Below are 1,153,433 nucleotides of genomic sequence, written 5' to 3'. Positions count from 1 at the left end.
GCACCCTTGAAATACCATCACACCAAACAAGACAACAAAAAGGCCCCCTGGTTCAACGACGACCTTAAGAAATCCAAAAAGTTATGCCACACTCTCGAGAAAACATGGAGAAAAAACCCTACCACCGACAACATGACCACCTTCAAGGCAGCCACCCGCAAACACCACCAGATGATCCGAGCCACCAAGAAATCAGCACTCAAGAATCGACTCAACAACAACGCCCATAACAGCAAGAAACTATTCAACATCGTCAAAGAATTCACCAACCCCACCGCTGCCTCAAACGACATCACTCCCTCCCAAAACCACTGCGATTCGTTATCCTCCTTCTTCTACAACAAAATTGCCGACATACATAACAGCTTCGAAAACAACTCCAACAAACAATCCTCTCCACCCCCCTCAGAACCTAAACCGCCCTCTAACAACCTCAGCGCATGGAACACAGTCACCACTGAAGACACCATCCGCCTCATGAATTCCATCCACTCTGGCTCGCCAACCGACCCATGTCTCCACCACATCTTCAACAAAGCAGACTCCATCATCGCACCCCATCTCCATGATGTCATCAATTGCTCCCTCAGCTCGGCTACCTTCCCAGAAAGCTGGAAACATGCCGAAGTCAGCGCCCTCCTGAAGAAACCCACAGCAGACCCTTCCGAACTTAAAAACTACCGCCCCATATCCCTCCTCCCATTCCCGGCCAAAGTCATTGAGAAAGCCGTCAATAGCCAACTCTTCGCCTTCCTCGAATCCAACAACTCCCTCGATCCCTCACAGTCTGGCTTTCGAGCCAAACACAGCACTGAAACCGCCCTCATCGCAGCAACAGACGACATCCGAACACTACTGGACAACGGAGAAACAGTGGCCCTCATTCTACTTGACCTCTCCGCCGCCTTCGACACTGTTTGTCACAGCACACTCATACAACGCCTCAGCAACGTCGGCATAAAAGGAAAAGCCTTGGACTGGATCATCTCGTTCCTAGCCGGGAGAACTCAGAGAGTCCGACTTCCCCCTTCAAATCAGAAGACACCGAAGTCATCTGCGGTGTACCACAAGGATCATCACTCAGTCCCACCCTCTTCAACGTTTACATGAGCCCACTCGCCTCCATCGCACGTCAACACAACCTAAACATCATCTCCTACACTGACGACACCCAACTGATCCTTTCCCTCACCAAAGACCCCAACACCGCCAAAACCAATCTTCACGAAGGCAGGAAAGAAGTAGCTGTATGGATGAAAGGCAGCCGCCTCAAACTTAACTCAGACAAAATGGAAGTGCTCATCCTAGGATCATCCCCCTCTGCCTGGGACGACTCTTGGTGGCCGTCGGATTTGGGGCAAGCACCCATACCCACAGACCATGCAAGTAACCTCGGCTTCATCCTAGACTCTTCACTCTCAATGACCAATCAAGTCAACGCCGTCTCGTCCTCCTGCTTCAACGTACTTCGTATGCTCAAAAAAATCTTCCGCTGGATCCCCGCCGAGACAAGAAAGACTGTCACCCACGCACTGGTTACGAGTCGACTAGACTACGGAAACACCCTCTACGCCGGAATTACAGCCAAATTACAGAAAAAACTCCAATGCATCCAAAACGCATCAGCAAGACTCATTTTGGACATCCCTCGCCAAGATCACATCACCGGACACCTGAGAGACCTCCACTGGCTTCCCGTCAACAAGAGAATAACGTTCCGTCTTCTCATCCACACACATAAGGCCCTCTACAAACTAGGGCCCGAATGCCTCAACACTCGACTATCCTTCTACACACCCACTCGCCAACTAAGATCATCCAATCAAGGCCTCGCCGCAGTTCCACGTATCCAAAGATCCACCATGGGAGGTAGATCCTTCTCCTACTTGGCGGCCAAGACCTGGAACTCACTCCCCACTCACCTCCGCCTTACACAGAACCACATCTCCTTCAGAAAAGAACTTAAAACCTGGCTATTCTATAAATAATGAACCCCCTCCCCAAGCACCTTGAGACCCTCTGGGTGAGTAGTGCGCTATATAAATTCTCGAACTTGAACTTGAACTTAAATATCTGGGAGCCGACAGACCTTAACCAAATAGCCCAAGGCTGGGCGACGTTAGGTATGATGATAACAAAATGGAACATAGCTCAACACTTGGGAGCGAGATTAATTCCCTCCTACCATCAGTGGTGCTGTGACTTGGAAGGCGCAATGGTAGCAGAGAAAGTGGTACATGTACATAGAGGATGCCCTCAGAAATGGACACAGATGTTGGGGAAATGGAATGCTTTCAGGGGAAACATTTGCGATCTGCTCCTTGTTGAGTCGGCATCAAATGTCAGTGACTAGCTGTGAAGGCCGGGGACACTGCGACACTCTCAATACTTTACATAAATACATCGGAATGATTGTGAGGGGAGATTTTGGAGAAGAGCATATAAATGTAATCAATCAGTCTATGACTAATCAATGTACCATGCTGTATCTATATCTGCGAGTATATAGTAATACGTACCAATTAATGAAAAATGCTAATACAAATGTTTTTAAACAAAGAAAAGGCTTAATATATTTTACAAACGTTTTAACGTGCATTTGCTTAATCTGGTTTCAGGCACCACGGAAACATCCAGAAATTCCAACAGAATAAGCATCAAGCAAATGGCATAGATGGCCTCCGCAAGTACCTTCCAGAAGGCAACCCTCATCAAAATAATCCGCTGCACCTGTTCCTTGCTATAAGCAATTAGAACGAGACATTTGTGAACATTCTAAAACACCTTCTAGAAGACAGCTTCTTCAAATCAATCATCTGCACCTGTTCCTTGCTATAAGCAATTAGAAAGCGCCCTTCTTAAACAATCTAAAACACCTTCTAGAAGGCAGCTTCATCAAGTTAGTTATCTGTACCTGCTCCTTGTTACAAACAATTAGAATGTTGTTTTTATGAACGTTCTAAAGCAGTCTTGTTTAAAGACTGTCCACACTTCTCCCCTTCGCTTAGCCTCTTCGTCTGCCACATAATTACCTTCGACCTCACTGCAAGGAACGTCCTACATTAGTCTCACACCTGGATGTAAAAAGAACCAAAAAAATAGGAGAGATGCATTAACAGACTTTATTTTACTATGTGCTGAGCTCAGTCACAACATAGCGCTGCAAACAAAGGTAACCAGTGTTTCTGTGCAACTTGTAAATGCTGTTGGCAGGGCTCTGCCGGAGAGGACTTGGGTGAAGCTAACCCCATCCAATTTTGCTTGTGGGTTTGATGCTGAAATCATAGTCACCGAAATCAAATATTCCCTTGGCAAGATTACTAAGAAATAAAGCCCAAATGTTAGTATTGGACACTACTATTGTGCAATCATGACAAATCATATATATATATATATACATATATATATATATATATATATATATATATATATATATCTATATATATATATATAGATATATATATATATATATATATATATATATATATATATATATATAGATATATATATATATATATATATATATATATATATAGATATATATATGATATATATATATATATATATATATATATATATATATATATATATATATATATATATATATATATATATATATATATATATATATATATATATATATATATATATATATATATATATATATATATATATATATTACCTACTGGCGATAGCCAGTAGGTATATATAGTTAGGATTATTTCTCTATGGAACTTTTGAAAATTCTATGTCTAATAACTTTGGCGTTTGTGGACGGAATCGGCTGAAATTTTCAGGAAAATGGCACATTTTGTTTCTGAGCAGCCCTTGAAAATTTGGGGGGGTTTCGTCCAGGGGGGCCGAGAAAAAAGGGGGGTCCCAAAACGCGTTTTTCCCATGTTAATTTCCATAGGGCGTTTGGCCTCACTTTTAGCTCGAACGGCTGAATGGATTTGCACGAAACTTGGCAGAATTGTAGGGACTGGTAGCCCGATGTGCCTTTGCTGGGTCTCAATATATGTGCTCCAGTGGATTTTGAGAAATTAATGTTTTAAAAAATGTATATATCTGTGACAGCGTCCTAGATAGCACTCCAGATCGCGTACTTTTCGCGTCACGGAGCTTTGCGAAGCGAAGCTGATTGGCTCTCCGGTGTCTGTCAACATTCTAAACAGTCCGGAGCGGCCGCCATCTTGTCTCTCGGTAGGATTGAGAGACAAGAGGAGGAGAAAAACGAAGGGGGAATTTAATGAAAGGAGGCAAGGAAGACCCCTCTTGACCCCCTAGGAATGATGTTGGCGTTATTAAAGGGTCCCGTGGGGAAAATAAAAAAAAAATTGATTTTTCACGGTAGAAGCGCTTCCCGGGCCGCGAACTGGGCCGCAAACTGGTAGCGAAACGGGAATTCACCATTTTGTGTTTCGGTTTAATTAAATTACAGGGTATAAGGGTGTACGGGAGTTGATCCTGATCCCTTATGTTTTCTGAGGGTGGCTGAGGAGGCTCATATATGTTGATACATGTCTTCCAGCGGCTGTGCGTGAGCGTTTTTTTTTTTTGCTGCGTGACGTCTGTTAACGTTCGATTCGATGGAAATCAGGAAGTGTTGACCGCCATTTTGTCACTGCGATTAAATATTTTGTTATAAATTAATCCTTATTGTTAAACATTGTCTGCGCCATCTTGCCTTTTTTCCAATGCCACAATTTTGTCGTGCACGGCAGCCATTTCAGATGCCTTGACCAGACCCACTCTCTGCACGCCGTCGATCCTCAGCACGGCTCCCCACCCTCGCAAGCATCTCCCCCACGCACTGGTCACCCCCGCTCTCTCTCTCATGCATGGGCCATAAACCTCCCCCCATCTGCGCTGCTCTTCCCTGAGAATCACACCCCGTGCCCGCCCGACACCTCCCTTTCACCCTATTCACTACCGCACCCTCTGACACTCCTCTTCCTCTGTGTCCGATTGTCCAGGCCGGTCCCAGGCTATCACCTAGCCCTGCAGATGTAGTTTATGGCCCCAGCTGTAGAGAATCACCCCTCTTCAAAGGAGTTACAGTAGATCAAGGCCCCCACCCCATGAGATCCGTCACACCATACGCGTTCCTACTATCTGATAACCATCCTGTATTGAGCTTGGGGAGGGGATTCTCACTGTGAGGGTGTGTGGGTCCGAGCCTGAAGCGGAAGATTCCAGGGATGCCTTTTTGTACATCAAAGTTTTTACAATTATGTGTCACATTAAAAATATATAGCACTCCAACAAAGTAGTAGGATTATAAAACTTTAATAACTTATAAATATATACAACGCAACAAAAACAGTAAACACATTTAAACATTTTTTTGAAAAAAGAAGCAACAATGGTCAGTAGCTGTGTTTTGTGCGAATAGTCCCAAGGCAGCACAACGAGCTGAGTTCTGGACGGCACCCAGGTGATGTCACCTGGGTGCCGCACTGGTTTTTGGTATCCTACAATGCAGCTCCGAAAAATGGTGTGGGGCGTCCCGGGGGAGGCCTTGTCAGTAGCAGTCTGTTGTGCGAATAGTTCCAAGGCAGCAGAACGCGCTGAGATGTGGATGGCACCCAGGTGATGTCCAGTAAACTGCCGCACTGGTTTTGGTATCCTATAATGCTGCTCCGAAAAACGGCGTGGGGCGCCCCCGGGGGGGGGAGGCGGCGTGAACGGGCCTCCCCAGGTGGCGGCTCGTGTGCTGTAGTGGGGCACCCCTTTACCGTTTCAGTTGCCATTCCGCCCGCTTTTGGTACACTGTGCCAAAATCCGCCATTCAGCTGAGTTGCGCCCACTCTTGCGGTTCAGCGATAGGCGGCTGCCACAGAACTCTCAAAATGGCGGCAGGCTCTTTCCTTTTTGGGCCTGGTCCACTAAAATGGCCCTGGGACACCTTGGAACTCGGACGCTTGTCTGCTAGGTCTTGGACTCCATTCTCGAAAGCGTCCCCTCAGCCTTGAAGATTCTACAAAAGTCTTGGGGGCCCCCGACTCCTGCAGGCTTTCGGTGGGGAGCGGCTGCCATGATTGCTCGCAGAATGACCACGACGGAGCCACGAGATGGTGGTGCTCTCATGCTGACGCCAGCTTCAGTCTGAAACATCCAGAAAGAAGGTGGGGCTTTCATCGTTTGGGAAAAAAAAATGTTTTAATCCAATGAAAAGTATTATTTTTAGGTCATATGATCAAGCCTTCCATCATTAGGAAACCAAAAGTAAAATGAACCAATGAAAAGTTTTATAATCAAGTCACATGACCTGTTATGCGGCATAGGGCTATAAAAAGCGTAGAAAATCCGTTGGCACGTGAGGCGGTGTCAGTAGCGGACCGATGTGCGAATAGGCCGAAGGCAGCACAATGCGCCGAGATCCGGATGCCACCGAGGTGGTGTCCAGCAAGTTGCCGCACTGGTATGGCCATCCTACAATGCTGCGCCGAAAGTCGGCGTGGGGCGCCCCGTTGGCCTGTGAGGTCGCGTCAGTCAGTGGGGGCTGTGCGTCTCCCCCAAGATGGAGGCTCGTCGGCTGCAGTGGGGCGCCCCTTAGCGTTTCACTCGCCGTCCAACTGAGTTGCGTCCGCACTTGCGGCTACAGTAGGCCGAAGGCAGCACAGCGCGCCGAGATCTGGATGGCACCGAGGTGGTGTCCAGCAAGTTGCCGCACTGGTGTGGCCATCCTACAATGCTGCGCCGAAAGTCGGCGTGGGGCGCCCCGTTGGCCTGTGAGGTCACGTTAGTCAGTGGGGGCTGTTTGAGGATCTGACTGCATTGGTGATGCTGTGCGTCGCCCCCAAGATGGAGGCTCCTCAGCTGCAGTGGGGCGCCCCTTGGTGTTTCACTCGCAATCCAGTTGAGTTGCGTCCGCACTTGCGGCTACAGTAGGCCGAAGGCAGCACAACGCGCCGAGATCTGGATGGCACCGAGGTGGTGTTTAGCAAGTTGCTGCTCTGGTGTGGCCATCCTACAATGCTGCGCCAAAAGTCGGCGTGGGGTGCCCCGTTGGCCTGTGAGGTGGTGTCAGTAGCGGACCGATGTGTGAATAGGCCGGAACCAGCACAAGGCGCCAAGATCCGGATGGCACCGAGGTGGTGTCATAGTTGAGAGTTCTGAGCAGTGCTTGTAACACTGTCTGAAGCTTATTTGCACCTGCTGCAGCTTCACTATCGCCCTGGTGTGGCCAAAGATCGCCCATGACATAGGCGGCCGGCTCCCGGGGTCTGGCGGAACTTTTTTCCTTTTCCTTTTTGCATCTTGTCCCACAATCCGTTTGACCTGAAGACACAACCAGGTCCCTGAATGTGTGCAGGGGGACGCTATTGATTGAATCAAAATGGCGGCTTCACACAAAGGTGACTCAAGCGTTGCTGCTGATGCTATACAGACAAAAATTGGTTTTCAGTTTGTACATTCTTCAGGATTTTTCCATCCAAGGCTGGTTGAGAGTTTGTAGAACAATGGCTTTAGATTTTCAACATACTACTCTTCAACATTCTTCCTAAATGTAACAATGTGAGACTCACTAGGAGAACGGCTGTTTATCTTTCCTTTCAAAATGCTGCCAACAATATTTTCTGAATGGAAGACACCATCTTGTAGCATAAAGGGCTGCGTCAATGGTGGTATTGCCCAAAATGGCGCCGGTATAAATGGGATTCGTAACTTCTTGTTGTGTACTGGTTGCACAACCTTGATATCACGAGATACGTATGCAGTTTTGAAGCACATGGCGGGCGGGGACGAGAATTAATTGAATATTTCGACATCCCTATTGATATTAAGTTCTGATGTGTTATTGATTACTGTACAATTGAAAGTTCGAATTAACGTCACCCATGGTACTTGCCCGCAAATGTATATCTAGATAATTTTATTGAAAGTGGCCCTGTCGTATTTTAATTACAAAATGTACGTCCACCGATTCTGCAACTGTTAGACACCTTAGTTCTTGCAACCTAATGGCCCGCTCGTTACGTTCCTCTACAATGTAAATGTCTCCTCATCATTTACGATTCCAGTTTGCTCCGTGGCCGGCCCACGTGGTTATAGGCCCGTATTTGTATACTGATATTTTCACAATAAAGGTTTTTAAAACAAAACATGGTAGTAGTATTTACATTGGTAAAGTTTTTAATTTTAGTCACTGTTTTCGAATCAGTAAAAGGCAAGTGAAATAAAGCAGTCCAATTACATGACGGATAAAAGGTATAATACGCAGGAACGCAGTAAAGATAAATGGTCAAGGGCAGTTGTGTTTTCCACTCCTGCAACATAAAGTGATCGATAAGAATCTGATATTCAGGCGTATCGGCGACTAAGACAGCAGGCCGAGCCTCTTTTACTCAACGGCTCCATCATGGGACGAAGAAACGCCCTTTTTCTCGAAAGGAATATATTTTACTTGCAGGACAGTTGTAAATTCTCCGGGAAAGTGCATTATCTTGAAACATTATAACATATATGTTTAAGAAAAAATAATGTTCGAAACCAATAAAAAGCGTAATTTTTAGGTCATATGACCAAGCCTTTCATCATTAAAATAACAAAAGTAAAATGAACCAATGAAAAGTTTTATTAACAAGTCACATGACCTGTTATGCTTACGTTACGTGCTGCGCGCCGCGCCCCGGATCGCTTCCGGGAAGCTGTGCTTCGCGCACCGGAGCACTTCCGGGTGCGCTAACGCGGCGTGTCATATAACGCATTACGCGACAACGTAGGTCCAGAATATAGTCAAAATGTCTCCACCAACCAGCGTTCGGAACACAACCCCTTTCAGCAGTCTAAAAAGTTCTGTTAAATGACAACAGAAGGGACAGGCAACAAGAACCATCAGTCAAAGAGGGGAGGGCAAGTTCTTCTCTACCGGGTCACGTTGGGGCGCTACCGGAACTGATCGAATTGGTAGTCTACAGTGTTTCTGGATGTTTCAGACTGAAGCTGGCGTCAGCATGAGAGCACCACCATCTCGCAGCTTAGTCGTGGCCATTCCACGAGCAATCATGGCAGCCGCTCCCCACCAGAAGCCTGCGGGAGTCGGGGGCCCCCAAGACTTTTGTAGAATCTTCAAGGCTGAGGGGACGCTTTCGAGAATGGGACCCAAGCCCTAGCAGACAAGCGTCCGAGTTCCAAGGTGTCCCAGGGCCATTTTAGTGGACCACGCCCAAATCTGAAGAGCCGGCCGCCATTTTGAGAGTCCTGTGGCAGCCGCCTATCGCTGCATCGCAAGAGCGGGAGCAACTCAACTACATGGTGAGCGAGACGCTGTAGTCGCAAGAGCGGGCGGTAAACAGCTGAATGGCGGAAGAGGCACAGTGTAGCAAAAGCGGGCGGAATGGCAACTGAAACGGTAAAGGGGCGCCCCACTACAGCGTGTCTTCAGGTCAAACGGATTGTGGGACAAGGTCCACAATGGAAGAGTCATCAAAAGGCAAAAAGTTCCGCCGGACCCCGGGAGCCGGCCGCCTATGTCGGGGGCGATCTCAGGCCACACCAGGGCAACACGACTTGGGGAGGGGGCAGGAGCCAAGCGCCCCCTCCCAGTCCGCGCCATCTCACCGCCCCTCGGGGGCCTCCGTCAAGCGGTTCAGGGAGGCACTGCATCACATTGTTTTCCAATGCAGTCAGGTCCACAAACGGCCCTCACTTACTTTGAGAATAGTGAAGCTGCAGCAGGTGCAAATAAGCTTCAGACAGTGTTACAAGCGCTGCTCAGAACTCTGAACTATGGCACCCAACATCCAGGACTTATGCCATTTGAGCATGGCAGTGGCATCGAAGCAACTCAGGGACCAAAACCATGAACGTACACTCACGTATGAAAATCTTACTTGGGGAGGGGGCAGGAGCCAAGCGCCCCCTCCCAGTCCGCGCCACCACACCATATGTTGAAAATATGTTTGTTGAAATATGTTGAAAATCTGAAGCCATCGTTCTACAAACTCTCAACCAGCCTTGGATGGAAAAATCTTGAAGAATGTACAAACTGAAAACCAGTTTTTGTCTGCATAGCATCAGCAGCAACGCTTGCTATCAGAGTGCATGAGTTTCATGCTCGATCGATTGAGCTAGCCGGATCGGGCAACAAAAAGTATAAAATAGTTATGTAAATAGTTATTTAATAAAATGTTTTACCCTGTTACTTTGCTGGTGTGTTGTATATATTTATATTTATAATATTTGCATAGGGTTTGTCGTTATTTTGGGTGGGGTGGGGTAGGCGGCAGAGTCGAGCTGTCTTGCAGCCATCATGGTGTGGAGCTAAGTTCATCTCACTAGTTTCGTATTTCTCATGAGGGGTTGTTCTTAATGTTTCTATTTTAGCGAGGTCAAAAACAGATCCCATTAGTGGCCTACTGATTTTGCTCGATTCCTTTTGTTTTTTTAAACGATTTTTCACTATCTGCAAAGACTAAACAGAGTATTGCGACTCTGTGCTTGTTTGTAAATACAGAATGAACCAAAGAGAACCAATTCAAAAATATTAAATGCTTGGATAACAATAAATCAAATGGAGAGAGAAGCAGGCACGACGGATTACAACGGGGGCAAAGGCCTGCGTTAACTACCCTTCACTATCTGCAAAGAGAGAGTACTCCTAAGAGAAAAGAGGGGGTAGGGGGGCAGCGTTCAAAGCACATCAGCGTGCATAAACACGAAAATGTTTTTACCTATCATGTACTTGACATTTGACAGCATTTGATATTTGCTATTAAAAAACCATTGAAATTCACTGAAAAAACCATAGGTTATAGACCATATATAGTTAGGAATTAGCATTTACAAAACCTTGAAAATTCACTGAAAAAACCATAGGTTATAGACCATATATAGTTAGGGATTAGCATTTACAAAACCTTATTTTACTCGCATAAAACCATTGAAATTCGCATATATAGTTAGTTGCGCTAACTATATATTGCGCACCCGCAATCCACTGCTGATGATGTCACATATTACATAATTCATGACATGGTCAGTGACATCACTGATGACATCACTGATGACATCTCAAATGACATCACTGATGACATCACTGATGACATCTCAAATGACATCACTGATGACATCACTGATGACATCTCAAATGATATCACTGATAACATCACTGATGACATCTCATTTGACATTACTGATCATATCAATGATGACATCATTCATGTGATAATACGATGAACCTCTTCAGACTCTAATATAACCTTAGATACACTCAGTGTAAACAGACACTCACAGACTGTCACTCCACCATGGAGTTACTCACACACCTAGTCAGTCATGCAAAGAATCAATCACATCTCCATTTCCTCAACTATACAGTTATACACACCTTACTTATTCAAACATATACTAACACATATGTACTCTCTTATCCAATCCCTGATACAAGTTCACAATGATCCATACAGCCACTCACATATTCACTGGCTCTTATGCCCAGTTATTTATATATGTCCACTCTCACATGTACTGTGTTTTACATATGTACTTACTTTGACATGTAGCACTGAGATATCCATTCACTCACCAATACACTCATGCACACAGTCAACCGCTCATACAGCTGTTTCCACATGCACTTTTGAACCCATAGATCTAGTGAATCAACTGCTCACACATCTATGCACAGAGTCATACACCTCCCAGCCACCCACACACACACTCAGTCTCCCATACAAATACTTGGGCAACCAACCAATAACCCATATAGTTACTCATACAGCTCCTGATCAACACATGCAGCAGTTTACAGAACAAGAGACATAATGATGCACATATAAGACAGTTTAGTCACTAACCCATGCACTCAGTGAGACACATTTAATCACTCACTCATACAGTCAGTCATGCACCTACTAAATCCTTCATCCAGACACTTATACATCCACTCATTCTTCAATATGTAAGACAAATTTTAACTTTACAGAAACAGACAGCCACTGGATGATGTCATCAGTGATGTCATCAGTGATGTTATTTGAGATGTCATCAGTGATGTCATCGGTGATGTCATTTGAGATGTCATCAGTGATGTCATCAGTGATGTCACTGACCATGTCATGAATGATGTAATATGTGACATCATCAGCAGTGGATTGCGGGTGCGCGATATATAGTTAGCGCAACTAACTATATATGCGAATTTCAATGGTTTTATGCGAGTAAAATAAGGTTTTGTAAATGCTAATCCCTAACTATATATGGTCTATAACCTATGGTTTTTTCAGTGAATTTTCAAGGTTTTGTAAATGCTAATTCCTAACTATATATGGTCTATAACCTATGTTTTTTTCAGTGAATATATTATATATATATATAAAAATTATACCAAATGTATTTGTATATTGAAAACATAAGCAATACACATTAAAAACAAATTAACATTCCACAGACATATTCTGCAAAATTGTCACAATCATAATTCATCTAAAATTGTTATACACTGCACAAATTCTCATGCTTCACCTGTTGTTGTGAGCATAAGATAACAACCTGAATAAAAACAGTACCATACAAATTATCATTTATAAAAACACAAAGGGGAGAGACGAACAAAGACAGTGCAATTTGTCATAATGATTTGCACATCAAATGTCTACATTCAGAAACTCGATCCTAGACACACTTAATTCTTGTAACACACAGGATGAGCTTGATTACTCGATTGTGCAATTTGTTGGGTGTTGACGCGTTTCGATGGCTTATCTTTCAATAATATGCCGTCTTTGTCAAGACTGAGAATTAGGTCTCTCCTATTTTGCGGCACTGGGTGGTTGCCTTGTAGTAAAAAGTCCTGTTGGTAAACATACTACAATCAGTATTATTCACGGGATTCGCAGGATTGCATTTATCAAATTCACAACTTTTTAAAAAAAACACTTTATGAACTCTCACTTATTATCTTGTTGAGTATATAAAATCCATGGTTCTTACACTAACACCAATTGTGCTGCTTTCACATCTCTATACTTTTCAACATATGCTAAGCATGGCGTTTAAATCGTATTCCTTTGCCTACTGCATTTCATCATATGTTGAGTCACATAACATGCAAAATATTGATCTCATCTCATATTCATAGTACTTTGGCGAATATATATGTCCCATACTACCATGTGCGCTTCAAAAATCACATTTGGAGATCACAATTAAACGGATCCTCTCTTCCTAAAGAATGTTTAAGAAATGTGCACTTTTCTTATTCTATATATTGTCCCTTCATCTTGGCTAGTCGCCATCTTACGACAAATAAATCATAATTTTAACGTAGCTTCCAATTCATTACCTTATTTCATATTGCTTCCGAAATTCTTATGATTTTTCGATATCTGGGTCATAATTTTTGAAGGATCTGCAAATTAAGTTTTTTTTTTTTTAAAAAGGGATGATTCTTTTTGAATAAGGTTTAATCTCTCTATCTAGATATAATTTTTCTATTCAAGTTCTTTCATTACCTGAGTGTCTTTTTTTAAAACGTGGACTCTCCCAACTGTTACCGGGTTGCGCACGCTAAAATATCTGTGGAGAAATTTTTTTTGTAATTGACTATTTTATTCTCTTTATGAGAGTATCATGCTCGCAACCTATTAACATCTAGTGATTTTGCTCTTCACTTTTTTGCAATTTACCTACTTTGAATAATACTTCTTTCGTTTTCTTAATTCTTTATCCTCGCAATCTTGTGCAGCACCAACTTCACGGAAAACGTAACTCCCTGTGCTTAGATTTCAATCTTTTCCTAGGTATGGAGATAAACATTCAGTAAACGCATTGCGTGAAACTATTAAACATCTCTATGGGTGGCGCTTATTTTTGTATAAAACCCACCTATTATCGGCCTGCAGTATAAATAAAATGGGAAGGCTAGGTTAACTCAATGTACTGCCACCCACAGTTCTATCTATCATCCAGTAACCCAAGGAACGGCGGTTCAATATCCTTACCGATCAAAGTTAAGGCCTCCGTGTCTCCACACCCGTCATACGCCTGACTGCCAGGACTCTTCTCTTCCGAAAATACTGCTGCCTAAACCTATTTCCTAAGGCATTTTTAAACAATTTTTGTGCTTGCTGTTTATTGGCCGTCTTCTATGGGTTCAGCTGATAGTCATTATCATGGTCCAGGGTTAATGAAGCTGAAACGCTGTGCCCAACGTAACTTCGCGTTCCACGCCTCGATTTCACTTTCCATCTTATGCCGGACCCAAGCCTCTTTATCAGTTTTAATACACGCCTCGTTTTCACTTTTCTTTTGTTGTTGCCCGTAGTTATAGTAACCACTCTACATCCTTCGGCGCTCTAAATTCCTTTTTATAGGGATTATTTGAGATAGGGTTATGCAGAGTTTATAAAGAACACCCGAGCACAAACAAAACCGTTTGTACTCCCCCAACTCGTCCCGCCTCACCCTTTCTATTTGGGGACTTGTTACGTACTCCCCGTACTCACAGCAGCCGCACTACATCATGAAGGATAAAGCTCTAGAGTTTACACAACAGTGAATAAAGGATGTATCCAGGAGATGATCTGCCTCTTTTAAAAGAATCGCAGCAGGAAAGAACTTCATAAACGGAGAAATACAAGTAGAGCTTGAAAATATCTTGGAATAAACTTCAGTATCTCAAATGGAGAGGATCAGACGGTTAAACGGAATTACCTGAAAGGAGACAGAAATGATTAAGAACCGAATCCATAGTGAAGAGCCTAGAGAGCCAAAGACTTCATTACATTCAATAAAGACAACAGAAGCATAGGCATAATAATAGAGTAACAACAATTGAAGTAATTAAAAAGTTCATGAAAGACATATCAAAAGATGTAAAAGGGAGGAGGGAGGGATAATGTCAGTCTCCATGTCTTTAATGAAATCCAGATTCTCTGGTCATGTTAATAGGAGAATCGCAATTTCATTACAAGACTGGAGGCTACAATATGCATGTTCGCAGCCCCGAAGGACAACATCAGACATATGCTCGATAGGCTTACAATATTGATGAACAAAGGTGTTAGCATTTGACCAGTCAGCAGCTTTCAGGATATCATCCAGCTTACCATCTGACCAGAAGGATTTACTGGCCATAGCTCCTCTGATAGAATGTGCTTGAAACTTAGACAGGTCAATTTCCAGCAAGGCTCATGGTAGACTTAACCCATCTAGCTATGGAGGTGGATGAAACAGGTTTAAAAGGTTTAACAAAAGAAACTAAAAGTTGATTTGCATCGTTAGGGCGTAGGAGTGACATCCTTGCGTTATACTCTTTCATACAAGCAACCACACAAAGTTTAGGGAAACTGTCAAAACGAGGATAAAAGATAAAATCTGACATGGTTTTAGTTCTTCTTGGTAATTCAAACATGACACCAAAAATATCGTAACATCTATTTGAAATATCTAAGCTTCTGATGTTAGATACTCTCCTACAGGAGATTAAACACAAGAGAGTGGCGAGTTTGAAGGAGAGACATTTTCTATTAAGGGAAGAGTTATCTGGCCAGGAACAAAAAAGGCCTAGAATACACTTGACATCCCAAAGGGTCTGATTCTTAGGTCTAGGGGGTCTCCTTAGTCTTATACTCTTGAGGACTCTACAAATGATAGCATTTTTACCTACCGATTTACCGTTGATAGGGGAATGGCCCGTGGAGATTGCGGATCTAAAGCAATTAATAGTACGATAGGATAGGCCTCTGTCAAATTGTTTGACCAAAAAAATTACGATATTGACGATAGGAGCCTCCACAGGAACCAGACTCCTTTCCAGGCACCAATTAAACCATTTTTACCAAATGTTGTTATACCTAAGGTGTGTTCCGGGTGCCCAAGATTCCCTGAGAAGAGAGAGAGCTGTCGACGAAAGTCCAGACAACTCGTTAGATTGCCTGACACTTTCCAGGCAAGAAGGTTCAAATTCCCCTCGAGAATAAGATGATGATCTACCCCGTCTGCATTTGAGACTAGGCCTGGAGACGATGGGATTAGAAAGGGAATGTCGCATGCTAGTTCCAGGGCTGTCGGGAACCAAGCTTGGGACGGCCAAAAAGGAGTTATTAGGATCAGAAGGCATTCTTCCCTCCTGACTTTCTGAAGGACCCTCTGAATCATGGCAAAAGGAGGGAAGTCATAACCCAGGAAGTGAAACCATGGGTGGAGAAAGGCATTCACAGCAAGTGCGCCTGGGTCTGGCATCCAACTGAAGTAGTTGGGTAACTGGAAGGTTAGCCTGCTGGCAAATAAGTCCACGACTATGGGACCCCAAAAATGGAAGAGGGCATTGAAGACGTTCACATTGAGCTTCCAGTCTGAGAAGTCTAGAAGGAATCTCGAATTACAATCTGCAGAAATGTTCAATTTCCCGGGAAGATATTCCGCCCTGAGGGAAATTTTGTGTTCCAGACAGAACAACCAAAGTTTCCTGGCAAGATTGGAGAGATCTGCAGATCTCATTCCCCCAAAACGATTGATATGGCCAGAGCAGAAATGTTGTCCATTTTCAGAACAGCAGACCTCACTTGAATGGAGTGTTTGAAGCTCATAAGAGCATATAAACCAGCTGTCAATTCCAGAAAACGTATGTGATGAGAAGATTCCGTCAGTGTCCAAACCCCTCCGGTGTTCTGGTCTTCCAAACGTGCACTCCAGCCATGAAGACTGGCATCTGATTCTAGGACAAAATCCGGGAATGAACCGAAGATAGCTTTGCCGTTCCAGGCGTCGAAGTTCTCCAGCCACTAAAAGAGCTCTGCTCTGGCATCTGGGTCCAGAGAGACAAGATCCCCATACCAGAGACCTGAATTGAGCGCTTTTCTCTTTATTCTCTGAAGCGGGCGGTAATTCAGAGGACCGGGGAAAATGGCCTGGATAGAAGAAGAAAGAAGCCCAAGAAGTCTGGCTAGTTTGCGGAGTGTTAAAGATTCTTGATTCAAGACGTGTTAAAATCTAGTTTGCGACATCAACATTATCGGCGCCATCTTGTCCTATTCTAGGCTCATCCATGCGCGTAAGCGCAGCCATTTTGAATGCCATGGCCTCTCTGCCCACTGCCGATAGCCAGCGCGTCTCTCTCTCTCTCTCTCCTAACCTCGCAGGCATCCCCCGCGCGCTGACAACCCCCGCTCTCACATGCTTGGGCCATAAAACCCTCTTCACCGCAGCCCTGCCTCGGAACCCCATCCTGTTCCCAGCTCAACACCTCCCTGCATTCCTTTCATGATCCTGTATCCTTTGATAAACCCCCTTTCCTCTGTGCCCAATTGTCCTGCTCGTTCCCAGGAGGCCACCTGGCCCTGCGGATGCTGTTTATTGCCCCCATACAGTAGGAAGCTTCCCCCATCAAAGGATCCACAATTGATCAAAGCCCCCAGCCCATGAGATCTGATTATCCCCATGCATTCCGGGAATCGGCGGAATGCCCAGCTGTGCGACAATCATCACCTGTTGTGACCGGGGTGGGGACTTCTACTGTGAATGTGTGTGGGAACGGGCTTGAAGCGGGGATTCCGAGGATGTCTTTTCGTACATCAAAGTATTGACAAAGATGTGTTTTATGCAATAAAGCAATAAACTTGTGTATAAGAGGCCAGGCCTCAGAGATGCAGTTAGAGCACCACGAGAAGATACCCGGTTGTCTGAGTTGACGTGTTCTGTTCCGTCGGAATAAACTTCTGTTTCCTGCCTTCCAGTCTCCAGCGCCTGCCTCTTTGTTTGAAAGATTCGAGTGGTATGAGAGGCGGTTAGCGCCGGGCAATACTTACAAGGGTTCTCGATCAACATCGGCCCTACCCTTTTTTTTCTAGAGACGGACCTGATCTCTTTCCGGATCTTGGCAATCTTCTTGGCAGGAAGAAGGAGAAGACATTTCACGGTGTCTAGAGTGAAACCAAGGAATTCTATGGTCTTGCAGGGAGAGAGAATGGACTTCTCTCTGTTGATGACGAATCCTAGACTCTCTATTAAATTCATGGAAGTTTTCAGATCTCTTAGGAGGTCTGAATGGGATTGGGACATGATAAGAATATCGTCCAGGTAGAGGATGAGACGGATACCCCTTTCTCTTAGAATTGTAACAATAGACTTCATGATCTTGGTAAAACACCAAGGGGCAGAAGAGAGGCCGAAGGGTAGAGCTTGAAACTGGAATAGATGTTCCTTCCAAGCAAATTGAAGGAAAGCTTGGTGTTCTTTGTACATAGGGATGGTGAAGTAGGCATCCTTTAAATCCAACTTGACTAACCAATCTCCTTCGAGAAGGAGATCCCTTAGAAGGTGGATACCCTCCATTTTGAAATGACGATAAACCAGAAATGTGTTGAATTCACGAAGGTTTATTACGGGTCTCCACCCTTTGTCCTTTTTCTGAACAAGAAAAAGTGTGCTTATGAATCTTGCATCAAACCAGGGAACCTCCACTATTGCGCCCTTTTTGAGCATAGAAATAATTTCTTCCTCCACGATCTTTTCTTGATCCTCTGAAAGGACAAAGGGTTGGGGTAAACGCGTTTGGAAGGGGACCTGTAAAAAGTCTATCTTGAAGCCCATAACGGTTTCTAGATTCCATGGATCTTGGGTGATTGAATCCCAAACATGATAACACTGTTTTAGTCTGCCCCCTACTATGGGAGGGAAAGAAGAACAAGGAGTAGTACTTACTTGTAGAATTGGAGGTGTTGGGAGTACCACGACCTCTTGAACCTCGGTTTCTTGGACCTCTTCCTCTTCGGGGAAGAAGGGTTGTCTAGGGGGGTAGAAGCCCCTTCCAGTTCCTCTGAATGACGAGTAGGGTCGTTGGTTGCCCCGGCCGGAAGAGCGACCCCTTCTCCCGGCCTGATGAAAAAGGTTGGTGTTAAACACCCGTCTTAGGTTGTTTTGTGCCCTGTCAAGAGCAGTGAAGGTAGACAGATATTTACCAATCACCTTGATTATATCCTCCCCGAAAAGAAGGCCTTTAGGGTTTTGGGAGGGTTCCCTCTCTGCTATGTCTCCTAATTTTGGGTTAATTTTGTTTAAAATGGATCTTCTCCTTTCAACGTTTAAACTGGAATTAGCGTTGCCAAGGAGAACAACGGCTCTTTGGCTCCACCCTCGAATGAGATCAACATTTAAAGGTGTAGAGGAGAGGTGGGACTGTTCAGCCATGTCCAAGATTCTAACAAGTGGTCCTAAGACATCTAAAAGGCGGTCGTGACAGCCTTTAAGAGCTCTCTCCAGGCCTTTTCTAGGGCTCGCCCTAACTTAAATAGGAATTTGATAAGGTCTGGATCTAGGTTTTGAGTCTGACAGACCTTCTCCTCAATAGTAGGTCTGGGAGATTCAGATCTCATGGTGTTTCTAGTATCTCTACCTAGAAGGTTCCTTAACCAACGTGTTACGAACTGGGAAACATGTTCCTGCGGGAACCACTTCGAACTATTAGGGCGTGAGATATTTAGGGGAGAGAACATCTCTTCTCCGATAGGGTTAAGAATAGTATTTTTAGAGTCCGGCGCCGGATCAGGTTGAGAATTAAAGTCATGTTGGACCTCATCTAGGTCAAAGACGAATTCGTCGGAGGAATCTCTGGAGGAGTCGCCATCATAAGAGGAGAAAGAGGAGTCAAAACCAATATTCTTTTTTTGGTTAGCACTACTGCAAAGCGTGCCGCGAGGGACACCGTTTATATTTGTGCCACCATGGGCACCGATCAAGGGAGTGTCCCGAGGGACATCATGTTCAAGTGAGGCGCAGTGGCCTCCCATCCAAACTGAGGTGCTAGGACCTTCCGTACTGTGAGAGGCGCTAGGGCCTGTAGTGCTTTCACAATGTTTCATCTTTTTGGACCTCTTACTGTGTATAGAGGGGAGATCTAGGAAATCACACGGTCTCTTAGAGGACATGACTTCCTTCAGGGATGACATCATACAGGATTTAATCTCCTGTTGAAGGAATCTCTTAAGTGAATGGTCAATAGGCGCAGGTGAGCTTGCAGTAGCATCATCTGAATCAATGTCGGACATGGTGTATTAAAGACCCCAGAGGGTATTATGTGATTTAAATCAAGGAAAATGAAACAATGTTATTAATAAAGTTTAAATATTATAAACTCCTCCTCTCTCTCTTTTTAAAAGAAATTTATTTTACATTTAAACTTAGAGTCTAAAAACTTGTTTTTCTTTTATATATTACATATGTAAGGGGGGGAGGTAAGGTAAGTTCAGTAAGAAGGTAAGAAGTCAAGGACTGTGAATAGGGAATTAATATTCCTGTTATTGTTATTAATAAATTGGGATTTGTGGGAAAAAACAAGGCTAGAATTGTGGAAAATGGTAAATGCGCGACCACGAAGAAGGCAGACAGAGTATCTCCGGCGGCTGAAGCAGAGCAACTGACAAGTTTTGAAGGATCGCTCGAGCTCAGCCGTCGGAGAAAGAGGAAAGACACTTGGGAAACGAGGCACGCAACGCAGGTGTTGCTAATGTCCGTTCCTTTCATTTGAAGCCTACTAAGACCCAAGGAAACGCGAGGCAGACGAAATGGGAGCGGAGATAAGGCAAAAACGCCGAGAATGTCGGTAAAATAACTGCGCAATCACGCGCTAGAGGGGGATAACGAAGAGGTCATGCTCAGGGTGGGGGGGGACAACCATAAATTGGAAGTCCATAGGGAGGTGGGGGGGGTGGGATGGGGAAGCCAGCGCCACCCACGGGCAGAGGGTAAGGGTTTAAACCATGGCGAGAAACACAAGGCAATAATGTTAGATAAAAGAGCTATGAATAGCGTTAAAGGACGAAAAGAAAACGCTATAGAACCAAGAAAATAATTTAAATTGGCATGAAAAAGATTTAAATTAGCATAATACACAAAATATAAGCCTTAAGCCTAAAATAAAGGAGAAGTAAGTAGTAGTGACTTATCTGCTGGTGAGCCGCTTTTAAAAGAGGCAGATCATCCCCTGGATACATCCTTTGTTCACTGTTGTGTAAACTCTAGAACTTTATCCTTTATGATGTAGTGCGGCTGCTGTGAGTTGCTATTAAAGGATAATGATAATGTAGCTCCGGTCTTGTAATGAAATACATCTGCATTGCGCCTTGGTCCAAGGATCAGGGGGATTCTGGGAAGAAAAACGTTGGGGGTCGACACATGCCATACCTAGCTGGACTCCCCTGGGTGTCTCTTTTTCAGAAATGTGTGGGTTTGGTAGGTTTCCCAGGATGGCCGCCGTGCCCGGGGCCAAAAATCCCAGGTGCCCCCCATTGCAAAACCAGATTGTTTTGTGATAGGTAATTTAGATGCCTTCTCAATACGTTTTAGGTCCTTGCCTGCCATTGACACTTAACCCACCCACGCAAGTGAGGTACCATTTTTTTGGAAGACCTGGAGGAACTATGGGTCGCAGGAAATATATGGATCCATGCAGATTCCTGAACTTTCCCTCGAAGAAGTTAGAGAAAAATTTGATTTTTCAGCTAAATTTGACCTTTGCAGGGGGTTCTGGGTAGCAAAACATTAGTTGGCCCACACAAGTCAACCTCGCTGGACTCCCCGGGTGTCTAGTTTACAGAAATGTGTGGGTTCTGTAGGTTTTCAAAGATGGCTGCCAAGCCCTGGGCAAAAAAGCCTGGTGACCCCCCTTGCAAAACCAGGTTGTTTTGTGCCAGGTAATTTTGATGTCTCCTCAATACGTTTTGGGCCCTTGCCTATCGAGGGTACTTGAACCACGCGAGTGAGGTATAATTTTTATCAGGAGACCTGGGGGAATGCTTGGTTGTAGGAAATTTGCGGATCCAAGCAGATTCCAGAACTTTCTATCACAGAAATATGAGGAAAATATGGTTGTTTTTTTTACAATTTTGAGGTTTGCGAGGGATTCTGGTTAAAAGAACCGGGTGACAGCCAGACAAGTAACCCCATCCTGGATTTCCCTGGGTGTCTAGTTTAAAAAAATTTATAGGTTTGCTATGTTTTCCTAGGTGCTGACAAAGCTAGCGTTCAAAATCTACAGCTAGGCACTTTTAAAAAAAAAGGGTCCGTTTTCACTGTAAAGATGTAGTGTGTCTACGTTGCGTTTTGGTCTGTTTCCTGTCACAGGCACTAGGCCTACCCACACAAGTGAGGTACCATTTTTATCGGAAGACTTTGGGAAATGAGCAGTGGGTGGAATTTTGTGATTCCAGGCAGATCCCAGAATTTACCATCACAGAAATGTGAGGAAAAAATGTTTTTTAAAACTAAGTTTGAGGTTTGCAAGGGATTCTGGGTAACAGAACCTGGCTTGCTAGGTTTCCCTATGTGGTGGCTGAGCTAGGGCCCAAAATCCACAGGTAGGCACATTGTTAAAAGCAAGGCTGTGCCTAGTGGGCTTTCTGCCGCTCTAGGGGAGGTTATCGGGGGTAGGTTGCCCAGATATGCCCCCAAGGGGGCAGAAAGACTGTGGAAATTAGTTAGGAGGGTGGGGGCATTGGTATTCCCTTTCTGGGCAGCCCCCTTGAGTAAAAAAGGCAGCGTAATTGCTGGCGACTAGTGTGCTCTCTGACGCCCCCTGGGGGGCAGATCAAGGTCTACTGACCCAATCCGTCTCCTGGGGGCAGAAAGACTGTGGAATTTTTGGGGGCATTGGCATGCCCATTCTGGGCAGGCCCACCCTTACGAATATTAAAAATTAAAATCCCTGGTGCCTTGTTGACTTTCTGCAGATCAGGGGTTACTGCTGCCATCTGCCTCCAGGGGGGTGGGGGAGGGGAGGGCAGAAAGACTGTGGAATTTTGGGGGATCAGTGGGGGCATTGGCATGCCCATTCTGGGCAGGCCCTACCCCTACGTATATTAAAAATAAAAATCCCTGGTGCCTAGTGGGCTTTCTGCCCCCCTGGGGGGCAGATAAGGGGCTATTGCCCCATTTGCCTCCGGGGGGGCGGAAAGACTGTACCATTTTTTGGAGGGTTGGGGCATTGGCATGCCCATTCTGGGCAGCTCCCACCCCAACGTATAAAAAAAACTCTTGTGCCTAGTGGGCTTTCTGCCCCCTGGGGTGGCAGATCAGGGGCTATTGCCCCCATCTGCCTCCTGGGAGGTGCAGACAATCTTTTGCATTCCTTGGGGGGTAGGGTGGGGGCATTGGTTTGCCCATTCTGGGCAGCCCCCAAACCTGGCCTGTAGAAAAACAATCCATGGTCTAGGGTGATTCCTGCCCCCCTCCCCCAGGTGGCAGATTGGGGGCTACTGCCCCAATCAGCTCCCCGGGGGGGCAGAAAGACTGTTTGAGCCCAAAATGCATGGGGGAGCAAAGGCCCTCATCCAAGGGGGCGCTTCCCCCTCCCTGGTGCTAGTGGGTGGATCCCTGCTTGTGGATTGCCCTCCTGGGGTGATCCCCAAGCAGGCATCGACTAGGAAAGGGTACCAATGGAAAGGAGAGATTCTCCCCTTTCCAACAATACCTCTCTCATCTGTTTCGGTGCTCGGGGGCTGAGATATCCTCACAAGCATGGAAACTGTGAAACTGAAACTAAGTTTCAGTTTTGTTTTCGTTCAATGACCATAGCCCGCCATGTGCGCGATCATCATTGCAAGGAAATCCAAGAATAGACCTGGGGAGGCTGTGGAAGCTCTTCCCCAACTCCCCTGGCAAAAAAAACAGGAAATCCCACAGCTGTCTGAAACAGAGGGATTTTCTGACCATGTGCTCATGACAGAATAGTTCTGTCATGAGAACAGGAGCATGAACACCCAAAGGGTTACCATACTTCACTTGGAGAATTTGTGTATAGACCGTGATTAATAAAGGTCTATGCAACATTTATAAATTAATATGACAAGAGAATTGTGTCCCATTGTGAGATTAAATAAATTGGAAAGTGTGTGTATATTGTAGTGATGATTCTGGAGCCGGGTTGAGTAGATCAAGTTTATTGGTAGGCTACACAGTTGTGGAGTCAGGAGCATAGACTCTACTGAAGCCACCACCCATTTAACTGCACTTGACTTAAATACCAACATTTTCAGAACTCTCTAATGCTGACCCAAGCAACCTTAGAACATGAACAGAGAATGGTTCTTCATGACACATACCTTAACAAAGGGCCACATGAAACAGCAGCATACTTTGTTAGTGCCAAATTAAAAGGGAGAGGCCCAAACCAATGGACCAGGTGCCAACACAAACGTGTGAAATAAATTTGTCCCTTAAACTAGTTTCAACAACCACTCAAACTTCCTTACTCTCTGCTTTCAATACCCTCAACCTTTGAGAAATATCTCCCTCTATTATACATGAAAGCCCATTGCAAATGTGACTCCAAGCATATATTGTAAAATTATCAAAAATGTAATACTTCATTAATGAAGATTATATAAAAGTGTCATAAAAAACAATGTGTTACACCGGAAATGATAAAAACAATTATATTAAAAACAAATTACACAAAAATAGACAAATTTCAGTGAATCAATGCGAAATCATCAGGCTACATTAATCCTTTAGCATCTTGAGCACCACGCCAAGCCACTGTTAGCAAATGACTGTTCATAAGTTCATCGGGTTTAATACAAAAAACAATTGTGTCTACGCGTTTCGGTGTGTTTGCTTGATTTTTTCACTACCTTTCTCAAGACAAAACACTTTCTCTTTTCTTGTCCCGTGTATAAAAAATTATTATTGTTGAAAACAATCTAAAAAACATAAAAAGTTCAGATCACTATCTTGTCCCCACAGTTCTTCATTGCTACTTTTTGTAGATAACCATTGGAAAACATTATTTTAAACCATTAACACAACCTGATTGGCAAAATCTGTACATACCCCTCCATTATCACTTTTTCTAAGGAGAAAGCACCTTAATTAATGCCAAACCAAACACCCCTGGATCCCACATTTATAATGTCCTCCTGTAGTTAAAGTCTAGTGAAAGCAGAAGTCAGTATTCCACTTCTCAATTTAACTCCTTGTACATCTTATTTTTCACTGTTATTCCACATTTAATCCTGTATTCATTCTTACATCATTCTTCATCCACTTGCAAGGAAAAGCCAATTTCCTGTGCTTCTCATACTCCCGATGGGTAACTGGAAAGATCAATTAAATAAAATTAATTTAAATTAATATACTGTGCATCATATTATATTAACATAAATAAATCATGTGCTTTTACATCTTTTCTCTTGTTAAGCCAGTAGTACTGTCCTACTAACTTTGAGAGGGCGTAGGAACATGGCCACAAGGTGTATTTAACATGGAGCATCGTCTTAGTAAACCTTGAAAATAATAGTATAAATTCGGCGCATTATTGGGTAATCTGCTTTTAGAAATCTGTCTCTTTAAAAGAGCACTGCAGCTGGGTATTATGAAGGAGTGTTTAACTGAAGGGAGGCAGTGAAAATCGAACGGGACAGGATGGGTGAGGATATGTGAAGGGTTCACTGATGAAATTAAAGGGTAATGTTGTTTGCGCTTAGGCGTATTCATGAAACCTGAATGTTTTATATCACCACAGTATATGAGATGATGATTATGGGGCCCTTTGAGAATAGTTAGTAGGACAGTACTACTGGCTTAACAAGAGAAAAGATGTAAAAGCACATGATTTATTTATGTTAATATAATATGATGCACAGTATATTAATTTAAATTAATTTTATTTAATTGATCTTTCCAGTTACGCCTGACGAAGGGCCCACAGAGGCCCGAAATGCATTGGGTTTTTAAATAAACTGCTTCAGATGAAATTGGCGTTTTTAAGAATTCTTGAATGAAGAGGCACGGATGGCCCATCAGGAGTATGAGAAGCACAGGAAATTGGCTTTTCCTTGCAAGTGGATGAAGAATGATGTAAGAATGAATACAGGATTAAATGTGGAATAACAGTGAAAAATAAGATGTACAAGGAGTTAAATTGAGAAGTGGAATACTGACTTCTGCTTTCACTATAGCTACAGTGCCGAGGCTAGGGGTACTACTCAGTACCCCTTTGTTACCATGTTTTATCCTTGCGTGTCTTCAGGGCTGGGCACGTCGCCATCGAGCACGCTTGGATGAGTTAAGGAACATGACAATTTGAGCATAAAATAGGTGTGCAACCAACTCCTTTATGAACAAACATTTTAATGCCAAAGTGCATTTTGTTCTGGGTCCACCCACCCGGAGATCTTCTAGGGAGATTATTTAGTGTACATTGAACCCCATAGAGATGAGTCAACCAGCCCCGGCCCTTGCTCTTAAAAATTGCTCTAAGTCACAGTTTATCAGCTCCACAACAGAGTTAACCTCAGGCCGATAAGGAGGCGAGAAATGCACCCCCATCAAATTCATCGAATCTCAATAAGCCTTAGAGGCATAAGCCAGACTTTGGTCAAGAGGAAAGTGCCACAGGCATAAGTCCTGACAAAGACATGCAAATCTTTTGTAACAGCATGCGCGTCAGAACAGCCCTGCAGTAAAACCCAGAGGAACCTCGTGCACGAATCCACTGCAACCCAAATTAATTTGAAAGCATTATCTGATGTTAAAGGACCGCAGTGATCAAGATAAATACAACCAAACGGTTGATTGAAAAGGAAAAGTGGAGTATGTGCGGGCGTGAAAAGTAGAAGGTTTAATCTGTTGACAAATGTAAAAGGATAGAACATAGTTCCGGTTTTGTTGGTATAAACCGCACCACCAATAACGTTGCTGTAAAAGAGAACTTGTGGCCGTCGAGGGGAATTGCAGGACCCTTAGGTATCAACCGAAGGTGAGCTCAATGAACTCAGAGGATGAATATGCCACTGTGAATCCCCATGTCTTGTCAAATTTAGGCAATGTGCGATTTGTCCCCTCAGTGATCCTTTCCATCCACACCACCTCCCACATTCTGTGCAGCCAATCCAATTTAGTCGGGATGTCATCCGTGCCCCTTTTTTGCAGGGAGAACCTGCTTGGCTGCCCCAGTGCTAGAGTGATCGCCCTACCCCTACAGGACCGGCGGGATTAAGTGAGAGGATTGGGTAGCTCCAGCAGAATGTAAATAGGGAATCTAGAGAGTTCTGTCTGATATATGTGATCCACTAAGGGCAAAATAGTTTTCCAGAATGCTTGTATCTTAGGGCAATACCATAGGATATGGGACAGTGTACCCTCTTGCCCGCATTCGCTCCAACAGAGATCACTGCTGCAAGGCTTCCACTTGGCGACCCGCGCCGGGTTCTAATACCAATAGTGCACAATTGTTTAGAGCATTTCCTTCCCTGATGTACTACACAATGATGCCCCGGCCCTGTGAATAATGTCCGCCCACTCTGTGAGTGAGAACTTCTGACGCAGCTCCGATTCCCACCAGCGCTGCACTGGGGATTTAGCCTGAATCTTTGACTTGTTGAGAAAACCATAGATATCGGACAGGAGGCATTTGTTTGAGATGCGGGTAATGTACCAAAGCTCAAATTTTGTGAGGAGCCGACCTGCATGTAGACGGACCCTGGGCTGTGTGACCCAGTGGTGCAACGCTAAATACTGCCGATATGCTTCCTTTGGGATCCCATAGTGAGTTACCACCTGGGGAAACTCCAGGATACCCCGCTAGTCAAAGAGGTTGCCTATACGTTTACAGTTTGTTTCTTGCCACTCCATGTAGGCGTTCCCTACGAGAGCCGGGGGGAAATCCGGGTTTCCAATGATAGGGGTCAAGGGTGACAGAGCCGAGGACAACTGACTTCTACTGGACCCTGTCCCAGACATTCATAGTAGCACGCAGGACCGGGGAGATGTACATGCCCTGCAGGCGGTGACGCAGAGTGAGCCAGAGGACCTTCCAAATGTGGATCCCTGCCACACTCCTATCCTTGAAGCCCAAATGTTTTTCTGACTCTAGTTGGTAACATTCAATTATCATCCAGCACAATTCCGACGCATCATAGTAGCGACCGAGATGTGGGACTCCGAGACCCCCTTCGTCCTGCCTCAAGTACGTGAGGTGACGAGCATTGCTAGATTTCTTTCCTTCCCAAATGAAGCTGTTGATGAGTTGCTGCATGTGAGCCACCGTCGTAGATGGTGGACATAAGGGGAGCGTCTGCATAATGTAGAGCAGAAAGGGTAGGATCATCATTTTGACAGCGGCTATCTAGCCCAGCCATGAGAGGGCATGTTTCTTCCAATTGTTCAGTTCATGGCAAACATAGGCAAGTGCCTCCGAATAGTTCACCTGGGCAGTCTTCACAGTGGTTGGCAAAACCCAGAGCCCCAAGTAGGTGATATCGCTAGTGTAGGAGACTAGGATCAGCTTCTTATAGTTATCCCCACTTTTAGCTGATGTTTAACCGTTTTCGACTTAGTCTGGCTAGTATTCAGCTATTCAGGACCCCAGCCTAGCTGTTTTCTCTTATAAACTGATTGCATGCACTTTAGGTACACTCCAGATTGGATTCTGGGGTACCCTTATAAGTCCCCAGTATATGGTATACTATATAGCCAGGGCATAGGTACCCCAGAGGCCTCCCAGGGGCTGCTGCATGTATTATGCCACCCCTGAGAGGCCACTCGAATTGACACCACAGGTCTGCTACTGCAACTTGTGTAAGGTGGTGCATGAACCCCTTCTTTAAGTATAGATTCACTAAATCTACCTTATCACTGCACATATATACCTATCAGTCACCCCATGGCAGGCCTCATAAATCCTGAAGGCAGGGTGCTGGGTTTTATGTGGGAGGGGGCCCATGCATGAGCAGGGCCCCTCTGCAACCTTCGGAATCTATTCTCCAGGGTTGTTCTGTGATGCAGCCATAACATATACTCTTAAGTGCATTATAACCTTGAGGTAAATGCTAACTTTAAAATGGCTGCACAGAAAACTGTTGTGTTTGGTGTCAAACACCTTGTAATCATACCTCCACACCAGTAACTGGTGTGGGAGGTATGATTTCACCCTCCTAGAGGGAGAAACGTGACAGCACTGGTATACCCGGTACCAGCTTTCTCGACCCTGGCATCACAAGATGGATGCTGCCAGTCACAGACACGAGTCTGCCCTCCTGCTGCTGGACGAAACTCTGGCAGGGGAATCTGAACAATAGGATTCCTGTCACAGGGAGTTGTAACTTCATGCCAGACAGGCTTTAGTGTATTGGGGCTGGGTGGGTACACTCTGAGAGTGCCTTGATGTCTGCACCGGGGGCACATTTGGTGTCCCTGTGCATAGTCCAGCTCAAACCGGTTTCAGGGGCTCTCAGCCCCTGCTCTGGTGTGAAACTAGACAAAGGACATGGGTGTAGCCACCCCTCTGTCCTGACCCTCCCATAGGTGGGTCCCCAGAGTTTGTCCCACCCCTTCCTTGAGGAAGGCGCGGGGTACCGACGGACAGAGCGGTGCTCCATTTCTGTACCTGAGCTGTTGCCGGGTGAGGTGGAGAGTCCATTCCCCAGAACTTGGGTGATATGATTTTATACACAACATTCACTTCAAGATGAGCAGTAGCACTTCCTTTACAACTAGGTCCTGATGAAGCAAACTGGTATCCTTTGAACCTAATACTGCAGAAGCATGTCGACCAATTAAAATTTCAGTAGTTATTTGTTACCACTACTTGCACTGTCTTTTAACCTTGGGTGAGGGTAGGAACATAATAAACTCTTTTTTCCACTCCCTCAACCCAATATTAACTTCCTCACTTTCACACGCCACAGCGAGCACTTAATGCACTGCGTTTTGTTCTGTTTATGCCCCCTGATACCATCACAATAGTCTATCTACACACCCTACATTCCTTCACACTCGATTAGGTCACAATCCACCTAATCCTAAGTGGTTCGCTCCACTTCCTTCTGGTGAAGGATCCCAAGTGATGTAGGGCGGTACAGGACGGGTATCTGATGGGAACAATTTTTCACTAAGAATACTTTGGATTCTGGGATTGTGTTCTCTAAAAAACACACTTACAGTTGTCTAGATAGCTGCTTTACTTTTCTGTTGACCCATTGTTACACGTTGTTTTTTTCAGTAGTTGTAGGGACTGTAACAATGTTAGGTCAGTAAATATGTCCCACCCATGCCCCCCTCGTGTTTTATTATAAAGTAGGAACCCATGACTACAGGACATTAGATTAACCTGAATGAAACTCTGCTATAGAAACCAAATACTTCAATGATCTACACGGCGCTAGATGACTGAAGAATCTCCCTTGGAGTAAAGGAGTTACTCCCCTGTTTAGCAGGCACCAAAGACGTATCTGACCAGTTTGCAACTCTGAAGCTCCTGAGGACTCTGAAGACTTTTGCAATACAGGAGGTGGGTTTCCAAGCCTCCCTGAAGTCGACTAGTGTGCTCAGCAAACCTGAGCCCCATATTCCACATGGGGACCATGCAACCCAAACCCCTGGGCACCGTGTCCATTTGCAGAAGCACTGGAAGAGTGAACACGGTGGTGAGCAGTGACCATCTTCCCTCTGGGCCGGTCACCCCACACACCGTGCGCACTCCCCGTAAGTGAGCCTGTTCCCGCCTAGTGCCGCCACTGCTCGCAGCTGTACTCGGCCCTCAACCGCCGGAGCTACTTCCGCCGCATTTGCATTTTGTACTCCTGCTAACCTCGCATTTTGCCTCCGTGTATCTCTGCTTTGCTCTCCCCTCTTGTTGTGCTGCACTTTGCCCCCATGTAACCTTTGCTTTGCTCTGTGACTCTCCTCCTGCTCTCCCCTTTTGTTGTGCTGAATTTCACCTCTGTGTTTGCGCCGCCTTGCTCTCTGTGACTCTCCCCCTCCTCCTCCCTTGTTGTTGTGCCCGGCCCCTGCCGCGTCATCCCATACGTATTTTTACTTCTGCATACTTGCTTTCTTTGCCGTGTGTGTAAAGTTTTCCGCTGTGTTACCCTTCGTCCGCTGTTTACCCCTTGTTTGCTGTGCCCAGTCCCTGCCGCGTTTCCCGCCACCTCCCCGCCGCTGCCCCCCCTGCGGCCCGCCCCATTCCCTAGCTCGTCCTTCCCATTCGCCACCTTGCTCCCGGCTACAAGATCATCCGAAGGGACCGCATCAACCACACCGGAGGAGGCATCGCCATCGTCCACAGGAACACCATTCGCATCACGACCAACACCGACGACACCCTCGCAACCGCCGAGCACCTGCACTTTCAGGTCCACATCAACCCCAAGACCACCCTCAGAGGCACCCTCATCTACAGACCCCCGGGACAACGCACACAATTCAGTGAAGACATCGCCGACTTTATCAGCCCGCACGCCCTCTGCTCCGCTGACTACATCCTCCTCTGGGACCTCAACTTCCACCTGGAGAACAACAACGACCGCAACACCACCACCCTGCTGGACAACCTCGCCAACCTGGGACTCAAGCAGCTGGTGACCACCCCCACCCACTACGCCGGACACACACTCGACCCCGTCTTCTCATCCAGCAAGGACATCGCCTTCAGCCACGCCACCGGACTCCACTGGACGGACCACAGCTGCGTCCACTTCAGCTTCGGAAGGACCACGATCCACCACCACCAGCAACAGGTTGCACGCAGGAGCTGGAACAAGATCACAGCCGACCAGCTTGCGACCTCCCTGAGCATGAACCCTCCCACCAGCACAACGAACCCCAGCCAGGCGGCCACCAACCTCACGAAGTGGATCAGCGACTGCGCAGATGAGTTCGCCCCCCTGAGGACCCCGCCTAGCAGACCCGGTAGCAAGAAAGCCCCATGGTTCACCGACGAACTCAAGAGCTCCAAGAAGAACTGCCGAGCCCTCGAGAGAACCTGCGCAGAGACCCAACACCGGACAACATGACTGCCCTCAAGCTCGCCACCCGAAAACACCACCAACTGATCCACGCCACCAAGAAAACTGCATTCAAGGAACGACTGGACAACAACGCACACACCACAGCAAGGAACTCTTCAACATCGTCAAAGAGCTCTCCAACCCCAAAGCCGGAAACAACGACATCACCCCTTCGCAAGACCTCTGCAACTCCCTTGCCTCCTACTTCCACAACAAGATCGCGGACATACACAATAGCTTCAGCACTCAACCGACGAACGCCACGACCGAACCACCGCCCCCCACCACCACCCTCCACGCCTGGACTCCGATCAGCACCGAAGACACCGTCCGCACGATGAACTCCATCCACTCCGGATCTCCGACCAATCCCTGCCCTCACCACGTCTTCAACAAGGCCGACGCTGTCATCGCACCCCACCTGCGGGACATCATCAACACCTCCTTCGACACCGCTACCTTCCCGGAGAGCTGGAAGCACGCCGAACTCAGCGCCCTACTCAAGAAGCCATCGGCCGACCCCACCGACCTCAAGAACTACCGCCCCATCTCGCTGCTCCCGTTTCCTGCAAAAGTCATCGAGAAGAACGTCAACAAGCAGCTGGCCGCCTTCCTCGAGACGAACAGATCCCTCGACCCCTCGCAGTCTGGCTTCCGGGCCAACCACAGCACCAAGACCGCCCTGATCGCAGCCACCGATGACATCCGAGCGCTGATCGACAACAGAGAAACAGCGGCCCTCATCCTCCTTGACCTCTCCGCAGCCTTCGACACTGTCTGCCACCGTACCCCAGTACAACGCCTCAGCAACGTCGGAGTCCAGGAGAAGGCACTGGAGTGGATCATCTCCTTCCTCGCCGGAAGGACACAGAGAGTCCGCCTCCCTCCGTTCAGATCTGAAGCCACCGAAGTCATCTGCGGCGTTCCTCAAGGCTCCTCGCTCAGTCCAATCCTCTTCAACGTCTACATGAGCCCCCTCGCAGACATCGCACGCCAGCACAACCTCAACATCATCTCCTACGCCGACGACACCCAGCTGATCCTCTCCCTCACCAACGACCCCGCCACCGCCAGAGCCAACCTTCATGAAGGGATAAAAGAAGTAGCCGAATGGATGAAGAACAGCCGCCTGAAACTGAACTCGGACAAGACGGAAGACCTCATCCTGGGATCCTCACCCGCCGCTTGGGACGACTCCTGGTGGCCCCCCGCCCTAGGCAGCGCACCCAAACCAACAGACCACGCATGCAAACTTGGCTTCATCCTGGACTCCTCCCTCTCCATGTCCAGACAAGTCAACGCCGTCTCCTCGTCGTGCTTCAACATCCTGCGCATGCTACGTAAGATCTTCCGGTGGATCCCCACCGAGACCAGGAAGACGGTCACCCAGGCCCTCGTCACCAGCCGTCTGGACTACGGCAACTCCCTCTATGCCGGAACCACCGCCAAACTCCAGAAGAGACTCCAGCGGATCCAGAACGCCTCAGCACGACTCATCCTGGACATCCCCCGTCGCAGCCACATCTCCGGACACCTGAGAGACCTGCACTGGCTCCCGGTCAACAAGAGAATCACCTTCCGTCTCCTCACCCACGCACACAAAGCCCTACACAACCAAGGCCCAGGATACCTCAACAGCCGCCTCAACTTCTACGCTCCCAAACGCCAGCTTTGATAGACCAGCCACGCCCTCGCCGCCGTCCCCCGCATCCGAAGAGCCACCACAGAGGGACGGTCCTTCTCCTACCTCGCCGCCAAGACATGGAACTCCCTCCCCACCCACCTCCGCCTGACCCAGGACCACTTCACCTTCAGGAAGCAACTCAAGACCTGGCTGTTCGAGCAGTAGCGGACCCCCCCCCCCAGCGCCTTGAGACCCTCTGGGTGAGTAGTGCGCTATTTAAATGCGATGATTAATTGATTACGGCAACCCCTGAAGCTGTACTTTAGGCTACTCATAGTCCAGACCCTGAGCAGTGGTCCCACCAAAGATTACCAACCTACACTCCACGAGTGTTCCATGGGCTGGTATTTTGTGATTACTCTCGAGGTCCCTTCGCGATCCCTGGGTCCCTGTGAAGGCAACTTTAACTTTGATGGGCATACCTGATTGTCCCAGACGAGCCCTGACTCTCCATCGCTTGGGGAGTCCCCAGGACCTTGCTGGTCCACACCGAAGCATCTTTTCTCTGACCGCATGGGTTGCAGTTGCCAAGGTTTGTTGGTTTTAATCCAGACACTGACCCTTCAGCACTCAACATCCTTTGTCGGACACCTCACCTGCGGACTTTGGTCATCATCAACGTCTCATGGTCCCCGTGGCTGCAGAGTCAAGCTTTACCTGTTCTCACCTGAAACACCAGACATCGTGGGCATTCGTCAACGGAGCCCCTGGTCACAGGCAAGTGACCCAGACTCTGTCCACTCTGCTCAGGGTTCTTATCAGCTTCGATCTAGGCTTTGATCACACCGGGCACTTTTCCTCTTCATGGCAGCAGCCCTTTGCAGCATCTTGCCATTGAAAACTACAAAGTTCCTGACACCATTTGACACCTATGCACCCGGCTTCCCTGGGTTAGGTAACACAAGTACTCCGGTGCTCACATGGGTACTGGCCTTAGAACCTTCTAAGTCTGAAAGGGTTTGCTCAAAGTCCTCTCCTAAGTGTCCTCAATCTTTAAAATTGCAACCACGACTTTCCCATAGGATTGTACGGAGCTCGTGGCTGTGTTCTCACACTGTACATGTTCCCGTGGGTACCCTGTGTCACTACCCTTGGTGGTTCCTTAGGGTCCCAGCGATTTTAAGTGCTCTAGGCACTGTCTAGTCAAGTCATGGTTGTTATACCACTTTCTTAGTATATGGTTCGGTGTCCCCTTGGAGCCCGCTGTGTTATTTACAGTTGTTCTAGTATTGTAATATTGTGTGCCTTGTTCTCTAATCTCATAAAGAGGTTAGTAGAGAGTGTTTAGAAATAAATACATATAGTTTATATATCTATATATATACCTTGTGTGGTTCTCCTTTAATTTGGTCATTCAGGACTTATAGACTGGTAAAACAAGCTACTTTACATTCCTTCGAGACTTAGCCTGAAGGCTGCTCTCTATAGCTACCACTAGGATAGCTTTAAATAAAGGTTGTCTTTAACCTAATCATCAATACCGGTTGTTTGGACTGGTACAGGGTGCCCACTATAACTAGTGGACAGCATATACCAGGCCAACCTCTCACATTGGTGTGCAGTGGTTGGGTTTCAAGCTTGCTATTGTTTTACTTGTTAATCTCATTGAGTGACTGCTTGAAAACCACTAAAGGTACTTAGGTACATATAAATCATGTCTAGAATAAAGTAAGTTCTACTGGAGGAGTTGGGCAAGTCAAGGATCTAGCACACCCTTTCTCCAACTCAAGAGAGTTTAGTAGTTCCCATTAAGTTAGGTAGGTGTCTACACCACACAGCAGTAGTATGTCTTTTAGTGCACAAGCCAGTGGCTCCTTGCTTGCTAGGTATGGCCATCTCTCATTTCAAGAATTGAGAAATATGTGTGCATCCAGAAGGGTGAAGACAGGGAAAAACCCAAATACTCAACGCCTCATAGAGGTTTTGCATTTAGATGACCTCAGAAAGACCCAGGGTCTGATGAGGCAAGCAGGTTGTGTGGGCCAGTGGAGGAGGAAAGGCCAGGAAGTAAAAACATCAAGGACCTAGACTCTGAAGCTGAAAGGAGGATCATGATGAATCTAACTGGGATAATCCAATTCTTCCTAGGGATGGAGGAAAAGGCACAAGGGGTCCTCTCTTCACTCCACTAGGTAGAGATAGCAGTGTTCCAATAAGATCTGCATCTCCTTCTCAGGAGTCTAATCATTTTGGTGTATCTGTAGGGACCTCCGTTTCTCATTGGGCCTCTCAGAGAAGAGAGTCCTCTTATGATAGAAAGTGCCAACTGCTTGACTTTGAGAGAGCTAAGCTCAGAATCAAAGAGAGCAATTGGCCTTAGACAGGGAATCCCTGGAGCTTCAGAAAGCTTCTAAGAAGTTGGGGCTAGAGCCCTATGGTGGCAGCAACAGTGGAGAACATACTCATGACCATAGGAGCCTGAACAAGATTGTCCGTCCCTATCAGAGTGGGGATGACATCCACAAATGGATAATGGTACTTGAGAGGGCCTGTAAAGTACAGAGGGTCCCTCAGGAGCAGTGGGCAGCAATCATGTGGCTCTCCTTTGCAGACAAAGGTATAGACAAGCTCCTCACTGTTAAAGAAGAGGTGGCTGATAATTACAAAGTCTTGAAGAGTGGTCTGATTCATGAGTTTGGATTAACCACTGAGCAATACAGAATTAAATTCAGAGATACCCACAAGGCACAGACTCAAGACTGGGTTAACTTTGTGGATTGTGCTACTAAGGATCTGGAAGGCTGGTTACTTGGCAGTAAAATGTGTGATTTATAAAGGATTGTACAATTTAATTATGAGGGAGCAGATCCTTAATAATTGTCAAAATCAGTTGTTCCATCAGTACCTGGTGGATTCTGATCTGACCTCTCCCCAACAATTGGGTCAGAAGACATACAAATGGGTCAGAACTAGGGTGAGGCAAAAGGTTCAGAACCAAGGTGGTGACTCCAAGAAGCAAGATTCAAAGCCCTCAAACAAGGGTGGGGAAAAGAGAAAGACCAGATGTCTTCTCAAGGGCCCCAAAAATCTTCTACTGGTGGGGAGTCACAATTTAACAAGGGAAAATACAAGCAGAAACTATGGTGCCAAATCTGTAAACAGAAGACCCATTGGACAAGTGACTGCAACAAGTCCAAGGACTCAACGTCCACCATCACTGCCCCAAGGCAACTGTTCCCCCTAGTTCAGCTCCAAGTGGTGGTACTCAGAATAAGAGTGTAGTAGAGTTAACCCTGGGATCTGAGGTGGACTCTGGCCTAGTCCGAGTTCCAACTCAGGCTGCACTGATCTGCGATGGAGGCATGGATATGGGCTCCTTATTTGTTAGCCCCAGTAATCTGGGCAAATACAGACAGCAGCCTTTGATAAATGGAAAAGAGGCATTGGCATTCAGGGACACAGGAGCAAGTGTCACAATGGTGACAAAAGATCTTGTGGCTTCAGAGCAAATCATACTTGGTGAGATGTACCAAGTGACCAATGCTGGCAATGTCAGGACAGACCATTCCTTGGCAGTTGTTAATTTCACCTGAGGAGGGGTAACTGGCCCTAAGAAGGTTGTGGTAAGTGTAGGCCTCCCAGTTGAATGCTTATTGGGCAATGATTTAGACAGCTCCGGCTGAAGTAGAGCTCAAGACTCATGCAGAAATGTTGGGCATCCCTGGAGACGTGTTTGCTATGACCAGGCCACAGGCAAAAATGTCTTCCACTGAAAAGGCCCTGGTTCCTGGAGAAATGGACCAGGCCCCTTCCAAGAAAAGGAGGAGTAGGGGTAGGGCAGTGTCTTCCCCCGACTCAGAGTCCAGTCTCTTGAGGGAGATGATCTTAGTCCTGAAGAAGGAACTATACCAGAGGAGCTTAAGCCTGATCAGGTTGAGTTCTTGGGGACAGGGGGCCCTTCCAGGCCCGATCTGAGCCAGGAGCAATTGAGCTGCTCTTCCTTTGAACCCCTCAGACAACAAGCTGTTGCTGAGGCTGCTGAGGGTGCTAGTGGGTCCATAGGATCTACTGGGATGATGGACTCCTTTACTCAGAGAGTTGAGACCCCAAGCCTTGTGCAGCCAGGAGGTTGGTTATACCTCTGACGGTTACCTCTGACGGTTAGGGGCTTCCTATTGACACTAACACATGACATCCCATTAGCAGGGCACCTAGGCCAAAACAAGACTTGAGACAGAAAGGTCCCTCACTTTTATTGGCCTCACATGTCTGAAAACACCAAGGAGTTTTGTCGCTCCTGTGTCACTTGTCAATCCAGTGGTAAGGCAGGTGGTACCACAAAGGCCCCCCTAATACCACTACCTGTGGTGGGGGTTCCCTTTGAGAGGGTTGGGATTGATATAGTTGGTCCCATGGATCCTCAGATTGCATATGGGCACAGATTTATACTGGTGGTGGTGGACCATACCACTTGGGGGCATAGTTAAGAAACAACCAAAATGTTGTAGTAGTATAAGTATCTTTATTCCTGAAGAGCATAGGTGGATGCAACCAGCTTCTCATTTACCTTGTAACTGATCTCTCTAGCGGCACACATCGAACCAGAATCACTCATTGATAATAAACATTCTGTCAACTAGGTTGCAACCAGATTGACGTGCAACCTAGTTGCCAAGCAACAACACAACACTTCCCACTCTGTGCAATAACAAAAATAAATAAGTAGTACAATCATCAAAAGGAAACTTACAAAAGAGAGGGAAAAATTAAAAGAAGAAAATAAAATAAAACAACTATCTGTTATTCAATACATAATCTTTAAGCTTCAGGCGTATCTGATGTTCAAAGCCTCGCAATTTGCCTAGACTATAACTAAAAACTGAGGGAAACCTTTTCCTCATGTCTTCCCCCAAAGAAGACCCTTTGTCAATAATCAAAACCTGCTCCTTACTGTCGGGATTCAGGATAATATGTAGTAATTTCCGGTCTAGCCAACCTAAAACAGGTGGACCATTCTTTGCAACATATAGTTTCCCACGACTGTGTCTACCTTTGAACTAAAAAATGAACCACCTGTAACCATTGAGATCCATTTTATCACCCCCTTACCTTCAAGGTGAACGTCTGGTTCCAACAGATGTTCACCCACCCTATCAACAAATTTACTTTTCCAAAGTTTCTCCTCAATGATAGTGTAAGGAGAGACAGAATCGGCAATGTTATCGACATTCACGCCCCAAATAATCATATTACAAACTGGCTTGTTGGTGCAGGCTACACAATCAATATTCAACATCATGTTGCTTCTGAAATCAGTAGCTAAGTCCTCGTTTAAAAGCATATCATTGACCTCAGGAGTAGAGTTATCTACAATATCCGTGTGGTCAATCATATCAATAACACATTTGACTTTCAGATTTCTCCTTTTACATACTTTATGAAAATGACCCACTAAACTACAATTGAAACATTTCTGCTTAATAGCAGGACAACTCTTACTATGGGCCAGATGATTCAAACTGCCACATCTGTAGCACCTGGCATGTTCCTTAGTAACAGAAGCTTCATCTTTGAATCTGAAGGAACCTTTACCATGGTCATTAGATGCATTAATTTTACCAACTAATGCTGTTTCATGGTTATCTTTCTGTAAGGTTGTGGCGCAGCAACTTGAAATTTCCGCTTTCCTCACAATGGCAAGTATATCATTCAATGGAGCATTACCATTGATGCATAACCTATCTTGAATTATAGGATTTGAAGTGTGTCTAACGACTTGATCCCTGATCAGATCATCATGCAAGACTCCAAAGTTACAATCAAGGGCTAATCTTTTCAATTCAGAAACATAGTTGTCAATGGTTTCAGATTTAGCTTGTTTCCTTTGAAAAAATTGAAACCTGGTGACTCCAATACATACTTTTGGTTTAAAATAGTTGTTGAACCATGTTAATGCAATATCAAAAACGTTAAAATCTTCAGAAATTATAATTTTAGTCACTTGGGGCCAGATGTAGGTATCCAAATACCGGTCGGAAACGGCCGAAAATACCGAATTTCGGCCGTTTCCGACCGGTATTTGGATATTGAGATGTAGGGGCATGTTAAATTACAGAATCGGTAATTTTACCGAATTTGTAATTTTTCCGATTCTTTAAAATACTGATTTGGTAAAATTACTGATTCTGTAATTCAACATGTAGGTAGCACTGTAATCAGTGCTACAAGGGTTTAAGAATTCGTTATTTACCACCAACTATAAGATGGTGGTAAATAATGAAAACCCTTCAAAAAGCATTTTTTTTGCTTTAAAAAACGTGCCATGTTGCACCCATGCATAACTGAGGGGGGCAACAGGGTGTCAAAGTGACACCCTGTCCCCCTAGCAAATTTGGTAATTTTACCGAATCGGTATTCAATGGCAATTACAGAATCGGTAAATACCGATTCGGTAATTACCGAATCATTCCGATTCGGTAATTTCAAAAGTGAAATTACCTACATCCCATTTACCTATTTTTAAATACCGAATCGGTATGATTCGGTATTTAAGAGTAGCTAAATCGAGATTACCCACATCTTGCCCTAAATGAAATGCCTTAAGACCCATAGGACCAAGAGCATGTAAAGGCAATCTTTTTTATTTTGATCAGGAGCCATTTTTTTTCAGTTCACAAAGTAGGCTTTCCTTTCGGACCGCTTGAGGGGAGGTTCCACACCAGAACACCAAAAAAGGCAGAGGAGCCGAAATACAGAAATTCGTAGTGTTGATTGAAACAGCATTTGAACCCTCAGAAGTCATCTTAATGGTACAAGGTAAAAATATAAAAATGACAGAGGTATGGTTGAAAATTGTGCAGTTCCAAAAATAATATAGATAACAAAAGTATAGTTAAAATCCAAGGTTAGACTTGAATTCAGTTGCAGTTCAATACATTTTTGATGACATATTGCGCAGATCGTTAATGGTGCATAATGTGTGCATAAATGTTACAAATTAAATTCCCAATTGCCAATGAATAGAGTACCTAGCTTGTCCAGTGAAGCGGTGATGAAAATTTCTTACAAAACCAACTTCAGACTGAGTCAACCAGGTAAAATTGCTCCGTACTACGTTGCTAGGCAACGATAACAAACTTCTGTGAAATCCAATATGGCTGACTCATGTTTGCATGTAGAGTGGTCTGCGTGATGACGTTACTTCGTTGATGATGATGAATGCTCATGCGGAAGACGTCATAATCACTACAGGCTGCGCTGCGATGAAGTCAGGTAAGCGGTGCGGGTAGAATCTTCCGTTGCTTTTGAAAGATGCAGCCGAAAGCGTAGTATCTTATTAGCTTCAAAAATTACCAGACACCACTAACCTTGATAACATAAGCAGGGACTTGCCAAAACAGGAATCCTCTCTTCTAACGTCCGGTAGAATCAATCCCACGTAGAAAATCAGCAACACTGCTCTGGATGCCAAAAATCAGATTTATACAAAAATGTATAAAATGTCGCTTGCACGTGTAGGTTCATCACTCTTCAGGAAGAATCCTCGTCGCCAGTGAAGAAACTACCAAAATGTTGTAGTAGTTTAAGTATCTTTATTCCTGAAGAGCATAGGTGGATGCAACCAGCTACTCCTCCACATCGTAACCGATCTCTCTAGCGGCACACATCGAACCAGAATCACTCATTGATAATAAACATTCTGTCAACTAGGTTGCCACCAGATTCACGTGCAACCAAGCAACAACACAACACATATGTATCAAAAACCGTTATTGCAAGTTTCAAATAGCGATTTTTAGAGAATCGCTATTTGAGAATCGCAAAACGGGATGTAATAGAAAATTCACAAATATTTTGCGATTCCTTGGCATTCCTTAATTGCGATTAGCAAACTGCGAATCACAATTAAGGAATACCTTCCTTTTAATTCCAATTGGCTCGAAGGCCCATAGGAATGAATGGGAAGACATTCTCAATTTGCGATTCGCAATTAGAGAATCGCAAATTGAGAATGCAATTTCAAGGGTGCCAGGGTGTCAAAAGGACACCCTGTTTCACCCTTGAACTATGTCTGTGTGCACATGTGGGGCACATATATGCCCTAAGGGCATGTATGTGTGGCACATGGCACTTTGAAAAAAGCAAAAAAGTGCTTTTTTCAAAGAATTAGCAAATTACCGCCAACTGTCAGTTCGTTGTAATTTGTGATTTCTTATGCCAAATTCGCAAAACTTAGGCGCTTTCTACATTGCATTTAAGGAATCATAATTTGCGATTGCATGGGCATTAGGGACAGGGGGAAGAGAGAGATCCACTCCATGGCCTGGTCTCACAGAATCCTGATGGTGGTACAGAAGATGGTGTAGCCTTGGCAGGCAGCCTCACTGACCAGCAACAAACTGGTTGCAGAAAAGTTCTACAACCATTTAGACATATGTTCTCACTGACTCCAAGTCAGACTACCTGGGGCACTCATGAAGTGGACACTGGGGACATTCTGCCTGTTAATAATAAGATTTATAGGCAACCTGACCATGTCAGGGACTGCATCAGAACTGAAGTTCTCACACCCAGAATGGTAAGAGAGAGGTGAGGTTTTGTGTTCACTACAGGGGTCTCAATGCAGTCACTAGGACTGATGCTCATCCAATTCCTAGGGCAGATGAGCTACTTTGGCCTCAGCCAGGTTTCTGAGCACATTTGACCTGACAGCGGGCTACTGGCAGATTAGATTAGCTGAAGATGCAAAACTCAAAACAGCATTTTCAACTCCTAGTGGGCACTACCAATTGTGGTGATGCCCTTTGGTCTGAAGAATGCACCTGCCACTTTTCAAAGGTTGGTGAACAAAGTCCTTACTGGCCTGAAAGCCTATAGTGCATCATATCTAGATGATATTGCTGTCTTTAGCACCACCTGGGAGGATCACCTGGTCCACCTGAGAAATGTTTTGGAGGCCCTGCAGAAAGCAGACCTCACTAGCAAGTCCACCAGGTAGGGCTGAGTCAAGTTGTATACTTGGGCCACCTGGTAGGTGGAGGTCAGGTTCAACGATTACGGAGCAAAATCCAGACCATCATGGACTGGGTTGCTCCGACCACCCAGACTCAGGTCAGAGCTTCCGTGGGCCTGACTGGGTACTATAGGTGGTTTGTCAAATGATATGGATCCATAGTGACCCTTTTGAATGACTTAACTTCCAAGAAAATGCCATAGAAAGTTGAGTGGACAGTTAGCTGTCAAAGGGCATTTGATGACCTGAAGCAGGCTATGTGCACTGCTCCCGTTCTGCAAAGTCCTAACTACTCCAAAGAATTCATTGTCCAAATAGATGGGGGTAGGGGCTGTGTTATCACAATTTAATGATGAAGGTCAGGATCAGCCAGTAGCTTTTATTAGCAGAAGGCTGACCCCCAGAGAGAAAAGTTGGTCAGCCATTGAAAGGGAGGCCTTTGCTGTGGTTTGGGCTCTGAAGAAGCTGAGGCCATACTTGTTTGGAACTCACTTCATTGTTTAGACAGACCATAAGCCCCTCTTATGGCTAAAACAGATGAAGGGTTAAAACCCCAAACTTTTGAGGTGGTCCATTTCCCTACAGGGGATGGACGATACAGTGGAACATAGACCTGGGAGTAACCATGCCAATGCAGATTGACTCTCCAAATATTTCCACTTAGAACATGAAGACTCAACTGGTCAAGGTGAGTTTAATGTGGCAAATCAAGGGGGGCGTGGCCAACAGAATGGCCGGATAGGACGTGCCTCTGTGTAGCTCCCGGTGACCTGCTCTAAATCCGACGTATAACGCAACTAAAACTTCCAAAAAAACGGAAATCAACGACTGGACCAGTTGCTGCATCTGTGGAGCTGAGGGTTTCAAGGAATCCTGTCGACTACGGGCTGAAATCGGCCACAGAAAGTTCGCTGGCGCGAAGCCCCTTCACTAAGATGGCAGTCGGATACGTTCCATCGGCCCGAATATAACTCCACCCCCGCCTCGGAGCCTGCCGCCTTTGTTGTCTCCACTCATACGGGGCCCGAGGGAGGGCCCTGCTGGCAGCGGAGTGACCCTCGCCCCTGTGAATTGGTGTCGAGGGCACCGGGGCTGCTGGTGACTGCGGAAACCGGGAGAGGATCCGGCGGTGACCTGACACCTGGCCGGAGCCCGGCTGCGGGCTGTGCGGAGACTACGGGGGAGCTGCCGCCGAGGAACCAGGACCTGCGGTCCGGGAGAGGCCGAGACGCCTAGAGGATCTGTTGGTGGGCCTCTCTGAACTAGAGACCTGACACCGCCTGCGATGCTGAGACCAGCTCCGGCGAGACGTAACGCAGATCGGAAGGGGCACCGCCTGAGGCAGGGACCCCCCTCGCAGGGGATTACGACTTCGGGAGTCCGTTGGACTGAGAGACGCCTGCAGCGGCCGGTGAGTGAACGGCGGCCCTCCCCCACCTCCACTGACTAGGAACTGGTTCTGACCCCTGTGTGCGGCAGCTGGGACGCCGGTCCTGGGGCAATATTGACTGAGTACGATTGCCGGGGGGGGGGGACACGATGAAGGGGAGGTCCCCTCAGCGCAAAGACCCTGGCCTTCACCATCTCGAGGTCTAGCCTACGGCGGTGCTTGCGGCCCCGGTGTCCTGACCCCGGCTGCCCTGCGCCCCTCCTGGAGAGGCCTGCTGTATGGGACACACCTGAGAGTGCCTGAGAGCCCCCGCTGGGCCTGTGAGCTGCCACTGCTGACAAGGGGTCTACCCCATTGGACTCATAAGGACTGGACTTTCTGAAGGCCTTCCATCGCCACTGACAGCTGGGGCGGGAGCTCTCTAATGGCTGTGGGAACTGGCTAGTGGTGCGACCTCTCCGTCTATGCACAAGAGATACACGAGTACCGACTCGGTACCTCATCCTCTCCGCCCACTCTGCTTCTCCGCCCGAGGCGGCCTGCCGGCCTAGACGTGAATCGGGCGAGCCTCCCTCCCCCCTCCACCCAAAGGAACTCTTGACCAGGATAGAGAGGCAAGATGGGGAAGAGAGATCCGGTGGCGAGACCGACGAGGCAGGAAACCATCGATAACTATGCCACGACCCGGGCACAGAAGGAGACGATCCCGGCGGCGCCTGGCACAGGCACTGACACAGCCATGCTTCTGGAGGCGATCCAAGCCTCTAGGACGGATATACAGGACTCTAGAGCGGCGTTGGAGACAGAAATAGGTGAGGTGGGCTCTGAAGTCCTATTGCTGCGCCAAGACTTCCGGAATCTGAATGAGAGGGTGACTACAGCAGAGACCAGAATCGGCGAAGGGGAGGATTCCCTCACCACCCTCCGAAAAGATATGGCAGAACTACAAGCATCACACAGACAGCTGCTGTGGAGGGTGGATGATGCCGAAAATAGGGCGAGACGCAACAACTTACGCTTTGTGGGCTTTAGAAAGGGCATCGAGAAGACTGATGTTGCAGCCTTCTTACATTCCTGGCTAATGTCAACGTTTCCACAGGCCCAATTTTCAAACTGTTTTGTCATCGAAAGGGCGCACAGGGCCCTGCTGGTGAAACCGCCGAAGGGAGCGCGACCGCGACCGATCATTGCACGCTTTCTCAATTTTGCGGACAGGGACCTCATCCTGAGAGAAGCCAGAAAAAAGGGTGAACTTCGATTGGAAAGCACGAATATCATGATCTTCCCGGATTACAGCCAGGATGTACAGAAACAGCGACGCTCCTATGACTAGGTAAAAGCAAAGCTGCGAGATCTGCACATATCGTACATGCTGCTCTTCCCTGCGAAATGAAAAGTACTTTTCAAAGGCAAGTCCCACTTTTTCAATCGACCGGAGGAGGCCTGGCAATGGTTGGAGGAGCGCCCCCTGCTACAAGAAGCCGAGGAGGAAGGTCACAGAATACGATCCGAAATGGCGGCCGCCAATTTCCGGAGGAGCCTGCCCAAGGCTCAAAGGTCCCAGAATCCGCGGACAAGAAGACATTCGCAATTTACTCCATATCCGGATCACCCCGCAACGGGCCGAGGGGGACGGAATCAGGCCAAGCCTGCAGAGGAAGATCTGGTGCCGGGATCCAGGTTCAGCTGTCTGGCACATCACACCGGTGCAGAGGAGGAAGACGAGGGAAGTGGTCGTATGTCAGACGTGGAAGAACCGACGGAACAATCTCTGCATCCTCTAGTCACAGCAATCCGAGAGCTGGAACAAGGAGCGACTGGCACGTCGGACGATCAAGACATTGAAACGCAAGATTCCCACACCGGAGGAAGAATAGAACTGATATCCGAAACAGCAGTTCATCGTTCTGGGGGCACGCAAGTTTCAAACACTTTTCTTCCAGTATTGACACATACCACTGTTTGTTGGTTTATTGGCGCTTCTATCGCTCCACACGGCACATGGAGACCAGTCCTACTGTTAGTTTGGCAGTCGAGACACGCAGGGCCCTGTGAGAGCTCCAGATAGAGCCTTAGAGATAGCTTAGTTGGGGTTGCTATTGGGAGGGCGATAGACCTTTACCACCTGAGAGTCCTGTAAGTCAATTGTTGTATGGATGGGATGGACGGGAGGAAAAGGTGGGGAGGGGGAGAGTGGGTATGGGGGTTTTCGAAAAGTTTGTTGGGGGGAAATTTGTTGGGGTGAGGGGGAAACAATTGGTTGAATACAGTCATGTGCCTTGGCACTCCACGCTACACTCCTACTCCAGAGACCGTCCACACTGTTCTAGTTATACCTTAGAATGGCGAGTGCAGTAACAGCACAACCTACAGAACACAGGAAAGTTAGTGTCCTAACCTGGAATGCGAACGGGGTTGGTAATAAGATTAAAAGAGGATTGGTGAACTCTTACCTTAAAAGACGAGACCCAGATATAACTTTCCTACAGGAAACTCATCTCAAGGAAAATATCTGTCCCTTCATAGCCAGGGGGCGCCATAAAGTTCTGGCACACGCGGGCTACACAACTGATTCGAGAGGGGTAGCAGTCATTATAAAGAACACCACCCCGTTCTGTACTAGGCGCACCTGGGTGGACCCACTGGGGACCCGTGTGGGGGTACAAGGGACATGGCGCAGATGCACATACACGCTTATATCGGTATACGCACCGCCCAAACTGCAGGCGAACATGCTTAAGACACTGGCCAACATACTCCTCGACACGGCTGACACCATTCAAATAGTGGGTGGCGACTTTAACGATGTAATGGAAATAGGGATGGACCGGTCAGGGACGCCGGCTAAGGGGGGGAACCGGAGCCCCCTAGCCCAGCTGATTGCTACTATAGGCCTCACGGATGTCTGGAGATGGTTGCACCCGGGCCAAACTGTCTATTCATTTTATACGGCCGCGCATAAGGTATTCTCGAGACTGGATTGCATATTCATGTCTAGACAGCACTTGACTGTGGACGCCACTGCGGAATATAAGGCTAGGGGAATCTGCGACCACTCACCACTGTTAGTGAGAATGGGACAGAATCAGGGTACTGGGGGGACCTCCTGGCGCCTTGCTGCCTGGGATCTCCAAAATGCAAATGTACTGAGAGGTGTGAGAACGGATGTGCAGGTCTACATCACCGAAAATGAAGGGTAAGTTGATTCAGGGGTGACCCTTTGGGAAGCCTTGAAGCCCGTGATGCGGGACAGGATACAAAATAGACTGGGGGAGGAAAGGAGAAAACTCCAGGGTGAAGTATCTGCAGTGGAGCAGGCTATCTTGGACCTAGAGAGAGAATACCTGAGTTCGAGAATTTGTTAGGACTCTTCGGAGACTGGTTGATACACAGAAACAATATAGAGAACTAGTGACGGATGAGGCTAAGACTCAAAACCTGGCCACCCTCCACCGCTTCTATGACGTGGGGGATAAATAAGGCAAACTTCTGGCGTGGCTTAGTAAAAAGGAACGGGCAGCTAGATGGTTGGACCACATTAGAGATCCAGGAGGGATTCTTGTTAGTATTGATGCACATATTGCTGAGACTTTTCCTACGCACTATGAACACTTCTACACCACCAAAGACTTAGGGACCTGCGAGGAGGCTTTACAATATATGGAGCAGACTGACCTTCCCTCGTTGGATCCTGAGGCCCTTAAGGCACTAGAGGCTGACATCACAGTGGAAGACATCTCTGTGGCCATTGCTCGACTAAGACCTGGTAAAACACCGGGACCAAATGGGTTCCCGGTGGAATTTTTCAAGTGTACGGCGGACCTTTTGGCTCCCCACTTGAGGAGCCTTTTCATGGGGGCCTATCAGGAGGGGAGGCTCCCTCCAGACCTCTCCATGGTGACAATCATTCCGATACATAAGGAGGGCAAACCACGAGAGGACTGTGCGTCCTACCGCCCCATTTCCCTCCTGAACACAGAGGTGAAACTCCTGGCGACTATCTTGGCGCTACGATTGAGGTCGGTGATCCCGGACCTCATACACTTAGATCAGACCGGTTTTCTACCAGACAGGGCCACCAAGCTGAACCTTAGACGTACCCACAATTGGTTACAGGAAGTGAGGGACAGAGAGCTACCGCACTGGTTTCTCTCCCGTGATGCTGAGAAAGCCTTTGAAGCGGTCCACTGGCCGTTCCTGGAGGGTGTCTTGCATAAATTTGGCTTCGGCCTTAGGTTTCAGACTTGGGTCCGGCTCCTCTATACCACGCCGCGAGCAAGGGTGAGGGTGAATGGGAGACTGTCACGTGAATTCCAGATTCAGAGGGGGACCAGACAAGGATGCCTTCTGTCCCCCCTCCTCTTCATACTTCCCATCGAGATACTAGCTGCTAGGGTCCGACAAAATCCAGGAATCACTGGCTTCAGAAGAGCTGATACAGACCCCCACAAGAGAAACTATCCCTCTACGCCAATGATGTACTCTTATACATTACCAACCCGGAAACCACTGTCCCGGAGCTATTCCTGGAGCTGGAATGCTATGGTAGACACTCCGGTTACAAAATAAACTGGCATAAATCGACCCTGTACGACCCAAGGGGCAGTGAACGCTGGACGACATTGCCAGGGCAACTAATTACAACGACGGAGGGCTTTCAATATCTCGGGATTTACATCACTCTTGACAGGAAACTATCGCTTCAGAAAAACTTGGAGAGAATTATGCTGAACTCCACAGCAGATATGGACCGCTGGAGACAGCTGCCACTTACACTCTTAGGCCGAGCGGCTATGTATAAGATGATTATTCTCCCCAAATATTTGTACGCCCTACAGAATGAATACTATCCGCTCCCGGCAACGATATTGCCTAGAATCCATTCAGATCTTAGGGCTTTTCTCTGGTTAGGTAAGCAACCTAGAATAGCATTGACTACTCTCCAGAGACACCAATAAAGCGGAGGAATCTCGCTGTCTAATTTGGAAGCCTACAACTGGGCGGAACACATGACCCCGATTAATGAGTGGCTACAAACTCAGGCAGACCACCCCACATATGCCCTAGAATGGCACAAACTGTCCCATCATAATTTACTGTACTATCTGTATGGGGGTTCTGGACGGGAGCCGCTCCTCCCAGCGACTGTTATTACATTACTTGGATGGAACAAGGCCACAAAACGCACGGGCTGGGAGAAGAAACCCCCCCGGCAGACACCACTATGGCACTGCAAGTGGCTAACTGAACTTCATAAACTTAGGGGATTTAAACGATGGGATGACATTGGAATCTCCGCCATAGGAGATGTGATCGCCAAGGGGGAATTGAAATCCTTTCTGGCCCTAAAGTCGGAGTTTGGGCTTCAACACTCATAGCTCTTCAAATACATGCAGCTGCGCCATGCTTGCAGGCACAAAACATACACTTACCTGGGCTCCCAGAATATGCACCGCTGGAGGGTCGGCTCCTGCAGGAGCGGATTCAGGGGAAGGCGGTCTCACTCACCTATAAACCCTTAACCAACAATATGCGAGGAGACCTGGCGAAACTTAGAAAGACATGGAAAGAGGAGGTGGGAGAACTAGATTATTTAGATTGGGACATAGTGTTGATGCATCCCCGGGAGGTGGCGATTAAGTCTAGGCTGCGCCTCATCCAATACAATGTACTCCACAGAACTTATTATGATAGGGTGAGACTCTATAGAATGGGGAAAATAGATGACACTAAATGCCTCCGATGTGCGGATACGACGGAGATATTTATCATATACTGTGGACATGCGACTTGATTCAAAACTATTGGAACCACATCTTTATGGAACTGAGAGAGGTATTGAAGGTCCCACTTATCCAAGAGCCCAAGCTGGCTCTCTTGGGAATGACTAACGACGTGGACCTACCGCGCCCTCTCCTAACCTTGCTGGTACTGGCCTTGGTGCTAGCCAAAAGAGACATAGCGAAACACTGGGGGTCACCGGCACATCCGGAATTAGAGGAATGGAGAAGAGGGTTGGATCTCTACATGGCTGCAGAGAGAGTGACCTATAAAGCTAGGAGGTGTCCAAGGAAGGTCCGTAAGGTTTGGACCAGGTGACGCCACTATCATGGTTTGGATCGGGGCTGGGAGGGAGGTGAGCGAAGTATTAGGTTACAAGTCTACATGGGCACCTCCAGGAAGGTCTTAGAGGGGACACTGAGAGATTCCTGCATATCAAATTTACGGACATTAAACAAGTATGATATGAAAAGTAACAGCAAAGTAAGATTGTGGAAGGGTGGGCGAGGGAGTAGGGGGTTGAGTACTGCTAATCACATGACTGTACTGTTGAGTTATAAACAAAATGCAAATAAAAATAATTTTTTAAAAAAGGTTAGTTTAATGTCCTGATGTTTGGGGGGGTGTAGGATCTGCTTCTTACAGTTACCCCAATTTTTTGCTGATGTTTCACTGTTTTTGACTTAGTCTGGCTGGGATCCTGCTATTCAGGGCCCTGGCCTAGCTGTTTTCTCTTATAAACTGATTGCATGTGCTTTAGGTATACTCCAGATTAGATTCTGGGGTACTCATATAATTCCCTAGTAGATGATATACTATATACCCAGGGCATAGGTATCCCAGAAGCCTCCCAGGGATTGTAGCATGTATTATGCCACCCCTGAGAGGCCACTCAAATTGACACCACAGGTCTGCTACTGCAACCTGTGTAAGGTGGTGCATGCATCCCTTACTCAGATATAGGTTCACTGTATCTACCTTATCACTGCATATAAATACCTATCAGTCACCCTATGGCAGGCCTCATTAATCTTGAAGGCAGGGTGCTGAGTTTTATGTGAGAGGTTGCCCATGTGTGAGTAGGGCCCCTCTTCAGCCTTCGGAATCTATTCCCTGGGGTTGTTCTGTGATGCAGCCATACCATATACTCTTAAGCGCATTATATCCTCCCGGTAAATGCTAACTTAAAACAGCTGCACAGGGGTCCCGTGAATAAGTACCAGACCAAACGTTGGCATCGCCATGTTGCAGGGATTCTGCGCAAACACAGAAATATGCGTAAGATTATTGGACCATAGTATATAGGGACTGAGTCATCCTACCACCTTAGTACCCATTAGCTCAGGACTAGCTATAGTGTCTCACTTGCCCTCTTAGTCACATACAGAGGGACAAGTGAATAGACACCCCAGAACACAACACTAACAACTCTCTCAGGAATCGCGGTTGCAAGACACATCTTTTTGGTCACACTCTTGTACTTGCCACAACAAGATCTGACAGAGACACAAACAAGTTTAAAATATTTATTTTAACTAACGTGCTCTAATATGCAGTAGGCGTGCCACAATAAGCAGAAAACTGCATGACACAAATACAGTCATCATAGCAAGTAGTCTGTAAATCATAAATGGAACTGTCATGATTCATGTAGAAGCAGGATGATTATATTTCAGAAGATCTCTGGGCGTTATCTGCAGACCCCGTACCTCAGTCTGTAGATGGGAGATCTACATCATAGGTGCGGTCATGCTCTTCTTCCTGGAAAGGTCCCTCTCCAAGTGTGGGCTTCCTATCTGTGTGTTCCAATGTGACCAACAAACGTATTCACAAACACAAGCTGCAGTGGCGTAGCTAGTGGGGAGCGGTGGGGCGGTCCGCCCCAGGCGGCACAAGCTTGTGAGCGGCGGCCGCGTGTCACTTGTGGCCCATGGCGGCGGTCTTTATAATTTATTTGGGGACACTGACTCACCGACACTACTGCCAGTCATAACAGTAGTGCCAGTGTCCCCATATAAATGATATAGGCCTTCGGAATGGGACGACAGTCCCGTGCGGCCCCCGTGTGAAGTGGGATCACTGACAGAATTTCGACATCAAAAATATCGACCTACAAGAATATCGAGTCAAGAATATCGAGGGCAAAAATATCGACATCCTATCTACAACATGGTAAGTACAAAAATATCGAGAAAAAAAATATCGATGTAAAAAATATCGATGTTAAAAATATCGCTTTTTTTTATATATATATATAAATGTAAAAGTAAGTATATAACACTAATAAATAAAATATACATATTTAAAAGTATCTAATAATGTTTAAAAGTAATAAATAATACATATATATTAATAATACATTAATTAAATATATACAATAAATATAATATATATATATGTACTGAACATAAGTATTAATAATTAATTTACTAATTTATAAATTAATGAAATATATTCTAATTTATTAATAGATTTACAAACATAAAACAATAACATAAATAAAATGTAAGTAAAATAAAAATTAAAATAAACATTTGATATTTTAACAATTAATTATATAAAACGTTGGATAGCGTAAGGGTGAAAATTACTATTCCTACTCCAGAGAGTGGAACAGTAGGGAAAGCGTTTGATAGCGTAGGAATAAAATTACTATTCCCACTCCAGAGAGTGCAATAGTCGGGAAAACTGGCCCTGAACCCAAAAAACACCCCTTTACCCAAGAACTTAAAACTGACCCTGAACCCTAAAAATACCCCTTTACCCAAAAACTGAAAACTGACCCTAAACCCTAAAAATACCCCTTTACCCAAGAACTAAAAACTGACCCTGAACCCTAAAAATACCCCTTTACGCAAAAACTGAAAACTGACCCTGAACCCTAAAAATACCCCTTTACCCAAAAACTGAAAACTGACCCTGAACCCTAAAAATATCCCTTTACCCAAGAACTGAAAACTGACCCTGAACCCTAAAAAAACCCTTTACCCAAAAACTGAAAACTGACCCTGAACCCTTAAAATACCCCTTTACCCAAGAACTGAAAACTGACCCAGAACCCTAAAAATACCCCTTTACCCAAAAACTGAAAACTGACCCTGAACCCTAAAAATACCCCTTTACCCAAAAACTGAAAACTGACCCTGAACACTAAAAATACCCCTTTACCCAAGAACTGAAAACTGACCCTGAACCCTAAAAATACCCCTTTACCCAAGAAGTGAAAACTGACCCAGAACCCTAAAAATACCCCTTTAGCCAAAAACTGAAAACTGACCCTGAACCCTAAAAATACCCCTTTACCCAAAAACTGAAAACTGACCCTGAACACTAAAAATACCCCTTTACCCAAGAACTGAAAACTGACCCTGAACCCTAAAAATACCCCTTTACCCAAAAACTGAAAACTGACCCTGAACCCTAAAAATACCCCTTTACCCAAAAACTGAAAACTGACCCTGAACCCTAAAAATACCCCTTTACCCAAGAACTGAAAACTGACCCTGAACACTCAAAAAAACCCTTTACCCAAAAACCCAAAACTGACCCTGAACACTAAAAATACCCCTTTACCCAAAAACCCAAAACTGACCCTGAACCCTAAAAATACTCCTTAACCCAAAGTTAATTTATATTATTTAATTAGCAATTAATAATTAATTAACAATAACAATAAATTCAAATATTAGCACATTAGCTGTAATTATTATAATTTAATAATTAATATTATTCTTCCCCAATTAATTAATTAACAGTAACTAAACATTATATATATAAATGAATTACTCTAATTAATGTAATTAACTAATTAATATTATTTAATTACCAATGAATGACTAATTTTAAATATCTACAAAATTATATCAATTAATTAACGAATTAATATTAATTATTTGCCAATTAATTAGTTATAAATATTTTAAAAAATATATTAATTAATTAATTATTATTAAATTACTCCCCACCCTATTCCCCTATAAACCCACATCCCGCTACAGAAAATATATATCAATTAATCAATTAATTATTTCCCAATTAATCAATATTAATTAGCAAATAATTATAATTAATTAATCAATCCGAATAATTATTAATCAACTTACCATAATAAAATTACTTCCCACCCTATTCCCCTATAAACCCACAACCCGCTCCGGTACTAAAACATCAAATTTCCTTATAAATTTATATATTATTATAGAAAATGTATACACATATAATAGTAATTATTTTAAATACTTACATTAAACATATAACACATACATAATAAAAAACTATAAAATAATACAAATATCGATATTAGTGTCATCGAAATTATTAACATCGATATATATGCTATTGATATTACTAACTTCGATATTACTTACATCGATATTGAGTATTTCGATATTACTTACCTTGGGTCGATATTCTGTCCAACGATATTCTTGCCTTCGATATTATGCTCCTTCGATATTTCAGACTCGATATTATGGTAGGTCGAAATTTCCAACTCGATATTTTGACTGTGTACCTGTGAAGTGCAAGGCAAGCGCCCTGCTTCAGTTTGTAAAGCCTGCCTGCGTTGCGCGACGTACCGCGTTAGTGGTTGTGGGTTCCGTGACGTCCCAGGCCATCAATATTGTAGCGCGCGAAAGCGCTACCAATGACGGCCCTGGGTACAATGTTTGGCCCTCCCTGCCCAGCCGCGAGGCTTTCATCTTTCCAGAAAGACTGCAGTACAAAGGAATATAGAGAAATGCTGGGAGGTAGGAGTCCTGGGAATGGGATAAAAAGAGCCATTTGTGGAAGCATTTGTTGCTGGAAGAACTCTCATTTTTAGATGTAAGTATTGCAGTGAAGGCGCGTTATATTATACAGTGGCTGGATCAGGGCTTTAAACCGAAACTTGACATTCCCTGTGCATCACTGGAGGTGCATACACTATGATGTATTTTTACTCAAGTCACATTTTACAGCACGCCAGTGTACATAGGTTTTTGTATAAATATTATATACCGTAGCCCGGCCGGGCTCATCCACTGTGCGTACAGTAGGGTAACAGATGAACACTGAGGCGTCTACACTCTGCGCCATCACATTTCACTGCAGCTGCAGCCAGGGCCATTATTATTAGGGCTAAAATTGTAAAGAGATGCAGCGGGAGGCAACTAAGAAAGCTTTTCTCTTGGCCCAGCAACAGAGGCCACCATGCATTCCAGAGAAAGCACCACGCTCGCCCACACCTGGGCCTAATCAATAACTGCATTAACCTGCTGGGAGACTGCTGTGATAGGGACACTGCCTTCCAAGGCCTCTTGCCACATTCCATATATGTGCATCTGACCATATACGCCAGCCTCACTGGCAGAATGGGCCCCTAGAAAGAAGTTTTTTTTTATGTTGCTCAAACACATTTTATCAAATACGAAATGATGAAAGTTGGAGTCAGCCCTGCTAGGATCCAAGCTGTATCTCCATGTTTGATTGCTTTAATGTGTACATTTAGTTCTTTTAATGTTGAGCTGTGGATCGAACTCAGCCATACATTTGATCAATTGAATATATATGTTTCAAAGTTAAAACCAATACTGTTTTTCTTAAATGGTTAGTTGATCGTGTTTTTCTGTATTACTGTTCCAGCAATATTTTTGACATATACCTATCGACCAAAAAAACTTCTGCTTTTGAAGAACAACACTGCTGTCTGCAGTCAGCTTATCCAGGCCAATATTCTGTTTAATTTCACCTAAACACAGGTGTGGCCTTGTCAATTTACAGGAAACACTAGAGAACAGAGTACTGTGTGTCAGTGCAAAGGACATTTTTCTGTCACAAAATGTTCAACAAAATAATGGCAGAAAATATATACAGTCTTTTTTATTGTTTTTGCTGCATTGTATACAAAACAAGTCAGCAAATTCTCAAAACACCCCCGACTCCCGCATAGCCCACTTCCCCATCCCACGTATGGCAAAACCGTTTCTGGGGCATTTGATGTGTCCATGAGAGTGGGCTGGGCACGGTGCCGTCTTACAATGCATTCAACAACCCCAAACATCAACATTTCCCTCCCCCCTCCCCCACCCTGCCCCAAAACCTTCCTGAGTCCTCCCCCTGCGGTGTGGCCAATGTAGCTGCTAGCTGTTGTCGTGTGTGTGCATTACTGTGAGTTCTTATTTGGGGAGTCGGCTTTCCCGTTGAATTCGTCTGCCAGGTGCAATACCCTGAGGTATTTCAGGCATGTGAGCTCATTAAATTCTTCGGCCAAAAGATAGACCAAGGGCTGCCATGTGTCTAGGAAATAGTCTACTTTCTGAGTAAGGGAAGCTGTATCCTTTCCATGCCCATTGTATACCAAAGCCTGTGGAGCCACCCTGTGAGTGTGGGTTTTCTCGTGGTGCCTCATAATGATAAGATATGATGTGTCGCCGCTCCCATTGCTAACCCCATCTGTCTCCCCCTGAGCGATTTTAGTGGGAACGTGAGTTTGTTGGAGAGGTCTAGTATTGCGTAGGCTGGGAATCGGGAATCTCTGTTTCAAAGTGTTTGTCTATGTCTCGGAGCACGCCTTACCAGTACTCTTGTACCTCGTCACATTCCCACAACAGATGTGTCAGGGTCCCTATCTGTCCGCAACCCCTCCACCATGCAGGATCGCTGCATGGGTTACTTTGGTGAAGCCTTGCTGGGGTTAGGTGCCAGTAGTATGCCAACTTAACGGCCGATTCTCTACTCGCCACATTTCTAGCAGTGTGGTGGGCTCTGTAGTAGATGTCTTGCCATTCCCTTTCCGTAAATTAGGGTCCTATTTCCCGCTCCCAGCGCTTCTGACCCACAGAGCGCGGGGTAGGGGGGGGAGGACTCAGCATTTTGTAGAGGTCCATGATCAGCTGTTCGTCTGTCTGTTTTGTATGGAGCCATCTCTCATACGTCGTTAGGTGCCGGCTCGCCTGTGGCTATTACAAAGAACAATGGTTCCTGTGGTATAGTAAAACATAATATGAATTAAATATGTAGCTTAATAGCGATAGATATCAGCACTGAGGGTTGACAAGAATGGCGGAAAGGAATGCACAACCAATTATATAACTTACTCTCATGTTTTTACTTCATCATGTAAACTTTGTTTAAATTTATCATACAGTACAGTGCATACAATTACATAAACTATACATAAACAAGTGCACACACAGTGTCCCAAGTGTATCAGTGAAACCAAAATAACAATACATATAACATAGGCTACATAGGGGCGTAGTGGTTTCTTATTGGATACAAAAAAAGGAAAAGGACCAGGGAAAGAATAATTGATTACTAAAGTGTTTCTACACAATCGTAGACACTATATTAAAGGTTCAATTCCTTGTTGCGTCGACGGCGTTTCGACCCTTTGGAATATGGGTCTCGTCAGGACAGGACAGTGAGGGACATCTACAAACAGGACGAAGTGGAAATTAATATACTGTATGACGGCTTTATATTAAAAAAACAATTTATATTTATTTAGACAAGGGACCCATAATACCTGAATATTATCTCATGTTCACCCATGCATGGTGAGGATGAAAAAGCTCTCTTACAGGTAACCCAGCCGGGTACTGTTGTCGAAGTAGATAAAGGGAAAAGACAAAATAAGGGGCCGGATAAGAATTAATAAGGGAGACCGAGAGTTATACAATATTGTCCACATGTGTGACTTGGACCATGTTTTAGCCAAGTACTTACCACATGTAGTGGTCAATGAATTGCGATGAATTATGTGCGCACAATGGCACTTTTACAGTTGTCTCCGGTTAATGCCTATTAAAATAATAAGGTTCCCGGATACACGTTGTTAGAGACTGCCTCCACACATGTTTCTTAAACCCACATTTTACAACAATATTTAAAGTTGTAATACCTCTCCTACCTCGTTGGAAGCGGCCGCTCCCCGTGCATCCTGCCTGACTGCCACAGCGCTTCACAGAGACTGGTATTGTAGCGCTATACGCCTGCCTGCCATAGTTTTGCCTGCCACTGCTGCCGCCTTGTATGCCTGCACTTTAGGTTTAAAAATAGCATTGTGCGCTCCATTCCGATTTTGATAACGTGCACCTCTGCTTTTTGACTTCGATTGTCAGCCAGCGCTCAGACTCACTTTTGTAACTCTACGTAGCGCCGGTGCCACTGCCCTAAGCGTCTCTCCTCTCATCCACCCCAACCTCGCCCAGGCTGTATTTAGTTCCTCCCACCATTTTGATTGTTGTGCCTGACCAGCATCTAGAGCCCACCTCCCGCCTCCCAGCTGCCTCTCCCCCGCACGGACTCCGAAGGCTTGCCCTGCCTGCTGGTCCTCTGTGACCTCTCCTACCTCGTAGGAAGCGGCCGCTCCCCGTGCATCCTGCCTGACTGCCACAGCGCTTCACAGAGACTGGTATTGTAGCGCTATACGCCTGCCTGCCATAGTTTTGCCTGCCACTGCTGCCGCTTGTATGCCTGCACTTTAGGTTTAAAAATAGCATTGTGCGCTCCATTCCGATTTTGATAACGTGCACCTCGGCATTTTGACTTCGATTGTCAGCCAGCGCTCAGACTCACTTTTGTAACTCTACGTAGCGCCGGTGCCACTGCCCTAAGCGTCTCTCCTCTCATCCACCCCAACCTCGCCCAGGCTGTATTTCGTTCCCCCCACCATTTTGATTGTTGTGCCTGACCAGCACCTAGAGCCCACCTCCCGCCTCCCAGCTGCCCCTCCCCCGCTCCGCCCCCTCCACTATCCATTAATATCAGATGTCCCAACGCGCAGCGTCCACGCGCTACGGCCACGCCGAAGGTGCGCCAAAGGTAAGCCCGTCTACGCCCGTCCGCGCCTGGACCGCGCCCAGCGCCAGACCCCCTGCCCCTCGCGATGCCCAGCCCTCCCGCATTACCTACGATGCCGCCACCCTCCTAGCCCTTAACCCCGGTCGCGCCCCCAACTGCGTCCATGCCGCTCCTGGACACACCCACGGACCTTTCTCCTGCTACTCCTGCAAATTCATCGGCACCGACAACATCTCCGCTACGACCACACCACAGATTCCCGACCCCAACCACCTACAATGCATCCTTCTCAACACCCGATCGGTCCACAGACACGCCATCGACCTATGGAATCTACTAGACACCATCTCTCCAGACGTCGCCTTCCTAACAGAAACATGGATGAACGCTTCCTCCGCCCCAGACATCACCATTGCCATCCCTGAAGACTATAAGATCACACGCAAGGACCGTACCGGCCACACAGGAGGAGGAATCGCTATCGTCCATAAAAAATCAATCCACATCTCAACCAGCTCTGACGTCAACCTCGCCAACTCTGAACACCTTCACTTCCAGATCCACATCGACCCCAAGACCACACTCAGAGGCACCCTCCTCTACAGACCACCAGGACCCCGCGCAAAATTCAGTGAAGACATCACGGACTTCATCACTCCACACGCGCTCCCCTCCAAAGATTACATCCTTCTGGGAGACCTCAACTTTCACCTTGAAAAGAACAACGACCGCAACACCACCACCCTCTTGGACAACCTCGCCAACCTCGGACTTAAACAACTGGTCACTTCCCCCACCCACATCGCAGGTCACACACTCGACCCTATCTTCACCTCCAGCAATCATGTCTCCTTCAGCCACACTACGGATCTCCTCTGGACTGACCACAGTTGCGTTCACTTCACCTACAACAAGCCGAAACCCATCAACCACCCCCAACCAACTCTGCAAAGAAACTGGAACAAAATCACCATCGACCAGATCTCCTCATCGCTCCTTCTAAACACCCCAGCCCACTCTTCTAACCCAGACCAAGCCGCCACCAACTTCACCCTACGGTTATCCAACACCGCCGACATCCTAGCACCACTGAAAAAACGTCAACGCAAACCTGGCAGCAAGAAGGCCTCATGGTTCAACGATGATCTTAAGAAGTCTAAGAAACTCTGCCGCTCCCTTGAAAAGGCCTGGAAAAAAGACCCAACCACTAGCACCAAGGACGCCTTCAAAAACGCCACCCGCACACACCACCAACTAATCCGAAAGGCCAAGAAAACAGCATTCAAGGATCGACTAGACAACAACGCCCACAACAGCAAGGAACTTTTCAACATCATCAAGGAATTTACCAATCCCTCGGCCAACTCCAATGACATCACCCCCTCTCAAGCCCTCTGCGACTCCCTGGCTTTATTCTTCCACAACAAAATTGCAGACATCCACAACAGCTTCGACAACCAACCCGGAGACAAACCCACCCAACCATATGCTGAACATTCTCCCCCCTTGAACACCCTTAACGACTGGAACCCAATCTCCACTGAGGACACCACCCGCCTGATGAACTCCATCCACTCAGGATCCCCCACAGACCCATGTCCTCACCACATCTTCAACAAAGCAGACTCCGTCATAGCCCCGCACCTCCGAGACGTCATCAACTGCTCCCTCAACTCCGCCACCTTCCCGGAAAGCTGGAAACACGCTGAACTCACCGCCCTTCTGAAAAAACCCACAGCGGACCCCACCGAACTCAAAAATTACCGCCCCATCTCGCTCCTTCCTTTCCCGGCCAAAGTCATCGAGAAAGCTGTCAACAACCAGCTCGCCGCCTTCCTCGAAGCCAACAAATCCCTCGACTCCTCACAGTCTGGCTTCCGAGCAAAACACAGCACTGAGACCGCCCTCATCGCAGCAACAGACGACATTCGAACTCTACTGGACAATGGAGACACAGTCGCCCTCATCCTCCTCGACCTCTCTGCAGCCTTCGACACAGTCTGCCACAGCACCCTTTTACAATGCCTCAGAAACATCGGAATACAAGGAAAAGCACTTGAATGGATCACCTCGTTCCTCACCGGAAGAACCCAGAGAGTCCGCCTTCCACCATTCAAGTCCGAGGCCACTGAAGTCATCTGTGGCGTTCCACAAGGATCCTCACTCAGTCCCACCCTCTTCAACGTATACATGAGCCCCCTCGCGGCCATCGCCCGCCAACACAACCTCAACATCATCTCCTACGCGGATGACACTCAACTGATCCTTTCTCTCACCAACGACCCCAGCACCGCCAAAACTAACCTACACGAAGGAATGAAAGAAGTTGCCGAATGGATGAAACACAGCCGTCTGAAACTGAACTCAGATAAAACAGAAGTCCTCATCTTAGGTACATCCCCCTCTGCATGGGACGACTCTTGGTGGCCGGAAGCCCTTGGAAAAGCACCCATCCCGACAGACCACGCACGGAACCTGGGCATTATCCTGGACTCCTCACTCTCGATGACCAGACAAGTCAACGCCGTTTCATCATCCTGCTTCAACATTCTTCGCATGCTCAAAAAAACATTTCGCTGGATCCCCACCGAAACCAGAAAAACAGTCACCCATGCTCTGATCACGAGCCGACTGGACTACGGAAACACCCTCTACGCAGGTACTACCGCTAAACTCCAGAAGAAACTCCAACGAATCCAAAACGCCTCAGCCAGGATCATATTAGACATCCCGCGTAACGAACACATCTCTGGTCAACTGAAAGACCTCCACTGGCTACCCGTCAATAAGAGGATCACTTTCCGACTGCTAACCCACGCACACAAATCACTCTACGACATCGGACCAGAATGCCTCAACTCACGACTGTCCTTCTACACCCCCTCCCGCCAACTACGTTCTTCCAGCCAAGCCCTCGCCACTGTACCCCGCATCAACAAGACCACCATGGGAGGCAGATCCTTCTCATACCTGGCAGCTAAAACATGGAACTCACTCCCCACTTACCTTCGCCTTACCCAGAACCACCTAGCATTCAGAAAGCAACTTAAAACGTGGATATTTGACAAGTAATCCTCCTCCCCTCCCTAAGCGCCTTGAGACCCTCTGGGTATGTAGTGCGCTACATAAATTCTTTGACTTGACTTGACTAATAAACTTTGTTACCTGAGGCCATACGAATTAATCACGGATAACCTAGATAGCTTCCGGATCGAGGGTCCGGTCTGTAACGGTATATTTTAGAAAGGACGATGCCTATTTAAAGAAAGAAAGAAAGGGAACGCGTCACTAATAATGGAAATCGCGTTGTCCCACCTATTCGATAGTCAACAGACCATTTCATTATTTTTATATTAAAAGGTTACCTCTGATTTGCGGAGCCCGATCGCGTCTCACAATCCTCTCAATCTGTGTACGGAAACCCTTTCCCACCCTTCCGGTATATCGAGTCGTTCCAGACCTGACAGTGAGAGTCAAGAAAACTCGATCACTGTCAGGTTCCACAGGCAAATCCCTAGATCGGTATTCGAACCAGACCACTTGGGCCCGTGATTTCAAAACTATCCCTGAATTAGTCATTTCTTAAGCATATATGGGCGGGCAAACAGTCAATCATGTATATGCAACCACATTTCAAATAATTCATTCAATTTACAATTGCTATATTGACGATCATAATGCAGCCTGCAAGGTCGTAATTTTCAATGCCAATCATGTCTCCAATGTAATTATACATCTCACTACTTTATCTTTACAAAAATACATATTTAAAAATAATGTAATTGGAAAATAATGTAGAGTCCAATTTGACAATTATAATATACATTATAAGGGTTAATTAGTTAGTGTCATACAGCACTATTTACAAGCAATGTTTAAATGTATGTATATGATGTAGATTCTATGGGAATAAATTAATTATTCATATTTGACACACACCTGGATCACGATTAATAAAGTCAAATAATTTCATTGAAATTACAATTGTTATAATGATGATCATAAAAAACCTACACAATCGTAATTTCAAAACTATTCATATCTACAGTGCAACTATACATCTCGCTGCTTTATCATTACATGAAAAAATAGTTGGAAATTAATATACTATAGTATTTCATACATGTAATATACAGTATAAGCTTCGGTTGTTGGAAGTAATACATCGCTATTACAGGCAATGTTTAAACGCATGTCTATATGATATTGATTTTGTTTAGGCACGGTTGTTAATTGAGAACCATCACTGTTTGCAGGCAATGTTTAGGTGCATGTAAACCATCACTGTTTGCAGGCAATGTTTAGGTACATGTATAAGTAATATAAATTTGGTTGGAACAAGTTAGTCATTCATATTTGGCACATACCCTCTCCATTCATCAGCAGAGTTTAGACCATGGTTGATAGAGTCAATTCTGTCTATCCAGTGACATTCTCTTCGTTGTAAAATCTGTGAAATGTCGCCTGTGGCAGCATATCCCTGCTGGTAAGCCAGTGCCGAATCTGGAAGTATTGTAAACGCTGTATCTGTGGGAGTGTGTATGTCTACTGCAGGTTGTTCATTTGCAGAAAGCCTTCCAGGTCAAAGAAGTGGCCAGCCGACCTGCATTCTGACAATAATGTCTGACTTTAGTTTGTCCTGGGGGATAGAGCCCAGTCCTTGGAAGGAATTGAACAGTCTGGCCAGTATCGGTGCGAGCAGAGGGCAGAATGCCTTATAAAAGCCAGCTGAGAAGCCCTCGGGCCTTGGTGCTTTAAGAGGTTTAAGGCGCGCTATCGCCGAGACCACCACTTCTTTCCTTATAAGGGCTTCTAGTGAGCGTGCATTGGCCTCATTAAGGGCCGTGATCGCCGCCATCTCGAGGTATGCTTCTTTGGCCCCTGGGTCGGGGGCGGGATCCGCCGCATATAGTGAGGCGTAAAACGCCCGGAACGCCTCCACAATCTGCTCGTCCCCCTGGAACGTCTGCCCCCTTGGCCTTGAATAGAAGAGATTTTGGAGCGAAGGACCTTGGCTTTAAGTCTGCTTGCCAGCAACCCCGCTCTGTCACCGCCCACGTAGTAAGTGTGGCGGAGGCGTAATGCCGCATATTCCGCGCGATCCAAGTCTAGGCTCGCCAATTGGGCCCCAGCCGCCTTGAGCTTGCGCCTGATTCTGGGGGCCCAGTTCTGCTATGGACACGTTCTACTTCAAGCACCTGATCTGAGAGCGTTTGTCGCCTATCCCTCTGTTCTCATGCTTCCGCAGCGGCCACCGCGATTAATTCCCTGCGCACTACCACTTTAAGCGCTCCCAAACCGCCGTCATTGGAACGCCTGTCGTATCATTCGTGCTCAGGTATTCTGTGATGCGCGTGATGAGCTGTTGTGTGACCCCTTTACGCTGTAAGAGGGTTTCTCGTAGTCGCCACCTGCCCTTATGTGTTGTTGTGCGTGGGACCTGTAGGTGGATCTTAAGTGCATCGTGGTCTTAGAGTGCTGCAGGGACAACTTCAATGTCTGTGACCAAGGGGGCCAGCTCAATAGACCCAAAGAAATTATCTATCCGGGCATATGTGCGATGCACGTGGGAGTAGAAGGTATACCCCTGGGTGTTGGGATAAGTCCCTCTCCATAGATCTAAAAACCCTCTGCTGGCCAGCCACTAACCCCCTTCCTTGGAAATCATCCCTGTGAAGCCAAACCATTGGCCTCACCTGTCACTGTCGGGGTCCATCACCAAGTCAAAGTCGCCTCCCACCAGTGTGTACTTCGTGCGGGACGCTAGAACATCTGCCAGAGCTCCTGTGAGAAAGGGTTACTGTTTAGAGTTGGGAGCATAGATCGACCCTATAACTAAGTATGGGCAAAATGCGCACATTTTTTTTTGCGTGTTCGCGGGGTTTGTTGCGTATTCGCGCGCCGCTTGCAGCGCACCGACCGTGAAGTTACCCATCTAATTGTACATAGGCGCGGCCATCTTGTACGCGTTGCGTATTTCTGTTTCCGAGCGCTATTTGCAAGCTCGCGATGTGTGCGGGCTGCGATTACATGTTCGCGTGCATTTTTGCGTACTCGCGGGGGAAATATCGCGCAAACTTACCCACGCGGTCCTCCATGGGCGCGGCCATCTTGTTTTTCATTCATTGCTATAGTCCTGGGCTTGCTTTTTGTATCCAGCTTGAATCTTTGCCATCCTTTATTTGTTAGAAGTTTTTTTTTATCTTTTTTACTCATTTTCTAACCTTCTCTTTTTCTACATCTATATTTTGTGTTTTTTTTCTACTTTTGGTTACTTTAAAACTACTTTTTTTAACTCTTTTTTCTTTTCTTTACTTTTTCCCTATTCTTTCCTTTTTTTTATTTTACTTTACTGTCCAGGACCATGGCAAAGGGAGCCGGCAAAGATCTGAAGGTGAAGGGTCCTGCACCCCGTAGCCGGCTCCCTTGCGGGTGCTTAAGAGGGAAGGGTGTGACGGCCAGTGAGATTTTCAGCCCGGGGGAGGTGGCTGCACTGATCGTGCAGCAGGGGGCAGGCTCGCGTCAGGGTATGGCCTCCGGGAGCGTCGCCAGCTGTGGGCTAAGGTGTGCCGGGCCATGCGGAGGGAGTCTAGGGTCCGGCGCACCTACCATCAAGCGAGGCACCGGTGGTCGGACCTCCTTGACTGCGAGCAGGACTTGCTGCACCTGCTAGGTGTGGAGATCCCTGGCTTGGTGAGTAGCTATTTAATAACTACTTTGTTTTCTTCTGCTCTCTGTGATATTGCTAATATATGTTTTTCCCGAAGAGCAAGAATGCTGCCAATTCAATTGCATTGCAGGTAAATTAACGTTTAAATAGCTTCTGTGATTTCAGGTGCTTGCTTGCTCAGTCTCGTTGCTTTTATGCTTACTTGTTTGCAACTTTGTGCTTATTTGAGAGCAGAACTGCGTAATGCTAGAGAGACTAGAGACTCAAGTCTAGTCCTTCCTTTGTACTCCTGATGCCTTTAAGAAGAGATAGTGGTGGATTGATAGGTTGAGTATATTATGACTTGTTATTTAGTAGTTGGACTTTTTTTAGTGGTCTGCAATCATGATGACGGACTGTGTCTATCACGTTGCGTGCTGTTGATCGCTGGCAGTCGTAGAAGAACCTTTTTGTTGTTGGTTTAGTTAGTGATTTACATAACTTTCCAAGTAGACGGTCTGCGAATCCAGCAATACTGTACTATCTATCCTAGTTGACCAGATCTGATAGGTCAATAAATGCATGTAGTGCAATTGTTGGTAATTTGTTTTCCTGAGATAATTTTAGATTGTGGTCAAAGAAATCAAATATTAAAAAAAAACAATCATCCATGTTTGTGTTTATTTCATGATCATCAGCACCTCCCAGGGGCAAGAAGACTGAAACTCCGGCGGAACAAGGTGGGCAGGAAAGGTCCTCTGCAGGCTCTTTTGCAGGCCCCAGTAAGTTTGTCTGTTGTTAATATTAATAATTATACTTCCCTAACTTTTACAGGTCCTATTCATTCAAAATTGTTTCCTAATTCTATTTTTTATAAAATAGTCTTTGATCTTCTTGTAGACTTTTTCTACATTCTTATCCTGCCTCTACCATCACTCTCTGTGCTACTACTAATATTTACTATTATTATGAGTCGGTCTGTGTAGGTAGCTAAGCTTGCCCAGTCTGCAAACGGTGTTAAACAAAACTCTGATCCAGGCACTGAGTGTAGTCCTCTGGGTTGCCCTTGCTGTCTGTTCCAGTCTTCTTAATTTAAGTGCTTTGACAATTTCCAACAACAAAATGTCAATGTGTCCAACAAGAATAAGCTAGTAGTTGGCTTTTTTGATTTGATAGGAGCACATACCAAACTGCTAGTGTTTCAGGGACTATTCTGCACATACAGAAGTATGGACAAGAGAAATAGGACATTGTTGATGATAGGTGCAGTTCGACTTTCCACATACCTCCGTCCGAACAGAAGTTGAACCCCCAATCCCCTGACCGACTATCTAGTGTGTCTGACCAATGACTACGTTACGACCCAGAAGAACAGAAGAAGACTACCACCGAGTCCCGACCTATCAGAGTCACGGAAACATGCCTACATGGTGCATTAGTTCAAAGTTCAAACCCTTCCGCTCACTCACTCATGAACAAAAACCACACAGTGTTTGTTAGTTCTAAAGTTTTATTCTCAAATAAGAAATTAAAAAACGATTTCTTCATTTTTAATAGCGCAGTATTGCAAGGGAGCGCTGGTGATGAGATAGATGACGTTAAAGTTTAAACAACATTCCCTTGAATCAATATAACTTAACACATCAAATTATTAGAATAACTGTGCGGGAGCCCCCACCTTCTAAAGTACTTAAAGTACTGCTGGTGATGAGGAGTAGGTGGTGAATTGTCCTGTTGGCAGAAGGGCAATGGAATCTTCTGTCTGTAACTATAAAAAGGGTGCATGTTAAAAAGCAATCATTCATCAGTTGTGCCAAAAAGTGTAGCATTTAATGGCTAACCATATAAAAGGTTATCACCCTCCCCAAAACCGTCACTTTTTTTCATTCCCAATAATTAAAAATTGGTTATGTATTAACATTTTCTTTCATTACGAGACGACATAGGGGGTGGTGTATGGCATCTGAAAATATGACATGTTATTTCTAGACGTCACAACATCGGATGCGGCACCAAACACCAGTGCCGGGGCCAGCAGTGCAGAGGGGACCACTCCAGGTGATGCGGCAGCGCCACAACAAGTGCCACCAGGAAGAGTTGAAGGGGAAGGCTCAGCGGCGGCGGACGGTGGTAAGTTATTATACTCCTTACTTATTGACATTTTTGAGTAGGCTCGCAAAGGAGTGTATGATGTACTGTACAGTAGACAGTACACTAGTACAAGTACACTGTACTGTTAAGAACAGTTACTAATTTAGAACTACATTTTTTGCCAATCACGGAGAACACAGTCAACCTTGACTTAGCCATAGCATTAGCGGCGGTAGTTCTCGGGTAAGCAATGGCCCCCTCTATGACTTCAACTCAGCTGGGAAACTTTTATCATGAAGACAAGTCATATCAGATGAACTTGAGGGATGTGAAGAACGAAAAGGGAAAGAAGGGCGAAAGGAAGGACGAGTGAGTCGTAACATTTATGACTGTAAAGAAAGATATGTGTTTTTGAATGCAGGCAGAGGTGGCTGATAGGAAGGAATCACATGCATGGCTGCTTGAAACAAGGATGGTCAGAGGAGAAAGAAAAGATGACTGCATGTGTGGGTGAATCAGAGAAAATGCATTTGTGGTGTGCATTGCAATATATCATTTAGGTCAAACTCAAATGCAAGTAAACTTGGTACAGTTGAGACATTAGGAATAATGATAGACGTTTACTTTGGGAGCCTGGATGGTATCTTCTTCTTCCTCATAGATAGCAGAGGTGTATGTAGTAGAGCAGACGCTCAGTGGATGAAGAGTGTTACTTTGAACAGCATGTCTGTGCCAGAGAAGCATAGCTGAGGAAATCCAAATACTAGAAGTTGTGATTGTTCAGAAATATTCCCTTGACTAACAGTACAGTAGTTTACTTTGCAAGCACAGCATATATTGTCAATGTATTGTATAGTTGACATTATATCAAGTAAAGTCCCTTCCTCCGGCAATTATGGATACCACCCTCACTCCCTATGTTAATAATTTTCTTTCAGCTGTGTCATGGGTGGATTATTGCTGTTGTTCACTCAATCTATCAAAACAAAGCACCTAAAGCCATCCATCATATAAGCAAAGATCATGTGATCGACAGGATATAGCATCAGAAATGAATAATCTTCATTTTCCTTTTGTAGTAGTCAAGGCCCTGGGGGGCAGTGCAAAATATAAATTACATTGAGCAGTAGCCCTTGATGTAACCGAGTATGGCCAGTGCCACCCATATAGAAAAGTAAGAGCTTCCCTATCACCACCTGCATATCCTGCTTAAAGTAATGCGAGTCTGCGTCATCATGGCTTGTGTCTGTTTTTCTTGGGTGCAAGCTGAGTGAGCTGGATTTATGCTGCCGGCTAGGCTACCACAAGTTCACGTACAAGTAATTTCTTTTGCAGAACAAGAGAAAAAAAGAAGACTGGTGTAGTCTCTGACTCTCTGACTATGTAGTAGTGAGTCCATAGTGCTGCTAGTAGAATTCCTGAAACTCCCACTAATGTCACAGGCCTACAAAGACGGCGGAAAGATACATGCCAAAATGCTATACTGTGCTTGCAAGTTGCTAGTGTTACTGACTGTGAGACAACTTCCTGATGAATTATTTTTAGTTAATGTTAACGACTATTCGCTACAGTATTTTTCTATCTTTCTTCATATAGATGCTCCGCAACAAAAGCTCCCACGGAAGGAGATGGCTGTCCGGGCAAGGGCCCGTAAGCTGGAGTCCATTTGCCCTGAATATCGGCGGCTGTGGGCTCAGGAGCAGGACGAGGAGGAGGCAACTACTGCATCCTCCTACAGTGCCTCCGGGTCCACCAGCCAGCAGCCTCCAGCTAAAAGGTGCTGTGGCCCGACAGCCTCCCACCGCTGCCGAACAGCAGCAAAAACAACTGCTGCCCCCCCAGAGCCTGGATGACACGTGTGCGCACCCTCAGAAAAAGAGTGGACTTCCTAGAGCGCTTGGCTGAGAAACAACAACGCCAGATGCGAGACCTCTGCAAAGAGCTGCGGGACCTCCACAAAGAGCTGCGGGACCACCTGTCTACAGGACACCGCCGGAGGAAGTGACTGTCCCTTGCCCCTTTTTTAAAGACTATTGGGGGGGGAATCGGGAGTTATTTGGGACTTTTCAGAGGACTATTTGAAATGGACAATTGTTTGGGTTAGGGAGGGGTGGGACTAGTTTATTTTTGTTAGGGTTAATACAATTATTTACTTTACATACTTTAGCATAGTGTACGCGTTGATGTTATTTTGTGGGGTGGTGGGCGGGGGTTACGGCACGTTTGGTTTCCTCAAACTTACCAGCATGAATTATCTAAAACGTCCAAAAATGTTCAAAAGTGCCACTAACAGAGTTAGTGAATTCAATTGGACTACTAGTACTTTACTAGTACTACTGTCAGTTTCTCCTCCGATTCTTAGCCCTTTATTCTACCTCCCCAAAATGCTTATCTTACCTGTGATTCGTGTTTGAGAATAGAGCTAGGCACAGCGCTGGCTGCATGGCAAATGGCGATTACGCCACGCCGGACCGAAATTCCTTTGTTGTGGTGTTAGTAGGAGTGGTACCACACTAGCAGTAGCAGCATATGAAAAACAAAGTAAAACAATTAGACATTGAGTGGCCTGAGAGGAGTATTAGAAGGAACAGTAGCCTTAGCAAAGCTGAAGATAAGTCTGGGGAAAAAAGAATTGCATGGATGATTATGGCTACAACAAGAACAGTGACACAGCAGCGTAGCAATTCTTCTTGACATGTAGGAGTATGATGTTGATGATGGATCCAATCGATGGTGGGCATGAAATTCAGAATTTATTTTAAAATACTTTTTTTTAACCAGAATTACAATATCCGAGGATTCATCGAGCTGCCTTGAATTGATTTGAGGAGGTTGCTTGCACCTCATCCTCCCCAGCAAGTGTGTGGAATTATTGTTTTAATTTACTCACACCTCAATGAAAACCACACAGCCCGGGGGAAGAGGGTTAGGGTTTGAAACTTGGATGGGAACGGGGTTTGTGGGGAAAGTTTTGTGGAGAGAGGGGAAAAAAGCACAGCATGGACAAACAACAAATGAAGATATACAAATCTTTGGATACGAAACTATCCATAAATCTTTTGAGGGACATAAAGAAGAAACAATGTGACAGTACAGGGCTGCGGTAATTACGCAATTTCACTTGCCTATCTGCCCTCAGAGAGAAAAACCACTTAGTACATTAAATTAGTTTAAAAAATACCAAAGAAAAAAGTATACAATGGCTGGAGGGATGAATTGAAGCAGAGAGGAAACAAATGCACAGAGTCACACTCATAGAAGTTCACAGCAATAACATTAATTAAAAGATAAGTAGAAATGAAGATGGATACTGTAACTGTATGTTGTTGTAGTTGTCCTGTTAAATTTGGGAAGTTGCATGCATCCAGACATTCATCTTTTTTGCGGTACTCCTCCATTCCATCTGACGATCCGTTGACCAATGTTGGGGACCAGAAGACACCTTGTCCACTGCCTGACTGGCGGATGCTGAATTAGGGCTCGCATTGCACAGGGTAAAAGCCGGCCTGTAATTGTTGATGGAAAAACAGGAAGTGATATTAAAACACCACGGAGGAAAAATAATAAGGTACGCTGTGTAGTGCAAAATAACACTTTCAGTTTCAGAGCCGACAGTATTACAAATTTCAGAACGAAATTAGACCTTCCCAGCAGTGCCCCCAGGCCCCTCAACCCACCCCCAAAAAATTAGAACACCCCCAAACAGGCCAAAAGCAAAAATGTAAAAAGCCACACTACAGAGGCCTACCTTTAAATCGCTCAAAACACGCTCTGCAGCTAGGCCCTAACTCCCCTTTTCCACCATGGACTTTCTCCAAACCACTTGCAATCAAAAATAGACCTTCCCAGCAGTGCCCCCAGACCCCTCAACCCACTCCAGAAATGGAGATCAACTCAAAACAGCCCCCAAAAAACCCAAAGGAATGCTATCCTCAGCGAGGCCTAACTTTAAATCGCTCCAAACGCGCTCTGCAGCTCGGCCCTAACCCCCCCTTTTCCACCATGGATTTTTTTCAAACCACTTCCAATCAAAATGAGACCTTCCCAGCAGAGCCCCCAGACTCCCCAACCCACCCCAAAAACCTAGAACCCCCCCAAACAGCCCCCCAAAAACACGCAAGTGAGCTAAAAAATAAAAACTTTTTCACCATGGATTTTCTCAAAACCACTTGCATCCAATATTAGACCTTCCCAGCAGTGCCCCCAGATCCCTCAACCCATCCCCCAAAAAGTAGAACACCCCCAAACAGGCCTAAAGCAAAAATGGAAAAAGCCACATTTAGAAAATCTAGAGGCCTACCTGAAAATCGCTCCAAATGACCTCTGCAGCTAGGCCCTAACCCCCCTTTTTCACCATGGATTTTCTCCAAACCACTTGCAATCAAAATTAGACCTTCCCAGCAGTGCCCCCAGACCCCTCAACCCACCCCCAAAAATGTAGAACAGCCCCAAACAGCCCCCCAAAAACACGCAGGAGTGCTATCCTCAGCGAGGCCTACCTTTAAATCGTTCAAAACGCACTCTGCAGCTAGGCCCTAATCCCCCTTTTTCACCATGGATTTTCTTCAAACTACTTCAAATTAAAATTAGACCTTCCCAGCAGTGCCCCCAGACCCCTCAATCCACTCCCAAAACAGTAGAACACCCCCAAACAGGCCAAAAGCAAACATGGAAAATGCCACACAGTAAATTTAAGGGCTTCCTCAAAATCACTCCAATCGCGCTCTCCAGCTAGGCCCTAACTCCCCTTTTCCACCATGGATTTTCTCCAAACCACTTGCAATCAAAATTAGACTTTCCCAGCAGTGCTCCCAGACCCCCAACCCACTCCCAAAAACCTAGAACCCACCCAAACGGCCCCCCAAAAACTCACAAGTGAGCTAAAAAGGAAAAACTTTTTCACCATGGATTTTCTCCAAACCACTTGCATCCGATATTAGACCTTCCCCGCATTGCCCCAAACCCCTCAACCAAACCACAAAAAAGTAGGACACCCCCCCAAAAAAATGGAAAATGCCACACAGAGAAAATTTGAGGCCTACCACAAAATAACTCCAAAATGCACTCTGCATTGAGGCCCTAACTCCCGTTTTCCACCATGGATTTTCACCAAACCTCTTGCAATCAGAATTAGACTTTTCCAGCAGTGCTCCCAGACCCCCCAACCCACCCCCAAAAACCTAGAACCCTCCAAACAGCCCCCCAAAAAACTCACAAGTGAGCTAAAAAGGAAAAACGTTTTCACCATGGATTTTCTCCAAACCACTTGCATCCGATATTAGACCTTCCCAGCATTGCCTCTAAACCCCTCAACCAACCTGCAAAAAAGTAGAACACCCCCAAACAGGCCAAAAGCAAAAATGAAAAATGCCACAATAGAAAATCTAGAGGCCTACTGTTGGGGTTCAGGGGGGGCAGGTGCCTTCTGTCTAGTTCCCCGGTCACTGGTTTTAGCGTGTAGTGCCAAGTGCATATGCAAATTTATGGATGCTCCCTCAGGCTTGCCTTAAAAGGGCTTGCCCGCAGGAAACCGGTGCTTGGTTTCTTTGATGGTCCCTCGCCGTGTGTTTCAAGTTCCTGTTTTTCTACCTTGTTCCCTCTCCATTGTGCTCTATTTCAGCGGACCTTTGGAGGGCTGGTTTTTTTTTTCACAACAATTTTATTGATAAAGATGAGCATATGAAATAGAGTGGCACCCCACATTCAGGATGATACCACCAGACATTTTGGTACAACCGTAACATAGGACTGAGTGTCCAAGCAAGGAACCAATGTAATCAAGGATACACGGAAACATTTACCCCACCTTCATCTTTTCAGTTAACCACCCACCCAACTCCCGGGACCCTCCCTGGATCCCGCCCTAACCCCATGCATGTGTGTACGAACTGCGCTGATGTAAGCTCTTGACGTGGCTATCGTGTGCGTGGGAATGGGTTTCGCCGGACCATGTGGGGCTAAAGGTCTTCATCTTGTTCCATTGGGGGGTCTAGCGTCAAGCCCCTGTAGTCCGCCCACCTCTTCCATACTTTAAAATGTTTGCGGGGGCATCCCCGCGCTTCAAATATTGGTCTCTCCAGACCCATACAGAAGTCCATACCAGCCTTCCATGCACTCAGGGGGGGGGGGCTCACGTCCTTCCATGCTCGGGCCAGGTCTCTTTTGGCTACCACTAGCCCCAGGAGGAGCAGGTGTCGCTTATAGATATTACCACCAACCCCTTCCAAAATGTGCAACAGACCCAGACGGTGAGTACGGGGGAGGGTCCAGCCCAGCACCTCCGACAGGCAGCCCATACAACCCTCCAGAAGCCAACCAGTTTGGAGCACGACCATACTGTGTGGAGCAACGTACCCACCTCCGCCCCACATTGCAGACACTCTGGGGACCCAATCAGGCCCGCCTTCCACAGACGCTCACGGGTATAGTAGGCTCTATGAAGAATCTTGAATTGTATGAGTCGAAACCGTATTGCGATAGCCGCTCCCCTCTGGGATTCTAAGGCTTCCCGCCAATCATCCTCATCTAATGGACCGATGTCCGTCTCCCAGGTCGTCTTTAGTGGAAGAAGGGTGGAGGAGCAGTGGGTGACCATCGTCTGGTAAATGCTTGATTCTTTTTTATCCCCAAGATCCCCCATGAAGACCTTCGCCTCAATCGGGCTAAATTCAGGGAGTGAGTCAAGGTTGGTAATACTGGGCGTCAATGCATGCCGGAATTGTAGGTATCGAAAGAATTGAGATTGGGGCATATCGAATTCGGTACTGAGGGCCTGAAAGGACTTGAGCGTCGTCCCGGACATCACATGACCCAGCTGTGAGATGCCTATTGCGTCCCAGCCATCGAAGCCTGATAATTTAGACAGTTCGGGTAGGATACCGTTACGCCACAGTGGCATTTCCGCGGTCAGTCTGCCCCACCAGCCCATGCGACGCAAGGCCTGTCGCCATACAGCAAAGACAAGTTTAGTAACCCTCGGCAACGAACGACGCAGTCGGGGTGAGTATAAGATGGTGTGGAGCGAGTTATCGCCCATCAAAGTACGTTCTAGGGCATAGGCTGGATCCTCACCGTCACCATACCACCATTCGTTTAGAATGAGAAGATGAGCGGCTTGGTAATACGACTGCAGGTCCGAGGTGGCCAAGCCCCCACAGTAGGTGGACAAAAAGCACGTGCGCAGTGCCACCCTGGCGGCACCTCCAACCCAAAGAAAGCGGCCCAGCACTGAATTAACCTGTCTAAACCACTGGGGTGGGATAGGATACGGATGGTTCTGTAGCTGGTAGAGTAAGCGCGGGAGCGCAACCATCTTGAAAATAGCAGATCGGCCAAAGATTGACAGGGGCATACGAGACCAAGTTTTAACATCCGTCTGGACCCGCTCCCAGACGGGCAGCAGGTTACGCTCCCAGGCAGTGTCCGCCGAGTCTGAGAGAAATACCCCAAGATATTTCAGGCCAGCTGTGGCCACTCGCAGTCCCGAAGCCCAGGGATCTGTCACTGTACCTCCGGTTAGTACCCATAGGGTGGATTTATGCAGGTTCAGATATAAGCCTGAAGCCTCCCCAAATAGTTGCATGACTTCTAGGACACGTGGGCCTGAGCGCTGCAAATCAGTAAGGAAAAAGAGGACATCGTCTGCATATAACGCAATCTTATCCGACAGGGTGGCATTCCACACAAAGCCCCGTATCAGCGCGTCACTGCGCACTCTGGCATCCAGGGGCTCCATGGCCAGTGCAAATAGATAGGGGGAAAGAGGGCATCCCTGTCTGGTCCCTCGGCCAATGCGGAATGTCTCCGACACCGCCCCGGCGACCCGCACCGAGGCTGTGATGTCCGTATAGAGGAGCTTGACATATGACAGGAAGACAGGGCCCAGATTGAGCCGAGACAGTAATGTAAATAGGTATGACCAGCTAAACGAGTCGAAGGCCCTGTTGATATCGGCCAGCAACAACGCCGCTTGGTCCCCCAAGGCCCCAACAGCGTCGATCGCCGCCTGTGCGCGTCGGATATTATGTCGCGTTGCCCTGTGGGGCATAAAACCTGCTTGGTCCGAATGGACCAAGTCCGTGATATGTGGAGCCAGGCGGTTCGCCAGGGCCTTGGCCAATATCTTAGCCTCGATATTAATTAAGGAGATGGGTCTATACGAGTCATGGCTATCTGGGGGTCTACCAGGCTTCTGAAAAACCACTATTTCAGCATGGCGCCAGTCTGGGGGCAGTATACCCCATGCACGTGCCACCTCAATCACTCGGCGATAGTGTGGCCCCAGCTGTACATGAATTTTTTTTAAAAATTCACACGGGTAGCCATTCGGCCAGGGGCCTTAGCAGCATTGAGTTGCCCCAACGCGTCTCCTAGTTCCTCCGCCGTGAGGGGTGCATCTAGGGCCTTCTTGGTCTCATCCGACACCGGTACGGGCGGCAACTCTGCGAGATATCGGGCTAGATCGCCCTCAAGCAATTGGTCACATGGGGCGTACTGGGCTGTAAAGTACGTGGCGAAGCTCGCTGCCAATTCGTTTGGGTCGGTCAGGACCTCCCCATCGCCGTTCGTGAGACCCGGTAGCATGAGAGGTTGGAAGTTGTGTTGGCATAATCTATGGAGCATTGAGCACGACTTGTCTCCCCATTGGTACACCCTACTTCTTGTGGCCAGCCACGCCTGTTTGGCTTCATCCATCAATAGGGACGCGTACGATTGCTGTGCCTGCAGCAGCAGCCGTAGCCCGACCTCATCGCCTCCCTCGCGGTGGTCCCGTTCCAGGGTCGCCACTCACGCAGCCGCCTCCGTAGTCTGTTCTCGACGCTGCCGACGGGCCGCCGAGCACCATGCGATGTCTATTCCCCGTAAGGTAGGCTTCATAGCCTCCCACACCACTCCTTCATCAACACCTCTACCAGGTTTTCCCACCAATAGTGGTCAATGGATTCTCGCAAGTGTTTAGTATATGCCTGTTGCAGGAGATGCCACGAGGACATTCTCCATCTGAACGGCTGCCGTTTCCGAAGGAGGTCCATTCTAACTGAAACTGGGGAGTGGTCGGATAGGCCTCTCGGCAATATGTCAGCGCCCTTCACCCTAGACAAGCATTCTCTAGGTACAAACACACAATCTAGCCGCGAGAATGAGCCATGCACAGCTGATACATAGGTATACTCACGGGTTGCAGGGTGCATATGTCGCCAAGCATCCACCCAGCCCAGCCCCTCACTCATTGCATGTAATCTGGTGGGTGGAAGGGAAGGGGGGGGAGTCTCGGTCACCTCCTGACGCCTCCGGCGATCCACACATACATCCATCACGTCATTCCAATCTCCCCCAATCACTGCCAGTGATCCGGAGATGTCTTCCCACACTGCGAACAGCCTCTCGGCCAGGGCCCACTGCAGGGGGGGGGGGGGGCGTATACACTCCCAAACACCACCGGTTCTGTGCCCACCATGCCCTTAACGAACAGGAAGCGACCCTGAGGATCCACCCATTGCTTCTCATGGATGTATGCCACCCTGCGGTGTATCAATATGGCCACTCCCCTGGATCCCCTGGAGAACCCCGCATGATAAACTTGCTGATAACCAAACCTCTGTAGGCCCAGTGCCTTTGTGCCCATCATGTGAGTTTCTTGAAGCAATAATACATCCGCAGCTTCTTTTTTACCCCAGCGTAACACTGCCCCACGTTTAATCTTGTCTAGTAAACCCCTGACATTCCACGTAATCACCCGCATAGATTCTTCGGGGAGTCTATGAGTCGATTCAGCCATTGTCCATTGGAATCCACCATGCGAGCCCCTTATTCCAGCGCCACCCACCGCACATCACATGGAACATTATTGCGACACACACATGCATTTTACTATCTACCCCAAGAAAAACCACCAACCCCTCAGTCTCACAATCCCCAACAGTTCCCATCCCCAACTCAGCAGCCACATCCCCGGCCGCCCATCCCCTACCTCCCCCCACCCTATACCTCAATGAACTATGAAGTACCTGTCGCGGCATGGGTAGTCTCGAGACCAAAACAGAGGGCCCGGGCCCACCCATACCAATGGATCCCAACATCCCAACAAAAGAACAGTGAGCTCACTCCCCCTCCCTCAGTGTCTCTCTCACGAATGGGAGAGTGGTAGCCCCTGTCATGTAGTCCCCGAACCCCCCACCCCACAACTCTATCTACGATCAGGAGACAGAAGCAGTATTGTCTCAAGGCTGCAATACAGCTAGTGATTCAATGGGTCCCAGGCGACCAGGCGTGTTCAGCCAGGATTCACAGCATTAACAGCAGAAGAGGGGGCCTAGGCCCCGGAGTCTTCAGTGATCCATTCCAAACTGATCTGAATCCTCGGTTCTACCAGTGTCCTGCGTGCCATCGACCGAGGCCGCGCGCTTGCGTGACCTGGAGCGTTTGTTTAGTCTGTTCTTTGTCGTCCGGTCTCTCTGTGCCTGTGGTGAACCCTCGGGAGTGCCCGGGTTAAGCCCTGGTTAAGAATTCGGTCTGACCTGTACCGTTTCATCCATCCACCTGAAAAGGTCCTCCGGCGTATCAAAGAACAGTGTCCGTGATTGGAAGATCACCCTCAGGCGCGCCGGGTACAACAGGGAATATTGTAGCTTGAGGCCTCTCAACTTTGCCTTGGCGGCCAAGAAAGAATGGCGCTGCTGCTGTACGAGTTTGGTATAGTCAGGGAAGATCATGATCTTTTGGTTTTCATAGAGGAGGGTTTCCTTAGTTCTAGCTTCCCTCAGTATGGCGTCCCTGTCGTGATAATTTAACAGCCTAGCGATTACCGCCCTTTCAATAATAAAGCAGGCAGATAGCGACCCTGGGGGCATCCATGACTCCAGCCACTGTGTGAGGAATTGTTCCATGCTGCCCTTGTCACAGCGCTCCGGAAATCCAAGGAGGCGAAGGTTATTGCGGCGTGCCCGCCCTTCTGCATCTTCCACACGGAGCGCTGTGGTCCGCTGCGCAGTTTCCATCGCCGCCATTTTCTTTTTAAGGGTATTTACGTCCTCTTCCACCACCGACACCCTGGACTCGGCTTCCGTGATTCGCGCCACGGCATTTCTTAGGTCCTGGCGCAACAGGGTCACATCTGCGCCAACTGCCCCTATTTTGGCATCCAGCACGTCTCTTGACTGGGTTATGGCCGCCATAAGGGCTGCATTGTCCGGCCCCCCTCCAGATGGACCACCCCCGATGGTCCAGGGCCCCCACCGGGTCCCGTAAATTTGTCGATCGTTACTTGCTTAGTGGAACCGCTACCTCCTCTGGTCATGACTGTCAAGGGTATTAGGGCCACCAGACAGTCGCTGGCCCCCGGGAGGGGAGTCTCGGAAAAGTCACTCCGGGATGGCCCAGTGCCGGATACAGAGCAGGGCGGACTTCAGCCACTGCCCCCAAAAGCTGCCCCCCCAGCCGCCGATGGACAGGGCCCTCTGTGACCAGTGTTGCTCTCCCAGAAGGTGTGTGGACCCACTGCGACCCGCGCCACCGCGCCGGTGTCTCCTCTGGTCTGTGGGCCTGGGGGGGGGGGGCAGGGGGAGGGCCACTACTCACAGTTGCTGCCAGTCGGTCCACAGAGCAGCCTCGGTCCGTCCACCGCTGGCCAGGATCGCCAGGACGTCCGTCTCCCTCCGAGGCCGCCGGCCCCCGGTAGACACGGGGCCGTGAAAATCGAGGTCCCGGCTGCGCCTGGGCCACCAGGCCGCCTCTGCTACTCCGGGCCATTTGTTGCGCCCGCACCTCTTCCCAGCCCAGCCGGACCCCGGGAGAAGAATCGCCAGCAGTCTCTCGGCCTCAGGACAAGCGGGCGCCGCGGCCGTCACCGGGCCAAACAACGCACTCCACAGCTCCGCCAAAATCGAGGCCCCGGCTGCTCCGCAGTCCACCAGGCCGCACCTCGCACTTCGCCGCCCAGCTCCGTTCAGGAGTGCGGGATCACCACCGAGCACACCGGATGGTCCCTGGCGCCTCCGGTAACATTTGCCGCGTTCTGGTTGCGGGTTCGTGGGCTCAGGGACCAGGATAAATCGCCGGATTAATGGCGGGCCGGCGGGAGCTCTATCAAGCTGCGACCGCCATCTCCGCTCGCGTAGCCACGCCCCGGAGGGCTGGTTTTTGGCTTCCCTTTTCCCATTTACCCTGTTTCTAATAACCTTTGGGCAATGCTGAACCCTTATTGGGGCCCTGTTTTGGTACTCGGTGACGCTTCGAGATTCGCGGCTGCGTTTCCTTTGAGTTCTGGCGTCCCGTTTATTTTCTCTTTTTTGTATGCAAACCATCTCGTTGTGTATCTTTTGGGTGGTTTCATGAAGGAGCTGAATAACGGCCGTTTTTTGTGCTACCTTCGTGTTCTTTTAAAGACAGTGGTTTTTTGGGTGTCTTTTATATCCTTAGACGCCTTTTTTCCCCTATCCCTTCTTTGTCCTTTCTTTTGTTATTTTTTGCTAATTCCACCCCCTGTGACATTCTCGGTGTTTCCCGAGGGGGCGTGGTTGGTCTGGGGTTACACCAGAAAGAACCAATACAAAAGCAGTGGATTATTTCCTGTCTCGTATCAAGCTACTCCCGTGTTTTTACTGGGGTAAGCAGGGAGGTCGGTGGTTCATGTGTGTACTTGGCACTGGTTTTGTTAATGGGGTGTGTCTAATCTTGTCCCCCTTTTCTTGTTTAGCGGTCTCGACTGGGTTAAGCAGTCAACTACCATGAAAACTAGGGGAGACGAGCTGTGTTCCCCAAGACCTTGGGTTCCCTTGTTTTGTCTACCCACCTTCTCCCGGTGTTGTGTTCTCCACCACCCGGATTTTATCTGTGGGTGCTGGGGGTCACGGCGAGGGTAGGGGATTGGGACGTTCTTCACTCCTGCGGTGTTTGGCTGGTTGGCAACGGAACAGAAAACCAAGCCCACAAATTGATACACCGCCCGAGAGAAGAATGGTTGAGGAGGCAATGGGAGGGCCGTCTTCGATCTAGGAACTCATGCAGGCCTTAGCACTTATGCAGGGTGAAGTCCAATCCCTTAGACAGGAGAATCATGAGTTACGGGTGACACTGAGAGAGGTCAAGGAAAACACCACGAGGTGAGGGAGGGATCCCTCAGTGAAGGCTAAGACGCCAGTGATTCAGCCAGCCACATTTAAGTATGAGAGGAGTGGGTCTCCTTTGTCTGTTACTGTTAACACTCCTGTGCCGGTGCCTCTGGCTGCTCCTGAGAGGTTTTCCGGGGACAGCAGTAGATATGCTATCTTTATGAATCAGTGTCATTTGCACTTTATGTGTCGACCAACTGCTTTTCCCGATGACACTACTAAGGCAGCGTGTGTAATATCATAACTTTCGGGTACTGCTGCTGGTTGGGCGGTCCCCTTAGTCGAAAACAACGACGCTGTGTTAAGTAGTTTTCCGGCATTGAAGCTCCAAATGCATAGTCTGTTTGCTAAGCATGCGTTTATGCAAGCAATTATTATTATTATCATTATTATTAGGGAAATTTGTAGAGCGCCTGGTTACGCGCACCGGCGTGTCCCCGCACTATGGTAAGTGGGGTAAACAGTCCAAGCAGCCCTCACAGCCGCCTACCTTCCAAATAGGTGAGTCTTATGTTTCCTTCTGAAAGTGGATTCTGAAAGCTCCAGACATAGCTCCAGAGGCAGGTCATTCCACTGCTTAGCAGCCAAATATCTAAAAGACCTGCCCCCCATTTGAGCTTTCTTTATTTTTGGAATTTTCAGTAGCCCTGTGCAGGAGGAACGCAGGTTCCTTGTCGGCTCTTAATGGGTAACCAGACTCTGTAACGGGACTGGGGCCTTGCCGCCCAGAATGCGGTGACACATAGAGAGAAATTAATGTATACGGGTGCAGCACCCGTATACATTCATTTCTCACCCCTACTGCAAACGACGGACACTAGCACCATAGTAAAAATGTCTTTTGATTCGATTGCTGCAATCACGGATAATAGAGCGAATACCAAAGTGTATACAACAGATGAAGCAACCCAAATTTACAAACTTATCAAGGAAACAAAGACTTTTGATGCCCAAGGAGATTCTGTTGCGCAACAGCTAAAGCAACTAGAACTAAATCAGCGCTTACATGCGTCAACATTGATACAATATCACAGTGTGAAACGAATCCCAAGAGGCCTCAGACTGGCCATTCGTCGAATGCTCTACAGATTAAACAATAACCCTCAATTCATGGAAAAGTGGTTTGAGATACTGAACAAATGTTCACTAGATTTGATATTACTGCTGATTGAAGAGCTCGCAAAGACAATAAGAGATCTAGAAGAAGAACTATTTAACGTAAAGAAAGAATTGTCCACCAAAATGGAAGAAGAACCATGGAATTAATTTTTTGAAGAAATAGAAACAAAAGTAGACAAATATGGAAAGTAGCTCCAGGAAACAAAATTGTGCAAGTTCAAGCACGATACTATTGATTACAAGCTGAATGAAGCCTACACCTGGGCCGAAATCTACGCGACAAGAAGATACACGGGCAAAAAACAGCAAGCAGCCTCATCCGAAGAAAGTGTGGTGTCAGATAGTGACGCAAGTACCTCTAGGCAACCTATCGCTCAGCAACAACGTCGCAAACCGGGTCCGCAAGCACCCACCATAATTGATACAGCATCCGCATCATCATCCAATGCTTTTTTTAGGGAAGGGCCAAGCCCAAAGCAAACCACCGGATCAATTACCCATCCAACCGAGCGACAAAAAACATGAGGAGGAAAAGGAAAAGGAAAAGGAACAAGCCAAGAAAACGGGCTTACGGAGCCAAACCAAAACCTAGTGATTAACATCTCAAAATAGCCTCTGTCTAAATTTGAAGAGAGACTGCTAAATAAAGGGACAACTTTCGTGAGCACTTATCACACGAATGAGCTGGAGACAGAAGTAGCATTCTTTAAATTCATGAGGATCCTACGATTAAAGCATTTCTTCACAATACTAAACCCTGTCGAAACAATGGACAACACTGCGGAGAAATTCAAACCTAAAAGCAATTTCCTAGCTCCAGTCTCCCACAAAAGCCTTGATACATTCGAGACTTTAGTCAAAGCTGATATGAGCCAAATCCAATATAGGAGGAAGTTGAATAATCTGACAAGAGCAGGACACAGTGCCATACAATCTTTGGCAAAAAATAAAACAATTGGGATCCAAAAGGCGGACAAAGGTGGAGGATTAGTCATTATGGATTCAGATTTTTACATACAAAAGGGCAATGAACACGTTCAAGATATGAATACTTACGCCAGAGTGGAAAAAGATCCAACGGTGGAAATTTCTCAAACTTTGGACAAAATTTTAGAAAAAGCAGAAGAATTGGGCTGGATCAACAATACTACTAGACGTTACATTAGACAAATTTATCCTAGAAGACCAAGGATATATTTTTTACCAAAAATACATAAAAATCTAAAGAATCCCCCAATCAGACCCATAGTGTTTGGATGCTCATCAATCTTCGAAAATCTAGGAATTTACATTGATGCTCACATGCAATCATTCATCCATGAGTGGCCAACATATCTGGAAGACACATCGGATTTCCTAAGAAGCCTCTCAACTATCAAAACCGAAGGGTGCATGGATTGGACGCTTTGCACCATAGACGTGACATCTTTGTACACGTCAATCCCTCACAAACAAGGATTGGAAGCCATGGAATGGGCTCTATTGAGAACCGACAAACCAGAAGAACTAAAATATCTAATTATGCAGCTTTTGGAATTCTGCTTGGAAAATAGCTATTTTTTGTGGCTAGATGAATATTACACCCAACTCAGTGGAACAGCTATGGGTTTTCCTGGAGCATGCATATATGCCAATATTTTTATGGCAAGGTTTGAATTGGACTATATCTTAGAGGATTGTACTTGGCAAGAAGGTATTGTGTACTCTATACGGTACATAGATGATATCTTCATAATTTGGAAACGGTCTGCCTCAGAACTTATGCAAAACATCAAAAGTTTGAATTTAGCAAACCCAGGAATTCAGTTCACATGCAATACTAGTACAACATCTCTACCATTTTTGGATGTCATGGTAGAAATAGTGGAGGACTCAATTCAAACAAGATTATACAAAAAGACAACTGATAAAAATACAGCATTGTTTTATGGAAGTTTCCATCCGGCTAACCTAATCAATAATCTTCCTATATCACAATTTATGAGGATAGAGAGGATATCATCTGACAGTGAAAAATGTGAGAAAAGTTTGGAAGAGTAGAAACAAAGATATCTAGACAGGGGATACCCCAAAAAACTGCTAGAAGCACAAATTGAGAAAATCAAGACAATACCAAGAACAGAACTATTGCAGAAAAAATCGAAAACTGTTAATAAAAGGATGATTTTCGTATCAAAATACTCGACAGCATTGAGGGACATAAAAAGAATAATTCAGAGAAGATGGGAGATTTTGCAAGTCGAGAAAGATTTTGGGTCATTATCTATTGACAAACCTCTATTCGCCTACAAAAGAGCGCAGAATCTCAAGGAACTACTTAATAAGCCAGTAAGACACGTGGGGATTACTCAACAGCAAGAAATCTACAAAGGTACAACACAATGCTATAATTGCAAGAATTGCAATAATGTTATACCAGGCAATACTCTACTACATCCTCACACGGGAGAAAAAATCCAACTTAGACACACCACCAACTGTAATTCAGAACATGTAGTTTACTCAATTAAGTGTCCCTGTGGACTATTGTACATTGGAAGACTGACAGAAAACTGAAACTGCGGCTTTCGGAACATAAAAGTCGGATCCGTAATAAGAATTATACTTCTCCATTAGCTAAACATTGGATGGAAACGGGTCACACAATAGCCCAACTGAGATTTCAAATCATTGAACTTATCCCGCAGCGACTAGGACTGGATAATGCTAAGATCCTACTCCAGGGAGAAGCCTTTTGGATACGCAAGCTACAGACACTGACCCCAAATTGGTTAAATGACAAAATGGAAATGATTTGCTTTTTGTAAAGCTCTAAATCATCCTAAAAAACTAAAAAAAATTGCTTAACTAGATCCTTGAGGGCCTCGAATCCACAGTGATATGTATATATACACGACATGATACATTGACATTGACATAGACATGCACCTTTTAAGCACACGAAAGCACATTAGTAACATAAGAGTCTAAAATGGATATGATTCATTTGAATGAGATTGTAAATACGTAGGAATTTGTATATGCAAAGCAATGTTTTCTCTTGTTTCAACTTGATTATTTGAGTCTCATCGACTATTCCCATTATTTTCTATTTTTTTGTTATGTTCCTTATACGTAAGGGTATACAAATATTTAGATACTGTTTGAGCGGCAATATATTATAAAATACTGTACACAGCGTAATAAGTCTAAACAACTAGTAAGTATTGCCAAAAGTTCAAACCAGCATTAAATATTCAATCTCTGACAACAGCAATCTTTCCCCTCCTGAGAAGGAAGCCGGGAGGTCTCCTACCTTTCCTTAAATTTTAGCTGCTTTTAACTTGACGAAAATGTAACTTATACAGTTTATGGTATCTGTGCACACCTGATCTCAAGAGGTGTGTAGAGACTCCCTTGCGCTTCGTGGTTCTTTAGGCTCATTCTCCCCCCTCCCTTCAGCTCCAGACCTGCTCTCGGCTGAGTGGTAACGCCGAGGGCAGGGCTCCGGTTTCGGCGGCCATCTTGGGTCGGGTTGGGCTGGTGACGCGCTCTAGCAGCGCTACAAAAGGGGCTCGTGTCAGGTGAGCGGGTGATACAGACAACAGCAATCTTTCCCCTCCTGAGGCGGAAGCCGGGAGGTCTCCTACCTTTCCTTAAATTTTAGCTGCTTTTAACTTGACGAAAATTGTAACTTGTACAGTTTATGGTATCTGTGCACACCTGATCTCAAGAGGTGTGTAGAGACTCCCTTGCGCTTCGTGGCGCTTTAGGCTCATTCTCCCCCCTCCCTTCAGCTCCGGACCTGCTCTCGGCTGAGTGTTGACGCCGAGGGCAGGGCTCCGGTTTCGGCGGCCATCTTGGGTCGGGTTGGGCTGGTGACGCGCTCTGGCAGCGCTACAAAAGGGGCTCGTGTCAGTTGAGCAGGTGATACTGACAACAGTAATCTTTCCCCTCCTGAGGCGGAAGCCGGGAGGTCTCCTACCTTTCCTTAAATTTTAGCTGCTTTTAACTTGACAAAAATTGTAACTTGTACAGTTTATGGTATCTGTGCACACCTGGTCTCAAGAGGTGTGTAGAGACTCCCTTGCGCTTCGTGGCGCTTAAGGCTCATTCTCCCTCCTCCCTTCAGCTCCGGACCTGCTCTCGGCTGAGTGTTGACGCCGAGGGCAGGGCTCCAGTTTCGGCGGCCATCTTGGGTCGTGTTGGACTGGTGACGCGCTCTGGCAGCGCTACAAAAACAGACAGTAATGACTCCGCGCAGCGGACGCGTACAGCGGACGCGCCGGACCTGCGCCGGAGTCGTGCCAGAGTCCTGCCCGTCTGCGCTCGTCCGCGCTCGATCGGGCTCAGGGACCAGGCACTCTGGTAGATGTATTTCCTACTATGTTAATGACCTCCTAGCACTGGACTCAGGCAGGCACTTCATAAACTCCATCACGTGTTCCATCCTTAAGGAATGTAACATCCTTCGATCTCCTAGCCATAGAGACACTTGCCTACCACTCCCACTGAAGCTAGCTACTCTAAACACTAGGTCACTACAGAAACATCACCTGGAAATTTTTACCCTTTTACAGGATGAGAACATCGATATATTGACCCTTACCGAAACATGGCTGAGTGATAACTCCTCCCCCGACATCATAGCCGCCCTTCCAAGTGGATATGATATGATTTGGCATAATTGCCCGGACGGTGTCCGGGGTAGGGGCGTAGCAACTATTTTTAAAAAGCAGCTCACAGTTACGAACATTTTAACTGAGACAATAAATTCTGTAGATCTACTTGGGATAAAAATTACTATGAACAATTCCTGCCTTATCATCCTAACAGTCTATTGTCCACCACAATGTACATCAACATTTAATGACCTCTTCTTCCCCATAATATCGGATTTATGCACACGATATAAAAAAATCTTGGTAACTGGTGACTTCAATGTTCATTGGGATAAGACAGATAAAGACCTGCCAACACGTCAGTTACAGACTTCCATGACCGCGTTAGGCCTGGAACAATTAGTGGAAGCTCGAACTCACATAAAGGGCCACACTCTCGATCTAATCTGGACTTCTATGCCAGATGTGGCCCTTACGAGTATTACACCTTGTATTTGGTCTGACCACCATCTACTCTTGTGCGATGTACCACAAGATAGCCCTCAGGTCAAACTCCCGCTAAAAACTAAAAAAGTGCGCCAATGGAAAAAAGTTGATTCAGTAACTCTAACAGATGCCCTCTCCAAACATGTACATAAATCAATAATTTCATTTGATAACGTAGATCTAGATCTAAACTATGACACTATAGTAGCTAGTCTCAGACAATCGATTGACCAGATAGCCCCGGAAAAGAGACAGAAAATAAAGGGTGTGGAAAAAGGGGCCCCTTGGTTTACCCAAAGCTTGAGGGATCATAAAAGAAAGCTCTGTTATCTTGAGAGATGCTGGAGGAAATCTAAAAACGATACAGATCGCGAACTGTATAGAACATCTTTTCAGTTGTATAAAAAGCTTATCGTATCAACCAAAAAGGACTACTATGAAATCTGCATAAAAAATGCAGTAAATGTCCAGAAAGAAACCTTCCAAATCTTAAAAGAATTAAGTAACAAGGAAGATAAGGTAGATACAGTGATAGACTGCAACATCTTCCAAGGCTACTTTCTTGAAAAAGTAGCAACCATCCTGTCAGACATCAAGAAAGAAATCCCAAACATGTCTACCACTCCACTGCTCCCTCAAATTCCTTCGACCCCTATTATCTCTAGATTCCCTAACATCGACTCTACTAACCTCAGACAGCTTGCTATCTTAACCAAGTAAGGCTGCCCTGCAGATCCCTGCCCCCCTGAAATATTTCGGCTGGCAATTCCTATCTTGGAGGACCAGATCCTAGACCTCCTAAATAACTCACTAGCAACAGGATCATTGCCAGCTAGCTTTAAAGAGGCACGTGGTAAACCCCTGATAAAAATACCAGGGGCTGATCCAACCAGTCTGAAGAACTAAAGGCCAATTTCCCAGCTGCCTTTCATGTCTACAATTTTAGAACAGCATGTATTAAAATCACTGTCACCTCTCCTGGAATCACACCATCTACTCCAGGAGCGGCAAGCTGGGTTTCGTACCCACCATAGCACCGAACTAGTAATGCTGTCGGTGCTGGACGAGCTTAGATGCATGGCTGACAGTAAAAAACCAAGATCCCTGATACTTTTAGACCTTTCAGCGGCGTTTGATACTGTCAGCCATGCACTGCTCCTGGACAGATTAGCCATGTCTGGGATAAAAGAACAAGCTCTCCAATGGTTAACGTCTTTTCTGTTAGGGAGGACGCAGAGGATCCAATTAGCAGATCGTATATCTGATGTAGGCGTCCTGGAATGTGGTGTCCCGCAAGGGTCCGCACTCTTGCCACTCCTATTCAACTTATACCTGCAGCCACTGATAGACTCTTTGGTAAACATGGGCTGTAAAGTTTTCAACTATGCCGATGGTACTCAGCTGTTGCTGAGTATCGATAATACAACATCGGCTCAGTCCATGGCCCAAAAGATATTACGGTTTATAGTGAACTGGATGACGTCTAACGTATTAAAAATCAATCCAGATAAAACGGAGGACCTAGTAGTCTCAACTATCGCCTCTCCCTGGAATGATCTGTTCTGGCCCCAAGAACTCGGACCCAACCCAAAGCCATGTCCCAGCGTAAAGAGCCTTGGTATTAAAATCAACCAGGAGCTCTCGATGACCAGCCAAGTATCCGCTGTGGTTGGATCATGCACCAACCTGATTAGGCAGTTGCGAAAGCTAGCCCCTTTGCTTTCTACGAACATGCTTCGAACCATTGTTTCAGCTACAATAGTCTCCAGAATCGACTATGGGAATGCACTATATCTAGGCCTTCCAAAAAATTTAATCAACTGTCTACAAGTCATCCTGAATGACGCAGCACGGTTAATCTTTGGATCACCTAGACAAACCCATGCTTCCCCTCTACTTTATAGGTTACACTGGCTCCCTATAAAGCAGAGGGTTGAATTTAAAAGCCTGTGCATCGCCCATAAAGCAATTTATGGGCAAGCGCCTGCCTATATAAAAGAGAGGCTTGAAGTGTATAATCCCAAGCGAGCTCTACGATCCTCCAATTCCCTACTGCTATTATGCCCGCGCTTTAAAATGGCGACTAAAGGTGGCAGATCCTTTTCAGTCCAAGCCCCCACCATTTGGAATAAGCTACCGGAGGTTCTTCGTAGAGAATCTAATCTTCTCCGTTTTAGGAAATCTCTGAAGACACTGCTTTTCAGGGACGCTTTTACATCCCTGTAAGATAGGCCGACAATCTGTACTTTTATTCAACCTTCTCCTTTTTGCTGTACTCGGTCAGAAGCGCCTTGAGACCTGTCGGTGATTTGGCGCGATATAAAACCCAGATACAAATACAAATACAAATACAAATCTCCACCACTTACTAATGGCGGCTATACAACATATAAGGAATAAGTCCTTTGTTTATCGCTACGCGTCATGCAGCAGTGGGTAAACAAAGAAAAAAGGACTAATAGCACATAGGGTTAGTTCCGGTCGACACACCCGACTGGAGACGCAAGATGGTTTGCATAACCGGTAAGCTTGAAATACTTTAAGCAGGCACCAACGTGCATTCTACCGTTTTAAAATTACGAGCAGGCTACTGAATGCGTCTACTTTTCATACACAGCCAAACTGGTATAACGAGTTAGCGAGACCAATAAACCACCCTGGAGGCTCGCAGGTAAAAATCTTATTTACAACTCTATAGACTTCGAAATGTAGATTCCTTAATAGACGCAACAATGTTCATTGGAACTTATTTTTTTTACTCTCGCAGAATATATTTTTTTACGCGCCCACAGAAGACTCACAGCTGAGCAAATAAATACGTTATTTTAAAACAACGCCCCGCGTTGTAGCTAGGAACTAGTTTTGACATTCCCCGTAAGTGATTACAAAGATAATATTTCTTTTGCAGATATGTAATATGCAAGCAAGGCTCAGGTAAACCAACTCAAACAATCAAATAAACACTAAGAATTTTTCTTATACATAGTTCCACAAAATAATAACATCTTTTCCTTCTAGATTTACCGCTGCCACGAAATAAACTACTTAATATAAGATTTGTCGAGTTACCCTACACTCGCGGTAAGAATCGTTTAGACTACAAGCTACAAAAACTTTATAAGCCTCAAAGGCACCATTAGTTACTGAGTTTCCTTCTTCTTTCTTTTAAACAGACCCCCGAAGAAGGGGCCTCAGCCCCAAAATGCATTGGGTTTTTTAGCGTATTTACTTGAATTATGATTTGAATATGCAATGATACAATGGAAATACAACTGTTTACTTTGTGAATAACTTTCAATGTATGTGCCAATAATGGGAAATTATGAAGGTTTATTCTTTGATGTTATGATAAAACTGTATTTGAACGTACAATTGGAGAATTTGAATTTATTGTAGTGCGCCTTAGAGTCCTGGTGACCTTTCGGGACCAGGCCACACATTTTGACACATAGAGAGAGCCTTGAACTCCACTCTGCGCCTGACAGGAAGCCAGTGCAGGGCCTGGAGCGCTGCCTGTGAGGATGATCTCCTGGGGAGCCTCAGGATTAGGTGAGAAGCTGCATTTTGCAGCACTTTTAGACGGTTAAAAACCCTTCCTGTAGCCCCCAGGTACAACAAATTGCCGTAGTCTAGGCGCAAGGTGACAAGGGCATGCACCAGCGTCCGGCAAACTGTAATAGGCAGAAGATCCAGGACCTTCCTCAGAGTTTTTAAAACTCCAAAGCATGCCCCCACCACCCGGCCAATCTGGGGGCCAAAGGCAAGGTCAGCGTCAAACCATACCCCAAGATTCTTTACTTCCTGGCAAGGAACAGGTGTTTCTCCTAGACAGGGTGGCCACCACGCCGACGACCAAACCGATGGTCCTCCCCCCACCACGAGCACTTCAGTCTTTCTGCCATTGAGTTTCAGGCAATTGGCGGACATCCAGGTTGCCAGTTCTCGCATGCAAACACTGAAACTGTCCGCCGCAAGACTTGGTGCACGTGAGAGGGTTATGACCAGCTGCGTGTCATCTGCATAGGTCACAAGGCGCAAGCCATGTCTTTCAACTATAGCCGCCAGTGGGGAGATGTACAGATTAAACAAAGTTGGGCTCAGGGACGAGCCCTGCGGCACACCCTGGCCCAAACTGATCTCCCTAGAATAACATTCTCCCTGACGGACTTGGAAACATCTGCCTGTCAGGAAAGACCTGATCCATCTAAGCGCAGCTCCTGATACCCCTCCATCATTCAGACACTGTAGCAAGATAGAATGAACTACAGTGTCAAATGCTGCACTTAGGTCCAGGAGGTTCAGGGCCATGGTCTGGCCCTCATCCACTCCCTGCCGTATGGACTCTACTGCCATAAGTAATGCTCACTCCGTCGAATGCCGTGGACGGAAGCCAAACTGAGAGTCGTGAAGTAGGGAAGCCTCTTCCACAAAGTCCATCAGCTGGAGGTTCACCGTTTTCTCAGCAATCTTCGCCATATATGGTAGGAGAGAAATGGGTCGAAGATTGTCTAACCTGTCATAGCTGATATTGGGCTTCTTTTGGAGTGGGAGGACCACCGCCCGTTTCCAGGCATCTGGAACAGTGTGGGTCCCAAAAGAGATGTCCAGGAGATGACGGATGTACGGCTCTAATACGTGCAAACTGCCCAGCAGGCGTCTGGGCGTAGTAGAGTCCCTGGGAGAGCCTGACTTTATTGATCCACAGATCTGGATAAGTTTCTCAGTGGGCGGGGTGACGAATGTAGTTAGCACCCGTTGTTCTCCCCTCACACTAGGCACCTCTTCAAACTTGGGACCTATGATAGCTCGGCTTGGAAAGGCCGAATAGATAGTTGCTACCTTGTTGGCAAAAAACTCCGCTATACAGTTACAACTGTCCACCGTGCAGAATTCTTCTAGGACCGCCACAGGCTTCCCAACCGAGAGTGATTTGTATGTAAGAAACAGTGCCTTCATGGAGCAAGCGATGCAGAATTGCTAAAGCTACGGCAGGGTAAGCAGGACCTTCTGGCTTATGTGGCTACCTTTAACCGTTTAGTAGCAGAAACTCAATGGCCCATAGCAAAAAGAACATCTTTGTTTTATCAGGGCTTGTGCGAAGACTTAAAGGATATAGTCTCACAGGTAGTAGATCCCCCCGAGGATTGTGTTGAATTCATCGATCTGGTGGTAAAACTCAATCACAGATTGTGTGAGAGGAAGGGGGAGAAGACCAGGTTTCAACCCTCGAGGACAACTGTAACCAAGAGAGAGACACCGGGAAGTGGGGATGTAAAGATAGACCCCGAACCAATGCGTTAGGTGGGGTGCGGGGTCCCTTAACCAAGGAGGAAAAGGAGCGGAGGCGATTATTGCAGTTGTGTTTGTATTGTGGGAGGGGTGGGCACTTCGCTCGAGAGTGTCCAGTGAAACCGTCCCGGTTAACAGTGAATAAGGCTGTGGCTTTCATGGGAGGTGGGTGTGAGAGGCCTTCTGTCCTTGAGAGCAGCAGTTACAATCCTTATGATGTAGAAGGGGCAGTTCAAAGAGTCCCGCACCATTTCACGGTGTCAGCTTGCTCTGCATATTCATCTAGTGGTAGAGCATCCCTGTCGGTGTTATTGGATTGTGGGGCCACAGGGAACTTTATGGACATCGGTTTGGCCGAGAAGTTTATGATTCCGTGTGTGCTGAAGAGACAACCTGAACCCGTGAGGGCCATTGACGGCACGGAACTGTCCTCTGGGTCAATCGTCCGGCAGACCGAACCTCTGCTGATGGCATTCGATAATGGGCATTCTGAGACTGTTTGTTTCAATATGATAGCCGCTCCAGCATTTGGGGTCGTACTCGGGGTGCCCTGGTTACAGGCCCATAATCCTAGGATTGATTGGGCGCCGATGTTGGTCACCCTCGATTCGGAGTATTGCCTTCTGCACTGTTATTGTGAGGCGACTGATTGGGTGTCTCCGTTGTCTTGTGCAGCGAGTGGCTGTGTTCAGAACAGTTTGCCTTCTTCGTTTGTGGCATACAAGGAAGTATTTGATAAGGATTAGGCGTGTGTTTTGCCTCCATACAGGGCTTTTGATTGCGGTATCGATTTGGTTCCGGGGGCCATTTTGCCCTGTAGTAGGGTTTATGCGTTGTCGGAGCCGGAGGAGAAACATCTACGGCAGTACTTGGCCGAAATGTTCATTCGACCATCTTCTTCGCCTGTATCATCCTCCATCTTTTTCATACCTAAGAAGGAGGGTGATCTCCGCGCTTGCGTGGACTACAGAGCGTTGAATAAAGTTACAATAAAGAACAAGTACCCATTACCACTGTTTCCGGTGTTGTCAGATCAGCTGCGACATGCCAAGGTGTTTACAAAACTTGATTTAAGAGGTGCTTACCATCTCGTTCGCGTCCGAGAGGGCGACGAATGGAAAACGGCATTCCATACTAAGTTTGGTTTATTTGAGTATTGTGTTATGCCTTTTGGTTTGTGTAACGCCCCTGCTGCTTTTCAGTTTTTTATTAATGAGGTTTTGTGTGAGTTTTTGGATATCAGTGTGATTGTTTACATTGATGACATTTTGTTTTTTTCCCAGTCCTTTGAGGATCATGATGCTCATGTTTCGCAGGTTGTTGGAACACCGTTTATTTGTCAAGCTGGATAAGTGCACGTTTGGTGCGACACATGTTGAGTTCTTGGGTTTCTTGATATCGGCGGATGGTATTAAGATGGATCCCCGGAAAATTGAAGCCATTATCAACTGGCCCATACCCACATGTGTCAAGGATATGCAGGTACTACTCGGTTTCGCCAACTTCTATAGGCGTTTTATTAGCCATTTCTTAGAAATTGTTTCGCCTATGACTTCTTTGTTGAAGAAGGGAGTGGTTTTTGATTGGACGCCTGCAGCACATTTGGCTTTGGAATGTTTGATTGGGCAATTTACATCTGCTCCTGTGTTAATGCATCCTGACCCTGCCCTTCCGTTTTATGTAGAGGCGGATGCGTCCCAGCTGGCAGTTGGGGGTGTGTTGTCTCAGCGTGACAGTGAGGCTGGGTTGATGCATCCAATTGCATTTTTCTCAAAAAAACTACTACCTGCTGAGCAGAATTACACCGTGGCCGAGAGGGAGCTATTGGCCATAAAGCTGTCTTTTGAGGAATGGCGACACTATCTTTGGGAGGCTCGTCACCCCATCACGATCTATACGGATCATAAGAACTTGGAGTTCTTCCGTTCTGCCAGGGCTTTGACTCCCCGGCAGATGAGATGGGTGCTGTTTTTCAATGAATACGATTTTACCATCACGTATAGGCCAGCAGCTCAACAGGGGAAGTTTGATGCGTTATCTCGGATTTATGCGGATCCATCACAAGGAGGACGGGTAGAGGAGACCCGATTTATGATCCCAAGTGAAAAGATCGTTGGTTGTGCCTCCATGGATGACTTTTTGGTTAAAGTGCAAGAAGAAATGAAACAGTTGGACCTGGCTCCGTGGCTGTCGGAACCTGGGTTTACGTTAAGGGATGGGTTGTTGTATCAGGCTAATAAGCTATTTGTGCCCCCTGAGTTGCGTACATTGGTTCTTACTTATTGTCATTCATCGTCTTTGGTTGGGCATCCCGGGGTCAATAAGACCAAAGAGTTGTGTATGCGTTGGTTGTGGTGGAAGTCTTAGGCCCACGATGTGCAGGTATTTGTGGCCTCATGTCCGGTGTGTGCTGTTAGTAAGTCCTCGCACATGTCACCATCTGGGTTGTTGCACCCTTTGCCAGTGCCTCCCTCCCCCTGGCATACGATCAATATGGATTTTGTGACCAATTTGCCGCCTGATTCAGGGTTTACGACCATTTTGCTCGTAGTGGATTTATTCACTAAAACGGCACACTTCGTTCCCTTGCTAGGGTTACCTACGTCTAGGGAATTGGCTGATGTATTAATGACACAAGTGATCCGATTGGATGGGGTGCCTACTGCCATCATTTCAGATAGAGGGGCACAGTTTGTATCACACTTTTGGACTGCCCTATGCCGGTCTCTAAAAATGGACGTACGGTTGTCATCAGCTTACCGTCCACAAAGCGACGGGCAAACGGAACGCACCAACCAAACCATGGAGCAGTATTTGCGATGTTTGCTAACCTCGCTGATGGGCAGTTGGGTACAAGCCCTACCTGTGGCTGAGTTTGCCTATAATAACAGTATGCACTCAGCATTAGGTATGTCTCTGTTTTACTGTTCGATGGGGTTCCATCCCAAGACTATTCCCATTCAACCATCTGAGAGGGTGCCTGCAGTGGACTCCCTTAGTAGGGATAGATTGATATCTGGAAGAAAGCCCAACAGCAGCTGTTTGAGTCTAAGAGGGTCATGAAGGCACAGGCAGATAAGCACAGACGGCCAGCTCCCCTGTATGCAGTTGGGGATAGGGTTTGGCTTGCAACGAAAAACCTGAGGTTGCCGGGACCGAGGAAATTACAGCCTTGGTTTGTGGGTCCCTTTCCTGTCCAGAAGGTGGTGAATCCGGTAGCGATTAGGTTGACCTTACCGGTTGAGTATAGTATTCATCCTGTGTTTCATACCTCTTTGTTGAAGACTTATGTCACCACCACTCAAGAGTTGCCACCTCCTCCTCTTGTTTTGATTGATGATAATGTGGAGTATGAGGTTAATGCTGTATTGGAATCCAAGCGGAAGAGGGGACGGTTGTACTACCTTATAGACGGGAAGGGGTATGCCCCAGAGGATCGTTCTTGAGTTCCAGTGAGTCGGGTGCATGCTGCCCGGTTGGTACGTCTGTTTCATCGCCTACAACCTGGGAAGCCTAGGCCGGGAGGAAGGCTTTTGGGGGGGTTCTGTTGGGGTTCAGGGGGGGCAGGTGCCTTCTGTCTAGTACCCCGGTCACTGGTTTTATCGTGTAGTGCCAAGAGCATATGCGAATTTATGGACACTCCCTCAGGCTCGCTTTAAAAGGGCTTGCCCACAGGAAACCGGTGCTTGGTTTCTTTGATGGTTCCTTGCCGTGTGTTTCGAGTTTCTGTTTTTCTACCTTGTTCCCTCTCCATTGTGCTCTATTTCAGCGGACCTTTGGAGGGCTGGTTTTTGGCTTCCCTTTTCCCATTTACCCTGTTTCTAATACCATTTGGGAAATTCTGAACCCTTATTGGGGACCTGTTTTGGTATTCGGTGACGCTCCGGGATTCGCGGCTGCATTTCCTTTGAGTTCTGGCGTACCGTTTATTTTCTCTTTTTTGTACGCAAACCATCTTGTTATGTATCTTTTGGGTGGTTTCACGAAGAAGCTGAATAACGGCTGTTTTTTGTGCTACCTTCGTGTTCTTTTAAAGACAGGGGTTTTTTGGGTGTCTTTTATATCCTTAGACGCCTTTTTTCCCCTATCCCTGCTTTGTCTTTTCTTTTGTTATTTTTTGCTAATTCCACCCCCTTTGACATTCTCGGTGTTTCCCTAGGGGGCGTGGTTGGTCTGGGGTTACACCAGAAAGAACCAATACGAAAGCAGTGGATTATTTCCTGTCACGTATCAAGCTACTCCCATGTGTTTACTAGGGTAAGCAGGGAGGTAGGTGGTTCGTGCGTGTACTTGGCACTGCTTTTGTTAATGGGGTGTGTCTAATCTTGTCCCCCCTTTCTTTTTTTGTTAGCGGTCTCCACTGGGTTAAGCAGTTAGCTACCAGGAAACCAGAGGAGACGAGCTGTGTTCCCCAAGACCATGGGTTCCCTTGCTTTGTTTACCCACCTTCTCCTGATGTCGTGTTCTCCACCACCCGGATTTTATCTGTGGGTGCTGGGGGTCACGGCGAGGGTAGGGGATTAGGACGTTCTTCACTCCAGCGGTGTTTGGCTGGTTGGCAACGGAACACCTACCTCAAAATCACTCCAAACGCACTCTGCAGCTAGGCCCTAACTCCCCTTTTCCACCATGGATTTTCTCCAAACCTCTAGCAATCAAAATTAGACTTTCCCGGCAGTGCTCCCAGACCCCCCAGCCCACCCCCAAAAACCTAGAACCCCCCAAACAGCCCCCCAAAAACACGCAAGTGAGCTGAAAAGGAAAAACCTTTTCACCATGGATTTTCTCCAAACCACTTGCATCCGATATTAGACCTTCCCAGCATTGCCCCCAGATCCCTCAACCCATCCGCATAAAAGTAGAACACCCCCAAACAGGCCAAAAGCAAAAATTGAAAATGCCACACTTAGAAAATTTGAGGCCTACCTCAAAATCACTCCAAACGCACTCTGCAGCTAGGCCCTAACTCCCCTTTTCCAACAAGGAGTTTCTTCAAACCACTTGCAATCAGAATTAGACTGTAACAGCAGTGCTCCCAGACACCCCAACCCACCCCCAAAAACCTAGAACCCCCCAAACAGCCCCCCCAAAAATCACAAGTGAGCTAAAAAGGAAACACTTTTTCACCATGGATTTTCTCCAAACCACTTGCATCCGATATTAGACCTTCCCAGAATAGCCCCCAAACCCCTCAACCAACCCTCAAAAACGTAGAACACCCCCAAACAGCCCAAAAGCAAAAATGGAAAATGCCCCACTTTGAAAATTTGAGGCCTACCTCAAAATCACTCCAAATGCACTCTGCAGCTAGGCCCTTACTCCCCTTTTCCACCATGGATTTTCTCCAAACATCTAGCAATCAAAATTATATTTTCCCAGCAATGCTCCCAGACCCCCCAGCCCACCCCCAAAAACCTAGAACCCCTCAAACAGCCCCCAAAAACACGCAAGTGAGCTGAAAAGGAAATACTTTTTGACCATGGATTTTCTCCAAACCACTTGCATCCGATATTAGACCTTCCCAGCATTGCCCCCAGATCCCTCAACCCACCCGCAGAAAAGTAGAACACTCCCGAACAGGCCAAAAGCAAAAGTTGAAAATGCCACACATTAAATTTGAGGGCTACCTCAAAATCACTCCAATCGCGCTCTGCAGCTAGGCCCTAACTCCCCTTTTCCACCATGGATTTTCTCCAAACCACTTGCAATCAAAATGAGACTTTCCCAGCAGTGCTCCCAGACCCCCCAGCCCACCCCCAAAAACCTAGAACCCCCCCCCCAACAGCCCCCCAAGAACACGCAAGTGAGCTAAAAAGGAAAAACTTTTTCACCATGGATTTTCTCCAAACCACTTCCATCCGATATTAGATCTTCCCAGCATTGCCCCCAGATCCCTCAACCCACCCGCAAAAAAGTAGAACACCCCCAAACAGGCCAAACGCAAAAATGGAAAATGCCACACTTAGAAAATTTGAGGCCTACCTCAAAATCACTCCAAACGCACTCTGCAGCTAGGCCCTAACTCCCCATTTCCACCATGGATTTTCTCCAAACCACTTGCAATCAAAATTAGACTTTCCCAGCAGTGCTCCCAGACCCCCCAACCCACCCCCAAAAACCTAGAACCCCCCAAACAGCCCCCCAAAACACGCAAGTGAGCTAAAAAGGAAAACCTTTTTCACCATGGAATTTCTCCAAACCACTTGCATCCGATATTAGACCTTCCCAGCATTGCCCCCAGATCCCTCAACCCACCCGCAGAAAAGTAGAACACCCCCAAACAGGCCAAAAGCAAAAATGGAAAATGCCACACTTAGAAAATGTGAGGCCTACCTCAAAATCACTCCAAACGCACTCTGCAGCTAGGTCCTAACTTCCCTTTTCCACCATGGATTTTCTCCAAACCACTTGCAATCAAAATTAGACTTTCCCAGCAGTGCTCCCAGACCTCCAACCCACCCCCAAAAACCTAGAACCCCCCAAAACACGCAAGTGAGCTAAAAAGGAAAATCTTTTTCACCATTAATTTTCTCCAAACCACTTGCATCCGATATTAGACCTTCCCAGCATTGCCCCCAGATCCCTCAACCCACCCGCAGAAAAGTAGAACACCCCCAAACAGGCCAAAAGCAAAAATGGAAAATGCCACACACAGAAAATTTGAGGCCTACCTCAAAATAACTCCAAACGCACTCTGCAGCTAGGCCCTAACTCCCCTTTTCCATCATGGATTTTCTCCAAACCACTTGCAATCAGAATTAGACTTTCCCTGCAGTGCTCCCAGACCCCCCAACCCACCCCCAAAATTCTAGAACCCCCCAAACAGCCACCCAAAAACTCACAAGTGAGCTGAAAAGGAAAAACTTTTTCACCATGGATTTTCTCCAAACCACTTGCATCCAATATTAGTCCTTCCCAACATTGCTCCCAGATCCCTCAACCCACCCGCAGAAAAGTAGAACACCCCCAAACAGGTCAAAAGCAAAAATGGAAAATGCCACACATGGCAAATTGCGCCGTTCACAAAAAAATTGCTGTTTTTAGCACTTCCACTACTTCGATCCTCTTGAAACTTACCTGGACACTTGTTCCAGCGATTCCCAATAATCTCAGCAAGGCAGAACAAAATCGAACCACTGCGCTCTTTGAATAAGAAAAAGGTCTACGACTAGTTTTCTCTTTTCACCCAAACACACACGCCCGCAAAAAAACAAAAAAGACCAAAATTCTGCCAATTCTGGACCAAAGACCGCCAAACCCCCCCTAAAACCTTGCCAACATCATTATGAACGAGCCTGCATCGGGCCCTGAGCCCTAGACTCAGCGGGAACCCTACCAACTTAAACCCAAAATCCCTAGTAAATCGCACTGAACCCTAAACCCCAGATATGCTTTGTATGCCTGTGTCAAAGAGCCTAGGTATGCTACATCAGGATGCTTCACTCTTTTTCAGACAGACAAGGCATATATAATTGTATGCAGCAAGCCACATAGCCCCAATTTTACATGCTGTCTGGAGTGGAGTGGACCCTGCCTGGCATAACAACAACAGTACACTGCCTCGCCCTCGACCACTACATACCACGAATAGACAGACATGTAGTTCTGCTGTAGTAGTTGTTGTAGACTGGTTTACCTGTTTGCCACTCACGAATTGACCATAGTTCTCCCGTAAACCGACGCTGATGATCCATCCATCCCAGTGAGTGACTGTAAAGAAAAACGATATATAATTTAATCAATCATCTATTGGCAAGTGAGTCCACTCCAAGGACATTTTGCATGTTGGAAAATGCAACATAGTGGCCCCTGAAGTTGAAGTACAATTTGAATTAAACAAGGTAAAAAAAAAACAGAGTAGTAGACATGAGCTACAGTTACTGTGTAAAAGATTAAATAATAACTAAGACAAGGTATATGATTCATTTCATGCACAAAAAACAAACAGCAATTGGTTTCATCAGAGCCAGACAGCCATTGCTGTCCACTGCATGCCATCTTCTCAAAATTCATTACCTGTTCTAGTTTTGTCCGCATGTTCTTGGAAAAGTGAGGGCCCATAGGGCAGCCTCTCCTGTCAATTTCAGAAGTAACTCTGTCTGCAATCAGCAAGCATGTAGTCAGTCAGTAATTTCAGTCCCACTTGAGGGGACTCGTCTACAAAGGCAAAGTTTCTTTTTTCTTCGTAATCCATCCATCTGCCTTGAGGGAAATGGATAGGGGGAGTCTGGAGGAGGAGGATAGACGAGCATGATTGAGTTGTGAACTTGTGAACTTCAGGAATGCAGACTGCGGCACCTTCCAATCAATAAGGAAAATAAGATGAAGACAGTGCTGCTGATGCTGTGCACGCTCCGCTATCTGCAGCGCCTCTTTACAGACTTGGTTTCACTGTTTAATTAATTATTTATTGTAGCGCCGTGCCCCAGCTTGCCACAGACTTGGTTTCACTGTTTAATTAATTATTTATTGTAGCGCCGTGCCCCAGCTTGCCACAGACTTGGTTTCACTGTTTAATTAATTATTTATTGTAGCGCCGTGCCCCAGCTTGCCACAGACTTGGTTTCACTGTTTAATTAATTATTCATTATAGCGCCGTGCCCCAGCTTGCCACAGACTTGGTTTCACTGTTTAATTAATTATTTATTGTAGCGCCGTGCCCCAGCTCGTCCTGCGCTGTTTGTATCACTGCCATTTTGTGCTTTTGCTGTTGTTGTTGTTTTGCCTCGCCTACCAGCCCAGCACCCGCCTCCCGGCTGCTCCTCCCTCGCCCCTCCCCCCACTATCCATATATGACAGATGCTTTTACGCGCAGCGTTCGCGCCCCATGCGCGCCAAAGGTGCGCCAAAGGTAAACCCGTCTACGCCCGTCCGCGCCAAGCCCGCGCCCAGCGCCTGACCCCCTGTCCCCCGCACCACCCACCCCACCCGCATTACATATGACGCCTCCACCCTCTTAGCCCTTAATCCCGGCCGTCTCCCCACCTGAGTCCAAGCCGCCCCTGGACATACCCATGGACCCTTCACATGTAACTCCTGCAAATTTGACGGCACCAAGACCAACTCCACATCCACGAACACCAAACAGGGATCTGACACCAACCACCTAAAATGCATCCTGCTCAACACCCGCTCGGTCCACAGACACGCCATCGACCTTTGGAATTTACTAGACACCATCTCTCCGGACGTCGCCTTCCTAACAGAAACATGGATGAACGCCTCCTCAGACCCAGACATCACCATTGCCATCCCGGAAGGATACAAGATTATTCGTAAAGACCGCACCAAGCAAACAGGAGGAGGCATCGCCATCGTCCATAAGAATTCCATCCGCATCTCAACCAGCTCAGACGTCAACCTCACTAGCGCCGAACACCTTCACTTCCAGATCCACACTGACCCAAAGACCACTCTCAGAGGTACCCTCCTCTACAGGCCACCAGGACCCCGTGCTCAATTCAGTGAAGACATCTCTGACTTTATCACTCCTCACGCCCTCCCCTCCGAGGACTACATTCTACTGGGAGACCTCAATTTTCATCTGGAAAAGAGCAACGACAGCAACGCCACCACCTTACTGGACAACCTCGCCAACCTTGGACTCAAACAACTTGTTAACACCCCCACTCATCACGCAGGCCACACACTCGACCCCATCTTCACCTCCAGCAAACATATCTCCTTCAGTCACACCACAGTTCTCCAATGGACGGACCACAGCTGCGTTCACTTTGTCTACAAAAAGACCACAACCCACAACCATCCTCAACCCACTCTACGAAGAAACTGAAACAAAATCATCATCAACCAGATCTCCTCCTCGCTTCTTCAAAACCCCCCTGCCCACTCTTCGAACCCCAACCAAGCAGCCATTAACTTCACTGAATGGCTAACCAACAGCGCCGACAACTTAGCACCTCTGAAAAAACGTCAAAACAAACTAGACCGCAAAAACGCTCCCTGGTTCAACGATGATCTTAAGAAATCCAAGAAACTCTGTCGCTCTCTCGAGAAGGCCTGGAAAAAAGACCCGAACACCAGCACCAGAGACGACTTCAAAAACGCCACCCGCATACACCACCAACTGATCCGGACTGCCAAGAAAGCTGCACTTAAAGACCGACTAGACAACAACGCCCACAACAGCAAGGAATTATTCAACATCATCAAAGAATTTACCAACCCCTCTGCCAACTCCAACGAAATCACTCCCTCTCAAACCCTTTGCGACTCCCTAGCCTCGTTCTTCCACGACAAAATCGCAGACATCCACAACAGCTTCGACAACCAACCCAGAGACCAACCCTCACAACCTTCTGCCGTACCCTCACCCCCCTCGAACATCCTCAACGACTGGAACCCTATCTCCACCGAGGACACCATCCGCCTGATGAACACCATTCACTCTGGCTCCCCTACAGACCCATGCCCTCACCACATCTTCAACAAAGCAGACTCCATCATAGGACCTCACCTCCGGGACGTCATCAACTGCTCCTTCAACTCCGCCACCTTCCCGGAAAGCTGGAAACACGCCAAACTCAGCGCCCTCCTGAAAAAACCCACAGCCGACCCCACCGAACTCAAAAACTACCGCCCCATCTCGCTCCTACCTTTCCCGGCCAAAGTCATCGAGAAAGCTGTCAACAACCAGCTCGCCGCCTTCCTCGAAACCAACAAATCCCTCGACTCCTCACAGTCCGGCTTCCGAGCCAAACACAGCACTGAGACCGCCCTCATAGCAGCAACAGACGACTTTCGTACTCTACTGGACAATGGAGACACAGTCGCCCTCATCCTCCTTGACCTCTCTGCAGCCTTCGACACAGTCTGTCATAGCACCCTCCTACAACGCCTCAGAAACATCGGAATCCAAGGAAAAGCACTGGAATGGATCTCCTCGTTCCTTGCCGGAAGAACTCAAAGAGTCCGCCTCCCACCATTCAAGTCAGAGGCCACTGAAGTCACTTGCGGAGTTCCACAAGGATCCTCACTCAACCCCACCCTCTTCAACGTATACATGAGCCCCCTCGCGACCATCGCACGCCAACACAACCTCAACATCATCTCCTACGCTGATGACACTCAACTGATCCTCTCACTCACCAAAGACCCGACCACCGCCAAAACCAACCTACATGAAGGAATGAAAGAAGTTGCCGAGTGGATGAAGCACAGCCGTCTGAAACTGAACTCAGACAAAACAGAAGTCCTTATCCTAGGTACCTCTCCCTCCGCCTGGGATGACTCTTGGTGGCCAGAGGCCCTTGGAAAAGCACCCATCCCGACGGACCACGCACGGAACCTAGGCGTCATCCTGGACTCCTCTCTCTCGATGAACAGACAAGTCAACGCCGTTTCATCATCTTGCTTCAACATTCTTCGCATGCTCAAAAAAACATTTCGCTGGATCCCCACCGAAACCAGAAAACCGGTCACCCACGCACTGGTCACGAGTCGCCTAGACTACGGGAACACCCTGTACGCCGGCACCACCGCAAAACTTCAGAAAAAACTCCAACGCATCCAGAACGCATCAGCCAGACTCATACTAGACATCCCACGTAACGACCACATTTCTGGTCACCTGAAAGACCTCCACTGGCTCCCCGTCAATAAGAGGATAACATTCCGCCTCCTAACCCACGCACACAAAGCACTTTACGAACTTGGACCCGAATGCCTCAACACTCGACTTTCCTTCTACACCCCCCCCCCGCCAGCTACGCTCCTCCAACCAAGCCCTTGCCACTGTACCTCGCATCAACAAGACTAATATGGGAGGAAGATCCTTCTTCTACCTGGCAGCTAAAACCTGGAACTCACTTCCCACTCACCTTCGCCTCACTCAGAACCATCTAGCATTCAGAAAGCAACTGAAAACTTGGATATTCGACAAGTAATTCCCCACCCCATCAAGCGCCTTGAGACCCTCTGGGTATGTAGTTCGCTATATAAATTATTTGACTTGACTTGACTTGACTTGACACAGGAATAGAAGTGAATAAGGACGAAAAAAAGGAAGTCATTTTCAGGCCTCGGTGTCCGGGAAGTAGAGCTCGTCCTCAAACTCTATGAATTGAGACGGGAGTAGGTCAGCTAACAGAACTTCTGTCACCTAAGTCGTTGTCCTCTTCTTTCTGCATGCATTCACGTATTTTGTAATCTGGTGGTATGAAGTGCTGATTCATCTTGATCAGTGTTAACCTCTCCACATTTTTTGGCGAAAGGGGGGTCCTTTTTGAAGTTACAATGGCACCAGCAGCACTTAAAACACGTTCAGAAGACAAATAATTTAGAGCCAGGTTGGTGATCAGTGGCCATAGAGGCCTTTTCGTATACCAATACAGCAATGGGTTCTGATTAACAAAGACCTCTGATGGGTCATTCAGATAGGCTTGCACCATCGACTCAAGGTTCTCCACGGTTGCTCCACTTTGCATACCATCTGTGGCCTTTGCAGCACTGGAACGAGCAAACCCTTGATGAGTTAGCCAATCCGCTTCCGACAATATTATGGCTGGGCCTGGTGCAGTTGAGGATGATGATACGGTTGCTGGTGTTGTTAACGGCTGTAAGGGAAAGTGACTCCCTTCGGCCACAGATTCAGAAGTGGAACTTGACGCTGGATGGCCTGCTGATTCAGTTGTACTTCTGCCAGCTCCTTGAATTTTCTGCCGCTCTTTTTCAAACCGAGTGGCTAACACAGCTAGCCAATGTTTGTACTTTAAAACATCTGCTTCATCAAAAGGAATGAATGCTTTGCTGGCCACTGCCTTTTTGTACCGTGGATCCAGAATAGTGGCACAAATGTAATGTTGTTCTGTATGTATGTTTTTAAGCCTTTCATTGGCAACTAGGTGGCTTAATAACCTCTCCGCCAACTAATATGTGTCTTGCTTTTCAGCATCATCTCGGAACGTTGAAGACACCGCCTTCAGTTGGTGCTCTAGCATGACCAGCAATGGGATAGCTTTTTACCAAAGAACAGTCCTCCTTGCTGACTTCACGCGTGAAGACCTCAAAAGGACAAAGCATGTCTGTCAGGCTGGCAACTAGCTTCTATTCCTCCAACTCTAGCCTCATGTCTTTACTAGTAGAACCCAGTTTATAGACATAATCATTTATTACCCCCTACTGCTCAGACAGACGCTCAAGCATGTAAAAGGTTGGGTTCCAACGTGTTGCCACCGCCTGGATGAGTCCTTTAACTGGCAGTTTACGTTCATGTTGAATGCTCCTCAGCTCCCTCCGGGCCTTAAAAGAATGGCTGCCATGTGTGCAGATTCTTCAACAGGTGGTCAGTAACTTGCTGACTGTGTTTTCTTTTTTCAAGAAATCTTGCACCACAATGTTAATACTGTACGCCAAACACGGTACTCTGAAATAGTCACCTTGCTGCATGGCCTTAACTATATTACTGCCATTATCCGTGGAAACATAACCAACTATGTGATTTCTTGGATGCAGCCATTCACAGACCTTCCTATTGAACTCCTCCAAAAGGTTAGGTGCAGTATGAGTTTTCTCCATGGCAAACATGGCTACTGTTGCATGTTTCCGACTAGCTTGAAAAATTGTGGCACTGTCAACACCTGCAGATAACTTGCCTCTAACCCCTGCAAAAGAGACCCAGTGTGCAGTGATGCACATGCAATCAAGGGCTTGGCAACTGGTCCACATGTCTGTTGTCAAGTGGATAGTGTGCACAGTACTCTTCTGCAAAGCTGCCCCAATCACCTCCAGCACATCTTGATGTAGTGCTGGAACCGCAACTCTGGCAAAATAAGACCGGCTAGGAACCTTCCATTTAGGGCAGACTGTTGCCACAAATTTTAGAAAACCCACCCCTTCCACGAAAGAAAAAAGGAGAAGGTCCAGCGCTAACATTTTAGCCAGCTTTGCGTTATACAGACGTGCCATTGGGTGGTTGCGTTCAAATGGCGCCTCCGACCAAAACATTCTGCTAATGGTGGGCTGGACCGATTTACGTGATGATGATGATGACTTCTTCAAACCAGTTAGGCTCAGTGATGTACTTTTTCGCATTGGTGTCACTCAGTGACTCTTAGCGTGCCTCATACATGTTGCAGGGGTAGAGGGTGTGGGCGCTACCACTGCAGTGCTACTTCCAGGGGTACTGGGTGTACCAGAAAAAATGTCTGTTGCTTCTTCACTTCCCCCATGCACGATCAGCCCCTCGTCATCATCAGGTGCAATATCAATGGATACATTTGGATTTGTTTTTCTTTTGGCTTCCTGGATCTTACTTAGGTGCGCCTCCCACTGGATAGTGTGGAGTTTTTTTAGATGATCTCTCTGGCCTCCGGTACCATAGTTGGTACCAAGCTTACCCCGACTAACTAATGTTTTTCAAATCGAACAAACGACCATGTTTTCCGCCTTTTGGCTAACAGTAAAGAAGTCCCAAACTGGGGACTGGAGATGTCTGCTGGTGGTGGAGGTGCTACTTTGAGTTTGAATGCCAGATGAAGTGGAGCATGGGTGTGGCTGAATTAGTTTCTGTTGTTCACTTACAGCACCACTACTTGAGGTAATGGAGGTCGAGCTGGATAGAGGTCTCTGCCGGCCTTTCTGCCTAAAAAATATGGAAGCTGTAGGTCGTGTTGGTGTTGTAGTTAACTACGTTGGTTGTGGTACCAGTGTCACGCCGCCCACATCCCGCTCAGCAGCCATTCGTGATAGGGTGAAAATGTCTGTCTGCCGCATGCCCGCTGGGGCTGGAGTGACGACTGTGATAACTGGGTCGTCATCAGACTGTTTATCAGCAGCAGAAGACACCACTTGTTGTTCGTCGTCATCACCCATAAGTGGAAGCCTTGCAGGAACCTTCCTTTTAGGCTTAGCTACCTTTGTTGGCTCCTGGCGTGCCTCACTCTCAGAGTGCATTGGTGGGTTCAGGGTCATCAGAATGAAGGGGGCTTGAAGAAGAACTTGTAGTAGTAGTAGTAGCCCTCCTTGACCTTTTTCTTGCTGGGGATCTGGGAGACAATGGATCATCATCAGGGGAAGTGGCTTCCCCTGATGATACCTTCGCTTGAATATCAATTTCCTGATGTGCCCCTACTTCTGGAGGAACAAGCGTTGTAGGCAGTTGTGCCGCTCCATGAACCTCTAGTTGCACATCTCCATGCACCTCTCCATGCGCCTCTACTTGCGCCTCTACTTGCGCCTCTCCTTGCGCCTCTCCTTGCCCATGTACTTGCGCTTGTACTAGTTGCACCTGTGGTTGTCGTTGCGGCTGTGGTTGTTGAACATTTGTCAGCTGAGTTACACCCGGCGTTGATTGGATTGTACTTTCTTGTGATGAGCCAACATCACTGGTCGATGGTGATTGAGAAACTAGAGTGGCTGCCTCAGCAGGACTCATGGTCTTGGACCTAACTTGGCGTGGTGGCACTGAGCCCAATAAAGCGGAGGTGCTGCTTCCAGCTTGGTCCCCAGCGGACACCGCTGCTGCTGCAGGCGGTTTCTTTTTACCAAAAAAGGTGTCGGTGGGCCCACCAGTCTCCTTGGTAGGTGGTGCCACTTGCTTATTCTGCTCCTTCTTACTGGCAGTGGCACTGGCAACTTTTTTCGCTGAAGCGCTACGGCCACCTTTCTTTGGGCCCATCTGCTTCACATGCAGAACAGCAGGCCGCAGTTGCATGAGTTGCAGAGTTGTCTTGTCTGTGGCTACACATGACGTCACGTGACGTTGTGCTGCACTCACCGCTGCAGAACTTTTTCCTGGCACTGGTGGTTCTCTTGTGTACCTAAAAGCAATGGAAGCCAGAGGAACATCAGGTAAACACCCCAAAAAGTAGAAAAACACACACAAATCACCACAATCCAATGCCATCCATGCCCTCAATGATGTTTAAATTCAAGACACCCCACAGAAAGACTAGGTCCGTGCACCACTCACTACTCCTGGGCCTAATGGAAGAAAGCTAGGCAATATGGGTGCAGGCCTAAGAACACTGCCTGGCTTCAAAATGTGCCCTTGACCCCCAGCCACATGGCCAGGCCCTGCCTGGACCAGGCCTCAAAATGGCCGCCACCCACATGGCCAGGCCCCAACAACACCCCAAAAAGTCGAAAAACACACAAAAATCACCACAATCCAATGCCATCCATGCCCTCAATGAGGTTTAAATTCAAGACACCCCACAGAAAGACTTGGTCCATGCACCACTCACTACCCCTGGGCCTAATGGAAGAAAGCAAGGCAAACTGGGTGCAGGCCTGAGCACACTGCCTGGCTTCAAAATGGGTCCTTGACCCCCAGCCACATGGCCAGGCCCTGCCTGGACCAGGCCTCAAAATGGCCCCCACCCACATGGCCAGGCCCCGACACCACCCCAAAAAGTCGAAAAACACACAAAAATCACCACAATACAATGCCATCCATGCCCCCAATGATCTTTAAATTCAAGATACCCCACAGAAAGACTTGGTCCATGCACCACTCACTACCCCGGGCCTACTGGCTAGTATGGCTTTTCACGCACCCCAAAATAAAATAAAAAATTCCACATATAACAGTGAGCTATTCAATTCCATGACATAAATGATATTTAAGATCAACAAAACTCACAGAAACAGTTGTATCATGCACACATGACTTAACCCTGGGCCTACTGCATACTGTGGCTACCCACAATATATATTTTTTAAAGTTGTGAAAAAGTTTAACAAATGTAGTTGCAGCAACCGCAATGCCTCAAGCAAACAACACCAACTTACTTGTAAAATCTCAAATCCAAAAGTAATCCAAGAGTGATCCAAACAAAAAGTCCTCAAATACAAATATCCAGCAGCAGCCACTAAAAGTAATCCTTCCAGCTCCAGATCCAAATGAAAAGTGACCAGGACATGGACAAAGCACTGGGAGGAGCCTGCTGGACAGGAACAGGAAGTTGGAGACTCTGGGGCACTTTCTTCCTCCCACCCTGCCCCAAAAATAACCTCCTTGCACCAAAAAGTGCAGCCAAATGTCAATCTGAGGAGTTATTCTGATCAAAATCATCATTTCCAGAAGGTTTATGCTGCCTTTTTGCAATTTGGGAAAGCGAACTGTGCAAATCTCCCGCCGGAGGTCAGCTGCGCACCGCATCTACGTGTTCGGCATTGTTTATTCCCGCGATGCGTGATCGCGTGCCCTTATGACGTACTCGGGTTGTCAAACTTTCGCTGTGCAAGATGGCGGGCCGCGATGACGTAATCCCGGTAGGAAAACTCTTGCGCGATCACACAGCAAGATCCAAATTGGCGCAGCACACGCATACCGGGAGGAAAAACAACTTGGCGAACTCAGAATCACGGGAAGTCAACGCAGCGCATGCGATATTGTACTTTTCAAGCGCGGCCAAGCAAAAAAATCCGCAGCTTGCGAATTTGCTGACTTTAGGGCACATTCATGCGATTCGCGGACTGCGTATTTGCCAAAAATCCACAAATTCCGCAAATGAAACTAATTTTGCGCCCACGCTTACCTATAACCAGCGTCATCCCTCCTATCTGTACATTGAACGCTAGAATCCTCCCCCTAGTTTCTGCTATCTTGTCCCCCACCTGGCCCTTGAAGGGCTATGCAAAGAGAATAGCGACTACGGCTTTTTCTCTACTGTGGAAGAGAAGTATTGTAGCAGGAAAGCCTTGGAGCGCTTGCTGTGCCTATCCTTGGAGAGTAAGTGTGTTTCCTGTTGCAGGCATACCGCAGCCCCGGACTTCTCCAGGTAGGACAGACGGCCCTGCGTTTGATGGGGTTATTAAGCCCCTTTACGTTTAGTGTAAGGACCTGTAACGTGGATTCCGCCATAAGTGGTGCTAGTGTGAGCTGCACCTTGCCTTGAGCGGCCACCGAATGTCAGAGTCTTGTTCATGTCGCCTTTGTTGCACCACACCGGAGCTCCCCCTGACCACTGAACCCTGCCCCACGGGACCCCCTTCCCCCCCAACACCCCCACGGAACCCCAACAACAACCACTCCCCCACCCCCTTCCCCGACCCCAACTCCCCAATTCCGACAACCAAGCATTGTCCCAGTCCGGCCAATCATGCGCAGGCCTGTGGTAGTGGTATACATTGGAGCAATCTTCTATGGCGACCTCCGTGGCCCCCCGCCTGCACTCCCGGGCCTAGGATGTATCGTACTAAGATGTCCCCCCGCATTAAAAACTAATTTGGATGATGACATTTCTCTGGCCACCTCCCGGGTGGCGATGGTCCTTTCCTGAGTGATGATGTGGGCCTCAGGCTTCGCGTGCACCATGGGTGAGTGTCGTCGGCTGAGCCTCTGCCAGCCTCCACGGGGCGGGCCCTGGGACAGCTTCGTTGATGTCGACTCCTCTGTCAGTTATATGTCAAATAGTGCACAAGTGTCCTGGAGCGACCTCAGCGGCTGTAGGGCTCCGTTCCATTTAAATATCAGGCGGAATGGGTGGACCCAGGAGTAAGGGATCTCTTTATTGCACAGGAAGTCCGTGGCCCCCTTAAATGCTTTTGGTTTCTGTAATGTAGCAGCTGAGAGGTCTTGGTATAGGGCTACGGGATGGCTTCGGAATTGAAGGGGCTGCTTCCGCCGAGCTACTCTGAGGATCCGTTCTTTCAGCGGAAAATCGGGCAGAAAGGCCAGAATGTCTGGGGAGGGGGAAAGGTGAGCGTCTCGGGAGCCCCACTCTGTGAGCCCTGTCGATTCTGATCTCAAAGTCCGCTGTTTCCCCTAGGACTTCCCGAAACAGGGCCTGTAGGTAGCCTTTGATGTCCGCCCCTCCTCCTTGAGAGGGACCCCTCGGACCGGGACATTGTTCCGTCGGGACCGGTTTTCCAAGTCCTCTGCATGTGCTTGCAGTTCCAGTTGCTGATCCTTCAGACGAATGACCTCTTGCTGTAGCTGTTCGATCTCGTCGCTCCTGACCTGATCTGCTTCCTCGATAGCAACCACAGCTCTTCTAGGCCGTCCACCTCCCGCCTGATCTCCTTGACCTCCCCGGCCACTTCTTGTTTCAAAGTCTGGAAATCTTCTTGGAGGGAGTTAAACAGGGACTCCAGGAAGGATTTGGTGATGGGCACTTGGTCTCCTGCGGATTCAGTGTGTGATTTCAAGACCCCGGGGGAAGTCCGCCCTTTGTTGTTTTTTGGCGGGTCTTTGATGAGCATCTCGGGGAGGGTGCGATCCCCCTTCTTCCTTAATCCGGCCATTTTCGTCCTTCAACATCGTGGGTGCAACCCGTGTTACAGTCCCACTGTGTCAGGGTCGCCCTTGTTATCAATCGTTGTCTGCGATCGCGGTCCCTTTTCGTAATCCGTGGAGGCTGCGTCACTATTCTGGCCCGGGGACCCCCGCAGCAGCATGCACCTGACTGCCTCCCCAGTCTGGGACCCTGTTGCTCTGCAGTCGACTGCCGCATGTTGAGGTATGTGGGCGCGGCAGATAGCTCGGCCCGAACCCCCTATCCAGGCCCCATCCGGGGGGTTACAAATGGTGGGCCTCTTTGATTCCTGTTGTCCACCTGTCCCTGCTGTGCATTCGTGCCACAGCTACTGCTACTCCTGTCATCTCTGCGGTGGTGTGTCTGTGGCCCTTTAGGTCCTTGCGCTGCCTGGGCCTGGTGGAAGCCAGTCAAATTATCGCCCGACTGCTAGAGACTGTCTTGGGCTCAGGGCCCTCCAGAACTCTCCCCGGGGCCTGCTCCACACCTTCTGTGCAAAATAGCGCCTCTCGCTGTAGGAGAGTGGGGTCTGCAATCCTATGGTCACCCCCGATTTTTGCTTTTTGCTTTACTGGTTTACAACTTTCCCTGGCTGTGGACCTGCTAATCAGACCCACAGCCTTGCTGTCTCTCTCTAAATTGACAACCATGTACCTTAGGTGCATATCTAATTGGATACTGAGTCACCTTATCAGTCCTATTCTCAAGAGTCCAGACTACTCCAAACCTTTCATTATCCATACAGATGCTTCTGAGTTGGGAGTGGGAGCTGTTCTATCTCAACTGAATATTGATGATCATGACCAGCCCATTGCTTTTATAAGTAGAAGGCTGACCCCTAGAGAGAAACGTTGGTCAGCTATTGAGAGGGAGGCCTTTGCTGTGGTTTGGGCCCTGAAGAAGTTGAGGCCATACTTGTTTGGAACTCACTTCAAGATTCAGACCGACCATAAGCCCCTCTTATGGCTAAATCAAATGAAGGGTGAAAACCCCAAGCTTCTTAGGTGGTCCATTTCCCTACAGGGGATGGACTTTACAGTGGAGCACAGACCAGGGACTGACCATGGCAATGCAGATGGCCTCTCCAGGTACTTCCACTTAGAACAAGAAGACTCACCTGGTCAAGGTTAGTTTAATGTCCCTAAGTTTGGGGGGGGGGTTATGTAGGAGAGTGGGGTCTGCAATCCTATGGTCACCCCCGATTTTTGCTTTTTGCTTCACTGGTTTACGACTTTCACTGGCTGTGGGCCTGCTAATCAGACCCACAGCCTTGCTGTCTCGCTCTAAATTGACAACCATGTACCTTAGGTGCATACCTAATTGGATACTGAGTCACCTTATCAGTCCCTGTACAGTGTACCCTAGGTACCCAGGGCATAGGTGCTCTCAGGGCCTACCAGGGGCTGCAGCATGTATTATGCCACCCCTGGCTGACCATCCAAATCTGACACAACTGGCTGATCAATCAGCTAGGGCAAGGTGGTGTAATCACCCTTTGCTTCAGATATAGTATCCCTATATCTAACCCTAAAATGGACACATACCCTCCTATCAGTCACTCCTATGGCAGGCCTTATCAATCCTGAAGGCAGAGTGCTTGGAATTATGTGAGATGGTGCTCTAGCATGAGCTGAGCCTGTCTGCAGCTTTCGGAACCAAGTCCCTTAGCTGTTTCCATGATAACGCTATACCATATACTCTTAAGTGCATTATAATCCTCGAGGTTATTGCCAACTTTGGTATAACATTATCAAAACATGTTGAGTAAGGTGTCATACGAATTGGAATACTACCCCCCTGCCAATTCTGGCAACGGAGGTAGCATTCCACCCTTCTAGAGGGACAAGACATGTATGTAACTGTGATACCCAGTTAAAGTTAACTCGAGCCTCAGCATCACAAAATGGATGCTGCCACCACAGACACAAGTCTGACCTCCTGCTGCTGGCAGTCCTTCCAGCGAGGGAGGCTTGGACAAAGGGTTTCCTGCCTTGGGAGGCTCTAGCACCACCCCAGACAGGATTTTGTGTATTAGGTAGGAAAGGGCTTGAAGGAATGAGACATGCCTGGGGCACACAAGGTGTCCCTGTGCATACACCGGTCTAAACCAGTTCCTGGGGCACTCCAGCCCCAGCTCTGGCGCAAGACCGGACAAAGGATAGGGGGTGTAACCACCCCCCTTCCTGGTCCCACCCAGAGGAGGGACCTAGTCATAGTACAGCCCCCTTTAGTCGGATAAAGGTAAGAGCTGGTCCCATTCCATATTAGATTATCCTGAACAACTTTACAAGAAGAAACTCTGGACTTCAACGTTCTGCTCCACAGAAGACTGAAGAAATCTCCTTTGTGTGCAAGGAGTGTCCACCCTGCACAAGCAGGCACCATCAGCGTCCAGCGGCTTACCTTTGTCGTATTCCTTCAAGGATCCAGACTTCAGAGCCCGACGAGACCCGGATTCCCAGACCTCTCCGACCTCTACCTACAAATGCAGCACAGCTGAGATCCGTGCGTGCGACGAGATACGTCAGACCAGCCATCTTGAAAGAAGCAGCACTTCGCTCCAGCACGACTTCTGAGGTAACCTCGTCCAAGTGCTTTGGGAACTGAGAAGCCCCGACCCCGAGCAGCTCCTGCACCGAAGACCAGCCCTCCAGCATCCACGAGATCTGAGTGGGGCCCTCCTGCCTGTTTGCTGCTCGACGCGTTGTCTGGTCATTTACCGGCTGGCTAGTGACCTCCTAGACGACGAACCTTGAAATCTTCACTGCTGGTCTGGTTGCTCCAGACTGGCCCTTGCTCCCTTCCAAAAGAGGAGCACCCCGGACCCTCCTGGTCACTCCAGACGCCGTTTCCACTCACCGCATGGGTTGCCTTTGCCAAGGCCTGTTGACTCTGAATCCAAAGCCGACACCGCCGACAGCGAAGCCTGTGTGGGACAGCTCGTGCCTCCATCCTGGTCGTTGAAGACACCACCTGGTCCACGTGGCTGCAGAGACAAGCGTCCACCCTCACCTGATCGCGACAACGACATCTGGTTCCACTCCTGGTTCCACTCCAGTCACTGGCTAGTGACTTTGAACATTGTCCCCGCTGCTTTCAGGTTCATCTCTTCACTGATCCACCCTTGGATCACACTGGACATCTTCCTCCTGACCGCCTGCAGCATCTTTTCTTCCAGGCTCCATAGACTTCAAGGCCGGAACCCGACACGACTTGGCACCTATGCACCCGCAGCCTGTGGGTGAGGTAACACGAGCATTTTGGTGCTCAAGGGTAGCTTGACTCTCCTAGTGTCCAGTTACACAGTCGTTTTAGTTCTACCTAGTCAGGATTGTCCGTACTCACCTTTTTCTTGAACTGTACTGTCCATAGACACTGTTACGCATCTCGCGTGTGAGTTCCGTGGGCCTCCTATTACCTACCTAGAGTTAGTATAGCATGGTCCCAGCGATCCTACAGCCTCTGGACAGCTCCATTCCTTTTACCGACTTTCACATTCCACTTACTTAGTATATGGTTTGTCATGCCCTTAGGGCACCATTGTAATTTGTGAAACTTAAACGTATTTTTCCTAAGAGATTGTCATGTGCTTAGCCCTCTGATCTCATAAAGAGTTCAGAGGTGTATGTTAGTTAATAAATATCTTGTTTATTTTCATAACAACCTGTGGTGTGTCCTTTCACTTGGTATTCAAGGGGTTATATGTGGTAAAACAGCTTGCTTCACATGCCAAAAGAGTTTAGCCTAAGACTGCTTTGTCCATGCTACCATTAGGAGAGCTGGTCTATAGGTTGACTTACAACCAATCACCATAAGGGTTGTTTGGACTGATACAAGGGGATCACTAGAACTAGTGAGCATCATATATCAGACCAACTTCTCACATTGGTGTGCAGCGGTTGGGATTTGAGCTTGCTGTTGTTTTTACCAAATATAATCTTGAGATATCATTTGAAAGATCACATAAGGTACCATAGGTACATATAACAAGCTTAGAAATACTCTGAGTTCTACTGAACCAGCTGTTGTAGTAGAAAGGGAGTAGCACACCCTGACTACAACTCTTAGCAAGGGATCAGTAGGTAAACCCATAGTGTAGGTAAGTGCACCACTTATACCTCACTAGAAAAGCATGTCTATCACAGGAGAGAACACAGTGGCTCCCCTTGGTGATATTGACCCTCCACAGGTCATGTCAAGATATGCAGCCCTTAGCTTCCAGGAGATGAGACAATTGTGTACCTCCAGGAAACTGAAACAGGGTTCTAACCCTCCAATTCCTTTTCTGATAGGTCTCTTAGAGACATTTCATGCCAGAAGGGCTTCTAATCCAGGCCCATCTGACCCTACAGAGGGAAACATACCCCCAGTAGAGGAGGACTCTAATCTCTCTGAAACAGAAGAAGTGGAGGAAGATGGAGACTCATCTGTTGGAGAGGTAAACCATGGTCAGGGAGGAGTCAGCAGACTTACCATGGCCAACTTAAGCATACATGAGAATGGAACTGGGGGAGCTCCAGGCCCATCCTCAGGCAGGCTTAACCTTGGGAATAGACGAGTTAGGTCTCACTCCAGAGGCTCTAACAGATCTATTCACACCCATGTCTCTCAGGCATCTTCTCAGAGAGGGATGACATCCCCTCAGAGAAGAGAGCATGAAGCTAAGATGAGGGAAGTCAATCTGAGGATAGAGAGGGAAAAACATGCCCTTGCCAAAGAAAGACTTGCCTTTGCCAGAGAGCAGAAATTGAGTGGGGCAGACCCCACTGGTGGCAGCATTATCCCTAGAGATAAAGACAGGAGTTTTGATACTAGACACCTGAGTAAAATAGTGCCCCCCTTGAAGCAAGGGGATGACATCCACAAATGGATGACTGCTCTGGAGAGGGCCTGCACTGTCCAGTGCATCCCCCAGAGTCAGTGGGCAGCTATATTGTGGCTCTCCTTTGAAGGTAAAGGTAGAGATAAGCTCCTCACTACTAGAGCTGAGGATGCTAACAATTACCAAGTCCTGAAGAATACACTGATTGATGGGTTTGGATTAACAACTGAGCAGTACAGGTTGCTGTTCAGAAGCACCCAGAAAATTCAGTCTCAGGATTGGGCTGACTTTGTTGATTGTGCCACTAAGGCTTTTGAAGGCTGGTTACTGGGAAGTAAAGTTACTGATTACACAGGATTGTATAATCTAATTATGAGAGAGTAAATCTTAAGTAATTGTCAGAATCAGTTGTTGCATCAGCACCTTATTGACTCAGATCTGACCTCTCCCCAAGAATTGGGAAAGAAGGCAGACAGATGGGTCAGGACAAGGGTCAAGCAGCAGAACCAGAACCAGGGTGGTGGCCAGAAGAAAGCAGACCAGAAGGGTAATGATAATAAGCAAAATGACCAGAAGTCTTCAACAGGGCCCCAACAATCTAAGGAGGGTGGGTCCCAGAATTCCCAAAAGAAGAATGATGGTCAGAGGAAACTATGGTGCCAATACTGTAAAAGTAAAACTCACTGGTTTAGTGAGTGCACCAAGAAAGGCCCAGCTCCTACCATACTGCCCCTAAGGCACCTGCACCCCCTAGTACAGTTAGTAGTGGTAGTGCTCCTCCCAAGGCTATAGTGGGGTTAACCCTGGGAACTGAGGCGGGCTCTGACTTAGTCAGGGTACCTACTCTGTTCTTGTCTGTACTGGGGACATGGATATGACCCCTACAATAAGTCCCTGTACTCTGGGCAAGTACAGGCAAACGCCTTTAATCAATGGAAAAATATCTCAGGCCTACAGGGACACCTGTGCCAGTGTCACTATGGTGACACCAGCATTTGTGTACCCTGGACAGGTAATACTAGGTTCAGACTACCTAGTGACCAATGCTAGCAATGTCACTACAAACCATAGTATGGCAGTTGTTAATTTCTCCTGGGGAGGGGAAACTGGCCTCAAAAGGGTTGTAGTTAGTTCAGACCTCCCAGTGGACTGTCTTTTGGGCAATGATTTGGAATCCTCCTTATGGTCAGATGTGGAGTATAGGACTCATGTGGAAATGTTAGGTTTGTCAGCACATGTCCTTGCTGTGACTAGGTCACAGGCCAAAAAATGCCCAGCTGAACAAGTGCTGGATCCTGGAACAATGGACCAGCCACTTCCCAAGAGCAAGAGCAGTAGGGTTAAGGCAGTGCCTTCCCCCCTGCCTCAAGGTGAGGATCAGCCCTCTCAGGAGGTTGACCCAAAGACCCCAGAAGGAACTTTTCCTAGAAGAACTTGAACCTGAACAGGTTGAGTTTCTTGGGTCAGGGGGACATTCCAAGGCAGACTTGAGGCAGGCACAGTTAGACTGTTCCTCTCTTGAACCCCTCAGACAGCAGGCTGCTGTGCTGAGGCTGCAGTGAATGCCACAGGTACCCACAAGGTGTACTGGGATGATGGACTCCTTTACTCTGAGGCAAGAGACCCCAAGCCTGGTGCTACCAGGAGGCTGGTCATCCCCTTGTCTCTGAGAGGTTTCCTTCTTACCTTGGCCCATGAGATTCCCCTTGCAGGTCACTTAGGCCAGAACAAGACTTGGGGCAGGCTTGTCCCTCCCTTTCACTGGCCTCATGTGTCTGAAGACACAAAAGAGTTTTGTCGCTCATGTGTCACCTGCCAAGCCAGTGGGAAATCAGGTGGCACCACAAAGGCCCCCCTTATACCACTACCTGTGGTGGGGGTACCCTTTGAAAGAGTGGGGATTGACATTGTTGGACCAATGGACCCCCAACAGCATCTGGGCACGGATTTATACTGGTGGTAGTGGATCATGCCACCAGGTATCCAGAAGCTATTCCCCTTAGGACCACTACAGCTCCTGTTGTGGCCAGGGCCCTACTTGGAGTTTTCTCCAGAGTGGGGTTTCCTAAGGACGTTATCTCTGACAGAGGTGCAAACTTTATGTCAAGATACTTGACTGCAATGTGGAAGGAGTGTGGTGTCAATTACAAATTCACCACCCCCTATCACCCACAGTGCAATGGGCTTGTGGAGAGATTCAACAAGACCCTAAAAGGGATGATAAAAGGGTTACCAGAAAAGCTTAGGCGAAGATGGGACATCCTTTTACCCTGCCTTCTGTTTGCTTACAGAGAGGTCCCACAGAAGGGGGTTGGCTACAGCCCTTTTGAGCTTCTATTTGGGCATCCTGTAAGAGGACCCCTGTGTCTTGCGAAGGAAGGATGGGAGTTACCTCTCAAAAAGCCTAATCAAGACATAGAAGACATAGTGGACTATGTACTTGGTCTCCGCTCCAGGATGGCAGAGTACATGGAGAAGGCATCTAAAAACCTTGAGGCCAGCCAAGAACTGCAAAAAGCTTGGCATGACCAAAAGGCTGTCCTTACTGTTTACCAGCCTGGACAGAAGGTGTGGGTGCTGGTGGCCCCAGCAGCTCTCCAAGACAAATGGTCTGGACCCCATACTATCATTGAACAGAAGGGAGAGGTCACCTACCTGGTAGACCTTGGAACTCCCAGGAGCCCTCACAGAGTACTTCATGTGAACAGGCTCAAGGCATTTGTCAACAGGGAAGACATGGGCTTGCTCATGGCCACAGATGAGGGACAGGAGGAAGAGAGTGACCCTCTCCCAGACCTGCTCACTCAAAACCCTGATGATGGGTCAGTAGATGGTGTAGTCTTTTCTGACAGCCTCTCTGAACATCAGCAAAAGGATTGCAAACAAGTTCTTCAGTTCTTTAGACAAATGTTCTCTCTGACACCCAGTCAGACAAACTGGTGCACCCATGAGGTGGACACTGGTGACAGTCTGCCTATAAAGAGTAAAATCTACAGGCAACCTGACCACGTCAGGGACTGCATAAAACAAGAAGTACAAAAGATGTTGGAATTGGGAGTCATTGAACTCTTGGGCTAGTCCTGTAGTTCTAGTGCCTAAACCTCACACCCAGGATGGTAAGAGAGAGATGAGGTTTTGTGTAGACTACAGGGGTCTCAATGCTGTCACTAAGACAGATGCCCATCCAATACCTAGAGCGGATGAACTCCTAGATAAATTGGCTTCTGCCAAATTCTTGAGTACATTTGACCTGACAGCTGGTTATTGGCAAATCAGGTTAGCTGAGGATGCCAAGGCCAAAACAGCATTTTCTACCCCAGGAGGTCATTACCAATTTGTGGTGATGCACTTTGGTTTGAAAAATGCACCTGCCACTTTTCAAAGGTTGGTGAACCAAGTTCTCACTGGGCTGGATGACTTCTGTGCAGCATATCTAGATGATATTGCTGTCTTTAGCTCCACCTGGGAGGATCACCTGATCCACCTGAGGAAAGTTTTGGAGGCCCTGCAAAAGGCAGGCCTCACTATCAAGGCTACTAAGTGCCAGATAGGGCAGAGTCAAGTTGTATACCTGGACCACCTTGTAGGTGGAGGCCAGGTTCAACCTTTGGAGAGCAAGATACAGGCCATAAAGGACTGGGCTCCTCTACCCACCCAGCCACAGGTCAGAGCTTTCTTGGGCCTGTCTGGTTACTATAGAAAATTTGTCAGAAATTATGGAACCATTGTGACGCCACTTAATGACCTGACAAGTAAGAAAATGCCAAAGAAAGTTCAGTGGACAGTTAGCTGTCAAAAGGCATTTGATGACCTAAAGCAGGCCATGTGTACTGCACCTATTCTCAAGAGTCCAGACTACTCCAAACCTTTCATTATCCAAACAGATGCTTCTGAGTTGGGAGTGGGAGCTGTTCTATCTCAACTGAATATTGATGATCATGACCAGCCCATTGCTTTTATAAGTAGAAGGCTGACCCCTAGAGAGAAACGTTGGTCAGCTATTGAGAGGGAGGCCTTTGCTGTGGGTTGGGCCCTGAAGAAGTTGAGGCCATACTTGTTTGGAACTCACTTCAAGATTCAGACCGACCATAAGCCCCTCTTATGGCTAAATCAAATGAAGGGTGAAAACCCCAAGCTTCTTAGGTGGTCCATTTCCCTACAGGGGATGGACTTTACAGTGGAGCACAGACCAGGGACTGACCATGGCAATGCAGATGGTCTCTCCAGGTACTTCCACTTAGAACAAGAAGACTCACCTGGTCAAGGTTAGTTTAAGTCCCTAAGTTTGGGGGGGGGGGGTTATGTAGGAGAGTGGGGTCTGCAATCCTATGGTCACCCCCGATTTTTGCTTTTTGCTTCACTGGTTTACGACTTTCACTGGCTGTGGGCCTGCTAATCAGACCCACAGCCTTGCTGTCTCGCTCTAAATTGACAACCATGTACCTTAGGTGCATACCTAATTGGATACTGAGTCACCTTATCAGTCCCTGTACAGTGTACCCTAGGTACCCAGGGCATAGGTGCACTCAGGGCCTACCAGGGGCTGCAGCATGTATTATGCCACCCCTGGCTGACCATCCAAATCTGACACAACTGGCTGATCAATCAGCTGGGGCAAGGTGGTGTAATCACCCTTTGCTTCAGATATAGTATCCCTATATCTAACCCTAAAATGGACACATATCCTTCTATCAGTCACTCCTATGGCAGGCCTTATCAATCCTGAAGGCAGAGTGCTTGGAATTATGTGAGATGGTGCTCTAGCATGAGCTGAGCCTGTCTGCAGCTTTCGGAACCAAGTCCCTTAGCTGTTTCCATGATAACACTATACCATATACTCTTAAGTGCATTATAATCCTCGCGGTTATTGCCAACTTTGGTATAACATTATCAAAACATGTCGAGTAAGGTGTCATACGAATTGGAATACTACCCCCTCGCCAATTCTGGCGACGGGGTAGCATTCCACCCTTCTAGAGGGACACAACATGTATGTAACTGTGAACCCCAGTTAAAGTTAACTCGAGCTTCAGCATCACAAAATGGATGCTGCCACCACAGACACAAGTCTGACCTCCTGCTGCTGGAAGTCCTTCCAGCGAGGGAGGCTTGGACAAAGGGTTTCCTGCCTTGGGAGGTGCTAGCACCACCCCAGACAGGATTTTGTGTATTAGGTAGGACAGGGCTGAAAGGAATGAGACATGCCTGGGGCACACAAGGTGTCCCTGTGCATACACCGGTCTAAACCAGTTCCTGGGGCACTCCAGCCCCAGCTCTGGCGCAAGACCGGACAAAGGATAGGGGGTGTAACCACCCCCCTTCCTGGTCCCACCCAGAAGAGGGACCTAGGCGTAGTACAGCCCCCTTTAGCCGGATAAAGGTAGTTCTGCTTCGACTTCGACTTCGACGTTCTGCTCCACAGAAGACTGAAGAAATCTCCCTTGTGGGCAAGGAGTGTCCACCCTGCACAAGCAGGCACCATCAGCGTCCAGCGGCTTCCCTTTGTCGTCTTCCTTCAAGGATCCAGACTTCAGAGCCCGACGAGACCCGGACTCCCAGACCTCTCCGACCTCTACCTACATCTGCAGCACAGCTGAGATCCGTGGGTGCGACGAGACACGTGGGACCGGCCATCTTGAAAGAAGCAGCATTTAGCTCCAGCACGATGTCTGAGGTAACCTCGTCCAAGTGCTTTGGGGACTGAGAAGCCCCGACCCCGAGCAGCTCCTGCACCGAAGACCAGCCCTCCAGTATCCACAAGATCTGCGTGGGGCCCTTCTGCCTGTTTGCTGCTCGACGCGTTGTCTGGTCACTTGCCGGCTGGCTAGTGACCTCCTAGACGACGAACCTTGAAATCTTCACTGCTGGTCTGGTTGCTCCAGACTGGCCCTTGCTCCCTTCCAAAAGAGGAGCACCCCGGACCCTCCTGGTCCACTCCAGACGCCGTTTCCACTCACCGCGTGGGTTGCCTTTGCCAAGGCCTGTTGACTCTGACCACCCTGACTCCGGCAGGAACGGTCGCTCCCTCAGCTGGTATCGTAGCGCCTGCCTTACTTGCATACCTGCTGCTTTGTTCACTGCTGGAATCGTAGCGCCTGGCTAATTAGCATACCTGCTGCTTTGTTTAGTGCTGGAGTCGTAGCGCCTGGCTAATTAGCATACCTGCTGCCTTGTTTAGTGCTGGAGTCGTAGCGCCTGGCTAATTAGCATACCTGCTGCCTTGTTTAGTGCTGGAATCGTAGCGCCTGGCTAATTAACATACCTGCTGCCTTGTTTAGTGCTGGAATCGTAGCGCCTGGCTTATTTGCATACCTGCTGCTTTGTGATATCAGCGTAGCGCTTTACTTGCCTGCAGTGTAGTTTGGTGCCTGATTGGAACTTGCTGCTTGCTCCTGCACATGTGCTTCTGTAGCGCTTATCTGCTGGTGCGCTGTGAGTGGTGTGAGGAGCTTTTGCCCCATTGTGACGGTGCTTCTGTCCACGTTTAGCCTGTTTACTCAGAAACTCACCCTGGTTTCACTTTAGCCTTGCTGCCGCCATTTGCTGATTGTGCCTCGTCCCAGCCCGTAGCTCCACCCCGCTCCCGCCTCCCAGCTGACCCGCCCTCACACGGACACAACAGGAAGGAGCCGGCTGCCCCAGCGCTGTGACCACCCTGACTCCGGCAGGAACGGTCGCTCCCTCAGCTGGTATCGTAGCGCCTGCCTTACTTGCATACCTGCTGCTTTGTTCACTGCTGGAATCGTAGCGCCTGGCTAATTAGCATACCTGCTGCTTTGTTTAGTGCTGGAGTCGTAGCGCCTGGCTAATTAGCATACCAGCTGCCTTGTTTAGTGCTGGAGTCGTAGCGCCTGGCTAATTAGCATACCTGCTGCCTTGTTTAGTGCTGGAATCGTAGCGCCTGGCTAATTAACATACCTGCTGCCTTGTTTAGTGCTGGAATCGTAGCGCCTGGCTTATTTGCATACCTGCTGCTTTGTGATATCAGCGTAGCGCTTTACTTGCCTGCAGGGTAGTTTGGTGCCTGATTGGAACTTGCTGCTTGCTCCTGCACATGTGCTTCTGTAGCGCTTATCTGCTGGTGCGCTGTGAGTGGTGTGAGGAGCTTTTGCCCCATTGTGATGGTGCTTCTGTCCACGTTTAGCCTGTTTACTCAGAAACTCACCCTGGTTTCACTTTAGCCTTGCTGCCGCCATTTGCTGATTGTGCCTCGTCCCAGCCCGTAGCTCCACCCCGCTCCCGCCTCCCAGCTGACCCGCCCTCGCTCCGCCCCCCCACTTTCCATTTATGTTAGTAGGACCTACGCGCAGCGTGCACGTGCAGCGATCGCGCCCAATCCGCGCCGAAGGTGCGCCAAAGGTAAGCCCGTGTACGCCCGTCCGCGCCTGGACCGCGCCCAGTGCCAGGACCCCTGGCCCTCGCATTGCCCAGCCCTCCCGCATTACCTACGATGCCACCACCCTCCTAGCCCTTAACCCCGGCCGCTACCCCAACTGCGTCCAAGCCGCTCCTGGACACACCCATGGACCTTTCTCATGCTACTCCTGCAAATTCACCGGCACCGTCAACAACTCCGCTACGATCACACCACAGATCCCCGACCCCAACCACCTACAATGCATCTTGCTCAACACCCGATCGGTCCACAGGCACGCCATTGACCTATGGAATCTACTAGACACCATCTCACCGGACGTCGCCTTCCTCACAGAAACATGGATGAACGCCTCCTCCGCCCCAGACATCACCATTGCCATCCCAGAAAATTATAAGATCATACGCAAGGACCGTACCGGCCACACAGGAGGAGGAATCGCTATCGTCCATAAGAAATCCATCCACATCTCAACCAGCTCTGACGTCAATCTCGCCAACTCTGAACACCTTCACTTCCAGATCCACATCGACCCCAAGACCACACTCAGAGGCACCCTCCTTTACAGGCCACCAGGACCCCGCGCACAATTTAGTGAGGACATCACAGACTTCATCACTCCACACGCGCTCCCCTCCAAAGATTACATCCTTCTGGGAGACCTCAATTTTCACATTGAAAAGAACAACGACCGCAACTCCACCACCCTTTTGGACAACCTCGCCAACCTCGGACTTAAACAACTGGTCACTTCCCCCACCCACATCGCAGGTCACACTCTCGACCCTATCTTCACCTCCAGCAACCATGTCTCCTTCAGCCACACTACGGCTCTCCTCTGGACTGACCACAGCTGCGTTCACTTTACCTACAACAAGCCCAAACCCAACAACCACCCCCAACCAACTCTGCAAAGAAACTGGAACAAAATCACCATCGACCAGATCTTCTCATCGCTTCTTCTAAACCCCCCAGCCCACTCCTCAAACCCCGACCAAGCCGCCACCAACCTCACCCTATGGTTATCCAACAGCGCCGACATCCTAGCACCACTGAAAAAACGACATAGCAAACTTGGCAGCAAGAAGGCCTCATGGTTCAACGATGATCTTAAGAAATCCAAGAAACTCTGCCGCTCCCTTGAGAAGGCCTGGAAAAAAGACCCAACCACCGGCACCAAGGACGCCTTCAAAAACGCCACCCGCATACACCACCAACTGATCCGAAAGGCCAAGAAAACCGCCTTCAAGGACCGACTAGATAACAACGCCCACAACAGCAAGGAACTTTTCAACATCGTCAAGGAATTTACCAATCCATCGGCCAACTCTAACGACATCACCCCCTCTCAAGCCCTCTGCGACTCCATAGCTTCATTCTTCCACAACAAAATTGCAGACATCCACAACAGCTTCGACGACCAACCCGGAGACCAACCCACCCAACCATCTGCTGGACCTTCACCCCCCTCGAACATCCTTAATGACTGGAACCCAATCTCCACTGAGGACACCATCCGCCTGATGAACTCCATCCACTCAGGATCCCCCACAGACCCATGCCCTCACCACATCTTCAACAAAGCAGACTCCATCATAGCACCGCACCTCCGAGACGTCATCAACTGCTCCTTCAACTCCGCCACCTTCCCGGAAAGCTGGAAACACACTGAACTCAGCGCCCTTCTGAAAAAACCCACAGCGGACCCCACCGAACTCAAAAATTACCGCCCCATCTCGCTCCTTCCATTCCCGGCCAAAGTCATCGAGAAAGCTGTCAACAACCAGCTCGCCGCCTTCCTCGAAGCCAACAAATCCCTCGACTCCTCACAGTCCGGCTTCCGAGCAAAACACAGCACTGAGACCGCCCTAATCGCAGCAACAGACGACATTCGAACTCTATTGGACAATGGAGACACAGTCGCCCTCATCCTCCTCGACCTCTCCGCAGCCTTTGACACAGTCTGTCATAGCACCCTTCTTCAGCGCCTCAGAAACATCGGAATCCAAGGAAAAGCACTAGAATGGATCACCTCGTTCCTCACCGGAAGAACCCAGAGAGTCCGCCTTCCACCATTCAAGTCAGAGGCCACTGAAGTCATCTGCGGCGTACCACAAGGATCCTCACTCAGCCCCACCCTTTTCAACGTATACATGAGCCCCCTCGCGGCCATCGCCCGCCAACACAACCTCAACATCATCTCCTACGCAGATGACACTCAACTGATCCTATAACTCACCAATGACCCTAGCACCGCCAAAACTAACCTACACGAAGGAATGAAAGAAGTAGCCGAATGGATGAAACACAGCCGTCTGAAACTGAACTCGGATAAAACAGAAGTCCTCATCTTAGGTACCTCCCCCTCCGCATGGGACGACTCTTGGTGGCCAGAAGCCCTTGGAAAAGCACCCATCCCGACAGACCATGCTCGTAACCTGGGCGTCATCCTGGATTCCTCACTTTCAATGAACAGACAAGTCAACGCAGTCTCCTCATCCTGCTTCAACATTCTTCGCATGCTCAAAAAAACATTTTGTTGGATCCCCACCGAAACTAGGAAAACGGTCACCCACGCTCTGGTCACGAGCCGACTGGACTATGGAAATACCCTCTACGCCGGTACTACCGCTAAACTCCAGAAAAAACTCCAACGGATCCAAAACGCCTCAGCCAGGCTCATATTAGACATTCCGCGTAAAGAACATATCTCTGGTCACCTGAAAAACCTCCACTGGCTTCCCGTCAATAAGAGGATCACTTTCCGGCTCCTAACCCACGCACACAAAGCACTCTACGAAATCGGACCAGAATGCCTCAACACACGACTGTCCTTCTACACCCCCTCCCGCCAGCTACGATCATCCAACCAAGCCCTTGCCACTGTACCTCGCATCAACAAAACCACCATGGGAGGTAGATCCTTCTCCTACCTGGCAGCTAAAACCTGGAACTCACTTCCCACTTACCTTCGACTTACCCAGAACCACCTAGCATTCAGAAAGCAACTTAAAACGTGGATATTTGACAAGTAATTCCCCACCCCTCCTCAAGCGCCTTGAGACCCTATGGGTATGTAGTGTGCTATATAAATTCTCTGACTTGACTTGACTTGACTTGAAGCCGACACGGCTGACAGTGAGAGCCTGCGTGGGACAGCTCGTGCCTCCATCCTGGTCGTCGAAGACGCCACCTGGTGGTCAAAGTGGCTGCAGAGACAAGCGTCCACCCTCACCTGATCGCGACGACGACATCTGGTTCCACTCGTGGTTCCACTCCAGTCACTGGCTAGTGGCTTTGAACATTGTCCCCTCTGCTTTCAGGTTCATCTCTTCACTGATCCACCCTTGGATCACACCGGACATCTTCCTCCTGATCGCCTGCAGCATCTTTTCTTCCAGGCTCCATAGACTTCAACACCGGAACCCGACACGACTTGGCACCTGTGCACCCGCAGCCTGTGGGTGAGGCAACACGAGCATTTTGGTGCTCAAGGGTAGCTTGACTCTCCTAGTGTCCAGTTCCACAGTCGTTTTAGTTCTACCTAGTCAGGATTGTCCGTACTCACCTTTTTCTTGAACTGTACTGTCCATAGACACTGTTACGCATCTCGCGTGTGAGTTCACACTCTGCACACGCGTTCCGTGGGCCTCCTATTACCTACCTAGAGTTAGTATAGCGTGGTCCCAGCGATCCTACAGCCTCTGGACAGCTCCATTCCTTTTATCGACTTTCACATTCCACTTACTTAGTATATGGTTTGTCGTGCCCCTAGGGCACCATTGTAATTTGTGCAACTTAAACGTATTTTTCCTAAGAGATTGTCATGTGCTTAGCCCTCTGATCTCATAAAGAGTTCAGAGGTGTATGTTAGTTAATAAATATCTTGTTTATTTTCATAACAACCTGTGGTGTGTCCTTTCACTTGGTATTCAAGGGGTTGTATGTGGTAAAACAGCTTGCTTCACATGCCAAAAGAGTTTAGCCTAAGACTGCTTTGTCCATGCTACCATTAGGATAGCTGGTCTATAAGGTTGACTTACAACCAATCACCATAAGGGTTGTTTGGACTGATACAAGGTGATCACTAGAACAAGTGAGCATCATATATCAGACTAACTTCTCACACTCGCCATATCTGGGCCCTCCTCCCCTTCACTGACACCCCTGCAGCTCCTCAATTCTTCTTTAGTGGCCTCTTGACTGCCTCGCTGGGGTGCTGTGCTTTGTAGTCGTGTCGGCGGGGGAGGATGCCTTTGGTTTAGGCCTCTCGACCCCGAGCTAAATTGGCGGCTCGGCCCGCTCACTGCCTCGGGGTTGGGGAGAGGATGTGCATCCCCCGGCGTGTGGCACGGAGCCCTCCCGCTCTCATCCTGTGGGACACAAGAGTCAGTCTCTGCCCTCCGTACGCGGCTGTGTGCTCATCCAGCCCTCAGGTACTCACGATGGGTCGTCTCCTCCACCTCCGGGGGTGCGCGCCTCTGGTGTACGTGGCGCGTTTCAGAATGGCGGGTTGCTCTGCTCTCTAGAGGCACTGGACACCCCTCACCCGGACACCGCCGCGTCTCTGCCTTCTCGCTGTTTTCCCGGTACCGGAGAAGTCCCTTGGGGTGGGGGACACTGCGCCTGAAACCGGCCACGGAAGATGTCGGTTCGGGAAACTCACGGGACTTGCGACCGTCTAAGCTGCAATCTTAGCCACGCCCCTACAGTCTTTTTTTATGTTATCGACTTGCTATTGTTAAACCCGATGTTTTGAGGAATGAGCCTTTCCAGCTTTGTAAAAACATTTTCTTCAAAAATATACGAAAGAGCGATTAAATGTTCTTCACAATAATTCCATGATATACATATACATATTTGGATTTGTGTGACTGGGTGAATTGGAGCCAATAAACAGACATGACTGCAACGCAATGACAAACTTACTGAAATAAAGGAGCAGTTAAATCTCAGACCGATATGTAATAAGTGGACACATTACATTAAGTGCGTTGAATACTGTAATGAGCAGAATTTTAAAATGGCTGCGCCTACCTGTGGAATTGTTCTGTCTCTGCACAAGTGGTGGGGTGGGACATAGGCTGTTCGGCACATAGGTCAAAACAATGAGAGATGGACCCAGACTTTAACAGGGTGTGAGAGGCCCTGCCCCCAACCCAAATCTCAATTGCCTCAAACCTATAACATAAATTCATTAGTCAGCTGACTCACGGACTCCGGCCACCACAGTGAGCATGTGCGTGATAGCATGATTGCTGGGCAAGCCTCAGGAGAGCCTGTGAGACACACATATCGGTCACAGTCAGGCAAACTGACAAATATGCTTTAAAGTATTTTAAAAAATCACCCAATATAATTAAGCGAGTGACCCGGGGCGCTGAGTGCCGCCCTCTACAACTGCGAGTTGAGATAGTTAACACTTACTTGCCCTAGTTATTAGACCAATGTAAAACTAGAATTCCAATGATGCATGTGAGAAATATCTGTGCCTGAAATTTGACAATGAGGTGAGATTCAAAATTTGAGTCGAGACTTAACCTCACACAATCACAGGACTGCGATGCAAGGGGTTAAAACTCAGACCGATATGTAAGAAGGGGACACATTACATTAAGTGTGTTGAATACTGTAATGAGCAGAATTTTAAAATGGCTGCGCCCACCTCTGGAATTGTTCTGTCTCTACGCAAGTTGTGGGGTGGGACATAGGCTGTTCGGTACATAGGTCAAAACAATGAGAGATGGGCCCAGACTTTAACAGGGTTTGAGAGGCAGTGACCCAACACAAATCTCAATTGCCTCAGGCCTATAACATAAATTCATTAGTCAGCTGACTCACGGACTCCGGCCACCGCAGTGAGCATGTGCGTGATAGCATGATTGCTGGGCAAGCCTCGGGAGACAATAAGAAGTCAAAGGACTATCCCTGGAAAAGGTAGTTTACGGGAAGCTATCTCACTCACTCACACTATATACTACAGATGTTATTCAAGTCACTGGTCACAAACTAGTTTATACCATTCACAGTCTTTTTATTAAAAAACGTATAGATTAAAAATTCAGTGTGAAATCAATTCGATAATACTGAAAACATGTAAAGTAAAAACATTTCATATTGTACAATAAATTAAAAAGAAAGTTAAAACATAATCATTTTTATACAGTGTATAAAGCAATAAAAGAGAATACAGTTTCTAAATTATCAACATAATCCTATCATTGTTCACAGAAAAAATTATAAAGGACGACAAAAAAGACAGATTCTTTCTAAAATGAAATGAAACCCCCTACTCTAAAACAATAACCTCTTGTTGCTACGGATTGTATGATTCATCAGCCTATACATTAATTCATACAGGTTTCCCGTATTGCAATGTGCAAAATATCGAGAATCTCCTAGGCTTGAATTCTACGGGAAAAAGCGTTGACGCGTTTCGGTGTATCTGCCCCTGGATATGGTCACACCTTCATCAGGACAGTTCAAAATCGTTCGGGGTTATGCCAGGTATCCTTCCTGTGTATTAGAAAAGGATCAATCAATATTTGATAACTTTTGTGGTTCAATATTGTTTTCTTACTTGAGCTAATGTCATTGCAAACACAGATTTATAGCCATTCGTTGAGGGCATATCAGCATTCAAATAAACATTTTACTTATGTTACTTAAGTATTTTAAAAAATCCCCCAGTATAATTAAGCGAGTGGCCCGGGGTGCTGTGCGCAGCCCTCTACAACTGCGAGTTCAGATAGTTAACGCTTACTTGCACTAGTTAATAGACCAATTTAAAACTAGCATTCCATTGATACATGTGAGAAATATCTGTGCCTGAAATTTGACAATGAGGTGAAATTAAAAATTTGAGTCGAGACTTAACCTCACACAATCACAGGACTGCGATGCAAGGGGCGGCAATCTGAAGGATAGCACCGGGCGCCACAAGCTCTAGCTACGCCTCTGAACAGCTGATCTGTATGTTTTGTCTAGGTCCTAGGGCCTGACCAGAACAGAATAAGAAGGGGCATTGTTGTTTGACCTTGCTCACAATGTTCAGACTAAATCCCAAAGGCCTGCAAAGCGTGAACACAGTGGTAGGTTTTCATTTTCAAAGGAGGCATTTGCAAAATATACTCGTGTAGTAACGTCCACACTTAGGGAAGACGACAATGTTCCCATGGGCCACGTGACAATGTGGGGGATTCATCCTCCCCCAAATGGCCGACACGTTATACATGCATATGCTTCCACAGGTGATTCTGCTTGTTTTGGGAACTTTCCAAATCGTGCAAAATGGCTACTGGACATGCGCAGTGATGTCAGATAACATGCTGAAAAGGCTGTTCTCTAACTGCTTATCCAGACTTAACAGCCCCGTAATTTGTTCCAAAAACGCTCCGGTTGTGTTGTGCGGCCAAGCAAGTCTCCAATGACTTCCATCAACACAGGTATATCAGACCCACCTGATAGTGCGGCGGTTCCAATTTTGGCAGGTGCACCAACAACCAGGTAGTTCACCCGATGCTCGAAGGCAGCAGAAGCAATGCTAGACAAGGTCATTGCCATTGAAAGAAGGCAGTGGAGAAGTGTGGCTCAATGTTTAGAGCGGCATAACCTGATGCAGAGGTCTGGCCCGGGACCAGGGTTCAATTCCCGCCTCGGCAGGTCTTGGGCTCAATTTCCTCGGACCTGATAATTCTTACCTTGGTGCCTATTCTAATCATGGGTCCCACTCTGCAACTCTGGGCAATAGCTTGCTTAATCTCCACAACAGCGCTGGGATGCCTGGCTTCACCTTGGGGGTGCCCAGGAGTGGACATTTCACAGGGAAAAGCCAGGAAGGGTTCCACAGTGGTATGCGTTACAGCGCCAGGACACCCCAGTTGGGGTATTAGTGCGCTTTACAAGTACAAATTACATTACAAAGGATGTCCTGACCCGTGGTGAGCCGATAACTACATTATTCCACTCTGTCCTCCACCCAACTGCCAATACCCCCAAACGTTCCTCCCACCACCGTTCCACCGTTCCAGGTTCTACGCAGGAAACCTACAACCCCAACATTACAACCCTACAGAAAGCCCTCTTTACCCTCCTGAGGGGAAACAGTGGGGCAAACGAACAAAGAAGTAAGAGCATGCAAATAGAACCAAGAATTTTAGGGTATATCCCAGGGCTGTGCTAAGAGAGACGGTAAGCCATCCTCTGCCAGGGGGGTGGGGTGTCAGGGACATCAGCAGACCATGCTTGCACATCTATGAATACTACTCATATCCCGAGGGGAAATGCACCTAAAGTTAATGGTTTTTAGGTCTCGCCTACGCAACGCGCATGCGCTGCTTAGGAGGAGACCTTTAGCCATCGGTCCCCTTTTTCCCCCACAACCGTGCATGTGTTCCATTGCCTTCAATGGCAACGCGTGCACGTGTGGAGATTCACTTGTGGGAGCGAGTGCCACCATGTGGCAGCAATTATCGCTCCCGCAAGTGAATTGAACAGGTCCCCCTCCTCCCCCCTGCTGCCGACCGAGGCGCCTATCCCTGCTGGGGTCAGCGTCTCACGCTAAGTTGTACTGCTTTCACTTCTGCCGCACACCAACTTTTCCCTCCCGCACCCACCCCCTCCTCCCTCCTGCGACAACCGGATTCAACTTTTCAGGTACTTTCTTTCTTTCTTTTTGTTTGTTGTATGTTTATATCGCTCAACCTCGGACCCCTCCGGCCGAAGGCACTGCAGGCTTTACATGAGCACCAGTTCAATTACACAAGAATAGATTCATATTTTTGCTGTTGTTTTTTAATCTAGTGATTTGCCCAGAATCACAAGGTGTTTGAGTTCGACGACGTCGGGACTTGAACTTGGTCCCAAATCAGCAGCGCTGGCTGTAAAGCCACATCCTTTCCCTGCTTTACAATCAATAGGAAATAGTGTAGCTTTGGTGGAGAATTTGGGGTAATAACGGGATCAGACATTAAGAAAAGTTTCCGTCATGCACGTTTGGAGTCTCTTGGCTCTGTGTGTACCGTGGCCATCATTCATAGAACGTCCTTCGTATTTATTTACCCCCCACCCCACAGCTTGGAGTATGTTGACGAGAACGTGAGCAGAACCTACTCTTCGAGGCAGAAAGGGCTATCTGCGGCCCATCCTCGTCTCTTCCCTTAGCACCGTATCCCCATGCCTGTCTGGCTGCTCTTCAAAGCCGTGGGCCAGCTTTGAATATCCGCGTGGGGTTTTAGCCTTCAAGCCTCTTCATAAAGCCCTACGTTGTTTCCTCAAAGGATAACTGCACTTCAGTCAGGTGGCCATCGCTGCGACGGTGACCACAGTGGGGGTAACCAAACCCACCCGCCAAACGATCGCAGCCTGCCCGCTCCTTTCATGGCTGGGAACAAAACAGACACATGATATTTCCTCTCACAAAGGCCACTGTGATATCGGACACCTTGAACAAGCTCGTGAAAGCTTATCATCCTGCTCCCAAATACATCTCTGCCAGTCACAGGTGCCTCGCAACATCCATCTAGGTGATAACAAGGAGAACTTCAAAGAAGGGCAGCCTTCTTTGTTTGGGAAAGGAGAACGTTATTCTAAGACAGACCAATGGCAGTGAGTGGGTGCATCTGGTGAGTGACATGGGGAAATTATGGGATTACCTTAAAGTGAGAGCTTTATCCCCCTGGATGTGGGGTGTCCGGTTAACTGTTGATCTCTGACAGTGTCGCATAATTAGTGTCTGTCTGGGATTGTAGGGTCGGGTTACCTACTTGGAGAAAAGAGGAAGTGAACTAGCAGAATAAAGGATTCTTCTGTACAGGCGCTGACAGGCCTGCAGAGAAAACGCGAGGTTTTCCTACAGAAAGGAACATCTCCAAAAAGTTGGGAGGGCTGGGCAGAGTTAGTCATGTCCGTCTTGCCTGATATTTGACTGCCTTTGCACCCAGGAGACCCAATGCTTTATCAGAGGCATGTTCTACAATCTACGAAATTCACAATTGGTCATCTTCTCCCTACCCACTACAGGAAATTGCACATTTGTCACGACTAGTGCAGAGCACAGTTTCCAATATGAAACCAGTGCCTGCTCACTATTCTGCGGTCGTGCTAGACAATATCAAATTCAAATTTCAAAGCTTTATTCGACATCAGTCATAAAAGCGTTTGCACCCTATCACTATACAATAAATACTAATCTACATACAAAAGAATTAAAACAAGAATTTAACATTTATAAGTCGAATACAATATGCTTTTGAACATTATTAAGATCAACATTGATCTTTACTCACAAATAAAAACTCTATTAAAAATAGTCATCAATACAATAGTATTGATGACTATTGTAGTAAAGTAAAGTGCGTGTTCGGATCACCCAAGCCCAGGACAAGAACTTTGCAACAGCAATTACGAACAATGGAGAACAATCAGTCTCCAGAATTCTAAGTGCCGTCGCTTGGTTACGTGTCCCCATATTGAGGCAGACAGGTCTTATCCATTTATGCCGTGGGTTTGCATATAAAGGACAACAAAACAATACATGGGAGACATGCTCAACTTTATCTTTGCAGTGGTAACAGTGCTCATCCCAGGATGTAGACCATTTCTTTTTAAACATGTTAACTGGGAGAGATCCAACTCTAAACTGAAAGTACAGTTTTCTGTCATGGGGCTTCTCAATCAAGTCCCAATATGCTTCACACAGAGGAGCCATTTTTAAGTCCAAAAAACGTCTCGACATCGAACAGCTAGTACCTTTGGCAAAAGTTCTAAAATTCACCATCTCCCAATACATCTGTTTTAGCTCGGTCTTTGAGGGAAAACAAGACACATCTTGGTTACCCCACAGGTGGTCTAGTTTTAGCTCTGTCAATAACCCTCGTAGTTTTTTCAACCAGGCTATTTTATGAAACTGGTCAAATGAATCCACATCTGTCAATGCTGTGGCATAGTGGGCTAGCTCCGGGGTCACCATTAACCGCCTCCAATATAACAGTGGACGCAACCTTGCTAGGTCCGCAATATTTTTCCTACCAAGATCCAGTTTTAAGGGAATAGTAGGCGTACTTTGCGGCACCCCTACCAAACCCCTAAGAAACTTATTTTCTGCTGTAGTCAGGTTTACTAGGTTACTAAATCCCCATAACTCTGAACCGTATAAACTGGCACTTATTGCTTTCATTTGATAGATCTCAAGCACACAATTTACCGGTTTAGTTAGAGAAGCTCTGTGTTTTAATAGTAATGCTCCTACTATTTGACTAAACTTTAGTACTGCAGTATCAGTGTGAGTCTTCCATTTCATGTTCCCCTGAATAGTTATTCCAAGGTAGGTAAAAGCATCTACATGCTCAAGGGGTGTGCCTTTATAGGTAATTGTACCCTTAAATAGTGTCAGGCAGTTCATGCACATAAACTTTGTCTTGCTAGTGTTTAATTCTAAACCTCGCAAGTCACAGAACTCCCCAAATGCATTTACCGCCTTTTGGAGGACGCTTGGTGTGCGTGATAAAATAAGCTTGTCGTCCGCAAACATAAGGACAGGAACACGCGAGCCAGCTATTGTTGGGGCATCAGAGGGGGACATTCTCAGAAAGTCTACTATGCCATTTATGTATATCGAGAACAGTGTGGGCGCTAGTACGCAACCTTGCCTCACCCCGCGCTCTACCGGGAAGGGCTCAGTTACTTCTCCCTGCGACCCCCATCTAATTTTGGCATAGTTGTTTTCATGCAATCGAATAATGAGTGTGAGGAGTTCCTGGCTAATCCCTTCGTCGGCTAAGACTTTCCAAAGCTTGTCCCTAGGGACCAAGTCAAAAGCTGACTTTAGGTCCACAAAGACAGCATACAAAGGACCATTTTTTAGGGTGACATTCCTCCAATACAAAGCAATAAAGTAAAAAACCTGGTCTATAGAGCTTGTCAAAGGACGGAACCCTGCTTGGTATGGAGACAGAATATTATTTTCATCAATCCATACTTGAAGCTTGTTCTGAACCATACGACCCATCAGTTTCTGGGCAGAATCTATAAGACTGATAGGTCTATAGTTACAGGGAAGGGATTTATCCCCTTTTTTAAAAACAGGTATAATTTCCGCTCCTTTCCGGGACAGGGGAACTTCACCACCCATTGCCAAAGCATTGGCAAGCCAAGAAAAGTATTTACACCATGCATTTCTATCATTTAAGTAAACATCTGCGGGTATACCATCCATGCCAGGTGCTCCTCCCCCCGTTACACAGTCAAGGGCAAGACTTACATCCTCTTCATTAAATACATTGTACTTGAAATAAACAGTTGGTGGCAGAGCTTCACAAGCTAGCGATTGATTACGAGCATATTGTGGTTTAAAAAATTCTAACCAATCATCGACGGCAACATGGTTTTGGGGAGAGGCAGCCGACCCTCCCCTACCCTACTTTACCTTAGACCAAAATACCTTTGAGTCTTTGGCCGCACATGCAAGTTTAAGCTCGCACCATAATTCCTCGTCCCACCGCTTCTTTGCTTGCTTTTGTGTACATCTGTAGACGTCCCTAGCTTCTCTTACAGCAGCAGCATTCCCCAATTTGAGTGCTCTACTAAGTTTGTGCCGTGCCTGTCTACAGCTTTTGTCATACCACCCCTGACAACTTTGGTGTTTTTTACCCTTGTTACTACTTGCTGGTTTTAAAAAGAATGTTTGAAGTGTAAGAAAAAGTTTGTTGTGGGCCTCCATCACAATGTCTCGGAAGTTGGTGTTACGTGAGAGTGAGTTTAGGCGGTTTACTTCCTCTCCTACTACTTTCTTAAGTTTGTCTAGCTTCCCCTCATCCTCTACTAGCTTTCCCCATTTTAGATGGCGCTGATTATTTGAACTTACTAGATCCAGGGTCACCCTTTCATCTTCTGGACTTCCCCCCCTTTCCTCTATGTAGGGCTTGAAGACCATGCACAGCGGATTATGATCGCTTTCCATTCTTTTCACTACGGACATGTCTATCGGTTTATTCCAAGCCCTGATATCTATCAGGAAATAATCAATTCTACTGCATGCCCGCCCATTATCAAACGTGTTGATTCAAGCACGATCAGAGAGTGTGCGACCATTTGCGGCTCTGAGCCCTCTGGCTAGACAGAGGCTCTTCACTTGAATAGCCACCGTACTCCATCTTTTGACTGCAGCAATCTCAAGCTGGGGGATGCCCCATTTACTGTCCTCTTCCTCAGCGAGAAATGTATCCTCCTGTCCCAGGGGTTCGAAAGTAGTGTTTAGATCCCCCCCAATGATAATAAACTGTTCTATGGGCAGGGATTCCAGCTCCTGTTCAAGGACCTTTATTACTTCTGAGGTCTTTCCCCCTTTAACCCCCCTAGCGTATATATTGAAAAGGGCTAGGCCTTCACCATTGTTCCATCTAATGATGACTGACAGAATATCCCCAGTAGGAAGCGTTTTTTGTTTAATCGTACAATTCAATGATTGACGAATCCAGATCAGCATACCACCTGAAGGTCTACTTTTACCATTTGCCACTGCAGGGATGAAAAAATTGAGGTACCCCACTCGGTGCACAGGACTTAGTGACCATGTTTCTTGGAGTAATATAATATCATACAGGTCAGTGAAGGCACACCAATCAGGTGATGTGACTTTGCTCGCTATCCCTGCAATATTCCAGGAAATGAAGGACAGTGATTGATTATCTCCTGAGGGCCCTGTTTGGACAGATCTTGGGAGATCGCTTACAGTTGGATTCTGTGATGAGATATTTGTGGCTGGCGATTTTAAGGGGCCAACCCGTGCTTCATCCAGGTGCGATACAATTGTTGGATCACTGTCGTTACCCCGGGCTGATTTACTATGCCCTTCCAGATTTAATAATCTCCCCACACTTTTCCTACTATCAGATGTTAGCTTACTATTGTCTAACTGTATCAGAGCTAAAGGACCCTCCTTACTAATGTTACCATTATCTGTTTTCACAGGGTTGGGGTGTCCTAACATATTGTGTTGGTGAGTGAGTCAATCGCACTTGTTTAAGTTTGATAGGGCGGTGAATCTGTTTGAGGTTTATACCCCAGTCACATCTTCGGGCACCTCCAACCCCGCCCCCGCTCCCACCCCCACCCCTTCTATGTGACACTGTGGTCCATTTGGTCCTCAGGACACTGGGTCTAGCAATAAAACCTCTCCTACTATAGAAGAAGTCAAGAGTAAGAGGGATAATTTCCGCTGTTCTACGTTGTGGGGGCAGAAGATTGGGTAGGATTTCAGGCAACACTTCCGGTCCTCTAAAATTAAGTACAACACAGTCGCCTGCAAATCTTTTTGGGCTATTACCTATCCATTTTACCCTTCTGGCAGTTAGTAGTTCCTCTGATAGTTTTTGTTTGCCCCAGTTGGAGATATGCATATTGTTAGTTAGCCAGTATAGGGCTTTACTTAAGAGTGATTGGGGAGACTCTATCTGTCCGTACTTCAAAGTTGGTACATTAGCTAGGACAAGGGTCAATGGGGAAGCTTCAACAACTAGTTCCATTGGTCCAGATTCCGCAAGAGGATCTTCGTTAGTCTCGGTACTAATTAATGGGTCTGTAGAGAGGTTACTGTTCGTTGCCAAGCAAGGGGTAGGGATGAGTGGTTGAGTCAGGACCAGAGTATCCCCATTTCCTCTAGTTCCATCTTCCCTATGATTTGTTTGCTCTATTTTATCTATTACCTTGTTTGGCAGTTCCCCCAAGCATTCATTAGTATTCAACAAGAGGCCCTCAAGCTTATTAACCTTATCTGTAAGATGGTCAATCTTAGATAAGAGTGGCTTTATTATGCCCCTCATTTTTTGATCAAACATTCCCAATAGTTTCTTAATATTGGCTTCATCCCATAGCATAGTGCCTTCGTCCTCACCCCCTGTGTCCTCTGCACTATTTTTCCGAGGTGGAGTTGTGGGTCTATTCTTACTAGAACGAAGTCCACCGTGCCTGGGTTGGCCCTTAGTGGGCCCTTTGGTCACCCTGGGCGCAGGGAAAGGTACCGGAGTTAAGGTGTTATCCTCCACAATTTGTAGGTCCGGGTCAACACCAGCTTGAACAACCTCATCAGTATTACTAGAAGTGGTAGGTGGAGTCACATTATCAGCGGGGCTCTCAGTCATGTTTTGGGAGAGCACCAATGTTTCACTAATATTTTCTGAATCAATGAGGTTAGTTCGAGATAGTTCGATTGGATTGGTGCTAGAGGTTGGGCTCAGTCCCAGAGAGGACCTTCTATCGTTATTAATCTTGGTGACCACTTGAAATAAGTAATTATCTATTGTGTTTGCAGGTAGTGTACCTTGTTTTTGTTTAGACATACTGGTAACAACTATGGATACACACAATGACCCAAGATGTACAACAAGCCTATGTTCCAGGAGCTGCTACTATCAAAAGTGTATGAAACCTCCCCTTATATCCTTCAGTAATTACTGAGCTGTCATGAACTACCGTTAATAACGGATTAACTCACAAGTATTTTTGACAGCGTTCTTGGCCCAGTCCAGTCTCTGCCAGTCGCGGACTGTTGCAGACTGTCCCGCCCTTGTCCCGGGCTTCTCCTGGTCGCTCCCGGGGAGGGGCAGGCGGGGAGAGCAGCCCAGGTGCAGTTGACCCGGCCGCCGGTGCTTCTGGGACAGGTAGTCCCTAGCCGGCCTAGCACTCTGCTCGCAGCCCTGCCTTACCCTCGGCAAACCCCAGGAGCAATCACACAGGAGTCCAGGTAGTTGAGCTGGCAATCCAGCGAAGCGGGACCCGCGCAGCAGGTTCCGCGAGAAGTGGCGGATTAAAACACAAGCCTCGCAGCCCAGCGTCCTCTCAGAGCAGTCTCAGCAAAGCGTCCCAACGAAGCATGAACTGCACAGGTTTTAAACCAGATGGGGAGGGGCAGGCGGGGAGAGCAGCCCAGGTGCAGTTGATCCGGCCGCCGGTGCTTTTGGGACAGGTAGTCCCTGGCCGGCGCTAGCACTCTGCTCGCAGCCCTGCCTTACCCTCGGCACACCCCAGGAGCAATCACACAGGAGTCCAGGTAGTTGAGCTGGCAATCCAGCGAAGCGGGACCCGCGCAGCGGGTTCTGCGAGAAGTGGCGGATTAAAACACAAGCCTCGCAGCCCAGCGTCCTCTCAGAGCAGTCTCAGCAAAGCGTCCCAACGAAGCATGAACTGCACAGGTTTTAAACCAGATGGGGAGGGGCAGGCGGGGAGAGCAGCCCAGGTGCAGTTGATCCGGCCGCCGGTGCTTCTGGGACAGGTAGTCCCTGGCCGGCGCTAGCACTCTGCTCGCAGCCCTGCCTTACCCTCGGCAAACCCCAGGAGCAATCACACAGGAGTCCAGGTAGTTGAGCTGGCAATCCAGCGAAGCGGGACCCGCGCAGCGGGTTCCGCGAGAAGTGGCGGATTAAAACACAAGCCTCGCAGCCCAGCGTCCTCTCAGAGCAGTCTCAGCAAAGCGTCCCAACGAAGCATGAACTGCACAGGTTTTGAACCAGATGGGGAGGGGCAGGCAGGGAGAGCAGCCCAGGTGCAGTTGATCCGGCCGCCGGTGCTTCTGGGACAGGTAGTCCCTGGCCGGCGCTAGCACTCTGCTCGCAGCCCTGCCTTACCCTCAGCAAACCCCAGGAGCAATCACACAGAAGTCCAGGTAGTTGAGCTGGCAATCCAGCGAAGCGGGACCCACGCAGCGGGTTCCGCAAGAAGTGGCGGATTAAAACACAAGCCTCGCAGCCCAGCGTCCTCACAGAGCAGTCTCAGCAAAGCGTCCCCAGACAATATCCAAACTAGGTGTTCACTGCTGTGGAAGCAGATTTTTGAAATTGCAATATGTTGGGCATGAAAAGCTTGTTTGACTGTCACTTTGTCTTTTTGGTACCCTGAATTATTTTCCACCTTGCCGGTCTTCACTGACCCGATCCTCATTCCAACCCCATTTTACTCTTCATGCAATACCCCATAGGTTGTGTGTATATGTTTAAGCTATGCTCTAGTAACTCCTGTTACTGTATAACACAGTTTTTTCCCCTATGTTATACTAGGCTCTTGTAACTGATCGCTAATCCTCAAATAAAGTGCTCCGATACCTCCGAGTCTAGCTAGCGCTATATAAAACTCTGCAAGTAAATAAATAAATAAATAAATACTTTAGCTAATCTAGGTCAATTTAGCTTTTGTTGTCTATCATCGATGCAACATTACTGTTCACCAAGTGACCTTTTTCACTTTTCATTCTCTGCTATGATAAACAACTTTACCTTTCCAAGAACAAGTTAAGTGACCCAGACTGAATAATATACTCTGAAACATGGTCGAAGTGGGCGGGATCGGAAGGGCACGGAGTGCCCCTACTTTTAAAATGTATTACAGTCTGTTCCCCTAATTCTTTTTATTAAAAAAGCGCCCCAGGACTGCAGGAATGGTCCATGTTAAAATGATAGCTTATTCATTTAGCTGTGTCCCCTGTGTGGTGCACATTGAGGAAGGCCTATGCAGTGCCCTCGACCTCCTCCCCCTTCCCAATTATATCTGAACAAATCAGAAGAAATGAATACAGTATATTTCAAAAAAACTTCTTCTTTATTTTCTTCTTTCCAGTCACTCAGTACTTTTCCTTCTTTTTTGCTTTGCCAACACGTGTTTCTTCCTAACTTTATAGAGTTTATGGACTTCGTCAGGGCTAAAGACAAATTAAACAATTATAAAATTACTAAAATTCATAAAAGTTTACATAATACAGTATCATAAATACAATACTATAACAAAAAATCTAAAAGATAATCATTTTTGCGTTGTGATTAGAAGTCTTTCATGATGGAACGTGCTCCTATCAACCGCAACAAAGACAATTAACAGTTCATACATATGTAATGCTCACATTTGGAGCCATTACTATTGAAGCAAATATCTATATAAAAGATTTATTTACAAAAGGACCTTATTTACAATTTCTATCGTCATAAATCCTTTTCTCATATTTACAAACTAAAAGGTCATGGTTTCATGATTTCATAGGAAGATCATTGAAAAAGTTCTCAAAAGAGAGGAAATGATGTCAACATATGTGTAACATTCTGTATTTCTCTTACGATACATGGCCAAGAATTAGGCAATCTCAAATTCTACTCTCTATAAACATATATTTGATGCTAGACTCACCGAATAAATATCTTTTATCTATGATATTGGCGAAACCTCGGGTGATCAAACCTTGAATTTTCCTAAGGAATATATATAATATTTTCAGTATCAAGCATATACATCCATTAATCATTATTTCAATAACCCAGACTTACTTCACCTATTGGTTTATAACTATCTCTTTTCCCAGGGTATATTGAGAATAACTCAATACTACCCTTATTATAACTTACACATAGTAGTGCAAAATATTTTATGTTGGATATTAGAAAACAGGAGGTGCAAAATTTCTTACTGATACCCGTTGTGAACTTAAGTTTCCTTATACCTCATTTTATTTCTTAGGTATCCTGTAGTCAAAGTTATATATATAAACCAGGATTTCACTGTATTAGCTTGTAATCACACCTTTTAATAAAGGGCTACTATAAGTTACTTCAGCTAACACACCCGTATTAGACGGGTTTCAACACTGAGAAATCAGGTGTCCTGAGATCAAAATACCGTTCAGGTGGTTATCTAGGGTTGTATTTATAAACCGGGATATCTCAGTATTAACATTGGACCACACTTATTAATAAAGGACCCCTCTAAGTTAGTTCAGCTGACATGCTCGTATTAAGCGGATTTCAGCACAAATAGACGAACATTAGCATTGAATCACACCTATCAATAAAGGGCCCCTCTAAGTTACTTCAGCTGAATGCCCTTATTAAGCGGATTTCAGCACAAATAAACGAACAACTAACTCCCCGTTGTAAACAGGTTTCAAAAGTATTACAAAATTCAAAGTTAACATTTTATATCTCCTGCCCCTCGCACAATAACAGTAAAATTGTAACTACAGAGAGCAAGTTTAAAACAGGTAATACCTCCGTTATTTATGAAATCCACAAAGTTCCACATTCTCTCATGTTTCAGAATCTCAAAGTCGAATTGTCACCTTTCCTTATATTTTCTACAAAGAAGAGTTCATATTAGAACTAAAGCAATATTAACTGCCTAATGACAAAGATATTATATTCTCCTTCTAAATCTTACCAGATAAATTGTGAGAAACCTCGGTATATGGGAATCTTGGCGTACTCGGCGTCTAGCGTCGTCGCCATCTTTGTTAGGGTTATTTATACTATGGAACTATTACGAAAGGGAGAAGGGGGCTAACTATTTTCAAAAATCAAATTATTAAACGATATAACACAATCGAGCTATTTTACCACTGAGTTTTAAGCTTTATTTAAAATATCGCCCGTCATTGTCATATATTTAATTTATATATTATATATTGTATCGAATATGTAATTTCGATTATTGGTATTCCCATTCCATATATGTATTATTTTAATACATAAAATAAAAGAATAGCGTTTAGTTAAGGTGTAATATTCACCTCAGTCGATATCAACATATATTCAGATCTGTGTAATCTGTTTAGAGCTACAGTCATATCGTATCTTTTGGGGCGCCATTTAAAGCTTCGGTCATATCGTATCTATTGAGGGCGCCATCTTAACGTGGCTATGGATCTCAAGGAAATACATTTTATGTCATATGAAATTATCTAAATATCTGTATCCTCTAATCTGGACTTCCTATTTAATGTATTTTCGAAAGGTAACTAATATTAGTAGTCAATTATATTTACTCCACATACAGTTGTATACATCTTATATTTTATATATTATCAATCTATTCCCTATTAAAACTCTTTTATTTTATAAATAATCGATCTATTCCCTATTACTAACTACTATCTTGTTAACTATTTAAAAAGCACTATTAATTATATCATTCCGTCGCTCTGTGGAGTTATGAGACTAAGTAATCTAGTGCGTTTCATGGGTGACATACCTCAATATTCAGTAACAATAAATTGACAATTACCATTTTCAATTTCATTGCTCTTTGTGCCATACTCTATATAAATGTTCCCACTCTTTAAAAGGAATTTTTTTTACTTTCTCTCCCCACTCGATATTCCGAAAGTCATATATATATTTATTCCCTCTAGTCAAGCTAGTTACAGTCTAATATCAATATTGTTTTGAGATTGCGAAAATATGTACCCAGGAGGAATTACTTTTATAATAATTCTCAGTAAAGAAGTTGAGGTGAGGGCATGTTATCTCTGTATCCTGTTAACTCCTCATTAGTGCATCTATTATTAACCCATTCATTCCACATTGGGGTAGCTCATCACCCCAAGAAATATTGCATTTCATCATCAATGTTAATCCCGTGTGTAACTGCCCGCAATCTAATGATCCAACGTACTTCAGCCTGTCTCACTTCAAGCTCTCTATTCTCTCCTTTTATGTTGGATGGGATAATCTCCAATCCATGAAATGAGAAGCTTTTATTGGGACAATTTAATGCATGCAGTCCTATGGGGTATTTCTGGTCCATATTTTTAAAAGCTCTATAATGTTCCGCTATACGTTCTTTCATACTTCTTATAGTGCTCCCTATCACAATGCATAAGGTATTGCAAGATTTGGAATATAATACTAATGAAACAATAGATAGTGGTCTAAGATCAAAATCCAAATGGACACCACAATTGAGTAATGGGAATAGCATTGATGCATTTTACAGAGTGGTCCTTAATGATCTGGATAAAGTGGAAGGCAAAGTTAATGATGTAAGAACTATGAGACACATGGATAATTTAACCATTGGTGAACACAAAGCGTTGAAATTACTAACATCTAATGAAGAAATAGTAATAAAGAGAGCTGATAAAGGGGGAAACATAATAATTCTGGATAGAAAATATTATGAGGAAGAAATACTAGGGCAATTAGGTATGGTAGAGTTTTATAGAAAACTCCCTAACAACCCCATTTTTAAGATAACTAAACTTATCAATGACAATTGGAAATTCTGGTATTCGGCTGGATTACTTAATGAGGATAAATTTAAATACTTGACAGTGGATAAACCTAATTTTCCCTGTCTATATTGTCTGCCTAAAATCCACAAAAACGCCACTAGACCACCGGGGAGACCTATAGTATCTGGGGTGGGAGGACCAACAGAAAAAATATCAGAATTTGTGGACACTTATCTTCAACCTTATGTAGCCAACCTGCCATCTACAATACTAGACACCAAACATATACTAAATATTATTGAGGATATATCCTGGGAGGACACCATGTTATTGAGAACAATAGATGTGGTTGCTTTATATACAAATATACCACATGAATTAGGATTAGAAGCCCTAAGATATTACCTCTATAAAAGACCAGTGGAATTGCTAGATCACTCCAATATGTTGGTGGATTTGGCGAGGATTATTCTGGAACAAAATGTGTTCATGTTTAAAAAAGATTGGTCTCAACAAATATGTGGCTCGGCAATGGGCTCCAGGTTTGCGCCGTCCTTGGCCTGTCTCTTTATGGGACGTTTTGAGGCGGTGCATATCTGGGGCCATCCAGGAGTGATTTGGCAAGAATACATTATGTATTATGGTAGATATATAGACGATTGTCTTTTGATATGGACAGGAGGAGTGGATAAACTAAAAGAGTATTTTGACTTCCTCAATAATAATACCTTTAATATCAAATTCACCATGGATTATAATGCAAAAACTTTGGTTTTCTTGGACGTGGAATTATTTGTAGAGGGTGATAAGTTATTAAGTAAAATGCATAGAAAGGAAACCTCATGTAACTCTTTGTTACATGCGGAAAGTGCTCACCCTAGAACACAAATAAATGCAATTCCCTACGGTGAATTCTATAGAGCAAGGAGGAATTGTGCTAAAGATTCTGACTTTATGGATACATTGAACGATATGGAAAAGAGATTTCTATTTAGGGGTTATGATTCACAAGTACTTGGGAAAGCTAAAAATCGAGTAAAACAGTTAAGGAGGTTAGATACTTTACAAACTAGGATTAAGGATCCGAATAAAATAATCCCTGTTAAACACATTACGGCGTATCACCCATGGTCCAATAAAATATATGGTATCCTAAAACGTCACTGGCATCTCTTAACTTCTAATACATTATTACAGAAGTATATATCTAAAAATCCTGGTATAACATATAGAAAAGGTAGAACTTTGGGTAACATTACTAGCCCTAGTTACCTAAGAGATAAGATATCAAAACCAACCTGGCTACACAAACATAACATTGGCTCATTTAATTGCAATAATTGCAGCCTGTGCAGAATGGCATTTACAGATAAAAAGGAATTTGCATATAATGGATACAAAAAATATTATATAAGACAACATATAGACTGTACAACAAAATATGTAGTATATATAATAATATGCAAATGCCAGCAGATCTATATAGGGAGCACTACAAGAAGTATGAAAGAACGTATAGCGGAACATTATAGAGCTTTTAAAAATATGGACCAGAAATACCCCATAGGACTGCATGCATTAAATTGTCCCAATAAAAGCTTCTCATTTCATGGATTGGAGAGTATCCCATCCAACATAAGAGGAGGGAATAGAGAGCTTAAAGTGAGACAGGCTGAAGTACGTTGGATCATTAGATTGCGGGCAGTTACACACGGGATTAACATTGATGATGAAATGCAATATTTCTTGGGGTGATGAGATACCCCAATGTGGAATGAATGGGTTAATAAGAGATGCACCAATGAGGAGTTAACAGGATACAGAGATAACATGCCCTCACCTCAACTTCTTTACTGAGAATTATTATAAAAGTAATTCCTCCTGGGTACATATTTTCGCAATCTCAAAACAATATTGATATTAGACTGTAACTAGCTTGACTAGAGGGAATAAATATATATATGACCTTCGGAATATCGAGTGGGGAGAGAAAGTAAAAAAAAATCCTTTTAAAGAGTGGGAACATTTATATAGAGTATAGCACAAAGAGCAATGAAATTGAAAATGGTAATTGTCAATTTATTGTTACTGAATATTGAGGTATGTCACCCATGAAACGCACTAGATTACTTAGTCTCATAACTCCACAGAGCGACGGAATGATATAATTAATAGTGCTTTTTAAATAGTTAACAAGATAGTAGTTAGTAATAGGGAATAGATCGATTATTTATAAAATAAAAGAGTTTTAATAGGGAATAGATTGATAATATATAAAATATAAGATGTATACAACTGTATGTGGAGTAAATATAATTGACTACTAATATTAGTTACCTTTCGGAAATACATTAAATAGGAAGTCCAGATTAGAGGATACAGATATTTAGATAATTTCATATGACATAAAATGTATTTCCTTGAGATCCATAGCCACGTTAAGATGGCGCCCTCAATAGATACGATATGACCGAAGCTTTAAATGGCGCCCCAATAGATACGATATGACTGTAGCTTTAAACAGATTACACAGATCTGAATATATGTTGATATCGACTGAGGTGAATATTACACCTTAACTAAACGCTATTCTTTTATTTTATGTATTAAAATAATACATATATGGAATGGGAATACCAATAATCGAAATTACATATTCGATACAATATATACTATATAAATTAAATATATGACAATGACGGGCGATATTTTAAATAAAGCTTAAAACTCAGTGGTAAAATAGCTCGATTGTGTTATATCGTTTAATACTTTGATTTTTGAAAATAGTTAGTCCCCTTCTCCCTTTCGTAATAGTGCCATAGTATAAATAACCCTAACAAAGATGGCGACGACGCTAGACGCCGAGTACGCCAAGATTCCCATATACCGAGGTTTCTCACGATTTATCTGGTAAGATTTAGAAGGAGAATATAATTACTTTGTCATTAGGCAGTTAATATTACTTTAGTTCTAATATGAACTCTTCTTTGTAGAAAATATAAGGAAAGGTGACAATTCGACTTTGAAATTCTGAAACATGAGAGAATGTGGAACTTTGTGGATTTCATAAATAACGGAGGCATTACCTGTTTTAAACTTGCTCTCTGTAGTTACAATTTTAATGTTATTGTGCGAGGGGCAGGAGATATAAAATGTTAACTTTGAATTTTGTAATACTTTTGAAACCTGTTTACAACGGGGAGTTAGTTGTTCGTTTATTTGTGCTGAAATCCGCTTAATAAGGGCATTCAGCTGAAGTAACTTAGAGGGGCCCTTTATTGATAGGTGTGATTCAATGCTAATGTTCGTCTATTTGTGCTGAAATCCGCTTAATACGGGCATGTCAGCTGAAGTAACTTAGAGGGGTCCTTTATTAATAAGTGTGGTCCAATGTTAATACTGAGATATCCCAGTTTATAAATACAACCCTAGATAACCACCTGAACGGTATTTTGATCTCAGGACACCTGATTTCTCAGTGTTGAAACCCGTCTAATACGGGTGTGTAAGCTGAAGTAACTTATAGTAGCCCTTTATTAAAAGGTGTGATTCCAAGCTAATACAGTGAAATCCTGGTTTATATATATAACTTTGACTACAGGATACCTAAGAAATAAAATGAGGTATAAGGAAACTTAAGTTCACAACGGGTATCACTAAGAAATTTTGCACCTCCTGTTTTCTAATATCTAACATAAAATATTTTGCACTACTATGTGTAAGTTATAATAAGGGTAGTATTGAGTTATTCTCAATATACCCTGGGAAAAGAGATAGTTATAAACCAATAGGTGAAGTAAGTCTGGGTTATTGAAATAATGATTAATGGATGTATATGCTTGATACTGAAAATATTATATATATTCCTTAGGAAAATTCAAGGTTTGATCACCAGAAGTTTCGCCAATATCAGAGATAAAAGATATTTATTCGGTGAGTCTAGCATCAAATATATGTTTATAGAGAGTGAATTTGAGATTGCCTAATTTTTAGCCATGTATAGTAAGAGAAATACAGAATGTTACACATATGTTGACATCATTTCCTCTCTTTTGAGAACTTTTTCAATGATCTTCCTATGAAATCATGAAACCATGACCTTTTAGTTTGTAAATATGAGAAAAGGATTTATGACGATAGAAATTGTAAATAAGGTCCTTTTGTAAATAAATCTTTTATATAGATATTTGCTTCAATAGTAATGGCTCCAAATGTGAGCATTACATATGTATGAACTATTAATTGTCTTTGTTGCGGTTGATAGGAGCACGTTCCATCATGAAAGACTTCTAATCACAACGCAAAAATGATTATCTTTTAGATTTTTTGTTATAGTATTGTATTTATGATACTGTATTATGTAAACTTTTATGAATTTTAGTAATTTTATAATTGTTTAATTTGTCTTTAGCCCTGACGAAGTCCATAAACTGTATAAAGTTAGGACGAAACACGTGTTGGCAAAGCAAAAAAGAAGGAAAAGTACTGAGTGACTGGAAAGAAGAAAATAAAGAAGTTTTTTTGAAATATACTGGATTCATTTCTTCTGATTTGTTCAGATATTATTTGGATGCTTTTTTTGTGTGGATTAATTCTAAGATAATGCTTTAGTAACTGCTCAGGAAGAGAATTGTGTTATGTTCATTATATAGATAGATTTATTTGTCTATTTTTACAGTTGTGGCAGGGACTGTATCTCAGCCTTTGAGCAATACTAAGCCTGATTAAATATCCATTGAATAATAACACTATAAGCGCAAAGAACCCCTCTTGCCGTTCGATAAAATAATGTCCTCCCCCTTCCCCTCTGTATCTGGGGACAGGAGCCTGAAAAACAACACTGAAAGAGCCGTCAGTGGGAAAACTGCTACCTCTGATGGCTCTGGTGCTGCAGTGATTTACAGATCATTTACTGCTGACACTACCTGGATGCCCCTACTGTGACCAATACAATGGTCACATCAGGAAGCTTTGGTGTCCCCACCCTTGACCTCATGTGCCCTTTATTTTCGGGCTCACCAAGACTGACGGACACCACCTCCTGAAAAAGAAGAAACAGGTTCAGTGAGAAATCCCTGGCTGGCTGCAAATCTGTTCTCCAATCAGCCAGAACTGGAAAATGGGAGGAAGGTGGCTGCTGTAGAAGAGGCCCTCAGCAGACCCAGCCCCACCAGCCTCTCCTGGAAATTGTTCTGCATGCCTACCCAGAGGTACCCAGGCCCTTCTTTACAGAGCTGCTTTTTTCTCTGCACTGGGGCTTGCAACAGGAGCCTGGACTGCCTCTGAACTACACGCTCGCTCGTAAATAAACATCAATTAAGTTGGAAAAATGAAAAAATACAGTGGTACATTTTTTTTAACAAATGTTAAATGTCTTAATCAGCTGTTTTTTCTTATGTTATTTTATTTAATGTGTCTTATGTTATTTTATTTAATATGTAAGGCTGCTCTGTCTGTGTTCCTGGATGTGGTATTTTATAAACATACTGTTGAATTTAAAAAAAAAATAATATTGCATATTAGCAGCACAAGTTATGTGACCCCCCAGCACTAGAGCTCCTTTCGGACCCCATCCAGGGTCAGGCTGTGAAAACAAATAGGCCCTGGCACCAAGGTCAGACTGTCCATACCAGACATGGGACGAGAGGCTGGAGGGGTGGGAGGCTGGTTTTGGTAACTGGGGACCGATTTTGCTGCAGTGCTGCAAAATTGTCCCCCAGTAACAAAACAAGTGAATGACAGTTGCACAGGAGAAGAGGATAATACAACAGCTCTTTGCTTGTGTACCTGGCAAGGCCGGTCCAGGCTCTTGATGTGAAGGACACAGTCTCCATTTTTAGTTAGTAGCGAGGAATCAGAGCATGAAGCATCGATGTCAGTGGTTGAATGGAGGCTTTAGGAAAGACGGTAAGTAGTACAACTAGCTCATAAACTAAAATCTTTATACTATACATTACCAACATAACAAAATGATGATTTGATGATAAGAACATACTTCGGTTCCTACTGCTTTAGAATGGGCAGGTTGGAAATATGGGCCAGATGTATGTCGGATTTTTGCAAGCGCAAATGGGTTTTAGACCTGTTTGTGCAAGCAAAAAACCTATGGCCTGTGTATTAACCCTATTTTGCGAGTCGCTAATTAAATGGCAACTCACAAAATAGGGTTAGCGACTCGCTATTAGGAAGGGGCATTCAAAGGTCGTCCCTTCCTAATAGCGAGTCTGAACCCTATGTAAGAATGGTTTGCAACGGCAATTGGTGTTGCAAAACACTTGCAGTCTACCACCCTCTTCAAGAGGGTGGTAAACTATTTGCGCACCCAGGGACTGGGTGCGCAAACTTTTTTCAGAGCAGGCAGTGGTCACAGGGACACACAACAGACAAAAGGGTATTAAGTATACGGGAAGTATTGGCGCTCAGACAGTATTAGCATGCATGTAAAATGAATATTACAACAGTCACTGGTGCTGGCAGGGAGGGGAGACCCCAAGAACCCCTCAATTTAAATGTGAGAATTCACATCTAAGAATTAAGAAACAAAATCCCGCGCACACAGATTAAGTACAAACAGCAACAAATGTCCAACGTAGGTTCTTTGATGTATATCTCCTTTTATTAGATCGTCACACCAATGGAAATTCACAGCCAGCCGACACGTGTTTCGTTATAGGTCTATACAATTGCAGACACTATAACTCTTCAGGGCTCAATGGCTGGATCTTTATCTGTAAGGGCCCTAGTCCAGTGATAATTCCAACCCGGCAGGGTAACCTATTAGTAGGAGTATGACGATGTAGTGGTTCCGTAGAATTTTCAAATCACAATGTAAAGGGGAGACGCCATAATTCAGCACATCTGTGCCATCAAAAAATCCATGATCCAAATCGTAGAGTAAAAGAAATTCTTCAAGGTACACCACATGGGTACGTGTGGTGTCCAAGTTCTGGGTAGAATCACCCTCGATGTAACTCGCGTCCCCGACCCGGAAGTGGAACCACTACATGCCCTTAAAAATGGGGGGAAAAAAGTTTCATTTTTTTATTTTAAATGCATCCTGTTTTCCTTTAAGGAAAACGGGCTGCATTTGAATAAAAAACTGTTTTATTTAAAAGCAGTCCCAGACATGGAGGTCTGCTGACCCAGCAGGCCAATGAGGGTGCAAATTGAAACAATCTCATTATTATGCATGAGGCATGCAATTTGCGACCCCATTGGGAATCTCAAACAGTGTCTCAGACACTGTTATACATTGGCAATAGCGACTCTGCAATAGTGAATCACAATTTAGCACAATTTGTGAGTCACATTTGAACAATGGTCGTACATCCGGTCCTTAGTGTCCAACAGGTCTAAAGAGGCTGGCAGACGTCTTGGAGAAACTATAGGAAAAATGATTTTCAGAATGAACATCTTGACTGACTGTTATGGAAGGATGATGTTTACTCCTGTCAAGTCCAAATTTAGATGAATGTCCCATTAGGGTTTCTGAACCAGAAACATTTTGAGTAACAGCAACGGCAGGCGTGTAACACAGGCCCCAGCAGCCCGTGCTGTGCAAGGGCCCCCAAGCTCCAGGGGGCCCCCTCAGCTAAATCTTTTCTCCTAGTACTCACACAAAAGAACCTTTGAGAAACAAATACTGAATGCTTGCAATCAGACACTGCCAATGCAGGGGACAATAAGAGAGAGTAGCAGGAATAAAAAAATCCTTTGGAGTCTTCAAAAATTAAATGTGGTAATTATGCCTCATTATCTGCAGTACCAAAGAGCTTGCTATTGTAGTTTGCCAGATTGTAAAGAAATCTAGGAGCCTGCCTTCCACTTTCACAGTGTAGTCATAATCTGTAGGAGCAGCGGTAGAGATGATGGGCTAGGGATAGGATATGTCAGAAGAGGGACCTCCACAGCCACGGCCCCCGCCTCAAAAGACCTGGCCAGTTTAAAGGCACTTTCTATATAGCAATTTCTGGCCTCACCAACTGTGTATCAGAAATGCCTAACAAGGACAGAGGAACTTCAACTTAAGTGTTTAAGATGGATACCACTATTTGCAAGTCATGTGCGAAATCCTGTGGCACCATACAACATCTAGTCTTTTCTCAGCTTTACTCTGATGTTTAGTGTAGTATGTCCTTCTGAAATGCAAAACAGCAACCCAGACTCCATGGGCCTCTCAGTCCTATTCTGCTTCTGAAGATGTACATGTTTATAGGATTCAGAGTAAAATACCCAGCACATCCTGCCCTCAATCCTGCCAAGAAGGTCAGATACTTGCCAAAACAAAAGCTATCAGAAAGCTGACTTGTCTTTTGACACTTGTGGAGCTGTGTTCACTGTATGGGGACATGAGCACACCCTGAACTCAACACTATTGATTAGTATCAGCTGCCTTGAAAGGGTAAGGACTCGGGACTGAAGGACTTCTGTAAGATTCCTCATCTCTTGATTCCTCTAACCCTGGCCTCTGCCATTCCCATGCTTCCCATCTAAGTTGTCATAATATCACTTTTCCTGAATGAGTCATTGATTCTATGGACTGAGTGAGCCCTTCCCATGTTGGTTCTAATTTTTGGGTATGTAGAGTTGTCCTTCCCACATTGTGATTTATGCTGCAGAAATCCAATTGCGAGAAGAAGTCAATGTGCCCACTTCTACAACTGCCACCAAAACTATACAGCATTGATGCATTGAATGACCTGTATAAATAACATTTTGCTCAATAAAGCATATTACTGATACAATGAGCTTGTGTCACGATTTGCTGTATTTTGTTATGTTATTTGTATTTGTAAAGTGCACTATCACTGCAGGGGTATCTTGGTGCTGAGCAGATATGTGTGCCTAGCCTTACATATGGTAGGTTGGTTAATTGAAATGCAATGTCTTCAGCTTCTTGCAGAATTCAAAGAAGAGAGGAGAAGGCTGTGATGTGGTGAGGAAGATCATTCCATGCCTTTGGAGCAATGTAAGAGAATGCTTGTCCTCCTGATCTGGTTCTGTGTAGTCATGGGATATTGGCAAGTAGGAGTCCTGCTGTGCGGAGGTGTTGGATGACTGGTGAAAGGAGATGTGACTATTTAGGTAGGTGGTGCCTGAGTTGTGGAGCTCCTTGAATGTAAGTATTAAGAGTTAACATTGAGCTCGTTTGTGTATTGGAAGCCAGTATAGTTCCCTGAGGTGTGGTGTATTATGAGTTCTGTGTGGGAGGTTAAGGACCGCTCTGGCTGCCGAGTTCTTGATAGACTGTAGTCTTCTAGTGGGTTGCTTGGTGAGCCCGGTGTAGAGGGTGTACCTATGGTTCAACTTGCTAGTGACTGGGGCAAGTGATAGTTTTTCTTGTGTTGTTTGGGGGCCATTTGAAGAGCTTCCGCCGCATCTTGAGGGTGTGGAAGCAAGAAGCAGTGATGGAGTTGACTTATGCAGTCATGGCCAGTTTGCTGTTTATGCTTATTCTGAGGTTCCTGGTGTGGGTTCTGGGTGTCGGTGTGGGTCCGAGTTCAGCCGGCCACAAGTTGGAGTCCCATAGTGAGGGGTTCTTACTGATGATCACTGCTTCTATCTTGTCCATATTGAGCTTGAGACAGTTGGCTTTCATCAAGTTAGCGACTTTATTTATGCTGGTGATAAACTTGGAGGGAGATGGGTCTGGAGTTAGAGAGTGCGGCTGGGTCACCAATTGTTTTCTTTAGCAGGGGCATGACAATGGCATGTTCCCAGGTGTCTGAAAATGTAGCTGAGTCGGTTAGGAAATTTAGGATGGATGTTAGTGCTTCATTGATTGATAGAAGTCCGTTGGTGAAGGTGTGGTAGGGGCAAGGATCAGATGGTGTCGTGAGTGGATGTCCTTATGCTAGCAACGATTTCGACAATGGTGAACGCAGGCCACAAAGTCTGGATCCATTACTCGGCTGTGATGGAAAGTTGAGTTGCTGCGGTAATGGGATCCAGTTAAATTTTGAAGTTGTTGTACATGGAGGTGATTTTGTTACAGAAGAATTCTGAGAGCTTGTTGCAAAGAGTTTGTTGGGGGTGAGTTGCTGGGGACGGAAGGAGGCACAGTCACATTTTTGATGATGGCACATATTTCCTTGCTGCTGTTAGCACTGCTGTCAAAGTGATCTGCAAGAGCTGTGAGCTTGGTGTTCCTTATCTCCTAGTAATAGTGTCTCAGGGCTGGTCTGCAGATGTTTTATCTGTGGTGTCTTGACTTGTTCTCTATTTGTGCTCCAGTTGCCTGCAGTGGCATTTCATTTAACCTGAGTCCCTCTGTGTACCAGCTGGTTTGTGGTCAGGGTTTTGCAATTGGGCTGAACTGGAGGGGAGCCAAGTTGTTGGTGCATACTGTGATCCAGATGTTGGGCTTTTTGATGGCGTTCAGCAAGTTACTGGTGTTCTTGGGCCAATATGTGGATAGTGCAGAGGCCCCCTCTTCTTCTGAGATGTGTTTCCAGCTCCAGTGAATGGTTCCTGTGGAGGTAGGTCTGTGATGGTGTGCGATTGGTATAGTGAATCTGACGAGGGTGTAATCTGTTCAGGTCATAGTTGCTGCCTAGTTGACTGTAATGTTGCTGATTGAGTAGAAATTTGGGTCCAGTAGGTGTCCGACGGTGTGGGTGGATTCAGTAACGTACTGGGTGAGGCCAAGGTTTGCGAGGTTTCCTAGAAGGGTCATAGAGTTTGGGTCAGTATTGTCTTCTTGGAGAAAGTAAAGGTATCCCAGGAGGATGATGGTGCTGGTTTTGATGATGAGGTCTGTGATTAAGTCTGTGATGTCACAGGCGAAGTTGGTCCTGGTTCCAGGAGGTCTGTATACAAAGGTTTCACCCAGGGAGGAATTGGCTGTGATATGAATATTGAATATGAGATGTTCCATGTACATTACAATCATGCAGCCCCAGGTCCTTTACGCAGCTCATATGCTTTGGCTTCAACTCTTGTGCAAAGTCCATTTGCTACTGACCCAAACATAACATTTAATCTCTTGCACATAGTTTTTTGTTACAACATTCCGATCCTTAATCTCCAGCTCCTGTGCATAGCCCCCGACCTGAGACTCTAGCTCATGCACACTGATCAGTTACAAAACTTTAACAGCACACTGATCAGTTACAAAACTTTGACAGACGCAGACATCTCGCTTTCCGTTGCACCTACACACTTCTCCCATCCTTCCACCCTTGCTCCTTCAGGAAACTGCCATGCTGAGACTCTGCCTTCTTCAAACAGCTTTCATCCTGAGACTCAAGTTCCTGCACACAGCTCAGTCACAAGGCTGCACTTGAAGCAAACATGTCATAGTGACCTGTTTATAGACAGAGCTCTACTATAATTCTTGCATACAGATCTCATCCTGAGACTTCAGCTCAGGTAAAGAAGTCCAACACTGAGGCTCCAGGCCCTAAACATAGTTATCTTGCTAGGAGCCCTGCTTTTGCATACAGCTCTAAAACCCTACAACTGCAGTGCCTTTTTCACACAAATATCTTTCTCAGACTGCAACTCCTGAACACAGCTCTCTATCTCAATGCTACAGCTGTGACACAGTTAATGCACAGAGCTCTGTCATAAGGCTTCAACAACTACAAACATCTGGCCTGTGTCTACATTAAGCTACAATCCTGAGACTCCACCTCCTTAACACATATATCATGCCACCTAATGAATACTGCTCTCACTTTGCACCCTGAGACCACAGCTCCTACACACAGCTTACATCCTGAAGAATCTAGCTCCTTCTAGCACCTACCCAAAGCTCCCATGCTGCGGCTTGAGTTTCTGCACACATCTCCTATCAGCTTCTGCACAAACCAACCATCCTGAGACTCTGATTCCTGTACACAGCTCAGTTACAAGACTCCCACTGCTGTACTGCTGCAAATACCTCCCACTGACCGGCTCACTTACACAGCTCCAATTCTGTGACTCAAGGTCAAACACACATCCAATTCCGAGTCTCCTGCTCATGTAGACAGGGCGTAGCCATCAACAGTGCGAGGTCTGACATGTTGGATGGTCACTGAAGGCAAATGTGAATGGCACCATTACTTCGTTATTGCCTCTCTGACACACCACATTACTTTTGAGGCTCCAGCTTTTGTACACACTAAAGCATCCACTCCCAAGATCTGTGTTTGACCTCATGTCCATAGGTTTAAATCCCTGTATGTTTATTCCACCTTTCATCTTTTTTTTAGATCAATAAAAAGTAAACATCAGTTATTTAGCCCCCCTCACCCGCCAAGTGCTGAATGTGCCCTTTATGAATACATGACTCCCATTCTCCGACTCCAGTTCCAGCTGCTTTATGGCAGTCTCTATTAAACACACCTCTTCCTGAGACTGCAGCACCTGTGCACAGTTGTCATTTTGAGACTCCAGCTCCACACACTACTTGGTTACAAGGCTCCAGTTGTTGTAAATAATTCCTATTGATTTGGAGTTACAAATAGCTCCCATCGTGAGATCCTGGCTGCTGCATATTGCTTCCATGGTAAGACTTCAGCTTATGCACATAGCTTGAATCCTAAGATTCCAACTCCTACACCCGAGGGCCCTTAGAAAGTCCAGCTCTTACTACACAGAACTGCCATGGTGCATTCCCTGCTACTGCACATAACTGCCTCTTTCTGAATAGAGGTGGGCGAGCCACAGAAAGCTTGATGCAGTCTCTAGCCAGATGCCCTACTTTGGTTCAGCTCGAGGTCTCTTGGACCCATTAACGCAAAATAAGCCAAACTTTAATGTGCCTACCACCTGTCACTCATACTCTGACCTCTTGCACCAAGATTTTAAGCCAAAGGATTACATTTATATAAATAGGATGAGAAAACCATTCCCATCAAAGGTGTTGAATTGCACAGTGTGTAACCAGAAAAACTTGGATACATTTCAGCTTTCCCACTTGACCGAACTGGGGGATCCTATCAATCAATCAATCAGTGACACTTATATAGCGCGCTAACTACCCGTAGGGTCTCAAGGCGCTGGGGGGGGGGGGGGGGGGCACTACTGCTCGAACAGCCAGGTCTTCAGCTTCTTCCTGAAGGAGAGGTGGTCTTGGGTCAGGCGCAGGTCGGGAGGGAGGGAGTTCCAGGTCTTGGCGGCCAGGTAGGAGAAGGACCTTCCTCCCGTAGTCGCTCTTCGGATGCGGGGGACGGCGGCGAGGGCGTGGTTGGCTGATCGGAGGTGGCGATTGGGAGCGTAGAAGTTGATTCGGCTGTTGAGGTAGCTCGGGCCCTGGTCGTGTAGGGCTTTGTGTGCGTGGGTGAGGAGGCGGAAGGTGATTCTTTTGTTGACGGGGAGCCAGTGGAGGTCTCTCAGATGTCCGGTGATGTGGCTGGTTCGTGGGATGTCGAGGATGAGTCTGGCTGAGGCGTTCTGGATCCGCTGGAGTCTCTTCTGGAGCTTGGCGGTGGTACCGGCGTAGAGGGCGTTGCCGTAGTCCAGTCGGCTGGTGACGAGGGCCTGGGTGACGGTCTTCCTGGTCTCGGAGGGGATCCACCAGAAGATCTTTCGTAGCATGCGTAGGATGTTGAAGCACGCCGAGGAGACGTTGTTGACTTGCCTGGTCATGGAGAGGGAGGAGTCCAGGATGAAGCCCAGGTTGCGTGCATGGTCTGTCGGTTTGGGTGCGGTGCCCAGGGCGGGAGGCCACCAGGAGTCGTTCCAGGCGGAGGGTGAAGAGCCCAGGATGAGGACCTCCGTCTTGTCAGAGTTCAGTTTCAGGCGGCTGGTCGTCATCCACTCAGCTACCTCTTTCATCCCTTCGTGCAGGTTGGCTCTGGCGGAGGCGGGTCGTTGGTCAGGGAGAGGATCAGCTGGGTGTCGTCGGCGTAGGAGATTATGCTGAGGTTGTGTTTGCGTACGATGGCCGCGAGGGGGCTCATGTAGACGTTGAAGAGGGTGGGGCTCAGAGATGACCCTTGAGGGACGCCGCAGATGACTTCGGAGGCCTCTGACTTGTACGGTGGTAGGCGGACTCTCTGTGTTCTTCCGTCGAGGAAGGAGATGATCCATTCCAGCGCCTTGTCCTGGATTCCGACGTTGCTGAGGCGCTGTACTAGGGTGCGGTGGCAGACAGTGTCGAATGCCGCGGAGAGGTCTAGGAGGATGAGGGCCGCTGTTTCTCCATTGTCCATCAGGGCTCGGATGTCATCGGTGGCGGCGATGAGGGCGGTCTCGGTGCTGTGATTGGCTCGGAAGCCTGACTGTGAGGGGTCGAGGGATCCGTTCGTCTCGAGGAAGGCGGCCATCTGCTTGTTGACGGTCTTCTCGATGACTTTGGCTGGAAACGGGAGGAGCGAGATGGGGCGGTAGTTCTTGAGTTCGGTGGGGTCCGCTGTTGGTTTCTTGAGGAGAGCGCTGAGTTCGGCGTGTTTCCAGCTCTCAGGGAAGGTGGCGGTGTCGAAGGAGGTGTTGATGATGTCCCGCAGGTGGGGTGCGATGACAGCGTCGGCCTTGTTGAAGATGTGGTGAGGGCAGGGGTCGGTCGGTGATCCGGAGTATTTTATTTCTCTTTGTCTCCTTTTTCTTTAATGGGTCGTGCTTTCTAGACCTGTTTTAATGTCTCTTGTGCACTTAAAACCAACCCCTGCCTTTGATTTGTTTTTTTTCAGTGTCCTTTAAAAAATCCTTGCTTGTAAGTGGCCAGTCCTGCCTCTTTGTCCCTCTTTTTTCTCTTCTGATCCTCCCAGGCAGCAGGACCTAAGTACTGTCTCATTACTCTATGGTTCCTTATCAGTTCTTGAGGGACTATTTTTTCTTGGTTTCTGTGCTGTTGTGTTTGACAACTATGGGCCTAACCTTGGGACACGTAATGATAGGCCGGACACAGTACTTTAGGTGGTGGTCAGATAACTGAGCCACGCCCGGAGCCAATGGCTTTTTATGACTTCTCGTACTCTGGACTGGTGTATGCCAGTCCAGCTCAATATGGTTACGTGCGGGGGGCCCAACTAAACTGGCCCCTATGTAACTGGGAGAGGTGGGCTTGCCCTCAATTCAACAACACTACATTCCTCCTTTACAAGGAAATTGCAATAACCAAAACAAACTTCAGCAAACCAAACTAGACATTTGACAAACTTAGAGTTCACAGGCTAACGCCCATTACAACATATTGTTCATGGAACGTTCTTACTTAGTTGCAGGACACCACCACTCGCCTACAGCAATTGGTTTGGCTGTTGTCTCTGGTAGGCAGGACACAAAGTCTTTGTACCTCTGGAAAGGCTTTGGTTGTGACTGCAACTCATACTGACCTTGGCTGCTACCCATTGAGGGTGTCGGCGAGGACACTGATGGATCATTGCTCCTTCTGGTTCCAGCACTTTCACCTCAGATAGCGGGGAGCTCTGGCTCTGAGCTTTGGGATGTACCGAGGGAGGGCGCTGCACATAAGTCTCTGCTGTTGCATTTGGGTTTTTGTCGCATTCTCCACTAGTACATGGAGGGTTTGTTGTGATGGCTTCTCTTGGTGAACCAGCCGCTGGTAACTCCTCAGTGTTGTCCTCCAAGACTTTCTTGAACTGAGAGATGTTGCGGTTTACACTCTTTTGGCCTCTTCGAGAGGTACTTTGGTGCCTTTGACTTCCACTACTATTTACGGGTCTAGTTCAAATGGTAACTGAAACTTCCCTCCGGGGTGGCGGTCTTGCACCAACACACAGTCCCCCACTAGGACTGAGCATTCTCGAGCATGTCTTTTCTGGGAGACCTACTCGTTGTTATGGGTCCTTCTGGAGTCCGATTGATTAGGGGGGTTGGGTGTCTACTCCCACACAAGGTGATGTGGGATGGCGTCCATCACAGTTCGACTAAAGCTCAGCTTGTTCGGAGATATGCCAGTGGTGCAGTGCAGGGTGAGACGGTATTCTCGTAGGAATTGGTATAATGCTTGCTCCAGGATGCCGTTTTCTGCTAGGGTGATTTGGATAATTTTGTTGAGTGTTCTCATCAGGTGCTTGTGAGGATCGCGAGGAATACAATATGGTGGCGGTCATTAGACAACCCGGAAGAGAGTGACACGGGCTTGTCATTGACATGCGTGAGGAGAACGTCGCGGAGGAAGAAGAAAACGGACAAAGACGTGTGTTTGGGGGCAGGTAAATAGAGGCGTGGAGGAAAACAGTGAGAGGACGAGTTGAGAGGAGAAACAAGGAGTCAGAGATGTGGGAGAAAGTGGAGAAGAACACACAAAGGTCATTAACAGCCAGAGAAAGGAGGAAGAGGTCGGGACTGATGAGAAACGCTCTGAGAGCACAGCTGACAAGACCAGTACTCCTAGGAGGGATAAGGAGGCTGGATCTGGATTCAAGCAAGTGCCGTCTGCACATTCTTTTTCTTTGAAGGGGTGGTCGGCAGGTCTGAGGGCCACACCGCCTTCTTCACAGTTACCCCCTCACCTAGACACTGCAAGGAGATAGTATTGTAAAGAAGCACTAACCCTAACCCTCTTGTTTTCCTGAGAAGCAACCAACTGAGTAGTTTGGTTTGTTTGTTTTCTTTTGGGTTTCTGCATCCCTCCTGAGGAACCCTCCCAGATGAGGACAAGGATCAAGGAGCAAGAGACATCAAAAACGAGGACGTTTGACTTAGTAGAAATACTGGAACTAGAGATACACCCTCAGAAAGGAAAAGAGATGACAAGAGTAAGGACAATACCTGTAATGAGTGTTTGAAATAAAGAGAAATACACGTAAAGGAAACCGAGTAGTAGTATCATATTTGTGCATTAATCTGGGTACAAATGGCCCACGCCATCACAGCGCACCACTTCACAATTGGCCTGGGGCCATTGGGGTTATCTGGCAGTGTTTGACATTGCAGGACACTAGTCCATTAGCTCAGTGCTAGTGAATGGCAGGCCATTGCCGGTACAAATTTCCCTGAAGGGTCTGTGTGTTGCCATCAGCTTTTCAATCTTTGGGATTACCTTTGCTGCAGATGTTGTTGATATAATTTCTACCTCAATAATAATAATCCACATTTGTAAAGCGCACAATCACCCGCAAGGGTCTCTAGGCGCTGGGGGCCGTCGGGAAGATTAAGCAAGCTATTGCCCAGAGTCACATGGTGCTGGGCTAATCTGCCGCCGGCCCTGGGGATCGAACCCTGATCCCCAGATTCCGGAGTCAGTCCCCCTGGCCGCGGCGCCACACACACAAGGTACCGTGAAAAGTCATCCACTACGACTAGCATGTGTTTCCCTCCAGGAAGACTGTCGAAATCTGCGCTCACCCTCTACCACAGGACACCAGGAGCTGCTTCAGCAATGATTAGCGAGGGTCGATCTGGTGGACTAGTCACTAGGCAGACAGGACAGTGCCTCACAACTGCTGATATCTTTTAATCTAGGCCGGCAAACCAAACCTTACTTCGGAGTCGGTTTTTGGATTTGAAAATCCTTTGGTGGACTCCATATGCTAGTAGAGCAGCATTTTAGGCTAGGCCTTTGGGTAGCTCGAGGCGCGGGCCCCTAAGGAGGCAGCCATCAGTGGTTACAGATAGCTCCTGGTGAACCTGATACAGGGCTTTCAGAATTGACTGAGCTGTCTCAAAACGGAATGGCGTTAGATTCTGCAATGTCTTCCAATCACCCGAGGCGACTGCTTGGATGGTGATCTAAAGGTAGTCGTCTTTCTTCGTGGCCTCAGTGACATCTTCCAGGGAGATCGGAAGGGGCCTGGATCTTTCTACGATCATCCTCACATACTCTTCTGTGACTGCAGCCTCTGTGGCCTCAGGGAGTGTGATAAGTCGGGCATGCCTTGATAGGAAGTCTGCAGGGTTTCAGGTGCCAGGCCAGTACTCAAAGGTGAATTGAAATTCTTGCAGTTGCAAAATCCATTTCTCAATCATCGGGGAAGGACGTGACATAGAGCCATGAAATTGCAGGATCAAAGGCTTGTGTTCGGTGATGACAGAAAATGGGTGACAATGCAGGTATATGTAGAAATGTTGATAACCTCACAGGATTGCGATTGCTTCCCTCTCGATTTGTGAGTACCGCTGCTCTGTTGGTGTGAGTGTTCGGCTGGCGTAGGCCACTGGAGCCCATTCTCCGCACTCTTGTTGCTGAGCTAAGACTGATCCTAGGCCGGTGGTGCTGGCATCCACTACGAGCTGTGACTCTCTTTTGGGGTCGCCATTTCCATGAGCTGGTGGCTGTGATCAAATCTCTGAGTCGGCCAGTTAGATCAGATAGATTCTGCCCAAGAAACTGCAAACTCCGGACACGTCGGTTGGGGCTGGCACTTCTTGGATGTCTTTCACCTTTTCGGGGTCAGGGCTGATGCCCTTATCGAAGACTCGATAGCCAAAAAAGCAGATATCTTTCCGCAGGAAATCGCACTTCTCTCGGTGTAGTGTGAGCTCATTTTCTCTGAGGTAGGAAAAGACAGCTTCGACTGAAGAGAGTTTATTATCTCCCCAGCGCCTTGAGACCCTCACGGGTGAGCTGTGTGCTTAAAATTCCCCTGATTGATTGATCGATTGATGCCTGCTCTCTCCAGGAGTCGGAGCTCAACCTCCACCTTAGGCCAAAGATAGAAAGCGATCCTTCGGTGTCTGAGGGCTATCGAAGCCACCTATTTGTCAATGTGGATGGCTGGTCCTTTCAGACACCCAATACCTTCAAACAATGGTGCAAAATCCTGCAGTAGGCAGACCAGGTCTTGTGCACGTCGAATGTGAACAGGATCTTGAGCGGTAAGGCAGCTAAGTAGGAACACCGATCCTTCAAACGACACATAGACCTTTGCGCATTGGTGGGTAGCGTGATGAGAGAGATCCGCTCTGAAGATGCCACACAACTTCAATGGTGAACGGTTGCCGAATGCGTATACTTGTACGTTGTTGCTGTGGAGTGCTGGTGGATTGGGTAGGCTGCGGTAGATGGTTGCGGCCATGTGGCTGAAGGTGGCTCCAGGGTCAATGAGAGCGGCGAAGGAGTGGTCTTGAACATCGATCTTAAAAATGTGCGCAGTCTGCTGGGTAGCAGTGATCGTATCCAACGTCCTCACCACGAGGACAGTGGCTAAATCATCTTTATCAATGTCACTGCTGGAGGAGTCATCTGGGTGCAGTTTGACTGTGCGCACTTACTTCTGTGGGCCCTTGTGCCATTTTCTTTGTGAGGAGCGGCAGATTTTGGTACTGCTTACCACACGCACTGCAGGTTTTGACACTTGCAGGGCAGGTTCAGTTGTGGGGGCATGGGCCTCCACATCACCCACACATGCAACTCTGCAGGCTTTGCTTGGCTGAGTGTGGAGCTGGTTTGGTGAGCTTCTGTCGGTTCCTGTGTGTCTCCGAATATTTGGTGCAAAATCCTGCAGTAGGCAGTCTAGGTCTTGTGCACGTCGTATGCGAACAGGATCAGGTTAAGGTTTTAACCGGTGCGGCAGCTAAGTAGGAACCCCGATCCTTCCTACGACATATAGACCTTTGCGCATTGGTCGGTAGCGTGATGAGAGAGATCCGCTCGGAAGATGCCACACAACTTCAATGGTAAACGGTTGCCGAATGCGTATACTTGCATGTTGTTGTTGTGGAGTGCTGGTGGATTGAGTAGGCTGCGGTAGATGGTTGCGGCCATGTGGCTGAAGGTGGCTCTAGCTTGTCATCAGTTTGGCCCCCCTCTGATATGAGTCTGCCAGCGCCAGGATGGTGCTTTAGGTGATAGCGCAATTTTGAACTGAAATAAATAAAATGGCGTTGATGGGTTCTTCCTTGATAGGTGTCATGGAGCTGGGGTCCATGTGGGCCGTTCTGGCATTAGATAGTTCTTTGAAGCACCCAGCATCAGGGTTTCTCTCACGGTCATGTTATGCTCCTGCAGGATGTGTTTGCACAGTTTGGATGAGGCGCACTCTTGAATGAACAGTGCTTGGACCTTGTCATCTTCGTTCGGGAGGGTGCATGTGCTTGCTAGTTCTCTCAGTTGCCCGTAGAAGACTAGTCCGGTAGCTGTCGTGCCTGGCAGAGGAGAAACTGCTCATAGTTAGGGTTGGCGTAGGGTTCAAAGTGTGCTCTGATAGCATCACACATGGTGGCGTAGTTTCTCGGAGGTCCGGCCTCTAGTACTGTCTTGGAGATCTTGTGGGTGTCAGCTCCACCCAGATGGAGGAGCATGGGCAGTCTACGTGGTACCGGAAAATCTGCTGCCTCGAAGTAAGTCTCTAGGTGTTCAACCCACGCCTTGCAGTGCGCCGCTTCGGATGGTGGGTCCGAGATGGTGAACGGCTCCAGCGGCGGGACTGACATCATGATGGTGCCTGGAGGGCCGCAGTGGTGGGTTAGAACGCTGTGCTGCTGCAATGCTGGATGCACTTATAGCTGGTGGGGCTGTGGTACAGGCCTGGACATGCAGCGAAAATGGCCGTGACCCTGCAGGATCTTGCAGGGTGCTCAGGGTGCTCTGGACAGAGCAGATTGTGTCTTTTTGGGCTTCGTGGGCCAGACAACTGCCTGTGCTGTGGGGTGGTGTTGCAGGGCTGAGTGATGGCCCTTCCTTGCAGCAGTGTGTTACAGCGCTGGCTTGTTTAGGGCTTGTATAGAATAGGCATGTCCAGGGAAGCTGCTGGCTGGGGTGTTGCAATGAAACAGGCACACCACGTGGAGGCTGCTACGGGGGCCTCGCGCTCTTCACTCTGTTGCAACCATGGCTCTAGCAGGGGGCACTGCAGTAATTTTCTTTGGCGACGCCGCACAAGGCCGGAGGATGGAGCAAGCACTGCTTAAAAATGGCGTAGGGATAGGGACGCTCACCTCCAGTGATTTGTCGCTGCTTCGTGTGGTTGTCCGCGCAGAAGCTGAAGGTTGAGGTACTGCAGTGACACAGCAGGACGAAGGTTTCTCGCAGTGATGGCAGCTGCGATCAGCTGCAGTTCCGGTGTTGCCAGGGAATGGCGGCGTACACTGTGGGGACGTAGCCACCTCGTCGCCAGTGTGGTGTTAAGCAGGGCAACTAAGGGCCTAACTTCAGGGGCGTAATGATAGGCCGGACACGGTACTTGAGGTGGTTGCCAGATAATTGAGCCACGCCCGGAGCCCTCGGTTTTTTATTACTTCCCTTATGCTGGACTGGCGTACACCAGTCCAGTCTATTATGGTCACGTCCAGGGGGTCCCAAATAAACTCTCCCCTTTGTAACTGGAAGAAGTGGGCTCACCCTCAATTCAACAAAACCACAGTTTCCTGCTCCGTTACTGTCTGCCTGGGTTCAGCTTTGGTGCATTAGCTGTTTGAATTTAACAATAGAATTTCTCCTTCCCTCCTCCTCTTAACGCAACAGTTGGGTCAATGCTCCCTCCCACTCAGTGAATCCTGCATCATTAGTTGTATTTTTTTAACTTTCTGCAATTTGTCACGTCGACCGGCAGGTGGGCTTTTTTCCGGTAGGACATTACTTTGTTTCGGCTTCTTTTTAAGGGGGATTCGATTTGCTTTGTTTCCCTTAACTCAATTAAGTAGTACGCGAAACACTAGTTATATGTTTAACCCCTTTGCTGCGGTGGCTATTCCGCAGCAGCGCTAATGGGGAGGTGGGGCCGCGCGGCGCTCCCGTATCCGTCACGAGCCTCGGGCGCGCTGTGCTTGTGACGGAGCGGTTCCGTCACGGCCACGCACTCTCAATGGAATGGGCCGCGCAGGCTCGCCGAGCGGGACGTGACGGAACCGTTCTGTCACCAGCACAGCACGACCAAGGCTGGTGATGGAGCACTGAAGGGGTTAAACAAAAACACGAATGTTTGGCTATTGTTTGTCCACTTTTAAAACGGTGTAGAAGCCTTAGCACTCGGTATGAAGATGGTGCAGTCCTGCTTTACTTTCAGTTACGGGAACTAGAACAACAAGGAGAAGGCTCATCTTTTCCCACAAGAAAATATTCTTGCTCGTGTGCTTTGATCGCAGCACTGTTTACTTTCTAGTTACGGTTAATATTTATAGGATGTGTCTGCAATGTTACTTCTTAATTGATGATTTCAGCCTATTTTTCTGCCTTATTCAGGCCTAATCCAACTTGGCCACCCGTTTCAATGTTCCTTCAATTTCATCCATGCGCTGTAATTTCACTAAGAGACACCTTTGTCTCTTTTACTTTACCGGATTCTGGCGTTCACAGTCCTGACGCCACCTCGCCCTACATTGATAGTCTCCATGAAGGTTCCTTTTTAGGACTTGCCTGCGTTGCAGCGCATGCGCTGCTTCGCCTTGGCGAGATCTAGTGTTGTTGGTTTTGTGTCTGTTTGCCTTGGATGGTGGGTCCGTGATGGTGAAGTGAAGTTTGCCTTGGAAGTGGGGTTGGTGTCCGCCCTGTCTTCTCTAGGCCCCAAACTCGACTAGTGTTGCAGTGCATGTTGCCTGTGTCTTTTCACGTTCACGCTCATGCCCCCCTTCTCTGGGAGGCTTGTTTTGTGTCCCTTCGGCCGCATGCTCTCTTTTAAGGCGCTTGTTTGCGCTCAGACTGTTTAGTTAAACAATAGTGTTGCTAACGCTGCAGCCCACTCGCCTGAGGCAGAGAGAGGAGCATCCAGACACTGTGTTTGTCCAGAGGAGGCGGGCCCTGCTAGCCTCTGCCTGCGACTCGCAACGAGTCCGACTGCCTCCAGGCGCTATCCGTGAAACGTGGGCTTTGGTTGCGACTTCCCCGCTTCAACAAATCACGTGATTCTACGCAAATAAGTTCCAATGTTGCACTAATATGGTAGAGTTTAGCCGCAGGTGGTATTTCGGGTCATTGCAGGGTAAGGTGGTGGTCACATTTGAGATACAAGAGTGAGTGCGGCAAATCAGGTGTAGAGCGTAGTATACAGCACAAGACGCCAGTAGCGTCATAGTCATCATCCAGATAAATATATGCAACAATGTAGAGTTTAGCCGCAGGTGGTATTGGGGGTCATTGCAGGGTAAGGTGGTGGTCACATTTGAGATACAAGAGTGAGTGCGGCAAATCAGGTGTAGAGCGTAGTATACAGCACAAGACGCCAGTAGCATCATAGTCATCATCCAGATAAATATATGCAACAACGTACACCAAGGCAGCAAGGCGTTATCAAGAAGAAAATGGACGATATTTCGAACATGTTAAGAGTAAATATTGTATAGAATTTCGATCATGAATGGGGCTATTTTTTTTTGTAGTTGAACTGAGTCTGTGTGGTTGTTGGTAGTTACATAACTTATCCTTTGCCCCTTGATAAGAGTGCCTTCCCAGAGAATCGACCAAAAGTAAGCTTTTTTCCCTGTGTTCCAATGGTGCCTACAAATAAGGTCAACATTCTAAAGCCGGCACCTATGAAACGTGATTGAGTGGACTAAAGAACAAGCACTCTCAAAAGCGTTAAACAAACACGGTTGCATGTTGTTGATTCGCTCTGGCCTCTTATGTTTTTTAGGTCGAGTAGGGCAGCAATCCACGGACCACCGATTCCCCTCCCCCCTCCCGCCCAATTCCGTCCCATGACTGCAGTTCTGAGAGACTATGCCAGGAAGCGACAACATTTCCACAAAATGTTTTTCTTCTTTCAATCCATTTCACAGGGGAATAAATGAAGGGGAGGAAAGAGAAGGTAAGAACAGTCACGGTTTTCCTTCAGCAAGTTTGAACGAGGGAGGACATGGTGCTCCAAGGAGGACCACCTCACCCCTCCCATCCCCTTTCACCTGAGCTGGCAGGACAGGACGCGGTTACAAGTGCCGTGCGGACTCAACTACCCCAACCCCAGCTCTCCGCCCACCTGCCAACAAGCATTTACAATTTAAGCTTATATCAACATTAAATGGGTTTGCTTAGATTGAGCCGCACATCCTAAAGTGTTACGCCAATTGTAGTAAGGACATCGAATCGTTACGCAATTGCAACTACGGCTTGGGTGCTTGTAAGGTATATGACACCTACCCACCAAAGTGTCGTTCCGTTCTAGGATCAATCAGAACCTGGGTCACACATATATGAATAGAATACCTCAGCACACCATTATCATTATTTCCAATACTAGTAATACAAATATTGCTTCACACAGTCTGTAAGATCTCAGTGCCCTATGTAGTTCAGTCCAAGAAAAAAAGGGTCTCAAGAGGAAATGATAGAGTAATCCAAACAAGTCTTCATGAGTCGAAGTCTGTTTAATTTCACAAATCACAAGACGAAAGCAGCCGACGCGCGTTTCGCCCACAGGGCTTTTTCAAGGCTGCAAATAAGATATTGATATATGTCCATCAGGAGAGCGCTCATTTCAATTAGATTATAGTAGTAGTGTACTTCTAATAATCATGCAGCATTTCTAATGATTCATGTTAATTAACCTGACAATCACGTGATGTGTACAGTGATACACAGCGTTATAGATATGAAAAGCACCCTTGTGAACCAGAATTCCCAGATCTTATATCTATCTATATTGGTGGAAAGGCAAATCATTCAAAAAGGTGATATGGAAAAAAAGGGTATATTCTAAGTAAAACGGAATAAATAGATTAAGATAGTGTGCTCAAAAGGTGGGAGCACATTAGATAGTAGTTTGTGCAGTTTTTAGTTGATGTATGAGCAAGTTGGAAGCATAGTTGAAATTGCCCATCACCTGGTGCAAGGATATGCAACCGTGATGTTTCTCACCTTGTTGTTATAAATCTTCTAATGCCTATAATCCACAAAATTCCTTGCTGTAATCGGCTTATATGAGAGTAGAAGATATTCCAAATGTTTGTATTATGGATTCCTGTCAGTCATGTAATATGTATTACATAGGCTCTTATCGTTCACTCTGAAAATATAACAATATCACCGATTATTGTATATATTTTTCTATATGGATGAAGTCAAATCAACCTCAAACTGTTGTGTCACCACCAAAACATTTGTGATTTTAGAGAATGAATACATTATCCGGCCATTTGTGCTGGATCAGATTAAGATAATTATCACATAGTGACAGTTCTTTAAACGTTAAAGATAAAATTGTTGCTAAAATTTAGCAAGAATACACCTTTCCTAAGTTTGGTTGAATATGTATCCAATAAAGGGGATGTATTCGTTTCCTTTCAGATTTTATTATCGAAATCCCGATTACATTCCATTCAAAACCGTGGTATTAATTATATCCATGAATCATGATAAATCCAATGGTGTATCTATATCCATAGGTAATAATTGTAAGTTAAAGGAACCAAGGGAAAAAGAAATAAACGAGTAGTGAGCAAAACAGGATAGGGCACCACAATAAAACATGTTGTGGATTTCAACACGAAATAGAGCTCCACATGTTTTTATACTATGTTGTAAGGCCAACCATATATTGCTAATTTTATTCGTGACCCACATAAGAAGTTTTCATAAAACATTTTTTATATAAAGTAAGTTAACTTAGTCCTAAAAATCGGATGGGGTTAGAGAAAAGATCGGTATCCATACCGCTTGAAAATGCAGTTCATGGGTCTATGGGGCATGGTAATTGATACAGTTACGAGAGTTAACTTAAAAAGTCGGAAAGGTAGGATTTGTGTTTTGAAAACTGAAGCGCCTGTCCAGACATTAAGAGTAATTACATGGGTACTGCTGGCGGTTTAAGCCTCTCCCATAGCACAAATATGTGCATAATATTTGCCACCCGTCTCTTCTTACCTGTTCGATGTACCGGAGGGCAGCGTATCGCGCCCACACGTATCCGATGCGCACAAGCAATGCCGGCTCCTTGTCCCAGTATTAATACCTCATGTTCGTCCGCCGTACATATCACAAACATGAAAGAAGGACTAACTCGCGCAAAGTGTATGAGTGGTCCTTCGAAAACGGACGCCATTATTGCCCGTATGCGTTCTGCCGTACAAGTTTGTACAAACCTCATTTTTTTGTTATTCACCGGAAAAACGTTTGTGGAGAATATTAATTAGTGACAGTTAAATGTAAACTCACTAAAGTCTATTCTGAAAAGGAAACATGAAAACCTATATCACAACACGAGAACTTAGGACAATTATTTTCTGATGAGGTGTCCTATTACAATGTAAGATCTTGAGAAAATTTAGTGTTTGTATATAGACTTAACAATTGTGTTATTGCCATAAAAAATTCCACCAACATAGAAGATGAACAACCAGGATTCCGTGTTCACCATTACAGTCTATGTATAGAGAACAAGCAATCATTTTTGTCAAAACAAGACATAGAGAAGGAAAAACAAATACACATACATGTTATATTCAGAGATCCTCCTATTACTGTCATCATTAACCCAATTAAAAAACGAAGTATAAAAATTATATGATTATTTTCCTTTTATATACATGAATACGGAACATCCTCACATGTATCGTATAGTTGTTATTGTGCATCCAGAATGTCTATAAAACATGCCTAATGCACTGTGTCACGTATCTGCCTTAATCAAGTTTCCTTTGGTACCTGAAAATATTTGGCCATGGATTCAGATCTATAGAAAGCCTATAGATGTTTATCATTTATAAGAATTCATGAAGATCCTTGACAATATTTATCCCACATTCCACTGCTCGTAGCTTAATGATCCATAGGCTCTCTTTCTTTCGTAGGCATGACAATTTGTCACCGCCTCTCGGACCCAAGTTAACACTCTCAATGCCATGGAAAGCCACCTTGTGTAAATCATTTATACCATGTGTTTTGTTAAAGTGTACTGCCAAAGGATATAGAGTATTATTCTTTCTAATTGCAAGTATGTATTCCTGAATTCTCTCCTTGAGGGGTCTGATGGTGCTCCCTATGTATATTTTGCCACATACACATATACAGTACACCACGAACTTTGTATTACAGTTTATAAAGCTGTTGATGATATATGTTCTGGCTGTGTTATATTTGAATTTGGTCTTCTTGTGTAATCCAAAGCAGCAGATGTTACATTTTCCACAGCAGTAGAAACCTTTCTGTACACAACGTGGCCAATTCTCATTGCCAATATGGGGGTATGTAACTGGGGCATAAGTATTGCCTTAATGTTCTACCTCTTGCATGTGTAATGACAGGATTGTTTCCTATCAATGACTTGATATCCATGTCATGTGTGAGGAGATGCCAGTGTTTCTTTAGAATTTTATATACATTAGTACTGGCACTTGAAAATGGTGCCACAAAATTTAAGTTTTTGAAGGTCTTTTTTTCTTTTTTGCCTTTCTTATTAATAGGAAGGGAAGATCTCTTAATTTGATTGACTTTATTTCTGGCCTGTTTTATGATGGCATGTGGATAGCCTCTTTGTGTGAATCTGTGTTCCACATTGTGAGGTAATTTGAATTTTATGGTCAATTGTGTCCCCTAACGTAGACCCCAACGGCTCCATGTACGTGCTTCAAGTACATGTAATTTCCCTCCATGACCAGCTATGAAGACGCAAATACATTTGCGTCCAACGTTAACATGTCCTCTTTCAGATGCACCATGAATGGATCGATAATTCAGTTCCTAAGTATGCCTTGCCACCGTCTTTACATGGTGCACTTTCACGTTTTCCTGGCTCTGTTGAGTTAGGCCCTGATTTCTGCCATCGAGCCCTTTCTGCCTTCTGCCTCCTGTGAGCTGCAGCCTGGATCCGCATCCCTGACCTTTACCTTACTCCCTGCGCGGTGAGCGGTGCCCGGCTCGGCCTGCTTGCCTGCCAAGACTGTATTCAGCCTTCAAGTTATCTGCTCCGCTCCTCGAAAATACATTCCTGTCTAGTGATTTAGGTAAACATCCCCCCAGCTGCAGAGCAAAGGGCCCGGCCTTTCTGTCTCCGTGCAAGTAATATACTGCTCCTGTTACCATGATAGGCCCATGGCCCCTCGCATTACATGCAGACACGTAGATGCATATGCACGCACTAGCAGTCAGTATAGAATAGCCTTTACCCGAGAGACCTTTCCTTCTAGATAATACAGTTCCTCAAACACAAGATATCAGATATGATTGGGTTTAGATTGTCCTGACACGCCAGACTTCTGTCTCCTCTTTCGGAGCTAAATGTCAAGTCCCCTTCACCCTCCAGTTCCACGTCAATCACACGTCATGTTGCCTGCGCGCGCATCCAGCCATATATTTCTGCTGACACTGCAGGATTCCTCTATGAATCCACCCACTTGTGACACTTTCATGTGATGTCTCTAGCACACACCTCCGTGTACGCCCTCGTGCACGCCTTCTGTTACGCCTTCTGTTACGTACATGTGTTCTTATCTCGTTTCTTTCAGCTGTTACGCCTTTTGTATCCATCACCATTGTATGCATTGACTATATATATTGTACACTGTCAATAAAGCATTGTCTATCCCTTCCTGAACCTTTGTGGTGATGGAACATGATACCATGGTTCGAACCATTCCATTACATGGAATAAAACCCTTATAAACTCAGATTCCACGGACTCTGCCTCTCATTTTTGATTGAGCTATTTTTTGAACTTTACCGCATAGAAATTCCGCATAGGTAAATCTTTATTTACCACATAATTTGGTGCCCGAACAGGGACCCCTCCCCCACCTTACACGCCGGCGGTGCGTTGCAGGCCTAGCCCCCTGCCACAGCCATGACGGACAACTACGCGTACCCGCAGGATTTCCTGTATCTCCTTCAGGCCAACGGAGGTGACTGAGACTGCGATCGACACCCAGACGAGGCGGTGAGGAGTGCGGAGGATCCCGACCAGAGCCCAGCCGAGAGAGCAAGGTCCGAGGCGTCTAGAGGCCCACCAGTTCCGAAGTACCTACGTCACGAGTCTAGTCAAGTCCAGTCCGGTCCAGTCCAGTGTCGAGTTTCCGAGGCCTTCCGTTCCGTGCTTCCCGGTGAGTACCGTTGCTGGGGATGCATCAAGACGGGTGCATTCATTTGTGTCCGGTCAAGACGGGTTTGGGTACACAGACCCGGTCTGCACTGTTTTAGCAGTGTATCTGTACTGTTTAGCAGTATATCCAGTATCCAGTTATCTAGTTATTCTAGTTATTGTTGTTTGTTTTCGAAATGTTTAAATGTGTTTTAATGTCGTGGTATGAGTGATTGTCTGAACTTCATTACTGTGTTCATTGTATTAGTTGTGTTCAAGTCCGAGTAAGTATCAAGTATCAAGGTTCAGAATGCCTCTATTCTCTAAACTGAGACAGATAGGAACTAGAAAAGGGATACTCGAGGAAGCTGTTCCCATCCCACCCAGGGACACTCCCGGATATTTTATGTACCACAAGCACGGCTTAGATGCCGTATTATATCTCGACTTGTGGGTGGATTACACTAAGGACTTAGCAGAGAATCAGAGATGGCCCGCTACAGGGACATGGGATGCCGAGTGCATCATGAGAGTAGAGGAAGCATTATGGAAAAAGAAAGCCAGACAGTCACAGAAAGATGCCATTGAATTATGGCGTAAAGAATCACATAGACGAACAGAGAAAGCACTCAGAAAAGCAGAGAAAAGTAGAGAGGATTCTGAAAAAGCTAAAGAAAAAGAACTACTAGAAGAAGGAGAACGAGTTAGAATGGAGCAACACGACAGAAAGAGTAATGCCATTATGACAGGACTGTATCCAGTCCTGGCCGAGGGCCTGCCCAAGGCGACCCCGGAAACACCGAAAAATCTGCCCCCTCCATTGGTTCCGACTAAATTACGTCACAAGACCGCAGCAGATATTTTCCTTTCTTCCTATTTAGACGACGTAGCTCCCGAATATACCAATGTTCCACCTGTACCTGTACCACCCGCTGATCGTCAGAGACAGCTAACACCTGACCGTATCCAGTTAATTGTAAACATGTCACAACCCAAGACACAAAAGGAGGTACGGGCCTTTATAGGCCTCACTTCTTACTGTAGACAATGGATCCCTCAGTACGCATTTCTAGCCAAGCCACTCATACAGCTGACAACCCAGGAGGCAGCGACATCGACTGTCCTCCCTTGGACTCAGGAACATACACAAGCTTTTGACGACTTAAAGAAAGCCTTATGTCAAGCACCTGTTTTAGCGACACCATGTCACAGCAAGCCTTTTACACTTTTTGTCACAGAACGCGAAGGTACTGCATTGTCAGTACTCACCCAGGATCAAGCAGGTTCACACAAACCGTGTGCTTATTTTTCTAGTACATTAGATCCAGTAGCCCAGGCTCTGCCTGCGTGCTTGAAATCTGTAGCAGCAACAGCTCTAGCAATCAGACAAAGTGATTCCATAGTATTAGGACACCAATTGACAGTACAAGTTCCACATTCCGTGGAAGTTCTTTTAAACAGAACACAGACTCAGCATTTGACTATAGCACGACTGACAGGTTATGAATTGACATTTTTTCAGCCACACATAGAAATCAGACACTGCAATACACTGAATCCTGCTACACTTTTGCCATTAAGTGAGACAGACCCTTTGGCACATGATTGTGTTGAAGTCATTACCATTACGACGAAACCCAGACAAGACTTGACAGATATCGCATTACCAGATCCAGACCTGACACTTTATGTGGATGGTTCATGTATGAGAACAAGTACAGGAGAGTTAGTGGCCGCATATGCAGTCACGAGAGAAACTGAAGTCATAGAAACGCACCGCATTGACACCCTGTCAGCTCAAGCAGCAGAGCTCATCGCTCTGACCCAAGCCTGCATTCGAGCCAAGAATAAGAAAGTAAACATATACACAGATTCCTGTTATGCCTTCGGAGTTGTACACGACTTCGGAGTTCTCTGGCAAGAGAGAGGTTTCTTAACTTCTCACGGTGCCAAAATCCAGCACGGACCCCTCATTCAAGCTCTGTTAGAAGCAATACATCTGCCTACAGCCATAGCCATCATGAAGTGTAAAGCACATACGAAAGTCACAGATACCATTTCCCAGGGTAATGACCTGGCAGATCGAACAGCCAAGCATACAGCTCAGACTCATACTCACACAACCGACATGACAAAGACAATAGTCCCGACACCGACACATTGCATGACAGTTAGGGATCCCGCCCTAGATGTAATTGACATACAGACACATGCTACACCAGACGAAATCAAGAAATGGACTGAACTAGGAGGGATACAGACAGAACAAGGATGGATGACGAAGGGAAAAGCCACATGGTTTCTCCCCGACTCTATGGTTCAAGTTATCATTAATACAGCACATAGTCCTGCACATTTAGGAGAAAAAGCCATGCTAGACAGTATTCAAAACCTCTGGTTCAATAAGCATTTACGAGCAGCAGCAAAACAGAAAGTGCGTACTTGCATGATCTGTTGTCAGTTCAACCCAGGTAAAGGCATTCCCGTAGAGCAAGGTGGATTTTATCCTCCCGATTACCCTTTTGAAGTCCTCCAGATGGATTATATCCAGATGGAACGTTGTCGAGGATTCAAGTATGTCCTCGTAGTTGTATGTGCACTTTCCCGATGGACAGAAGCATATCCAGTCCCAGATTACACTGCTCCGACCACTGCCAAGCAGCTGGTACGTGAATTCTTCCCACGGTATGGTTTGCCCCGAGTCGTGTACTCAGATAATGGTCAGCCATTCTCGTCCGAGCTTATGAAGCAGGTATCACTCCTGCTAGGATACCAGTGGAAGTTCCATTGTGTCCGACATCCCCAAGCAGCAGGTCTCGTAGAGAGACATAACCAGACCCTGAAAACACGCCTTGCTAAGATTTGTGCCGAGAGAGGTGTGGACTGGATAGTTGCATTGCCAGTTGCACTCTTTTACATGAGAATGGTAGCTCATTCAAGAACAGGGCTATCCCCGTACGAGGTGGTCTTTGGCAGGCCACCGAATATGTGGGGGACGCCTCTGCCTCGTAAGATCACAGATGTTGACTGTAATATGCTGACAGATTACCTTGCCTCCTTGATGTCTGCACTACAATCTTGTCGTTCACAGGTAGCTGCCGCCTTTCCCGACAACACCGAGGTGAAGCCACACAAGATCACTCCTGGGGATCTCGTCTTTATCAGGAATTTCGACCGGAGGAGTCTGCTGGAGCCCCGCTGGCAGGAGCCGAAGCTTGTTCTGTTGACCACGAGGACGGCAGTGAAGGTGGAGGGCCGCAAAGGTTGGCTCCACTCCAGCCACATAAAGAAATTCCATGGACTGCCGCCAAATATAGACTCCCAGCCCTGCCCCATTCCAGTGACTGATACTAAACTCCCCCTGGCAGAGAAAACTCCTCAGGAGGAGTACAGATTAAAATTGAGATCTAGCAAGTCAGACAGTTTAATTGTTTAAGTCCTCCCCTAGGTGAAGCGGTTAGACAGGTTCCTGACATGTATAAGTTAGATCCCAATAGAGAGAGAGATAGACAAAAACAGATCAAGAAAAAGAAATATTGTAAATCTCTCCGCAGCTATTGCATTGTTGCATTATTGATTATGTCTTTTCTGAGTCTTATGATTATTGCTGCAGGTTTATTGTTACACATGTACTTTCCTATTTTCACACGTGCACATTCTTCCTCAAATGACACTGTCGAGCATACTTTCAGTGAATTGCCCCCTCACGAGTTATCATACCGACTTGCGCTGCGCAACAATACCTTCATTAGTATGTTACATCACTCTCATCAGACCAGCAACGCTACAAATTGTTGGATATGTGGCCGACTCCCCCCCTATCAGAAATACAAGGGAGTTCTGCCCCTCTTTCCGTACCCGTTTACACACAATGGTTCCTGTGGTGCATGGTTTAGTTTAATAAATTCTTTAGATTCTGATTCCATAATTTATCAGGGAGATTGGGTCTGGGGAAATCTGAACATAGTTATGCATAAAGCATGTTACCCTAACAAGGAGGGTCTTCCACAAAGGACAGGGACCGATCTAGAAAATGAAGTGTATGGATTAGGTAATTATACACTTAACCTCATGATTCTGAATGTCCAAGCCGATACCAGACCAGACTTACCCTATATGTCAGTGTTACCAGTTAAAGGTGAATTATGTGTCAGAAAAAATGGTTCAGTACACCTAGGTCATAGTGAATGTACTACTGTGATCGAATTCAGTGATAAAGGCAAGTCTACATTCAAAGCTACCCGCCATTCCTATTTCATTTGTGGTCTGACAGCCTATATACGTTTGCCACTAGATTGGGATGGGACATGTTACATTGCATTCCTTCTGCCACCTGTGTTTCTCGCTCCACCTGATTAACATAAGAACTCCCGTCTAGTACCTAATAGACCCAAGAGAGAACTCCCGATTGTCGACTATACTGAAACGGCATGGGAACGATACACAGATTTCAATAAAGGTTTCTTTCCCTATTTAGGAGCTGTCTTCAATAGCAAATAAATACGTCACTTAACCAGAACCCTTGAAGCAGTAGTGAATGAAACTACTTCCGCCCTAGGCAACTTAACAGAGGAACAGTCTGCTATGAGACTTGTTGTCCTTCAAAATCGTCTTGTTCTTGACGTCATCCTGGCCGATAGGGGCGGAGCTTGTAGAGTCATCGGATCGAGTTGCTGTGTTTTCATTCCAGAAAATGCACCGTCAGTATATAGAGCCATAACCCGTCTCCATAAGATTGCAAGTCAGATACACCAGAATCCAGGCACCTGGACATGGTCTGGTTGGTTCTGGAGCGTGTTATCAGCCTGGGGATGGAAAGTCCTATCCTTCCTCGGAATAGCCCTTCTCATAGTATTCAGTTGTTGCCTATGTTTACAGTGTGGACCAGCGATTTGCGGCTTGTGCGCCACATCATGTATTCCTCATCCAAGTCCACGTTCTAAATCCCGCCTGAAAAAGGAAGAGCAAATGGTGTTACATGAACAAATAGATAGACTAATGAAGATCGATATATCATGAAGGGTCCGTAGGGGACAAGGAGGGAATGAGGTAATTTGAATTTTATGGTCAATTGTGTCCCCTAACGTAGACCCCAACAGCTCCATGTACGTGCTTCAAGTACATGTAATTTCCCTCCATGACCAGCTATGAAGACGCAAATACATTTGCGTCCAACGTTAACATGTCCTCTTTCAGATGCACCATGAATGGATCGATAATTCAGTTCCTAAGTATGCCTTGCCACCGTCTTTACATGGTGCACATTCACGTTTTCCTGGCTCTGTTGAGTTAGGCCCTGATTTCTGCCATCGAGCCCTTTCTGCCTTCTGCCTCCTGTGAGCTGCAGCCTGGATCCGCATCCCTGACCTTTACCTTACTCCCTGCGCGGTGAGTGGTGCCCGGCTCGGCCTGCTTGCCTGCCAAGACTGTATTCAGCCTTCAAGTTATCTGCTCCGCTCCTCGAAAATACATTCCTGTCTAGTGATTTAGGTAAACATCCCCCCAGCTGCAGAGCAAAGGGCCCGGCCTTTCTGTCTCCGTGCAAGTAATTCACTGCTCCTGTTACCATGATAGGCCCATGGCCCCTCGCATTACACGCAGACACGTAGACGCATATGCACGCACTAGCAGTCAGTATAGAATAGCCTTTACCCGAGAGACCTTTCCTTCTAGATAATACAGTTCCTCAAACACAAGATATCAGATATGATTGGGTTTAGATTGTCCTGACACGCCAGACTTCTGTCTCCTCTTTCGGAGCTAAATGTCAAGTCCCCTTCACCCTCCAGTTCCACGTCAATCACACGTCATGTTGCCTGCGCGCGCATCCAGCCATATATTTCTGCTGACACTGCAGGATTCCTCTATGAATCCACCCACTTGTGACACTTTCATGTGACGTCTCTAGCACACACCTCCGTGTACGCCCTCGTGCACGCCTTCTGTTACGCCTTCTGTTACGTACATGTGTTCTTATCTCGTTTCTTTCAGCTGTTACGCCTTTTGTATCCATCACCATTGTATGCATTGACTATATATATTGTACACTGTCAATAAAGCATTGTCTATCCCTTCCTGAACCTTCGTGGTGATGGAACATGATACCATGGTTCGAACCATTCCATTACATGGAATAAAACCCTTATAAACTCAGATTCCACGGACTCTGCCTCTCATTTTTGATTGAGCTATTTTTTTAACTTTACCGCATAGAAATTCCGCATAGGTAAATCTTTATTTACCACAATTGTCTAATTCCTCATTCAAAGCAGATTCCACACTACAATTCCGCTTGATTCGAAGCATCTCACCAAACGGAATTGCATTAATCTGAGATTTGGGGTGTGCACTACTCCCATGCAGTGTGGCATTGCACGCAGTTTCCTTTCTATATGGTGTGGTAACCAGTTTATCTTTATCCACACCAATTGTAATGTCAAGAAAGTTGATTTGTTCCGTACTGGACTCTATTGTGAATGATAGATTAAACTCATTATCATTAAGAAATTTGTGAAATGTGTCCAGATCATGTTTTGGTCCTGCTCAGAACAGAAGAACATCATCAATGTAACGTCCAAAGTATAGGATGTGTTGTAAAAGATAGCCCGGGCAGTTACGCCAGATATGTATTAATTCAAACAATCCCATATACAAATTTGCATATGATGGAGAAAATTTTGCCCCCTTCGCCACACCTCTTTTTTGGCGATACCATTGGCCATTATGCAAGAAAAGATTATTGTTAAGGACCAGATCAATGAGGTCCAATATCATTTGCGTATGTTCATAACACTCAATCGGACGACAGTCTATGAAGTGTTCTATTGCTTTGAGACCCATCCTTCCCGGTATGCATGTGTATAACGAACACACGTCCATTGTAACTAGGAGATGGCCTTCAATCCATTCTACATCAGAAACCTTGCTAAGCACATCTCGAGTGTCCATGATGTAGGACGGTAGATTTATCACGTGTGGTTGTAAATACATATCAATGTATTGAGATATTCTTTCTGTTGGAGAATTGATGCCGGAAATGATAGGTCTCCCTGGCGGGAATCTGCTTTGCTTGTGTACCTTTGGGAGCATGTAAATGCAAGGATTGGTTGGCGTGTCATTAAAGAGAAATCTAAATTCTGTATCTGAGATTAAACCTTTGCCTCTCCAATGTTTAAGATGTGTCTCAATTAGAGTCACCGTCGACCTGATTGGATTACTCGGTAATAATGTGTAAGAAGTTTCATCTGTTAATTGTCTGTCTATCTCGTTGATATAGTCAGATTTGTTCATTATTATAATATTTCCTCCCTTGTCAGCCTCACGTATGACAAGGGAGGTATTGTCAGCAAGGTTTCTCAAGGCAACATGTTCTTCACAAGAGAGATTGTATTTCTCTTTGTGATGTGAGAGTTTGAATTTGTCTTCTAATTTATATAAATCCTCGTAGACCAATTCCTGAAAGATATCTATACAGTTGTTACTCGGTAGGTGAGGTGTAAATCTGGATCTGGGTCTAAGTCCACTGTCTGAACCATCATAGGTGTCCAGATTGAGATCCGCTGCCAGACTCTCTAGTGACATGGAAGTCTCTTCATCGCCCATAGTCATTAGTAAGTGTGTTGCTTTGATATCTTTGATGGTCTGGGTTTGTCCTAGTGAGTCAGTTTTAGATGTATGAGGTACAGATTGTTTTTGATTTTTAAAACATTTCTGTAACTTTAGTTTCCTGGTGAATTTAAAACAACTTACATGAAAAGAGGTAAAATTAGGATACACATATGGACAGAACCCCAGACCTCTGCTCAAAAGGTTTATTTCATTTTCAGACAATTCAACGTCAGATACATTTATCACATTCACACTGTCTTTCTTCTTTTCAACAGAAATACAATTCATTGTTGTTGATTGCGTGCTGCTGATCTGGTTGTCATCCCCACCCTTGTGTTTGCATTTTTTTCTACATTTCCCCGTCCTTGTTTTCTTGTTAATCGCTCTTGTTGTAGAGCTTGTTTGTTCCCTTTGCGGAATCTTTGAAGCTCTAAAAAAAATGGGTCAGTACTGGTACTAGGTACTGGTTCAGACATACTTGAGGATTCTACACTTGTGAAACTGCTAACACTTGAGGCTGCTGATAGGCTTGGAGTTTCAGTAGTGACTGACCTGGCATCATTGTTCACATGTCCTGATGTTTTAATATTATCAAACTTTTTCGCAAAGGTATAAACTCTTCCGTTTTGATAATCCCTCTCATCCCGTCTTATTTTCTGCAATTCTTTCTCTTTCAAATATAATTGATGTTTGTGTATCTCCTCTTTGAGTATAACCAAATTCTTTTGTACTACCTCTGGAAGATTCATGTTATCAATTTCCTTTTCTAACGCACAAGTTACTACTTGTGTAACGATATATCTGTAAGAGACATTAGTTAGTGATAGATTCCTTACCTTAGAATATCCCCAGGCGTCAGACTGGATCCGGAAACCTTTGCGTAGCAATACCCCTGCGCGCTGGTAGGCGTCGTCTGCGGATCCGCGTCCGTCGTCGGCGTCGTGAGCGCCGGGATGACGTCGTCGGAGTACTTAGACGGCGCCCATGCGCGCTGACGTCAGTTCTGATACACTGCTTTTCCGCGCCAGATACGCAGAGCCATGATAGAACTAACACTGGTGCCATGAAACTAGGGCCCTGAAAGGGGATGACCTTAACCCTAGATATCGGTTCGCAGAACGGGGAGGATGGGTGGGTCGGTAAGGAATCTATCACTAACTAATGTCTCTTACAGATATATCGTTACACAAGTAGTAACTTGTGCATCTGAAAGAGACACGTTAGTGATAGATTCCTTACCTTAGAATAGATACCCCAGCAATACCAACCCGGGTGGTGGGTCTGCGAACCAATATCACACCAGAAAGTCCTGGAGGACGGAACGGCCAAAGAAGCCATCCCTCCGGACTTGACTGTCCAGGCAGTAGTGTCTTGCGAACGTGTGCAGCGAGGCCCACGTAGCTGCCTGGCAAATGTCCTGCAGGGGGACACCGCGGCCCAGGGCGGTTGTCGTTGCCGTGGCCCGAGTGGAGTGAGCCCGCAATCCAGCTGGGGGCTCCTTCCTCGCCATGGAGTAACATGCTTGGATACACAGGATGATCCACCTAGAGATGGTCCTCTTGTGCACAGCCTTTCCCTTCTTCGCGCCCACGTAACCAACGAAGAGTTGGTCATCCACCCGGAATTGGCGTGTGCGATCTAGGTAGTAGGAGAGCGCACGTTTTGGATCCAGACGGTGGAGCCTCTCTTCCTCTTTCGAGGGATGCGGAGGCGGAAAGAAGGTGGGCAAAGTGATGGACTGCCCGATGTGGAAGGCTGTGACAACCTTGGGCAGAAAGGAAGGTCGTGTACGTAACACCACCTTATCAGGATGAACAGACAGGAAAGGTGGAGAAGAAGAAAGAGCCTGGAGCTCACTCACCCTCCTGGCAGAGGTGATGGCAACCAGGAATGCCGTCTTTAGAGTAAGGAGACGAAGAGGGCAGTTATGAAGTGGCTCAAAGGGAGCACACATCAGATAGGTGAGAACCAGATTCAAGTCCCACTGGGGCATCACGAAGGGAACATGTGCTTGATGCCCTTCAGAAATCTACTCACAATAGGGGACTTGAATAAAGAAGGCTGATCTGGTAGCCTCAAGAAGGCTGATAGAGCAGAAAGGTACCCTTTAAGAGTGCCCAGAGCAGAGCCCTGCTGGGCAAGGGAAAGAAGAAAGAGCAGGACTTCCGAAAGGGGTGCAGAGAGAGGATCCACAGCCTTTGCTGTGCACCATGCCACAAATCTGTTCCACCGGCAGGCGTATACCGACTTTGTGGAGGGACGCCTGGCTGCCAGAATGATATCACAGACTTCAGGAGGCAAGTCAAATGGCCTCAACTGCCGCCGCTCAATCTCCAAGCTTGTAGGTGGAGACTGGACAGGTTCGGGTGCAGGACCGTCCCCTGCTGCTGCGACAGAAGGTCCTCCCAAAGAGGCAGACGAATCGGGGGATTGACTGACATGCTGAGTAGCTCGGGATACCAGTATCTTCGTGCCCAGTCCGGAGCCACAAGGATAACCTGGGCCCGGTCGCGCCTGATCTTCTTCAGCACTCTGGGCAGAAGTGGTATAGGCGGAAAGGCGTACAACAGACCGCAGCTCCACTCGCGACGAAAAGCGTCTCCGAGCGAGTGCCGCCTTGGAAATTCCAACGCGCAGAACTGATGACATTGCGCGTTCTCTTCTGTGGCGAATAGATCTAACCAAGGCTCTCCCCACTGCTGAAAGAGACCTTGCGCCACGTCCGAGTTCAGACGCCATTCGTGATCCATCATGCACCGACGGCTGAGTTCGTCCACCCTGGCATTCAGAGAGCCTGCCAGGTGTTGAACCACCAGGGTCACGCCCTGATGTTCCAGCCATTGCCATAGGCGCAGAGCCTCCTGGCAAAGGGTCCACGACCCCACTCCGCCCTGTTTGTTGCAGTACCACATGGCGGTGGTGTTGTCGGTGAACACTTGCACTATGCTCCCCCTGACAGAGGGGAGGAATGCCTTCAGTGCAAGACGAATCGCCCTCAGCTCCAGAAGGTTGATATGGAGCCGGGACTCCGCCGGAGACCAGAGGCCTCTGATCTCCGCCTCTCCCATGTGGCCTCCCCAGCCCTGGAGGGACGCGTCCGTCACAACTACGTGCTCCGGCTGGGGTAGGGAGAGGGGTCTGCCACTGACCCAGTCGCGGTCCGTGAGCCACCACTGCAGTTGCCTCGCAGTGCCCTCTGAGATCAGGACATGATCGGATAGGTTGCCCTGATGCTGGGCCCACTGAAACTTCAGGTCCCACTGCAGAGCCCGCATCCGCCACCTGGCGTGACGCACCAGAAGGATGCAGGAAGCCATCAGTCCCAGAAGCCGCAGCGTCAACCTGACCGAGACCCGGGATAACGGCTGGAAGATTGGAATCAGAGCCTGAATATCCCGAACCCGCTGTTCGGGTGGGTAAACCCGAAACTGCGCCGAGTCGAGAACCGCTCCGATGAAGAGGAGCTTTTGAGAGGGACACAGGTGTGACTTCGGCACATTGATGGAGAACCCCAGCAAGTGCAGGAGGTCGGCCGTAGTCTGGAGGTGGCTGACGACTGTCTGGGGCGAGCCCGCCTTCAACAACCAGTCGTCGAGGTAGGGGAAGACTGATACCCCCTGCCTGCGCAGATGGGCTGCGACCACCGCCATCACCTTCGTGAACACCCGTGGGGCGCTGGTAAGGCCAAAGGGGAGCACGGTAAACTGAAAGTGCTCTTGGCCTACCGTGAACCGCAGGTAACGCCGGTGGGCCGGCAGGACGGGGATGTGGAAATAGGCGTCCTGCAAGTCCAACGCTACCATCCAGTCTCCTGGGTCCGGGGCAGCCAGGACCTGAGCCAAAGTGAGCATCTTGAACTTCTCCGTCCGGAGGAAGCCGTTGACGTTCCGCAGATCCAAGATAGGGCGCAGGCCCCCTTTGCCCTTCTTGGGTACCAGGAAGTAGTGGGAGTAGCAACCACGTCCTACTTCTGGCCCAGGAACGCGCTTGATGGCCCTCTTGGCCAAGAGGGCCGAAACCTCCTCTTGCAGAAGTTGCAAGTGATCCCCCGACACACGGTGGTATTGTGGTGGCATGGATGGAGGGGATGACTCGAAGGGGAGGGAGAAGCCCCTTCGGACAATTTGCAGCACCCACCTGTCCGAAGTGACTGAATGCCAGTGGGAGAGGTGATGGCGAACCCTGCCTCCCACAGGCGTCACATGGGCCTGGAAACTCGGACTAGGAAGGTTTTGAGGCGGGGGCTGCTGAGGGAGGTGTGGACTGGCCTCGCCGTTGGCCCCGACCACCGCCACGGCGGTTCCCACGTCCGCCACCGCGTTGTTGTACATTCTGCAGCGCGTGGCTGACGGTATGCGGTGGGGCGCCCCTTCCGTGGCCACGAAAGGAGCGAAAGGCACCCGATTGCTGGCGTGGGGCCGTAAGGCCCAAGGACTTGGCCGTGGCCCTGGAGTCCTTGAAACGTTCCAGCGCATGGTCTGCCTTGTCGCCGAAGAGGCGACGGCCATCAAACGGCATGTCCAGGAGGGTGGCCTGGACATCGGCCGAGAAGTTGGCGGACCTCAACCAGGCGTGGCGTCGAACCGCCACCGTCGTTGCCATCGCCCTGCCCAGTGAGTCCGTAGTATCCAGCCCACACTGGATAGAAAAGCGTGCTGCATCTCGGCCGTCCGCAAGGGCTTGGCTGAGTTTAGCCTGGACCTCCTCCGGGCATCTAGGCAGCACCTCCGCAACCGTGTCCCACAGAGTGTGGGTGTAGCGGCCCAAGAGACAGGCGGTGTTCACAGACCGCAGCCCTAGGCTTACAGACGAGAAAACCTTCTTCCCGAACTGTTCATATCTCTTGGATTCCCTGTCGGGCGGGGCCGACGGGAATGCGGTTTGGGAGTTTGAGGCCTGGATGACCAGACTCTCGGGGGTGGGATGGGTGGACAAAAAGCATGGGTCGCCCGGTGCCGGGCGGTAGCGTCTGGCCACGTTCCTGTCCACAGGGGGGCCTGTGGCGGGCTTGGACCAAGTGCCCTGAAGAACGTCACACAAGGCCTCATTGAACGGCAGGAGGGGCTCCGCGGAGCCGGACTGCGGTTTGAGGACCTCGGTGAGGAGATTAGTCCTCACGGCCGCGACGGGGAGCTGAAGGTTTAGGGCCTTAGCTGCCTTCGTCAACACTACGCTGTAAGCTGACCCCGCCTCCGAAGCCACAGTCGGGGGCGACGTAAATCCAGTGTCTGGCGAGGTGTCAATACCACTGGCCTCCCCAAGCTCATATGTCCAGTCCTGGTGTGACAGGCAATCACGTGCCAGAGGGTCCTCGGACCCCTCCCACTGCTCCTCGTCACCTGGCTCCTGGAGACCAGGATCAACAGCCAGGGCCTCCTCGTGGAGATAGAATTCTCCAAAGGCCGTCGGAATCGGAGCCCAGCAGCGCCCTTCCGACTCCTGAGTAGGACCGTAGGAAACATTGGGGGCGGCAACCACATCGGCTGCCGGGGACGACACCTGAAGGGACGGCGCCGGTGAGGTCGTAAGGTCGACTGGCGAGGTCCCGGATCCGGAGCCGGATCCAGCGAGGTCGCGCAGCGCCGGGACCGAAGTCGCCAGCGGCGCCGGGGCCGAAGCACCCGACGTCGTCGGAGCCGAAGCGCCCGACCCGGAAGGACCTCCAGACGGAGCCGATCGGCCCGAAGGCGCCATGGGAACCGACTGAGGAGGGAGGGCCCTCATGGCCATGAGGTACCTCTCGACCTCCTCCTGCGACGCGCCGTGCCCAGGGACCCGAAGGTGTGGGGCAGGCGGCGACGCTTGCGACTCCCGCGGAGCCGCGTGGGCGGTGTCGCCCGAGTCCCCGGCCGCATCGTGCGAGGGGCGGGTCGGAGGACCGATGGTGTCGCTCCGACCTCTCATGCCTCTTACCTGAGGACTTGGAACCAGACGATCGGTGTCCACTCCCGGAACGTCGATGACTCCGACCTCGCGACCTGTCCCTCGACCTCCCGTGGGACCCGGACTGGGACCTGGAGCGGCGCGGGGCCGAGTGCCTCAGCTCGAGACGCTTGCGGGACCGCTCCCGCCTAGCCTTCGACGTCAGGGCCCGGCAGTCGGCACAGGTTCGATCGTCGTGATCGAGGCCTAAGCACTTCAGGCACCGGCGATGGGGGTCCGTGACCGACATGAGTCGGCCGCACTTCGTACAAGGCTTGAACCCGGGCATCCCTGGCACCGATAGTCGAGACAGTCGACTAAAGAGAAGATCAAAAAGGATCAAAATTTTCAGTCAAAAAGTGACTGGGGGTAGAGCTTCTTCCGGATCTGCGCTAGCTGGCGCGGAAAAAAGAAGAACTGACGTCAGCGCGCATGGGCGCCGTCTAAGTACTCCGACGACGTCATCCCGGCGCTCACGACGCCGACGACGGACGCGGAGCCGCAGACGACGCCTACCAGCGCGCAGGGGTATTGCTACGCAAAAGTTTCCGGATCCAGTCTGACGCCTGGGGATATTCTAAGGTAAGGAATCTATCACTAACGTGTCTCTTTCAGATACTGCAATTTCCACTAACAGTTTCTCTCTTTTAAGTTCTGCATCCCTAATTAGGATGTCTATCATACCCGCAGAGGAATTAGAAAGTAACTTCTCCCATTCTTTGAGATGGCCCCTATCCAGATCCTCAAATGATGGGAAAATTAGAATCCGTAATCCTCTCGGCACCTGCTCTTTAGCTATGTATCAGCTATGTATTTGCGAAGTACACTTGCATCCCACCATCTGGAGAGCTCTTGCTTTTTGAGCCTCTCCAGACGTAGGAATTTTTGCTTCATTCCCTCATTGCAATTTAAGCTATTGGCATTATGAATGACAATGTCTTTTATTTATGTTTTTAAAACCAACACGTAAATAAAAGGAATTGTCATTTACAATGCCAATAGCTCAAACTCTTGAAAATGCGAGACCTATTGCATTGCAAATGCTTGTTTTTGTAGCATGCACTTACTGCGCATGGTCGCAGCTTGAATGTCTGCGTGCAGTGGCAGTGCTGGTGTCAGAACTCGAACATAGCTGTGTCTGCTGTGTCTGTGTTCAACCCCTCCTCAAAAGAAATTTCCCTGCAGTTAATGGGTCGGGCCCGTGTGTCTCTCCTCTTCGTTCTCACATCTCGAAATTCTCTGCGGATTCCTTTGTGTGCATAGTAAAGTGCTCAACATTTTATGGGTCGAGACTTCGTTACATGGATCCTCACCGCCCTTATACATGCCCCTCGTCACCCTTCATGGCCCAGATTCTCAGAAGATGGTAGTGACTGCACTCGTAGGAACAACGGTTGAATTGTGTGCTTGTAAATGTTTGAAATCTTTTCTGTAGGGTTTTGTTTTTTGATTCAGGTTCAATGCAGAAGTTGAGCCAGCCCCATTCCTGCCCACTATCACGAATGCCGTGCCATATAAGCATGGGCGGAAAATCCGTTCCGCTCGCGGATTTTGCGGATTTTCGGTAAATTCGCAATCCGCGAACTCTCGCGAATTTACTGAAAATCCGCAAATTCGCACGCAGCTGATTTTTTTTCTTGGTTATACAATATTGCGGCGTTCACTTACCGTCATTCAGCGTTTGCCGAGTTGTTTTTCTCGATATTTTGCGAGTGCTGCGCCATTTTGGATCTTGCTGCGGGATTCCGCTGGAGTTTGGCGACCGCGATTACGTAATCCCGGCTTGCCATCTTGCACAGCACGCATCGCGAGAGTTCGCAATTGCGAACACGTAGATGCGGCGGGCAGCAACAATCTCGTGAAATGCAGAATTTGAACTTCTGCACAAGAAATCCACCAGCAAGCAGCATAAACCTTCTGAAAATGATGATTTTTATCAGAATAACTCCTCAGGTTGACATTTGCCTGCACTTTTTTTTGCAAGGAGTCCATTTTGGGGGGGGGGGGGGAGGAAGGAAGTGCCCCACAGTCTCCAACTTCCTTTTCCTGTCCAGCAGGCTCCTCCCAGTGCTTTCTTCATGTGCTGGTCACTTTCATTCGGATTCTTGACCTGAAAGGATTACTTTTTGTGGATGCTGCTGGGTATTTGGATTTGAGGCCTTTTTTGACTTTCTTTGGATCACTTTTGGATTAGAAATTTCACAAGTAAGTTTGTTTGTGGCATTACAGTTGCTGCAACTAAAATTTTGGAATTTTTGATTTTTGGGCTGTTGTTGGGGCCTTTTGACCAGGGGTAGTGAGTGGTGCATGGGCCTAGTCTTTCTGTGGGGTGTCTCGAATTTAAACATCATGGAGGGCATGGATGGCATGGGATTGTGCTGGTTTTTCTGTGTTTTTCGATTTTTGGGCTGTTGTTGTGGCCTTTTGACCAGGGGTACTGAGTGGTGCATGGGCCTAGTCTTTCTGTGGGGTGTCTTGAATTTAAACATCATGGAGGGCATGGATGGCATGGGATTGTGCTGATTTTTCTGTGTTTTTAGATTTTTTGGGGTGTTCATGGGGACAGGCCATGTGGGTGGGGGCCATTTTGAGTGCTGGTACAGGCAGGCCCTTGCCATGTGCTGGGAGGCAAGGGGCCATTTGGAATGCAGGCAGTGTTCTTAGGCCTGCAACCATTTTGCCTAGCTTTCAACCATTATGCCCAGGGGTAGTGAGTGGTGAATGGGCCTAGTCTTTCTTTGGGGTGTCTTGAATTTGAACATCATTGAGGGCATGGATGGCATGGGATTGTGCTGATTTTTCTGTGTTTTTCGATTTTTGGGCTGTTGTTGTGGCCTTTTGACCAGGGGTACTGAGTGGTGCATGGGCCTAGTCTTTCTGTGGGGTGTCTTGAATTTAAACATCATGGAGGGCATGGATGGCATGGGATTGTGCTGATTCTTCTGTGTTTTTCGATTTTTGGCATGTTGTTGGGGCCTTTTGACCAGGGGTAGTGAGTGGTGCATGGGCCTAGTCTTTCTGTGGGGTGTCTTGAATTTAAACATCATGGAGGGCATGGATGGCATGGGATTGTGCTGATTTTTCTGTGTTTTTCGATTTTTGGGCTGTTGTTGGGGCCTTTTGACCAGGGGTAGTGAGTGGTGCATGGGCCTAGTCTTTCTGTGGGGTGTCTTGAATTTAAACATCATGGAGGGCATGGATGGCATGGGATTGTGCTGATTTTTCTGTGTTTTTCGATTTTTGGGCTGTTGTTGGGGCCTTTTGACCAGGGGTAGTGAGTGGTGCATGGGCCTAGTCTTTCTGTGGGGTGTCTTGAATTTAAACATCATGGAGGGCATGGATGGCATGGGATTGTGCTGATTTTTCTGTGTTTTTCGATTTTTTGGGGTGTTCATGGGGACAGGCCATGTGGGTGGGGGCCATTTTGAGTGCTGGCACAGGCAGGCCCTGGCCATGTGCTGGGAGGCAAGGGGCCATTTTGAATGCAGGCAGTGTTCTTAGGCCTGCAACCATTTTGCCTAGCTTTCAACCATTATGCCCAGGGGTAGTGAGTGGTGCATGGGCCTAGTCTTTCTGTGGGGTGTCTTGAATTTAAACACCATGGAGGGCATGTATGGCATGGGATTGTGCTGATTTTTCTGTGTTTTTCGATTTTTGGGCTGTTGTTGGGGCCTTTTGACCAGGGGTACTGAGTGGTGCATGGGCCTAGTCTTTCTGTGGGGTGTCCTGAATGTAAACATCATGGAGGGCTTGGATGGCATGGGATTGTGCTGATTTTTATGTGGTTTTCGAGTTTTTGGGGTGTATAACTGAACTGATGTTCCTCTGTCTTCCATTGCTTTTAGGTGCACAAGACTCAAGAGAACCACCAGTGCCAGGAAGAAGTCCTGCAGCGGTGTGTGTGTGCAGCATAACGTCACACAACGTCACGTCTGGCCACAGACAACTCTGCAACTCGTGCAACTGCGGCCTGCTGTTCTGACCTATGAAGAAGATGGCCACATTTTTTGAGAGTAGAAAAAAAGAACGCCTGCAGCAGCAGCGGGATCTGCTGGGGATCAAGCTGGGAGCAGCACCCCCGCTCCATTGGGCTCAGTGCCACCACCACCACGCCAACTTAAGTCCAAGCCCTTGAGTGCTTTAGAGGCCACCAGTCTACTTGTTCAATCACCTTCGACCAGTGATGTTAGCTCATCGCAAGAAAGTAGCAGCAATGTCCCTCAATCAACACAGTTTGTTGTAACTCATCTGACAAGTGTTGAACAACCACAAGCAACCACAAGCCCAAGTACATGTGGAAGGAGAGGCAGCGCAAGGAGATGCACAAGCAGAGGTGCATGGAGGGTCGCAAGTGCCCACAATAGTTGTTCCTCCCGAAGTAGGGGCACATCAGGAAATCGACAATCAAGCCGAGGTATCATTTGAGGAAGCCACTCCTCCTGATGATCATTCATTGTCTTCCACATCCCTAGCAAGGAAAAGATCAAGGGTGGTGTCTACATCTTCTTCAAGCCCACCTCCTTCTGATGATACGGATCTAAATTGGGAACCATCACTGCCGTCTGAGAGTGAGGCACACCACGATCTGACAAAGATAGTTAAGCGTAAAAGGAAGGTCCTCTAAAGTCTCATAGTTATGGAGTGTGATGAGGCTCAACAAGAAGTGGGGGATACTCATGCTGATGAAGACTCTCACGACGCAGTCATCATAGGCTTCACTTCAGCCTCAGCGGGCATGCAGCAAACAGACATTTAGACCCTAGCCCGAGAAGCTGCTGAGCGTGATGATGATGTTGTCGATGAGGAGGCAATGGAAACACCACAATCAGTGGAGTTAACTAGTACACCAACACCTACCGCTTCCATATTTCTTCTTCGCCAGAAGGGACCTCCATCCACCTTGACCTCAATTAGTAGTGGTGAAAGTGCACAACGTAGTAAAGTTCGGCAATCCACATCCTCCACTTCATCTGGCATTAGCAGCATGACCACCACCAGTATCGCCGCCTCCTCCGGCCCCCACAGACATTTCAAGTCCGCAGCTTGGGGCTTCTTTAGTGTTTGCCCAAAAAAGGAAAACTTTGGAATTTGTAGCATTTGTAAGCATGCAGTTAGTCGTGGTAAGTATGGTACCAACTATGGTACCGGAGGCCAGAGAGGTCATCTTAAGAGACAGCACGCTGTCCAATGGTTTGCGCACCTAAAGGAGATCAAGGAAGCCCGAATTGCTAGTCAAGAAAACGTTGATGTTTCATCTGATGATGACGAGGAGGAAGAAGTGTCAGACACTTCACTTACACCCAGTACCCCTGTCAGCAGCACACCCCCTGTGAGCCACACTAAGAGGTTGGGAGAGAGTGAGACACCAATGCGAAAAAGTTCATCAGTGAGCGTAACTGGGTAGAAGAAGTCATCATCATCATCCCGTAAAAGCATGGTCCAGGCCAACATTAGAACCATGCTGTTTTCAGCAGCGCCATATGATCGCAACCACCCACTGACACGTCTATATAACACTAAGCTGGCTGAGATGCTAGCTCTGGACTTTCTCCCTTTTTCTTTTGTAGAAGGGGTTGGTTTTCTAGAATTAGTGGCAGCGCTCTGCCCTAAATGGAAGGTTCCTATCCGGTTCTATTTTGCCAGAGTTGCGGTTCCAGCACTACATGAAGAGGTGCTGGAGGTGATTGGGGCAGCTTTGCAGAAGAGTGGAATGGAATGGAATGAAATGGAAATAGATTTATTGAGCGCGATTGCTGCCCAGGGGCGTCCAAGCGCTAGGGTAAGAATCGGAGGGACAAGCGACGTGACACATTAGAGCTCGGAGGCTTGGGTGAATAGTAAGGTCTTCAGCTTTTTACGGAATGACAGCAGGTCCGGGTTGGAATGGAGTGAGAGGGGGAGGGTGTTCCAAAGTTTAGAGGTATTCAATGAGAACAGCCTACCCCCGGATCTGGCTCTCTTCACTCTCGGAACCACTGCCAGGAAGGCCTCAGAGGAGCGGAGATTCCTATTTGGGTAGTAGGGAGTGACAAGCTTGCTGTTAATAGCGGGTCCTGTTTTCCAAAATGCCCGGTGTGCGATGCACAACGCCTTGAATGACACTCTGTGTTTTACTGGCAGCCAGTAAAGAATTTTCAGTGCAGGTCTGGCTGACTGGGCTCGTGGAATCTGTAACAGGGTGCGTGCTGCGGAGTTTTGCACTACCTGGAGTTTCCGGAGAGTCATCTCGGGAGCCCCCACATATAGAGCATTGTTTGAGTCAAGGCGGGACTGGATGAGGCCTTGGACTGCCACTTTCTTGGCCTCTAGAGGCAGAAGTGGAAGGACCTTCCTTAAAGTTTTGAGAATACCAAAGCAGGTGGCGGACAGCTTGGTGGCCTGGGTGGAAAAGGACAGCTTACTGTCCAGCCACACTCCTAGGCTTTTGACACTTTCCTTGGGGGTGGGAGGAGTGCCCAGAGCTTGGGGCCACAAGGAGATAAAAGGTGTTGGCGAGGCTGGGCCTAGAAGCATGAGCTCTGTTTTATCTCCATTTAATTTGAGGGAGGAGCTGGTCATCCACTCCTTGATGTCCTCTAGGCAGCTCAGCAGGCCTCCTTGGGGGTGACTGATGTTCTCTTGAGCCAATAATACCACTAACTGAGTGTCGTCGGCGTACGACACAATTTTGATGCCGTACGGTTCGACGATTCCAGCCAGTGGTTTCATGTAGACATTGAATAACACAGGGCTCAAAGAGGAGCCCAGTGGTACTCCACAGCTGAGAGGCTTGCTGGTTGATATTGTATCGCCATCGAAGATCTGAAAAGATCTGTCGGACAGGAAGGAGCCGAACCACCTTAGAGCGTCGCCAGAGACTCCGATGTCCCGGAGACGGTTCAGCAGGGTGGCATAGCTGACCGTATCGAAGGCGGCGCTTAGATCAAGGAGGATCACTGCCACTGATCCTCCCTGATCCAGAACCCTTCGAGATTCCTCGGCGACCGCTAATAAGGCAGTTTCGGTGCCATGTTTCGGCCTGAAACCTGTCTGGGATGTATCCAGTAAGGAGTGATTTTCAATAAACTGGACCAGTTGGACGTTTATATATTTTTCCAACACCTTGCCAGCCCAAGGGAGAAGAGAGATGGGACGATAGTTGGAATAATCGTCAGGGTTCAAGTTCGTTTTTTTTAGCAGCGCCCGCACCATGGCTTGTTTCCATGCTGTAGGAACAACACATGAGGCTATAGATGTGTTAAGGAGTTCCAAGATAACAGGCAGGGTGGCTTCGTGTGCTTGCATCAAAACTTCTGGTGGGGCTGGGTCGCGTGGGGAACCCGATTTGACTTGCCGTGCCATTTTACCGAGGGTGTCGAGGTCCAAGGGAGGGAAGTGCTCGAGGGTTGACTGGACAAGGGGAGGGAGTATTCTAGGAGAGGGTGGGTCAGCTATCTCTGGAACTTTGGCTCCTGTTTGAAAGGTGGAGTATATTTTCAGGACTTTATTGTCAAAAGAGTCCGCAAGCTCGTTGCATTGATCTTGGGTTTTATTCGGAGGGGGGGCCGAGGTGACATTTGAGCAGTGTTTTATTATCTGGAAAATTTCCCTGGGCTTTGATTTGGCCTCTAGGATTTTATCAGAGTAGAATGTTGCTTTCGCCGTCCTGATCCCATCTCTGTAAGTTTTTATCGCCTCTTTATAGGCGACCTTTTTTTCCGGGAGAAAATCCATACGCCAGGCTCTCTCTCGTTGCCTGCAACGACGTTTTAGTTCTCTTAAAAGGTCAGAAAACCAGGGCGCTGATCTCTGCATTCTTTTAGATGAGGATCTCTGGAGAGGGAGGATCGTGTCTAGTGAGTTAGTGATCCAGCTAACATAATTTTCGTTTGCTGCACTAGGGTCTGAGCAGGGAGGCGGATGGGTAGCGTCCAGGCTATACAGCCAGGATTCCAACTGGAGTTTTGGCCAGTTTCTCCTGAGTGTTGTCTGGGGGGGTAACTGAGGGACCTTGTGGGTTGCCCAGGAAAACGGTATCAGAAAATGATCCGACCATGGGAGGGGGATAGGAAGGTCGACAGTCAGCTCGCTGCAGCTGCTGAAAATTGGATCAAGCAGATTGCCCTTCTCATGAGTTGGAGCTGTGACCAGCTGGGACAGCTGCAGAGCTCCGAGGTCATCTATTAGCTCTTTGGCAATATTATCTGAGGGGGAGTTGAAATGGAGATTCAAATCTCCTAAGACTGTGTAGTTAGCCACGGATAGAGTTCTTTTAGCAATGATCTCCGGGAGCGACCTATGAAACAGTTTTGTTGGGTCAGGAGGACGGTAGATCAAGGTGCCCGAGAAGGAAGTGTTGGCGTTGAACTCTATGCAGAATTCTATGCTTTCGCATTCGGGAATACTTTCTGTTGTGGTGCGGCAACGGTACTGGTTTTTGAGAATAATAGCCAGACCGCCGCCTCTCCCTACTGGTCTGTCCGATCTAACGATGTGGTATCCACTTGGTAGAGCTGCGACTATGTCTGGGTCAGATTGGGTGGAGAGCCAGGTCTCTGTTAAAAAGATAACATCTGGCTTGCGCTCCTCTAGCAGTATGGACATTTGGGTGCTATGCTTAGGTAATGATCGACAGTTTAATGCCAGCATGCAATATTTCAGTGTCGAGGGGCCTGCTAAGGCATTTCGGAAGGAGTGTTTGCATTCAGGGCAGCAGGGAGGAAGGGATATGGCTGCGAAAGTACGGGTACATGAGGCAGTAGCTCTGCTTCCTATGGACCGTAGGGCAGTGGGGCTGTAGGTCCTGACCGGAGGAGCGGGAGAGGCAGGGGGGTGGCCCCTGGTCCTGTCTGGTCGCGGACGGGCGCAGACGGGCTTGCCTTAGGCACGCCTTCGGCGCGCAAACGGCACTCCCGCTGCGCTTGTCCGCTGCGCTTCCGGTGGCAACACATAATGTAGCTGAAGAAGGGGGTGTGGCCTGCAGTGTGGGCATGGCCCAAGGTCTCGCCTGAATGGCGTCTGTGTGGTCGTTGCAGCCGGAGCTAAGAAGCGTTTCTCGACTGTTTTAAGGTGGGCTTAGGTAGGCTTTTGTTAGCAGAGGAGTACACAGAAAATCAACAAATTTTAAAAAATCGGCTCTAAAAGCTCCCGGCGTGTGCCTGCGGAGTCCGTTCAATTCTGTGGTGGCGCTCTGTTTGGCGCTTTTTATCTGTTTCCTAGGCAAGGGGGCGTGGCCTGCAGTGTGGGCGTGGCCCAAGGTCTCGCCTGAATGGCGTCTGTGTGGTCGTTGCAGCCGGCGCTAAGAAGCGTTTCTCGACTGTTTTAAGGTGGGCTTAGGTAGGCTTTTGTTAGCAGAGGAGTACACAGAAAATCAACAAATTTAAAAAAATCGGCTCTAAAAGCTCCCGGCGTGTGCCTGCGGAGTCCGTTCAATTCTGTGGTGGCGCTCTGTTTGGCACTTTTTATCTGTTTCCTAGGCAAGGGGGCATGGCCTGCAGTGTGGGCGTGGCCCAAGGTCTCGCCTGAATGGCGTCTGTGTGGTCGTTGCAGCCGGCGCTAAGAAGCGTTACTCGACTGTTTTAAGGTGGGCTTAGGTAGGCTTTTGTTAGCAGAGGAGTACACAGAAAATCAACAAATTTAAAAAAATCGGCTCTAAAAGCTCCCGGCGTGTGCCTGCAGAGTCAGTTCAATTCTGTGGTGGCGCGCTGTTTGGCGCTTTTTATCTGTTTCCTAGGCAAGGGGGCGTGGCCTGCAGTGTGGGCGTGGCCCAAGGTCTCGCCTGAATGGCGTCTGTGTGGTCGTTGCAGCCGGCGCTAAGAAGCGTTTCTCGACTGTTTTAAGGTGGGCTTAGGTAGGCTTTTGTTAGCAGAGGAGTACACAGAAAATCAACAAATTTTAAAAAATCGGCTCTAAAAGCTCCCGGCGTGTGCCTGCGGAGTCCGTTCAATTCTGTGGTGGCGCTCTGTTTGGCGCTTTTTATCTGTTTCCTAGGCAAGGGGGCGTGGCCTGCAGTGTGGGCGTGGCCCAAGGTCTCGCCTGAATGGCGTCTGTGTGGTCGTTGCAGCCGGCGCTAAGAAGCGTTTCTCGACTGTTTTAAGGTGGGCTTAGGTAGGCTTTTGTTAGCAGAGGAGTACACAGAAAATCAACAAATTTTAAAAAATCGGCTCTAAAAGCTCCCGGCGTGTGTCTGCGGAGTGCATCTGACAACATACATGTGGACCAGTGGCGCAGGCGCTGATTACATGTGCATCACTGCACACTGGGTCTCTTTTTCAGGGGTTAAAGCAAAGCTAGACGCAGGTGTTGACCCGGACCAAGTTTTGAAAGCTGCTCGGAAACATGCAACACTAGCCATGTTTGGCTTGGAGAAACGTCATACAGCAGAAAACATTTTGAATGAGTTTAACACAAATGTCTTTCACTGGCTGTCCCCAAAAAGACACCAGATTGGTTATGTTTCCATGGATATTGGCGCCAATGTAGTTAAGGCCATGGATCTGGGTCACTATTTCAGAGTGCCGTGTATGGCGCACTGTATAAACCTCGTTGTTAAAAAATTCTTGAGTGATGAAGACAGTCCAGCGTGCGAGTTAGTGGCCACCTGCCGAAGAATGTGCAACCATTTCAGCCATTCTTTTAAGGCCCGGAAGCATCTGAGGAGCCTGCTACATGAACGTCGAATGCCAGTGAAAGCACTCATCTACGAGGTGCCAACACATTGGAACTCAACCTTCTACATGCTTGAGCATCTGTATGAGCAGTATACGGTACTCGATCACTATTTCTTAACACTGGGTACAGCTCAGAAGGACCTGAGGCTAGATGCGGCGCAATGGAACCTAGTTAAAAGCCTGACAGACATGCTTCGTCCTTTTGAGGTCTTCACGCGTGCAGTCAGCATGGAGGACTGTAATTTGGGAAAAGCTATCCAATTGTGACGCATGCTGGAGCACCAACTGAAGGCGGTGTCTTCTATGTTTCAAAAAGATAAAAAAAAGCAAGACGCTTTTGTTTTGGCTGAGAAATTGTTAAAGCGCCTACTTGGCGATGAACGTCTTAAAATGAGCCACTCAGAACAGCATTATATTTGTGCTACTATTCTGGATCCACACTACAAAAAGGCGCTGGCAGGCCGAGCATTCTTTCCTTTTGATGATGAAGATGTTACAAAGTACAAACGTTGGCTAGCCTTGTCAGCCATGAGGTTTGAAAGAGAACGGCAGCAAATTGAAGGAAAAGGCAGTACATCAGCATCAGTAAGCCATCCCCTGTCAAAAGAATCAACTTCTGCACCTGTGGCTGTGGCACAAGTGACCTCTCAGCCGTTAAAGACACCGGCAACCGGATCATCTGCACCAGACACAACAGTAACATTGGGTGAAGAAGAGGATTGGCTAACTCGGCTTGGGTTTGGTTCTCAAAAGGTCCCAGAAAAAAGTAAGCAAAGTGGAGGAACCTTGGAGGACCTTGAGTCGATGGTGCAGGACTATCTGAATGACTCAACAGAGGTCTATGTTATTGCTGACCCATTGGCGTATTGGCATGGGAAAAAAGAATTGTGGGCACAGATCTCCAACCTGGCTATAAACTACTTGTCTTGCCCACTCGCAAGCTTGTCTTCTGAATGTGTTTTCAGTGCTGCTGGTAGCATTGTAACTTCCAAACGGACCCGCCTCTCGCCCAAAAATGTGGAGAGGTTAACAATGATCAAGATGAATCAGCACCTCATACCACCAGATTACAAAGCACGTGAACACACGCCGGATGAAGACGAGGAGGACAGCAACTTAGATGAGGGAATTTCTTCTCTGTTAGGTGACACTGACCTACTCCTGCCTGAATTCGCAGAGTATGAGGACGAACTCTTATTCTTATTCCCTGACACCGAGCCCTGAAAATGAGCCAATGAATCAATAACTTTCTTTTTCGTCCTTTTTCACTTTTAATCCTGTGTGTCTGTCTTTCTTTGTTTTGCACAGTTAATATAATTAAAACTTTAATCACCTAATCACAAAAACAAGCCCATCAGCAGAACTGCCTTCACTTGTTTGCTTATTGATTTGAATGTGCCGCAGTCTGCATTCCTCAGGTTCACAAGTTCACAAGAACATGCTCCTCTATCCTCCTCCACCAGACTCCTATTTCCATCAAAGCAGAGGGCTGGATTACACCCAATGAAGAAAGACTCGGCACTTGTGGGGGTGTTCTACTTCTTTGCGGGTGAATTGGCGGGTCTTGGGGCATTGCTGGGAAGCTCTAATACCGGATAAAAGTGGTTTGGACCAAATCGGAGGTGAATTTTTTTTTGCGTTTTTGCTGACTTGCTTGCCTTTGAGATGCTCTTTGGGGGGGTTCCGGGTGTTTGTGGGTGGGTTTTGGGGTCTGGGAGAACTGCTGGGACAGTCTAATTTTGATTGCATTTGCTTCTCAGGAAATCCGTGGTGGAAAACGGGAGTTATGACCTAGCTGCACAGCGCGTTTGAACCGAAGGCCGATAAATATTGTAAGTATGAGATTTTCCTTTTTGGCTGTTTGGGTGTGGTGCTTTTTTGCGGGTGGGTTGGCGGGTCTTGGGGCATTGCTGGGAAGGTCTAATACCGGATAGAAGTGGTTTGGACAAAATCCATGAGGAAAATGTTTTTGCTATATCTGACATTTCGCTCAGAGTAGCATTTTCGGGGGCCTGTTTGGGGGGCTTCCTGGTGTTTGTGGGTGGGTTTCGGGGTCTGGGAGCACTGCTGGCTATTGATACTTTTTATTGCAAGAGGTTTGAAGCAAATCCATGGTGGCAGAGGGGAGTTAGGGCCTAGCGCGCGGAGTGATTTTGGAAATTGCCATGAAAATGACTAACTCCCCATTTTTGTACTTTTGCTTTTTGGCTGTTTGGGGGTCTTCTACTAGTTTTCGCCTGGGTTGACGGCTCTGGGGCCATTGCTGGGAAGCTGTAATACCGGATGAAAGTGGTTTGTCCACCATAAGCGTGGAAGGGTATACTCAGATGTGAGTCCCTAGCTCATTGCACCATCAGGATTCAAGCAAGCCGGGCCGAAGACGGCTGAAATGCCAGAAACCGGTCCCCGGTAGCTTGTTTCCTTCCCAGTATAAGAATTGGCTTGGTAGTTTGGTCTGCTGGGTATGTATACTTTTGCTTGCTTGCAAGTTGTTTGAATACAATCCACAGTGGATAAGGGGGTATTTGGGGCTACTTTTACTTTCAAAGTACGTTTTGTCACCAGTTTTCTACTAGGCCTCGTTTTTTGAGACCTGATTGGGGGTCTTCTACATTTTCGCAACTGGCTTTAGTAAGGGTCTGGGTGGGAGCACTGCTGGGAAGGTCTAATTTTGTTCTATAACACAGTTTACAGTACACCTAGCTTGAGGGGAAAGATCCGCTAAATTAATTTGCCCATACATATTTATCCTTCAAAAGGAGACTCAGACAGAGTACGCACTTTCAAAAATATTGTACTGTCTATTAAGAAACTCTAAGTGTGACTTTTTGCACTACACAGCGTATATACCTTATATTTATTTATTAGTGGTATTCTAATATCACTTCCTGTTTTTCCATCAAGAATTACAGGCCGGGTTTCAGTCTGTGCAATGGGAAAAAAAGGATGAAGTCAGGCTTCACATTAGCGAGCCGCAATTCAGCATCCGCCAGGCAGGCAGTGGACAGGGTGTCTTCTGGTCCCTAACATTGATGGACGAAGCGTCAGCTGGAATGGAGGAGTGCCGCTAATAAGAGGAATGGTTTGATGCGTGCAACTTACTTACCAAATTCAACAGGACAACTACAATAACATACAGATAAAGTATCCATTTTTTTCAAATTATTTTTTAAGTAATGTTATTGCTGTGAACTTCTGTGAGTGTGACTCTGCATTTCTTGGATCTCTCTCTGCTTCTAAATTGATCCGTACAGCCATTCTATAGGTTTTACTTCAGCTATTTTTTAAACCTAATTTAATGTAAGAAGTGTTTCTCTGAGTGCAGAGATAGGCAAGTGAAAACGCTGCAGCCCTGTACTGTCGCATTCTGTCATTCACGGTTGTCGAAAGTAGTACTACTTACTTTTCAGTAACAATGCATGCAGTAGTGCATGCACTTCCTTTATGTCACTTAAAAGATTTATGGTTAGCTTTGTACCCAAAGATTTCTTTATCTTCAATTATTGTTTGTCCATGCTGTGCTTTTTTTTTCTTCTCTCAACAAAACTTACCCAAAAAGAAACCCCCATTCCCATCCATTTTCCAAACCCTAACCCACTTCCCCCGGGCTGTGTCGTTTTGATTGATGTGTGACTAAATGACAGCAATAATTCCACACACTTGCTGGGGAGGATAAGGTCATAGCAACAGGCTGGTGAAGGAATCCAAAGATATATTCTAGACTTTCTCAGCTTCAGTAATATTTCTTGTAGTAGTAGCCAATGTCAAAGAAATTCAACGCAAGTACTAGTTATACTTTCAATACTTTACCATTTGTAAGGCTACATAGTGGCACTGTTCTAGTGTACTGTCACCTGCTATATTCTCTATCGTACCGTTCTAATGCTACGGTAAGGACAAACAAGGTTTAATTTTCTTTTTTTTCAGATGCTGCAACTGCCACTGTGTAACACCACTAGTACCAACGCAATGATGAAATTTCATCCGCCCAGGATTGCCATATCGCCATTTGACGTGCAGCCAGCCCTGTGCCTAGCCCTATTTCCAAACACAAATTACAGGTAAGATAAGTGTTTGGGGGGGAGGAAGTATAATGGAGTATTAGGAGAGACGAGAGACTGACACTAGTACTTGTAAAGTCCTAGGACTATTGAATTCACTTACTCTGTGAGAGGCACTTAGTTTTGAAAACATTTGGGCAATTAATTACACAAATTGAATCAAGATGCCGCTTAAGTGTCACCAAATTAAAGTTACTGTTAAACCCCCACCCACCAGCCTCAAAAGCAGTAAAAAAATAACACGTATGCTAAGATAGAGTTTAAAGTATATTTATATCCCTGACAAAAATAATCTCCCACAAGACCCAACCCACCCCCACTCCCCAACCCCAAGTGAAAAAACCCAACTCCCAATTCCCACCCCCCAGAAGTCTTTAAAAAAGGGGCAAGGGACAGTCTCCTCCAACTGCTGGCTGCTGCTGTTGAATTTCCGGGCCAGGTCGGAATGTTCCTTGCGGAGGGTCTCGAGCAGGGTTTTGGTGTTGAGCAGCTCCTGCTCGAGGTAGGAAACCCTCAGGGAAAGGCGGTGTATACGTTTCTTCCAACTGCTGTGGGGGGCAGCTGATTTCTTCGCTCAGCGGTGGCGGGTGGCTGCGGTACCCCGGCTCCGTACAGCTGGAGACCTGCGCCGTCTGGGTGACCCAGGAAGCGCAGAGGAGGATGCACCTGCAGGCGGTCGCTCCTACTCTATGGTGGCGGACGGACTCAGGTCCGTCCGCCAACATATTAGGCCCCTAAATGTCAAACATTCTTCTTCATGTCTCTCATCTGGACAAACCTTACGTTTTCTCAAGAGGAGCAGCACACTATGCAGTCTGCAATCTCAATAAGTAAGGAATATAAGAGCTTACCACTGCCCGCCACTACCGTGGCAACCCGCACAGCAGTTTGGTCCTGCTCCGGCACTTGCACCGCCTCCTCCCCAGAGCTTTCCTCCTCCACCTCCACGCTGGGCCCAGCACCAGATGTTCCACCTACAAAGTATATTTAAGAATGTTAGATGTCATAGACATACACCACTCACTAGAATTTTGTCTAGGAAGGAAGAAATGTGAATACAGAAACCAATCTAATAATTTGTGACTGTCTACTCTAAAGTAAAATTTTCCAGTGAAGGGTCTTGTCGTGCTGCACTTTTTGGCACAACTGATGAATGCTTGCTTTTTAACACGCCCCATTTTTCTCATAACAGACAGGAGCTTCACTTCTACGAAAAAATCATCATCATTACTACTAGGACAGAGGGACCAACGATTCATCACCAAAAAGAAAAATTAAAGTTCAAACCAGGTGAGGGCTCGGCTCGCCCACAATAAATGTGTGAAATAAATCACAATTAGCACTTTTTCATTTTTAATCAACCGTTTCTGTTTTATGACAAGCTTGATTTTAATAAATATTTTTACTTTTAATAAAGCTTTAAAACTTAAAGAGACTCTGTGGTTTTTGGTCATGAGTGAATGAGCAAAAGGTTTTGCAATTTGAAAGCATGAGCCCGTGCCTCTGACATTTCTGCACTCTGACTCCGTACTCTTGTCATGCGTTGGATAATCATCATCGGGGATCAATCATCGATGAATTCGGGAGCTAAATGACTCTGCCACACTATCTAGTCAGTAAGGAGATTGGGGGTTCTTCAAAGTCTGATATCACTGAGGTATGTGGAAAGTCTTCCTGCGCCTATTATAATTAATAAACCACGCACTATTTATTGTCCATAGTTCTGTTTGTGCAGATTTGTCCCTGCAACAGTAGTAGAATGGATTGTCCTCCTATCCAAACCAAAAGTAAAGTAGTATCTTATTCTTTCTTGGTGGTCATTCACCTTTTTATTGTTGGCAATTTTCAAAGCATAAACATTTAGAAGACTTGAAAAGACATTATGGACAATCCCAGAGGACTGCACTCAGTGCATAGAGCTATTGCTGACTAGAATGGGAGTCCAATGGAATTGCCAAATGTGCAATCTTACCTAGCTACACAGACAGACTAATAAGAATAATCTAGTAATACCACAGGGAGTCATAGTCGAGGCAGGATAAGAATTTAGATACAGTCTACAAGAAGATCAAAGACGATTTAGAAAAAATCGAATGAGGAACGCTAGGAGAAAATAGGTACTCTATATTAAAATTAAAACTTACCGGGGCCAGCAAAGGAGCCCTCGCCTGACCGATCCTGTTCAGCAGCAGCAGCAGCCTCCTCCAATGCCCTCTTGCCCCTGGGGGGAGCTGATGTACAACATGATAGAAAGAAAGACCAGAAAACATGGATGATATTTGTCAACCAAATCAAACATTTCAAAAGAACAATAACAAAATATTTTGGCGAAATAGCAAAATAGCAAATAGACAACTATTCCACGTGATATAGTGACCGATCTCATGTGGTCTACTACGTTATTAATATTGCTTGATTTGCGGACCGTCGACTTGGAAAGTTCTTATGTAACTCACTAAACAAAATACTAAAAAGGTTCGCCTAGGACTGGCAGGCAGCAGTCCGCAGCACGCGAAGTGACAGACAAAGTCCATCGTTATTGCAGATCAGCGACAACACTAAAAAGTTTCCTACTACATTAACCAGTCATTAAAATACTCAAACTATCAATCCACCACCACTATTTCTTCTTATCGCCATGTGTACAAAGGAAGGACTGGACTTGAGTCTTTAGGGGCTGATTTAGAAGCCCCTCGCGGCTCTTTTGCTCCATTGTTGCGTGACTTTTGTGACGCAGCAGAAGAACAAAAGAGGCGCCATGGTGCGGCGTATATTAACAACGTGACGCATATGGGAGATGCATCACGTTGTAAAACCCTGCGCCATCAGGGGGCGTTCCGGCGCAAGGGAGGGCGTTCCTGCGCAGGAACGCATCCTAAAAGTGGCTGAGGGAAATCTACAAGATTTCAATCAGTCACTTTGAGGACAATGATGCGTGACTCAAACCCTTCGCCTGCTTGAAGCAGACGTACGGCTTAACGCAGCATTGGGGAGATAGGGCACCCCAGAGCATTGCTGGAGCCGCGCCATAGTTGCGACGCAACTCCAGCAATGCGCCGCCTTTACGGCACAGATGCGTAACACTTTGGTGACGTTTTGGGCTCATGGTGCGCCGCATTGTAAATACGGCGCACCATGGGTGGTGGTGGCATGGCGCACAATTACTGGTGCATCCCCTGCTACTTTGCAGGGATGCGCCGGTAATTAAAAATCTGACCCTTAGTATCTAGCATTACGCAGTTCTTTAAACTGCACTCATACATAATTTCACAGGCCAATGAAATGAACACAAAATCGAAAACAAATAAGCATAGTAGCAACGCTACTGAGAAAGAGAGCAGTGCACCTGAAATGCACAGAAGATTTTGAAATATAATTTACCTACAATGTAATCAGCAGCATTAATGCTCTTGGTAAAAAACAAAAATTTGCAATATAATAACACACAGAGCAGGAGACAACAGAGTAGTAAAGAAATAGCTACTACTACTCACCAAGCCCTGGGATCTCAAGGCTGAGCAGGTAGAGCAGATCGCGTTCCCGGTCCAGGAGATCCGTCCAATAGTGGGTGGCCTGGTTGTAGGTGCGCCGGACCCGAGAGTGTTGGTACATGGCCCGGCACACCTTCTCCCACTGCTTCCGGCGCTCCTGGATCCCGTACCCGCTAGCGATCTTGCCGCCTGCCATGATGGTCCTGGGGTGGCAGCGCTGAACATAAAACATTAGTGCAGCCACCTCCTCCGCGCTGAAGATCTCTCGGGATGCTTTCCGGCTCCCTTTACCATGGTCTGGGCAGAAAGGAAGCTAAATAATAAAGAAGAAATAGAATAGGGAAGAAGAAAAGAAAAGAGTTTAAAAAAGTAGTTTAAAATTAACCAAAAGTAGCAGAAAACACAAAAATATAGAGCTAGAAAAATAGAGGGATAGATAATAAGTAAAATAGATAAAAAAAACTTCAAACAAGCAAAGGGTGGCAGAGATTCAGAGAGGATACAAAAAGCATGCCCAGAACCATAGCAATGAATGAGAAACAAGATGGCTGCGCCCGTTCAGGACCGCGTGGGTAAGTTCGCACGAGATTTTCCTCGCAATCACACGCGAAATTGTACTAGCGAGCCGCACACTTTGCAAGATTACACATCGCGCCCGGAAACGGAAATACGTCATGCAAACAAGATGGCCCCGCCCGTGAACGACCGTGAGGGTAACTTCGCGCCGTTGCGCTACAAGCTGCTCGCTAAAACGCACAAAACCTTGCGAACTAACATGCCGCAAAAAAACAAATCGCATATTCGCACGAATTCGCGGCTTCCGAATTAGATCTCGCGCAAGTTCGCGCCACGCGAATCCCGCGAAATTGCAGAAAAACGAGTTTTGCAAAACTGAAAGCACTCAGCAGGTGCAAAAGTTCAAACTCATCATTAGTAACCATTCCCTGTAGTGCTTCCTGACTGTCACCTCCAGAGTTCAGTTGCTAGTTGCAACTATTCTATGACCCTGCTCTGACCCTCACAGCAGGCTCATAGAATAGCTACAAGCAGAATACCTAAAATGCCTCGAGGGGATGTGGCGTTTAAGACTGAGGGAGGTGAAGGCAGGGGCGAGAGCAAAAAGAGACTTAAAAACAGTACAGCCCATTTAAAAAATACATCGGGAAGCGACCGGAAGCCAATGCAATCTCTTCAACAGGGGCATGACATGTTGGTGCTTTGGCTGTTGGAAAACCAATCTGGCCGCCTGGTTTTGTACCAGCTGGAGCCGATGGAGATGGTAAGCAGGAATCCCCCACATACAAGCAGTTGGCATAGTCAATGCGAGAGGTGACAAGGGTCATAATGACCAGTATGAGAGCCTCTGTAGATAAGAACCTTCGGATTTTACATATTCTGCGTAGGTGGTAAAAGCAGGCCGAGGTTAAGGTGTTGATTTGAGGTCTCATCGAAAGGTCGCTGGAAATGATGACACCAAGGCTCCTCACGGACTTAACCGGGCAAGGTGGAGGGCCAAGAGCTTGGGGCCAAAAGCTGGAGCTCCAAGGATTCGAGGACCCTCCTGTCAAGACCAACTCTGTCTTGCTGGGGTTAAGCTTCAGCTGATTGAAATTCATCCACTCAGAGATGGTGAGCATGGTGGATTGAAAGTTGGAGCGAGAAGAAGAAGAGGAATCAATAGGAAAGATTAGCTGTAGGTCGTCCGCGTAGTTAAAAATGGTAACAGGAGTGTGACAGAAAGAAGCTAAAAGGGGTTGCATATAAAGATTAAACAGAAGGGGCGATAAAGCAGACCCCTGGGGGACACCACAGGAAAGTAAAGATTGGGGGGCAGAAAAGGTAGAAAGCTGAACCGATTGGGAACGCTGATGGAGGAAGGAATCAATCCAAATTAAGGCCAGACCCTGGATACCCGCATTTCCGACACGGTCGATCAAAATAGCATGATCGACCGTGTTGAAAGCGGCTGACAGATCTAATGGCACCAAGGCCTGGGCCAGGTTCCTATCAGCCCCCTGTCTCAGTGCGTCCATCACAGCCACAATGACCGCTTCCGTTGAGTGGGCCGGTCTAAAACCGGCCTGCTGTTCATCCAGGAAGTGAGATTTTTCAATGAAGGCGCTCAGGCAGCGGGTAACATAGGTCTCCAACACCTTCCCCAGGTAGGGGAGGAGGGAGTTCGGTCGATAGTTGCCTAGAACTGTTGGGTCCGAGCCCGGTTTTTTAAGAATGGGTACTACACAGCTTTTTTGAAAGCATGGGAGACAGAGCCTGTAGCAAGAGAGTAGCACCCAGAGGGTGGCATTGATGTACCAGAGGGTGGCATGGGTGAAACAGAGGGTGGCAGTGGTGAAACAGAGGGTGCTGTGAACCTGTGATGAATGAACCAGACGTAGAAACAACATAGACGCAACCGTTGCGAGCCGACAAGTAAGTTCGCAATTGCGAACTGGTACAAAACCTTCGCGAACTGGCAGAAACCCTTGCGAACGCAAAAAAAAAATCCGCAAATTTGCGAGCATTCGCGGATTTTGCAGATTGCGAGTTAAATACGCAAATACGCAAACGCCAGATTTGCAAAATTCGCCCATGCTTAGTGCCATACACACACAGTGTCACACACCCTTTTATTTTTGCAAGCCATTGATTATTGTGGAGTTTTAGGGAAACTGAAGGCCTGAATAAGAGTTAGTGAAATGTCACACAATAGAGCAGAGGTCTTCAAACTTTTGTAGGTTGAGCCCCCCAGCTGAATTTATTTAAATGTTGCCCCCCTACACCCCCACCACCTGACAGAAATTTCTGGACTCGACCGCCACGCGCACATTCCGGGCATATTCAGCAAATAACATTCAATACAATAAGAATGTTTAGTAAACTGTAGGTTTGTGATTGGGTGGGTGTGGTGAAATGACAGAGGCTGATTACACAGCTCAAAACACCACTTTCCAAGATAAAATGTGTGCAAATTGTTTTTACTAGGATGCTTTATTTTACACATGACATGGATTGATAATAACACCACCAACATGAATGTGACAGGTGTGCCTGTTTTTCAGAGACGGTCAATCTGTGGATGGATTTTTGCTACTGCCATCCTCAGGTTGTGCTCCACATCCAGTCTTGAACGGTACTTTGTCTTTAATACTGCATGTGCTGAGAACCCAATAGTGGTGGGCTTATTGGAGTAAGATTGCAGATTGAACAGTGAGGGGGACAGGTCAGTGAAGAGTCAACAGTGCAGGTGGAGTAGTGTGCTCGTGTGACTGCAGGGTGAGGTACAGGGTGAAAAGCGCAAATTCATTGTGAGTGCAGAGTGATCACTGTCAGTGGAGGGTAAGTGGGTGAATGGTGTGAGAACATGGTGATCAGTGTGAGTGGAGGGTGAGTGGGTGACTGGTGTGAATGTATGGTGATCAGTGTGAGCACATTGTGATCGCTGTGAGTGCAGAGTGATCACTGTGAGTGGAGGGTAAGTGGGTGAATGGTGTGAGTGCATTGGGGTGAGTATAAGTGCAGGGTGAGTGTGAAAGTGAAGGGCGAGAATGCGGAGTGAGTGGTCTGAATGCAGGGTGCATTCCCAGACACTTGAAGCAACTCAGCATGTTATTGATGGCAGCGTAGGGTTTCAAATGGGTTAAACTATTGATATTATGGCCGTAACCAGGGATGAGGGTGGAGGAAATAAATAATGTGCTGATTGATCCCTCAACAAACTTCCAGTCTTATGATTACAGTTGCCAGCTAATTATTTTGATGTCACAGATGGTATAAAAATAAGCAGTCACCTGAAGCTGTATTTTCAGCACTTGTCTGTGCATACTTTGAACAGCAAATATAAATAGAAAGAACTTTTAATTGTTTTCTAGAGCTGCATGAATGATCCATGACTGATAATAAAAGGGAACAAAGATAGAAAAGTCACATTACAAATGAATCAGCAAAAAGAAGGGGGGACTGAGAGCTCATTAACATTACAAATGAATACATACTTCATATTTATAACCATATTTAGCAATTTGCAAGCTGTTTAAACAACACATGGCTGGCTGGCATTTTGCGTGCCTGCCTGTGATTTTTAAAAGAAACTTTCAGGGACGTTTTAAGGATTTTGGGTCCTGTGGGCCAAATGTATTTTTGGGGCCCCTGTTCGGACCAGCTTTGATTTTATGATCAAGTCTCTGCTCTTTCATGCCTTCTTTGGTCAAATACTAAATGTGTGTACATCGGATATTCAGGGATAGCGATGTGTGCTTTCAGTATGTAATAGAACAGCAGTTCACTAATATTACTGTAAATAATCTGTCACACCCTTCTATTTCTCATATGTGAGGTCATGTATTGATCTAAAATAAACTTTTTATATGGATGTCACATGACGTATAAACACATTTTGTCTGCAAAATGTCTGCAATAGACTTTTACACATTAAAAATGAATGATTGAAAAACACTATTTACCTCATTGTGTTTTAAAATCATTCAAGGTCATGAGGGCAAGACTTCCCCCACCCCCAACTCCCACCCCCTTTCAAAGGCTGGGTCCCTGCACCAGAGCCCACTTTGCCCGTGCCTTAAACTTCCCTGGAAACTTTGTCTCCGTTCTGGGAAGAGCCATAGCTGCCAAGGTTTTAGATTGCTATGTGTGACATTTCCATAATTTCAGTGTAATTATGAGTGACATTCAACAACTATGAGTGACTCTTACTTGTGAGCAAAATAAAAGCACTAAAACATCTTGGAACTGTTCTAGATCACTGAAATGGAAACTTAAGATACAGATACCAATGAGACATCCGTTCAGGGCACCAACATCACATGGCAGCAGTCAGAAACGTAATATTAATAGTGCTGAATGTTTGCATAGGGCTGCAGAGTGTGCATGGGGATGCTTGTCTATAGGATTAGGGCTGCAGAGTGTGCATGGGGATGCTTGTCTATAGGAATAGGGCTGCAGAGTGTGCATGGGGATGCTTGTCTATTGGATTAGTGCTGCAGAGTGTGCATGGGGATGCTTGTCTATAGGATCAAACTGTGTAGACAGCTGTCGGTTACCGCGTCTACCCTTGACTCGAGGCCTGGGGCCTAATACCTAACTCTCAGCTTCGATTCCCCTCCTGCTTATGACACTCAATACCCACCAGTTAAAAGAGCAGTGTTAACAGCAGACCTACCCTGTGCTTCAGGCGAGTTCTACCTTTGCGGGTCTCAGTATGTATCAACACAGCCAGTAGGGCTGGATCGGGGCCCGTACCTGACCTGGCTGTATTTTCGGTTACCTGCTCTTATTGTTCTGTAAAATGAAAGGAGGCCAAACAAAACCGTGTCTTCCCTCTTCTTCCTCTGGATACACGGATTGGCCTCTTTTCATTTTACAGAAACAATCAGAGGAGGAAACCGAAAATACGGCCAGGTCAGTTTCATTACATTGCTTCGTCTTCAGTCTCTGTGGTCCTGGGATAATTAATGATGAAACTCGAGATGATCGGGAGCTAACTCTCCCAGGAGGGGGTTAATTCACAGAGCTAACAGCTTCGGGTGCAGTCGGAGGCCAGGGGTCTCCTCTGCTAAAACCGAAAGAGTGTCTGTTTGTTTGCTTTTGGTTTTAGCAGAGGAGACTCCTTGCCTCCCAATGCAGCTGAAGCTGTCAGCTCTGCGAATTAACCCACTCCTGGGAGCGTTAACAGGAAAAAAGAACAGCACCTTATGCCCCATCGATCTCCCCTCCCTCCCCCTTCCACATACAAGAAGACTTGCACGGAGGGCACAGGGAACAGGGAACAAAGGTCGGATTGAGTGGAGTGCGGGCCCCGCCTGGGAAGGTGTTGCGCCCCCCAGGGGGGCGCGCCCCACAAATTGAAGAACACTGCGTTAGAGGCTTAGGAACTGGACGGCCTGCAATGTCTGATTTTGCGTATTTCATTTTGGGCACTGCTTGTAATTAACTAATGCGCTGCAACTAAATTGCCCAGAGTTATGGCAAATGTGCAGTCAGTTTGCTGAAGCACCTGGATAATACCTAGAGATTATCTAATACCCCTGAAAGGCCAGTTGGCCTTTCAGGTGTAATAGAGTGTCGATAATCCCCCCCATGGTGACCCTTGACCCTGATCTCAGGTCAGGTCGCTCCCCACGCCGCACGGCTCCTCCTGTGCGCCCGTGACTCTGCCCCACTGCTGCCGCTGCCGGGAGTTTGCCGCTGGTGTGCTTCTGCGGTCTGGTGACTGTTTATTTCTTTTACCTGTACTGTACTACTTCGATTCTGTATTGGCATTTGTATTCTGTATTTTTCTTTTTTAGTCGGTCCCATTAGCGCCTCTTGTCCTCTGTGCCCCCCCGCTCCCCGCTTCCCGCCGCTGCTCCCCTGCGGCCCGCCCCTTTGCCTTCTGTGTCCCATCCCATCCCCATCGCCCATTGGCCGCCCTGCTCCCGCCTCCCAGCTGCTCCTCCCTCCCACTTGGCCTCTTATGGAGGACGCAGCGCGGCAGTGAGTGTGACCCTTGACCATGATCTCAGGTCAGGTCGCTCCCCACGCCACACTGCTCCTCCTGTGCGCCCGTGACTCTGCCCCACTGCTGCCGCTGCCGGGAGTTTGCCGCTGGTGTGCTCCTGAGGTCTGGTGACTGTTTATTTCTTTTTCCTGTACTGTACTGCTCTGATTCTGTATTGGCATTTGTATTCTGTATTTTTCTTTTTTAGTCGGTCCCTTTAGTGCCCCTTGCCCTCTGTAACCCCCCCACTCCCCGCTTCCCGCCACTGCTCCCCTGAGGCCCCGACCCTTTGCCTTCTGTGTCCCGTCCGGTCCCCATCGCCCATTGGCCGCCCCGTTCCCGCCTCCCAGCTGCTCCTAACTCCCACTTGGCCTCTTATGGAGGACGCCTCGCGGCAGTGAGTGTGACCCTTGACCCTGATCTCAGGTCAGGTCGCTCCCCATGCCGCACGGCTCCTCCTGTGCGTCCATGACTCTGCCCCACTGCTGCCGCTGCCGGCAGTTTGCCGCTGGTGTACTTCTGCGGTCTGGTCACTGATTATTTCTTTTTCCTGTACTGTACTGATCTGATTCTGTATTGGCATTTGTATTCTGTATTTTTCTTTTTTAGTCAGTCCCTTTAGCGCCCCTTGCCCTCTGTGCCCCCAGCTCCCCGCTTCCCGCCGCTGATCCCCTGCGGCCCCGCCCCTTTGCCTTCTGTGTCCCGTCCCCATCGCCCATTGGCCGACCCCGCTCCCGACTCCCAGCAGCTCCTCCCTCCCACTTGGCCTCATATGGGGGACGCTGCGCGGCAGTGAGTGTGACCCTTGAACCAGATCTCAGATCAGGTTGCTCCCCACACCGCACGGCTCCTTCTGTGCGCCCGTGACTCTGCCCCACTGCTGCCGCTGCCGGGAGTTTGCCGCTGGTGTGCTCCTGTGGTCTGGTGACTGTTTATTTCTTTTTCCTGTACTGTACTGCTCTGATTCTGTATTGGCATTTGTATTCTGTATTTTTCTTTTTTAGTCGGTGTAGGAGAGTAGGGTCTGCAATCCTATGATCACCCAGATTTTTTGCTTTTGTTTCACTGGTTTACGACTTTCCCTGGCTGTGGGCCTGCCAATCAGACCCACAGCCTAGCTGTTCTCTCACTAAATTGACATGTGTACCTTAGGTGCATTATCCAATTGGAACTGGGCCACCTTATCAGACCCTGTAACTCAGGGCATAGGTGTACCCAGGGCCTACCAGGGGCTGAAGCATGTATTATACCACCCCTGGATGGCCATCTAAATCTGACACAACTGGCTGCACGACAGCTGGGGCAAGGTGGTGTAATCATCCTTTGCTTTAGATATAGTATACCTATATCTAACCCTAAAAATTGGACACACAGATTCCTATCAGTCACTCCTATGGCAGGCCTTGACAATCCTGAAGGCAGAGTGCTTGGAATCGTGTGAAATGGTGCTCTGGCATGAGCTGAGCCCGTTTGCAGCTTGCGGAGCCAAGTCCTAATAGCTGTTCTATGATAACGCACACCATATACTCTTAAGTGCATTATAATCCTCGCGGTTAAATGCTATCTTTGGTATTGCTTTATCAAAACATGTCGAGTAAGGTGTCATACGAATTGGAATACTAACCCCTCGCCAATTCTGGCAACGGGGTTAGCATTCCACCCTTCTAGAGGGACACGACATGTATGTAACTGTGAACCCCGGTTAAAGTTAAACGAAGCCTCAGCTCCACAAAATGGATGCTGCCACCACAGACACGAGTCTGACCACCTGCTGCTGGGAGTCCTTCCAGCGAGGAGAGCTTTGACAAAGGGTTTCCTGTCAGGGGCGGTGCTAGCACCATCCCAGACAGGGTTTTGTGTATCCTGGGTAGGCAGGGCTTTACAGGAAGGTGACTGCAAGTGGCACCCCGGTGCTCACTATGCATCTGCCGGATAGAACCAGTTCCAGGGGCACACCAGCCCCTGGCCTGGGGAAAGTCCGGCGTGGGAGAGGGGTGTAATCACCCCCCTTCCTGGTCCCACCCCTAGGGCAGGACCTAGTCGCGTACCCACCCCTTTCTTTAGGATAAAGGCAGGAGCGGGACCCTTCCAAATTAGATCATCTTTGAATCAAGAAACTACTTTCTACGAAAGAAACTCTCGACTTCTTCTCAAGATTTCTCCCTTGTGGCTAAGGAGTAGTCACCCTGCATCCGCAGGCACCATCTAAGAACTCTGCGGTTTGCTGCACGTCCTTCCTCAGGAATCCGACCGACCAGCACGACGAGACCCGGCTTCCCTGGCACCTCTGACCTCTACCTACCTCTACAGCTAAGCTGAGAACCGTAGGTGCGACGAGACCTCGAGGGACCGGCCATCATCAGAACTGCACAACTTCTATCCAGCACGACCGCCAAGGGATCCTCTGGTGAGTGCGTTGGGGTCCGAGAAGCCTCAACCCTGAGCAGCTCCAGCACCGAAGTCCAGCCTCCCAGCATCTCCACGATCTGCGTGGGGCCCTTCTGCTTTTTGCTGCTCCCCGCGTTGTTTGACTACTAGCCCGCTGGCTTGTGGCCTTCTTAACGACGCCCGACGACATCACTGCTGCTGGTCTGGTTGCTCCAGACTGGCCCTTGCTTCCTTCCAAAAGAGGAGCACCCCAGACCCTCCTGGTCCACTCCAGATGCCATTTTGAGTCTATCGCGTGGGCTTGAATTTGCCAAGACTTGTTGCCCCAATCCTGGGTCCAGCGACGTCGACAGCATCATCCATCGTGGGACAGCTCGCACCTCCATCCTGGTCGCCGACAACGCCTCCTGGTCCGTGAGACTGCAGAGCCCAGTGTCGCCCACTCACCTAGCGAGGTGACTACCATCCGGTGCCCTCCTGGTGCCACCTGACTACTGGCTAGTTGTCACAAACTTGGTCCCCTCTGCTTTCAGGTGTCATCCATCTTCGATCCAGGCTTGGATCACTCGAACTATCTTCACTGGCCGCCTGCCAGAAACTCCTTTCTTCAGGCTCCTGGTTCATCTACGAGGATTCCCGACGTCTTTCGAGACATATGCAGCTACAGCCCCTGGGCTAGATAAACTCGGCATTTCGGTGCCCCAGCATAGCCTCACTATCCAAGGGTCAGGATCCACTGTCGTTTTCGATCTACCTAGTCGGGTTCGCCCGAGAACACTAACTTTGTGAAATCTAGCTACCATAGACTTTATCCCGCATCCCGCGTGAGAGTGCACACTCTGCACCCGAGTCCCCTAGGCCTCCTACTAATAATCTGAAGGTTCAGTAACGTAGTCCTAGCGATTCCAAAGCCTATTAGTACAGTACTTACCTGCTAGTAATTTCGCATTCCACTTCCATAGTATATGGTTTTCCGTGCCCCTCGGGCATTTGTGTAAATTGTGCCACTTGAAGTATTTTTATAAGAGTTTTGTTGTGTGCTCTGTACCCTGTCCTCATAAAGAGTACAGGGCTGTTGTGATTCTAATAAATACACTGTTTATTTTCATAACACTTGTGTGGTGTCCTTTCACTTGGTGTTCAAGGGGTATATGTGATGGTATAACAGCTGGCTTAACACGCCTTCTAGAGTTTAGCCCGAAGACTGCTCGTATCCACGCTACTAGGATAGCTGGTCTAAGGTTGACTTACAACCAATCACCATAAGGGTTGTTTGGGCTGATACATAGTGATCACATAAATTAGGAGCACTGCATATCAGGCCAACTTCTCACAGTCGGTCCCTTTAGCGCCCCTTGCTCTCTATGCCCCCCCCCCAGCTCCCCACTTCCTGCCGCTGCTCCCCTGCAGCCCCGCCCCTTTGCCTTCTGTGTCCCGTCCCGTCCCCATCGCCCATTGGCCGCCCCGCTCCCGCCTCCCAGCTGCTCAGCTGCTCCTCTCTCCCACTTTGCCTCTTATGGAGGACGCCGCGCGGCAGTGAATGTGACCCTTGACCCTTATGTCAGGTCAGGTCGATCCCACGCTGCACGGCTCCTCCTGTGCGCCCGTGACTCTGCCCCACTGCTGCCGCTGCCGGGAGTTCGCCGCTGGGGGGCTCCTACAGTCTGGTGACTGTTTATTTCTTTTTCCTGTACTGTACTGCTCTCATTCTGTATTGGCATGTGTATTCTGTATTTTTCTTTTTTAGTCGGTCCCTTTAGCGCCCCCTGCCCTCTGTGTCCCCTCTCCCCGTTTCCCGCCGCTGCTCCCCTTCAGCCCCGCTCCTTTGCCTTCTGTGTCCTGTCCCCATCGCCCATTGGCCGCCCTGCTCCCGGCACCCAGCTGCTCCTCCCTCCCACTTGGCCTCTTATGGAGGACGCCACGCGGCAGTGAGTGTGACCTTCACCCTGATCTCAGGTCAGGTCGCTCCCCACGCCGCACGGCTCCTCCTGTTCGCCCGTGACTCTGCCCCACTGCTGCCGCTGCCGGGAGTACGCCGCTAGTGTGCTCCTGCTGTCTGGTGACTATTTTATTCTTTTTCCTGTATTGTACTGCTCTGATTCTAAATTGAATGTAGCAAAATATGTTCAATTTAAAGAAACAATTAAAGAAACAATGAATGTGTCCACACTGTTTTATTCACAATGGGACTTGGTATATTAAATATACGGGACATCGCTAGCGCACACCGGCTCCAGGAGGGGTCATAGCGCTACACCGCATGCTGCACGCTGCACTAACCTGACAGGCTCAACCACGCAGCGCCGCTGGGTTCCTGACGCTGTGACTGAACTACAGCTCCCAGCTTGCTCTGCATCCACACCGCTTCCTCTTCCTGTGGAAAGCGCCAGGAGGCGCACAAAAGGGAACAGCTTCCTCCGCGTCGCGGACGCGCGCGGACGGCGCCGGGCGGAGCCCGGGCAGAGGACGGGCCGTCTGTGGCCGTCAAGGGACGACGAGGGGCGGGACGGGCCACCCCCCTTACGCCCAGGACTCAAGCTCAAAATGGGTAAGAGAAAGCTACCCTCCCCTACTGCTGGTGGTACACCCAAGGATAAGGCCCCCAGAAAATCTAATAGCATTCTCTCCTTTTTGACCTCGGAGGTGGGGAAGTTGACCACTGAAATTGCAAGAACTGAACGCAAACTGGGGCAAGAACCATCGCTGAATAGTAAGGAGAGTACAAGCCATCCACAATCTGGTATTACATCTGTTCCCCTTGAACCAAAAATCGTTATTGCCCCGCCTAAGGAGTCTGCGTTACCTCCCCATCCTACTACTGCTGACTCTAATGGGGCTACTCCCAAACTCTCTAGTTCAGCCCGAGTATTCAGAACTTCAAGCACAAAGCAAACAAAAAGGCAGTACAAAAAAAGGAATACTCAGAATCTCAAGGGAGGAAAGGGCACAGTGGGCTCACTTGAAAAGGCTATCAGAGACATGGTGGAAAGAGTAATCACTGACAAGATAGAGCCCACACTCACAAAAATAGCCTCAGATATCATAGACGTCTTACATCAGTGCGTCGATGGCATCTTAAGGAAATGTGAACGCCTGAATGTATGCCATAAAACTGCCGAACCAGCTACTTTTGTTTTTAAAGGAAATACATCGGCGGATTTAGGCACTAAATGTACTCAACCAAATATTGGCAGTAAAAGATCAAGGGAAGAATCCCCAGTTGCCAGGAGTGCTGCATCCAACTCGCCCTCTGGACCAGCAACTACCCCGATAGTCGTCCCCAGATTAACAGGAGATACAAATAGGTCTGCTGCCCCTGTTACTATAGGTCAACAGAATTTACCTATCTTACCTAAACCTGTTCGTCAACCTTTCATTAACTTACCCCCCGAGGCTGCTCCTTTTGTAGCTATTTTGGTAAATGTTCCCCCACTTAAGTCAGGTGAACACGAACAACCGCCCCAATTGTTAGCCAGGTCTAAGTCTTGGGCAAATTCGACCTGCTCAGGAGACAATGTTGTTATGTTATGTTATGTTATGTTATACCGGGGTTTTATATAGCGTACGGCTACTCGGAAGAGTGTCCCGACGCTTTGCATTGCGCACCAAACTCATAACATAACAGGAAAAAACAGATAAAAGGCAGAGAAAAAGGGAACCAGACAGGCCAGAGAACTAAGAGGTAAAAAGCCAGGTTTTGAGCCCCTTCCTAAAGGCCAGCAGGTTTGGAGTGCTGCGCAGGGACACAGGCAGCTTATTCCACAACTGGGGCGCCAATAATTTAAAAGAGCGGCCTCCAATACGTGCTCTCTTCACACGAGGCACCGCCGCAAGAGAAAGGGATTCCGATCTCAGCGACCTGGCTGGATGGTAGAAGGTCAGCCTTTTTTGGAGGTATTTCGCTCCAGAGGCGTGCAAGGCTTTGTGTGCCAGAGTAAGGGTCTTAAAAATGATCTGCTTCCGGACAGGAAGCCAGTGCAGTGCTTCCAGGAGGCCCGAGGCTCTGGCACGGCGAGATAACCCAAAGATGGCCCGTGCTGCCGAATTTTGGACCACCTGTAACCGTTGAAGCAGGTATTCTGGCAGGCCGAGATATAGAATGTTAGAGTAGTCAATCCTCGAGCCTATGATCGCCTGCACCGTGATCTTCCTGTGTTCCTCTGATAACAGAGGAAGAAACTTACGCAGCATCCGGAGCAGGCCGAAGCAGGTACCAGTGAGACCAATTACCTGTGAGCGCAGAGTGAGGCCATTGTCGATCTTAATCCCAAGGTTTTTTGCCACCTGGGACAAACTTGCTGGTGGAAACATGTTCTCAGGCCACAATGAAGTTTCTAATGCCATCATCTCAAAACAACAGAGGGAGATTGCTTGATAATTAACTTCAATAATCCGGAAGAGGCCCGCAGATTACTCTGGGATGCTTCACCCCTAGAGGGTTTAGACGCTGGGCCCCGCGCCGTACCTTTGGGCTTTTTCTATCCTAAACCTAAATCTCACCCTTTCCCGAACCTGGGTTACGACCAAGGCAGGGGATTCGACAGGACACCCAGCTTGCCCTCTCATCCCGTTAACACTCGTCTAGAACCAGACTATAGCTGGTCCACGATTAATAGGTTGAGTAACCATAAGGCGGGCACATATACTCCAATGCCCCTTAATAGCCCTATAACCTTGCACAATAGATTCACGCCCTTGGCTCCGGCGGTTGAACAAAAGTGACGCCCAGTTATCAATAACCCCATGCTTAGACAATCCACAGGGAACAGTCCCCCTTTAGGAATACCCAGTAGAAGGCCTAAAATCATAAGCTGGAATATAGCCGGCCTTCGATCAAAAAGAGAGGACAGTGTATGGCTGAACCTCCTGAACCAACATGACATCATAGCCCTGCAAGAAACCTGGGACTGTAACAGCAATTTCTGGGTTCCTGGGTTCACATCTTATTTTGTCCCAGCTACCAGATCTTCTTGTGGAAGAGACAAAGGGGGCCTTATGATCCTGATTACTGTCCAACTGGCGGGAACCGTTAAACAAATAACCACAAGCTCCCCCAATTTCCTGTGTCTAGAGATCAGCTTAGCCAATGGTCACAAATACATCCTCATTAATTTTTATAACTTTGTAGCAGACGGACACTCCACTGAGCATCTCTGTTCTCTACAGTCTTTTTTGATTAATTATAAAGAACGCCAAACCACTTTTTTGCACATTATAATTATGGGGGATTTTAACATTCATCTTTGTAGGCTTTCCTGCCACATTGAAGACACTGATTGCCCCACCTCAGCCGACTACCAACATTTTGAACACAACCCTAAAGGTCTGGCACTAGAAAACCTCTTAGCAAACGTGGACCTTTACGAACCGGGGTTCAATGACTACAGTGAAAGGGTCATGACTTACAGCGCTAGAAACTCCGTATCCATTATTGACTATATTTTTGTTTCTCCTGGTTTATTAAGTTGGGTCTTCTTTTACAACGCAGTTGTGGCTGCGTTTAGTGACCATAACCCAGTCATCCTTGAGCTTGCTAGCTCTGCGGGCCTACTCAAGGAGGGAACAATCAAAATGCCCGAGCTGGCTGTGCGGCCCACGGACCAAGGAAGAAGGCTGAAGTGGTCCAAAGTAGTTCCAACTGAGTTCTTCAACACTTTAAGCAGCAAAGCCCGCAATGAATTAGATATCTGCCAAGACAATTCTAAACAGGGGGAGGATGTAATCACCGCCTTTGACACCTTGTGTGCTTTAATCTCTGATGAACTTACAGCTAAATCCAGAAAGAAGACTCGACCGACCAAGGGCTGGTTTGACAAAGCCTGCTCAAAAGCACACACTTGCCTCCTGAAAGAATTAAAAAAAACACCTAGGGACAGAGGGGAAGTTGCCAGACTAAGAAAAGAATACTATAATATCATTCATGAACGCAAAGACGCTCTCAAAAAGGATGCCTGGGCCTCACTAATGGAAAAGGCCACTTTAAGAGACAGTAGCAGCTTCTGGGCCATTATAAACAATCCTCTCTTTTCTGGAGAAGCCAATGATAACTTGGAGGCTAACATCAGTGAGGAGGACTGGTTAGCTCATTTTAAAATCATCTATGGGAGTGACCAATCATGCGAAACACCTACTCTCCTCAAAACTAACTCCCCCAAGCCAGCACTCTCCTTTAATATTGAAGAAGTAGAAAAGGCCATAACCAACACAGTAGGGAAGAAAGCGCCAGGCCCAGATGGCGTCCCAGCCGACATGTTCAAGGCCAATGTCCCCTTCTGGGCTAACATCTTGACCAACGTCTTCAATGCCGCCACGAAACATAGCTTGCCTGTCTCCTGGTCACATGCCACCATCATACCAATCTTTAAGAAAGGCCAGAGGGGAGACCCGAGGTGTTACCGCCCCATTTCACTTATCGACTCGTCGTTCAAAATCCTGGGGAAAGTGATACTGGCAAGGATTGATGAGTGGGCTGCCAGTAATAACATCTTATCAAACGCCCAATACGGGTTTCGAAGGAGAAGAGGGACGGAGGACCAGCGCCTCAACTTACATCTGATCCTAGGCAAATACACAGTGGCATCCAGTGGATCAATCTACCTAGGGTTCATGGATCTGTCCACAGCCTTTGACCTAGTGAATAGGTCTAGGCTGTGGGACATCCTTTTGGACCTGGGGATGGACCCTATCTTGGTTCACTTTCTGGCTGAGGCACATCGGGACCTAGAAGCCTCCATCAGGATGACGCAGGAAGGAGCCTTTACAGCTGGATTCAAGTCCACCAGAGGGGTGCGACAGGGGTGTATCCTCGCCCCAATGTTATTTACACTCTATATTAACCACCTTGAATCCACACTGGAGCTGGCAACACTTGACGTCCCGCATTTTGGCGGACTGTCCACCCCGGTCCTCCTTTACGCGGACGACGCGGTGCTCGTGGCACGTACTCCTCTTGGGCTACAAAGACTATTGACATCCTTCGATGCCTTTATGTCCTCCCTTGATTTAAAAATCAATACAGACAAGTCCCATGTTATGGCTGTAGGCGGCAGAAAAAATAAGGATTTGAAGACCTTCTTCTGTGCTAATACACCATTTTCCAGTGTGAGAACTTTTACCTACCTGGGGGTAGTATACGACGATAAGGGCATGTGGGCACCCCAAATATCCGTCAAAATCAACGCCATGAAAAGATCAGCAGCTGCCATTGTCGGCTTTTCAAAACGTCTGGGTGGTAAGCCCACGGAAGCAATGCTGGCACTCTACAGAGCGAAATCAATCTCAGTAGTAAGGTACGGGGCTTCCATCTGGGGTTATTCCAACAATATAGAAGCAATACAGGTGGAAGAAAACAGATTTTTACGTATGCCTCAATCTACAGCCACTTTCTCCGTCCATATGGAATTAGGCCAGGGGTACATCAGTGACATCATCAAACAGTCCCCAATCCTGATGTGGTTAAAAACATGGCTGAACTCCAACTTAACTTTGAACCACACAGTTATGAGAGACTGCCTACTTCTGGACAATATGAAAAACATCCCGTGGCTAGCATACATTAAAAAAACACTAACTTCCCTGGGCCGCCCAGATCTTTTCTATAAACCAGACTGCATCGTTAAGAATGACCTGGAATGGTTCAAAGCGACTTTTATTAAAGTGAGAGAAATAGAGCGGGAGAGCTGTGAGCTTGTGAAACCCACTGTGAGGGAGCACTATATTTCTAAAACAACACCGGCCATTGAACCTTATCTAACAGTAGTGTCTATTCCATTACATCGCTGGTTATTAACCAAACTAAGACTTAACCAGATTCACTTCCTGTTAAATGACTCGAAGGTATGGGCCAAGCCAGAGGACTTAGCGGCCTGCAAATGTGACGGTTTTTCTCTGCAGGACACTGCTCACTTTATGTTCTTCTGTGGTATATATGCCCTGCCTCGGAAAAAGTATATTGTTCCGTTGCTTAAAAACAAGGGGTTCGTCCAAATCAAGCCTGCTCTATTTTATTTAAAAATGTTAGACTCACCACTAACTATGTTTAGTGTTGCCAACTTCTTGGTAGCTGCTTTTCGCCTTAAAAAACGTTCTGGAAATAGATAATTTAACAGTCTTGACAACACCCTATGGAACTATTGAAAAATTGCTGCTTTTTTTAAAATTTGTAAATATTTTAATTGCTCTATTTTAACAGTGACTGCAATCTTATGTAACCGTACCCCTTAATTATGTATTTTGTGTCTATGTGCTTTTTATGATTCGTTATGAATCGAAATAAAGTTGTTTTTGAACTTGAACTACTGTACATTGATTGCATATCACAAATGGTTGTATAGTGCCCCAGGAGGAGAGGGAGGTGATTAAGTGAGGATGATGGAAGGGAAAATAAGTGACAGTAAAATCAACCAATTTTCAAAAATGCATTGGTAGGTTACGAGCAGTAACCAGTACTGTATGGTCCTTGTCAATTTTTCAGTGTGCTCCATGTGCTCGCAATTAATATTGTGATTCATCTTCACGATCAATTAATAGTAATTTGCTTTATTTTATATACATTAATTAGGTTGCCTGCCCCGTACCCCGTCCTGATGAAGACCCCATAGCAAGGTCATCACTAATTCCTGCGAATGTTCGAGGGTCGAAACGTCGACAATAGTTCTTTCTGGCTGTCAACTTCACGCCAACATTTTGACATTTAATGTATTCAGTGGAGTATGACATTTGTGTATTCGTGCATTGAACCAATGGTCTTATGTTTGTGTATAATAATTAACCTACCAATGCATTTTTGAAAATTGGTTGATTTAACTGTCACTTAATTTCCCTTCCATCACATCATCCTCACTTAATCACCTCCCTCTCCACCTGGGGCACTATACAACCATTTGTGATATGCAATCAATGTACAGTATATTTAATATACCAAGTCCCATTGTGAATAAAACAGTGTGGACACATTCATTGTTTCTTTAATTGTTTCTTTAAATTGAACATATTTTGCTACATTCACGCTGGGACCCCTCCCTCTCAGTACTTAATTGACCCAGGTCCCAGTGACTATGTTTGGGTAAACCCCCCTATACATACACCTGATTCTAAATTGGCATTTGAATTCTGTATTTTTCTTTTTCAGATGGTCCCTTTAGCGCCCCTAGCCCTCTGTGCCCCCGCTCCTCGCTTCCTGCCGCTGCTCCCCTCTGCCCCGCCTCTTTGCCTTCTGTGTCCCGTCCCGTCCCCATCACCCATTGGCCGCCCCACTCCCGCCTCCCTGCTGCTCCTCCCTCCCACTTCGCCTCTTATGTAGGACGCCGCATGGAAAGCGCAGTGGACTCGCAGAGCGGGCGTGCCGATGGCACGCCGAAAGCACGTCAAAGGTAAGCCCGACTTTGGCCGTCCACGCCTGGACCACACCCAGCGCCAGAACCCCTGGACCCCGAGGCCGCCACAACCCCAGACTGCACTAAGACCCCAGCACCCTCCACGCACTCATCACCGGACAAGACCACCCCTGCTACCAGGCCATCCCGAAGCACACCCAAGGGCCCTTCACCTGCCGGAACTGCAGCTTCACCAGCATCCAGCCCGCCAAACCATCAACCATAGAACCCAACCACCTCCGCTGCATCCTCCTCAACAACCGCTGCGCTCGCAAGCACTCCATGGAACTCTGGGACCTCCTCGACTCTACCGCCCCGGACATTCCTGACGGAGACCTGGCAGAACGCCACCTCAGCACCAGACATCGCCATAGCCATCGCACAGGTCTAAAAGATCTCCCGCAGAGACCGCACCAACGGAGTTGGAGGGGGAATCACCATCATCCACAAGGACACCCTCTGAGTCTCGGCCAACACCGACAACACCCTCACAACCGCCGAGCACATGCACTTCCAGATCCACACTGACCCCAACTACATGGCACCCCTCGCCCACGTCACATGACAACATAACCTCAACATCATCTCCTACGCCGACGACACCCAGCTGATCATATCCCTCACCGAAGACCCCCACACCGCCACAGCCAACCTCCACAGAGGAATGAAGGCCGTCACCGACTGGATGAAGGACAACAGGCTGAAGCTAAACTCAGATAAGACGGAGGTCCTCATCTTTTGACCCACCCCATCAGCCTGGGATGACTCCTGGTGGCCCACATCGCTAGGCACACCCCCGGAACCCACCGACCACGCATGCAACCTGGGGGTCATCCTCGACTCCGCCCTCTCCATGACAAAGCAAGTCAACGCCGACTTCGCATCCTGCTTCAACACCTTCTGAATGCTCCGCAGGATCTACAAATGGATCCCCTCTGACACTAGAAAAACCGTCACCCAGGCACTCATCACCAGCAGACTCGACTACGGGAACGCCCTCTACTCAGGAACAACAACCAAGCTCCTGAGACGACTACAGCGAATCCAAAACGCCCCAGCAAGACTGATCCTCGAAAGCCACATCACAACCCATCTGAGAGGCCTGCACTGGCTCCCAATCAACAAGAGGATCACCTTCAAACTCCTCATCCACACACACAAAGCCCTTCACAACGCCGGAACAGCATACCTCAACGACCGACTCAGCTTCTACACCCCCACCCGCAGCCTCCGCTCTACCAACCTCACCCTCGCCACAGTTCCTCATATCCGGAAAACCCCTGCCGGCAGCAGATCCTTCTCCTACCTCACCGCCAGAGGAACACTCGTCTACAGAGCACCCAGACCCCGACCACAGTTCAGCGACACCATTGCCGACCTAGTCAGCACCCACGCCCTCGCCTCCACGGATGACCTCCTCCTCGGGACCTGAACTTCCACCTCGAGAACAACAACAACAACAACTCCACTGCCCTGATCGCCAACCTCGCCAACCTAGGACTCAAACAGCTCGTGACGACACCCACCCACGCCACTGGACACATGCTGGACCCCATCTTCTCCGCAAGCCCCCACGTCTCCTTCAACCACACCACCGAACCATACTGGACCGACCACAGATGCATCCACTTCACCTTCTGGAAACCCACCACACACCACTGCACCCAACAGTTGCCACGCCGCTGCTGGGGCAAGATCACCAAGGACCAACTGACCACCGCCCTCACCCTGAGACCACCCATCGACCCCATCGACCTCAACACCACCGCTACCAACCTCAAACAGTGGATTAACGACTGCGCCAACACCCTTGCCCCTCTCAAGACCTCCACTACCAACCACACCAACAAGAAAGCCGCCGCCTGGTTCACTTAAGACCTCGGGACCTTCAAGCACACCTGTCGGAAGCTGGAGAAGAAATGGCTCCGCGACCGAACACCAGAAAGCCACACAGCCCACAAGAATGCCACCCGCAGGCACCCACAACTCAACAGGTCTGCCAAGAAGACCGACTTCAAGGACCGCCTAGACAACAACACCCACAACACCAATGAGCTCTTCAGCATCGTGAAAGCACTCTCCAACCCCAACTCCAACACCAACGACATTCCACCATCACAAGACCCGTGCGACTCACTGGCCACCTTCTTTCACCGCAAGATCACCGACATCCACGACATCTTCAACTCAGACACCCCCGCACCCACTTCCGAGACCACCCCACCTGTGACCTCCACCCGCACCAGTCACCTGACCACCTGGTCCAACGTCAGCGACGAAGACACCATCAAAACCATGAACTCCATCCACTCCGGATCCCCATCCGACCCTTGCCCTCACCACGTTTTCAACAAAGCCAGCACAGCCATGACGTCCCACCTCCGGAAAACAATCAACATCTCCTTTGAGACAGCAACCTACCCGGAAATCTGGAAGCACGCCGAGATCAACGCCCTACTGAAGAAACTCAAGGCGGGCCCCAAGGACCTCAAGAACTTCCGGCCCATCTCTCTGCTTCTGTTCCCAGCGAAAGTCACGGAGAAGATTGTCAACAAACAGCTAACCCGCTACCTCGAAGACAACAACATCCTGGACCCTTCCCAATCCGGCTTCAGCAGCAACCACAGCACCGAGACAGCCCTCATCGCTGCCACCGATGACGCCAGGATCCTGTTGGACAAAGGAGAAACAGCCGCCCTCCTCCTCCAGGACCTATCAGCAGCCTTTGACACTGTCTGCCACCGCATCTTCTCAGCACGCCTCCATGATGCCGGAGTCCAAGAGAAGGCCCTGGCCTGGACCACATCCTTCCTCTCCGGCAGAACCCAGAGTGTCCGCCTCCCACCCTTCCGCTCTAAGACCACCAAGACCATCTGTGGCGTCCCACAGGGATCCTCCCTCAGCCCGACACTGTTCAATAACTACATGGCACCCCTCGCCCACGTCGCATGACAACATAACCTCAACATCATCTCCTATGCCGACGACACCCAGCTGATCATATCCCTCACCGAAGACCCCCACACCGCCACAGCCAACCTCCACAGAGGAATGAAGGCCGTCACCGACTGGATGAAGGACAACAGGCTGAAGCTAAACTCAGATAAGACGGAGGTCCTCATCCTTTGACCCACCCCATCAGCCTGGGATGACTCCTGGTGGCCCACATCGCTAGGCACACCCCCGGAACCCACCGACCACGCATGCAACCTGGGGGTCATCCTCGACTCCGCCCTCTCCATGACAAAGCAAGTCAACGCCGACTTCGCATCCTGCTTCAACACCTTCTGAATGCTCCGCAGGATCTACAAATGGATCCCCTCTGACACTAGAAAAACCGTCACCCAGGCACTCATCACCAGCAGACTCGACTACAGGAACGCCCTCTACTCAGGAACAACAACCAAGCTCCTGAGACGACTACAGCGAATCCAAAACGCCTCAGCAAGACTGATCCTCGAAAGCCACATCACAACCCATCTGAGAGGCCTGCACTGGCTCCCAGTCAACAAGAGGATTACCTTCAAACTCCTCATCCACACACACAAAGCCCTTCACAACGCCGGAACAGCATACCTCAACGACCGACTCAGCTTCTACACCCCCACCCGCAGCCTCCGCTCTACCAACCTCACCCTCGCCACAGTTCCTCATATCCGGAAAACCCCTGCCGGCAGCAGATCCTTCTCCTACCTCACCGCCAAGACATGGAACACTCTCCCTATCAACCTACGACAGACCCAGGACCTGCTGGCCTTCAGAAGACTTCTCAAGACCTGGCTCTTCGATCAGTAGCAGCCCCCTCCCCCAGCGCCTTGAGACTCTCACGGGTATGTAGTGCACTTTAGAAATGCATTGATTGATTGATTGATGGCCCGGGTGCAATGTAAGAAGGTCTGTGACTGGAGGCTGACACTGCATCTCCTAAGGAGCGTGTGTCCCATGCTCTACACACCACTGGATTCAAGCAAGCCGGGCTGAAGACGGCTGGAATGCCAGAAACCGGTCCTCGGAAGCTTGTTTCCGGTCCAGGGAAGACATGGCTTGGCAGTTCGGGCTGGACTGTTCCCATGAGGCACAGGGTCAGACTGATTTGCATATGGCCATGTCTGAACTGGGGTGGCATAGTGGGCTAAAGTACGGTGATGGATTAAACCCAGATCTTTTGACTGGGTGTGAGTGTTTGATTGATTCAGATGCTCCGTCCATCACCACCCCCTTTTGTACCGCTTTTGGCCACCATAAGTGTGGCAGGGTATGCTCAGACATGAGTCCCTTGCTCACTTTGCCACTGGATTCAAGCAAGCCGGGCTGAAGACGGCTGGAATGCCAGAAACCGGTCCTCGGAAGCTTGTTTCCGGTCGAGGGAAGACATGGCTTGGCAGTTCAGGCTGGACTGTTCCCATGAGGCACATGGTCAGACTGATTTGCATATGGCCATGTCTGAACTGGGGTGGCAGAGTGGGCTAAAGAACGGTGATGGATTAAATCCAGATCTTTTGACTGGGTGTGAGTGTTTGATTGATTCAGATGCTCCGTCCATCACCACCCCCTTTTGTACCGCTTTTGGCCACCATAAGTGTGGCAGGGTATGCTCAGACGTGAGTCCCTTGCTCACTTTGCCACTGGATTCAAGCAAGCCGGGCTGAAGACGGCTGGAATGCCAGAAACTGGTCCTCGGAAGCTTGTTTCCGGTCGAGGGAAGACATGGCTTGGCAGTTCAGGCTAGACTGTTCCCATGAGGCACAGGGTCAGACTGATTTGCATATGGCCATGTCTGAACTGGGGTGGCAGAGTGGGCTAAAGAACGGTGATGGATTAAATCCAGATCTTTTGACTGGGTGTGAGTGTTTGATTGATTCAGATGCTCCGTCCATCACCACCCCCTTTTGTACCGCTTTTGGCCACCATAAGTGTGGCAGGGTATGCTCAGACGTGAGTCCCTTGCTCACTTTGCCACTGGATTCAAGCAAGCCGGGCTGAAGACGGCTGGAACGCCAGAAACTGGTCCTCGGAAGCTTGTTTCCGGTCGAGGGAAGACATGGCTTGGCAGTTCGGGCTGGACTGTTCCCATGAGGCACAGGGTCAGACTGATTTGCATATGGCCATATCTGAACTGGGGTGGCAGAGTGGGCTAAAGAACGGTGATGGATTAAATCCAGATCTTTTGACTGGGTGTGAGTGTTTGATTGATTCAGATGCTCCGTCCATCACCACCCCCTTTTGTACCGCTTTTGGCCACCATAAGTGTGGCAGGGTATGCTCAGACGTGAGTCCCTTGCTCACTTTGCCACTGGATTCAAGCAAGCCGGGCTGAAGACGGCTGGAATGCCAGAAACTGGTCCTCGGAAGCTTGTTTCCGGTCGAGGGAAGACATGGCTTGGCAGTTCGAGCTGGACTGTTCCCATGAGGCACAGGGTCAGACTGATTTGCATATGGCCATGTCTGAACTGGGGTGGCAGAGTGGGCTAAAGAACGGTGATGGATTAAATCCAGATCTTTTGACTGGGTGTGAGTGTTTGATTGATTCAGATGCTCCGTCCATCACCACCCCCTTTTGTACCGCTTTTGGCCACCATAAGTGTGGCAGGGTATGCTCAGACGTGAGTCCCTTGCTCACTTTGCCACTGGATTCAAGCAAGCCGGGCTGAAGACGGCTGGAATGCCAGAAACTGGTCCTCGGAAGCTTGTTTCCGGTCGAGGGAAGACATGGCTTGGCAGTTCAGGCTGGACTGTTCCCATGAGGCACAGGGTCAGACTGATTTGCATATGGCCATGTCTGAACTGGGGTGGCAGAGTGGGCTAAAGAACGGTGATGGATTAAATCCAGATCTTTTGACTGGGTGTGAGTGTTTGATTGATTCAGATGCTCCGTCCATCACCACCCCCTTTTGTACCGCTTTTGGCCACCATAAGTGTGGCAGGGTATGCTCAGACGTGAGTCCCTTGCTCACTTTGCCACTGGATTCAAGCAAGCCAGGCTGAAGACGGCTGGAACGCCAGAAACTGGTCCTCGGAAGCTTGTTTCCGGTCGAGGGAAGACATGGCTTGGCAGTTCGGGCTGGACTGTTCCCATGAGGCACAGGGTCAGACTGATTTGCATATGGCCATATCTGAACTGGGTGGCAGAGTGGGCTAAAGAACGGTGATGGATTAAACCCAGATCTTTTGACTGGGTGTGAGTGTTTGATTGATTCAGATGCTCCGTCCCTCACCACCCCCTTTTGTACAACTATTCTTTCAGCAGCCCTTCTGTAAACAGTTGGTTCTGAGATTGAAGCAGGATTTGTGAACAAAGACTGTGGTTACAGGTCAGTTGTTATCGGAGCTGATAAAGAAGACGCTTATGTGAGATGCAGCATTAGAGCCTGTGCGTAAAAAGTACAAAGTTCAGCCCTGTGTAAGAGGCAATCAGTTATTCAGCCAAACGAATGTTTTAAGCTTAATTAAAACATGTAACCACCAGTCAATCAAGTGGCACATATGTCAATTGTAGCTGTCAATGCTGGAGTTATTTCGTTTTCAAGCACCTTCAGTTTTTAGCAGGTCTATTTATTTCATTTCTTTAGGAGGCCAAAACACTTGAAGGTCTACCACCACAACTCTGGCCTTGCTACATAGTCTGGTGAATGACACACATCGGCATACTGTATTAACAGGGCCACTCGAGTTATGCGGCACGAGAGGGTCAAATTATGCAGGAGTGTTGAGTAAATAATGTGGCAAGACAAAAGCAAATTATGTGGCACATTTTCTGTTAGTATTTTAAAGTGGAAGTGCTGCTGTGAGAAGTTGGCCTGGTATATGATGCTCACTAGTTCTAGTAATCCCCTTGTACCATGCCAAGCAACCCTTATGATGATTGGTTGTAGGTCAACCTTATAGACCAGCTATCCTTGTAGCGTGGACAAAGCAGTCTTAGGCTAAACTCTGTAAAGGCATGTGAAGTAAGCTGTTTTACCATACACAATCCCCTTGAAAACCAAATGAAAGGACACCACACAGATATATATTGAAAATATATATATATTTATTTACTACAAATATCCCCTATACTCTTTATGAGCACAGAAGCAAATGCGTTAAAACAAAACACAGTTTAAATATACAAAAGTTGCACAATATGGATGAGCCCTAGGGGCCACCTAAACCATATACTAAAATAGTGGTATAAGAACCACTTAGCTGAAAGGAAGTAGGCCTAGGGCCTTGGGAATCGCTGGAGCTGATCGGGACTAGCAGTGAAGAAGTCGGGAAAGGCCCGCGGGACTCAGGTGCAGTGCTGAAAGTGCCGCACACACCAATGCAATGTCAATGGTGCGTAAAAGTTACAAAGTTAGTGTTTAAGGAACCTTCTGGCTGACCTAGAAGGACAAAACTTTAGACCTAGGTACTAGAGGTGTGTACCAGTGTAAGAACACCGGCGTTGCTGAGTTACCTCACCCACAGGAAGCGGGTGCACAGGTGCGAAGTAGTGTCGGGTTTCGTCACGCAGGTCGATGGTGCTTGGGGCTGAAGATGCGGCAGGCGTCGAGACGAGAAGAGTTCCGGTGGATCCAAGGGTGGATCGGAAGTGGTGAAGACCTGAAAGCAAAGGGGACAATGTTCAAAGTCACTAGCCAGTGACTACCGTGGAACCAGGATGGAACCAGGCGATGTCGGGTGAAAACAGGCGATGAGGTGCAGCTTGTCTCCTCAGCCACGTAGACACGAAGAGGTGGAGGACGTCCAGGAGTCGATCATGAGCTGTCCCACAAAGGCTCTAGATGATGGCGGTGTCGGCAACTTGATTGGAGCAAACAGGCCTTGGCTAATACAAGCCACGCAGGAAGTGGAAAAAGCTTATCACTCGGACCAGCAAGGTCAGAGCGGGTGCTCCTTTTTACAGGAGCGAGGGCAAGTCTGGAGTAACCAGACCCGCAGTGTAAATTGTAGGTTTAGTTGCCAAGATGGCCGCTGACCACGTGGCAAGTGGCCAGGATGGCGCATCGAGTGGCACAATGCAAAAGGGCACCACGCAGATCGTGGAAATGCTGGGGGGCTGATCTTCGGTGCAAGGGCTGCTCGGTTGGGGGCTTCTCAAGCTCCAAAGCACAGCGTCGAGGGTGCCTCGGGTGCTGCGCAGTCAGCTTCTCAGGGGTCTTTCGAGATGTCCGGTCCCACGTCTCTCGGTGCCTCCACGGGTCCCTTCTTTGCAGGGACTGTGGATCGGCTGTGAGAAGTCTGGGAGTCTGGGTCTCGTCGGGCTCTGGGCTCGGGCTCCGTCAGGAGGTGGCAGCAAAGCAGACGTCGAGTTGCTGGATGGTGCCTGTGTTCACAGGGTGGCCACTCCTAGGCCACAAGGGAGATGCTCTTCAGTCTTCTGTGCAGCAAATGTCGATGTCCAGTTGTCTTCTTAGTTTCAAGTTGATTCAGGATGATCTGAGGTGCTATGGCACTGCTCCCACTCTTATTCCCAATCTGAGGGGTGGATCACTTGCTAGGTCCCTCCTCTGGGTGGAACCAGGAAGGGGGGAGGTTACACCCCCTTTCCTTTGTCCTGCTCCGCGCCAGGACTGGGGCTGGAAAGCCCCAGCACCGGTTTGGACTGGCTAATGCACGAGGACTAAAAAACAAAACATGTATTGGAGGGTCCAGGGGAATATTTACTGACCTCTCTGCTCGCTCCCCTACTCTAGAATACAAAACACACAAAAGAGCAGACAAGGTCTGGAGAAAGTGTGTAGCTGTAATGGCGACTATGCACCTGTGGATGCGTGTGCGAACAAGTGTCGTTGAAACCATTGGCTAGAAATAATCCCATCAGACCACCCTTATGGTGGAATTTGCGTCATGTGGGATGTTCACTGATCATTCCATGTCACAACCGACCATATAGTGCCGATGTAAAACTGGATGTCAGAAGTCTAGCCATGATATCCATCATGAAGTGATATTTGCTAAAGTGCAGTGCTCAAGTGACAGTGAAAAAAATATAAAATTAAAATTGACTACGCAGGCGCTGTATGACATTCAAAGCGCAGTCTGTGTGTCAAAGGATAAAACCACGCCCAGTAGTAAGACTACCTCTATGCGCTGTGCAGGTCGGTCGACATGTTTCAGCCTATGGGGCATTGCCCAAGCTTTCTTCAAGGCCAAGAATAGAAAAGCTACTGCAACTGTAAGTGATGTGTGAAGTGAAAACACAACAAAGGATATACTTAAAAAAGGTTACATATCTACCAGGAAACATCACATTTGTATGCCCACTGGAAGGAGAGAAGGAAATCTTCTTCCCAGCTTTGTGTGGGTGAAGACCTCACCTCACCCGGCGACCGCTCGGGAGTATGAGGCCCCGCTCTGTCCGTCGGTGCCTCACAGGATTGTAGCGAGCAAAAATCCTTGGAGGCACCGACGGACAGAGCGGGGCCTCATACTCCCGAGCGGTCGCCGGGTGAGGTGAGGTCTTCACCCACACAAAGCTGGGAAGAAGATTTCCTTCTCTCCTTCCAGTGGGCATACAAATGTGATGTTTCCTGGTAGATAACTAACCTTTTTTAAGTATATCCTTTGTTGTGTTTTCACTTCACACATCACTTACAGTTGCAGTAGCTTTTCTATTCGTGGTCCTGAAGAAAGCCCGGGCAATGCCCCATAGGCTGAAACATGTCGACCGACCTGCACAGCGCATAGAGGTAGTCTTACTACTGGGCGTGGTTTTATCCTTTAACACACAGACTGCGCTTTGAATGTCATACAGCGCCTGCGTAGTCAATTTTAATTTTATATTTTTTTCACTGTCACTTGAGCACTGCACTTTAGCAAATATCACTTCATGATGGATATCATGGCTAGACTTCTGACATCCAGTTTTACATCGGCACTATATGGTCGGTTGTGACATGGAATGATCAGTGAACATCCCACATGACGCAAATTCCACCATAAGGGTGGTCTGATGGGATTATTTCTAGCCAATGGTTTCAACGACACTTGTTCGCACACGCATCCACAGGTGCATAGTCGCCATTACAGCTACACACTTTCTCCAGACCTTGTCTGCTCTTTTGTGTGTTTTGTAATGCACGAGGACACCTTGTGTGCCCCGGGCATGTCTGATTCTATTCAGCCCTGTCCTACTCAATACACAAAATCCTGTCTGGGGTGGTGCTCGCACCTCCCAAGGCAGGAAACCCTTTGTCCAAGCCTCCCTCGCTGGAAGGACTCCCAGCAGCAGGAGGTCAGACTTGTGTCTGTGGTGGCAGCATCCATTTTGTGATGCTGGGGCTCGAGTTTAACTTTAACCGGGGTTCAGGTTATGTACATGTCGTGTCCCTCTAGAAGGGTGGAATGCTATCACTCACAGCTGAATTTAAAGTATTGCAATGAACAAATTCGAAATCAGCAAACTTAAATCACATTAATCAATGAAATAATCATTCTCAAAACCAAAATGTTAGACAAATTTATTCATTGTCAATTTCATGAATTACATGTAAAATTCAAATTGTTTTCGAAAGATCCTGACACAGTTTTTGTCAAATACACATTGATAATACTGTTATCTCAATGCTGCACTAAAGATTGTAATAATGCAATATATGTACCACACAAACATAAATAAATTAAGTCCAATGCATTTCGGGAAGATTCCCTTCTTCAGGGGCACTGTAAGTAAAAAGTAAATAAAAACAGTAAACATTTCATGAATTTCTTTTGATCCTTCCAGTCCTAATATCACATAGCTCCATTTTATAGAAGATGCTAAAATCAACAATGGCCAAAGATTCCTGTAAGTACACTTAGATAAGAATACCTCAAGCATCTACTCAAGGTCAAAAAGAAATGGATAGTATACCAAAGGAAAGCTGCCACCAAGTGCGTATGAGTAGTATAAAGTTCCATGAAAGAAAACGATCATATTATTGATCCGAACAAGTGTATGCCCACTACTATGCTAGTGGCAATATGTTCATTCTTAACTGCCATGTCTCAAGCATCAACAAAGAGAAGAGAAGGACCCACTCACTGTATTTAAGATGTGTGGAAAGTATCCAAATGGGACAGTTGAAGTAGTTGCCATGACATCCCTATATGAAAAATGCAGGGAATTGCCCATGGATAGTCTGATATACAGGTTTAGTTAAATGCTCAGGCTACCGCCATCTTACACTTGTGAAACCCAATGAGAATCTACTCACTGTGGTGAAATAACGTTCTCCGCCTCAAGGACGGTGTGGACAAAAATTTTTCTCTGTGAACAATAAGCATATAAGTGAGGGAACTGCACGTGTGTGCTTGCTTGTACAATGTAATAAATAGAATTAGCCGAGCAGTACCTGTGTCTGTTAATGGCACAGACTTGTATGCATAAATGATGAGAAAATGTCACACGATCTACAACAAGAAGTTAATGGCCACATGTATCAAAGTCCGTTTTTGCGATTCCTTATTTGCGATTTTTAGGGAATCGCAAATAAGGAATCGCAAAACGGAATGCATGCTTGAAATTGCATAAAATTTGCGATTCAGTAAAAATCGCAATTTTTACCGAATCGCAAATATTATGCGAATTCCAATTTGCGATTTCGCAATTCCCATTGATTCCTATGGGCCAAAAGGCCCATAGGAATCAATGGGAATTGCGAATTCGCAAATTGGAATTCGTAAAATGTTAATGCATTCCATGGGTGCAGGGGGGGTTCCAAAGGACCCCCCCCCCTGCACCCCTGAAATGTATTTTAAAATGGATGTTTCACACACACGTCCTGAGGACATGTGTGTCTGTAACATGACAGTGTTTCAAATGCTAATTTGAACATTTTAAACCTTTTTCGCAAATTACCACAAGGTTCACCCTCGTGGTAATTTGCCCCCCCTAATTGCAAATTCGCTATTTTAAAAACAATCATGCATTGCTTTTAAGGAATCGCAAATTTGCGATTCCTTAGAAGCAATCGCATTTTTGGAAATCGCTAAAAATAGCGATTTTTCCAAAAATGATTGATGCATACTAAAAAGGTATTTAGGAATCGCAAACGGCCAATTTTACCGAATCGCACCGTTTGCGATTCCTAAATACCTTGATGCATGTGGCCGTTTGACCCTTAGCCTTATGCCAAACTTCTTGCTCTGGTCATCTTAGTACAACATGTGTTTAAACTAAAGTCTTGCATCATGACACTCACCTAAAATGTATCCACCCAGCGTTAACCTATCTCTACGTGTGGCGCCAACAAGGTCAGTGGTGATGTAATGTATTACCGTATTATCTGAAACACAATGAGAGACTCGTTAGACAGATTCCTCACTACTCACGCTTACGTGTGTCTTTAGCTACCAATTCGTCTCTCTAAAGTCATTAATCACTCACCATAAATAAATTTGCCGATAGAATCCCTATACCACAATTTACTAGTCACTTGCTGCAAACCACCAATAACCTCGGTTGGTGCTCGAACGCCCACTAATCAACATAAAAAACGGCCCGAACAAGTTCAGCCATCTTATAGTGGTGAATCACACGTTTCAAACCACCAACAGCCACCGGAGCTTTAGGTATTATGGACACCAGTTTTTATTCAAGAAAGTGACTGAACATCTAGCAGATACGACCACATACATCAAATTGGATGAGGACCCAACCATGAGATTGAAGGATACTCTCAATCAGATATTGGACAAAGCAGAACAAATGTCTTGGATCACAACACCATTATGCAATTTTATCACAGTGCAGTATCCAAGAAGGCCCAAATTGTATATGCTCCCAAAGGTATCACAGATCCACCGTTCCGGCCGATAGTTTCTGGTTGTGAGTCAATTTTTGCACCAGCAGGACAGCTCATTGATTTTTTTTTACAAAAATGTATACAATCATGGCGGAGCTATGTAAAGGACACCACGCACTTCTTGAATTTATTACAACCCATACAAGAAGATTGTCACACATCTTGGCTTCTGTGCACTGTCGACGTAACATCATTATACACGTCTATTCCATTAAAAGAGGGAGTTGAAGCCTGCGAATGGGCCTTATTACAATTGCCAGAACTTGCAGTCAACTAAGTGCCCTTATTAGAGTTACTGATTTTTTGCCTCCAACATAGTTATCTGAAATGGCAAGAGGACTTCTATCTACAAGTAAGCAGGACCTCCATGGGTTTTCCGGGGGGTCCAGCTTTTGCTAATACGTTAATGGCACAGTTTGAAAATGACTACATTTACAATAAAGGCACATGGAAGAAGAATTTGATATTTTATGTAAGATTTATAGACAACATTTTCCTCATTTGGAAAAAACACCAGGTCTCTCTTGGAACAAGCTATTCAGGAACTGAACACCAAGCACAAGAGAATCAAATTCACCCATGTTATTAGCCAAGCAAGTATAAACTACTTAGATGTCCTGATAAACAAACAAAACAACACTCAAACGTCTGTTTTCACGAAGCCTACAGATAGAAAAAATCTGTTGCTGCACTCCAGTTTTCATCCACCGTCATTGAAAAGAAATCTTCCATATTCCCAGATGCTGAGAATCAAACGCATAACATCCAACGACAACACTTTACAAGAGACATTACTAAAACAACAAGCCAAATTCCGTGAACGAGGTTACCCTTCTGATACTTTAACTGAAGCATTGAATAAAACAAATTTGAAAGAACGAGTGCTTTTGCTCACTTCTAAGACCAAGACTGAATCCAAACGTCATGTTTTCATATCTAAGTATTCCACTAGATTCCATGTTATCAAAAGAATTATCAAATCAAGGTGGGAACTACTGAGACAAGAACCAGATTTCACTGGTTTATTTGATGAAGAACCACTGTTCGCGTAAACTCACAGCAGAAATATCAAGGAGATCCTCTCCACAAAGATGATGACTGAACATCTATTCCAAGGAATATGGAAGTGCTCCAATTGTGTGCATTGCAACAATGCTATAACTGGCAATGTGATACATCATCCACATTCCGGCAAAGCTATTACATTGAAATACAACGGGGATTGCAACTCCTCCAATGTGATCTACACGATCAAATGCCCGTGTAGATTACTAAATGTAGGTAAAACCTCAAGAAAAATTAAAATACGAATTACAGAACACAAAAGCTCGTTTCGTACCAAGTCCACAAAATTATATTTTACTTCCCACTGGCTAGAACATCAACACACTAACGCACAAATGAAATTCACCATCTTGGAATTAGTAATTCCACGAGCAGACCGTAAAAAAAAAAAAATACATGTAATCACACTGCAGTGTTAGCTCAAAGGGAAGCTCGGTGGATCAAATATTTACAGACCTTAGTACCAGGAGAGCTCAATGACAGAATCGAACTTCAATGCTTTCTGTGATATTTCCACTGTCCTATATGTATTACTTGTGAATACTCAGTTTTGTAAATGTATCCCTTTTGGTCAAAATATCTCTTAAATTTCTGACTTTGCTTCCATGTTCTCATGTATACATTAGCAGGGGGTGGAGTTTGTACTTCCGTTTTGTTGTAAATATGATGGTGATAGATGACAGGATACTTAAAAATTTGCAAACATTCGTGACAAGAATTTTCAATTCTATTAAGGACACGGAGGTGAGGATTATGCTTTCTCGATTTCTTTACTACCAACAGCAGCCAATAGGAACATAGTAAAGAAAACAGTAAACTACAACTTCCATGAGCCCTTAGGCAACTATAGAGACTACATGCTATATAAGTCACCATAGAGGACAGCACTTCCTCTTTCTTTGTACAGGAACTATAAACAGTCAAAAGTCATTGAAGAAAGTACCGCCGACCATCCTGAAGGAAAGTCGGAAGGCAAAACCGCAAAGAAGTCCAACAGGAAAACAGGCAACCATCCAAAAGCGCAGAAGGTGCATCAGGAAACACAGCAGATCCAGGCTCCAAGGCGCGGAAAACAGTGCAGGAGAGACCAAGATGAAGGATCACTTCTGGTCCGAACCTGAAAGAAAAACAGAGCCGTAACACATATCCCCAAAACCTTGGAAGGTAGCATCACATAGGGTGGGGAAAAAAATCAATGCAAGTAACAATGCAGATCATAGTAAAGCAAAGATGCAACATAAACAATGCAGTAGAATACAAATGGGTGGGATAATCCTCGCCTCCGTGTCCTTAATAGAATTGAAAATTCTTGTCACGAATGTTTGCAAATTTTTAATTCTATGGCAGGACAGGAGGCTCAGATTATGCTTGTTTAAAGCTTGTCCACCACAACAGAGGCAATATCCACAATGGGTTTGAAATAAAATGTCTTAAACACAGTATCAGAAGACCAATCAGCTGTCTTCACAATGTCTTGCAAACTTACACCAACATGAAAAGCCTTAGAGGCCATGGCACCCCTCGCGGAATGAGCTCCAAAAATGGAGACATCAATTCCTGCCTCAGACATAAGCCAGCGCACCCAACGAGCCAGAGTAGCTGGCGCAACAGGCTTAAAAGGCTTTTGCAAAGCAATCAATAACTGTCCAGCCATATCCTGACGAAAAGGAGCAGTACTCACCTCATAATCCTTTATGCAGCGAACCACACACAATTGCGGATTGTGAGGAAACGCTGGGTAAGTGACAGTAGACAGAATAGTCTTGGTACGCCTGGAAACCGTAAAAGTAACGCCTTCTGGGGAAAAAGAACGACCCGCGAGATCCAACGCGCGGACATCCAAAACACGCTTACAAGATACTAAGCATAAAAGCATTGTCAATTTTGCAGACAACTGCTTACGAGACAGAGAAGCGTTGGGAGGCCAAGATTCCAGAAAACGTAACACAACGGAGACATCCCATAGAGCGACATATTTCGGACATGGCGGTTTAGCCATCCGAACACCACGCAGCAATGTAGAGATGAGATGATGCTCCCCAATAGGCTTCCCGTCGACCAAATCATGGCCCGCAGAGAGAGCGGAGCGAAAAGAATTGACAGTCCTGTAAGCAGAACCAGCAGAAGCGATGGAAGCAAGAAAATTAACCACTAGAGAGACATCTGCTGAAGCGGGATCCAGATTCCGTTCAGAACACCAATCACACCACCGACGCCAAGCTGACGGATAACGCTTGCGCGTGTTGGGGGCCCAAGCTTCATTGATAAATCTCTCAGCGTCTCCAGATAAGCCAGGGACTTTCCAGCGTTCCCCGAAAGACGCCACGCCACCAGACTGAGCTGGCCCGACAGAATTAGAGGATGTGGATGGAGCAGAGGATCCAACAGCAAGTTCCACTTCGTTGGAAGCAGGAATGGAGTCGAGCAACTCATTTCCAGAAGGTCCGGAAACCACGCTTGAGCTCTCCAAAGAGGAGTGATCAGAATGATCTCCGACAGAAACTGCCTCGTTCTGGCCAAGACTCGCGGAATCATCGCGAATGGGGGAAAAGCATAGCAAAGCTGTGGAGGCCACGTCTGGAGAAAGGCATCCGTTGCCAGAGCCTTAGGATCCGGACGCCAGCTGTAAAACCTGGGCAGTTGAGCATTGAGGCGAGAGGCAAAGAGATCGATCCAAGGGCGACCCCAAAGGCGAGACAGGGATCAAAAGACCCGAGGGTGAAGGCGCCAGTCGCTGAAGTCCAGCAGATGGCGAGAATTCCAGTCGGCCACTTGATTCTGGCGACCTGGGAGATACTCTGCAATAAGAGTGATCTTCCTCTGAAGGCAGAAATGCCAGAAATTCTTCGCAATCTCCGCTAACAATTTCGACCGAGTCCCCCCCAGTTTGTTCACATATCGCACCGCTGAGATGTTGTCCATGCGGAGCAAAATGCAACAGCTGGTGGCCTGTGGAGCAAGGCTGCAGATCGCAAATGATCCCGCCAGAAGTTCCAGGCAGTTGATGTGAAGGGCTAATTCGTCTTGAGACCAACGGCCGCCCGTCGTCAAGTCCCCGCAACGGGCTCCCCAGCCCCACAGACTTGCATCCGATTCCAAAACCAAGTCCGGAGTTGAGCCGAACAGGGCTTTCCCGTTCCAGGCTTCCATGTGATGGAGCCACCACATCATTTCCGATTTCGCATCCTGGGACAGAGGAACAAGGTCGGAATAGCGAAGACCCTTCTGCAAGTGTCGGATTTTGAGACGTTGCAGGGCCCGATAATGCAGGGGACCCGGAAAGATCGCCTGAATGGAAGAGGCCAATAGCCCGACAACCCGAGCGATCGACCGCAACGATACGTTCGGTGCAGACAACAGTGACTTCAACTCCCTCTTGATAGACCTGACTTTCTGGGCAGGTAAAAGAAGTTGGCAAGAGACTGAGTCCACAAGGAAACCCAGAAACTCTATCGATTGAGTGGGTTGTAAATGAGATTTCTGCGGATTCACTAGAAATCCGAGAGACTGAAGTAGATCGATTGTCCAAGATAAATGGGAACGTAGTTGCAGCGGGCACTGAGCCATCAAAAGAATGTCGTCCAGATACACTATCAGTCGCACCCCCCGTGCACGCAGCAATTCCATGACTGGTCGCAGGAGCTTCGTGAAGCACCATGGGGCGGACGAGAGACCGAACGGGAGAACCGTGTCCTCGAACCATTCCCCCGACCATTGGAACTGCAGAAAACGGCGATGAGGTGGAAAGATGGGAACGGACAAGTAAGCGTCCTTCAAATCCAGGCGAACCATCCAGTCACCCTTGCGAAGAAGATCCCTGAGAAGATGGATGCCCTCCATCTTGAAGTGGCGATAGACCACCCCGTTGTTGAACTCCTTGAGGTTGAGTACAAGGCGAGACCCTCCCCCTTTCTTCTCCACCAGAAACACATTGCTGACGAACCCCTGTGGATGTAGGGTCGTTCGCACAATGGCCCCCTTGAGAAGAAGAGAATCGATTTCCTTGGATATCACCTCTCGATCTCGTTGGGAAAAAACAAGGGGAGAAGGGACGGGACCCTGAAGGGGTGGGTGATAGAACTCGATGTGGTACCCCTGAACTGTTTGTAATATCCAAGCATCGTTGGAGATCGAGCACCAATTCTTTAGAAAACATTGAACCCTGCATCCAAAACAACACTGTCGTAAGGAATCAAGCTCACCTGTAGCGGAGTAATCTTGTCGTCCTCCTTGGCTTCCACCGTAGCCTCCCTTGTTGCCTTGACCTCGACCTTTACGGGAGGGGTAGAAGGTCGTCTTAGACCCGGAATAGGACTGTTGTTGTTGCTGACGCTGTCCGCCTCCACCCTGGTGGGACTGTTGGCCACGTTGTTGACCAGAACCTCGGCCGAACGAACGTCCCCCAGATCGTCCGGCCTTGGCAAAAACCGGGCGGAACGCCCTGCGCAAGGAAGATTGCGCCTTGTCGAGGCCACTAAAGGTCGCCACAAATTTAGTCAGCTCCTTCAAAAATGGCTGACCAAATAGTAGACCTTGAGCCAGAGCACCGGACTCGGACGTAGCAAGCTCAGACAAGCGTGGATCCATTTTCAGCAATATGGAACGCCTACGTTCCGTTGAAAGGGCACAGTTTGCGTTCCCCAGAAGACAGATAGCCCGTTGGGCCCAACCAATAAGTACATCGGGGTCAATGCCAGACGCCTCCCCTTGGGCTTGATACCCCAGATCCAGGATTTTCGCCAGGGGACCAAGAAGATTCAGCAACTTGTCCTGGCACAGGCGCCAAGAACAGTCAATCCCCTTTTTTGGATCTTTATTAAATTTTTTAAGGTAGGTCAAAATCGTGGGGTCGACCTCCGGGGAGTCAGCCAATTTATCCACCAACTCCGGACGAGGGCACTCGGAGCGTAACCGAGAACGCACCTCTTGATCGAAAGAATCACGGATATGGGCTTGGATATAATCCGCGACCTCTGGAGCAGGGCACCAAACTTTGGAATTAGGGTGTATAATATCAGAAGGCTCAAAGGTCAAGACCGGTGGATGGGAAGAGGCGTCAACAAAATGTTCTTTTCGGGATTTCTTAGCAGGAGGGGGACCAGAGGCACCTGAAGATGACGAAGAAGAGGTATCCTCCGTGTCAGGAGGCGGAAGATGAGAGTGACAAACCTTAGCAGGGGCAGACAAAGACTTGGCCAATCGCACAAAGTCTGACCTGTGAGGATTACTGGGCGACTTAGAGGAATGTTTGGAAGCAGAGGATGGAATCCAGCCCTGCTGTTGGGCATAGTCAGTCAAATGACGCTTCAGCGGCCCAATTGTTCGGACCAGGGCAGTATTGACAGAATGTTGAACGCCCTGGTCAAGGGCATCGACCAAATCGTACTGAAACGATTCCTCTGGCTCCTCCTCATAATAATACTCCTCAGCGTCGACATATTCTGCCATGGTTTTGAAAAAACAATGCACACCACTGAGGAAAAACAGGTAAAAATATATAAATATATAGATATATATCTATATGCCCACAGAAGACCAAAAGGCAAAGGTCAGGTTACAACCAAGCGCCCTGTCAGGGGGGGTGACAGCCCCACGCAAGCTAGAGAGGTAGAGCAAGAACTCGACCAAAACAACTAGAATAGAATGTGGAGGGACCAGCTTGCGTATGAAAGACACCCTAGGCACCGCCTCTATAGATTATACAGCCAAAATCTTCTGTGAGGTAGAGGGCGTCAGAAGGAGCTCTCCGGCAGACAAGTGGGCAGAGGCAAGAAGAAAACGCTGCCTCGTAGCGTGTCCGGGCTCCTGTCACACGGAGCGTCAATCGTCGCCAGCGCGCATGCGCGGTGGCGTGTCTGCAACCCGGAAGAGGAGCGACGCACGACACGCGCGCGCGAGTCCCCGAGCCCCGGTCCTACTCCACAAAACACAGACACGGGCACAAGGCGCCCGAAAGTCCAGAGAGGCGAACACGCGCTCTCGAAGAAGAACAATACAATGTCCTGAAACCAGAGAAAAACGCCAGCGGCAGCACTGCACGCACACGCAAAGCGGCTGCAATGAAGGCATAAAGCGAAAAGCGGCGTACAGCAACTGTAACAGGACAGCAAGGTAACAGGCAATTTACATGCAAGTAATACAATAAACGTAGAAAAGCACTTAACTGGCTGCGAAGCAGCAAAGAAAGAGGAAGTGTTGTCCTCTATGGTGACTTATATAGCATGTAGTCTCCATGGTTGCCTAAGGGCTCATGGAAGTTGTAGTTTACTGTTTTCTTTACTATGTTCCTATTGGCTGCTGTTGGTAGTAAAGAAATCGAGAAAGCATAATCTGAGCCTCCTGTCCTGCCATAGAATTCTTGTTGATTACAGGTAGATTTATTATAAGACACAGCTGAGCACACAAACCTCGCCAGCTGGCCAGACCACCAACTGACACTAGTGGAATTCTCCAGGTAGAAGTCAGAACATACATTGGCCTTGTGGTAGACAGAGAACAAGAAAACACAAAGAAAGGACTAAGACAAAAGACAACCATATTACATGAAGAATCAATGTACAACACATCTCCCTCCTTTATAGAAAATAAAAGAAATAAAGGAAAACAAAGATTACAATACAAGAGACTGCAACGACAACCACAAAGACAAAAGAGTATCCAGAGACACAGGATGAAGAGTGAAGAGTGAGGTGAAACAAAACACTCAAACAACCAAACAACACATACCCCATGTTGTACAATAACAAGATACACAACACCAATTAAGAACCATACAAGGTATCCGAAATATCATTACACTCCATCCCCCTCCCTCAGAGAAACCGGGTAGAAACCCTATTAACAAAGGTAGGTATAAACATAGACCCTTGGGAGAAACACAACATACCCCAAGAAAGTGATAACACAACTTTCCTTAAACAGGGTACACCTCAGGATAGACAACCTGGGAACTGACATGGGCAATGACTAATAAGAGCAGCACTAACACTACTACCCATTTCAGAAAAACTAAACCAGTCAACCTGAGAACTAATATAGGTATTGATTGCTCACCAACTCCACACCCTCTAAAGTAGGCTACACCACAAGACAGCACAGGATGGTTAACTTGGAGTTTGACTAACTTCCAACACTATTTCTCCAAAGAAGGGTACAACACAGAGTTCAAACCCTGAAACCAAACCTACAACATGCCCTACAAAGGGTATACCATGGGTACCAACAGGCCCCACCCCCTCCCCAAAGAAGGGTACACCAATGGGTAAAAACAGCGTCATAGGAAAGTACAACAACAACTCTCAATACACTTTCCTCACTAACGCCAATAACACACAACAGGTTGCACAGGGTTCACACCCTGGAACTTATACACCAACATGCCCTACATAGGGTATACCATGGGTACCAACTGGCCCCACACCCTCCCCAAAGAAGGGTACACCATTGGGTCAAAGACACCGCCATAGGAAAGTAGAGCCACAACAGCTCTCAAAACACTTTCCACACTGACCCCCAAAACGCTCAAAAGGCTGAAAACACCACGCTCCTCCACTGAGTCACACGGAGATTCTATCACGTCATCAAAACTGAAATGGCATGGTGAAGAGCGGATCAGCTCGAGACAGTAAGCATCCAAGTGGTGGCAACAGTCAAACTAATTTTTTTTTTTTTAACTACGTAGCAGACTCCCTGTGGGACAACATGAATCTTGTTTTTCCCTTTCTTCTTATATGTCAGTGGATATCTCATTTTCTGGAAGCATGGGTGTCCAACATGCAAATGAATTCTCCGTTTAGGCAACAGCTTTAGACATTGAAGTAACAGGCTCTAATTAATCACATCACTCATGTTCAACAGTCTCTCTTAAATCATCAATAGCAGAAGAGAAATTCCTTGAACAAATGCCTGCAAATTACCAATTTCTTTCTTTTAAAAAGGCTTTCACAACGTTGGCAATTTGTTTTGTTCTTAAAAGGCTGCAGATGGTTGAGATGTAATTTTAAATAGCATTAGCTGTTGCATGAGACTGGATTCATAAGTCTTTAAAGCTCACAAAGCTAGTTTCTTCAGTTTTCCTAGAGCGGGTTACTTAATGGCTTTATTTCTCTACACCTTACTTTTAACTGCGGTTGGGTGGTAAGAAGTCTTTGTTTCTTATTGCGCAGTGCTGCCAGGGATAAATGATGGACTCACGGTTCTTTAGTTGCTTTAGTTTCCTTTAACTCTCCCTCATTCATGTAGTTTCATGCTTCTTTTGATAATGTTACTGGCAGCAGATAGGTGGACCGCAGTGGGTTCTTTTCGCGAGGTGTAGCTCAGGCTGTGTTAGATGGTTTCTTCTCTGGTGTGGTCAGCAGAAAACGTCGCCAAAATGTTGTAAATATGATGGTGATAGATGACAGGATACTTCTTGTTGATTACAGGTAGATTTATTATAAGACACAGCTGAGCACACAAACCTCGCCAGCTGACCAGACCACCAACTGACACTAGTGGAATTCTCCAGGTAGAAGTCAGAACATACATTGGCATTGTGGTAGACAGAGAACAAGAAAACACAAAGAAAGGACTAAGACAAAACACAACCATTTTACATGAAGAATCAATGTACAACACGTTTCCACTTTTGTTATTAGTCCGGGTTGATTTGTGTAAAGTTACTAATAATCACTCGAGGCAGGTTGTGGGTTTACCGCTATTATTTATTTAGCTGTATGGTAATTAGTCCGAGGAGCGCCGGCCGGCGCTCTGCTCTCTAGGTTGCTCGGCGCGCTAATGCCTGCGCGCGCACCCCGGCGCCAACATGGCCGCCTGCGTCACGTCAACGTGACGTGACAACAACTAGACCGCTACATATCTCCCCCTTTTACCAAACCAAAGTTCAGTCACTTACAGTTCGCAGTTTAGTTCAAAGTCTCGGAATCTAGCAGGCCTTACCACTTGTCTTCCGCTCCTGGTCACCTTACCAATGTCCTCTCGAGCCCCTTGGCTCTGCGTTTCCTCTATTTCTGTTCCTCCGCTCATCGCTCCTTCGCTGTTCACATTACCTCTCGGCCTGTCCATCTCTGCCGCTGGAGTCTCACCTCCTACTTCGCCTTCTTGCTCCTTTCCTGCACCTGCTTCGTCCCTTTTCTCACTTCCGCCAATCCTATTCTCTTCATTCATGTCTTCCATGTCTTCACCTTCCGAACACCACTGTTCCCATCTCAATATCTTGTTGCACCGGGCCATGCGGTCCTGCGACCACACGTTTCCATCACTGAGCAGAGCCGCTCGATCGTAAACTTCCTTAACCTGCATCGGCTTGCTGTACTTGCTGTCTCCCTTTCTTTGTAGAGTGGCCAGCTTTACTCTCACCCATTCTCCTCTCTCTAAGTGAGTGTCCTTCACATTCCTCCTCTTATTGTAGTTGTTGGTGTAGATGGCTTGTGCTCTTTCCAGATTGGCTCTTACTACAGCCGGAGACCATTCGCTGGTTACCACCTTCTCCTTCCAGATCCTGTTGTCATGCGTGAAGGGTTCACGTCCTCTCAATATTTGAAACGGGCTGTACCCCGTGCTTGTTGGCGTTATTCTGTAGGCCCATACCATGTTCTCCAACGCTTTCTTCCAGTCTTTATTGCAGGTGATGGCCGCTTGTATGGCCCCCATCACCACTCTGTTAAATCGCTCGACCAGACCGTTGCCCGCTGGATGGTATATGGCCGTGTGCTTTATGGAGATGCCATTTCTCCCCATGAATTGTTTCCATTTTTCCGACGTGAACTGTGGTCCGTTGTCACTTAAGATGGACTTTGGGAATTCCTTCTCGGGTGAATGTTTCAGATAGAAACTCCAGGATGTTCTCCGTGTCCATGGACTCGCTCACTTTTATCTCTGGCCATTTGGAGTAACGGTCTATGAGGACACACACATATTTCTGTATGCTCTGGTCATCCAGCACCGGTCCTAGAATGTCTATTGACAACTCTTCCCACGGGTTTGAGGGATTGTCGAACTTTCCAAGGGCTGGGCGTAGTGGCCTCAATGTTTTGTCAGCCCCTTGACATTGGGGACACTCTCTGACATGCCTCTCTGCTCTTACGTCCATACCTGGCCACCAGTAATTCTGTTTCGATCTGGCCTTGAGCTTCCCTATGCCGAGATGGCCCTCATGTAATAAGTCCAGCAGCTTGTTGATGAGATTCCTGGGGGGAATTACCTTGTCTCCCCGGTAGATGAATATGCCCTTGTCTCCTACTGACAGTTCCTCTTTCACTTCATAAAATGGTTTGAGGTTAGTTCTCACCTTTTTCTTATCGGGCCACCCTTGTGTGATGTGCGCTCTTACTTCCTTGAGGTCGGTATCTTCTTCATAGGCTTCAGTCCAATCTCGTATGCTAATTATCTTCTCTTGGTCCTCTATGAGAGCTACCATCTCTCCTATGTCAGCTGGGTCTTCTTCTCCCGGCTCCATGGCCGCTGCTCGACTCAAGTAGTCCGCCACTCGATTCTTGTTTCCAGGGATGTACTCTACATCATATCTGAATTCCAACAATTTTAAGGACATCTTCGATATCCTGGGTGTGGCGCTGGCGTGTCCGCACGATGTTAGTACCTTCACTAACGGTTTGTGGTCCGTCTTGAGCAGGAATCGGGTACCCCATAAGAACTGCCGGAACCTCGTCATGGCCCACACTACCGCTAGCATCTCCTTTTCGATGACGCTGTACTTGCCTTCTGTCTCCGTCAATGCTCTGGAGGCGAAGCTGATTGTCTCCATGTCCCCTCTTCCTCGGTCTTGCATTAGTACAGCACCTAACCCTTTGTCGCTGGCGTCGGTGATGAGCACGGTGGTGCCTTGTGGGTCGTACCCCTTGAGTGGTATGGCTTCCGAGATTTCCTTTTTGATGACTTCAAATTCTGCTTGGGCTTCCGGTGTCCACTGAAATGCCGTGCTCTCTCTGGTCAGCATCCTCATGTTGTAGGTCTTGGAGGCGAAATGTACCACGAACTTGCTATAGTACTCCGCCATTCCCAGGAACGACCTGACTTCTTCCTTGTTCTTGGGGGGCGGTGCTTCAGCGATGGCTTTCACGTTCTCCGTCTTGGGTGTGATCCCCTGTTGTCCAATTTCATGGCCTAAGTATGTTACCGATTGCAGTCCCAACCGACATTTCGACCATTCTGCCGTGAGACCTTTGGCTTCCAGCGTTTGTAGTACTTTCTCTAGTTTCCGGTCATGATCTCTCCTATCTCTCCCCATCACTAGAATATCGTCCTGGAAGTACTGTACGTCTTTGCAGTCTCTGAACAATTGGTGCATCATCTTCTGAAAGACTGCTGCCGCCGAGGCTAGTCCGAACGGCATGCGACAAAATCTGTAGCACCCAAACGGGGTAATGAACGACGTCAGGCTTTTGCTGTCTGGGTGTAGAGCTATCTGGTGGTAAGCTGAGGTAAGGTCAATGGTGGAGTACCACTGAACCCCTCTGGTTTTGGCCAACATCTCCTCTATCTTGGGAAGGGGAAATTTCTCCACCACTATGTTTTTATTTAGTTCTCTCAGGTCCACACAGAGCCTGACCTTCCCGTTGGGTTTCATTACGACCACCAAGGGCGCCAGCCATTCGGCGCAGGTAATGGGTTCTATGATGCCCTTCTTCTCCAGATCTTGGAGTTCTGTCTGGACGGCATCCCTCACTGCAATGGGCACATTTCTCACTTTATGTGCTACTGGAGTGGCTCCTTCCTTAAGCACTATTTTATGTTGAAATTTCTCCATTTTTCCTACTGTGCCCCCAAACACCTTCGGGTAGTTCTTCTTCCATCTGTTCATGTCCGGCCATTCCTCCTGTTCTGTGAGCAGAATTTGTTCCTTCCCTCCTGGGTCGAGTTTTATGCCTAGATCGCCCTGGTCTAGCCATCCTAGGACGGAGGGTCCTTTCTCGGCAACATATAGTTTGCCCCACGCTGATCGGCCTCTGAACTCAAACAGTAGGTGTCGGAAGCCTAACATGGGAATGCGATCCCCATTATAGGTGACTGGCCGTATGTCTAGTTTCTCCAGATCTGGGCCCAACTTGGTTTGGAACTTTTCTTCCCACACTGCTCTCTGTACGATGGTAAATGGGGATCCGGTGTCTGCCACTACCGAAATGGTGATGCCGCCCATAGACATCTCTAGGACTGGTTTGGTTGATCTCTTGCCGTCTACGCTCAACACCTGATCGTATATGCATAAGACGGTGACCACTTCTTCCTCTGTGGCTTCCTCCAGGTCTTCTTCGCTTTGGTCAACATATTTCACCGTTCCCTTCTGTTGTTTCTTCCGACATACCTTCTCGTAGTGACCTACGATTCCGCAGTGCAGGCATTTGGCTCGGAATGCCGGACAACGTCTGTCGTGGGCTTCATGGGACCAACTTCCACACCTGTAGCACGTTTTCTTGTTCTCGCTGTTCGCTTGTTTCCCTTGCCATCTGCTGGTCCCTTTGGCTATAGGTTGTTTGTTTCTTTGGTCCTTGCGGTGATCTTCTTCCTGTATCCTGTTCACCATGGTTGGGGTGACCGCCTCTTTCTTGGTTGCATTAGCGCACCTCTTTGCAAGTTCTGCCCTCTTCACTATGACCAGTACTTCTTTGAGTGTGGTGTCCCCACTCGCCCACAGCTTGTCTTGTACGTTTGCACTCGTGGTGTGCATGACCACCTGGTCTTTTATGAATTCGTCTTCCCACAGTGCGTACTTACACGGGGCTGCCAGCTTTCTCAATGCTGCTACATACTCTTCGATGGTTTCTCCCACCTTTTGTTTCCTTTGCTGGAAGTTATATCTATCCACTGAAACACAGATGGTGGGGCGGTATCGTTCGTCTAGGTCCTCCACTGCATGCGCATACACATCGTCATCTGTGTCTTCTCTCTTCTTCGGTACAAGACTCTTGTATATCCTCAGTCCTTCTGGGCCTAGATTTAGTAGCAGGATGCGTTTTTTTCTCTGAGGAGTAAATTTTTCTTCATTTTCGTCCTCCAGGACCCCTATGAAATTGTCTATATATTCCTTCCAGTCCTCCCATTTCATCAGTGGGTCTCCGGGTTTCGGTAGGAATTGCACAGGTGCAATCGCATACCCCGCCGGGGTACTCATCTTCACTTCCTTGGCGTTTGTACCGTCGGTGGCTTTACTCGGGGGGCTGCCTGGAGTGTTGTTGTTGTTTCCTGTGTGCTTGATTCTCTGGGGGCTCTTGTTACTAGACCCCACTTCCTCCTCCTTGGTAGCCAGCGCAGCGCTCCCTGTACGTGGTTATGTATGAAGGTGGCACGTGTGCTCTTGGCTGTTTGTGAATAGCGCTGTCTCTGTGGCCTATTTACAGCTCATGTGCTGTGCTGTGGCACTGCCACGCTCCTCGGGTTGCTCCGTACCTCGGATCGTCCAATGTGGTTGGCTAGGACGTTTCCACGACCCCTCCGCTCCAGGCAGGCCTATCTGGTGTTCAGTTTGGGCCAGGTGACCTGCGTGCGTGTCTTCCTTCGCCTCGTGGGGGCCACGTGGAGTGTTGCTCTCTCCTGTGCTCCCGCGTCGGTCTGGTCTCTGTCCCGACCTCGTCGCCACTGTAAAGTTACTAATAATCACTCGAGGCAGGTTGTGGGTTTACCGCTATTATTTATTTAGCTGTATGGTAATTAGTCCGAGGAGCGCCGGCCGGCGCTCTGCTCTCTAGGTTGCTCGGCGCGCTAATGCCTGCGCGCGCACCCCGGCGCCAACATGGCCGCCTGCGTCACGTCAACGTGACAACAACTAGACCGCTACAATTTGATGCAACTCTCTTTGCATTAACATTAATTTTTGTTTCCGATACACTGCTCGCGGTGATGTTTCATTTTGGGTTGTTATCACACTTGACTATAACTAAGTCCTTCACTTATCTTGAAATATCATATTTTTGTCAGTCGCACGTGGTTTCTTTACAATTTTCACACGAGTAAGTAGATATCTCGTCTTTTTTTAAGTTTTAACCTCTTTTTGAAGACCTTTTCTACGCTTTAGATGACAGTTTCGCCTGGCATCTGTGTTTAGACTACATCGTTTTTTTCTATACCTTCTTTCACCACCACAAGATGGCTGAACATGTTTAGTCCTTTTTCAATTGTGAGTAATAGGCATTCGAACGTTTTCGGTGGCTGTTGGTGGTTTGAAACGTGGGATTCACCACTATAAGATGGCTGAACTTGTTCGGAACGTTTTTTATGTTGATTAGTGGGCGTTCGAGCTTCAACTGAGGTTACTGGTAGTTTGCAGCAAGTGACTCGTAAATTGTGGCATAGCGATTCTATCGGCAAATTTATTTATGGTGAGTGATTAATGACATCAGAGAGACGAATTGGTAGCTAAAGACACACGTAAGCGTGAGTAGTGAGGAATCTGTCTAAGGAGTCTCTCATTGGGTTTAGATCGTACGGTAATACATTACATCACCACTGAGTTTGTTGGCGCCACACGTAGTGATGGGTTAACGCTGTGTGGATACATTTTAGGTGAGTGTCATGATGCAAGATTTTAGTTTAAATACATGTTGTACTAAGATGACCAGAGCGAGAAGTTTGGCATAAGGCTAAGAGTCTTAACTTCTTGTTGTAGATCGTGCAGCATTTTCTCATCATTTATGCATCCAAGTCGGCGCCTTTAACAGACACAGGTACTGCTCGGCTAATTCTATTTTTTACATCGTACAAGCAAGCACGCACGTGCAGTTCTCTCACTTATATGCTTATTGTTCACAGAGAACCTTTTTTGCCCACACCGTCCTTGAGGCGGAGAACGTGATTTCACCACAGTGAGTAGATTCTCGTTGGGTTTCACAAGTGTAAGGTGGCAGTAGCCTGAGCATTTCACTAAACCTGTATATCAGACTATCCATGGGTAAATCCCTGCATTTTTCATATGGGGATGTCATGACAACTGCTTCAACGTTCCCATTTGGATACTTTCCACACATCTTAAATACAGTGAGTGGGTCCTTCTATTCTCTTTTATTGATGCTTGGAAACATGGCAGTTAAGAATGAACACATTGCCACTAGCATAGTAGTGGGCATACACTTGTTCGGATCAATAATATGATCGTTTTCTTTCATGGAACTTTATACTACTCATATGCACTTGGTGGCAGCTTTCCTTTGGTGTACTATCCATTTCTTTTTGACCTTGAGTAGATGCATGAGGTATTCTTATCTGAGTGTACTTACAGGAATCTTTGGCCATTGTTGATTTTAGCATCTTCTATAAAATGAAGCTATGTGATATTAGGACTGGAATGATCAAAAGAAATTTATGAAATGTTTACTGTTTTCATTCACTTTTTTCTTACAGCGCCCCTGAAGAAGGGAATCTTCCCGAAATGATTTAAGTTTGCTGATTTAAAATTTGTTAATTGCAATATTTTAAATTCAGCTGTGCGGTTGACATACCAGTGGTTTTCCACTAGCTGTTGATTTACATAGTTGGGCTGGCTGCCCTATCCCCAAACAGCATGCATCTTTAGCAAAATAGATTTAAGTACTTTGTAATAAGCAAGAAATAGGGTGTGCACAGGTAAACAATCAGTTTTGTTTTTATAATAGTATGGTAACCATAAAGGCCATTATACCACAAAGGAAAGCAATAGCCATCCAAAAAGTCAGAGTAATGCAAATTGCCTGAGACAACCTCAGCAAGCAAAAGAGTATAAAGTTGACTCAGATATAAAATATGAAAAACAAACCTTGAAGCTTAACGAAACACAATGTTAGTACATAATCTTACAATATGAATAGAGACCCATCTACAGCTGATGTAGAAAAAATCCCCCATACTGAAACTGGGGAATTTGAAAGGAGAAACTAAGCGATCCGAAATGAACATCAATAGCTGTGTGCCATTGAGGGACCACAGTTCGCAAGTGCGAATCTAACTACAACAACTAGAGTTAGATAAATGATGAAAAGAGTTGTCCTTTTGAAGAGCAATGATCCAGTAAGAAAAAAATAAAAGCCATTGACTAAAAGTAGAGCTTGCAATAGACAGGACGTATGTCGGTTCCCCGTCGCTCCAGGCTTATCCGGGCTTGGTGATAAGTCGGTCTCTGTGGTATTCCACGACTTTAACCAACAGTACTTGTTTAGTTTACCAGATAGCATTCAGCGTTGTCTAAACGTTGTGTACAGCAGGTCGGAGATATTTATTACCAACAGTTGGTTACAAGTGCTCGTTAATATTGGACCCTGTTATAGAATTCAACATTACTTTGTGTATTCCTGGAGGTACAGGCATTTTTTATGAAACCACAATACACAAAATATCTGGACGTGCACCTTCCACATGGATTACTTTTGCCTGCAGGTACAGATACTCGTTGTAACAACTGTGGACCACAGGCCTATCCTTTACCATTGGAGACTTTAATCCATTTCTATTTTCAGGATCCCGCAAACAATGTGAATGGTTGTATGACTGATGTTTGTAATTTGACGCCTGCTTACAGACACTGAGGTCTCTTCTGCATATAAAATCTTCCCATTGACACTTTTACCTCCAGTACGGTGCTCCTTGAGGTGCCGGGTGTCATTGCCTATATCATCTAGCCTTGAAAAAGTCGGTGTGTTTTGTGTTTGGATTTTGAGAAGAAAAGAAGATATAGAGAAAAAAATATCTTATGGACTCCTTTTGATTACTACATTGGTTACTACCTATATTAAAATATGGACTGATTTTTGTGTGCCTCTGCATATGTGCATGACATTTGTCAACTCGACGTGTAGTGTAGTTCCTATTTTCCCTATAGGCGCTGCACATTGGAATAACATAAACAGCAGTGTAGACGTAGGACTGAGGTCTTCTAGGTCTCTACTGACTATGTTAGACTTAATTTAGGTTTGCGCCAGCTAGCTCAGAGGTCACTGGAAACTTTCTTGACTGAATAGGAAGTGATCAGCTTCCCTGGCTCAGACAAGAAGGGAATGAGCTTCCGACAACCGCATAAACATGACAACTTTGCTCCTCAGAATAAGAGTCAATCTCTAGAGTCGTGTGAAACAATAGACCGCTATTTCACTCAGTCAGTTGTGCATATTTAATTTTACCAGGGTGCAGAGAAATAGAGAGACGGGCGTTTTCAATAAAAGGTATTATTTATTGAGCAGTCTTCTTTCTCATGCAAGAGAAATGAATTGCCACAATTGCAAGACTTGTTATTATGAACAGTGCGTACAGTAAAAGGAGTATTACGAAATAATACTGTGAAAGCATTGATATGGTTTCTTAGCCATAAGATAGTTAAAATGAATAAAATATGTACATTCATATATACATTGGCTAACGACCTCAACTGGTGCTTCTAACTACGCCTACCCCGGTGTACCTGAACTAAGCCTAATACGTGGAGGGGAGTAAGTAAGTAGCAGTTTAAGTTAAGTTGGTTTTGCCAAGAGTTTGATGCAAGAATTCTCTCAAAGGGTTTAGTCAGCACCGTACCTCTGGAATAGAATGTAGGAGGTCTGGTATCTCCTTCCTAGGACCTGATATCCCAGTCACCCGCAAGGGTAGGCTGGAAACGCCCGAGCTGGATTTTCTTGGCAGGAGAAAAGACAGCGTCTTTCTCAGCGCGTCAAGGAGGGGCAGCGTCCGTGGGCTTCTCGCATCTGCTGGGCTCTCTGCAAGGGGACAGCTGTTCTGCTCCAGTATTCACCACCGTGTGTTTGCTTAAGGCAACGTTGGTATATTTCTACCTGAAAGGTGCCGAGTTTGACGTAAGTTTTTGGACATAAGACGTCAATAAAGATGTCTCTAAGAACTGGTCGTTCTTACAGTGCTCGCAGGAGTTCTATTACTAATCAAAACAAAACAAGCGGGCTTTCCCAGGTTGCTGGGGGTTTGGTATGTCGAAAGAACTCTGTGTGCTATCTAGGAATCTAAGGAAGTGGCTTCTGCTGTGTCATGGACTGCAGAGGCGAGTTACTGAAATATGGCTCTGATTATTATGCCAATATAGGGATATGTATTTATTATAGCCGTATAGGGGCATGAGGTCACAATATTTATCCGGGTCCTAGATAAAACACATCACCCACTCCACAAATTTATATCCATCAAATTACTAAAAACGTAAGCAATAAATTGCATGTGTATTCCTACCCACCCCAAAATACATTTTGCATTTGAAATGGTGTACATGAAAAACATGAAAATGATAATAGGTACTGTACATTATCAAGCAGAGTAATCATTCATATTTTTTTTTGCATATATATTCAGTTGAACGATTTTGCGAAAAATTACACATGAAATGTCTCTAAATACAGAAAAGAAGGGCAAGATTATTTCATCACATATAACTACAATTGCTGTAAAATGTGCTAGAGGCTGAGGTAATATTTTGTCTCTAGATCTATTAAAAATAGAAGTTCTGGAAGGGCGTGGCCAAGATGGCGAGGTGAGCGGATGCACTCTCTGTGAGCTCCGACTGCGGATCCCAAGACAGTGAAAAAGCTGCCGATCTCCCCCCGTTTCGCGCTGGGGTGACGGCGGATGCAGAGACACCAGAGTCCGCACTTCTGCTGACCCCCGGAGCTGCGTTTGAACTGCCTTTTGGAGTTTTTGAGATTAGTGACGCCGAGGGTCTGCCATCTTAGCGGCCTACTTGGCGGCTGTCCGGAGCACCGCAGCGCTCTCTCCCTGGTGGGGCAGCGGTGGAACTCCTCTTTGGCCCAGAAGTGGTGAGTGGCGGCTGTTGGTGTGGCCTCGAGTGGAACACAGGAGTGTGCTGGCGCCCTGAGCGGAGCGGGGATCGACTGTAAGAGAGGACAGAGGCGGAGTCCCGGCAAGCTGATTTAACTAAGAGAGACCGGGGACGCGGCCTAGTCCAAGAATTCCTCCGGCCGTTTCTGAAGCCTGGACCTCGGGGCGGCGACGGTGGCCGATGTTGGATGGTAGCCGAGCCCCACTGAGCATCGGGACTCAAGTTTGGACTGCACGCTGAAGAAGGCTGGGAGGTGGCAGACAGAGCTCACGCTAGGCAGGCAGCGGAGAAGCAAAAGCGCAAGCCTGGGACCGCGGCCTGAGCGCCGAACACACGCAGCCCCATAAAGTCTGAACTGTCACGGAGGGCCGAGCAAGGGAGAGGCCCAGGTGTTCGGGGGTCGTAGGAGGGGGCTGGAGACCGTCGTGGCTGCCTGAATCATACCGATGGCCCGCCATATTTGGCCGGGGGGCAGAGCTGATGGTGTGCAGTCGTGAGGAGAAGACGCCCGAGCGAACCCGGGAGTAACATCAGGACTCTGGTCTGGCGACAGGACACTCGCGGCAAAAGGCCAACGAGCGGGAGCCCGAAAGAGCGCGCCGGTCTCTGTGAAAGATCGGAAATCACCGATTTGTGAACCCCGAATCAACGGAGTAGCGGTGGAGAAGCACAGCGGGGGTGCCGGAGCCCGGTGAGTGGATAGGACACTATTACACTATTACACTCTCCTTCGAGTCTCAGCGCTCCCGCTAGGCCGGTGCCTCACAGGGAGTGGCCGGTGTGGTTTGCCTGATCCTGGCGCCCTACAGCCACACCACTGGGACACGCTCCCGACTCCCGGGGAGAGGGGCTTGGTGAGACGAGGAGAGACACCGCAGTTCTAACCCCCTACGGGACTGGGCCGGATTAGCTTTTCCTGGGGCTGCCCCAAGTGTGCACTTGTGGAGGTGTCATGGCTGGCAACAGAGGAAACAAGAAGGGAGATCGAACTCTGCAGGATATGCTAACGAGGGGCCCGGCGAGGCAAGATAGGTGGCAGCAATCATCGAGCCCCGCGAGCAGCTCCCAGGGGGCAGTGGGTGGTGAGCCCCCAGTGACCAGGTCTTTCCTGGAATCTCTCTTTAGCTCGTTCAGGAACGATTTCCAAGCACTGAAACAGGAGGTGGCCGGAAAAGTGCGGGAGGTGCGCAGAAAGGTCGATGGATTGGGCGAGAGAGTGGCCACGGTAGAGGCGGCGGGACATACCAGGGACGAGGAGATAATGCAACTACAGCAGGAGGTCCTGCGCCTGCAAGACCAGCAGCTTGACCTCCAAGCACACAATGAGGATCTTGAAAACCGTTCTCGCCGGAACAATATTAGGGTCCGTGGCGTCCCATCCGGAGAAGAGGGTGAGGACGCGACAGGTTACCTGCAGGACCTCTTCAGAGGGATTTTGGGTGAGCAGACAGACTTTGTCATTAGGATAGACAGAGCACACAGGGTGGGACCGCCGCGCCGGGCCTCGGCGCACCCGCCGGATGTCTTGGCCTTCCTGCCGGACTATCCTTTGAAGGAGCGGATTCTCCGTGAGGCTCGACGGCAGCAGTCCCTAAGCTTCAGGGGACACCGGATCGCCCTTTTTCAAGATCTCTCGGTGATCACGCTTCAGAAGCGCAAAGCTTTCAAAATCGCCACAGACTTCCTGAGGGACCACGACACGCAATATTCCTGGGGCCACCCTTTCCGGCTCATCTTCAGGTGGAATGGAACACTCCACCAGCTTCGCTCTTTGCAGGATGTTTGTAGCGTCTTGGGGATCACCGCGACAGACTATGCAGTGCCTACTCCCCGTAGACGTCGCACTACCAGGGATGGTTGGCAGTCGGTGACCCGGAGACGCCCATCTGCGTCCTCAGCACGACCGACTCGCCCACTTCAGAGCGGACATGGCAGAGGCGAACCAGGAGGTGGACAGGTCCACTGCGACCGGCGAAGTCGCTTTGACAGCTTGAGTGAACTCCGGGGGGAGATCAATGAAGCACCACTGACATAGCAGGTTTGGGGATCCGGGGGAGAGGGGGTGGAGGGTGAGTGGGTTGTGGCCGGACATCCACTTGAATACTTTTCCACAGACTTGTCCATCCGGGACTGGACTGGGACAATGGGTCTTTGGGCCCGACTGGAGGAAGGGGGGGGACAGAGGGGAACAGTTGGGGTGGGGTTGGTTGTGGTTTGCAAGGGGGGGACGGTGTGAGGCGGTTGGGGAGTTTTTGGCGGGGTGTGGGGTTCGGGGTCGGGGAGTTGGGAGAAGGTTGAGGGTAGGGGTGGGGGGCTCCATCCAGTGTTCTTGGTGTGTACATGCTGCCCCGAAGGGGGCTCCCGGATTCATCTGGCCACGGCTATACCATCTACAGCTGTTGCTCATTTGCTCTTGCCACTTTGGTTTGATTAATTATGGTGACCCTTAAAGTGGTGACCCTGAACGTTAAGGGGCTCAACAATCCGGTTAAAAGAAAAGCTATCTTGTCTCTACTAGAGAGTTCGCAGGCGGACATCTGCCTTCTGCAGGAGACTCATTTGCTGACGCGGGACTGCCATAGGATGCGCTCACGCAAGTTCCCCACACAGTTTTTCTTATCGAACAACTCTAAAACAGCGGGGGTGGCAATCTTGGTGTCTGGGTCCTTCAGAGAGGAGGTTCTCCACAGACTCTCAGAACAGAAAGGGAGGCTGTTGGCGTACAGGTTCAAACTGGGGTCACTGACGCGCACTATAGGGACAGTATATAGCCCGAATGACCATCAGGAGCGCTTCCTTCACTCTGCACTTGTGGACATAACAGCTTCCCCAGACAGGCTTATCATCATAGGGGGGGACCTGAACATGGTGCTCGATTCCTCTATGGACAGATCAACACAACGATACCCGCAGACAGGGGAACTGCCGCATAATGGAAAGGGTCAATTAGCGGATCTTGATCTCCATGATCTATGGCGCCACCTCCACCCCCAGGTAGGGACTATTCCTACTATTCTCATATCTTTGTCACTGGGCCAGTCCGGGACTTTGCCACAGCATCTGAAATTGGGGTCCTCTCTCTGTCGGATCACGCACCAGTTTCGGGCGTCTTCACGCTGCCGTCGACACAGGCTCCCCGTGAGGTGTGGCCACTCAGAGATACACTCTTGCATAAGAAAACGGTGGTGACACGCATAACAGTCGATCAAAGACTACCAGGCTTATAATGACAACGGAGAGACCTCGCTGGCTACTCAATGGGCAGCGCTCAAAGCGGTCCTGAGGGGTGAATTCTTTGCTGTCTCCTCAGCAGAGAATAGGGAACGCCGTCAGAAACGTGATGAACTGACGCAAAAGGTCCGGGAACTTGCCTAACGAACTTCCCTAAGACCCAATAAACCACAATATTTCCGTCAATAACCACCAGTTACACGTACACTGTCAATTTTAGCGCCATGATATCCTTCCAGGATGAATGTTAGCGCTCTATAAGCACTTTTACCATTACCACTTGAGCAGGTGCACCGCCGTACGGGGGCCCCTAGAATTTGGAAGCAGTTGAAGGCGGCGAGGAAAGTCCTGTCAGCGTTGGACATGGATAGGGCCGAATATGCGGCACTGAGGTTGCGGCATGCGTATTACACTTGAGGGGACAGGTGTGGTCGACTTCTAGCGCATTAATTGAGAGAGTCTCACCAGTGTCGTCGGGTGAAAGAGATTGAGGCTGGAGACGGAGTGGTGGTTTCTGACGACGCTCAGATAGTCAAGTCAAGTCAAGTCAAAAAGATTTATATAGCGCGCTACATACCCGGAGGGTCTCAAGGCGCTTGAAGAAGGGTGGGGAATTACTTGTCGAATATCCAAGTTTTAAGTTGCTTTCTGAATGCTAGGTGGTTCTGAGTGAGACGAAGGTGAGTGGGGAGTGAGTTCCAGGTTTTAGCTGCGAGGTAGGAGAAGGATCTACCTCCCATGGTGGTTTTATTGATTCGAGGTATGGTAGCAAGCGCTTGGTTGGTGGAACGTAGTTGGCGGGAGGGGGTGTAGAAGGAAAGTCGTGTGTTGAGGCATTCGGGTCCAAGTTCGTAAAGTGCTTTGTGTGCGTGGGTTAGGAGGCGGAAAGTAATCCTCTTATTGACGGGGAGCCAGTGGAGGTTTTTCAGGTGACTGGAGATGTGGTCTTTACGCGGGATGTCTAGTATGAGTCTAGCTGATGCGTTCTGGATTCGTTGGAGTTTTTTCTGGAGTTTTGCGGTGATACCGGCGTATAGGGTGTTTCCGTAGTCCAGGCGGCTTGTAACCAGTGCATGGGTGACCGTTTTTCTGGTTTCGGTGGGGATCCAGCGAAATGTTTTTTTGAGCATGCGAAGAATGTTGAAGCAAGATGATGAAACGGCGTTGACTTGTCTGTTCATAGAGAGTGAGGAGTCCAGGATGACGCCCAGGTTCCGTGCGTGGTCTGTCGGGATGGGTGCTTTTCCAAGGGCCTCTGGCCACCAGGAGTCATCCCAGGCGGAGGGAGAGGTACCTAAGATAAGGACTTCTGTTTTGTCTGAGTTCAGTTTCAGACGGCTGTGCTTCATCCACTCGGCTACTTCTTTCATCCCTTCATGTAGGTTGGTTTTGGCGGTGTTAGGGTCTTTGGTGAGTGATAGGATCAGTTGAGTGTCATCCGCGTAGGAGATGATGTTGAGGTTGTGTTGGCGTGCGATGGCCACGAGGGGGCTCATGTATACGTTGAAGAGGGTGGGACTGAGGGAGGACCCTTGTGGCACGCCGCAGATGACTTCAGTAGCTTCTGATTTGAATGGTGGGAGGCGGACTCTCTGGGTTCTTCCGGTGAGGAACGAGGTGATCCATTCCAGTGCTTTTCCTTGGATTCCGATGTTTCTGAGGCGCTGTAGAAGGGTGCTATGGCAGACTGTGTCGAAGGCTGCGGAGAGGTCTAGGAGGATGAGGGCGACTGTGTCTCCATTGTCCAGTAGAGTTCGAATGGCTTCTGTTGCTGCGATAAGGGCGGTATCCGTGCTGTGTTTGGCTCGGAAGCCTGACTGTGAGGAGTCGAGGGATTTGTTGGTTTCGAGGAAGGCGGCGAGCTGGTTGTTGACGGCTTTCTCGATGACTTTGGCCGGGAATGGAAGGAGCGAGATGGGGCGGTAGTTTTTGAGTTCGGTGGGGTCCGCTGTGGGTTTTTTCAGAAGGGCGCTAAGTTCTGCGTGTTTCCAGCTTTCCGGGAAGGTGGCGGAGTTGAAGGAGCAGTTGATGACGTCTCGGAGATGTGGTGCTATGATGGAATCTGCTTTGTTGAAGATGTGGTGAGGGCAGGGGTCTGTGGGGGATCCTGAGTGGATGGAGTTCATCAAGTGGATGGTGTCCTCAGTGGAGATAAGGTTCCAGTCATTAAGGATGTTCAAGGGGGGTGAAGGTTCTGCAGATGGTTGGGTGGGTTGGTCTCCGGGTTGGTTGTCGAAGCTGTTGTGGATGTCTGCGATTTTGTTGTGGAAGAACGAAGCTAGGGAGTCGCAGAGGGTTTGAGATGGGGTGATGTCGTTGGAGTTGGCTGAGGGGTTGGTAAATTCTTTGACGATGTTGAATAATTCCTTACTGTTGTGGGCGTTGTTGTCTAGTCGGTCTTTGAATGCGGCTTTCTTGGCAGATCGGATAAGTTGGTGAGGTGATTACAGCCATCTCCAGACTTAAGCATGGCAAGGCCCTGGGCCCTGACTGGTACTCCGCTCTCTTTTATAAGACGTTCAGTGACGTACTGGCGCCCATTCTAACCAGACTCTTTAATTCCTTTTCCATCTCAGGAGCCATTCCATCCGATCTCCTACAGGCGACAGTGTCAGTTATCACCAAACCTGGAAAGGACAGGACCAAATGCAGTTCATATCGGCCGATCTCTCTCCTCAATGTTGACCTAAAATTATATACAGGGATCCTGGCGGCAAGGTTGGCACTCCACCTGCCGGGAATGGTAGAATTGGACCAAGCGGGCTTCATACCGGGGAGGCAAACGGTGGATAACACCAAGCGGTTAGTCCACATTTTGGAGAAAGCCTCCAGAATCCCGGGGGAATGAATGCTGCTATCTGTCGACACGGAGAAAGCGTTTGACCGGGTGCACTGGCCCTATTTGGAGAGAGTGTTGGAGAGAATGGGGATTGGAGAAAAGTTCAGCACTATGGTATTTAACTACTATAGGTTTCCAACTCTGGTGGTGCGGGTGAACGGTTGTAACTCCCAGGGATTTGACATCGAGAGAGGAACCAGACAGGGTTGCCCGCTGTCGCCACTTCTCTTTGCCTTATACATGGAACCATTCGCCCAGCGGATACGCCAAAACCCGGACGCGACAGGTGTGAAAATGGGTGGATATGTCCATACAGTCAGCCTTTATGCGGATGACGTGATTTTCTCCCTGGACCATCCGAGGAGAGCTCTCCCAGCGTGTATTAGCGAACTGGAGGCATTTTCGTCAGTGGCTGGCTTCCGCATGAACATGGGGAAGTCGGTGGCCTTGGATCTTTCTCTAACGGCTGCCACTCGTTCCGAGCTGCAGGGGCTCTTCCCTATGCACTGGTCGTCGCACCAAGTACAATACCTAGGTATACTGTTAGCCCCCACGTTACCAGCAACAGAGAAAGCTAATTATGAGGCTCTAAGTAAAAAGATCATGGAGGAGCTGGGTACATGGGGCAAGGGCATAATATCATGGCTTGGCAGAGTGGCGGCGGTTAAGATGACAATCCTCCCCCAGGTTTTGTATCTGTTTCGGGCACTGCCACTACAGCCGCCTAAGGGATGGATCCAGCAGACTCAAGCAGACCTGGCCCGTTTCATCTGGCAGGGTCGCAAACCTCGAATTAGAGTTCTCACGATGTTGGCTCCGGAGTCGGGGGGACTGGGCGTCCTGGATCTGCGCAAGTACTTTCAAGCGGCGCAATTGCGGTATCTGGTGGAGTGGAGTAGGTGGGAGTCAGACAAGCCCTGGCTCTTCCAGGACCAGGCAGTTGCAGGTCGCCCACTACAGAAGGTACCCTTTCTGCGTAGGGCTCACCGCCCTCCTAATCTTTATGCATCCTTTGTCACGCGGGTCCCTCTAAAAGTGTGGGACGCCACTTGCAGGGTCCACGAACTCACTACGTTCCCTTCCCCATTTACGCCAATAGTGGACAACCCGGACTTTACACCAGGGATAGAACCAGGGGCCTTCACGCACTGGCGCACAGCCGGTTGCAGGGCGCGCTCACAACTGTATGACCCGACTGGGGTTCTACCTTTTCGGAGCCTAGAAGAGGAATTCCGGTTGTCTGAATTGGACGAGATGCGTTACTGACAGGTGAGGCATTGGGCGTTACAACCACAGGTGCGGGAGTTGGCGGACAGAAGGTTGTCACCGTACGAGAAGTAGCTGATCACACGCACGTCCGACACTAAGCACATCTCTGATCTTTACAAACTGTTGCAGCCGCCACCCTTCCACTTTCACAACCCAGGCAGGGAGCGGTGGAATCGAGAACTAGGCAGGACGCTGAGCCATAAAGAATGGGACCAGATCTCGTATCGGGCTAGGCATTCTGCATACCATATAGGGCTCACTGAAACGTTCACCAAAGTATCAACTTATTGGTACTATACTCCAGAAAGATTACACGAGATGAATCATAATGTTGAAAACACCTGTTGGCGAGAGTGTGGACAGATAGGCACCTTGACACATGTACTATGGGACTGTCCCCTGCTAGAGTCCTACTGAAAAGAGGTGCTTGATGAGATTGACACACACTTTGGTATAGAGCTCCCCCGCCTCCCAGCTTACACACTGTTAGGCCTCCCAAATGGGCTGATGTACCCCTTGAAGTCGCGTAGGGGAAGACAGATAGCAATAGCATTGGGCACAGCGGTGCAAAACATTTTAATACACTGGCGCTCGACTGTCATCCCCTCTACCGTGGGTTGGCTTCAAAGATTGTGGCATGTCCTGGGTATGGAAAAACTATCACTTATGGTGGCGGGGGAAGTGGAACAATTTGAGGAACTGTGGCAACCATTCCATGCTCTACTAACCACAGAATTCAGGGAGCTCACATGTCCAAGGTATCTCAGACTGCTGAGGCTCACTCTGCCTATGGCACACACGGCCTGAGAACTCACTATCTGTGTATGGGTAGACCGATGGGCAGCGTTGTGGGCATGATGTACAAGGAAGGACAGACTCAGGATGGGGAGGGTAGGGACTTGGGGCCTAGGGGGGGCGTGGGCATTGGGGGGGGGGTAGTTTTGCAAAATGTGAAAGTGTATAGAGAGACTGCACCATCTTTGTTTTGTATTATAATAGTATTTGCTGAATCTTCGCTGAAGGAGGCTACGCTGCATGGATCTAATGCACGGCGTACTCATCTGGATAACCTCCTGGGGTACTGCGCAATCATTTTTGCCTGTATGTTTAATTTTCTTTCTCTGTACTCATTCAATAAAATACTTTAAACATAAAAAATAGAAGTTCTGTTCTTTATGAATAGTTCTACTTTAAGCAAAGAACGTGTGCCAGAAAAAAGGTAAATATTTTGGAAAAAATAATTTCATGGTGAGCAGTGCAAAAAATAGTTCCAAACCCTTTTCAGTAGCTTTTGTTTATCAAAGCTGAAGGCCGAATTCAGAGTTCATGGGAACGCTGTGTGCCGGATTGTTTTCCAAAAAGTTATTGTTTCTGTTCAGGGGAGAACATCATTTCAGACAGGCTTGCAAAGAATTGGTCTACATATTCAGGTGACAGTTCGACCAAGTTTGATAATGCTGTAACTTGGCAGTTGTGAGAATGATTGCTATCATCGATTTCAGGATCAGCAATGCTCACAGAAGGTCGTACCTGGGTGATGTTGCTTTCATTTCTTGCTTCACTGCCACCACCTAATCGTAGCGCAGGAGTCTCAACGAATGCCGTCATCAGGATTGGTAACCACTGGGGACAACACGATGCGTGAGCCGTTACTGGACTTAGCAAAGTATCGACATCCATTGGTACTGCTGATTGTAGTGCAAGACAGGTGTCTAACATGCATTCCTCTCCGCATAGCATACATCGAAGCACAGGTAAGATGCAGGTCTGCCATATAGGTCTAAATGAAAGAAACCAGGTCATATTCAGATCGCGTAGCGGGGCTAGACCAAGGACTTCAGTTATGCGGTCCCGGTAGCGTATTGCTAGGATTGTTTCTTCCATCCTTGCCGGAGTCATGTCTGCGTTTTGGTTTGCCATATCGGAGCAGGAGGTTCAAAAATAAAATACCTTCTACGAGTCCCAAAAGTAGTGGTAGGCCCCCAAAGACCGAATGGACAAAATTGGGAAAGATGCCCAGGACTGCTTCGAAGGGTGTTAACAGTCCCGAAAAAATTGTCTTAAATACATTCGAGATACCACTGGCATTCGACATATTTAGGATTTGGGTGAGCATTTCTGTGAAATGCACCGGGCAATTTGTTGATAAAAGTGTATGTATCCCTGCAGTTGTCCTTGCAACTTGGAGATCATACGTCTCTTTTGATGACCTGATGGGCACTATTGTCTGCAAAAGCACAGACTTCATTCTGCTTAAAGTATCAATTCCTATAGAAGAGATATTCAAAGGAGGCCAAATCGTAGCCACTGAGTCTCCAGGGCCGTTTGGATACAATGCTTGCATACAGCAAGTGTCCATGGAGCTGACGCTGAAGAGATATGCTTTCCCTGGCACCAAGCCACAACAGCTGTGATCCGTTATTAGAACGTAACTCCCGTTAGAAAGTTGCCTAAAGAATGGCTCTATCTGTGTTGCAGGTGTGCCGTGCTGGTGGCATGAAAAGTTATTCGAAGTACCCTCACGGGCCCCAAGCAAGTTAATACCTTCGCACAAAAGTATACAGCTTAGTGATTGTTTACACTTATTACCACTAAGAAATACATTTTTGTTGTTGTCACTGTAACATGTATGTGTATAAGGTAATTTCCATGATGAATTAATGTATCCTTTACCCAACCTTTCATACTGGCCTGCTGGTATATACTCAAGGCAATTTTTAAACTGGAAAGTTGTTATCGGAATTGTGATAATCCTGTGTATTATCCATTCAATGACAGGTCTTTCTGACATTGTCAATGGTAATCTCTCAAGTTTTTCGATGCTCAGGATTGTATAGTCTGCTCCTTTTTGTGCCAAACTGATTTGTTTATCAGTAAGGTTAAAGATGGAAAACAATGACGTTGTGTTGATTAAAAAGATAGAACGTAATTGGGACTGGCCATGTTGTAACATTAGCAAGTCCTGGTCTATTATATCAATAGCAGATGATGCAATACTATCCAGTGAATATATTCTGGAGGACAGAGTCATTAACGCATTGTCCACAACAGAAAGTGATCTTTCCAAATGAATACGATCAATTTCTCGTATTTTCTTTGCTGTTTCAATTTGAGGCTCTTTCCATGCCTCGTTGTATGCAGCATATATACTGGCTGCTATGAAACGTTTTTGACGCTGTTTGCGTGGTCCCATTATGAAATCTCGCAAGTCAGCACCATCTTTAAGTAAAGACAAGTGTTGCTTAATTTGTGCCAGTGTGGATGTTTGTAGCCATTCAAGGCAAAGTTTCCCTACACTGTATGTTGTTACTATCCCTGGATGTTGTCTCTGGGAGTATCTAGGGTCTGGTCTGGTCATTTTTTTTCACAACTGCGTTTATTAAATGTTTAGGCATAGCATATGTACAGTTCTCCACAATCAGGAGGACACTGTCAATGGCAAACATGTAGCAGGATATATACATAGCCTAAACGCTTAAATTGTCCCCCTCCCACACCCCATTACCCCGCCAACTACCCCAAAACCCCCCTGCTGCCCACCCCTTATCCCACCCTAACCCAGCGCACGTGTTCACTTTCAGCTGCAGTATACAGTTAGAGCACAGTAGGCATCAAATACCCTCCTAGGCCCCGAGGTCACCATCGGCAGGCAGTCCATCATCTAAGTCAATTGGGGGCTCCAAGGTCAACCCCCTGTAATCCGCCCACCGCTTCCAGATCTTGTAGTGTTTCCGGGGGCATCCCCTGGCCTCAATCACAGGCAATTCTAACCCCATGAGAAAGTCCAAGCCTGCTTTCCAGGCGCTAAGTGGGGGAGCACGGTCGCTCTTCCATGCCCTCGCCAGATCCTGCTTGGCCACGACTAGGCCCAGCAACAGGAGGTGACGCTTGTAAATGTTTCCACCTACATTCTCCAGGACATGCAGAAGACCCAACCTGGGCGTACGAGGAAGGGCGTACGAGGAAGGTCCCACCCCAGTACCTCTGACAAACAATTCCACACCCCATTCCAGAATCGGGTCAGACCCACACAGGACCACACGGTATGTAGCAGCGTGCCTCTCTGTCCCACAGCGCAGGCATTCCGGGGTAGCAATGAGGACAGCCTTCCACAGTCTCTCTCTGGTCTAATAGGCCCTATGTAGGTATTTGAACTGTATGAACCGGAGTTGCACAGCTATGGCAGCCCCACGGGGGAGGGGGGACTCCAGGGCCTCCCTCCAGTCATCCTCATCCAAAGGGCCAATACCCGTCTCCCAGGAGGCCTTCAACGACAGGAGAGAAGAGGAGCAATGAGTGGCAAGCGTTTGGTATATTTTGGAGTCTTTCATACCCAGATCTCCATGAAGAGCTTAGCTTCCACAGGGCTAAATTCAGGAAGCTGGTCCAGCCCCACCAGACTCGGTGCAAGTGCATGGCGGAATTGTAGATATTTAAAGAATTGGGTCTTGGGCATGTTGAATTCGGAGCTGAGGTCTTGAAAGGATTTGAGGGTAGTCCCCGCAAGAACATGACCAAGTGACGAAATCCCAATGGAGTCCCAGCCACCAAACCCCGACAGCGAGGCCAGTGCGGGGAGCAGTCCGTTGTTTCATAATGGGGTTTCCGCTGTCAGCCTACCACACCAGCCCATGCGGTGCAGCGCCTGTCTCCAGATCATGAAGACCACCTGAGTGACCTGCGGCAATTTCTTCCGCCGCCCGGCCGAGTACAACAGCGTATGTAACGTGGCTTCACCCATCAAGAAGTGTTCCAGTGCGTACACCGGATCGTTGTGATTGTCGTACCACCACTTGTTCAGAACCAACAAGTGGGAGGCCTGATAGTAGGACAGAAGGTCCGAAGTATCCAGACCTCCACAGTCTGGTCATTTCTAACCCCTGTAATTTGTTCAGGAATCTGTCTTGACAGTTATTCATGTCTGTAGGCCAGATTAACCACTTTTTCCAATCAGGATGTGTTCTGTTTTCATTTAAAATTTGGGATACGTCTATTTCAATATCTGTGGTTGCATTATCAGGTATTGGCTTTGGAATAGACGGTTTGTTAAGGTCTTTAATCTTGGCTAGGCCAAGACAGGTCGTTGTTTGAATTGTCATTCAAGAACATTATTTGTTCTGGGATCATGCAGGCTCGAAATAATGCTTCTAGGCCTTGTACCTGCCAATCTTTTGTACCCCAGATGGTTTTTGTTTCAATGTTATTCTTCCAGAAATCAAAACCAAATGTAATCATTTTTTCATAAAATGCTTCTGAATATATCAATTCAGTATTTGTCAGCATGGTTTTTGTCCCTGTTTTATCCAACAGTTTATAATAAAATGTTTCTGTATTACTTGTGTTAAACCCTGAGAAGTATTGGAATTTCTCATAGAATGTTTTTGAACTGCTTTTAGGTGGAGTAGCACAATGTTCCCATTGGTTACATTTAAAAACATTTCTAGGTTGAGAAGATTTATGTAAATAGTGGTCTGCATAATGAGTAAAACAGTACATCTGTTCATAATTAGATGAACCTTGCAAATAATCATGTTCTGTAAATTTTGCCGATAAAACTAAATCCGACATCATATCATTTATACTTTTAAAGTCCCAATCATCAGAGAATGTACTTGGTTTTACAAAGTCACTTAACGAAACCTTAAACTGATGAGGATATTTCAAGAGCTCGACCGGGCCATATATTTCGTAGTCTGTCTTGTCCCAAACTACCCCTCCGGGTATTGGAATGGCTGTGACATTTACTGATGATAGTTATCTTTTCTCGATGTGAGATGATTTGTGAGGCTTCAGAACTAAGTTGATGTTCTGACTTGCTGTGTCCATTGTACTGTATTTTCCCTCAATGAATTTTCCCAAAGTACCATGATGAGCCAAAGCAGGAGGAAAAAAACACCTAGCCCAATCCAAAATTCTAGCCATGGAGAAATAATATAGGTTTCTTTGAGTTGATGAAAGAGTTCTGTTGCTTTTTCTTTCAAAGTCTTTGTTTCTGGCGTCACTTCAGGGTCGCTTTAATCTTCAGAAAAGCTATCGAAATTGATTTAGTAGCCAGATGCAGTTCTGTCGATTTTGTTGGAATTGTTTTCTCAATTTCCCTTTCATTAGCACATTCTGATGCTACATCATTGTAGACTGATGTTTCATGACTAACTGTTTCAATTTGGGTTTCAAGAGGCACAAGTTCCATGTCATTTCTGAATAGTTCTTTTTTTATTCACTGCAGGTTTATCAAAGGTGATTAATCTTTCAGTTTGAACCTCTTGGATACTAGCAAATTTGGGTATTCTGTTACTTCATGGGAGTCCACTGGGCCTACTATTTATTATAGGCCACATGATTGTGGTTTTACCAGGTCGATGGATACAACTCTGTTATCCTTTTTTTTGTTCAAATCTGTTTTTATTGTGAACACAGCGATAAGCCTACAACCCCGTGTTGAGGCCGGCCGCGCATAAACGAACTTGTAGGTGTATACCACCCAGGGGGGGATGGAGCATTAACACAGCGCCCTGCCTACAACCCCGCTGAGGGGGCCGGCTGCGTGGCTTAGGGGTAACGATTGTAAGGGTTGGCCACATGCGGTTGCAGTATTGCTGTGCGGGGGAGGCGCACGTGGAGTTGACGACTGCAGTGTCACAGTTTCTAAAGGCCCAACGGGGCTCAAACTGCCCCATAAGGGGGCGAAGGCCAGGGTGGCAAGTAGGAAGGAAGAAGTCGGAGGAGAGCTAAGCAGAGGAGAGAGGGAGGGGGGCCAGGGAGAGATAGCAGTAGCATCGCAGTTGCGGGTAGGAGGGCAAAATGCAAGCGGGCTTGCGGGGCGTAACAGTGCCTGCACTGGGGAGAGCAGTTAAGGGCATAGTCTGCTCGGGTCGGCAGGGATAAGGGCATCCTCAAATAGGTGTAGTGCACGAAGCCTAGGGGGCATGTGGCGCGCATAGCTGATAGAGCACAGGTGGCGCACAAGGGGTTCCCACACTGCTTTGAAACGCGCGCCCCTCATTTGTATCCGCTCCATAAGCATTTCCATAGCCAGGACCTGCCAAAGGCGCACAAACCAGGAGGCTATCGGCGGCGCTTCAGCCCGTTTCCAGTATAGAGCGATGAGCTGCTTGGCAGCGCCTAGCATTTGGAGCGTAAGGATCCAGTCGCTGCGCGTGAGGGCCCTAAGCGCAGGGGGTCGAATGCCCAGCAAAAGCGTGCAGACCTCTTCAGGCAGGGGAAAGCCCAACACCCTCTTGATGTGACTGAGTACCTCCTTCCAGAAGACAGCTAGAGTAGGGCACGTCCACCAGATGTGCACGAAGTCTCCAGTCGCAGTTCCACACCTCCAGCACAGCGGGGAGGCGGTTGGGAACATTTTGTTAAGTCTCAAGGGAGTATAGTACCATTGCGTGAGCATCTTGTAGGCATTCTCCCTCTGGGGGATGCTGCGAAAGATTTTGGGGATATCGTTCCACAGCCTGACCCACTGGGAAGGCTCTATGTCGGTACCCGCCGCCGACTGCCATTGCCTCTGGTAGGGGTGAGCAGGTGGTGAGGTGGGATGCTGCAGTATGTTATATCTGGGAAATAAGCCTCTTCAGCCCCCCTAGGGAGCGTGCCAGTTTCTCGAAGGGCGTGTAAGCCCTGGTGGCCGCCCGGTACATGTCATCTCCCATAGTCCAATGGCGCAGCTGGGCGTACTGCAGGCCGGCAGTCGAGGGCAGACTGAATTCCTCCTTGCAGTCAGTCCACGATTTGAGCGATCCTCCAAGAAAGAGGTCCCCTATGACCCTGCAGTCTCCTTGCGTCCAGTGCTCGAATGCGCGGGTCCGGGCTGCGGGAGGAAAGTGCGGGTTATCAGCGATGGGGGTGTGCGGAGAAGGGAACGTGGTAAGGCCTTTGGGCACCGCTATCCTGTCCCAGATATCCAGCACCGTTTTCGTCGGGACCGCCATGTACGCACTCCTGGAACGCGCCACTCGCGGCAGCCAAGGTAGATCCCAGATAGTGCGCCCCGTGACCACCGGGTCCATGTGGAACCAGTGCTTATCGCTTTCACGCACACCCCATTCTATGACAAACCGGAGATGTGCCGCCCAGTAGTAGTGTAGAAGGTTCGGGCAGGCAAGGCCGCCCCTATCCCTCGGTTCCAAAAGGACCTTCTGTGAGAACCGGGGGCGTTTACCACCCCAAATGAATGACGTGAGGTCACGTTGGAGACTCTTAATGCAGTGGAGCGGGATTGGGGTGGGCAGACATTGAAAGACATAAAGAATGCGGGGGAGAATCGACATCTTGACCGCGTTGAGCCGCCCTAGCCATGAAACCATCAAGGGTTTCCTTTTTCGCAGGTCCGCCAGGACTTCTTTGCGGCAAGCCGTCCAGTTCCGCGTGGATCAGGAGTCCAGGTGGGGCGTCAGGTCGAGACCCAAGTACTTGATGTGGCTCTCCGCCCAACGGTAGGGCGCTGCCCCTTTCAGGAAGTGGACCTCCTCCTCAGGGATGGTGAGGTTGAGCGCCCAGGATTTGGTGTGGTTAATTTTAAGGCCGGACGCTCGTTCATATAGGCAGAGCACATCGTGCACCGCTGGGAGGGAGTCGCGAGGGCGCGTAAGAGTAAGGATCAGGTCGTCTGCGAATAACGCCATCTTGTTGTCACGTCCCCCGTGGGGTATTCCGTGGATGTCAGGAGTGCGCCTTATTAGCGCCGCTAGCGGCTCCACCGCGAGGGCAAACAAGAGCGGCGAGAGCGGGCACCCCTGCCTCGTGCCCCTGTGAATCGAGAGCGGCGGTGTCAGCTGCCCGTTGACCCTGATTCTGGCCTGCGGTCCAAGATAGGGGGCCATGAACCTGGCGATCATTTTGGGACCAAAACCAAGTTTCTGGAGGACCGCTCTCAAGAAGGCCCAGTCGACCCGGTCGAAGGCCTTCTCCGCATCAAGCGAGAGAAGGCAAGCTGGGATGTCCCAGTGTCGCACCTTCCCCACCAGATGTGCCAACCGGCGCACGTTATCAGCCCCCTGTCGATCCCGAATGAACCCCACCTGGTCCGGGTTTATCAACCCCGGCATATACGGGTCCAATCGTTTGGCCAGGATTTTGGTGTAGATCTTCAGATCGGTATTCAGGAGGGCGATTGGGCGATAGGAAGCGCACAGGTCGGAGTCCTTCCCAGGCTTAGGGATCAAGGCGATCTCCGCCAGGCCCATATCAGGGGACAGGCCGGTGGTGTCAGAGAAAGAACTGTACAGCCGCAGCAGGTGCGGGCGGAGTTGGGTCAGGAATACGCGGTAGAAGGTCAGCGGCAGACCGTCCGGCCCCGGGGTTTTCCCAGGGGGGAGGTCCTTGACGGCCGCTGAGATTTCCTCCTCCTGCAGGGGTTCTTTCAGTGCAGCCGCACATGCCGGTGACAGTGGAGACCCCTCGTAGTCTGCAAGAACGGCCTCCCGCGCCTCCGCCGAGGTAGGTTCCTCTGCATACAGGGAGGAATATTAGGCAACGAAGGCCTCCTGCTTGGCTTTTTCAGTGGTGGCGCAGGTGCCATCCTGTCGTCTGATATTGGCAATGTGAGCCCTGGCTGCACATGCCCGCAGTCTGCCTGCTAGAAGGCGTCCTATCTTGTCCCCACCCTCGTAATAGCGTTGTTTGAGCGCCAGCAGGGAGCGCTCTGCCTTGTTAGTGCGCAGCGTGCGGAGTTGCCCCCTGAGGTTGGCGAGCGTTCTCTTAGACGCCTGTGAGGGACAGTCCCTGTCCCGAGTTTCCGCTAGTTTGATCTCGCCGGCCAGGTCGGTTTCTAGTTTAGACGCCTCCCGTCTCCGTGCCACCGCCAGGGAGGTAATGTGGCCTCTAATGGTGGCCTTAACCTCATAGATGCTATTAAACATTCCTCCCCAGTGCTGCGCTGTCCATTGGAACTAGTGCTGAATGGACGTCCAATGGTCGTGCGCAGCACTGGGGAGGTAGTGCTGCCGTCGGCCAATGCACCGAGGCAGCACTTAAGGGGTTAAAGGCATCCCAGACCGTCTGGAAGGGCAAGTCTGGGGTATCGTTAATGGCGAAATACGAGTCTATGGCGTCACGGATGCTGGCAACATCCTCCGGGTCCCGAAGGATGCTCGGCGGAAGGACCCATCTCCGCTCCCGAGTAACACGAGCCAGCGGATCCTGTAACAGAAGTTCCACATGCGCATGGTCCGACAGTGAAATGTCGGAGATAGTGGCCGTCAGAGAATCTCGGGTCAATTCAAGGGAAGTAAAAAGATAATCTATACGGGAGTACGTCCTGTGGGAGTGTGAATAAAAGGAGTAGTCCCGGGTTCCCGGATTGTGGTAGCGCCACACATCCACGAGTCCCATGTCTGTGATCTGCGCTCTAAGGGCAGAAGACATTGCTCTCGCGCCATTGAAGGAAGCCCCCGCTCGGTCCAACTCCGGGTCCCACACTAGATTAAAGTCCCCACCTAGGATCTTGTGGGGATCGCCTGATTTAAACTGGTCCCGCAGAAGCGCTTGAAGGTATTTATCCTGCAACTGGTTGGCTGCGTATACACAGCCCAGGGTGAACTGTGCGCTCCCCAACTGCACCATGGCTCGGAGGAAACGCCCGTCAGCACTCTTGTAGGGTTTCGTGGGTCCCCGTCTAAAGCCAGCCCTGCAGAGGATTGCCACCCCCGCCGTTTTAGTGTCAGTGGAGGCCCAGAATTGCGTGGGGTATCTAGGGTGCGCCATGCGCCTGGTGTCCCCCTGCAGAAGGTGCGTCTCCTGGAGGAGGATGATGTCAGGGGAGTGATGCAGGAGATAGCGCCATACCTGATTCCGCTTATTGGGGGAGTTGAGCCCTTTAACATTGAGTGACAGGACCTTCAGGGGTGCGGGGATGTTTGCTATCATCGCACTAAGGGGGTCGGGGTCGCGCAATCACCCATGGAGCACCTCCCTCCTCAGACAGGGCAGCGTTCGCCTCCCCCCCCCGCCCCCATCGTGCCAGCACCCGCAGTTCCCACCATGCCACCACACTGCAAGCGCGGGGAGAAAACCAGAGGAAAGGGCAGTGCGAGAAAAAAGTAGGAAAAAGAAAGAGTAGGAAAATAAGGAGTGCAGAAAAAGAACACAACCATAACAGGCTAACAGGGCCACAGTACAGTGTCCCAGGTACCGGGCATCCTCTACCCGAGGGTTCAGATGAACACAGGAATGTCACTTCCTACGGGACAAAGTGAGGGTGCGGAGATCTGAGAGGGTGAAATCTGGTTGTCCCGCTGCCCATCCACCCCGCTGTCTCGGGGAAGTCCGGGGCAGCAAGAGCCGGGACTCCGTGGAGGCACTTAAGTCCGGGTCAGACGCCAAGAGGGCACCAAAGCTCGATGTTGGGGATCAGGGCCCGGAGAGGGCGGAAGCCACAGGCCGCTCCCTCAGACCCCCCATGGGGGGGACGGAGGCGGCCCATGAGGGAATAAAAGGTCCCCATCGCCATTAACAGCAGGACAAGGTCACCGCGGCGTGACAGGGCGGACCCAAATGCCCAGAGGTCGAGTGCAGGCTCAGAGCAGCATAAGTCACAGCGTTCCTAATCAATGGTCTTCTGGAGTTGGGGGACGATCCTCTCCTTCTGTGCCAGAGGCGAGGAGCTGGGAGGCCTGCTCCTCGCGGTCGCCCTCAAGGGAGCGTATGTGCGCAATAATGTCTTGCTTGGCCTGGGAAGTGGAGCAGCTATCCACCGGGGGGGTTCGGCGATGTCTGCGCACCATGGACCAGTCCGGGCATGGAGGGGCTCTCTCCGGGCGGTGAGAGCGGGGCGGGCTGTGATCCGGGGATTCCGGCATGCCAAGCAGTTGTGCCGCCTCTCGGTAGGACCGGAGGGCCCTGCGCTTGTCCTCCCACCGAAAGATGAGGGCAAAGGGGTGTCCCCACTGGTAGGAGACGTTGAGGGCCCGGAGTCTCTCAGTGATCGGGCGGAAGACCTTCCTCCTGTGGAGCGTGGTAGGGGCCAGGTCTTGGAAGATCTGGATCTTGTAGCCTCCGTAGCGCAGGTCCGGGTTATCTCTTGCCGCTTTCAATATGGCCTCCTTCTCCGTGAAATAGTGGAGTCTGGTGAGGATGTCAGGCAGGAGGCCCGCCTTGCCTCCCACTCCAAAGACTCGATGGGCACGATCCAGGCGCGGCGGGTAAGCGTCGTCCTTGCCCCACACCTCGTGTAGGAGTTGAGCTACATAGGCCATGGTGTCAGTCCCCTCTTCTCCGAGCGGCACTCCCCGTATTCGGAGGTTATTCCGGCGTCCCCTATTTTCCAGGTCCTCCTGCTTGATCTGGAGCTGAATGTGTTGCTCCTCGAGGGTCGCCACCCTCTGCCATATCTGTTCCAGGTCTTCGGTGCGGGAGTCGACCGTTTTTTCAAGGCCATCAACCCGATCGCCCAGATCGGTGACCTCCTTGCGCAGCTCCTTGACACATGAGTGGACCTCCGATCTGAGGGACCCAATTTCGGTTTTTAAGTCAGACATGAAAGAGGACATGAAGGCCTGAGTTACCGGGGGGGAGTCGGCAGGAGGCCGGGACTGCCCCCCTGACGAAGATGGACCCCCGGAGGAGGGCGGCGAGCCCGCTTTGCCCCACATGGTGGCCACCGACGTGCCCTTGGTCGTCGCCGCTGGCGGGTCTGTCTTGCCCCCCTGCCACGGGTCATAGTCCACTCCGGGAGCACAGCAATGTGAGGAAGGGTGGTCCGTCACGGGCGGCCCCCGGTCCGCGCTGGTAGAGTGTCCAGTAGAGGCCCCCGCAGTCCGCTGCGTAGGGGGTAGGCCGCGTGGCGACGGGCAGCACAGGGGAGTCCAGCTGCGGCGGCCTAACCAGGTGCAGCGTCGTTGTTTCTCGAAAGCCCCAGCAGCCCAGCAATATAGGGCCTAGGGTCAAGGGCGCCAAACCGCAGGGCAGAAAATGGCGGAGAGCGGCGGAGGTCCCCGCAAGCAGGGGGCAGGGCTGTCCCGTTAGTGTTCAACAGTTCACGCTAGAGCAGCAGGGATCCTGTGCGCAGGGGGCCGTGTGAGCAAGCGAGATGTCCCTCCACCTCGTCCGGGTGTGTCGCCACAGGCAGCTGACGAGGGGGACAAGATGGCGGTCGGCTCCGCAGCAGGGCCCCCCCGATTGCAGGACACCGCCGGTGACAGACAGGGGGGGTAGTGCAAAGAGGGCTGCTCACCAGAGTTGTCCCGCGGTGGTCAAGAGATCAGGAGCCGGGTCTCGCAGGGTGAGGTCCTCCGGCGACTTCTCCAGGCTCGGCCTTCCGTTCCCGCCAAAGCTGGGGTCTCTCCCGGTTGCAGCGCCCGGGCGGCTTCAACGCCCTCCGGCAGGGGCGGCCCGGCGCCAACAGCCTCGATAGAGCCGCCCAAGCAGTTATCCGTCCCCAAGGGAGGGGTCCGCCACAGTTGGGGCACAGGCAACCTCCGGCGCTTTGCCAACGTCGGTGATCGGCCCCGCTCTGGAGGAGCTGAGCCAGGTGTCTCAGCGGCAGACCCGGCAGGAAGATGGCGGCCAGGGGCCGATCGCGGAGGCCCCAGGGCTCCGGGCGTCTTCAGCGGGATCCCCAATGGCCAGGACTCGCTTCTAGGGTACAGTGCTGGTAGGGCTCGCAGCACACAGGGGTTCCCCAGGTGAAAGAACCCCCCGGACTTCGCAGAATCAGGCTTATTACACAGCGGGGCAACGGAGCTCGCACGAGACGCGTCCGCTCACATCGCTGTCTTGGCCACGCCCCCCTGTTCTCCTTTTTACCAGCAAGGGGCAGTAGTACTACTGATCTTGTTCCGTTGATTGCTAAGACAGGTACTGCTTTTCTGTAAGAAGGCCCAAATTCCTACTTCACCACTATTTTCTCTCTGACCAGATCCCCAATCTTTGGAATCCAGACAGGTCTTGCTGGGACAGGTGGTGTGTCTTCAGTGGTTGTTGGCTGTTGCTTTAACTTTATGTTGCTCAGGGCTTTTCTTGTTTCATTTAAGTCCTGTAAAACAGCCAAACGATCTTTGATGTCAAAGTCTTTTTTCTTATCTTCTACCACTGAAGCAAGACTAACTAAGTCCTGAACATACATTCTAGTTCCGAACAATAGTTTGTACGGGCTGGAACCTTTTAGAGAATTTCTTGGCAGGTTGTTAAGACTAGGTTGGACACTTGTTAAATGCTGGACCCACCCATCACCCGAACCTAATACCTTTGCCGTTATAGATTGCTTTATGTCTCGGTTTTTTCTTTTCACTACCCCATTTCCCTCAGGATGGAAGGGAAAGAGAACCGCAATCCAATGCCCATGCTGGTCATGGCCTCCCTATAAGCTCGAGAGCTAAAAGCAGGACCCTGGTTAGAATGAAGCATGGCAATTGCGTATGTGCCGATAAATACTCGCAAATCTTTTATAACAGTTCTGGCATCAGCCGAGCGCTGGGGCCACATCCATATGAATCTTGTACAGGAATCCACTGCGACCATGATATATTTATAGTTGCCATCCCTTTATAGGGGACCACAGTGGTTCAGGGAAACACATGCTAATGGTTTATCTGAGATGAGAAGGGTTTACTGTGCTGGTCGTTTCACTGTTGATACTTTCATTTTTTGGCATATTTCGCATTCTAGTACATATTTCTTAGTTTGTATTCTCATGCGAGGCCACCAATATCTCTGTTTTAATAATGATATTGTTGCGGAAACGTCAGCGTGTGCAGAAGCAAGCCCTTCGTGTGCCGCTGTAATTAGTCCTAACCTGTGTTCCATGTTTGGAATTACTCTATCCCCCACTCTAGGCATTCGAGCAAAAGGAACATTATTCGTATCTGTTAAATATGAGTACTTTTCTGGAAAGCCTTTTGGGAGTGTCTTTCTATCATCTTTTACTGATGCACTGACAGCTTGTAGTATATCACTGTCTATTTTTGTTTTTACCGGGTGATAGCAGCTACGGAAGCCGTTTGCACAGCTGCCTTCGCGGCTTCATCAGCCAATGATTTCCCTGCTACGTGAACGCCATCACGTTGATGACTCGGAGTGTGTATCACGTGAGTATTTTGTAGTTCCTTCTGTAAAAGAACTACTTGTTCCCAAAGCATTTTATGCTTGATTGTGCCACCTTTTGCATCTTTGAACCTGTTTTCAACCCAATTCTGCAAGTATTCATTATAAGATTCAATGCAATAATATGAATCGCACACTATAAGTGTGGGGAATTCGCGATCAGTATTATCAAGCGCCATCTTAAATGCTAGTAATTCAGCTCGCTGAGCTGTACAATCTCTTAGAGATTGCGTCTTAGTGACCAGTGGTCTAAATTTTCCTTTGTGCCAACGACCTTTAACAATCGCGCACGCAGCACTGTAAGCTTGCTTACCCCCAACTGCGGGTTGTGCTGATCCGTCTGTGTATATGATACTTCCGTATTGTTCTAGAGGGAGAATTTCGATTGGCAGAGGACATTCAAATTCATATTGTAAAAATTCCTGTGTCTTTAGGTTAGAATCAAATTTGTATACTAAGTCTGTTGCAGCAAGAGAATTAACCCATTGGATCCATCTTGGATGCAGAGCTTTAGCATTTGGAATGCTCGCTTTAGTTACCGCTTCTAGAGCAGGTATAGGTGTAACGATTATTATTAGTTTTCCTTGTGCTAGGGCCCTTTCTTTTGCTACAGCAGTCTGAACCGCAGTTAGAATTTTTTCTGTTGAACTGAATTTTTTTTCAGCTTTTGTGTACAAATTTGATTTGTAAGCTATTGGTACCGTTTCTCCCTCATTAGAGGTTAGGTACGTGAATCCACATCTTCCTGGGATGACCCGGATTACAAGGTTGCGTGTATTGTCACGTGTTTCTAATTTTGTTTTAGCTAACATGTCTGTTTGCAGTGATCTCAATTTCTGTGTGTTTTTGAGTCCAGTTGATTGGTTTAAAATAAGGTTTTATTAATTCGTAGAGAGGTTTAATCCTCTCTGCATAGTTTAGAATGTAAGTTCTTCCGAAATTCAGAAAGCCTAGAATCTATTGTAAGTTCTTCAGCGTTTTCGGTGCTTGGAGTACAGCGCACTTCTCTAAGAAGTTGTCCGCTACGCATTTTCCTTCACTTTATAATTCGTATCCTAAGAATAAGACTGTTAGATGGGCAATTCTTGACATTTTAAAGTTGAACTTGTAACCCTGTGATGCGAACCCAAGTATTATGGTGTTCACTCTTTTCAAGTGAGTATCCAAGTCGTCGTCAGTGAGATAGATGTCATCGACATAAGATAATGCCTCATCATCATACATTTGTAGTAACTCTGTTACTCTGGCTGAGAATAGTCCTGGGCCGTTCTTGAATCCTTGTGGGAGCCTACAGAAATTTTCCTGTGACCCCGTTATTGAGAAAGCGGTCAAGTACCTGCTTTCTGGTACAATATTTTGACAAAAGAACTCATTAGAAATCTCTAATGTTGTTTTGTATTTTTTTGCGAACTATGTTATTCATTAGTGCCGCACTGTGCAAATTTTGTACCGCAAATGTTTTGCAACATGAGTTAAGGTGTCTGTAGTCCAAGACTAGACGGTACGAATCGTCCGGTTTGGAGACAGGAAACAAAGGATTGTTCATTTGAGAGGTGCATGTTTCAATCACCCCTTGGTATTCGAGTTGATCTAAAATCTCCCTGACTTGTTTTTTAGTTTCTTACTTAATTGGGTACTGCCTTTGTGCAGTTGGTTGACATTTTAACTGGATTTTGTGAGGAGGAGATTCCTCATCCCATCCTACATGATTTTTATATAATGCTGGTGCCTGGGCTACTGCCCAATTCCTTGTGTGTATATATATATATATATATAATTTAGTGTGAATTGGAATGTGATTTGAGAAGGCAGGCATAATCATTTCTTCGCCATGAGGGCACTCCCTGACAAACTCTGGGGGCCAATCTTTCTCGGCTAACAGGATGTCATAGCCTTTTGAGAGGTTATCCCAAAATAGACCCCTTATTTTCCTAGTCTTGTCTCCCAATATACGCAGTGTTGTTTCGTATATCGTATGAGGTTCGCTAACTCTGGTATCCGCAGTTTCTACTTGAATGTATTCATTAGTGTCCACTGTCTCCAGATGACTCATCAGGATCTTGCGAGCTATACTGATTTCTGCTGCGCTGTCTAGCATTGTCTGTGCCCACTCTCCGTTATTCAGCTGTGTCCTCAGTATTCTCGGCATGTTCGATTACTCTAATAGTGGCTACCTTCTTTCTTGGAAATTGAGTTTTTTACTTTGAGCAGGTTCCTTGTCTTTGGACTTGGTGTGTTCTTCCCTTGGATCTGACCGTCCTCTTCTTTCCGATTTCTGCGAAAAAGATTGAGAGGGACGTGTATCAATACTTTGATATCTATCAGGCTTTTTCAAATTATCCCTATTTCTAAGGTTATATCTTTTCTCAGAGGGCTCCCTCTGGGGAGACTGGTGTTCTCGATTCGGAGTTCTTTCTCTCCGCTGAGGAGACCTTCCTCTGGACTGGAAAACTTTTTCTTTGGGAGTGGATTGTTTATTTCCATCCCAGGTCTTTTTAGGAGTGTTTAGATTATTTTTAATAAATAATTTTTCAGGATTTTCAAGTAGTTGGGGTTTTACTGGTTTCCCACCCAAACTATCTCTACCTAATTCTTCATGGCATTTTTCTATTATTCTGGCAAGCTCAATTGGTTGATCTGTTTCTTTCAATTTTTGGCGGATCCCCACAGATGCTGCTTCTCCTTTTATATTGGCTAATAATATAGCCGAGACCTGCTTGAAGTCTTTCAGTAATTTCATACCAAGAGTTAAAGCGGGTTCTGGACCGTATTCATTCTGAATTTGTTTTAGCACATCTGGTATTACCACCATGGACGGAACACCATGTGTTTTTGTGTAAATGGAAGCAAAGACTGTACCCCAAGTGTTACAGTCCTCCACATGTGGTGCGACCCCCATTGGAAGGGAGATAGTCAGAATTCTGTGTTTCTCAATAGGGGTAGTATTCGGGAATACTGCCTCTATTTGAGTAATTTTCTGTGCTAACCAGAAAGGAATTTGTTCCCGTTTTGCGGGAGTTTTTCCAAGACATGATTGTATGTTCTGTGGTGTGATTTTATTTGTGTTCCCCTGATGAGGGGTTAGCTGTGGAATATTAACAGCTGTTTGGACTGTTGCAGTCCGCATTACATATTGGACTAACTGTCTGTGTATTTTAATTAATAATTTTAGCTGTGCTAAAAGTTCTTCTTTTGACATTTTTTCAATGTCTGGATGTGGTGTGTAGCTGGCTAGAACCGGCCACGTTGCTCCTGGTCTACCTAGTGGACCGAGCCTGGTAATGTGATCATTGTTTTAGGGCGTCTTTAAACCAGAGCAGGTGCTCTTGGTATTTTAATGGGATTTCAATCTCCTCGAAAGGAGCGTACTCTTCCTGTGGTTCCTCTATTTTGTAATAGTGAAACTCGTGTGTTGTAGCGTTTACCGCTGGAAAGTTTATCCAAGAATAGAATACCTCTGTCTGCTGATATTCGTGTGCCTCTATCATGAAAATGACTGTACCACCTCGTGCTGTCAGTCCGTTTTCTATAAGTTTTAAAGTTATAGTTTTTCTTATGTTGACCGGAATGAGGATGGCATTCTGGTCATTCTGTAGGAGACTCGTGTCGTCCTCCATTAGTTGATTTTCTAATATAACAGCATCCCTTTCTTCATCACTCATTTTACTGTCAGAAAGGATTTTTGTTGCAGATCAGGTTTCAAGGAAACAACGATTAGGTGCACAATATTTTGGAACACTGTATCCTTCAACGTTGACTAAACCAGAAACTCTACAAAGGAATCTCTTCCTACTAAGTTCCGGCGGATTTTAACCTTTTCCCCACTCCAGGCGTCTATTGGAGTATTTACGGGAAAAAGGGTCTGTGTGAAAAAGCACGAATGAGTTACTCTAACGTCTTGCGTTAGTTTTATCGCCTTACCAAACGTTGGGCGCCATGTAGTGTAGTTCCTATTTTCCCTATAGGCTCTGCGCATTGGAATAACATAAACAGCAGTGTAGACGTAGGACTGAGGTCTTCTAGGTCTCTACTGACTATGTTAGACTTAATTTAGATTTGCGCCAGCTAGCTCAGAAGTCACTGGAAACTTTCTTGACTGAATAGGAAGTGATCTGCTTCCCGGGCTCAGACAAGAAGGGATTCAGCTTCCGACAACCGCATAAACATGACAACTTTGCTCCTCAGAATAAGAGTCAATCTCTAGAGTCCTGTGAAACAATAGACCGCTATTTCACTCAGTCAGTTGTGCATATTTAATTTCACCAGAGTGCAGAGAAATAGAGAGACGGGCGTTTTCAATAAAAGGTACTATTTATTGAGCAGTCTTCTTTCTCATGCAAGAGAAATGAATTGCCACAATTGCAAGACTTGTTATTATGAACAGTGCGTACAGTAAAAGGAGTATTACGAAATAATACTGTAAAAGCATTGATAAGGTTTCTTAGCCATAAGATAGTTAAAATGAATAAAATATGTACATTCATATATACATTGGCTAACGACCTCAACTGGTGCTTCTAACTACGCCTACCCCGGTGTACCTGACCTAAGCCTAATATGTTATATGTGGATTTATAACGCGCTCCGCTAGTCAAGACTGTCCTCACGCGGAATACATGGGAGGGAGTAAGTAAGTAACAGTTTAAGTTAAATTGGTTTTGCCAAGATTTTGATTCAAGAATTCTCTCTAAGGGTTTAGTCAGCACCGTACCTCTGGAATAAAATGTAGGAGTTCTGGTATCTCCTTCCTATTACCCGATATCCCAGTCACCCGCAAGGGTAGGCTGGAAACGCCGGAGCTGGATTTTCTCGGCACGAGAAAAGACAGCGTCTTTCTCAGCGCGTCAAGTAGGAGGGGCAGCGTCCGTGGGCTTCTCGCATCTGCTGGGCTCTCTGCAAGGGGACAGCTGTTCTGCTCCAGTATTCACCACCGTGTGTTTGCTTAAGGCAACGTTGGTATATTTATACCTGAAAGGTGCCGAGTTTGACGTACGTTTTTGGACATAAGACGCCAATAAAGATGTCCCTAAGAACTGGTCGTTCTTACAGTGCTCGCAGGAGTTCTATTACTAATCAAAACAAAGCAAGCAGGGCTTTCCAAGGTTGCTGGGGGTTTGGTATGTCGAAAGAACTCTGTGTGCTATCTAGGAATCTAAGGAAGTGGCTTCTGCTGTGTCATGGACTGCAGAGGCGAGTTACTGAAATATGGCTCTGATTATTATGCCATTATAGGGATATGTATTGATTATAGCCGTATAGGGGCATAAGGTCACAATATTGATCGGGGTCCTAGATAAAACACATCAGACGGAGACCTCTTTCCTTAGAGTTTTTATGTCCCTTTCAGGGTGGAGGGAGGCTTACTGCTTTGAGAGCACCACATTGTATTGTCCACCACTATTACTATCCGGTTGATTGATTACAAAGAGGTTCATTCGCAAATAGGCATTGCCACCGCTCTGTTTCTGTGTAATAAAAAAGTAGAAGCTATGAGGCAAATGCCGAGTCTCTTCATGGCCACGAGTAAAAATGTAAAGGTACATCGTAGAGGGAAAATGCCTTCAGAAAGAAGAAATGTTAGTAATAAGCCAAGGCGTTACAACAACTTGAAGAGTCAAGAGTATTAAGTAACCTTCATGAAAAAAAGGAGAGGATATGGCAGAAAAACACGTCTCCCTGAAGACCAATATTAACATGACCTTATTCTAGGAAAAGAAACCGTCCTGAAGTGGAAATGTACAAACCAATCGGGTCTACAAGAAGGGGTGGAAAAGCCAATCAAATACCAATGGCTATAAGACCGAATCTGAAGAGCAAAACACAAAGTGTTTGAAGACCCATAAGAAGATAACCTTGTGGCTATCAATAATCATATATATACTGATGCTCCCATGGAGACACAAATATCAAAAACACGTAACAGTTACCTACTTGGGTCCACAGAGTTTGTAGCTAGTTGCATAACCAGACCTTTTGGGGAGAGATGTTTTAAGAGACAATCAGGGTCACCAGGGATGTGCCGAGGATTTTGGGATAATGCCCGGTCTACCGGCATTGCCGTTATTGGCCTTGCCCAAACCGCAAACAATATTTAGTGGAGAGACTCATTATAAGGAAGTAAGGGCTCCACTTCCGTCTTACCTTAGTGAAGAACATCCATCAAAGGGTCTGTGGACAATTCCACGAGGGGATCTGGCAATTTAAGACAACAGCTGCCATCCTTAATACCTTTGCATAAGAGCAACTCACCTCTGTTTCCATACTAGGTGGAGAAAGCAAATCTGAAACTGGGATGGATGGAAGACCACTAGTCTCAACCAGGTTTTTCAGCCACTTTGCTTCCAAGGGAGGCTGGACAGTATTGTCCAAAGGGTTTTGGCATCCCTATAGTCTCCCTTCCGCCTTCCAAACTGTGCATTCCAGTAGGAGGAGCAGAAACAGGCTATATAGGTCAGATGGAGCATTGTCTAAAGCGGACGGTTCCATCTGTGCACATCTGATGCCGTGCGGCGCCAGTGCGGCTACGTGTTGACGCGGGGAAGCATACTTGGTGGTGCTTCTATTCGCGTCGTCGGCCTCATAGCCTGACTTGTATCCCACGCAAAAGGTGAAGACTCCAAAGGGCTGTACCACAGTGCTGTCTTAAAATCTATGACAGATTCATTGAGCCCGACTGCCACCGAGAGTGAAATTGCCAGCAAGAACCCAGCAGGGGCACCTCCCACCTCATTGGGGCTAGAAAGCATGCCAGAGAGGCATTGAGACCAAAAAACATAGGGGCCAATTCACAAAGCTAAACTGAGACGAAAGTCTAACTTTACAACTTTCCATATTCACAAAAGGGGTTTATGAGTAGTAAAGATAGACTTTTGTAACTTAAACCGGTTAGAGTTGTCAGGATACAACAGAATGGAGACAGGATGTGCCCTTGCAGTAATGCGCAGGATATTGTTGTACCATGTTGCTGATGCTTGGTGTTGGGATAATACCTGTATGTTATCTTTGTATTTTGTATTTGAGTTGGAACACTCCTGTATGTATTATGCCCTGCTCAATGAGACCAAAGACTGTAATACTTAAGTGTCCACAGTTGCTTCAATTGCTGTTACCGACTAATGTATGTGGATCTAAGATTCACTATACTGACCTATTGAGTGCACGATGACTTATATGTGTAACTTGTTTAAAAATCAATAAAAAAGAAATTTTAAAAAAAAGTTTGAGCTTAGTCTCAGTTAAACTTAAGTTTTTCTCTTAAGTCTAACTGAGACCAAAATTGACATAAAAGTGTAACTTTGCTACTTGTAAAGGGCCTTTTTGAATACCCAAAGTCGTAAAGTTAGACTATTGTCTCAGTTTAACTTAAGTTTTGGTCTTAAGTTTAACTGAGACCAAAACATAAGTGAAACTGAGACAAAAGTCTACTTTTACTACTAGAAAATGCCCTTTGTGAATACCAAAAGTTGTAAAGTTAGACTTTCATCTCAGTTTCCTTTTGTTAATCGAGCCCACGATGCAGGAAAACATAATAATCCCACATTTGGGCCAGAGTCTCCCCGGCTCCGGTGGTCTCTGAAGAACCTAATAAATAGCACACTGTTTCTCACAAAAAAATGTCAAGATGTGCCGAAAAACCTAACCATTCCGGATCCACATTGCATGCACAGACAAGAAGGAACTGACATCAGCGCGTTGGCGAGGGGTTATATGGACTTCAACGATGTCACATTGCATAGTCACATTAATACGGAGTCGCACAAATGTGCTGTGGAAAATATTTCCGGATCCAGTCTCACCTGAGGGAGGATTCCAAAGTTAGAAGTCTAAAGTAGGGAATCTGCTTGTAGATGTCCTTATCAAATTAACTATGTCTGTCATTATAGATTCTGGGGCTACGGGCAATTGGCAGTATGTACGTAGGCATAAAAAGCCAGTGCAGTGCAAGTTAACTCTAAAACACATTTGGGTAATAGATGTGTCCCTGTTATCTTCTGGCCCTATCACATACCAAACACTCAGCCAAATGTACTGCCTCAGGTGAGCATGAAGATGAACTGACTTTTGATGTCATTAACACTCCACAGACTGGCATAATTCTAAAGCTTAGTTGGCTGCAGTTACACAGCCCCATTATAGATTGGGTCTTAGGATGCCTACATCAGAACAGAATAAATACCTATCCTTCACCATAGCTACATGTCCCACGCAAGTTGAAGAGTTACCTAATACATACGCTGAATGTGGGGATCTGTTCAGCGAACAAATGACTGACACTTTGCCTCACAGCACCATGAAACGGTGTACGTGCGCTTAAGAAATATTTTTAAACTCAACTCCACATTGCAAAACAGATCTTGAACCCGACGGACCGCTACCATGCAGCCGTTTTTATGTTCTCACTGAACCTGAGACTGAAAACCTGTGTCTATACCTAGATAAATACCGGGCCAGCGGTTTCATGCATCATTCTAAATCCCCAGTCTTGTCGCCATTATTCTTCATCCCTGAAAAAAACAGTGAACCGCCATCGTTTATAGGGCCCTGAATAATGTTACACTGAAGAATCGTTAGCCTTCATCTAATTTCTGTACCGCTAGATCGGATCAAAAGGGCAACAGTCTTCTCTCTATTGGGCCTAAGTGGGACATGTCATTTGGTGTGGATGCACAAACGAAACGAGTGGGAGACGGCGTTATGCTCCATATTCGACCTATTTGAATATCAGGTTATGCCTTTCGGCCTGTGCAATGCCCCAGCTGCTTCTCAAACTCTAGTGAACTGTATATTGTGGGAGCACTTAAACATATTGTTGTCTATATCGACAACATTCTCCTGTATTCTGCATCTGAGAGTGAAGATATTATACATGTTAAAAAGGTGCTCCAGGCCTTGCATGAAAACCATCAGTATGCAAAGATTGAATAATGTGAAGTCCAGATCCCTTTCAGTTGAATTCTTGGGCTATATCATCTCCTCTTGAGGGCTCACTGTTGACAGGTCCAAAGTCCAGGCGGTGCTATCACGGCAGAAACCCACCAGTGTAAAACAGATGTGAAGATTTATGGGCTTTGCACATTTTTATCGTCCGTTCATTTTGAACTTGTTTGGCTATGTGACACCTATAACGGCGCTTCTCCATAAAGGAACCACTTTTTGTTGTTCACCAGTTGCTGACAAGGACTTTAAATGACCCACGCTAGTATTTACCTCTGCACCCATACTTCTACATCCTGGCACCTCGCTACCATTCTACGTAGAAGCCGATGCTTCCAATGTTGCCATTGGGGCAGAATAACCCCAAAGAAACAGGGCACCCTGTAGCATTCTTCTCCTCCAAATTAAACAATGCAGAAAATAATTATAAAACTTTTGATCAAGAGCAGGTAGCAGTTAAGACCACCTTCCAGGAGTGGAGGCATTACCTTATGGGGGTCCTCGGAAGCTTGTTTCCGGTCCAGGGAAGGCATGGCTTGGCAGTTCGGGCTGGACTGTTCCCATGAGGCACAAGGTCAGACTGATTTGCATATGGCCATGTCTGAACTGGGGTGGTGTGTAGTGCAAAAAAACGATGGATTTAGGCCCAGATCTCTGTACTGGGGTGAATGTATGACATTGTTCTGCATTCTGTCCCTAACTGTGGTTTTAGCATTACCTTAGTGGGGCACAACACCCTATCATGGTGTATGCCAGCCATCGCTGGTCATAACTATTGCAACAACCCATCATACGTAGGGTAAAAATCTTATGACCTCCAATTTTAAAAATCAGTCAAGGCCTTAATTCCTAGACAATTGCAGTGGTCATTCGTTTTTGCAGACTATATATTTATGTCCAAACCTATCGCCCAAGCGCTAACAATTGTAAAGCTGATGCCTTATTCCGGTCCCACAACTCTGAAGAAACTCACTCAGCAAAACCTGATACGGCCAAAGCTCTCTTACTACCCACTAACTGTGTACCTCATGCTTGTGCTTCCCTAATCATCTGGGAATCCAAGTTGAAACAGGCTATAAGTTAGGTTGACATTCCTACTTGGCTGGCTTCAGATTCCAGTTGACGACTGGATAAGGCTTTATTGTTCCATTACCAGGCCCTGTGCCTTCCATCTGAGGAGCTATGGCATGAGGAATTAAATTGGACTCATGCAAGTCTATTAGCAGGATATCAGGGGGAAGTAAAACGTACGATCTCTTAAAGCGATCCTTCTTGGGCTTTCATTTTGAAAGACTGTAAGCAATTGGTATCTACTTGTAAAGTTTGCCAAAGGATTGCCCCAAAGACTGGCTAGGTTATTGCAATCCCTGCCCAACCCTCCACAGACGTGGCAAACTCTTTCCATGGATTTGATAACCAACCTCCCCAAAGACCAGGGATGTACCCCCATCCTGGTGGTTGTGGATGTATTAACCAAAATGCGCCACTATATTCCTTTGCAAGGACTACCAATTGCCACTGAGTTGCAAGAGCTAATTATGCATCATATTGTATGATTACATAGTTTGCCATACAACATAATTTCTGACCGGGACCCCAGTTCACCTCCTGGTTTTGGAGAGCGTTTTGTAACTCCTTGAGGGTCACTCTGTCTCGGATGGACAGACTGAGCAAAGTAAACAGGACTTGGAGTAGTTCCGCGGGTGCATTACCAAGGAGCACGAATCCTATGTATCCAAACTCTGGTTAGCCGAATCATGCCACAACAGCGCCATACACTCTTCCCCCTGTTATTCCCCATTTTGTGCCCTAATTGGGAACTACCTTCTGGTCCATCCAATTGTCTGACTTATTTCTTCTCCTCTTCCCGGGATAGGCTGCGCACCATATAAAGGACAAGTCAAGTCAAGTCAAGTAATTTATATAGCACGCTACATACCCAGAGGGTCTCCAGGCGCTTGAGGAAGGGAGGGGAATTACTTGTCGAATATCCAAGTTTTAAGTTGTTTTCTGAATGCTAGGTGGTTCTGAGTGAGGCGAAGGTGAATGGGAAGAGAGTTCCAGGTCTTAGCTGCCAGGTAGGAGAAGGATCTTCCTCCCATGGTGGTTTTGTTGATGCGAGGTAAGGCAGCAAGGGCTTGGTTGGAGGAGCGTAGCTAGCGGGAAGGGGTGTAGAAGGAAAGTAGTGTGTTAAGGCATTCGGGTCCGAGTTCGTAAAGTGCCTTGTGTGCGTGGGTTAAGAGGCGGAATGTTATTCTCTTATTGACGGGGAGCCAGTGGAGGTCAGGTGGCTAGAAATGTGCTCTTTACGCGGAATGTCTAGTATGAGTCTGGCTGAAGCGTTCTGGATGCGTTGGAGTTTTTTCTGAAGTTTTGCGGTGGTACTGGCGTATAGGGTGTTACCGTTGTCCAGGCGGCTCGTGACCAGTGCGTGGGTGACCGTTTTTCTAGTTTCGGTGGGGATCCAGCGAAATGTTTTTTTGAGCATGCGAAGAATGTTGAAGCACGATGATGAAACGGCGGTGACTTGTCTGTTCATCGAGAGTGAGGAGTCCAGGATGATGCCTAGGTTCCGTGCGTGGTCCGTCGGGATGGGTGCTTTTCCAAGTGCCTCTGGCCACCAAGAGTCATCCCAGGCGGAGGGGGAGGTGCCTAGGATAAGGACTTCTGTTTTGTCTGAGTTCAGTTTCAGCCGGCTGTGCTTCATCACTCATGCAAAATCAAAATCCCCAAAAATTACTTGAATTGGAAACGCCATACCAAACATCACCTATCTACCAACCCGGGAATTTAGTTTGGCTTTCGTCCAAACATTTACTTCTTCAGGGACATAAAAAAATATAACCCCAATTAATTAGCCCGTATCCAGTAGTAAACCTAATGGGAGTTAAAGCTGTGCGTTTGAATCTACCAACTCAAATGCGGATCCATCCCACCTGTCATGTATCCTTACTCAAACCCATCATCGTGCATACCCAGTTACATTTTAATCCTTCTCTCATGGTCATAGATGATCCTGAGGAATATGAAGTCTGAGCCATTTTGGATTCCAAAGATACATGTGGGGTTCTGTCCTATTTCACTGACTGGAGGATGTATGGCCCTCACGAGAGGTCATAGGAACCCGTTGATCACAACCACGCCTCCAGACTGGTCTGACTCTTTCATGCCCAACATCCCAGGAATCCCCACCCTTAACCTTGGAAGGGCCCTAGGGGAGGGGGTACTGTCATGGATTCACAGGTAGCCACCATCCTTTCTGCCAGGGAATCATTCTGCTGGCCTTTGCCTACAAATCTGCAGGTCTCTTGGCTCCTTCTTGGGCGTTCCACGGTCTCTTCCACACCTTAAGTGCTTGCACCCAAATGGCCTTCTGTGCACACTTTCAGTTAATCATGGTCTGGGGAATAAAGATTACGTAGGGTAGAGAGCTCAACAGTTTAGGTTACCTTTTTGGCAGAACATTGGTGGGATCTGAATGCTGGTGAGCCATCCTCAGTTGTCGAGTCATTCACAACAAGTGAATCATCCTCAGCTGACAAGTCATACACAAAAACAGTGAGTGTATGATGTGTTCTCTTTCAACCGCTCTAGGAACTCTGTATTATTTTGCAACCTGATTTGCTAATGTATGAGGAGAAATACTAAACATCTGTGTGCTCTGGGACCTGTTTGACAAAACCGCCCCAGACCTTACCTTCCTGACCGAGACCTGGTGAAACGACTCCTCGGCACCCAACATCACCATAGCCATCCCGGACGGCTACAAGATCACCCGAAGGGATCGCACCAATGGAATCTGAGGAGGAATAGCCATCGTCCACAAGGCCACCCTCAAGGTCTACACCCATGCAGATGACACCCTCAAAACCGCCGAACACCTTCACTTCCGGATCCACACCGACCCAAACACCACCCTCAGAGGAACACTCGTCTACAGTCCCCCAGGACCACAGGCTCAGTTCAGCGACTCCATTGCAGACCTCGCCAGCACCCACGCTCTCGCCTCAATGGACTACATCCTCCTCGGGGGCCTGATCTTCCACCTTGACAACAACAACAACAACAACACCACCAACTCCGCCACCCTGATGAACAACCTCGCCAACCTCTGCCTCAAACAACATGTCACCGCACCCACCCACGTCGCTGGCCACACGCTTGACCCCATCTTCTCCACAAGCTTCAACGTCACATTCAACCACACCACCGAACCCCACTGGACCGACCACCGCTGCATCCATTTCACCTTCAAGAAGCCAACCGCTGACCGCCACCCTCACCCAGAACCCCCCCAGCGACCCCCACCGACCCAGACTCCGCCACTCTCAACTTCAGACAGTGGATCGACGACGGCGCCAACACCCTCGCCCATGCTCATGATACGCCTGAACCGCCACACCAGCAAGCCACCTGGTTTACCGAAGAGCTCCAGGCCTCCAAACGGACATGCCGGAAACTAGAGAAGAAATGGCTCCACGAACGCACCCCTGACAGCCACACAGCCCAAAAGGACGCCACCCGCAGACACCACCACCTCATCAGAAGAGCCAAGAGATCTTCCTTCAAAACCTGCCTGGACATCAACGCACATGACAGAAAAGAGCTCTTCAACATCATGAAAGAACTATCCAACCCCAGCTCCAACACCAACGACATCCAGCCCTCACAAGTTCTGTGCAACTCACTAGACACCTTCTTCCACCGCAAGATCGCCGACATCCAGATCTGGGCTTTAAATGTACCCACATCACTTCCCATCGTTTATTCCCTGCCCCTGGTCTGATCACTTAGTTATTTCATTCTCCCTTGCCCTAGCCCCTGAGGCCAAGCCCCTACTCCGCAAGAATATCTGTATCAGGAAATGGGGCAAAGCTGATATGCCGTCCTTCTGCTCGTCCTTGGCCGAGACCAGCCCTGACCTCTCAGGCCTCACAGCCCCAGTTCAGCTGGCAACCATTAACAACTGGCTGACCCAATCGGGCGACAAATTCGCCCCCCTGAGACGGATTACGGTTAAAAGGGCCCATGCAGCTAATAGATGGTTTAACTCAAACCTCAAGGCGAAAAAGCTAGCTGCACGGAGAGCTGAGCGAGCTTGGAGGAGAGCTTACTGCCCTGTACTGAAAACTGCATATCTTTCTGCCCTCCAGGCCTATAAAAAAGGCATTCTTGAGGCCAAGACTGATTTTTACTCCAACAGGATATTAGCGGCAGAGTCCCAGTCCAAAGAAATTTTCGCCACTGTCCACGAATTAGCCTCATCCGATAGAGCCACGGCAACGATTCCCCCCCCCCCTTCCCAGCATTTATGCAACTCGCTCAATGAATTCTTCATTGAGAAGGTTGCAAATATCAAAATCAACATACCCCTCCCTTCACCAACATTCGTTAACCCCTCTCCCCCACCCACCGCTTCTAAACTGACCAGTATTCCTCTGTTGACCATGGACTCACTTCCTCCGTTGCTTCAACGGGTAAAGTCGGGCTCCCCCCTGGACTTCGGCCCCGCCCACGTCCTCAGAGGAATTTTCCTGGCTTGCCCTACCCCTCCCCTCACACTCCTTAACGACTCGCTCAGCAATGGAGTCGTCCCCAACTTTCACAAAGCAGCGGTTGTTATCCCAATCTTAAAAAAACCTGGCGCCGATCCCTAATCCCCTTCCAATTATCGTCCCATTTCCCTGCTGCCCTACTTGGGAAAGGTTTTGGAAACACACGTCACCAGCACCCATGTGGAGGCAAATCACTGCCTCTCTCCCCGCCAGGCGGGCTTTCGACCTCTACACTCCACGGAGAAGGTAGTGATTTCGGTAATGGATGAACTTCGCGAGGGCATTGACACCAATCTCCCGCAGGCCCTTATCCTCCTGGACCTGTCCGCCGCCTTTGACACGGTGGACCATTCCATCCTCCTCACCCGTGTCAAGGCGGCGGGCATAGAGGGCTTAGCCCTCTCATGGCTTGAGTCCTTCCTGTGCGATAGGGCTCAAGCGGTCCACCTTGCTGGCTTCACTGCCGCCTCCCGTAAGGTGGAGAGTGGCGTCCCTCAGGGTTCTTCACTTTCCCCCCTTCTGTTTAATTTATAAATCTACCCCCTCATTTTTGTTACAGCAGCTGGAGGTCACGGTGTTCAATTACGCCGATGACCTCCAGCTAATCTTCAATCTTTCCCACTCCCCCTCGTCCGCTCAGAATGTTCAAACTGTTATGTTATTCATTCAGGACTGGATGAACTGCAACCACCTCAAGCTTAATCCAGACAAGACTGAGCGGGTATCGACTGGAGGTGGTTGCAGCCCATGGTCCCCATCTTTTTGGCCCTCATCACTTGGTGCCCCCCCACTCCCGGTCCTTAAAGTCAAAACCCTTGGGATTCTGCTTAACTCTCAACTTTCTGTGCACTCCCAAGTCAGTTCGGTGGTATCCTCCTGCTTCTTCACTCTCAGGATAATCAGGAAAATATCCTGTTTTTTCTCCCTTCCGGCGCTAAAGGATATTGTAATGGCTATGGTGCTCTCGCGCCTTGATTATGGAAACATAATCTACAACGGAGCGCCGGCCTACGCCATACACCGCTTGCAGCTAGTGCAGAATCAGGCTGCCCGCCTGATTCATGGACTGCCCAAATTCCATCGAGCCACCCCATTGCTGAAGGCACTGCACTGGCTGCCCGTGAGAGAACGGTCCTTATTCAAACTAGGCTGCCTCACCTTCCAGGCCAGGATGGGCACTGCTCCTGAGTTTATTTGCTCAGCTGTCAGGCCCTATTTACCGGGCAGAGAACTCCGGTCTACTCACATGGCACTCCTGGCCATACCCCGTTCTAAGAAAAAGAAAGATGGCGGGGCGAAATTCGCGGCCCTTGCACCTGTGTTCTGGAACTCCCTCCCCCTGGCGCTCCGAACTTCATCCGCTTATTTAGAGTTCCGGAAAAACTTGAAAACTTTACTTTTTTCTAGTGCTTTTGCCACCTAGTATGTCCTCTCCTGCTGCTGTTTGCTGGTCGTAATCTCTAAAGCGCCATGAAACCGCTTGGTATAAGAGCGCTCAATAAATGTTTTTGAATTCTTATTCTTAAATCCAGGTCCGTTTCAACACAGCATTTGCCCCGACTACAGCAGACCCCACCCCCACATCCTAACCCACCTGCACCAACCGCCTGACCTCCTGGACCAACGTCAACAATGACGAGACACACAAGGTCATGAACTCCATACACTCAGGATCAACATCAGACCCCTGCCCAACCCATGTATTCAACAAAGCAGACGCAAACATCGCACCCCATTTACGGAAAATCATCAACATCTCCTTCAAGACAGCGACCTTCCCGGAAAGCTGGAAGCACGGCGAAATCAACGCCCTCCTCAAGAAGCCCAAGGCGGACCCCAGGGCCCTCAAGAACTTCCGGCCCATCTCCCTGCTCCCCTTTCCAGCAAATGTCATTGTGAAAATCGTCAACGTGTAACTAGCCCGCCACCTTGAGGACAACAACATCTTAGACCCCTCCCAGTCCGGATTCAGATGAAACCACAGCACCGAGACTGCCCTCATCGCCGCCACAGACGACATCAGATGCCAACTTGACAACGGCGAAACATCAGCCCTCATCCTCCTGCACCTGTCGGCTGCTTTCGACACGGTCTGCCACCGCACACTAAAGACACACCTTCAAAAGGCCGGAATCCAGGAGAAGGCCCTGGAGTTGACCACGTCCTTCCTCACCGGCAGATCCCAGAAAGTCCGCCTCCCACCATTTAGATCCAAAGCCACCGACATCTGCGGCGTACCCCCGGGCTCATCCCTCAGCTCGACCCTGTTCAACGTCTACATGGCCCCCCTCACACAATTGGCCTGCCAGCACAACCTAAACATCATCTCCTACGCCGACGACACCCAGCTCATCCCCTCCCTCACCAAGGACACGCACACCGCCAAAACCGGCATCCACGAGGGTATGAAGGCTATCGCAGATTGGATGAGGAACAGCCATCTGAAACTAAACTCGGACAAGACGGAGGTCCTCATCCTCTGCCCTACCCCCTCTGCCTGGGACGACTCCTGGTGGCCGACCACACTGGGACCAGTACCAACACCCACGGACCACGCATGCATCCTAGGATTCATCTTCGACTCCTCCCTCTCCATGTCAAAGCAGGTCAACGCCGTCTCCTCCTCCTGCTACAACACCCTCTGCATGCTCCGCAGGATCTACTAGTGGATCCTGACCGAAACTAGAAAAGCGGTGACCCAAGCCCTCGTCAGCAACAGGCTCGACTACGGCAACGTATTCTACGCAGGAATCCCAGCCAAACACCTACAAAAACTACAACTCCTCCAAATTGCCTCCGCCCGACTGATCCTCAACATCCCTCGCTGCAGCCACATCACCCCCCACCTGAGAACCTACACTGGATCCCCATCAACAACAAGATCTCCTTCAAACTCCTCATCCACGCACAGTTTTATTTATTGAAGTTTTGTATAGCGCTAGCTGGACCCGAGGGTATTAGAGCACTTCACAGCATGTACAATTATGAGCAAACAAGTTCTGAATGGAAAACGAGAACAGAGAAGAAAACAGAAACAAAAACAACAAAACAACAAAAAAAAAACACCTTCAGTATACCAACTCAAAGGCAATATGTAAACAGTTGCGTAACATCTCTCCAGGTGGAGGAGTTTCAAGAAGTGGAATAGTAATCCTTCCCCAAGTCCTTTCTGGGTTACTCTTTACGGTCGAGCGCTCTAGAAAGAGGGCTTTGAGACGTGTCTTGAATTTCGGGAAGGAGGTGGTCATTCTGATGTGAGATGGGATGGAGTTCCAAATCTTAGGCGCATTACCCGCGAAGGATTCATTTGCGGTTTTGAGTTTCTGAGCTTTCTGTGGGATGAGTAGAAGTGTTTTGGAGCTTCTGAGGTTCCTGGACTGACCGGCCCTTTTGAGTTTGGTGGCCAGATATTCAGGTTTGCCTGTGTGCAAGGCTTTATACGTGAGACAAGCTGTGCGGAACCTGGCTCGTTGATCAATAGGAAGCCACTTCAGTTCCCCAAGTGCCGGAGAGATGTGGTCAAATTTCTTTGTTCCTGTGGCCATTCTTGGTGCGCGGTGTTGAGGGTAGTGGTCAGGGGGCCTAGGTGAGATTTTGCTGATCCGGTCAGTGCTGCGATTTCATAGTCAATTCTGGAAAGCACCAATGCCTGCGTGGCCTGTTTAAGATCTTTTGGACGGAGGAAGGGTTTTATTCTGTACAGCAGCTTCAGGTTTAGGAACACGCTTTTTGCGGCTTTTGAGATGTGTTTTTTCATGCCCAGCTTGGGGTTGAGGCTAATCCCTAGGGATTTCACCGAGTCCGTTGGCGCAAGGGCGTCTATGGCTTTGAGCCTTTCTTCGATTTGAGGGTTTTTGTCTATATTAGAGATGAGGAGAACTTCTGTTTTCTCTTGGTTGAGTTTGAGGTGGTTCATTGAGAGCCACTGTTGGACCTTTTTGAGTGTGACATTTAGTCTGTGGATGTCTTCGATCGAGGTGGTTTCTAGATAGAGTTGTGTATCGATTGCATAGAGGTGGAAGGGGGTGTTGGAGTTCCTTAGAAGTGTGGTGAGGGGTTCCATGTAGATGTTGAAAAGTTGTGGAGAGAGTACTGACCCTTGTGGAACTCCTCTACTGACGGGAAGGGGGTCAGACTCAAAGTTGTTGATTTTTGTTCTTTGTGTGCAGTTGTGAAAGAAGGAAGAGAACTATTTTAGCACTGTCCCTTCAATGCCTGCTCTCTCCAGGAGGACTTTGAGGAACAGGGTGTGGTCAACTGTATCGAACGCGGCCGATAGGTCAAGTAGGATTAGAAGGCAACATTGGTCAGAGTCACGTGACATGTGAAGATCGTCTAGGACATTTAAGATTGCGGTTTTGGTGCTGCATCCCTTTCTGAATCCTCATTGGTGTGGATCTAGTAGTTTGATGTTCTCTAAGTGTTGGGTTGACTGTGGGAGAACACATCTTTCGAGAATTTTGGGTAAAAGAGGAAGGTTTGATACCGGTCTGAAGTTGTTCATATCCAGACCTGTTTTTTTAGTAACGGAGTGACTTAACCTACTTTGAGGCAGTCAGGAATGAGTTCCGTGCTCAGTGAACTGTTGATTATCTTGCACCAGATTGGGGCTAGGGTAAGCTTCAGGTCTTTCGCCAGGCTCGAGGGTTGCTGATCTAGGGAGTGGGATGAGGGTTTAGCGGCGGTTATCAGCTTAATAATCTCTTCTTCCTGGATGAGGCGGAAGAAGGACCAAAGAGTAGGAGTTATCACTGAGGTGTTGCTTATTGTTGCTAGTGTTGAGGTCCCCGTGAGGGTGGAGCGGTAGGTGCTGAGTGATAGATCTCTTTTGGTGATTTTTTCATTGAAAAAGCTGGCTAAGTTGTCACAGAGCGTTTTTCATACCACCATGTTGGTTGTCGACGGTTTGGATGTTTGGCTCTTAATGATGTTAAAGAGTTCAGTGGGGCGTTTTTTTGCATTCTCTAGGGCAGAGCAGAAGAAAGATGTCTTTTTGTTCTTTATGTGCTTGTTGTAGTTTCTGCGTGCTGCCTTGAGTTGATCACGATGGATGGAGGGAGGAGGGATTATTCCTCCAAGCTCTTTCTACGGTTCTGAGGTGTTGTCTTTCCTCATTGATGTCAGTGATGAACCACAACACCGGACCAGCCTACCTGAACGGCAGACTCCGCTTCCACACCCCACCTGCCAGCTCCGCTCCGCCAGCCTCGCCCTCGCCAACGTCCCCCGCATACAACGATCCACCTCCGGGGGCAGATCCTTCTCCTTCCTCGCTGCCAAGACTTGGAACAACCTCCCTACTCACCTACGGCAGACCCAAGACCTGCTCACCTTCAGAAGACTCCTCAAGACCTGGCTCTTCGAGCAGTAGCAGCACCCCCCCTAGCGCCTTGAGACCATCATGGGTAAGTAGCGTGCTCTACAAGCACTATGATTGATTGATTGATGTAATGAACCAGACTCTTTATCACAGATGCATAAAGGGTCTTAGTTGCAGAGCTGTTCACTGCCTTGCATTAGAATGCGGGGTACAAGCAGCTAAAATAGGCCAAGTAGAGCCTGGGATTGACAACAGTCCTTGTCTGACCCCCGTTATAATGTGTGGAAGGGCGCCATCAAACCAGAAATGTCCTGTGTCCTATATGGAGCGTACTCTGCAGGCGTGGCAGTTGGATGTAAATGTGAAATACACCAGACACAGCATCCACCTCAGGAAATGTGACCCATGAGTAAAATAACTCAAACGGGTACACTGCGATAGCCGATACAACAAAAATAAATGCCTGCACTTCCAATGAAATTAGGTAATCCTGCAAGTGATTTCGCACAGCCAAGCGAAGGTGTACCGGGATTTCAACCACAGCCATAATGTCACAGTGATAGATAAGTACAATGCAATGTAAAAAGGCACAACTGGGTAGTAATTCAATAGAAAACCATTTTTAAAATATCAAGCTTGAAAAGACCTATAAAACTATAGGTAGGTTTCATCCTTCACTGCTGTCAACCGGAAACAATAGTGAGTGGTCGTAGACTGATATAAGCACTACTAAAGTGGCTCACAATAAGTCACACTCATTGGGAGCGCCATGTTGCAAGGATCCTGCTCATACACAGAACTGTGCACAGAGACCTCGGACGTCAGTGAATTGTGGTGTACCAGAAAGTTCTTTGTCCTATAGCAAAGTAACCAATTATTAGACAACCTAGAACATGCGACTTAGTACGAACTCAGGACTGGTGGGAAGTGAGAACACTCTTTTGTTATACTCTCATAACAGTCCAAAACAGGAGTAAATAGGAGACACGGTAAGATTAAAATATATTTATTTTAACGACGTGATCTCATGTGCAGTATCTTAGCCAACATAAGTAGACATATGATTAAAAATAATATGGTCAGCATGGTTACAATTCCATAAAATACAAAAGAAGAAATCATATTACAATGAAGGTGAAAACAGGTCCAATAGCGCCTAGCTTTAACACCCTCCCTATATTTGAACCATGTATTATAAACTATAGAGTGGTGCCCAGACCGGCATCGAGACCGGCATCGAGAGCATTACATAGAGTGACGCCAGCCATGCTAGAGCAGGCGCTCACGGAACATCCTTGCTCTCTCTCGGGAGATCTGGAAAGAGACACGGAGGCCTTGCAGCAATGGCTGACTGAGAGGTTGGATGACCTTGCTCCTAGGGTAACCCCCCGGTCCTTGGTGAAAAGGCAATCTGCGCCCTGGTTCACAGAGGCGCTACGCATGGCTCGCAGCCTATGTAAGGTTGCTGAGCGGGCCTGGCGCCATCAATATGATGGGGAGGCCAAACTTGCCTATCGATCGGCGGTGAAGGCCTATCATCGCGACATTCTTGCTGCCAAGCGGGAATACCTCGCCAGGAGGATTGAGGCTTCAGCGAACTCCTGCAAGGAGATCTTCACGATTGTGAAGGAGTTCACCTCTCCCTCCTCTTATTTACCCCCGCCTGTGTCACCCGATGCGTGGGCGCGTGATCTTGCCATCTTTTTCACCGACAAGATTAAGGCTATTCAGGCCTCCTTCTCGGAGAGCACGGCGGAGGCTTGTTGTGATCCTGGAACAGGACTTGGAACACCGGCCACGCCTGTGGCTATCCTGGAGGACTTTCCATCTGTCTCCAGTGACATGTCCCGAACTCTGTTAGCCAGTCTTAAATCTGGATCCCCACTTGACCCCTGCCCCGCCAAATTTTTGGCTGGGATGGCGGCAGTGGTGAATCCCCTGGTTAACCCGATCCTCAATGCCTCCTTGAGTGAGGGGAGTGTCCCACGCTCCTGGAAGAGGGCGATGGTGATCCCCCTCCTGAAAAAGCCAGGTCTTGATGCCGAGGTCTTGGCCAATTACAGGCCAATTTCACTTCTTCCGGCCTTGGCCAAGATCACCGAGAAACATGTTCATGGCGTCTTGTCAAACTTCTTGGAGTCTAACAATCTGCTCCACCCATCCCAATCCGGTTTCCGTCCGAACTTCAGCACGGAAACAGCGCTGGTGGAGGTCTCTGAAATCATCAGGGAGACCTTGGATGGGGGTGGCAAGGCCATGTTAGTCATGTTGGACCTGTCGGCGGCTTTCGACACCGTCCCCCATAAGGCGCTGCTCGCCAGGCTATATGACATCGGCCTAAGGGGGACGGTGCTCAGATGGTTTACATCTTTCCTGGAGGGCCGCCGCCAGACGGTCTGGGTATCCCAGAGCTCAGCCGAGATGCCGCCTTTGGGTGTTGGGGTTCCACAGGGCTCTGTGCTGAGCCCGACATTATTCAACATCTTTATGTCCCCTCTGGCGGCTATGGTGGAGGCCTACGGAGCCCAGATCGTGTCCTACGCCGATGACACACAACTCCTCTTCACTTGTGAAAAAGATCAGACATTTGATGGGGAGAGAATCCGGGACTGCTTGGACAGGGTCTTCAGCTGGTTTCAGCTAAATTGTCTGAAGGCCAACTCCAGCAAGTCGGAGGTTCTTTTCTTTGGCTGTGCCTCCGATCCCGAGTGGCGGCAGTGGTGGCCGGCTGCCATGTGTCCTCCGGCACAATCATCCTTGGTTGCCAAGAACTTGGGTGTTAAGCTCGACAACAAACTATCTCTGAGAGCGCACATCCTTGGCCTGTCCGGCACCTGTTTCGGTATCCTCAGAATGCTCCGCAAGTTTCTTCCCTTATTGTCCGCGGAGCACAGACGGATTACGGTGCAGGCGCTCATCGGATCTAGGCTTGATTATGCCAATGCCCTTTTTCTAGGCCTTCCGGATTACTTTGTCCAGCGTCTGCAGGTGGCACAGAACTCGGCAGCCCGGGCAATCTTCGGTCTGCACAGACGAGCACGGGCTTCTGTGTTACTGCAGTCGCTCCACTGGCTGCCAATTCGGAAGCGGATTGTCTTCAAATCTATGACCCTGATGCACAAGGCTCTTTTTGGCTCAGGCGCTGGATATTTGAAAAAAAGACTAGTCTTCTATCGCCCGGCTCGCTCACTGCGTTCAGAATCCCTCTTCACTGCTGTGGTTCCACGCGTGAGGAAGGCACGTACTGGGGGGCGCTCTTTCAGCTTCAAGGCCTCCCAGTTGTGGAATTCGCTCCCTTTGGCACTGCGTAGTACCCCCAACCTGCTTCATTTTAGGAAGAATTTGAAGACGTGGCTTTTTAACCTCTGTTTAGGTGGTTTTCTTTTTTTCTTCTCTATCGGGGTCTGTTTTTATCTGTTATGTTGATCAAACACTGTAAGTTGCCTGTGGAAAGCGCCGGGACACTCTTTCAGAGTAGCCGAGCGCTATAAAAATGCAATTTAACATAACATAACATATAGAAGGTCTCTTAGGCTTGTGTGGGGGACCCCATTACCTTTCTGCTCAGTAAAAGTAAATTACATCTGTATCAGTATAGGCTCTCTGCATCCCTGGAAACGGAAATCATCCAAGTGTCTGAAATCATGGAAAGTGTGTCATAATAAGGACGCCAGAATATTACTTGGCTCACAGCTGCCAAACTGTTGTGTCTAGAAAAGCATTAACCGAAGATGTTAAAAACAAACCTTTTCACATGTTTAGACCTTCGCGAAGGCTATCTTACAAAAACAGCTATGCAGTGTTGTGTGCAAAAGCAGCAAAAGGTAAAATGGCGTTTAAACTTCTAGTAAGCCATGCTAACATAACATGAGCACAAAGCAGGTCTCAGTCCATACAACAGTATTTCTCTGACACGGCAGTGAAGAAGGTGACAGGCCTCTGTACACCCACGCAGGTCTTGGGGTCTCTGTCGGGCAGCTCAGCGCGCCAGCTAGTTTGTTTTCCAGCACGTGAAGCCAGTGTCGCTGTCAAATCAAGGCCTGTGTCGGATCGGAGGATATAAGCACTTCCACTGGCCCCCAACAGTCCCTTCCCCCACCGAAGGTCAGCAGGCCAAGCGGGACAGCCTGGTGATCCCCCTGCTTGCATGGAGCTCGGCCCATGGGCCTCACCACCGGGTGGGAAGGCGCCTCCCCACCACCCGGCTCACCTGGCGTCATTGCTCCTGCGCTATTCCGCAATGCCCACTGCAGCCCAGAAATGCTCCGAGGGCCCTCGTCCGGAAGCCCCTGGGGCCAGAGGGTCTGTCCAGTGTAGTGACACAGGGCAGAAGGGCCACAATGGCTCCAGGCAGCAGTTCCTCCGCGGCACACCCTCCGCAGACTCCGGAGGGGACGGAGGCAGATAGTCCTCACGAACTGTGTCTACGGGTGTCCGCAGTCTCGCAGCTCAGTGCCAGATCTGGAAGCTTACCAGGCTGCTTCAGCTCCGTGTCGGCATCATTTTTAGCGGACGGGTGCGGTCGCAGTTCAAGGTTCAAGACAGCGGCATAGGGGGTTGTAGGGCTCTCAAAGTCCCTTGCGGATGTTGCTGGGGTGCTAGTCAATGCCTGTGGTCTCCGGGCCAGGGGATCGCCAGATTCTGTGTCATATGGAGCTTTCTGCTGGAGCTCGGTGAACGTCTCACTCGGCCATGCTGTTAGCCACGCTCCCACCCCTTTAGCAAACCTGGTCTCAAGTCTCTTTAACACCTCTTTAAATTTGTCATCAAGGGGTTGACCATTTGGATCCAAAGCCGCAGGTAAGTATTTACAAACCTGCTGACCTTTATTACCCAGGGCCCTTGACAGCAATGATTTTCCCTCATTGGATGAAAGATCTGCCAATTCAACGGTGTGATGTAATTTTCAAACAATCCTATCCTTTCCTCCCAGTCAATTGGTGGAGGGTCAGGTTGTAATCAAAATATAGGCGGAGCCATTATATGACTGTGTGCATCCATTTTGAAGTAAAGACTCCTCAAAATGCTAAAGAAGTGAAATAGGTACCTTAGAAAATGAATAATGAGGTGAGCGTATCACTGTGTATGCTCTAAAATAACTCCAATTATATCCAAGGCCGGTCATTCATATGTAGTGTCCGAAGCTCAATGTCAGATGGTGGATTTGTGTGATGTCACACCACACGTTAACTATGAAAAGCTGGAAAGACTCTAACCTTACCAGCCTGCACGTTGCATTGGCCAGAGATATCCAACAGCACACGATTTTCTGCCACCGCCTGAAATAAGGCCTGATATCTGATACAACTGACAGGAATAAGATCTGTTGCCTAAACTAAGATGGCACTCTCAAGCGCAATGTTATGTTATGTTATGTTATAGATTATTTGTATAGCGCCTATCACCGCCGGTCTCTAAGCGCTTAATGGTCTGAAGTTTGATGCTCTACAGAAGACTATGGTTTGTTTCCCAAACAAAGATTGTGCTAATGCGCGGTGACATAATTATGGCGAGTATCACATGCTAACCACTGTGCAGACAACTCGCAATGAATGCTGCTGGGAGATGTGAACACACACCAGTGTGGAAACGGCCTCAGAAATACACTGAAAGGTTACCAAAGTGCAATCCGGAAAAACAGTACCTTCACCAATCAACTCTAAACTGTCCTGATTGCCCCAATGCTCGGCGCTATGCATAGAAAGCACAAGATCCCTCTAACTCTCCAAGTAGCTGATTCCTTCACAAAGACCTCCAGCATTGACCACCTCATGGATTGTGCACCACCCTAGCCTTAACTTCACCTTGTTGCCAAAATCTGTGGTAAAGAGGCAAGTCCAAACAGCATTCTTCATATAATAAAAGGCTTTATTGTAGCACACAATGCAAGCATGATCATCCCAAGATAGCAAGGCAACAACGGACCAGGCTGGAATGCTGCCATCCAAATATTCTGAACATAGAATGATATACCTCACCATGAGAACATAACACACCACAGCCGCATGTTTATGAGTGACCTTGTCGTCCAGATGTAGAAATATACTGGAAACAGACCTCTCTAATGTGAAGTCAATTTTTATTTTTCCGCAACACAACTCTTACCTTAATGGGAAGGCTGGTGGGAGGACTGGCTTGCTGGTTGACAAGGTCACCCATCCATGGGAATGGGCATGAATGGATGTGATCAGGGTCATATAACCAGCGTGTGTCACAGGATGACCGAGCAAGGATGGTATGTGAGATACAAGTTCCTAGATGTAGTCTTTGTAACAATGTCAATTATGATAGTAACAGCTCCTGTGGAAGGTATGTAAAACATTAAGTGCTCATGCCGAGAAGAAATATGTGTGCAGTTCTAAGCTTATGTTTCTGACCCTTACCCTTCTTCCCTGTACCAAAAATACCTGTGAGGGCCCCCTTCCTTAAGTATAGACCCTGGAAAATGCAAGCCAACACTTTTCTCCTTTGATGAGACATCTGCTGTCCCTACACATTACTTCCCATATATCATTGCACAAGGTTAAACATTTCACTAATTGTATTTTGGAAAGTTGAACTGTTTCTAATTGTAGGAAGCTTTGATTAAGGCATATTAGTCACCTGTCCTAAAACTCTAATGGCCTGATTTTGAGTTTGGGAGACAAGTTCCTCTGCCACAAATGTGTAGGATATTGTAAGAATGGTATCTAAACCTCCGATGCACAGGAGCAGAATGACGCAAATTTCCCAATGCCCCTCTGTAGCTTCCCAGCTGGCCTGCCAAGGAATCCACAGGGGGGAAGGGGATGGGACAGAGAAGATACTGCCCCTCCTTGAATTCTGGTTCTGTTCTTGGGTCTTCTATCTCCTGCTATCTTCTATTCTTGACTGGCATGTGCTTTTAGTGGAACTGAAATAAACCTCCATTTAGTGCGAACTTCTTTATTTCAGATTCAGTATTCAAAAATATCATTACTTTTTTCTCCAGCACCTACCCAGTTCATTGGTGACATGTGTCCCTCTTCTTTCCTCTGTATTTATGTATAAGAAACGTTGTCTGTAACTATAATCAAAAACTGTGCTTAACAATTATTATTTCTATAATACCTTTTAATTTGTTCTCACACTTTCTCTCTTTTTACAGGTGTACAGAAGACTCCTAGTGTGTGTGTTTTCACTACTATAGCAGGTAAGTTCTTCTTTCTATTTCTTTTTATCCTGTCTGATTGAATTAACTATAATTAAAAATGTATACTCTAGTACTGCACCTAATTGGACACAGGATTTTTTATTTTAAAGGAAGACAGAAAATAAAAGGCTAACAACCTCTCTCTGCTTTCTACAATACTAGAGGCAAATCTATCCGAACTGAATTCGAATTTCTATTGTTGAGGGGGGTGCTAGAGGGCGCCAGGCAAGATGGCCGCACCCGTGTGAGGGTCTGCCCGGCTGAACCGCAATCCTCACATTATCAGCCTCTAATCCTTGCCATCTGTGGCTCCGAGGGTTGGGTGTATCTGACGGAGGAAAGCAGCCTGATCGGATTGCTGGGTTCGCCATTTCCTTCTCTGCACATGAAGGAGGCCAGCTGTTGGAAACTTTTTTTGGTGTGCGAAATGCCTGTGCCCGAGAGGCTGTTATTCTGGCGGCCTCCTGACCCTACCGTAAGTGGTCGGCAGCACGATCAGTGCCTGCGACCTTCTGGGTTCCCTGTGTTCGACGGCTGCCGACTGCTACTTCGTGGGTGTGGCGGCGGACCGTGGGTAGCTGTGGAATCTCGGAGCTGCGGAGCTGTGTGCGGCCTACCATCAGGCAAGGAGGACTCCTGCAGACAGCGGCGCCTGGGACCTGGCGCTGGTGGCGGTGAGTAAGAGTGCGGCGTGTGCAGGGCCTGTGTATGTGGAGGCGGTCCTGGTGCGCTCCACTGCTCGGGCTCCGCTGCTGGGTGCTGGAGCTCGTGGGGTACTGTGGAGGCGAATCTGTGCCGGGCCGCGGCATGGGACGCTCCGGCAATGCGGCCTATACATGGGGCTTGCACTGCGCTGCAACTCAATGCTGACTGCCACGATGCGGCTGCCCTTCAGATAGCGGCCAGATATATACTGAGGTGTGGATCTTGTCGTGGGCAGACTTTAGACTTGCCATACTGTGGCAAGTGATGCTCTGGCCCTGCAGCCTATGCGGGTTGCCCGCACTGCTGCCCTTGCATACAACACTGCCCTCTGGTGGGGCGGTGGACTGACTTTGTGAACTGGCTGGCCTGACTGTGCTGTGTGGTGTCCGTGTGGGGTCCCTGCTGCTGGGTGCAGTGTAGGAGCCTAGATATCGAGACAAAGTGGACTTGGCTTGGTTGGTCCTCCTACCCTATCTATAGGGGGTGCAGTCCCCTCTTGTGTGGGAGAGTGTTCCGGATTTGCGACATCATGGGCCTGACCGAGAAGTCTCAGTCGCATCTCACGTTTGAGGCACGCAAGATGCCTAAGCCCCCCCAGAGAGGAGCCTCCTAGTCAAAGACTGATGCTCCAGGGACGGAGCAATCCACTCTGGAGACCGCGCTCCTGGCAATGAAACAAAGCCTCCAGTCCATAAAAGGCACGATGGCGGCTGTTATCATCGCCTAGACCACATGTCCTCCCAGCTACAAAAACAAAATGCCCGCATGGGAGAAGTTGAACAACGGGTGTCCGCCGCTGAGGATGGACTTAGCGACGTCGCGGGGAAGACTTTGAACATGGAGAAGGTCCTCTTCCTCATTTAGGTGAAGAATGAGGATTTGGAGGCCCGTTCCTGGCAGAACATCATTCGCATTCTTGGACTGCCGGAGTCCACAACGATGGGGAAAATGAAGGCCTTCATTGAACAGCTGATTACTAACATCATCGGGACTGCTGACTTGTCGCCTATTTTTATTACTGAGCCAGCTCATCGCTCTCTTGTACCTGAGCCAGTCCCAGGTGCACTGCTGTGTCCAGTAATTGATAGGGTGCTCAATTACAGAGACCGTAACTCTATCCTGCGCATGGCCAGGGAGAAAGGGACTATTGAACATCAAGGGAACACTCAAACATTTTTTCCAGATTTCACTGTAGCTGTGCAGGTGGCGCGCAGGGAATTTGGCACGGTAAAGAAGTTTTTACAAACCGAAAGGGTGCCGTATGCAATGTTGTATCCAGCCCGCCTGAGGATAGGCTCCGATAATGCCTACAAAATCTTCACCACTCCTAAGGCGCCATTCAACACGCTAAGCAATTGAAGGAGTTATGGCGAGAGTCTCAAGCGACCTCAGAAACTGAGGAATGATGAGGATAGTGCTACTACTGGAAGGTTGCAGATGGAAGTGTTACATATAAGTCTAGGGGCACTGGTCTATTTTATTGCCTCTCTATGTTGCTCATAGTTCCTAATTCAATTTTTCCTCCTACAGATACTGTAATTCTGATTCGTTGTTGATGATCACCCTCTGGGGCTTCAGTCACTATTGTCCAGAAATGGAATTTAGGCACTAACGTTGTTTTGCTTGGCCACCTCCTATTAGATAGGAGGACAGAACGTCTCAACGCCCCCTAATGGGTGTACCCCATGCATACACTCTGCTCTTTGTTCTTGGTTGGGGTGGGGATGTTCAGGGATGGGATGGCTTTGGCAAGTTGGAGGTGCTGAAGTGGGAGGGGGATATGGACATGGACAGTTGGGGGGGGTCTTCTGCGGGAATGTTAAAATTGAGATGGGGAAAGTACTATACATTCTGTTACTTGGTTGCCTATTCGCAATGTTCTGTATGTACTCGCTTGGCCTGTATGTACTCGCTTGGCCTGGAATGTGTGATCATGTGGTAAGGCAGCGCCATACATTATCTTAAACCGCTAGCTATGAATAATATGTTCCGATTTCTCACCTGGAACGTGCAAGGGCTCAATTCCCCCAAAACGATCAGGTCCGTCTTTGCTTATTTGGATCGTATGGGTGTGCAAATGGGCTTGTTACATGAGTCCCACCTTACTGTGGAATCGGCCAAAAAGTTGTGAACACGATGGGCGAGCGTTAGGGTTGCATCCAACTATTCTAGAGGGGTATTATTACTTATCAAAAAGGGAGTCCCATTCACAGTGATTAAAGAGGAGACGGATGAGCAGGGGCGAGTGGCAATTTTACATGGCTGTCTGGATGGCATGATTGTGCTACTGGTGAATGTATATGGCCTAAATACGGATGACCCTGCATTTTATTCGGATGTGTGGCGCAGAGTCTCGGCTTATCCTCCGGTGATGCTTATTTGGGGGGGGAGACTTTAATGTGTGTATGGATTTAAGGATAGATAAAACAGCCAGTGACGATGCGCGACCTAAGCAGACGTCTGAGGCGCTGCGGGCATTTGCGATGCAGGGAACCTTTGATGTATGGAGGTGCTGTTATCCTGAACGACGGGAGCGTATGTTTATATCCAAAGTGAATGAGTTTTGGTCCTGAATAGACTTTTGGTTGCTCTCTGAGACTGCTTGCTCGCGGGTGAAAGGGGTGAAGCATGAAGCGCGAACGCTGTCCGATCATTCTTCAGTATCCCTGGATCTACAGGTTCCCACGTGTGAACGCCCGCTCTTCCACAGCCCTCAGAATTGGCAGCCCCGATTTTAAAACAAACGGTCACCGAGGCAATAGAGCACTTTTACTCATAAAATGAAGGTACAGTGGACAGCGCGGGGGTGCTCTGGGAAGCCTTTAAGGTTACCATAAGAGGGGTGTGTTTTGGAGCCTAGGCGGGAGTGTTGCGAGATATCTGGTGCCGCATTAAGAAGCTTGCCTCCGATATCTCCGCGCTTGAACAGCAGTATGAGGTGGACCCTGCACCGGCAAAATTGGCAGCTGTTAGAACTGGCTATTTCTGGTTGGCTAAAGCTGACGCCAAAGCCACGCAGAAACCACCATTCTAGTCAGGGGAACGGAGTAACACGCCAAGATAACACCTGCTCACCCCCTTGGTAGCTTGGCACGAGCAGACCGGCTTATCCCGGAGGCAATGTGTAAAGCATTTGCGCACGCACACAACAGCAACAACTGCCTAGGCACACCACAAAAGGAACTCCATACAAGGTTATATATAAATAACTTTTGTATTGTCAAAAATACAACAGATAGTAATCACACAATATACATTGTGGCAACTGGCACGGGCAATATTCACAAGGGATTATTTACAGGACAGGGCCACCTGGGCCACTGTCAGAATCAACACTTTTAGAACTAGAAATACTGTTAGAAATAGCACTTTTGAACATATAACAATCAGAAGTTTCACACATGATGCATAGAACAATCAGAGGTGTAGGAAAGACACATGATGTATAAACATACATTCAGCGGTGTAAGAACAAGGCACATGACGCATCAAAACACATTCAGAGGTGCAGCACAGAAAAACACATGATGCATAAAAACATTCAGAGGTGTAGGTAAGACACATAATGCATAAAACACATTCAGAGGTGTCACAGGTATAATGGCATAGTACATTACGCATAACTCAAATTTGGGCCTAACCAGTAAAAACTACAGTAGGCAATCTCTCACTAGTCTAAACACATTAGACTCTCCCCCTAAGCATAACTCACATTTAGGGGCGTAACTCACATAGTGAAATAAACTCTCACTAGCATAAACCTACATAGGTAAAATAACCTCATAATGACATAGCGCAAACATCACCTTAGTCAATTACTATCATAAACATAGCAAAATCACATTGCGCAAAAATCACCTTCCGGCCTTGCACCCTACCCACATACCAGTCCACTTGACCAACTGGCCAGCTCAAGGAGACTCAACAGCCCTGTGTCCAGAATGTCAGGGCGCACTGCCCACTAATTGCTGGGCAGCTGATGACAGTAACAGGGCCTAAACGTTGCAGCTGGCACTAAGTGCTGCACAGCAGTAGAAGGCCTGGCACCGCCATCTTTGTCCCACACAGGGACTCTCTCTCTTGCGCCTAAACGGTGCAGCTGCCCACTAATTGCTGGGCAGCTGAGACAAACGCCGACAGGGGCTCTCTCTAGCCCCTAGAACAAACTTGCGCCATCTGTTGGAGCCCCACAGGCTCTGACACTCTGCACACGTTGGAGCCACACAGGCTCTGAAACTGTGCCACATTGGAGCCACACAGGCTCTAAAATCACAATGCCCCTATGTTCGTGGGAGCCTCGACAGGCTCTAAACAAGCATGCCCCCAGGGAGCCTTGTGGGCTCTAGATAACGTTGGGGTGACCCACTGCCAACCGGGGCCGCCCTAAATGCACCACCAGGACTAGGCCCCTAACAAAGCACATCACGGACCTTCTAGCCCAGGACACAATTCTCCACGTTGGAGCGGCCCTCTGACACACGGGGCCGCTCTGGCGTAGTGCCTCGCACCGGCACCACGATAATCCAGTGGCTCAATTGTGGAGCTGGAACATAACTTCCCCCACATTACCCGGCCCAGCCCTCACTCACCGGACCTCGGGCGGCGGCTTCTCCTCATCGCAGGATTTCTCTTCCGGGGCTCCTTCCAGGACACTGGAGCCCTGCAACACCTCCGCTCTTCAAGCCAATCTCAACGTGGCTCTCTGGACGAGCCCCACCTGACGCGGCACTGCTCCCGGCTGGGCCAATCCCAGCGCGAGCCTTCCACAGTCAGCCAATGACTGCGCTGCTTCTTCGTCGAGCCCCCAACCCCCCCCCCCCCTCCCAAGAGCGAGCCAGTCACAGCATGGCCGCTCCGAGGCTGATCGCGGCCGGGGCCGATGGCGGTGACTCTTCGAGGTGTAAAACGAGGGGTGGGCACCCTCGAAACCAAACTTAAAAGCAAAAATAGGCGGCGTGGGCAGCCGCCTGCGAGGAAAAGCGCTACCAAGCGCTTAGGGGATAAATAAAGCGCTCCCAGTGCTATAAGTGAGATAAAGCGCTCTCAGCGCTGAAGGACAAAATAAAGCGCTTCCCAGGCACTAGGGGCACAGGCAGCACCAAAGGCCCCCAGAAGATGACCTCTACAACAAGGAGGGTCCCAGGAACACAGCCCCCATAGGTGAAGAGGGCAGGAGGGACCCACAGAGTTCTGGGCACCAAAAGAGGGAGCAAGCAGCTCCCAAGAAAAGGTAAGTCCTCCAGCCTCCAAGTCCATCAGGTAGCTAGGGGCTGGGCAGGGCCCAGGGAGGTAAGCCTTCCCCTGGGCCCAAGCAGCAGCACGCCCCTGGCAGGATTCAAGTCCGAAACAAGAAGATTTTGCAAGGGGACACATTGTGTGGGGAAAGCCCAGCCCTATTCAGGCCCAGGTGCACCCCTCCCCTCACATCAGCATGCCAATCACTCAATTCTATGGCAGGACCGGAGGCTCGGATTATGCTTTTCTTTCTCCGCCATTTATTAAAATACAAAACACACAGCAGCCCAAGAAAAGCTCTTATTGGCACCAAACATCATCTCTTTCAAGAAAACTTGTGAAAACCATCAAGCATTAAAGATGTAGTGCAAAAGTCTCAGACTTCAACTACAAGTCCCAGCACTCCAACTTGTAAGGACCCGAGGGTAGTCCTTTCACAGTGTCCATTATCCTTAGATAAGATTCCCCTTTCTCTGTACTTCCTCTTTCTTCGCTGCTCTCGCAGCCAGTTAAGTGTTTTCTCTTGCTCTTGTAGTTATTGTTAAATTTGCCTCACATTTGGGGTTTCCTGTTAAATATTTTGGGGTCTGTGTAAGCGCTGTGGCAGCTTTTTCTTCGCAGAGCCCGAGGACGTCGCGGGAGCGGTTTTCCGCTCCTTTCGCAACCTTTATTCCCGTTGTTTGTTGCGCGGCGTGTATTGGCCGCTAGAGGGCACTGTGGCGTCTCGTTGGTCTTCAGCGCGGTTTTCTCCTCAGAGGAGCCGCGCTGAGGAGACCAACGAACGCGGAGCCTTGCCCTCGTGCCCCCTCATTACGCCCGGTTCTGTCTGGGTATGTAGCCCTGATTTAGTGATTATTTCACTTCTACGCCCTGTTGAGGGTCTGTATTGCGGTTTTACAGCGTTTCTGCCGGTGGTGCCGGTTTAAGCACTCCTCAGCTCCTGGTGTGGTAGCGCGCTGTGGGGGGGCAGACCTGGTCCCTTGTGGTGGGTCAGCGTGCTGTGAGCAGTCAGAGTGCGCCCTAATTGCGGTCAGTCCCTGACGCCCAAACGCTATGCAGTCCTTCGGTCTGCTTGAATACTTATTGACCCCCACTGTGCTGGGGCAGTGTTTGGGAGCCCTTTAGGTGTCCCTAGGTCACGTGTACGGGGGTTGTCTCCCAGGGTGCCTTTAATCATGGAGGATGAATACTATGATGAATCACAGTCTTACCTGAATGATGATGAGTTCTATCAAGCGGTGGATAGTTCTATTTACAGGTGTGTGACTGAGGTGGTTGGCCCTATGGAGGACCGCCTTTCAGCGCGCATGGTAGAGGAGTGCGCCAAGTTGGCTCGCGCTGACCTTCCAGGCCCTTCAGGGGAGGGTCCCCCAGCCACAAAGAAACGTTGCAGGGAGGGGCCGTCGGAGTGTGCCCAAGGGGTGGACAAGGGCGCCTTTGAGCGTCTTAGGGACGCATTTTTAGCTAAGGTAACCGCGCCTCCCGCGGAGCAGCCGGCTGCCCCTGTCCCGGTGTCGCCTTCGGAGGTTGCACCTTCTTCCCCTGACAGGGATTCCCCGGATTCGGATAAGGATGAGGAGTCGGAGCGTTCCTGGCGTCCTTCGGGCTCGGTTGCGGAGTTGCCTCAGGATAGCTCGGGCATGCTGGATCCGGATGAAATTATTCATCCGCGGTCAGCTGCGTGGGCCCCGGGCGACAAGGTAGCCAAGTTCGTCGCGAGCAGGCTTCGCAAACCTCTATAAAAGGAGGCCAGAGGTTGTTTACGGGGGGGAATGCCCTAGACCATCTTTAGAAGGCAAAGTGGCCATGACTCCAGATCTTGATGCCAAGATGGCGACATTTTTCGCAAAGTTCATGAAGGATCCGCGCAAGGGCATAGACCGTTCTTGGCGGTCCTGCCAAGATAAGTTATTGGACGCGGCGGGTCCGATCACAAAAATACTAGATATGGCGGAGGAAGCAAAGGTCACGGGTGCGACCATTTCCCCTGAGGTGCTGTCTAATTGGGCGCAGAGGGTGGTTATTTTCTTGGGTAACGCCAACTGCGCCCTATCCATAGAACACCAACGGTCTTTTTTAATTAAGCTTGACCCGAAGCTAGGGGACCTAGCCTCTTCGGAGGCGAGGGCTGTGGCCCAAGGGGGTCTCTTTGTCGAGCCCTTCATTAAAGAATTGGGCAAATTCGTCTCCACCTTTACCTCGCTGGACAAGGCACAATCTAGCATTAAACGTGTTTTCCAACAGCGTTTTTCCTCCGGGGCTGGTCGCAGCAGGGGCCGTGCGACCGGCCGTGGCGGACAGAATGCCGACAACAGAGGGCAAGGCTCCGGACGAGGGCAGTATAATACATCTGCCAATTATACAAACTTCTATCCCACCAGAGGACAGCGCTTTGGAGGTCACGGCTTCAGGAAAGGTGCCGGAAACAGCTATGCTACCGGTGAGTGTAATCCCTGCGGACGAGGTTAGTGTTGGCAGCCGATTAGCGGCCTTCTGGGGGGAATGGGCACATATCACGGTGGATGCGTGGGTGTTACAAACCGTCCGCGGTTTCCATATAGAATTCTACGATCAGCCTTTTCAGGTAAGTGCCCCTCCTCCGTGGTGTTCTCAGAGTCTGATGCGCTGTTGATAGACGAAGAGGTCGCGGGCTTGCTTCGCAAAGGGGCCGTTCGTCGTTCAACACGTCATCCCTCAGGGTTCATCAGCAACCTTTTTCTTGTGGACAAGCCCGGCGGTAGCCGTCGCCCAGTCATCAATCTCAGAGAGTTCAACGGGTGGCTGGTGTATCGCCACTTCAAGATGGAGGGGATCCATCTTTTGCGCAACATTCTTCTCTCACGGGACTGGTTGGTGCGGTTGGATTTAAAGGACGCCTATCTGGTGGTTCCCATTCATCCCCCGCACCGTCGTTTCCTACAGTTTGACTGGAAAGGTCAGGTGTTCGAGTTCGTGGCCCTTCCTTTCGGTCTGTCTTCCGCTCCGTGGTGCTTCACGAAAGTGTTGCACCCGGTGATAGTTTTTGCGCGGTCAAGGCATTCGACTCATCGTCTACTCGGACGGCATTTTGCTTTTAGACCAATGCCCTCCGAGGCTGCGCAAGCAGTTGCAGCTGACGGTGACACTTTTACAGAAGCTGGGGTTTGTTATCAACGAGGCCAAGTCGGTTCTTGTTCCCTCTCAACGGATAGAGTTCCTGGGTTTCGTCATCGACTGTCGAATCCAACCTCAGTCTTCCAGCCCGCAAATTGTCCAAGATCCGGCATGTGTTGCGGCAGACGGTGGGGAGATCCCACATGTCTTTGAGGCAGATCGCCAGAGTGGTGGGACTGTTGTCATCATCCATTCAAGCGATTTTCCCGGGGCTGCTTCATTGCAGGCCCCTCCAACGCCTCAAAGCCTTTCACTTGCGCAGAGGTTTGTCTTACGATCAAGTAGTTCCTCTCTCGGAAGAGGTGAAGGAGGAGATGATGTGGTGGCTTTCACACATGGAGGCCTGGAATGGTCGAGCGATTTTTGGGTCGGTCCCGGATTTGGTTATCGAATCCGATGCCAGCAGAGCCGGTCGGGGCGCACGCTGCGGAGAGTTTTCCACAGGCGGCGCCTGGTCGCCAGAGGAACAGAGGTTGCACATCAACTGTCTGGAACTCTTGGCGGGGTCCTTTGCAGTTCGTTGCTGGACCAAGGATTCGGTGCAGTCGTGCGTCCTGCTGAAAATGGACAATGTCTCAGCCGTGCGATATGTAAACCATTTGGGTGGTTCTCGGTCTCGTGCGCTAGCGAATCTAGCGAAGGAGTTTTGGACCTATTGCCTGGACAATCGCGTGTCAGTACAGGCAGAGTACTTACCGGGCCAGTCCAATCAGGTAGCGGACTGGCACTCCAGATATCTGCGGGATTTCAGTCAGTGGAAGCTGGATGTTCTGGTTTTTCAATGGTTGAACGACCTTTTGGGGTCCTTTTTCGACCGACCTCTTTGCCTCTCGGTTGGACCATCAACTCCCGAGGTTCTTCAGTTGGAGGCCGGATCCGGCGGCAGAAGCCACGGACCCGTTTCTTCAGGACTGGAGACGGGAGTCTCCTTATGCGTTTCCTCCCCCCCGCCCACTCCTCAAACCCCGACCAAGCAGCCATTAACCTCATCCAATGGCTATCCAACAGCGCCAACATCCTAGCACCGTTGAAAAAACGTCAAATCAAACTAGGCAGCAAGAAGGCCTCCTGGTTCAATGATGATCTGAAGAAATCCAAGAAACTCTGTCGCTCCCTTGAGAAGGTCTGGAAAAAAGACCCAAACACCAGCACCAAGGACGCCTTCAAAAACGCCACCAGTATACACCACCAACTGATCCGGAATGCCAAGAAAGCCGCTTTCAAGGACCGTCTAGATAGCAACGCCCACAACAGCAAGGAATTATTCAACATCGTCATGGAATTTACCAACCCCTCAGCCAACTCCAACGACATCACCCCCTCTCAAGCCCTCTGCGACTCCCTAGCCTCATTCTTCCACAACAAGATTGCAGACATCCACAACAGCTTCGACAACCGACCCGAAGACCAACCCACCCAACCCTCTGCAGGACCCCCACCCCCCTTGAACATCCTCAATGACTGGAACCCAATCTCCACTGAGGACACCATCCGCCTGATGAACTCTATCCACTCAGGATCCCCCACAGACCCATGCCCTCACCACATCTTCAACAAAGCAGACTCCATTATAGCACCGCACCTCCGAGACGTCATCAACTGCTCCCTCAACTCCGCCACCTTCCCGGAAAGTTGGAAACATGCCGAACTCCGCGCCCTTCTGAAGAAACCCACAGCTGACCCCACCGAACTCAAAAACTACCGCCCCATCTTGCTCCTTACATTCCCGGCCAAAGTCATCGAGAAAGCCGTCAACAACCAACTCGCCGCCTTCCTCGAAGCCAACAAATCTCTCGACTCCTCACAGTCCGGCTTCCGAGCCAAACACAGCACTGAGACCGCACTCATCGCAGCAACAGACGACATTCGAACTCTGCTAGACAACGGAGGCACAGTCGCCCTCATCCTCCTCGACCTCTCCGCAGCCTTTGACACAGTTTGTCATAGCACCTTAATACAACGCCTCAGAAACATCGGAATCCAAGGAAAAGCACTGGAATGGATCACCTCGTTCCTTGCCGGAAGAACTCAGAGAGTCCGCCTTCCTTCATTCAAATCAGAAGCTACCGAAGTCATCTGCGGCGTGCCACAAGGATCTTCACTCAGCCCCACCCTCTTCAACGTATACATGAGCCCGCTCGCGTCTATCGCACGCCAACACAACCTCAACATCATCTCCTACGCTGACGACACTCAACTGATACTATCACTCACCAAAGACCCTAACACCGCCAAAACCAACCTACATGAAGGAATGAAAGAAGTAGCCGAGTGGATGAAGTACAGCCGTCTAAAACTGAACTCTGACAAAACTGAAGTCCTTATCCTAGGTACCTCCCCCTCCGCCTGGGATGACTCTTGGTGGCCAGAGACCCTTGGAAAAGCACCCATCCCGACAGACCACGCACGGAACTTAGGTGTCATCCTGGACTCCTCACTCTCTATGAACAAACAAGTCAACACTGTCTCATCCTCTTGCTTCAATATTCTTAGCATGCTCAAAAAAACATTTCGCTGGATCCCCACCGAAACTAAGGCTTTTGCAGTAGGTGCATGATTGGAAGACTTGATGCGTGCAGCGGATTGGTCATCAGAATCCACTTTTAAGAAGTTTTACTTCAAGCCGGTGGTGGATATTGCCCATTTGGTGGCGAGTAAGCTTTAAACTAGCATAATCCGAGCCTCTGGTCCTGCCATAGAATCAAAATTTGCCTAGCTAGTGTGACGGTAAGTTTCAATTCTATTAAGGACACGGAGGCGAGTATTATCCCACCCAGATCGTCCACAAGTGGCGTCCCCCCCCCCCCCGTATGTCAGTAAGTACGCAGGTTTCCAGTTTTTGGTAATGTTGAATTCATGCCTGATGTTGTCTCTGCTTTTATTTGCTGACATGCATCTGGTTGTACGACGCTGACGCGGATGTGTTTTCTCATTAGGAAATGATGGTGCCAAGCAGGACCAGTGAAGATGAAGCGTGATTCGCGAAGAAAGAGGAAGGACAGAGAGAGGGGACTTCCTATCTAAGGATAATGGACACTGTGAAAGAACTATTCTCGGGTCCTTACAAGTTGGAGTGCTGGGACTTGTATTTGAAGTCTGAGACTTTTGCACTATATCTTTAATACTTGATGGTTTTCACAAGTTTTCTTGAAAGAGATGATGTTTGGTTCCAATAAGAGCTTTTCTTGGGCTGCTGTGTGTTTTGTATTTAATAAATGGCGGAGAAAGAAAAGCATAATCCTCGCCTCCGTGTCATTAATAGAATTGAAACTTACCGTCACACTAGCTAGGCAAATTTCGATTCACCACCGGGTCAGACCCACCCAGACTCTTGGAGCCAGGCTCACCAGCCAGCTTCAGCCAATCACACGCCAGACACAAATTACACAAATATGCCAACTTCTAGAAGTGGCACTTCCACACTAGGCACAATCATGCCGCCTATATCATTGCGCAGCATTCAATCTTTCGAGTTTGCACATACCAAATTCGACCCTGCACTCCCCACACATCAGGAACTACCATGGGCATACATATTCCCCATTCGTTCCTATGGGAGGTCAGGTCACTCTCACCACACACACAGAGAGCTCACGCACTTTACACTGTACCACAGTGAAAAAGTGCGCAGAGGCCTAAAATCACAAACATCAGGTCACAGAAACAGGCTAGGAAAAAGCAATAAGTTTCGAGATGAACCTGCCAAAAGGGCCAGGTCCAACACAACCCCCTTCCAGCCAAAACGCAGGGAAGACCAATCACTCCCTTGATGGGCTTCCCTGCTTTGGGCGGCAAAACACGGACACAGGCCCGCACGGCAGGGACACCCTCCGTTTTTTCGCCACTCTGGACCCACATGTATTTCTCTCAACAAGAGCTCTCTGGCACAACTAGGAAACCCCACTGCTACTCTCTAGTCATCCATGGGCAGGACCAGGCCCTAGGCCATCCAAATGTCACAGGTCCTGACCAATCCACAGAGTGGGGACAGTAACCCCTGGCACACAATAGCCACTCTCCACTCTCCCTATCAGGGTAGCTACAACTACCACTGATCCTTCAATCTAGGGTCCGTACCCTCAGGCTGAACAGAGGTCACGGCAAGCATGCCCTACCCTACCTCTACTTCTGGGGTTCCGCACCCTTCCAGGGAAGCACCCACCAGAACACAACTCTCCCACCAGATCAGGACCTCACTCCATCGACTGGTCTACCACCTGGATCTGGAAACTATTTCACTTCAGAGTTACAAAGCACACAGCAAAGTCCCTTTTCCTCTACCTAAGTGGAAACAACAAACTGCAGGTGAGCCCCAGATCACACAGCAAGGGCAGCCCCCTCAGTCTCTTCAGCTGATCTACTTTGGCAGAGATTCCTTCTTGACCTGGAAGTTTTCTTATCTCCCAACCTAGGATCTAAACCCTCAGGTTGCACCGGGGTCAGAGGTAAGGAAACCGTCCCTCTGCACCCCCTTCCAGAGTTCTGCACCCTCCCACCTTGGAGTGGTACCCCTGGAAGCCAAACCGGTCAGGACACTGATTACAGATGCCCTTCCCTCCAGGTCAGGCTGGACCTGGACCTGGACCTGGCCTCCCCCCTCCTCGGGGAACGACCTCCAGAGGCCCCACAAATGGTCAAGCACTCTAGACGGTCAAATGCCCAGCGAACCAGGACTTTTGCACCCTCCACTTAGGAGCGGTACTACCCAACACCAGGACCGCCGGAGTTCTGGTTACAGACACTTCCCGTCCTCTAGACACAAGAAGATCCTCCTCAAATGACCTGTTAGTACAGCCTAGGCCCCTGACCTTGTGCTCCCTTAGGGAACCCTGTAGGCCCTGAGAAAAGGTTTCGGGCCAACATGGGACACACCGTCCCACACTCACTCCGCCTCCACTGAGACAGGATGTGACGTCAGCCCCTACACCCCTACCATCCTACTGGGACGTAGCTGGGCTACACATGAACCTCTTCCCCTACACAGGATCATCAGATACACAAGCCACTACTTTTAGAATCACTCCCTAATGCCTCTGCAAGACATCTAGCACACCGTCAGACGTCCACCTTCTCGTCCAGTGCCTCTGCAGGACCTCCTGCACACCACCAGAGGTACACCTCCCGGGCAAGCTTCTTTTATTACAAAAAAAAACACACACCAACTCCTCCAGTTCAACACACCACTCATCCACACACTCTCCCTCCAGAATGGTGAGACAGTTCCTCACTTCCTCTGACTCTCAACCTGTACCCCTCTTACTGAGCACCAGGCACCAAACTCTGGGAACTGGGAATGGGACTTCACGCACTGGACACATTTTAGCTGCCACCACTGGATCCTACCATACTGGGGAATCCAGACGCACACACTACACTCAGGGGATAACCACCCTCCCGAGCAAGCCATTCCTCCTCCACACTCCCTCTCTTCCATCTACCCACACAGAGACAGGAACAGGGATTGGGCACTGGACCCAGCAAGGGATTCCTTATCTATGGGAACCTTCCCCCTCTACTGGCGTCCCGCCCTGTCATTTTCTCTCATCTGCCACTAAACATAAAAGCGCAGGAACACCATTTGAAAATGACACTCTTGAGGAAAAAAAAAATCAAAACCAATAATCTAAACATGTGACTAGCTAAAAAAAATGCAGAGTTTTGTAATGTAGCCAGCTGTCGCTGTGGCACTGCGCAAACACAAGTCCTAATCCTCACCGCTGTCATTCTGCCCAGAGCTGGTGGGTAGAACTCTGGCCCCTGAGGGATTTATTATCCATGCACAGATTTTCAAACAGTGCTGCCCTGCCAGGATTGGTTGAAATGACTCCTGCATTTGAGCCTAAGGTTGGAATTACAGGTACAGGACTCTTCAGACTTACTTCGAAGTTGAGTTTTACCCATGATTGGCGGGTAGAATTTCAGAGATTCTTATGCAGGCTCAAGTTGCGCATGCGCACACATTTAGCCATGCTTCCGATCTCGCGAAGGACCGGCACTGAATGCTGCATCTGGAAACATTGCCCTCATTCAGCAGCTCCTGCTGGAAGAAGCAATGAATGAATGCCTCATGCTCAGCACAATGGGAGGCCATGGAGAGAAAAGTAGGAATAAATGCTTCCTTCTCAGGAAGAAGGGAGCCCAAAGAGAGAAGTCGTGCAGACAGAGCACACACCATGGGCCTTCTGCTTCCACAGTATCTTCAAAGACGACATTAGAACAGGTGAATCATTTCACTTTGCTACAACATATAGCGCTGAGCGCCTTCCGCATTGCACGCTCGTATAAAGTGCTCTATTTATTGTACGGCTTCAGCCACAAGGATCTGGATCCAAAAAGCATCTTCGGTTGTTCTCTTAGGGAACTCAGACATAAAGTAGGATGTCATGTATGCTGCAGGGAAACCACAACTTACAAATAAAGCAAGAAGTACATGGCCGCAGCTTGTCCAGAAGGAGGCATGCGCTTTGTGCAAGCATCCTTGCCCATTTCTTTTTGTGCCCCATTTGAAGCACTGAGTTTGGATTTATTTTGCTGGGTGGTGTAGGGAGGTGGATATCTGACTATGGTTGCCCCCAACTTTTTGCCTAGTGTTTTGCTGGTTTTCGACATAGTTGGCCTGGGATCCTGCTATCCAGGACCCCAGGCTTCCTGCTCTGTTAAAATGGACTGCATATACCTTAGGTACATATCTAATTGGTATTGGGTCACTCTTGTAGGTCCTTGTACAGAGTTCCATAGGTACCCAGGGCATAAGTGCACCCAAGGCCTACCAGGGGCTGCAGCATGTATTGTGCCACCCCTGGCTGGCCATCTAAACCGACACAACTGGCTGGTAACACAGCTGGGGCAAGGTGGTGTAATCACCCTTTGCTTTAGATATAGTATACCTATATCTAACCCTAAAATGGACACATATCCTCCTATAAGTCACTCCTATGGCAGGCCTTAACAATCCTAGAGGCAGAGTGCTTGGAATTATGTAAGATGGTGCTCTAGCATGAGCTGAGCCAGCTTTCGGAACCAAGTCCTTTAGCTGTTTCCATGATAACGCTATACCATATACTCTTAAGTGCATTATAATCCTCGTGGTTATTGCTTACTTTGGCATAGCTTTATCAAAACATGTCGAGTAAGGTGTCATACGAATTGGAATACTACCCCCTCGCCAGTTCTGCCGACGGGGGGTAGCATTCCACCCTTTTAGAGGGACACAACATGTATGTAACTGTGAACCCCGGTTAAAGTTAACTTGAGCCTCAGCATCACAAAATGGATGACCTCCTGCTGCTGGGAGTCCTTCCAGCGAGGGAGGCCTGGACAAAGGGTTTCCTGCCTTGGGAGGTGCTAGCACCACCCAGACAGGATTTTGTGGATTGAGGTAGAACAGTCTGAAAGGAATGAGACATGCCTGGGGCACACAAGGTGTCCCTGTGCATACCCCAGGTTCAAACCAGTTGCTGGGGCACTCCATCCCCAGCTCTGGCGCGAAACCGGACAAAGGATGGGGGTGTAACCACCCCCCTTCCTGGTCCCACCCATAGGAGGGACCTATTCACAGTACAACCCCCTTTAGGAGAATAAAGGTAGGAGCTGGTCCCATTCCAAATTAGATTATCCTGAATTGAATCTACAAGCAGATACTCTGGACTTTGACATTCTGCTCCACAGACGACTGAAGAAAATCTCCCTTGTGGCCAAGGAGTGACCACCCTGCACAAGCAGGCACCATCCAGTGTCCTAGCGGTTCACTTTGTCGTCCTTCCTGCCTGGAACCAGACTTCATAGCCCGACGAGATCCGGACTTCCGGACCTCTCCGACCTCTACCTACATCTGCAACACAGCTGAGATCCGTGGGTGTGACGAGACACGTGGGACCGGCCATCTTGAAGAAACTGCACTTCGCTTCCCGCACGACTTCAGAGGCATCCTCGAGAAAGTGCTTTGGGGATTAAGAAGCCCCCAGCCCTGAGCAGCTCCTGCACAGATCAGCCCTCCAGCATCCACGAGATCTGCGTAGGGCCCTTTTGCTTGATTGCTGCTCGACACGTTGTCTGGTCACTTGCCGGCTGGCTAGTGGCCTCCTAGACAAGGATCCACGAAATCTGCATCAGTGGTCTGGTTGCTCCAGACTGGCCCTTGCTTCCCTGCAAAGGGGAAGCACCACGGACCCTCCTGATCCGCATCAGACGCCTCTTCCACTCACTGCGTGGGTTGCCTTTGCCAAGGCCTGTTGACGCTGAATCCGGAACCAACACCGCCGACAGCGAGAGCCTGCGTGGGACAGCTCGTGACTCCATCCTGGTCGTCGCAGACACCTCCTGGTCCACGTGGCTGCAGAGTCAAGCATCCACTCTTCACCTGATCGCGACAACAGCATCTGGTTCCTTCCTGGTTCCACTCCGGTCACTGGCTAGTGACTTTGAACATTGTCCCCTCTGCTTTCAGGTCTTCATCGTCCTAGATCCACCCTTTGATTGCTCCGGACAGCTTCCTCCTGGTCGCCTGCAGCATCTTTCTTCAAGGCTCCATAGACTTCGACGTGGAAACCCGACACACTTTCACACCTATGCAACCGCAGCCCGTGGGTGAGGTAACGAGAGCATTTCGGTGCTCAAGGGTAGATTGACTCTCCTAGTGTCCAGGTATCCAGTCGTTTAAGTCCTAACTAGTCGGAACTGTCTTTAACTTACCTTTTCGTAATTTGTAGTGTCCATTGACTTTGTCCCGCATCTCGCGTGTGAGTTCACGCTCTGCACACGCGTCCCGCGGGCCTCCTGCTCCCTACCTAAGGTTAGGGTAGTGTAGTCCCAGCGATCCTACAGCCTCTGGACATCTTCATTTCCTCAATCGATTTCCTTATACCATTTACTTAGTATATGGTTTGTCGTGCCCATGGGGCACCATTGTAATTTGTGCAACTTATTGTATTTTCTTAGGAGTCTTGTCATGTGCTTAGCCCTCTGATCTCATAAGGAGTTCAGAGGTGTTTTATTAGTAATAAATATATTGTTTATTTTCACAACAACCTGTGTGGTGTCCTTTCATTTGGTATTTAAGGGGTTATATGTGGTAAAACAGCTGGCTTCACATGCCCAAAGAGTTTAGCCTAAGACTGCTTTGTCCATGCTACCATTAGGATAGCTGGTTTATAAGGTTGACTTACAACCAATCACCATAAGGGTTGTTTGGACTGATACAAGGTGATCACTAGAACTAGTGAGCATCATATATCAGGCCAACTTCTCGCAGGCGAGCTTGAAAGTAGCTGCACAGGCACAAACTGAAGGAAAACAAGCAAAAAGACGCGCGGCCAGGAGACGCGCTTTGTGGTGGGGGAGGGGGAGGAGCGTTGAGGCGCGAAGCAATCAAGATGGAGAGGCGGAGCGAGGCGCGCACGCTTGTGTGCATAACCACACGCTCTATGCTTCAAATAAAGCTAAGGTCTGGCTTTTTGAAGCCCACTAACTAAAAGTCTCGCCAGACAGCGCATGCGCTGGCTCAGGTGAGACCTAAAAAGGGATGTTTAGGCCTGGTAAAAAGTTTATTTTGCTAGGTTGAATTGGTAGTGTAACCTGTACACATAGGCTGCAATGGCAGGCCGGATACATGCTTAAAAGGCCACTTAAGTAGGTGACACAATCAGTGCTCCAGGCCCGCTAGTAGCATTTCCTTTACTGGCCCTCTGTACATGTAGTACCACTTTACCAGGGACTCACATGTAAATTAAAGGTGCCAATTGGGTGTAAACCAATTTTACTGTGATGAAATGAGAGAGCACGTGCACTTTAAAACTGATCAGCAGTGGTGAAGTCCAATGGCCAACAAAAACTAAATCAGCAAAAATAGAGAAGGAAGGCAAAATGTGTGGGCAAAACACCCAAAGGCTTTTAAGTCTAACAATGTACACTACTCTTTACTATCCTATATGATTTCAGTTTAGAGTCAATCATTTTTATTGTGTGGAGAAGCAACTTAGTACACAGCCCAGCTGCCTACATCAACCTGCCGGCAGGGCGTACTCTCTTGGCAACAACACAGCGTTTGGGCCTACAACCCAGAGGGTGACCCCGCATAAAAGATTTTCGCTTTAAGACCAGCCCTCCCAGCGCCATAGCCACCACTTTTAGTAAGAGAACAAACAAAAAAAAGCAAACTGAGAAGGAGCGAGAAATAGAGGGGAGATTGGCTGGCTGAGTTACCCATTGTGCTAACTGCGAATAGTGGAAAGCGTCAGACTCCGGCAGCTGGAAGTATTCTTTACATAACTGGGCAAATGGAATCAGGCCATCCAGGTCGAAGAGGGAGCCCACAGTCTTACAGCCTTCCTCGCGCCAGCGATGGCAGACTGGGGACGCGCATCCCTGCGGGAAGCCCGTGTTATCAAGAATATACCTTCTGAAATTCGAAGAGTTCTGCCGACAGACAACGCAGGGAGGAATGAGGTTGGGTTAGTGACAGGATAACATTGTACGCATACAGGCTAATCTTGTGGGTATCAGCGCCGAACTTAATCCCCGTGATACCTATGTTGGACCGTGTGAAAAGAGGAGCCAGCTCCACACAGTAAGTTTTGTAAAATATGGTAGAGAAGCCATCTGGCCCTGGGGAGTTAGCTACCTTTAACCGAGCAATTGCGGATATTGACCTCCTCTATGCGGATCGCTGAGTCCAAAGCATCCGCTGACATCCGAAGCAGGGGCGTAATGCCACAAGACGCCAAATAGTCTGCCATTCCCCCAGATGCCGCTTCCTCCCTCCTTTTATAGGGTCTGATAAAACTGCCGAAAGGAGTCCACAATGGAGGCATCAGTGGCATGCTCAACTGCTTGAGGGTCCATAATGGGTTGGATAGTTCTCAACTTAGTTCGCACACGCAACCCGTGCGCCAGCATCTTCCCCCCCCTTGTCCCCACTGAGGTAAAACTTGTGAGGCAAACACAATAGGGCATGTGCAGTTCTGTGGAGGTCAAGATGCTTTAACATGTGTGAAAAACAGAGGGCGAACTAAATTGTAAAGACGACACATTTGACAAAAAGCAGAGTTAAGAGAAACAGAAACAGGAGGCACAACATGACTTTCTCGCATGAAATTAAGGACTAAAGGAAGATCCTGGGCTTGCACAGATGAGTGACGTACTGATCTTCTTGAGGCAAACTGTTGCAGAATACATTTAACCAGGTTTTCTACAGTCCACCACTCCATAACCCTGATGGCTAAAGGCGAAAATCAAAAACTATTCCTCAGCAATTCCAGCACAATTTTCCTGCACAAGAAGAAGCAACCAGATTCCTTGAAAGATACCAGGAATTATAATTTTTACATTTTTGCCTTGTTTCTCAGAGGCTGTGGGTGCCAGGCTAGCGGGAGCTATGCCTCAACAGTAGAGCAGAACTTTCAGCCTCTCAAAGTCTCCAAACTCAGTGCTAGGTGGTTGCTGTACCTCAATGACACAGCTTGAAAAATCAGAGGTGGCATAGAAGTTGTATAAATCAGAGGCAAGGGGACTGACTGTTGGAGGAGAGGGTGCCACAATTGGTGAGACCAATTTAGGGCCACCAGAATTAGTACCATCATGATCTGTTATGATCTTCAGCAGAAACTTGCTCAGCATGATAATCAAGAGAGAAGCGTATACTAGTCCCTTTGGTCATGTTATACTCATCGCATCCACCCCTCACACCACTAGAGATGAAAGCAGAGAGCAGTAGTTCTCCTGGGTTGCATAGGGATCTTACCTTTTGGCTCTGAGGGACACCTGTAGAGTTTGAAAAGACTGGGGGATAGGGACTTTCCATTGAAGATGGAAAGACTCAACTCAGTCTGCCAGCAGGCAATTTCTATGTACCCAGAAGATAGACTGTGGAGAGAGACTGGAGAATGAGCTCTGCCTTAGTTGCCAACTCCTCTGCCAGCAGATTTCAAGAAAAGGCTTGGGAACCCCACAGGTGGGTAATGTAAGCTCTGGTCACCCAACTCTGCATTTGTACTTGGACTGGATGATTTTGGACATAAGGACAAGAGCTAGAAGGTCTGTCAAAGCTGACACCAGCTCCTTCAAGTTAGAAGAGGTCAGAAGTTCTGGTTCTGGCCAAACTCCCCGAACAAAGACATTGGCACGAGTGGCTCCCTACCCCAACTGCTAGCATCTGAGATGAAAACCAGAGGAGGAGAGTGAGAAATTCTCTTGCTCAAACTGTCTGGAATCAACCACTATTGTATATACTGGTCCTAGTTCACTTGAATCTCTTCTTCGTAGTCCGCGCAGGACAGGTTTAATTGGGTAAGAAGGTGATTAACTCAGTGGATAGAGATAGATTTGTGCACAAGCTGCTAGGTGAAGAGCTGCTGCCATATCCCCCTTCCCAGTCAACCAGGTGCTTGTCGCCACCAAAGATCTCTGTAACAGGGTTTAGTAAAGGGAGATCTGTTTCTGGTGTCTCAGAAGAGGGAAAAATAATGCCCTAAGATCTGCGGAATAGGGTCCCTTTGAACTGTAGAAATTGGGCTAGATGAACGTGGGATCACTTCATGTTCAGCCGGACTTGGTGATCTATCGTCATCCTGCACACTTTATCGACTGCTTACAATCCCTTAGAAAAAGTAGAACCACAGGTTAACCAATCATCCAAATAGTGAAAAAAATGCCCATTGCTTGAAGTTTGCTCACTAGAAAGGTTTATGGGGCCGCAGAAAGCCTGAAGGGCAGGACACAGAATTAATAATGGTGTACTGCGATCGTAAACCTCTGTAATGTTAGGGAATCTGGATGCATTGGAATGTGCAGATAAGCATCTATAAAGCCTAAAGAGGTCAGAAACATTCCCAGGAGGACAATAGTGACAATTGACTAGATGGTTAACATCTTAAACATTAGATATGGGATATGGCAGTTCATCTTAAAGTCCAGAACAAAATTAAAATCTCCAGAGGATTTCTACATCAAGAACAACCAAGAGCTACAATCCTGTCCTCTCACCCCCACTGGAAAGGATCTTTTTTCTATTATCACAAAATAGAGAGGTGGAGAATATGCTCCTGTACTTTCCCCCCAACAAATAACTAATGCATCACAACAGTATACAGGGGCTTACTATTCATAAGAGAAACCAAAGAGTTACAAAGCAGACAGTTTCCTAAATTTCAGGAAAGTGCTCAATACTTGAACAAAATGTAACATAACAGGAGTTCGACTGATTAGGAAAGCTATCCTTTATGGAAGAGGATGCCTCACGCACATATTAGTGCCTTGCTTCATCATCGGCATCCTCTCCCCATCCTGGTAGGATGGCGCCACCAGTGCAGACTCAACCCCCTTGAAGACGTGGCAGTAGGAGGGTGTTCTTGAATAATGTTACTGGACAAAGCGGGATCCAAACAATCTTAAAATGTCTTAGGGTTCCTCGATTATCAATTTCATTAGTGAGGACTGCCGAAAAACACAGTGTCAATTTTATTAGTGAGGACTCTCCGTATGCCTAAAAATACTGTGTCAGGTGGGTAAACAGAGAACAATGGCTCACACCAGTCTTATATTAGCCAACGTGTTTCTGCCCTCAATAATGAGCCAATCTGGTCTGGGGTATTCATCAGGGCTCTGGGATCCCTACATTTAGACAATAGGCTGATCTATCCTATCTGGTAATGCACTTACATTACCACAGAAACGTGTTGGCTGGGCTGAATGAACTGCTTCTGTCAATTTGCATTTGTTGAATACAATTGGATTCTAAGAGACTCACAATATTTCTGAATAACTTCTGTACACTCCATTATTATTTGATCTATCAATCAATCATAGCATTTGTAAAGCACACTTCATACCCGTGATGGTCTCAAGGCGCAAGGGGGGGGGAGGGGGAGGGGAGAAAGCTGCTACTGCTCGAAGAGCCAGGTCTTGAGAAGTCTCCTGAAGGTCAGAAGGTCTTCGGTCTGCCGTAGGCGGATGGGGAGAGTGTTCCATGCCTTGGCGGCGAGGTGGGAGAAAGATCTGTCGCTGGCTGTCACTCTTCGGATGTGGGGGACAGTGGCGAGGGCGCAGTCTGCGGAGCGGAGCTGGCGGGTGGTGGTATAGACACTGAGTCGGCTGTTGACGTACGCTGGTCCGGTGTTGTGGAGTTCTCTGTGCGTGGGTGAGGAGTTTGAAGGTTATCCTCTTGTTGACAGGGAGCCAGTGCAGGTCTACGGTGGGGTGTGATGTGGCTGCAGGGAGGGGTGTTGAGGATCAGGCGTGCGGAGGCGTTCTTGATGCGTTGGAGCAATTTCAAGAGTTTGGCCGGGGCTCCTGCGTAGAGTGCGTTTCCGTAGTTCAGTCTACTGCTGTCGAAGGTCCGGGTGACCGTACCTGTTGTTTCGTTGGGGATCCATTTGAAGAACCTGCGGAGGGTGTTGAAGCAGGATGAGGAGACTGAGTTGACCTGCTTCGTCATGGAGAGGGTAGAGTCGAGGATGGCCACTAGGTTGCCCGCGTGGTCGATGGGCGTTGGGGGGGATCCTAGTGCAGTCGGCCATCAGGAGTCGTCCCAGGCCGAGGGGGTGGATCCGAGGATGAGGACCTCAGTCTTGTCTGAGTTCAGCTTCAGTCGGCTGTTCCTCATCCAGTCGGCGACGGCCTTCATTCCCTTGTGGAGGTTGTTTTTGGTGGTGTGGGGGGTCTTTGGTGAGGGAGAGGATCAGCTGGGTGTCGTCGACGTAGGAGATCATGTTGATGCCGTGCGACATGGGTGAGCGGTGCCATGTAGACGTTGAACAATGTTGGGCTGAGGGATGAGCCTTGGGGTACACCACAGATGATCCCAGTGTCTTTGGAGCGGAAGGGGGGGAGACGGACGATCTGTGTTCTGCCGGAAAGCAAGGAGGAGGTCCATTCCAGGGCCTTTTCTTGGATTCCGGTGTCATAGAGGCGTGTACATAGTGTACAGTGGCAGACTGTATCGGAGGCGGCTGACAGGACCAAGAGGATGAGGGCTGCGGTTTCTCCGTTGTCTAGCAGGGTCCTGATGTCGTCAGTGGCTGTGATGAGGATGGTTTTGTGCTGTGGTTGCTACGGAACCCGGACTGGGATGGGTTCAGGATGCTGTTTTCCTCGAGGAAGCTGGTGAGTTGTCTGTTGACGACCTTTTCAATAACCTTTGCTGGGAACGGGAGCAGGGAGATGGGTCAAAAGTTCTTGAGTTCCTTGGGGTCTGCCTTAGGTTTCTTGAGTAAGGCGTTGATCTCTGCGTGCTTCCAGCTCTCAGGGAAGGTTGCTGTCTCGAAGGAGATGTTGATGGCTTTTTGGAGATGGGGTGCGATGGTGTTGCTGGCTTTGTTGAAGATGTGGTGTGGGCAGGGGTCTTCCGGGGATCCGTAGTGGATGGTGTCGTTGTTGTTGATGTTGGTCCAGGAAAGCAGGCGGTTGGTGCGGATGGTGGTCGTAGAATCAGGGTTCTCAGTGGTTGCCGGGGTGGTGACGGCGTCGAAGCTGTCGTGGATGTCTGCGATCTTGCGGTGGAAGGAGGTGGCCAGCGAGTCGCACAGGTGTTGTGAAGGTGGGATGTCGTTGGTGTTGGAGCTAAGGTTGGAGAGTTCTGACACAATGTTGAAGAGCTGTTTGCTGTTGGGTGCGTTGTTATCTATGCGGTTTTTGAAGGAGGTCGTCTGATGAGGTGGTGGTGTCTGCGGGTGGCGTTTTTGTGGGCTGTGTAGCTTTCAGGTGTTCGTTCACGGATCCAGGTTTTTTTTGAGTTTTCGGCAGGTCCTCTTGGCGGCCTGGAGATCTTCGATGAACCAGCTGGCTTTCTTGCTGGTGTGGGTGTTGGAGGGCTTGTTGTGCAGGGCGAGCGTGTTGTCGCAGACGCTGATCCACTGTCTGAGGTTGCGGGCTGCGGCGTCTGGGTCGCTCGAGGTTGCTATGTGGGCTCTTGGCGAGGGTGGGTTTTAGCTGGTCATCGGTGACTTTGCTCCAGTGGCGGCGAGGCATCTACTGTGTGCGGCGGTGTGTGCAGGGTTTTCGGAAGGTGAAGTGGATGCAACGGTGGTCGGTCCAGTGGAGTTCGGTGGTGTGGTTGAAGAAGACGTGGGTGCTTGCTGAGAAGATGGGGGTCAAGCGTGTGGCCGGCCGAGTGGGTGGGTGTTGTGACGAGTTGTCTGAGTCAGAGGTTGGCGAGGTTGTCGTTCAGGGTGGTAGAGTTGGAGTCGTTGTTGTTCTCGAGGTGGAAGTTCAGGTCTAGAGGAGAATGTAGCCTGTGGATGCGAGGGTGTGTGCTGCTGAAGTCAGCGATGTAGTCGCTGAACTGTGGTCAGGGTCTGGGGGTCTGTAGACTAGGGTGCCTTGTCTACAGGCACCCTCTATAATGCTAAAGAAGAGTATAATCTTTGGGATTATTAAATGGACAATCTTTTATTTAACTGAACGCTCCTTTTCAACTGTTGTTTTGACCAAGTAAATAAAAATGTTCTTGAGCACGCAAATACCGATGTGTCTTGGCGCTACCAGAACCTCAAAACAACTTAAAGTGAAAGAGTTATTTGGAAGAGAAGACAAAGAGCCATGCCTTTAATGACTTCCTAAAGAGGATGAGACTAGGTTGAGATAATAAGGATGGAGGCACAGTGTTTCAAAGTTTGCTTGCTAAGAATGAAAAACTCCTGCCACCCCAGCAGGCCTTTTTTATTTTTGGAATGCCGACAAATTTAGAGAGAGAAGATCTAGATTCCTGCCTAGTAGAGTACCACTTGAACGTTTTTTTGAAGGTAGAGAGGACCAGTGCCGTAGAAGGCTTTATGCATCATTAATAAAGCCTTAAACCTAACCCTCTGAGCTACCAGCAGTCAGTGCAAGTCCAGGATTATCTTTGTGACGGCACAGATCTTGTGCACCTTCAAGAAAAGCAGAGCCCCCGCATTTTGTAATGAATGGAGCTTAGACTAAAGTAATTTGTTTATCCCTAAATATAGGGTATTACAATAATCTATCCTCGAAAGGATCAAAGCTACCACAAACATTTTTTGCAGCTCAAAGACCATAAAAGATAATACCTTTTTTAATATCTTGATTAAATAGAAACAAGAGGATGTTATACAATTGATCTGTAGTGAAAAATCTAAATGTTAATCAAATAAGATCCCTACTATGTGTTCCTCCCAAGCAAAATAAACTCAGTTTTCTCTATTTAATTTTAAACAATATTCCTGCGTCCAGACTGAGATCTGAGTCAAACAGTTGTTGACATTTTTAGCAGCCATTCCTTCCTCAGTGGGAATAGTTATGATTTTTTTGCATTATTGTCAGCATAGGATAAGGCAGAGAAACCAAATGATTGAATACATTTCACCAGGGGAGTATCATAGATATTAACACCTTGGCTGCTAGGGATATTTTTTTCCTGTGCTGCAATCCCAGATTTACCATTGTTCATGACGAGCTCAGCTCGTCATCAGCACAGCTCAACTGTGCCTCATGACGAGCTGAGCTCGTCATGAGCATGGAAGGGGTTAAAGAGCATCGGGATAAAGAAGACCCCTGAGGTACTCCACAGGGAAATAAAAAAGTGTTAGATTTTAAACTGCTAATCTCCACAGTTTATTCCCCGTTAGCTAGGAACAGGCAGTGCCCCTGATCCCAACCCTCTCAAGCCAGTTAAGTACCATATGGTTCACCATATCAAACTCCTCTGAGAAGTCTAAAAGAATCAGCGCCGCCTTTCCTCCCTCATTAACCAACCTGCGATCTCCTTTGTAGCAACCAGAAGGGCTGATTCAGTGCAGTGTTTTGGCCTGAAACTGTGTTTGGAAGAATTCAGAATATTATTAGAATCCAAATAAGCTGCGAGATCCTCATTTAAGGCTTTTTCCAATATTTTGGCAAGAAATTGCAGACAAGTGTTGGGACAGTAGTTCATAGTCACCGTTGGGTCCAATTAAGGTTTTTATGAAATGGCAAGGACGAATGTCTTTTTTCAAAACATCAGATATTGGCCTGACAATACTATGCGATTCACTAATCTTGTCCTTTGAACCACAAGCAGACCAGGGACCAAATGCAAGACAAATGGCGGGCAAGGGTCCAATGGAGACACAGAATTCGTAGTTTTAATCAGTTTTACTACTTTATCCCCTGAAAAGTTACTAAGAATTCCATGAGGTTCAACAAGTAGTAAACCAAAAGAGTCCCCAGAAGAGATAGTATTTGGATCTGGCGCAAATTCGTCACTTTGCTTTGAAAAAAGTATGCCAATTTACTGTAGAACAATTAATCTGAGATAAGGATTTTGCCCTGGTTAAAATTAGAAAGTGTGGTAACTGCTTCAAACAATTGTGAGGTAGAATTTGATGAAATCTGGGCGTTAATCTGAAAAATGAACTTAACCTTGCTAAAAAAAGAGGTCGTTTCTGGTCTGGTGATGTGGTCCCTTCGATGTATTTTTGGATGCTACCGTCACATTGAATGAATTTACTGTTACCCCAGGGCAATGTATTGGTATATTGTAGCAACAAGAATGTAAAGAATGGCAGACTGGTTATATGTATTTATATTCTACTTTATTTATTCATTCTTCTATTAACCTAGCACTTTTTTATTTTATTTAATTTTTTTATTTCCTTCACTGGTTTCTCACAATAGTAGAATGTGCACTCTATTTCATTATTCACGTCTTCTTTTCCCTTCCTTAAGGAGTCTCACGAACGTCCATAATGCAGTAAGTTAGAACGGGTGAGCTCGTTATATAAGGAGTCCCCTTTTAGTGTTTACCAGAAAGTTAGTCCTTCATCAAGCAGACGCGGAGTATAACAGTCCTCTGTGTTTAGAAAAGACAGATGACTACCGCGTCACGTGAGCGGTGAAAGTCCGGTTAAATGAAGCTACGGCGAACGGACTGAGTACTACTACATTTGGCGTTACTCCTAGCTTTTTCATTAAGTGGCAGTATCCCTTGTATTCCGTTTTACCGTATGCACGTTGTAGCTTGTTTGCAGCTTACCGACCCTCGCCTTTTTCCCCCCGCTATTGTAGAATGGTGGCAAACTTGAAACTCCCGGGATACAATTGAAGGGACCCGAATAAGAGTGGACAAACACGCTTTCCTCTTATATTTGGAAGGACGGCAATTATGGTATATGTTTAGGAGTTCAACATAGCCTACTAAACAGGTGAGCCCCGTTAAAAGCATCTTGGCCACCACGGGTGGATTAAGAGACATACTCCATTTTTTTGATTAGTGTCCCTGTTTCTTTTTTAGTCACTGAATCGATGGAATTTAGCGTTATCCAGACTTGATTGTTTAAAGAGGATATGTTAAAAGAGGATATATTTATCTCTGAAGGTATTTTTGACTATGGTCACTAGGTTTCTTTTGCACTAGTTTACTTATAGGTACATAAAGGTTGTTTTCTTGGTGGTTATTCTTTATTCTTTACTAACACGGCACAGGGTGTGGTCTCTTGATTCATTTATAAATATATTTAGAATGGTTTATAAGGAAGTATTTAACAGTGTGCACATACGTTTTATAAAGACACACAGGGTGTTTTTTGGCAGTCTGACCACGTCTAGTTAATAAACAACTGGATTTGTATAATTGTATATATGGATTTGTATAATTGTATATATGTAATTTTTGTATGTAGACCTCTGACTGTTTGAACATATTATTTTAGATTGGATGTATAGTCATACATATATTTTCTTGATCCTTTAGACCGAAGTATTTATTAGCCCTAGTCTTGATGAGGCCAGAATTATGATGGCTGAAACGCGTCGAGATTTTCTTTGAAGAAGACCCCAGCCAAATTATTTCAATTTATGGATAGCATTACGAATTGAAGATAGCCTAAAAAGATATGGACTATTTATACTTCTTGTGTTAGGTCTGGTGGAGCTTACTTTGAGAGGAATGTGGAGTCTGTACATATAGCGAGCATCCTTTGTTGAAAGAAAAAATTGTGCTACAGTATTTTGAATACATCCGTTGGATTCATGTGTGTGTGTATATATATATATATATATATATATATATATATATATATGCGTTTTATATATGTTTATGTAAAAAGTAATGTGTAAATATATATACTTTTGTTGTCGTTTGTTTGAAGTGGGCCTACAAATCATACAAGCCCCAATCTAATTCTAATCCCCTTTTCAATTAAAGTGAAAAATCAATATAGAAACGAATATTGTGTGTTCTCTCTGTGGATCTGGGAAATTTTATTTATACCAATACAAAAATAGTTTTTTCAGACTATTTATTTGTCGTAGGGGTAGATAATTAAACTATCTCACCAATTACCATAGATTCAGTTAATAGTGTCCCAGGCACCATTTTGCTTTATGTATGACTTTATTTACCCAGATGCCTGTGGCTTACCGGGTTCACCCTGCATTTGAAAGAGAAAGTAGAATTTTTTGCAGCACTTATTTTCTCGGAAAAATATTGTATTTTTACTACGGTAAATAAGGCTTCACACTCATTGTGAGAGATGTGGCTCCGCGGCTAGGGCGACTGAGTCCGGAATTTAGGGATCACGGTTCGATCCCCGGCACCGGCGGCATATTATCCCAGCACCATGTGCCTCTGGGCAATAGCTTGCTTAATCTTCTCGACGGCGCCTAGAGACCCTTATGGGTGATTGTGCGCTTAACAAATGTGGATTATTTTTATTGTAAACTGGTATGTATTTAGTTTTTTCTACTAACTCGTATTCCTTCCTCCGTTTCCATTCGGAAGCTCTGCATTTTTTTAACGTTCCCTCAATACAGGAGTATACCAAGGTGTTGAGGGCACTTACTGTGGCTTTTTATATTTTTCCCAGGGGGCAGCTGGGTGAGTGTGGAATCGATCCAGGAAGTAAAATTAAATGTAGCAATCTCTATGTTGGTATGACATCTTGGGCTCTAGTTGCTGAAGGCAGACTCTAATTCTGCGTTCTAAATTTCCTGCCAGGGGTTTTAGTTTAGAAAATTGCACTACTACAATGCAAGGCTTTCACTGGAGCCATTAACTTAAAGAAAACTGCTTTGTGATCGGTCCATAACAGGGACAGAGTACTATCAAATTTTAGTTGTTAGTGAAAATCCTATCAAGGATGTAATTAGCCTTATAGGTAGATTCATTGACTATTTGCCTAAGGCGAAACTGCTGCTGCAGTCAGTCAAATGCTTCTTTTCATTGTTATCATCCAAATCTAGATGGAAATTGAAATGCACAAATACGGTGAAATTTTGGAGCTCCGTGCATGATTCTAGAAAAGACTGCAGTCTTGTAACAAAATTATTCTTAGGTTATCGTTAGGACCCGAATGGCGGTATATTAAGACATTGTTATATGCAGTATAAAACTAAACATTGTGAAGTAAAAAAAGGGGGATACTGTTCCTGGCAAATGTGCAGTGAGTCACTCACTCACTGAAGAGGGAGAAGAAGAAAAGAAAGGAGGAGGGAATCCTAGGCCTAGAACCCACTAAATGAGAGGGAAGAGCAAGTCTTGCCTCTTGTAGCCCTCACACACCCCGAAGGATGTCATTCTTCATCATCGGGCAGTTGCTCCTCGTCGAGCCGGCGCTGCAATGCCCTAAGGGTCCCCCGAAGGGTCACTTTATCAGAGATCATTGGAGAACTGCTGTCTGGTGCATGTGGGTGTGTGGAGTGTGTCTTATATGGAGGGTGACAAGGTGCATGCAAAGGTTTAAAACTGACTAAGGGTTACCGGGTTCAGAGGCCTCAGCCAACCTTTGTTTCTATGAGGAACACCAGGTCGGGCTGTAGTTATCTACAAAGACGGCCAAATCAAATCAGGTGTTTGCTGAGCGTGACTACTCACCCTTAAGGGTCTTAAGGTGCTGGGGGGTTTTGGAGGGGGTTGCAGGTTCCAGTCCATCAAGGAGGGGCATCTGTCGAAGAGCCAGGTTTTGAGGTTTCTTGCGAATATGGGGAGCAATGTTATCTGTCTGAGGTGGAGCAGATGGTCGTTCCAGACTCTGGCAGTGCGGAAGGAGAAGGAGCAGCCTCCCAATCTGGTCTTTCTGGTGTGGGGGACCACTGCGTAGGAGAGCTGGGCTGATCGTGGGGTCCTTTGGGGTGCGTGGAATTTAAGTCAGCTGTTCAGGTATGCTGGTCCGGCCTTGTGAGAATGGTTTAGCATCTTGAAGGGGACTCTAGCTTCAGTGGGGAGCTAGTGTAGTGTGCGCATGTGCTGGGAGATGTGGCAGTGTCTTGGCAGGTTGAGGACCAGTCTTGCGGCAGCGTTTTAGATGTTCTGTAGCTTGCGGATGAGGTTTTTGTTTATCCCGGCATAGAGTGCGTTGCCGTAGTTGAGCCTGATGGTGACCAGGGCATGAGCGATGGTCTTTCTGTGTTCGAGGGGGATCCATTTGTAGGTCTTACGTAGGAGGCAGAGGATGTGGAAGCAGGAGGACGAGACGGGGTTGATCTGGTGGTCCATTTTGAGTTCTGAGTCCAGGATGTGTCCCAGGTTCCGTGCGTGGTCCGTGCGGGTGGGCAGGCTTCCCAGGGCGGAGTGGCCACCAGGTGTCGTTCCAGGCATCTGGGGTTGGGCCCATGATTTTATTTTTTATTTATAACGTTTTATATAGGGCAAACTTGACCCAAGACGGTATCAGAGCACTTTACATTTAGGAACGTTGCGTTACGATGAGTACTTCAATTTTGTTGGTGTTTAGTTGTAGGGAGCTGTTTTTCATCCATTTGGCGACAACTTCCACGCCTTCTCGAAAGTTGTGTCTTGCGGTGTTGGGTTCGTTGGATAGGGAGAGGATGAGTTGGATGTCCTCTGCGTATGACACAACGTTGAGTCCGTAGGTTCTGACAATGGAGGCGAGCGGAGTCTTGTAGACGTTGAAGAGTGTAGGGCAGAGGGATGACCCTGTGGGACGCCGCAGGAGGTAGGTGTAGGGTCCGAGAGGAAAGTGGGAGCCTGACCCGCTGTGTTCTGCCGGAGAGGAAGGAGTGGATCCAGTCGAGGGCCTTGTCTTGCATCCCTGCGCCGTGGAGTCTGCGTGTTAGGGTGCAGTGAGAGACTGTTTTGAACACCGCTGAGAGGTCGAAGAGGATGAGGGCTGCTGTTTCTCCATTGTCCAGTAAGGTACAGTAAGGTACAGACGTCGTCTGTTGCGGCTTGGAGGGCGATTTTCATACAGTGTTTTTTTCTGAAGCCAGATTGGGAGGAGTCAAGGATGTTGTGCTCTTCAATGAATGTGTTGAGTTGGCTGTTGATGGCTTTCTCGAAGACATTCGCTGGGAATGGGAGCAGGGAGATGGGTCTGTAGTTTTTGAGGTCGGTGGGGTCCACCGAGGGTTTCTTTAGGAGGGGGTTGATCTCCGCTTGTTTCCAGTCGTCAGGGAACGAGGAGGTTGCCAGGGAGCGGTTGATTGTGTGGCAGAGCATGGATGCGATGGTGTCGGCGGATCTGTTGAAAATGTGGTGGGGGCAGGGGTCCGTGGGGGCCCCGGAGTGGATTGACTTCATAGTCTGGCTTCAGGGTGTTGGGGGGTGGTTGGTGAGGGTTCAGTGTGTTGTTTGTCTTCGTCGAAGTTGTCGTAGATGCTCTTGATTTTGTGGTGGAAAAAGGTGCTGAGTTTGTCGCAGAGGTCTTGTGAGAGAGGGGTGTCGGTGGACTCGCTGGTGGGTTGGGCGAACTCCTTGATGATGTTGAAGAGTTCTTTGCTGTTGTGTGCATGAGTGGAGATTATGTCTTCCATCGCTTTTTTCCTTGTTATTCTGATGAGTTGGTGGTGGTCGTTGGTGGCGGCTCTGAAGTTGCCAAGGATCTTGTGTTAAGTAGCACACAAGTAAGATACCCCTCATCTAAGTTATTATTCATGGAAGAGTGAATACTTATTCATAGGACAGTCTGTTGATTGAGAAAGCTCATGATTACAGCCTGCACTCCTGAAGGAGCTCCCTTTCAAACAACAATTATGAATATCACAATTGGTGGACTTACCTATATTGCTCATAGACAGCAGCTCGTTCCTTGAATACATTTGGGTGTTGAGACGGTCAAGGGTCCTGGCACAAGACACAGTTCGGCCACGGATGGACGCAGATGGGCTTGCCTTTGACGCACCTGACGCTCTTGTCCGGTCCTCTATATGGCCTATCATTAGCGGGGTATAGCCGACATACAAGGCTGAGCCTCGAGACAACGATGTAAAAAAGGTGGGGGAAAATGAAAAATTCAAATTTTGATCCAGCAACTATAATCCTACTCTGCAAGCTTCCCTGCAGGTAAGACTTACTGACAAATAAAAAGCTAAAATAAGCTGGAGAAAATCCAAAACATAAAAACTTATCAAACTGGGCTATCAACCCAGAAGCACAGTGCAGGTTAAATAGGAGCCAGGCACCTCCTGTAGATGGCAGCACAGCGTGCCAATACAAGGTAGGGATGAGTGCTTGTTCTACAAGGGATGAATGCTAGTTGTTATGGTGAAGTTCGATTTTGCATATGCTCTCCTAATTGCTCCATCCACCTTTTTATCTGACGCATCAGAGGGAGAGGCATCCTTGGAGACAATGGTACCTTCACAAAACAACCCAGCCACCAGAGCTCTGACCTTCACTTGAGCTAGGAATACACCTTGAATGCTATCCAGGATATACCTTTTCACTAAAAACCTTGGAAAAGTGGATTCCTCCACATCTTCCTATTGCCTTGATCGCAGATTTCTTGTTGCTTTGTGAATGGGTAATACATTCGGATTCTTGTGTCTGTACTACATGAAAATGTAATCAAGTCAAGTCAAAACCACTTTATTCGAATAGTTAAAATCATAAAAGTATACTATACAATAATACAAACAGTTAAAAGCATGTTAAGAAAATTAAAATGATACAATTATATTCAAAATACATTTCCATAAAAATCCCAAATTAGTGAACCTATTACGGATATTCTTCAAAGCCATTTTTCCCAGGTGCGAGAGCTCATCTGAAAGAAATTAGCTTACAGCATTAAACCTCAAGTCTAGATCTCCTTATTCTAACAGATGCTGCCAAAAAGCTGGCCACACAGTACATAGTTTCAGGCGTTTCCATCATTTGAAGAAATAATAGGGCAGGTTTATATTGTTTAAAGTTCATCTTTTTCAGTAATGGTGTGATAAACCGTTTCCGAGGCATAGAAAACAAACTGCAGAAAAACAAAAAATGTACAGTATCTTGGGGAGAAAGATCATCACATTTTCAAGGGGGAATGTCCTCCGGCCTACCCCAACCTTTCACATCCCATAATACCATAAACATTTGATTGAAACGAAATTTCGTCAATAACCATCTGTGAAAGAAATTTGTCATGACCGACAAATACGGTGCCAACATTAACAACGTGGTAACCAATACGTGGGCCCTTACTGAAGGTTTACCTAGCTCAACCATTTCTCGCTCTGCTTCACAAAGCCTGATAAAGTTAATCTTGACCCATACTATATCCGCTTTACACAGAGAATCTGGTCTGGAAAAAATCGCTGGGCGCCCAAGCTTCTCAGCCATGTTCTTGATATAGGACAACCACTGGATTTCCCTCACATGATCTAAATTAAGACAATCCATTATAATTTTATGGTTTAGGGAAAGTTTCGGATTCAGCCAAATCTTGATCCAGAGCAGGATAGGTGCTAATTTAATTATATCTATGATGTATCCCAGACCCAGCTCAAGATGGATAGAATAAGTGGCTGTAGACGATGGGAGGCCAAGAAGAGACCGCAAAAACTTGTTTAGCAAACCCCAATACTGCAGCGGAAGAGCTTCTCACGGCATTCGATTTTGTAGTAAGCTGTGGGGTCCAACTACTCCTGTCATCGAATAATACACCTAAATAGGTAAATACCTTTACTCTGCTGATAACCTCTGTGCCACAATAGAAAGTTTTAACATTATTTTTTGAGCTTCCCATAAACATTATGTGGGATTTCCCACTATTAATCACCAAATCAAGACTATTCATAAAGTTACCGAAGGAGTCAAGCAGCCTTTGCAGTCCGATTGGGGTCCTTGCCAATAAAACCGCATCGTCGGCATAGAGGAGCACCGGGATTGGCGTCCCCCCCCCCCCCATGCGCGGAGTATCCTGCGTAGCTGCTATCAGGTCAGTCTCCAACGAGTTCACGTACAACGTGAACAACATTGGGGCTAGGATGCAGCCTTGGCGCACCCCCCTACTGGACTTAAAACTTGCTGTACATTTCCCCTCATTTGTCATCCTGATTGAGGCGTTTAAATCCTTATGTAACTCTGCCAAAAAGTATACCAGCGAGCAATCAAGGCCCATCTTAAGCAGCATGGTCCACAGTCTTGATCTATTAACTAGATCAAAAGCTGTGGACAGGTCCATAAAACCCAAGTAGATAGAACCCTTTTTCGCCCTCATGTATTTGGCTATAATAAGGTTAAGATTGAGACATTGGTCCTCCGTGCTCCTCCCAGCTCTAAAACCATATTGAACATCTGACAAGATGTTATTCTCCGAGGCCCAAGATGTTATTCTGGCCAAGACAACCTTACCTAAGATTTTAATAGAGGAGTCTTGCAGTGAGATAGGCCTATAACATCTCGGGTCTCCCCTCTGACCTTTCTTGAACACAGGGATTATGATCGATCTGGACCAGGATTTTGGGAACCCTATGGTTGCTGAGCCATTAAATACTTTAGTCAGGATATCGGCCCAGTACTCCGAGTTAGCCTTATACATGTCGGAGGGTACCCCATCCGGACCTGGAGTCTTATGCCCCGCCGTACTCTCAATTGCTTTAACCACTTCGGCTTTCTCAAACTTTACTGGAGCCACAGTGGAATCAGGAACAGGGACCACCAGGGTTTCCAGCTCCAGATGGCTACCAGTCTTCTTCCGAGATATTTAATTCTAAGACTGCGTTTTGATCTCTAGAAAACATTGGAGTGTTGATAATTGACCAAAACTTGGCACTGTCTTTTAGGGTGGCTTTGTCCATGAGCTTGGCCCAGGCTTCTTGTTTTAACTCCCTTTTTCGCTCCTGAGTTGCCTTCGAGTACTCCCTTCTAAGCTGTGATACCAAGCTTTGTTCCTCGGGCGGACATTAAGGGCCTTTTTAAAATATTATGGGCTGTACTGCATTTTTGGTCGAACCAGAACCAGCCCATTGCCGGTCTATTTATTGCTACTTGACAGCTAAGCGCAAGTTCCTGTGACACTTTAGAACAGATGGCCTCATACGATGTTATTACGTCTTCCCCCCTAGAGAGAGGATTTACACAGGTATTTAATTCCTGTGCAGCTTTGGATGTTATAGTGAGGAGTCGGTCACCGGGCACGATCTTACCCCATTTGATCCTTCTCCCCTGGTCTTTAGCTTTAACCGACAGAACAGCCTGTGGCGGGACAGAACTGTTTAATAGAGAAAACCCGTTAAGTAGCTCAATCACCACGGGATTATGGTCACTTAGAGGCATCGGTATAGCATTCTAAAAGATTACATACTTTAAAAGACCTAGTGATAAGAAGATGTAATCAATGATCGTTTGGCAGTCCCTACCAGTATAAGTAGCAACCCGTGTATTGTTATCAAAAATCTCTGCTTCAAACAGGTCGTTACTGGACAATAGGTTTTCAAGAGCCTCCCCCTTCTGGCTATGTTCAAAATGCTGGGGGGATATACTATCCGGACCGTCAGGATCAGTTAAGTCACAATTTAAACATAAATGTACATTAAAATCACCCAACAAACATAGATGACACAAAGTGGTTTGCTTTTCTTTATAAGAAGTTAAAAAATCGATTAGCTATACTAAATGCTCATCTGCAGAGACCCCTTGATGTGAATTATAACAGTTCAGGATTAGTTTGGTGTTATTAACCAAGGTTACCTCCACAATGAGAAAATTATGTGAGACACAATCAACCTTTCCAATTTTGCCCCTAACATGCACCGAGACCAACAGCACAAGACCACCTCTACTTCCGGCCGTTGAACTCAAAGCAGGGACAAAAAATGAGGTAAAGCCATCCACCCAGAAATCACAGTCCTTATCTCAGGTTTCCTGTAGGGCGACCATGTCGTGTTGTTTAATAAAATTAAGCCAGTTGGAGTCATCTAACTTAGAACGCAAACCGGCGATGTTCCAACTCAACAGCCTGACTTTGTCCCCCAATTCAAGGATCCCTTTTACGGAGATAGCGCTACCACGCGTAGGTGATGATACAGGAGCCATGGGGGTCAAATCAACAGTTGCCTCGCCACCCGATCCCTCACAAGCCTCCCGTCAATCACACAAATCCAGCCCAGAGAGAGCATCGAATCTATTTTGAGTTATAATGTTCGGTCCAAGATATGCCCCACCTATTATTCATATTAGTGTCCCAACCTAGAACTGGTGTTTTAGGATAAGTAACATTTTGTTGCTCACCATTAAAGAATTTTAGGGTGAGTGGGACAACAGAACCGCTTCTTCGTTGAGGCGGGAGTATATTTGCAAGGACATTAGGCAGAACTGCCGGGTGTGAAAAGGTCACCGCCACACAGTCCCCTTTAAACTTTTTGGGTCGGTACCCTATGCACGGAACCCTTTTCGCTGTCTTAATCTCGCTCGCCAGTTGCTGTTTCCCTCCTGGAGCTAACTTCATGTTCCCAGTTAACCAGTGTAAAGCCTTACTCGCCAGGGATGCGGGTGGCTCTACCAGGCCACGATCTAGGGGTGGAACATTAGCCAACACCAGTACCACAGGCGAGGCTTCAACAATAAATTGAAGAGGGTCTGTTTCCTGACCTTGAGCAGGGGGAATATTAACTGTTAATAAGGCGTCATCTTTAACAGCTAACTGATTAACAATATCTCCCGGAACTTGAGCAGGGGGGTTGGTTGGTATCGATGCACCCCCTACCTCACCCACACCCAGTATATTCTCCCCTGGGGCGGCTGCTATGTTTGCAACAAGAGTGGTTATATTTTCCACCTCCCCCACAACCTTAGTTTGTATGCCTCCCAGCTTTTTAATCTCTGCATTCAGTTTGTCGATTTTAGCCACCAAAGGTTTAATTATGACTTTAATTTTACTTTCAAATAACTCCCTAATCTTATGGAGCAGTTCCTCGTCCATAGAGTACTTTATTTTGTCCTCGACATGGTCCGTAGTTTCTGCCTTTGATGTGCCAGGGGTGGTGACCCTTTCCCTCCTTACCCCGGACCGCAACCCTCCACGCTTTAGCTGTTTTTTAACACATGCTCGTACCGGCCGAGAACCCTGATCTGCGGAAAAAAGTTCCTCTTCAGTAGGTCGCATCTGGTCCCCATGATCAGAATCAATATCAATATCACTCTCGGGATCAGTTACAAGAAGTATATCGGGGGCAGCCACTGAATTTGTATTGGATTCGTTATTAACCGATTCATGGAAGGTAATAAGAGGAGCATCAGTGCCTATAACCTGTGGTGGAGTGTCTTCCAGAGGGGGTGGTAAAGATGGGCTAAGCATTGGAGATTGGGAGATTGACTCAATCCCAGTGATTCTCTCCTTTGAACATTTATCTTCTTACCGTTTGTACAAGATAGTTGTCAAGTGTATTAGACGTGGCAGCAACATCTTTCTTCGGCATCCTGAGATTTTACCCAGTAACCCTCTTTAACTGTATAGATGATTCTCACAGGTTAAGGTAATACACAACAAGTAAATGTCTTACTAGTGGATGAGGTCTTGATGTCCCAGCGGCAGAGTGACTGATCCTGTCCGTTTGCGTCCAGTCGCGGACTGTCGCAGACTGTCCCGCCCTTGTCCCGGGCTTAGCCCGGGCGCGACTCGTGGGGCGAGAGGCACTCCTCCCTCTTAAGGGGCGCTCCGATGATGACACGGTCGCGCCACACCCGCCAGGGCAGCTGGGAAGTGTAGTCCCTGCGGCGGTGGTGGCATGCTGCTGCGACTTCGGTGGCTGTTCCCCTCATGGCGGCGTTGGACCTCCTGCGGCGGCACTCGCAGGAAGGGTCGAAGAGCCGTTCCCCTCACGTCAGCGTTAGTGGGCAAACAGGTAGTCTAATCAAGCGTCCTCAGCGCTCGCTCGGCGCTCCTCCCTCTTAAGTGGGGCTCCGATGATGACACTTTGGTCGCGCCACACCCGCCGGGGCAGCTGGGAAGTGTAGTCCCTGCGGCGGTGGTGGCTTGCTGCGACTTCGGTGGCTGTTCCCCTCATGGCGGCATTGGACCTCCTGCGGCGGCACTCGCAGGAAGGGTCGAAGAGCCGTTCCCCTCACGTCAGCGTTAGTGGGCAAACAGGTAGTCTAATCAAGCGTCCTCAGCGCTCGCTCGGCGCTCCTCCCTCTTAAGGGGCGCTCTGATGATGACACGTTGGTCGCGCCACACCCGCTGGGCCAGCTGGGAAGTGTAGTCCCTGCGGCGGTGGTGGCTTGCTGCGACTTCGGTGGCCGTTCCCCTCACGGCGGCGTTGGACCTACTGCGGCGGCACTCGCAGGAAGGGTCGAAGAGCCGTTCCCCTCACGGCAGCGTTAGTGGGCAAACAGGTAGTCTAGTCAAATCAAGCGTCCTCAGCGCTCGCTCGGCGCTCCTCCCTCTTAAGGGGCGCTCCGATGACAGGTTGGTCGCGCCACACCCGCCGGGGCAGCTGGGAAGTGTAGTCCCTGCGGCGGTGGTGGCTTGCTGCGACTTCGGTGGCCGTTTCCCTCACAGCGGCGTTGGACCTACTGCAGCGGCACTCGCAGGAAGGGTCGAAGAGCCGTTCCCCTCACGGCAGCGTTAGTGGGCAAGCAGGTAGTCTAATCAAGCGTCCTTGTAATCTTCAGCAACAGGTGATGGATTCAGAAGAGACAAATTAGACCTGATGTGTCTAATAACCTGCGATAGATCTGACCCCAGGACACATTGTCCTCTCTTTTTCACCTCCTCTTCAGAAACATTGATTTCTGCAGGAGAGAGCGAGTGCTTCTTTTTCGGTGCTGTAAAGTCCCCTCTGACCTAAAATGCATCATCCAAAGCTGTATTTATTATATTCTGCAATATGTCCAACTGCTGGGGAGTAGGCATCTCTGCAGCCGCAAAGGCTGTGCGAGAAGATTACCCACCAGAAGAGTCCTCAGCATGCTATCTTTTCCCAGCTCTTGCCCCTACCATCATTTCACCACATTTCTTCACAGCTGGAGCTCAGCAGGAAGCTTGAATTAGTAACGTCCTGCTGTATATGGTTGGCCAGCAACCACACAAGTTGAGAGGTTGCGCTTAGCTGCCAACTTAAGATTAGGTGGAGTGCTTAATATCATTTTGGAGCGGGAAGAGCACTCTAAGTAATTTCCCTTCCCTGTGATATTCACCTGTGAGCTGTCAAAGAAGAAGGCGTTATGGGAAGCTTATCTGTTCCCTTCTAAATTAGAGAATATAAAGGAAAAATTGAATACAAATACCAATACGTTATGAAAAAACCAGTACAGAGGCACGCCCTAGGGTGCAGAATTTAGAAACAATAGGGGTTTCTCCTTTGCCCCACCTGACACAGGAAGTATTAGTGCTGGCATTATTAGAAGAGGTGTAGCGTAGAGGATATCTGGTGGACTGTTGCTCAATATGTGATGAGGAAGACTGAGGAAGAGATCAGAGTGGAAACAGGAATTTTGCTGTTAGTGACTTAGCTTTACAACGCAAGCACATAAAACATGAGATATCCATTAAGCATCCCTTCCACCCCTGGATACAAAGCAGTGGAATTAGGGCACAGTTCATCTTCAAAACAGATAGCTCTAAACAATGGCAACAGACCATGCTTACATTAACTTTAAAATATAAGGGCTATTGAAGGTGATAGTTTTGAACTGTTGTGTTGTCAGTTGCTGGAACATAAGGAGCTACTTAATATTTGCATGGGGAGCTTTGTTTTGTGCTGTGCCATTGATGAATAGCTACATGTTTAGTTGTTTGCAAATGAATAACCTTCATCTGTGGGGTAGTGTGAACCATAATAAGTGTAGTCAGTTGTGCTTAGGCAGTATATTTTGCCAATCTACTCCCTGTCATGTAAGAGAAAAGAATTGTAGAGTGTTAGAAAGAAGATTAGTGGTGTTATCAGAAGAAAGGAATTATAACCAATAGGTAAGGCAAAGGGAACAACTAATAGGCACATGCATCAAAGCCTTTTGCGATGCATCAAGGGTCAAGGCCCTCGCAATTTGAGAATTCACAATTAATTGCGAGTTTTCAAATTGCGATTGCATTTAAGGAATCTCATTTTGTGATTCCTTAAATCCAATGCAAGAACCACTTTGAAGTATCGATTTCGCTACTACGGGGGGCAAATAGCAATTCAGTTGAACTTCATGGTAATTTGCAAAAACTTTGAAAACTGCACTAAAGTGCATTTTTCAAAGTTCATTTTACACACACACATGCCCTTGCGGCATGTGTGTGTGCAAGATGCACTCATATGCTGATTTCAGGGGTGCAACAGGGTGTCCTTTTCACACCCTGGCACCCTTGATATTGCATTCTCGATCTTAGTTGCGACTCGCAATTTTCGAGTCACAAATAAGGAATGTTTAGAAATTGCTATTTTTTAAGCGATTTCTACATGCATAGGCTTTTGCGATTCCTTAATTGCAATTTCTTAAAAATAGGAAATAAAAAATCACAAAAGCCAACATTGATGCATGTGCCTGTTATACTTTTGAAATACACTTACAAATTTCTTTCTTAAAAAAGTAGAAGAGATCTTCAATAACTTCTTGATCCTCAAAAAGCCCAAGTTGAGTGACTCTAGAATGGATCATATCCTACCTTGTAGTTTATTTCCTAGATTCCCAATAGGCTCTGCACATTGGAATAAAATATACTATGGATTTGACGTAGGACTTAGGTCGACTAGGACTCTATCGAATATATTATACTTAATTGTGAGTGACAACTAGCTCCGAGGTCAATAAAAACTTTCTTGAATAAAAAAGAAGGGAATCGTTTCTGACAACCGCATAAACATGACAACTTTGTTTCCCAAGAATAAGAAATAAATCTCTAGAGTCGTGGAAACAATACATAGTTGTTTTACTTAGTCAATTGTGCATGCTTCATTTCACCAGAGGTGCAGAAAAATAGAGAGACGGGCGTTTTCAATAAAAGTATTTATTGAACAGTCTTCTTTCTCATGCAGAAGAAATGAACTGCTTTAATCGTAATACTGGTTGCAAAGTACAATGCAGACAGTACGAAAAGTATTATAAAACTAGCAGCCCGTCCCGACGTTGCCCGGGTATGAATTGCTGCCGGACAGTAGTATATGGTTTTGTAGGATTTCGTTTTGATAGCATTTCTTATCTGTGACAAGACAGTGAAACGCTCCGATTCAAAGTGCACTGCTGATGCACTTAAGAGTGCGCGTTCAGTAGTGTGTGAACTCTAGTTTCCCTACTTTATTTTTCCTTGCAATATTATATAGCGCGAACTCGACAACATGGCATGAGCACAATTTACATTACAGAAGAACACATTCATTTGTGGTAGGCACGGGGAGACAAAGCGATATGCCTGGAATCACAGGATGTTGAGCTGATGCCGAGATTCGACCGTAGCTCCCCAGCTCTGAAGTTTGCAATTCTAGAACTTGTGACGGGAGGTGTGTCTAAAAGTGTATGTCGGTGCTGTCCATCATTGAGAGAGACCTGTGCATTTTTTAAATGGGTGGTGAAAAAATATGAGTATGTTTCTGGAGATGTGGGCCACCGTGCCACCAATGTACTTACCAGGGGAGGGTAAACACCTATTATTCCGCAACTCTCTTACCGCATACCATCACTCCGCATACTTTCATTACGAAAGTACCATGAATCCGCAATGCCATTTTAACGCATGGCATTCCATTTTATATGCTTTTACCACACATACATTTACAACGAAATTCGTTGTAAATGCATGAATGGTAAAAGCATGTTTTTTTTTAATGTTTGGATTAGGTAAGTATGGGTATAGGGGTATATGTCTTGGGGTACTGAGGTGTATGTTTTGGGGTATTTGGGTATTTTAAGGGTTCAGATACAGTTTTGGGTTATGGGGTACAGGGGTAGTTTTAGGGTTTAGGGATAGGTATGGGTTTTGTGGTACAGGGGTATTTTTAGGGTTCAGGGATAGGTATGGGTTTTGGAGTATAGGGGTATTTTTGGGTTCGGGGATAGGTTTGGGTTTTGGGGTACAGGGGTATTTTAAGGGTTCAGGGCTAGGTTTGTGTTTTGGGGTACGGGGGTATTTTTAGGGTTCAGGGCTAGGTTTGGGGTTTGGGGTACAGGGGTATTTTAGGGTTCAGGGGTAGGTTTGGGTTTTGAGGTACAGGGGTATTTATAGGGTTTAGGGATAGGTTTGGGTTTTGGGGTACAGGGTATATTTATAGGGTTAAGATGGGTTAGTGTTTTAAGGGTGTTTGGGTATTTTAAGGAGTACGTGTGGGTTATGATTATTGGGTGCAGGGGTATTTAAAGGGAGCAGGGTGGGATTAGCACACAATATGATACATGGCATGAAACGCGGAACGTACCACACGCCCCCAGCGTTTGTCACAGCCCCAGCACACGCCCACAGCACAACGCAGACACACTCAGAAGGGACTACTTTGCTGGCACGGTTCTTTTACCTTTTAAATGTATTGTGGGCGTCTGCATAGCCTATGTCCTTCTGCTGCAACTGCCCTTTCGAACGCTGTATTGGGTGTTGTGATTGGTGCTGTGGTTCATGAGATTACCCGCCTCAAAGGTTTGGGCTCTCTCTTTATTATATTAGTATGGATAGTACTGTAAAAGCATGATATGGTTTCTAAGCCATAAAATACATAGAATACATACATTATTAAATAAAGACTAAAAGTACTCAACTGGTGCTTCTAAAATACGCCTACCCTGGTGTACCTAACCTAAGTCTAGTACGAGGGAAGAAGTAAGTGAGGTGTAGCTTAGTTTCAGTATTCTTTCCCAAGAATCTATCCAAGAATTCTCTAAGGGTCTAATCAGCTCCGTACCTTGGTTTAGAATGAAGGAGGTCTGGTATCTCTCCCTCTCAATCTCAGGACTCGATTTCCCAACAACCCGCAAGGGTAGCTTGGAAACACTGGAGCTAGATTTCTCGGCTGGAGAAAAGACAGCGTCTTTCTCAGTGCGTCTGCTTGAGTGTCGGCTTCCTTAGGCACATGCTGCGGCGAGCTGTGTCGTATAGGTAGATAGTCGAACTGCTCCAAACCACTGTGCCTTTGCCTTGGCAAGTGTGGGCATATTTATACCTTGAAGGTGCTGAGTTTGACGTAAGGTTGGACATAATACGTCATCAAAGACTCAGTTCTTTGAAAACTCCATGAGTTCTTGGAAACATCAATATTTAAGCAAGGGGAGGGGCCTGACTGCTCAAGGCGGGGTTTTCCAAGAAATCATTGTGCAGAAGTCACAGTGTCAGGAAGAGGTAGCCATCTCCATGTGAGGAGGCTGACATTTCATTCAATCACTCTGCCAAGTGAAACTGTGCTGGCTGCCGCAGAGGACAGGAATAGACCAATGCACGGCTAGCACAGTACAAGGGCTTAACAACCACCACTGCTGGATTGGATCCCCAGCTCTGAACGGGATGATTTGGTAAGTACCACTCCTATTCCCCACCTATAATGACTCTTGGAACACCTGTTTCCTTTTTGAAAATTACATTGACAGATGTCCATCTTTAGATATGTGTTGAGTCTGATAACAGACAGTGGCTTCTTGTGATATACACCTGCTTTCTTTTGGATAGAGCTTCATACAACCTTTTTAGGTAGAGCATTTGAGACCTCTTGTGTACATACTTTGGTATGTACTTATTTGTATATGTACTGTGTGGGCTCTGGAGATCAGCACTATGACTTGTCTGCTTCTGCTTATGGACTTTATTTTCTGTTCAACTGCCTCTATTTAACGGTCTTGCTAGAAAACAACCATGATAGAGGTCAGTAAAATACCAGAATTGCTTTCTGCTGAGCAACTTTCTTTTTTACATTTTTCTGCCAACTTACTATATTTAACTTTCTGGCTTGAAAACGACCAGCAGAGGTCAGTAAAATACCAGAATCCCTTTAGCATTCTCTATATTAATGTCCATATGAATTGTCTTCCACGGGCACCCGTAGACAATATTTTTTTCAAATCATGTATTTTCAGTCATATGACCACCAAAGGCCCTGGTTTTATATTAAAAAACTGAGCTTTGAATTATAACATTTCCCACTGAAAGGCAATATTTCTCTCCATGTGCTCCCATACCTGGTGTGTCACACAGCTTGGTACGTACTTTCCCTCCATGTTAAAGAACAGTAGATGTTTCAGCACCCAGACTAATGCGCTGCATAGCTAAATTCATATAGGGTCCCAAAGGTTAGACTGATTGCATTGCAAATGCTTGTTTCAGTTTCTAGGCACAATAGAGGTCACTATTTAAAGATTATGTGATACTTAATTGCCAAAGGTCAGGTTGCTATAGCTCTCCCAGTTAGGATACCCGTACATTCCTTGAATCAATGCCAGGTTATATCGGAGAAAATAAAGGCAACTGATGTAAATTGACTATTGAAACTGAATGGAATCATTTTAAATTAGCAGGATCATTCATGACCGCAAGAAAATTATACAGAAACTAATCATTTAAGTGACATAAACCTATTTAAAGTTAAAGATTCAGTGCGGAGTCGATTCTTTGCCCTGACACTAGACAATTATTGCTTCCCTTTATGCACCTCTCTAGCTTTAACAAAGAGGAATTTGCATTTGCAGCAACTAATGTCAATTTGTGTACAACCCATAACTGGAAATAGGGTGCATACACAGTTTACACCCAATTCCAAAGTTTCCCTGGCACTTAGAATGAGGATGTAAATGGTATTTATGCTGTTGATCTTAAAATGATAAAAGGTCAAGTATAGCAAGTAAGATGGAAACCTGTAACCACAAGGTCTAACGCAGACATCTGCAGTGAATTCACTATCTGCATAGAAACAAGACTGCCTTGCAGTTTTGCTTCTTTGTCATCATAATGGACTACAAATCCCAGACTGCATAGCACAATGTGGAACTGTGTGAACTACTCACCCCAAATGTAGGATAACATCAGATCATTGGTTTTATTACAGCCATTTCTTTATAGTGATTTGTATTCATGGTCACTTATATAGATGAGCTAACGCAGTCATCACACAAGAGTCAAATATCTTACCTCTAGGAGGTTTCTTTAATTCCTTCAGGGCTTACAAAGGTGCCTTAAATGCAGCTTTGTCTGGCTCTATTATAAAGAATTCTCAGCAGTCACCAAAAGTGTGTGCTGTCGAGTTGCCAGCAGTGGGAGGTAAACCTGATCCTTGATGAAGGAATATGATGTTAGAGGGTGCTTTAAAAATGTGGCCTGCTCTCGTATTTAAAACATTGACATTCAAGGAATGTTGGCACTAGCCAAAGGGTCTGTTTTGGTAATCATTTTTGCAACTAGGCTGACATGGCTTAATTCCCTGGTGGCTTGTTAGAGAAAACAGCAGTCACGTGGCCCACTCATTGCCCGTGAAAATGCAAAGTTTGAACAATTTAGTGTCACTATGCCGGCACATACCCTGCCCATTCATAGACCTCCCACTGCAAGAGTTTACGCCTTTTGTGTGGCTTTGGAACATAACAATTTGTGTGTAAAGCCTCAGGTTGGGCATGTTAAACAATCTACCCGTGAAAATGTAGAGTGGAAATTTCTGCGAAGACAGGCGGTTTCCATCTGCGTCAGTCAGGAAAGAAGAATGTGTTTCACAGTCTTCCAGCCCATACATGTTTGGCTGTGATCCACAAACCCGCCAAACTGTGTGTTTGCCTTTAATCGCTTATCATTATGTTGCTGTATGTCCCAGTAATGAATGGGGAACTTCATGTCCTTAGGGTCCTTGTGTTTTGGGATTCTAGTATGCTGGTAAGCCCTTTGAATAGGAGTATTAAATCATACAGATGAGGCACCCAGCTGTATTACTCATGAGTAAACACCTCTCAGACATGGCTTTGTGCATGCTCTGGTAGATTGTGAAATAACCATAAGCCCCTCCACGTTACTCTTGCGCTACTCACTGGGTCACATGGTCAGGTTTTAATGCAGTCGAAGAGTGAAAAGAAAAACAAACAAGAAACATTTCTTCATTTGCAGGGGACGGGCGAGTCAGGACAGGCTGTGTTACAGGAAAATGTCTTGGCAAGCTGGTAGGACTGGGCCAGGCTCAGCCAATGTATAAGCTTCCTGGAATTCGACTGAGTCTTTCCGGTCCTGTCTCATTTTCCAGTGGCCCTGGCCCCCTTGAAAATCCCAGATCCTCTAGAGGCCTTGTGACTGTGGGGTGGACCATCAGCATCCCATGCCAGTTTTAGGATTGTCTACCTTGGGTCACCACAAAAATAGTATGTGGGAGCAGTTAGATTGATTGTCACTCATCAACCAAATGTGGCTAACTCCTCTGATATAAAAGTGAGCCCGTTTTAACACATTCTATACACAAATGACAGCAGTTTTTGCTGCTCACTCCAGGGGTGAGGAAATTTATTCAAATACATGTTTAATAGTATAGATAATGGGCACACCCGGGGGAATGAGGGGGTGGGGTGATGCAAGCCAGGCTTCTGATAGTGAAACAGGTGTTTTTCTATATTTCAAGCCCAACCTCTCCCATAGGATAACATTGGGCTTACCGTATTTCATTTAATAAGGATAACTTCCAAAGGGGAACAGGTAAACAGTTAATGTTTGGTGTCTTTGGAATCGTAATAAAAAATCCTATTTTATTGTAAATCCAGATTACAATTTTGAAAAGGTCCCTTTAGAAAGTTGCCATTTTCATGCCTTAGCCATTTCGTGCCTGCATCCTGTGTCTGGGTCACATGACTGCGTGTAGTTGGCAAGTGGTCTTTAGCTATGCCTCCCAGAGAGTCACACACAATAGAAAGCTTTGGTGTGCCTGAAGGGCAATTACTGACAAGATAGTGGGCATAGATGGGCAAAGCCCTACTTACACCTGAATAGATTGTGTCCTGCCTTCACATAATAGATTTCATACCCCCTATAGATTGTGTGGAGCCAGAGCTGGGAAGGCAGGAAACAACTTCCACATCAAAGAAAGCAACATGTATAAATACTGGACATCAGACACCAACTCTTCAGTCCACTTGTGGGCCTGTTGAAGACTCTGCCAGAAAGAAGACTGCTAGGGTGCTGCAAGGATTATCCGTCTGCTGGATTGCTGCCCTGCTCTGCTTCCTGTTGCCCCCTTGCCTGAATGAGAAGGACTGTACCTGTAACCTGTTCACAGGACCACCTGAATGACTCCAAGGGCTAGTCACTTATTACCAGAACCTGGACTTTGCAGCTGTGAGTCCTACCATGCTAAGTGGTGCCACCCCAGTCCTGGGCCTGTGGATGAAGGCAAGGATCTCTGCCAGCCTATCTGTGGACCTAGCAGAGCAGGCGCATGATCCTCAGCTGTGCGCTGCAACCCCCGGGCAGAACCGATGCGTCGCCTCAACTGTTGTAATTTTCCCGGCGCAAAGACTTTGCATCACCCTCAGAGCCTGCAGTATCATCTGAATTGCCGCTGCACAATGCATAACGGATGCAGGCTCTCGCATCGAAGCCCGTAATTGAAGGCAGCAGCGACAACGACACAGGACCTCCTAATGCAAGCCCTGCAACTTCTTAGGAACCAGCCGGTGTGCGAATCATCCTTGATGCAGGATTTAGCATCGCAAGCCCCACCGATAAAATGTAGCGGGTTGAGGAGCAGATAAAGATTCTGGACAAGAATAAATAAACAAAGAGATAAAAAAAATGGTTGGAAAGACCAATATATTGTAAAGAATAGTGAAACAGAATATATAGATGAGGAAAACAAATAAGATAAAGAGTTCCACTAAGAGAATGTGTAGGTAGGGAAGGCAAACACTGAAGATCAAAAGCATCTGTAGGGATATGTAGTGAAAGTGGAAGAGCAACAGAGTGAGTAACATCAACAGTAAGATTTAGGTTAAAATTACCCAAAAAGAAACGAAAGGGGTATGGTATTGCAAAATGAAATAGTGTCTAAATCTTCGGAAAAGGAACTAATTGATAAGGAATCTAGCTGATGATAGATAATCAGAAAGAATAGACAGAGGCTTATGACATAGAAGAAAGAAGTGGAAAAATTAGAGCGAGTACATATAGGTTGATAGAGACCAAACTCTGTAGTTAAGGCTGAAGACAAAGTTGTATTCTTAGGAGATAAGATTATTTTAGTGATACATGCTAATTGCAGGTTCAAAGAAAGGAAAGTACTAACGAGTGGTGAACAAAGATCAAGTATCCCAAGGCTCAAGCGTAAAGGGAGAAGGTGTAGATAGAGGATAACATGGAAAAATACAGTTTTTGGTATTACAAGACAGAGAATTAAAGTGACAGGCATCTTGTGTGACCTCAATTTAGTTTATTTGCCTTTGTTATGGTTGCACTCACTTTTAAAAAGCCTAGAATGCAACATCTATTACTTTGATGTCTAGATTAGCTGCTGCATAGACATTTTATAACCTTGACTTCATCTTTAAAGATTTCTTCACCTTCAGTCTCCCATTAAAAGAATAGCTCTTCAGAATAGGGATTTGAATCATATATGACTCCTCAAAGCAGAAAAGCATGGGACTGTAAACAAAGACAGCCTATCTTTTGGGTGGTGTATCCCCAGATTTTTGCCTTTGTTTTTTTTTTGCTGGCTGTAGAACGCTGTGCGCATTACCACTGTTAACCAGTTGCAGACAGGCAGTTACTATAAAATTATTACAATATGACCTCCTGGCAATGGGTGGAGATGTTACCTTTGTAGTCGAAGCACACGAAGCATTCAAAACAGAGATATTCTACCCTTGGGTTAAATTCCTGCCTGCAGAAGCACGTACACAGTTGTTTCACACTTACATTGAATATGAAGCACCTGATGAGTATTTCCCATACATGGACATAGAAGTCCCATTAACTTACAAAGAGCTCATTAATTTAAAGGCGACCTACCCCATACCCCAGAAAACGTTAGACTCCGTGCTCTTCAGAGGACCCCTAATTGAGCCACATACACCCCCCCCCAGCGCCTTGAGACCCTAACGGGTGATTAGTGCGCTTTACAAACCCCTACTTTACCAGCAGCAGGAATGCCTACACTTTATAGGGATGTAGTAAAAATTTACAGAAATCTTGCACAATACATAATGAGATCATTGGCTGTCCACCCTGCTCAGGCTGCACAACCTCAATTGGGTAGTATAGGAATTAGCCCTCAAACACTGAATGCCATTATGAGAAAAATTCCCACCAGCCGGGAGCAAATCCTGTTCTGGTTAGCGCAGATAACAGCTCAGCTTGAAGCAAGTTTTCCTTACACGGACCCGTAGGAAAAACACAGAATACTAACAATTTGCTTGTCAATAGGGATGTCTCTCCCAATAGCAGATTGCACCAGAACTCATAGTATCCCTTCAATAGCAGATATACCAGTTAAAACAAATACAGAATGAGTACGGGGCAGGAATTGCCCTGGATCTGGGGATGAAATGAATGGGTAATTTTGCCCACGTTTCTGCAATTAAGTTAAGTAGCATAAAAGGGGCGGCAGCAGCAGTGGATATATGCCAACTCCTGAGGGACTTCACTCCTGCACAACATGAGCGAGAGTTGCCTAAGATTATCAAAGAAACATATGCTTCACTAGTTCGAGTTAATCTGGGAGCCAGAACTGGGAAATCATTTGTTAAGACCAGTTCTGAAAAGAATAACTCTAAGCAAGCACCAGATTATTCCAAGAAGATATAGGATAATAAACAAAAAAGAAATAAAACACAGCCACAGGGTAGGTGTCCTCAACAGGAACACACTGAGAAAAAATACAGTTTGAGAAACTGTACAATATTAGAAAGCCTGGCCGATATATGGATAGTGGTACGTGCTCCTCTCGTTCCTTTCCGGACTCATCCGAAAAACATTTGGAGAGAGATGGACGGTCAGAGCACAGATCGGAAGAGTGAGTCAATCTGAAAAGGTAGACACATCGCACTTCAGACTACATAATGAAACAGGAAGACAAACAAAAGCCTTCTAAACCTCAATTTAAAATGAAGAAGGTAGCAGAGATTAAAATTAGAAATACCCAGGCTACTGAGGACTCTGCTTCTGAACAGGGAATGGGCAGTGATGATGCTAGACTGTGCTGTCACAATAGCTCGGCGGAACTTGATGAATTATCTGGTTGCAGTAGCGCTGAATGAGAATATCACAGTGGGAACACCTGATACACGGGTAAGTGCCCCACATTGTTTATACGAAATAATGCTCCAAATGGAGAGTGAAAGATGAGTGAAGTGTTTCTTTTGGGAGAGCCTGACATATGGTTACGACATTCTTTAGGCTGAAAAGGATTGGCCACATGATTTTGTAATGGAGTGCCCAATGGGGCAAGATGTAATTTTACCTGCCTTCTCTGACCTCGTACCAGAATCAGTTAAAAATAAATACGCACAGGAGTTGGTGCTAGCGCTGGCTCCTGCACTTTACCACAATCAAATTGGGTGAGGTGATGAGTGAACTCATCATGAATACCATTAAAATCCATTCCTCAACCACAAATACCCAATAAAGCATGAAACAAAGAAACCAGTCCAGAAGATCTTGGATCAACTGGAGTACCATAGTTTGATAGAGAATTGCACCTCACCCATGAATAATCCCTTGTCTCCCGTAATGAAACCCGATGATTCATATTGTCTGGTCTCAGACTACAGACATTTAACGCTTCCAACCGTACATTTGCTGTACAAAATACACATAGTGCAGTGCCGATGAATAACATTGTGCAGAAGAAAAAAAACAACACTGGACATCTCAAATGGATTTTTTGGCCAAAATATAGCGCCTGGAGGCAAATATTTGACAGCATTTTTAGCGCTAGGTTCTCAACACCAATTTGTCGCTAATTTTGTTGATTACCACAGGGGTATAAGAATACCCCTGTGGTAATCAAAATTTTGATGAGGAGGCATTGTCCTAAGTAGTTGGTATTTTTCTGATGGACGATGAATTAATGGAACACTTGGCTAGGTTGAACCACATAATCCTTGGGTTTGCTCTCCTGGGATACAAATTTAATTTCAAAACATCAAAAATTGCCCACCTTAGTGTCCTATTTCTAGGGTACAAGTTGCCAAGTGAAGGCAAAAGCCTGGCAGCCCATTTTTCAGAAATATTTGCACTGCTTCAACCTCCGACAACCCTGAAAAGATTGCAATACATTTTAGGAAGTTTGAATTTTGGCAGGACCTATTTTTTGGATCACACAGAGTAAAATCTTTCTACGACTTAATTAGACCTGATTTTTCAGTGTATCATTGGACACGGGAACATACAGATATTTTACCTTCCGTATAAACAGACATGACAGCTTCTAGACATTTACACACACGTGTTAACACAACTAACCTGGTGATCTGCGTAGTCGTTGGACTAACCGGGTAGACATGTATCATTTTCAATTAAAGCGATACAGTTCCTGTTGCATACAAATTACAATTGTACACAAACGTTGAAATGCATTTGCCACCAACTGAAAAATATAACGGCACAGTCTGTTGAAGTGAGAGAGAGGGCTCTAGCGCAGGGTAAACTCATATTTGTCGTGACCCCGGTACCGACCTTAGAGGCTGTTACAAAATCAAGCTTTACATCCACAATGGATTCAATAGGCTAACTCCCTCACTGCAAAGGATATAGATTCAATTCTACATTACAAATAGAAGCATTTTTGCAGTACGAGCAAGAATATCCTCTGCCAAATGAAATTATGCCTCTAGATTAATATGAATGCATAATTTAAACTAATGGTTCTGCCCAGCCCACCATAGGAACGAAACAGCAATATTCTGCGGCATGCGCAATTGTTAAAGGGTGCATACATGATGGAAAGTTCTGTTCTGGAAAAGCACACACTCAGTCCCTAGGGGACTTTACAGTGCAGCTGGTAGAACTAAAAACCCTGATACTGGAACAGCAAAATATGAATCGTAAATTCCCCACACTGAAAGTTTGTGATTCATTTTACTGTGTCCAGTCTTATAATGGATATTTGTACTATTGGGGCCAGAATGGATTTAGAAATTCCAAAGGTTGCACAGTGAAGCACAAGATACTTTGGGAACAAGTGGCAAAGTTGAAAGAAGGCCTGCTACAGGCTCATGTTATTCATCCATTGAGTCATCAAACTGTTGGCGTTCACGTTGAAGGGAATTCCATTACAGATAAAGCCACTAAAGCAACAGTTCCTACTGCTGTCGTATCTGTAATATCTCTCTCTACTACGAGTTGGCTAAAAACCTCAACAGTTTCCCAGGTGAAGCAACACTTATTGGGTCTCCGGAATCCACGTCAAAAGCGCTTTTTGCACATAATTTACAATGAGCTGTGAAAAATTGCTCAACAGGAAGCTGCAGAGAGTTTGCCTCAGATTGACTAGGTCAGTTTAGAATAGGCTTTGACTGACAATGGTATGACCACATTATCATCCAGAATTAGGGGGCAACATAGTGTCTGTAGCAATTGACATAATACAGCAAGACATGTCGACTTTACAATGTGGACAGTCACAATTGCGGTCAATCGTAATACTGAGCTGGATGTTATAAACGTTACGTTCTGGCCATGTGCCATGGAGTTACATCAATAATACTAGTCTGTTTTTGGCATACGATCTAATGGTAAGACAGAAAGTAAGCAACCACAGCCAAAAATATACCAAGTTGCACATTAAAAAAGTAGACTAATTACCTTTCACCGTGGTTGTTACACCATCCAGTGACTGGATAATCCATGGTTACATCACTCTACCGATCACAACTTTCCAATTCCAATATTATCTCCAATACCAACAGCTAGGCAGCTTTGAAGCGCTATGGGAAGATTATGTAAATGAGTATTGGGAATTACCATTCAGGTTTAGTTGCAGGAATAGGACCACAGAAGTTTTTCTTAGTTTCTCCGACTGTGAAGATGCTTTAAGCGAATCCTTAGTTTGCAAGGACATTTCTCTCCAAGGGGCATGTAATGCTTCGTTAGCGAGCTTGTCTTGTTATCTGAAGTATTCTCTAGCTTCCGTGATTCACCCTGTGTTCAAGCTGCTCTTGAATGGGAGCTATTTGATGCTGAATGATCAAGGTTGCAGCGGAATGGAACCGGGCATCGCTTATCTAGTGATGGTTAATTTCATAGTGACTTGTTTAATACACGTATTGTATCCATCTACCCGCACAGTTAGGGAGGCAGCGCTATGACTTTCGATAAATGTTTCCAACATTCGGTTTGATTCTTTGAGCAAACTGAAAGTTATGCTTTTTAAAAAAGATGTGGCCTTAACTTCACCCATAGAGATGTTTTATCTCCAGGTTGCAAGGTCCTCGTCTGAGGTACAGACACTACTACACACTAACTTCCTGCTGCATTTTGGGGAACTGGTTTTCGTATCTTTAACATGTCTAATGCGAAAGGAATAGTCCTCTTTTTAAAATGTTTTGGCTCTGGTCTGGTTAGCACCTTTCAGATAATTGTCTGTGAATTCCACGGAGTTCCGTGAGTGGGTGAAGTAGGCAAGTATGAGTGAGTGCATCATGATAATGATGGCTACCCAAGAGGTCAATCTGATACAGTGGTGAAAACAAAAAAATACATAAAGGAAGAGACACTGCAGATGCAAAGTATTGCAAAGCATTGAATTAATCATTTATATCACAGCTGAGCAAAACCGCCTTCCCATTGTCAGCGCAGAACTCCACTGCAGGCGCTGTTACAGTAACAGCAGGCTACAGACAGTGCAGTTAGGCATACTGTAAACCCCCCACCCCCACCTTTTCAGGCAGAACAAACAGGGCACCGTTATAGTCTGTCTCAGAGCACGTCGTCATCACCTCTCTTGGCCTTCATGTGACCTGCCGACCTGGAAGTGTATTCAGCAAAGCATTGAGTAAGTTCCGTCCTCTGAAAGTGAACACAGCACAGGACAAGGGGAGAACTCTAATCATCAACTAGAGTGCTAACTCCGGCAAACAAGTAGCGCAAGGGGTGAGTAGCAGAGTGCAGTGGCACAGGAGCACACCGGTAAAACTCTGCTCCACCGAGGGTGCAGAGCTTTTGTCGAACTCCTTGTTCCAAGAGGAGTGCGGAATTGGCAAACTCCGCTGGTAGAGTGGAGTTCGTCTTCCTGCCCTACTTTCATACACTTCCTGTTAGGGAGTGTTTTTGGAGGGCTTGTCCTGCTACTTGTGGTGGGAATCCTGTTTTAAATATTTCTTCTCCGCTATAAACGTCCCAGTTCATCTCGAAATGGAGACCCCACTGCTGGCGCTGCATTGCCGTGAGCGCATGATACACTGCTTAGGGACATCTCGGCTTCAAGAACTGAATGGGCATTGGTTCTTATCCTTCAGACCTGTCTGGGTTGCCTGCATACACCATATCTTTTGCTGTCTGCTATGCAATCACGAATGCGTCCTGGATTTATGTCTCCGATCAGAATTGATTGCACCACCAGACATTGAAGTACTGATGGACCCTTTAAAAGCCCATGTGTATTGTTGTCCCCTGTGCATTCCATTGATGCTGAATACATTCTTAGAGCCATACTGGGGTGCTTCAGCTCCTAGTAATGTGAACAGCGGCTCTGCGGAAAATGTATGGGCTACAACTCTTCCCTCAGCGGCTGCTGTGGGAATTGGATGGAATCACCTTTGCTCCATAAACATGTTTTGAGTTGCGCCTCTAGGAATGTCGTCTCCAGTTTGGGCAACAGGAATGCTGCGTCTACTGCTCGAAACAATTAGCTTTTTCCATGTGGGATCAATTTAACCTATTTTAACACAAAATGAACCAGACAGCTTTATGGGATCTCAAATTGTATACTGTTTTAAGTTGATTTATCCCCACCTGTCACCCCGCCTCCCTTTGAGCAGGAGTTGTACAGCGTCCCTTATATTTGGTTTAAAGAATAATTGAATAAGGAAAAAGAAAAAGAAAGGTAAAATTAATAGTAGATTCTCCCCACTGTCTGAGTTCTCTATCTTTCAAGCCATTTAGTCATTGGTTCCTAGATTTTTAGGACTCGCTAGAGTCAGCGCATGCACTGCTCTTGCGAGAAATTTAGCATTGGACTTTTCAAAGTGCTACCCAGGCCGGCCACCAGCTTGCTAGTACGCGCACAAGCACGCGCGATGTGCACAGCTGCCATTTGCCACTCGCCAGCCTAATTTCACTTTCACCGTTGTGTGTACGCATGCGCCGTCACTTACAGGGCCACGCCAACAGGCCCGGCTCTCTTCCTTCTCCTGACTCATACCCCAGCAGCCCCAACTTTGTTTCTCCCATAAAAGTGGCCACGCCAACAGTTGTTTACCATGCTCTTTTACATGTCGTGCGAGCGAACCACTCGTGTTTTTTATTTTGTATTTCATGGGTGCGTCATCGCGATCACTTTTGCATTCACAGTGATTGGGATCGCAATGATTTTCGCGTTGCGTTACACCTCCCCCACTTGGGATCCGGTTACGGCGGCCGTTTTATTAAACAGAGCACATATGTGTATGTATGCGTTTCCTCTAACAATTGATTCATGCAAATTTTTCTTTTTAAGTGATGAACGCTGAGTGTAATGCTCCTGATATGGGTTTGCAACAAGCAAGACTGCAGAAAGTGATTCACACCTTCTTCTCTCGAGCTGTCTGAGGAGCGCACCGATTCCATGGTAACTACCAATACCATGGTAACTACTGGGCATCTCCTGTGCTCGCGCCACAAACCTCTTGAAAACCGGGAGGAGCAAACAGTCAAGGACCAGCCCCGTGTCTGGGCCTGCTACCACAAATTTTTTGTAGATTTTCTCCTTCAACCAAAAAGTACACACACATTTCTGCAGGATTTGCACTACGCTGAAAGACAGCACCCAAGATCTCAAGACCTTGCACATCACAGTGTGAAGTGCAATACACCAAGTCGTCGGAATTTATAAATCCTCCCCTGTTCTCAAAAAAAGTCACAGTTGAACTCCACCCTTGCGTGTACTTTTGCTTGTCACCGTGCGTTTAAATACACCTCCCCAGAACGTAGTTGACCATGCGCCCTTTAGTGGCAGAATTCAGTAGCACATAGACTTTGCTCACTTTACTTGAGGCAGATTTTTGTACTTGTTTTAAGAATAAACTGTCCCTGCTCTGAACTGGCGAGGTTATTTCCGTAATTGCTTGATTGCAGCCCAGTAGCGTTGTGTTACGCTGGCCTGTAATCAGTAAATTATGTAGAATGCAGCAAATTATATGATTAGCGTCTCGAATTAGACAGTATCTTAGTAGCCAGTTGCTGGGCAGGGCCTGCCACCTGGAAGCGGGGATGGCCTTGGAGCAGCTTCTCCTGCAGGCTCTCATTTCTCCGCAGGTTTTAATCTTTTGCAGAACTCATTTATGTGTGTTTGCTGTCTCTTTGTGTGCAGTACCCTGGAGGAGTTAATGATGGCCAGCTATACAAGCCTTCAGTTTCACTCTTTGAAATTCCATTAAGTCATTTAATGTGTTCATTTGGCAGGATGTCATGGGCCTGCATATATGCAAGTACATTAATGGGTACTTGCTATTTGGCTGGAGCCAACGAAGGCTGTTTATTGACCTTTTCTCTGGATTGACGAGTGAGGCTCTTTCTGATTGTCCTCCAGTGCCTCATTGTCTGCGATTGTTAAACCTGGGCACAGCAAATACTTCTTGTTTTCTGCTATGCTATCTTATCTCCACTCGGAAAGAGGATACTGCCTTTGATCAATCTCAGATTGTTGGCTTTTCAATGGTGGACACAAGCACTGCCCTCCCCTCCCTAACACTTCAGAGCTGCTAGGTGCACAGAGGAGGGAGGAGAGAGGTAGGCTGGTAGTTTTTCAGGTCCATTGGGTCGGCCTTGGGCTTCTTGAAGAGGGGTTTAACCTCTGCCCACTTCCAGTAATTTGGGAAGATGCCGGACGTGAGGGAGGCATTGATGGTCCATCCAAGTTCGGGTGCAATGGTGGCGGCGGCCCTATGGAATATATGCCGTGGGCAAGGGTCCATGGGGGCTCCTGAGTGGGTTGTATGCATGGTCCTGGTGATGTCTTTGACGGTTGCGGGCTCCCAGGTCGAGATCTCAATAGACTAAGATCTTTGACTTCCCACGAGCTCCCCAAACATATCGATGTTAGCAATGACCTGACTTTGGTAAACCACCCAAATTTCTTAAAACGGTCAAGCATGCAAACTTTGGCAAGCGCAGCTGCATAGTGGTAGTGCTCGGGAGTTAGGCTCAAGCACAGCCAAAAAAGCAGGGAGCGAAGAATCGTTTTATCTACAATTGATGATCTACCCATGTCTAGCCTTAATGGATAAAGTGGGGTATTCTAGGGAAGGGAGCAGAGGGATCTTAAAAATGTACTCTTAGTGATTAAGAGACCTTCCAAATTTTTTCAAATCCCCAGAGTTCTGCCCCATACAAGGCAGAACCTACTACCGTATGATCATAAATCTGGAGTGGGGAAGCTATTGGTTTAGCCTGGGAGGGCCTATGCTCCTTAATCACAGCCCCAATAGTTGCCTCTGCTGGAGGTTCCACTTTAAGATATGATGTTTCCAGGCCATTTTCTCATACTGGGTTACACCCAGATAATCAAAGGTGGCCACTCTCTCAAGTGGGATCCCCCCCCCCCCCCCCCCCAGCAACATTTTACCTTTGAATGTTTTGTGGGGATTCATCAGAAGGAGTTTGGTTTTTCTCATTCCACAAAAGGTCTCGAAGCCATCCAGGAGCAGTTGCAGACCGCTGGGGGTTTGGGGGATTTAGAGACTATTCGCATGTCATCCGCAAACAATAACGTTGTCACTTTGACACCCCCAACACGCTGCGTCAGCGGGGACTTCCGCTAAATGTTGGACACCTCCGTTATGAATAGTGAAAATAGAATAGGGGCCAACACACAGCCATGCCAGATCCCCCTATTGACACTAATTGAGTCTGCCAACTGCCCCTGGTCCCCCCAACGAACCCTTGCGTAGTTAACTTCGTGGAGGCAGACAACCAACACAAGGATCTCAAAAGGAAGACCCAACTCCTGCAGGACACTCCACAGCTTGCTCCTAGGGATAAGGTTGAAAACTGATTTCAAATTAATAAATGCTATATAGATACTCCCCCCTTCAATGTTCACAGTTTTCCAGTCCAGTAAGATAAAACAGAAAACCTGATTGATGGTGCTAATTTTTCTTTTAAACTCTGCTTGGAAGGAGGATAAGGTTTTATTCTCATTCATCCAGGTTGTAATCTTCATAAGGAGTGCACAGGAAAAGACCTTTTGAACACCATTGATCAGGCTAATGAGCATATAGTTGGATGGTAGTGAGCGATCACCCTTCTTAAAAACTGGGATCACCTCAGCACCCTTTCACAAGGGCGGTAAGAGGACCTACAGCAATACCATTGGCCGGGGGCCCAGATGTATTTAGACCAATTGGCGGTCTCATTTAAAAAGACATTGCCAGGGATACCGTCAGGCCCCGGAGCTTTATTCCTAACAACTGATTTTATGCTTAGTGTGATTTCAGCTAGCGAAAATAGCCTAGGTTTCTGGTGACCGGTAAAGGAACTTCGATTGCCGGATCCCTTGATCCAGTATGTACTGCATTGAAGTGTTCAAACCAGTTGGCAATGGAAATGTTGTTAGTGGGTGGCCTCTGTCTTTCTGCATCTCCCCTTGCAACTAAACGCCCAAACTGTTGTTAGTCTTTCCTCTGGCAAGCTTTACTGATTTGAAGCCATTGATCATTCCTTTTTGGCTTTGGCCAGGGATGCCCTATAGATTCTCCTTGCTTCTCTTAATTCCATTAGATTATTTGCTCTAATGGCAATAGCCAGTTTTGATCATAAATTCCTACACTCCTGATTGAACCAAGAGTGTGGTCTGGCGGATTTGGGCGTACCCGGAGGCCATAGGGGCATACTAAAATGTGACGCTAACTGGTTAAAAAAATGTGTGTGGCATTCCGTGATCTTATGAAACCCATCCTGCTGCTCAAGTAGACTATGTAACTCACAAGTGCTATCTAAGAGGTTGGACTTCATATATTCAAGTTTTGCAATATTGGTAGCTACTCGATCCCATTTGAGTTGAATATTGTCATTAGAAGGACAAACCTCCATAGTTGTAAGAGGCATACTCGGAACTCCAAGGTATTTGGCCCAAAGCAAAGTCATGGTAAGCTAAGTGGGATTGTAGTCGCTATCAGTTGTCTTTCCGACCACCATGTCCATCACACCAGGCCATAGTCTGACATCTATTAAAATATAATCGATGCAGCTCATATTTAGAGTTCTATTGTATGTATTCACCCCCATGACTTGGTTCGACTGTTTGATGCCCTAAGCCCGTAATCGCGGGTTAGGGCATGTAGCTGTAGCGTTGTACATGTCAATTTCTTTATAGATAGTAAATCAAGGGGGGACGAGCCATAACTCATCCACCTCGTCACTATTAGTTATGTCATCTGTATCTAAGGGTTCATAGGTCACATTAAAGTCTCCTGCTATTATTAATTGTGTCAGGGACACTATTTCTCTTTAAGACAATCTTATGACACTTGAGGTGTGGGTGAGCTACAGTCAGCCTTGGAGTCTGAGGCATAAACTTTATAAAGATCTAGCTCTGTGTTGTTACTACCCCTGATGGGTATGGCTAAGATATCTGAGCTGTTGATCTTGAGCTCACTTGTGGGGCAGTGAAGCTCAATTTTAACCCAGATCAATGGTCCCCCAGCAGGCCGTCCTGGTCTACTGGTAACTGCTGGGCGACAGTACATCACATACCCGGGGATGAAAACAGGTGTGGTAGACCAGGTTTACTGCAAAGTACATATATCGTAGTACTCTATATATTGAATGCAGTGAATGCAGTGAATGCAGTGAGCGCAGTGAGCGAGGGCCACCTTAGTCCTCTCTCCGGCCACATTCCATGATAATATGCTATGTTTTGGTGTCATGCTGAACATGGAGAGTGGTTCCCATCCATAGCACCCCTTAACCGCGGTCCTGGAGTGATTTCTCACAGTAATAAATATTGCTCTTCCAGGGTACTGGTGGTATTCTGCAGTCCATCTAGGGGCCCTTGGCTAGTAGGCTTTGGATTTGATAGCATGTAGTCAATTCAATTCATAAAGCTTTATTCGGAACATAAAAAACATGTCCATAAAAGCACATACAATTACAAAATACAAACATTTCATTGGTTAAAAAGAAAAACATAATAGATTTGTTATCCAGAGGGGGATGGAATGAATAGTTAAAATGATTAAAAACACATACTTTTCCTGGCACCAATTGCCTTAAGCAGGAAAGTAGCCGTAAAAAAGCAAATGTCCGGATGGTGCAGATTAAAAAGCAGTTTCATAGAGTCAGTAATTGTTCTTACTCCAAATCTTTTCAACATAGGCTTTAAGAAGATTTTCCGTAGTTCACTATACAACTGGCATGATAAAAGAAAGTGCGTAGTGCTCTGTTCCGCATTGTTATCACAAGCACAGGGTCCAGTAGGGCGCATTTTTACATTAGGGCACGCAACCAGATAATGTACCGTTCCCATCCTCATTCTGGTTAGTACAAACTGGTGCGAAACTCTGGTCACCTGTGTCAGGTATGGATGAAATCCAGTAAAATCATTCATGCTATTGTACAGCTTACATGTGGATAGTTTAGATTCCTCCAAAGCACGCTTCTCTAAACAATAATTCAAAAAAGTAATTTTCAAATTTGACTTGGAGATATCAGAGGCACAGTATCGATCATTGGTCACATTAAACCCAAAAACCTTTTGAAAACAATTGATAATATATTTGATCCAAGGGATCCTTAAGTGCTGGTCCAAAGAGAGGCAATCCTCAGTAATGGCTCTATTCAATGAGGTGCCATCATTCAGCCAAACAGAGCGCCACAGTAATAAGGGTCTTAACATGATCATATCGTTCAGGAATTGAGTCCCTGTTTCCTTATGAACCTTTTCAGGAAATTAATCTCCTCCACCTGTAGACTCCCGGCTGGTGACACACCCCATACTCCAGCTCCATAAAGGGCCGCAGAGAGACATCTAGATTGAAATTTTTTTTTTAACATGTCCTTAATGCGTCTATTCCCCAGCTTCTTGGCACATACAAAAACCCCATTAGCACTCTTGATCATCTTTGTTTTAACAGGTTTATGTTCAATATCCCAGCTACCATTTTTTGAAAAAGTGATCCCCAAGTAGCAGAAAATGTCAACTTTTTGAACCGGTTCACCTTCTATAAAATAATGGGAGTTAACTTTCGTTTTAGCTCGTCCAGGCCCGCACTCCATCACATAAGTTTTCGACCTATTAATCACCAGTTTCCTGTTTTTGATGAACAGCACAAACCTGTCCATCAAGCGTTGGAGACCCAGGGGTGTCCTGGACAGCAGCACGGCGTCGTCCGCATAGAGTAACACAGGGATGTTAAGATTGTTAACTCTAGGGACGTCTGCCGTAACAGTCTGCAGAACAGAATCCACCTCATCTATGAAGTGTAAAAAGTAGGGGTGCTAAAACACACCCCTGCCTAATTCCCCTCCCGATCCTGAACTTGCTCGTACACTCCCCATTAGGTCCATACCGAACACTGGTGCTAAGTTTTTCGTAAAGGAGGGCCAGAAAGTAAACTATACCTTCGGGAGCTCCCATTTCCATCAGTTTAGCCCATAATATAGCGTGGTCTACCATATCGAAAGCGCTGCTTAGGTCAGCAAAGCATAAATAAAGTGACCCTTTTTTGGCCTGGGTATATTTCCCTACCAAAAGTTCTAAATTCAAGCACTGCTCAATGGTGCCACGACCTTTTCTGAACCCAAACTGACAGTTAGTTAAAATCTCATTGGTCTCTGCCCATTTCTCTAATCTGACTAAAAGGACCCGACTCATGACTTTAACAGATGAGTCCAGTAAGGATATTGGCCAATAATTTTTGGCATCGCCCCGGTCACCTTTCTTATAGATAGGGACAATTATTGATTCTACCCAAGTAGACGGTATTTTGCAGCAAACAGCTGCATTGAAAATCTTGACCAGCAATGGGCCCCAAATCCCCGGGGCGGTCTTATACACATCTATGGGTATCCCATCAGGTCCCTGGACCTTCCCTCCCTTACTGGCTCTTATACTAACCATAACCTCATCTATGGTGATATTTAAGGCTACGATGGGCCAGCCTTCTCCATAGGAGGCCGGTCTATTATCAGAGTCAAAAATAATGGAAAAATGTTGAATCCATGATTCCATGCTCACATTTGATGTGAGCTCTGGGACCTTCTTGTCCTTAAGGAATGGGCTGTTCACCGTGGTCCAAAACAAAGTACAATTCTTCAGTTCTGTCGCTTGGCTAAGATTGTCCCACGCTTCCTGCTGTAGTTCAGCCTTTCTGCGTTTAAGGATCAGATTATAATCCTGCCTAAGTTGAATCACCAGACTCTTATCTCTTGGTTTAGCTGCTAGGGCCTCTTTAAGGTCACTCCGGGCAGTAGAACAGGCATGGTCAAACCACCCCCTTTTATGTCTACTCTTATGCCCTACTTCTTTAGTGAAATTCTTATTGATGGTTGAATTAATTCTATCGAAGTGATCAATACTGGCAGCCACAGTTTCATCCTGTTCGAGGATTGCCGTAATTTCCATCAAACAGCTATTGATGATGGAATCAGATGTTATATCAGCTTTTTCTCCTTTCCACCTCAACCTAAAACCATTTGGTCTGTGGGGTTCGATATTAGCAATAATACCCAGATCGAGTGTGGGGACAGGTTTCCAAATCATGGCTTCAGTACTTAAGCAGTTATGGTCACTTAGCATAACATCAACCACCTTGGGCTCTGAGCACAGGGGAATTACGTTAGAAGACATGCACATAAAATCAATGACCGTATAAGCCCCCCTCCCTTTGAAAGTTGGTATATTTTCTCCCTGGTCATTCTTTGCATTTTCCATAATTTCCATATCATAATCTATCAGAAAGTTATTCAGGGTTTCTCCATACGAATGATGGGGAAAATGAACATCAGCATCCCCTGAGCGATTGTAAACACCACATAACTTCTGAGATGATAAGGGGCAAACTGAAACATTAAAATCCCCCACAAAAATAAAATCCTAAACGCCATTAAAATTTTTCACAAAGTTAGTCAGTGCATTATCTAGTTCATTAATTGCTGTGTGTCTGGTGCCATCAAATATATTATTGTAGAAATTAATCAAAAGTATATTTCTACCCGCTTCTTGTGCTAGCCATAAAATTTGTGAATGAGCCCCCACTATTACATGCTTTTTCACCGAAATAGGTAACTTGACTGAAATCAAAACCAGCAACCCTCCTTTTGCCCTACCATGGGTCGAAGCCAAGGCAGGAAGTTCATAGGATACAAAGCCATCACTGCCCTTAAAGTTTTTACACCAGGTTTCCTGTAGGCAAATGATGTCAAATAAACTGATAAAATCTTTCCATCCTAGCATATCCTCCTTGGCCATCAGGCCTGCAATATTCCAGCTGGCGATATAACAAGTTACCCTTTCCCTATCATGGCTGACAATAGGCGTTCCATCACTAAATACGGACATGTTATCATCTGGGTTAAAAAGCTCTATGTTATACATTGAATTCCCAACCCCTCCCCCAACAGGCATACAATCTACAGTCACATTATTAACCAGTTCATTTGCGGGCATAGTTAACTCTCCAATATTGTTACTATTTGCATCTACCCCAAGAACCGGATCGATCTCATGTCAATCATTTTGGTCCAAAAAACTCAACGACTGGTACCTATTCTGAATTGGGACTTGGTAAACCATCCCATTAACAGGTAAGAAAGTACTATCACAGGTTGATAATGGGTTGGGAGTGTGTGTTATAAATCTATTCCCGCCAGGGGCAGAGTTTCACATGTGCATCGGCGGGATAGGTGTACCATCCTGAAAACCAGGACATAAGGTAGATAACACAGGTGTATTTACAATAGATGGATAATTGAAATTGTTCTTTGCCCCCTCCCTGCAATTAGCAGAAGGCAACCTGTTAAGATGGTTATAGAAATAGCCCAATGGTCTTGCGACAACATCTGTCTCCGACTGCGTGAGTGAGGCCGCTCTAAGCAGGACCGTCGCAACATGTTGCGGATGTTTAAAATTAATAATCACGCCGTCGCCCCCACAGGTCTTCCTAGTATTACCAATCCAATTGACTCTTCTGATAGAAATAATTTAATCAGAGTAGCCAACTGGGTAACCACAGTGGCGGTTTAACCATGAAGTTGTTTTATTTTTTAGGGAATCCGCCGACTCCTGGGTATAAGGGGCCTGACTTAGAGTCGGGACATTAGTTAAGACCACAACATAGGGTACACATTCAGGGGGGAGGTCTACTGGGCGCCTACATATCCTTACAGGTACCCCATTAGTCCCCCCTATGGCAGCAGGCGTTGCTGACACAGCTGGCACCGAAACAGCCTTTCCTCTGTTTGGAGCTGGTAATGATCTTGCATCAGTATGTGAACTACCTGACACTAAGCTTGTTGACCCAGCTGCCGGTACCTGTGAAGGTCGGCCCACTTCCTGGGCTAATGGGCGTGTTGATACAGGTAACTCTTTGGATAGTTGTTTCCCAGTATTAGCAGTAGAGGGGGCACTATTTGTAAGGCGTAATTGTACCCTGTCCTGTATAGGTGCTGTGTTTGGGCACGCTGTATCTTTAATATTTGATATGGATTTATCCAAACTAACTGCATGCTGATCCACCACAGCCCTTAGTCTCAGTACTTCTGCCCACAAATCATCAATTTTAGCTAACAAGGGCTCTACAACCATTTTGAATTTATTATCGATAGTACTCACTAACAAGTCAATTTGGTCAGGCTTAATAGAAACACAGCCGTCTTTAGATAATGCCCCTACTTCCTCGATGTTCTCCTTGTGTATGGTGTCTTTTCTGTTTTTTCTAACAGAATGATTTCCCCGTTTAGGAGCTGTTTTCCTGCATGCTCTCGTAAATTTAGTAGCCCTATTGAACTGCTGAGGGGTACCTTCAGAGGTCTCACATGGGTTATCTTCCACCACAGTCAGGTTATCGGGGGCCTCAGTAGATTCGACATTGATACCAGTATTATCAGTCTCGACTGCTGTGACAATGTCATTGATGGTATTCATATCAGCATTATTGGGATCCGGAGACGAAACCAATGGGAGATCTGGTAATGTACTTTTACCTAGCGATTTCCTTCTATCGCTATTGATTCTAGTAACTACTTTCAGTAAATCGTTATCTGGTAGGGTAGATTAAATAGACATTTTTGGGGTAGTTCAGAAGTCACGGACAACTATTAAAACATAGACAAAGTAACATCCACAAGGTACCACTTGCCCGTACTCACAGGTGAAGCCAAGGGGGGTGGCCCGTCCCGTCCCCTGTCGTCCCCGGACGGCCACAGACGGCCCCGCCCTTGTCCCGGGCTTCTCCCTGGCGCGACTCGCGGGGCGAGAGGGAGGTCAGCGTTATCTAGCGCCTCCGGGCGCTCCAAGCGCGTCACAGGCGCGCCGCCCCTGAGGCTGCTGGGGGCTGTGGTTTGGTGGGTTTCCCAGCGCTCCTCCGCCGGTAGTGGGAAATGCCGCCGTTCACCTCACGGCTCTGCCCTGCCCGTTGGCGTGCAAGGTGAGTTGTTGCGCTTTCTGGTGTTCCCCCCTGGGCTCCTGGGAGGTCAGCGTTATCTAGCGCCTCCGGGTGCTCCAAGCGCGTCACAGGCGCGCTGCCCCTGAGGCTGCTGGGGGCTGTGGTTCGGCGGGTTTCCCAGCGCTCCTCCGCCGGTAGTGGGAAATGCCGCCGTTCACCTCACGGCTCTGCCCTGCCCGTTGGCGTTCAAGGTGAGTTGTTGCGCTTTCTGGTGTTCCCCCTGGGCTCCTGGGAGGTCAGCGTTATCTAGCGCCTCCGGGTGCTCCAAGCGCGTCACAGGCACGCTGCCCCTGAGGCTGCTGGGGGCTGTGGTTCGGCGGGTTTCCCAGCGCTCCTCCGCCGGTAGTGGGAAATGCCGCCGTTCACCTCACGGTTCTGCCCTGCCCGTTGGCGTTCAAGGTGAGTTGTTGCGCTTTCTGGTGTTCCCCCTGGGCTCCTGGGAGGTCAGCGTTATCGAACGCCTCCGGGCGCTCCAAGCGCATCACAGGCGCGCTGCCCCTGAGGCTGCTGGGGGCTGTGGTTCGGCGGGTTTCCCAGCGCTCCTCCGCCGGTAGTGGGAAATGCCGCCGTTCACCTCACGGCTCTGCCCTGCCCGTTGGCGTGCAAGGTGAGTTGTTGCGCTTTCTGGTGTGGGGCAGTGAAGCTCAATTTTAACCCAGATCAATGGTCCCCCAGCAGGCCGTCCTGGTCTACTGGTAACTGCTGGGCGACAGTACATCACATAGCCGGGGATGAAAACAGGTGTGGTAGACCAGGTTTACTGCAAAGTACATATATCGTAGTTCTCTATATATTGAATCCAGTGAGCGAGGGCCACCTTAGTCCTCTCTCCGGCCACATTCCATGATAATATGCTATGTTTTGGTGTCAGGCTGAACATGGAGAGTGGTTCCCATCCACAGCACCCCTTAACCGTGGTCCTGGAGTGATTTCTCACAGTAATAAATATCCCTCTTCCAGGGTACTGGTGGTATTCTGCAGTCCATCTAGGGGCCCTTGGCTAGTAGGCTTTGGATTTGATAGCATGTAGTCAAAATGAAGCCTAGCCTTGTGTCCTGGGCGTTTCGGCCCTACTTGGACATAGGGTATCGTGTTAGCTGAACAGGCTTCACCTGCCAGTCAATCATTGATGGCGAGTGGGATTCAGAACCCAATAAAGTCTCAGTTGATGGTTTGTGACTGGGATGTGGTAAAGGGCCTATATTTTAGTTGCATGCCAGTAGGAGTAGGTGAACATGATCTTGCCTCTAATGCTATGAGGTTGTGGGCTAAATACCCATCTCTTAGATGTAGTTTGATGCAATCTGTTTGAAAGGTGTGATCGGGTAGCCTTTTAGCCTATAAAATGTCATCCCTGATAACGGATCTACACCCCCTAACTTTGCAGACCCAATGTATAGATTTATTCATCAGGGAGTCTTTACCTTCGTATTTCATGTGTGATGGGATTTTGGGCACATTCTACATATAAAGACTTCTACTGGGACATTGGGTCTGAACTCGCCTGTAGTTGGGGATTTGTCCACTGCAACTTGTGTTCTGTCACAGCTTTGGATTAGTTCCAAAGCATTCTTACTAGTAGGAGGCTGGGTGGGAATGAACATTAGGGGAACTATGCAATTTGAGACATTGCTTAGTTCTTGTAAATTACCAGTTTTCGGCTTGGATTGATGCACTATAGTGGGACCTCTCACTTGCAAAAGTTTGACCTGGTCCGTAAGAGCCAGGAATCAGTGCCTTAAGTGAGGTGACTTCTGCCCTTAGATCTAATATGATCATAGTCATATCCTGCCCCACCAATTGTACCTCTTCTGGGCTTCCCTCTACCCTTCGGCCAATTATATCTTACTCTGCATGTACAATGGCGAGCCTCGTAGGAGAGGCCCCCCAACTAGCTCAAATGCTTCTCCCTGCTTATTACAGGCCAAATGCTGAAGACGGAGGAACCTATTGGATGAAACAATATTGGTGTCGATATTGGTATCAGCACCAGCTATGGCTTTAGCCATAACAGCAATAGAAATTGAGGAGTCCCCTCCCACTGCTACATCAGTTGTGACTTTGTGCTCAGTGAAGTTATGGTGGCTTGGGAATGGATTTTTAGTGCTACGTATGTTCTGCTTGGTAAAAATAGCAGGTGTACGTTCCACAGGATTAGGATTGGGTTTGAAATTTGGAATTGGGATTTGGTTAGAAGAATGCGATAACACAGCTGAAGGGTGCAAAGTGCCTAATGGGACAGGAGGAGTGGCGGGGGCTAAAAACTCTTCACATTCCACTATTAAAACATCAATGCGATCCAAAACACAATTGTTGACTGCTGACTCATGAACCAGTTTACTTCTACTGCATTTCGGGCATGGCCCTTAAGTCCCAGCCCCCCAAATTGCAGGTTTCCATTTTCCCATAATATTTTTCAAGATATTATACAGATGAATAACTCACATATACTGTCATCACGGTCCAGAAAGCCAAAGCCCATGGGCAGCATGGGAGCGTTCAGCGTAGCGGGGCCTTGCGGCCGAAGATCTGTGCCTCTGGGCGCAGAAAGCAGCATCAGGTGAGGTAAAGCGTCTGTGTCCCTGCTCCGCGTAGGAGGCTCCCGGACCTATGTAACTTAGGGCCAGATGTACGACCCACAAATTTGCGATACGCAAATTGAGGCGAATTTGCGACTAGCAATTTGCGACATGTACATTGGGATGTATAACAGTGTCTCAGCCACTGTTAGCGATTCCCATTGGGGTTGCAAATTGTATGCCTCATGAATATTAATTAGGCTGTCGTAATTTCAGACCCCTTTAGGAATGGCAAGCACTCCCAGGGGGTAACTGGACATAATATCGAAAAAATATTGAATGAACATAATATCGAAGTTAAAATATAAAATGGAGAAAATATCAAATGGACATAATATAGTGGTTAAAAATATCGAATTGGGGGGCGTGGTCTCGTTACACATGGAGTGAGAGGCAGGCTGTCAGAGCTCCAGGCCGCCGCTGCTATATTCAGCAATTTTTACCTTCATCCTGAAAGTGGCCCTTGACAGAGGATTGTGGCTGTGGAGTAGTTGGTGTCCCCCTTTCTGGTCTTGCAGAGTGCTGGTGGCGTTCAGGGGTGAAGACCTCGGCGATCTGCGAGGAGAGGCCTGGAAGAAGATCGGTGAGCCCGCCATCTTGGTCACTAGGGCACAGCGCGGCTCCTGTCCCTCTCTGTGAGGCTTGGAGACTTAGAGGGTTCTTCGCCACATTGAGCGTGTCTGCCTGTGCTCCGATAGCCGCCCGACACGAAGGGGTGTCCTGCTGCTCTGCGTCTGACCTGCCCTGAGCGCTCCAGCTGTGGGGCGTGGTGTCTGGTATCTCGGACACCCAGTGTCTGCCGCCTCCGGGATCTGAGGGTGCCCAAGGTTCGCTGTGGCTGCGGAGTGCTGCCTGGATTTGGTCTGGCCATCGGAGACAAACAAGTTGCTGGTGAGGAGTGAGCTGTTACTTGGGGGCATGGTGGTCCTTTCCACGGCGACTGGCGGCTGGCGGAGAGATAGGTGGTGAGTGGCGAGCGCTCCATCCTGTGAAGCCCACCCGCCATTTTGTGGTGCGCTCCCGGGGAGAGTCTGCGGCTGACGGGGGGTCTCTCTGTTGGGGGCCCGGGGTGCCGGACCTGAACTGATCGGGCGGCGCACAGGCCTTTGACGAGACAGCGAGGGCCGAACTTGACTGGTACAGTGCATTTTCTCCCTGAGCCCCCTGAAAGCACCTTGATACTACTAGGCGGGAACGCTCCCGCCATTTTGCGCTTTCAGCCCCTGGACTCTATAGAGTGACTTAATGCCTGAGGCGGGGGTGCAGTGTGAAGACTCATGATGGTGCAAGGTTAATGGGGGCACAACGTCGATCTTGAGAGGACTGTGGAGGCGCAGGAGACCCAAGAAGCCCCTGGCAGAGAGTCAACACCCCCAGCGGCGACAGTGATGGCACCCCATGCCCCTGTACCTGTGCAGGGTCTGCTCTTCTGGGCCCCGCCGCCGCCAGCCAGCCACCAAAGTCCAGACAGGGCCAATGTAAATCTCAGGGTGCAAGTCGGCGGGCTCTCCAGTCTCCTCTGCTGTCCACTTCATGCCCCTCAAGACCGCAGCCCTCAGAAGCCAAATGCGGCAGTAGCCTCCAGATGTCCCCAAGGCAGGCCAAGTAGTAGCTTTACTAGATGAGGCCATGGGCCGCCCCAAACCGGCAGCCACACGCAGGGGGACCGCTATAGCAGGCTCCGCTCGGCTCACACTGCTCCCAACAGTATCGTCAAAGGGGCCCCAGGGTCAAGCCGCAGTCCAAGGGGCCACACCAGAGCAAGGCAACCACATTCCCACGCAGGTCCAGGGTAGGAGAGCAAGGGAGGAACAAAGTCTTCTGGCCGCAAAAGACCCCACACAGTCTGCAGCCGGGATCTTCCAAGCAGGGGTGAGCAGGGGACGCACTGAATGAGGGAGAGTCCGCTAGCGTGCAGTCCCTGCAGTATGGCGGAAAATGGCAGCAGACAAACGGCTGAAGTAGCTCTTCAAAATCGCAGGGGCTGGCGCCAGCCCCTGCGATTTTGAAGAGCTACTTCAGCCGTTTGTCTGCTGCCATTTTCCGCCATACTGCAGGGACTGCACGCTAGCGGACTCTCCCTCATTCAGTGCGTCCCCTGCTCACCCCTGCTTGGAAGATCCCGGCTGCAGACTGTGTGGGGTCTTTTGCGGCCAGAAGACTTTGTTCCTCCCTTGCTCTCCTACCCTGGACCTGCGTGGGAATGTGGTTGCCTTGCTCTGGTGTGGCCCCTTGGACTGCGGCTTGACCCTGGGGCCCCTTTGACGATACTGTTGGGAGCAGTGTGAGCCGAGCGGAGCCTGCTATAGCGGTCCCCCTGCGTGTGGCTGCCGGTTTGGGGCGGCCCATGGCCTCATCTAGTAAAGCTACTACTTGGCCTGCCTTGGGGACATCTGGAGGCTACTGCCGCATTTGGCTTCTGAGGGCTGCGGTCTTGAGGGGCATGAAGTGGACAGCAGAGGAGACTGGAGAGCCCGCCGACTTGCACCCTGAGATTTACATTGGCCCTGTCTGGACTTTGGTGGCTGGCTGGCGGCGGCGGGGCCCAGAAGAGCAGACCCTGCACAGGTACAGGGGCATGGGGTGCCATCACTGTCGCCGCTGGGGGTGTTGACTCTCTGCCAGGGGCTTCTTGGGTCTCCTGCGCCTCCACAGTCCTCTCAAGATCGACGTTGTGCCCCGGCGCAATACCCATGTCCTACCAAGTAAGTTAGTCACCGCACCTACAAGACACTTATGTAAGGCCGCAGTCCTAGTGAGGCACTTGGCTCTAGGTATCCTACTTGCCACTGCTACCTGTGATCCTTGCTAAGGCTGGACGTCCCCCCCCGCTCACCTGGCCGAGCCTTATTCAGAGCGGGCGCAGAACCAAGGATCTGCAACGCCACACATGCATCGGAGTAGATGGGGTGATTGCCAATTAGCCTCCTGAGGATTTTGCAGATCTTGCCTGTACTTTGGCAGCTGGCTGGAGGTGGCAGGGTCCCGACGAGTGGGCCCTGCAGAGGTATAGGGGCAGGGGTGTTGTTGCTGCCGCTCTGAGGGTTCGCAGTGTGCTACGGGCTGCTTGAGTTCCCTGCCATCGCCATTGTTCTTACAAGACAGGTGTTGCATCCCAGTGGCGACACCCCCACCCCCCTGAGCAAGTCAATTGCAGTACCCGCAGATCACCTGTGTGTTGACCACTTCTCCTTTTCCCACTGCTGCTGCCTGGGACTCTTGCTGGGGCTGGATGTCCCCACCTGACCCCCTAGTGGCAGCCCCATACGATACAGCTTTACTATACCCTTCTTTTGCCAAAAAAGAAAAATCTCCCCAAAAAAGTGTTAAAAACACAAGTGATGGGTATAAATAAAGGTACCTGACCAGATTTAATTAATTTTTTTATTTGGTCTATGGAATAATTGTATCACAAACAAAGAGAGTGTGGGCATCTGTAGTTTTTTGCTCAAGATCATACAGGGAGGCAGCCCAACTCTTTCACATTCCTGACTCACCCCCCGCCAAGACCCGACTTCCACTAAAGCCCCAATGAAACCTGGTGCACCGCTCTCGCCGTCCCTCATCTAGGGATCGAAGCAGCTCCTCCCAAGAGAACCAGGACATCATCTGACATATCAAATCCTTAGCGGGGGCCCAATCTCCCTCGGGCTCGCAAGCGACTACAGCTAAGTGAGTGAGTTTTGCAGAAGTCGACCACCTCATCAAGACATATTTTTTACCCTGCGAGTATTCCCCTCATGTTGTTACTTGTGCAGTCTCTTGTAGGCTTTTACGCCACGTCCTGGCTATGGAAGCTAGTATGGGCTAGCGCTTGACTAACGTGTCCCTTTGCATCACACGGAGCGCCACTCCAGAGACTCAATGCTCCTAGCCTCACAAAGCGACCATGTCACTTGGGAGTGTTCCTGCTTGGCCTGTCGTACTTGCGGTCTGCAAGGTCTTACCCCCCTGACGCTGCACACCTGGCGGCCACTTGTGGCGCTTCACACTATGTGTACACTAGGGTCTTCCAGAGGGACTGCATTGTAACTGACATGGGCAAACTCCTGCTGGATTGGGCGCTCCCTCACAAAGAGTTGTGGCAGACCTTTTCTACTCGGTCAGCAGGCTCCCTGCAGTGCGGAGGGGGCCCTGACAGAGTCATGTGGCATGTGTGCTTGTGGGTGTCCGTACCTCATTGAATCGCTCTGCCTCCGGAGGTCAGGCCGCACGACTCCCCTGCGCTCAGGCCGCACGACTCCCCTGCGCTCTAAGGCGGGCTTTCCTACATCAGCAATGAAGAGCTGCACTCTCTTCCTGCCTTTTTTGTTCAATTCTAGGCGGCGCTTTACTGGACATTGGTTATACACCACGAAGGTGGCGACCCGGGCTGCATCCCGGACTTCACGATCTACTTTGCAGAGCGATGACTGACCCCCACACCTATTCCTGGAAGAGTGACATCTCCGGTACAGCTCGTGCTGGTGTGCCTGGCTACTCCCTGGACTGGATTAGGACGTTGTTGGCCATGTTGGTCATTACTGTTACTATTTTATCTTCTTTGTATCTGTCCTTCCTTTCTTCTCCCTCTTCTTGCCTGTCCCCTTGGTGGGGGGGGGGATGCCTGAGCGCTAGAGACACCCTTCAGGGGTTAACCACTCCCAGGCGCAACCCGCTAGTCGCAGCGTTGTTATCTGACAGTAGCTGACTATGACTTCTGTTCCATGCTTGAGGATCCTTTCTCTCAACGTGAAAGGGCTTAATTACCCCAATAAGCGCCACCAAATTTGGCGATACTTATTATTGCAGAATCCAGACATCATGCTCTTACAAGAGACCCACCTCCGTAGGCGCGATGTCAAGCTCATGTCCCACCCACGCTTTCCACATCAGTTATGGTCCTCGGCACCCACCAAGACAGCGGGCGTCGCCATTTTTTGTAGAGCAGGCATTTCACAGTTCGACACTAAAGTAGTTCCGGACATGGAGGGCAGATTCCTTAAGGTGGAGGTAAGGAGAGGGCATCGAACACTCATCGTTTGCAGTGTCTACGCGCCAAACTGGGACAGGATGCTTTTCTGCGTAGGGTTCTACCGAGCAGGTAGGGCCGGCAAATGCAGACCTCATAGTTGGGGGGGACTTTAATTTGGTTTGGGATGCGGAGATGGATCGTAGCGGGGGTGCCTTCCATGGGGTGGGTGCTATGTCAGTGGCAACGAAAAACTCCCTTACCGCTTTGATCTTATAGATGTCTGGCTTTACCATTCACCTTAGGATCGTGGTTACACTTATTACTCGAACGTGCACCGCTCTTATTCACCCATTGATTTTCGCTTTGTCTCCCACTAGCTGATTGGGGACACCCTCTCGGCTGACATCTCAGACATCTCAATCTCCGATCATGCGCACATGGAGATTCTTCTCCATGAGCTCTTTGCGCACCCCAAACGGCCTACAAGATGGCTGTTTCCGCCCCATATTCTTAGGGACCCAGTAATTAGGGAAGAACTCCAATCAGCCATCATATATTACTTCAAAATTAACAACCTCCCTGACACGCCCCTTCCTTTGCTGTGGGATGCGTTGAAAGATACGATACTAGCGTGCTTACTTCCCTTGCTATTGCAAGGGCGCGAGAAGCTCGCCTGCAGAAAGCCAAACTTGCGCGTGAAATCAAAACGTTGGACAAGCTAGACTAGGGACGGGCCTTGGCGAGCCATAAGCGACGTTTAGTGGTCTTTAGGGGTCAACTTAGGGCTCACAGGACAAATGCAGCAGAGCGTGCTTTGCTTGTGTTACGACAACGCTATTATGATGGAGGAAACAAAGTAGGAAAGGTGCTGACACGTTGCCTGCGGGTGCGATTGGCCAAGGCCCACATCGCAAAACTAAAATTAGGAGACGGATCATGGGCCACCACGGAAGCTGATAAGCTTCGAACCTTTCAGGATTATTATGCCTCACTTTACGCTCGAGACTCACCCGCGCCAGCCCAGATATCCGCTCCCTTGGATGCCTGTGATTGGGGTCCCTTGGACACCTACCACTCCGAACTTCTGGAGGAACCCATCACTCTGAAGGAGCTAACGAGTGCCCTCAAGGAACTTCCACTTGGGAAAACGCCGGGCCCTGATGGGCTCCCAGTCCTGTTTTACCGCACCTTCTTTCCATATCTCCAAACGAACCTGCTGCGCCATTGTAATTCGTTCACGTACACTGTTGGGCCATCCAAAATTGCCCTCATACCGAAGCCTGGTAAGGATCACACGCTGTGTTCTTCTTTCCGCCCTATTGCCCTGTTAAATACAGACCTTAAACTATACACTACAATTCTGGCAAAACGGCTCAGCATGCACCTCCCTTATCTCGTCGGACCAGATCAAGTAGGCTTTATCCAACAACGTTCGGGGCAGATAACGTGCGGCCAGTGGCGCATCTCGTAGGGAAGGCGCGACAATGGGGGACTCCGGGCTGCCTGCTCTCGCTAGACGCCAAAAAGGCGTTTGACCGGGTGGACTGGGGATTTCTTCGCGCTGTCTTGCAGAAAGCCGGTCTAGGACCGCGTATGATAGCGCGCATCATGGCCCCTTACATTTCTCCCCTCGCTAGGATACACGTTAATAGTCAACTTACACAGCCTATCTCTATTCTTATTGGCACTAGGCAGGGCGCCCCCTGTCGCCCCTGTTGTTTGCCCTGGTGGTAGAGCCTTTTGCTATAATGGTGCGTGGGTCACCCAACATCCAGGGCATTGCACTTGTAGAAGATAAAATTGCCCTCTTTGCGGACGACTTACTCCTTACCCTGACGGACCCATTACGCTCGCTTCCAGCAGTGCACACTTTGCTCCAACTCTACGAGCAAGGGTCTTAAGATTAACCACACAAAATCTTGGGCTCTTAATCTTAGGATCCCAGCAGACGAGATTGCGACCCTGCAAGCCCTTGTTCCCTACCAATGGGCGACCAGTTCTGTACTCTACCTGGGCCTAAATCAAATACCGGATCTAGCTACCTGGACTCAAGCCAATTGGCAGGAATATAAAAACTCAGTTATACCCCAATTGCTCGGAACCCGCAGTTCCCTCCCTACCTCCTTACTTTGCATATTGGACAGATAACGACTGCAGAATGATTTGCGGTCTATTTATTGGGAAAGACCTCAAAACATTTGCCCAGTGTAAACAGGAATTTCGGCTATCTGAGAAAGATAGGTTTCAGTATATTCAACTTACGCATTGGCTGCAGGGATGCTCTTTATCGCAGGCGGCCACGCGTCCTTTCACGACGTATAAACAATTTGGAGCGCACCTTTAGCTCTACTAGGGGGTTAATATCCGATAAACTAGATTCTCCAACATTCGCATCGCATGGAACTCCATTCCTACCAACGTCCGTGGCAGTCAGTTTCGGATGCCAACATCCCTCCCTCTCGGGGGCGCGTCTCTGGCGCGACATTCCAAAAACTTTCAGTAGCATCACCCAACAGGACTCCGCCTACAAGGTGATGACCCAGTGGTACTTACTCCATCCGGACTTCAAAGGATGTTTCCGAATGTACCGTCTCTGTGTTGGCGCTGTACGGTGGGAGATTTCTTTCATATTTAGTGGACATGCCCTCCTTGCTACATCCTGGAAGGAGGTCCTCAGCCCTATTAAGCGTGTGTTCGGCTACCTGCTACCTGAGAATCCACTTGTTCTCATCCTGGGCCTTAAGCAAGTGAACCTGCGAGTAATGACCTGTCGAGATCGGCACCTCAGTCTTCATATGCTGGGAGCTGCAAAACAAACTGTTGCACTATACTGGAAGAAACCAGAAATGCCTTCCATCAATGTATGGTTCACTCGCTGGTGGCACGCGGTGGCAATGGAGCTGCTCACAATGCGCCTACAGCTTCAGGAAACTAAATTCGCGAAGCTGTGGAAGCCGCTGGTTGATCACCTGAGACGCCTGGAGAATGCTAGACGATAACAGCCAACACTTCGAGCCCTGCAGCTCTTTGATGACGCAATTTCTCCCCATTGACACGCATGGCTTTTGGAGCTCCGCGGCCTAGTCGCACTCCGCATTGTCCTAAGGTGTACCTCAAATTGAACCACTTCCCCCCCATTGGCGCGCTGATCCATACTGTCACTCACGGTCCCCCTTATCACGCAGTCTCAGAGACTCTGTTGGCTAGTGCTAGAGTAATGGTCCCCCATGGTGTAAATAACCTTGGAAGTTTCATCAAGGTGATCCTTCTTTTTCTTCCCGCCAACCGCTGTCCCTTTTCTATCCCTTTTCCACATTCCTCTCTTAATCTCTGCACTTTGCTCATTTTTCCTTTTGGTTTCTTTCTTGCATCTTTCATTCATGATTTACAGTGTATGGATGCATCACTGCACTGCACTTTAATTTAGGCATATCTATTAGAACCGGAATGTTAAATTACCTGTTGGGGTTTTTTGCCCTGTAGCACCATAGCGCCACTCCCTAACGATTGAAGCTCTATGATCCCAGTCATAGACGCGAGTTTAGCTGTTGTAGTTGTGTACCACTGATACGATAGGTCAGATACATGCTAGGCGGGGATGCCTGACAGCTCGGGACTGCTACGCTACCTTTAATTACAATCATACGGGGCTCTGGTGGTGGTGTTGTTATTTGTCTTCTTGCGAAGTCTTGAAATGTCTACATAGCAGGGAACGGAATGTCACGATGTAATTGCAATTTTCTTTGGCTTTCTCTGCTGAATATTAATAAAAAAAAATTGAAATAAAAAAAGATCTAAATGCAGGTAAGTAATATCGACTGTCAAAATATCGAAGTATATAATATAGGCTTTAAAATATATCACATTTTTTATATCGTTTTTTTTCAAGTGTTTTGTAGGTTAGTATATGTGTTAAAAGTGTATATTATTTTTGTAATGTATGTTTAATTTTTTTTTAATATTGAATTTTGAATGAGTTTGAGCTTTATTTCGATATGGTACATATCATAAAAGCAATACAAAACATCAGTAAAAACAGTCCAACAATACACATTATAAAATATCCTAAGGGATCAGCAGTAAGAAAAATGATAAAACATTTATGGGTATATATAAAATACAGTACAAGCAGGGAGCACATTACTGGATCAACAGCTTCTTAGCAGATCTTATTCGCCATGCCCAGCCTAAAAATGTTGCCGTACAGCAGGCAAAAAAGGGGCGGGCATCTGAACGCAATATGCGTAAGGCTTCTGAATGTGATCTCGTTCCCAGGCTCCTACATAAGGACTTTAACCATTTCGATCTAGGCGCTGCATAGGCATTGCACTCGAACAGTAGGTGGGCGACAGACTCGACCCTTGAGACACAGAAGGGGCAATGCGGTACAGTTTGTAGTGGTGGTTTCCAGGTGGAAGTGAGCAGTCCTAAAGGGAGTACACCCACCCTGAATTTGAAGTACAATGATCTGTCGCCCGAGTTGTGGATTAAGTCCAGATATGGTTCCCTGTAGGGGAGCTCCTTAACTAGCAGAAACTGGGCAACAGATTTACAATGGTTTGGATTGCACATTCTCTTATTGTCTACCCATGACCAATAGGCCTTCTTTAGGAGTTGTTTAGGCGGTGCTGATTTATTGACCCAAGCGTCTCCTAAACCCAACTCATAGAGAAGTCGTTCGACCTCCCTGAGCCAGGATACCGTACAACAACCTGAAAGGGACAATAGTTCATTCAGGGCGTCAGCGTAACTACACAGTTCAGGGACATTCCATATCCGGGACCATAATAACAGGGGACGCAGTTTTGCTTGCTCACATATTGGGCGGGTGCCTGCATCTAACAGGAGGGGGATTGTAGGGGTACTGTGGGGTAGCCTCATAAGATCTTTATGAAAATTGTTTTCAAGGTGGGCCAAGGTGTCAACTCTCTGGGTGCCCCACAGTTCTGCACCATACAATGCTGCGCTCACAACCCTTGCCCTATAGATGTCTAACAGTGCCCCGATTGGTTTTATGGTTGAGGCACCTTGTTCCTTGAGCAAGGCTCCTGCGACCCTCTTATGGGTCAAAAACACCTTTCGGTGGTGTGCCTTCCAACTCATTGTGTCGCAGAGACGTATTCCCAGATAGTCAAATTCTTTGACTCTTTCGAGAGGGATAGAGTCTAAGGCAGGAGGGGCAACAGATTTCTTGGGGGGGTTGAGGACAAGGAATTTGGTCTTGCCTATATTTATAGCCAGGCCCTTGGTGTCACAAAAGGTTTTGAAGCTCGATAGCAATTTCTGGATGCCCGCTGGTGATTTCGAGATCAGAAGGGTGTCGTCCGCAAATAGGAGCGTCGGAACTTTTCTTCCCGCCAGGGAAGGTGCATTCGAAGGATGTTGAAGGAGATGCTCCACCACTCCGTTAACATAAAGCAGGGATGTGGAATTTTTAAAAAAGTCTACTTGTCCAGGGGACTAAAAGTAACAGAAATCTACTTGTCCTGTAAAATGATCAACTTGTCCCAGCTGTTGCCTAAATGGATTTGCTGGTCTATGGATGCTAAACCTATTAGTTCCTTCGTTCTCTCTCACCATAGGCTTAAGTATCCCCATACACCTGACACAGACTTATGAGTTCCTTCCTTTAACTCTTACAGTATAGCATAAATTACCTTCACCCTCTATTTTTTTTAACACTCCATGCTTTTCTCCTGCTCTCCCACAACAACCTGCATGTTCCCTTTCGTTTATTCTCACAATGCAGTCTTACATTTTTGCTTCACTATTCCACAATGGAGGCTCAATTCCTTTTATTGCCATTTTCTCATCACAGGTCCAAACTTGCCTTATGGTATCCACTCTATCACCAGAGGCGCCATTCTCCCTTTGCTTCCAATCTTTCACCACAGGCTGGCTCCGGAACTCTTGCTATATCAGTCACCTAGCTTTAGCTACATACCTATTTTTCTTCCAATTTCTAATCATAAGCAGGTTCTCTTCTTTCCGCACAGCTACTCTACAAGCTCCCCTTTCCTCTACTCTTTTAACAAATGCTCCAGTTCACTTCAACTTCTTCCCGTCATCACAGACTCAATTTCATTTCCACAACACACCAGATGCCTGTTCCCATTCATTCTCCAGCATACTGGCTCAAACTCTCCCTTTTGCTTCGTGGCAACTGATTCCTGCTCCATTTCCACCTACCCACAGACCTTAGGATGCTTAGAAGCTCCTTTTTCAGCATGTGAATTGAGCTGTGCTTGCCAGTGGTAAGACTTCTTCACAAAGTGGAATGCAGTCAGAGGGGAAAACACTTGCATCCCAACGACCTACTATTGCACTGGAAAGAACGACACAAAGTAATTTTTTAATAGTCATCTGAAGTGGTAATAGCCACCATGATAATGCTCCAAAATAAGTTGATCTCTCTTTTTTTGGCACTAGACTAAGTGGGAAAAAGTAGACTGTGTTTTGGTGTCTTGGACTTGATAAACAAATACCAATAATTTACTTCATTTTTTCCAACAACATGGGTTTGAGAAAACTGGCCCATGGTAGTTGCTGATACAGTTAAAACGAAAATTTGAATGAAGCTGTAGGTGCAGGGATTTTTTTTAACGCTATAAAGGACATTATCCTGACTGCAGTTGGAAATGGAAAAGGCATGCAAATGTTGCAGCTATAACATTTTCTGATAGTCACAATCCCTGCCATCAGTTATGACACATTAATGTAGATTAACGACTGAGAAAGAACACTCCACTCTGTGCCAGATTAGCATTTGAAAACCATGCAAAAGATTTGTTTTTGTGTGCACATTTAACAGTAACACAAATTGGCATACTCTTAACTAGACCTGTTAAAAACATTCTTCCTTTTTAGTTGTGATTCCACAGGTTGACCTGATATTTTCCCTGCATGTAAAAATGTGCCAGGTGCACTTTTGACAGTCCTTGATTCTTGCATCCTCTGTTTACAGTGTAAGGCAAGACGGGGATCGGAGCTGTAGTCAATATGGAAACTCGCTTGGCACACGGCTAACAATCGCAAGGCAGACATCTGGGTTTCCCTTGGCAGACTTGGTTAGCTAATGACAAAGCAGTGGCGGTGGCAATTAAAGACTGACGGAATCCGTTCCTTCCAACCCTAGAACAATCCAGTTTTTCTCTATTACATCAAGAAATCTTTCATATTGCCTCAACTACTTACATTTTTTCTTTCACCAATGCTTCACGATCTTCAGAAGCCTTGCAGACTCCTAAAAGCACAGCCCACCCACCAGAGGTGAAGGTGTGCAATAAAGAACTGCTTAACACTGGCTCAGTGGGAATAAATAAATATCAGTATTTGGTTCTTTGAAATTGAGAAGAGTCAACAGTGTCATGTGTAACGTCCTTGTGTTTCTCCAGTGCTCGTGTGTTCACTGCGCCCTGGGCTCTCTGATTCTATGTGAGAAAGGGCGCTTACAAATAAGACTACTAGCCTCAGTACTTTTCACAAATGTGGAGAAACATATTTAAACAAAATAGGTAAACTAGGAAAGAAAAAAAACTATTGGTACACTTTCTTAGCAGCAGGCAGTTTACCCTCTGCACTGCCTTAGGACGAGTCAAACTTTCCACTAGAGAAACCTCCGGTCTCTTTCTAGGAAGCCGATTAATCACGGGACTTCTCTTGACATTTTAATTGATATCTGGAAGCTGCTGGAGGCCAGGAATGAGGCAGCAGGTGTATTTGGCCCGTGCCGAGGAGGAGACCAGCAGCGAGTGCACAGAGGGAGGTCGACGACTGGGAAATACATAGAAAAACTCGGGGCAGTGGCATGCACCAGAGTAACAGCCAGTCGGGCAACAAGAATTCAAGGCATTTGAATTTGCCATTAAGGCTTGAGACCACTGTAGCTTGTTTCCAATACTGTGTTGTCTCCGGGCCGATCGATCGGCAGTCCCTCTCTGAGGCCCTTGGTCAGGCTGGGTCGAGTTGCATCTTCTTCCGGATCCCCCAGTCCTGCAGCTTTACTGAGCCCACTGCTTTAGCGCTGCCCCCGCGTTTAATGCTGTCTCAGTCACGCTACAATAGCAGCAATGAGACCCCACGTTTTCTGCAGCCACAAGCTGAATAACATTAGACACGGTCCGTCACAGCAGGTGCACCAGTTCTAATTTCAGAGCGATCTGCAAGCTGAGTAAATTAGAACACTTTTGCACACTCTAGCAGTGCTATGGCCGGCACTATGGCAGTGCTTATTTTTTTACTTTACCTGAAAGTATTCCCTTGCGGCGGCCACGAACAACAGCTTGCCGAGACTGAATGGCGTTTCACTTCCTCAGCCAATCACTGCCCAGAGCCCAGCTGCTAGCCAATGAGAGGCCTCCAAAAGCTCCTGTCAAGCTTTTCTGGTTGGCTGTGAGCCCCAGAGTGCCTGAAGCCGGTTTTATTTATGAGATTGAATGTCTACTAGTCCGTCGGACAAAATAGACAGTAAATCTTCTTGTCCATCAATAAAAACTGCATGGTTCGGGCGTCGGGCGATATGATTTCCCCACCCCTGATAAAGAGAAAACAGAGTGGGGGCGAGCACACACCCCTGACGGACGCCCCTGTCTACAGGGATACGAGATGTTTTTTCCCCCTGGACACCCCATCAGATCTGGACGAAATTGTTTTCATGGAATTTTATAAGCAAGAACAGCAAATAGGGGGGTAAACCTAACCCATCAAGGACATTCCATAATAGAGCTCGTGGGACCAGGTCGAAGGCTGTTTGCAAGTCTATAAAGACTAAATACAAACTACCCCCTCCCAGCACCACCACTTTCCAATATAACATTAGGAGGCGGAATGTCTGCTCGATGGTGCCTGTCCCTGTTCTAAAACCTGCCTGAAAGTCTGACAGGATCTTTTCCTCGTCAGCCCACTGCAAAATCCTACCCAGTACCACTTTGCCTGCAACCTTTTGGGTTGAATCCAGCAAACTGATAGGGCGATAGTTGGCTGGGTCGTCCCTGCTGCCTTTCTTGAAAATAGGGACGACTTCAGCGCCCCTCCATGAGTCAGGGAAAGAGCCTCCCAGCAAAACCTCATTTAAGAGTGAAGCAATTAATCTGCTCCACGATGCTGGGTAGCTCTTCAGCAAGTCACCCGGAATCCCATCAGGGCCTGCTGCCTTATTGGAAACGATACACCCAATTGCCCTTTCTACTTCCTGGCTAGTGAAGGGGCCGTCGTTGAAAGGAAGATCAACTCTAGGACTGGGCAAGAAACCCAGACTTAAATAGGGTGACCCCTGTGGAGCAGAATATAGCTTGGAGAAGTGGGCAAACCAGACGTCCCCGGGGATGTTACAGATTATCTGTTGGTCAATGGGCTTATTCCTGGCTCTCAATAAATCCCAAAACCCCTTTGAATCCTTCCTGGTACTTGCCTCTACTAGCTCCCACCAAAAGTTAGATTCGTGAGCCTCTTTCGCCTCAGCCACAGTTTTTTTGTAAAATTTCCTTGCGGATCTGATATTAACTGGGTCCTTGTTCTTTACTGCAGAAATAAGTGCCCCCTTAGCAGCTCGACATTTAGGGGAATACCATTTGTCTCTAGCCTTGGAAACGCTATTCTGTACAACCCTGGCATTGGATTGGGAAATGGTAAACAGTTCACTCAGTGCCGCTATAGTCTCTATAAATATTGGTAAAACGTTTTTACTAGATGGACTTAATGCGTCAAGCCGAGGCTCCACCACTGACAAGATGGTCCCGGCTTGCGCCAACCTTGCCTCGTCCGCTATTACTTTCGCCCACTTCAGACGCCTGCCACAGTTTGACGGGACAATTTCACTAGATGATTTCCACTTGTGGACAGTCTTATCTTGTTTCCCCTCCTGCCAAGGGGGAGTAAGGGTTAAGGAAAGGGGGTTATGGTCGCTATCACAAGACACTATAACCTCCATGTCTTGATGGAATGGCCAGAGATTATAATTCAACATGATGAAGTCAATTCTGGAGGTGTGACCCGTGTCGGACTGTTTTTTTTTTATTTTTTTATTTTTTAAACCTTTATTTATAAATGCACAATACACAGCGTCTGCCTACAACCCCGCAGGGCCGGCCGCTATGACATAAGCAGGATAGTTAAAAGGTAGATTAGGAGACAGTACGTTGTTAAAGCAATCTCTCGAGTCCACAATATCGAATAGAACATAGCACCATATAAATAGGATGAGAAAGGTTTAATTTTATGTTTTTGTCGAAAGGAACAACAACACACAAACACATGGTATCATAGTGGCAAGGGTTGCTGGAGGTGGGAGGGGAGGGTGAACAAATAAAGAAGGACATATGGCGAGGGGGGGCGAGCACGAGAGGAAAACAGAGCGTGTGTTGGAAATTGGAGAAGGAACGTAAATCATGGAGAGGAGGGGAGAGGAACCTCATAGTCCAATGGGGGAGAGCAAATATCTCCACGATACAAATTCCACTGAGCCCAGACCCTGGCCCATTTCTTTGGACGCCCCCGCGCCTCATACCCAGTTTTTTCCCTGAACATGCACCAGTCCATGTTCTCTTTCCAGGCACTGAGCAAAGGTAATCTAGGGGAGCCCCAGAGCTGCGCTATATCTCTCTTTGCGACCATGTTGCCCAGGGTAACCCAAAGTGTCTGGGCAGCATTACAATCAGACGGTTCCCACACATTTAACAGACAACGTCGTGCCTCAGGAAGGAGTGGGATCCCGGTGACACGACCCATAACATCATGCACTCTAGACCAAAAAGCTGCAATCATCGGGCATTCCCACAGAACATGAAGAAAGGTACCGTCCATCCCACACCCACGCCTACATCGTCCATCCGAAACCAAACCCATTCGCACCAGACGCATTCCAGCCAGATACACACGGTGGAGGATCTTCAACTGGACAAAGCGAAGTCGAGCCGGAATAGCCACCTCCTTAGGGGAGCATATAGCTGACTGCCAGTCCTCGTCGTCTAGTTCGAGTCCGTCGGCCGTCCAGGAAGCGCGAAGCTTCTCAAGTTGGTCAGCCCTGTTGTTGACAAGCTTTTTGTATATCAAGGAGATAGTGCTATCGGGGACGTGGCCGTCTAGAACCCGATCCTCCAAAGGGGAGGACTGCGGTATGTCGGTACCAGATGGAAAGACGGAGGACAAGGCATGCCTCACCTGCATGTACCGGAAGTGCTCTCTGTCATCAAGCCGGTATTCCAGTTTCAATAACTCGAAGGATTTGACAGCGCCCCGTGCCCATAGATCCTCCACCGTACTGATCCCAATCATGTCCCATTTCTCAAATCCTTTCGTCTTCCACAGATTGCCCAACCGATCCGAATCATACAATGGCGTCATACGCGTTAGCCTACCACCCCAGCCCGTGGCCACAGTGGCATCCCTCCACGCCCGCACCGCACATTTCGTTGGGCCCGTGAGGAGTCGGAAGGGTGCCTTAGAATACAGAGCCCTATTAAAGTTGCCTCCGGGTAGCAGTAGTTTATCCAAGGCAAAGGCAGGAGCAGGTTCCGGGGCGTATGTCGCATGGTTGATGGCGCTCAGGTGAGAGGCCCAGTAGTATTGTCTAATATCCGGCAACGCGATACCACCATCATACCATGAGAGGGTGAGCTTGGACAGGGCAATGCGGGCACGGCCATCCCAAATCAGTTGTCGCTGCAAACTCTCAACCTCACGGAAGTAGCGAGCAGGGACAGGGTCAAAAAAATTCTGCAGGGCGTAGAGAAATCGGGGGAGCGACATCATTTTGAAAAGTGCCGCTCGGCCCAGTGGGGATAAGGGCAATTCACGCCATCGTCGGACGTCTTGCTTGAGTCTACGGAGCGGAGCATACAAGTTCCGCTCATAGCGGACAGAAGAGGTCATGGAGACATAAATCCCCAAATACTTAAAGCCGTCGGTCGCTACCAGTATGGGAAACCTGTGAGGTAGTGGCGGCAGAGTCCCGGCTATGACGTACACACAGGACTTAGTCCAGTTGATGACTAGCCCTGAATTCTTTCCGAAGGAAGTGAGAACGTCAAAGAGAACGTTAAGCGACTTTTGAGGGGATGTAAGATAAAGAAGGATGTCATCCGCGTATAAGGAGACACGATCTTCGAGGTCTGGAGACCATCTGATCCCCTTGATGGAAGGTTCCCACCGAAGCCACGCGGCAAGGGGCTCGAGCGCTAACGCGAATAGGAGAGGGGAGAGCGGACAGCCCTGGCGCGTACCACGGCCTAAAGGGAAGGGATCAGAGCATCTGCCGTTTACCACGACCTGAGCCAAAGGCTGTTCGTAGAGGAGCTTGACCCATGCAATGAAGTTAGGGCCAAAGCCAAATTTGGAGAGAGCCGCCCAAAGATAGGGCCATTCGATAGTGTCGAAAGCCATCGTGGCGTCCAAGGAGGCAACCACAGCCGGCTCGGCGAGAATTGGAGCTCTCGCGAGAACACTGTGGAGCCTACGCAGATTAAGGGCAGTGTTCCTGTGTGGGATGAAACCGGATTGATCCGGGTGGATCAGGTCGCAAATCACCTTAAGCAGCCGATTGGCCAGAACCTTAGCGAGGATTTTGGGTTCCGCGTTAAGGAGAGAGATGGGGCGGTATGAGGCGCAGCGGTCGCGAGGCTTGCCGTCCTTATAGATGACCACTATGGTAGCAAGGCGCTGCTCGAGGGGGAGGCTGCCAGCCTCAACCGCCTCGAGAAACATCTGGCGCAGGTGGGCAGCCATCTTGTCTGGGCAAAGTTTGTAGAGTTCAATAGGCAATCCATTTGGGCCCATCGCCTTTCCCGAGCGCAAGGATCGGATAGCAAGGGCAATCTCATCAACGGTGAAAGGTGCCTCCAAGACAAGGCCATCCTCATCCGAAACAGTAGGCAGGGCAATGTCTCGCAATAGTAGCCTGGAATCGGCCTCATCCCGATCGCTAACGGGCGTATATACCTTCCGGAAGTGGTCCACAAAGCAATCTACAATTTCACCAGGATCAGAAACACTCTCACCAGACTCGCGAACAATGACAGGCACAACCCGACTCGCTTGCTCAGCCTTATCCATCCACACCAGGAGCTTGCTAGCCTTGTCGCCCACGTCATACAGTCGGCCTAATTGATTTGATCGCATCAGTTTAGCAGCATCCGTGACACATGCTTTATAGTCAGCTTGTTTTAATTCCAGAGTGTGCAACAATGCAGGCGTGTCATTCCCACCCAGCTCACTTTCCAGCGCAGTAATCTCAGCTTCAAGAGCCAGTACAGCCTCCCTCTTTACCCTACGCTCTGCGGCAATGAGTGATAGGGCAGAACCCCTGATAACCGTCTTGAAGGCCTCCCAAAGGACAGTGGGGGAAGTGACAGAGCCCACATTCTCGTCGAAGTAGCAATCAATTGCCTTAACCAAATCTGAACGGAGCCGGGGGCTTCGGAAATGCCAGGGAGGAATCGGGGGGACCCTGTTGCCATGAAGACCACCCACAGTAATCCTAAGCAGCAAGGGGGAATGATCCGAAATACCCCTGGGAAGATGTCGCACTTCCCGAACGGTGGACAGAGTGGAGGCTAACATAAAGAAATAATCGATACGGGAGAGGCTACCATGTGCACCAGAGTGAAAAGTGTAGTGCTGGAGATCGGGGTGTAATGAGCGCCAAACATCCACTAAGCCAAAAGTGTCAGCCATCTCACTGAGCCACATCTGGGACGGAAGCAGGACCCTAGGGGGAGGTCGATCACATTCACCGGACATAACAGAATTGAAGTCCCCGCCCAGGATTAACAGTCTATCCGGAAGACCAAGGAGAGTCCTGCCAAGATCGGCGTAGGTGGTGGCCTGCAGTCCTGGGGGGATATAGACAACAACCAGCACAATCTGTTTACCCTCCCACCTCCCAGAAACAGCAGCGTACCGCCCACGGTCGTCAAGGATAATCTCGTCAACAGCGAGAGCAAGGGAAGACTTCACCATGATACCCACGCCCCGGGACCCAGAAGTGAAACCAGCATGTGCAACCAGGCGGTAGCCCCGGCGGTCGAGGGCTTTACAAGCATTTCCAATTAAGTGGGTCTCCTGTAAGAACACAACATCAGGGGTATGGCGCCTCAAGAACTGTAGTACAATGCCCCGCTTGATCCTATCACCCAACCCGTTTACGTTCCAAGAAAGAACCCGCATTTCACCCCCCCCCCATTACGACAACTACACTCCACCCCCTCCCCCTCCACATCCCCAAGTTCGGAGTGATTGCAAACTGTGATATACCATGAAAACAGATACATAACAAACTAAACAAAACACAACCAAATCCCCAAGAACCAACCCCCCAACAGAAACCCGTTACAACACCCCCCTCCCTGCACCCCTGCTGACTAAAAAGCCACCCCCAACTGCAGTGTGCCTGTCGCCCCATCTTATCTACACAAAGAACCCCCCGAGGAGGAAGGGAGAAATCACCCGTTCCCGCACCGCCACGGGTAAAACCATAAAGCACACAGATAGTTTACTCAATACAGTACGTAGTCTCAGTCCGGACCTCCGGGGTCCCATATTACTCCTGGGCCGTTGCACCACCTTCCGCACCACCAGGGCCTCCGCTCCCAGAGTCTTCTGTCGGCAACGAGTCCAACCAGTCGGCAGCACGCTCCGGTTGATCAAAAAAGTATGCACGTTCTCTAAATTCAATCCGTAGTCGGGCTGGAAACAACATGGCGTACTTCAGTCCCCTTTCTCTCAGGCGACGCTTCACCCCAAGGAACCCTGATCGTTGTCGCTGCACTTGGGGAGTGAAATCAGGATAGATAGAGACAGAGTTGTTGTCATACTTCAACGGGCCGTGCTTACGGGCGGCCTGAAGGATAGCGTCTCTGTCTCGATAGTGAAATAGTCTTGCGATGATAGGCCTCGGCGGGCCTCCTGGTTTCACTTGTCCTCCCGGAAAACGATAGGCGCGCTCTACGGCAAAGAACTTACTGAGTCCAACCGGAGCAAGTTTAGCAACGATAAGTTCCTCGACCAATAAGTCGATCGAGGCAGCACCATCACATTCCGGCACTCCGACTAGGCGTATGTTGTTCCGCCTGGCCCTGTTGTCATAGTCCTCCATACGCTTGAGCAGCAGATCGTGCGAGGCACGCAGATTCCCAATCTCAGACTGTGCCTCCGCCATGTCCGTCACCAGACTCGACGTCTTAAGATCTAATGCCTTCACCCGTTCGTTTGTTTTGGCTAAATCTGCACGAATAAGAGTAACGTCCACAGCCACCGTGTCTATTTTGGACACGATGGCCTCGTATTGCTGACTCATATCGGCCTTGAGTCCAGAGATGGCAGCCAACAGATCTTGAAGCGATACTTCCGAAGAAGACTGCATATCTGTTTGAGGTCCTTCAGCTCCTACGCTCGGAACTCCGGGGGAGCCTCGCGGCTGGGTGTAGCGTTCGATCATGTTGGACTGGATCGACCCCCCCCGGGTTGCAGCCTTCCTGCGTTTTTCGGCCTCAGCTTTCGTTGCCATGTCGCATTCGATGCCGGCCGAGTGGCCAGGTGAAGCTGTGGGACGGAGGAGAAATCCAGAAACTCCGACGTGCGATTCAAGAGGGGGTATCGTGGCCTCCTTGCCAGTCCAATGATGGAAAGTGTGGATCGTGAGGCAGCAGGCGAGGGCAGAGTAGGAGGAGACCGAGACAATGAGGCAGGAAACCGAAAGCGAAAGCAGTACACCTCCGGTGGGCCAGATGCCAGGCAGCCGTTGTTGTTGAGTTACGGGTCGGCCACAGTAGGCAGCCGAGTCCCCGGTCGTGCCCGTGGGCAGGCCAGAAAGTTGAAGACGACGCAAAAATGGTCCCCAAGGTCCGATTTCGACCAAAAAAGGATCGTCAGCATCAGTAAGGATAGTGCTTCAAAAGCCCGTCAAAATGATCAGGATAGGTGCAGGATAGACGAAGAAGGGCGGCGCGGGTCTCGAGAGCTCTCTGCTCACGCGACCATCTTGGATGCCCGCGTAGCTCCTCCCCCCCCGTGTCGGACTGTTTTTACGGATGTTTTGTATTGTTTTTATGATATGTACCATATCGAAATAAAGCTCAAACTCATTCAAATATTAAAACAATAATACTTCCCTTTCTTTTTAAGTGAAATGTTTTGACATATCCATCCAAATTAATGTATTTTAAAAACCAGTGTGCATTTATTAGCAAAATCTGCATATAGATAGAAAGCATAAAAACATGATGTCCTTCCACTATTTCCACTACTATATCCTATTAATCATCTAAACTTAACTACATCGACCTAACCACCATCTACCCAAAATGGTGGTTAGGTCGATGTAGTTAACGGAAACATTAAAAACAACATTTTACATACAACATAAAAAATACACATTCTGTCACATTCTGCATCACTCTGAAAAAATAGATTCCAAAACATATTTTCTTTAAAATTTTCTTTAGCACCAAACAAACATATGAATTGATCCGACCACAATTTTGTGGCCAGTGGTGCACTGACTACCTGGGTAACCACACGCATTAGCAGTAGGAGAAAAATTGTGTGAGCTTCAATGTGACACACTGCCGTCTACTGACTAAAGTAAGTACAAGTATAGGTTTTACACAAAACAAATTGACACCGAAATGAATTATTTGGAAAAGATAAAATACAAAATTTGAAAATATTAAATTAACGGATCTTGGACATACAGATAAGGCAAAACATCAAAACAATATGTATCTACTGTCAAAAGTAAGTGAACATCTTACATAATCAGATTTATATAAAGCCTAACAAAAAAGTTCTCAAAGATTTCCCATTTGTTTTTCAATACATTCACAAACAGACATACAGCTAGCAATTTTGAATTAAATCTCTGAAGAAATCCATCAGTAAGTTTACTCTATAGTACTATTCTATTTCTGCCAGATGTTTCCCTCAGGGAAGGTGCTGGTCAGCAGTGGAGGGGCAAAAATACTAGTATACCTTCTCAGGGTACCCGCCTCAGGGAAGGTACTGGTCAGTGGTGGGGAGAAAAATCCCTATCGTAATTCTGCAAGGTGCTTCCCTCAGGAAAGGTCCTGGTCAGTTTTGCGGGCAAACTCACTAATCTAAATCAATTATGGGATTGCCTCAGTAAAGATGCTGGTCAGTGGTGGGGGGCATAATTAATATTCTAACTCCACATGGTGCTTGTCTCAGGGAAGGTGCTGGTCATTGGTGGGACAAAAGGGGGTAGTGATGGACGGAGCATCTGAATCAATCAAATCCTCACACCCAGTCAAACGATCTGGGTTTAATCCATCACCGTTCTTTAGCCCACTCTGCCACCCCAGTAGAGACATGGCTATATGCAAATCAATTCAGAAAAGGGGGGTGGTGATGAACAGAGTGTCTGAATTGAGCAGACCACTCTTACCCAGTCCAAAGATCAGGGCTTGATCCATCACCGTTATTTATCTCACTGCCCCATCCCAGCTCAGAACCTGGCTATATGCAAATCAGTCTGTCCCTGGCCCAGTGCATCATGGGAACAGGGCAGACTAAACTACAAAGCCAATTCTTCACCAGAAAGGAGACAAGCTACCGGGGACCGGTTTCTGGCATTTCAGCCGTCTTCGGCCCGGCTTGCTTGAATCCTGATGGAGCAGTGAGAAAGGGACTCATGTCTGAGTATGCCCTGCCACACCTATAGTGGCCAAAAACGATTCAGAAAAGGGGGTGGTGATGAACAGAGTGTCTGAATTGAGCAGACCACTCTTACCCAGTCCAAAGATCAGGGCTTGATCCATCACCGTTATTTATCTCACTGCCCCATCCCAGCTCAGAACCTGGCTATATGCAAATCAGTCTGTCCCTGGCCCAGTGCATCATGGGAACAGGGCAGACTAAACTACAAAGCCAATTCTTCACCAGAAAGGAGACAAGCTACCGGGGACCGCTTTCTGGCATTTCAGCCGTCTTCGGCCCGGCTTGCTTGAATCCTGATGGAGCAGTGAGAAAGGGACTCATGTCTGAGTATGCCCTGCCACACCTATAGTGGCCAAAAACGATTCAGAAAAGGGGGTGGTGATGAACAGAGTGTCTGAATTGAGCAGACCACTCTTACCCAGTCCAAAGATCAGGGCTTGATCCATCACCGTTATTTATCTCACTGCCCCATCCCAGCTCAGAACCTGGCTATATGCAAATCAGTCTGTCCCTGGCCCAGTGCATCATGGGAACAGGGCAGACTAAACTACAAAGCCAATTCTTCACCAGAAAGGAGACAAGCTACCGGGGACCGCTTTCTGGCATTTCAGCCGTCTTCGGCCCGGCTTGCTTGAATCCTGATGGAGCAGTGAGAAAGGGACTCATGTCTGAGTATGCCCTGCCACACCTATAGTGGCCAAAAACGATTCAGAAAAGGGGGTGGTGATGAACAGAGTGTCTGAATTGAGCAGACCACTCTTACCCAGTCCAAAGATCAGGGCTTGATCCATCACCGTTATTTATCTCACTGCCCCATCCCAGCTCAGAACCTGGCTATATGCAAATCAGTCTGTCCCTGGCCCAGTGCATCATGGGAACAGGGCAGACTAAACTACAAAGCCAATTCTTCACCAGAAAGGAGACAAGCTACCGGGGACCGCTTTCTGGCATTTCAGCCGTCTTCGGCCCGGCTTGCTTGAATCCTGATGGAGCAGTGAGAAAGGGACTCATGTCTGAGTATGCCCTGCCACACCTATAGTGGCCAAAAACGATTCAGAAAAGGGGGTGGTGATGAACAGAGTGTCTGAATTGAGCAGACCACTCTTACCCAGTCCAAAGATCAGGGCTTGATCCATCACCGTTATTTATCTCACTGCCCCATCCCAGCTCAGAACCTGGCTATATGCAAATCAGTCTGTCCCTGGCCCAGTGCATCAGGATTCAAGCAAGCCGGGCCGAAGACGGCTGAAATGCCAGAAACCGGTCCCCGGTAGCTTGTTTCCTTCCCAGTATAAGAATTGGCTTGGTAGTTTGGTCTGCCCTGTTCCCATGATGCACTGGGCCAGGGTCAGACTAATTTGCATATAGCCAAGTTCTGAGCTGGGATGGTGCAGTGAGCTAAAAAACTGTGATGGATCAAGCCCTGATCTTTGGACTGGGTAAGAGTGGTCTGCTTAATTCAGACACTCTGTTCATCACCACCCCCTTTTCTGAATCATTTTTGTCCACCATAAGCGTGGAAGGGTATACTCAGATGTGAGTCCCTAGCTCATTGCACCATCAGGATTCAAGCAAGCCGGGCCGAAGACGGCTGAAATGCCAGAAACCGGTCCCCGGTAGCTTGTTTCCTTCCCAGTATAAGAATTGGCTTGGTAGTTTGGTCTGCCCTGTTCCCATGATGCACTGGGCCAGGGTCAGACTAATTTGCATATAGCCAAGTTCTGAGCTGGGATGGTGCAGTGAGCTAAAAAACGGTGATGGATCAAGCCCTGATCTTTGGACTGGGTAAGAGTGGTCTGCTTAATTCAGACACTCTGTTCATCACCACCCCCTTTTCTGAATCATTATATGCAAATCAGTCTGGCCCTGTGCCTCATGGGAACAGTCCAGCCCGAACTGCCAAGCCATAAGTGTGGCAGGGTATGCTCAGACGTGAGTCCCTTGCTCACTTTGCCACTGGATTCAAGCAAGGCGGGCTGAAGACAGCTGGAATGCCAGAAACCAGTCCTCGGAAGCATGTTTCCGGTCCAGGGAAACATGGCTTGGCAGTTCGGGCTGGACTGTTCCCATGAGGCACAGGGTCCGACTGATTTGCATATTGCCATGTCTGAACTGGGGTGGCAGAGTGGGCTAAAGAACGGTGATTGATTAACACCTTGGCTGCTATGGGGTTTTCCCGCTGTGCGCTGGAAAGTGACATTTTCCATTGTTCATGACAAGGTCAGCTCATCAAACGCACAGCGCAGGTAACACCCATGACGAGCTGACCTTGTCATGAGCATGGAAGGGGTTAAACCCAGATCTTTTGACTATATGTGAGTGTTTGATTGATTCAGATGCTCCGTCCATCACCACCCCCTTTTGCACCGCTTTTGGTCGCCATAAGTGTGGCAGGGTATGCTCAGACGTGAGTCCCTTGCTCACTTTGCGACTGGATTCAAGCAAGACGGCTGGAATGCCAGAAACCGGTCCTCGAAAGCTTGTTTCCGGTCCAGGGAAGACATGGCTTGGCAGTTCGGGCTGGACTGTTCCCATGAGGCACAGGGTCAGACTGATTTGCATATAGCCATGTCTGAACTGGGGTAGCAGAGTGGGCTAAAGAACGGTGATGGATTAAACCCAGATCTTTTGACTGGGTGTGAGGGTTTGATTGATTCAGATGCTCCGTCCATCACCACCCCCTTTTGGGTCATTGGTGGGAAGCAAACTTACTATTCAAACCCCATAGGGTTCTTACCTCAGGGAAGGTTCTGGTCAGTGGTGGGGAGGAAAATCACTGTTATAATTATGCAAGGTGTTTCCCTCAGGAATGATCCTGGTCAGTGTTGGGGGCATACTCACTAATCTAACTCCACTGTGTGCTTGCCTCAGTAAAGATGCTGGTGGTGGGGGGCATAATTAATATTCTAACTCCACACATTGCTTATCTCAGGGAAGGTGCTGGTCAGTGGTGGGGAGCATACTTACTAATCAAACCCCACAGGGTTCTTACCTAAGGAAAGGTGCTGGTCAGTGGTAAGTGGAAGAATTACTATTCTGACTCCACCAGGTGTTTGCCTCAGGGAAGGTGCTGGTCAGTGGTGAGAGGCAGACTTACTATTTTAACTTCACAGGGTGCTTGCCCCTGGGAATTTGATGGTCAGTGTTGGGGGCAGGATCACTATTCTAACTCCCCTTTGTGCTTGCCTCACGAAAGACACTGGTCCGTAGTGGGGGGCTGGGGGGTATAAATAATATTCTAACTCCACAGGGTGCTTGTCTCAGGGAAGGTGATTGTCAATGTTGGGGCGAACTTACTATTCAAATTCCCCAGGGTGCTTAACTCATGGAAGGTACTGGTCAGTGGTGGGGAAAAACGTACTAGTTTATCCCTGCAGATTGCTTGCCACAGAAAGGTGCAGATCAGTGGTGCGGGCATAATTAATATTCTAACTCCACAGGGTGCCTACCTCATGAAATGTGCTTGTCACTTCTTGCTTTATTAAATGTAAACAAACAATAAACTGAGCACACATTGTCATTATCCTTTTTTATTATACACAGCTTCAATAAACCATCTAAAATCAATACAATCAAATTCATCAACTGGACTACAAAACATCTTTTCAAGCCTTATTCAATAAGCAGGTGAAATATTTGAAAAACCTAATTTTGCAACCAAAACTAATAAAAACACTTCTTTACAGAAAGCAAAGCAAAAATAAATTATCAAAAATCTACTCCTACTTTTGGACCTACCCAGCATCACTCAGAAGGGAGAACAGATTAACTGAGTCATTGGAGGTGTGTGCAGTATTACTCATCCCATTGCTCAGGCAGAATAGTTACAACCACTCTGCCTCTGCAATGGAGAACGAGGTTAGAGAAAGCATTAACCAAATGAAACAACTTGCATCCACATCCAATGAACCCTGTGGCACAGTTTTGAGGGAGATATCCCAACACATTCCTATACATATAGCGAGTTCCATGCCCACAATCCGAAATGTATGCAGAATTATACAAAGAAAATAACAGGCAAGTAATCACCAACGTGAACACTCCAAATATACTCCGATATTGACATGCCTTCTGAACTGTTACTGTTACTAATGAAACCTTTTTTTTGCATGAGAACTAAGACCCTCAGAAAAGAATACTAATCTTTAGCATACTCAGTAACCTTGTAAAATTGGAGACTACTAATATTTGGATGATGGATGGGACGTTTAAATCTACACCCCATCCATTCACCCAATATACACCAATCACGCTTACATTAATAACACTGTAGTTCACTTAGTGTACAGTTTACTCCCTGATAAGCAAACCGCAACTTACACTGACTTTTTAACAGTGCTAAAATCTAAAACACAAAATAAAAGTCCTAGAAAAGTGATAATCGATTTTGAATTATTAATGATTAACACCATAACCGAAATGTATCCCGAAACCCAAATTCAAGGTTGTTTTGTTTACTTTTCACAGGCGTAGATCCGAAAATTTAAAAAAAATCCTTCGTTAAGGATTACATATCAGACAGTAAAGCTGAAATTGGAGTTAAACAAAAACTAACTGCCTTGTGCTTTGTTCTTTCTGACTGGGTGGATGAATACTACACATCAATTACAGAATCTGATAATTTTTTCTACAAATGAAGACAAATTGGGTGCCCTACTAAATTACTTTGAGGACACATGGATTGGCCATCTAAGCCAGTCGGGTCGCAGGAGGAATCCAAACTTTCCTGTGAAGTGTTGGGACTGTTACACATCCTGCTTAGAGGGAGGAGCAAAGATCAATAATGCCATAGAGGGATGGCATAACTTCTTCAATAAATCAATCGGAAAACTTCCCCAAAACGTTTATCATTTCTTGGAAAGTTGAAGAAGGAGCAAAGTTTCCAAGAAATGAGAATAGCACAATCATTGATTAGTAGTCTGAAACCACGAATTTCACAAAAACCTAAAGAAATGTTCAAGAAACTATTAGTACAAATTCAACAGTTTTTGTTGATGTCTTTAGACTACCTAGACAATATTGCACACATGCTACATTTTTAACTATGATTAACACCTATTCTGCCTTACTTGCCTTTTTTGCACAATTCTTTTTAAATTGAATTTCCATTGTTTTAAAACATTTTTCCAAATCCATAAAAAAAGTTGGATTTTCTATTTTCAGTTGTCTATCTTCTTCAACTCATGGTCATTTGAAAAATGCTAAAGTTCAACAAGAGTTTACAGCTCACCAAATATCCAAAGTTTCAAATCCATAAGCCACTATTCAATCCAGAACCAGTGCAAAAATCAGTAGAGGCACAGTTTGGCATAGCCATATTTTACAGCACACACACTGCTGCATAATATGCTGTGTAAAGTAAAAAAAAACACATCCCCCAAAACATCCCTAAAAATGGAAATAGTTCGGCAAAAAAACACAAGAAATCACATCAGTGCAATCCTCTCCATCGAGTATCTCTTCAAAGTTTAGCAAAAGTCAAAAATCCAAAGTTTTACTTCCAGAATAATCCTGCATTAAGTTAAAATCCAAAACATCCATTCAGCAATCTATGCCATCTGTGTTGTCCAAATTCCACGTGCTCAAACATCCATTAATACGCAATTCTTTTTTTTAAATACACCACATCAAAAAAGGTATTGCTTCCTGTACTTATTGGTTTAAAAGAAATAATAATAATTCTATCTACGTTCTTTTTTTTTTTTTAAACTAAAAGTGTAAAAAAAGTAATCAACCCGATGTGGGCCTACAACTGCTACCGGTATAGGAATGAAAATGTGGTTAAAAAATTCAAAACGTACTTCGCAATACTAACATATAAATAACTACCTCCCTCCTCTCTCCAGACAATAAACTGCAACCCACAATTTCTAATAAATAAAATTTGTCTTACCTGACCGCAGCTCTTTCTTGCTTCCGATCTTGACCAATGTGTGGCCGGTATATATAGTCCCATATTTTAACTTTGGGGAAACAATACAACAGGGTTGGGATTTGGTAGTTCAAAGGCAGTATGTCCTATGCATGTCTTCAGTGTGTAGAAAAGAACACTATTTCCTCTTTCTGTAAGTGTCCTAGGTGAAAGATTGACAACTAGGGATCAATCAATCAATCAATCAATCAAAAGCTTTATTCCGTTGCTTCATAAGACAATCATAAAAGCACAGAAATAGAACACATCAGTACATGATTTACATTTAAAAAAATAAAAAATATATATATCAGGGTAAAAATACATCGCTACATAATCTATGATGGTAGAAAAGTGTCTGTACAGGATCTAGGAAAATAAGAAATATCCTGTTAACCTCTTTATGTAAGCAAGATGCCTAGTACACTATAAGCCTAAACATTATTAAATTCACTTGTATTATATCCAGAATAAAGCTCTAAATGGACATACAATTCCTGTGTCTCAGAACTTTCTTTAAATAAGTCACTATTTTAATGTGTACTATGTACATCTTCAAGCTGTTGTAATACAATTAAAGCAGGCCGGCAATGTCGAAGCCCAATCATTTTTAATATCGGTACCAGGTAGAGTCTCCTTAAGAAGGTATAAAATTTGCAGAACAATATTAAATGGATAGTAGATTGGTTGGAATTATTGTCACAGGGGCATAGTTGCAGGTTTGAGGACTAACCATTCATTTTGGGCAAGGTGACTAGTCTGTGAAAAACCTCCAACCTAAATCTAGTCAATAAAAATCTGCCATAAATTCCATGTACAAACGTTAAATAGGGTTGGATATTAAAATTAGTTAAAATCAATTGATCGTGAAGTACAGTAGGTTTTAATATCTTTGACATTCAAATAGAATCCAACAACAATAAACCCTCCTTTCTCAGTTCCTTCCTTGATATTTGATGATTAGAAAAAGGGTTAGTAAAATACTCGGGATGACCTAGATCCGTTAAAAAAATTTGGACATATTTTATCAAAAGTTTAAAGTTCATTCACAGTGTCTGTTGTGCCAAGAGTAGCGCGATCGCTGTTTTTTCTTTGACAGCTTACCGTGGGAGCGTCCTCATCGCTCCCTTCGCGGTATGTTCTCTGTGGGCTTGCGGTGCGGAAGCGGCCGCTAGAGGGCGCTCGCACAGCGCGTCTCTTTCCTTCTCGTTTGCTCGGCGGGAACGCTCTCTGTCAGGAAGTTCCTGTCACTGCATCCCCGCCGAGCGTGAATCCCACAACCTGGAGCAGTGACACCCGAGCTCGGGTGAGTGTCTTTCAGTGCAGCCTGACGCCCCCATGAGGGTCGGACTATAGCCCAGTGAAGCCAGAATACATTTAATGTTGTCGATATCTTCAGGGGCCAGCCCAGGTTTTTTCTTAGTGAATGCTTTGGGGAAAAGAGATCCTTCAGCAGTAAGACCCCTCTTATTTAGTGGGTGGAGGCCCCAGGGTGGATTACCCAGGATTCCTTGTTTACAAGGCCAAATTCTTTAGACGTTTTTCCTTCTGCCAAAGTCTAAGAGCCTCAGGTTCGCCAAATACCCCTAACTTGTTTGTTTTGGCAGTATCACAATTATCATGGAAGGGGGATTTTATGAGGAGGAAACCTTTCAGGTTCTCCCGGTGGACGATGCTTTTTGCGATGCTGTGGATGCTTCCATCCACCAAGCCGTCGCTGCAGCCACGAGATCTTTTGAAAAGCGCATTATGAATGTGGCTTTCACCTACGCATCTGGGGAATGCCAAGCCCCACCATGTAAGCGTACAGCAGAAGAGACCGTGGATGGGGGGCTTTTGAGCGCCTTAAAGCAGCCTTTTTGACACGTCTTCCAGTGCCCCAAGTAGATCCCTTAGATGAGGGAAGTCCTGTGTCTCCGGAGGGCGACAATGAGGATGGTGATGAGTCACCTGAAGAATCCCTTGAGTAACTGGGCTCTTCCAGGACCTGGCGCCCAACGCAGAATGTCCCTGAAGGTTCTGCTGACATGCTTGTCCCAGACGATTTGGTCCATCCCCGTTCATCTACGTGGACACCGAGCGAGAAGGTGACACAATTCGTTGCTAGCGGAATGAGGAAGCCCCTAGAGAAGGAAGTTAGGGCTTGCTTGCGGGCAGAATGCCCTCTCCCTGCCTTATAGGGCACGGTGGCTGTCACCGCCGAGATAGATGCCACTTTTCTACAGAAATATATTTGATCCCAAAAAAGGGATCGATAGGTCCTGGAAAGCTTGTCAGGACAAGCTACTGGATGCCTGTGGCCCTCTTACAAAAATTTTAGATCTTGCAGAGGAGGCAAAGGCTTTTGGTACCACACTTTCCCCGGAGTCAGTCTCTGGCTGGGATCAGCGAGCTATTGTCTTCCAGGGGAACGCGAACTACGCCCTGGCCACAGAGAGGCGCCGCTCCTTGTTGCTTAAGGTGGATCCGAAGTTAGGAGACTTGGCCTTCTCGGAGGCGGGAGCAGTAGCGGATGGGGGACTTTTTGGCGAACACTTTGTGAAGGAGCTCACAAAGTTTGTTTGCACCTTCACCAGCCTTGACAAGGCGCAGGCCTCTATTAAAAGAGTTTTCAGGGGCGTGGCCAGGATGGCGGCGCGGTAGGACGTGTTTCGTGTCCCCTCCGGCCCCAGGCCCTACATAGCGCAGTTTGGTGAGACCCCCGGAGCTCTTGTGGGGCATTTGGTGGTCGGAGTGACCCTCCGTGGCAGTGGCCGGCAGAGCCGATCGCCCGACATCGAGGAGATCCGCCTGCGGAACACCCGATCAGGCGGCTGTACCGGACCCGGGGAGAGTGGTGTGAGGCAGTGGCCGCGGCGCACCGGAGACGTGGGGAGAGGAGCAGCGAGCACCAGTGCTCCCCGCCGGACCCTGAGGGGAGGCACTGCGGACCGTACCTGGCGAGGAAGGAGAGCCAGTCGGTGCCGGACTTCGGGACCACGGCGGGGGCGGAGCCTCATGCCCGGAGAGCCTGGAGCAGTGGAGCGGCCATCCAACTAATTTAGGCCGGGGTCTGAGGCCTAGCGGGAAGACCGCCGGAGCGGATTTCCGAGCCCCCTGCGGCGGCGCAAGGCACCGGGGAGCGCCGGACAGTTGGTAGTGCGGAAGGAGGCACACGGCGCGACCTGGACGAGGTCTTTGGGTCGGCGGCAGCTGGGAAGGTGCATCGTTGCCGGGGCACTGCTCGGAGCGGAGCACTCGAACCCTGGCACGTCCTACTTGGGGGCTCGGCAGCCAGGTGGAGGAGCTTGGAGGAAGGGGGAGAGACCGTCGGAGCGGATCTCCGAGCCCCCTGCACCGGCGCAGGCAGCAGAGGGCACCGGACAATCAGCAGTGCAGAAGGAGGCACACGGCGCGACCCCGGACGAGCACTCTGGGTCGGCGGCAGCTGGGAGGGTGAGTCACTGCAGGTGCACTGCTTGGAGCGGAGCGATCTGACCCCTGGCACATCCTACTTGGGGATCTAGTAGCCTGGCAGAGGAGCTTGGACGGAGGGGGAGCCTCTCGGCGCCTGTGGGGCGGCCCCCCGCTCTGACTGGCGCGGAGTGTCTGTGGGCCTCAATGCTTCTGTGGAGGTGATTGCTTTTGGGCCTAGCGCGAAGGCGCCGACTCGAGCCCTCGTGGAGCCCTGGTCTGGGGGCAGCAGAGCGGACTTTAGGGTGCCTCCCAGGAAGACACGTGGGGCCGCGATGGCTACGGTGGTACGCAAGGGAAAGACAGTGAAGGACCAACCGAAGAACACCCAGCAGCCGGCGTCACCCGGCCCAAGCGCATCTCCTAGGCCCTCAGATGATGAAGCACCGGCCACTAAAGCCTTCATGGCGGACCTTTTTAAGTCCATAAAGGAGGATATCTCAGATCTCCGAGCACAACTCACATCTGATCTTCGGGAAGTAAGGAGAGATGTGGACGCGGTGGGGGAAAGGGTGGCCACTTTGGAGGACCATGACCTCAGCATGGCGAATGATGTTCACCAGCTGCAGCAGGACGTTTTGAGGCTCACCGAACAGAACCTAGACCTGCAATCCCATGCGGAGGATTTAGAGAATCGCTCACGACGGAACAACATTCGCATTCGGGCGGTGCCGCAGGGCGGAGAGGCGGGAGACCTCCATGAGTACGTGCAGGACCTCTTCATCCAGCTTCTGGGGGACGAGGATGTACGTGAGATTAGAATGGACCGGGCTCACCGGGTGGGCTTGCCAAGGAGGGGAGGTGGACCACCCCCAGACATCCTGGTGTGTGTCCACGACTTTCAGCTCAAGGAGAGGATCCTCAGGAAGGCGAGGGACACCACTGACTTCCAGTTCCGTGGGCACCGGCCACAGCTCTTCCAGGACTTGGCGGCAACGACCCTTCAGAAGCGGCGTGAATTCAGGCCTGTCACGGCGTTCCTTCGGCAGCGTAGCATTACTTACTCGTGGGGCCACCCTTTCCGCATAGTGTTTCGCTGGAACAATAAGCTTGAACAAATTCGCTCGCTGCAGGTGGCCAAGGACTTGCTAGGCATTGAGGAAGAGACACCAACATCGAGGGCCGGCAGCCCGTCACTTAGACGGCGACATCGATCTTCCTCTTGGCATCGAGTGGGGCAGGCGGCGCATCGCGGGCGGCCTGATCGGGCTACCAGCCTACAAGCGATGGGAGACGCAGTGGCCTCCGTCGCCTCTGCAACGTTGACATCCTCTCAGCAGAGCTCTGGGGCGGCATAGCGGCCGAATAAGGGCCTGGAGGCTCCGGAGGGGCACACGTTCATTCATCGGTCCATGGGGCAGCAGGAACTTTGTGAGAAGACCCCCGGGACCGCGGCCTTGGAGGACCCACCCGAGGTCTTTCACCCCCCTCCCAGAGACTGTCCGGTGCGCTGCACTGTTCTGGGAGTCTTCGTTGAGACTGTAACGTATTATTGTTTTTGTTTGACATGGGGTTTGGGGATTGGGTGGGGGGCTGTGGGGAGTTGTATGTGGCTGCCTCCGCCAAGGGAGGAATTGTGGGGTGTTGGTCGGGGGGGGAAGGGGCTGGGGGGGTTCCATGGTGGTGGTGATGTGAGTGTTGAGTGGGGTGCTTGGTCAAGGGGTGATTTGGTAAGGCGGGGGAGGGGGGAGGGGATTTGCGATGCCAGTTAGCGTAGGGACATGGAATGTAAAAGGGCTTAACTCACCGCAGAAGCGACAAAAAGTGTGGAAGTATCTGGTGGACCATCAGCTGGATGTGGTGGGCCTCCAGGAGACCCATCTAGCACGGAAGGATGAAATGCGCCTTAGGCATAGGGCTTACCCGATCATTTACAAGGCCTCTGCATCCACAAAACACCGAGGGGTGGCTCTCCTCTTCCGTGCGGCGCTACACTTCCAGCCAGTGGAGGTACGGGCTGACAGGGACGGCCGGTGGTTGATGGTGAAGGGGTTGGTTCAGGGTCGCTTGTGTACCTTTGTTGTGTTGTATCTTCCTAATGCAGGCCAGAATAAGTTCCTACAGGCGCTGTTGCAGAGGGTGGGGGAATTCGCTGAGGGATGCCTGTTTCTTCTGGGTGATTTTAATTTGGTGTGGGACAAGGTTGTGGATAGCTCTAGGACTCACAGGGCTGCTGCGGGGGTGTTCTCGGCAGCGACACAAGGGCTGCTGGGGGAACTGGGCCTTGCTGATAGCTGGAGGTTCTTTCATCCAACTTCTCGGGATTACACGTTCTTTTCACATGTGCATCAGTCCTACTCCAGACTAGACTATGTTTTCATCAGTCAGGCACTTAAGGGGGATATCCAAGATGCTGCCATTCTCCCACTCTCGGTCTCCGACCATAGCTTGTTAGTGCTCACCCTCCGTTGGTCGCCATCTGGCGATGGGCTGCGGAAGTGGTATTTCCCTGCCTCGGTGGTCAGGGATGAAGCTTCCAGCCGGGCACTCCGGGAGGCCATTCGGGAGTTTATTGCCCTCAATCCCATATCGGATACGTCGGTAGCCAATACCTGGGACGCACTTAAGGCGTCAGTCAGGGGTACCTGCCTAGCACTTAATGCCAAGCTTAATAAGCTGCGGAGGAAAGATCGGGAGGAATTGGAAGCCGAACTGTCTAGGCTGGAGCGGGAGCACAAGCTTAATCCATCCAGGGCGACCTTGCGTCCGCTGACGGCGATTCGGGGGAAGTTGAGGGCCCACTATAATAACAGGGCAGAACTCACAATGCTGCGACTGGGACGACACTCCTACTCCTCTGGGAATAAAGTGGGGAGACACCTGGCACGTCAGCTGCGGGAGAAGAGGGAGAGGGAATACATCGGAGGAGTGATGGACGAAGCAGGCGTACTACAACATAGGGACGAGGAGAAGGCGAATATCTTTGGCCGCTTTTATGCGGACCTTTACGCAGGGGACGGACTAGACGCGGAAGCACAGCGGGAATACTTGCAGCAGCTGCCACTTCCTCAGGTATCACAGCAGTGGAATGAGCTGCTGGAGGCCCCGATCACCAGGGAAGAGGTCCTTCAAGTCATCAAGGACCTGAATTTGCACAAGGCGCCCGGTCCGGATGGCTACACGGCCATCTTCTACAAGTCGTATGCTTCCGACCTCTGCGATTTTCTGGTGGCCCTGTTTAATGACATGGCCACTTCTGGCTCGTCAGCTGGTACTCTGGCGGAAGCAGTGGTCACGGTTTTGCCCAAACCAGGGAAGGACCCTGCCCAATGTGCTTCCTATCGCCCCATAGCGCTTCTAAACTTAGACTCTAAATTGTATTCAGCGATCCTGGCCCGTAGGTTGCAAGACCTGATGCCTGCGCTTATTCACCCAGACCAGTCCGGCTTTATTAAGGGGCGCCAAACCCATGATAACACGCGGAGGGTGGTGCATCTCATTGAAAAGGCCGACAGGTTTCGTATCCCGGCGGTCCTTGTGGGGCTGGACGCCGAAAAGGCCTTCGACCGGGTGGATTGGGGCTTTCTATATGCCACTATGTCGACGTTTGGCTTTTCGGACAGGTTTATCACTATGGTGAAGGCCAATTATAGCAACCCCAGGTCGCGAGTGACGGTGAACGGACACAAATCGGTGTACTTCCCTCACTCTAGGGGCACCAGGCAGGGTTGTCCTCTCTCACCCTTGCTGTTTGCGCTCAGCATCGAACCTTTGGCGCTGGCGGTCCGGACGTGTGAGGGGATACGGGGCATCCCGTTCGCAGGAGAGCAGCATAAAATAACGCTCTTCGCGGATGACATTCTGTTTTCGGTGGCAGACCCGGAACGGTCGTTACCCTGCGTCAGGGAAGCATTGTTGCAGTTTGAGACTGTGGCCGGCTTTAAAGTCAACTACGGTAAGTCCTATGTTCTGAATCTCACCCTGTCGCAGGCAGAAGTGGACAGTGTTCGTCCGCTGACACCCCTAGCTTGGGCCGTCAACTCGATAGTCTACTTGGGGGTCCATCTGACCCCAACGGTGGGCAAACTGTTTTCAGCCAACTTCCCCCCTCTCTTGGCCAGGACACGGTCGGAACTGGATAGGTGGAAACCTAAATTTCTGTCTTGGTTAGGTAGAATCCACTCAGTGAAGATGGTTCTCCTTCCTAAGTTTCTTTATTTGTTTCAGGCACTGCCTATACCGCTGGACAATGATTTCTTTCGGCGCCTCAAGACGCAAATACTGCGATTTATATGGCAAGGGGGACGGGCTCGTCTCTCTTTTGCGGTCTTGCGTCGTCCAAGGGCGGAAGGGGGAGTGGGCCTCCCAGACCTGCAACTCTATTATAAAGCGGCTCAATTGAGGGTGATGGTGGAGTGGTCGCAGCAAACATCTGAAAAGCACTGGCTCCATATGGACCGGAGTGTGGCTGGCAGGTCGATATGGGACCTCGCGTGGAAGCCTAAGAGGGACAGGCCTCTCAACGCGTATATCAGTACTCCGACGAGTACAACGCTGAAGGTGTGGGACACGCTCGCCTCGGATGAGCGTTGGACGACCTTCCCCTCTCCCTTTACGCCCATCCATTTTAATCCTGCCTTTGCTCCGGCGCTCCATGATGGAGCCTTTGACGCCTGGAGGGAGGGGGGTTGTAGGGCACTGACGCATCTGTTTCATGGACTGGATCCCCTCTCCTTTCCCAACTGCATGAGGGACTATGGGGTTTCCCAGACTGAGCGATTTCGCCACCTACAGATGCTCCACTGGGCCACATCGCCTGGGGTGCGTGACGCGGCTACGAGACCACCCACGCCGTTTGAGGCCTTTTTACTTCGGACGTCCACCATGAAGGGGACTATCTCCTTTTTATACCGCCACCTGCTTCATTCTGCTGTGGCCCCAAGGCCGCGGTATATGGCTCAGTGGGAAGACATGGTGGGGAGAGAAGTCTCCGATGCCGAATGGACGGCATTATGGAGGGATGTCACTGCATTCAACCACTCCCTGCAGTTACGGGAGGCACACCTTAAGACCCTTACACTCTGGTATCTCTGCCCAGCTAGACTTCATCGCATATACCCGGCTACATCTGATAGGTGCTGGAGGGGTTGTGGACTCCTGGGTGACTTTCGCCACATCTGGTGGGACTGTCCAGTGATTCGGCCCTATTGGGAGGAAATCCTCTCGCATATTAAGGACATTCTGAGCTATCCCATTGAGGACTCCATCGCATCGGTCTTGTTAGGCCTGCGGGATCCCCACCTGAACTACCAGACACGGGCGGATAAAAGGATCTTGTGGCTATGCTTGGGAGCTGCCAAACTTACTCTGGCTGCCGCTTGGAAGCAGAGAGGAGCCCCTGCTATTTCTTTGTGGCACGCTAGACTGTGGAGATACTTGAGTCTGGAGAGAATGGCGGACATCTATTTGGGCAATTTCAAGAATTTTCGTTATCAATGGGGTCCTCTAGTGGAGTTCCTTTCTAAAGGGTTGCCTTCGGCAGTTTGCCCGGCCTCTATTAGGTCACTTCATCTATTTCAAGTCTAGTGTGAATGACGGTGGACCAGCCGGAGTGTTTGCGGGATCACCACCATGGGGGAGGGAGGGGGTTGTGGGGGGGGGGGGGGGGGGTTTGGTTCCTTCTGTTTCGGGTACGGGAGCCCCTGAGGAGAGCGCTGTTGGGCCGGTAGCCATCTAGCTGATTAGACACCTGACCTTGTGGATATTTTACGCTGTGCTCTCATGTTGGACTTTGACAGCTTTTGAGACGTACCCACAGACTCAGCTACTATTGCTTTGAACTTGATATACGAGTGTCAGTATATAATGTATGCCCTGTTGCTTCTTAATGCGCCCCTTGGGCGGGGAACTGATGGCACCTTGGGGGCCCTCGCCCTGTTTGTTTTCTCTCTGTAAACCAAAATCAAAATAAAAAATTTTATTAAAAAAAAGAGTTTTCAATCCAAAGGTTTTCATCGGGGTCAGTCGTGGCCGGGGGTGCTCGACCGGCCGCTTCTACACTCAAGCTCCCAACAAAGGCTTCAAGAAGGCGGGTGATCAACACAAGCTAGAATTCTTCCAGTCGCGCATAAACGGAAGAGGCTGAGGCACCAGCGGAGAAGGCAGGGGCCAATTCCAAAATCAATCAGGTGAGTCTCTCTCCTTACCCCCATTTGCGGGTGGGGGCAGGTTGACTTTATTCGCTCACAATTGGGAAGCCATCACTTCGGATTTGTGGGTGCTTCAGACCATAAAAAGGTTTCAAATAGAGTTCTACTGGACCCCAAGACAGGATTGCCGTCCACGGCCCCTGGTTTTCACGTCCGCTCAGACGACTTTGGTGGACGCAGAAGTTCAAGACCTCCGCAAAGGGGCGATAGTGTGCTCCTCCCAGTACCCAAGCGTTTCTTTTAGCAATATCTTTTTAGTGGACAAAGAGGACGGCGGCCAACGCCCGGTTATCAATCTGAAGAAGTTCAACAGTTGATTGGTTTACTGCCATTTCAAAAATGGAGGGAATCCACCTACTGCGCGACCTCCTGCTCCCAAACGACTGGATGGTGCACTTCGATCTGAAGGACGCTTACCTTTCCGTCCCGATTTTTCCCCTGCATTGCAGGTTCCTTCAATTTCTGTGGAAGGGCCAGGTTTACGAGTTTGCAACGCTACCTTTCGGTCTTTCTTCAGCCCCTTGGTGCTTCACCAAGGTGCTTACGCCTGTGGTATAATACCTCACGGTCGGGACCGTCTCCTGATCTATCTCGACGACATCCTTCTCTTGGCTCAGTCTTCCACCATGCTCGGACAGCAACTCCGGACAACAGTGCATCTTACATAGTTTAGGTTTTTTTCATCAACGAGAAGAAGTCCCTCTTAATTCCTGCCCAGCAAACAACATTTATGTGATTCGTGATAGACTCGGTCAAAATGACATTAAGTCTCCCCTCCAGGAAAGTTTCCAAGATTTGCAGGCAGCTCAGGCGCACGCTGGCTCGGTGCACCAAATCTCTCCGGCAAGTGGCCAGGGTGGTGGGCCTTCTTTCCTCCTCCATACAGACCATCTTTCCGGGGCCCCTGCATTACTGCAATTTAAATTCAGCATACATTGACTTCAAGTACAAATTGATTTTCGTAATCTAAAAACATTACTAAAATATTCCGAAATGGAAGCTACAATAAAAATAACATCTAATTTCTTGAGTTCTAAAAAGGCGGCACAACATCGTCTAACATTCATTTCCTTTAAAATCAGTACAATCAATCTTTTCCGGGGTAAAGTGTAGTATTTACAGAATAAAAGGATGTGGATGTCAGACTGCTCTGATGAGTTATCGCAAGGGCATTTAATTAGGTTGCGAGACCAACAGTTCATTACGGGGAAACTTAAAACCCTAAAAAGAATACTTAACCTAAAGCGGGTCAAAATGAATCTCGAATGTTCAGACATAGAAAGGGTTAAATAAGGTTGGATTTTGCCCTGCAGTAGTATGAGTTGATGGGCTACAACGGACTTTTTCTTAATTTCTGCAGTCATTCTGATATCTTCCTGATGTTTCATACAGTTTATTTTTAGTGACTTTCTCGTAATGTTACACATAGACAAAGGATCGTCATAATAACTCATACAGCCAATGTCTCCAAGGAAGTCCCTAATGTAAGTGAACCACCTTATCCTGCTCACATTGTCCAAACCTAATCCATCCCTTAAGATAGCTTTATTCAGTACGCACCCGTCATTGGTCCAAGCCCTATGCCACTGCAGTACTGGTTGGACTCTGATTGTATCTTCAATATGGGGTTGGCCAAGGTCCATATGACAAATGTAACTTGAGACATTCTCAGGTACAGCTAAGATGAATCTCAGAAATGTATTTTCTACAACCTGAATAGATTGTACGTTGTCGTAGCCCCAAATCCCAGCACCATAGACAGCAATAGAAACGCAGGTGGCATTAAAAATTCGCAGCAGTTCTACAGTAGGTTTTCTCCCCATCTTTTTAGAGAAATCTTTAAACGCTGTGATGGATTTGCAAAACAGGGCTTTTCTTACTCTTATGGCATCTGCCCAAGACCCTGATTCGTGAAATAAAATGCCCAGATATGGAAAGGTAGGGGTAAAGTCTAGGGGACTGGCATGAATAAACATCGGCCTACTTTTTCTATTAGAACCAGGGCCACAATTCATGGTGAATGTTTTAGAGCAGTTGATTTGCAGGTCTAAATTAGACATAAATGTGTTGAAATATGGTACAAGGCGTTGTAGGGCCACTGGCGTGCGAGCCATTAAGACCGCATCATCTGCGTATAATAACGCAGGGATGAGTCTTTTGGCTACCCTAGGTATATCACAGGTTGATTCCACCAGGACGTCCTCTAATCCGTTAATATATACCAAAAATAAGAATGGGGCTAGGACGCAACCCTGGCGTACCCCACACCCTACATCAAATGGTCTAGTACAGTCACCGTTTTTTCCATACCGCACTGTTGCGATAGCGCCTGAGTACAATTCCTTAAGAAAGGAAATTATACTTCCCTCTACACCGAGGAATTCTATAATGGCCCATAGCTTGCTGTGTGAAACACAGTCAAATGCTGACGTCAAGTCAACAAAAGTAAAATAGATAGGTTCATGCCGTGCCTTGGTGTATTTCTGTTGGAGGATGAATATGTTCAGGCCCTGGTCAACTGTTCCTATCCCCTTTTGGAACCCATATTGGAGGTCGCTAAGAATATAATTATCTTCTGCCCATTTTTGCAACCTACCCAATATCACTCTTCCTCGAATTTTTACAGTGCTATCTAACAAGGAGATAGGTCGATAGAACGTTGGATTCTGCCTGTCTCCTTTTTTTAAAGATAGGCACTATAACTGACATGCATTAAACAGTTGAACCAGAAATGGGCCCCATAAGTCAATGTTATTTTTAAACAAATCTGGAGGTATGCCATCCGGGCCTGGAGCTTTACCACCCCGTGTTGCATTGAGACTCTCCGTTACTTCTTTTAAGGTAACGTTAAATTCTAGATCCTCAGCTTTAGTTTCCCCCAGCTCTTGCATTAATGGCTGCAGCGGAGGATTCTGCTCATCAAATAGGGTACTATAGAGACTAGAATAATGATCTACCCAAGAGTCCTCAGTAATGGCGATTTCAACACGTGCTTTATCACCACCAAAAAAAGGGGCATTCACTGCTTTCCAGAAAGCACAGACATCCTTACTCTGTGAGGCCTCACACAGAGTCTCCCAGGCCTCCGTTTTAATAGCCAGTTTCCTCCTTTTTAGTGCACACTGGTACGATCTCTGTGCCTCCCTGACCAATGTGAAATCACGGGGGAGGACATGTAACGCTTTCTTAAGCTCAGAATGAGCCTTTGTACATGAAGTATCAAACCATTTCCTCAGCATTTTTTTTTACATGATTTAGAGGCCACCCACAAGTTATCCTTAATTTGACAGGCAATGACATTAAACTGTTTAAGGATCTCCTGACAGTCAACACTTTCATCTAAAACAGTCAGGAAACTGGGCAAACCATCACATAGCAAGGTAGATAAAAAGTCATTTGGAACCATCTTTTCCCATTTTAGAACATAACCATTTTGCCTAACCATACTAATATCAGGAACTTTCTGCATGGATGTCTTTTTTGCGCCCACTCCCCGGAACGGGTTTATGAACTCCATAATTATTGGGTAGTGATCACTTAATGCAGTGTGAAGGGTCCCGCACCTTTTGACCATGTACCTGTGTCTCACAGAAGTTATTATAAAATCTAGTGTTGAAAACACGCCCCTGCCAATGAACGTAGGTGTAAAGGGGGGCTCTAATTGACCAATTTCGTTTGCGTACCCTAGATCTTCAGAGTGAATAATATCATTTAACAGGTCTCCACAAGTGGAGTGTTCAAAGTGTGTTAAAACGATGTCCTGGTCCAGCATAATACCACATACCCCTTTTTTACTTTTCTTACAGATAGTGCAGTTGAAGTCTCCCCCCCCCATACAACACATACATCTTTGACATTATTGTCGGTTTCTTTGCTCACCTCGTTGCCCAGCTTTTTAATTGTTAATTCTATGTCTACAGGGGGGATGTTATTATAAAAATTTATAATTAAGAGACACAGGGCCCAATGTAGGTAGGCCTTTACCGATCGATAACAACCGAAAATACCGATTTCTGATAGATACATCTGCCGTGTGGATTCCTCACCTTGTGAATATCCCCCTTGCATCAGCAACATTCAGAAATTCTTTTCGTAGCCTCGCGCCGACATGGATAGGACGTCACAGAGACACGACTCTGCTCGCGACTCCGCTGACGTCACCGACGCCTAAAATAGGCCCACGCCGGCGTGATGACATCAGTTCCCTTTTTTCCGCGTCGTCGACGCTAACGGTTATCTGGAATCTCTGTAGCCTACTGGTACATTGTTGCCATTTTGTTGCATATTTCTGCTTCTCTGTATCCTGTCTCTTCGAAGATGTCATCCAAGAAGACCGGCTTCAAGCCCTGCATGGAGTGCGGTAAAATGATGTCCATTACCGACCCCCATGAAGACTGCATCTGGTGTTTAAGTTCCGACCATGATGTGGAGGATTGTTCTTCATGTCGGAAGATGAATCCGAAGGCCCTGAGGGAGAGAGAAGCCAAACTTCTGGTTTCTAAGGTGAAAGCTGGAAAGGAGAAGTCGTCGAGGTCTCGTTCTCGAAGGGCGAGGTCGAAGTCCAGGGCGAGGTCGAGATCTGCTTCTCGAGAGAGGACGTCTTCGAAGTCGGCGTCGGATCATGTTTCGAAGTCGAAGAAGAAGCACAAGAAGAGGAGACATGAGTCCCGACGTCGGTCTGGTAAGGAGTCGGGCTCGAGGTCGAGGTCACCGAAGAAGGTACGTTCGAAGGTGGTTACTCTCGAAGTCTCTGAGCATGAAGGTGAGGCCTCACCTTCTGAGTCGCATGGGCGGTCTCCCACTCCGGCTCCGAATACTTCTCCGGTTCCGAATCCGTCTCCGGCGCCGTCCCCGGCCCGTGAAGAGGAAGAGACTCGGGAGGTTGTGGATTCTGCGCCTGTTGATGAGCCGAATCCGATCCCTCCACGGGACCGGCCTGATGGTTTTCAGCCGCCCTTTCCTGCTCCAGGCCAGGACCCTTCAGCGTTTCTTAACGCTATGTATGGCGTCTTCTCAAGAGCGTGGTACCCCTCTGGTGCACCTTCGGGTCCCATGGGTCCTTTGGCATTCAGCCTGGGAGTTCCTCACTCCTATCCTCTGGCTCCGTTTATGCCTTACATGCCGGCTCCGACGCCGCATTGGCAGTTCCCGGCTCCACCGAAGTCGTCGACGCCGATTCCAGCGTTGCCTGCTCCTGATCGTCCTCGAGGGCATTCTTCTGTGCCGTCGGATTCGATGCCGGCCCCGAATCCGTCGGAGCCGCAGGTGGATCCAGCTGCGAGGCGTGTAAAGGAGAGATCCATAAGGGAAGCTCAACGCCTTTTGGAAGAGCAGAGATGCATGGATTCACAGTCTGATGTTGAAGAAGGTGAATTAGAAGAGAGCTGTTTTGAGGAATTGGCGGATTCAGGGACTCTTGATTTCTCTCCAGAGTGGGAGTTGCCCTCAGGCGCTCCCTCTAAGGATATCCAGCCTTACCATCTGGTTATGAGGAAGGCTGCTGAGCTTCTTCAATTGACTCTGCCTACAATGGAGTTCAAGTCTAATATCCTCACTGAGGTCTTGCATTCACCGAATTCTGTGGTTGAGCCTTTACTTCCATTCAATGAAGCTTTGACAGATCCTATAATGGAGGTGTGGAAGAAACCTTTGTCGGCTCCTGCGGTTTCTAAGAGTGTTGCGAGGAGGTACAGGGCTGCTCCTGAGGACCCGGTTTTCTGTCTTCTCATCCTTCGCCAGAGAGCCTGGTCATTCAGGCTGCCTGTTCAAAGAAGAGTCTTAGTGCCTTTCCGCAGGTTCCTTGTGAGAAGGAAGCAAAGAAACAGGACCAGTTTGCAAAAAAAGACCTTTTCATCGGCTAGTATGGCGTTGAAGTCAACTAATGCCACATGTCTTATGGGAAGGTATGTGCATGCCCTGATGGACTCCTTGCGTATTCTGGCTCCAAAAATTCCTGACGCCAACCGGAAGGATTTTGAGGAGGTGATTTCTGACACTCAGGCGGCAGCCCGTCCGGTTATTCAAAGTGGTCTGGACACTGCCGACTCTGTGGCTCGTATTATGGGCCTCTGCTGTCGCCACTAGGAGGTCAGCCTGGTTGAAGTCATCGGACTTTTCGGCTGATGTTCAGGCGACTTTGCTTGATCTTCCTTTTGATGGATCAGGTCTCTTTGGGAAGAAGGCGGATGCAGCTCTTGAAAGATTCAAGGATTGCAGAGCAACAGCTAAGTCTTTGGGTCTCCAGATCAGAGGCACTTCTTCCAACAGAAGGTTCAGGGGCTTTGGTCGCTCCTTTCGGAATTTCCGGCAAGGCCAACAGCAGCAGCAGCAGCAGCGGCAACAGCAGCAAAATTCAGTGTACAGATCGTACAGGGGAAAGCAAAGAGCGCGTCCTCGTGGACGTCAGCCCTCCTCTTCCTCCACCTCTTCCAACCCCCCTGCCGCAGAAAAGCAGCCCTAGATCCGCTATTCAGGATCATGTGGGTCCGGTTGGGGGTCGGCTTACCCATTTTCTACAGGATTGGGAATCTGTTACGACAGATCTTTGGGTTCTCAATCTTGTAGAAAATGGGTATGCCCTTCCCTTTCGGGAATTCCCCCCTGTTTACTCTCCTTGTCAAGGTTTTTGCACCGAGGAACAACTGTCTCTTCTGCAGGAGGAGGTTCTAACTCTGTTACGAAAGGGTGCGATAGAGGTGGTCCCAGAGCAGGAAAGGGGTCAGGGATGCTACTCCTGGTATTTCCTGATCCCCAAAAAGGATGGCAGGCTTCGTCCAATCTTGGATCTCAGGATCTTGAATCTCTATCTGAAGCAGGAGAAATTCAAGATGCTCACCCTTGTTCAGGTTCTTCAAGCGTTGATGGAAGGAGACTGGATGGTGTCGCTCGACTTGCAGGTCGCGTATTTCCACATACCCATCCTGAAGTCGCACAGGAAGTATCTCCGTTTCACGGTTGGGTTGCAGCACTACCAGTTTGCGGTCCTTCCGTTTGGTCTTACTACTGCGCCTCGAGTCTTCACCAAGGTGATGGCGGTGGTGGCAGCTCATCTCAGGAGGTCGGGGATACCTGTGTTCCCTTATTTGGACGACTGGCTGATCAAAGCGGAGTCATCAGAGAAGGTGCTCCATCATCTGCAAGAGACAACTCAGTTGTTGTTCAGGTTGGGTTTTTCGATAAATGTACCCAAGTCTCACCTGGTGCCCTCCCAGCGCAACCTGTTCATAGGTGCCGTACTGGACACTATTGTTTGTCGTGCATTCCCTCCTCCTCAAAGGATTCGCGACATTCAGGAAATGATTCCTTCATTTTTCAATGGAGCGGTCGTTCCAGTCTTGAAGGTCCTTCGCCTGCTCGGTCTGATGGCTTCTTGCATTCTGTTGGTCAACCATGCACGCTGGCACATGAGGGCACTCCAGTGGTGTCTCCGCAGGCAGTGGTATCAGCACAACGGAGATCTCGGGGAGTCGGTGAAGATCTCCAGAGAAACTGCGGCGGATCTGTCTTGGTGGAGCGTGGAAGGCAACCTGTCGCAAGGAAAGCCTTTCCATCTACCTCCATCGGTGGCCACGGTGATAGCGGATGCATCCACTCTAGGGTGGGGTGCTCATCTGGGGGATCTGGAGGTCAAGGGTCTTTGGTCTCCAGAGGAAAGGTTGCTTCACATCAACCTTCTAGAGTTGCGGGCGATACGTTTGGCGCTCAAGGCCTTCCTCCCTTCCCTTCGCGGTCGGTCGATCCAAGTCCTGACGGACAACACGACCGCGATGTGGTACATCAACAAGCAGGGAGGAGTGGGGTCGCAGTGTCTCTGCAGAGAGGCTCTGTGTCTCTGGTCCTGGGTTCAGGACCACCAGATTTGTCTGATGGCAAATCATCTGGCCGGAGTTCTGAACGTGCGTGCAGACAGTCTCAGCCGGCAGTTCTCTGCCGACCACGAGTGGAGGCTTCACCCGGAGGTGGTTCGTCACGTCTTTCGGACGTGGGGGACTCCTCGGGTGGACCTGTTTGCCACTCGCGAGAATGCTCAATGCCCGTCTTTCTGCAGTCTCCAGTATCCGATGCAAGGAGCCTTGGGGGACGCGTTTCAGTTGAGTTGGGGAAATCAACTCCTTTACGCGTTTCCTCCATACCCTTGATTCCTTGGGTTCTGAGGAAAATTCGCCAAGACCGGGCCCAAGTTATATTGGTCGCCCCGGATTGGCCAAGAAGGGTGTGGTATACAGATCTACTCCACCTCTCCTCTCGCCCGCCGCTCCATCTCCCTCTCAGGGCAGACCTCCTCTCTCAAATGGAGGGGCAGGTTCTACACCCCCACCTCCAGACATTGCACCTTCATGCCTGGAGATTGAACGGGGCAACCTGATTTCCTATTCTCTCACGCCTGATGTGGTGGATGTCATTTTGTCTGCCAGACGTGACTCCACTAAAACTGTCTATTCATATAGATGGTCTAGGTTTGTTATTTGGTGTGGTGAGAATGATATTGACCCGTTGAGAGCCCATTTATCAGATGTGCTCCGGTTTGCTCTTTCTTTGGCGCAACAGGGGCTTGCAGTTACCAGGGTTAAGGGCTTTCTTTCGGCGCTGTCGGCTTTTATTTGTTTGCCTGATCAGCCCTCTCTTTTTATGTCTCCTGTAGTTTTGAGGTTTTTGAAGGGTCTTGTAAACAAGTTCCCTCCTACTCCTTTTATTGTACCTCAGTGGGACTTGAATCTTGTCTTGACTTTTCTGATGGGCTCTCCCTTTGAGCCTCTTCATAAATGTCCTATGAGGCTTTTAACCTTTAAGGCAGTTTTCCTAGTTGCAATTACCTCGGCAAGGAGGGTGAGTGAGCTTCAAGCTCCTAGTTCCAAGCCCCCGTTCCTGACCATACATGCTGATCGGATAGTTCTAAGGACCAGGGCTGCTTTTCTTGCTAAGGTGGTGACTCCTTTCCACCTTGGTCAATCCATTACCCTCCCTACCTTTTATCCTTCCCCGCACCCTTCCAAGGAGGAGGAGAGGTTACACCGTCTGGACCCTAAGAGGGCGGTGTCTTTTTATTTGGACAGAACTAAAGACTGTCGTTTGGATGATCAACTCTTCATTGGCTTTGCTGGCTGCAAGAAGGGAAGAGCGGTCCATAAAAGGACTTTATCAAGATGGATCTTTCTGTGTATTAAGATCTGCTACTCTTTGGCCGGTAAGGAACCTCCAGAGGGTATTAGGGCTCATTCAACTAGAGCTAAGTCGTCAACCTCGGCTTTGGCTAGAGGTGTTCCTGTGGAGGACATTTGTAGAGCGGCGACCTGGTCTTCCCTCCACGCTTTCCCGAAGCATTACTGCTTGGATTCCGAAGTGAGGAGGGACGGTCACTTTGCGCGCTCTGTCCTTCAGGATTTCCTGGTTTAGAAGAGTGGACACCCTCCTCCGGGAGTGGGGACTGCTGTGGGACTCTATTCACAAGGTGAGGAATCCACACGGCAGATGTATCTATCAGAAGAACAAGTTACTTACCTTCGGTAACGCTTTTTCTGGTAGATACAGTATCTGCCAGTGGATTCCTCACTGACCCACCCGCCTCCCCGTTGTCCACTCTTCTATGCCAGAGTTATTGTACTGTAATGTATATTTATTTTGATGTCAAGGAAATGTTTCAATTGATTTCCTGCATTTGCTTTGCACTGTGTGTTTTGCCTTGACTATTGTGTACTGTGTATACTTTGTATATATCTACTGTCATTGGTCCGTCCGTGTGCCTCGATGGCACGGAAAAAAGGCGGAACTGATGTCATCACGCCCGCGTGGGCCTATTATAGGCGTCGGTGACGTCAGCGGAGTCGTGTCTCTGTGACGTCCTATCCACGTCCGCGCGAGGCTACGAAAAGAATTTCCGAATGTTGCTGACGCAAGGGGGATATTCACAAGGTGAGGAATCCACAGGTGGATATAGTATCTACCAGAAAAAGCGTTACCGAAGGTAAGTAACTTGTTCTTTTGGCCCTTACCGATCGGTATCCAGCCATCGAGATGTAGGGCGATGAAAATCGTCCGAATCGGTATATATACCGAATCGGAATAGTTACCGAATCGGAAATAATCCGAATCGGAAATACACCGATTCGTTAAAAGAACGATTTGGTAACGTACCGAATCGATAAAAATACCGATTCGGTCCATGTATCGAATCGGTAGTGACACCGAATCGGTAAAAATACCGATTCGGTCCATGTACCGAATCGGGAGACACCGAATCGGTAATTATTCCGATTCGGATTATCTACCGAATCGGTAAATTACCGATTCAGACAGGTCAAAACTCTGAGATGTAGGGAAGCATAGAAATACCGATTTTTGCCTCAAAATCGGTATTTCAAATTCGGTATTTACCATGGATTACAATCAGGTGGTAACCAACTGCAACCTATAAAAATAGACCCAAAATGCATTGCAACTTGCAGGATGGCGGCATTTTATGTCATTGCAAGGCGGCTACAGCAGGAAGGAGAGAGGGAATGGCAAAGAGAGGAACAGGTCTACAGACAGAGGATCACCCTGTTCATGCTCACAGAGGCAGAGATCCTACAGAGGTACAGACTGGACTCAGACACCATTCTGGAACTCATCAGGGACCTCAAACCACTGTTGGACCACCCCACCCCAAGGGCACACGCCATCCCAGCGCACGTGCAGGTGCGATGCAGCCTACACCTGCTTGCGTCTGGCAGCTATCAAAGTGGAGTAGCTGCAATAGGAGGGGTGACCCAGAGCAGCCTGTCAAGGTTTTTCCACAAATTCCTTGACGCCATGATACAGAGGATGGACCAATACATATCTTTCCCTGCAACCCATGCGGAACTGGTACAAACAAAAGCAGACTTTTACCAGATGGCACAATTTCCCCAAATCATCGGCTGCATAGATGGCACGCACATTCCGATTTGCCCACCTGCTGACACAGAATACATATACCGCAATAGGAAGTCTACGCACACCATCAATGTGCAGGTGATCTGCAATGCGAAGTGCACCATCACAGACCTGGTAGCAAAATTTCCAGGTAGTACCCACGACTCCTACATTTTTCAACACGGCGGCATCTATGCACGGCTGACGGCTGGGGAATTTGGTGAAGGATACCTCCTAGGTGAGACACATCATCAGACCCCCATAACACAAAGTAGCTAAGTAAAATACATGTATGCATGTGAGTAATGTTACCCCTTTTCATTCTAGGGGACAGTGCATATGCCCTCCACTCATTCATACTCACCCCCTACCTCAACCCCTCTACACCCACCCAAAGGAGGTATAACCGGGCCCACAAAAGCACGAGGAATGTAGTAGAACGGACCTTTGGCATCTGGAAAAGCAGATTCAGATGCTTGCACAAGAGTGGAGGTGCAAGGCAATATACCCCCATCACCTGCTGCAAGATCATAGCTGTCTGTGCAATGTTGCACAACCTTGCGGTGAAGAAGGGCACTGAGGTGGAGTTGTCAGACTACGAAGACCATGACGACGACGTTGCTGTGCCACAAACACAACCTGCTGGGGTGTCCACGCCAAGTGATGGCAGATACAGACGTGAGGAGATTACAGAAAACTATTTCTGAGTGAGTACAGATGCACAGACAGGTCAATGGATGTTTGAAAAAAAAAGATGTAATAATGTTGCAACAACGTTACTGCACTGATGTGCAACAAATGAAAAGGTAAACAATATGTGGGTAAATGTAAATTGTCCGGGTTGCCTCACCCGCCCTGGCAGTCTTACTTCTTGCTGCGCTTAGCAGCCCCACTAGGATGTGGCTCACCCCCTTCTGTGTGTCCAGCAGCCTCAGCTGAGCGCCTGCTGCTCCGGCGCGGCTCAGACACTGCGCTGGCCGGGCTGCTGCGGCTGCTGCTGTCCGCAGCCTCGCCCAGGTCCAGGGCAGGATTTACCACTGTGTTAGATATTATCAGTGCCTCCATGGCAGTGGTAATGCGGGCCATGCCCATAGTCACCTCTGCCGTGTTCTGGGTGAGGCAGTCCTCCATGTTTGCCCCACGGCGGCATAGCTGGGCGGTTGCAGCAGCAAGGCGGTTGATAGCCCTATTCTGCACGCGGGCATCCCTGCGCCGACAGTGCTCGTGTTCATCCATTTTATTGCAGAGCTGGGTGATGGCAGTGGTCATTCGCCCAAGACCTGTTGCTATGTCCTTGTTGCTATCAACAAATGTCTTGAATCCCTGTGTCATCTCCCCCATCTGCAGGTTGTGCACCCGCAATTGGCGCTGGCTGCATCCTCTGCATCCTCTGGATCCTGACCATACTGCCCTCCAGCCCTTGGAACACGCTGCCCTCCTGTGCTGGAAGAGCACTGCTGGATGTGCGTGGCCTCCGGGGATTGCTGCTGCCATGCTGTGTGGGCTGGGGTGCCACAGGTGTTACAGGGTTGTTTGCTGGAGCCTGACCCGCTGCTCCCTCCATGATGTTTAATGGAGCAACAATTATCCTCCTGGCAGGAGATGTGGCAGGTGCAGGGTGGCTCTGTGGTGGTAAGTTCTCCGGGGAGAACTGCAATGGGGGCGTTAGAGACAGTCAGGGGGAGTGGGGAAATGTAGGGTATGTCCAGTGTCTTCCTCATTACCCAGGGCACTGCTGTTCTCCTCCTCCTCCTCCTCCTGTGCTGGTACACTGGTGCTTGGCCTTGCCACCGCACTGGCTGATGGTGCTGGAGCTGGAGCTTGTGTAGCTGCTGCTCCCCTGCCTGATGGTGCCCCTAGGTATAAAGAAGCATTTGTGAACTGAGTGCTAATGTATTACAGTCACTACAATTAAAGCATTGCACATCTCATTTCAAATACTTTGATTCAGTTTTACAGTTCATTTTACTATGCTTCTGCACTGGCATTTTTTACTACTTTTGCTGACTACATTTACCATGATGCATTGGTCATGTCTGTTGCTAGCAGTACTGGGCTGGGGTTTGGCTGTGCATTGGGGCTAAAGGGGAGGTGTCTGGTAGGGTGTGTCAAGATGCGCATGCTTCTTACCTTTAGCTGTAGCTCTGGATGAGCTGTCCAGTTCCCCAACTCCCACCACACTCTCGCTCTCAATGGTAGTCGCCACAAGTTCCTCCAGGTCAGTGAGGGGTGGCGCCGGGTTCCTGCCTCCACCAGTTAGTCCTGCCTGCTTGTGCAGCTCGGCCAGTTTCCTCTTTGTGAGGCTGCGGATGTCGTAAAACCTCTTCTTGAGGTCGTCCAGGCTCCTGGGGGTGACACCAACTGCGTTCACTCTCTCCCCTATTTCACTCCACAGCTTCCTCTTGGTGCTCTCTGGGACAGTGAGGGACAGCCTCCCAAACAGCTGCCTGTGTACCCTCACCACCTCCTTCACCAACACTTACAGCTCCATGCTGCTGAATTTGGCCTTCCGCTTGCGCTCTGCCTTCTGGCTCTCAGAGCTGCTTGCCATGTTTCACAGAGATCTGGATAGTGCTACCACTGCTGCTCACTGTGAATGCTCAGCTCAGGCTGCCTCTCCAGAAAGTTCTAATGAGTTGCACCTGCCTGGGTAGCCACTCCCTGCTAGGGTGGGGGAGGGTGGTTCCACCTCATTGGCTGATGTCTTTAGTTTCAGTTTTACTTGCTCGCCGAATCGGTATTTACTGATTCTGTATTTACCGATTCGGCTAATACCGATTCGGTAAATACTGATTCGGTATTTACAATGCGTTCCTATGTGCCTTTTGGCCCATGGGGGTGTATTGCTATTACCGATTCGGTATTTGCCGATTCGGTAGTAGCCGATTTGGTAAATACCAATTCGGTATTTGCCGATTCGGTAGTAGCCGATTCGGTAAATACCAATTCGGTAATTGCCGGTTCGGTACGTATCGAATCACAATACCGATTACTACCGAATCGGTATATTTCAGTTTTTTTTCTCTACATATCATTTTCCGATTTCAAAATACCGATTCGGTATAAATCGGTATTTTAAAATCGGTAAATGCGTTTTACCTACATCGGGCCCAAGGTTCCTTATTTGCATCTATTCGTACTAGCTGGTAGTAAGGATTGCATGAGAAGAGTTGGATCTTCTGGCAGTTTAAATAATTAAAAATGAAAACCGACAATCCCCCTTTAGCACTACCTTGGTGGACTTCTACTGCTGAAGTGAACAGAGTTTTATAGCCGGAGAGATGGAAAGGTTCTGAGGCCCATGTCTCCTGGAGGCATATGATGTCAAAATCTTCTATTATTTTTAACCACATAGGGTTTAATATTTTGGATCTGAGCCCCGCACATTCCAAAACATTAAGCGACTAACATCCCTATTAGAAGGGTCATTTCCCGCTCCCTCCTTCAGTTTTAATTCTGGTTCTGCATGTAAATCAGTTAAAAAGCCACTATTAAAGGAATTGTGCAGTATTTCCCCATTAAGTGAATTAAGACTGTCTGTCAACTTGACAACATCACTTTCCCTTACAGTAGTCTGCCTTGCTAAAGGGGCTTGGTTTTTATTTCTGTTCACCCCACGGTTAATCCCTATTTCCTGAGAACATATATGTTTTGACAGAGTAGGTTCTGTGGTCATGGGAAGTACCTTTTGAAAACTATCTGCAACATCGTTTCCTGTGTCCCCTTAAACAAGTCAATCAACACCCTCCATGCCCGTTAAAGCCGCATACCGGTTATAAACGGGTATGGAGTAATCAGTCGGATGTTGAGAAAATGGCCTCAAATAACTTTCCTTTGTTCGATATGGATGCCTGGGACAGGCATTGTGACTTCTAACTAAAGGCCCATTGTTATTTTGAAACAAGGGCCTTGGATTTGTTGGGTTGTCCATTAGCCCTCTAAGGTAAAAATAGGTCAAGTCACACACAATGATTCCGCTAGTACCTCTTTGCGGAAACCAGTTCACAATATGACTGACAGCCCTGCCATCCCTGAAATTTACTATAATGATGTCACCCGTTATATCCTTTAATCTTTGACCCAGCCAGGGAAGACGCCTGGCGAATAAAGTGTTGCCATTTATTTCTGGTGGTAAGGGGCGATTCTGTTTAAGCCAGAACATTGCTTTATTTTTCTACTGGTGCTGGTCTTCTCTGCCACCCTCTCTAAAACTGGCACTCCGGTGAGAACCACCACATACGGGATGGCTTCCGGAGGAAGTTCTACTGCACATCTCTTAGGTGGAAATACCCTGGCCATGTTTCCATAGTCATTCGATTTAGGAGCAATTCCTGAGGTATTAGATTTTCCTGGAGCAATAGGTTTTCCGCCTGTCCGGGGCTCTTTATTTACATCTTTAACATTAACCACTGTTGTTTTGGAAGGCACTGATGCCAATGGCTTTGGTATAGCTTGATTAGCATTTTTTGTTGCTTTCTGGGTGACAGCAGCTGGGGGTGGTGCAAGAATCGGGGCAGCTGGTATGGACTTTGGTAGATCTTTAATTACCCCTTTAATAGCCCCAATCGCTTGTTCTAAATTTCCCAGTTGTTCTGCAACTCTTTTTAGCCTCTCTATTACTGGGAGTATAAGCGATTTAATTAGTTGTTCCATACTACCCATTAGATCAATGTTGGGTGGATCTAGTGTTGGAAAGTCAGGTGGAATGACTTTTGCAGGAAATGTGGGTGGGTTAGATGAGGGACATACTTCATTACCAAAGTTGGTATGGCTATACTTTTTTAGCTGGGGGGCATTCCGCCTTTTCCTCCTTTTCTTTGGTGGTGGACCTTGATTTCAGGGAGTTTTTTGAGAGGATTTCCTTTTTGGAATTGGTTCTGCTGATGGTGACAAAGTATCTGGCTGGACCTCAAGCTCTGGAGTTGAATTAACTGAAGAATCTAACATATTAATGACCTGGTTGTTAATAACAGTTAATGGTGAGATTCTGTCTTGAAAGAGTAGCTGGATGCTATCATTAAGGGAAACCTCACCGCCCTCATTCTCACCACCCTCGTTCTCGCAAGGTGTGACGGGGAGTGGTGATAAGGCTGTCTGTACTGGACCCAGAGAGGAGCGTTTGTTCTTAATGAGTTCTATAGAGCGGCGTCTATGGGCCCGGCGCTCAGCAAGCGCAGTTTATCTGTCAGTTCCTAAGGTAGTTCTGGTGACATAATTGTCAAGTGTCCCTTGATTTGCCCCTCCTGAGAATGATGTTTTGTCCTTAAGGATAGACGTCTTCTTGGTTCCCAAAGAACAGAAAAAAGGAAAAATATATCAAGCCGGTCAATAAGTATACATTTACCAGGAAAGAAGTACTTAAATAAGTCTGCTTACTGGTGTGTAGAATGTAGGATTATTACCGGAATCCAGCGCATTAAATCTTCTTTAGGACACAAACATGGAAAGGAGGGGGGGGGGGGGGCCCAGCCCAGCCTCCTCTGCCTCTGAGGGCCACAGAGGGCCCGCCCTTTGCCCAGGCTTAGCCCGGCGACCGCCGGCGCGCGTGCTGCGAGGCGGGAGATGTTATGCCCTCTTCATGCGCCTCCGGGGGCGTTTAGGGGCGTTGCCAACCAGAGGGCTCCTGGGTAACGTACTCCACAGTTCCCCCCGCTCTGCGGCTGCGCTTGGTGTCCTGCGGCACTTGCGGTGGGGGGAGGAACTGTAACTGGGCAACTGTGCAGAGCGAGGGCTAACAGACTCCCAGCAGGGAACAAACAGCGCTACAATGGTCCTCGGCATTTTGGCTGGCGGCGTGGTCACGGTAAGCTCTGAGAATTGCCAACCCACTCGCTAGTAGATGTCACCCCCTTTTCATGCGCCCCCGGGGGCGTTTAGGGGCGTGGCCAACCTGAGGGCTCCTGGGTAACGTAGTCCACAGTTCCCCCCGCTCTGCGGTTGCGCCTTTTGTCTTGCGGCGCTTGCGGCGGAGGGAGGGGGGAGAACTTAAACTGGGCAACTGTGCAGAGCGAGAGCTAACAGACTCCCAGCAGGGAACAAACAGCACTACAATGGTCCTCAGCAATTGGGCGTTTCGGCTGGCGGCGTGGTCACAGTAAGTTCTGAGAACTGCCAACCCACTCGCCAGTAGAGGTCGCGCCCTTTTCATGCGCCTCTGGGCGCGTTTAGGGGTGTGGCCAACCTGAGGGTTCCTGGGTAACGTAATCCACAGTTCCCCCCGCTCTGCGGCTGCGCCTGTTGTCTTGCGGCGGGGGGGGGAACTGTAACTGGGCAACTGTGCAGAGCGAGAGCTAACAGACTCCCAGCAGGGAACAAACAGTGCTACAATGGTCCTCGGCGTTTCGGCTGGCGGCGTGGTCACGGTAAGCTCTGAGAACAGCCAACCCACTCGCCAGTAGATGTCACGCCCTTTTCATGCGCCTCCTGGTGCGTTTAGGGGCGTGGCCAACCTGAGGGCTCCTGGGTAACGTGGTCCACAGTTCCCCCCCCGCTCTGCGGCTGCGCCTGGTGTCCTGCGGCGCTGCGGCGGGGGGGGGACTGTAACTGGGCAACTGTGCAGAGCGAGAGCTAACAGACTCCCAGCAGGGAACAAACAGCGCTACAGTGGTCCTCGGCGTTTCGGCTGGCGGCGTGGTCACTGTAAGCTCTGAAAACTGCCAACTACTAATTAATTAATTTAAATTAACAACTAATTAATAATTAATCGATAACAAATAAATTACTTCTCACCCTTCACACCATATACACCTATAAACACCACAACACACAACTAAAATTAATTACACAAATACCATAATGCATGACTCATTAATTTAAATTAATTGACAACTAATTATTAAACAATTATTAATAAAGTAATTTACACATTTAACACTATAACATCACAATTAAATATTAATAAATTACAAAAATTCAATACATTGTATATAATTATATTACTTCCCACCCTATTCCACTATGAACCCACAACCCGCTATGGAACTAAAAACGCTAAATTCTATAAAAAAATAACTACTTTAATGAACAATATATTTTATATAATTACATTACTTCCCACCCTATTCCCCTATAAACCCACCACCGCTACAGAACTAAAAACGCAAAATGAAATAAAATAAAAAATTAATAAATACTAAAATTCTTATACAAAATACATCACACACAAAACATATACTAAAATACATAACATTAATAAAAAACAATATTTTTACAAGCGATATTAAACACTTCGAGATTTTTTAAGTTGATTTTTCTGTCAATATTCCTAACCCACAATATTTTTACCACAATATTTATGCAATTGGATATTCCTTCCTCGATATTCTTTCTTGAACCGTAAGCAAAAACATGTTAAAGAGCTGCAGGACGATGACCTTTTGCCGATATTTAATTAATTCTGCGGTTCAGACTGCTTGGAGTGAACCATCTGTAAAAAGACATAAAGGGGATGAGGATGAGAAGCTGGACAATCCCCCAATAGGCAAATATGTACAGGGTAAAGTTTTTTTTAGGCATGTTGGCCCATATTCAAGAGGTAATTAGACCCGAAGTCTTTGGTGGATGATGGCTTCTATTCCCAATATGGTCCCTCGGTGGTGGATGATTTGCCTGTGCATGATATCCTTAAGGATATCCTGGCTAGAGAATCGTACAACATTAATAAGCAGGGAATAATGTGCTTTCTGGACAAAAGGTATCAACAGGCACAGTTTGATAAACAATTTCCACAAGTGCCTAAGGTCTAATCCATTTTATCATATATGGCTTCTTCCTCTTTCTTGTCTTCAGAGGAGGCTTCCCTTTCTGACCCTGTTGAGAGGAAGGTGGAGGCTGCTTTGAAGAGGATGTATGCAACCTCTAATTTTGGGATCAAGGCAAGTACCTACTCCTTGTATGCCAAACAAGGATTTTGAGAAGTTATTTGATTATCTTCAGGATAAAGGGATTCCGCTCCTATCTTGGTACAGATGGATGTGTTTCTCAATTGTTATCCAATGTTACTTTTAATACCCTTTGGGTGTTCTCATTCTCCGCTGGGGCTGCGGTGGCTGGTAGGCGGTCTTTATGGACTAAACCAAAGTGTGGGAACAGCACAGAAGGCCTTAATTCATAAACTGCCCTTTGATAGTCCCAAACGTTTGGGGGATGAGTTGAACATGATGGTGCAGCATTCTACAGAGGAGAATAAACAGCTGAAGCCATTCCAGTCCGTGCAGAAGCATCAGCAGGTTCTCTCCTCTTCTCACGCTTTCATGGACGGGCTTGGGGTCTGGGGGAGGTGGGATGTGTTCACCCAGTCCAGATCCCAGAATCAGCAGTCCCAGGTGGTAGTTCAGAAGTGACTGCCTCAGGCATGGCAAGTGGAGGCCATGTGGAACCCCTGACCCTCGGGCCTTCTTTATGCCTTCCCTCTGATTCCCTTCCTCCTCAGGATGCTGTGGAAGATTCAGGTGGAGAGGGTGTCTGTCTTCCTTATTGCCCCCTTTTGGCCTCACCACCTTTAGTACCCACTGTTGATGAGGTTGTCCGGCAGCAGGCTTGTCTGACTTCCAGAGACCACATCTTCTCCTCAGTTTCCCTTTCTTTCATTGTGTCGTCTCAGTAAATTGAAACTGACTGTATGGCTCTTGAACATTTGTCATTAGTCTTTGGGTTGTTCTTCTTTGGTGGCGAGAGATATTCAACAGTCCTGCAGGCCTTACACCTTTAAGTGTTACAATAAGCAAATCGGGCTCTTTTGTTCGATGGTGTGCCTCTCTCAATTTTATAAACCCTCTGGTTGTAAGGGCTCTTCTAGATTGAAATCAACAAAGGCAGGTGGGGGGGCATAAGGCCACTCCCGTTGGGTTACTTCTACCCTCCGGGACTTGTGTCTGAAAATAGATTGTGGGCAGGGACCAGACAGCAGACCGAGCAAAGTACTATCTTCGTCTAGGATCAACCAAGCCCATTATTTTTTTACTTTCCACTTACAAAAAGATTTGCGTCACTAGAGACAGTAGATTGATGAAAAGTAGCACAGCTGATGACAATGGAACTAAACTCACAGAGGGAGCCCCGGTGGGTCTGATAGAATAGAGGGCGCCGTCCCAGAGTCCTGTTCCTCCTAGACAGGAAATAAGACAGGACTTTTGAGGTGGGTGTGGGGCAGTGGAAGTGACCAAAGTAAGGGAGTACAAGGTGCTTCTAGTACTCGAAGCATAGCAGGTTCACCCCCAGGCCCCTCCACAGGCATTTAAAGGCCAACCGAGCGATTTTAGAATCTTTAATCCCCATAGTCGATCACTCCACTGTTGGGATTAGCTCAAGGCCCCTCGTGAAAGAGCCCAGTGGCCCCCCATAGCAAATCAATGGCGCACCCAAGTTCCATGTATTATCCTGGAATATTGCTGGCCTCACTTCCAAATTGGACAATCTGGAGTGGGGAGCACTTAAGCAACAAAACGAAATTTGTATGTTCCAGGAAACCTGGGCTAGGTTGGATAAACACAGACTAGGCTATGCAACCTTTAGCCTAGCAGCCACATGTGCGGGAGGGAAAAACCGCCGGGGGACTCTGCACTTGGGTTGAAGTACACCTGGGGTGCTCACCAAAACAGGTTGAGACACCTTCCTGAGATATACTCTGAGTCTTTTTGAGCTTTCTTGCAAAGATCAGAATTGCTCTGATCAATATTTATTCCCATCCAGTTGGATACAGCCAGGAGTCTTCAACTCTTGATCAACTGACAACCTTCTTGCTCACTATCCCCTATAATATCTTGGTGATCCTTGGCGGTGCTTTTAATTGTCAGTATGAACCCTTGAATGACATGAATACAGGCAACTCCAGTGAGGAGGACCTACACTGGGCCATTCCATGCCCAATGCCCCGGCAACCCGGGCTTGGACCCCATTGGTACTTCAAATGAATACCCTCACATTGAATCACTCTATCAGGGTGTGTAATGGGCGCACAAAATCTGATTCCTCTGCCAATTATACTTACAACAGACTGGGATGTGCCTCCATTCTAGACTATATCTTGGTGGACACTAAAGCCTGGCACTGGGTAATAGACTTTAAGATCGTGCTCCGATACGATAGTGACCATAACGCCCTGATTCTTGAGGTGGTTCCACCATGTCCTAAGAATGCGCATGAAGGCCAATCTCTAACTGTTCCTAGGATAATTCTGACTAGTTGTCGGAGGAGAGTCAGATGGGGGGGAAATTTGTCAATCTCAGGAAAAGCTATTCTCCCTTTACCAAATTGTCATCCCATTTCTCAAGGCTGCAAACCAACTCAGCGGAACTGTTGACTCTTCTAGTGCCTTTCGCAAAATTGCTGAAAACCACCAAGGTTTAAGAACTGCCATGGCATATATTTTTTCCCTAACAAAATATTAAGGGTGAAGGAGTCCTTTTGGCACCCTTGGGATAGTGACGATTGCCGTTAGGCTAAGCAATCACTCATCTTAGCTATTAAATGGAAGATAAGAGAATAGTTTATAAAAACATTATTACATTGGCAAAAAGAAGTTGGGATGGAGGCAAGTGGGGGAGCCTGAGAAGTGCTTTTAGCATTCGGGACATGAGGACTTTCTGGAACTTAGTAAACATTGGCTATCCAGAGGGTAAAATGACAATAGAACCGAACATAGGGGCAGAGGTTTGGAATGCCCATTTTGAGTTCCCATATGAAGGGGCAGAGGGGGATGCAGGTCAAGCCGCAAATGAGTGCCCCCATTCCCAATTAATTTCTCTTGATGCTCCTGATCTCTTTAAAAGAGATTACGGATGTCTTAAGCAGGGTAGCCCATTCTAAGGCTCCAGCATTAGACAAGATCCCTGATGACCTTTTTCATAATGAGCCTAATATCTGGGCCCAGTACCTATGGACCCTGTTTATTGCTATCTTGCAGGGAATGCTGATCCCTTCCAGTTGGTAGGGGTGGAAATCATTCAGATTTATAAAAAGGGCTCACCACTCCTTCCTGCGCACTATGGCCCCATTAGCCTCATAGATGTTATCCAGAAGATATATGCATGAGTGCTACTGGCCCAACTACAGAGTTGGATGAAGGAGCATACTATTCTTAGCCCCTAGCAGACTGGCTTGAGAGCAAGAATGTACACACTAGATCACATTTTCAGGTTACAACTATTGCATTGGAAGACAGTGTTACTGAAGGGTGGCAGCCTCTATTTCATCTTTGTGGATCTAAAATCAGCATTTGATTAGGTCCCCAGGGAAAAACTGTGGGCCATTTTACTAAACCTGGGGGCCTCTCCGTATCTCTGCCACCAGCTGAAATGGCTCCACAAATGTAATTTTGCCCAAATCAGGCATGGAAAAAATGGTGAGCTTACTGATCCCATATCTATAGACAGAGGTGTACGACAAGGTTGCGTGCTAGCCCCGACCCTCTTCTGCCTTTCCATTAAAGGCCTAGTGGAGACCTTGATTGCAGGGAGGGATATAGATGTGCCTACGTTGGTGAACTGCAAGGTACCAGCCTTGATGTTCGCCGACGATACCCTCCTGCTATCAAAGTCTCCTATGGGATTACAGAGGGACTTAGACACTTTCCACTCCTTCTGTAAGAGTAGGGGACTATAGATTAATTTACAGAAAACCAAATATATGGTTTTTAATGCAGGTAAAACTACACAACTAAATCTCCAGATAGATGGGAAACCACTAGAGAGAGTGACAGTTTTTGAATATTTGGGAATCACACTTACTGAAAAAATGGAGTGGGGTATACAAATAAAGAAGGCAAGTCTAAAGTTGGCCCAAACAACGGGGGGTTAGCAAAGATGCTTAAGAAGTGCACCCATTTTGGGAGGAGCTTCGCGGGCAACCAAGATGGCCGCGTAAGCTCGGAGCTCCGAAGACCCTCCGATCCTCCGTATCGATCCTGTTAACTATCCTGTCCCACGACGGTGGGAATCAGTTGCGGTGCTGATGCTGATGCGGCGCCCGTTCTCCGTTTGAAGATCCGAGCTTCCTGTACCGAGTTACACCGTCGTGAAGCCTGATGATGACGACGCCATAACAGCCTGGCATTGTTGGGACGGCGGCGGCGCTCCTGTGCGGTGGCATTTCGAGAGGGGATGAGCTGCTTCGCTAAGGGCCGGTGACTGTACTGCTCTGATTCGAGGCTTGACGTTCCCTGGGGACTGTGGAGGTGATTACCGACTTCGACCCTCTGGAGGTGGCAGTGGTGGCCTGACCCCGTCTCGGGTCGCACGATTCCCGTCGCCCATCATGGCGGGCAGAGGAGACCCGGACAAAGGGAAGCCTCCGAGGGTCAGCAGGAAACCTTCCCTCTCGCAGCCCACCATTCCTGAACGCTTCTCCCTCTCCAAAGGTTCGCCTGGCGCATCGGGCCGTACCAAAGACTTGCATCGGGATGTATCCCCGGAGGATGCTGAACCCACCCTCTGGGACGTGATGGGAGCCATTGCGGGCGTGAAGGCCGAAATGCACAAACAACATGAAGTGATGTCCCACAAGGTTGATACCCTCACGATCGAGCTCAACCTCATCAGAGCCGACCTCGGGAAGACGAACGACAGGGTCAAGTCACTTGACATAAAGACGTAGAGTCTGACTACTGACATGTCTGATGTACAGACGGAGGTTCGGGACTTGAAGGCCGCTAATTTGATGCTTGCCCGCCGGCTTGATGATTTTGAGGGACGGGCACGGTGCCAGAACGTCCGCATTACAGGTGTGCCGGAGGGTGCGGAGGAGGACGCTGCCGATTTATTTGTGGAAGACCTGGTGGTGAAGCACTTGGCTCCCGGGGGCTTGAGTAAGTTCTTCTCGGTGGAGAGAGCTCATAGACTGCCTGGTGGCCAACCGAAATCGGGTGCGTCCCCGCGCCCCATCATTGCCAGACTTTTTAACTACAGAGAGCGAGATGCGATCCTTCAAGCATCGAGAAGTGGCGGTCCGTTGAAATTTCAGAATGCTGATGTGAATTTCTTCCCCGACTTCACTCAGGCTGTACAGAAGCGCCAACAGAGTTTCATGGGTGTCAAACGGAGACTGAGAGAGATGGGGCTGAGATACTCCATGCTCTATCCAGCGAAGCTTCGAATAGAGCATGGCGCTCGAACGCTGTTTTTTGACTTGCTGGATGCAGCTGGGGACTGGCTGGACACTTTGCCTCAGCGTCGGACTACTCCTGAGGATTTGTCGGAAGAGGCGTCGGGCGGTCCTGGTTCCCAGGAATAAACTGTGCCACGTTGGACTTCTTTCGGTGGAGGGCTCTGCGGATGCCATCACTCTCTGACTTTTGTTTTCTTTTTCTACTTCTCCTGTTTTCTCAACTTTGGAGGGTAACGGGGGGTGATAGGATGTCTCCTTTCTCCTCTGTGGGCTTTTTGTAGGTTAGTTTATAAGGGGCGACAGGCACACTGCTAGTTGGGGGGGCTTTTAGTCTAATGCAGAGGTGCAGGGTGGGGGGTGGTTGGTTTGTGTGTTCTTCTTTTGCTTTTCCTCTCTCCTTTCTCATGGCGAGGCTGTTATTGTTTTGATTACAACGCTGCGGTGGCTGCTTTCTGGGGGGGGTGGTTGGGACGGGGCATCTTTGACGATGGGGGGTAAGACTTTAAATGTGCTAAATTGGAACGTGAATGGGCTGGGGGATCGTATTAAACGTGGTGTTGTGTTGCAAATGTTTAAACGTTGTGTGCCCAATGTTATCCTCCTGCAAGAGATTCATCTCGTTGGCAATACTTGCCAGGCTCTAAACAGAAAGGGGTTCAAAATGGTGGCCCATTCCGGGTTCTCTTCGGGATCCCGGGGGGTTGGGATCATGGTCCGCATGTCTCTTACCCTGGAGGTGGAGTCCAAAGTGATCGATGATAGGGGCCGCTATGTTGCTGTGGTGAGCAGATGGGAGGGGCGCACCCTGGTTTTGGTTTCTGTTTATGTCCCCCCGGGCCTGCAGACGGCTACCTTTCAAGATCTCGGAGGCGCCATTTTGGGCCTCCCGGAGGGCTTGCTCATACTGGGTGGGGATTTTAACTCTGTGGTTTCGGGTACCCTCGATCGTTTTACGATCTGCGCAGTGCACAATCATGGCTCCCGGACTTCATGAGTACTATGGGCCTTATCGACTGTTGGCGGCTTTTACATCCTGCCCAGCGGCAGTACACTTTTCACTTGGGTGCACCCGGTAGCCTCTCCAGAATTGATTACATTCTGACTCCGGCGGCTCAGGCATCGACCGTTTCTGGGGCTCCCCTTATGGCCAGAGGTATATCGGATCACTCCCCAGTTTGGGTATCCTTTGACTTTGGTATTGCGTCGGCGACTAGGGTGGCGCCGGTCAATCCTTGGTACTTCTGCAACCCCAGGACTCGAGACCTCCTTGCTAAAGCTATTGACCTATAGTTTACTGAGAATACAGGTACGGTATCGTCGGCCCTTTCCCTCTGGGAGGCCTTTAAGACTGTCCTGAGAGGGGAGGCTTTCTCCTTGATAGCCGAGGTGCGCAGACGAAGGGATGAGGACATGGTGCGGTTGGAGTCGGATATTGCAGGACTGAACTCCCAGTTGGCGCTGGGACCGACACCCGAACTGTTACACGCTCTCTCCCTGAAGCAGTCGGCATATAAAGCCACTGCCACTGACGCTGCCAAGGCGATGGGCAGGGAAACAGCAAGGGAGGATATACGATGCCGGTGACCAGGCGGGCAAGCTCCTTGCCTGGTTAGATAAGAAAGAGTTGGCTTCCCGTGTAGTACCTGAGATTTTGGGCGATGATGGAGTGTTACTGACCCCAATGCTATCGCCTCGGCTTTTGCCGACTACTTTGAGACGGTCTACACCTCAGTCTCCGCCCTGACTGAATCGGACTCGGCCTCTTTTCTGGAGGGGTCGAGCTCCCTTGCCTGTCGGGCACCGAACGTGACGACATGGACCGGGGCATTACGGCGGATGAGGTGGCGCTAGCAATACGGTCCATGCGCTCCGGGAAGGCTCCCGGTCCCAATGGTCTCCCGGTGGAGCTTTACAAGATCAAAGCAAATACCATCGCAGTGCCCCTGAGGAGTATGTTCTTGGAAGCCCGGGAGGCTGGCGAACTCCCACTGGACCAGCGCCTGGCCACCATTGTGGTGATTCATAAGGAAGGGAAGCCTAGAGATCTTTGTAGATCATTTCGCCCCATCTCCTTGCTGAATGCCGAACCTAAAATCCTGGCTAAGTTGCTGGCCAATCGGCTCGTGGGGGTGATTGCAGACTTGGTCCATCCAGACCAGTCGGGCTTCATACCTCCCCGCAATACGGCCCTTAATCTTAGAAGGCTTCACGCTGTCATGGCGCGGGCGCACATGCTCTGCGAGCCAACTGTCCTGGCTTCACTGGACGCGACGATGGCGTTTGATTCTCTTGAATGGAACTACCTCTGGGCGGTGCTGTCCAAGTTTAGGTTTGGCCCTGACTTCATCAGTTGGGTCCGGCTTCTCTATTCCTCCTCGTTGGCCAACATAACGGTCAATGGCCGCATGTCTGCTTCCTTTGCCTTGCGCAGGGGTACTAGACAGGGCTGTCCATTGTCACAGCTCCTCTTTGCCCTTGCGCTTGAGCCGCTTGCTGCCTGGATCCGCACTCACCCTGATATTGGTGGAATCAAGTGGTCACCGGGATTTGAGGACCGTGTTTCGCTGTACGCGGACGATATTCTGCTCTACCGTACCTCCCCTTGTCGGTCTTTGATTGTGGTGTTCGATGCACTGGGTACCTTTGGTAGATACTCGGGCCTGGTTATTAATTGGTCCAAGTCCTACTTATATGTGCTTCGCGGAGACACTCCACATCTCCCTAGGGGCTGTGCGATACAGGTCTCGCAGCAGGGCTTCAAGTACCTGGGTATCTATATTTCAATGGATGCCCGGGCACGTTACGCCAATAACTTGCTCCCTCCCCTAGCGCGCCTCCGGCGTGACGTGGAGGGTTGGAAAAGATTGCCGCTGTGCCTGTTGGGCCGAGCGGCGTTGTTCAAAATGATGTCCCTGCCGAGATTCTTATACGCGCTTCAAAACATGAAGGACCCAGTCCCTTCCAAATGCTTCCGGGTGATTGAAGGTTTGCAGCGAACCCTTTTGTGGGAAGGTAGACCGCGTATTGCTGTAGTTAAGTTGACCATTCCGTGGTAGGACGGCGGTATTGCCTTGCCCGATGTCCGCCGGTACTACTGGGCCTCCCAATTGGCGGCTCTTAATCATGGCTTTTACGGACCGGCGGTAAGTCCAGGGTACGCCATGGATCGCTGGCTCATGAACGATGGGATGTACTACAGAGCACTGTACTCTAGATCTCTGGACCGAAAATTGACTGGTCCCACCAGGACCGCTGTGCATCTATGGAGGGCCGTTACGAAGGCACTGGGGTGGAAGGGTAGGCTCACCATGGCAACTCCCCTTTACGATTCTGACTTGTTGGGTAGGTTGTGGCACTCCAAAGGGTTTGATCGGTGGGATCTCATCGGCATTTCCAAGGTGGCGCATGTGATGGCCAGGGGGGAAATTAAATCATTTGATGCTCTACAGGCTGAATTCCAACTGGGCGCCACGGAACATTTCAGATCTGCGCAGTTGAGACATGCCCTTAAATCCACCCTGCCTGTTGGTGAAAAAGATCCCGAGTCATCCCCGCTGGAGGACAGGGTGCTGGACGGCCATATGCCGGACAGTGCCATCTCCCTGACTTACAAAAAACTAATCAATGTTCGGACGGACCTGTTGATGAAAGTGCGAGATCAGTGGATGAATGATGGGATTGAGATGGATGACGAGGACTGGCAGTGCGCGGTATCCTCCCCCCAAGGAGGTAGCAATTTCAGGCTGCGCTTGGTTCAGCTGAAAGTGCTTCACAGGGTTTACAACACTGGCCCCAGGTTGATTCATATGGGGCTTTCCCAGGATGGCCTTTGTAGGAGAGGATGTGGTGCTCTGGCCACCTTTATGCATACCATTTAGGAGTGCCAGGTCATTGCCTCATATTGGAAACGAGTGCATGCGGTCATGTGTGATGTGACTGGTGTTGATTTGCCTGCGGAAGCTAGGCGCTGCTTGTTGAATGTGTGGGGTCCGACTGATTACAACAATGCTCAAACCTGCTGGGTCACGCTGGGGAACATGGTGGCCAAGAGGGATATTGCTCAGAAATGGGGTGCTCCGACCCCCCCCTCTGTGAGTCTTTGGAAAACCAACATGGACTGGTGCATGCTCCATGAGAAAACTGTCTACTTAGCTCCGGGTAACCCCAAGATGTGGGGGATGGTCTGGGGGGCATGGAATGCGTATAGAGGCGATATTTGTGTACCCCCTGAGGTAGTCCAGCCGGACGTTCGTCTCTCACCTTAGTTATTCCCTCCGCCCAAGTTTCACGTGATATAATCCTGTTTCTTTCTCCCCCCCCCCCCCCCCCCCACAAATGTATGCTTTTTTTGTTATGTATACTTCAAGGTGCTGAAATTCCCACTCGTCCCCCTGGATATGTGCTTTACCGCTTTTTCATTCTCTGTTGCCTTGTCATCTTTTTCCTTTTTCCTCCCCTTCCCCTCTTCGTTTCTTCCTCTTGTTCCTTTCCGGTTTCTACCTTGTTCTTTAGGTTCACATTTATAAAATAAAATTAAACCTGACTGCTCCTTTTACTGTTTTGTGCACAACTTTACGTTGCTTTTATAATGCTGCCTAGCCTCCGGGATGTACGGCTGAATAGCGGTGTACTTTGAATCACCAATAAAGGTTTTCCAAAAAAAAAAAAAAAGTACACCCATAAAACGTATGGACCGGTGATGGAAATTTATAAAAGACGAGCTGTGGGTGCAGTTTTGTATGGGGCAAAAATCTGTAGCCATCCGACCCTCTACCTAAGATCGAGAATTTCTTGGTCAGGCAACTTTTGTGGTAAGCACACCTCTCATGCCGCTTTGAATGGATCTTGGGATTGGACAAATTGTAGAAGATGTTGCCCTCAGACCCTTTGTTTACTGGCGACGCCTTTAGAGTACCACAGCATTGACTGCTTATAGAGAAGAGTTAAAGGAAGTGTTAAGCCTACAGGGAGCGGGCAAAATCTCATGGCTGGTCTACATTACAAATTCTTTAGCAGCCATGGGAATGGGTGACCTATGGTTTAGTGCTGAAGAAAGCTGTCAGATAACATCTAGGAAGGCCCTGTCAAAGAGCTTTAGGGAATACAAACTCACTCAGTCACAGGAGAGCTCTGCGACTGGCTCATTGACCGCAGTATTTGTAGAGACAAAACAGGAACATAGGTTAGCTCCTGCCCTTGAGGATATCCAATTACAAAAGGGGGTGGTGATGAACAGAGTGTCTGAATTGAGCAGACCACTCTTACCCAGTCCAAAGATCAGGGCTTGATCCATCACCGTTATTTATCTCACTGCCCCATCCCAGCTCAGAACCTGGCTATATGCAAATCAGTCTGTCCCTGGCCCAGTGCATCATGGGAACAGGGCAGACTAAACTACCAAGCCAATTCTTTACCAGAAAGGAGACAAGCTACCGGGGACCGGTTTCTGGCATTTCAGCCTCTTCGGCCCGGCTTGCTTGAATCCTGATGGAGCAGTGAGAAAGGGACTCATGTCTGAGTATACCCTGCCACACCTATAGTGGCCAAAATCGATTTACAAAAGGGGGTGGTGATGAACAGAGTGTCTGAATTGAGCAGACCACTCTTACCCAGTCCAAAGATCAGGGCTTGATCCATCACCGTTATTTATCTCACTGCCCCATCCCAGCTCAGAACCTGGCTATATGCAAATCAGTCTGTCCCTGGCCCAGTGCATCATGGGAACAGGGCAGACTAAACTACCAAGCCAATTCTTTACCAGAAAGGAGACAAGCTACCGGGGACCGGTTTCTGGCATTTCAGCCTCTTCGGCCCGGCTTGCTTGAATCCTGATGGAGCAGTGAGAAAGGGACTCATGTCTGAGTATACCCTGCCACACCTATAGTGGCCAAAATCGATTTACAAAAGGGGGTGGTGATGAACAGAGTGTCTGAATTGAGCAGACCACTCTTACCCAGTCCAAAGATCAGGGCTTGATCCATCACCGTTATTTATCTCACTGCCCCATCCCAGCTCAGAACCTGGCTATATGCAAATCAGTCTGTCCCTGGCCCAGTGCATCATGGGAACAGGGCAGACTAAACTACCAAGCCAATTCTTTACCAGAAAGGAGACAAGCTACCGGGGACCGGTTTCTGGCATTTCAGCCTCTTCGGCCCGGCTTGCTTGAATCCTGATGGAGCAGTGAGAAAGGGACTCATGTCTGAGTATACCCTGCCACACCTATAGTGGCCAAAATCGATTTACAAAAGGGGGTGGTGATGAACAGAGTGTCTGAATTGAGCAGACCACTCTTACCCAGTCCAAAGATCAGGGCTTGATCCATCACCGTTATTTATCTCACTGCCCCATCCCAGCTCAGAACCTGGCTATATGCAAATCAGTCTGTCCCTGGCCCAGTGCATCATGGGAACAGGGCAGACTAAACTACCAAGCCAATTCTTTACCAGAAAGGAGACAAGCTACCGGGGACCGGTTTCTGGCATTTCAGCCTCTTCGGCCCGGCTTGCTTGAATCCTGATGGAGCAGTGAGAAAGGGACTCATGTCTGAGTATACCCTGCCACACCTATAGTGGCCAAAATCGATTTACAAAAGGGGGTGGTGATGAACAGAGTGTCTGAATTGAGCAGACCACTCTTACCCAGTCCAAAGATCAGGGCTTGATCCATCACCGTTATTTATCTCACTGCCCCATCCCAGCTCAGAACCTGGCTATATGCAAATCAGTCTGTCCCTGGCCCAGTGCATCATGGGAACAGGGCAGACTAAACTACCAAGCCAATTCTTTACCAGAAAGGAGACAAGCTACCGGGGACCGGTTTCTGGCATTTCAGCCTCTTCGGCCCGGCTTGCTTGAATCCTGATGGAGCAGTGAGAAAGGGGCTCATGTCTGAGTATACCCTGCCACACCTATAGTGGCCAAAATCGATTTACAAAAGGGGGTGGTGATGAACAGAGTGTCTGAATTGAGCAGACCACTCTTACCCAGTCCAAAGATCAGGGCTTGATCCATCACCGTTATTTATCTCACTGCCCCATCCCAGCTCAGAACCTGGCTATATGCAAATCAGTCTGTCCCTGGCCCAGTGCATCATGGGAACAGGGCAGACTAAACTACCAAGCCAATTCTTTACCAGAAAGGAGACAAGCTACCGGGGACCGGTTTCTGGCATTTCAGCCTCTTCGGCCCAGCTTGCTTGAATCCTGATGGAGCAGTGAGAAAGGGACTCATGTCTGAGTATACCCTGCCACACCTATAGTGGCCAAAATCGATTTACAAAAGGGGGTGGTGATGAACAGAGTGTCTGAATTGAGCAGACCACTCTTACCCAGTCCAAAGATCAGGGCTTGATCCATCACCGTTATTTATCTCACTGCCCCATCCCAGCTCAGAACCTGGCTATATGCAAATCAGTCTGTCCCTGGCCCAGTGCATCATGGGAACAGGGCAGACTAAACTACCAAGCCAATTCTTTACCAGAAAGGAGACAAGCTACCGGGGACCGGTTTCTGGCATTTCAGCCTCTTCGGCCCGGCTTGCTTGAATCCTGATGGAGCAGTGAGAAAGGGACTCATGTCTGAGTATACCCTGCCACACCTATAGTGGCCAAAATCGATTTACAAAAGGGGGTGGTGATGAACAGAGTGTCTGAATTGAGCAGACCACTCGTACCCAGTCCAAAGATCAGGGCTTGATCCATCACCGTTATTTATCTCACTGCCCCATCCCAGCTCAGAACCTGGCTATATGCAAATCAGTCTGTCCCTGGCCCAGTGCATCATGGGAACAGGGCAGACTAAACTACCAAGCCAATTCTTTACCAGAAAGGAGACAAGCTACCGGGGACCGGTTTCTGGCATTTCAGCCTCTTCGGCCCGGCTTGCTTGAATCCTGATGGAGCAGTGAGAAAGGGACTCATGTCTGAGTATACCCTGCCACACCTATAGTGGCCAAAATCGATTTACAAAAGGGGGTGGTGATGAACAGAGTGTCTGAATTGAGCAGACCACTCTTACCCAGTCCAAAGATCAGGGCTTGATCCATCACCGTTATTTATCTCACTTCCCCATCCCAGCTCAGAACCTGGCTATATGCAAATCAGTCTGTCCCTGGCCCAGTGCATCATGGGAACAGGGCAGACTAAACTACCAAGCCAATTCTTTACCAGAAAGGAGACAAGCTACCGGGGACCGGTTTCTGGCATTTCAGCCTCTTCGGCCCGGCTTGCTTGAATCCTGATGGAGCAGTGAGAAAGGGACTCATGTCTGAGTATACCCTGCCACACCTATAGTGGCCAAAATCGATTTACAAAAGGGGGTGGTGATGAACAGAGTGTCTGAATTGAGCAGACCACTCTTACCCAGTCCAAAGATCAGGGCTTGATCCATCACCGTTATTTATCTCACTGCCCCATCCCAGCTCAGAACCTGGCTATATGCAAATCAGTCTGTCCCTGGCCCAGTGCATCATGGGAACAGGGCAGACTAAACTACCAAGCCAATTCTTTACCAGAAAGGAGACAAGCTACCGGGTGAGTCCCTTGCTCATTGCACCATCAGGATTCAAGCAAGCCGGGCCGAAGAGGCTGAAATGCCAGAAACCGGTCCCCGGTAGCTTGTTTCCTTCCCAGTGTAAGAATTGGCTTTTGTAGTTTGGTTTGCCCTGTTCCCATCATGCACTGGGACAGGAACAGACTAATTTGCATACAGCCAGGTTCTGAAACTGGGATGGTGCAGTGAGCTAAAAAACGGTGTTGGATCTAGCCCTGATCTCTTGACTGGGTGAGAGTATTCTGTTTAATTCAGAGACTCTGTCCCTCACCACCCCTTGTTGTAAATATTTTTGTCCACCCTAAGCGTGGAAGGGTATACTCAGATGTGAGTCCCTTGCTCATTGCACCATCAGGATTCAAGCAAGCCGGGCCGAAGAGGCTGAAATGCCAGAAACCGGTCCCCGGTAGCTTGTTTCCTTCCCAGTGTAAGAATTGGCTTTTGTAGTTTGGTTTGCCCTGTTCCCATCATGCACTGGGACAGGAACAGACTAATTTGCATACAGCCAGGTTCTGAAACTGGGATGGTGCAGTGAGCTAAAAAACGGTGTTGGATCTAGCCCTGATCTCTTGACTGGGTGAGAGTATTCTGTTTAATTCAGAGACTCTGTCCCTCACCACCCCTTGTTGTAAATATTTTTGTCCACCCTAAGCGTGGAAGGGTATACTCAGATGTGAGTCCCTTGCTCATTGCACCATCAGGATTCAAGCAAGCCGGGCCGAAGAGGCTGAAATGCCAGAAACCGGTCCCCGGTAGCTTGTTTCCTTCCCAGTGTAAGAATTGGCTTTTGTAGTTTGGTTTGCCCTGTTCCCATCATGCACTGGGACAGGAACAGACTAATTTGCATACAGCCAGGTTCTGAAACTGGGATGGTGCAGTGAGCTAAAAAACGGTGTTGGATCTAGCCCTGATCTCTTGACTGGGTGAGAGTATTCTGTTTAATTCAGAGACTCTGTCCCTCACCACCCCTTGTTGTAAATATTTTTGTCCACCCTAAGCGTGGAAGGGTATACTCAGATGTGAGTCCCTTGCTCATTGCACCATCAGGATTCAAGCAAGCCGGGCCGAAGAGGCTGAAATGCCAGAAACCGGTCCCCGGTAGCTTGTTTCCTTCCCAGTGTAAGAATTGGCTTTTGTAGTTTGGTTTGCCCTGTTCCCATCATGCACTGGGACAGGAACAGACTAATTTGCATACAGCCAGGTTCTGAAACTGGGATGGTGCAGTGAGCTAAAAAACGGTGTTGGATCTAGCCCTGATCTCTTGACTGGGTGAGAGTATTCTGTTTAATTCAGAGACTCTGTCCCTCACCACCCCTTGTTGTAAATATTTTTGTCCACCCTAAGCGTGGAAGGGTATACTCAGATGTGAGTCCCTTGCTCATTGCACCATCAGGATTCAAGCAAGCCGGGCCGAAGAGGCTGAAATGCCAGAAACCGGTCCCCGGTAGCTTGTTTCCTTCCCAGTGTAAGAATTGGCTTTTGTAGTTTGGTTTGCCCTGTTCCCATCATGCACTGGGACAGGAACAGACTAATTTGCATACAGCCAGGTTCTGAAACTGGGATGGTGCAGTGAGCTAAAAAACGGTGTTGGATCTAGCCCTGATCTCTTGACTGGGTGAGAGTATTCTGTTTAATTCAGAGACTCTGTCCCTCACCACCCCTTGTTGTAAATATTTTTGTCCACCCTAAGCGTGGAAGGGTATACTCAGATGTGAGTCCCTTGCTCATTGCACCATCAGGATTCAAGCAAGCCGGGCCGAAGAGGCTGAAATGCCAGAAACCGGTCCCCGGTAGCTTGTTTCCTTCCCAGTGTAAGAATTGGCTTTTGTAGTTTGGTTTGCCCTGTTCCCATCATGCACTGGGACAGGAACAGACTAATTTGCATACAGCCAGGTTCTGAAACTGGGATGGTGCAGTGAGCTAAAAAACGGTGTTGGATCTAGCCCTGATCTCTTGACTGGGTGAGAGTATTCTGTTTAATTCAGAGACTCTGTCCCTCACCACCCCTTGTTGTAAATATTTTTGTCCACCCTAAGCGTGGAAGGGTATACTCAGATGTGAGTCCCTTGCTCATTGCACCATCAGGATTCAAGCAAGCCGGGCCGAAGAGGCTGAAATGCCAGAAACCGGTCCCCGGTAGCTTGTTTCCTTCCCAGTGTAAGAATTGGCTTTTGTAGTTTGGTTTGCCCTGTTCCCATCATGCACTGGGACAGGAACAGACTAATTTGCATACAGCCAGGTTCTGAAACTGGGATGGTGCAGTGAGCTAAAAAACGGTGTTGGATCTAGCCCTGATCTCTTGACTGGGTGAGAGTATTCTGTTTAATTCAGAGACTCTGTCCCTCACCACCCCTTGTTGTAAATATTTTTGTCCACCCTAAGCGTGGAAGGGTATACTCAGATGTGAGTCCCTTGCTCATTGCACCATCAGGATTCAAGCAAGCCGGGCCGAAGAGGCTGAAATGCCAGAAACCGGTCCCCGGTAGCTTGTTTCCTTCCCAGTGTAAGAATTGGCTTTTGTAGTTTGGTTTGCCCTGTTCCCATCATGCACTGGGACAGGAACAGACTAATTTGCATACAGCCAGGTTCTGAAACTGGGATGGTGCAGTGAGCTAAAAAACGGTGTTGGATCTAGCCCTGATCTCTTGACTGGGTGAGAGTATTCTGTTTAATTCAGAGACTCTGTCCCTCACCACCCCTTGTTGTAAATATTTTTGTCCACCCTAAGCGTGGAAGGGTATACTCAGATGTGAGTCCCTTGCTCATTGCACCATCAGGATTCAAGCAAGCCGGGCCGAAGAGGCTGAAATGCCAGAAACCGGTCCCCGGTAGCTTGTTTCCTTCCCAGTGTAAGAATTGGCTTTTGTAGTTTGGTTTGCCCTGTTCCCATCATGCACTGGGACAGGAACAGACTAATTTGCATACAGCCAGGTTCTGAAACTGGGATGGTGCAGTGAGCTAAAAAACGGTGTTGGATCTAGCCCTGATCTCTTGACTGGGTGAGAGTATTCTGTTTAATTCAGAGACTCTGTCCCTCACCACCCCTTGTTGTAAATATTTTTGTCCACCCTAAGCGTGGAAGGGTATACTCAGATGTGAGTCCCTTGCTCATTGCACCATCAGGATTCAAGCAAGCCGGGCCGAAGAGGCTGAAATGCCAGAAACCGGTCCCCGGTAGCTTGTTTCCTTCCCAGTGTAAGAATTGGCTTTTGTAGTTTGGTTTGCCCTGTTCCCATCATGCACTGGGACAGGAACAGACTAATTTGCATACAGCCAGGTTCTGAAACTGGGATGGTGCAGTGAGCTAAAAAACGGTGTTGGATCTAGCCCTGATCTCTTGACTGGGTGAGAGTATTCTGTTTAATTCAGAGACTCTGTCCCTCACCACCCCTTGTTGTAAATATTTTTGTCCACCCTAAGCGTGGAAGGGTATACTCAGATGTGAGTCCCTTGCTCATTGCACCATCAGGATTCAAGCAAGCCGGGCCGAAGAGGCTGAAATGCCAGAAACCGGTCCCCGGTAGCTTGTTTCCTTCCCAGTGTAAGAATTGGCTTTTGTAGTTTGGTTTGCCCTGTTCCCATCATGCACTGGGACAGGAACAGACTAATTTGCATACAGCCAGGTTCTGAAACTGGGATGGTGCAGTGAGCTAAAAAACGGTGTTGGATCTAGCCCTGATCTCTTGACTGGGTGAGAGTATTCTGTTTAATTCAGAGACTCTGTCCCTCACCACCCCTTGTTGTAAATATTCTTGAGGATATCCAGCCAGCCCTTGCTAAAAAGCTTTATTTACAGTTTAGGTATGGAATACTGCCATTATGCTCCTTCACAAACAACTGGGGGGGTACTTCAACCCAGGGATGTGCGGTATGCTATAACATTCCGGAGACAGATTATTATGTATTATTTTTTTTGTCCGCATACAAGAAGGCGTGACACCGATGGTTACTGCCGTGCAGAAACCTCTGAACAAATCATTGCGCACAGGCTTTTCGGATACTAAAAAATGACACTAGTATGCCTAGTGCATATTCAGTTTCTTGTTTTCTATTTTCCATGTGGTGCGCACGTCGAGCTATTTTAAAGCGAGGGCTTGCCCAACTTGATCATTTTATTCCATCAATGTGATTGGTCTTTTTAAAATTTTATTTTGTAATATTTTAATGACACAAGAGCGTACCTTTTAACTACTTATTAAGAAAGACAGTGGTCCCTATAAGTCAATGGTACAGAGAAAACAATGATCATACACTTAATAAGTGGTATGTCTTCTGTCCGTCTAGACAGGATTTTTATTTTTTGTTAACTGCAGATAAAGTGTTTCTTATAAAGAATGTCAAGCGGGCACAGCCGTGACCCTTAACATAAAAGACACAACAACAAAGAAGGTGTATAAACAAGGCAAGAGAATCCATCTGCGCACTTGTACATCAGTAAAGCAGACTTAAAGAGTACAAAAAAAACCACACCATTGCATTATCAAGTTATACATGAGTACTTTGCATATGGGGCTAAAAAGTCGACGACGTTTCGATGCCTATTAGAATGGAGGCATCATCATTAGGACAAGAGATGACATTATTGTTGTCTTGGACAAGAGTAAAAAATAAGCCTTATTTTTACATTTACTTCATATACATTTTTACATTTAGAAGAAAAGAGGGGGGAAAAAAGAAAGGAAATACAAAAATATCATGAGTAACAGGCATGTATTAACGATCCCGTTGTTACATCCTATGTAGAGATTGCTAATGGCTCATATAGTCTTTGATCCGTGATAAGTGAAAAAATAAATGACGGCGCAGTGATTGTGAAAGAATTATTGTTTAAAAGGGGGGGAAAACAGTTTCATGCAATAATCTCCGCGAAACGTGGAATTGTGTGAGGAGATATTTTTTAAAAAAGACTGATTTCGATCTTTTCAGGTTTTACAAATTCAGCGCTGAGACAATGAAGTTTTTGACCCTCTACGGGCGGTAAAACATTCAGTCTAGATTCTGTGAAGAGGGAGTTTAAAACCAGTTTTGATTCCAAGTGTCGGCGCAGTGATTATCAGAAAGAATAACATTGGGAGGCAGTTCCATCCATTGCTAACAGCGGAACAAATGGTCTGAATATTTAACGCGGCTGAATTCTGTTTAACAATTTCTGAGCCGTAGCGGTAAAAATTATTGGGTGCATGCAAGGCTGTGAATTAACCAAGGAAATAACGAAGTGCATGGTATGGTTGAGCACGTTGGTGATCGGGCGTGCAGTCTATTGCTGTGGCTTCCCTAAAATAAATTACACTCACGTAGTAACAGTGTGGCATTCCTTAGGAATTTCTTCGTGGTTGAGGCAGCTATAGTGAAATATCTGTGGAACAAGACACGGGGGGTTAAAACCTTATCAATACACACCAGGTGCATCTACCATGGGTGGTGGAAAAAGGGCATTTAACCTGGTTAGTCGGGTGCGAACCTAGACTATGATTACTTCGGTATCGTATTTACCGGGAATCAAGACTCTGACATATTAAAGCCACGAGGAGCACAATGGCTACCTATGGGGAGTAAACAAATGAGCCTGGTTACACAAGTGTGTACCACTAGCTTTGCATGACAACAGAATTTGCAAGTGGGAGAGGCGTACTTACAATGAAAGTGCAACAGCGCTGCTGCTGGTGTGGTTGTCCGGTCCTTGATGTGCTCGGTTTCCCGAATATTATCGAAAACGGGGGGTGCAGACCGCGTGAAAGGACTCACTCGTGTCCGTGTGGTGAAGGGGATAGTTTATGGCGGCCATCTTATAGTGGTGGGTTATATTTACAGTGAGCATGCAGGATTTTGCAACAAGGGAATAAAATAACTACAGATTTCAGAATTACATATACATGTAAAAAGTTTTTTTTTAGCTATTTACAACAAGGATGTCCAGTCCTCCAGCCGATTCAACCCATTCCGAATGCTATTAGTTCGCAGGATCCAGTGAAGTTCCTCCTTGTTTAACAATTGGGACATGTCTGCTCCCCTGGGGGGCGGTTTGATGATTGTAATCACTGTCCATAAAAGATCTTTTTCGCAGTGTCCATTTGCAGAAAAATGTTCCACGAGAGCTGCATTCGCTGTTTTGCATTTAATCCGGCTTCGATGCTGGCCAATTCGAAGTTTAATTTTTTGGGTCGTTTGACCTATGTAAACAAGCATACATGGACAGAAAATGGCATACACTAAATTCACAGAGTTACAATTAGAGAAATACTTCCGCTCAAATTTGATGTTACCATATGTAAACGTTTTTCCTTCGTTTGTGGTATCACAGCAAATACAGCCCCCACATTTAATGTGACCTGTGAGTGGTGGAAGCCCCCAAGCATCATTTATGGTTGTTTTCAGAGTAGGCGATGGGAGAGCTGCCCTAACTAGATGATCTTTAATATTTTTTGCACGCTTGAAGGCAAACATCGGCTTGTCAAGTGTCAATTGCCCTGCATTGAGTACTGGCCAGTGCTTCAATACGCTTTTTCTTATAGCGTTAGAAGCTGGTGAAAATGTTGTGACACAGATGAGTCTGTCCTGTTCTTTCTTTTGCTTGGGCTCCAGAAGGGTATCTCTTGGGCAATACCAGGCTCTTTTGAGAGATTCACACACCAATTTGCGTGGGTAACCTCTGCTTCTAAGTTTCTTGCTAAGGATCTTCGCCTCAGCAAAATAGTTGTCCCTGAAGTAACAGTTACGCCTAATACGGAGAAACTGGGAGAAGGGTAAGGAATCGCGTAGTGCCCGGGGGTGATGACTGGTATATTCGAGCAGGGTGTTACGCTCTGTGGGCTTGCGATGCAGTGTGGTAGTTAGGCGGCCTTCAGTGTGTTTTATTTGTAAGTCAAGGAAAGGGATCGACTCTTGACTGTTGGACAGAGTGTAGCGGAGCCCCCTTTTAACTACAGCTTATTTTTTTATTTTAATTGGAATTTTATACATAATATTTAAGGGTGGGTGTAGTTCGCGTAGTAGCGCTACGCAAAGCTACGCGAAGTGCACTTCGCACTACGCATACTTCACGTAGCACTACGCGAGCTGCGTAGTAGCATGTTCGCACTGTGCAAGATGAGTTTTCAATGATTGCACAGTGCGGACAAGCATCCGGCACTGTGCAATCATTGAAAAAGGCATCTTGCACAGTGCGAGCTGTAGTTTTCTGCTGCTCGAGTAGATTATTACTCGAGCTGCAGCTTTAACGCGAACTGGTAGTTTTCATTGAGAGCGGTCGGGAGCATGCACAACCACTCACAATGAGAAACCTTACCTCCCTGCGTTGAGAATCTTGCCAGGATGTAATTTTGCTTGCTCGCGGTCGCGAACATGACGTTCAGGACCGTGAACAAGCAAAAAATGAGCGCATGTTCGCACTGTGCTACGTGCAGCTCGCGTAGTGCGAAGTTGCGCAAACTCCGCGAGCGTAGCGTAGTGCTTCGCCCAGGCCTAATAATATTCCAATGCACATGCACTTTATTAATGTATCCGTACCTAGAATCATGAAAGCCTTACTGGGAAATCTAGACAAATGAATTGTGCTGTATTTTTTTGTCTGTGCTTTGATGGCCTTAAAGGCCGAAGTAAAGAATTTTTTGACCCAACTTGAAATGCTAAAGATGAAAAAAAATTGCATTGTGAAAGCCTGTTGAGAGACGGGATCGGGTCACTAATGTAAGGACTGGGACGAGGAGGACCTTAATCAAGGTAATAAAGATTACCGGTAAGTAACTACACATTTCCTGTAGGTTATCTCCTCTTCTCCTGCAAGGTATCGCAGCTCTAGGTGGTTCCTTGGGGCTCCTCAGATTCAGTTTGGGTCTTTGAGCATAGGGTAACCGCAGCAAAGGCCTGTTATGGGAATGCTTCGCTCATTTGGGAAGGAGAGTATTCATGAAAAGTTGAAAAACATACAAAATATAGGTGTGAGGAATTATAAAATTGGTCTCTTGGAATACGTTGCTTCTCATTCAATAATTTCTTCCACTTTAGATTTTTTGCCATTCAGAGTGTATGACCCTTTTACAAGGTTGTTCTTGGCTGTTTACCCTGAGCGACTAGAAGGAGAAGAGAATGCAATTGATGATAGGTAAGCTCTGCCAAACAAGAAGTGGCAACTTGCCAAAGCTCTGAGGGCCTATTTCTGGGCAAAAGAGAAGGGTGGCTAAATAGTTAACCAGCCAGAATGACAGGAGATGCTGTGCATCGATTACATCCTAGTGATGGCCACAGATAGTACCCATTTGTTACCCTGTACAGAACAGAGTATATCATGAAAAACATTTAAAACATTTTATATTTGTGAAAGGTAAGTTAGGATTTCCGACTGCGTACACTTAGACTGATGCCACATTTGACAAATTATTTTTGTACAAATTTATTCTTGTTTGTGCTGACTCTGTTTTCAATTTCTTTGGGGACTGCGTTGACTGTTGGGTCATGTGATGATACTCTAGCTTAGAGATGTAAGGGCCACAGAAAATTGCTGCAATTTCTCACATAGTTAGCCATAAACGGTCATCTAGTCATCCCTCTGCCCTTAGCTGCAGCATTTGTTTTTGTCCATCTCTGTTCTCTATTTCTTAAGTTTTATCTGGCTCCCTGTAATTACTTAACCCTGGATGTTTGAGCTGGAGCCCTGTGATTATCAGTGAATAGTGGGCAAAGAGAGATGAACCCTTTGCATTACGCTATGGTAATCATGTGCGTCAGATAGCTCCCGGCCTTCCACGCACATGGCCCCTGAAATCCCCCTGGCGCTGACACCAAAGGGATTTCTTTTAGTCCAAAACAGCCTCGGGAGTTGGGGAATAGCTTCCCCTAGCTCCTGAGGCTGTTCAGGGATTTCAGTGAAATTAAGGTCACCGCACACAGCGCACTAACGCCATTTCACTGAAAATGAAAGTAAAATGAGCTGATCAGCTCATTTGACTTTCACTGCTTTGGTTCTCAGGGGGGCTATCTCAGCCCTCTCAGCACAGAGGCAGACAGAAGAGGTATCACTGGAAAGGGAAACATCTCCCCTTTCCTCCCTAGTGGATATCTGGTTAGAGATTGCCCCAGGAAGGCGATCTCCAAGTATAAATCCTTCCGCTAGACACCAGGGAGGGAGGAGTGGCCCCCTGGGCAAGGGCCTATGCTCCCCCCAAAGTTTCTGGGCATTTTCAGGCCTCTGATGGGGCACTAGCCCCCAATTTGTCCCCCTGGAGGGGGCAGAAAGCATACTAGGACCCAGGGATTATTTTAACGCAAATCTAGGGATCGGGGCTGCCCAAAATGGCCATGCCAATAAACTCCCCTCCGCCAAAAAACAACCTCCACAGTCTTTATTATCCCTGATCAGCTCATCAGGGATTTATTTTTTTATAAAAGAAGGGTGGGAGCTACCCACAATGGGCAAGACCATACCCCTACAAACATTTTATTCCAAACAGCCTCCCTGGTGGGGAGATGGGGGTATTAGCCCACTGGGCATCAGGGATTATTTTATTTGAATATGTAGGGGTGGGGGCTGCCCAAAATGGGCATACCAGTGACCCACCCCCAAAACACAAATGCCCCCCCGCACTGGAGCTGATGGGGGTTATTACCCCTGATCTAACCCCAGGGAGGCAGACAGCACACTAGACATCAGGGTTTGTTTTTGTTTTTATATAATGAGGGGTGGGCATTCCGACAATGGGCAATGGGTATGGCCATGCCTCCACCCCACATAAATGGGGACTGAAGTCTTTCTAAGCAAAACCATAGGGGATGATGGACGGAGTGTTGAACAATGCAAGCACTCACCCCCAGTCAACTGATCTTAGTTTAATCCATCATTCTTTAGCTCACTCCGCCACCCCAGATCAGACATGGCTGTATGCAAATCAGTCTGACCCTGTGCCTCACGGGAACAGTCCAGCCTGAACTGCCACGCCATGTCTTCTCTGGACCGGAAACCAGCATCCTGGGACAGGTTTCTGGCTAATCAGCCATCATCAGCCAGGCTAGCTTGAATCCAGTGGCAAAGTGAGCAAGGACCCACGTCTGTGCATACCCTGCCAACGTAGGACTGAAGTCTTTCTGCCTCCCCTAGGGTGTGTAGGTGAGGCTATAGCCCCTGATCTGCCCTCTCTCCCCCGGGGCGAAAGCCTACTAGGCACCACTGACTATTTCTTTACTTATTGTGGTCATGGGGGCTACCCAGAATATGCATGCCAAAGACCCAAACCCCCCAATAACAATGGCCACAGTCTTTCTGCCTTACCTTGGGGGGAAGGGGGGGTGGCGACATAGGGCAATAGCCCACTGCGCATTGACCCTTCTTTTGCAATGTGCCTAACTGTGGATTTTGCGCCCTAGCTCAGCCGGCATCTAGGAAAACCTAGCAAACCTGTACATTTTTTTAACTCACTCACCCAGAGGAATCCAAGATGGGAGGACGTGTGTGGCTCTCACCAGTTTCTGTTACCCAGAATTCCACACAAACCTCAAACTTTGTTAAAGAAACACATTTTTCTCAGAATTCTGTGATGAAACGTTCTCGGATCTGTGGGGAGCCACAAACTTCCACCCACCCAGCATTCCCCCAAGTCTCCCGGTACAAATTTTACATCGCTTGCGAGGGTAGGCCTAGTGCCTGCAACAGGAAACGGCCCAAAACACAACATGGATCCATCACATTTTTTCAGTGAAAACGGTCCCTTTTTTCACATTGTGCCTCGCTGAGGATTTCGGACCCTAGCTCAGCCGGAACCTAGGGAAATCGAGCAAGTCTGTAAATATTTTTAAACTAGACACCCAGGTAATTCCAAGATGAGGTGCCTTGTGTGGCTTTCACCAGGTTCTGTTACCCAGAATCGAAATTTGCCTAGTGTAGTAACGGTAAGTTTCAATTCTATTAAGGACACGAAGGCGAGGATTATGCTTTTCTCTCTTCTCTGTTTATTAACATCACATCGCACAGCAGCCAGAAAAGCATTAAAACATGAAAAAATTTTTAGTATTCCCAACATAGGAATATCAGAAAACATTGTAATAACATCGTTTAATAACTACAAATCCCATGAGATGAACATTTAGGCAGTCCTTCTTTAGTGTCCATAAACCCCAATATAAGGCGTCCAACCAACGAACTCCTCCTTTCTTCGTGGCGAGTCAGGCCAAAGTCTCAAGCATCTCTTTTCGCACCATCATTCCCTGGCGGAAAAAAGAACAGCGTGAGCCAAGCCATACCGCTAAGCATGAAGGCAAATCAACAAAGCAGAGTATCAAGCCATCGACATGCAACCCAAGAAACACAGTGACCAACTGCAAGTCGGAAAATGTATTACTTACTCCAGTACGGGCGGGATCTCCGCAGGAGGAATGGGTGGGATAATCCTCGCCTCCGTGTCCTTAATAGAATTGAAACTTACCGTTACTACACTAGGCAAATTTCGATTCTATGTCAGGACCGGAGGCTTCAGATTATGCTTGTTTAAAGCTTACTCACCACCAAACTAGCAATATCCACCACTGGCTTAAAATAGAACCTTTTGAAAGTGGAATCCGGGGACCAATCCGCAGCGCGCATGAGGTCTTCTAACCGTGCCCCAAGGGCAAAGATTTTGAGGCCATGGCCCCTCTTGCTGAGTGAGCTCCGAACTGCCTCGTATCAATACCAGCTTCCTGCATTACCCAACGCACCCACCGGGCTATAGTGAGGGAAGAGACAGCCTTGTGCGGTTTGCGCAGCGCAATCAGCAACTGCCGTTCGCCCGGAGGGCGAAGTTCTGTTGTAACATCCTCATAGGTTTTCAAACACTGTACCACACACAACTTGGGGGCATCTGCAAATGCCGGATAGGAAATAGACCTCGTAGCCGATTTCGTGCGTCGACCCACGGTAAAGGTCACCCCATCCGGGGAGAACGCTCTCGCCGTGACATCCAGGGCACGCACATCAGACACTCTGCGACAAGATACTAAGCACAAGAGCATCGCCAGTTTAGCTGACAGTTCTTTTAAGGAAAGATACTTGTTAGGCTGCCAGGAAAGAAAAAGGTTCAACACCACGTTAACATCCCACAGGACGGAATACCGTGGCTCCGGCGGTAAAGCCAGACGCACTCCTCTAAGGAGTCGACATACCAGGGGATGCTCCCCAACCGCTGCTCCATCTGATATTGATATTGATATGTATTTATTGAGCGCTCGTACGCCCGGGGGCTTCATGGCGCTATAGACAGGAACACAACGCGTCAGTCAGGAGTGGCAAAGAGGAACTCAGCAGAACGCTTGGGAAAAAAGCCATGTTTTGAGGGAGTCTCTGAAACTGAAGATGTTATCACATGTTTTGAGGTGAAGGGGAAGAGAATTCCAGAAGGTGGCTGCAAGGTGGTCAAAGCAGCAACCTCCGAGACGTTTCCTCTTGTAGGGAGGGACAATCAGAAGGGATTTATGCATGGACCGGAGATTACGGGGGGGATCATATTTTTTAAACAGATCTCTAATGAATAGAGGACCAGAGTGATGTAGGGACTTAAACAAAATACATCCGGTTTTAAAAGCTACTCGTTGCTCAACAGGCAGCCAGTGTAGCTGTTTTAGGCCTAATCTGACAGACTGCCTTCTAGGTAGGTTGAGAATAAGTCTGGCTGCCTGGTTCTGAATCAGCTGGAGACGCTTTAGCTCTCCAACCTGGAGCCCGAGATAGAGGCTATTGGAGAAATCCAGTCTGGACAGAACCAGGGAGATGACAATCTGTGTGAGGGCCTCGAGGGAGAAAAAACTAGCAATTTTCTTGATTTTCTTCAACTGAAAGAAGCTAGAAGACACCACTGCGCCGACCTGCCTTTTCAGAGAGAGATCTTCACTAAGAAAAATTCCTAAGCTCTTAACTGAGGGCGACTTGGATGGTGGGGCTCCCATGCTGGCTGGCCAGAAACCAGGGTTCCAACTAAGTACACTCTGCCCAGGCAAGACCAATTCAGTCTTGCCTGGGTTGAGTTTCAGATGACTGCAGCTCATCCAACTCAGGATGTGAGACATGGTGTTTTGAAACTCTGCCACTGAGTCCTTGGTGTTTAAAGGGAAGATGAGCTGCAAGTCATCTGCATAGTTGAAGATGGTTACTCTGGCATTCCTGAGAGAGTACAGCAGGGGGCGTAAATATAAATTAAAAAGCAAAGGTGACAGGGATGATCCCTGAGGGACTCCACAGGTGGTAGGGATGGTGGGGGCTGTAAAGGAACCCAGTCTCACAGATTGGGTGCGGCCAGTAATAAATGAGCGGATCCAGCTCAGCGCAGAGCCCCTGAGACCTGCCTGCTCGACACGGCTGACCAAGATGGTATAGTCAACTGTGTCGAATGCAGCCGATAGGTCCAGTAGCACCAGAGCCTGGTGGATCCCCTCATCGGCATTCCGCCTCAAAGTATTCTGTACCGAAACGGTAACTGCCTCGGTAGAATGATAAGGGCGGAAGCCAGCCTGATTAGGCTATCTGCACATGAGCTGCCGATATGGCAGAACGTATCGTATTAATCGTCCGGTATGCCAAGCCGGCGATAGAGAGTTCTGCAAGAAAATTCAGGATAGGAACGAGGCCTGCGACCACGGGATCCAAACCCCGTTGAAGACACCAACGAACCCACCTGGTCCAAGCCGATCTATACCTCTTGGCAGTGCTGCCTGCCCAGGCCTTGGACAAAAAGTGCTGAGCTGAGTTCGAAAGGCCAGGGAGCGACCAACGTCGCCTGAAATCCTCCATGCAATGAGGCGGCGAGAACCCTGGAGGAGATGGTGAGGGACCCCGTCTGGATTGAGGAGAAGACGAGGAAGCCGGGGGAGTAGGATTGGAGAATCCCAGGAAAGTTCCAGAAGAACTGGAAACCACACTTGCGACCTCCACACGGGCGTCAACATCACCACGTCCGCCATCTGACGGCGAATCTGGGCCGCGCCCCGTACTATCATGGAGAAAGGCGGGAAGGCATACGGCCGTTCCTGACTCCAGTCTTGGAGGAACGCATCCGTCGCTTCCGCCAAAGGATCCGGTCTCCAGCTGAAGAACCTCGGAAGCTGGAAGTCCAGATGGGACGCAAACAGGTCTATGGAAAACGGACCCCAGCATGCCGCCAGCCAGCGGAACACCTGAACATCCAGCTTCCACAGGCTGGAGTCCCGGAGATATCTCGAGTGCCAATCCGCTACCTGATTGGCCCGACCCGGCAGGTATTCCGCCTGAACCGAGACTTGATGAGCGAGACAATAGTCCCAGAAGTCTTTCGCCAGATCCGCAAGGGCTCTTGACCGCGGACCCCCTAAGTGGTTCACATACCGAACCGCTGAGACATCGTCCATCCGCAGAAGGACGCATGACTACACCGAGTACCTCGTCCAGCAACGGACGGCGAACGAACCTGCTAGAAGTTCCAAGCAGTTGATGTGAAGCCGCTGTTCGTCGGACGACCAAGCGCCGCCTGTGGAGAAATCTCTGCAACGGGCGCCCCAGCCAGACCTGCTGGCGTCGGACTCTATCACCAAGTCCGGGACGGACCCGAAGATCGCGCGGCCGTTCCACGCTTCCATGTGTGCTAGCCACCAAGACATTTCCTCTTTGACCTCCACCGACAGGGGAATCAAGTGATCGTAAGATAGCCCTCTGCGCAAATGGTGCGCTTTCAGTCGCTGAAGGGCCCGATAGTGAAGAGGGCCCGGGAATATCGCCTGAATGGACGATGAGAGAAGGCCTACAACTCTGGCCACCTGCCGGAGGGAGGTGTGCGATTTCGAGATAGTTTGTCGAAGCAGATGCTTTATTTTGGCCATCTTTCTGGACGGCAAACAGAGTTGATTTCACCGAGTCCACCACAAAGCCCAGAAACACCATTTGCTGGGCGGGGGTGAAAACCGACTTCTCCCTGTTGACAATAAACCCCAGACCTTGTAACAGGGAGACTGTCTGAGACAGATGGGCGGCCACCTTGTTCGGGTCTTGGCCCAACAACAAGATGTCGTCCAGATAGACGATAAGCTGAATCCCCTGACTCCGCAGGGTTTCGATGGCCGGGTGCAGAATTTTTGTAAAGCACCAAGGGGCCGAGGAAAGACCGAACGGAAGGGCCTTGAACTCGAACACCATGTCTTTCCAGCAAAACTGAAGGAAACGACGATGCGGGGGGTAAATTGGAACCACCAGATACGCATCCTTGAGGTCCAGACGGACCATCCAGTCGTTCGGGAGCAAAACGTCCCTCAAAAGATGGATGCCCTCCATCTTGAAGTGGTTGTACACCACCCAGCCATTGAACTCCCTGAGGTTGATGACTGGTCGTCTGCCCCCGTCCACTCTTTCCACAAGAAAAATATTGCTCAGGAAACCCCGGGGGTGGCGCGTTGTTCGACAAATAGCCCCCTTGCGCAGCAGCGCCGAGACTTCTTCGTCGATCAAGAGCGCGTCCGATTGAGAAAACGTTATGGGCCGGGGAGGCTCCGCCTGGCACGGCTGGTCGTAAAACTCTATGCGGAACCCCCGCACGGTTTGAAGGACCCATTCGTCCGTCGTAATAGCCTCCCACGACTGGGGAAAACACGCCAACCTCCCCCCAATAACCACCTGATCTGCAGGAATAACACTCACCATGTGAACTGTTGCCGCCGGAGTCGTTCCGGAAGGTTCCGCGTCCTCTGAAACGCTGACCTCTGGTGGGGTAGAAGTTGTTATAATTGGCGGAGGAGTTGTAGCCTCCCCTGCCGGAGCCATGCCCTTTTCCGGGCTGTTGCTGACCACCACGGCCGGTCGTGAGGCCCCTACCACGACCAGCCACCCGGGAAAAACGCTGGTGGAAGACCCGCTTGATGGTCGACTGGGCCTTATCCAGGGAGGTGAAGGTGGAAACGAACTTTCCCAGTTCTTTAATGAATGGTTCACCAAAGAGTCCTCCTTGGGCGACAGCGCCAGCTTCCGATGAAGCCAAATCGCCCAATTTGGGATTCAATTTTATCAGTAGCGACCGACGCCGCTCGGTCGACAGGGCACAGTTGGCATTCCCCAAAAAGACAACCGCCCGCTGCGCCCAATTGGACAATACTTCCGGGCAAATGGCGCTGCCCGACACCTTGGCTTCTTCGGCCATATCGAGAATCTTGGTGAGGGGGCCAATGGTGTCCAAGAGCTTGTCCTGGCAGGAGCGCCAGGAACGGTCGATCCCCTTCCGGGGGTCCTTGACGAACTTCGCCATGAAGGTGGCCATCTTCCCATCAAGTTCCGGCGTCATGGCCACCTTCCCCTCCAAAGTCGGGCGAGGGCACTCGCCCCTCAGACAGTTGCGCGCCTCCTTCTCCAAGGGCTTGCGGAGGCGGCCCGCCACGAACTGCGCCACCTTATCGCCAGGCGCCCAGGCGGCTGACCGCGGGTGCATGATCTCGTCCGGGTCCAGCATGCCCGAGGTGTCTTTGGGCAACTCCGTCGAATTGGACGACGGTCGCCATGACCGCACGGAGTCCTCGTCGTCCGTATCCGCGGGGGAAGCCCCCCCCCCGGGGAGCCCGGGACAACGTTCGCCGGTGTAGAAGGTGCCTGAGGCGGAGGCGCCTCGGGGGTCGACCCCGACGCTTTAGCCAGGAAAGCGTCACGTAGGCGCTCGAAAGCGGCCTTGTCCACACCTTGCGAACCACTGGGACCCGCGTCCCCTCGTGACTTTTTGGCCGCCGGAGGCTGGCCAGGATCGTTGGCGGGGGAACCCCCTGGGGCCGGTGCCAACTTTGCACATTCCAAGACAATGCGGGCTGAAAGTCTGTCCTCCATAGGCCCAACGATTTCCTGCACACACCGGTAAATCGACTGGTCCACAGCCGTATAGAACTCGTCGTCCTGGAGGTACTGGTGAGACTCCTCCTCCTCGACGTAGTACCCCTCAGCCATGGCGCTACGCAGGAGACAAAGTGAAACTGAGGGTTTCGATGGCATACACAGACTGCCACGTGTGGGCCGACCGAAGGTTGGCAAAAATTGTGGGCCGGTGGAACCGGACAATCAAAAGGCAGCACCAGCCTTTACAGCGCGCCGACCCTCTCTCCAGAGACAGGGCCGCACCGCCTCCCAGCGCGCTTGAGCGGGGAACACCCCAGCGGAAGCTGTAGCAGAAAAAGGTGCCGAAATCGCCCGCAGGCTTCAACGTGGGTACAACCACTATACAGACCCCACCGGGGCGTTCAATACGGGACAGTACAACCCAAGAGGGCGTCAGGGTTAGGCGTAGCAGGGCACCTGCGATGTCGACTCCCCAGCGCAGCTCCAATCACTGAGACGAAAACTGCGCGCGGGCAGGCGAGACGCTACGGCGCCCTCTAGCGGTGACTCAGCACCGCGGAATACACGGGGACATCGCGTAAGGGGCGAAGGCGTCCCCGCGATGGAAGGGGCTCTGAAAGGGAAGAAAAACCCCACAGGCCCCCCAAAGCAACAATCAATGCAATAGAACAGAAGAAAAAAACACAAAACCTCAACAAACACAAAGTGCAAGAGAGGAATAATAGCACTTAACTGGCTGCGAAGCAGCGAAGAAAGAGGAGGAGTTCGTTGGTTGGACGCCTTATATTGGGGTTTAAGGACACTAAAGAAGGACTGCCTAAATGTTCATCTCATGGGATTTGTAGTTATTAAACGATGTTATTACAATGTTTTCTGATATTCCTATGTTGGGAATACTAAAATTTTTTTCAAGTTTTAATGCTTTTCTGGCTGCTGTGCGATGTGATGTTAATAAACAGCGAAGAGAGAAAAGCATAATCTGAAGCCTCCGGTCCTGACATAGAATCCCTTGCAAACCGTAAACTGTAAAAAAATAAATTAAAAAAAAGCACATTTTCCTCACGTTTCTCTGATGGAAAGTTTTGGGATCTGCGGGGAACCACAAACTTCCTTGCAAACAGCATTCCCGTAGTCTCCAGCAAAAAATGCTACCTCACTTGCGTGGGTAGGCCTGATGGGCACTAGGCCTACCCTCAAAAGTGATGTGCCATTGTTACCTGGAGACTTAGGGGAACACAGAATAGTTATTACCAATTGACTTCCTGTGCAATTCTGCATATTTTACCAAATAAATACCCAATGAAAAACCATTGTAAGGTGCAGCTCATTTATTGGCTCTGAGTACTTCAGGTTCTTTGTAATCCTACAAGTCCTATATATCCCAGCAATCAAAATAGTCTGTTTGACGTAACAGTATATTGTTTTAAAAAATATTGCAATATTAAGAAGTTACAGGTGAAAACATAGGCACTAATGGTTGTTGTTTTTCAACTCAATTTCAATATCTTTTTATTTCAACTGTTACTTTCTATAGGAACACCTTGCAGGATCAACATAAATGACCTCTTGCTGAATTCAGAATTTTGTCTACTTTTCCGACATATATATCTTTCGGGATACATTATTGGTTTTCCACACATTTCTACAACTAATTGGAAGGAGCTTGAAAGCACAAACAATAGAAAAAATAAGCTATGGCCCACTAAAATGCCCAAACTGTGTGGAAAATGTTAGTTTCCTGACAAAAGTCTCCCTGTTCCTAAAAGCTGGGAAGATGGTGATTGTAGCACAGTAAACCCTTTGTTGATACCATATGCATGGGGAAAACAGACACTTCCTACTTCAGCCCTTTTTCCCCTTTTTTCTCCCCAAAAACTAAATTTCGCTGTATTTTGGCAAATTTCTAAGTCCCCTCCAGGGGAATCCACAAACCCTGAGTACCTTTTGAAACCCCGTAATGTTGGAAGAAGAGGACCCAAATTCGGAGTGGATACTTTGTTTGTCCAAAATGTTATGGGGGCCTAAGCACGTACTACCCTAAATAGCCAAAGGGGTTCAAGCAGCGTTGGGGTTAATGTTAGTGATTCTAACCAAAATTTCAGCAAGGGATTTTAAAATCTCCAGAGGTTATGTTTCTATTTTCATTTTGACTAACTGACAAGGATAAAAAATCAAATTTCAACATGATTCCTTTGAATATTCAATAGTACAGCTTCCTTAGATAATTGTACGATTTCTCCTCTTCAGTTTTATTTGTGACGACGCAAATGCTTTCAAGGTACCCCATGATGAAAGAGCAAAACATACAGATACTTCCAGCAGCAAAGTTAATCACCATTGCTAGCTTTTTGGCTGCCCTCATAACTGAAGGTAAATGTATATTCTTCATTCACACGTAAACATTGCATGCATGACCTCAAGAAACAGCTCTGGGACTGAAGAAAGCTTGCTAATAATTTTGTATCTCGCTACTGTATCACGTGTTTCCTATCTTTAGTTTCTTCAGTGATTAATTACGTGAATTGAAACATACCCTGTATCCTATGTATGTTACAGTCAAAGTGTGAAATCCCGCATTCTATAGAATGCCTGAAAATCGAACGTCAAAGAGTGAAATGATTGATATTTTATACATTGCCTAGACATTGTATACTTTGCCGGATTGTCTGCCGGCAAAGTATATAATACGCCTAATCCTCTCCATTTTATTCCCTCCCGGCAATGTGTGAAATCCGGCATTCTATAGAATGGCTAGGTAATGTATAGAATGCCTGAAAATCGAACGTCAAAGTATGAAATGATTGATATTTTATACATTGCCTAGGCATTGAATACTTTGCCGGATTGTCTGCCGGCAAAGTATATAATACACCTATTCCCAGAGATAACAATTACTTCAATCTCAGTTCTCCTTTCATTGTTTTCCGGTAAGAATATCCTGTGCTTTATGCCGTAGTTTTGTTCTTTCAGTTTCAAATGCGTATTAATTAATAAAGGCTTCTTATCTTGTGCCCTTTAACATTTTGCGTAAATAGTACTGGTTATTCTGTATAATGCCTAGGAATTGTATAGAATGCCTATGAAAAGTATGTAACATTTTCACAAAGAACTTATATTTCCTAGTTTGCTTCTAAACCATCAGGCATTCTATACATTACCTAGGCATTCTATACAGTACCAGGATTTCACACTTTGCCGAATGCCTAGTGTAATGGCTGGATTTTCTGTTTAGATGGGATCAGCCCCCAGGGGCCCCTCCAACCCAGCCAGATCGTACTCACCTTCCGTCCTCAGGACTCCTCTATCCAGGCACCTGGTACCTACCTGAGGATGGGGAACTCGCAATATACAAGCTCATATTATTAAGAACACCACTAAATCTATAGGGATACTAAGAATACTCACTGATTACTAGGGATATCCATACCCTACACCACACTTATTCACATCAGTTGGTCTCGCGGCCACCCTGACCCAGACCGTTCTACCCTAGGGCAGATCTGACACACAATCTGGTGCGTCTACACACGGGCCTGCAGAACCCAATGCTCCCTTTTCCAAAGTGTTCGCGATCCTGCGAAACTACACACTAGTTCAACAACCTAGTGCTCTCATTTACTCAAGCCACAATCCTGTGGGTATCCACACTGGTTCGACCCCCCCAGTGCTCTCATTAACGCCGCATATCAACGACGACCACATTCCTATGAACACCTATACATATATATATATATATATGGGGAAGTCTCTTCACTAAGGGTCTGCTACTACAATAATATTATGGGATGGTGTACTAACTTAGTCCCTTGGTTGCAAGTCTCCTCTCTCCCTCACTATTACTTACCTGATCAGGGGTAGCATCTGTTCAAACAGCAATACTTACCAGGAAAGATTATTCTTACTGTATGAGGACAAAGATATACACACTATGTGCTAGAGTTGTTCTCTGATTTAAGCGCTCCTACCCCCCTCTTATCCATCAGTGGCTCAACAGCAACTGGCTTGAAGCCAGGATAACTTTATCATAAAAGAACTCATGCACACTAATTCACTAATTAATGGGGTCATTTATTATTAGTACAACACAGATCTGACAAAGACTATAGGTAGAACACACCGCTTGAAAGAGAAGGATTACACATAACAGGAACACTCCGCTAAAAGGGAAAAGATTAGGCATAAAGTGTAAATGTAACTAATTCAGACTACCTCACCTATTAGAAGGAAGATTTCTCTCTCTGCCTCTGGTGGGATTAGGGCTCTTTCTCTGCCTCTGGTGGGATTAGGGCTCTCTCTGTCTCTCCCTCCTTCACCACATCACCACGCCTCTGGTTCAGTTGCTCCAGGTGACAGCCTTCACTGCTTTCTCTCTCCTCATCTTCAGCAATCGTCTGCCTTCTTTCTCCATTCAAGAACTGCACTCTATTCTGCAGCTCCCAGCAGACATCCTCTCTCTCTCTGCAAGCTATTCGGAGCTCCAAGTTGTTCTGGGCTCCCAGCAGTCCTGTGCTCCAAGCTGTTCTGAGCACCACTCTGAACTGCACACCACGCTGCAATGACTTCCAAAACTGAACTGACCACTCCTCCTCTCCTGTAGCTCGCTATTATGGATTCCTCTCCCCTCATGGAAATTTCCACTGGAGGGCTGTCTCCTACCGAATTCCTGTGCCAGCTCCCAGGCTTCCACGCAACCGCAGTGGCCATCTGCTTGTTACGTCTGGGCCCAAGAGAAAAACACATTTCTCGGATAAGAAGCAGTCCTAACTGGATTTTCCCTCCAGCACAACAGCCTTAACTGAAAACATTGCCTTTGCCATAAAAAGCCTCTCTGCTTCCATCAAGATGGAGTCTCTCTAGCTTTAGGCCTGAAAGGGGTGAAATGCTCCTTAGCTCTGTCAGAATACCTACATAAACCATACCAATATGTCTAATATGTCAAAGCCAATAGGCAATAGACAGGTTAAAGTCAAGAATAAAGGCATATTAAGCAGCTATCTTCTTCTAGGTCTGGAAAAAGGGCTTAAAAAGGCCAACACAGGCTAAGAATACCTATACTAGATGCGAGCAAGAATAATGATCTATATCACTGCTAAATAAAGCCAAAAACTCTGCCATTACACCTAGGAATCTCATCTTGTGACCTTTTCACACTTTGCGTAAATGGTACTGGTCATTCTGTATAATGCCTAGGAATTGTATAGAATGCCAAGGAAAAGTATGTAACATTTTCACTAAAAACTTATATTTCATAGTTTGCCGAAAACCATCAGGCATTCTATACATTACCTAGGCATTCTATACAATACCGGGATTTCACACTTTGACTTTAACATATAAACACTCAATCAATTACGTTATTTGAATTGTCATTTGTAACATTGTGTGTGATCATAATCATTGTACCATGGTCATTATTTTTGTGTAAACACCACAACTGGTGAATTTTTGTGTTTTGGTTGTTAGAATCAAAAACACTTAGGGGCCCATAAGCATGGCGGGCGGGTTGCCACCGCTCGACTGGCGGTGGCGATCCGCCTGTGAAAACACCCGCCTGATGGCCATTTACCCCCGCCACATTAGCATGGCGGCGGGTACCACGGTGGATGGAAAGACAATCTGCCGCTTTGCTGCCGGTAGGCACTCGTCACAATTGCCTACCGGACGGAAAAGGCCTGCAATATGGTGGCAGTGCCTTGCAGGCACCGCCATCCATATTATGATGTTGGCGGTTTAATTAATGCCTTTCCATGGTGGAAACTCTCCCATGGAAAGGTATGCAGTGTTTACTTGGGAGCCCGTTGTGGCCCCCCATGGGGGGCTGGGAGGATGCACTTCGGCAGTACCCATGGTACCGCCCTACATTGGCATCCACAAGGTGGCAGGCACCGCGCAGTGCCTATCACGTTGTGCATGCCGATGCACAACATGCATTTACAACATTGTGGCGGGTGCTGCTCACAGCACCGCCCTCCACAATGTTGTATATGCAGCATGCGACCGCCATGGTGGCGGTTGCATCCTAATTGGCGGTGCAGGACCGCCTCACCACTGGCGGCCAGTCCCAGCACCGCTAGCGTGGCAGGCAGACTGTAGTCCGCTCGCCATACTAATGGACCCCCTAAATTCTCTTAGAGTAATGTTTTTGTGGGTAAATTGAGTAAAGGAACTCGCTGAATCTTTCTAGTTGTTTTAGGGGGGGTGGTTTGTAGTGATTTCCTTTGATCTTGGCTGATGGTGAAATAAACTGCACAAAGACACGCGTTCTATAGCAGGTTGAAATAAGGATACATAGATGACAGACCAAGCCTCTGTGTGAGGACTCACTGAGCTGGAACTGAGCACCTTGTTTCATGGTGGCAATGGCAGCCCTGCAGTGAGTGACTTCTCTGCCATGTACTACCCTGTACGGGGTACAACGCATGGTCTTGGCCAACTCTCGTGTCATGCCTCTTCTTGGTGACTCAGTCCAATCCAAAAATGGTTTCCATCTACTTCAGATTCAAGTGAAGCTCAACCTGTAGAGAGCGAGTGAGTGGTTGGTGATTCACACAAGATTATGCCCCCAATTAGACTGTTGTTTTGCATGTGTGCCTATTCATCAGACAGAATCAAAGGTATTGTGTAAAAGTTATTTTCACATAAACACACACACAAACGCAAACGCACACACAAATTCTAACATTTTCCAGCAACTATCATATACACTAACCCTAACTCACATCCCGACATGCACTTCCTATGATCTTATATACGCGTATGTTGGGCCTGTTGATACTTGACTATGAACCTAAAAAAAAAGCAAAAGCCATGCAGGAGTTGGCTTTACAGTATGCACTGTCATCAGTCACTGTGCCCAAACCGACTCAAGCACCCAGTACATGTCACATGTCATTTGGTCATAGAGAGCAGGTTTAGACTGCAGTGCCTGGGCAAATGCTCAACACAATTGGAAAGTATAACCCTTGCTCCTGGGTGACCAGTCCAAGCTGTATGCAGTTTGGGACAGGTTTGTAGTTTGAATTTCACGAGGGGCCACTCTGTAGACCATGCACCCAACCTTGTGCTGTTAAATTCATGCAGAGGGTCTCTTTGAGGACTCCCCAGATATGACTTGGGTGACTGTCCAATTTACCCTGCCTCTTCATATGACCTTTTTTTCGGTACCAGCATCCTGTTATGGCACTGCAACATTTCTCCTGTTGTTGCAGCCAGTGAATAAGAAGCCTTGGTCAGATATTTATGACAGGAAAGAAATCTACGTCCTCCTGTCAGATTTGAGTATTATTTGAATTTTTTGGGTGTGCAGCACTCTGCAAATGAACAGCTCATATATCTCTAAGATGTTTCCTCTTTGTGCTCTTCACAGGACACTGATTTCATGAAAACAGCTGAATAAATTTACACAAAACCAAGCAAAAGCTCTTTCTTGAATAAAGTTCTACATTCATAGGAAATATGATGTAATTCCATTCAACCATTTTGTCTGTATTGAGGAGCAAAATATCTATGAGAGGTTGAATGGGAAACATCATGCCTATAGAAAGTTCACCAAAAATTCCATTTCCACCTTTGTTGTCACTTGCAGATAACATCTCCTATTCATTTCCACATCTTGGCAAATAGAAACACAACTTCAACCCAGATGAAAGTATGTGAAACACTCCGCTAGTGAACCCTAAACTCATGCTAAATGAAGCCTCAAAGTAGGCCTGAGAAGTAGTGAAAATCAGTTTGCCCAGTTCCCTCGTGGACTACATGTTCCTTTGGATTGGATTGTGTGCTACGCCCACTAGTCTTCGGTCTCTCCCATAACATACCTTATTAAGACATTGTCAGATCATAACCCACTTGAGGATGGGGATGGGTTCTTCTGGGGATACCTACTCCAATCCCTACCTGGAGACTCTAACCATTATGGTTCAAAGATCCGGCTTTTAATGAAGAGATAAGGGAGGCTATCAACCGGTACTTTCAAGATAACGGTAACGCTGCTGCATCCTCATTGATAGGAGGCCTTTAGTAGTGCTGCGAGCAGTATGCATTTGGATGACATTGGATGCTGTTACTCTCATCCAAGGCCAGTAAAAGTGTGTGACAAGCCAGGCAAAGCTCTTATCCTGCCAGGAGTATATTATGAGCCAGACCCAGTAGGAAGGCAATGCAGCATTGGGAGTCCCGCAATACATGGGCTGCCCCGGGTCAGGAACTTTAGGCTCACTATATAGAAGTTCATTCTCCCAATATATCAGGTGTTCTCCAGAGGTGTCACCAGCTGCATGGGCCTTGTCATGCTGCCTCAGGCCTTCAAGAGTAGTACACTCCCTTTGAGTTTTGCAGAACTCCTACATGGGTCCCCCACCTTCAGCTTGCCAACCAGCCATCTTAGACAGGTCTCACAGGGCAGCAATGTGCCTCCTTGTAGATTCCAGGGTATCACCCTCAGGCTCAGCCTACTCCCCAACTGTGGGAGTTTCTGGGGCAGATTTCCCACACCCCTCACCCTTCCTCTTTTTGAAGGCTATCTGAGCCAATTTTCCAGGCTCCAAACCTTCTTGACTACCCTCTTGGGCTGCCATGGACCTTGTGGTCAGGCAAACACACTCAGGTATGCCTAACATCTCCAGGAGAGACTAGAGCCCCAACTCCATCCAGATGGTGTGCTACAAGTCATTGCCAAGCAAACAATCCACAGTCTTGGCAGGACTCACAGGTACCCTCAAGGAACCTAAGACCCCACCCTCACTCAAAGGGAACCAGAGCCACAGGACAGTGACTCTCACAGTTGTCTGCTACCATAAGCTGGTGGAATATATTAAAGAATTACCTGCTTTGAAGCCTCCAGATGACAACTGACAGTAGTGTCTCTCAGAGCCTCCACCCGCTGCCCATGGTACCAAAAGTCCACTGCCTATACTTGGAGGTTTTTGTTGGCATGTGGACTTTTGGTACCATCTTTTTGTCATCCAGGGTAACCTCTGCACTACCCCCATGTTAACTGGTACAACCCCCCCAAATGCTGTTCTAGCCAACCTGGTGCCTACCCAACAGTGGGAGGTTGTGCCCCTTGGGACATTTGGCATCTGTCTTGATTTGCCATAACGTTTGGGGTTGAGATTCTCCGTGAACCCATTCATCTTCTGGACAGATGGGGACTGTTTTTGGGCTTTCAGAGAATTTCTTGTTTTTATTTTGGTGGGTACCCTATCCACTCTCTCAGAGATCCACCAGATACCTTCGTGTGGGCCCTGGTGCTAAGCCATCGGTCCGCCTATTTAGCAATCTTCCTAGGGTCAGTGAGCTCACTATCTACTAGGTGTTGGCACAGCTTTGTAAAACAATGACTGAGCAGGTGCTCTCTGGCTATCGAGAGAAAATCGAATTGTAATCGCTCACATGCCCTTCACCCACCCATTCAGTACATTGCATGTGTGAGACTTAAATTCCACGAAGGACTATTGGGGCAGCTTCTAGCTGTCCCTGAATTTGTGCCAATAGTTTTCAGGGGTGAGACCATACTTCCTGACAAGGGTGTCCTTCATAAGGGGATACTTATTCTGTCTCCCTTTTATATGGCCAATAATGCATCCCCCCCTCACAAGGTGGATTGGGCTAGGTCTCAGCTTGCATTCAGACTTAGAAGACTTTTTGAGAAAAGTTACTGAGAAGGTACATTTCAGAGGGGTAAGAGCTGGCAGTGTCCACGGAGTAGGTGTTGTTGTTGGGTAGCTGCTAGATGGAGTTACATTGAAGATTTCCACCTTCAGACTGTGTCACTTTTTTGAAGTAAAACATCTCCATGGGACAGAGTAGCAGTGTGTTGGAGACAAAGGCACTACAAGGCTGGATACATTTGCCAGAGGTCCCACTGAACAGGATTTGCTGCTGCAAAGAAGAATGTTGCAGAACCTGGCACAAAGCCAGGATGATTGGTGGTGCATCTTGGGCAGATCAACTGTCAGGTAGGCCTTGGTCTTCTGTCGTTTCTCAGGCCACTTTTCTGGTGAAACATTTTCACAGGTTTTGGGGTAAGGCAGTAACAGCGCCTCTAACACGGGCCCAGACTGAATGTGCATCATCCTGGGGATTAGGTCCCACTCAAGCAATAGCCAGGTGTCCCTGTTGCTCACACAAAAGGATTTCTCTTGGACTACACTTCACAGGAGATCAATCACCACATTCAACCAAATATACATACAAATGTCATAAATCTATTATTATGAGAACCCAACAACCAATTATAAACACACAACAAATCTAGCTGAACTGTATGTAAAAGACTTCTTACTTATTAAAAAACACAATAATATAAGACACACTTCAACATATGCAAATTATATCAAAATCAATTCATACATATAACAAATCAATATACATGACAGACAAAGACAAGTGACATTAAAAATCATCATAAATATGTTAAATCGACTGAATCTGTAGTGTTGGAGTCTATCACTCTTAGAAATTAGACTCAAACGCTCCTTGAATGTAACAAATAAAAGAGCGTCAACGCGTTTAGGTGTGCTAAATGATTTTGCACCACCTTCAATACTTTTCAAAATAACTGATTGTCTTTTATCAACAGATACCCTGTGTAATACACCTTATCAACTACAGCATAGAGAGCAGCAATAGCCCAGGTCTAAGGGGTAAATATTAAATCTGAACAGCCGAATAGTACAATTAGAAAAGGTTATTGCGTGTATTTATGCATGTTGTCTCACAGTTGCAGTAAACAAGACGCCCTGCTGAACAGATCAGAAGCGGACGAGGACTTGTGTTCTTCTACACTAAGGCTGTCTCTCGGTTTCTCCCATTCCCCTTTCCCCCGCGTTTTAGCTGAACCCCGGATTGTTATATCATTCGGGTGACAGTTGAGGCGAGGAGGCTTTGGGAAACATCGTCGACTCCTGTGACCTGACTCTGAAATCTGACAGATTGAAGTGCCAGTATTCCACCTGAGTTGCGATGGAGAGAGCTTTAGATCTCAAGGCCTTAGATCTAAAGGTTTTGGAAGGCTTACAAAATCAGTTAGCTCAATCCGCTGAGGAGGATAGGAGTTTGAGGGAGGGAGGAAGTCAGGAGATCCCAACAAGAAACCCGACAGATTAAACTTAGTAATGGATGAATTCATGGCGGGTGTTTCTTCATTGCCGGGGTCAGAAACTAACCCAGGAGAGGCGGCAGGTGTAGCAACCCAAGTAATCCACCCAATAGAGTCCATCGTTCGACTAGCCAACCCCGAAAGATTCAATGGTGACCCAAATAAGGCTCAGATTTTTCATACCCAGTGCTCACTGCACTATTTGTGTAGATCTGTAGTATTCAAGAAGGATCAGGCTAAGGTTGCATTCGTGCTGTCCAATCTGAGTGGTTATGCCGCCGCTTGGTCTATGCCTTTGATATCTAGAAATGACCCTCCCTTGTATGATTATGAACTCTTTAAAAATAATTTTTATGAATTTTAACACAGACGAACAGCTAACCAAGCAACAGACAATGAATTGTTAGTCCTTAAACAAGGGAGTCATGATCTGATAGCTTACATTACTCAGTTCAATAAGTTATTCGTGGAAACAGACTGGCCAGAGCGCAAATGATCAGCCATATTTTATTGAGGCTTAAGAGATGAGTTAAAAGATGCCCTAGATCAGATACCCAAGAGATAACAAGAAATTTCTGAATTGATAGATTTGGTGTTGCAAATTGATCATCGCCTTTACGAAAGAAGATCAGAAAAGAGAAAATAAATGTGTCTGTTCATTCCTCGGTTAGATCGAGTGAGGTCAGAAGGGAACAAATCGGAACCTGCTGCTGGAGAAGAACCAATGTAGATCGGTTCCACTAGAGGCCCATTGTCCAAAGAGGAAAGAGAGCAGAGGCGGTCAAAAAAATTATGTACATATTGTGGAGCTTCAGGTCATTTCGTAAAAGACTGTTCCAGGAAACCAAAGACCAATTATGGTTTAAAAGACAAACCCAACTAGTAGAAGGAGGTGCCCTGGTGGGAGTTAAGGAAGAGTCAACTCAGGATCCTAAACAGTTTGTTAACACTTTACAAGCCGCTGCCCCTCATCTGGTAGTGTCATTGACAATACGTTTGGATCCAAGGAAGTGAAAGGAGTGTCTGTCATGATCGACTCTGGAGCTACGGGTAACTTTTGTGACTTGAAGTATGCAAAAGAGATAGGAATACACACGTAAAAAAAAATGTTATGAGGTGGTCAGAGCGGTTGATGGAACTAACCTTACTTCAGGGCCTATTATTGAAGAAACCGAAACCTTGGAACTAATGAGATTGCGGGGACATCGAGAATTTTTAAGATTTAACCTAATCGATGCTCCTCAATTCCAATTGATTGTGGGAGTACCCTGGTTAACAGTTCACAATCCAAAAATTGATTGGGAAAGAAGAACTGTGAAGATTACGTCTGAATATTGTAAGGAGAATTGCTTTTTGACTTCGGCTAGAAAATTAGAAGATTCCCCAGCTATGGAATTAGTTCAACTGACGAACCAACTATGTGTCATCAAGTCTAAAGAGATTCCTAAGGAGTATCTGGATTTGGCTAGTGTTTTCTATAAAAAAAATGTAGAGAAATATCCCCCGCGTCGGGAATACGACTGTAAAATTGGGTTGGAGCCTGGTGCAACTCTACAGTGCAGCCGCATATACGCCTTGACAGAAGCGGAAAATGCTTATTTGAAAGAATATCATGATGAGTATTTAAAGATTGGATTTATTAGACCCTCTCAATATCCAGCATCTTCGCCCCTTTTCTTTTGGCCAAAAAAAGACAGAACTTTGCGATTCTGTATTGACTACAGAGCATTGAACCAGGTGACCATTAAAAACCGGTATCCACTACTTTTAATATCTCAGTTATTGGATCAGGTTAAAGGTGCGAAGATCTATACAAAACTTGATTTGAGAGGTGCTTATCATTTGGTGTGAGTTGCTGAAGGGGATGAATGGAAAACAGCCTTTCGAACAACGCGCCTGCAGCCTTTTAACATTTGGTCAACGATGTCCTGCAAGTGTTTCTAGACCGGGCAGCCGTTGTTTACCTCGACGACATTTTGATTTTCACAGATGATATTGAAGACCACAATATACATGTAAGAACCATTCTACAAAGGTTATTGGAGAATAATCTTTTTGTAAATTGGAAAAGTGCGTCTTTCATGCAGCCCAAGTGGAATTTCTTGGATTTTACCTGTCCGCAGAAGGTGTGGCCATGGACCCATCTAAAGTACAGGCCATTCAAGTTTGCACCTCACCAAAGAATGTGAAAGAAATTCAAAGCTTTATTGGCTTTGCCAATTTTTACAGAAGATTTATAGCCAACTTGTCTGCGATGGTCTCATCTATCACTCGATTACTAAAGAAAGGACAAAAGTTTCATTGGTAACTGGCCTGTCTAGCTGAGGTGCTAGCATGGGAGCTCCCGCGCACACCGCAATTTGCTCTCCTTCATGTTATGGAAAATGTGGGGGGCAATATATACAAACAACACCTGCTACTGCTGGGCTTGGTCACTGCCAAGAGAGACATAGCCAAAGGTTGGAAAGACCCCCGCCTGCCTAAATTGACGGTCTGGAAACGGGGATTCGATTTGTGCATGGGACTGGAACGTCCAATCTTTATTGCTAGAGGCTGCCCACGGAAACACTTCAAAATTTGGAAACACTGGGCAGAATACAGGGGGGTGTGGCTGGAGCCGCCTATGGAGCAGGATGGCTTGCCTCAGGATGTGTGAGGGGTGCTATGCTGGGGTGACTGGTGGGGGAAATGAACATTTCCAGTGGCTTGGTAGCGCCCAACTGGGTGTGAGGTAGAATACATGTTCATTGTGGTCATTTATTCCTTGTATTGTTCTCAGCCTTGTGAGAGCTGTGCGACGGGTGGGGGGTGGGCTGGGGGGGAGGGGAGGTAGGGCTGGGGATTGGGTGGGTTGGGAAGGGGGAGAGAGTGTTAGGTAGTTGAGTTGGGGGGTGACGGAGAATCTTGATTATCCAGCTACTTTATATGCTTATATTACAGAAAAGATGTAATTTGCTGATAATGGTGTACTGCTTATTGTGACAGGGCCCCTGGATGTCAGGGCCCTGTCCTGTATTACAAATATGACAATAAAAATGTGTTTTCAAAAAAAAAGTTTTATTGGTCAGACTAGGCAGAGGGGGCATTCCAACTCTTGAAGAGAGCGTTTATCACCGCTCCTGTGTTAATGCACCCCGATCCAGAACAGGCCTTTTATGTGGAAACAGATCCCTCTGAGTTTGCGACAGGTGGAATTCTGTCTCAAATGGACCAAACATTCAGGACAACTACATCCAGTGGCCTACGAAAGCAGAAAATTGTTCGAACCAGAGATTAACTATTCAATTGCTGACAAAGAGTTACTATCCGTCAAGGAAGCCTTTCAGGATTAGCGTCATTATCTTTTAGGAGCCAAACATTGTGTGACAGTATTTACGGATCATCCCAACCTGCAGTTTTTGAAGTCGACCAAAACGCTCATCCGGAGCATCTGAATCAATCAAACACTCACACCCAGTTAAGGATCTGGGTTTAATCCATCACCGTTCTTTAGCCCACTCTGCCACCCCAGTTCAGACATGGCCATATGCAAATCAGTCTGACCCTGTGCCTCATGGGAACAGTCCAGCCCGAACTGCCAAGCCATGTCTTCCCTGGACCGGAAACAAGCTTCCGAGGACCGGTTTCTGGCATTCCAGCCGTCTTCAGCCCAGCTTGCTTGAATCCAGTGGCAAAGTGAGCAAGGGACTCACGTCTGAGCATACCCTGCCACACTTATGGCGGCCAAAAGCGGTACAAAAGGGGGTGGTAATGGACGGAGCATCTGAATCAATCAAACACTCACACCCAGTCAAAAGATGTGGGTTTAATTATCACCGTTCTTTAGCCCACTCTGCCACCCCAGTTCAGACACGGCCATTTGCAAATCAGTCTGACCCTGTGTCTCATGGGAACAGTCCAGCCCGAACTGCCAAGCCATGTCTTCCCTGGACCGGAAACAAGCTTCCGAGGACCGGTTTCTGGCATTCCAGCCGTCTTCAGCCCGGCTTGCTTGAATTCAGCCTCAAAGTGAGCAAGGGACTCACGTCTGAGCATACCCTGCCACACTTATGTCGGCCAAAAGCAGTACAAAAGGGGGTGGTGACGGACGGAGCATCTGAATCAATCACTCACACCCAGTCAAAAGATATGGGTTTAATCCATCACCGTTCTTTAGCCCACTCTGCCACCCCACTTCAGACATGGCCATTTGCAAATCAGTCTGACCCTGTGCCTCATGGGAACAGTCCAGCCCGAACTGCCAAGCCATGTCTTCCCTGGACCGGAAACAAGCTTCCGAGGACCGGTTTCTGGCATTCCAGCCGTCTTCAGCCCGGCTTGCTTGAATTCAGCCTCAAAGTGAGCAAGGGACTCACGTCTGAGCATACCCTGCCAACCTTATGTCGGCCAAAAGCAGTACAAAAGGGGGTGGTGACGGACGGAGCATCTGAATCAATCACTCACACCCAGTCAAAAGATATGGGTTTAATCCATCACCGTTCTTTAGCCCACTCTGCCACCCCACTCCAGACATGGCCATATGCAAATCAGTCTGACCCTGTGCCTCATGGGAACAGTCCAGCCTGAACTGCCAAGCCATGTCTTCCCTGGACCGGAACAAGCTTCCGAGGACCGGTTTGTGGCATTCCAGCCGTCTTTAGCCCGGCTTGCTTGAATCCAGTGGCAAAGTGAGCAAGGGACTCATGTCTGAGCATAGCCTGCCACACTTATGGCGGCCAAAAGCGGTCCAAAAGGGTATGGTGATGGACCGAGCATCTGAATCAATCAAACACTCACACCCAGTCAAAAGATCTGGGTTTAATCCATCACCGTTCTTTAGCGCATAAGTGTGACAGGGTATTCTCAGACGTTAGTCCCTTGCTCACTTTGCCACTGGATTCAAGAAAGCCGGGCTGAAGACGGCTGGAATGCCGGAAACCGGTCCTCAGAAGCTTTAGCAATAGCATTAGCAATAGAAACGATACTGTTTAGACTGTCTGATTTCAGATGTCGACAAGAACAAGATTATAGCAGAATCGAATAGGGATGTTGCACCTCTTGTTCAGTCGAACTCTGCTCCTTTGTATGTCACTTTGGTTTCCTTTGCTCTGTTTGCTCTCCAGTATGGCGCATACAAAGTAAATGAATTTAAATAGCACTTGAATTGTGTGTTATTTAAAATATTTCAAACAAAGGATGGCACTAAGAATCTAAGCCATATTACCCAAGCATTTTGCTATGTCTACTCGCATATTCACTAAAACACTGTTAAACTGAAGAAATTATCACCAGTGTGTGATCAGGCTTTCATCAGGACCTTAAGTACACTACTGTAATAAAGTAAATGTGCAACAAAAATTATTATATTTACACATACCATATGATACCGAACATCCTACTGTACGTAGAATTTTCATACGTGGAGATATCTGGTTCACAACTGGTTAGGATTCTTTCCCAGTTAGGCTTGGGAGAGAGCCTCTGCGCTCCTGGCCACTGCTCAAGAAATGGAGGCCCGCTCTATCCGTCGGTACCTCTGGCTTGTTCCTAAGCCTCCCCCAGCCTCCCCCCTTGGCTTAGGAACAAGCCAGAGGTACTTAGTTTTCCTGATGAAAGCCTGGTAGGTGAGTGATCCCTACAATGGCAGAAACATGTTGACCAAATACCATCTCTGACTGGCAGTTATAATTGCAAACTGGTCATACACTCATTTTAATATTGGCACCATGATATTTCCCTAATAAAGTTTCTCCTCTTATCATGGTAGTTAATTTTACATTTGCACTTTTGATTTACTTTTCACTATTTGCTCACTTCAATCAACATCCCATACCACTACAACCACGATTGGCCTTTTTGGTAGGATCCATCACTTGTGGTTCTGGCGGATTGGAGAAACACACAATACCAACAGGTGTGTCTCCCTATCTGGACCATCTTCACAGCAATCCCAGATGATGATGCTCCGCCATATGGGCATATGGGTGGGCTGATGGGATTAATTTTCTTTTGCTAGTACACACGTTGCAGGTAGACACAGTGCCCCTCTGTCTCACCCTTGTTATAGTCCAGACCAGTGACAGTCTTTATGTTTTTTCAATATGTTGAATGGGGGTGTAGTCTGTCTTTCTGGTCTTTAGAGATTCAGTTCTCCTAAGACCGTTCCCTAACCATTTGTTACGATGCTGCATTTGTGCCTTGAGAGCTTTGTATTTGTGGTCCTTTGCAATTTAAATCAAAGTGAAATGGGAGTACAAATGGAAATTTTTACAAAAACACAACGGTTCAGCACACCATATAGTATACAGTATCAAAAGTAATCAAATTAATAGTATGAAGGAATCAATTCAGTAGGCCTTAGGGTTTTCTTTCTTGCTTTTACTCAAAATCTTCATACAAAGCTTAGCCAAAGCGTTTCGTCCGAAGGACTTCTTCAGGGCTACAACAAACAGATATACAAAATACACATATTATACAACACTATATTACAATTAAAAACCTAATTTGTGATACATCATAAATGCAAAAGCATAATGTGCCTACCGCAAGATCCTTAAACATGAATAGCCTACTGACAGAATTTATCCACTTAAAAACAATGAAATAATGAGGACAACAGCCTATGAGAAGTAGGAAAATGATACATTCAAAAGAGTGTATCGGGCTTTTAGTTTATCCTGAGTGGTTAGTTTTATGGTTTGGAAGGGAGATTTTGAGATAAAGAAAGGGAAATTTAGACTGAATCTGCAAATTAGTCATAACTAGAAAAGAGTTCAAGACCAAGTCTTACCGAAAAGTATTGGAAATGTGTCACTGGTTTTTCGTTCACAGACTTTTAGTTAAAGCAGAACTTCGAGTATTTTATGGCAAAAGATACAATGTCTGTTTGTAATTTGGGCAATTATTAATAGGGCGCTAATAGATAAACAAGCGAATATATCACATATCTCATCCTAAAAGAAACTAGTCCGTTCTTCTCAATGAATATTCGTTAAGTAGATAGGTCATCGGAATAGTGCCATTATTCACATCCCATTCCTATGATGTCTGTATTCACCCTGATAAAGAGTAAGGTAAAGCTAATTTAGAGCCCACATTAAAAATATCCGTATGTTACATATACACACTGACCAGCTTCCTATTGAAATAGAAAGTTGGTTAGAAATGGACCTAATTCTGTAGAGTCATATTATTATTAACAGTGGGTTCGGAAATACCCTGATGTGTTAATAAACGAAAAAAAGGTACAAAGAAAGAAGGAGCCTCCATAAATTATATGAGAGCATGCTAGTATCTACTGGTGCATAAAATCGTAAATGGAAACGAAATAGTTCTCATGGTTTATATATAGACATTTTGTTATCAAAAGAAGTTCATTTCAATGATTTTTTATATTTTTAAAACAAAGGACACCCTTACGCAGTCTTGCCCTTTGATAAGATTATAGAAACCAGAAAACAGTGTATAAGCAGTCCTAGTGTGCTGACTATAACCATCCATGTTTTAAAACAACAAGGGACCCCAAGCAAGTCAGCACAGGACCTCAGGGAACAATTTTGTAGACACAACAATGGTCCCATGCAACAAAGAATAAGGCATACAAATGAATACAGACACAGTTGATTCTGTATTAAGTGACTCGTCCAGCCGGACAGTGGTCTAGATATGTTTACTTTTAGCAAAAATACAGGGAGAATATCCTTCGACAGGTACACAGACATAATATCGAAATTTAAATATCGATATACAAATATATCGAAATTTAAATATCAATGTAACATAATATCGAAGGTAAGTAATATTGACACTATTTAATATCGATATCAGTAGTATCGAAAATAAATATATCGATGTGTAGAAATATCGATGTAAATAATTTCGATGTTAGTAATATCGATTTTCTAATTTTTTTGTATATTATAATGTATATAATATGTCTTAGTATTTATTGATGTAATTTATTTAAATTTAGCATTTTAGTTCAGTAGCGGGTTGTGGGTTTATAGGGGAATAGGGTGGGAAGTAATTTAATTATGTTAAAATAAGTATTAATTAGTAGGAATGAATAATTAAATATAATTAATTGGTAATTAAGTTTAATTAATTGGTAATTAATCTTAATTATTTTGTATTAATTTTTAATTAAGATTAATTGATAAATGTTATGTAGCGGGTTGAGGGTTAATAGGGGAATAGGGTGGGAAGTAATTTAATTATGTTAAAATAAGTATTAATTAGTAGGAATGAATAATTAAATATAATTAATTGGTAATTAAGTTTAATTAATTGGTAATTAATCTTAATTATTTGGTATTAATTTTTAATTAATAGATTAATTGATAAATTTCTTATGTAGTGGGTTGTTGGTTTAAAGGGGAATAGTGTGGGAAGTAATGTAATTATGTTAAACTAAGTATTAATTAATAGGAATTAATAATTAAATTTAATTAATTGGTAATTAATTGTAATTAATTGTTAATAATTTTTAATTAATAGATTAATTGATAAATATGTTATGTAGGGGTTTATAGGGGAATAGGATGGGAAGTAATTTAATTATGTGAAATTAAGTATTTGTAGGAATTAGTTAATAGTTTTTATTTATTGGTAATTATTTTTAATTAATTGGTAATTATTTATGTAATAGTTTATATTTAGATTAATTAATGTTATTTTTTATTTATAAGTATGTTATTTTAACTCTTACGCTATCCAACACTTTCCCTACTGATGCACTCTCTGGAGTGGGAATAGTAATTTTTACCCCTACGCTATCCAACACTTTCCCTACTGTTGCACTCTCTGGAGTGGGAATAGTAATTATTACCCCTACGATCCAACACGTTCCCTACTGTTGCACTCTCTGGAGTGGGAATAGTAAATTTTACCCCTATGCTATCCAACACTTTCCCTACTGTTGCACTCTCTGGAGTGGGAATAGTAATTTTTACCCCTACGCTATCCAACACTTTCCCTACTGTTGCACTCTCTGGAGTGGGAATAGTAATTTTTACCCCTACGCTATTCAACACTTTCCCTACTGTTGCACTCTCTGGAGTGGGAATAGTAATTTTTACCCCTACACTATCCAACACTTTCCCTACTGTTGCACTCTCTGGAGTGGGAATAGTAATTTATACCCCTACGTTATCCAACACTTTCCCTACTGTTGCACTCTCTGTAGTGGGAATAGTAATTTTTACCCCTACGCTATCCAACACTTTCCCTACTGTTGCACTCTCTGGAGTGGGAATAGTATTTTTAACCCCTACGCTATCCAACACTTTCCCTACTGTTGCGCTCTCTGGAGTTGGAATAGTAATTTGTACTCACACGCTATCTATGTTTATAATTTTATTATTATTACTTTTATGTTATTAATTGTTATTTATAAAATTAAATTGTTTATACAATTATTTATATATATTTAATGTATGTATTTTTTTTAATGTTATGTTGTTATTAATTGTAATTTATAATACTATTGTATGTATATACATTTATATTTATAATATATTTTTATATATTTATAAGTGATTAAAATAATTAATTTAGTATTATTAATGAAAAATATACTGTGTATTATATATATTTTTTTTTTTTTTTTAAGTTTTTGAAAACCTTTATTGTGCACATAAACAGTACAAATACGGGCCCACAACCATCCGGCCGGCCACAAACTCTCACATAGCACTAGTGCATGCAATACGTCGACAAGGTAACGCGGCTTGGCAAAGGCTACGGTTCTAGAGCAGACTGAAAAGTACTGCGGTACCCAGGCACAGGAGCAATGTAGGTTAATTTTGAAATTTTTATGTGCTAGCATTAAGGTCAGGTCATGTTATTACGTACTAAAAACAATGAGAAAAAGAAAGCAAGGTCCATGTAGGTGGGACTTGTCAAAAAACATCAATATAAGCAATGCGATTCAAAAACATGCAGGTCCCAACCAGAGGATGGCCACAAAATAGTCAGTGCACCAAAAGCTGCCCCAACAACCCATCAGCATATACACCGCTACTCATCCCCCAGTGTGCCAACACGGGCCTAAGAAGAAAGGGAAAATCATAAAAGAGCAAAGAAAGGCACCATAGAAAAAAACCTCGAACTAAAAGTAACCCCCCACCCTACACACATGCAGAGGCTATGGCCTGCCCCCCCCCCCTAGCAGAGTGTCTGTCGCCCCATAAACCCGAAATTTAGTAAGAAAAGAGAAAAGAGGAAGAAGAAAAAGTGAAAGAGTGAGTAAAAATAAAAAATAACCCAATGACTTAAGGAGTAGGAACAGAAGTCCGTCCCTGTACCCCCACAAGGAAAGATCCGGGAGGAGGATCAGTTAAGCACACTTACGAACTCCACCGGCCCCATAAGCCTTCCCCGCCCCAGTAGCAACAGCAAGGTGAGCAACACTTGGCAAGCAGTTGGGGGAAGTCAATGTACAGTCCGTGGCAGAACAGGCCAAATCCGAGGTCCACCCCACCTCCACCCACCCGCCCGGGCATCAAACAAAGAAAATTACCTAGCCCTGGCCAGATCTGGGACTCGGAAGAACTAGAGAAAATGGCCGCTCAGAGCAGGGGGGAGGTGCGTACACAAAGAAAGAATGGCGTCCGGTCCCAGAAATGGAATCCCCCCCGGTCTCAGTCATGTCTGGCATAGTCCAGCCGGTGGAATCACGAAGCAATGCGGCCAAAGTCCGAAACAGGTATGCTGGTGCTGAAGCAGGAAGGCAGGACACTGGTAACCAGATCACCGTCATCTCGAAGAGTTGCACACAGGCAAACACGGAGCTAGGGGGAAACACTGTATCAGTGACATTACCCATAGATGGCAACACTCCACTGACTGCCACAGCAATAGTTACTGTATCCTCCGCTGTGTCCCGCTGAAACAATGTTGCGGTGTTAGGTTGCGAGAACCCCTGTCCGGAAAGTTGTAGAGGACTGCCTCCTCCTCCTCGCTCCTGGCCAGGAGATTGAGCACATGCAGCGAGTTGCGTCCCCATCGCACTACAGCCACTCCTCATCGCTGTTCTCAACTCACCCAGGGCTGCCATCACGTCCGCGAGAGTGAATTCAGGCTGGAAAGCCCCCATGGCAGCAATCCCGTAGATAGATTCTGTTCCGACCCCTTCCACGCCGGGGAGCCGGCTGCTTCCCAAGGGGGAGACGTTGGTTTCCTTCCAGTATCAAATACCCAGCATCGCCATCTTGCCCCCTTCCTCACGAGACAATACGGGGGGAGATCGAGGGAAGCGGCGGGGCGCTATCAGGCTGACAGCAGCAGTCCCCGAGCTAGCGTTCCTCAGCCCGATGTGGAACAAAGTCGGATGGCCGATGGTTTCGTTACGAGACACTTAGAGCCGGGTAGGGCACATCATCAGCGGCCAGAAGGACGTGCGGGACGGAGCAGGAACATGGCGGCCAGAAAGAAAGGACCCGCTGTTCCGGCGCCTCCGTCCTCCGTCGCAGCTGCAGTCCAAGGCGTGCACAGTGGATGCCGCGGGCCGACAGCGCTCAGGCCGAGACCCCACAAAGAAGCACCTTCCAGCCTCACCTCCCCCACAGCCGGGCCACCGCCGAGGTCCGCAGAGCGTCACAAAGCAGACTGAGTCCCGGGCCAGGCGCGACCGTCCACAGCTTCGAAACCCGGGCGGGTGGAGGGGCCGTCGGAACACCGGCAGTGTCAGCTCCGCTGCCCGCACCGTTTAGGAGTAAAACTGGAGAGCAATGCAATCAGGATCGCGGTGCGGGAGTCCGGGGCCGGCGGAGCCGAGAGCTGCGCGTCCACTCAGGTCGCCATCTTGGCTCCTCCCCCCTATTATATATTTATTAATACTATTTTTTACATTAATTGTTAATATTTTATAAAATATTATATTTTTAAACATGTTTATTACATTCATAATTATTATTTTGTTAATATAATATTTTTATTTAATAAAAATATAACTATTGTACAAAAAACGATATTTTTAACATTCGATATTTTTTTTCCGATATTTTGGTACTTACCTTTTTAAAGATAGCATCCCGATATTTTGTCCCTTGATATTTGTGTTGCGATATTTTGGTTTATCGATATTATGTCTGTCGATAATTAGTCAGACATTCCCTTCGACAATCTCACCTTGTGGGGCACAAGCCTGTACCTCAATTAAACACTGCCACTTTAGTACACTCAAAGTGAACAGGAAAGGGCTTTTAGGCAAAAAGCTTAAATTGTTCTCTAAATCATAGTGGCGCATATGCATCAACAGAAATTGCATTCGCAAACAGTGCGAATCGCTAAAATTTGCCGTTTGCGAATGCAATTTCTGTTTTTTGGAATGCATCATTTTTTTTTCATAATTAGGAAACGCAATTGGCTTTGCGATTCCTTATTTTTTCGCAAACGGGATTGCGAGTTTACTTAAATTCGCAAAAGTAAGGATTCCTTAAAATTGCGAAAATCGGAATGCATGAAAATTCGCTATTTGCGATTTTCATAGAAATCGCTATTAAGAATTCCTAAATTTAGAAGAAGTGTGAGCAGGTGTTATTTTTTTTTCTAAAGCAGAAACATGTGCAATTGATTTGGCAACTATGTTATGTTATGTTATGTTATTATAGGTCTTCTATAGCGCACGGCTACTCCAAAGGAGTGTCCCGGCGCTTTGTGCTCCAGACCCAGGAAAAGGAATCAGATAAAACATAACAAAGAAAGATAAAAAGGCAGAACCAAAAGATGGGACTAAGAAACTCTAGCCAGTAAAGAGCCAGGTCTTTACACTCTTCCTGAAAGCGAATAAGTTGGATGTGGACCGCAAAGACAAAGGTATGGAGTTCCACGACTGAGGGGCCAGCAGCCTAAAAGACCGGGCTTTCTTTATACGGGGGACTACTGCTAGTGCAAGCGACTCCGATCTTAAAGATCGTGCCGGCAGGTAAAAGCAAACCAAACAGGTGATGGACCGAATGTGGATCAATGTCACACATTCATCCCAGTCCAAAGATCTGGGCCCAAATCCATCGTTTTTTTGCACTCCACACCACCCTGGGTTAGACAATGGCGATATGCAAATCAGCTCTGACCCTGTGCCCCATGGGAACAGTCCAGTCCGAACTACAAAAGCCATGTCCTTCCCAGAACGGAATCAAGCATCCGAGGACCGGACCGGTTTCGAGGTAACACCTCTCATCAGCCCGGCTAGCTTGACTCCAGTGGTGTGGAGTGCCTGGGACCCACGTCTGAGCATCCCCAGCGCACTTATGGCGGCAATTGCAAACAAAACAGGTGATGGACCGAATGTGGATCAATGTCACACATTCATCCCAGGCAGGTAAAAGGCCAGCCTCTTTTGTAAGTATTGGGCACCCGTGGCATGCAAGGCTTTGTGAGCCAGTGTCATGGCCTTGAATATTATCCGCTTCCAGATGGGGAGCCAATGTAAAGTTTGCAGTAAATTCGAGGCACTCGCTCGTCGATGCAGGCCGAAGATGGCTCATGCAGCTGCATTCTGAGCCACCTGCATGCGCTGTAGGAGGTATTCCGGAAGACCCAGATACAGGATATTGGCATAATCCAGTCTGGATCGGATGAGGGCCTGAACAGTTATTCTCCTATGTTCCTCAGAAAGCAGCGGAAAGAACTTTCGGAGCATACTGAGGATACCGAAACATGTTCCTGTGAGGGTCAGCACCTGGGATTTGAGCGTGAGCCCATTGTCAATTTTAATTCCCAGGTTCTTGGCTGACTCAGAAGAATGAGCTGGAGGGAACATTACGCAGGCCACCATCCTTGCCAGTCCGGTTCCGATGGGCATCCAAAGAAAAGTATCTCGGATTTATCCGAGTTGCACTTGAGGCTGTTCAGTTGGAACCAGTTAAAAATAGCCCCAAGGCACTCACGGATACTTTCGCCATCGAATTCTTCGCCCTTCCGGCAGGTGAAGAGAAGCTGGGTGTCGTCAGCATAGGAAACGATCTGGGCCACGTAGGACTCCACCAATGCCGCCAGAGGGGTCATAAAGATGTTAAATAGAGTAGGGCTCAATACTGAGCCCTGAGGAACTCCGACTCCCAAAGGCGACATTTCGGCAGATCTAGGGGAGGCCCAGACCGTTTGTCGACGGTTGGCTAGAAAGGAACGAAACCAACTGAGCACCGTCCCCCTCAGACCGATGTCATGCAGTCTTATGAGGAGATTCTCATGGGGGACGGTGTCAAAAGCCGCCGACAGGTCTAACATAACTAACATCAACCTGCCTCCGGCATCCAGCGACTCCTTAACAATCTCTGAAACCTCCAAGAGCGCTGTTTCTGTACTTAGGTTAGGTCGAAAACCAGATTGAGACGCGTGCAGTAGCTCATTGGACTCCAAAAAGTTGGAGAGCACGCCATGGACATGTTTCTCCAAGATTTTAGTGAGTGCTGGAAGGAGCGAGATGGGCATGTAGTTGGCCGGGACTTCTGGGGCAAGGCTTGGCTTTTTAAGAAAAGGGATGACCATGGCCTGTTTCCACGAATGTGGTAGGACCCCCTGACTCAAAGAGAGATTCAAAATGGGGTTGGCTAGGGGGTTTACAACGTCTGCAATTTTGGCTAAAAATTTGCCCGGGCAAGGGTCACGTGGCGATCCAGATTTGAGATTCATCATTAGTGCTAGTGATGAAGATACCATAAGAGGCGGAAAGTCCGCCAGGACAGGGCCAGAAGTGGGCAAATGGGCTAACTCCACCGGCAAGGTCGAGAAATCGACTGTCGGCCTCGGGGGAAAAGAATCCTGTATCTGCCTGATTTTGGTGGTAAAAAAATTGGCTATAGTATCAGCCCAGGTCTCAGCCGGGATTTCCTGTGCTGAGTTGGATCGCAGGGTAGTAAATTCCCTTACGATCGAGAAAATCTCCTTACAGGAATTCGCTGCTTCCTCAATTCTTTTAGCGAAGTAGCATTTCTTTTCCTGAAGGACTAGTCTATGGTAGGATTTAATCATAGATCTATAGGTCAGTTTTGCCACTGCATCATATTGAGCTCTCCATGTCCGTTCGGTGACTTTACATTGTCTACGGGAGTGAGCCAACTCCGCGGTAAACCAAGGTGCCGAGACCCATTTGGTGGCGGTTCGGGGGGGGCTGTGCAGGGGCAAGCTCATTCAGTCTGGCTAAGAGCCAGGTCTGCAGGGTTTCGAGGTCATTGTCCAGGTCACCGGTATAGGACACGGGATGATTCACAAGGGCCTGGGCTAACAGGTCTGGGGTCACCCGATGGTATGCCCTGAAAGTACATCCCTGCTGTGTCATAGCGGTGGCTGCTGGTTTCTCAGTGCCAAGTATTTGGAAATGAGCTAGTCGATGGTCGGACCATAATACTGGCAGCAATGCAGTGACCTCAACCGGTAAAGTGGAGAAGACCTGGTCTAAGGTGTGACCTTTGTCGTGGGTCGGGCCAGAGAGATAGGGGAGCAAGCCCAGGGCAGACGTAACATCAAGCATCTTAATAGTATCCGGATCATAACAATCTTCCATATGGAAGTTGAAGTCTCCGGCCAGTACACACCGCTCAGTTCTCAGTACTAATGTGGACATGGCTTGCTGGAGTTCCTCAAAGAAGGACCCCGCAGGCCCCGGAGGTCTATATACTAGAAGCCCCTTGACAGATTGTTGGGGTGACAGGGAAAGAGAGAAGGCAAGGGATTCGGCGCCCGTGATGGTTTCCGTGTGAATGTTTTTTTCACCACGAGAGCCACTCCTCCTCCTCTACCCTTATCTCTTTCTTGTCTAAAGATGTTGTACTCAGGGGGGATGGCGGCAACAATGTCAGGATGGGAAGACTCATTAAGCCATGTCTCAGTAAGCATTAGACAGGCAGGATTATCCGTAGTCAGGAGATCAAAGATCTCCTGGGCATGTCTGTGCATTGACCTGGTGTTGAGGAGTAAACAAAGGTGTTTAATGCTTCGCTCCTTCGTGTCAGATGTGGGAGGATGAACGCCAATAAGCTGCCAATTACACCCTGGGCATTTATGCTTGCCCCTGTGGCGACCAGGAAAAACTGAGTGACAGGACTCCGCAACTGTGTGCATGGAATGGAGCTCCTGGGATGAGTAGGTTAGCATGTTGATATGGGGGTGAGAAGAGTAGGGACTAAGAGATCCTGCCACGCCGTACGCCTCCTGGACGCTGACGGGCACAGACGGGCAGGACTCTGGCGCGACTCCGGCGCATGTCCGGAGCGTCCGCAGTACGCGTCCGCTGCGCGGAGGAAGAGGGGAGCTTTTTATAGCGCTACTAGAGCGCGAGGGCGGCGAGTCTTACCCCCAAGATGGCAGCCAAAGTCAGATCCCAGCCCTCGGCATCAATACTCGGCCGAGGGCGGTCTGAATACCCAGGCAGGGGGAAGGGAGCAAACGAAGTGCCTAAAAGCGCTGGGAAGTCTCTAACAAAGGCAGCAAACGCTTATTAATCAAGCGCGAAGCGCGAGCCTAAACTGCACAAAGATAAAAGACTATGCAGGCAAGTCACAACACACAGATAAAATGTGCAAGGAAAGAAGGGAGACCTCCCGGCTTCCGCCTCAGGAGGGAAAAGGTTGTAGCAGATGGTGGTTTCACAGACCCTCAGGAACTCTTCCAGGATGGCAGCAGTGATTGTGCTGGCACGTAGGTGGCGTTTGAGAGCAGCAGGGAGGAGGAGAAGAATACAAAATGAAAGAATATTTAGATTGCGCATCACTTTGTTTGGGCAGACACAGGCAGACATATATGATAAGTACTAGCAGCCCGCCCCAGCGTTGCCTCGGGCAGAAACTCTTGTGACAGAGGCCGGTTATTGGGGCGTTATGTGTGTGTGGGGGACACACATCAGAGGTGTCTTCATGCTTACAGATGTGTATAGGTTTGTAAAGCCCTTGAGACAATGGGGCCAGTTGTGGGGCGTTGCGTTTGTGGAAACACGTCCGAGGTGTGTTCATGCTTAACAGACCTGTAAAGGTTTATACATTTTTTGTGCCCAAGAGGCCTGTTTTGGGGCGTTGTGTGTGGGTGGGGGTTGAATGACACCAAAGTACTAACATCTGTTTGGAGTTGCTTGCTGATGCCGATTCCTTGCAGAAGGTGATGGTGTGGTGGGGCCTGTCTCTCATCTCGTGCTCGGGAAGTCAGAAAGATTTGCCGATTTAGAAACAGTGCGTGTCGAATTATCAGATGCATGGATGCGTTGGCTGGGGGGTGGGGGCGCTCTTCTGTTGCTCATATTTCAGGGGTTGATGGCACCAACAGCCTTGAGAGCAAACTTTAATTTCTTTCCCCCTCCCCCCCATACAAGGGATCCGCGGAGCCGTTCCAAATTTAGACTTGTTATGTTCTCGGGTGATGAGGACTTGTGTATTTTCTTGGTCTGGTGGGAGGTGTGAGAGTTGCCTGGGGCAGAAAGGGGCTGGGGGCAGTACACCCGCTCCCGCCCGACCCCCTTCCGCACCGACTCCCTCCCGCCCTAACTCACTCGTGCCCCCCTCCCGCCCAGACTCACTCGCGCCCCCCTCCCGCCCAACATTTTGATTTACTGCTACCTCCTTCTTTTTCCTTACCTGTGCCGCCGCTAGGCACTTCACCGCCCTCCTCCTTGTCGTCATCAAGCACGTCGCGTTGTGGCCAGCTCTAGGTCCCGCCCGGCGCTACTTTCAGGGGACTACTTTGTTTACAAACGTAATTTTTTTAATTTACTTTTTTAAATTAATTTATATAGCCTATGTCCATCTACACACCCTGACATTTTCATAGATGTATAGGGTGTGTTGATTGGTGCTGTGGTTCCCGAGTTTACCTGGCCAAAAGGTGCAAGTTCTCTCTTTATAATAGTAGTATAGATAGGCTTAATGCAGACTCAATTTTAGATCTGATAGCAGAATTACACCCCATATTGCAGAGGCAAACAGCTAGGACTCAAGCCATACCTACCCATGTACAGGTCTTATGTTTTTTCATAATTAGGAATTGCAATTGGCTTTGCGATTCCTTGTTTTTTTGCAAACGGGATTGCGAGTTTACTTAAATTCGCAAAAGTAAGGATTCCTTAAAAAAATTGCGAAAAGCGGAATGCATGAAAATTAGCAATTTGCGATTTTCATAGAAATCGCTATTAAGAATTCCTAAATTTAGAAGAAGTGTGAGCAGGTGTTATTTTTTTTTCTAAAACAGAAACATGTGCAATTGATTTGGCAACTACAAAAGGGGTTTCACAGACCCTCAGGAACTCTTCCAGGATGGCAGCAGTGATTGTGCTGGCACATAGGTAGCGTTTGAGAGCAGCAGGGAAGAGGAGAAGAATACTTAATGAAAGAATATTTAGATTGCGCATCACTTTGTTTCGGCAGACACAGGCAGACATATATGATAAGTATAGGCTTAATGCAGACTCAATTTTAGATCTGATAGCAGAATTAGACCCCATATTGCAGAGGCAAACAGCTAGGACTCAAGCCATACCCACCCATGTGCAGGTCTTATGTTGTCTTCATCTTCTGGCCTCTGGCTCCTTTCAAGGTGTCATTGCTGTTGCTGGGGGGGTTTCACAGAGTGCATTGTCTAGATTTTTTAGAGACTTTCTTATTGCAATGCTACATAGAATAAACCATCACATAAAGTTCCCTACAACTCAGCAGGAGTTGCTGCAGACAAAATTAGACTTCTACAACATGGCACATTTCCCACATGTAATAGGATGTGTAGATGGAACTCATGTTCCCATTTGTCCCCCTTCTGCTAATGAATATATTTTCAGAAATAGGAAAAATTATCATTCCTTAAATATTCAAACAATCTGCAATGCAAAAGGAATCATCACTGACTTAGTTGCCAGTTATCAAGGGAGTGCTCATGACTCCTACATTTTTAAACATAGTTCCATCCATGCTCGCCTGCTTGCTGGAGAATTTGGAGATAGATATTTACAAGGTAAATGTAATTATTCAATGTGAAATGTATTTAAATGTCATGCTCTTGCATGTAATTGATACTCATTTCCAACTTGTATTTTAAAACTTGGGAGATAGTGCATATGGTGTGAGGTCATACATACTCACACCTTCCCTGACTCCAACAACCCACAAAGAACAGCAATACAACCATGCCCATATCTCTACCCGCAGTATCATAGAGAGGACTTTTGGTGTCATGAAGTCTAGGTTCCGCATACTGCATAAGACTGGTGGAGCATTGCAATACCGTTCGGATGTCTGCTGCAAAATAGTTGCAACATGTGCTATCCTGCATAACATAGCTACTAGGAGAGGCCTTGAACTTGATATGGAGGATATGCTAACAAATATTGACAACCAGCCTCAACAACCCCGTCCAAGATTACATGGACCTGCCGCAGCAGAAGGGAGGAGAAGAAGGGCAGAATTCACTCAACACTATTTTTGACAAAAGGTGAGTTTAATGTAATGTGTATAACATTTATTTTAAATTTGGCAAATGAAGGAGGAGCTTGGCACTTTAAAAAACAATACTGCTTGTAATTTGAAGACAAAAATAAAGTGAAAACAAACTTCAATCTGTCCAGGTCTAATTTTCAGAATTAGATGAAATTATGACAATAGTAGCAAATTAATAATGAAAATCATTTCTTCCTTCCACGCAAACCTAAAGCTTTGGTTTTGACATTCTCAGAATGTTTTGGTTTTCCTGTACTCATTTCTTGACCTCTTGCACTACGGCGTTCTGGCACATCTTTAGGTTAAATTTTGTCATTGCTTACATCATAATCAATGTTTGGACCCCCTTCATCAGATTTATTAAGGTTTTCTTTAGGCTGCATCTCAGTAGCAGCACTTCTCATAGACAGCATACCTTCACAGAGTACTCCACGAAATTGCCGAATGTCCTTTTGAATGGAAATTGTATGTTTCCTTAGCTGTGCATTGCTGGTAGCAACTCTATTTAATGCCCTGGCATATGTGTGCATGCTCATCATTGATCTCATGTGTCTTTTGCGATTTGCAATCTTCTGGCCTTCCATTCCATGACAAATGTTCTCCAATGCACTTGCTATGCGGTCAAAATTGTCACATGAGGCCTTATGTGCACCTTCAATCACTTTTGTTAGTGCAGTAAAATTTGTGTTCATTGCAGTAATATTTTCACTGATATCACTGAGTTTCCCCTTCATAATTCTCATATCCTTCCCTTGCAGACGCTGCACTTTCAATAATTTTAATTCTACAACACTTGCAAGGGTGTTATCGTCTATGGAGTCACTTTGATTTTTTGACCATGGCCTTCTTCTGAAGAATTTTTGAAGTCTTTTGCGCCGACGTGACTGTTTATTAGTATTGTCAGTGATTGCAGCAATTTTCTTTTCAACTTCAGGGACATTATTTTCTTCCTCAGTGTCTGAATTCAGAAGCTGACGCACTCTCTTTCTACCTTGCAATGTGTGCACAGGTGTTGAAGATGTTTCTGACTTTTGATCAAATGTGTTCTGCAAATCCATGTTGGTTTCTTCAGAAACATTTATTTCTGTTTCCTTATCAACATCTACAAATGATAAAGTGCATTCAGTATATGTATGATTTGAACTAACATGTTTTAATATGCACTAAAATGCACATCTGTTTACCAATAAAATTGCTAACTGCAAGCATTTTAAGTATTCCTTTTGTGATCTTTAATTTCTTAATTGTAAATATGAATTTTAAGAACCTTTTAAAAATCATGTTGAAAAAACTACATATCCCATGATGCACTGCTTCCTGCAATAAAATGCCTTTTAAACTGCCATAAGCCAAAGCAAAGTGTCCTATTCTTAAAGGGGTTTGAACATGAGCTTTACTACTAAGTGTCATTACATCTTGCAAACCAAACAAATGAAAATTAAAATTGATCAAATTTACAATATACACATACCTTGTGAAGTGCCAGCATGCTCAGAGGTGTCTATCTGAATCACTCCAATCACTGCTTCAGTCACAAGGGTCCCCTCAACCAAGTACTCAAGGTAGTTGGTGTGTCCTTGGGAGTGCCTCCACCAGTTTTCTTTGCACTTTTGATCCTTGTCGCAATCCTTTCTTTTGCACAAGAGCGTAAGTCATACCACCTTTTTTGAAGGTTGGTGATATCTCCCCCACAGCATTTACCTTGGCTTGAATGGCCAGCTAATGTTTTCTTTTGACTGCTTCTGGGACCTTCAAAGACAATTTTCCAAAAAGCTCTTCCTGCCTCTGAGAGACCTCCTCTATTAATATCTGCAACTCCTGCTCACTGAACTTCATCTTCCTTTTTCTAGCATGAAGGTCTTGACTTCCGGTTTCTGAATCCATTTCTCCCTCTGCAGCCCTCAAAAAACAGTCCTCCTGGTGCAGCAAACAAAGCTGTACTGACCAACTGCCACTCTAGTTCAAACTAGGTCTCGGGTGCATTCAATTAGTGTGTAGGCTTCCTGGGTGTGTCTTCAATCCAATGCATCAAAATGCGAATTCGCAATTTTGCGAATTCGCAACATGCAAATTTGCTAAAAAATCTTGTGATTTTTAGCGATTCCTTAAGTCAACTAAAAAAAATGATGCATCCCGTTTTGCGATTCGCAAGTTGCGATTCCGTAAAAATCGCAATTTACGAATCGCAAAACGGAACAATGATGCATGTGCCCCAAAATGAACAAATATTGCAAGATGCGCCTGTACATCAACACAGTACATAATATACACACTGTATAAGGCACATGAATTGGTCGACGGCGTTTCGATCCCACTTGTACTTCAAAGGGATCATCATCAGGACATTTGATAAGTGCCTAATTAGTTGCAAGCCTCTAAAACCATGTTAGTTCTATGGCTTGGGTTGTAAAGGATTGATAAATTGTGGTCACCAGAATCGGGACCCGCCAGGAAGAGTCGGAATTCCGATCGCTTACAAGTTGCTGGGAGTCCTGGATCAGTGGGTATCTGGTCCCGCTCGGCAATGCGATCGCATAGGGTTTTCGTATTTGCTAAAAAATATGATGATGTGAACCCCAAACAAATAGCTGTGGATAAAACTGTGACAACAACATTAAATATATCAACTAGCAACAGTTCCCTATCCTCTATTGAAAGTGATCCAGGAGAGGGTACCAGTAATTCGGAGGCCACTCCTCAAACATCCCATTTTTTACAGGAGGTACGCGCTACAGTTTAGGGAACCGAAGAAAAAATTCAAGCGCAGAACCAGACGGGGTGGGCAGAAACGGAAAAACAGGAGTACAAACACGTTTGCAAAGCAAACTGACAATGTCAAAAACATAGATACTATGACTGAAGATGTGTGTTCAATTGAAAATGATACCTGTTTTGTTAATGAACTAAACATTGTAAATTTATCATCTAGAAATTTGACTAAAGGAAACCAGTATTTTGCAGAAAGGTTTAAACTACTGTATAAGTAAAAATTGCAATTATGTTGACTTGCATGCTGACCTGTACAAATTCGTGAGAAAACTAAAATTAAAGAAATATTTTGCAGAACATCAGTCTATTGCTACTAATGATTTGGGAAATGTGAGTGATGCTCATGGTTTAACAATTTGTGATTTAGATGGTTTTCATCTGATAGCCACTTTGGATGAAGATGACCTAAATATTGACATTAAACAAATGGCTGGTCTGCTTAACATTCATGAGGACACCACAATTGACAGTGGCTTGAGAAATAAATCTACGTTTATACCATCAGGAGTTGAATTTGAATTAAAAAATATTTATTAAGCGCACATATACCTAGCGGTTTCTTGGCGCTAAGGATGCGATTGAACCCAGAGGAAAAGGGAGCTGAAGGTTAGACTGAAAAGGCTTGCAGGAAAAGATAAGTCTTGAGTGCCTTGCGGAAGTCATAGTACAGGGAGATGGATCTAATGGTGGGGGAAGGGAATTCCAGAAGGTGGGGCCAAGTACAGCGAATCTCACCCCGCCCATTCTATTTCTCCTAAAGCGTGGTACGGAGAGAAGAGACTGGGTGGAGGAGCGGAGTTGTCTGGCCGGGATGTAGTTACTGATTTCGGAATTTATGAATGCTGGGGCAGTTCCGGCTCGGTCTTGGAACGTGGTACAGCCAAGTTTAAATAGAGCCCGCTCTCTGATGGGCAACCAATGCAAATTGTATAGTAGGGGGGTGGCGTGGTGCAATTTAGGGAGACCATGGATGAGGCGGGCAGCTTGGTTCTGGACCAGTTGAAGGCGTCGAAGGGCATAAGCCGGGACACTGTTATAGAGGATGTTGCCGTAGTCAAGGCAAGAACACCATTGCCATCAAGATGAGTTTTAAGGCAGAGGGTGGAAAAAATCTAGACATTTTCCTAATAGTGCGAAGGGTGAAGAAGCAGGAGGATACCACCTTACTGATTTGGGAGTGCAAGGTAAGATGTTGGTTCAGCGTGATCCCAAGGGTTTTGACTGAATGGGAGGGACACAGAGTGAAGGGGGCCAGAACATGGGGTTCCAGGGACTGGATGTTCCACTGGTGAGAACCACCTCAGTTTTGTCTGGATTAAGTTTGAGGTGGTTGAAATTCATCCAGTCCCTGATGAAAATCATAACCGATTGAAAATTGTGAATGGATTCAGGGGAGTGAGAAAGGTTAAACATCAACTGGAGGTCATCTGCATAATTGAAGACTGTGACCGCCAGTTGCTGTGAAGCAAAAATGAGGGGGAATATGTATAAGTTAAATAAAAGGGGGGAAAGGGAAGAGCCCTGAGGGACACCGCATTGCACCCTGCAGGAGTGCAGGATGTACATTTAGATGAATTCTTGGATAAGGTTACATCTGAACTACATCGACTCGAGGACAGTCATGGTAGTCGCTCTCATTGTATACACCATTACAATCTCTCTAAAAAAGATTTGTCCCTCCTAAAAAAATCTGCAAGAAGATAGGGATCTTGTCGTGCGTGAAGCCGACAAAGGAGGAAATATTGTCCTAATGGATCTTAAGGACTATCTGGGCGAAATAGATAGGCAATTGAGTGATTCCTCTTGTTACGAACTTCTAAAGGAATGCCCCATCCCTAAAATTGAAAATGCCATCAATGCTAGACTAAAAGATTGGCCTGAAATAGGGTTAATCTCAGATAGAGAGTATAAATATTTACAGGCCAAGGACAGTAGGTACCCATGTATCTATATACTACCCAAACTACATAAGGGACGGGTTTTCCCTCCAGGTAGACCAATAATTTTGGGAAATGGATGCCCTACAGAGCATCTGTCTGAGTATATAGATAACTTTCTGCAACCGATTGTACACAATTTACCAGCCTACTTAAAGGACAGCAGGGATGTGTTGAGCAAACTTGATGACTTTGAGTGGAATAGTGATGAACTAATGTTCGTCACTATGGACGTTGAAAGTCTTTACACTGTATCCACACTGACTGCGGTTTAAGAGCTCTGAAATACTTCCTGTATAAAAGAAGTGCCTTTCATCTAGACCACTCTATGATGTTATCGACCTATCTCCCTTCTTCCCTGGGTGGCAAAGATTACAGAGGCCCATGTTAATAACATCTTAACAAACCATCTGGAATCTGCACATCTACTAGATCCTACACAGAATGGTTTTAGATCTGGACATAGTACAGAGACGGCACTTCTATTCATGGTCGAACATCTCCGCTCTGTACTAGATGCAGGTCAAACGGCGGCACTGGTCCTCCTGGACCTCAGTGCCGCCTTTGACACTGTATCTCACACCATTCTTATTCGAAGGCTTGGTGAGGCTGGTATTTCAGGCAGGGCGTTGGATTGGTTTCAATCGTTCTTTTCGGAACGATCCTATCAGGTTGTAGTGCCACCGTTCAGATCCAAGTCCCATGCCATCGCTCAAGGAGTCCCGCAGGGCTCGGCGTTGAGCCCCACTCTCTTCAACCTCTACGTTCAACCTTTGGCGGAGGTTGCGAAGAGTTGGGGTCTCACTATGGTATCATACGCCGATGATACCCAGTTGGCGGTGGCTCTTAATGGGGACTCTGACCAACTGGCGTCGAACTTTGCGGACGGTTTGAGGGCCGTTGCTAGTTGGCTTACGTCAAATTGTTTACAACTCAACGCCCTCAAAACTGAGGTGATGGTGCTGGGGAAACATCCTGATCGGTGGGGTGCTAGCTGATGGCCTAAGGAGCTGGGACCCCCCCTAAACCGGTCTCCGAACTCAAAAATCTTGGCGTCTGGTTGGATTCCAAACTAACCTTCTCGTTCCACACTAAGAAGGTGGCATCCATGTGCTTCGGCATTTTGCGTGGTTTGAGGCCTATCCTCAAATTTTTTGATGCCCCCACCCGCCAGATGGTGATCCAAGCCAGCGTACTATCGAGGCTCGATTACGCGAGTTCACTGCTCTTGGGCTCCAACCAGGCGGAAGTCTTGCGACTTCAACGGGTGCAGAACGCGGCAGCTAGAGCCCTGGTGGGCCTGCCACGCTTCTGCTCAGCCCGTAGCGCAATCTTCAATCTGCACTGGCTGCCAGTAATCAGGCGCATAGAGTTCAAGGCCCTCTGCTTTGCCTTCAAAATTCTTAAATCTGACACCCCTATCATCCTTCAGCACCTTTTGTCTTTGTACACCCCTTCGCGTAGTCTTCGTTCTGCTGGCCAAAATCTGGCACTTGTCCCCCGATTTCAGAGATGTAGACTGGGTGGCCGATCGTTTACGGTCTTGGCCTCTAAACTATGGAACGCACTTCCTGCCTACATTCGCACTTTGGATGACCTTTTTGCTTTTAGGAAAGCTGTCAAAACTCATTTCTTTCCTCTGCCTTATTAATCACTCCCTACTTTTTCTGTGTTATTAGTTATGTTACCTTTTCCAGTTATAGCGCCGGGACGCCCCTTAGCTGGGGCAGCTGTGCGCTTAAAAATCCAAATAACATAACATATTGGACATGGCACACATGTGTTGACCATGAACGTGTTTCTACATAATGGCTCTTGGTTCTTGCAAAAACGCGGAACGGCCATGGGATCCAGGTTTGCTCAGTCTTATGCAAACCTCTTCATGGGTTTGTATGAGACGAAGCACGCCTGGGGACCTGGGACCATGCAATAGATGGACAACATAATTTTCTATGCTAGGAAGATAGATGGCATTCTGCTAATTTGGAATGGAAATGTAGAAGAACTGGTCGCGTTTCAATGTCATTTGAACAACAATAGATTCCATGTGAAACTAACGATGTCATACTCTAGGGAGAGCATAGGGTTCTTGGATCTAAAACTATTTCACAAAGAAAAAAAGATACATAGCACTATGTTTAAAAAACCCACGTCATGTAATAGAATATTACATGCAGAAAGTGCACATCCAACCAGTACTATCAATGCCATCCCTTATACGGAAATGATTCGAGCAAGGCGTAATTGTAGCCTTGACGACTCATTCAAGGAAAATGTGAATCTAATAAAGAATAATTTCATTAAAAGAGGCTATTCTAAAGAAAACATAAGAAGAGCTGAACAGAAAATACAAAAAGTGGACAGGCAGAGCACTTTGGTTTCTAAACCAAAGAATAAAATGACGTCCCAAATTGAAAGTATACCATTCATAACCCAATATAATGTGCAAAGTCATCATATATATAACATCCTTAGACGTAACTGGCATCTTTTACAATCAGCGAAGCTGCCTGTAGGGACTATCTCTGTAAAGCCTAAGGTAGTGTACCGAAGGGGAGAAACAATTAAAAATATGCTTTGCCCAAGCTACATCCAAAATGTAAAGAAAAAAAGTACAATAGCTTGGCTCTCTGAGAAACCCAATGGTTTCTTTACATGTGGAAGTTGTAATATGTGCCAATTTGGCCTGCATAGAAAGTCTAAATTCAAACACAACACCGAGAAGGAGTTTTTCATAAACTCATTCATCAACTGCAATACCACCCTTACTGTATACATCATTGTTTGTTTTGTGAAGCAAACAAGGACCCCCTGATATGGATCAATTTCCTGAGTCAGGGCAAAACATTTTTGTGTGAATATAATACTCCGGCAAATCTCCAATAAACACTAGCAAATGAACAATGGCATTTGCCAAACGAAACAATAAAGTGATCAAAACAAGTTTTTGCACATTTGATACATTTTAATTAATCAATATAAAAAATTATTCAATTATAAAAATATCTGGTACATTTATATACATGTATGATAAAATGTTTCAGAATTATAGCATATGCATAAGTTCAGACGTTTATCATATAACAATAGAATTAAAAGATGGTTTCCTGTCTACGCGTTTCGACACAGGTGTGTCTTCCTGAGGACTGTACCATCGTATTTCTGTAAAACATATTAAAAATATTTACAAATCTATGTATTACAGTGCAAAAACCGTTTCTAAATCCAGTTATGTTATTACATATACAAAGCTAGTGTTTCATGATTTACATGCTTGATAATACCGCTATCAACTGATATATGAGTTTGTTACAGAGAAGAAAAGAAAACATCATTTGTACATATATACATCTATATACACGTCATCAGACATCTATATACATAATTACAAACTATCTCTGAACACCAAAATGTTGTTCACTATAGATTTTACCCTTCTACTGAGTAATATGTTGTTTTTATTAAAACACAGTTTACCAACAAACACACTTATAGTAGAGGATGAAAAGAACCATGTAGGTGGGAAAAACAGGGAAAAAACTCAGAAATGTTTATGCATAATTTAAAGTTCTTCTACTAGGCATTAGAGTGATATGTCCCTTTATATATCACAATAAAGGATTAGTATGTGTTTTTATGGAGATTGCAAAAAACCACATCAGGTAATTTGCAGCATACTCAGCATATTGATTCAATGTCAGCTTACGTAGATGGTCTAGAAATAACAGCTAACGTCATATATTGATGTTTGGAGTCAGCGAATTTTAGTTCCTGAAAGACTGATAGGTAATATTACACTCTACATAAAAGGATTCAGAAAATTATTTCATTGCAGCATTTAACCTCACAGTAGCATGGTTTGCCTATTCTTTGGCTGTTTTCTACTATTATATATTATGTTGGGCATTATTTTACATAGTTATGTGTCCAATAAGGTAAGAAAAGTGGCACGGTGGATCATAAATTACTCATTGAAAGATCCCCAAATAAGTGCTTAATAAAGGTCTAGCGTGTATCTCACAGGTTACTATTATGCAGGAGTTTTTCTTACCAAATGAGAAACGGAACTGTAGTGATATTTTCTGGGAACCGCTGATGGGGGGGAAACGTCCTTACTGAGAAATTTTGCTCTAAACATTGAAAGGGATGAATGGTACGTATTAGGTTTTATCCGTTGTATCTTAATTTTGTATTCTATTAATACGCTTTTTAGCCTATGAAGTATTAGGACATAATATAACCTTCTTACCATATTTTTAAAAAAGCCAGTGGATTAATGGTCGTATTTCAATAGATAGGCAGTGGCGTCGCAGATAGTAGCGTCTTATATTCTGGATATCAAAGAAAAGGCGTACGCATTCATTATTAACTTGTATGGGTTCTTTCGTAAAGCGTCCTCAAGATATCGCACCTAATAGAAACAACATTAGATTTACCTAATATTATTAAATATTTATGTGCCGCCTCTATGTGCCGCCTCCCACATTTTGATCACTTCTTATTGTTTCGTTTGGCAAATGCCATTGTTCATGTGCTAGTGTTTATTGGAGATTTACATCATTGTTTGTGCATGTAACAAAATATATGTGGGCAGTAGCATCAGAAATCTGAAAATCCGCATACAGGAACATGTGAGAGCCATAAAAAATAGAGATGAGAAATACCCCGTGTCTGTGCATATTATTATTATTATTATTATTATTATTATTATTATTATTTATTTTATAAAGCGCGTAGTCACCCGGAGGTATCCCAGCGCTAAAAGACCCTAATTCAACAGGCCAGTGGCCCAGGAGCTGAGAGCAGAAGAGAGGAGGGGTGAGGGTTCAAACAAGGGGGGACATAATAAGCTAGGGAAATGAGATGCGTCTTTAGCAGCTTCCTGAAGCGCAGATATTGTGGTTCAAGACGAAAGAGGCGAGGGAGTGAATTCCAAAGACGAGCAGCTTGTACCGAAAAGCGTCTTCCTCCTGATCGAGCTTTCCTGAATCTTGGGGTATTGATGAGGTTTTCTGCGTTAGAACGGAGGGATCTAGTGGTTATGTAAGGGGTGACAAAGTTGCTGAGGACTGGGGGGCCTTGATTATGCAAAGTTTTGTAGACGAGGCACAAGGCCTTGAATTTGACTCGCTCCCTTATGGGGAGCCAATGAAGGAGTTTGAGAGCAGGTTTAGCAGATGATCTGGCCGGGGTGTTTGTGATAATCCGGGCAGCGGTGTTCTGAATTCTCTGAAGTTTATTGAGGGTCGCTTCAGGAGCGCCCAGATAAATCACATTGCTGTAATCTAGTCTCGATATTATGAGACCTTGGATTAGTAGTTTTTGGGACTTGGGGGGAAGAAGGGGCAGGACTTTCCTCAGAGATTTTAGGAGACCAAAGCAGGTCCCTGCTACCTTCTTAGCTTGCGAAGTGAATGAGAGATCAGAATCAATCCATACACCCAAGCTTTTTACCTCTGTTTTTGGATCAGGGGGAGGACCTAAACAGGCTGGCCAAATGTCCAGGGGGAGTGAGGTTCCTTTCGGGCCAAGTAAAAGAACCTCAGTTTTTGTCCCATTTAGCTTTAGGGCTGATCTATTCATCCATCGATGGACCTGCAAGGCAGTTGAGGAGATCAGCTTTCTGTTGTTTGGGGTGGGACAAAGACACCACTAGTTGTGTGTCGTCAGCATAGCTGACGACGCTCACTCCGAATGGGGTGATAACCTCCTCCAATGTGGACATATAGATATTAAATAATGTGGGGCTCAGGGAAGAACCCTGAGGCACACCACATTGGAGGGGCATTTCGGAGGAGCGGGCGTTCTTCTCCCAGATCTGATAGGTCCGTTGGGCCAGGAAGGATGAAAGCCAAGATAAGGCTGTACCTTCCACTCCCACTCCTGCCAATCTTTCGATGAGGAGTTGGTGGTCAACGGTGTCGAACGCCGCACTAAGGTCGAGGAGGATCACTGCCACTGATCCTCCCCCATCCAGTAGCGCTCTGGCCTCCTCTACCGCTGCCAGGAGGGCGATGTCAGTGCCCTGCCCTGGTCGGAAGCCCGTCTGGGAACTTTTTAGTTTGTTATTGGCCTCCAGAAACTGCGAGAGTTTCCTGTTGACTAGTTTTTCCGCGATCTTGCTAACTCCTGGGAGAAGGGAAATGGGCCTGTAGTTCATGTAAAGCCACCAATTAGAGGTGGGGATAGAACTAAGATGATCAGACAAAAGGTAGCTGCATGGATTTGTCGACTTCGTAGTATCTCTAATGGGCTTAACATCAACAATGAATTGTATAATTTCCTGTAATATCTGTTTTCAAGAGATACAAAAAGAAGAAAAATATTATTTTTTCCATAATGTTGTTAACATTATTGATTTCTGTTAATGTGTAAATCTATAAGCTATTTATTACAGATCAAAAAAAGTGTGTAAAAAATATCTCAGCGGTGTAGCATGGCTAAAGTTTGGAACTGTTCATTTCATCTAATGTAATCAGCCTTAACATCGGGATCATTCAGGGCAGCACTATGTAATTAATATAGAATAACAAGCTCACGATCTAATGAATGAGTCTTGTGAGAAACGACTTTGATGGTTATTGCTTTTGGCCAACGCCCAGTAGATAGCAACTAGCAAATGCATTATAAAATTTAGAAGGCTTGAAAATTCAATATATAAATATAGTATGTGATAATCTAATTTATATAAATAGCTCCAACTAAACCGAAAACATTGCATTAGACTATGCTGATCATTGTAAATTCATCAGCTTGCATATGATTACTCACATTTCTATAAGAATTACTTTTTAGTGTACAATCTAATAATAGTAAGATCTGTGAATAACTACGGACTTAGAAAAATCGTATCGACAGATGTCCTTGACGCATTAACTCGCTAAATCCTTATATCGGGTTGAGTAGTCACAATTTACTCCCCCGTTCCAAAATGGCGCCAAGTAACGAAACAAGCGATTCATTGGTTTTCTTGTTTGTCGGTCTCTTCCCCGGCCGGCCCCGCCTCCTGCTTGCTGCCTGTGAAAACCTCTTGCCGCCCCCGCTTCGTGGGAGCGACTTGCGGCTCGAGGTTTCCCATACCTGGGTCTGCGGGAGGACCGGAGGATTACTCTGCCCACTGTCAGACTATTTACGGCATTTTCTTTAGTTGTGGGAATCGGCGGGTGCGGCGGCCAGGGACTGCGAGTACCAGCATTCCCTCCTATTACCTGCAGCTGGTACTCTTCCCCGGCCGGCCCCGCCTCCTTGACCTATTTACACAGAACTTGTTCCTGTCCCGCGGGACGCGCGCGGGCCAAAGCGCGGGGCGAAGCCCGGGCAAAGGGCGGGCCCTCTACGGCCAGAAGAGGACGGGACGGGCCACCCCACCTGACTTTTACATAGGAAAAGGTATAGAGACGCTCTTCCCTTATTGACTTGCACTGTACTGCTGCTTGCCGCTTTCTGGCGTATTGTATACTAAACATGTCCATCTGGTAGGAGATAAATTCCCTGTGTTTCACCAAGTATGTCCCGGATGCATCACCCCCCCCCCCCTATTAGGGGCAGTGGGCCAGATGCATCAAGCGAAATGCGCTCGCAAAAGGGCCAGATTCTCAGAATCTGGCCCTTTGCTAGTGCAATTTTTGCATTTGGGATGCATCATCCCAAATGCAAAAATCGCAAATCGAGAATTCGCTAAATTGCGATTGTTTGCATTTAAGGAATCTCAAATTGAGATTCCTTAAATGCAATGCATGAAAGTATCAAAAATAGCGAATTCGCTAATAGGGCACGCAAATTACCACGAAGTACAACTTCATGGTAATTTGCAAAAACTTTGAAAAATGCACTTTTGTGCATTTTTCAAAGTTTCATGTTGCGCACACACATGACCTAAGGGCATGTGTGTGCGCAACATATGTGCACAGATCACATTCAGGGGTGTAACAGGGTGTCCTTTGGACACCCCTACACCCTTGAACTCGCAATCTCAATTTGCGAATCGCTAATTGCGATTCGCAAATTGAGATTGTCTTCCCATTCATTCCTATGGGCCTCTAGGCCCATAGGAATTAATGGGGAGGTATTCATTAATTGCGACTCGCAATTTGCGAGTCGCAATTAAGGAATTCTAAGGAATCGCTATTTTTATAGTGATTGCTTGATGCATTCCATTTTGCTATTCCTTATTAGCGATTCCTTAATTTTCGCTAATAAGGAATCGCAAAATGGATGCTTGATGCATCTGGCCCAGTAATTCTGACAATTCAAACGGCACTCCGCGGGACCTACCTCTACCGTTAAATAACGACAAAACTCAAGTCCATGCACTGTCTCGGGGTCCCAATATTAAAAGGAAGCACGACGGGGAAAATGCCAATGAGAACCAACCTAAAATCCAAAAACTGTGCAACAGCCCTATATCATCTCCTTCTACCTCAATCACATCAATGGTGGATATGGCTGTGGATAAAATAGATGACCCTGTAATGTCCCCCCAACTGACTTTACTGGCTCAGCTAGAGCAACTGTTACTATCTGTCATATCACCTTTGGTTATAAAAATTAACGACCTGGGGGACAGGCTGACCAGCATCGAGAAAATAATTAAAAGGAATTCGCCACCAACCAATAAGATGGCAATACCCAGTTGCCCTAATCTTCCCATTACCCCTGGAAAGTTTTAGTCATCTATACGTAAGAATGTCCAAACTCAATTACCATCTCTTAATACACCCACCACAACAGGCCCCAAAGTAGCATCAAAACCCGTGTTAATAAATTACACCGTGTCCAGAGCCGCTCCAGAAAGAATGCCACGTATTAACTTACCTCCTGAAGCCGCCCCTTATGTGACTGTCCTCTCTGGGGTCCCTGCACTTAGCCAGGGAACACACGAAACACATCAGGACCTGCTAAATAAGGTTATTTTCTGGTTACAGAACAATAGACCTTTGCCACCTGATTTAGATGGTGGAATCCTGAGCGTTAGGAGGGTGGGGTAGTTAGGTATGCTGCCCAAAAACACCTCTGGCGACCTGGTGTGAATTAAATTTAAGAATAGGAACATCGTCCCCTACTTACGATCTTGCCAGCCAAAAGAAGGGGATGGCTCCATTCGCATTTGGGACTTGCACGACTTCTACCCGAACTTCCTACACATCCCGTTACTAAGATCAACGGCAAAGAAATACAACTCCTGGAGAATGGGATCTTGTGCACCTAGTGCCACTTACCTCCTAGCCTCTAATAGATTTGAACAACTGTTTAAAAACTGTATTTTCTGAGAACCAACTACAAAGAGGCCACTCATGAGTACTAGCTTAATTGACATGGTAGTATGTAATTAACAAGTAAACTGCTGACACAGGTTTCCCCTGAACCTTAAGCTATTTTGTGGTACTGTATGCATGACCCTTTTTCTTTACAGAGTTGTCCCACTTGATAATGAAATGTTTCATATTGATTAGCTGATCCGTCATACTTATTGAATTCTGTTTTAATAGTTGATATTGACTTTGTAATGAATTGTTAAGATATTTACTTATGTATTGTTGCTGCTTTTATGATTTTAAACCAAAATCGAATAAAGCTAATATGAATGAATGATACATTCGCTTGTTTATCTATTAGCGCCCTATTAATAATTGCACAAATTACAAACGGACATTGTATCTTTTCCCATAACAGGCTATCATTGCCATAAAATACTTGAAGTTCTGTTTTAACTAAAAGTCTGTGAACGAAAAACTAGTGACACATTTCCAATTCTTTTCGGTAAGACTTGGTCTTGAACTCTTTTCTAGTTATGACTAATTTGCAGATTCAGTCTAAATTTCCCTTTCTTTATCTCAAAATCTCCCTTCCAAACCATAAAACTAATCACTCAGGATAAACTACAAGCCTGATACTCTCTTTTGAATGTATCATTTTCCTGCTTCTCATAGACTGTTGTCCTCATTATTTTTAAGAGGATAAATTGTAAATTCTGTCAGTAGGCTATTCATGTTTAAGGATCTTGTGGTAGGCACATTATGCTTTTGTATTTATGATGTATCACAAATTAGGTTTTTAATTGTAATACAGTTTTGTATAATATGTGTATTTTGTATATCTGTTTGTTGTAGCCCTGAAGAAGTCCTTTGGACGAAACGCGTTTGCTATGCTTTGTATGAAGATTTTGAATAAAAGCAAGAAAGAAAACCCTAAGGCCTACTGAATTGATTCCTTCATACTATTAATTTGATTACTATTGATACTGTATACTATATGGTGTGCTGAACCATTGTGTTTTTGTAAAAGCGCCTTAGGGCATTGCCCTTGGAAGCCTAGGGGTATGTGGCTTCAGGTTTCTGGCACCTACAAAAATAACTAGACAACGAAATATTGGACGTAGTGCAGTCAATTTCTTTGCCTTATTCCCCTGTTCTAGTACTGTTAATTGGGAGTACAAATGGACTCCAATTGCGGGAACTGGGACCTTTTGAGGTTTTGCCTAAACTAGTGTATTTAATACAAATCTTAAAAGGGGCTTACATCCTGCCCTTGCTTTTCATTGGTTCCTGTGCTTGCCACTTACTTTTTCTCTGTTTCTGCCGCATGCAGAATACTATTTCCTGTTGTTCCTTGTGTTTCTCTTATCGGTCTCCTGTCGCCCAAGTACTGTTTTGTTCCGCTTTTGTGGAACTTTTTTTTATCTTTTGCCTGCACATCGTGTGCTATTTAACCCCAAGGCTCCTAACAAAGAATGATGCTCATGTACCCAGATCCAATATAGAATGACACATTTCAGTTCAGAAAGAGACTCCTTTCCTTAAAACCCCTTCAGAAAATGTTTGCATATCACTGAGAGCTTGCAGTAAAGCCGCACCCTCCCCAGAGGTCTTTCAGACGTGTTTGCGCTATCGAGCTGCCCGCATTATACAAACTCCAAAGAAACTGCAGATCTGTGCAGCAAGCCTGGCATACTCACTCATGCAAGTCTAGGTGACTGCCCTGCAAAGACTAAAATCACCTACCTACCCCCAAGTGCTGATCCGTATGTGCTTTGCTAAATCAAGCTGACACACTGCAGAAACCACCCTCAATGCGGCCCCCCTTCCTTCTGCAATTGCGGCTGGATCACTTCACTGTGGCACCCCACAAACCCCATTCAACTTTCTTGGACTTATTACACTAACCCACCCCTTTCTCGCATCATTTGTGGATCTTTCACTCCATGCAAGTGGAACCTTGAAGAGCTGATGTAAAAGCATTGTGACCTCCCACACTCAAACATCGAAGTCTTGGGATCATTAAGGATACACAGCACTACATCAACAAATCCAAAATAAACCACCTGAGTGTCAACTGATCTTGAGAGTTGTTTAAAATATTGTTTTTTAATTATTATGTTTTTTAGTTAATATTTTAAATGTATATGATTTTTTTTGTTTAATTATTGTTTGTTTCTTACTATATTAGTTAAATTGTTAGTTATGAAATGTAATTTAATTAAATGTTGTGTTTTTTTAGTTCTGTAGCGGGTTGTGGGTTAATAAGGGTATAGGGAAAGAAGTAATTTAATTATAATAAATTAATTATAATTAATATGTATTTAATTGATGTTTAATTATGGTAATTGTGTTATTAATTTTTGTATGTAATGTTTTTTGCGGGTTGTGGTGTTTATTGCTGTAAGGGGAAAGAATTAATTTGTTTTTAATTAATAAATAATTACGGCCCAATTCCGATGTGGTTCGGAAGGGCTCCAAATCGGATTTGTTTGCCGAATCCAATCCGGAATCCTTGTTTCTGACCGATTCGTACACCCTACCCAACAACTGATTCCGATGCCAGGAAACTGTTAGGGCTGACCTAATTGGTTCCAAAAGGCATGCGGGCAGGTTCCGTTTTTCGGAGCCGAATCGTACAGCTCAATGGACTCGTTTTCCAAGTGAGCGAGTACGATGACCGTTTGTACAGCTGTCCTAAATCGGTTTCTTCTGAAAGAATCGGCTGCCGGAATTGGTCGTTGAGGCCCATATCAGGCCCCCCCTTGATCTGGGGGCCTGTAATCAGGCCAGTAGGCATACTCAAGGGCCTCCAACTTTATAACCAGGCATAGTGTGGCAGGCAACAAGGGGTGACTGCCACAGGGTGCAAGGATTTCCCCAGCCACCCCTTTCTTCAATGAAAGCCTGTGTTCTCAGTCAGAACACAGACTCCGATAGAATTCAATGGGAGTCCGACTGAACCAAATCGTTTGGAAAGCATTCCGGAACCGATTGGGTCGGAATGCTTTCCTTAGTTGTTAATTAATAATAATAATTGGTGGACAAGCAACATGGCCAACAGGACATGAGCTCACTAGGCTCCCGGCTGGCCCGTCAAACAATCCTGCAGGTATCCTGTCCTGAGGTGCCCTTGGGTGCCATTTGCCTTTCTTCCATGTTCCCCCTCACCTGGGATCCCCCTGGGGTGTTTTGGCAAAAAAGAGGGAGCCTGGACACCTCCGGCGACCAGGACACAGTTGTGGCGAAGCCTGGTCAACTAGCCTGGCGCCTGGTTGCTGCAGCTGGCAGCCGGAGGGCCTGAAACCCTGTGGTGCACCCATCCACGGTGTGGGTGCTGCCCTGACCTGTCAGTGAGCGGGGGTAACCGGAGCCGTTGTAGAGTCATCCGGAGGCATTGTGGCCCAACAGAACCGGGGCAGTGAAACAGGGGAGCCCTATGTCCCACGCTCCTGACGAGAGGCCCCATAGCTGGAGGAGCGGAGGAGGCGGAGGGTCGCTGACTGGACCGACCTTGTAGCTGGAGCCTGACTGGTGGCAGTCCTCGGACCAGAGGTGGCCAAATGACATCCAGCTGGCGTGAAGAGGTTGCACCGGTACCTGTTTGGAGCGGAAAGGCTTTGCGGGCCGGAGGTCCTCTCCTCATAGCTGCAGGTGTCCCCAGGCACCTTGGGGGCTGCACTCTGACTGTCTCATGCCAAACTGAAGCCCTGGAGTGTGTAGAGGTGACAGGAAGCTGAGTAGCAGGTTCGATGGCAGGGATTGCTGCGCGCTCGCCTGCCTGGATCGAGATGTACCCAGCGCAGTGGGGCAGATCCCAGCCTGATTGGGAGTGGACGCCGACACTGAATTGGGCCAGCCGATGGTCTGGGGCCCTGTGTGGGGCCGGAGGAAGGAGCTCCTAGACGGCAGGACCTTTTTGCTTGACCCGGGAGACTGGGGCCTTAGCAGCCCGAGTGAGAAGGACTCACGCTGACCCTGCGGACCCCCAGGGGCCTTTAGAGGTGAGCCAGAGAGACAATCGGCGGTGGTCTCTGTCCCTGATGGACCCCTGTGTGTATCTCTGAGAAGGCACTTGGTGCGGGCTTACTGAGGGCCGCAGAGCGAACACGCTGGAGACACGTTAGGGAGGCCTCTATTACTATAAGCCCCAATTGGATTCTCTATACCCGAGAACCTTGAGGCGCAGCCTTGCCGCTGAGAGAGCCAGAGGGACCCAGAGGGCCTGCAGGAACGGGGGTAAACGCTAGAAAGATCTGCCTACCAAGCCGGGGGGCGAGGCCCTAGACTCTTGGGGAGGACCCTGACTCTAGAAAGAAATTAGATTGAGGAAATCAGCAAGGAGGTAGGAGTGGTGGGTGCCGGAGGGGTTGAGTGTGGCGACCAGCACATAGAGGAGTGGGGGGGCCTCTCCCTATCGTTCTCTTCCTGGCCAAAGAGACAGCTGTGCCTGATGGGGGCGACTGAGGGCCTCACAGGGTTTCCAGCTTGGGCTGCCCCTCCTTCTGATGGTGCTCCATGCCTCATCTCTGGCCCTACCACTGGATGATGAGGCCCCTTGAGGCTGGACTGAGAGAATGGTGGGCAGGGTTGTATGCTGCCAAGACGGTCATCAACGGAGCTTCCAGGGTGACCTCTTCCCCCTCCCTTCTCTGTGATGGACTACGGGGGGAGCCCGGTTGTTGGTAAGGCAGTGAGATGCTTTTCATTCCGGACACCCAGAAGGTTGGTGTGACGACCCCCCATTTGAGACGGAGCTCTGGAGGGGCGGTTTGATCAGGTCTCTCGCTACCAATGAACAATGTGTGTTGAGGAGCCACGTTATCGATGCAAGGATAAGTCAGCTTGCACCTTCGCTTCCAACACGATAACCCAGTACACTACCCAGCGCCTACCTACCCAGCGTATCACCAGGGAGACGTGTCTAGAGGGTGATAGTGACATGGCTGGCGAGCCCTCTCGGTAAGAGCACCTAGTGGTCCCAAACAGCTATGGAGTAGCAGTTTGAAATCTTCTTGATTGATGTGAACCTGCTGAGAGCAGATCTATGCAAAGTAGCAGATAGTGTCAACGGATGAAGGGGACACTGTGCAGCTAAAAGGAGAGGTGACCTCGCTAAAGCAGCAGGTGACAGTTGTCTAATGCTATGGGAGCATTAGAGTGCAGGGCTGAGGAGGCAGAGGGCTGCGCCCGGTGTAGTAACATCAGAGTCCTGGGAATACCAGAAAGGGCCGAGGAGGGTGAGACAAAGTCCTTTTTTGAACATTGGATACGTGCTAGGCTCTGTCCCAGGGGCCTCAGTCTCGAGCATGTTCGTAGTGGAGAGGGTGTACCGGGCCTTGGTTCCACCTCAACCCCGGGGGCTCCCTCTAGGGCAATAATTGCAAAAATCCTGAACTATCAAGACAGAGACTGCATCCTGTGGGCAGCGAGGGAAGCCCCAGTCCTATGTTATGAAATCAGCAAAGCATCCATTTACCCCGATTACACTATACAGGTCCAGGAGCAGCAACAAACATTTCTGGGACTCAAGCAGAAGCTCAGGGAACTGCGCCTACAATACATGTTACTCTACCCAGCTGAGCTGAAGGTGATGACGCAGGGGAATTTCCACTTCTATGAAATCCCTGATGAGGTCTGGAAGTGGTTGGAGATCCAGGGCAATGGTTTTCATCTTCCCCCGTGGGAGCAAAGGGGAAGTCAGAGAGGATGGGGAACTCAGACACCCTGGGGACGTCACAGGAATCGTTCAGCAGACAACAACCCCCCAAAGTTGTCAGAGAATCACCATGGCTGATGATAGAACCATGCAGGTGGAGACCCAGGAGCAGAGTGTCTCTCCGCTGTTGTCTACAGTGCATGGGTTGGACTGAAACAATTCTGGACACAACCATAACCCCAAATAACTGGATGAAAATATGATCTTAATTATAGCATGCTGAGGTGTGGAATTTAATCAAATATCTACTTCATAAATTTCCTTGTCCTGTAACAAAATCCTCTTGCCCCTTTGGTGCCATTTAGTACGGCGACAAATTATGCCAGGAATCTCTTTATATAAGAGCCCTCATATAGCCTCTCTGATTATGCCAGGACTCATACCATAGTAGTGTTTGAATACTTGCAATCCCGTTATGTTGCAACGGTTCCGCAGATCTACATACTGGGGCTGAATGTAGTAGTAAGCAATAGTTCCAGGGTTAGAATTCCCTTTTGAGTCTGTGCAAACCTACTAACTTGCATGTTTAAGGGTTTTCAACAACTCTTCTCAAATCTTTTCCCATTCCGAGAAATGTTGGAAATTTACTCCTGACAATGGCAGACGTAAATCTTCTCCCAGAGTTGGGACAAAAGTGGTTGGAGGGAAAGTGAACTTGTAAACACTCAGATTTTCACATGAGCAAATCTACGCATGCATATTTGCTCATGCTAAAATTCAGTTCATAAATATTTTCTAGGAGTACTATTTCTTGTCCTACTTCTGTAAATTCTTGGGAGTTAACGAAAGCCTTTACAGCTGCACTTTATGCAAGGACATGCATATATCATGGGTGCACTTTTGAAACTTTCTTCATTAATTGGGCCCCTTATTTGGTCTTGCGTTGACCGTGACCCTTCGTGTTTATTATTATTCTTTCTCCCTCTGTATCAGCTGGCTTCACTGTGAGTGGCAGCATTCTTCTCTTTCACAAGGAGCATATTTGCATACAATGTAGTGCCTGTAAGTACTGTGTCAGTGTGTATTTTTTGAGACCAAAAAACTATTTTTGCTTTTGCCAATGTTTGTTATAATGGTGAGAGCCCGGCAGCTCCCACACCAATAAGGTTTTACAAAAACCATGCCAAAACAAGTCACACATTGACAAATCTAAAAAGCTGACAACCGATTTTAGACCTACTGGCTTTGCCAATGCTTTTCTACTTTTGTTTCCCATAATCTTATTGAAACTGGTTACACTGAATTTCCATTTTGAATATTTTGGGGAAATACTAGCATGCATCAACACGTTACTAAATGATGCTGCAAAGAAATGGTACCTGAAATTGTACAGTAGTTTAGCAAAATGTTTTTCTCGTGCTTTAATTTTTGTATGAACATTTTACTTTGAAAGCAAAGAATCATCCATATTGCTTTCAAACTTCTCCAAATATTTGCATCAAATCAGAAAGCATTCCGGGAGCATTATACATGGCCTCATATTGCTAAACTTTGAAAATGTTTTACACATTTTTATATTGGTACCACTGTCAGTAGTGCAGTCAGAGCTTACAACATTTGCTTAGGGCACTCAACCCTCATAATGAAGGCTTTCAATTAATGAACCTTGAATACAAGTTTGAAAAGTATTAACATATGGACTGCAGACAGTGCCCTTCCCTGACCCCTAATAAGGTGCTGCAAACTGTCAGCCAAAGGGTTTGTGCTGCAGGGGGTTGGGCCTACTTGTACCAAGGTACCCATGAAAACTTGTTGCCCTTGACCCCGAACAATATGTCCTGCGCGTCAGGCTATAGGAATTCCACATACCTGTTTTATATATTGTTTACATTTTTAAAAGGACGGCCTCCGGTTGGAATCCCTGTTGATCCCTGCACCTCACTGTTTTACAATGAAAGTTTGCATTCTGGTCAGAATGTATGCTCCCATTGTAAAGAATAGGAATGCAACCAGACAGTGTTCGGTCGCATCCTAATTGGCTGGTCGGGACTCCCGACAGGAGATCGGTCGGCCCCTGTACCGAGATGGTGAAGTCTGCCTGACATCGTAATTAGTCCATATATTATTGTAAAAAATATTTTTGTACTTACCTTTTTAAGTATAGGGAAACAATATTTTTATTTTCGATATTTTTCCCTCAATATTTTTTACATCTATATTTGTGTGGTCAATATTCTGCTGGTGAATCATTTAATAAATGCTACGTAAGCAGCAAAATGCATTGCTCTTCTTTGGGGGTCTGTTTCTCTCTGGCGTGGGTACATGTTAAGACAAACACAGGAGATGGATGGAGTGCTGAAACTTTTCAGACACTCACCACAAGTCACAGATCTGGGTCGAATCCATTATCGTTCTTTAGCTCACTTCGCCACTGCACTCAGACCCAGCCATATGCAAATCAATCTTGACCCTGCTCCTCAAGGGAACAGTCCAGCCGAACTGCCAAGCCTGATCTTTCCTAGACTGGAAACAAGCATCCTGGAACCGGTTTCGGGATAACACCCCTCATAAGCCAGGCTATGTTGAATCCAGTGACAAAGTGAGCAAGGGCCCACATCTGGGCATACTCTGCCAACTTTGCGCAAAGCAAAAAACAAGGAGATGATGAACAGAGCGCTGAAACTTTTTAGACACTCACCACAAGTCACAGATCTGGGTTGAATCCATCATCGTTCTTTAGCTCACTTTGCCACCTCAGTTCAGACGCAGTCATATACGAATCATTCTTGACCCTCTTCCTCATGGGAACTGTCCAGCCCGAACTTACAAACTAGCCTGGCTGATGCAGGATGCTTTTTTCTAGTCCAGGGAAGACCGGGATTGGCAGTTCGGGCTCCCCAATGGGAAACGCAGTACTACGCTCCTTCAGAAAGATGAAGAATTTCATTCTCAATGATGCAGCCATGCCTTTGGGTGCTTAAATGTTCCTTCCTCAGCAGTGCCAATCTGTGAGCATGGACTAATGCCCACCCGTGGCTATATTTAGCAGTTAGCTCTAGCAGTATGGTTTCGTTCTACATCATATTGATGCTGATCTGGACAGTGGCGTAGCTAGTGCTTCTGGCGCCCGGGGCTATCCCCCAGATTGCCGCCCATGGCAGGTAGCAGGAGGGTGTGGGGAAAAAAGGGCGGCGAGCAGCAGGTTGAATTGGCGGTGTTTGAGTTATGACACCACTCTCTACTCCATTGCAGGTGAAAGCAAAGGTCGGAGCGGAGGTGCAGCTTGCCCAACACTAACCTTGCATCCCAATGAAGGGTGTCAGAGAGATTTACATAACATTACAGATTAACAGTAAATCGACAAAGTGTGTAAATCAGTGTACAAGAAGTGTTGCATGAGTCAGTGAGAGTTAAAGCAGTCACATATCCTACATAGCTCACTGTGCTGTGTTAAAAGGCGTAGTATTTAAGAACTGCAAGTAACAAATGGATCTGTGTTCAAAGCACTAACCCACTTACCTAGCTACATCAAAAATAAAATAAAACCAATTCTGCCATCTGCATATTCCATGATGTGCTTTGGAGGCACATTAACCTTCTATACTACTTTGAGTCAGATCTGGGACTCCACAAACAGAAATTTCTCTAAGAAATATTTTAATCTCCAGGGTTATCTCACCAATTATTAGTTAGTTAGTTATTAGTTAGTTCAGCAACTCAACTCATTTTCTTATTGCAATCTCAACCTTATTGCGTGCGCTCTTTCTAAACACAAACATCACTGCACTGATTCTAGTGCTTACGCCGTAGTGTACCAGGCCATTTACCAATGAGAAAATCCTGCCTGGGGCTGTATTTTCTAAGCTGCAGTGGCGAACTCACTGCTGACAGCTATTCACAGACTGTGCTGTGCTCGAGAATGTGGGGCAGTCCATACACCATGGTGCTCTGACCGGGGCAGAAAGGGAAAATGCTCTCAGCAACAGAACTGCAGTGTGCGCCCTGGGGGTCTTAAAAACAGCGCTCACCGTAACGTAACCGGAAACAAGTGGTGTACTTTATTTTGCTAAGGCCCTACCAGGGTTGCAGCAATGTCTTCCTGGGGCCCGGCAGGACTTGTAAAACACATACCTGATCCTATCTGGAGTTAGGTTTATGATATTAACAGTTTCCCTCCACTGCGGTGTCTGCTTATAATTGGCAGCCATCCCTCATGTATTCACTATATATTTCAGTGTTGTGGTCCTTCTGACTCATAAAGCACTCAGCCTTTCAGGAATATCGTCGAACTTCTAGAGTGAAATATGGCTATTATTAGTTGCACTGTTTAGGGACACATACATTTATCAGAACATAAAAATTGTGAACAAAATAGAAAAAGGAGGAAGACCCAGTTATTTGCTTTCAATCCATGTCTTTGAAGAACATGGTGTTTGCATCCACATTACCAACTCAGGGCTTCATCTTAATACATATACTTCTTAACATACATATGATTGGATGATTGCTAACTAATAAATAGAGACACCTAGCTACGCCCCTGGATCTGGATGTCTGTGGCAGACGGTAATTAGATCTGTTTGACACATTGAAGCAGGGGCGGTGGGTGACATTTGAAGGTGGTGGGGCGAAAAGTGATTTGCATACAGCACTGTAGCTGGCGAGCGCAGAGAGAGAGCCCGAACCCAAAAAGGGGGGTTTGGGGTAATTCCCCCCCCCCCCCCAAGAATATTTTGAAAATAAAGAAGCAAAATCGTGCATTTTCAAGCAAATTTGAGAAAGCAGGAAGGTTAATAAAGCAATTGTGAAAGTGCAGTTATTAACCACACAGCTCTCACGGCCCACACAGCTCTCACAGCCCACACAGCTCTCAGAGCCCACGCAGCTCTCACAGCCCACGCAGCTATCACAGCCCACGCAGCTCTCACAGCCCACACAACAGGGGGCAGGATTGCAAGCACACCGGGACAGGGGGCAGCAAGCACAATGAGGGAACAGGGGGCAGGAAAGCAAGCACATAAAGGGAACAGGCACAAACAGGGGGCAGAGGCACAGGGGGCAGGAATGCAAGCACACCAGAACAGGGGGCAGGAATGCAAGCACACCGGAACAGGGGGCAGGAATGCAAGCACACCGGAACAGGGGGCAGCAAGCACAACGAGGGAACAGGGGGCAGGAAAGCAAGCACATCGAGGGAACAGGCACAAACAGGGGGCAGAGGCAAGAAAAAGCGAGCACAAACAGGGGGATGAATGCAAGCACACCGGAACAGGGGGCAGGAATGCAAGCACACCAGGACAGCAACTATCACGCTGAGCTGTCATACTAGTGAGTGTAATTAATGTTTAGACTCTGCATTACGAGTTGAGCTTGAGTCCTGCCAGCAGTTTGGGGTGAGGGTTGGTCCCAGGTGCGGCTTGAGGTGGGTGTGAGGATGAGACCTTTTTAGTTTAATGCACAAGAGTAATAAGATTTGGACTCCAGTGTGCAGTAAACTTGAGTCCTTCGTGCAGTGTTGGGTGAATGTTGATGCCACTTACATTTTGGCTGAGCGTGTGACTGAAACCCCTGCAGTTTCCTTGAGTGTGACAATATGCACCTGTGCAGCGTAAGGGTGAGCCCTCTAGTTTGCGTTGGTGTGATGCATGTCTGGACTCTGCAGTGTGAGGTGGCTGCGGTTTGGGATAAAGGTTGGTCCCAGCTTACAGGCTGGTGCGAGTGTGAATCAAACCACTGCCCCTTGGTGTGAATATAGAGTGGGGTGCAATAGAAGAAAAATACATTGACCAGAAATGTAGCCGAAATGTTTTGTTTTCTTATTCATCAAAATACACCAACCAAAATGCCACCTTACAAACACCCTTTTTCTATGTCAACACTACATGGATCCCTTCACCGAGGCGCTGGCAGATTGCACCAACCCTTAACCTTTTTTGGAACGGAAAGCATAATTGGTTTGGCACAAAATGTGGCAACGGGTACGTCAACATATCACAGAAAGAACTGGCTGCCAAAAACATATGATGGATATCACACCAGTAGAGTTAACTAAAACGTGAGATTCTTCTTGTTTGAGGAAGGTAGCCATCGCCACCCAATGGGTGGCATGCTTCATTATCGGGCCACTACTGGCATCCCTCTTAAGGAGTAGATTAAGCTACTACCTGTCAATGTATCGGGGAACTTAGAGGAAATAATTAGCTATGCCACTCTTACGGTCTGTGTGGGTGTAGGGTGTGCAGAGGGTAATAAGAGGCTGGAAAAGAATAAAACTACCTACTAGGTGGAATGATAAGTTTTATTGGATCCCCTAGTGACAGAATGGAAGAAGTGGGGGGCAAGTCACGCTCTTTGCTGTACTAAACGAAGTTCAAATATATCAAGTAAATACTATCCACTTTTATATAGTAATAAGATTTCTGGCACCCGCCTCACTATTCAGAACTGTAGGCCTGCAATGAAAAGTAGGGGACTCACAAGTTGAGGTAGTAGTGGTACACAGTTCTAGCACCTCTGGACACCCTGAGTGTAGCACAGCCGCCCACCTCTTTATGTAGCACTGGGGTACAATTGTACAACTCTTTTGCACTACACTAGAGCAGCGTCATTCTCGCCAGTCGTGTGCTGCAGTGCACACCATTTCTTTCACTGACAACTTAAGCAACAACCCGGCCACGTCGTGTCTCGGGCCTCGGCACCGGCTCACTCAGGCAACTTCCTGTGCGATTCTAGGCAAATCACTTAATTTCGCTCTAAATCTCCGACCCAGGTTAAAGTAAAGCAATTAAGCAAACTACGCACAGATAGATCACTCACAAGGATTTCCAAAATGTATGCATCATCCATAAACCATAATACACATAGGTAGGACATCATTGGTCCGTAACACTCACTCATATGAAAAATAACCAAGTTTCAGTAATGTTCGCAGTGTCTCTGGCAGCCTTTGGTTATTGCAACAAGATTAACGAAATAACCAACCCCAATTCTTCTGTGAAGTCATTTAGTCACACCTTGCCATTATGGCTGCATTATCCATGTTTGATAATGCACTGCACACCAAGCACAAAAGATTGTAGGAAGAAAACATCCTGTTACAAAAAATCCACTGCCTGTTGGTGTGGCCTGTGGCTGCTCACGCTGAAGAGGAGAAAGGTAAAGCAGTGTTTTATGTGCGCTAGCCGCAGGTGCAAATGGCGCACAGTGAATAACAAAAGGCACAAAGCACCAATTAATACGAATCACAACACATCAACAAGGCACTGAAACCGTCTGGTGGGTGACGGTCCCAGAAGGGGGATGGCTGGGCAGCGCGGCTGCAGGAGACATCTTTGTAAAGTGACTAAACTGAACTCACACTTCCAAAACAGCCTAGTTACACTAGATTGTAGTTCATTTTAGAAAGGTGTGCACTCTGTCATTTCTACAGTGGATTGTCTGTAATGGCAACACTCCACGCCACTCTACCTCACTCCTCTCTACAACACTCTACTCTACTCCAGTCCATGCCACTTTTCCTCTACTCTACTTCACTCTAAAACTCCCTACTCTACTCTGCAACGGGCCCCACAGCTAAAAGGCTGGACGACTGTTGCCATCCTACCTGATGATTGTATTGTATCATCATTGGCCTCCTGCTCCAGCGACAGGCTGGCGGTGCAATGCCTGACGGACGCAACTATTGGCCAGGAACAAAAGAACTCCACCAAAGAGTAGCACCCTGTGCTACCCGTCAGGCATTGCACCGCCAGCCTGTCGCTGGAGCAGGAGGCCAATGATGATACAATACAATCATCGGGTAGGATGGCAACAGTCGTCCAGCCTTTTAGTTGTGTGAGGCATCCTTAGTTCCGTTAAGGGATTACCTTTATTCCCTGCCACATTTCTACACAACCCTTAGTGAGAGAGGTACTCCCTTAATCTATTACCCTTCTTTTGGGGAACTCTGTACATTCTATTGGTATCTAGATTAGAAGGACACGTACATTGGACCCCGGTAAATATTGTCCTTAACCGGTCCCTCCTTGTTGTTAGAATACCATGCTGTGCCTGCCACGTTATGCATGCACATGCACAACATGCATTTTTGGCATTGCTGCGGGTACTGCTGAGAGCACCTCCCGCCACAATGTTAAAAATGCAGGATGCGCCCGCCAGTGTGGCGGGCGCATCCTAATGTCACCCTCGGGACCCCCGCACATATGGTGGGCGGTCCCTTTTATCGTCAGGATGGCGAGCGGACTCCTAATGATGCCCTAAGTGTCTCATCGATTGCGTGTGGTTTCTAAGTATGGGCGAATCTGGCGTTTCCGAATTTGCGTATTTGCGAACTCGCAATCCGCAAAATCCGCGAATTCTCGCGAATTTGCAGATTTTTTTTGCGTTCGCAAGGGTTTCTGCCAGTTAGCGAGGGTTTTGTACCAGTTCGCAATTGCGAACGTACTTGCCGGCTCGCAACGGTCACGACTATGTTGTTTCTACATCTGGTTCATCATCACAGGTTCCCAGCACCCTCTGTTTCACCCATGCCACCCTTTGGTACATCAATGCCACCCTCTGGTTCATCTTCACTGTAGATTATGGGGGGAAGCAAGCACACCTGCTCTGCTTCAACTGACATGAATTAATTTGGGGTTGATTTATTAATTTGTCACTGTTTTAAAATTCCAGTCTGGCACCTGCTTCCATATCTGTAATTTGCTTTCTGTTGCAGTGCAATTTTTTTTTCCAGGAACTTTGTGGCCTACTTGTAGCTATTCTATGAGCCTGCTGTGAGGGTCAGAGCAGGGTCATACAATTGTTGCAACTAGCAACTGAACTCTGGAGGGGCCCCAGTCAGGAAGCACTACAGAGAATGGTTACTATTAATGAGTTTGAACTTTTGCACCTGCTGAGTGCTTTCAGTTTTGCAAAACTCGTTTTTCTGCAATTTCGCATGATTCGCGGGGCTCGAACGTACGCGAGATCGAATTCGGAAGCCGCGAATTCATGCGAATATGCGATTCATTTTTTGCGGCGTGTTAGTTCGCAAGGTTTTGTGCGTTTTAGCGAGCCGCTTGTAGCGCAACGGCGCGAAGTTACCTCACGGTCGTTCATGGGCGTGGGCATCTTGTTTGCATGACGTATTTCCGTTTCCGGGCGCGATATGTAATCTCGCAAAGTGTGCGGCTCGCTAGTACAATTTCACGTGTGTTCGCGAGGAAAATCTCGCGCTAACTTACCCACGCGGTCGTGAACGGGCGCGGCCATCTTGTTTCTCATTCATTGCTATGGTTCTGGGCATGCTTTTTCTATCCTCTCTGAATCTCTGCCATCCTTTGCTTGTTTGAAGTTTTTTTTGATCCATTTTATTTATTATCTATCCCTCTATTTTCTAGCTCTATATTTTTGTGTTTTCTTCTACTTTTGGTTAATTTTAAACTACTTTTTTAAACTCTTTTCTTTTCTGCTCTTCCCTATTCTATTTTCTTTATTATTTAGCTTCCTTTCTGCCCAGACCATGGTAAAGGGATCCGAGAAGCATCCCGAGAAGGGGAAGGGTCCCGCACCCCGTACCCGGCTCCCGTGCGGGCGTTTGAGGGGGGAGCAGGTCGCACCCCGGGAGATCTTCAGCCCAGAGGAGGTGGCCGCACTAGTTTATTATGTTCAGCGCCGCCTCCCCAGGACCATCATGGCAGGTGGCAGGATCGCTAGCGGGTACGGGATCCAGGAGCGCCGGAAGCGGTGGGAGAAGGTGTGCCGGGCCATGTACCAACACTCTCGGGTCCGGCGCACCTACAGCCAGGCCACCCACCGTTGAACGGATCTCCTGGACCGGGAGTGTGATCTGCTCGACCTGATCGGCCTTGAGATCCCCGGGCTTGGTGAGTAGTAGTAGCTATTTCTTTACTATGTTTTCTCCTGCTCTGTGTGTTATTATCTTGCAAATTTTTGTTTTTTACCAAGAGAAATAATGCTGCTGATTACATTATAGGTAAATTATATTTCAAAATCTTCTGTGCATTTCAGGTGCACTGCTCTCCTTCTCAGTAGCGCTGCTACTATGCGTATTTGTTTTCGATTTTGTGTTCATTTCATTGGCCTGTGAAATAATGCATGAGTGTAGTTTAAAGAACTGCCTAATGCTAGACACTAAGGGTCAGATTTTTAATTACCGGCGCATCCCTGCAAAGTAGCAGGGATGCGGCAGTAATTGTGCGCCACGCCACCACCACCACCCATGGTGCGCCGTATTTACAATGCGGCGCACCATGGGCCCAAAACGTCACCAAAGCGTTACGCATCTGTGCCGTAAAGGCGGCGCATTGCTGGAGTTGCGTCGCAACGATGGCGCAACTCCAGCAATGCTCTGGGGTGCCCTATCTCCCCAATGCTGCGTCAAGCCATACGTCTGCTTCAAGCAGGCGCAGGGTTTGAGTCACGCATCATTGTCCTCAAAGTGGCTGATTGAAATCTTGTAGATTTCCCTCAGCCACTTTTAGGATGCGTTCCTGCGCAGGAACGACCCTCCCTTGCGCCGGAACGCCCCCTGATGGCGCAGGGCTTTACACCGTGATGCATCTCCCATATGCGTCACATTGTTAATATACACCGCACCATGGCGCCTCTTTTGTTTTGCCGCTGCGTCACAAAAGTCACGCAACAATGGAGCAAAAGAGCCGCAAGGGGCTTCTAAATCAGCCCCTACAGACTCAAGTCCAGTACTTCCTTTGTACACATGGCGATAAGAAGAAATAGTGGTGGTGGATTGATAGTTTGAGTATTTTAATGACTGGTTAATGTAGTAGGAAACTTTAGTGTTGTCGCTGATCTGCAACCACGATGGACTTTGTCTGTCACTTCGCGTGCTGCGGACTGCTGCCTGCCAGTCCTAGGCAAACCTTTTTAGTACTTTGTTTAGTGAGTTACATAAGAACTTTCCAAGTCGACGGTCCTCAAATCAAGCAATACTAATAACGTAGTAGACCACATGAGATCGGTCAATATATCCCGTGGAATAGTTGTCTATTTGCTATTTCGCCAAAATATTTTGTTATTGTTCTTTTAAAATGTTTGATTTGGTTGACAAATATCATCCATGTTTTCTGGTCTTTCTTTCTTTCATGTTGTACATCAGCTCCCCCAGGGGCAAGAGGACACAGGAGGAGGAGGCTGCTGTTCGCCAGGATGCATGCCAGGATCGGGCAGGCGAGGGCTCCTTTGCTGGCCCCGGTAAGTTTTAATTTTAATATAGAGTACCTATTTTTTCCTAGCGTTCCTCATTCGATTTTTTCTAAATCGTCTTTGATCTTCTTGTAGACTGTATCTAAATTCTTATGCTGCCTCGACTATGACTCCCTGTGATATTACTAGATTATTCTTATTAGTCTGTCTGTGTAGCTAAGTAAGATTGCACATTTGGCAATTCCATTAGAATCCCATTCTAGTCAGCAATAGCTCTATGCACTGAGTGCAGTCCTGTGGGATTGTCCATACTGTCTTTTCAAGTCTTCTAAATGTTTATGCTTTGACAATTGCCAACAATAAAAAGGTAAATGACCACCAAGAAAGAATAAGATACTACTTTACTTTTGGTTTGGATAGGAGGACAATCCATTCTACTACTGTTGCAGGGACAAATCTGCACAAACAGAACTATGGACACTAAATAATGCATTGCTTAGCTTATCAATTATAATAGGCGCTGTTAGACTTTCCACATACCTCAGTGATAACAGACTTTGTAGTTGAACCCCCAAACTCCTTACTGACTACATAGTGTGGCAGAGTCATTTAGCTCCCAAAGTCACCGATGATTGATCCCCAATGATGATTAGATTATCCAACGCAGGACAAGAGTACGGAGTCGGAGTCAAGAAGTGTCAGAGGCACGGACTCATGCTTGCAAAAATTCCAAAATCTTTAGCTCAGCCACTCTATTCTGGAGGACCAAAAACAACAGAGTCTATTTAAGTTTAAAAGCTTTATTAAAAGTAAACACATTTATTACAATCAAGTTTGTCATAAAACTAAACGTTTAACTGAAAATGGAAAAGTGCTTAGTGCTGACGATTAATTGGACACATTTCTTGTGGTCGAGCCGAGCTCTCACCTGGTTTGAACTTGATCTTGCTCGTGTTTTTAGAAGTCAAGCTTCTGTCTGTTAGGAGAAAAAGTGGTGCGTGTTAAAAATAAAAAGCAAGCATTCATCAGTTGTGCCAAAAAGTGCAGCAAGACAACAGCCTTCCCTGGAAAAAGGGACATTTTTACTTTAGAGTAGACAGCCACAAATTATTACATTGTTTTCTGTTTTTTTAACATTTCTTTATTCCTAGACCAAATATTATATAGTAGTGAGTGGTGTATTCTAACATTCTTAAATGTACTTTGTAGGTGGATCATCTGGTGGCGGGGCCAGCGCGGAGGTGGTGGTGGTGGTTGAGGGGAACACTTCTGGGGAGGATGCGGTGCAAGTGCCGGACGACACCAATGTGCCTGTGAGGGTTCACACAGTGGTGGCGGGCAGAGGTAAGCTATATATTCCTTACTTATTGAGATTGAAGACTGCAGAGTGTGCTATCTGGGGCTCTGGGAGGGGGAGGGGGCATACCAGCAAGTGCAAGGAGCCTGCGCCCGCTATCTGCACGGGTGTATTATAAATCAACCAGGTAGTAGCCTCCTCTAAATGTACTTCGACTTAGCTGTGTAGTTTTTGGCGAGAAGAATCCCAATCAGATCTGAGATGAACTTGATGGATGTGATGAACTAAAAGCGAAAGAAGGGTGTAAGTAAGTGTGGAAGGACGAGAAATTTAATGATGACTGGCAAAGAAGAATGATATGTGTTTGCTTGGTCCCCGAGGTGGCTTGGAAGGAAAGAATATGATTTGGTGCATGGCTGGGTGAATGATGAAGCAAGGATGGGTGGAAGGAGAACAGCCTGGGTGGGTGAAACAGAAACTGTATGTGTGCATATACTTTGAATGGATGGATGCCTGGATCATGGTACTATCTGACTCTTAGATAGCATATACTCTTAGATAGCATATGTGTATCTAGAGAGAGTAGACGGTCACTGGATGAACTAAGTGTTACTTTGAAGAGATGTAACACCGCACCCACACGTCCGGTCCAGTGTATGAAAGGCAAGGAAAAGAAGTTGTAATTTTGTCCAAATACTACCATGAATAGTAGCAGTAGTTTGTATTGCAAATGCAAGCACAGCATATATCCGGTTCTTACGGTGGACACTCCCTACCTCTCTTAATAACTTTAGTTTAGTAGTAGTAAGTCATTCATGTGTGGGTGTATCACTGTTCACTCAATAATAATCAAAGCACCTAAAGTCATCCCATATGTAATCAAATACATCCCATGTGAAGTGATAGATAATCAGATTATTTAGCTTCGTCATTTTCCTTTTCTAGTACTCATTTGCACTGTAGGGTGAAAGCTAAATTAATTAAGCAGTAGCCCTTTTAACAGAGTATTCTCAGTGCCACCCGTAATAGAAAAGTAAGAGCTTCAACACCTGCATGTACTGGACTGGTACAGTAACGCAAGTCTGTCTCACTCATCATGGTGTGCGTCTGTTTTTCTCGGGTGCAAGTTCACTGTGCTGGCATTATGCCGGCTTGCATAAGATAACGTACCAATTTTCCTAAACAAGAGAGAAGAAGAAGAATAAGACCGGTGTACCGTCATAGTCGACTGTAATGGAAGTCCATAGTGCTCGTTGAATTTGTTGCTTAAACTCCCACTAATGTTAGAGCAAGGATGAAGAAGTGGGCGGTTAGATAGATAATGTGCTCAATAGTTATGTACTGTGCTTTCAATTTACTACTTGTACTGTGACACAACTTTCTGCTCAATCATTTTGTGTTAATCTTAAGGAGCATTGGTTACAGACTATGTCTTTCTTTCTTCATATAGTTGCTCCTTCCAAATCAAACAGACCATCTAGGAAGGAGCTGGCTCGAATGGCCTGGCAACGGAGGCTGGGTGCCACTGTCGCCGAATATTGGCGGCTGGTGGCCCTGGAGGAGGAGGACACGCAGTCTACCGGTACAACATCCACTGGGACAGCTGCATCCTCCTCCGGGCCCCCACGGGCTGCCAGCCAGCACAGTGCTCCAGCGGTACGAAGCCGGGCTACCAAAGCCAACCGCCACCGCCGAGCAGCAAAGACAGCAGCTGCCCCCCACAGGAGTCGCAAGGCACGCCAGCACCGCTTATGCCTCAGAGTGTCCTACCTGAAGCAGGAGGTCCTAACGTATAAGACCTTGGTGGAGGGCCTCCGCTCCGACCATGCCACCCTCAGCAAGGAGTATGATGCCCTGGTCGCAAAATTGAACAGCAGCCTGCCGTAGTGTCCCTTGCCCCTTTTTTAGAGACTTTTGGGGGGTGGGAATTGGGAGTTGGGTTGTTTTTGGGACTTTTGAAGGACAATCATTGGGGTTAGGGAGGGTCTTGCGGGAGATTATTTTGTTAGGGCTACAAAAATATACTTTTTGAAACTTTATCTGAGCATACCTGCTTTTTACTGCTTTTGAGTCTGGTGGGTGGGGGTTTAACAGAAAGTTTGTGTTCCTGAAACTTAAGTCTGTGTAATTTTCTTCCTTTAAGTGTAAATGGCTAATTGTTTTCAACACTAAGTGCCTCTCACAGAGTAAGTGAATTCAAGAGTGCTAGGACTTTAGTAGTACTACCGTCAATCTCTCGTCTCTCCTAATACTCCATTATAATACTACCTCCCAACGAAAGCTTATCTTACCTGTAATATGTATTTGAAAGTAGGGCTAGGCCCCACGGCTGGTTCCACGGGAAATGGCGATTAAGGTTGCCAATCCTGGGCGGATGAAATGTCCTCATTGCGGTGGTACTAGTGGTGTGACACAGTGGCAGTTGCATGCGTATGGAAAAAAAGAAAATGAAACCTGGTTTGTCCTTACTGTAGCATTATAACGGTACGATAGAGAATATAGCAGGTGACAGTACACTTGAACAGTGCCACAATGTAGCCTAACAAATGGTAAAGTATTGAAAGTATAACTAGTACTTGCGTTGAATTTCTTTGACATTGGCTACTACTACAAGAAATAGTACTGAAGCTGAGTAAGTCTAGAATATATCCTCGGATTCGTTCACCAGCCTGTTGCCATGACCTTATCCTCCCCAGCAAGTGTGTGGAATTATTGATGTCATTTAGTCACACATCAATCAAAACCACACAGCCGGGGGAAGAGGGTTAGGGTTTGGAAAATGGATGGGAATGGGGGTTTCTTTTTGGGTAGGTTTTGTTGAGAGAAGAAAAAAAAAGCACAGCATGGACAAACAATAATTGAAGATAAAGAAATCTTTGGGTACAAAGCTAACCATAAATCTTTTACGTGACATAAAGGAAGTGCATGCACTACTGCATGCATTGTTACTGAAAAGTAAGTAGTACTTTCGACAACCGTGAATGACAGAATTCGACAGTACATGGCTGCAGCGTTTTCACTTGCCTATCTATGCACTCAGAGAAACACTTCTTACATTAAATTAGGTTTAAAAAATAGCCGAAGTAAAACCTATCGTATGGCTGTAGGGATCAATTTAGAAGCAGAGAGAGATCCAAGAAATGCAGTCACACTCATAGAAGAAAACAATGTAACTGTATCTGTATGTTGTTGTAGTTGTCCTGTTAAATTTGGTAAGTAAGTTGCACACATCAAACAATTCCTCTTATTAGCGGCACTCCTCCATTCCAGCTGGCGCTTCGTCCATCAATGTTGGTGACCAGAAGGCACCCTGTCCACTGCCTGCCTGGCGGATGCTGAATTGCGGCTCGCTAATGTGAAGCCTGACTCCATCCTTTTTTTCCCATTGCACAGACTGAAACCCGGCCTGTAATTATTGACGGAAAAACAGGAAGTGATATTAGAACACCACTGATAAATAAATATAAGGTATGTACGCTGTGTAGTGCAAAAAGTCACACTTTGAGTTTCCTAATAGACAGTACAATATTTTTGAAAGTGCGTACTCTGTCTGAGTCTCCTTTTGAAGGATAAATAAGTATGGGCAAATTAATTTAGCGGATCTTTCCCCTCAAGCTAGGTGTACTGTAAACTGTGTTTTAGAACAAAATTAGACCTTCCCAGCAGTGCTCCCACCCAGACCCTTACTAAAGTCAGTCGCAAAAATGTAGAAGACCCCCAATCAGATCTCAAAAAACGAGGCCTAGTCGAAAACTGTTGACATAAAGTACTTTGAAAGTAAAAGTAGGCCCAAATACCCCCTTACCCACTGTGGATTGTATTCAAACCACTTGCAAGCAAGCAAAAGTATCCATACCCAGCATCGCTCCAAGACTCGCAAACCCCCCCACCCAAACACATGCAATACAAATACTGCTAACCCTAACGAGCCCTAAGTTAAGAATAGTGGCAAAAGCTTTCTTTAACTATGCCAAATCCCCCCTTTCTCACCATGGATTTTCTTCAAATCACTTGCAACCAAAATTACACATTCCCACGAGTGCCCTTAGACCCCAGAACTCAGTTGCAAAAATCTAGAACACCCCGAAACACATGCAATCCTGCTGCTAGGGCTAACCCTAACGAACCCTAAGTTACAAAAAGTGCCAAAAGGCATTTCCTTATGGATTTTGTCCAAACCACTTCAAGATTAGACTGTCCCAGCAGTGCTCCCAGACCCAAAAACTCACCAACAAACACCCCGAACCCCCTAAAAGAGCACCTCAAAGGCAAGCATGTCAGCAAAAACGCAAACAAAATTTCGCCTCCGATTTGGTTCAAACCACTTTAGTCATTTTCTTGGCAATTTCCAAAATCACTCCGCGCGCGCTCGGCAGCTAGGCCCTAACTCCCCTCTGCCACCATGGATTTGCTTCAAAGTATCCATAGCCAGCAGTGATCCCAGACCCCGAAACCCACCCACAAACACCAGGAAGCCCCCCAAACAGGCCCCCGAAAACGCTACATTGACCAAAATGTCAGAAATAGCTAAAACATTCTGCATGGATTTTGTCCAAACCACTTCCATCCGGTATTAGACCTTCCCAGGAATTCCCCAAGACCCGCCAACCCACCCGCAAAAAAGCACAACACCCCCAAACAGCCAAAAAGAAAAATCTTATACTCACAATATTTATCGGCCTTCGGTCCAAATGCGATGTGCAGCTAGGTCATAACTCCCGTTTTTCACCACTGATTTCCTGAAAAGCAAATGCAATCAAAATTAGCCTGTCCCAGCAGTGCTCCCAGACCCCAAACCTCACCGACAAACACCTGGAACCCCCCCAAAGAGCACCTCAAAGGAAAGCAAATCAGCCAAACGCAAACATTTTTTCGCCTCCGATTTGGTCCAAACCACTTTTATCCGGTATTAGAGCTTCCCAGCAATGGCCCCCGAGCCGTCAATTCACCCGCAAAGAAGTAGAACACCCCCATAAGTGCAGAGTCTTTCTTCATTGGGCGTAATCCAGCCCTCTGCTTTCAGGGAAATAGGAGTCTGGAGGAGGAGGATAGAGGAGTATGTTCTTGTAAACTTGTGAACCTGAGGAATGCAGATTGCGGCACCTTCAAATCAATAAGCAAACAAGTGAAGACAGTTCTGCTGATGGGCTTGTTTTTGTGATTAGGTGATTAAAGTTTGAATTATATTAACTGTGCAAAACAAAGAAAGACAGACACACAGGAATAAAAGCTAATAAGGACGAAAAAGAAAGTTATTGATTCATTGTCTCATTTTCAGGGCTCTGTGTCAGGGAATAAGAATAAGGGTTCGTCATCATACTCTGCAAATTCAGGCAGGATGAGGTCAGTGCCACCTAACAGAGAAGAAATTCCCTCATCTACGTTGCTGTCCTCCTCGTCTTGAGCCGCGTGCTTTCTCGTACTGAGGAAATATAGATTTTTGGTCAAGTAATGTTCCCTAACGCGTACCCCACCGTCTCCATGTACTAGCTTGAAGTGCATGTAATTTCCCTCCTGTGCCAGCTATGAAGACGCAAATACATTTGCGTCCATCTTTAACATGTCCTCTTTCAGATCCGCCATGAACGGTGAGGTTCCGTGACGGTTCCGTGACGACTTGAACCCGTGTTTTCAAGTTTGTCGGAAATACATAATATTGGTATCAGCGAACCGCAAATGATCCATTTAGTATATCCTAGTGTTTTCGCTACGCTACGAGCAAGAGCACTCCTTCCATTGACATATTTCTGATATACCCACGGCATCCATCTTAGATCATGGCCGCCATTTTGTGTTTCCTTGCCCTCACATATGCAATAGCCTCTGATCATCTCATTCACTTCACTTTGATTAAGGACACGTAGCCGTAGCCGGAGATTCACCTCTTACATGACACGTGCACCTTAAACCAGATCACGCTGTAGCTGCATGACTCGACAAAGGCTGCCTCCTCTGCCCGAGGCCAGTCCTGCCAAACTGGTCTTCGTGTCCATTGTACCTGATCATGATTAGGCGGCCGAAGCCGGTAGCCTTGCCCATTTACAACCCACAAACATCCCTTATCCCGCTTTTCTATCTTCCACACCTGGCTCTGTTTCTTTCTTTCTGAATCTTTATTAGGGGGAGGTAACGAACTTTACGATGAGGCGGTCCGGGTCCTGAATGCAATATTGACAGGGAATTGTGACAAACTAGTGGGAACCCCTCTTTTCGCATTGTTTGGCCTCAGATATTATCGACGGTTCCTGTGTAACACCAAATATTTATTGTTTTAGACACAAAGGTTTTGGGAATGTATTACATGTAAAGAATTCGCCCCCAGCATAAAATTTCGTATATAAGGAGCAACCCACTTTGTACAAATCGAACAGGCTCCTAGTCTCTGCCCGTGTGTAGATTCTGTGACTTCTGTGTCCCTGCAGTAATAAACCTTTGGTCTTTGACGCCACCATCGAGAAGCCCGTGTTTCTGTTCATTTGTGCACCAAGACAGGTGGAACTCCGGGGTCTTTGGGTGTTGTACCCTGACACCTCTGGACGGAACCAAAAAGTCCAGAACTCCAATTGGCGCCCAACGTGGGGCTCGACGTCATTCGGTACCGGTCCAAAAGCCTGAAGAGTTCGAGAAGCTTCGTGTGAAGATTCCTGAGGGAGGCGCCCCACTTCATCGATCCCGGCATATCGCAAAAGTGGCCCGAAGTTCTCTTCCACGAGGGTTTCCCGTTCAGGACGGCTGCAGTGGGCCGTTGCCTTGACCGTCGCCCTGTCTTGGACCCGAAGTGGTGCAGTCCTTAGTACGGCGAAACGTGACGGGTTTCTCCTTGGTGACGTCTTCAGTGACTCAGTTAAGTATTTAGTGATAGCTAGCTGGTTACTTTGTGAGGATTGTTAAAATCCTTGATCGGTTCTTGGTTTGGTTTGGTTTTGTAAGATTATCACTGGTTGTTCTAGTTACGATAATCTATTTGGTTTAGTTTTGGGTATCGATACATCAGTTCGTTTTGGTAGGCCTAAGTTCTTGGTTCGAGTGCACATATTTGTTCCGTGTTTTGTTTGTTTTGTGTTCCGGACTGAAAATGGTAAGTCGGAAAATGTTGTCTTGTTTTGGTTGCAACAGTGACTCACGATTGGAGGACTCTTGTCTGGTTCCTCCGATTGGGACTCCCCTATATGATTTATATTGTAAGTATGGTGTGGGTCCTATAACTTATAATGAGATATGGGTCCGCTATTGTAAGAAGGATGGTGTCCTTAGTTGGCCACTGCATGGTAGTTTTGAACAAGAGATTCTCGACAACTTAGAAGCGAAATTGTTTAAGAAGAAAGCCCGGCCGGCAATGTTTGATTCCTTCCGTTATTGGCGGAAAGAATCCAAACAGAGAGAAATGAGAAGGTTGAAGAAAGAACAGAAAGAACAAGAAGAGTTAACTCTAGAGCAAGCGACTAAACAGTTGCAGGCTAACGAGTGTGAGAAGGCCATAGATGTAGCCATTAGAGAGCATAACTTAGCGATTGACAAGTGCTATCCTGCCTTGCCATCGAAAATGGCTAAGATACTGGAGGACTCCGAAAACGATCCTCTGCTATCTTATCTGTTACGGTCACCTCCACCGTATGCACAAGGTGCTACGGCTCCACCTGTCCCGAATGTTCAATTGCCGGTTGCTGGACAACCTGGTGCTCCTGCTCTTATCCCTCAGAATCAAGTTCCTGTACTTCCTGTGGTGAATGTGAATGTCCCTACAGCTCCTCCTCTTCCTACACTGCCAGCCCCTATACCTACCCCTGTACCTACTGCTCCAGAAACTATTTTCCTCGATACTCCTACTGCTTCCTCATCTATTCCTACCTCTACTGCATTCTCTATGTCTGCGAGTGTACTAACTCCACTTTCTGTTCGTCGAAGAATCACTGATTCTGTTACTAATATGCTGTCTCCTATATATAAAACTTTGATTAAGACTCCTACTACTGACTCTGTTCAGAGACGGAGTCAGCTTCCAAGTACTGAGGAACGGGGAGTTTTAGATTCCACGGCTCTCAGATGGATTTCGAAGGGTAGAAGATATAGTACGAGAGATGTGTTAGACACATTTATGCAGTGGGGAGAACCAACGCAACGGTACGTCTTTGATGAGATGTGCTCGTTGTTACGTGAAGAGATAGAAGAAGACGATGTCGAATCAGATTTGGAAGATTTAATTAGGGTTCAAAAGGAGTTTGCTGCTGGAATGATAGTAGGTGAGAATATAAAGCAAGCGATGGAACTCATTTTAAGTTTTAGGAATGATCCATCTCTTCGTTCACCGAGAGATTTAGAGAAAGGTAAAGTGAAGCTAAGTCGCCAATATCCTATGAGGGAGGTTCCTCCAATTTGGCGCGAAGCTGTGCAAGCTGATCATAATGCTGGTATTGTAGCTGCTCCAGCACAGTTCCAACGAGTGTGGATACACATTCCATGGAAGCGAGCAGAAGTGTTAGCAGTGAAACAGGCCTTGCCAGATCCGCGTAAGAATCCAGCCGGATATTACAAGGAATTAACACAGACAGTTGAGGCTTGTATAATGAACTTAGCCGACATTGATATGTTGTTTGGTAATGTAGTTCCGCAACCAGTGTGGGCTAAAATTCGTAGAGAGAATCATCAGGCTGCTTTAGGTGGTGATTGGGCAGCTATCACTGCAGCAGATAATCAACAAATAGGTGGTGCGAAACCTGAACCTTTGATCGCTAATCTGCCAGGTAGAATAATTGATCTAATGAAGACTCTGATGCCAGCATTGCGTGTTAATTGGGACAAGTTGTCAGCATGTAGGCAGAAGAAAGACGAAAGTGTCTCGGACTTCTTCACGAGGTTCGAAGAGACTTTTGTGGATCATAGTGGTCAGGACATGAGTACAGAAGGAGGACAGAGATTGTTTGTCGATAAATTTGTGCATAATTTGTTACCTGAATTATGCAATAAATTAAAAGACTCAGAAAGTGCGTGGGCTGTATCTACGACAGCGCAAATTCTTGCGACTGCGCAGTACTACGAAAATAGGGATAAAGAGGAAAAGGAAAAATCAGAAAAGAAAACGAAAGATTTAAAAACTAAAGTTCTTTTGCAGCAGGCGTATCCGCCTCTCGCGAATCAGACTAATACGCAGCAAAACTCATACCAAAGGACAGATTATAGTACATCAAGACCTCAATATCAATGGAATCAGTGTGCGTACTGTAAGAAAGAGGGTCACTATAAAAATGAATGTCCGATCTTAGCGCAAAATAATGCAGCAGCAGCTCAGAGAGGTCGTGGTGGTTTTGTGCAGAATTCTAGAGGACGAGGACGAGGTGCTATGCCTCCACAAACGAATGATCGTCCCTCCAATCACTTTGATCAGCGAAATGGACAATCTGCTCAGCAAAATAGATCTCAACAATATCTTGTTGAAGATTATTGTGAAGTAGATGAGGGTTTTCAGCAAAATGGGTACTAGGACAGCCATGGACAGAGAGAGGGAGTAGTATCAGTTCCAGTGGATCAGAGTGGGCCTTATGTCGCAGTAGCAAGATCAGGTGTAGTCGAACCGTTTCTGTTGGATACTGGTGCCGCAAAAAGTTCTATCATTCATGCGAAACTCCCTGGCGCACCTTTGTCTGGCTCAACAAATGTTTCCGTAGGTTTTTCAGGCGCCCCTGTGTACAACCCGATATCTGGTCCTTTGTCTATTTCTGTTGGACCGTGCCAATTGAAAGCACCCCTGATTTTGACGACAGGTTGTAATGAAAATCTGCTTGGTTTAGATTTGTTAAAACGACTATATGCGACATTGTACTGTTCTCCGGAAGGAGTACAGCTTACACTGGGTAAAAATATCACCTCTCCGATGTACTTGTCAATGGACGCACTCCCGCCGGAGCTACGTTCACTCCCTGATTCTCTTTGGGCGACTGGTCCTAATGATGTAGGTCTTCTAGAAATTCCACCGTATGTAGTAACTTTGAAAGCAAATGTGAAATTTCCAAGAATTCCTCAATACAAAATCTCGAGTGAAGGTGAACGTGCACTTTTATTGATTGTGCAAGACTTGATTAAGAAAGGTGTAGTTGAAGAAACTAGAGGAAATGTCTGTAACAGTCCTGTCTTACCGATTCTGAAAAGAACTGATCCTACAAAACCTCCAGTTTATAGGTTTGTCATAGACCTTAGAGAAGTTAATAAGATTGTAATTCCGCAGTTTCCTGTAGTGCCAGACATTACTGCCTTGTTAACATTGATACCTGCTACAGCTACGTGGTTCTCAGTTATAGACCTAAAGAATGCCTTTTTCAGCATTCCGATAGCCGAAGAAAGTAGGGATATTTTCGGCTTCTGTTTAGGAGGTCGCAGTTTCAGATTTAAACGCGCTCCACAAGGCTATTGTGAAAGTCCATCCATTTACAGTCAAGCTTTAAAAAGTCAGCTAGATTCTTTTGTCCTTCCTCCAGGTTCTGCCCTAGTACAGTACGTAGACGATCTTTTAGTGGCTGCCGATGACAAGGAAACTTGCAAAGCAGCTACAATTTCCCTATTGCATCATTTGTCTAATTTGAATCATAAGGTGTCTCCTTCCAAAATGCAATACTGCTGCCAAGAAGTGACCTACCTAGGTCATCTCTTGTCAAAGGAGGGAAGGAAGTTGACCCCAGAAAGAATAAAAGCAATTACGCAGATGAGTGTTCCACGCACACAGAGAGAAGTACGTGCCTTCCTAGGTATTACCTCTTACTGTAGGCAGTGGATCCCAAATTTTTCTCTTTTAGCGAAACCATTGGTAGCTTTGACTGGGAAAAATGTTCCGAGTCCGGTGCCATGGTCTGATGAATGTCAAGAGAGTTTTACTGAATTACGAAAAGCATTGTGTTCAGCTCCTGTATTGGGTACACCTGATTACAGCAAGCCATTCACGCTCTACGTTCACGAAAGAGAAGGTTGCGCGTTGAGTGTTCTGACACAGAAGTTTGGTGATAAGCAACGCCCTTGTGCGTATTTTTCATCAACATTAGATCCGGTAGCTAGAGCGTTGCCTAGTTGTTTGAGGGCTACAGCGGCAGCTGCGGCTTCCATTCGACAATCTGCTGGTTTAGTGATGAACAATATGCTAGTGGTCATGGTTCCTCATGCAGTGGATACACTCATGAATCGAACGAAGACACAACACCTTACTAGTGCGAGATTATCTGGTTACGAGCTGACATTACTAGCGAGTCATATTCAGATCAAAAGATGCAATGTATTGAATCCAGCAACATTGTTGCCGACTGATCAAGAGTCGAGTGATTCTGAGCCACATGACTGCTATTTCAAAACGGAGGAAGAGACAAAAGGACGTATCGATTTGAAAGATACTCCCCTATCCGACCCGGATGGTACGCTGTATGTGGACGGGTCATGTTTTAAATTGGAGAATGGTGATGTGACTGCTGCCTACGCGGTAACGACTTTGAAGACGATTGTGGAGACTGCAAGAGTGAGTCAGAATTCTGCCCAAGCTGCAGAATTAATAGCTCTAACAAGAGCGTGTGTTTTAGCTAAGGGAAAGAGAGTGAATGTGTTTACAGATAGTCAGTACGCATTTGGCGTGGCCCATAGTTTTGGCCGGTTGTGGAGAGAAAGAGGTTTCATTACGTCCCATGGGACTAAGATCCAACATGGTCAGCTAGTTAACGACTTGTTGGAATCTCTAACCTTGCCGACTGAAGTTGCGATTGTGAAGTGCAGTGCTCATAAAGCAATCACGGATGATGTTGGTCGTGGGAATGCCTTTGCCGATGAAACTGCTAAACAGACAGCTAGAGACACGATGAGTAGAATGTATGTTGCTACGTCTGCAAGATGGATTGCTGAGTCTGGAATGTGTGAGGACACTATGGAAAGTGTGAAAGAGATTCAGAAAGAAGCGACTGAGGAAGAGAAACGTGTATGGAAAGAAAGTACGGGCAAGTTGGACTCGAATGGATGTTGGATTGATTTGACGGAACAGCAGCGTTGGATGTTGCCTGATGCATATGTGCTTGCAGTAGTGACGATGGCGCATGGAGTAGCGCATATAAGTTCTAAAGGGATATGTAAGATGTTGGCTCCGGTCTGGAAGAATGAGGGAATCAGTAAGTGTGCAGAGAGAGTGGTGAAAAATTGTATGGTGTGCTTGATGCATAATCCTGGCAAGGGAACTCCAACTCCAGCTGGTCATTTCGCTCCTCCTTCCTGCCCTTTTGAAGTGATTCAGTTAGACTTCATTCACATGGAACGCTGCAACAATTTAAAATACGTCCTGGTGGTAGTTTGTGCTTTTTCCAGGTGGATAGAAGCATACCCACTAAAGGACAACACTGCCCTATCTACTGCCAAAATTCTTCTCAAGGAATTTTTCCCTAGGTATGGAATGCCACGGATTGTATGGTCAGATAACGGAAGTGAGTTTATAGGGAAAGTTATGCAGAGTGTGTGTGCCGGTCTAGGATTGAAACAAAAATTCCATAGTGCAAACCATCCCCAGTCTGCTGGTTTAGTCGAGGGTTATAATGGCACTCTGAAGCATAAGATAGCCAAAATACAAGCATCCACAGGTTTAGCTTGGCCAGACGCACTTCCTTTGGCCTTGTTATCAACGAGAGCAACAGTGCATTCTAGAATAGGGCTTTCTCCATACGAGATTGTGTTTGGCCGCCCGGCAAATATCTGGGGTGTGCCCAGGCCTAAACAATTTTGCTCCATTGAATATCCTATGTTGATAGACTACCTTTACGACTTGACTGCTAAATTAAGTCTTATTCATCAACAGGTCTTCGATGCTTTGCCAAAACCTCCGGAGAGTCCAGGGCATCAGCTGAAACCCGGCGACCACGTGGTGGTCAGAAACTTCGCGAGGACAAAGAATCTTCAGCCTCGCTACATCGGCCCCTTCCAGGTCCTGCTGGCAACGAGGACAGCCGTACGTGTTGCTGGCCGTAAACACTGGATCCACGCTTCTCACGTAAAGCGTGTTCCGTTGCCGCTACCTTACGACGACTGGGTGAAGAAGGGAATTGGTGCCTCCGAATCTGAAATCACTCCGAAATTTATCCCTTTCAGCGATGCCGATTTGATTACTGACACTTTGAAACTTGACTCTCCTCCTGAAAAGACTCCTTTGAACACTGAACATTTGTCTCCAGCATCAGAAGAAACTTTGCTATCTGCGAACTTAAACTCTGCAACAGCTGCTAGTGATACACTATTTTCCGATCAGACAGTACCAGCGAAGCAGAAATACAACCTTAGAAGCCATAAAAAGGACAAATAAAGCAGGCAACTGCATATTGTGATTTTGATATATTGAACTTTTGCCTTCAGCCAGGAAGTTTGCTATTGTTTATTGTTTTTAAAATTGCCTTGCCGTCTGGGTAGCCGTAGGGTCGTGGCTGTGTGCCTAGTTTGAATTTGCAGGGGTCTGACACAAGGTCGATCTTTCTGTTGGTTCTGGGAACTCCCAGGGCTGATAGAGGCATTTTCATCTACGTACACATCATCAGTGGTCGCGAGCGGATTGTAGAAGATGGAGCTTCCTGCGCTGCAACGAAAGAATGTGATTTACGTTCGCAGAAACAGACTTAATAGAATTCTTCACAGCAAATGTTTCTTGATGCAATGTGCCATTACATTTTTGATTGTTTTAGCAACATTGGTGGGTGGAATCGTCTTTAGCATAAATTTGATTTTTGTGCCAGTTTCTACAGTACCTCCCCTTGATCCTGCTTTTTCTACTGTTTCTTCTATACACTCCTTTCACTCGTTTCCAGAACATGAGCAAGCTCGACGCTCAGAATTCACCAACAACACATTTGTACAGCTATTGCACCAACACCAACTGGTAGTTAACACTACAGACTGCTGGGTGTGTGGTTTGATACCTCACACTATGGATAAAGGTATTCCCTATCTGGTTTTGCCTTACAGCTATAATGGATCATTTCAGGCCTTCCAAACCATCTTTGCTTATGCCCTTGAAACCTATCCTCCACGTCCACCGCGTTCCACTAAATATAACTCTGCTAACAAAGCTTTAGTCCAGGGAATTATTGACATGGTCAAGGACGTCAATAATACTCCATCATACCCTAGAGATGAATTGCGAGTATATTTAAGTTGGAATACTTCAGAGTATCGCCTTAGTTTAGGAGAAAGCAAGCGTAAAAGCTCAACTCCAATCTGGGTCGTACCTCACCGAGGTCAGGTCTGTTTGCAAGGTAATGGGAGAAATCCGAGAGCTCAGCTAGGGAGGAGTGAGTGCGTAGAGACTTATGTGTTTCCGGCTAACTCTTCCCCTGCCTTTCTTACTGCTAGGGGTACCTATTTCATTTGTCGAGACAGAGCTTATACATGGTTGCCTGCCGACTTCTCAGGATCATGTTATATTGCTCGACTGTTACCTCCGACATACACTGCTTCATCTGATTACCACAGAACAAGAGTAGCAAGAGGTGTCTTCAGCAAGGAAGATACCGCTGGTCAGGAAGCTGGAGACTTCTTCAAAGGCTTCCTTCCGTTCTGGGGACCTATGGCCAATAGTAGAAACATACGTCAGCTAACACGGGTAGTTGAATCTACTATTACCGAAACTGCTGGTGCCCTTAGCAATCTGACAGCTGAGCTTCAGGCGGATAGGCTCATGACGTTGCAGAACCGTATGGTTCTAGACGTTATACTTGCAGATCGAGGTGGGGTATGCAGAATGATCCAATCGAGCTGCTGTGTCTTTATTCCGAATAATGCTCCAACAGTCTATGAGGCGATCTCTAAGTTGCACAAGATTTCAGACTCCATACATGTAGACAAGGGAAACTGGTCCTTCATGGAGTGGTTTTGGACTCTGATCTCAGCGTGGGGATGGAAGGTTCTAATGGTCATTGGTGTCATCCTAGTATTCCTATTCTCATGTTGTCTGATTATCCAGTGTGGTCCTGCTCTGTGTAGTCTTTGTGCTGCGACTTGTCTCAGAAAACCACCTGCGTTTGGAGAAAAGACACGAGAAAGGATGATGATACAACAACATGTCACTGACCTGATGAGCATAGAACTAGATTCTGACATAGACTGAGTAATTGCCTATGAATATTCAGTTTCTAAATATGCTATGCCAACGTCTTTTTGTGGTATACTTTTCACGTTTTTCAGCTCTGGCGAAGTAGGCCCTGATTCTGCCATCGAGCCTCTTTTTCCTGCCTTCTGACTCTGAGGGCCTCAGCCCAGGCTGCCTCTGTACCAGTGACCCCTGCCTTACTCCTCGCGCGGCTCACGGCGCTTAGCCCAGCCTTCTGCCTGCCAAGACTTTCTTCAACCTTCGATTTATCTGCTCCACTCCTCGAAAATACATTCCTGTCTCGTCGTTCAAGTAAACATCCTCCCAGCTGCAGGAGCACTGGGCCCGGCCTTTCTGTCTCCGTGCAAGTAATTCATAGACTCCGTTGCCATGGTAGGCCCATGCCCCCTCACCTCTCATGCAGACACGTAGACACAAGACGCTTATACACGCACTCACAACCAGTATAGAATAGCCTCCGTCCGAGAGACCTTTCCCTTCCAGATACTACAGCCCCTTAAACATAAGATATCAGATACGATTTGGGATTAGGTTGGTCTGACATCCCAGACTTATGTCTGCACTTGTAGGGCTAAATGTCAAGTCCCCTTCACCCTCCAGTTACACATCAGCCACACGTCATACTGCTGCGCGCGCATCTCTGCCATGTAATTCTGCTGACACTGCAGGATTCTCTTATGGATCCACCTACTTGTGACCTCATGGTAAATGACGTTTCTAGTACACGCCTTCATGCACGCCTATTGCAACGCCTTTTTCTATTACGTATGAGCATTTTATCTCTCTTCTCAGCTGTTACGCCTTCTGCATATGCCTTTACTGTAATGCATTGACTATATATATGAATAACTGTCAATAAAATGTTGTCTGTCAGTCCCTTCCCGAACCTATGTGGTGACGGAATGGTATGCCACCTTGGCTCGAGCCAAATACCCAATTCCTTTTTAAGGAATAAAACCCTTTTTGAGTAAACCTCAATATCACGGATTTTGCCTCTTATTTATCTGAGTTATTCTTATTGATTTTTCCGCATAAATTAAGCATGGGTAATTAGATTTTACCACAGAACTGGCGCCCGAACAGGGACCCCTCCCCCATCTCACGCGCCGGCGGTGCGTTGCAGGCCTGGCCCCCTGCCACAGCCGGACGGACAACTACGCGTACCCGCAGGATTTCCTGTATCTCCCTCAGGCCAACGGAGGTGACTGAGGCTGCGATCGACACCCAGACGAGGCGGTGAGGAGTGCGGAGGATCCCGACCAGAGCCTAGCTGAGAGAGCAAGATCCGAGGTATACGGAGGCCCACCAGGTTCCGAAGTTCCGAAGTATCTGCGTCACGAGTCGAGTCCGAATCCAGTCCGAGTCCAGTCCAGTCCAGGGTTTCCGAGGCCTTCTGTTTCCGTGCTTCCCGGTGAGTACGGGCTTGGGTACACAAGCCTGGTCTACACGATACATAGTCCTGCACACCTAGGAGAGAAAGCAATGCTAGACAGTATTCAACACATATGGTCCAATAAAAACTTACGAGCAGCAGCCAAGCAGAAAGTGCGTACTTGCATGATTTGTTGTCAGTTTAATCCAGGTAAAAGCATCCCCGTAGAGCAAGGTGGATTTCAGCCTCCCGAACACCCTTTTGAAGTCCTCCAGATGGATTATATCCAGATGGAACGTTGTCGAGGATTCAAATATGTCCTCGTAGTTGTATGTGCTCTTTCCCGATGGACAGAAGCATACCCAGTCCCAGATTATACTGCTCCGACCACTGCCAAGCAGTTGGTTCGTGAATTCTTCCCACGGTATGGTTTGCCCCGTATCATGTACTCAGATAACGGTCAGCCATTCTCATCCGAGCTTGTGAAACACATTACACTCCTGTTAGGCTATCAGTGGAAGTTCCACTGTGTCCGACATCCCGAGGCAGCTGGTCTCGTGGAGCGCCATAATCAGACTCTAAAAATCCGACTTTCCAAGATCTGTAGAGAGAAGGGTGTTGACTGGATAGTTGCTTTGCCGGTTGCCCTCTTCTATATGAGGATGGTGGCCCATTCTCGAACTGGGCTATCCCCGTATGAAGTGGTCTTTGGGAGGCCACCGAATATGTGGGGGACGCCTATTCCACGTAAAATTACAGATGTTGACTGTATTATGCTGACAGATTACCTTGCCTCCTTGATGTCTGCACTACAATCTTGTCGTTCACAGGTAGCTGCAGCCTTTCCCGACAACACCGAGGTGAAACCCCACGAGGTGGTCCCGGGGGACTTTGTCTTCGTGCGCAACTTTGACCGGAGAGGTCCGTTGGAGCCCCGCTGGCAAACCCCGAAATTGGTCCTTCTAACAACCAGGACAGCGATAAAAGTAGAGGGCAGGAAAGGGTGGCTGCATTCCAGCCACGTCAAGAAATTTCACGGACTTCCTTCGGACTTGGACTCTAAGCCCTGCCCTCCTACACAAACTGATTCGAAACTCCCTTTGGTTGAAAAAACCGCCTCTGAGGAATATAGACTGAAATTACGATCTAGCAAGTCAGACAGTTTAATTGTTTAAGTCCTCCCCTAGGTGAATCGGTTAAATTAGTTTCTGACATGTATCCCCTAGATCGAGATAGAGAGAGAGATAGACAAAGACAACTCAAGAAGAGTGCATATTGTAAATCACTTCGTAGTCACTGTATAGTGACGCTACTGATTATGTTCTTTATAAGTCTTCTGATTATTGCTGCTAGTATTGTATTGCACATATATTACCCTATATTCAAGCATGCACAATCTGCTTATAACGTCACTGCTGAACATTCCTTTAGTGAATTACCCCCTCACGAATTATCCTACAGACTTGCGCTGCGCAACAACACTTTCATTAGTATGTTACATCACTCCCATCAGACTAATAACGCTACCAATTGTTGGATATGTGGCCGACTCCCTCCCTACCAGAAATACAAGGGAGTTCTGCCCCTCTTTCCGTACCCGTTCACTCACAATGGTTCATGTGGCGCGTGGTTTAAATTGATTAATGCCCTAGATCCTGATACTGCTGTATATGAAGGAAGCTGGGTTTGGGGAAACCTGAACTTAGTCTTGCTTAAAGCCTGCTACCCTGACAAGGAGGGACTTCCCGTTGGGACAGGAACTGATTTAGAAAATGAAGTGTATGGGTTAGGTAATTACACCATTAATTTCATGATCCTAACAATTGAATCTGAAGCTGCACCAGTCTTACCAGCTATGTCAGTATTACCAGTCACAGGCGAATTATGTGTCCGGAAAAATGGTTCAGTACATTTAGGTCATAGCAAATGCACTACTGTGGTCGAATTCAGTGACCAAGGCAAATCTACATTCAGAGCTTCACGTCATTCCTATTTTGTTTGCGGCCATACCGCATACATACGCTTACCTCTAGATTGGGATGGTACCTGTTACATTGCATTCCTTTTGCCACCTGTCTTCCTAGCCCCTCCTGATTATCATAGAAATACTAATCTAGTGAACCATCGACTCCGAAGAGATCTCCCACTTCAATAACGGTTTCTTCCCCTATCTAGGTGCTGTTTTTAATAGTAAACTGATACGCAGACTAACCAGAACTCTCGAAGCAGTAGTGAATGAGACTACTTCAGCTCTAGGTAACCTAACGGAGGAGCAGTCCGCCATGCGGGTTGTTGTTCTTCAAAATCGTCTTGTTATTGACGTCATCTTGGCAGATAGGGGTGGAGCTTGTAAGGTCATCGGGTCAAGTTGCTGTGTTTTCATTCCAGAAAACGCGCCAACTGTATATAAAGCTATCACACGTCTTCATAAAATTGCAAGTTTGATACACCAGAATCCAGGCACCTGGACTTGGTCCGGTTGGTTTTGGACAACGTTGACCGCTTGGGGATGGAAGATCCTATCCTTCCTAGGCATTGCCCTTCTCATAGTATTCAGTTGCTGCCTGTGTCTACAATGTGGGCCGGCGATTTGTGGCCTGTGCGCCACATCATGCATTCCGCATTCAAATTCTCATTCAAAACGCGAAAAGAAGAAAAAAGAGCAAATGATGTTACGTGAACAGATTGATCGATTCATGAGGATCGATGTATCATGAAGGGTCCGTAGGGAACAAGGAGGGAATGAGGAAATATAGATTTTTGGTCAAGTAATGTTCCCTAACGCGTACCCCACCGTCTCCATGTACTAGCTTGAAGTGCATGTAATTTCCCTCCTGTGCCAGCTATGAAGACGCAAATACATTTGCGTCCATCTTTAACATGTCCTCTTTCAGATCCGCAATGAACGGATTGAATATTCAGTTTCTAAATATGCTATGCCAACGTCTTTTTGTGGTATACTTTACACGTTTTTCAGCTCTGGCGAAGTAGGCCCTGATTCTGCCATCGAGCCTCTTTTTCCTGCCTTCTGACTCTGAGGGCCTCAGCCCAGGCTGCCTCTGTACCAGTGACCCCTGCCTTACTCCTCGCGCGGCTCACGGCGCTTAGCCCAGCCTTCTGCCTGCCAAGACTTTCTTCAACCTTCGATTTATCTGCTCCACTCCTCGAAAATACATTCCTGTCTCGTCGTTCAAGTAAACATCCTCCCAGCTGCAGGAGCACTGGGCCCGGCCTTTCTGTCTCCGTGCAAGTAATTCATAGACTCCGTTGCCATGGTAGGCCCATGCCCCCTCACCTCTCATGCAGACACGTAGACACAAGACGCTTATACACGCACTCACAACCAGTATAGAATAGCCTCCGTCCGAGAGACCTTTCCCTTCCAGATACTACAGCCCCTTAAACATAAGATATCAGATACGATTTGGGATTAGGTTGGTCTGACATCCCAGACTTATGTCTGCACTTGTAGGGCTAAATGTCAAGTCCCCTTCACCCTCCAGTTACACATCAGCCACACGTCATACTGCTGCGCGCGCATCTCTGCCATGTAATTCTGCTGACACTGCAGGATTCTCTTATGGATCCACCTACTTGTGACCTCATGGTAAATGACGTTTCTAGTACACGCCTTCATGCACGCCTATTGCAACGCCTTTTTCTATTACGTATGAGCATTTTATCTCTCTTCTCAGCTGTTACGCCTTCTGCATATGCCTTTACTGTAATGCATTGACTATATATATGAATAACTGTCAATAAAATGTTGTCTGTCAGTCCCTTCCCGAACCTATGTGGTGACGGAATGGTATGCCACCTTGGCTCGAGCCAAATACCCAATTCCTTTTTAAGGAATAAAACCCTTTTTGAGTAAACCTCAATATCACGGATTTTGCCTCTTATTTATCTGAGTTATTCTTATTGATTTTTCCGCATAAATTAAGCATGGGTAATTAGATTTTACCACAGAACTGGCGCCCGAACAGGGACCCCTCCCCCATCTCACGCGCCGGCGGTGCGTTGCAGGCCTGGCCCCCTGCCACAGCCGGACGGACAACTACGCGTACCCGCAGGATTTCCTGTATCTCCCTCAGGCCAACGGAGGTGACTGAGGCTGCGATCGACACCCAGACGAGGCGGTGAGGAGTGCGGAGGATCCCGACCAGAGCCTAGCTGAGAGAGCAAGATCCGAGGTATACGGAGGCCCACCAGGTTCCGAAGTTCCGAAGTATCTGCGTCACGAGTCGAGTCCGAATCCAGTCCGAGTCCAGTCCAGTCCAGGGTTTCCGAGGCCTTCTGTTTCCGTGCTTCCCGGTGAGTACGGGCTTGGGTACACAAGCCTGGTCTACACGATACATAGTCCTGCACACCTAGGAGAGAAAGCAATGCTAGACAGTATTCAACACATATGGTCCAATAAAAACTTACGAGCAGCAGCCAAGCAGAAAGTGCGTACTTGCATGATTTGTTGTCAGTTTAATCCAGGTAAAAGCATCCCCGTAGAGCAAGGTGGATTTCAGCCTCCCGAACACCCTTTTGAAGTCCTCCAGATGGATTATATCCAGATGGAACGTTGTCGAGGATTCAAATATGTCCTCGTAGTTGTATGTGCTCTTTCCCGATGGACAGAAGCATACCCAGTCCCAGATTATACTGCTCCGACCACTGCCAAGCAGTTGGTTCGTGAATTCTTCCCACGGTATGGTTTGCCCCGTATCATGTACTCAGATAACGGTCAGCCATTCTCATCCGAGCTTGTGAAACACATTACACTCCTGTTAGGCTATCAGTGGAAGTTCCACTGTGTCCGACATCCCGAGGCAGCTGGTCTCGTGGAGCGCCATAATCAGACTCTAAAAATCCGACTTTCCAAGATCTGTAGAGAGAAGGGTGTTGACTGGATAGTTGCTTTGCCGGTTGCCCTCTTCTATATGAGGATGGTGGCCCATTCTCGAACTGGGCTATCCCCGTATGAAGTGGTCTTTGGGAGGCCACCGAATATGTGGGGGACGCCTATTCCACGTAAAATTACAGATGTTGACTGTATTATGCTGACAGATTACCTTGCCTCCTTGATGTCTGCACTACAATCTTGTCGTTCACAGGTAGCTGCAGCCTTTCCCGACAACACCGAGGTGAAACCCCACGAGGTGGTCCCGGGGGACTTTGTCTTCGTGCGCAACTTTGACCGGAGAGGTCCGTTGGAGCCCCGCTGGCAAACCCCGAAATTGGTCCTTCTAACAACCAGGACAGCGATAAAAGTAGAGGGCAGGAAAGGGTGGCTGCATTCCAGCCACGTCAAGAAATTTCACGGACTTCCTTCGGACTTGGACTCTAAGCCCTGCCCTCCTACACAAACTGATTCGAAACTCCCTTTGGTTGAAAAAACCGCCTCTGAGGAATATAGACTGAAATTACGATCTAGCAAGTCAGACAGTTTAATTGTTTAAGTCCTCCCCTAGGTGAATCGGTTAAATTAGTTTCTGACATGTATCCCCTAGATCGAGATAGAGAGAGAGATAGACAAAGACAACTCAAGAAGAGTGCATATTGTAAATCACTTCGTAGTCACTGTATAGTGACGCTACTGATTATGTTCTTTATAAGTCTTCTGATTATTGCTGCTAGTATTGTATTGCACATATATTACCCTATATTCAAGCATGCACAATCTGCTTATAACGTCACTGCTGAACATTCCTTTAGTGAATTACCCCCTCACGAATTATCCTACAGACTTGCGCTGCGCAACAACACTTTCATTAGTATGTTACATCACTCCTATCAGACTAATAACGCTACCAATTGTTGGATATGTGGCCGACTCCCTCCCTACCAGAAATACAAGGGAGTTCTGCCCCTCTTTCCGTACCCGTTCACTCACAATGGTTCATGTGGCGCGTGGTTTAAATTGATTAATGCCCTAGATCCTGATACTGCTGTATATGAAGGAAGCTGGGTTTGGGGAAACCTGAACTTAGTCTTGCTTAAAGCCTGCTACCCTGACAAGGAGGGACTTCCCGTTGGGACAGGAACTGATTTAGAAAATGAAGTGTATGGGTTAGGTAATTACACCATTAATTTCATGATCCTAACAATTGAATCTGAAGCTGCACCAGTCTTACCAGCTATGTCAGTATTACCAGTCACAGGCGAATTATGTGTCCGGAAAAATGGTTCAGTACATTTAGGTCATAGCAAATGCACTACTGTGGTCGAATTCAGTGACCAAGGCAAATCTACATTCAGAGCTTCACGTCATTCCTATTTTGTTTGCGGCCATACCGTATACATACGCTTACCTCTAGATTGGGATGGTACCTGTTACATTGCATTCCTTTTGCCACCTGTCTTCCTAGCCCCTCCTGATTATCATAGAAATACTAATCTAGTGAACCATCGACTCCGAAGAGATCTCCCACTTCAATAACGGTTTCTTCCCCTATCTAGGTGCTGTTTTTAATAGTAAACTGATACGCAGACTAACCAGAACTCTCGAAGCAGTAGTGAATGAGACTACTTCAGCTCTAGGTAACCTAACGGAGGAGCAGTCCGCCATGCGGGTTGTTGTTCTTCAAAATCGTCTTGTTATTGACGTCATCTTGGCAGATAGGGGTGGAGCTTGTAAGGTCATCGGGTCAAGTTGCTGTGTTTTCATTCCAGAAAACGCGCCAACTGTATATAAAGCTATCACACGTCTTCATAAAATTGCAAGTTTGATACACCAGAATCCAGGCACCTGGACTTGGTCCGGTTGGTTTTGGACAACGTTGACCGCTTGGGGATGGAAGATCCTATCCTTCCTAGGCATTGCCCTTCTCATAGTATTCAGTTGCTGCCTGTGTCTACAATGTGGGCCGGCGATTTGTGGCCTGTGCGCCACATCATGCATTCCGCATTCAAATTCTCATTCAAAACGCGAAAAGAAGAAAGAAGAGCAAATGATGTTACGTGAACAGATTGATCGATTCATGAGGATCGATGTATCATGAAGGGTCCATAGGGAACAAGGAGGGAATGAGGAAATATAGATTTTTGGTCAAGTAATGTTCCCTAACGCGTACCCCACCGTCTCCATGTACTAGCTTGAAGTGCATGTAATTTCCCTCCTGTGCCAGCTATGAAGACGCAAATACATTTGCGTCCATCTTTAACATGTCCTCTTTCAGATCCGCAATGAACGGATTGAATATTCAGTTTCTAAATATGCTATGCCAACGTCTTTTTGTGGTATACTTTACACGTTTTTCAGCTCTGGCGAAGTAGGCCCTGATTCTGCCATCGAGCCTCTTTTTCCTGCCTTCTGACTCTGAGGGCCTCAGCCCAGGCTGCCTCTGTACCAGTGACCCCTGCCTTACTCCTCGCGCGGCTCACGGCGCTTAGCCCAGCCTTCTGCCTGCCAAGACTTTCTTCAACCTTCGATTTATCTGCTCCACTCCTCGAAAATACATTCCTGTCTCGTCGTTCAAGTAAACATCCTCCCAGCTGCAGGAGCACTGGGCCCGGCCTTTCTGTCTCCGTGCAAGTAATTCATAGACTCCGTTGCCATGGTAGGCCCATGCCCCCTCACCTCTCATGCAGACACGTAGACACAAGACGCTTATACACGCACTCACAACCAGTATAGAATAGCCTCCGTCCGAGAGACCTTTCCCTTCCAGATACTACAGTTCCTTAAACATAAGATATCAGATACGATTTGGGATTAGGTTGGTCTGACATCCCAGACTTATGTCTGCACTTGTAGGGCTAAATGTCAAGTCCCCTTCACCCTCCAGTTACACATCAGCCACACGTCATACTGCTGCGCGCGCATCTCTGCCATGTAATTCTGCTGACACTGCAGGATTCTCTTATGGATCCACCTACTTGTGACCTCATGGTAAATGACGTTTCTAGTACACGCCTTCATGCACGCCTATTGCAACGCCTTTTTCTATTACGTATGAGCATTTTATCTCTCTTCTCAGCTGTTACGCCTTCTGCATATGCCTTTACTGTAATGCATTGACTATATATATGAATAACTGTCAATAAAATGTTGTCTGTCAGTCCCTTCCCGAACCTATGTGGTGACGGAATGGTATGCCACCTTGGCTCGAGCCAAATACCCAATTCCTTTTTAAGGAATAAAACCCTTTTTGAGTAAACCTCAATATCACGGATTTTGCCTCTTATTTATCTGAGTTATTCTTATTGATTTTTCCGCATAAATTAAGCATGGGTAATTAGATTTTACCACAGTACTTTGTAATCTGGTGGTATGAGGTGCTGATTCATCTTGATCATTGTTAACCTCTCCACATTTTTGGGCGAGAGGTGGCTCCGTTTGGAAGTTACAATGCCACCAGCAGCACTGAAAACACGTTCAGAAGACACGCTTGCGAGTGGACAAGACAAGTAGTTTATAGCCAGGTTGGAGAGCTGTGCCCACAATTCTTTTTTGCCATGCCAATACGCCAATGGGTCAGCATTAACATAGACCTCTGTTGAGTCATTCAGATAGTCCTGCACCATCGACTCAAGGTCCTCCAAGGTTCCTCCACTTTGCCTACTTTTTGCTGTGACCTTTTGAGAACCAAACCCAATCAGAGTTAGCCAATCCTTTCTGCATCCAATGTTACTGTTGTGTCTGGTGCAGATGATCCAGTTGCCGGTGTCTTTAACGGCTGAGAGGTCACTTGTGCCACAGGTGCAGAAGTGGATTCTTTTGACTGGGGATGGCCTGCTGATGCTGATGTGTACTGCCTTTTCCTTCAATTTGCTGCCGTTCTCTTTCAAACCTCTTGGCTGACAAGGCTAGCCAACGTTTGTACTTTGTAACATTTTCATCATCAAAAGGAAAGAATGCTCGGCCTGCCAGCGCCTTTTTGTAGCGTGGATCCAGAATAGTAGCACAAATGTAATGCTGTTCTGAGTGGATAATTTTAAGACGTTCATCACCACGTAGGCGCTCTGATAATTTCTCCACCAAAACAAAAGTGTCTTGCTTTTTTTCATCTTTTTGAAACATAGAAGACACCGCCTCCAGCTGGTGCTCCAGCATGCGCAACAATGGGATAGCTTTTCCCAAATTACAGTCCTCCTTGCTGACAGCATGTGTGAAGACCTCAAAAGGACGAAGCATGTCTGTCAGGCTTTTAACTAGGTTCCATTGCGCCGCATCTAGCCTAAGGTCCTTCTGAGCTGTACCCAGTGTTAAGAAATAGTGTTCGAGTACCGTATACTGCTCATACAGACGCTCAAGCATGTAGAAGATTGAGTTCCAACGTGTTGCCACCTCCTGGATGAGTGCTTTCACTGGCATTCGACGTTCATGTAGCAGGCTCCTCAGAAGCTTCCGTGCCTTAAAAGAATGGCTGAAATGGTTGCACATTCTTCGGCAGGTGGCCACTAACTCGCACGCTGGACTGTCTTCATCACTCAAGAATTTTTTAACAACCAGGTTTATACAGTGCGCCAAACACGGCACTCTGAAATATTGACCCAGCTCCATGGCCTTAACTACATTGGCGCCATTATCCGTGGAAACATAACCAATCTGGCGTTTTTTGGGGACAGCCAGTGAAAGACCTTTGTGTTAAACTCATTCAAAATGTTTTCTGCTGTGTGACGTTTCTCCAAGCCAAACATGGCTAGTGTTGCATGTTTCCGAACAGCTTTAAAAACTTGGTCCGGGTCAACACCTGTGTTTAGCTTTGCTTTAACTTTTTTTGGAAGGAACGAGTCAGGTTATTAACATTTATATCTTTTGAGTAAGCTAGACACTGTTTTAAATCAAAAATTCTACCAGATCATCACTGTTCAAAATGTTTATTTGTATTTCATCTTTTTGTTTTTTTCCCCTCTTATTTCATTTCTATTGTTTATACATATATTAACACTTTTTTGTTTTTTTTGAACACATATTTTTTACATATAATACATTTTGGTTACTGTACAATAGAAAATATTTAAAACATTCGACAATACGCAGAGATTATTCCTTTCAACGCGTTTCGGCCGCTCGCCTTCCTCAGGAATTCTGCATATTTCTTTTCTAAATCAATAGTAGCTTGGCTATTCAGACTTGATAGCGTGTGAACTGGACTTGTAACGTATCCTGCGAGCGTGGTACAAAGCCAAATTATTTCCTAATTATTAGCGTGGCTGCTTAATGTATATTCAGTTATAGTTCATGCTCGGTTGCTTCAGGAGAGGTACTCTTTTGATGTCTTCTGGATACTATTTCTGTATATATGAGGCTGCTCCGAGTATGGTCCTTCTTTAACAAGTTAATGGTATCATCGCCTCTGTGAATTGGGCTGGATGTCGACTCGTGTTATGCCTCTTAAAGTTCTTCTGGCTTCAGCTTTTTAAATTGAGCATTAAGTCGTGTCCCTCCTGTAGATGCGATGGCTATTTGCAGCGTTTTGGCCTCTGCTCTGTTTAAACACCCACTATTTTGGCGCCAATACACAGGGATGTCGACTCGTGTTATGCCTCTTAAGAGTCTTCTGGCTTCAGCTTTTGAAATTGGGCATTACGTCGTGTCCCTCCTGTAAATGCGATGGATATTTACAGCGTTTTGGCCTCTGCTCTGTTTAAAAACCCTCTGTTTTGGCGCCAATACCGTTCTGTTTGATAGTGACTCGCGAGGTCTCTTCATCACTCAAGAATTTTTTAACAACCAGGTTTATACAGTGCGCCAAACACGGCACTCTGAAATATTGACCCAGCTCCATGGCCTTAACTACATTGACGCCATTATCCGTGGAAACATAACCAATCTGGCGTTTTTTTGGGGACAGCCAGTGAAAGACCTTTGTGTTAAACTCATTCAAAATGTTTTCTGCTGTGTGACGTTTCTCCAAGCCAAACATGGCTAGTGTTGCATGTTTCCGAACAGCTTTAAAAACTTGGTCCGGGTCAACACCTGTGTTTAGCTTTGCTTTAACCCCTGAAAAAGAGACCCAGTGTGCAGTGATGCACATGTAATCAGCGCCTGCGCCACTGGTCCACATGTCTGTTGTCAGATGTATAGTGTGAACAGCACTCTTCTGCAAAGCTGCCCCAATCACCTCCAGCACATCTTCATGTAGTGCTGGAACCTCAACTCTGGAAAAATAGAACCGGCTAGGAACATTCCATTTAGGGCAGAGCGCTGCCACTAATTCTAGAAAACCAATCCCTTCTACAAAAGAAAAAGGGAGAAGGTCCAGAGCTAGCATTTTAGCCAGCTTAGTGTTATACAGATGCGTCAGTGGGTGGTTGCGTTCATATGGCGCTTCTGTAAACAACATGGTTCTAATGTTGCCCTGGACCAAGCATTTACGGGATGATGATGATGATGACTTTTTCGACCCAGTTACGCTCGCTGATGAACTTTTTCGCATTGGTGTCTCACTCTCTCCCACACTCTTAGTGTGGCTCACATGGGGTGTGCTGCTAACATGGGTATTGGGTGTAAGTGAAGTGTTTGACACGTCTTCTTCCTCCTCGTCATCATCAGATGAAACATCAACGTTTTCTTGACTTGCAATTCGGGCTTCATTGATCTCCTTTAGGTGCGCAAACCATTGGACTACGTGCTGTCTCTCAAGATGACCTCCCTGGCCTCCGGTACCATAGTTGGTACCAAACTTACCACGACTGTGAGAAGGTGGCCTGATATGCAGTGCTCACTATTCTAGTGAACACTATGTATCAGTCCAGCAACCCTTATTGATGATTGGTTGTAAGTCAACCTTATAGACCAGCTATCCTAGTAGCGTGGATACGAGCAGTCTAAGGCTAAAGACTCGAGAGGGCGTGTTAATGCAGCTGTTATACCACACATATACCCCTTGAATACCAAGTGAAAGGACACCACACAAGTGTTATGAAAATAAACAGTTATTTATTAAAGATCACAACAGCCCTGTACTCTTTATGAGGACAGGGTACTAAGCACAAACCAAAACTCTTACAACAATACTTAAGTTAGCACAGTATATACAAATGCCCGAGGGGCACGGAAAACCATATACTTGATAAGTGGAATGCGAAATTACTAGCAGGTAAGTACAGTACTAATAGGCTTTGGAATCGCTAGGACTTGACTATAGAATCGTTAGATTACTTCTAGGAGACCCAGGGGACTCGGGTGCAGTGTGTGCACTCTCACGCGTGATGCGGGACAAAGTCTATGGTAGCTAGGAATTGCAAAGTTAGTGTTCTCGGGCGAACCCGACCTGGTAGGAGGAAAACGAAAGTAGATTCTGACCCTTGGATAGTGAGGCTATGCTGGGGCACCGAAATGCCGAAGTTACCTAGCCCAGGGGCTGCAGCTGCATAGGACTCAAAAGACGTCGGGAATCCTCGTTGACGGACCAGGAGCCTGGAAGAAAGAAGTTGCTGGCAGGCGACCAGTGAAGAAAGTTCGGTGGATCCAAGCCTGGATCGATGGAAGATGACACCTGAAAGCAGAGGGGACCAAGTTCGAGACTACTAGCCAGTAATCAGTGGGCACCAGGAGGGCACCGGATGGTAGCCACCTCGACAAGGTGAGTGGGTGACGCTGTGCTCGGAGATCTCACGGACCAGGAGGCGTTGTCGGCGACCAGGAAGGAGGATCGAGCTGTCCCACGAAGATAGAAGCTGTCGGCGTCGCTGGACCCAGGATTGGGCAACAAAGCCTTGGCAAATTCAAGCCCACGCGGTGGACCTAAAATGGCGTCTGGAGTGGACCAGGAGGGTCCGGGGTGCCTCTCTTCAAGAGGGAAGCAAGAGCCAGTCTGGAGCAACCAGACCAGCAGCAGTGATGTCGTCGGGCGTCGTTCAGAAGGCCACAAGCCAGCCGGCTAGTAGCCAAACAACGCGGTGCACAGCAAACAGCAGAAGGGCCCCACGCAGATCGTGGAGAGGCAGGGAGGCTGACCTCGGGTGCTGGAGCTGCGTAGGGTCGGGGCTTCTCGGACCCCAAAGCACTCACCCGTGGAGGACACGGTGGGCTTGTTGTAAAGATGTCGTGCAGTCTTGGCGATCGTCGGTCCCTCAAGGTCTCGTCGCACTCACGGTTCTCAGCTTTGCTGTAGAGGTGAGTAGAGGTCAGAGGTGCCAGGGAAGCCGGGTCTCGTCGAGCTGGGTCGTCGGATTCGTGATGAAGGACTTGCAGCAGACCGCAGTGTTCTTTAGGATGGTGCCTGCGGATGCAGGGTGACTACTCCTTAGCCACAAGGGAGAATCTTGATGAAGAAATCTTGAAGTCCTTTCGCAGAAAGTCGTGTCTTGATTCCAAAGATGATCTAATTTGAACAGGGGGCCCGCTCCCATCTTTATACTAAAAAAGGGGGCTGACCCGGTGACTAGGTCCTGCCTATGGGTGGGACTAGGAGGGGGGTGGTTACACCCCTCTGCCATGCCGGACTTCCCCAGGCCAGGGGCTGGTGTGCCCCTGGAACTGGTTCAGACCGGCCTATGCGTAGTGAGCACCGGGGTGCCACTCAGCAGTCACCTTCCTGAAAAGCCCTGCCTACCCAGGATACACAAAACCATGTCTGGGACGGTGCTAGCACCGCCCCTGACAGGAAACCCTTTGTCCAGGCTCCCCTCGCTGGAAGGACTCCCAGCTGCAGGGGGTCAGACTCGTGTCTGTGGTGGCAGCATCCATTTTGTGGAGCTGAGGCTTCAGTTAACTTTAACCGGGGTTCACAGTTACATACATGTCGTGTCCCTCTAGAAGGGTGGAATGCTAACCCCGTCGCCAGAATTGGCGAGGGGTTAGTATTCCAATTCGTATGACACCTTACTCGACATGTTTTGATAAAGCAATACCAAAGTTAGCATTTAACCGCCAGGATTATAATGCACTTAAGAGTATATGGTATGCAATATCATGGAACAGCTATTAGGACTTGGTTCCGCAAGCTGCAGACAGGCTCAGCTCATGCCAGAGCACCATCTCACACGATTCCAAGCACTCTGCCTTCAGGATTGTCAAGGCCTGCCATAGGAGTGACTGATAGGAATCTGTGTGTCCATTTTAGGGTTAGGTATAGGTATACTACACCTACAGCAAAGGGTGATTACACGACTTTGCCCCAGCTGTCATGCAGCCAGTTGTGTCAAATTTAGGAGGCCAGCCAGGGGTGGCATAATACATGCTGCAGCCCCTGGCAGCCCTGGGTACACCTATGCCCTGAGTTACAGGGTCTGATAAGGTGGCCCAGTACCAATTGGTAAATGCACCTAGGGTACATGTTGTAATTTAGAAAGAGAACAGCCAGGCTGTGGGTCTGATTGGCAGGCCCACAGCCAGAGAAAGTCGTAAACCAGTGAAACAAAAGCAAAAAATCTGGGTGATCATAGGATTGCAGACCCTACTCTCCTACAACGACTAACTGCATGCTTACAAATGCTACAAATGGCGACGTTTTCCTTTTTTGGGCAAACACTAAAGAAGTCCCAAACTGCGGACTTGAAATGTCTTTGGGGGCCGGAGGAGGCGGCGATACTGGTGGTGGTGGTCCTGCTGCTAATGCCAGATGAAGTGGAGGATGTGGATTGCCGAACTTTAGTACGTTTTGCACTGTCACCACCACTAATTGAAGTCGAGGTGGATGGAGGTCCCTTCTGGCGAGGAAGAAATATGCAAGCGGTACGTGTTGTTGTACTAGTTAACTCCAATGATTGGGGTGTTTCCATTGCCTCCTAGTCGACAACATCATCACGCTCAGCAGCTTCTCGGGCTAGGGTCAAAATGTCTGTTTGCTGCATGCCCGCTGGGGCTGCAGTGACCTTTATGATGACTGGGTCGTCGTCGTGAGAGTCTTCATCAGCAGCAGTATCCGCCACTTTTTGTTGAGCCTCATCACACTCCATAACTATGAGACTTTGGACGAGCTTCCTTTTACGCTTAACTACCTTTGTCAGATCATGGTATGCCTCACTCTCAGACGGCAGTGGTGCTGGTTCCCAATTTTGATCCGTATCATCAGAAGGAGGTGTGCTTGAAGAAGATGTAGACACCACCCTTGATCTTTTCCTTGCCAGGGATGAGGAAGACAATGAATGATCAGGAGGAGTGGCTTCCTCAAATGATACCTCGGCTTGATGGTCGATTTCCTGATGTGCCCCTACTTCTGGAGGAACAACTATTGTGGGCACTTGTGACCCTCCATGCACCTCTGCTTGCGCATCTCCTTGCGCTGCCTCTCCTTCCACAAGTACTTGGGCTTGTACTTGCGCATGTGGTTGTTGTTGTTTCGGCTGTGGTTGTTCAAGACTCGTCAGATGAGTTACAACAATCTGTGTTGATTGAGGGACATTGCTGCTACTTTCTTGCGATGAGCCAACATCACTGGTCGATGGTGATTGAACAACTAGACTAAGTGCCTCTGCAGCACTCAAGAGCTTGGACTTAAGTTGGCCTGGTGGTGGTGGTGGCACTGAGCCCAATAGAGCGGGGGTGCTGCTCCCAGCTTGGTCCCCAGCAGATCCCGCTGCTGCTGTAGGCGTACTTTTTCTTTTTACTCCCAAAAAATGTGGCGGGTGGCACACCAGTCTCCTTGGTAACTTGCTTCTTTTGCTCCTTACTGGCAACTTTCTTGCTAGAGGAGCTACGGGGAACTTATTTGGGGGCCAACTTCTTCAGAGGTCAGAACAGCAGGCCGCAGTTGCACGAGTTGCAGAGTTGTCTGTGGCCAGACGTAACGTCGCGTGACGTTATGCTGCACACACACACCGCTGCAGGACTTCTTCCTGGCACTGGTGGTTCTCTTGAGTCTTGTGCACCTAAAAGCAATGGAAGACAGAGGAACATCAGTTCAGTTATACACCCCAAAAAATCGTAAAACACAGAAAAATCAGCACAATCCCATGCCCTCCATGATGTTTAAATTCAAGATACCCCACAGAAAGACTAGGCCCATGCACCACTCACTACCCCTGGTGAAAAGGCCACAACAACAGCCCAGAAAATCGAAAAACACAAAAAAATCAGCACAATCCCATGCCATCCATGCCCTCCATGATGTTTAAATTAAAGGCACCCCACAGAAAGACTAGGTCCATGCACCACTCACTACCCCTGGTGAAAAGGCCACAACAACAGCCCAAAAAATCGAAAACCACAGAAAAATCAGCACAATCCCATGCCATCCATGCCCTCCATGATGTTTAAATTCAAGACACCCCACAGAAAGACTAGGCCCATGCACCACTCACGTCCCCTGGTGAAAAGGCCACAACAACAGCCAAAAAAATCGAAAATCACAGAAAAATCAGCACAATACCAAGCCATCCAGGCCCTCCATGATGTTTAAGTTCAAGACACCCCACAGAAAGACTAGGCCCATGCACCACTCACTACCCCTGGGCATAAAGGTTGAAAGCTAGGCAAAATGGTTGCAGACCTAAGAACACTGCCTGCATTCAAAATGGCCCCCTGCCTCCCAGCACATGGCCAGGGTCTGCCTGTAGCAGCACTCAAAATGGCCCCCAACCACATGGCCTGTCCCTATGAACACCCCAAAAAATAAAAAAACACAGAAAAATCAGCACAATCCCATGCCATCCATGCCCTCCATTATGTTTTTATTAACCCCTTCCATGCTGATGACAGAACGGTTCCGTCATCAGCATCGGTTGAGCTGTGCTGATGACGGAACCGTTCCGTCATGACTCCGCCCGCGCAAGGTGGAGTCAGCACAGGCGGGGAATACGCCCCGCACGCAAGGGGTTAAAGAGACCGTACAGAAAGACTCAGTCCACCCGCCACTGAGTACCCCTGGGCAAAAGGCCCCAACAACAGCCCAAAAATCGAAAATTCCAAAATTGTTGTTGCAGCAACTGTAATGCCCCAAACAAACTTACTTGTGAAATTTCTAATCCAAAAGTGATCCAAAGAAAGTCAAAAAGGCCTCAAATCCAAATATCCAGCAGCATCCACAAAAAGTAATCCTTCCAGGTGAAGAATCCGAATGAAAGTGACCAGCACATGAAGAAAGCACTGGGAGTAACCTGCTGGACAGGAACAGGAAGTTGGAGACTGTGGGGCACTTCCTCCCTCCCACCCCCCCTCCCCAAAAATGGACTCCTTGCAAAAGAAAGTGCAGGCAAATGTCAACCTGAGGATTTATTCTGATAAAAATCATCATTTTCAGAAGGTTTATGCTGCTTGCTGGTGGATTTCTTGTGCAGAATTTCAAATTTTGTAATTTCGCGAGTGCGAGATTGTTGCTGCTCGCCGCATCTACGTGTTCGCAATTGCGAACTCTCGCGATGCGTGCTGTGCAAGGTGGCAAGCCACGATTACGTAATCGCGGTCGCCAAACTCCCGCGGGATCCCGCAGCAAGATCCAAAATGTCGCAGCACTCGCAAAATATCGAGAAAAACAACTTGCCAAACGCTAAATGACGGTAAGTGAACACGCACGCCGCAAAATTGTATCGGCAAGAAAAAAAATCCGCTGCGTGCGAATTTGTGGATTTTGCAGGAAATTCGCGAATCTCGCGGATTGCGAATTTACCGAAAATCCACAAAATCCGCGAGCGTAACGGATTTTCCGCCCATGCTTAGTGGTTTCGTTCTACATCATATTGATGCTGATCTGGACAGTGGCGTAGCTAGTGGTTCTGGCGCTCGGAGCTATCCCCAGATTGCCGCCCATGGCAGGTAGCAGGAGGGTGCGGGGAAAAAAGGGCGGCGAGCAGCGGGGTGAATTGGCGGTGTTTGAGTTATGACACCACTCTCTACTCAATTGCAGGTGAAAGCAAAGGACGGAGCGGAGATGCAGCGTGCCCAACACTAACCTTGCATCCCAATGCAGGGTGTCAGAGAGATTTACATAACATACAGATTGACAGTAAATCGACAAAGTGGGTAAATCAGTGTACAAGAAGTGTTGCATGAGTCAGTGAGGGTTAAAAGGTGTAGCAATCACATATCCTACATAGCTCACTGTGCTATATTAAAAGGCGTAGTATTTAAGAACTGCAAGTAACAAATGGATCTGTGTTCAAAGCAGTAACCCACTTACCTAGCTACATCAAAAATAAAATAAAACCAATTCTGCCATCTGCATATTCCATGATGTGCTTTGGAGGCACATTAACCTTCTATACTACTTTGAATCAGATCTGGGACTCCACAAACAGAAATTTCTCCAAGAAATATTTTAATCTCCAGGGTTATCTCACCAATTATTAATTAGTTTGTTATTAGTTAGTTCAGCAACTCAACTCATTTTCTTACTGCAATCTCAACCTTATTGCGTGCGCTCTTTCTAAACACAAACATCACTGCACTGATTCTAGTGCTTACGCCGTAGTGTAACAGGCCATTTACCAATGAGAAAATCCTGCCTGGGGCTGTATTTTCTAAGCTGCAGTGGCGACCTCACTGCTGACAGCTATTCACAGACTGTGCTGTGGTCGAGAATGTGGGGCAGTCCATACACCATGGTGCTCTGACCGGGGCAGAAAGGGAAAATGCCCTCAGCAGCAGAACTTCAGTGTGCGCGGTGGGTGTCTTAAAAACAGCGCTCACCGTAACGTAACAGGAAACAAGTGGAGTACTTTATTTTGCTAAGGCCCTACCAGGGTCGCAGCAATGTCTTCCTGGGGCCCGGCAGGTCTTGTAAAATACATACCTGATCCTATCCTATCCTATCCTATCCTATCTGGAGTTAGGTTTATGATATTAACAGTTTCCCTCCACTGCGGTGTCTGCTTATAATTGGCAGCCATCCCTCATGTATTCAATATATATTTCAGTATTGTGGTCCTTCTGACTCATAAAGCACTCAGCCTTTCAGGAATATCGTCGAACTTCTAGAGTGAAATATGGCTATTATTAGTTGCACTGTTTAGGGACACATACATTTATCAGAACATAAAAATGTGAACAAAATAGAAAAAGGAGGAAGACCCAGTTATTTGCTTTCAATCCATGTCTTTGAAGAACATGGTGTTTGCATCCACATTGCCAACTCAGGGCTTCATCTTAATACATATACTTCTTAACATACATATGATTGGATGATTGCTAACTAATAAATAGAGACACCTAGCTACGCCCCTGGATCTGGATGTCAGTGGCAGCCGGTAATTAGATCTGTTTGACACATTGGAGCAGGGGCGGTGGGTGACATTTGAAGGTGGTGGGGCGAAAAGTGATTTGCATACAGCACCGTAGCTGGCGAACGCAGCGAGCGAGCCCGAACCCCAAAAGGAGGGTTTGAGGGGATTATCCCCCCCCAAGAAAATTTTGAAAAAAAGAAGGTCCGTAACACTCACTCGTATGAAAAATAACCAAGTTTCAGTAATGTTTGCAGTGTCTCTGGCAGCTTTTGGTTATTGCAACAAGATTAACTAAATAACCAACTCCAATTCTTCTGTGAAGTTATTTAGTCACACCTTGCCATTACGGCTGCATTATCCATGTTTGATAATGCACTGCACACCAAGCACAAAAGATTGTAGGAAGAAAACATCCGGTTACAAAAAATCCACTGCCTGTTGGTGTGCCCTGTGGCTGCTCACGCCGAAGACGAGAAAGGTAAAGCAGTGTTTCAGGCGCGCTAGTCGCAGGTGCAAAAGGCGCACAGTGAATAACAAAAGGCACAAAGTACCAATTAACACGACTCACGACACATCAACAAGGCACTAAACCCAACTGTAGTGGGTGACGGTCCCAGAAGGGGGATGGCTGGGCAGTGCAGCTGCATGAGACATCTTTGTAAAGTGACTAAACTGAACTCGCACTTGCACTAGATTGTAGTTTGTTTTAGAAAGGTGTGCACTCTGTCATTTCTACAGTGCATTTTCTGTAATGGCAACACTCCATGCCACTCTACCCCACCCCTCTCTATGACACTCTACTCCAGTCCATGCCACTTTTCCTCTACTCTACTCCACTCTAAATCTCCCTACTCTACTCTGCTCTATACCACTCTACTCCCCCCACTCTATGCCACTCCCCTCTATGCCACTCCACTGACCCATCCATATGCAAATCAGTTGCATGCGGTTTTCGAGGTTGGGGAGGTGGGGGGGCACATGGGGGTACCTATGGTACCCCCTACATGTGCATGCACAACATGGCAGGCACCGCGCTGTGCCTGCCACGTTGTGCATGCACATGCACGGCAAGCATTTTTGGCATTGCTGCGGGTACTGCTGAGAGCACCGCCCACTACAATGTTAAAAATGCAGGATGCGCCCGCCAGTGTGGCGGGCGCATCCTAATGTCACCCACGGGACCCCCGCACATATGGTGGGCGGTCCCTTTTATCGTCAGGATGGTGGGCGGACACCTAATGATGCCCTAAGTGTTTCAGCAATTGCGTGTGGTGACTTGGATCACAGGTCTACAACTTATGAAGTGTGAAGCACAATGCGCTGCTGATCACCAAAGGGGAGTTCACCTACTGGTGGGTTGCGCATGCACTGCTTTGCAAAGGTAGTAATATTAGGAGTGAGGGGCAAAAACCGGGAGCAACTGAGATTAAATGATGGGGGTCCAGGTTGGCGAGGTACATCTAAGTAGCCAAAGTGATGGTCCCTGGATTACAATGTTTGCTGGTGTGTATTTTTTGTGTGGCATGCAGGTTCCACTTGTTGCATATTTAGTAGTTTTCTATATGGATGCAGCTTTTGAGTGTCATGTATGTGAAAGGCCATTTCAAGATTTGAGTGGGGGGTCCATGTTAATGCCTATCTGCTGCTGGTTCTGCTTCAAGCTTCGGGGTCCCATCACTTCCCAGGAGTTCTTGCAGAGTTGCATCCCAGCATTCTGCGATTGGGGTTTTCCATAGGCCCAATGTGTCTTCCCTGGCCATATGCAAATCAGTCTTGACCCTGTTCCTCATGGGAACAGTCCAGCCTGAACTGCCAGGCAAGGTCCTCCCTGGGTTGGAAACAAGCATCCTGGGTAACACCCCTCATCATCTAGGCTAGCTTGAATCCAGTGGCAAAGTGAGCAAGGGACCCACGTCTGAGCATACCATGCCAACTTAAGGTGAACAAAGCGAACACAATAAGATGATGGACAGAGCGCTGAAACTTTTCAGACACGCACCCCCAGACACTATTAGATCTGGGTTAAATCTATCATCGTTCTTCTGCCTACTTTGCCACCTCAGTTTAGACCCCCAATCATATGCAAATCAGTCTTGACCCTGTTCGTCATGCAGATCAAGGGCAGAGCAACCCAAAAACACAGGAAAGGACAGTAGGCTGCTCTCCCTCGGAGGTAAATGTTAAAAATGCCTGTCCGGCTACTATCAGTCATTTAACTGACACTACTGTCAGTACTCCACAGTCAGGATAGGTGATCGTAGTCACACTCATGAAAAGGAAGGCACACTTCTTTATTGCTATCTACGTTCTGCCCGTTGGAGCCCTAACAGGAATGCATTAAAAATGCTGCCTTACGGAACCATAAACGATCTTTAGGACACTGTCCAAGCAGTGTGGCCTGAAAGTGGCCTAAGTGTGTGGAAAGAGGCAATTTCTCACCTGCAGAAATAGGATGAGACTAGCTTGTTTCTGCCTCAGTGGAGTACCCGAACAATTTACCAGTCTATGAGACAAATATAAGATTCCAGCTTTAGGATAGTTGTTTAATGTACACATACTTCAGCACTTTTATCTATTGTGCGTCGAAGTTTTCCGAAAGATTAAGGTAAAATTCAATCATGTTTGGAATCGGTAGGGCTTGAATTAGGTGAAATTGGTGATAAATGTAAGGTTGTTTACAACAGAGGGGGCTAAAATATGTCTTGCTCTGGCCCGAAAAAATCCATAAGATGGCCCTAGGCCGATTTTAGATGCGTCTTACTCTGCTCAACTGCATCAAAGAAAACCTGGTTCAGGCAAAGTACAAACCTTGGGATGCGCAGGATTTTCGGCCACCCCATCCTCTGGTAAAAATAAAAGGAGCTCGGATTTTACTAGACTTGCTGAAATGTCACGTGCGATACCAACAGGGCACTGCTTCGAAGAGTAAATGTGCCCTTCAAAAAGATAATGGCAAGACATTCTTTATAGTACCACTACCAATCACCCACCAGTAACCGTCCCCCAAGGCGAAACCAAAACAATTTCGCATGATGATCAGGAGGTCATTACTTCAGACGCAAAGCAGTATTGTCAGAACGTAGATGTGTGGTATCAGTAGGGGATGCGATTCTTCGAATATCAGGGCACATGTGGTGCAAATCCCATTGGAACAGAGGGTCAGATCATCCATCACTCCCTTTCAACAAACTCCGATGCATATCACCGTCAGCCAGGACTTTAAGTGGGATCAGGAAACTGGGGGTCTAGTAATCACAAGAGCATTCAGCACAAACCAACTGACTTCTAGGCACTCAACTAACAGATGTTCCAATTAGCCAACTCAGAAAATGCCTCTTACCCCAGGACCAGGTGGTGGCAGCGTAGACAAACAACTCAAGTGAAGTGCTCGGACGCCAACGGACGGACCTCTGCTGCTGCCTGCACACATGTGGCGACGACTACAGCCCCTACTGTGAACTTCACACTGTCAGCCACTAACGCGCATGCTCGGGCTAGATACAGCCCCAAACACCTCATGCGCAGACAGTACTGTACTGCTGCTGGCCTGCTGCAGACAGCCAACCCCACCCCCTGTGCACTCCTCTTTCCATCGGGTATGTCCCGGAATGGAAGCGCTGCACTGCTGCGCTTTATTATTTGTGATTGAATTAAAATTGCAGGCAGCAATTATGCTCTCTCTTGTTGTCACGGTGCGTCCAAGCTTAGTGGGGCTATGCCCCTACACCCCAATGGATGCACCGCGGCTGCATTGGAGTGATGGAGGCAGACCTTGCTGCACACTCATTGTCACCGAATTGTGACCTGTTAGGACAGTGCTTTGAGAATGCAAGTTTTTATATAATTTAAAGATTGTCTGTTCATCTTTGTCTTTTCTTGTATTTTTTTTACACATTTTACTATTGGTCTGTGAAGCACGTCGGTGTTCCCACTATTACAACCGATATTCCATGTGAAGTCGCAGTCATGTAGCATGTAGTCTGTCAAATGATTACCTCAATGACGTTACTCTTTGAAGCCTGGTCCTAGAGCTTTGCTAGCAGCTCTGAATCCTGACTCACAAAGAGATGTTGAAATTCGATTACTGGTTCTTGGAGTGGCGTTAGACTTCCAGTGTTATGCCTTAGTTGGAAGGCTGGTTTGCTCAAGTGATGTCAAGGCTATGATTTCTGGAGAGATGTTACTGGCTGGCATTCTGTTCGTGGAGTCGCCAGTCTCATGTTACATTCTTGGTTGCTGACAGAGGTCGAAGTGGGCGGGTTTGTAGGGGCACGACCTGCTCAGGGGCATAGCTAGGGGGGGAGGTGGGGGCGTTCCACCCCAGGCGGCACTATTTTGGGGGCGGCTGCGCCTGCGCTATACACGTTTGTGATGTGCAAGCGCGAATGCGGCTGCACACACGTTTCCAGGCCGGCCTGACATTTCATGCAAAAGAGCAGGAGAAAGGAAAGGGGGTTGCTTGATTGATAAGTTGTTTACTATTGATGGCATGATATGGTGGGGGTGGCCGGCAGTCCCAGATCATGAGGAAAGGGGGGCCGCTCGGCCCCCACGCACACATGGCTGGGCCCAGCCCCCTTCGCCTGCGCTGATTGGTCCGTGGGTCCCGCCATTGAACCGGAAGCGGTTTTACGCTTCCGGGTCATGGGGGTGGGACCCGTAGCAAAGGGGGGGTTTAAGAGCCTTGGGAGCACCGGAGGTGTCCTCTTTGTGTCCCGCGCTTCCCAGGCTCGCTCCTCGCCCGCTGTGGGGCTTGTAATTTTCTTTTCATTTTTCTTTCAGGCGGCGTGCTGATTTCTCGTGGAGCCGTGGAACGCAGTTGCGATGGTGGAATGGCCTGAAGCTGCGGGTGAGTCTCGTATTTCAAGCCTCCGGTCCAAGGAGAAGGAGCAGTGTCGTCGTTGGGGAGCCGTACTCGAAGATAAAGGAACAATTTGGTCATTTTAAAATTAAGTTACGGCTCCCTTGTCGTGCAGAGATGCTTGGTTTTAATAGGACTAAAATGTTCGTGTGTTTCTTTCGAACAGGAGACTGGTTTTGTTGTACATAAGCTATGTGCACTGGTGGTTAATGACTAACTTATTTTAACTGCAATGCTCATGGTAACCGAGTCAGCATCTTTACATTCACTGTTCCGATTGTCCTAGCTCACTTCCGTGAAAGGACTGGCCGGGGGGGCAGGGTTGTTAGTGAGTTGGCCATCATTTAATTGTTCATCCGTAAACATTAGCTGAACGTTGCCTTGCAAACCTATACAGACACCGAAACTAGTTTCTGCCAGCGTTAGCTGACCCCATTCACGCATTATTTTCACGTTTTGTATATTTGTATTCCTAGTTTGAAGCCTTCGGGGACCGGTTAATCTCAGAATCTTGGTTTTGTGTTCTGTTTCACCGTATAATTATCAGGCACTACTACAGTGCAAGACAGAAAGCGAGTGTGTCGACTGGTTTGTACAGGTTCCAGGCTGCACAATGCCCTTCAGCTGCTCTGGGCGTGGCAGTTTCTGTGAATGGCTGTTTTAATTTGGAAAGGTGAGACAGCCGATGACGGACTCCGCGCTGCGGGGTTAGGAGTGTAGAGTCTGGTATTGGTGGAATGCTGCCATGGTGTTTCTTTTGAGTTCCGTGCAGCGATATGGAAATGTTACTTTAACCCCTTCGCTGCTGGCCCGTTTCCGCCGCTGTGCTGTAAATAAACGAACAGGGCGGGGCCGTGACGAACCTCAGCCGTCATCAGCACACGAGCACTGCGAAACGTGACGGCTGGGGTTCGTCACTAGCATACAAGGGGTTAAATGCACGCTTTCGTTGCGTTAGGTGTAATGTTTTTTTACTCCTGGTGTCGCCCTTGGGGGCAGAGCAGAGCGTCATTATAGGCCCTCGAGGAGCTCACCTATGTTTTGCTTTAGTAGAGGTAGGGGCAGGGATTCACCCGGTGCCTGAACGGTCGAGTTTGTGCATTAAAAGTATGCAGTTTGAATACTTTGGTCAACTGTAGCAATAGGGTCGTTATTTGAATAGGGAAGCAGGCGCAGCGGCGCCAGGTCCAAAAATTGTCAGAGTGCCTCTGCACACTAAGTATTGCTATATTTAACTACTAAATAGGCAATCTAAAATGCACTTTCCTTCCAGCACTAGGGTCATGATTTCAATGGTGCAGCAGGTGCAGTGACACAGGGGCCCAAAGTTCTAGGAACCCTCTCTAAACACCTAATATTGCTATATTTTGCTACTGAACAGGCAGTCACATTTGCTGGTATCTTGCAGACAACAGGGTCATGATTTGAATGGTGCAGCAGGTGCAGTGGCGCCAGGTCAAAAAGTTGTCAGAATCCCTCCAATCATATAATGTTACTATTACATATGTAGTGGTGTTCCTATGCGTTCGTATAAGTTAAAACATTATTCGGTACTAAATACGCAATTTAAAATAATCCGACAAGTGTGTTAATTCTGCTCGCTTAAGACGCAAGCGTAGCTATTCCTTTGGTTCAATTCCACAGAACGTGCTGCACAAAGTTTCAGGAGGCGGCGCAAATTGCACAATAATGTATCCAACGAGCACATAATGTAGTCTTCTGCTGCGGCACAACTTCACCGGCCACCACAGTGGGTTATATAAAGTAAAACAATGAGGTTAGGTGTAGCCTTTAGAGTGAGTCATCCTGTGGGCCAATGATAAACATCTTGCATCCACGTAATGTTCAAAGAGTATGATGCAAAAACACTGCCTATAGCCCTGATGAGAAATGCACTGTTTGATGTTTAATGTCCTCTTCTTTATGCAGGAGATAAACATTCTTTCGTTTTGAATGCTGAACATTGCATATACTCTTAAACTAACAGGAAAACGCGCGTTTAACCCCTTGCGTGCGGGGCGTATTCCCCGCCTGTGCTGACTCCGCCTTGCACGGGCGGAGTCATGACGGAACGGTTCCGTCATCAGCACAGCTCAACCGACGCTGATGACGGAACCGTTCTGTCATCAGCATGGAAGGGGTTAATGAAAACAGGTATTTAGCCGTTACGATTTCACTGTTTTGGTTGTACCTAAGCGCTGCGCGACGGCATCAATTCCTGACTATATCAATGGCAGAAGCAATGCGTTCTTGAGGGCAGGTTTTAAGGCAGTGAGATGGTGCTACGCCGATTAGATGGGAAACGTTTAATTGGGTACATAAGTAAGAGATAAATTGCGGAAGGCAAACCGTAGCAATCGGTTTAGCATGTTGTCGGAGCTTTGTCAGTATGCAGGAGACGGGATGTAGGAGCCTGAGCTGTCATCTAGTGGTCAGGTCACAATGGCAGAAATAATTCAGTAATTCATACCTTTGGCAGACAGTGGTAGCCTTTCAATCCGTGGCGGATGCTTATTTTCTCAGTTCGACTTAATAAGGGTAGAATTATCCTTCTGCTCGGTTTTTCACTAGAATTGTGTGCCTGTTCTCGGTATTATAGCTTTCTTTTGGAGGACTCAAGGGCAGCAGTCTTGTTGTGGGGTACCCTGGCGAACGGCCAGGTAGCCAGTTCATAATTATATACCAATCATGGTTACTGCTTAATTATCGTACCGGCTGTTGGCAAAGCCAGTAGTCAGGAAGAAGGGGTATGATGCCTAGCTTGTATGCCTTGATGTGAGGACAGGACAAAGCTACAAAATGGGCAGCGCAGTAGGCTAAGCACAGGGCCACTTATGCCTGGTTACAATGGTGAAAACCTTTGACGCCCCCAGACCAAGCTAATGCTACTTAAAACGGTAACATGGTAAAGTGGTGTACGTAATTGATATATGTATTGGTATTATTGACAATACAATTTCTGGGTTACCTGTGTGCTTGCTGATACATGTCACACTTGCGTGTTTACTTCACAACATTTGGCATCGCCCCTCCCCTTTTTATTGCCTAATGAGTCAGCCGTACCAAATGTCAGCCAAGAAATTGCCATGCCATAGTATGCCTATTAGTTTCAGGTCATTTTCTCGGAGGACATACAGCACGCAAAGGACTCACTATAATAGAGTAGATTTATAAAGGAAGGATGTGACCATGCCTAAATCCCATCTCTTATGCTGCTGGTGCTCTTATACAGGCATGAGGGTCGGACTGATTTGCATATGACCAGGTCTGAACTGGGGGCGGCAGAGTGGGTTAATGAACGGTAACGGATTAAACCCAGATCTGTTGGAATTAATGTTGCAAGGCTATATGATGGTAAACTATGAATTGATTGGAAAAGTCATATGTGGTGCAGCGGGCAGCTGGAGGGTCAACTGTTACATGCAACCTATTAAGGGAATCATGCCCATTTTGCTCAAGGTGACTGAAACGGTCTAACTGGACCTAGCTTACTGCTTTCCGTTGAAGACTTCAGAGCAGCTCTATGGACGTGGTGTTACTGGGCGTAAGTTTGGTACCCTAGCAATAGTATATATAGGTGGTGGTTGCCCCCTTAGTTATATTATGCAAGGGTCAGCCATTGTCAAAACCAACAGTCAGGCGTGAGGGGTTTGATACTTATAATGTATCTCTCATTGATTTGTTGTTGGGGAGGAAAGCTTTTATCTCACAAGTTCATCTCATTTTAGAATTACTATCAATCCGAACTGATAGTTACAACAATCGTGGAAACCTATCCACACTAATGACCTCTTTCTTGGGGTCCTGATATTCCTACACACCCTGGCCCCTGTTGGCATACCTTCAAGGGTGTCCCGGTGCCCAGTTGCGGCATCACTTAGGCAGTGGGGGGCCGGTGTCTAAACCCCTGGGCTCCATATGCTGGTAGTGCGCTTTGGTATTGACAGTAAGTAATCATGGAGGGGCTATGGCATTCACTGTAGCGTACAGGTTTATTCTTAGGCAAGGTTATACTGATAGGCACCCCACAGTAACATTGAGTTAAATGCGCTTCATATGACACAAACTGATTTCTATGCTGACCACTCGCAGCGGCGAGTAAGGAGGGAAAGACATCTGGGGTTAATCCCAGCTAAGGCTTAGCATCTGAGGGCGATTATTGCAGACACGTGTGGGGGCAGCTTTCGTTAGGAAGCCAGAAACCCTACCCAACCTTACAGCGCTATAGCACGGCATTTCACATTGTGTATTGTCCTGAAGTAATCATGGATGGGATATTGCATTCACTGTGGAGTACAGGTCTAGGCTTTCATAAAGGTCATACTACCAGGCACCCTCATGGTAGCCCTAATGTAAATGTTCCGCAGGTGGCACAAGACGGATGCTATGCGACACACTGGCGGTTGCAGGTTGGATGGAAATGCATCTCGGGGCAAACCTTAGCTAAGGCTTAGCGTGTGACAACAACATAGTGCGGGCATGTATACTGTATCTTTGGTCCGGAAGCCAGAAGCACTAATCGTCTGTGTTTGTTTTTCATTTTATGTCTGACCGGACCCATGGTTGTACCTGGGAAGGGCTCCACACCACAACTGCAAGAGGTGGACCGCCAAGGGGATCATTACACCTGGATCGGGAGTGTTAGGGAAAGGCATTAAGCGTGATGAGCGGCCATTTCAATGGTTAAAGCGGTGCTGGCGGGTAAAGGTGCTACCCATGTATCATTATTGTAGTGTGTGATGGTCACTCATTTGGGTTGCCAGGGGCAGGGCAATGCATGTCAGGTGTATGCTGTTGCAGTTGGACCAGGAACACAAATCTCGGAGGGGGCATGACAACAACACCCTCGTTGGGAAATGGATACGGCTAGGGGGGTGCCTGGGCTCGCAGGCGCCTTTGGCTCCATGGTAAGAAGGTAGGCTGGCGCAGGGATTAGCCTAACAATGACAGTGTTGCATCAACAGCAATTAGCATTGATGTGGGAAGTGTAAGGTCCGATGAACCATGATGCGGATGGCCGAGGCCAGGTAGCGGCACCGAGAGGGGGTGTTTAGTGCCTAGGAGTAGGCCAGCCCCAGCTTTAGACCCTGCAACTTGAACAGGATACTGAGGTAGGTCGGGTGTACAATGTCTAGGGCCAGGATACCCCCGGTCACAGCAACTACAGGGACCCCAAAGATGGGGTCTGTCCGTCCAGAGTGGGGAGTGTGAGGTACTCGATAGGCACACCCCATCACCCTCAGTCATTATCTGACATGCGGGTAGTAACTATGTAGTTTAACTGGGCAGGGGGGTCCTGCTGGAAGGGATAATCTCAGTCATAAGCAGGTTAGCAAAAATAAATCCAGACTGCACCATAGGGGGTCAAAGTTGTATCCTAGGCTGCAGTAGAGGTGGGGTGGACTCCGTTAACTCGCTGAATCACTCGGTAAAGAATCACTTGGTAAAGAGGATCAACACTTGGATTGAGAAATTATTTCAAACACCTCAATTGCAGTATATTCCACATGGGTGCATCTGAGAGGGACAATTTCGATTAGCAGGGTGAGGTCCACTTGAAGGGGAGAGGCAGTGAACTTCTGACAAAGAATAGTTGGCCATGGTTGGAGGGGTTGTTTCTACTTGCGGGATGGGGTCCATTTGACAGAGTCAGGGAATGCCCTATTGATAGGGAACATACTAGCATGGGTAGAAGGCTTTGTTAGGAGGGTATGACCTTTCAGTGTAGGCAGTTGGGGGGGGGGCAGATAGTCGGTCAACTATGCTGGCCTGTGGCGGTAAGGTCATAATCGGTGAGCAGCAATTTAAGGTCCTTAGGGGGCGGCACCATTCATCGAATGGGGTCGCCCAGGGGGAGGGGCCATTGGTCTCTCCCAGAACTTGAGGGGCAGGATATCCGCTTGCTTGGAAGGGTGCGGGGGAGGGAGTCACGCTTTCCTCAGGCTGGTAGCAACCCCGCACATACACCATGACGTCATCAAATGGCGCGAGTGTAAGGGCCCTCCTGTTATGGTTAAATGGAGTTCACGGTGCGTACGAGGGTAACCAGGAGAGGTACGTACTCTCCCGGTAACCGGGCCCTTGTCGCGCATGCGCACTCAGACGTGAGGGCGTAGCTGGGTAAAGGATCTGACACCGGTTAACGACCTTGCCGTAGGACCAGAAATTATTAGAATGCAAAATTGATATGTAGGATGTTAGATTCGGTTAGGAAACACGCTGTATTAGTCATGTGTTAAGGTTAGCCCGTCATACCTGTCTAACTCGCTGTAAATCTAATGTCTGAATATTGCATTTAATAATTATGTAAATAATGTTATTTTATTTAATTTTTGATTTGTTTTATGTTTTAATAAATACGGCCGGGGGTCGCGAGACCCCCTGTCTTCCAAAGAATTCTATTGCTTGATTGATAAGTTGTTTACTATTGATGGCATGATATGGTGGGTGTGGCCGGCAGTCCCAGACCATGTCGGATACTCAAAGTTGTATTTCTGATTGCGGCCACAAGCGCCCGGGATGGACACATCCAGGCACACCCCCAGGGCTGCACACTGCCCGTGTACCTGAGGCTGAGGCAAGGGATGCGACAGGTCACGCGCCCCAATTGAGGACTCGTAAGTTCATTTCTTATATCGCGGTAGGTAGGTCTGTCTGCATCTGTATCTTTAGTAGGTTCCGAAATTACTGCTCAAAATACATACTTAACTTTGTACTAGGATGGCATTTAGTCTGCATTGTTTGTTTTGACGCTTGTGTTGACCCTGAAAACCGAGAAAAGCCATAGCATTAGTAACAAGCTTGGCAGGCAAGCCCGGCATAGATGACCGCTCTGTTTGACCCTGGGCGGTTTCTGTTCTCTAAAATGGCCCATCCTTTAATGAGCGACCCCTTCCGTGAAGCCACGGCCAATGTTTGGGGTCGAGCTCTGGTGTACAGGAGAACATGGGGGAGGTGGGGATGATTAGGGGGAGATGGCGTTTCAGTAGTGACCACTGCAAAATGAACAGATTATGGACGAAATGCAGAATAAATCAAACATTCACCCCAGTCACCGATCTGGGATAAATGCATCGTTTTTATGAGCTCCAATATAGACGCTCACTCTGAGTAGTTTCTTGTTTTTGCTTCCCTCATTCCTCTTTAGGCTCTGCTGTGCCCTTTTGCAGGGTAAGATCCCCAAGTGCACCACGTTTTTTAGCTATCTGATTAGTTTAAGGCTGTGCACCATGTCCTTCATGGAACACGGAGCGGAAGCACGCATGACAGTGCAGACACAGTCAGAATGCCCATGAGATTAAGAATGGTGCTCTGCTCTGTGCTCGCTAATGTGCTTTTAATCGGACAGTTGTCACTAAGCATGTTCGGGAGAACCCACAGACAGACTGCTGTAAAATGATGTTTAAATAGAAGAGGTTTTCCAATTTTTGTGGTCTTACATGCTTTTTTTCACTATTTTTGAAATATTTCCTTGAAAAAGAGCCCGCTCCCCGTGTATACATTTTATTTAAATTGCATCTAAGAGTGCCCTGTGAGCTATATTGTGCTGTAATATGTACTATTTGCCAGTTCATTTTCCAGATAAATGCTGTCATATACTGCTAACCAATGTGTTTTACCCAGACTCATTTAGCTGCAGGTCGTGTCCAGTCATTGCACAGCAGTTCTGTCACACAGGCCCTGCTGTGAATCAGCAGCTGCCACCTTGCCTGAAACACACAAACTGGGGGATGGGGGGGGGGCGGGGGGGGTGGGGGGTGGGGGAGGAGGGTGAATCCTCAAAGAGGAGAGAGGATACACTTCGACTCATACAGCTTAAGTCACACCCAGCAGAGGAGTTATCAGAGAAAGGTTTCCCATTGTCTGTGTTTACAGTTAGTGTACCAATTAATTCAGCTAAAATGCATAACTGTGGCAGGCACAGTTGATGGATGTGAGCCATCGCACTTGGAAATTAGTACGTTTTGGTAAGGAAATGGTTGTGGTTGTTACCTCGACCTCGACCTTGCCCAAGGGCCGAGTCACTCCCTGTGTCGCTTCTGATCCCGCTGATCGCGCTCGACCCGCCGCTGCCTCCTGCAGGGTTCGAGCCCCCTGAGCCTCACCAGCGCTCCACTTGTGGGTTGTTGTTTTCACTATTTCTTGCCTGTAATTTTGCCACTGTTTTCGACTATTGTTCCTGCCACATCGCTTTCTGTACTTTTTCAGGCAGTGCCCTCCACCACCCCCCCCCCCTCCACCCCCTCTTGCCTTCTGTACCACTGGGTTCTTTTTCCCGCTGCTTCCCCGCGGCCACGCCTCCTCGCCGCCCCGCTCCCGCCTCCTCCACCCGCCATAAATGGCAACCGTCGACAGGACGCGCGCCACAGGCAAGCCCGTCTGCGCCTGGATCGCGCCCAGCGCCAGAACCCTTGGACACCGAAGGCGCCACAACATCAGACTGCACTACAACTCCAGCACCCTGCACGCATTCAACGCCGGATGAGACCACTCCTGCTAGCGGGCCACCCCAAAGCACACCCAAGGGCCCTTCACCTGCCCGAACTGCAGCTTCACCGGCATCCGACCCGCCAAACCATTATCCAAAGAACCCAACCACCTCCGTTGCATCCTCCTCAATACCCACTCCGCTCGCAAGCACGCCATCGAACTCTGGGACCTCCTATACTCAACCACCCCGACGTTGCCTTCCTGACGGAGACCTGGCTGAACGCCGCCTCGGCACCAGACATCGCCATAGCCATCTGTGAGGGCTACAAAATCTCCCGCAGAGACCGCACCGACGGAGTGGGAGGGGGAATCTACATCATCCACAAGGACACCCTCAGAGTCTCGACCAACACCGACGACCCCATCGACGCCGCCGAGCACATGCACTTCCAGATCCACACCGACCCCAACACCACCCTCAGAGGAACACTCGTCTATAGACCACCCGGATCCCGACCACAGTTCAGCGGCACCATCACCGACCTCATCAGCACCCACGCCCTCGCCTCCATGGACTAAATCCTCATCGGGGACCTGAACTTCCACCTTGAGAACAACAACAACGCCAATTCCACCGCCCTGATCGGCAACCTTGTCAACCTCGGTCTCAAACAGCTCGTGACGACACCCACCCACGCCGCTGGACACACACTGGACCCCATCTTCTCTGCAAGTCCCCACGTCTCCTTCAACTACACCTCTGAACCCCACTGGACCGACCACAGATGGGCCTATTTCACCTTCAAGAAACCCACCACACCCAACAGCTACCACGCCGCTGCTGAGGCAAGGTCACCAAGGACCAACTGATCACCACCCTCACGCTGAGACCACCCTCTGACCCCACCGACCCCGACACCACCGTCACCAACCTCAAACAGTGGATCCCCGACTGTGCCAAAACCGTTGCCCCAATCAAGACCTCCGCTACCAACCACACCAACAAGAAAGCCGCATGGTTCACCGAAGACCTCCGGACCTCCGAGCGCACTTGGCGGAAGCCGCAGACACCACCAACTCATCAGGACTGCCAAGAGAACCGCCTTCTAGGACCGCCTAAACAACAACGCACACAACAACAAAGAGCTCTTCAGCATCGTGAAAGAACTCTCCAATCCCAGCTCCAACACCAACGACATCCCACCCTCACAAGACCTGTGCGACTCACTGACCACCTTCTTTCGCCGCAAGATCACCGACATCCACGACAGCTTCAACCCCGACACCCCCACACCCACTGCCGAGACCACCAACCCTACGACCTCCACCCAAACCAGTCACCTGGTCCACCGTCAACGACGAAGACATCATCAAGACCATGGATTCCATCCACTCCGGATCCCCATCCGACCCATGTCCTCACCTCGTTTTCAACAAAGCCAGCTCAGTCATCGCACCCCATCTCCGGAAAACAATCAACACCTCCTTCGAGACAGCAACCTTCCCGGAAAGCTGGAAGCATGCCGAGATCAATGCCCTACTTAAGAAACCCAAGGCAGACCCCAACAACCTCAAGAACTTCCGGCCCATCTCCCTACTCCGTACTCCCTACTCCCTTTCCCGGCGAAAGTCACAGAGAAGATTGTCAACAGACAGCTGATCCGCTACCTCAAAGACAACAACATCCTAGCCCCATCCCAGTCCGGCTTCCGCAGCAACCATAGCACCGAGACCGCCCTTATCGCCGCCACAGATGACATCAGGATCCTGATGGACAAAGGAGAAACAGCTGTCCTCATCCTTCTGGACCTATCAGCAGCCTTCGACACGGTCTGCCACCGCACCCTAACAGCACTCCTTCACGATGCCGAAATCCAAGAGAAGGCCCAGGCCTGGACCACATCCTTCCTCTCCGGCAGAACCCAGAGCGTACGCCTCCCACCCTTCCGCTCCAAGACCACCGAGATCATCTGCGGCGTCCCACAGGGATCCTCCCTCAGCCCGACGCTGTTCAACATCTACATGGCACCACTCACCCACGTCGCACAAGAACATAACCTCAACATCCTCTCCTACGCCGACGACACCCAGCTGATCATATCCCTCACCGAAGACACCCACACCACGAAAACCAACCTCCACAGAGGAATGAAGGCCGTCGCTGAATGGATGAAGGACAGCAGGCTCAAGCTGAATTCAGACAAGACGGAGGTCCTCATCCCCGGCCCCACCCCATCAGCTTGGGATGACTCCTGGTGGCCAACATCGCTAGGAAAAGCCCCAGAACCCACCAACCGCGCAGGCAACCTGGGGATCCTCCTTTACTCCGCCCTCTCCATGACCAAGCAGGTCAACGCCATCTCCGAGTCCTGCTTCAACACAGTCTGAATGCTCTGCAAGATCTTCAAATGGATCCCCCCCGACACAAGAAAAACGGTCACTCAGGCCCTCGTCACTAGCAGACTGAACTATGGGAACGCCCTCTACGCAGGAACAACAACCAAGCTCCTGAGACAGCTGCAACGCATTCAGAAGGCCTCGGCACGACTGATCCTCGACGTCCACCGACGCAGCCACATCACACCTCACCTGAGAAGCTTGCACTGACTCCCCATCAACAAGATGATCACCTTCAAACTCCTCATCCACACACACACAAAGCCCTACACAACGCAGGACCAGCATACCTCAATGACCGACTCGGCTTCCACACCCCAACCTTGCCCTCTCCACAGTCCCTGCTTCTGGAAAACCACCGCTGGCGGCAGATCCTTCTCCTACCTCGCGGCCATGACCTGGAACACTCTCCCTACCAACCTACGACAGACCCAGGACCTGCTGGCCTTCAGAAGACTTCTCAAGACCTGGCTCTTCGATCAGTAGCGGCTCCCCTTCCCCCTAGCGCCTTGAGACCCCCACGGGTAGGTAGCGCGCTTTACAAATGCATTGATTGATTGATTGCTTACCCTCTGCGTTGGATTAACATGGATATAATTATTTTCAACCCATTACATTTTTCTGAACATTAGATTTCTTGCGAGAACTGCTGGCTTGCAGTTAACATAAATTGTCACCAATCTTAAATACATTTTTGTTATTAATTTTAAAATGTAGGCCTCAATTTTGTAAATGCACAAGTTGACACATGGGCACCAACAATTTTACTCTGTTACCATTTCAGCAAGATGGATGAGGCTAAGACCAATGAATGTGCAGTGTAATGGTGGAAGGCGAAGCACAATTAGCAGCTACTACGTGGCAACTGCAAGATGTGCGCAGTATGGATTAACCTTCCAGCTTTCTTAAATTTGCTTGACAATGCACAATTTGTCCACCCTTTTTTCAAAAACCCCTTAGGCTTGAAACGATGAAAGCCACTGGGTGTATTTGTCGGGGGGCGGTAGATGAGTATTCCTGAAATTGTTAGTTGGGAGGAGACTGAGAGTTTAAATAACACGTCTTCGCAGTCGGGGAATGGAAGAGCTTTAGCCCACTCTGCCACCCAAGTTCAGACATGGCCATTTGCAATCAGTCTGACCCTGTGCCTCATGGGAACAGCCCAGCCCGAACTGCCAAGCCATCCGTTCCCTGGACCGGAAACAAGCTTCCTAGGAGCGGTTTCTGGCATTACAGCCGTCTTCAGCCAGGTTTGCTTGAATCCAGTGGCAAAGTGAGCAAGGGACTCACGTCTGAGCATACCCTGCCAACGTATGGCGAACAAAGCGGTACAAAAGGGGGTGGTGATGGGCGGAGCATCTAAACCAATCAAACACTCACACCCAGTCAACTGATCTGGGTTTAATCCATCACCGTTCTTTAGTCCACTCTGCCACCCCAGTTCAGACATGGCCATATGCAAATCAGTCTGACCCTGTGCCTCATGGGAACAGTCCAGCCCGAACTGCCAAGCCATGCCTTCCCTGGACCGGAAACAAGCTTCCTAGGACCGGTTTCTGGCATTACAGCCGTCTTCAGCCAGGCTTGCTTGAATCCAGTGGCAAAGTGAGCAAGGGACTCACGTCTGAGCATACCCTGCCAACTTATGGTGAACAAAGCGGTACAATAGGGGGTGGTGATGAACGGAGCATCTGAACCAATCAAACACTCACACCCAGTCAACGGATCTGGGTTTAATCCATCACCGTTCTTTAGCCCACTCTGCCACCCCAGTTCAGACATGGCCATATGCAAATCAGTCTGACCCTGTGCCTCATGGGAACAGCCCAGCCCGAACTGCCAAGCCATCCGTTCCCTGGACCGGAAACAAGCTTCCTAGGACCGGTTTCTGGCATTACAGCCGTCTTCAGCCAGGTTTGCTTGAATCCAGTGGCAAAGTGAGCAAGGGACTCACGTCTGAGCATACTCTGCCAACTTATGGAGAACTAAGCGGTACAAAAGGGGGTGGTGATGGACGGAGCATCTGAACCAATCAAACACTCACGCCCAGTCCACAGATCTGGGTTTAATCCATCACCGTTCTTTAGCCCACTCTGCCACCCCAGTTCAGACATGGCCATAAGCAAATCGGTCTGACCCTGTGCCTCATGGGAACAGTCCAGCCCGAACTGCCAAGCCATGCCTTCCCTGGACTGGAAACAAGTTTCCTAGGACCGGTTTCTGGCTCCCTAAGCTCGCTTGCTATGGTGCTGTATGGAAATCCTTTTACGCCTCACCACTTTTAAATGTCACCAGCCACCACTGGCGCCCTGTACTGAATTGCAGCACTCGCAAGCTCTACATTGAATCAAAAAGTATGTAGAGCAGGGAATTCTCCGCTTTTGTTTGCTAAGTCATACTTTAAATAGGCAGCCGCTGGCTGGTAACTGTTAGGATATAAATAAATCATTCTCGTTTATTGTCAGGGCAGGGCAGGCTCCTTTCAATGCAATCATGCATGCCTCCACAGCCTGGCTGGCTCCGTCAGTGGATCATGGATGGTGCGTGACTTTGGCCGTGTAATAATAAAGATGTTAATAACTAATATTAAAAAAAAGCTCAGTAAAAAATGCACTTTTAAAGGTTCCACTGCAACTGGGCTTGGGGACCTGATAGCAGAGCAAACAATGAAAGGTAAAAATGGTGGGCATATTTCAGATAGTTTCCTGTTATAAGGTACTAAATGTGGATCATTCTTTACAATTGCTGGCCCCAATGAGATGAGCCAATTACTTGATGCATTTGAAAAAAACCTCCATATGTCATGACTGGCTTACAGACAACCAGTGACGGAAGCATGTGAGTTATAATACTGACAAAAGGCAATGGCTGAGGGGTACTCAGCTCAAAGTAGAGTCTCGGTATAGGTTGTATGAGCTCTGAGGCAGCTAATACTGTCTCAGACGTACGTCAATGTTCATCAAACGTCTAACCCCCACAGGACATAAACATGAGAATACTGCATGAAATGCCATTCAATCGATGGAATACTAAAGTGTTTCAATTTATTTTCAATACTATTTATTCGACTGTGCACCCTTTCAGAGGGGACCCACACAAGACTTATTACAACATGTGTTGTCGCCATCAGTTATACTGTCTTACATTGAACAGAGTGATATGCCATTTGTAGCTTAGGTTACACTGCGCCCAAGCACTAAACATCTGATACAGCACTGTCTGCTATTACTACGAGGATCTATGTCAGTTTCCACACAAACACAGGTGTCTGTATTTATTAGTTAGCAATCATCCAATCATATGTATGTAAAGAAGTATATGTATTAAGATGAAGCCCTGAGTTTGCAATGTGGATGCTGCCCTTTATCCCCCGCACCGTCCTGCTACATGCCATGGGCCGCAATCTGGGGTATAGCCCCGGGTGTCAGAAGCACTAGCTACGCCACTGGACCTGCTCATACTTTTTAATTGATAATAAGCGGTTCTCCTACTTTTTAGATTTCGGCCCGGTCTGGCCGTTGCGGGCACCGGGCAATCCCCTGGTGCACCGCTTGGGTGTGGGCCGGTGTTGGGCCCCTGGGGGCTGTCTTTGGTACAGGGCCGTTTTTGCAGCATAGTTGCAAAAACATCCCTGTAACAAAATCGGCCGAAAACCGGACCTGGTAAAGAGCGCAGTGGCACTTCCAACCCCCGGGGAGGGGGTGGGGTGGCGGCCGGGCGAGCACTTTGCCAGGGCCGGTTTTGGTTCCCAGTCCCGCCCTGTTTAGGTTGGTTCCCCTCCTGCAGTCGCTACTGGTGTTACTTCACTGCCATACCTCACAAGCTCCCTTCAACGCAGCCCCACTCTAATACGAAACCGTGGTCTATGGTTACTGGCTGTGTCTTTTGAAAAGCCCCAGCAATAAATATGTTACAAGCATTGGTAATGCATTAGTTTCGCCTATGTAATTAATAAAGAGCATTTTTCATCAATCATCGTCCGAGAGAAGGAAAGATCTCCCTGTAACACGGGAGTGGAGAGATTGTGGCACAGCGGCCAGAGCTGCTGACTCAAAAGCTGGGGATCCCGATTTGAGTCTCGGAGGTGCCGCCCAACATCCTATGATTCTATGCAAATCACTTAATCTCTCTGGGTGATAAATTGTTACATAAATGTGCTGGAAAAGTAAAAGGCAAAACCTTATGAAACTATGGTTCCACCGAAGTGAATGTTAACTGTATTTCGGCAGTGGGAAACTGATAAGAGAAGCAGATGAGGAACAAGCAGTGGTAAATGTTGGAAAATATGCTACAGGCAATAGAAATGGAGGAAGGGTAAGAAGCACGGACAGGAACTAATGAGAAGCTAGGCAAGAAAAGAGGTGGTTTGGAAGTCTCTTTTAAGTTCATATTAAAAACAATAGATTTCTCAAGCATAGCAGCAGGCGAAACCTAAAAAAGGAAAGAAAATACAATATTATTGAAGGAGAAGGGCCCTTCTGCCCGCCAAGTGTGCCCAGCTTGAGAGTGCCATGGTTTGATGCTAAGTGCTTTATTACTTTCCAATTAAATATGTTAGTGGAGATATTTGCATCTTTAATTCTCATTCTGACGTTCATCTACGTCTAGATGGCACGACCTTGAGTGACGGTCACCCACCCGTGTTGCTCTACCTGCGACCTGCCTATTGGCTTCTGCATGCTCAGCCTAGGGTGATGTGGCTAACTGTGTATGTGTTTTAGCCTTACTGTGCTTTACAGATCCTGCTGTTAGTGACGTTGAACATTGAATGTAACCCAAAGAGGCTAGAAAATTCATTCAATAGTTTCTAAATGTAAATGTAAATGTGTTTCGATTTATATAGCGCAACACTTTAACCCAGGGGTCTCAAGGCGCTTGCTTAGGGAACCCGTCCTGGTATTCCCCTGTGAGATACCCCCCACGGGTATCCACAAGGTGAAAGCCAGGCATCCCGCCGCAAGGGGCCGTAGTGGAGATTAAGCAAGCTATTGCCCAGAGTCGCAGAGTGTGACCCAGTGAGTCGAGTAGGCACCGGAGCGAGAATTGTCGACTCCGTGGAATTTTGAGCCCGAGACCCGCCGAGGCAGGGAATCGAACCCTGGTCCACAGCCGATCTCAGCTTCCGGGTCTGCCGCCTCTAACCACTGAGCCACGCTTCCCCTCCTAAGTGGTTTTAATCACCCTGCTAGTCATTCTTACAGCACCTTTTATTTCTTTCACAGGCCTACCCACTCCTTCCGCTTTGTACTGGCTAAATATATTCAGCTAGGGGTGGTTGTAGGTTGTACAGGCTGTTGTGCGCCCATCTAATCTCGCCATGATTGCCTGGGTCAGGTCACTTAGCTGCTCTGTGGTTTAATGAGCTTTCACTTGCATCGCCGTGACACACTTCTTCTGACTGGGATGTATGACGTTACAACGCATACTTTAACAACGCATACCATTACAACACAATTTTTACAACGCAGGATCCTTTACAACGAATGCCTTTACAACGCATGACATTACATAGTAGATGCTATTACAACGCATGCCATTACAACGTAAGTATAGGTAAGTATATTATTTTCTTAAAAAATGCAAATAATAAATATTTAATTAATCTTATTTATTAAATAATTTTTTCATTAATATATTTGTAAATATATATATATATATATATATATATATATATTTTTTTTTTTTTAAATAGTATAGGTGTTTTTAAATAATATTCTAACTCCAGGGGGGTGTAATAGTAGGGTAAGTGCTGGATAGTGTAGGGGTAAAAATTACTTAATTTTTAAAGAACTTTTTTTAATAAATATTAAAATTACTTAAAATAATTTATTTAATATATTTAAATTATTTTTTTTAAACTGAACTCTTAAAATACCCCTGTACCCCATAACCCAAACCTAGCCCTGAACCCTAAAAATACACCTGTACCCCAAAACCCAAACCTAGCCCTGAACCCTAAAAATACCCCTGTACCCCAAAACCCAAACCTAGCCCTGAACCCTAAAAATAACCCTGTACGCCAAAACCCAAACCTAGCCCTGAACCCTAAAAATACCCCTGTACCCCAAAACCCAAACCTAGCCCTGAACCCTAAAAATACCCCTGTACCCCAAAACCCAAACCGAGCCCTGAACCCTAAAAATACCCCTGTACCCCATAACCCAAACCTAGCCCTGAACCCTAAAAATAACCCTGTACCCCAAAACCCAAACCTAGCCCTGAACCCTAAAAATACCCCTGTACCCCATAACCCAAACCTAGCCCTGAACCCCCCCAAAAAATTACTTACATTAATTATTATTCATTATTAATTATTCACTTTTATTTTTAATATTTATTAAATTAATTAAATAATTTATTTGAATAAAATAAATGTTTAAATAAAATGATATACTTACCTATACTTACGTTGTAATGGCATGTAATACTATCTGCTATGTAATGTCATGCGTATTAAAGGCATTTGTTGTAAAGGATCCTGCGTTGTAGTAGTTGCGTTGTAAAAGTAGTGCGTCATAAAAGTTGCGTTATAATGGATGTTTCCCTTCTGACTCAAGGGATCCGCGCAGTAAGGTCCATCCTGGCTGCTGAGCTATGCTTAACCACTTCTATGCTCATGACAAGGTGAACTCGTCATGAGGCACAGTGCAGCTGCACTCATTACGAGCTGAGCTCGTCACGCCATTGGAATGTTCGCACGTGGGGATAATTACCCCGCTGTGCTGAACGTTCGAAAAATGGGTGTGGTTGTGGCGAGCTCCGCTCGTCATGAGTGCAGCTGCACTGCGCCTCATGACGAGCCCAGCTTGTCACAAGCACAGGCCCCCTCCCCGCAGAGAAGGGGTTAAAAGACTCTTGGGATGTCCTGGTGCCTGCATTTGTCACCCGTGACAAGAAGGTCCCGGGCTGCTTCCTACACATCTGGCCCAATCCCGCTCCCCTTCCAGGTGATCATCTTTCCTGGGAAGATGGCTTGCAGCTCATATTCTCATGAGAGTGTGTTGAATTAAAACATCATCTGTAGGGGTGGGCTTTAGGTTTTGCCTGCACAATGCTTACCCTGTGCTTCTTTGGTGTTTCCTCCACTTTTTATCTAATCTCCCCATAGCTGCAACCATTTCAAGTGTGCATGTTTTTTTTCTTTGTCCTTCGCCCTTTACTTAATCTCCTTGCTTTATGTGTACCACCAGTAACCGCAAAATATATTGCATTTCTCAGTAAACAAGTCATAACACTTTAACAGAGTTTCAGTAACTCAGATTGCAGAACTGCTCATCAATTTACAACTTACAAAAAAAACCTGCTTATTATTAATCACATAGGCGAAATGTTTGTTCTGTGATGTCTGGGGTCACCTCTAATGGAGCCAAACTGAGCACCTAATGCACCCAGTTAGCACTTGACCCTCAGGGTAGCGAAGCAGAGCAGTCTAATCTTGTTTGCTAGGCACATAAAGGATGCATACATCTTTTATTTCTTTCAGGCTAATGGCTCTGTGCCGACTTACATAAACGTTTCGTACTGTTAAATACTTTTTGGGATCAGCTAACAAAGGGCTTTTTTCACCTCTGGTCTAGGAAATTCCCTCTCCTGTATAAAGTGCACCACCGATGAAAAACCCACCTGCACTGGCACTTCGGTGGTCTGTCAGTCAGATTCAAATGCTTGTGTTTCCAAACGGACTCAAACTATAACTGGTAAGTCTTGGATTAGTGAAGGCTTTAGAATTGTTCACGCCGCTGGTAGTTTGTTGAAATGTTTGATCAACAAATCATATTACTCTGTTCATGGTTAACTGAACAATTAATTGAGATGATGTATTCAACTGAGACTAAAGTAATTAGTAGTATTTGTTTTAAGGTCTGCTGTTGTACATTAATCCTTTCAGGATAGGGATACAGAATCCTGCCTGCTGTCCTGCAGAATCAGACCTGCAAGGACGTATCTTGTATTGGTGATGTGACAGTTTTGTCCAAACAGAAACCCTCACTCAACAAATCAGACTGATACAAATGGTATACACCCGTTACAACGCAACTTTTACTCCGCACTACCATTACAACGCAGGCATTACAACGCATGACATTACAACGCATTGCGCTGGGGGGCGCTCTAGGATAAGAGGTAAGTTTAATTTACTATCCAACACCTTCCCTAGGGTCCACGGGGACTGGAGTTAGAATAGTAAATTATACTTACCACTATCCAGCACCTCAAAGCGCTATGCGTTGTAATGGTATGCGTTGTAAAATCCGCGTTGTAATGGTATGCGGAGTAAAAGTATGCGTTGTAACGACATACATCCGATACAAATGCATCTTTAGTTGTCTAAACGTATGCTTAGTTCCTGTCTGGTGTGCGCCGAGCAAACCCCTCAGCAGATCGTGTCCTTATTGAACCAACAATCTTAAATAACGCACCATAAAACTTGATATTAAGACCCTCCTACAAAAGGGAGTGCCCAGCTGCTAAGTGGCACTGGAATCTGATTCAAAACATTGATGTCCAGGAGATCAGAAACTGTGGACTCCAGATTGTAATTGGCACTGAAATGCCTTCAAAGAGGGGTCCTCTGGGTTTTTCAACTGCCAGAGATTCAGAGTTAGAAGGGATATAGGATAGCACCAATCACTTGTATTCAGTGATATTCATAAACTTCAGTAGCTGTATCTTTGGCTTATAACTGCTCTTGGAGAGGATCTTTTGTGTTCAGGCAAATCCAGGAATCCCAGGGTTTAAAATGTACACTAAGGGCCTCATTTACGTGTTTTTGGTGCAGGGCAGCACAGCATATCACTTTGCTGTGCTGACCTGCGTCAAAAGGAAAGGGCAGGAATACTCTGTATCTTTGATTTCTCCAGTATTGGGGTATCTTTCATAGATTCACATGATTGAATCATTCTCCGTCGTCGAAGTGGAAGTCCCGCTGTACATAAAAAGCAATAAGTAATTACTCTAACATTAAAGTTATTACAGAAAAAACATTCACTTTAATACCTTGTCCTAGTCATTAGATATGGTCCAAACTCCAGCCAATCAGGCAACAGTCCCCTCTAGAACCCTCTCCACAGAGGCTTCAGGCTCTCATATTTTCTACTGCACGTCGTGTGAAGGTCGTCTCCCTGAGCTCAGCTCAGTACTTCTACTTTATCTTCTAGTTTCTTCAGATATTGCTTCTGAACATGTCTTCTTCTAAAAGGTCTCTCTTCAGGCATTATGAATCATGTAGGAAACTAAGTCTTCACTCAGATGATCCCCACAAAAAAATTTATCTACTGTCTTCACTCAGACCACCAGGTGAGAGATTATAAAATCTGTAGAACATTTTCTCAAAAGACCTTGGGAAATGGGGAAGGACGTTTTCTTCTGTGGCTACAGAAGCTGCAAGACAAAGGACAATCCTTTATCTGAAGAGGAGAGTGATTCCTCTAAAGATAACAGCTTCAAAAAAGAGTGCTAGTGAGGCAGAGCCGGTTTCTGCTAAGGTGTTGAAAAAACATCATCACACCTCAAAACAGAAAGATCAGCCTTCATCTTCAAAAAAGGCATCTGTCTCTCTTAAGGGTCAATCTGTGCCCTCTACACCTTCAAAATCCTCTTCAAAATCGAAGCAGGTTTCAAGGTCTCTTCCTGTGACATTTTTGCCCCACAAACAAGATGTCGAGGATTCTTTTAGTCAACGAGAATTTCAGTTTCGACGACGACGACTTTCTTTTCTCCTCAGACCAAAATGATTATGTCGTCGGTATCTTCTCTGTTGACGTTCGTATCAGTGAAGGTGATGCCGTCTGCTATGTCTACGTCGCCTTTATCGTCATCGTCGACGGAAAAGAAGCGGCCTTTGTCAGGACCTCCTCGACAGAAGCACCGTCGCCACTGAGGATGTCGGCGGCTCTCAAGGGTAAATCTTCTTCATTGTCGGTAGCCTTGTCCACTGTAGCCTTGTTGACGGTAGCCTCGTCAATGGGGCTGAAGACCTCCGATACAGATCCTCGTCAAACCAGTTCGTCGACATCCAGAACGTCAACGGAAGAACCATTGATAAAATCTTCTGACATCTGTAGTAGGCTGGACATCCTCGTCGATGCATGTTCCATTGTCGGTTTTACCTACTTCTAGGGATGATTTAGAACTGCCTAAAATAAAAACTTGCCAAGAGCTTTTATTGCCTGTTTATACCTCTCCAAGTAAAGTATCTCCTTGACATCCAGAAGAAATCTTTGACTCTGGAGCATTTGAAGAGGAGTCAGATGATGATGATAGGTTTCGGGCTGCTCACAGTCCGTCCGACCTCCTAATAAAGTGCCAGGATGATGAAGATGAAGAATAAGTTTTTTATCCAGAGGTTACTAATCAGGAAAGACAAGCTGATCAGACAGTACAAATGCCAATGTCTCTTGTCTCAAACTTGCAACATATAGTAGAGGATTACTACCGCAGATTTCCTCCCTCGGAGCCGACATCTACCGTTCCTCATACACCTATTCCGCAGCCTTCCTTGCTCATCAGATCTCCCCCTCCAGTTTTCCCAGTACCCACAGTAACTCAACATCAGGACCAAGAGATTCATACTACTGATGAAGAAAGAGAAGAGGGAGATTTGGATGAAATATCCCTTCCTAACGAATGGAACGGTCACCAGATCCAGACACCATCGCCTTCCATTCCACCTCCTATAGATTCACCTTCTGAAGATATAGGAGGTTTCCGTGCCCTTATGGTCACCAAGCAAACTGATTATTTCTTATACGATTTTAAAGAACAAACAAAGAGACGGGTCTAGGCTATCCCTATTGTAGACTTCATATGACAGGAGGGCTTAAAGGTCATGAAGACGACAGCCTCAATTCCTGCAGTCTTGCCTAAATTAGAAAAGAAATACAAGGCTCTGGATAACTCTCCTGCCTGCCTTAGTGAGCAACTTAAACCTGGCTCTGTGATATCACAGGTGGCACAACGCGTGCCAGAAATCATGCATCTCCATTATCGGCCCCTCCTGATAGAGATGGCAGACGTCTCGATTCTATCAGCAAAATTTTTTCCACCATGAAGGCAACAACTGTCAGAGTGCCCAATTCACTTGCTATCTTAGGCAGATACGACAGGCAAATGTGGTCGGACATTTCCCCTTTATAGAGTTGTTGCCGGAGGAAGCCAAGGCTGAAGTATTAAAAAGTTTACAAGAGGGAGAAAGGATCTCTGCTGAGATTATTGACCGTGCAGTGGATGTTTGTTCCACAACATTCCGTTATCTGGCTGGGGCTGTGCTCCTGAGGCATCAGGGCTGGTTGAAGGCTACTTCTTTTAGACAAGAGGTTCAAACAAAAGTGATTGATATGCCTTATGATGGCGAATCCCTTAGTCAGTGTCTCCAGTCATCGGGTTATCTCGAACTGGAAGGCCAACTGAAAAACTAAGGAACGGACCGAATTTACAAACGGACCAGTTTTTGGCAACCACATCCGACACCCCAATTAAACAGGGAGAGAGACGGCAGCCAGAAAAATGTTAAAAAACGGTGGCTCCTCCTGGTGGGCAAATACACTGCAAACCTATGCAACATAAACAGAAAGAAAGGTGATGTGCAGAAGAATGATCAAATTTAACGCGACAACCCGATGAACTATAGAAAATATCACTTCAACCAATAAGTGACATCGCAATTTGAATAACTCTTGACCGGTCCATCATTCCGAAGCCCATAGTGCAAACATGGGAAGAGAACTTTATTTTTAACTGGAGAAACAACAACCACTATAAATAAGAATCAGTCCTGAAGAAGGTCAACTATCAAAAAATACCGAAACGCCGCGTCGACTGTTTGATTCTTTGTTTTTTAATCTTTTATAATAAATGTATAACATGTGTTTTTAAAATCATTGTGACAACGAGAAACTATTGTAATATAATAAAGTGCAACAGAGTTTTTTACTAAACGCAAAGTGTGAATACATCTCTCTTCTTTTAACTTATGTATGGTTTTTTGTAAAAGGCTTTTTATTTCAATTGTCATGTTTGAATGTGATATCGTACCACAGTAAGAACCATGAACACAATGTGCAGGGGGTGTCTAGTTTAACTCATAGACTCGTATTAGAAACTTAGGGTATATCTTGTACCTTTGCCTTTCCCGCCTAATTTAGGGCTTGCTGTTTTTTGGATAAGTAATCCTAACTTGGGTAAATGATTCCTCGTAATTGGACATCTTAGATCTGTCCATTTCTAGTGGGGACATCTTCAAGTCTTTTAAAATACTTTCTTCCCCCCAGTCCCCTATAAGTCTGAGCGGGGTCCTCCTTCAATTTTATGACGTTAAACTCGAATTTTCTGATATCAACTTTACGCAGAAACTGGCATATCCTGAAAACGGATCCCATAATTGGGATGGACATCCCGATCGGTCCTCTGGTGACTTTTAAGAGAACGAAATCCCTTAAGGGTCTCTTAGTACATAGTCATCTAGACACTCCAAAAACAAGAACCAACACTGTGGCAGAAATTAAGGGCTTTTTCCCATGTGGAAAATGTAAAGCTTGCGCGTATAGCAAGAGAGTCTTAGGTTATGAAATACCTGGTCTCAGAAATCGTAGATCCATCAATTCCTTGATCACATGCCAAACACCATATGTGGTTTATTGTCTAATGTGCCCCTGTAAGCTGAAGTATATAGGGAGTACCATCAAGAGTGTAAAACTAAGAGTCCTGGAGCACATGCGTGCCATAGCAAACAAAGACATGACATCACCTGTAGCTAAACATTTTGCCATCAAACACCGCAGCAACAGAGATGATCTGCAATACTTTGGGATTGATCAAGTCCCTGAGCATGAGAGGGGTGGTAACAGACTTAATAAACTCAGACGCCTTGAATCAAGATACATAATCGACCTGCAAACCAAAATTCCAACAGGCCTTGACAGTGGGGAAGAATTGGCCATTCACCCAGGAAAATAAGCTTAGAGACACATTTCCAGGGCCACCAAACCAATCTCGACCGAAACTGTATCACCATAGGACATACCACCAAGAGGTCTTTTTCGGCGGTTCCTAGCGATATGAACCGCCATAGCCGATCCACGGCAAGATTTACTAATGGGGATGTGCTTGTTATTGGACTGTACTACTATACACCTTCATTTTATGTGTACACTCTAAGATCAGTAGTGTGTTAAATATACACGAGGACATTACTTAAGGTTGAGAACTAAACCAAAAAGCTAATAATCATAAATGCTTTCAAACAATCTTCACGTGTATTGAATGTCAAACAATTGTCGTCGATTAACGACTTGATCAGGCCGATACACGGCTCAATGTAACATTGTTAAATGTGTTTTAATATGTTTATACATGTTTGATAATATGAAATGTTTCAGTTTTAATTATGAACTGGGTGTATACGGTCTTTGCCGATTTTGCACATTCCAAGATGGCCCTCAAGCAATACCAATGAGTTGTCCTACTTCACTTTCTGTATGAGAACGCACGCTGCAGTTTAAAATGAGCTTCGGTGCAACACTCGTGTTGACACATTGATAAAGGGCTTGACCCGAAACGCGTCTGTGAGAAGCGCTTGAATAAATTTGGACAACTGACAAAACACCCCGCGAGTGCTGCCTTTTTCTTTCCCGGCTGGGGAGGAGACTTAGAGCTATATATATATACTAGCAGCCCGCCCCAGCGTTGCCTGGGGCAGAAACTCTTGTGACAGAGGCCGGTTATTGGGGCGTTATGTGTGTGTGAGGGACACACATCAGACGTGTGTTCATGCTTACAGATGTGTATAGGTTTGTAAAGCCCTTGTGACAATGAGGCCAGTTGTGGGGCGTTGCGTTTGTGGGAACACGTCAGCGGTGTGTTCATGCTTAACAGACCTGTAAAGGTTTATACATTTTTTGTGCCCAAGAGGCCTGTTGTGGGGCGTTGTGTGTGGGTGGGGGTTGAATGACACCAAAGTACTAACATCTGTTTGGAGTTGCTTGCTGACGCCGATTCCTTGCAGAAGGTGATGGCGTGGTGGGGCCTGTCTCTCATCTCGTGCTCGGGAAGTCAGAAAGATTTGCCGATTTAGAAACAGTGGGTGTCCAATTATCAGATGCATGGATGCGTTGGGTGGGGGTGGGGGCGCTCTTCTGTGGCTCATATTTCAGGGGGTGATGGCACCAACAGCCTTGAGAGCAAACTTTATTGTCTTACCCCCTCCCCACCCGTACAAGGGATCCGCGGAGCCGTTCCAGATTTAGACTTGTTATGTTCTCGGGTGATGAGGACTTGTGTATTTTCTTGGTCTGGTGGGAGATGTGAGAGTTGCCTGGGGCAGAAAGGGGCTGGGGGCAGTACACCCGCTCCCGTCCCGACCCCCTCCCGCACCGACTCCCTCCCGCCCCGACTCACTCGCGCCCCCCTCCTGCCCAGACTCACTCGCGCCCCCCTCCCGCCCAGACTCACTCGCGCCCCCTCCCGCCCCGACATTTTGATTTACTGCTGCCTCCTTCTTTTTCCTTACCTGTGCCGCTCGTCACTGCACCGCCCTCCTCCTTGTTGTCATCACGCACGTCGCGGCGTGGCCAGCGCTAGGTCCCGGCCAGCGCTACTTTCAGGGGACTACTTTGTTTACAAACGTAATTTTTTTAATTTACTTTTTTAAAATTAATTTATATAGCCTATGTCCATCTACACACCCTGACATTTTCATAGATGTATAGGGTGTGTAGATTGGTGCTGTGGTTCCCGAGTTTACCTGGCCAAAAGGTACAAGTTCTCTCTTTATAATAGTAGTATAGAAATATATATATGTATCTCCACAACTCAAAGGTATCCCACTTAGGGATTTAAATGACTGCTCCAAACCAGTAAGTGACCCCAAGACTCGAATGGAAAATACAATTCCCAGCATGCAACATGATTTCAAAAACGAACCATGAACCAATGATGAGCATGCTTGCAAATGTCACCAATAAAATCGAGCCTTTGAAGTGCACTTATCGAGCCGCCTATGATTAAGGGGCAGCTGGCCCCGAAACGCGTCAGGCACCACAGCTCACCTGAGAGGAAGCGGGGAGTAGTATCCATACAGGCCGGATGGCTGGCTAAACACGAGTGTGTCCTGGAAAAGCTTAAGGGCATTTGTGATTCATTTTTGCAGCGCGGAGCTCTTACCGCGTCAGGATGCACCGTCTCCTGTCACCGGCAGCGGGAAACTGAGAGGAGGGGCTGCGGACCGAACTATACTCGTCTGCTAAAGTGTGTGAAGCCGGATCAAATTGTATCTCCACAACTCAAAGGTATCCCACTTAGGGATTTAAATGACTGCTCCAAACCAGTAAGTGACCCCAAGACTCGAATGGAAAATACAATTCCCAGCATGCAACATGATTTCAAAAACGAACCATGAACCAATGATGAGCATGCTTGCAAATGTCACCAATAAAATCGAGCCTTTGAAGTGCACTTATCGAGCCGCCTATGATTAAGGGGCAGCTGGCCCCGAAACGCGTCAGGCACCACAGCTCACCTGAGAGGAAGCGGGGAGTAGTATCCATACAGGCCGGATGGCTGGCTAAACACGAGTGTGTCCTGGAAAAGCTTAAGGGCATTTGTGATTCATTTTTGCAGCGCGTAGCTCTTACCGCGTCAGGATGCACCGTCTCCTGTCACCGGCAGCGGGAAACTGAGAGGAGGGGCTGCGGACCGAACTATACTCGTCTGCTAAAGTGTGTGAAGCCGGATCAAATTGTATCTCCACAACTCAAAGGTATCCCACTTAGGGATTTAAATGACTGCTCCAAACCAGTAAGTGACCCCAAGACTCGAATGGAAAATACAATTCCCAGCATGCAACATGATTTCAAAAACGAACCATGAACCAATGATGAGCATGCTTGCAAATGTCACCAATAAAATCGAGCCTTTGAAGTGCACTTATCGAGCCGCCTATGATTAAGGGGCAGCTGGCCCCGAAACGCGTCAGGCACCACAGCTCACCTGAGAGGAAGCGGGGAGTAGTATCCATACAGGCCGGATGGCTGGCTAAACACGAGTGTGTCCTGGAAAAGCTTAAGGGCATTTGTGATTCATTTTTGCAGCGCGGAGCTCTTACCGCGTCAGGATGCACCGTCTCCTGTCACCGGCAGCGGGAAACTGAGAGGAGGGGCTGCGGACCGAACTATACTCGTCTGCTAAAGTGTGTGAAGCCGGATCAAATTGTATCTCCACAACTCAAAGGTATCCCACTTAGGGATTTAAATGACTGCTCCAAACCAGTAAGTGACCCCAAGACTCGAATGGAAAATACAATTCCCAGCATGCAACATGATTTCAAAAACGAACCATGAACCAATGATGAGCATGCTTGCAAATGTCACCAATAAAATCGAGCCTTTGAAGTGCACTTATCGAGCCGCCTATGATTAAGGGGCAGCTGGCCCCGAAACGCGTCAGGCACCACAGCTCACCTGAGAGGAAGCGGGGAGTAGTATCCATACAGGCCGGATGGCTGGCTAAACACGAGTGTGTCCTGGAAAAGCTTAAGGGCATTTGTGATTCATATATATATATATATATATATATATATATATATATATATATATATATATATATATATATATATATATATATATATATATATATATATATATATATATATATATATATATATATATATATATACATATATATATTACCTACTGGCGATAGCCAGTAGGTATATATAGTTAGGATTTTTTTCCTATGAGACTTTTGAAAATTCTATGTCTAATAACTTTGGCGTTTGTGGACGGAATCGGCTGAAATTTTCAGGAAAATGGCACATTTTGTTTCTGAGCAGCTCCTGAAAATTTGGGGGGGGTTCGTCAAGGGGGGGCCGAGAAAAAAGGGGGGTCCCAAAACGCGTTTTTCCCATGTTAATTTCCATAGGGCGGTTGGACTCACTTTTAGCCCGAACGGCTGAATGGATTTCCACGAAACTTGGCAAAATTGTAGGGACTGTTAGCCCGATGTGCCTTTGCTAGGTCTCAATATATGTGCTTCAGTGGATTTTGAGAAATTAACGTTTAAATCAAGATATATATCTGTAACAGCGCTCCGGGCAGCGCTCCGGTTCGCGAACTTTTCGCGTATCGGAACTTTGCAAAGCGAAGCTGATTGGCTCTCCGGTGTCTGTCAACATTCTAAACAGTCCGGTGCGGCCGCCATCTTGTCTCTCGGTAGGATCGAGAGACAAGAGGAGGCCAAAACAAAGGGGGAAATGAAGGAAAGGGGGCAAGGTAGACCCCTCCTGACCCCCTGGGATTGATGAGGGGGATATTATAGAGCCACGCCGGGCCCAAAAAAAAAAAAAAAAACATCCGATTTTTTCGCCGTAGAGACGCGTCTTGGTTCGCGAACCGGGCAGCTAACCGGGCAGCTAACCGGGAAGCTAACCGTCAGTGTAACCAAAAAAAAAAAAAAAATCCGATTTTTTCGCCGTAGAGACGCGTCTTGGTTCGCGAACCGGGCAGCTAACCGGGCAGCTAACCGGGAAGCTAACCGGCAGTGTAACCCAAAAAAAAAATCAGATTTTTTCGCCGTAGAGACGCGTCTTGGTACGCGAACCGGGCAGCTAACCGGGCAGCTAACCGGGAAGCTAACCGGCAGTGTAACGGGAGTCTGAGGAGTAGCTGATTGGCTGTCAATATTGTAAACAGTCCGGAGCGGCCGCCATCTTGTCTCTCGGTAGGATCGAGAGACAAGAGGAGGCCAAAACAAAGGGGGAAATGAAGGAAAGAGGGCAAGGTAGACCCCTTCTGACCCCCTAGGATTTATGAGGGGGATATTATAAAACCACGTGGGGCCAAAAAAAAACAAACAAAAAAATCCGATTTTTTCGCCGTAGAGACGCGTCTTGGTACGCGAACTGGGCAGCTAACCGGGCAGCTACCGGGAAGCTACCGGGAAGCTAATCGGCAGTGTAACGGGAGTCTGAGGAGAAGCTGATTGGCTGTTATCATTGTAAACAGTCTGGAGCGGCCGCCATCTTGTCTCTCTGTGGGATCGAGAGACAAGAGGTGGGAAAAAAAAAGGTGTAAATGAATGAAAGGGGTAAGGCAGACCCCTCCTGAACCCCTAGGATTGATGAGGGGGCTATTAAAGTTCCCTGGGGGGTGAAAAAAAAAAATTTGCGATTTTCGCGGTAAAGGTGCTTCCTGGTACGTTAACCGGGCAGCTAACCGGCAGCGTAACGGGAGTCCGACATATTGTGTTTTTTGAACGTTTGTGATATGTGCACGTGTGGATTTTGTCTAATTAAGGTTAAAAAATATATATATATCTTTAAGCGTGTTCTGGCGCGCTTACGTTTTGGGTTTGGTTTGCGCTGCAGAGACGATACGTCACGGTTATGCGATGCATCATGAGGCGTCTCACGGGCTACGTGATACGTCACTTAATAAAGAATATATTTTACAGCTATAGATATTAGCTTTTAAAAAACCAATGAAATTCACAGAAAAAACCATAGGTTATAGACCATATATAGTTAGGAATTTGCATTTACAAAACCTTGAAAATTCACTGAAAAAACCATAGGTTATAGACCATATATAGTTAGGGATTAGCATTTAAAAAACCTTATTTTATTTGCACAAAACCATTGAAATTCCATATATAGTTAGTTGCACTAACTATATATCGCGGACCCGCAATCCACTGCTAATGATGTCACATATTACATCATTCATGACATGGTCAGTGACATCACTGATGACATCACTGATGACAACACCCAGTGACTGTATGTTTCTGTAAAGTTAAAATATGTCTTACATATTGAAGAATGAGTGGATGTATAAGTGTCTGGATGAAGGATTTAGTAGGTGCATGACTGACTGTATGAGAGAATGATTAAATGTGTCTCACTGAGTGCATGGGTTAGTGATTAAAGTGTCTTAATTTGGCAATCAATATTTATGTTCTTCTGTAAACTGCTGCATGTTTAAATCAGTAGCTATATCAGTAACTATATGGGTTATTGAATGGTTGCCCAAGTATTTGTATGGGAGACTGAGTGTGTGTGTGGGTGGCTGGGAGGTGTATAACTCTGTGCATAGATGTGTGAGCGGTTGATTCCCTAGGTGTATGGGTTCAAAAGTGCATGTAGAAACAGCTGTATGGACAGTTGACTGTGTGCATGAGTATATTGGTGAGTGAATGGATATCTCAGTTCTACATGTCAAAGTAAGTACATATGTAAAGCACACTCCATGTGAGAGTTGACATATATAAATAACTGAACATAAGAGTCAGTGAATGTGAGAGTGGCTGTATGAATCATTGTGAACTTGTATCAAGGATTGTATAAGAGAGTAAATATGTGTTAGTATATGTTTGAATAAGTAAGGTGTGTATAACTGTATAGTTAAGGAAATGGAGATGTGATTGATTCTTTGCATGACTGAATAGGTGTGTGAGTAACTCCATGGATGTGTGACAGTCTGTGAGTGCCTGTTTACACTGAGTGTATCAAAGGTTATATTAGAGTCTGAAGATGTATTATCACATAAATGATATCATCAGTGATGTAATCAGTAATGTCAAATGAGATGTCAGTGATGTCATCAGTGATGTCATTTGAGATGTCATCAGTGATGTCATCAGTGATGTCATTTGAGATGTCATCAGTGATGTCATCAGTGATGTCACTGACCATGTCATGAATGATGTAATATGTGACATCATTAGCAGTGGATTGCGGGTCCGCGATATATAGTTAGTGCAACTAACTATATATGGAATTTCAATGGTTTTGTGCAAATAAAATAAGGTTTTTTAAATGCTAATCCCTAACTATATATGGTCTATAACCTATGGTTTTTTCAGTGAATTTTCAAGGTTTTGTAAATGCAAATTCCTAACTATATATGGTCTATAACCTATGGTTTTTTCTGTGAATATATATATATATATATATATATATATATATATAGATATATAGGAATAAGGGATAAGTATGTTTTACATTGGGTAGCATACAGTGTTCTTTCGTACTCTGTTTACAATATTCTTTCTGTATGAAAAAATCATACCTATGTGATAACTGCCATCTACTCTAATTCAAGCATGTGAATCTATGAAAGATTCCTCAATACTGGAGAAGAAAATAAGTTACTTACCTGTAAACTGTGGTTCGGCAGTATTTTTCAAAGATTCACATGCAACCCACCCACCATCCCATAGAGGCTCTCTGTTTTCTTGTTGTACGTTTATAATACACTTGTGCTCGAAAATCTGAGAGCACGGAGCCTCTTTGGAGAGGGTTCTACAGGGTGCTGTCTCCTGATTGGCTGGAGTATGGACAATATCTAATGACTAGGACGAGATATTAAAGGAAATGTTTATTCTCTATTAACTTTAATGTTAGAGTAATTACTTATTGCTTTTTATGTACCGTGGGAATCCCACTTCGACGACAGGGAATGACTCAAGCATGAGAATCTAATAAAGATACTAATACTGCTGGGGAGGAGCTACAACACCAACTAAGATGGCCGCATAGTCTCCCGGCTCCGCTGACCTCCGTCCTACGCTTCACTATCCTGTTGACAATCCTGCTTACCTGAACCGGATCCGTGTGGGTGATCCGTCCCACACTCCAGTGGTGCAATCCCGGAGTTTTTCCGCCGTCGTGGAGCAAAGATACGTCGAAGAACGTACTGAGGCCTAACCTACCTGGGAAGCCGGGATCTCTAGTGCTGGCCCTGCCGGGTCCGAGCTGAACAACAACGGGCTGCTGCATGTGGTTGGGCCCGGTCTCTGGTTCACTCGAACTTTTTCTCGATTGTTTTGCTACCATCAGCTGCCTGGTGCCCTATAGCGTGGGAGGCGACGAGTGACGCAAGGTACTGTCTTGTGAGGGTCCCTGACCGGGGATCCGGCATCCATAACGCCGAGCCCCCCGGATCGGCGCCTCGCCGCGTACCACTGCTCGCTGACCGCCGTTCCCTCCTAGCTTATCCCTGCTCCGTTTCACATTGCCCCGGAGAAGGCGCCTCTCCGTTGGGATCACCATGCCTGAGGACAGAATAAGTTCAAAGGAGCGGGTTCGATCTGGCCCGTCTTTGTTAACGGTGATGATGGCACTTATGGCGCTTCAGGGCACTATCAAAGCTCAGACTCGCGCCTTGTTGTCTGCGATGGATGAAGTCACAGGCTCGAGACCGGACCCTGACTCGACGCTTGCGACCCGGCAGCCAGCCCACTCTGCAATGGACGCTTCGGAGGTGTATTTAGACCCGGCGGTGGAAACAGTGTTTGCCCCCATTGTGTCGGATTTACCAGACTGGAGTGTGCCTGGACACCCAATTGAACTGTTGAAACCTTCGATCCTGCACCCTTCGGAACATTTACACGTCCCCACTGTGGTATCCTCTACTTTGTACTGTATGCTGTTTTGGACTTTGTCGATCCCCCTCCTCCACTGGTCGTTCAAGATGGCGGATGAGACGAAGCTTGGCCTCGGAGATGGGGAGGGGCAATGGTGGTACCAGCAATCTACATCTATGCGCTCCTGTTCTGCCGACTTATGGGACATTGTGTGTAAGGGACTTCCCTTAATTACCGACTTCAGTACATTTGATCGTAGGGGTCAGGGTTGAGATCCTTGTCTGGGTTTATCGATGTGAAATTATGGTTGACGGGATTGCTTCACTGTCCTAACGGATTCCGGGGCAGGGTTGGCTAGGTTGGGGGAAGGAGACCGGGAGTCCGTAGTATTACGCCCTTCTCCGATTTCCCCTTTCGATTGGGGCTTTCTTACTTTTTTCTCTTTCCCTTTCTTCTATATTTCGGGCTTTGGTTGCTGGGCGACAGGCACGCTGCGTGGGGGGTGGCCGTAGTCATTTGCAGGGGTGCAGGGAGGGGGGGTGTGGGGGTGGGTATTTCGTTTTTGTCTTTGTTCTATGGCCTCTTTTTCTTCTTCTCTTCTCTTGCCTTTCTTCCTTTCTTTTCCGGGTTAGTGTAGTGGGTTCGGCTTTCTCTGCATCCTCATCTCTACACCTGTGCCTAGACCTCTCCGGGGCCTGGGTGCTGGGGGGCGGACAACAAGGACGGTGTGGATATTAATAATGTGCTGTTTATCCTGATGTCGCATGTCTAAACGCCGTTGATTGCTAGGGTAGCGAACTTGGTATGGACGCATCGTTTTCCTGTTCGGCCCCATTCCCATGGTCCGAGACACTATATGATACCTGATCCTTTCTATTTTATATTGAAAATGAAAACCTCCTATCCTGTTTCGCATCGAACTGCACTTTCAACCACTGTACTTGGTAATCTGAGCTACTGTGATCCCCAGGGACAATTGCTTTGAAACTGACTGTGAAACTATACTGAACTGCTTAGCGGCCAGCCCTGGGGGTTGTAGACCCGGTTTTGTATATGTGTGCAAATGTTAAATAAAGGTTTTCAACAAAAAAAAAAAAGATACCAATACTGGAGAACCACAGTTTACAGGTGAGTAAATTATTTTCATGACGCATTCCTGTCCTTTCAGCTGGTGCACAATTTGGTGCCTAGCACCAACGCAGCCACCCTTGTGCCATGGTGCAAGGGTGTGTGTATTGTTGGCAGGATTGTTTTTATGCAGGAAGGACACCTTCCTGCCCAAAAAACAGTCCATGTAGATGTTTTCCTCGTTCTATATGTGCCGCAGAATGCAGATTACAACATTTCTGCCTCAGATTATGTGGCTTTGTCAATCTGGTGCAGCGTCAAAATCCATGGGTGTTGCATTTGAACATCCATCACAACGCCATGGAACGCATCCTTGACACAGAGTAAGGCAACACAGAGCTTTGCGCTGCTGTGCATTACTCATATCTATGAGGCCAAAGAGAGTGGCTTTGCTTTGCCCCATAGATATGATTGAGAGCCCTGTGCCACCGGAGCGTCAAAAATAGTGATGCTCCGGCTGTGCAGGCCACTTGTAAATGAGGCCCTGGGTTAAATCTGAGGGTGCAATTTAGAAATATGGGCCCTCCTCTAAGGATGTAAGGAGCTGAGGCCTTCTTGGATAAGAACTACAAAGTGGCTGACGCAAGGCAGCCCAGAAACTCACTTTGCTACACTACCCTGCGTCAAAAGGAAAGTACAGAAATGCATCATATTTATGATATACAGTGCATTCTTGTCCTTTCCCACTGCGCTACAGCTATTTTGGCTGCCTTGCGCCAATGCAGGCAGCTTTGTACCATACTGAAGGGTGTCTGCATTGTAAGAAAAATTGTTTTTGAACAGAAAGGGACATCTTCCTTCATAAAAACAATGGAGGCGCTTCCTACTTCAATTTGTGCTGCAGAATGCAGCACACTTAGACAGAGGAAAAGAAATTAATGTATTTCTCCTCATTACACCTCCCCTGGGCAGGTGTAGGCTATTTACGCTGCCTTAGGTTTACGTGATTTTGTCTATCTGGGGCAGCGTCAAAATCCATGAGTGTTGCATGTGAACACCCACTGCAATGTCCATTGAACACCTCCTTGACACACACTAAGGCAACATAGCGATTTTCGCTGCTTTGCCTCACACCATATCTTCAAGGTTATGCAAAGCCACACAGGGTGGCTTTGCCTCGCCTCATAGATATGACTGAGAGGTCTTCACCACCGGAACATTAAAACAAGTGATGCTCCTGCAGTGCTGGCCTCTTTTAAATGAGGCCCTAAGTCCCCTGCTGCTGTAGCTCTGAAACTGTGAGCATTAGTGTGATTAGTGAAATATTCCTATGTTAATGCCCGCAAGATGGAAAATGCTTCAGACATGTTGTGTGTACAAAGGAAATCCTAGTACTTCCTTCCAAAATTGGCAATGTCAGCAATTCAGTTTTTTATTTTAGTTCAACCCCGACTCCCCCCAAAAATGTAAATATATAATATAATATTCAGAAAGCATTTACTAAGTGTAAAATATTACGATCAATTGAAAAGAATTATAATAAATCATCAATAATACATGAAGTTAAAACCTATTGGAAATTGTATATATTAGGATTTAATTTCTCCTGTTATCAACAATCCAAATTGAGTAAGGATGTTTAGATACTTTTATTAAATGTTTTCACAATTGTAGTGTACCATACTGCTGTAGCGAATTCCGTAATCAACCATTACAGGCTTTATCCATTTCTTCATGGTATGTTTTTTATGCTGGACAGTCCTTGACAAAGTTATCAATTGTTTCTTGATTACTGGGGCACCAAGCAACTAAAAAGAAAAAGGTCTGGGTCCTCTGATGTAGTGATTTCAAGTTTAGAATTTTTGTTTAGGTAGGATAAATAGTACCCATGTTCAGCAACCTGCCAATCACACATCCGTCTGAAATAGCGTACGAGGAAACCATGTGGCTTACTGCAGTCTTCAGCCCACGGCCATGCCACCAAATCCCACGATGTTACTTTTTTTATTGTCTTGTCATTATGTGATATTTCTTCTTGCTTGATCCAGAGAGATCATGTTTGCCAATTTTACCCATACATCAGTGTAGTCTGGCTCACCACTTTACGGATATTGCACCTGCGGTTCCCATGGATATTTCACCTACGGTTCCCATCATTAGTTTGACATTTTCACGTTTCCACAAACAAATCTAGGGGCATATTACCAACAACTAGCGAAAATTATCGCTAACTAGGCTTAGCGACAATTTTTCTATCGCCAAGCATCGCCGGATTTTATTGCTGAGATAACGTGCTATTAGCAACGTTTCTCTCAAAAGTGATAAAATACCTGGCGATAGCGGCGAAATCCGTGAATATCACAGAGAATACAGCGATATTCATGCATTAACGCTAACAGGGTCTTAGCCATTATATCCACCTCCCATTGGATATAATGGCTAAGAACTTGTCTGAGCAGGTTAGTTTTTGGAGATATTCGCGCTTAGCACAACTATTTCCAATGCTACGCCTGTGTTGGTAATAGGCAATAGCGAGTTTAGCGACTGTTTTCAGTCGCTAACAGATTGGGAACGCCCACTTTGCATGTCATTAGCGATAAATATCGCTGAAATGCAAAGCGGGGCCCAAACCGCTCGCTATCGCCTACAAGCTGTTGCTAGCTGCTGTTAGCAACAGCTTGCTAATAGGGTGCTAAAATTTTCGCCGCTTAGCGTCCGAAAACGGCCTCTAGAGCGGCGAAAATTGCCTATTGTCCCCCTTGATAATATGCCCCCTCGTGTGCAGAATGTTTTAATTCAGTCACATACTGAATCTATTTTAACCCCATTGCTGGTATGAGTGGCTCGACGCCTCTCTCTTAGGATTTAGCCCAAGATCTCTGTACTTGGGTGAATGTATGACATTGTTCTGCATTCTGTCCATCAACTGATGATTTTGCATTTGTCACCCCGAGTGGGACAGGTATGCTTAGACGTGCGGCCAGTGCTCTTCACGCCACTGGAGTCAAGCTATCCTGGCTGAAGATGGCTGATAGCCAGAATCCGGTCCTATGATGCTTGATTCCGGTCCAGGGAAGAACTGACTTGGCAGTTCGGGCTTGACTGTTCCTAGGAGGCACAGGGTCAAGACTGATTTACATATGGCCATGTCTGAACTGGGGGGGTTTGGTGCGCAAAATAATGATGGGTTAAACCTAGATCTGTGACTGGAGGTGAATGTTTTGTCATTGTGCAACATTCCGTCCATCATCTTGTGTGTTTTGCTGTTCACCCAATGTGGGAAGGGTATGCCCAGACGTGGGTCCTGTGCTCACTAAGCCACTGGAGTCAAGCTAACCTGGCTGAAGACGGCTGATAGCCAGAAACCGGTCCCAGGATGCTTGATTCCGGTTCAGGGAAGACATGGCTTGGCAGTTTGTGCTGGACTGTTCCCATGAGGCACAGGGTCAAGACTGATTTGCATATGGCCATGTCTGGACAAGGGTGGCTTGGATTAAACCCAGATCTGTGACTGGGGGTGAATGTTTTGCCATTGTGCCACATTCCGTCTATCATCTTGTGTGTTATATTTGATGGTGCAGCCAAAACTGGGAAGGGGAACTGGAACCTGCTGAATGCACGAAAAGCATTTGACAGAGTCTCATGGTCCATTTGTAGTTTTCTATAAAAGAGGTAGACTTTCATGCAGATTGGTATACCCCAGCTCACGTAAATTAAAAATTGATCATTTCAGATGTTATTCACACATAAAACATAAACTAATCAGTTGATATTTTCTTCTTTTAATCAGTCTTCAAGCTTTTAGTAAGTCAAGTGTTCCCAAGCCAACACGTGTTTCGTCGCCTCAGTAAGTTTGTATGTGCGACTTGTTCACGGCTAGGTAAAAAACAATATAAGAACTCACATTACTCGTAATTCGCTTCTTTTTTTCAGTACAAATGTGCTTCCAAAGGGAAATAAATGTGGCTGAATATAACTTGTGTGCGAGCACTTTCAAAATTAGAGACTGTGCATGCATACAGTTATTGAGGTGATAATTCAACTTGGGTGTAATCACAGTCGGCAATAGATAACAGCAATTACGTTCATTATTATCCTAGTGCAAAAAGGTGCATGCGAAATTGATAGGTTATGTGTTGTAATGTAGTTCTATGTGTATTTTTGCACCAATTGTCGATATAAGTATCACTGTGTCACCCAGTGACAAAACATGAAAAACACCACCATAATTTCCCAATGTTTACAGAACTCTCAAGTATCTTGCCTGTTCAAAGATGGAGATTATCTTAACCGCCCACGTGATCACGTGCTGGAGACGTTATCACATGATCTAGCAGGCTAATATATTGGGATAGTTTTGAGCAATGCCGACACTCGCACACGAGGAGACCGCGTTGGGGTATGAGTAAGCGGAACGGCGGCTCGATTCATCAGTTAAAAATGGCAGAGATTCGTTTTGGTTCGGCCGCGGCAGGGCGTGGACTTCTGGGTATTTAACATTAAATAGGAGGCACTTTGAGGAAGAAACCCCGTTTTTAAGACAGGTCGGATTTTTGTTTTGTGTTCTTTCCCTCATAGATTCTGGATTATAAACTCAGAGAAACCAAATCGTGTCTGATATTTGCCCAGGAGAGTGTACTTATAATTTTCGAGTTCACCTTACGCCACAGAATTATTGTGGCCTGGAATTATTGCCACAATAGAAGTATGTACAAATATGTTTTTTTCAAAGGCGCAAAAATTTAGCACAGCACTGAGTCTAATCATGCGGATATTCAGAACGGAAAATTATATACAATTGTTGTTCTTGTGTTTCTTTTATATAGACTGCCATACAGTGAAACCGTTCAGGTTGGTTGTGTCACATTGTAGCAGGGTTTCCGTTCTCCCACAGAACTGTGCATAGAGATCTAGAACCTCAGTGAGTTAGGATGATCCAAAACCCATCTCAGTGTCAGAAATCCCCTTACCTAGCTAGCTACAGTGTCTCATGGATCATTATGAAATGATCCATGTCTTAGACAAACCAGAACATGATCTTTAGAATACCTCAGGAATCGTGGAACACATGAACACTCTTTCGTTATATAATCATTTCAAACCAAAACTGAGAGTCAAAGAACACACGTGCAAGTTTGAAATATTTATTATTCAATGCAAGGTTCTCAAACGCAGTATCTTGTATAATACCAAAATGCAGATTATAAAAATCAGAGTTAGCAGCATAGTCACTAATCCATAGTAAGCAAAAGGTGATAGCATGTTACAATGCAAAATCTATAGAAATCTATATCACCTATATTTTGCGCACCCTATTTAGCATATTATATTATATCTAAGAAGGTCTCATTCGGGTTTTAGCAGGGCGGACCCATACCTCTAAATGTCAGTAGGAGTAGATCACATCAACAGCTACCAGCTCTCTTCATGCGCAGCACCAAGTGTCTACGTTCATTCCCTGTAACTCTATCTTAAACCCGCGTAGAGCCCAAAATGTTGGCATCAACATTATTTGTGTTATGTCTAATGTGGTGCGAGGATCAGGCCTCCCAGCAACCTTGTGTTAGGTTATTCTTAGAGTGTGCAGCTCTCAGTGTGCAGACAGTTGTACCAAGTGTACCAAGCAAAGCTGATAGCATAGTAATAACATATTATTCTCAAATAAATCACATCACCGCTTCTAGGGTGAAAGCGACAACAACAAGTAGGTGTTGTGTGCAAAACTGAAGCCGAAGGAAAAATGGCTGTTTAAACATGTAATACACTCATGCTAACTTAACGCAATATATGTAACGAAGTATCCATATGACACCCCTCCAATGATCCGAGCACCGTCAAACATAAGGGAAAGGCAATACTAAATCAGATACATAAAATGAAAGCAAAGTTCAATAATCTTGAGCTAAAATAAGCTAAAAAAATTATGTATGAATGAATATGTATGAATGCCTACAGTGGCCTCAAATCTAAAAATAAAAACAAAACTTTCGAACCAAAAGTTATCCGCCAGGTCTCCAAAATATGAAATGTAGGACCAGGTCGCATTAATCCAAATGTCTGTAAGAGAAAAAACAAGGCACTTATCCGATATCCAAAGTCATGTGCCACATTGACGTTATTCTCAGCGACATCACATGATTGAACTCTCCATCATCTGAGCACAGTTCATCCCTCCAATTCAGCAAGGGGAAAGTCATATTCCATAACAAAGCAATCCTCCCAGGCATCTCACGATTGGACAGTATATGCAAAGTAAGTCGCAACAGCCTCCAGTATGAAATCACTGCCATCATCCGAAAATAGTTCAGCAATCCAATTCAGCAATGGGAAAGAACATACGTGCTCCTCCAGCATCGGATCCTCCTGTAACGTCAGAGGACAACTCGGTGGGTTCACCAGAACGCTGTGTGTCAGAAAGGCATGCGCCGCTGCAGAGATCTCCCATTGACCCAGTACTCCATTTATCGCTGCCAAGGCCATAACTCTTTCGCCAGAACAAATCAGCTCGTGAGCCACTACGGGACGCATTAGCTGATCAAAATCGACGTCAGGAGCAGTCCTCAAGCATAGACACAAATCAATGGCCCAATCGAACTCGCAGCTCAGGCAGTGAAACACAGGTTGGACACACGTGAAGTCAGTGAACCGAAATGACAATCTATAAGCCGTGCTTAATGCTGCAAGCGGCAATGTTCCATAGTAATTGAGCATCCGATTACGGCACAGTGTCAGGAGGCGTTGAACGGCTTCTTGCGCAGGATGGGCATCCATGTTTTATAAAGAAAAACAATAACAAAAAGCCCGCAGCCACAGCCAGTAAAACAGGTAGTCCACCAAACAAACTTGAAAAAATAGAATGGAAAAACGTGGGAATGATACCAAAGATTTTCTCAAATGTAGTCACGAGGCCACTGCTAACCAATTTAAAAAAATGTGCGAGCCCAGTCGTGGAAGATGCATTAAAGATCTGGTGCACCAGCTCGCAGAAATGAAACGGCAAGTCAGTATTTAAAAGCGCCTGCACCTCTGTGCGTGTGTTAGCTATGTGAAGGACATAATTTTCCCGGGCCGAACTCAGGGTCACTTGTTTTTGAGACAAAAGGGCCCTTATTCTGCTTAAACCATTGAACTTCGCCTTCAAGGTTGGTATCCGTGGCCAGATGGAGACATCTGAAGACCCATGTGTGGGTGGGTATAGAACGTTTTTGCAACACACCACACGCTCTGATACAGTTACCACATAAGCCACACCAATTAATAACCCACAACATACCTCGTTGTTTAAAAGCAAATAACTACCATTAGTCAATAATGTAAATGTGGGTACTACTGCTGGAACTGGCGTGCCTTTTAAAACACATGCTAAATTTGGCCGGTCCTGATTACAAGAACCGTGTAACTGGATGTGTCTGCATATTAATGAATGGTCAGGTGACTGTGTGCATTCCTCACCATTAAGATTAACTTCTTTTCCATCCTTCAGACATCTGTATGTGTATGGTAACGACCATGCCTCATGGAGGAATGCATTGCATAGCGGTTCATACCGTCCTATAGCAATATACCGCATACAATTAGTAAATTTGTATAAGGGAAATGGTAATGTAATTAATCCATGAACAAGCCATGTAGCAGTAGTGGTTTCAGCAACAGAGAAAGGTAAGGATTCTAGCCTTTCAATATGTAACATAGAAAATGATGCATCACGCATTGAAAACATGCGTTGTTTTTCAGTCAGATTAAAAGGGGCGAATAGGGACGAAACGTTCAACGAGTTCCAGGGAACTCGACCAGACTTAAGTGTCTGTAGGGTCCATGCAAACTGCATTACAGAGCGTAATTGATTCTGACCATGGTATAACGTGGACACTTCATCATGTACAATATCAACAACAGAAGAAACAATATTATCCAACGTGTAAATTCTGGAAGAAAGCATGTTAATACTGTTATCGACCACTGCAAGCACTTTTTCCAAATTTGCTTGATCAATAGCTCTCAGGCGTTTAGCTGCCTCAATCTGTGAAAATTTCCAAATTTCATTGTACACAGCATAAAGCCAGCGTTTAGATCTACCCTTAGCCGGGCCTTTTATAAAATCATTCAGCTCTATATTCTCATTCAACTGGGACAGATGCAGTTTAACTGCAGCCAAAGTGGAATGTTGTAACCAGTTCTGACACAATTTGCCCACTGAATAAGTAGTAACAGTGTGATCTGTTTCAAAACGGGGATCAGGCCTGATTTGTGTAAAACCTTCAGACAAACCCAAAAAACGACATTGGCAAGAATCAGAGCTTCTTTGCCATAAAAGCCACCCCTCCGGATCAAAACTGGTAATATTAAAGGAGGAATTGTGCAATAGGGCTTGTATCCCACTTATGGACAATGTAGTGAAATTATTCCAACCTGAATATTCTTCCAAATTAGGGATGGTTGGTGCATTTAATTTTTTAGATGTAGCCAATCCAAAGCATGTTGTCTGGGAAATAGTAGAATTTAAAAACAACATGTGATTCGGGATGAGACATGCACGATGCAAAGCCTCAGTGCCTTGTACCTGCCAATCTCTGGTACCCCAAACCGATTTAAGGTCTATAACCTCCTTCCATAACTCATAGCCATCTACAGCTAACCTGTCTAGAAAGGACTTCGAATACAGCAATTTTGTATCGGTAAGTCTAACTTTGGACATGAATTTCTGTGTCACTTTAAAATAAAATGACTCAGGATTCGATTGATTAAAATCTGTAAAATAAGAGTATTTTCCCAGAAATGTACTTGAGCTCCCTTGCAAAGGAGCAGGACAATGTTCCCACTGTGTGTAGTTCACAGGAACCCTCCTGGAACTTGTTTTGTGTAAGAAATGATTTCCATAATGTTGATAACAAAACAAATCACCATAATTGACAGAATCTAAGTACAAATCCTCAGCATCAAAGGCCGCATAATATTTCAAATCAGAGAACAATGCTTCTACGGCCTGAAGATCCCAATCATCAGAACGAATATTTTGTTTAATCACATCTCCCATGTTTACTCTAAGCACATTAGGAACATTAATAACTTCTGTGGGGCCATGTATCTGAAACCTAACCGCATCCCACACAATCCCATCAAGGACAGGCCAAGCAGTAATCTCTACTGTATTTAAGTCTCTTTTTAGTCTGTGTGCTGAATGTGAGAAGGAAAGAGGGGCCAATGTTCCATTAAGGTACCGAATTCCTGTTCTTTCTTTCACATAATGGCCATCGATCAGGCGGAAAAAATAAAACACAAAACCAATTGACATAAAAAGATAAAATGAAAATAGTATCAGCCAAACATATGTCCAAGGTGGAATTAAAAAATGTTTTTTAAATAACGTGGTATATTTTGCAATAGTCGATGGTTTCTTTGAAAGTTCCGAATCGGAGTCAAAAGAGAATCTGGACTGGTTAGCCAAACGAGCTTGTAAATCAGACATAGATAAATCAGCAGGATCTGCATAGGTCAGCTCATCAATGTTAGTAACAGGAATAGTATTTAATAAAGGATTGGATATAGCAGGCATCTCGAGCGACACCTCCTGTTCTGCACCAGATGTAATAGCCAGCACAGAGTGCCTCACCATGGAAGGACAGGATACAGCCGGTGTCATGCTATGAAGAATCGGCCACCCTGTGTGTCTTGACATTGTCAATAGAAATAAATCTGTTTTCTTTACGACCTGGAAGCGGTGGTAAAATGACTGTTCTTGTGCCCTTCACTCCAAGAACCCGAACTGGTGCACGATATGAGGGACCAAACTCCTTCTTGTTATCGATCTTCTCTCGAACCAGTTCTCCAACTTGGGGTAGCCAGCCAACTACCGGGATCTGCAACGCATCATCCGACTTGGAGGGCAAGTGTTCCTTAGCAAGACTGTCTCTGGTCTTTTGTAGATCCTGTAAAACATTGCAATGTTCATCTACGTCAAAGGCCGCGGCCTGGGCCTGGCAGTCTACACCATCGAGGTCAGGGACGTACATCTTGATACCAAAGAGCATTTCGTATGGGGTCCGCCCACCCAGAGACCTTCTAGGGAGATTATTAAGCGCACGCTGCACGCCATAGAGGTGGGCCAGCCAGTTTCTACCAGTGCCTATAACTCGGGCTGTCAAAGATTGCTTTAAGTCGCGGTTCATTCGTTCTACTACACTATTGCCCTCGGGCTTGTAGGGACTTGAAAACTTGACTTGGACTCCCAACGAAACCATAGCATCCTTATACGCCTTAGAGGCGAAAGCTGGACCCTGGTCCGAATGGAAAGTACCACAGGCAAAAATTCCCACAAAGACACGCAAATCCTTAATGACAGTCGCGAATCAGCGCTTCGATGTGGCCATACCCACACAAAGCGTGTGCATGAGTCAACTGCTACTAAGATGTATTTATACGCAGTATCAGAGGAAAAAGGACCGCAGTGATCCAAATAAACGCAACCAAGCGGTTTATTAGAGATGTACAACTGTGTCTGAGGCGGACGCGCAGCAGTAGAAGGCTTAATCTGCTGGCAAATGTCACACATAAGGACATAATCGCGCGTCTGTTTGTACAGTCCCCGCCACCAGAACCTTTGTTGTAGCTGAGTTACAGTGGCTGAGACGCCCGCATGCGCAGACGCCACACCTTCATGAGCCGCTGTAATCAGAGAAGCCCTGCGATCCGAGTTGGGAACTAGACGTTCGCCAACTTCAGGAATTTTCACATAAGGAACCTTATCGGGACTTAAGTGGTATGTGTACTTCGAAGGGAACCCCGCAGGATATTTACCTCCCTTCTCCGTGGCAGCAACAGCCGCCAAGATGTCATCATCTATTTTGCTTTTGGACCTCGTGACTGCTGAAACTAAGTATTTTGATACCGCAGACTTCGCTGCCTCATCAGCAAGCGAATTACCAACAGCGTGGACCCCCACGCGCTGATGGCCGAGAGTATGAATCACAAACACGAGCGGCAGCTTCTCTTTAAGTTCCGCCACTCGGACCCAGATCATTTTATGTTTTATTGTGCTACCTTTGGAATCACGAAAATCATTCTGAATCCAAAAGAACAAGTTCTCATTGTAAGACTGGACACAGTAGTAAGAATCACTTACGATTAAAGTCGTCACACTAGGATCAGCGTACTCCAATGCGAGCATAAGAGCACGAAGCTCCGCTAATTGTGCGGTGCAGTCCCCTAGTGTTTGCGAGTGCACGACACTGGACTTGAACTCATCGTTCACCATGGCACCGACCTCAATGGCGCATGCGGAAACGTAGGCATGTTTAGAGCCATGCGCAACCTGCGCCGAACCATCAGTGTAAATGATACAATGGAAATCCTCCAACAGCCGCATCGCTAAAGGAGCAGGATGAACAAATTCATACTGTAAATACTACTGCGATCGTAAAGCGGCGTCAAATATAAACGTGACATCCTGGGATGTCAAGGATGTAGCCCACTGAATCCACCGAGGGTGCAAAGCTTTAGAATTTGGTACACTGGCTTTCGTGACTGCCTCCAAGGCAGGACACGGGGTAACCACCAACATGCGTTTTCCCTGTGACAGGGCACGTTCCTTAAGAATAGCCATCTGTACAGCCGTTAAAACTTTCTCCACAGTGGAAAAACGCAGTTCAGCCGAAGTGTACAAGTGTGAATTGTAAGCAATAGGCACTGTGTCTCCCTCATTAAAAGTCAGGTACGTGAAACCCACCGCCCCAGGGATAATTCTTATCACCAGGTTGGTCTGGTTATCACGAGTCTGTAAGTAGTCAGAAGCGAGCAAATCAGCCTGCAAAGACTGCAGAATGTGTGAATGCTCAGGCAGCCAGCATGATTTGGAAAAAGATGGTTGTATCAAGGCATACAAAGGCTTGATACGCTGGGCATATTCCGGAATGTATGTCCTCCCGAAATTTAAAAAACCCAGTAAAGACTGTAATTTTTTCAGCGTTGTCGGAGAGCGCAACTGCGCGCACTTCTCCAGGAAGTGAGGAGCCAACCCCTTTCCTTCGTGGTTAAGTTCATAACCCAGAAACAACACTGTGTACTCCGCAATGTGTGATTTTGCAAAGTTAAACTTGTAACCCATGTCTGCAAAGTTACAAATTATGCTATTTACTCGACACAGATGCTCCCAAAGATCGTCGTCTGTGAGATAAATGTCATTCACATAAGAACAAGCAACTGGATCGAAGCTCTCCAAAAGAGAGACTATGCGGGCAGAAAACACTCCAGGACTATTCTTATAGCCCATTGGGAGTCGTTTAAACATTTTTTGAACACCGCCGCACGTAAAACTGGTCCATTGGGAACTTAGACCATCTAATCTGTGTGCATAAAAACCATTGGAAATGTCAAGCGTGGTTTTGAACCGTTTACGCTCAAGACTATTCACTAGGGCAGAGCGTGAGTATTCTGTACTGCACAGTTACGGCAATGCGAGTTCAAATGCCGGTAATCCAAAACCAGACGATATGAGCCGTCCGGCTTGTTCACAGTAAAAAGGGGATTATTCATTGGTGACACACACGTTTCAATTACACCTTGATATTCCAATTGTTCAAGGATAGCCGCGACAGAAGCTTTAGCTTCACGCCGTATGGGATACTGAGGTTGTGGCTGCGGCTGTGACCGTAAAGGAATCTCATGGCTAGGGGACAATTTATCCCAGCCACACTGATTTCGGTACACCGCCGGCGCAAGCGCCAGAGCCCACTCTTCTGCAAAATGCAGCGCTTCCACTCTCGATACAGTGTGCGCGAAACTGGGGAGGATCACCTCCTCCTCCCCGAAAGCAAAATGTCATACGTAGATTTTCCCAAAATACCCCTTTTACAGTTCGCTGCATGTCACCTTCTATTAACAGGACAATTTCAAAAAGTCGTTCAGGGGGAGCAACATATGTATCAGCCGTTTCAATCACAACATAAGTGTCAGTCGCTGTCACCTTCAACAGTGGACGGAGGGCCTCTCTCACTATGGTAATCTCCGCCGCGCTGTCCAGCAAGGTCAGAACCCACGTCAGATTCTGAAGCCGCGTTCTCACTATCTGGGGCATATCGATGCGCCGTTAAGGCTGCGACCTTCTTCCTGGCAAACTGCCGTCTCTTGGGCGTAGAGTCGTCCCGCTGATCCCCTTTACTTCGCGTGCCAGGCTGACCACGTCCTTGCTGGCCACCCCTGCCCCTGCCGCCCCCTCCACCACCGGTTGACGGAGCCGATGAGTCCTGAAAGGAACGAGGAGAGCGTTGGTCAGAAGCCTGAAATCTTTCAGGCGATTTAATCGTCGCGCGATCGCGCAAATCATAAACTCGATCTGACTGCGCAGGCAGTGAAGGCGCAGGACTAGAAACCTGTGTCTGCTGTTGTTGTTGTTGCTTACCCTGATTCTGCTTTTTTGGCCAATTTTGTTTTTTGGACTTGGGTTGTCCACCCGTTTCCGAAGACTGTCCCTGGGGCTGTTTCTTCTCCTTTTCAGAAAAAGCCTTTACACCCTTAGAAGTGCGGCCAACCATTAAGCCACCACAATAATCCTTGCTAACTGACGGGGTTTATCGGCATCGGGAACTAACGCCAGACGATTGGCCACCTGAAAGTTCACTGCATCCCCCTTGACATTCGCAAGGATAAGATCGCAAACTGTCTCAAACGAGCCACACAGGCGCATACCCAATTCAACCGCCGACTCTGGTCCGTGATCATCTTGAACACGTTTAAGGACCGCAGAAAGGTTTGTCACAGACGGGGTGCCATAGCACCTCGAGTAAACCGCTGCAAAAGTCTTACCCCATGTTTCACAGTCAGCAAGTTCAGGGGCTAAATCTTTCGGTAAACTGAGCGTAAGAATCCGGTGTTTCTCACCAGGAGTCGTATTAGGAAACACAGCCTCCAGCTGGTCGAATTTCTCGGCAAGCCAGAAAGGAAAATCATCCTTATCCTCTGGCTTTCTGCCCATAACGGAATTCACCATGACAGGACTGATCTTCAAACCAGCCTGTTCCGCTCGAAGCTGCGCACCTGCAGGGGCTGCGCCATGAACATTACGACCAATGTAATGAACAAGCGCCCTAATCACTCCAACCGCGACTTCATGAAGACGCCGCAGGTCAGCCACATTACAAGTGGCGCGATTAGGGTGAGGAGTAAATCCACCCAAAGCGGGCCAATTTGTGCCCGGAATGGACAAAGGACCTAACCTCGGAGCTGTTAAAGAATGGGGTAGGGCGCCACCAAACCAAACACCGTGCTGCCAAGCATCTATAGGTACTTCCAGTGCCCTGTACGGAGCATAAGCCGCCGGTACAGCCGAGGCAGTGTATGAATGGAACACACCCGAATTAGCGTCCACTTCCGGAAATGTCACCCAGGAATAAAACAATTCGTACGGGCACGCATGTTCCGCACTCACCACTAGAACCACAGCCAAGCCTTCCACAGGGACATTATATGCCCGCAAGTGGTCACGAACCGCGATGCGGCTATGCTGCGGTATGTCCACGGCCATGTTAGCACAGGAAGATAAAAAAGACAAAGAACACTTTGTAGCACAACTGGGTAGTAATTCAAAGAAACCGTTTTTAGAAGAATTCAAGCTTGAAAAGACCCATTTTAAAAATAGGTAGGTTTTTCCGTCACCACCGTTTACCGGAAACGGGAATGAAGGTGTTACGGTATGAATGATATACTACTCGAGTGTCATGATATAAGGCCAACAACGTACGGGCGCCATGTAGCAGGGTTTCCGTTCTCCCACAGAACTGTGCATAGAGATCTAGAACCTCAGTGAGTTAGGATGATCCAAAACCCATCTCAGTGTCAGAAATCCCCTTACCTAGCTAGCTACAGTGTCTCATGGATCATTATGAAATGATCCATGTCTTAGACAAACCAGAACATGATCTTTAGAATACCTCAGGAATCGTGGAACACATGAACACTCTTTCGTTATATAATCATTTCAAACCAAAACTGAGAGTCAAAGAACACACGTGCAAGTTTGAAATATTTATTATTCAATGCAAGGTTCTCAAACGCAGTATCTTGTATAATACCAAAATGCAGATTATAAAAATCAGAGTTAGCAGCATAGTCACTAATCCATAGTAAGCAAAAGGTGATAGCATGTTACAATGCAAAATCTATAGAAATCTATATCACCTATATTTTGCGCACCCTATTTAGCATATTATATTATATCTAAGAAGGTCTCATTCGGGTTTTAGCAGGGCGGACCCATACCTCTAAATGTCAGTAGGAGTAGATCACATCAACAGCTACCAGCTCTCTTCATGCGCAGCACCAAGTGTCTACGTTCATTCCCTGTAACTCTATCTTAAACCCGCGTAGAGCCCAAAATGTTGGCATCAACATTATTTGTGTTATGTCTAATGTGGTGGGAGGATCAGGCCTCCCAGCAACCTTGTGTTAGGTTATTCTTAGAGTGTGCAGCTCTCAGTGTGCAGACAGTTGTACCAAGTGTACCAAGCAAAGCTGATAGCATAGTAATAACATATTATTCTCAAATAAATCACATCACCGCTTCTAGGGTGAAAGCGACAACAACAAGAAGGTGTCGTGTGCAAAACTGAAGCCGAATGAAAAATGGCTGTTTGAACATGTAATACACTCATGCTAACTTAACGCAATATATGTAACGAAGTATCCATATGACAACATTTGGGATACAATTCACAACTTAGTTACTTACTAACTAACTTACTAACATCAACATTGGGAGATTATGGTGGTGTTTTTCATGTTTTGTCACTGGATGACACAGTGATATTCATATCGACAATTGGTGTAAAAATACACGTAGAACTACATTCCATCGCATCACCTATCAATGTCATGTGCACCTTTTTGCTCTAGGATAATGGACGTAAGTGCTGTAATCTATTGCCAACTTTGTGACTACACCTAAGTTGAATTATCGCCTTAATAACTGTATGCATGCACAGTCAGTAATTTTGGAAGTGCTCGCACACAAGTTATATACAGTCACATTAATTTTCCTTGGGAGCACATTTGGTCTGAACAAATGGATGCAAATTACGAGTAATGCAAGTTCTAATATTGTTTTTTACCTAGCCGTGAACAAGTTGCATGTACAAACTTACTGAGGCGACGAAACACGTGTAGACTTGGGAACACTTGACTTACTAAAAGCTTGAAGACTGATTAAAAGAAGAAAAAAATCGACTGATCAGTTCACTGTTTTATGTGTGAATAACATCTGAAGCAATCACTTTTGAATTCACGTATGCTGGGGTATACCAATAATTTTGTCTTGTTGCCTAGGCCACCAAAACTTAGGGAGGCAGGTGGTTCTCCCTCACCCTTCAGCACTGTCACCACTCAGATTCTGTCCAATCCAATATTTAGTGAAATTACCTATCGGCGCCTACACCCTATTACCTATAGGTACAACCCCGCTTTTAGACTTCCATGCAGGCTGCTTGAATGGAATGCAAGTGGTCAGTGTGAGTCTGAGTTCACAAGTTTTGTATTTTTAGGTTCAAGGCTCTCACCCCTGCCTTTTGTTTTATATTCAGTCACTTCTGTGCCATTTTATCAAAGTCAGACAGATTCTACCAGTTTTTAAATGTCAGTAAGTGGAAGCTCTCCACTTACGAAGATAATTTTGCTATCTTTTCTTCGGATCCATACCCTGTCTTTGAAGCAGTGAAGAGCAAAGCCCATCTGTTGGTGCATTTCAAGGTATTTATTGAATATCAGCAATACTCAGATACTCAGGAGTGAGAAACCAATAATGTTGATAAATAGAATAGTTGACTCCAGCCCTTACAGGTTAAAATATTTATTTTAATGACGTGCTCTAAGATGCAGTATTTTTGATAACATAAGCAGACATATGATTAGAAATAATATGATCAGCATTGTTACAATTCCATAAAACACAAAAGGAGAAATGATATTACAATGAAGGTGAAAATAGGTACTATAGTGCTTAGTAAATCACCCTCCCTAGCTAGGAACTATGTTTTTATAAAATATAGAAGGTCTCTTAGGCGTGTTTGAGGACCCCATACCTCCAGGTTCAGTAGGTGTGAATCACATCAGGATCTGCAAAAGCTCTCTGTCTCTGGAAAAACGGGCTTCTTCCAAGTGTCTCAAATCATGCTTACAGTGCATTATTAAAGGCGCCAGAATCACGTTGGCTTGCAGCTGCTTAGATGTTATGGCTAGAATGTGAGCCGATCAACCCGAACAATAGCTACATTGTTATGATAACCTTGGAGACTTTATTACTCAGTGTGCAGACTAAAGTCACAATGTAAGTCTAGGGATGCTGAAAACAAGCCATTCTCATGTGAAGCATTTCACACAGCCTAACTTACAACAACAGTTATATGCAGTGTTGTGTGCAAAATCAGCAAAGAGGAAAAATGGCCTTTAAACTTCTAATAAGCCCATGCTAACATAGCAGTGTGAATAAGAAGGCTCAGCCCACACTACACCCTCCCTTGATCGGAGAACGCACAATAGCGGGGGCAATTTTTAGAATGCAGAGTTGAAGTTCAAATGAGACAGAACCAAGTTCAAAATTTCGCCAAAGTGGATAATTAGGAGTAAAATCCAAATTAGTAACAATAAGAAGTTGAAAACCCAACAGCATATGTACAAAAAATCAAATCAAGAAATCTTTGGAAAGATGGGGGCGTCTGCAAGTTTCTATCATAGGGTGAGGGAATATTATCAAAATGAATATTCTACCAAAAGTATTATATTTATTTCGAAGCATCCCATTGGAATTCCCAGAAAAATACTCACATCAGCTTCAGACTGTGTGTCTGAAATTTTTCTGGTTCCCAGGTAAAACTCGGCGTGCCATGAAATGGCTAACGCTCCCGGAAGAAAGAGGCGGGCGTGGCTTACCTGATTTTTTGCTTTATTACTATGTATGTTTTTTGCAAAAGCTGCTTTTTATGCTGACAGGAGAACTTACAGAGGATGTAGCAGAGTCACCCTCAATATTTTATTTGTTATTAGGAGAGCAAGCGAAAGGGAGTTTATTAAAAGAACTAGAGGGTAACTACTACAAGCATACTCGCTTTAAGGTGGTAGTCTCAGCCTTTAAAGTTTAGAGAAGGGTTCAGAAATTAGTTCACTTAGGAAGAATTTCTTATTACACCCCTTTCACTGCGGATAAAATATTACCTTCTATTTTTTTGGGATAACGTCACAAAGGGATGGTTAAATAAAGGGTTAAGAAAAATGGGAGATTTATATGATGAGCATTCCACATTTGTTACGTTTGAAACATTGGTAAAAAAATATGATTTGTCTCAAGCATCCTTTTTTAAATATTTACAAATTCACGATTTTTGTTTAAAAAAGCAAATTAAACCAGCATCAAATGCACTTGTTGAAGGGATCCGCATCAAGAAAAAGATCGGATCATTATATTCGCTATTGCTAGAGGGCAGAGTTGATGATATGAATAAATTTAATCTTTATTGGCAAAAACAGTTAGCTGCCCCAGAAGTTGACATTCATGATACTTTATGCATGGCTAAGGAGATTTGTATGGCAGCTAACCTAAAAGCTCAAGTATACAAAACGGTATTTAGGCTATATTATACCCCTAAGCGAATGGCTACTTGGGGCAGTAAATATGATGGGAAATGTTTTTGCTGTGGAGATCCCGATGCTGATATGTCTCATATATTTTATTATTGCATTAAGTTGTCCCCATTTATGAACGGTTTGGAGAAATTCATTTCCATTATATTGCATAGACCGATTAAAATATCTTCAATGCTTATGTTATTGGGAATTGAACCAAATGTGGATGATGACTCAGTATTAAGTAAACACAAATCTTTCTTATTCTTAGCCATGACTGTCCCTAGGCTATGTATTGCTACGGAATGGCTACAGCCAGAGGCCCTAACGTTCGAATTCTGGAGGGCTAAACTTTATAATATTTATGAACTAGAATGGAGTTTATATGCAGTGAAAGGGGTAAGAAAAAAACGTATAGGCTCATCAATTTGGGGTGCTTTAACAGATTATTTAGAGTCTGGTTGAGCCCTATTGCAATTATTATCAGATAAACTAGTTTAGTGTGTCCCTTTGCCTTTTCTCCTTTCTCCTTTGTCCTTGGTCTTGTTAAGTGCTGGAAGTAAATGTTTTAAAGTTGTAAAGCTGGAAGAAAAGATAGAAGGAAAGGGGAAAAAAATAAGTAGTTAGCAATAATGTTATTTATGTTATGGTATGTTTTTTATGTATTGATTTTGTCAAATGTATAAAATAATTTGTTGTGTCACCTTAAAACAACCCTGGAAATGAATAAAATAAAAAAATAAAAAGCAGTGTGAATAAGAAGGCTCAGCCCACACTACACCCTCCCTTAATCGGAGAACGCACAATAGCGGGGGCAATTTTTAGAATGCAGAGTTGAAGTTCAAATGAGACAGAACCAAGTTCAAAATTTTGCCAAAGTTGATAATTAGGAGTAAAATCCAAATTAGTAACAATAAAAAGTTGAAAACCCAACAGGTATGTATAGTGTCAAACATATGTAACTCGTAGAGTGAGAAAAAATCGAAGGGGAAAAGTCATCAGTCCATTACGTGTCTATGAAGCATACAAATTCGTAACTTCAATCCAACAGCGTGTAGGCAAAGTACTTTGCAATCACCTCCAGCAGGAAGTCGTTGTTTTTGTCAGTGAACATTTCAGCCATCCAATTTAACAATGGAAAAGAATACACATGTTTCTCAACAGCAGGAGCCTCTAGCACCATCAGAGGACAACTTGGGTGTTCTTCAAGATAACTGCGTGCCAGAAAGTCATAGGCTGCAGTCCATATGTTCCAATTGCCCAGGACCTCATGAGCCTATGCGCAGGTCACAATCCTGACTCCAGAGCAATCTAGTTCATGAGCAACGTAGGGACTCATAAGTAGATCATAATCTGGGTTAGGAGACACACTGTTGCAGAGACTCAAATCCAGAGCCCGTTCAAATCTGCAATCCAGGCAGTGAAAAACTGGCTTCACGCATGTAAAATATGAAAACGGAAAGATAAACCATAAGCCATACTCAGAGTCGCCAGAGGTAGCAATCCATAGTATTAGAGCATCCGGTCACAAAGTAGGAGCTGCAAGGTAGACCGTCGTGGGGCACAGAATGTGCTACCATTTTGCAGTAAGCAAATTAACAACTGTACACTGCAACTAAAGCGAGAATTAACTGTAAATTGCCAAAGACGCTGGAAAAAATATAATGAAAATATGCTGGTACCACACCAAATATAGTCTGGAATGAATTCATAAGGCCAGAACTTACTACTTTAAAAAAGTGTGCCAAGCCTGTGGTCGAAAAAGCATTAACGATAGTGTCAATCAACACCACAAAATGCAGGGGGAGATCAGTGTTTAATAAGGCATGTACCTCAGTACGAGTATTCGCCACGTGAAGGACGAATGTTTCACTGGCAGACGTAAGGGAAACTTCCTTTTGAGACAAAAGCGCCTTTATTCGACCCATCTTGTTGAACTTTGCTTTCAAGGTAGGAATAGAAGGCAAGATGGATACATCAAGCTTCTCACGCGGAGGAGGAAACAGGACATTCTTACAGCAGACAACACGTTGGGAAACAGTCATGATGTACGGAATTCCTGCCACCATACCACATCAATCTCCATTACTTAAAAGTAAATAACTATCATTTGCTAATGACCTGAAAGAAGGTGTAATTGCCTGGGCTGGTGTACCTTTTAAAATACAGGCCAAATTCGGGGCATCTGTATTATAGGAACTGTGCAATTGTAAATTCCTACAGACCAATGAGTGATCGGGGTGGAAGAGAAATCTTATCCTTTTAAATAAACTTCTTTTCCCTCCCTCAAACACTTATAGGTGAAAGGAAGAGACCGAACCTCATGGAGATACGCACTACCCAATGGTTCATACCTGCCTATGGCATATTGTTCCATGCAATCCTCAAACTCAAACAGCGGGAAAGGTAGCGTTATTAACCCATGAATAAGCCAAACAGCAGAATTTGTCTCTGCCACTTAAAATGGCAAGGGTTCTAATTTTTCAATATGCAAAATATGTACGTGGCATCTTTAATTGACATGCATTGTTCTTTAAAAGTCAGATTAAATGGTAAAAACAGTGAAGAAGTGTTCATATAGTCCTAAGGCACCTTCCCAGCCTTCAGCATTTGTAAAGTCCATGCAAACTGCATAATTGAACGCAATTGATTTTGACCATGGTACAAAACTGAGACTTCAACTTGCACAATATCAACAACAGAAAAAATATTATTTTCAAATGTGTAAATTCGGGAAGATAGTGTGTTAATGCTATTATCTACAACTGCAAGCACTTTTTCTAAATTAGCTTGATCAATAGCACATAACATAGAACAGCTTCAATTTGGGACAGCTTCCAAAGTTCTTTGTAAACTGCATAAATCCATCTTTTGGACCTGCCTGTTGCAGGACCTTTAACAAAATCATTCAAGTCAACAGCGTCAGTCAATTTGGACGAATGGAGTTTAACTGACGCTAAGGTGGAATGTTTAAGCCAGGACTGATATAGCTTGCCTACAGAATACGTAGTGACAGAATGATCATTCTTAAAACGTGGGTCTACCCGCAACTTGTGTATAGCCAGGGGCCAAACCCAGAAAACGATGCTGGCATGAATCTGCTTTTTTCCATAAAAAACAGCCTTTGGGATCCAAACTGGAACTGTTAAAGGATAAAATATGTAACAGAGTCTGTAAATCACTAAGGGACCTACTGGTGTGATTATTCCATTTGGAGTATTCTCCTAAATTAGGAATAGAGGGAGCATTTAATTTTTTAGACGGAGCCAATCCAAAGCAGGTGGTTTGTGAAATAGTCAAATTCAGATACAACATGTGGTGCAGGATGAGACATGCACGATGCAAAGTCTCAGTGCCTTGCACTTGCCAACTTTTAGAACCCCAAACAGATTTATGATCAATAGTATCTTTCCACAGCTCATAGCCCCCAACTGCCAATTGCCCAAAAAAGGACTTTGAATACAATACTTTTGTGTGGGTGAGTCTAACCTGGGAAGAGGACTTCTCAGTCATCTTAAAATAAAATACATCAGGATTTGATTGATTAAAATCAGTAAAATAAAAAAACTTTTTCAAAAGAGTTTGTGAGCTGCCTTCAACAGGAGCGGGACAATGTTCCCATTATATGTAATTAACCACATTCCTAAATGTGTTTGCTTTGGGCAGGAAATGATTACCATAGTGTTTGTAATAGAATAAATTAGCATGATTAGCAGAATCTAAGTAGGAATCTTCAGCATCAAAGGCAGCATAATATTTCAAATCGGAAAACAGAGCGTCTACGGCTTGGACATCCCAATCATCAGAGCGAACACGTTGTTTAACCACATCCCCATTGAAATTCAAAGTATGTTAATAACCTCTGTGGGTCCGTGGATTTGAAATTTAACAGCATCACATACAATCCCATCCAAGACAGGCCAAGCAGTGATATTCACGAAAGTCTGGTCCCTCTGCATTCTGTGTTATGAGGAGTGGGGTGCTAAAGTTCCATCAATTAGACTAATTGTAGTTCTTTCTTTTACATAGTGTCCATTCACAAAACGGAAAAAACGGACATGAATAAGAAAATGGAAAAAAGCACCAGCCAAATGTAAGTCCAGGGGGGAATTAAAAAATGTTTTTTAAACCAAAAAACAGCAAAAATCTAAATCTTGGAGGGGGACTTTGATGTGGTAGAGTCAGTATCAAATGAAAAACGTGATTGAATAGCCCCACAGGTCTCTAAACCAGGCATAGATAAGTCTGTGGGATAAGCGTACTCAGTAACATAAAGAGGATCACCAGCTGGTGGATTCAATAAAGGATTCGTAACTGTAGTCATCTCGATGGCACCATCAGGTCCGGCTGCAGGTGTTGGAGCCAAAACAGAGTTTCACATTATGGCTGGACAAGAGACCGCAGGTGTCATACTAAGAAGAATCGGCCACTCTGTGTAGTTTGACATTATTAATAGAGATGTATCTGTTTTCCTTTCGACCAGGAAGTGGAGGTAAAGTGACTTTTCTTGTACCCTGCACGCCAAGCACAGGAACTGGAGCACAATATGAGGGGCCAAATTCCTTCTTGTTCTCAATTTTCTCTCGGACTAGTTCACCAACTTGGGGTAGCCAGCCAACTACCGGAATCTGCAAAGCAGCATCAGATGTGGAGGGCAAATGTTCCTTTGCAAGACTGGCTCTAGTCTTTTGTAGGTTCTGTAAAACCTTAGAATGCTCATCTACGTCAAAGGATGCAGTAGACGTCGACATGTCTAGACCCTCAAGGTCCGGAACAAACATTTTGATGCCAAAGAACATTTTGTATGGGGTCCGCCCACCCAGAGACCTTCTAGGGAGATTATTAAGTGCAAGCTGAACGCTATTGAGGTGGGTTAGCCAGTTCCGGCCTGTACCTAATACCCTAGCTGTCAAGGACTGCTTTAAGTCATGATTCATCTGCTCCACAACACTATTGCCCTCAGGTCGACATGGAGACGAAAATTTGACTTGGACTCCCAATGAACGCATGGCATCCTTGTATGCCTAAGAGGCAAATGCTGGACCATGGTTCGAATGGAAGGGACAACATGCAAAAATTCCCACAAAGACATACAAATCCCTTACAACAGTTCAAGAATCAGCACTACATTAGGGCCACAACCATACAAAGCAAGTGCACGAATCAACTGCAACTAAGATGTACATATATGCAGTATCAGAGTAGAAAGGACCACAGTGGTCTAAATAAATACAACAAAGTGATCTATTAGATATGTACAACTGTGTCTGGGGCGGCCGTGCAGCAGTAGAAGGCTTAATCTGCTGGCAAATTTCACAATGAAGGACATAATCACACGTTTGTTTGTACAATTCGCACCACCAGTAATGCTGTTGTAGGAGAGATACAGTAGCTGACATGCCGGCATGTGCTGAGGCCATGCCCTCATGAGCCGCTGTTCTCAATGTCTGTTTGCGGTCCGCGTTGGGAATCAACCTGTCACCAACGTCGTGAATTCTCGCATAAGGAACTTTATCAGGACTTAAATGATAAGAGTATTTAGAAGGGAAACCTTTCAGATAATTACCTGTTGCGGCAACAGCTGCCAAGATGTCATCATTACCTTGGAATGTGTAACTGCTGCTACTGAGTATGCTGCAACTGCTGTCATGGCCGCTTCATCGGCAAGACTATTGCAAACAGCGTGAACTCCAACACGCTGGTGACCAGGAGTATGAATTACATAGACGAGCGGGAGCCTTTCTTTAAGCTCAGCCACTCAAACCCAGATCATTTTATGTTTTATTGTGCAACCTGTGGAGTCACGATAGTCATTTTGAGTCCAAAAGGACAAATTGTCATTGTATGATTGAACACATTAGTAAGATAAATTTACAATAAGAGTAGTCACACTGGAATCTGCGTACTCCAATGCAAGCATCAGAGCACGAATCTCTGCTAAATGGGCAGTACAGTCCCTTTATGTCTGTGTTTGGACGACATCGGACTTGAATTCACCATACACCATAGTACTAACCACTATTGGGCAGGCCAAAGAATATGCGTGCTTTGAACCTGTAGCCGCTTCCGCAGAACTGTCAGTGTAAGTGATACACTGGAAATTCTTTAATGGCTGCATGTTCAGAGGAGCAGGATGAACAAATTCATACTGCAAAAACTCCTGAGTCTGCAGAGAGGAATCAAAAATGAACGTGACATACGGAGATATCAAGGACGTGGCCCATTGTATCCACCTCGGGTACAAAGCTTTCGAATTAGGTACACTGGCTTTCGTCACTGTCTCCAAGGCAGGATACGGAGTAACAACCAAAATGTGTTTTCCCTGCTACAGTGCACGTTCGTTAAGAATCGCCATTTGCACTGCTGTCAAACCTTTTTCCACAGTGGAAAACCGCAACTCAGCTGAAGTGTACAAGTGTGACTTGTAAGCGATAGGGACTGTGTCACCCTCATTAAAAGTCAGGTTTGTGAAACCCACCGCCTCAGGTACAATTCTTATCACCAGATTGGTGTGGTTATCACGAGTCAATAACAATTTAGATTCTAGAAGATCAGCCTGCAAAGATTGGAAAATGGCTGAATGTGCAGGCAGTCAGCACGATTTGGAGAAATTAGGTTGTACCAATGCGTAAGGAGGCTTGATACTCTGTGCATAATCGGGAATGTAAGTAAGGCCAAAATTCAAAAAGCCCAGTAAAGATTGTAATTTTTTCAGTGTTGTTGGAGCGCGCAGCTGTGCACATTTCTCCAACAAGTGAGGTGCCAAACCTCGACCTTCATTGTTGAGCTCGTAGCCCAGGAACAACACTGTGTACTCTGCAATGTGAGATTTTGTAAAGTTGAATTTATGGCCAAAATCCGCAAAATGGCAAATAATGCGGTTTACACGACACAGATGCAGCCATAATTCATTGTCTGTGATATAAATGACATCCTCATACGAACAGGCATCTGGGTCAAGTCCCTCTAAAAGAGAGACTATGCGGGCGGCAAAGACGCCTGGACTGTTTTTATAGCCCATAACCAAACGTCGGAATTGGCGTAGTTTGCCACCACTGGTAAAAGCTGTTAATTGACTACTAATAGGGGACAGATTGTGGGCAAATAAGCCATTGAATATGTCAAGCATGGTTTTAAACCTTTTGCGCACAAGACTATCCACAAGAGCAGAACTGTGAGTATTCTGTACGGCACCCGTACGACAATGAGAGTTCAGGTGGCGGTAATCCAATAGCAAACGGTACGAGCCACCAGGCTTAGTCACAGTAAAAAAAGGGTTATTCATCGGAGACACGTACGTATCAATCACACCTTGATATTCCAATTGTTTAAGGATTTCAGCCACTGGAGCTTTCGCTTCACGCCACAAGGGGTATTGGGGTTGAGATTGTGGCATAGACCCTAAGAGAATCTCATGTCTGGGGTAAAATTTGTCCCAACCATAGTGAGTATGGTACTAAGCCGGCGCAAGCACCTTTGCCCAATCTTCTGCAAAATGCATGGCCTGCTCCTTCGGCACTGTGTATGCGAAACTAGGGAAGATTACCTCCTCACCTTGTGGAGCTGCTAAAACAGACAGTGGGGGCCAGTCGACCTTCGCGAACAAAATTTCATAGGTAGTAGTTAGATTTTCCCAAAATACCCCTTTTATGGTACGTTGTATGTCACCTTCAATTAAAAGGTCAATTTCAAAAAGTCTTTCAGGGGGTGCCACCCTAGTGTCAGCTGTCTCAACTACAACAAATGTGTCAGTCGCTGTCACCTTCAGTAGTGGATGCAGCACCTCTCGCACTATGGTAATCTCCGCCGCGCTGTCTAACAGTGTCAGCACCCATGTCAGATTCCGAAGCTGCGTTCTCACTATCTGTAGCATATCTCGCTGTTACAGCAGTTCATTTCTTCTTCTGAAACAGGGGTCTCTGACGTGAAGAGTCATCCTGCTTGCCTTTACCGTCAGCCTTGCGTGGTGGGTCTTGCTTCGTACCCGTCGCCCGGCCGCCGTCTCCTCCACCGGTGGGTGAGACCTAGGAATCCTGCAAAGAGCGAGTAGAACTTTCATCAGGAACCTGAAATTGATCAGGTGACTTAATCGTAGCGCGGTCACGCAATTCATAAGTGCGTTCTGTAGACACAGATATTGTCGAGGCGCGACGTAACCCCTGCTTCTGTTGCTTTTTCCCCTGTTTTAGACCTGAGGTGCGATCATTTTTTTTTTTCCGTATGACCTTTATTAATAATTGGTAGCGATACACAGCATTGAGTCTACAACCCTGGGGCCGGCTGCGACATAATAAAACATCAAGGATTGAACAAAAATACACTGCCCTTCAGCCGACAACCATGGGTCCGGCGGTGAAACCTTGAATAAGCATCGATTGTATTGGCTCCGTTCAATTAGTATCAAAGTACGTCTTACTTTAATTTTATAACATTCCTAACAACAACCAAAGGACTCAATTGTTTAGCTATTCGTCAATTCGTGTCTGCGGCAGTGCCGACGATGGTCCGACATTAATATCAATAGCGTGAATATGTACGGTTGCTCGGTATAGGCCCATTTAACACTCCGTCTCCACAGCTCTTCATCGCTTTCGAACAGTCACTCGCTGTGCCAGCACCTCACATGGCTACCTGGTAGAGACATTTAGTCCTCCATCAATGGATCACACGGCTCTCCTCGATAATTATTCCATAGTAGCCATACTTCATTCCATTTCGCCCTCATCTTGTACACCGCCCTTTCTGTCACCATGAGCGTATCCATGTTCCTACACCATTGCGCTAAAGTAGGTGAGTCTGCCGCCACCCACTTCTGTGCTATGTCCCTTTCGCAACCATAATACCCACTATGGCCCAAAGCTGACCCTGGCGAGTGAGATCGTTAGGTTCCCACACATACACTAAGCATGCACGGGGTTCCGGCGAAAGGGATACCTCTAGTGTTTGGGAGATGGTGCGCATCACCTGCCTCCAGTATTCAACTATAACCAGGCATTCCCAGATTGTATGTAGAAAAGTGCCTTCCTCCCCACACCCACGGAGACAGTATGAGTGGTCATCCCTATGAAGCTTATGTAGTGTGGTCCTTGTGTAATAAATCCATTGCAGTATCTTAAGCTGCACCAGTCGGAACCTGTCCGAGATGCCTGCTTCTTTCAGGGATGCCAGGGCTGCGTTCCAGTCCATTTTGTTCATATCTCCCAGTTCCCCCTCCCATTTCTCGCGCAGTTTATCCATGGGGTCCCGTAGGTTATTTACCAGCTTGCCGTTTGTAAGGGAGGTGGCACTGGACTGCATGAAGTCAGTGAGTAAGCGATCCTCCAGTGGGGAGGCTTCAGGGACCTCGGTGCCTTCAGGTATGGCTGCCAATAGTGCATATCTAATTTGGACATATCTGTAAGTCTCATTGGGGCCCAGGTCGTACTGTTGTTGGAGTTGGGAAAGGGGAACCACTCCCCCGTTTGCCCACATGTCTCCCACCGTGGAGATACCAATATTGTCCCACTGCGTGAACCCTTTGCTATGTCCCAGGTGACCCAACACCTTAGTGTCCCATAGAGGGGTGAGTTTCGTGATGACACCATCCCACTTGAGTTTCATCTGTGCTCTATACCACAGCACCACTGTGTGTTTTGTAGGTCCCATCAGCTTCGCTGCCCGCCCTTTGTGGTACAGCGTCGCCAGTAATCTATGTGTGCCCAATTGTATTCTGTCTGCTTGATAAGCTGGATCGTCCTGAGGGACGTGCAACCATTGGTTAATGATTTTAAGTTGTGTTGCCCAATAGTATATCTGTATGTTTGGCAAGGTTATCCCTCCCTCGTACCAGCTTCTGTTCAATTTCACTTGTGCTATTCGTGCCGGGCAGTCTACCCACAGCAGACCGGTCATCATAGCTGTCACTTGTTGGAAGTATCGCGGTGGCACTAGGTAGGGGGTATTTTCAAGTACATACAGAAAGTGCGGGAGTGCAATCATTTTTAATAATGCTGCTCTTCCCAGCAGGGTCAGGGGGAGGGCATTCCAGTGAAGCACATCGCTTCGTAGGCGAGTAAGTGGCGGTTTTAGGTTTTGGTCATAAAAGTCGGTCGCATTTCGCGCAACATGAATACCTAGATATTTGAAGGTGGTGTTCGCTATCTCCAGCGGACAGCTTGCGGGGAGAGTCGGTGCCGGGCCCTTCAAGACATAAATCACTGATTTTGTCCAATTGATCATGTAACCGGACACTTTTCCGTGATTATCACATAGCGCCAAAAGTTCCGGGATCCCTTCCTCTGGGTCCATCAGATAGACCAACATGTCATCGGCGTAAAGGGAGACTCTATCTTCCCAGCCTTCCCCCCAATGGATCCCCTTCAGCAATGGTGTAGTTCTGATTAAGGTGGCTAGTGGTTCCAGTACTAGTGCAAATAGTAGGGGCGACAGCGGACAACCCTGTCTCGTCCCCCTTGCCAGCTGTATCGTGCGGGAGATATGTCCGTTCGCCGACACCTGCGCCATCGGACTCGCATAGAGGAGTTTTATCCAAGATATGAATTTGAGACTGAACCTCATGTGGGTAAGTACTGCAAATAAATATTGCCATTCGACCAAGTCAAACGCCATTCTGGCGTCCAGGGACAGTATTGCCGCCGGTTCATGTAGTTGTGGTGCACGCGCCACCGCTCCATGGACTCGTCTAAGGTTTAAAGCCTGATTGATCTGGGTGGATCAGGTATGAGAGGTGGGGCATTAACCTAGTAGCCAGAAGTTTCGCCAGTATTTTGGCTTCCGCGTTGAGGAGCGATATCGGGCGGTATGACGTGCATTCCGTCGGCGGTTTGCCCGGTTTTGGAATGGTTATTATTGTCGCTATGCGTTGGTCTAGCGGGAGGTCCGCCCTAACTAAACTTTCGACATACATGGCCAGTAGGGGAGCACTCAATACCTCCGACGTCATCTTGTACCACTCAATAGGGATCCTGTTGGGGCCCATTGCCTTGCCGGATTGTATGGCGTTGATGGCTATTTGTATCTCATCCGATGTTAAATTGGCTTCCAGCTCGGCCACCGCTTCCTGTGAGAGAGTGTGTGTCGGCACATTGTGGAGGGCAGTCAGAGCCATTCCTATCATTACCTCCTCGCCTGGGGTATTCACTGTTTGGAAGTGATCCGCTAGTTCGTCAACTATATCCGCCAGGCGTGTGAGGAGTGTTCCATCGGTAGCACTCAACTGCAGGATATTCTTACTACCGCCTCTCTTCTTGTCTAGCCAGGCCAGTAGTTTACCTGCCTTGTCCCCTACATTGTATATTCTGTGTGTAGTCGCTGCTATGTTGTCTAAAGTCCAGCGCTTCATGTGATCATCATGCTGTTGTTGGCGTAGCTGCAGTGAATGAAGCGTATCCGGTGTGGGATCCGCCATGTGAGCTGTGTTCGCCGTTTGTAAGGCGAGCTCTAGCTCCACTAATTCCCTTCTTTGTGTACGCTTGTGACCCGCTATGGATGTGATGGCTTGCCCTCTCAGGACTGTTTTATAAGCCTCCCACATGACCGAGGGGGGTTCTACTGATGTTGTGTTTTCTGTGAAATAGTTTGATAGGAAGATCTAACATCATCAAGATGTCCATACTACCAAAGTATACATTTTTGTTCAATTCAATCCCTTTTGAATTCACGAAATCATTATTGAATAAACCACAAAGCGAAATTGCAAGCTTCATATGGGCCTCGAAAGGCATAAGAATTTCACAAAAAAAACTTCGAAGAAGAAAACAAGACGGAGGACTGGCTAGCCCGGACCTATTGGAGTATCATAGGGCTTTTTACTTTAAAAACATTCGAGTGCTACTTAAAAGCTATGGAAATTACCCAATACACTTACAAGTAATGACAGATTCAGTTGATCACTTTTTGTTTAAATTTGGACACCCCAAATACTTCAAAAAGATTACATTGAAGATTCTAAGGGAGGCAGCAAAAGTTTGGACCCAAATAAGAGGAGTCTTAAATATCCCGTATTACAGCGAGAAAGCACCTATTTGGAGCTCACCAGGGACTCCAGAATGCCTAAAGGATACTTTGGCAACTCCATTAAAGATAGCCAACGTGAACTATTGGGGACAACTATTGAATGGCTCAACTTTGAGAACATAGACAGAACTTCAAGATATTACTAACAATTCAATCTCCAAATTTAAATATTATCAGATTCTAAGTTGGTCTAAAACAATACCCATATATAACAAAGAAATGGAAAAACTTGAAAAAGAAATGGTAAAACATACATTAATATCAAAAGAAGTGGCAAAATGGTACTGGGCATTAATAACAGCTGGGGACAGAAACCAAAACATTGAAGATCAAATCTGGGCGAAAGATTTGACCACAGCCGACTTAGACTTAATTTGGGAAAAATCAGTGGAGAAATGCTGGTCGACACTAAAATCTGCGTCACTAAAAAGGAACCATTTATATACAATACATCGAGCATACTGGACCCCGAAAAAACTCTCGAAATTCAAAAATACAGGAATAAAGAAATGCCCGAAATGCGGCAAAGAAAAGGCAGACGACATCCACATGTTCAGAAGCTGCCCCATGTTAAAGGATTTCTGGAATGAAGTTGGTAAGACACTGAGTGAAATCATGAAGAGAGAAATAACTGTAAGTACCACTCTTACTCTTTTCGGGATCGAAGAAACAGTCAGTAGAGGGGGGTTAAACAATTACCAAGAAAACCTGCTCTTTGTATTAATTGTACTTGCAAGAAGGGAAATCTGCATTAAATGGATAGGAACATCCTCTCCAACACACAGAGAGTGGATGAACTCAGCAGTAAGAATAAACAAATTAGATATAAAAGGAAACAACAGCAAAAGATTTAAGTATTGGGAAAATTTTGAAAAACATGTAAATCCTAGCACAGAGTAGAAACATCAGTCTTATGATTAAGGTGAAACAACTTCTGGTTAACAAGTATGGTAATTGTTGAGTAGCTATAACAGCTAGCTCCCTCATGTTTCGAAACCGAAGTTTAAACTATGTGATGTTTCAAGGATACTCCTCTATACTACCCAGACAAGAGAGACCAAGGGTAGAGATGGAACGAAACAAACAAGTTAGAGGTAGACACCTGAAACTCCGACCACATAAAGCTTCGCAATATGAGGACAAAAAAAAAAAAAGAAAGAAATAGTACCGGGTCGCTTTTTTCAGATCTTTCCGTATAGCCGGGACCTTTAGGTATCCCGGGTGGATCGGGTATATTCTTTTACGAGTCTTCTCTTGACAGGACAGTATCAATGTTATTGGGGAATGGTCGGATATGCCCCTGGGTTCAATATGGACATCGTCAATAGTGAGGAGGCCCTCTCCCAAGGTGAGAAAATAATCTATTCGGGACAAACTACCGTGTGGTGCAGAGTAGTAGGTATGTTGCTGCGCCGTGGGGTGAAGTCGTCGCCATATGTCTATGAGCCCCTTTTTCTCTAGAAAGTCATGAAACCACGAGGGCCCAGGTGTCTGTGTCCGGACCGGGAATCTATCTTGCGTGTCATGGGCCCCCAAGGATCAGGCCGCCCTCTGGTAGTTCTAAGAGGAAGTTCCCTAGTACCAGCAAAGCAACTGCATGTAGCGCTGGAGGAATGTAGACTGATACTATGGTCAGAGGTCTGCCCTCCCACTGTCCGTGGCGAAGCGGCCTTGGTCATCCGTTTTGATGTTTTTAAGTATAAATGGGGACGACTTCCGCAATAGTATGCCCGTCCCGCGTGACCCAGAAGTGAACTTCGAGTGTACTACCATGTGATAGCCCCGTCTATCTAAAGTCTGATATGCTGCACCCGTAAGGTGCATCTCCTGTAAGAGGACCAGTGCCGGGCCTCGTCTCTTTATGCTCTGCATAACTAGTCCCCTCTTAATTTTGGCACCCAGGCCCCTCACGATCCACGACATTATCTGTAGGGGCGCTACCTGTGCTTCTTGGATACTGAATTCTAGGGTGTCAACCTGTGTGATGCGTGCCATACCTAATTAGAGTGTGAGTACATGAGTGAGTTCCGGATGGTAGCACGCATGGCCTATCCATTAGCCACGCCATTAGTGCGTCGCCGCCGTCGAGTCTTGCCGCCGCACAGTGAGTCAACGAACCAGTGAACAGATCTACTATATGTGAAATCAACCAAATAAAAACTTCCCCCGCCTGCAACTACCCCCTCCCTGCCTCCCTGCTATAATGACATTGAAACTTAGCAGAGTGCTTAACCCACCCTTCACACAAGTTACTTGCTTGTTGGGGAGAAGGACCCCATGGAGTCGGCGGCCCCTCATTCCCTCTTTGGAGTCCCTTAGCCCAGTGTCCAGAAGCAGTCCGCCTGCAGGCATCATGTCCATCAATTAGCAGGTAAGTACCGGGTGATCATCGTCCTGTTCCGGTTTCGTCGGTGAGAACGTTTCTCGTCGGTGAGTGCTCTCCCTCTTCAGGCACTGACATTTGTGATCCTGAGCTACCTTCAGGTCGCTGACCCTGTGGACCTCTTTTCGAGCGGCGTGATTGATTGGCCGGTCTCCACCCATCCAACCAGTCTCGGGCCACGTTAGGTGTACCGAAAAACCAGGTTTTATTGTCCACTACCACTCGCAACCTAGCCGAAAATAACATTGAGTATGGAATTTCTTTCGCCCTTAGCTCCTTCTTTATGTCTAGAAAAGTTCTCCGGCGATGAGCAACTTCCGCCGTGTAGTCCGGGAAGAAGGCAACTGTAGAATTCTGAATTTTGATGGGAGGGGACACCCTCGCCGCTTGGAGGATTGCATCCCTGTCGCGGAAGTTAAAGAGTCTCGCCAGTATGGGTCTTGGCACTGCACTCGGTTTTGGTCGTCCTCCCGGGACTCTGTGTGCCCTTTTGACTGAAAAGAAAGTGGACAGGCCTTTGGGCTGTAGTTTCGTTTTGATTAGGTCTTCCACGTATAGGTCTGTCGCTCTTGTACCTTCAGACTCCAGAACCCCAAGAATTCGGACGTTATTTCTCCTCGAGCGTCCTTCCTGGTCATCCAGTTTGTCTTTTAGGGATTTGTTTTCCGCCGTCATTTTCTCCATCGCCGTCTGTAGCTCCGACACATCTTCCACTAACGATTTAGTGATTTCACACATTCTGACATTTTTTGAAAGTCCGCGCGTATCAGGGTAACTTCAGTAGATATCGAACAAACAGTGGCCAGTACTTGTGACAGTGCCTCCATAACATCTTCCAACATTACTTTTTTACCCCTGTTTCCATCTGTTTGCTTTCCTGAGGATGTCCTTGACTTTGCATGAGGTGAGCTAGCTTTGTCGTAGACGAATTTGTCGAGGCGGGCCTGCGCCCTGTTGCCCTTTGCGCCCCTGCCCGCCATGATGTTTAACGCAGGGCCTTTCTACCACAAGAGTAGTGCACCGTCTTCGGGGCGGGGAAAGAGACGGGGTGAGGGGTAGGGCCCTCACCGATCTTATGCGGTCCCCGATTAGACTGTACCACACTTTTTCCGACCTCAGTTGGTGTTGGTTGCCGCACCACAGTACTCGGGTGCACTGCCCTTTATCACTTGTGGGGTCCGTTGTGGTGTTGCCGCTTATAGCGCTCTTGGCGGCTTGTTCCACCTGTGTCTACCTTCCAAGCTAGGGGAGGCCAGACGTGTTGTCGCTAAGGTATCCTCACAAGTTCTCAATGTCGATCTTGCCCCGTTTAGAGCCTTGTGCGTCACGCTATGTCGCCTCCGGGACTGTGTGTGGTCGTGGCTGTACCCTTCCGCCGTTTCACCGCCTGTATGTATTTGCGTTGAACTGGAAGCGGTGTCTGTCGAGTAACTCCTGCTGGTGCGTCTCCCTCAGTGCCGGCAGTTTCATGCACGATTGCTCCACTACTCTGGTGGCCTTTTTCCGCAGTCTGGCCTCGCTGCCACTCATCCTCCTTTCCGCCGATTTCTCCTACGCAGTGCTCAAATCTTCTGCAGCTGCAACCCCAGCTCCTGAATTTCTCCGTCTCTCACCTCCGCCGCCACCTTCATATGTGACGGCCAAGGGAACTTCCAGTGGATTTTCCCCGGGCCGTAGGAACTTCCGCCCGGCTTCTCTGAATAAGACAGCACGGGGCTCACCGTCGTTGTTTAGGCCACAACTGGATGTTCCTCGCACTGCCCGCACCCGTTCTCAGATCAGTACCGGGTCTTCTGCAGTCGGTTCCTCTCGTTCCTAGGCCTCAGGATCTTCCTTTAGAAGCTTGAGAATCACCAGATAAATGTTCGGATTGTTGGAGGAGGCCTCCCTACTCGCGGAGCTCTCCTTCTATGCGGCCGCCATGCTCGGCTGCAAGCCACGCCCCCCCCAGGTGCGATCATCTTTGTCAGACTTCGCTGCCTGTGTTTGATTTTGCGCTACCTTGGCAAAAGGCTTAACACCTAAACTATTACGGCCAATGATCTTATAAGCCACCGTGATAATTTCCGGTAACTGACGGGGGATTCTCTGCATCAGGGACATTTCACAAAGCACTTGACACCTGGAAGCTTACCGCATCGCCCTTAACATTAGCATGGAAAAGATCAGAAACTATCTCAAACACTCCAACAAGTCTCATTCCTAATTCAACAGCCGCCTCCGGTCCGTGCTCATCCTGAACACGCTTAATGACGAAGGGTAGTGTTAAACATTAGATTACGATATGAACACTACCGGCGCCATCTTGTCCAACTTAGGCCCCTACGAGCGCATAAGCGACAGCCATTTTAGATACTGTGGCCACCTCGTACATTGTCGATTGCCTGCACGTCTCCCTGACCTCGCTATCATCCCCCGCGCACTGGAAACCCCCCCCCAAGCACACATGCTAGAGTCATCAAGCATCCTCAGGAAGACCCTGCCCCGGAGCCACCTCCTGTGCCAAACCCTCATGCCCTTTTATCCCCCGCGCACGAACAGGCCCCTTTGATAGCCTCTTCCCCTGCATCCGGTTGTTCGATCCGATCCCAGGCCATAACCAACCCCTGCGGATACAGTTCATTGCCCCCGTACAGTAGTATCTCGCCTCCCATCAAAGGAGCTGGAATTAATCAATGCCACGACCCCATGAGATCCGACTGATGGCGCATATTTCAGCTCCTGCAGGAATTTCCAGCTGCCCGATAGCCATCACCTGTTGAGATTGGGGTGGGGGATATTTATTGTTTGACTATGTGTGGGAACAAGCCTAAAGCGGGGATTCCAGAAATGTTTAACACACATCAAAGTGATGTCAGGAATGTATTACACTGCAATAATGAGTCAAGATTGTTTATATAAGGCGAGGCAACAGAGATGCAGTTAGAGCACCTCGAGATGACATACTGCTTGTCTGATCTTATGTGTTTTCCTCCAGAGTAAGTACATCCGTTCCTTGCTTTCCAGTTTCCAGCGCCCGCCTCTTTATTTGATATTTACCAAGTGAATTAGAGGCGACTAACGCCAAGCAGTGCTTGAGAATACCTAGGGAAAATCTGCTTCTTCCACAGTAGGACAGACATTGACGGTGTGCCAAAGCATCTCATATAGACTGCTGGAAAAATCCCACCCCATGTGGTACAGTCAGTCACTTCAGGTACTAAGTCTTTCTGCAAACTAATCGTAAGAACCCAGGGCTTCTCCACAGGAGTCGTATTAGGAAATACTGCCTCCAATTGGTTACATTTCTCGGCAAGCCAAAAAGGCATTTCATCCTTACCCTGGGGACGCTTGCCCATAACCGCGTTAACCATAACGGGACTAAGCTTCAACCCGATCGGCCCAACTGGATGCGCTGCAACACCAGGGACCCCACCTGGCATGTTGCGGGAAATGTAATGAAACAAAGCCCTAATAACCGCTACAGCAGAGGTATAAAGGGGCCTCAATTCAAGTAAGGGACATTCCCCCGCACGCGATTACAGGGTAAATCCACCCAAAACAGGCCAAGAGCCACCTGGAATGGACAAAGAACCTAATCTAACTGCCATTAGAGTGTGGGGAAGGGTGCCATCAAACCAAACGCAGTGCTGCCAAGCAGAAATCAGAATCTCCTATATCCTATATGGAGTGTACTCAATAGGCACGGCAGTGTGAGTGTAAGTATGAAATAAAATTGGTATCTGCAATGACCGCAGGAAACGTAACCCATTAGTAGAAAAGCTCAAACAGGTAAGCCGCATCAGCGCTCACAACAAAAACAACTGCCATGCCTTCCAAGGCGATGTTATAGCCCTGTAAATGATTGCGGACCGCCATCCTAATATGCTGCGGGATGTCAACGGGTGCCATTATGACACAGAAAGAAAAAAGATCAATGCGACGAAAATAGCATGACTGGGTAGTAATCCAATATAAACCAATTTAAATTATCAAGCTTGAAAATACCTATTTGACTATATATAGGTTTATCTGTCACTACGGTCAACAGGAAACAATAGTGAGGGGGTCGTGGACTGATATAAGCACTACTCAAGAGTCTCACAATAAGGCCACAACATTGGGCGCCATGTCGCAGGGATTCTGCTTCTACACAGAACTGTGCACAGAGACCCAGGACCTCAGTGAATTGTGGTGTACCAAAAAACTCCACTTAGTGCCTAGAAACCTTAACTAGCTACCATCAGTGTCACATTAATTATTCTTCCAATAGCAAAGGAACCAATGATTAGACAACCCAAAACATGAGACTTAGGTTATACTCAGGAATGGTGGAAAGCAAGAACACTCTTTCATTATACTGTAGCAGGGTTTACGTTCTCCCACAGAACTGTGCATAGTGATCTAGAACCTTAGTGAATTAGGGTGACCCAAAACTCACCTTAGTATCAGAAATCCCCTTACCGAGCTAGCTACAGTGTCTCATTGGTCATTACAAACTCCCAATGATTTAGACAAACCAGAACATGAACTTTGAATACCTCAGGTATCGTGGAACACATGAACACTCTTTCGCTCTTTAATCATTTCAAACCACAACGGGGAGTAAAAGAACACATGTGCAAGTTTGAAATATTTATTTTTCAATGCAAGGTTCTCAAACGCAGTATCTTATATAATACTAACATACATATTATAAAAATCAGAGTTATCAGCATAGTCACTAATCCATAGTAAGCGAACGGTGATAGCATATTATAATGCAAAATTCTATAGAAATCTGTATCACCTATATTTCGCGCACCCTATTTAGCATACTATATTGTATCTAAGAAGGTCTCATTTGGGTTTTAGCAGGGCGGGCCCATACCTCTAAATGTCAGCAGAAGAAGATCACATCATCAGCTTCCAACTCTCTGCATGCGAACCACCATCAAGTGTGTTTTTGCATTCTCAGTAACTCTATCTTAAACCCGTATAGAGCCCAATGTTGGCAGCAACATTATTTGTGTTATGTCTAATGTGGTGCGAGGATCAGGCCTCCCAGCAACCTTGTGTTAGGTTATTCTTAGAGGCTATAGCTCTCAGTGTGCAGACAGTGTACCAAGTGTACCAAGCACAACTGATATCAGAGCAATAACATATTATTCTCAAATAAATCACATCTTTCGTCTAGGTTGAAAGCTACAATAATAATTATGTGCCGTGTGCAAACTGAAGCCGAAGGAAAATATGTTGTTTAAACATTTAATAAACTCATGCTAACTTAACACAATATATAGAAAAGCATTAACTATATGACAATACTCTCATACCTGTCCACAACAAGAGTAAAAAGAGACACGGACAGGTTAAAATATTTATTTTAACAACGTGCTATAAGATGCAGTATTTTTGCTAACATAAGCAGACATATGATTGGAAATAATATGATCAGCATTGTTACAATTCTATAAAACACAAAAGGAGAAATCATATTATAATGATGGTGAAAATAGGTACTATAGTGCCTAGTAAAACACCCTCCCTAGCTAGGAACTATGATTTATAAAATATAGAAGGTCTCTTAGGCATGTTTGGTGGACCCCATACCTCCAAGATCAGTAGGTGTGAATCACATCAGAATCTGCAAAAACTCTTTGTCTCTCTGGAAAAACGTGATTCTTCCAAGTGTCAGAAATCACGCTTGCAGTGCATTATTAAAGGCGCCAGAATCACGTTGGCTTACAGCTGCATATATGCTATGGATAGAACGTGAGCCGGTCAGCCCCAACAACAGCTACCTTGGTAAGTCTAGGGATGCTGAAAACAAGCCGTGTGAAGCATTTCACGCAGCCTAACTTACAACAGTTATATGCAGTGTCGTGTGCAAAAGCAGCAAAGAGGAAACATTGTGTTTAAACTTCTAGCCCATGCTAACATAGCAGTGTGAATAACAAACTCAGCCCACACTACCATAGGAAAAGTAAAATGTATCCCAAAATCATTTGATAAAAAGAAATGTATCTGTTAGACCTGTCTGCCCTTTGGGTAGTCCCTCCTAATTATTTATTTATTTTTGTCCCCTTTTTGCCCCTCAAAACCTTTAATTTTTATGTCCACTGGGTTTTCAGGTGCTGACGTAGGGGTTAGGTGCTCTTTGACCTCATAGTCTTTTTTCCCTGAGACTGGATTTACAAGTCACACAAAATGGTGGGCAATAACTGCCATAACGGTTACTTCAAGGAAGGGACCCATAGGTTAACATAGGGAATCTAGGACCTTCTGGCCTGTTCTGGACACTTAAGGCTGGGGGGTATAAAAGGCCAACTGTAGGGTGGCCATTTTGTCTTACAGAGAGAGTCAGCTGAAGTACAGGCTGTAGCATAAGGCGGGGGTAGGATATCCAGAGGGTTGACCTCCCACTGTAGGGTTGCTTCCTTACTGCTTTACCACCCTTCTCCCCTTGTAGCTACCGACCTAGCCCCGCCACGTTGGATTCCTGATGACCCTGGACACAAGCCCTCCCAAAAACCTGGAAAATCGACCCCTAGCCTGGGGAAGGGAATGGGAGTGATCTTGGGGGAACTGAACTGAGAGATCGTTCTGCCCTGTGGTCCAGTGGGTAAGCTTTTTAGAAACCCTGAGGGCATTACCCTGAAAGAAGAGAGAATCGATGCTGTGGATTTGAACCCTCCCTTCCCTCCTTGTTCTCCTCTGGTTTATGGCCATACGTGCTCCTCGCTCTCCCCTTCTGACCCCCTCTCACCTGATCTAGAAACTGCTAAAGCATGAATAGTATTCCTCACGAGTGAGATCAGCTGGGAGGGAGAGTGCCTGGTGATGGAGACGGGGCAGTGTCTTCCGGGAGCGTGGCCGTGAGGAGAGAGTTGCTGCGGAATTGCGAAGGCCTAGTGAGGAGAACGTTAGACCCTGTGAAGGGGGGGGGCGCATCTGAGAGTAACCGGGACTCCGCGGGATCGCACAGGCTCAGTGAGGAGAACGCTAGTCCTAGAGTAGGGGCGGAGCGGCGACAGGAGGCCTGCCGCGACCGGGCAGGCTCAGTGGAAAGAACACTAGTCGCTGGCGCTTGTGCAGTGGTGCCGCTTTCCCGGAGGTCAGCAGAGGCGGCGCACTGTGAGGAGGAGTGAGAGGCGCGGCCGCCGCTTCCCTTCAGCCCGCGTAGCTTTTCCCTGGTGCCAGCTCCGTGAGCGAGTGGATTGACCTGTGGGTGAGGCACAGCGGGGAGTGGACCGAGGCCTGGTGGTACTGCTGGCTTTACTCCGCTGCTCAGGACATTGGCAATAGATGTCCAACGTTTGAAGTAAGGAGCGATCTGGGGGAAACGAGTGGACCGGGACCTCCCAACAGAAGGTCCCGGAGGTTAGGTTCTTCCTCTCTTTCTTGACTGGAAGTATCGAGGTGGCAGGACAGGGAGAATTGAGCTTCAGGAAGCCACTGATTCCTTTACAAGTGGGGAGACAGGCCTCTGAGTTTATTTAAAGGCCATTACTGTCTGTGATATTGCTTAACCCTTTCATTACAGGGGTGGGGGAGAAAGCTTCCTGCAAATTCGATGTGGTAAACATGTGATGTCCTTTAGCGAAGCAGGTTGTGTAACTTATTTTCCTTGTACCCCCTGAAATGACACAGTGAATCCTTGTACCTTTGTGAATGACAGCCTCTGTTCCGTATTGTGCCAATATCATTTTATCAAGGTTATCAACGGTGCTAAACCTGTATAACATTCTGGCTGAAAAGTCAAAGAGCTTTTGAGTATAACACGCTTTCTGAATACTCCCTCGGGAGACACCACACTTGCCGCTGTTTAGTTTAAACAGTAAAGTGAATGTTTAGTTCTTTTCGATTGGGAAAATAAGTATATCACCCAGTAAAAGGGAACTGTTGAGTTTCACTTGATGCAAAGAAATTGTTAGAGAAATACTTGAACAGCAACTAAACTGTCAGAGGAGATAAATAAGAGAGAACAGAATTATTTTTATAAAACAGCTCATATTTTCCTAAGAACTTGGTGTAGTGTCGTTTTTGAATGGATAGATGCTGAGTTACTGTTAGGTTGTGACACAAACTTTACCTTGAGGCTTTTAGAATAGACCTTCCTGCTCTGGGCCAGGCTACCCTATGTGACTTGGAGACCCCAGTTCCAACAGTATCCAATTCATATTACAGATTTGTAGAAACCAAAAAGTGACCCAGAGTAAGATCTTATGTAGTGAAATGTTACCATAGCAAATAGAGAATTTTGGAAAAGCCCTAAATGGCATAATGCTTTCTAATCTTTAGTGCCCAATGAATTTAGCTCATAAATAAAAAACAAGTAGGCTACGAATCAAAGTGCTGTAAAAATTGCAAGTCTTCTTTAGAGAATGTAATATTTTGGCACGCAAAATGGTGTGCAAATATTGAGATCTTGTGGTGATTTACAGTTTGCAGGGAAACATTTTTTTTTTTTTTGTAGTTCAACTAGCTTTATTTGATCTTACACAAGTTACACAGCCTTACGCCTACAACCCTGGGGCCGGCGACATGTTCAGCAGTTTAAATTAGAACGAGGAAATCTTCAACAGATTAACACAGCCTTGTGGCCGGCAACCCGGGGGTCCGGCGGCAAGTTTAAGTTGTCTCTAGCAGGTATATCACACTCGTGTAGAACATAAGTGATGAAGTATTTTGGTGGAACAAATTTTTGTTGTAGTAAACCTAAAAAACACCACAAAAAAACACAAACATTTGATCACTGCACCACAGCATTCTCCCTCCTGTCCCTCATATGACTACAATGTGACCTTGTACAGCGGGGTGCAACCTTTGTCAACCATTTACTCAGGGTCTACCAGGGGTCTCGTTTGTAGATACTCAATTAAATAAAACCAATAGTCTTTGGACCTTGAACTAGCTGGGAGTACTTCTTCATAGGTCACCAGTGTGTCATTGCAGTAGGTTAGATCTTCCAACCAGTGCCGCAGCGTTGGACATCTTGAGCTATTCCAGTGGAGCAAGAACTTTCGTTTCCTCGCTCTGATTTGAGGGACGAGGCCCAGCAAGCATGCTCATATAGTACATTCAATGGGTGTCTCTAACATAACACTCAAGGCCTCAGTTACCTGAACCCAGTAGTTGGCAATTTTTGGGCAGTGCCACACCAGATGGATAAAATCCGCCCCTTCCATTTTACACCTTTTGCATCTAGAGTCTGCACACAGACCGTATGTATAGAGTCTTTGCGGTGTGTAATTCATTTGGTGCAGATATTTGTAATGGATTATTCGTAGATTACCATTCGGAGTTAGCATGTTAGTCAGCATACAGGCTGTGGACCATTCATCTGTGTTTATCTGTTCAGTCATGACATAGTTCCATTTTTGTCTCATTTTCTCAGTGTTCCCTGCTATATCCTCCTGTAGTCTAGTGCATAGTCTACATACCATGTGCGCTACAGTAGGTGCCGTTATTATGAATTGCAATGAGGTCATTTGTTGGGGTTCTGCTGGGTATGTTGTGTACAGCTCTTTCAGCGCCCTTTGTAGCCTGTAGTATGTGAAATTAAATAGCAGTGTTGGGTTACTTATATAGCTCAACTTTTCCAGCGATTTAAATTGGCCCTCCTCATAAAGATCGCCCATTGTATCTATCCCGGCTTGTTTCAGTAGTCCCATGCCCACTTCCTCTTGCGTGACCGATAGCTCCAGGTGATGTGTCAATGGTAGAGCTGGCGCATACAATGGCAGCTTTCCCGCTTTCTTGCCCATTAGATACCAGGCTGTGTTCGTTGCGTCAATAGTGTTTATGTCGCAAGAGTGTAACGGTGGTCTTTTGTGTGGTAGTATGGCCGATAGGGGAATAGGCTGAGCATCACCTCTTTCAACTGCCACATGTGACATGAACAGCACTTCATGATACCAGTAATGTGCAAATTGTGCTTGTGCACATAGATAGTACAGGAAAAAATCTGGTACCTTAAACCCTCCCTGCGCGTAGGGCAACGTTAGCGTTTGAAATTCCAGTCTAGCCTGCTTACCCGCCCAAATGAGACGGAGTACCAATTTATTTATATTGCGGAACACTTCCGTCGTTGGCTTAATAGGAATATTATTAAATAGATAAAGAAATTTGGGTAGCAGTACCATTTTTACTATGGCAGCTCTGTTCGCTAGTGAGAGTGGTAACTTGTTCCAGCAATTTTTTTTTTCTCTAAATCTGATATGACCCTCCCATAATTTGTTCGGATGACCAGTTCAGGGTCTCTGTAGTACTAGATGCCCAAATAGCGCGTGGGGTCTTCTCGCCATTCTAGAGGGTAATCCAGTGCAAATGGGGTGGTGCTGTCTGTCAGCGCTATTATTAGTGCTGAAAATGTAAGTGCCTTCAGTTCTTTTGTCACTGATCAACAGATCGCAAGACCTCGGAACTGTCAGTAGTGTAGTCTTAACTGGCATTTTCATCAGGGAGTCATCCCGCCCTCCACAGTTTATGGTGAAGCGATTTCAGTATAGAGTCACACCTTGTCTGCCCATTAATCTAAGACAGTTCATATAGTGGCTACGCCCTCAGCGCGGTAATGGCTATAGTTAAGAAGCCGCAGGGCAATGCATTATGGCCTGTTGAATTTTCGAAGTATTACACCAGCCATCTGTACAAATAGTCCACGTTTCAGCTGTCGTGTGGGTACTGGAACTCTGTGATAATCTGCCTTAGTGCAGATTGCCCAAGTATTACCCCTGTGTACAACGTACAGTTTTTAAGGTAGCATAATATCTGCTATGGGGTCTATACATAAGAAAGTGTCTGAGTCTCAGACCCTTCCGGTTTAACGATGATACTTCATTACCTGACCAGGGCCGCTCAGTCCTCGTCGCCTTGCTGCTCCTCCCGTCCTGACGTTCGCCTCCGCCTGCCTAACCTTTTGATATATTCATGAGCCGCCTGCAGGACATCCGGCATGAGTTACCTTGAGTTTTGCCAGGTAGAGCATGGAATATTCTGTTCCCCAATCCCGCAGCTTCTTTTTCGCCGATTGGTATTCTTTGCTGGCCAATTGGACAGCCATGGTGTGATCCGGGTAGAATTCTAGTTTGTTTCCCTGGTGAGTTATGTCCCTCTTTTCCCGTGCCCGCCTGAGGACGTATCTCTGTCTCTGTAATTCAACAGACGAGCTATGATGATGTGCGGGGGAGCCCCCGGCTTTGGGTGTGGCGCAAGTGAGTGATGAGCACGCTCCACCAGGAACACCGACGAGAACTCCTCTGCCCCAAAAAGTTCTTTAAGGAGATCTTCCAAATATTGCTCCATTTTACCCGTGTTCGTTGATTCCGGAACCCCTGCTATGCGAACTTTATTGCGGCGGGACCTCGCTTCCAAATCCTTCGTCTTGTTACGTAGCGCTTCCAACGCTTTCTCCATGATGGCGCAGTTCTTAGTGTTGGTACTGGAGGCGTCTTCGACCGCCGATATTCTCGTCTCCGCTTCTACTAGCTGTTCTCCATGTTTGTCCATTTTTGCGGCCAAATGGTTAACTCTTTGAGTTAGAGTATCTAGTTTCCCGTTCATTTCTTGCAGGCTGCGCTGTATGGCACGTAGCACACCTTCCATGCCAGCAACTTCGTCGGTGTCATTGTCCTCTTCCGCCCCTGACACATTAGCAGTTCCCTTGGTCTGCTTTTTCGCTTCGAATTGTAGTTTTGTTTGCTGCTTCTCCGGTTTGCCCATCTTGCCTGCCGCGCCTGATGTGCCGCAGCTTGCACGTGGGGCAGCGTGCCTGCTTCTGGTTGCCGTGTTCATCTGGTGGCAGCAGGGTTACAGGAACTGGGTCGTAGTTATGCTGGCATTAATGTCAGGGTCAATGGGACACTAGGCAGCCCTCCTCAGCAGGACGTCCCTCAGCAGTACTCCAGACAATTAGCAGCTCTCGTCTACACATCCACACCAGTAGCGTTGTCTGCAGTATCAAGCAGTACGATCACAAAGCACTTCGCAGGCGGCTTTCATCTATTTACCCCCTTTCACGGGCCCTACAGCCATCTGCCGCAAATCAGCATGTTGCAGTGCACGGGCCCGCAGTCAAATGCAGTTAATATTCAATTGGCGGCAGGTATTCCCGTCCCTGCTTTGAGCTCGTTAGGCAGCCCCTCCACATGTGTTGGTCTAGGCCTGTTTCATATTGCCCGTAGATCACCTCCTCACCTTCAGCAGATGCGTATTTAGCAGTCCTCCGTGCAGCTCACTGTGTTCGCATTTAGACGCCGCCACCCCCTTGATATCTACTTTCATTCCGGAGTCTAAGGCGCTCCTGGCACCGCCGATCATGTGTGCAAGGCAGCAGACATCGTATCGTAGCTCTACATGCAGATGCTCCCCACAGCCCCAAACAACACACCGGGAGATCAGATGTCGGCGCAGGGCCGCGATAATGGTAGCACACTGATCAGATAGTGTAAATACATGAGTGTAGAGTCTGCTACAGGGAGAACGCGCGCTCAGGCAGTTTGCGTTCCACCAATGCCACCATTTTGTGCATTATCCGTGATCCCTGGAACGCAATGTATGTATGTATCAATCACAGACAATTTTCTCCCTGAGTGTACTGGGGTAGCTCAGACGTGGGTCCCAGAGCCTCCACACCACTGGAGTCAAGCTAGCCGGGCTGATGAGAGGTGTTACCTCGAAACCGGTCCGGTCCTCGGATGGTTGATTCCGGTCTGGGAAAGATATGGCTGTGTAGTTCGGACTGGACTGTTCCCATGGGGCACAGGGTCAGAGCTGATTTGCATGAAGCCATTATCTAACCCAGGGTGGTGTGGAGTGCAAAAAACGATGGATTTAGGCCCAGATCATTGTACTGGGGTGAATGTAAGACATTGATCTACATTCTGTCCATCAAATTGTTTTTTGTAATTTTCTCCCTGAGTGTACTGGGGTAGCTCAGACGTGGGTCCCAGAGCCTCCACACCACTGGAGTCAAGCTAGCCGGGCTGATGAGAGGTGTTACCTCGAAACCGGTCCGGTCCTCGGATGGTTTATTCCGGTCTGGGAAAGATATGGCTGTGTAGTTCGGACTGGACTGTTCCCATGGGGCACAGGGTCAGAGCTGATTTGCATGAAGCCATTATCTAACCCAGGGTGGTGTGGAGTGCAAAAAACGATGGATTTAGGCCCAGATCATTGTACTGGGGTGAATGTAAGACATTGATCTACATTCTGTCCATCAAATTGTTTTTTGTAATTTTCTCCCTGAGTGTACTGGGGTAGCTCAGACGTGGGTCCCAGAGCCTCCACACCACTGGAGTCAAGCTAGCCGGGCTGATGAGAGGTGTTACCTCGAAACCGGTCCGGTCCTCGGATGGTTGATTCCGGTCTGGGAAAGATATGGCTGTGTAGTTCGGACTGGACTGTTCCCATGGGGCACAGGGTCAGAGCTGATTTGCATGAAGCCATTATCTAACCCAGGGTGGTGTGGAGTGCAAAAAACGATGGATTTAGGCCCAGATCATTGTACTGGGGTGAATGTAAGACATTGATCTACATTCTGTCCATCAAATTGTTTTTTGTAATTTTCTCCCTGAGTGTACTGGGGTAGCTCAGACGTGGGTCCCAGAGCCTCCACACCACTGGAGTCAAGCTAGCCGGGCTGATGAGAGGTGTTACCTCGAAACCGGTCCGGTCCTCGGATGGTTGATTCCGGTCTGGGAAAGATATGGCTGTGTAGTTCGGACTGGACTGTTCCCATGGGGCACAGGGTCAGAGCTGATTTGCATGAAGCCATTATCTAACCCAGGGTGGTGTGGAGTGCAAAAAATGATGGATTTAGGCCCAGATCATTGTACTGGGGTGAATGTAAGACATTGATCTACATTCTGTCCATCAAATTGTTTTTTGTAATTTTCTCCCTGAGTGTACTGGGGTAGCTCAGACGTGGGTCCCAGAGCCTCCACACCACTGGAGTCAAGCTAGCCGGGCTGATGAGAGGTGTTACCTCGAAACCGGTCCGGTCCTCGGATGGTTGATTCCGGTCTGGGAAAGATATGGCTGTGTAGTTCGGACTGGACTGTTCCCATGGGGCACAGGGTCAGAGCTGATTTGCATGAAGCCATTATCTAACCCAGGGTGGTGTGGAGTGCAAAAAACGATGGATTTAGGCCCAGATCATTGTACTGGGGTGAATGTAAGACATTGATCTACATTCTGTCCATCAAATTGTTTTTTGTAATTTTCTCCCTGAGTGTACTGGGGTAGCTCAGACGTGGGTCCCAGAGCCTCCACACCACTGGAGTCAAGCTAGCCGGGCTGATGAGAGGTGTTACCTCGAAACCGGTCCGGTCCTCGGATGGTTGATTCCGGTCTGGGAAAGATATGGCTGTGTAGTTCGGACTGGACTGTTCCCATGGGGCACAGGGTCAGAGCTGATTTGCATGAAGCCATTATCTAACCCAGGGTGGTGTGGAGTGCAAAAAACGATGGATTTAGGCCCAGATCATTGTACTGGGGTGAATGTAAGACATTGATCTATATTCTGTCCATCAAATTGTTTTTTGTAATTTTCTCCCTGAGTGTACTGGGGTAGCTCAGACGTGGGTCCCAGAGCCTCCACACCACTGGAGTCAAGCTAGCCGGGCTGATGAGATGTGTTACCTCGAAACCGGTCCGGTCCTCGGATGGTTGATTCCGGTCTGGGAAAGATATGGCTGTGTAGTTCGGACTGGACTGTTCCCATGGGTCACAGGGTCAGAGCTGATTTGCATGAAGCCATTATCTAACCCAGGGTGGTGTGGAGTGCAAAAAACGATGGATTTAGGCCCAGATCATTGTACTGGGGTGAATGTAAGACATTGATCTACATTCTGTCCATCAAATTGTTTTTTGTAATTTTCTCCCTGAGTGTACTGGGGTAGCTTAGACGTGGGTCCCAGAGCCTCCACACCACTGGAGTCAAGCTAGCCGGGCTGATGAGAGGTGTTACCTCGAAACCGATCCGGTCCTCGGATGGTTGATTCCGGTCTGGGAAAGATATGGCTGTGTAGTTCGGACTGGACTGTTCCCATGGGGCACAGGGTCAGAGCTGATTTGCATGAAGCCATTATCTAACCCAGGTTGGTGTGGAGTGCAAAAAACGATGGATTTAGGCCCAGATCATTGTACTGGGGTGAATGTAAGACATTGATCTACATTCTGTCCATCAAATTGTTTTTTGTAATTTTCTCCCTGAGTGTACTGGGGTAGCTCAGACGTGGGTCCCAGAGCCTCCACACCACTGGAGTCAAGCTAGCCGGGCTGATGAGAGGTGTTACCTCGAAACCGGTCCGGTCCTCGGATGGTTGATTCCGGTCTGGGAAAGATATGGCTGTGTAGTTCGGACTGGACTGTTCCCATGGGGCACAGGGTCAGAGCTGATTTGCATGAAGCCATTATCTAACCCAGGGTGGTGTGGAGTGCAAAAAACGATGGATTTAGGCCCAGATCATTGTACTGGGGTGAATGTAAGACATTGATCTACATTCTGTCCATCAAATTGTTTTTTGTAATTTTCTCCCTGAGTGTACTGGGGTAGCTCAGACGTGGGTCCCAGAGCCTCCACACCACTGGAGTCAAGCTAGCCGGGCTGATGAGAGGTGTTACCTCGAAACCGGTCCGGTCCTCAGATGGTTGATTCCGGTCTGGGAAAAATATGGCTGTGTAGTTCGGACTGGACTGTTCTCATGGGGCACAGGGTCAGAGCTGATTTGCATGAAGCCATTATCTAACCCAGGGTGGTGTGGAGTGCAAAAAACTATGGATTTAGGCCCAGATCATTGTACTGGGGTGAATGTAAGACATTGATCTACATTCTGTCCATCAAATTGTTTTTTGTAATTTTCTCCCTGAGTGTACTGGGGTAGCTCAGACGTGGGTCCCAGAGCCTCCACACCACTGGAGTCAAGCTAGCCGGGCTGATGAGAGGTGTTACCTCGAAACCGGTCCGGTCCTCGGATGGTTGATTCCGGTCTGGGAAAGATATGGCTGTGTAGTTCGGACTGGACTGTTCCCATGGGGCACAGGGTCAGAGCTGATTTGCATGAAGCCATTATCTAACCCAGGGTGGTGTGGAGTGCAAAAAACGATGGACTTAGGCCCAGATCATTGTACTGGGGTGAATGTAAGACATTGATCTACATTCTGTCCATCAAATTGTTTTTTGTAATTTTCTCCCTGAGTGTACTGGGGTAGCTCAGACGTGGGTCCCAGAGCCTCCAAACCACTGGAGTCAAGCTAGCCGGGCTGATGAGAGGTGTTACCTCGAAACCGGTCCGGTCCTCGGATGGTTGATTCCGGTCTGGGAAAGATATGGCTGTGTAGTTCGGACTGGACTGTTCCCATGGGGCACAGGGTCAGAGCTGATTTGCATTAAGCCATTATCTAACCCAGGGTGGTGTGGAGTGCAAAAAACGATGGATTTAGGCCCAGATCATTGTACTGGGGTGAATGTAAGACATTGATCTACATTCTGTCCATCAAATTGTTTTTTGTAATTTTCTCCCTGAGTGTACTGGGGTAGCTCAGACGTGGGTCCCAGAGCCTCCACACCACTGGAGTCAAGCTAGCCGGGCTGATGAGAGGTGTTACCTCGAAACCGGTCCGGTCCTCGGATGGTTGATTCCGGTCTGGGAAAGATATGGCTGTGTAGTTCGGACTGGACAGTTCCCATGGGGCACAGGGTCAGAGCTGATTTGCATGAAGCCATTATCTAACCCAGGGTGGTGTGGAGTGCAAAAAACGATGGATTTAGGCCCTGATCATTGTACTGGGGTGAATGTAAGACATTGATCTACATTCTGTCCATCAAATTGTTTTTTGTAATTTTCTCCCTGAGTGTACTGGGGTAGCTCAGACGTGGGTCCCAGAGCCTCCACACCACTGGAGTCAAGCTAGCCAAGCTGATGAGAGGTGTTACCTCGAAACCGGTCCGGTCCTCGGATGGTTGATTCCGGTCTGGGAACGATATGGCTGTGTAGTTCGGACTGGACTGTTCCCATGGGGCACAGGGTCAGAGCTGATTTGCATGAAGCCATTATCTAACCCAGGGTGGTGTGGAGTGCAAAAAACGATGGATTTAGGCCCAGATCATTGTACTGGGGTGAATGTAAGACATTGATCTACATTCTGTCCATCAAATTGTTTTTTGTAATTTTCTCCCTGAGTGTACTGGGGTAGCTCAGACGTGGGTCCCAGAGCCTCCACACCACTGGAGTCAAGCTAGCCGGGCTGATGAGAGGTGTTACCTCGAAACCGGTCCGGTCCTCGGATGGTTAATTCCGGTCTGGGAAAGATATGGCTGTGTAGTTCGGACTGGACTGTTCCCATGGGGCACAGGGTCAGAGCTGATTTGCATGAAGCCATTATCTAACCCAGGGTGGTGTGGAGTGCAAAAAACGATGGATTTAGGCCCAGATCATTGTACTGGGGTGAATGTAAGACATTGATCTACATTCTGTCCATCAAATTGTTTTTTGTAATTTTCTCCCTGAGTGTACTGGGGTAGCTCAGACGTGGGTCCCAGAGCCTCCACACCACTGGAGTCAAGCTAGCCGGGCTGATGAGAGGTGTTACCTCGAAACCGGTCCGGTCCTCGGATGGTTGATTCCGGTCTGGGAAAGATATGGCTGTGTAGTTCGGACTGGACTGTTCCCATGGCGCACAGGGTCAGAGCTGATTTGCATGAAGCCATTATCTAACCCAGGGTGGTGTGGAGTGCAAAAAACGATGGATTTAGGCCCAGATCATTGTACTGGGGTGAATGTAAGACATTGATCTACATTCTGTCCATCAAATTGTTTTTTGTAATTTTCTCCCTGAGTGTACTGGGGTAGCTCAGACGTGGGTCCTAGAGCCTCCACACCACTGGAGTCAAGCTAGCCGGGCTGATGAGAGGTGTTACCTCGAAACCGGTCCGGTCCTCGGATGGTTGATTCCGGTCTGGGAAAGATATGGCTGTGTAGTTCGGACTGGACTGTTCCCATGGGGCACAGGGTCAGAGCTGATTTGCATGAAGCCATTATCTAACCCAGGGTGGTGTGGAGTGCAAAAAACGATGGATTTAGGCCCAGATCATTGTACTGGGGTGAATGTAAGACATTGATCTACATTCTGTCCATCAAATTGTTTTTTGTAATTTTCTCCCTGAGTGTACTGGGGTAGCTCAGACGTGGGTCCCAGAGCCTCCACACCACTGGAGTCAAGCTAGCTGGGCTGATGAGAGGTGTTACCTCGAAACCGGTCCGGTCCTCGGATGGTTGATTCCGGTCTGGGAAAGATATGGCTGTGTAGTTCGGACTGGACTGTTCCCATGGGGCACAGGGTCAGAGCTGATTTGCATGAAGCCATTATTTAACCCAGGGTGGTGTGGAGTGCAAAAAACGATGGATTTAGGCCCAGATCATTGTACTGGGGTGAATGTAAGACATTGATCTACATTCTGTCCATCAAATTGTTTTTTGTAATTTTCTCCCTGAGTGTACTGGGGTAGCTCAGACGTTGGTCCCAGAGCCTCCACACCACTGGAGTCAAGCTAGCCGGGCTGATGAGAGGTGTTACCTCGAAACCGGTCCGGTCCTCGGATGGTTGATTCCGGTCTGGGAAAGATATGGCTGTGTAGTTCGGACTGGACTGTTCCCATGGGGCACAGGGTCAGAGCTGATTTGCATGAAGCCATTATCTAACCCAGGGTGGTGTGGAGTGCAAAAAACAATGGATTTAGGCCCAGATCATTGTACTGGGGTGAATGTAAGACATTGATCTACATTCTGTCCATCAAATTGTTTTTTGTAATTTTCTCCCTGAGTGTACTGGGGTAGCTCAGACGTGGGTCCCAGAGCCTCCACACCACTGGAGTCAAGCTAGCCGGGCTGATGAGAGGTGTTACCTCGAAACCGGTCCGGTCCTCGGATGGTTAATTCCGGTCTGGGAAAGATATGGCTGTGTAGTTCGGACTGGACTGTTCCCATGGGGCACAGGATCAGAGCTGATTTGCATGAAGCCATTATCTAACCCAGGGTGGTGTTGAGTGCAAAAAACGATGGATTTAGGCCCAGATCATTGTACTGGGGTGAATGTAAGACATTGATCTACATTCTGTCCATCAAATTGTTTTTTGTAATTTTCTCCCTGAGTGTACTGGGGTAGCTCAGATGTGGGTCCCAGAGCCTCCACACCACTGGAGTCAAGCTAGCCGGGCTGATGAGAGGTGTTACCTCGAAACCGGTCCGGTCCTCGGATGGTTGATTCCGGTCTGGGAAAGATATGGCTGTGTAGTTCGGACTGGACTGTTCCCATGGGGCACAGGGTCAGAGCTGATTTGCATGAAGCCATTATCTAACCCAGGGTGGTGTGGAGTGCAAAAAACGATGGATTTAGGCCCAGATCATTGTACTGGGGTGAATGTAAGACATTGATCTACATTCTGTCCATCAAATTATTTTTTGTAATTTTCTCCCTGAGTGTACTGGGGTAGCTCAGACGTGGGTCCCAGAGCCTCCACACCACTGGAGTCCAGCTAGCCGGGCTGATGAGAGGTGTTACCTCGAAACCGGTCCGGTCCTCGGATGGTTGATTCCGGTCTGGGAAAGATATGGCTGTGTAGTTCGGACTGGACTGTTCCCATGGCGCACAGGGTCAGAGCTGATTTGCATGAAGCCATTATCTAACCCAGGGTGGTGTGGAGTGCAAAAAACGATGGATTTAGGCCCAGATCATTGTACTGGGGTGAATGTAAGACATTGATCTACATTCTGTCCATCAAATTGTTTTTTGTAATTTTCTCCCTGAGTGTACTGGGGTAGCTCAGACGTGGGTCCCAGAGCCTCCACACCACTGGAGTCAAGCTAGCCGGGCTGATGAGAGGTGTTACCTCGAAACCGGTCCGGTCCTCGGATGGTTGATTCCGGTCTGGGAAAGATATGGCTGTGTAGTTCGGACTGGACTGTTCCCATGGGGCACAGGGTCAGAGCTGATTTGCATGAAGCCATTATCTAACCCAGGGTGGTGTGGAGTGCAAAAAACAATGGATTTAGGCCCAGATCATTGTACTGGGGTGAATGTAAGACATTGATCTACATTCTGTCCATCAAATTGTTTTTTGTAATTTTCTCCCTGAGTGTACTGGGGTAGCTCAGACGTGGGTCCCAGAGCCTCCACACCACTGGAGTCAAGCTAGCCGGGCTGATGAGAGGTGTTACCTCGAAACCGGTCCGGTCCTCGGATGGTTGATTCCGGTCTGGGAAAGATATGGCTGTGTAGTTCGGACTGGACTGTTCCCATGGGGCACAGGGTCAGAGCTGATTTGCATGAAGCCATTATCTAACCCAGGGTGGTGTGGAGTGCAAAAAATGATGGATTTAGGCCCAGATCATTGTACTGGGGTGAATGTAAGACATTGATCTACATTCTGTCCATCAAATTGTTTTTTGTAATTTTCTCCCTGAGTGTACTGGGGTAGCTCAGACGTGGGTCCCAGAGCCTCCACACCACTGGAGTCAAGCTAGCCGGGCTGATGAGAGGTGTTACCTCGAAACCGGTCCGGTCCTCGGATGGTTGATTCCGGTCTGGGAAAGATATGGCTGTGTAGTTCGGACTGGACAGTTCCCATGGGGCACAGGGTCAGAGCTGATTTGCATGAAGCCATTATCTAACCCAGGGTGGTGTGGAGTGCAAAAAACGATGGATTTAGGCCCTGATCATTGTACTGGGGTGAATGTAAGACATTGATCTACATTCTGTCCATCAAATTGTTTTTTGTAATTTTCTCCCTGAGTGTACTGGGGTAGCTCAGACGTGGGTCCCAGAGCCTCCACACCACTGGAGTCAAGCTAGCCAGGCTGATGAGAGGTGTTACCTCGAAACCGGTCCGGTGCTCGGATGGTTGATTCCGGTCTGGGAAAGATATGGCTGTGTAGTTCGGACTGGACTGTTCCCATGGGGCACAGGGTCAGAGCTGATTTGCATGAAGCCATTATCTAACCCAGGGTGGTGTGGAGTGCAAAAAACGATGGATTTAGGCCCAGATCATTGTACTGGGGTGAATGTAAGACATTGATCTACATTCTGTCCATCAAATTGTTTTTTGTATTTTCTCCCTGAGTGTACTGGGGTAGCTCAGACGTGGGTCCCAGAGCCTCCACACCACTGGAGTCAAGCTAGCCGGGCTGATGAGAGGTGTTACCTCGAAACCGGTCCGGTCCTCGGATGGTTGATTCCGGTCTGGGAAAGATATGGCTGTGTAGTTCGGACTGGACTGTTCCCATGGGGCACAGGGTCAGAGCTGATTTGCATGAAGCCATTATCTAACCCAGGGTGGTGTGGAGTGCAAAAAACGATGGATTTAGGCCCAGATCATTGTACTGGGGTGAATGTAAGACATTGATCTACATTCTGTCCATCAAATTGTTTTTTGTAATTTTCTCCCTGAGTGTACTGGGGTAGCTCAGACGTGGGTCCCAGAGCCTCCACACCACTGGAGTCAAGCTAGCCGGGCTGATGAGAGGTGTTACCTCGAAACCGGTCCGGTCCTCGGATGGTTGATTCCGGTCTGGGAAAGATATGGCTGTGTAGTTCGGACTGGACTGTTCCCATGGGGCACAGGGTCAGAGCTGATTTGCATGAAGCCATTATTTAACCCAGGGTGGTGTGGAGTGCAAAAAACGATGGATTTAGGCCCAGATCATTGTACTGGGGTGAATGTAAGACATTGATCTACATTCTGTCCATCAAATTGTTTTTTGTAATTTTCTCCCTGAGTGTACTGGGGTAGCTCAGACGTTGGTCCCAGAGCCTCCACACCACTGGAGTCAAGCTAGCCGGGCTGATGAGAGGTGTTACCTCGAAACCGGTCCGGTCCTTGGATGGTTGATTCCGGTCTGGGAAAGATATGGCTGTGTAGTTCGGACTGGACTGTTCCCATGGGGCACAGGGTCAGAGCTGATTTGCATGAAGCCATTATTTAACCCAGGGTGGTGTGGAGTGCAAAAAACGATGGATTTAGGCCCAGATCATTGTACTGGGGTGAATGTAAGACATTGATCTACATTCTGTCCATCAAATTGTTTTTTGTAATTTTCTCCCTGAGTGTACTGGGGTAGCTCAGACGTTGGTCCCAGAGCCTCCACACCACTGGAGTCAAGCTAGCCGGGCTGATGAGAGGTGTTACCTCGAAACCGGTCCGGTCCTCGGATGGTTGATTCCGGTCTGGGAAAGATATGGCTGTGTAGTTCGGACTGGACTGTTCCCATGGGGCACAGGGTCAGAGCTGATTTGCATGAAGCCATTATCTAACCCAGGGTGGTGTGGAGTGCAAAAAACAATGGATTTAGGCCCAGATCATTGTACTGGGGTGAATGTAAGACATTGATCTACATTCTGTCCATCAAATTGTTTTTTGTAATTTTCTCCCTGAGTGTACTGGGGTAGCTCAGACGTGGGTCCCAGAGCCTCCACACCACTGGAGTCAAGCTAGCCGGGCTGATGAGAGGTGTTACCTCGAAACCGGTCCGGTCCTCGGATGGTTAATTCCGGTCTGGGAAAGATATGGCTGTGTAGTTCGGACTGGACTGTTCCCATGGGGCACAGGATCAGAGCTGATTTGCATGAAGCCATTATCTAACCCAGGGTGGTGTTGAGTGCAAAAAACGATGGATTTAGGCCCAGATCATTGTACTGGGGTGAATGTAAGACATTGATCTACATTCTGTCCATCAAATTGTTTTTTGTAATTTTCTCCCTGAGTGTACTGGGGTAGCTCAGATGTGGGTCCCAGAGCCTCCACACCACTGGAGTCAAGCTAGCCGGGCTGATGAGAGGTGTTACCTCGAAACCGGTCCGGTCCTCGGATGGTTGATTCCGGTCTGGGAAAGATATGGCTGTGTAGTTCGGACTGGACTGTTCCCATGGGGCACAGGGTCAGAGCTGATTTGCATGAAGCCATTATCTAACCCAGGGTGGTGTGGAGTGCAAAAAACGATGGATTTAGGCCCAGATCATTGTACTGGGGTGAATGTAAGACATTGATCTACATTCTGTCCATCAAATTATTTTTTGTAATTTTCTCCCTGAGTGTACTGGGGTAGCTCAGACGTGGGTCCCAGAGCCTCCACACCACTGGAGTCCAGCTAGCCGGGCTGATGAGAGGTGTTACCTCGAAACCGGTCCGGTCCTCGGATGGTTGATTCCGGTCTGGGAAAGATATGGCTGTGTAGTTCGGACTGGACTGTTCCCATGGCGCACAGGGTCAGAGCTGATTTGCATGAAGCCATTATCTAACCCAGGGTGGTGTGGAGTGCAAAAAACGATGGATTTAGGCCCAGATCATTGTACTGGGGTGAATGTAAGACATTGATCTACATTCTGTCCATCAAATTGTTTTTTGTAATTTTCTCCCTGAGTGTACTGGGGTAGCTCAGACGTGGGTCCCAGAGCCTCCACACCACTGGAGTCAAGCTAGCCGGGCTGATGAGAGGTGTTACCTCGAAACCGGTCCGGTCCTCGGATGGTTGATTCCGGTCTGGGAAAGATATGGCTGTGTAGTTCGGACTGGACTGTTCCCATGGGGCACAGGGTCAGAGCTGATTTGCATGAAGCCATTATCTAACCCAGGGTGGTGTGGAGTGCAAAAAACAATGGATTTAGGCCCAGATCATTGTACTGGGGTGAATGTAAGACATTGATCTACATTCTGTCCATCAAATTGTTTTTTGTAATTTTCTCCCTGAGTGTACTGGGGTAGCTCAGACGTGGGTCCCAGAGCCTCCACACCACTGGAGTCAAGCTAGCCGGGCTGATGAGAGGTGTTACCTCGAAACCGGTCCGGTCCTCGGATGGTTGATTCCGGTCTGGGAAAGATATGGCTGTGTAGTTCGGACTGGACTGTTCCCATGGGGCACAGGGTCAGAGCTGATTTGCATGAAGCCATTATCTAACCCAGGGTGGTGTGGAGTGCAAAAAATGATGGATTTAGGCCCAGATCATTGTACTGGGGTGAATGTAAGACATTGATCTACATTCTGTCCATCAAATTGTTTTTTGTAATTTTCTCCCTGAGTGTACTGGGGTAGCTCAGACGTGGGTCCCAGAGCCTCCACACCACTGGAGTCAAGCTAGCCGGGCTGATGAGAGGTGTTACCTCGAAACCGGTCCGGTCCTCGGATGGTTGATTCCGGTCTGGGAAAGATATGGCTGTGTAGTTCGGACTGGACTGTTCCCATGGGGCACAGGGTCAGAGCTGATTTGCATGAAGCCATTATCTAACCCAGGGTGGTGTGGAGTGCAAAAAACAATGGATTTAGGCCCAGATCATTGTACTGGGGTGAATGTAAGACATTGATCTACATTCTGTCCATCAAATTGTTTTTTGTAATTTTCTCCCTGAGTGTACTGGGGTAGCTCAGACGTGGGTCCCAGAGCCTCCACACCACTGGAGTCAAGCTAGCCGGGCTGATGAGAGGTGTTACCTCGAAACCGGTCCGGTCCTCGGATGGTTGATTCCGGTCTGGGAAAGATATGGCTGTGTAGTTCGGACTGGACAGTTCCCATGGGGCACAGGATCAGAGCTGATTTGCATGAAGCCATTATCTAACCCAGGGTGGTGTTGAGTGCAAAAAACGATGGATTTAGGCCCAGATCATTGTACTGGGGTGAATGTAAGACATTGATCTACATTCTGTCCATCAAATTGTTTTTTGTAATTTTCTCCCTGAGTGTACTGGGGTAGCTCAGATGTGGGTCCCAGAGCCTCCACACCACTGGAGTCAAGCTAGCCGGGCTGATGAGAGGTGTTACCTCGAAACCGGTCCGGTCCTCGGATGGTTGATTCCGGTCTGGGAAAGATATGGCTGTGTAGTTCGGACTGGACTGTTCCCATGGGGCACAGGGTCAGAGCTGATTTGCATGAAGCCATTATCTAACCCAGGGTGGTGTGGAGTGCAAAAAACGATGGATTTAGGCCCAGATCATTGTACTGGGGTGAATGTAAGACATTGATCTACATTCTGTCCATCAAATTATTTTTTGTAATTTTCTCCCTGAGTGTACTGGGGTAGCTCAGACGTGGGTCCCAGAGCCTCCACACCACTGGAGTCCAGCTAGCCGGGCTGATGAGAGGTGTTACCTCGAAACCGGTCCGGTCCTCGGATGGTTGATTCCGGTCTGGGAAAGATATGGCTGTGTAGTTCGGACTGGACTGTTCCCATGGCGCACAGGGTCAGAGCTGATTTGCATGAAGCCATTATCTAACCCAGGGTGGTGTGGAGTGCAAAAAACGATGGATTTAGGCCCAGATCATTGTACTGGGGTGAATGTAAGACATTGATCTACATTCTGTCCATCAAATTGTTTTTTGTAATTTTCTCCCTGAGTGTACTGGGGTAGCTCAGACGTGGGTCCCAGAGCCTCCACACCACTGGAGTCAAGCTAGCCGGGCTGATGAGAGGTGTTACCTCGAAACCGGTCCGGTCCTCGGATGGTTGATTCCGGTCTGGGAAAGATATGGCTGTGTAGTTCGGACTGGACTGTTCCCATGGGGCACAGGGTCAGAGCTGATTTGCATGAAGCCATTATCTAACCCAGGGTGGTGTGGAGTGCAAAAAACAATGGATTTAGGCCCAGATCATTGTACTGGGGTGAATGTAAGACATTGATCTACATTCTGTCCATCAAATTGTTTTTTGTAATTTTCTCCCTGAGTGTACTGGGGTAGCTCAGACGTGGGTCCCAGAGCCTCCACACCACTGGAGTCAAGCTAGCCGGGCTGATGAGAGGTGTTACCTCGAAACCGGTCCGGTCCTCGGATGGTTGATTCCGGTCTGGGAAAGATATGGCTGTGTAGTTCGGACTGGACTGTTCCCATGGGGCACAGGGTCAGAGCTGATTTGCATGAAGCCATTATCTAACCCAGGGTGGTGTGGAGTGCAAAAAATGATGGATTTAGGCCCAGATCATTGTACTGGGGTGAATGTAAGACATTGATCTACATTCTGTCCATCAAATTGTTTTTTGTAATTTTCTCCCTGAGTGTACTGGGGTAGCTCAGACGTGGGTCCCAGAGCCTCCACACCACTGGAGTCAAGCTAGCCGGGCTGATGAGAGGTGTTACCTCGAAACCGGTCCGGTCCTCGGATGGTTGATTCCGGTCTGGGAAAGATATGGCTGTGTAGTTCGGACTGGACAGTTCCCATGGGGCACAGGGTCAGAGCTGATTTGCATGAAGCCATTATCTAACCCAGGGTGGTGTGGAGTGCAAAAAACGATGGATTTAGGCCCTGATCATTGTACTGGGGTGAATGTAAGACATTGATCTACATTCTGTCCATCAAATTGTTTTTTGTAATTTTCTCCCTGAGTGTACTGGGGTAGCTCAGACGTGGGTCCCAGAGCCTCCACACCACTGGAGTCAAGCTAGCCAGGCTGATGAGAGGTGTTACCTCGAAACCGGTCCGGTGCTCGGATGGTTGATTCCGGTCTGGGAAAGATATGGCTGTGTAGTTCGGACTGGACTGTTCCCATGGGGCACAGGGTCAGAGCTGATTTGCATGAAGCCATTATCTAACCCAGGGTGGTGTGGAGTGCAAAAAACGATGGATTTAGGCCCAGATCATTGTACTGGGGTGAATGTAAGACATTGATCTACATTCTGTCCATCAAATTGTTTTTTGTATTTTCTCCCTGAGTGTACTGGGGTAGCTCAGACGTGGGTCCCAGAGCCTCCACACCACTGGAGTCAAGCTAGCCGGGCTGATGAGAGGTGTTACCTCGAAACCGGTCCGGTCCTCGGATGGTTGATTCCGGTCTGGGAAAGATATGGCTGTGTAGTTCGGACTGGACTGTTCCCATGGGGCACAGGGTCAGAGCTGATTTGCATGAAGCCATTATCTAACCCAGGGTGGTGTGGAGTGCAAAAAACGATGGATTTAGGCCCAGATCATTGTACTGGGGTGAATGTAAGACATTGATCTACATTCTGTCCATCAAATTGTTTTTTGTAATTTTCTCCCTGAGTGTACTGGGGTAGCTCAGACGTGGGTCCCAGAGCCTCCACACCACTGGAGTCAAGCTAGCCGGGCTGATGAGAGGTGTTACCTCGAAACCGGTCCGGTCCTCGGATGGTTGATTCCGGTCTGGGAAAGATATGGCTGTGTAGTTCGGACTGGACTGTTCCCATGGGGCACAGGGTCAGAGCTGATTTGCATGAAGCCATTATTTAACCCAGGGTGGTGTGGAGTGCAAAAAACGATGGATTTAGGCCCAGATCATTGTACTGGGGTGAATGTAAGACATTGATCTACATTCTGTCCATCAAATTGTTTTTTGTAATTTTCTCCCTGAGTGTACTGGGGTAGCTCAGACGTTGGTCCCAGAGCCTCCACACCACTGGAGTCAAGCTAGCCGGGCTGATGAGAGGTGTTACCTCGAAACCGGTCCGGTCCTTGGATGGTTGATTCCGGTCTGGGAAAGATATGGCTGTGTAGTTCGGACTGGACTGTTCCCATGGGGCACAGGGTCAGAGCTGATTTGCATGAAGCCATTATCTAACCCAGGGTGGTGTGGAGTGCAAAAAACAATGGATTTAGGCCCAGATCATTGTACTGGGGTGAATGTAAGACATTGATCTACATTCTGTCCATCAAATTGTTTTTTGTAATTTTCTCCCTGAGTGTACTGGGGTAGCTCAGACGTGGGTCCCAGAGCCTCCACACCACTGGAGTCAAGCTAGCCGGGCTGATGAGAGGTGTTACCTCGAAACCGGTCCGGTCCTCGGATGGTTAATTCCGGTCTGGGAAAGATATGGCTGTGTAGTTCGGACTGGACTGTTCCCATGGGGCACAGGATCAGAGCTGATTTGCATGAAGCCATTATCTAACCCAGGGTGGTGTTGAGTGCAAAAAACGATGGATTTAGGCCCAGATCATTGTACTGGGGTGAATGTAAGACATTGATCTACATTCTGTCCATCAAATTGTTTTTTGTAATTTTCTCCCTGAGTGTACTGGGGTAGCTCAGATGTGGGTCCCAGAGCCTCCACACCACTGGAGTCAAGCTAGCCGGGCTGATGAGAGGTGTTACCTCGAAACCGGTCCGGTCCTCGGATGGTTGATTCCGGTCTGGGAAAGATATGGCTGTGTAGTTCGGACTGGACTGTTCCCATGGGGCACAGGGTCAGAGCTGATTTGCATGAAGCCATTATCTAACCCAGGGTGGTGTGGAGTGCAAAACACGATGGATTTAGGCCCAGATCATTGTACTGGGGTGAATGTAAGACATTGATCTACATTCTGTCCATCAAATTATTTTTTGTAATTTTCTCCCTGAGTGTACTGGGGTAGCTCAGACGTGGGTCCCAGAGCCTCCACACCACTGGAGTCCAGCTAGCCGGGCTGATGAGAGGTGTTACCTCGAAACCGGTCCGGTCCTCGGATGGTTGATTCCGGTCTGGGAAAGATATGGCTGTGTAGTTCGGACTGGACTGTTCCCATGGCGCACAGGGTCAGAGCTGATTTGCATGAAGCCATTATCTAACCCAGGGTGGTGTGGAGTGCAAAAAACGATGGATTTAGGCCCAGATCATTGTACTGGGGTGAATGTAAGACATTGATCTACATTCTGTCCATCAAATTGTTTTTTGTAATTTTCTCCCTGAGTGTACTGGGGTAGCTCAGACGTGGGTCCCAGAGCCTCCACACCACTGGAGTCAAGCTAGCCGGGCTGATGAGAGGTGTTACCTCGAAACCGGTCCGGTCCTCGGATGGTTGATTCCGGTCTGGGAAAGATATGGCTGTGTAGTTCGGACTGGACTGTTCCCATGGGGCACAGGGTCAGAGCTGATTTGCATGAAGCCATTATCTAACCCAGGGTGGTGTGGAGTGCAAAAAACAATGGATTTAGGCCCAGATCATTGTACTGGGGTGAATGTAAGACATTGATCTACATTCTGTCCATCAAATTGTTTTTTGTAATTTTCTCCCTGAGTGTACTGGGGTAGCTCAGACGTGGGTCCCAGAGCCTCCACACCACTGGAGTCAAGCTAGCCGGGCTGATGAGAGGTGTTACCTCGAAACCGGTCCGGTCCTCGGATGGTTGATTCCGGTCTGGGAAAGATATGGCTGTGTAGTTCGGACTGGACTGTTCCCATGGGGCACAGGGTCAGAGCTGATTTGCATGAAGCCATTATCTAACCCAGGGTGGTGTGGAGTGCAAAAAATGATGGATTTAGGCCCAGATCATTGTACTGGGGTGAATGTAAGACATTGATCTACATTCTGTCCATCAAATTGTTTTTTGTAATTTTCTCCCTGAGTGTACTGGGGTAGCTCAGACGTGGGTCCCAGAGCCTCCACACCACTGGAGTCAAGCTAGCCGGGCTGATGAGAGGTGTTACCTCGAAACCGGTCCGGTCCTCGGATGGTTGATTCCGGTCTGGGAAAGATATGGCTGTGTAGTTCGGACTGGACTGTTCCCATGGGGCACAGGGTCAGAGCTGATTTGCATGAAGCCATTATCTAACCCAGGGTGGTGTGGAGTGCAAAAAACAATGGATTTAGGCCCAGATCATTGTACTGGGGTGAATGTAAGACATTGATCTACATTCTGTCCATCAAATTGTTTTTTGTAATTTTCTCCCTGAGTGTACTGGGGTAGCTCAGACGTGGGTCCCAGAGCCTCCACACCACTGGAGTCAAGCTAGCCGGGCTGATGAGAGGTGTTACCTCGAAACCGGTCCGGTCCTCGGATGGTTGATTCCGGTCTGGGAAAGATATGGCTGTGTAGTTCGGACTGGACAGTTCCCATGGGGCACAGGATCAGAGCTGATTTGCATGAAGCCATTATCTAACCCAGGGTGGTGTTGAGTGCAAAAAACGATGGATTTAGGCCCAGATCATTGTACTGGGGTGAATGTAAGACATTGATCTACATTCTGTCCATCAAATTGTTTTTTGTAATTTTCTCCCTGAGTGTACTGGGGTAGCTCAGATGTGGGTCCCAGAGCCTCCACACCACTGGAGTCAAGCTAGCCGGGCTGATGAGAGGTGTTACCTCGAAACCGGTCCGGTCCTCGGATGGTTGATTCCGGTCTGGGAAAGATATGGCTGTGTAGTTCGGACTGGACTGTTCCCATGGGGCACAGGGTCAGAGCTGATTTGCATGAAGCCATTATCTAACCCAGGGTGGTGTGGAGTGCAAAAAACGATGGATTTAGGCCCAGATCATTGTACTGGGGTGAATGTAAGACATTGATCTACATTCTGTCCATCAAATTATTTTTTGTAATTTTCTCCCTGAGTGTACTGGGGTAGCTCAGACGTGGGTCCCAGAGCCTCCACACCACTGGAGTCCAGCTAGCCGGGCTGATGAGAGGTGTTACCTCGAAACCGGTCCGGTCCTCGGATGGTTGATTCCGGTCTGGGAAAGATATGGCTGTGTAGTTCGGACTGGACTGTTCCCATGGCGCACAGGGTCAGAGCTGATTTGCATGAAGCCATTATCTAACCCAGGGTGGTGTGGAGTGCAAAAAACGATGGATTTAGGCCCAGATCATTGTACTGGGGTGAATGTAAGACATTGATCTACATTCTGTCCATCAAATTGTTTTTTGTAATTTTCTCCCTGAGTGTACTGGGGTAGCTCAGACGTGGGTCCCAGAGCCTCCACACCACTGGAGTCAAGCTAGCCGGGCTGATGAGAGGTGTTACCTCGAAACCGGTCCGGTCCTCGGATGGTTGATTCCGGTCTGGGAAAGATATGGCTGTGTAGTTCGGACTGGACTGTTCCCATGGGGCACAGGGTCAGAGCTGATTTGCATGAAGCCATTATCTAACCCAGGGTGGTGTGGAGTGCAAAAAACAATGGATTTAGGCCCAGATCATTGTACTGGGGTGAATGTAAGACATTGATCTACATTCTGTCCATCAAATTGTTTTTTGTAATTTTCTCCCTGAGTGTACTGGGGTAGCTCAGACGTGGGTCCCAGAGCCTCCACACCACTGGAGTCAAGCTAGCCGGGCTGATGAGAGGTGTTACCTCGAAACCGGTCCGGTCCTCGGATGGTTGATTCCGGTCTGGGAAAGATATGGCTGTGTAGTTCGGACTGGACTGTTCCCATGGGGCACAGGGTCAGAGCTGATTTGCATGAAGCCATTATCTAACCCAGGGTGGTGTGGAGTGCAAAAAATGATGGATTTAGGCCCAGATCATTGTACTGGGGTGAATGTAAGACATTGATCTACATTCTGTCCATCAAATTGTTTTTTGTAATTTTCTCCCTGAGTGTACTGGGGTAGCTCAGACGTGGGTCCCAGAGCCTCCACACCACTGGAGTCAAGCTAGCCGGGCTGATGAGAGGTGTTACCTCGAAACCGGTCCGGTCCTCGGATGGTTGATTCCGGTCTGGGAAAGATATGGCTGTGTAGTTCGGACTGGACAGTTCCCATGGGGCACAGGGTCAGAGCTGATTTGCATGAAGCCATTATCTAACCCAGGGTGGTGTGGAGTGCAAAAAACGATGGATTTAGGCCCTGATCATTGTACTGGGGTGAATGTAAGACATTGATCTACATTCTGTCCATCAAATTGTTTTTTGTAATTTTCTCCCTGAGTGTACTGGGGTAGCTCAGACGTGGGTCCCAGAGCCTCCACACCACTGGAGTCAAGCTAGCCAGGCTGATGAGAGGTGTTACCTCGAAACCGGTCCGGTGCTCGGATGGTTGATTCCGGTCTGGGAAAGATATGGCTGTGTAGTTCGGACTGGACTGTTCCCATGGGGCACAGGGTAGGAGCTGATTTGCATGAAGCCATTATCTAACCCAGGGTGGTGTGGAGTGCAAAAAACGATGGATTTAGGCCCAGATCATTGTACTGGGGTGAATGTAAGACATTGATCTACATTCTGTCCATCAAATTGTTTTTTGTATTTTCTCCCTGAGTGTACTGGGGTAGCTCAGACGTGGGTCCCAGAGCCTCCACACCACTGGAGTCAAGCTAGCCGGGCTGATGAGAGGTGTTACCTCGAAACCGGTCCGGTCCTCGGATGGTTGATTCCGGTCTGGGAAAGATATGGCTGTGTAGTTCGGACTGGACTGTTCCCATGGGGCACAGGGTCAGAGCTGATTTGCATGAAGCCATTATCTAACCCAGGGTGGTGTGGAGTGCAAAAAACGATGGATTTAGGCCCAGATCATTGTACTGGGGTGAATGTAAGACATTGATCTACATTCTGTCCATCAAATTGTTTTTTGTAATTTTCTCCCTGAGTGTACTGGGGTAGCTCAGACGTGGGTCCCAGAGCCTCCACACCACTGGAGTCTAGCTAGCCGGGCTGATGAGAGGTGTTACCTCGAAACCGGTCCGGTCCTCGGATGGTTGATTCCGGTCTGGGAAAGATATGGCTGTGTAGTTCGGACTGGACTGTTCCCATGGGGCACAGGGTCAGAGCTGATTTGCATGAAGCCATTATCTAACCCAGGGTGGTGTGGAGTGCAAAAAACGATGGATTTAGGCCCAGATCATTGTACTGGGGTGAATGTAAGACATTGATCTACATTCTGTCCATCAAATTGTTTTTTGTAATTTTCTCCCTGAGTGTACTGGGGTAGCTCAGACGTGGGTCCCAGAGCCTCCACACCACTGGAGTCAAGCTAGCCGGGCTGATGAGAGGTGTTACCTCGAAACCGGTCCGGTCCTCGGATGGTTGATTCCGGTCTGGGAAAGATATGGCTGTGTAGTTCGGACTGGACTGTTCCCATGGGGCACAGGGTCAGAGCTGATTTGCATGAAGCCATTATCTAACCCAGGGTGGTGTGGAGTGCAAAAAACGATGGATTTAGGCCCAGATCATTGTACTGGGGTGAATGTAAGACATTGATCTACATTCTGTCCATCAAATTGTTTTTTGTAATTTTCTCCCTGAGTGTACTGGGGTAGCTCAGACGTGGGTCCCAGAGCCTCCACACCACTGGAGTCAAGCTAGCCGGGCTGATGAGAGGTGTTACCTCGAAACCGGTCCGGTCCTCGGATGGTTGATTCCGGTCTGGGAAAGATATGGCTGTGTAGTTCGGACTGGACTGTTCCCATGGGGCACAGGGTCAGAGCTGATTTGCATGAAGCCATTATCTAACCCAGGGTGGTGTGGAGTGCAAAAAACGATGGATTTAGGCCCAGATCATTGTACTGGGGTGAATGTAAGACATTGATCTACATTCTGTCCATCAAATTGTTTTTTGTAATTTTCTCCCTGAGTGTACTGGGGTAGCTCAGACGTGGGTCCCAGAGCCTCCACACCACTGGAGTCAAGCTAGCCGGGCTGATGAGAGGTGTTACCTCGAAACCGGTCCGGTCCTCGGATGGTTGATTCCGGTCTGGGAAAGATATGGCTGTGTAGTTCGGACTGGACTGTTCCCATGGGGCACAGGGTCAGAGCTGATTTGCATGAAGCCATTATCTAACCCAGGGTGGTGTGGAGTGCAAAAAACGATGGATTTAGGCCCAGATCATTGTACTGGGGTGAATGTAAGACATTGATCTACATTCTGTCCATCAAATTGTTTTTTGTAATTTTCTCCCTGAGTGTACTGGGGTAGCTCAGACGTGGGTCCCAGAGCCTCCACACCACTGGAGTCAAGCTAGCCGGGCTGATGAGAGGTGTTACCTCGAAACCGGTCCGGTCCTCGGATGGTTGATTCCGGTCTGGGAAAGATATGGCTGTGTAGTTCGGACTGGACTGTTCCCATGGGGCACAGGGTCAGAGCTGATTTGCATGAAGCCATTATCTAACCCAGGGTGGTGTGGAGTGCAAAAAACGATGGATTTCGGCCCAGATCATTGTACTGGGGTGAATGTAAGACATTGATCTACATTCTGTCCATCAAATTGTTTTTTGTAATTTTCTCCCTGAGTGTACTGGGGTAGCTCAGACGTGGGTCCCAGAGCCTCCACACCACTGGAGTCAAGCTAGCCGGGCTGATGAGAGGTGTTACCTCGAAACCGGTCCGGTCCTCGGATGGTTGATTCCGGTCTGGGAAAGATATGGCTGTGTAGTTCGGACTGGACTGTTCCCATGGGGCACAGGGTCAGAGCTGATTTGCATGAAGCCATTATCTAACCCAGGGTGGTGTGGAGTGCAAAAAACGATGGATTTAGGTCCAGATCATTGTACTGGGGTGAATGTAAGACATTGATCTACATTCTGTCCATCAAATTGTTTTTTGTAATTTTCTCCCTGAGTGTACTGGGGTAGCTCAGACGTGGGTCCCAGAGCCTCCACACCACTGGAGTCAAGCTAGCCGGGCTGATGAGAGGTGTTACCTCGAAACCGGTCCGGTCCTCGGATGGTTGATTCCGGTCTGGGAAAGATATGGCTGTGTAGTTCAGACTGGACTGTTCCCATGGGGCACAGGGTCAGAGCTGATTTGCATGAAGTCATTATCTAACCCAGGGTGGTGTGGAGTGCAAAAAACGATGGATTTAGGCCCAGATCATTGTACTGGGGTGAATGTAAGACATTGATCTACATTCTGTCCATCAAATTGTTTTTTGTAATTTTCTCCCTGAGTGTACTGGGGTAGCTCAGACGTGGGTCCCAGAGCCTCCACACCACTGGAGTCAAGCTAGCCGGGCTGATGAGAGGTGTTACCTCGAAACCGGTCCGGTCCTCGGATGGTTGATTCCGGTCTGGGAAAGATATGGCTGTGTAGTTCGGACTGGACTGTTCCCATGGGGCACAGGGTCAGAGCTGATTTGCATGAAGCCATTATCTAACCCAGGGTGGTGTGGAGTGCAAAAAACAATGGATTTAGGCCCAGATCATTGTACTGGGGTGAATGTAAGACATTGATCTACATTCTGTCCATCAAATTGTTTTTTGTAATTTTCTCCCTGAGTGTACTGGGGTAGCTCAGACGTGGGTCCCAGAGCCTCCACACCATTTGAATCAAACTAGCCGGGCTGATGAGAGGTGTTACCTCGAAACCGGTCAGGTCCTCGGATGGTTGATTCCGGTCTGGGAAAGATATGGCTGTGTAGTTCGGACTGGACTGTTCCCATGGGGCACAGGGTCAGAGCTGATTTGCATGAAGCCATTATCTAACCCAGGGTGGTGTGGAGTGCAAAAAACGATGGATTTAGGCCCAGATCATTGTACTGGGGTGAATGTAAGACATTGATCTACATTCTGTCCATCAAATTGTTTTTTGTAATTTTCTCCCTGAGTGTACTGGGGTAGCTCAGACGTTGGTCCCAGAGCCTCCACACCACTGGAGTCAAGCTAGCCGGGCTGATGAGAGGTGTTACCTCGAAACCGGTCCGGTCCTCGGATGGTTGATTCCGGTCTGGGAAAGATATGGCTGTGTAGTTCGGACTGGACTGTTTCCCATGGGGCACAGGGTCAGAGCTGATTTGCATGAAGCCATTATCTAACCCAGGGTGGTGTGGAGTGCAAAAAACGATGGATTTAGGCCCAGATCATTGTACTGGGGTGAATGTAAGACATTGATCTACATTCTGTCCATCAAATTGTTTTTTGTAATTTTCTCCCTGAGTGTACTGGGGTAGCTCAGACGTGGGTCCCAGAGCCTCCACACCACTGGAGTCAAGCTAGCCGGGCTGATGAGAGGTGTTACCTCGAAACCGGTCCGGTCCTCGGATGGTTGATTCCGGTCTGGGAAAGATATGGCTGTGTAGTTCGGACTGGACTGTTCCCATGGGGCACAGGGTCAGAGCTGATTTGCATGAAGCCATTATCTAACCCAGGGTGGTGTGAGTGCAAAAAACGATGGATTTAGGCCCAGATCATTGTACTGGGGTGAATGTAAGACATTGATCTACATTCTGTCCATCAAATTGTTTTTTGTAATTTTCTCCCTGAGTGTACTGGGGTAGCTCAGACGTGGGTCCCAGAGCCTCCACACCACTGGAGTCAAGCTAGCCGGGCTGATGAGAGGTGTTACCTCGAAACCGGTCCGGTCGTCGGATGGTTGATTCCGGTCTGGGAAAGATATGGCTGTGTAGTTCGGACTGGACTGTTCCCATGGGGCACAGGGTCAGAGCTGATTTGCATGAAGCCATTATCTAACCCAGGGTGGTGTGGAGTGCAAAAAACGATGGATTTAGGCCCAGATCATTGTACTGGGGTGAATGTAAGACATTGATCTACATTCTGTCCATCAAATTGTTTTTTGTAATTTTCTCCCTGAGTGTACTGGGGTAGCTCAGACGTGGGTCCCAGAGCCTCCACACCACTGGAGTCAAGCTAGCCGGGCTGATGAGAGGTGTTACCTCAAAACCGGTCCGGTCCTCGGATGGTTGATTCCGGTCTGGGAAAGATATGGCTGTGTAGTTCGGACTGGACTGTTTCCATGGGGCACAGGGTCAGAGCTGATTTGCATGAAGCCATTATCTAACCCAGGGTGGTGTGGAGTGCAAAAAACGATGGATTTAGGCCCAGATCATTGTACTGGGGTGAATGTAAGACATTGATCTACATTCTGTCCATCAAATTGTTTTTTGTAATTTTCTCCCTGAGTGTACTGGGGTAGCTCAGACGTGGGTCCCAGAGCCTCCACACCACTGGAGTCAAGCTAGCCGGGCTGATGAGAGGTGTTACCTCGAAACCGGTCCGGTCCTCGGATGGTTGATTCCGGTCTGGGAAAGATATGGCTGTGTAGTTCGGACTGGACTGTTCCCATGGGGCACAGGGTCAGAGCTGATTTGCATGAAGCCATTATCTAACCCAGGGTGGTGTGGAGTGCAAAAAACGATGGATTTAGGCCCAGATCATTGTACTGGGGTGAATGGGTGACATTGATCTACATTCTGTCCATCAAATAGTTTTTTGTAATTTTCTCCCTGAGTGTACTGGGGTAGCTCAGACGTGGGTCCCAGAGCCTCCACACCACTGGAGTCAAGCTAGCCGGGCTGATGAGAGGTGTTACCTCGAAACCGGTCCGGTCCTCGGATGGTTAATTCCGGTCTGGGAAAGATATGGCTGTGTAGTTCGGACTGGACTGTTCCCATGGGGCACAGGGTCAGAGCTGATTTGCATGAAGCCATTATCTAACCCAGGGTGGTGTGGAGTGCAAAAAACGATGGATTTAGGCCCAGATCATTGTACTGGGGTGAATGTAAGACATTGATCTACATTCTGTCCATCAAATTGTTTTTTGTAATTTTCTCCCTGAGTGTACTGGGGTAGCTCAGACGTGGGTCCCAGAGCCTCCACACCACTGGAGTCAAGCTAGCCGGGCTGATGAGAGGTGTTACCTCGAAACCGGTCCGGTCCTCGGATGGTTGATTCCGGTCTGGGAAAGATATGGCTGTGTAGTTCGGACTGGACTGTTCCCATGGGGCACAGGGTCAGTGCTGATTTGCATGAAGCCATTATCTAACCCAGGGTGGTGTGGAGTGCAAAAAACGATGGATTTAGGCCCAGATCATTGTACTGGGGTGAATCTAAGACATTGATCTACATTCTGTCCATCAAATTGTTTTTTGTAATTTTCTCCCTGAGTGTACTGGGGTAGCTCAGACGTGGGTCCCAGAGCCTCCACACCACTGGAGTCAAGCTAGCCGGGCTGATGAGAGGTGTTACCTCGAAACCGGTCCGGTCCTCGGATGGTTGATTCCGGTCTGGGAAAGATATGGCTGTGTAGTTCGGACTGGACTGTTCCCATGGGGCACAGGGTCAGAGCTGATTTGCATGAAGCCATTATCTAACCCAGGGTGGTGTGGAGTGCAAAAAACGATGGATTTAGGCCCAGATCATTGTACTGGGGTGAATGTAAGACATTGATCTACATTCTGTCCATCAAATTGTTTTTTGTAATTTTCTCCCTGAGTGTACTGGGGTAGCTCAGACGTGGGTCCCAGAGCCTCCACACCACTGGAGTCAAGCTAGCCGGGCTGATGAGAGGTGTTACCTCGAAACCGGTCCGGTCCTCGGATGGTTGATTCCGGTCTGGGAAAGATATGGCTGTGTAGTTCGGACTGGACTGTTCCCATGGGGCACAGGGTCAGAGCTGATTTGCATGAAGCCATTATCTAACCCAGGGTGGTGTGGAGTGCAAAAAACGATGGATTTAGGCCCAGATCATTGTACTGGGGTGAATGTAAGACATTGATCTACATTCTGTCCATCAAATTGTTTTTTGTAATTTTCTCCCTGAGTGTACTGGGGTAGCTCAGACGTGGGTCCCAGAGCCTCCACACCACTGGAGTCAAGCTAGCCGGGCTGATGAGAGGTGTTACCTCGAAACCGGTCCGGTCCTCGGATGGTTGATTCCGGTCTGGGAAAGATATGGCTGTGTAGTTCGGACAGGACTGTTCCCATGGGGCACAGGGTCAGAGCTGATTTGCATGAAGCCATTATCTAACCCAGGGTGGTGTGGAGTGCAAAAAACGATGGATTTAGGCCCAGATCATTGTACTGGGGTGAATGTAAGACATTGATCTACATTCTGTCCATCAAATTGTTTTTTGTAATTTTCTCCCTGAGTGTACTGGGGTAGCTCAGACGTGGGTCCCAGAGCCTCCACACCACTGGAGTCAAGCTAGCCGGGCTGATGAGAGGTGTTACCTCGAAACCGGTCCGGTCCTCTGATGGTTGATTCCGGTCTGGGAAAGATATGGCTGTGTAGTTCGGACAGGACTGTTCCCATGGGGCACAGGGTCAGAGCTGATTTGCATGAAGCCATTATCTAACCCAGGGTGGTGTGGAGTGCAAAAAACGATGGATTTAGGCCCTGATCATTGTACTGGGGTGAATGTAAGACATTGATCTACATTCTGTCCATCAAATTGTTTTTTGTAATTTTCTCCCTGAGTGTACTGGGGTAGCTCAGACGTGGGTCCCAGAGCCTCCACACCACTGGAGTCAAGCTAGCCGGGCTGATGAGAGGTGTTACCTCGAAACTGGTCCGGTCCTCGGATGGTTGATTCCGGTCTGGGAAAGATATGGCTGTGTAGTTCGGACTGGACTGTTCCCATGGGGCACAGGGTCAGAGCTGATTTGCATGAAGCCATTATCTAACCCAGGGTGGTGTGGAGTGCAAAAAACGATGGATTTAGGCCCAGATCATTGTACTTGGGTGAATGTAAGACATTGATCTACATTCTGTCCATCAAATTGTTTTTTGTAATTTTCAATCACAGACCCCAGCATACTCCCTTTGAAGCCACTTGTTCACTTCCGCAGCCCCTCCGATCCTCCGTGAGTCCCGAGTGAGCCCGCAAGGGCATAGTTCAGAGTCCCTAGAGGCTCGTTGCTGTTTCTGTTTCATTTTGCGGGCGCCGCCATTTTGAAACTCTGGCTGCAGTTCACACTTTTCAGCCCCGTAATTTCGATTTTAGGCAATTTTGGGCTTTAGAAACATCCGCTGGCCATGGAGTATGTATTCCGACGCCTCATATCGCACAGTCAGTGCATTATATCTCTAGCAGCTCTGCGGTATCTGCAGCAACAGTCTCCCGTCCGGCGGAGCTGCCTCAGGAGTCAGCCATAACGCAGTGCACCCTCTAGCGCCCCCCAGTTTGCAGGAAAACATAAAGTGGGCAGTAGATTGTTGTGAGATGTTATTTCAAGGCAGCGGGGCAGTGAGGGAAACCAGTTACCCTTTGTTGGGAAAGCAAATAAAAAGTGCACAGTGCTTAGTCTAAAACGGCTGAGAAGGGGGGCGTGGCCAAGATGGCGGCGGAGTAAGACGTTTTTCTTGGTCCCTCCGCCGCCGTTTCCTTGCCGCGTTGTTTTAGCCTTGCAGAGGGCCCTGCCATCGCCCAGAAAATCACCGCTGGTCATCCGGGGACAGTCAGGCAGCCGCCGGTGCAGTCGCCAGCTCCCGAGTCCCGGGGAACCGGGCGCGACGCCTCGTGGCAGTTGGATCGGCGCGGCGCCTGGAGGGCGTGGTGGGCGTCGCCGGCAGGCATCTACTGTGGGTCCCGGCTCGGAGGCCTACTCTGGCGGTGTTTCACGCCGGGCGCCATTGCTGTTGCGCCGCCTCGCCCCTGGAGGCCCCCGGCTTCGCGCTCACGCTGGTGGACGGAGCCATCACCACACTGAGACCTGGTGCGACGGAGATCGAGCTGACAGAGCCCTTGTGAGCCCACGCCCTGGCCGGTGTTGCCCTGTGAAGAGGCCCGCGCTGTGCCATCTTTCATCCCCTCCCCCCTCCCGCCTGGGTCGGCGGTGGTAGGGGCGCGAAAGCAGCGTGTGGGGACAGGAGGCCGGGCGAGAGCGGACGACACCCCCTCCCCCTGCACCTTCAGCTTGCGGAGTGGCTGCCGGGGTGCACCTAGCCGGAGCCTTCTGGTGGTTAGCCCTTGCCTGGAGTAGCGAAGCTAGCGATTCATACCCCGGGCACTAGCCCTGTGACGGGGAGCACCGGGTACCCTGCGACTGCGGCCCCTTCGGCCCGCTCAGCTGCCGAGAAGAGGCGCGCTTTGGTGTCTGGGGGAGACGCCGCCGCCATGACAGCCAACAGGACTAAGAAGGACAAGGAGAAGGAGAAGGCCCTTTAGGAGGGCACGCAGAGGGGCTCACCATTGCGGGCGTCTGTGGCGGCAGACAAGGCGGCAGCGCCGGAGGAGAGTGAGGCGCCGGCCACCAAGGCCTTCATGCGTGAACTTTTTGCAGCCATTAAAGAGGACATACAGGAGTTCCGGGCGCAACTAGCCTCGGACCTCCGGGAGGTCCGCAGAGACGTCAACGCCATCGGGGAGAGGGTGGCGACCCTCGAGGAGCACGACTTGGAGACGGCCGGGGACATCCACAGGCTCCAGCAGGATGTACTCCGCCTTACTGAGCAAAACCTCGACCTGCAGACGCATGCTGAGGATTTAGAGAACAGATCCAGGTGCAATAACATCCGTATTCGCGCGGTCCCTTGGAAAGGCGAGGGGTCGGACCTGCGCGAGTATGTTGACGGCCTGTTTCGCCACGTCCTGCAGGACGAAGATCTCGGCGAGATTCAATTGGACAGGGTCCACAGGGTCGGCCTGCCACGAGGAGCCAACGCACCCCCCGACATCTTGGTGTGCGTACATGACTTTCAGCTCAAAGAAAGGATCTTGAAAAGAGCCCGTGAGCATACTCCCCTCTTGTTCCGTGAGCATCGCCCTGTGCTCTACCAGGACTTGGCAGCCTCCACCTTGGCCAAGCGGCAGGGCTTCCGGCCAGTCACGGCTTTCCTGAAGGAGCAGGGTGTCCCCTACTCTTGGGGGCACCCCTTCCGGCTGGTCTTTCGGTGGAAGGGGAAGCTGGTCCCGGTGCGCTCTGTGGAGGTCGCCCGCGAGCTGTTGGGAATGGAGAGCGCTGACCCTGCCGCTGAGCCCTCATCGCCCTCTTCGAGGTCTTGTCGTCGCTCCGAGGAATGGCACACCGTGGGCAAACCATCTAAACCCTCGGGCCCAGACCTGTCCGTCAGCTTGCAGGAACGAGATGCAGCAGTGGCTTCAGTGGCGAAGGTTACCGTGACGCCCGGAGGGTCCTGAGCGGGACGACTGAACGTTTTCCCTCTGCAAGTTTTGGCAGGCGGTGGGGGGCCCCGTCCACTGGACACTGATGGGTAATGTACTGACACGTTCCCCGTGTATATTGTCCTGTATCAGGATCTGGGTGGCTGGTGGGAGTAAGTCCATGCCCCTAGCCCTTGGGACTCCACTGACGGACTTTTGTTCCCCTTTGATGTTCCTTTCATGGGGGGGCCTTGTCAGAATCTTGTTGTTGTTGGGGGGTTGGTTTTGGGGGGGTTGGGCCAGGGTGGGGTTAGGGGGTAGTTGGGGGACGGGGGGGGTAGAGGGGGTGCTCCGCATCAGCCGCTGGTTTCCCTTAGCGGGGTACTTATCTTGCCCTCTAGATGGGGAAGGATTTGAAGGTTGTTAGCTTAAATGTTCATGGTCTCAACAGCCCTGTCAAGCGAGCGGTGATCCTGTCCCTACTGGAGGGGTCGGATAGCGACATCTGTCTCCTACAGGAGACACATCTCCTCGCCAAAGACACGAGACGGATGAAGGACAGGCGCTTCCCCATTCAGCTATGGTCCTCCTGTGGCACGAAGAGGCAGGGGGTGGCGATACTGATTAGCGCGAAGGCGCATTGTAAGGTGCTGTCCCAGGTGGTTGACATCAAGGGGCGTTTTTTGGCGGTTAGGGTTCAATGGGGGGATTCCCACTTCACGGTAGGCTCCCTCTATGCCCCCAATGTGCAGCAAGAACCCTTTTTGACCTCAGCGCTTGCGGATGTGTTGGCCTCTCCTGATCCATGGGTCCTGGTGGGAGGTGATCTGAACATGGTAATGGATCCGGCACTTGACAGGTCCGAGGCGCGCTCCCACTCGCCTGGCGCTATTTCTAAGGGGGGTCTGCTTTGGCTACAGAAGGGGGGACTCCATGATGTGTGGCGCCATTTGCACCCTGTAGAGCGCGATTTTACCTATTACTCTGCAGCGCACAAGTCCTACGCGTGCCTTGATCACTTCCTCGCTTCCACTTCCCTGCTTCCCCACCTTTCCTCTGCGGAGATTGCGCTGCGCTCCCTCTCTGACCATGTGCTTATTTCGGTTGTGCTGTCGGGAGGGTCCGGAGGCAGGCGCGCGGGGGCTGGCGCTTGCGCGACTCCTTGCTTAACTCTGCCTCTGTTGTAGACCGCTTGCAGGATACAATCAAGCAATACTTTGCCGCCAACGATACCGACGGTATGTCTCTTAGCTCGGTGTGGGAGGCCCTTAAGCTGGTTGTACGGGGCGAATGTATCGCGATCTCGGCTTCTTTGGCGAAGGTGCGCAAGGAGAAACGCGAGGAACTCGAGCGTGACGTTCGCGGGCTGGAAGCGATACACAAACGGACTGGGGCGCAGAGGGTCTGGAGGGAGCTGGAGACGAAGAGGCGCATGCTGAAACACCTGGACCTTGATAGGGCGGAATACGCGCTCTTGCGCCTGCGCCACAAATTTTATCTTAGTGGCGATAAAGGGGGCAAGATGCTAGCGCACCGTCTGAGGGCCCAAACGCAACAGACAATGGTCTCGGCCGTCAGGGACGAACACGGGGTGGTCCAGGTGGCTGACGCGCACATCCAGCGTTTTTATCGTGCACTTTATTCCTCTGACCCCCCGGAGCCGGAGGGGCGTCCAAGCATACCTGGAGTCCTGTGCCATTACTCCCTTTTCCCAGAGTTCGGTAGCGTCTCTCGACGCAGAGATACGCGTCGAGGAGGTCATCTCGGCGATTGCGCGCCTAAAGGTGGCTAAATCACCGGGCCCTGACGGCTTCACAGCCACCTTCTACAAGAAGTTCTGTGGTGCCCTGGCCCCCTTCCTGACGCGTCTCTTTAACTCTTTTCGGGACTCGGGGAACGTGACGCCGTCCATGGCCGAGGCTGTGGTCACTGTTATTCATAAGGCAGGCAAGGACGCCCAGGAATTTGGCTCGTACCGCCCCATCTCACTTCTAAACATTGATATGAAGTTGTTTTCTGGCATCCTGGCCGCCCGCCTCAGCCCGTTTATGGACGGTATCATTGAACCTGACCAGGTGGGCTTCGTGCCGACGCGCCAGGGTGGCGAGAACACCAAGCGGCTCATGCACCTGATGGACTTAGTTCACCGGTCGCGTACGCAGGCGTGCTTCCTTTCCATCGATGCCGAGAAGGCATTCGACCGGGTCGATTGGTCGTATATGTTTGCGGTCTTACGTAAGTTCGGTCTGGGAGACCCGTTTGTCAGCTGGGTCCGTTGCCTCTACGCCTCCCCTCGGGCCACTGTCCGAGTGAACGGTTGCAGGTCTGCATATTTTCCGATCACACGGGGGACTAGACAGGGGTGCCCTCTCTCACCCCTGTTATTTGCGCTCTCTATGGAGCCTTTCGCGCAGCGCCTCCGGGACAACGCAGACGTGCAGGGGGTACGCTTTGGGGCGGAGGAGCATAAGGTGAGCCTCTACGTGGACGATGTCATTCTGTCCCTCACACGTCCATGCTCCTCTATGAGACATCTCTCCCGGGAGCTGGAGGAATTCGGATTGGTGGCCGGCTTCAAGGTCAACTTCCCGAAGTCCCAAATCCTGAATCTCTCGGTGCCGGAGGAGGAGGTCCGAGACCTCAGAGCTGACTTCGCGTTCCAATGGGTCCAGACGGCCATCCCGTACCTGGGGATCCAGTTGGCGGCCACGCTCACTCAAACAGTTGCTCTCAACTACAGGCTCCTCCTTGACCAGACAGCTAAATCTGTCTCGGACTGGTCCCGGCTGCAGCTGGCCTGGTTTGGCCGCCTTGCTGCGATAAAGATGACGATCCTCCCTCGCATCCTTTATCTCTTCCAGATGTTACCTTTGCGTCCCCCCCGGGGTCCTTGCGAAAGCTCCAGCGGTTGCTGACCACGTTTTTTTGGAACCACAAGCGCCCCCGCATCGCTATCGACCGACTTATGGCGCCGCGTGATGAAGGCGGACTTAATTTCCCGTGCGTGGAGGCGTATTACCAGGCCGCGTGCCTGCGCTTCATTCTGGAATGGAACAGACCCATGTCCAGCAAGCACTGGCTCTTCATGGATCAGACGGTGGCAGGGCGTAACATCTGGCGCGAGCTCTGGCTCCCGTGCAAACACAGGTCCTGGGGCCTTTATTCTTCCCCAGTGACCTCGACGACGCTGGCGGTGTGGGACCGTCTAGCGTACAGGCGCGGCTGGACCACTTTCCCATCTCCACTGACGCCTATAGTTGACAATCCGGACTTCCCCCCGGGATGCGCGTCACCGGTTTTCCAGCGCTGGAGGAAGCTGGGCTGTAAGAGGGTGGGTCACCTCTTCCAACCGGAGGGGTTGATACCGTTTTCCACTCTTCGCCGGGAGTACTTTGAGCTAACCGCTGCCGACGCCTTCCACTACTCGCAGGTCGCTCATTGGGTGATGCTTCCTGACAATATAGCTGACATGTCCCGTCCGATGACGCCCTTGGAGCGCTGGGTAGCCTTCAAGAAGCATGATCGCAGACTTATCTCCGAACTCTATGCCTTCATTATGAAACGCCAACACCCGCAGCGCTCCAGGGTGCAAGTTAGATGGGAGACGGAGTTGGGCCGCCCCCTGACGAGTAAGGAATGGGGCAAGATATACTACCGCGCGCGCCACACTGCAGCCAATGTGGCGGAAGCTGAAGCGGCCTTTAAAATTGTTACTTACTGGTACCACACACCGGCGAGGCTTCATGGGTGGGACCCCAAGTGCTCGAGTCCTTGCTGGAGGGGCTGCGGCGCGACAGGCACTCTATCCCATCTGCTCTGGCACTGTCCCAAATTGGTGCGTTACTGGCGGGAAGTTCTAGATGATATAGATAATGCTTTTGGTATCACCTTCCCCAGGGCGCCGGAACATGTGTTGCTGGGCCTGCCTCACCCTAAGGCGTTTCCCTTGCGCTCCCCACGGGGTAGACAGATTGCTCTGGCTCTTCTGGCGGCGCGCCTGGTGCTTCTCTCGCGGTGGCACTCGCCAGACGCCCCTGATCCAAGGGATTGGATTAGGCGCCTTTGGTTGATACTGGGCATGGAGCGGCTTTCCCTGTGTGTGGCGGGTAAGGGGGACACGTATGCTAAGCTTTGGGCACCCTTCATACACCTGCTGTTTCGGGACTTGCGAGAGGTTACATGCCCCAAATTCCTCCAGATATTGCAACTCATTCCATTGGACCCACCGGGGGCAATGGAATGAGTGTCCCTGGCTTGCTTACAGAGGGTGGTGGGGTCCCTGGACACTAGAACTTTGTTGGCTACCTGAACTATGCTGATGCGGAGAGGGTGGGGGGGTGACTGGGAGGGGGGTCAGGGTCGGTTGGGTGTTGAGTGGGGTGGGAGGGCTTGGTTTCCTTTGGACTGTTTTTCTTTTCTCTGGTTCTGATAAAAAGCAGCATCGACTCCCTACATGGTTGCAACGCCTGGCTGTTAGCCCACCTCGCCGGGTCGCCCTCCAGGTTGTAGACCCTATGGCTGTGTTTTTGTGCTATTTAACTACGCTATGCCGGCCAGTGGATGTAGGCAGCCTAGCTGTGTTCACTGCTATATGTCTGCTAAATAAAATAGTTTGATTCTAAAACAGCTGAGAAAGAAATCTATATTCAGTGTTGTCTACCTACTTTAGATATGATTCCATCCCTTCTGTGGTCGAGATCGCTGCATACCGTGGAACAATGTCCGAGGTTAACGCTCTGACAGGTGTAATATTGTTTCGGAAGTTGAAAAATAGGGCCTTCACCTCTGCCTTTAAATTATTATCAATTCTATCAGGTAGGTCAAAAAAAATTGCTGTGCCAAATCTAAAAAAGGCTTGCATGCCATAGACTAGCCAGAGAATCGAGACCATGTCATCTTGTGTGACAGTTCTCCGGAACCAGATGAAAAAAATGTGCTCTCGGGAGAGCATCATATTTTTAACCAAAGGAATAAAGGTGCAATATTTCCAGTATCTTCCAAGTAAGAAAGCTCTAGTTCTGAGTGAGCAATGTAATTTGCAGTACAGTTGGGAATTGCTAACAACCTACATAAAAATGTTTTTTTTAAACATTACAGGTTCCCTGGGTTAAAATGTCCCCCAAACTCCTGCCCCAGGTGTCCTAACAGAGAGGCATTTCCTTTTATATAGTAGAATAATTTCTTTAATGGTCTTATGACCTAGTTTCTTCGCAAAGTTAAAGATTGCCTCACATTCCCCTGTGAATTTTTGACCTCTTTTGATAAGTGGCATTTTCTCATTTTAAGGTAGCATCAGAAAGACGACCTTAATAGTAAAAATTTGGAACCTTCGCTATGGCAGGCCCACCTACTGAGTCCTTCGGCGAGTGTGTATTTTCGGGGGCCACTGGTCATTATCTAAAATTTCAGATGATCCACCTTTAAATTTAAATTGCTCATGAAATCATTGAAATAGCCAAGTAAAATCTGAAGGCTGTTTGCGGTGCTTGCAATGAAAACGCTTTAGAAAAGGGGGTGGTGATGAACAGAGTGTCTGAGTTAAACAGACCACTCTTACCCAGTCCAAAGATCAGGGCTTGATCCATCACCGTTATTTATCTCACTGCCCCATCCCAGCTCAGAACCTGGCTATATGCAAATCAGTCTGTCCCTGGCCCAGTGCATCATGGGAACAGGGCAGACTAAACTACCAAGCCAATTCTTCACCAGAAAGGAGACAAGCTACCGGGGACCGGTTTCTGGCATTTCAGCCTTCTTCGGCCCGGCTTGCTTGAATCCTGATGGAGCAGTGAGAAAGGGACTCATGTCTGAGTATACCCTGCCACACCTATAGTGGCCAAAAACGATTTAGAAAAGGGGGTGGTGATGAACAGAGTGTCTGAGTTAAACAGACCACTCTTACCCAGTCCAAAGATCAGGGCTTGATCCATCACCGTTATTTATCTCACTGCCCCATCCCAGCTCAGAACCTGGCTATATGCAAATCAGTCTGTCCCTGGCCCATCATTCGCATAAAGGACGGGGACAGAACTTTGGCAAAGTCTTCCATATTTTAACGAGCTCTGAGTCAAGAGTGTTGATTACAAAAGGAAAATAAAGGGGTCTAAGATACATTCTGCCTAACCCCTTGATTCGACCTGATGAATTGGGTAACTTCTTCATCCTGTCCATAGGGGACTTGGGAGGTTGTGCCCCAATACAAACATTCAAGGAGGTCTGTCAGAGAGTTCTCAGTACCCACCACCTCCATCAAGCCCCCCTCTCCACCATGTCAAAAGCGCAGACGAGGTCCATAAATGCAATATGTGAAGAACCTCTTGTGCCTTCAACATACTTCCCCATTAACAAAATTAAATTCAGGGATTGTTTAACTGTGCCCAAACCTTGGCGGGAACCATATTGCACACCAAGGAAAAAAATATTTGCTTTAACCCAGTCTTCCAGCTAATGAAGAATTACCCTCCCTAAGATTTTTACAGACAAGTCAAGGAGATAAATAGGACGATAACAGGCCAGGAGATTTCCAACCCCATTTTTAAAGATCTGTACAATTGTAGACTACCTCCAGAAATTAAGTGGTTTATCCTTTAATAGAGTTTGAAATACATTTGTTAATGGAAGTGACCAAAATGTGGGGTTCGGTCTGAAAACCTCAATTGTACCCCCGTCAGGGGACGGCTGCTTTGCCTGCGGGGTACCTTGGAATGGACTTAGACAATTTGCTTTCCTTAATCAAGCTATTTAAAAAGGAACCAATGTCCAAAATTAGATATTGGGGGGTCTAAGAAGGCTGACTGGGGCAATAAGTTATTGACTTGATAAAAAGTGGAACATCCACTCTTCAGCAGGAATTAGATATGGCCACCATATTAGTCATTCCTAAGTCAAGTCCCTCAGCTAACGACTATGTGGCCTATCTCGCTTATTAATAGTGAGAAAAAGATTGTTGTCACTGTTCTGGCCACATGTCTTAGAACCTTGCTTGGTACCCTTATGCATCTGGATCAATGTGGCTTTATTCCAGATAGGAGTAAGAGGCCCTGTCTTAGATGCCTTTGTGTTGCATCGGCACACCAACACCTTTTAGCCCCCTCTCTGGCCTTGTTATTGATAGACTTTGAGAAGGCCTTTGATACCGTGGACTGGACCTACCAGGCACATGTTCTTCAAAAACCAGGGCTGTGCTACGCTTCTGCAATTATGTCAAACTGCTCTACTCCAATTCAAGCAACCAAACTACATATGAACTATACAAAGTTAAACTTGGTTCCTCTCCATCCTACTCGCAACTGTGTTGCCTGGCAACATACTGTACCATTAAGGAAGCTGAACTTTTAATATTTGGTATCCAAGTGGCACTCTACCCTGATTTGATCTGGAACCTTAGCTTGACGCCGCTTCTCCGTAAGGTAAAGGCAGACTTGAACAGATGGCAACCTATCCCACCTAATGTGATGGGGTGCGTTGCTCTCTGTAGGATGAAGACTCCTCACACCACGTCCCTGTAGTTGCTGTCAGCTATGTAATCGGCGTCAACAGCCCGTCGACAGAAGCAAAATAAATTCTACCATTAAAGCCAGCATTTCAGGACTATTCTAAGGTTTCACCACTGCACACAACTCACCTTCTGGATTTCCAGGACTCCAAGGATGAAGGCTTATATGGCCCTGCCTACAGTCCTTCCCAGTTGAAGATTAAATGCCAGCGATCTGATGAGGAAGATGAAATGAATGACAATCGATGCACTTACGTCAGGGTGACTACTCCTTCATGGATAGCGGTTCTTTCTTCACTCAACAGCAGACCTCCTTTTAGGAGCATTATCCTGATGGGGAGTAAGAAGACGAGCACCAACACCTCCAGAAACCCTCTGTCAATATCCCTGTATGATTAGTTACAGATTTGCGTTTCATGATTAATGACTATTAAAGACGCTTTCCAGATGCAAACTCTGCTCCACGGCCTCTGCCTCCACAGGAGGTCCCTATTAGCAGTACTGCTCCTCAAAGTACCCCGAAATGCCTTAAGGAGAAAGTAGTACCTGTGGTTCTTTCCATCCTAGTTGATCCACAGGACAAGGATGACCAGCAAATGGAGGAGTGTGAGCTCCACACAGTTCTCGATGCTCCAGATGAATAGGATAATTATGTTGCCCAATGCTATCATCTCCTATATTGCAAGTAGCTGATTCGCTGCCTGTGGATATTGGTGGCTTCCATGATCTTTTAGAATGGGGCTCCAAGCGCTTCAACCTCCCTATGTCGGCCAAACAGGCACAGTGTTTCCTCTGTGACTTTAAACCAGGCACCCAGCGCTCCATTCAAGCTATCTCCACTGTAGATATGCCAAGGACATCCTAGGGAGACACAACTGACAGATGTGGTCGGACATCTCGTCTCTGTTGGAGTATCACCCAGAGGAAAAGTAAAAAGAGGAGAGAGACATTCTATCTGAAGGAGAAAATGCCTCTTCCTAGCTTATTGATATTGCCATGGCCATCTCTTCCACCACCTTCAGACAGATGTTTGGAGTGGCGGTATTGCGCCACCAGGGATGGCTTAAAGCCACTACTTTCTGCTCAGAAGTGCAGACTAAGGTGTTGGACATGCCATTTGATATGGAATGTCTTTTTGAGAAGCACATCGGCCATGTGTTACAGTCCATCAAGTCAGACACTGACACAGCCAAATCCCTTGGCAATTTTCAACAGCAGAGATTTCATCCCTTTCGAGGCAGAGGAAGAGTCCAATACCTGTCCAGGCCGTAATTTCAACAGCGATTCCAACCTTATTCTCAAGGGTGTACTTCCAGGAAGGGGCAGTTGGTGTACCAAAAATACATCTCCCTTAACAGTAAAACCTCCAACCTATGTGTTGTGCCACAAACCCCAGTATTGTGCCACACCTAATGCGATCGTTCAAGCTGTTGACATGATTATAATGACCAAATGCAAAGAGAACAGATGTTGGATGGAATGCTGAACAATGCAAACATTCACCCCAGTCACAGATCGGGGTTTAAACCATAATTTCTTTGCTCGCCACACAATTCCAGGTTGGATCCAGACATATACAAATCAGTCTCGACCCGGCTCTCCATGAGAACCATCTAGCCCGAACTACCAGGCAAGGTCCTCCCTGGACTGGAAACAAGCGTCCTGGGACCAGTTTCGGGGTCTCATCCCTCATGAGCCAGGCTAGCTTGAAACCAGTGGCATAGTGAACACTGGACCCACATCTGGTCACACCCTTCCCACTCTGGGTGACAAATGTAAAAAAGAACAGATGAAGAACGGAATGCTGAACAAATCAAACATTCATCTTCAATCACAGATCATTGTTTTTTTGCTTGCCACGCCTGCCAACTCGAGGGAACAGCAGCAGGTTGTTGCTTCATGCCCGATCTTCAGCAACTTGTGTGTAATATTCCAAGGTGTGGGATTCCGTAGTCAGGCAGGCCACTTCTGCCTTAATGGCGGATTCCGAGTCCTCCAGATCTGAGATGCGTCACTCTGCACATAACCCTTCCAACGACATAGCGCAGATCCTGCTTAGGAGTGCCAGATCTACCTCGACCTCACCTGTCTTGGTTTCCAGCACAGTCTTGGAGACCTGTTTGGCTTGTAAGAACTCTGAAGTGTCAAGAGGCCCAGGACTTAATACAGAAGCGCCGTCATCTCTGATAGATTTTGTGGCAGTGGGTGACAGGGCAGCAAATGTGTCTATTCTTGTTTGTGCCCACCATGCTGCATGGTAAAGCCCCCTGGTTTCTCCTCTTGTGTCACTGGTGTGCCCTTAAAGGTTGTAGTTGCTGCGGTTCTTAAAGCTGGGCAGTCTGCTAGCGCACAGGCATACAAGCCTCAGTAGTGGTGAGGGTCAGATACACCTCCACAGCTAGCCTAAATACTCTCTGGGCAGTAGTCCCCATGCGCCACAAAGGTCCTCTGATGCCCTTGGTACTCCATGCTCCCATTGGCAAGCACGGGTGCCGGGAACGTGCCCCAGTTGCACCACCTTGGGGTCCCCACTGCCCAATGAGGTCACTGCATGACACACGCCCACCTCAAGGCCAGGAGATTGAAAGGAGCCCAGACGGGGAACCAGCGCAACATCTTCTTCCCAAGGCGGGGGGAAAATGCTCAGGCCACACTCACCACAGCGCGACTCTAGCTTGCTGCCGATGTACGTCGCGGCCAGGATCGTCTCAACCACTCCTCCACAAATTCTCAGGTGCTGTGTTTGGTCCTCTTGGCCCCAGGTGGGGGCACGGCGATCAAATCTCTTGGAGGGGCCTGCAAGAGGAGTCTGCCGCAGTCCTGTGACCCACACTCGTCAGCAGCTGAGCTTCTAGATGCAGCCATTTTGGCTGCAGCCACCTGATAAACACCTGGTTTGATCGAAGACTGACTGCCGCTCCTATGCGGGCAGGTGTTAGACATGCCATTCGATATGGAATGTTTCTGGCAAAGCACATCAACCATGTGTTACAGTCCATCAAGTCCGACAATGACGCAGCCAAATCCCTTGGCAATTTACAACAGCGGAGATGTCAGCCCTTTCGAGGCAGAGGAAGACGCAATACCTGTCTAGGCCGCAATTTCAACAGCAATTCCAACCTTAAACACTTGGCTTTTATCGAAGAGGGACTGCAGCTCCTCTGCGGGCCCGAGCCCAGCAGAGATACTCCCGGCACTCTTCCATCTCCCCTTCGTTACAGGAAGCTAGGAAGTGTGCTAGCAGCAAGCATGGGTAAACATCACTTACAACGCAAGCATTACAACGCACTACCATTACATCGCAACCATTACAACGCAAACCATTACAACGCATTGCGCTGGGGGGCGCTCTAGGATAGGGAATATATTTAATTTACTATCCAACACCTTCCCTACTATCCACGGGGACTGGAGTTGGAATAGTAAATTAAATAATTCACTATCCAGCGCCTAAAAGCACTATGCGTTGTAATGGTATGCGATGTAAAAAACGCGTTCTAACAGCAGGCGTTGTAATAGCCTGCGTTGTAACGTCATAGATCCGCAAGCATGGTATTGGAGTCTCAGCCTGAGAGCCAGGAGCTCATGGAGGACAACTGCCACCACGGCCATACAGGCCACTGCTCCTGTTATTATATGTTTTTATCTGTATTTAGTTTTTTAATTTTGCTATAAAACATTGATTGTATCAAATTTAGGTCAAACACACATTGATTTGATTGATGAATTAACTCTGTTTCCTCAGAGCAATGATGCTCCCCACAAGAACATTTGATGTATTGATAAATCGTAAAATTTTACAAATGTGTTGTCCAATGTGTCTCTGAACATGAATCCAAAGAGACACACCAAGGTGACTCAATGATGTTTCTCCACAGAGTCTCAGATTGAGAACAATATCAGTTAACCGTTTGAGATTCTCCTTTCTATACAGGTAAAGGCATCGAACGAAAACTGACTAAAGAATTTACAAGGTCATGTGGCTCATACAAGAAGCACTGCCTTAAACTTGAAAGTGTGACTGCTCCAAGTTATCGCGTACGAAGTAATTCTACCTGCTGCAATACCCACAACTGTGACCCAGTCACACCCATTTGTACGTATAAGTCTTTATACTACGTATAATATATGTTAATGTGTATTAGATCCTTCTTGTAGATCCTGCATCAATTATTTTGTAAAACAGATAAGGTATGTGAAACCATAAAATTGAATGTAATTATTCATAATATGCAGAACTATTCAAATAGATCATATATAAATCAATGGCGATCGCCAGTAGGTAGTCATTGTTAGGACCAAAGTTTCCATAGGAAAAGCATATTTTGTTTTGCCAAAAACTTAGGCACAGCTTGACGAATCTTCACAACAGTTTCAAAAATGTAAACCTTTTTCATTCAGCTGATGTTTTGAAAGTATTGGGGTGATTCATAAGCGGAGGCCGAGAAAAAGGGGGAGCCCTAAACGCATTTTCCCCATGTTATCTCTGTGGGGATTTGTCATTTTTTTAACAAAACTACAGCCCAAACAGCTGAACGGAATTACTCAAAATTTGGCAGAAAGCTAAATATTGGTCCTGAAATCGTGCTTTTTGCGATTTAGTCTAAATCCTTTCAGTAGTTTCAGTGATATTTACATTTTTTCAAAAAGGATATCTGGGAGCCCAACAGCCTACTGAGATCCTACTAAAATTTGGTTGGCTGCCAACATTTCAACCAGGAAGTGTTGGCAGCCATCTTAAAAACTCATTTTAACCGAGTCCCACGAAATATGTTTAAAAAAAATAAAATGGGGCAGGATAGAAACACCACCACCCCCCACCACCCCCAAGGCCTCTTGAGACCAGGGCAAAAAATGTTTGTACAATTTTAGCGGGACCCGCATTTTAAAAAATCTAAGTGCGTACTACCCCCCTTTGTGTATTGTTGGCCCCTGGAGCCATTTTTAATTGCGGGAGAGTGCATGGGCCAGCCTCCTGGGGCTTATTATGCCCTGGGGACCACCAACTCCAAGGGGCTTTAATGAAAATAAGTGCAAGGGGGCTGCACGAACCCCCCTCAGCCCCGGGGGCTACCACCTCCTGGGGGGGGTCTATTTTAAATGTGGGGGCCTGCACGGACCCCCCTGGAGCACCGGTGGGCCACCACCTGCCCAGGGCTTTGATACAAATAAGTGCAGGAGGCAGAGCGGATCCCTGCAGCCCCGGGGGCCACCCCGGGGGCCACCTAAATTAATGCAGGAGGGCCTTCACTCCCTTCACTCCCTCTCCGCACCCCCTGCATTATTGTAAAAAATGCAGGTGACCACGAGGTCCAACCCCTCCGACCCAGGGACCACCTCCTCTCCGGTGCAAATTCAAAGAAAGGAGGAGGGCCCTGGGGACCGGTACCCCCCAGGGCCGGCTCCAACAATGCGCTGGAGTAGGAAAACTTTATTCTTTCCATGCAAACCATACTTAAACTATTCAAACATTAGAAATTCTAAAGTTATAGTTATACCTAATTTACAATTTGCACACCACCTTTACATTACTATAAGCCACCCACCCACGTACACATTGTTACTTATACCTTACATTGTAACTTAACATACCACATTCAAATGACTGTAAGTCGCGTAGCTTTGTACACAGAGTTCTCATCTCACTCGTCATGCTAAATTAACTGTAGCTCATGACTTCTCAATGCCCTGGGTATTCCCTTGCACATGACATTACGTATCCCATCTGAAATTAGAACACTTATGATTTCTCAATTGAGATGATTTTCAGAGCACAGTGTATGGCTGAGTCGTGAGTTATAGTTAATGTAGAATGACGAGTGAGGTGAGTACGAAGCTGCGTGACTTACAGTAATTTGAAGGTGGTGTTTTAAGTTAAAATGTAAGTTAGAAGTAACACTGTGAGCCTGATTCACAAAGCGCCTCCACACTCATGGCGGAGACCCTGCATTTTTAGGGATGGCTCCAGATGTGAGGCGGAATCTCAATCTTCAATGAGATTTTGCTCTGAGTGCAGAGACTCCCTCATGAGTGCAGAGGCCCTTTGTGAATCAGGCCCTGTGGGTGGCTTATAGTGATGTGAAGGTGGTGTGTAAATTAACGTTATGACTATAACTTTAGAATTTCGTATGTATGTGTAGTTTAAGTATGGTTTGTATGGAAAGAATAAATAAAGTTTTCCTAACTATAACAAGCGCGCTGTCTGCCTTTCCCCTGAGATGCCAAAACCAATGAAGAAGGGAACACCTCCCGAAACGCCTATGGTGATATTTGGCGTAAGACTTTGCTGATGGGAACGTTGCACCAGACTGTTTGCCTGCCGAATAAAGAAGGGTTGAAAATTATCTTTGTTTGCGGTGTCTTCGCTCTGCGAGCAGCTTCATTTGGAATATATATATATATATATATATATATATATATATATATATATATATATATATATATATATATATATATATATATATATATATATATATATGCCCCACTGCTTATCTATGGCAGGCCTGCATACACCTAACATTTAGGCGCATGTGGGACGACGAGCCCGATTCCAGGACGGAGTATTTACAGGAAGCCAGCCTTGCTTCTCCTTTCAGCAAAACCCACTGGGGTAAGACATTGCAACTATTATGGGGAAAATGACAGCGCCCTCATGGGATGATTTATCACAGGGACTACGTTAACAACAATGCACATAGCGCACCCGCCCACAAGGGCGGAACATTTATTTTTGCGCAGCTGGTTCGTGTGAGGTGTCTCATTTCCTGCAAGTGCCAGTGAAAAAGGGCGTTTGTTTGCCCGAAACGCGTCTGGCCAGCTACATTTTTTGCTGTGGAAGGGGGGATGGTATCTCCTGCAGCTCCTGGATTAAAAAGGACTAAAACTCGCTGGGTGTGGTGTTTTCATTTGGAGGCGACTTGTGAAGAGAATATATATATATATATATATATATATATATATATATATATATATATATATATATATATATCTTCTATATCTTCTATACTAATATAATAAAGTGAGAGCCCAAACCTTTGAGGCGGGTAATCCCAGGAACCGCAGCACCAATCACAACACTCAATACAGCGTTGGAAAGGGCAGTTGCAGCAGAAGGACATAGGCTATGTAGACGCCCACCCTATACATTTAAAAGGTAAAAGATCCCTGCCAGCAAAGTAGTCCCTTGTGGGCATGTCTGCGTTGTGCTGTGGGCTTCTGCTGGGGGCGTGACAAACGCTGGGGGCGTGTGGTACGTTCCGCCCTTCATGCCATGTCGCATATCGTGTGCTGTGGGCATGTGCTGGGGGCGTGGGCATGTGCGGGGCGCGGGATTATGGGAAAAAAAGCGAGCGTTATGCCCAATATTTCATTGTTTTTTCTTCCCAGGTTCTGTACATTCCAGCTCCGGGTGTGCTTGGCCCGCGCTCCCAGTGACGTGCACCTGCTTACTGTATTGAGGTCAGGCATGTCGCTATTCCAAAGGGCCGGAAGGAGAGCAAACAGGGGCCATTGTGCAGGAAATGTAATCTCACCTTAACTTCCGGTGACACCTGAAGCACACACTGGAGATTTTCCACTTCTGTTGCGCACAGGCCTCGCGCCACGCACATCTGGACACAAGGCCCGCCTCCACTGAAATAGCAACAAAGGGACTATCCCTCCCCCGGGAACATGTGATGATATTCCGTAAACCAACATCCCGCATACCATCACTCCGCAATTTTTATAACGCGGGCCTATTACTCCACGAAGACATCATTTCTAAAACTTTTACAACGCATATGACTTTATCAAGCATGCCATTATAACGCAAATGCATGTGTGGTAAAGTCATATACATTGTAAAAATACATTATTAAAACATCAAATATATGTTTGTATATATGTGTATATAGCAATCCCATAAAAGACTGGGAAGCATACCAGGGAGGTAATCAGACCTGGGAACGGAGCAAATCACGTCCCAGGAACTACAGTGCTGACCCCATCGACCTCTGCGCAGCGAGTGAATTAACTTTAGCAGACAAGCAGCAAAGCCTATGCCAGTCAACCACGAAGGAGGGGACCGGCAAATCTGGAACAATTGATTGACTGCAAGATGCTAAAAGACACTCCGCTACACCGTGGATTAACACCCTTTCCCTGCAGCACGTGTAAACAGATGAAATACACGAGTGGGGACTTCAGATACCATAATGCCCAGCGAACCTCCAGTGTCATCAGAGGCGGGGCATACTGTGAACAAAATCACCTGAACCCACAACCAATCTGCATGGACTGAGGCATTACCTTTGAGAAAGTTTAAAGTCCTAAACGAAACGCGTCAGGTGCCTCACGCTGTCAATAAATTGCTGCCTGCAAGCTGATTACCGTGTGCGTCTCATCTGTCACTTCGTAAAAGAAGAGAACTCCCTTTGATATATATATATATATATATATATATATATATATATATATATAAATATATCCACCTTGCGTTCGGCGAAAAAGCTTTGATGGCCGCTAGCAGCGGCGGGCCGGGACGGGATCGCCACACCCCCGTATCCACTCGACAGTCGTTCTTCCTTTCACACAAGAACGATATCCAGGCCACAGTTCAGTTCAGAAGTGTTTTTTAATTCAAAAAATTAAAAGAACGACTGTCGAGTGTATATATATATATATATATATATATATATATATATATATACGTACATTTTAAAGTTCATTACGCTCTCAGTGAAAACTCCACACAGCAGCTCAAATTTCAAGGGTTTTTAATCCAAAAAACAACATGTTTCGGCTTCCCTGAAGCCTTGATCACGTTCAATGGAAAGTGTCCACAATCGTGTTAATAAAGCATTCGGCAGTCAACAGTTCACATGTGAAGTATAAACATAATAGAAGGACTACAAAAGTGTTGTGCCTTACATTGAAATTAAGCCGCCATAATGGAATGGGACAATTTGCACATATTCAACTGAATGTTCAGGTAAAGTGCATAAAACTTGAGGAAGAGCAGGTATTTATAAACAATTGCCATAGAATACATATGGGAAATTTAATGTGAATAAAGTGTCTTGTGCTAAATCAAATAAAAGTTCAAATAACCTTGTATTATATTTCACCTTGGTGTAAGAATTTCACATGTCTATCTTATTTCCACGGCGAAACCCACTCAAATTCATTCATTTAGTCAAAAATAAAACACAAAATGATCCTGTTAAATGGATTGCCTCATAGTTTCTGTACAATTCAAATAAACTGATATTATAAACATCTCAGCTTAATGACAAGTTAATTCATATCAATTTCAATTCATTTGATTGGCCAGGCATGATATTTTATAACGCAGGACTATTACTCCACAAAGACATAATTTCTAAAACCTTTACAACGCATATGACTTTATCAAGCATGCCATTATAACGCAAATGCATGTGTGGTAAAGTCATATACATTGTAAAAGTACATTATTAAAACATCAAATATATGTCTGTATATATGTGTATTTATATAAATATATATATATTATTTTATTACCCTTTACACCCTAAAAACTAATCCCACCCTGCTCCCTTTAAATACCCCTGCACCCCATAACCATAACCCACCCTTACTCCTTAAAATACCCCAACACCCTTAAACACTAACCCATCTTAACCTTATCAATATACCCTGTACCCCAAAACCCAAAACTATCCCTAAACCCTAAAAATACGCCTGTACCCCAAAACCCAAACCTAGCCCTGAACCCTATAAATACCCCTGTACCTCAAAACCCAAACCTACCCCTGAACTCTAAAAATACCCCTGTACCCCAAAACCCAAACCTACCCCTGAACCCTTAAAATTCCCCTGTACCCCAAAACCCAGACCTACCCCTAACGTGCACTAAAGAGGCGTATGGGGAAATCACGGCACCATTTCAAAGGCGGAACCAAAAAGACATCTAACCTACGGATACCAGAAAGCCTTGCAAACTGATTATTGTAACGCCCACCAGAGGGAAGTAATTAAAAAGGATTAAACAAGCACCGGTCATCCGAGGGCGAAGCTAATCGATGTCTGAAGACTCTTATCCCCCGAAGAAGGCCGAGAGAGTGGCCGAAATGCATTGGGAAAAATAGCATTCATGTCCGCCTTGAACAAATATTGAAACCCCCGTGATGTTGTGCGACTCAATCTTTCCCAGCCGGGGTAGGTTATGTTATGTTATGTTAAACAAATTTATAAGGCGCAACTTACACCATTAGGTTTCTTGGCGCCATAATGAAGAGAGCAGATGAAGGAACAACAGAGGACGTTTATTGGTAGGATTCAGTAAAAAGAAAAGTTTTAAGAGAAGATCTGAATTTGGGGTACGGAGTGGACAGTCTGAGAGGCAGAGGGAGGGAATTCCAAAAAGTGGGGGCCAGGAAGGAGAACTTAAGCCCGCCGTGTTTCTTCCTCTTGTATCTGGGAGTGGATAACAGGGCCAGTTGGGAAGACCTGAGAGTGCGAGGGGGAACATAGGGTTGAAGGAGGGAGGAAATGAAGAGGGGGCCCTGACCGGCAAGGGATTTGAAAAGGATGCAGCCCAGCTTGAACTTGCAACGGGCGGCTACCGGGAGCCAATGAAGGCTTTTTAGGAGGGGGCGGACGTGTTGATCTCTTGGGAGAGAGTGAATCAGGCGGGCAGCCTGATTCTGGATCAGCTGAAGCCGCCTAAGTTGGTAGGCTGGGATGCCAACTTAGAGCGCGTTGGCGTAGTCGAGCCTCGATATTACTAGCGCAAGCAAGGCCAGGGTAAGGGCCTCGGAAGTAAGTAGCCGGGAGATTTTCCTGATTTTCCTTAATTGAAAATGGCTGGAGGAGACTACCGCGCTAATCTGGGGCGTCATAGAGAGGTCGCTGCTGATGACGACTCCCAGACTTTTGGCACAGTTGGCAGGGCGGGGTGGACTGCCGAGGCTGACCGGCCAGAAGGAGGAGTCCCAAGGGTTGGAAGAGCCCCCGACAAGAACCAGCTCGGTCTTGTCGGGGTTGAGCTTCAGATGGTTTGAGCTCATCCAATTGCTGATAAAGCAGAGGGTGTTTTGGAAAGTAGAAATGGAATCAGCAGAGGAATCAATGTTGAAAATTAGTTGTATGTCATCAGCGTAGTTGAACGCTGTGACATTGAACTGTCGGAGGGCACGGATAAGTGGGGAAAGATACAAGTTAAAGAGGAGGGGGGATAGGGAAGAACCCTGTGGGACACCACAGGTAAGTTTGACCTGGGAAGCAGAGAACTGGGATAGTCTGACAGCTTGGTGGCGTTGGGTCAGAAAGGAGCAGACCCAGGCCAGGGCGGTACCCTGGATGCCGGCCTCCCCGACACGGTCGACCAGAATATCATGGTCGACCGTGTCAAAGGCGGCCGACAGGTCCAGTAGGACCAAAGCCTGGCAGATGTTAACGTCCGCTCCCCTGCGCAGTTCCTCCATGACAGAAAGAATGACGGCTTCTGTAGAATGCGCGGGTCTAAATCCAGCCTGCTGGGGGTCCAGTACACTAGAGTCTTCCACAAAAGAACTGAAAATCTGAGTGACGTGCGACTCTAAAACTTTGCTGAGAAAAGGGAGAAGGGAAATTGGGCGATAGTAGGTGCTATAATGTTACTTACGGCGTTGTCCTGCCGCGGAGTTACGCACCTCTAGAAGAGCGCCAGACCTGCCCGAAAAAAGGACGTTTGTGTTTAATAGCAGAAAGCTTCAGGGCAGCAGCTGCCACCAGGAACTGGAGCCTGGTCAGAGTCCCTAACGTGCAGTTAAGAGGCGTGTGGGGAAATCACTGCAGCATTTCAAAGACGAAACCAAACAGACATATAACCTACGGATACCAGAAAGCCTTGCAAACTGATTATTGTAACGCCCACCAGAGGGAAGTAATTAAAAAGGATTAAACAAGCACCGGTCATCCGAAGCCGAAGCTCATCGATGTCTGAAGACTCCCATCCCCCGAAGAAGGCTGAGAGAGTGGCCGAAATGCATTGGGAAAAATAGCATGCATGTCCGCCTTGAATAAATATTGAAACCCCCGTAATGTTGTGCGAGCCGGGGAAGGTGTTATAATATATTTATATATAAATAATCCCAATCCTGGCTTAGATTACGAGAAGAACAGGTACTGACTCTGTGGGTCCAAATCAAAGGTTTTTTATTCAATACATGCGATCAGACTCGTTTCGGCGGACAAGTCCGCCTTGCTCACTTCATCTGCTTTACAACATGATTGTGACTCATTTATATAGTAGTGCATTCTTGATAGGTGAAAAAACAACCATGTGACATCATTAGGTATGTAACTATGAACATAGAAGATTTCATTCCGTTCCAGAACATGCAAGTCATTGTGTCACTTTATACACAATAAATAATAACATAAAAAATATGTTCAGACAATTGTCGGGTAATGCTACTATGTATACTTTTGTAATTATTTATTAAATTGTAGCCCTTGTTATGAGCAAAGTGAGCATATTGGTACACATGACTACTGCTAGATGTATGCCGTTTGAGACATAGAAGAGTTCCTAGTCCCACGTGTATATGTATCCGACCTCCCAGAGATCTGTAACCTTGTCGGTATTGTCAGGCCATGTCATTTCTTGGCTGCATCTATTTCTGAGCGTGTACAGAGGTGAGGGGAATTTGCGCTTTTGAAGTATAGCAAGTTAAGCTATGCAGTTGCAAGGTACGCGGGTTGGTGGATGCATATACAAGTAAATACGCAAAAGCCCCATATTCGTAAAGGTTTTTTAACTGTCTCAGAATGCCTAGGTAGAGCCCGGGCATGGATTGCGCATGTATACGGAAGTATTGGCTCTATTGAATTAATTTGTTTGTTTTAGGTTTCACGGACTGATTATGCGAGACCTAATATAACAAAAAAGATAATAATACGCTATCACGCATGAGCGTGATTGTGGGAGGCAATGGCCGTAAGAGCGCCACTCTTAAGTGCATCAGCAGTGCTCTGTGAATCGGAGCGTTTCACAGGCCTGTCACAGATAAGAAATGCTATCAAAACGAAATCCTACAAAACAATATATTACTGGACGGCAGCAATTCTTACCCAGACAAAGTCGGGACGGGCTGCTAGTCTGGTATAAACAAAGAGCTGCATAGTGGTGATAGAACACCCAGAAGCCAGGGACGGGGAGGTGATGAATTGGCTCCAGGGTACACATCCTCCACGCTCAGCAGACTCATGTCTCTGAGGACCCGCAGCGTACCTACCTCAGTGGTAACTGAGAGACCGGAATGATGAAGTAAAGGCATGCTTGGCGCGTTAAGCGGTAGCTTCTGTGCCCGCCTACCCAGTTCCTGCCAGGCCCTAACCGTGGTCTGAACTGTATCAAACTCGCCATTTTTAAACACTGTATGGGTGTTAACAAGAATAGCCTTAAGGGGTATGGGGTGTACCGCACCAGCCTCAACTGCTACATGGGGAATATAAGAAGGGTCATGTTGCCAATAGTAAGCAAAGTGAGCTTGAGCGCACAAATAGCATAACTGGAAATCGGGTGCGGTAAAACCGCCCTGCTCATAAGGGAGTGTAAGTGTTTCCCGGTCATACCCCACATTCCAGTGTAATTAAAAGCGAGCGAAGAGAGTTAAAAAAGTGATGTGTCAAATGAACTGGAATATTTAAAAATAAATACAAAAAGCGAGGGAGGACTATCATTTTCATTAACGCTATGCGATCAGCAAAGGAGAGTAGCAACTTAATCCAGCGGGTGACTTGTTCCTCCAGGTGCGTAATGGCTGTTCCATAGTTGGTGCGCACCACCACCTGAGGATCTCGTTGCAGCCATATACCCAAATATTTAACTATCAATACACCATACCAAGCGAAAATCTAGATCAATGGGAGAGGTACAATCTGTAAGGGGCAATATCATAGATTTGGACCAATTTATTGCAAGTCCTGAGAACCATTCAAAGCAAACATATTCTGGGAGGAGGGGAGCTAAATGGGGGGCCGGCTCTCGCATGTACAGCACCATGTCGTCTGCATACATGGAAACTGCCAAAGGGCGCTGATAGAACCGCAGGGCTGCTTGGGAGTAACGCTGCCGCAGGATACAAGCCAGGGGTTCAAGAATAAGCGAAAAAAGTAATGGCAAGAGGGGACAACCCTGCTCCGTGCCTCTATGAATATGGATCAATTTGGAGAAGTCGCCATTAACCCTCGCTCGCACAGTGGGGCAGGTATAGAGCAGCTTTATCTAATTAGTAAAGACAAAAGGTACACCCATGCGATGTAAAATTGCAATCATACCTGTGATTTCAAGAGGCTGCTGCCAGATGGCGGTCTGGGACTTCCCGAGACGCGTTTGCATTGTCCTGCGCTTCCAGCCTCGTATTATTGGACTATGGAGGCTAGGATGTAGGGGACCCAAGGACATTTATTTTCAGCACCTTCAAAGGTCACTTTCCCATGCGGCACATTGTATTCCAACATGGTGCAAGGCAAGATATGCAGTCCGTGGCACAGGCTGCAGTGACATCAGCACAGTAATGCCTTTCATCACTGTATGGGAGGAGCACTTTATCAACACAACAGACACACCTTTGCACGAACTGAGGCATTTGTAAAAGGCTGGACGCCGAAACTGGTCATGCCGTTCTTTCTTGAATAAATGCCCAAATGAACCCCGCTGAGTCCCTTCCTTCTTTCAACGGAGAGGAGAATTTCTGGCATATTTCAAGTGCATTCCTGTGGCACTTTTGAACGGACCCTTCCTGCTTTGGCTGTGATTACTACAGGACGTTAGGTGACTAACTTGTACTTACCCGAGTGATCGGATCATCACAGCCCGCCTGCATACCTGTGTTTTCAAGAGGCTGCTGCCAGATGGAGGTCTGGGACTTCCCGTGAGGCGTTTGCATTGTCCTGCATCTCCAGGCTCGGATTATTGGACTATGGGGACTAGGAAGTGGGGGACCCAAGGACATTTATTTTCAGCACAATCAAAGGTCATTTTCCCATGTGGCACATTGTATTCCAATGTGGTGCAAGGCGGGATATGCAGTCCGTGGCACAGGCTGCAGTGACGTCAGTACTGTAATGCGCTGCAGCTGGACCTATCATCACTGCATGGGAGGAGCACTTTATCAACACGACGGAAACACCTTTGTACTAACGGAGGCATTTGAAAAAGGCTTGACGCCGAAACCGGTCATGCCGTTCTTTCTTGAATAAATGTCCAAATGAACCCCGCTGAGTCCCTTTCTTTTTTTCAACGGAGAGGAGAATTTCTGTCATATATATATATATATATATATATATATATATCTATATAATGGCGGCGGCAGGCTTGCTGGAGAATAAACACTTCAATTGAGCACTTAATCTGGGTCTGTTCCTTCGTCATTTCAAGTTGTGTGCTGGGGCGGCTGCTTCAGCCAGTTTGACAAATTTACGTTCATATATCTATATCTATATATATAGATATATATATATGTATATATTACCTACTGGCAATAGCAAGTAGGTATATATAGTTAGGATTTTTTCTCTATGGAAATTCTATGTCTAATAACTTTGGCGTTTGCGGACAGAATCGGCTGAAATTTTCAGGAAAATGGCACATTTTGTTTCTGAGCAGCCCCTGAAAATTTGGGGGGGTTCCGTAAAGGGGGGGCCGAGAAAAAAGGGGGGTCCCAAAACACGTTTTTCCCATTCATTTTTCCATAGGGCGTTTGGCCTCACTTTTAGCTCGAACGGCTGAATGGATTTGCACGAAACTTGGCAAAATTGTAGGGACTGTTAGCCCAATGTGCCTTTGCTGGGTCTCAATATATGTGCTCCAGTGGATTTTGAGAAATTAACGTTTAAAAAAACAGATATATGTGTGACAGCGTACCGGATAGCGCACCAGTTCGCGTACTTTTCGCGTAACGGAGCTTTGCGAAGCGAAGCTGATTGGCTCTCCGGTGTCTGTCAACATTCTAAACAGTCCGGAGCGGCCGCCATCTTGTCTCTCGGTAGGATCGAGCGACAAGAGGAGGCCAAAACGAAGGGGGAAATGAAGGAAAGGGGGCAAGGTAGACCCCTTCTGACCCCATAGGATTGATGAGGGGAATATTAAAGTGCCCCGCGGGGCCAAAAAAAAAAAAATTGTGATTTTTTGTCGTAGAGGCGCAAATCGGTACGTGAACCGGGCAGCTAACTGGGCAGCTAACTGGCAGCATAACAGGAGTCTGAGGAGAAGCTGATTGGCTGTCAACATTGTAAACAGTCTGGAGTGGCCGCCATCTTGTCTCTCGGTAGGATCGAGAGACAAGAGGTGGTGAAAAACGAAGGGGGAAATGAAGCAAAGGGGGCAAGGTAGACCCCTCCTGACCCCCTAGGATTGATGAGGGGGATATTAAAGTGCCCCGCGGGGCAAAAGAAAAAAAAAGAAAATTGCGATTTTTCGCGGTAGAGGCGCTTCCCTGTACGCCAACCGGGCAGCTTACCGGCAGCGTAACGGGAGTCCGACATCTTGTGTTTTTGGAGCGTCCGGTTTGCGTACCGGGTAGCATTCCGGTAAGCGTAACAAGGGGAAAACCAAGAGAAACAGTAAAATAAAATTTAAAGGAATAGATTTCCACCAAACTTGGCAAAATTGTAGGGACTGTTTGTTTGATGTGCCTTTGCAAGGCCTCAAGATATGTGCGCGTGTGGATTTTGTCTAATTAAGGTTAAAAATATATATATATATCTGTAAGCGTGCTCTGGCGCGCTTACGTTACGGGTTTTGTTTGCGCTGCAGAGACGATACGTCACGTTTATGCGACGTGTCATGAGGCGTCTCACGTGGCTACGTGATACGTCACGTAATAAAGAATATACTTTACAGCTATAGATATTAGCTTTTAAAAAACCAATGAAATTCACTGAAAAAACCATAGTTTATAGACCATATATAGTTAGGAATTTGCATTTACAAAACCTTCAAAATTCACTGAAAAAAACATTGGTTATAGACCATATATAGTTAGGGATTAGCATTTACAAAACCTTAATTTACTCGCACAAAACCATAGAAATTCGCATATATAGTTAGTTGCAATAACTATATATCGCGCACCCGCAACCCACTGCTGATGATGTCACATATTACATCATTCATGACATGGTCAGTGACATCACTGATGACATCACTGATGACATCTCAAATGACATCACTGATGACATCTCAAATGACATCACTGATGACATCACTGATGACATTTATGGTGAGTGGGAACTCGCACAGCGTGGATGATCAATTTTGAATTTAGGTAATGGTTTGTGGCGTGCAATCGGATGGTGCACTGTCTGACCCAACAGTGTGAGCACAAGGCTAGTAAATTAATCTCAGGGATGACTGACCAAAAGGCATCCACCTTCGCTTATACCACTGAAGATGCTGATAAAATCTACAGTCTAATTCACGAAGAAATTTCCGCCGCTGGCAACACCCGCAGCGCGGAAAGTAATCTTAAACAGTTGCTCTACATCCTGAAAAAGGAGTCTAACCAGAAATTACACGCAAGTACCCTGATACGGTACCATCGTGTACAACGGATCCCCCGGGGCCTTCGTGTCCCACTCAAACCACTCTTATGTAAAAACAATGTGAAGTTTGTTGAACGCTGGTACGCCATACTTAACAAATGTTCCCTCGACTTGATCCTGCTGATCGTCGAGGAACTTTCCAAATCTCTGGACGAACTGTCATTGGAAATCACTAACATAAACAAGCATTTACAATGCAATGGTCTCGGCATCATTAAAGGAAGAGCTATTGGCATTGCTCATGACATTTCTTTTTTTTTCTTTAAATCATAAACAAATGACATTGTCATTTACATTGCCAATACACAGCGCTCTGCACTCAACAGCACACAGCGCTCTGCACTCAACAGCACACAGCGCTCTGCACTCAACAGCACACAGCGCTCTGCACTCAACAGCACACACCGCTCTGCACCTGCACTTACTGCTCTGCACACTCACTCTGCATTCTGCGCTCACTCCTCTGCGCTCGCAACTCTGCATTCTGCGCTCACTCCTCTGCGCTCGCAACTCTGCACTCTGCACTCACAACTCTGCACTCACAACTCTGCACTCACTACTCTGCACTCACTACTCTGCACTCACTACTCTGCACTCACTACTCTGCACTCACTACTCTGCACTCACTACTCTGCACTCACTACTCTGCACTCACTACTCTGCACTCACTACTCTGCACTCACTACTCTGCACTCACTACTCTGCACTCACTACTCTGCACTCTCTGCACTCACTACTCTGCACTCTCTGCACTCACTACTCTGCACTCTCTGCACTCACTACTCTGCACTCTCTGCACTCACTACTCTGCACTCACTACTCTGCACTCACTACTCTGCACTCACTACTCTGCACTCACTACTCTGCACTCACTACTCTGCACTCACTACTCTGCACTCACTACTCTGCACTCTGCACTCACTACTTTGCACTCTGCATTCACTACTTTGCACTCTGCACTCACTACTTTGCACTCTGCACTCACTACTTTGCACTCTGCACTCACTACTTTGCACTCTGCACTCACTACTTTGCACTCTGCACTCACTACTCTGCACTCACTACTCTGCACTCACTACTCTGCACTCACTACTCTGCACTCACTACTCTGCACTCACTACTCTGCACTCACTACTCTGCACTCACTACTCTGCACTCTGCACTCACTACTTTGCACTCTGCATTCACTACTTTGCACTCTGCACTCACTACTTTGCACTCTGCACTCACTACTTTGCACTCTGCACTCACTACTTTGCACTCTGCACTCACTACTTTGCACTCTGCACTCACTACTTTGCACTCTGCACTCACTACTCTGCACTCACTACTCTGCACTCACTACTCTGCACTCACTACTCTGCACTCACTACTCTGCACTCACTACTCTGCACTCACTACTCTGCACTCTGCACTCACTACTCTGCACTCTGCACTCACTACTCTGCACTCTGCACTCACTACTCTGCACTCTGCACTCAATACTCTGCACTCTCTGCACTCACTACTCTGCACTCTCTGCACTCACTACTCTGCACTCACTACTCTGCACTCACTACTCTGCACTCACTACTCTGCACTCACTACTCTGCACTCTCTGCACTCACTACTCTGCACTCTGCACTCACTACTCTGCACTCTGCACTCACTACTCTGCACTCTGCACTCACTACTCTGCACTCTGCACTCACTACTCTGCACTCTGCACTCACTACTCTGCACTCACTACTCTGCACTCACTACTCTGCACTCACTACTCTGCACTCACTACTCTGCACTCACTACTCTGCACTCACTACTCTGCACTCACTACTTTGCACTCTGCACTCACTACTCTGCACTCTGCACTCACTACTCTGCACTCTCTGCACTCACTACTCTGCACTCACTACTCTGCACTCACTACTCTGCACTCACTACTCTGCACTCACTACTCTGCACTCTGCACTCACTACTCTGCACTCTGCACTCACTACTCTGCACTCACTACTCTGCACTCACTACTTTGCACTCACTACTCTGCACTCACTACTCTGCACTCACTACTCTGCACTCACTACTCTGCACTCACTACTCTGCACTCACTACTTTGCACTCACTCCTTTGCACTCACTCCTTTGCACTCACTCCTTTGCACTCACTCCTTTGCACTCACTCCTTTGCACTCTGCACTCTCTGCACTCACTACTCTGCACTCACTACTCTGCACTCACTACTCTGCACTCACTACTCTGCACTCACTACTCTGCACTCACTACTCTGCACTCACTACTTTGCACTCTGCACTCACTACTTTGCACTCTGCACTCACTACTTTGCACTCTGCACTCACTACTCTGCACTCTGCACTCACTACTCTGCACTCTGCACTCACTACTCTGCACTCACTACTCTGCACTCACTACTCTGCACTCACTACTCTGCACTCACTACTCTGCACTCTGCACTCACTACTCTGCACTCTGCACTCGCTACTCTGCACTCTGCACTCACTACTCTGCATCCATTTCTGTAGATAAACATCCATTTCCCTACTAGTAATACTCCAAAAGCAAGCCACCCTCAGAAACCCTTTGTTCTTGTTTTTCCTGTGGGCCCAAATTTGCACTCTGCACTCACTACTTTGCACTCTGCACTCACTACTCTGCACTCTGCACTCACTACTCTGCACTCACTACTCTGCACTCACTACTCTGCACTCACTACTCTGCACTCACTACTCTGCACTCACTACTCTGCACTCTGCACTCACTACTCTGCACTCTGCACTCACTACTCTGCACTCTGCACTCACTACTCTGCACTCACTACTCTGCACCCACTACTCTGCACTCTGCACTCACTACTCTGCACTCTGCACTCACTACTCTGCACTCACTACTCTACACTCACTACTCTACACTCACTACTCTACACTCACTACTCTGCACTCTGCACTCACTACTCTGCACTCTGCACTCACTACTCTGCACTCTGCACTCACTACTCTGCACTCTGCACTCACTACTCTGCATCCATTTCTGTAGATAAACATCCATTTCCCTACTAGTAATACTCCAAAAGCAAGCCACCCTCAGAAACCCTTTGTTCTTGTTTTTCCTGTGGGCCCAAATTTGCACTCTGCACTCACTACTTTGCACTCTGCACTCACTACTCTGCACTCACTACTCTGCACTCACTACTCTGCACTCACTACTCTGCACTCTGCACTCACTACTCTGCACTCACTACTCTGCACCCACTACTCTGCACTCTGCACCCACTACTCTGCACTCTGCACTCACTACTCTGCACTCACTACTCTGCACTCACTACTTTGCACTCACTCCTTTGCACTCACTCCTTTGCACTCACTCCTTTGCACTCACTCCTTTGCACTCTGCACTCTCTGCACTCACTACTCTGCACTCACTACTCTGCACTCACTACTCTGCACTCACTACTCTGCATTCACTACTCTGCATTCACTACTCTGCACTCACTACTCTGCACTCACTATTCTGCACTCACTACTCTGCACTCACTACTTTGCACTCACTACTCTGCACTCACTACTCTGCACTCACTACTCTGCACTCACTACTCTGCACTCACTACTCTGCACTCACTACTCTGCACTCACTACTCTGCACTCACTACTCTGCACTCACTACTCTGCACTCACTACTTTGCACTCTGCACTCACTACTTTGCACTCTGCACTCACTACTCTGCACTCTGCACTCACTACTCTGCACTCACTACTCTGCACTCACTACTCTGCACTCACTACTCTGCACTCACTACTCTGCACTCACTACTCTGCACCCTGCACTCACTACTCTGCACCCTGCACTCACTACTCTGCACTCTGCACTCACTACTCTGCACTCACTACTCTGCACTCACTACTCTGCACTCACTACTCTGCACTCACTACTCTGCACTCACTACTCTGCATTCACTACTCTGCACTCTGCACTCACTACTCTGCACTCACTACTCTGCACTCACTACTCTGCACTCACTACTCTGCACTCACTACTCTGCACTCACTACTCTGCACTCACTACTCTGCACTCACTACTCTGCACTCACTACTTTGCACTCTGCACTCACTACTTTGCACTCTGCACTCTGCACTCACTACTCTGCACTCACTACTCTGCACTCACTACTCTGCACTCACTACTCTGCACTCACTACTCTGCACTCACTACTCTGCACTCACTACTCTGCACTCTGCACTCACTACTCTGCACTCTGCACTCAATACTCTGCACCCTGCACTCACTACTCTGCACCCTGCACTCACTACTCTGCACTCTGCACTCACTACTCTGCACTCACTACTCTGCACTCACTACTCTGCACTCACTACTCTGCACTCACTACTCTGCACTCACTACTAGGCACTCACTACTAGGCACTCACTACTAGGCACTCACTACTAGGCACTCACTACTAGGCACTCACTATTCTGCACTCACTATTCTGCACTCACTATTCTGCCCTCTGCACTCACTACTCTGCACTCACTACTCTGCACTCTGCACTCACTACTCTGCACTCTGCACTCACTACTCTGCACTCTGCACTCACTACTCTGCACTCGCTACTCTGCACTCGCTACTCTGCACTCGCTACTCTGCACTCTGCACTCACTACTCTGCACTCTGCACTCACTACTCTGCACTCTGCACTCACTACTCTCCACTCTGCACTCACTACTCTCCACTCTGCACTCACTACTCTCCACTCTGCACTCACTACTCTCCACTCACTACTCTGCACTCACTACTCTGCACTCACTACTCTGCACTCACTACTCTGCACTCACTACTCTGCACTCACTACTCTCCACTCTGCACTCACTACTCTGCACTCACTACTCTCCACTCACTACTCTCCACTCTGCACTCACTACTCTGCACTCTGCACTCACTACTCTGCACTCACTACTCTGCACTCACTACTCTGCACTCACTACTCTGCACTCACTACTCTGCACTCACTACTCTGCACTCACTACTCTGCACTCACTACTCTGCACTCTGCACTCACTACTCTGCACTCTGCACTCACTACTCTGCACTCTGCACTCACTACTCTGCACTCACTACTCTGCACTCACTACTCTGCACTCACTACTCTGCACTCACTACTCTGCACTCACTACTCTGCACTTACTACTCTGCACTCACTACTCTGCACTCTGCACTCGCTACTCTGCACTCTGCACTCACTACTCTGCACTCTGCACTCACTACTCTGCACTCTGCACTCACTACTCTCCACTCTGCACTCACTACTCTGCACTCACTACTCTGCACTCACTACTCTGCACTCACTACTCTGCACTCACTACTCTGCACTCACTACTCTGCACTCTGCACTCACTACTCTGCACTCTGCACTCACTACTCTGCACTCACTACTCTGCACTCACTACTCTGCACTCACTACTCTGCACTCACTACTCTGCACTCACTACTCTGCACTCACTACTCTGCACTCACTACTCTGCACACTCACTCTGCACTCACTACTTCGCACTCTGCGCACTCTGCACTCACACTCACCTTCTGCCTTTACAGAGGGATGAAGTGAGCGCCGTTCTACTGGGCAGACCTGGGGTCGGGCGGGAGGGTCACCAGGGGCGCGCACGGCTTATAGAGCTATACCGATCAACACAATATTCTCCGGAGTGCCATCCATCTACCGCAGTAGCAGAAATTAGTTTGAAAGCATTGTCGAAGAATGCCAAAAAGCGCCTCATTTAGAAGCGATGAACAGAATTCAATTTTTAGAGCTCCCATGATGTGAAAACAATTTACAATGTACTGTGAACAAACTATTTACGAAGATAAAATATTAGTGAGATAGGTAGTAATCCTTATGCATATTGCCAGATAAGCAGGTGCACCAATGGTCCTCTACACTGGAAAGTCATTTTGAGGATGTAAACACTTCTCAGAAGACAATCTCCTTGACTACAGCGGACCTGCAACAGTGTGCAAAATGTCATGACATTTTGTGTTTACGTACTCTGCTGTATAGATATTTATTGCCCTAATTTTTTTTTCAGTATTAGAGGATATCTTTGAAAATACAAGCCTATTATGAAAGTGGATAGAAATGATTATGATCATCGTGGCTAACACAAAGGTGCAGTGACGAAAGTGAGTGGCAGATATCGCCACCTCATGGTAACTGAGTATAGTGGGTCCAGTGGTAGCTTGCACAGCCACGTTCTTTCACTCCGTGTCCAGACTTTGACACTGTGGAATGGGGTTCAAGTCCCAGCGTCGGCTCTCCCAGAGATTACAAAAAAAACATGCTGATCGAAAGAAATACAATTAAACAATACCGATTGGCGTGACAAGGATAAATCCATGTGCAGTGCACTGCCCCCTTGCCTTGTAGACACCGCAGCCCAAGAAAACATGATTGACGGAGCAAAACGGTGGTCTAATTGCCCATAGCCAAAGTATATAACAAGCTGAGGATCAACGGGCATGAAAACAGCGTGGTGGGCGCGCACGTGACGCAGCGTGGGCGTGCACATCAGCTGAAGGATCGCCGGAGAAGACACGAGTCTGCCTGCTGCCATGACTGACCAACTGCAGAGGGAAAGAGCCCGGTGAGTGTGGGTAGAGGGGGGGCGGCAGAGAGGGAGTGGGCAGAGAGGGATGGGGTGTGTGAGTGCGTGCGTGTGTGCGTGTGTGCGTGTGTCTGTTTCTGTGTGTGTCTGTGTGTGCACGGCCATGCCTGCCTGTGTGTGTGCGCGTTCACGGACCCTGGTCGGCGTGTTCACAGCTCAAGGTCCCTTCAGAGCGAACTCCATAACAATAGGTCTCGATGCCGAGACCTAAAAAGGAGCTGTCCGACACCCTAACAACAGAGGACCTGAACAAAATGTTGGAAGATATCAATGTTCAACTTGAGAAGCATACTAGAGAGACCCAGGAGAGGAAACTGCGTAAGTTTAAGAGGGATACTATAGACTACAAGCTCGGCGAGGTATACACCTGGGCAGAGGTGTATGCCCGCCGACGCTCTAATAAACCCTACAATCCTGCTTCAGCCACTGAGACATCATCTTCTGACGATGACAGCAGAACCAGACCAACCCGCACTACATCTACCGCTGGTTTACAAACACCAAGCACCTCCACAGACTCTTCGGTTCATTTTTTAGAGTCGGGCCCAGATCAACAGAAAGACCCCGGCGGGGAAAAACCCGCAGAGGAAGTAGAAAAAACACCTCCACAAACCAAGAAGAAACCCAAGGGCAGACGTTGAACACCCAAGAAAATTTGGTCATCAATATTTCTTCCACCAATCTAACTCGGGATCAAATCAATACCTTACAAAAGGGCCAATCCTTCGTTCCTACTACTGCCACCAACTCCCTGGAACTGGAAGTCAGTGTTTTTAAACTGATTCGTAACATTCGCTTAAAACACTATTTTTCAAACATCAACCCTGTGCTCACACAGGAAGAGGATATGCTCAAGGGACTGAGACCCCACAGCACTTTCATGGCACCACAAAGCCACAAGATCATTGATGCTTTTGAAAATCTCATCAAGCAAGAAATATTGAACCTACCTTTTCAAACAAAGATCAAACGTGGGAACCTCACTCGGAAGGAAAGAAATATCCTCCAGAAACTGGCCGAAGACCCGACTATCACTTGTCAGAATGCTGACAAAGGCGGTGCTCTAGTCATCATGGACACCACTTTTTATGACCAACAAGTCAACTTACATATCAGCGACAAAAACACCTATGATGTTCTAGCAGGAGATCCCACCAAGGAATACGCGCAAGACTTGACATCTATCGTCAAAAGAGCATTTGACCAAGGCACCATTAATGATAAGACACGCAGATTTTTGACACCTGACAATCCCAGACCTCCTGTCTTATATATGCTTCCCAAGATGCATAAGCACCCAACTCACCCCCCTTTTCGACCCATTGTGTCGACCAGAGGCAGCCTACACGAAAATGTAGGCAAATTTTTGGACAAATACCTGCAACCTTTCGTTCTAGCTACCAAATCACATGTGAAAGATACCACTGATTTTTTACATTAAATTGAACCCATCATGAACGAGTTCAAAGACACTCAGTTGATCATGTGTACGGTGGACGTATGTTCACTTTACACCTCCATTCCTCATGATGGAGGCATCGAATCTATTGAAGAGGTTCTATCCTCATCTGATTTAGATGCAGACTTCAAATTACTTCTGATGCAATTAACCATTTTTACACTATACCACAGCTATTTTTCAATCAATGACAAATGGATCCTCCAACTCAACGGCACTGCCATGGGAAATTCGGCAGCTCCTTGCTATGCTAACATCTATATGAGGCAATTTGAGGAGACGCACATCCTGTGCCAACCCAGTTGGCAAACACATGGCCGACTGTACTTACGTTTCATCGATGACATTTTCCTTCTATGGGAAGGCAACACAGACACTTTGAATGCTTTTTTGGAATCCTGGAATCAATTTAATGACAGAATTCAGTTTACATGGGAACATAACGAAAAACTTATTCACTATCTAGATGTGGAAATCCACAGAAATCAAGGAGATTGGTCCACCACTGTATACAGGAAGCCCACAGACAGAAACTCCACTCTGCATTACAACAGCTTCCATCGCCCCAACCTCAAGAACAATTTACCATATGCACAACTTCTGCGGATAAAACGAATTGTTTCCAACAAAGATGAATGCAAGATACAAATCAAAAATACCCTTGACAGACTAAGAGCAAGAGGATACCCTACACCTATATTGGATCTCGCCATGGCAAGATGTGATAAAACAAGCAGGTCTGCATTGTTGCAACACAAACCAAAAGACAGAACTGAACGTTTGGTTGTTGTATCCAAATATTCCAAAACATCTAACCGTTTCCAGGCCATCATCAGAAAACACTGGTCCATCCTCACCCTGGAACCAGATTTCAGGGGTTTGTTCAACAGACCTCCCATCTTCGCATTCACACGGGGTAAGAATCTAAAAGAAATCCTTTCTAAACCCAACAAGGACGATACACAGATGGTATACAAAGGACTCAGACCTTGTTATAACTGTTCCAACTGTAACAACTGCATCACTGGCAATGTCATCAGCCACCCTATGAAAGGGTATCCCATCAAACTTAAAGTGAATGCTACATGCAACTCGAACAACGTCATTTACCTTTTGAAGTATCCGTGCGGCAAATGTTATGTGGGGCACACTGAAAGAAAAATCCGCACCCGGATTTTAGAACACAAAAGCAACATCCGCACCATCAATCTAAAATCCACCGTAGCCTCTCACTTTGCTGAATCCAGACATACTGTAGCCCAACTAAAATTCCAGATTTTGGAACAAGTACCAGTAACGCACAACAACAAGAACACTTTACTGAAACGCGAGAACTTTTGGATCCGACTTCTATCCACGATGGCGCCCAACGGGCTGAACGATCGAATGGAATTTCTCTGTTACCTATGATTATGTTTCGTTTTCATATGTATTTATCTCCTTTTCTATCACTCTTACACTCTATGTTTGTCCCTTTCAATATGGCGATTTTTTCCACTTATCTTCCACTAGCTCGTCTTTCACATTTTGGTCCTTTTTCACTGTTCACCATTCTTTCACACTGAGTCCATCGTTTGTTTTTTGTCATGTTTGTATATCCGCGTTAGACCTCCTTTCACTGTATCTACACTCTGGCACGCCGCGAGGCACCCGGGAAACCTCTTCACGTGAGTAACAACGGGAGCACCTTCCTTGGCACTGTGGCACGCTCGCGTGTCTTTTGACTTTAATTCGAGCATACTATGGCTCCAGACGCTCTATTCCATCACTATTTCCTTACGCCACATGGTGATTTCTCTTTGGACTCTTGGTTTCATTTTTTCAGATACCGCAGTTCGGTGTGTTGCAATTCACTACTCGGATTTAGTTTTAATTTGGGTCACCTTCTGTTTAGCCACTTAAAAGACGGCTAATATATGATAGAATTCGATCGTGCTTTTACTTAGATTTCACATCATTCATTTTGGTTACGTTTGTTTTTTCTTGTAGAGCATTCCCTTGATAAAGGGCCTTTGCCCGAAATGCATCGGGATCTTGTGTTAAGGATTACCATGCTTGAATGATAGACTTTGCAGTGGCTTATACTACCATAATACAGCTGAATATGCTTGAATATTCACCAGTTGAAGATTAAAAGTGTTAAAACACATACACAGACTTTGGATTAATTGGTTCATGGAATAAGACCACGGTCTCCACGCTGTGCACCGGATTGTTCTCCTCCCAGTAGGGGGACCTCTTAATAAATCACTGATGACATCTCAAATGACATCACTGATGAAATCACTGATAACATCTCATTTGACATTACTGATCACATCACTGATGATATCATTCATGTGATAATACGATGAACCTCTTCAGACTCTAATATAACCTTAGATACAATCAGTGTAAACAGACACTCACAGACTGTCACTCATCCATGGAGTCACTCACACACCTAGTCAGTCATGCAAAGAATCAATCACACCTCCATTTCCTCAACTATACAGTTATACACACCTTACTTAATCAAACATATACTAACACATATTTACTCTCTTATACAATCACTGATACAAGTTCACAATGATCCATACAGCCACTCACACATTCACTGGCTCTTATGCACAGTTATTTATATATGTCAACCCTTATGTGTACTGTGTTTTACATATGTACTTACTTTGACATGTAGCACTGAGAAATCCAATCACTCACCAATACACTCATGCAGACAGTCAACCGCCCATACAGCTGTTTCCACATGCACTTTTGAACCCATACATCTAGTGAATCAACTGCTCACACATCTATGCACAGAGTCACACACCTCCCAGCCACCCCCACACACACACTCACTCTCCCATACAAATATTTGGGCAACCAATCAATAACCCATATAGTTACTCATATAGCTACTGATCAACACATGCAGCAGTTTACAGAACTACAGAAATAATGATGCACAAATTAAGACAGTTTAGTCACTAACCCATGCACTCAGTGAGACACATTTAATCATTCCCTCATACAATCAGTCATGCACCTACTAAATCCTTCACCCAAACACTTATACATCCACTCATTCTTCAATATGTAAGACATATTTTAACTTTACAGAAACATACAGTCACTGGATGTTGTCATCAGTGATGTCATCAGTGATGTCATTTCAGATGTCATCAGTGATGTCATTTGAGATGTCATCAGTGATGTCATCAGTGATGTCACTGACCATGTCATGAATGATGTAATATGTGACATCATCAGCAGTGGGTTGTGGGTGCGCGATATATAGTTATTGCAACTAACTATATATGCGAATTTCTATGGTTTCGTGTGAGTAAATTAAGGTTTTGTAAATGCTAATCCCTAACTATATATGGTCTATAACCAATGGTTTTTTCAGTGAATATATATATATATATATATATATATATATATATATATATATATATATATATCTTTCTCTGAGACTGGAATGGCGAGGAAGAAAGTAGCGGTGTAGGGATTATCCGGCTTGCGCCCGCAAATTGGACTCCGTGGCCCTGGTGGTTGATGCGGTTGGGGACTCGAGGGGGCTATGTTTGCAGGCAGAGATGGAACGTTGTGGTGCCCTGTTTGCCGAAGAAGAACTCCGCCAAACCGAGACCAACCTGGAATGTACACTGCATTCTGGGTCGGGTAGTTCACCTGCGCATTAATGGTATGCAGCAGGTGATACTCTGCACTTGTTTAGGGACGGAGCTGGCAGCAACCAATGTGTTGTAATCAGAACACGTTTAAAGAACAGTTAAACCACAAACAGGATTATTTGCTCCTGCTACCATCTAGGCGCTGAAGAAGGCTTACCTTTAGCCGAAATGCATTCACCAAGCTCGCAAATAAAGCTGCCTCCCATTCTTTTCCTTGGACAAGATGGTTTTTGGATATTGTTAGTGCGGTTTCCAGTGACGCGCTTTAGGGGCCCCCGCAACATCAAGAGGACTCAGCCTCCCTGGTTTGTTCACTTTCGTGAATTTTGGGACTGTCCAGGTGTCTGGAATGGCTGAGACCTACCCCATGGCCAGGAAGAAAGCAGCGGTGTAGGGGTTATCCGGCTCCTTGCTGGGCGAGGTGAACTTTCTCACTTGCCCCCGCAATTTGGACTCCGTGGCCCTGGTGATTGTTGTGGTTGGGGACTCGAGGGGTCTATGTTTGCAGGCAGAGAGCGGCATTGATGGAACGTTGTGGTGCCCTGTTTGCCGAAGAAGAACTCTGCCAAACCGAGACCAACCTGGGATCCACACTGCATTCTGGGTCTGGTAGTTCACCTGCACCCTCATTGTATGCAGCAGGTGAATCTCTGCACTTGTTGAGGGGCGGGGCTGGCAGCAACCAATGTGTTGTAAGCAGGACACTTTTAAAGAACAGTTAAATCACAAACTGGCTTATTTGCTCCTGCTACCATCTAGGCGCTGACGAAGGCTTACCTGTAGCCGAAATGCATTCGCCAAGCTCGCAAATAAAGCTGCCTCTTTGTATTCCCCTGCTGTGGCCCTCATTCTTTTCCTTGGAGGAGATGTTTTTTGGGTATATATACGTATATGTGCCATAAATAAATACTTGACAAGGATTATGGGCTTGTCTGGATTCTATCAAGCAAACTAGAATTCTGTTGTTTCATATATATATATATATATATATATATATATATATATATATATATATATATATATGACTTGAACACTTTTCGAAGAAAAGAAAAGAGGCCACACGGGGAGTAAGGAACAGGTAGCCGTTTAATTCCAAGGTCCAGGTAATGGTGGATGCATTTCAGCTTAAGAGCCTTCTTCAGCGCCTTCCTCCTAAACGAATCAGCCCCAAATGATCTCCTCCTGTGACTAAATATCTGCAGGCACTGAGTTCCCTCCCCCTATTGCGTTCTGCACAGCATTGACAGCCCGTGTTGAATGTTGCGGACTCCAAGTCCCAGTATGCATTGTCTCGGCACAGCTAGGTTGCTGGTGTGGGTGGAGTGGAGAAAATGTAGTTTTGTGTCCACACAGGAGGGCGGGGTGGTCGATGGACGACGAACATCGAGGTGCCTGTCCCGTGTCCCCTTTGACTGCAGCGCCCTTCCTCCCAGGTCAGTGATGAAAACAGGGACGGTCAAATGCGAGACTGTTTGCCTATCGAGATAAACTACCTCAGTCTGTTTCCTCTGCTCTGAGATTCTTGGCGGACTCCCGGGATTATCGATTCCTCGATTGTCTCAATGCTGCGAGCAGCGTGGTGCCAGTAAATCCCGGAGTCACTTGAAGCTGCATGGCCATCTCAACTGCGCGTCTGGCTGCGCAGATTATATGACTTGAACACTTTTCGAAGAAAAGAAAAGAGGCCACACAGGGAGTAAGGAACAGGTAGCCGTTTAATTCCAAGGTCCAGGTAATGGTGGATGCATTTCAGCTTAAGAGCCTTCTTCAGCACCTTCCTCCTAAACGAATCAGCCCCAAATGATCTCCTCCTGTGACTAAATATCTGCAGGCACTGAGTTCCCTCCCCCTATTGCGTTCTGCACAGCATTGACAGCCCGTGTTGAATGTTGCGGACTCCAAGTCCCAGTATGCATTGACTCGGCACAGCTAGGTTGCTGGTGTGGCTGGAGTGAAGAAAATGTAGTTTTGTGCCCACACAGGAGGGCGGGGTGGTCGATGGATGACGAACATCGCGGTGCCTGTCCCGTGTCCCCTTTGACTGCAGCGCCCTTCCTCCCAGGTCAGTGATGAAAACAGGGACGGTCAAATGCGAGACTGTTTGCCTATCGAGATAAAATACCTCAGTCTGTTTCCTCTGCTCTGAGATTCTTGGCGGACTCCCGGGATTATCGATTCCTCGATTGTCTCTATGCTGCGAGCAGCGTGGTGCCAGTAAATCCCAGAGTCACTTGAAGCTGCAGGGCCATCTCAACTGCGTGTCTGGCTGCGCAGATTATATGACTTGAACACTTTTCGAAGAAAAGAAAAGAGGCCACACGGGGAGTAAGGAACAGGTAGCCGTTTAATTCAGAGGTCCAGGTAATGGCGAATGCATTTCAGCTTAAGAAATGCATTCGCCAAGCTCGCAAATAAAGCTGCCTCTTTGTATTCCCCTGCTGTGGCCCTTATTCTTTTCCTTGGAGGAGATGGTTTTTGGATATTGTTAGCGCGGTTTCCAGTGACGTGCTTTGGGGGCCACCGCAACATCAAGAGGACTCAGCCTCGCTGGTTTGTTCACTTTCGTGAATTTTGGGACTGTCCAGGTGTCTGGAATGGCTGAGACCTACCCCATGGCCAGGAAGAAAGCAGCGGTGTAGGGGTTATCCGGCTCCTCGCTGAGCGAGGTGAACTTTCACACTTGCCCCCGCAATTTGGACTCCGTGGCCCTGGTGGTTGTTGCGGTTGGGGACTCGAGGGGTCTATGTTTGCAGGCAGAGAGCGACATTGATGGAACGTTGTGGTGCCCTTTTTGCCGAAGAAGAACTCCGCCAAACTGAGACCAACCTGGGATCCACACTGCATTCTGGGTCTGGTAGTTCACCTGCACTCTAATTGTATGCAGCAGGTGAATCTCTCCACTTGTTGAGGGGCGGGGCTGGCAGCAACCAATGTGTTGTAAGGAGGACCCGTTTAAAGAACAGTTACATCACAAACAGGCTTATTTGCTTATGCTACCATCTAGGCGCTGACGAAGGCTTACCTGTAGCCGAAATGCATTCGCCAGGCTCGCAAATAAAGCTGCCTCTTTGTATTCCCCTGCTGTGGCCCTCATTCTTTTCCTTGGAGGAGATGGTTTTTGGATATATATATATATGTATATATATATATATATATATATATATAAATATATATAAATATATATATATATATATATATATATATATATTCACAGAAAAAACCATAGGTTTTACACACGTTATAGTTAGGAAGTAGCATTTAAAAAACCTATGAAATTCACTGAAAAAACCATAGGTTTGACACATGTTATAGTTAGCTGGAAATTTTACTGACATAAAACCAATGAAATTCCACGTTATAGTTAGTTGGACTCACTATAACTTGCGCGTGCAATGCACTGCTGATGACGTCACATATTACATCACTCATGACATGGTCAGTGACATCACTCATGACATCACTGATGACACCATCCTTGTGACATAGTGACAGACCTCCTTTCACTGTAATGTAATCCTTGAAACACATATTCAAAAATAGAAACTGAAATTTAAAAAAAAAATGCAGATACCCATATCAGTTACAACAAGTAATTCCACCATCTATATACACATCCACTCATACATATACTCACTCATCATATGAAATGATACACCTATACATCCTGTTACACACGACAATCATCGAAAAGTTACTCACAGACATACTCACACGTGCAAATAAACTATTGAACATCCATTTATTTGAATATAGACTTATACACACACTTCCACCTTACTTCTATTGAAAATTACACATATTTATTCTCTTAAACAATCACTTATAGAAACACATACTTATTTAAAGAGGAACTCTTTCAATCTCTTACTCTCACATATACTCACTTATATACATCAATATTCACATATACTAGATTAAAACATATGTCGTTACTGATAAAGACACTAGTGAGACAGTCATTCACTCACTAACAAACACATATACACACTCATCCACCCATACAGTCCTGCATATATGCTGTCTTCAAAACACATACAAACAGAGAGTCAGTCACTCATGCATCTATGTGCTAAGTAATACCCCCACCAAACCATATAGACACTCATACTGATACTATCACCAATAAGCGGTGGTCCGGCATCGCAACCACCAACAGTTGAAGGAGTAGTCGAGGGGGTAAATGAAGACTTAAGGTAACCCACTGACTCCTGTAAGATTATAAGTTGGAATGTGGCGGGCCTAAACGCCAAACGTCAGGACCATGCATGGCTAAGTTTCATTTCTAAATATCATATCATCGCCCTGCAAGAAACTTGGGACACATCTAACAACCTCTGGTGGGACGGGTTCACCAGTTTTACTAAACCTGCAGTCCCTAGTAGAGCGGGCAGAGCCAAAGGGGGCTTGGTGATTTTGTTTTCATTGGCTCTAAAAGGCAGCTATAGGCAGATCAGTTCTGATTCCGATAATATTTTAATGGTCGAGAGGGTGATCAGCAAAGACTGTAGGACACTATATGTCAATTTTTACAATTCTGGGAATAGCGAATACAATGGTCGTAATATCGCTAGTCTAGATAATATTTTAAACACAGTATCACAGGATATCAACTTAGTTTTTGAGCTGATTTTATTAGGCAATTTTAATATTCACTTATGTGAATTAGCTTGCAAGGGTAGTGATGTAAATGAGGTCGACGACGTAGCCCTACAGGGACCTCACTTCGAACATTCTGCAGAGGGGCAGGAGCTTGAGGAACTCCTGGCCAACTTTGATTTAAATGAACCTGACTGTGGTCTGAGAAACCCAACTTTTACTGGCACCCAACATGGCACAGTGATTGACTATATTTTTGTCTCATTAGGCATTTTAAGCCGGTCTATGGCCTATCGCACTGTATCAACACACTTCAGTGACCATAACCCAGTACTTCTTGAAGTGGCCTGGGGAGCCTACATGGGGGCACCTTCAGCAACCGAGAAAGTGGCACATCCCCTGAGGACCGCTGATCAAGACAGACGAGTAAAGTGGGCTAAAGTGATCCCGGAAAACTTCTATAAAAAATGCTTCCCTAAAATCGAAGCTCAAGTTGAGCTTTGTAGAAACCCGGGCACTCAAGGGCATACTATAGTAGCAGCTTACGAGGCAATATGCGTTCAGGTCTCCAAGGATCTTCTGGCCAAACCCACCCCGGGAGCCCAAGGCCATAAGCGTTGGTTTGACCATGTATGCTCGAAAGCACACAGAGAATTGCTGGCGGCACTAAAATCTGTTCCCAGGGCTAAAGCTGACATTTCAAGAAAAAGGAAGATTTATAAAGCGGCCATAAAAAAACGCAAAGACACCATTAAACGCGAAACATGGGACAATCTCCTCTCAGCGGCAGTACTGAAGGACAGTAGGAGATTTTGGGAGATCATGAAACAGCCCCTATTCGCGGAAGATAATAACGCACCCTTGGATTGTGTGATTACCGATGATACATGGTTGTCCTTTTTCAAAAACGTATATGGGGGCGTCGATGATGAAGGCCCTAATAGGGGTCAATTGCCCAACAACCACGTACATCCCATCACCTTTAATTCGCAAGAAGTGGAAAAAGCACTCCTGGCAACCACCAAACACAAGGCACCTGGTCCGGACGGAGTCCCTGCTGACTTTTTCATGTTTTCACCTAAACTATGGGCCGAGGTTATGTCAAATGTGTTTAATGCAGTCAACGGCAATCCAGCCCCCGCCTCATGGGCCACATCCACGATCGTCCCCATTTTCAAAAATAAAGGACGGAGGGACGATCCCGCATTCTACAGGCCCATATCCCTTTTGGACTCGACCATAAAAATATTGGGTAGAGTTCTCTTAGCCAGACTGAGGGAGAACATTGAGGATTGTGGTGGGCTATCTGACCTGCAATATGGTTTTAGAGAGAGAAAAGGAACTATTGAACAATGTATTAACCTGCACTTACTCATCTCCAAGTATACGGTAGCCAAGGAGGGTTCTGTGTTTCTTGCTTTTATGGACCTTTCATCGGCGTTCGACCTTGTTAATAGGTCAAAACTGTGGGCGATCTTGTTGGAGCTGGGCATCGATGAGGCCTTGGTCTCGTTTATGGCCACCATGCATCAGGAGCTGTTTGCAGCCGTACGAGTGTCAAACAATGGTAGATGTACCCCACTGTTTAAATCCCTAAAGGGGGTACGGCAAGGCTGCATCTTAGCCCCCACGCTTTTTACCATCTATATTAACGGCCTGGGGGCACACCTGCGTGGCCAGGACGCGGACGTTCCACGTGCAGGAGATGTACAAATTCCGGCACTCCTGTACGCGGATGACGCCGTGTTGATCGCCCGCACTGGTGTCGGTCTTCAGATTCTTCTGGATGCCTTTGGCACTTTTATGGATAATTTGGATTTGAAGGTAAATGTCTCAAAATCTCACACGATAGTAATGGGGCGTGAGTGTACCAAAAAAAGGCATAAATCTTTCTTTTGTAGAGGGGTCCCTGTCTCAAAGGTAACCACATTCCCCTATTTGGGTGTACTATTTGACCAAAAGGGAACATGGGGGCCACAGATAAGAGCTAAAAAGTTGGCGGTAACTAGATCTTCTTCAGCGATCCTGGGTTTTGCAGGCAAGTTGGGAGCTAGGCCCATGGAAGCCCTTCTAAAGATCTATAAGTGCAAGCCAGTGGCCATCGCACTATATGGTTCACCTTTGTGGGGCTATGTTAACCTTGACCCTATCCAGAGAGCGGAAAATAGATTTATTAGATCCCTTCTCTCCGTACCTCAGTCTACCCCAACCTATTCAATCCATCAAGAGGTGGGTTTACCGTATTTGTCAGATCTTTTGAGCTTAGCACCCCTGATCCTATGGCTGAAAATGTGGTTGAATGAAGACCTCCCATTAAATCACAAAATTCTGAAAGATGTTTTATCTTTAGATAAACACAGTAGTATTCCATGGATGGCCTATCTAATCAAATCATTCACTGACCTGGGTCGCCCTGAACTCTTTTTATGCCCAGATAAAATCAGGGCTTTGGACATAGGTTACATAAAAAAGGCATTTAGGGTAAGTAAGGAAGCGCGACGCGAGGATGATGAACTACTGAAGCCATCAGTTAGGTCACATAACCTTTTGGTTAGTGCCCCCTCCCTCGCACCTTATCTCAGTTTTGTAACTTTCCCTTATCATAGGTTCCTATTACCCAAGTTTAGGTTTAACCTGATACACTACTACCTAGGTTCGTTCAAGGGTTGGCAGAAGCCAGACCAAGCCCCACCCTGTAGTTGTGATGACTTTTCGGTGCAGGACACAATGCACTTTGTCATGTTTTGCAGCTTCTTTCATGAGCAGAGGAAAAAATACTTGCTCCCTATCCTAAAAGAAGCGGGTTTTACACAGGTACGCCCAGCATTGCTTCATTTACAGCTTTTGACAAATCCGCACACTACCTTCTGCATTGCTAATTTTTTAGTGGCTGCAGCTAGGGTGAAAGCTGCTGGTCAAATTTCGCCTTAGCAATTATTATTTTTTTTTTTTTTAAGGGTTATCATGCTTTCTTTGAAATGATTTGTATTTGTATCGTCTTAATTTTGTATATAGTATTTTAAATGTATATGCAGTTTTTGATGTTCTTAGGATAACGCTGGGTTATGTATGTACGTATGTATCCTATGTTATGTTTTATTGTCTTTTTGTTTCTTTGTATGACTTGTAATAAGTCGAATAAAGATATCCTGACTGACTGACTGACTGACATATAGACACTCATACTGATACTAAGAGAAACATCTAATAACCCATATACATACGCATGTAGCTACTTACCAACACATGTAGCCACTTATACACAAAGTGAAACACTAATATATATATATTTAAATATTTAAACATTACTCACTAATATTTATTTTTCAGAAAGACACATATTCACTGGATGGTGTCATCAGTGATGTCATGAGTGATGTCACTAACCATGTCATGAGTGATGTAATATGTGACGTCATCAGCAGTGCATTGCACGCGCAAGTTATAGTGAGTCCAACTAACTATAACGTGGAATTTCATTGGTTTTATGTCAGTAAAATTTCCAGCTAACTATAACATGTGTCAAACCTATGGTTTTTTCAGTGAATTTCATAGGTTTTTTAAATGCTACTTCCTAACTATAACGTGTGTAAAACCTATGGTTTTTTCTGTGAATTTCATTGGTTTTTAAAATGCTAATTCAGAAAAATGTCGTGTATGCAACCTATACTTTTGGCAATAAAGTTCTGGCAATATTTTTTTCGAAAACAAGCCATTTCCTTCACTGTTCAAGTTCCATAGAGACTCCTTGTAAAGCAATACAGAATTCTAAAGTCTGTACCTTGCCTTTTTTTAAACACATTAAAATTTGTCTGTAAATAAAAATAGCCTTACTAAACTTTCGTGCGCGACCCGGTGTGCGCACTCTCGGCAACAGTTGTCAATAAAATGGATATCGCATTTCCAGGCTTTCGTGCGCGACCGAGTGCGCGCACAGGCCTATATATTTCGTGAAAACGTTGCGATTTGAACTTATTGAAATTCTTCATACACCCCTCAAAGAACTTATAGTACGTCAAAGAGACTGTACCTAGACGTCTTTTTTATTCTTATGAAACTTTTCAGTAAATGGAGCCGAATGTCTTTTTAAACTTTCGTGCGTTACCGGATGTACACACCTTGGTATTTTTTTTAGAAATATAAAACGTTTCATACTTTAACAATTGTGCGCTTAAATCCAGCTCAGAAGATATACAAAATCATGATGGTAGTTGGTTCAACCCGGACCGTTTATTAGAGGTAGATCGTCCGACTCCACCGGAAGACACCCCTAATAAAAAGGACATATATATAAAATGCGGACTAGCCGCTGTATCGTGCTAGCAAACTATAACATATAAATCGTTAGAAAAAACAAAAGGAATCGAGCAAAATCAGTAGGCCACTGATGAGATCTTTTTTTGACCTCGCTAAAATAGAAAAATTAGGAACAACCCCTCATGAGAAATATGAAACTAGTGAGAGAAACCGAGCTCGACGCCATGATGGCTGCAAGACAGCTCGGCTCCGCCGTCCACCCCACCCAAAATAACGACAAATATTATAAAGATACACAACACACCAGCAAAGTAACAGGGTAAAACGTTTTATTAAATAACTATTTACATGGCAGCCTACTGCAACATGAAAACAACACTTTCAATTGGTTCTTAATAGTTTCAATTCTGGAATTTACACGCAGCACTCCACCCACTTCCCTCACTATCTTTTCTACTCTCAGGAGACAACAACGTCCTACATCTTTTGGAAGACTTTGGTGAAATGGCTACCGTATCTCATTCATCTTCCGAATCTGACCAAAATGATCGACTACCTTTAATAAGAAAAAATAAATCTTTCATCTGGCAATTTTTCACTTATCCTGAAGATCAAAAGAAAGTGAATGCACCAAAAGTAACCTGCACGATATGTGACTTGGTTCTCTTAAGAAGAAATCCAGCAAAAAAATATTTCTTTTCCATACATACCATGGTGCGGCATGTCAAACAAGTGCACCCTCTGCAATTTGCAGAGGCAACGACAAGAGCCTTGGCCACGCTATTACCATTAGAGGTGGCCAGCACATCTTCTGATCGACGACCTGTATCTCCATGCAGTGCAGAGATGGACTTCAGATATTTAACTATATATGGTCTATAACCTATGGTTTTTTCAGTGTTTTTCTTTGTTTTTTAATAGCAAATATCAAAAGCTTTTTTGTGGAAAATGACTACAATTAGGTATACATAAGCGGCGTTCATTTATGTTCACCACAGCCATTGTTAAAAGTAAAGTGAAAGTCGCGAAACAGTGGCCACGCCATCTAGTCCCTTTTAGGCCCCATCATGCACGTAAGTAACAGCCATTTTCTGTGTCATGGCCTCTCTGCCCACTGCCAATAGCCTATGATTGTTCAAAATTGGTTCTCTTTGGGTCATTCTCTGTTCACAAATAAGCATAAAGTCGCAATACTCTATTTAGTTTTTAAAAAGGACATATATATAAAATGCGGACTATCCGCTGTATCGTGCTAGCAAACTATAACATATAAATCGTTAGAAAAAACATGAATATAGAGAGAGGAACCGAGCTCGACGCCATGATGGCTGCAAGACAGCTCGGCTCCGCCACCCACCCCGCCCAAAATAACGACAAACACTATGCAAATATTATAAATATATACAACACACCAGCAAAGTAACAGGATAAAACGTTGTATTAAATAACTATTTACATGGAACCTACTGCAACATGAAAACAACACTTCTAATTGCTTCTTAGTAGTTTCATTTCTGAAATTGAACACCCAGTACATCCAGAGGTCATGTCCGACAAGTTGTGTGGGGGGATACCTTGCTAATGCCGCCACCCCCACCACCTTCTGTAGGAAGGACTCTGGATATCCCTGCCTTGCACAAATGTCATAAGTTCTGGATGTTGAGAGCCATACTTCAGGGTCCGACAAGTTGTGTGGGGGGATGCCTTGCTAATGCCGCCACCCCCACCACCTTCTGTAGGAAGGACTCTGGATATACTTGGTCCCTGAGAGGCTTCGATGTCCCTGCCTTGCACAAATGTCATAAGTTCTGAATGTTGAGTGCCATACTTCAGGGTCCAAGAAACGCGGACTCGGAGGGGGCGCTTGGCTCCTGCCCCCTCCCCAAGTCTTGTTCCCCTGGTATGGCCTGAGATCGCCCACGACATAGGCGGCCAGCTCCCGGCGTCAGGCGGAACTTCTTGCCTTTTAATGCCTCTTCCATTCTGGACCTTGTCCCACAATCCGTTTGACCTGAAGACACGTCCTGCGGTGCCCTGGTCCAACCATCACATTTACACCGTCTCACCCGCCATCTGGCTGAATTGCACCCACTCTTCCGATACAGCGACAGGCGGCTGCCACGGAGCTCAGGAAATGGCGGTCGGCTCCACAGACTTGGGCCTGGCCTGCAAGGATGGCTCTGGGCAACCCTGGAACTCGGACGCTTGACTGCTAGGGCATGAGCCCCATTCCCAAAAGCGTCCCGTCAGCCTTGAAGATTCTACAAAAGTCACCGAGGCCCCCGACTCCTGCAGACTTCCGGTGGGGAGCGACTGCCATGATTGCTCGCGGAATGGCCACGACGTAGCCACGAGGTGCTCTCATGCTGACGCCAGCTTCAGTCTGAAACATCCAGAAACACTGTAGACTACCAATTCGATCAGTTCCGGTGGAGCCCCAACGACGTATCGCGTTCTTGCGTAATCCGTCATATGACGCGCCGCGTTAGCGCACCCGGAAGTGCTCCGGTGCGCGAGGCGCGAAGCGCAGCTTCCCGGAAGCAACGTAAGCAATTACCTTTCAGTTGGTTCTCCCTCACAATATTTTTAATGTCACATAAAACTCACCCATCACCCACTGCCATCTCTGGCTGTTTCCATGGTAACACCTCATTCTGCACCTGGCTGAAGGCACAGGTCAAAAGTTCATATCTCAACGTTCTACAGCAAAGTAACAACACTGTTTTCCCTCCAGAAACACCTGCCAATCCACAGCTCTGTTACATGTATTTTTTTTCACACCCAATAGTACTTTTCGTTTAACATAAACATTAACATGCAACGTACTGTTCAATCTCCACTTCTTACAATCAACCAATCATTTTTATTTTTTAAACCACACCCAGCCTCTTCCTTTTTCTTTATTTAGAATTTCAACTTCTAACTACCATTCCACTTCCAGAACTGATCGGAGGACGACTACAAATCCCTTGAAAATGAAGGTCTGGCTAATAGGACACAGTTATATTCACTGGAGTGAAAAATATACAGTAAGCAGACGAATTTGCAACCTCAGCTTACCAAATGTACACATAACATGGATTTCCAAAAGAGGATTGAAATGTCACCAATTGATTCCATTGGTGAAAACTTTTATGCATCTCCCAGAACCAGACCTTATAATTGTGCACTGTGGTGGGAACGATCTAGGCACAATCACTGGGGTAGGTCTGGAAATGCTTCTAAAAGACACCTTTCGACAATTGATGACACTTTTTCCTCGATCTGCCTTGGTATATTCCAATATATGCCAAAGACAGAAATGGAATTGGTCCAATCACCATTGTGCACAATTTGAGAAAGCACGGAGACATGTAAATAAATCTGTTTCTGCGTTCCTCAGAGATTATAGCATGGGTTCTATTTACCACAACAACTTGCGATACCACATGCAAGACGTCTATAGGAGAGACGGAGTTCATTTCACGAATGAGGGAAACAGAATCTTCCTCTGCAACATCAGGCTCTGCATCGGTACTTACTTATAAATGCAGAAAACACTCAATTAACACAATGGCTCTTTTCAGAGCCACCTTATATCTAAGCACTCAAACTTCTGATTTATCTCCATTTTCACACTCTTGTAAAAAGGTGTGCGCGACCGAGTGCGCGCACCACGCAACATTTTTAAAAAAAAAATATATATATTTTCGCGTTTAAGGGCCTTACTGCACACCCTGAGAAAACCTACGCAGCAAAACAATCTCTACCTTCTCCCCTTTCCATATTCCAACGCTTTGAAATCAATAATATATTTACTCGCAATGACAAAATGGCGGTCAACACTTCCTGATTTCCTTCGAATCGAACGTTAACAGACGTCACGCAACAAAATTCCGCTCGCGCGCGCAGCCGTTTGGGTGCGCGCACGTGTGCGCTCTTATATAGATATATAATTGACTTTAACTTTCATTTCCTCAGCAACTACTGAACGGTTTTACACCATTCCAAAAAAAGCGTAATCTGCGAGCCGGACTGTACAGTTTTGCCAAATTTCTTATAAATCCATTCACCCGTTCGACCTGTAGCCGAGTCTAAAGGTACTATGGAAAATAACATGGAGAAAACACGTTTTGGGACCCCCCTTTTATCTCAGCCCCCACTTGACCAATCCCCCCCAAACTTTTAGGGAAGGAGCGCAGCGGACCGAGCCATCTTCTTTGAGAAATTCGCTAAGATTCTTCAACCAGGGCCAAAGTTATTCCAAATAGAATGTTGAGGATTTCCTATGGAAACTAGGTCCTAACTATAACTACCTACTGGCGACCGCCAGTAGGTAATATATATATATATATTACCTACTGGTGGTCGCCTACTGGTGGTCGTATATATAATTAGGATTTTTTTCCTATGAGATTTCTGAAAATTCTATGTCGAATAACTTTGGCGTTTGTGGATGGAATTGGCTGAAATTTTCAGGAAAACTGCACATTTTGTTTCTGAGCAGCCCCCGAAAATTTGGGGGTGTTTCGTCAAGGGAGGGCCGAGAAAAAAGGGGGTCCTAAAACGCGTTTTTCCCATTCATTTTTCCGTAGGGCGGTTGGAATCACTTTTAGCTCGAACGGCTGAATGGATTTACACGAAACTTTGGTAAAATTGTAAATATGGTTTGCCCGACGTGCCTTTGCTATGTCTCAATATATGTGCTCCAGTGGATTTCGAGAAATTAACGTTTTAAAAAACAGATATATCTGTGACAGCGCTCCGGTTAGTGCCCCGGTTCGCGTACCTGACGCGTAACGGAACTTCGCGAAGTGAAGCTGATTGGCTCTGTGGTGTCTGTCAACATTCTAAACAGTCCGGAACGGCCGCCATCTTGTGTCTCGGTAGGATCGAGACACAATAGGTGGCAAAAACAAAGGAGGAAATGAGCATAAGGGGGCAGAGTACATCCTCCCTGACCCCTAGGTTTGATGAGGGAGCTTTAAAAGGGCCCAGCGGGGCAAAAAAAAAAAAAATTTATTATCGTTTTTTTGCGGAGGGAGCGCCCGGTACGCGCACCGGGGAGCGTAATATATGGAAAAAAAAAAAGAATGAAAAAATGTTCAAATATTGTATGTTCATTGATTGTTCTTTTTGTTGTATTTTTTTTATGTAAGTACCAACATGTAGGTACCAATGCAGAGTCTAAAAATAAATATACACCGTTTCCTTTGTAGATATCTTGCATGTTGTTTCAGAAGTTATTGTGGTATATGGAATTTATAGCATAGTCTGTGAGGAAAGCAGAAAGAACATGGAGGCAGGAGATGATATAGAGATGTTAAATACACATTGGAGATAATATAGTGGGAGAAAGGAAGTAACTATGAGGAAACTTACTATGTAACACAAAAAAGTTGCAAAGTATATTTTAAGTCTCAGTTTATATTTTATCTTTTTGGGTACTATTTCATAATTTTCATATTAAAAAGAATAATGTCTCAAACAATTTTAACTTTTAAAATGTAACTTTATTGTTCTGATTTTTCAAAATCTAAGAGAATTTGTAACATTCAATCATCAGGAATGTCCTCCTTTTCATTCCAATAATCACATTCACATTCTTCAGCACATTTTAATAATTCTTGGTCTTCTGATTCATCCATAAAATCTAGTTCTTCTTTTTCTTGGTTTGGATTGCTTTCAATCTTAATTTCAAATGAAATTGTATTTTCTTTTTGCTGTGCTTCCATTTTCTTGCTGTAAATTGCATTAAAAAAATATATCAGTGGAGATAGGACACTGTTGGATTTAAGTTCAGACAGGTGCTTGTGAGTTTTTAACAGTGAAGTAATCTTTGGGCAGTGCATGGTTTCAGGCAGGAAGTAGAACTATTAAAAAGTGCCTGTGATGAAGCCTAAGTAAATTCATAATTATACCACAGAAGCCTAACTCAAACAATAATTTAAATAATTGAGTCTTTCTCAATGACTAACTCTTATAGAGGGACAGTATGTAACTATCTGAAAACGTTTTCCTTATTTAATTTAAAGTGCATAACATAGTTGTCTTTTCAAATTTTTTAAATTATATCTTACCTTTGAAAAAGAAGTTAAAGTTGACAGTGAAAATGCTCTTGAAATGTACTTCAGGAAGTAGTAGTCAAAATGGCTGTGTTTCTCTCTCTTTCTTTATATATATTCAGGTACATAACCAATCAAATGTCTTGAAATAATAGTAGAAAATGAAAGTAACATTTTAATTGGTTGTCAATTCTAACACTTCATATGTGTTTCTGTCATGTAATTTACCTCAGGATATTTAGTCAGGCCTACAGCATAATTTTCTCAATGGAATTCCATCAAATTTGGGTAAATGGTAGGGACTGCTATGTAGTAGGGCCTATTATATATTTGATGAAAGTGTCTCCAGTGGTTTTTCTGTAAATTACTTTCCCACCTTTTTTTTTTTTTGCGAGCGCTAACCGGTGCGCGCCCCGGTACGCGTACCGGCAGCGTTACGGGAGTCCTCCATTTTGTGTGTCGGTAGAATTGAGACACAAGATGGAGGGGAAACAATGTTCGGAATGGTTAGAAGGGGGCATGGTAGACACTTCCTGACCCTCTAGGTTTTCTGAGGGGGGCTTAGGACGCTCATATAGGCCCAAAAAAAATTGTTTTACATCGCGCAGGAAGCGCCCGGTACGCGCACCGGTAAGCGAACCGGGGAGCGTACTTTGGTGAAAAATAGTGAAAAAAGTTAGAAAAATATAAACGTTTTGAATGATCAGAGGTAGGGTAGCTTAGAAAAGAGCTATTGGGGGCGGAGGTCCTCCGCGGACATGGAGGGAGGCCGCCGACTCCGGAGAGTCCCTCACCCCGACGAGCAAGTACTTTGTTTGGGTTTCGGGTCAGGCACTCTGCTAAGTTGGGGGGGCGGGCAGTTCTGGGTCCGTCAAGCAGGGGGGCAGGGAGGGGGGATGTTGGGGATGGGGGGGGTTCGGTTCTTTTGAATTGTTTTACAGGTGAAGATTGGTACCACGAGATGCACACATTGCACAGGGCATGCGCAGGCCAGGGCCCTGCACCTCACTCCATACGAAACATGGATTTTCTCTACCACGGAAACAATGACGCACAATACACGGTCAGACGTAGGGAGGGGGGATCCTGAGACGGGACCTGTGGAGCCACTACAGCTTATGTCCTGGAACGTTAGAGGCCTGGGAGACAAGATCAAGCGAGGGCTGGTGTTACACAGTATAAAGAGGTTCGGCCCGGCTCTGGTCCTACTGCAAGAAACACACCTCACAGGCACAGCCACACATGCCTTAGATAGGAAAGGCTACCGGATGATTGCCCACTCGGAGTTCACGAAGGGGTCCCGGGGGACGGGAATACTAATGCATCGATCCTCCAAATTTATACTCCAGTCCACGAAGGTAGACACACAGGGGCGCTTCGCAGCGGCACTGGGGCAGTGGGAGGGGAGGCGGCTGAATGTGGTCTCGGTATACATTCCACCGGCACTGCACACGATAGCTCTCCCAGAATTGGGTACATTTCTGTTGGAACTCCCAGAAGGGGACCTCATAATAGGGGGGGATTTCAATGCAGTGGCACACAATACGCTAGATAGGTTCCCATCACGAACACAGACACCAGGGCCCTCCCGGCTGCATGATTTCCTGGAAGCGCAGGGCCTGATAGACCTTTGGAGGCACATACACCCAACAGACCGTCACTACACTTATCACTCAGCGGTCCACGACAGTCTGTCACGGATCGATTATTTTCTTACCCCGGGGCAGGGGCTCCTCACTGTAGACGATGTACAGATCAAACCAAGGGGCGTCTCGGATCACTCCCCGTTGACGCTGACCCTCTCCAACCCAGAGCGGACACAAAAGCGCATATACCCGATATTCCCAGGCTACCTCAGGGTCCCACAGGTGACCAAAGCTCTTAAAACAGCGACAAGATGTTACCTCGCAGAAAACACTGGCTCGGTCTCCTCCCCGTCGATCCTCTGGGAAGCCTATAAAACGGTACTCCGAGGTCAGGCAATCTCCACTATAACGAATTACAAACACACCCAGAAAGTGGAACTGCTAGACCTAGAGGACAGACTTGCCGAGGCAAACGAGCTTCATACGGCTGACCCGACCGGGGAAACGCTCCATACACTTCAACTGTGTCAGAAACGCCATGCGGATCTCCTGAGACGTAGAGTGATTGACAACATAGCAGCCACTACGAATAGGATATACGAGGTGGGGGATAAGGCAAGTAAGCTCCTAGCTTGGCTAGAAAAAAAAAGGGAGGGGCAGAGGAATATCTTACAGCTAAAGGATGGAGAAGGGGCGCTGCACACCCGCCCTGCCCAGATAGTAGAAATCCTGGCCGACCATTTCCAGAAGGTGTATACCTCTGAGATAGAGGTTACACGAGAGATGGCGGAAATGGCGCTTGTGGGGGTGCCCACCCGAACCCTGCTCCCAGATAATGCCGAGGACCTAGAGGCAGACCTGACGGCTGAGGAGGTACAGGCAGCTATCGCGGCACTACTTCCAGGGAAAGCTGTGGGACCTAACGGAATCCCGATCGAGTGGTATAAAACCATGTCGGAATCGCTTTCGACCCCATTACTAAACATGTATATAGATAGCTTGGAACGAGGACACCTGCCGCCAGATCAGTGCATGGCCACTATTGTGGCGATCCCGAAACCTGGCAAGCCCCCTGAGAATTGCAGTTCTTATAGACCGATCTCCCTCCTCAATGCTGAAAGCAAGATCCTGGCAAAATTATTGGCCAACAGGCTGTTGCCTCACCTTAGTCACCTTATCCATCCAGACCAATCGGGATTTATGCCGCACAGAAGTACGGCGCTGAATCTCAGGCGCCTGCACGGTGTTATGGCAAGGGCCCCGTTGTTAAAAAATGATGCAGCAATCCTCTCATTGGACGCTAAGATGGCGTTCGACTTGGTGGAATGGAGGTACCTTTTTGCAGTCCTACAACATATGGGCTTCGGCCCAAACTTCATAGCATGGATCAGGCTCCTATATAGTGCTCCCACGGCGCGAGTGACGGCTAACGGCCATCTCTCGAGAATCATTACACTGACACGGGGCACGAGACAAGGCTGCCCGCTCTCCCCGCTACTATTTGCCCTGGTGCTTGAGCCATTGGCCACGATTATTAGGACCACGACGCTGCTGCGTGGCATTACCTGGGGTGAAGGCTGGGAGGACAGAGTGTCCTTATACGCGGACGACATGCTAATCTACCTTGAGAACCCGGCAGAGGGAATTCCAGTGCTGCTGGCATTGTGTGAACGACAGGGCATAGCCTCAGGGTACAAGATCAACTGGATGAAGTCGGTGATCTATATGCTACATGGGCCCCCACCGTGTTTGGAGGTAGACTGCCCCTTGGTGGTGGAAACAATCTCCTTTCGATATCTAGGGATTCGGATCACCCGAGATCAGATGACTTTTCAGGATCTCAACCTCAGGCCCCTGCTCGAAAGGCTGAAGGCGGACGTACGCCATTGGCGGACACTCCCGCTGACATTACTGGGCAGAGCCGCACTTTTCAAAATGATGGCTCTACCCAGGTTCCTATATGTTTTGGAAAACACGCCGGCACTGGTCCCACCTTTCTTTTTCAAACAGATAGCGGGGCAACTGTCAGGCCTATTATGGGGAGATAAACCGGCGAGGGTAGCACAGGCGAAGCTGATTAGGGACTGGTACAGTGGGGGGATTGCACTCCCGAATCTGGAATTATATTACTGGGCAGCACACCTCAAGGTGATCAACCAATGGATGCATGCGCCGCAGGAGGACCCGGCATACCTAGCGGACAGACGTCAGCTCGGCACTACTACACTACTCGCCCCGCTCTACAACAAGGGCCTGACAGCGAAACTAATAGGCCCGACTAAGCACACTGTAACTTTATGGCATAAAGCCCAATATCGTCTGAAATGGGGGGGGGTGCTTACACAGCTTACACCCTTGTGGGACTCTAAGGCACTGGGCAACTTGAGACGCAGTAAAGGATTTGATAGATGGGACACTATAGGGATCTCCACGGTGGGGGATCTATGGACACGGGAGGGGGTGGTCCCATTCGACACCCTGAGAGAACAGTATGAGCTGAACATCACGGAGACATACCGCTACATTCAGATTAGGCACGCATTGCTAGCAGTATTAACACCGGGAACTGACGTCCCGGAATCTGCCCCCTTGGAAGACCGACTACTCACTGATTACATGGAAGCCAGCGCCACCTCCCTCACATATCGCAAATTGATAAATAACTTACCTGACCCCTTACAACAATTGAAAGAGAAATGGGAGGATGATGTTGGGGACCTAGATGAGACAAATTGGAATGCCGCAATGGCATCACCTAGAGAGGCGGGAATATCAGCAAGATTCCGTCTAGTACAATTCAAGATACTGCACAGAGTATACTACACGCGCACCACACTCCACAAATTCCAGAGGGCAGAACACCCATACTGCTTACGAAATTGTGGGGAGGAGGGCACATTGTTTCACACCCTGTGGTCCTGTCCGTGTATAGCAAACTATTGGAAGCGAGTGGCACGTACGGTCGCCCAGACTTTGCAACTCCCGTTCACTCCAGACCCTAGAATTTGTTTGCTGAATGTGTGGGGCCCGACCGACCTCTCGCCACAAGGGCGACTATGGGTGGTCATAGGGATGATGCTAGCAAAGCGGGACATAGCACAGAAATGGGGAGTGGCAGAGACACCGACTTTGGTACAGTGGTGTAAAAATATGGACATGATCATGTTGACGGAACGGGCGATATACCAACAGAGGGGGAATCCACGTAAATGGAACAAAATATGGATACCGTGGAATACATATAGAGGGGAGCCGTGTGAACCATTGCCGGAAGAGGAGGAAGGGGATAGCTCAGAGGAAGATGAGGATGTAGAAGGAGGCCGGGCATGAGGGGGGAACAAGAAGGGAAGGGCACGGGCATACTGGGTCTCCAAAGTCCCTTAGGCATAAGAGATTAGGCGACTATCTGTGGGGGGAGGGATGTGGGGGCAGACATGCAATGCATAGATGGTAATGTGTACAAAATACGTTTCTGCAAAACCATGTTACACACCTGGATGTTATCGTTGTTAGTTGTAAAAAATGAAAATGTTGCGATCCGGATGACAGCTGGCGGAATGTTGACGCCACTCGTCGTAATGCCTGCGAGACTGAATTTGAGATTGTGATGCAACAATAAAAACAAATTTAAAAAAAAAAAAAGAAAAGAGCTATTGGGTTCTGTGGCTGATTTAGGTACCTACAAGTAGGTTTCAATGCCCAGTTTAAAATTCAGGAGGAACATTCTATTCCCCTCATCTGAGAAGTGCACACCATCTCCTCTGTAGATGTCTTGCATGTTGTAACGCAAGTTATTGTTGTATATTGAACCCATTCTAAAGTCTCTCATGTAAGCAGAAACAGATTTATTCACATGTTTCCGTGCTTTCTCAAATTATGGACAAAATTGGTTGGAACAGTTCCATTTCTGTCTTTGGCATATATTGGAATATACTAAGGCAGTTTGGGGAAAAAGTGTCATCAATTGATGAAAGGTGTCCTTTAAAAGCATTTCCAGACCAACCCCAGTCATAGTCCCAAAATCATTTCCACCACAGTGCACTATTAAGAGGTCAGGGTGTGGCAGATGCATAAAAAAAATTTATAATAAAAACATATAAAATATATTTTTCATTTAAAAGAAGAATACATTTTACAGCTTTTGATATTTGCTATTAAAAAAACATTGAAATTCACTGAAAAAACCACAGGTTATAGACCATATATAGTTAGGAATTAGCATTTACAGAACCTTGAAAATTCACTGAAAAAACCATAGGTTATAGACCATATATAGTTAGGGATTAGCATTTACAAATCCTTATTTTACTCACACAAAACCATTGAAATTCGCATATATAGTTAGTTGCACTAACTATATATCGCGCACCCGCAATCCACTGCTGATGATGTCACATATTACATCATTCATGACATGGTCAGTGACATCACTGATGACATCACTGATGACAACTCAAATGACAACTGATTTGTAATTTGTAATTTGTAGGGGTATTTATAGAGCGCAACGTTCGCTCCGGAAGGAGCATCTCGGCGCTGAATTCCTGGTAGGATGTCAACTTACTACATGAAGGCTGAAGAATTAGATGGCTGCCATTGTGTAGTCATCGGCAGGTTAAAGATCCAGGTTTTTAGTAATTTCCTGAAGTGTTTTTCTTGGGTTTGGGACCTCAGGTTTTTGGGCATGCGGTTCCAGGCTTTAGTGGCCAGGTAATTTAGGGTTTTGCCACCTTTGGTTTTCAGATTTAACCTGGCTGGAAGTAGTAGATTGTCATTGGAGGAGCGCAAGGACCTGCTAGGGATGTAGTGAGGGAAACGCTTGATGAGGTATTACGGACCGGAATTATTGAATGCCCTGAAAGCAACAATAAGAATCTGTAACATCACTGATGACATTATTCATGTGATAATACGATGAACATCTTCAGACTCTAATATAACCTTAGATACACTCAGTGTAAACAGACACATACAGACTGTCACTCATCCATGGAGTTATTCACACACCTAGTCAGTCATGCAAAGAATCAATCACACCTCCGTTTCCTCAACTATACAGTTAAACACACCTTACTTATTCAAACATATTCTAACACATATTTACTCTCTTATACAATCACTGATACAAGTTTACAATGATCCATGCAGCCACTCACACATTCACTGGCTCTTATACACAGTTATTTATATATGTCAACTCTCACATGTACTGTGTTTTACAAATGTACTTACTTTGACATGTAGCACTGAGATATCAATTCACTCACCAATACACTCATGCACACAGTCAACCACCCATGCAGCTGTTTCCACATGCAGTTTTGAACCCATACATCTAGTGAATCAACTGTTCACACATCTATGCACAGAGTCACACACCTCCCAGCCACCCCCACACACACACTCACTCTCCCATACAAATACTTGAGCAACCAATCAATAACCCATATAGTTACTCATATAGCTACTGATCAACACATGCAGCAGTTTACAGAACAACAGATATAATGATGCACAAATTAAGACAGTTTAGTCACTAACCCATGCACTCGAGACACATTTAATCACTCTCTCATACAGTCATGCACCTACTAAATCCTTCATCCAGACACTTATACATCCACTCATTCCTAAATATGTAAGACATATTTTAACTTTACAGAAACATACAGTCACTGGATGATGTCATCAGTGATGTCATCAGTGATGTCACTGACCATGTCATGAATGATGTAATATGTGACATCATCAGCAGTGGATTGCGGGTGCGCGATATATAGTTAGTGCAACTAACTATATATGCGAATTTCAATGGTTTTGTGTGAGTAAAATAAGGTTTTGTAAATGCTAATCCCTAACTATATATAGTCTATAACCTATGGTTTTTTCAGTGTATATATATATATATATATATATATATTACCTACTGGCGATAGCCAGTAGGTATATATAGTTAGGATTTTTTCTCTATGGAACTTTTGAAAATTCTATGTCTAATAACTTTGGCGTTTGTGGATGGAATTGGCTGAAATTTTCAGGAAAATGGCACATTTTGTTTCTGAGCAGCTCCTGAAAATTTGGGGGAGGGTCGTCAAGGGGGGGCCGAGAAAAAAGGGGGGTCCCAAAACGCGTTTTTCCCATTCATTTTTCCATAGGGCGGTTGGACTCACTTTTAGCCCGAACGGCTGAATGGATTTCCACGAAACTTGGCAAAATTGTAGGGACTGTTAGCCCGATGTGCCTTTGCTAGGTCTCAATATATGTGCTTCAGTGGATTTTGAGAAATTAACGTTTAAATCAAGATATATATCTGTAACAGCGCTCCGGGCAGCGATCCGGTTAGCGAACTTTTCGCGTATCGGAACTTTGCGATGCGAAGCTGATTGGCCCTCCGGTGTCTGTCAACATTCTAAACAGTCCGGAGCGGCCGCCATCTTGTCTCTCGGTAGGATCGAGAGACAAGAGGAGGCCAAAACAAAGGGGGAAATGAAGGAAAGGGGGCAAGGTAGACCCCTTCTGACCCCCTAGGATTGATGAGGGGGATATTATAGAGCCACGCGGGGCCCCAAAAAAAAAAAAAATCCGATTTTTTCGCCGTAGAGACGCGTCTTGGTAAGCGAACCGGGCAGCTAACGGGGCAGCTAACCGGGAAGCTAACCGGCAGTGTAACGGGAGTCTGAGGAGTAGCTGATTGGCTGTCAACATTGTAAACAGTCCGGAGCGGCCGCCATCTTGTCTCTCGGTAGGATCGAGAGACAAGAGGAGACCAAAACAAAGGGGGAAATGAAGGAAAGAGGGCAAGGTAGACCCCTTCTGACCCCATAGGATTGATGAGGGGGATATTATAAAGCCACGCGGGGCCAAAAAAAAAAAAAATCCGATTTTTTTCGCCGTAGAGACGCGTCTTGGTACGCGAACCGGGCAGCTAACCGGACAGCTAACCGGGAAGCTAACCGGCAGTGTAACGGGAGTCTGAGGAGTAGCTGATTGGCTGTCAACATTGTAAACAGTCCGGAGCGGCCGCCATCTTGTCTCTCGGTAGGATCGAGAGACAAGAGGTGGAAAAAAAAAAGGTGTAAATGAATGAAAGGGGTAAGGCAGACCCCTCCTGAACCCCTAGGATTGATGAGGGGGCTATTAAAGTTCCCTGCGGGGCAAAAGAAAAAAAAAATTGCGATTTTTCGCGGTAAAGGTGCTTCCTGGTACGTTAACCGGGCAGCTAACCAGCAGCGTAACGGGAGTCCGACATATTGTGTTTTTTGAACGTTTGTGATATGTGCACGTGTGGATTTTGTCTAATTAAGGTTAAAAAAATATATATATATCTTTAAGCGTGTTCTGGCGCGCTTACGTTTTGGGTTTGGTTTGCGCTGCAGAGACGATACGTCACGGTTATGCGATGCATCATGAGGCGTCTCACGGGCTACGTGATACGTCACTTAATAAAGAATATATTTTACAGCTATAGATATTAGCTTTTAAAAAACCAATGAAATTCACAGAAAAAAACATAGGTTATAGACCATATATAGTTAGGAATTTGCATTTACAAAACCTTGAAAATTCACTGAAAAAACCATATGTTATAGACCATATATAGTTAGGGATTAGCATTTAAAAAACCTTATTTTATTTGCACAAAACCATTGAAATTCCATATATAGTTAGTTGCACTAACTATATATCGCGGACCCGCAATCCACTGCTAATGATGTCACATATTACATCATTCATGACATGGTCAGTGACATCACTGATGACATCACTGATGACATCTCAAATGACATCACTGATGACATCACTGATGACATCTCAAATGACATCACTGATGACATCACTGACATCTCATTTGACATTACTGATTACATCACTGATGATATCATTTATGTGATAATACATCTTCAGACTCTAATATAACCTTAGATACACTCAGTGTAAACAGGCACTCACAGACTGTCACACATCCATGGAGTTACTCACACACCTAGTCAGTCATGCAAAGAATCAATCACATCTCCATTTCCTCAACTATACAGTTATACACACCTTACTTATTCAAACATATAGTAACACATATTTACTCTCTTATACAATCCTTGATACAAGTTCACAATGATTCATACAGCCACTCACACATTCACTGGCTCTTATGTTCAGTTATTTATATATGTCAACTCTCACATGGAGTGTGTTTTACATATGTACTTACTTTGACATGTAGCACTGAGATATCCATTCACTCACCAATATACTCATGCACACAGTCAACTGTCCATACAGCTGTTTCTACATGCACTTTTGAACCCATACACCTAGGGAATCAACTGCTCACACATCTATGCACAGAGTTATACACCTCCCAGCCACCCACACACATACTCAGTTTCCCATACAAATACTTGGGCAACCATTCAATAACCCATATAGTTACTGATATAGCTACTGATTTAAACATGCAGCAGTTTACAGAACAACATAAATAATGATTGCCAAATTAAGACACTTTAATCACTAACCCATACACTCAGTGAGACACATTTAATCATTCTCTCATACAGTCAGTCATGCACCTACTAAATCCTTCATCCAGACACTTATACATCCACTCATTCTTCAATATGTAAGACATATTTTACCTTTACAGAAACATACAGTTACTGGGTGTTGTCATCAGTGATGTCATCAGTGATGTCATCAGTGATGTCATTTGAGATGTCATCAGTGATGTCATTAGTGATGTCACTGACCATGTCATGAATGATGTAATATGTGACATCATTAGCAGTGGATTGCGGGTCCGCGATATATAGTTAGTGCAACTAACTATATATGGAATTTCAATGGTTTTGTGCAAATAAAATAAGGTTTTTTAAATGCTAATCCCTAACTATATATGGTCTATAACCTATGGTTTTTTCAGTGAATATATATATATATATATATATATATATATATATATATATATATATATATATATATATATATATATATATATATATATATATATATGTGTATATATATATATATATATATATATATATATATATATATATATATATATATATAAATAATTCCAAAAAGGGCCTGCTGTAAGAAGAGCCTCGAACAGGTAGGTTTTCATTCGCCACATTTATTGGAAGAAACACATGTTCCAACAGCAAGGTGTGCCTCGCGGATTCTTACGTCTTTGCCCTACGCGTTTCGTGTTATACACTTCCTCAGGGGCTGCAGGCAATAAAAGACAAAGTCACTGCAGTTTTCGATTGCACTCATATTAACAAAAAAGTCCTGCCTCCATGGGCGTGGCCACACGCTTGGCCTGCTGGATGATGTAGTGCAATCATTGCTTCTACAGTGAGACGTCGTGAAATTGCTTTCAAATATTCATTAATGTCAATATCCCAAGTATATATATAATTTTTATTGTTCTATTTCAAGTGAGCTTGTAATTGATAGAGTAGCGTTGGGCTGCTTTAAACGGTGCGCTGCTCTGTAGTTCCTTACTGGTGGGGTGCGACTCGGAGGGCTATGATCTATTGAGGCCAGGCGTGGATGCCCAGGATATCAAGGGCATTTTTAATTGAAGCTCCCAGATAGCTGGCATGATTCTCCTTCTAAACAGGTTAGGATAGCAGCCCCACATGTCCTTACATTTAGGATTCAGAGTATTGGTCAGATCCAGTAGGACCTCAAGTGTTTCAGAGATTCACATATGCCGATTACGTGTGTTAAAGATTTTTCTGTTGTCCACGCCATCTGCATCGTCCCCCTCATTACAATCATACTAATCACCTCTTAGCGGGATTAAGCCGAAACACATTGTGTTATATGGCAGCGGCAAGCTCAGATAATCTTGTAGGAGGTGAGGAGAGTAGAGTTTCGTAGCCCGGCTGCCATGTTGTTTGGATTTTTGATCCCTTAGGTTCTGCTTCCATAAGATTATCTTTGCTTGTTTTGTTAGATCTTCCGCAACTAAGGCCTTGATTGGGATTGCCAGAAGCAAACTCCATGTTGATCCACAGTACTGGAATTTCTCCCAGAGCAGATGTTTCATTGTACTTTTTGGGGCCTTTTGCAATGTTAGTCAATACGTTATTAAGTTGCCCCTTAGGATCAAATCATACTTTGGCAGTTTGTACGCTACTACTGTCAGGATAACGCTCCACAGGATCCGATCGTTGCTCATAGGGGTCCACCTCCAAATGTTACCAACTCTCTGATTTCAAATAAACAGAGAGTTCGAACCATTATGCGAGGGAAATAAGGGAAGGTGAAGGAACATCGGGGATGATAGGCTCTGAAATGACATAAACATATAAACACGGTTACACAACATGCAACCAAAGAAAGGCTACTCTCATATATTCTCACTAAGATGGGGTATACCGGAAGGATAATAGAAGCTCTCTTCCTTCAGAAGAACCACCAATAAGGGTATTTCTGGAATGTAACAGAAGTAGTCAGACCAAAGTCATACCCCAATATAAACAAATTATAAAACACAGCTTTCGATACTGTTACAGCATAATCCAAAGAAATGTAGAGATCAGTACGACCTCCTTGCTTCCCTATACATATCCCATTTCGCCGTATAACTCCTGGAGTATTGTATTTTCATAATCCTATAGAGTCTTGAATAGTTAGCTAAATCCATTAGCACATAGTCCTAAGAAACAACGGTAGAACGTAGTGGCTACTACTGAACTCCGCTTTAACACAGGAAGAGAAGCAAAGCAAACACAGTAGCCAGTGGCCTCCCAACACACTTGGCTCTGCTAAAGAAATATCCAGAAACCTAATGGCAACACGTGGCAGTAAACACACTGTGCTCCGCTACATGAATATACAACCATACGCTACGGTAACATGTAGCGCTAACCACCATGCTCCGCAGTCAATCACGAACGTAGGCTCAAGTTCTGAACATTAACGCGTGGTCGGCCGACTCACAGCGTTCCGTTCTATACAATATGCGCAGCCGCGCCACTCCGACTCACCGCTCAAGGGGAAATTAGCAGGACCTCAAGGAAATCCTCACACGCCGCATCCGGAGACAACAAGATACCAGGAACTCCAAGACGCCAAACAGGAACACAGGAAACAGAATTATGCGCATCAGTTTCAGCGCGATTCGTAGTTAATTAACTCCCACTATTGCCAAAGCTCATGGGATATGTAGTCTTTAGATGCCAGGTAGGCGCACACGGACACGGATCCTGACAACTACACTGTTTGGTAATACATTCTACCCCATTCCACTCTTCAGCAGTCTACTCTTCACCTCTCCAGTCTCTGCCACACCACTGTACACCACTCAGCTCAATGCCACTCCACCGTACCCCACTCCAGTTCACTATATACTATTCCACTGTATGCCTCCTCACTCTATGACACTCAACTCTACGCAATTTGACCCTACCCCACTCCAGTCTACATCACCCCACTATATGCCACTCCACTGTACGTTACTCCCCTTTACGCCACTCCACTGTACGGTATTATGCCACTCCACTATAAGGTATTCCAGTCTACACCACTCCACTCTACGCCCCTCCATTCTATGCCAATATACTCCTCCCCACTCCATTCTACCCCACTCCACGCCACTCCACTCTACACTACTCCACTCTAAGCTTCTCCGCGCTTTTCCACTGTACGCATCTCCACAGTACGGTATTCCAGTCTACACCACTCCACCCTATGGCACTCCATTCTATGCCACAATATTCTACCCCACTTCACTCTACGCTGCTCCACCCTATGCCACTCCACTCAACACTACTCTAAGCTACTCCACCCTATTCCACTGTACGCTTCTCCATACTACACCGCCCCACTTTAAGCTATTGCACTCTACATCACGTCACTTTACTCCACTCCACTCTCCATTTCTTATCTATCGGCTTGTTCAACTCTACACCGATCTTCTATACTGTCAGGTCTGTCGTGGTTGCTCCTCAGGATTGGATCGATGCTATAAAGGGGCCCAACTCTAGATCATCCCAAGTCTGACTGTCAACCTCACAGACTGTTAAGGAGATCAAGCGGGGGAAAAAAGATAGGTCCGGAGGGGAACAGCTGGGCGACTGGAACCGCAACCTGTAATTACAGAAGCAAGGGATAAGTGCCACTATAATCCTAAGCTGGACTACAGGCTAATCAATAAACCACAATTTTACCTCACCTGCAAATCTTACAGGTGTGCGTAAACGAAGAACTGATCTAAAGGGTGGCTTCTAAATCCCCTGGTTTTGCTACTAGAAGATATAATCAAGAAAACATTAGAAAACCCCCATGTTCCCTCCCATCCTGTGACCTGAATCTTATGGACAAAAAATAATATGGAAGGACACCTACCCAGAATTGAGGATGAAGATAACCAACAATGCCCAGAACAAAATTAAAGGATGATCACATTCCTATACAGGAAGTCCAAAACAAAAGGTTCCTCCTCCTAGGAGATGTATGAAATAAATGTACCCGGGGACTTACAGGAAGAGTCAACCCCAAGGTATAGCATACATTCCCTTAAAAGTTGGTTAATCAAATGATCAAAGGGACAAAATCATAAACCCAGCATAAAGCAAAAACAAAGTGTCTTTACAGATCCTTCTCTGTAGGCGCTAATGGATAAGTACTGTGCAATGAAATAGTTTTGCGGCACCTAAACCCAGGTGTCCTGCACGAACCGGAGCAAGACGCTCCCTGAATGAATTCGGAATAACCAGTACACAAACACCAGGTTCCACCAGAGTATAACACACACTCCAGCACCCCACTCAGAAATGGAAAACCTGATGCTTCGATGAAGGTTCACAATATGGGCGCTTCCTAAACCCCACCAGGGTAATCCAGATATCAGGGGCACAGAATCCAGGGGACTGTGCTGATGCAGGCGCTTCCTAAGCCCCACCAGGGTAATCCAAGAACCATAAGCAACTAGCGCTGAAGCACAGCACTCGTAGCGGGAGCTTCCGAAGCCCCACCTCTGTAATCCACGATACAATACAAAGCGGACTAACGCTTACCACCGCCGATCTTCAAGAACCTTCAGCAGAGATCAAGGTGCACGAACAGGATTCTCTCCAAGCCAAGCAGGAATAATCGGCAGCGCGTTTACTGCAAGACTCCATGATAATCCCTCTGGTCGCACAGCGTCATAGCAGCGCGCCGCGCAAAGGATCATGGGATATGTAGTTTCCCAACCCATTTCGTATCAAGAGCAGGCAGTGATTTACCAGCGGTCGGGGGAATCGTGACATATACTATCACTTAACTCTACGCTAGTGTACTGTTTGCCACCTCACTCCACTGTATGCTACTCTACTTTGCATCATTCCAATTGTAAGCTGCTACACTCGTCACTCCATTGAACTCTATTCCACTGTACACCACTCCTCTGTCACCTTTCTCCTCTACAACACTACAATACGCTATTCCACTGTACGCCACTCAACTGTATGCCAATCCATTGTACCACACTCCACTCTGCATCACTTCTCTATATACTATTCGCCCCCCTTGATAATATGCGGCCTCGTGTGCAAAATGTTTTAATTGAGTCACACACTGAATCTATTTCAACACCATTACTGGTATGAGTGGCTCGACGCCTGTCTCTTGGGATTTAGCCCAGATTTCTGTACTGGGGTGAATGTATAACATTGTTCTGCATTCTGTCCATCAACTGTTGATTTTGCATTTGTCACCTCGAGTGGGACGGGTATGCTCAGAAGTGAGTCCCATGCTCTCCACACCACTGGAGTCAAGCTATCATGCCTGAAGACGGCTGATAGCCAGAAACCGGTTCTAGGATGCTTGATTCCGGTCCAGGAAAGACATGGCTTGGCAGTTCGGGCTGGACTGTTCCCATGAGGCACAGGGTCAAGGCTGATTTGCATATGGCCATGTCTGAACTGGGGTGGTGTGGAGTGCAAAAAAAAATGTATTTAGGCCCAGATCTCTGTACTGGGGTGAATGTATGACATTGTTCTGCATTCTGTCCATCAATTGTTAGTTTTGCTACACACGAGAGGCTTTGCGGGTGAAACTGAAGTTGTAAAGTCACGATCTTACCTGAAGGCTTTTACGTTGCAGACCTCGATTGCTGGACTCAGATGCTGGTGTTTCCACTGTTTCTCTCAAGAGCGGCGCAGGTGTGGAGCCGGTGTGCTCTCTGGATGCAGTTTCTGGCGAGGCTGCGGTGCACCTGGAAGCCACTTTCGAAATTGGCTGGGAGACTTTAATTTCTTGCTCTGATGCCGCCGAAGGGATCCCGCAGTAAGCCCTGCGATCAGGAAGAGGGGGCTGGAGAGGTGATTGAAAACGCTGGGGTGGCTGCACTGGTGAGTATAAAGACAGTATCAAGCAGTAACGCGGCTTACAGTACATTTCCTGAATCTGCCCTCGCTTCGGGGACTAAAATAAAGGGTAATCAGACTGAGAAGGGAGATAAGAAAATACCCGCATTCTTTTCTGGTATCAAAGAGAAGAAGAAGGATAAAGGAGCGGCTGAGGTGAATGCTGTGCTGGCGCTTGGGGGTGCTGGAGCTCTGGTTTCTGCAGAATAGGATGGGGTTTCCAGTGTTCCTACCAATGGTTATGTTGGCAGTGGGGTGAACGCCATGCTGGATGGTGGTATTGACTCTCGTCTTTTGGACTTGCCGGAGGTTCCGGCTCTCACTGAGCTGAATGGAGGGGAAAGTGCTGGCGGGTCAGCAGGTCTTGGCGCAGGTGCTGACCAAGGCCCTATGTGTCTGAAGGAGAGGTTTGCCTGTACTGTTATGGAAGAAGCAGCGCAAGGTACACTACCCCTCGAAGCCGATTCTGGAGACTTCTACTCTTTATCAGAGCAATCTACCTCATCATGTGAGGAGTTGGCACTACAACATTCTGCCCAACTTTGAATGCTGGATGGTAGTGATCATAGTAGCTTAATCCTGGAAGAAATTGAAGAAATTGAAGATGGGCAACTTAAAACGGTTAGGAAGCTTGACTTGGGTGCCAAGAAAGATGTTTTGAATAAACCTTTGCTTCAAGGGGAACAAGGTGTGGCTGAGGCGGTGGAGGTTTCTTTATCAATGATTTACTGTTCTATTATGTCCCACAGGGACGAAAGGAGAGAATAAAGTTTAAGGGCCCGAATCACAGAACTAACTTAAGACAAAATCCTAAACTTACTACTTTTGGTATTCACAGAAGTTAGGATTTTGTCTTAAGTTTGTCTTAAGACAGACTTAATACAGACTTAAGACAAAATCCTAACTTAAGTCTGTCTTAAGTCTGTCTTAAGACAAAATCCTAACTTCTGTGAATACCAAAATTAGTAAATTTAGGATTTTGTCTTAACTTAGTTCTGTGAATCGGGCCCTAAGAGTGCAGAACTCATGTCGTAAGCTTCAGAATTCTGTGAGACGACTGGTTAAATCACATGCTGACTTTCTGTTGAGATTTCATGAGGCAGAGGCCCGGATATCTACATAAGAAGATGATTTGGCCCAACATAAGGCAGCTACGGAACTAAGTTTGGCCTCAAAGGATGATACTATCTGGAAATTAAATGACATTGAGAATCGGGCCCATCGTAACAATTTGAGGGTCCTTCAGATTCCTGAGGGGAAGGAGGGGCAGAATACAAGGGGCTTTATGGTTGATCTGTTTAAAAAGGCTTTCCCCGACCTGACCCGGTGGGATTGGGACCGTGAAATAGAATGGGTGCATAGGTTCCCTTTCAACATTCGTCCGAGACCTGGCCAGGATTCCAAACCGAGGGCTCTTTTAGTATCATTTAATAGCTTCTTGGCACGGGAAGAAGTATTTACACTTGCTAGACCCGATAAGAAATGAAAAGGCGGTGATGTAGAGTTTTTTGTGCGGACAGATTTATGTCAACGTTCTGTTGAGCTTCGTTGGTAATTTCGCCAACTGATACCTGAATTACAGGCTAAAGGGGTGTTAGTCTACTTAATGTTCCCGGCTAAGCTGAAAGTTGTTCATAAGGAGTGTATTCGTTTCTTTACTAGTATTACCCCTGCCAAAGAATTTTTAAACTCTATTTAGAGCAGAAATATCAGCTTGGCCATTCTTTACTGACGAAAGGGAGTTTATATCTTATATCTTCTCTCTTATTGCTTCTTTTCTTTTTCCACTTCACTTTGGTTTGTTTGATTGCATGTAATGGTCTTAGGGCGGTAAAAGGACTCTCTAGGGGAAGTCAAGGGGCTTTGGCGATCTCGTATTTACAGGACTGTAGATGTGTCCTAAAGCCTTGTTAAAGGGGGGTTGACATCAAGGGTGGGGGGAAGCATTTGGGGAGGTAGGGTTGGGGGGGATAAGGGGGGAAGGGGTTCACTTAGATGGGGAGAAAAGGGAAAACATTTTACAGCAGAAAGTAGCTTTTCAAATGTCAAGGAACAGAAAAAGATAGAACTTTGGTGCCTCAATGCGGAAGAGTGTTTGAAGCAGCATAAATGTGCATGTTGTAGCCTAGTTTTCTTTAGGGGTTGTACTGTTTGACATATGGTGGATCATTAAACCAGGATAATGCCATATAAAGGGTTAAAAATCTGTTCATTAAATGTGTCAGGTCCTAATAATGGGATGGGGCAAATTGGCAGAAAGTTGCTGCGGAATTACGACATATACAGCCAGATTTACTCTGTATACAAGAGACCCATATACCATGGGGTAAGCGAGCTATAATGACAGATTTGGGATTTGTATTAATATCTGCCTCTGGACAATTAGGTATGACTCGGGGCATAGCCATTGTAGCAAGACGGGATTTGGTCGTTGTCAGACGGACTCTGGCAGATAAACATGGTCAGTGGGCCATAGCTGAATGTAGGATTGAGGGGGATAAGATTATGCTCTGCACTCTATATGGGTCTAATATTGACGATCCTGGGATTTTAGTTGACTTATATGTGGAATTTGCTACGTGGGAGAATCCGTTGGTAATTTGTGGTGATATTAATATTAATTTAACTAATCAGGCTTTACAGGAGGGTCCCCTGAAATATCATGAACGAAAACCAAAAGTCTTCAAAGCACTATATAATTTAATTTGTGATCATGGTTTAGTCGATGTTTGGGGTAAATTAAAGGAACACAATATGGGTTTTACTTTTTTACTTTTTATTCTCATCTACATAAAAAATGAGTCCGATTGGATTATTTTTTTGCACCTATTTCTTTGTTAAAGGATGCGTGTATTCTGTTATATCCTAGGATCTCATCGGATCATGCCCCTATTGTGCTTGATTTAGCTTTAACTAGGAGTAGGCCCTCATACAGGTCCTCCTCATTGACCGGAAACTCTGCTTAAATGAGGAATTTAAGGAACACATGAGTCATTGGATTAGGGTTTTTTTTATATAATAATTTGTCAGCATCTGTTACTATTATTTGGATACTTTTAAGTCTGGTTTTCGGGGGGAAGTCCTTAGCTTTAGCTTGTACCAACAGAAGAAATTTAAGTCGGACCTAGCCCGTCATTATGAGGCTTTAAAAAAGGCAGAATGTGCCTTAACTACAGGGATTGCTTTAGGTAAGAATAATATCTCTGAATGAGTGAATAATGTGGCTAAATACCGGGCAAATGTTTTGGGGTTTTGGGACTTTGAAAATGCCAGAAGATATTTAGCTTATAAACATCAGACCCACGAATTTGGGCAGGCTGTTGGAAGACGGCTGGCTTTGCGACTGCGTATGAAGGAATCTGTGCGAACTATTCAGGTATTGAAGGATCATAGTGGTGTACTGCACTCTGACCCCCAGCAAATACTCTCTATCTTTCATCAGTTTCACACTACTCTTTATACTCAGCAGGGAGGATCGGCTGGTGGTCATAGTGTATTTTAATAGGAGCGAGTGAAACAACTAGACCCTCTTAGTGAGGAGCAATTGGATTCCCCGATCTCTATGACTGAGCTAGAAAGTGCGGTAAATAGTTTGGCCGTAGGGAAAACAGCAGGACCAGACAGGATTCCTGCAGAGGTTTATAGGTTGTTTTTCACTTATTTAAGGATGAGATTTTGAAGGTTTTCCAGATGGGACAACTAGGGCAACCCCCTAAATCTTGGTTGGAAGCTACAATTGCTGTGTTTTGCAAGAAGGGTAAACCACCAGAGATGGTGGGATCCTATCGCCCAATCTCCTTATAAAACTGTGATAATAAAATCTACACTAAATATTGGCCAACCGACTATCTAAAGTTATTACGTCTTTGGTTTCTTTAAATAAACATGGATTTATTTCACAACGTGGAACTGTTTCACATATTAACAAAGTGGTTACACTATTCGATATCGCTAGTACAGAAAAGAGGCATTTAGCTTTGATTTTACTTGAAGCGGAGATAGCGTTCGATCGAGTAGAATGAGATTATATGTGGCAATTGATGGATAGAAGTGGCTTTGGTAATATTTTATTGTTGTGTTGCAAGCCTTGTATAATGACCCTACTGCTAAAATTTCTGCAAATGGAATTTTATCGGACGCAGTTTCTATAACTCGGGACACCCGGCAAGGTTGCCCCTGTTCCCCCCTTTATTTGCTCTTTATATTAACCCCTTTATAGAACAATTATCTCATAATATTCGTATCCCTCCATTTATGTCTCATGATTATAATGTTTCCGTATTTCCTTATGCGTACAACATAGCTGTAACTACTGTGAACCCCTCTCTTGCGATTGAGGTGATTGAGGGCCTAGCTACAGAATTTGGATTCATTTCTGGGTATTAGCTCAATGTGTCCAAAACGCAAATTTTGTGCTTTGATAGTATTGTTTGGAGAAATGAGCGGGTAGTAAAAGAGGAGGCATATTTGGGCATTCAAATTCGATCATCCATGTCTGAGTTGATGGATGTTAACTGGAATTTTTGATTCGGAAAGTTAAAGACTCTTTGGACAGGAGGGGGGCGCTTACATTTCACCTTGATAGGGCGTTGTAATATTATTAAAATTAATATATTACCTAGAGCTCTTTATCTTTTCCGCTCATTACCTTTGGAAGTCACAAATTGTCGTGATTACAAGCAGCGCAAGAACACGCATGCGCCACTAACCTTATTCCAAAGACCAGCGGGGACGATCAAGATGATAGTCCTCAAAGCCTCTCCCCGTAAATCCTCAACACTGGGCACTTCACCACTGTTTAAGGGAATCTGGAAAGAGGCCGCGAGGTGAATGGGCAGAGGACGTCTATGGTTCCTCGAATTCCTCAGATCAACACTACCACAGTAGACACAGGGATCGACAGTACTATAAGAGGATGAGAAGAAAGACAACAATTTCTTAGTGATTATTCGATTGTTGTCCTCCCCGCCGTTCCCTTGATAGTTAAACCTACCAAGATCTATGCTTCTTCTTTCAGTATAGATCCCAGGCAAATCAGAATCACATAAAAGTGAAAAAGAAGTACAAGAAGTTACGTCACTTCTTAATGAGTGCATTCACCTCGACTAGTTACTTTAATGGTAGCTGAATTCCTATTAGACGTTATCTGCACGTCTAATAATCACCACACTACTTCGTGTGGACAAAGAGTTACTCAGAATAGCAAACTTTCTCCTTTCACGTACGTCGGGAGGCCACAGGATAAACAGAATTCTCCCGCACGTAGTATCGTAAATGTTTTAGGCAACAAAACGGGTTCAACAGCAAAAACGCATAAACACAAAAGAATTAAGGAGGCAATTCCGCTCTCCCCGTAATACTTGCTGTTTGCAGAAAAACGGCTTGTGCAACTTCACGATGACGGGACTCCTTCAGGATTATTCCCCGGCGAGGCGCGTGCAAAGACTCGGACCGCGCTGACCTTGGACCCGCGCTGAACACTCCAAAGACTCTGACCGCGCTGGCTCTGGATCGGCGCTGAACCCTCCAAGGAGTCTGACCTCGCTGGCTCTTGATCGGCGATGGCTTCTCCAAGGAGTCTGACCTCGCTGGTTCTTGATCGGCGATGGCTTCTCCAAGGAGTCTAACCTCGCTGGCTCTTGGTCGATGGTGAACCCTCCACGGAAGTCTGGTCGCGCTGATTCTTAATTGGCGATTTGAAACACGAAAACGTCAAGGTCTCAGTACACACTGATGGCAAGTAGACAACGGGCATTCACAGGACAGAGAACAGAACAGGCTCTGGAACAACATTGACAAGCACTGGTCCAGTGACTGGGAGGAACCTATATAGTGTCCGCCCACTTCTCTGTATCTTGGCGCCGCTTTGCCTTCTGGGACCTGTAGTTTCTCCATTTTGGAATCATGATGAATATGCACTTTTTCCTTCTAGTGCCAGTTAGGGTGATCGCTACAGTACCCCCTCTCGAGGACCGCCGTCCCGGCGGTCGACCGGGTTTCCCAGGGTATTTTTCATGAAACAGTGCCAATAAGTCAGGACAATGAAGATTGGCAACCGGTTCCCAGGTACGGTCCTCAGGGCCAAAACCCTTCCAATCCACCAGGTATTGGATTCTACCTCGCACCATTCGGGAGTCAAGGATTGCTGCAACCTCGTACTCCTCATGTCCCTCTACCTCCAGAGGTTGAGGGCGGTCCGGCACCAGAACATCAGGCAGACCAGGGCGAGGAAGTGACACATGAAATACAGGATGTATTGACCATGACATGGGAAGAGACAACTTCATGGCCACAGGATTTATCACTTCACAGATACCATAGGGACCTATGAACTTCGGCTTCAATTTACTGATTCCCTTCAAATGCAGGTTCCGTGTAGATAGCCACACTTTATCCCCAACCTTATACTCAGGTTCCAAGGAACGGTTTGTGTCAGCATAGCGCTTCTGGGCCTTTTGAGCAGTCTCCAAGCAGTGCCTGGCATCAATCAAAACAGCCCGAAGATGAGCATGATGTTCCTGAACAGTAGGAACCAATGATGTGGCCGGCCACTCAAAGGGTAGCATGTTAGGATGAAAACCATACAAACAAAAGAACGGGGAACATCCCAAGGTGGAGTGTACCGCATTGTTGTAGGCGAACTCCGCCAACCACAAAAGGGTGGTCCAGTCAGTTGCGCTTTGCAAAGTGAAACAACGAAGGTATTGTTCAAGGGTTTGGTTTAGCCTTTCCGTTTTTCCATCCGTTTGCGGATGGTAACTAGAGGAGAGGCGTGCATCGATTTGGAGCAATGTACATAGAGCTTTCCAAAAATGGGAAGTGAATTGCGTTCCACGATCCGTGATCAACACACTCGGCAAGCCATGCATCCGTACCACCTGCTGCAAGAACACCTTGGCCAATACTAATGAGGAGGGTAGACCAGGCAAGGATATAAAATGACCCATTTTCGTGAGGTGGTCAACTACCACCAATATAACGGTTTGGCCTTCACAAGGGGGCATTTCCACAATGAAGTCCATAGACACAGTATGCCAGGGTTTAGGTGGTATCGGCAACGGTTGTAACAGACCTGAAGGTTTAGCATGACTAGACTTTCCTTGAGCGCAAACAGCACAGTTCTTGACGTATTCTTTCACGTCGGCTCTAAGACTAGGCCACCAAAATGATCGTTCCACTGTGGCAATGGTTTTATGTATACCCATGTGTCCGCCTAGTACTGAGTCGTGAGCCCATTGTAACACTTGTAGTTGTAATCCACTTTGGGGTATGTACAATGCATGGTAATGGTATGCAAGTTGGTCTTTCTCACAGCGATGCGTTGGATCTTCTTGTATCCAAGAAGCCACATCAAGAACAGACAGGGCAACTTTACAATCCTCCAGAAAATCCTTGGATGTAATTAAGGCTATTATGTCGTCCTGAATGTGTGTCTCCTTAAGGATGGACGGTGGTTCTGAGGGGGCAGCTGTCTCTTCTTCTCCAAGCCGCAAGAGGGCATCTGCCTTCCCGTTTCGCGTTCCAGGTCTGAACTTGATCACGAAATCGAAGTCGGAAAAGAAGAGAGTCCACCTCAGCTGGCGAGGAGTCAATGCTTTAGCTGTCTTTAAAAACAACAAATTACGGTGATCTGTAATTATTTCCACGGTATGAAAGGCCCCCAGAAGATAATGTCTCCACTCTTCACATGCTCTCTTAATGGCAAGAAGTTCTTTGTCTGTAATAGTGTAGTTAACTTCACAGGGAGTGAGCTTCTTCGAGTAATACGCCACGGGATGTAGCTGTCCTGTAGAAGGGTGTCTTTGAGACAACACTCCCCCAAGAGCGTACTGTGAAGCGTCGGTTTCTAGAATGAACGGTAGATGGGGGTCTGGGTGTCGTAGGACAGGTGCTTGTGTGAATTTCTGTTTCAGAAGCCGAAAGGCGCTTTCAGCTTCTTCTCCCCATATGAATGGAGCATTCTTTCGCAGGAGTGCGGTGATAGGTTGTATGGTCTTTGAGAAATCATGAACAAATCTCCTATAGTAGTTGGCAAAGCCAAGGAAGCTTTGCACTGATTTCACGTTTCTAGGTGTTTTCCATGACAAAATGGCTTCAACCTTTTTCATGTCCATCCTGAATCCTTGTGCGTCAATGATATACCCCAAAAAAGCCACTTCTTGTACATGAAAGAGACATTTTTCCAACTTAGCATACAGGGAATGCTGTTGCAATCTGTCCAATACGGCCTTTACATGGGATATGTGTTCAGGATAAGAAACAGAATACACCAGAATATCGTCGATGTATACTATGCAAAAAGATTCCAAACACCCCCTTAAAACCTCATCCATAAAGTACTGGAAGGCTGCGGGGGCGTTGCAAAGACCGAAAGGCATCACCCGATACTCATAGAGGCCAAATTTGGTTCTGAACGCGGTTTTCCACTCATCCCCCTGTTTCACGCGCACTAGATGGTATGCTCCCCGTAGATCAAGTTTGGTGAAGTATCGAGCGCCTTTTAACTGGTCCATTAAGACCGGAATCAGGGGGAGAGGGTATCTGTTCTTGATAGTCACTTTATTTATGGCTCTGTAGTCGATACAAGGTCTCAATTCGTCACAGTCCTTCTTTGGAATAAAGAACATGGGTGATGAGGCAGGGGAGGTGGAATGTCTTATAAAGCCAGTAGCCAGGTTGTCCTCGATGTAGGTCTTCAGATACTGTGTCTCTTTCTCCGTTAAGGCATACACTCGACTACAGGGAATGTCTGCTCCAGGAACAAGGTCCACGCGGCAGTCATATGCCCGGTGAGGAGGCAATTGGGTGGCCTTTTGTTTGTCGAACAGAGCACTATACTCTATGTACTCTTCTGGCAATGTCGTGGCACAACAGAACAGGTCGCTTGTACAAGAATTCGCTAAGTATGTAGCAGGTGAGGGATCGGATGTGTAACTAGAGTTAGCCTGACACCGACAATGCTCTCTGCAATACTCAGACGTCATACTGACTGTTCTCGAGGACCAGCTCACCACAGGATCGTGTAAGGTGAGCCAGGGCATTCCCAGAATTAGACGAAATTGTGGTGCGTCTATGAGATCGAACTGAATATTTTCGCTGTGTTCCTTTCCAAATTCCATCCGTAGAGGAAGGGTATGAGACACGACTGGTCCTGAAGAAAGGACCGTTCCGTCCACTGCCTTGACGGTCTCAGGTTTTTGTTTCTTTTCACATGGTATGCCCATCCGAAGGGCATACTCTCGATCGATATAATTGCCAGTTGCTCCTGAATCCAGCAGAGCATCTACTATGAAAGACTCCTGCGCCGTAATCCATAAGGAAACGCTGACATTCATATGGGCGACCGCGGGATGAAGTGTATTCGCTACAAATGGGGAGACCATGGGAGAAGGGTGTCTCGAATCAGAGGTCTCTAACTGATCCGAGACCTTTAGTTTTCCGTCGGTTCGTCCATTCTTGAAGTGGCCTGTACTCGGGAAGGAGGATTTTTCCCAGTTACATACGATTTAGCTCGACATTCGTTTACAAAGTGCCCACTTTTCCCGCAATATAGACACAGTTTGAGTTTTCTTCGCCTGTCCTTCTCTTCTTTGGTGAGTGGACCACGGATTCCCCCGATCTGCATAGGTTCGGAACTATCTGACACCTTGGCCCTTTCATCACCCCCTTGTCGACTTCTGGCCAAGGGGTATGAGAACCTGTAGTCACCTCTACCTCGATCCCCCTTTCTTTCCAACAATCGATGATCAAGTTGGACCGTCAGATCGATGAGTTCCTCGCAGGTGGACGGTAGTTGCACCACTTGTGCCAATACGTCCTTCAGTTCACTCCTCAGTCCCTGGTAAAACAAAGATATTCTTTTTTGAACTGGCCAATCCGTTTCCACTATAAGGCGATTAAACGTGGTAATATATGACAAGAGGTCTTGGGACCCTTGTCGTAAAGTCATTAATTCCCTGTCCAAGGACATCATGTGAGACTTTCTGTCAAACAACTTCCGTAGTTCAAGACAAAAATCAGAGAAATTCTGAAGTACAGGATCATCTCGTTCTAGCAAAGGGATTGTCCAACTGGAGGCATTCCCTCCCATGTAAGACATCATGAACGCTGTTTTGGATGCATCATCCTGAAACACCATGGGTTTACATAGAAAATGGAGACGGCATTGGTTCAAAAACGTTTCGAATTTTCTGGGGTCTCCATAAAATCTTTCAGGCGGGGCTAGAGGTATACCTTGGTTCTGTATAATGTGTACGGTAGGAGTAGTCTCAGTAGAGGTGGAAGGAGCAACAAAGGAACCCCCTGACAGGAAGGAGGATGGCGGGGGCAAAGTGGCTGGTCTCAACAATGGTTTAGTAACAGTTTCTCTTTGTGCAAGATCGGACATGTCTTTACGCAAATCCGCCACTTCCTTATACAGAGCTTGATTCTCAGCTCGAGAGGTCTGGACTTCCTGTTGCAAGTTGGAGAAACTTTCCAGTAAGGAAGTAAGGACCGCATTCGTATCCATCGTCCAGGCTGGACAGTATTCTTGGGCTTGTCAATCTGTCGTGATTACAAGCAGCGCAAGAACACGCATGCGCCACTAACCTTATTCCAAAGACCAGCGGGGACGATCAAGATGATAGTCCTCAAAGCCTCTCCCCGTAAATCCTCAACACTGGGCACTTCACCACTGTTTAAGGGAATCTGGAAAGAGGCCGTGAGGTGAATGGGCAGAGGACGTCTATGGTTCCTCGAATTCCTCAGATCAACACTACCACAGTAGACACAGGGGTCAACAGTACTATAAGAGGATGAGAAGAAAGACAACAATTTCTTAGTGATTATTCGATTGTTGTCCTCCCCGCCGTTCCCTTGATAGTTAAACCTACCAAGATCTATGCTTCTTCTTTCAGTATAGATCCCAGGCAAATCAGAATCACATAAAAGTGAAAAAGAAGTACAAGAAGTTACGTCACTTCTTAATGAGTGCATTCCCCTCGACTAGTTACTTTAATGGTAGCTGAATTCCTATTAGACGTTATCTGCACGTCTAATAATCACCACACTACTTCGTGTGGACAAAGAGTTACTCAGAATAGCAAACTTTCTCCTTTCACGTACGTCGGGAGGCCACAGGATAAACAGAATTCTCCCGCACGTAGTATCGTAAATGTTTTAGGCAACAAAACGGGTTCAACAGCAAAAACGCATAAACACAAAAGAATTAAGGAGGCAATTCCGCTCTCCCCGTAATACTTGCTGTTTGCAGAAAAACGGCTTGTGCAACTTCACGATGACGGGACTCCTTCAGGATTATTCCCCGGCGAGGCGCGTGCAAAGACTCGGACCGCGCTGACCTTGGACCCGCGCTGAACACTCCAAAGACTCTGACCGCGCTGGCTCTGGATCGGCGCTGAACCCTCCAAGGAGTCTGACCTCGCTGGCTCTTGATCGGCGATGGCTTCTCCAAGGAGTCTGACCTCGCTGGCTCTTGATCGGCGATGGCTTCTCCAAGGAGTCTGACCTCGCTGGCTCTTGGTCGATGGTGAACCCTCCACGGAAGTCTGGTCGCGCTGATTCTTAATTGGCGATTTGAAACACGAAAACGTCAAGGTCTCAGTACACACTGATGGCAAGTAACAGAACAGAACAACATTTGTACATAGTGCATAGTGCATAGATGGGGCGTGTACATGGTATTCGAAGCATCGTGATAATGTTGTGGGAAGCTAGATGTGAAAACAAAGTAGTTTCAGAGAAATAAATCCAACATTGTTGTGCATGCAAATATAAAAGTCACAGCAGAAATGTTTTTGTGAAAAATAGGACCATGTAGGAAATGAGCCGCTACATGGGCCTAACCCGGGCACATAACAATATAAGGTAAGTACCGTCAGTTTCATGGATTCACCTTCTGGGATCAGTCTAGTAATGGACCAAGGTTCAAAGCACTACCAGAAGTTCTTCGGAATCCACCTTGGTTCTACCAGGAGCAGAGTGCTGGTGAGGCTGGTAGCTGGTGTGCTACAGAGAAGGGGGACCACCTGTAAAGAGGCTGCACAGGGGGTCTTGTGGGAAAGTCATAGTGCTCACAAACTGGGACTCAGGACGCAAGGGATCTTGGAGCATGGGGGCACAGCCGTTTTGTCGGGAACCCAGGCCAGTGGGTTCAGGAGCACAGTGGTTTGGTTGGCTGGGCTGGTGCGCAAAGATGCACCTTGTCGTCCGGGACAAACAGCTGAAAGAGGAGAAATCAAGGTAGCTGGGCCAGTCTTGAAGTTGGTCTCAGTGATGCTTATGTTCCTCAATGGCTACTTGGTCCTGGTGCAGTGAGAATCCGGACTGGACTCTTATTGCCTATGTTTGGTGCAGGGTGTCTTGTACCCTGGGGGTTGATTCTGCATGGCTCTAGTTGGTCCTGGTATCTTCACATACAGTGGGGATACAGATCTGACCTTCCAGAGCACGAGTACCTTCTCCTGGTCATCTGCTACATCAGTTGAGCCAGGGAGCTGCAAGGCAGTGGACTCAACTCTGTTTGTTGGTGCCTTAGGACTGCAGGGGAGTAGCTTTTCTACTCCAATGAGACTTTTGGGGTTTATCAAAGTGCTGGCAGGCTACCCAAGACTTTGGTAGTTCTCCAGCTCCTAGGATGAGTCACTCTGTTGCGATTGTCGAGAGAGGGCTGAGAACGGCAGGGTTCACGCCAAAGTCCAAAGTTCTGCTGCAGTTCTCTTCTTTGTTCCTCTTCTGTTGATCCATCAAATCTTAATTCTTGGGTTCAAAGGTGCCACTTAAATACACAATTTAGGGTCGTTTACGGGGAGTGACAGGTAGTAGCCAATGGGCTACCTACCTTAGGGTGTCTACACCCTCTATATGACCACTTTCTGCAGGCAGTGGCATTAACCCTGACCCTAAAATAATATTTCCTTCCTAAACATCATGCAGAAATCTGAAAAGTGGGGTCCGCATCAGCGACCCACCCTACGGGTGGTGCTGGGTGAATGTAGGTACACCTCCTAATCTAACTTATTTTCTTGCCTGTCTTGCCACCAAAAAGCGGGGTCATGACAGAGAGGCCGGCACCTCCACTATCTGGAAAGGCCCGGGGTCGTATAACAAAGGTAGAAGGGCCTTTGAAGTTTCCCACTCTGGAATGTCCATCTTGATTGGAAGACTTGTGAATACCTCCGCCCAGAACAGGCTGTGTTCCCGACCTCCTAGAGCCAAGGCTCTCATCTCATGATGTCAGAAACCTGTCTATGATGGCTGGCTGGCCGAGACCATTCAATCAACGCACTAGTAGTCATTAGGTTTTCAGAGGGCACCTCTAAGGTGCTCTCTGTGTGCATTTATTAATAAATTCAGCACTGGCATTAGTGTGGGTTTATTAAGATGAGTACAGTGAAGCCCTCATGTAGCTGGGGAAATTTTTCTGACGAGTGTTCAACCCATGTACTCGTTATGTCGTCCTTGTACACTGGTAATATCTAAGGGTGATCTTAGCTATCACGAGAACATATCAACTCTTGCATGTCACTTATGTGGCATGGGAAGAATTACTGGCCGGCCACATGGTGCAAGTGTCTTACGAAAATGTTTTAATTAAGTGTTATTATGCTCTCTGTTAATTCTGCTCACATTTTGGTGTTTTCCTTTGGAAGTTCACTAAATACGCCTGTACAACAGAAAACGGGAAGGTTTTAAAATACGCGGGAAGGTTATAAAATACAAAAAGACCGCCTCCCCTCCTGCTTCTCCTGGCGTATTTTAGGCAGCCTACCTCCCCTCCCCTAAGCCATTCACAATGCTGCAATGGCAGCATTGTGATTGGTAAGGTACAGCCAACAGTGCCCCGTCCGAGCGCCTGTACGGAGGCCATTTTCTTTATGTAGGCTGGATGTAGCCTACATAGAGAAAATGTAGAGTGTGCATGGGGCCGACCAAACAGTCAGGGCCCACAACAGTAGATTAGCCACTCCCCCCTGCCCTAGAGCAGGACCGCCACCCGCCCGCCCACAACCAGGCATTTCTGCTTTCTCTCAGTGCGACATGCAGAAACATAAAACAGTAGTTTTACCATTTTATGTTTTTGCTTCTCGCATTGCGAGAAATCAGTGGGGCAACGCCCCCACACGTCAATGGAGGAGCTGCTACTGGGCAAAGGCCCAAAACTTACCTATCAGTCTCCCAATAAAAATGGTACCTCACTTGTGCGGGTGGGCAACATGCTTGCCGCAGGGAAGGGCCCAAAAAGTATTATGGAGATATCAAGATTACCTATCACAAAACGACCTGGTTTTGCAAGGGGGGACACCTAGGTTTTGGCCCCAGGCTCAGCGGCCATCTAGGGAAACCTACCAAATCCACACATTTCTGAAAACTAGACTACCTGTGGAGTCCAAGGAGGTAAGGCTTTCGTGGACCCCACAACGTTATCCTACCCAGCTGAAAAAATCAACTTTTCGAAAATTTTTGTTGGAAAGTTGTTGGCTCACTGGGCTGACGCAAATTTATTACCACCCAGCTTTCCCGCAGGTCTCCTGATAAAGATGGTACCTCACTCATGTGGGTGGATGGGCCAAGTACCTGTGACAGGCAAGGACGCAAAACGTATTCCGAACTAACAGCTACCTTTTTGCCATATTAGGTGATATTCTGTTCAGCGGTTCAGGCTGTAGTAATGTCTAAAATCTCAATGGGAATTAACAGGGGGTACACTTGTTTTGTTCCTCCCTCCCCTTCCTTCTCGGCTTTGCTTGACGGATCACAACAAAACTTTCAATACAGTAGCCGTAGGAAGGATTGTATTCATTTAAAAAATGTCATGCCCATTTTTCAAACAATGCTAAACCTATTGGCAAAATAAAAAATGCTCTTCCCCTGGAAACTAGGGCCAAACTAAAACCTACCTCTCCTGTGACCGCCAGTAGGCAATATATATGTATACTTATAATTTTGCTAATGAGAATGCTGTCTCATTTAACAAACCTGTTGCCATACCCAGCTAATGTGTTTGATAAAAGTGGAACCAACATCACAATTGTGAATAGGTTGCAGATAATTTCCAGTGCAGAAAAGGATCAACTTTAAGGCCCTGTGCCCACAAGTCCCTAGGTGGTTATGGCTCTCGTATCATCAAGTCTTTGATCCACCCATACAAGGCTAACAGAAGCCTTCGCTCAGACAAATGTATCTTGCAGTGGTTTTAAGGATCAGAAGGCTGTCGCTTCTTGTATAATGCCTCCAAGCTGTGGAATAGCCTGCCGCTGCAACTGCGCTGACAACCAAATCACTTATCTTTTCGGAAACATCTTAAAACCAGACTCTTTCCATAGAAAGTAAGTCCACTCTAGTGACCTCGCAGCGCTGGGATGCTTTAGGGTAGCTAGTCTATAATTCCATTGCTGCAGGCATGAACGTGTAACATGACTAAAGACAAACTTGGTTTTATTGAAATAACTTTACATCCCATAAGGCCTTGTTATGTGCTGATACAGGAGAAACTTGTGAGATGTAAAAACTGAAAAATACAACACCCAGAATATTCTAGAATGAGCATGATGATATGGAATGTATTTAAGTGAACTCAACAACCGAGAGAAAGACCTTGTGAGACATGTGGGTTTGTTGGCAGTATGTGTGCTCTAAATAAAAGTTTAGATCTCCTAGAGTGCAGCGTACCTTCAGTTGCAAAACATATATATATATATATGTACATATTTATGCACATACACTCCTAAACTAAAAACCTATTTTTTTAAGTTTAATAAGATTTATTGAGGCATCAAATATCAATACAATATAACATATATCAATATAAACCATAACTTGTAAGCAAAATAGAGTAGGCAACCGAATCATAGTAGAAAGCGGTTTACATTTTAGGGAAAAATGTGGGAAAGAAGAAGGGAGAGGGGGGAAAGAAAGGGTAGAAAATATATTTTACAAACAGTAGATAAATAGTATATTATGCTCCAAAAAACGTAAGATATAATGAACAGGTTAACTGTTGAATGAAATGTTGCCAAATATTAAAAGAAGAAGAAAGAGAGAATAAAGAGGAAGGAATTCAAGGGGGTTGGAAATTTTCAGAACGATGATGAGAAACAGTAATGATTGAAATCTTATGTAAATAAGTAGTTAATGGCAACCAAAATACATCTCTATGTACATGTGGATTGCATTGGGAGGCATAAGCAACATCTAACATGTGATATTGACACACAGTCTTCCACCATGACTTAGTTGAAAGTTTGGTCAAACATTTCCAGTTCATAGTAATTTGTTGAAATGCTAGAGGCAACATGAGCTCAAATAACCCTTTATCATAGGATGGTAAAGTGATGGAGAAGAAGAGTGGACATGGGAATATGGATCTTAAAAATGTTTGATAGACGAGCCCAAATTTGTGTCCAAAAATAAACTACAGGGGGAGCATAGAAAAAGGAGATGTGAAAGGTCTGCTGATGGAATATGACACGTCCAACATTTCTTATTATCTGTGTGTGTCTATCTGTGTGTGTGAAATTAGCTATAGAAATGGGAGTAAAATATAATGTATGATATCGATAAAACATACATTTAGTGGTGGGAGCAGATCTCGAGATTCTCAGCGACCAAGCCCAAATCTGTTCCACATATCAGTACTCCACAGAAAATCTAAGTCTGATTCCCAAGCGAGTGCCACCTTAGTCTTAACGTGTTCTAGAATCGTGAAATAGAAGAATTTATAAATTAAGGAAGCTTTTGGAAGTGATGCTAACATTTTAAGAAGTGAGCCCTGTGTGATTGAAGATTGATCAGAAGGGAGTAGAAAATACTTAGAATTATTTCCATAAGTTTTGAAAATGTATATAAAAAATAAACGAGGACAGTTGAAGGTAGCTTGAAAAACAGGAAAAGAACAGGCAGAACTACCATCAAACAAGTCCTTTACCCAGATAATCCCCCTTGTTCTCCATGAGGACCAGTATAGAGGTCTATTATTAATGGTGATAAGACGATAATGCCAAAGAGGAAAATGTATAAAAGCATTTCTGGAGATAATTTTTTGTTTAAAATGGGGGTCTTAACAGTGAGCAGGTGTGTTTGAATAGTGTAAGGGATGTGAGGGTATTCTTGGCAGAAAAAGAAAGAACTTTGTTAGTTGAAAAAGGGGCAAATAAACAGCGTTCAATATTTACCCACAAAGGAGTAAAGGGATAGGGTTCCATAAGAAGCCAATGAGAAGCTTGTCTACAACAGAAAACCTTATGATATAACCGAAAATCTTGAAAATTGATCCCACCAACAAGTCTCAGTTGTCTGAGATGAAATAAAAACATTCTGGAATTTTTGTTTTTCCATAGAAATTTGGAATTAAGAGAGTCTATTCTTTTTTAAAAAGGTGACGGGAATATGGACTGGAGTCATTGAAAAGTAAAATAGTAGAATTGGAGTAAATGGAGAGAAGACGACCCCACCAGGGGAGAAAAGGAGGGTTCCGGGAAGAGAAGAGTTTGGAAGTGTGATCTAAACAGTCATGTTTAATCTAACCCATTCCATAATAGAGTTGGAAAACCAGATACTGAGATTCTTGATTTTAGAACTGTTCCAATGAAAGCCAGTAGAATCAAATTGTTGTTTGTGTAAATTTATAACCTGATACTACTGAGAAATCGGAGATTTGCTTGTAATAATGAAGGGATAGAGGAGTTCGGATTGGGAATGAAGAGTAAAATATCATCAGCATAAGCAGATAATTTCAGATGATGATTTCCATATGGTAATCCAAAAATAGAGGTGTTATGACGAATACGAGAGAGAAAAGACTTAAGAAATAGAACAAATAAAAGGGGAGATAATGGACATCCTTGCCTAACACCTCAATGAAGTGAAAAATGCTGTGAGATTTGACCACTGATGATAGGGGAAGCGGAGGGAGCAGAATAAAGGAGGGAGATAAGAGAAATTAATTTAGTACCAAAACCATGCCATCAGAGAGATTTTAACAAAAAGGACCAGTCCACCCTATCAAATGCTTTTTCTGCGTCAATGGAGACCACCACAAGAGGAAAGGGTAGAGTAGAAGCCTTATTTAGAAAATTTAAAAATAGACGAGAGTTATCAGAGGTTAGTCAACCCCCGACAAATCCACATTGTTCCAGGCCTATTAAATGAGGGAGAAAGGATTCAAGGCATAATGCTAAAAGTTTGGCAAAGATCTTACAATCAACATTTATCAAGGAGATGGGGCGGTAATTCTTGCAAAATTTGGGATCTTTGCCATCTTTATGAATAAGACAAATAAAAGCCTCTAGAAAAGTACCACTTGCTGCACCTGTGGAGCGAAAGTGTTGAAAAAGTTTAAAGAGTTTTAGTAGTAACAGATTGGAGAAATGAAGATAGAATTCTACAGAAAACCGTCAGTGGGTTTATTTTTCTTTAAAGAGTTCAGGGAGGAGGAGATTTCCTGGAGTGAAAAATCAATGCCTAAAGATGCGTAATCTAGATCTGTAGAGGAAGGAAGAGAAATAGTACTGAGATATTCCTCAATGAGTGAGGCAGATGGGGGTGACTCAGGAGTGTATAAATCGCAAAAGAATTTAGTAAACTCGTCTAATATATCCTGTTCCTTGAAAAGGTGTTTACCATCCATTGATTGAATAGAACCGATTAGTGTTCTTTCCATTCTATATTTTAAATAATTAGCAATTTCGACCCTCATAATATCTGGCACTACTACAGAGTAAAGTGAAGGATGCATTGTCAATAGAAACGTTATTAAACTCCATCTTTGCACGAATATGTTTCTGCAGAGTGGAATCCGATGAGGAAGATTCAAACTGATGTTCTAAGTGTTAGATGGAAAACAATAAAGCTTTATGTTTATTGGAGATCTGTTTCTTTTTCTTAGAGACAACGTCTATAAAAGACCTCAAAAAGTGGCTTTAAAACTGTCCCACATCGGAAAGAAGGAATATAGAAGAATCTTCTTTAATAGAAAAGAATTCTTCAGCAAAAGAGGTGACAGAAGAGGAAAAAACTGGATCCTATAAAATATAGCTATTAAATCTCCACTTGGAAGATTTAGAGCGGGAAGGGAGTAAGTCAAAGTCAACAATCACCAGAGCGTGTTCCGAAATCAAAACAGGCTCGATCGAGGAGGAAACGGGGTTCTGGGCCAAAGATTTAGAAAGGAATATATAATCAATCCGGGAGAGGTATCCAAGTTGAGGGGAAAACAAAGAAGATTTTGATTGGTCTGGATTGCATACTCTCCAAGCGTCAACAAGATGAGTCTATGTGAGAGTGCTGAGAAATTGTTTGTAGGTTTTATGGGGAATAAAAGGTACCTGGGATTTGCGATCAATAAAATGATTCATACCTTGATTGCTATCCCCTCCAAGTATAAAAAAAATCATCTTTATATTGAAAAAAACATATCCGTAACGGTAGGCCAAAAAGTGGGATTGGGTTGAGTTGGGCCATAAAGATTAAACACAGTGAGAGGGATATTGTTTATTAGTAGTTTGACCAAAATCCACCTACCATCAGAATCAATATCTTCTGTTACAACAGAGCATTTCAACTTTTTATGGCATAAAATAACAACCCCATGTTTTTGGTACTTGTAGGATATACCAATACTGAGCCAACCCAATTATGCTTACGTTTAAGACAAATGAGTTTCTTGTAATAAAACTAAATCAGGTTTATAGGAGGCCAAATGTGAGAGAATTCTCTGCCTCTGTATAGGATTATTAAAACCCTTTGCAATCCATGTAATAACTCTGAATAAAAAAGAATAACATTATATATACAGCAGTACAATTTGAAAATGCAAATGAGCATAAAATAAAGAATGAGCATGGGAAATAGTAAGTGAGAGAAGTGATAGAAATAAAGTCATAGGATACAGAAAATAGATGTGAAGGAGAAAATATGGAAGAGAGCGGTAAAGAAAACTGCATAATCATCAAGCCGCAAAAAAAAGGAAGAAGCAAATGAGAGTAAGGAAAAAAAGGCAAGGGAAGGAGATGGGGGAGTCAATCAGAAGAAGAGAAGGGAACAATATATCCATTAGAAGACAGGAAGAGAGGAGGAGAAGAAGGAAGAAAGAAAGAGAAAAAAAAAGAGAGACAGTACATATCCAAAAAGGATGACTGAAAAAACATACCTGAGGGGGATAAAAAGAGATACACTGGGGCAAGAACAACACACTAGAAGATGAAACGCCCGAACCTGGGTAGCCCGGACTACATCAGGACGAGGAAGGAAAACGAAACAGACCAAATGTATTCAAAATAAACGGAGGAGCCTTTAGGGATATACTAAAGAGAGACAGTAAACATCAGGTAACATGAAGAATTGCATGACTAGCAAATATAAGACAAGTAAAAAGACAAACATGAGCAACAAATGGAACTTTAATTGAACGACATTGGAAGAACTGGAAAAATAAATAATAATACACTGAAAGAACAATAAATAGACACCTTATGAACCATTAGAAGTCCATGTCATAACTAGAAAACATTCTAAAGATTGCTTCACTAAACAAACAGAAGAAATGGGAAAAAAACTAATATGAACCATGCAATAGAAATAATTCAATGGTATCAACCATTAGAAGAGCCAGCAGTGTCCATAACACTTGTAGTGTGGGAGTGAATAAAGTTCTTAAGTTCCGCGGGATCTTGAAATGACCAAGTTCGGTTTTGAAAAGTCACTGTAAAGATACTGGAATGAAAAAGGCCATATCAAGCACCAAGAGAGTGGAGGGGTGCTCGAAGACTAAGGAACTCCTTCCTTCTCGCTGCTGTAGCATTAAAGACATCTTGAAAAAGAATAACCTTCAGACCAAGCCAAGAAATTTGTCGTTTGGCTCTAGCTGCAGAGAGGACTGAGAGCAAGTCAGTAAATTTCAAGAAGAGAATGATGACTCCCCTTGGTTTGACCGGCGATGTAGAAAGTGGAGGACGAGGACCAAGCCTGTGAGCTCTCTGAATACGAAGGGACGTAGAAGAGGGCATGTCCAAGAGCTTCAGCAAAAAGGAGGAAAAAAAGGAGACCGGTTTGTCACCTTCATAAGCTACAGGTAGTCCATAAATACTTATATTATTCCTCCTATTTCTGTTCTCCAAATCCTCAGTATGTTGTTGAAGATTGCGAACCTCCCTTTCTAAAGAAGAAAGTCTCTGAGAGTCACCTTGGACCACCGAAAGTTTCTGTTCCATTGAAGATACTCTACTTTCCATTGTGGACCACTTTTCGTCCAGAAATTGCATTTTGCTGTTTATTTCCTCTACACACGGACGTAAGGTGCAGATTTCCACCAACAGCAGCTCCAGGGAAATGGGAATTGACGACTCCGAAAGGGAGGATCAATCTTTAGACGTTCAGAAGACGAAGAAGGCGGAGAAGATTTATTAATGGTAGACTGTAATGAAGAATTTAGATTGGAAGCAACTCCAGCCATCGTTCCTGCGGTAAGAGATGAATTTAGTGCTGAAGAAGAAAGTGGAGTTGTCGATGAAGTGTGTTTTTTAGGTGCAAAAAAAAATGTGGGTTACGCAGTCTTCCCGTAGATAAGAGTCACCCAAGTAGCACAGCATCCGTTGCACGAACTAAACATCAGCCATAGTTACCAAACTACACAGAAAAAGTAATGTAGAACGACCATTTGTTGTGACTAAAAGAATTATTGATAGAAAAGCCAGTTGTGAATAAGCAATAAAATCCCAGATCATAAATATTAAAGTCCACTTAGAAGATTTTGAGAAAAATGACAAAGAAAAACTATAATGATGAAGAAGGCATTTGTTAAATGAGGAAAAAGGTGGAGTGCTTTTAAATTTGAAATATCTTAACTAAGGGACCAGCAGAAATGATGCATTCAAAGTTATGGCAAAGAAAAGTAGATGCAGCAATATCCATTCATGAAGGTCATGAAAGCTCCATATAAGCTTTGGAGATGTGAGGTGAACTTCAAAGAGCGCAGCGCTGCATATGGTTCATTAAATCAGCTGTAAGAGTGATGAAGATAAATGGTGGGCGCTCTGATACGAGCGAGAAAGCAGAAGAAATGTCCAAAACGGGTCCCCGTCAAGCCAAACAGATCCGCAGACTTCCATTCTACTTGCGCCCAAGAAACACGCGCAGGACGCCTCCATCGCGGACGTACCCGAGATGGAGGTGTCCTGATTGGCAGGAGACGAATCCCTGTATATAAAGTGAAAAGTGGAAAGAGCGCGCTTTGGGGTTTTTGCTGACTACTTGGATACAGCGGAATAGCAGGATTCAAGTGGGTTTATGAGCCGGGTGGCTGCAGGATTAATCCTGCTAGCCTTGAATTGGAGAGTGTTTACTCTCAGTTAAGAGATGTTCATACTCATGTCCAAATTAAGCCTAAAGGAATGACTGGCTGAAATGCGACCACAACTGTGTCGACATATTGACAAAGAGTACCATTATTTTGAGTATTGTTGAATGAGAAAGCGCCTATAGAATAATTTGATTAGAGCTGCTCTTGTGTTGCTCCTTTGTGTCCTATCCCCCCCCGCCTTCACGCGAGGAATTTTCGCGCTGCCTGTCTCCACCGATTGAGGGTGGAGGCATTTCTGCAAGCTCCCCTTTAAAATACTTTAATTGACTCACTGTATTCAGCGCTGCACCTCAGCTCCTCAGCCTCCCTCCCTGAGCGACCGGCCGATTCAGGGCTGACTCATCGGGGGCACGGTCGGAGAGACGGCGGTGGCCATTTTTGATTGGGTTAGCCTCCCTGGTGGCGAGAGGCTACTGTATAAAAATAGTGGTAGGACTCCCTTCGCGAGAACACTGCCAGTGACGCCTGAGGCTTGAGCCGGGCAGTCAGACTTTTAACTTCGTTTAGCTGTTTTTAAACTTGCTCTTGTGTTGCTCCTTTGTGTCCTATCCCCCCCGCCTTCACGCGAGGAATTTTCGCGCTGCCTGTCTCCACCGATTGAGGGTGGAGGCATTTCTGCAAGCTCCCCTTTAAAATACTTTAATTGACTCACTGTATTCAGCGCTGCACCTCAGCTCCTCAGCCTCCCTCCCTGAGCGACCGGCCGATTCAGGGCTGACTCATCGGGGGCACGGTCGGAGAGACGGCGGTGGCCATTTTTGATTGGGTTAGCCTCCCTGGTGGCGAGAGGCTACTGTATAAAAATAGTGGTAGGACTCCCTTCGCGAGAACACTGCCAGTGACGCCTGAGGCTTGAGCCGGGCAGTCAGACTTTTAACTTCGTTTAGCTGTTTTTAAACTTGCTCTTGTGTTGCTCCTTTGTGTCCTATCCCCCCCCGCCTTCACGCGAGGAATTTTCGCGCTGCCTGTCTCCACCGATTGAGGGTGGAGGCATTTCTGCAAACTCCCCTTTAAAATACTTTAATTGACTCACTGTATTCAGCGCTGCACCTCAGCTCCTCAGCCTCCCTCCCTGAGCGACCGGCCGATTCAGGGCTGACTCATCGGGGGCACGGTCGGAGAGACGGCGGTGGCCATTTTTGATTGGGTTAGCCTCCCTGGTGGCGAGAGGCTACTGTATAAAAATAGTGGTAGGACTCCCTTCGCGAGAACACTGCCAGTGACGCCTGAGGCTTGAGCCGGGCAGTCAGACTTTTAACTTCGTTTAGCTGTTTTTAAACTTGCTCTTGTGTTGCTCCTTTGTGTCCTATCCCCCCCCGCCTTCACGCGAGGAATTTTCGCGCTGCCTGTCTCCACCGATTGAGGGTGGAGGCATTTCTGCAAGCTCCCCTTTAAAATACTTTAATTGACTCACTGTATTCAGCGCTGCACCTCAGCTCCTCAGCCTCCCTCCCTGAGCGACCGGCCGATTCAGGGCTGACTCATCGGGGGCACGGTCGGAGAGACGGCGGTGGCCATTTTTGATTGGGTTAGCCTCCCTGGTGGCGAGAGGCTACTGTATAAAAATAAACGGCCGTAGCTCCGCGCAGCGGACGCGTACAGCGTGCGCGCCACAGTCGCGCCGGAGTCAAGCCAGAGTCCTGCCCGTCTGCGCCCGTCAGCCCTAAGGAAGCGCAAGGGCAGGGCTCTACTCCTGGTTGGTGCGTATAGCTGTTCTGTCCAGTTCTGCTGCTGCCATGTACTCTAGATCTGATCTATATCACTTCCGCCCTACCCCTGCCCCTTGCTCGTCCCACTCTGTTTACCCCCTGCATGGCCCCTTCAGATGTCCTGACTGTTCTTTTACGCTTCCACCACCTACCCCTATCTTTACTTTTTGTTCTGCCCCCCGCGTGTCGTCAGAGCCTACAACCTTTAAGGTTTATCATCTTAACGTTAGATCATTGGTTAAACACCACCTTGATATCCATGATCTACTTGATGAGTCCCCTGACATTCTTTTTATGTCCGAAACATGGCTCCATAACGACGCATCAGTAGCCATTAATTCTGCACTCCCCTCAGAGTATACTATCTATACCCACAATCGTGACTCCAGAGGGGGCGGCATCGCTGCCGCTATTAAAACTATATATCCATGCACATGGAAGGTCATGGATATTGCAGGATGCGAAAGCGCTTACTTTTCAGTTTCTGTTAATCCGCATTTTTCTTTCTCCGGTCTACTTATTTATCGGCCACCTGGCTCCGATGCTGCTTTTAGAGCTGCTCTTCCCGATGTGGTTAGTTCTTTGGCCCTGAAAACTGCAAATTTTAATATTATTGGGGACCTCAATCTGCATTTTGATTCTCCTGGTCCCTCGGCGGCCACCAATACATGTGCTGACTTGGAGGCTTTCCAACTTTTTCAATTAGTTCGACATAATACGCACATTGGTGGTCACATCCTAGATCCTTTTTTTACTTCCATAACATCGGCCAAAGTACTGCCCCCTAGACCTATGGCCTGGACAGACCACCACCTAATTGAATGCCATCTGTTACTTGAGGATCATCCTGTAGTCGCCTCTACTCCCGCTATCCTCAGGCGCCCTTGGAAAAAGCTAAAAATCAATGATTTTCATCAGCTGCTTGACGAAGTCCCTTTGGCCCCTTTTACAGATGTGGAATCCGGTTACAATTCTTACTGTAGCTGGCTTACCAATGCGCTAGAAAAGCTTATTCCTCTTGCCCTGTCCAAACAACAGCGCACTCATTCCAGCCCCTGGTATGACGACACTCTTCGGCTACAAAAAAAATCGTGTAAACAAGCCGAAAGATTGTGGCGTAAGTCCTATGATCCGGCCAAGAAAGCCTTGTACCGCGCCACCACCAAGAAATATCACAGAGCTATTTGTAGGGCCCGAGCCTCCCACTTCTCTCGTGAGTTCAATGCTAGCAACAACCCTAGCAAACTTATCTTTAAAGCATTGAAAGACCTTGCCACCTGCAGAACCTCTACTACTGTGATCTGCTCTCCCTCCCATTGTGAGGATTTGGCCACTTTTTTTGTTGACAAAGTGGAAGGTATTTATCGCACCTTTCCCAATTCTACTGACCCTCGCCACAGTGCCACAGCTACCTCTAAAACCCCTATGTCATTATCCCATCTCTCAGAGCTCTCTATGGAGGAGTTTGATAAACTTGCTATCAGGGTGAAATCAGGCTCTCCTAAAGACCCCCTGCGGCCTGCACAATTTAGAGATTCCCCTTCCTTTTGCCTCCCTCCTCTTCGTGAACTTATCAACCTGTCCTTGACTTCGGGTTCGGTACCCCTTGCCTGGAAACAGGCTCAGGTGGTCCCTATTCTGAAGAAACCTGCTCTGGACCCCAAAAAAGCAGAAAACTACCGCCCCATCTCGCTCCTCCCGTGGGCTGCCAAATTGACTGAGGCTCATGTCAATACCATTCTTGCTAACCATCTCCATTCTGCAAACATTTTAGATCCTACGCAGAATGGTTTTAGGCCCGGTCACAGTACTGAGACTGCGCTCCTGTACATGGCTGAACACCTTCGTATGCTGGTGGATTCTGGTCATACGGCGGCACTTGTGCTTCTCGATCTAAGTGCCGCCTTTGACACTGTCTCCCATGACATCCTACTCCAACGTCTGGTTGAGGCTGGGGTGGACAAGTTGGCTCTTGATTGGTTCAGATCTTTTCTATCTGATCGCTCCTTCAGGGTCACTACTCCCCCCTTCGAATCCACACCACATGCGATTGCCCAGGGAGTTCCACAAGGATCGGCTTTAAGCCCCACCTTATTTAATCTTTATGTCCAGCCGCTAGCTGATGTCGCCATGCGTGGGAACCTTTCCATCGTGTCCTACGCAGATGACACTCAGCTGGCGGTTGCACTTAGTGGGGCTTCCGATCTCGAAGCAGCCAAGTTCCGCGAGGGACTTATATCCGTGGCCCAGTGGATGAATGACAATTTCCTGCAATTGAACGCTAAGAAAACCGAGGTGCTCATTGTGGGAAAACAAATTCATCTGTGGGGCGATAGCTGGTGGCCTCAAGAGCTCGGCTCCACTCCTACCCCCGTTACTGAAGTAAAAAACCTCGGGGTGTGGTTTGACTCCCAGTTGAGTTTTTCCACCCACACAAAAAAGACTGCTGCATCTTGTTTTGGGATTCTGCGTCAGCTTCGGTCCACTTTTAAATTTTTTGACGCTCCCACCCGCCAACTTATCGTGCAAGCCATGATCTTGTCCAAATTGGCTACGCCAACTCCCTTTTTCTTGGAGTCAACCAGGCTGAGCTCTCCCGCCTCCAACGTGTTCAGAACGCTGCCGCCAGGGCTCTGGTTGGCCTGCCCAAATTCTGCTCAGCTAGGAGAACTATCTATAACCTCCATTGGCTTCCAGTGGCACAGAGAATTAAATTTAAAACTTTGATTTTGACTTTTAAAATCCTTAAATTCTCTTCCCCTCCCATTCTCCAGCAACTCATCTCTCCCTATGTGCCTACTCGCACTCTGAGGTCCTCTGCTTTACATCTTGCCACAATTCCCCGCTTTAAGAGATCCAGGGCTGGCGGACGTTCCTTTCAAGTCCTTGCTGCTAAGCTATGGAATTCATTGCCTGTCCACATCCGGGCCATCGAGGGGCTCCTCGCTTTCAGGAAGGCGGTAAAAACCTTCCTTTTCCCCTTGGCACCCTAGTTCTGTTGTTGTTGTGTTTTCTTAGTTTCGGTCCCCTGGCTTTTGTCCTCGCGCCAGGACGCCCCTTTGCTGGGGCAGCTGCGCGCGTAATAAATCCAGTTAACATAACATAACATAACAGTAGTTATTCCTCTGCCGCAATAGGGATTTCCTCAGAGTGTACTACTCGAAGTAAGGAGTGTACATTCCGTTTGTTTTGTTCTCAGTACTATTATTATTATTATTATGCAATTTGTATCGCGCAAACTAAACCCGAAGGTGGCAAGGCGCCTATCAAAAACAGATCAAAAAGTTTGCAGAGCACCACTACAGGTATGCACATGTGAAGAGGCGGGTCTTTAAAGCAGATCTAAAGGCTTGTAGAGTGGGGCGGGGCCTTACTTCCAGAGGGAGAGCATTCCACAATTTAGGGGCCAGATTGGAAAAGGCCTTGCCTCCCCATCTAGTCTTCCTGACACGAGGCACAGAGAGAAGAAGTTTATGTGAGGAACGAAGATTCCTGCCGGGGTTGTACTGAGACAGGATAGATCCAATGCCCGTAGGGCTAGTTTTAGCTAAGGCTTTGTACACCATACACATGGATTTAAAGAGGATGCGATCCCCGACGGGAAGCCAGTGGAGCTGCTTCCGGGCATCGGTGGCAGAGGCACGTTTGGGCAAGTCGAGAACAAATCTCGCTGCCGCATTCTGGACCACCTGCAAGCGCTATAGTTGACTCTTATTCAGTCCCGCATACAGCGCATTGCAATAGTCCAGACGGGAGCCCAAAAGTGTGACGGCAAGTTGCTTTCTTGCCTGGAGGGACAGATAGTGCCTGATTTTTCTTAGTATATGGATGATCCCCCAACAGGTCGATACAGTCCTGTTGACCTGTTGGCACATACTAAGGGTGGGATCGATCATAACCCCCATATTTTTTGCAGAGGAGGTAGGATCGGGGCAGGCACCCAGTGAGTTCGGTTACCACTTAGCAGACCAGATCTCTTCCTTTCCTCCAAATACCATCACCTCTGTCTTCTCCCCATTCAGTTTCAGTGAATCGTCCATTGGCCGACTGCCTCCATGCAAGATCTAAAATTGACGGCAGTCGACGTAACTGACTGGGAGAGAGAGACGAGGATCTGGGTGTCATCCGCGTAGGAAACTACCTCCATCCCGAAAGATCTAATAAGTCTGGCAAGGGGGGTCACATAAATGTTAAAAAGGGTAGGGCTAAGCGCTGACCCTTGAGGGGACCCCACATTGCACAGACAGGGATGGAGATAGGAACGGGCCCAGCATTACCCTTTGCTCTCTATGATCGAGAAAAGAGGAAAGGAGTCCCAGGGCCGACCCCCGAACCCCAATCTCCCTCAGTCGAGATGTTAACACCGAGGGAGATAGGGTATCGAAGGCAGCTGTGAGATCTAAAAGGATCAGGAGGGATGTCTGTCCCCCATCGACCCTAGTGTGGATGTTATCGAGCACTATGGTGAGGGCAGACTCGGTGCTATGTTCCCTCCTGAATCCATGCTGGGAAAGATCCAAACAGCCCGAGCTCTCCACGAATGCAGCCAGATGTTTATTAAGATGGGCTTCTAACATCTTTGCGGGAGCCGGGAGCAGTGAGATGGGGCGAAAGTTTTTTAATACCCCAGGGTCAAGAGAGGACTTCTTGAGCAGAGGTTTTACCACAGCGTTTTTCCACTGCTGGGGAAAAATGCCCTCCTTCATCGCCCTGTTCATGATGTCAACCAGTGGGGGAAGGAGGGATTCTCTGCACTGCTTAAGGATCTTTAGCGGACAGACATCTAGCGGAGAGCCAGATTTGGTTTTGGTGAGCAGGATCTCAAGATCCTGACAGGAGAGAGTAGGAAAGGATTCCAAATCCTGAGGTCGGGATGATTCAGCATCATCAGTCTCCAAGGGAGCGGGCACCGAAGGCACAGCGGTAGAGGATCTTTGAGCTTCCAGGGCAATGTAAATGTCCGCAATTTTGGACTGAAAGAAGGAAGCTATATTGTTGCACAGTTCCTGAGAGGCAACCACAGGGTCTGGGATCTGAAGGGAGGTAAGGGAGTCAGCGATCCTGAAAAGCTCTCTAGGAGATGAAAGTGAGGAAGTGAGGGCCGTGAAGTATTCTTGCTTGGTCTTAATCACTTCCAATTTGTAGTTTTTAAGCAAGACCTTATGAGCTTCTCTATCCTTAGGGGCCCAGCTAGAGTGCCATAGGCGTTCCTGTCTCCTTACTTCCTGTCTACGAAGCCTAAGTTATTCTGAGAACCAGGGAGCTGAGGGTCTTTTCCTGGCTGAATAGCAAGACCTAGCTGGAGCCAGCATGTCCAGGGCCTCCGAGATGGTATTTTCATACTTAAGGACCGCTGAGGAAACGTCCGTCTCCTGGGTAGTGGACAAACTATTTGTCCACGGATGGAAAGAATCTTCCCTGATGTTTTTGAAGTTCCTTCGTACTTCCCTAGTACTTGGGGCCCTTCTGACAGGGTCCTTGGTCAGATTGGTCATATTAAAGGGAACGGCCAGATGGTCCGACCAGGAGAGATGGAAAGGGTTGGTGACTGTCAGCCTTTGATCATTCGAAAAGATTCCGTCGAGCGTGTGTCCCGCTCGGTGGGTGGGACCATTCACCAGTTGGGTGAGTCCACAGGCTGACATTACTTCCAGTAAGGAAATAGTGTCATGGGCCTCCAGTAACTCTAGGTGAAAATTGAAATCACCTAGGATGGTGAGATTTTGTCGGCCAAAATAGGGTTCCAGGACCTGCATCATTTTCAGCCTGAAACCTGCTCTAGGGCCGGGGGGGCGGTAGGCCAGAATCCCATTGAACGCGGGGTTGGAAGAGTCGGACAAGGAAAAGTATAAAACTTGGAACACATCCTTAGGGTCAGAGAGAGGTATAGTGTGGCAATGGAACCTGTCCTGATACAGAATAGCCAGGCCACCACCAACACGGCCTAATCTCTCCTGTCCAGTTATGCAGTAGCCCTCAGGGACCGCTTCGACAAGATCAGGGCCAGGTCTCGGTGATAAAAACCCAGGATGGTTTCTTATCTAAAACAAGCTCCTTAAAGACAATGTTGTTCCTAATGAGCGAGCGAGCGTTAAGGAGAAGGCAATTTTCGCTCGGCCCTTTGCGTGCCGGAGGAGGACAAGACTCCGGAAGAGTGGGAGGGAAGGATAGTTTAGGATCCTCCGCATCTTTCTGAAAGCAAGCACAACCAAGAAGTGTTGGAAAGTCTTCTGGGATGTATCGATGGAAGCATGGGGCAGGTGTGGGTTTGAGCCGTAATACATCCTGTAGGAAATATTTCAATAAATAGGAGCCTACCTTATACTGACCAGTGGTCCAGCCGTCCAGCCCGTCCTCAGCGCGGACGGGCGCAGACGGGCTAGACTCTGGCGTGACTCCGGCGTGGCTGCGGCGATCACGCTGCGCGCACACGCTGCGCGTCATCGTGCTCGGTTTAAGTAGAGCTCTAGCCAGTCCTCCTGACTGCTAGAGCGCGGGAGTGTCCTGCGTTTCCTGTACCCACCCAAGATGGCGCTCAGCAAATCGTGAGCGCGAGGGACCGGGCCGCCAAAGTAGCGGTGAGGGACCAATTTAGTGTGCATGTGTGCGCGCAGGGAATTTAAAACCAGGGTGAAACGCTCCAAAATAAAATTTAAAATAAAAGACAAAAAGCGGGAATATTAAAATCTACGGTTATCAGCACACGAGCAAAGCAGAGTAAGTGCTCGCCAAACAGGAAGAGCCTTCCTCCTACCTACTGTTAAGCACTTCCCGGCGTCTGTCTCTAGCCAGTCCTCCTGACTGCTAGAGCGCGGGAGTGTCCTGCGTTTCCTGCACCCACCCAAGATGGCGCTCAGCAAATCGTGAGCGCAAGGGACCGGGCTGCCAAAGTAGCGGTGAGGGACCAATTTAGTGTGCAAGTGTGCGCGCCGGGAGTTAAAACCAGGGTGAAACGCTCCAAAATAAAATTTAAAATAAAAGACATAAAGCGGGAATATTAAAATCTAAGGTTATCAGCACACGAGCAAAGCAGAGTAAGTGCTCGCCAAACAGTAGGAGTATATATATATATTTTTTTGGTACTTCTGTACTATTTGCAGGTATTAATTTATATACAGCGTTGGTCAGTATTTCTTGACTGCAAGTTGTATACAGTTGTTTTACATATGCAGTATTAACTGATACTAATTTTAACAAACTTTACTTTCAGTAAATTGTTTTGTTGGCTGCACTTCCTATGTATTCACAACAATATGCACTCTTCCAAGATGGCCACTGTTATGATTTTGATAGTCCTATCATGATGTTTATGTGTTACTGTCATATGGTTACTGCGTTTCTATATATTGTGTTAAGTTAGCATGAGTTTATTACGTGTTTAAACGACATATTTTCCTTCGGCTTCAGTTTGCACACGACACCTAATTGTTATTGTAGCTTTCAACCTAGACGAAAGATGTGATTTATTTGAGAATAATATGTTATTGCTCTGATATCAGTCGTGCTTGGTACAACTGTCTGCACACTGAGAACTGCACCCTCTAAGAATAACCTAACACAAGGTTGCTGAAAGCCTGAACCTCGCACCACATTAGACATAACACAAATAATGTTGCTGCCAACATTGGGCTCTACGCGGGTTTAAGATAGAGTTACAGGGAATGAATCAGCACACTTGATGCTTCGTATGCAGAGAGCTGGTAGCTGTTGATGTGATCTGCTCCTACTGACCATTCGAGGTATGGGCCCGCCCTGCTAAAAACCCAAATGAGACCTTCTTAGATATAATATAATATGCTAAATAGGGTGCGCGAAATATAGGTGATACAAACTTTATATAGATTTTGCATTATAATATGCTATCACCGTTCGCTTACTATGGACTAGTGACTATGCTGTTAACTCTAGTTTTTATAATATGTATGTTGATATTATATAAGATACTGCGTTTGAGAACCTTGCATTGAAAAATAAACATTTCAAACTTACAGCTGTGTTCTTGACTCCCAGTTTTTGTTTGAAATGATTATATAACGAAAGAGTGTTCATGTGTTCCACGATACCTGAGGTACCCTAAGTTCATGTTCTGGATTGTCTAAGTCATTGGGAGTTTGTTATGACCAATGAGACACGGTAGCTAGCTAGGTAAGGGGATTTCTGATACTAAGGTGAGTTTTGGGTCACCCTAACTCACCCAGGTTCTAGATCTCTGTGCACAGTTCTGTGGGAGAACGGAAACCCTGCTACATGGCGTCCATACGTTGTTGGCCTTATATCATGACACTCGAGCAGTATATCATTCAAACCTTAACCTCTTCATTCCCGTTTCCGGAAAACGGTGGTGTCGGAAAAACCTACCTATTTTTTAAATAGGTCTTTTCAAGCTTGGAATTATCTATAACGGTTTCTTTGAATTACTACCCAGTTGTGCTACAAAGTAATCTTTGATTTTTTGTGTTTTCAACTTCCTGTGCTATCATGGCACAAGCCGTGGACATCCCGCAGCATAGTCGCCTTGCGGTGCGGGACCACTTGCGGGCTTATAATGTCCCTGTGGAAGGCTTGGCTGTTGTTCTGGTGCTGAGTTCGGAACATGCTTACCCGTACGAACTATTTTATTCGTGGGTGACATTTCCGGCGGTGAACGCTAATTCTGGTGTTTTCCATTCCTACACTGCTACGGCTGTACCGGCTGCGTATGCTCCGTACAGAGCACTGGAGGTTCCTATTGATGCTTGGCAGCATGGAGTTTGGTTTGGTGGCGCCCTACCACACGCTTTAACCGCTCCGAGGTTGGGTCCTTTGTCCATTCCGGGCACACCTTGGCCCGCTTTGGCTGGATTCACTCCTCACCCTAATCGCGCCACTTGTGGCTTGGCTGATCTGCGGCAACTTCATGAAGTCGCAGTGTCTGTGATTAGAGCACTTGTTCATTACACTAGCCGTAATGTTCAGGACGCAGCCCCTAGGGGTGCGCAGCTTCGTGCAGAACAGGCTGGTTTGAAGATCAATCCTGTCATGGTGAATTCCGTGATGGGCAAAAAGCCCTTGGACAAGGATGATTTTCCGTTCTGGCTTGCAGATAAATTCGGCCAGCTGGAAGCTGTGTTTCCTAATACGAATCCCGGTGATAAGGTTTACCGAAAGATTTGGCTCCTGAACTTGTTGACTGTGAGACCTGGGGTAAGACTTTTGCAGCGGTCTATTCGAGGTGCTATGGCACCCCGTCCGTGACCAATCTGGGTGCGGTCCTTAAACGTGTTCAAGATGAACACGGACCGGAGTCTGCGGTTGAGTTGGGTATGCGCCTGTGTGGCACCTTTGATGTAGTTTGCGATCTGATCCTTGCAAATGTCAAGGGGGATGCAGTGAACTGTCAGGTTGCTAACGCTTTAGCGTTAATTCCCGAGGCCGAGAAACCCCGTCAGTTGGCAAGGATAATTGTGGCGGCTTATAAAATGGTTGGCCGCAATGCGAAGGGACTTAAAGCTTTTACTGATAAAGAGAAAAAGCAGCCCCAGGGTCAGTCTTCGGAAACTAGTGGTCAACAAAAGTCCAAGAAACAAAATTGGCCAAAAAAGCAGATTCAGAGTAAGCAACAACAATAACAAACACAGGTTTCTGCTCCTGCGTCTCCGTTGCCTGCGCAGTCAGATCGGGTTTATGATTTGCGCGATCGCGCAATGATTAAGTCACCTGAAAGGTTTCAGGCTTCTGACCAACGCTCTCCTCGTTCCTTTCAGGACTCATCGGCTCTGTCAACCAGTGGTGGAGGGGGCGGCAGGGGCCGGGGTGCCCAGCAAGGACGTGGTCAGCCCCGCCCGCGTAACGGTGGAGATCAGCAGGAAGGCGCTACGCCCAAGAGACCACAGTTTGCCACGAATAAGGTCGCCGCCCTGACAGCGCATCGATATGCCCCAGATAATGAGAACGCGGCTTCGGAATCTGATGTGGGCTCTGACCTTGCTGGACAGCGCGGCAGAGATTACCATAGTGAGAGAGGCCCTCTGTCCACTGTTGAAGGTGACAGCGACTGACACTTATGTTGTAATTGAAACTGCTGATACGCATGTTGCTCCCCCTGAACGACTTTTTGAAATTGTCCTGTTAATAGAAGGTGACATGCAGCGAACTGTAAAAGGGGTATTTTGGAAAAATCTTTCGTCTACGTATGACATTTTGCTTTCGGAGGCTGACTGGCCCCCACCTTTTGTTCTCGCAGCTCTGCGAGGGGAGGAGGTAATCCTCCCCAGTTTCGCGCACACTGTATCGAGAGTGGAAACGCTGCATTTTGCAGAAGAGTGGGCTCTGGCGCTTGCGCCAGCTATGTACCGCAATCAGTGTGGCTGGGATAAATTGTCTCCAAGCCACGAGATTCCGTTACGGTCTCAGCCGCAGCCTCAACCTCAATATCCCATACGGCGTGAAGCCAAAGCTTCAGTTGCGGCTATCCTTGAACAATTGGAATATCAAGGTGTAATTGAAACGTGTGTGTCACCGATGAATAACCCCCTTTTTACTGTAAACAAGCCGGACGGCTCATATCGTTTGGTTTTGGATTATAGGCATTTAAACTCGCATTGCCGTAACTGCGCAGTACAGAATACTCATGGCTCTGCGTTAGTGAATAGTCTTGTGCGTAAACGGTTCAAAACCACGCTTGACATTTCCAAAGGTTTTTATGCCCATAAATTAGACGGTCTAAGTTCCCAATGGACCAGCTTCACATGCGGCGGTGTGCAAAAAATATTTCGGCGTCTCCCAATGGGCTATAAGAATAGTCCTGGAGTATTCTCCGCCCGCATAGTCTCTCTTTTGGAGGGCTGCGACCCAGTTGCTTGTTCATATGTGGATGACATTTATCTCACAGATGACGATCTTTGGGAGCATCTGTGTCGAGTGAATAGCATAATTTGTAACTTTGCAGACATTGGTTACAAGTTTAACTTTGCAAAGTCGCACATTGCAGAGTACACGGTGTTGTTTCTCGGCTACGAGCTTAACAACGAGGGAAAGGGGTTGGCACCTCATTTCCTGGAGAAATGCGCACAGCTGCGCTCTCTAACAACACTGAAAAAATTACAATCTTTACTGGGCTTTTTGAATTTCGGGAGAACTTACATTCCGGAATATGCCCAGCATATCAAGCCTTTGTATGCTTTGATACAACCATCTTTTTACAAATCATGCTGGCTGCCTGAGGATTCAGCCATTCTGCAGTCTTTGCAGGCTGATTTGCTCGCTTCTGAATATTTACAGACTCGTGATAACCAGGCCAACCTAGTGATGAGAATTATCCCTGGGGCGGTGGGTTTCACGTACCTGACTTTTAATGAAGGAGATACAGTACCTATTGCTTACAAGTCACACTTGTACACTTCGGCTGAACTGCGTTTTTCCACTGTGGAGAAAGTTTTAACGGCTGTGCAGATGGCAATTCTTAAAGAACGTGCTCTGTCTCAAGGAAAACGCATGTTGGTTGTAACCCCGTGTCCTGCCTTAGAGGCAGTTACGAAAGCCAGTGTACCCAATTCCAAAGCTTTGCACCCTTGGTGGATTCAATGGGCTGCATCCTTGTCATTAAATGGTTGGTGGCACCTAGGATAGATGCCAACTCTCAGCGCACAACCTCAAGTGAAACAGATGAGTTTCTTCAATCGATCATTCCAAATTAAAGTCAAGCATTAAACCAAAATCATTGTTGAATTCTCCATGTTTAATTTCACATGTGTCGTTCCTCCAAATCAATGCAATTTCATGTCATGAATAAATCCAATCAACAAATATGGGTGCGCATTATTTCCCAATGCATTTCGGATATTAAATCCTTCATCAGGGGAATCCTGAAAACAAGATAAAATGAACTAAGTATGATCCTCGATGGTAGAAATGTATTTAGATCAGGTCACCAATGTGATAGATATCCTAGTAGAATAACGTGCACAGTATGTGAAATAAAGTGTCATCAAAGCACCTCAATGTAAAGTGTCCATCAGTACCAGAGTGAACGAGTAACGTAGTCAAAAAGGTGAAAATCAAATGGTGCTCAATGAGTAAAACGTACACATGAAAAAAGCTGAAAGGCAAATAGTGCTCGGCAAACGAAACATGCAAATAAAGTGACTGCTCGTATATTTGTTAACGTTACGCGCAAAACTACATCAAGTCCGTTCTCACCCCAAGATAAAGCGCAAATAAAACAGAAGTAGCGTGGGCATTAGTCCGCGATTCAAATTAGACTTACGATGAATTGAAGGCAAGAGCACGCGTCTTGCTGTTGGCGTCCTTCGCCATTAGTTGGGAAACGAAGTGCTCGGTGAAAGCGGAAATGTAACAAGGGTGACATAAAAATAGAGAAAGGACCATAAAGTGCGGCGGCCATCTTAAAGTGGTAAAATGAACCGTAAATCCCCATATGTGTAGAGGGAGGTATGGTGATGAAAAACCGGGTGCAAAATAAAAAATGAACAATACAAGACCTAAGGTGCAAAATAGACAGAACATGGATGGATGAACACATAATTAATGTGATGGAAACATAATATGAAACATAGATTAAAAATACAAAAATGAGATGCCAAAAGTATAAGAAAAGCATGTTTTCACAGGTAAACACTAGATATCACATCAGTGAAAGCAGTTGCATTAAAGATAACATTGAAATTCCATCCGATCATTAAGACCAGATGGTTTCATGGTTTGCAGAAATTTAATCCAGTGATTTTCACGCTGCAGTAAGAAGTTATTGTTGTCTCTGTCGTCCCGCTTATTCACCACCTCTACAGCAGCGAACCTTAGTTGACTGATGTTATGTCTACTTTCCTTAAAATGTAGTGCCAGGTTTGATTTGATGTTTGCTGTTTGCTGTTCTTATATTGCTCTTGTGTTCATTTATTCTTACTTTAAGCTTGCGGGTGGTTTTGCCAGTATACATCAGTCCACAAGGGCATTTGATCACGTATATGACATTTTCAGTGTCGCAAGTGGCATTCAATTTAAGTTTCACATCTGTACCCTTCATGGGATGAATCAAACCTGGCACTACATTTTAAGGAAAGTAGACATAACATCAGTCAACTAAGGTTCGCTGCTGTAGAAGTGGTGAATAAGCGGGACGACAGAGACAACAATAACTTCTTACTGCAGCGTGAAAATCACTGGATTAAATTTCTGCAAACCATGAAACCATCTGGTCTTAATGATCGGATGGAATTTCAATGTTATCTTTAATGCAACTGCTTTCACTGATGTGATATCTAGTGTTTACCTGTGAAAACATGCTTTTCTTATACTTTTGGCATCTCATTTTTGTATTTTTAATCTATGTTTCATATTATGTTTCCATCACATTAATTATGTGTTCATCCATCCATGTTCTGTCTATTTTGCACCTTAGGTCTTGTATTGTTCATTTTTTATTTTGCACCCGGTTTTTCATCACCATACCTCCCTCTACACATATGGGGATTTACGGTTCATTTTACCACTTTAAGATGGCCGCCGCACTTTATGGTCCTTTCTCTATTTTTATGTCACCCTTGTTACATTTCCGCTTTCACCGAGCACTTCGTTTCCCAACTAATGGCGAAGGACGCCAACAGCAAGACGCGTGCTCTTGCCTTCAATTCATCGTAAGTCTAATTTGAATCGCGGACTAATGCCCACGCTACTTCTGTTTTATTTGCGCTTTATCTTGGGGTGAGAACGGACTTGATGTAGTTTTGCGCGTAACGTTAACAAATATACGAGCAGTCACTTTATTTGCATGTTTCGTTTGCCGAGCACTATTTGCCTTTCAGCTTTTTTCATGTGTACGTTTTACTCATTGAGCACCATTTGATTTTCACCTTTTTGACTACGTTACTCGTTCACTCTGGTACTGATGGACACTTTACATTGAGGTGCTTTGATGACACTTTATTTCACATACTGTGCACGTTATTCTACTAGGATATCTATCACATTGGTGACCTGATCTAAATACATTTCTACCATCGAGGATCATACTTAGTTCATTTTATCTTGTTTTCAGGATTCCCCTGATGAAGGATTTAATATCCGAAATGCATTGGGAAATAATGCGCACCCATATTTGTTGATTGGATTTATTCATGACATGAAATTGCATTGATTTGGAGGAACGACACATGTGAAATTAAACATGGAGAATTCAACAATGATTTTGGTTTAATGCTTGACTTTAATTTGGAATGATCGATTGAAGAAACTCATCTGTTTCACTTGAGGTTGTGCGCTGAGAGTTGGCATCTATCCTAGGTGCCACCAACCATTTAGTGATTTCCACACCTTCTCGTCGGGGGGTGATATCTCCGCAGCACACCACAGAATACTAACTTTGGTACATCGAGGAGTGCGTGCCCCACACCTTCTACTGCATCCTTGTCATCCCAGGATGTCACGTTTATTTTTGACGCCACTTTACGGTCTCAGGAGTATTTACAGTATGAATTTGTTCATCCTGCTCCTTTAGCAATGCGGCCGTTGGAGGATTTCCATTGCATCATTTACACTGATGGTTTGGCGCAGGTTGCGCATGGTTCTAAACATGCCCACGTTTCCGCATGCACCATTGTGGTAGGTGCCATGGTGAACGATGAGTTCAAGTCCAGTGTCGTGCACACGCAGACGCTTGGGGACTGCACCGCACAATTAGCAGAGCTTCGTGCTCTGATGCTTGCATTGGAGTACGCAGATCCTAGTGTGATGACTTTAATCGTAAGTGACTCTTACTACTGTGTCCAGTCTTACTATGAAAACTTGTTCTTTTGGATTCAGAATGAATTTCGTGATTCCAAAGGTAGCACAATAAAACATAAAAGGATCTGGGTCCGAGTGGCGGAACTTAAAGAGAAGTTGCCACTCGTGTTTTTGAGATTCATACTCTCGGCCATCAGCGCGGGGGGGTGATGAAGCAGCGAAATCAGCGGTATCGAAATACTTAGTTGCAGCGGTCACGAGGTCCAAAAGCAAAATAGATGATGACATCTTGGCAGCTGTTGCTGCCACCGCGAAGGGAAGTAAATATCCTGCGGGGTTCCCTTCTAAATATACATACCACTTAAGTCCCGATAAGGTTCCTTATGTGAAAATTCCTGATGTTGGCGAACGTCTAGTTCCGAACTCGGATCGCAGGGCTGCTTTGATTACAGCGGCTCATGAAGGTGTGGCGTCTGCGCATGCGGGCGTCTCAGCCACTGTAACTCAGCTACAACAAAGGTTCTGGTGGCGGGGACTGTACAAACAGACGCGCGATTATGTCCTTCAATGTGACATTTGCCAGCAGATTAAACCTTCAACTGCTGCGCGTCCGCCTCAGACACAGTTGTACATCTCGAATAAACCGCTTGGATGCGTTTATTTGGATCACTGCGGTCCATTTTCTTCTGATACTGCATACAAGTACATCTTAGTAGCAGTTGATTCATGCATACGCTTTGTGTGGGTATGGCCACATCGAAGCGCTGATTCACGAACTGTCATCAAGGATTTGCGAGTCTTTATAGGGAGTTTTGCCTGTGGTACCTTCCATTCGGATCAGGGTCCAGCTTTCGCCTTTAAGGCGTATAAGGATGCTATGGTTTCGTTGGGGGTCCAAGTCAAATTTTCAAGTCCGTACAGACCCGAGGGTAACAGTGTAGTGGAACGAATGAACCGTGACTTAAAGCAATCTTTGACAGCTCGAGTTATAGGCACTGGCAGAAACTGGTTAGCCCACCTCAATGGCGTGCAGCGTGCGCTTAATGATCTCCCTAGAAGGTCTCTGGGTGGGCGGACCCCGTACGAAATGCTCTTTGGTATCAAGATGTACGTCCCTGACCTCGACGGTCTAGACTGCAAGGCCCAGGCCACGGCCTTTGACGTAGATGAACATTGCAATGTTTTACAGGATCTACAAAAGACCAGAGACAGTCTAGCAAAGGAACATTTGCCCTCCACATCGGATGATGCGTTGCAGATCCCGGTAGTTGGCTGGCTACCCCAAGTTGGAGAACTGGGTCGAGAGAAGATCGATAACAAGAAAGAGTTTGGTCCCTCATATCGTGCACCGGTTCGAGTTCTTGGAGTGAAGGGCACAAGAACAGTCATTTTACCACCACTTCCAGGTCGTAAGGAAAACAGATTTATTTCTATTGACAATGTCAAGACACACAGGGTGGCCGATTCTTCATAGCATGACACCGGCTGTTTCCTGTCCTACCATGGTGAGGCATTCTGTGCTGGCAATAAATTCTGGTGCAGAACAGGAGGTGTCCCTTGAGATGCCTGCCATATCCAGTCCTTTATTAAAAACTATTTCTGTTACTAACATTGATGAGCTGAACTACACCTATCCTGCTGACTTATCTATGCCAGATTTGCATACTCGTTTGGCCGACCAGTCCAGATTCTCTTTTGACTCTGTTTCGGAACTTTCAAAGAAACCCTCAACTATTGCAAAATATGCCACCTTATTTAAAAAACATTTTTTGATTCCCCCTTGGACATACATTTGGTTGATTCTATTTTCATTTTCTCTTTTTATGTCAATTGGTTTTGTGTTTTATTTTTTCCGCCTGATCGATGGTCACTACGTTAAAGAAAGAACAGGAATTCAGTACCTTAATGGAACATTGGCCCCTCTTTCCTCTTCACATTCAGCACACAGACTGAAACGAAACTTGAATACAGTCAACATTACTGCTTGGCCTGTCCTTGATGGGATTGTGTGGGATGCGGTTAGATTTCAGATACATAAGCCCACTGAGGTGATTAATGTTCCGAATGTGCTTAGAGTACACATAGGGGATGTGATTAAACAAAATATACGTTCTGATGATTGGGATATTCAGGCCGTAGAAGCATTGTTCTCTGATTTGAAATACTATGCTGCCTTCGATGCTGAAGATCTGTATTTAGATTCTATTAATTATGGTGATTTGTTTTGTTTTCAACATTATGGTAATCATGTTTTTGCATAAGACAAATTCCAGGAGGGTTGCTGTAAATTATACACAGTGGGAACATTGCCCTGCTCCATTGGGAGGCAGCTCCAATACGTTTCTGAAAAAATACACTTATTTCACAGATTTTAATCAATCTAATCCTGAGTCATTTTATTTCAAAATGACACAAAAGTCCATGTCCAAAGTTAGACTTACCGATACAAAATTGCTGTATTCGAAGTCCTTTCTAGACAGATTAGCTGTAGATGGATACGAGTTTTGGAAAGGAATAATTGACCTTAAATCGGTTTGGGGTACCAAAGATTGGCAGGTACAAGGCACTGAGGCTTTGCACCGTGCATGTCTCATCCCGAATCACATGTTGTTTCTAAATTCATCCATTTTCCAAACAACATGCTTTGGATTGGCTACTTCTAAAAAATTAAATACACCAATCATCCCAGATTTAGAGGAATATTCAGGTTGGGGTAATTATACTGAATTGTCCATTCATGAGTTGTAAGCTCTATTGCACAATTCATCCTTTAACGTTTCCAGTTTGGATTCCAAGGGTTGGCTGATGTGGCATAGGAGTGCTGATTCTTGCCAACGTCGTTTTCTGGGTTTGGCTGAAGGGTTCACAGAAGTCAGACCTGATCCCCGTTTTGAAGATGATTATACTGTCATAACTTATTCTGTGGGGAAGCTGTGTCAGAATTGGTTACAACATTCCACATTAGCTGCAGTTAAACTACATCTGTCTCAATTAACTGAAAATGTGGATTTGAACGATTTTATAAAAGGCCCGGCTAAAGGTAGATCTAAACAATGGATTTATGCAATTTACAATAAAATTTGGAAAGTTTCTCAAATTGAGGCTGCTAAGCGCCTAAGGGCAATTGATCAAGCGAATTTAGAAAATGTGCTTGCAGTTGTCGATAACAGTATTAACACGCTTTCTTTTTGAATTTACACGTTGAACAATATTGTGTCTTCTGTGGTTGACATTGTACATGATGAAGTGTCCGTATTGTATCATGGTCAAAATCAATTGCGTTCTGTAATGCAGTTTGCTTGGACACTACAGACTCTGAAGGTTGGTCGAGTGCCTTGGAGTTATATGAACGTCACATCACTATTTGCCCCATTTAATTTGACTGACAAGCAGCGCATGCTTTCCATGCGAGATGCATCATTTTCTATGTTACACATTGAAAAATGAGAGTCCTTGCCCATTTCTGTGGCTGAGGTAACTGCTGCTACATGGCTTATCCATGGTATTATTACCTTACCTTTTGCTCTGTATAAATTTACAAATTGTATGCGATATATTGCTATAGGGCGATATGAACTATTAGGCAGTGCTTTCCTCCATGAGACATGGTCTTTACCATACACATACAGATGTCTAAAGGAGGGAAATGAAGTGAATCTGAATGGTGAAGAATGTACACAATCGCCTGACCGCTCACTAATATGCAGACACATCCAGTTGCATGGTTCTTGTAATCAGGACAAGCCTAATTTAGCCTGTGTTTTAAAAGGCACACCGGTTCCTGCAATAGTTCCCACCTTCACTTTATTGTCTAATGGTAGTTATTTACTTTTGAATAACGAAATGTGTTGTGGGTTAATGGTCGGTATCGCCTATGTGGTTACTGTATCAGAACGTGTGGTGTGTTGCAAGAACGTGTTATATCCACCCAGGCATGGGAATTCAGATGTTTCCATTTGGCCACGAATACCAACCTTGAGAGCGGAGTTCAACGGTTTGAGCCGCATAAGGGCTCTTTTGTCTCAGAAAGAAGTGGCCCTGAGCTCGGCCCGTGAAACTTATGTCCTTCAAATAGCTAACACAGCACAGAGGTGCAGGCACTTTTAAATACTGACTTGCCGTTTCATTTCTGCGAGCTGGTTCATCAGATCTTTAATGCCTCCTCCACGTCTGGGATCGCACATTTTTTTAAAGTGGTTAGCAGTGGTCTCGTGACTACGTTTGAAAAAGTATTTGGTATTATCCCTGCGTTCTTTCATTCTATATTCGCAAGTTTGTTTGGCGGATTCCCTGTATTGCTGGCTTTGGCTGCAGGCGTTTTGTTGATGTTTTGCTTTATAAAACATGGATGCCCATCCTGCGCAAGGAGCCGCTCAGCCCCTTCTAACACTGTTTCGCAACCGGATGCTTGAATACTATGGCACCCTTGCGACTTTGATCACGGCTTTTGGATTATCGTTTCGATTTTCCTATTTCACGTGTGTCCAGCCTGTGTTTCATTGCCTGAGCTGCGATTTCGACTGGGCCATTGATTTGTGTCTCTGCTTGACGACTTCTCCTGACGTCGATTTTGATCAGCTGATGAGCCCCGTAGTTGCTCACGAGTTGGTTTGTTCTGGCGAAAGGGTTATGGCCGTGGCAGCGATGCATGGACTAATGGGTCAGTGGGACATACCCGCAGCGGCGCATGACTTTCTGGCACATAGCGTTCTCGAGAACCCACTGAGTTGTCCTCTGATGTTGCTAGAGGATTCAGTGCACGTATGTTCTTTCCCATTGCTTAATTGGATGGCTGAACTGTTTTCGGATGATGACAGTGATTTCATGTTGGAAGCTGTAGCTACCTATTTTGCATATTCAATCGACCCATGAGTGACTTTGAAGACTTTCATTATTATGGCACGTGACTTTTTAGTAATTCTGAATGGTGCCTTTTTTATTACGAACATTCGACTTTCATATGTTCTAGGCCTATGAACTGGTAGTAGGCCTTAAGTTCGAATTTTTTATATTTTTGTGTGGCCACTATAGGCATTCATACATATTTTTGTTATTAAAAACTTATATACATTTACATACATTTAGCTTGGCTCAATATTGTTGAACTCTGCTTTCATGTTTTGCCTCTCATAAAGTATTGGCTTATATTTTCTCCCTTTTTTAACCGTCCTCCGATCATTGGGGGGGTGTCATATGGTTACTGGGTTTCTATATATTGTGTTAAGTTAGCATGAGTTTATTACGTGTTTAAACAACATATTTTCCTTCGGCTTCAGTTTGCACACGACACCTAATTGTTATTGTAGCTTTCAACCTAGACGAAAGATGTGATTTATTTGAGAATAATATGTTATTGCTCTGATATCAGTCGTGCTTGGTACAACTGTCTGCACACTGACAACTGCACCCTCTAAGAATAATCTAACACAAGGTTGCTGAAAGCCTGATCCTCGCACCACATTAGACATAACACAAATAATGTTGCTGCCAACATTGGGCTCTATGCGGGTTTAAGATAGAGTTACAGGGAATGAATCAACACACTTGATGCTTCGCATGCAGAGAGCTGGTAGCTGTTGAAGTGATCTGCTCCTACTGACCATTAGAGGTATGGGCCCGCCCTGCTAAAAACCCAAATGAGACCTTCTTAGATATAATATAATATGCTAAATAGGGTGCGCGAAATATAGGTGATACACACTTTATATAGATTTTGCATTATAATATGCTATCACCGTTCGCTTACTATGGACTAGTGACTATTCTGTTAACTCTAGTTTTTATATTATGTATGTTGATATTATATAAGATACTGCGTTTGAGAACCTTGCATTGAAAAATAAACATTTCAAACTTGCACGTGTGTTCTTTGACTCCCAGTTTTTGTTTGAAACGAAAGAGTGTTCATGTGTTCCACGATACCTGAGGTACCCTAAGTTCATGTTCTGGATTGTCTAAGTCATTGGGAGTTTGTTATGACCAATGAGACACTATAGCTAGCTAGGTAAGGGGATTTCTGATACTAAGGTCAGTTTTGGGTCACCCTAACTCACCCAGGTTCTAGATCTCTGTGCACAGTTCTGTGGGAGAACGGAAACCCTGCTGCTGTTTTTGCTGACCTTTTCACGTGATCAAGCCTCTGTCGAGGTGAAACGCTTTGTGGATTAAACAACGGACACTCTGATGTTTGGGTTGTCTTGTATTTCCTGAGAGCGCGCTTGTCTTTAGAATTTATGTGAATGATTGGACTGCCGGTTGCTCCACTGGCGTGCGTGGCACTTTCCAGGGGTCTCACAGAGTCCGAGAGGAGCTTTGCCTGGAGGATGTTGTATATATTGTTTATATGTATTGTTTCATATATATGAATGTGATTTTCAGTGATTGTCTATGTCTTGTACATATGAGGTGTATATATGATGTAACTCTGTTCTGATTTGATTTATTTGTGCTCTGCCCCCTTATATGACACGTGTATGAGTTTGAACTTTTGGATACGCAGTTTTTGTAAATAACAATTGTGATCATCGGGGTGATTAATGGTACCTTGAATGAGAATAAATGTTGGATTGGTCCCTCTGTACCTATTTTTTCTGAGCACAGGGCTAGGCACCAGTCAATTTCAGGTTCTCTTCTACTAATCCAGATCAGCTTTTTCCTTCGTAATGCAAGACTACGCAGTAGCACGCTCGGTTGCTGCTCTGTCTGGCTTCCAGTTTTAGTAAACTTAGGCAGGGGTTCTGCAATTGGTAACGGGAGGTATCATGCCTTCACTGTTAGTACTTTTCAGGCCCTGATCTTCACTAGCAGTTGCTTAGGAGGGGAGCCCTTAAAGATTAAGGATGGATGATTCAAAATGTATTCTGAACGATGAGTATTTGGACGTGGTAGACCCCACATTACAGAGTGCCATGACACTCGTCCTAGAGCCTGTCAGCAGGCAAATACTCTTGGTTCAGCCCTGCCAAGTACCAAGCATCAAGAGTTAGACTAACATAGTATGATGCCTGTGTCTGCATCACTGCATTAAAATACATTGGTCGTTCATATGTAGCTCCCTTACTAACTTTGGGGATCAAGAGGTGTCCAGAAATAGCCATATGTGTTGCACTGCTGCTTGCAATGGTATTTAGGTTCCTTGCGCTGGGCCTGAAGGGCTTGTTTGTTTATTTTCATTTTATTTTGAAGGTTTTATATAGCGCAAACAAAACTCTTGCGAGTAACACAGCGCTTTTCAAGTCAAATGTAAGAGAAAAACAAAAGTAGCAAAACAAGAAATAGGTGAAGCATCGCTACATAGCTTATACAAGCAAGTCAACTATCTTGAGGGATCAAATGACAGCTATTGAGCACAGAGACAAAGATAGGTGTAATATACAGGAGGCTAGCAGAACGGCCAACGTTTAGGTGAACTGAGCTATGAGGATCGCTTTCACTTCTGTTTTTGAAGGAGGCAGATGACGGGTTTGGTCTTGTTTTAGTGGGCAAAGCGTCCCAGATCCTAGGAGCCATACCAGAGAATGAACGAATATAGATTTGTTTCTTGGCAAATCGTTGGGGTTGTAAAAGAAGTGTCTTGGCACTCCTAGAGGCTCTGCTGCCAGCAGAGAGCTCCAGTTTCTGAGCTAGGTAATGCGGGGAATTGTGAAGAGGGGCCTTGTGAGTCATACAGGCGATTTTAAGATGAATTCTAACTTCAAATGGTAGCCGGTTGAGGGCTCTGAGGTCAGGGGATATTTGAGAGTTTCTTTTTGAGCCTGTGATGAGTCTCACACCTGAGTTGATAGTAGCTCTTAATGGGGCTATCAATGCCCTTGGGAGGCCGCATAAGGTTACAGCTTCATATTCCACTCTAGGTAATACTAGGGTTTGAACTGCTTGTTTTAAATCGAAGGCTGGCAGAAAGGGTTTCAGATTTCGCAAAGGTTTTCAGGTGGAAGTTGGCTCCTTTTGTGGAAGCGCTGATATGTTTCTGCATCTTTAAGTTGCTGTCAAGAAATATTCCAAGCGATTTCGCTGAATCGATGATGAGCGGTTTACCTTTGAGAGCTGTTAAATGCTTCAACCAGTCTAGGATAGTGGGACATTTGTTAAGGGGGGCGATTAGGAGGAATTCCGTTTTGAGGGAGTTTAGTTTCAAAAGATTTTTGGCCAGCCAAGTTTGGGTTTTTTGTAAAGTGAAGTTGAGTGATTTGATGTCGTCCAGTGATTGGATCTTGATGTACATTTTGGTGTCATCTGCATACATATGGAAATGGATCTTTGTGAGGCTGAGAAGATCGGTAAGAAGTTCCATAAAAAGGTTGAAAAGTGTCAGTGAGAGAGAGGAGACTTGTTGGACTCCAAGTGTTACAGGCATAGGATAGGACAGGGATCTGTTGATCTTGAATCTTTGGGATCTGTTTTGCAGGAAGGAGGTGAACCAGTTAAATACAGTATCAGACAAACCCATTCTGTGTTTCTGGAGTTTAAGCAGGTTTTCGTGTTTGACGGTGTCAAACGGCGACGATAGGTAGAGAAGGATAAGTAAGCAGGCTTTATTTTGGTCCAGAATTTTTAAAGCGTCATCAATTACATGAGTCATGGCTGACTTGGTTCTATGACCCGCTCTGAAACCTGATTGAAATTGGTTAAGCAAGTTGAATTGATCAATGTGACTGTTCAGCTGCATGTTAACACATTTTTCAAGGAGTTTGGCTAACGTAGGTATGTTAGAGATCGGCTGATAGTTATTTAGGTCCAAGCGGTCAGCTGTTGTTTTCTTTAGGATCGGCGAACCCTGACCAGTTTTCAGGATGTCTGGAATGATTCCTTGAAGGAGGGACGTATTTATGATCTTGGTCCAGAGAGGCAGTAGCAGGGGAATGAAGTCCGTTAAGTAGTTAGCCGGGAGTGGGTCTGTAAAATGGTTGGAGGGATTCAAAGAGGTTAGTGTCTTTAGAATAGAGTCTTCACTGTAAGTGTTGAAGTGGGACCAAGTTTTGTTGTTTTTTAGCTTGAATTTAGGGAGGATGTTAGATTAAGCGGCAACCAGGGCCGCAGATGAGTTCCTATCCATGTTTGAGATGGATAAGAGGTTATTGTGTAGATCTGATTTTATGGATTCTGTTTTGGAAGTAAAGAAGGAGGCAAATTCTTCACCATTGGGTAAATTGAGAGAGATGGCGTTCGGAAGTCTGGGTATGCTCTTGGTTTATGTTTTGATAAGCTCGAAAAGCTTTTTGGGTCGGTTCTTGACTTGGTCGAGTTGCATCCTGAAGAAGTCGGTTTTAGACTTTCTGATTTGTCTAAAATAAGAGTTTCTGGAGAGTTTTAGGAGCTTGAGGTGGTCAGCTGAGGGAGCGGCTCTGTCTTCATTTTGCCTCCCGTCATACCAGGGTTTTTAGTCTTTTATGGAGGCTCTTTTCAGTTGGCGAGGGGCCATGTTATCAAGAAGATTGGTCATGGAGTGGAAGTAGTGATTGGGCAGCCCCTGGACATTGTTTAGGTCTTCCGGGGGGCATAGAAGGTTAGAATTTGTTAATGTTATCGGAACTGATCAAATGTTTTCCAAGTTTCTCTTCCAGATCTTAGGTTTTGGGGGTTGTTGGGAGACGTTTAACCTCTTCTAAGACTTGGAAAGTGATAATGCGATGGCCAGACCAGTCGTAAGGGAGGATCGATTAAAGCAGTGTGGATTCCACATTAGAAATTACTAGGTCGAGAATTACACCTTTGTCGTGTGTAGGGCTGTTACATATTTGGTTGAGATTAAGGTCAGCAATGAAGGCTTTGAGGCTGTTTACCCCAGGGTCGTTCTGGTCATCCCAATGGAGGTTGAAATCCCCCAGGAATATTGACTTATTTTGATGACTGCTATTTGATGCTAGAATACCCATGAGTTGCTCTATGAAATTGAGGTTATCTCCAGGAGGGTGGTAGAAAATGTGAAAAGAGCAGATTTGTTTGTTATTACTGGCGTGGTTTAAGCAGAGGTATTCACAGTATGATAAGGCTGGGGCATTGGTATTGGACACTGTTAAGCTGCTCTGATGTATGCAGGCTATCCCCCCATCTGGCCTGTCCGTTATGTCGAGTCTGGTGATGTCATAGTTGGGGGGTAACAAAATGTCCATGATGGGAGTAGAAGTGTCATTTAACCAATTTTCAGTCAGGAAAAGAATGTCTGGTTTGTTAGTCACTAATAAGTCAGCTATCTCGGCTGCATGTCTGGATACGGATCTGCAGTTACGGAGAATACAATTTAGTTGCGTCATGTTGGGTACTGTGTAGGGTTCGATTGTGAGGGGGATTCTAGTGAGGTTGTTCTCAACTATGCCTCTCTGGTTGTGTCTAGTAACTCTGGGAGTGTTGATAGGTATAGATTGAATTTGGGATTCTGTAGGAAGGAGAGCTGGATGCCCAGTGTTCAATGGAGGGGGAGGAAGCTTGTATGAGCGAATGAAGACCCCTACTTCTATGGTGGAAAGTGAGTTAATCATCCTGTTTGGACGGGATGAGGCATTAGGGTGCTGCACTGTGCTCCAACGAGGATTCCCTTGAACCTGGGTGTTTGCAGGTAGATGTTGGGCGCGACTGGAGTTCTTAGATCGGGGGGAAAGATCTATATTCCTATTTACTGCGAGAAAACTTGGGTTGTTGTAAGATCAGATCATATATTTTCGGATGTCACATTTTACTTGCAGAAGGGCTGATAGTATCTGGTCGAGTTTGGGGACAGACATGAGAGTGTCCATATTTGATGGGCTGATGGGGGGAGCTAAGGGTAGTGGTGAGGGGGAAGGTGGAATGGAGAAGGTGTAGTGTAAACTGGTAGAGAGACGGTTAGGTCAAGATCAGTCGGGGTACCGGTGGGGGCGACGGGGGGGAGGGGGGGCAAAGAAACAGCTAAGTCAGGATCCGTGTGGGTAGAGGTGGGGTTGGTGGTCTGGAGGGAAGTGCTATGAGAAATGGTGCGGTGGGGGGGGTGCATGGGGTGGGAGAGCGGGAAGAGGGCAAAGCTCGGATCTGTGGTGGTGAAGGTACGGTTGAGGGGCTGAAAAGCGGTGTTGGGAGTTGTGGTGGTGGGCGGGGTAGGAGGTGGGAGTGAAGGGTTGGAAGATTGAGAGACGGCTAAGCCATACTTATAGGGGGTATAGGTGGGATATATGGGCTGAGGTAAGGTGCTTAGAAGGCTGGTGAGGGGGGAGGGTGGGGGAGGTGATGCAGGGAGAGGAGGGAGAGAGAGTGTGCTGGTAGAATTTAGGAAGGAGGCGGATACAAGGTGAGATGAGTTCTTCGGCTGGGAGTTGCTGAGGTTCAGAGTTTCTAGCGGAGCAGATAGGGATAGCTGGGAATCCTGAATTATAACTGGATGAGGATGGGAGTCGAAAATTTTGCAGCGATTGATGGAGAAGAGGGACCTGAATTAGCAGGTGCAGGTCCCTTGTGGGCATGGGAAGGGCAGGCCAGAATATGAGCGCGGACGGAGCAGAGTTCGAGTGAAGGAGGGGGGAGGCCGCGGAGGGGCCCTGCCTTAATCTTTGACTTTGCTTTTGAACATTATGTCGAATAGTAGGTGCAGCCAGGTCGCTTGTGGACATGGGCAGGGCAGGCATATGAGGGCGGACGGAGCAGAGTCCGAGACGAGTGAAGGAGGGGGGAGGCCATGGAGCCTGGGATACTAAAGAACTTTCGTCCCATCTCTCTCCTTCTGGCCCCTGCTAAACTCTTGGTGGCACACCTTAACCTTCATCTGAGTGCCTTTATCGACAGTACCAACTCCCTGGATCCATCTCAGCACGGTTTTTGTAGGACTCACAGCACTGAATCTGCGCTCACAGTGGTTGTCGCTAGCATTCGGTCCAAGGTCAACGCCAGCCAGACCACCTTACTGGTGTTAGTAGACCTAACGGCGGCTTTCGACACCCTGTCCCCTACCATTCTGGCTAACCGACTCAGCGAGATGGGAGTCAAGGGTCCTGCACTCAGCCTCTTAACATCCTTCCTTGACCAACGGAAGCAAAGGGTTAAGCTAGGCGTTTATATGTCACCCATCAAGCCTGTGAAGTGTGGGGTTCCTCAGGGCTCCTCCTTGAGCCCAACGCTTTTTAACGTCTATGTCGTCCCACTCGCCAGGCTCATAAGATCTTTTGGGCTACAAGTTCTTTCCTACGCCGACGACACGCAGATTATGGTCTCCATACCTCAATCTGTGAGCATCACTGCTCATAACTTTAAAAACTGTATGGAGGCGGACGCTGGATGTATGGTTAAGAACTTCCTTAAACTGAATGGGGAGAAAACGGAGGTCCTAATTTTTGGGGGAAAGGTGAGATCTGGGCAATGGACTGGTGGCCTCCCGTCCTTGGCGCCTGCCCCTGCCCCCTGCTGTCCCTCTTTGCCCGCAATCTTGGGGTCATTCTGAATACTACTCTCTCGCTTGACAAACAGGTCAGCAGGACTGTGTCCACCTGTTGTAATGCTCTGAGGATCCTTAGGAAAATTGTCCATTATCTTTCCCATGATGCACGCAAACAGGTTGCAGTTGCGCTTATTGTGAGGTGCCGGGTTTTTAGGAACCCGATGGTGCCAGGGGTAACACCCGGGGACCTCTGAGTTCTCCCTGTTCCGGACCACAGAAACACAGAGTCTTCTAGGTGAAGTCAGAGACCAAGTTTTATTGGCTGCAACCAAGTAACATGTGTCCTAGAAGTACGACAGCACGGGCCGTAAGTTCTCAGGAGACTGTTCGTTTTTACAGAACCAGCCTTCTACTTATATACATAAATAACAGCTGTGGGCAAGAATTCTTGAGTTTATGATATGGTTATACACATATTTCTACAATAATACAAAGAGCGAAGTCATGCTGGTCAGCATATATTTTAGATGTCCAGTTTGTGATGGATTACCCAGCCAGGCCCAGAATTCCCATCAGATATCGATGAAACACCAATAAGGTCGGGCACCCTCCCATCGTAAAACTGGTCATAAACAAGAATCATGGACAGGTGTATGTGTATGGAAAACATGGTATGTATGTAGTGAATGGTTTATGGCATGTTGTGCCTTGATGATATCTTACTCGGCCACTGGGCGAGGAGCTGCCCAAACAGGTTTGGCTGGAGGCAGTGGAGTCAGCTCGGCCAGGTCATGGGGAAGTCAACTACGGTGGACGTGTCCTTTCGGATCAAACTCGGTCTTAATCAATTGACTATATGAGGGCAAGTCACAAGATGGATGCCGTTTACAAGATGGAGTCTGAGGGTTCGGAACGGAAACCATGATTTAAGGGTGTTAGCATCACTCAATCATGACGCAAATGTATAGGGATAATGTCCTAATCATTACCGGTCCTTTCGTTTCCTTGTGCCTAGACTCTGGAACACGCTCCCCCACAATCTTAAGCGGATTCCATCCCATGCCCTGTTCCGTAAAGCACTCAAGACTCGGTTATTTCAAGAAGCATAATTGTAACTCTTCCCCCGGCGATTCCTGAGCATTTAGCTTACCATCCTTCAGCGCCTTGATGCCTACGAGTTTAGTTGCGCTCTATATATTTCAATTAATAATAATAATAATAATAATAATAATAGGGGCCCTGCCTTAATCTTTGAGTTTGATTTTGAACATGATGTCTGGACTGGTACAGATCATATAAAGGCAGGCTGCCCACACTGCTGTTCCTGCGGTCCCTCTCAATTTTCATGCCTGCCTTGTTTGTTTGTGGAACGATGCGGGCCTGAGAGGAGTGGTCATGCACTTAATGTCCTCTGAAGCTGCGCCCATATCCCCTTTTATGAAGCTCTGTGGTTATACTGAATAAGCAGCTACCCATTTTATGCCATCTATTAATGTATTAACTGCACTTTCACAGTTCTTTATTAACCTTCCTGATTTCTCAAATTTGCTTGAAAATGCAAAATTTTTCTTCTTCTTTCCCAAAATTTTCGTGGGGGGGGGCAACCCCCCCAAACCCCACTTTTGGGGTTCGGGCTCGCTGGCTACGCTCGCTCGCTACGGTGCTGTTTGCGCCTCACCACTTTCAAATGTCACCCACCGCCCCTGGTTATGTGTGCCATGATAAAATGGCACACAGGGATACATTGTTTCTATTCTGTGTGCAACAAACAGATTGTGCTCCCTCTGTCAGCCCCACCCGCCGGGCCTCTGTGAGACTCATGTATGGCTGCTGGATCTCCCAGCTCCGGCGGGGCTGCTTAATTGTTTGTGTTGGGCTACTGCCTTCTTCAACCCTGCTAGCAGGGTTCCCGGGAACAGATGGATGGGACAGCTTACTGCCAGCTTGCCCTCTACCTCTTGTCTTTGGCAGTGACCGAATCACTCAGGAAGGAGCAGCTCAAGGCGAGAGCCTCACGAGCACTGCTATAATGTGAGGATTGGTTCACATAAATTCAGTCACTAAAGAAGGTAAAAAAGCTCTTTAGGGTTAGTTTGAAGGACAAACAAATTAGAAGCTGGATCTGAATTTGTACAGTATGACATGTGAGGAAATTGTTTTTTGCATGTCTGATTTCTATTGTTATAACTACTTGTAGTTACGTTTTCAGGGTGTAAAAGCAGAATGCATGTGCAGATGTGCTTCTTCGCCTTTTTGAAAAGCTGTTTTGCTGCATTTCAGTGACGGCAGACACTCTGGAGAGTGCATTCATTGTCCGCTAGCTGCTCACACAGACCTTTCTCTCCTGCTCGCACACACTGCCAAGAGGAGCTTGCTGGACTTCGGAAAATGCATCACAGCGTGATCTTTTATTAAACAGCGTGCAAGGCTCTTTCTTTCATGAGAGCACGCACGGGCCCATGGCCAAATCAGATCGTATGGCACTTGGACAGTATTGCATAGGCACTGTGACACCGCACAAAATCCTGTAATTCTGTCCAGGAAAAATAGAGTTTATGCGGCTGCATTGTCACTTCAGTGTCCGAGCAGTTATTTTGCAGTGGGGTGTGCTCAGAGTATGCAGAGGTAAAGGAGATATAACACGTATTGACAAAGCCAAAAGGTCTCCCCTCTGAGAGAACGTTTGACTTTGGCAACCAAGGAGGAGGGGTGTATAATGGAATGATTTGAAAAAGCACTAGAAACAGACAGTGCTGACCAATTCATAGCGCTTTTAGGTCCAAATTACAGAGACGGCGAAGGTGGAACGGGGTGAAGAATGAGGAAGAAAAAGAGTACAAGAGCGGGAAATGAGACAGTGGAAGGAGGGAAAAAGAGGAAAAACAGGGAAGAGAGAAGAAAATGAACCACACATTCTCAAAACTGCATTTTATGAGGATTAGCTGTGAGTTACTGCTTTTTACTAGGATAGTGCATTTCTGGTGTTCTATAGCAGTTTTGAGATCTTGGAGTTTCTTGTTGCTCAAATGTGTGTAATTTCTTATATTAGCATGTTTCCTTCGTCTTCATTGCTTGATTTTGCTTGCAAAAAAGTGTCATTCATTTTTATTGAATGTCAATCATAATTGCACTGAAATTATGAAAAGTCACGCATAAGCAAATCTGAAACCATGGCAGCTGTGTTGGGTACTGCTCAGCGCAGCTTGAACACCCCTTGGAGAAAGTTGTGGCCTATTGGGGGACTTAAGATGAGATGCTTGCCACAAACTCCAGTGGGAAAGGCTAAAGACACGATGAATAAGCAGGCTTCTGGATAACTTCCCTCCAACACCTTCAAACTGCTCCTTCAAGCATTTCTAAAATGCAGACCCTTTACTCTGGGAAATTGCAGTGGCCCAGGAGGACTCTCAGAGATGATGAGAACCCATGCCAAGAAAAGTTTTTAGATAAGGAGCCAGGGACAAGTAGACCTTGGAGACCAGAAGGCGGTCCCAAACATCCCAGGTTGGATTGCCCTACTAACATTGGGGCTTCTGGGGTCAGTGATATGGATGATATTTATCATCCTAGGTCCACTGATTGGCTTCCATCACCTTAATTTGCCCTGTATGTGGCTAACAGGATTAGAAAACCTTTAGATAAAGGTCAGCACCCACTTTTGGTCAGAGGGGCCGATACACAAAACTTATCTAAGACAAAATCCTAAACGTACTACTTTTGGTATTCACAGAAGCCATTTAGTAGTAGTAAAGTTAGTATTTTGTCTTAAATTAGTATTTTGTCTTAATTTTTTTTTCTCATTTTTGTAAACCTTTTTGAACAAATTGCTTAGCAAGGTTACATAATTGCACCATATCTGGGCACCATGTACATGAATATAACTGAATTCAGCGAGGTTAACCAAAAGACATATCGCTAGAGAGCGAAACAACAAATATAATTTAAGAGCACCAGAACAGTGAGACAAGTCATGATTAGAGGCACCATATACAAGAAATAGGAACGGTACAAGCTGGGAGAGATATGGACAGGGGATGAGCCACTCACTGACCTGCATCAGCAGGCACTGTGGGCGGAGCGCCGGCGGGGGGCACGGGAGAGGTCGCTAGGCTCTGGGGACTATGACATAGGAGGTAAGACACAAGTGGACTCCATATGTCGAGAGGGCGGGAACTAGCTGGCATGAGGTCCCAGAATTTGGGCTAGAGAGTCTGGCAGCGCAATGCATACTCAAGCCAAAGGGCGAACTTGGGCGCGGGCTTGCGGCCCCAGCACATGGGAACCCTACACCGCGTGAGAACCAGTAGCATGGCGATCAAGTGGCGGGAGGCATCTGGGCAAAATTTAACAAAGCCTAAGATGCAAAGCGGAGGGTCGAGCTGGACAGGCAACAAAGTGATCACAGAAATAGCAGCACACACCTCACGCCAGTAAGCAGAGACCTTTGGGCACAGCCAGGCAAGGTAGGAGAAGTCGTCCACAGGAGCATAGCAGCGCAGGCATCATCTTGTGCAGTTGAACGGGGGTCCGGTATAGCATGTGTAAATATTTAAAGTGAATGAGGCGTAGACAGTAATTGGGGGATAGGCGCTTAATCTGATTGCAACAATAAAGCCAATCAACTTGAGATATCTCCATGCCAAGGTCCTCACCCCATGCCAAGCATGCCCGATCAGTAGAGATGGAAGATGCTGCAAGTGTAAAGGCATAGGATTTGGCCACAAGCTTCCGAGGGGACGGGTACAAATACAGGAAGTCAAGAGTGGCCATCGAAGGAGGAGGTTGGGGAAGCAAAGGGTGCAGCTACCTGCAGACAGCCCTGAGTTGGTAGTAGAGTAAGGTGTACACGGGGCCAGAATCAGTAGCGAGAGAGAAGAATGTGTTCCCAGGGTAGAGATCCGCTTATGTAGTCAGCCCTAACCGAGTGGTTTGTTTAACCATCTCAGAGGTCTGGAGAGGGAGGAAAGCTGAATGGTGAGCGATTGGCATTGTATTCGTAGAAAGGATATCAGCACCGGAAAATCGGTGGAGCCCCTCCCAGGCCCAGCGCATGGTATTGACCGTATGAATTTCAGTGCAGGGGAGTTTTGCCGGGGCGAATAGGGCCGTAAGCTGCCAGTGGGCGGCGAGATCTGCCTCCACCGCAACATGTGGCTGGAAAGGAGTGCGCAAAAGTTTAAAACATCGGAAGAGTGAGAATGTTGTACACGATCCTAGGCTGCCTGCCGGCCCAGACCAGAGAGATTAGCAACTAGCGGACTTTGCGGAAAAAGTGGGCAGTGAGGGGGTCGGGAACGTTGACGAATAAGTATAAATATTTCGGGAGCACAACCATCTTGGATATTGCTGTTCGACTGGCCAGAGACAAGGGAATCTTGGACTCAAAGCTGTCCACTGCTTGGCCAAAGCTAGCTCTCCAGAGTTCGTCCACGTCCCTGCTCAGCCAAATACCCAAGTATCTGGTGAGGCCCGACGCCCATCGTCCGCGTACATGGAGACTAAAAGGGTGAGAGCCGCAAAGCCAATGCCTCTCTTGGTGTGATGCTGTCGGAGTCTAGCAACAAGGGGTTCCATCGCGATGACAAAACGCATAGGTGACAGCAGACACCCCTGCTGAGTGCCCCGATGGAAATGGAATCAGATATTTGACCATTGATTCGGAGATGGGCAGTGGGAAGGGTGTAGAGAGTAAGATTTTCCATATGAAGACCGGGCTGAAACCCAGGCGAGGAAGGAGGTAAAAAAGAAAGGGCCATTCTAGAGTATCAAAGAATTTGGCAGCGTCAAGCAAGGCGGACACAGCAGGGAGCGCTGAGTTGATTTGATGAAGGACTGAAAACATGGTCCGGAGATTGTGAGAAGTCGCACGGCCGGGGATAAATCCAGACTCGTCTGGGTGGGTGATGTACGGCATGAGAAGAAGGTGAGTTGCGACTAATTTGGCAAAGATTTTATTGTCCGTATTAATAAGTGACAGAGGACGATAGGAGTCTCGCAATTCAGGGGATTTGTCCGGCTTAAGGAGCAACATGAGTATAGCCTCGCGAAGCGAGGGGGGGAAATTGATCGTTCTTGATGGACTCATTATACATGGCGGCCAAATGGGGTACCAAAAGTGGACCAAATGTTTTGTAGAAGGAGACTGGTGGGCCATTCAAACCGGGGGCCTTGTCCCCATGCATTCTGTGAGAAGTTGGCCTGGCATATGATGTCCACTATTCTAGTGGTCACCTTGCACCTGTCCAAACGATCCTTATTAATGGTAGATTTTAAGTCAACCTTTATAGAAAGCTATCCTAGTGGTAGCTGTGGAGAGCAGCCTTCAGGCTAAGACTTAGAGGCGAGTTAAGCTAGTTGTTTTACCAATTGTAATCCCTTGAATGATCACATGAAAGCACACCACACAAGATATATATCAAATATATATGTATTTATTCTAAACACAACCCCTCTGGACTCTTTATGAGGCCAGAGGTAAATGTACAATACAAGGAACTTAATTAGCATTCAATAAGTTGCACAGTATATGTTATGCCCTAGGGGCCTCACAAACCATATACTAAAATAGTGGTATAAGAACCACATGAATGTTAGAAAGCAGGCCTTGGGCCTGTACAACCGCTGGGGCTACCAGGAACCACCCAAGGTTAAGATGCAGGAGGCCCCCGGGGGATGTGTGCAGTGTCTAAACACAGCTGCGGATCACCATTGACTTTCTATGGAGAACGAACAAGTTACAATTTTAAAGATTAAGGCATTTAGAGGTGAACTACGATGGAACCCTTTTAGACTAGGACACTTCAAGAGCCAAGATTCCTATGGAGAGCTGCGAAGAAATGCTGCAGGCGACCAGAGGAAAAGTGTCCAGATGGATCCAAGGGTGGTTCGGAGATGTGAAGAACCTGAAAGCAGAGGGGACAGAGTCTGGATTTCTAGCCAGTGACCAGGATTGCGAGGAGAAGATGCCAGCTGATGTTTGGTGTTTTCAGGTGAAAGAGGTGAAGCTTGACTCTTCAGTCACAGGGACCAGAAGACTTCGACGATGACCAGGAGCTGGATTCGAGCTGTCCCACAAAGGATCTAGCTGACTGCGGTGTCGGAATCCGTATTTGACCCAACAAGCCTTGGCACCAGCAACCCACACAAGATGACAAGATTGGCTTCGGTGCAGACCAGCAAGGTCTGAGGGACTCCTCCTTTGGAGAAGAGTGGGAGCACGTTTGGAGCAACCAGGAAAGCTAAAAAAATAAAGGATTGGCCTTTGTGCGGGCTCACTAGCCAATGGACTAGGAACCGCAAAGGCACCTCGAGCTGCGGTGAAGAAAGGGGACTCACGGGTCACTCGTGAAGTTCTGGCCTCTGTACTTTGGTGCAAAAGGAGCTCGGGCAGGAGCTTCAAATACCCCAATACACAGCTTCTGGATACCTTTGGAAGTAGGTGCAGTTGCAAAAATGCAGGATGTCCAGGAGTTCCGGTCCCACGCCTCTCGTGTCAGCTACGGGTCTCAGCTTCAGAGATGTCTGGGAGTCCGTGTCCTGTGTCGCAGATTCTTCAGGATCCGGCGGTAGCCTCGAAAATGCAGTCCGGCAAAGATGCAGTTGGTGCCAGTTTGAACATGATGGTCAATCCTCGACCACAAGGGAGATTTCATCCGTCTTCCAGCCGATATGGAAAGTCGAAGTTCCAAGATATATGTTGCAGAGTTTCGTCCAGTGTAATCTAAAGTCCTAGGGACTGGGGTTCTATACTTATAGTAAGTTTAGGGGTTGGACTAACTCTAAGGTCCCTCCTAATAGTGGACCTGGGGAGGGGGTAGTTACACCCCTTCCCCTTCGTCCAGTTTCGCGCCAGAGCTGGGGCTGAGTGCCCCAGCAGCCGGTTTGAACTGGGAAATGCATGGGGCACCTTGTGCGCCCCAGGCAGTGTCTGAAAAGCATTCACTGAATGCACCCCACCCTGCCCCAATACACTAAAGCCTGTCTGGGGAGGTTCTAGCACCTCCCAGGACAGGAAACCTTTTGTCCAGACCTCCCCTGCCATAGTTTTGTCCAGCAGCAGGAGGGCAGACTCATGTCTGTGGCAGCAGCATCCATTTTGTGATGCTGGGGCTCAGTTTAACTTTAACCGGGTTTACCAGTAAGTACATGTCTTTTCCCTCTAGAAGGGTGGAATGCTACCCCCGCCGCAAGAACTGGGTGGGGGAGGGGTAGTATACCAAAGTGTTTGACACCTTACACGACATGTTTTGATACAGCCAAACCAAAGTTAGCATTAAACGTGAGGATTTATAATGCACTTAAGAGTATATGGTATGGCTATATCATAGAACAGCTTTAAGGAGATGTTTCCGAAAGCTGCAGAGGGGCTCAGCTCATGCTAGGGCACCCTCTCACACAAAACCAAGCACTGCCTTCAGGATTATCAAGGCCTGCCAAAGGAGTGACGTACAGGTTACTATGGGTTTATATATAAGGTAGATAGAAAAAGCAAAAAGAGTATTATAAGGCTATAAGGGTCTCTAAAGCCACACATTATAAAAATCGCATTGTGGAGGCTGAAAACTCTTCGAAGGAACTTTTTAAAATTTTTAAAGAGATCTCGGTAATCTCGAATAATAGCGGGCCGTCCGCAGACTCTGTAGAAACCTGCAACAATATTGCTCATTATTTTGCAGGCAAAATTTCGAACATCTATGCCAACTTTACGGGGAATCTGATCAATGGCCCTGATCTCGACAGTAGCAGGGAGGTAGGTTCATTAGATTCTGAATTACCCAGCTTTCATGTCCCTGCTGCGGAAACACTAGTTACTGTATGCAAGAAAGTTAAATCAGGCTCCCCCCGTGATCCGGCCCCCCCCAAAATACTCAATGCCAGTCTGGATGTGCTAGAGCCGCTGTTCAGACATGTTATCCAGCTGTCTTTCTCTTCGGCCACCCTGCCAGGTGACTGGAAGAAAGCCATAGTTTTACCGATAAAAAAAAACCTAATGTAAGTCAGGATATAATGGAAAATCTCCGCCCAATATCTCTTTTACCTTACTTAGCTAAAGTGACGGAAAAATTGGTAAACACTCAGCTCATGGAATATTTAGAGTCAAACAATATGTTTCATGGCTCTCAGTCTGGCTTTCGTAAGAACTACTCCACTGAGACTGCCCTGCTGAGAGCAATCGAAACTTTACGGATTGGCGCTGATGAGGGGAACACTATGGCACTTATCATGCTAGACCTCAGCGCCGCTTTCGACACCGTGGCACACTCCACCTTGCTACGGTGTCTGAGCAGAGCTGGGGTTACAAAGGCAGCTTGGGGATGGCTCAAGGACTTTCTCTCTGACCGTAGTTTCCAGGTTCAGAGAGGTATGTTCCTCTCCGACAGCGTGGCCTTAGAACAGGGGGTGCCTCAGGGCTCTGCCCTGAGTCCCACCCTGTTCAACCTGTATATGGCTCCATTGGCAGCGGTTGTTCAGTCATACGGCATAGATCTTGTATCTTATGCTGATGACACGCAGCTGCTCATCTCCCTGTCACAGTCACCTAAGCTAGCAGCGGCCAATTTTAAAACCTGCATGCAGGAGCTTGCTGGCTGGATGAATCAACACTGTCTTAAGCTCAATGGGGCTAAAACGGAGGTGCTAGTGATAGGGGGAGATGGGGCGAGCTGGACTCAGGAATGGTGGCCGCCCTGCCTTGGCTCTCTGCCCATCCCATGCAGTGAGGCCAAGAACCTGGGGGTCTGGGTAGATCCTAAACTCTCGTTTGAGAGTCATGTGGACAAAGTGGTGGGGAAATGCTTTGGGGTTATGAAGACCCTAAATCGCACTCTGGACCTACTGCCACTGGAGGCCAGACGTATTATGATCCAAGCTCTGGTCACTTCTCGCATGGACTATGCGAATGTGCTGCTATTAGGTACTACGGAGAAGAACCTGAGGAGACTGCAAGTGCTGCAAAATACGGCGGCCCGGTTAGCCCTCAGACTCCCTAAAAGAACAGCATCCAAGCCTACTTTGGCTGCCCTTCATTGGCTGCCTGTAAAGAAAAGAATCCTTTTTAAAGCCCTCCTCTTTTGCTACAGGATAGCCTCTGCAGAAGCGCCAGGGTATTTGAAGGATCTGGCCATCCCCTATCTACCCCAAAGAGCACTTTGCTCGGCGGGTATGGGTCTCCTGACAGTTCCTCGTGTTAGAAAGGCCAGGATGGGAGGCCGCTCCTTTCGGGTGCTGGCTACCACCCAGTGGAACAGCCTTCCACTTGGGATCAGACTAGCCAACAATGAAACCATGTTCCGGAAACTCTTGAAAACACATCTGTTTGCCCTGTAGGGATAGTTGCCCCCTCCTCCTTTCTGACTCTTACTCCACAGCGCGGGGACACGCCGTGATGGCGTCACCAGGCGCTTTAGAAATTCCTTTATTATTATTATTATTATAGATATAGGTATACTTTATCTAAGTAAGGGGTGCTTACACCACCTTACCCATGCTGCAAGTGCAGACCTGTGGTGTCATTTTGGAAGGCTAACCAGGGGTGGCACAATACATGCTGCACCCCCTGGTAGGCCTCTGGGGTACCTAGGGCCTGGGTACCTAGAGTACCATATACAGGGACTCACAAATGTGACCCAGTAGCCAATCCGGTATGTACCTAAAGTACATGGACTCCATTTTATAGAGAAAGCATATAGACTGGGGCCCTGAATAGCAGGATCCCAGTCCAACTAAGTCGAAAACCAGTAAAACACCAGGCAAAAAGTGGGGGTAAACATAGAGTCCGATTCCACCTTCCTACACATGCCGTTAATGGCGGCTAGTATTTCTTCTTTGGAGAAGGGCTCATCAAGAAACTCTCGGTGATGGTTATCGAGCCATAGGAGCTGAAGGGTATCAAAGTATTGATCGAGGACCTCACACGGGGGGCGGATCCAGCCATGTATAGTTGTGTGTAAAAAGCAGCAGATGGCCAGAGGGTCGGTGGTTCTAGCAGGGCCTCCATCCTGGAGGGCGATTATATAGGACGCGTCACCAGATGGACGAAGGAGGTTGGCCAGGGTTTTACCAGGGCGGTCGCCCTCACCAAAGCAATGTGCTCACGCCTCCCTACCAAGGAACGAGATTTCTCTGTTGGCCTTATCAGCAAAGTCGGTGAGTTTCACCCGAATCTGGGCTAGTGTGTCAGGGTTAGGGTCCCGAGTGTGAGAGTCCAAAGATTTAATCCTCATTTCCAATTTATCGGGAGCGCAGCGAATGGAGCGTAGGACACTAGAATGTTTGGAGATACATTCCCCTCAAATGAAAGCTTTAAAGCCCTCCCAAAGCGTGGAAGGGGAGTATACAAAACCTTTGTTAAGCTTGAAGTAGTTAGTGATCACGGTTTGAAACTCATCACAAAAGACTGAGTATCGCAACGCATTTGAGGGGAAGCCGCCATGAAAACACGCGACTGGGGGAGGCGTAAACAGAGACAAACAGTTGTATGATCGGAAAGAGTGCATGCCATATGATCAACAGAAGTGAGCCAGGAGAGAGCATCAGGCGTGGTGATCCAGAGGACCTGACAGTACCAACAACCATGGGTGCCAGTGACTCAGTTGCCCTGGCGAGCCTCAGGGTGCATGCAGCGCCATGCATCAAACAGGAAGTTATCAACGAGGATGCAGTTAAGGAGTGCAGCAGTGCGTGGGAGGGGAGCGCGGGCCTGAATGACCTAAAGCAGCGGACTGCGTAACATTAAAGTTCCCAGCGCAGCGGGGCCCGGGGACAAAATATGGTGCCAAACTTGCGCAAAGAAGACTGGGTCATCACTATTGGGACCGTACAGCGCAGCAATTATCAGGGGTTTGGCCTGTAGGGTACCATGGAGGATCACAAAATGACCCCGGGGTCTACTACTACGTCCTGGGAGGTCTGCCATGTGAGCCCCCTAATTATAAGGATGGACACCCCCCGGGAATAATTAGAATAAAAGGAGTAATGTGTTTCACCCCTGTGCTGAGAAAGGAGTCTGGAGGCGGTTGCGGTGAGCAAGTGGGTCTCCTGAAGAAGACAAATGTCCACTTTGTGCCGGAGAAGGTGGGCATGTACCAAACGTCTAAACAAGATTGTCGTGTTGTTCATAAGGAAGAGAAGAAAAGGACAGTCTATCATGCAGATGATTTATGGCAGGGTAACCAGGCGGTAGCCCTGGGAATCCATTTTGTTGGATTTAATGCCCTCACACACCCTTTCAGGTGTCATGCTTCATCATTTGGGCCTGCTCCTCGTTGGGTCGGCGGTGCAATACCCAACGGGCAACACCTCATAGAGGGGCTCTTTGGCGGAGATCTTTTTCCAACAGCCGTATAGATGAAGTGCGGGTGTGGGGCCAGAACAATGGGGTAGACGTGATGTTGTGTGTTAAAATAAATCTAGTGGTACCAGCAATACTTTATTCAGAAGGGCCACTGCTTTAGTTAAAAGTGATTATTCTAGAGGAGAGTGGTGGAGAATGATGTTTCCAACTGTCATCTAGAATTTGTGTAGTCCGGTCATGTACCAAACGTGCCTTACGGTGGTCATTAAGCCCATGAACGTTCCAGTCCAGAAGGTGGTGTCTGTCATGGTGCCACACAAAGGTAAATAGTGATGAGGGAGGTGCTGAATGAGGAGGAGACCTTGTGAACATTCTTATAATGGTGCTGGATATAGTGAAGGAGGATGCTCAGTGCAAAAGCAGTTGAAGTGCAATAAAACAACACAGAACGAACCAAAAAAACGTAGTGGCCTCATAGGGAGACCACAAAACCCAAGGACCACCCACCTTGCCACCCTCACCAAACTCCAAACTGGCTGAGGGTCCACCCACACCCACCCCAGGGACCCACAACTGGGAAGGGGAATGTCAGTGTCCAAGGAGGGAATCATCCCGTGGAGGCATGGTGTCGCTCAGCATACACCCAGGGCGGCCAAGTCACTGTATCGTAGCAGACAGCAGAAGAAGAAACAACAAAGGTTCAAAGGGTCCTTGCCCGGCGTAAATCCATGAAAAGAGTGGACCTGTGGGAGAGGGAGATGTGGTGTGTACTGAGGCAAAGCATTTGTTCTGACAACATGAAGACTGTCCAGCAAAGAGGGCCAAGTAACATGCCAGTACTTTCATTATCACTCAAATTGCTGTCGGCCATGGCTTGAGAATTCCCTGGGGATGATCGCTGGGAATGGTCGAGTTTTTTCGCAAAGGCCAGAGCATCTTTAGGGTTAGATAAAATTAGCGTCTTGGCTCTCAGCTTAACAGGAATATGAAACTTCATGCTTCTGGAGGATGCGTTTTGCAGTAAGGAACTCGCAGTGGGCAGCTGCACTGCCATAGTGTAATCGGGGTAAAAGGACAAGGTGTTGCCCTGATGCCGGATTTTGCCCTTCAACCTGGCCGCCCGGAGGATCGCGTTGCGGTCTCTGAAATTCAAGAATTTTTGCAATGATTGGGCGGGCTGGCAGGCCACGGCCAGGGCGGGGACCAAGGGAGCGGTGGGCCTGCTCTATGATGACGAGGAAAGGACATCACCAAAGCGTTCACAAATTAGTTGCTCTACAAAGTCCTCAATGCGTGACATGTTGGTGGATTTGGGCACCTCTGTGATGCGGAGATTGCTCCTCCGGGAGAGTGCCTCCAAATCCTTAATTTTGTTTCGTATCAGCTCCAGAATGTTGTCCAATGGAAGAAGGTTTTGGCGATCCTGGGTTGAGGCATCTTCGGCATCAGAGACCCTAGATTCGACATGTAGCAGGCGGGCGTCATGAGAGTCCACACGAGATTTAACCATGTACAGATGAGATGACAGCTGTTCAAGTTGGGCCGCAAAGCCTGAGACTGCGGATTTGACTTCCAGCTTAATGGATTTCAGGTCATCCTCTTGCGTTGATGCCATGTCCATTGGAGTCGTGGGGTCACCCCCTTCAGAGACAGCGCTATCGTGGCGTGGCTGGTCAAAGGCTCACTTTGGCTGTTTGGGTTCAATCTTCCCCATGACCGGGTGGAGGTGGAGGCCAAATGTAAAGAGACGGTCACAACTGGGAGGTGAGAAGGCAACGTCTCTGAGTGCAGAAGGCACGTTCTGGAAGAGGAGCATGGAGGTTTGGCGGGGAGGCAGTAGTGCAGGTCTTACGCAGGCAGGCGTAAGCCAGGCCAGGTGCGAGGATACAGAGAAGAAGCCGCAGTTCGCGCTCCCAATAATGGAGAAGTATGACGGGCTCACAACAGGTTCCAGAGTCCCATCAACCCGCTCCCAGAAAAGCGGATCAGTAACATCAGTGGGCTTGTGAGGGAGAGCGGTAAGCCCGTGGAACGTGGAAACATACAGCTGGGAATAGCCTCTAGAGTTACCGTCCAGGCATGGGCAGCACAGCATAGAAGGCAACCATGGGGACGGGAGCAGCAGGGAGGCACGGGGGCACACAACCTCTGACACGGGGCCAGTGAGGCGGCACCAACAAGCATAGCAAATAGGCCTCAGTAGTGGTGGAGGAAGAATAGGCCCAGCAGAGTGACGCGTGTAACCCCAACTCCGCTGCAAAAACCCTGCAGTGATGGCGTCTACTCGAGGCGGCAGGAGCCGATCAGCAGGTGTGCACCAAGGGCGGCCTCAGAAGTCCAGCCCACGGCTGGCACTCACGGCAGGATCCAAGCGGCCCAGGGCCGGTGGGCCACACAGAAACGCAATGAGCCAGACTGGGGACAGTGAAATAGATTATGCGTCTGCCGATCCCAACCTCCGGCCCAGGCAGATAGATCTAGAGCAGCAGCGTAGGGAGGGCAGGAGGCCAGGCAGAGTATCAGCCAATAAGGCCGGCAGCAGGAGAAGGCATTGGAGCAGGCCTATTGGCGGTCGAAGCAGGCGGGCAGCAGAGAGGCTTCAGACACCCGTGGCGGTGTGCAGGAGGGACCCGGGGCCGTGCCGAGGGAGGGTAGTGAGCAGCGGGGAGTCACGGGAGGCGTGCCCCCCGTTGTCAGAACCAGGAGGCGTGAGCTGCCATGGCGGGTGCCGATAGCTGAAACAAGGCACCCGCACTTCAAGAAGGTTCGGGCCGGACGGTACGGCATGCGCGCACCCAAAGTCCGCCGCAGGACACCCCCCGAGGCCACAACACTCACCAGGCTCCGGTGATCAGGCGATGAAGATCGGGCACAGGCCAGCACTCCAGGCCCCAGAAGCCGCAGCAGACAGGCCGGGCCACTGCAGCAGGAGAGGCCTGGGCCTGAGGCGTGCCCCTGGCAGCGGTATTCAGTCCCACAGCAACGTAGGGGGCCAGGAGTAACTTCAGGGGATTCCCCAGCACAAGGTAAGGTTGGAAATCAAGGCACTTGATAAATGTGATGTATGGATCTGCAGGATTTTGGAAGATTTTGAGGCTTGGCCGACAGAGCAAACTGAGGTGCGGTCATCTTGCAGCTAGCTAAGCAACTCCCCCCAGAATTTTATCTTAAGTTAGTATTTTGTCTGAAGTTAGTATTTTGTCTAAAGTCAGGATTTTGTCTTGAGACCAAAACCTAAGACAAAATCCAAATTTATGACAAAATCTTAACTTAAGACAAAATACTAACATAAGACAAAATTCAAACTTAAGACAAAATCTTAACTTAAAACAAAATTCTAATTTAAGACAAAATACTAACTTTACTACTACTAAATGCTTCTGTGAATACCAATAATAGTAAGTTTAGTAATTTTGTCTCAGATTCGTTCTGTGAATCAGCCCCACTGTGTTCTTGCCCTTGCGTAGATGGAAAAGCCACTTTAATGCCTGAAATTGACAGCAAATGAGCCTCCTTTGCTACCAAATTCATAAACGATCCTGAGAAAGGGATTAATCTCTCCTCGACAAACTGCCAGGGTAAGTTACTTGATGTTCTAGGCCCCTGAATGAAGGTATTAGCTATGCCAAAGAGGCAAAATAGAGGGACAGTCTAATTTCTCCAGAACTCCTGTCTGGCTGAGCTCAAAGGGCCATATGCTTCCTGGGTAATGCATACTCTGCCCTCTCAAGTAGTGTAGACAATCCCTCCTAATAAAGATTGGCCCCCCAAGTTAGGGGAACTAGCCACCTTGGAGGCCATGCCAGGGGCTTATGCAGGCTTTTCCAAGAGCCTGTTTCTGAAAGGGTTAAGCAAGTTTGTCATCTCTGGATAAGGCCCGGCAGTCCATGGAGCAAGTATTCAACAAGTGTGTTTTCAGAGGACCCGGCAGAGGCAGGGGGCGGTCTTCCCGCTGCACTTTTTCGCAAGCCCCTCAGAAATTCCTATGCAGCTGTCAGCAACAGCAGTTTCAGCAATGGTTCTGATGCTTCTTTCCATCCCATGGCAGAAGTCGCGGTAGAGGAAGCTTCAGAGTTGTAGTTTGACCTTTGAAAAGAAAGTGTACTAAAAAGGATGGTGTAGGCATTTTCGTTTTTTCTTCCTAGAATAAGGTCCAGCCTACTCCATGCCCCTAAGGACCTAACTCCATAGTTTTATAAAGTCTAGGGCGTATCTTTATACGCGAGAGGTGAAGGGCGCATAATTTATTCTGTAGTTCTGTAAACCAAGAGATTTAGATTCAAACGTGGGGAGACCAATTGTCTCTCCGGAATATGGCAGAAAAGGACACACTGTCATTCAGTGAAAGCCACATACAAAATTTGATCGCATCCTCTCCTTTTTCGTCAGTTGCACTTAGTACTACTGCTAAACAACAAAATGAATCAGACAAATTAATTAAGATCCGCTAGAAGCACGTTCAAACTGAATTGCATGGGCATTTTCTTTTGAGGCATCTCAAGGGGGGTACAATCCCTTGGGGACTTCAGGTCAAAAATGTCCCTGTAATTTGTATTGAGGACATAGAATATAAAAAGGGATTCAGCTTTATTAATATTAAATGTAGCCGGGACCTGATGGTCCATACAATTGAAACTGCGCAAAGACTATGTCGTAAAGAAGAAGAGGAAATTGAGGAGTTGACAGAAGCTATAAGAAACAGTCAGGTAGTTACTGACGCCAAGGAACTTCTTGAGAAAATAGACAAAGAGATTCAGATCTTTAAAGATAACACAATCAACGATAAAAGTACAAAATACGAAAGAGACATAAAGACGTTCAAGATTGAACAGGCGTATCCCTTCCTCAAGGAAGACTATTACACTCAGCCTGATTCACCTAGAGCTCTATCTAACTATCAAGATCGCTCAAAAACTAGGTTTACAACTTTTTCTGAAACCTCGTCATCTGACTCATCAGGATCAGACAATAGGAATAATAAAAAGAAACAGACGTCTTTTTTAGATCAGGGACAAAAACAAAAAGCCAGATGCAAAGCACCATGGGAGATGAGGACGAGGAACCGATCTTACAAATCGTAGACTCCTCTAATACTATGGTGAATTTATCTCCAAAAATACTTTCTGCAGATGAAGAATCTGTATTAAATTTGGGGCTAAGATTTGTGCCTTGTGAAATGACTGACTTCTTAAGGCTAAAGTTGGAAGTCATAGAATTCTGTCGGAAGGTGAGGCTGAGGGCTTTTTTTGCAAATAAACCTACAACGATGAATACAGAACCGACAGGTCTTAGAAACAAATCCACATTTGTGCCGAATCAAAACATTCCGAAGCAGATATATGCTTTTGAACAGGTTTTGTTGTCTGCAATCAACACACTTGAGGAAAGCAAAAAGTTTGTGCAACAAAATATTGGCAAAAAACAACGAGCAGCTATAAAGTCACTTAAACAAGACACATCTATAGTGATTAAAGACGCCGACAAGGGTGGGGCGGTAGTTATTTGGCCCGGTGACATGTATTTGGCCGAAGGAGCCAAACAAGTGAACAATAAGACCTGGTATCGCCAACTACCAGAGGATCCTACGAAACAAGTACAAAGCTTGATTGCAGAAGTCCTACAAGTAGGCAGAGATCGAGGTTTCCTTGGGGACCAAAAATATGACTATTTACTTAAAAAATTTCCGAGGACCGCTGTGTTATACCTACTGCCCAAAATTCATAAGTGCTTGAATAAACCACCAGGCCCCCGGATAGTATCGGGGTGCGATTCGTGCCTCGAGCCTATCTCGCAATATGTGGACTTCTTTTTAAAGCATTTTTTGAAGGAAGTAAAATCTTATCTAAGAGACATGACAGATTTTCTCTCGAAGGTAGAGGGTACAGAATTTGATTCTCAATTACAAATAATGGTCACCATGGATGTAACATCCCTCTACACCCAGATCCCGCAGGAAGAAGCCTTAGAGGTGATGGAAATATACCTGGAAAAAAGAGAGAGACCTCATAGAGTCCCTAAGTCATTCATCTTAAATTTGGCCGAGATTGCACTAAGGAAGAACTATTTCTCTTTTAATGGAGAATTTTTTATGCAAGTGAAGGGGACTGCCATGGGATGTCCTTATGCCCCAGATATGGCAGTCCTCTTCATGGCACAATACGAAGAAAAATGTGTGGAAAATAATAATCCCTTCAAGAATCTTATTCTTCAATGGTACCGCTACATAGAAGACGTCTGGCTCCTGTGGCAGGGGAGCCAGGCTGATCTAGTGGCCTTCTATCAATGGCTTAGCTCTAGGCATGGAGATATTAAAGTCTCCATGGAACATAGTAACGCCAAAATGACATTCTTAGATGTAGAATTGACATGTGATCAAGACCAATTGAAAACATCCTTATACAAAAAAGCTACAGATAAAAATACCAGTTTGCACCATAAAAGCGCACATCCTAGGAATCTAAAGGCTAATCTTCCGTACGGACAGCTGTAGCGTATAAGAAGAAACTGTTCTGAAGTGAGAGATTATGAAAAACATGCCCACTTTTTCTGCAATGAAAGGAAACAGGGAGGATACCCCAAAAAACTACTCAAACACTCCTTCAAAAGAGCACGCTTCACTCCCTGTGAATGCTTACTCCAAGCTAAAAAGAAGCCAGAATTACATAGACTAGTGTGTGTGACCACTTTTGGCCCAGATACACATAAAGTAAGACAGGCGGTATTGAAAAATTGGCAACTTTTAGAGCAACTAGAATGCCCGTTTCCAAAACCGATCTTTGCCTATAAAAAGAACTGGTCCATTGGGCAGCACATTATCAGAGCTGATGTGGCATTACCAAAGAAGAAAGGCGATTTGTTATCACAGTGGCAAATGAAACCCATAGAGGGCCACCACAAATGTGGGAATTGTGTGGCCTGTCCCAGTACCATTAAAGGGAAGGAATTCTACCATTTAGGTACTAAATGGAAACATCCAGATTTTTCAAATTGTATGAATAAGAATGTAGTCTACGTAGTGGTTTGTCCATGTAAGAAGATATATATTGGCAAAACCAGCCAACAGGTCAACTTGAGAATCAGCCAACATAGATCTCGCATCAAAAAAAGAGTGATGACAGCAACAATGGTTGAACACTTTATTGAGAAAGGCCATGATGAAAACCACATCAAATGGTCCATTTTGTTTGTGATGAATAAAAAAAGCCATTTGGATGTAGATCGAGTTCTACTACAGAAAGAAACCTATCTAATTCTAAAATTCAATAGCAATACCTTGTCTGAGGTAGCAAGACTTTAATATGATTACTGACTAATATATTTTTTAGGGATTTTCACTTGCAAGATCATCCCAGCTAAACATCTGTATTCTCAAAGTGGTGTCTTGCTGCGACAATGGCGCCAGAACGTTAAAACCATATATTTTTTAAAACTGGCGTCCCGTACTGACTGATTGGCTCCCTCTAAATTTACTCCCCCTGCTACTCCTGACAGCACACTCAAAATATGCCGTAAGAATGTCCTCCTCAACTTCCTCTATTTTCATTCTGTTGCGCTCAAGTAATTCATGTACTCTGTGAGCGTGATTAGAGAACATGTTTTTGATGCTATTTGCTTTTTGTGCATCGATAGCAAAAGGTTTATTTTTGGAAAACTACATATCCCACAATCCTTTGTAGCTTTAACTCGCTATAAATAGCGTAAATCTAGAGTGGCCGCCATCTTGGATTAACCGGGCAGTAGACTGTGGTGTTTCCGAAAAAGAGGTAAGCATTAGCTCCCTTTTAGCCAAAACCGCATGTATAGGAAGTATGGAGTAGGGCCAACAACTTTTAATATAATTTTGGTAACGAGTTGCTCCTGTTTATTCAACAGGATCGAAAATTTGAGACTCATGTTAAAAAGACGGACAAAGAATTCCAGGTATGCCAAAGTTTTTTTTTAAACAACCTTTATGCTCAGCAGTGTAACAACGCGAGCTGTGCTTGGACAAAACTAGTTACATGTGTCTTTATGACTTTCATAGACAATATTCGGCGATGGCGAACGCCGTGGGAAGTAGATAATTCATCTACCATAAAAGAACAATAGACGATACCATTGGACTTTTGGCAATAAGCACACACAAGGTATGTGTTTGTAATAGGGCCCCCTTTGTCCGTCCACCTCGAGTGAGCGAATAATGACAATTTTTAATTTTTTGGCCAGGTCGGAGTGTGGCAGAACAGGTTGCAGTAGAAGCAAACGATTTAGATGAGATACTGTTCATGAAGAGAATCCACGACAGTTTTGTAAATAAAGAAAGCTTCCTCACAGTCCCCCCCCTTTCCATGAAATGAGGGTAGGTCTATCTGCAGAATGGCAGACATAACATCAAAGTGCATTAGTGCAACTGAAATTGAGAGGTGTCCACACTTGTAAATAAAACTTTATTGTTTTCTTTACATCCCATGTAGATAATGACAAAGCCCTGATGAGATTCTGGGAACAGGTTCCCTGGAATCGAAACGCGTCGGCAAACTTGAAGGAGCAAATAGCCAACCTTAGTATTCATTAACTACATCTGACTTTCAGAAAAACTGGTTTCATTAATTGAACCCCTTATCGGCTTACTTTGTCTATTCATTTATAGAATTGAAGTGTACATAATGTGTTGTCTTGTTTAAAATAGTTTTTGTTTGGGATGAATGATATTGACAAATTAATTTTGATTTGTTTTCTTGTTATATGTATATCTTTAATGGCAATGTACAGTATTGTAAATAGATTAATGTACAGTGGTCTTGTTTTGCATTTATGAGTTTTAAAAAAAAACTTCTAAAAATATAAAATTGGATGGTATAAATAAAAATACTGTGTCAAACTAAACAAGTTGTAGTTTGACCTTTGAAAAGAAAGTGTACTAAAAAGTGGTGTAGGCATTTTCGTTTTTCTTCTTAGAATAGTGTCCAGCCTACTCCATGCTCCTAAGGACCTAACTCTATAGATCACCAGTGTGGCAGCACAAATTCAGTGCCAAAGGGCATCTCTGATTCTGGTGACACTAGTTTGGTGAGTTCAAATGTGGTGTCCAGTTGGACTGGAACTTTCTATGGATTATCCAATCTCACTTAACCAAAGTACATTAATTCTTGTGGTTGCAGAGGGCAACTTACACCCAGAACTTTTCGGCTGTTCACTTCACCTAATGGACTTTTGCGACAACCTTTGGGTCTCATCAAGAGGGTGTGAGAAAAATTCACTTCCAAGCAATATGCCTCTGCATGACACAGATGGTCCCATTGGTGGATGGGAAGGAATCTGGGTCATGTGGGAGCAGATTTAGTGCACTTCTTTAATATCTTGTCTGAGCTCTCTCAGAAATGTCTGGCATACTGAGTAATTATTACTGTTAGATCCGCAATGTCAGCAGGTCATGAACCATTGTTGGTGGTTCCAGTGGAGAAAATTCTTTGGTGTGCAAGCTGTTGAGGAGATTGTGGCTCTCTAACCCTCCACAATGGGATGTCAGCCTGGTCTTGCACCTTTTTAACTCTTGGCAAGATAACACTTATCTAACCCGGAAAGAACTTACAGGTAAGCTGGCTATGCTTTTATGTTTCATTTCTTGCAAGCATGTCTCAGATGTGAGGGCATTAGATTTAAACCCTAGAATCTTTTTGCCGTATTAGATAACATTCATTGTGTCTTGAATCACCAAGACTAGCATTATGACGGTCCATTATCCGGCTTTTAAAGGTCACCTCATACGTGGCATGGTGTGCTGTATTAAAGCGTATGAGGAGCTCCCAGAGGACCTCAGACCTGCAGGTACCAGCCATCAGTAGCTGATCTAGTTGAAAAAGCCTTTTAAACCGGTTTCCTCACCCATAATACCCAGGTGGGTGCGCTAGGTGATGTCAGCAGTGGGCATTGATAGCACGTCTTTTAGAGCTTACTCAGCAAGAGGAGGCATGTCATATAAAGCCTTGGTTGCGGAGAGAGAGTTGGAGGACATTCTCAAGGCAGCAGGTTTGTCCTCGCAGTCTACATCCAAAACGTTATACTGTAAGCCAGTCATGAATATGGGGGCAATGGTGGTGAGTAAGCTTTGAAAAGCATAATCTACAGCCTCTGGTCCTGACATAGAATTAAATATGTCCAAGCTAAAGTGAGGGAAAGTTTGAATTCTATTAAGGACTCAGAGGAGGAGATTATCTTTCCCAAATATGACTTATGAGTGTTCTCCCCACCCCCCAGTGACTTTTTGGTTCTGGACGATAGCTGGGATGAGTATATTTTCTTCTGAATTATGTTGTACTAGTTATTTGCTCTCTGAAGTGATTTTTAACTTCATGATTGTTAAGAATTATTGTACACTCTTGGGGGTTCTGTTAGTGCTGAATGGGTAATGATTTTTTTTTGACCAGGTATGATCAGAAAAAAAATTGCAATAATTAGGATATGGATCTAAGGGTTTGAGCAGGATGAAAGGAGAGTGCCTTTCATTGAAGATGGCTTTATCTGGTGACTAAACTGCCTGATTGGTGGAGTCTTCTCTTTCTCAAGTGCTTGGACTCATGGGAGTTGAAGTCTTTTGCGGTGTTGTGGTTATTTGTTGTTGACTCCTGAGCTAAATAAAAGAAGAAAGTAAATCATTAATGTTCACCTCTGAGTGCTTAACCCCTTTGATGCTCATGACGAGTTCAGCTCGTCATCAGGCACGGTTGAGCTGTGCTGATGACGAGCTGAGCTCGTCATGAACAGTGGGAATAGAGATCATGCAGCAAAGGAGGGGAATTGCTGCAGCAGCGATGGTGTTAATAGACAGTGTTGGACTTGGCCCGTTTTGCAGGGTCATCCCTGAACTTTTTGCCTTTCTCCTGTATTTTTTTCTGACCTGTTGTTGGCTGCTTTATGACTCTGGGCACCTTACCACTGCTGATCAGTGCTAAAGTGCATATGCTCTCCCAATTGTAAATTGATGTATCGATTAGTGTCTCCATGATTGGGTGGTTTAGTTTACTCGTCAGACCCTAGCAAGAACGCACCGCGTGTGCCCAAGGCTTGTAAATCAAATGCTGCTTTGTGGACTTGCAGCACTGGTTGTGCCACCCACAGAAGCAGCCTGTAAAGTGTATCTCAGGTCTGCCATTACAGAGCCTGTGTGCAGTCTGGTACTGCCATGTTGACTGGGCAAGTGCACCCACTTGCCAGTCCCTAAACCTTCTCTTTTCTACATATTAGTCATCTCTAAGGTAGGCCCAAGGGCAGGGTGCATTGTATATAAATGGTAGATGTTAGAACTGGCTATTTCTGGTTGGCTAAGGCTGACACCAAAGCTAGGCAGAAACCACCATTCTAGTCAGGGCAAGGGAGTCACACGCCAAGATAACCCCTGCTCACCCCCTTGGTAGCTTGGCACGAGCAGTAAGGCTAAACTCGGAGGAAATGTGTAAAGCATTTGCACCAGCACACAACAGCAACAACATCCAAGGCACACCACAAAAGGAACTCCACACAAGATTATTATAAAATAACTTTTGTATTGTAAAAACACATCAGATAGTATCAAACAAAATACATGGTGCCAACTGGCACGGGCAATATTCACAAGGGAATATTCACAGGAGACAGGGCCACTGTCAGAATCAGAAATAGCACTTCTAGAATAAAGAATAATAAAGAATAAAAATCATAGTAGCACAAATTAGCAACTATGGCACACAACCAGTTGAGTAACCACTGGTAACAGGAACCAGGACCTCACTAGGACCACCTGTACTAAAAGAACAACCACCTAAGAATAAAATACATTTAGGGGTATAAACAAGCTGTAAACAACGGAGTGACTAAGGTGCAAAAGAAAAGTGACAAACGTGATAGGTTCAAAGATTTATGAAATAAAGCTTTACTGTGTACTGCAGGCGTGATCAATGCTCACACGCGTGCAGTAAGTACAGCGGGGCAGTCTCAAAGTCCCTAAGGGGGCCCGGACGACTGTCTTCAACTAGAAGAAAGTCAGGGCATTTGCTGGTCACCCTGTAGTGGGTGGAGGGAGAGAACCTTAATTCTTAGAAGGACCCTCACTCACCACTAGTTGGTGACATGCTTCATCATCGGGTCCCCGCTGGGGTGACCGAATGCCTCCCCAGCGTGCTACGACGCCTGATTACAGCGGAGCAGGATGTGGTGGGTGCAATAGTGCCCAAATTAGGAAGTGACTAAACGTGATAGTGCAAAAGTGTATTTAAAATTAAAAAATGCAAAGGTTGTGCCTTTAAAAATTTTTTTTAATAATGGCCAACCCGCATTGGTTAAAAACAAGGTGAGCGGACTCCCCAGGTTCTTAATTAAGGAACCGGAATCCTAAGTCAGAAGTAAAATTAGGTCGACATGTTTCAGCTGTTTAAGTTGCATGTAGCTCAGCTTTCTTCAGGACCTAAACCAAAAGTCCTCAGGTGGTGTGCACGCGCTAAGGTGCACCCTCCCGTGAGGCTCTAAGTGTGAAAAAATTTATACAGTGTCAAAGGACGGAAAACATTCCATCAACACCGCACTACTCACTCTGGTAGGGGTGTGTTAAAAAGGGAACCTGTGGAAAAGAAGGGACAAAAACAAGACCACAAACACATAAACATAAAGGAGAAGGGTTAATTCCTTCTGTGCAAGGTTGTAATCAACATTGGTTTCACATATGTTCATGTCTGGGCATCATGCACAATTTATGTGACACCCATATCGGGATGCTACCTTATATTCCATAATAAGGTGCACCTAAATTAGCTATCAGGACCAGCCCGGTGAATGAGCCCGTGTCCGGAAAATGCTCGAGGGTCATTGGGGTCGAGCAATGAGCCACTTGGTTATGAAGTGGTGAAGTTAAAAGACCACAGTGATAAAAGGGTATGAGCAAGTATTTTCCTCGATGTATGAATACACACACACACGTAGAGGGCCAAACCTCCTCCCAGCGTGAGCAGAGAATATTAAAAAAGGGGGGGTTGTAAGCAAGCATATCCGCAAGTGTTTGATCATCCACAGACACCCACACAAATAGAGGGAAGAACCCTCTCCAAGCGTGGAAACTAAATGCCAAAAATGCCATTTATGAGTAGAAATAGGCATTGAGAAAGTTTTTTGGCCCTCAACGTGTGTGTAGCAAATTCACATTGCGCAAAAATCACATTAGGGCCTTGCGCCCTACCCACATACCAGCCCCCCTGGCCAACTGGCCATCCAACAAGGGGACTCAAAAAATCCCTGTGTCCAGAGTGTCAGGGCGCGCTGCCAATGCAGCGCCAGTCAGGGGTGCGCCACCGGTGCAAACCTAAATGTTGCAGCTGCCCACTAATTGCTGGGCAACTGAGAACAATCACAAGGCCTAAACTTTGCATGGTGATCCTTGTGTAAAACTTACCCGGATTGCTGTTGCTGTAAAACGCTGTAGCTGGGACAATTATAACAGCGCCATTGCCCGCCCGCCTCCCGCTCCCAGAAACCTGATATCGAAAGGCAGAAACACCGAGTGGAGCGCGGTGCAGGGGCAAGAGAACTACTTATCCCAGCAGCCCTAGCGGCACCGGCCGCGTCAGTTTCGCGCCAGGAGGCGCAGAAATAAGGCGACACCCCGGTCGAGGGGGTGATCCTTGGGGAAAACTTACCTGGATTGCTGTTGCTGTAAAACGCTGTAGCTGGGACAATTATAACAGCGCCATTGCCCGCCCGCCTCCCGCTCCCAGAAACCTGATATCGAAAGGCAGAAACACCGAGTGGAGCGCGGTGCAGGGGCAAGAGAACTACTTATCCCAGCAGCCCTAGCGGCACCGGCCGCGTCAGTTTCGTGCCAGGAGGCGCAGAAATACGGCGACACCCCGGTCGAGGGGGTGATCCTTGTGGAAAACTTACCCGGATTGCTGTTGCTGTAAAACGCTGTAGCTGGGACAATTATAACAGCGCCATTGCCCGCCCGCCTCCCGCTCCCAGAAACCTGATATCGAAAGGCAGAAACACAGAGTGGAGCGCGGTGCAGGGGCAAGAGAACTACTTATCCCAGCAGCCCTAGCGGCACCGGCCGCGTCAGTTTCACGCCAGGAGGCGCAGAAATACGGCGACACCCCCGTCTCGAGGGACGCGAGCGGGACGCCGGGCGAAGCCCGGGCAAAGGGCGGGCCCTCTGTGGCCCTCAGTGGCCGAGGTAGGCTGGGCTGGGCCCCGTTATTTTGATTTACCCTTAGAAAATTACTACTTGTTTTTCAGTTGTGCTATTCGTATCTTGCACTGATATTATGACATCAAGAACATTACGCTCTGGCAGAGTTTTAGGTGGAAGGTCTAGTACTTTAAAGAACAATTCTGAAAAGAACATCCTATTGAAAGGTCAGAAACCATTGCTGGAAATTTGGGAAAAATCAATGAATAAATCTATGGAAGTGTCAATTATTTCTAATGATCCATCGTCAACCATGGCTGATAAACAATTAGAAGCAGTGAAGATTATCAAATCCGAGTCGAATACAGAAAGAAATATATCCACTTCTCTCCCAAATATTAATTCTACGCCCTTAGTAGGGATATCTAAAAACTTTGATACTGATCTTGCACCAGCTCTTTCTAAAGTTCCTCAGTCCATGACGTATAATCACACTGAAAACGAGGAAATGAACATTAAAGATCTCTCCATTCCATCCAGTATCGATCTTGAACTTTGTGGTCGCTATTTGGATGAGAAAATTGCGGAAGAATCAAAAATTAGTAAAACTCCAAATGGAGCAACGCCATCGGGTTTATTGCTTTACAGTAGCACTCCATCATTGAATTCACAAGACATTTGTTCATTGCAGAGCCATTTGAATTCTCCGCAGATTAATTTATCAGGGATTTGTTCTCTCATTGCTTCAGAACAACAAAAAAGTGAAAAACCTATCTCTGAATCTTTGATAGCTCTTGAACATTTACTTGCCTCCATACTTCTTCTATTAGGCAAATTTGTCGGGAGCTCTGACTGCATTTTGCACTCGGTTACTGAAATATTGAAAGTATTGCTTGCTAGAAATACTGAAATAGGGGTTACTGATCATAGTGAAACAGCTGTCCAGAAGGACTTGGTCAGTAATCTGATCTCAAGTAAAAATACACAACTGGAGAATTTGGTAAAAGTTGATATTCTTGAGCCCTCTGTGGCTACACACTTATCTCCCTCACAAAGGAGAAAAAACTCTGACCCATCACTGAAGGAAACAAACTTGGCAGAAGTCAGCCAATCTGTTGTGATTGATCTTTTTCCTATTTTTAATCAGGATGTAAAAGATTCTGAAGGATCTGTTCTGTCTAAAGGATTGGTAAAAGTAAAAAGTAGAAAGTATAAGGGAAAAAATAGGAAACCTACTCGAAAGCATAATAAGAAAAAACAGAGGCAAATTATCTTTCAAAAGCATATTGATACAGATGTTCGGGAAGTAATAGATATTGTAGATGGTTCTTTATTGGACACTTCCTCTAATGTGGTTGCTGCTTCTGCTATTAACTCTGTTGTTGAAAATCAACCTGTTGTTAATATCCTGGATGAGGGTGCATTAAACTCTAAAATTCTTGTTACAATTCCCATGGAATCAGCAGAAGAGGCTATTATAAGCAATCCTAAGTCTGGAAAAGGGTACTTAACCCATTTGCTCCTAATTATTGTCCCATTGCTGAGGAACCGATGAATATCTCTATTGTCCCGTTAAAAATTTCTAACCTCTGTATTGATACTTTGACTCTTGATTTCCTTCCCTTATTTGACTCTGACCTAAATTTAAACAGATCATGGTTGATTAATTCCTTTAAAGACATTGAAAGTTTAAAACTGATCCTATCTAGTGATATTGACCTGGTTTCTATAATAAGGGTTGGTTGTGAACAAAGAGCACGAGTAAAATTCTGCTCTAAAATTATTGCTAATTTAGTTCTCCAACAAGCAGAAGCTTTTCAGTGTAAAGGGATCGATGTATTACCTTTTATTAACCACGGTAAGCGTTCTGCTCCCAGGGAAGAAGCCTCTAAAATGGATTGTGCAAATGACGAACATCATTTTCACAGTAAAGATTTAAAAATGTGGGTGTCCAGAGGTAAACGTATGGTTTCTGAGGTACTCCCTCTTTCTGTCAAATTAGATAAGCCTCCTACAGAAGATAATCAGTTATGGAATTGGCTACCAGGAGTTCTGTCTAACAATACATTGAACAATCCAAGACTGTTCCAACATCTTTAACAGTCATTTAAAAATAGTATCCTGGAATGCCGCAGGCTTACATAATTGTTCAGAGAAATTAGCATGTTTATTATCCCTGCAAGTTGATGTATTATGTATTCAGGAAACATGGTGCAAAAACAGTATATATGGAGGAAAAGATTATATTGTGCTTGAAGCTGCCGCTACATCTGTGAAGAAAGGACATGCAAAAGGTGGAATCGCCTGCTTTTTATCTAATAAATTACAATGGCAGTTCTCTCACTATAAGGATAGCAGTAATCTTTTCCAGTCCATTACTATCAAGAATATAGGGACAGTAGGAAATCGTTCTTCTCTTGTTCTTTTAAATGCATATATTCCCCCTGAAGACACTTTTAATGTTGTTTTAAAGCGAATGTTTTCTTATGTAAAGCAATTATTAGAGCAGGACCAGCCTCCTTATATTTTGCTTATGGGTGACCTAAATAGTAAAGTTTCCAATATAAGTTTAGATATGTTTAGAAATACGTATAAGGAAGAAGCGTATAACATCCCTCAAGCAATTTTTCCAAGTAACATAAAAACTAACAAAAGAGGAAAAATATTACTTGAAGAACTAAGCCACTTTGAGGGTTTAATTGTAAATGGTAGGATGCCTTCTGACATTCCCGCCAAGTTTACTCATAGGTCATTTAGGGGTGAATCTATCTTGGACTATGTGATTGCGGACTATGATTCGTTTTCCTTTATTCAAGATATAATGATTTCTAAGTCCTCCTTAAGTGACCATAATATGATAAACTTAACTGTTTCTCTGCAACCTCCAGAAACAGACTCCTGCTCTATAACTAACAAAGAAGTCTCTATTCATATCAAATCTGGTAGGTGTTTTTGGGACCTCATTAGCATGAAGGATGTCCAAAATATACTACCTCAAACCATTCTGGAATTAGAAGATTGGCAGGGTAGGGAATTTATCAAATTTGAAGAGTTTAAATATAAGGTTACCATATTAGCCAAGAAAACAAAAAATACAAAAAAGTTGCATTTCCTTCCGGGTATAATAGTACCCTTAAATAGGGAGATAAACAAACTTGTGAGGTTACAGTATCTTAATAGATCCAAGGAAACTGCACATCAACTAGCCCTACTTCGGAGAAGGAGGACTAGATTGAAATTAAAATTAAAAAGAGAAAAGGAAGATTCTCTTTGGATTAAGTTAAGAGAAACATTAGCCTTTCATAATTCCAGAGAATTCTGGTCAATAATAGGGAAGGGATGCGGTGTAAGAACAACCACCATTCCCATTGCTATTGCTGAAGATATCTGGATAAAATTCATAACTGGTTTATATGCTTCCAATGGTATAGTAGGTGAAAATGGGGATCTAGCTCTGCATAGTACAAATAGCATAGAGCTCCCAACTGAGAAAACCATAGCTTCCGTGTTAAAGAGCATCCGCTCTTCAGGAGCTTTGGGTCCTGATGAACTACCCATGTCCTTATTGAAACAAGATGTCACCTCCTGGAGTAAAATTCTTATCCCAATATTTCATGCATGCCTCCTCTCTAGATCTGTTCCAGATTCATGGAGAGGAAGTATATTAATTCCCCTATTCAAAAAGGGAGAAGGGGAGAATCCAGCAAATTACCGTCTAATAGCCTTACTAGATGCAATAGGAAAAGTGTTCGCTAAATACCTTTTAACTTTGATTAATGACTGGATAGAATCTAATGGTATTTTACCTCTGGAACAAACAGGATTCCGTAAAGATCATGGCACTTTAGATAATTTAACTGCCTTGCAGGTGCTTAACGATAAATACGTACGTGTTCGAGGTAGTGGAATATACGCGGCATTTATAGACTTCTCCACAGCGTTCGACAAAGTGGATCGTCCAACGCTGTGGAGAAAGCTTGCAGCTTTAGGCATGCCAACACAACTCCTTGAACTTGTGAAAGCCCTTCACTCGAACACATGGTGCAAGGTGTTATATGGTGGGGAGAGAGGTCTCTCACAATCCATTCCTTCCCCAAATGGTTTGAAACAAGGGTGTATATTGGCCCCAACATTATTTTCTTTATATACGGCAGATCTTCCAAAGGTTATCTCAGCTTGTGAGGGGCAAGCCCCAAAAATAGGAGAATTAGAGATATCTGTCTTAATGTATGCGGATGATATCCTTATCCTAGATTTAACACCAAAGGGCTTGTCCAACCGTCTGCAAGCATTAAATCAATTTGCAGAAACACATTATATGAAGATTAATGTCACGAAAAGTAAAATAATGTGTATTTTTGGAAAGAAAAAATGTAGGGCTGAAAATTATGGTTGGGCCATAGGAAGACAAAAACTTGAAGTGGTTAAAACTTATACCTTCTTGGGTAAGATCATTTCATCAAACTTAAGTGAGAAACCCCACATTGAGCACATTGCTCATAAAGCTTTGGCTCATGGTATGGGGCTAAGGTCTCTGTATAATGCCACAGGGAAGAGACACTTCACGCTATTTTTAGAGGTCTTTAGAGCAAAGGTCCCAACTACGCTACTTTATGGATTAGAACTGGTGGAGCTAAATTATTGGGGATTCCTGCATAAAATAGAGGGAAGGGTGTTAAGAAGTATCTCTTCCCTAAATACAGCATGCTCAGTTTCGGCATGCAGGCTGGAATTCGGACTTCGTAGTTGTTGGGTCCAGGGGTTAATTGCCCTCGTAAGATGGGTAGCCTGTTTAGCAAGAAGCAACCCTGATACCCTACGGGATGCTATCAAAAAAGAACTTTTGGGCCACTTTAATGAGTTCTCAATGTTGGTTAAGAACTTTAGAAAAGCTGTAAAACTATTGGAGTTGGACGAGAGCTCACTGTTTTTGCTTACTCCCGCCGAACTGAAGTCAAAATTAAAATGTGCCTCTTGGGATCTCAGTTTTAAGATGGATTTGCTTGCTAAACAAGGGAATAAAGAGAGGCAGTTACTGTAAAGCACATATACACCAAAACTGGCCCTACAATACCTTACGTGGAATATTCCCCATGGAGTCCGAAGATTGTGGTACCTTCTAAGACATGATCTGCTCCCTCTTAACTACCTCATTGCGAAATGGTATGGTGTTTCCCCGATATGTAATTTTTGTAGTAATGCCATACAGGATCGTAATCATGTCTTGTTTATTTGCCCAGCATTGCGCCCTCTGCGTTCTAAGTGGCTAAAACCAATTTGTTTACAACTGGGAATTTTAAATGTTAAAACTTTTTTCCATGCACTTTACTGTCCGCCAAATGAAATGTTCTGTTTTAGAATTTTTAACTTTTTCAGGGGGTTTTTAGATATTTATTAAATATTCTCAGGAGAAGTGCAAGTTGACTGCTTACCCAGTGATAAAGCTGTGGTTCTTTAATCTTGTAACCTATGTTTTCCTTTGTAATTATGCTTGTATAATTGTATGTGTCTTATGTGGCCCTCTGTTGAGAGCCGAAACATAATAAAATAAACTTGAAGCCTGAACTTTGCAGCTGGCACTAAGTGCTGCGCAGCTGTAGAAGGCCTGGCACCGCTGTGCCATCTCTGTCCCTCCCAGGAACTCTCTTTCCCATATTGCGCCTAAACGGTGCAGCTGCCCACTAATTGCTGGGCAGCTGAGGCAAACGGCAACAGGGGCTCTCTCTAGAAGTAAACTGCGCCCACTGCTGGAGCCACACGGGCTCTGGACATCATCATTAGCATGCTTGGGTGCCCCACTGCCATCCGGGGCTGCCCTGAAGGCAACTCTCCGGCTCCTTAACACCAAGGGGGCCCCAAGCCCCTCACAGGGACTTTGAACAACTAATGGCCATCGTGGGAGCCACGGGGCTCTGAAAAGAAACATGCCCCCCGCTCTGGAGCCTCTCGTGGGCTCAAAAGGAATGCTCCTGAGCTGCTGGAGTCCCTCGCTGGGGACTCAAAATGCCAAAATGCTCAGGAGCCTCTCGTGGGTTCTAATTAACACAATGCCTCACTTGGCAGAGGAGCGACCCGCTGCCATCTGGGGCCGCTCCTGAATCGGAGCGCCCCCCCGCACTCACCGGTCGGCTCTCTTCCCCGCAATGGCCGCCTCGCTGTTCTTCTTCCTTCTCTCCGTCCGTGCTGCCTGCGGCGGATCCCACGGGGATCCGCGGGCTAGCCCCCACCTATTTTTGGGGATTCTTCACTCTCGGCGCGGCGGGCAGCATCTCCGGTCTCCCTCCTCACATGGGAGACCGTCCAAACAGACACAGGCTTCCCCCAGGCAAGGGGGAAGCGGAAATCACGCTTGCCAGGCCCCGCCCCTAGTCAGGCGGGCGTAGGCCAGACTCCCGGGTTCGGCAGCTTCCTCCTCGGTGCCGCGGCGGTGATTTCTCAGCGATAATAATGAGGGGTGAGCACCCTCGAAGGATAAAATAATTAAATAAACGGGGTGGCACCCGTAATTAGAAATCAATCAATCAATCAATCACAGCATTTATATAGCGCACTACTCACCCAGAGGGTCTCAAGGCGCTAGGGGAGGGGGGGTCCGCTACTGCTCGAACAGCCGGGTCTTGCGTTGCTTCCTGAAGGTGAGGTGGTCCTGGGTCAGGCGGAGGTGGGTCGGGAGGGAGTTCCAAGTCTTGGCGGCGAGGTAGGAGAAGAACCGTCCCCCTGTGGTGGCTCTTCGGATGCGGGGGACGGCGGCGAGGGCGTGGCCGGTCGATCGAAGCTGGCGTTTGGGAGCGTAGAAGTTGAGGCGGCTGTTGAGGTATCCTGGGCCTTGGTTGTGTAGGGCTTTGTGTGCGTGGGTGAGGAGACGGAAGGTGATTCTCTTGTTGACCGGGAGCCAGTGCAGGTCTCTCAGGTGTCCGGAGATGTGGCTGCGACGGGGGATGTCCAGGATGAGTCGTGCTGAGGCGTTCTGGATCTGCTGGAGTCTCTTCTGGAGTTTGGCAGTGGTTCCAGCGTAGAGGGAGTTGCCGTAGTCCAGACGGCTGGTGACGAGGGCCTGGGTGGCCGTCTTCCTGGTCTCGGTGGGGATCCACCGGAAGATCTTACGTAGCATGCGCAGGATGTTGAAGCACGACGAGGAGATGGCGTTGACCTGTCTGCTCATGGAGAGCGAGGAGTCCAGGATGAAGCCCAGGTTGCGTGCGTGGTCTGTTGGTTTGGGTGCGTTGCCTAGGGCGGGGGGCCACCAGGAGTAGTCCCAGGCGTAGGGTGAAGATCCCAGGATGATGACTTCCGTCTTGTCCGAGTTCAGTTTCAGGCGGCTGTTCTTCATCCATTCGGCTACCTCTTTCATTCCCTCGTGAAGGTTGGCTCTGGCGGTGGCGGGGTCATTGGTGAGGGAGAGGACCAGCTGGGTGTCGTCGGCATAGGAGATGATGTTGAGGTTGTGCTGGCGTGCGATGTCTGCGAGGGAGCTCATGTAGACGTTGAAGAGGGTTGGACTGAGCGAGGAGCCTTGAGGAACGCCGCAGATGACTTTGGTGGCTTCTGATCTGAACGGGGGAGGCGGACTCTCTGTGTCCTTCCGGCGAGGAAGGAGATGATCCACTCCAGTGCCTTCTCCTGGACTCCGACGTTGCTGAGGCGCTGCACTAGTGTACGGTGGCAGACAGTGTCGAAGGCCGCGGAGAGGTCTAGGAGGATGAGGGCTGCTGTTTCTCCGTTGTCAAGCAGGGCTCGGATGTCATCGTGGCTGCGATCAGGGCGGTCTCAGTGCTGTGGTCGGCCCCAAAGCCAGACTGCGAGAGGTCGAGGGATCCGTTCGTCTCGAGGAAGGGGGCCAGCTGCTTGTTGACGGTCTTCTCGATGACTTTTGCAGGGAACGGGAGCAGGGAGATGGGGTGGGGGGGGTCGGTGGGGTCGGCTGATGGCTTCTTTAGTAGAGAGCTGAGTTCGGCGTGTTTCCAGCTCTCCGGGAAGGTGGCGGTGTTGAATGAGGTGTTGATGATGTCCCACAGGTGGGGTGCGATGACAGCGTTGGCCTTGTTGAAGACGTGGTGAGGGCATGGGTCGGTCGGAGATCCGGAGTGGATGGAGTTCATCGTGCGGACGGTGTCTTCGGTGCTGATCGGGGTCCAGGCGCGGAGGGTGGTGGTGGGGGGCGGTGGTTCGGTCGTGGCGTGCGTCGGTTGAGTGCTGAAGCTGTTGTGTATGTCCGCGATCTTGTTGTGGAAGTAGGAGGCGAGGGAGTTGCAGAGGCAGGAACATGGGCATCATGCAGGGTAGACACCTGCGTCCCATAAAACGATCCCATAAGCGGGGTGGCACCCGCAAGGCACAAGGAGGAGGGGGGAATTCCTATGAGAGGGATTCCCTGGGGAAGAGCTGCAGCACTGCACTGCTCAGCTCCCAGGCTCTCCTTTTCCTGGGGAAATCAAAAAAAAGAGCTTAGCCTGCAAATAGCACGCAGGCAGGCTGTAACAAAGCCTTGGCAACCTCAAAGATAAAGCAACATGTCCAAGAAAAGTCCATCAGGTATCCAGGGGCTGGGCAGGGCCCAGGGAGGCAAGCCTTCCCCTGGGCCCAAGCAGCAGCACGCCGCTGGTTGATTCTAGTCAGAAATAAGAACAATTTTTAGAGTGTCACCGCTCCCTTTTTATACCCAAAATCCTTTGTCTTAAGGGTGCAGACAGTGTGAGAATCAGCTACAACTGGTTATGGGGAACTCCTTTCACTCGCCAGGCTAGGGACATCAGACGCACCACAGGGTGTGGAGCCAGCATTGTGGAGGGAAAACCCAGCCCTATTCACTCCCAGGTGCTATCTCCTCCCACCACTCTAGTGCAGATGCCGGCATTCAACCAAGGGCTGACTCAGACAACCTCCTGGGGGCTCCCCAGCACCTGTCACCCTCAAACCAGGCAGTCAATCCACAAGCAGGCCCAGGCACACTCCTGGAGTCAGGCTTCAGCCAGTCACGTGCCAGCAGACTCACTACACACGCACACTCATCTCTAGAAGTGGCACTTCCACACTAGACACATATTTGGCACATACATCATTACGCAGCATTCAATCTCACGAGTTCGCACATACCTGCACTCCCCACACAGCAGGAACTACCATGGTCACACATATTCCCCAAGCATTCCTATGGGAGGGCAGGTCACTCACCACACATACAGAGAGCTCACGCACTTTACACTGTACCACAGTGAAAAAGTGCGCAAAGGCCTAAAATCACCAACACCAGGTTCCAGAAACAGGCTATGAAAATGCAAAAAATGTTGGGGTGAACCTGCCAAAAAGGGCCAGGTCCAACACAACCCCCTTCCAGCCAAAACACAGGGTAGACCAATCATTCCACTGATGGGCTTCCCTGCTTTGGGTGACAAAACACGGACACGGGCCCGCACGGCAGGGACACCCTCCAGTTTTTCACCACTCTGAACCCACATGGATTTCTCTCAACAAGAACTCTCTGTCCCAACTAGGATACCCCACTGGCACTCCTTAGTCGTCCATGGCCAGGACCAGACCCTAGGTAATCCAAATGTCACAGGTCCCGACGACTCCACAGAGTGGGGGGTAGAAACCCCTGGCACACAATAGCCATCCTCCACTCTCCCTCTCAGGGTAGCTACAACTACCACTGATCCTTCAACCTAGGGACCACACCCTCAGGCTGACCAGAGGTCACGGGCAAGAATGCCCCACCCTACCTCTACTTCTGTGGTTCCGTACCCTCCCAGGGAAGCACCCACCAGAACACAACTCTCCCACCAGTTCTGGACCTCACTCCATCACTGGTCTACCACCTGGGATCTGGAAACTATTTCACTTCGGAGGTACAAAGCACACAGCACAGTCCCTCTTCAAGCAGGTGGGGGGACACAGCACACAGCAAAGTCCCCTTTCCTCTACTTAGTAGAAACAACAAACTGCAGGCGAGCCCCAGATCACACAGCAAGGGCAGCCCCCTCAGTCTCTTCAGCTGATCTACTTTGGCAGAGATTCCTTCTTGACCTGGAAGTTTCCTAATCTCATAACCTAGGGTCTAAACCCTCAGGCTGCACCAGGGTCAGAGGTAAGGACACTGTCCCTCTCTGCACCCCCTTCCACAGTTCTGCACCCTCCCACCTTGGAGCGGTACCCCTGGAAGCAAAACTGGTCAGGACACTGATTACAGATGCCCTTCCCTCCAGGTCAGGTTGAAGGACCTCCAGAGGCCCCACAAAATGGTCAAGCACTCTGGACGGTCAAGTGCTCAGCGAACCAGGACTTCGGCACCCTCCACTTAGGAGCGGTACTGCCCAACACCAGGACCGCCGGAGTTCTGGTTACAGACACTCCACGTCCTCTAGACACAGGAAGATCCTCCTCAAATGACCTGTAAGTACAGCCTAGGCCCCTGACCTGGGGCTCCCTTAAGGAACCCTCCAGGCCCTGAGACAGGGTTTTGGGCCAACGTGGGACACACCATCCCACACTCACTCTGCCTCCACTGAGACAGGACGTGAGCCCCTACACCCCTACCATCCTACTGGGACCTAGCTCTTCCCCTACACAGGATCATCAGATACACAAGCCACTACTTTTAGAATCACTCCCTAATGCCTCTGCAAGACATCTAGCACATCTAGCACACCACCAGACATCCACCCTCCTGTCCACTGCCTCTGCAGGACCTCCTGCACACCACCAGAAGTAACCCTCTTGTGCAAGCTCCTTTAAAAAACTCACACTAACTCCTCCAGTTCAACACACCACTCATCCACACACTCCCCCTCCAGACTAGTGAGACAGTTCCTCACTGCCCCTGACTCTTAACCTGTACCCCTCTTACTGAGCACCAGGCACCATACTCTGGGAAATGGGAATGGGACTTCACGCACTGTACACATTTTAGCTGCCACCACTGGATCCTACCATACTGGGGAATCCAGACACACACACTACACTCAGGGGATAACCACCCTCCTGAGCAAGCCATTTCTCCTCCACACTCCCTCTCTTCCATCTACCCACACAGGGATTGGGCACTGGACCCAGCAAGGGATTCCTTATCTATGGGAACCTCCCCCTCTACTGGCGTCCCGCCCTGTCATTTTCTCTCATCTGCCACTAAACATAAAGCGCAGGAACACCATTTGAACTCACACTCTTGAGGAAAAAAAAATCCCCAAAAAAATAAGCCCAAACATGTCACTATCTAAAAAAATGCTGAGTTTTGTAATTTAGCCAGCTGGCGCTGTGGCACTGCCCAAACACAAGTCCTAATCCTCACCGCTGTCCAACAATGTTAGAACTGGCTATTTCTGGTTGGCTAAGGCTGACGCCAAAGCTAGGCAGAAACCACCATTCTAGTCAGGGCAAGGGAGTCACACGCCAAGATAACCCCTGCTCACCCCCTTGGTAGCTTGGCACGAGCAGTAAGGCTAAACTCAGAGTCAATGTGTAAAGCATTTGCGCCAGCACACAACAGCAACAACATCCTAGGCACACCACAAAAGGAACTCCACACAAGATTATTATAAAATAACTTTTGTATTGTAAAAACACATCAGATAGTATCACACAAAATACATGGTGCCAACTGGCACGGGCAATATTCACAAGGGATTATTGACAGGCCACTGTCAGAATCGGAAATAGCACTTCTAGAATAAAGAATAATAAAGAATAAAAATCATAGTAGCACAAATGAGCAACTATGGCACAGAACCAGTAACCACTGGTAACAGGAACCAGGACCTCACTAGGACCACCTGTACTAAAAGAACAACCACCTAAGAATAAAATACATTTAGGGGTATAAACGAGAACACATTACCCATGATGCATGAAACACATTCAGAGGAGCAGTAAAGGAAAAACACATGATGTATAACCAACACATTCAGAAGTGTAAGAAAACACAATTGCGCAAACCATCACCTTAGGCAATTACTATCATAAACATAGCAAACTCACATTGCGCAAAAATCACATTAGACAAGGGGACTCAAAAAATCCCTGTGTCCAGAATGTCAGTGTCACGGTTAGCAGCGGACAAGTAATCCCAATGAAGAATACACAAGCCACTAACCTGAAGTGTCCAGCTAGCGGGGACCACGGCTAGATGATAGTCTTCCCTATACCAGATAGCACTGACCCTCCCCGTGTGACATACACACCGGAGACAGGTAGTCCTCCAGGTAAGGGGAAGGATAGTTGCTCGGGGAAGGTTGTTGTGAAGACATCCCTCAAGGTCTGGTCTGAGACTTGGGATGACTTCAAGGCACAACAATTGTCTATAGACACAAGAACACTTGTTAGCACTACAAATGGGCAGAGGCTATAAATGTAACAGTTAGACATATAACCAAATGTTCACTTACGGATAACCACCGCTTGTAATATCCTGAAGTCTGGTTTAGCAAAGACTCAAGTTCAAGCGAATGGGTTGCTGTTACTTCACAGCTAGCTCCACAGGAAAAAACAAGTTTCTGAAACGACCACCTCGTAGTTGGAATCACTACTGGTGGGATTGATGTTTTTAGTATCTGAATATCACAACTATCCTCAAGGATGTTCCGTAGATAAAGTAGAAAACTGTACTCTAATAGCACGGCCGTGCTAACTTTATGTACCTGAATTCTACTTACTGAAATACAACAAGGTTTCTTTGGCGTCCTCAGCGGGAAGGCAAGCGTCCGCGCACCCTCGGCTCTCGGCGTCCTCAGCGGGAAGGCAAGCGTCCGCGCACCCTCGGCTCTCGGTGTCCTCAGCGGGAAGGCAAGCGTCCGCGCACCTTTGATTCTCGAATAGCTAGTTCCCAACACGATCGATAAAACCGGAAGGATTGACAAGCATCCGGTGATGGGACAAGAGTGTTTTTATACGCTCTCAGAGGGCGTGGACAGATTCACCAGGCCCCGGGGCATTCTGGGAGATGTAGTGCTGCAGCGGTATTTCCTTACACTAGCTCTCCAGCTATGGGTAATCGCGACAGAACCCCCTCTCGAGGATCGCCGTCCCGGCGGTCGACCTGGCTTCCCTGGATTCTGCAGATGGAATTGTGTCACCAATTCAGGGCAGTGGAGATTCTGCTCTGGTTCTTAAGTTCTCTCCTCAACCCCAAATACCTTCCAACCAACCAAATACTGCACTCTGCCCCGATGGATCCGTGAATCCAACAACTCCTCTACCTCATATTCCTCCAATCCCTCCACCAACACAGGGGCTGGATGTACAGGTAATCTAGTGTCCAAAGGACAAGGCAGGAGCAGGGAGACGTGAAAAACAGGATGGATTCTCCAGTTCTGGGGAATCGACAATTTCAATGCCACAATGGTTGATGACTTCCTCGACACTATAGGGACCAATGTATCTAGGTTTGAGTTTGTTAATACCCCGGAGATAAATGTTTTTAGTGGAAAGCCATACCTTGTCCCCCACCTGGTAGACCGGTTCTGGTGTGCGTTTCTTGTCGGCGTAGCGTTTCTGCGAGGCTTGAGCTTCCGCCAGGTGACGTTTCGCATCTATCCTTACAGCCTGTAAATGCGCATGATGTTCTTGTATACTGGGTAGGTTGGTTGATACCAGCCAATCGAATGGCAGTATGTTTGGATGATATCCAAGCAGGCAAAAGAAAGGGGAACAACCCAGAGTGGAATGGTCTGAGTTATTGTACGTGAATTCCGCTAGCCATAAGAGAGTCACCCAATCCGTCGAGTTTTGCAAAGTGAAGCAACGCAGATATTGCTCAATTGTTTGGTTGAGCCTTTCCGTTTTTCCATCTGTCTGCGGGTGGTAACTGGTAGAGAGCCTGACATCTATAGCTAACGATTCACAAAGGGCTTTCCAAAAACGGGATGTGAATTGAGATCCCCTGTCGGTGATGAAGACTCTCGGAATGCCATGAGCCCTGATGAGATGCTGCAATATTACCATGGCTAATTCCGCAGATGTGAGCAGACCCTCCAAAGGTACAAAATGACCCATTTTGGTTAAATGATCCACAATCACCAGAACAGTCGTTTTTCCTTGGCACACAGGCATTTCCACTCTGGACGGTCAAGTGCTCAGCGAACCAGGACTTCGGCACCCTCCACTTAGGAGCGGTACTGCCCAACACCAGGACCGCCGGAGTTCTGGTTACAGACACTCCACGTCCTCTAGACACAGGAAGATCCTCCTCAAATGACCTGTAAGTACAGCCTAGGCCCCTGACCTGGCGCTCCCTTAAGGAACCCTCCAGGCCCTGAGACAGGGTTTTGGGCCAACGTGGGACACACCATCCCACACTCACTCTGCCTCCACTGAGACAGGACGTGAGCCCCTACACCCCTACCATCCTACTGGGACCTAGCTCTTCCCCTACACAGGATCATCAGATACACAAGCCACTACTTTTAGAATCACTCCCTAATGCCTCTGCAAGACATCTAGCACATCTAGCACACCACCAGACATCCACCCTCCTGTCCACTGCCTCTGCAGGACCTCCTGCACACCACCAGAGGTAACCGTCTTGTGCAAGCTCCTTTAAAAAACTCACACTAACTCCTCCAGTTCAACACACCACTCATCCACACACTCCCCCTCCAGACTAGTGAGACAGTTCCTCACTGCCCCTGACTCTTAACCTGTACCCCTCTTACTGAGCACCAGGCACCATACTCTGGGAAATGGGAATGGGACTTCACGCACTGTACACATTTTAGCTGCCACCACTGGATCCTACCATACTGGGGAATCCAGACACACACACTACACTCAGGGGATAACCACCCTCCTGAGCAAGCCATTTCTCCTCCACACTCCCTCTCTTCCATCTACCCACACAGGGATTGGGCACTGGACCCAGCAAGGGATTCCTTATCTATGGGAACCTCCCCCTCTACTGGCGTCCCGCCCTGTCATTTTCTCTCATCTGCCACTAAACATAAAGCGCAGGAACACCATTTGAACTCACACTCTTGAGGAAAAAAAAATCCCAAAAAAAATAAGCCCAAACATGTCACTATCTAAAAAAATGCTGAGTTTTGTAATTTAGCCAGCTGGCGCTGTGGCACTGCCCAAACACAAGTCCTAATCCTCACCGCTGTCCAACAATGTTAGAACTGGCTATTTCTGGTTGGCTAAAGCTGACGCCAAAGCTAGGCAGAAACCACCATTCTAGTCAGGGCAAGGGAGTCACACGCCAAAATAACCCCTGCTCACCCCCTTGGTAGCTTGGCACGAGCAGTAAGGCTAAACTCAGAGTCAATGTGTAAAGCATTTGCGCCAGCACACAACAGCAACAACATCCTAGGCACACCACAAAAGGAACTCCACACAAGATTATTATAAAATAACTTTTGTATTGTAAAAACACATCAGATAGTATCACACAAAATACATGGTGCCAACTGGCACGGGCAATATTCACAAGGGATTATTGACAGGCCACTGTCAGAATCAGAAATAGCACTTCTAGAATAAAGAATAATAAAGAATAAAAATCATAGTCACACAAATTAGCAACTATGGCACAGAACCAGTAACCACTGGTAACAGGAACCAGGACCTCACTAGGACCACCTGTACTAAAAGAACAACCACCTAAGAATAAAATACATTTAGGGGTATAAACGAGAACACATTACCCATGATGCATGAAACACATTCAGAGGAGCAGTAAAGGAAAAACACATGATGTATAACCAACACATTCAGAAGTGTAAGAAAACACAATTGCGCAAACCATCACCTTAGGCAATTACTATCATAAACATAGCAAACTCACATTGCGCAAAAATCACATTAGGGCCTTGCGCCCTACCCACATACCAGCCCCCCTGGCCAACTGGCCATGCAACAAGGGGACTCAAAAAAACCCTGTGTCCAGAATGTCAGTGTCACGGTTAGCAGCGGACAAGTAATCCCAATGAAGAATACACAAGCCACTAACCTGAAGTGTCCAGCTAGCGGGGACCACGGCTAGATGATAGTCTTCCCTATACCAGATAGCACTGACCCTCCCCGTGTGACATACACACCGGAGACAGGTAGTCCTCCAGGTAAGGGGAAGGATAGTTGCTCGGGGAAGGTTGTTGTGAAGACATCCCTCAAGGTCTGGTCTGAGACTTCGGATGACTTCAAGGCACAACAATTGTCTATAGACACAAGAACACTTGTTAGCACTACAAATGGGCAGAGGCTATAAATGTAACAGTTAGACATATAACCAAGTGTTCACTTACGGATAACCACCGCTTGTAATATCCTGAAGTCTGGTTTAGCAAAGACTCAAGTTCAAGCTCGTGCCAAGTACTTCACAGCTAGTTCCACAGGAAAAAACAAGTTTCTGAAACGACCACCTCGTAGTTGGAATCACTACTGGTGGGATTGATGTTTTTAGTATCTGAATATCACAACTATCCTCAAGGATGTTCCGTAGATAAAGTAGAAAACTGTACTCTAATAGCACGGCCGTGCTAACTTTATGTACCTGAATTCTACTTACTGAAATACAACAAGGTTTCTTTGGCGTCCTCAGCGGGAAGGCAAGCGTCCGCGCACCCTCGGCTCTCGGCGTCCTCAGCGGGAAGGCAAGCGTCCGCGCACCCTCGGCTCTCGGTGTCCTCAGCGGGAAGGCAAGCGTCCGCGCACCTTTGATTCTCGAATAGCTAGTTCCCAACACGATCGATAAAACCGGAAGGATTGACAAGCATCCGGTGATGGGACAAGAGTGTTTTTATACGCTCTCAGAGGGCGTGGACAGATTCACCAGGCCCCGGGGCATTCTGGGAGATGTAGTGCTGCAGCGGTATTTCCTTACACTAGCTCTCCAGCTATGGGTAATCGCGACAGAACCCCCTCTCGAGGATCGCCGTCCCGGCGGTCGACCTGGCTTCCCTGGATTCTGCAGATGGAATTGTGTCACCAATTTAGGGCAGTGGAGATTCTGCTCTGGTTCCCAAGTTCTCTCCTCAACCCCAAATCCCTTCCAACCAACCAAATACTGCACTCTGCCCCGATGGATCCGTGAATCCAACAACTCTTCTACCTCATATTCCTCCAATCCCTCCACCAACACAGGGGCTGGATGTACAGGTAATCTAGTGTCCAAAGGACAAGGCAGGAGCAGGGAGACGTGAAAAACAGGATGGATTCTCCAGTTCTGGGGAATCGACAATTTCAATGCCACAGGGTTGATGACTTCCTCGACACTATAGGGACCAATGTATCTAGGTTTGAGTTTGTTAATACCCCGGAGATGAATGTTTTTAGTGGAAAGCCCTACCTTGTCCCCCACCTGGTAGACCGGTTCTGGAGTGCGTTTCTTGTCGGCGTAGCGTTTCTGCGAGGCTTGAGCTTCCGCCAGGTGACGTTTCGCATCTATCCTTACAGCCTGTAAATGCGCATGATGTTCTTGTATACTGGGTAGGTTGGTTGATACCAGCCAATCGAATGGCAGTATGTTTGGATGATATCCAAGCAGGCAAAAGAAAGGGGAACAACCCAGAGTGGAATGGTCTGAGTTATTGTACGTGAATTCCGCTAGCCATAAGAGAGTCACCCAATCCGTCGAGTTTTGCAAAGTGAAGCAACGCAGATATTGCTCAATTGTTTGGTTGAGCCTTTCCGTTTTTCCATCTGTCTGCGGGTGGTAACTGGTAGAGAGCCTGACATCTATAGCTAACGATTCACAAAGGGCTTTCCAAAAACGGGATGTGAATTGAGATCCCCTGTCGGTGATGAAGACTCTCGGAATGCCATGAGCCCTGATGAGATGCTGCAATATTACCATGGCTAATTCCGCAGATGTGAGCAGACCCTCCAAAGGTACAAAATGACCCATTTTGGTTAAATGATCCACAATCACCAGAACAGTCGTTTTTCCTTGGCACACAGGCATTTCCACGATGAAGTCCATTGAGACCGTATGCCACGGTTTAGGGGGCACTGGAATAGGGCGTAGCAGCCCTGTAGGTCTGGTGTGTTTCGCTTTACCTTGGGTACACACTGAACAATTCCTTACATATTTTTTTACATCAGTTCGTAAAGAAGGCCACCAGAATGATCGCTCTATAGTCGCGATAGTCCGGCACAAACAAGGCTTGCCGGTAATATAGGAGTTCGTCGGTTTGTGATCGCCATTGGGATCTTCTTGCAGCCAGGTTTGGACATCGACATCCGTTAATGCCACTCTTATATCCTCGATAAAGTCTGTGGAGGTGAGCAAAGCAATGGTGTTTTCGGGAAAGGATTTTTCAGGCAGGATTGATGATGGTTCAACTGGGACCTCAGACTGGGGTTCTTGAGTGTCTTGATTCCTGGAGAGGGCATCAGCTTTTGAGGGCCGGGACGATATTTGATAACGAAGTCGTAATCAGAAAAAAAGAGAGTCCATCTCAATTGCCTGGGAATCAGAGCCTTTGCTGTTTTTAAGAACAACAAGTTCCGATGGTCCGTATAGATTTCAATGGTATGTCGAGCTCCTAGCAGGTAATGTCTCCATTCTTCACAACCTCTCTTGATGGCAAGCAACTCTTTGTCTGTGATAGAATAGTTGATTTCACTGCGACTGAGTTTCTTTGACTAGAATGCAACCGGGTGTATCTGTCCTGTTTCGGGGTGGCGTTGCGAGAGCACCCCTCCCAAAGCATACTGTGAGGCATCTGTTTCCAGAATGAATGGAAGTTGGGAATCGGGATGTCGCAATATAGGGGCCTGGGTGAAACTGTCTTTTAGAATACAGAATGACTGTTCGGCTTCCTCACCCCACTTGAAGGGAATGTTTTTCCGTAACAGAGTGGAAATGGGGTGGATGATTTTAGAGAAGTCCTTTATGAAACGTCTATAATAGTTAGCAAAGCCAAGTAAGTAAAATGCTTTATTGTACAGTTAATAAAAACCATTACAAATAGCTTTTAGCAATAAAAGAAATGGTCAGTTAAAAGAAGAAGGAAACAAATTAAAAAGGTCGGTATAAAACCGTAAAAGGTTGGACAATGTTCATCCAGCATTAAATACGGATATATTTCTGTTTTAAGTAGGAATTTGTGCTTCTGTCCAGGCGCTTGCTTCCGGCAATTGGGTTATTCTTTCCCCACCGGGGGCAGACCGGCTATCTCCCATGATGATCGTGCCTCTTGGGGGAAATGATTTAATGTTCTTGATCTGTGTGGGTTTCTTGCCCGGTCTGAGGGCTGGAAGCAGGTGATGTTATGTAGGTGGTATCGGTGTCCACTTGTAGTCTCGTCATTTTGAGGCTGGATTCTGCCACTCCGAGATATTTTACCAGTCGGCAGGCCATCTGCACGTCATCTCCTCTGAAGCAGCTCAAAACTGCTTCTCTGCAGGACCTGATTCCCTTATTTAAAAATAAGGGTCTCAATAGGTTCTTCCGGTCTTGCTGCAGCTCTTTACAAATGGTTATGAGGTGTGTGATGTTTTCCTCGTATATTCCGCACAGGCGGCATTTTGCTGGTTTTGGTGGCCGCAGCCATGGGGCCATATGGTCCGCTGCTGGTAGCACTCCAAGTCGTAGTTTTAAAAACGATTCTTTTGTTGATTTGGAGAAGCTGTTCACCAGGTACGACTGTGGAGTGAGTTTATTATATGTTTGCACGGTCAGCCAGCCGTGTGCTCTCTTTGCTAGTGAAGCTTTGTCTTGCAGGAGGGTTTCTTTCTTGACGATTTTGTTTATGATTTTTTTGAAACCTAATGGGCTCCCTTGGAGGTCCCATAGCTGCCTTGCCCCAAGATGATTGATGGCATCCTCCAGGAAGTGTCTTGCTGGACTGTTGCTTTTACTTTGTAGCTCTTTCCAGAGGAGTGCGTTAAGGGTGTTTTCTTCTCCTCTGCTTATTTTGTACCAGGTCTTAAGGTAAGTTCCCTTTCGTGCAAGTTCTTCTTTGGCCATCCCAAATTCTAGGCGGATCTGCGCCGGTGAGATGTATTTCGGAAGACCGAACATGATGCGCATTGCTTTTGAGACTACTCTGTTCAGAGTTCCCGTGTCCCTCCCTCTCATTGCTTCGCTTCCATATGTGATAGATGGAATCAGCTTGGCTTGGATTACTTGTAAGAAGGGGGCGAGGTTTAGGCCAACGATTTTGTTTTTGAGGTTCCTAAGTGATGCTGCTATCATTAAGCCTCTCCTCTTGATCTCCTCCAGTTGTGGTTTAAAGCTACCCCTATCGTCTATAATCACTCCCAGGTAACAATATTTGTTTGTGGTCACCAGTTTGTTCGAGTCCAAGTGCCATCTAAATGGTAGGTTTTTCTTACGATAATTAAGGGGCAAGATTTTTGTTTTGCTGTAGTTAATACAGAGTTTATTGGCTTTGGAGTATTCCACAGTGATGTCGAGGAGCCTTTGTAGCCCAATCTGTGTCCGGCTGATCAGCACCAGGTCATCGGCGTAGAATAGGGAAGAAAGCTGTTTGCCCCCTAGTTTTGGAGCATGTGAGTTGTTTGCGTTTAATTTTGTGGATAATTCAGCCATAAAAAGGTTGAATAGGGTTGGCGCTAAAACGCAGCCTTGTTTTACACCTGTGTGGGTTTGAATTTTCTTGGTTAGGAAATCTCCAGGGCCTAGTTTGACCTGCACCCACGTGTCGCTGTGCAGGAGAATTAGCTGGTTCAGTAGGTCGTCAGGGATGTTCATTCTTTTCAGTTTTTTCCAGAGGAGGTTTCTGTCTACCCGGTCGAATGCAGCGCTATAGTCTATGAAGCACAGGTACAAGGGATAGTTCCCTTCTTGCGCTGAGTCGATCAGTAATGACAGGGCTAGGATATTGGTAGATGTCCCCATGTTTTTCCTGAAGCCGGTTTGGTTGAACGGGATTGTTGAGGTTTCTTCTACCCATAGAGTTAGTTCCTGAAGTAAGAGGCCTGCGTAGTACTTGGCCTCGTTGTCTAGAAGGGCTATTAGCCGATAACTTTTAGGATCCTTTCTATCTCCTTTTTTGTATATTGGGGATATAATTGCCCCCCTCCAGGATTGTGGGATTGTGGATGTTTGCCAGATTTTTTCGAACATTGGTTTGAGATTAATTGCCCAATATTTTGGGTCTTGCTTAAATATTATTGGTGGTATGCCATTAGGGCCGGGGGCTCCGTCTCTTCTGCCTTTTGTAATTCTTTTAATAATTTGTTCCGTCGTGATTATTGCAGCTTCGTTCGTTCTCCAATGTTCTTGGTGTGGAGACGGGTATTCATCCGTCTTTCCATTGTCGGCGCCTGTTTCTTTCCCCCTTCCTTTATTCTCACTGAAGTGAGTGCTGAAATAGATTATCCAGTCATCCTCTGTCACCTGTGAGTCAATCCCTCGATTTTTTCCATTGATCTGTGCATTGATCTTTTGCCAGAACTGCGCACTGCAATTTGTTTTGGCATCATGTAGGAGTTTTCCCCAAAAAGCCTCTTCCTCTTCTCTTTTTTGCTGCCATAATAATTTCTTACGCTCTCCTTTTAGCTGTCTGAGCTCGTGGAGGAGGGACGGATCTGTTTTAGCTCTTCGTAGAGTCCGATTTATCATTGTCTTAAGTGTTTTTAGCCTGCTGCTGTTTCGAAAGTTGTTGCATCTTTTCTGTGTCTTGTTACAGCAGTTTCTTGTTCGTGTTTCAAGCTCTTTTCTCTGCGCGGTGTCTCTCATTTGTTTTACAAACACTTCCCAGCTTGTTATCGGGTTGTGCGTAATACGTTGAGCTTCGTTGAGGGAGCGTATCGCTTGCTCTAGTAGTTTTTCTGGGTTGGAGACTTTACATTGTATCCGTCTTTCATTTGATGTGAAGTCCGTACCTACGTTGTTCGAGTTGGGAAGCTTTAGTGTCGCTGATATGTGCATTACTGTTTCCTGAGGCAGGTGGTCGCTACAGTCAGTAAGACCAATTCTAAAGTCTACAACTCTATGGTATAGACTACGGGATACAAAAGTGAAGTCTATGGTGGAGCTTGCCTGGGTACTGTGAAATGTTGCTGACTGCGGTTGGTCCCCTGGAAATTTTCCGTTAAGTGCCCTAAGTCCTAGCTCCTCTAGTGAAGCCAGCAGGGTCCTTGTAGTTTTTGTACTTCTGCCCCCTGCGGTGCGGTCTTGCCGATTAGATTCCCAGGCGAATGGGTCCTCATCATATTTAGTGCCCGTGGCTGCTTCGCTCAGCAAATTTAGGTTAAAATCCCCTGAGATAATGATGTTATTCGTGAGCTCAGCCTTCACCAATTTCACAAGTTCTTCCTTCAGTTGTCGAGCTCCCTTCATTTTCTCCCTCGGGTGTAGATAGAGGTTTATAAAGATTATATCCTCGTTTGGGTCTTGCACGCGGGGTGACAGTCGTAGAGCTAACATTGCATTTGGGGAAGGTAAGTTGTAATTTAGCTGGTCTACTTTTAATATCGCTGTTAATGCACTGTAGGTAGCAAGGCCTCCTTTCTTGTGGCCGAAAAGCGAGCTCTGGGTGGGCGGTAAGGAGTTCAGTGTATACCCTGGCAGAATTGGAGGTGATTCGGTCCAAGTTTCTTGTATGGCGATGATGTCGAATTTTGTCAGGTGATTGCCTAAGTCAATGTCTGTGAACTTGTCCCCGGTGCCGTTGATGTTCCATGAACATATGCTTAGGGTATTAGGTTTTTTGGCTGTTTTTGTTTTTGTTTGTCATTGGCTTGTCTCTTTCGCATTTAGAGACTTTGCAAGCCAGTTCCGATTGGGTGAGGCCCTCTTGTCGTTAGTCAGTGACCTTGTTTCTTCCAGATTCAGGTGCAGTTGTCTCTCTGGCGTTTTGCTTCTGGCTCCTCTTAAGACAGTTCTTTTGAGGATCGGCTCCTTGGACTTCTTTTGGAAGCTGTCGTATAAGAAGGGTTCCGGGTATTTTGTGGGCGAGAAAGTTTGAAGTTCTATGCCCCAAGAGTCAAATCTTTCCTTTTCTTTTAGTATTCTTTCAGGGAATTCTCCTGTGGTCCATGTGGTTTTTGTCGACTCTGCCCCAGAATGGCTCCGAGATTCGATAAATTCAACGGATTCCAAGTCTGCTGATGTGATGGTTTTGAGGGTCTCTATTGTTTTTAGTAGCCGCAAGATGTTTCCCCTGTTTAAGAAGTCCATTGGACCTCTGGAGTGGTATTTAGGGTGGAATATTACTATCGTTGTTGATCCGTCTGGCCCCTTATCTCTTGCCTTGGTGTTTTCTTCGTCGGCGGGTTTGGATTCCCCTGGGATAAAGGTTGCCTTTGGAGCGGTTTTTTTGGGTTGATCAGTCTTTATGATACTTTCTCGCAGGTTGCGGCCTGAGAGGTTTAGTCTTGTCGTTATAATCAACTTGGGACTTCCTGTGATTTGCATTTCAGCCCGATTTCCAGGGCTGTTATTGGCAAGATGCGCCGTATTTTGTTTTGTGCTTTCTTGAGTGTCACTGTCAGGTGGGTCTGAAGTTTTTTGTTGATTATGCCCCACATTGTTCTCCACGGGCCCTATGTTATTGCCCCTTTCTGGCATACTCCGCGTGTCTTTCTGGGTTTTAGGCACGGGGCTGGTGGTTGAGCCACTAGGTGGGGTAGGGCCGATACCAGTTTTGTCCACTGGGGTCGTATTTTCCCTGTTGGAGGTCGTGGGGTTTATTTCTTCCTTTTCCCTGGTTACACTTGTTTGTAAAGAGTTGGTCGCTGTTTGATCACTGTTGTGGGCCTTGCCCCAGGCTATACACCCTGTCAGTTTCCTTTGGTTTCTTCCCTTTCTTTTCTGTTTTCTTCTGACTTTTCCTTGGGATTGTTGCTGGGAGCTTGCTTCCCCTTTTGGATTACTTTTATCTGCGTCTGATGTGGATGCTGCGGGATTTTGCACTCGACCAGTTAGGTAGCTATTGGTGATCGGTGTCTTCATTTGAGTTATTTTGTCCCTTGTTGGATGTGAATTAGAGGGAGTCTTTGGGGGCCAGTTGGTAAGAGTCTTTGGGGGCTTATGCTGTGTTGGTTGGGGATCATCTTGCCCGGTAGTTGTGTTTAGTTCTTTCTCCTCGGTTTGCCTGAGAGGATAGCTGTTTTTGGCAACCGTCCTGAAATCAGATAGGAGGTTTCCCAGTGCTGCTGGTAGTGTTGCTAGTTTATCCACTATGGTGATGCAGGTGCAGTTAGATGCTGTAAGCTGTGTCTCTGCTTGTGCCCTTTTTATCAGATCGTTCAGGTCTGCTAGTTTACCGTCAATATTTGCCACGTATGTGGCCAGAGTGTTGAGGACAGAAAGTTGCAGATCCATCTTGTCAGATTGATACTGGATGGCATTAACTGATAGTTGCATTGTCTGCAAGAGAGATGCCCAGATGTCTGCGTTCTTCTTAGTCCTTTCTTTTTCCGGGCTGTCGCTGGAGCCGTTTCTTTGCTTTCCCTGTTCCGGTTCCTCTGGGTTAGGTGCTGCCAGTTCTACCCATTCTTCCGGAGTGAAGTACGAGGTGTTCAGGTCAAGCAGCATGGGGATTGTGGGGATTGTGAGACCTAACTTAGGCGGTGAAGACAAGTCTGGTTGAGTCCGAGTTTTTGTGCCTAGGTGTTGTAGTACAGGCTCTTCAACCGTCCTTTTTAGATTCATTTCTTCAAGTTGTTCCGGATCTGTTGTATGCAGAGGACTACCGCCATAGTCCTGTTGCTCCTGTGTGGATTTGCCATTTGCTTGCCAGGCCTTGCCGGGAACTTCTGCTGAGCTCGGACCGTGCTTATTGCCAGGATCAGGGGTCACTTGTGCCCTCGTTTCCATTTTCCATGTGTGCTTGGAGGGTGATGATTCTTTTAGTCCCTCTTGAGTTTTTGTCGTTTGGGCTTTGTTTGTCCTGGCCCAGGAGGGTTCTTCCGCTGGCCCCCTGTTTTTTACCTGGTCTGCCGTCATATCTTGTCCTCGATGAGCCTCGCGGGGTCCTTTTCGGCCCTGGGGACTCGGCTGGAGTGCAGGAGGGTCGCATTTCTTTGCCTCCTTCTCGTCAAAGTTATCTCTTGAACTTGCTGGACTACTGGGGGTTGTGTGGTTTGTGTTGTAGCCCTCCTTGATTCCTGTTGCTTCATGGTTTACAGTTCGAGTCCCCGGGTTCTCCGAGTTCTCCGTTGAGCCCACCATTGGGTCCTCCTTGTCTTCGCTGTTTTGATTAGTATTCCCATCTTCCATTATGGTGGCTTCTTGGCTCCCCCTCTCTGATTTTCTTCTGTTCTCTGGTGCTAGTTCTTGTTCCTTTTGGCTTTCCTGGGATCCCAGGGTTGATTCTGGGGATCCCGGTGAGGCCCCATTCTGTGTGTATGTCTCCTCTGATACTGCACTTTCTGGGCCCTGCTCCATGAGGATTGTCCTGTGAGTTTTGATTGGGTTGAGTGGGCTTGGTAGGTTAGGTTTATTGACATTGTTGTTCAAGTAGAGGAGCATGCTGGGATCTTTAATAAATGCAAATTTTGTGTAGATTTTGGGTTGAACAGATGGTTTACTACTAGTTTGGTTGTGTCGGTGTCCTTGTGCCTCCGAACCTCCCGGGCTGGCTAGTCCCGGGAGCAAGGGAGACAACTGAGAGGGTTCCTCGTCTCCTTTTTTTTCCCCCCTGTTCTCCCAGCTTGCATCGCTCGTGTCCATCAGGTCCTTCTTTAGCTTCTTTTTTGTCTGCCTAGGCTTTCTCGTGAGGTTCGGGGGTGCATTATGTTCTGTGTTGTCCCTTATCCTCCCCGACCTCATCCTGCGTCTCCTTTGCTTTCTTTGCTTTCTTTTCTTTCCTCTTTAAATTTGATTTTCCTGGCGTCCCGGGGTCTGCTGGGTTTATTGTCTGGTCCCTTCTAAGCCTTCCCTGTTTTCCACCTGTTGCCTTTGTTAGCCACGTTGCCTCGTGTTGTGTCGCTTAACACCCCTCTGCTCGCCTTCTTGCTATCACCACACCTTGGTCCCTGTGTTATGTCACTTTGCCCTTACACTTTGCCCCACTTTGCGCCTTGTGGTTAAGGTTAGGGCAAGTGGGGAGTAGAGACTACTCTGCCGATGGGATTGGCAGAGGATAGAGGTCAGTATGGGCCCCCGTCAGTGTCTGTGGCAGGCTCTATGGCTCTATGGCAGGCCCCGGTTGACACTGGTTTAGGCTTAGGTTAGAGTCTCGCCTAGGGTCTGCGGGTCGGGGGGGAGGTCTGATAGTGTGAGCAGTAGTCCGCGGATGCTGCGTTGTTTCCTGTTGCGTTCTGTGGGGCTGTGGGGCTATAGCTCTGTATGGGGCTGTGGTGCAGGGTGGGGTGATGAGGTGATGAGGTGGTGAGAAGGTCACCAGTCCTGCGCTGCTGGTTCCCCCGGCTCCCCCTAGCTCCCTGCTGCCCCCCCCTGCCCCCGCCTGCTGCCTCTTACCTCGCGCCTGCACCACTGCTCCTCGCTGCCACCGTCCTCTTAGACGCCTTCCTCTTGGCGCTGCCTGGTGCTGGTGCAGGCGCTGGGTGGCCGCAACTGGGGGCTTGAGGCTATTTTTTTTTTTGTTTTGGGGGTCAGGGGTGGAGTTGTAGCTTCGGCTCGATCAGCCGGCTGTCGGGCTCCGTTGTCACTCGCGGCACCTCCTCAGCTCTCCCAGCACTCTGCCGGCGCTCACCCTGCTGCGCTCGTCCTGCTCACATCCCCGGCAGCTCGGCGTCAGCTCGGCGTCCGCTTTGGCACTTGGTGCACCTAGGCTGTGCAGGGTCCAGGGTGCAGGGTCTGCTGGTGCCTCGGGTCAAGTGTCCCTGCCACCGCGGGTGGAGGGAGCTGTGCGGCGGTGGGGGCTGCCGGTAGTGACCCCGATTCTCGCCGGTTGGCGTGCTCTCCGCTAACCGCTAACTGCTGCCTGTGTGCGGTAGTGTCTGGCGTCTCCGTCAGTTCTCTGACTCTCTGGCGCTCTCTCGTGGTTCTTTGCAGGACGTACACCAGATGACCTGTATTACAAAAAATATGGCGTCCCCTCGACCAAGACTGAGACAGCAGAGTTAGCAAAGCCAAGGAAACTCTGCACCGATTTGACGTCTTTTGGGGTTTTCCAATTCGTTATGGCTTCAACCTTCCCACTTTCCATCTGAAAGCCCTTGGCGTTGATCACGTACCCCAGGAAGGAGACTTCTGTGGCATGGAAGAGGCACTTTTCCAGTTTGGCAAACAGCTGGTGTTGTTGTAAACGACTCAGAACTTCCTTGACATGCTGTTCATGTTCCTGGAGAGTACTGGAGTATACCAGGATGTCGTCAATGTACACCATACAGATGGTATCCAGAAGGCCCCTGAGCACTTCGTCCATAAAGAATTGGAATGCTGCAGGGCATGATATTATATTCGAACAAACCGAACTTTGTTCTGAACGCTGTCTTCCACTCGTCGCCCTTCTTTACCCGGACCAGATGATAGGCCCCTCTCAGATCTAGCTTGGTGAAGTAACGAGCGCCCTTTATCTGGTCCATCATGACTGGAATCAATGGAAGGGGGTATCTATTCTTCACCGTGATGTTGTTCAAGGCTCTGTAGTCTATGCAGGGTCTCAATTCTGCACAGTCCTTCTTCGGGATGAAGAATAGAGGCGAAGAAGCAGGTGAAGTGGAATGGCTGATGAATCCAGTAGCTAAGTTATCCTCAATGTAGCTCTGAAGATAGGTATTTTCATGTTCTGTCAAGACATACACTCGACTACACGGAATAGCCGCACCAGGGAGGAGTTTGATGCAGCAGTCGTAGACCCGGTGTGGGGGTAAACCGGTAGCTTTCTGTTTATCAAACAGAGAACGGAATTCATTATAAATCTCTGGTAGATTGGACGTGCTGCATATGTTTGTCTCTACGCATGCTACAGCCAGATGGCAGATACCAGGACGCTCTTCTTCTCCAGTAGATAAAGAAAAAGGGTGGTAACAATGTTCCATACAGTAGGGGGAGGTTAAAGCTTCTGTGCGAGCAGACCAACTCACCACGGGATCGTGTAGCGTGAGCCATGGCATGCCTAAGATCAGGCGAAATTGGGGAGCAGCAATCAAATCAAACTGGATATACTCCGTGTGTTCCCCATGCTGCATTTGCACAGGGATGGTATGTTTGATAACAGGCCCAAATGACAAGGTGGATCCATCCACGGCCTTCACATGTTCTGGTTCTTCTTTCTGTTCCCACGATATCCCAAGGGACTCTGCGTAGTCAATGTCCATATAATTTCCCGTGGCTCCTGAATCTAACAGCGCATCCATCTGCGTCACGTTATCCCTCTTTGTTCATAGGGACACAGGCAAGTTCATATGAGCTACAGCCAGCATCATCGTATTGGCAAGTAAGGTGAAGATCGTTGATTGTTTTCGATCCGTCCCAGAGATCTCAACCTGGGTTGGACATTCTAGTTTTCCGACGTCTCTGTAAATGTAAATGTAAATGTATTGGCATTTATATAGCGCACTACTTACCCGTAGGGTCCCAAGGCGCTTCGACCGCTGCGAAACCCTTCCTGGCTTCCCTGAGAGATGGTCCCTTAATGGGTATCTCCAGGGTGAGACCAGGCATCCCCGGCGGTCTGGTGGGGCCATTAGTGAAGATGAGGCAAGCTAATGCCCAGAGTTGCCGAGTGTGATCACTGATCAGAGTGGGCACCGAGGCGAGAGAATTATCGAGTCCGCTGACCCTGGTCCAGAAACCTGCCGCGCCGGGAATCGAACCCTGGTCCCGGGCCGTCCTCTGCTCTCGGGTCTGCCGCCTCTAACCAGTGAGCCACACTACTTCACACCAGTGAGCCACACTAGTTCACGTCTCTCTGGTTCCAAGAGCTGCCGCTTTTCGTGGGGCGGAATTTCTCTCTGATTGTGGGGCTCTGGCTCTGGCTCTGCACTCTCGTATGAAGTGACCCCCTTTGCCACAATAGAGGCATAGTTTCATATTCCGCCGTCGCTCTCTTTCCTCAGAAGACAAGGGACCTCGGATACCCCCGATCTGCATGGGCTCAGTACCATCAGAACTTTTGGCACTGTCTTCAAGTGCAGGTTTGAATTTAGGGAACCATCCACGTCCGTCACCCCTGCTTCTATCTCCTCTTCTCTCTAACAGCCTGTGATCTAATTGTACCGTTAGGTCGATGAGTTCTTCACAAGTAGCAGGCAGTTGGACTGCCTGGGACAAGACGTCTTTCAGTTCACTCCTCAGGCCTTGATAGAACAGCGAGGTCCTTTTTTCTTGTGGCCAATCTGTTTCGGCTAAGAGACGATTGAAAGAGGTGATGTATGACAATAAATCCTGTGACCCCTGTCTTAGTGTCAAAAGCTCTTTTATCCAAGGACAACATGTGGGTTTTTCTATCAAATAGTTTCCTTAAGGCAGAACAGAAATCGGTGAAATGGTGCAAAACGGGATCGTTTCTTTCCATTAAAGGAATAGTCCAGCTTGCAGCGTTTCCACCCATATATGACATCATGAATGCGGTTTTTGCCGCTTCGTCCTGAAACACAGACGGTTTACACAAAAAGTAGAGGCGGCACTGGTTCAGGAATGTCTCAAATTTCTTTGGATCTCTGTAGAACCTCTCAGGGGGAGCCAAAGGAATCCCTGTATTCTGTATGAAGTGCACCGTCGGTGTATGGTCCGTGGAGGACGAAGGTATGGCAGAAGGAGAGAAGAACCCACCCCCGGCGGCCATAGGGGTAGTAGGCTGTGATACAGTTTGTACGGGAGGGGGAAGCGTGGCTTCTCTAATATAAGACCCTGCCCCGGGATTCTTTCGTGACATGCCAGCGCCTTCCCTACGCATGGTATTCATGTCCTTTCTGAGCTCTTGGTTCTCAGCTCGAGAAGCATGCACTTCTTGCTGTAGTAAGCTAAACCCCTCAAGCAACGAGGCCAAAGTCGCACTCGTATCCATGGCCCAGGCTAGGCTTCTTTCTTGGGCTTGTCAATCTGTCACGGTTAGCAGCGGACAAGTAATCCCAATGAAGAATACACAAGCCACTAACCTGAAGAGTCCAGCTAGCGGGGACCACGGCTAGATGATAGTCTTCCCTATACCAGATAGCACTGACCCTCCCCGTGTGACATACACACCGGAGACAGGTAGTCCTCCAGGTAAGGGGAAGGATAGTTGCTCGGGGAAGGTTGTTGTGAAGACACCCCTCAAGGTCTGGTCTGAGACTTCGGATGACTTCAAGGCACAACAATTGTCTATAGACACAAGAACACTTGTTAGCACTACAAATGGGCAGAGGCTATAAATGTAACAGTTAGACATATAACCAAATGTTCACTTACGGATAACCACCGCTTGTAATATCCTGAAGTCTGGTTTAGCAAAGACTCAAGTTCAAGCGAATGGGTTGCTGTTACTTCACAGCTAGCTCCACAGGAAAAAACAAGTTTCTGAAACGACCACCTCGTAGTTGGAATCACTACTGGTGGGATTGATGTTTTTAGTATCTGAATATCACAACTATCCTCAAGGATGTTCCGTAGATAAAGTAGAAAACTGTACTCTAATAGCACGGCCGTGCTAACTGTATGTACCTGAATTCTACGTACTGAAATACAACAAGGTTTCTTTGGCGTCCTCAGCGGGAAGGCAAGTGTCCGCGCACCCTCGGCTCTCGGCGTCCTCAGCGGGAAGGCAAGCGTCCACGCACCCTCGGCTCTCGGCGTCCTCAGCGGGAAGGCAAGCGTCCGCGCACCCTCGGCTCTCGGCGTCCTCAGCGGGAAGGCAAGCATCCGCGCACCTTTGATTCTCGAATAGCTAGTTCCCAACACGATCGATAAAACCGGAAGGATTGACAAGCATCCGGTGATGGGACAAAAGTGTTTTTATACACTCTCAGAGGGCGTGGGCAGATTCGCCAGGCCCCGGGGCATTCTGGGAGATGTAGTGCTGCAGCGGTATTTCCTTACACTAGCTCTCCAGCTATGGGTAATCGCGACAGTCAGGGCGCGCTGCCAATGCAGCGCCAGTCAGGGGTGCGCCACCGGGGCAAACCTAAACGTTGCAGCTGCCCACTAATTGCTGGGCAGCTGAGAACAATCACAAGGCCTAAACTTTGCAGCTGGCACTAAGTGCTGCGCAGCTGTAGAAGGCCTGGCACCACTGTGCCATCTCTGTCCCTCCCAGGGACTCTCTTTCCCAAATTGCGCCTAAACGGTGCAGCTGCCCACTAATTGCTGGGCAGCTGAGGCAATTGGCGACAGCCCCTAGAAGTAAACTGCGCCCACTGCTGGAGCCGCACGGGCTCTGGACATCACCATTAACATGCTGGGGCGCCCCACTGCCATCTGGGGCCGCTCCTCAATCGGAGGGCCCCCCCCGCACTCACCGGTCGGCTCTCTTCCGGCGGGGCTCCTCCGGGTAAGCGGCAAGACATCTGCTGCTCGCGGTGGGGGCAGCCTCTTGCCCCCTCCGCCTCTGCTCACCACAGCTGTGGGGCTCTCCCCGGGAGCCCCGCAATGGCCGCCTCGCTGTTCTTCTTCCTTCTCTCCGTCTGTGCTGCCTGCGGGCCCGCGGGCTAGCCCCCACCTATTTTTGGGGACTCTTCACTCTTGGCGCGGCGGGCAGTATCTCCGGTCTCCCTCCTCACACGGGAGACCGGCCAAACAGACACAGGCTTCCCCCAGGCAAGGGAGAAGCGGAAATCACGCTCGCCAGGCCCCGCCCCTAGTCAGGCTCCCGGGTTCGGCAGCTTTCTACTCGGTGCCGCGGCAGTGATTTCTCAGCGATAATAATGAGGGGTGGGCACCCTCGAAGGATAAAATAATTAAATAAACGGGGTGGCACCCTTAATTAGAAATGACAGAAACACGGGCATCGTGCCGGGTAGACACCTGCGCCCCATAAAACGATCCTATAAGCAGGGTGGCACCCGCAAGGCACAAGGATGAGGGGGGAATCCCTATGAGGGGGACTCCCTGGGGAAGAGCTGCAGCACCGCGCTGCTCAGCTCCCAGGCTCTCCTTTTCCTGGGAAAATCAAATAAAAGAGCTTAGCCTGCAAATAGCACGCAGGCAGGCTGTAACAAAGCCTTGGCAACCTCAAAGATAAAGCAACATGTCCAAGAAAAGTCCATCAGGTATCCAGGGGCTGGGCAGGGCCCAGGGAGGCAAGCCTTCCCCTGGGCCCAAGCAGCAGCACGCCGCTGGTTGATTCCAGTCAGAAACAATAACAATTTTTTGAGTGTCACTGCTCCCTTTTTATACCCAAAATCCTTTGTCTAAAGGGTGCAGGCAGTGTGAGAATCAGCTACAACTGGTTATGGGGAACTCCTTTCACTGGCCAGGCTAGGGACATCAGACGCACCACAGGGTGTGGAGCCAGCATTGTGGAGGGAAAACCCAGCCCTATTCACTCCCAGGTGCTATCTCCTCCCAACACTCTAGTTGCAGATGCAGTCATTCAACCAAGGGCAGACTCAGACAACCTCCTGGGGGCTCCCCAGCCCCTGTCACCCTCAAACCAGACAGTCAATCCACAAGCAGGCCCAGGCACACTCCTGGAGTCAGGCTCCAGCCAGTCACGTGCCAGCAGACTCACTACACACGCACACTCATGTCTAGAAGTGGCACTTCCACACTAAACACATTCATGGCACATACATCATTACGCAGCATTCAATCTCACGAGTTCGCACATACCAAACTCGACCCTGCACTCCCCACACATCAGGAACTACCATGGTCACACATATTCCTCATGCATTCCTATGGGAAGGCAGGTCACTCACCACACATACAGAGAGCTCACGCACTTTACACTGTACCACAGTGAAAAAGTGCGCAAAGGCCTAAAATCACCAACACCAGGTTCCAGAAAAAGGCTAGGAAAAAGCAAAAAGTTTTGGGGTGAACCTGCCAAAAAGGGCCAGGTCCAACAGTAGGACATGCCCTGATGTGTGTAGCATGTCCTAATAGTGAATTGTAGCCATTTTCGTTTTTTTCACTATTGCAAGGCTAACTGTTCCCCATAGGCCAGAATGGGCAGTTTGATTATAACATCTTATAATCCTAACTGACTCAGGGAACCAGGTAGAAATTAGTCTTTAGTATGCCTGAACTCAGAATGATAAAATACACACTTTAGTGAATTTGGTTTTAACATTCTCTGTTTGAAAATACCACTTTTAGAAAGTAGGTATTTTCTTGGCTAACTATCCACGCCTGCCTCCGCTAGGTTGTGTATTCCTTGTCTGGAGTTTGAGTGACAAGGGCTGGGGGATTCAAGGAGACAGGGTGAGTCAGCACAAGGCTGAATAGAGCTATCTGTGTGTAGATGCCCCGGTTACTTACCGGTAATCTTCATTACTCCGAGTATAGTCTTCCTCGCCACATGAGTTACAAAGTGAGCTTTAGCTCCACAACAGAACCCTCCAAAGCAAAAAAGAAACCACCTCCCACCCCCTCCCAACATGGCCGACCAGTCCCACCTGACCTCTATAAGAGGCGGGCCGGCCCAACCAATCAGCCTGATCTACCAAGCAAACAATGAAGCCGATAGCCAGACAGGGAGGGGGGGAGGGAACTCATGTGGCGAGGAAGACTATACTCGGAGTAATGAAGATTACCGGTAAGTAACCGGGGCATTACCTCCTCGTTAGTCTTCCTCGCCCCCTGAGTTACAAAGTGAGCCAATACCCAAGCCAACAAGGCTTCATTGACCACCAGAACAACAACACCACACGGTGATGCAGAGAAAACCAACCCAAGGTTGATGTAAAACAACTGAAAAGAAAACAGGGACCACAGGGAACCTGAAATCAAGACCTCCAGGAAAAGGAGGCCAACCAGGAGTCGCAGCTCCAGCACTCCGAACGGCCCCAGCGAAGTCCCCCCCGGGACTGCTAGAGACCCACGTACCAGGCGGGTGATGACCACGCCGAAGTCAGACAAAACTCCACAGAGGAGACACCCACTAAGGGGGCCCAGGGAACAGAGCCACACCTCGCGGACCGACCCTGGGTCCCCGCCGGATCCACCAAACCCAGCGAAGCGTAGGGAAGGATGCCAGCCTGTGTAAGCCCGCGAACCAAGGAGGAACGAGGGCTAGCGGCCCGAACGAACCGGGCCCAAAAGGCATAACACAGGTCATCCCACCGGGAAAGGAGAAAAACGTGCGGCTAAGAGAAGCCAATACAGCACGCCGAACCCCAGCCCGGACAAGGGAGGAACCACGTTGGCCGGCAAACAGCGGCAAAGATACCACCTGAGTCCGAGGCCCCAGGAAGGGACCCCGGGAAGGACACGGGGGACAAGCCGGAGGAGCAACCCCGTCCGGCAAAACCCGCAAGAAGGGCGGGGAGCGGAGGCACGACCCCCGCACGCCCATCCGCCCAGCAGACCCCTCGCCACCAGGGAAAATCACCCGAAAGGCGAGGAACCGCAAAGCCCCCGAGGGCCGGGGCCCCACCGGGCGGACCCCGAAGAGCCCGTAGAGCGAGCGAGGAGCTCCCGTGGAACGCCTCACGAATTAGCGAGTCACCCTTGTGCAGGGGCCCAGTAAATCTCCTGTAACGTTCCAACACAAGTATATGTGTAGCCGAAGCGAGCCCCCAAGGGGGAGACCGGCAGAGCGCCCGTGGGCGAAGGAGAAATAACAACGGAGCCAAGCGAGCCACCAGGGAGACCAGCCCGTCGAACATCGGACCGTGGAAGGCCCGCAAGGCCGCCCAACGGACCCACCGGGACCAAGTCCCGCAAGGGGTCCACGGAGGCGCGGACAGCACCAAGCCGACCGCACCAAAGCCAGAGGGAAGCCCTCCGCCAGGCACAGTAAGACAGGCGGAAGATCAGTGGTAGCCCAGCAGCAAAACCATCGCCCCAGAAGAGCAGCCCCCGAGCAAGCAGCAACCACCGCCCAAGAATCCGGCCCGCCTACGGAGGCGGACCAGCAGAAATGGCCGGCTCAACCCCGGCTCCAGGGGCGGGGGACCCAACCCTGGCATGAGAAGAACCCCGCCCGGCCAGAAGGCATGAACCGCCTGCTCGCAAAAGGAGCGGGCACCATGGGAGGAGGCCCCGCCGGGAGCCTGCGAGATAACGCACAGAGGCCCAGCCACTCAGCTCTGTATCGTTCCAACAGAAGTCCATGCGCTGCCGAAGCGCCCAGGAGCACGCCGGCCCAGCCCCAGCGAAACCCTCAGCTCAGATGGCACGGGGGAAACGCGAACAGCAGACCGCCAGGCCAAGCGACAGGTAGGGCCACCACAAGGACCCGGGGGGGGAGAGCAGGATCCGGGCCGGAGGGCCGAGGCCCCCCCCCCCCCCGGGAACACAGCCACCGGAGGCCGACTGCGTCGTAGCCCCAGGCGGCCGAAACACCCCCGGGGTCAGCGAGACCAGTCAACGAAGGCTCGATCCGACTCCGTCGGACCGCCCCCACCCAGCCGGACCCCGGGGGAAAGACCGCCCGAACGGGCAAGCCGGAGGCACCTACCCCAGCCGGGCGACCGACCCGACCCAGACCTGGGGACACCGAATGCACCGGTGCGACAGTTGGCGGGCCCGGAGGGTCGTTAGTGGGATACAAAAAAACCATGCCTCCAGAGGAGACAGCGGCACAGCGTCCAAGACCCCTCGGCCATCCGAAGCACGATGAGCCGCGTGACTCTCACGTAATCGCGTGTCAACCGTGCCGCCAGGCCCCCAAATACAGCAAACGGGCCGCCGAAGCGAGCACCCAACGACCCCCGAAGGCGTACAAGCCAGAAACGGGATCCGAAGGGACCCCGACGGAGGAGAGACACCGCCTGACGTGGAGTCCACGAACAAGAAGAGGCCGAGAGGAATCACCCCTCCCGACCGGGAGCGCCAAGACCCACACCCGGCGAAGAACATCCACCAGGCGGGCCAGGAGCACAGCACCCACCCCCGGGCCGGGAGGCAAGGCCACAGGCCGACCCCAGGTGTCCGGAAAAACCAACAGGCGAGACCAAGGACGGAGCCGCCCCCCCCCCCAACTGTCTCCCATCCAGGTACCAACCAGGCCCGACCCTGCTCAACTTCCGAGACCGGACGAGATCAGGTGCTTACAGGGCGGTATGGCCGTAGGCCCGAAAGCCAGAACCTAGGGGTGACCTAAGGAAGACCGGGGGGAGACGAAACACGGGCCCGGAGCCACAGGCGGATGGGGAGCCCGAAGGAAGGCCGTGTGCCGTCACTGCCGACAGGGACGCCCCTCCTTCCCCAGCATTGCGTCCGGAAAAGGAGACAAGTCCACCTCCCCAACGCCCAGCATCATGGACGCAGGCAGAGGCCGGGAGACCGGAGCCATGCGCGGAGACGCACCCCGAGACAGACCCGGGGATACCCCCGCCGCAGGCAGAGGGAAATTCTCGCCCAACGCGGGGCAAAAAAAAACCACGCACTCGCGTTACCTCCCTGCGTAGGGGCCCTAAGTGCACATCAATGCTCAGAGCCGTAGAACGTGACTCCAGGTTTGTTAGGCACCGATGCCTAGACAACCCAGGACCGGGGACGCAACCGGCCCCCAAGATCCGCCGAGGCGGGGAACTCCCGCCCAACGCGGGGCGCCTACAGGGCCCGGGCCTGCCCGGGACCGCTGTACCAATTTTCCAGCCTCACCTGAGGGAAGGCTCAAAAAAAAAATTGAATAAACTCGTAAATGTTCCTCTCCACCGAAACCCTTAGGAAAAGGCGAAATAATTTTCGTTTAGAAGAGACAGGACGAGCAGAAGACGAGGCGAGGGGGGTCAAGGGGTCCCCGCCGCGCACGGCCCGAAGGGCAAGCGTCGCCAAACAGGGAGACCCCGCAGATGGAGACAGAAGGGATCCATCGCCCCCCCAAGGAGACCAGAGGGCACAGCCACCCGGCCACTCCAACACCTCGGGTCCGGCGCAACCTGACGAGCCAGGGCGTCAGAATGGGAAAACAGTCTACGTCGCACCGTTCCTAGGACGCGCCCGTGAACCACAGAGAAGCAGGACATGACACCTAGTCCAAGCTTACCCAAGGAAAATAAGACAGTAGCTCAGAAGTACCGGACGTGCAGTCGACCCCGAGGCCCGTACTGTAACTGTCAGTAGCAAATGCCACCTCAAACAACGCGAACACTAACATTGTGTTGCCTGCGACAGCCAGACAAAACTGGGTTAAAGCGGAGGCCAGGCTTCCGTCGCGTTGTAGAGAATAAGCAAGCCCTTGCCCAGAGTCGCAAAGCGGGACTCAAACAATGGAATGGGCCCCGAGTCGAGAATCTATCAGGTCCGTTGAATTTCGAGCCCAAGACCCGCCGAGGCGGGGGAGTGAACTCCGCAACAGGGTCTGCCGCTCAAACCCTTGAGCCACACTACTCCCTTCGGACACCTGAACCGTAGTGAAACTGTATTCACAACGTGCCTGTGATGCCGCACAGACAAAAAAAATGGCCCCCTGCCGAGGAACGAACCCCGACTTCGAGGAGGAAACAGCCCATTACACAGTATTGAAATTTTCCCACCCTGGGATATTTCCACAGCACTGGCAGGATTCGAACCCTGGCCTGTGAGGGCTGTCCCTACCAAAGGCACAAGCCGTACCTTTGAGCTATAGCTCCTTTTTGAGCCATAGCTCCTTGGTTGTACGCTGCGTTCTAGCTGTAAAAGAAGTTAAGACTCTCTAGTAAGAGCCCTCCTTATCCTGAGTCTAATCTTCACTTGTAGTGAAATGGTTTATGAAAACCAATCAGCAGCTCCAGGTGAGGCTCGAACTAACAACCTCGGCATGGCTCAGTGCAAGTACTGCTGTACAAGTACCGCACGCTTTGCGCCACTGGAGGTCACTGCAGGACCGAAGAAAAAACACCTGGAGGCACCAAACCCCGCCCCCGGGGGGCGGGGGGCGTACGGAGTCAACAACAGCTCCGCAAACCGCCGCGGCCCGTAGGGCCAAAATACACGCATGGAGGCGGCGTCGCACAGCAGCCGCACAGCAGCCGTGGAGAGACCAACCGGACCCAGACAGCGGAGCCCCCGAGGTCCCGCCGACAGGCAAGGTAGGCCAGCCGTGAGTTTGAAACCGGCACGGGCCGAAACCCAACACCTCTGCGAGGGAGCGTTAGCGACTCCCTCGAGGCCGGGTAACACACGCTGTGTGTACCTTGAAGTCGCCCGCCTCGCCGGGGCGCTGTGTAAAATAAGCATGTAAATGAGAATATCCAATCATTAACAAAACACAGTCGGGAGAGGCGGAAACTGACACGACTAGCCTCACAATTCATCCCCCTACCGCAGCATACATGTCGTGAATAAAAAACTGCAGGCAGACAGGGGAGCAGCTCGATTCCAATACCCTTTGCAATACCTTAGACAGCCAGAATGGTAGAATCAGGACACTTACCACAGCTGTGTTTGTGAGCAGGCGGACCAGCACACACATATGTGCATACACACAAAGGGTATCAGCTGCTTAGGACCCAAAAAAGCCCACAGAGTGGCCCGGGCCCATCAGTAACGACCTGGGGATACACCGGGATGTCCAAACACCCCATATCCCCTGCCGCCCCCCCCCCCCCTGTAAACCGCTGGCATGCTATAGCAGTACTTAACCGGCCCCACAGGACCGGGGGAAGGAAGATGGGGGGGGGGATTTACAGGCATAAGGCACTCGAGACCGCTAGAGCAGGTCCTCCACCCTAAACCCCAAGGGCCAGCTCACGCCGGCCCATCTTACCTGAACAGTGCTCTGGAGAGAATCGTGCAGAACAAAAAAAACAGGCTGATTGGTTGGGCCGGCCCGCCTCTTATAGAGGTCAGGTGGGACTGGTCGGCCATGTTGGGAGGGGGTGGGAGGTGGTTTCTTTTTTGCTTTGGAGGGTTCTGTTGTGGAGCTAAAGCTCACTTTGTAACTCATGTGGCGAGGAAGACTAACGAGGAGGTAATGGGTGGGAGGAGTTGCAGCTGGGTCTGAATAGGGCTGTGCCTGCCTTCCACAAAGCTGGCTCCACCTCCTGTGGTGCGTCTGATGTCCCTGACCCACACTGTCAAAGGAAAGAAGGAGTCTTGTCAACAAAGTGCATCTGGACTGCACAGAACTGGTTTGGACTGTGTACAGGACCCTCTGCCTTCAGAGGACAAAGGATTTGCTTGTATAAATATTGGGACATAGACCCAAGAATTTTGGATCACTTTTTGGAAACAATAAGAACCTTTGCTGAGGAGAGGAACCAGAGAAACTGAGGAGGACACTGTCTCTAAGCTAAGTGCTGTTTGGGGGATTGGCCTGCAGTGGTTGCCTGACCTCCAAAGAAAGGAGAAAGGACTTTGTGCTACTTTCAAATCAACTTGTAAAGGATCGCCAAAGGCTTGAGATAGAGCTTGCCTCCTGCTGAAGTCTCAGGGACAACAGACTTCACCCACCAGCTCCCCTGCCTTCCCTTGCTGGGAATTGAAGTGCCTGCTGTTGAGCTTGGCCTTTTGAGAGACTGCATATCGCTGGGAGCTGGAAGCGTGACTGAAGACGAAGAAGCGTGCCGTCACTGCCGCTGTCGCCATCGCATCACCCGAAGCGCCTCGCATCACTGGAGAAGAGTGTCGCCGTCACAGCAGATGCTGGTGCATCACCGGAGAAGTGTGTCGCAGGGCCTGTCGCAGGTCAGAATCGTTGAGTCGGCGTCGGTCGTGCACGCATTGTTGCCACAACAATAAAAAGACACCATTTTGTTTCATTGCAACGGATCTTCATCGCATCACAGCACTGCTGGCCGCATCGCCACGGAAGCACAGTAAGAAACCGACCCATCACATCCCCACACTGAGAAGAACCTACGCATCCCCTACGCAGCAGTAGGGACCCAATGCATCACCGTTCTTGCATGTAACAAGCAGACGCTTCACCTTCCCTGCAACACTTTCATTGTATAGCGTTATGCATTCAATGGTAGATTGAACTCAAACAGTTGCATTTTACATCTAAAGAGAACTAAGCTATTTCTACCAGTTAAGTACAGTATTGTGGATTTTTGTTGTTTGTGGTCTTGTGTTAAGTCTATATAAAAAATACTTATTTTTATACTACAACTTGTGTGGGGTCCATCTGAAGTGTAGTCACTGGGTTACTGCATGTGCTCACAAATGCTTTACACACTGTGTAGGAGAGTAGGGTCTGCAATCCTATTATCACCCCAGATTTTTGCTTTTTGCTTCACTGGTTTACGACTTCTCTGGCTGTGGGCCTGCTAATCAGACCCACAGCCTTGCTGTTCTCTCACTAAATTGACACATGTACCTTAGGTGCATTTACCAATTGGTACTGGGCCACCTTATCAGACCCTGTAACTCAGGGCATAGGTGTACCCAGGGCCTACCAGGGGCTACAGCATGTATTATGCCACCCCTGGCTGGCCATCTAAATCTGACACAACTGGCTGCACGACAGCTGGGGCAAGGTGGTGTAATCACCCTTTGCTTTAGATATAGTATACCTATATCTAACCCTAAAATGGACACACAGATTCCTATCAGTCACTCCTATGGCAGGCCTTGACAATCCTGAAGGCAGAGTGCTTGGAATTGTGTGAGATGGTGCTCTGGCATGAGCTGAGCCCGTTTGCAGCTTGCGGAACCAAGTCCAAATAGCTGTTCCATGATAACGCATACCATATACTCTTAAGTGCATTATAATCCTCGCGGTTATATGCCAACTCTGGTATCGCTTTATCAAAACATGTCGAGTAAAGTGTCATACGAATTGGAATACTAACCCTTCGCCAATTCTGGCGACGGGGTTAGCATTCTACCCTTCTAGAGGGACACGACATGTATGTAACTGTGATGTGAACCCCGGTTAAAGTTAACTCAAGCCTCAGCATCACAAAATGGATGCTGCCACCACAGACACAAGTCTGACCTCCTGCTGCTGGGAGTCCTTCCAGCGAGGGAGGCTTGGACAAAGGGTTTCCTGTCAGGGGCGGTGCTAGCACCATCCCAGACAGGGTTTTATGTATCCTGGGTAGGCAGGGCTTTAGAGGAAGGTGACTGCAAGTGGCACCCCGGTGCTCACTATGCATCTGCCGGCTAGAACCAGTTCCAGGGGCACACCAGCCCCTGAGCTGGGGAAAGTCCGGCATGGGAGAGGGGTGTAACCACCCCCCTTCCTGGTCCCACCCATGGGCAGGACCTAGTCGCGTGCCAGCCCCTTTTCCTAGTATAAAGATAGGAGCGGGCCCCCTTCCAAATTAGATCATCTTTGAATCCTGAAACTACTTTCTACGAAAGGATCTCTCGACTTCTTCTCAAGATTTCTCCCTTGTGACTAAGGAGTAGTCACCCTGCATCCGCAGGCACCATCCAAGCATCGCGGTCTGCTGTAAGTCTCTCCTCCGTATCAAGACTGCCCAGCTCGACGAGAACCGGCTTTCCTGGCACCTCTGACCTCTACCCACATCGTCAGCTCAGCTGAGATCTGTGGGTGCGACGAGACCTCGAGGGACCGGCCATCTTCAAGACTGCACGACGCTTGCCCAGCACGACCGCCGAGGGATCCTCGAGTGAGTGCTTTGGGGTGTGAGAAGCCCCAACCCTGAGCAGCTCCAGCACCGAAGTTCAGCCTCCCAGCCTCCACGAGATCTGCGTGGGGCCTTTCTGCTCTTTGCTGCTCACCGCGTTGTCTGGCTACTAGCCCGCTGGCTTGTGGCCTTCCCGACGACGAACGACGACATCAACACCGCTGGTCTGGTTGCCCCAGACTGGCCCTTGCTGCCCTCCAACAGAGGAGCACCCCAGACCCTCCTGGTCCACTCCAGACGCCATTTTAAGTCCGCCGCGTGGGCTTGCATTTGCCAAGACTTGTTGCCCCAATCCTGGGTCCAACGACGTCGACAGCAGATACCATCGTGGGACAGCTCGCACCTCCATCCTGGTTGCCGACAACGCCTCCTGGTCCGTGAGACTGCAGAGCCCAGCGTCACCCACTCACCTGGTCGAGGTGACTCCATCTGGTGCCATCCTGGTGCCCATCGAATCACTGGCTAGTGATTCAGAACTTGGTCCCCTCTGCTTACAGGTGTCTTCCATCTTCGATCCAGGCTTGGATCCATCCGAATCTCCTCACTGGTCGCCTGCCAGCAACTTCTTCTTTCAGGCTCCATAGACTGCAACGAGGATTCCCGACGTCTTTCCAGACCTATGCATCCGCAGCCCCTGGGCTAGGTAAACTCAGCATTTCGGTGCTCCAGCATAGCTTTGCTATCCAAGGGTCCAGATCCTTTTTCGTTTCAGCTCTACCTAGTCGGATTCGTCCGATAACACTAACTTTGTAATTCCTAGCAACCATAGACTTTGTTCCGCATCCCGCGTGAGAGTGCACACTCTGCACCCGATCTCCCTAGGCCTCCTGCTAGTAATCTGAAGGTTCAGTAGTCAAGTCCTAGCGATCCCAAAGCCTATTAGCGTAGTACTTACCTGCTAGTAATTTCGCATTCCACTTCTAGAGTATATGGTTTTTCGTGCCCCTCGGGCATTTGTGTAAATTGTGCAACTTTGCGTATTTTCCTAAGAGCTTTGTATTGTGCTTAGCGCCCTATCCTCATAAAGAGTCCAGGGCTGTTGTGTTCTAAATAAATATACTTTTATTTTCATAACAACTTGTGTGGTGTCCTTTCACTTGGTGTTCAAGTGGTATATGTGATGGTATAACAGCTGGCTTAACACGCCCTCTAGAGTCTAGCCTAAAGACTGCTCTTGTCCATGCTACTAGGATAGCTGGTCTACGGTTGACTTACAACCAATCATCAATAAGGGTCGGTTGGACTGATACATAGTGATCACTAGAATAGTGAGCACTGCATATCAGGCCAACAACGGACCGATGGGTCCTCAAAATAGTTCGATTCAGTCACACCCTAGAATTCATTCAGACACCCCCTTGTACGCCACTGATGCACAATCATCTGCATCAACTCTGGCAGGAGATTCGGACAATGCTCCGAAAAGGAGCAATAGAATCGGTACCGAAATCCCAGGAAAACAAGGGGTTTTACTCCCATTTTTTTCTTATCAAGAAAAAGAGGCTCCAGTGGCGCCCTATCCTGGATCTCAGATCCTTAAATACCTATTTCAAGAAACAATCTTTCAGAATGGTATCTCTACAGGACATCCTTCCGTTGTTAAACCCAGGGGATCATATGACCACATTGGACCTACAAGACGCTTATTTTCATGTGCCAATACATCCTGCACAAAGGCAGTACCTTCGATTCTGGATAGCGGTGTTCACGAAATGCCTGGCTCCAGTGGCAGCTGTGTTGAGGAAGCAAAAACATCAAATATTTCCTTACCTCGACGACTGGCTAGTCAAAGCAACATCAAAGACACAAACCAAGGCGTCAACACAAGCTTGCATAAACTTATTCGCCGATTTAGGTTTGACTTTAAACAAGAAAGAGTCGAACCTCCACCCGGAAAGAGTGTTACATTTCTGGGAGCAATATTGGACACAGAATGCAACAAAGCGTTTCCTTCCGAGGAAAGACAACTGAGGATTGTGTCCCTCTTTCAAGACTTGAGAAGAAGAAAGTCTCTTTCAGTCCGCAGATACAAATCCTTGCTGGGCACAATGTCCTCTTGTATTCCACTGGCACCTTGCTGCAGGCTAAAGATGAGACCATGGCAGGAAGAGATCGATCTTCAATGGCGTCAGGCGGAGGGATCCTTCGACTATATAATAAGGGTAACACCAGTGATGCGACAGGCAGCAAAGTGGTGGACACAAAAGACAAATGTGTCTCAAGGACTGTCGTTTCTAGCAAATGCAGCTCCGCTAGTGGTAACAACGGATGCATCATTAGAAGGATGGGGAGCTTTCCTTCAGGACCTTCAGGTCAGCGGCCGTTGGAAAACAGAGGAACAGCAGTTACATATAAATCTGCTGGAGCTCAGGGCGATCCGCTTGGCATTGCTGGCTTTTCTGCCAAGGATAAAAGGTGCGCCGGTGTTAGTAAGAACAGACAACACCACGGCGATGCATTTTGTAAACAAGCAAGGGGGAACAAGATCTCTCTCCCTGTCCAGGGCCGGCTCCAGGCTCATGGTGGCCCTGTGCAGGGAGCGTAGGTGGGGGCCCCGGAAGAGGGGGTCCGGACGGGGCGGAGCTCAGGAAGGTGTTTCATAATTAAAGCATCTCTTTAGAATACATGCTGCTTTAGGAAGACCATCTTATTCATTTCATCTTCCGTCTTTAGGGGATTTCTTTCTTAGCATTTTTGCTTTTGGTTTAAAGAAGTATACATAGATAAATATGTTGGCTTTAGCAACAGCAAGTGCAGCGTATGCCATGTTATATGTATTTTTATATAGCTAGGGCAACTAGTAGCTGAAGGCAGGGTGTGTGAGAAAAGGCTTCTGGCCTATGTTTATATGCCAAATTAGAGGAAATAGTGAATTGTGATTGCTAGATTGTTAGCCGACCTATGTATGTGTTTGTTTCACTTGGCTGGACTGTTGGCCCCAAGCCCATCCCATTAATTCAACACCTGTCCCACTACCGTCCCACCATTGCACAGACGCCATCAGATGAGTTTCAGTGCTAAAGGCGGTATTCAATAATACGTTGATCCTATAATCTATAAAATTGTAGAGTGCTGCTAGGAAAGCATTTCGCCTTCATGCCTAAGAAAGACATTTCACAATTGCCGTTCTCCTTTTGTAGAGGTACTTTGCCACAAGAGACACCTTTTTTTTTTTCCAAGACCTTTATTGCAGCAAAGTTATAACATTACACGGCCAGAAGCCTACAACCCTGGGGCCGGCTGCGAAAATAGAAACAGCAGTTGCAGTGTACTGTGCAAAAGTACAATCAGTCGGATTGACAGTGTAAAACATACAGACGGGTCTTGTAAAGGTATTTGTATTTTGATGACGAACTTAGGCACAAAAAAAACAAGCCTAGGTACAACATTGAACTTGAGACCAGTACCCCTGAAAGTAAGAGATTAGTGCAATTCAAAATCACCTGCACTTCCCAGCATCAACGCTCACATTAGGAATGGCAATCGCTAAAACACTTTACCCAAGCGGCACCTCCGGTACCTCTTGTTCTCCCACCCCAGCTTGCCGTGCATTAAGGAAATCAGTGAGATAACACCAGAAGTCTTTGGGTCTGGATTTCACCGGGAGTTCCTCCTCGTACGTCATGAGCTTGTCCCTGCAGCTGGCCATGTCCCCCAACCACCTGGCGATAGTCGGTTTCTTGGAGCTATTCCAGCACTGGGCCACTTGTCTCTTGGCCAACAGCAGAGCAATAACACAGAATTTTTGTTTGATGGCTTTAAATTGGGCTGTGATGCCCAGCAGACCCACTCGTATAGAACACAGAATGTCAGAGTCCAGCATGGCAGACAAAGTTGTGAACACCTCAACCCAGTAATTCTGAACAGCTGAACATGACCATGCCAGGTGTGTGAAGTCAGCACCCTCCCTCCCGCATCGCTTACATAGGTCGACATCCAATAACCCATATTTGTGCATGCGGGCCGGGGTATAGTAAGCTTGGTGCAAAAATTTAAAGTATGATTCTGAGATTGCCATTGGGGGTAAGGATCTGAATCAGTGCACACGCCTGCTGCCATTCCTGCTCAGAAAGCGGGTCGTCGAGGATTGCGTCCCAGCACCCCTTGGCTTTGTCAGTGGAGTGAGGCAAATCCAACTGAGCTGAGGAGTAGAGCCTCGAGACCAGATGGGAGGTATTTGAGGATGTAATTATTAGTTGTAAGGCACTCAGGCATTCCGGTTCGAGAGGGAAGGTGGGGTAGTGTTCCCTCAACGCCTGTTTCAATCTGTAGTATGTAAAAATGAACAACAGGGATTTATTCTGTATGTACGTCATGTTATCAATTTCGATGAATTCCCCTTCACAGAATAGGTCACCTAGTTTTGCTATGCCTACCTGCTGTAGCAAAGACATGCCCACCGATTCCCCAGTAACCGACAGTGCTTGGTGATGTGCTAAAGGTAGGGAAGGGGCGAACAATGGTGACCTGTGTGTTAGCTGACCCAATTTGTTCCACGCTTTGATGGTAGTGTCCACTGGATTAATATCATGTGAATGAAGGGGCGGGCGTTTATGAGTGAGTATGGACGTGAGTGGAACCGGTGCCGCGTCATCCTTCTCGATAGCTGTATGTGTGAGGTAGGGCACCTCGTGAAACCAGCACTCAGCAAATTGAGCCTGAGCGCAGAGGTAATATAATAGAAAATCCGGTACACCAAAACTCCCTCTGATACACGGGAGCTCAGTGTCTGAAGGTCGACTCGCGCTTGTTTGCCCGCCCATATGAGTTGTAGTGTCAGTGTTTTGATGCGACGAAATACCTCGCCGGGGGGGGGGGAATTGGTATGTTGTTAAACAGGTATAGGAATTTGGGCAAGACATTCATCTTAACAATCGCAATGCGGTCCGCCAGAGACAGGGGAAGCTGAATCCAGCGCCAAATTTTATCTTCCAAGGTGGAAATGACTGTTCCATAATTCTCCCTGATCACCATCTCCGGATTTCTATGAAACATCACTCCTAAATAGTGGATAGGATCCGTCTGCCACACCAAAGGGTAATCTGTGTGTATAGGATCAGCCATATCAGTCAGCGGAATAACGTAGGACTTTGTCCAGTTAATGGCTAGTCCAGAATGTCTCTCAAATTTGACGTATTCCCTCAGAAGCGGGTTTAGATTAATGGCAGGATCACGCACGTATAGCAGCATACAATGATATGTGAAGGGGTCTCTCAGTAAAACGCAGAGCCGAGGATTTATATTTCTGCCTGATCCTACCGGCCAGTGGCTCGAGGGCGAGGGCAAATAGCAGGGGGGAAGGAAGCAGCCCTGCCTTGTGCCACGTCCTATTGGGAAGCCGTTTGACACATAACCGTTCACTCTCACCCTCGCGCAAGGGTTGGTGTAGAGCAGCAGTACCCATTGCACAAATCTCTTCGGGAAGCCCATTCTATGAAGGATGGTGATCAGGTAGCTCCATTCGACCGAATCGAACGCCTTAGCAGCATCCAGCATAATAGCGACAGCTCTCGTGGAGGGCTGTAGATAGTGGGATAATGCAAAGAGCGTCCTAGTATTATGTGCAGTGGAACGAGTGGGGATAAATCCCGACTGATCGGGAAGAACCAAATTAGTTATTAGGGGAGTGAGTCTAATAGCCAGAACTTTAGCCAGGATTTTGGAGTCTACATTAATGAGCGACAGTGGCCTGTAGGAGTCGCACAATTCAGGGTCTTTGTGGGGTTTTAACAATGTAATGATTACCGCTTCTCTTAGAGTGGGTGGCAACTCGCCCCGATCGAATGCGGCACCAAACATCTCCACTAAATGAGGGGCCAGAATGTCAACGTAATGTTTATAAAACTCATTTGTGTAGCCGTCTGGCCCAGGCGCCTTATTGTTGGAGAGGGACTTGATTATTTCTGTGACCTCCTCGACTGTGATGGGAGCCGCTAGAAATTCCCTCTGAGAGTTGGATAGCCAGGCGATGGCCACATCCTCCAGGTAGCTGAATATTTCATCAGGGGATGCTATAGGGCTAGAGGTATATAGCGCTCCATACGCGTCAACGAAACAATTCAATATGTCGGCATCCTGTGTTTTATAGTCCCCCTCATTGGATTGGACACGCAGGACGGTGTTCCGCTTCCTACCCTCACATATTTTGGACGCTAAGACGCTCCCTGGTCTACTGCCCTCTCCGAAAGCTCTAGCAGTGTGTCGTTTGTCTAAGTATTTAATTTCATCCTCTACGTAAGCGAGATGTTCTGTGTGCAATTGCCGCAGTTCGCATAGCAAGGAGATGTCTTGCGTGGATTCAAACGCCTTTTCTAGGTCCCTCATTAGCTTCTCCCGACTACTGATCTGGTGCTGTATATCCCGTAGTATACCCACAGTAGTGCTCATACAGACCCCGCGGAGGGTGGCCTTGAAGGCCTCCCAGAGTAAGCACGGGTCATCCACCGTCGGTTCGTTCAGCTGGAAGTAGTCCACCATGGCTGTATGAATAGTATGATCATAAATCGAATCCGTCAAAGCTCTAGAGTTAAATCTCCACTGGAAAGGAGGTGGATTGTCGCTCGGGACGGACAGTGTAAGAAGCACAGGGTTGTGATCGGAAAGTGTCCTGGGCAGAACCTGTATATCTGCGGCCCAAAGTGCCACGTCTACTGAGCCGAGCCAGTAATCCAGGCGTGACCAGCTGTTGTGCACAGCCGAGATGTGCGTAGCGCCGGCGGCGTCTGGGTGCTTATGCCTTCAGAGATCAGTGAGCGTAAGATCTCGCATTAAGTGGTGAAGTGTTAGCTTAGCGTGTTTGTGTGGTTCGTGGGAATGTGGTGATCTATCCAACTCGTCATTTAAGGCTATATTCCAGTCCCCCCCACATATGATGTGTGTGCCTCGGAGAGCTTGAAGGCGGCCCCACAGATCGCTAATGAAATCGGGTGCATCAATATTAGGACCATACACATTAAGCAGCGCAATTTTTTGGCCACGCAGTATGCCAGTGACAATAACGAATCTGCCCTCAGGGTCCTGAGTCGTTTCCAAGTGTGCGAAGTTCGTACCCTTCCGAATCAAGGTAATCACCCCTCTAGAGTAGGAGGAATAGTGTGAAGTGTAGGAGGATTCGGCCCAGCGTGCGCCCAGGGTATGTCGTGAGTTAAGAGCGATGTGTGTTTCCTGCAGCAGTGCGATATCCACCTCCCACCTGTTCAAGTAAGAGAATATCTGCCTAATCTTTTTAGGTTGTGTGAATCCCCTAACATTCCAGGTGAGGAGGTGCAGCTGTGTTCTGCGTCTGTCAGTGTTCATAGCAGCCATAGGTCATGAACAACACAGCGGGCAACGTACTGTATGTGTGATGTGACAGAGCAAAGCGTTATATACCAAGGACGTGTCGGAACGTTCACAATTAGTGCATTAAATAATAGCATAACATCATAGATGTGTTTCGGAGCAATTGGTCTCAAAACAGTAACAAAACACCCCCCCCCCACCTACCCCCACCCACTCCAGCAACCCAAATCTGCCGAAGCCATTGACCCCAGGAATAACCACCCCAGTAATAATGAGGAAATAAGGACCTCCCCATCCCAAACGAACTTAGTGGGGAACACCCTTTCGGAGGACTGCAGGGGGCACAACTCAACACCCGAGGACACGGGCGTGGACGTCTCTAATGCAACCATATTATCTCAAACAACAGTTAATGCAGCAGTTCACACGTGGCTCAACCCCGGATCCCACCAGCGACAATCAAAGGCAGACCCCAGATCCCAACACACCCATCTCCGCGATCCCAATGCTAAGAGCGAATAGGTCAGCATAATATAATGACATGTAAAGCAACAAAGTGAAAGCTAGATTTGGATCTTCCGACCTTGCCCATGCATTGCACGTACTCATCGCCGACAGATGCCAGATATGTGGAGGCAGAGGTCAGTTGTGTATTCAGAAGGGGTATCGACTGTGGATCAGGTCTTCAGATTGAACTTGATCTGCTGGAGGACAGTGAGGTTCGAGGGCGGTAGTCTGTACACGATTTTCGTGGACCTAAGAGCCGCCTTCGACCTCGTGCCCAGGGGAAAACTCTGGGTCATCTTAGCAGGGATGGGCGTTCCACCAGACATTTTACTGACCTTACAAAGGCTCCATCATAATAATTATGCCCAGGTGAGGTGTGGGAGGTCGGGGGAGCTGACAGATAGATTTCCCGTGGGCAGAGGGGTAAGACAGGGTTGTGTGCTGGCGCCGACCCTGTTCTGCCTCTTCGTCAACGGGATATTCGCTCACCTAAATGCCACCGACTATACAGATGCCCCTAAACTGAATGGCAACAGTGTGCCCGCAATAATGTTTGCGGACGACACGCTGCTGGTATCCAAGACACCCATGGGCATTCAAAAGATACTTGATGCCTTTGTGGCCTTCTGTCAGGATAGAGGGCTCGAAATCAATGCCACAAAGACCAAATATATGGTGTTGAATCCAAGCCCTAAACAGCGCCCGAATCCCCTGCTAGGAGCAATGAGACTGGAAAGAGTTGCCAAGTTCGAATATCTCGGCGTGACACTCAATGAAAACATGACCTGGGAGACCCACCAAACTAGGGCTAACCTTAAACTAGTGCAAATCACTGGGGGCATTACACGAATGATGACCGGTTCGACCTATTGCCCATTGGGGGCCCTAATCCAGATATATAAGGCACAGGCAAGGGGGGCGATCTTGTACGGGGCCGAATTGTGGGGCCATATTCCATGCTGGAATTTGTCTTGTACAGAAAACAGGTTTTTAAGACAAATTACCGCACTTCCCTCTAGCACCCCGCTCCTCCCTCTGAGGCTTGATTTAGGGCTACGGCCACTTGCCGACGAGATAAGTCTAAGACCCATTGCCTTCTGGCGCAGGCTTTGGAGCGGTGACGATCTCGCCGATTACAGGGCGGAACTGGCCGAACTACTAAAACACCCCAAGGCGCTCAGTATTCCCTGGGTCCAAAACATCCAGTCAGTTTGCACAGATTTGGGGCTCCCCGAGTTGTGGACCGAACCAGCTATCACAGCACCAAGAATCCCTAAGAGAGCACTTGCGAAGCTGTACCACGAGCACAAAAGGGTTAGGGTTATAGCTACCCAGACAGAGGGGTCCCTTTCCTCCTTATTCCTGCAAACCAAGGATCTTTATACATTTGAGAAAGCGCTTGATCCTGTATACCCTATATTCACCAGAAAGTTATTTCTCCAGTGGAGGTACGGCACTCTGCCTTTACGGTCCTTTACTAGTACCTGGGCGCAAATCCCTTCGATTAAGTTTTGTCCTCTTTGCGTTGACAAAGAGGAAAATGACTTGCACGTGATTTTTTTCTGCCCAGCATACAAGACAGCTAGAAAGTACTGGCTGCTGCCATTGATCAAGAATTTGGGTGGCAGGGAACATGCACCGATGTACCGGATTTTAAAAAGTGATGTTTCCGGCCCAACTGTTTTTGCACTCTCCAAATTCTTAACGAATGTCTGGCACACGCGCAGTCGTCTTATAAAAAATGCTGGGTAAATTGGAGAATCTCTTATTTTTAACAATCATCTGTAAAGTCTGGTTTTTAATTTGAATAGTATGCATTGATGTTTTATAAATGTGACAGATTCATGTGATTTTATGTATGTGTATCTTTTATGACCACATGGTCGAAATAAAGATTAAATAAATAAAAGTATTCAGAAGCTATTTAAAGACGTGTCCATGGAACCATTAAACAGGGGTGCTATATAGTGGAGTACCTCCAGTCGTCAGATGAAGGAGTCTAGTACAGGATATGCAGCAAGCAGCTAGGGACTCAAATTGCCATGAGATGCATGAGTCAATTGCAGTACTAGGCATACCCCTGGCGTACCACTGTAGCACTCAACATAATTAAGACACAATAAATACAACTATGGCGGTAACCATAACCGTCATGGACCCTCTTAAGTATACGCAGTCATAAATAGGGCATTTGGGAAGTACAGACCCGAACCAGTAAAGCGACCAAACTAAACCTGGACCTATGCATTATTCATAGACATTGAAAGGGCGGTTGTACATCAGGTAAATCTGGAAGAAAAACAGTGTTAAACAACTAGACGTCATATGTGTGGCCGGACATAGGTAATACATTGAGATGTTGGGGCCTAGGTTGCTGTCTCTTCCACAGGCGGAGCCTTGCATGGGTAATACACCTGTCGTTACAGTACAGTGCTCAATAGGGTGCAGGAAGAATGATAGCAAAAATGTCAATAATCATATTCTCCACGGCACAACAGAGTAAACATAGTCTGTGATATCGTTGCTCGTGAGCACAGCTCTGCACCAGTCTCTGCCGACCGTGGCTGTGGCAGTGTTCCGACCAAGTGAACGCCAAAAGGCAAGTTATGGTGAAGATAACACACATACCTTCTACAGTGCCGATGCAAACAATATGAGACTGGCAGTGCCCAGCAGGGCGTAAGCGATGTGATACATTACCATCTCAATCAGATTCAGCATTCTGTTCATCTAGGGCTTTCTTTTTCGCCTGTTTCTTTACGTTTTTCACAAACTCCATTGCTGCCTTAGGGTTTGACAAAATGACAGCTTTCCCTTCCCATGATACCCTGAGTCTGGCTGGATATAACATGGCGTAGACAATATTTAACTCACGTAACTTCGCTTTCGCCGAAGCAAATTCCTTCCGTGCTTGCTGAACGGCAATTGTGTGATCGGGGTAAAATTCCAGCTTGTTCCCCTGGTGCGTTATTTGCCCCTTCTCACGCGCAAGACGGAGGATGGTGTCTCTATCACGGTAGTTCAAAATGCGCGCAACAATGGGTCTGGGCGTTGCGCCCGGCGGAGGTCGCGGCGCGAGAGACCTGTGAGCTCTCTCAACAATGAAAACTGAAGACAGGGCCTCTGAGCCAAATAAATCCGTGCATAGTTGTTCAACATAAAGTTCCATGCGCCCAATGTTCGTCGTTTCCGGAACTCCCGTGATACGCACATTATTGCGCCTGGAACGCGCTTCCAACTCTTCTTCCTTCGCACGTATCACTTCGTGCACTCTGTCCAATCCATTACATTTCGTTGTGGTGGTTCTAGACTCGTCTTCCACCTCTGAAATCCGCACCTCGGCCGCATCAAGCCTCTCCCCATGTTTTTCGAGTTTGTCTGTCATGCCATCCATTCTACAAGTGAGGTGATCGAGCTTGCCATTGATATCTTGTAGGTTCGATTGGATGGCCAGAAGAATCTTCTCCATGTTGTTGTTTGAAGACATTTCAGGCGGACCACCACCTTCCGAAATAGCTTCTGCGTTTTTTGTGGACTTCTTAGTTTCAAAGCTTACCTTCGGTTGTCGCCTATCAGGTCATCCTGCCGCAGCCGGGTCCCGAGGAGCTCCACTCAGCGACGAACCCCATTCGCACACGCTATGAGCAGCATAGACGTACATCGGCACTGAAATACACAGTCCAAAATCCCCAACACTGCTGAGTCCTGACGTTATTGTGATTCGCCAATGCTACGGCAAGGGTCCCGGAGGAAGACCGTTGAATCACGGGGCGGCCGCCATCTTGACCAGCGCTCTCACCCGTGAATAAATTTGCCGATATCTCTCGCTACTGCCACAATATCCAGGCGCAAAGAATCACAGCAGATGCACGTTGTGTTCCGATACCTGTTTTCGTTATTTATGGACGGGTTCGGTCGGGATTAGCAGAGCATTATGTAGAAGAATGTCAGACGTCCGGCGGAGCTGCGGTCTCACACAGCTCCGTGCCAGGGCTGGGCGGTCTCACTCAACAGTACCCCTCAGAGGAGTGGGGTACGTATGTACTGGAGACCCCCTAAACACTAGGCCATTTCTCTGCTGTCTCAGACGGCAGCCTCCTGGGGTATATAAGTACTGGAGACCTCTAAGCACTAGACCAGCTCGGGCTGCCTCAAACTGCAGCATGCCTGCGGAAAAGTGGGGTACGCGTGTTCTGGGGCCCCCCTGAACACCGAGCCAGGCCTAGGGTGTCTCAGGCCACTTCACGCCTCGGGAGAGCGGAGTAGATGTGTTCTGGAGGCGCCTGAAACTCGCCTGTAACCCACACTGCCCCTGACTTGACCTTAGCTTGGCCATCCACTGAGCCCCGGAGACAGCTCAGTGGGTTAACGCTCACGCAGCAGCGATCTGCGTGTAACCTCCGTGCTATGGATAGGAATCCTGCGTGATGGGCTCAGCCGTTCATTGCCCTCGGAGGGTTGTACTATGACCATGTCTGCTGCTGCTATCAGTCTTCGTGTAAATTTAGTGAAGCGCCTAGACATTCCTGGATGGATACTGCACGCTATATAAACACATCAATTAGTAGAGCGAGACTACGTTGGGTATCCCAAGAGGAAACATGGAAATAACAACCCTGAATGAATGAAATGAAGTCTGAAAGGGAGGCTGGGAGGAAGGGGTAGGAGTGTGGGGTATCGGGTATGTGTAAAACTGGAGGCTGGGCTGCGTTGAGAGTAAGCGGGTCAATGACACGGGACCTGTGTTTTCCTGTCTGCTGTCACATTCTAGGGGTCTCCGTCCCCAGTTCTTTCTCATCTCCTGCTATGAGGTAATGCTCCGCTAGTAACACCTATGAAAAACGACCAATTATTTAAATTTGGACCCAGCAAGCATTTGCTAATATAAGCAACTGTTTACACCCTCCTAACTGGTATTTATGGGAACTTAGATGTGAGAGATAAATGGTTTGCCCAGGATGACACACACAATATGGCCTACTGGGAGAACCGGGATTTAAAAACATCAGGACCCACAGTCAGTTGTCTAAAATGCTGGCACCAGTCCCAACCGCTCAGTTAAACAGCTCAGCAGGATAGGCGCATGCTGCAGAGAGTTAGATATCACTTGTTAACTACACTTTAATCTCCCGACAATTGTAACTCAGCAGGTCACCCGCTTTGGACTGATAACATGATCAGCAATAAATCGGGCAATAAAAACACATATCCTTGCATTAGGTTTGTGGTGTGTGAAGCGGCGATAGCAACATCCACACAAGACCCCAGTCTGAGATCTGAGCTCGGCTGTTGTGAGAAGGGTGCGCTGCGTTTAAGAAGTTGTTTCCACAGGTCTTTGCACGCGCTCAGCCTGTGACAAAAACACGTCATCCCGAAGTCATCATGTCATGTCCCCAAAAGAAGAGAAGTGTTCCTGCCCCTTTATTTCCAGTCTCACACAATCCGCACACCTCTTCAAAGCGCCAAGTATTTTTATATTAACAGAGCGCTATAGAAACAGCATCATGTAATGTAATATACATTTTCAAGTACAGCGTACATGAGCATGCTATTAATGACACCGCACTATATGTACACGTAACGCATTTAAACCCAGAGCCCTCCTATTAAATTAATTATTAAATGCCCAATCAAAACGAGATCCCACAAAATTCGCTTAAATCCTGTCCCCGCTGCATGCGTTGCAGGCTAAAACTGGGAGCGCATCGAAACTAGCCAACTCCAGTACCAAGCGCTATATGATTGCAGTGCCTGTACATTTCACATGTGTTTTCCATGTATCTACATTTCACCTTCGGGAAAAGCATTTAATTGTGGACATGATTTGCAGGCGCCCCCTCAGACTAGTTAACGCCCGGGCACTTATCGTCACATTATCTAAATACATGCTCCATCTGTCCCTGTGGGATGTTTGTATTGCACAAAGTTGGTTTAGAAGCAGAATAAAGTCAAAAATGCCTACACAATGGATATCTGGGTCTTGAAAAAGTGACCCTAGCTGCTAAGGAAGGACATTTCGGTGGTATGTTGGGTTTACCAGCCACCTGCATTCATAAATATTTGAAACATACCAGTCTGGCCCAATATCTGTCTCTAGCTAGACCTAATTTCCACCCTTAACGTCCTTGATATATACCAATAAAAAATAATATTTATATAGCGCCCAGTGCAGTAAGTACTTCTTTAACCTGAGGCTGCGCTGCTCAGCTCAGGCTCACTCTCAGCTTACTCCGATCCGACGGACGGACGACGAACACCGACCACCACAGAATGCTGTTATGTTGCAGCTGAGCCAGAGACTAATAGACAAAAGCCACACAAGTCACACGCGCCGGGAAGCAGCCAGGTTCGGTTGAGAGTCTGCGTGCGCGCGCGCCGCAGACCACCTTGGCTTCCGGCGTCTGTCTGTGCCAGCCCGCCGACCAGGCTGAGTTGACTGTCATCACCCCGGCACCCCTGCTGCCCAATCAGGAGGTCGGTGGTGCGGAGCCAGAGAGGAGGCCGGGGAAGTGAAAGGGGGAGGGGGGGAAATGGGGGGGTGACAGGGCTTGCGGAAGTGACAGTTAACAGTTAAAAACTGAAACTAAAAGCCGCCGGGGTCGGAGGCCAAATCCTGCCAGGTGCCGCTAGTGCCATGAATATGTGTATGATTCGATCCTCGTTGTGGCGGCCCCTGGGGTTTGGCGGCCATGTGCAGGTGCACACTTTGCACATGCCTTGGGCCGGCCCTGCCCTTTCTCAGGAAGCCCAGGAAATTTGGGAATGGGCTATTCAGCAGGAAATATCATTGACAGCAGAACACCTCCCGGGAGATCAAAACATCAAAGCGGATACTCTCAGCAGGCTAAAATCGACCTGCCACGAATGGGAGCTAAACCAGGAGATCCTGGACAGCGTCTTTCGGAGATGGGGAACACCGTCGGTGGACCTCTTCGCTACAAGCGAAAACAGAAAATGCCAGTACTTCGCAAGCTGGGTTCCCCAGAGGGGATCTTGGGGGAATGCGTTTTCCATAGCATGGTCCGGCGTCTTTGCCTACGGTTTTCCTCCAATTCCTCTTATCCCCGCGCACTGGTGAAGATCAAGAAAGAGCCGTGCAGAATGATCCTAGTAGCCCCGTGGTGGCCCAGACAACACTGGTTCACGGAACTGCTGCTACTGTCGGAGGACCGTCCAATTCGGTTGCGCATGATTCCATCGCTTCTGACAATGTCCAAGGGGCAGGTGCGCCATCCGGACCCGAAATCCTTGCGATTAGCAGCCTTTCTCCTGAACACTGTGAGTTTAGCCATCTGAACATCTCACAGGAATGTAAGGACATCCTGTCCAAGGCCAGAGCGGAGAGTACCAACAAATCTTACAGGATGAAATGGAAGAGGTTCTGTCTGTGGTGTTCATCCTCTTACGGCTGCGCCTTATCAGGTAATACCGTACATTTTGCAGTTAGCAAAGTCAGCATTAGCATACGCCTCCATCAAGGTGCATTTGGCTGCGTTATCCCGCTACAGGAGGTCATCGTCAGGTCCATCTTTATGGTCCTCAAGGATTATCAAACAATTCATGAAAGGAATATTCAGAGTCTTTCCGCCAGTAAGGCTGCCACCACCATTATGGAATCTGAATGTAGTACTCTCTCAGTTGATGAAGCCACCATTTGAACCGATACACAGGGCGGACCTGAAGTTCTTGTCCTGGAAAGTGGCTCTTCTCATTGCATTGACTTCAGCGAGAAGAGTAGGTGAACTACAAGCGCTCACGATTCAGGAGCCGTTCTTACAATTTTAAGAGGATAAGATGATTCACAGGACAAACCCGAAGTTCATTCCAATGGTGCCAACTGATTTTCATTTGAACGAACCATTGGTGCTGAAGCGTTTCTTTCCGCATCCATTGACAGCGGCAGAAAGAGTATTACACCCTCTGGACGTTCAGAGATGTATGAAATTTTACTTGAAAGAAACTAAGGCATTTCGCAAATCTTCCCAGTTGTTCGTCGCTTTCAGCGCACCCAGGAAAGGTTTCCCGCTGTCAAAGAGGGAAATTGCCAGATGGATTTCCAGTGCAATTGTCTACTGTCATCAAGCTGCTAGAAGGCCTTTGAATGCACGATTCAGTGCTCATTCCACAAGGGCAGTGGCCACATCCACTGCATTATTTGGAGGAGTGCCAATCCAGGATATCTGCAGAGCAGCCACCTGGGCATCTACGCACACCTTCACCAGGCACTACTGCTTAGAGGCAGCCGCAGAATCTGATGCGGCGGTAGGAGAGGCGGTACTGCGGAATATCATCCAGTAACGGTGAGCCTTTCTTGCATCCCTCCATACATACGTTCTTTTGTTTACAAAGAAACATTTTTATATAAGTATGTATATTTATATATGAGATTATGCTTTATTTGCTAATGGTATTGCATGATTATGTAATGTATCAGGAAAATGTGCTTTGTTTTTTCACTGCTCGCTATTCTGATTCAGGCATGTGAATCTATGAAAGTTCCAATACTGGAGTAAGAAAACACGTTACTTACCTGTAACTTTAGTTCTCCAGTATTGGAATCTTTCGTAGATTCACATGCACCCACCCTCCTCCCCTGAGAGGCTCACCTCGGATTTAGCACAGAAAGTGTATTATTGCACAAGTGCGCGAAAAATCTGAGGGGCAGAAGGTTCTCTCAGGAGTGTTCTAGAGGGTGAGGAGCTCTGATTGGTTCAGGAAAAAGTTTGGGCCTTTTTTACATAACAAAGGCTATGGGTTGCAAAAGGGAAATGGGCCTAGGCCTCTTTTCAGTTTGCTATACTACTAAGCACTGCTTTTTTATATACCGGAGACCCAAGTCTCGACGACGGGGAATGATTCAGGCATGTGAATCTATGAAAGATTCCAATACTGGAGAACTAAAGTTACAGGTAAGTAACTTGTTTCCTTCTTGACAGTCTTAATGTGATGTGTACTGGTTACAAAGTGAATGGTAGCAGGCACATACTGAACTCCCAGAAAATGTATGCTTTATAAGGAAGAGATTCAAAATGTTACTTCAACATTGCACTTTAGGGTCGCAGACTGTTCCCACTTTGGACAAGAGAAGTACTACGCACTGCTGCTCTAAGCTCCTAAATCATATATTCAAAAGCATGCTGACCATCTCATTTTTCTTTCTTTTTAGTTCTCAAAAGCAATATCATTCCAAATGGAGTTTTGTGTGATGCTTGCTATTCACGGAGCTCATCGTATTGTTCCCCTGAGGACATAATATCTTGTCTAGGGCTAGAGACTATGTGTGGCATTGTTCAAAGAAAAACTACAGGTAAATATGGTAGGTCTTTTGCTTTCTTGTTCTTCAGTCCTGTATGTTTTCCTCACTGTTTCTCCCTACAGCATTGAAACGCAGTGCAACATTTGTTGTCAGCCAAAAAGCCCTTTCTGCAGCAGACCTTACGGCAGACGAGGGCAATCTTCAAGGGAAAACTCAGTTTCCCAGCATGCCCTGTTTTCCAAAGGCGCCCGCACTTGCTGATGACAATCGATCACAGAGCCCTATGGGTACTTAGAGTTCCACACCACAAACTCTGGCACTGGACGGTGGGCAGGGCAAGATACGCAGGTACTCCAGCGGTATCTGTACTTTGATGAAGTAAGTCGGGAATGGGTGGAGATGCATGCGGTCTGTTTTAGTCACAAAGGGGTGATATGAGAGGGCTGTGATACTGCAACTACAACGATGTATTAACTGCACAAGGGCGTAGGTCACAGGCTTCCTCCTCCCACCAGTTTTCAAGAACTACATTAATCAAGGGAAAATGCACGTTGAGATCTCGCCACACCGGGCAGTATAAAAACCGAGAATCACATTGGGCAAGGGTACGAGCATGGAATGTGAAAGAGTTGATAGAAGGAGTGCCAGACACCTCCCTTCCATAAACACTAAGCAACATCGGGTGTTTTTGGAAATACGAGTGTTCCTCATATTTACTATTGTCTTTAAACAAACACACCGACATTGATAGCGCAGATCATTAAAGAGATGAAGGAGTGTTGTGGCTGACTGTTTGCCTGAGAACCAAGAACAGATAGTGCCTTTTTAACACCGGATGCAAAATACTCTGTTTTCCCTATAGCGTGTGACTAAAAGGCCTCAACCCGCTGCATGATCTGCGTGTTGCTAAATAGCAAAACTCAGTAGGTAAACATGAGAAGCAAAAACACCAGACTCCACTGGCATGAGTATGGTCACATAGGATACATATTGACCTCTAGGTTGGTTTTTGTATTTAACACAACTGCTATGGAAAGAAGTATAGAGAGTATCTGATTCAATATAACAAATATAATTCACAAATGGACTAAAAAACTATTTTATTGTGTCTTTTAACAACATGGTTTTTAGATTTGCACGGAGATCACCAGGTTTTGAATATAGCCTGGAGAGAATTTGCTCACGTAAGTGCACAATACAGGATAATTGTAGTATAATCACACCAAAACCAAGTATATAGAAAGAAGAAATCACTGTGAAAGCAGCCTGTCTTGATTTAAGCCAGGTACAATGGGCCCGATTCACAGAATGAACTTAAGACTAAATCCTAAACTTATTACTATTTGATATTCACAGAATGCACTTACTACAGAATGAACTTACCACTTTCGGTATTCACAGAATGAACTTACTACTTTCGGTATTCACAGAATAGATGTACGACTACTAACTTTACGTCCGCAGCCGGGCCGTAATTTCCGCCACCGGGCCGGAATTTACAGCTCTGCGGCTGAATTTACGATTCCGGCCCGCAATTTCCAGCATTGTGCCGTAATTTGCGATTCCGGGACGGAATATACGATTCTGGGCCGGAAGATACAAATTTAGGCAGTTGGTCATGTTAGCCAAAGGTAAACACCTGTCCAAGGGCCTACCACCACCCACCATGGATCAGCTGACACTCTGCAGCCAATCCCAGCCCTGCAGCATGTATAAATGCAGAGCACACACAAACCCTTTCAGGATGTCACTGAATGTGTTTACAGCACTGCCCCTTGCTGTAGGAAGGTACCTCCTGACTATGGTTGCCCCCAACTTTTTGCCCTGTGTTTTAGCTGGTTTTGGACATAGTCGACCTGGGATCCTGCCAATCAGGACCCCAGGCCTACTGCTCTCTCTTTAAAATGGATTCCATGTACCCTAGGTACATTTCCAATTGGTACTCGGCCCCCCTATCAGACCCTGTAACTCAGGGCATGGGTGTACCCAGGGCTGCCAGGGGCTGCAGCATGTATTATGCCACCCCTGGCTGGCCTCCTAAATTTGACACAACTGGCTGCATGACAGCTGGGGCAAAGTCGTGTAATCCTATTGTAGGGGGTCCTATTGTGAAAACCTTTCACACGGAGAAGGGGCATCGGCTCCTGACGCCGCACCACGCCGTGAGGGAAAGGGCAGGAGGACAGAGGGAGACGGGGAGCACCGGGAGACTTCCCCACAGCCTACAATCCCCAGCAGCCTCAGCAAACTCGGGGGCGGCGCGGCTGACAAGCGTCAGCACAGCACCTGGAGGCGCTACAAATCACCGAGTGCTTGTGAGCCCAGGGGGTCCTATTGTGAAAAACTTTCACACGGAGAAGGGGCATCGGCTCCTGACGCCGCACCACACCGTGAGGGAAACGGCAGGACAGAGGGAGACTGGGAGCACCGGGAGACTTCCCCACAGCCTACAATCCCCAGTAGCCTCAGCAAACTCGGGGGCGGCGCGGCTGACAAGCGTCAGCACAGCGCCTGGAGGCGCTACAAATCACCGAGCGCCCACTCGCCCCGCGATTCGCGCGCGGGAGAAGCCCGGGACAAGGGCGGGCCCTCTGTGGCCCTCAGAGGCACAAGGAGGCCGGGTCGGGCCACCCAACTTGGCTGCTACTAACTTGAAGGTACTGCATCTCATCACTATTGATTCTGACGTTGCACTGTCGATATACCATGTCCATCTGGGAGGAGCTGAATGCATTGTGTGGTACTAACTATGTCCAGAACGTATCTACCCCCCCAAAAGTGGCTAGAGATGTTGATGATACCGACAATATGTTCATTAGTCCCTCACTATTACCTTCCAACTCACCACCAATCTTGCCGACTGGGGCGGCAAATAAAACACCTAACCCAGTATCTCCACCTCAATCAACCCTACTGGCACAGATCGAACAATTGTTTTTTACTGCACTTTCACCTTTGATTACTAAAATCAATAAGCTGGGAGATAGGTTAACCAGCATAGAAAATAAACTATTAAGGAACCATACCCCAACTGGAACAACGGTCACACCCACTCACCCTATTCTCCCCAGCAACAACAATGAATACTTCAAACCCTCAACACTTATGGAAGTTCATACCTCTGAACCCCTCATTTCTCTAACTAAGCCAAGAAGACGGAACAGTATCATTAATCCCGTACCTGTACCCCATAGATGTCCTAGGCTCGCACACGAAAGCAGGAATCGGATTAACCTACCTCCAGAAGCTGCCCCCTATGTGACTGTTCTTTCTGGGGTCCCCGCACCTAGCCAGGGCAAATTTGAAACTCATCAGGACTTGTTACACAAAACCATCTCCTGGCTAAAACAACACAGACCATTGCAACCTGCTTTAGATGGCGGCATCTTGAGTGTTAGGAGGGTAGGGTGGCTAGGCACGTCACCCAAAGACATCCCGGGCGACCTCATTCTAATTAAATTCAAGTCAACGAACATTGTCCCTTATTTGCGATCCTCCAAACCTAGGAAGGGAGACGGGCCTATTCGCATCTGGGACTTGTATGACTTCTATCCCGCCCCGCGACCCTATCCATCCCCCAGGCATAATTCATGGTAAAAGGGGACGTGAGATGGCCCTATTCACACCTGGGACTTGTACGACTTCTATCCCGCCCCCCGATCCTATCCGTCCCCCAGGCAATTGGCATGGAATCATAAATCATGGTAAAAGGGGACGTTAGGAACCCTGTCCCAATAACCACTACCCCTTTTCCCGATTACTGCATGTACCTTTTCATTCACCTGAAATGGACAAATTAATTTTAGTTTGTTTTAATAGTTGGTTGTTCTTTTTATTTTGCAAATGTTATGTTGAGTTATTTATACATGTTTGTATTTCTTTGCTGCTTTTATGGTTTTAAACAAAAGCCGAATAAAGCTTATTTTGAATTGAATTGTGTAATCACCCTTTGCTGTAGGTGTAGTATACCTATACCTAACCCTAAAATGGACACACAGATTCCAATCAGTCACTCCTATGGCAGGCCTTGACAATCCTGAAGGCAGAGTGCTTGGAATCGTGTGAGATGGTGCTCTGGCATGAGCTGAGCCTGTCTGCAGCTTGCGGAACCAAGTCCTAATAGCTGTTCCATGATATTGCATACCATATACTCTTAAGTGCATTATAATCCTCGCGGTTAAATGCTAACTTTGGTATTGCTTTATCAAAACATGTCGAGTAAGGTGTCCTACGAATTGGAATACTAACCCCTCGCCAATTCTGGCGACGGGGTTAGCATTCCACCCTTCTAGAGGGACACGACATGTATGTAACTGTGAACCCCGGTTAAAGTTAACTAAAGCCTCAGCTCCACAAAATGGATGCTGCCACCACAGACACGAGTCTGACCTCCTGCTGCTGGGAGTCCTTCCAGCGAGGGAGGCTTGGACAAAGGGTTTCCTGTCCGGGGCGGTGCTAGCACCATCCCAGACATGGTTTTGTGTATCCTGGGTAGGCAGGGCTTTACAGGAAGGTGACTGCTGAGTGGCACCCCGGTGCTCACTACGCATAGGCCAGTCAGAACCAGTTCCAGGGGCACACCAGCCCCTGGCCTGGGGAAGTCCGGCATGGCAGAGGGGTGTAACCACCCCCCTCCTGGTCCCACCCATAGGCAGGACCTAGTCACCGGGTCAGCCCCCTTTTTAGAATAAAGATAGGAGCGGGCCCCCTGTTCAAATTAGATCATCTTTGGAATCAAGACACGACTTTCTGCGAAAGAACTTCGAGATTTCTTCCTCAAGATTCTCCCTTGTGGCTAAGGAGTAGTCACCCTGCATCCGCAGGCACCATCCTAAAGAACACTGCGGTCTGCTGCAAGTCGTCCTTCATCACGAATCCGACGACCCAGCTCGACGAGACCCGGCTTCCCTGGCACCTCTGACCTCTACTCACCTCTACAGCAAAGCTGAGAACCGTGAGTGCGACGAGACCTCGAGGGACCGACGATCGCCAAGACTGCACGACATCTTTACAACAAGCCCACCGTGTCCTCCACTGGTGAGTGCTTTGGGGTCCGAGAAGCCCCAACCCTGCGCAGCACCAGCACCCAAGATCAGCCTCCCTGCATCTCCACGATCTGCGTGGGGCCCTTCTGCTGTTTGCTGTGCACCGCGTTGTTTGGCTACTAGCCGGCTGGCTTGTGGCCTTCTGAACGACGCCCGACGACATCACTGCTGCTGGTCTGGTTGCCCCAGACTGGCCCTTGCTTCCTTCTTGAAGAGAGGCACCCCGGACCCTCCTGGTCCACTCCAGATGCCATTTTAGGTCCACCGCGTGGGCTTGAATTTGCCAAGGCTTTGTTGCCCAATCCTGGGTCCAGCGACGCCGACAGCTTCTATCTTCGTGGGACAGCTCGATCCTCCTTCCTGGTCGCCGACAACGCCTCCTGGTCCGTGAGATCTCCGAGCACAGCGTCACCCACTCGCCTAGTCGAGGTGGCTACCATCCGGTGCCCTCCTGGTGCCCACTGACTACTGGCTAGTAGTCTCGAACTTGGTCCCCTCTGCTTTCAGGTGTCATCTTCCATCGATCCAGGCTTGGATCCACCGAACTTTCTTCACTGGTCGCCTGCCAGCAACTTCTTTCTTCCAGGCTCCTGGTCCGTCAACGAGGATTCCCGACGTCTTTTGAGTCCTATGCAGCTGCAGCCCCTGGGCTAGGTAACTTCGGCATTTCGGTGCCCCAGCATAGCCTCACTATCCAAGGGTCAGAATCTACTTTCGTTTTCCTCCTACCAGGTCGGGTTCGCCCGAGAACACTAACTTTGCAATTCCTAGCTACCATAGACTTTGTCCCGCATCTCGCGTGAGAGTGCACACACTGCACCCGAGTCCCCTGGGTCTCCTAGAAGTAATCTAACGATTCTATAGTCAAGTCCTAGCGATTCCAAAGGCTATTAGTACTGTACTTACCTGCTAGTATTTTTCGCATTCCACTTTTCAAGTATATGGTTTTCCGTGCCCCTCGGGCATTTGTTTATACTGTGCTAACTTAAGTATTTTTGTAAGAGTTTTGGTTTGTGCTTAGTACCCTGTCCTCATAAAGAGTACAGGGCTGTTGTGATTCTTAATAAATAACTGTTTATTTTCATAACACTTGTGTGGTGTCCTTTCACTTGGTGTTCAAGGGGTATATGTGTGGTATAACAGCTGGCTTAACACGCCCTCTCGAGTCTTTAGCCTTAGACTGCTTGTATCCACGCTACTAGGATAGCTGGTCTATAAGGTTGACTTACAACCAATCATCAATAAGGGTTGCTGGACTGATACATAGTGTTCACTAGAATAGTGAGCACTGCATATCAGGCCACCTTCTCACATTGGTGAGCAGCGGTTGGGATTTGAGCTTGCTGTTGTTTTACCACACGTATCCTAAGAATATCTTGTTGAAAGATCACATAAGTACTGTTAGTACATATAACTAAGCTTAGAATACTCTGAGTTCTACTGAACCAGCTGTTGTAGCTCCTCAAGGCTTAGCACACCTTGGCTGCAACTCTTAGCAAGGGATCAGTAGGTAAACACATAGTGTAGGTAGGTGCATCACTTACACCACACTAGAATCAGCATGTCAGACAAAGGAGGAAACTCTGAGTATCCCCTTGTGTCAGTGGACCCTCCACAGGTCACTTCTAAATATGCTGCTCTTAGCTTCCATGAGATGAGACAAGTGTGTACCCTCAGGAAACTAAGACAGGGGTCTAACCCCACAACTTCCTTCCTGATTGGTCTCTTGGAGACTTATGATGCCAGAAAAGCTGGGAAACGTCTTAGCTCTTCTAATCCAGGTGGAAGTTTGCCCTCCTTACAGGGACCCTTTGATAGCCAGGAACATCCCCTCCAGGAAGCAGATGATGCTGAGGATGAGGATGATGACCAGTTGTCAGGGTATGAGGCAGATAAGGGACAGGTAGAAGTCAGTAGACTAACCAGGTCCAACTTAGGCAGACATGAGATTGGTACTGGGGGACCCCTGGGCCCACTCTCAGGTCAGCTTAACATTGGGAATGGACGAGTTAGGTCTCTATCAAGAGGCTCTAACAGATCCTTTCGAACCAATGGCTCTCTCAACTCTTCTCACAGAGGGATGTCTTCCCCTAAGAGGAGAGTGTATGAAGCTGAAGAAAGGGCAGTCAAACTGAGGATTGAAAGGGAAGAACTTGCCCTGGCCAAAGAGAGACTTGCCCTTGCTAGAGAGCAAGAATTATGTGGGCTACAGCCCACTGGTGGCAGCAATAAACCTAGCAATAGGGAAAGGAGTTTTGATACAAAGCACCTGAATAAGATAGTGCCCCCCTTTAAAGAAGGGGATGACATCCACAAATGGATTACTGCTTTGGAGAGAGCCTGCAATGTGCAGGGTGTTCCCCAAAGTAAGTGGGCAGCTATCTTGTGGCTCTCCTTTGATGGTAAAGGTAGAGATAAGCTCCTCACCACAAGGGTGGAGGATGCTAACAATTACCAAATCTTGAGGAACACACTGGTTGATGGGTTTGGTTTAACCACTGAACAATACAGGATGCTGTTCAGAGACACCCAGAAAACTCAGTCTCAAGATTGGACTGACTTTGTTGATTGTGCCACTAAGGCTTTTGAAGGCTGGCTACTGGGTAGTAAGGTTACTGATTTTAAAGGATTGTATAATCTAATTATGAGGGAGCAAATCTTAAATAATTGTCAGAACCAGCTATTACATCAGCACCTGGTAGACTCTGAGTTGACCTCTCCACAGGAATTGGGTAAGAGGGCAGACAAATGGGTCAGAACCAGGGTTAGGCCTAAAAACCAGGGTGGTGACCAGAAAAAGGAATCAACCAAGCCTCAAGAGAAGGGTGGGGATAAATCCACAGAGAAGACTTCCCAAGGGCCCCAAAACTCCAACAAGGGTGGTGGGTCCCAGAACACTCCTTCAGAACAGAAGAAACCTTATTGCCATACCTGTAAACAGGTGGGTCATTACAAAAGTGATGCCAGTTGCCCTAAAAATGGTAATAAAGGAAATATACCCCCAGGTAATACTCCTAAACCTCCTGTTACCACTAGTGGTAATCCCCCAGGTGGTGGGAGTGCCCCCAAGAATGTGGTGGGCATTACTTTGGGCAATCAGGAGGACTATGGCCTAGCCAGGTTCCCTGACCACACTCTTGTCTGTGAGACTGGCATGGGGTTTGCCAACTTCACTACTGGACCCCACATTTTGGGAAAGTATAGACAAGAAGTTTTAGTGAATGGTCAGAAAGTTGAGGCATTCAGAGACACAGGGGCCAGCCTCACCATGGTGAGTGACCATCTGGTCCCCTCTGCTCAACTGACCCCTGGTTTTACTTATCAGGTGACAGACATTCATGGAGTGAAGAGAAGGCATCCCATGGCAGTAGTCAAGCTCAGTTGGGGTAATGTCACAGGGCCCATGAGAGTGGCAGTGACAGATAACCTACCTGTAAATTGCTTACTGGGGAATGACCTGGAACTCTCAGCATGGGCTGAGGTGGAGCAAGAAACTCACTCCAGAATGATAGGCCTATCCAGACAGGTTAGTGGGGCAGTAATAGCTACAGCCCCAGTCCAAGCACCATTCCTCCCTGAAAAGGTTGGAAGGGCAGTGGTAGCCACTGCCCAGGCTCAGACAGACTTTCTAGAACAGGATAGGAGGGCTGTGACAGTCACAGCCCAAACACAAACTGAGTGCCCTCCTGAAAAGGTTGGCAAGGTTGAAATGGCCTCAGCCTCTACTCAAACAGATAGTGAGGTTGTGAAGCCTGAAACAATGGATCACTCCACTCAAACAGAGAGCATTGAGGAGGAAGAAGAGTCTTCCCCCTCCCAGACACTAGGTGAGAGCCAGCCTCCTCAGGGAACTGACTCTACCCCTGTTGAAGGAACTGCCCCAGAGGTAGTCAGGCCTAGCCTGGCAGAACCCCTGATGGCAGTGGACCCTTCCCAGGTGGGACCCAGTCTGGAGCAGGTAACCTGCCCCTCTCTACCCTGCCTCAGTCAGCCCAGGGCTGAAGAGATCAGGGAGGCCAGTGGTGGACCCAAAAGGGCCCCCTGTCCAAAAGAACCCCTTAATCAGCAGATTAGGATCACAGAAGCTGGTAAACCTAGCCAAGTGAAAATAGAACAGACTCCTGAGGGATCCCCCTTAAAAGTAGTTAGGGAACTCCCACAGCTGGACACTGCTGGGCACAGCCAAACATGGGGCCTAAAAACCCCAGACCTGACCTGTCCCTCCAGTAAGCCAAACAGAGGGACTCAGCCTCCAGCTTTAGGTAGCCAGAGGCTGACCCTGAGAGCTCAGTGCATCTCAGCTAAAGAAAGAAAGGCACACATGATGAATGGTGATTGGAGGAAGTTGAGCCCAAAGGTAGAGGAGCCTCACTTCAGTACTCCATCCCAGCATCAGCCTTCTTCTTTCCCAAGACACACCAGAGACAGAGATTCCCTATGGTGGAGACCCTCAGATACCCTTAGGGTGAGGGGTTGCCTAGTGGACCATGACACAGGGGGAAACCAAGCCAGAGCTGGTCCTTCCTTATATGGCCACTTAGGTAATAGAGGCTTACCTGGACAAGGATAGCCTTATCTCCTTTCGTTTGGGGGGGGTTGTGTAGGAAGGTACCTCCTGACTATGGTTGCCCCCAACTTTTTGCCCTGTGTTTTAGCTGGTTTTGGACATAGTCGACCTGGGATCCTGCCAATCAGGACCCCAGGCCTACTGCTCTCTCTTTAAAATGGATTCCATGTACCCTAGGTACATTTCCAATTGGTACTGGGCCCCCCTATCAGACCCTGTAACTCAGGGCATGGGTGTACCCAGGGCTGCCAGGGGCTGCAGCATGTATTATGCCACCCCTGGCTGGCCTCCTAAATTTGACACAACTGGCTGCAAGACAGCTGGGGCAAAGTCGTGTAATCACCCTTTGCTGTAGGTGTAGTATACCTATACCTAACCCTAAAATGGACACACAGATTCCTATCAGTCACTCCTATGGCAGGCCTTGAGCCTGTCTGCAGCTTGCGGAACCAAGTCCTAATAGCTGTTCCATGATATCGCATACCATATACTCTTAAGTGCATTATAATCCTCGCGGTTAAATGCTAACTTTGGTATTGCTTTATCAAAACATGTCGAGTAAGGTGTCATACGAATTGGAATACTAACCCCTCGCCAATTCTGGCGACGGGGTTAGCATTCAACCCTTCTAGAGGGACACGACATGTATGTAACTGTGAACCCCGGTTAAAGTTAACTAAAGCCTCAGCTCCACAAAATGGATGCTGCCACCACAGACACGAGTCTGACCTCCTGCTGCTGGGAGTTCTTCCAGCGAGGGAGGCTTGGACAAAGGGTTTCCTGTCCGGGGCGGTGCTAGCACCATCCCAGACATGGTTTTGTGTATCCTGGGTAGGCAGGGCTTTACAGGAAGGTGACTGCTGAGTGGCACCCCGGTGCTCACTACGCATAGGCCAGTCAGAACCAGTTCCAGGGGCACACCAGCCCCTGGCCTGGGGAAGTCCGGCATGGCAGAGGGGTGTAACCACCCCCCTCCTGGTCCCACCCATAGGCAGGACCTAGTCACCGGGTCAGCCCCCTTTTTTAGAATAAAGATAGGAGCGGGCCCCCTGTTCAAATTAGATCATCTTTGGAATCAAGACACGACTTTCTGCGAAAGGACTTCAAGATTTCTTCCTCAAGATTCTCCCTTGTGGCTAAGGAGTAGTCACCCTGCATCCGCAAGCACCATCCTAAAGAACACTGCGGTCTGCTGCAAGTCCTTCATCACGAATCGGACGACCCAGCTCGACGAGACCCGGCTTCCCTGGCACCTCTGACCTCTACTCACCTCTACAGCAAAGCTGAGAACCGTGAGTGCGACGAGGCCTCGAGGGACCGACGATCGCCAAGACTGCACGACATCTTTACAACAAGCCCACCGTGTCCTCCACTGGTGAGTGCTTTAGGGTCCGAGAAGCCCCAACCCTGCGCAGCACCAGCACCCAAGATCAGCCTCCCTGCATCTCCACGATCTGCGTGGGGCCCTTCTGCTGTTTGCTGTGCACCGCGTTGTTTGGCTACTAGCCGGCTGGCTTGTGGCCTTCTGAACGACGCCCGACGACATCACTGCTGCTGGTCTGGTTGCCCCAGACTGGCCCTTGCTTCCTTCTTGAAGAGAGGCACCCCGGACCCTCCTGGTCCACTCCAGACGCCATTTTAGGTCCACCGCGTGGGCTTGAATTTGCCAAGGCTTCGTTGCCCAATCCTGGGTCCAGCGACGCCGACAGCTTCTATCTTCGTGGGACAGCTCGATCCTCCTTCCTGGTCGCCGACAACGCCTCCTGGTCCGTGAGATCTCCGAGCACAGCGTCACCCACTCGCCTAGTCGAGGTGGCTACCATCCGGTGCCCTCCTGGTGCCCACTGACTACTGGCTAGTAGTCTCGAACTTGGTCCCCTCTGCTTTCAGGTGTCATCTTCCATCGATCCAGGCTTGGATCCACCGAACTTTCTTCACTGGTCGCCTGCCAGCAACTTCTTTCTTCCAGGCTCCTGGTCCGTCAACGAGGATTCCCGACGTCTTTTGAGTCCTATGCAGCTGCAGCCCCTGGGCTAGGTAACTTCGGCATTTTGGTGCCCCAGCATAGCCTCACTATCCAAGGGTCAGAATCTACTTTCGTTTTCCTCCTACCAGGTCGGGTTCGCCCGAGAACACTAACTTTGCAATTCCTAGCTACCATAGACTTTGTCCCGCATCTCGCGTGAGAGTGCACACACTGCACCCGAGTCCCCTGGGTCTCCTAGAAGTAATCTAACGATTCTATAGTCAAGTCCTAGCGATTCCAAAGGCTATTAGTACTGTACTTACCTGCTAGTAATTTCGCATTCCACTTTTCAAGTATATGGTTTTCCGTGCCCCTCGGGCATTTGTATATACTGTGCTAACTTAAGTATTTTTGTAAGAGTTTTCGTTTGTGCTTAGTACCCTGTCCTCATAAAGAGTACAGGGCTGTTGTGATTCTTAATAAATAACTGTTTATTTTCATAACACTTGTGTGGTGTCCTTTCACTTGGTGTTCAAGGGGTATATGTGTGGTATAACAGCTGGCTTAACACGCCCTCTCGAGTCTTTAGCCTTAGACTGCTCGTATCCACGCTACTAGGATAGCTGGTCTATAAGGTTGACTTACAACCAATCATCAATAAGGGTTGCTGGACTGATACATAGTGTTCACTAGAATAGTGAGCACTGCATATCAGGCCACCTTCTCACACTTGCCATGCGGCAAAACTACTTGAGAAGGAGGAGAGCAGACAGGATCTTCAGACAGAGGATCAACCTATTTGGAATGTCCAGCCAGGATATAAGGGGCCAGGTAAAGTTTCCCTCCAGAAGTCATCTTGGATATGGTATGTGAGTGGGAGCAGGAACTTGACTCTGTGACATGCTGCTCACATGCTGCTCACATTCAATACCTACATATCTCAAGATCCTTTCAGCTCTCCAGTCGCGGTGCCTGCATCAGGTCCTGAGATACATCACTGCTAGAGCCCCCAACCACATACAAATGCCACATACACTGGGCCATGAGACAAAAGGCAGCAAGAGATTTTTATCTCCTTGCAGAATTCCCATGTGTGCTGGGTACAATTGGTTGCACCCATGTGGCCCTTCAGCCACCCCGCCACATTGCACACATCTTCTGCAACATACACAGATGGTATTCCATCAATGTGCAAGCTGTCTGTGATGTCAGTGGGAGGTTCATCAATGTGCATGCAGTGTTCCCAGGCGGTACCCAATACCGCTTCATATTCCGCATGTCACCTTTTGCCCGTGTATGGCTGCTGGAGAATTTGGCAAGATGTGGCTACTGGGTAAGTGCCAAGCACTAAAAATGAGTGATATGTGTCAGTGAAATGTCTTAATGCCCCCAATATTAACCATTGTACAGTAAGAATCATGGCCCAACAGACAGTGCATGTACAAACGTATAGATCATGTTCTGTGCAAGTCAAAGAGGGAAATGTTAACAACTGCCGTTTCTTCCCTCCTCAGGCGACGCAGGGTATTCACTCTCCCCACATCTCCTCACCCCTTACAGGCATGCAAACACTGTGCCTCAGCATAGGTACAATAGGGCACACATACGTACTCGAGCCATCATAGAGTGCACTATTGGTCTGTTGAAGTCGCGATTCAGATGTCTCGACCGTACAGGGGGTGTGCTTCTGTACTCACCAGAAGTTGTGTGCAAGATCATATTAGCCTGTTGTGTTTTGTACAACATTGCTTTAACGCATGGCTTACACATGCCTCTGGAACCTCGGCTAACTATGAATTGGGGAAACCGGGCCATTGCACACGACCAACGTCAGGGCATGCAAGTCCATGATCAGCTCGTTGTCACGTTTTTCACATGAGCAACCTGTAGTGTCATGGACAACATGTGGTTTGCTGTCTGTTGTCAATGATGAAACTTGGATAGACACGACTGTGTCAATAAATCCCACACTGAGATGACTTTGCAAGCCACAATAACTGCATGTAAATCACAGCCGCTGACAGTAGTCAAAAGGTGGAGTGTGCCTCAGTGTTAGACCTGGCACCTTCACGTGAGTCTCCCTTCCTCTTTTTGCTGATGTGCCTCCGATGTTTTCTGGCACTGCGCCACGGCCAATCCGGGCCGCAGTGCAAGTGCTCCCAATGTAAAGTATATATGTGATTGGTAGCCATGATTGGCTCATTTGACTTACTGTCAGTCCCCAGTGTGAGAAGTTGGCCTGATATATGATGTTCACTAGTTCTAGTGACCACCTTGTATCAGTCCAAACAACCCTTATGGTGATTGGTTGTAAGTCAACCTTATAGACCAGCTATCCTAGTGGTAGTGTCGACAACAGAGTCTTAGGCTATAATCTTTTGGCATGTAAAGCCAGGTGTATTAACATATGTAACCCCCTTGAACGCCAAGTGAAAGGACACCACACAGGATATAGTTTCAAAATATATATGTATTTATTACTACAAATAGTCCCCTGAACTCTTTATGAGCACCTAAGCAAACACGTAAAAACAATACAATTGATAAGTATACAAAAGTGGCAAGATTATGGATAGGCCCGGGTGGCCCCTAAAACCATATACTAAAGAAGTGGTATAAGTACCACGAGTCGAAAGGACTTAAGGCCTAGGGCCTTGGGAATCGCTGGGGCTATGCTGGACTAACGCAAGTTAGGAACTAGGAGGCCCACAGGATCTGGTTTGCAGTGCGCAAAGTTAGAAGCAGTCACATTGAAATCAATGGATGCGTAAAAGTTTAAAAGGTGAAGGTAGAAAGTCTTCCGGTCAGTCTAGAACCTAACCCTTTGGAATCTGGACACTAAGAGTGCTAACCTACTCAGGGGCACCAAAGTGCCAGCGTTACCTCACCCACAGGAAGCGGATGCAGTGGATCCAAAGTGTGTCGGGATTCTGCAGGAGTTCAGATGGAGCCTTGGAGTGTTGATGCTGCAGGCGACCTGATGTGAAGAGTTCCGGTGGATCCAAGGGTGGATCTGAAGTGGTGAAGACCTGAAAACAGAGGCGACAATGTTCACAGTCACTAGCCAGTGACCGGCGTGGAACCAGGAAGGAACCAGGCGTTGTCGGGTGCCAACAGGTGATGTCGTGAAGCTTGTCTCTTCAGCAGCGTGGACTAGGCGACGATGACGACGACCAGGAGTCACACACGAGCTGTCCCACGTAGGCTTGAGTTGATGGTGGAGTCGGCTTCTTGATCGGAGCAAACAGGCCTTGGCTAATGCAAGCCACGCTGGAAACAGAGAAGGCTTCTCACTCTAACCAGCAAGGTCAGAGAGGTTGCTGCTTTTAGGAGCAGCAAGGGCCAGTCTAGAGCAACCAGAACAGTGGTGGAAAGTTGTTGTTTGGTCGCCAAAATGGCCACTAGCCAACGGACTAGTAACCAGGAAGGCGCGTTGAGTGGAACAAAGCAAAAGGGCCCCACGCAGATCTCGTGAGAGTTGGAGGGCTGGTCCTTGGTGAAAATGTAGCTCGGTGGTGGGGCTTCTCAAGACCCCAAGCACAGGGTGCCTCAGGTGCTGCGCAGTCAGCTTCTCGTGGACTTTTCAAGAGGTCCAGTCCCTAGTCTCAGGTCGCCTCCACTCGTATCAGCTTTTCAGGGACTGTGGATCGGGCTGTTAGATGTCTGGGAGTCTGCTTCTTGTCAGGCTCTGGGCTCGGGCGGGATGCCGCAGCAAAGCAGTCGTTGATCGCTGGATGGTGCCTGTATTCACAGGGTGGCCACTCCTTGGCCACCAGGGAGATTCTTCAGTCTTCTGAGCAGCAGAACGTCGAAGGTCCAGAGGGACTCAGCTCCTACTTTTAAACCAATTCTAGGGGCTGGACTACCTACTAGGTCCCTCCTATGGGTGGGATCAGGAAGGGGGGTGGTTACACCCCCTTTCCTTTGTCCAGTTTCATGCCAGAGCTGGGGCTCGAGTGCCCCAGCACCGGTTTGAACTGGCCTATGCACAGGGACACCTTGTGTGCCCCGGGCATGTCTGATTCTATTCAGCCCTACCTAACCAGATACACAAAATCCTGTCTGGGGTGGTGCTAGCACCTCCCAAGGTAGGAAACCCTTTGTCCAAGCTCCTCTCGCTGGAAGGACTCCCAGCAGCAGGAGGTCAGACTTGTGTCTGTGGTGGCAGCATCCATTTTGTGATGCTGAGGCTCTGTTTAACTTTAACCGGGGTTCAGGTTCTGTACATGTCGTGTCCCTTTAGAAGGGTGGAATACTACCCCCGTCGCCAGAATTAGCGGTGTGGCAATGGGATGTCCGTTAACGGCCGAAAATCGGGATTTTCGGCCGTTACCGGTCTTGAGCGATCAGTATGTAGGTGATAGAAATTGGGCGAAATCGTTAAATTTACCGAATCGGAAAATATACCGAACCAGTAAAATACCGAATCGGAATATTTACCGAATCGGAAAATATTCACTGAATCGGAAAATATACCGAATCGGTAAACTTACCGAATCGGTAAAGAAAAATAGGAAAAAATGAAGATTGAGATATAGGTAAGCTCTGAAATACCGAATTTGCTCCAAATTCGGTATTTCAGAGTCGGTATTTACCATGGATTCAAATCAGGTGGTAACCAGGTGCAGCCTATAAAAATGGACCCAAAATGTAATGCTGTTTGCACAATGACGGTATTTTATGTCATCGCAAGACGGCTACGGCTACAGGAGGAAGGAGAGAGGGAATGGCAGAGACAGGAGCAGGTCTACAGGCAGAGGGTGACCCTGTTCATGCTCACAGAGGCAGAGATACTGCAGAGGTACAGGTTGGAACCAGACACCATTTTGGAACTAATTAGGGACCTCCAACCACTGTTGCAGCACACTACCCCAAGGGCACATGCAATTCCACCCCACGTACAGGTGCTGTGCAGCCTCCACCTGCTCGCGTCTGGGAGCTACCAGAGCGTGGTTGCTGCGGTGGGTGGGGTGACCCAGAGCAGCCTCTCAAGGTTTTTTCACAAATTCCTTGACGCCTTGTTATGTTATGTTATGTTAATTTAGTCTTTTATAGCGCGCGGCTACTCCATAGAGTGCCCCGGCCCTTTTATTGAAAGCCTGTTGCAGAGGATAGAGCATTACATGTCTTTTCCTGCCACCCATGCTGAACTGGTTCAAACTAAATCTGAATTCTACCAGATGGCTAGATTTCCCCATATCATCGGCTGCATTGATGGCACACATATCCCCATTTATCCCCCTGCTGCCACGGAATACATCTACAGGAATAGGAAGTCCACACACACCATCAATGTGCAGGTGATCTGCAATGCAAAGTTTGTCATCACTGACCTTGTAGCGAAATTCCCTGGGAGTAACCACGACTCCTATATTTTCCAGAACAGCGGCATCTATGCACGGCTGTCTGCAGGGGAATTTGGCGAAGAATTCCTCCTAGGTAAGACACAGTGTGCGACCCCACCCACACCTATTGCAGTAAGAATTACAAGTAGGCATGTGAGTAATGTATTCCCATTTCCCTTTTAGGAGACAGTGCATATGCCCTACGTTCATTTATCCTCACTCCCTACCTCAACCCCTCCACACCCAGCCAAAGGAGGTATAACCAGGACCACAAAAGTACACGGAATGTGGTAGAACGGACCATTGGCATCTGGAAGAGCAGATTTAGATGCCTTCACAAGAGTGGAGGTGAAAGGCAGTATACCCCCATCACCTGCTGCAAGATAATTGCTGCCTGTGCCATGTTGCACAACTTGGCTTTGAGGAAGGGTACTGAGGTGGAGTTGTCTGACTACGAGGATCATGACGACAATGCTGTGCCTGAAAGACAACCTGCTGGAGTGACAACACCAAGTGATGGCAGATACAGACGAGAGGAAATTACAAGCAACTATTTCTGAGTAAGTAATGAGACACAGACAGGTAGTGTATGGCACCAACGTATGTTTATGTAGCCACCATGTTAATCCACATAAGTGCAACAAATGAAAGTAAAGAAAGATGGGGACAACATGTCCTGGGTTACATCACCCACACCGGCCAAGTTATTTGCGCCTGCGCTTCCCAGACACACTGGGGTGTCGAATTCCTCAGCAAAAACACCAGCTAAACAATGAGTGGTCGCTTCCTTCAGTGCCGTTTCCCACTTCAGTGGGGGAAGTATTGCCAACCATCTAGAAGAGTGGTGGGGGATCACAGAAGACCAATGGGTGTTAGATACTCTGCAGAATGGTTACTCTCTACGTTTTCCGACATGAACCTCCCTCGATCCCACCAGGGACAACAACATGCCACCTGATGAATATACTGCAGCGGGAAGTATCTATCCTTCTATGAAAGTCAGCCATCGAGAAGGTTCCTATAGCGTAACGATGTAAAGGTGTCAAGGTGTATATTCAAATACTCCCTAGTGAAAAAGAAAGGTCAGAAATCATAATCCAGACCTATTCTAGAACTTCGAACACTCAACAAGTTGAAATCAGCTCCCCGAGAGTTCACAAAGTGCATGGCAGTAGTGGCAGCAGCTCTATGACGCAGGGGCATCTTTGTGTAACCCTATCTGGACGACTGGCTCCTGAAAGGTCCCTCCCCCAAGAGAGTGAGCAATCATTTCTAACAGTGTCTAGACCTTTGTCAGCATCTGGGTCTCCATGTCAACTTCGAAAAGTTGATTCAGCAACCCACGCAACTAATTCATTATCTGGGTGCAACAGTAGAATCCGCATTAGGAAGAGAGACTATTATCTATCATACTGAAAAGCAAGCAGATTTATTTATATAACTTTATTTATTGATTTTATATAGACAGGCATGCAACAGTAAATTACTTCAAAATAGAAAAGGAACACCCACTGTCCTTAACAGTCTAGCAGGCCTAGTCAAGGATCCAAGCGTACAGCCCCAGCATGTGTGGTCAATGTCCCACCAGCAGTTGCCCAGGACAGAAGCGAAGTACCTGCCCTCAGTCAATTAGTGCCAATGGTGCTGTAGCCAACAACAAAACTGCCTATCTACCCCCGGACCATACCCATCCCGCCTCTCCACCCAGCCCACCCTCCCTAACCCAAGCCCTGCTCCCCTCCCACCCCGGAACGGGTGTGCCTTGTGCCATGGGAGTACCATGAATTATCCCTCTGAGGGCCCATCTGGAGGAGTCTGTGCCTCTGTGAGCCTGAGCAGCCACAGATACTTAGGACAGGTCCCTTCATTAAATTATTTCGCCAGAAGTGAGATGATCGGGCTCCACACTTCCTGAAAGGATGCTGTTGAGGCAGTGAGAGTAGCTTGCATACGCTCCATATTGATAACCTACCATAATTTGTATAACCACCCCTTAACGGAGGGCTGAGTTTTGGAGCCCCAAAGAGATAGGATATGGTGTACAGCTGCGCCCAGGGCAATCCCTATTTGTTTCCCCCGTAGAGACTTAAGTGGAAAGGTGAGTGCATTAGGTAAGCCAAGGAGGGTGTAAGCCAGGAAGCGAGGAATCTCTGTGTCAAAGGAGGCATTTACATCTGTGAGAACTTCTTCCCAAACCCCTGCACCTCTCTACACTCCCAAAGCAAGTGGGTCAAGGTACCTGTTTCCCCAAATCTCCTCCAGCACTCTGAGCTACGGTCTGGATTGATTTGATGTAGACGAGCAGGTGTTAGATGCCAGTAAGTGGCTACCTTCGCCGCTGCTTCCCTGCTCCCCACATTCCGTGCTGTTTTTAAGCCCTGTTGTAAATTTGGTTCCATTCTTTCAGCGAGAGACTACTGCCTAGTTCCGCTTCCCAGCGGCGCTGGCCTGCCGACCTCTCCTGCGACGCCGGGGGGAGCAACATAGGGTAAAATTCAGAGATCATTTTACGATCAGAGTGCTTGGTCAGGAGCAATGAGGAGAAACGAGTCTGACCTCCTGCTGCTGGGAGTCCTTCCAGCGAGGAGAGCTTGGACAAAGGATTTCCTGTCAGGGGCGGTGCTAGCACCATCCCAGACAGGGTTTTGTGTATCCTGGGTAGGCAGGGCTTTACAGGAAGGTGACTGCAGAGTGGCACCCCGGTGCTCACTATGCATCTGCCGGCTAGAACCAGTTCCAGGGGCACACCAGCCCCTGGCCTGGGGAAAGTCCGGCATGGGAGAGGGGTGTAACCACCCCCCCTTCCTGGTCCCACCCCTAGGGCAGGACCTAGTCGCATACCCACCCCTTACTTTAGGATAAAGGCAGGAGCGGGGACCCTTCCAAATTAGATCATCTTTGAATCAAGAACTACTTTCTACGAAAGGAACTCTCGACTTCTTCTCAAGATTTCTCCCTTGTGGCTAAGGAGTAGTCACCCTGCATCCGCAACCATCTAAGAACTCTGCGGTTTGCGGCACGTCCTTCCTCAGGAATCCGACTGCCCAGCTCGACGAGAACCGGCTTCCCTGGCACCTCTGACCTCTACCCACATCGTCAGCTCAGCTGAGATCCGTGGGTGCGACGAGACCTCGAGGGACCGGCCATCTTCAAAACCCGCACGATTTCTTAACCAGCACGACCACCGAGGGATCCTCTGGTGAGTGCTCTGGGGTCCGAGAAGCCCCGACCCTGAGCAGCTCCAGCACCGAAGTGCAGCCTCCCAGCATCTCCACGATCTGCGTGGGGCCCTTCTGCTCTTTGCCGCTCATCACGTTGTCTGGTTACTAGCCGCTGGCTTGTGGCCTTCTCGACGACGCCCGACAACCAACGCTGCTGGTCTGGTTGCTCCAGACTGGCCTTTGCTCCCTTCTGAGAGAGGAGCACCCCGGACCCTCCTGGTCCACTCAAGACGCCATTTTAGGCCCACCCCGTGGCTCTGAAATTTGCCAAGGCTTGTTGCCCCAATCCTGGGCCCAGCGACGCCGACAGCATCAACCTTCGTGGGACAGCTCGCAACTCCATCCTGGTCGCCGACAACGCCTCCTGGTCCGTGAGACTGCAGAGCCTAGCGTCGCCCACTCACCTAGTCGAGGTGACGATCATCCAGTACCCTCCTGGTACCCTCTGACTACTGGCTAGTAGTTACGAACTTGGTCCCCTCTGCTTTCAGGTGTCATCCATCTCTGATCCAGGCTTGGATCTCTACGAACTATCTCCACTGGTCGCCGGCCAGCAACTCCTTCCTTCCGGCTCCTGGTTCGTCAGCGAGGACTCCCGACGTCTGTAAAGACTTGTACAGCCGCAGCCCCTGGGCTAGGTAACTTCGGCATTTCGGTGCCCGCATAGCCTCATTATCTAAGGGTCCCGAGTCCCTATCGCTTCCGACTTACCTTATCGGGTTCGCCCGAGAACACTAAACTTTCCGTGCCCTCGGGCATTTGTGTAGATTGTGCACTTGAAGTATTTTCCTAAGAGTTTTTGTTGTGTGCTTAGTACCCTGTCCTCATAAAGAGGACAGGGCTGTTGTTATTCTAATAAATATACTGTTTATTTTCATAACACTTCTGTGGTGTCCTTTCACTTGGTGTCCAAGGGGAATGTGATGGTATAACAGCTGGCTTAACACGCCCTCTAGAGTTTAGCCCGAAGACTGCTCGTACCCACGCTACTAGGATAGCTGGTCTAAGGTTGACTTACAACCAATCACCATAAGGGTCGTTTGGACTGATGCATAGTGATCACTAGAATAGTGAGCACTGCATATCAGGCCAACTTCTCACAGTTTTCGACTTTAATGTGGCTGTGGGCCTGCTAATCAGACCCACAGCCCAGCTGTTCTCTCTCTAAATTGATACCATGTACTTTAGGTACATATCCAATTGGGAATTAGGTCACCTTTGTGAGCCCCTGTACAGTGTACCTTAGGTACCCAGGGCATAGGTGCATCCTAGGCCAACCAGGGGCTGCAGCATGTATTATGCCACCCCTGGCTGGCCATCCACATTGACACAACTGGCTGATCACTCAGCTGCGGCAAGGTTGTGTAATCACCCTTGCTTAGATATAGTATTCCTATATCTAACCCTATATATAGACACATATACACCTATAAGTCACTCCTATGGCAGGCCTTAACAATCCTGGAGGCAGAGTGCTTGGTTTTATGAGAGATGAGGTTCTAGCATGAGCTGAGCCTGTCTGCAGCTTTCGGAACCATGTCCTTGTAGCTGTTCTATGATATAGCCATACCATATACTCTTAAGTGCATTATCATCCTCGCTGTTGAATGCTAACTTTGGTTTGGTTTTCTCAAAACATGTAAGGTGTCATACGCTTTGGAATACTACCCCCTCTCCAGTTCTGGTGAATGGGCTAGCATTCCACCCTTCTAGAGGGAGAAGACATGTTGTTCCTATTAATACCGATTAAAGTTAACCAGAGCCTTAGCATCACAAAATGGATGCTGCTGCCACAGACACAAGTCTGACCTCCTGCTGCTGGGAGTCCTTCCAGCGAGGGAGGCTTGGACAATAGGTTACCTGTCTTGGGAGGTGCTAGCACCACTCCAGACATGCCATAGTGTATTGGGCCTGGACATCGTGGGACAGCTCGCACCTCCATCCTGGTCGCCGACAACGCCTCCTGGTCCCTGAGACTGCAGAGCCCAGCGTCGCCCACTCACCTGGTCGAGGTGACTTTGTCCGGTGCCATCCTGGTGCCCACCTAATCACTGGCTAGTGATTCAGAACTTGGTCCCCTCTGCTTACAGGTGTCTTCCATCTTCGATCCAGGCTTGGATCATTTCGAACTTCATCACTGGTCGCCTGCCAGCAACTTCTTCTTTCAGGCTCCATAGACTGCAACGAGGATTCCCGACGTCTTTTCAGACCTATGCATCCGCAGCCCCTGGGCTAGGTAAACTCAGCATTTCGGTGCTCCAGCATAGCTTAACTATCCAAAGGTCCAGATCCTTTTTCGTTTCAGCTCTACCTAGTTGGATTCGTCCGATAACACTAACTTTACGAAATCTAGCATCCATAGACTTTGTCCTGCATCCCGCTTGAGAGTGCACTCTCTGCACCCGATCTACCTAGGCCTCCTGCTAGTAATCTGAAGGTTCAGTAGTCCAGTCCTAGCGATCCTAAAGCCTATTAGAGTAGTACTTACCTGCTAGTAATTTCGCATTCCACTTTTAGAGTATATGGTTTTTCGTGCCCCTCGGGCATTTGTGTAAATTGTGCGACTTTCAGTATTTCTTTAAGAGCTTTGTATTGTGCTTAGCGCCCTGTCCTCATAAAGAGTCCAGGGCTGTTGTGTTCTAACCTCATAGATGCTATTAAACATCTCTCCCCAGTGCTGCGCTGTCCATTGGAACTAGTGCTGAATGGACGTCCAATGGTCGTGCGCAGCACTGGGGAGGTAGTGCTGCCGTCGGCCAATGCACCGAGGCAGCACTTAAGGGGTTAAATAAATATACTTTATTTTCATAACAACTTGTGTGGTGTCCTTTCACTTGGTGTTCAAGGGGTATATGTGATGGTATAACAGCTGGCTTAACACGCCCTCTAGAGTTTAGCCTAAAGACTGCTCTTGTCCATGCTACTAGGATAGCTGGTCTAAGGGTTGACTCACAACCAATCGTCATAAGGGTCCTTTGGAATGATACGCAGTGATCACTAGAATAGTGAGCACTACATATCAGGCCAACTTCTCACCGTAATCTTTAAGATATCATTTGAAAGATCACATTAGTTACCTAAAGGTACATATAACAAGACTTATAATACTTAAGTTCTACTGAACTTAGTTGCTGTAGACCAAAGGGCCTAGCATACCCCGACTGAAACTCCTAAAGAGGTTTAGTAGTAAACACTTAGTGTAAGTAGGTGCACACACCACACCTCACTAGATCATGTCTACCACAGCAGAGCCTACTGTGACTCTCCCTGTGGGAGGTGACCTTCCAAGGGCACCCTCTAGATATGAAGCACTCAACTTCCATGAGCTGAGACACTTGTGTACCACAAGGAGGTTGAAACAGTTTTCCAACCTTACCCTTCAGCACCTGATAGAACTCCTAGAAGAATATGATGTTCAAAAGGCCTCTAACCCAGGCCCCTTAGGTAATGCAGATCAGGTCCTACCCTCTACAGATGATGCCCCTGACCCTACTGTCATAGAAGATGAAGAAGGAGTGGAGGAGGAAGATTCTGAGGGAGAGGTAGACATCCAGGTCTTAGTTAGCCAGGCTAACCTAAGCCTACATTGGGCAGGAGATGGCTCTGAATTCCACTTTAGTTTGACTATAGTCTGCGAGATGCGTGAGGTTTGGCAGGGTAATCGCGTCCGCGAGATGCTTCAAGGGGTTCTCACAGGGGAATGACTTCCCCTCAGATAAGAGAACACCAGGCTAGGATTAGGGACATCAATCTCAGGATTGAGAGAGAAGAACTTGCCCTAGCCCAAGAGAAACTTGCTCTTGCAAGACAGAAAAAGTTAAGTGGATTAGATTCTACTGGGGGCAGCAATATCCCTAAGGATAAAGACAGGTCCTATGACAATAGACACCTGAGTAAGATTGTGCCCCCTACAAAGTTGGGGATGACATCCACAAATGGATAACTGCTTTGGAGAGGGCCTACAAAGTACAGCAGGTACCCCAAAGTCAGTGGGCAGCAATCTTGTGGCTCTCCTTTTCAGAAAAAGGAAGAGACAAGCTCCTCACAGTTAGTAATGTTGATGCTAATAATTACACTGTCCTGAAGAATGCTCTGATTGATGGGTTTGGCCTAACAACTGAACAGTACAGGTTGATGTTCAGAGATACCCAGAAGGACAGACTCTGGACTGGACTGATTTTATTGATTGTGCCACTAAGGCTCTGGAAGACTGATTATTGGGAAGTAAAGTTAAGGACTATACAGGATTGTATAATTTGATCATGTGAGAGTAAATACTTAACAATTGTCAGAACCGGTTATTGCACCAACACCTGGTTAACTCAGATCTAACCTCTCCCCAAGAATTGGGAAAGAAGGCAGACAGATGGGTCAAATCCAGGGTTAAGCAGAAAACCCAGAACTAAGGTCGTGATCAAAAAAAGGCAGACCAAAAAGGTGGGGATCAGAAACCAAAAGACCTGAAGTCTTCAACAGGCCCCTAAAAATCTAATGAAGGTGGGTCCCAAAACTCTAAGAAGAAGAAAGAATGTCCAAAGAAACCCTGGTGTGATTATTGTAAATCTGCCTCTCACTGGTTCAGTGAGTGCACCAAGAAAGGTACAGCCCCTACCACTGTTGCCCCTACGGCATCTGCGCCCCCTAGTTCAGCTGGCAGTGGTAGTTCTCAACCCAAGGCTATCGTAGGGTTAACCCTGGGTACTGAGATGGATTCTGGCCTAGTCAGGATTCCAACTCAGGTTGTTCTTGTCTGTAATGGGGATATAGTTATGTCCTCTACTGTGAGTCCCAGTACTCTGGGCAAATGCAGACAAACACCTTTGATCAATGATAAAGTGGCTCAAGCCTACAGGGACACATGTACCAGTGTCAAATCAAATTTCAAAGCTTTATTCGACAGCATGTCATAAAAGCGATTATACATCCTAACACTACACAAGAAATACTACAAAGTTAAATTCATTATTTTTAAAAACTCATTAAACCATGGTGCTGTCATGTTCCACATAAAAAGACAATTTGTACATGATAAAAAGTAGTTCAATAAAACATGAATTTTAAAGGTTGATCTACATTAAGCGGTGTCAGTTAATTCATTGGGCAGTATCTGACTGTTGTAAACTGCGGGTGCGTATAGTCCATGCCCACCTTAAGAATTTTGCAACGGCAATCGCCACGCAGGGTGTACAATCTGATTCCAGCACTCTTAACGCCTCTATGTACCTACGTGAACCTAAGTTTAAACACGCAGGTTTTATCCACTTCCGTTGTGGACTTACTTAAAGGGGGCAAACAAACAGTAGATGGACAGTGTTCTCAATCAAGTCTTTACAGCGGTGGCATTTGTCATCCTGATTAGCTGACAATTTGTGGGTAAATGCCTTTAAAGGAAGGGTCCCAGTTCTGAGTTGAAAATACAATTTTCTATCAAACGGCCTTTCAATAATGTCCCAGTAAGGCTCACAAGATGGTAAAGGTTTGATATCCAGGAAACGTCCTGTTAAATTAGTGTTGGATCCAGTGCTATAAGCAGTTGACCATACCATTTCCCAATACATTTTTTTCAGTGTTGCCTTTGATGGAAAGCTTAAGGCATTGGGAGTGTTCCATAAGTGGTCTAGTTCCAACTTAATTAGCATACCTCTAATTTTCTTTAACCACGGGATTGAATAAAAACGATCTGCCTTGATGATTTCCTTCAGGGCAATAGCATAATGAGCTAGTTCAGGGGTAGTCATAATGCGTCTCCAGTATAATAAGGGTTGCAGCCGTGCCAAATCCTCAATGTTCTTCCAGCCAAGGTCATATACCAGTGGGACGGTAGGGGTACTTTGAGGAACCCCAACAAGACGGCGTAGAAACCTGTTCTCCGCCAGTTTTAGTTGTTTCAAATTGGAGAATCCCCATAGTTCCGAGCCGTACAAAGAGGCACTAATCATATTATAAATTTCTAAAGCAGGAGTGATTGGCTTAGTCAATGAAGCTTTATGTTTAAGTGCTACTACACCCGCCAGCTGGTGGAATTTAAAAACAGCCATATCAATATGATTTTTCCAACTCCTATTACACTGGAGGGATACTCCTAGATACGTGAAGGCCTCAACCTGTTCCAATGGAGTATGATTAAAATTAATTGAACCTTTAAATGTGTTCCGCTGGTTCAAACACATGAACTTGGTTTTGGAGGTGTTTATCTCAAGTCCACGTGTTTGACAGAACTCACCGAAAGTGTTAACTGCCTTCTGAAGCCCACTCGGAGTTCAAGAAAGTATCAGCGTGTCGTCCGCAAACATGAGGACTGGCACTCGTGCCCCTGCTAGAACAGGAGCATCAGTGGGAGAACGGCTTAGATGGTCTACAATGCCATTGATGTAATTAGAAAACAGTGTGGGTGCCAGAACACACCCCTGCCGGACCCCATGTTTGACAGGGAAAGTGTTCGTCACCTGAACCTGATTCTAGCATAATTGTTCTCTGCAAGCGGACAAGAAGCGTTAGCAATTCCGGGGCCAACCCAGCTTCGGCAAGTACCCTCCAAAGTTTTGAACGAGGAACTAATTCAAAAGCTGATTTCAAATCTACGAAAACAGCGTTAAGAGTCCCATTAGTTAGCATCACGTTCCTCCAGTAAAGAGCTATGAAAAAAAAGACCTGATCAACTGAACTTGTACAGGGACGGAAACCAGCTTGATAAGGGGATAAAATATCTTTTTCTACTATCCAAGTTTGCAGTTTGTTTTGCACTAGTCGACCTATTAATTTTTGGGCAGAGTCTATAAGACTAATAGGTCTATAATTACTAGGTAATGATTTGTCTCCCTTTTTAAAAACTGGAATTATTTCTGCACACTTCCATGAGGTCGGTATTGGTGCACCCCTGGCCACAGAATTAGCTAGCCACTCAAAATACTGACACCAAGATAATCGATCACTTAAAAACACATCAGCAGGTATGCCATCCATTCCTGGGGCTCTGCCCCCTATCACGCAGTCTAGCGCTATGCTAACATCTTTTGTTGTAAATAACTGACATTGATAGAAAACCGTAGGGGGTGGTGTACACTCTCCTTCCGCTAGATCACGAGCGTATTGTGGTTTGAAGAAGTCTATCCACTGATTTTTGTGACTTTATTTTGCGGGGGTTGTGCTATCCCCTCTCTGTCCCACTTAACCAGGGCCCAAAATTGTTTTTGATTCTTTGCTGCCCAGGCGGATTTAAGATCATGCCAGTGATCTTCATCCACTTTCCTAGCTTCTTTTTGGACCTTCCTATATATATCCCTCACCTTTCGCACACCTAGGATGTTCTTGTTTCTAAGTTCGGGGCTAAGATTCTGGTGGGCTACTCTACAGGACTTGTTGTACCACCCCTTTTTGGGTAATTTATTATGATCATTATCTAATTTTGTGGGCTTCATGAAAAACTCTTGGAGCTTGGAAAAAAGTTTGTGTGAGCCTCAAGCATAATTTCAGGAAAGTTTTGTTTTTTACTATGGGAGTTTATCTTGCCCACTTCTTCGACCACCACTTTTTTAAGATCCTCCATCCTCTCTGTGTTCTCAATTCATCTACCCCATTTTATATGGCGCAGGTTATTCCAGGCTACAATGTCTAAGGTGACTTTGCCACCCCCATGATTTAGTTCACTTAACCCCATGTTTGCTTGGAAGACCATACAAAGAGGGTTGTGGTCACTCTCCACCCTGTTTTTAACAACCATGTCAATCAGCCTGTGCCATTCTCTAATGTCCACCAAGAAGTAATCTATTCGACTGGAAAACCTAACATTATTGAATGTTTTGTCCCCCTGGCGATCTGACTGGGTACGTCCATTAGCTGCTCTGAGTCCTCTTGCTAGACATAGAGCCTTAAGTTGGATTGCCACCGCTGTCCATCTTCTGACTACGGGTAATTCAAGCTGGGGGACACCCCACTTGCTATCCTCCTCTACTGCTAGGATTTGGTCCTCTTGACCAAGTGGTTCAAATGTGTTGTTGTCAGGCCCAGGGGGGCTTGCGGTCTAGGGCCCGCCCCATTCAGCAGCTGTAGTTGGCGTAGTCTTCGGCCGTGTCCCAGACACCAATGTGGGAAGGTGCACTGGTCTCCTTCAGTTGGACATAGGTGGCTGCTTTGTTGTAGGGTCCAGGCAGGCTTACGACTTTCCCTCCTATACCTCTGGTTAAGTCTACTTATAGGTCTGTATGGGATGCGTGCACTTTGGCAGCCGCGTCCGCAAGATGCGTGCAATTTGGCATGCTGTCGCATCCGCGATATGCGTAGGGCTTACCGCTGACGCCGCAAACAGGGAGAATATGCGAATGTGGTTACGTTGATGTACGTGACCACACCCAAGATTCTGTGCTCACTATTCTTTGGGTTTTGAAGAGGAAGGTTGATCCCAGGCAGGCTCTTTACTTCTGGAGTCTGTATTAACCCTTTCTGCAGGTCGTGATTACCGCGCTGGAGCAGACCTTCCCGAAGAGAGTCCTGAGGTGGCAGTTTCACCGGCAGCTGATGTGAAGGTAGTTTTGGACCGGATTTCTTCGTAGGATTCCTTCTTTTTGGGTCCAGAAGTTCTGTTGACCATAAAAGTATTAGAGTAGGTCGTACTCTAAAGGTATGAAGACAATTTAATATAAAAAAATAAGGTTTTTGAATTTAAAGAATCCTTTGAACTAAAAAGAAGATTTAAATACTGTTTTCTGATTTCATCATTTTTAAAGGGAATACAGAATATTCTATGCTTTGGTACTGAAAGTTAACCCTGCATTAGATTTGTGTAGAGGTTTATTGTTTTAGCACATAAAGAAGATTAAAACCTTGTCCATGTTTATAAATGCAATTTGGTTTTGACATTGTATAAGGAAATTATGAGAGTGTTTTAAAAAGACATTATACACACACAGGTTTGATTTTGCAAGTAGTGCTAAGAGTTTTTGATGGTAATTTGTAGAGAATAATCTACAGAATTATAAGGTGAACCATATCTTTTCTGAGAGGAAAATATCAGAGAAGTAAGGAAATTTAATTTGCAAAAGGTTATCTAGCAACTTGAGAATAATAAGTGTAGATATTTTTTTTTTGAAAATTCTTTATTGTCAGGAGTTTATAAGAGATATTCACATCAACATTCTGTAGTTGCAGTAACATAACATCAGTATGCGCCCCCATTAGGGAAAGGACTTAATACAGTTTGCATCAACAACTATCAGTTTCGATTATGGCCCAGTAGTTGAACAGTGAATAGATCAATCATACGTATAACTTGGCCCAATTTCACCCCTTATCCATAACGAACATCCCGATCATACGATTTCGAATCAGTAGTCTGACATCCCCCATATGAGGTGTTAGTGAGAATATATAAGAAAAAAGAAAACAAGCCTAAAAACCCAACAACGGTCATCATTATACAATTAAGTGTGTTCGTTCACATATAATATCCTACAGGCTCAGACATTCTGCATTTCGTCTTCATTAGCGGTGCATACCCTCCGCCTCTCGGCCCCCCCCCCTTTACTATGCTGGTATATCCTTTGCCACTAGTCCTCGTCCTCCTCTGATTCCGAGTCCTCACCCTCTGGCAATGCCTCACACGGGTCACCCCTATATTTGTTCCATGGCATCCACACCCGATTCCACTTACGGGGGCAGGCTCTTAGTACATATACAGCTCTCTCCTTCACCATGAGAAGGTCCATGTTTCTTATCCACCCTGCCACCGTCGGTAACTCCGGGGCGCCCCATCTCTGTGCAATGTCCCGTTTGGCCACTGTCACTGCTAGTGTGACCCACAGTTGCCCATACCTGTTTAAGTCTGTAGGGTCCCAAATGTTCAACAGGCACTTACGAGGTTCCGGCAGGACAGATACATTGATGGCCTGAGAGACTGTGCGCATAATCTGCCGCCATAGTTCCCTGATTTGTGGACATTCCCAGAACGTGTGGAGGAGAGTCCCCTCCTCCCCGCATCCCCTGAGGCAGTATGGGTGTGGTGCCCTCTGTATTTTGTGGAGTAGTGTGCGGGTGTAGTAGGTGCGATGTAACACCTTGAGCTGCACTAGGATAAGTGTAGATATTTAATTGCAATAGCTAACCTAGTGAATTGTGAGTGAAGGATTACAAGATTCCGTTTTGGTTGCTGCTTGAATTAAGGAAAGTCTACTGATCAATAAGTAGCTAAGTATTAGTGTGTGTTTTCCTTTTCAGATCTCCCTCCCAGCTGTTCCCTTCCCAACTCCCTTTTCCCCCCGCTTGATCACTTCAACATTCTGTGTAATAATTACAATCAGAATTGGAGGTATCGAGAGGTGGGCCCTTATATCATCACATCAGATTCCGAGGAAGACTTCGTCTGACAGGTGTTGACATCACCCCTCACAATAATAGACAACTGTGTTGGGAGTGCCTCAAGCTCGAGGTCAAGATCGGCGATTACTTCTGATATTGACCTCCCGCTGCTCCCCTGGCATAAATGTTAAAAATAACCACACCCTGTCCGTTATTCCATATGAGGATAACTGACAAAATATCATTTGATGGAGAACTCCTTTGCTGGATTCGACAGCATAACGATTGGCGGATCCAGATTATCAGGCCCTCTGATGGGCGACCCTTAGGATTTTTTGTGGCTGGAACTTGGAAATTAAGATACCCTATATGATGTACTGGGGTCAATGAACATGTTTCCTGAAACAGTAGGATGTCAAATTGGTCTATAAAGTTACACCATTCCGGTGATGTTAACTTGGTAGTAATTCCGGCAATATTCCAAGAGAGAAAAGATAACCCTGCTTCATCTGATGCCAAGCATAAAGGGGCCTGAGTTGTTAATATACCTTGGGTTTCAACCTCCAACCCTGATTCTAGATCTATATTAATAAGATGATGACCTAGTAGTTCTGGTAAAAGTGCCTCTGCACCAGGACTAAAACATGTCTCTAACAAGTTGGGGCAGGACTGTTGCTTGGAATAATTATTCTCCTTACTATTCACAAGAGAAATTGGATCGCCCACCCTTTTCTCTTGGGTCGTAGAGGTAACATTTATAAGACCAATCCCCTGGTCTATGGGAATATATGTACTATTTAGCTTGGCTGGTTCATTGAGTGCTACACTGTCAGCCATCCCAAGTCATTCACATTCATTCAAGTCTGAAAGTGCTGCAAATCTATTTTCAAGACTGATTCTCCATTCGCTGGATTGGGTACCCCTATCCCACTTGTTTGGCACTGGGTTCCACTTTGTCCTTAATATACTTGGATTCACTGTACTACCTCTACGATAGAAAAAGTCTAGAGTTAGCGGAATTATGTCAGTGTTCCTGCGTTGTGGGGGAAATATATGTTTATTTATTTTATTTATTTTATTTTGGAGATTTATAGAGCGCATGGCTGCCCGAGAGCGTCCCAGCGCTAATTGAAATCCACCATATGTCAAGACATTAGGGAGTACTTCTGGACTAGAAAAATGCGAAACTACGCAATCTCCTCTAAATTTTTTCGCACTGTTCCCTATCCAGTCTACCCTTCTTGCCATATTGATTTCCCCAGCTAGCTGCTGTTTACCCCATGAAGATATCATCATATTATTAGATAACCAGTGGAATGCTTTACTGATCAAGGAAGGCTTTAAGGGAGGTACATTGGCCAGGACCAGAACAAGGGGGGAAGCCTCAACAATAAGTTGGACCGGGCCTTTCTCTAAACCCGTCGCAGTGGGTTTTGATGAGAGGTCTTCATTGGCAGTTTCCTGAACATCTCTAACTACTGGGTGCTGAATAGGGGGAGGGTTTATCTTTATCCCTACCTCCTAGACCATTCCCAAGAACATCCACATTTGGTTCAACTCTGTTTGAAACTAGATTTGGTATGTTTCCCACCTCCTCCACTGTCTTGTTTATGAGTCCCCCTAGTCTATTTACCTCTGCTGTCAGCTGATCAATTTTGGCTACCAATGGTTTAATAATGCATTTAATCTTTGCATCAATCATACTCACTAGCTTTTTAATTTGATCATCCTCCAATATCTCCTTCCCACCACACTCCCCATTTGCCTCTTTTATAGCCATGTTTTTGGGTGGAGAGGCAATCCTTTTTCTACTAGAGCGTAACCCACCATGTGTACTCTGGCCTTTTCTGCATGCTCTGACTGCTCTAGTTACAGGGACAGACACAGCGGTGAGGGAATTATCTTCTATCATGTTTGACTGATCTGCAGAATCATTGACTAAATCAACAACAGTAGTTATATTTTGGTCAGAATTATCATCTGGGGGAAACTCAATATCTGGGGCATCACTGCTATGCACATGTATCGGGACTTCTACCAGGGTGGGTTCCGGCAAAGAGCTTTGCGTAGGGGTAATGGGGGGAGAACTCAAGCCCAGTGACATCCTTCTCGTGCTATTGATTTTACTCACAACCTGCACTAGGTAATTGTCCATGGTATTAGATACAGAAGAAGCCTTTTGCTTGGACATGTTGCACACAGTTAGATTATAGCACTCTTGCACTCGGTAACCCTAAGGCAAACACTGAATAGCGGTTACGAGTAAAACGAAAGCACAGAGATTCCACGAAAAATATTGACAGATTTAAACCTCACCTGAGGGATACCAAAGATGGCCCACGGCAGCAACAGGCAAGGAACCTGGCCCAGCCCAGTCACAGTCAGTCTCGGACTGTCTCAGACTGTCCACCCTTAGTCCGGGCTTCGTCCGGCTCGTCCCGCGCGCGTCCTCGCGGGACGAGGTAACACACCAACCTTTAAGCGCCTCCTGGTGCCGGGTGAACCCAGTGGCGGTGTCTTCCTGAATGGGGCTGCTGGGATTTGTAGTTCGAGGCAGCACAGAGCCCCGGTCACCCCACGAAACAACGAAGACATTCTATTGCAACTAGAAGACTGCTGTGTACTGGCTCCCTTCCTGTTTAATTTGTATACCAACGGGTTGGAGGCAGCGTTGCTAGAAGGGAGCCAGGATCTTCCACAAGTCAACCTTCGCCAGGACACTGACCCAACTGCAAGTACAACTCAATAAGTACTGTTCCTATATGGATTCTTTGGGCCTCAAAGTCAATATTAAAAACACATTTGTAATGCATCTTGGCCCAAGACTAAAGAACCCCAAACCCATCTTTGTCAATAAAACTAAGCTGGAACGAACTGGTGCTTATCCCTATCTTGGAATCCTGGTGGACGATTCTTTGAGTTGGCGGCAGACAGTGGCAAGCAAAAAACTGCTCTTCCAGAGAACCACATCAGCCCTAGTTTCTTTCTCAAGGAAACTGGGAAAACCAGCTCCTCCGGAACTACTCAAAATATACTATGCTAAATGCCACAGTGTGGCCACGTACGGTGCAGGTGTTTGGGGCTACGGCCCAATTAACCCACTACAAACAGTAGAAAATGGGGTATGGATTTTATTACGGACACCATTCGCTGCCATCCAATGTTTCTGTGGCACCGTATATGGACCAAAGAGGCGTGCCACCTAACACGCTCTTAAATTCTGGATTGCATTGCCCTCGATAATTGGGAAAAAATACCCTGGCTAGTATACATAAGGAACTTTAGCCGGGATATGGATCGCAGCAATTTTTTTCTGGACCCCCCCCCTGCATGGTAGACATTTCAAGGAAAGATCTCAAAAAGCTGTGTCTGAGCCATCTTAGAGCGGTACACAGTCAAAATATCGAATTTTTAATTTCGACTTACACTTATATCGTGTTGCTAATATCGATGGGACAGAATATCGATGTCCAGAATATCGATGGCCAGAATATCGACCCTAAGGTAAGTAATATCGAAATTACTTATATCGATAGCATATATATCGATGTAAGTAATTTCGATTTACTAATATGTGTTAGAAATTTTAGTTAAGTATTTAAATTAATTGTTATAATATGTGTTTAATATGTTTTTATAAATATAAATAAAAAATATATAAAAGTAAATAATATGTTTTACTACCAGAGCGGGTTGTGGGTTTTTAGGGGAATAGGGTGGTAAGTAATTTATTTGTAATTAAATAATTATTTTTTAATGATTAATTTATTTTGCAATTAAATATTAATTGGCAATGAATTATTTTAATTGATTAATTGATTAATTAATTGATAATTTATGTATATTTTTAAGTAAATTATATGTTTTACTACTAGAGCGGGTTGTTGGTTTATAGGGGAATAGGGTGGGAAGTAATTTATTTGTAATTAAATAATTCTTTTTTAATGATTAATTTATTTTGCTATTAAATATTAATTGGCAATGAATTATTTTAATTGATTAATTGAATAATTAATTGATAATTTATGTATATTTTTAACTAAATTATATGTTTTACTACTGGAGCGGGTTGTGGGTTTATAGGGGAATAGGGTGGGAAGTAATTTAATTGTAATATTAATTAATTTTGGGTAAAGCAGTATTTTTAGGGTTCAGGGTCAGTTTTGGGTTTTTGGGTAAAGGGGTATTTTTAGGGTTCTGGGTCAGTTTTGATTTTTGGGGTAAAGGGGTATTTTTAGGATTCTGGGTCAGTTTTCAGTTTTTGGGTAAAGGGGTATTTTTAGGGTTCAGGGTCAGTTTTCAGTTTTTGGGTAAAGGGGTATTTTTAGGGTTCAGGGTCAGTTTTCAGTTTTTGGGTAAAGGGGTATTTTTTGGGTTCAGGGTCAGTTTTCAGTTTTTGGGTAAAGGGGTATTTTTAGGGTTCAGGGTCAGTTTTCAGTTTTTGGGTAAAGGGGTATTTTTAGGGTTCAGGGTCAGTTTTAGGTTTTTGGGTAAAGGGGTATTTTTAGGGTTCAGGGTCAGTTTTCCCTACTGTTGCACCCACTGGAGTGGGAATAGTAATTATTGTTAAGTAAGTATATATTATATATGATTTTTAAATATTTTATTTTTATTAAATATGTATTATTATTATTTTTACCATTATTACATATATTTAAATATGTTTAAGTAATTAATAAGTATTATTTACAGTATTTTTTATGTTATTTTAAATTTAAAAAAATCGATATATTTGACAACGATATTTTTGACATTGATATTATTTTTTCAATATTTTGCGAAGATAGCAGAAGATCGAAAGATGATGCATCGCAAGCACTTTACTACATTGACCAGAGTCCTTAGGGGCGACACCGCCGGTGTGTGAATAGTGTGCGACCCCACCCCCATTTGTAACTTTAAAGCTCCCTTGAGCAGTGGGCTGATGAGCCTGGGATCCCGCACCTACGCGCCGGAGTGGTACTATACCTGGCAGATATTGGCAGCCATCGGCAACCCCAGAACACTGCCTATCCCTGCTGACGAGGGGTGAAACCCCGAAACACGTGTCCAGGGATGGCGAAGAAAGCGAAGATAGCAGAAGATCGAAAGATGATGCATCGCAAAAACTTTACTACATTGACCAGAGTCCTTAGGGGCGACACCGCCGGTATGTGAGTAGTGTGCGACCCCACCCCCATTTGTAACTTTAAAGCTCCCTTGAGCAGTGGGCTGACGAGCCTGGGATCCCGCACCTACGCGCCGGAGGGGTACTATACCTGGCAGATATTGGCAGCCATCGGCAACCCCAGAACACTGCCTATCCCTGCTGACGAGGGGTGAAACCCCGAAACACGTGTCCAGGGATGGCGAAGACAGCGAAGATAGCAGAAGATCGAAAGATGATGCATCGCAAACACTTTACTACATTGACCAGAGTCCTTAGGGGCGACACCGCCGGTGTGTGAGTAGTGTGCGACCCCACCCCCATTTGTAACTTTAAAGCTCCCTTGAGCAGTGGGCTAACGAGCCTGGGATCCCGCACCTACGCGCAGGAGTGGTACTATACCTGGCAGATATTGGCAGCCATCGGCCACCCCAGAACACTGCCTATCCCTGCTGACGAGGGGTGAAACCCCGAAACACGTGTCCAGGGATGGCGAAGACAGCGAAGATAGCAGAAGATCGAAAGATGATGTATCGCAAGCACTTTACTACATTGACCAGAGTCCTTAGGGGCGACACCGCCGGTGTGTGAGTAGTGTGCGACCCCACCCCCATTTGTCTTTTAAATGTATACATTTTTTATCTGTTCTTGTACTTTTTATGGTTGCAAAAACAAATGGCAATCGAATAAAAGTTTATGAAACGAAACAAAACTAGAAGACTGAAGAATCTCCCTTGTGGTCAAGGAGTGACCACCCTGTGCAAACAGGCACCATCCAGCGATCTGCGGTTTGCTTTGTCGACGCTCCCGCCGGAGCCCGATCACAGAGCCTGACAAGAACCAGACTTCCAGACTTCCTTGAGCCCGATCCACAGCCACAGCAAAGCTGAGACCCGTGGATGCGACGAGTGACGTGAAACCCGCCATCTTGAAAAACCTGCACCTTGCTACTTGTGCAGCTCCCGAGGCACCCTCGAAGCTGTGCATTGGGGATTGAGAATCCCCAGCCCCGAGCACCTTCTACACCGAGGCACAGCCCTCCACACTCAACGAGTGCCACGTGGGGCCTGCTAGTGTTTTTGTGCTTGACGCGTCTGTCTGGTCACTTGCCCGTTGGCTAGAGCCTATAAATCTACACTGCTGACCTGGTGGCTCCAGGCTGGCCCTTGCTTCCCTGAAAAGGAGAAGCCCTGCAGACCTTGCTGGTCTGCACCAGAAGCCATCTTCGATTCCTGCGTGGGTTGCCTTTGCCAAGGCTTGTTGGCTCCAATCCGGAAGCCGACACCGCCGACAGCGAGATCCTTTGTGGGACAGTCCGTACCCAGCTCCTGGTCATTGTCGACACCTCCTGGTGCACGTGGCTGCAGAGACAAGCTTCACGACATCACTTGATTGCTTCACGACATCCCCTGGTTCCTTCCTGGTTCCTTCCTGGTCTATGGCTAGTGACCCAGACTCTGTCCCCTCTGCTTTCAGGTACTCTTCATCCTCGATCCGCCCTTGGATCCAACCGGACACTTCTCTCCTGGTCGCCTGCAGCATCTTTTCACAGGTCTCCATAGGATTCAGTGCAGAAACTCGACACACTTGGACACCTATGCACCCGGCTCCTGTGGGTGAGGTAACGTGAGTACTCCAGTGCTCCTGTGGGTATTGACTATCCTAGTGTCCTAGTTTTCATTAGCTTTCTCTTGGTCCATCCGGAAGTGTCCTAAAAGAACTAGTTTTCAAATCTTTCGTTCTCATTGTATCCCTATGGTAACTCGCGTGTGTGTTAAGACACTGCACACGCCTCCCGTGGGCCTTCTGCTTCCTAACCTTTGGTAGTACAGCGTAGCCCCAGCGATTCCCTAGGCCCTAGGCCTTTTCCTTGTTCGTGACGTGGTTCTTATACCACTATTGTAGTATATGGTTTTATGTGCCTAGGGCTCTACTGTATATTGTGCAACTTATTGTATGATAATTGAGTATCTTTTTATGTGCTTTTGCCTCTGACCTCATGAAGAGTTCAGATGGGTTGTGTTAGTAATAAATACATATATATTTTATATTTAACCTGTGTGGTGTCCTTTCATTTGGTATTAAAGGGGTTACATATGGTAAAAAAGCTGGCTTCACATGCCCTCTTGAGTTTAGCCTAAGACTACTTTGTCCATGCTACCACTAGGATAGCTGGTCTATAAGGTTGACTTTACAACCATCACCATAAGGGGTGTTTGGACTGATAAAGGGTGCCCACTAGAATAGTGGACATCACATATCAGGCTAACTTTTCACACTGAGGTCCTTTAGTATGGTCGTTTAGGACTTCCTCAAGACTGCATGACCATCTTGAAAGAAGACCCTCCACAAGGCACTACTAGGCTGGTAAATGGTAAAGTTTGTACTTATGGTGTCTGCATTATAATTGTCATCCTACCATGGGGCAGGAGGAAGTGATTTTACCGTACCTGCTTCATTTAGCTTAGGCAGGCCAAAAATACTCCTCTATTAAGGTGCAGTAGCTGCCTTTACTGCATATAGGTCTTCTCCTCGCCTGTCCTTTTTTCAACTACAGTTCGTAAAGGAATTCTCACAAGGTCTAAAGAAGGTCTACGCTCCTTCACCTCCCTGGGAGCTGAACTTGGTTCTTGCTAAACTGAAGGGTCTCCATTTGAGCCTATCCACAAAACAACCCTATAACACCTTGCGTGAAAGGTAGCTTTCTTATTGGCGATTACCTCAGCTCGCAGGGTGAGAGAAATTCAAGTCCTCTGTTCAAAAGAACCATATACAGTATTCCCTCTTAATAGAGTTGTATTAAGAACCCACCCCTCCTCACTACCGACCTTTTTTCCTAATCCAGCTGCGTGGTCCTGAAAAGAGTTTTAAAATTCTACTGGGACATGTCTAAATTAATTAGAAAATCTGATCAACTATTCTTTAATAATGACTCAATCAGAACAGGTTTTCCAGCCTCCAAGCGTTCCATCTCAAGGTGGATAGTTTCGTGTATCAAACTGGCTTATCAATTTGCACAAAAGCCACTGCTTAAGGAAAGCTACAACTGCTTTCCTTAATAATGTCCCGATTTTCTGAAATCTTTAAAGCAGCTACTTGGAGATCTATACAAACATTGACAAGACACTATTCTCTTGATTCAGATACCATAGCAGACACCCAAGTAAGCCAGGCCTCCTTGAAGAATCAGTTCAAACACTGATTAATATGGTTGTCTGTTGGGTCATTCCTTCTTATTTGCCTGCAGGCAGAGGATGGGCTTGTTATTCTATTCAGTGCGTATGACTATTGATGAGGATCCCCTGGAAGAGTAGGATAAGTTACTTACCCGTACTCCTAATTCTCTTCCAGTGGTCTCCTCATCAAAGTTATTAGCAACCCACCCGCCTCCCCTGGCAAATGAGACTGTTTTTTATTGTTAAACTTTATCTTTGTGTCCTAATCTTTTGGTCTCCGCAAAGAACAATTGACCTAACCCCTGAGGCATGATGATAAGCTAGGGGTCATTGCTACCTTAAAGGCACAGTGCCAGTTTTTTGTACAATTGCTTTCAATTGTTATGCTATTGGTTTACAATGCATCCTTAGGCTAACAATTACTGCCTTTTGCAGTTTTCATGAGTTTTATTCATTAAAAAGAGTTCAAGTGATACTTGCCTTCCTGTGGTCTATATATTCATTATATGTTTCCAAAAACAGTTATTTATTATTGCATTGTTTAGCCTCCTATATGGGCGCTGCATTCGTATCAGAAAAAGTAATATATGTGTGTGAATCAGCGCTTCCTGTTGACTGTTGAAGGTACGTGCTACAAAAGCGGAATCTGTAAGGGGTGAGAGGTGTGCACAGCCAAAGACTTTCCGTGAACTGATTACTACGGATCGGAAACTCCGATAAATGTAACAGTTGTTGGGGTAGAATGTTGTCAGACACAGTTAGAGAACGCGAAACAGCAGCGTTACTAATGTTCACAAAGACAATAGCAGAACCTGATAAAACAAATAATGCCGCAGAAAAAACTAAAGAAACGAACTGTACTTTAAAAGACAAATTTAAACTACTGGAAAAAAAGAGCTGTGCTGAACGGTACACAGTCAAAATATCGAATTTTTAATTTCGACTTACACTTATATCGAGTTGCTAATATCGATGGGACAGAATATCGATGGCCAGAATATCGATGGCCAGAATATCGACCCTAAGGTAAGTAATATCAAAATTACTTATATCGATAGCATATATATCGATGTAAGTAATTTCGATTTACTAATATGTGTTAGAAATTTTAGGTAAGTATTTAAATTAATTGTTATAATATGTGTTTAATATGTTTTTATAAATAAAAAATATATAAAAGTAAATAATATGTTTTACTACCAGAGCGGGTTGTGGGTTTTTAGGGGAATAGGGTGGGAAGTAATTTATTTGTAATTAAATAATTATTTTTTAATGATTAATTTATTTTGCAATGAAATATTAATTGGCAATGAATTATTTGAATTGATTAATTGATTAATTAATTGATAATTTATGTATATTTTTAAGTAAATTATATGTTTTACGACTGGAGCGGGTTGTGGGTTTATAGGGGAATAGGGTGGGAAGTAATTTATTTGTAATTAAATAATTATTTTTTAATTAATTTATTTTGCTATCAAATATTAATTGGCAATGAATTATTTTAATTGGTTAATTGAATAATTAATTGATAATTTATGTATATTTTATGTATATTTTTAACTAAATTATATGTTTTACTACTGGAGCGGGTTGTGGGTTTATAGGGGAATAGGGTGGGAAGTAATTTATTTGTAATTAAATAATTATTTTTTAATGATTAATTTATTTTGCTATTAAATATTAATTGGCAATGAATTATTTTAATTGATTATTGAATAATTAATTGATAATTTATGTATATTTTTAACTAAATTATATGTTTTACTACTGGAGCGGGTTGTGGGTTTATAGGGGAATAGGGTGGGAAGTAATTTAATTGTAATATTAATTAATTTTGGGTAAAGGAGTATTTTTAGGGTTCAGGGTCAGTTTTGGGTTTTTGGGTAAAGGGGTATTTTTAGGGTTCTGGGTCAGTTTTGGTTTTTGGGGTAAAGGGGTATTTTTAGGATTCTGGGTCCGTTTTCAGTTTTTGGGTAAAGGGGTATTTTTAGGGTTCAGGGTCAGTTTTCAGTTTTTGGGTAAAGGGGTATTTTTAGGGTTCAGGGTCAGTTTTCAGTTTTTGGGTAAAGGGGTATTTTTGGGTTCAGGGTCAGTTTTCAGTTTTTGGGTAAAGGGGTATTTTTAGGGTTCAGGGTCAGTTTTCAGTTTTTGGGTAAAGGGGTATTTTTAGGGTTCAGGGTCAGTTTTCAGTTTTTGGGTAAAGGGGTATTTTTAGGGTTCAGGGTCAGTTTTCAGTTCTTGGGTAAAGGGGTATTTTTTGGGTTCAGGGTCAGTTTTCAGTTTTTGGGTAAAGGGGTATTTTTAGGGTTCAGGGTCAGTTTTAGGTTTTTGGGTAAAGGGGTATTTTTAGGGTTCAGGGTCAGTTTTCCCTACTGTTGCACCCACTGGAGTGGGAATAGTAATTATTGATAAGTAAGTATATATTATATATGATTTTTAAATAATTTTTTTATTAAATATGTATTTTTTTTTACCATTATTACATATATTTAAATATGTTTAAGTAATTAATAAGTATTATTTACAGTATTTTTTATGTTATTTTAAATCCAAAAAAAAACGATATATTTGACAACGATATTTTTGACATCGATATTATTTTTTCGATATTTTGGTACTTACCATGTTGTACATAGGGCGTCGATATTTTTGCTATCGATATAATTACGCCGATATTTGTGTAGGTCGAAATTCTGTCTGTCGAAATTCTGTCATAGATTCGTGCTGAACAAAGTAAATGATGGGAGGCGAGGTCCTTAAAAATGTACTTGGATGTTGAAAGAGTTCCCTGTGGGCTACGCATTTTGTTGGCGCCAAGTTACGAGATGCCCAACCCCTCAATGTTGCGTGTATGGGCTGAATGCAATTTAAACCACTCCAAACACCTTATGCAAATCTTAATTAAATACACTGATAGAGATAGAACAGTCCTACTGGAAGAAATTAACAAAATCAATGAGGAAATAGAAGCGTTAAATGAGGAGGAGGAAGCTAAAAAAATTGCGCCAGGAAATGTGCACAAGACTCAAAAAAGAGGAAGATAAAATAAAGGACCGTAAAACATACAAATTTTTCCGCGACAAAACGTACTACAAAATGGGCCGAATCTTTACTTTCTCCAAGAAATATGATGCAATTAGAAGAAATAAACAAACAAACAAACAGCGGAGAAATCTAAACTAACAAGAACAGATACCTCTTCATCAGGTAGTTCTCTATCGATAGCCAGCTCTAATCCCGAAAACGACCCAGAAAGAGAAGGTCAAACTTGCGAAGCTGGTCCAAAAAGCACATTGGAAGAAGAACTTGCCCTTTTTTGCGAGGACAGAAGGCAAACCTAACGCCCTCGGACACAACGCAAATATTACAATACAGCAAAAACTAGAAACGCCGACAACGAAGGAAAGCAAATAAACGCCACAACAAGAAAAAAGGAAGTTGGGGCAAAGGCAAATAATAATTGCTGCAGACTTGGATAAAACCATTGTTAACTTATCCAATATACAACTGAATCAAACAGAAAAAGAATATTGGGCCTCGGCTTGACATATTGTCCCAAGAGGGACTTTAACTATGTGAATACAAGACTGGATATTTTCAAAAGCACACGAAAATTAAAACTATGTCTTGAATAAACATATGAAAGATCGAACACCTATACAGACCAACACAAGTACAACACATTTTGCGCTCTCACAAACTACAGAATTGTTGATGGAAGAGATAAATGAACTATGGGAAATGGAGTCTATGAATGACAGTGAGGCCTCACAAAGTCAGTCAGTCTGTCGGTCAGTCAAAACTCTTTATTCGATTAATTAAAATCATAAAAGAAGCAACAATACATACATTTAGAATAGAGATATGTACATTTAAAAAACAAGCATATATGTACAAGCATTCATTTATATACACAATATATATTCCATGATTCATGGGAAAACAGTTAATACAAAAATATCTCCAAATGTGCTTAAAACTACTATTAAAAACAGTTAACATTTATGATAGTTTCTGTTCCAAGGTTGTGGGGAAGGGGTTCAATTCAATTCATATGTAGTGTTCTTTTATTCTTGACTCTTGCTGCAGCCACCAGAAAACTTGCAACGCTAAAGATGACCCGCACACTGTTCAGTAATTGCAAATATAGTAGTGCAGGCCTCACCTGTAGGAAACCCTCTTCTCGTAATAAGGGCAACAAGAATTTATTTCGTGCCTCCTTAAATTTATCACAAACCATGATTAGGTGAAGAGTGTCTTGTGTCGAGAAGTTATCGCAAGAACATGGTGGAGAATCAGATGGCTTACCCCAATATTGGTAGTCACCCAGAACAAGGTGAATGAGATTAAATCTGAACCTTATCAGCAAAAAGCGATGGTATGGCTTTGTTACAATCTTAAGGTAGGGTTCTATGTGGGGCGAGGTCTGAAGAGCATAAATGCTTCTTACTCCTAGTTTTTTAAGTTCTACCTCCTACCTATCTGTTTCTGCCATGATTCAGAAATTCTGTTTAATCCATCCCAGATCCTCTTTCCTAATTCCCTCTGGGGTGGTAAACAGTTCCGGGCGTCCCAGCCTGACACATGCCGCTCTAACGTATGCCAGCCATGGGATGCTGTGTGCCTTGTCGAGGGCCAGACAATCTTTGAGGATAAGATGATTAAGAGTAATGTCCTCATTGAGCCATGTCCTTGCCCAACAAATCAACGGAGCTACTTTAAGATAGTCTGAGATATATCCCATACCTAGTTCACAATGTACCGCCATGGTCGACGATGACTGAGGTACTGCCAGCGGTGATCTAAAAAACTTGTTTTCTACCAGTTGAATTTTGTCATTGTGGCCATATCCCCATATCGATGCCCCATAAGAGGCATTCGCACAGCACTTGGCCTTATAAATTTTAAGCATGGGTTCCAAGGGTTTGACTCCCAATCTTTTGGCAAAATTAAGGAGCGCTGTAGTGGATCTAGCCACTTAGTTGCTTTTGTGCTTCTGCTGGGGACCCCAGTTACCTTTCTCGTCGAATAAGACCCCCAAGTACGTAAAAACTGGGACCCTTGAAACTTCCGCACCCAGACAACTAAAAATGTTAACGTTCCTGAGCTTCCTACGAGCCCCTGCAATCATAACATGAGAGTTTTTACTGTTAATGTTAAGGTCTAGGGCATCCATAAATTTTACAAAGCGGTCCAGCAGCCTCTGTAAACCCAGACCTGTACGGGCAATGAGTACAGTGTCATCTACGTACAGGAGGACCAGGATACCCGTTCCTCCTGCACTAGGGATGTCCGCACCGACCCCGGCCAGAGATTTTTCCAGGCCATGTATGTAGATCGTCAAAAGAAGGGGAGCCAGAATGCAGCCTTGTCTGACTCCCCCTCTAGATCTAAATTGGTCCGTGCACCTACCGTCCTGTGTAACCCTAACTGCTCCTGCTAGGTCCTGATGGAGTGAGGCAAGAAAATAAACTAGAGGAGCATCTATGACCATGTCTAACAAGATACACCAAAGTTTGGAACGGTTCACCATATCGAAGGCTGATGATAAATCCATGAACCCCAGATATAGGAAACCTTCTTCTGCCACTGTGTACTTGTTGATCAAGAGGTAAAGATTAAGGCATTGGTCCATGGTGCCCCTGTGCTCCCTAAAACCGTACTGGAGATTCGAGAGAACCCCCCGCCATTCAGCCAATCACCCAGTTTCTAGAGAATGACTCTTCCTATGATCTTGACGGAAGAATCTAACAGAGAGAATGGCCTGTAGCAGGCGGGGTCCCCACGGCTCCCCTTTTTGAAAATGGGCACGATAATTGAAGAACCCCAGGATGGCGGGAAACCCACTAGTGCTGCGGCATTAAATACGTTTGTTAGGATTTTTGCCCAGAAGTTAGGATACATAATGAAAAGGTCTGCAGGCACCCCATCAGGGCCTGGGGCCTTATTTTTAGAAGTAGCACGAATAGCCCTTTCTACTTCTTCTAGTTCGAATTTGATAGGGGGCCTGGGACAGCTGATAGTAGGGAGTACGGATGTTAAGTCAGGCGTGTCCTTGTCCCCATAAATGTTCTTAAAATGCCGGAGCCAAACATCGTCCGGAATTACGCAGTCCGTATCTAGACTGTCGCTTTCCGAGAAGAATGGCTGATTTATTATGACCCAGAACTTCCTGCTATCCCTTAATACACCGGCAGCCTGTAAGCCATCCCATGCTTCACAAAGTCAAAATATATCAATTGCTGCAGCAACTCAAGTTACAGCATCACAAACTAAACAACCACTAACTGGGTTCCCGGCAAAATTTACTTTTAACCCAGTCATGTTGAAAGATGCCATCGATCTCTTTCACGATCAAGTATAAAAACAATTGAAAGATTTAAACATTAAAGTACGTAGAAGCAAATACAAATACAAGAAGGAGACATCCAATTACAATACGCTCATAACAAAATTACAAACTAACAACAAAGTAATTATCAGAGCATCCGATAAAGGGGGAAACATTGTTATCATGCACAGGATCTGTACATTAAAGAAGCGCATGCCCAATTGAGTGACACCTGTTGCTATACCAAATGCACCGGAACCGAACTAGAGACTATGTATGCCAATTGTTATAAAAAATTATCAAAATGGAAATCTGAGGGAGTAATCACAGGACAAGAACATAAATTCTTAAAAAATGAATACCTGAAAAATACCAACAATATACTTCTTACCGAAGTTACATAAAGATGCAAAGAACCCACCAGGTCGACCGATCATATCCGCTAAAAATGGATGTCTGGAACATATGTCCCAGTATGTGGATTTCTTTTTACAGGGTGCAGTAAAAAAATTAGCCGCCTTTGTAAGTGACACCAGTGATTTCCTGTACAAAATCAAAGATATCAATGGGAGAACCAATACTTACGGATTGCTCTGGATGTGAGTGCACTATATACCAGCATTGTACACTCGGATGGTTTGAATGCACTTGACTTTTACCGTCAAAAATCTATGAGTAACATGCCGAAACACAGACAAATGCTGTTGGAGATAGTGGACTTTTCTCTAAATAACAATAAATTCATTTTCAACAATGTGTTGTACAGACAATTGCAGGGTGTTGCTATGGGGGCCAGCTTCTCCCCCAGCTACATGTGTTTACACATGGGTTGGTGGGAGGAGCTGGTCCTCATGGCTGAACATTGTGAAACTATAGAGTGTCATGTAAAACCTTGATTACGCTATATAGATGACTTGTTTGTAGTTTGGGATGGTAACTTAGAGTCAGCAGAAAGGTTTGGTCAGGATATTAATAGAAACAACCTTAATTTACATTTTACTGCCACCATTTGCAAGTCATCCATCACCTTTTTGGATACAGAGGTATTCATCGAACAAAATAAAATTGAGACCAGACTCCACCGCAAGCCCACGGCGGGCAATTCTACCCTACACGCCAAACGCTCACATGTTAAACATCTAATCAATAGTATCCCTTATGGGGAGATGTTGAGACTTAAGCGTATTCACAGCAAGGAGATTGACCTGATACTAGCTCAAAAAGCCAGCAAAGCTAGATTTAAGGAGAGAGGCTATACAGAAAAAATTGTTGATATCGCCATCTCCAAATCAATGCAAAAAAACAGGTTAGATCTCTTGAAGGGAGGCACTAATATAACAATGACAGCGGTGGACAATCCAGATATTTCAACTGAATTTAGAATTATTGTCCAATACAGTGCCCAACATAAACAAATTCAATCTATCATTGATAAAAATTGGCCGTTGGTTTTAAGCGATCCAATAATTGGGAAATATCTTCCTAAAAGAACCTCTATAACTTATAGTGTCGTAATTGGCCCGTTCGGATTAGCGATTAGCTGAACCTACACGTTGTCCTCCTTAACTTGGCTATATACGATGAACGCCATTTTGAATGTTGCAGCGGCCATCTTAGACCATGAGCGGCCTCGTGGCCGACGTGCCCTTTAGTCCTTTGTCCGTTCCACTGACCACTCTCATCTGCCCAGCAACAGGCTATTTTTAGTACTGGTCAAGCCACACATGCGCAGTTCTCACTGACCCGTAAACCTTCAGGAATGTGCCGCTAACTGACCAGTGGGTTTGAAACTCTCCAATGAGCTGGCAGTATTCCAAAACATGACCATATATGTCTCTAAAACTGTGTCTTAACTTGTGCCGCCTATCTTTTATTGCCCCAAACTTGTATATAAACGGGGTCACACCGGTGTTCGGTGTGATACCTCTTGCATTACCGAAGGGTGCTGTTTGAGTGTACCACCACCCCATGGGGTTTTAATAAACTTGTTCTTTGCATTTTACAGTTTCCGTGCCAACAGTTCTTATGTAAGTGGGTAATCTCTGGAGCGTGTAGGCCTTGGGAACCCCGAAATACTTCAATTGGCGACCACGAAGGGACTCATCGGCGACTCGGATGCCCGAAGGAGAGGTCGTGACGAAGGCTTGGAAATCCGCCATGGGCGCGCGCTGCCACAAGTGACCCGAGTCTTGGCTGCCACGGTGTTTTTTCCTTTCCTTCCGATCTGACCTTCCAGGTGGCGCCGGTCTCCGACTGAGTTTTCGAAGTGCCCGCATCACTGAGAGAGTGCCGTTTGGCTGATTTGGCTTACAAGACCTTGGCAGTTGGAACCTGGACAGTTGAGTATTTGGTAAGCTTTGTGTTCGGTAAGGTAGTCTTCGGACGCTTACTGAAGTCCTACGAATTGTGTTCGGTAAGGTAGTCTTCGGACGCTTACTGAAAATCTGTGCTTTGTGATCGGTGAGGACGCTTGCCGAATTCTATGAACTTTGATTTGAGTTAGCTAACATTGTGAATTTGTGATCTTTGAACTTATATGTGTAGTGCACTTCACATAGGCAGGCATGTAGAGATGTTTCTCTAACTTTGTTTTTCCTTGAGCGGCACCATCGTGTGGAGAACTGTAAGTGCCATTTTGTCTGGTGTCACGCTTTCGTGATACTTTTCGAACATGCCTGTTTTTAGCACACTTCGAGGAATGTGTTGTTTTGGAGAAGGTGCCTCAATTAGGTTAGCGGAATCACAGCCGGCTCCCCCAGAGGGGACTCCAAATAGGGAAATGTATATCAAGTTTGGCCTCCCCCCTATTATGTACAGTAAATTGTGGCATAAGTACACTAAGGCCGATCCCGAATTGCAATGGCCCCTACACGGGTCATACGATTTGAGTAAAATCCAATTTGTGGAGCAATGTATGTTTCAGCGCAGGTCTAGACAAAACATGTTTGATTGTGTGCGAATGTGGGAGAAAGCGGCGCGTGAACGAATGAAGCGTGAGGTTGCCTTGGCGGACAAAGAGCAGCGCAAGGCTGCTCGGGATAAGGCTTTACAGCTTGAGGAAAAGGAGGCTCAGGAGAAGAAAGAAAGGGAGGAACGGGAGCGTAATTTGCAAACGACTGGTCAGTTTCCTATTCGCCGACCACTCTATCCTGTCCTTAATAATGAAATTGATGATTTTTCTTTGTTAGATCGGTCACCGCCTCCGTACGTTCTGCCGACGGCTCCGGCTGCGGATTCCGAGGATGATGGACAGGATAAGTCGAACCAAAAGGGTGTATCTGCTCTCAGGTTTACTGCGGATAGGTCCGCTCATTTACGTAGTTGGGCTCGTAAAGTGAATAAGCATTGTGTTACTCAGGAGCAGTTGTTAACAGAGAAGAAAGGGTGGTCGGATCTTGAATTAATGTATTTTCTGTCCAGTTTGGCGGATGAAGTTGTAAACGCATATCGTGAACTTTCTGATACGCTTGAGCCTAAAGTGTTGTCGGTGTATCGTGAGAATTTAGCTAAAGGTGATTTTGATCTTACAGATGTTGACGACCTGTTCAAGCAATTGATCAAGCTGCGGGATGAGACAACCCAGTTGCGACAGGAACGAAAACGGAGGCAAAAGGAGTCCGAGCCGGGAAATAGCGGGGAGGCTAAGGAGTGTTCTCTTCGTGGTTCAGATAAGAATTCTGCGTTGCATGTTATGCCTATGCGTGAAGCCGCGCCTTTGTATGTTCCACCAAAAGGGGAAGGTACGGATGATGATAAGTTGTCGAAGGACGCGAAAGGGTATTTTGTGTATAATTGGGTATATACGCCATGGAATAGAGCAGATGTGATGGCCTTGAAAAATTCTTTACCTGACCTTCGGAAGAATCCGGCGGCATTTTATGAAGGGGTGGAGGGGGCTATATCGTCTTGTGTGATGACTCTTGTAGATATAGATTTGTTTTTTGGGCTGATTTTACCACCTGATATGTGGAGGCAAATTCGTAAAACTAATGACGAAACGATTTTGGGGGGGACATGGAAAGAGATAAATGCTGCAGATTTAGATAGAGAACCAGCATGTAAGCCTTGTCAGCTAATTCTAGATCTTCCGACAGCTATTTTGCAGAAATTGAAAACGCTTGTTCCTGCCAAAAAGATAGATTGGACCATGTTAACGTCGTGCAAGCAGAAACTTGATGAAACGGTCTCAGATTTCTTTACACGCTTCGAGGAGGCATTTCATGATTACAGTGGTCAATCTTTAACTGACGATACGGGTCGGCATTTGTTTGTAGATAAGTATGTGGCTAATCTCCTACCAGAGATTGCAAAGCGATTGAAGTCGAGTGAAAGTTCCTGGGCTACGGCGACCCCTGCGTCCTTGCTAACTATGGCTCAGTATTATGAGCGGCAGGAAGCGGAGGCTAAAGAAAGTGTAGAGAAAAAGACGAAGGAATTGAAAACGAAGGTGATGTTGGCGCAGGTTCGGGGAACACAGGGTAGAGGGAATGAGAGAGGTAGACGAGGTGGAGGTAACGCATCGTATGGTCGTACGGACATTGCGGAGGATCAGTGTGCTTATTGTAAGGAGTTTGGGCATTGGGCCGACGATTGTCCGGTACTTCGTGAACAGCGTAGTCAGCGTGGTCGAGGTAGTGGAAGGTCAAGAGGAGGTTATACTGGAATGAGAGGTGGCGGAGGTGATCGTAGACAGGTTGAGGAGAGGGGCCGTGGCCAGGACGAACGAAATACGTTTGATAGACGGAATAAATATCAGATTTTGGAAGGAGAGAATGTGGAACATCAGGATTATGTGCATGCATAGGATTGCGTAGGATGGGGTAAGGAATCAGTTGAAGTGCCAGTAGATCAGCAAGGTCCATATGTAACAGCGGGTATTTTGGGTTCTACTGATCAGTTTCTAGTCGACACAGGAGCTACTCGTAGCGCTCTGTCGAAAACCTTGGTTCCGAGGGCTCCCCTGTCTGGCGAAATGATTACGTGTGTAGGGTTTGATGGCACACCCTCCCCCAGCCCATTGTCCAAGCCCCTTGCACTATGCATTGACAAATACTTTAGTTTTGGCCAATTTTTGTTATCGCCTCATACCCCAGATAATATCTTGGGCATTGACTTGCTTAAATATTTTCGAGCAACAATACGCTGCGCTCCAGAGGGAGTGCAGGTTATTCTGAACGACAACTACCCTGACCCTGATGATTGCCCTGACCCTGACAGATTTTGTGTCATTTTAGATATTCCCGCTTTGGCCTCTCTGCCGCACACGTTGTGGGCGACATCAGATACGGATGTGGGAGAGATGCGCATTCCACCAATACACATTACTGTTAAGGAGGGGGCCCCTCTACCACGAGTGCCACAGTATAAGATCTCGAAGGAAGGTGAAATTGCACTGACACATATTGTTCAGGATTTGATTTCTGCAGGGGTGGTGGAGGAGGTCCCTTATAATGTTTGTAACAGCCCTATTCTACCGATTCTTAAGAGAGATTCAGATGGCAAGATCTATCGATTTATTATTGATTTGCGTGAAATAAATAAAATTGTCATTCCCCAATACCCAGTGGTGTCTGATATCACGACTTTGCTTACTTTGGTTCCACCGACAGCCACCACTTTTAGCGTTATTGACCTAAAGAATGCGTTCTTTTCTATCCCTGTTCACCCAGATAGCAGATATCTGTTTGGTTTTACGCTCGATAATAAATCGTATAGATTTTGTCGTGTTCCCCAAGGATATACTGAGAGCCCTAGCATCTACAGCCAGGCTTTGAAACGTCAACTAGATTCCTTTAAATTACAGTCTGGTGTGGCGCTCATCCAGTACGTGGATGACCTTCTGCTCGCCGCCGACTCCTATGCACAATGTGAACAGAGTACGCTTGCGTTGCTTTCCTTTTTGGCACAAAACAATCACAAGGTTTCCAAGAAAAAGCTTCAATACTGTAGACCCCAGGTGACCTACCTCGGTCATCTGTTGTCTAAGGAGGGGCGGGCATTAACATCTGATCGAATTCAGGCAATTTTAGACACACCAGTCCCCCGCACGCAGAGAGATGTGCGTGCCTTCATAGGGTTGACATCTTTTTGTAGACAATGGATCATGGGTTTTTCACATATCATAAAACCTTTGCTAGCATTATTGTCCAAAACTACACCGATGCCTCTTGAGTGGACAGACGAATGTCAGAAAGCCTTTGAGCAGTTGAGACAGGCCCTTTGTTCTGCACCTGTGCTAGGAACACCAGATTACACGAAACTTTTCACATTGTACGTGCACGAGAATGATGGGTGCGCGTTGTCAGTGTTAGTGCAGTTACACGGGGATAAGCAGAGACCATGTGCATACTTCTCTGCCATTTTGGATCCTGTAGCACGAGGGTTGCCTGGGTGTTTTCGAGCGGTAGCGGCAACAGCAGTAGCCATACGACAGAGTGAGGGCATAGTGTTATCACACAAACTGTTGGTGTTAGTTCCTCACGCAGTAGATGCCCTGTTAAACCAAACAAAGACCCAATACCTCACGAGCGCACGACTTACAGGATATGAGCTGACACTTTTAGCGCCACACATAACATTGAAAAGATGCGCTACTTTGAACCCCGCGACTTTATTGCCCTATCCGGCCGAGGAGGGTCAGGAAGAAAAACATCATGACTGTGTTTTCCTGACTGAGGAACAGACAAAGGGTCGTGTTGACTTACAGGATGTGCCACTTCCTGATGTGGATGGGGAACTGTGGGTTGATGGATCGTGTTTGAGGCTACCAGATGGTACGACTTCCGCAGCATATGCGATCACGACTCTTAAGACGGTGGTTGAAACAGCCAGAATACCACAAAAATCGGCTCAGGCAGCAGAGCTGATAGCTTTAACAAGAGCCTGCGAATTGAGTGCTGGCCTATGTGTGAACATATACACAGACAGCCGGTATGCCTTTGGAGTGGCCCATGACTTCGGACTTCTCTGGAGGAAACGTGGGTTTCTGACATCACACGGAGAGCACATTATGCACGGAGAGTTAGTGCGTGATCTCCTAAACGCGTTGCTTTGCCCCAAGAAAGTAGCGATAGTGAAGTGCAGTGCCCATAAAAAGATCACGGATAAAGTGGGTCAAGGAAATGCCTTTGCAGACAGCATAGCAAGGCAGACGGCTATGTCCCGAACTAGCTCCCCTATGTACGTGGTACAATCACAGGCCGAGAGATGGAGTGATGCTAGAGCAGAGATACGGGATATTCAAAAATCAGCTACAGAATCTGAGCTTGCGGCTTGGGCAGCAGTTGGGGTGCTAGATGACGAAGGTTGTTGGAGAAGCAAAGACATGGAGAAGTGGAAATTGCCTGCGGCTTACTTACAGGCGATGGTCCAGATGACTCATGGACTGGCCCATGTCGGAGCTCTTGCAATAACTCGGCTTTTAACACGAGTTTGGGAACATCCTGAGATTGCAAATACTGCAAAGAGAGTAGTGCAGACCTGCCTGGTGTGTTTGCAACACAATCCTGGGAAGGGGGCCCATACTCCGAAAGGAGGGTTCGTTCCACCTTCTGCACCGTTTGAAGTGCTTCAAATGGATTACATCCAACTCGAGCGCTGCAATAACCTGAAGTACGTCCTAGTGGTGGTGTGTGCTTTTAGCAAATGGGTTGAGGCCTACCCCACGAAAGACAATACGGCTTTGACTACAGCTAAGGTGTTGCTTAAGGAATTCTTTCCTCGCTTTGGAGTCTGTAAATTTCTGTGGAGCGATAATGGGCCTCATTTTGTTGGAAAGATTGTGGAATATGTACTGAAGGGGTTAGGGATTCAGCAAAAGTTCCACGCTGTATTCCACCCTCAGTCAGCAGGTTTGGTCGAGCGGTACAATGCCACCTTGAAGCTTAAGCTGGCCAAAATCGTGGCGTCTACATCGTTGAAGTGGCCAGATGCATTGCCGCTAGCACTGCTCTCTCTTAGATCAGTACCCCACTCACGAACTGGCCTTACGCCCTATGAGGTGGTGTTTGGCCGCCCCATGAATATCTCGGGGGTGCCCAAGCCGCGATTAATACATGATGTGCCTTGTGTTATGATGAATGATTATTTGGCACGATTAACAAATGATTTGCTCTCTATTCATCAACAGGTTCGAGAAGCGCTCCCTGATAACTCCACTGGAGAAGGCCACGATCTTCGTCCTGGGGACCACGTGATGATCCGCTCGTTTGAGAGAGCAAGCAGTTTGGAGCCCAGGTGGAAAGGCCCCGAGCAGGTCCTCTTGGCGACTCGCACCGCAGTACGAGTGACGAACAGGAAGCGGTGGGTGCATTCGACCCATTGTCGCCGTGTCTCTCCGGACCTGGTGACTCCTGCTGTGCTGACTGACTATAAGGAGATCTTGGAGAAAGAAAAGAGCCCAGCTGTGACGTCGGCTGAAGTGGAGGGAGCCTTCCCGGACCAATCTGCTACCGGAAGAGAGCGCTACAATCTACGCCCGCGATAAGAAGATTTTTGTTCCTTTTTTTATGACTGGTTGGTTACCGCTCCAGGTTTGTGAAACGGAAACCGGGAATTCCAAGGGGGGGGATCAGTTCTGCCAGAGTAGCGACACCCGTCGTGGCCCGGAGAAAAAAACAACGGCTACCTCGGAGTTCAGCACCGCATTTTTCTTTTTTTTTTAGGTATACACGCACGTGTATCTGGGACAATTTTGAACAATTCGTGCTACTTGAGACTCTGTACAAACTTTCTTGAACTATGGCATCAACGGCATCTCGTGACAAGAAAATATTGGGTGCCTTTCTCTTTGTTCTAACTATTGTGGTGATAGCTGTTATAGCCTGGGTAGTCGAACTTGTGGTGCCTGTACGAGAACATTTGCTGCCGACTACCCCGGCACCGTCTGAACATTTCCATTTTACATTGCCATTCCATGAAGAACGCCATCGCCAAACGTACTTAAATAACAGCTTCATTCAGATTCTTCACCACACGCATAATATGACCAATACCTCTAACTGCTGGGTGTGTGGAATGTTGCCTGGGCACCAGAAGAGAGGGGGCACCCCACTTATTCCACTCCCGTTTTCGCACAATGGGTCATGCAATGCCTGGTACACCCTCCTCTTTACTTTGAGATGGCCAACCAAAGGGGGGGTGCTTTTCCGTTTGAATAAAGTATGTTCCCATGACAAGGATGGGTTTCCCCGGGCTGAGGGTACACGTTTCGAGTGGGAAGAATACAGGCCTGATAATGTATCTGCTCCACGAATATATAGCAATCAGCGAAATGTGAATGTATCCAGTGCTCATGTCATAGATGTCATTGCCACAAAAGCCGATTTATGTATCCGAAACAAGGGCACGATTGCAGTGGGGAAAAGCGAATGTAATATTACTCTCACGTTTGATAGCCCGAATGGCATTTCATTTGTTGCATCTCGAAACACCTACTTCATCTGTGGAACGAAGGGGTACCATCAGCTTCCAGTGGGGTGGTTGGGCACATGTTATGTATCGTTTGTGCTACCTCCTGTATTCATTGCCCCTCCGATGTACCACAACGACTATACTCTGTACCACGATTTTGTTTTGAACAGAGTTAAGCGAACTGTTGCTCTAGAGGACATTGATCAAACGGACACTGCATTACAACAGTATGTGGATTTCAATCTGGGACTATTCTCCTTTGTGGGGGCTGCATTGAACAGCCGGAAAATCAGACGGCTGACTCGCGTTGTCGAGGCTGTTGCGAATGACACTGCTATTGCCCTGGGGAATATTACCGAAGAACTGCAGATTTCCAGAATTGTCACCCTCCAAAACCGGATGGTGCTGGACGTTGTTTTGGCTGATCGTGGGGGGGCATGTAGAATCATCGGAAGCAGCTGTTGTGTTTACGTCCCTGATAATTCTCCATCTGTGTATGATGCGATTTCCAAGCTGCATAAAATAGCTGCCGAAATACACCCGGACAATGGAACTTGGACACTTTCTGGATGGTTCTGGTCCATGATTGCAACTTGGGGCTGGAAACTGTTGACAATTCTCTGCATACTTGTGGGAGCAATGTTCTTTATATGTTTGTGTATCCAATGTGGCCCTGCCTTATGCTCAATGTGTCTATCAGCTTGCTTACCATCGAGGCGAGCTCTTGCCCATGACAAAATGATGCTACACAAAGAGGTGACACAAATTATGTTAATAGACATCGAGGACGAACATCCAGACTATGTTCATTATGAGGTAGGTTCAGCTAAACGCTAAAAGGGTCGTCTGTCGTAATTGGCCCGTTCGGATTAGCGATTAGCTGAACCTACACGTTGTCCTCCTTAACTTGGCTATATACGATGAACGCCATTTTGAATGTTGCAGCGGCCATCTTAGACCATGAGCGGCCTCGTGGCCGACGTGCCCTTTAGTCCTTTGTCCGTTCCACTGACCACTCTCATCTGCCCAGCAACAGGCTATTTTTAGTACTGGTCAAGCCACACATGCGCAGTTCTCACTGACCCGTAAACCTTCAGGAATGTGCCGCTAACTGACCAGTGGGTTTGAAACTCTCCAATGAGCTGGCAGTATTCCAAAACATGACCATATATGTCTCTAAAACTGTGTCTTAACTTGTGCCGCCTATCTTTTATTGCCCCAAACTTGTATATAAACGGGGTCACACCGGTGTTCGGTGTGATACCTCTTGCATTACCGAAGGGTGCTGTTTGAGTGTACCACCACCCCATGGGGTTTTAATAAACTTGTTCTTTGCATTTTACAGTTTCCGTGCCAACAGTTCTTATGTAAGTGGGTAATCTCTGGAGCGTGTAGGCCTTGGGAACCCCGAAATACTTCAATAGTAGGGATCAATCTATGAAAGATGAACTTGTCAAAAGCAGTCCAGAAGTCTTGGAATACAACAATTGGCTCCAGACACATGGTGGCTTCTTTAATTGCAAAGTATGCAAAGCATGCCTACAAGCAGTAAACAAAACTAGCTATTTGTCACCATTTGACTTGAAAGCGGGAGAACGCGGAACCGCCATCTTGGGGGGAGGCAGGGTAGCGCTCCAGCTCCTGGACGCCTCCCACCCTCCTCCCATCGTTTGATGGACTTGTATATAAAGAAGGGACCTTCCCGTCCGAGCAGCGGGCGGGCACAGCGGGCGCGCCGATGGCGCGCCAAAGGCGCGCCTAAGGCAAGCCCGTCTGCGCCCGTCCGCGCCGGACCCGCGCCCAGCGCCAGTCCCCCTGCCTCTCACACCCCAAAATCCTCCTGGACTTCGGATCAATTGCTCCTTTTTCGCCCTGGCACTTGCATTCCCTTAACCCGCTGTAATCCCCATGATCTGGACTTCACGGCATATACCTGTCCTCACTGCAACGCCACTCTCCCTATGATATCTAAAACTCCTTTAACTCCTGTGACTGTCAAAAGCCAGCCTCCTACCACTTTAAAAGCGGCATTAATCAATTGCAGATCCCTCCCAGCTCACGCCTCTGATATCTGGCTATCACTCGACACCCATAAATGGGACATCTTGTTTCTTACTGAAACATGGATCAAAGATTCTTCTAAACCAGCCATCCACCTTGCCACTCCCCCCGGCTATTGTTTTATTGGTATTAACCGAGACAACTCTAAGTCTGGAGGAGGTCTTGCGGTAATCGCCAAATCTCATTTTAAACTTAATCTTACGAAAATTCCTAATCTCGGCCTCATTGAAGCCGCTTATTTTACGGTTGCTGACTCTGCTCACACTATTTGTGCAGGCATATTGGTCTACAACCCCTCCCCCTTTGACTTCCTCCTCTCTACATGCTTTGATGCATTCTATTGCAGATTATTCTCTCAAACATTCCCATTTTACTGTACTAGGTGATTTTAACCTCCATATTGATAACCCCTCCTGCTCACAAGCCTCTTCCCTGTTAGAAACTTTACTTGGACTTAGCTTGCCCCAATTAGTTATTGGTCCCACCCATATTGCAGGCCATACACTTGACCTCATCTTTTCCAACCATCCTGGCATCACCTCTTCTCCTCCGATTCCCATTACTTGGACAGATCATTTCCTGATTCCTTTTTCCATCACGGCCCCTTCCCCACCCTCCCCCACCCCTCTTAACAGAGCCAGAGGTCGGAAATGGGCCAAGGTAACCTGTGATTCCTTGGAAAGCCATTTACATTTCCAACTCAATCAGCTAGAAGATCTCGATTCAGAGACCACTAGATACAATTCGACTCTTTGCGCCGCTCTTGACGCTGTTGCCCCTTATGTTCCACTCACTTCTTCCAGATCTCATCCCTCGGCCCCGTGGTTTTCTCCTCTGCTTCGTGAGGAGAAAAGTAAATGTAAGCAGTTGGAATGTAAATGGAGACAGGATTATGACCCTCTAGCCAAACTGGCTTATAAATCAGCCCGGAACCATTTTCACAAACTGAAACGCTCCTCTATGAGAACTTTCTTCTCCACCCTCATCCAACAGGCACATAACTCCTCCAAAACTCTTTTCTCTATTGTGAAAGACTTTGCAAATCCCCCGGCTGCAAAATCCCAATGTACCCCCACTCAAGATCTGTGCAATGGACTCTCGGATTACTTTCAGGAGAAAATAGTCAAACTCTCCTCCTCCTTTGCCACGGTATCTTTTAACCCCCTTGTAGATAATCCTTGTTCCACTCCCTGTTCTTTCAATTCTTTTAATGAGCTGACCCCAGACCTTGCGCTGTCTTTGCTACTCAGCGTAAAGTCTGGTTCCCCTTTGGACCCAGTCCCGGCTAGAGTCATGGGCATTCTTGCCCCGGTTCTAGTAAATCCATTTCTCTCCATCTGGAATACCTCCCTGTCCTCTGGACAGTTTCCTTCAGTGTGGAAGCAGGCCAGGCTAATTCCCATACTGAAGAAACCTGGTGCTGACCCCCTATTATTCAGCAACTATCGGCCTATATCGCTCCTGCCCAAACCTGCTACGATCTTGGAGAAGGTGGTACAGAAACAGCTGGCACGGTATCTAGAATCTAACCAGCTCCTTCATGACTCCCAGTCCGGTTTCAGACCGGTTACAGCACTGAGACAGCGCTGGTAGAAGTCTCTGAGATCATTAGGGAATCAGTGGATAGGGGCGAGGAGGCCATGCTGGTCCTCCTCAACCTATCCGCTGCATTTGATACTGTTTCCCATAATATACTTGCCACCCGTCTACAACAGTTAGGGGTAGGAGGTTCAGTGCTGGCCTGGATTAAATCTTTTTTGTCCAGTCGATCTCAGAGGGTTACGTTGCACCCTTTTGAATCTGAGGACAAACCCCTCCTGTGCGGAGTGCCCCAGGGTTCGGCCTTGAGCCCTTTATTGTTCAATGCCTATGTAGCTCCTCTTGCCGGGGTAGTTGAGTCTTGTGGTGTCAGAGTGGTCTCTTATGCTGACGACACTCAGCTTGTTTTCTCCTTCAGAGACCACTCTGACTCCCACTTTTCCAACTTTAGAAACTGCCTTGGCAACATTTGCACATGGATGGCATCTAATCACCTTGCCCTTAACACAGACAAAACGGAGGTTCTCTTTTTCAGTAAGAAATCCCTCCCTCCTGCTAATCTCTGGTGGCCCACTGTTTTGAATCCTCCCCCCTCTCCTGTACAAGCGGCTCGTAACCTTGGTTTTACCTTTGACAATACTTTGTCTGGAAGGGTCCAAGTCAACAAAGTGGTAGGTGCTTGTTTCTCCAAAATGCGAATGATCAGGAAAATGTTCCCTTACCTCCCGCAATCATCTCGCAAAACAGTCGTTCAGGCACTCATTACCACTCACCTAGACTATGCGAATAGTCTTTATGCAGGTGCTCCCCTTTACCTAATTGACCGCCTGCAAATTGTCCAGAACGCGGCAGCGCGGCTCATTGGTAATATCCCCGCTCGTACCTCGGTCAGGACATACCGGGATGAGCTTCATTGGCTTCCCATAGCCCGTCGCATTGATTTTAAAATTCTGACCCTGACATTCCGAGCAATCCATGGAATTGGCCCTCTCTATCTGAGAAAGCGTCTTATGATCTCTTCGTCAGTTAGACACCTAAGATCTAATAGTTTGCGTCTTCTGACGGTACCAAGATTTAGGCTTTCTCGTAGTGGCGGCAGATCTTTTGCCGTCACTGCGGCTAAGCTCTGGAATAGCCTTCCTCTTGATCTCAGGTTCTTGGATTCCGAGCTAGCCTTCCGTCGCCAACTTAAGACCTGGTTGTTTACTATTCATTAGGGCTGCAGTTCTTTTAGGTTCAGTATTTTCTTTTCCGGATTGTGATGTATCCTTGGTCTGCTCTTTTGGGGACTTTCATGTAATCTTAGCGCCGGGACACTTCCGCTGGAGGTAGCCGTGCGCTTTATAAGCTTCAAAAATAAATAAAATAAATAAAGAACACAAAATCACCAAGCTACTCACATGTAAAACTGAGTTTGCAGTTTATGTCTTGTCCTGTCCGTGCAACTTGCTCTATGTGGGGAGCACAAATCGCCCTGTACATAAAAGAATTTTACAACATATTAGAGCAATCTGCAACCAAGACAACACAGAGTTGCAAGTCATCCCAAATTCGATATCCCTTTAGTGGTGACTCCTCTGGTATTTATACCGACATACGATTGCCCCCAGCTCTTTTGCACAAGCACGTTGCACTTTACTCTGATTAAATAGGCACAAATAACATCGGGGCTCCGATGTTAGCAAACAGGTTCGTTCTGCCTTTGGATGTCAATACATGATGAAAGATATATAAAAACACCCATTAAATAACATTAAAAATTGTAAAAATATTATAAAACAAAAAAGAGAACACTATCAGTAACCTTATAAGTTCAATAAGCTGCCTTTCAATGAAAACAATAATTTGTTGTTTTTAAATAAGATCTTGTTCTGTGCACTTGTACATGTATTTTTACAGGAGTTTGCTTTTATATGAAATAGCACACTTTAAAATTATTTTAGGTTACAGCCAAATTGTAATTTATTTGATCAATTGATTTAGACTCAGATAATTGTTTGTAGTTTGTTTAAACTACAAAACTCTTCTATGTCTATATGCAATTCAGGCTGTAACATGTGATTGCTCAATGTGACTATTTAAGCCAATACCCTGCTGATGTACTGTGTCATGTGATCAAGCGCTCGGGGAAGCGCGAAACGCTTCATGGCGATTTGAAGCACCAACAACAATAAAGACTTAATTTGCACCTACTTTGGGCCCGTATCTGTTTCTGCAGCCTCGAAACTCTGAATCAGATGTGGATATCCTTGGTATATATATATATATATATACACACACACAGCACAGTCCCCCGTTCTGGAGCCTGACCCTACGGAGTGGCCTCACACAAGGGCACGGAGCAGCCCTTTTCTTTTCACCACGAAGACAACACAAAGTGAGGCCCAATACTGCTGACAGGCTTTTATTCGAGTTTGGATGCAGCACCAATTCCTTTTACCAACGTTTCGGCGCTCTGCCTTGATTACGGTAAGGAATAGATTGAAAGCAGGAGTGCTCGGGCGCGCTTTTAAAAAGGGTTAATCACATGACTGTTCTTTGCATTCCTACAAGTCCCATAGTGCACTGTAATAAGTATTAAACATTCATGCTCAAAGTTGTCCAGTTTTATATCTCCAATTGGCATTTGTATTCAATTACACAGGCACAGTTCATTAACGGGCATTTCTGGAGCAGTCAGGTGAAAGTAAAACAGGATGGACTTCTTTGTCTACTCACTGGAATTCACGTCCGTTTTGCAGCACGATCATTTCAGGAGGTCACCCTGCATAGAATCTCTTCCTCGCGCTTACTATTTTCGCTCAGTGGCATTCCTTAGTAGGTTTGCAGCGCGAGTGGGTCTAGCTCCTCAATTTAAACACACAGCACAGTCCCCTGTTCTGGAGCCTGACCCTACGGAGTGGCCTCACACAAGGGCACGGAGCAGCTCTTTTCTTTTCACCACGAAGACAACACAAAGATATATATATATATATATATATATATATATATATATATATATATATATATATATATATATATATACCTATACCTATACCTATACCTATACCTATACCTACTGGCGCTTGCCAGTAGGTAGTTTTAGTTAGGACCTAGTTACCATAGGAAAATGGCAACATTCTATTCTAACTTGGCCGCCGATTGACAAATCTTCACAAAATTTTCAAAACTAATTCTTTGTTGATATCAGCTCCTATGTTGAAAGTTTGGGGGTGATTCGTAAAGAGGGACCAAGAAAAAAGGGGGGTCCCAAAACGTATTTTCTCCATGTTAATTTCCATTGAAAACTTTAGACAAGGCTAAAGGTCGAACGGGTGAATGCAATTACCCCAAGTTTGGCAGGGAGTAGGGTCTGGTCTAGAAAGCACGCTGCTGTTTATTTGGTGTAAATTCGTTCAGTAGTTTTGGAGAAATATCGAAATTTACAGATATCGATATTTGGGAATTCTGCCATCTGATTGGCTGAAGCGTTACAAGCACAAGCTTGCTGCTGATTGACTGCGAGAGGTGCGAGCGGTTGCAACTAGGAAGTGTTGGCCGCCATTGTTTGGACCATTGTTTGGACCATTTTCACTTCTGTCCTTGGCATATATTGGAATATACAAAGACATTTTGAGGCAAGAGAAACCTCAGTTGTCCAAAGGTGTCATTCATAAACATTTCTAAATCTACCCCAGTCAATGTGCCTAGGTCGTTTCCACCACAGTGCACAATCATGAGGTCAGGGTGTTGGAAATGCAAACAGGGTTTAACCAAAGGCAAAAATTGGTGCCACTTCCATCCTCTCTGTCCAAACCATTTAATGTCCACATTTTGTAAACCTAGGTCAATGCGTCTCTGTTCTGATTACCTCTTGTACGATCCACACTAGCATTTTGAAGGTATGGCTGGAAGGTATGGAAAGATGTCTGTAGCTCATGCAGTTCCTTCGTAGAATAAGAGATATGTTTAAAGATGGGGAAATTGTTTCTTTTTGCATACAAAACGGTACCTGATTAGGAGATGAAAAGCGTTGTTTTTTAAAGTAGAGTGCACATTCGGTCTGTGGAAAAGCAGTTTGAAGGTGGAGTACATATAGGATAAAACTTGATCAAGTCAACCACACGTGCTATTTGCATTTGGAATGCAGTATTCAAACTTAAAACAATAGTGAACTTATAACCTGCACATGCCGTTAAATGTTCGAGAAAATGCTGCAAAAAAAAATTTAGGTTTAAAAAATGTATGACATTTTAACCTCCATGTGTTGTAGAATGTTTTAGAATGTGTGTTGATAGAATAAGTTGCATTTCTGACTTCCATGTGTACTTGAATATTAATACAAATTTTTAATGGAAAATTAGAAAGACAGTAAAAGAGAGAAGTTTTGCAAGCTAAAACAATCAAGAAACTATTCTAATTTGTTTTTTATTACCTACTGGCGGTTGCCAGTAGGTAGTTATAGAGTTTGGACCAAGTTTCGATAGGAAGAGTATTTTTTGTTTTGCTTATAACCTTGGCGTCATTTGATGAAGCTTCATGATATTTTGAAAACTAATTCTTTCTTCATATTAGCTCCTATGTTGAAAGTTTGGGGGTGATTCATCAGGAAGGGGCCAAGATAAAAGTGGGGTCCCAAAACATGTATTCTTCATGTTAATTTCCATAGGAAAGTTTAGACAAGGCTAGAGGTCGAACAGGTGAACGGAATTAACCCAAATTAGACAGTGAGAAGGGTTTTGGTGTAGCAAGCACGCTTATGTTTATTTGCTGTAAATCCATTCAGTAGTTTTTGAGAAATATCAAAATTTACAGATATCGATATTTGGAAATTCTGCCATCTAATTGGGTGAGGCGTTACCAGCAGGAGCTTGCTGCTTAATGGCTGTGATGGTGCTGCAACTAGGAAGTGTTGGCTGACATTTTGTGATTCTGTTGAAGCGAGTAAAGGGAAAAAAGTAGGAAAAAGTAGGAAAAGTGGGTAGGAGCACTGTAAGCTTTGTGGGGGAGTGCGAAGCAAAGTAGTCACTGTTACCGGTCTGAAAGTGTGGTGTTGCTCAGTGTAAATGGTGCTGAGATGAGATGCTGCTACACTCGGGTATGAAACCGAGAGCCTAAACCGTGAGCTCATTGCTGTAAAGTGCTGTGGTCTGGTCTTTATAGCATACATTTGCAAGTAGTGTTAGTAGGCGTTTATACCATAAAGGGAGTGGAAAGCGAAATACTGACCGCTACTGTGTGTTGATAGTATACTGGGAGCGGGAAGCAAGGTAGTTACGCCTACCGGTGTGATGAAACCGAGGTGGCTGCTGTAAAAGGATGGGCTCTGGGCGCTGCAGTATATGTGTGGAAGTAGTGTTAGTAGGAGTTTATACCATACAGGTAGTGGGAAGCGAACTACTGACCGGTACCGTGCGTTTATACAATACCGGAAGTGGGAGTACTCACGCCTACCGGTGTGAAGACTTGGGGATCAAACCGAGCTGATTGCTGTAAAAAGATGGGCTCTGGGCTAGGATACTACCCGCTGTAGTATAAGTGTGTAAGTAGTGTTAGTATGCGTTTATAGTATACTAGGAGTGGGAAGCGAACTACTCACCTGTACTGGTGAGAAGACTGGGGGATTAAACTATGAGCCTAAATTGTGAGCTCATTGCTGTAAAGTGATGTGCTCAGGATGGTGTAGCATACCTGTGGAAGTATGTGTTAGTTTGTGTTTATACAATATGGGGAGTGGGAAGCAAAATAATTACCCTTACCGGTCTCAAGATTTGTGGATGAAACCATGAGCTCATTGCTGTAAAGTCATGTGTTCTGTGTAGTATTCCAATGTAAGTTTTTTTTTCTATCTGGATATCAGAATATATACAAACAGAAATAGGAACCTGGGTAACACCACCATTTTCATGATCGAGACCCTGCCAATGAGAGACAGCAGCAGGCCAATCCAGGTTTCAACATCATCCTCCAACTTAGCTACCACTGTGCCGTAGTTTTCGCGGAACACAATTCCAGAGTCTGTGTGTAACCTGATGCCCAGGTACCTTACCGAGTCATCTGTCCACTGCAGGGGATATTCCATCTCGAATTACGTGGTGGCCGGGGGAGCAGGAAGGCTATGGATTTCAACCAATTAACCCTTAACCCTGACAGTGCAGCAAAAGTGCATCACCTCTCTAAGAACCGGGGATAGGTTGCTTTCTGGGTTCCTCACATACAACAATGTGTCATCCACGTACCTAGAGACCACTATGCTATTGGTTGGAAACTGAACACCTCTTTGGCCGAGGTATTCAAGGAGCGCACATGCCAGCGGTTCCACCACTAAGGCGTACAGTGCCGGTGACAAGGGGCTTCCCTGCTGGGTTCCCCTGGTGATAGGGATGGTTCCTGTGACCAGATTCCCCAGCCGAATGCGGGCAGATGGCGAGTTGTACAACACTCCAATCAGTTGCAAAAAGATGGAGCCTAGTCCCATTCTGGTCAGCGCTTGCCACATGAAAGGCCACTCCACGGAATCGAAAGCCTTCTCCATATCCAGAAACATCGCAATGGCCTTAGTGTCTTGTTGGACGTGTTGTATAGTGCCAAATACCGCAAGTTGTAGGTAAGGTTCCTTTCCGGGATATAGTAGAATGTTAGTATGTAATTCTACTTGAATCTAAGTATGTAATGTTAAATGTAGGGCTGTCATGAGGGGAACCTTGCGAAGTTTGTACGCGGTGCTGGAATGCGGATGGTAAACATGGAGAGAAAAAAGAAACAAAAAATTAATAAGCGGGGTCTCACCCGTTCTTTTAACTGAGGCCCCTGGTGGGTAATGTTCCATGTCCAATCCAATTATTATATTTCGGGATCTCAGTAGGACTGGCGATCTTATTCTCAAATGTAAATTAGGCGCGGAAGGACACAGAGACGTTATGCAGCCTAGGTGACCCCCACCTTCCCCGGTATTGTTTACTAATTGTTTGCGGCGTTCAAGGCCAACTGAAGTCCAGGGATCTCCACATTCTGGGGCTGTATTTAAATATGCAGGGTGGGGCTTGGCAGTCCCTAAAGCCTCGGTGGTCCAAGGCAGTGCCTTATTTGTTCGGTAATAAGACAAGCAGTACTTATGGTGTTATAAAGTGATACACTCATAGAACTCTTGCAGTTGTAGAATTACCCAGTCTTCATTTGTATAATAGTCAGTTGGATTATGTTTGGTAGGGGCACTGAAATAGTAGAAAAGTTTGCCCTTAAAATGTCCTATAAACAGATGATTTTTACAATAAATAATAGACAAGTGTATTTGAAAAAAAAGTAACCTTTATTAAAACACTAATAAATAGAAACGTAAGTTTAATAAAACAAACAGTATATTATAAAAAACGTGGGTTGGACTCCAGTGGAAGCAGCATAGCAAACCTGCAAGACAAAATTTAAACAGAAGTATGTGAGCTATGTGAAAGAGGTAAAGAAAGGTAGTCTGAATGAAAGGACTATAGTGAGAATGGAAGGGAGGGGGAGTGGGTGGAAGGGAGAAGGGGAGGGAGAGTCAAAAGAAGAGAGGGAGGAGGAGACAGAGCGTCGGCCTACTGCACCCATCCCTTAGTGTTTACCCTCCCGTCACCCGTTTGTCTAGGACGCTGGGGTCCACGAGAAAAAGTGCAGTTGAGCAAGTCCTTAAAATGAAACACATGAGGCCAGATATTAGGGGCCATATTATCAAGGAACGTCGAAAACATTATCAACGCTTTAGCGGCAGGAAACTAGGCTTTTATGGGAATTCACAAGGGCATATTATCAAGCCCATTATTGCCACTTTAGCAGCAGTTTCCTGCCGCCAAAGCTTGCCGTTCTTTGATAATATAGTCCTACATTATTGGGTGCAGGAAAATTGCTTACATACACCTGTGCACAAAGGGTGCTGCACCTCAGCCCCTTCCCCCGCACTGTGCTCAATTGTAGGAATTGCACACCGAGGCTTCACTGCTCACCTGCCACCACCGATGTGTCCCACGGCGTGTTGGTGTACGCTCCGAGTCCGGGGTACGTTTGTACGGTAGACCAGGTCTCCGGTCGGAGGGGGTGTCTTGATACCACGATGGAAGGTGTCAGAATGCCCAGGGCATCAATGAAAGGTCAGCTCCCACTCCACCCTTCTTGAGGCAATCAATTGAATGTCTGAAAAGGGAGAAATAATTTAATGGTGGAAACGTCTGGAGGTAAATGAAGCTTTATTTCAAGATTGATAGAAAACAGGATTTGAGTGCATCCATCGTTTTTGAAGTACGATCTACCAACTGTTAGTGGTAATCGTGGTTCAAAGAGGAGTTGGAGTGCTGGAGTATTTATATTAAGGTTAAATAATAATACGTTATACGTTATACGAAGGTTTACATAGAAAGGAACAGAGCGCATGCTAGAAGCATAATGTACGAGTGTAATGCAGTGGTGGAAGTTGGTGTGCATGTACACTTAGTAACGAGCTCACTACAGTGCCCTAAAAGCCAAGTCTGTAGGGCAGCGCTGTCTGCTGGCTCAGGCCAGAGATCACATCATTACACACTGCAACATCGCTTATTAGCACGTGCGCACTCAGGCTGATGCATCCCACCCCTCCAGCAGCATTGTGCTGAAGAGGTGTCTATAAGGCAGCGCTGCCGCTGGCTCAGGTCTACAGTATGATCCAGCAGGTCTTTAAAATGAAACAGGGATGAGACTGAATCAGGTCAAATATCACATCATTAAGCACGGCAACATTGTTTGTTCGCACCTGCGCAGCCAGGGTTATGCACCCCACCCTTGCCTCCGCACCGCTCTCAGTTGGAGGCCCTGTGCACCCAGGCCGCTCTGCTTACCTGCTGTCATTGTTGTGTGATCAAACACTACGGGCAGCAGTGCTCACAATTCAGGTGGAGTGATGATTGCAGGGTGGTGAACACCTCATGGATCCCATTCGTAGACATCGGGCAGTAGGGCTCACAATTTAGAGCTTGTGTTGATTGCCAGAATGGTGTACACCTCATGGATCCCTTTCTTTAATTGCGCATTGTGATATGCACTGTGCATCACCTGAGGCAGTGCGTCGTCGTGGATATCCTATTTATACGTACGGAAAGTGGGCTGGGCTTGCGTACGCCAAGCCAGCGTAGGGATGTGAATAAATATTCCGGGGACATGGGCGTTGTTCAGTTTGTGTCTGGCCAGGAAGTGTACTTATCTGTGTTTCTTTTGTAGTTTTGACCTCGCAGAGTGTGCAATTTACATTAGTTTAGCATATGTCGGGAGGGCGGAAACTATTGTTAATGAGATGGTGTTTGAAAAGATTGAATGGTGAAAATTACATGTCATTGTCAAGGTTGTGGATATGCACAGACATGCATGTCAATGGTGTGCAATATTATTGAAAGTGTTGATATCGCAAAGCGTACACATGTGAATGTGGTCAGATGGAGGGAGGATCAGCAGTGAGGCCACGTCATACACAGTGATAACACTCATTACAGTCAAGGAAGACATGTCAAAAGTGAATCTGAAAGTGTCACATATAACACATTAGTATAGTGGTAAAGCCTGACAACAGAGCGTACAGCAAAAGAAATCTACACATTGCTGTTTAGTGTTTGTCACATGTGATCTAGGATGTGCACTCTGCCCGAGGCTCCCGATACTTCTTAGAGCCACGAATACCTAGGCCGAAAGGGATCATAATAATGTGCACACACACACACCAGGGGCATGGTGTAACACATATATATATTTTTTTTTTTAATGTTTCGTATTTCTGTAATTTTTTATTGGGTAAAAAAAAAATACATTTACATGAAGCATGGGATATACATGAGTGGAAAGTCAGAGAGAGAAGAAAGAAGGAAAGAGGGAAAGAAAGGAGCGCCGGGGGGTGGGGGGGGGTTATAGTTCGATTGTCAATGTGTTCTGTTGGTCGTTGTTTTATGCCTCCTCCTTGCGACGCGTCGTTGTTCGTTGGTATTTCTTTCCCCAACCCCGGACAGTAGTGAGGAGGGGGGGGGGAATAGAGGTCGAGGTCCAAATAGTTAGTGCTTGGTACGCAGGAAAGTGTGTCCCTTCTGTTGTGTCTGGATTCTGCGCCAATGGGGGTTTATGTGATGTTAGGTAGTGGTCTAGGGATCCCCACATGTTCGCCTGTCTATGATTCTTCGGTGAGTGTTTCGCTGTGATGTTATCTGCCCCCCTTAAGAACGTGACCCAGTTGAGCCATGCTTGGGGCGCGGCTTTTGAGGTGTCCTTCCAATTACTCAGGACCGTTTTGACTGCCGCCGTTAGCAATAGGTCAATGAGGTCGCGATCTTCTGTCGTTGTGATTGACGGAGACGTGAAGCCTAGGACTAGGTTGGGGAAATCTATGTGTATGTCTAGTCCTGTGATCTCATTGATGAGTGTTCCAATTCTGTTCCAGAATCTCCTGACCTTAGGGCAGCTGAGCAGAAGGTGTTCTAGGTCTCCCTTCGCTTTGTGGCAATTCCAGCATGTATCGCTGTCTCGGATACTCAGAGCGGTTAGGCGGGCCGGTGTCCAGTAAGCCTTGTGCACTAGCCAATATTTGGTCTGGTTGAGCGCTGCCGTTATTTTCTTCCTGGTGGAGGATCTCCACATCTCTGCTTTCTCTGCTTCGCTTAGCTCCCTTCCTGCAGCCTCCCCCCAGAAATTTGTGACCTTGTCGTTTAGTTTGGAGTTCTTAGGGCGGAGGACTTTGTATAGGTGTGCTACTTGGTGTCCTAGTGTGTTTAGACTGGCTGCGAGTTGTATGAGCGGAGGTGTGCGGTTATTGAGGTTTGCCTTCCTGATGGCTACTTTGATTTTCAGGAAGTTGTAGAACTCTATGCTTTGTAGGTTGTGTGTTTCTTTGATGGTGTCGAAGGTAGTGTATGCGCCCTGTTCCTGAAGGTCTCGGGCCGTGGAGATGCCATGTCTATACCATTCGTGCATGTCTAGGACCTTATCTCTGTATTTCAATGTTGGGTTATGCCATATAGATTCAAGATGGCTGCCTCTTATGCTTGATGTCAATAGTTTGTCGACGCTCAGGAGTGCTGTTTTCGTGTTTTTCAGGACGGGGTTCTCCTTGACTGCTGGGTGTCGTGTGGCTGTGAGGAGGGTGATGGGGTTCATGCCTTTTAATAGTCCACGCTCTAGTGTTAGCCATGCTGGGGTGTATTCCTTTCTTGGGTCTAACCAGTGTAGTCCCTGTCTGGCTATGCATGCTACCTGGAATCTTTTGAAGTTTGTTATGTTCAGCCCGCCCTGATCTTTTGTGAGCCTAAGCTTGTGGAGGCTTATTCTGGCTTTTTTATCTTTCCCCAGGAAGTTGTTAAGTATCTTGTCTAGTTTCTTGTGGAAATCCTCTGTATTCGTCAATGGGAGCATGGTTAGCATGTAGTTCACCACAGGAGTTAACATCATTTTAATCACTTGTACCCTTCCCCACCATGTGGTGAATTTGGGCAACCAACCCTCCACTTTCTCTTTTATTTTCCGGATTGTTGCCTGTTCATTGTGCTCCAGTGTAGTTCTTAGGTCTCTCTCAAAGAGGATGCCTAAGTATTTTATGGGCTTCTGTTGCCATGTTAGTCCGGAGTTCCCTTGTACCTCTCTTTTTGTGTGGATATTTAGGGGTTTGCATTCTGATTTATCTTTGTTGAGCTTGTACCCCGAGACTTGGGCATAGTTGTCAATAGTGTCAGTCAGTGCTCTAATGGATCTTTCGGGGTCTTCTGGGACTATTAGGACATCCTCCGCATACGCCGCCAGCTTAAAAGTTTCTCCCCCTATTGGTATCCCCACTATATCATCATTAGTTCTAATCATCGTGAGGAGTGGTTCAATGGCTAACAGGAAAAGGGCTGGTGAAAGTGGGCAGCCTTGTCTTGTTCCCCTGCCTAGGTTGAGTATATTAGATGTGCCTCCATTGACCACCACCCTGGCTTTGGGGTTGCTGTATAGGGCCATCACCATCTTTCTGTAATTCGGTCCTAAACCGAATTTCACGTTCAACAACAAGTGGGGAGGGTCTAAGGGCAAGTTTACCGACCAACCAGATATAAGCCCCTAGCTCAATATATCACAACAAATAATATCTGGGGGTCAAAGAGAAAAGAAAGTTTGACAGTAAGAACCACTATACCCAATGCACACAGAACAGTGTCAGTGAGAAATAATAGTTAGTAAATGGTCAAGTCGAGACTCAAGAGTACAAGGAGAAAAATGTATTGTTCCCATCAGAAGCCACACTGTACCGCCCTTGTTATCATCATATGGGATCTCCTTACCCAGGAGACAAGACGGCCGGTAAGCATTACCGTGACCGAAATGTAATATGAGAGCAGAACAGCAGAGTGTAGTAGTGGCTAATGAAAAAAGCAGTGTATGGTGATTGGAGTGGAAAAGTGAAGGGTACTAAAATTAGGTGAATGGGTGGAAAAAAGAAATTTTATTGGTAACCCCCAAACCCTAAGGTTAAAAGGCAGGTGTGGGTGCAGGTTTTAAATAATAACCGCACTTATTGGTGGTCGACATGTTTCAGCATTTCATAAGATTTTCTTGATGCATTCCTCAGGACCTATACATGATACACTACTGCTTTCAAAAAAATAAATAAATTATGAAGATATCACCTGGAAATCCAGGCGTGCTCAACCATATACTGTCAGTGCAATGGTAAGGGATCCAACATGTAAAACAAACGAACAAACAAACAAATAGAACACATAAAGTTATTCACATCGTTAATGTTTGTATTCATAGTGGCATTGCAATATGTTCAATCATACCTGATCATTATTTCGGGTATGCACTCACCCTTGCGTGTAGGCTGAGGAGCTTCACCCCACCTGGCTGCAGCGCAGGTAAAAGGAGCACCGCTCTGTGAGAAATCACATAATGTTTACAGAGCCGCTAGTGATATGACACTAACCAAATTAATAAAAAAGTATACTTCGAGATGAAAGGTTATCTGAGCCTCTTATAACCAGGCTGGGCGTAAACGCCGTAATCTGTCATGACTCAGAGACGATGACCACTTAGTAGGGACAAATAATGCATGAAAGCCGATCTGTGTCAGTTATGTTTAGGAAACGCACCCGAGATCCGCTTCCTGTTATGGATGGCTGGGTAGCCTCTAGCGGCGTGTAAGCACAGAATGAGGAAACGCACACGAAATACGCTTCGTGTAATTGATGGCGCTTCGTGTTATTGATGGCGGGATAGCCTCTAGCGGCGTGTTAGCACAGAATGAGGAAACGCACACGAAATACGCTTCGTGTAATTGATAGCGGGGTGGCCTCTAGCGGCGTATGCGCACAGAATGAGGCAACACAAAGTCACGCATAATGCGTTCACTCACCTAACCGTCGGCGTCTCCAGGCAGTCTTCAGTACTGCTCGGGGGGGCGCCGACTGCCGAATGAGGTAGTGTTTTGTATGCTCTACAAGCCAGCCGTGATGTGAGCAATCACGTGACGGCGAGACTTCTGGGAATTGTAGTTCAGTACCCAGTACTGCTTCTATTTGATAAAATGGGTTTCCTTTCAGGATTGTGCCATGGTGTATCTTTTGCACACGTCCTTGATCAGAATCACAGTGGCATACTTCATTTGGGATGTGCACTGATGCGTGTTGAATTACAGATGAAAGTTAATATTTACAGACGAATATTTTATATTAATACGCAGTGCCATTGCGCCCTTAGAAGGAACATAATTCTGGGAATTATGATTCGCTATCCAGTGGATAGAAGGGGCTTGGTTTTACGATTGTGCCATGGCGTATCTCCTACACAAATCGTTAAACAGAATCCCGATGGCACAAATCGTATAGTGTATGTTCACTAATGCGTGATGAATTACCAATGAATATTTATTTTATTTCATATTTATAGGCAGTGCAAATGCGTCATTGGAAGGGACATAATGCTTGCGACCATTCAGAGGGACATCCAGGGTATGGGCTCATTGAGGCCCTCTTTGTCACTGTTAAGGCGGTATACCCATTTCTGTTCTATCTTGAACAAGAACCGGCTTGTATCCGCACATGAGTCAGGAATGTGCGGTTGTTCGAGGACTGTCCAATAGAAATCTTCAGGACCATGGCCCTTCTCCAAGAAATGTGCAGTCAGTCTGGTGGCTTGCTTACGGCACCGCACTGTGCTTTTATGTTCCTGGATACGTGTGCGGACCTTTCTGGTTGTCATACCGACATACCGTAGTTCGCAAGGACATTTGATCAAATATATCAAGTTACTACTGTTGCAATTCGTAAACTTGTTTTGTGTCCATGGGCGATTAGTGCCAATGTCAACTTCAGTAGATTTGTTAGTCTGGGGACAGACAGTGCAATTTCCACATGGGTGGTGTCCGACCACAGCTGGTAAATCCCAAAGGGTGCCCACTTGTCTCCCTTCTTTGCTGCGTGGGCGTGTATGAACCAGTTGATCCTTCAAGTTCGGTCCTCTTTTATATGCGAACATGGGCTGGGGAATGTCATCACCTCCGGTCTTAAGGATGGACCAGTGTTTCTTTATAATTTTCTGTAACTGGTTGGATCGGCTGTTAAAGGTGTTAACAAAGGCAATCCGATCTGTTTTTTCTTTCGGAGGGTTGATTGCAAGTAGGGCATCCCTATGGTTGTTTGAGGCCCTCTTTTTAGATCTACGAATAATTTTCTTAGGGTATCGTTTCTCCTTTAGTTGTTCCTCCAAGTTTTTGGAGTGTGCTTCGAAAGATTCCTTCTTAGAGCAGTTTCTTTGTACCCTGAGGAACTGGCCAAAAGGTAAATTGTCCCTCAGGGCCCGTGGATGGCAGCTGTCGTATCGCAACAATGCGTTCCTGGCCATGGGTTTGCGATATAGCTCAGACTCGATGCCGGTTGGAGTCGCGTGCAGTCTCAAATCAAGGAAAGCCAATGATGTTCTACTATGCTCGATGGTGAACTTTAAGTATTGGTTCTCACTGTTCAACCAACCATGAAATGATGTTAGTTCTTCTTCAGTGCCACGCCACACCACCAAAATGTCATCAATATAGCGTTTCCACACATATATTGATGATAGGTATGGGTTGGTGATGGTTAGTACACTCTGTTGTTCAAAATGGTGCACGTACAGGTTCGCCAGGCTCGGCGCGAAAACACTGCCCATACTGGTCCCGGACGTTTGCAGATACAATGTGTCTTCAAAGCGGAAATAATTCTCCTTCATAGCAATTTCCGCTAATTGCATTATAAAGGGTATTGGTGTGATCGATTGATGGTTACTCTGCTCCAAAAGTGCCCCCACTACTTCTAGGGTCTCAGTTTGAGGGATCGATGTGTATAAAGATTCAACATCGAACGATACTAGGATGTCAGTTTCGATGTTGTATTGTATCGTGGGAAGGAGTCTTAGGACATCTTTGGTGTCTTGGAGAAAGGTAGGCATTGCTTTGACCATCGGGTTAAGGAAGTGGTCCACAAAAGTTGAAAGGGGTTCTAATACTGACCCAATGCCAGAAATAATAGGCCTGCCGGGTGGTGGCCTTGTTGGCTTGTGAACTTTGGGCAAGCAGTAAAAGTAAGGAATTGTAGGGTGTTTTGTGACCAAATACTGTCCTTCCTGTGAGGTTATCCATCCCTCACTCGTGGCTTCTTCTACTAAGGCATTAATTCTGGTTTGTAGACCTTCAGTTGGATCCGATCTCAACGGTAAGTAGGAATTGCGATCACTGAGTTGCCGCAGGCATTCATTTCTGTACATTGTAGTGTCTAAAATCACAGTTGCTCCGCCTTTGTCGGCCGGCTTAATGGTAATGTTGTCGTTGGAAGTGAGTGAACGCAAGGCTTGCTGTTCATCTCTGGAGAGATTCATAAATGGCTTAACATCTCTTTTGTATAGATCCGTGACGTCCTTTTCAACAGCCGTTTCAAAGGTCAGGACTTTGGGCGGTAATGTGGCACTAGGTGGATTAAACGAAGAAGGTCTCTTCAAACCTGTGTTGTTATCTATGGTGATGGTTTCCAAAGCGGTCGGTTTTGCAAAAAAATAATGCAACCTTATTTTCCTAAATAGCTTGGATAGTTCAATTTGGGCCACAAAAGGATCACCTTTCTGAGTGGCCACGAATCCCAAACCTTTGTTTAGGAGGAGTTCCTCATTGGTAGACAAGGTGTGTGAACTGAGGTTGATCACGATGCCGGCTGGTTGCTTGTTCCCGCAGCGTCTTGGGGGACTTTCTTCCCGCTGCGTAGATCCATCCTCGATTGTTGCGGGATGTTCGTGTCCGTGTTCCAATGAACTTGTTGTTGCACTGCTCCTTGTCTCCTCCTGCCTCGGCCTCGTCTCTGGCCAAAACCTAAAAAAGGAAACGATCCCGGGCCTTGTTGCATCTGTGGTGGGTAGAAGGGCGGACCCATTTGTGGAGGGCAGTTTGGACCCATCATCCATGGGTTGATAGGCCACCATGGTTGGTGATTGCCAAAGTTTTGTGGTTGGTTTCTCCAATTTCTCTTGTTGCCACGACCTCGCGGCGCTTGATTAGATGATCCGGTCTGTGATGCATCTGAATCGCTGGATGTCCCATCTGAACTGGAAGTGCCATAAGTTGAACCTCCCTTTTTGCCACTGCGATTAAATATGGGTGCTGTATAGGTGTCGCTACTATAAGGATATATTGTCTCCATTGAGAATTTCGCCAAATCCTTTTTGAACTTCTCTAATTTTATGGATAAGATGGATTCTTTAAAATCTTTGTTGGTCTTATCCGTATCGTCCTGTCCCTTTTTAAACTGTCCACTTTTTAAAGAGGCTTTTATATGGCCTTCGAGGACCTGAATCTCAATCAGGATGGTATCCGCAATCCTCTTCGCGGTTTTTATGATCAGGACTAGCCAGTCTCTCGTACATCTCCAGGCTATCATGGCCCAATCTTTAAGAAATTGTTTATCGTCAAGGAAAAGGCGTGGTGCATTATTGACGATGAGGCCTGTGGGGGCACAGTTACCTCTAAGATACTGGGCCATGATAATGCCATGGACGGAAATTCGGGAGTGGGACTTCTTTAGGATCAAGACTTTATTCCAGCTGTCGTCATTGTTTGCTGCCTGGGGTGGAACGGGCACATTATCCAGAAGGCTGGGATTTTCGTCTAAAATGTTTTGCACTTCGGCACTTTCAAATGCTAACCCCCAGTTGGTAGCCATCGCTCTGAGCAGACAGGTGAGACAGTCAAGCCTCAAAACGAGATTCTCAAAGTATACTTTATTGCATTGGTGACCAGAGTAATCAACCAAAAATTAAAAAGACCCACAGCCTTAGCTGTACTAGTAACACGTTCAACAACAAGTGGGGAGGGTCTAAGGGCAAGTTTACCGACCAACCAGATATAAGCCCCTAGCTCAATATATCACAACAAATAATATCTGGGGGTCAAAGAGAAAAGAAAGTTTGACAGTAAGAACCACTATACCCAATGCACACAGAACAGTGTCAGTGAGAAATAATAGTTAGTAAATGGTCAAGTCGAGACTCAAGAGTACAAGGAGAAAAATGTATTGTTCCCATCAGAAGCCACACTGTACCGCCCTTGTTATCATCATATGGGATCTCCTTACCCAGGAGACAAGACGGCCGGTAAGCATTACCGTGACCGAAATGTAATATGAGAGCAGAACAGCAGAGTGTAGTAGTGGCTAATGAAAAAAGCAGTGTATGGTGATTGGAGTGGAAAAGTGAAGGGTACTAAAATTAGGTGAATGGGTGGAAAAAAGAAATTTTATTGGTAACCCCCAAACCCTAAGGTTAAAAGGCAGGTGTGGGTGCAGGTTTTAAATAATAACCGCACTTATTGGTGGTCGACATGTTTCAGCATTTCATAAGATTTTCTTGATGCATTCCTCAGGACCTATACATGATACACTACTGCTTTAAAAAAAATAAATAAATTATGAAGATATCACCTGGAAATCCAGGCGTGCTCAACCGTATACTGTCAGTGCAATGGTAAGGGATCCAACATGTGAAACAAACGAACAAACAAACAAATAGAACACATAAAGTTATTCACATCGTTAATGTTTGTATTCATAGTGGCATTGCAATATGTTCAATCATACCTGATCATTATTTCGGGTATGCACTCACCCTTGCGTGTAGGCTGAGGAGCTTCACCCCACCTGGCTGCAGCGCAGGTAAAAGGAGCACCGCTCTGTGAGAAATCACATAATGTTTACAGAGCCGCTAGTGATATGACACTAACCAAATTAATAAAAAAGTATACTTCGAGATGAAAGGTTATCTGAGCCTCTTATAACCAGGCTGGGCGTAAACGCCGTAATCTGTCATGACTCAGAGACGATGACCACTTAGTAGGGACAAATAATGCATGAAAGCCGATCTGTGTCAGTTATGTTTAGGAAACGCACCCGAGATCCGCTTCCTGTTATGGATGGCTGGGTAGCCTCTAGCGGCGTGTAAGCACAGAATGAGGAAACGCACACGAAATACGCTTCGTGTAATTGATGGCGCTTCGTGTTATTGATGGCGGGATGGAGGAGTGGTTGATTATGTGGCATAGTAGTCTAGTGTTATCGTGGGACATGCGATTTTTGAGGTAGCCCACTTGAGAGTTGTGTATGAGTTTGGGAAGGTATGCATTGAGTCTGTTGGCAAGTACGTTAGCGTATATCTTGCAGTCTACATTGATGAGGGAGATCGGTCTAAAGTTCTTTGCCTCAGTTGGATCCTTCCCTTCCTTTGGTATGACAATTATGTTTGCCTCGGCCATCGAGGGTGCCATGTGGCTTGTCCGGACGCATTCTGTGAATACCTGTTTCATTGTGGGTTTGAGGATGTGCATGTAGTTTTTGTAGAAGCTAGCTGAGAATCCATCTGGCCCTGGCGCTTTATTCTCCTTGAGACTTGCTGTGGCTTTGGCTATCTCATCCTCCGTTATGTCTAGCTCTAGGATGTCTCGTTCACAGGCTGATAATGTAGGGGTGGATATACTTCCTAGCAGCTCTTTGCCCCCATCCTCCTTTAGTGTTTCATCCCTAGTGTATAGTCTCTCATAGAAGTCTCTAAAGACCTCTAGTATTTCTTTGTTTGCTGTCATGGACTTGCCCTGTCTGTCTTTGATGGCTCCTATCGTGTGTTGTCGCTGTTTCCCTCTTAAGTAGGATGCTAGGTTCTTGCCGGCTTTGTTCGCAGTGCAGAGGTTAATAGATTTATATTTGTTGATCCAGGTCCCTGCTCTCTCGCTCAATATTCTATTGAGTTCGTACTTCTGTTTGGTCAGGTTTGTGAGTGTGTTCTTATCCTTCATTCTGGCTATGTGGCTGTTCTCCAGCTTTTTAATTTCATTTTCTAGGTCTTCATTTTTTTTGTTCCTTCCTTTATTTAACCTGCCCTTGACTTTCATGACCGCACCCCGTACGGTGGCTTTTAGTGCGTCCCATAGTACCTCCCTGTTTGTCTCTGGTGTGTCGTTCATTAGCAGGTATTCTTTTATCGCCTCCTCTATCTCGGCTTTCACTGAGACGTGATGGAGTATGCTGTCATCGAATCGGCATCTGCGGGTTGGCTTTTCGTTATGCCTGCCCGCCAAGGTTAGACTTATGTGCGAGTGGTCTGATACTGATCTAGGTCCTATCTCCGTGTGGTGTATGAGGTGGGTGTGTGTTTCTGACATGAGGATATAATCTATTTGGCTGTATGAGTTGTGTGGGTTGGAGTAGAATGTGTATTCTCTGGCGTCTGGGTTGCTTAGGCGCCATGGGTCTTTCAGTCTGAGTTTTGCGCAGAGATTCTTCAGGATGTTTGGATTGTTGGCTGATTGGCTCTGCCTGTTTGGGTGTTTGTCGATCGCCGAGTCTAGCACCTGATTCATGTCTCCGGCGACTATCAGCAGGTCTTCTAGTGGTAGGGTGTGTAGTAGTAATCCCACCCCCTCCCAGAATGATTTATCTTCGGTGTTGGGGCCGTATATGTTTGCTACATGAAATGTTTCTCCCGCCCTTCTAAGAGTGGTCACCAGTGTCCTTCCTTGGGTGTCGACTTGTGTGCCTACCACTGCTAGCTGTGATTTTTTGTTGATAATTGTTACTACTCCATTCTTCTTGTTCTGTGCCGGGGAACCCACTACCTCGCCTATCCAGTTCGCACCTATGCGCCCTATGTCCTCTGCTTCTAATCTGGTTTCTTGGAGCACATATATGTCGCCTTTGAGTTTCTTAAGGTGCTCGAGCACCATCCTTCTTTTGACCGGACTGTTAAGACCCTTGACATTTAGGGACACCATCTTAATGTCTGTCACGATGCTGCTCTGGCTGGTATCTGTCATTTTATGTTGTTCGTATTTCGCGGTCTATTTGGCCCTTCCTTGCGTGCTTGTGGTTCCTGTGTTGGACCTCGACATAAAGATACAGAGGGAAAGATAGTAGAGGAAGAAAGATAGATGATAGAAAGTAAGCCCGTGTATACGCTCCCCGCTCCCCCAGGCCCCCCGCCCCTCCCTCCCCTCCCACCCCCCGCCCTCCCTTACTTGCTGAGTGGGTGTGCGACGACAAAGTTCCTCTGCCCCGCATCATCCCTGAGGTAGATTTGTGTTCTTCCTTCGTTTGTAGGTAGTCTGGGAATAAAAACATTGTCTTGTTCAGTCCCTATTGCATAGTTGACCGCTGGGATTGCCATCGGCTGGTGGTAAGTCTCTTGTCTCTACTTGGGAGTATCCCCCCTGCCTTTTTGTCTGTTTACAGCTCTTGTTTGAAAGTTCCTGGTAGCTTGAGGTAGGTCTGTTGGGTTATATCCTGAATATTTCTTGGTTGTGGTGTGACTTACTCAGATTGCCCGCTCACGTCCGGTGATGCACTTCTTTTTGCAGCTCCGGGGCTTTTTATCTCCTCCATCTCTTCCACCGGTGGTTCTCGTAGGTAGTTCTTTAGGTCATCTGGGCATTCAAAGATCATAGTCTTCCATTTGTCTATTACTTTGAACCTGGCTGGGCCAACGAAGCTGAAAGTGGTGCCTCTCTTGCGTAGGGTTTCTCTGAGGGTCAGGAACCCTTTCTTGCCTCTACCGTTTGCTTCGAGTAGTCTTGGGTTAGTACGATCTTGCTCCCCGCCCACGTCAGATTCTGGTTCTTTCTGGCAAAGGCGAAGATGGCTTCTGTTTGGCTCATCCTGAGTGGATTGCAAATTATCGCCCTCAGCCCTTTGCCCGTCATTGCTCTCCCTGCTGGTATTCTATAGGCCTTTTGCACCTCGAACCTTCTCTCGAATGTGGTGCCCATGAGTCGTGGAATCATTTCCTCTAGCATGGCTGCGCACGAGCCCTTCTTGTCTTTTGCTCCTTCAGGTATGCCCAGGATCGTTATGTTGCCCCTTCTTGCCCTGTCGTCCTTCTCCGCTAGTTGTTTTTGTATGGCCTTCGTGACTTTTTGCAGTTCTGCTATAGCCTTGGTGTTCTCGCTTGTCTCGTCTTCCACTGAGCTTATTCGGCCTTCCGCTGCTTCCATTCTTGTGTTTGTTTTGTGGAGGTCAGCTCTTATAGCCGCCAGCTCCAGCTGCATGTTTTCCACCTTGAGTTTAGTCTCTTTCGCCACTTCATTGCCCTCATTTATTCTCCTTAGGATGGTCTCTAAGGTGACTGTTTCGCCTTTTGTTTTTGAGGGGGATCCTTGATTGTCTATTTTGGGTCTTTTTTGCTCCTCTCCTTTCTTCCCCTCGTTGCCCGTCATTGTTGCAATGCCTCTTCTGGGTAGAATGCTGCCTAGCTGCCCTTCTGCCTGGGCCTCCTTTGGTATGCCTATCGCTCTTGCCACCACGTGGTTCCCTTGATGCCTGTACCTGCTGGGCTCTCTGATGTGCCTGGTCCTGGTCTTTGCCTTTGGTCCTGCCAGCGTGTGCTTTGTGTCGTTTCGCGGCTGGTCAGCCCGCACACAACTAGAGTCGGCGACTATGTGCGTCCGGGAGATGTCGGGGTGTTGTGGTTGGTGTGGCTAGTGGTCTTGTTTGAGTAGTAGTCTATGTGTCTCTCTGGTTTGGTGCTGTGGCTCTATGTGCTCTATTGGTAGGGTTTCCCCTTTAATGTAGACTTGCGTGGCTTAATTGTCTTCTGGCGCTTCCTTTGCTCTCTGTCTTGTGAGCTTGTTTCGGTCCCCCTTTGAAGTGTTGCGTGTCTTTGCTGTCCCCACACGCTCACTGCTCAGATTTATTACTTTATTACTTGTTCCTCTAGTTGTGCCAGGCGTGCTTCCCAGGGCTTCCCAGGATATCAGTGCTTTGTATGCGTTCGCCTTAATTCTGTTGCCTCGTATTCTCTATGTGCTTGGGAGGTGGTGACCTTCCTTTTTCCCCCTTTCAGTGGATGCTCCTTTATGCTGTTCGTCCGTGAGCCCGTGGCTGTGTCTTGGGAGGGGGGGTGGTTTCAGCTTTAGACCCCGCCTGTCGTTGTCATTTGGCCCCCCTCCGGACTCCAGCTGTAGCCGTCTCCCTCCTCACTACGCACCCGCCTTCTTGGGTTGCCGGGTGGGGTTTCCCGCTCTCCCCGCCTGTTGGGCTGTTCCTCTGCTTCTGTCGTGCGCCCCTTCTGCGCTCCCCCGGCGCTCTCCTACCTTCACTTCTCTGCCGGTATATGCCGGTAGGACGCTGCGGCGTTTTGTGCTCTCTCCGCCTGCTTTCCTGCCTCCGGCGCTGGTTTCCGCTCTGTTGTACGCACGACCCCTTCCGGCTTGGCAGTTCTTCCGCTTCCGGTCTTCTGCTTGTCTTCCGCTTAGGGTCGGTGAAGACTTCCGGCAATGGCGCCCTCTCAGCCGCTGCTTCCGGTTAGATTTTTCACCCTCTCACGGCGGGGCTCCCTTCAGCTGGTGGATCGCTGGGTCTTCCGGATCGCCTGACTGTCTCTGTGCTGCGACCTGTCCTTTTCCCCGTGTTCGTGCTGGTCACTGGCGCTGGGCACCCTTCTCTCTCACGGACATCAGATCATGGCGCGGTAAGTGACTTGGCACAGTTCCGGGGGGTAGGTCACCGTCTTCGGTTGTCAGGGAGGGTTGGCTCGATGCAGTAGCGTCCTCTCGCTGCTCTTCTGTCGGTTTTCCCATAGGTGGCTCCCACTAGCCTCAAGGCGCCATCTTGTGCTTTGTGCTGTTGTTTTCCCGTGGAGAGCTTGAGGGCTGGTTTCTTTGTGCTGTAGCTGCTCTCCTCTTTCTTCCGACCGTCGTCCTTCAGCGCAGATCTTCCCCCACCTGTTTTTTTGTTTTTTGGCTAGATCTGGTTCATTTGGCTGGTTAGTTCCCCCTCAGGGACGAGGAGCCGACGGACCTGGACGACTGTCCGCATTGCCGTCCAAGCCACGCCCCCCCACATATTTGTTTTTTAATGGAACGTTTGAGATGCATGGCAATCACAAGTGGAAGGCTAATGTACACACCATGAATATTCATCAAGATGATCTTTGCATGTTGTGTGTAGTATAAGATATGTGTACACAGCAAAAAAAACTTTTCAAAAAAGCTGTCTAAGCAGAAGAGGTGTAACATGGGTGGGGTCGTCCAAATGTTACAATGGGAAATGTTATGAAGCAATCAAATGCTTTTTTGTAAAGTCACATGGCAATCCCGCGCATCAGGCACGCAAGGAGGCTGCACCCAACGTGATTTTGACAAAATATATTTATCATAATATAAGTTTATTACAGTTAGAAATCTATAAATGTGTGAAATATTTTAGATCATCACTTGCTCTCATATACTGTTTAAAATTATTTAGATATACTTTTGAGAGAAATAAAAACTGAGGGAATGGTGTACCCAGCGCAACACTATACGTCTGTGATGTAACACAGGGTCTGGCAGCGTGTACTTGTTGCATACGCAACACGCAGCGGGCGCGACCCCATACGTACATGACGTAACACGTGGCTTGGTACTGTGTACCCGTCGTATACCAAAGTAGCAGCTGGGGTGACTTCATGCGTATATGATGTTAGGCGGGATGCAGTGCCAAAAAGTCATCGGATAGGAAATGCGCTTCAATTACGAGTTTAGCAATATGGCAGATAGGATTTGTTTGGTGATGGAGCTTAGTACGCTACCGGTAGGGGAGTACAGTTTTCTCAGAAAAACAAACAAAAAAAAATTTGGGGGGGGGGGGGAGATATAAAACATTACATAATTTTTAAAGTTTAAAAAAAAAGAAGTATAATAGAGTTTCAAAATATTAACAAAAATATTTGCAAAAAATATAGGTTTTAAAAACATTAAAATATTAAATTAACATTTAAAAAACCTTAGAAATTCACTGAAAAAAACATAGGTTTTTGGCACGTTATAGTTAGGAATTAGCATTAAATAAACATTACAAATGAAGAAAAAAAAACATCGGTTTCAGGGACGTTATAGTTAGTTGAATATTTGACTCATATAAAACCAGAGAAATTTGCCTGTTCTATTTAATTGAGCTAACTATAACTTGCGCGCCCGCAATGCACTGCTGATGATGTCACATATTGCGCCACTCAAGACATGGTCAGTGACATCACTGATGACATCAATGTTGACATCTCAAATGACATCACTGATGACATCATGAACGTGACAATCTGATGCACATACTGATGCTCTAATGTAAACTTTGATACACCCATTCTAAAATGCTGACTACTATTTTTGAAACCATACACAGAAGAATGCCATATACTACATAGCACTCACTATTTCTAGGTCTACACACACATCCAGTCACTTAAACTTGTAGTTATTCATCAATACAGGACTAAAATATGTACTCATACATCTATACATACAGTCACACTTCTCCTCTCATCCATAGAGTTACTCACACACCTAGTCAGTCATGCAAAAATTCAATCACATACCCATTTAGTCATGTGTACAGTTATACACACCAACTTTGTTATTTTTAGACATACCACATCACTTATTTATACAGTTACTAACACAAATTTACTGTCTTATACAAGCACTGATAGAAGCAGATACTTATTTATACACCCACTCCTAAAATAACATACTCTCATGTATAGTCATTAATATACTCCAACTCTCACATCGACTGCCTTAAAACATATGTAGTTAGTCACAGATATACCACTGAGACATTTATTCACTCACCATCACACCCATAGACACACTAACTCACCCATACAGCCCTCTGCATATGCACTTTTTAATCCATACAACCACTGAATCACCCACTCAGACATTTATGCACAGACCCACCCACACAGACACTCAGGGACCCATAGAGATACTCAGACTACAAATCAATAACCCAGATAGACACTTGTGTATCTATTCAGTAATCCATGCAGTTGCTTACACACCAACGGAGAGACTAATACAGACTTTTACACAGTTTAATCACTAACCCATGCATTCAGTAAGACACATTAACCACTTACTTAAACAGTCAGCCACGCACATACGAAATATTTCCTTTAGGCACTTGTAAATGCATTCATTCTTCAATAAACGTTGGCATGTATATATATGTAAAACATATTTAACCTTTTCAGAAACACACATTCACTGGATGATGTCATGCGTGATGTCATCAGTGATATCATTTGGGATGTAATCAGTGATGTAGAGTGATGCAGAGCCTGTGTTCAGGCCTGGTCGCCCCCACGCTCCTCTGCTGCTCCTGCCTTTGCCTGCTGCCGCTTCCTGTCTCAGTTCGTGATCGGGCGACCCAGCCACCACTGAGCCGCCCGCCCGCACCAGCTTCTTCCCGCCGCTGCCTCCCTGCTGCCCCGCCCCCTGCCAGCCCATTCGCCGCCCCGCTCCCGCCAACCTGCTGTTCCGCCCACCCGGCTCCCTACTTATGCTGCCCTCACGCACGCGCAGCGTTGACGCGCAGCGGGCGCGCCGATTGTGCGCCGAAGGCGCTTCAAAAGCAAGCCCGTCTGCGCCCGTCCGCGCCTGGACCGCGCCCAGCGCCAGAACCCCTTGACCCCGCCGCCGATGCAAGACTACCCGACAGACCTAGACGCCGCCACTCTCAACGCACTCAATGCCGGCCGGAACCCTGCCTTTTACCGAGCCACCCCGAGACGCACCCACGGACCCTTCGCCTGCCAAGCCTGCCAGACCTGCACCACCCCCGCCAAGTCCTGCACCAGCAGCAACCACCTGAAGTGCATCCTGCTCAACACCCGCTCTGTCCACAGGCACGCCGTGGAACTCTGGGACCTGCCTTCCTCACCGAAACCTGGATGAACGCCTCCTCAGCGCCCGACATCGCCATAGCCATCCCGGACGTATACAAGATCACCCGGAAGGATCGCGTCAACCAGACGGGAGGAGGCATCGCCATCGTACACAAGAACACCATCCGCATCTCGACTAACTCAGACGAAACCTTCACCGCCGCCGAACACCTGTACTTCCAGATACACACTGACCCCAAGACCACCCTCCGAGGGACACTCATCTACAGACGCCCTTTCCTCCGCCGACTACATCCTCCTAGGGGACCTCAACTTCCACCTGGAGAACAACAATGACAGAAACACCACCGCCCTACTGGACAACCTCACCAACCTCGGACTCAAGCAACTGGTGAACACCCCCACCCACTATGCCGGCCACACGCTTGACCCCGTCTTCTCATCCAGCAAGCACATCTCCTTCAGCCACGCCACCGGACTCCACTGGACCGACCACAGCTGCATCCACTTCAGCTTCAGAAGAACTACGACTCACCACCACCCGCAACAGGTTCCCCGCCGAAGCTGGAGCAAGATCACCGTCCAGCAGCTCACCGCCTCCCTCAGCCAGAACACTCCCATCAGCACAACAGACCCAACGAAGCAGCCAGCAACCTCACCAAGTGGCTGACCGCCTGCGCCGATGACCTGGCACCACTAAAGAACCCTCCCAGCAGACCAGGCAGCAAGAAAACCCCCTGGTTCACCGACGAACTCAAGGAATCCAAGAAGAACTGCCGCACTCTTGAGAAAGCCTGGCGGCTCGACCAGACCACAGACAACAGGACCGCCCTCAAGCACGCCACCCGCAAACACCATCAGCTGATCCGCGCCACCAAGAAGACCGCACTCAAAGAACGACTGGACAACAACGCCTACGACAGCAAGGAACTCTTCAGCATCGTCAAAGAGTTCTCCAACCCCAGCACTGGAAACAACAACATCACTCCCTCGCAAGACCTCTGCAACTCACTCGGCTCGTTCTTCCACCGCAAGATCGCTGACATACACAACAGCTTTGACGCACAGACCAGGCACCCTACCACAGAACCAACACCTGCCACCACCACCCTCTGCAACTGGACCCCGATCAGCACCGAAGACACCACCCGCACGATGAACTCCATCCACTCCGGATCACCAACCGACCCATGCCCACACCACGTCTTCAACAAAGCCGACGCCATCATCACACCCCATCCCCGAGACATCATCAACTCCTCCTTCCACACCGCCACCTTCCCGGAGAGCTGGAAGCACGCCGAGCTGACCGCCCTCCTGAAGAAACCAACTGCGAACCCCACCGACCTCAAGAACTACTGTCCCATCTCGCTCCTTCCTTTTCCGGCCAAAGTCATCGAGAAGACCGTCAACAAACAGCTTGCCGCCTTCCTCGAGACGAACGGATCCCTCGGCCCCTCCCAATCCGGGTTTCGGGCAAACCACAGCACCGAGACCGCCTTAATCGCAGCCACCGACGACATCAGAACCCTGATCGACAACGGGGAAACAGCGGCCCTCATCCTCCTGGACCTCTCTGCGGCGTTCAACACTGTCTGCCACCGCACCCTAGTGAAGCGCATCAGCAACATCGGAATCCGAGAGAAAGCACTGGAGTCTGGAGTGGATCATCTCGTTCCTCGCCGGAAGAACCCAGAGAGTCCGCCTCCCTCCAATCAGATCTGAGGCCACCGAAGTCATCTGTGGCGTACCACAAGGATCTTCACTCAGTCCAACCCTCTTCAACGTCTACATGATCCCCCTCGCAGCCATTGCACGCCAACACAACCTCAACATCATCTCCTACGCCGACGACACCCAGCTGATCTTCTCCCTCACCAATGACCCCACCACCGCCAGAACCAACCTACACGAAGTGATGAAAGACGTCGCCGACTGGATGAGGGACAGCCGCCTTCAACCGAACTCAGACAAGACGTTAGTCCTCATCCTGGGATCATCACCCTCCGCCTGGGATGACTCCTGGTGGCCCCGGGCCCTGGGCACCGCTCCTAAACCAACGGACCACGCACACAACCTGGGCTTCATCCTGGACTCCTCCCTGTCGATGACCAGACAAGTCAACGCCGTCTCATCTTCGTGCTTCAACACCCTGCGCATGCTCCGCGAGATCTTCAGATGGATCCCCACTGAAACCAGGAAGACCGTCACCCAGGCACTCGTCACCAGCCGACTGGACTACGGGAACACCCTCTACGCCGGAACCACAGCCAAACTTCAAAAAAGACTCCAACGCATCCAGAACGCCTCCGCACGACTCATCCTGGACATCCCCCGACACAGCCACATCACCGGACACCTGAGGGACCTGCACGGGCTCCCCGTCAGCAAGCGAATCACGTTCAGACTCCTCACCCACGCACACAAGGCTCTCCACGACCTAGGCCCCAAGTACCTCAACGTCCGCATGACCTTCTACGCGCACACCCGCCAGCTACGTTCGACCAGCCACGCCCTCGCCACCGTACCACGCATCCGCAGAGCCACGGCAGGAGGAAAATCCTTCTCCTACCTGGCAGCCAAGACTTGGAACTCCCTCCCCACCCACCTTCGGCGAACCCAAGACCATCTCAAGACCTGGCTGTTCAAGCAGTAACATACTACTCTCCTGCAGCGCCTTGAGACCCTCCCGGGTGAGTAGCGCGCTTTACAAATGCCGTGATTGATTGATTGATTGACCATGTCATGAGTGATGTAATATGTGACTCATCAGCAGAGCATTGAAGGCGCGCAAGTTATAGTTAGCTCAACTACCTATAACCAGCGAATTTCTCTGGTTTTATATGAGTCAAATGTTCAATTAACTATAAAGTCGCTGAACCGTATGTTTTTTTTTTGGTGATTTTCTAAGGTTTTTTAAATGCTAATTCCTAACTATATTGTGCCTAAAACCTATGTTTTTTGTGAATATACATATATATATATATATATATATATATATATTATATATATTACCTACTATTACCTACTGGCCGTCGCCAGTAGGTAGTTATAGTTAGGACCTACTATCCATAGGAAATCTGCAACAATCTATTTGGGATAAATTTGGCGTCAGTTGATGAATCTTCGCAAAATTTTTAAAACTCGTTGCCCGCTCCGGTCTGCTCCTATCCTAGAAGTCTTGGGGTGATGCGTGAAGCGGGGGCCGAGAAAAAAGTGGGGTCCCAAAACATGTTTTTCCCATGCAATTTTTCATAGGGACCTTTAGTCGCAGCTACAGCCCAAACTGCAGAATGGAATTATACCAAATATAGCAAAAAGGTGGACCTTGGGATAGAGGTGTAAATCCATTCAGTAGTTCCTGAGAAAATCAAAATCACAAATATATATATGGCCGCGCTGGATCCACGCACCCTGAGTGCACCCTCCCGATCACGAGCTGCATGTTAATTGGCTGTCAACTGTCTGTCAACGCTCCAAACCAGGAAGTGTTGGCAGCCATTTTGTGCCTTGGTTAAAGCGAGGCTAAAGAAATCAGTGGAACTAGTGTGTAAAGCTTATAAAGGGGGCAGGGTAGAAATACCCTGACCCTCTAGAACTTTTTAGGGGGTCCCACAAGGACCCCCAGGGCTGTAATTTTTATTTAATTTTTTAAACGCCAAAATGCGAGCAGGGTGCGCGGATCCCACTGTAAAAAAATAAAATAAATAAACGAAGTGCGGGCTTTAATAATTTGGCCCCGGGGGGGCCTAATCCCGGTGGCAAAAGTTTTAAATTTTATGGGGGGCCCAAAGGGACTCACCAGCCCCAGGGACCGCCACCCCCGGAGCTACAACATAAATAGGTGGGCCAGCTCAACCGCCACCCCCCAGCAAAATAGACGGGTGGGGGGCTCAAAGGCCCCCCCACCACCAGGGACCGCTACTCCCTGGGACTTTCTCAAAAATGGTTGAGGGGGGCCCAAAGGCCCCCCAGCCCCGGGACTGCCCCCCCCGGTGCTTTGTATGTTATGGGAGGGGGCCACATGGCCCCCTCCTGGAGCCCTCGAGAGCCCTGGGTACCACCACCCCCCAGGGCCGGCTCCTCTAGTGTCCTGGGGTGCCCATCCCGGGACACTGCTGTGTGCTAAGGCAGGGCGAGAGCCGAGGTTCCAGCCCTGTCGTAGCAAACTTGGTTTGGATTTTGAAAGAGAGATCAGGGTAACCATTTTGCTTTTCCACATAGGGAGATGCATGTTAGCAGCTCCCCCTGTGGAAAAGCAATGCCGGCTCCCGAAGGACACTCGGACCGTGGGGGCCTTGGGGTTCCCCCCAGGGTCTCCAACCGTATATATGAGCCCCGGAGAGAATAGAAATTAGTGATACGTGCAATATTTTTTTAAGTAAAATTAGGAGTCACGCATCCAGCGCAGCGCTCGGCGCTCAGCGCGGCCCCCTCGTTTGCAAGTGTTGGATGCACGACTTCTAACGAGTAGGGTGCGTGACTCCAGCGCGTTGGCTGCACGATTTCTCTCGCGTTGGGTGCAGGACTCCTATAGCGTTGGGAGCTCGACTCCAAGCAAAACCGAAAAAAAAAATTGGGATATTGTTGGACTTGGCCCTTTTTTCAGGGTCATCCCTGAACTTTTTGCCTTCCTCCTATATTTTTTCTGACCTGTTGTTGGCTATTTTATGACTCTGGGCACTTTACTACTGCTGACGAGTGCTAAAGTGCATATGCTCTCCCTACTGTAAATGAATGTATTAATTGGTGATTCCATGATTGACTATTTGGTTTACTTGTCAGACCCTAGTACAGTGCACTGAGTGTGCCCAGGGCGTGTAAATCCAAATGCTGCTAGTGAGCGTGAAGCACTGGTTTGTGCCACCCACAGAAGCAGCCCTGTAAAATATGTCTGCCATTGCAGAGCCTGCATGCGGTCTGGTACTGTCATGCTGACTGGGCAAGTGCACCCACTTGCCAGTCCCAAAACCTCCGCTTGACCTCATATTAGTCACACCTATGGTAGGCCCATGGGCAGGGTGCATTGTAAGTACAAGGTAGGAAAAACCCTGATGTGTATGGCATGTGCTAAAAGTGAATTACAGCCATTTTAGTTTTTCATTATTGTGAGGCTACCTGTTCTCCATAGGCCAGAATGGGCTGTTAGAATTATTACACTTTATAATCCTAGCAGACTCAGAGAACATGGTAGAAATTCGAGTTTAGTATGCCTGGACTCAGAATAATAAAATACATCTTTTAGTGAAGTTTATTTTAATATTCTGTGTTTGCAAATACCAATTTTAGAAAGTAGGTATTTGCTTGCCTAACCATTCAAGCCTGCCTCTGCTAGGTGGTGTATTCGTTGTCTGTAGTTTCCGTGACAGGGCTGGGGGATTACAGGAGACAGAATGAGTAGGACCTCAATTGGACTGTGCCCGCCCCCCACAGTGCTGGCTCCACCCCATGTGGTGCGTCTGATGTCTCTGCCCTGCACACTGAAAGAAGAGAAGAAAGACTGTCAACAAAGTGCTCTAGGGCACAAAAGGAGAGAACAGAGAACAAAGGATTTTGGGGTATAAATATTGGGACCCTGATCCCATGAAATTAGATCACTCCTGGAACGGACAAAACGAAACCTCTGCTGAGGAGAAGGAATCTGAAGATACTGAGGAGAGACTTTTCCCAAGCTGAAGTGCTGCTTGGGGTATTGGCCTGCAGTGGTTGGCTTGCTGCCAAAGGGAGGAGAAAGACTTTGTGGACTTTCTTTTCAACTTGTGCAAAGATCTCCAAGTGCTTGGAAGATCGCTTGCCCCTGACCGAAGTCCCAGGACCAGTGGACTTCATCAGCCTTTGTGAATTTCTGCTGGAAACAAGTGGCTACAGAGGTGGGAAGCTGTGACTGACTCTCACGACCAGCCCGGTGTCCTGTAGGCACCGCACCAAGCAACGTCTGCCACAAACAACGCAATCTCTGCGCTCACCGACTCCGTCAACGAGCTGTAGTCTGAACCACGACTGGAAGGACACCGCGGCGTGCAACGCCTCTCTACACCAAATCGAACTGGTCTGACCGACGCGGTCACTGCTGATGACTTCGAGTTCTGTGACCGCACCGGAGTTGGGCAATGCCTCGCACGCTTTGCGATGCACCGCCCGACTCGCACTGCTGTCCGGACTGATCGATGCCAGCTCTCGAACTCTGGCTCTGTCACCGCACCGTAAAGCTGGAAGCACCGCAACGAGCAACGAGCAAAGTCTGCCTCGAACAACGCAAGCTCTGAGCTCACCAACTCCGTCTCGATGCCGTCAACGAGCTATAGCACCGTGACTGGAAGGACACCGTGACCTGCAATGCTTTCTTTTTCTACACCGCGACCAACCCCGGAACCGGCTCACACATCCGTGCCGGTGAACATTTGAGTGGGCCCAGACCGCCGCAGTTCGCTGGATTTGTTAGACTCTGCATTCTTTTCAGCAACGCTGTAGCCGGACAAGGCTACCAACTCGCACAGAACCTTAAATTAAGCCTTTTTAACCTGTACTCTTGAAATGTCATAGTACTGTGGTCGTTTATTGGTTTTGTGATAACTCTATATAAAGTATACTTATTTTTGATATAAAACCTGTGTGGTGTACATTTGTAGTGTTGTAGTGTTGTCACTGGATGACTGTATGTGGTCACAAATGCTTAACTTACATCGCCTCTGAAATAAGCCTAGACTGCTCGTGCCACGCCGCCTAGAGGGTGAGCAGGGGTTATTTTAAGAGGGTAATTCTCTTGCCCTGGCCAGAGGGGAGGGTCCCTGCTTGTCACAAGTACCTACCTGTGCCAACCAGAGACCCTCAATTCTAACAGATATACATCAAGCATATGTGTTTAGATCTTGGGTGGCTCTAAAAAGAGCTGTTGTGTTTAGTGACAGATTTTGGTACCCACAAGTAAGAACCGATGCAGATTATAAAGTTCATGAGGAAGACTCTGTTACCCCATTTGTAAAATTACACCATCTCTCATATATATGCCATCCCTATTAAAACATAGATTATTGTGGTAAATAGACCCCATCCTATAATCTCGGAGAAAAGCAAAAACAGATTTATTGACATGTTTCCTAGCTTTCTCAATCTGTGGACAAAATTGATTGGACCAGTTCCATTTCTGCCTTTGACATATATTAGAATAGACAAAGGCAGTTTTGGGGAAAAGTGACATCAATTCTCCAAACGTGTCCTTCATAAACATTTCCAGACCTACCCCAGTCAAAGCGCCTAGGTCATTGCCACCACAGTGCACAATTATGAGGTCAGGGTGTTGGAGATGTAAAAAGGATTTACCAATGGCATCAAGTGGTGCCCCTTTAACCCTCTCTGTCCAATCCATTTAATGTCTACATTTGACAAAGCTAGGTCTTTGTCAATGCCTCTATTTTCTGCATACCTTTGGCTCCAGAAAATATAGCTGTGTCCCACAATTTACACTCTAAGCTTCTTGAAATGAGATCTGGATGCACTCAGATGGTCTCTATAAATGAAATGGCAGTTTGAAAAGTAAGATGTTTCTAAAATAGTGGATAAGATGCAGTTGGGAAAAAAAAACCAAAATGATTGTTTGTTTGAGAACATTCTAGACTAAAAACTAGGGTGCATGTTTCTGTTTTTTAAAAGCATGTTTCTTATAGATTAACAAAAACTGTTTGAAAGGAACATTACGTAGGATAAGCTAATATATTGAAAAGTCAAGCACACTTGCTGTTTTGATTAGCAACATTGTGTGCCGAGCTTGTGACCTGTGTGCTCAGTTTGTGTGTTCCGTGAACTGTTACTATGGTAACAGGCAGAAGGCAGATTGGGGGTAGGGTTTAAACTGATATCAATTGGAAAGGGATGAAATATGTAACCAATAGAACTGTGTGTTTGCTTTTGAATTAATGTGGGAAGCAATGTGATTTAATATTTACATGTATATGTGTGCAGAATGAGATAGAAAGTTTGCCATTCTTTGGTTTTCCTGAAAGCAGTACAATACAGTATAAGAAGATCTGCTGTGTGACTGACATACTTCAGGTGAGTTATTAATTTGTGAGGGGATGTATGTGGTGCATTTTGTTTTTAACCCCTTCACTGCTGGCCCGTTTCCGCCCCTGTGCTGTAAACAAATGAACAGGGGCGGGCCATGACGAACCCCAGCCGTCATCAGCACACGAGCACCGTAGTGCATGACGGCTGGGGTTTGTCATCAGCATGCAAGGGGTTAATAAGAGTAATGTGGTTGTCCGGCTAAAGTGCAGGGAGTCGTTTTTCTTGTCTAGAATCACATTGTGAGTCTGTGTACATTTGGAAACCATTGTGAGAGAAGCATTTGGGTACTTCATGTGTTTGCAGAAACACAACTGCTTAAAAGCCTATCCTGTTCTTAAGTTTTTGTAGAATTAGAAACCAGTCATTGTTTATGTATTTGCAAATTAAGTCAGGCTTCTACACTGATGTGCAGTAGTAAAATATGTGGAATGTGTGCAGTCACCTTACCTCTTCCAGGCTACTAAATGTGTTTTGGTAAAATCCAAGGGATAGTGTTTGTTGTCTACAATCACACTGTGAGTCTGTGTGCATTTAGGAACCCTTCTAACAGAAGTATTTGGTTATTTCATGTGTTTACAGACACATAACTGCTTAAAAACCTATCCTGTTCTTAAGTTTTGGTAGAATTACAAACCAGTTAACTCTAACCACCTTCACACTTGTGTTTCAGGCCTACAATTCCCCAGTCAGTATCCATACACTCCAACAAACACCCTGTCACTGCTCTTGCAATCCCATAGTGACCCTTTCAGCACCATGTACTAATCTATTCATTGAAGTAAAACTTAACCAATTATAAATTCACCCAGTGTCTCTCCTTGTAGTACTGTAATGTTTGAATCAGTACATACATACTCATACAGAGATGCAGGGCATTAGCACTTGGACTGGTACAAACTCCTATGCACAATGCATGTACTCCTCTAACCATCCAACACACTTTTGTTTCAGGCCTACAATTCCCCAGTCAGTGGAAGAGGTGTGGCCCAGCGGACAAGGTGACTGATGCTGAACGCTGGGGATCACGGTTCTATCCCTGGCTCCGGCGGCAGGGGTCTGCCCAGCACAATGTGACTCTGGGCAATAGCTCGCTTAATCTTCCTGACGGCCCCCAGCGCCTTGACACCTTCGGTTAATTGTTCGCTCTTTACAAATACTGGACATTTACATTTACATTTTACATACACTGCTTCAAACACCCTGTTACTGCCCTTGTACGCCTCTAGTGACCCTTTCTGCAACATGTATTCATCTGTTCAGTGTAGTAAAACTCAACCAAATATAAATTCACCCATTGTCTCTCCTTGTACTTCTCAAATCATTCAGTCACTATTCATGTACTCATGCAGCGAGCCTGGCGTTAGGTCATGGATTGCTTTAAACTCTTATGCAATATGCATGTAGTGGTCTAACCACCTTTTCACTTGTATAGTCACTATTCTGGGGCCCTAAGTGCATTACACAAGTCTACATCATCAAGGGGGCCCACCCAGTCCACCCATTGGTCCCTCAACTTGTCCAGAGATGTGGTAGTGTTATTTACTAGGGTGCGGTAGATTCGGGAGACCCCCCCTTCCCCAAGTCTCCCAGCAGAGTCTGAGCCTTGGTGGGGCATATTCGGGGAGCCTTGTGTCACCCGCAATGTGTTTTGAGGAGGACATGTCTCAACTGCAGATATTTATAGAGCTGGGGTAAGTGTAGGGTGTATCGAGTTTAGAGATCCTGGAAGGACAACATCTGACCCCTTGCCCACACGTCCCTTGCTGGGAGATACCAAAAAGGTCTCAAGTTTTAAATCCCTGCAAGCTACTAACCTCCCGAAGTCAAGCCCCTTGCCAAAGGGGAGTACACTCGGTCAGCTTCCTCGACCACCCAGTGTATCAGAGCGAGGCAAGCCAGCAACATCGAGCGCATCACATCAGGTAGTCGGTTCATATTGGGCTCCCCATAAGCATGGTTTGGATGTCCATAATCCCCAGTTCGCACAATTCGAGCCTATAGGCTGGGTAGGAACAACCCCCACTAAACCAATCGTGGGCCACTAATAGGCTTACCGCCAGAAAATACAAATACAGGTGCGTCATCCCCATACCGCCATTGTAAGAAGGAATCTGACAAGCAGACAGAGCCACCCATGCCCGTCCTCCACTATAGCGAAAACTTAGTAATTAGACTTTCCAGCTCCTTAAACCAGGTTCTAGAAAACCAGAAGCAGGTGTTCTGTAGGACGTAAAGGAACCTGGTGAGGATCATCATTTTAAACAGGGACACCCTGGGGGTTCAAAGGCAGCGTTTTCCATTTGAGGAGATCCTCCTTAGCCTTCTTAACCAAGGGAGTCACGTTAAGGGACCAGCCCAGTTCGGGAAGGAGGGCGATCCAGATCCCCAGATATTTAAAGGATTGCCTTCGGAGTGGTATGGTTGACTGCAAATCAAAGTACTCTTTATAGAGATGAAGGGGGACCAACACGGATTTCCCGGGGTTAAGCCGCAACCCTGAGGCCTGCTCGAAATCATACAGAATCCGGAGGCACTCTAACCAGTAGGAGGCGGGGTCGGACAGGAAGACAAGCACATCATCCGCGTATAATGCAATCTTGTCCGCATCAGTGTTGGGCCATTCCCATCCACGGAGGTGGTCCTCTGCCCCCACCAGGGATGCCAGGGGTTCCATCGCCAGGGTGAACAGAAAGGGAGAAAGGGGACATCCCTGCCTAGTGCCCATGGCGATGGGGAAGGCCTCCGACAGCACCCCATTAACCATGACTCGCCCTCCCGGATGGGCGTACAGGACCCGGACCAGAGAACAGAAGTGGGGCCCAAACCCCATCTCGACCAACACCCCCTGTAGGTATGCCCAGTCCACTGAATCAAAAGCTTTTTCAACGTTTATGGACAGGAGGGCCAAGTAAGGGGTAAGCAGGTGCCGATACGCCAGGGCCTGCTGCAGTCTTCGGAGGCAGTGGCGGGTCCCACGCTGAGGCATGAACCTGCACTGATCCGGATGCACCACTGAAGCCAAATAGGGTTTCAGCCGCTGGGCCAGAATGGTGGCATATATTTTAATTTCGGTGTTAAGGAGGGATATGGGATGGTACTCTGCACACAATCAGGAGGGAGATTGGGATTTTGGGAGAACCACAATGGTGGCAATATCAGTTTCTGGCGGAAACAAACCTTTGTCCATTGCCTCTTTAAATAAGTTTGCTAGGTGGTGTACTAGGGTGCCTCGGTAGGCAGCATAGTATTCCTGCGGCAGGCCATCCGGACCCGGGATCTTACCTGGGGAGACCAGAGTGATCGCCTCCTCAATTTCTTTCAGGGAGATGGGGCGCTCTAGATCCCACTGGGCTACCGGAAGGCGCACCTTGCCCCAGTTAAAGAGAGCAGCAACAGTTAGCTCATGGGCTTGTGTGGTATACAGCTTCCAGTAGTACTCGGTAAAGTTAATTGCCCTTGCCATGGAAGCACGTTGTACCACTCCGGCTGTGTCGACCACTTCCGGGATAATACGGTTCACCCTGGGATATGTGGCCAACCTGTGTAAGATGTACTGTTCTTGTCTCCCCAGCCGTAAACTCTTGCCACTGAAGACCTCAAGAGGAGCTGAGACGCATCCATGGACAATTGCTTAATATCATCCCGAATATGGGCCAACTGCCGAGTCTAAGCGGCATCCTCTGACGTGGATAGGAGCTGTTCCAGGTGAAGCGCCTGCGCTTCCTTGGCAGAGATCTCCTGCAGCTGTGCTTGCCTCTAAATTTTACGCTGCCGCTTTGCAAAACCTCTGATGGTCGCCTTCCCCGCCTCCCACAGAGTACCCGGGGATGCCACCGAACCCATATTGGAATAAAAGTATTGCGTAAGCTCTTTCCCTATCTCTTTCTTGAAATCTTTGTCTTGGAGAAACCAGGCATTCATCCTCCATGTTTGACGGGCCGCAGGAGGGGGGCCCCTGAACTAAGGACTATCGGGGAGTGGTTCGAAAATGCCTCTAGGGAGGATACAGACATCGGCAATCAGTGAACAATCGGGACGAAGATTGCATCTATGCACGCTTGGGTGTGGTGGGCTGCAGATGTGTGCGTGAATTGTATGGTGCGCAGGTACCAAATGCACCACACATCGCAGAGCCCCAGAGACTCGGACCATTTCCGCAGTTGTTTTGCACTCGCCGCCTGAGCAGCTGAAGGGATTCCCGATGTGTCGAGGGCAGGGGCTAAGACTGCATTGAAGTCTCCCGCAATGACCATGTTGCCTGCGGGCATGTCTTGGAGCAAAGTAGCTGTGTGTGCCAAGGTGAGCGCAAGCAAGGTGGGAGGAGCATATATCGACATGAGAGCGAGGGTTGTACCAGCCAGCGACCCACAAACTGTCACAAATGAATCTTGGGGGACATGCACAACTTGGTAGAGGACAAAGGGCAATGTACGCCTTAGGAGTTTTGCAAGCCCCTGGAAAAGCCAGAGTGCCATACTGAGGTTCCGTGACAATTGTAAGTGGTGTTTTCGACTCGCCCGAATATGTTCGAGTCTGGTATCTATGAACCGCAAATGACGAGTTTAGTGGGTGTACGCGTTTTCGCTGTGCTAGCCTAACCTCGTTTGTTTCGTGGGTTTCTTCATCTGAACCCACGGGTTCCATTTTAGATACGGCATCTATTTTGTTTCTTGCCCTCAAGTAGCCAGCGAAAGGACGCTGTCCGCTTCGTGACCCTGGGATTCCCAAACTCTTGCGGAAGACACGTGTTCCTTTGAGGGTGTCTTTATGATGAGGGGGATGACACTGTAAGGCAGATGTTGTTAAGTATACAAAGCCTCTGACACCATGGATCACACAAATTATTTTATGTTCAAGTCAATAAATAGGACTTGAACATAAAATATTTTGTGTGATCCATGGTGTCAGAGGCTTTGTATTCTTAACAATATTTACTCTGATTCCTGCCTCTGATTACCTAAACAGAATCAATCCCCTGTGATCTTTGCAAAACTGTAAGGCAGATGGCCCCGCTCGAGGCTCATCTTGCCGTGCCGGTCTATTGTCTCAGTTGTGCATTCATTAGGCACGTCTCCTTTGATCCCTGCAATCGTGTTTCCTGATACCACCCCTTTTTACACTCTCTTCGATCTGTTCGGTATCCTCGTCTTCCTCTGCACCTGTTTCTGTCTCTTCCTTGATTCGTTTACAGCCGAACGGAATGTACTAATGGTGGGAAGATGTACTTTTACAGTTGGGAACTGCCAAATGCTACTGTAATTATGTTCCGGGCCCTGAATACATGAAAGCGACCCCCTATGACATTTACTGTGGGAACCAGGTTGTAATCTTTTGTTTGTCATGTTATCCTATGATGAAAAACTGCATAAAAAGAGCGATCCACAGATACAATTCGAATCAGACTCCGTGAACTTACATGCTATGTACTTCTTGTGACTTCTGTGTTCCCTGCAGTAATAAACCTCGAATCTTTGACGCCGAAGGAAGTGTCCCGTGTCTCTGTCATTTGTACGCCGGAACAGGTTACCCACGAAGGTTTCAGGTGTTATCCCTGGCACCGCTGGGTCTTAGAAAAACCCAGTCCTTCAATACCCTGTCGTAGCCGTAAAGACCCAAGAAGGGGTAGCAGTTACCCAGAAGATGCGTTTCTTGAAGCAGGATGATGTCTATGTGGAGACGCTGCGCATACCTTAGAAATGCTGCACGTTTGTGACGGTCCAGCAGACCTTTTACATTCCACGACAACCCCTGGAGAGATCCCATAGGGGGGGTGTTATCTGTCATGGTAGACTGCTCTTGCTTTAATCGGAGCGCGAGGCTTGGAGTGTACAGTCGTGCCTGGGAGCCTAAGGTGATGCATGTGATTGGGCAATGCGGGGGCACTCCCACCCCTCCCACCAGTTCGTAGAAAACAGCACCCCGTACACAGGGCGAACAACCAAACTACAACGCTTTGGAATGGGGATGCGTAGAGGACCCCTCCTTGTGAGCGGATGCGTGATTACAAAGACCATCGGGAAACTAGGAACAAATCAGAAACACTGCGCCGTCTCCAGCCGTGGAGCAAGACCCGGTGGGCAGAGACCAGTTCAGACAGGGTCCCTCAACAGCATTGGGCTACAGGAGAGGTCTGTGTCTAGTAGGTCATTCACGGAGGGCCGTGACACAACTCCACTATCATCCAGTTGGCCAGAGGAACCTGAACGCCTCCCTCCCGATGCTCCTTCCTCGGCCCAGGGAGGCTGTTGTGTGTGAGCGAGCGGGCCCGCCTCCGATCACGGCACCTACGGGAGCGATTACGGGGAGGCTGAGGAGCGGAGGGAGTGGAGTGACCCGGCCCGCCCCCGCTTCCCTCCCTCCCCATTGCGCGACCATCAGCCCATAGAGGACGCTCCTCTGTTGCCCAGGTCCAGGCCTCCGTCGGGCTGTCGAAGAACAATGTCTTATGCTCAAAAACCACCCTCAGTCGAGCCGGAAAGAAGAGCAGGTACTGAATGTTAAGTGCCCTCAACTTTTGTTTGACCTCTCCGAATGAGTGCCGTTGGCCCTGTACTACATGGGTGTAATCTGGAAAAATTGTAATAGCACAATTCTCATGGAGGAGCTGAGGTTGTTTGCGGGCTTCGGACAGGATAGTGTCACAGTTTTTAAATTATGAACCCACATGATAATAGGGCGGGGTTGCACCCGGCAGTGGTCTGGGGGCCAGGGACCGATGAGCCTGCTCGATCGCGAACCAAGGGGACACAGCTCCTTCAGGGACCCACGATTTCAGCCACCTCTCCAGGAATTCCACCGTACGGCCCTGCTTTGCCCCTTCCGGAAAGCCCACCAGGCGGAGGTTATTGCGTCTGCACCTGTTTTCTGCATCCTCCGCCCGGTGATGTGGGACTGAAGACGGGCCACCTGCCCCTTACATTGCTGCACGTTGTCCTCCACAGTGGAGATCCTGGACTCAGTCTCTTTAAACCAGGCAATTGTGTTGCAAAGATCTTGTCTAATGAGTCATATATACCCTTCTTCTGCAATTTTGCCCTCCACCGAGGTTTGGGATGTGTGAATGGCCCAGGGGATGGCAGCCAGTTCTGCGGACGGGGGAGCCTCCTGCCCGGCCCCATCCCCAGTAGCCCCCCCCCGGTGGTGAAGCCGTCCATTTTGGTTTGGTTGACAGGGACCTTTGTAGATCTGTCCGATCTGTTCATGTTCTACCCTCAGTGGCGACCAGACGCTCAAGAACCCCCCAGTTAGACTCCATTCCCGACCACACCCACTGTCCACAAGGACAATCCCAGATCCAGGACTGAAGGGACAGACGATCACAGAGGCGCAGCACCAGACCAGGCCATACCCGGGATGGAGAGACCCATCCAGGTAAATCAACCCCACCCGCAGGGCACAGGAGAAGTGCTGGAAGTGGGGGTGAGGGTGAGGGGGCAGGGCAAAAGGAAGGAAGCCCCACTGACCTGGGCCCCCACGTACCTGCCTGACGCCCGACCGACCGCCGAGTCCCCCACCTCAACCCTGATGCCGCAGCACCCCCACTCCTTACCACCACTCCAAGGCGTTGAAGCTCACCGGGGCCCAGGCCACACGTCCAACAGGAGACGGAGACAAGCAGCAGGCCTCACCACATGTCCTCCTTGGATCCTTCTCCTCCAGAGACATTGTTCCGGCCCAGGGGGGATTTGAGGGGGGCTCCCCACCCCCAATGGTCATCTAGGGCAGTGGTGGTGTCTCTTCATAGCTGTCCTCACCCCCAGCAGAACCCACAGCCAGCAGGGCCCACGGTGCGGGAAGCAATCCACCTAGGCCCGGGCAAGCCCCAGCAGGGAACCCGTGGCACCCAGGGCTTACGACCTAGGCCATAGGAGGTCACCTAAAGCAGACCACAAGTCCCCAGACTTCTTTTCAGTGGGGTCCCTCAGTGCTTCAGACCAGCACAGCAGGGCCCACCCCCGCCACTTGCAGAAACCTCTGGCAAAGGCCCACAGCACCAGGTACCTCTGCTCGGTGCACAGGGCAGTGCCGAAGATCCTCACTCGCAGCGGGGCACACCGTACTCACAGTAGACGTCGCATGGCCTCAGGCCTGCAAGCCTCCGAGGTCAATGATCTGGGGAGTCACCACACGTGGACCTCGGCGCCCGTCCAGGGGGCCGGAGAAGCATCAGTCACCAATCCGCGGCAAACCAAGGCCTCCGTGGAATTCCCGAGTTGAAACCAGCGGCGGAGTCAGGCTCGTAGCAGGGCAGCAGTAATCCCCAATGAGGCAGCTGTAGTGGTAAGTGTGCGATGTCTAAATGTTCTTTTTTACTACTACTTTGATTCTCCTGGATATTCATCATTTAACAGCAACGCTGTAGGCACTCAGTGGGAAAATACTTCTAGGGTTATCTCTATGACATAGGGCGTGCTCGCCACCAGGCCATGCACCATCCTCAGTGTGGAACAGGCACTCGGGAACGCAGTCGCAAATCAGGCAGGGCCCCTGTTGGTGGCAATTCAGGTACAGCAGGGCGGCGTGGGAGGCGGGCTCAAAGGAGGAAGGCACATGCCCTCCCCACTACCGCCCACCCAACAATCAAGGCCGCCGTCCCGCCAGGCTTCCGGACGGGGTCCAAGCAACAGCCTCAGCAGCCCCCAGAAGCCACCACCGGGCAGGGCAGCATGGATGCGGCGTGGGGGAACAAGAACCGCCTCTCCCGTCCGCCGACTGCAGGCCTTGATCACCAGGCCTCACTTGCGGCAGGCCTCAGTTGCGGCAGGCATAGCAGCGTCGGATCTGCCCCAGGAGATGCCGCTGGCAGGATCCTGTGCCTCTCTTCGCAGCCTTAGCCCAGCCGGACACGCACCGCCGGAGGAGGGAGGAAACACAGAGCCTCCGGCGCTGGCTGAGACAGCGCCACCAGGCCCCTGGAATCGCCGCACTGCAGGCACCTCAGGAGGTGATCTGAGCCAGAGGACCGACCAAGGAGCCAGGAAGCAGAGCAACCATCTTGGAGACCCAGCAAAGCTAAGGTCTCTGCAGGGGCCTCACGCGGCGCCCGGGCAACACATAGACTGTCACTGAAGGAGGCACAGGACTCAGGACAGACAGGTAAGTGGCCTGGGATGATAGGAGCTCCTTGATGGCAACCGGTTCAAGAGCGGATGAAGGAGGGGTCCGCAGCACTACGAAAGTGCGACCGCTGCCTTAACGCTCTTGGCCACGCCTCCCTCGACAATATATCATTTTAATGATGCAACATTGTACAGCTGATGGAAGAAAATTGGCCACTTGAATAAAACATTTTGAACAAGTCAACTATCAATATCAGGAAGGACTTTTGTAGCAGTAGCAGTATTTTCCATGATGGTCCTTCCACAACATTTGGACATTACACTGCCTATCTAAAATGTGATAAAGGCTGGACATATTGTAATGGTGCTCAGTTGGTTTTTAAACAATGTTTGCCAAGCGAAATACCAAATTCTTACCTAATATTTTTAAAGTCTAAGTTTTAGGAACATAGGGGCATATTATCAAGGACCGGTGTTACAATTAAAAATGGGCTTGATAATACGCCCTTGTTAATTCCCATAGAAGCCCATGTTAACACAAGAACATGGGCTTCTATGGGAATGAACAAGGGCGTATTATCAAGCCCATTATCGCAATTTTATCGGCAGTGTCCTGCCGATAAAACGGCGATAATTTTAACACCGATCCTTGATAATATGCCCCTTAATTCGGCCTTTGAGGAATTTATTAATATGTATTAATTTATTTATTAGATCTTTATTTCGATTGGAAGTATCATAAAAGTCACAATAACAAGACAGGTATTACATTAACATGTAAAAACATTTCATCGTTCCAAATCCTTAATATCCATGGACACTTAGTACATCTCGGAGGGGAGAGATAGTCATATTTTAAAACATACTTAAATAATTAAAAATTTAAAAAGGCACCATAAAAACAATTCCTTGAAACACAATCAATTATACCAATCTTTGCTGGATTTATAATTATTCCAAATTTTTCACCCGCTTTTTTCCTTAGAAAATGTACTGCTAGCAGGAATCTACTAATACCAAATACTCAGACCTGGCGCGTATCTGTAATTAAAATTCTTTCTACCACTCTATGCATACGTACGCTAATGTTTCTACAGAGGGGTTTGTTCCATTTTTTCCTGGGAACCACATATGTATTACTACGATTACTTTTGGACAATTTTAATATAAAGGATTTCAAGAATAACATTTGGCCAAGAGGAAAGGTGCATGTTTGAATTACTGACTTTTTCTTGCACATTCTCTCAGCGTATATGTTATGTGATGAGTATTATTGAAATCATTGTTCCTAGTGAAATTCCAATATATTCTGACAACAGCAAAAAAGGCAAAGAAAATAATTTGTAAAATTTTAAAATTATGCTGTATTGTAAAAAATATAATATTATATATTATAGCTGTATTTTTTCTTCTCTTTCACAGATCCTAATTCTAAAATTTCACAGTTTTAGAAATTTAGATTATAAAAAACAATGTGTAGCATTTTTTATTTCTTTGGTTGTGAAGGTAAGTTTAACTAAGTATTGAAATGCACAATGGCCTGTGTTTGCACACAGGTGAAGAAAAGGGAGATGGATGGAGTAGATATGTGTGGAAAGATGCTCTGTGGGCATTTTAAGTTACAGGAAAAAGTTAACGTGAATACTGAGTGTCACTGGGGGCCAACTAACCCACCAGATATGTGCAGAAAGTGCCAGAGAGTTGCATTGCAAAGTGGTATAAAATGGGATATGGCTTCAGAGCACCTCTCCGCAAAGCAGCTTTATGGTGTTCAATGGAGAGACATAGTGGGCTACTATGGTCCAAGGAGTTGGAGGATTAAAAGAGACTAAGGGGTTCATTAGGATGGCGGATGGATCGCTACCGCCATGCAGGCGGTGGCGACCGTCTGCCATCCTTGCCCGTGTGCCACCTTTCTTCCCCCACCATATTACAATGGCGGGGGGACCGTGGTGGAGGGGAAGACCGTCTGCCGCTTTTACGCCGGGGTCGCCTTGCGACCACGATGGAAAAGGCCTGATATGGTGACGGTGTCTATAAGACACGGCCAGCCACATTAGGATGGCCTGGGAGGAATGCCTTTCCGTGGCGGCAATGCCGCCACAAAAAGGCATACGGTTCCTGCTTTGGGGCCTGTTGCGGGCTCCCAGGGTGAAGGTGGGAGTGGGGGTTGCACATGGGGGGTATCTATGGTACCCCCCTGTGTTTCACAGCACAACATGGCAGGCACCGCGCGGTGCCGGTCATGTTGTACTGTTAAACGCACAACAAGTATTTTTGACATTGCGGCGGCCGGTGCTTCAAGCACCGTCCGCCGCAATGTGAAAAATGCGGGATGCACCTGCCACTGTGGCCGGTGCATCCTAATTGGGGGCACAGTTCCTCCACCCTTGTGGCCGACGGCACCGGCCCCCGACAAGATGGCGGACGGACTTTGTCCGTCTGCCATCCTAATGGACCCCTATATTCTTTAAGGTAAAACATTTCAGAGTGTGTTTGCAAATGTTACATGAGGCTGTATCCCTTCCCTTCAGAATCCTATAAACATGTTCTATCACTTTGCTGAAACCTAAGTACTTATAAATGTACCTTGTTCTCTCTTTGCAGTACTGAAATTACTCTACTTATTACTCATATAGTTAAGGATTGGCCTAGTCATTACCCTAGTACAAGTTAACTTCTTTATGTAATATGCCAGCAGATCTGCAAGAAGCTACAAAGTAATAATATAGTCTTGAAAACACCCAGTTTATACCTCTGAAGTTTTGGAATCTCCTTGTCATAGGATATTGTGTGACATGAAAAAAAAGATTTGATTGTTTCATAATATTTCCCATTGTACCTATTGAAAGACCACAATCATTTCAGTCATTCTTCTTTGACCATCTTTGGAGGCCTAACTCTGTGCTTCCCTCCTATCACTCTCATGCAATTTTTCAATTAATTAACTAGCATTGTTTGTTATTGTAACAGTCTGCTATTACCTAAGCACTTATGTAGCAAATGTAGAAGCATTCTGTGCTAACAATATGTCACTTTTTGTAACATAGTGATGGCGCAAGACACTCTTTCATATTTACAAAGACAGGAAAAGGTACTCTGTGTACCTATTCTTCTCCATGTAAATACAACCTCATCATACACACCACTTTGCTTGAAAGGGCATTCTATAGGTGTTGCTGTGTGTGTTTGCACAGAACACTCATAGACACATGTAGATGTGTCAGAAATCATAAATCTGGACATATGTGTGAATGCTGCACCATCCTCCTATTGGCTAAGCAAGGCACAACAATGAGAATTCGTTCATTTCTCCTAATTTTTTCTCTTTCAATATATGCTACAATGCACAGCATACATTGAAGGACAAAAATGCTTTCACTGATTGTTTTTGTGCAGGATGTTGTGCCTACCTGCACAAAAACAAACTCCACACGACACAGATATCCTTGCACCATTGTGCAAGGGTGCCTGTGTCACCACATGGCTGCAGTTTAAGAGGCAGTGCAGAGAGAAGCATAGACTTGCAACATATTTATGTTGCATCCCTGTGCTTCGGAAGTACCACAGCACACGAGACCTAAAGAACTTACAGTGTCATGCTGCAGCACTTCCTTATAGTTCTGCACTTATACATTCATCATACACCACAAATGCATTCTTTCAATCAATTATGCACTACACATACATTCATGTGAACTTTCACACACTATCATACAAATGTAGCTCTTTTTTAACCAGAGTACTTAATTCTGAAAATAAGTTTTTTTTGTAGTTGTATATATTTTTTTGATTTTTGGAACGATTTATTGATTATTTTTTTTAATAGGACAAAAAATTCAACAGGACGAACAATACAATGAACTTTAGGGCAAAAAACAAAACAAAACTCTAACAGCGATGGTTATCAAGTGCCCTGCAAACTAAATCGACAGACTGCTCCCCGTAGCACAGCAATCTATTGCATTTCACGTAGTGTATTTTTGCTTTAGCCAGTTGGGGACGGATGTCTAGATTTGAGCTGGAAGTGGATGCCCCAGAAATGCTCGGAACTTGCGGTGGTGGTGGTAGACTCTCCTGCAGTCTTCTTCACTCCTCTTTGGCTAGGTTTACTGGATGCAAACATTGCAAGTGTTTCAGCATGCTTGCTGTGCCACACAAATATTTTTTGTTGGGTTCTCCACGAGATAATCTGTTTTGCAAATTTTGCAAGTTGCTTTTTGTTGCGTTGACTTTTTAAAGTCCCTCTGGAAAAGTAAAACATTTCCATGACAATGGAGCCATACTTTTGGGGATGCTGTGGTTCTGGTACAAATCCTTTTTCTATGGACTGTTTAGATTCAGAAGATTCATGCTGTTGTGAAGCCATTTATTTAAGTGAAAGCAAAACCAGGTCTACAATCCCAAAACAATGTGGTTCTTCTGAGCACAGGTCTTCACCCAGGGAAGGTCTAAGAAGAGTGATGGAAATTGGTGGGGTCCTTCAATAGTTAGAATAGGAAGTGTTATGAACCAATCAAATCTCTTTTTTTCTGGTTACATGGGATCTGCGTCGGGTGCGCACACGCAGCACGCACCCAACGCAACTTCGCGAAATTGTATTTAAACATAATATAGGTTTAATAAAAGTAAAAGTATACAATTTGTATGATCACATCAGATAATGTCTTCCCCTAATATTTATATTAACTATATATATGTTTTTAGACAGTAAACAATTTCTGGGGGGTCACTCACCCACAGCGTCTAACACGTACATGACGTCATGCGGAACCGCGCAAGTGTTGCGTAACGTAATACATACGTGTCACGTATGCGCCAGGAGTCGCGTACCAGTCGCATAGCGATCGCGCAGGAAAATGCATACCCGTGGCACACCCAACGCGGATCCTACACAATAATCCTAACATGGCGGCTAGGTTCCGAGCAGTGATCAAGAAAGGAATGCTTTGGGTGCGCAACTCCCCAAAACAATTTGAAAAAAAAACAATAAAGAAAATTTTAAAAAATCAAATTTAAATATTTTTTTGAATGTTTTTTAATTTTTTATTAAAAGTATGTAATATAATTTAAAAAATAAGATATCTAAAAATAAATATATTAAAAAAATGTAGTAAAACAATATTAAAAAAATAAATATAACAAATAATACATTTAAAAATTATCATTGAAAAACTTTAGAAATTCACTGAAAAAAACATAGGTTTCAGGGCAGTAATAGTTAGGTATTAGCATCTAAAAAACCCTTTGAAATTCACTGAAAAAAACATAGTGTTTTAGACATGTTATAGTTACAAATTAGCATTTAAAAAAACTTAGAAATTCACTGAGAAAAACATAGGTTTTAGGGGTGTTATAGTTAGCTGGACATTTCACTAGTACAAAACCATTGAGTTTCCTCCGTTATAGTTAGTTTTACTAACTATAACTCGCGGGCCCGCAATCCACTGCTAATGATGTGACATATTACATCATTCATACCAAGGTCAGTGACATCACTGATTATATCATCCATGTGACAATCTGTTACACCTCATCCTACACTAGTATAACCTTTCATCACTCGCTATAAAATATAAAGTACCATCTTTAAAAGAATGACACACCAAAAGAACTTCCTGAAAACCCACTACTCAATGATGTGTAGATCTACGCATACATCTAAACACTTACCTATAGATTCACTCATACATGTGGACAAACATCAATACAGCACTTTTAAATATACTTATACACCTATATTGACATTACACAGCAACACACATCCTATTCAGTTATGCAGCCATCCTTCTCACTTATGCAAACTATTGATCATACTTACATTTACTCACCTACACACTTATACAACACTACTTTATTTATTCATATACATAGAAAGTCATACGTAGAGTATTTATAAAATCACTATTACAAATATACAGTTTTCCAAAAAGTCACGTATACAATCATTGAGTCTTATATATACTTACTTAAATACAAGAACAGTCACATACACTACTTTTTATATTTCTATTTTGTTGGTCATATATCATTGAGAAATATATTTACTCATTATCTCACCCATAAAGATATTCACTCACTCAAACAACTATTTCCACATGCAGTTATAACCTCATATACCTACTAAATCAACTATTTACAAATCTTTGGACAATCACACACCTTCCACCCAACCACACATACATTCACTCTCCCACACAAATAGTCATTTAACTAATTAAAAACTAATATAGAGTTCCACATAGGTAGTAACCAACGTATGCAGTAGTTTACACAACAAGACACATATTGATACAGATATTCACACACTTTAATCACTATCCCATATATTTAGTGAGACACTTTAAATCAGGCATTTAGACAGTCAATCACACTACTAGTAAATTCTTCATACAGACACTAATACTTCCAGTCTCTTCAATGCAGATTCCTATATATATAATACTTATTTAAATATCGAACCAAACCACATTCACGGGATGAGGTAATCAGTGATGTCATCAGTTATGTCATATGAGATGTCTTTAATAACCAAAACAGAACGCCAATACTGAGTCCTACTATAGACAGAAGCTATTGCAAACGGCTAAAATCCAATCAATTCTTAGCCATGTATTGGATTTAATCCATCATCATTTATTTCTTTTTAAAACTTCCAAAGAACACAAAATACAAATTGTTTTTATAAATATGTGTGACACCTAAAATCCTTGAGAAGACAGACGTATACAAAGAAATTGCCATAAAATACATAACATTCAAACGACCTCTTTCGTACTCATCGCCTGAGACGTAACCTGACTCAACTCATACTCACATTGACAATCAAGCCTTCAAACTCCCAAAAACAACAGATATTAAACACAAAAAACAAATGGGGCCTATGTCAAAACCCGCGTCAGTTTAGGTTATCTATTATCCAAATTTTTCAGGGGTGGATATAGTTTCAAAATTCTTCCCCTATTCCCAATACTGAATGTACATTTCTGCTCAGAATATTAATGCATACATATTCATTTGACATAGGATACCACACCAAAGGTCGACGTGTTTTGAACCGGACCCTTTGTCCGATTCTCATCAGGACCACATAGATAATCTGAATTTTCAAGACCTAGCTTCGACCAGATAAATGGAAACGTACACGTCTGCGGGTAGCGGGAAGCGTTTCCCTATAGTTGCAATAGGCTGTACGATGGAAAAGTGTGTCACTCAGCCAATATCTTTAAAATTAGTTGTTTTTTCTGTGCCTTCAGATAACACCGCTAGGCTAAGTTTTTCCGTGATCAATAGGAACGGCACTGGCAGCATCTCATTTCCGCCATAGGTGGTGACGACCGAGCTTGGTCGAGTGTCCTTAGGTGGAGAAGCAATTTCATGTATTTCGTACCGCAGCGGAGTCTGGTGACGGGTGATGCGTGCCTACAGGGACACCTGTGCTAGTGTCACAATGGTGACACATGGGTTTGAGGACCCTGGACAGATGATACTAGGTGAAAATTACCTAGTGACCAATGCTAGCAATGTCACTAACACTAACAGTATGGCAATTGTTAATTTCACTTGGGGAGGGGTAACTGGCCTCAAAAAGGTTGTGGTTAGCTCAGACCTCCCTGTAGAATGTTTGCTTGGCAATGACCTGGAGACTTCAGCTTGGGCTGAAGTGGAGTATAGGACCCACGCAGAGAGGTTAGGAATATCAGCACATGTCCTTGCTGTGACTAGGTCACAGGTCAGAAATAGCAACACTGAACAGGCACTGGATTCTGGAACAATGGACCAGTTGCCTACCAGGAGGAGAAGCAGTAGGGTTAGGGCAGTGCCTTCCCCCTTGCCTCAGAATAGTGATCAGACTTCTCAGGAAGCTGATTGTGAAACCAAGGAGGAAACTGTCCTAGAAGAGATTGAGCCTGATCAGGTTGAGTTTCTTGGGACAAGGTGACCCTCCAGGGCAGATCTGAGGCAGGCGCAGTTGGACTGCCCTTCTCTTGAATCCCTCAGACAGCTAGCTGCAGCTGAGGCTGCTGGGAATGCTAGTGGGACCCACAAAGTCTATTGGGATGATGGGCTCCTGTATTCAGAGGCTAGAGACCCCAAGCCTGGTGCTTCCAGGAGGTTGGTCATACCTTTGGAATTCAGGGGATTCCTTCTCACACTAGCCCATGATATTCCCCTTGCAGGACATCTTGTCCAGAACAAGACTTGGTATAGGCTTGTCCCTCACTTTCACTGGCCTCATATGTCAGAAGATACAAAGGAGTTTTGTCGCTCTTGTGTCACCTACCAAGCCAGTGGCAAATCAGGTGGCACCACAAAGGCCCCCCTAATACCACTACCTGTGGTGGGTGTTCCCTTTGATATAGTAGGGATTGACATTGCTGGACCAATGGATCCCCAAACAGCTTATGGGCATGAGTTTATTCTGGTGGTAGTGGATCATGCCACCAGATACCCAGAAGCTATTCCCCCAAGGACCACAACAGCACCTGTTGTGGCGAGAGTCCTCCTGGGAGTTTTCTCAAGAGTGGGTTTTCCAAAGGAGGTTGTCTCGGACAGAGGTGCAAACCTTATGTCTGGATACTTGACTGCTATGTGGAAAGAGTGTGGAGTGAACTACAAGTTCACCACACCCTACCATCCACAGTGCAATGGTCAAGTTGAGAGATTAAACAAAACCTTAAAGGGCATGATTAAGGGTCTACCTGAAAAGCTTAGGCGAAGATGGGACATCCTACTACCCTGCCTTTTGCTTGCTTACATAGAGGTCCCACAGAAGAGGGTTGGATACAGCCCTTTTGAACTTCTTTTTGGGCATCCTGTAAGAGGACCCCTTTGTCTGGTGAAGGAGGGATGTGAGTTACCTCTCAAACCTCCCAAGCAAGACGTTGTGGACTATGTACGTGGTCTCCGCTCCCAGATGGCTGAGTACATGAAAAAGGCATCCAAAAACCTTGAGGCTAGTCAGGAATTGCAAAAGGCCTGTCATGACTAAAAGGCTGTGCTGACTGTTTACCAGCCAGGACAGAAATTGTGGGTGTTAGAGCCAGTGGCCCCAGCAGCTCTCCAAGACAAGTGGAGTGGAGCCCAAACTATGGTTGAGCAGAAGGGAGAAGTCACCTATTTGGTTGACCTTGGAACTCCCAGGAGCCCCCACAGGGTGCTTCATGTCAACAGATTGAAACCATATGTTGACAGGGCAGACATGGGCTTGCTCATGGCTACAGATGAGGGACAGGAGGAAGAGAGTGACCCTCTCTCAGACCTGCTTTCTCAGAACCCTGATGATGGTTCAGTTAAGGTGTAGCCTTGGCAGACAACCTCACTGACCAACAGCAGCAGGACTGCAGACAAGTTCTACAGTCCTAGATAAGGGTGGGCGTAAAATCCGTTTCGCGGGCGAATTTGCAGATTTTCTGCGATTTCACGATCCGCGAATCTCGCGAAATCGCAGTAAAATCCGCGAATCAGCGGGGACGAATTTTCAGCCAATCAAGGGTTACAGCAGCAGGTTCAAAAGTTGAACCTAATTTCTTTGTAACCTTTTACAAAAGGGTTACAAACAAATTAACTCCAACTTGGACACCTTCTGCTAATTGCTTCCTGGCGCCTCGTTGCCTACTTGCAACTATTCTCTGACCATGCTCTGACCCTTGAAGCAGGGTCAGAGAATAGTTACAAGAAGGCAACGAGGCACCTGTCCAAGGAATTAAACCTCATCAGGAAGCACTAACAGATATAAAAAACAGGAAGAAGGGAGAGGATGGCAAATACACCCATTTTGAGTTGTCAGGAGGGGTTAAACTAAAAGAGACCTTTACATCACGATTTTCATATGCATTTTGCTAAAAATAAAAAGTTGTATGTTCTGTAGGGGCAACTCAGGAATCTGGCCCTTCAGAGATCCGGCCTCTCTTTCTCTCTCTCGTTCTCTCTCTCCCTCTCTCTTTCCCTCTCTTTCTCTCTTTTTTATCTATCTATCTATCTATCTATCTCTCTCTCCCTCTCACATAAACGACTGCATGGGTAACTTCGCTATGCAAGCGGCTTGCGAGGACGCAAAAAGCCCTGCAAACACGCAAAAAACCCTGCGAACACGCAGAAAACCCCACGAACACACAAAAAACTCAGCGAACACGCAAAAAACCAAAAATCCGCAAGTTTGCACGAATTCGCGAATTTTGCGGATCACGAATTCGCAAATTCGCAGATTGCGAATTCGCAAAATTCGCCCATGCTTCCTCCTAGAGACATGTGTTTTCATTCCAAGTGCACGCATCTCACCTGAACAGACGCCAGCACTCTGCTTCTGCCCCTGGGTTGCCAACGCTGTAGGTCTCGCCGCCATCGACATCCAGGAGCGGCTGGAGACTACAGCTCCCAGTGGGCTTTGCGCTGACTTCCTGTCCCCGCTGTCTTCACGCCCGGAAGCGCTACAAAGCGGAGCCTTGACCTCCGCGTCACGGGACGCGCGCGGGCGACGCCGGGCAGAGCCCGGGCAGAGGGCGGGCCGTCTGTGGCCGTCCGGGGCCGGCAGAGGCTGGGCTGGGCCACCCCCCTTTCATCTTCTGCCACGGTTCCAATCCCTCGGACTTCAACTGCAGGTCCTACTCTCATTATGTCTACTCGCTCCGGCAAAGCCCTGAGGGGTGGGGGAGTAAGTGCATTAGGGGGCTCCACGATGATTGGCACTATGGACAAATTCATCACCAGGGTGGCCAACGTCATTGAAAAGGAGATCGCTATGACGGAACGCCGCCTCTCACTTGACCTCCTTCCATCTAAGCGTTCATCCTTGGGAGCTGCGGCACACGCCTTGTCCCCACCTACTTTCATTCCTACAGCACCTCCGCCTGGGCCCCCATCTGACGAGCAACACATTGTAGCGCTAGAGGCAGGAATAGATAGGATAGAAAGCCTTATATTAATCCCTTCCCCAAGCAGTCGCTGTACTGAGGTTACAGTTCTTGGTCCTTCTCACCCTATAGCCAGCGTTCCTGATAACAGGTCTCAAATTGTTTCCACTGTTCCCACACCAGACCCACAACCACTGCCCCAGACTAGACCCTCACGGGTACATAGGAAAAGGAAAAGGGGGAATAATATTCAGAAGGGAAGCCACTCCATGCTCTACAAGCGCTCTAGGACACAGCTTCATAGGGGTACCTCATACACAGATGCTGGAGAGCTGGAACTCCTCAGGAATTCTAGCCTCCCCCAGCACGCTGCTGAGTCCCTGATACCTTCCCCCTTGGCTACAGCAGCACTTCTCCCGCAAAAACTGGGTACCTCTCTCGAGTCTCTCGAGAAACTGGTAAAGTCTCTGCTCAATCCTTTACTTGACCAAGTCAAGAGCCTGGGGGACAGATTGGACAATTTCGAACAGGCAACCAGGGACAACTTTTTCTCCCTGAAAACTCTGTTGAAATTGCAACCTAAGCCTAGTGAGATTAACCCAGATAGGAATGTTGCTAAAGAGGTTCCAGTGAGCCAAACATCTGGGGACCAGTCGACACTGCTGGCCAAAACATTGGCTACAGGGAAAGCCCCAACAACTGCCCCTGTGGCCAGTGCAAAGCAGGTAAGGCCGAGTGATTCCACTCATGTAGCCCAGGTGCACGGCACTTCTTCCTCAGCAGTGTCGGCATCTGCGCCGAACCCTGCTCAAAAGAATTCCCAGAAGAAAGGGGCTGGTCCCAATGTGCATTCGGCTTCCGCTGCGTTGGCTAAAACCAACGGAGTATCATCAACCTCTAAGGCTATTCCCTCCACCTCTTTGCCTAAAAATCCCCCTCTGTCCAAAAATCCCTCCTTGCCTAAAAAACCTCCCCCAGTGGCCACTCAGCAGATTCCGCCACGCAAGTGTCCCCCGGTAAATCTCCCACCCGAATGCCACCCGTATGTTGTTGTTCTCACTAAAGTCCCCCCTTTAAAAGAAACACAGCAGGAAACCCATCAGGCTCTAAAAAACAAAGTCATCCACTGGATGAAAACCAATAGACCCCTTCCACTGGGTGTAGATGGCCTGATTCTTGGGGTGCGCAGGGTGGGTTGGATTGGTCATGGGAAAAAACCCTTCGAGGGAGACTGCGTGGTGGTCAACTTCCAAGATATAAGAGCCGCCCACTCAATATGCTCCCAAGGACGAACAGCCGGTCCGGGAGTTGATGCTGTCGACCTAACTTTCTTCTACCCGAGGCCGGCCCTGACCACCCCGTTCTGCCCTGCTGGGCCCCCGTCCCAAAACATCGCTCATGGTCACCTTCCCCCGGGACTTTTTCCACAGCAGTCACATCCAGTCCCACTAATGTGGAATTGGGGTGCCTGGGGTTGTTGACGCTGTGATGTCTCTGGGGAGGCCCCTGTGGCTTGGAGTCCTGTTGTTGAGCCCACCCCCTTTTCTAAATTCCGTAGCCCTTCGATCGCACCACAAAGTCAGGTCACTGCTGAGATTGCAAAGGGCCAAGGGGAGGTGAGGGCATCTCCCGACCCACTGGTTAGCTTCCCTGCTGTGGGTGTTGTGGACACGCTGTCTCCTGTCGGGAACTGTAGCATTGCAGCTGTGACGGACCCACCGCTTAGGGTTTTCAGCTGGAATGCGGCAGGCCTCGAGAGGAAGCTAGCGTTGCCGGACTGGAATTCGCTAGTGGAGCAACACTCCATATGCCTGTTCCAGGAAATCTGGAGCAGGGAGCCTCTGCACAAGGCAGGATATTCCACCCATTTTTCGCCAGCAGTCCTTAGTGGAACTGGCAGGGGACGCCCTTCTGGTGGCCTCCTCATTTGGGTGGCCTCTGAACTTAATTGCAGGGTGGTGGAGCGGGATACCAAATGCCCGGACCTCCTTAACATACTACTGAAAAACCCCCAGGGCCGAGTAATCTTAAATATCTTTAACATTTACGCCCGAGGTACAAAGGGGGGAAGAGAATCCCCAGTAATAACTTGCCTAGAAGCTCAGCTTCGCTCGTCACCTTACAGGTTTTGTACTTTGGTGGTGGGCGATTTCAATTGCATCTTCGAGCCCCTGGACCTCGACATCCTAAAAGATCAAGAGGAAGACGATACCAGGTGGGGGATTCCGTCCCTTGAACTTAGCCCTATCAAAAAGTGGACTGAAGTGGCCCTTCAAATCAACTCCATATGTATGGAGTTTGGCCTGAGGGCAGCTAATGGCAGGACTGGATCTGATAAAGAAGGGGTTCATACCTACAACAGGCCAGGGCACACGTCACGAATTGATTACTTCCTTCTTGACGTACACCTGTGGAGTATGGTTGAGGACATGGTGATTATACCATCCGTAGAGAGTGACCACAATCTCCTCTCTCTCACCTTGTCTCACAGGTGGCTAACTAGCTCTGTGACCAGAACTACTCGCAACCCCGCCCCGGACCTGTCAGTGGTTTCTAACTGTGGACGGCGGTTAAAGTGGGCGAAGCTGGCACTTTCAGAGGAGAAAACTTCTGCCATTAGGCAGCTTCTTGCCTCAGCCCTAGATAATCTTGACCCCCAAGAGGATGGGGTGCCGGAGGTGGCCTCTAGGTTCTGCATTATAACCCAGGCCATCAGCGACCTCTTTGTAGCTCCGACTAATACTAACAGTAGGAAACCGTGTTCACGGGCTAGACAGGGCTGGTTCAACCAGAAGTGCAGGGAGGGGAAGTTGCTTCTTATTGAAGCAGTTAAGTCCAAAATTCCATCTAGGACTAGGGTGGCCAGGCGGCACTATGCACTCTGCCAAAAAAACGCTAAGTTGGAGTGGGAGGATAATTTCTTGCAGGACCTCCTGGCTGCCAGTCGCGGGAAAGACGCCAAAGGTTTTTGGGATTTGGTGGGCAACAGGAACCGTCCTGACGACACACTGAGGACCTGTACCATCAACGCCCAGACATGGTTCTCCCACTTCCAAAATCTTTATTCTGCCGTTGAAGGCCCACTAAATGACCCCTTCATTCTCCCCCCCCTACACCTTAGCTCGAGACCTGGAACTTTTTTCTGTTTTGGATGTCACAAAGCAGATCAAAACCTTGGTACCATTAAAAGCAGCTGGTCCGGATGGCCTGCCAGGCGACATCCTCCGAGCTTATCCTGAAGAATGGGGGGTATTAATTTCTGCACTTCTTAATGCAATCATTGAGGGAGGTCTTGTGCCAGATTCCTGGAGAGGTGCCGAGGTAGTCCCCATATACAAAAAGGGCAGCCGGGATCTACCTGGGAACTATAGGCCCATAAGCCTAATAGACTCGAGCCAGAAACTGGCGGGGAAAGCCATTTTGGGGAGGATCTCTCAATGGGTGGATGAAAATCACATCCTGTCCGACATGCAAGCCGGGTTCCGTTCAGGCACCGGAACTATCGAACAGGTCTTTAGGCTCCTACTATTATACTGGAAGGTGGTGGAGCTAGGCAAAGGCAGTCTTTACTTGGCTTTTATTGACCTAAAGACTGCCTTTGACCTGGTTCCTAGGGAGGAACTTTGGAGGGTGTTACATGGACTAGGGATGCCCCCATATATACTAAACATCCTTATCAAACTGCATAACAACACCTATGCCCAGGTTAGATGGGGGTTGAACGGGGAAAAGACCGACAAGATCAGGGTCGAGAGGGGAGTAAGGCAGGGTGGTGTCCTGGCCCCCACCTTATTTTCCCTCTATATCAATGGGGTGGTAGATCACCTACTCGGCGAACCAGCAGACGCTCCCATTCTGGGAGGCATAAAAATTCCAACTTTGCTGTTCGCCGATGACACCCTCCTCATCTCTAAAACCCCCCAAGGTCTCCAGACACTACTGAACCGCTTCCAGGACTTTTGCACCACCAGGGGACTTGTCATCAACGTGGAAAAAAACAAGTATTTAGTTATGCATCCACCTCGTAAACTTGGCCGTCCTCCCATTCTGAACACCACACCCCTTGAAAGAGTGGCAGAATTTGATTACTCGGGAATCCGTCTAAATGATGCAATGAGCTGGACCGCCCACATCAATAAAATGACAATGGCTCACAAAAGGGTGGGGGGGGGCCCTCCTCAAGGAGTTCAACAACTCAACAAAACATTGTGTCGCCCCTCTATTAGATATATACAAAGCACGTGCGGTTTCTGCGTCACTCTATGGAGCTGAACTGTGGGGCCTAGGCAAAGTGGATCTACTGAGCAAGGCTGAAAACAAATTCATTAAAGACCTCCTTGCCATTCCATCGAGCAGTCCGACTATTCCAGTCCTCATGGATGCTGGCTGTAAAGCAATAGGGGATCAGGCCCGCCTTCGACCCCTCCTGCTTTGGGCTCGCCTGTGGAGGGTACCGGAGCTAAAACCTTATGCTGATGGCCTAGCAGAGGTGATGCACTCCGACGGTTGGCACCGCATCAAATGGCTGAAGGAAATCAAACATCTTTTAGGGGACCTTGGCCTGGACTCCTGCTGGCTTAGCCACTCCGCCCCTTCAAAGGAGTCCCTAAAAAAACTTTATTGGGAGTGGGTTCGTGCGAAGCGCATCAGCAATCAGCAGCACTGCAAAACCACCGCAGCCTTCCTGCTGATAAAATATGTCGTCGCCTACGAGCCGTACATGGACATAATAACAATTGCCATGGACCGGTCCTTGTATATTAAATTCCGGTTAGGAACCCTACCCTTGGCCGATCTTTGCTCCAGGTGGAATAAATCCCAGCCCTCAACACGCTACTGTGCCCTTTGTCTTGACAAACCTGAGACGGTGCCACACTTTCTCTTTGAATGCCCGGATTATGGACGCCCCAGATCACGTTGGCTTGGTACCCGTCAGTATTCTGTTGCCCTTCGGATTCTTTTAACCAACACAGCCCCTCCCATTGTATGTGCTGTTTCCAAGTTTTTAAAATGGGCCTGGTTGATTAGACTTAGAAGACTGTCCATTTCAATTTAATCCTTTTTTAACTAATTTATGCTCACTATATGTGTTTTACTCTTTTTCTTAATGTTCAGTCATACTTTTTCGACATGCTGTTTTTATCTTTTGTACTGCTTTTATGATATACGCATATCGAAATAAAGCTATCAACCAACCAATATGTTTTCTCTGGCTCCAAGTCAGACTACGTGGTGCACTCATGAAATGGACACTGGTGACGGTCTGCCTGTTAAAAGTAAGATTTACAGTCAACCTGATCATGTCAGGCACTGTGTCAGGAGAGAGGTCCAAAAGATGTAGGAGTTGGGAGTCATTGAGCCCTCAGAAAGCCCTTGGGCCAGTCCAGTAGTCCTGGTGCCTAAACCCCAAACCCAAGGTGGTAAGAGAGAGATGACGTTTTGTGTGGATTACAGAGGCCTCAATGCTGTCACTAGGACAGATGCCCATCCAATACCAAGTACAAAAGGGGGTGGTGATGGACGGAGCATCTGAATCATCAAACACTCACACCCAGTCAAAAGATCTGGGATTAATCCATCACCGTTCTTTAGCCCACTCTGCCACCCAAGTTCAGACATGGCTATATGCAAATCAGTCTGACCCTGTGCCTCATGGGAACAGTCCAGCCCGAACTGCCAAGCCATGTCTTCCCTGGACCGGAAACAAGCTTCCGAGGACCGGTTTCTGGCATTCCAGCCGTCTTCATCCCAGCTTGCTTGAATCCAGTGGCAAAGTGAGCAAGGGACTCATGACTGAGCATACCCTGCCACACTTATGGTGTCCAAAAGCGGTACAAAAGGGGGTGATGATGGACTAAGCATCTGAATCAATCAAACACTCACACCCAGTCAAAAGATCTGGGTTTAATCCATCACCGTTCTTTAGCCCACTCTGCCACCCCAGCTCAGACATGGCTATATGCCGTTGGACGCTGTTGCCGCTGGACGTGGGAACAAACGCACGCAATAGCAAAGTTGAAAGAGTGTGGCCGTTAATGCTTCAAATCGCTGTGCCTCCCAATCCGTTTCTCAGCTTCCGCACCGTCCACACTTTCAATGTCGGTCGGGCCTCTTCTGATGCTCCAGTCCACTGCCGCTTGACTCACCAGGCTCCAAGGTGCTGTATTAGCGTGTGCTTCAGACACCCTCCGGATCTTCCAGGCGGGGCGTCCTCTGTGACGCAGCCTAGTCGACTTTTATGCGCCGCAGCGTCTGGTGCCGCTGATCTCTTTGTGGCCACAGGCTCACGTGAGGCCCTGGCTTTTAACTCAGCCTGCTGGCCTCAATTCTTTGCTACGGAGCTCAGGATCGTCTCGTTCTCCGGCCATGTAGCTGCAGGATAAATGTGCGGATTTACGAAGAAGGGTCTCTCAATCACAGAGCTCTGCTAGGCTGCGGCCATCTTGCTTGGCTGCTAGCCACACCCCCGTTTATTTGCATTTTGCATATTTTGAATGAATTGACTTTGCCTTGTGTGTGCTGTACTGACTTCTGGATTTTTAAATAAATCTTTATGATTTATACTTTGAACCGTCCTGTGCAGATTTTCCAATGTGTATTCTCTGAGTTTACATGATTTATGTTGAGGGCATTCATCTTTAAGACTCACATATAGCCCAATCCATTGATCAAATCTTTTAATATAAAGAAGTGATGCTACCTTTCACAGGAAGAAAAAACTTGACATTGAGTGATAAGGCAGCATAGAAGGTACCAGTCAGTAGAGGAGTCCGCCAGAGCTGCATCTTGGCCACCACCCTGTTTTCTTTATATGTCTATGGGGTGGTGAGATTTCTTCAGGAAGTCTCGGCCGACGCGCCAATACTGCCGGACGTTAAAGTCCAAACCCTCTTGTTTGCAGATGACAACATGCTGGTCTCAAAAACTCCATCTGGGTTGCAAAAATTGCTAAATAGATATCAATAATTTTGTGACTCTCTGAGTTTAGTTATAAATAACACTAAAACAAAATTGATGGTTTTTAATCCTCATAAATCTTTTAAAAATAATTTACTTTTAAATTACACTTTTCTGGAGAGAGTAAACATGTTTGATTATTTGGGCATCTGGCTTTCTGACAAAATTCATTGGAAGCCTCACTAGCCAAGATGCTCATGAACCACAAGCGTGTAGTTGGGGCATTGAGTAAAGAACCCCGGTCCTCGTACAGCAGGCCGGTTGCTCCAGCTCTAGCAATTTACGGAGCCAAACCATTTAGCTCTGCACTGTACAGGGCGAAGCGATGGTGCTTTGATAACATCGAGGATATCTGCAGATCCGAGCACAAGTTCTAGAGGGATATGGTGATGCTCCCTTGTAACACCCCACTAACCCCCTTAATGTATGACATGGGTAAACGGCCGCTTAGGGATGTTGCTATGCTAAGTTGCGCCCATTGCTTTTTTGGGCACGCGTAATGCGCACCCCTGAGCTTGCAAATTATGCTGCTGCCCTGACTGAGGTGATTAATCTAGATTTGGGGCACAGGGTCAAGTGGATATCCAATGTTAGAAAGACGCTGACACAGCGGGGTCTTTCGGAATCATGGAACACTCAAGTCCCACCCAACAAGGTAGAGCTTAAGTATATTTATTGGAACTGGGTTGACGAGCTGAGCAAACCAAACTTGGGGAGATTGACAGATGAGGTTTTCAGTCACAAGCAGTCCAGAGGCTTAGAGCCTTACCAGAATATTATCCAGGTCCCACACGATAGGCTGCTATACACCCAATTTAGGTTAGGCACCCTCCCAGTTCATGCAACAATATCTAAATGGCGCTCGCACAAACATCAAAATGAAGCCTGCCCTTGTTGCAGAGTTCTACTGGGGAGTGTGTCCCATGTTTTGTTTGCCTGCCCAGCTTAATCTATCTCCAGGTCCAAATGGATAAAACCAATTTACCAATCAATGGGCAAACATGACCATAGGGTCGCCTTGTGTTTTCTCAAAACTGACCTAAGCATGCTTTTCACTTGTGGGGTGGTTACGTTTTTGAGTCATGCCTAGATTCTCAGGCATAAAGCTTTGAAGGGCTCTCATATGCCGAGTGACAAGTAATAACTGCAGTTTCTCCCCATCTTACATTTTATTGCACTATGTTGAAGAGTTCACTAGTTTTGAACCTTGGCGAGGAATGCATGCGTTTTTAAAAACAGAGTATCCTATCTTGAGATACATTCTCTTTGATTGTGAGTGTTTCTTGTAAATTTTCATATACCCAAGTTTCACATAATACCGCTTGGTGGTGCTTTAATACTTCTCCCTACATTGTTTGATACATCCTTGTTTTTACCATTCTTATTATTCACCCAGGACTTATCTCTTTTACTAGTATCCTTCATTTTACATACAATCTCTTATGAATTTAGCAAATCAAAATCTAGTGTAATCATGTTTTAACTTGATGTGAAGTATAAATTTAACACCTTTGTATGTACGTTGTACATTGCTTTTATGATTCTAGTGATCTAATAAAGCATATTTGGAATAAAAATAAAAAATCTTTATGATTTCGACTTGAAACTTGTCTTGTGCGGATTTTCCGATGTGTATTCTCAGAGTTTACATGATTTATGTTTAGGGAATTCAAATCAAATCAAATCAAAAATAACTTTATTCGGTTTTTCAGAGGAAAACCATAAAAGTTCATAGAAATACATTTTTATACATTGGTTCGATTTAAAAATCGTGAATTTAAAATACAGTTTATAAAATCATAGAAAAAGATAGACTTTTACTGCCATCCCTTATGGTCTCTTCATTCATTTGATTATCAGAGATTAGACCTATGGCGTATGCAAAATTTCAGGAAACGTACAGTTGCTCTTGCTATCAATTCATTTTCCAGATATTGTAGCGCCAGGTAAGCTGGGCGACATTGGCGTAGGCCCCAATATTTAAATACGGGCAATAGCCATTGTCTGCGGGGTGCCTCAAAGAATTTACAAAATAAGACTGTATGTATCGTTGACTGCTGTGATTGGGAGTCACAAGGGCACAATAACAGTTTTGATGACCAATCATTTTGTGTGGGGGGAAAACAGACCATTAAGTGGAACATGTTGAACCTGAAGCGTGTCAGAAGTAGTTTTTCAAATTGGGTCATATTGTACATCAAATAAGGTTCGACGGATTATACTGTTTGGACTAGTAAGCTCTGTTGTACAGAGGGTTTATGGATTTCTTTTAGCAGACGTGTTTGATGCAGATGTGATAGACATGCTTTCCTCAGTTCTAGTTTGGAAATACTGTTTAGAGATAATGGATCTGTAAAATAATGACTGTATCCCATGTCTTTTAAGAAGGCTTTTACGTAGGCTGTCCATTTCATCCGCCCATAGTGCTCAAGCGTCTGTATGTCTTGGATAATGAGTCTGGTTAGGTGGCATTGTTCAGTGATCCAAATTCTGCGCCAGAGCATTATAGGTTGAGTTCTTATAATGTCCTCTAGATGGTCTATGCCCAGCTCTTCGTGACAGGCGTATGTAGAAGAATTTTTCGGTAGCCCCAATAGGGATCTTAAAAAGGCGTTTTCTATTTTTTGTAAGTCAGTCACGTTTGCATAGCCCCATATCCCTGCCCCATAGATAGCGGTACTGACACATTTTGCCATGTAGATTTTTAACGTTTCTAGAGGTGGCTTATGACCCAATTTTTGAACAAATGATCTCAAGGCCGTTGTTGCTTTTAAAAATGATAGTTTCCTAGCAGAAATTGCTGCTTTCCACTTAAATTTGTCGTCGATGACGATTCCCAGGTATTGGTAGGTGGATGTTCTTTCCAGAGCTTCTCCTCGCTCCTCCTCACGGTCTGAGTGGTCGCTCCCTGGCAGACACCTGGTATCGTAGCGCTGCTCCGTTTCAGAAGCTCTTTAAAACCTGCATTTATTTTCGCCTGCTGTGTGCCTTGTATAGCGCTTTGTCTAATTAGCGCTCTAGCTATTCAATCTGCTTGTTTCCTAACATTGATTGCGCATTTGCCAATAGCGCTCCGCTCTGCTCCTCCCCCCGCCTCCATTTTGTTTGTTTGTTGTCGTCCTCGTGTGCCCGACCCGCCTCCCAGCTGAGCCGCCCTCCCACTGACTTAATATAGCGCTCCTCGCCCTGCAGACGCTGTGACTCGCTCCTCCTCACGGTCTGAGTGGTCGCTCCCTGGCAGACACCTGGTATCGTAGCGCTGCTCCGTTTCAGAAGCTCTTTAAAACCTGCATTTATTTTCGCCTGCTGTGTGCCTTGTATAGCGCTTTGTCTAATTAGCGCTCCAGCTATTCAATCTGCTTGTTTCCTAACATTGATTGCGCATTTGCCAATAGCGCTCCGCTCTGCTCCTCCCCCGCCTCCATTTTGTTTGTTTGTTGTCGTCCTCGTGTGCCCGACCCGCCTCCCAGCTGAGCCGCCCTCCCACTGACTTAATATAGCGCTCCTCGCCCTGCAGACGCTGTGACTCGCTCCTCCTCACGGTCTGAGTGGTCGCTCCCTGGCAGACACCTGGTATCGTAGCGCTGCTCCGTTTCAGAAGCTCTTTAAAACCTGCATTTATTTTCGCCTGCTGTGTGCCTTGTATAGCGCTTTGTCTAATTAGCGCTCTAGCTATTCAATCTGCTTGTTTCCTAACATTGATTGCGCATTTGCCAATAGCGCTCCGCTCTGCTCCTCCCCCCGCCTCCATTTTGTTTGTTTGTTGTCGTCCTCGTGTGCCCGACCCGCCTCCCAGCTGAGCCGCCCTCGCCCCTCCCCCTCCACCATCCATATATGACAGTTTCTCCCGCGCGCAGCGTTCACGCGCAGCGACCCCGCCCAACCCGCGCCGAAGGTGCGCCAAAGGTAAGCCCGTCTACGCCCGTCCGCGCCTGGACCACGCCCAGCGCCAGACCCCCTGCCCCTCGCGCTGCCCAGCCCTCCCGCATCACCTACGATGCCGCCACCCTCCTAGCCCTTAATCCCGGTCGCGCCCCCAACTGCGTCCAAGCCGCTCCTGGACACACTCATGGACCTTTCTCCTGCTACTCCTGCAAATTCAGCGGCACCGACAACATCTCCGCTACGACCACACCACAGATTCCCGACCCCAACCACCTACAATGCATCCTTCTCAACACCCGCTCGGTGCACAGGCACGCCATTGACCTATGGAACCTACTAGACACCATCTCTCCAGACGTCGCCTTCCTAACGGAAACATGGATGAACACTTCCTCCGCCCCAAACATCACCATTGCCATCCCGGAAGACTATAAGATCACACGCAAGGACCGACCAGCCACACAGGAGGAGGCATCGCTATCGTCCATAAGAAATCAATCCGCATCTCAACCAGCTCTGACACCAACCTCGCCAACTCCGAACACCTTCACTTCCAAATACACATCGACCCCAAGACCACACTCAGAGGCACCCTCCTCTACAGACCACCAGGACCCCGCGCAAAATTCAGTGAAGACATCACGGACTTCATCACTCCACACGCGCTCCCCTCCAAAGACTACATCCTTCTGGGAGACCTCAACTTTCACCTCGAAAAGATCAACGACCGCAACACCACCACCCTCTTGGACAACCTCGCCAACCTCGGACTTAAACAACTAGTCACTTCCCCCACCCACATCGCAGGTCACACACTCGACCCCATCTTCACCTCCAGCAATCATGTCTCCTTCAGCCACACTACGGATCTCCTCTGGACTGACCACAGCTGCGTTCACTTCACCTACAACAAGCCAAAACCCACTAACCACCTCCAACCAACTCTGCAAAGAAACTGGAACAAGATCACCACCGACCAGATCTCCGCATCGCTCCTTCTAAACACCCCAGCCCACTCTTCTAACCCAGACCAAGCCGCCGCCAACTTCACCCTATGGTTATCCAACACCGCCGACACCTTAGCACCACTGAAAAAACGTCAAAGCAAACCTGGCAACAAGAAGGCCTCATGGTTCAACGATGATCTTAAGAAGTCCAAGAAACTCTGCCGCTCCCTTGAAAAGGCCTGGAAAAAAGACCCAACCACTAGCACCAAGGACGCCTTCAAAAACGCCACCCGCACTCACCACCAACTAATCCGAAAGGCCAAGAAAACAGCATTCAAGGATCGACTTGACAACAACGCCCACAACAGCAAGGAACTCTTCAACATCGTCAAGGAATTTTCCAACCCCTCAGCCAACTCCAACGACATCACCCCCTCTCAAGCCCTCTGCGACTCCCTAGCGTCATTCTTCCACAACAAGATTGCAGACATCCACAACAGCTTCGACAACCAACCCGGAGACCAACCCACCCAACCATTTGCTGAACACTCTCCCCCCGTAAACACCCTCAACGACTGGAACCCAATCTCTACTGAGGACACAATCCGCCTGATGAATTCCATCCACTCAGGCTCCCCCACAGACCCATGTCCTCATCACATCTTCAACAAAGCAGACTCCGTCATAGCACCGCACCTCCGAGACGTCATCAACTGCTCCTTCAACTCCGCCACTTTCCCGGAAAGCTGGAAACACGCTGAACTCACCGCCCTTCTGAAAAAACTCACAGCGGACCCCACCGAACTCAAAAATTACCGCCCCTTTTCGCTCCTTCCATTCCCGGCCAAAGTCATCGAGAAAGCCGTCAACAACCAGCTCGCCGCTTTCCTCGAAGCCAACAAATCCCTCGACTCCTCACAATCTGGCTTCCGAGCAAAACACAGCACTGAGACCGCGCTCATCGCAGCAACAGACGACATTCGAACTCTATTGGACAATGGAGACACAGTCGCCCTCATCCTCCTCGACCTCTCGGCAGCTTTCGACACAGTTTGCCACAGCACCCTGTTACAACGCCTCAATAACATCGGAATACAAGGAAAAGCACTTGAATGGATCACCTCGTTCCTCACCGGAAGAACCCAGAGAGTCCGCCTCCCACCATTCAAGTCCGAGGCCACTGAAGTAATCTGTGGCGTACCTCAAGGATCCTCACTCAGCCCCACCCTCTTCAACGTTTACATGAGCCCCCTCGCGGCCATCGCCCGCCAACACAACCTCAACATCATCTCTTACGCGGATGACACTCAACTAATCCTTTCTCTCACCAATGACCCCAGCACCGCCAAAACTAACCTACACGAAGGAATGAAAGAAGTTGCCGAATGGATGAAACAAAGCCGTCTGAAACTGAACTCAGACAAAACAGAAGTCCTCATCTTAGGTACATCCCCCTCTGCATGGGACGACTCTTGGTGGCCGGAAGCCCTTGGAAAAGCACCCATCCCGACAGACCACGCACGGAACCTAGGCGTCATCCTGGATTCTTCACTCTCAATGAACAGACAAGTCAGCGCCGTTTCCTCATCCTGCTTCAACATTCTTCGCATGCTCAGAAAAACATTTCGCTGGATCCCCACCGAAACAAGGAAAACAGTCACCCATGCTCTAGTCACGAGCCGTCTGGACTACGGAAACACCCTCTACGCAGGTACGTCCGCTAAACTCCAGAAGAAACTCCAACGAATCCAAAACGCCTCAGCCAGGATCATATTAGACATCCCGCGCAACGAACACATCTCTGTTCACCTGAAAGACCTCCACTGGCTACCCGTCAATAAGAGAATCACCTTCCGACTGCTAACACACGCACACAAATCACTCTACGACATCGGACCAGAATGCCTCAACTCACGACTATCCTTCTACACCCCCTCCCGCCAACTTCGCTCTTCCAGCCAAGCCCTCGCCACTGTACCTCGCATCAACAAGACCACCATGGGAGGCAGATCCTTCTCATACCTGGCTGCTAAAACATGGAACTCACTCCCCGCTTACCTTCGCCTCACCCAGAACCACCTAGCATTCAGAAAGCAACTTAAAACGTGGATATTTGACAAGTAATCCTCCTCCCATTTCTAAGCGCCTTGAGACCCTCTGGGTAGGTAGTGCGCTATATAAATTCTCTGACTTGACTTGACTTTCACAAATAGTCTTTTAGGTTTCATGCTTTTCCTCCCCGCATGCATAGTAAAAGTTTTCTTAACATTTAAAAACAAGTTCAGACTTAACATAAATTCACAGTATCTATCCAGCTCTCGCTGCAGTTCCACTGATGTTCTAGCCAAAATGACCGCGTCGTCGGCATATAGCAAAGCGGGTATATGCCGACGACCGACCGAGGGGAGGTCTCTACTTCCCTCAAGCATTGCTGTCTCAAGGCCATTTGTGTAGAGGGTGAATAGAAAGGGGGCCAGTACGCATCCCTGTCTGACCCCCTTTTCCACACTGAAGCTGTCTGTCAGTTGGCCCTTTGTCCCGAAACGCACTCTGCCTGTTGTTCCGGTATAGAGTTCTCGTAGGAAGTCTACAATAGGGGGATCTACTCCCATTTTCAGCAGGATCATCCACAGCCTTGAGTGTATAACACAATCGAAGGCTGCGGATAGGTCCACATACACCATGTGAAAGACACTCCCCTTGGCCTCTAAGTACTTACCTGCCAATAGGGTCAGGTTTAACGCTTGATCCACAGTGCCTAGACCCTCGCGGAAACCGTATTGTATATCTGATATAGCATTATTAGTAACAGCCCACTCCTGGAGTCTCTCGAGAATGATCCGACCAGCGACCTTCCCGAGAGAGTCCAGGAGAGAGATAGGCCTATAGCAAGTTGGTGAGTTTCGGTCTCCCTTTTTAAAGATCGGGACGAGTACAGAGGACTTCAATGATTTTATCAGGCCTTCTTCTAGTGATGCGTTTAATACATTTGTCAGGAGCGGGGACCAGAGTTCTTCCTCGTATTTATAAATATCAACGGGAACCCCGTCAGGCCCCGGGGCCTTGCCTATTTTTGAGGATCTTAATGCTTTCTGTACCTCGTCATGCGTAAATTGCAGGTTTAACGGATAGATAACTTGATTCAGCAAGTCCATTGTTTCCGTATTATATGATGGACCTAAACCAAAAACGTTTGAGTAATGATTTACCCATTCAGTGTTAGTGATTGCAACGTCGATAGAGGGTATATCCTCCTTACCTGTGAGGTATGGTGACCTTACTATTTTCCAGAACTCAACGCTATCTTTGAGTTCTGAGCTTTTCTTTAGACGCTCCCATAGGTCGGTTTTTATCTCTTGTTTTCTGTTTTTAATTGCTAAGGCATATTCTCTCCTTAGAGAGGTGATTTTCACCCTGTCTCTATGTTTCCTGCCCAATGCTTTTTTTAGTTTTATGTGTGCTTTAGTACAAGCTGAATTAAACCAGCCTTTCTTTTCGCAGTTAATCTGTTTACAAGATCTAGTTAGTGCCTTTTTTATCTTTTCTGTAATAGTGTTGAAACTAGCTATTATATTGGAACTTTCTGCCTCATAGTCTAGACAAAGTGATATCTCATTTTTACATGCTGTAACTACTCCTGAGGTGATCGCTTTTTTATCAACGTTTCCCCATTTTAGGGTGTAACCATTAAGGGACCCCATCTCTAGGTTTTGTTGATGCAGTAGAGAAAATGTATCAAAATCTTTTTGTTTTTTTTGTTCTCTTAAGATGATTGCAATCGGGAAGTGGTCGCTTAAAGGGTTTTTGACTACTTCAAATAATTCTATATTTGGACCTTTATGTGCTGAGATCATAACGTAGTCTATCAGACTCGTCAGTCCCCTACCATTAAAGGTTGGTGTAAAAGGTACTTGGGAGGTTTTTAGTTTGTTTGCAAAGCCCAGTTCTAGTTCAGTTACAGCCTCGTTCAGTTTTTCGCCTTCATGTGAGTGAGTAAAGTGAGTGATCATATTACCATCATCTTCCTCTATCCCACATTTATCTGTGTTATTATTCTCACATAAGTGGATATTAAAGTCACCACCCCAAAGTATGGTGCATGTTTTATTAATGAATTTCTCTTTTAAGCCTTGTAAAGTAAGAGAAATCTCTTGAAGAAGGTTAGTCAGATCGTCTAGTTTCTTGTTATTATAGAAGTTTACAATAATGTATAACGTCTGTTTAGTTGTCTTTAGAATAACTATTTGGTAATTCTCATGTAGTTTAACAGGAACTATCTCTTCATGGTGTAAAGTATTGGCTATATAGATAGTTAAACTGCCACTGTTTCTTCCAGATGAAGATTTTTTTGCTGAAGAAAGGAAAGTCTTGTATCCCATTATATGTAGTGGGTCAATAGCCCAAGTTTCCTGAAGACAGATAATACTGCACGCAGTCACTTGGTTTAAAAAGTTAGGGTTTGTTACTTTGGCCAGCAAACCTGCTATGTTCCAGAATGTTATATGTATTAAGGAAGTACTTTTGTTATTACTGGGAGAAGTTATCTTAATTATTGAATTTCCCTGATGTTGAGGACTGATTTTTGTTTGTGCTAAGTTAGTTTCATCATTTGGTCCTACTTGATTTTGGGTAATTAGGGTATTCTCTGCTATTGAGTTATGAATGTCTATTCCCTGAGTATTGAGGGCGCTACCTGACATCTGGCCTTCTGGGTTTAATGTATAGTTCTCTAGTCCTACAAAATAAGTATTTTCTTGTCAATCATTGAAGTCAAGAGTGGAAAGTGCAGCAAACCTATTTTGTGTTGGAATACTATAGACATTGCCAGGTGCGGCGGCAACTTGTTGCCAACGAGGGTCCCTATATTCTTTGTTTGGCATTGTAGACAGATAAGGGTGAGGTGTGAAATGAGAATGGACCTGTGGTTGATGTCTTTGCATATGAATGTTCGGATATGTAGATTTGGGATACTGCTGTAAAAAGGGGGAGTTGTTTACAAACATTGGATGGTGATCGAAAAAAGGGGTGGCTAGATTAGATTCCATTGTTGGTACATCAGTGATCAGATGCCTATAGAAGTACCCCAGCGGGAGTAAGGTAGTGTTAAATTCCCAGACCGAGGGTGGAGGGGCTCTAGCCAGAGTTTTCTCGGCCCATTGTGGATTTTTGAAGCTTATAGATACACAATCACCTTCGAATTTTTTCTTTAAAGGGCCTATCCATCCTACTCTCTGTACATGGTTATTTCTCCTGTGCATTCTATCGGATAGTTACAGTTTGCTATCAACCAATGCAGGATCTTATTTTTCAAAGATGAGTAAGTTTCCTCTTGATCATGCCTAAGCCTAGGCACGTTAACCAGAATCAATACATAAGCACCACATTCGGGAGGAAGATTAATTCTTGAAGGGATCTGCCTTGAATTATATGGTGGGTCATGTGTTAGCCGGGGATTTTGAGAGTTTGTGGTAGTAGAGGTTGAATGGTTGTGTCTCTTTTTTTGTTCCTGAGATGGTATTGTCGTCTTTCCTGGAGTAATTGTTACCGGCTGAGTGCTAGTGGTTGTACTTAGAGTTGGGCCATTTCCTGTGGTAGGGTTGTTTGTAGAATTATCTTTGCTTACTAGAGTAAGTGGATTTGGTTGTGGTTTGGTTTTGTTGTTCTGGCTACAGATGATGTAACTTTTTCTGTCTGTTTTGTAGTGGTGGTTTTACTGATATTTGCTTTTCCTGCTGTGTTGGTAGGTACAATGTCTCTAGTGAGAGTCTTTTTGTTAACAACGATGAGTTCCTCAAGTTTCTTTTCAATTTGAGTCAGTCTAGATTCGATTGGTGAAATGAAGATCGCCAGGAGATTGCCGACACTTTCTATTAGTTGGTCATCTTTTATTTGTTTTACTGATGCATCAAGGTTATTTATATACTCCTGGACCTTTTCCTGCATGGCTTCAGTTGAAGGGTCGGGTTGTTTTGTTATTCCACTGGCTGTGGGGTACTTGATTGTGGTTTTTCTAGATGGAACTTTAGATTTTTTACGTAATTTTGCAGCAGGAGGGATACTTATTATTGGTTGTTGAGTCTGTTTACGAATAGCGCCCTCTTCAGTGGGTCTTAATAGTATAGGACTATTCGCTTCTGTGTTTTCCGGAGTAAGATTTATGTTTAGATCTGGTGTCTTTTCAAGATCATTACTCGTGTCAGAATCACAGTCAATCAGTGGGTCTGTGGCCGATAAATTGATTTCATTAGGAATGGTATGAATATCAGGCCGTATTTCTTGCAGGCAGCCTAGTTGTTGTTCGTGTTGTTTAACAGGAGTTTTTGCCAACAAAATTTCGCCAAGGGAGGAACGTTTAGTTGTTAATAGTTCATATGAGGCCCTACGCTTTGCAGCTTCTAAGTCTTGTGAGACTCTTCTTTCGAGGAGAGAGATGCTTAAGTCAATAGCGTCATGAGTTCTCGTGATGAAATTGTCAATGGGGCCAATGATGGATGTACTGTTTGCTGCAGCAGTTTTGCTTCTACTTCCCCTGGTAGACATTGCGGTGTAATTGTAGCCGGGGTGCGATAGCAAGCACTGATTGGAGAAATCAGAGGTCTCCCGGTAAGCTCTATGTCGTGAAAGGTGTTTAGGCTTTGTATACTAAGTAGCAGGGGAGATTTTTAGACACATTCAGGTGATAATAAAAGTTTACCTGAAGTGGCGTTGGGCAAAGATGATAAGGGGGTGTACCCAACCCGACCTCCTCGTCCTCTGAGGGCCTCAGAGGGCCCGCCCTTTGCCCGGGCTTCGCCCGGCGTCCCGCTCGCGTCCCGCGAGACGGGGGTGATACCGCGACATTTCCGCGCCAGGAGGCGCATAAATCAAGTATGTCCCGCTAAGCCTGCTGGGTGTTGTGGTCCTATGCCTGTGCCACGCCCACACTCCACTCGACAGCCGGACTCCCGAGATTGCTTGAATGGGTCACACGGCGGGAGGCGGGCGGGCTGGGTCTGAGGCAATATCCCAAGCGGTGTCCCAGGGCAAAAGAAGGCAGCGCCTATACAGTGGTAAGAGTCTCTGAATTTTTAGAAAGGTTTCACCCCCTCGACCGGGGTGATACTTGATTTATGCGCCTCCTGGCGCGGAAATGTCGCGGTATGTCCCGCTAAGCCTGCTGGGTGTTGTGGTCCTATGCCTGTGCCACGCCCACACTCCACTCGACAGCCGGACTCCCGAGATTGCTTGAAGGGGTCACACGGCGGGAGGCGGGCGGGCTGGGTCTGAGGCAATATCCCAAGCGGTGTCCCAGGGCAAAAGAAGGCAGCGCCTATACAGCGGTAAGAGTCTCTGAATTTTTAGAAAGGTTTCACCCCCTCGACCGGGGTGATACTTGATTTATGCGCCTCCTGGCGCGGAAATGTCGCGGTATGTCCCGCTAAGCCTGCTGGGTGTTGTGGTCCTATGCCTGTGCCACGCCCACACTCCACTCGACAGCCGGACTCCCGAGATTGCTTGACGGGGTCACACGGCGGGAGGCGGGCGGGCTGGGTCTGAGGCAATATCCCAAGCGGTGTCCCAGGGCAAAAGAAGGCAGCGCCTATACAGCGGTAAGAGTCTCTGAATTTTTAGAAAGGTTTCACCCCCTCGACCGGGGTGATACTTGATTTATGCACCTCCTGGCGCGGAAATGTCGCGGTATGTCCCGCTAAGCCTGCTGGGTGTTGTGGTCCTATGCCTGTGCCACGCCCACACTCCACTCGACAGCCGGACTCCCGAGATTGCTTGAAGGGGTCACACGGCGGGAGGCGGGCGGGCTGGGTCTGAGGCAATATCCCAAGCGGTGTCCCAGGGCAAAAGAAGGCAGCGCCTATACAGCGGTAAGAGTCTCTGAATTTTTAGAAGGGTTTCACCCCCTCGACCGGGGTGATACTTGATTTATGCGCCTCCTGGCGCGGAAATGTCGTGGTATGTCCCGCTAAGCCTGCTGGGTGTTGTGGTCCTATGCCTGTAACAACGGAACTGTTATCCTAAGCACTCTGTTTCTGTGAAGTTTTATCCGTTTTAATAATTCTGGAGGTAGGAGCCTCAGTCGTCGCACGCAGTCAATGGACGTGCCTAATACACGAATGAATGTGGAGGTTGGAGCACCAACCTCAAGACTTGGCGCCAAATTTAACACGAAAACACAGTTTTCTTATTAGTTTTGTTTCAGTTTATTTGATTGATTCATGTTCATTTAGAAACGAATTTCCTGGTAAGTTAATCCATATTGATTTTTAACAGACATAATATCCATCTTATGTCATGCGTACATTCAATGTATAATCCATTTTTCTATACACCCTATGCATTTCGGGTCAAACTAACAAACGTGACCCTTCGTCAGGGGTCTGTAAAGGAAAATCAGACAGGACCAGATTAGTCACTCGCTACTGTGTAAAACAATGAAAATGCTCTCAGCTTATCAACATTACATTACTGCGTTTGATATCGGTTATGCGCATTATCTGTGGACCTTGTTGCAATCTACTCAATGCCTCATGATAATAAAGAGTGGATGAGCATATAAACACGGTGTTGACTCCCCTTAAATTGCTAAACTGGGTCTCAGTGGCATATTTAATCATAACGCTGAGTTACAGGACTTACGTGAGTTGGGACGCAGCGCGCGTCTCCGAAGGGTTTCTGAATGAAATTGACCGCGAAGGATCAACAGTCCTAATAGGCTGAATACTCGGTCACGTGCCCGCGGCCACATCCAATCATGATGCGGTAAGCGGGACATGTGACATGAGTGAAACGGCTTCATAACAAAGTGAATATCGGAAATGAAGTTGCGTGATATACTGAGTATGCAATTACACTAGAAATTACTACAGCATGATATTAATGGATAATGGGCAAAAAATTACGTAGTTAAATAAAACTAAATCGAAATTTGAAGTCATCACATCAACATTGAAAATGTACATTACCAATTGAATGCGGGGTACAGTATGTTGCAAAAGACCATGCTTAAAGATCAGTCCAATTATAGAACCCAAGAATGTTCGATCCTGTCATTCAGCCCAAATGGGTATGAGGAGTTCAGTTTTTTCATCCAATAATATTCCGCTCTCAACCTTTGTTTTATTGGATCCATGTCGGGGCGCTGTTGGATTACCTCGACCACAGTAAATTTTAATTGCGAGATTTGGTGATTCATCTCTTTCCAGTGAGTTGCCACAGCTGATTTTAGATTGTTGAGCCTGATATTGCTCTTGTGTTCCGTGATTCGAATCTTGACTTTGCGCTCAGTTTGGCCTACGTATACTTTGCCACAGGGGCATTTTATTAGATACACACAATTAGCAGTGTCGCACGTACTTGAGTGTTGTAGTTCTATTGAAAAGCCTTTGGTAGGATGCATTAGCGTTTTACCACATATGACGTTGTTGCAATGGGTACAGTTAAAACATTTCGACATTCCTTTCCATGTTTTTTTCTCCTTAGGCGGAGTATTCAAAAGTTCCTTCAAGTTTTTTGATCTTTGGTAGGCGAAAGTGATGTGTTCACTATATAATTCTTTCAAATCTGGTTCTGTTTGGATCAGATGCCAATGTTTTCTGATGGTCTTTTTTATTTTTTCTGAATCCGAAGAATATTTTAGAACACATACCGTTTTTAGTTCAGTTTGTTTGATTTTAGGTGTCAATAAGTCTGTTCGTTTGAGTTTATCTACTTTCATAATGGCTTGTTTGAGAACATCCTCTGGGTAACCTCTTTGTTTGTACTTGGAAGTTTGATCTTTGATCGCATTAGGAACTTCTTCTTCAACTGATATGATTCTTTTAAGTCTTATATATTGTGATACTGGTAGATGTTTTTTTAAGGCTTCAGGGTGGAAGCTCTGAAAGGATAGGCAGGCGTTTCTATCAGTGGATTTCCGAAACACTCTTGTAGTGATCTCATTTTGATTAAGTGTGATGTGTACATCCAGGAAAGATATGCTTTCGTTTGAAATGGTGTGGGTGAACTTGATCCTTTCATTGTGACTGTTCAGATTCTTAATGTTGTTTTCCAAGTTCTCTTTGGATCCACTCCATATTAAAAAAATATCATCTATGAAACGTTTGAATGTCACTAAACCTTCAATCCATGTAGGATTTTCGAGAATGTGGTCTTTTTCGAATTTTTGCATAAATATATTTGCATATGAGGGGGCCCCCCCAAAGCCCATAGATGTGCCATTCGATTGGTTATAGAACTGACCTTTCCATTCAAAATAGCTGTGATACAGCGCAAACTGCATCAGCTCCATTAGGAAAATTCTCTGATAGTCTTCAAGTTCACTGTGTAGCAAACTCCACTCTATAGATTCAATGCCTTCTTTGTGCGGAATCGACGTGTACAACGAGACCACATCGATGGTACATAGCCAGTAAATCTCACCTTCTTTTAGTTCCACATCGTTCAAGATAGTTAAAAAGTCTGTTGTGTCCTTGATGTACGTTGTGCTTTTTTGAACAAGAGGTTGTAGAAATTCATCCACGAATTTGCCTACTGGTTCCGAGATTGATCCACAGGCCGAGACTATGGGTCTGAAAGGTGGTCTAACAGGGTCCTTGTGAATCTTGGGCAACATGTATACTTGCGGTCTTCTTGGGTACTTGAGATGGAAAAAAGCATGGGTTTTTTGGCTAATCCATTTCATGGTAAGTGCATGATCAACAATCTGATATAACACGTCTTGATATTCTTGTGTTGGATCTGAAGATAATGGTAAATAAATGTCTCGGTTTTGAATGTGGTTGTTGACACTCTCATTGTAGAATTCTGTGTCCATCACTATGAGTGCTCCTCCTTGTACACATCACACTTAATCAAAATGAGATCACTACAAGAGTGTTTCGGAAATCCACTGATAGAAACGCCTGCCTATCCTTTCAGAGCTTCCACCCTGAAGCCTTAAAAAAACATCTACCAGTATCACAATATATAAGACTTAAAAGAATCATATCAGTTGAAGAAGAAGTTCCTAATGCGATCAAAGATCAAACTTCCAAGTACAAACAAAGAGGTTACCCAGAGGATGTTCTCAAACAAGCCATTATGAAAGTAGATAAACTCAAACGAACAGACTTATTGACACCTAAAATCAAACAAACTGAACTAAAAACGGTATGTGTTCTAAAATATTCTTCGGATTCAGAAAAAATAAAAAAGACCATCAGAAAACATTGGCATCTGATCCAAACAGAACCAGATTTGAAAGAATTATATAGTGAACACATCACTTTCGCCTACCAAAGATCAAAAAACTTGAAGGAACTTTTGAATACTCCGCCTAAGGAGAAAAAAACATGGAAAGGAATGTCGAAATGTTTTAACTGTACCCATTGCAACAACGTCATATGTGGTAAAACGCTAATGCATCCTACCAAAGGCTTTTCAATAGAACTACAACACTCAAGTACGTGCGACACTGCTAATTGTGTGTATCTAATAAAATGCCCCTGTGGCAAAGTATACGTAGGCCAAACTGAGCGCAAAGTCAAGATTCGAATCACGGAACACAAGAGCAATATCAGGCTCAACAATCTAAAATCAGCTGTGGCAACTCACTGGAAAGAGATGAATCACCAAATCTCGCAATTAAAATTTACTGTGGTCGAGGTAATCCAACAGCGCCCCGACATGGATCCAATAAAACAAAGGTTGAGAGCGGAATATTATTGGATGAAAAAACTGAACTCCTCATACCCATTTGGGCTGAATGACAGGATCGAACATTCTTGGGTTCTATAATTGGACTGATCTTTAAGCATGGTCTTTTGCAACATACTGTACCCCGCATTCAATTGGTAATGTACATTTTCAATGTTGATGTGATGACTTCAAATTTCGATTTAGTTTTATTTAACTACGTAATTTTTTGCCCATTATCCATTAATATCATGCTGTAGTAATTTCTAGTGTAATTGCATACTCAGTATATCACGCAACTTCATTTCCGATATTCACTTTGTTATGAAGCCGTTTCACTCATGTCACATGTCCCGCTTACCGCATCATGATTGGATGTGGCCGCGGGCACGTGACCGAGTATTCAGCCTATTAGGACTGTTGATCCTTCGCGGTCAATTTCATTCAGAAACCCTTCGGAGACGCGCGCTGCGTCCCAACTCACGTAAGTCCTGTAACTCAGCGTTATGATTAAATATGCCACTGAGACCCAGTTTAGCAATTTAAGGGGAGTCAACACCGTGTTTATATGCTCATCCACTCTTTATTATCATGAGGCATTGAGTAGATTGCAACAAGGTCCACAGATAATGCGCATAACCGATATCAAACGCAGTAATGTAATGTTGATAAGCTGAGAGCATTTTCATTGTTTTACACAGTAGCGAGTGACTAATCTGGTCCTGTCTGATTTTCCTTTACAGACCCCTGACGAAGGGTCACGTTTGTTAGTTTGACCCGAAATGCATAGGGTGTATAGAAAAATGGATTATACATTGAATGTACGCATGACATAAGATGGATATTATGTCTGTTAAAAATCAATATGGATTAACTTACCAGGAAATTCGTTTCTAAATGAACATGAATCAATCAAATAAACTGAAACAAAACTAATAAGAAAACTGTGTTTTCGTGTTAAATTTGGCGCCAAGTCTTGAGGTTGGTGCTCCAACCTCCACATTCATTCGTGTATTAGGCACGTCCATTGACTGCGTGCGACGACTGAGGCTCCTACCTCCAGAATTATTAAAACGGATAAAACTTCACAGAAACAGAGTGCTTAGGATAACAGTTCCGTTGTTACTATTTCAAGTCATACCTAATCCTTCAAGCACCAACCCTCAAAATGCAATTGGATGACATAGCACTCACAACTACCAACAGAGCCGAAACTTTAGTATACTCAGCAGATGAAGCCAAAGATATCTATGGGCTCATACAGGAGACCAGACACATCACTCCTCAGAAAACGACTGCAGTTCAAATTCTCAGACAGTTTGAATACATGAGCAAGAAAGAAATCAATCAAAGGTTACACGCAACCACGTTGATACATTACCACAAAAATCAGAGAATACCGAGGGGACTCAGGATAGCGCTTAAGCCCATGCTTTGCAACAATAACAAAAGATTTCTAGAAAAATGGTACCAGATATTGAACAAATGCTCTCTTGATCTGATCTTGTTAATAGTTGAAGAACTTTCGAAGGCATTAACTGAACTAGAAGAAGAAATCAAAACTTTAAAAGATGAACTCAATAAAATTCCGGATCTTGATAAAACATTGGAAGAGGTTAATTTAAAACTTGATCGTTACGCCAAAGAGGTGAATGAAAGGAAAATCAGAAAGTATCGTCGTGATACTTTAGACTATAAATTAGAAGAGGTGTATACATGGGCGGAGATTTATCACCAACGCAAATGGCAAACACAACCTCAAAAGAAACAATCTACGACGACATCATCACAGGAAAGCGTGGTATCGGACGCAGATATCGCACAAACTAGACCACCCATCGCTAAAACCATCCAACAAACCGAGACACCCTCTACCAGTCAACCAAGCAACCAACAGACGGCTTTTTTAGACATAAGCCCAGCAGCAAACGAACCACCGCCAACCCTACAACAAGAAGGGCAAAAAAGAAAAGAAACAGAGGAAGAAGTGGCCAAGAGGACACGGAGCCAAGTACAGAAAACAACTTAGTAATCAACATTTCCTCCAAACTATTGACGCATATGGAGAAGAAAGTATTGAACAAAGGCACCACATTTGTCCCCACGTATAGGTCCAATACAGGTGAAACCGAAATAGCATTGTTCAAATTTTTCAGAAATTTGAAACTAAGACACCACTTTAAAGACATCAATCCTCAGATCGTGATTCCTACTTGGGATCAGCAATTCAAACCGCCTAGTACTTTCTGTGCACCCACCACCCATAAAACTCTAGAAGCTTTCGAGAGATCTGTGATGTCAGACATCCAAAAAATCCCTTTCAGTAAACCAAAAAAACACAATTTGAATACCAAAGAATGGAATACTTTGAAAAACTTGTGCAACGACAAAGGATTAACCTTCCAAAGAGCAGACAAAGGAGGAGCACTCATAGTGATGGACACAGAATTCTACAATGAGAGTGTCAACAACCACATTCAAAACCGAGACATTTATTTACCATTATCTTCAGATCCAACACAAGAATATCAAGACGTGTTATATCAGATTGTTGATCATGCACTTACCATGAAATGGATTAGCCAAAAAACCCATGCTTTTTTCCATCTCAAGTACCCAAGAAGACCGCAACTATACATGTTGCCCAAGATTCACAAGGACCCTGTTAGACCACCTTTCAGACCCATAGTCTCGGCCTGTGGATCAATCTCGGAACCAGTAGGCAAATTCGTGGATGAATTTCTACAACCTCTTGTTCAAAAAAGCACAACGTACATCAAGGACACAACAGACTTTTTAACTATCTTGAACGATGTGGAACTAAAAGAAGGTGAGATTTACTGGCTATGTACCATCGATGTGGTCTCGTTGTACACGTCGATTCCGCACAAAGAAGGCATTGAATCTATAGAGTGGAGTTTGCTACACAGTGAACTTGAAGACTATCAGAGAATTTTCCTAATGGAGCTGATGCAGTTTGCGCTGTATCACAGCTATTTTGAATGGAAAGGTCAGTTCTATAACCAATCGAATGGCACATCTATGGGCTTTGGGGGGGCCCCCTCATATGCAAATATATTTATGCAAAAATTCGAAAAAGACCACATTCTCGAAAATCCTACATGGATTGAAGGTTTAGTGACATTCAAACGTTTCATAGATGATATTTTTTTAATATGGAGTGGATCCAAAGAGAACTTGGAAAACAACATTAAGAATCTGAACAGTCACAATGAAAGGATCAAGTTCACCCACACCATTTCAAACGAAAGCATATCTTTCCTGGATGTACACATCACACTTAATCAAAATGAGATCACTACAAGAGTGTTTCGGAAATCCACTGATAGAAACGCCTGCCTATCCTTTCAGAGCTTCCACCCTGAAGCCTTAAAAAAACATCTACCAGTATCACAATATATAAGACTTAAAAGAATCATATCAGTTGAAGAAGAAGTTCCTAATGCGATCAAAGATCAAACTTCCAAGTACAAACAAAGAGGTTACCCAGAGGATGTTCTCAAACAAGCCATTATGAAAGTAGATAAACTCAAACGAACAGACTTATTGACACCTAAAATCAAACAAACTGAACTAAAAACGGTATGTGTTCTAAAATATTCTTCGGATTCAGAAAAAATAAAAAAGACCATCAGAAAACATTGGCATCTGATCCAAACAGAACCAGATTTGAAAGAATTATATAGTGAACACATCACTTTCGCCTACCAAAGATCAAAAAACTTGAAGGAACTTTTGAATACTCCGCCTAAGGAGAAAAAAACATGGAAAGGAATGTCGAAATGTTTTAACTGTACCCATTGCAACAACGTCATATGTGGTAAAACGCTAATGCATCCTACCAAAGGCTTTTCAATAGAACTACAACACTCAAGTACGTGCGACACTGCTAATTGTGTGTATCTAATAAAATGCCCCTGTGGCAAAGTATACGTAGGCCAAACTGAGCGCAAAGTCAAGATTCGAATCACGGAACACAAGAGCAATATCAGGCTCAACAATCTAAAATCAGCTGTGGCAACTCACTGGAAAGAGATGAATCACCAAATCTCGCAATTAAAATTTACTGTGGTCGAGGTAATCCAACAGCGCCCCGACATGGATCCAATAAAACAAAGGTTGAGAGCGGAATATTATTGGATGAAAAAACTGAACTCCTCATACCCATTTGGGCTGAATGACAGGATCGAACATTCTTGGGTTCTATAATTGGACTGATCTTCAAGCATGGTCTTTTGCAACATACTGTACCCCGCATTCAATTGGTAATGTACATTTTCAATGTTGATGTGATGACTTCAAATTTCGATTTAGTTTTATTTAACTACGTAATTTTTTGCCCATTATCCATTAATATCATGCTGTAGTAATTTCTAGTGTAATTGCATACTCAGTATATCACGCAACTTCATTTCCGATATTCACTTTGTTATGAAGCCGTTTCACTCATGTCACATGTCCCGCTTACCGCATCATGATTGGATGTGGCCGCGGGCACGTGACCGAGTATTCAGCCTATTAGGACTGTTGATCCTTCGCGGTCAATTTCATTCAGAAACCCTTCGGAGACGCGCGCTGCGTCCCAACTCACGTAAGTCCTGTAACTCAGCGTTATGATTAAATATGCCACTGAGACCCAGTTTAGCAATTTAAGGGGAGTCAACACCGTGTTTATATGCTCATCCACTCTTTATTATCATGAGGCATTGAGTAGATTGCAACAAGGTCCACAGATAATGCGCATAACCGATATCAAACGCAGTAATGTAATGTTGATAAGCTGAGAGCATTTTCATTGTTTTACACAGTAGCGAGTGACTAATCTGGTCCTGTCTGATTTTCCTTTACAGACCCCTGACGAAGGGTCACGTTTGTTAGTTTGACCCGAAATGCATAGGGTGTATAGAAAAATGGATTATACATTGAATGTACGCATGACATAAGATGGATATTATGTCTGTTAAAAATCAATATGGATTAACTTACCAGGAAATTCGTTTCTAAATGAACATGAATCAATCAAATAAACTGAAACAAAACTAATAAGAAAACTGTGTTTTCGTGTTAAATTTGGCGCCAAGTCTTGAGGTTGGTGCTCCAACCTCCACATTCATTCGGTCCTATGCCTGTGCCACGCCCACACTCCACTCGACAGCCGGACTCCCGAGATTGCTTGAAGGGGTCACACGGCGGGAGGCGGACGGGCTGGGTCTGAGGCAATATCCCAAGCGGTGTCCCAGGGCAAAAGAAGGCAGCGCCTATACAGCGGTAAGAGTCTCTGAATTTTTAGAAAGGTTTCACCCATTCGACCGGGGTGATACTTGATTTATGCGCCTCCTGGCGCGGAAATGTCGCGGTATGTCCAGCTAAGCCTGCTGGGTGTTGTGGTCCTATGCCTGTGCCACGCCCACACTCCACTCGACAGCCGGATTCCCGGGATTGCTTGAAGGGGTCACACGGCGGGAGGCGGGCGGGCTGGGTCTGAGGCAATATCCCAAGCGGTGTCCCAGGGCAAAAGAAGGCAGCGCCTATACAGCGGTAAGAGTCTCTGAATTTTTAGAAAGGTTTAGGGAATTCATCTTTAAGACTCACATTTAGCCCGATTCATCGATCAAATCTTTTAATGTAAAAAGCGCTTCTACCTTTCACAAGAAGAAACAAGCATTTGCAATGCAATAGATCTCACATTTGCAAAAGTTTAAGCTTTCGGCATTGTTAATGACAATGCCTTTTTTATTTGTTTTGAAACCAACATATAAATACATGGCATTATCATTGACAATGCCAATAGCTCACACTCTCGCAAATGCGAGACCTATTGCATTGCAATTGCTTGTTCTAAATTGGCTTGGTAATTTTAGTGTGCTTTTTTACTATAACATGCTTTGTTCTCTTTGAACTTAACACACATTTCTCTGTGGAACTGCCTGCAGATTATGCAACTGTTACATGGAGCTGTACAGCTTTTCTCTTAGAACTCCACTGAAACCTAACACGTGTATGTTCATAAAGCTGGTAAAGGTGCCCTTTCAAACACTAATAATCCACTTTCTGACATCCCCCTTATATGTACATAGCTGTTTATATGTCCCTGTTTAGGCCAGTAACCACACTTATCGCATGGCTATACAGTCATTACATAATTTTGAACAGTAAGTACTCCATATCCCAGTAATGAGAAAACATATTTGGTTGGGCACGTTGTTGAGTTTCTGTTCACGCAGCTTGAAAATATTTGAAAGCCCCACGTCATTGCAGGTGCTTTAAAATCTTTTGGTATTAGTGTGGCAGCCTAAACACAACCTACAATTAGAACAGTACTTTGACAGTCTGGTGTTAATTATGTTTGCAGCGTCAATGGAACCAAGATTTCACTTGGGGGTTACTTAGTCCGGGATATCACATTGAACTGCATATTCCTCAGTAGTTTCCTGAGCTTTCCCCATCTCTATTTCAGAACATTCTCGATAAGACTGAAATCCTACCCAAGGCCAAATACAACAAGCTACTTAGAATTTAGACTGGGAGGATTGTTCCCTGTTCCTTGTCCTGAAACTGCTATGTCTTCTCGCTCGCAGACACAGGGCTCGTCACTACTCTAGAGACACTGCCCACCAGAAGCATTGACTATGCCCCACGAGGACTGGAATCCGAATCAACACTACATTACCTCCCATAACACTGCCCTGGTCTCTTCCTCCAACCACATCTCTCTCTCCCATTATACCCAACCCCCGTCACCAGCTTACCTGGCCCGCACCGACGACTGTAGAGGTAGGGGTTTCAGCAGGCAGCAGACACTGTCGACCGACCTCCCGAAATGTTGCATCCCAATAGCACGTTGAGCTCTGCAGGGCTCTGAAGATTAGGCCAGCGGAAGAGTTTGCAGAGTAGCCACTGGGGCGTTGCGGGCAAGCCGCCCACCCATAGTTCCGCCAAGCAAGGGAACAGTGGGACACCCCCCCCCATCATAGCTCCTTTGGATTCCACGGCCTCCAGGAGCGCATTGAGGGTCCGTAAGCGGTTGAGAAGTGATTAGGTGACTGCTTTCAGTTCGGGGTCTGGCAAAAGAGGGGACCTTGAGGATCCCATGGCGGGAGACTGAGAAAGGCTGGGGTGCGGGGGCTCGAGGGAAAGTTGTCCTGGAAGAGGCAGCAGGTCACTGTCCTGTCCGAGTCCTCCATGCTCGTTGCTTCGCCTCCGTCCAGCCCCTTTGGAGATCACAGATGTTTCTCCATTGTCTGTTTAACCACATCATTGCTACTGTATATTCCCACTGTGTGCTGCCATTTGCAAAATCCCATTGTTTGTGACAAGGTAAACTCGTCAAAAGCACAGCGCAGGTAACACCCATGGCGAGTTGACCTTGTCACAAGCATCGAAGGGGCTAAGAGGTGTCCCCTGTCCAACCCCCAGGAGTCTCCGAGGGGTTCCATGATGCCCTCAGGAGATCCTAGCAGTACCTGCATTCTGCCACACATCGGTCCTCTTGAGCAGCAGGGCCGTGTGTTCTCCATCCTCGTGGCCCTGCGAGGGCTGCACTCTGCTGAGGGTCATCGAGCATTGAGGGGCTACGCTGGGAAGAGGCAGAAGGTAGTCAAAGGGGAGAGGAAGGTGATTCAAAGGGCAGGGAGGAAGACAAGAGGGAGTCGAAGAGGAGGCTGGGAGAGGAGCGGAGAGAGCTGCGATGGAGGAAGAGTGGGCAGGAGAACCTGAGCGTGTACTGAAATGCCGGAGGAAGTGAAAGCGAAAGCACGCCATCCTCGCGTGCACTGGCTGGAGGCGGCCGGTGTGTGTGTGTTTGTAGGCGCAGGACACATAGAACTTGCCGAAGCAGGCGCTGATGGAGTTCAGGAGGTGAGAATGGGCTGAGTCGGACCACAGGCTCATGCTGATGTGTTTAGCTGCCATGGGGCTGCCCCCAGGGGAACCAGCGATGGGGATGGCCGGCCTGCTTTGGATTATACTCGGGCAAGACTACCTGTGAGTTTTTTTTCTCCTCACTTTTCCCTCCAGCCAGAACGAGTTTCCCAACTGCCGGGATTACAGATCCTTTATCCTGTCCCTGGGGAGGGAGGGGGGCAGGCACTCATACCAGAAACCCAATAAAGGATAACATGGGGAGGGAGGGGGGGAGGGCACTCATACCAGAAACCCAATAAAGGATAACAATCTAAATGTAATTTTTTTTCAAAACATTTTAAAAACATTCATAAACAGCCTGCACCGCCTTCCTCCTTGTACTTATGCTCACAATCAAGGAAATATTCTATGTCTTACTGCTGCGAGGAGGTAACCAGATTGCTTTGAGACATATTTTAGGATCTCTGAGAGAGGCAGGAATAGTTAAGGGATGCTGTGGTGCCATTACAGTCTTAGGGCCATATGTATCATAGTTCCGTTTTGCGATTCCTAAATAGCGATTTTTAAGGAATCGCTATTTAGGAATCGCAAAATGGTCTGTATGAAGAAATTCGCTTTTTTTAGCGATTCCTTAATCTTCCTTAATTGCGAATTCGCATTTTGCGAATTCGCAATTAAGGAATAATTTCCAATGCATTCGGAATGATTGCGAAATAATTCTCAAATTGCGAATTCGCAATTTGCTAATCGCAATTTGAGAATTATTGCAAGGGTGCAGGGGTGTCTAAAGGACACCCTGCTGCTCCCCTGTAAATTACATGTGTGTGCATATGGGGCACATACATCCCCAATGGGCATGTATGTGCGTCATATGCCACCCTCACAAATGCACAATTGTGCATATTTACAAGAAATCGCAAATTACCACCAACTACAAGTTGGTGGTAATTTGCAATTTCTAAACCTGAAATCGTAAGTCTAAAAATCTTCATACATTGCATTTAAGGAATCACAAAATTGCGATTCCTTAAATGCTTAAGCAAAATAAGGAATCGCAATTTTTTGCAATTCCTTATTTTGCTAATGTTTCTTACATTTCAAAATCGGTAAAAAGGCTGTTTGCAATTCGCTAAGGACGAAATTCTGCGAATTTCGGCCTTACCGAATCGCAAAAGGTTTGATACATATGGCCCTTTCTTCATTCTTTGAAGTTAGTAGTGGGACTTATGTGTGGGGAATATAAAGATTACTCTAGTGTGCACTGTAATGATTTTCAGTGACAGTTTGGACTAGGTAGCCTTTGAATGGTGAAATATTTTTTCTGTTTGGGCTTGTAACACTGTGGTGGGTTACCGTTGATGCCGGTTAGCAATCACAGGTTTTTTTGGAGGCTGAGATGCAGTCTCAAGTTGGCTAGCAGGGAATGAATGGTCAGGTCCACTGAGCAGATGCAGACAATGCTTCCTTCCCATGTCTTTAAAGACCCTTGACACATGGATGGAAAAATCAGCAGAGACTGTAGTGCAGGGGGTCCTGTGATCCATCAACACTTTCCTGCATACTTAAAAGCAACTCCTTTAAAGGCTTCTCTTGTAGAGGTCCACTTAAGAACTGTATTCCCATTTGCGAGGTGCTATTAGCGGGTGTAGCGTGGCATGTAGTATGGCGGAGCGCGCATGAGGCTCACACCTGTTTGAATGTACATATTGAAATGGCGCACAGCTGTAGCTCATAAGGTCACTCCACTGTTGTTTTAGCGAAAGCACGCCCAGTATCTGTTCTTTTAGCAAAAGCCCGCCATGCTCGCCTGGGCGGCTGGTGCATGTGTGTGTTTGTTGGTGCAGTTACGTCATGTAGCTCGCTTTCGTGGACGGAAGGGGGACAGTAGATGTGCAAAGCGCGGCACGTTCACATTTCCAGTCCGGCCTGCGCGTACCCATCCCCTGTCTCCCTTGGGAGGCAAGTTAGCGACAATAGATCTCGCTGGCTACAGCGCTTTTGCGCTGCGTCGCCAGGCAAGACCTAAAATCTTGACATTGAGTGATAAGGCAGCGGAGAAAAGCACAATAACACAGCTCTACAACCGCAATCTCGGCCTCAAGACTGGCTCAGATAAGGAACAAAGTGAATCATTGCACTTCAGAAGAAATGCTCAGCATCAACTTATGCTTCAAGATTAAAAAACTCTAGAGTGAGTTTACCGACACTGACCATACTGACAGTGACCAGTCAGCAACATAGCTTTGCAAAATAGTGGCACAGTCTTTACAGTGATGTGATTGAATCTCATAGGCAGTACAAATATACCAAACAGTGGATAGGTAGAGCTAAATCTGGGCAACTGTGGCTGGATGGAAAGTCCTACAATTGGTAACTGCGCCACTCAAGGGCATCTCCTCCACCAAGGCGAGGGGCGTTGCTCCACTGCTCTCAGAGCAGTGGAAAAAGGAAAAATAAAATTATAACATTTTTATTATCATTTTCTTTTTCGTAGCTGGGGGTTGTGTTAGGGCGGGGCAGGGCTGGTGTCACAAGGGGAGGAGTGGTGGGCACTCTCTACAGTGGGCGTGACGGTTTGGCTGGCCGTCTTGGACCGGTCAAACAGTCATGGGCTCTCTGCATGTTCTCCATGTAAGACACAGCCTGGGTGGAGAACATGCGCAGGCTCCCAGTCCTCCTTTGAGCGCCGAACCACAGTGCTCAGACCAATCACAACGATGCATTGCAGCATTGTGATTGGCTAGCGGGAGCCTGTGTGCTTTCTGCTTCTGGGATTCACTAGAAAGAGAAGCCACAACGGAGGAGAGGCAGCGACTGTGAAAAAGGAGACTCTTTTGTTTGTTTGTTTTTTCTTTCAACCTGCCTCACCATCCCGGTTCCTTGCCAGCCGCCAGCGGTGCCACTGACTTATCTAAGGTAGCTCTCTTTAGAAATTCCTGTGCCAGGAGAAATCATTAAATTATTTTTTGCGGTCACATGCATCATCCGGCCTTTTGCGAATTCCAAATTGCGAAAAATAGGGAATCGCAATTTGGAATTCGCAAAATGGGATGCATGTATATTTTCGCATTCGGTAAAAATCGCAATTTTTACCGAATCGCAAATATTATGCGAATTCCAAAGTGCGAATTCACAATTCCCATTGATTCCTATGGGCCAAAAGGCCCATAGGGATCAATGGGAAGGCTTTAACAAATTGCGATTTTCTTCTTGAAAATCGCAATTTGTTAATGCATTCCAAGGGTGCAGAGGGGAGTCCAAAGGACCCCCCCTGCACCCCAGAAATGTAATTTGAAGTGCATGTTTCACACACACATGTCCTAAGGACATGTGTGTCTGAAACATGAAAGTTTAAAAAATTCATTTTTGAGCTTTTCAAAACTTTTTGCAAATTACCACGAGGTTCAACCTCGTGGTAATTTGCACCTCCTAATTGCTAATTCGCAATCAGAAAAACAATCATGCATTGCTTTTAAGGAATCGCAAATTTGCGATTCCTTAAAAGCAATCGCATTTTTGGAAATCGCTAAAAATAGCGAATATCACAAAAATGCATGATGCATCCCAAAAACTTATTTAGGAAGTGCAAACGGCCGATTTTACTGATTCGCACCGTTTGCACTTCCTAAATAGGTTGATGCATGTGGGGGTTGGAGTTCAAGTATGAAAAACAAGCACAAACATATAAAAGTACACAAAGTCAGTGGGGGTCACACCAAACAGACAAAAGGATGACCAGAGAATACAATGCTGTGTACTCAAGTACACTGTCATGGTGGTTGACCTTAATGATTAGTTGATATTCTGTTAAACTTTTGACTATTAAGCTTGTCTCAGTTATATGCTGTGTCATGAGAATTTATATTAATCTTACTCTCCCATCTAAATATTTCCTCCCCCTAAAACAGCTCTAATTTTTTGTGGTACTCACAAACATGAACATTTCCCACCATCATTATGAAAGAAGTACTTTAACATCGAGATTGAATGTAATATACTGTGAATCATTGTATGTGACGGACACATGACTATTATTAGTAATATAAATATATTTTAGAAATTTATTTTTTTAATAAATAAAACAAAAAAGTACAAAGAATAAAATGCTTTTGTTCTGTCACAGGTGTAGAGAAGTCCAATGTTGCCTTCCGTGGTTGTGCGAGTCCAGACCTTTGTAGCAGGGGTGTTACCAGGACATCTGAGAACAACGTATTCACAGAGACCCAGATCATATGCAAGGATTGCGGACTCTGTCGAGATGACAACCTCTTCCTCGTGGCCCTCACACTGCTCCTGCTGAAGCTCCTACACTAGCCTGATATGACCAAAGACCCTTCCTGCCTCACCACACTTGACGTTCCACATGCTTTCAGATAGCTGCACCTTTGTCCTAAACCTCACAGACGTTCATCCACACAACTGTAGTTTTAATAAACGCTGTTTTTTGTTCTTTCACTCCTCATCATAGCCTCTGAGAACTGCCTTCAATACTGCTTTTGTTTAATTTGTTTAATGGAATCACATTGCAGTGTACTCTAATGGCACGCCTAGTAATGTGAGATGTGCCACAAAAGGCTTCCTGTTACGACTTTGCATTCCTTCTTAAGGAGCTGAACATATGGTCATTATGGACCTGTGGAGATCAGGACCCTGAGATGAGGCTAATCCTTGTCATACTCATTCTCCCTAACCATCCATGTCCTTGGAAAAGTGGCAGGGACTCCTGCAGGATTGCTAAATCATATAGGGGAGCTGGTGGTGACTTCAAAGCTCATGTTCATTGGCTATGGAATGAGACATTGTCGAAGAGAACAATCTTTCTCTATTGTTCCCACTCCCGTACAGTTACCCTCAGCGCCCATAGATTATGCGCAATTGAAGAGCAGATCATTTTTAGGTCTTGGCCTGCGTAGGCTGCGCTTGCGCAGTCTCGCTGGCGAGATCTTACGTTTTCCAGAGTGGGGCTTGAACCCGCCCCTCTTCTCCATTGGCTGGATTCCTAAACGGAGGCCAGCCATTGGAGAAGAGGGACGTCTGTCCATTTAAACCCAGTCTTTTTGGGATTGAGGGGTGTGTTTTTCATTTCTTTCTCTTCTCTTCCCTTTGGCTGGAATTTTACATTCCAGCCAATGGGAAGAGGAGAGAAAGAAAAACATGCCCCCCAGTCGGAAAATGACGGGGCATTTCTCAGAGATATTTCCGCATGACCTCGGAGAATCATGGTGGTGTGGAGCGCCCCTCTCTTGCCTTCTGGAGATGGCAAGCGCGTGTTCTCTAAAGAAATTGTCATTTGGCTGTTGAGTGTCATTCATAGGGGTCCCTAAAACCACGGAAATGGAGAATACACACAAACATGTTCACACTCTCAACGTCTGAAACGGGTGAACCAGGACTATGAGATTGTAATATTTATGCAAAGATTGGTCAAGTCCTAAGGAGTTCTGCCCACCCAGAATAAAATACCTTTGAGACCACCCTACGTCTCTTGGTGCAGAGACCCCCCCACACTGTTCTTCTACACCACCACCAGCTGACTCCTGAGTATACCGTCAACCTTGGTGTCGTCACAGTTTGTTTACGTCTTGTGGATATCTTTATGGTTGATTACGATTCTCTGAAGTTGCTTACTGTACATCTGTATTTCCTTTTGGCAAATTCTGCTCATTATATTTATAGTGATGAAACTGTCATTTTTCTTGCAGATGCCATTGTCTCGCCAAGGATGCACAATTGCGCTTAAATATTACTTACTATCTCTGACCAGGTGTGGAACTACTTGTGAACCATTTTCACCTTTTTATCATCTCATCCCGTGCTTGGCCTGCGATCCTCTGTCATAGGTTGAACCATAGACGTCAATTCACCAAAATATGAGGGGTAGTGGAAGTGCATCAATTTGTTTTAACCCCGATAGCATATGGCATTTGACATGCTATCAACTTCCAGCAGCTGTTTGTCATCTGTTTAACATTTCTAGTTTCTGTCACGTCTTTCTCACCTGTTGCTGACTCTTGTTCACTCCTCCTTTCTACCTTAACTGTGTCTTTCTCACTGATCTCCTCATAAAACATGTTTTCCCCTCTCTCACCTAATTTTGTCACCTGTTCTATCTCTTTTTACAGTCATCTTTCTCCCTCCTCCTACTCCCTTACCTGTGTTTTTTCACCTGTTTGTCACAATAATATTGGTGTCTCTTTCAACCCTCTTTGTTTCTCTCAAGCATACATCCACCTGTGTTTTCTTTTGATCACCCATGTCTTTGTAGTGTCCTTTTCCTTACGTTATTTTACCCTTCCTTTGTCTCAAAGCCGTTTAACTTTACCTCCTCTCTCCCTGTCCCCTGTATTTGTTTCTTACTCTCTTCATTTGTTCAGGGGCAACAGGAGGCACAGAGATGATCCACATTACTTGGAACAATAAATTATTCTTTTCCAAGGTAGCTACTGTTCTCTAAGGTCAGGGGATCGCAGTGACAGTGCTGGGGGTAGTATGAGGCAAGCCAGAGGTCGCAGCTGTGACTGGTGACCCTAAATGACGTTCATGGGTAGAACGTTTCATACAGGCGGAAGATTGGCCTTGAACTTTAATTGAAGTAGTTGGCAGGTATAAAGCAACCCTATTTTGAATTTGGGCGGTCATTATTTTCCCTGTAAATATATGGCATTATTTTCCCTGTAAATATATGTTTAGCATTTCTCTAGCCAAATGAGCAGCAGAGTTTTTACAGTTATGTGGAAGAAACAATAAGGTTAGGATATAGAAAAAGTAACGTTTTGAACAATATTAGTTATTTAGGTGTGTCTGAAAATGCTTGGTTTTAAGCATTTTTAAGAAGTCTGGCACATAGGAGTTGAGCCTGGGTTCTGTAGGTAAGGGATTCCATAATCGTGCTTAGCAGGAGATGGTTTGATTAGGCGTATTTTTTTGATTTTTGATTTTTCAGTTGGAGCATCTGTGTGCCATATGTAAGATGCGGGGCTTACAAATCTGACAATTTAACGGCATTCTTTGTCCAGGTAACCTGCAAATCATACATAGAGGCAGAGAAGCCGGAGAATTTGCAGAAAGAGGCGTGTCAGAGCCGAGTTAGAAGTTTGACTTAGCTAAGCATGAGCCGGCCTAACATTCAGTCCATGTGGCTCTGTGTTTGTGTGTGTGTGTGGGGGGGTGTGTGTGTGTGGCTCTGTGTGTGGGGCTGTGTGTGTGTGGCTGTGTGTGTGTGTGTGTGGCTTTGTGTGTGTGTGTGGCTGTGTGTGTGTGTGTGGCTCTGTGTGTGCGTGTGTGTGTGGCTGTGTGTGGTTCTGTGTGTGTGTGTGTGTGTGTGGCGGTGTGTGTGTGTGTGTGTGTGTGTGTGGCTCTGTGTTTGAGTGTGGCTCTGTGTGTGTGAGTGTGGATCTGTGTGTGTGAGTGTGGCTCTGTGTGTGTGTGCGTGGCTCTGTGTGTGTGGCTCTGTGTGTGTGTGTGTGTGTGTGTGTGTGTGTATGTGTGTGTGTGGCTCTGCGTGTGTGTGGCTCTCTGTGTGTGGGTGCAAATGCAATAGGTCTCGCATTTGCGAGAGATTAAGCTGTTGGCATTGTAAATGACAATGCCATTTATTTATCTATTTTCAAATTTCAACACATAAATACAAATGTTGTCATTTACAATGCCAATAGCTCTAACTTTTGCAAAGGCGAGACCGTTGCATTGTAAATGCTTGTTGTTTTAGAGCATTTGCATAGTGGGGGGCGGGGGCAGGCCAGGGTGCATGAAAATCTGGCTTTTTTACCGGAAAAAGGGGAGATTGAACACATGGCTGGAAAAAGCCATTACCATTCAGGAAGGATATGCTGTTTTTAGTCACCAAAGAAATAGATTTCTGATGAATGTAACTTATCCAGCCGTCAGATATTTAATATCACTGGTTGTCTTGAGATTTTTCAGTTCCATTTCTCAGAGGTCAAGGGATGTGTTATTAAGTACCTCTCTGCTGACTGACATCCCTGTTGTTCACTGGCTTCATACCATCTTCCTCTGCTACAGAAAATCAGTCCAGGTTTGATACATTAGTTTCCTAAATTTGGCCTTGAGCCAGTCCTCTTCCAGACGCCATCATATTTGTCAGAATAATGCACCCCATGGCAGTGAAAAGAGTGTAAGACAGTTGTGACACCAAGCTGTGCTTGCTCACACACTGTATATTGCTACTAGGTACTAGGCAGTGCTTACATTCCAGCTTACCATTTGTTGCAAGAAAAACACGCAAGTGTGTTGTGTTGCTCTTTACCTTTAAGGCTTGTGGGTTATAGTAGAATGTTATGATGCCATCTGGAATGTGTGTGCTGCATCTTATGTTTGTGGGGCAGTTGCAGAGCCGTGGTGTAAGGCAGCGGCTGCTCCCTGGCGCTCACCTGTATTAATTACTTTGCTTCATTAAAGCTTGGTACTACATCATATGGTTAAGACCTTCTTTACAATTGGCGACGATGGACCAAACTGAAGAACCCAAGGCTACTTAATAGTTCCGTTTTGAGCAAATCTGGGAAGAATTACTGTGGACTATTATCTTAACGGTGATTGAAGTGGAGTTCGAGGAAAAGAAAACTTTGAAGGATTTCCGGTAAGCGGATATTGAATAGCGGCATACCTCGTGATATGGAGAATTTTCTTGTGTTTACTCGTTGCCTGTTGAATCTGTAAGGCGCTACATCTTACGAATAGCAGCAAGATTCCATGCTAGAAGCGCGAGAGGGAAGCGCGCGAGGCAGCAACGAGTTGGTGGAGGCTCTTCTGTGACGAGCAGGATATGACACAATAGCGCAAGGTCACGCAACGTAACCTTGCGCGGCGGCCATATTGGAAAAACGCAATTTGATTTTTTAAGTTAACGAAGCGTAGTGCACGCTGTGAGGATAACGTGGTGAATTAAAAATACGAGGTGGAAAGAAGAATACAGGTGAGGCTGTCGGGGGGCAGATTTTAATACACAAAGGAGACGTTGAACTTTAATGCAAGAAAGAGACTTTATAGTAAATAAAAGGTAGAGGTTTATGGAGAGAGGAGACTCAATTGAAAACATTGTTAGCGATAATAGTGAGAATACAGAGCACAGGATATGGGCTACTGGTACTCAACCGGAAATCAAATGGATTGAGTGGAAGGAGTATTTCATAAACTACATAGAGGCAGTTGATGAGGAAAAGAAAATGAAACCGGAACAAAAGAAAAGGATCGTACTACATTCCTTAGGAGCAATAGGTCTGAAAACGCATTCCCGCATGAATAAAGTTGAGGATGTGAATTTGAATGTTTTTGAAAATTGCATAAAAAACATGGATAAATACTTCGCACCAAAGGTGTGTTTGGGAGTGACTTGGCACAAATTCTTTCAGAGGAAGCAAAGCAAAACAGAAACGGTTGATGAGTGGGTGGACGACTTAAAGAAGTTAGCGATTGATTGTAAATTTGGAACTTTAAATGATGAATTGATACGGGACCAGCTAGTGATGCATAATAATAACACAACATTACAAGATAGACTACGGGTAAATGGCGATGCGCCATTAGAAGATATTCTAGCCATTATGAGGAAAGCAGAAATGTCGGGAAGGTGTTCTTCTGTGGTAAAAGAGACTGAACATGAAAAAACGTCAAGTGTAGTTTGTTAGATTCTACCACAGAACAAGACTCAAACAAGATTTCAACAGAGTTCACAAGGAAGATGGACTGGTCAACCTACTAGGTTTCAAAAAAAGATGCTAGAGGAGAAGAAAGAAGATGTTATTGATGTGATAGCAAATAACACTTAGCTTTTAGTAGGACCTGCCCTGCTATAAATAAGAAATGTGGTATTTGCGGAATGTGCCGCAAACGCAGCAATGTTAAGTATGTGTGGGATTAAGAAGAGGTAGTTGTGGAAGAGGAGGAAGGAAGTTTAGAATGGGTTAAGAATGTGAGAGGTAATTATGTCATCAATATATCCGATGAGACCTTAGAAGGAAAACCGTTATGTAATGTATCTTTGGGGGTGTGGAAGTGGACTTTTATGCTGATTCGGGATCTCCTTACACTATTGTAAATGAGGAAGTTTGGAAGAAATATTTTGTGGGAAAAATTGGTGATCAATTGAGGAATTCGGACATTTGTCCAGTTGGCTATACGGGGAAAAGAATTGAGATGCTAGGTTACAGATGGCTCACATTTTTATTTAAAGGAAGGAGCACAAGAGGAAAATTATATGTGTCTAAGTGTCGTAATTTGACGGTGATCGGGTTAGCGTTAAGCTTTGCTACACGTATTTCCCCTTATCTTGACTATAGTGTTCAGGAGCCATTTTGAATGCATTGGCGGCCATTTTATATGAATGCGTCGCCTCGTGGCCAGCATACCCTTTGTCCTTTTTCTGTACCACTGACCACTTGAATTTGCCCAGCAACAGGCTATTTTAGTACTGGTCAAGCCCGCACATGCGCAGTTAAACCCTCTGTATTAGTGGACAGTCATCACTTAGGAATGTCCCTCCAAACTGACCAGTGGTGTTGTAACTCCTCCCATGAGTTGGCTGTGTTCCAAAAATGACCATGTACCTTAACTCTGTAAATGTGTTCCTCCTACACTTTTTATTACTGTAAAACTGTATAAAAGAGGGCTCGCACCGATGTTTGATGTGATACTTCTTGCATTGCCGAAGGGTGCCGTAGGAATGTACCACCACCCCATGGGGTCTTAATAAACTTGTCTTTTGCATTTTCCAGTTTCCGTGCCAACATCTTTTTATGGTGTAGCGGGTTTTGCGGAATATGTAGGCCTGGAGAACCCAATACCACACAAGGTGGGACCATCAGTATTGGGATGGTGGGATCAGAAAAGTTTAAGTATAATTTTGGACCCTAATAGTGAAGAAAAAGTGTTGGTTGTGGACGAGGAGAGCAAGTTGAGTGACGTTTTGAGCAAAGAATTTCATGGGGTGTTTGGTGCAGTTTTGGGAAAATTAAGAGGCTTTGAACATAAAATACTGCTTAAGGCGAATGCTGTACCAAAAGTGCACAAAGTTAGACCCATCCCAATGTTAATCAGAGATGAAGTGAAGGGAGAATTGCAAGGACTATTAGCTAAAGGGATAATTGAGGAAGTGGAAGCCTCTAAATGGATCAGTCCTATTGTCGTTGCACGGAAACCCAACGGCAAGATCTGTTTATGCATCGACCTGCGCCATCTCAATAACAATATAATTGTAGAGAAATTTCCCTTGCCTAAGATCAATGAGATGGTAGCCTCTTTTAAAGGCGCTACTTGGTTCTCGACTATAGATTTGTCTGCTGCATATCACCAGGTTGAGTTGGAAAGTGAATCAAGATATCTAACTGCTTTTATCACACCTTTTGGGTGTTATCAGTTTAGACGAATGCCGTTTGGTTTGGCATCAGCTGCGGCTGTATTTCAGAGATTAATGTATAGGCTACTAGGGAACTTGGACATGATTGCGTTCTTTCAGGATGATATTTTGGTGGCTGCAAAGAACAAGGTTGAACATGATGGTAAGTTGAGACAGGTTTTGAAAGTTTTGGAAGAGGTTGGGCTGACGGTGGAGTTGTCAAAGTGTAAATGTTGCAAAAGAAGTGTATCTTATTTGGGAAACATCATAAGTGAAGATGGAGTGAAACCTAAGCCAGCGTTGATTGAAAATATTGTGAATTCAGGTACACCTAGTACCAAAGAGGAGATAAGAGCATTTCTTGGTATGGCGGAGTATTGCGAAAGATTTTGCATCTAAGGTGTTTAACATTCGTAGTTTGCTTAAAACAAAAGCCAAGTTTGTTTGGACTAAAGAGTACCAAGACGAATTTGATATGATTAAAGTTGATTTACAGAGTGTCAATGCTTTAGCAAGTTTTGATCACAATGCTGAATGTTTGTTGACTACGGATGCGAGCGATAAGGGTATAGGTGCAGTGTTATCTCAGATAGATGAGAAAGGGAAAGAGATATTAATTCTGTTTGCGTCTAGAGCACTTTCCCCTGCTGAAGTCAAGTACCCCATTATTGAAAGGGAGGCGTTGGCCTGTGCATGGGCTCTCGAACATTTTAGGGCCTTTGTGTGGGGGAAGCCAGTAATTATCAGGACGGATCATCGTCCTTTGGTAAAAATTCTGTCATCGGATGGCATTTCTGGAGCTTCGGCTAGAATGGCAAGATTATCAATGCGGATGAAAGAATTTATTTATAAAATGATTTATTTACCTGGAAGAGACAACATAATCGCAGATTGCCTGTCTAGATTGCAATCTCCCCTAGAGGAGTGTGTGGATGACCCGTGGGGGAATGTTAGTGTTGCCTCAATTCATGATTCTGGTGCCGCTGCTATCAGTAATAAAGTGTGGATGGAGGAACAAGACAGAGATGATGAACTCAAGAAGGTTAAGGAGTATATCTGTGCTGGTTGGCCAAGACAGTGCTTTTTGGAAGGAAATTTTAGAGCATTTTGGGAGGTTAGAATGGAGTTATCTTTAGAGAAAGATATACTTTTCAGAGGTGACAGGGTTGTTCCACCAGTTTCTTCAAGGAAGAAGGTTTTAGAGCTATGTCATGAGGGACATTTTGGTATTGGGAGGAACAAAGCCATGGTGAAAAGCATGTTTTGGTGACCAGGTGTGGATAAGGACACGGAAATGTTTGTTAGGAATTGTGAAGTTTGTAGTTCTGCGGATAAAACCCTTAAAACTCTGAAGCCTTGCATGAGTGATGGTTTGATTCCGGAGCTTCCGTGGGAAACTATTGCAGTTGATATCATTGGGCCTATTGGGGAAATGAAGGAGTTTTGTTTGGTGGCTATTGATTTATTCACTAAATGGCCCATTGTGAGATTTGTGGACAAAGCTGACACATGTAATGTGTTAAAGTTTTTGGACAACATTTTTATTATGGAGGGTTTGCCGGAGTGTGTGCTTACGGACAATGGTTTACAATTTTTGTCGCACATGGCTGGTAACTATTTTCAAAAGTGTGGTCTTAAACATAAGACAACTGCGTTATACAATCCTAGTGGGAATAGCACCGTTTAGAGATTCAACAGGATGATCAAAGGTGTTATTCAGGCATCTGTTAGTAAAAAAGTTGATTGGAAGGTTCAAGTACAAAAGCAAGTCTGGTCTTACAGGACTACAGTGCAAACTGGTACATGGTTGTCTCCCTTTGTTATGATGAGGGGGAGGTTACCGAGAAGTAAAATCAATCCTGGTTGGTTAATGGATGGGAAAATTGCACAGTGGTCACCTACTGAAGTGAAGAATGACTTGGAGTTACTTCATTCTAAAAGTAAAGAATTTTATGACAACCACCACGGTACGAAAGATGTGAAAATTAAAGTTGGTGAATGGGTGCGTGTGAAGAAACCTTACAAAGTACCTAAGGGTGAAAGTCGTTTTGAACCACAGAAACAAGTAATTGAGGTGTTGAGAAATGCTGTTAGGCTAAGTGATGGAAAGGTTTGGAATTTGAAAAGTATTGCCATTAGTCACGATCAGCATGATGGAGTGGAGGAAGAAACGCCCTGAAGCCCAAATATGTATGATTGGATGGAAGACCATTTTGAGACTAGCTGTTTACAAACACAGTTTGCTGGAGTAGTTGGAAAACACCAATGGGGTGGTGAAAGATTCATTTGTGGTGGGTCAATCCGGTTGTGAGGAGGGGGGAAGTGTCGGTGTTCACAATGCTGGTGGTGTTTTAAACATTATCAGTGGTGAGTTGAATGTTGTTGAGAGGAGTTTGGGTAAAAGAACTCGTATACTACCCTCTTGGCTTAAAGACTATGTTACGGAATAAATAGTGCTTTTATTTATTTATTTATTTATTTTGGTTGCTAATTTTGTTCCCTTATTTTCCTTTGTTTTGTTGCCTTGTTTTATTCCTTAGGTATGTCTCCTTTCTTTCCTCTTATTGAAGAGAGGGGGATGTGTTGTGTTGCTCTTTACCTTTAAGGCTCGTGGGTTATAGTAGAATGTTATGATGCCATCTGAAATGTGTGTGCTGCATCGTATGATTGTGGGGCAGTTGCAGAGCCGTGGTGTAAGGCAGCGGCTGCTCCCTGGCGCTCACCTGTATTAATTACTTTGCTTCATTAAAGCTTGGTACTACATCATATGGCAAAGACCTTCTTTACAAAGTGTCATGTGAACCTCTCTCAGACTTACCCTGGATGGTTCTACTTTTGGAGAGGAAATAGTTATATTTTCTTAGCCACTTTTAACGTTTTGCCCAGAAGGAATGTACCTACAAGACACATGGGCTAGTATTAGTAGAGGCTTTTATTAGAAGTCAAACTAGTGCACAACCTCAGCAAAATTATAGAAGAGAATGTGGCTAATATTATGGCAAAAAGGAATAAAGGTCTCATGATATAATCCAATTACCAAAAGCTGCCTAATGTACCAATGACTTTCCTAAGAGATGTTAAAGCCACCCCCCACACCCTCCACCCATCGAAAATAAGTGTTTGAAGCCTACATTGTGGGTATTACAGAACAGTTTTCAAATATATTGGTAAAAAAACAAATCTGCAGGTTCTCCCGGCAGTTTTGGGGAGGCACTAACAAACAAGACAAGACTTGTACACACATGAGATATTGAGAGGGTGATCCCAAGCTATTGTTCCATCTTTTCATCTTTCCTGCCTCTGTGTTCCCGTATATCTCTCCTTATTCCAATGTTCCTGCCTTCTATCTTTCATTTTTTGTTTCTATGATTCTTTCCTTCATTCTTTATTTGTTTCCATAGGTGTGTCCTTGTTTTCGTGTTTCAATATTTTGGAATCTGAACTTTTGTCCGTCTTCTTTGTTTCTTATTGGCTCTCTTTTTTTCTATCTTTCTTTCCTATCTTCCTTTCCTTATTTTGCATACCCCTTCTTTTCTTTTCCCCTTGCTTTACCTGATTTCCGCCTTCACCTCATTCTTTCTTTATTTCATTGCCTTCTTTGTTCCATTTTCGTTCAGTTTGCACTTTTTCTGCAGTTTTCTTTCCATTTTCTTTTTTCCACTGTTTCATGTTTCTTTCCTTCTTTCATCCTTATGGGGAAAAGCATTGCTTTGAGAATCTATATGATAGCTCTTTTGCTATTATTTTGCTTATCATATTGTACCCGTGCATACATATCCTGTTTCGTTCTCTCGCTTCTGACATTTCAGTCTCAGTCTTGTGCTTGACACTGATAACCGAGAATTCTCAATTGGCTAGCTCAGTTTCTGGAACTTTAAATTTCTTGTATCTCTTTCAAGTTCCTTTTGCACTGTTCTCGTAGCAAAGCTGTGCACCTGTTGATCTATGTTTCTTTTTTTATCACATGTACTCATATTTGAAGCACTGCAAGATGAATACGTATATAAATCATACAAATTAATGAATGGTTAGTTCAGATGCTCAATGTTATAACGAGGGACATTCAGAGGCATTCAGACTCTTTGCATAGCAATATTGTGTATTTGCTTGTTATGCTCAATAAGCATGTGCAGACTTCAATCGCCATGTGAGTATTTGTGTCTTATCTCTGACAACCTAGTGCTAACCACCTACACTCTGCTGAGCTGGGAGGAGAGCTAGACTGGAATCCACACAACAACCTCAGGCACCAAATGTAAGGGAAATACTTCTCAAGGGGAACTGAAGTGAAGTGAAATGAGAATTCTGTGCATGCTTATTTTTGTGCTTACGGGACACTAAAAAATGTGAAGTGGTGTCTCGATAGAGGGTAATATTGTGAAAGCCCCAGCCAGAACTCCCGGAAATGGGGCCGACTTGGCAGCCTGGCATGTACCAGGGATACCAGGCCACAATATGCAAGCAAATGCAGTGAGACCAATGATTGACACAGTGGCTAGCGACAAAGCATTAGAGGATGGGTCTCCACATGCAACCAGAGGCAGACTCAACTCCCCACACACCCAATCTGGACATCATGTCTAATAGCTGCCTGCTAGATCCCGAATCAACCAGTCTTGCAGTCCGAATTTTACTGGCGATAGTCTCATATGTACTACAAAACCGACTAGCTAGTATATCATAACTGAATTGCCACACCAAAGTCTTGTGATTTTGATAAGGATGAACCCCAAGAAGAATCGCCAGAAGTCCTCTTTCTCCTTAAAGAATACCCAGATCCGGGAGGGAGAATAACCACATTTGTCACATGGTCCCCCGCAGAATTGGTCAGCATCTAAAAACATTGATATTTTGTGAGGATTTGCAAACTGTGTTGGAATGGATGGATATCAAACATTTGTTGATATTTGTGGTGCTGAGAGAGTAGGGTAATTCGTCAAGCTATGCACCTGCGGATGATATAGATTGTTTTAGCTGCTGCTAAAGATGGGTTATTGAATGCTTTGATGAAAATGTATCTAGTCAAGCCCCAGTGGACAAAAGTTTCCAATTGTAAACAGGATAAAGAGGAATCCCCTGCAGATTACTCAAACAGATTAAAGGACCTGGGTGATGATGTGATTGCGGAACGACCCAGCTTTTGCAATTAAGGAAGATGTAAGTGCTGCTTTTGAGCAAGGATTGTTGCAGAAGGTTGAAGGTCAGTTGGGCACTATCTGTATCAGACGGCAAACGAAAGGTTTTGCAGATGTCAGTCACCAATCATTGGAAGAGGTACAGGAGAGGAATGTCCTTACAAATGAAATCATTTTAACAAATAGTGAAAGGGAGACAGAGGAGAACAGTTAACAATATGGGGGTGTGGGCGGACATGGCGGGGATAAGAGGGATGAGGATGAAGTTAGAGAAGAATAGATGCAGACCCTCGGAGGGGTTCATGGTTTAATTATGGTCAATTGGGACACTGGGAGCGTGATTGCCCTTTTCCTACAGCCCACATTTCAACCCAACCCATGGTCCCTAAAGGCACCCAAGTAACGCAAAGCCAATATATGAAAAGGACACCTCGATAGGCGCCAGCTACCCAGTGAAAAACATGAATCCCGTTTATTAAAATGCCTGTCAATGAAGTGCGTGATTGATGGAAAAACCAACGCATGTAAAGATCTGTGTACAAACAGGAAAGTGGAAATAAGAATATTTTTAGTGAGACTATTTCAGTACAGCCTCCGTACTTACATGCATAACCGCAAAAAAGGACTGCTAGGCTGTATAACCTTCCAGATGCCCTAATATAGATAGGGCACACTTTTCTTGTTTGCACCACAACACACCTTTAAATAGGTGCGCCGTGCAGAAAATGGCTGACAGTGCCCCTTGGGAGCGTGGCCAAGTCACGAATGGACTAGGATGCATGTTTGCGGAGCTCTTCTCCCCTTTGGCCCGTTACAACTTCTACGCTGCATATTCTAGCTGCTGACAGGATTGCCTGCGGGGTGGGGCTCCTGCAGCCCCGGAAAGTTGTGAAAATCCTCAGAGGCGATTCTCAGCTTCTAGGGATGAAGCGGCTGCGCCCGGAGTGGCTGCCATCTTGGGGCTGTTGGGAGACCCAGCACCGGCAGTGTGCCCTCTCTTCCCCTGTCAACTCTGAAGGCACCCATCCAAGGCCACTGCTACGGCAAGGGGGCAGCCCCCCCCCCCCCGATGGAGGTCCCGGAGGCTTGTTCTGCGGCACAGAGAGGCAGATCTGACCTTGCAGGCCTACCGGGCACACGGAGAGCGGCCTGTGTGTAATGCTGTTATTTCCACTCATATACAGAAGACAGGATGCAGGGAACTGAGGGGGGCAACTGTATTTATTATTTTTACAGTAATCTGCCGGAGAGCTCCGGGCGTCCGGTGCTCTTGGGTTTTTGCCGGCCGACTCGCGCTATATCAGCGCGATCCCAAAATGGCTGCATCGCGCGCTACGTCATCACGTAGCGCGCAACCACTAGAGCGCAACTCTACATATCTCCCCCTTGTTATACCAAACAAGAAACACACAGTGTCTACATATGTTGGACTAATTTCCTTCTCCCAGTTCATAGTCTCGACATCTTGTGGGTCTCACTATCACTCTGTCCCCCTCATATCCATCTTACCAGGATGGAGGTCACTTCTCTGGGACTGTTCTTTGCTGGACTCACCGCTCTATCTTCTTGTGTACCCGGTCTTTCTCTCCTGGGAGTCTCTCTCTCTTCTCTTGGACATACCTCTGCCATTGGGACCTCACTGCCCCCTTGCTCTTCACTCTGTCCTCCTGCTACCATGCTCCCTTCCCTTTCCGGGCTCACAATGTCATTCTCTGGTGATCTCAGGTCCATCATTGTTTGCTCTCTATCTTCAGGGAACCATTGTAGGATCTTATTACACCCGGACATGCAATCTTGGGACCACACGTTCCCGTCGCTAAGCAATGCTGCCCTGTCATACACTTCCCATACTTGTAGGGGTCGACTGTCTTTGCTGTCATTTTTTTTCTGGAGTACCGCCATTTGACTCTGACTCATTCTCCTTTCTCTAGGGATGTTTCCTTCACGTTCTTTCTCCTATTGTAATGTTCAGTATATATTGTTTGGGCCTTCTCTAGATTGTGCTGCACCACCGCTGGGGACCATTTGCTGGTTACAGTCTTTTCCTTCTACGCCAGGTTATCTTTGGTGAAGGGATCTCTACCCCTCAAAATCTGGAAGGGGCTGTACCCCATGCTCGTCGGGATGATGCGGTAGGCCCATATCATATTTTGGACTTCTTTTTCCCAGTCCTTGCCCATCGTGATGGCCGCCTGGATGGAACCCATTAGGACCCTGTGGAAGCATTACACTTGTCAGTTCCAGCTTGGGTTTGATGCCGTTCCTCTCCATATACTTGTGCCATTTCTCCGAGCTAAACTGGGGACCATTGTCAATCTCGGTATGCCCTCCCTGAGAAAGGTTGAAGTGAGGAATCTAAGTATCGTTTCTGTGTCCATTTCTTCTTGCATGTGCACTTCAGGCCATTTTGAGTATCTGTCCACTATTACGCATAGGTATTTCGGGATACCTTGGGTGTCTAGTATAGGCCCCAGTATGCCTATGGATAACTCCTCCCAGGGGTTCTTCGGGTTGATGAATTTCCCTAAGGCTGGCCTCAGAGGTGTCATCGTCTTGTCAGCTCGCTGGCATTGGTCACATTCTCTCACGTGTCTCTCTGTTTGTATGTCCACCCCCCGCCACCAGTACCCCTGCTTGGCCCTCATTTTGGTTTTCACGATCCCTAGGTGTCCTTCATGTAGTATCGCCAACAAGCGCGGTACCAACGATGTTGGGGGAACGACTTTGTCTCCTCTGTACATGAAGGTGCCTTTGTCATCCAGGGACAATTTTTCTCGTACTTCATAATATTTCTTATGGGGTGCCGCAGGTGTCTTTTTTCTGGCCATCCTCTGATGATGTATTCCTTTACTTCTTGGATGTCCTGGTCTTCTCCATATACTCCTGTCCACTCTTAGTTGCTAATCACCTTCTCAGGGTCTTCCATCAAGGCCACCATCTCGTCACACTCTTCTGCTCCGTCCTATGCTCTTTCCATAGCTGCAGCCCTACTAAGGTAATCTGCTACCTTGTTCTTATTTCCCGGGATGTATTCCTCGCCGTATCGGTATTCGAGTTATTTCAGAGTCATCTTGGCTATCCTAGGAGTAGCACTTGCATGTCCGCTGGACGTAAGCACTTTTACGAGGGGTTTGTGGTCAGTCTTAAGTTGGAACCTCGTGCCCCATAGGAACTGGCGGAATTTTCCCATTGCCCATACCACTGCCAGCATCTCTTTCTCTATGATGCTGAATTTTTGTTATGTGTCTGATAAGGCTCTGAAGGCGAAGTTGGGAGTTTCTGTAGTTCCATCTCTCCTTTCTTGCATGAGGACTGCTCCCAGTCCTTTGTCACTGGCATCTGTCGTCAGCACGGACTACTCTTGAGGGTCATATCCCTGCAAGGGTATGGCTTGGCTGATGTCGTTCTTGATGCCTTTGAATTCCCTCTGCGTCTCTTCCATCCAAGTGAACACTGTTTTGTCCCTTATGAGCTGCCTTGGATGGTGTGTCTTGGTGGCAAAGTGTTGTACAAATTTACTGTAATATTGTAATATTGTAATATTGTAATGTGATCTTACTTCTTCCTTGCTGGTTGGAGGTGGTGCGTCATAAATGGCTTTTACATTTTCCATTTTTGATGTAATGCCGTGTTCTCCTATTGCGTGTCCTACGTAGGTGACTGAGGCCATTCCAAGGCGGCACTTCTCCCCCTCCGCCGTTAGGCCTTTTTCTTCTAGGATACGTAGCACCCGGTCTAATTTCTTGTCCTGATCTTTCCGGTCTTTCCCCATCACCAATATGTCGTCCTGGAAGTACTGCACCCCCTCTATGTCCTTAAAGTGTCAGTGCATTAGTTTTTGGAAGACGGCCGCTGCCGATGCAAGTCCAAACGGCATCCTGCTGAATTGGTAACACCCAAAAGGTGTTATGAACGATGTTAGTTTTCTGCTCTTTGGGTGTAAGGCTATTTGGTGATAGGCTGACGTTAGATCAATGGTGGAGAACCATTTTACTCCTTTGGTCCTAGCCAACATTTCCTCGATACGGGGTAATGGAAATTTCTCCACAACAATGCATTTATTTAGCTCTCTCAAGTCTCCACACAGCCGGACGTTACTGTTGGGTTTCATCGCTACTACTAGAGGCGCCAACCACTCCGCACAGTTTATAGGCTCGATGATTCCATTTTCCTCCAATCTTCATAGCTCCTGTTGTACCGCCTCTCTCACAGCAATGGGGACATTCCTCGCCTTGTGAGATACTGGCTTGGAGTTTTCTTTGCGTTCTATCGGGTGTGTGAACTTCTCTAGTTTGCAAACCTTTCCTCCAAACACCTTGGGGAAGTCTCTCTTCATTTTCTCTAAGTCCGGCCATTGTTCGGGTGCTGTCATCAGTACTTGTATGTCTCCACCTGGATCCAGTTGTATGCCTAGGTCTCCTTGATCCATCCAGCCTAGGACCGACGGACCCTCCTCTGCCACGTACAATTTGCACTCCGCGCTCTGTCCGTTGAATTCGAAGGTTACGCTCTGTAACCTACCATGGGGATCAGCTCTCCCGTGTATGTGACAGGTCTTATATCCGGAGGTTCCAACCGGGGTCCTAGGTGGGGCTTAAAATTCTCATTCCACACTGCTCTTTGGATGATGGTATATGGTGAGCCGGAGTCTACTACGATTCTGATCTGTACTCCTCCGATCAGAATGTCACATTGCGGTTTGCGGGATCTTTGGGCATTTACGCCTAGCACCTGGCCTTCAACGCACAGCATGGTGTCCTCTTCTTCTTGTTCTCTACCCTCTGTTTCTTCCGGATCTTGTTGTACATATTTCACCGTGTTGCGGCCAGCCTTCCGGCGACACACTTTTTCAAAATGTCCTATTATGCCACAGAACATGCACTTCGCCTGGAACGCCCGGCATCTTTTGTCATAGGCCTCGTGGGCCTGGCTGCCGCATCTATAGCACGTGTTTCCTACATGAAGGAATGAAAGAGGTAGCCGAATGGATGAAGAATAGCCGTCTGGAACTGAATTCAGACAAAACAGAAGTCCTTATCTTAGGTACCTCCCCCTCCGCCGGGGACGATTCTTGTTGGCCAGAGGCCCTTGGAAAAGCACCCATCCCGAAGGATCACGCACGGAACCTAGGCGTCATCCTGGATTCCTCACTCTCGATGACCAGACAAGTCAACGCCGTCTCTTCATCTTGCTTCAACATTCTCCGCATGCTCAAAAAAACATTTCGCTGGATCCCCACCGAAACTAGAAAAACGGTCACCCACGCACTGGTCACAAGCCGCTTGGACTACGGAAACACCCTTTAAGCCGGCACCACCGCAAAACTTCAGAAAAAACTCCAACGCATCCAGAACGCATCAGCCAGACTCATATTAGACATCCCGCATTTCTGGTCACCTGAAAAACCTTCACTGGCTCCCCGTCAATAAGAGGATAACTTTCCGCCTCCTCACCCACGCACACAAAGCTCTTTACGAACTTGGACCCGATTGCCTCGTCTTTCCTTCTACACCCCCCCCCGCCAGCTGCGCTCTTCCAACCAAGCCCTCGCTGCTGTTCCCCGCGTCAACAAAACCACCATGGGAGGTAGATCATTCTTCTACCTAGCGGCCAAAACCTGGAACTCACTTCCCATGCACCTTCGACTCACTCAAAACCACCTAGCATTCAGAAAGCAACTAAAAACCTGGATATTCGAGAAGTAATACCCCACCCCTCTTCACGCGCCTTGAGACCCTCTGGGTATGTAGCGCGCTATATAAATTTACTGACTTGACTTGACTTGACCCCCTCTGTTTTGCTTTCCTTGCTGCTCCGGTTTTCCAGGCCATCTGTTTGGTCCTCTACTGTTTGTCGTCGAGCCCTTGCTTCTTCCTGTTGGTTTTTCATCGTCTACCTTGTACACCATGGGTCTCGGGCCTGTTTCTCTCTTTGCTGCATCCGCGCACCGTTTTGTCAATTCGGCCTTTTTCAACATGGCGATCACCTCCTTTAGCGTGGCCTCTCCACTCGCCCACAGTTTGTCTTGCACGGTTTTGTTGGTGGTGTGCATGACTATCTGGTCCTTTAGGAACTCATCATGCAGCGTGCCGAACTTGCACGTCGTCGCCAGCTTCTTCAACGCGGCTACATATTTGTCGATTGACTCACCCATTTCCTGCTTTCTCTGTTGGAAATTGTACCGGTCTATAGACGTGCACACTGCTGGCCGGTAGTGCTTATTTAGTTCTTCTATCGCGTGCTCGAACACGTCATCATCTGCCGCTTGCCTGGGCTTGGGTACCAGGTTAAGAAATACTCTAATCCTTCCGGGCCTAAGTTGTGTAAGAGTATTCTTTTCTTTCTCTTGCTCGTGAAAGCTTCTTCATTCTCATCCTCTAGGGCTTCTATATAGTTTAGGATGTACTCTCTTCAGTCCCCCCACTTCATCAGGGGCTCTCCCCGTTTTGGTAGGAACGGAATTGGTGTCGTTAGTGATGACGCCTGCGCACTCATTTCTGAGCGTCTTTTCGGTGCTATCTCCTGGCTTTTTGGGCTGCCTGGTGCACTTGTTTCCTCGCCCTGCTCTGGTTGGAATTGGGGACTCTCTGCGCCCCTTGCTCCGCTTCTTGCTGACTCCGCCAGGGCCTCTGTCTGGTTCGTGTCTTCCCTCCCTGGCTGATTCCTCGGTGTATCCCCCCGTCTTCTTCCTTCTACACTCTGCTGGGTTTACTGCGGGGCCTGTTCTTGTCTGCCTTTCCTGCGTTCCCGTCTCCTGTGATAAGGATCACTTAGGGGCCTGTCCCTGTCTCCCCGTTCCTTGGGTCCCTGTGCCCTTAGTAACTGGTTGGTTTTGAGTATGCACTGCCCTGGTGCGTATTCCTGCGCCACTGCCACGTTCTCCTGCTGTGCCTGTGTCTTGTACCTTCTTGTCTCTGCCTGCCTTCTTGGGCTGTGTCTGGCCACGTGGTGCTGGGTTCTTTATCTTTCTTTGTTTTCTTTTCCCTCGGATCCCACCTTCATCGCCACTGTAATGCTGCTATTTCCACTCATATACAGAAGACAGGATGCAGGGAACTGAGGGGGCAACTGTATTCATTATTTTTACAGTAAACTGCAGGAGAGCTCCGGGCGTCCGGTGCTCTCAGATTTTTGCCGGCCGAATCGTGCTATATCAGTGTGATCCCAAAATGGCCATATCGCATGCTACGTCATCACGTAGCGCGCAACCACTAGAGCGCAACTCTACACTGTGCTCTCTCCCTGCTGCATGGGGGTGCACTGGTGGCCAGTCCCTGGGGAGAATGGCGGCCCTCGACTGGCGCGGTCATCTCTTGCCCTTCACCCTCTGCTGCATCCACTGCTGACTGCCGCAGAGAGAGAGGTGGATCAGCTGTAGTGATAGCGCAGTGGGGGCCTCCTGCCCTCCCCTCCCCCAATTGTTGGGCCTTCCTGGGACCCCCCATTCCAGCTTTTCGTTTGAGGCTGGCTCTGGTTGAGGCCTGGGATCCTTTCTCCTGCCTGCAACTCCTGTGCTGTGCACCTTGGGCCTAAGCAACTTGGACAATCTAGGGAGAGAGGTCTGGGCCCGGGTGTCGCTGGCGGAATAAGCCCTAATCTGCCATCTGCGACAACGAGAGGGTGACAACTGGCTGCCTACGGGTAGGGAGATCAGCTGCGGTGACCATGCAGCGATGGGCCTCTAGCCCCCCTCCCTTACCTGCTGGGGGCCCTATCACTGGCCTCTTTGCTCTGCCCACGGGGCTCTCAATGACCCCTGATTAGCTACCTAACCGACTACCTAATTACCAAAATGCTCTGCGGCAGCTTCCTGAATTGGGCTCATGCCCTGCAGATAGTGGACACCGCATGGAACTCTAGTCAAGCGCATATCATTACACGCAGCGAGAGTCCGCATGTAGATCCTATCTTTGCTTCCCCACACCTGGTCTGGAGCCCACTACTGGCCGAGTTGTTGGCAGAGACCCCCGGGGTTGTGAACCACAGACAATTTTGTCTCTCTTTCTCTCAAGGGCTAGAGGGATCGGCTGTGGGGAGCTAACAAGCGGACCCCAAATGTGGTGGGACCCCCCTCGAGGCCTAAACTTCTGGATCTCTGGGCAGCATTGGGGGAGTGAACCTGGTGAGGACTGGCAGGGACCCGGTGCTGAGCCCTATCTCACTCCTTCCATTCCCTGCCAAAGTCATCGAGAAAGCTGTCAACAATCAACTCGCCGCCTTCCTTGAAACCAACAAATCCCTCGACTCCTCACAGTCCGGCTTCCGAGCCAAACACAGCACTGAGACCGCACTCATCGCTGCAACTGACGACATTCGATCTCTACTGGACAACGGAGACACAGTTGCCCTCATCCTCCTCGACCTCTCCGCAGCCTTCGACACAGTCTGTCATAGCACCCTTCTACAGCGCCTCAGAAACGTCGGAATCCTAGGAAAAGCACTGGAATGGATCACTTTGTTCCTCACCGGAAGAACCCAGAGAGTCCGCCTCCCACCATTCAAGTCAGAGGCCACTGAAGTCATTTGTGGCGTGCCACAAGGATCTTCTCTCAGCCCCACCCTCTTCAACGTATACATGAGCCCCCTTGCGACCATCGCTCGCCAACACAACCTCAACATCATCTCCTACGCTGACGACACTCAACTGATCCTCTTACTCACCAAAGACCCTAACACCGCCAAAACCAACTTACACGAAGGAATGAAAGAAGTAGCCGAGTGGATGAAGCACAGCCGTCTGAAACTGAACTCCGACAAAACAGAAGTCCTCATCTTAGGCACCTCCCCCTCCGCCTGGGATGACTCTTGGTGGCCAGAGGCCCTTGGAAAGGCACCCATCCCGACAGACCACGCATGGAACCTGGGCATCATCCTGGACTCCTCACTCTCGATGACCAGACAAGTCAACGCCGTTTCATCATCTTGTTTCAACATTCTTCGCATGCTCAAAAAAACATTTCGCTGGATCCCCACCGAAACTCGTAAAACGGTCACCCACGCACTGGTCACTAGCCGCCTGGACTACGGAAACACCCTCTACGCCGGTACCACCGCAAAACTCCAGAAAAAACTCCAACGCATCCAGAACGCCTCTGCCAGGCTCATACTAGACATCCCGCGTAAAGAACACATCTCTGGTCATCTGAAAACCCTCCACTGGCTCCCCATAAATAAGAGGATTACTTTCCGCCTCCTAACCCACGCACACAATGCACTTTACGAACTTGGACCTGAATGCCTCAACACACGACTGTCCTTCTACACTCCCTCCCGTCAGCTACGATCCTCCAACCAAGCTCTTGCCACTGTACCTCGCATCAACAAAACCACCATGGGAGGCAGATCCTTCTCCTACCTGGCAGCTAAAACTTGGAACTCCCTTCCCACTCACCCTCGCCTTACTCAGAACCACCTAGCATTCAGAAAGCAACTTAAAACTTGGATATTCGACAAGTAATTCCCCACCCCCCGCAAGCCCCTTGAGACCCTATGGGTATGTAGCGCGCTATATAAATCTTGTTGACTTGACTTAAGGGCCTCCCCTATACCTATGCGTACCCACCACTGACCTGAGCTCCTTATCTTTTCCTTTCGGCTAAAATCTAATGAGGTCTTAGAACTGAACTTACACCCTTAGTGCCTGTGCGCCTCCATACTTATGCTCTGGCTCCTGAACTGGGGAACTCACCTGTGGGACCTGTCCACTGACTTTATCCATTCCTCCCTTTCCTTTCACAACAGTCAGGCGCCCTTCCCTCGGGTCTTCCCCTGGATCTCTGGGGTTTACCATTTATGTAGATATGGATGACTCCCAGACAGTTTACAGCACCCAAGATCACTCACTGACACAGAGAAGGTCTCAACCCACAGATACCTCACCACAGCGGGGCCAAAAACTTTCTGGACTGGCCTATTGGCCACAAAGCCAGCACTTCTCCCCCTGTCTTCCTGGAATTTCCCCTGTGGATCACGACACTAAGGAAAAGCTGTCCTCCACCATGCCACAGCCCAAAGCAGGAAAAGACTCTGCATCTACCCCAGTTAAGGTTAATCCTGTGGCTTGAAACACACACTATTTAAATGAGGGTCTAAGGGCTGCTTTAATGACTCTGTACTGGATACATGCCCCTAACTAAAGAACTAATTACAACAAAAGGTATCCAGGAGTCACAACCATGTTTCTCTCTTAGACAAACCGCTACACGACACAAAGTAAATTGTGAGTCGAACACAGTTGTATATAAACACCATTTAAACACACATACATGCAACATGCAGTCAGGGTAAGAATTTTTCCCATCAGTTGTCTCTCTGTACCACCACTGTTACATCATTTGGGTTCTCCTTACCCAGGAGTTAGTGTACAAACAGTCACACTAGTTGGAAGAAAGAGACTGTATGAGTAAGGAGACTGACGTTAGTTATTTCACTGAGTGGTGTCAGTATGGTGTCGGTGTGATGTTTACAACTGAAAAAAGCAGTGCAAGTGAAAGTAAGTGAAGTGAGTAAAATTAGGTGGAACTGAGTAGAATAGGTATTTTTAATATTTTCTCTCAGACCCCTAAGCTTAAAAGCAAGTGAAAGGTGAAAAAAAGTAGATTTAACATAATATCTACTCAGCAAGTGGTTGACATGTTTCTGCATATATATGGAGTTGATCCTATGCATTCATCAGGACCTAGTTGTTGCTACTGCTGTACATTAACATGAAGAAAAGGGAATACAAGGAATTATGTCACCTGTTTGTCAGGTGTAGATTCTCCACCACAATCTAAAATAGTCATGCAGACTAGGCTTTGTAGCCACACATGAAGGCAATCAATTTAAAACACAAGTGGAATTAGCTAAACTCTTCAGGAAGGTTAGATTACACTAATTCTTTGCCAAACAGAACCTTGATGACATTGAACAACCAGTCGTGAACACTGGTTTGAAGAGACCATCGACCTTCAATCCAACGACCATTGGATTACCCACACGTGTCCAAACCTTTGAGGAGGCAGTGGAGACTGATATTAACATACTTTTCAATACTAAATCATCCAAGTCCTTCGTCAATCTACCAAATAGAGAGAGATCAGCTCTGCGTGCTTTAACAACAAATGAAGCTATTACAATAAAGCCTGCAGACAAGGGTGGTGCAATCGTTATCCTTGATACAGAGACTTACAGAACAGAATGTCTAAGGCAGTTACAAGATTGGAAGTCCTACCTACCTTTGAAAGATGACCCCACTGAAAGATTGAAGATCAAGATCTGTCAATTGGTAGAGGAGGCTACTTCGGAAGGATGGATTACCCCACAAGAGGGTCAATACTTGTGTACCTCCCATCCGTCGGTCCCTTATTTTTACTGCCTTCCCAAGGTACATGAACAACAGAGACCACCCCCAGGGAGACCAATCATCTCCGGCATAGGGTCAGTTTTAGAACCACTATCCACATTTGTGGATTTTTTTCTGAACCCTATAGTCAAAGAGATGCCAACGTATCTTAAAGACACGAAGGATATGCTACGGCTACTACCTGACATTGATTTTGACATCTCCACTGATCTACTCGTCTCATTTGATGTAGAATCTTTATATACATCAATTCCCCAGACAGAGACTCTGGAAGTGGTGGGCACTTTACTACAAGAGAGGGATCTCCAATCTATAACTCCAGCCGCCTTCATCATGAACTTAGCTGAACTAGCTATGAAAGAAAACTATTTCAAATTCGAAGACACTACCTATCTCCAGATATCTGGTACCAGTATGGGTAGTGTCTTCGCTCCTAGTTTAGCGAATCTATATCTTCATGTTCTAGAACAGACTAAGGTACTCAACCAGGACAACCCACACTATGTATCGCTTCGAGTTTGGAAGCGGTACATAGATGACATCTTTGTTTTGTGGAGAGGCTCTGAGGCCAGTCTGCTGGAATTTCATAACTGGTTAAACTCCTGTAATGATTTTCTAAAATTCACAGTGGAATTCAGCAAGACCGAGTTACCCTTCTTGGACCTCTTGATATCGGCAACAAATGAAGGACTTACAACAGAACTTTATAGAAAGCCGATGGCACGGAATGCGCTCCTCAATTATGAGAGTTGTCATCCTAGAGCTCTCAGGGAGAATTTGCCCTTTGGGCAATTTCTCAGGCTCAAGAGAAATTGTTCAACAAAGGAAGCTTTTGAGAAACATTCAGAGAAACTGTCTGAACATCTGTGTGAAAAGAATTACCCCACTAAAATTATCCGTCAATCAAAGAAAAGGGCGTCGAACAACAACAGGGATGCCCTGTTAGACATTGCAATCCCTAAAGAGAGAACTAACAGGATGACATTTGTGAACACTTTCCACACAAAATCCAACCAAGTACGTAAAATCATAGCAAAACATTGGTCAATTCTGAATACGAGTGGGGACACTCTACCTGTCCTTCTTTTCGCTTTCAAGAGAGGACCTAATATAAAAGATCAACTGGTCCACACTAGACCAAAAAATAAATTGACCAGACAAGTTGGAACTCTGTGGGATCTTCCGCCTGTACAAGGGCATCATCCTTGCGGAAGTTGCTCCGCATGCCCTCAGACATCAAAGTCAACCACGGTAGACATAGGTACAATGCGTCCATGGCAACAGCGTAAATTCACCAATTGCAATAGCGAAAACACCATTTACCTCATCACCTGTCCATGCCCAAAAAGATATGTGGGCATGACGACTAGGAAGACAAAAATTTGCATTGGTGAACATAAAAGCACTGTTCACTGCCGTAAACAGGCAACCCGTCTAACAGCTCACTTTTTGGAAAAGGGACATGGCCCCAATGATTTCACATGGACCATACTGGAGCAGCCCAACATACTGGACCACTGTCCAGATATAGGCAAATTTTTGTTTAAGATTGAACAGAAGTGGGTCCACAAGTTGAATAGTGACAAAGAGGGTCTCAACGAACCCATCCCTTGGATGTCACTATGAGGTCACCATAATAACACGATATCTAATTGTGATCTAAGTGAGCCCACTTTATATATATCAGTACAAGAACATCTGAATGTATATCTTTTAACACCTCCATAGTTCCACCAGTCCACTTTGGGATACACTGTTTCATGTAATGCAAAGGTTTCATTTACACACTTAGGCTTAAGTCTTAGGTCCATTGAATAACATTGGGCTCCATATGGGAATCTTTTCTGGATCCTCGGCATCCAAAATTGCTTGGCCATTTAATGTTGCTGACTGTTTTCATTCAAAATTGCTTAGCCATTTAATATTGCTGATTGTTTTCATCACAGTATGGATTTTGAACCCCCCTTTTTTTCCTTTATTTTTAACTCGGAATAAATTCCTATGTAACAAACAAATGGGTTCCTCTGTAAAAATGTGGCATGAATCTGTGCAAACAGCTAAATAGAAAATAGCCTGCAACATTGGGGTGTTCGATAGACACAGCTTTTCCAACACGCGACTTGAGGAAACTACATTTCCCAGTCATGCCTGCACGCTCTGGCCTGCGTCTGAAATAGCTGTTTCCTCTTCCGTTCGGTGCCTCCCCAGTATAGCCCAGAGGGACATTGGGAGACACCGACAGAGAGGTAAGCGGTCGGAGGGATTTCTTTTCCTCTTCTCCTCCGTTGCACGCGCCGATGCATGTACGAGCGGCGCCCTTTCTCGCGAGCCTATTAGCAATAAAAGGGTGCAATTATCGACAGTAGTGAAAAATAGTTGGGGGCAAATAGAGGAGCTGCCGATCTTTGTAAGAACTGAGATGCGGAAGTTTAGATCACTTCGCGTTTGTTTATGAATGGTAGAGACGTCACAAGCTCTGTGTAATCTAGTCGATTACGGCTCCCAAGCGCTCGTGTGGCAATATTTACTTGGGGCTAAAGCGAGTTCTTTGTGATATATTTCCTTGTGGAATATAACTTTGACACAGTGCTTCCTCTGATTCTTACATCATAAGAGGGGTATTTGAAAAAATAGATAATCAGATATTAAGCGACCAAATACACAGGTGTTGTCTGTCTAATACGTCTTTGGCATCATAAATGATTAGTGGCTCTGGGGTCCATCTAATCTTCATATGTGTATTTCAAAACCCAGAGATTAAAATTCTTGCACGTACATCTGTTGTATTGTAATGAATATTACTGAGGTCATTAATTTTGCTTTAAGATATATGAAACCAAGAACATCACATGTTCTTTATCTTGCCTTGAGATGAGTTGGTGGAATGTTTTCACGATTGTGTATTTTGCTAAACAGAGCGGTGCTCCTTATTTACCTGAGCTGCAGCCAGGTGAGGTGAGGCGCCATCCCCACAGAAATTTGGTGAGTGATATCATGTCAATCGAATTGTTAAAAACATGAACACAAGAATATCACTATTATAGAGTGCATTCTGTGACGAATATGTTTGTTTTTCTCTTTTTCTTTCCTTGTCTGCATGACTATTTTAGATTGTGGTGGAGAATCTACACCTGACAAACAGGTGACATTATTCCTTTTATTCCCTTTTCTTCGTGTTAATGTACAGCAGTAGCAACAACTAGGTCCTGATGAATGCATAGGATCAACTCCATATATATGCAGAAACATGTCGACCACTTGCTGAGTAGATATTATGTTAAATCTACTTTTTTTCACCTTTCACTTGTTTTTAAGCTTAGGGGTCTGAGAGAAAATATTAAAAATACCTATTCTACTCAGTTCCACCTAATTTTACTCACTTCACTTACTTTCACTTGCACTGCTTTTTTTCAGTTGTAAACATCACACCGACACCATACTGACACCACTCAGTGAAATAACTAACGTCAGTCTCCTTACTCATACAGTCTCTTTCTTCCAACTAGTGTGACTGTTTGTACACTAACTCCTGGGTAAGGAGAACCCAAATGATGTAACAGTGGTGGTACAGAGAGACAACTGATGGGAAAAATTCCTACCCTGACTGCATGTTGCATGTATGTGTGTTTAAATGGTGTTTATATACAACTGTGTTCAACTCACAATTTACTTTGTGTCGTGTAGCGGTTTGTCTAAGAGAGAAACATGGTTGTGACTCCTGGATACCTTTTGTTGTAATTAATCCTGTGGCTTCCCTATGGCTGAAATCCACTCTCCAACTGCAGCCTATCTCGGACCTGCCGAATACCTCTGCAATTGAGGACTCAATGGCAGCCCCGATTGCACAGGCTGTCATGACCTCTTTTCGGCAGGAAAGTAAGGCTGAAATCGGATGCCTTAAGATTGACTTTAAATCCTGCTTACGAGAGATCCGACAGGATGTCACTGAAATTGAGGGCCGGGTAGATGACCTCAAGCACATGATGGACACCTGCACAGAAGATCATGAGAGCCTTTGGCGCAGAATGGCTGAACTGGAAGACCAGCATATTAACCTACAGCTGAAGCAAGGAGATTTAGATAATAGAAGTGGGTGAAATAATATCTGCATCAGGGGAGTCCCACTGGGACGGAGGATCAAGATATTATGGCCTTACCACCAACCTTTTACACACAATCAGAGCAGAGGGTGATGCTTCCCCTCCGGCCTTGAACAAGGTACATCGAGTTGCTAGCCCTAGATATTACCCGGGCTTCTTCCCAGATACACTCACCTGAGTACATTTCCTCATATAAAAAGAAGCTATCCTCCTGAAGATACAGGGTGAAAGAATCTGACATACAAAGGCTACACCTTTCAAGTCTTTATGGACATTGTCTGGGTCACTCCCCATTTTCGCAAAGAATTCAAACCCATAACGGGCAAGCTACGGGATCGTCAAATTAAATATCAATGGGGCCATCCTTTCACGCCGATTTTCTCATGGGTAGGCAAGCGTCAAGTTCTCCGCTCGCTGTATTAAGCAAAAAGGCACCTTCAAATTCCAGCAGAATCAGATGATAAGGGACACTCCCAACCTGGGTCTCCCCGAAGGGAAGCTATACGACCCAGGGATGCACTCTTGTTACACCCTCAGCGGCACTAGGGCAGCCGGGTGCAGGCCCAATGTTATCCAATTGGGGATAGGAGTCTTCTGGTTGGTGGCTGCTGATGAACAGGCCACTTGGTTGTGGAAGTAAAGCTCCTGTACTTTAGCTCAGGGGAAATGGGGAAACAAAGTAACACCAAAAGTGCACCCCCAGCGGCACTAGGGTGGCCAGGTACAGGTTGCTGTTTTGACGTCTGGCATCCTGTTATTTGCAATGGGAAACCTCCAGTTTGCAAAGGCACTGCAGGCTCAGGGACAAAGGTCTTCTGGGTACGACTACACTTAACTTGCACTGATTGAACTCCTGCTGCCCCGCCACCCTTCTGAGCCAACTGTCTCAGGCGGGTGTGGTCCGGTGGCGGCCAGCCGCCTGGGATCAAATATGGAATGTAATTGTGAGTGAGTGATGGCGCGCATGCGACGCTTGTTTTGAGTAGTGAGGAAACGGTCAAGCACCCTAATGGACGCACCACCACTGGGTTGTTGGAGCTGCCCAGTCCAGGATGGCCTGGATCTGGGCTGTAAGGGTATTACATGGCCTCCACCGACAAGGTGGCCCAGGTACACCACAGTTCCCTACCCTATCTAGCATTTGGATGCCTTGATAGTTATACCTGCAGTTTGCAGGGCGTTTAAAACCTCCCTAAGCTGAATCAGGTTATCCTGCCAGGTGGAGCTAAAGACAGCAATATCATCTAGATAAGCTGTACTACAGGACTCCAATCCAGCAAGGGCTTGATTTACCAACCTCTGGAAGGTGACAGGGGCATTCTTTAAACCAAAAGGGCATAAAAGTAAACTGATAATGCCCATCAGATGTGGAGAATGCTGTCTTTTATTTTGCTCCTAGGGCCATGCCAATTTGCCTGTACCCTGCAGTTAAGTCAAGGGTACTTAGAAATTTGACTTCATCCCAATTTATCTATCTGTTCATATGCTCTTGGGATAGGGTGAGCACCTGTCTTGGTGACAGAGTTGAGCCTTCTATAGTCCACACAGAACCTCATTTCTCTCTTTCCACTCTGTGGATGAGGTTTGGGAACTAGAACCACTAGCCTGGCCCAGGGGCTCTGAGAGGGTTCAATAACCCCTAACTCCAGCATAGTGCTGACTTCAGCTCGGATGCTTTCCTTGACTTGATCAGAATGGCGACAGATTTTGGGTTTTTTACAGGTGAACTGTCACCAGTGTCCAAATCATGGGTCACCAGTTTGTCTGACCGGGGTCAAGAGAAGAGCTTAGCATACTGCTGCAAGACTTGCTTGTATTCAGTCTGCTGTTGGACAAAGAGGGTGTCTGAAAAGACAACTCTATCCACTGACCCATCTTTGGAGCTGTAGGAGAGGAGGTCAGGGAGAGGTTCACTCTCTGTCTCCTGATCCACATCAGTCAACATCAGCATGGTGGTGTCAGCCCTGTCATGGAAGAGCTTAAGGCGGTTCACATGGATAACCCTTTTGGGTATCTTGCTTGTGCCCAGCTGCCCCAGCAAAGGGGCGTCCTGGCGCTTTGAGAAGGTAAACCCAACACAGCATTAAAAGCGGGCAGAAAGGAGAAGAGACACAACAGATGAGCTAAACAATTAAAAAGGTCTTTATAGCCCGTCTAAACTGAAGGAGCTCATCGATGGCCCGGATTTGTGGAGGAAGAGAATTCCACCAGCTCGCTGCCAGGACTCGAAAGGAGCGGCCACCAATTCTGCTCAACTTAAAACGCGGGACCACTGCTAAGTTCTGGCCTAGCGATCTAAGAGTGCGAGAGGGGACATAGGGGATCAGCAGTTTCTCCAAGATTTGTGGGGAAGTACCCTTGAGGATTTTAAATGCAAGGCAGAGAACCTTGAATCTAATCCTCTGCTGCACAGGGAGCCAGTGGAGAGAGCGCAGGGCATTGGACACCGAGCACCGCCTAGGCAGACCTGTCACCAGTCGGGCCGCAGCGTTTTGAACCCGCTGGAGACGCAGAAATTCTGACTGGTTAAGCCCCACCAGTAGAGAGCTGGCATAGTCCAGCCTGGACAGCACTGATGCTTGGACCACCAGCTGTCTTGTGGGTGCATCAAAGAATTTGAGGTGGGTCGAAGTCCTCTGATGATGCCATAGCAAGAAGCCGCCACCTTCTTGGTATGACAGATGAAACTCAGAGAAGGATCAAGCCACACTCCCAGGTTTTTTATCTCTGCCGCTGGGAGGGGAGTCACATCCAACTCCGAAGGCCACCATTTGTCACCCCACAAAGCCACCTGTTTACCAACTACCATAATCTCCGTCTTCTTGGTGTTTAACTGGAGACAGTTGGAATTCATCCAGTTTGCCACTTCCCGCAGTCCATCACAGAACCTTGCAGCCTCCAGGTCTGAGTCCCCACTCAGTGTGACCGCCAGCTGCGTGTCATCTGCGTAAGAGACCATGCTCAGGCCCCACCGCTTGACGACCGCAGCCAACGGTCTCACATACAGATTGAAAAGGGTGGGACTCAGGATTGACCCCTGTGGGACTCCCTGGTCTAACGGGTAGGATGACGACTTACCGGGCGGGATCGCCACCTGGAATAACCTATCCGTAAGGAAGGATCGAAACCAGTGCAAGGCGGAGCCAGAAACGCCCACCTCCTCAAAGACGCCGAATCAAAATCCTGTGCGAGACCGTGTCGAAGGCGGCACTAAGATCTAATAACAATAGTGCCGCCGTCCGACCGGAATCCAGCACGGAACGCAGATGCTCGACCATCGAGAGAAGGGCTGTCTCCGTGCTGTGACCCGCACGGAACCAGTTCTGGGTAGGGTTGAGAATGTTAAGCCTACCAAGATGGTCTGTAAGAGTGGCATTCACTTGGGCCTCCGCTATTTTCGTGGCCCAAGGGAGAAGGGAGATAGGGCGGTATCTTTCAGGTTTAAGGGGGTCAAGGGTCGCCTTCTTCAGAATTGGCATAACTACTGCCTGCTTCCATCTGACGGGAACCACTCCAGAAGAGAGGGACAAGTTGATCAAGGACAGCACCGGGGTACGGCAAACCGGCGCCAGGGTCTTGAGTTGGGCCGGTTTCAGCGGGTCTGCAGGAGATCCAGACTTGATTTTGGCGCTGAGAGAGTCAAACACCTCCAGAGATAAGGGGGGTAAGATAGAAAGACATTCCCTCTCACCTAAGGTGCGACCAACCTGCTCTAGCATCAGGGAACCCGTTGGAAAAGTGCGATAGATGGCTTGCACTTTTTCATGGAAGAAAGAGGCCAAACCCTCACAATGTGAGTCCGAGCATATTTCCACTGCAGTTGCTCTCTTCACCATCAGGTCCTTTAATACTTTAAAAATAAGTTTCGATGGATTGGCAGAATTCTGAAACTGTTGAGCATAAAAGGAAGCGCGAGTTTGACACACTGCCCTGTGGTAGATCTTGACCTTGGCCAGATAACATATCTTCAGATCTGGGTCGTACGACTTCCTCCATAATCTTTCGGCCTGTCTACAGGCCCTCTTAAGAGATGCCAAGGAAGTGTCATACCAAGGACTCGGCTCCTTCCGATGACACTTGGACTAACACATAGGAATCAGAGAATCGAGGGCACCAGATATCCACTCACAGAAGGAGTCGTATCCACAATCGACCTCGGTGAGCGGACCTAAAGGAACCTTGGGGCCACTGGCTTCAAACCCCACACCTTCTGCTCAGGTTGAAATTCTACCAGTGCAGCTGTTTGGTCACACCAGTGCTTCTGCAGCTCCTGCTGGCCTCAAGATGTTTGGATGCTTTCTCCATGTACTCAGCCATCTGGATCTTAGGCCAAGCACATAGTCCACAATGTCATGTTTTGGTTCTTGGAGAGGCTTCTCCCAATCCTCTTTTACAAGACAGAGTGGTCCCCTGACCGGATGGCCAAACAGAAGTTCCAAGGTGGAAAACTCTACTCCCTTCTGAGGCACCTCACTTTAGGCGAAAAGCAGGCAGGTAAGAGGACATCCCATCTCCTTTTGAGTTTTCCAGGAGTCTTGTATTCATGCCTTTCAGTTTCTTGTTGAATCTCTCAACAATGCCATTGGTTTGTGGGTGATAGGGTGTAGTAAACTTGTACTGCACTCCACACTCTTTCCATTTATGTTTTAGGTAAGCGGACATGAAGTTGGAACCTCTGTCTGTAACCACCTCCTTAGGAAACCCTGCCCTGGTGAAGACATCAATGAGGGCCTTGGCTAGTGCAGTAGCTGTAGTAGTCCAAAGGGGAATTACCTCAGGATACCCAGTGGCATAATCCACTACCACTATAATACATGTGTTTCATGGGTGTGGACCCACTATGTCCACACCTACCCTTTCAAATGGAACCCAACCACTGGTAGTGGAATCAAGGGTGCCTTTGGGCACTTATCTTTCTTGCCACTGGCTTGACAGGTGACACAGGAGCTGACAAACTCCTTCACCTTCTGAATCATCTGGGGCCAGTAAAAGTGGCTAACTAGACTTTCCCTGGTTTTGGTTTGGCCCAGATGCCCAACTAGAAGGACGTCATGAGTTAAAGTTAGGAGGAACACCCCGTACTTCTGAGGCACTAGTGGCTCCAGGGTTGGGGTCTTTGGCCTCAGTGTACAGTCATCCCCCTTCCAAATAAACTCTGTGGGTACCACTGACATCTTCCTTTTCCTGCAGAGCAGCTTGCACCCTCAGGCTTTCAAGAGTTGGACAGTCCTGCTGGCCAAGGCACAGCTCTTCCCTGGAGGGTCCGCCTGGGCCCAAGAGTTCAACCTGGTAAGGCTTAAGCTCTATGGGCTCAGTTCCCTCTGGGGTGTCTAAGTCCTCTCCCTGCGGAGAGGGGCCCTGATCCTTTTGCAGTACAGAAGCTGGTTGCCCAGTCTTCTTACCTTTCCTCTTGGAAGTTTGGGCCATACTTTGAGGCTCCAAAACTTTTTCGCCCTGTTTTCTGCGCTGTGCTCTTGTTTTTACACACACCATCTCAGGGATATCCAGCATTGCTGCATCGTTTTTCAGTTCAACCTCAGCCCATGCTGAGGTTTCCAGGTCATTGCCAAGCAGACATGCAACTGGTAGCTTTGGAGAGATCACTACCTGTTTCAGGCCAGTAACCCCACCCACCCCGAGTCTAATGTCGCCATTGTATGGTTAGTGGTAATACTGTCAGCATTGGTGACTGGGTAAGTTCTCCCAATCAAGTATTGCTCAGGAGAAACCAGTGTATCCCTCACCTTAATGACACTGGCACCTGTATCCCTCAGAGCTTCTATCCTAATTCCATTAATCCAATGGTATTGCAAATACTTCTTTAAGTTGTGTGGCAATCCAGCTACTGTGGTAAACTCAACTTCCCCATCTGAAACAAGAACTGCTTCAGTGTGAAACCCGATTTGCTCTTCGCACATTGTTGATCCCATCTGGAGACTTGCTACACCGGGAGTAGCTGTACTAAGATTAGGGGGCTTCTTGTTAGGACAAGTAGCATCTCCAGTTAAGTGTCCCAACGTTCTACAGTTGTTATACCAGGCCTTTAAAGGATCAAAGTTCTTTCTCCTGTACTTATTAGTAGATTGGTAAGAGTTTTGTGACCCACGCCCTTGTGCAGGTTTTTGGGGCCCTTTTGAAGACTCAGGCTTTTTATCTTGGGGATTCTCCCCACCTTTCCCCTGGGGAGGTTTTGTAACCCTTTTCTTTTGGTCTCCCCCAGTGGCTGTTTTTGTCACCCATGTCTTGACCCAATGGTCTGCTTTCTTTCCCAATTCCTGGGGAGTAATTAGACCTAGATCTCATAAATGCTGATGTACCTTTTCATTAGTGCAATTACTTAAAATATGTTCTTTCATAAACAGATTGTAAAGGTAATTGAAATCATGCACATTGTGTCCAGTTAACCAACCATCTAGGGCCCGATGTAGGTAGGGCTTTACCGATCGGTATCGGCCGAAAATACCGATTTTTGGCCCTTACCGATCGGTAAACAGCCATCGAGATGTAGGGGACCAAAAACAGAACGAATCGGATAGAAAACCGATTCGGAATGTGTACCGAATGTGAAAGAATCCGATACGTACATACCGAAAATCGGATATGTAACGAATCGGAAAAACACCGATTCGGTTACAAAGACCGAATCGGTCCATGTACCGAATCGTTAGTGACACCGAATCGGAAAATCACCGATTCGGTCCCACTACCGATTCGTTAGCGACACCGAATCGGAAAATCACCGAATCGGTCCCACTACCGATTCGTTAGCGACACCGAATCGGAAAATCACCGAATCGGTCCCACTACCGATTCGTTAGCGACACCGATTCGGAAAATCACCGATTCGGTCCCACTACCGAATCGGAAAAAATACCGATTCGGACATGATCCGATTCGGAAAACATGCCGATTCGTATAAATCTCCGATCGGGAAATTCCCCGATTCCGACAGTTGGGGAGATGTAGGGAGGCACAGAAACACCGAAATCGGCTCAAAATCGGTAGAATTCACTCGGTATTTACCATGGATTGCAATCAGGTGGTAACCAACTCCAACCCATATAAACAGTCCCAAAATGCATTGCAACTTGCAGGATGGCAGCTTTCTATGTCATTGCGAGGCGGCTACGGCTACAGCAGGAAGGACTGAGGGAATGGCTAAGAAATGAACAGGTCTACAGACAGAGGATAACCCTGTTCATGCTCACTGAGGCTGAGATCCTACAGAGATACAGGCTGGACTCTGACACCATACTTGAGCTCATCAGGGACCTTAAGCCATACTTGGACCACCACACCCCAAGGGCACACGCCATCCCTGCGCACGTCCAGGTGCTATGCAGCCTACACCTGGTAGCGTCTGGCAGCTATCAAAGTGGAGCAGCAGCAGCAGGAGGGGTGAGCCAGAGCAGCCTGTCAAGGTTCTTCCACATATTCCTTGACGCCATGATAGACAGGATGGACCAATACATCTCATTCCCTGCAACCCACGCAGAACTGCTACAAACCAAAGCGGACTTCTACCAGATGGCACACTTTCCCCAAGTCATCGGTTGCATAGATGGCACGCATATTCCGATTTGCCCACCAGCGGACACCGAATACATATACCGCAATCGGAAATCGACACACACCATCAACGTGCAGGTGATCTGCAATGCCAAGTGCACCATCACAGACCTGGTAGCAAAATTTCCAGGGAGTACCCATGACTCCTATATATTCCAACAGAGCGGCATATATGCACGGCTGATGGCTGGCGATTTTGGAGAAGGATACCTCCTAGGTGAGCCACATCATCAGACCCCCATAACACATAGTAGGTAGGTGTAATACATGTATGCATGTGTCTAATGTGACCCCTTTCTCTTCCAGGCGACAGTGCATATGCCCTCCGCTCATTCATACTCACCCCCTACCTCAACCCCTCCACACCCAGCCAAAGGAGGTATAACCGTGCCCACATACGCACCAGGAATGTTGTTGAACGGACCTTTGGCATCTGGAAAAGTAGATTCAGATGCCTGCACAAGAGTGGAGGTGCAAGGCAGTATACCCCCATCACCTGCTGCAAGATCATAGCTGTATGTGCAATGTTACACAACCTTGCGGTCAAGAAGGGCACTGAGGTGGAGTTGTCTGACTACGAGGACTATGACGACGACGAAGCTGTGCCACTGACACAGCCAGCTGGGGCGTGTACGCCATGTGATGGCAGATACAGACGTGAGGAGATCACTGAGAACTATTTCTGACTGAGTACAGATGCAAAGACAGCTAAATGTTGGTTGGAAAATAAACTTTTTAATAGTGATGCACCACAGTTACATCACTGAAGTGCATAAAAAAATGGAGTCTGTCAAAACAAATAAAGTCCAGGCTTCTGGTATGATCACCCCCCCTTGCCAGCCTATTTTTTGGCCCGCTTTCCAGACCCACTGGGGTGTCCCTCGGCCCCCTCCGAATGGCCAGCAGCATCAGCGGAGCGCCTGGTGCTCCTCCTTGGCTCTGATGCAGCGCTGGCCGGGCTGCTGCGGCTGCTGCTGTCACCAGCATCACCCAGGTCCAGGGCAGGATTGGAGGCGGCGTTCGATATTAACATGGCCTCCATGGCCGTGGTGATCTTGGCCATCCCCCTGGTCAGCTCTGCAGTATGCTGACTCTGCACCGACTCCTGATTTGCGCTACGCTGGCACAGCTGTGCAGTCGCCGCTGCAAGGCGGGCCATGGCCCGGTTGAGCACCCGGGCATCCCTCCTGCGCGCAACCTCATGCTCCTCCTGCCTGGCAGAGGAGTGGGTGATGGCAGTGGTCAGCCTGCCCAACCCTGCTGCCACCTCCTTGTTGCTGTCCACAACAGCCTGGAACCCCTTCACCAACTCCCCCATCTGCAGGTTGTGCTGCAGGAGCTGGCGTTGGCAGGCCATGGTGGATCTGGCCTGTTGGCGCTGGATTTTCACCATCTGGCCCTCCAGGCCCAGGAACACACTGCCCTCCCGTGCTGGTGCAGCAGTGGTGGTGGTGGTGGTGGTGGTGGTGGCACGGCGTCTGGCACTGCTGCCTCCGGCCTGCTGAGTGGGCTGGGGTGCCACTGGTGGTGGTGTGGTGCTGGCCGGTCCCGGAGCCCCTGCTCCCAGGACAGGTAGGACGGGTGGCAAGGCCACGGTTGTGGCAGGAGATGTTGTCGGCGGAATGGTCTGCCGTGTTGGGGAGTTGGATGGGGAAAATTCCAAGGGGGGTGAGCTGGGCAGTACTGGGGAGTGCACTGCCTGGAAATCAATCACCAGGACTCCCTCCATTCCAAGCCCTGGGGTGTCTCCTTCCTCATCCTCTTCCTCCTCCTCCTGGCCAGGCTGGCTGGTGCTCGGCCCTGCCACTGCAGTATGTGAAGTCGTAGCTCCCTCTGCTGCCACAGTGGTGCCGCCTGATGGTGCCCCTAGGTACAAAGAAGCATTTGTAAACTGAGTGCCGATGTATTACAGTCAGTACAATTATGGCATTCCACATGTCCTTGCATCTCCTTACACCGTGTCACACTGTTTCCTGTCTTGTGATTCTGCACTGACATATTTGGCTAACTCCTGCTGACTACATGTACCATGATGCTTGTCTCTTGTATGTTGGTGACAGTACAGTGCTGGTGTTTGCCTATGCATTGTGTATAATGGGGAGGTGTCTGGTAGGGTGTGTCATGATGCGCATGCTTCTTACCTGTAGCTGTGGCCATCGCTGTGCTGTCCAGGGTCCCGATCCCTACAATGCTCTCCCTCTCGATGGTGCTGGAGACAATTTCCTCCAGCTCGGTGAGGGGTGGCGCCGGGTTCTTGCCTCCTCCGGTGAGTCCTGCCTGCCTTTGGAGGTCGGCCAGCTTCCTCTTGGTGAGGCTGCGGAGGTCATAGAACCTTTTCTTAAGTTCCTCAATGGACCTGGGGGTGACTCCAGCAGCATTTACCTTCTGGGCGATCTCTGCCCACAATCGCCTCTTGGTGCTGTCTGGCACGTTGAGGGACAGCTTGCCAAAGAGCTGGCGGTGCACCCTCACCACCTCCTCAACCAGCACCTGTAGTTCTGTGGTGGTGAATTTGGGCTTCCTCTTTTGGGAGGACTTCTGGCTTCCTGCCTGATCTGCCATAATCTCTTGCTCCTGCTCAGTCTGCAACCTCCTTCTCCCACTGCTGCTAACTGTGTGTTGGGCTCAGGCAGGCTTTCCAGAAACTTCTAGAAACTTCTTAATTGGCTGCACCTGCCAGGGTTGCCACTCCCTGTTTGGGTGGGGGAGGGGGAGCCACCTCATTGGCTGAATCGCCTATTGCCGAGTCTGGTTTTACCGATTCGGTAAAATCCGAATCGGTAAAATCCGATTCGGTAAAATCCGATTCGGTATTATCCGAATCGGTAAAAGCCGAATCGGGTCATGCAATGCATTCCTATGGGCTTTTTCGCCATGGGTCTATGATTGCCGAATCGGTTTTTACCGATTCGGCATTTACCGAATCGGTATTCGCCGAATCGGAAATATCCGATTCGGTGGTAGCCGATTCGGTATTTTCCGATTCGTTGTTGGCCGATTCGGTACTTTCCGATTCGGACCGAGCTGAATCGGAACGTACCGAATCTCATTACCGATGCCGACCGAATCGGTCTTCAGTCGGTATTTATTTCCTACATCTCGTTTTCCGATTTCGGAATACCGATTCGGCCCGCCTCGGTATTTTGAAATCGGAAAATCCCGTTTACCTACATCGGGCCCCAAGTGTTTTAACTGAGTAGTCTATAAAGTCACTGTAATGGGGGCTACATCTAGCCCCGGACAAACGCACTGCTGAATGTGCACAATTGCATGATTATTTACTGATTTTTACAATGTTCATCCATTTTACTCCGTAATTTTCCAAATTTATCATTCTTATTCTTTTGTTTTAATTCGAGTCCACACGCAAAAGTGTATATGCTATTTCCGAGTTTTTACTGTTCAACCATGTCTATCCAGACTTTAAGAATGAGCAGGACTAATGCATAGATTCATTTCAGGCAGTGTTTATTCTAAAAGTACCCAATGCATTTCGGGCTCAACGCCCTTCTTCGGGGGTCTCTGTAAACAAATAAAAATAACCACAATCACCAATTGAGTTATCCACTTCATTATAACATTACCAACTGCTGACCCAATTTGATTCAAACTATTGCACGATTCCAAAGAACATTTATACATTTGAGAGGCTTTACGCCACAGATCAATGCTTAACGAGTGTCCCTGAGTATCAGGCGCTTTCATTAATTTGTTCCTCCCTGTTTAAATCCTTGGCACATTGCCATTATCCGAACAGTTGAAACCTCCCCATGGTGCAGTTCATTACGTTCAATTTTACGAGCAATGGAAACCTCCCCATTACCCAGTTCCTTCCGTTCAAGTTTCTCACAAATGCCTTTCAAATATTCCCTGACAATTTGTCACTAATGTGCCCCTTCGAGATCTTTCCATAATCAAAATCAAAACCCTCTGCATACACCCTTTTCTTAAATGGTAAACCGTGTGCAGACCGCCGTAGCTTGTCTCTCGTGTTTACTTCTATTCCGTAGTTATTTAACATTTTCACCTCTCTATGTGCCCACCCCTCTACCATTAGTGTTATGTCGCAAACCATGCCTTTGCAATGCGCTCTACTTGTCACGTACCTGCCTGATGGTATTAGAAACCACACGTTCTTCCTCCGTTTAAACTTCCCATTCATCTCCCTCCCTGAAACCTCTCTTATAAGCCCCTGGCTTCAACTTCCCAATTAAGCTCCCGGTTCAAATTTCCCGCCCTCCCGGTGTCACTCGTTGAGTTATATTCATGAAACACTACTGTTCCCATGATGCAGTTCAAATGGATGTAACCGTTCAGTGCAAATCACGGTAATGTAACCGAATGTCAAACAATGGTATGCCAAATCGTACACAACACGTAGAGTGTGAATATTCAATGTCATGTTCGTCTAAAAAAGTCTTTGAGCGTCGCTGACACTGTCCTTGATGAACCACATTGATGTTCCTGGCGCGCAGACTCGTTTTTGTTGCCATCATTTCATCTTTATTCTTAGTCTTCATCTTTGGGTGCTATCCTGGTGTAGGGCATTTTTTGGTTAACTGCACTGTAAATGGGGGGGCAGGATGCACACCTCTTCATCCGATTTCTCAAAATTATTTCAACAAAAACGAGTCTGCGCGCCAGGAACATCAATGTGGTTCATCAAGGACAGTGTCAGCGACGCTCAAAGACTTTTTTAGACGAACATGACATTGAATATTCACACTCTACGTGTTGTGTACGATTTGGCATACCATTGTTTGACATTCGGTTACATTACCGTGATATGCACTGAATGGTTACATCCATTTGAACTGCATCATGGGAACAGTAGTGTTTCATGAATATAACTCAACGAGTGACACCGGGAGGGCGGGAAATTTGAACCGGGAGCTTAATTGGGAAGTTGAAGCCAGGGGCTTATAAGAGAGGTTTCAGGGAGGGAGATGAATGGGAAGTTTAAACGGAGGAAGAACGTGTGGTTTTTAATAACATCAGGCAGGTACGTGACAAGTAGAGCGCATTGCAAAGGCATGGTTTGGCGACATAACACTAATGGTAGAGGGGTGGGTACAGAGAGAGGTGAAAATGTTAAATAACTACGGAATAGAAGTAAACATGAGAGACAAGCTACGGCGGTCTGCACACGGTTTACCATTTAAGAAAAGGGTGTATGCAGAGGGTTTTGATTTTGATTATGGAAAGATCTCGAAGGGGCACATTAGTGACAAATTGTCAGGGAATATTTGAAAGGCATTTGTGAGAAACTTGAACGTAAGGAACTGGGTAATGGGGAGGTTTCCATTGCTCGTAAAATTGAACGTAAGGAACTGCACCATGGGGAGGTTTCAACTGTTCGGATAATGGCAATGTGCCAAGGATTTAAACAGGGAGGAACAAATTCATGAAAGCGCCTGATACTCAGGGACACTCGTTAAGCATAGATCTGTGGCGTAAAGCCTCTCAAATGTATAAATGTTCTTTGGAATCGTGCAATAGTTTGAATCAAATTGGGTCAGCAGTTGGTAATGTTATAATGAAGTGGATAACTCAATTGGTGATTGTGGTTATTTTTATTTGTTTACAGAGACCCCCGAAGAAGGGCGTTGAGCCCGAAATGCATTGGGTACTTTTAGAATAAACACTGCCTGAAATGAATCTATGCATTAGTCCTGCTCATTCTTAAAGTCTGGATAGACATGGTTGAACAGTAAAAACTCGGAAATAGCATATACACTTTTGCGTGTGGACTCGAATTAAAACAAAAGAATAAGAATGATAAATTTGGAAAATTACGGAGTAAAATGGATGAACATTGTAAAAATCAGTAAATAATCATGCAATTGTGCACATTCAGCAGTGCGTTTGTCCGGGGCTAGATGTAGACCCCATTACAGTGAAGTTGTTAACTTTAGTGCCTGTAGGGCATGGCACTATACCCAATCAGCACGCAAGTATCAGATAAAAAGAAATAATTTTGAGAAATCGGATGAAGAGGTGTGCATCCTGCCCCCCCATTTACAGTGTAGTCTATAAAGTCAACACAGGATTGGTTTTGGGTTTTATGAGCCCAGCTCAATATAATTCTATATTCCTCAGATATGAGCCAAATCTGACAACATTCTACTCATGTGCTTTACTGAAGTGTGTAGGATTTTTGCAGAAGAACTCGACTAACTGACCTTTTTTCTGTGAACATTGTCATCACCCAATCTCCACCAACTTTCTTTCACTTTAGTTAGCCTTTTGTGGTGATCTGTATTGTGTAATGCCTAATAGAACTCCATGATGTCACCTGCGGGGTTTCCATGCACTGAGCATTCTCCTCCAGTGTTCCCTGTTTGGCAGTTGCAGCTGCTGTGTCTTCCCTTCATGCTGGACGGCTCTCTTCTCCTGAATAAATCCTCAAACTACATTTCCTGCCTCCGCCTCATCTTTACATTGGCGACTGAGGATGGTCAGCTGTCGTTTCAACTCACAGAACAACTTCTTCAAGCAGAGCGTTTCGAATTTCAGGACCTTTTCTCTATTTACGATCCACTTTCATGTGAGTACATTTACAAATATTTTCTACGCGCTGTATCCATTGAGAGCCGTCGCAGCCGCCAGACTCTTTTCCTTTTAATTTGCTCTGCCACCATCTGCGCACCCATCAAGCTTCTCTACATGCTACCAAGCGTACTTTCAAACTGTGCTACTCGGCTGCGTGTTATCAACTCTTTCCCCACCAGCCGACTTCATTCTTGCTTTACCAGCGCTACGTGTGTCCTCACCTCACGTTACCAGCGCTGCCTGTGCCTTCACCGCTGGTTACCTGCTTTGCATTTGCCTTCATCGCTTGTTCCTCCCCCTTCAAGCTGCGCTTCGGTATGATGACGTAGTGGAATTTTCATCTTGATCCAGCGCCATCGCACTTCACGCTTCTTGGTGTCCATGACAACCTGCACGTCAAGACGTTCTTCCTCTGTGCCAGTCACCGCGTCACCACGACGTTCTCTCTGACCTTCAACGTCTTCACGTCATAAAGGCTTTGTCTGTTCCAATCCAGTCTTCATTGTGTTTACTGCGTCAGCTTCCTTACGCTGCCTTCTAGCCTTCATTATTTCTGCCGTGCACAGCCAATCAGCCATCAAACCTTTACTCTCGCTGATGCACACAGCCTTTGATGCTTCATCTTATGTTTTCACCACGCTGATGTGCACAGCTCAAGCACACAGCAGAATAAGCACACAGCAAACATTTTCTTGCTCATAAAGTTTAAAAAAAAAAAAAAAAGATCTACATTCTCGCGCTGATGCGCACAGCCTATACTTGCGTAATCAACGCTTACACGCCGAAGTACACTCAACGCTTACTCGCCGAAGTACACAGTCTCAACACGCTGACGTGCACAGCTTCTACACGCTGACGTGCACAGCTTCTACACGCTGATAGGCACAGTATCTACACGCTGATGTGCACAGCTTCTACATACTATTGTGCACATCATGTGCACGCATATTGCTTTTAGCATAAGACTACTTACACTTTTATTTTGTCGTATTTACAACAGTTATTTTTCTTCTATAAACATTTTTTTTTTAGTATCTAAACTTTTTAATCTAAAGGAAAAATAGAAGATCTTACAATGCAAAACGTATCTCCTCCTGCTCCATTTCTTCAGACTCCTGGAGATCCTCCTCTTGAATGGAAGCTTTGGTTGAGATCTTTCATGGCCTACTTAGGAGCAATCGATGGTCTCAGGTATCGTGCAGAAAGGAAAAAGAGTCTAATGTATTATCATCTTGGTGTGGAAGGGCAGAACGTTTTTGACCACTTGCCACCCTATGTTCCACCTACTGGTGAAGCTCCAGATGAATTCGAAATAGCTATAGCTAAATTGGACAAGTACTTTGTTAAGACTAAAAACATGGTCGTACATCGTTATAAATTTTTCATCAGAGCTCAAAAACCCGAAGAAAGTATCGATACTTTTGTTACTGCCTTAAAAATACTTGCTTCCAAATGCGAATTTGACAATTTCACCTCTCAACGTATTAGAGATCAACTTGTTGCTCGCTGTTCCTGTAAACAAATCCAAGGGAAACTATTATCCTGCAAAGATCCTTCTCTAGACAAAGCTATTGATATAGCCAAAAGTATTGAAACATCCTTAGAAGATTCCAAACAACTAGAAGTTTCTCTTTCCAACACTTCCATTTCGGGTGCTGTTTCCACCAAGATGCCTCCTCCTACCAAGACTTCTAATTTCATTCCTCGTGACTCTCGTGGTTATTTCAAAAGAATGGGAAACACTAGTATTAGAAGACCCTTTATGCCTAATAGACAATTCAGCCAAAGTACTTTCTGTTTTAGATGTGGTTCTTCTTACCATGTCTCCAACTTTAAAAATTGTCCTGCCGCCAACCAACAATGCAGTCAATGTGGCAAAAATGGTCATTTCTCAAGGGTCTGTATGAGTGGTAGAAGAGGTAGTGTGCGTTGTGTCATGAATGAGAATGATCCCTCTCCAGATTTAAATTCTCTTGAGCATTCAACTGAATGTTCTGAATGTGATGTAACTAATCAAGAGTTTGTAGTTGTGGTGAAAGACAATGACATTTTCAGTCGTACTTTTCTTGTTCCTGATCCTGAAGTCGATGCTACTATTGAAAAACACCATGTCCTACTACTGGTGGACACTGGTGCTCGCATCACCATTGTTTCCCATGAAAAATATTCTCATTTCTGGCAAGATAAATGTCTACTTCCCCCTGATGTTCTTTCTGTAGCCTTTGAAGGAAGCAGAATCAACCTTTTAGGTTATTTCTGGGCTGAAATCTCCATCTTTGGCAAATCTTTTAAGGGGAAGGTTTACGTTGCCAAACGAGGCATCAATGTTCTAGGTCTCATATATCAAGCAGAATTTGGTGTTACCATTAAACCTGGTTTACCCAACCCTGTATTTATTGAAGGGTGCAATCTTTCCTGTTCTTCATCTTCTGTCCCTGTATGCAACATTTTGAATGGCGAATTCTGGGAGCGCAAATATGAAAAAATCTTTGAAGATTGCCTGGGTAAGATCACCAATTTCCAACAATTTATCAAGGTCAAAGATGGCGTTTCCCCGGTTAAACACAAACTCAGGAATGTCCCACTCAGTATCAGAGAAGATTTGTCCAAACATCTAAAATCATTATGCGAGCAAGAAATTATTGAAAAAGTAGAATCCACATTATGGCTTTCTCCCATTGCTCTTGCCAGAAAAAGGTCTGGTGACCTTAGGATGTGTGTGGATTTACGCAGTCTCAATGAAGCTATCTGGGTCGATGGCTTTCCCCTTCCTCGCATTGAGGATTTGATAGCAAAAGTGGGCTCATCTACTTGGTTTTCCAAACTTGATCTAAAGGCGGCCTACCACCAGATTGAGTTACATCCTCTCTCTCGACATCTCACTGCTTTCGTAACTCCTGACGGGGTTTTCCAATTTCGTCGTCTTCCCTTTGGGTTGGCGTCTGCCGCCGCTGTTTTCCAGCGAATCATGTCTGAGATGTTTGAGGAACTCTCTAATGTTGTCGTTTTCCAGGATGACATTCTTATTTTTACTCAAACTGAGCACGAGCATAACTCAGTCATTGACCAAGTTTTCAACATCCTGGAACGAAGAGGTGTAACTCTACAAAAGAGTAAATGTGTATTCAAAACCAGAGAGGTAGAATATCTCGGTCATACCATTTCTGAGTGTGGTATCAAGCCCAGGCCAGGTCTCGTCAAGAGTATTATCGAAGCTCCCGCCCCTTCTAACAAAGAACAACTTCTGTCTTTTCTTGGTCTTTGTGAGTTCTACTCAAAATTCATGCGAAACTACGCTAAGACCACCGAATGTTTTAGACTTTTACTGAAAAAGGGTGCCACCTTCAGCTGGTCTGATGAGTGTGAAAAAGGCTTTCAGCTCATAAAAGAACACATCACTAAAGCTCCTGCTCTTCAACCTTTCAATGGGAATAGGGAAACTTTTGTCACTGTTGATGCCTGTGAATATGGCCTAGGAGCTGTTCTCTCACAATTGGCCTATGGTAAAGAATTTACTGTGGGGTTTGCCTTCCATGCACTGAGCATTCTCCTCCAGTGTTCCCTGTTTGGCAGTTGCAGCTGCTGTGTCTTCCCTTCATGCTGGACGGCTCTCTTCTCCTGAATAAATCCTCAAACTACATTTCCTGCCTCCGCCTCATCTTTACACCTTTCTTCCTTTGTCCTTTTTTGTCTCTGCAGTTACCAGAGAAAAGGTCCTAAAGGAGTCCCCCCAGTGTGACTTCTTCACTTTTCTCATTTCACAAGCCCTCTCTAAGGCTTTTAACCATTTTGTGATATCATCACTTTCTTCATATTTATGGTCAATCCCTTTAGGGATTTTAGGATCATAAGATTGCTCTTTATCCTTATTATGTAAATTGCTGCCTTCATTGATGGGTGCAAGGCCCATCTCTGCTCTTTCTCTTTCTAGAGCCAGCAACCTTGTCTCTAGATCCATTATTTTGTTCAACCTTGCTAAAAGGCTGCCTCCCTCATTGAGGCTGTCCTCAATGTCCCCATTGATTGATTGATTGATTTTACTGTCACCCCATGGGTATCCTGGCGCTTCAGACTGTCAACTGGGGTAGGGAGACAAAATATCGAAATTTAAATATCGATATACAATAATATCGATGTTTTAATTTCGATAGTATAGAATATTGATGTCCAAAATATCGACAGACAGAATATCGTTTTTATGGTATGTATGTTACTAATATCGAAATTTAATAATATCGAAATAATGTTTAGTGTTATGCATTTTATTATGTTGTTTATATTTTTGTTAAATTTGTTAATAAATGTATCTTTGAAAATTAGTAATTTAGTTTACATTTTGCGTTTTAGTATCAGAGCGGGTTGTGGGTTTATAGGGGAATAGGGTGGGAAGTAATTTAATAATAATTAATTAATTAATATATTTTTAAAAAATATTTTTAAATAATAATTAATTGGTAATTAATTAATATTAATTAGTTAATTAAATTAAGTAGAGTTAATGTGCTAAAATATTTAATTTTTTGTTATTGTTAATTAATAAATAATTGGTAATTAATTACTATTAATTAGTTAATTACATTAATTAGAGGTATTGTGCAAATATATTGAATTTTTTGTTATATGTAATTAATAATTAATTGGTAATTAATAATTATTAAGTGATTAAATGATATGATTTATGTGTAGTGGGTTGTGTGTTTATAGGGTAATAGGGTGTCATATAATGAAATGTAATCAATTAAAGAGATTGTATGTATTTATTGGTATTTATTGTTAAGTAATTGCTAATTAATATGTGTTAATTAGTTCAATTAAAATTACATAAATTAAATAATATTAATTGTTATTAATTGATTAATTGATTAATTGATATTTATATTAATTGTGTTTTTTTGTATGTGTACTGTGTAGTGTGTTGAAGGGGGAGTAGTGTGTGAAGTAATTTTTACCCCCATGCTATCAAACGCTTTCCCTACTGTTCCACTCTCTGGAGTGGGAATAGTAATTTTTACCCCTACGCTATCCAACATTTTCCCTACTGTTGCACCTTCTGGAGTGGGAATAGTAATTTTAACCCCTACGCTATCCAATGCTTTCCCTACTGTTGCACCCTTGGGAGTGGGAATAGTCATTTTTACCACTACGCTATCCAACCCTTTCCCTATTGTTGCACCCTCTGGAGTGGGAATAGTAATTTAAATACCTACGCTATCCAATGCTTTCTCTACTGTTGCACCCTTGGGAGTGGGAATAGTAATTTTTACCACTACGCTATCCAACCCTTTCCCTATTGTTGCACCCTCTGGAGTGGGAATAGTAATTTAAACACCTACGCTATCCAACGTTTTCCCTACTGTTGCACCCTCTGGAGTGGGAACTCATGCACCGCTTTAAAAACCAAACACAGGGATTTAAAGCGAATACGCTCCATCACAGGTAGCCAGTGCAGCTCTCTCAAGGCCAATGTTGTGCAGGTGCAGCGTTGCCAACCGAGGGTAAGTTTAGCTGCTGCAGACTGGATTCTTTGGAACCCCTGCAGAATGTATAATGGGGCCCCCAAATACAGCGAATTGCAATAATCCAACCTGCTACCCACTATACTACTTACTACCTGTGGGCGCGCCTCTTTAGGTAGCAGGCGCAGTATTTTACGCAACATACTTAATAAAGCAAAGCAGACGTTGGCGGTCTTATTAGCCTGTGATTCCATCTGGAGATCCTTGTCAATCAGCACCCCCAGGTTACATACTCTGCTTGCCGGGGTCAACGGTTCCTCCTCTGGGGTAAGCCTGAATTCCAGAGGAAATTGTCTAGATGGCCCACCCGAGGAACAGTAGACCACCTCGGTCTTTCCTGCGTTAAACTGCAGTGAATTCCTGCTAAGCCAGTTGGCTGTCTTCCACATGCATTCCTGAAACAAATCAAGAGATACTGCATTGTCACCTTCCAGAGAGAACGCCAGTTGTACATCGTCCGCATAATTAACTGTGCAGACTCCGGCAGATTTTATGATGGGGAGCAGGGGCTGCATATAAATATTAAATAAAATGGGGCTGATCGCTGAGCCCTGCGGCACCCCGTGAGTGACTAAGGACTTACTGGCAGTGAAAGGAGCTAGTGTTACCACCTGCTGACGTCCTGCCAGGTATGATTGTAGCCATTGTAGTGCCCGCCACCTCACTCCCAAATTCTGTAGTCTTTCCAGTAGGATTATGTGGTTCACTGTATCGAATGCGGCCGACATATCGGGAAGCACTAACACAGTCGCATTCCCGTTGTCGGCACGCATCTGTAGTTTGTCCAGCATTGTAACCAAGGCCGTCTCCGTCCCATGACCAGGGCGGAAGCCAAACTGATCTTTGTCAAGCACGGAGTTCTCCTTCAAAAAGCCCGACAGTTCCCTACTAACTGTTTTCTCTAAGATTTTCACCGGGTAGGGTAGGAGAGAGATAGGCCTGAAATTAGCTGGTACTGATGGATCCAGGGAGGGCTTTTTAATCAGTGGAGTTACCACTGCCATTTTCCATACCTCTGGGACCTCTCCTTTCTCCAGGGACTGATTACAAATCTGCCTCAGCCAAAGAAGAGTGTCTCGGCCAGATGACTTCCATATTGTAGAGGGGAAGGGATCATTCAGTGAGCCTGGGGATACACTCTCTACCAAACTGTCAAATGCAGCTTTTGGGAGGGTTTGAAAGTTATTCAGAAAAAACGGTTGTATTTGATCTTTTGCTCCCGTCTGTACAGGGTTAAGTTGTTCAGCCTTGTTGGTAGCAGTAAGACTATCCACAATCTTAGCAATTTTGTCCTGGAGGTGTGTGGCAATTTCATTACAGAGTTTTTATGATGCTGACACTTTATTGTCCATACACTTAGGGGCAGACAAAGCCTTAGTGATTTCAAAAAGGGCTTTTGTCCCATTCGATGCATGGGTAATTGATCTGGCATAGAAGTCGGCCTTGGCCTTGAGGATGCTTTCATTATAATGTAACTGTCTCAGTCTTAGTTCGATTTTATCCTCCTCTCCATACCCCTTCCTCCATTTCCTTTCCGCCTTCTTGCGGAGCATGCGGAGCTGTTTCAGCTCCTCATTAAACCAAGGCGCCGTGGCCTTCCTCTTATTTTTTATCCTCTTTAAGGGGATTGCCTGATCTAAGATGGCCGATATGTGGTTTGTATATAATAAGTAGTTCTCTCCTACCGATATCATGGGGTCGAAATAAGGGACCTCTGGGTAAAATACTAGGGGTCTAATCCGACCTAATTTCGCCCATTCCCTGCCTATCCTATAGGACCTTTGCTGACCTTCACTGACCCTTAGGTACAATGTCCTGAGGCTAAACCAGACTAAATGATGGTCTGACCAAGTCTGAGGCATTACATTAAGTACCCTCATCGTGGCTTGGTTGGAAAATAGCAAATCAAGGACATGTCCCCCTTCATGTGTCGAGCTTTCCACCATCTGAGTACGGCCCAGATTAGTGCAGGTAAGTCTTAGGTCTCGCAGATGGTTATTGGCTTTCCCGTCTTCCCAGAGATTAAAGTCTCCAAGAATAATCATTCTAGAGTGGGCCAGTGTAAGATTAGTGATTACATGAAAAGGTTGTGAAAATCTGTAGAGCCCCCCCGGGGGCCTATAGCATAGAAGTACAGTATGTAGGTTCCCACTTACAGAGTATAGTGCGAACCCCATCAATTCTATGCCCTCAACTTCATTAATCTTTAGGAGTCTAAAATCCAATTCTTCTTTGAAGATCACTCCCACTCCTCCCCCTCTGCCTGTAGCCCTAGGGCAGACAAATCCCAGAACAGCGGTGTTCTCTATAGTCAGCCATGTTTCTGTTACGAATAGTACATGAAGTCGCAGATCCTCAATCCATTGGTACCTGATCCACCTGTGTGGGATCTAGATACTGAGAGGTTGACTCTTGGAGTCAGGGGCACTTGCGTCCTTTTCTCCCTATAAAATGTAGGGGGTTGGTCTCCCTTCCTCTTCTTCCTCATCTGATTGGTCTTGACTATTTTTAGATGGGTGGTCCTTAGCATACCCAGCCAACAGCTCCTGGAGCTTTTGTTTGGTGGGATGGGACCCCATGGTTACGTTTTTAATTTTGCAAAGGGATCTTACCTCCTTGAATGACAAGTGATGGTAAGGGGTGAGATCAAGCTCCTTCTCAACCATGTCCTCTATTCCATTGTGTTTACCCTCACCAAAAGCTGGGTTCTTGTTGTGAGACATTGTTAAAAAAGATTTCTAACCCCTCTAGCCCTAGCTAAAGTGACTTTTACTTTTTCTAAAATTCTAAAGGGGCTTAACCAAGGCCCTAACAAGACTTTTAGTAATCATGCAAAAATGGCAATTTGAAAAAATCAGAATTCTAAAGACAATCTAAGAGTTCGGTCGTGCGATCAGGTGGTAACCTAGTAGTCCAACAAATGCAAAGTTATATATCCCGCCGCTGATCCACCAATGTAGGAAGTTGGCTCTGTATATATCATACCAAAATGAAGTATAGTGTGCACAGAGTCCAGTGGAACCTCAAAGATAGGCAGAGGTAAAGGTAGATAGCACCTTACTTTCTATTTGTGGTAGTGTGGTCGAGCAGTAAGGCTTTATCAGAAGACAGTGTTAAGCATTTGTTGTACACACTCAGGCAGCAAATGAATTCACACACTCAAATACTGAACTTCAGACCAATTGTTTTTGTATAAAAAATATTCTTTTAAGTATTTGATTTTCTAGAACCAAGCAAGCCTGGCACAGGTAAGCAACAAATACTTTACAGTAATAATGCAGTTTATAAATAGTTTGAATTGCAATTGTAAATGTGCTTTGCTTTGATTACAGTTGTGTTACTGATAATGCAAGCCTTGTCAGAATACAGTACATAAACGTTGTATTGAATTTTTAGTAAAATTACAGATAAGTTACTTTTGAGAGTACTTTTCTTACACAGTGCAGTATGCCTGGATACTGCACTGGGACATTTCCTGTAAACAGATAAGTAAAAGTGTTTTTGTTAATTAGTACAATTTTAAAGAATTTATTTAGGGATTGAAACTCAACACTTAAAAACTTTTCCAAGATAAACAGTCAATGTTATCCTATGGAGGAAAATAGTGTTATCGGTTTTAGGGTAAGTATTTAGTAGTGGGGTTTGAGGTTCTGGGGGTAGACTTAGGGGTCCCCCAGGGTTAGGGATGCACTTTCGTTACACACTCAGCGGCACAAGGGCGGCCGGGTGCAGAGTGCAGAGGCGGAATGTTAGGGGACAGGGGGCCTCCAGATGGTGGCTGCTGACGAGCAGGCCACTTGGTTGTGGGAGCAAAGCTCCTGCACTTTAGTTCAGGGCAATGAGGAAACAAAGTAGCACCAAAGGTGCACTCTTAGCAGCACGAGGGGAGCCAGTTACAGGGTGCTGTTTCAACGTTGGGCACTCTGTTGTTTGCAATGGGGAGCCTTTGGTTTGCGAAAGGCACTGCAGGCTCAGGGACGAAGATCTTCTGGGTAGACCACCACTTCCAGAGGTAAGTTGGGATGTTGGGGGGTTGGTTATTCACCATCGGTTTGGCCACGCAAGGCCCTGGGGCATCCGGTGCAGGGTTGCCTTTTAGGGTCGGATCTTCTTACCAGCTTTAGGCTGCAGGCGTTGGCTGGAAGCATGAGTCAGGTCAGGGGTTGCTGGACCTTGGGTCAGGATCGCCTGGGAGACCTCCTCGTAGTGTTTGCCCACTTGAGCTTGGGCCGTGGATGGCAGGTACAGAGTGGTGAGGATTCGCTGTATCCTGCCGGGGCCAGAGGTTGTTGTTGAACAAATCCGGCGTTCACAGGGAACACATTGTTTGTGGTTGAAGGCAGTCTGGTTCTATGGGGTTTTTGAGGTTGCTGGCTGCAGGACACAATGGGATTTCGCAGGTTAGAGGTGGAGACAGGCCGGTGGGGCTCGTACCAAGTCAGTGGGCATCTTCATCTTGTTAGCTCCGGCACAGTTGTTCAGTCCTTCTTCTTTTCTTGTTGCAGGTTCTTGTCTGAGGAAGCAAGGTTCAGGGGTGCCCCTAAATACTAGATTTATGGGCGTTACATGTAGCTAAAAGGTTAGACCAATGGGTCCCTTCCTTGGCGTGGGTATACCCCTTATTATGCCACCCTCCAGTGGGAGGATCCACAAGCCTTTCCCTGGTTGGCTGAGTCCCCCAATCTGCAAGATGGCGGGGACTGAGAGCTGTGCTTTACCTCGCCTCCCACACCAGAGGGGTGGAGTTGGCAAAGGTGGGCACACCTCTCTTTCTCACTTGTTTTTCTCCCTGGTTCTCCCCCCCCCACCAAAGTGGGGGTCAGAACCAGTGGGTATCAGTTGCTGAAAGCAGCAACTAGCCTCCGGAAGCTCACAAAGGCAGCAAGCCTTTGAAGCTTCCCCTCCGTGGTCCCTGCCCATCCTGGGGGAGGAGGCTTGGCACCTCGTCCCAGGATGTGCATTGTTTCAGGCCCCTGAGGGCAGGAGCCTCTCAACCCAGGGGTCCAGAAACGTGTCTGGTGGTGGCATGTGAAAGCAGCCACTCATCCTGGACACTAGTGGTAGATTAGTATTCAGGGGGCATCTCTAAGATGCCTTCTGTGTGCATTTTTCATTAACTCCCACACTGGCATCAGTGTGGGTTTAATGTGCTGAGAAGTTTGATACCAAACTTCTCATTTTTTGGTGTAGCCATTATGGTGCTGTGGAGTTCGTAATGACAAACTCCCAGCACCATATACTCTTAATGGTAGCATTGCACTTACAATGTCTAAAATGTACTTAGACACTGTAGGGGTACAGGGCTCATGCACCTGTACCCTCACCACTGGTACAGTGCACCAAGCTAGAGGGGTGACTGATCTATGCCAGGACAGTGTGTTGTAGGCATGGCACACAGGGATGTGTGCCCTGCCGACTCTTCACTTTGTTCTGCACCAAAACACGCAGCCTGCAAAGTCAGTGAGTGAGTGTGAAGGTACAGGACCTCTAAGGGTGGAACAATAAGTGCTGCAGCCCTTAGAGGCCTTAGCTGGTCACAGTTCCCTGGGTACCTGTGGTACCATTCACCAGGGGCTGACCTGTGGCCAGAGATGCCAATTGGGTTTAGTCTTTAATGCAGTTTTAGGGAAAGAACATAGGCCCTGGGTACCTGGTTAGCAGGAGCCCAGGGCACACTCAGTCAAAGCACATCACCAATTCAGCAAAAAGAATGGGCAACCATGCAGAAAGAGGGCACTTTCTCACACTAACTGCTTGTGGAGGGCCCATCAAGGCTACATTAAGGCAGGATATTCCCTTTTTCGTAGAAGCCTGTGAGACTACTGTTTCAGCCACCATCAAAATTCCCTACCTCCATGCACACTTTTATTTTCTATTGATGCCCAGTGTTGGACTTTGGTCAGTTTATAATTATCTTCTGGGCCTATATTAAAGTGTCTATACATTCTGCTTGATCTCTCATTTTACCGCCTGTGTAGACATCTCATAACCACTGTAGATTTAGGACATCTGGACTCAAAACAAGCATTTGCAATGCAATAGGTCTCGCATTTGCAAACGTTAGAGCTACTGGCATTGCAAATGACAATGTATTCTATAAGGCCACGTTTAAGTTATTGAAACTGCAGATATTACCACTAAAGTGGAACAGCTGCTGTCACAAGTGAGCAGCTCTGAGGCGAGAGTGGAAAGGGAGTTGGATGAGAATGGTGGAGGTATGGGGAGATGAGAGGCTGGGAGTGGAGAGAGCGAATTGAGTAGCCTGCCTACATTTATAGCAGGAAACAATGTGCGTGTTAATCTATACCATGCACAGCGCTTGCAGTAGATCAATAGGATCCACAAGCTAAGGCAAAAGAAACAGCTGAATTAAAAAAACTAAATTAAACAATTCGCTAAAGTTCTACCAAAAGCAGCACCTTGCAATATGTTAGATTGGAGACTGGGATGCTAAATGAAGTAGAAATGTGGGCTCTCATCCGGCACTAAAGACAAAGGAAAAGGCTTACTTTTTGCTGCGGGCTATTACAACCTCTAGGAAAGGGTGGGAAAGAGCTGAAAGAAATTATGTAAATGTAAATGTGCTGGACTTGTAAAGCGCACAGCTGCCCGTAAGCGTCCCAGCGCTTGCTTCGGGAACCTGTCCTGGTATTCCCCTGTGAGAAACCACAGCAGGGTGTCCACAAGGTGAAAGCCAGGCATCCCGCCGCGAGGGGCCGTAGTGGAGATTAAGCAAGCTATTGCCCAGAGTCGCAGAGTGTGACCCCGTGAGTTGAGTAGGCACCAGAGCGAGAATTGTCGAGTCCATGGAATTTTGAGCCCGAGACCCGCCGAGGTGGGGAATCGAACCCTGGTCCACGGTTGATCTCAGCTTCCGGGTCTGCCGCCTCTAACCACTGAGCCACGCTTCTCCACTGCATTACAATCCAGAAAAATAACTGCAGTGGAAATTAAAGCCTTTGATGTGGGAGCCATGTAAGATGTAAGGGGGAATGTGTTAAAAAATACATGAAGTACCTAAGCACATGCATCGGTAAATAGTATTTTTTTGTAGTTATTTCTTAAAAATAATCAAAAAACAAAGCCATTAAGGCTTATGGGAAATGAGCAATGGAGCCGGAAGCTACAGCACAGGGATCGAGTGCAAAAGGAGAAGGATAACTTGAGTGAAACAAAGGCACATAAACTACAAGGCAACAATGACGAACAATTTACAGTGAATTCTGGTGGCTTAAAAAGGAATGGATGTACAGGCAACTGAATGGGGCTGTAGAAGAACGGGGGTCTCTGGGGGAGAAGCACGGCATGGTATAATAAATAAGGTTTGCAGCCTGTAAATATATACACTCCCAAGGACAGAAATGTAAGGTACATGCCTGCTTAGTAGAGAAGAAATGACCCGGTTATTCACTGGTAATCTTCATTACTCCAAGTCCTAGTCTTCCTCGCGACAGTAATTACATAATAAGCAGTAGCCTTCCACAGAAACTCCAAAGTCAAAAGTTAGTATACTAGCCTCCCATCCCTCCAATATGGCTGACATGCCAGTCAGTCAGTCAATAACTTTATTCGGTTTGTAATTACAAAACCATAAAAGTGACAGAAATACATATATAAAAACAATGAATTATTAACATAATAAAAAGAGAAACAAGCTCCATTTCTACACCGTATAACAACTGTAAACATATCTTAGTAAATGGGCTATATATCCATAAAGTACCAAGATCTCAAAGATGCTTTTAAAAACCCTTCAATAAAAAAGATACAGTCATCCGACAACAATTAAAGATACATGAGTGCTGGTCAGACTTGGTTAAAATTAAATTTCTTTAAAATAGGAACTGAAAAATGCCTCCTCGGGACTGCATACAGGCTACAAAAAACATCAAGTGCAGCAAGTCCTGTGGAGACTTTCTGTCGCAGCCACAGGAGAGGGAGGTATTTTCCTACACTCGTTTTCCACGCCTCTTCTGCCTCCCGGTCTATTTGCCTTAGATTCAGAAAGGCTGTCTTAGTTGATTCCACATCCTTTTTTTCAATGGTATCTGGCTTAGAGAATAAAACGGCCCGCCCAATACATTCAAACCCTCTTTTGATATAGTTAAGCCAGGGGATTCGAGCCATATTATCAAAGGACAGACACTCTTTCGAATCACTTTAGTAAGGATTTGATCTTCATTTAGCCAGCACTTTAACCAAAAGGTCAGAGGGCGCAGAGCAAGAGTGTCACTCAGGTCGGAAATCCCCAGTTCCTTATGTACAACCATGTTCGAGGTTCCTTGTAGGACACACAATAATATTTTTAAAAACCCATTCTCCACGACCTGGAGGGGTTCTGTAACCGAGTGCCCCCAGATCTCGCTACCATAAGTGGCCATGGCTATACTTTTAGCTTGGTAAATTTGTAACATGGCTCCTGACGGTTTCTCCCCCACTTAGGAGGCAAAATTAAAAATTGCTATATTAACCCGGGCCAGATCCCCTTTTTTCCTCTGAATCAAGGGGTCTCATTTTAGTTGATCGTCAAATAATACCCCAAGATAAGCGAAAACACTTGTGTGAGGAATTTTATCATTACCGGATCTAAACTGAAAACTTCTTTTCGTGTGTTTCCCTACTTTCATGACATAGGACTTCGAGTTGTTAATAATCAAGTCCCGATCCGTCATAAATCCCAGGAAAGCAGTTAAAAGTGTTTGTAAACCCAATTCAGTTCTAGAAATTAGGACGGCGTCATCTGCGTAAAGGAACACTGAAATGCCTCGCAGTCCTACATAAGGAAAATCAGCTCCGGTTGCCTGCAGCAATCTTTCCAATTCATTGATATAAAAATTAAATAAAAACGGCGCCAGAATACAGCCTTGCTGGACTCCTTTCTTAATCTCAATGTCCTTAGTGACCCGCAAATCCTGTGAGAACCTGACATTGGCTTTGGTCGATGAGTGCAGGTCCTCAAGAAAGTTAACAATGCTATCTTCCACCCCCATTGCCTCCATGGACTGCCACAGCTTTGCCCTGTTGACACAGTCAAAAGCGGATGACAGATCCATGAGTTAAAGGTGAATGGATCCGGAATGCACAACAGTGTGTTTACTTAATATCATGTACAGATTGAGACATTGGGCAATAGTGGAACGCCCCGGCCGATGAGCCGTACTGGGCGACCGACATAATCCTATTTTCATCATCCCATGTATTTAATATTTGTAAGAGGACCCTACCCATCACTTTGACCACTGAGTCAATAGGTGAAATGGGTCTATAGCAGCGAGTGCTATTTCTGTTGCCCTTTTTAAAAATTGGTACTATAGTGGAAGAAACTCAGGACTGAGGACACCCAATCTTAGCTGCAGCATTAAATAGGGACTCTAAAATCGGGGCCCAAAACAAAGGGTCTGACTTAAATAGATCAGGTGGGATCCCATCTGGGCCCGGGGCTTTGTTGTTAGTTAGTCCAGAAATCCCTTCCAAGATCTCACTCCTATCAAAGCTGATCACAGCATACTTCCTGTTACGGGGTTCACTATAGTTCAGATCAAGTGGGCAATCAAACATGGTTTTGAAGTGGAGTACCCACTCCTCCTCTGTTATGTGAGCCACCAAGCCACCTCCCTACTTTGTCAAACAAGGGCCCATTCACAACGCTCCAAAACCTTGAGCTCTTCCTTAGGGTACTGGAGTCAATCAGCTCATCCCATGCATCTTCTTTCAGGGCTTCCTTACTTTTGGCCAGGGCTATCTTATATTATGTACGACATGCATGGACCTCGGGTTGATTTCTTGGTTTGGCTGACAGTGCTACCCTCAGCCACTTAGCTGATTTGGAGCAGTGTGAGTCAGACATTCTAGAGCCCTGTGCAGCGGTGCCACAAGCCAGGACACTTCTCAGTTCCCCTACTTTTTGCGCTAATACTTCATATGCCCCAAGAATCTCATTAGGAGTAGACCACACAGATGTGCATGATTCCAATTCGGGGGCACAGGATAATTTCACATTGTTATAAAAACTATCAGGAGATACTTGTGACCACTTTAATCTACGCTTTCCATCCATCGGTTTCAAAGTACCTCTATTGGGGACCTTACCTATTTTTATCGCTAAAGGGCCCGACATATTATCTGTTACAGGATTATGGTCACTGAATTTACTTTCTAAAATGTTAAAACCATTAAAAAAGGATTGCAACAATGCAGAAATTAGAATAAAATCAATGAAAGATCCTTTCCATTTCCTTTAAATGTCGGTACAGGGAATTTGGTTAATGGGTCAGATAAGGACATCATAACCACCATATCTAATTCATTCAGCATATTATTCAGCAGTTCCCCTTGAGGGTAGTGTTCAAAGTGAAAACCCAACACCCGAGGGCATCCCAACTCTGAAATACAGGATGTTGAAGGATTGCCACAGGGGTATATATTAAAATCACCAGAGACCAGAAGGTTATAGGATCCAGATCCCATGGAGTTTTTTTATAAAGCCTCCCAAATTAGTGATATTACACTCCTCTTGCGGGCAAGCCACCGAGTTATAAAAATTGAGAATACCCTATCTAGAATCCCCCCCTGGCTGCAGACAATGCCAACATTCCCTGATATGGAGATGCGATCAACTGCATCTTGCAATCAATGGCCACAGAAATATAAGTAACTAAACCACCCCTTGGTCTTCCACTCACCGGTGGGGTGGCCTGTACAAAAAATGCCTTATAGCCTTCTAGAAAAAGATTACAATCCACAGACCATGTTTCTTGTAGACTAATTACGGTGTATTGCTTCACATAATGTACCCAACGTGGATCTTGGAATTTGTTAGCCAGCCCCGCAATATTCCAAGATAGAAAATTATTGGGCCTCACATCTACAAGCTTCACGGCCTTAGCACTGAAAATCTGGGATGTTCTAGCTGGTTTTGGTCCAGTCGATACAGAAGCCTGCAGGCAATCGCAGTTCTCCAGCCCAGATAGGACAGCAAATCTGTTTTCTAGCACCAATGGTTGGGTGCTATATAGCAGTCCATATGATTCAGGAGGATAATGGGCTGGGGCAGAAGGCAGTTGCCGGGGAGCTTGTTTATTTAACCAACCTCCTAGTTGGTATGCCCTATGACCATGCTCCGACCTTTCCCTGAGGGGAGCTGGCTTTTAGAAATAACCCAGGGGTAATGCCTTGATAGCAGATCCAGTTAGTGGGGTGAGACTAATGTCCCTAGATAAAATGCGCCCAGCAGTAAAGGGGTTATCAAAATCAACAATAACACAGTCTCCACTATCCGATTTGCGTGAGTTCCCGATTCAGCTAACCCTACGTGCCATTAAGATGTTTTTGGATACACAATGGCCCAATGGGGTATTGCGTGAGAACCAATGGGTTAGATTGTTTTTTAGCTGCGCAAAATCTTCCTTTGCCCCAGTGGGAAGCTGAGGTACATTCCCCAATACCACAACATATAGGGTGGATTCAGGGGGAAGGTCTAAGGTGGGAAGGCTCAATGATTACCCCAGGTCTTGCAATAAAAATGGTGCCTCACTGGTGTGGGAGGCCCAAGTACCCGCGACAGGCAAGGGCCCAAAACATTTTGAGGAAATTTGTGTGAGCCCAGTGATGCCACGCTTTCCCACACAAAAATATGTGAAAAAACTGATTTTTTCTGCTAAAGTTGAGGTTTGCAAGGGATTCTGGGTAAGGAAACATTGGGGGTTCCACACAAGCCATACCTCCTTGGAAGTCCCCTACTTTTGTTAAATGTGTGGGTTTGGTAGGTTTCCCTAGATGGCCAACGATCACAGGGCCAAAAACACAGGTGACCCCCCTGGCAAAAGCAGGTGGTTTTGACATAGGCAATTTTGAAATCCCCTCACTACGTATTGGGCCCTTGCCTGTCGCGGGTACTGGGGCCTCCCACACAAATGAGGCACCATTTTTATCAGGAGACCTAGGGAAAGCGCTGGGTGGTAGGAAAATTATATGAGCCCAGTGATGCTACGCTTTCCCACACAAAAATGTGTGAAAAAACGTTTTTTTTCCCCTCAATTGAACTTTGCAAAGGATTATGGGTAGGGGAACGTTGGGGGATCCATGATAGCCATACCTCCTTGAAAGCCCCCGGGTGTCTAGTTTTCAGAAGTGTGTGGGTTTGATGGGTTTCCCTAGATGGCAGCCGAGCACGGGACCAAAAACCCAGGTGACCTCCCTTGCAAAACCAAATTGTTTTGACTTAATTATGTGTTCAGTTCTACAGCGTGAGATTTTTGGGACAACATTGCATGGAAATTGTGACAGACATTTTCAAGTTTGCAGGACATTGTGGATAAAAAAAAAACTTGGAATTCACAAGAGAGACATCACCATATACTCCCATGGTTTAACAATAATATCTACATTTAGTAGGTTATTCTTAGATGGAATGTACACCTTAACAGAGACACTCAAAAGTCAAACATTCCCGCACAACTATCTATTCCTCAAACACACACACATACTGGTCGGATTTGGCACGAGGGCGAGTGATGGTTCAGTACATAAAATTTTATTAACAAGAGATTTCACACAAATGAAATGCTCTGTCAATAATTAAATGCATAAAAACCGAACCAGTGACTCGCAACTTGTGAGCTGTAAAGCCACAACAAGACACCAACCGTTTTACAGGCCATTCACGCACCTATCATATCTAATACACACAAGACCATTCACACCATCCGGGAGCAAAAGCAACACATTACAACATTCATAAAAAGGGACATGGTACACCCTGCTTCAGAAAGAGAAAAAAGACCAATATTAATGCACAGCCATCTAATCCTCATGCACACACACATACTGGTTGGATTTGGCACGAGGGTGAGTGATGATTCAATATATACAATTGTATTAGCAAGTCATTTCACAGAAATGAAATGCACTGTTAATAATTGAAAGGATGAGAAACTAAACCATTGACTCACAGCTCGTTAGCGGTAAAGCCACGTCAAGGCACCAACCTCTTTACAGGCCATTCATACACCTTTCATACGTGTGACACATACAAAACATTTACACCGCCAGACGCGGGTCCATCACATTACAACACTCACACCAGCAGACAGCGGCATTCAAGGGCCCATGGCTTTCACACGCCCACATTCCTGACACAGCAACTACACAAAGTGATGGACTGCATGGAGTGGCGCTCAGCTAGCAGTGTGTGTAGTGACCAACAGAAAGTAACTACTTACACACCGCCAGCCGAGTGCCAGTCCACCTACACCACCATCCAAGCACCAGGCCATGCACATCATCAGCCTAGCGCCAATCCACGCACTCTGCCAGCCAAGCGCCAGTCCACGCACACCGCCAGCCAAGCGCCACTCCACGCACACTGCCAGCCAAGCGCCACTCCATGCACACCGCCAGCCAAGTGCCACTCCATGCACACACCAAGCCAAGCGCCACTCCACGCACACCGCCAGCCAAGCGCCACTCCAGGCCACCGCCAGCCAAGCACCAATCTATGTACACCGCCAGCCAAGCGCCAATCCATGCACACTGCCAGCCAAGCGCCAATCTACACACACCGCCAGCCAATTGCCAGTCCACGTACACGGCCAGCCAAGCACCAGCCTAAACACACCGCCATCACACTTTGAATTTGTTTTACAAAACAAACACGAACAAATTGCAAATCAATACAAATCTACTAACACAAAATCAGAAACTAAATACATTGCACTAATGCCAACCTTAAAACAGAATACAAATGTTAAACAATACAGAACTACAGAGTCCGATATTATAAAGGGGGCCCATATGAGGAAATTTAAAGAACGATTATTGGATTAATGTAAAGGGACCGCCACATACACAACAGGAGAGCCTTGTTTAATAGGTTGTGACCAATGTGGTATTAAAAACGACACATACAGTATCTAAAAAGTATCGTGTGTTGTTTTTGTAGTTACCCTTGATTGAAAAAGAGCGTTTTCTGGAGAGCGTTTTCTGAGAGGTCACATATATTTTGGAAGGCAAATAACACGGTAATTAGGTCTTTGAACGGACGACTATAGGTGCGTGAAGGTGGCTTTGTTACTTGTGGCTTTTCTATTCAAGCACGACACAGGGTGTTGTATTCATTCACAGTAACACTTTATTGAGTAGGTCTATGGAAAGTTCAAATGCACAGTGTGCACAATCTTTTCACAGTACTGACACTGATAGTGTTAATTTTCCATCTAGTCTGACCACTTAGAGATAATTTGGGTATTCGAAGTTGTATATATGTAAATACTTAATATAGAACCCTGAACTCTGAACGTATTAATTATTGGATGTATATAGTTATATTCATTTCTTGATCTCGTAGACGGAATATCTCATTAGCCCAAATCCTGAAGAGGCCCATACTGAAAGGGCTGAAACGTGTCGACATTTTGTTCAAAGAAGACTCCAGCCAAAATATTTTAAGTTGTAAAGAAAATATGTTTTTGTACAAGGAGCAAAGTATTTAAGATAGGTCTAAAAAAAAGATATAGACTTGTTAAACTCCTTGTTTGTAGGTCTGGTTGATCTTACTTGAGAAGGAATGCTGAGTCTTTACATAGAGCAAGCATCCTTATGGAAGAAATTGGGCTACGACATTTGAAAAAGAAATACCTATGGATCAATGTATATATATTTGTTTGTATATATTTATGTATTAAGTGATGTGTATATATATATATATATATCACTTATCCTGTTGCCCGCCATTTTGAACTAGTGCATGCCAAGAATTTAAACTATCTAACTTACTTTGTGATCGATTTCGTACCAAAGAACATCCGTGGTGGGGATCGAGAGAAGCTTTTAAGACAGCTTGAGAGCAAATACATTGTACTCCTCAACACCAGAATACCTAATGGGCTGAACAGGGGGGAAGATTTACAGGTCTTCCTCTGAGTTTTAGTTCTCAACAGGTTGTTAACAGTAGTACACTGGAAGGGTCATTGTTTGATGTTTATTGCTTTGGAAGTAAACCCATGCAGTTTGAATATCTATCACATGTCATTTGGAAATATGCAGGTAATGCCCCCCTGTTATTACGATAATCTTCTGGATAATTAGTCTCATGAATTTAGTTTCTTTTCTCCTTTGTATATTATATACTAGATCCATAAACATTCATTACTCTGTACATGATTGTCACTCTACAAGCCGGTTTTTACATTGGATTTAATGTAACATGTAATATTCAGTCACTATGGCTATAGTCGGTTCACAGCAACAGCACCGATGCTTTACACGTTTTTTTATCTGTGTTTATAGCTAAAAAAAATGTGCGCAGGTATAATGATTTGGAAATTTATAGTGATTGATCATAATATAAGGTAAATCATCATTATATATACACTGCGAGTCGATTTAGCACTTTGTTTTAAGCACTTTAGCACTGTTTTTGAATAACATCATGTCTTATGGGTTTGTCTTACATATTTTGACAAGGTATTATAGATCAATACATACCATTTTTTGCACATTGTAATATTAACTTTGTGTGCGTAGTCTCCCCTGACAGTAATTAGGAGCCAACAATTGAACCTTCATATGCACTTGCACTTTATTGTATTTTGCACATTGGGTCGATTGCACTCTGTTAGAAGCATTGATTATTATAAATGATCCCAGGAAGAGGATAATTTGGAATTAGTGTATCAAATTGTACCTGGAAAAATAACGTGCTCTATATTGTTGTACATAGCGTGATTTTGTGCATTAGTATTTTCTTTATGTTCATTACCCATGTGAGCTGATGTTATTGTCATTAAGCACAGTATTTAAACACCCCCATTGGTCATTTGAAGCCATGTGATCAAGGCCGTTTCTGACGGCCGAAACGCGTCATGCCGGTGGAGAGGGAAAAATAAAACCACTTTGAAATTCATCTTTGGTGTTGAGAGATCTGTACCTGAGGAGAAGAACGTGTGGGGAGCCACTCTCGCAGGACTTTGTTTGTATATATATATATATATATATATGTGTGTGTGTGTTTGTTTGTTTACAAATAGGAAATGGGCTTAAAAATTACATGGGCCCAAATGTAATTCTTTTTTTAAATAAATTGAAAATAAAATAAAAAAAGAGTATATTGTGTGCTCTGTGTGGAGGTGGGAAGCCTTATAAAAAAAATACAAGAAGTTATTTGGTTTAAGATGATATATTTGTCATAGGAGGGGACAATTGAGCTATCTCACCTAGTACCAAGATTGCGTTATTAGTGTCCTAGGCATCATTTGCTTTATATAAAACAATACAGACCAGGCAGTTAATTTTACCACTCATGGATACTCCCAAAAATTATTTTGTGTATGGTAAGCTCTATAACAAGCAGGCACACACAGCCCAGGGTTAGAAGAACATCCAGGGCAGAAAAGCTGAGTCTCCTTCTGCAAACCTCTTCGCCAACAGACTCTACATCTCCTAGTGCGAAAGTCTTTTGTAGATGTGGGAGGAATGTAATCAGGAAAGTGGTGATATTTCAATCGAGCCACATCCTCCACCTCTCCAAATCTAGGAACACTTACTTGTTCCACAACAACAAGGATAGATATCACAGAGTGCTGAAACTGAAGAAATGTCAACATGGACGCAGGAGAACACTCCTTGAACAAGATAAAGGCATTGAAAGTTGCTAAGTTGAAAAAATGGATGGCCAACGTCTTATACCAAACATAAGCCTTCCAAATAGCAGTGTAAGGTTCCAACCTCTGATCTACTCTGTTGACACCACCCATGTGCTTATTGTAGTCCAGAATGCACACAGGTTTGTGCACATCAGCAACCTGACCCCAAACAGGCACAGGTGAAGTACTCTCATCGTGGATGGTAGTCAGCATGTGCACATCCCTCCTGTCCACAAATTTCACAGCTAGTAGTTCTTCACTACGCAAGGAACTGCACTGACCCTCTGATGTTTTTTGGAAACAAGCTCTTTTGGAAAACCTTTGCGGTTAGAGAGGATTGTGCCACTTGCAAAAGTGACCACTTTAAACAATTCCTTAAACAATTGCACAGCAGTGTAGAAGTTATCAAGGTACACATGGTGGCCTCTGTTGAACAGTCTTCTAGCAAGATCCCACAAAATTTTCTCTGAAACTCTAAAAGTGGTCGGACAACTAGGGGGGTCAATAGTGGAATCTCTACCAGTGTACACACGAAAATTAAAAACATATCCTGTCTTACTCTCAGACAACATACAGTTTAATTCCATAGCGTGCCCTCCTGCTAGAGATGCACTGCCTAAAAACCAACCATCCCTTGAACAAAACCATACACTCATCAATAGATATTTCTTTCCCAGGGATGTAAATCTCTGAAAATCGATCAACAAAGTGATCAAGAACAGGCCGAATCTTAAAAAGACGGTCACAGTCAGGGTGACTACGTGGCAACGTCAAAGAATTATCCACAAAATGCGACATGCGTAGCAAAAGTAAATACCGATCAAGAGTCACAACTGCTGGAAATATGGCTGTTGCCATCAAGGGACTGGAAGACCAATATGAAGCTAGGTTTGGCTTCCTTACCAAACCCATCAATAAAGTCAAACCCAAAAACTTCTTCAGCTCTTCCAGATTTGTGGGAGTCCACCGGGTAGCTCTAGAGTGGGGCCTAAGTTTGTCACTTTTGTCCCTCAAAACTGTTCAGCATACAAATTAGTCTGCTCAACAATCTCATCCAAAAATACATCATCCATAAATAAATAAAAATACTGTATAGGCAAAAAAAATTCACAATCCACTCTACACCCTGCATCACCGCGTAAGGCAGGCAACACAGGCTGCACCATGTTAGGATCAACCCAGAGTCCAGCACTTCCAGTAGGAAGACTAGCAGCCTCAGGCTGCAAACCAGATGCCTCTTGCACCATCGGCACAGCAGTATCCTCCTCTAAAACAGGCCCTTCATCTGCACTGAGAGAACCTTCATCATCCGATGATTCCATATGGAGAGAATACTCACTGCCAGAATCTTCCCCTCCCTCCTCTCCCTCCGACGCACTGTCAGTGTTATAATACGGCTCAGATGAATATTCAAGAAGCATACCAACCACCTGCTGAGCAGTCATTCTCGGCTAGCCATAATTATTACTAATAAAGGTAACTTGTCACACAAGTCAACAACAACAAACACAATATAAAATAAGCAATGAACAAAATTCACCTTTATGAAAAATACCTATACACTGCCAAACAATACCACTCACTTGCCAGAAGCAGCTAAACTCACCACCTCTTCACAGACACAGTATGGATCAACAATATCCCACTAAAAAAGAAAGAGAAAAAATACACATAAGACAATGCAAAACACATCACAAAGATTTTCATGCTCAAAACACTAACTAAAGGCCACTATGACACCACTTACAAAAAAAATAATTCATACATTGCTATATTACTCATTTGGAGTACATACAACAAAAATGTTTTTCTTACCTAAAAAATGCAACTAAACAAAACTGCAGTACAACCACCACTGTCGAAACCGCAAACAGGAATCAAAAGCTTTACACCAGATTTAAAAAGAAGAAAAAAACATTAGAATCACATATGCAAAAAATGCACCAGTCCATCTGCCAAGCTAAAGGGTAGGTTGGCCTAACAGTATAAAATCAATAGGGGAGCAACCCTTGACCTTGAGGCCACCCCCACCAAAACAAAAATATAAAAAACTCTGGTGTCTAGTGGCTTCTGCCCCCCTTGGGGACAGATGGCACTAAACACATACTGCTACTCTGCCACTCTAAGAGGTTAGATAAGGCCACAATCATCCTCCCATAAAGGGGAACGACCCATGTCCAAGGGGCAGATCCCCAACATAATAATAAACCCTGGTGCCCTAGTGGCCCTACAAAAAAAAGAAAACAGCAGGACTGCCCTTCAAGGTGATACCAAAGGTGATGATGGACGGAGCGCTTGAGCAAATCTAACACTCACCCCCAGACAACTGATCTTGGTTTAATCCATCATCAGTGTTTAGCTCACTTCACCACCTCAGTTCAGACATGGCCATATGCAAATCAGACTGACCCTGTGTGCTTTGATTGCCCTAAGTTGGCAGATGTGGGTCCCTTGCTCTTTTTGCCACTGGACTCAAGCTAACCTGGCTGATTTTGGCTGATTAGCCAGTAACCTGTCCCAGTATGGTTGTTTTCAGGCCAGGGAAGATATGGCTTGGCAGTTCGGGCTGGACTGTTCCCATGAGGCATAGGGTCAGAATATTTTGCATATGGCCATGTCTGAACTGGGGTGCTGGGCTACACCAACTAAAACCTAACATCATGGGCATACCAAAATGGCAAGGCAAAATATATGCACCACTACATTTACTCAATTGGCACAGTGTCTCAAATATCATTTTTACAAGTTTAATCTGCCCCCCCAGGGGGGCAAACAAAGCAAAAAGGATGGCCCCAAAAAGGGGAGCGACCCTTACCTAAGGGGTGGCTACCCAAAACAAAACAAAAAATGTGGGCTTCCTAAAATGGCCCCCAAGGGGAGTGACCCTTGCCCCAGGGGCCACTCTCGAGCACGTCCTAAAATTTACAATAACTTTGCCCCCCCCAAGGGGGGAAGACAAAGCCTTCCTAATTGCCTCCAAGCGGGGAGCGACCCTAGTCTAAGGGGTCACTCCCCATGACAAAAAAAAACATTGCAGGCTTCCTAAAATGGCCCCCAAGGGGAGCGACACTTGCCGAAGGGGCCACTCCCCAGCACATCCTAAAATGTATCAAAAAAGTTGGCCCCCCGGGGGTCAGCCAAAGCCTTCTTACTTGCCCCCAAAAGGGGAGCAACCCTTGTACAAGGGGTCGCTCCCCAAAACCAAAAAAAACAATAGGGCTGCGCAAAATGGCCCCCAAAAGGAGCGTGACCCTTGCCCAAGAGACCACTCCCCTGGGCATTGGCCCAATGCCTCGATTTAATGAAAAATAATGAAAACCTGCCGCCCCAGGGGGCCAGAACCAGCCAAGGAAATTGCCCCCAAAAGGGGGAGCGACCCTTGCCCAAGGGGCCGCTCCCCAAACAAACAAACACTGCCAATTCAATAAAAAAGATAAAAATCCCTGGGGTCTAGTGGGCATTCCTGCTGCACGATCGCAAGATCGTTCAGCAGGAATGCACAAAAGAGACATCAGGGGAAAGGAAACCCCTTTCCTTTCCCCTGATGCCCCTTTCGTTCTCAACCCTCCTCCCCAGCCCCAAAACTTACCTCTTTCTCCTCCGATGTGCAGGAAGCAAATGGCTTCCCTGTGCGTCGGAGGAGAAAGGGAACCTCCAATGGCGTCAGCGTGCCTCACACACTGACGTCATTGATGATGCGGGCGGTGGGGACGGGGAGGCAGGGGAAGGTCTTCCCCTGCCTTCCCCGTAAAAAAGAATAAGATCGGCACGCACGGGGGAGCGCCAGCGTTCCCCCCCTGGGTGGGGCTCATGACGAGCTGAGCTTGTCTTGAACACCTGAACACTGTATGCCATGACGAGCTCAGCTCATCATGAGCATACAAGGAGTTAAACATGAGGTCTAATAGGGTGGATAACATAGTTTCTAATTTTATCCAAAAAGTCCCCTCCTCAGAACTATCAATTGGTTGCCCTGGTCTGGTTCGTAACAGTTAAGTTACCCTCATTATCATCACTTGGGGGGAGAACAGATAAAACAGACCCTCCAAGAGATCACTGAGCAGATTTAAATGTGTGCACCCTCGGCACTGTGCCCTCTCTTTTTGTAGTGGATGAATCATTATTACAGACTGATTTAAGCTTAGCCGTCTACCCTCTGGTAGTCACCTTTATTTTCACAGGGGTGGGTTAATGCTCCTTAAAGGGACAAGAACCAGAATTTATCAATATTGCTGAGGGAGCAGGTGGAGATGGACTGTGGGAACGCCATGCTTAATGTCAACGATGAGTTGGGAAAGATAGGCTATGGGAAAGTCTACCTAACGGGGATTGGGGGTCAAGTGATAACATTCGTTCTCTCAATTGTATTTCATGAATGAGGGCAGATTCTGCCCTCAGAATGAAGGCATCTAACGTGCCGACCACACTAATCCCCACTTTTACTTTCTGCTTACTCATTACTATTGATCTTTGGGCACCCTGTAAAAGATACACCAATCCCTCAAGAAATACAGATCTGCAAAAATTGGGTAATTACTTAATGTAACTTTCACAGTGCAAAGTGCAACCGATAATGTGCAAATATACAATACAAGGCCAAAACATAATATAATAAAATGATTCTGAACAAGAACTCCTCAAAGTCAGTGATGCAATCCTCAAAAGTGCAAAGTGCATATATAAAATAGACAACAGCATCTAATAAAAGACAGTTGATCGGAGGAATAACCTTAAAGTGCGCAGTGCGAAGGCCAGACACCCCTGACAAAGTCTGTAGCCCAATAAAGTTTATTAGGACAAGTTTAGTATGGAATGGGCAGTTCACGAATCACCCAGCATGGCAAGGATCGGTCTAGGTTTGCAGCACTCCAAATAGCACCTCCACTGGCCGGCAATAAAAAATATCAAATGGCATGGAACATCAACAATAGTACCTTGATAGTAGATGAACGGGGGTGGCCCTGCCCTGCCTCTTCCTGACAATGACGGGTGCAGGACTGGCCCGCCCATTCGCCCCCGCGCTCGTCTCGTGGTGCGTAGGTGGTGCGCTCGTTATGAGTGCTTCAGGCGCCCTCCCATGACGTATCTCTGCCGCGTCCTTGCAGGGCCTCCTGGGTGTTGAAGTCCTACCACCTACCACCTGGCCGTTCCCCTCATGGCGGGACAGCAGTTCGGCAATGCAGCTGGCCCCCACAGAATTGATAGAGATGTATGGCAAAGGGGATGAGTTTGGCCGTTCCCCTCACAGCTGGTTATGGCAGGAATAAGCGTGTCATTAGGCTGACATGCTCATCCTCCTATAAAGAGGGAGTCTACGCACAGCACATCTTGTCACCAAAGCAGCAACCATGAAAATATCAAGCCATACACGGCAGGGCAGGGGGGAAAGGGAAACTATACTGTGGAGAGTAAGACTAGGACTCACAAACCAAAGGACGAAACTGTAGAAAACCGTACAATCCAAAAAAAGAACAAAACATTCCCACACAGAAACACAATACCAAAACATAGTGTTGAACTGAACAGCAAACAACAGAGATGCACCCCCACCAACCTCCAATAGTAAGAGGACCAAAAGGTAGGAGGAGACGTCCACAGGGCCACAACATATACACCCACCACGGACAACCCCAAGACTACAAGCCACGAAGCAGCCACAAAATCAGCAGACCATCCCTGAAACGGACAACATTTTGGCCCACAGAATCAGAAGTCCAACAAAAGAGACCGCATAATCCACCCCCAAGAGCGGAGTCTGAGGAAAACAACCCAAACAACACTGGGCCAAAAAGCACAAAGACTACCACCAACCAGAACGGCACCATCCGGGCTAGGCAAAACAATCACACCCAAAAACTCACCCAATAGAATACCCTGACCCCTGAGAGAAGAACAGGACAAAAATAAACACAGGGAACACAGCCACTGCAGACCAATGGAAACATGAGGCAAAAACTGGAACAAAGTGTAGGGGAGCCACATACCAACCCAGCAGCCAAAAATGCAAAAAGAAGGTCCAACCACCAGAAGAGAACCCAACACACCAACTCATCAGGCAGACAAGAAGGCCCCTCAAAAAAACACTGCAAGGGCCAGTAACAACATTGCAACTGGCTCCAGTGGACCAAACTGCTCCCCTTGCTAAACACAGAAACCCAAAGGCAAAAAATCCAAAGAGGTGCCGCCACCAAAAGCCCAGGGGTGCCACTCCCCAAAAGAGACCAAAAAGTGGGACATAAAGGTCACCAGAGAACCAACATAAGTACATCCAAATGCCCCCAAGAACCTCACACAGAGCCCGAAAAGAGGAAGAGGCCAACCTCAACCCAAAACCAGCGGACCATAGCAAATCCGCAATCGCAAGGGTGCAACATCGTAAATCACCAAACCCATTCGAGGACATCAAGCACTAAAAGCTACCCAATGTGGAGCAGAAGCATGCAGGGCAGAACGGCAGGATAGCTGGCACAAAGCAGCCTAACTCGGAGTACACCGTCCAGGTATCAGGGCCAATCCAACAACAATCATGTCCGAGGGGACAACGGCTAAAACATGTGGCCTGGAGCTGTGAACCCAGAAGCGGGCACAGACAACCAGGAGGCATCCTGTGGGGCAAGACAGACAAGACTAAAAACAGGGGAGACCAAGGGAATCCTCGCCATCCCGGAACCACCAGAAGCACAAGGGTCCCAACCAATCCTGTCTTAGCAAGCCTCAGCCAGGCCCGCTAGTGCAAGGGGTTCGCCCTTCTCTGCACAAGTCCTCAGTACCTTAGGAAGAAGTTGGCACAGAAACTGGAATAGAAAAAGTAATATTCATTACACCTCATGAGGTGGTGCTACAGTTCAAACAGTACCCTTTAGCATTGCAAGAAGTAGCACACCGAGCGTGGTTTATTTATATCCACACAGGGGCTCAAAAGAAGGCCGTACAAACACAAGAGCACAGTTTATGTAAATATAAGGTAATATCGAGATGCACAATCGATCAGTGGGAGGAGTTACAAGTTCTGGGGGTCGTCAAACACATTCCTATCTGGAACTAATCACTAACAGATGACATGCGCGAACGAGGGGGATGCTAAATATAACTTGTTTCCGGGCAGATTTCAAGCGTTGTGGACAGGAAGATAGGACAAAGCACATGGTTGACACGAGGCAACATGTGGCAGACAAGATGGCTGCCATGAATACAAATTGGAGTCCACTAAATATCAAGTTAACAGTTAAAACCAAAATACTAAGATGTCAGGATGCAAGATATTCAAGTCGTTGAAATGTCTTCTGCTAATGCTTAATCCAACTGCCTGTTAATTTACAACAATCTGATCATCTGTAACCCACAGGGGAGCAAGGGAACTGGTGGAAACACATACAACAGACCCATAAGGCAAACTATAGACATAGTGACCACCCACCAAGCAGGCAGGCAAGGAAGAACCAAGCAAAATCAGGGAAGCCCGGCATATATCATTGAGGCGAACCCCAAAAACAAGACCACGTAGCAAAGATAGAACCACAGACACCAGTAAGGAAAAAAAACACATTAAGGGAAAAACTCAGAGCAAAACCCTGCTGCCACTCAATACACCTTCAAGGGGAAAGAAAGCGCAAACAAAAACCAGAGCAACAGAACATCCCAGAAACAAAGGACCAGAAGCAGACGAAAGCAGGGACAACACCCAGGTAGGTACAAACCATGATGGAGGCTGATCATACCCAAACGTGACACAGCAACACGAGAGGGGCAGATGCAAGGAGGCCCAACTGAACATTCCCCAACCCCCAAGAGCAGGAAAAACAGGCAGGCTGGACCCACAACCACATCGCCGGAGCAGACAAATCCGACATATCAGGAATCCCCAACCAGCAGGGGGCGCACCTATTGACACAACATTGGAAGTTACAACATGGAAAAGATGGTTGAGAAAAGAATGACCACAAGCAACCACCAATCCAAGATCTACGCCACCAGCGCCATCACCGGAAAACCCAAAGGGAAAGCCAGAGAACACAGAACCAGTGGGAAATGACCTGAGAGATATTATAAACACAGACGGAGACACTCCGGAAGGAATCATCAGAAGGGAAGCAGAGAAAAGATTCCGGAGACAAAGCCAATGAGGTACTAGGGGACACAGCCACCCAAGCCACCCCAGAACTCTGGTCACCAGGGACAACACTCGGGCAACCAGAAGGAAAACCAGCCCAGACCATGAATCGAAAAAGCTGCGATGTGACCAGACCAGACCACTGAAGGGGCACCAAGACATCATGAAACCATTAGCAGTGACCTGCAAGGCATCCAGAGAAGAAAGAATGAAATTCCAAACCCACGGGAAGAAGACATAGGTGCTTGAACTACATATGAGAAAAACGTGGATAACCATTGCAAATCCACCACAGGACTGAGAACAACAGAATGACGAACTCCAGAAAGAGAAGAGAACATCCCTTCCCCCATCCTAAAGACAGGAATAAATGCCCGGTCGGCCAGGAGCAACCGAGGCCCATCCACCAAGGCTCGCTACAAAACGCCCGACACCGGCCAAGGATAGCATACCAACCACCCACCGGGGTGACCGAACCCGGACCCTAAGCCAGGCGCTCAGTTGGACCCAAAGGCGGCAGCCGCAATGCGAATCCCGGAAACATCGGCAGCAAGGGACCCCCGGCTGGAAGCACCAAAAGCCCTCATAGAGGCAAGAATACTACTGCCCTACACAACATCACAGGGTACCTTGGTGGTCATTTTTGAGTAGGAACCACAGCTTCCTACTCAAACATGACCACCAAGGAGGGTGGGGAGTGGTGAAACAACCCACCCCCAGAGAAAGAAAGGGTACCTTCTATGTCCCCGGACAGCAGCATACCACCTTGACAAAAACCAACACAGGGGTAAGACCGCCATGAACGACCCTGCAGAAGAAGTAGAAGAAGAAATAATGCCAGGCAACCACCCAACCTGTAGTACAACATATCCATGGCAAAAAAGAAGCCTACAATATGTAGCAAACAAGGACCCCTGATGAGGATAGATTTCCTGGGTCAGGGCAAATAAACTGAGGTAGAATAACAACCCAGGCAAAGTTGAAAAACTGGCAAAGTTCAAGAGACAATGGAAAAATATATATAATAAACAAGAAAGCACTGAAATAGCATTCAAGAGTTAGATTTAATAAATTTGATTAAAAATGTTATGAAGATATTCATTAACATAAAGACAAGTAAAACTTACATAACAAGTTTTAACAGTCAATATTCACTGAGTGTATGTCTTTTTTAAAAAAGGGGGAGTTTCTTTTCCAATGATATGGAGTCTGTCTACGCGTTTCGACACATGAGTGTCTTCCTCAGAACGCTAGCACCTTTTAGGATGTATTGCCTTCATTAAGGTAATGCAAAAAGGGGGGGGGGGGGGTATGGAATAGGTCCAATCCTGATCTCTGTGTTGAGCTTCTTTGTCTGAATACGGCTATGCTGTTAGATTTTCCGCTGAAAAACCGTGTGGGCTCGTGTTGCTGCTCATCGGTTTAAAAAAAGGATGAAAGTTCAAAGGCTGGAATTATTCGATATTCCGTGTTAAGAATGAACAACGTGATGAGCTTCACTCGAAGAGACGACATTCAGTAGCTTGATAAGATTATAAACGCTGCTATTGCGTGCTTATATTCTATTTGTTAATTGTCTGTTACTAATGAATTTTAAAAGCACAAACTTTGTCAGGAATCGCTTTCAAGGGTCGCGTGCATAGACCGTAGAGATGAAACAGCTGTTTTTCGTGCTTATCTTTTATTTGTTAGTTGTCGGTTATTGCTGACATTAAAAGCGCGACCTTTGTCAGGAATCGTTTGTGAAGGTCGCGTGCATAAACCGCAGAGATAAAACGGCTGTTATGCGTGATAAGGATCAGCTACACCTTGATCAAAGAGCACCAGCAGGGACTGGGGAAGTACAGCAGCGGCAGAAGGGAAGAAGAAGAAGAGGCCGCCGCTCAATCGACAAAAGAAAGAAGAACTGCCCAACACCAGGATATCAAGGTACATGGGATCGGTGTCCACAGAAAAAAAAACACCACAGACATCTCTCACCAACCCTGCACAACACCATGTGGACAGAGGAATGGAGCTTCAGGAGCAAAGGCAAATGACACAGATAACGGAAAAGAAGACACATACACCCCGCTGTAAAACCACAGCCTGAAAGTTAATTCAAACCCAATGTGACGGAGGACCACTGCAAAAACAGGACCCTGCACACATCCAGCAAATAAAGGGACTGTACAGGAGCAAATCTATTAGACCATAATGCAACTGACAAAAGGCCACCAGATACACAAGATTTAGCCATTGAGACATAGCCCCTGCAGCGGAGAGTCTCTGTGCCTCAAGGAAAGGCGGCCAAATAGTAGCACATGCAAACCAACATGTAATTAGCCCCGAAAAGGACCTGTACATGCAGAGTACCCACAGTCAATCAACATTGCCCCAACAATCCATTGGACATGGGACTAGGCAGCCTGGCAGAACTAGCCTAATCAGAGCACCTGGTAATGAATGTCCGAACTGGACTAAGAGGTCCGGAACAGATTCAAGCACCTGGAACCGCATATCAGGACCCCAAATATGTAATAGGACTGCACGTAGGGCAGAACACCCAAAGCAGAAGAAAGCGCCCAGAGTCTGCCACAAATGACGATCTCAGTCCCCTACAGCAGGACACCGAGGCAAGGCCGCAGAGAACAGCCAAGAGGATCCATAACGTGCGGGGAAAAGGCAAGGCGGACCGCCATGCCTTAACAAGAGAATGCAGCTGCAAGCACTGGCCAACTCCACCATTCCCTTGCCGAGTCTGCTAAAGCAAGGCCACAAGGCAGGTAATGCGCAAGTGTGCCTGGCATGCCGCAACCTTCCCACAATCCCATACTAAGTCCGCTAGGAGCAGGACCTTATGGCAGGGAAATAAAAAGGAAAACGTGCCACAACCAACCTCTGATTACCTCTCTGAGTCCGCTAGAGCAGTACCTCATGGCAGGGGGATAAAAAGGAAGACGCGCCACAACCATCCTCTATAGCTGCTCTAAGTCTTTCAGAGCAGGACTTCACGACATGAGCATCAGAGAAAACCCTCCAACAGAAACAAAGGTCCAAGCGCAAAACAAGTCCGAGAAAAGGAACAAAAAGAAAAGGACATGTGGAAAGACATATAAAAATAAAGCAGCATAGTCTTGCACTGCCTAATCAAGACGCACGCCCACTCACCCTGCTGCACATGAAATTGAAAGTTTCGCAGAAACTTAAACAAAAAGATTGTGCTGTTGGTAGACTTCCTCTTTATAGGAGGAAGAGGATGTTGGCCATATTGGAGATGTGGGAGGCTAGTTTGCTAACTTTTGACTTGGAAGTTTCTGTGGGAGGCTAAAACTCATTATGTAAATACTGTGGCGAGAAAGATAGACGAGGAGTTAATGTACATTATGAAAACTCTCAAGCTCTCCCTGAAGATCCTGAGAATGCTGACGCTGCCATAGTTAACCCGCCACTCTTTATAATTTAATAAGTGCTCAGCCAACACAGTCTGACAGGAAACAGGAACATGTCGCCCCGCCCCCACTCTAAGCCCTGCCCGGAATTGGCAAGTTGGCATTACCACACGCTGCTGGAACTGAGGAGTGGGACCCCTTGTTTTCCACTTGGACGTCTTCAGCAGGAGCATCTATAGAAAAATTAAAGGCTGAGTAAAGCATCACAACAACCAGCCTGCGCACGTCCAGCGACAAGGGCCTATGTCCTGACAAGTGGCCTTATTTGAATCAGGCAAATAGCTCCCAGTCAAAAAAGGCATGCACGGGTGAAGGCGGGGCTGGGGCAAAAAGGAAACACTGTACTTGGTTCCTTGGCGAATGCTGCATTAATGGGCAAGCAGCCACAGGTGCCAAAATAGCCTCCCAAATGAAAGCGTAAGGATACTATAGTAAGTACCTGCTCATTGGAGACAAAGAAAATCATTAAATGTAAACCCATGCTGCCTTTCAGATGGCAGTAAAACAGTTTCAAATTGTCTATCCCACATAAACAAAAAACATTTCTGAAAGGCTCTACTCAAACAAAAGAACAAGACCTCAACACCCAAATCCTCCTGAAAAGAAAGCCCAAAACCGAAATAATACCCTACCAAAAAAAGCCCAACTTACGATCGATTTCAAAAATTGCAAAAAGGTTCAAAAAAAGCCAGGTAGTGGAAATCATGGCAGGGGGAGGGGCGGCAGCCCTAACACAACTGTAACATTAAGAGGAGGTGGAAGGGGAGAATGGTACATTTAAATGTAAGCAGCTATGGTGCACAAGCTGAACACAGGCAAACAGTAACATAGCAGGAAACAAAGACAAAAATAGTCCCCAAAGAACAGATAAAGAACCATTGTGGAATGAGACAGTACTTAGTCCCTGCTGCCTGGGAGGAATAGAAGAGAAGAGGAGAAACAAAAAGGCAGACCACTAGCAAGCAAGTATTTTTAAAGGACACTAAAAAAACAAATCAAAAGCGGAGGGATGGCTTTAAGCCCACAGGAGGTCGTACGCTTATGCTCATACTAACAATGGGTTGTTCATTCTCAGAGAGTAATAGGACAAGGATGTCAGCAGGGAAGGGAAGGTTATTACATTTTTAATTCATATAAAGCCACATGAGTGGTCAAACAGGCTTTATGTAGCCTGATAAATGGCACAAGGCGAATTGTGGCAAGTCATAGCAAGTGATGCAGGGGAATTGAGGTATAGCTCTCCTCAACTACTAACCAAGCATTGACTTTTTGGTCATTCCTCCAATCTAATGCTGGTCTAAATTGAGAGTCAAAAACATATGCTGTTACGTCTGAGATCCCAAGCCTATGTCCTGGGATTTTGTATAGAATGTTGATTTTGCTACTCTATAGTGTTTATTGGCCCATACAAAATGTTATAAACTTTTCTGTATTTCTCTCATAATTTTTTTTGTATCTTATTTGGTAAAGTCTGGGTCATATACATGAACTGCAGGATGAAATTCATCTTAATTAGTTTGATTCTTCTTGTCCAGGACAGATCAAGGCATGCCCATTTATATAAATCCTTGAAAAGAGCAATTGGGGGAAGGATACACTGAAAGAGCATTGTGGGTGTTAGAAATATGAACCTCAAGATAAGAGAGCAAGCCATGTACACAATTGGACACATAGTCCTGGATTTCCGGGGCTTCTCAACGGTTATGGTCTCCCGAGTAGCGGCTGCCGGAATAAGAACCACCACCTGTTCCAAAATATTCCGTTAAGAATCTGGGCACAAAACTTGACCAGAAGCTTACCATGAAAGACCAAGTGACTTGCATTACTGGCTCCTGTTTCCATGTTATGAGACTATTAAGAAGAATCTTTCTAATGCTCCCAAGGGAAGTACGTAAGACCCTAGTTCAGGCACTGGTGATCAGTTGCATGGACAATGGAAATGCTCTCCTGGCTGCGGTAAACAAATCCCTCTTGGACAAGCTCAAGGTAGACCAGAATACAGCGGCCCGTCTAATTCAACTTCAAGTACAAGTTCAAGTTCAAGTTCCAACATTTGTATAGCGCACTACTCACCCAGAGGGTCTCAAGGCGCTTGAGGGAGGGAGGTGTTTACTTATCGAATATCCAAGTTTTTAGTTGTTTTCTGAAGGAGAGGTGGTTCTGTGTAAGGCGGAGGTGGGTGGGGAGAGAGTTCCAGGTCTTGGCCGCTAAGTAGGAGAAGGATCTTCCCCCCATGGTGGATCTGTGGATGCGCGGAATTGCGGCGAGGGCTTGATTGGATGATCGTAGTTGTCGGGAGGGGGTGTAGAAGGATAAACTCGTGTTGAGGCATTCGGGGTCCTAGGTCGTAGAGTGCCTTCCAGCGAGATAAGCTTCAGTCTCTCTACTACATGCACTACACTGGTTGCCAGTGTGGAAGCAGATTACCTTCAATGTCTGTTGCCTAGTGCACAAAGCCTTAAATGGCTAGGGACCTAGCTATTTTAAGGAAAAACGTATTCCCTATTGGCCTACAAGAGCTTTGAGATCTGCCAATAAGCCTTCCTATGGTACCACGCATTAAGAAAACACACTCAGGGGGCAGTGCTTTCTTTTTTTGGCACCTCATCTTTGGAACAAACTTGCCCTACACCTCCGAGAATGCAGCGTTCATCACAATATTTGAAAATTAATAAAAACTGAATTATTTTAATCTTTTAAGTTCCTTGCCCTGCATTTTTACGATCCTGCTGCGTTGAGCTATCGCTTTGGGGATGATTCATGCGCATTACAAAGTAAATAAATAAATGTATCATCATTATCAAGTTCATTTCATATTTAAAATATCCTTAAAAACCCAATAGAGTACAGTTTCATTACTCATTATACTCATTAAAACAATACAAAATTTAAAATAGCATCAGGATGAAAAGCAGAAAAGAATACCAACAAAAACTTTGTGAATGATACAGGCAAAGGAATATTTAGTTAGGTAGACAATAGTCTTAAAAATGTGTGTAAAATGTTCCCAACACATAGCAGCTATATATGATAAGGTGCAAGTAACAATCTATAAGTGTATAAACATCGAGACACATCAACAGCTTTTTAAAATAAGATAGACTATACCAGGACTGGGCAGGTGTCCATGAATGTTCAAAAAAACAGAATTAAAGAATACATATAACAGCGTGTGAAAGTCAGGTGCAAGGGGCTAAGTACCACATTAAACCCTCAAAATACTGCGGCAATAGATTTACCGATTTGTTGTATATGTGATATCCACCGCTCCTATGCCACACAATTTGTGTAGTTAATTATGAACCCACGTCAACACGGCAGCCAACGGACTCCATAGATGGACCACCAACTGCGCAGACAAGCTTCCCCCCTCTGGAACTCTGATGAACAGTGCCCCACGAAAGCCACCTGGTTCACCATTGATGTCCGAGAATTCAGACGCACCTGCAGACACCTTGAGAAAGTCTGGAGAAACAGCAAAAGCCAGGAAGCACAGACCAGCTACAAAAATGCCATGACAGAATAGCACCAACTCATCAGATCCACCAAAAGGAACTTCATCCAGGACAAGATCCTCGCCAACTCTAGCAACTCGAAGGAGCACTTCAACATCATACAGGAATTCACCAAACCCCCCAGCAAAGCCTCAGACGTCACACCCTCCCAGGACCTATGCGACAATCTCTGCTCCTACTTCCACCTCAAGATTAAGTCATCAACGACAATTTCATCAAACAGACATCGAAACATCTCCTACCTCTGGCCATGCCAGCCAGCCTACCAACTCTGCCTGGACCCCGGTCATCACAGAAGACACCTCCACGACCATGAAGAGCATTCACTCAGGAGCCCCCACAGACTCCCACCCGCCACACATCTTCCACAGAGCCGCCCCCGCCATAGCACCCAAACTACAATGGACCATCAACTCCACCTTTGAAACTGGCACATTCCCCGACTACTGAAAGTGCGCAGAAGTCAAACCCCTCCTCATGAAACCCTCCGCTGACCCGACGGACCTCAAAAACTACAGACCCATCTCTCTCCTCCCCTTCGCAGCTAAAGTAACTGAGATCATCATCATCCAGCTCACAAACTCCATCGAAGCAAACTCCATCCTCATTTCCTCCCAATCCAGATTCCGCAGCAACCACAGCACCGAGATCCCCCTCCTAGCCACAACAAACGACATCCACACTCTCCTCGACCAGGGCCACATGGCGGCCCTCTTCCTACTAGACCTCTCTGCAGCCTTTGACACTGTCTCCCACCGCACTCTCATCGCAAGACTCCACGATGCCGGAATACAAGGAACCGCCCTCGACTGGATCTGCTCGTTCTTCACCAGCCGAACCCAAAGATTCAGAATCACGCCGTTCCTCTCAGAACCTACTGAGATCAGCTGTGGAGCACCCCAAGGTTCGTCACTCAGCCCCACGCTCTTCAACATCTACATGGCCCCCCTCGCTGCCATTGTCAGACAGCATGGACTCAGCATAGTATCCCACGTCAAAGACACCCAGCTCTTCCTCTTCCTCACAAAGGAACCCAACACCATCCGACTCAGATTCCAGGTAGGAATGAAAGACGTCACTTCCTGGATGAGCAGCAGCTGCCTGAAGCTCAGTTCAGAGAAGAAAGAGGTCCTCGTCCTGGGACCCACACCCTGCGCATGGGCCAACACCTGGTGGTTCACTACCCTTGGCAACCCCCTCACTCCAACATACCACACCCGCAACCTTGGCATCATACTTGACTCATCCCTCAGCATGATCTGACAGGTCAACGCCGTCTCCTCCACATGCTTCAACACCCTCCGCAAAACCTTCAAATGGATCCCTCGAATCCAGAAAGACCGTCACCCGCATAACCAGCAGACTGGACTATGGGAATGCCCTTGATGCAGGAATCAACAAATACCTGCTATGTAAACTCCAGACCATCCTGAACACCGCCGCCAGACTCGTCCTTGGCATCCCATGACAATACCACATCCCCCAGCACCTACGAGACCTCCACGTCGAGAAGAGAGTGACCTTCAAGCTACTCACTCACGCCTACAAATCCCTCCACAACACCGGACCCCATTACCTCAACGAAAGACTCTCCTTCTACGCACCCAAGAGAAGGCACTGCCGACCATGCCCTGGCTGAAACCATTTGCAGAGCCAGAACAGTTGGAAGAGGCTACTCCTACATCGCTGCAAAGACCTCGAACAAGCTCCCTCGCTGCATCAGACGCTCCCCCACTCTGAATGCCTTCAGGAAGAGCCTAAAGACCTGGCTCTTCGTGTGAGACATAACCACACATAGGTGCACGTTCTCCCCCTCCCCAGAGCCTTGTGACTCTCAAGGGTGAGTAGCGTGCTTCACAAATGCTCGATTGATTGATTGAGTGAACCTAGACACTTTCAAAATGTTCTCCAGTTCCTCCACCAAAGTTGGTTTTGAGGTCCGCAGATCTCTTACAAACCAAATTATATCCAGCAGCGGCTACTCTGTTAAAGTGGGGGAGCGTGGCCCCACTACTCTCATGGCAGGGCAAAAAATAAAAATAAAATGGTGCACAATGTTAGTTATTTTATTTTTCAGTGCTGAGCTGGGGCAGGGCTGTGCTGACGGACTGTAGCAGCCAGCAGGGAGGAGGATTGGTGGGCACCATCTTAGGATGACAAAACCATCATGTACACTTAGCATTTCCCCACCCGGTTGTGTTGCACAGCTGGGTGGAGAACAGTCCCAGGCACTGTCTGAGCAGCAAACCAGGCCACTCAGACCAAGCATGATAATAGTAATACCAGCATGACAGCAGCGTTGTGATTGGCTTAGGGGAGTCTGGGAGCCTGTGTGCTGCTGGGATTCAGGAACAGAAGAGGACGGAGGAGAGTCGGTGGCCGTACACAGGTAAGTGATCTTTTATTTTTACTTTTCAATGACCCGACCCCTCTCTGACCACCACTTCTGGTCCCCAGCAACCGTCACTGATTGTTTCAGTAGCAAATAAGGCTATCTTGTATGTCCCACTTTTCATGGCTCATTCCAGGTATTGAACATTTATTCTTTTTTTTAATTAGGGTGTTCCATGATTAGGGGTAAAGGAAGTCACTGATTTTTACCTCTATCATGTGGTAGTTGTTGTGATGAGTCGGCATTAACTTGGGCAGGTTGTTGCACACATTTTTCAAGAATAAATTAGGTAATCATGGATCCAAGAGTTGTCTTGGCCAGTAACTCTGTTGAAAGGTTTTACCACAATAAGCGAGAGAAAAACCATTGGAATTTGTTCCCTTGTGGCTATGCCTATCACTTATAGCAAGTCTTATGTTGTCTGCTGTTTGGCGGCCTTATTCAAAACCTGACTCGTGGGGAAATGATGCCTGGCCAAATGAGATGTACCTGTGCAGTCAGAACTTCATAAATATCTTGACATCCGGATTCAGGAGGGCTATTGTGCATTATGACAACCAGCGTTTAGGATCTCTGCCTTGTTTTAGAATCACAGTTGTTGTGGATTCATAATGTCTGTAAATAACACAGATGGAGTTAAAGTCTTTGGCCAAGGGATCCTGAAAGTCATTGTATAAAGAGGCCAAAAATACATTAGTGTGTGACAAAACTCGAATGGCACTCCTAACCTCCTGATGGCAGATGAGGATCTCAAGTTCTTCATGAGCTCTTCGTATGTTTTCATCAACGGGTCTCCTCTATAGAAGGAGGAGTAAATTGTTGTGAATCTGTTTAGTATATCTTGGACTGTATTAAAGAGTGTTCCCTCCTTTCCCGGTATCTCCCATTATGATTCAGTTTTTTTAGTGGCTTTCAATTGGTAAGTAAGGATACAGTCAGCTTTCTTTCATTTCTCATACTACTTTTGGCCTAAAATATAATTTTCCTTGCTGTTTTCCCCATTAAAAGGTGTTCCACATGTGCAGGGCCCAGTACGTCCTGAGAATACATTTGGTTTATATTGTCATTCTAAAATTTCCAGATTTGGATTGGAGCTCTCAATTTCTTACATTTATTCTCCTCCTGTAGACTGATATGTGGAAGATTAGTCTCTTCTAAATACTGCCTTGGCCGTCATCTGAGTTATTTTCCTCGAACTAATGATCGATGACCTCAACTATTGTAGATCTCACAGCAAAATCTCGAAATATGATGTTGTAATCGAATCAAGGCCCCTAGTGTAATTTTCCCGATTCATGCCCTTATATAGGTATATTTTATCATATCCTTATATAGGCATAGAAATCACTACCCTATTTGGTCTGTCATACAGCCCAAATACAGCATGGCTACTTCCACTAGGTTCCAAGAATTAACAACAATTTCTTGGGAAAACCCGCCTTCAGCAGCTAGGAACTTCCCCCTGCTTGAATATTAAGTTCTCCATGAACTCCTGGCGTTTTCCAAGAATTTAGCGACGATATTAAGTCCAAACATGCATCAAACTCGGCACCTTCAAAGTATAAATATGCTCAGGTTTGCCCAGTGAAACACACAGTGGTTTGGAGCAGATCGACTATATACTTGCCCGACACCCTGCAGCAGCAAGTGCCGAAGGAAGCCGACCCACCAGCTGACGCACTGAGAAAGGCGCTGTCTTTTCTCTTGCAGAGAAATCCAGCTCCAGTGTTTCTGGCTTACCCTTGCGGGTATCTGAGAAATCGAGTTCTGAGAGGGAGAGATACAAGACCTCCTTCATTCTAAAACCAAGGTACGGAGCTGATTAGACCTCTTAGAAAATTCTTGGAATAGTTTCCTGGCAGAGAACTACTAAACTTAGGCTACTCCTCACTTACTCCTTCCCTAGTACTAGACTTAGGTTAGAAACACCGGGGTAGGCATATTTTAGAAGCACCAGTTGAGTACTTTTAGTTATTATTTATTACTGTATGTATTTTATATATTTTATGCACTTTATGGCTTAGAAACCATATCATGCTTTTACAGTACTACTTTATAATACTGTTTTTATTATGTGCATTGTACTTTATAACCAGTATTACGATTGTAGCAGTTCATTTCCAATGCTTGAGAAAGAAGACTGTTCAATACATTTCTATTTCTCTGCATCTCTGGTGAAACAAAGCCTGCACGATTGACTGAGTAAAATAGCTATAAATTGTTTCCGCGACTCTAGAGATTTGATTTCTTATTCTTGGGAAACAAAGTTGTCATGTTTATGCGGTTGTCAGAAACTAATCCCTTCTTGTGAATTTGAGAAAGTTTCTAGTGATCTCTGAGGTAGCTGGCACTCACTATTAAGTTTATTATATTTGGTAGAGACTTAGTAGACCTCAGTCCTACGTCTAAACTACAGTATATATTATTCCAATGCGCAGAGCCTATTGGGAATATAGGAACTACCCTACAATGAACTTGTTAAGAGACCCAATCTCAGCGATGCACACCACACCCTGGACCTCTCCCAATCCAGCTTCCAAAGCAACTGCAGTACAGAGACTGCCCGCCTTGCCGCCCCAGATGACGTCTGCACCCTCATCGACTAAGACAAAACTGCAGCCCTCATTCTCCTGGAGCTCCCAGTTGCCTTCAACACCATCCCCCACTGACCCCTATGCACAAGACTCCACGACGTAGGCATCCGCTACAAAGCCCTGGAATGGATCTGCTCCGGCCAAACACAAAGAGTCAGAATACTACAGTTACACTATGAACCTACAGAGATCAGCTGCAGTGTGCCTTAGGGCTCCTCCATGAGCCCCCCTCTCTTCAAAATCTACATGGCCTTGCTTGCAGCCATCGTCATGAGCCACAGATTCAACATTGTCTTGTACGGTGACAACACCCAGCTGATCCTCTTCCTCACCAACAAACTCACAGTCGCCATGAACAAATTCTATGATGGAAGGGAAGCTGTCACCCCCTGGATGAAGCACAGCTTCCTCATCCTAAAGACCAAAGTCCTCATCCTGGGCTCCACCCCCTCCATCTGGAACGACTCCTGGTGGTCTGCAGATCTTGGATCCACCCACACAGACCACACACAAAGCCTCTGCTTCATCCTGGACTCTTCGCTCCCCATGAACCACCAGATCAATACCGTCTCATCATCCTGCTTCTAAGCACTATGCCTTCTCCAAAAGATCTTCAAGTGGATCCCCACCGAGTCCAGAAAGACGCTCACCCATGCACTCATCAACAGCACACTCTACGCCTGCATCACCCAGAAACTCCTCAAGAAAATGCAGAACATTCAGAATGCCTCCATCAGACTCATCCTTGATTTTCCCACCCCACATCACCGGCCACCTGAGAGAACTCCACTGGCTCCCAGTCAACAAAAGAATCAACTTCAAGCTCCTCACACATGCCTACAAAGCCCTACACGAGGCAGGACCTGCATACCTCAACCACCCCCTTTCAATCCACATACCCACCAGAGACCACTGCTCCGCCAACTGGCTCTGGCCCCCGTCCCACGTATCCGCAAGACCAAGGACGGAGGAAGATCCTACTCCTACCTCACAGCAAAGACCTGGCTCACCCTGCAGTCACCGTCTCTGCCTCTATTCAAGAGAGACCTCAAGACCTGACTCTTTGTCTGTACCACAAGGCCTTAGATGGATCAGCAGCCGCCCCCCCCCCAGTGCCTCAAGGCCCTTACTGGTGAGTAGTTTCACTTTACAAGTCACTTGATTGATTGATTGATTGATTGATTGATTGATTGATTGATTCACAATTAACTTTTGGAAGTGGTTTTGGCAGTCCGAGACAGAGATAGGGGTATGATCAGAAAGAGCTTCTATTGCTATTTTTGATAGCAGGAATCCTTCCTTGGGACACCAAGAAACAATCTATCCTCAAATATGTCCTGTGAGCAAAATGTGTAGTCTTACTCTTAAAGTTGTTGTACCTACCACATATCATGTAATCCCAAACCTTGCCAATCAGTCAGGTGTTTGTAGAATGCTGTATCTGTTAACCGATACATGCAACCCATTATTGAGTACCATGTTGAACTCATCCTCTACTATCAGGAAACACCTTGTTCATTCTACAGTCTTGATGATCAGAACAGAAAACAATTCACTCTTGTTTCCGACAGGGCCATATACTAAGAAGACTGTGCTAGTCTGGTGTTAGAAATTGGGTTTCTGGTTGGCAAAGGTATGCACCCTGTCCAAGCAGGAACCACAATCCTAGTCAGGGAAAGTTAAAAACACCCCCCAAATTAACCAGTGCTCACCCTCGGGTTGCTCGCACAGAGCAGTCAGGCTTAAATTTAAAAGCAATGTGTAAAGTTGTAAATTGTGCAACACTTGATACAGTAAAACTGTGAAAATGAAGAAAGAACAAATCAATACTACACCTGGTTAGAAAATTAGAGCATAATTTATTGAACAAAACAAAACCAAAACGTCAAATATTCAATAAGCACAACTCAAGTTATTATTTTTTAAAGAATATCTGCAAATATAGCGTTTAAAAGCATAAAGCGGATATCTGGTCATGCTTGACCGGGTCAACTCCAAAGTTTCAGGCCAACCGGGATGGAGTGCGGGTGGGATACATGGACCAACTTTGTCCTGCTGAAAAAAGTACCTTGTTGCACTGTCAATGGATCCCAATGCCTGGCACAGAGGAGGTAATGTTTTATCGTCGATCCCTCTGGATGTAGGCGATGCGTCAGTTCGGAGACTTGCAAACTGAGATGCATCGTCGTTAGCTTCTTCAGATGTATGCGATGTGTCCTTGTAGAGCCAAGCAGCTGTTGATGCGATGGCTTCTTCGTCGGCAGCATCAGCGATGTGTCGGCGTCGAAGAGAAGATGTCGAGGTTGCGACTGGTGCAACGATGACGATGTGTGGATTTTGGTGGCTAAAACACAGAAAACACATTTTCAGGAGCCCAGGACAGGATTGCACCACTTGGTAGGGCAAGACTCACAACTGACACAGTCCAGGTTCTATAAAAGGGGTTTGGCAAAGTCTTTGATGTCCCAGAGACTTCAGAAAAGGAGTCAAACCCTTGAAGTCACTTTGGTTCTGGGGTATAGAAAAGTTTACTGAAGTGGTAGAGTCTGAGGTCCAGGACTTATACACAGTTGTGCCTTTGTATTTGGGGAGACTTCAAAGAGAGGCGTATGAAGTAAGTGCACAGAGACCCTGCTCTTTCTGCACTGGCACTAGACTCACAACAGTGGGGAAAGCAGCCCTTTGTGTTGAGACAGGTACAGCCTATTCAGGTGTAAGAGTCAGCTCCTCCCTCTCATCGTGCCCAGGATGGCCCATCAAGATGTTAATGGCCCATCAGTCACTCCTAATCTTCCTTTGTGTGTGGCTATCTGGAGGGAATACACAAAGCCCTTTTGTCACCCACCGCAGACATATATTCAGAGACAGGCAGAAGGCACGGAATGGTTAATGTAAGAAAATGCTAACTTTCTAAAATCTAACAAGGGGGAAAACCTGTTTTGTTTTGGTTGGCGTCTTCTAAGTAATGCTAGATCAAACAATTTATTTTCGTTTGAACCGCTACTTTATTTGTGCCTTTTTTTTTAACTTTTCTTCAATTTTTCGTTGTATACTCAAGAGCAGAAAAAGACAATATATATGCAGTATGTTCATATGTACATTTGATTCACAAGACATTAAACAACAATACGCTGTTTGAATACACAATGAGGACAATCATCAATGGGAAGAAATCATAAACAAACAACCAACCAAATATGTTAATGATGTTATGTTTAGCAGCAAAGTCTAAGTATTATTTCATAGACATTACATAGACATAGACATTATATATTATTAGACTGATTAATAGCACCGTAGCGCTTGGGTGTGTTTTGAACCTACTGCTGCAAGGGTTTTTAACCTGACTTGTTTTTAACTTTGCTTATGTTTATAAAAATTGTTGTTACCCTGCCAGTTCACGTGCTGACTCCCCGGTCCACCGCAGCAAATTCATGCTGTTTGCGTGGAGGGAGGAATAGCGCTAGTACTTCCTGGTTGTCCCTCGGCGGGCGGCCATCTTTTGAGGGTGATAGTCTAGTCTCCCCTCACCTCCCAATCTATACATCCCCGGTTTGTTCGCGCAGCGGTTACGCGCAGCGGAAGCGCCATAGAAGCGCCGAAGAGGCGCCAAAGAGAAGCCAGTCTTCGCCAGTCCGCGTCCAGACGCTTCCAGCTTCCTGCTTCTTACTTGGCCTGTCACCATGGTAGGAAATCGCCTCATTTATAGTTCTCTTTCCCTCCATTCGCTACGTCCCCTCACTAACTCTATGTGCCTTCACTCGATCCTCCCTTTCAATACAAAGTCCCACTGTAAATCATGTGACTGGAGTCTGTCTCCCGCATACATTGAGAAACCTCAATCCTCACACAAATGGAGAATGTTTCTCCTCAACTGTCGGTCCCTACCAAAACACCACACAGAACTATCCATGTTGATAGAAGAGCTCAATCCTGAGGTTCTCTTCTTGACAGAAACATGGCTTCAGTTAGAAAGTGATCCAACCACTGTGTGGGCGACCCCCCAAGGCTACACCCTGAAACGCCTGGACCGCCAGACAGGCAGAGTTGGCGGACTGGCCATCATTTATAGAGACATTTATAAATGCCGCATCACCTCTTCTACCACAACAGCCTGTGAGAGCCTTCATTTTACCCTTGAATTCTCTCCTACTACCACTTTCTCCGGCATGTTAGCCTATCGCCCTCCTGGCGCCCTTAGCAATTTTGTTTCTAATATGACAGATATTGTCGCTAGCGCCTTGCTCACCTCGGCAAATTTTACTTTGCTGGGTGATCTCAATCTACACCTGGACGACCCGTGTGACACATCAGCCAACAACCTCCGTTCTAACCTTCAGGCTATTGATCTATGCCAAAAGGACTTTCTCGCGACACACAACAAGGGACACCTCTTAGACCACATCTATAGCAACTTAGAGAATCTAAAGGTTGAGACTCCCATTCCACTTCCTTGGACTGACCATTTTTTAATACCTTTCACTTGGTCCATAAGCCCCCCCCTATCTCTCATAATCTCAATAAGCACCGGGGAAGGAAATGGTCTTCACTTCCGCTCCCTGACTGGGGATTGGCCCTTACTAAATATCCACCTCAGAGGTCCACTAATCCCAACCCCGCTACGACCAACTTCGATAACTGGATCTCCAGCACCCTCGATCAAGTCCTCCCCATGATCCCTTTAAAATCAATATCTAGATCCAAAGTTGCTCCGTGGTACACATCCGCCCTCAGAACAATGAAGCAAACATGCCGCAAACTTGAGAGAGCTTGGAGGCAGGACCGCTCACAACAGAGGAAGGCTGAATACAGAGCCGCTATAAAGCTCTATAAAAATGAAATACATGTTACACAATCCCGCTTTTATGATTTGAAAATCAATATGGCTGCTAATGCACCTAAGGAAATTTTTAAATAGCCAAGTCTTTAATCTCTCCCCCCCCGAGCGTCCATCATCAGGCGGCGCACAAACTCGCTGCAACAATCTTGCTACTTTTTTCCCCCAGAAAATCCAGGCTATCTACTCCTCGTTTACCACTGGTGATGATAACACAGAACTCTTCTCCCCTCCAGTCTCCGATCACCCCACCCCCTGTCTGCTTGACAAATTCCCACTTCTTGACCCCTCCACATTAGATAGGCTGATCCCTAAGATCACCTCGGGATCCCCTAATGACCAAGCACCCCCTCAGACTCTCATTAAGGTCATCGACGTTATTCGTCCGGTCATCCTAGATGTCCTTAATGCCTCCATTGCTTCCAAAACCGTTCCGCCTCCATGGAAGTGTGCGATGGTTAAAGCTTTGTTGAAAAAGCCTACATTGGACCAGAACAACTTGGCCAACTATCGCCCCATCTCCTTACTTCCATGGATGAGCAAACTGCTTGAGAGGCACGTTAACAACATCTTAGTGGACTATTTTGAGTCCAATAGTCTGCTCCCTGCCTCTCAGACAGGGTTCCGCCCTCAGCACGGAAGCGAAACCGCTCTTTTGGCGGTGACGGAAGAAGCTAGAGCTGTGCTGGACCAGGGAGGCAAGGCTGCCATCATACTACTTGACATCAGTGCCGCGTTCGACACGGTCAACCACTCCACATTATTACAACGACTGAGTGGTTTGGGCGTGTCGGGCGCGGCCTTGGAATGGCTAACCTCCTTCCTGGATGATAGATTCTTCCAGGTGTTTGAGGGCGAGTCAGTCTCCCCTAAGCATCCACTTAGTTGTGGGGTACCCCAGGGCTCCTCCCTGAGCCCCACTCTTTTTAATACCTATATGGAACCCCTAGAGAGGATAGTCCATCCCTTTGGTGTGCGTATTGTTACCTACGCAGACGACACCCAACTGGTGGTCTCTCTTGACCACTCCGAGGGATTGTCTTCCACCTTAGGTCCTTGTCTAGAGGCTGTCGTCAGATGGATGCAATCCTCATATCTTAAGCTCAATGGGGAGAAAACAGATATCATGCTGCTGGGCAACCCCTCTCCATCTGCCTAGCATCCATCTGGCCTCCATCTCTTGGCCCGCCTCCTCCTCCCAAACCCCAGATTAAGAGCCTCGGAATTTGGCTGGACAAAGCGCTTGATTTTTCAGCCCAAGCCACCAAAACCGCCTCCACTTGCATCGGGATGATGAAAATGCTTCGTAAGGTGCTTCCTCTGCTCCCATTCCAGGCCAGGAGGATCATGGTCCAGGCCCTGATCCTCTCCCGCCTGGATTATGGGAATGCCCTTTATATGGGAGCCCCGGCAGCAGTGACCCACAGGCTTCAAGTCACACAAAACTGTGCTGCCCGTCTACTGTATAACATCCCCCGCTGGCAGTCAGCTAAGAAAGCTCTGAAAGAACTTCACTGGCTCCCAGTAGCGGCCAGAGTACAGTTCAAGGCCATGTGCATTGTGCACAAATCATTTCATCGCACTGGCCCGGCAATTCTGCACCCTATAGCTACACCTTACGCACCATCCAGAGCCTTACGCTCTAGCTCTCTACAGCTTGTAACCACCACCAACATTAACAAAGCTCGCTGGGGTGGTCGTTCCTTTTCTCATACCGCGGCCAAACTTTGGAACTCCCTCCCCCTTTCCCTCCGAGAGAACAATAACCGCATGTCCTTCAGAAAGGCTTTAAAAACGCACTTGTTTGCAAAAGCGTGTTGATCTACCCTGAGCCCGCCACTAGCAATCAGTCTAAAGCGCTGCGAGGCCACCGGGTAGTTACGCGCTATATAAGTGCAATTTTTCATTTCATTTCATTTCATAAAAATATTCTATACATCATAGTTTCAATAAACAAAGAATGGAGAAACCCAGGGAACACATCACTGTCTAATACATGGGACCTTTCCTCTATATATAGAAAGGAAAATTAATTCATATTTCCTCCGTGTTTCTATCATGTATCATCATAAGCTAACGCGTTTCGAGTCTCTAATATTGAATAGGCGGACTCTCATCAGGGCTCTTGAATTTGGCAGCACTGTTGGTTTCTAAAACATAAGAGGTGTAAAAGAAAAAAGAATGTTTAAAAAAAACTGATAACTAAAGCTCCCTTCTCATGTTTTTTCTTTAGTACTGGAATTCGATAATTATACCTTAGCAGCAGTATACTTCTTGTAAACTCAGGTGTTTTTATCTGCACGAAATAAGAGACCATGTTATGCATTGTGTCTATGTAAAACGTGCTGTTTACTGAATGCAAGATACAGAAATTGCCTTAAATGAGCCTACCTTGTACTCCAGCCGGGGTTACTTCGCTACATGCATCTCCGCTTATTTATTGTTTCACAAGGCGTTCTGTGTGAAGAATGGCAAGCCATTAGTAGGACGGAATCATTTAAAACGTCATAAATGGGTTTCATTTAGAGACTTGTGGCATACCTGAACGCCGTGTTTTCATCTCAATTCAGTCAATTGTGCTCGAGATCATTTGTTTTCAAGGGCTTTTTAGTGTGCTGGAAAAGATCATCACGCTTAATTAGAAAAAGCGTTTCTCGTATCATTCAAGCGTGTCGGGGGATTTAAACTAACAGCATACCTCAAATATGTTGTGTGTACGATCGCGTCCTCCTAATTTAATTTTCAAAGTGTTCAGCGCGTCTTTCTTAAACGTAGATTAAAAGTGCATTCAGGCATGGCTTCCGATTTAAATACTGCTAATCTGAAAGCAGATTAGCAGTATTTAACAATAAATAGGCTGAGATGCAATCCAAAGTAACTCCGGATGGAGTACAAGATAGGCTCATTTAAGGCAATTTCTTTAGCCTGCATTCAGTAAACAGCGCGTTTTAACATAAATAGAGACAATTCCATAACATGGTCTCTTATTTCGTGCAGATACAAACACCTGAGCTGACAATAAGTATACTGCTGCTATGGTATAATTATCGCATTCCAGTACTAAAGAGAAAGAAAATACATGAGAAGGGAGCTTTAGTTATCCATTTTTTTTAAACATTCTTATTTTCTTTTACACAGCCTATGTTTAGAAACCAACAGTGCTGCCAAATTCAAGAGCCTTGATGAGAGTCCGCCTATTCAATATTAGAGACTCGAAATGCGTTCGCTTATGATGATACCCGATAGAAACACGGAGGAAATATGAATTAATTTTCCTGTCTATATATAGAGGAAAGGTCCCATGTATTAGACATTGATGTGTTACCTGGGTTTCTCCATTCTTTCTTTATTGAAACTATGATGTATGCAATATTTTTATAATGTCTATGAAAAAATACTTAGACTTTGCCGCTAAACATAAGATCATTAACATATTTGGATGGTTGTTTGTTTATGATTTCTTCCCATTAATGTTTGTCCAAATTCTGTATTCAAAACACAGTATTGTTGTTTAATGTCTTGTGAATCAAATGTGTAAAGATGAGTCCAAGAAATATTATAATTGTAGTCTTTATTGAAGAGTAAGTACAGGAACCTCCAGCTCATCCACAGCCTGCTTCACAGCTCAGTTTCATCTCTCAAGAGATAACATTCTAAGCTGCTAGGCAACCATTAACATTCTACATTAGTCATCTGTACACACCTTCCCCTTTATATATCCCACAACAAAAACTTGAAGGAAACTATTATACAGGACAGAAAAATGAGTGAAAATCAATTTAACTACAAGGAGAAAAACACTTAGATACATTTCCCAAACTCCAAGTAGTCCCATCACACAGAATCACCACATTCTTCTTCACTTCCTTCACCTGAACAGGTTTAGAGAACTTGCTATCACCCTTGACAATAAAACCTCCACGTCTCACTACAACCCAATCACCAGATTTTATGTTAGGAAATTTGACACCTTTTAAGTGATCATAATGTTTGGCAACAAAGATTTGTTTGTTAAGCACTTGATCTCCAACCTCATCACGATTCACCCATACACATTCCCTGTCTTTCAACCACCCTGGTACTTCTTTCAAACCTTGTTCCCTTCCTTTAAGAGAAATAAAAGGTGACACTCCAGTCATGGAATGTGGTGTTACCCTATAAGACCACATCAGCTTCTTCAATTCTTCAGACCAGGACAAACCATTGCACAAAGAAAGTTGTATATTGTCCAAGATCAGGCGATTAATCCTCTCAACTAAGCCATTGGCTTGTGGCCTAAATAAAGCAACTCTCTCATGTTTAATCCCTTTCCCACACAGGAACTCCACCATTTTCCTAGAAATTAATTGCGGACCATTGTCTGACACCAAGACCTTTGGAATCCCTTCATTCAAGAAGACTTTCTCAAGAAACTTAATTACTTTTTCAGTTGTAATACTCTCAGATGTCTCAACCACAAACCACTTGGAGTGATAATCCACCAAAACCATTAAGAATTTGCAATTTGTTCCCAACTTGGAAATAGGACCAATGAAATCTAAAGCCAACCTTTCCCAAGGACGCTCAGGAAACTTCACAGAAGAAATAGGAGGTTGACGTAAAACTTTGGTCTTGTCACTAGCAGCACAAGCATAACAATCTTTGACAACTGCTTCAACCTCATTATCTAAACTAGGCCACCAGAATGACTGACGTACACGTCGCTTAGTCATATTTCTCCCCAAATGACCTTCGTGTGCCATGATGAGAATTTTAGATCTAAGATTCTTCGGTGGTACTAATTTGTCTCTCCTCCACAGTTTCCCTTCTCTTACACTTAACTCTTCTGCAACATTAATGTAACCTTTAAACCGTAAATCATTGCACAATTGCGCATCCCATCCATTAGAAATAGAAAACATAACTCTTTCCAATACTTCATCTTCCAACATTGCAGCATCCCATTGCTCCAACCCAAAAGCTTGTTCTTCAGTATATCTCACTTCCTCAACATCAGCTTCAGACTCAATATCACTCACAACAACAGGTATTCTCGACAAGCAATCCGCTACTATATTCTTCAATCCCTTCATGTATTCCACTTCAAAATTGTACTCTAAAACTGATAAAATCCACCTGGATATCCTCGGAGTTACACTCCCTTCTAAACCTTTGCCCCCCATAAACAAATGAACTAAAGGTTTGTGATCAGTACGAAGTCTAAATGGTAAACCCCATACAAAGTATTTGAAATGTTTAATCCCCCAACAACATCCCAAGGCCTCTTTTTCTATCACTGAATATGACCTCTCAGCACCCTGTAGTCTTCTAGATGCAAACCCAATAATTCTTTCCTCTCCATTACATACTTGCGTTAAAACTGCACCAATACCTATAGCGCTCGCATCAGTGGTGATAAAAGTTTTTGCTCTAACATCAAAGTGTCCAAGGCTGGGTGCAGACAATATTCCATCTTTAACATCCTGAAATGCTTTTCCACAAGCATCACTCCATACAAATTCAACACCACTTTTCATTAATATCCGCAATGGTTCCACAATATTAGTAAAATTTCTCACAAACTTGGAGCAATACTCCGCTAAACCGAGAAAACTCCTCAACTGATCTTTAGTAGAAGGAACAGGAGCATCTCTAATGGCAGAGACAATACTTTTCGTTGGTCTGATTCCTTCCTTGGAAATTTCGTGGCCAAGGTAATTAACTACATCCTTCCTTAACTGACATTTCTCCTTCTGAATAGTCAACCCATGTTCTCTTATTCTACACAAGACACTTTCCATCACTTGATCATGATGATCAAAATCTTTGCCGACAATTAACACATCATCTTGGAAGCAAAGTACATCATTTATACCATGAAGAACTTTTCCCATGACCCTTTGGAACACCGCTGAGGCTGAAGCTAGTCCAAATGGCATCCTACGGTAACCTGACAAATAAATATTGTTAATTTCAACCTCAACACCAACATTAAGTTGAAAACCCTTGACATTATCAATAGAGGGGATAAATTCACAAACATCTTCACAAGAATCATCAATTTGATGAACAAAAGGAATTTTAGTTCTACAAACCTTAGCAAGATGGCCTCTCATACCACATGTCCTACATATTGCGTTCCTGGCCATACACTTCACACTGGAAGCAATATGACCGGGTGCACCACAACGGTAACATTTGATAGGTCGCACATTAATAAAGCCACTGTTTTGGCGAAATCCCCTATTCTTATCAAAAACTTTAGTACTGGGTTTATCATGAATTTTAGCCAAAGGTTTGGTTATTTTGGTTTCATCAATATTTGCATGAATTTCAGAATCTTTAGAACTAGAAACTTTCAATGCACCCTCCTTATTTACAATAGCATTTGTACATTTATCCATTTCTTTAATCCAAATGTCACTATGCTCCAACCCCTTTGCTATTTGAATAGCTTCTTCTAGTCCAGAATCTTTAATCAATAACTTTTCACGTACTCTCTTATTATTAGTACATCTAACTATCTGATCACGAATAAGTGAGTCTGTTAAAGTGCCAAATTGACAAGTCAGTGACAACCCTCTTAATGCACCAACATATGACGCTATATCTTCGTCAACTTTTTGTACCCTACAGAAAAACTTGTATCTTTCAATAACTAAATTTACTTTTGTGGTTAACCTTATTTCAAGCATTTGTAAACTCATTTCATAAACATTTGTAGCTTGTCCATCTCCACTACCAAGGGAAACTTCTGGAAGATTTTCATATATTCTACGACCTTCCACCCCCAAATTGTGTAGTAAAATAGCTTGCCTACGCACTGGACCATATTTATCAGCACCAGTGGCAAGAATGTAGGTAAAAAACAACTTTTTCCATTCCTTCCAAGGAATTATTGGTTCTCCAGAAGTTGGCAAAAAGGCAGGTGGAGTGGACAAAGCTTGATCAGACATTTTAAACAAATTGCACCTGTAAAGGAAGGAAAAGTTAGTTTATAATAAAGAAACTAACATAACAAATTAAAATAAAAACCTTCAATTCTTGACAAAGTTAAGTCCAGAGTCACCAGATTATAAAGATCGAAATCTTCGTTTTCTTTGTTTTCTTCGTTCTCTTGCAGATTTCCTCTTTAAAAGCAATTTCTTCGTTTTCTGCAGATTTCCTCTTTAAAAGCAGTAAGTGAAAGTTTTCCTTTTATCAGAATCCAGGAAATAAACTTGCAAACACAAAGAACTTGACGTCGCCCTTTTTCAGATATCGTATCAATCCTTCAGAATTGCCATTTACATCAGAAAACGGAGATTATAGCACACGAAGGTATAAAGCATTAGAGAAGTGCACGAAGAACCATTCTCAGCGCTGTCACTTCCATAAGGTAGCGTTTCACAAGCATTATTAACATTTTCATGGCAGAAGGCTTGTAAATATAGGCAGTAATTCACACGAACTTCCAGATGTTATTTTAAAAATCTCCAATAAATTAAAATAGTCAATCTGAATGCAAATTAGTTCGAAGTTGAGTTCAGAATTCAATCAGTTGAGTGCAGAATTTAATCAATTACTCACAAATCGGTGGATGATGTATTTAAATTGTTCCAAAATCCAAGGGTGGAGGTACCCAGCATCTGCCCCTTGCGCAGAAAGGTTTCCCTCGTCGCCAATGTAAAGATGAGTCCAAGAAATATTATAATTGTAGTCTTTATTGAAGAGTAAGTACAGGAACCTCCAGCTCATCCACAGCCTGCTTCACAGCTCAGTTTCATCTCTCAAGAGATAACATTTTAAGCTGCTAGGCAACCATTAACATTCTACATTAGTCATCTCTACAAAATGTACTTCTCTTTTAAAGGTTTTTCACTCCCAGGACATGCAAAACTTTTTTTTATAATATTTGTTTATTGGCATTTCAAGTGGCAATACATCAACATTGCAGTGTAATGTTTGATCATCATAGGACAGCAAACTGTTGTATTAGTGCCCACAATAGACTGAACAGAAAAATCAGTCAAGTCTTTATACAGTGAATCATAGAAAACATGTGTCCCATGTTCAAGTGCAAACATATTGCCGCTCAATCTCCACTGATGAGCCACTGCACAGCACTCCAGTGAATACATACAAGAGTATGAGAGTTAACAACCTAAACATGAACAGGTTTAAAAAACACAAAATAGAACATACGGATCTTTCCCTCCCATTCTCACCCCCTTTGTTTTAATTAGGATATGGAGCGCTCAAAGGATAATGATGGTAGACTCCCTTCCACACATCGGTCAGCACATGTAAAACTTAATTACATGTCCAACTTTTTAAATAAACTGCATCCTGCTCTTTATCCAGGGTCTACTTTAGGGGCCTACTTTAGGGTTGACTTATAAGTAGTAAAAAAGGAAGGTTTGGGCCTGGTAAGAGGGTTAACTTGCCAGGTCGACAGGACAGTTAAAACTACACACACAGGCTCTGTTATGGCACAACTGAGACAAGTTTAAAAGGCTACTAAAGTGGGTGACACAATCAGTGCTGCAGGCGCACTGGTAGCATTTAATTTACTGAGCACATAAAGTGCACTCTATTAGGGATTACAACTAAATTAAATATGCCAATTGTGGATACTGTGTTACCATGTTTTAGGGAAAGAGAGACATGCACTTTAGCACTGGTCGGCAGTGGTAAAGTGCCAAGACTCCTAAAGTCACTGAAAACAAATTGAGCAACAAAAAAAGGCGGAAGGCAAAATGTTTGGGGATGACCCTACAGAAAGGGCCAGGTCCGTCTCCCTGGTGTCCCTTAATTCATACCGTCTTTCCCTACTGTGACTTTGAGAAGGACTTACATGATGCCATGCCCTGGTTATCTCCCTCTGTTCATCTGTCAAATGGCGTGACTCTCGTCCCTTCACAGGCTGGATACTGTCCCTTTAATTCATCTTCCTTGGATACCAAAGGGATGGGGCTCAACCCTTAGCCTGAGAGGAGGAATCAACAAGGATAGATGCAGCCCAAAGAAGGAAGGAAGAACTACCCCCAGCCATCCTGAGATCACCAAAGGACATCCCCTGGCTCGTACACTCCAAAGGAGCCGAGCAGCTGAAGCCGGAGAAGCCAGCCGAATAGACGGGCGACAGACTAACCCGTCAACGTGCTGCTGGTCCCAGCCACTCTCCTGGAGGTAAGTGGCTAGAGCAGGTGCATGCAAGGATCCGGGGCTGGGGCAGGAGGGAGGAAAAAGGTAATGGGCATCATTGAGGGTTTGAATAAAGCAGAGCGTGACCCATACGTTGCTTTAAAGACCTCTTCCCTAGGCACTTGATTAAAACTAGGTAAGGATGTTTTATTTTCTGGGCTAAACAATTGCACCTGTGTATATGAATGAAGGAATTTGTAAAGTAGCAGAATCACCCCCTAAGAGGTATCTCTGCGCTAGAGGAGCAGATATGCAAGGCCAGGAAATCAGTTACTGAAGAGTTCTGTTTTCAGGAGTATCCTGAAAAGGAGGAAATCCAAATACTTTCATAGATATACAGGTATTAAGTTCCAGTAACGTGGAGCAATGTGGGAAAAAGCTTTGCCCCTGCACAGAGATTACTACAACAGGGGGTAACAAGAAGAGATTTCTCCCCTGAGCCTCGAAGTCTGCTCGGATGATAGCAAAAACGTGTTTCAGTAAGGTAGTTTGGACCTCTGCCATTAAGTGCTTTATGTACAAGACAGCAGATCTTGAACTTAATTCTTTAGTGGATAGGTAACCAATGAAGGCATTGCAACAGAGGAAGAGAGGCTGTTCTGGGGGGCATATTAAGAGTTAAACGGGCTCGTGTATTCTGAACGGTGGGCAGTCAAAATATCAAATTTAAAATATCGACCTACATTAATATCGAGTTTTTAATATCGTGGGACAGAATATCGAAGTCAAGAATATCGTTGACCAGAATATCGACTCCAAGGTAAGTAATATCTATGTTTTAAATATCAAAGTAAGTAATATTGAAGAAAGTAATATTGTAAGCAAAAATATTGTTGTTAATAATATCGATTTTTTTGTGTAATGTATTTTAGTATGTATTTTATATATATGTTAAAAAATGTAATGTATTTTTATACATTTTTAAATAAATGTTTAGAAATTAGTAATTTTGTTAAAGTAAATTTGCGTTTTAGTATCAGAGCGGGTTGTGGGTTTATAGGGGAATAGGGTGGGAAGTAATGTATTTATAATTAATTAATTAATGGTTTTATTAATTGGTATTGATGATTAATTAATTGATAATTATTAATTGATAATTCATTTTTATTAATTGGTTAATTGTATTAATTAGAATTAATGTATTAATAATGATTATTGTAATTGCTAATTAATGTATTGCTAATTAAATATAAATTTGTGATTAATTATTAATTTGTAAGTAATATTTATTGATTAGTTAATTTATAAGTTATATGCATTTATTATTAATTGTTATTAATTGATTAATTGATCGTTAAATTAATTGTGTTTTTGTATGTGTAGTGTGTTGTGTGTTAAAGATGGGAATAGTGTGGGATGTATTTTAATGTTATTTAAGAAAATATTAATTTTAATTTATAGGTATTTATAAATAATTTTTTTGTAAATTAATTATCAATATGTTTTGTTTTATAAAAAAAAAGGCATTGATAAGTATGTTTATTTAACCCTTACGCTATCGAGCGCTTTCCCAACTATTGCACTCTGTGGAGTGGGAATAGTAATTGTTACCCCTAAGCTATCCAGCGCTTTCCCTACTGTTGCACTCACTGGAGTGAGAATAGTAATTTTTACCCCTACGATATCCAGCGCTTTCCCTACTGTTGCAGTCTTTAGAGTAGAAATGGTAATTTTTACCCCTACGCTATCCAGGAATTTCCCTACTCTTGCACTATCTGGAGTGGGAATAGTAATTTTTACCCCACGTCATCCAATGTTTTTCCTACTGTTGCACTCACTGGAGTAGGAATAGTATTTTTTACCCCTAGCTATCCAGCGCTTTCCCTACTGTTGCACTCTCTGGATTTGGAATAGTATTTTTTATCCCACGCTATCCAACGCTTTCCCTACTGTTGCACTCACTGGAGTGGAAATAGTAATTTTTACCCCTACACTATCCAACGCTATCCCTACTGTTGCAATATGTGGAGTAGGTACATATAATTTATATGTAGATGTTTAATTAATTTTTAAATTATATGTATTAGTTATTATTTTTTAAATATGTTTTAATGTTTATATCTAAAAATGTGTAAATTATATAAATGTTTTACTTATTTTTACATTATTAAAACATGTAAAAAAACGATATTTGTAACATCAATATTTTTTACAACAATATTTTTTTCCGATATTTTTGTACTTACCTTTATGTAGATAGGACTTCGATATTTTTGACGTCGATATTTCTGTGTCACTATTTTTGTAGGTCGATTTTCTATCTTTAGATATTTTGTAATACAATAGTTCTGAACTACCTGCAGTCTATTCAGTACGGATTCATTTGTGTCCGACAGAAGGGCATTGCAATAGTTAAGACGACTAGTCACAAAGGCCTGAATCAGAGTCCTTTGTATAGATAGAAGAAGAAGATGGAATGCTCTACATAGAAGACTTGGCACACTTTAAGAAGGAAACCAAAACCTTCTTAATGGGAAAATACCTCGCCTAATGAATACTTTACAATCACCGCATTGACTTGCCCAAATCTCCACCTTGGTAATATCCATGGGTTATAGGGATGATACCTTTTTCTGCACTCCTGGGCATCCCCCAAGAGCTGAGACTGCCTGCCTTTTTGTATAATATATCTACTTGTTTTAATTTTTATATCACATGTAGCCTGGACTTTAAATTTGCAGCGTGCTTTTCTTGTATAATGTACCTCCTACCATTCCCAATTTATCCCCGCTGTCCCTACACTTGTATACTACCCCTAGCGCTCTGATACCCTCACGGGTCTGGTTAGCGCTCTATAAAACTATAAATTAAATGACAAATAAATAAATAAGTTAAATAAATAAATATGAAAATAAGTATCAGAGGTAGCCGCTACTTGATCTCCCATAGTTAGAGTGTGTTCCAAACGGACACCCACATTTTTATTTATTTATTTATAAAGTTTTAGCCACCAGTTTGGGAGTTGGGGCTGTTCCAAGCTCTAGGGGTCATCAACCTGAATTCCACAATGTTTGAGCGCTGCCAAATAATAACATTTCAGTTTTATCGCCATTTAGCTGGAGAAAGTTTTCTATCATACAGCCTGAAATTACTTGCATGTCATCTGCAGAGAGAGATTTAGTAGAGGCTGTGATATTATCAAATGATAAATGATAAGAAGTTGGGTGTCGTCCGCATAAGAAAAGGGAGTGAACCCAAAATCTCTGATCATCTTTGCCAGAGGGGCCACATACACATTAAACAGGGTAGGGCTAAGACAAGAGCCCTGTGGTACCCGCTTCGTGAGCTTTATGATGCAGGAACGGAAAGGACCCAAGTTAATGGTTTACAATCTCTTTCAGTCTTAGGAGTAGCTTATGGTGTGTCACCGTATCAAAGGCTGCAGACAAACCCAACCGCACCAGTAGCATAGCCTTATTGTTGTCAAGGGAAAGTTTGATATAACACGTAACACCTATAAGAGTAGATTCAGTGCAACGCTTTGGTCTGAGGCCAGACTGTGATGAATCTAAGGCAGCCTTGAGATTCTCTATGCTCCATAAGCTTTGTATTTATGTAACCTTCCAAGAATTTACTTACAAGCGGAAGGACAGAAAACTGAACTATAATTAGCTAAATCCGATGCAGGTACATTCGCCTTCTTACAGATCGGAAGCACTTGTGCAGACTTCCATTCATGTGGAAGTTTACCTTCTCTTAATGATATATTTAATATCACACAAACAGAGCGAGCTAGTTGCTTGGCTAATAAAGCAAAAAGCTTAGCTGGCATAATATCAAGGAGCGAGACAGATTTAGCTGCTTTCAGCACCTCTTCTACTATTGATACATGTAGAGAGGGAAAGTTCTCTAAACAAACATCCTTCTTGATGAGGGATGTAGAATGTAAAGCAATAGTGTCCTGTGTGTCAGAATCATTGGGAAATTTATCATATATTTATGAATCTTATCTTCAAAGTAATTGGCGATATAGTCACATAATACTTGGGAGGGAGAGATCTGATTAATACAGGCGGTGGGGTTGGTAAAGGATTTAAGAACTTTATACAATTCTTTGGTAGAATTAACTGCCTGATTTATTCTAGAGGTAATGTAGGCTTTCTGTGCTTTTTCAATGTTCCTGTGGCAGAGTGCTAAGGCATTTTTATTGGTTTCTTTCTCCTTCAAACTGCGATTTCCGCCATGACTTTTCCAATTTTTTACAACTAGCCTTCTCCATACGTAATTCTGAAGAATACCAGGCCGCGTGCTCTCGCTGGGTATTTGAATGCTGTTATTTTGGCAGTGCCAGGGTATCCAAACTGATCTTAAAGCCTTATGAAATTAATTTAACCTTGTGTTAATATCTCCAAGTGCTTCAAATATGGGGGGGCATAAAATCTTTCGTAAAGGTGTTGTAAATAAAACAGCGATAGTATTAAGCATTCACTGAAGACTTGCTATTGTGTCTTTGTTCTAGTTTTCCCGCTCATACTTGAAATACGGCCAGACTCCATCTTGTTTTCTGGCGTCCATCTTGTGTGCTATACATTGCCATGTGCTCGCCACGAGGCAAGTCCTGCCTCACTGATTGTCGCCCCTGGAGTTTGCCCAGCAACAGGCTATAAATAGTTCCTTGTGCGTCTAGCGCATGCTCAATAGGAGTCACATCTGTCTCTGATTAGCGTAGATTGGAATGTGCATTTCGGCGGGTCTCAAGAACCGTTAACTCCACCCATGTATCGATCATGTTCAAGAAATGTCCATATATGGTCGTAAATCATGTTTTGAGCTGTAACCGCCTATTTATGAGCCCCGTCTTTGTGTATAAAAGGAGACCACATGTCTGAGTTCTTTGTACTACCTTGTACAATACTGTAGAGTGTTGTGTGGGCTGTAGTACCACCTTTAAAGGTTTATTAAACTATGTCTTTGTATTTCCAGTTTCTGTGCCAATTTCTTTGTGTAGTCTGAGGACTCCATGCACAGAAGGGCGAACCCCTTTGCATTCGCAGGCCTTGCTGAGGCCTGTACTCATCAATTGGCGCCCAACGTGGGGCTCATCGATGACTCGGATGCTCGAAGGATTGGTCGTGACGAAGGATTGGAACCTTGCCGGGGACGTGATCACTGCCAGCGGTGTCTTTAGTCCTGGCATCCCGAGGTATTCTTCCTTCCCTTCCGATCTGACCATCTGGGTGGCGCCGGTCATCGACTGAGACCTCTTCTGTTGGTTTGCCGTGTAAGTGGCCGTTTGGGTGAATTTGGAACTTGGCAGTTGGAATCTGGACGCTCTTGATTGGTAAGAATCGTTGTACGGTACTTGCTGCGAGCCTTTGGTAGTCTTGATTGGCAAGGCAGTTTTAGGATACGCTTGCCGCAACTAATTTGTTTGATTGTTTGAGGTGAATAGTCATATTGTTTGGTTTGAATTTGTACATATATGCGTTGCAACACATATAGGCAGGCAATGTGGAGACATTTCTCCTGAACTTTGGATTTGAGCGGCGCAACGTTTTAAGTGCTATTTTAATTATAATATTGCATAGTTTGCACTATTTTAGACATGCCTGTTTTTAGCGCACTCCGTAAGTGGTGCTGCTGTTTTGGAAATGACCGGTTGATACTTGAAGAATCACAGCCGGCTCCCCCGGAAGGGACGCCGAATAGGGATATGTATGTTAAGTTTGGTCTTTCCCCCATAATGTACAGCACGTTATGGAGGAAATATACCAAAAAAGATGCTGAGTTACGATGGCCTATGTATGGATCATTTGATTTGCGGGAAATTGAGTATGTGGAGCAGTGTATGTGTAAGCGGCGAGTGAGGAAAGACATGTTTGAGTGTATACGTATGTGGGTGAAAGAGGTGCGGGAGCGTGAGAAGCGTGAGCAGGCACTGATTGAGAAGGAGCAACGTAAGAGTGAGCGTGAGAGAGCACATGAGTCGAAAAAGCGCAAAGCAAAGGAATTAGAAGAGAAACAGGAGAAAGAACGTCTGTTGCAAATATCTGGCCAGTATCCTGTTCGACAGCCTCTTTATCCTGTCCTTAATAAATCTGATGATGATTTTTCATTATTAGATCGATCTCCGCCTCCGTACGCTGACCCTTCTGCCCCGAGAGGAGGAGATCAGGATTCTGGACCGCCCGGGCAGAAAGTGGATACGCGGTCTATGTTGTCGGCCGATCGTATGGCTGATCTCCGTAAGATTGCTTATCGGGTCAACAAGGATACTGTCTCCCTTGCAGAGTTATTAAGAGAGCTTGAAGTATGGGAAGATAGGGAGATACTATACTTTACTGAATTTGTTTCTAATGAAGTAGTGACAGCTTTTCGGAAATATTCCGATGTTCTTGAGCCAGATGATGTGGTAGCTGATTCTAAAGAATTGCGTAAAGGTCTTTTTCTTCCTTCTCAGGTGCCTGATGCGATTCAACGGATATTTGCGTTGCGGGATGAGATGTTTCGGCTACGGGATGAAGCGCGGAAAAGGAAAGCCGGCGAGGAGAGAACAAATCTGAATGTCGCCGGGAAGCAGTCATCGATCTTTTATTCAGATAAGATCGATGCAGTGCATGTTAAACCGATGCGGGAGGCAGCGCCTTTGTACGTCCCTCCTAAAGGTGCGGGTACTAGTTCGGATAGAGGGTCTACTGATGCTCAAGGGTATTTCATCTATAACTGGGTTTATACTCCTTGGAACAGAGCAGATGTTATGGCGTTAAAAGCTGCATTACCTGATCCACGAAAGAATCCTGCCGCCTTTTAAGAGGAAGTGGAGGGGGCTCTAAATTCCTGTACTATGACCTTGGCCGATATTGATTTATTTTTAGGGCTTATATTACCCCCAGATATGTGGAGATCTATACGAAAGATAGACGATCTTATGACATTTAAGGTTAGAAGGGAGGATCTTGAGGATGAGGATAGAGAAAGGAAACCTGGCCAGAAACCGCCCCAGTCGATTTTAGATCTTTCTGCTGCTATTTTGACTAAATTAAAAACGCTTATTCCCCCTAAAAAGATTGATTGGACTATGTTAGCGTCATGTAAACAGAAAGTAGATGAATTAGTTTCAGATTTCTTTACGTGATTTGAGGAAACTTTCCATGATTTCAGCGGCCAGTCGCTTACAGACGACACGGGTCGACATCTTTTTGTTGATAAATGTGTTTCGAATTTATTGCCGGGAGTAGCAGCTCGATTGAAAGCAAGCGAAAGCTCTTGGAAGACTTCGTCGCCAGCATCCCTCCTGACGATGGCTCAGTATTATGAGCGTCAGGAATTAGAAGCGAAGGGTAGTGAGGAAAAGAAATCTAAAGATTTGAAAACGAAGGTTATGTTAGCGCAAGTGTATGGGCCGCCTCATAGAGGTAATGAAACGGGCGGTTGGAATTTCCCTGGTTCTTCTTCGGGCCGTACTGATTTGGCCCGGGATCAATGTGCATATTGTACACAGAGAGGCCATTGGGCGAACGAGTGTCCATTGTTGCGCGCACAGCGGCAAGAGCGTGGGCAGGGATTCATGAAGGGTAGAGGAGGTTCTTCAGGCCCTAGGGGCAACACGAATGATCGAGCTAGGTTTGACTCTAGTATGCGACCGCAAGATGGGTCCAATGTCTTTGATCGACGAAATCAATACCAAGTGTCTGAATATGTACCTCCTGAACAGCACGATTCACTGTATGCATAGGATTGCATAGGATGGGGTAAGGAATCAGTCGAAGTGCCAGTAGATCAGAGGGGTCCTTATGTTACAGCACATGTTTTGGGTTCTCCTGATCGGTTCCTAGTTGATACAGGAGCTACTCGTAGCGCTTCATCTAAAACATTGGTTCCGAGGGCTCCCCTGTCTGGCTTAACAATTACGTCTATAGGGTTAGATGGAACGCCTTCTCTTAGCCCACTATCACAACCTCTTGCACTCCATGTAGATCAGTTTGTTGCACCATGTCCATTTTTGCTCTCCCCGAACACGCCTGATAACATTGTGGGCCTGGATATGCTCAAGCATTTTCGGGCCACGATACGATGCTCCCCTGAAGGAGTACGTGTTATCTTGAATGACAACTATCTGACAATGGAGAGGGTGTGTACGATTGAAGAAGTTGCTGCACTGGTCTCTTTACCTCATACTTTGTGGGCTACTTCGGATACTGATGTGGGACAGATGATCATCCCACCGGTACACATTAGTGTAAAGGAGGGAGCTGTGTTGCCGCGCCTGCCTCAGTATTGAATTTCACAGGAGGGGGTGGAGGCGCTCATACAGATAGTGCAGGATCTGATTAAAGTAGGGGTTGTTGAAGAAGTTCCATACAATGTGTGTAACAGTCCTATATTTCCGATTTTGAAGAAGGACACTGACACTAGGATTTATCGATTTATCATCGATTTGAGGGAGGTCAATAAGTTAGTGATACCGCAATACCCAGTGGTTTCTGACATTACGACACTTCTTACTCTGGTCCCGCCAACTGCAACGACGTTCTCAGTTATAGACTTGAAGAACGCTTTCTTTTCGATCCCTATTCATCCTGACAGCCGATATCTTTTCGGATTCACTTTGAATAATAGATCGTACAGATTTTGTAGAGTTCCTCAAGGCTATACTGAGAGTCCCAGCATTTATAGTCAAGCGTTGAAACGACAATTGGATTCTTTCATTCTACCTGAAGGTGTGGCGCTTATACAATATGTGGATGATATCTTGTTGGCAGCCGACATCCCCAAACAATGTGAGGAGTGTACATTGTCTTTGCTTACCTTCTTGGTATCGCACAACCACAAAGTATCGAAAAAGAAATTGCAATATTGTAGACCAAAGGTAACCTACTTAGGTCACCTTTTGTCTAAGGAGGGGCGTGTACTTACACCATATCGCATTCAAGCCATTTTAGATACACCAGCACCCTCCACGCAGAAAGATGTTCGAGCTTTTCTGGGTCTCACTTCCTTTTGTAGACAGTGGATATTAGGGTTTTCGTACATAGTTAAACCACTGTTAGCTCTTTTGACAAAGGATACTCCAGTTCCCCTGCCATGGACAGATGAATGTGAGAATGCTTTTCAACAATTACATCAGGCCCTTTGTTCAGCACCAGTGTTAGGCACCTCTGATTACACGAAGCCCTTTACATTGTATGTACATGAGAGAGATGGATGCGCATTATCAGTGTTAGTGCAGATGCACGGTGACAAACAGCGCCCTTGTGCATACTTTTCGGCGATGCTTGATCCTGTTGCTCGAGCATTGCCTGGTTGTCTTCGCTCAGTTGCAGCAACAGCTGTGTCAATACGCCAGAGTGAAGGGATTGTGTTATCTCATAAGCTGTTGGTGTTGGCCCCCCATGCTGTCGATGCCCTTTTGAATCAAACAAAGACGCAGCATCTAACGAGTGCTCGTCTGACAGGGTACGAGCTAACACTGTTGGCTCCTCATATTACATTGAAGAGATGTGCAACACTGAATCCAGCCACGTTGTTGCCCTTTCCAGTGACTCGGCCCGAGGCGCAAGAGACACATGACTGTGTCTTTGTGACTGAGGAACAGACAAAGGGTTGTATTGACTTGCAAGATACGCCCTTTACAGATGTGGATGGAGAGCTGTGGGTGGATGGGTCTTTGTTTGAAGTTACCAGGCGGAACTACCTCAGCAGCACATGCAATTACTACACTGCACACAATAGTGGAGACAGCACGCATACCGCATAAATCAGCACAAGCAGCAGAACTGATAGCGCTAACACGAGCGTGTGAGCTCAGTGCAGGGTTATGCGTGAATGTCTATACGGACAGCCGCTGTGCTTTCGGAGTAGCGCACGATTTTGGCCTGCTCTGGAAGGAAAGGGGTTTTCTGACATCACATGGAGCACAGATAATGTATGGAGAATTAGTACATAATCTCTTGACTGCATTGACCTATCCTAAGAAGATAGCTATAGTGAAATGTAGCGCACATAAGAAAGTGACAGATAAAGTGGGACAAGGAAACGCTTTTGTAGATCGAGTAGCACATGAAACTGCGATGCAGCCTGGCTCCACTCCAATGTATGTTGTGTAGTCACAAGCTGAGCGGTGGCATGATGCTAGGGAAAAGGTGTTGGAGATACAAAAGACTGCTACTGATAAAGAACGAGAAAAATGGTCCAAAGATGGAGAAATGGATGATGAAGGCTGCTGGAGGAATAAGCAGATGGATAGGTGGAAGTTACCCACAGTCTTTGTACAACCTATGGTCCAGATGGCCCATGGGCTAGCACATGTTGGAGCTTCGGCAATTGTTTGGGAGCATCCAGAAATTACTAGCACGGCTAAAAGAGTAGTACAGACCTGCATGATTTGTCTTAAATACAATCCAGGAAAAGGGACACGAACTCCAGCAGGAGGATTTGCAACACCCACTGCACCTTTTGAAGTATTGCAAATGGATTATATTCAGCTGGAACGCTGCAATAATCTGAAGTATGTCCTGGTTGTGGTTTGTGCATTCAGCAAATGGATTGAAGCATACCCTACGAAGGACAATACTGCAATGACTACTGCTAAGGTGCTGTTGAAGGATTTTTCCCTCGCTACGGTGTTTGTAGATTGTTGTGGAGTGACAACAGGCCCTATTTTGTGGCGGACGTTATTAAGTATGTCCTTAAAGGATTAAGCATTACACAAAAGTTTCATGCAGTGTTCCACCCGCAATCAGCAGGTTTGGTGGAAAAGTACAATGGCACGTTGAAGCTAAAAATAGCGAAAATACGGGCTTCAACTTCTCTGACTTGGCCAGATGCTTTGCCTTTGGCATTATTGTCTATCAGATCAGTACTGCATTCTCGGACGGGCCTAACGCCCTATGAGATTGTTTTCGGGCGCCCCATGAACATATGGGAGGTGCCCAAACCGAGCTCAGTGTGCGATGTACCTTGTGTTTTAATGAATGACTATTTGGCACAATTAACTGATAGCTTGGTTTCCATTCATCAACAGGTTCGAGAAGCACTCCCGGACCGGTCCACAGGAGAAGGTCATAATCTCCGGCCTTGTGACTTCGTCCTCGTGAAGTCTTTTGAGAGGTCGAGCAGTCTGAAGCCGAGGTGGTGTGGTCCCGAGCAGGTTCTTCTCGCCACAAGAACAGCTGTCTGAGTCACCAACCGGAAGAATTGGATACATTCCATCCATTGCCGGAAGGTGCAACCTGACCTGGTGGAGCCTGCTGTATCGACCGACCATCGAGATATCCTGACTGCGGAAAGAGGCCGTGCTGTGGTACCTGACGAATTTGAGAAGTTCTTCCCGGACCCGACAATTCCTGGATCAAGAAGATATAATATGCGACCAAGAAAAGAATCTGCAATTGTGTGAGAAGTTGTCAGAACTGTCCCTAGGTCAGTGAAACGGAGAGCCGATGAGGCAAGGGGGGGAGGGGATCAGCCCTGCATTAGTGTAGTGACACCCGTCTTGGCCCGCTGGTGAAGAAAACAACGGCTACCTGGAGGTAAGAGTTCTGACAACACGTTAGTTTCAGGAAGATACTGTGTGTACATTTGTTCGAATGGATAAGAAAAAGATTTTTGGTTCTGTAGGTTTCATTATCGTTGTAGCAGTTATTGCTACAGTCATGTGGTTTGTAGAGGATAAAGCTCCTGCCTGTGAGCTATATGTTGTTTCCACTCCAGTCCCAGATGAGCATTTCTTCTATACACTTCCATATCAAGAGTTGAAACATCGACAGTCGTATTTGAATAACACATTCATTCAAATGTTGCATCATACCCACGTTGCTACTAATGCCACGGATTGTTGGATATGTGGGATGATGCCGGCGCAACAAAAGAAAGGGGGAACACCGTTCATACCTCTCCCTTTCTCTCATAATGGCTCTTGTAGAGCATGGTATACTTTGCTTTTTGCTATAAGAAAACCCACAGTGGGTAGACTGCTTTTTAGACTGAATAAAGAATGCCATCAAGATAAGGAAGGCTATCCACAAGCCAACGGAACTATATGGGAGTGGGAAGAATATCGACCGGACAATGAATTGACGCCTTATATCTTCACGAACACTAGAGACACTGTTGGACAAGAGAAGTTTGTGATTTCAGTGGCCCAAGCACAAGCAGATTTATGTGTACAGAGTGTAGGCCATATTCCTGTAGGTGTTAGTGTTGTATTGTCGTATTGAATATTGATGGCCTTAATAATAGCACTTTCCTCGCCTCTCAGAATACCTATTTTGTATGTGGAAACAAAGGCTATTTTCGATTACCAGCTGGATGGTCCGGAGTATGTTATGTATCGGTTTTATTGCCACCTGTATTCTTGGCACCTGCATCATATCATAAAGATTTTAAATTATTGAACAATGTGACTGTAAATAGATATAAACGAACTTTGTCTGTAGATGGCATCGACCAAACTGATACTAGTCTGCAGCAGTATATAGATTTCAACCTAGGATTGTTTTTCTTTGTGGGAGCTGCTCTGAACAGTAGAAAGATATGACCATTAACGAGAGTAGTTGAAACTGTTACTAATCAAACTGCTGCAGCCCTTGGAAATCTTACTGAAGAGCTGCAAATTACTAGGATTGTTGCATTACAGAACCGAATGGTTCTGGATGTAATGTTAGTGAATAGAGGCGGGGCTTGTAGAATTAGCGGAAGCAGTTGTTACGTCTTCATCCCTGATCATACTTCTTCTGTGTACAAAGCCATTAACAAATTACATATAATTGCAGCTGATATACATGTCGAAAATGGATCTTGGACCCTCTCTGGTTGGTTCTGGACTTTGATTTCTACATGGGGTTGGAAAGTTCTTACTGGACTTTGTATAAGTGTTGCCATATTATTCATGTGTTGTGTATGTATTCAATGTAGTCCAATGATGTGTTCTTTATGTGTTTCGCTTTGTGTGCCTAATAAACGATCTGTCGTAGAGGCTACCCATCAGAAAACTATAACTAGAGAGATAGCTGACAGGATGAGCATCGATATAAACGATGAGTATTTAGATTATTCAAGGAAACCGAATGTCTTCAGCAAATGCTGAAAGGGTCGTCTTTTGTAAATAAAACAGCAATAGTATTAAGCATTCACTGAAGACATGCTATTGTGTCTTTGTTCTAGTTTTCCCGCTCATACTTGAAATACGGCCAGACTCCATCTTGTTTTCTGGCGTCCATCTTGTGTGCTATACATTGCCATGTGCTTGCCACGAGGCGAGTCCTACCTCACTGATTGTCACCCCTGGAGTTTGCCCATCAACAGGCTATAAATAGTTCCTTGTGCGTCTAGCGCATGCTCAATAGGAGTCACATCTGTCTCTGGCTAGCGTAGATTGGAATGTGCATTTCGGCGGGTCTGTTTACCATCGCAGCGCCGCCATCGCCCACGAGACGATTGGCCACGCCCCTAGCTACAAGCCACGCCCCTTTTGCACTATAAATCACCGTGCTGAACCACGAGCAGGCGTCTTTATTATTTCTCCTGAGGCGGAAGCCGGGAGCCACTTTGCTGCCATATTTTAAACCTTGCTGACATCACCTGTGATTTTAAAACTTGTGTGTTTGTGTTGTGTTTACCATCGCAGCGCCGCCATCGCCCACGAGACGATTGGCCACGCCCCTCGCTACAAGCCACGCCCCTTTTGCACTATAAAGCGCCGTGCTGAACCACGAGCAGGCGTCTTTATTATTTCTCCTGAGGCGGAAGCCGGGAGCCACGTTGCTGCCATATTTTAAACCTTGCTGACATCACCTGTGATTTTAAAACTTGTGTGTTTGTGTTGTGTTTACCATCGCAGCGCCGCCATCGCCCACGAGACGATTGGCCACGCCCCTCGCTACAAGACACGCCCCTTTTGCACTATAAAGCGCCGTGCTGAACCACGAGCAGGCGTCTTTATTATTTCTCCTGAGGCGGAAACCGGGAGCCACTTTGCTGCCATATTTTAAACCTTGCTGACATCACCTGTGATTTTAAAACTTGTGTGTTTGTGTTGTGTTTACCATCGCAGCGCCGCCATCGCCCACGAGATGATTGGCCACGCCCCTCGCTACAAGCCACGCCCCTTTTGCACTATAAAGCGCCGTGCTGAACCACAAGCAGGCGTCTTTATTATTTCTCCTGAGGCGGAAGCCGGGAGCCACTTTGCTGCCATATTTTAAACCTTGCTGACATCACCTGTGATTTTAAAACTTGTGTGCTTGTGTTGTGTTTACCATCGCAGCGCCGCCATCGCCCACGAGACGATTGGCCACGCTCCTCGCTACAAGCCACACCCCTTCTCTCCCCTCTTCCTATAAAAATGCTCTCCACTCGGAAGCGCAGCAGACAAGCGCAGCGACGCGCCGTCTGCGCGCCGAAGGCGCGCCTAAGGCAAGCCCGTCTGCGCCCGTCCGCGACCGGGATGCGACGGGCGCGGGCCACTCTGCTCCAGCTCCCACAATGCCCTGTGCCCCCGGCCCACTGTACACTCGTGAGATCCTGCTCAACCTAAGAGAGTATGCGCATGAAGGTCTTCTCACTTTCGCTGAAACCGCACTCCCCCTACATGACTTCGCTACTAGGGGTCTGCTCTTGGGAGGGCTTTTAAACGTCAGATCACTACCAAAGCATGCCGAAGAAATTCAACTATTGATTGACACCCATCACTTAGATGTTCTTTTTCTAACTGAGACGTGGACCCACGCCGACTGTGAAATCGAACTAGACTGGGCCTGTCCACCGGATTTCGAAATCCTACATCTCCCTAGACCCAAAGGCCGCAGTGGTGGAGTAGGTATTATCTAGCGAGCCTCATGGCTCATCGCCAGCCTTGACATGGATCCGGTCGTTGGGACCGAGCTCCTCGGCCTCTCCATAAAAAGTCACACTGGAGCTACCTTCACGGTAATTATCTGTTACCGCCCTCCGGGGACCTTTAACTCCCTACAACAACGATCGCTTCTTACTTCCTTCACCAACATGGCGACCTCCCATAACAAGCTGATTATATTAGGTGACTTTAACCTCTGGCCGAATGGCACTCTAGACACCGGACTGAACAATCTACTGCTCTCCTGTGAGAGTGTGGGCCTCCAACAACTAGTCAAGGAACCCACTCATAAAGCAGGGCATCGACTTGACCTCATCTTCTCTACCCCTCAGCTAGTTCACCTGAGTGATATCCTGCCTATGGGCTGGACTGATCACTCCCTTATCAAATTCTATATCACTAGTAAGGGGGACAGAAGGCAGGCTCATAGCACCCCCTTGGAATTCTCGTACAGAGATTGGAAAGCCCTGGAAAAACTGAGAACTACTGGTGCCGTTTTCCAAGTGGAGGACAGCTTCTCTCCCAATTATCCAGTAGAGGACAACTATGAGGCCCTCTGCACTAGGATATCCTCAATTACGAACTCCCATGTTCCCTTAAAAAGTTGCAAACCTAAGGGCAGAGCATCAGCCCCTTGGTACGACGATTCCCTGAAGGTCCTTAAACTCGCCTGCAAACAGGCTGAGAGGAAATGGAGGCAAGGGTACTCCAATACCAACAAACTTATCTGGAAAAACAAACTCCTGGAATATAAATCAGCAATTATTAAATGCAAATCTACCTACTTCTGCTCTACTATAGTTTCAGCCGCCAACAGCTCCAGAAGTATTTTCCAGATCCTTAACAACCTCACCCACCCTGACTGTGCCAAAAAAACTATCCCCCCAACACAAGCACTCTGCGACAACCTCGCACAGTTTTTTACGGACAAAATTGAGGCCATTATCCAAAACTTGAGCACCTCCCCCTCACCGGCCCGTCAAAATGGCCCCAGGTATGATACTACCAACCATGACTCGGTCAACCCAGGGTGCCATCCCATGAACCACCTGCGGGCATTCCCCCCCATTTCTGAGGCGGATTTCGACAGCTTGGCTCGCGGAATCTCCTCGGGCTCCCCGCTTGTCCCTTTACACCCAAAAACCTGGAAGGCTTTCGGAGAGGAACTCTTCTGCACCCTTTGCAGGATCTGCAATCAATCCCTGTGTTGCGGACTTGTTCCGGCTCCCTGGAAACAGGCTCTCATTACCCATCTACTGAAGAAACCCTCCTTGAACCCCGAGTGCCTACAGAACTATCGGCCAATCTCCCTGCTGCCTTTCCCGGCGAAAATCGCCGAAAGCTGGGTGAGCTCCTGTCTCTCCAAACACCTGGAGCAGAATCACATTCTGGACGAAATTCAATTTGGTTTTCGTCTGGCCCATGGCACCGAAACAGCGGTTCTCACTGCCATGGAGGACCTTCATATGCGTGCAGACAGGGGCCAGGCAGTAGCCCTGATCCTGCTGGACCTGTCTGCTGCATTCGATACGGTCAATCATGTGATTCTGATGAGGAGATTAAGGGAGGCGGGGGTGGACGGCACTGCGCTGCTCTGGTTTCACTCCTTCCTACGGGATAGGAAGCAGGCCGTCTCCCTTCCCCCGTTTCAATCTGCCTTCTCCTCGGTCTCTCATGGGGTGCCCCAAGGCTCGTCCATCAGCCCCATCTTGTTTAACGTTTACCTCACACCTTTGATTACGTTAATAAAATCACATCGGCTAAAAGTCATAAACTACGCTGAAGACACTCAGCTCATCCTCTCGTGGGAGGGTGAAGAATCGATCCCTCTGGAATCGTTTCACAATCGTTTGAGAGATACAGCGGGTTGGCTGCACGATAACTCCCTGCAGTTTAACTCCTCCAAAACCGAGGTCTTGTTCTGTCCCGGAAGCCGGATCCCCCGGCAAAACCCAGCTGAATTTTGGCCCCCGGAAACCCCGGATAAGCCACAACCGGTAACCTCAGTCCGCAACCTCGGTGTCATGATGAACAACAAACTTAGCATGGAGACGCAGGTCGCGAAAACAGTGTCCACCTGCTCAGCCCTTCTGCGCTCCTTACGCAAGATCATGCCACTTCTCCCCTCTCAGGCACGGGCACTAATTGTCAGGTGCACTATTCTCAGTCGCCTCGACTATTGCAATGCGATGCTGCTCGAAGCCCCAGCGGTACTACTGGATCGTCTCCAGAGAGTTCAAACAGCCGCTGCCAAACTGGCCCTCGGCTGGAATAGGAGATCCTCGGCCACAGCGGCATTGGCCGAGCTGCACTGGCTCCCCTTGAAAGAGCGAGTGGCTTTTAAATCGCTCTGTCTCGTTTTTAAAGCACTGCACGGAGTCGGGCCCAGCTCCCTGCAATCTATGTTCTCCTGGTACTTCCCTACCAGAGCCCTCCGTCATCCACAGCTCGCCTTGTCACAGTGCCAAGATTCAACAAGGTCAGGACCGGAGGAAGAGCCTTCAGAGTTGTAGCCGCAAAACTATGGAACAGCCTGCCCCTCGACATTCGCGAAGCAACTAACTTCTGCCTTTTAGAAAGCAGATCAAAACATGGCTCTTCCCCAAACTTTAAGTCTGGTACCTCGCTCGTTTGCCCCCATTACCTTCCACCTTAGGAGTTATTTCTTTTTACAGCGCCAGGATACCTGCAAGGTGACAGCCGCGCTATATAAATGTTTTAAATAAATAAATAAATAAATTGAGTGCCAGAAATTTGAAAATGAATTAAGGAATGATCAGACCAGACCACTGGGCACGGAGGTTCAGAGAGTATACAGGGTGAGTTAGTTAAGATTAGATCCAAAGTATGCCCAGTAGAGTGTGTTGGCCCTACATTGATCTTTTTCCGTCCAAAGGAGGACAAATCTGCAAGGAAAAGAACAACATTTGTATTTGCACTCCCCATACAAGAATTGTTTGGAAGAAATAGTATGAAGAGCAATTCTTTCCATGAATGTTAAAGTTAAACCCTTGAGAGGGCCAGGAGGATGATACACAAGGGCGCCCCTCCAACAATCATGGGGAGTGAATCTGATCTTAAAAATACAGATCTCGATATTGTCATCTGAGGTAGTGTCAAGTATGGAGAATTTCAGAGATTCTTTATAAACGATGGCAATGCCTCTGACTACTTTATTATCCCTGTCTAGTCTTAAAATGCTATCATTTTTAGGAAGAGCTATGGTGATGGTAGGTTTAGAGGAGGGTTTAAACCAGGTCTTGTTAGGAAAGCCTAGATCAGGGGAAGTCAGAGTTCAGTAGATCCTATATTTCAGTGACATGCTTGCTAGAAAGCCTCTCCAGTTGTGAGTAGGACTATGGGACACCAAACTAGTGATAGACACGAGTTTGCATGATATTAGGGCAATCTTATTCAGAACAAACTAAAAAACACACTCAGCTGTAATCTCCTGTCCACCTCGAAGGCTTTGAAAGTGGCAATAGTTGCATACAAATGGTCCCTCAAGAATTGAAAAAGGGGATAAACATGTTACATGCGCGAGAGCATCAGATGTGTTAGCAAGCCGTTTGACCTGTTATAGTTCTATAGCTGAGTAAACGCGTCTTGGTGGAGTAGCTGGGGCCCGAGAAGCAGGGGCCTGGCGACGGAGGGGCGCGGACGGGCACAGGCGGGCTTGCCTTTGGCGCGCCAGTTGCAAGCCCATTGTGCCCGTCCGCTGCATGTCAGCGGAGTCATGCTTCTTAAATAATTGAGGCTCTGAAACAACTAGTTCAACAACGCAGCAATTAGGCAAGATCTGGAGGCAGGAAATGAGCTATAATTCACTCGCCTGCTCTCTCCTCGCACTCAAACGGGGAAAACCAACTGTGGAATGGAGAGCAAGCAAAGGGGGGAGTCAAGAGGAAAGCTCATAGCACACCGAGAAAGTGCTGAGAGGTGAGCCGAGAGCACTAAATTAAAATACAATTGAAGCTAAAAGAATCTTCAGAATATAAAAATATTTGCATTCATATTAAAATATCAGAACAAGTTAAAATGCTACTGGCCTGCGCGTCCGCACCGATTTCCCATACAACAACACTCCCTGGTGGTACCAAGTGGTGGAGGTGCCCAAACAGTTATTAACAGGTGACTTTCTGGCCTTGTTCTCTCTTGTACTGAGGGAATTGGAGCCGAGGACTTCTGATGCAGGACCTGGAAGGAAGAGAAGTGGGAAAGGATTAATCCAAAGACTGGTCTAAACACCACAACTCTGTTCAATAAAAACCATAGTGAAACTAAATACTTAAACACCATTTCATTGTACTTGTCAGTGTTAGGTGGCCAGAAGCAGACAAGTGGTGGAGAGTGCAGGCATAACGCCATCCAGACACGATGGAGAATGTTATTTATCAACTTAGAGAAGGCCAAAGCAAGCTAGAATGGGCCCTCGGGAAACATGTGACTCAGGCTGAGATTGATCGCACTATGTTTTAGCAATGTTGCTAGATCGCAAGGGGAAAATATGACTATAATGTCAGAGGGTCAGATGCAATGTACTGCTGGAATTGCCCAAGATAGGGAACATCCCATACCAGGGACTATGATACCGTTGCAAATATTTCTGTGGGAGCTTTGTCTTGTTGAGAGGAGGTGGACCCTGTTAAACTTACCTTTGCCGTGAGGGGGAACGGCCCGCTGTTGCACCAGGTCCTCCATCGCCGTGAGGGAAACCGCTTGCAGCGCCAGCACCATCGCCGCCGCGAGGGCAGGGACTTCAACTCCCAGGTGACCCGGCGGCCGTGGCACGCGAGTGACGCAACCAGAGCGCCCGGAGGCGCGTGAAAACAGAGGAACGCCTCTCGCCCCGCAAGTCGCGCGGGGAGCGCCCGGGCAAAGCCCGGGCAAAGGGCGGGCCCTTTTAGGCCCTCAGAGGCCTGAAGAGACTGGGCTGAGCCACCCCCCTTGGTCCTATTCTGCCCCCTGGAACATTGACAAAGGTGACTCTTCATATATTTCTTTTGTATACATACATCGTACTGCCTGTTCACTAATTCATACCGGTATCCTGTAGAAGGGTTCATTTATAGTTGTACCAAGATATATTACCATCATCATGAGTAAAAGCAAAAGTACACCAATGTCGACCAGTTCCACTTCAAGGAAAAAGCCTCAAGTTACCACACCTCTTCCAAGTCTTACCGCGATTGACAGAATGCTCCAAAAGACCATAGGAGTTGTTGTCAATGTGATAGAGAGCACAGAGAGGCACCTTTCATTACCCCCAAGTATGTGCCTTTCTACTCAGCCAACTCAGGACATGCACATGCACGCAAATTCCTCCACCCATACGGCATGTTCTCAAGATTCTATTCTTATGGAATCTTTTGCAGGCTTTCCAGATATAGAGAACAAGCCGCTAACTCCATCATGCCAAATCCCCCCATCTGATTTCGTTACCCGGGAAAGTAGGTTGTCCCTGACCCCTAACATGCAGACAAACGCAGAACTCTCCACACCCACTAAAGCCTTAGTGGTAGCAGAAGTGATGGACGTCTGTACTTCTAACGCTGCTTGTGACCCATCGGACAAAGCAACTTTCCCTAATAACTGTACCCGAGGGAAAGGGAATGCAGGTACTTTGACATCTAGAAGAAGGGCGAGGGTGGCAATTAAATCTAGGGCAAAACTGAAATATGTTAAGCGTAAGTTTAGGCATGGTCAGGGGGTAACTGTGAGCTCAGCACAGAGAGACTCTAACATTGTAGTAAAACCCTCCATATCAGTAGACCAAAGTCAGTTGATAGTTTCTGAGAGTAGTATAGGCCCCTAGACCATTGATATTGATACTAACCTGACCAACAGGGCAAGCGATAACAACACTTATAGAGACTCTCATGTTAAAAATAGAACATCTAATGAAGTCTCTTATGCTCCCTCTATCACAAAGAATAAAAACGATAGATGAGAAATTAGAAAAGATGGAAGAAGTTCATCTGCGTAACAACGAGATCCTGATGAAGCATGTCAAAACTCCCCAATCTCAGATCCACCATAAAACCAAAGCCAAGCCGCTGTGCCCTTTAACTAATAAGAATATCCCTTTAGCTACATCAGGTCCATGTAAATTGGCCAAACAATCACAGCTACCAAAGCCATTAGATAGGGGGCACAAGGAGCCTTCCAAGGTCTCTCTTGTGATAACAGGAAGGAGTACAGATGAGACGGTTCCCCTAAGTGTGCTGCCTAGCAAGGCCGGATCAGAAACTATAGAAGGGGGCGGTGAGAGTGAGTGGGCAGCTGAGGGACTAAATAACGATAACAGCAATAGTCAGCAGGACCAACCCAAAAGATCGGTGCTAGTTAGCAAGTTTTCATGTATTGACTTACCTCCGGAATCCCTCCCCTTTACTGTGGTCATGATAGGAGTACCCACTTTAGGTGTAGGGAAGTTTGAAGGTCATCTAGAATTAAAACATAAGGTTAGTCACTGGCTAACTAGACACAGGCCCATTCCTCCCTCTCTAAATGGACAAATCCTACATGTTAGAATATTAAACTGGGTGGGACAGAGGAAAGAGAATTATGAAGGTGACTGCATCGTAATAAATTTCAAAGACCAGCGGGTGGCAAACTACATTAGTGGCTGGAGGGAAGGTGATCTAGAAAGTAGGATCCAAACAGTAGATCTCAGCTACTTTTATCCCACGCCTCTCATGGCTCAAAGGAATACACACCGACAGTACCCACATAGATCTAGGTACTACACCCATTACGACAACCTTTCACTGGCCCATGGCATTACGAGCCCTAACTATACTTTTGGATGTGGACACCATGATTACTATGACACCCAGAATAGGGTACCCACTTTCAATCGATTTGATGCCTTCCATCAGCAGAAGGCCTCGAGGGAGTGGATTGACTTCATGAAAAGACCTTAACACCAACAACAGATATCTTCCCAGATCCGCGAAACATTGTTGTAAATAGGGATAGGGCGCAGGAAGCTCTGGGCCATGATTTAGCCCCACGGGTCGCTTCAAATCAACTGTTGAATGACATCTCGGTGAAAATAAATGTATGTGAGGAGCTTTCAGGACCACTGATGTCAGCCAATGACCTGCAGACATACGAAGGGTCAGCTAATGCCTTGCCCGCACAGACTTGTGAACACACGCAAATGCCAATAAGTGAATGGAACATTATCCCTGATCCAAAACCAGATGTAGGGGATAATACTGAGCCAAGCTTTGCTGTTTCCCTTGGAAAAGCCACAGGGGATGAAGTCCTGGCCCCAGCAGATTCAATGGCATTGAGGCACAATGTAATTTCATGGAACATTGTTGGTTTAGCGGGTAAAATCAATGATCCAATTTGGGTGACTTTTATAAAATCCTTTTCAGTAATCTGCCTACAAGAAACATGGCTGGTAGGAAACAATGTATTCATAGAAGGGTATAAAAGTTTCTTTGTGCCAGCCGAGCCGTCCAGGAGCGGCAGAGCTAAAGGGGGTTTGGCTGTGTACATTGACTTAGCTCTAACATGTTCTGTTAAAAGATTTCCCTTCTGTGATAATGATATTCAAATACTGACGGTCAAAAACGGGAAAGAATCATTAACTTTGATTAATTTTTATAATGCTGTTAATCAAAAAGGGGATTGTAAGATTGCTGAACTAGGCAGTTTTCTCAGGGATAACATAGAGAGACTTCCACTTCAGATCGTCATTGCCGGGGATTTTAATACACATCCTTGTGGGAACCCAGCAAATACCGTAATCGGTTCAATGGGTTGCAACAGACTAGAAGGCTTTCATTTTGATCATACCCACCGGGGCAATTTGCTGAACGATCTCATGGATGAATTTGATTTAATTACTGCCATGTCCCAGGTGGATGATCATATTCTTCATGAAGTCCCCACATATAAAGGCAGCACGGGGTTCCTATATTGATCACATACTTCTCTCTAGTGCCCTTAGCACCCATATATTAGGCTTTAAAATCTTTGAGAATTCACTTAGTGACCATAATCCATTCTGCATTCATCTAGGAGGCAAGATCTTAAACGTGCAGGAAAAAAGGTTAGATGGTGGGGTTCTAAAATGCACGGATGGCAAAAGACGCTTAAAGTGGGTAATGGTGAACTCAGCCCAATTGTATGAAAAGATTAATAACACGTGCGATATCGAGTTATCAACCTGTGTTTCCCCAGCACCCTCAGCCCAGGAAATCCTCTTAGTCTTTCATGGTATTGTTTCAAAAGTTGGGGCAATGTTAACCGTACCCTCCACAGGTTGGGTCTGTAGTGAGCCTAAGTGGTTTGATCACTCTTGCTCCAAGGCAAGTCGTGATTTAAAGATGGCTCTAAAGGCCAGACCGAGGGACCCGCTAAGTATCAGGGCAGCTCGCCTTAGCTATAAAAAGGCTTTAGCTATACGTAAAGCAGAAGTGAAAGCTTCCACTTGGGAAAATCTGCTAGATCCCATAACTCTTGGAAACAGAGCAAAATTTTGGGGAATTATAAACAAACCCTTGTTTGAATCCCCAGGCGATTCTTCTGTAGGCACCCATATATTAGAAGAAGAGTGGGTTTCCCATTTTAGTTCTATTTTTAATAGTGATATGCCACAGTCAGAACATAAAAAAGGTGATCCAGGAGATAACCCTCTGCGATTTTCTATTCGTGAGGTGGAGAAGGGTATTATGGGCCTATCCAGTAATAAAGCATCCGGGCCTGATGGTCTGCATCCGGACCTTTTTAAATCAAGGGTATCATTGTGGGCGCCTGTTCTTTCTGCTGTATTTAATGCAGTTGCTGATTACGGATGCCCAAAGTCCTGGGGGGTATCTACGATAGTCCCAGTTTTTAAAAAAGGGGACCATAATAGCACGACCTGCTACAGGCCAATATCCTTAATTGACTCGGTGGTCAAAGTAGTGGGAGGTGTAATCTTGAACAGGTTAACAGCCTGGGCTGAAGAAAATAATATAATTTCTCCAATTCAGTATGGATTTAGACTAGGTCACACCACCATTTCACAGTGCCTCAACCTGTACATGGTCTTGGGAAAATACACCTTGGCACGTCAGGGCACAATTTATATGGCCTTTATGGACCTCTCCGCAGCCTTTAACTGTGTCAACTGGGCCAAGTTATAGGAGGCTATGGGAAATATGGGGGTGGAACAAAACCTTGTTAACTTTTTGGCGGATTTACACCAGGACACCCGGGCCAATGTACGATATTCCCAGGACTTGAAGGTAACCAGGGAATTTGGAGTACACCGGGGTGTAAGACAGGGCTGTATCTTGGCCCCGTTTCTTTTTAATTTATACATCAACAATTTGGAGAACAATCTTTTAAATACAGGTGCCGATTATCCTTATGTTGGGCGCAAAGGGTTACCTGTCCTACTTTATGCGGACGCCGCCGTTTTGTTGGCTAGGACTGCAAAAGTGCTCCTATCGCTGATTGACACCTTTTTCAGTTTTATGAAATCCCGGGATCTTGCCATTAACAACTCAAAATCCTTTGTAATGAATATAGGCAAAGGACATAATAAGACGTTTTCATTTTATGTAAACGGGGAGAAGATTCCTACAACTAAAACTTTTTCATACGTGGGTGTCCTGTTCGATAACCAGCTGAAATGGGGACCTGCCATACAGTGGAAGAAGGGGGAGATAACCCGGGCTAATGCAGCCATTTTTAACTTCACAAGGTAAATGGGCAAACGGCCAATTGCCGCGCTGTTAAAAATTTACCAGCGTGGCGATAGGCTGTTATGGAAGCGAGTTATGAGGGCATATAGCTGTTAATGATCTGGTGGTAGCTGAAAATAATTTTCTGAAACCTCCTGAGGCGACAAGCCGGGAGGCTCTCTTGCACTCTTGCCTCTTATCTGCTTTTAATTACTGGTTTTACTCCCCTAGCTTGATTTAAAAAAGCTCACTTAGGCTCATCTTAGGCACGATTTGAAAGCCTTCTTGATATACCTGTATTGGTGCGGAGTTTCGGTTACACAACGTAACCACTTGTATTTGTTGCCCAAGGACCTTCCCCGACCAGTCGCTGCCCGGGCCGCTCTCAGCCGAGCATTGACGCTGAGAGCACGGCCCCAGGGAGGCGAACCTGGTTTTCGCGGCCATATTGGGGGAATTCAAGCGCGCGGACGCGCTCTAGTAGCCCTTAAAAGGGGACGTCCGTCCTCTCCACGCAGCGGACGCGCATAGCGGACGGGCCGGACTCTAGCCGGAGTCATGCCAGAGTCCTGCCCGTCTGCGCCCGTCAGCGCCAAGGAGGCACCAGGGGCCTGGCATGCTGCCCAGCCCCCTATTACTTCTCCTGATGACCTTGGGGATCTGTTTGGCTCTCTCATATCTCTCAGACCCCCCAGACAAGCTTGCCATCACACGCTGTCTCATGAGCAACTGTACCTTGGTTTTATCTGTAGTTGCTTGACTATTCCTAGCGCGCTAAATCATGTCTATGTTGCTAAGCCTTCTAGGGCTCAGGTGAAACATAATCCTTCTTCTTCCCCTAAAGAAGTGGGCTTCCTTATTAATGCCCGTTCTCTGGTTAGCAACAACGTTGCTTTCCGAGACTTTGTCTCGGAAAGAAAACCTTCCTGGGTCTTTGTCACCGAAACGTGGGGCTCGGACTCATCTGGTCCCGACCTGATTAATGCCCTCCCTGATGGTTATGCCATGGTAAGACAGGATAGAGAGGACCGCAGAGGGGGTGGAATAGGCATTGTCTACAAGAATTCTTTTACCTGTCACATGGAGCCCCTTCCTTCTCCCCAGAAATCTTTTCAGGCCCTCTTCTTTTCACTTAATACCTCTCCGACAGAAAATTTTGCTGGTATTCTTATCTACAGACCCCCGGGCTCTAGGTCTCCATTTGTCGCCGATCTACTTGAAGTAATTGAACCATTCATTAACAGGCCTTCTTTGACTATCCTAGGAGATTTTAATTTCCATTTAGAAAATCTCAACTCTGCTGACACTATGGCACTTCTGGACGCGCTTGCCTCTCTTGGCCTTTCCCAAAAAGTGCTATCCCCTACCCATTCTGCTGGCCATATCTTAGATGGGGTTTTTACTAATGACCCCAGGCTTGAGATTGGCTCCCCTCTGCCCCTCTCCTGGTCGGATCACACAGCAGTCCCACTGGAATTTATCTCAGGTTCCCTCTCTGCCCCCCACACGGACATGAATTGTTGGGTTCTAAAGAGGAACTATAGGGGCCTGTCTAATGAATCACTTGGCCCTTTCATTGCCAGCTTCAAGCCCCCCCCCCCCTTCGAGGATATCGATACCACTGCCCGTGAGCTTACAAGCACCATCTCTCGGGCTATTGACTCCCTAGCCCCTCTTAAATCTCACTACTGTGCTAGGAAAAGCCCGTCAGCGCCCTGGTACTCAGAAGCTCTTCGACTCCAGAGACAGGAGTGTAGGAGGCACGAAAGGCTGTGGAGAGCTCAGCTTGATGCCGATCTTCGGATCAAGCATAAAAATCTCCTTAAGAGCTATAAAGCCGCGGTGTTAGCCGAAAAGCAAATCTACTTTTCCAAGCTAACTTCATCTCTCACCTGCCCGGGTGATCTCTTTAAGGTGGTAGATACCTTATCTCTTGTCCAACATCCCGACCCCATAATTCCTTCTCAAGAACTCTGTGATCAGATCGCCTCTTTCTTCCACACCAAAATCCTGGATATTTACACAGCTCTTCAGAGTCATAACCTCACTCATGTTCTCTCTCCCTGCTTAGATCATCCCCCAGCTTCCAAAGATATATTCGCCAACTTTCCTCTTCTTACGACTGAGACACTGGACAAACTACTAGACTCGACCAAGTCAGGCTCCCCCTTGATCCCTGTCCCCTTAAAATTTTAAAAAACTGCACGAACACTTTACTTCCCCCTTTGCTGGAAGTTATGAATAGAGCCATCTCCAGTGGTGAGTTCCCAGCTTCTTGGAAGACTGCCATCGTTAAGCCTCTCCTAAAAAAGGTCTCCTTGGATCCTGGGATTCTGAAGAACTTTCGCCCCATTTCCCTTCTTCCCGCTCCAGCTAAGATGTTGGAGGCTCATTTGAATTCCCATCTTAGCGCTTTTCTAGATAAGACCTGCCTGCTTGATCCATCTCAGCATGGCTTCCGAAAAGCCCATAGCACTGAGTCAGCCCTTACAGTGGTGGTCAATAACATCCGCGCTAAGGTCGATAGTGGTCAGACTACTCTTCTGATCCTACTCGACCTTACAGCAGCATTCGACACCCTGTCCCCTACCATTCTGGCCTCTCGCCTCAGTGAGACGGGGGTGAAGTGTCGGGCTCTCAGCCTCCTCACTTCTTTCCTCAACCATCGGGAGCAAAGGGTCAAACTGGGTGACTTCCTTTCCAATGCCATGCCTTTGCAATGTGGGGTCCCGCAGGGCTCCGCTTTGAGTCCCACTTTGTTCAACATTTATGTGGCCCCACTTGCTAGGCTTGTTAGAAATTTTGGACTGGAAGTGCTCTCGTACGCCGATGACACCCAGATTATGGTCTCCTTGTCCCATTCCGTCGAGACCACGGCCCTAAACTTCCGAAATTGTATGGAAGCTGTGGCGGGTTGGATGGCCTCGAACTTCCTTAAACTGAACGGGGAGAAAACGGAGATCCTGGTCTTCGGGGGTAATAAGGAGATCTGGTCAGATGATTGGTGGCCCCAGACACTTGGATCTTGTCCCCAGCCCTCCCTCACCGCCCGTAATCTGGAATTTGACACCTCACTTGCTTTTGATAGGCAAGTAAGTAGAACAGTCTCAACCTGCTGCGGGGTCTTAAGGATACTAAGAAAACTTACCCACAACCTCTCTCCTGATGCCCGGAAACAGGTTGCAGTTGCCCTTCTATCCTCGCGACTGGACTACTGCAATGCTCTATACCTTGGCATGAGCAACAAATTACTCCATCGCTTGCAGGTCGTCCAGAACGCTGTAGCGAGATTTGTTGTCAATGCCCCCAGACGCTCTTCAGGTACCAGGATCAGGAGAAGTCTCCACTGGCTCCCGGTACATGCCAGAAAAAAATTTAAAATCCTGACCATCACCCACAAGGCTCTTCACGGTGCTGGCGCCGAGGGCCTTAGGACCTTAGTGTCGACCTGTGTTCCAGGCAGAGCATTACGCTCCTCTGGTCAGAATCTGTTGTCTATCCCCCGAGTCGCTACAGCGAGATGGGGTGGTAAGGCCTTCTCTTCTCTAGCCCCCAGACTTTGGAATGAGCTCCCTTTGGAACTCAGGGGCCAGGATTCTCTTCTGCTCTTCCGAAAGGGCCTTAAAACTCTGCTCTTTACTGAAGCCTACTCTTAGGCCTCCATACCCTGTTACTCTATATCAGTACCTGGCTTAATTCCATCTTTTGCGCCTTGACGCCTCTGGGCAAAGTAGTGCTTACACAAATTGCCATTCAATTCAATTCTGTTGGGGGTCCCGAGGGGAACTGCTAATTTTATAGTGCACGAAGAACTAGGTTATCCCTATTTAAGTGATATCATAACACTACGACCTTTAACATGCTGGTTAAAATGCTGGCTTAACAAGGATCTACTGTTAAACCACCAGCTCTTGGGAGAAGCTTTATCATGGGATAATATGTTAAAAATTCCGTGGATAAAATACCTGAAAAACTGCTTCCTCGTATTGGGGCGCCATGAATTTTTCTCGTCCCCTGACTCTATCACCGTAGCTGACGTAGAGTTCGTGAAGAATACCTTTTCTCTTTCGCAGATTCTACAGCGTGAGGAGGCAGAATTAAACAAAAGCAGTGTCCGAATATATGTTGTTTTAGAAACCACATTCAGCTTGGAACCTTATTTGTCCTGGCCAATGTCGAGCTTTGACCGTTTTTTGTTAATCAGGTTCCGACTGGGACTTTTTCATTTACTGCTAGCTGTTCCAAAAGGTAGCCATCAAGGCCAAGTAATACCGTCCTGCGGCTGCGACCATGTGTCTCCGCAGGACTTGGTGCACTTTTATTTATTTGTCCGTTTTATGATATACCTCTGAGGGTTTATCTTAAGCCTCTTCTCAAAAAATTGAACTTTACCCAGGTTAGACCTGGTCAGTCCTGTCGCTCCTCCTACCGCGTGGCTCACCCCGAGTGTGGCTGGCCTCCTCCTGCTGCCGCCGCCGCTGCCAGGAGTAGTCTTGTGCCCCTGTTAGGTCTGGCCCCCTGCCCCTGACGTCCCTCTGTGCCCGCTTTGCTTTGAAATTGTATATCTGTATTGTTTCATCGCCGTTTTTCCTCTGGCCCCCTGCCCCTGACTTTCCCTCTGTGCCTGCTTCATTTTTATATTGTACTCTGCATTGTCTTTGCCGTTTTTTCTCGCTCCTCCTCGTGTTGGTTTTAGCTGCCCCTTGTCGTCCAGTTCTCCCCTGCACCTCGGTGCCGCTGCCCCACCCCGCTCCCTGCCACTGCTCCCCCGCGGCCCCACCCCGCTCCCTCTAGCATCACCGCATCGTTCCCCACACTCGCCACCTCGCTTCCGCCTCCCAGCTGCTCCTCCCTCCCACAAGAGTACTTTAGGCGATTTTCACGGGCAAGGAGCTGTGACCTGACCTGACCTGGTCAGTCCGGTCGCTCCTCCTGCCGCGTAGCCCACCCCGAGTGTGGCCGATCTCCTCCTGCTGCCGCCGCCGCTGCCAGGAGTAGTCTTGTGACCCTGTTAGGTCTGGCCCCCTGCCCCTGACGTCCCTCTGTGCCTGATTCGCTTTGAAATTGTATATCTGTATTGTTTCATCGTCGTTTTTCCTCTTGCCCCCTGCCCCTGACTTTCCCTCTGTGCCTGCTTAGTTTTTATATTGTACTCTGTATTGTCTTTGCCGTTTTTTCTCGCTCCTCCTCGTGTATGTTTTAGCTGCCCCTTGTCGCCCAGTTCTCCCCTGCACCTTGGTGCCGCTGCCCCACCCCGCTCCCTGCCGCTGCTCCCCGCGGCCCCACCCCCGCTCCTTCTAGCATCACCGCATCGTTCCCCCCACTCGCCACCCCGCTTCCGCCTCCCAGCTGCTCCTCCCTCCCACAAGAGTACTTTAGGAGAGGCTCACGGGCAAGGAGCTGTGACCTGACCTGACCTGACCTGGTCAGTCCGGTCACTCCTCCTGCCGCGTGGCCCACCCCGAGTGTGGCCGGTCTCCTCCCGCTGCCGCCGCCGCTGCCAGGAGTAGTCTTGTGCCCCTGTTAGGTCTGGCCCCCTGCCCCTGACATCCCTCTGTGCCTGCTTCTCTTTGAAATTGTATATCTGTATTGTTTCATCGCCGTTTTTCCTCTGGCACCCTGCCCCTGACTTTCCCTCTGTGCCTGCTTCGTTTTTATATTGTACTCTGTATTGTCTTTGCCGTTTTTTCTCGCTCTTCCTCGTGTTAGTTTCAGCTGCCTCTTGTCGCCCAGTTCTCCCCTGCACCTTGGTGCCGCTGCCACTCCCCGCTCCCTGCCGCTGCTCCCCCGCGGCCCCACCCCCGCTCCCTCTAGCATCACTGCATCGTTCCCACCACTCGCCACCCCGCTCCCGCCTCCCAGCTGCTCCTCCCTCACCCCGCCCCCCCCCCACTCTCCATTTATGGCAGAGTGCATGCGTACGCGCAGCGCTGACGCACAGCGGGCGCGCCGATTGTGCACCAAAGGTGCGCCAAAGGCAAGCCCGTCTATGCCCATCCGTGCCTGGACCGCGCCCAGCGCCAGAACCCCTGGCCCCCACCGAACGTACCAAGCCGCCACCCTCAACGCACTCAACATCGGCCGGATCCCCGGCTTCCACCGAGCCACCCCAGGACGCACCCACGGACCCTTCACCTGCCTAGCCTGCAATTTCAGCTGCCTCCGAACCCGCACGGCACCCGCCAAACCAGGGACCAGCAACAATCACCTCAAGTGCATCCTGCTCAACACCCGATCCATCCACAGACACCCCGTGGAGCTCTGGAACCTCCTCGACTCCACATCCCCAGACGGCGCCTTCATCATGGAAACATGGATGAACGCCTCCTCAGCGCTAGACATCGCCATCGCCATCCCAGACGGATACAAGATCACCCGGAAGGACCGCATCAACCAGACTGGAGGAGGCATCGCCATCGTCCACAAGAGCACCATCCGCATCACGACCAACTCCGACGACACTCTCACAGCCGCCGAGCACCTGCACTTCCAGATACACACTGACCCCAAGACCACCCTCAGAGGCACCCTCATCTACAGACCCCCGGGACCGCGCACACAATTCAGCGAAGACATCGCCGACTTCATCAGCCCACACGCCCTCCCCTCCGCTGACTACATCCTCCTAGGGGACCTCAACTTCCACCTAGAGAACAACAACAACAGCAACACCACCACCCTGCTGGACAACCTCGCCAACCTCGGACTCAAGCAACTGGTGACCACCCCCACCCACTACGCCGGCCACACGCTTGACCCCGTCTTCTCCACCAGCAAGGACATCACCTTCAGCCACGCCACCGGACTCCACTGGACAGACCACAGCTGCGTCCACTTCAGCTTTAGAAGGACCACACTCCACCACCACCCCCAACAGGTTCCCCACAGAAGCTGGAACAAGATCACCACCGACCAGCTCGCCACAGCCCTGAGCCAGAACCCTCCCGCCAGCTCAGCGAACCCCAACCAAGCCGCCAACAACCTCACAAAATGATTACCAACTGCGCAGACGACCTCGCTCCACTTAAGACCCCCCCGTCAGACCCGGCAACAAGAAAGCATCCTGGTTCACCGACGAACTCAAGAGCTTCAAGAAGAACTGCCGTGCCTTCGAG

General features: G+C 46.8%; 1 protein-coding gene and 1 non-coding gene across 2 annotated transcripts; one reads left to right on the top strand and one right to left on the bottom strand.

Moving 5' to 3' along the window:
- Positions 1-250,763: 250,763 nt before the first annotated feature.
- Positions 250,764-1,023,932, top strand: LOC147701016 (phospholipase A2 inhibitor and Ly6/PLAUR domain-containing protein-like). Its single transcript, XM_086929290.1, has 8 exons — positions 250,764-250,788; positions 250,894-250,986; positions 304,730-304,774; positions 463,964-464,086; positions 583,069-583,188; positions 683,762-683,923; positions 875,922-876,062; positions 1,023,706-1,023,932. The coding sequence occupies exons 1-8, from the start codon at positions 250,764-250,766 to the stop codon at positions 1,023,894-1,023,896; spliced, it is 900 nt and encodes a 299-aa protein (XP_086785416.1). The 3' UTR covers positions 1,023,897-1,023,932.
- On the bottom strand, positions 854,041-854,157 carry LOC147701017 (U5 spliceosomal RNA). The gene has a single exon (XR_015298537.1). It is a non-coding gene; the product is annotated as a U5 spliceosomal RNA (small nuclear RNA).
- Positions 1,023,933-1,153,433: the final 129,501 nt, after the last annotated feature.

This window comes from Lissotriton vulgaris, chromosome 7 (assembly GCF_964263255.1).
Source record: "Lissotriton vulgaris chromosome 7, aLisVul1.2, whole genome shotgun sequence".
NCBI classification, from domain to species: domain Eukaryota; kingdom Metazoa; phylum Chordata; class Amphibia; order Caudata; family Salamandridae; genus Lissotriton; species Lissotriton vulgaris.
Note: the sequence above shows the minus strand (reverse complement) of the source record. Positions and strands in the feature narration are given on the sequence as shown.

Coding starts and splice junctions, on each gene's coding strand:
- LOC147701016 (XM_086929290.1), top strand. CDS start 250,764: ATGTTTAGTCCTTTTTCAATTGTGA. Junction 250,789..250,893: donor TAGTCCTTTTTCAATTGTGA/GTAATAGGCATT, acceptor TATGTTGATTAG/TGGGCGTTCGAGCTTCAACT. Junction 876,063..1,023,705: donor TGTTCAAAGAAAAACTACAG/GTAAATATGGTA, acceptor GTTCTGTCACAG/GTGTAGAGAAGTCCAATGTT.